Raw genomic sequence first — 923,404 nt, 5'->3', positions numbered from 1 at the left:
GAATTAAGTTATTCAATAATCTTCCACCTACTATCAAAAGTTTAAATCACGATATAAAAATGTTTAGGCCAGCGTTAAAAAGAGTATCTCCTATCTCGCTCCCGAACCTGAACATTCCGAGTTGCCAGACTAAGGGGTTCCCCACACCAGCTAACTTCGAGTCAAATCTCTCAGTCAGTGGTCTTATGTGGTCGGCAAAGAGCGGGATCCCCAAATCCTTGTGTATTTGTCTGTTACTAACGTACCAGGGCGCGTTAGTAGCAATGCGAAGACACTTGGATTGCAACACTTGCAGCTTCCTGACGTGGCTGCTGGCAGCTGACCTCCAGATCGGGCATGCGTAATCCATCATGGGACGGATGAGCTGCTTATAGAGCAGCACACCATTCCCGATGGGCAGGCCACTTCTCCTATTAAGGAGCGGGCCTAGCACACCCAATCGTTGCGCCGCCTTCTTTCCCACCTGGTTGACATGCGTCGACCAGGTAAGCCCGGCGTCAGGGGTGACCCCCTAGATACCGCGCTGTTTTGACCCATTGAATCGGATGTCCGAGAAACTGCACTGCTCTGGGCTGTTGGATGCGTCTTCTCGCCGTAACGACGAGAACTGCTGTACCGAGTCTACCGAGGTAGGTCTCCAGATACCCGATGAGAAGCGTTGGGCTACGGGATGTGGCTACGAGAGCCGTGTCATCTGCGTACTGCGCTAACTCGACGTGGCGGGATGGTGTATGCATGTCGTTAACATACAGACTGAAGATCACAGGGGAGACGAGTCAGCCCTGCACAACTCCAGCCCGCATGGCACGACGTTTGGAATGTCTGGCCAGCGAGGTAGGAAGAGATGATTTTCACCAGGTACGACGGGAAGTTGAGGACGGTTAGTATAGGATGCCTTCGACCCAGATTGTATCAAAGGCTTTGGCCACGTCCAGGAAAACCGCGCCGGTTAGCTACCTCTCGTCAGAGTTCCTGTTGACCCTCTCAACGAGGCGAGCCAGCTGCATCATCGTGCTGTGTCTGGGTCGAAACCCAAACTACTCGTCGCGTAGCAGCCCGCGTTCGCTGACCTCGTGTAGGACCCTTGTTAATAGAATCTTCTCACAGAGCTTGCCGACCGTGTCAAGAAGACTGATGGGTCTGTAGGAAGAAGATAGCGTGGTGTCCTTCTCTGGTTTCAGTATGGACACCACGCGAGCGTGTTTCCATGCCGAGGGGAAGTACTGCCTGCCGAGGACCGCGTTGAACACTTTTGTGAGAAAGGTTATCGCGCGCCTTGGAAGATGTCTCAGGACCCTGTTCGGTATACCGTTGGGGCCCGGAGCCTTGCCAACCTTGAGTCCCTTGATGGCCTGAATGACCTCCGAGGGACTGGTTAATTTCGGTTCACTTGCGGGGGCATACGCGTATGCTCGCATCACCTCGTCAATAACAGCCGGGTTCGACGGGTCGTCCACCGGCTGGAACTGGACCTCAAGGTTGTCGGCCAGGGCTTCTGCCTTCTCGGAGTTCAAGAGAGTCAGTCCTCCCGGCACTAGCAAGGGGGGCTGTGGAATGGGAACTCGCATCACCCGCTTAGTCATCTTCCAAAGCGACTGGTCCTCGCAGTCCAAGAATTCCAGTGTCTCGCTCCACTGTTCGTTACTCCACTCGTTAAGCCGATAGGTCACCGACCTCTGGAGTCAGTTAACCTGGGTCTTGAGAGCGGGGTCCCTCGTGACCTGCCACCGCCTCCTCAGCCGGTTCTTCAGGCGTATTTCATCCCGAATACTAGCGGGCAGAAGCGGTCGCCTGTCAACGCGGGGTCGAAGTTTGGGAGCGGACGCTGCTGTGGCTTCGAGGATAGCACTGGTCAGCTCCTCGACGCACTTGTCGATTGCCTCCTCGTCGTTTACCACGGGGTTCCCCGGGAGTCTGCTTTCGAGGCAAGTCTGGAATGCAGCCCAGTCCATTCTCGCGAAGTCCGGGCGATCAGGCAGGTTTTGAAAGGACGATCGGCACGTGGTGTCGATGAGGACGAGCAGGTGATCTGAGCTGAGTGCGGAGCAGACAGTCAGGTGCACCGGTAGGACGAAGTCCTTGATGAGGACAATATCAAGGACGTCGGGTGTGGCGTTGTGTGTGTAGGGAGCCGTGGTTGGGGAATCCGGCCCGTAGATCAAGCAGGAATTTCTGTTGGCGTAATCACGCAGGAGCGAGCCCCTAGCAGAGATCAGCCTAGAATTCCAGTCCGTGTGTTTCGCGTTGAGGTCACCAGCCAAGAGGACCGGGAAACCCCCGCTCAAGAACTCGGTCAGGTCCGACTCAATCCAGGGCCGGGTGGGTGCGAGGTATGCCGCTACGAGCTTGACTTTCCTGGTTGCCAGCACCAGGTGAATGGCGGTTGCTTCCAGTTGCTGCAGACCCGAGACCGGCACAGGGTAATGATCAATGCCCCTGCGGACAAGGATCGCTGTGCCGCCCGCCAGCGTCGGGCGGTCCGTACGGTGGCAAACGTAGTTCGCGAACCTCAAGGCCCGACCCGACGTGAGGTGCGTCTCGTTCAGGAGGCAAACATCGACTACGTAGTCACCGAGGAACTGTTCCAGCTCCAGCTTCCTGCCGCGAACACCGTCGGCGTTCCAGTAAGCCAGCCGCAAGGCCTTACCACCGTGTCCTCTAGGCCGTGCCGCCATTGTCGGCCATGAAGAGGAGAACGGTTTTGAGGAGGGCTCGAGGATGAGACCCCCCGGGTGGGAGGGAATGGATCACGGCGAGGAGACGGCGTGTCAGCTCGATGCAGGCCCGTGGCGAGAGGGTCTCCAGGATATCTGAGATTTCCTGGAGCGGTGACTGACCCTTGGGTGGGGTGGGGTCAGTCTTCTTGGGAACAGGTGCAGTAGGATTTGCCACCGGCACCACAGGACGAGCGGGCTTGGCACGGCCGCCCTTAGAGACAGCCTGCCGCTCAGTCCGTGCAATGGCGCTAGATGGCGTTGGGGCGGGGTTCTTCATAGAGAGATCGAGACGGGAAGAGACGGTCGGTCACACGTCGAGTCCTGCAGACGTCGGTTGCTGCAGACACCGAGGCAGCCAGGAATCGGGTGAGTAGAGGCCGACTCCGGCAGGGACAGGACGAGGCATTCATCGTTGCTGGCACGCATCTCTTCGGGTAAGTTTTGAAAAAAAAATTGAAAAATTTCGAAAAATCAAATAATGTTGGAAATTGTCTGAAAAGCGCACAAAACCAAAATTTTTTGAAAATTTTCAAAAAAACTTGAAGGTGAAATTTTTCAAAATTTCTTTGTTTTGTGCGCTTCTTGGACAATTTCTAGGATTTTTTATTTTTCAAAAATTTTCAAATTTTTCAAAATTTCTTTCAAAATTCTCCCCACCTGATACATTGCAGAACCGATCGTTGTCGGTGTCTCCGATGTACTGTGTCCCTGAAGAACGCGGTCTGTGCCACAAGGTCTCTGACGTGCCGTCTCTGAAAGGCCCAGTTACTGCAGACAACACATAAGGCAGAGAACGAGACGGGAAGAGACGGTGGGTCACAAGTCGAGTCCTGCAGACGTCGGTTGCTAAAGACACCGAGGCAGCCGAAATCGGGTGAGTAGAGGCCGAGTTCGGCAGAGACAGGACGAGGCATTCACCGATGCTGGCATGCATATCTTCGGTTGAGTTTTGAAAAACAAAATTCACAATTTTCGAAAAATCAAAAAATGATGGAAATTGTCTGAAAAGCGCACAAAACCAAAATTTTTTGAAAATTTTCAAAACAAAATTGAAGGTCAAATTTTTCAAAATTTCCTTGTTTTTTGCGCTTTTTGGACAATTTCTAGCATTTTTTGATTTTTCAAAAATTTTCAAATTTTTCGAAATTTCTTTCAAAATTCTCCCCACCTCATACCCTGCAGAACCGATCGCAGTCATTGTGTCTCTGAAGCACGAGGTGTGTGCCACACACGGTCACTGACGTGCCGTCTCTGAAAGGTCCAGGTACTGCTTACAACACGTAAGGCAGAGATCGAGACGGGAAGAGACAGTCGGTCACACGTCGAGTCCTGCAGACACCGAGGCAGCCGATATCGGGTGAGTAGAGGGCGAGTCCGGCAAAGACAGGACGAGGCATTCACCGATGCTGGCATGCATCTCTTCGGGCGAGTTTTGAAAAAAAATTTCAAAATTTTCAAAAAATCAAAAAATGCTGGAAATTGTCTGAAAAGCGCACAATACCAAATTTTTTTGAAAATTTGCAAAAAAATTTGTAATGGAAATTTTTCAAAATTTCTTTCTTTTGTGTGCTTTTTGGACAATTTCTAGCATTTTTTGATTTTTCAACATTTTCAAATTTTTCGAAATTTCTTTCAAAATTCTCCCCACCTGATACCCTGCAGAACCGGTCGCTGTCGGTGTGTCTCTGATATACAGTGTCTCTGAAGCACGAGGTGTGTGCCACACACGGTCTCTGACGTGCCGTCTCTGAAAAGCCAAGGTACTGCTTACAACACGTAAGGCAGAGATCGAGACGGGAAGAGACGGTCGGTCACACGTCTAGTCCTGCAGACGTCGGTTGCTGCAGACACCGAGGCAGCCGATATCGGGTGAGTAGAGGGCGAGTCCGGCAGAGACAGGACGAGGCATTCACCGATGCTGGCATGCATCTCATCGGGCGAGTTTTGAAAAAAAATTCAAAATTTTCGAAAAATCAAAAAATGCTGGAAATTGTCTGAAAAGCGCACAAAACCAAACATTTTTGAAAATTTTCAAAAAAAATTTGTAAATGACAATTTCTAGCATTTTTTGATTTTTCAAAAATTGCTTTCAAAATTCACCCCACCTGATACACTGCAGAACCGGTCGCTGTCGGTGTGTCTCTGAAGCACGAGGTGTGTGCCACACACGGTCTCTGACGTGCCCTCTCTGAAAGGTCCATGTACTGCTTACAACACGTAAGGCAGAGATCGAGACGGGAAGAGACGGTCGGTCACACGTCGAGTCTTGCAGACGTCGTTTGTTGCAGACACCGAGGCAGCCGATATCGGGTGAGTAGAGGCCGAGTCCGGTAGAGACAGGACGAGGCATTCACCGATGCTGGCATGCATCTCATCGGGCGAGTTTTGAAAAAAAAATTCAAAATTTTTCGAAAAATCAAAAAATGCTGGAAATTGTGTGAAAAGCGTGACTCGGCCTGTGCCTCACCGGTCTCTGCCGAACCAGGTCTTTCCACAGACGGCTTGGCAGATGTCGGGTGATACAGACGACGTATCCCTCAGAGAGCGAGCCCGGCAGACACCGCGTCCGGCAGTGACCGGGACGTGCACAGACGGTCCTGGCCGGGATAGTGAGGAGAAAATTTTAATAAATTTTTTCAAATTTTTCGAAAAACGTCGGAAACCGTTCAAAATGCGCACAAAACCAAGAATTTTTGAAAAATGCCGTTTTCAAAATTTTTGTCTCAAATTTCAAAAATTCTTATTTATCTTCGCGTTTCATGCCGTTTGCAACCATTTTCGATTTTTTAAAAATTTCGAAAATATTCGAAAAATCAATAAACGTAGGAAATCGTCCAAAAAGCGCACAAAACCAAGAATTTTTGAAAATTTTCAACTTTTATTTTTTCAGAATTATACGAAAATTCTTGGTTATGTGCGCTTTTCAGAAGATTTGCAGCGCTTTTTGATTTTTCTAAAATTTCGAAAAAATTGAAAATATTTTTTCTAAATTTGACCTGACCCTTCCCTGTCAGAACTAGACTCTGCCAGACCCCGACCCTGCTATTGTCTACTTCACACAGTCTCAGCCGTACTCTGTGTGTGCCTCAACCGGTATCTGCTTTACACGGTGCGATTCACCAGGTCTCTGCTTGACTCCGTCTCTGGTTAACAGGGTCTCTACGTGGCTCTTCCTGTGCCTCACCGGTCTCTGCTTGTTACGGTATGTGCATCAGCCTGTTTATGCTTGACTCTGTCTCTGCCTCACCCGAGCTCTGCTTCCCATTTTCTGTGACTCACCACGTCTTCGCCTCAATCTGTCTGTGTCACACTTCTCTCCTTGCTTTCGGTCTGTGCCTCACCCGGTCTCTGCCGAACCAGGTCTTTCCACAGACGGCCTTTCAGATGTCGGGTGATACAGACGACGTATCCTGCAGAGAGCGAGCCCGGCAGACACCGCGTCCGGCATTGACCGGAACGTCCACAGACGGTCCTGGGCGGGATAGTGAGGAGAAAATTTTGAAATTTTTTTTCAAATTTTTCGAAAAATCGAAAAACGTAGGAAACCGTTCAAAATGCGCACAAAACCAAGAATTTTTTAAAAATGCCGTTTTCAAAATTTTTGTATCAAATTTCAAAAATTCTTATTTATCTTCGCGTTTCACGCCATTTGCAGCCATTTTTAATTTTTTTTAAAATTTCGACAATTTTTGAGAAATTTCAATTTTTTCGAAAAGTCGAAAAACGTGGGAAATCGTCCGAAAAGCGCACAAAACTAGGAATTTTTGAAAATTTTCACTTTTAATTTTCTTTCGAATTTTTGGTTTTGTGCGCATTTCAGAGCGTTTGCAGCGATTTTTGATTTTTCCAAACATTTGAAATTTTTTCTTCTAAATTTGACATGGAACATCCTTATCAGGACTAGACTCCGCCGGGCTGTCTATTTCACACAGTCTGAGCCGTACTCACTCTGTGAGGCAACCGGTATCTGCTGTACACGGTGTGTGATTCACCAGGTCTGTGCTCTTGACTCCGTCTCTGGCTAACAAGGTCTATGCGTTTTCACGACGTCATCACAAGACCCAGGAATGTGACTCGATCGATTTGGATAACTTTAGCTGCAACATTAGCAAACCGACGCCTTGCGTCGCGACGATGAACATTGCGACGCTCTATCATGGCGCCAGTGTTATCGCACATGAATTTAAATATCACTGCTGACGAAATTAGAAAACCGACGCCTGGCGTCGCGACGCCATCCGCCGTCACGCCAGATGAAGCATACCACCCTTCGTATAACGTTTGGCACGATGATAGAAAATCGACGCCTTGCGTAACAAGGTTCTTGAAGGACGAAATTTTACCGAAGACGCCAACATAACCTAACCTAACCTAACCCAACCTAACCTAACCTAACCCAACCTAACCTAACCTAACCTAACCCAACCTAACCTAACCCAACCTAACCTAACCTCACCTAACCTAACCTAACCTAACTTAACCTAACCCAACCTAACCTAACCTAACCCAACCCAACCTAACCTAACCCAACCTAACCTAACCTAACCTAACCTGAATTCAAAATTTTTGTCGAAAATCTCGAAAATTCTTAGTTTTCTTCGCGTTTCACGCCATTTGCAGCCATTTTTAATTTTTTTAAAATTTCGACAATTTTTGAAAATTTTCAAAGGGGTACCCCTTTGAGAAATTTAAATTTTTTCGAAAATTTTCGGAAAGTCGAAAAACGTAGGAAATCGTCCAAAAAGCGCACAAAACTAAGAATTTTTGAAAATTTTCAACTTTTAATTTTCTTTCGAATTTTCGGAAAATTTTTGTTTTTGTGCGCATTTCAGAGCGTTTGCAGCGTTTTTTGATTTTTCGAAAAATTTGATATTTTTTCTTCTAAATTTGGCCTGGCTCATCCTTATCAGGACTAGACTCCGCGCGGGCTGTCTATTTCACACAGTCTGAGCCGTACTCACTCTTTGAGTCAACCGGTATCTGCTTACACGGTGTGTGATTCACCAGGTCTGTGCTTGACTCCGTCTCTGGCTAACAAGGTCTATGCGTCTACACGACGTCATCACAAGACCCTGGAATATGACTCGATCGATTTGGATATCTTTGGTTGCAAGAATAGCAAACCGACGCCTGGCGTCGCGACGCCGAACATTGCGATGCTCTATCATGGCGCCAGTGTTATCGCACATGAATTTAAATATCACTGCTGACGAAATTAGAAAACCGACGCCTGGCGTCGCGACGCCGAACATTGCGACGCTCTATCATGGCTCCAATGTTATCACACATGAATTTAAATGATTGCTGACGAAATTAGAAAACCGACGCCTGGCGTCGCGACGCTATCCGCCGTCACGCCAGATGAAGCATACCACCCTTGGTATAACGTTTGGCACGATAATAGAAAATCGACGCCTTGCGTAACAGGGTTCTTGAAGGACGAAATTTTACCGAAGACGCGAACATAACCTAACCTAACCTAACCTAACCCAACCTAACCTAACCTAACCTAACCCAACCTAACCTAACCTAACTTAACCTCACCTAACCTAAAATAACCTAACCTAACCTAACCTAACTTAACCTAACCGAACCTCACCTAACCTAACCTAACCTAACCTAACCTAACCTAACATAACCCAACCTAACCTAACCTAACCTAACGTAACCTAACCTAATCGAACCTCACCTAACCTATCCTAACCTAACCTAACCCTACCTAACCTAACGTAACCTAACCTAAACTAACCTAACCTAATCCAACCTAACCTAACCTAAACTAACCTAACCTAACTTAACCTAACCTAACCTAAACCAACCTAACCTAACCTAACCCAACCTAACCTCACCTAACTTAAAATAACCTAACCTAACCTAACCTAATCTAACCCAACCTAACCTAACCTAACCTAACCTAACCCAACCTAACCTAACCTAACCTAACTTAACCTAACCTAACCTAACCTAACCTAACGTAACCCAACCTAACCTAACGTAACCTAACCCAACCCAACCTAACCTAACCTAACCCAACCTAACTTAACCTAACCTGAATTCAAAATTTTTGTCGAAAATCTCGAACATTTTTAGTTTTCTTCGTGTTTCACGCCATTTGCTGCCATTTTTAATTTTTTTAAAATTTCGACAATTTTTGAAAATTATCAAAGGCCGCATTTCAAAAAATGTCGAAATTTTAAAAAACCCAAAAAACTTCGGAAATCGTCCAAAACGACAAATTTCGACATTTTTTGAAATTTCTCAAAGGGGTACAACTTTGAGAAATTTGAAGAAATGTCGAAATTTTAAAAAAATCAAAAAACGTCGGAAATCGTCCAAAACGACAAATTTCGACATTTTAACAAATCAAAAAACGTCAAAAAATCGTCCAAAACGACAAATTTCGATATTTTTTGAAATTTCTCAAAGGGGTAATCCTTTGAGAAATTTCAAAAAATGTTAATTTTTAAAAAAATCAAAAAACGTCGGAAATCGTCCAAAACGACAAATTTCGACATTTATTGAAATTTCTCAAAGGGGTACCCCTTTGAGAAATTTAGAAAATGTCGAAATTTTAAAAAAATAAAAAACGTCGGAAATCGTCCAAAACGACTAATTTCGACATTTTAAAAAATCAAAAACCGTCAAAAGATCGTCCAAAACGACAAATTTCGACATTTTTTGAAATTTCTCAAAGGGGTAACCCTTTGAGAAATTTCAAAAAATGTCGAAATTTTAAAAAATAAAAAAAACGTCGGAAATCGTCCAAAACGACAAATTTCGACATTTTTTGAAGTTTCTCAAAGGGGTACCCCTTTGAGAAATTTCAAAAAATGTCGAAATTTTAAAAAAATCAAAAAACGTCGGAAGTCGTCCAAAACGACAAATTTCGACATTTTAAAAAATCAAAAAACGTCAAAAAATCGTCCAAAACGACAAATTTCGACATCTTTTGAAATTTCTCAAAGGGGTAACCCTTTGAGAAATTTCAAAAAAATGTCGAAATTTTAAAAAAATTAAAAACGTCGGAAATCGTCCAAAACGACTAATTTCGACATTTTAAAAAATCAAAAAACGTCAAAAAATTGCCCAAAACGACAAATTTCGACATCTTTTGAAATTTCTGAAAGGGGTAACCCTTTGAGAAATTTCAAAAAATGTCGAAATTTTAAAAAAATAAAAAAACGTCGGAAATCGTCCAAAACGACTAATTTCGACATTTTAAAAAATCAAAAAACGTCAAAAAATTGCCCAAAACGACAAATTTCGACATTTTTTGAAATTTCTCAAAGGGGTACCCCTTTGAGAAATTTCAAAAAATGTCGAAATTTTAAAAAAATCAAAAAACGTCGGAAGTCGTACAAAACGACAAATTTCGACATTTTAAAAAATCGAAAAACGACAAAAATCGTCCAAAACGACAAATTTCGACATCTTTTGAAATTTCTCAAAGGGGAACCCCTTTGAGAAATTTCAAAAAATGTTGAAATTTTAAAAAATCAAAAAACGTCCTAAATCGTCCAAAACAACAAATTTCGAAATTTCGAAATTTCAAAAAAAGTCGAAATTTTAAAAAATCAAAAAAACATCTGAAATCGTCCAAAACGACAAATTTCGACATTTTTTGAAGTTTCTCAAAGGGTTACCCCTTTGAGAAATTTCAAAAAAATGTCGCAATTTTAAAAAAAATCAAAAAACGTCGGAAATCGTCCAAAACGACAAATTTCGACATTTTTTGAAATTTCTCAAAGGGATACCCCTTTGAGAAATTTCAAAGATGTCGAAATTTTAAAAAATTCAAAAAACGTCGGAAATCGTCCAAAACGACAAATTTCGACATTTTAAAAAATAAAAAAACGTCAAAAAATCGTCCAAAACGACAAATTTCGACATTTTTTGAAATTTCTCAAAGGGGTACCCCTTTGAGAAATTTCAAAAAATGTCGAAATTTTAAAGAAATCAAAAAACGTCCTAAATCGTCCAAAACGACAAATTTCGACATTTTTTGAAATTTCTCAAAGGGGTACCCCTTTGAGAAATTTCACAAAATGTCGGAATTTTAAAAAATCAAAAAACGTCGGAAATCGTCCAAAACGACAAATTTCGACATTTTAAAAAATCAAAAAACCTCAAAAAATCGTACAAAACGACAAATTTCGACATTTTTTGAAATTTCTCAAAGGGGTACCCCTTTGAGAAATTTAAAAAAATGTCGAAATTTTAAAAAAATCAAAAAACGTCGGAAATCGTCCAAAACGACAAATTTCGACATTTTAAAAAATCAAAAAACCTCAAAAAATCGTACAAAACGACAAATTTCAACATTTTTTGAAATTTCTCAAAGGGGAACCCCTTTGAGAAATTTCAAAAAATGTTGAAATTTTAAAAAATCAAAAAACGTCCTAAATCGTCCAAAACAACAAATTTCGAGATTTTTTGAAATTTCTCAAAGGGGTACCCCTTTGAGAAATTTCAAAAAATGTCGAAATTTTAAAGAAATCAAAAAACGTCCTAAATCGTCCAAAACGACAAATTTCGACATTTTTTGAAATTTCTCAAAGGGGTACCCCTTTGAGAAATTTCACAAAATGTCGAAATTTTAAAAAATCAAAAAACGTCGGAAATCGTCCAAAACGACAAATTTCGACATTTTAAAAAATCAAAAAACCTCAAAAAATCGTACAAAACGACAAATTTCGACATTTTTTGAAATTTCTCAAAGGGGTACCCCTTTGAGAAATTTCAAAAAATGTTGAAATTTTAAAAAAATCAAAAAACGACCTAAATCGTCCAAAACAACAAATTTCGACATTTTTTGAAATTTCTCAAAGGGGAAACCCTTTGAGTTATTTCAAAAAATGTCGAAGTTTAAAAAAATAAAAAAAACGTCGGAAATCGTCCAAAACGACAAATTTCGACATTTTTTGAAATTTCTCAAAGGGGTACCCCTTTGAGAAATTTCAAAAAATGTCGAAATTTTAAAAAAATCAAAAAACGTCGGAAATCGTCCAAAACGACAAATTTCGACATTTTAAAAAATCAAAAAACGTCAAAAAATCGTCCAAAACGACAAATTTCGACATTTTTTGAAATTTCTCAAAGGGGTAACCCTTTGAGAAATTTTAAAAAATGTCGAAATTTTAAAAAAATCAAAAAAACGTCGGAAATCGTCGAAAACGACAAATTTCGACATTTATTGAAATTTCACAAAGGGGTACCCCTTTGAGAAATTTCAAAAAATGTCGAAATTTTAAAAAAATCATAAAACGTCGGAACTCGTCCAAAACGACTAATTTCGACATTTTAAAAAACCAAAAAACGTCAAAAAATCGTCCAAAACAACAAATTTCGACATTTTTTCAAATTTCTCAAAAGGGTAACCCTTTGAGAAATTTCAAAAAATGTCGAAATTTTAAAGAAATCAAAAAACGTCCTAAATCGTCCAAAACGACAAATTTCGACATTTTTTGAAATTTCTCAAAGGGGTACCCCTTTGAGAAATTTCACAAAATGTCGAAATTTTAAAAAATCAAAAAACGTCGGAAATCGTCCAAAACGACAAATTTCGACATTTTAAAAAATCAAAAAACCTCAAAAAATCGTACAAAACGACAAATTTCGACATTTTTTGAAATTTCTCAAAGGGGTACCCCTTTGAGAAATTTCAAAAAATGTTGAAATTTTAAAAAAATCAAAAAACGTCCTAAATCGTCCAAAACAACAAATTTCGAGATTTTTTGAAATTTCTCAAAGGGGTACCCCTTTGAGAAATTTAAAAAAATGTCGAAATTTTAAAAAAATCAAAAAACGTCGAAAATCGTCCAAAACGACAAATTTCGACATTTTAAAAAATCAAAAAACCTCAAAAAATCGTACAAAACGACAAATTTCGACATTTTTTGAAATTTCTCAAAGGGGTACCCCTTTGAGAAATTTCAAAAAATGTTGAAATTTTAAAAAATCAAAAAACGTCCTAAATCGTCCAAAACAACAAATTTCGAGATTTTTTGAAATTTCTCAAAGGGGTACCCCTTTGAGAAATTTCAAAAAAAGTCGAAATTTTAAAGAAATCAAAAAACGTCCTAAATCGTCCAAAACGACAAATTTCGACATTTTAAAAAATCAAAAAACCTCAAAAAATCGTACAAAACGACAAATTTCGACATTTTTTGAAATTTCTCAAAGGGGTACCCCTTTGAGAAATTTCAAAAAATGTTGAAATTTTAAAAAAATCAAAAAACGACCTAAATCGTCCAAAACAACAAATTTCGAGATTTTTTGAAATTTCTCAAAGGGGTATCCCTTTGAGAAATTTAAAAAAAATGTCGCAATTTTAAAAAAATCAAAAAACGTCGGAAATCGTCCAAAACGACAAATTTCGACATTTTAAAAATCAAAAACCTCAAAATATCGTCCAAAACGACAAATTTCGACATTTTTTGAAATTTCTCAAAGGGGAAACCCTTTGAGTTATTTCAAAAAATGTCGAAGTTTAAAAAAATAAAAAAAACGTCGGAAATCGTCCAAAACGACAAATTTCGACATTTTTGGAAATTTCTCAAAGGGGTACCCCTTTGAGAAATTTCAAAAAATGTCGAAATTTTAAAAAAATCAAAAAACGTCGGAAATCGACCAAAACGATAAATTTCGACATTTTAAAAAATCAAAACACGTCAAAAAATCGTCCAAAACGACTAATTTCGACATTTTTTGAAATTTCTCAAAGGGGTAACCCTTTGAGAAATTTCAAAAAATGTCGAAATTTTAAAAAAATCAAAAAACGTCGGAAATCGTCCAAAACGACAAATTTCGACATTTTTTGAAATTTCTCAAAGGGGTACCCCTTTGAGAAATTTCCAAAAATGTCGAAATTTTAAAAAAATCAAAAAACGTCGGAAATCGTCCAAAACGACAAATTTCGACATTTTTTGAAATTTCTCAAAGGGGCAAACCTATGAGAAATTTCAAAAAATGTCGAAATATTAAAAAAATCAAAAAACGTCGGAAATCGTCCAAAACGACAAATTTAGACATTTTAAAAAATCAAAAAACGTCAAAAAATCGTACAAAACGACAAATTTCGACATTTTTTGAAATTTCTCAAAGGGGTACCCCTTTGAGAAATTTCAAAAAATGTCGAAATTTTAAAAAATCAAAAAACGTCGGAAATCGTCCAAATCGACAAATTACGACATTGAAAAAAATCAAAAAACGTCAAAAAATCGTCCAAAACGACAAATTTCGACATTTTTTGAAATTTCTCAAAGGGGTAACCCTTTGAGAAATTTCAAAAAATGTCGAAATTTTAAAAAAATCAAAAAAACGTCGGAAATCGTCCAAAACGACAAATTTCGACATTTATTGAAATTTCTCAAAGGGGTACCCCTTTGAGAAATTTCAAAAAATGTCGAAATTTTAAAAAAATCAAAAAACGTCGGAAATCGTCCAAAACGACTAATTTCGACATTTTAAAAAATGAAAAAACGTCAAAAAATTGTCCAAAACGACAAATTTCGACATTTTTTGAAATTTCTCAAAGGGGTAACCCTTTGAGAAATTTCAAAAAATGTCGAATTTTGAAAAAAATCAAAAAAACGTCGGAAATCGTCCAAAACGACAAATTTCGACATTTTTTGAAATTTCTCAAAGGGGTATCCCTTTGAGAAAATTCAAAAAATGTCGAAATTTTAAAAAAATCAAAAAACGTCGGAAATTGTCCAAAACGACAAATTTTGACATTTTTTGAAATTTCTCAAAGGGGTATCCCTTTGAGAAATTTCAAAAAAATGTCGCAATTTTAAAAAAATCAAAAAACGTCGGAAATCGTCCAAAACGACAAATTTCGACATTTTAAAAATCAAAAAACCTCAAAAAATCGTCCAAAACGACAAATTTCGACATTTTTTGAAATTTCTCAAAGGGGAAACCCTTTGAGTTATTTCAAAAAATGTCGAAGTTTAAAAAATATAAAAAACGTCGGAAATCGTCCAAAACGACAAATTTCGACATTTTTGGAAATTTCTCAAAGGGGTACCCCTTTGAGAAATTTCAAAAAATGTCGAAATTTTAAAAAAATCAAAAAACGTCGGAAATCGACCAAAACGATAAATTTCGACATTTTAAAAAATCAAAACACGTCAAAAAATCGTCCAAAACGACTAATTTCGACATTTTTTGAAATTTCTCAAAGGGGTAACCCTTTGAGAAATTTCAAAAAATGTCGAAATTTTAAAAAAATCAAAAAACGTCGGAAATCGTCCAAAACGACAAATTTCGACATTTTTTGAAATTTCTCAAAGGGGTACCCCTTTGAGAAATTTCCAAAAATGTCGAAATTTTAAAAAAATCAAAAAACGTCGGAAATCGTCCAAAACGACAAATTTCGACATTTTTTGAAATTTCTCAAAGGGGCAACCCTTTGAGAAAATTCAAAAAATGTCGCAATTTTAAAAAAATCAAAAAACGTCGGAAATCGTCCAAAACGACAAATTTCGACATTTTAAAAATCAAAAAACCTCAAAAAATCGTCCAAAACGACAAATTTCGACATTTTTTGAAATTTCTCAAAGGGGAAACCCTTTGAGTTATTTCAAAAAATGTCGAAGTTTAAAAAAATAAAAAAAACGTCGGAAATCGTCCAAAACGACAAATTTCGACATTTTTGGAAATTTCTCAAAGGGGTACCCCTTTGAGAAATTTCAAAAAATGTCGAAATTTTAAAAAAATCAAAAAACGTCGGAAATCGACCAAAACGATAAATTTCGACATTTTAAAAAATCAAAACACGTCAAAAAATCGTCCAAAACGACTAATTTCGACATTTTTTGAAATTTCTCAAAGGGGTAACCCTTTGAGAAATTTCAAAAAATGTCGAAATTTTAAAAAAATCAAAAAACGTCGGAAATCGTCCAAAACGACAAATTTCGACATTTTTTGAAATTTCTCAAAGGGGTACCCCTTTGAGAAATTTCCAAAAATGTAGAAATTTTAAAAAAATCAAAAAACGTCGGAAATCGTCCAAAACGACAAATTTCGACATTTTTTGAAATTTCTCAAAGGGGCAACCCTATGAGAAATTTCAAAAAATGTCGAAATATTAAAAAAATCAAAAAACGTCGGAAATCGTCCAAAACGACAAATTTCGACATTTTAAAAAATCAAAAAACGTCAAAAAATCGTACAAAACGACAAATTTCGACATTTTTTGAAATTTCTCAAAGGGGTACCCCTTTGAGAAATTTCAAAAAATGTCGAAATTTTAAAAAATCAAAAAACGTCGGAAATCGTCCAAATCGACAAATTTCGACATTTTAAAAAATCAAAAAACGTCAAAAAATCGTCCAAAACGACAAATTTCGACATTTTTTGAAATTTCTCAAAGGGGTAACCCTTTGAGAAATTTCAAAAAATGTCGAAATTTTAAAAAAATCAAAAAAACGTCGGAAATCGTCCAAAACGATAAATTTCGACATTTATTGAAATTTCTCAAAGGGGTACCCCTTTGAGAAATTTCAAAAAATTTCGAAATTTTAAAAAAATCAAAAAACGTCGGAAATCGTCCAAAACGACTAATTTCGACATTTTAAAAAATGAAAAAACGTCAAAAAATTGTCCAAAACGACAAATTTCGACATTTTTTGAAATTTCTCAAAGGGGTAACCCTTTGAGAAATTTCAAAAAATGTCGAATTTTGAAAAAAATCAAAAAAACGTCGGAAATCGTCCAAAACGACAAATTTCGACATTTTTTGAAATTTCTCAAAGGGGTATCCCTTTGAGAAAATTCAAAAAATGTCGAAATTTTAAAAAAATCAAAAAACGTCGGAAATCGTCCAAAACGATAAATTTCGACATTTAAAAAAATCAAAAAACGTCAAAAAATCGTCCAAAACGACAAATTTCGACATTTTTTGAAATTTCTCAAAGGGGTAACCCTTTGAGAAATTTCAAAAAATGTCGAATTTTTAAAAAAATCAAAAAAACGTCGGAAATCGTCCAAAACGACAAATTTCGACATTTATTGAAATTTCTCAAAGGGGTACCCCTTTGAGAAATTTCAAAAAATGTCGAAATTTTAAAAAAATCAAAAAACGTCGGAAATCGTCCAAAACGACTAATTTCGACATTTTAAAAAATCAAAAAACGTCAAAAAATCGTCCAAAACGACAAATTTCGACATTTTTTGAAATTTCTCAAAGGGGTAACCCTTTGAGAAATTTCAAAAAATGTCGAAATTTTAAAAAAATAAAAAAAACGTCGGAAATCGTCAAAAAACGACAAATTTTGACATTTTTTGAAATTTCTCAAAGGGGTACTCCTTTGAGAAATTTCAAAAAATGTCGAAATTTTAAAAAAATCAAAAAACGTCGGAAATCGTCCAAAACGACAAATTTCGACATTTTTTGAAATTTCTCAAAGGGGTACCCCTTTGAGAAAATTCAAAAAATGTCGAAATTTTAAAAAATCAAAAAACGTCGGAAATCGTCCAAAACGACAAATTTCGACATTTTTTGATATTTCTCGAAGGGGTACCCCTTTGAGAAATTTCAAAAAATGTCGAAATTTTAAAAAAATCAAAAAACGTCGGAAATCGACCAAAACGATAAATTACGACATTTTAAAAAATCAAAACACGTCAAAAAATCGTCCAAAACGACAAATTTCGACATTTATTGAAATTTCTCAAAGGGGTACCCCTTTGAGAAATTTCAAAAAATGTCGAAATTTTAAAAAAATCAAAAAACCTCGGAAATCGTCCAAAACGACTAATTTCGACATTTTAAAAAATCAAAAAACTTCAAAAAATCGTCCAAAACGACAAATTTCGACATTTATTGAAATTTCTCAAAGGGGTAACCCTTTGAGAAATTTCAAAAAATGTCGAAATTTTAAAAAAATCAAAAAACGTCGGAAATCGTCCAAAACGACTAATTTCGACATTTTAAAAAATCAAAAAACGTCAAAAAATCGTCCAAAACGACAAATTTCGACATTTTTTGAAATTTCTCAAAAGGGTAACCCTTTGAGAAATTTCAAAAAATGTCGAAATTTTAAGAAAATCAAAAAAACATCGGAAATCGTCCAAAACGACAAATTTCGACATTTTTTGAAGTTTCTCAACGGGGTACCGGTTTGAGAAATTTCAAAAAAATGTCGCAATTTGAAAAAATCAAAAAACGTCGGAAATCGTCCAAAACGACAAATTTCGACATTTTTTGAAATTTCTCATAGGGGTACCCCTTTGAGAAATTTCAAAAAATGTCGAAATTTTAAAAAAATCAAAAAACGTCGGAAATCGTCCAAAACGACAAATTTCGACATTTTTTGAAATTTCTCGAAGGGGTACCACTTTGAGAAATTTCAAAAAATGTCGAAATTTTAAAAAAATCAAAAAACGTCGGAAATCGACCAAAACGATAAATTTCGACATTTAAAAAAATCAAAAAACGTCAAAAAATCGTCCAAAACGACAAATTTCGACATTTTTTGAAATTTCTCAAAGGGGTAACCCTTTGAGAAATTTCAAAAAATGTCGAATTTTTAAAAAAATCAAAAAAACGTCGGAAATCGTCCAAAACGACAAATTTCGACATTTATTGAAATTTCTCAAAGGGGTACCTCTTTGAGAAATTTGAAAAAATGTCGAAATTTTAAAAAAATCAAAAAACGTCGGAAATCGTCCAAAACGACTAATTTCGACATTTTAAAAAATCAAAAAACGTCAAAAAATCGTCCAAAACGACAAATTTCGACATTTTTTGAAATTTCTCAAAGGGGTAACCCTTTGAGAAATTTCAAAAAATGTCGAAATTTTAAAAAAATAAAAAAAACGTCGGAAATCGTCAAAAAACGACAAATTTTGACATTTTCTGAAATTTCTCGAAGGGGTACCCCTTTGAGAAATTTCAAAAAATGTCGAAATTTAAAAAAAATTAAAAAACGTCGGAAATCGTCCAAAACGACAAATTTCGACATTTTTTGAAATTTCTCAAAGGGGTACCCCTTTGAGAAATTTCCAAAAATGTCGAAATTTTAAAAAAATCAAAAAACGTCGGAAATCGTCCAAAACGACAAATTTCGACATTTTTTGAAATTTCTCAAAGGGGCAACCCTATGAGAAATTTCAAAAAATGTCGAAATATTAAAAAAATCAAAAAACGTCGGAAATCGTCCAAAACGACAAATTTCGACATTTTAAAAAATCAAAAAACGTCAAAAAATCGTACAAAACGACAAATTTCGACATTTTTTGAAATTTCTCAAAGGGGTACCCCTTTGAGAAATTTCAAAAAATGTCGAAATTTTAAAAAATCAAAAAACGTCGGAAATCGACCAAAACGATAAATTACGACATTTTAAAAAATCAAAACACGTTAAAAAATCGTCCAAAACGACAAATTTCGACATTTATTGAAATTTCTCAAAGGGGTACCCCTTTGAGAAATTTCAAAAAATGTCGAAATTTTAAAAAAATCAAAAAACGTCGGAAATCGTCCAAAACGACTAATTTCGACATTTTAAAAAACCAAAAAACGTCAAAAAATCGTCCAAAACGACAAATTTCGACATTTTTTGAAATTTCTCAAAGGGGTAACCCTTTGAGAAATTTCAAAAAATGTCGAAATTTTAAAAAAATAAAAAAAAACGTCGGAAATCGTCAAAAAACGACAAATTTCGACATTTTTTGAAATTTCTCAAAGGGGTACCCCTTTGAGAAATTTCCAAAAATGTCGAAATTTTAAAAAAATCAAAAAACGTCGGAAATCGTCCAAAACGACAAATTTCGACATTTTTTGAAATTTCTCAAAGGGGCAACCCTATGAGAAATTTCAAAAAATGTCGGAATATTAAAAATATCAAAAAACGTCGGAAATCGTCCAAAACGACAAATTTCGACATTTTAAAAAATCAAAAAACGTCAAAAAATCGTCCAAAACGACAAATTTCGACATTTTTTGAAATTTCTCAAAGGGGCAACCCTATGAGAAATTTCAAAAATTGTCGAAATTTTGAAAAAATCTAAAAACGTCGGAAATCGTCCAAAACGACAAATTTCGACATTTTAAAAAATCAAAAAACATCAAAAAATCGTACAAAACGACAAATTTCGACATTTTTTGAAATTTCTCAAAGGGGTACCCCTTTGAGAAATTTCAAAAAATGTCGAAATTTTAAAAAAATCAAAAAACGTCAAAAATCGTCCAAAACGACAAATTTCGACATTTTAAAAAATCAAAAAACGTCAAAAAATCGTCCAAAACGACAAATTTCGACATTTTTTGAAATTTCTCAAAGGGGTAACCCTTTGAGAAATTTCAAAAAATGTCGAAATTTTAAAAAATCAAAAAAACGTCGGAAATCGTCGAAAACGACAAATTTCGACATTTATTGAAATTTCACAAAGGGGTACCCCTTTGAGAAATTTCAAAAAATGTCGAAATTTTAAAAAAATCATAAAACGTCGGAACTCGTCCAAAACGACTAATTTCGACATTTTAAAAAATCAAAAAACGTCAAAAAATCGTCCAAAACGACAAATTTCGACATTTTTTGAAATTTCTCAAAAGGGTAACCCTTTGAGAAATTTCAAAAAATGTCGAAATTTTAAGAAAATCAAAAAAACATCGGAAATCGTCCAAAACGACAAATTTCGACATTTTTTGAAGTTTCTCAACGGGGTACCGGTTTGAGAAATTTCAAAAAAATGTCGCAATTTTAAAAAATCAAAAAACGTCGGAAATCGTCCAAAACGACAAATTTCGACATTTTTTGAAATTTCTCATAGGGGTACCCCTTTGAGAAATTTCAAAAAATGTCGAAATTTTAAAAAAATCAAAAAACGTCGGAAATCGTCCAAAACGACAAATTTCGACATTTTTTGAAATTTCTCGAAGGGGTACCCCTTTGAGAAATTTCAAAAAATGTCGAAATTTTAAAAAAATCAAAAAACGTCGGAAATCGACCAAAACGATAAATTTCGACATTTAAAAAAATCAAAAAACATCAAAAAATCGTCCAAAACGACAAATTTCAAAAAATGTCGAATTTTTAAAAAAATCAAAAAAACGTCGGAAATCGTCCAAAACGACAAATTTCGACATTTATTGAAATTTCTCAAAGGGGTACCTCTTTGAGAAATTTGAAAAAATGTCGAAATTTTAAAAAAATCAAAAAACGTCGGAAATCGTCCAAAACGACTAATTTCGACATTTTAAAAAATCAAAAAACGTCAAAAAATCGTCCAAAACGACAAATTTCGACATTTTTTGAAATTTCTCAAAGGGGTAACCCTTTGAGAAATTTCAAAAAATGTCGAAATTTTAAAAAAATAAAAAAAACGTCGGAAATCGTCAAAAAACGACAAATTTTGACATTTTTTGAAATTTCTCAAAGGGGTACCCATTTGAGAAAATTCAAAAAATGTCGAAAGTTTAAAAAAATCAAAAAACGTCGGAAATCGTCCAAAACGACAAATTTCGACATTTTTTGATATTTCTCGAAGGGGTACCCCTTTGAGAAATTTCAAAAAATGTCGAAATTTAAAAAAAATTAAAAAACGTCGGAAATCGTTCAAAACGACAAATTTCGACATTTTTTGAAATTTCTCAAAGGGGTACCCCTTTGAGAAATTTCCAAAAATGTCGAAATTTTAAAAAAATCAAAAAACGTCGGAAATCGTCCAAAACGACAAATTTCGACATTTTTTGAAATTTCTCAAAGGGGCAACCCTATGAGAAATTTCAAAAAATGTCGAAATATTAAAAAAATCAAAAAACGTCGGAAATCGTCCAAAACGACAAATTTCGACATTTTAAAAAATCAAAAAACGTCAAAAAATCGTACAAAACGAAAAATTTCGACATTTTTTGAAACTTCTCAAAAAGGTACCCCTTTGAGAAATTTCAAAAAATGTCGAAATTTTAAAAAAATCAAAAAACGTCGGGAATCGTCCAAATCGACTAATTACGACATTTTAAAAAATCAAAAAACGTCAAAAAATCGTCCAAAACGACAAATTTCGACATTTTTTGAAATTTCTCAAAGGGGTAACCCTTTGAGAAATTTCAAAAAATGTCGAAATTTTAAAAAAATCAAAAAAACGTCGGAAATCGTCCAAAACGACAAATTTCGACATTTATTGAAATTTCTCAAAGGGGTACCCCTTGGAGAAATTTCAAAAAATGTCGAACTTTTAAAAAAATCAAAAAACGTCGGAAATCGACCAAAACGATAAATTTCGACATTTTAAAAAATCAAAACTCGTCAAAAAATCGTCCAAAACGACAAATTTCGACATTTATTGAAATTTCTCAAAGGGGTACCCCTTTGAGAAATTTCAAAAAATGTCGAACTTTTAAAAAAATCAAAAAACGTCGGAAATCGACCAAAACGATAAATTTCGACATTTTAAAAAATCAAAACTCGTCAAAAAATCGTCCAAAACGACAAATTTCGACATTTATTGAAATTTCTCAAAGGGGTACCCCTTTGAGAAATTTCAAAAAATGTCGAAATTTTAAAAAAATCAAAAAACGTCGGAAATCGTCCAAAACGACTAATTTCGACATTTTAAAAAATCAAAAAACGTCAAAAAATCGTCCAAAACGACAAATTTCGACATTTTTTGAAATTTCTCAAAGGGGTAACCCTTTGAGAAATTTCAAAAAATGTCGAAATTTTAAAAAAATAAAAAAAACGTCGGAAATCGTCAAAAAACGACAAATTTTGACATTTTCTGAAATTTCTCGAAGGGGTACCCCTTTGAGAAATTTCAAAAAATGTCGAAATTTAAAAAAAATTAAAAAACGTCGGAAATCGTCCAAAACGACAAATTTCGACATTTTTTGAAATTTCTCAAAGGGGTACCCCTTTGAGAAATTTCCAAAAATGTCGAAATTTTAAAAAAATCAAAAAACGTCGGAAATCGTCCAAAACGACAAATTTCGACATTTTTTGAAATTTCTCAAAGGGGCAACCCTATGAGAAATTTCAAAAAATGTCGAAATATTAAAAAAATCAAAAAACGTCGGAAATCGTCCAAAACGACAAATTTCGACATTTTAAAAAATCAAAAAACGTCAAAAAATCGTACAAAACGACAAATTTCGACATTTTTTGAAATTTCTCAAAGGGGTACCCCTTTGAGAAATTTCAAAAAATGTCGAAATTTTAAAAAAATCAAAAAACGTCGGAAATCGACCAAAACGATAAATTACGACATTTTAAAAAATCAAAACACGTTAAAAAATCGTCCAAAACGACAAATTTCGACATTTATTGAAATTTCTCAAAGGGGTACCCCTTTGAGAAATTTCAAAAAATGTCGAAATTTTAAAAAAATCAAAAAACGTCGGAAATCGTCCAAAACGACTAATTTCGACATTTTAAAAAACCAAAAAACGTCAAAAAATCGTCCAAAACGACAAATTTCGACATTTTTTGAAATTTCTCAAAGGGGTAACCCTTTGAGAAATTTCAAAAAATGTCGAAATTTTAAAAAATCAAAAAAACGTCGGAAATCGTCGAAAACGACAAATTTCGACATTTATTGAAATTTCACAAAGGGGTACCCCTTTGAGAAATTTCAAAAAATGTCGAAATTTTAAAAAAATCATAAAACGTCGGAACTCGTCCAAAACGACTAATTTCGACATTTTAAATAATCAAAAAACCTCAAAAAATCGTCCAAAACGACAAATTTCGACATTTTTTGAAATTTCTCAAAAGGGTAACCCTTTGAGAAATTTCAAAAAATGTCGAAATTTTAAGAAAATCAAAAAAACATCGGAAATCGTCCAAAACGACAAATTTCGACATTTTTTGAAGTTTCTCAACGGGGTACCGCTTTGAGAAATTTCAAAAAAATGTCGCAATTTTAAAAAATCAAAAAACGTCGGAAATCGTCCAAAACGACAAATTTCGACATTTTTTGAAATTTCTCATAGTGGTACCCCTTTGAGAAATTTCAAAAAATGTCGAAATTTTAAAAAAATCAAAAAACGTCGGAAATCGTCCAAAACGACAAATTTCGACATTTTTTGAAATTTCTCGAAGGGGTACCCCTTTGAGAAATTTCAAAAAATGTCGAAATTTTAAAAAAATCAAAAAACGTCGGAAATCGACCAAAACGATAAATTTCGACATTTAAAAAAATCAAAAAACGTCAAAAAATCGTCCAAAACGACAAATTTCGACATTTTTTGAAATTTCTCAAAGGGGTAACCCTTTGAGAAATTTAAAAAAATGTCGAATTTTTAAAAAAATCAAAAAAACGTCGGAAATCGTCCAAAACGACAAATTTCGACATTTATTGAAATTTCTCAAAGGGGTACCTCTTTGAGAAATTTCAAAAAATGTCGAAATTTTAAAAAAATCAAAAAACGTCGGAAATCGTCCAAAACGACTAATTTCGACATTTTAAAAAATCAAAAAACGTCAAAAAATCGTCCAAAACGACAAATTTCGACATTTTTTGAAATTTCTCAAAGGGGTAACCCTTTGAGAAATTTCAAAAAATGTCGAAATTTTAAAAAAATAAAAAAAACGTCGGAAATCGTCAAAAAACGACAAATTTTCACATTTTTTGAATTATCTCAAAGGGGTATCCCTTTGAGAAATTTAAAAAAATGTCGAAATTTTAAAAAAATCAAAAAACGTCGGAAATCGTCCAAAACGACAAATTTCGACATTTTTTGAAATTTCTCAAAGGGATACCCCTTTGAGATAATTCAAAAAATGTCGAAATTTTAAAAAAATCAAAAAACGTCGGAAATCGTCCAAAACGACAAATTTCGACATTTTTTGATATTTCTCGAAGGGGTACCCCTTTGAGAAATTTCAAAAAATGTCGAAATTTTAAAAAAATCAAAAAACGTCGGAAATCGTCCAAAACGACAAATTTCGACATTTCTTGAAATTTCTCAAAGGGGTACCCCTTTGAGAAATTTCTAAAAATGTCGAAATTTTAAAAAAATCAAAAAACGTCGGAAATCGTCCAAAACGACAAATTTCGACATTTTTGAAATTTCTCAAAGGGGCAACCCTATGAGAAATTTCAAAAAATGTCGAAATTTTAAAAAAATCAAAAAACGTCGGAAATCGTCCAAATCGACTAATTTCGATATTTTAAAAAATCAAAAAACGTCAAAAAATCGTCCAAAACGACAAATTTCGACATTTTTTGAAATTTCTCAAAGGGGTAACCCTTTGAGAAATTTCAAAAAATGTCGAAATTTTAAAAAAATCAAAAAAACGTCGGAAATCGTCCAAAACGACAAATTTCGACATTTATTGAAATTTCTCAAAGGGGTACCCCTTTGAGAAATTTCAAAAAATGTCGAAATTTTAAAAAAATCAAAAAACGTCGGAAATCGTCCAAAACGACAAATTTCGACATTTTTTGAAATTTCTCAAAGGGGCAACCCTATGAGAAATTTCAAAAAATGTCGAAATCTTGAAAAAACCTAAAAACGTCGGAAATCGTCCAAAACGACAAATTTCGAAATTTTAAAAAATCAAAAAACATCAAAAAATCGTACAAAACGACAAATTTCGACATTTTTTGAAATTTCTCAAAGGGGTACCCCTTTGAGAAATTTCAAAAAATGTCGAAATTTTAAAAAAATCAAAAAACGTCGGAAATCGTCCAAAACGACAAATGTCGAAATTTTAAAAAATCAAAAAAACGTCGGAAATCGTCCAAAACGACAAATTTCGACATTTATTGAAATTTCACAAAGGGGTACCCCTTTGAGAAATTTCAAAAAATGTCGAAATTTTAAAAAAATCATAAAACGTTGGAACTCGTCCAAAACGACAAATTTCGACATTTTAAAAAATCAAAAAACGTCAAAAAATCGTCCAAAACGACAAATTTCGACATTTTTTGAAATTTCTCAAAGGGGTAACCCTTTGAGAAATTTCAAAAAATGTCGAAATTTTAAGAGAATCAAAAAAACATCGGAAATCGTCCAAAACGACAAATTTCGACATTTTTTGAAGTTTCTCAAAGGGGTACCGCTTTGAGAAATTTCAAAAAAATGTCGCAATTTTAAAAAAATCAAAAAACGTCGGAAATCGTCCAAAACGACAAATTTCGACATTTTTTGCAATTTCTCATAGGGGTACCCCTTTGAGAAATTTCAAAAAATGTCGAAATTTTAAAAAAAATCAAAAAACGTCGGAAATCGTCCAAAACGACAAATTTCGACTTTTTTTGAAATTTCTCGAAGGGGTACCCCTTTGAGAAATTTCAAAAAATGTCGAAATTTTAAAAAAATCAAAAAACGTCGGAAATCGACCAAAACGATAAATTTCGACATTTAAAAAAATCAAAAAACGTCAAAAAATCGTCCAAAACGACAAATTTCGACATTTTTTGAAATTTCTCAAAGGGGTAACCCTTTGAGAAATTTCAAAAAATGTCGAAATTTTAAAAAAATCAAAAAAACGTCGGAAATCGTCCAAAACGACAAATTTCGACATTTATTGAAATTTCTCAAAGGGGTACCCCTTTGAGAAATTTCAAAAAATGTCGAAATTTTAAAAAAATCAAAAAACGTCGGAAATCGTCCAAAACGACTAATTTAGACATTTTAAAAAATCAAAAAACGTCAAAAAATCGTCCAAAACGACAAATTTCGACATTTTTTGAAATTTCTCAAAGGGGTACCCCTTTGAGAAATTTCAAAAAATGTCGAAATTTTAAAAAAATCAAAAAACGTCGGAAATCGTCCAAAACGACTAATTTCGACATTTTAAAAAATCAAAAAACGTCAAAAAATCGTCCAAAACGACAAATTTCGACATTTTTTGAAATTTCTCAAAGGGGTAACCCTTTGAGAAATTTCAAAAAATGTCGAAATTTTAAAAAAATAAAAAAATCGTCGGAAATCGTCCAAAAACGACAAATTTTGACATTTTTTGAAATTTCTCAAAGGGGTACCCCTTTGAGAAATTTCAAAAAATGTCGAAATTTTAAAAAATCAAAAAACGTCGGAAATCGTCCAAAACGACAAATTTCGACATTTTTTGATATTTCTCGAATGGGTACCCCTTTGAGAAATTTCAAAAAATGTCGAAATTTTAAAAAAATCAAAAACGTCGGAAATCGACCAAAACGATAAATTTCGACATTTTAAAAAATCAAAAAACGTCAAAAAATCGTCCAAAACGACAAATTTCGACATTTATTGAAATTTCTCAAAGGGGTGCCCCTTTGAGAAATTTCAAAAAATGTCGAAATTTTAAAAAAATCAAAAAACGTCGGAAATCGTCCAAAACGACAAATTTCGACATTTTTTGAAATTTCTCAAAGGGGCAACCCTATGAGAAATTTCAAAAAATGTCGAAATCTTGAAAAAATCTAAAAACGTCGGAAATCGTCCAAAACGACAAATTTCGAAATTTTAAAAAATCAAAAAACATCAAAAAATCGTACAAAACGACAAATTTCGACATTTTTTGAAATTTCTCAAAGGGGTACCCCTTTGAGAAATTTCAAAAAATGTCGAAATTTTAAAAAAATCAAAAAACGTCGGAAATCGTCCAAAACGACAAATTTCGACATTTTTTGAAATTTCTCGAAGGGGTACCCCTTTGAGAAATTTCAAAAAATGTCGAAATTTTAAAAAAATCAAAAAACGTCGGAAATCGACCAAAACGATAAATTTCGACATTTAAAAAAATCAAAAAACGTCAAAAAATCGTCCAAAACGACAAATTTCAAAAAATGTCGAATTTTTAAAAAAATCAAAAAAACGTCGGAAATCGTCCAAAACGACAAATTTCGACATTTATTGAAATTTCTCAAAGGGGTACCCCTTTGAGAAATTTCAAAAAATGTCGAAATTTTAAAAAAATCAAAAAACGTCGGAAATCGACCAAAACGATAAATTTCGACATTTTAAAAAATCAAAACACGTCAAAAAATCGTCCAAAACGACTAATTTCGACATTTTTTGAAATTTCTCAAAGGGGTAACCCTTTGAGAAATTTCAAAAAATGTCGAAATTTTAAAAAAATCAAAAAACGTCGGAAATCGTCCAAAACGACAAATTTCGACATTTTTTGAAATTTCTCAAAGGGGTACCCCTTTGAGAAATTTCCAAAAATGTAGAAATTTTAAAAAAATCAAAAAACGTCGGAAATCGTCCAAAACGACAAATTTCGACATTTTTTGAAATTTCTCAAAGGGGCAACCCTATGAGAAATTTCAAAAAATGTCGAAATATTAAAAAAATCAAAAAACGTCGGAAATCGTCCAAAACGACAAATTTCGACATTTTAAAAAATCAAAAAACGTCAAAAAATCGTACAAAACGACAAATTTCAACATTTTTTGAAATTTCTCAAAGGGGTACCCCTTTGAGAAATTTCAAAAAATGTCGAAATTTTAAAAAATCAAAAAACGTCGGAAATCGTCCAAATCGACAAATTTCGACATTTTAAAAAATCAAAAAACGTCAAAAAATCGTCCAAAACGACAAATTTCGACATTTTTTGAAATTTCTCAAAGGGGTAACCCTTTGAGAAATTTCAAAAAATGTCGAAATTTTAAAAAAATCAAAAAAACGTCGGAAATCGTCCAAAACGATAAATTTCGACATTTATTGAAATTTCTCAAAGGGGTACCCCTTTGAGAAATTTCAAAAAATTTCGAAATTTTAAAAAAATCAAAAAACGTCGGAAATCGTCCAAAACGACTAATTTCGACATTTTAAAAAATGAAAAAACGTCAAAAAATTGTCCAAAACGACAAATTTCGACATTTTTTGAAATTTCTCAAAGGGGTAACCCTTTGAGAAATTTCAAAAATGTCGAATTTTGAAAAAAATCAAAAAAACGTCGGAAATCGTCCAAAACGACAAATTTCGACATTTTTTGAAATTTCTCAAAGGGGTATCCCTTTGAGAAAATTCAAAAAATGTCGAAATTTTAAAAAAATCAAAAAACGTCGGAAATCGTCCAAAACGATAAATTTCGACATTTAAAAAAATCAAAAAACGTCAAAAAATCGTCCAAAACGACAAATTTCGACATTTTTTGAAATTTCTCAAAGGGGTAACCCTTTGAGAAATTTCAAAAAATGTCGAATTTTTAAAAAAATCAAAAAAACGTCGGAAATCGTCCAAAACGACAAATTTCGACATTTATTGAAATTTCTCAAAGGGGTACCCCTTTGAGAAATTTCAAAAAATGTCGAAATTTTAAAAAATCAAAAAACGTCGGAAATCGTCCAAAACGACTAATTTCGACATTTTAAAAAATCAAAAAACGTCAAAAAATCGTCCAAAACGACAAATTTCGACATTTTTTGAAATTTCTCAAAGGGGTAACCCTTTGAGAAATTTCAAAAAATGTCGAAATTTTAAAAAAATAAAAAAAACGTCGGAAATCGTCAAAAAACGACAAATTTTGACATTTTTTGAAATTTCTCAAAGGGGTACTCCTTTGAGAAATTTCAAAAAATGTCGAAATTTTAAAAAAATCAAAAAACGTCGGAAATCGTCCAAAACGACAAATTTCGACATTTTTTGAAATTTCTCAAAGGGATACCCCTTTGAGAAAATTCAAAAAATGTCGAAATTTTAAAAAATCAAAAAACGTCGGAAATCGTCCAAAACGACAAATTTCGACATTTTTTGATATTTCTCGAAGGGGTACCCCTTTGAGAAATTTCAAAAAATGTCGAAATTTTAAAAAAATCAAAAAACGTCGGAAATCGACCAAAACGATAAATTACGACATTTTAAAAAATCAAAACACGTCAAAAAATCGTCCAAAACGACAAATTTCGACATTTATTGAAATTTCTCAAAGGGGTACCCCTTTGAGAAATTTCAAAAAATGTCGAAATTTTAAAAAAATCAAAAAACCTCGGAAATCGTCCAAAACGACTAATTTCGACATTTTAAAAAATCAAAAAACTTCAAAAAATCGTCCAAAACGACAAATTTCGACATTTATTGAAATTTCTCAAAGGGGTAACCCTTTGAGAAATTTCAAAAAATGTCGAAATTTTAAAAAAATCAAAAAACGTCGGAAATCGTCCAAAACGACTAATTTCGACATTTTAAAAAATCAAAAAACGTCAAAAAATCGTCCAAAACGACAAATTTCGACATTTTTTGAAATTTCTCAAAAGGGTAACCCTTTGAGAAATTTCAAAAAATGTCGAAATTTTAAAAAAATAAAAAAATCGTCGGAAATCGTCAAAAAACGACAAATTTCGACATTTTTTGAAATTTCTCAAAGAGGTACCCCTTTGAGAAATTTCCAAAAATGTGGAAATTTTAAAAAAATCAAAAACCGTCGGAAATCGTCCAAAACGACAAATTTCGACATTTTTTGAAATTTCTCAAAGGGGCAACCCTATGAGAAATTTCAAAAAATGTCGAAATTTTGAAAAAATCTAAAAACGTCGGAAATCGTCCAAAACGACAAATTTCGACATTTTAAAAAATCAAAAAACATAAAAAAATCGTACAAAATGACAAATTTCGACATTTTTTGAAATTTCTCAAAGGGGTACCCCTTTGAGAAATTTCAAAAAATGTCGAAATTTTAAAAAAATCAAAAAACGTCAAAAATCGTCCAAAACGACAAATTTCGACATTTTAAAAAATCAAAAAACGTCAAAAAATCGTCCAAAACGACAAATTTCGACATTTTTTGAAATTTCTCAAAGGGGTAACCCTTTGAGAAATTTCAAAAAATGTCGAAATTTTAAAAAATCAAAAAAACGTCGGAAATCGTCGAAAACGACAAATTTCGACATTTATTGAAATTTCACAAAGGGGTACCCCTTTGAGAAATTTCAAAAAATGTCGAAATTTTGAAAAAATCATAAAACGTCGGAACTCGTCCAAAACGACTAATTTCGACATTTTAAAAAATCAAAAAACGTCAAAAAATCGTCCAAAACGACAAATTTCGACATTATTTGAAATTTCTCAAAAGGGTAACCCTTTGAGAAATTTCAAAAAATGTCGAAATTTTAAGAAAATCAAAAAAACATCGGAAATCGTCCAAAACGACAAATTTCGACATTTTTTGAAGTTTCTCAACGGGGTACCGGTTTGAGAAATTTCAAAAAAATGTCGCAATTTGAAAAAATCAAAAAACGTCGGAAATCGTCCAAAACGACAAATTTCGACATTTTTTGAAATTTCTCATAGGGGTACCCCTTTGAGAAATTTCAAAAAATGTCGAAATTTTAAAAAAATCAAAAAACGTCGGAAATCGTCCAAAACGACAAATTTCGACATTTTTTGAAATTTCTCGAAGGGGTACCACTTTGAGAAATTTCAAAAAATGTCGAAATTTTAAAAAAATCAAAAAACGTCGGAAATCGACCAAAACGATAAATTTCGACATTTAAAAAAATCAAAAAACGTCAAAAAATCGTCCAAAACGACAAATTTCGACATTTTTTGAAATTTCTCAAAGGGGTAACCCTTTGAGAAATTTCAAAAAATGTCGAATTTTTAAAAAAATCAAAAAAACGTCGGAAATCGTCCAAAACGACAAATTTCGACATTTATTGAAATTTCTCAAAGGGGTACCTCTTTGAGAAATTTGAAAAAATGTCGAAATTTTAAAAAAATCAAAAAACGTCGGAAATCGTCCAAAACGACTAATTTCGACATTTTAAAAAATCAAAAAACGTCAAAAAATCGTCCAAAACGACAAATTTCGACATTTTTTGAAATTTCTCAAAGGGGTAACCCTTTGAGAAATTTCAAAAAATGTCGAAATTTTAAAAAAATAAAAAAAACGTCGGAAATCGTCAAAAAACGACAAATTTTGACATTTTCTGAAATTTCTCAAAGGGGTACCCATTTGAGAAAATTCAAAAAATGTCGAAATTTTAAAAAAATCAAAAAACGTCGGAAATCGTCCAAAACGACAAATTTCGACATTTTTTGATATTTCTCGAAGGGGTACCCCTTTGAGAAATTTCAAAAAATGTCGAAATTTAAAAAAAATTAAAAAACGTCGGAAATCGTCCAAAACGACAAATTTCGACATTTTTTGAAATTTCTCAAAGGGGTACCCCTTTGAGAAATTTCCAAAAATGTCGAAATTTTAAAAAAATCAAAAAACGTCGGAAATCGTCCAAAACGACAAATTTCGACATTTTTTGAAATTTCTCAAAGGGGCAACCCTATGAGAAATTTCAAAAAATGTCGAAATATTAAAAAAATCAAAAAACGTCGGAAATCGTCCAAAACGACAAATTTCGACATTTTAAAAAATCAAAAAACGTCAAAAAATCGTACAAAACGACAAATTTCGACATTTTTTGAAATTTCTCAAAGGGGTACCCCTTTGAGAAATTTCAAAAAATGTCGAAATTTTAAAAAATCAAAAAACGTCGGAAATCGACCAAAACGATAAATTACGACATTTTAAAAAATCAAAACACGTTAAAAAATCGTCCAAAACGACAAATTTCGACATTTATTGAAATTTCTCAAAGGGGTACCCCTTTGAGAAATTTCAAAAAATGTCGAAATTTTAAAAAAATCAAAAAACGTCGGAAATCGTCCAAAACGACTAATTTCGACATTTTAAAAAACCAAAAAACGTCAAAAAATCGTCCAAAACGACAAATTTCGACATTTTTTGAAATTTCTCAAAGGGGTAACCCTTTGAGAAATTTCAAAAAATGTCGAAATTTTAAAAAAATAAAAAAAACGTCGGAAATCGTCAAAAAACGACAAATTTCGACATTTTTTGAAATTTCTCAAAGGGGTACCCCTTTGAGAAATTTCCAAAAATGTCGAAATTTTAAAAAAATCAAAAAACGTCGGAAATCGTCCAAAACGACAAATTTCGACATTTTTTGAAATTTCTCAAAGGGGCAACCCTATGAGAAATTTCAAAAAATGTCGGAATATTAAAAATATCAAAAAACGTCGGAAATCGTCCAAAACGACAAATTTCGACATTTTAAAAAATCAAAAAACGTCAAAAAATCGTCCAAAACGACAAATTTCGACATTTTTTGAAATTTCTCAAAGGGGCAACCCTATGAGAAATTTCAAAAATTGTCGAAATTTTGAAAAAATCTAAAAACGTCGGAAATCGTCCAAAACGACAAATTTCGACATTTTAAAAAATCAAAAAACATCAAAAAATCGTACAAAACGACAAATTTCGACATTTTTTGAAATTTCTCAAAGGGGTACCCCTTTGAGAAATTTCAAAAAATGTCGAAATTTTAAAAAAATCAAAAAACGTCAAAAATCGTCCAAAACGACAAATTTCGACATTTTAAAAAATCAAAAAACGTCAAAAAATCGTCCAAAACGACAAATTTCGACATTTTTTGAAATTTCTCAAAGGGGTAACCCTTTGAGAAATTTCAAAAAATGGCGAAATTTTAAAAAATCAAAAAAACGTCGGAAATCGTCGAAAACGACAAATTTCGACATTTATTGAAATTTCACAAAGGGGTACCCCTTTGAGAAATTTCAAAAAATGTCGAAATTTTAAAAAAATCATAAAACGTCGGAACTCGTCCAAAACGACTAATTTCGACATTTTAAAAAATCAAAAAACGTCAAAAAATCGTCCAAAACGACAAATTTCGACATTTTTTGAAATTTCTCAAAAGGGTAACCCTTTGAGAAATTTCAAAAAATGTCGAAATTTTAAGAAAATCAAAAAAACATCGGAAATCGTCCAAAACGACAAATTTCGACATTTTTTGAAGTTTCTCAACGGGGTACCGGTTTGAGAAATTTCAAAAAAATGTCGCAATTTTAAAAAATCAAAAAACGTCGGAAATCGTCCAAAACGACAAATTTCGACATTTTTTGAAATTTCTCATAGGGGTACCCCTTTGAGAAATTTCAAAAAATGTCGAAATTTTAAAAAAATCAAAAAACGTCGGAAATCGTCCAAAACGACAAATTTCGACATTTTTTGAAATTTCTCGAAGGGGTACCCCTTTGAGAAATTTCAAAAAATGTCGAAATTTTAAAAAAATCAAAAAACGTCGGAAATCGACCAAAACGATAAATTTCGACATTTAAAAAAATCAAAAAACATCAAAAAATCGTCCAAAACGACAAATTTCGACATTTTTTGAAATTTCTCAAAGGGGTAACCCTTTGAGAAATTTCAAAAAATGTCGAATTTTTAAAAAAATCAAAAAAACGTCGGAAATCGTCCAAAACGACAAATTTCGACATTTATTGAAATTTCTCAAAGGGGTACCTCTTTGAGAAATTTGAAAAAATGTCGAAATTTTAAAAAAATCAAAAAACGTCGGAAATCGTCCAAAACGACTAATTTCGACATTTTAAAAAATCAAAAAACGTCAAAAAATCGTCCAAAACGACAAATTTCGACATTTTTTGAAATTTCTCAAAGGGGTAACCCTTTGAGAAATTTCAAAAAATGTCGAAATTTTAAAAAAATAAAAAAAACGTCGGAAATCGTCAAAAAACGACAAATTTTGACATTTTTTGAAATTTCTCAAAGGGGTACCCATTTGAGAAAATTCAAAAAATGTCGAAAGTTTAAAAAAATCAAAAAACGTCGGAAATCGTCCAAAACGACAAATTTCGACATTTTTTGATATTTCTCGAAGGGGTACCCCTTTGAGAAATTTCCAAAAATGTCGAAATTTTAAAAAAATCAAAAAACGTCGGAAATCGTCCAAAACGACAAATTTCGACATTTTTTGAAATTTCTCAAAGGGGCAACCCTATGAGAAATTTCAAAAAATGTCGAAATATTAAAAAAATCAAAAAACGTCGGAAATCGTCCAAAACGACAAATTTCGACATTTTAAAAAATCAAAAAACGTCAAAAAATCGTACAAAACGAAAAATTTCGACATTTTTTGAAACTTCTCAAAAAGGTACCCCTTTGAGAAATTTCAAAAAATGTCGAAATTTTAAAAAAATCAAAAAACGTCGGGAATCGTCCAAATCGACTAATTACGACATTTTAAAAAATCAAAAAACGTCAAAAAATCGTCCAAAACGACAAATTTCGACATTTTTTGAAATTTCTCAAAGGGGTAACCCTTTGAGAAATTTCAAAAAATGTCGAAATTTTAAAAAAATCAAAAAAACGTCGGAAATCGTCCAAAACGACAAATTTCGACATTTATTGAAATTTCTCAAAGGGGTACCCCTTGGAGAAATTTCAAAAAATGTCGAAATTTTAAAAAAATCAAAAAACGTCGGAAATCGACCAAAACGATAAATTTCGACATTTTAAAAAATCAAAACACGTCAAAAAATCGTCCAAAACGACAAATTTCGACATTTATTGAAATTTCTCAAAGGGGTACCCCTTTGAGAAATTTCAAAAAATGTCGAACTTTTAAAAAAATCAAAAAACGTCGGAAATCGACCAAAACGATAAATTTCGACATTTTAAAAAATCAAAACTCGTCAAAAAATCGTCCAAAACGACAAATTTCGACATTTATTGAAATTTCTCAAAGGGGTACCCCTTTGAGAAATTTCAAAAAATGTCGAAATTTTAAAAAAATCAAAAAACGTCGGAAATCGTCCAAAACGACTAATTTCGACATTTTAAAAAATCAAAAAACGTCAAAAAATCGTCCAAAACGACAAATTTCGACATTTTTTGAAATTTCTCAAAGGGGTAACCCTTTGAGAAATTTCAAAAAATGTCGAAATTTTAAAAAAATAAAAAAAACGTCGGAAATCGTCAAAAAACGACAAATTTCGACATTTTTTGAAATTTCTCAAAGGGGTAACCCTTTGAGAAATTTCAAAAAATGTCGAAATTTTAAAAAAATCAATAAACGTCGGAAATCGTCCAAAACGACAAATTTCGACATTTTTTGAAATTTCTCAAAGGGGTACCCCTTTGAGAAATTTCCAAAAATGTCGAAATTTTAAAAAAATCAAAAAACGTCGGAAATCGTCCAAAACGACAAATTTCGACATTTTTTGAAATTTCTCAAAGGCAACCCTATGAGAAATTTCAAAAAATGTCGAAATATTAAAAAATCAAAAAACGTCGGAAATCGTCCAAAACGACAAATTTCGACATTTTAAAAAATCAAAAAACGTCAAAAAATCGTCCAAAACGACAAATTTCGACATTTTTTGAAATTTCTCAAAGGGGCAACCCTATGAGAAATTTCAAAAAATGTCGAAATTTTGAAAAAATCTAAAAACGTCGGAAATCGTCCAAAACGACAAATTTCGACATTTTAAAAAATCAAAAAACATCAAAAAATCGTACAAAACGACAAATTTCGACATTTTTTGAAATTTCTCAAAGGGGTACCCCTTTGAGAAATTTCAAAAAATGTCGAAATTTTAAAAAAATCAAAAAACGTCGGAAATCGTCCAAAACGACAAATTTCAACATTTTAAAAAATCAAAAAACGTCAAAAAATCGTCCAAAACGACAAATTTCGACATTTTTTGAAATTTCTCAAAGGGGTAACCCTTTGAGAAATTTCAAAAAATGTCGAAATTTTAAAAAATCAAAAAAACGTCGGAAATCGTCGAAAACGACAAATTTCGACATTTATTGAAATTTCACAAAGGGGTACCCCTTTGAGAAATTTCAAAAAATGTCGAAATTTTAAAAAAATCATAAAACGTCGGAACTCGTCCAAAACGACTAATTTCGACATTTTAAATAATCAAAAAACCTCAAAAAATCGTCCAAAACGACAAATTTCGACATTTTTTGAAATTTCTCAAAAGGGTAACCCTTTGAGAAATTTCAAAAAATGTCGAAATTTTAAGAAAATCAAAAAAACATCGGAAATCGTCCAAAACGACAAATTTCGACATTTTTTGAAGTTTCTCAACGGGGTACCGCTTTGAGAAATTTCAAAAAAATGTCGCAATTTTAAAAAATCAAAAAACGTCGGAAATCGTCCAAAACGACAAATTTCGACATTTTTTGAAATTTCTCATAGTGGTACCCCTTTGAGAAATTTCAAAAAATGTCGAAATTTTAAAAAAATCAAAAAACGTCGGAAATCGTCCAAAACGACAAATTTCGACATTTTTTGAAATTTCTCGAAGGGGTACCCCTTTGAGAAATTTCAAAAAATGTCGAAATTTTAAAAAAATCAAAAAACGTCGGAAATCGACCAAAACGATAAATTTCGACATTTAAAAAAATCAAAAAACGTCAAAAAATCGTCCAAAACGACAAATTTCGACATTTTTTGAAATTTCTCAAAGGGGTAACCCTTTGAGAAATTTAAAAAAATGTCGAATTTTTAAAAAAATCAAAAAAACGTCGGAAATCGTCCAAAACGACAAATTTCGACATTTATTGAAATTTCTCAAAGGGGTACCTCTTTGAGAAATTTCAAAAAATGTCGAAATTTTAAAAAAATCAAAAAACGTCGGAAATCGTCCAAAACGACTAATTTCGACATTTTAAAAAATCAAAAAACGTCAAAAAATCGTCCAAAACGACAAATTTCGACATTTTTTGAAATTTCTCAAAGGGGTAACCCTTTGAGAAATTTCAAAAAATGTCGAAATTTTAAAAAAATAAAAAAAACGTCGGAAATCGTCAAAAAACGACAAATTTTCACATTTTTTGAATTATCTCAAAGGGGTATCCCTTTGAGAAATTTAAAAAAATGTCGAAATTTTAAAAAAATCAAAAAACGTCGGAAATCGTCCAAAACGACAAATTTCGACATTTTTTGAAATTTCTCAAAGGGATACCCCTTTGAGATAATTCAAAAAATGTCGAAATTTTAAAAAAATCAAAAAACGTCGGAAATCGTCCAAAACGACAAATTTCGACATTTTTTGATATTTCTCGAAGGGGTACCCCTTTGAGAAATTTCTAAAAATGTCGAAATTTTAAAAAAATCAAAAAACGTCGGAAATCGTCCAAAACGACAAATTTCGACATTTTTGAAATTTCTCAAAGGGGCAACCCTATGAGAAATTTCAAAAAATGTCGAAATTTTAAAAAAATCAAAAAACGTCGGAAATCGTCCAAATCGACTAATTTCGATATTTTAAAAAATCAAAAAACGTCAAAAAATCGTCCAAAACGACAAATTTCGACATTTTTTGAAATTTCTCAAAGGGGTAACCCTTTGAGAAATTTCAAAAAATGTCGAAATTTTAAAAAAATCAAAAAAACGTCGGAAATCGTCCAAAACGACAAATTTCGACATTTATTGAAATTTCTCAAAGGGGTACCCCTTTGAGAAATTTCAAAAAATGTCGAAATTTTAAAAAAATCAAAAAACGTCGGAAATCGTCCAAAACGACAAATTTCGACATTTTTTGAAATTTCTCAAAGGGGCAACCCTATGAGAAATTTCAAAAAATGTCGAAATCTTGAAAAAACCTAAAAACGTCGGAAATCGTCCAAAACGACAAATTTCGAAATTTTAAAAAATCAAAAAACATCAAAAAATCGTACAAAACGACAAATTTCGACATTTTTTGAAATTTCTCAAAGGGGTACCCCTTTGAGAAATTTCAAAAAATGTCGAAATTTTAAAAAAATCAAAAAACGTCGGAAATCGTCCAAAACGACAAATGTCGAAATTTTAAAAAATCAAAAAAACGTCGGAAATCGTCCAAAACGACAAATTTCGACATTTATTGAAATTTCACAAAGGGGTACCCCTTTGAGAAATTTCAAAAAATGTCGAAATTTTAAAAAAATCATAAAACGTTGGAACTCGTCCAAAACGACAAATTTCGACATTTTAAAAAATCAAAAAACGTCAAAAAATCGTCCAAAACGACAAATTTCGACATTTTTTGAAATTTCTCAAAGGGGTAACCGTTTGAGAAATTTAAAGAAATGTCTAAATTTTAAGAGAATCAAAAAAACATCGGAAATCGTCCAAAACGACAAATTTCGACATTTTTTGAAGTTTCTCAAAGGGGTACCGCTTTGAGAAATTTCAAAAAAATGTCGCAATTTTAAAAAAATCAAAAAACGTCGGAAATCGTCCAAAACGACAAATTTCGACATTTTTTGCAATTTCTCATAGGGGTACCCCTTTGAGAAATTTCAAAAAATGTCGAAATTTTAAAAAAAATCAAAAAACGTCGGAAATCGTCCAAAACGACAAATTTCGACTTTTTTTGAAATTTCTCGAAGGGGTACCCCTTTGAGAAATTTCAAAAAATGTCGAAATTTTAAAAAAATCAAAAAACGTCGGAAATCGACCAAAACGATAAATTTCGACATTTAAAAAAATCAAAAAACGTCAAAAAATCGTCCAAAACGACAAATTTCGACATTTTTTGAAATTTCTCAAAGGGGTAACCCTTTGAGAAATTTCAAAAAATGTCGAAATTTTAAAAAAATCAAAAAAACGTCGGAAATCGTCCAAAACGACAAATTTCGACATTTATTGAAATTTCTCAAAGGGGTACCCCTTTGAGAAATTTCAAAAAATGTCGAAATTTTAAAAAAATCAAAAAACGTCGGAAATCGTCCAAAACGACTAATTTAGACATTTTAAAAAATCAAAAAACGTCAAAAAATCGTCCAAAACGACAAATTTCGACATTTTTTGAAATTTCTCAAAGGGGTACCCCTTTGAGAAATTTCAAAAAATGTCGAAATTTTAAAAAAATCAAAAAACGTCGGAAATCGTCCAAAACGACTAATTTCGACATTTTAAAAAATCAAAAAACGTCAAAAAATCGTCCAAAACGACAAATTTCGACATTTTTTGAAATTTCTCAAAGGGGTAACCCTTTGAGAAATTTCAAAAAATGTCGAAATTTTAAAAAAATAAAAAAAACGTCGGAAATCGTCCAAAAACGACAAATTTTGACATTTTTTGAAATTTCTCAAAGGGGTACCCCTTTGAGAAATTTCAAAAAATGTCGAAATTTTAAAAAATCAAAAAACGTCGGAAATCGTCCAAAACGACAAATTTCGACATTTTTTGATATTTCTCGAATGGGTACCCCTTTGAGAAATTTCAAAAAATGTCGAAATTTTAAAAAAATCAAAAACGTCGGAAATCGACCAAAACGATAAATTTCGACATTTTAAAAAATCAAAAAACGTCAAAAAATCGTCCAAAACGACAAATTTCGACATTTATTGAAATTTCTCAAAGGGGTGCCCCTTTGAGAAATTTCAAAAAATGTCGAAATTTTAAAAAAATCAAAAAACGTCGGAAATCGTCCAAAACGACAAATTTCGACATTTTTTGAAATTTCTCAAAGGGGCAACCCTATGAGAAATTTCAAAAAATGTCGAAATCTTGAAAAAATCTAAAAACGTCGGAAATCGTCCAAAACGACAAATTTCGAAATTTTAAAAAATCAAAAAACATCAAAAAATCGTACAAAACGACAAATTTCGACATTTTTGAAATTTCTCAAAGGGGTACCCCTTTGAGAAATTTCAAAAAATGTCGAAATTTTAAAAAAATCAAAAAACGTCGGAAATCGTCCAAAACGACAAATTTCGACATTTTTTGAAATTTCTCGAAGGGGTACCCCTTTGAGAAATTTCAAAAAATGTCGAAATTTTAAAAAAAATCAAAAAACGTCGGAAATCGACCAAAACGATAAATTTCGACATTTAAAAAAATCAAAAAACGTCAAAAAATCGTCCAAAACGACAAATTTCAAAAAATGTCGAATTTTTAAAAAAATCAAAAAAACGTCGGAAATCGTCCAAAACGACAAATTTCGACATTTATTGAAATTTCTCAAAGGGGTACCTCTTTGAGAAATTTCAGAAAATGTCGAAATTTTAAAAAAATCAAAAAACGTCGGAAATCGTCCAAAACGACTAATTTCGACATTTTAAAAAATCAAAAAACGTCAAAAAATCGTCCAAAACGACAAATTTCGACATTTTTTGAAATTTCTCAAAGGGGTAACCCTTTGAGAAATTTCAAAAAATGTCGAAATTTTAAAAAAATAAAAAAAACGTCGGAAATCGTCAAAAAACGACAAATTTTCACATTTTTTGAAATTTCTCAAAGGGGTACCCCTTTGAGAAATTTCAAAAAATGTCGAAATTTTAAAAAAATCAAAAAACGTCGGAAATCGTCCAAAACGACAAATTTCGACATTTTTTGAAATTTCTCAAAGGGATACCCCTTTGAGAAAATTCAAAAAATGTCGAAATTTTAAAAAAATCAAAAAACGTCGGAAATCGTCCAAAACGACAAATTTCGACATTTTTTGATATTTCTCGAAGGGGTACCCCTTTGAGAAATTTCAAAAAATGTCGAAATTTTAAAAAAATCAAAAAACGTCGGAAATCGTCCAAAACGACAAATTTCGACATTTTTTGAAATTTCTCAAAGGGGTACCCCTTTGAGAAATTTCCAAAAATGTCGAAATTTTAAAAAAATCAAAAAACGTCGGAAATCGTCCAAAACGACAAATTTCGACATTTTTGAAATTTCTCAAAGGGGCAACCCTATGAGAAATTTCAAAAAATGTCGAAATATTAAAAAAATCAAAAAACGTCGGAAATCGTCCAAAACGACAAATTTCGACATTTTAAAAAATCAAAAAACGTCAAAAATTCGTACAAAACGACAAATTTCGACATTTTTTGAAATTTCTCAAAGGGGTACCCCTTTGAGAAATTTCAAAAAATGTCGAAATTTTAAAAAATCAAAAAACGTCGGAAATCGTCCAAATCGACTAATTTCGACATTTTAAAAAATCAAAAAACGTCAAAAAATCGTCCAAAACGACAAATTTCGACATTTTTTGAAATTTCTCAAAGGGGTAACCCTTTGAGAAATTTAAAAAAATGTCGAATTTTTAAAAAAATCAAAAAAACGTCGGAAATCGTCCAAAACGACAAATTTCGACATTTATTGAAATTTCTCAAAGGGGTACCTCTTTGAGAAATTTCAAAAAATGTCGAAATTTTAAAAAAATCAAAAAACGTCGGAAATCGTCCAAAACGACTAATTTCGACATTTTAAAAAATCAAAAAACGTCAAAAAATCGTCCAAAACGACAAATTTCGACATTTTTTGAAATTTCTCAAAGGGGTAACCCTTTGAGAAATTTCAAAAAATGTCGAAATTTTAAAAAAATAAAAAAAACGTCGGAAATCGTCAAAAAACGACAAATTTTCACATTTTTTGAATTATCTCAAAGGGGTATCCCTTTGAGAAATTTAAAAAAATGTCGAAATTTTAAAAAAATCAAAAAACGTCGGAAATCGTCCAAAACGACAAATTTCGACATTTTTTGAAATTTCTCAAAGGGATACCCCTTTGAGATAATTCAAAAAATGTCGAAATTTTAAAAAAATCAAAAAACGTCGGAAATCGTCCAAAACGACAAATTTCGACATTTTTTGATATTTCTCGAAGGGGTACCCCTTTGAGAAATTTCTAAAAATGTCGAAATTTTAAAAAAATCAAAAAACGTCGGAAATCGTCCAAAACGACAAATTTCGACATTTTTGAAATTTCTCAAAGGGGCAACCCTATGAGAAATTTCAAAAAATGTCGAAATTTTAAAAAAATCAAAAAACGTCGGAAATCGTCCAAATCGACTAATTTCGATATTTTAAAAAATCAAAAAACGTCAAAAAATCGTCCAAAACGACAAATTTCGACATTTTTTGAAATTTCTCAAAGGGGTAACCCTTTGAGAAATTTCAAAAAATGTCGAAATTTTAAAAAAATCAAAAAAACGTCGGAAATCGTCCAAAACGACAAATTTCGACATTTATTGAAATTTCTCAAAGGGGTACCCCTTTGAGAAATTTCAAAAAATGTCGAAATTTTAAAAAAATCAAAAAACGTCGGAAATCGTCCAAAACGACAAATTTCGACATTTTTTGAAATTTCTCAAAGGGGCAACCCTATGAGAAATTTCAAAAAATGTCGAAATCTTGAAAAAACCTAAAAACGTCGGAAATCGTCCAAAACGACAAATTTCGAAATTTTAAAAAATCAAAAAACATCAAAAAATCGTACAAAACGACAAATTTCGACATTTTTTGAAATTTCTCAAAGGGGTACCCCTTTGAGAAATTTCAAAAAATGTCGAAATTTTAAAAAAATCAAAAAACGTCGGAAATCGTCCAAAACGACAAATGTCGAAATTTTAAAAAATCAAAAAAACGTCGGAAATCGTCCAAAACGACAAATTTCGACATTTATTGAAATTTCACAAAGGGGTACCCCTTTGAGAAATTTCAAAAAATGTCGAAATTTTAAAAAAATCATAAAACGTTGGAACTCGTCCAAAACGACAAATTTCGACATTTTAAAAAATCAAAAAACGTCAAAAAATCGTCCAAAACGACAAATTTCGACATTTTTTGAAATTTCTCAAAGGGGTAACCCTTTGAGAAATTTCAAAAAATGTCGAAATTTTAAGAGAATCAAAAAAACATCGGAAATCGTCCAAAACGACAAATTTCGACATTTTTTGAAGTTTCTCAAAGGGGTACCGCTTTGAGAAATTTCAAAAAAATGTCGCAATTTTAAAAAAATCAAAAAACGTCGGAAATCGTCCAAAACGACAAATTTCGACATTTTTTGCAATTTCTCATAGGGGTACCCCTTTGAGAAATTTCAAAAAATGTCGAAATTTTAAAAAAAATCAAAAAACGTCGGAAATCGTCCAAAACGACAAATTTCGACTTTTTTTGAAATTTCTCGAAGGGGTACCCCTTTGAGAAATTTCAAAAAATGTCGAAATTTTAAAAAAATCAAAAAACGTCGGAAATCGACCAAAACGATAAATTTCGACATTTAAAAAAATCAAAAAACGTCAAAAAATCGTCCAAAACGACAAATTTCGACATTTTTTGAAATTTCTCAAAGGGGTAACCCTTTGAGAAATTTCAAAAAATGTCGAAATTTTAAAAAAATCAAAAAAACGTCGGAAATCGTCCAAAACGACAAATTTCGACATTTATTGAAATTTCTCAAAGGGGTACCCCTTTGAGAAATTTCAAAAAATGTCGAAATTTTAAAAAAATCAAAAAACGTCGGAAATCGTCCAAAACGACTAATTTAGACATTTTAAAAAATCAAAAAACGTCAAAAAATCGTCCAAAACGACAAATTTCGACATTTTTTGAAATTTCTCAAAGGGGTACCCCTTTGAGAAATTTCAAAAAATGTCGAAATTTTAAAAAAATCAAAAAACGTCGGAAATCGTCCAAAACGACTAATTTCGACATTTTAAAAAATCAAAAAACGTCAAAAAATCGTCCAAAACGACAAATTTCGACATTTTTTGAAATTTCTCAAAGGGGTAACCCTTTGAGAAATTTCAAAAAATGTCGAAATTTTAAAAAAATAAAAAAAACGTCGGAAATCGTCCAAAAACGACAAATTTTGACATTTTTTGAAATTTCTCAAAGGGGTACCCCTTTGAGAAATTTCAAAAAATGTCGAAATTTTAAAAAATCAAAAAACGTCGGAAATCGTCCAAAACGACAAATTTCGACATTTTTTGATATTTCTCGAATGGGTACCCCTTTGAGAAATTTCAAAAAATGTCGAAATTTTAAAAAAATCAAAAACGTCGGAAATCGACCAAAACGATAAATTTCGACATTTTAAAAAATCGAAAAACGTCAAAAAATCGTCCAAAACGACAAATTTCGACATTTATTGAAATTTCTCAAAGGGGTGCCCCTTTGAGAAATTTCAAAAAATGTCGAAATTTTAAAAAAATCAAAAAACGTCGGAAATCGTCCAAAACGACAAATTTCGACATTTTTTGAAATTTCTCAAAGGGGCAACCCTATGAGAAATTTCAAAAAATGTCGAAATCTTGAAAAAATCTAAAAACGTCGGAAATCGTCCAAAACGACAAATTTCGAAATTTTAAAAAATCAAAAAACATCAAAAAATCGTACAAAACGACAAATTTCGACATTTTTGAAATTTCTCAAAGGGGTACCCCTTTGAGAAATTTCAAAAAATGTCGAAATTTTAAAAAAATCAAAAAACGTCGGAAATCGTCCAAAACGACAAATTTCGACATTTTTTGAAATTTCTCGAAGGGGTACCCCTTTGAGAAATTTCAAAAAATGTCGAAATTTTAAAAAAAATCAAAAAACGTCGGAAATCGACCAAAACGATAAATTTCGACATTTAAAAAAATCAAAAAACGTCAAAAAATCGTCCAAAACGACAAATTTCAAAAAATGTCGAATTTTTAAAAAAATCAAAAAAACGTCGGAAATCGTCCAAAACGACAAATTTCGACATTTATTGAAATTTCTCAAAGGGGTACCTCTTTGAGAAATTTCAGAAAATGTCGAAATTTTAAAAAAATCAAAAAACGTCGGAAATCGTCCAAAACGACTAATTTCGACATTTTAAAAAATCAAAAAACGTCAAAAAATCGTCCAAAACGACAAATTTCGACATTTTTTGAAATTTCTCAAAGGGGTAACCCTTTGAGAAATTTCAAAAAATGTCGAAATTTTAAAAAAATAAAAAAAACGTCGGAAATCGTCAAAAAACGACAAATTTTCACATTTTTTGAAATTTCTCAAAGGGGTACCCCTTTGAGAAATTTCAAAAAATGTCGAAATTTTAAAAAAATCAAAAAACGTCGGAAATCGTCCAAAACGACAAATTTCGACATTTTTTGAAATTTCTCAAAGGGATACCCCTTTGAGAAAATTCAAAAAATGTCGAAATTTTAAAAAAATCAAAAAACGTCGGAAATCGTCCAAAACGACAAATTTCGACATTTTTTGATATTTCTCGAAGGGGTACCCCTTTGAGAAATTTCAAAAAATGTCGAAATTTTAAAAAAATCAAAAAACGTCGGAAATCGTCCAAAACGACAAATTTCGACATTTTTTGAAATTTCTCAAAGGGGTACCCCTTTGAGAAATTTCCAAAAATGTCGAAATTTTAAAAAAATCAAAAAACGTCGGAAATCGTCCAAAACGACAAATTTCGACATTTTTGAAATTTCTCAAAGGGGCAACCCTATGAGAAATTTCAAAAAATGTCGAAATATTAAAAAAATCAAAAAACGTCGGAAATCGTCCAAAACGACAAATTTCGACATTTTAAAAAATCAAAAAACGTCAAAAAATCGTACAAAACGACAAATTTCGACATTTTTTGAAATTTCTCAAAGGGGTACCCCTTTGAGAAATTTCAAAAAATGTCGAAATTTTAAAAAATCAAAAAACGTCGGAAATCGTCCAAATCGACTAATTTCGACATTTTAAAAAATCAAAAAACGTCAAAAAATCGTCCAAAACGACAAATTTCGACATTTTTTGAAATTTCTCAAAGGGGTAACCCTTTGAGAAATTTCAAAAAATGTCGAAATTTTAAAAAAATCAAAAAAACGTCGGAAATCGTCCAAAACGACAAATTTCGACATTTATTGAAATTTCTCAAAGGGGTACCCCTTTGAGAAATTTCAAAAAATGTCGAAATTTTAAAAAATCAAAAAACGTCGGAAATCGTCCAAAACGACAAATTTCGACATTTTTTGAAATTTCTCAAAGGGGCAACCCTATGAGAAATTTCAAAAAATGTCGAAATCTTGAAAAAACCTAAAAACGTCGGAAATCGTCCAAAACGACAAATTTCGAAATTTTAAAAAATCAAAAAACATCAAAAAATCGTACAAAACGACAAATTTCGACATTTTTTGAAATTTCTCAAAGGGGTACCCCTTTGAGAAATTTCAAAAAATGTCGAAATTTTAAAAAAATCAAAAAACGTCGGAAATCGTCCAAAACGACAAATTTCGACATTTTAAAAAATCAAAAAACGTCAAAAAATCGTCCAAAACGACAAATTTCGACATTTTTTGAAATTTCTCAAAGGGGTAACCCTTTGAGAAATTTCAAAAAATGTCGAAATTTTAAAAAATCAAAAAAACGTCGGAAATCGTCGAAAACGACAAATTTCGACATTTATTGAAATTTCACAAAGGGGTACCCCTTTGAGAAATTTCAAAAAATGTCGAAATTTTAAAAAAATCATAAAACGTTGGAACTCGTCCAAAACGACTAATTTAGACATTTTAAAAAATCAAAAAACGTCAAAAAATCGTCCAAAACGACAAATTTCGACATTTTTTGAAATTTCTCAAAAGGGTAACCCTTTGAGAAATTTCAAAAAATGTCGAAATTTTAAGAGAATCAAAAAAACATCGGAAATCGTCCAAAACGACAAATTTCGACATTTTTTGAAGTTTCTCAAAGGGGTACCGCTTTGAGAAATTTCAAAAAAATTTCGCAATTTTAAAAAAATCAAAAAACGTCGGAAATCGTCCAAAACGACAAATTTCGACATTTTTTGCAATTTCTCATAGGGGTACCCCTTTGAGAAATTTCAAAAAATGTCGAAATTTTAAAAGAATCAAAAAACGTCGGAAATCGTCCAAAACGACAAATTTCGACATTTTTTGAAATTTCTCGAAGGGGTACCCCTTTGAGAAATTTCAAAAATTGTCGAAATTTTAAAAAAATCAAAAAACGTCGGAAATCGACCAAAACGATAAATTTCGACATTTAAAAAAATCAAAAAACGTCAAAAAATCGTCCAAAACGACAAATTTCGACATTTTTTGAAATTTCTCAAAGGGGTAACCCTTTGAGAAATTTCAAAAAATGTCGAAATTTTAAAAAAATCAAAAAAACGTCGGAAATCGTCCAAAACGACAAATTTCGACATTTATTGAAATTTCTCAAAGGGGTACCCCTTTGAGAAATTTCAAAAAATGTCGAAATTTTAAAAAAATCAAAAAACGTCGGAAATCGTCCAAAACGACTAATTTCGACATTTTAAAAAATCAAAAAACGTCAAAAAATCGTCCAAAACGACAAATTTCGACATTTTTTGAAATTTCTCAAAGGGGTACCCCTTTGAGAAATTTCAAAAAATGTCGAAATTTTAAAAAAATCAAAAAACGTCGGAAATCGTCCAAAACGACTAATTTCGACATTTTAAAAAATCAAAAAACGTCAAAAAATCGTCCAAAACGACAAATTTCGACATTTTTTGAAATTTCTCAAAGGGGTAACCCTTTGAGAAATTTCAAAAAATGTCGAAATTTTAAAAAAATAAAAAAAACTTCGGAAATCGTCCAAAACGATAAATTTCGACATTTAAAAAAATCAAAAAACGTCAAAAAATCGTCCAAAACGACAAATTTCGACATTTTTTGAAATTTCTCAAAGGGGTAACCCTTTGAGAAATTTCAAAAAATGTCGAAATTTTAAAAAAATCAAAAAAACGTCGGAAATCGTCCAAAACGACAAATTTCGACATTTATTGAAATTTCTCAAAGGGGTACCCCTTTGAGAAATTTCAAAAAATGTCGAAATTTTAAAAAAATCAAAAAACGTCGGAAATCGTCCAAAACGACTAATTTCGACATTTTAAAAAATCAAAAAACGTCAAAAAATCGTCCAAAACGACAAATTTCGACATTTTTTGAAATTTCTCAAAGGGGTACCCCTTTGAGAAATTTCAAAAAATGTCGAAATTTTAAAAAAAATCAAAAAACGTCGGAAATCGTCCAAGACGACTAATTTCGACATTTTAAAAAATCAAAAAACGTCAAAAAATCGTCCAAAACGACAAATTTCGACATTTTTTGAAATTTCTCAAAGGGGTAACCCTTTGAGAAATTTCAAAAAATGTCGAAATTTTAAAAAAATAAAAAAAACGTCGGAAATCGTCCAAAAACGACAAATTTTGACATTTTTTGAAATTTCTCAAAGGGGTACCTCTTTGAGAAATTTCAAAAAATGTCGAAATTTTAAAAAATCAAAAAACGTCGGAAATCGTCCAAAACGACAAATTTCGACATTTTTTGATATTTCTCGAATGGGTACCCCTTTGAGAAATTTCAAAAAATGTCGAAATTTTAAAAAAATCAAAAAACGTCGGAAATCGACCAAAACGATAAATTTCGACATTTTAAAAAATCAAAAAACGTCAAAAAATCGTCCAAAACGACAAATTTCGACATTTTTTGAAATTTCTCAAAGGGGTAACCCTTTGAGAAATTTCAAAAAATGTCGAAATTTTAAAAAAATCAAAAAACATCGGAAATCGTCCAAAACGACAAATTTCGACATTTTTGGAAATTTCTCAAAGGGGTACCCCTTTGAGAAATTTCAAAAAATGTCGAAATTTTAAAAATATCAAAAAACGTCGGAAATCGTCCAAAACGACAAATTTTGACATTTTTTGAAATTTCTCGAAGGGGTACCCCTTTGAGAAATTTCAAAAAATGTCGAAATTTTAAAAAAATCAAAAAACGTCGGAAATCGACCAAAACGATAAATTTCGACATTTAAAAAAATCAAAAAACGTCAACAAATCGTCCAAAACGACAAATTTCGACATTTTTTGAAATTTCTCGAAGGGGTAACCCTTTGAGAAATTTCAAAAATGTCGAGTTTTTAAAAAAATCAAAAAAAACGTCGGAAATCGTCCAAAACGACAAATTTCGACATTTATTGAAATTTCTCAAAGAGGTACCCCTTTGAGAAATTTCAAAAAATGTCGAAATTTTAAAAAAATCAAAAAACGTCGGAAAACGTCCAAAACGACCAATTTCGACATTTTAAAAAATCAGAAAACGTCAAAAAATCGTCCAAAACGACAAATTTCGACATTTTTTGAAATTTCTCAAAGGGGTAACACTTTGAGAAATTTCAAAAAATGTCGAAATTTTAAAAAAATAAAAAAAACGTCGGAAATCGTCAAAAAACGACAAATTTTGACATTTTTTGAAATTTTAAAAAAATCAAAAAACGTCGGAAATCGTCCAAAACGACAAATTTCGACATTTTTTGAAATTTCTCAAAGGGGTACCTTTTTGAGAAAATTCAAAAAATGTCGAAATTTTAAAAAAATTAAAAAAACGTCGGAAATCGTCCAAAACGACAAATTTCGACATTTTTTGATATTTCTCAAAGGGGTACCCCTTTGAGAAATTTCAAAAAATGTCGAAATATTAAAAAAATCAATAAACGTCGGAAATCGTCCAAAACGACAAATTTCGACATTTTTTGAAGTTTCTCAAAGGGGTAAACCTTTGAGAAATTTCCAAAAATGTCGAAATTTTAAAAAAATCAAAAAACGTCGGAAATCGTCCAAAACGACAAATTTCGACATTTTTTGAAATTTCTCAAAGGGGCAACCCTATGAGAAATTTCAAAAAATGTCGAAATATTAAAAAAATCAAAAAACGTCGGAAATCGTCCAAAACGACAAATTTCGACATTTTAAAAAATCAAAAAACGTCAAAAAATCGTCCAAAACGACAAATTTCGACATTCTTTGAAGTTTCTCAAAGGGGTACCCCTTTGAGAAATTTCAAAAAAATGTCGCAATTTTAAAAAAATCAAAAAACGTCGGAAATCGTCCAAAACGACAAATTTCGACATTTTTTGAAATTTCTCATAGGGGAGCCCCTTTGAGAAATTTCAAAAAATGTCGAAATTTTAAAAAAATCAAAAAACGTCGGAAATCGTCCTGACGACAAATTTCGACATTTTTTGAAATTTCTCAAAGGGGTACCCCTTTGAGAAATTTCAAAAAATGTCGAAATTTTAAAAAAATAAAAAACGTCGGAAGTCGTCCAAAACGACAAATTTCGACATTTTAAAAAAGCAAAAAAAGTCGGAAATCGTCCAAAACGACAAATTTCGACATTTTTTGAAGTTTCTCAAAGGGGTACCCCTTTGAGAAATTTCAAAAAATGTCGAAATTTTAAAAAAATAAAAAACGTCGGAAGTCGTCCAAAACGACAAATTTCGACATTTTAAAAAAGGAAAAAACGTCAAAAATCGTCCAAAACGACAAATTTCGACATCTTTTGAAATTTCTCAAAGGGGTAACACTTTGAGAAATTTCAAAAAATGTCGAAATTTTAAAAAAATCAAAAAACGTCGGAAATCGTCCAAAACGACAAATTTCGACATTTTTTGAAATTTTAAAAAAATCAAAAAACATCGGAAACCGTCCAAAACGACAAATTTCGACATTTTTTGAAATTTCTCGAAGGGGTACCCCTTTGAGAAATTTCAAAAAATATCGAAATTTTAAAAAAATCAAAAAACGTCGGAAATCGAACAAAACGATAAATTTCGACATTTTAAAAAATCGAAAACGTCAAAAAATCGTCCAAAACGACAAATTTCGACATTTTTTGAAATTTCTCAAAGGGGCAACCCTATGAGAAATTTCAAAAAATGTCGAAATATTAAAAAAATCAAAAAACGTCGGAAATCGTGAAAAACGACAAATTTCCACATTTTAAAAAATCAAAAAACGTCAAAAAATCGTACAAAACGACAAATTTCGACATTTTTTGAAATTTCTCAAAGGGGTAATCCTTTGAGAAATTTCAAAAAATGTCGAAATTTTACAAAAATCAAAAAAACGTCGGAAATCGTCGAAAACGACAAATTTCGACATTTATTGAAATTTGGCAAAGGGGTACCCCTTTCATAAATTTCAAAAAATGTCGAAATTTTAAAAAAATCAAAAAACGTCGGAAATCGTGCAAAACGACTAATTTCGACATTTTAAAAAATCAAAAAACGTCAAAAAATCGTCCAAAACGACAAATATCGACATTTTTTGAAATTTCTTAAAGTGGTAACCCTTTGAGAAATTTCAAAAAATGTCGAAATTTTAAGAAAATCAAAAAAACATCGGAAATCGTCCAAAACGACAAATTTCGACATTTTTTGAAGTTTCTCAAAAGGGTACCCCTTTGAGAAATTTCAAAAAATGTCGAAATTTTAAAAAATCAAAAAACGTCGGAAATCGTCCAAAACGACAAATTTCGACATATTAAAAAATCAAAAAACGCCAAAAAATCGTCCAAAACGACAAATTTCGACATTTTTTGAAATTTCTCAAAGGGGTAACCCTTTGAGATATTTCAAAAAATGTCGAAATTTTAAAAAAATTAAAAAAACGTCGGAAATCGTCCAAAACGACAAATTTCGACATTTATTGAAATTTCTCAAAGGGGTAACCCTTTGAGAAATTTCAAAAAATGTCGAAATTTTAAAAAATCAAAAAACGTCGGAAATCGTCCAAAACGACTAATTTCGACATTTTAAAAAATCAAAAAACGTCAAAAAATCGTCCAAAACGACAAATTCCGACATTCTTTGAAGTTTCTCAAAGGGGTACCCCTTTGAGAAATTTCAAAAAAATGTCGCAATTAAAAAAAAATCAAAAAACGTCGGAAATCGTCCAAAACGACAAATTTCGACATTTTTTGAAATTTCTCAAAGGGGTAACCCTTTTAGAAATTTCAAAAAATTTCGAATTTTTAAAAAAATCAAAGAAACGTCGGAAATCTTCCAAAACGACAAATTTCGACATTTATTGAAATTTCTCAAAGGGGTACCCCTTTGAGAAATTTCAAAATCTTGAAGGACGAAATTTTATCGAACACGCCAACATAACCTAACCTAACCTAACCCAACCTAACCTAACCTAACCCAACCTAACCTAACCTAACCTAAACTAACTTAACCTAACCTAACCTAAACTAACCTAACCTAACCTAAACTAACCTAACCCAACCTAACATAACGTAACCTAACCTAACCCAACTAAACCTAACGTAACCTAACCTAACCCAACCTAACCTAACCTAACCTAACCTAACCCAACCTAACCTAAAATAACCTAAACTAACTTACCTAACCCAACCCAACGTAACCTAACCTAACCTAACCTAACCTAACCTAACCCAACCTAACCTAACCTAACCTAACCCAACCTAACCTAACCTAACCTAACCTAACTTAACCTAACCTAACCTAACCTAACCTAACCTAACCCAACCTAATCTAACCTAACCCAACCTAACCTAACCTACCCTAACCTAACCTAACCTCACCTAACCTAACCTAACCTAACTTAACCTAACTTAACCTAAACTAACCTAACCTAACCTAACTTAACCCAACCTAACCTAACCTAACGTAACCTAACCTAACCCAACCCAACCTAACCTAACCTAACCCAACCTAACCTAACTTAACCTAACCTAACCTAACCCAACCTAACCTAACGTAACCTAACCTAACCCAACCCAACGTAACCTAACCTAACCTAACCCAACCTAACCTAACGTAACCTAACCTAACCCAACCCAACCTAACCTAACCCAACCTAACCTAACCTAACCTAACCTAACTTAACCTAACCTAACCTAACCTAACCTAACCTAACCCAACCTAATCTAACCTAACCCAACCTAACCTAACCTACCCTAACCTAACCTAAACTCACCTAACCTAACCTAACCTAACCTAACCTAACTTAACCTAAACTAACCTAACCTAACCTAACCTAACTCAACCTAACCTAACCTAACGTAACCTAACCTAACCCAACCCAACCTAACCTAACCTAACCTAACCTAACCTAACCCAACCTTTGAGAAATTTCAATTTTTTCGAATTTTTTTGAAAAGTCGATAAACGTAGGAAATCGTCCAAAAAGCGCACAAAACTAAGAATTTTTGAAAATTTTCAACTTTTAATTTTCTTTCGAATTTTGTGAAAATTAAAGATTGCAAGATTAGCAAACCGACGCCTGGCGTCGCCACGCCGAACATTGCGACGCTCTATCATGGCTCCAATGTTATCACACATGAATTTAAATATGATTGCTGACGAAATTAGAAAACCGACGCCTGGCGTCGCGACGCTATCCGCCGTCACGCCAGATGAAGCATACCACCCTTGGTATAACGTTTGGCACGATAATAGAAAATCGACGCCTTGCGTAACAAGGTTCTTGAAGGACGAAATTTTACCGAAGTCGCGAACATAACTTAACCTAACCTAACCTAACCTAACCTAACTTAACCTAACTTAACCTAACCTAACCTAACCCAACCTAAACTAACGTAACATATCCTAACCCTACCCAACCTAACTTAACCTAACCTAACCTAACCTGAATTCAAAATGTTTGTCGAAAATCTCGAAAATTTTTAGTATTCTTCGCGTTTCACGCAATTTGCAGCCATTTTTAATTTTTTTAAAATTTCGCCTATTTTTGAAAATTTTCAAAGGGGAAATTTCAATTTTTCCAATTTTTTCGAAAAGTCGATAAACGTAGGAAATCGTCCAAAAAGCGCACAAAACTAAGAATTTTTGAAAATTTTTAAATTTAATTTTCTTTCGAATTTTGTGAAAATTTTTGATTTTGTGCGCATTTCAGAGCGTTTGCAGCGTTTTTTGATTTTTCGAAAAATTTGATATTTTTTCTTCTAAATTTGACCTGGCTCATCCTTATCAGGACTAGACTCCGCCGGGCTGTCTATTTCACACAGTCTGAGCCGTACACACTCTTTGAGTCAACCGGTATCTGCTGTACACGGTGTGTGATTCACCAGGTCTGTGCTTGACTCCGTCTCTGGCTAACAAGGTCTATGCGTCTACACGACGTCATCACATGACCCAGAAATATGACTCAATCGATTTGGATATCTTTGGTTGCAAGATTAGCAAACCGACGCCTGGCGTCGCGACGCCGAACATTGCGACGCTCTATCATGGCTCCAATGTTATCACAAATGAATTTAAATATGATTGCTGACGAAATTAGAAAACCGACGCCTGGCGTCGCGACGCTATCCGCCGTCATGCCAGATGAAGCATACCACCCTTGGTATAACGTTTGGCACGATAATACAAAATCGACGCCTTGCGTAACAAGGTTCTTGAAGGACGAAATTTTACCGAAGATGCGAACATAACTTAACCTAACCTAACCTAACCTAACCTTACCCAACCTAACCTAAAATAACCTAACCTAACCCAACCAAACCTAACCTAACCTAACCTAACCTTACCTAACCTAACTTAACCTAACCTAACCTAACCTAACCTAACCCAACCTTACGTAACATAACCTAACCCAACCCAACCTAATTTAACCTAACCTAACCCAACCAAACCTAACCTAACCTAACCTAACCTTACCTAACCTATCTTAACCTAACCTAACTCAACCAAACCTAACCTAACCTAACCTAACCTTACCTAACCTAACTTAACCTAACCTAAACTAACCTAACCTAACCCAACCTAACCTAACGTAACATAACCTAACCCAAATCAACCTAATTTAACCTAACCTAACCCAACCTAACCTAACCTAACCTAACCTAACCTAACCTAACCTAAATTCAAAATTTTTGTCGAAAATCTCAAAATTTTTTAGTTTTCTTCGCGTTTCACGCCATTTGCAGCCATTTTTAATTTATTAAAATTTCGACAATTTTTGAAAATTTTCAAAGGGGCACCCCTTTGAGAAATTTCAATTTTTTCGAAAATTTTCGAAAAGTCGAAAAACGTAGGAAGTCGTCCAAAAAGCGCACAAAACTAAGAATTTTTGAAAATTTTCAACTTTTAATTTTCTTTCGAATTTTCGGAAAAATTTTGGTTTTGGACGCATTTCAGAGCATTTGCAGCGTTATTTGATTTTTCGAAAAATTTGATATTTTTTCTTCTAAATTTGACCTGGCTCATCCTTATCAGAACTAGACTCCGCCGGGCTGTCTATTTCACACAGTCTGAGCCGTACTCACTCTTTGAGTCAACCGGTATTTGCTCTACACGGTGTGTGATTCACCAGGTCTGTGCTTGACTCCGTCTCTGGCTAACAAGGTCTATGCGTCTTCACGACGTCATCACAATACCCAGGAATATGACTCGATCGATTTGGATATCTTTGGGTGCAAGATTAGCAAACCGACGCCTGGCGTCGCGACGCCATCCGCCGTCACGCCAGATGAAGCATACCACCCTTCTTATAACGTTTGGCACGATGATAGAATATGGACGCCTTGCGTAACAAGGTTCTTGAAGGACGAAATTTTACCGAAGACGCCGACATAACCTATCCTAACCTAACCTAACCTAACCCAACCTAACCTAACCTAACCTAACCTAACCCAACCTAACCTAACCTTACCTAAACTAACCTAACCCAACCTAACCTAATCTAACCTAACCTAACCCAACCTAACCTAACCTAACCCAACCTAACCTAACATAACCTAACCTAACCTAACCTAACCTCACCTAACCTAACCTAACCTAACCTGACCTAACCTAACTTAACCTAACCTAACCTAACCTAACCTAACCCAACCTAACCTAACCTAACGTAACCTAACCTAACTCAACCCAACCTAACCTAACCTAACCCAACCTTACCTAACCTAACTTAACCTAACTTAACCTAACCTAACCTGAATTCAAAGTGTTTGTCGAAAATCTCGAAAATTCTTAGTTTTCTTCGCGTTTCACGCCATTTGCAGCCATTTTTATTTTTTTAAAATTTCGACAATTTTTGAAAATTTTCAAAGGGGTACCCCTCTGAGAAATTTCAATTTTTTCGAAAATTTTCGAAAAGTCGAAGAACGTAGGAAATCGCCAAAAAGCGCACAAAACTAAGAATTTTTGAAAATTTTCAACTTTTAGTTTTTTTCGAATTTTCGGAAAATTTTTGGTTTTGGGCGCATTTCAGAGCGTTTGCAGCGATTTTTGATTTTTCGAAAAATTTGATATTTTTTCTTCTAAATTTGACCTGGCTCATCCTTATCAGGACTAGACTCCGCCGGGTTGTCTATTTCACACAGTCTGCGCCGTACTCACTCTTTGAGTCAACCGGTATCTTCTGTACACGGTGTGTGATTCACCAGGTCTGTGCTTGACTCCGTCTCTGGCTAACAAGGTCTATTGGTCTTCACGACGTCATCACAAGACCCTGGAATATGACTCGATCGATTTGGATATCTTTGGTTGCAAGATTAGCAAACCGACGCCTGGCGTCGCGACGCCGAACATTGCGACGCTCTATCATGGCGCCAGTGTTATCGCACATGAATTTAAATATCACTGCTGACGAAATTAGAAAACCGACGCCTGGCGTCGCGACGCCGAACATTGCGACGCTCTATCATGGCGCCAGTGTTATCGCACATGAATTTAAATATCACTGCTGACGAAATTAGAAAACCGACGCCTGGCGTCGCGACGCCGAACATTGCGATGCTCTATCATGGCTCCAATGAATTTAAATATGATTGCTGACGAAATTAGAAAACCGACGCTTGGCGTCGCGACGCTATCCGCCGTCGCGCCAGATGAAGCATACCACCCTTGGTATAACGTTTGGCACGATAATAGAAAATCGACGCCTTGCTTAACAAGGTTCTTGAAGGACGAAATTTTATCGAAGACGCCAACATAACCTAACCTAAACTAACCTAACCCAACCTACCCTAACCTAACCTAACCTAACCCAACCTAACCTAACCTAACCTAACCTAACTTAACCTAACCTAACCTAACCTAACCTAACCTAACCCAACCTAATCTAACCTAACCCAACGCAACCTAACCTAACCTAACCGAACCTAACCTCACCTAACCTAACCTAACCTAACCTAACTTAACCTAAACTAACCTAACCTAACCTAACCTAACCCAACCTAACCTAACCTAACGTAACCTAACCTAACCCAACCCAACCTAACCTAACCTAACCTTACCCAACCTAACCTAACTTAACCTAACCTAACCTAACCTAACCTAACCCAACCTAACCTAACGTAACCTAACCTAACCCAACCCAACGTAACCTAACCTAACCTAACCCAACCTAACCTAACCTAACCTAACCTAACCTAACCTGAATTCAAAATTTTTGTCGAAAATCTCGAAAATTTTTAGTTTTCTTCGCGTTTCACGCCATTTGCAGCCATCTTTAATTTTTTTAAAATTTCGACAATTTTTAAAAATTTTCAAAGGGGTACCCCTTTGAGAAATTTCAATTTTTTCGAAAATTTTCGAAAAGCCGAAAAACGTAGGAAATCGTCCAAAAAGCGCACAAAACTAAGAATATTTGAAAATTTTCAACTTTTAATTTTCTTTTGAATTTACGGAAAATTTTTGATTTTGTGCGCATTTCAGAGGGTTTGCAGCGTTTTTTGATTTTTCGAAAAATTTGATATTTTTTCTTCTAAATTTGACATGGCTCATCCTTATCAGGACTAGACTCCGCCGGGCTGTCTATTTCACACAGTCTGAGCTGTACACACTCTTTGAGTCAACCGGTATCTGCTGTACACGGTGTGTGATTCACCATTTCTGTGCTTGACTCCGTCTCTGGCTAACAATGTCTATGCGTCTACACGACGTCATCACAAGACCCAGAAATATGACTCGATCGATTTGGATATCTTTGGTTGCAAGATTAGCAAACCGACGCCTGGCGTCGCGACGCCGAACATTGCGATGCTCTATCATGGCTCCAATGTTATCACACATGAATTTAAATATGATTGCTGACGAAATTAGAAAACCGACGCCTGGCGTCGCCACGCTATCCGCCGTCACGCCAGATGAAGCATACCACCCTTGGTATAACGTTTGGCACGATAATAGAAAATCGACGCCTTGCGTAACAAGGTTCTTGAAGGACGAAATTTTACCGAAGACGCGAACATAACCTAACATAACCTAACCTAAGCTAACCCAACTTAACCTAACCTAACCTAACCTTACCTAACCCAACCTAACCTAACCTAACCTAACCTAACCTAACCTCACCTAACCTAACCTAACATAACCTAACCTTACCTAACCTAACTTAACCTAACCTAACCTAACCTAACCTAACCCAACCTAACCTAACGTAACCTAACCTAACCCAACCCAACCCAACCTAACCTAACCTAACCTAACCTGAATTCAAAATTTTTGTCGAAAATCTCGAAAATTTTTAGTTTTCTTCGCGTTTCACGACATTTGCAGCCATTTTTAATTTTTTTAAAATTTCGACAATTTTTGAGAAATTTCAATTTTTTCGAAAATTTTCGAAAAGTCGAAAAACGTAGGAAATCGTCCAAAAAGCGCACAAAACTAAGAATTTTTGATAATTTTCAACTTTTAATTTTCTTTCGAATTTTCGGATAATTTTTGGTTTTGGGCGCATTTCAGAGCGTTTGCAGCGTTTTTTGATTTTTCGAAAAATTTGATATTTTTTCTTCTAAATTTGACCTGGATCATCCTTATCAGGACTAGACTCCGCCGGGCTGTCTATTTCACACAGTCTGAGCCGTACTCACTCATTGAGTCAACCGGTATCTGCTGTACACGGTGTGTGATTCACCAGGTCCGTGCTTGACTCCGTCTCTGGCTAACAAGGACTATGCGTCTTCACGACGTCATCACAAGACCCAGGAATATGACTCGATCGATTTGGATATCTTTGGTTGCAAGATTAGCAAACCGACGCCTGGCGTCGCGACGCCGAACATTGCGACGCTTTATCATGGCGCCAGTGTTATCGCACATGAATTTAAATATCACTGCTGACGAAATTAGAAGACCGACGCCTGGCGTCGCGACGCCGAACATTGCGACGCTCTATCATGGCGCCAATGTTATCGCACATTTATTTAAATATCATTCCTAACTAAATTAGAAAACCGACGCCTGGCGTCGCGACGCCATCCGCCGTCACGCCAGATGAAGCATACCACCCTTCGTATAACGTTTGGCACGATGTTAGAAAGTCGACGACTTGCGTAACAAGGTTCTTGAAGGACGAAATTTTACAAAAGACGCCAACATAACCTAACCTAACCTAACCTAACCCAACCTAACCTAACCTAATCCAACCTAACCTAACCTAACCTAACCCAACCTAACCTAACCTAACCTAACCTATCCCAACCTAACCTAACCCAACCTAACCTAACCTAACCTCACATAACCTAACCTAACCTAACTTAACCTAAATTAACCTAACCTAACCTAACTTAACCCAACCTAACCTAACCTAACGTAACCTAACCTAATCCAACCCAACCAAACCTATCCTAACCTAACCCAACCTAACCTAACCTAACCTAACCCAACCTAACCTAACCTAACCTAACCTAACTTAACCCAACCTAACCTAACCTAACCCAACCTAACCTAACCTAACCCAACCTAACCTCACCTAACCTAACCTAACCTAACCTCACCTAATCTAACCTAACCTAACCTAACCAAACCTAATCTAACCTAACCTAACTTAACCTAACCTAACCTAACCCAACCCAACCTAACCTAACTTAACCTAACCTAACCTAACCTAACCTAACGTAACCTAACCTAACCCAACCCAACCTAACCTAACCTAACCTAACCCAACCTAACCTAACCTAATTTAACCTAACCTGAATTCAAAATTTTTGTCGAAAATCTCGAAAATTCTTAGTTTTCTTCGCGTTTCACGCCATTTGCAGCCATTTTTGATTTTTTAAAATTTCGACAATTTTTGAAAATTTTCAATTTTTTCGAAAACTTTTCGAAAAGTCTAAAAACGTAGGAAATCGCCCAAAAAGCGCACAAAACTAAGAATTTTTGAAAATTTTCAACTTTTAATTTTCTTTCGAATTTTCGGAAATTTTTTGGTTTTGGGCGCATTTCAGAGCGTTTGCAGCGTTTTTTGATTTTTCAAAAAAATTGACATTTTTTTTTCTAAATTTGACCTGGCTCATCCTTATCAGGACTAGACTCCGCCGGGCTGTCTATTTCACACATTCTGAGCCGTACTCACTCGTTGAGTCAACCGGTATCTGCTGTACACGGTGTGTGATTCACCAGGTCTGTGCTTGACTCCGTCTCTGGCTAACAAGGTCTATGCATCTTCACGACGTCATCACAAGACCCAGGAATGTGACTCGATGGATTTGGATAACTTTGGCTGCAAGATTAGCAAACCGACGCCTGGCGTCGCGACGCCGAACATTGCGACGCTCTATCATGGCTCCAATGTAGTCGCACATGAATTTAAATATCACTGCTGACGAAATTAGAAAACCGACGCCTGGCGTCGCGACTCCGAACATTGCGACGCTCTATCATGGCTCCAATGTTATCACACATGAATTTAAATATGATTGCTGACGAAATTAGAAAACCGACGCCTGGCGTCGCGACGCTATCCGCCGACACGCCAGATGAAGCATACCATCCTTGGTATAACGTTTGGCACGATAATAGAAAATCGACGCCTTGCGTAACAAGGTTCTTGAAGGACGAAATTTTACCGAAGACGCGAACATAACCTAACCTAACTTAACCTAACCTAACCTAACCCAACCTTACCTAACCTAACCTAACCTCACCTAACCTATTCTAACCTAACCTAACCTTAAATATCCTAACTTAACCTAACCTAACCTAACCCAACCTAACCCAACGTAACCTAACCTAACCCAACCCAACCTAACCTAGCCTAACCCAACCTAACCTAACCTAACCTAACCTGAATTCAAAATTTTTGTCGAAAATCTCGAAAATTTTTAGTTTTCTTCGCGTTTCACGCCATTTGCAGCCATTTTTAATGTTTTTAAAATTTCGGCAATTTTTGAAAATTTTCAAATTTCAATTTTTTCGAAAAATTTCGAAAAGTCGAAAAACGTGGGAAATCGTCCAAAAAGCGCACAAAAGTAAGAATTTTTGAAAATTTTCAACTTTTAATTTTCTTTCGAATTTTCGGAAAATTTTTGGTTTTGTGCGCATTTCAGAGCGTTTGCAGCGTTTTTTGATTTTTCGAAAAATTTGAAATTTTTTCTTCTAAATTTGACCTGGCTCATCCTTATCAGGACTAGACTCCGCCGGGCTGTCTATTTCACAGTCTGAGCCGTACTCACTCTGTGAGTTAACCGGTATCTGCTGTACACGGTTTGTGATTGACCAGGTCTGTGCTTGACTCCGTCTCTGGCTAACAAGGTCTATGCGTCTTCACGACGTCATCACAAGACCCAGGAATGTGACTCGATGGATTTGGATAACTTTGGCTGCAAGATTAGCAAACCGACGCCTGGCGTCGCGACGCCGAACATTGCGACGCTCTATCATGGCGCCAGTGTTATCGCCCTTTGAGAATTTTCAAAATTTTCGAAAAATCAAAAAACGTAGGAAATCGTCCAAAAAGCGCACAAAACCAAGAATTTTTGAAAATTTTCAAATTTTAATTTTTTTCAGAATTTTTCGAAAATTCTTGGTTATGTGCGCTTTTCAGAAGATTTGCAGCGCTTTTTGATTTTTCTAAAATTTCGAAAAAATTGAAAATATTTTTTCGAAATTTGACCTGACCCTTCCCTGTCAGAACCTGACTCTGCCAGACACCGACCCTGCTATTGTCTACTTCACACAGTCTCAGCCGTACTCTGTGTGTGCTTCAACCGGTATCTGCTTTACACGGTGTGATTCACCAGGTCGCTGCTTGACTCCGTCTCTGGTTAACAGAGTCTCTGCGTGACTCGGCCTGTGCCTCACCGGTCTCTGCTTGTTACGGTATGTGCATCAGCCTGTTCATGCTTGACTCTGTCTCTGCCTCACCCGAGCTCTGCTTCCCATTTTCTGTGACTCACCACGTCTTCGCCTCACTCTGTCTGTGTCACACTTCTCTCCTTGCTTTCGGTCTGTGCCTCACCCGGTCTCTGCCGAACCAGGTCTTTTCACAGACAGATGTCGGGTGATACAGAAGACGTATCCTGCAGAGAGCGAGCCCGGCAGACACCGCGTCCGGCAGTGACCGGGACGTGCACAGACGGTCCTGGCCGGGATAGTGAGGAGAAAATTTTGATAAGTTTTTTCAAATTTTTCGAAAAATCGAAAAACGTAGGAAACCGTTCAAAATGCGCACAAAACTAAGAATTTTTGAAAAATGCCGTTTTCAAAATTGTCTCAAATTTCAAAAATTCTTATTTATCTTCGCGTTTCATGCCGTTTGCAACCATTTTCGATTTTTTAAAATTTCGAGAAATTTTCAAATTTTTAAAATTTTCGAAAAATCAAATAACGTAGGAAATCGTCCAAAAAGCGCATAAAACTAAGAATTTTTGAAAATTTTCATTTTTTTCAGAATTTTTCGAAAATTCTTGGTTATGTGCGCTTTTCAGAAGATTTGCAGCGCTTTTTGATTTTTCTAAAATTTCGAAAAAATTGAAAATATTTTTCGAAATTTCTTTCAAAATTCTCCCGACCTGATACCCTGCAGAACCTGTCGCTGTCGGTGTGTCTCTGAAGCACGAGGTGTGTGCCACACACGGTCTCTGACGTGCCGTCTCTGAAAGGTCCATGTACTGCTTACAACACGTAGGGCAGAGATCGTGACGGGGAGAGACGGTCGGTCACACGTCGAGTCCTGCAGACGTCGGTTGCTGCATACACCGATGCAGCCAGAATTCAGGTGAGTAGAGGCCGAGTCGGGCAGAGACAGGATGAGTCATTCACCGATGCTCGCATGCATTTCTTCGGATGTTTTGAAAATATTGAAATTTTTTCGAAAATTCAAAAAATGCTGGAAATTGTCTGAAAGGCGCACAAAACCATTTTTTTTGAAAATTTTCAAAGAAATTTGAAGGTGGAATTTTTCATTTTTTTTGGTTTTTGTATGCTTTTTGGACAATTTCTGGCATTTTTTGATTTTTTTAAGATTTTACACTTTTTAGAAATTTCTTTCAAATTTCTCCCCACCTGCCTTGCAGAACCGGTCACTGTCGGATTGTCTCTGATGTACTGTGTCTGTGACGCACGCGGTCTGTTCCACACACGGTCTCTGACGTGCCGTCTCTGAAAGGCCCAGGTACTGCAGACAACACGTAAGGCAGAGATGGAGACCGGAAGAGACGGTCGGTCACACGTCGAGTCCTTTACCCGGTGTTCTACGTGAGCGATTAAATGCGAGCGGTGCGAGTTGCGTGGGTGAAGCGGAAATATCAAACTGGCTGTTTGTGCGGCGCTGTCCTAAGTGACAGCGAAGCGTTCGGCGGCGAAAGTACAAGATCAAATATTTTGATATTTTTGGGCATGTCGCTGCGCTGGCCAGTAAGGCGCATGCGCAGAAAGGCACTGACTGTGCAGTACAGGGAAGGTGCATGCGCAGAAAGACCGTGTGCTTTTATTGCAGTCTCTCACGAAGGACACAACAAGCGATTCCCTCATGTCATATGATACCCCATGTTGCTTATGCAGCTCGCTTCTTATCGCTCATGTAGGACATTGCCTTAAGTGGCCGGTTGCTGCAGACACCGAGGCAGCCAGCAATCGGGAGAAATAGAGACCGAGTCCTGCAGAGGCCGGTTGCTGCAGACACTTGAGGCAGCCAGCAATTGGGAGAGATAAAGGCATCTCTTGGTGTGAGTTTTGGAAAATTTTAAAAATTTTCTAAAAATTAAAAAATGCTGGAAATTGTCTGAAAAGCGCACAAAACGAAAATTTTGAAGGTTGCATTTTTAAATTTGTTTTGGTTTTGTGCGCTTTTAGGTCAATTTCCAGCATTTTTTTGATTTTTAGAAACTTTTCAACTTTTTACTAAAATTCTCCCCAAGAGATTCATGGCAACCTCGGTGAGTGCCTCACCGTCTCTGTCGGACTCGGCCTCTATCTCACCCGGATGCTGACTGCGTCGTCTGCATCAACAGGCCTCTGCAGGACTCGTCTGACCGAAAGTGGCTCTGCCCGTCTCGGTCTCCGCCTTTCGTGGTGTCTGCCTCACATGGGCTCTTCAGAGAAGGCGCGTCAGAGACCGAGTCAGGCACAGACCGCGTTCTTCTGAGACACAGTACATAAGAAACAGTCCGACAGACACTGGTTCTGCAAGGCATCAGATGGGGAGAATTTTGAAAAATTTGAAATTTTTCGAAAATGAAAAAATTATGGAAAGTGTGTAAAATGTGAAAAAAAGAGAAAAAGAAAATTTTAAAAATTCCACTGTCAAATTTTTCAATACAGACCTGGTTCGGCAGACGGTGAGGGCTTGAACGAGTCAAGGAAAGAACGTGTGAGGGAGAGACCACAGCAAGCAGAGACCCTGCGTGGCACAGACCGGGTCCGCAGAGGGTAGGTGAAGCACGGACACTGACAGCAGAGCTGGGAGAAGCAGAGAGCGAATGTGGTAGAAGCTGTGTGAGGCTAATACAGTCTCGCAGAGACTGGGTCCTGGAGAGGACAGATCTGATAGGTATGGTGTATATAAAGCCTAGAAAAAAATTAGCTTTTTTCAAAATTTCCGAAAAATCAAAAAAACCATGGGAGACAGGAGTTGAAGGAGACTGGATTTTGATGGCCCAGGACAGGGTCCAGTGGACGGCTTTGGTTAATTCGGTGATGAACCTTCAGTTTCAGTAAGCCATCAAGTTAGTTAGTTAGTTAATATTAATAGAAAGCTGCAATTGTTAAGTACAGTGAACTCCTAGTTACTTCTTTTTTACAGAACTGATGTTATTTTAGGAAACAGTTTGTAATGACTGCTTGTTTTTATGACTGGTTTAGGACCTGAAGCTGTTATAGCCTATTTTATGGGACTACCCAAGTAATCCCCTGAAGAAATTCAGAAAAATGAAAGTATTCAATATAGCATACTTCTCATACCTGAATACACATTTGTTCTGCAGTTCTTAATGACACTTCAAACAGAGATGATAGATCAAGAGTGTAAACAGCCACATCACAATGGGTTTGCAGATTCTCCAAAGACTTTTGAAGAATACATCCATGATCTCATACCAACTGTTCCATTGTTATGTCCAACATGTTCATCTGTTTAGGTTTCTGAAGAAGAATTTTGATTATAATACATCAACTTGTTCAAAATGTTTTTCAGTACATCATTCTGTTCAGTTCATTATATGTATAAGTAACTATATTACTCTGCTAAGCCTTTATCATTTCCTCAAGTACTCAGAGTCATTTCAAATTTCCATTTAATACTTTTAGAATGAACTTTAATTTGTAATGTTGGAACAAGATATTATGGATTTTATGTCAAATACAATGCTGGAAGCAGTTCAAAGTGGTGAGTACATGAAATATATAATGATACCATGCTTCATACAATCAAAGAATTTCATGACAGGTTCTGACATATATTGTCATCCTATACTACATTTACACCCAGCATAATATAATATTACAGTATTAATACAACAATAATGAGTAATGTTACAATTGCCTTGAGCTCTGTACCAGCGCAGTTAATGTATCCATAAAAATTTACAGTTTTTTTATATTTACAAATGAACTGTTACAGTTTCAGACTCTTCATGTGATAAACAACACTAAAATGTTCGCACTCAGTCACACACTTGCACACAGAAGTTAGAGATGACAATGGATGATAGAAAATAAACATGTAATAGTATTAATATCAGAAAAGTATTTGGCAGGACTTTGGACATTGCCACACCACAACCTTTAATATTGTCTTGTTCACCACCAGCTCATCTGTTGGTTGCTGCAGTGCTTACACTGTGTCCCCACAAGATGCAGAATATTGTCACTTGGATCCTGCACTAGCATTCTTGTTTTCGTCAAATATTATTTGCAAATTTCAAGTTTGTTCGAATGGTCTTGCTCATGTATTTAGATTTATTTAAGTAACTTACTTATTTAATTGGCTGATCAGACCAGAAACATATTAATGTCTTTAAAAATACTTGAAAATTCGATAACCCCATAAAACAGGCATTTGCAATGGAAGTATTTTTTTTATAAGAGAATAATGGGTTTAAATGTTGGCACTGAGATCCAATGGTTTTCAATGAAATGTACTTTTTGTTATGGTGCTATCACAATAATCACAACTTGGCCTAACTTTCAGTGTCTGAAACATGATAGGACAAAAACAGTTAGAAATTACAGGAGCTGGTCAAATGGAAAGGCCGGCAGCAAGCACCAATCTTGAGTGCTTCATGACTTAAGTCACAATAACCTTCAATGCAGATAGACAGACAGGCAAAGATCCATGCCAGAAGAACTGCTCCTTTATTTTGTACAAGTATAAATGCACAGACACTGAAAATTTGCTTGCCTGATGTGGCAAATATGTACTGACATCTATGATCACATCTGGGTTTCAAACACAGACATTTTTTATATCCCTTCCATTACAAAGATAGTTCTGAAGTAAAAGTTCTGCCATCTACAATCTGTGAGGTTTGAAAGCTCAGTATGCCTTGCATTTCCATTTCATGCAACATTTTCCTTGCTAGATCTGATGGAACACAAAGAAGGAAAATCCTACAACTATTCCAGCATCTACACTAGTGTCAACCCCTGAATGACTGAACATAAAACAAGTGTAATATCTGTAAGATGGTGCTTTGAGGATAACTAATACATAAGTACATTTACCTTAATTTCGGACCATTGTTTGGTTTTCCTTTCGGCAATACTCCCAGCTAACAGACAAGTGTGACTTTCTATCTCCTGTGTTCATCAGACTTTGTATTTGTCATTACACTTACTTATCTTTGACTGTTTATGTGACTTTATAAATGCTAAATGTATATTGTGTACACAGGTAAATGATAATCAGTGGAATTACATGTAAATGTACAAGAGTATGTGTACTTGATTGGGGTGTATCTTCCCACTTCAGTCATACTCCTTAACATATTGCAATATTTCAAGCTACCTTTCAAGATAGTAATTCAGCCACACTAGGTACAAGACCTGTACAATATTCTGCTTTGTGATCATATACATTTTCATTTGTGAAATTTGTGATAGTCTTACGTGCTAAAATTCTCTCATCCTGTGCTTAATTTTACAAACCAGTAGACAGAGTACAGTTAACACTGCAACATTCAACCAGATTCTCAACTTGCTGCCTCCACATCACTTCAAACTATAACTGTAACAAAAGTCTATGGAACACACTCAGTGGCTGCTCATCAAGGTTTAACCTCTGGTACATCTACACCCACTTGCTGCTGCTGGGATGGCGGTGGTGGCATTGACTGCCCCGAGCAATAATGACCCATAATACTCCAACTGCCATTACTGCAACACATCACAGCTTAGCACTTAGAATTGTCAGGCAATGAGTCATTATTAAAACTGTTCAGTTTTAAACATCAGTTTTTTCCACTAACCATGTATTTAAGGGAACCGCTGGTGTGTGGGACCCCGATTTTCCTCTGTGCAGTTGGCCTTTCCCACTGCAATTCGCCTGCAATAATTGTTGGTCATGCATGTTAGTAAAAAAAGCTGATTATTTTAAAACCGACTTCCACATCTGTTCATGCTGACAATTCTCATATGAACAGTATTAACCTAATAGCATCTTCAAAGGGACGTGTAAGCTAAAAAGGTTTTCTGTTATTTAGAAAACTCTGTTAAAAGTTTGATTTCAGTATTTTCACACTCTGAACCTGAATGTTGCAGCAGTGTGGTTATAAAACATCCCCCCAATAATTTTATGAAACAAACTGATAATGTACCTACTTAGAAGTTTTAGCATAAAATATATATTCAGGTCCTACTCCATTTTTTGTATATACTGCACGTAAAAGCCTCACGGAGGGCATAATTTCTTATGCATCATGCACAAATAACTTATAAACTAACTGTTCAAGTTTAAAAACATTTACTACGGCTATTCTGATACCATTCACTTTTCATCCCTGTCATAAAGCAAAAACATCACAGAAACCATGAAAAGTAAAAGCAACACTCATTACTACACAATACATGCACTGCAAACTGTCTGTTCTAATATATTTGTAAAATATATGTAACGTTATCAACATGTTTGTCAAATATATAAAAAAGAATCAGAGATGGCATTGATTATCAATTCTCTTTTCAACATAACATGAGATTCAGCACAAACTTTATAAATATTTTGAAAAATATTCATAAGTGAAGTTTTGAGATCTGGTCACCCTTCTTTTTTGTGGTTCACAGTCTGTGGATGAAGTCCAAAGAAGTAGCACATTGAACTATAAATAAAATATTTTAAAAGACTTAGAAGATATAAAGCCTTGGGAAAAGTAAGGACCATATGACATGCTCAGTCTCTGACTCTCAATTTAAGATATCTGTAAGTGCTTGAATACTGCCTTAAGTTTTAGGCAACATCTGTAACTCACCACATGAGGTAGATGGAGACCGCAACAAATACAACAAATATGCAGCCAATCCCAATCATTGTAAACATCCACACACTGATGTCATCATCCTCTGAAATGATAGAAATTATTTTTAGTTTTATATCTTTCAGACAATCCTTTGACTGTCAATGAAAATAAATATCTTGCTTGGGTGTGTATCTGCCTCACTGTCAGCTTTCTGACAATCTTGTGTACAAAGTCATATTCTTGCATATCAGCTCAAAATTGAAAACTTCGTCAAACACATTAAGCAAGAAAACTTTTGGATATATTATTATTGTTATTTAAGTAAATAAAGATTGTGTGTAATGGAGATGGTTGTCTCTTCTTGCACCAAACCATAATTTTCATCAACAGTTGTAATATGAAATACAATATTTTTACTTATATAAGACCTCATTTTCATGTATATCAAATATGTAATAGTATGTTACCAAACTACAACAACTAAATAAGATTTCTTGCAAGAATACTAGCACTAGCTTTTCTTTTTCATTCTCCACCTTAACAACAGTAACATCGCAATAATTTCTTTGCTGTTCATCTGGTGAGATCAAAGCTGCTGACAGTAAAAAGCTCTGAACAATGATGCAATGCTAGCAAACCTTCTAGAATGCGGTAAATCTGATGTCTCATTCCTGCTCCAAAAGACATTAAAGGTGTGTTAATTCTGCAGACTATCTATTACAGTATTACTATTTTTCACAACATACAGGCATGCCTAGTTCTATCAACAAAGAGTGAAGTTACTTCCTTTATAATAAGATCTCTGAGACATGAATTTCATATCTATAGAAATTCATTTGATGTGTAACTTCTCAATAAAAACTCAATGCTACAGCACTTTGTAAACATGGTAGAACATTCCCATCCACAAACATAAAATTTCTGCATGTGGTAGAAATGTCTGTCAATAACAGCAAAATGTTTAAGTCCATGGTGCAGTCTTCCTTACAAAGCTGACTTATATAGCTGGTCAAAAAATTATACACTTAGAATCAACAAAGTACCTCTCAAATATGAATCAGATATTTCACTACCATGACTATTTTTTACATGATACACATATAAAATGACGGTTCAGCATGACACAGAATTTTGTATTGGGATCGCTTCTCATGAAATAATGATGTAGCTCCACTTACGTGGGTAGTAGTATCGGGACTGAACCTTATCTTCTGATGCTGTAGTCTGATGGACAGGGGGGATGATACTGGCAGATGTGCCAACCTTATGTTGAGCAGCATTGTCATCTGATGTTGTCTGTCCATCCACTGAACATAGCAGCAGCTGATGGTGATCATACTGAGGTTCATACCCTGGCTTACACAGACACACACCCAACTGGGTGTCACAATGTGCATGTTGCACACCTGCACAGTCATCCCCAGTACATGGCTTGGGCTTTCCTTCGCATCCACCTGGCAACAAAGATGTAAAATTACAAACAATAAAATATGATATAATAAAAACATGAAACAGCCAGTTTTAAATTAGTAACAAACTTATATATGGTGCTGCAGAAACTGGTAAGTTTGAGGATAACCCCCATATAGCAAAATAACTGGTTATGGACTGGATGGTAGTGTTCATTTATCAGGAGAGGCAGAGATGTTTTCTTTGCCACCATGTCCAGTCTAAGCTGCAGTCCACCGAGCCTCCTACCCCAGAGTATATGTATCAGGGCTATTTCACTGAGGGTAAAGCAAAGTAGAACATGAAACAGACCACTAATCACTCACTCTATGGTGTAGGATATTCTTTGAAAAGTTGTTTGCATACTCGGCTTGTCAAAGAATAGCCTGCTTTCTTTATGGAACATGAAGGTTCATCACCATGTTCACAAAAGCCTGCCAAAGGACTCTATCCTGAGCTAGCTGCATCCAGTTTGATCCATCGATTCCCATATCCCTAAGGTCCATCTTAATGTTATCCTCCCACCTATGCATAGGTCTTCCCAACAGTCTCCTCCCTTCTGGCCTCCCAATACCTTGTAAACGCCCCCCCATCTCCCATGCGTCACACATACCCCATCCTCCTCATTTCAATCACCCTTACAATATCAGCTGAGGAGTACAGGCAGTGAAGCTCACCATTATGCAATTTTCTCCATGATCTGTCTCCCTCCCTTTCAGGTCCAAATATCTTCCTTAACATTCTGTTCTCAAAGACCCTCAATCCATGTTCCTCCCTCAAAGTGAGAGACCAAGTTTCGCACCCATAAGCCACAACTGGCAAAATTACACTTTTAAATATTTTAACTTTTAGTTTTTTTATATGATACAGGAGGACAAAAGATTCTGGACTGAATGAGCATTCCCTAAATTTAATCTGCTGTTGATTTCGTCAAAAAAGTCATTCTGACTTGTTAGCTTCATCCCCAAGAACTTGAATTTTGTCACATTTTCAAACAATTCATTAACTATCCTTATATTCTGGTTCTGTCCTGAATTCTGATGCTGAGACATGATCATACACTTTGTCTTTTTTGCATTTATTTCTAGACCAACATCCCTGCTAGCCCTTAAGTGTTTCTGTGTTCACTTTTATAGTATTTATATTATAGCCCATCAGATTAATATCATCAGCATAGAGCAAAATCTGATGTGTCCCATTTAATTCCAAACTGCCGTAATTTTCTTGGGCTTTCCTGGTGGCATATTCTATGGCAAAACTGAAAAGCAGCAGCAATAGAGCATATCCCTGTTTCAGGCCATACTGAATAGGAAATGTACTAGACAAATGTTTACCTACACGAGTCTGGTTACAGGTTTCACTTAAACACATTTTAATTAGCCCGAAATATGTCTTAGGTATACAAAATTCAAAGAGCTTCTCTTTTCACTGAGTTATAGGCTTTCTTGAAGTCTATTAGTTGACGTACTGTCCCATTGTACTCTCATTTTTTTCTCTAGCAGCTAGCATACATAGAAAATTTTATCAGTTGTAGATCTATCATGACAGAACCCACACTAATGATCCCCAATAATTTCACTGAAGTCAACCTCGCCAGAAGGATGTTGGATAAAATTTTGTATGCAGATGATATGTCGGAGATTCCTTGATGATTATTTACAATCAGTCTTATGACCCTTCTTATAAATTGGTACAATAACAATTTCCTCCTTATTCCACAGAGAACAAATAAATTTGTGTGCCAAGGTTGAAAATACGTGGAATTTCACATTCATAACCCCTATGCCTCAGCCAATTCTCATAACCACACTTATCCCACATACTTATTAAATGAAATGTTTCTAACCTTCTGTGTGGTTTATTTTACACTTGTCTTTTCAATTCGTCTATAGCAAAAGAAATCACCTGCATACACAAAGGTAAGATAAATTTATCCTCATGACTAATTAAGCACCCTACCATGAAAGAATGTGAGGGAGTGGAAATATAGCTCCATGCATTCTTAACCTTGGTATTACAAGAAGACAATGTTCTTATAAATATTGACAACATAATCATACAGTAGATCTATGTACCTTACTTTCCTTAATCACTTTGCTTTTCAATGCATGTGGAACAAAATTCTACAAGTTTTATGATTTACTCTGAATACAGTGTTTTTGGTTGGGCCATAAACTATTCTTGTACTACTACTACTTTCATTTCATTATCACTAGAGAATTTCAAACCTACAACACTTTCTACATCACCCCCCCCCGCCCCAAACAAAACACACACGTGCGCGCGCGCGCGCACACACACACACACACAAATGGTGCAAAGCCACATGAATGTTGTAAGATTTTAAACTTCAAGTTATCAATGGTCAGTGTCAGCAATCACTAGATGGCAAGTATTATCATACAGAAGAAGAACACCTTCTGAAAACAATCCATGGCACTTTGTTTGAATTACTTGCTTCAGTCTGTTAAGCAGCATTTCAGTGTATCAAAAATCATAAATTCTGAGAAATTGTTTGTTAAACTCTGCCCATCACATAAATTATAAAATAATAAAACCACAGTGTTCCAGAAGCTAAATTCTGTTTCCATCTACAGGAGGAAAGGGGAAAAAGGTTGTAAACCCTATGTCTTGGGACTTGGTTTGAGGCTACACAGTACCTGCAATAATGGCTCAATGTAACAGTGAAGTCTGGAACAGGATAGAGAAGAAAAGAAAATGTTTTGTCAAAAGATGATCCACTCTGGTAGAAATGTGATAATGATGATGGTAGTGATATAAAGGATTAGAAGGGAGAAAGAATAAGGATATAGAGAATATGTTGGCTCCTCAAATAAGAACAGACAGTAACTCACCCACAACCCTAACACCATCAGAGCGCTGACAGGAGATATGTCCATCATCACCCACTACCCAGCCAAATGTAAGGCATGGTCCAGTAAAACAGGGGCGTGTCTCCCAGAGAGCAGTAGGACATGGCTCCCCTCCAGGTGTTGGTGGTTTCAGAACTGCCCTTGATCTTGTCTCATAGCCCCCTGTAAATGCAATCAAATACAAAAAATCCTCACCTTCAGCATAATGATGTAGGTCAGTGGTCCCCAACGCCGTGCCCGCGGGCGCCATGGCTTTATTTGGTTGCCCGCGTTGATACGAAAAGAGGTTATACTGAATAATGAAGGCTGTTCAACCATGAACATTATAAAATCAAAGCACAGATCTCTACTTACTAATGCTCATCTTGACGATTGTTTGCGAGCAGCAACATCATCCTACACTCCCAAATTTGAAAAACTGGCCGATGAAATGCAGTGCCAAACATCACACTAACTTCCCACTTGAGTAATAATATTGTACTTATAAAAGTACGTATTTTTGATTGCATGGTTTCTTGTATCATTAAATGTCATGTTGCTTTGTGTATTATTTGGTGTCCATATCTTATTTGTCCAGAGAAAAGAAAATTTGGCTTTGTTAATTGGTTGGTGCCCGCCACGATCTCATAAACTCTCAAATGTGCCCGTAGGCACAAAAAGGTTGGGGACCACTGATGTAGGTTGTTTAAATCCTTTCCGTGTCAAAAGCCATACATGTATCGAACATCAGATACTCTATAAAACAATCTGAATTTAAAGAATTTTGATGATGTTTGTAGTTTAAATTAACATCCTACATCCTACTTAGGCTACATCAACTCAAAATTTGGCTCATATTGTTAAGCAATTAGGCACAAGTACTTTTGGTGTAATTTAAAAATGTCTGTAAAATTGTTTCAGATATCCAGATGATAAATGTGGCAACACCAACATTGATCTGTCAAACTGCATACACATATGTCACTTGTTCTCACTGATCAGGTCCAGTAACCAAAATAAAAGTAAAAGCAACGTGACCGATTACAGAAATCTGTGGGTGACCATACAGGACAAACTGTATAAACACTAAATTAAAACATTTCATTATCTACACACATATCAAATGTTGCATGTACAACACATCTGTGCTGCAGGGTGTGCAGAATAAGAGCCCTCACAAACTGACCTACATCAGCAGCCTGGCAATTACGGTGGCAATGAGACCAGTGACTCCACTCTGAGACACGACAGTCCCCTCTACATGGGGCATAGCACCGTTCCTGATGCTTCAGGTCCACAGAATTTTTTGCTGCAGTCTGACAGAGGTGCGGCTCCACTGGCATAGTGTCTCCGCGCAGACACGTCACATTTCGAGACATGATGCCATGCCCACACCATGCTCCCTGTTCAGAAAACACTAATTCATAACTGACATCCTGATACACAATATCAGATAGCAGCTAAGCAAGGACCATAAGGAGGTGTTATGAGAGGAAAGTAACATAAGTTCACGTACGGTTTTTCAAACAGCCAATTACATAATTTTTGACAAAAATAACAACTACAGACAGATAATAAACAGGGAAGCAACCAAGTGGGAGACTGAGATCAAGATGGGAACAACAAGTTATGAAAGACATTACATAGAAGTAAGAAAAAATGTGGAAATAAGCTAAGGAGCTGCAGAAACACAGACAGGCTTGGTTGTCAGACAACCTATATAAAGTGGAAATGTCCTAGGAGGTGGAGGAAGAAGAGGCAGAAGAAGAAACAGAAAAGGGGGAAAAAAGAAAAAGAGGAGGAAGAATAAGAAGACGTTTTAAATAATACACAACACTGCAGGGCATATTGTAAGAATGACCTCAGACAGGATCTCTCTGCAAACCCAAAATACGAACCCGGAGAAAGACAAACCTAAGTTATCACAGATATCATGAGATAAATATGACAGGAAGACACACATGTTTAAAGCATCTATACAGATATTAGTGACATATATAGATTCTGAGAATATAATATTAAAATTTCTGCACCTGCAAATCACAGGAATCCCATGAACCACGATGCCAAGCATAACATGGTAGAGCTGGGCATGACTTATGCTGTATGAATGGTTCTGGACACGGGCGGCCTCCCTCACTGGGTTGTGTCACCACACGGCGTTCTCTAACCATCACACCACCTGTGATAACAGTAATTCTGGTTATTTATATTCATGCACTGAATGAAGGATGTTGCATCAATGGAATTATCACATAAACTGTAAACACACCAATCTTAATCCACATAAATTGTATATGGATTCTTTGGTAACAGAATGTTTCAACAACCAAATGTGTCATGAAGTATAGTTAATCTGCTATCAACAGTGGCCTCTGAATATAGTTCTAGCTGACTATGAATCAAATCATAAAGTTCCATGAATACTTGCAATACAAGCATCTAGTTACACATACATAACTACAACTCCAACTGAGCAGTTGACAGCAACTCAGCCAAGTAATTCCTTACTTTTATGGAATACAAAGCTTAGTTTCAAGATTCATAAAAACCTGCCTCTGCACTGTATCTGTAAAGCCACATCCAATCTAGTCCTTCACACCATATTTCACTATGACCTACTTTAATTGTATCCTATCTATTCTTCAATCTTCTAAGGGGATCCATTTCCCTGATGTCTCTAAACCAAAATTTTGTAAGTAGCTAGCACTTAACCCATAATGTATATCCAGTCCATCTCATCATTCTCAGTATAATGGGAGATTAAAAATTATGAAGCTCCTCATCATGTAACTTCCTCCAGTCTGTGGTATTCATTTCTCCTACCTCCAAGCATCTTGTGGATTGTGGTCTTCTGGGTTATGACGCTATGTTGCCTTGTAGGTGGTTACCAATGTTTCAGAAAAACATACCACCTCATCTTTAGGTCAGACATGACTCATTTCACTTTTACCCCGAAAACTGAGTGGATTATGTTCCTCTCAAACACTGATAACCACCTACAACACAACATGTCATCATAACCTACATCACAATTCATGCTTTCACCACCACGAAAACCTTAAATATCTTGCCTCACAAATGGGGATCAGTAATAAAAATTATGGAATATTCCGTGCTCTGCAGAACATCACACTGTAGTGAACCCCACTGTTATCAGTGGATGTAGATGTACATGTATGCAATTAATTCAGTAATTTAGAATCTTATGTGTGTGTGTGTATATATATATATACAGTGAAACCTCGATGCATCGTTTTCGGCGGGGGTGGGAAATAAAAACGATGAATGCGGGAAAACGATAGATGCGGGAAAGCATTAAAATTTTTTAAAAAAAACAATGTTTCTCTTTCAAAGTTACTTCTTTTTACCAAAAAAGTCTTTAATGGACAACTGGTTTGTCGAAACTTTACGTTTTAGGCCAAACAGAGCCCTTTCCACGTTCAAAATGTTTTCTTCGTCACGTTCACTAATATTATGCGCATAAAAGAACGACTTCACTTTTGCCAATGCAGCGTGTGCTTCGGCAAAACTCGGCAAAGTTCGGGCTCGCATTCGTCGTTTCTCCCTCTTCCTCACCGCTCCCTCAACCTTCGCGGACTATAACAGGAAAAATGGAAGTACTATTACTGCCAAACTCAACGAAACGTAGCTGTAGAAGACACGATATGAACCAGAAGAATGAAAAAGTTTCGCTCGCCTTTCCTTTGTACTTATAATAAAAGCATTTGTGAAGAAATTCACACTGCACATGCCATCTGGCATCGCTGGAACGAAATATGAGTGCACCCAAATTAAAATCGTAAAATTTCTGACAATGGGCACCGCCATTCACTCCAACTATCACCCCTGCACCGCTGACCCCTAATTCCAAAAGAATCTGTGCTGGTTGGGCGACATAACAGGTTACCGCTACTGTGTATTCCAAAAACATTGTGCGTCTTTCGGTATTAATTTATCTCAAAAATCAGCATTTTAAATTCTCAGAAACGATCATTGCGGGAAAATTGTGGGCCGGGACTAAGATTTTTGAACGATCGATGCGATAAAACGATAGTTCGAGGAACGATAGAAGCGGGAAAATGTAACATTATTTTATATGGGATGTATTCGGGACCGAACAAAACGGACGATGCATCCGGGAAAACGATAGTTCCGGGAACGATGGATAGAGGTTTCACTGTATATATATATATATATATATATATATATATATATATATGAGTTTAATTACAAGCAGAGCTGAAAATTATCTTCCATTCATTCTGTCTCCTTCAATGTTTATAAAGCACCTGTTAGTCCACAGTGACATGTGGACTGGTTCCAGAAGCTCCACTGAGTGACTTCACAGTCCACAGGGCAGTCCACATAGCACCACTTCTCTGAAGCTGATGGACGTCCTTCGCCTGTTGCCTCACAATACCTGTGGAAACCAGGTACAACCTGCCCATTTCATCCAAAACATGTGACACTTACTGTAGTCCCCTAAATAAATTAAACTTACTACCTACGTCCAAAGGAAACAGAAACTTACCTATAAATTAATCAATTCTGAATTACTGCATGTCAACAGTACAGACAGGGTCTATCAAGAGTAGGTGTATTTTAACCTATATTTCTGTAAAAAGGAAGGCTATTCATAATATTATCTTGCCTGTGAATGTGTATGTGTCTCTCTGTATCTGTCCATCCTTTGTACATTTTCAATCAACCAACAGATGCCACTGGAGGTCATCCTAGTATTGTACTTTATATATTTCCATGTCATTGATAATAACAAAAATGGTAACTGTCCAATGTTCTGAGATGGGAGTGACACTACTGTCACTAATAATTTAATAAATAACAGATAATAACTAACTCACTCAATCCACAGAATAGAGTCCTTCTTGATAAAGTGACAATTTTTCAGTTAGTCAAGAAATTCCTGAATTCTACAGAACCTAAAGGTTCAGTACCTTGCTCATAACACCCTGACACTGGTTCCTATTCTGAACCATATAAACCCATCCCACACCCTTCCAAAGTACTTATCTTTGTCACAGCAATTCTTTTTCTACATAAGTAAAATAACTACACAGTAACTGACTGACTGCTTTCACTTACTCTCTGGCAATACAATCCAAATGTTCAGTAACACTAATATTTCCTACTGGATGCAATCTCGAGCTTGTTAAATTCACTTCACTTAGTTAAGAATGCATTATACAATCATGTGTACTACCTGTTATAAAAAGGGATCTAGGAATTATATATGAAATATTTTTAAAACATATTATGAAAAGGAAGGAAGAAGTAATTTACAGTGCCAATCCTGTTGATTAGGTCTGCCAACAGCAGATTTGTATCTGTATCAAATAAACACCAATAACTATGAGGGATGCAAAATCATATATAATGACTGAAGAAACTCCCATGCTTGACTGACAAGGTCTATTAATAACTGCTGTTAAATCACATGATGACAACAAGACAAATGCACAGTCTTGTCCAAATGGAACAGTGATGACTGTGAACTGACCTGTCTGCAACAGGCCTCCCGTCACTCCGTTGACAGAAGACAGCTCTGGACTGCACTCCTTCTCCACATGGGCTGCCCCCCAATGGCAGGCATGACCCCAGCTCTGTGCGATGCCAACTGTAGCTGAAGCAAGTGGTGTTGAGATGACAAGCCTGTGCTTCAATGAGGGGTGGACAGTTAAGTTGAGTAGCGCCATCATGGGCATTTGCAGGACTGCGGAGAACAGAGCGTGTTCTTTGCCGCTCCTGACTGGATTCACAGGGCTATAAACAAATAAACTGATATAATACGTTGTCTTTGTAATGATAAAATAGTTGATTCAACATAAACACCTAGCTTTATGAAATCAAGCAAGTAGGCACAACAGCAATGCTTAGATCTTGTACTTAGGACATAACTGATTTGAATCTCAGTCAGATTATTAACTATCCCAACTAAAATCTTGCAAGTGTATGTCAAGATAGGAACTTTAAATAGCTCAGAACTATCAAGATTTTCACTTCACAAAACCATTTCCACTCTCTTCTGTCCTCCCACAACCTCTACCTACCCCTGTTCTCCCTTTTATTGTTCATCTAGTCAAGCTACCTTCACTGTGGTCTTTCAATAGACCATAACAATAAAGATCAGTCTTCAATCATAGTGAAGAGACTGTCCAGCACTTTACAATTATTGGAGTATATGGAGAATAATAATGAAGGAATTCTTTCAGTGAATGTATATTTCATCTAGGATAATTATACTTTGAGGAAGTCTGAATTAATTGAAAATACATCTTAACTGTACAAGACACCACATCAAACTTCCATTTAATGTTAATTGGTGAATTTTAACGTTGAATAACGTTTATAAAATCACGGTACATTCGACGGAAACTGTAAGATGTAAGGTAACGCTGGTGTGTAACTTCTTCAAACGCCAATAACTCGAGACCTATGTAAGATAGAGAATATAAACCTATATGTAAATTAAAGAGTAAATAAAGGGCTTTTTCTACATGATGTTTACTTTATTCTATGATGCATATTGAAATAATTACCCAAAACATGTAATAACGATACCCTCATTCCTTAACTTCAACCGCTTGCCATGTCTAAAGCATAAGAGTTAGATCTGGACATATTACAAGTGAAATACGTAAATAACCACGAGCTTTTCAAATATGCAAACAGATTTCAGCTAACTCTTACGGCTTAGGAGTTTTGGCCATTTATTTGGTAACAAAGAACGGTTCTAGAGTGAGTATGTGGAGTACATGACAACACATAGATAAGCTGTCAGCGGATGACGTCACTTATAGATAAGATGTAAAGGTATACATTAATGTGTAAATAAAATTTTATTTCAGTACAAATATACTTCTACAGTTAAACGTTATTCAACGTTAACTAGGGAACTGTGGTTCTACTGTCAATTTTTTTAAAATCTGTTCCCTGTGAACTTAACCACTTAGTGACAAAACATACTGGTCATGCCATATTATGGGCAGTTAGCAGCCCGTTCTTCAATGTAGTAGCCTGGATTCACTCCCAAAGCAGCCAATGCATGATTTATGATGAATACAGTAGCACTGGGACAGGTTTACCTATGAATCCTTTGGTATTGCTCTGTTAATATAATTTCACTGAAGCTTCATATTCACTCATGGGCCTATCTGTGGCAGCCACAACTCCACACAGATATACTCACATTCCATTGTAACAATAAAAAAAAAAAAAAATTTGATAGTGTAAACTTGGCATGGGCAACCTGGACTGCCATAACTTTTTATCTGGCCTGTATAAGGTTTAACAATGCTATTAATATTAGACTAGCATCAATTTTAGGATTAATTTTTTTAGCTATTGGTAATAACTTAATTGATCATGGCCAAAATCATGATGAAAAAACTTGATCTGACCCAAGGTTTCCCATGTCTGCTGTAAATACTGATTTCAGAAAATAATGTAAAAACTACAATGGCTATCCAGATAAAAAACAACTGTAATACAAACCTGGGGGCAGTCTGACCAATCTGACCACGGCCCTAACACACAGCTTCCAGGACAAGCAACATGGCATGCATTAAGATCAGGTGGTTGCATCACAGGATCACAGTACGCATCAGCAACTTCTGTAGATATTCCTCTGCCTTCATCTATACGCATACACCTAAGTGAGAACAAATTTATTAAAAGAAAAACAATGAAATTCTCAGGGGCATTTCCTCCAATAAAATATTAGAAATAGTCATAGGGTCTAAACTTGTTGATCAATTTAGTGCATTGAAATACCTTGGTTGCATATTAAAAAAACGTTTATATGGAAAGAAATTTGACAATATACTGTTTCTGGAATATGTGTAGAACATTTAAAAGAAATACGTAAGAACATTTCTGAGTGGCTATACCAATTTAGAGGGAAGGTAATAGTAGAATGGATGCAGGAGAACCAACAAATTAAAACAAAAGAAGAGATATCAATCCTTCTTCCTACTCTCGTGGCATATGATAAGAAGCCAATAGGGGAAAATCACCCTTTGCCTTGTGACTATGTGCATGATGGGACCATTATAATGCTTTCATATTTCAAATACCTCATAAAACTTTGATTTTGTAAGGATTCCCTCAGTAGCTTACACCAGAGATTTTTAAATAAAAAGGCCTAACTAACTAACTAGATGGCTTACCGAACCCGAAGGTTCATCACTGAATTAACCAAAGCCCTCCACCGGACCCTGTCCTGGGCCAACAAAATCCAGTTTCCTTCAACTCCTATCTCCCACAGATCCCGCCTGAGATTATCCTCCCATCTATGTCTAGGTCTCCCCAGCGGTCTCTTCCCTTCAGGTTTCCCAACCAGTACCCGGTGCACGCCTCTTGTCCCATCCATGCGCGCTACATGCCCAGCCCATCTCATTTTTCTCGACTTAATCACCCTGACAATACTGGGGGAGCAGTACAGATTTTTAAGCTCATCATTGTGCAGTTTTCTCCACGCCCCATCGTCTTCCCTCTTAGGCCCAAATATCCTCCTCAACACCCTGTTCTCAAACACCTGCAATCTGTGTTCCTCCCTCTGAGTGAGAGACCATGTTTCACACCCATACAAAACAACAGGCCTGCAGGTTCTAATAGTATATTTTATATGCAGGGAGTTGGTTGACTTAATTGGTAGTAGCAATCGAAGCAAATTCAATGTGGCCAACCTCATATGAAGATTATATAAACTCATACAAAGGGGTTGTGACAAGGAAAAATCATATTATAATAAGGAAGAAAGCGTAAAGTATACAGTGTGAGGGAAAGAACACATATTAGGCATGCATATCTTGATGAAAGTATGTCCATGCTTTGTAGTGATTCTGGAGACTTCGGTAACACGTAATCACCTCAAATGCTTCAATAATACTTGCCACATAAAATTTATTAACTGTTCAGTAAATGTCCTAGTTATTATAATAACTACACTATGGGCTGGATGACCAGGGTTCAATTCCTGGCACAGCAGGATTTGTCTCTTCACCATAGCATCCAGACAATCTCTGGGGCCCACCCAGTATTTTACAGAACAGGAACAGGGATCCCTTCTTTTGTGGTACAGCACCTGGGGCACGGAGCTAACCACTCACCACCCTCAAGTCTAAGAAACCAAGGATCTATACATCTGCAAGCCATGGTTCTTGGTTACGCACCAGTGACAGCATTTACCTTACATTCTCCCATTCAACATATATGTAAACATCTTGCTCATCTCTATGAATAAAACCCATAATAATGTAATTATGCATTTAGAATATTCTCATACCTCAGAAAACAATATTTCAACTACTTTGAAAGTGATCCTTGGGAGTCATTTACTTTTTCAATTGAGCTGAAATCCATACAATAACAATTTACCTGACTCGTCTGTACTGGTCTCCTGTGCCACATCCCCTGTTCCTGTCAGCCACTATTAGCTGACACTCACTCCAACCATCTGCCACCCAGTGGAACACCTCACATGACTGGCTACATACTTTGTGCTCTATTAATGACCCGCACGGACGACCACCATTGAAAGACGGGTGTACAATCTGTCACAAAAATAAAAACAAGGAATATTTCAATGAAGAATGTGTATAGATATCTGCTGGAAAAATTTAGGACTACAAAGAGTTTCATAAGGTGGAACAAAGAAAATCTGAATCTAATTCCATCAACATTAATGATTTACTATATCCATACTGTGTCTTAAATCCAGCATTGTAAGTGATGACCCAAGTAACTATTCCACTGTGGTTATGTGTGGAATTTCCTCCATAACCCTACTTCAAGTATAGACACCTTTCAACTGATCTCCATAGAATATTGACCTTACTAACTGTTGTATTTTCATGATAAAGAATATCTATTATATTTCTAAATATTATGTTGAAGAATTAGATCAGACAGTTCATTGTATATCATGAATCATATAATTAATTAATGATGTGCATGGCTTCATATGTAATTCATTGCAGTATATAATATTTGTCAAATATTTCATTAATAGAATGGTGTAGTGATACAAACAAGTAGATTCACAACCAAATTGCTTCTTTGAAATATACCCTGTAAAACTCAGAGAATTACTAGAGATATGAAATCGGACAGAAAACACAGAAAGCACAAGTATATAGGTGATCAATTACTTAAAATAATCATAAAATATAAGTGTTTTGAAACAATAACAACAAATAAAAATAAGATTAATTATATAATCAATAAAAAATAAATTCCAAACATTTTAATGAATTCATAATCTGCAATATTTAGTATTTTAACAAAAAATCTGCCAACAACTATTTTGTGTTTAGTCCACATCCTGCATGTAGATTAACTAGTCTTATTGAATGACAAGTGCTTGTTACATGACACCTTATCAGTTAAAATACTAAAAACATGGCAAAGAGTGAATTCAATCACATTAGCAGATGCCAGTCAAAAAAAGAACATCAGAAAGAAAACTAATAAAATGAGTTTATATACCACCATTTATGGGAAAATCAGATACTAATTTATGTCAAACCAATTTACAAGATGGATTCTAGCAATGCTGTATGTCATAACAGCAGGTATGAACTGAGTGCTTGTAATAAATATATCAGAATACAATTTGGAGGCAGTATTTTGACATTTTGTTTCATAAAGATTGGTGCAAAATTCCCAAACATATCATGGAAATATGAAAGACACATCTCTCCTATAGCTTTTCAGCATTATCTTACCATGAATAAATAATGTAAAATCAATGTTCTGACACATGACGGGCACATTCATTATAAAAATATGCTCATCTGATTTAGTCTCTTCCATTTTATATCAGTATTGATACACAAAATACTGACACAATCCCAACTCACCTGTCTGCTCCTGTTATGCAGTCCTGGTCCACAGATGGCACTACAACCACCCCAAGCACTCCACTCACCAAGGCGGCAGTCACTTGGACATGGTATCAGACATGGTTCTTCCTCCAGCCCTGAATCTCCACCACACAAACTGTAACAAAATTCATTTTTCACGTTCATTTCATGTTAAACATTTAGACAGGCCAAGACTCAATTTTCTTTTCTGGGATATCTGCACATTAAATTCAAATTACCTGTCCATCACAGACCATATATTCTAAACAGTGCAATGGATAAAAAGTACACAGACATGGAAAGAGAATGTTCCATACAAATATCTAAGCCTCTGATTTGCATAATAACCCCATTACTTGCTATCCTCCATGTCATAGCGCAGACAGCTAGACACTAGCTTCTTACGCATAAACTTGGGTACAATCTCAGGTGACTTCAAGTGAGATTCATGGTGGATGAGAAGTGGTACTGAAGCAGGTTTAACTCTAAGTTCTTCAGCTTCCTGCTGCTAAACATCATTCTACCTTAGCTCATACTATCAATCACTATCCCTTAAGGTATGTGACAGCCCTGACCAAGTACTACAATATCATACCCTCAGTCCTCAGAAAGAGGTTTAATCTCTGACCCAGCACCTGGCTGTCTAAGAATAAGGAAGTCTCTTTTTAAGACCTGCAATCCCACTGGAACCATCTGTGCAAGAAATGCCAATCTGTATTACACAAATGTAATAATGAATTAAGAGAAACCTGTCTAAAATAATGATCAGGGTTTTTAAAATCAAATGCATGATTGTGATGTCTCTTAACAAACACAAATTATATGCAACAGAAAACCAGCTTCTAATCCATAATGAATTATGACAGGCATAGCCTGCCCCATTAAGTAAAATGATCCACTGATAGAGAATGGATGAAATGGCAATATTGAAATGGACTTTACACAAAGGTCCTGATGTTGGAAGCAGCAAGTACCTCTCAAACATTGGAAAACTTCTGCCAGACTACATGGCGCAACAGTGCAGAAGACAGCCATATTTGCCTATGGTGTATTTATTACAGTTCTAAATTTCTGCTTAGTATAGAAATATGTGCACTTTACACAAAGAGAATTAGTCTCAATGTTGAAAGACAAGCATATTATTTCCTAATTGTCATAAGTAGAGTGCAAAAGGAATATTGTTAAGATGAGAAAGAACACACAAAACATTACAAACATTTGACCGGAATTTGAACATGAATTTTTACTGCTTGGGTACAGTGGTAGCGTGTGAAATGAATGTCTTGGTACAAGAGGATATTAAAGTCCCTCAAGCATTAGGGTTAGTTTTAAACAACTCTGCAAATTAAGAAAAAAACAATTCAGACACACATTTTTGTGCCTGAAGTGGTGGTTAAAACCAGTTCTGAATTCTCCTGAATAGAAATGAGAGTCAACAGCACGAGACTGTCCTAATAACGTTCAAATTCTATAGACAGATATACTATGTCCTACACTTATGCTGAATTACAATAATATCAGGATTACCTTCAAGTAACCATAAATTTGGAGGAACATCAGTATGTCCAATCAATCCTGTCACCACCATCCACAACATCAATAATATGTCCTTCATCACTGTTATCATAAATCTGGTTATAATCACTTCTGGTACTAATTGGTTATTTGATTTAATGTCTCACTCTGGTTTCAATTATATCACTATAACTTGCACTATAACAAGAACTTTCACCATTCTTCACCACCACTATCACTCAAATAGTCAAATAAACAATCAGCATATAGCAAACTCATATTCAATTCATCACATTTATAAACTAAGAGATGGTAAACTTCCTTGCTTTTATATGACTTGAAGCTTATGCAGCCACAAACACTGATAATCCTTTCAGGTGACCAGCGATGTCAATTCGGAACAAAAGTGGACTTCCATTTCAAAGTGACGTGGCTGGTTGCCCAAGAGGATTTTATCAGCACTTACTTTTCTTTAATGCCATAACGGAAAATGATAAGGATTTACAAGGTTTTGACCAGATTATCCAAGGCAAAAGAATAAATTAAATATTCCAATAAGAAAAAATTAGACTGAAAGCATCGTTCATTCTAAGCCATACATTATCGGTTAAAATAGCTCTGCACAAAACATGGTAATCCTCATGGCCAGTTCATCTAGAATGGTGCAGGTATCATAAGAATTACTGTGACCAGTATAAAAGTCTTAAAAATACTAAGGAATGGACAATGTCCGACATAACTGCGGTGGAACACAACATAGAAGATGGTATAACCTTTAGAGAATCTGTATATGCAATATAATCACATGCTACTGTCATCAATCTATCTAGCCATTTATCTGTATATTCAACAATGCACACATCTAACCAAACTGAAACATGTGCTATACCTTGGCTCCACCAGATTCCCATCAGCATCTAAGCATTCTGAACGTCTAAACCTTGAGCCAGCCCCACACACACCGAGAGCAACCCGACCATTTGCAGCAACTGAGGTTGATACTCCTTCACCCTCCAGTAAGCAGTCTGACCAAGGACCAGTGGGTTGCAGAGTATAGCGAGCACAAGGACAAGGTTGGGTCTCTACCAAGGGAAACAGCCCAGTATCCTTGCATGGAACTCGTGATCCAGACAGCCCTACAGAACATATCAGAACAGTAATAAACATGCAGGAAATTTTTCTAGCTGTATCCATAATTGTATACATTCCTTGCATTCAATGAATGAAAAAGAAAACACAGTGGGAACATCCTATTCATATGCTCAACATTAGTATATCACATATTTAAAAACTTAGTCAGATGTTGATTACTTTGGTATAGCTGATCTCGTATATGGTAGGTTATTAAGAAAATTTCAAGTTGTCTGTCTTCTGGAATGTTATGACATGCAGTCAGAGAGAATTTTACTGCTGTTTCAGAAGTGCTTGCTGCCTCCAACATTAAGGTGATCATAATACACAGCAACATTAATCATAACTCAGAAATGGTGGTGAAACTGAAAAAAAATGTTATTTGCATTTTTTGCTCCATATGATCTACCCAACAACCTCTTTAAGTATTGTATCAGAGCTTTGAATCACCCTGTGTGGGTAACAGCACTCACCAATTAGCTGTCTTGTTCTTGTGCGAACAGAACAGGCCTGGTTACATGATGACCATTCTGTCCATTGGGATAATACACATGGCCATTGGCAATCTACAAAACAGGGTTCTGACTGGCTAGGAGCTGTTCCATTGTTTCGCTCCAAACAGAGACTGGGTTCCACCTTAACACTGCGATGGTTTTTGTAGCACCAAACAGCTGGAAAAAAAATAGATGTTTACCATGTTGCACAAAATCATCTCAGTGGTCTGTTTTGTTTTAATTTACTCATACATAACATCAGGGAAAATACTGTTTACATGAAATAAATTACTCTTCAGAATTTCATTAAAAAATAAATCTTAGGTGTATCTGAAAACAAAAGAATATTTTTGAAAGTGTCTGTGCACACCTCTAGCATTAGAAATGGTTCAGTGGAAGTTATTTAAACCTGTTATTTATAACAGTTTAAATCATTTGAAAGTTGTCATGTGAAGATGCATATAACTGTTTAAAATTTAAGAAAAATTTTAATCAATTTCATTTTACTTATAAAGTAAAGACCTAGATGATACCACACAGGAAAAGTAACCTCTTCTTCTCTCACAGGGTTAACTTATGGCACCCATTAGTATACTCTGTTTACACACTTGCAAGAGATATGGGAAAGTGTGTTGAATGCTCTTTGTAGAGTTACCATATTTATCTACGAATCACTTATAACAGTCACTTCAAGAATGAACAAAGATCCACAAAACAATTAGTTTTTCAAGTACCAGTTTTATAAAGGAATATCATATTAAAAGACTCTCTGAAATACTGGTTCATTGCTCAACAATAATGTGGTTGAATGCCACAGAAGATGTGGTGCATTTATTCACTGTGAAAGCTTGAAACTTTATATAATCTATCTTATCATTTAACTGTAAGACTATATATAGTATGCACAAGTCCATCTACTCAGTTCTGCTTACCGCGTGTGCGATAGCCCATTCCACACTCCACTGTTGCTGGGAGCTGGCAATCTGACCAAGGGCCTTCTCCCCATAAATAGTGACGGCAGCGAGCCCCAGACAAAGGACAAGGACGCAGTTCTTCCAATACTGGGCAACGGGCCCCACCACCAGAAGGCCAGCGAAGCACCACTCGATGCCGTGACTGTGTTGGAGCCACCTCTCCCTCTCGAACCTCACTACTTGCATCTGTGAGAGCAAAGCCTTGTTATATTTTGTTAATACTTCCTATTTGTTTTCAGTGCTTAATTTTTTCAGTGTTACTATAAAAACTTCATATTTACTTTAATTAAGCCACTGCTGATTACCGTTATGACTTGGCAGTTCAGACTCCTTCCTGCACTAGACACCATATACCTTACATATTTAAAATTTTAATTCCAGTTAAATCCCAATTTAATTGAATTTTAAAGATATGAAATATTTATATTCCCCACACTGTATTCTTTTTATACTTATACAACCATATGCATTAAATGGGATAGCTCAGTCAGCAAAATCACTACCAGTACACTGGAAGACCAGGTTTAAATTCTGTGCCAGGGAACACATACATCACTTTCCCACCATGTCCAGATCAGCTCTGAGGTGATCTCAGTATCCTATACAATGAGTACTGAAGACGTTTTCCTTGTGGATCCCAATGAGTAAGAACTTCACAGATCTTTTCAGTAGTAAGATATCTGCATTTATTTTGTGCTGCCATCATTACAGAAAGTAAATCAGGTAGACTTAATTTATTTATTTCATAAATGGAAAATCCAATAGTGGCTGAAAATGAGAGATGTCCTGAAGTCAAGCAAATATGAGTGTAAATGTGTCATCACAGCTTCAGATAAGTTATAAAACGTGTATGTAGTGCACAATCTATTCAGCCCACTTCGATGACATGCAAATTTATGTAGGCAGTCAAGAAAAGGTAAAGTACTAAATTCTGCCGGTAAATTAGCTTTGTTACCCTCAGTCCTTGGTTCAATATCAGCAGAGCTGTTATGACTTGCTAGAGATAGAAGAAAGGCTAGGGGCCTGGTACAAGTTGCTCCTTTCTGCTTTCCACTTACCTGGCACACACTGCTGCGGACAGGTTGACCACTCTGACCATGGGGACACATGACAATCCACAGGGCACACCTGCCAACATTCACGGCTTGAGACTGGTCTTTGGAGTGGGTGGCAGCTGGAACATAATCACGTACTATGTCAGGGCAACTTTCACTATGACACAACTAGACAAACAGCTGATTATGCAATTGTCACTCACTTGGAATCTGGTACCCGTTTGGCATGTGCTTCCATGCACCACACCTCTCGCTCCTGCATACCTGCCCCACAGTTACCAGCTACACTGCTGTTGTTGAAATAATCATCCAACTCTGAAATTGTGAGCATTACCATCAAGTCTCTTCATGACTTTAAAACTGCAATAACATCAACAACAAGAACAAAATATATCTTTAAAAAGCAGGATGTTGCAAATAATAAATCTATCTACTAAGCAAGAAAAATGTTAACTCAGCCTATACACATGTAACATGTTTTACTGGGCTAACCAGACATAACCTGAATTTTAAAAAATCAGTAGAAGAAATTTTGGCCAAGGGAACCAGTTGATCAGTTAAGGAAATAAAATTCAAAGCAATGTCTACACTCTCTTCTAAAAACTGTAACATAACTTGATAGTATGTGCCATTGCTTTGTAAAATAGACAAGTTAACTTCCATCAACATCCAACCTAAAGCTACAAACATTGGAGGAACCTTATATATATGATATCTTACCTGGATCAAGTGTTGTAACAGAATTTGCTGTTATGTTGAACCTTTCAGATGGACGCAGTGGGTGGCATGACTGCCAGGGAAGGGTCAGCCAGCTGTAACCATGACAACTATGTGTGTTGCAAGGCTCCATCTGCAGCATTTCATCTGGATCTGGGCAGTTATGACCGCCTGTTGCTTGAAAAATTTGGGAAGATTGTAAATATACAATAAAATAGGTGTCATGTCATTATATAAAGGTCAATTTGATGTTGGTGGTGGTGGTGGGTTTTGATGCCATACAGATTAGTAGAAGAACCAGCGTTTTGAAAGAATGTTTCATGATCCCAAAGAAGGAGACATTACATTCCTGCAAAATGTTGTAGAATCACAACACAAAAGACCACCACTGACATCTTCATCATCGCAAGATCCTAGAATCTCATATACCCAGCCAAAGTTTATGGGTGGATGTACTTGCTTCTGCTAGCAAACAAGATATTTAAATGTAAGTGAATCTCAAAGGGAAATAAACACAAATGCATGGCTGATGGTTTTATTGTTCCCCTATAATGTAACCAGGGTGATAACCTAACACTGTGGTAGTAAAACCCAAATGTTTAATTGTAAAGAATGTCACTTTACCATTGTTTGTGGATATGGTCTACTGTTTTTGGCATAAAAAGAGAAGTATTCCAATGGTATCATCTCAAACAATAATTTAAAACGTGACATACATGCATGGCATATAATTAAGCTGAACTTCATTCATGAATATGGAATAAACAGGATATCCATCATAACCCAAACCCACCTTCTCCAAGAGGAGCTATCACAGTGCGGTTACGATGCCTCAAAGCTATCTGGCGAGGGGATGAGCAACTGTGGCTGCAGGGACTCCAGTCAGACCAGGGTGAGAGGACACAGTCATATGGGCAGGGAAGCAGACAAGGTTCCTCTGTGACAGGCTTCACCTGGCGTCGGGCACAAACCGAGTCCTCCACAATTCCCTGTACACACACGCAAAACATGAGAAATCTGCCGCAGCCATTACTTCTCACAAAAGCCTAAAGCCTTCAGTTAGGAGTGAGTTGTTCAAGAAATTCCCCATTGTCATGGAACCTAGACCTTATTCAGAACCAGATCAATTCTTACCTAACTTAAATTTATTCTAACAATTTTCCACTTCACCTTCATCTCACTAGTGGCAGGGCACAGGTAACAAAATCCTACTCTATAAATTTAATATGGCAGGCAATCCAATATGGAAACCATACAAATATTAAGACAAAAAACTGAAGTAGAAACTTCATGGAATTTAAACACTGGGGGCGGTAGCAGCACTCTGGCAATCTGTATACCAAGTAGTAAGAAGTTAAAAGTGAGTGAGTGTCACTTTCCCTGTAAAATTTTCCCACAGAAGGTGCACTGACTGATTCAGTCATTAACTCGTAGGTCACTTAATCATAAAGTCACAACTGTAGAGAATATACAGTCAAATATAATGGGAAAATAGTCATGAAAAGTGAGTAAGTATCGGTGGTCATGGTTATTGTTATTTTATGGTACTATCCCACATCATTTATGTGGCAAGGAAAACTATAAAAAATATCAGTGAAGATGTCCATTAAACTGGCCACAAATGTATACCATTACTACTGTACCAACATGCTTGGTAACAAAATTAGTAGTAATTATTTCTTGCTCTACACATGTCCTCTAACAAATTACTCACCCCATAAATTGATCGACATGTGACTTCACGGGTTCGCCTCCCTTCCCCACACTTCTTTATCCCAGGGTCCAGATCACAGGAACTCCAGTGCCCCTCCACCCAGCTGTGACATGCTGGCTGCGGACATGGCTGCACCTCTCTTGTGCTCGGACATGTCAAACCCTGTGAGCTTGCCATTACCTCAATGTTGCGTCGCCTCTCACGGTAGCCTAGAAGTTTGGTAAAAGCTAACATAAAAAGTGATAATTCATAAAATTAATGCTGACTTACTTACCATGTCAAGTAAATTGAGAATGACATAAGGACCCCAGTCTGCACCAACTGTCAAATTTGCTTACCATTTCTGAGCTTTCCTTTTGATATCATTTCAAAAGGAAACATTACTAGAAATGCATAACAACTTCAGACTGGAATATGAAGCCTCAAATAAAACTGTTCCTTCAACCATCAGTTTCCTTTTAAAACTCTTTAAAATTCAAAAGTTTCACAAACAAACCAGCCTTTCTTGTTTCTCTGCTTAGAGTCTGTACTATTATAAAAATGTACAACCTTGTTGTAGAAGAACTTGAAGGGCAAATAATGCGAATATGAAAGCCAGCCACTGGACATGTTTCAGAGCTGATTCCATTCACCTCACGTCTGATAAAGATCCATTTTAATATTATCCTCTCATCTCCTTCTTAGAATTCCAAAGAAATGTTTTTCTAACAAAATTCTGTATGCATTCCTTGCCTAGTCACATGCCCTGTCCTTGGCAGTCACCTTAATTTCACTATCTGAACACTAGGTGGCCTATTTACATGACAAAGTACAGGATATACCATTAATCGTTAGACTCAATCCGGTAGCTGACATGGCATGTTTCTTGCACAGACTCGCTGCAGTAGCTGGTTATTCACAGCCTGCTTTTCCTCTGTAGTTTAAATTACCTTATTTTATAGAAGCTCTAAGCATGCCTCAAATTGTGGGAATATGTTCCTAGACACAATGTAGAAGTTGCTGTACAGGAATAGCAGAAATTCCATGCCTAATATTTTGCTGAAGTTTTTCCAAAGAGTGCAGATTGTTCACACACACTTCTTTTTTTCATCATGCCCAACAAATCAAAGTCACAAAGATTTAAATCAGGTTATCAGAAGGCCACAATCACTGGCTTATAACTCATTCACAAACAACTTCATGTAATGCAACCATAGAATCATTTGCAGTGTGTGCTGTTGCATTATCTTGAATAAACCACACACAACTTTTCTTCAACAGTCAGTTGATCGAAGACAAATGAGAGAATAAATCTCACGTAATGTTTAGAACTGACTGTTTCATAAAAAAAAAATACGCTCAATTATTCTCTGTGCACTGACTACACATCAAACACCAATTATTAAATCACGCAATGACACTTCATGAACAGCATAGCCCTTTTAATTTTAGAATGTTCTGCTATGTCAGAAGGAGCAAAGGGTTGAAGGAATTCTCCCAGTTCTTAGTAAAATAATTAATATTCCTTTCTCTTTTAAATCTCACATTTCTTCAAGTCATTTACATGCAGTCAATACCTTTAGCAGGTGGGTCCCCAAACAAAGGACATTCCAGGGGCATACATGGGCCCCACGGCTCCCACTGGCCCACCTCACAGTCACGTGGACATGCAACCTCACACCTGCATGGAAATTAAAACATCAGAAAGAATTCATAAACAAAATTAGTCAGGTATAAAGAAAGATAACATATGTATTATGTGCTTCAAAAAGTCTCAAGTTGATAAATTAAGAAATAGGCATAACTACGTGGGACAGAAAACTCCATGGCCTTTACTCAACAAGACTTCAAGCAACTGTGATTTTCTGCAGGTCTGTTACAGTAGCTGATTCATTATAAGATTACTATGTTGGACTTTACCCATTGTCTGATTCAGAGGTATGTTTGACCTACAGAACATTTCAGGAATTGGCTCTACTTGCACCTTCAAGTTACTGGTTGTCACTATGCGCATCTGCAAGCCTGCAGATTATGGCTGCAGCTTGTGACACACTATATTAGAAAGAGTTTAGAATATGTAAGCACAAAGGTGGTACTAACCTTTGTACAGTTGGCAATGGTTCTAATGATTCACAGAGATCATCTACTACAGGTTGGTTGCCTTGATTGGCCTGTACACATGTGACTTCCCGAAGCTGCACTCCACCACCACAGCCAACTTCCAGCAGTCTTGGGCCCACAGTAGGTTCATCAGATGTCACTACACATGGACTCCACTTTGAAGCCAACCAGCGATATCTGAAAGTAATACACTCATATACTGGTGGTGAAAGATTCAGAGCAGATAAGTTCTTCATTTATAATATGACACTTTATCACCTGCACTGGTAATATGGCATTGAATTTTACATGATATGATTTCTGTTAAGAATAATGAACTGAGAATGTAATGGAACGAAGTAGTCATGGCCTACTTTAAGTTAATATCCTAGCACTTGTCGGGGGGGGGGGGGGGGGGGGGGGGGGGGGGGAAAGTGAGAAGAACTAAAAACCTCAATCAGGATAGCCAGGCTTCTGGTCCAAATACGTCCTTCCTGAACATGCAGTTGGACTGCTAACTTGGTTACTGGCTTAATGTTTGTTAAATTATTCTTATTTTATGACATGTTTAAGTGTATATTGCATAACTAAATACTAATCAAATTACTTATTAATATTAATTTTGGTTTTAATTTCCATGGAATGTGACTGATGTATAATGCAAACACGTGGAAATATATTTTTCATTTAATGCAGTTTAATTATTAGTATCATTATTTGAACACATGTACTGTTTCACATGTGGGACAATTGTAAAAGTAAAGTCATCCCTACTGATTAACTAAACAGCAAACTTCATGTCCTGGTCACTTTACCCCTAAAGAAAAAAACCCCACATAACTAACTCGCATAAACTGTATAGGAGACTGGATGGACCAGAGAGCTGGTATGGATGATGAGGTTAACAGAAAAATCATGCACTCCAAAAATAAAAGGCTGGTCATCCAGCCAACAGCCTGATCAGTATACTAAATGACCCATGATAGCTCCACTGACAGACAACTGGGATGCGGTAATTTTCTTTAGCAACTGCAAAAGTGAAATTACTGTTGTTGTCACACAGTTTACAAAAATTATTTCAGTTATGTGAACATGCATAGGGACCTTGTCTCACAAGCCAGTGACTGCTGTGAAAATTAATTCATGTTAATTTTTGCAGACTCTATGCAAAATTACCAGGAGCCACATACAGCAGGCCATAAACCTCACTCTGCACAACCTTGGTCTAAATGACAAAAATGCATTAGTATTATAGAAAATTTGTTGTAATCAAATGCTTTTAAGTCTTTGAAAAGTACAAGTATTCCAGTAATGAGAAATAATACCCCACTCAGTGATTTTCAAATAACGCACTTGTTTGCACAGAGCTGGAGTTGGTCACGGTCTGTGGTGTGTCTTGTTTCCAGAATATGTGGGCATGGCTGTCCATCACCTTCCTGTAATCTCACCACTTCACGTTTCCTCTCATAGATTTCAGGACGAATCTATAATGACATACATATTACTGCGCTATTAACTTTTTTTTGTATGAAAATATCGAATTTAAAGGGGGATGTTGGAGAAACTTTCACTAAAGGTTTTAATGGTTTAGCAGTTCACTACTGTAACATATGCATGTATGCCATAAACCATGGCCAAAACAACTTACAAGCCCTGTCTCACAAATTAATAAAGTTTCTGGAGATAATTTGTCTGTAACTGATTCTAAAAACGCATTATCTTCTCTTCTGAGAATAAGACTTACAAGCCTGTTCCGGCTATGAAGAAATTTTATGCCCAAGACATCGTGATGTTGATCATACCCACAAAAACAAAAAGGCAAAACAATAGGTTAGTTAAAAATAACAGTCTTTTAGGATATTGCGCCATGTACTCTGGTAGATGTTTTCTGACACTTCAGAGGTACTCGGTGCCTGTGAAACGTAAGTAATCTTCTACCAGACTACTTGGCACAACATCAAAGAAGACAGTCATTGTGATCCTCACCACTGTAAAAACCTAAAATCTCAAGAAGATGTTAGCTGCTCATTGTGAGTCATCATACACTTTTAGAATACTTTACAGAAATATTACTATGTGGCTAAACTGCTTGCTTGCTTCCATAAACACAAACCTACTCCACATTTAAAATAGCAGACATTATACATCCTGCTACTTGCCTTTCCTGAGGCAGCCACACATCCATCCTGAGTTCGAATCCAGGCTGACCACTGGCTCACAACACAATCTTGGGCTACAACGCAGGGACGAACATCAGATGGCATCTCACTGCGATAATTTTCCTCGTTGAGACACAGGCTGTGAACAAGAACAAATGACACACATACACATGCCATACTTTTCTGTAGTGTGCATACAGCTGATCAAAGATGCAAAGATGACTGGAGGTTGTAAACAGTGAGAACTATGATGAGAATTAACATACCAGTACTAATGACCAATTTATAGACTGCTGATGCAATAATACCTTTTCCAGCATATATCTTTTTTGATATCCCAATATTTTCAGGGCATTCCCAACCTTTCAGAGATGGCCAAGTACTCCAAATTTGAATTATGAAGATCGCTTATCAGATTTCAGAAAACTTTTGAAATTAACAGGATGGGTGCATGCATGCAGGCATGCGCGCGCGCGCACACACACACACACACAATGTAATGTTCAGTTCTCATTAAAAATATTCAGGTGCAAAGAAATTTACAGCAGTGCATATACTAAAGTAACGTGAAAGTATTTTCTCTACTTCCTATCAAATGTTTTAATGTTGCTATTCCTTTACTTTATGCAGATATCTTTACTTAACTGATGTCAATGATGGCACCACGGGAATCCCTACATGACACTTCCCTCGTCTGATAGCCAACCTGTGGCTGAAATGTAAAATAGTTCTCTGTGCTCTCAGTAGAGGTTCCACCAAGCACAGGTGACACAGGAAACACATTATTGTTGTTGTTGTTACTGCTGCCAGCACTGCTTCCAGGGATGTACAGTGCATCATGACCACCTAAAACCAACAGTACGCATAAAATAAATTTTCCATGTAAATGTGAGAATGGGAACTAATCAAACTAATTATTTATATATCACTTCTTATTGAAGCTTCAAACTAGAAATTAAGAGGGTTTTGTAAGGACTAAAAAGATGCAATTCCAATTGAGATAACTGAATGATTTCTTAATAGTGAATGGTGCTGCTGTAGGCGTCTGCAGTGGCGTGGGCCTTCTGCCGCTTGGTCACTGGGACCGTGGGTTCGAATCCCACTCAAGCCACGGATGTTTGTCCGCGTTTTTCTGTGTTGTGCTGTCCTGTGTACAGGTAGAGGCCTTACGACGGGCCGTTTCCTCGTCCAAGGAGTCATACCGAATGTCTATAGATCAAGCCAACAAAAAGTTGGGTCCTGCAGTGCTCAGGCACTTGAAGAACCGGTCGCTCCCAGTATCCAGAATGATGCTGCATGACTTCAGTCTTGTGTAAAAGCTGTCACTTTCATTATGCAGATCAGCAGATATATGCGTTTGAAAAAATTACTGACAAATGACCTTGAAAATTTCAAATTCCACTATTCGCCAAACACTCGGACTGATAGTGTGGTGACCTTCAAATGACACTGACCTTACTATGACCTAAAACTGACAAGTATTGTCACCCAGATTCCAAAAGATCGCCAGAAATGCCTTTGGAAAATTGACTTTCGAGTGACCTTGAAAATTTGAAACGCCTTTATACGGTTAACCCTCTGACTCATATTGTCGTGACCTTGACTTTACACTGACCTGTCTGTGACATGAGTATTGCCACTCAGATTCCTACAGATCGGCAGATATATGCCTTTGAGAAATTGACTTTCGAATGACCTTCAGAACTTAAAACGCCTCTATCCGGCAAACCCTCGGGCTGATATTGTCGTGACCTTGACATGAAACAGACATGTTCGTGCGCGCACACAGGTAGAATTCTTCGTGGTACATTGCCACCGCCATCAGCTATCCGGCCACCGCACCGCATCGAAAATTAATAATGTTGCGGTAGGAAAACTGTAGCTGTGAAACTTCCGCACGTGCGCTCACTTCCTATTGAAACAATTCGTTCCATCAATGCGGCAGAAAAACCGTTGCGGTCCAAACCTCTCGTGCGCGCAGTGTTAAGCGTGAGGCCGCCGGCGGCTCATACGGTATAGAAATTGTTCTTAAGATTTTATATGGAGGTCGGAGTCGGTACACTTTTACCAACTCCGACTCCCCACAGCCCTGGTAAATTCTGTTTCCCTTTTGACATCGGTTTCACACTTCACACCACGCGCTGGACTGTTTTACATGGCGGCGCTAGACATCACTTCTACTGCGCATCAAATCATATGCTTACCACGTAATCCGCTATGCGTTCAACATACAGTTAATGCATAATAATGATGTGGCTTACCGTGCTGCTGGAAGGGCGTGTTGACGCGTGCCTCAATCAGATCTGCCGACACGACTGACGTCGGGGCTTCGCAGCGCCGCCATTCACCCAGCTTCAGCTTGTACTCAGGCGACGGTGCGCGACTGCCTTCTTCAGCGCTACTACTGCTGTGTACCAAACATTCCGCCCGCGGATTACAAACCCTCGTATCAGTTAATTGTGGGCACGGCCGCCCACCGTTGAGAGGCGCCACCAACACAGCTCGGACGCGTGTTTGGTTGACGGCAGAACAGCCCTTGCAGGAACTCCAGTCTCCGTAAGGACCTACCACGCAGTCCTGGGGACGTGGGATGTGGCAGAACCTGACGGGGTCAGGCTTCCTGGCCACCGTGAAGCAGTTTTCCTCGTCCACCGGCCGGTGAACCTGATAGCAAAGGTCTGTGTTCAGTCACTGGGAAAGGACGGTGGAAGGAGTGAATGATGGCTGAATGTACATTTACCTTGATTGCTTCGTGCGACACAAGCACGCAGCTAACGTTCCGCTGCGTAACCCCCAAGTTATCGTGTCGGGTATCGCCTGCCACGGGCTGATGTACAGCCGCCACATTGTTCACGTCTGCAGGAGACACGGGTAGACACTGACCCCAGGATCCCACTTGCCACTGCAGTTTGTCTAGAAGAGAACGGGGCAGAATGGATCAACACACGCTGGATGCCTCCTGAACAAAGCATTCTCAACTGCTACGTAACCCAAGAATTATAAGAGACTTAGAAGAGAGACGCATTACATTTTAAGGTCTCGAGGTCGGTCAAAATTTGAATACGGGACTTCCCAAATGTTCATCAAGAGTGCTGAGTGCTAGAAACTACATGGGAATTTTCAGTAAGCCTCCAGTGCTTCTGTGTTTGTCAGTTTTAATTGGAATTATACCCGACAGAGAAGTGCACACTCTCACATTTATTATTTAACTACTGAGTAAATGCGGTTTTATTTTACGAATTTGTTGTGTGTGCTAGTTTTGACAGCGACTGGCCTAACAGAAATAATTTATGTGAAACAAACATGACATATATGCAAAGGCCGTCTTCTTGGTTGTAGCGCCGTGTAGTAGGATTTGTTGGGCATGAAACTTATCTCGGAACTGAACCGAGAATGTTGTCGCTTCGTCATTGCTATTGATTCATAACCCTAGATATGGAACGGCAGAGTAGCAAAGTTGGGTTCAAGAAGTAAGTTTACTAGAATGCCAATTAGTACGCTTACAGGTGGGTAGAGGAAACGCATTGGGTGGATCTGTCTGTCCGTCCACTGACTGAATTACGGGCTTCAGTTTTATAATACTTCAACTGATCTATTTTCGTGGAACTGTATGATATGCTTGCCAACAGAAGCCATATTTTAATTCCAATAGTATCACGGCGATCAGAAGAGTCTGCGAGGTTTGCTTTTAATACAGAGACTTTGCAAATTTTATAAATCATCACTACTGTAAGTCATCTTTAAAAAAACTTTTATTGTGGTAATGTTTTATAAAATTTGAAAATAACAACATGGCAACCATGCGAAAAATATGCTCGTTATATCATAATAATAGAAGTACAAATAGTACCAAGCACAAAGCGAACACAAACCGTCATCCTTCGGAACTCTTCAACGTACTACGAAAATATTTGTCTTGTGTTATGTACACAATGGTGTTCAAATACATATAGGAATACGAGAAGAGTCTTTCTCCGCGTTTCCTTTAATTACTCTGCCATTTGTGTACACAGACTTCGTAGCTACATAAATTATGATTACTTCCTTATACTGTTGTTTTCTTACTACAATTTCCGGTCCAGCGGATTGATGGTTCAGCCAATAAAATTACAACTTAAGCTGCACATGAGGTCACGTGATTGTGGCATAATCTTGCCGGTTCTATGATTTATAGCGCGACTTATCTCAACGCCATCTCATTTTTCATCGCAGTTCTGATTTCCTCACAGTCTGTTAAAAAGACTCCAGCCCCAGTAAATCACTTATAAAGTAAACAGACCCTGGCACTATCGGAGGTTCGAAGTATATCAACCTCTGAGTGGGGAAAGGAAATAGCAAGGTGCTGTGAAGTAAGGTTAAACGTCCACATAAGTTGTGATATAGCGCGTGTGACATACCTTTATATTCATCTCTTCTCTTGCCACCCTCCTCCGCACACGCATGGCGACTAAAAATGTTATTTTACCGCCTTTTCCGCACTTCTATCAGTAACCCCTTTGACCTCTTCTGACTGCCCTTCGAAAGTACGATTTCAGGTTCTCACGGCAGCAACTATGAAGATGGCACCTTCTAGGATGTAGCACCGTGTAGTGTTGCAGAACTTGGCCGACGTTTTAGAAGTGCTTACTGCCTCCATCGGGGCGATCGCCCTGATGATGGAAGCAGTAAGTACATGTGAAACATCGGTCAAGTTCTGCGAACATGGTGCAACATCCTATAAGGCAGTCATCTTCAGCTCTTCTACACTCTCTTACTTATATTTTTGCTTCATTCTTCTTCCATAATACAAAGGGCTGAGTAAAACACAAAGAATGGTCGCAAAATGTTTGTAGGAACACCTCTTAAAAAATTCCCACTTGGAATGCAGAGCAAGTGGTGGTATACCATTAATATGAATCTTTGGAGAGCAAGCTGGGATGATCGGAGTTCGACACAGCTGGTTCAGGACCGTGTCCATTTGTTGAAGCTTAGGGTTCGAACCTTGGCCCAGAGATAAAATTACCTGAAACTTCGGTGGTTTTATTGTCACACCAGGCAACAGCTGGGATTGCATATTAAAATACACCACGGCCCTTCCTTCCACAACCGTTTCAATTCATCATTCAGAATTTCGTCACCTTCCCGATCTGTTCGCATTCTAATGACCTTTTGAAGACTATCACGTCTGTACTTCGACTTTTCTTACTCGTCTCTTCTTGTAATCAGTCTTTTTTAATTTCGTTCTAGTTGATTTTATCACAACTGTCTCATTTGTTCTCTGTATAACTTGGGCTTTCGGGCGAGCGTTTCACGAACGTTACGTGTTAAGGAACATTTCCGCACAAATTGCAATATCCACCTTTAAAATGGCGTCTGCAATGTTCAACACAAAACATTCGACGCGGCTATCACCCGAAACCCGAAGCAAAAACATTGAATTCCAACCGCGAAAACTTACGGAGAACAACTTCTGATAGGCACAATTTTCGTTTCCCTTTTTATTCATGCATCTTCCACTTTACTTCCTTGTCATTACTCACATCATGAATTCTCTCTTTGACGCATTATCTCATTTCTTTTAGTAACTTACCTCCGGAAGTAGCTTCAACTTGAGGTGGACCAACCCTGTTATCCTAAATCTTTGCTCCCTCTTCATATTGATTTCTTCTCAGCCTTATTCCAGTCCGTTCCTCTATTTATTCTCCCACTTGTCTGCATTACTCCCACCTTTCACCATTTGATTCGTGTGCTTGCTCCATTCCTGAGAAGATGAAGTAGGTAGTTTCATGCTAATGTTCTGCGGCAAAGGATGCGAGTTCAAATCCCGTAGCCGATCATCCTTTCCTAAATGCGATTTCAGGTTCTCAAGGCGGCGAGTATAGGCGGTCTTCATCCTGTTGTAAGTTAAAAGTTTCCACGTCTTCGTTTGTCATATGCAACCTATATTCTAGTTTCTCTCTCCTTGCATGTGAATTTTCAAGTCTTCCTCTCGCAGAGTCTCGAAACGGAAACGAAATCTGACACAGTTAGTAGCGTTTCAAAATTGGTGAATTTCGTATCACGATTTGATAATTCCACACAATAACACACGCATGTAACTGACGGCATGTTTGCTTGTAACAATGGCTCTTCGTCGCTCTGGGTCTCTCTTTCAGACTCAGACTTTAGGACTGCAACTCTGCAAGTCACATACTCCGCGGTAAAGACGTCTTTTTTTTATATTTTAACTCGTAAAATAACAGTTAGGCCTATTCTTTCCACCATTCAGTCTTCCTCTGCACCAAAAAGGAAAGTACTTAATGTGTATTACACAATATGCTACAATAAGAAAAGTAATTTACAGTCTTTTTTTATTTGGGTCTGCTTACAAAAAGCGAACGTTACGGTCTAGTAGTATTCAAATCTCAGTTTGAAGACCAGCTATCCTGAGGTTTCTCGTAGTTTTACTCAGTGCTTCCAGCATAGTACCGCAAAGTAGGCTATGACCGCTTACTTTCAAAACCATTCCAATTAATTATTAATTAATGTTATCATTTGAGGTTATACAGTAATCTTAGCAACTACAAACAGTTTCTTTCATAGACAAAGAATTTACAAATAAGAATTTAGCTACAAAGTACTAAATAAGCCGCGATTTCAGAAAGAAATGAGTCTATGAAATAATTATACTTATAATAAATATGTACAGAACAGAACTTACTTATGTAATCGAATGAATATATTTAGCCTAATGAATATTATCCAACTGCATTTTCGGAACATTCCACCACTCCAGACACATCTGATTCTGAACCGCCCTCACTACAACCGTTTCTTGCAGAACCAAAGTTTCACGGTCCGTACAGATTATTACGTTTCCTTTCAGAACGTGAACACACGCCCAGTACCATTAGGTTATGTGCTGTAACACAGAAGCCTACCCTCAGCCAGTTATAAACCAGGATTTTGGACTGGGTTGGTGATGTCCCACATCGGTTGGAAAAACAAAACCTTTCAATGTTTCCCACATCAAATCGTGTGGGTTAAATTCTAGATGATAGGGTACTTCGTGGCCGCTCTAACAGGTTGCCAATAAAAAAGACCCTTTGAACTTGGGCTTAGGCGCTTTATTCAACGAGTAAGTTCAGGGTTTAAAATATCTTGTGAAAAAGAAATTCAGCCACCGTTCCATTATGTCTATCGGGATAAGGAAGAATTATCAACACAGTTATCGTTCTTGCGTGTTAAATAACTGCAGAATTTTGGACAAAAAATATTTAAAACGGATAGGAAACAGAGACTATGACATATTCAATTTCTTAACCTGGTTTTACAGCGGAGGAACTGAGGGGAAAACATGACATGACGAAGCTGACAGATTTGAACTTACTTCTCCTAATATAAGCTGCTCGGTTATCCTCGCTCTTATGCGTTTCCTCCCACTGTAAGTTTTAATCTTAATTAAGATAACTTAGCGCTGAAAGATGATAAAATACTTCAATAACGTAATTTGGTATTCGTGTAAAAAACTAAAAGAAAATTAATTTCAATCTGATTAAAGGATAACAACTACTTTTCTCTCAGATTATGGTTATTAAATATCATTCAAGTTATCTTCTATAAGAAAATAAATTGATAGGAACATTTTTGGATGTGAAGAAAAATTGAAGTCAAGTGATGAAATATCAAATAGGAGTTTTAGCTTTCCCGACTTCTACCGTAATACAGACAGGGGCGAGGTACAGGATTAATCTTTAATTATAGTTTCAAGTTTATTATAGCAACATCAACTTCATCGTTTCCAGAGACGAGCTGTCGACGAACCAAACATGATGGTATAATAATTTAATTAGATGTGGAAGAAATTACAAAGTAAAAATAAAAGTTAGGTAAATATCACTTATTTGTCGAAGTTTGATTTCCATTTTATTCAAAGAACCAAGAAACGTCAGTAAACTTCTATCGGCCTACATGGCGCTACACCACAGAAGACAGCCATCTTATTTCTGTGTATACAAACCTTCCAGGTTTTACGTCGCTGACGGGGATTTGAAGATTCTTAACTGAATGGTTGCAAGCATTAGCCGTATTTAATTTGCTATTAATTTCTTCGTGAATGATTTTTTATTTGACAGCAGTAGATTTAAAATTTAATTTGTGCTATCAAAGTGTGAACACTGGATGGGCATTGCAAAAAACCCTTCAGGGAACTTCTCTGGTAACTAAGTTCGCACATTTTAGTTCTCACGTAATTCAGTTCATTTTAATAATTACTGGCATGTTACATTTGAGCAACAACTAGTTTGTCAATAGTGTAACTTATAGCGACAAATACAAAACATAATTAAAAAGTTCGACCACGCAAAGCACTTACCCCTGTGATGGCGGCAGGCAGTGAAGCAGGGCTTGCTAGTAGGTGGTTCAGACTGTGGGTCGCACATCACCTCCAGCACGGTGCGGCCATCAGCCTCCGAGCACCATACAAGACGTTCACGCCGTCCCTCCCCACAGCCCCCTACCGCGTAGCATGACCCCCAACCACCTGAAACAGGAGCAAACACAGACGGAAGAACGTAACCAAAAACAAGCCTGCTTGCACAATTATCAATTATTCGCGCATCTTCATTATTTCTCAGCGCAGACAATAATCTTATTACCCATGATCCTTCGCGACTCCTGTCGCCCTGCCATCGACCCAAGATTCCGTATAAAGCGTAGGCTATCATCGGGATACATTATGCGTACGAGTGCAAGTATGATCGATTATACCTTAAGAATGGATAAACCAATCAACACCAAACTTGGCATGCGTATGCCATGAAACCAGGAAAAGATTTCAGAGGGTCAGAAACTCCGAAAGTGTCCTGAGTTCGAGTCTCAGTGAAGATGGTTTCTATAGCTCGGTAAGAAAGCACGATAGAAAAATGGAACAAAGACCAAAATTGTTTCAGCGGGGAGGTTACAGCAGCGGAGCCTACAAATCTGAAAACTGTCCTGTGTTCGAGTCCCGGTGATGTTGGGTTTAAGTATAACAACTTTTCCCATGATATTCAACAATATATATCGAATGATCAGGCCGATTATAAACTTTCGAGGAATAAAAATTCTGCAGTAAATCTGCTAGTCTTATAGGCCTACGTAAAATAAAATTGTGGGTATGTGTAAGTTCATTGATAGCTCAAGAATGGAAAAAAAGATTTGAAATAAACTTTGTATGTTTATTCCTCGAGATCAAAAAGAGATTTTAGAAAGGTCAAACTCCGACAAAGTGTCCTGGGATCAAAACCCAGTGAAGATGGTTCCTGTAGCTCGGGAACTAATCACAGCAAAAAATGGTAGAAAAAAGGAATAGCTTGTGTAGGCGACGATGTTATAGGTACTAGTCTCAAATCCGAATTCTGTCCTGGGTGAGAGTCTCGGTAAATATGTTGCTAAGGATTTTTTCTGTGATATTCAACGATACGTACATATCGAATGATGAGACCTATGAAAGGCTTCTTGGAGATAATGACTGATAAGACATGCAAGCATTTGTCGAATTTCCCTGCAGTAACACTGTCGGTACTCTGCCAGTTACTAATGAATTTAAGTGCAAAAGTCTTTGAAAGTAATTTGTTTTACAAAAGTTTTAATTGCTCTCCAAATCAAGTAATACTACTGGGTAGGCTACACGATGTAATCACAGCAAGAACCGAGCAATTGGTATTAAAAAATTATATTTATGAAACATAAATAAAAATCAAATCCAACATTTATTACATTAATAGTTAAATCTGGGTTGCCTGAGGGCAGGAGAAGTCATCCTGAGACGCGGGACCCATAAATCGCCGAATGCCCAGCGTTTTAAAAATAATTTCAGCTCGAATTATAATTGTAACGTATATTCGATCAAGAAAATTCGCAATGATATGCAAAGAAAGTTTCCAAAATACAACAAACCTGTTTTCCAGAGGAATTTCTGTTTGCCTCCGTCATCTGTGGTTCTAGCATCGTTATTCCCACAGGTCGCCACCAGGAGCGCTGCGACCAACACTGTCGTGAGTCTCATGTCATTCACAGATCCTCAGCCATCTACAAAGAAAATTTCTCACTTTTACTTTGTAGGGTAGAGAGTCCTGATGAGCCTTTTAACAAACCCGAAGGTTCATTATATTGTCCACAGCATCCCACCACTGGACCTTACCCTGAGTCTGAGAATTCAGTCCACCTTTCGCATCTAAGACCCATTCTAATACTTTCCCCCGATCTACGCGTAGGTCTCCCAAGTGGTCTGTTCCTTTCAGGGTTTTCGACTAAAATATTAAGAAAATTTATCGTTTCCTTGATAAATGGTGCAGATTAAAAATTATGACTCTCTTCATTATGAAGTCTGTTCCTCTGACTGCCTCTCTCTTAAGCCTAAATATTTTCCTCAGCATTGTTATAGTGCATGCTATTTTCTTAGTGTGATAAAGTTTCACGCATATAAAACAAGTAAAATAATTAGATTAGTACCTATACTATGTTTGTACTGCACTACTGTGTCCCACTGTTTCATCAGGGCGTGAATCAGAGGCTGAAACAGACCGGTACGGCTGCCCGTGGTTGTTCCGTCATTACAGCAGGCTAATGTCTGCGAGAGAGTCAAAGTAGCTGCCTTTGAGGAGGCCAGACGAGTTAAAGTGGTATTCGAAATTTAATATTGCACTAGAAGAGATCCACTGTCTCGTGTAGCAGCCAGGCGTAAGTACTCAAACGAGGATCCAGGCACAAGAGTCAGTACAGGATTCCAAGTAAAATGTTTTGAACAATGCAATGAGGAATATAAAGAATTCTTTTCAGGCATATCGGTTGTAGATAAAGTAGTTGCAAAATATTTGCAGTCCGGTAATTCTTCAGGGAGAAAAGTTGAATGTCGAATATTTATTGTGCATGATCAAAGTAGTTAAAGCGTTAAACCTTCTGGGCATGGATTTGCATACAACAGAAATACGAGATTCTGCAGGAAAATTCCATAACCGATAGATTTAATCATAACGAATGAAAACTAAGTGTGAGTTTCAAGCCATTGTGAAGGAGATGTGTCTGAAGTAATATTGATCTTATTGGTGGAAACTGACACACAGTGAAAGTCAGAATTGTTACTTGAACTATGTGATTACGGTCGTTAAGAAATTGACCTGCGTACTTAAATAAAATATACGGATAATTACTTTATTAGTGTAACAAGTTGAAAATTCAGTAAAAAAGTTTAATGCAGAACATGTTTAATAATTGAGATTTAAAATCGTTGCTAGAATGCAGCTTGTAAGAGTAGCCACCGCACGAATTTTACCGACGGTTCAGAGGTCCTTGCTGCCTCCATCACTAGGGAGATGAGCAATAACGCTTCATAGTGTTATTCTGCATTATAAGCTTCCGGCTCCAAACTACATTCTACTCGACGCCGTCAAGAAATGGAATACATGGTCGCTGGAAAGAATAGGAAAAAGTGAACGATGTAGGACAGAAGTAATGGGATCGGAACACATGATTTGACACACTCTGTAGCGACACCTGTGTGTGACAATGCTGCGAACTACTTGGTGGCGAAATTTATGTGCGCGTAGCAATGTTCAGATACCTCCCATAATAACAGTAGTAAGAGAGTAAAGTCTTCCCTCTGTAGGAAAGTTTACTCTATTAAACTTGAAACCCACCCCTTCTGCAGCTCGTAACTCCACCCCACCCCTACTGTAATAATAAGACCCTCATAAAAAGTGTCGGCCTCGCGATAGCAGCATATGGCTACTGCAGTAACCCACACCAGTGCGGCAGTTCGACAAGGTTCTCATATCCACCGCCTCTCTTGACACAATTAGCGAAACACCAATTACAGTACTGCCAACCTCACACAATAAAATGGGGGAAATACATCCCGCAGCGCTGCTTTCACTACACACAAATTAATTCGCAAGCCATGGCACCTTTTAAAAAGAGGTGCGCTTCATGCCTGTGTTCAAAAGTTTTTCAACATGAACAGCCCTTATATGTGTATATTTTCATAGCAATTCCATACTTATTCCTGGAGAGTCAAAAATAGCTAGTTGTAAATATTGAGAAATGCAGGGATACATTTCTTTGTAAGATTTGAGGTTTTCACAGCGGTGGGTATGAAGATTTCTGTCTTCTGGGTTGTTGCGCTGTGTAGTCTGGTCGATGTTAACCAACGTTTCAGAGGTCATACTGCCTCCATCATCAGCGCGATGAGTATGAAGATTTCTGTCTTCTGGGTTGTTGCGCTGTGTAGTCTGGTCGATGTTAACCAACGTTTCAGAGGTCATACTGCCTCCATCATCAGGGCGATGAGTATGAAGATTTCTGTCTTCTGGGTTGTTGCGCTGTGCAGTCTGGTCGATGTTAACCAACGTTTCAGAGGTCATACTGCCTCCGTCATCAGGGCGATGAGTATGAAGATTTCTGTCTTCTGGGTTGTTGCGCTGTGTAGTCTGGTCGATGTTAACCAACGTTTCTGAGGTCATACTGCCTCCGTCATCAGGGCGATGAGTATGAAGATTTATGTCTTCTGGGTTGTTGCGCTGTGTAGTCTGGTAGATGTTACCCAACGTTTCGGAGGTCATACTGCCTCCGTCATCAGGGCGATAAATCGCAACAACCCAGAAAACAGAAATCTTCATACATTTCTTTCATTGATCTTCTCAGGCATTACACAAACAAGGTAGAATGGAAGAAGTGGTAAAGTTAAACAGAATTTATGGTCTCATTATTACGTCACTGTGACGTCCAAAGCTAGCTGATTCCTGCGGCAGACGGTTTACATTGCATGTGGGTCTGAACACGTTTTTCGCATTTCCACAAATAATTTTATTACTCGTTACATGCAAAATGTTCATAAACTGAACGCATGCAGGCCTCATCGTGACTGTCCGTCTGTCTGTCCGCATGTTTAAACTCTATAGCTATTGGACAGACTTTGAGACAATTGGTATGAACGTTATTCCACTGGAGGCAAGCCCACACTCGTGCTTTTTAATTACCCAAAATCGATAACAACAATACGGAAGGCAATTTTGGGATGTGAGAACGACACTACGCCATATTCTGTAATTGTAAACAACACGGCGTTCACAAGAAATTAATCATCTTACAAAAACTATTGGTACTAATAAAATAAATATGCGTTATTATCAGCAACAACTTTGATTAGAAATTTTTTTCGATGTCAGGAACTTGTAACGAAATGAACTAACGAACCCCATGGAACACAGTCCTTGAGAAGATGATAGTTATTTAGTTGATCAAGAAAGTCCCGCCCTTCATAGAACTCTGGACCTAAAATTTCATTACCGGAGTTCGTACATACCACCACTGGATCCTGATACAAATAAATTCAGTCCACAGTCTAACACACTGTTTATTTACAATACAGTTTTTACACTACCCTCCATCTACACTTCGTCTCCCAAGTTCTTTTTTCCCTTCATGTTCACCGACTAAAATTATGTACGACGGACTCGTATCTTCCATACGTGCTACGTACACAGCTCACCTCATCGTCCTTGGTTTGATCGCCTTAATAATATTCTGTAACCACCACAAATTATAGATTTACTTAACAAGGGATTTTCTCCCGTTACGTCTTCTTGTTCGCGATTAATTAAATACATGAAAATTCATTTTAAGTCCCCATGGCTGTTGGTTGGCTTCACAGCAATGAATAAACAAGCACAACGAAGTTAATCAAATAGGAACTTATTTCGAAAATATGTTTACAACTCTTTTCTACATTTCTACAGTGATCTGCGAAAGTCTAACAATTCTCAAAGTTGAATATCCGGGAAATGCAACTCAGCATTGGCAGTAACGATCATAAAATTCAACGGATATTACAATTATATTTCGTGCATTTAAATTAAATTAAAGTTGTGGATCTTAATAAGACAGAATTTAAGTAAAGTGAATATTTTATAAAGATTCTCCTGTTTTCCATAAATCTGATATAACGTGAAATAGCAGTCACAGCGGAGTAACACAAACTAAAATAATAATTCGTCTAGCTTTTAACCAATCAAGCAAAATGTAATCTAAATCTGTTAAGAGCGTCTGGAGATGAGACGTACGAACACTAGGCCGAAAAAAGAAATAACCTAATGATGTGTTTGTTCACTTCATGGCTTTCGTGCATGGAGCACATAAAGAGGAAAAGGAAGAGTTGCTTTCTTTTACGAGTCCATACTGCAGTTTCTTTATCTTAAAAATGAGCCCATGGGGAATTTTTCGAGGTAGCTTGAACATTCCAGTTTCAGAACCCGATATTTGCATCGCCTGTTAGCTTACAACAGCCTTGCCACTGGATTGAAACACGCACATGTGGGATCTACAAGAGAAAATGGACTAAAGTTAAACATTGTGTATTTACCTATAATAATATTCATCACCGCCTTCCTCAGGGCAGATCAATGTAGCGTTAATGCCCTACACCCGCATTTCAAAGTACTACGTGAGACTTTCTGTTCCTACAATGGTGAATATGCCGGGTTGTGGTAGTTGGTTATCAAAATTTTTTGAGGAACGTATCGCCTCCATCTTCAGGGTTATTCATGCCACGATCAACAGATTTAACATGTTCCAATATACGCCATGCTACCGGCTAACATGGGATTTGTGAGGCGAATGCTGGAAATCCTGAAATAGGTGACAACCCCCTTCCAAATTCGTACCTATTCACTACGTGTGATCATCTACATTTCTCATTCGACGTTTACGTGCCCTGTGCAGTTGCACGAATTTCGAAAATACGTTAACTCAGACCGGAAAACTCAGGCCTGAATTTTTGTTTGCTTCCTGCCTGAGAGATCAGAGTAAAGGACCCTTTCAATGTCCAACCGGTTCGATCGGTTCTTAAGAAAACCGGTAAAATAATCTTGAGCCTAAAAACGCATGGATTTTTAAAGTGGTGGTCTAGCGGTTAGAACGCTCGCCTTATAATCCTGGGGTCTCGGGTTCGATTCCCGGCGGTGCCCGAATTTTTAACTTGTGTTGGGCAAGGCCGTGGTCTAGGCAACACGGAGATTTCCTCCGGGGGCTTCTCCGGTTTCTCCGTGGCATCCCAACAATTACTCCATTCACACACAGAAGAAGGCAATGGCAAACCACTTCTGGATCATCTGCCAAGAACGTATATGAACAGGTCCCAGTCCGAGAAAAGGATGGAAGGATCCTGTTCATATGGACCTGTCGTCAGACAGAACACTAAATAATAATAATGTACTGGATTAAACTGCTTTTACTACAGGATGCAGCCCCTGGTTTTGTTATCACGGTAAGGAGTCTTCTAGTACTGTAAAAATAGAGGGTACTTCTTGGCCAGCTGAGATAATATTATATTTTAAAAAAATGAGACACGGAATTAATTATCAAACTGAAGTTTTAATTTCGTTTGTGTAGAACAATAAATAATATGCCTCTCATCAAGCTTTAAAATTACACACCTCTTTCAGAACACACACACACACAATATATAACTAACCGCAGGAAAAGATTTGTTTTGAGGTTTCCTTGTCAAAATGACATAATGTGAAGTAACAGAGCCACTTAAAAATATTCAAAATTAATATTTGTTTTCTTGACTTAACAAGTCAACTTCCGCCTCAGTAAACTTCAACGCTACAGATCAATAATTTCCATTAGAAATTGAATGATGTCTATCAGACTTCTGAGTTAATGTACACGAAAATTAAATTTGTTTTCTTACCAATTTTATTCAGCTCTTCAACAAATTCTCGGAACCAATAATCTAGATTGAAAAGTGGGTATTTCCTAAACCCGCTTTCAGAGGGATGAAGTGAATGAGTTTTGCTTCTACACCTGTTTCAAAGCACAGAACACATTTATTTTACTGTTGAATATGTCTTCCGAAGAAATATATTTTTACAGACTCACAGCAGTACCGCCACAAAACGAAAGATCTATGTTACTCTTCTGGGTTGTAACGCCGTGTGGATTTGTAAGTATACAGAAACGTTTCGGAGAAACGCACTGTTAACATTTTCAGATCTGCTGCAAGTACATACGACATTACAACCCAGGAAAATTAATATCGACATCTTTACCACCGTGAGGACGTCAAATCCCAAATCTGCGTTCCAGTTCTTGTCAAGAAGCGATGAAATTGCTAGTCTTTATTGTTAACTTCTGTGAATGAAAGTCTGTCAGTATAGGGACTGGGCTAAGGGCTGGACGGGAGGGCTCCGATTTTCAGCAAAGGCGGAGTTCTGGACCCGGGGCCCACCCAACCTGGTACCCTGGAAAGCGGTCAGACAGGAAGCTAACCACCCACTTTCACCTAGTCACGAGATACATCTCCACTTCCCAAATATCTACGTGGAGCTAAGTTAAGTACCAGGGCCATTGTCCCACCTCACGAGAATATCCCACTTTAAACATGGCTGTCTTCTGGGTTGTTGCGCCGTGTAGTCTGGTAAAAGTTTACCGACGTTTCAGAGGTCATACTGCCCCCATCATCAGGGCGTAGAGAATCAGAATGTTATTAAGGGCTATGCATGTAACTAGGGCACACAGAAAACGGCGAAGGAGATGGTAGAGTGACATTAGGAAAGATCTGAGGGAAAAGGTTAGCGAGGAAGGGACGTTTATGAAACTGGTTCGGGATAATGCCCAATGGCATCAGCGCTATTAAGATTTTCTGTTAGAAAACTGAAGATCTAAAAATGTGTATCGGATATCTGTTAACAAAGTAAGCGATTCCTCAGTTGGCTTTCAAGATTTTAAAATTCATAAATAAATCAGAACTGATGTTACATTTTAACGAAGTCATGGCATAACCACAAAATTCGCCTTCCTTCTTAGCAGTGCTTCGCATATAAAAGGAACCAGTGGCTTCTACGTGCTAAGAATTAGTTTATACACTCTCTAATTACTTTGCTTATTAGGTTGGAATGAATGCGGATGGAAGCAGATACACCCTGCTTTGTACAGACCACATCAAAAATGCGCCGGCCTTTTCCTGGACAGACTGAGAAATACCATACGATTTCAGGGACGAAATTCGAATCCGCGATCTCCCAATAAAGTTTGATAACTATTAAGCAACGAGTTTTGGCTGATGTGTCGTCATTTTTATCTCGGAAAGTACAAACTTAAATATATTAAATCTCGTGACAAAACTACGCAAAATGGGGTGGGAAACATGGCAAAGTATAAACCCAGATCTTAATAAGGTACATGCCCATAACCTGTTACGGTTTACACTGGGCATAAAATATGACAAAGAAGCCTGTGAATTTTAATATCTGCGTTATTAGTAAAGTTTCTTAAAAAGATATTCCTTTTAGCGGTAAATTAACACAACATTCTATCGAAAAAACTGCGTCTTCAGGCTCAAACTAGAATTCACCTACCCAAAATTCTAAACATGTGCTACAAATTCCTGGACATTTTCCTCCGTTGATACTTTTAAATTTAATAAAATCTGAAAAGTCTCCCGCTGGTGGTTCACTTCTGAAGCGGAAAGCATTCAAATATTCCGAGCCATGAATCAATATCCACATTTGTCGCTCCGATTTTGCTCTTCAGGAATGATTTTCAAGTCAGATTATATTAAAATTTTGTTCAACGAATGTAACAGATATTCCTATTATGCATTTTGCAGACGATACTTTGCGAGAAGTCGCTAATACGGTCTGCTCTGTTCATTTCTTGTTCTTGTTTCTGCTGCTGTGCATTTTTGTTTCTCCCATCGGATAAGTACGACCTCCCCCTCCCACAACACGGCAGCTGTTTCCTGGCAAATGAAGCACGGCTTTGGAATACACTTGGATGAATGAAAACTTGTACCTATCGGAAACTTTGCATTTCCTATTTGTATACTTTCATCTTTCCCCTGCTTTCGCTGCTCTTTTATATAAACGCAAAAGGGATGCTACTTTTAAAGCATGCCAAATAGAGAAGGCTCAGAAATATGAAGAAGATCGTACCATGAAATATACCGACGAAGACGTATGAAAAGTACAGGAGACACAAGCAAATAGACAAGTGTACAAAGATGGATAAATCGGCAGACAGAGAGACGCCCAGTTCATATATTTTGCTAATAACGCAGGAGTGTTCGTAATTCCTATTATAAAACGACTTAGTTATAATTTATTGACCGTAGCCTTCTTTCTGCTTTTTAAATAAGTCGTGATCAGGTTGCAAATAACTGTTACAGTATTAGTTAATAAGAAACCGATTATTATTTTCTCGTGAAAGTATATGCTCATGTGTGATAAGTGATTAATGCAGCGAACAATTCAATCACAAACAAATAAATAATATATCAATATACATAAACGCAAATCAACTATCTTACGACTTTTAAAACCCTTTAAAGGCGATGGAGAAAACTGATTACATAGTCATGACTTTAAACTGGGAACCTGTTCAGAACATTAATAATCAAACGAAAATCTAATTTACAATTTTAAATAAGACGGAGTTAAAACAGTAAAGATCGATATTAAGAGAAATAAGGCGCATGCCAAAATTTTCGCAAAAACGACAAATGTCAAAGCCGTCTGACGTCATAACTAATAATACACACCACTAGTTCTCTTTCGAGTAGATGTCGTCCAGTTATCACAAAACCTTCACACGTCGAGTTATCGAAATGGAAATACATTAAACACAAGTGTGAGTACGGCTTCTGGGGCGTCAGGATCAAACTAATGTTCAAATGACTGGTTGCCAACGTGTTACGAACGGGACGCGTTCTGAAACTGCTTACCGTAGTAATTCATATAATTTTCTCATTTTGTGTCAATATACGCGCACCTACTAGGATAGATGGAGACTGCTATACACTTACGGCAAATTACAACTTAAGAGCTAGGCGTACTTCTGCTTTCAATGCTATTTTCAACGACATTGACATTTCCATCAAAGATTATATTTCGCATATAGATATTTTATAACATTATTTACAATTAGATTTTCCTTGAACTTTCCTTTGTCTATACTTTTCGGGGCATTTCTTATCTGGATACTGTTTTTGTTACCTTTTGATCTTTCACGACATTATTTGCGTTGTAGAAAGGGCCCATCTTGCTTTTGATTGCATAGTGCCTGTAACTGGCCTTGTGCGGCTGTTGTCAAGAACATAAAAGTATTATTATTATTATTATTATCATCATCATAATTAAATTTGTTTTATCTTCCTTTGCTTGCTCTGTAATTGACTCGTATAGCTCTTGAGTTAGCAAGTTGAAATAAAGGAATGAATTTAATTATTGTTGTTATATATGTTAATTATGTTATTTGTAATGTATTATGAGGCACGTACACGGAGGTACTTAGTGTCTAAGTCGGATTAAGGTGGGCGGAATTGTTCTCACCGTGCACCAGATACCAATCACCATAGCTTTGTGAATCGATTTCAATGTAATATCAACTCCAAGTACTTCTGTAGGATATGCCTGACATTCACTGAAATTCTAATGGGCTGGTATGTTTCAGTTCTTCTGCCGGCTGCACGTTCTTTCTCAGTCACATCTTGACTGAAGTATTTTGTGCAGTGGTATTGCTACGTAGATCAATCTACGATTTTTCTCTGTCTCATAAAATATGAAGACACCTGTAGCGGATCTGACTGTAATTAGTATTAACTGCAATAAAGCTTGAAGTAATCAATTTTCAAAACATTATCAGGTGTGGGACCTATATTTATATGCTACTGTTTACAGTAATAACAATACCATTTTACTGGCATTAATTGTAGTATGACATACGAGAACAATAGGAGCAATCTACTAGTTCCGAATTTGTTTACTATTCAGTAACAAAGAGCATACATGTTCTTCGTTTCTTTAACCAAGTTATTTGTTAACTTTTCAATACGGAAACAAAATCCAACCGCAAAGGAAGAGGGTATCTTGTTTGTTTCAATATTTGTACAACGAAATCAACATAACTAGTAACTAACTTTGTTTTTCCTACAGTATTGAGAAAGAGAGAGAGAAACCACTACACACGTGGTACGTAAATATGCATCGTTGATTAATGAATTGCTCTCAAACGCTCGGCTGCAACACGAAACACTGCAGCTCACCGACCATCTTCAGAACGGGAAAAATTAAACATGGACACAAGCAGAATACACAGAATCTGACTTAGAGAAAGTTTTCATTAACCTTTTGTACAAAAAACTGGGACATCGTATTTGACCTTTGGTCCGCGCCATCTCTGAAACTACTTAACAGATTAACACAAAATTTTGTATTTAGGTTCTGCACTGTAAAGTTTAATTTTCGTCCATATTAGCCCAATATGAAGAGTATTCATTCAACAAGATGGTTGGGACAGACGTTGCCAATGTTATCAAAAGACGGCTCAGAGCAAAACAAGCTAATAGGTAATATAAAACTTTGATATCACTGTCAATAAAATATCACATGAGTGCCATTTAATATATTTTATCAATAAATTTGTATCTGAAAGAAATTAACAGCTGGTCTAATATGGCACAAATCATCTCAAAGAAAAATTGAAAGACATATGTGTACTCCATTTGCGTACAGTTTTCCGAACTTATTTTCTGCTTTTCGCAAGCAGTGAAATGTTGAAACACCGAACGACTGTCCTTGAAAACACCGCACATCACGACTGCAAGTTTGCTTCAAGACCTAAATAAACATTTATGTAGACTATTATGTCATTAACCCTTTAATTAACATAGTAACTATTTGTCATTCCTTCCAGTAACGATCGATACCTTGATATTTGGATCATAGTTTTTGTCCTCAGAATAAGACAGTAAATATTATTAACTTACATATCACATATCATTAGCCGACTGATATTTATGAACAGTTTTATTTTATGAAGGAAACGAGTTTTAAAAACAAGCTTAATGTAGATTAGATTTGTGTCTCAAAGAATGAAGTTGTAACTTTTCCATGTGGGATTTTTATAATTATTTCTAAGAGTTTTAAATATGTATGACCTCGGTAAAACCACCTGTAGCATTGCCACTTCGCCGAGTTTCGTGTAGCTCGTTACTCAGCTTTAACGTTTGGGTGTTAAGAGGAAAATATATATTCTATCACACAGTCCGGTGGTCCAGTTATAATTAAAACAGTACGGTTGATAAGCTGTCTCATTTCACCTTAATCAGAACTGAAACATCGTGATGAAATATAATATCATTAATATAATCATTATAATTGCCTCTTGATAAGAAGTAAATGGGAAATATTTCCAATTAATCACTTACACGCTATTTTATTCACCACTGTCTTATCTAATGTAATTTTCTTCTGCTATTAATAGAATCATCATATTATCATGACTCTAAAATATTTCTTCATATTTACATCTTACGATCCAGCCTCAAAAGAAAACTAGTGTAACTACAGTTATCTATAGTGCGCAAAATAATGCCCTTATATGGTATTAAAATAAATTATACATCACAGTTTCGCATTCTGAACATTCGCACTGAAATAGAAACATAAAAGTAGAACAAATAATTTCAGCTTGTGATACGTATTTCTCTCCGATGCATTTGTGGTTTGTAACACAAAACAGCTCAGCTCCCCGCTCCCCTACCACCACCGAATAGGTCACATCATTAAACACCGCGAAAGGGAGGGATGAATAATAAGCAGTAGCAATGTTAAACACAAATTATTTTATAAATAGAAGGAAACAAAATTACGAAAAAATTTACTACTAGTATAACAATATATTATATACATACTATTGTTACGCATCTTATTCTGGTATTACTGACTGCCTGTGTTTTTTAAAACTTCACATTCTAAAAAGGGCGGTATTTTGAAAATTGGTTCTGCCACCGTGATTAGGTAAAACGCAGAATAGGGCGTTACGTGAAGAAAATTCAGCCTCCAAAATGCAGTAAATTTTATAATTAAAAAAAGGCAGAGAAAAATGTCCAAAGAAAATATCTTAAGAATGATACACCACCCTGCAACCAATAGGCCTGCCCTATAGACTGTTTTATTTTTATGGTGATAAGATATTTTTATTCAGTCCGTTATATATAAGATTCAGAATGTGAAAAATTACTCTTTGACTTTCATTACTTCTGCATTGCATGCTTTCTTGCATATTCCTTAACTTAATCTACTTATCCAAAAAAATTATCATTAATTTCTTTAAATTTCACATTAACGTAAAACTTCGACCTAAGATAAGTTGACTCCATTTTACTTTTCTATCCTGTTCTCTACCTTCATGCAAACTCCTTCCCATTTATTGTCTACATTATTTTACTAATTGTACTCAAACCTAGTTTTATTACCTCTTTTATTACCCCTAATCATGGCACACATTTCAGCTGATATATTTTTAAGTGTTTAAGTACATTAAATTTACTAACATATGGTCCAATTTTGTTCCACTGTTCTGTATTTGTACCTTACGCTAACCTCTGTATGCCTGTAATGGGATACAAATTCCATTATCTTGCGACATGTGCAAGGCAGCAGATCAGTCACCTCCCTTTCGTTCTTATATAATGGTGAAAACATGTAAAGCTGCAGCCCTAGAATGGCCCAACTAGTATAACCCGTGAAACATGAGACTCTTAATATCTGGGTCATGGTTTGAGCACCATGTGAAACGTCATTTGCAACCGAACACTCACAATATTTCTTAATTATTGTATCTGCTCTGCGTATTCGGTTGACAAATGCTTGGGTCAGGAAAAATATGACATAATGTCTCTTCAGCAGAATAATGACCGAAGAATACAGGGATGACAGCAAGAGGAAACCATCTATGCTGGACAGGCAAGGGGTTTCAAAAGCTCTGACGGCGTAATGCTACATGTAAATTCGCTGGGCCTAAAACGTATATTAGGATATTAGGCCCATAAAGCTTAAGAAATCAACACACAATTATGACCAAACCTTCTCTCAGATCACTTTGGAACTAAGAACTCAAGTCTATTATCAGTCCTTAAACTTGAACAAGTTCAACGGCAGCTCGTTAGGAAAATGATTTAGATTTAGCGCTTGATTTTACTGTATCAGATCGTAACTTCACTTCCGATAATTTCTACGCGAGTAAACTTAATTCAAGTTAGAATTTTACTGGAATTTATCGATTTATCGTTCTCATTTGTCCTCATGCAACCAGATAGCAGGATGACAAAGGACGTCTGTCTAATCAACTGATCAACGTCACCAACTGGCAACCGCTAGGCAAGAATTTCTAAGAAACTAATGGCAATGCCTTCCAACAACGATATTTGTTTTTAATACGTTACACCGGAAATTATCAAGCTGTTTAGAATCTGTATTTACAAAACGTTCATAATTATTCATATTGTAAAATAAAAGCGTTGATATTCACACAATTATACATATTGTTGATGAAATACTTCTATTGAAATACATTCACATAAAACATTCATACCTAGCATATAAAGTATACATTTGTAGGACAACTACATACGCCTTTTTGTTTATTAAGTGTTCTTAATACGAAGATGTACTTAAAATAATTACGTTATCTGAAGAAAATCAACACTTCTATATGGCCTACTCTGAAAGAACAGAATTCGAAATTTTTTACCAACACCCCGCCCCCAACCCCCGACACAACCACTCACACCAGGTACATTTTAAGATGCACAGATTTTCCTATCGTGTCCAAGAGAACAGAAAATTTACACTAACATCTCTTGCTATGTCAAATGGAGGCACTTCAGAGCTTTAGAAATCAACTGCGATGTACTCGTGTGGCTCCATAATTAGCAAATGAAGTGCATCTCTTTTAGCTGCAGCAGGGAGCGTCCTCAGATCACGAATGGAGTAAATGGCCTGATGTAGAGGAGAGGCGCGAATATCTTTAATAAGAAATTGTGAACCAACTCACAAGGGATGTGCTCTAGTCTGGAGGTTGGGAGTGCGGGAACTAACAGTTCCAGACTATAAATAAATCGGCATGGTTTGAAAATTTATACAAGACGAGAAATTTCTTCTGAAAAATATTACGCGGGGCTGTGGAATAGATTTATCAGGATGAGGACGTGGACCAGTGGCGGGCTCCTGTGAGCACGGCAATAAGCTTCAAGCAAATATATGTTTCGCCCGGTCATAAAGCCGTAAATTAATGCCCTAAAATCAGTGTTTGTGCTTCTTAAATTATTTGCCTACGACGCTCTGAACGTATTGGCTACAGTTCAAACCGCTTTATTCCACCCTAACAAAACATGTAAAATCGGGTTTGAAATCCAGATGATTCAGTGGGTTTAAAACTAAACGTAAGACATTTCCTGGAACTTTTGTTTTGATCTCAGCTGTGGTTCCCGCGAGACAGTTCGTCCACATTTCTTTCTTCTTGAAAACGCCTGAATATCAACAAATGACACGGTTCCCGTCGTAGGTAATCCGCAGTGACAGCAAACAGTCTGATATTTTCACGAGAGAATTTTCGTTGGAAACTGTCCATTGCATAGATAAAGCAAATAAGGTACAGCGTTTAGGATCTAGTAGTATCTGCTTTCAGGTGAAAGGAGAGTTGTCCCAGTACATTTGCGATCAAAAGAGATGGTGTTTTATCGACTGATAAATTAAACGAGACATATGCATAAGAAGCACGAAGCCACCCATTGGAAAACAAGAAGCAAAGGATTATCACGAACATTAACATATTAATATGATAATAAAGCTATGACATCTGTTCCTAATACAATAGCCAGTGTCTGTCACACTTGACGAGACGCGTGTGCCGTTCGTGCGACGTGGAAAAACAAACAGAAATTAAGTTCTGGTAGAAAGAAAGTCATAAGAGACCACTGTGAGGCCTAAGGGGTTTGGACGGAGTTTGCGTTTGGCTGAAACATGGCTTCTGATGCCATGAAGATATGTTCACAATTAATTTAGTTTGCAAAGACATTTTATAAATGTTGTGCTTTAAATGTGATTTGTAAATAAAATTCTGCAATATACTGCATTATTGTTCATCGCAAAAATTTCAATTTCCGTTAAATTTGACGCTGTTGCTAGTAAGACAAATAATAGTATAATGGCTTACAAGCATCAAGACAAATTACGATGTAAGAGGTCGAAAAATGAATAAATAGAACTGATCCGGTCTTGAGTGAACACAATTCCTGATGAGGGCAGCGATTATCTGAGAAGTTTGTGTTCCATACACTGGGCGAAGTGTAAAGATAATTCTTCCACATGCTGAACACAATATTAATACAATTTCTTCCCACAGCATTTACTTTGCAGCCAGACTGTTAAAACAACCCATGAAAAATCGATACCACAATGGAGACCCAGGAAACGGCAGTGAGTCACTAGGTGTTCCCAGGAGGTCACGGTGGATAGACACACACACACCAGTCCCGAGTTATACATAGCAATAACAGCTAATCGTACGTGAAATAGAATCCGCAGGCCTTCTGCGGTTTTCCCATAACACTCACTGACACGACACCGCAATACAAACCAAATGTTTCCTGTCTACAAACTCATCATCCCCCTATCATCAGCAATCCATATAAAACAGTGCGTCGTTAAAGCAGTCTGTGTCCGCATTTCCACATCAGTCCCTCTACACCGAGACAGTGCCATACAATAGGCCACAATCGTCATCAGTTTGACAATTCATCACAACCCTATCATCTGCCATTCATACAAATAAAATGCGTTGTTAAATTAGAGTCAATACTGGTTTTGTTCCCACCAACTAGGGCAATGGGCGTATTTCGAATCAAATGAATGAACTTCTATTACTGAAATACAAATATGTATCACTGCATTATAGAATATTATACATAATAATTATATGTAATAATATAAACAGCAACATAATGTACAAATATACTGATTATGACTAAGTTCTCAGTCTTCACGTTAGAATGATCTATGTTACCAGTGCCACCACCAAAAGGCAGCTTCAGATACACTTCCGAAGGAAACAGAGCTACGAAAGGACAGGTGGTAAGTGATTAAAAAAATATTGTTCGTTGATAAAATCTTCTCGGTCAATCAGCCACGTTAACTGGTTACCGTAGTAAACCGACGTTTCGGGACCCAACTCTGTCAACATCAAGCAACGTTTTGCTTTTACTGGCAACAGAAACCTTTTTTCCAGCGTCTGCTTGGTTTCTCTCTTACGTTGGCCTAATTATTATGTTCAGTCGCCTGTCATCACACATTCTATTTGCACGCGATATTTCTGTACAAATTATTCTCGTGGAGTACCACATACTTAAGACTTCTTTTTTGTATAACAACTGTCAGGGTCGAATACTTGCTCAAGCATCGCAGTGTATTTCTGTCTGTAGGGACTGTACCTATTGCAAGAGGGACTGCAAGCCAGTGAAGCGTTGCTAATGCCATCTGTGTGTTTGCCAGGCTCACACACAATCATACAGCCTCCGATCGATGTATCGAACTTTTTCGGAACTAATGGAATACATCAAACTGAATGCCAACGGCACAATGCGGCACCCTGTGTACATAATAAAGCTGGGGTCGCGACAATATCGATTTAAAACAACTGACAGCCCGCACTGCGTGCGTCGATTCTCATTATTGCTTCCTTCTAGGGCTTCCAAAATGATATCTGACATTTGTTTCCAGTCTGTATCACGAAATACAGGTTAAAGATGAAAATAAGATGCTACTATGTTTGCGAAATATTTAACACTCGGTTAAAAAACTCATTGGTCTACCTACAATGTAAAATATAAAATACTGATAAATATAAATCAGTCATTCGAATATAAGATTTGTATGGTTCTGAAACGTAGTTTGGTTTTCAACTTTTGACCTGACTGTTGGCTGATCTCGGAGTAAACGACATGACCAAACTTTACCAGAGCAAACGTCCAAGTAACGAAATATAAGGCAACGTCACTAACTTCTGAGAAAAGAAGTCTGCTCCTCTGTTCAAGTCTTACATTTCATCTGCACTGCCCTGAAGTCATATGCATATTTTGAAAATACTGAAGAGATGTTAATTGTCCACATACATCAGATATTAACACGCTAAGCTCAGGAAACGCATCTGCGCTATTTACAAAAAAAAAGTTTTCGTCGTAATGTAAATAACTTACGTCCTCATGGCAAATTTATTATTATAATTCTCGACGTTTCCTCAGCGCCACATAATTGCAATTTGTTCACTCAACCCAGGAGGAATTGAAAATAAGCCTGGTACTAAACATTAACTATCTCATTCATCTACACAGGCTACCATCTACTGTCAAGAAGCAGTATTCTTCGTTAAGTGAATCCGACGCCCAGCCTCGCTTTACCCCCCGGGAAAGGACCCCGGTACCCATTGGATAGGAGGCTGGGTGGGCACCAGAGCCAGTCTGGACGCAGAGTCTAGAGGAAAAATTCTCTGCTCTTGCCGGGGTTCAAACCCTGGTCGTCCAATCCGTAGTGACTGAGAAACTCCGGCTCATTCGTTATGTGCATCCAACATAAATTAATTTCCTTTCAAATCATTCTTTAAATTACCTAAGTAGCCAAGAACAGTGGTTAAACTAACCGGGTGACAAAACCGAATATAAAAAAATTATTTGCTGTTTTACGAAACTGGAGTTCACATAAGAGCCCACCCTCTGTCCCGAAGAACTGTCAGTTCGGGTTCTACTTCACAGTTAATTTCGTTCGGAGTTATTATCGTCATAACATTAGTCTATGTAGTTTCGTACCACTTTCCTCAGCTTGATGCAGGGGACAGCTTCCAAGTAATGCGAATATACAGTGTCTCCTATAATGAAATGTCAAAAAGTAATATATAGCGTTATTCTACGCTCAAAACTGAGCAAAAAGGACTTAGGTACAGAAATGTGAGGTGTTTCAACCTAAGTAACTAAAATGTAACCTGATGTTAACAACCAACTGAAGATTTCCTCTTCCGCCCTAAAGAGCAATATTTAATGTTAAAACTAATCACGTTATCTTACTAAAATCAATCACAACATAGAATGTAATGGTTTACATTTCAGGTTCTCACGACAGTCTTCTAGGGCGCTGGACCGTGTGGAGTAGTCTGGTAGAAGTCTACCGACGTTTCAGTCAGTAAACTTCTACCAGACTACACGGCGCAACATCCCAGAAGATAGACGTATTCAGGGTTTAATGGCTGTAACCGGTTTTCCATTGTGACATGTTTCAACACAGCCCTTTTTCCTTCTGTTCAAGATTTCCACCTAAGTGCATTCCTTAAGTAATCGGCTAAACTGCTATCGTGTATTCTTTAGATGAAACAGCTGACATGCATTTGGTTTTAAAGGTATAAAGAGGAACGTTAGCTGGGCCCGCGGCGTTAAAAAAATGTAAGCTCGAAGAATAGATTTCTGGATATAGAGCAGCTTAAGAGAAACAGGTGGGGCAGGAGACAATATCGATAGATATCGGCACGATGTAGGAGACTCACGGGTAAAAAGTGCTGAACCTCCTTGCATTGCCAAAAAACTGTTATCACTTGAACATTTAATTTCAGATTGCGATCTGGGTTAACATCGTGTAGCCAAATAACTGTTTTCTGGTTGTTAATTTTCTCATTTAATACTTCAATCAATAAATATAATATAGGCAGATATGCAAACATCTTATTTTTACTAGAAAAAAACAATCATTTCTGTGTTCGCGGCATAAAGTTAGGTGTTTTAAACACACGTTTACTCTGAAGATTGCTGTCTTCTGGGTTATTGCGCCATGTGGTCTGGTAGATTCCCACAAACGTTTCAGAGGTCATACTGCCTCCGTCATCAGGGCGATATTGATATAAAGTCAATTCATTGAAACTTATTTTTGTCTATTATTTCGAAAATGAAACATTTGCGACCACATGTTCGTAGGAATTTTTTTTCTTATTTTTGATCCTGGAACACGCACACGGAGTTTGTAAACATATTTCTGACTCATTCTGTATAGATACGTATCTTTCGCTGTCAGTATTTAAGTGAACGTAAATGTAATGGTTGCAACACGATTCGTGAACAATTTACACCAATAAATACACTTAATATAGCTGCCAGTAAAATAAATGAATAAATAAATTAATTAATAGCACAGACATAATGTGTGCGGTTTTAACCATCCAACCTAATATATCACAACAGAATGATTATATTTTGTAACAATACTTTCAAAAGGAAAGCAATAATGGCACTTTTAATATGAATATTAATTAAAAACATAAATTAATACTTTGTATAATCGACAGAAGAGCGAATATGTTTTATACTACCAATACTAAAACATACATCACAGTATTTATGTTAAATTTCACTAATATTGTAATTAATGAATTTACCATTATTTATATTTGTGGCAATGAGGTAATATATGCACAAATTATATGCAAATTATACATATATATATATATATATATATAATCATTATTCAGACAGATGTGTTACTTTATTCAACATGTAACGTTTTATTTTGAATGGAATTGACATATTCATACAGCGTTCTATCATCCACGTGTACTTTGATGGCATAAATCTAATGTTAGTCAGTCGTATGACGGCAATATTGTTTTAACTAAAATAGTCGGACTGTGTAACTTATGGTGCATAAGCTGTTGTATGTTAAAATGGATGATTGTGTACACATTTTCATCATGATTACCAATTACAAGGACACTGGGTAATGTACTACCGCAATCACAAGCAATATAAATGAAATACAATAACAAAGTTCTTGGGAAATATTCATCGTCCTTATTTTCATTTAGAAACCATGTTTCAGAGACTGGAATTATATATCATCGTCAGTAACCTTCAGATTTAATATATATCCCGAAGACAGTTTTTAAATGTTTACTCTTGATATCATGGTAAGTTATTTAGAAATGAACAAATCAGGGTTTGGAAATGAATAATCGTCTCCTGTTTCAAGGAATACGCCTGAATGACTGAAGAACATTACGAAAGTCACGATAGCTGGTAACTTGACTAAGCTCCGAACCTCCTATCTTCCAAACGCAAATCTACAAACGTTATCGCTAAACCTGCCACCACAGTCAACATTAGTTCTTCAGAAAACTGTTCTCTGATTTCGAGTGTATACATCAGCATTTCAGACTTGTTTGCTTTCGAAACAATGGCCACGAAACACCAAAGTGTTTCCCAACTCGCTGTAAAACAACCACATGGTCCTATATAAGTTGCGATCTGAAGGATTTGAGGTTTTCACGGCGGTGAGTCTGAAGATGCCTGTGTTCTGGATTCTTGAGCCGTGTAGACTGGTAGAAGTTCTCCGCTTCATCGCCCTGAAACGTCGATAAACTTCTACCAGTCTACACGGCACAACAACCCAGAAGACAGCCATCTTCTTACGATCTGAACTTTAACAGAATCCTCAGTTGCGCTGTTAAGCCAGGTAGTTCAGGCTTGCACTCTAAATTAAATGTGTTCTCGTAGGCATAAATATAATAAGAGCATACAGCAAACCTAAATAAAGAAGGCGTATTGTATTTATTACGTGCACAAAATATAATGTGTTGTAAATACAATGATAACATTGCGTCAGCAGTAACAAAAGCGAAGTGCTGAATTTATCATACGCACTACAATGCACACAAATACTGTGTCAACACCAACAAGAGGAATGGATGTGTTGTATTTATCGTGTGCACTAAATTAAAGGTGTTGTAAATATAATGAGAACATTGCGTGAACTCCAACAAAAGGGATGTGGTATTTATCGTGTATACTAAATTAAATGCGTTGTATCACAGTAAACAGAATGCTGTGCGCCTGTGTCATCAACAATGCAATGGGATTCGCTCTGCCGTATAAAGAACATCGGCGGGGAGATGAATGAATCAGGGGGCCCCGTGGAGGGGGGAGTCTGGGAGCCGATAATAGGCTCCCCCCACTACTTGCGCATTACGGTAATTAGTGGCACCCCTCCCCTGCGCCCTGACTCTTAATGGCGTTCCACCAACCGGGGTTGCTCTGTAATCGAGTTTCCCATGGCGTTGCTGGTACTGGGGTCTGTAGGGCATGACCCAACAAGAACTGGAGGAGGCCAGGAAGCCTTGTTTCCTGGTAACGACAAAGTAAAGATAATAAACGAGCACACAACTGAGCCACGAGAAGGTTAATCGAATATAAGATGCAAAGCGCCGAAGTGCTCTTACGGAAAAGGGTCTTAAACACCGCATATCACTTTTCAGGAGAATAAGAAACAAGGCGCATCGTTTATTGTACAACTTCGGTGATCGCCAAGATGATGAGGGCGTCGGTAAACGTTTACAAGACTACGCAGGGCAAAATACCAGAAGACATCTTCATGTTCCCCGCTGTGACAAACTGAAATCTCACACACGCGTCAACCGATCTTCTGATTCCACAATAGGTGGAAAATTTTCCTGGCTACCGCAAAGGCTTCTAACTTTTTAAAGAATTACTTCACTGATGAAGTAAAATCGACTCAGCTACACTTGGTATTAACAAATTCAAAGGCAACAAATAAGTCAATGCAAGAATTCATAAACTCAGAAGTAAATATGGCTGTCTTCTGGGTTGTAACGCCGTGTAGTCTGATAGAAGTTTACCGACGTTTCAGAGGTCCTTGCTGTCCCCATCATCAGGGTAATGAAAGACCAACCATAATAGATTTTTCATGAAACTCTGTGTCAAAAACATAACTATGGAAATGTAAATTTAAATATGGAGATTAGCTACACCGCTATTCTGTGCAAGACATGCATTTTTGGATCTTCCAAACACTACCGCCCTTCATTAACACAGCTTTTATGTAAACTAGAAAGAAATAACGGTATATTAGGTGTAACATTTAGTGTAGAAGTAAGCCTATAGCGACACTATCTTTAGATGAGGGCAGTGTAAGGAAAGAGGTCACTTTCGAAATGCGTTGTCATCACAATGAATAGTGTCCGAGCATTTACAAACTCACTTCATTTCTAATTCAGTAATGGTCCATGTCACCTGCTGGTTCATAGCAGGGTCCACGTACTGCTATGATACACGAGATACCAAAAACTGCTTATTCTGCTGAGCTCGCCATGTTTGAATAGCAGAGCCACAGTGCTGGACAAAGTAATTAGTTTCAGAACAAAACAAACACGGATATAATTACTCGGCTTAGGTAGTCTCAAATCCCCATTAGTAGGCCTATATGAGAGTTTAATATTAGCCTATAGCCGTGGATTTAACAACCAGAAAGCCATAATTTCAATAGACTTGTTTTCTGATTGTACTCAGTGTTTCAAACAAATACACGTGGCTTCATAACCAGGATAATTTACCCAGAATTTCGTTACATAAACTGTAAATTCTAGAGATCATTATGTTGATCTCTGATAATGTTAATAACAAGCTTGGGAAGTATACAGCTCAGGGGCAGGGCGTTAATGTTAACTGTGTTAGCCGGGCGAACATGGCTAACACAGTTAAGATGAACAAATTATATATTAACTGTTAATTTCACATTGACAATATTGTTCATACATTGCGAATACATGCAGATTGTCCCCAAATGATATATACACATTATAATACGGAATATTAATCTTGTGTGTGTATATATCTTCTTCGGACATTCTGTATTTCACATAAATTACAACTAAGTCCATGCAGTAGAGCCCTTGTTGAAAAGCTGGGCGTAGTAGCCGCTCAGTTAGTCAAGAACAGCGCCTGCATTACTGAGGAGGGTGGAAGAGCCATACCACATAAGGCGTCGTGTTTCCCCTTACCCTTTCCACCCTCATCACCCTCTTATTGTGACGTAGCTCATGTTCGCCGCTATATTGCGCCCATCATACAAATCAGAAACAAAGAAAGAATTTAACTACGGATACACCACTCGTTGCAATGAAGCATTACGAGGTTTCCTGCATAAGTTCCATAATATTAGTTTAAACTTACTTCTGTAAATAAACGGCCTGTGCCACAAAGGACGCTGGAACTATTGTACTTCCATCAAAACAGAACGAGGAAGCAGGACAAGTTCTGGGGATATCTTCTGGCTTCGTGTTACCGAGGGAACGGTTCTGGGCTGACTGTATCCAGTTGAAACAAACCGGCATGGAACAGGCAGATCAATCGGGAAGATACATAAAATGCAAGCCATACCAATTACATCACAAGCTATAGAAATTTTATTCCAGTGTTTATTACTGTTTTATACATTACAATTATGGAGGTTGATTGCCGTGTTCCGGTAGAATACAATTTATGGTCACCTGATTCGTTTAAATTTTGTAGATGTAGGAGTGGTTCTTGAACACACGATATAAATTAAAATAAACAACAGGAAATAGATTGCACAAGCTTCATTGCATATTCTGAGCGTGTTTAACACGAAAACTGCTCGACTGCACACAGTTATGTTACAGATCGTGTAATTATTTTAAAATGTACTCTATTCAATCCCCACTAATGTGTTCTGTGGACGTGTAACGTCATCGCTGGCTGTGAACGTAAATTACAAATCAAGATGGCCGTCTTCTAGGATGTTTCTCCGTGTAGTCTGACAGATATTCATCGACATTTCAAAGATTCTTACTGCCTCCATTATCAGGGCGAATCACCAATGTCTACCAGACTACACGGCGGAGTATCCCAGAAGACACCATGTCCATGCTAGTCGCCGTGAAAACCCAAAATCTCATATAAACTACACACGTTTGAAAATTTGAGAAAATATCTGGACTTAAGATGGATTATTGTGTCCAAAAGGCATGACGTGACAGAAGATTGGAGACCAATGCATAATGAGGGATCCGCAATTTATGCTCTTCAACAGATGTTATTAGGATGATTAAATCACGGAGGGTGGTATGAGTAAGGCGTGAATGGGGGATTACAAAAACGCGAACATTTTTTAAAAAAATCTGAAGGGATCACTCGGAAGTCTAAGGCGTAGAAATGAGGGGGAGAATCGATTTTTGAGAAACAGGGTGGATTCACGTGGTTCAAGGCAGGGACCGGTGGCAGGCTCTTGCGAACACGTCAGAATTCTTAGGATGATGTGCATATTTCTATGATTGCTTACACTGGAAGACAATTTCTTGAAATTAAGCATTTTTCAGTGTGTATTTTGTCTGAAACATGCTTACTGTTGTTGATTAAATCTCCAGACAAGATTATGTAAAACATCACTTGGCACAACCGACCGCGATATTATTGATGAGGAGTTCATGACACCGGGAGAGCCTGTTGTCACGTGACTCAATTAACAGAACCCTCCCCCCCCCGGGGGGGGCACAGCAGCAGCCCCGATTCTAGATTTATAATATGTGCGGCGTGCGTTTTGTTCCGACGCGACAAGCAATAAAACCAATCAAGTGAGCAGTGTTTAACGACGCATGCTCGATATGCATTGTGTAGACGGTTTCCTTTCAAAATGTAACAATTGTGACGCTTCCATGTAACTTGCATTTTATTTAGCTTTTGAAGTGAATTCTTGTTGTGACTCCGGGGCACTGTAATTTCTGAGTTTGTTCTGTCCATAATTTAGTGCATATCTCTTTGTTCTGCACAAAATAAAGTATTGATTCAATGGAGATAAAATTTATAACCACTGCCACAAGGAATCAAATATGATATTTCTTGAACTTTTTTTTCTGACAAAGTCTACATGACAGCCATCTATGAATAAATAAAAAGAAATGTATAACAGTAACTTGCAACACTTACATCATCTCGAAATTACAATCGGCACATTTAATCCTTCGAAGGTGAAGCTATAACATTTCAAGATCCAGTGCCTACCGCAAAGAAAACTCAAAAGTCTCAATTACAAATATCATGTTGTTAATGGTGTTTAAGGAAATAATTTATGTTTACTCCGGAAATCGTTCAGAATCAATATATACACTCTATAAAAATGGAGAGTGGCAGATTGTTAAAGCAGGTGGTACTTATAGTTACCACTGGACTTTAATTACATATGGAAAACCGCCTCTTGTCGTGTCTCCTTCTGCTCCGGGAACATATACGTTACAGGAAATAAACTACATATAACAGAATTATGTTCAAAAAAAAAGTAGGGTATTTCTTCAACATATCAATCCACCAGCTGGAAAGATACGAAAATATACAAAGCTGTGGACACGCTGTAAAAGTGATTGATATTCGAGAATAATCCGGGTCCAGAGTTATTAAAGGCTGTCGACTGTAGCACAAAATGAAGTGAAAATAAAATTTTAAAAATTGCAACTCATGTGTTATTGGGTGTAAGTATCGTTTTCTGCGAATAAATAACGGATTATTTCCTCACGAACGTGAAAGCAATGATCCGTGAGTACAAACGAGTTTAAATTATCCGTGTCACCGAACTCGACCTTTGCTTTTTTTGTAAAAAGTAGCGAAAAAGATACACAGTAGTTTGCTGGAAAAATAAGAATTCAGTGGCAACGCCTTCCTTGTGTGTGTGAACCATCGCTTCATCTCGAAGTTAATCAGTGTTACCACTTCCTTATTAGAAGCGACTGCTTCTCTGGTAAGACATAAGCCCTAACATTTAATAAGACAGAGATATACGTGAACGCAATTTTGAAAAACTGGCAAAAATGGATTTGAGCATGTTTTTAAGTCATCCCACACTCTAGAGACGAGTTTCATCAAATTTAAAAAATGTGTACAAATATGTGTTATCACCATATTTTCGTTGTTAACTCAATAATCTAGAACCTCAAACCGGCCACACCTTTCTGTAATATAAAATGTAATTACTAGCTGCATCGATTAAAGTGTCAATGTCACTATTGCAAAGGGGGCAGCGTATGTCTCTCTAGAGGTTAGGTAGTCTTCGGTTTCTCACCGTGGAGGCCAGAATTCGCGCCCACGTCAGCCTATGTAGGATTTATAGTGGACAAAATGACAATGGAACAGGTTTTTATCCAAGTTCTTCGGTTTTCCTGTCAGTGTAATTCCACCGCCGCTCCATCCATCTGCGACGACACATCGCCCTGATGATGGATGCAGGCAGCAAGGACCACTGAAATATCGGTAAACTTCTACCAGACTACACGGCGCAACAACCCAGAAGACAGCCACCTTCAAATCCTACACGGACTGCGCCGGGGGCGAACCCGGGAGTCCGCAATAAGAACCCAGAGACTAAACCCTTATACTGCAAAGCGTAAAGTTCCACTGCTACATTAAGTAGGAAGGCGCTCATGGAGCGAGTTTTCATGACATATCTCAAAATTCTGAAAACCATCTGAGCTATTGATCTTACGTCACATTGAGAGGGACAGACGATGAAATACTAAGGCTTTCACCGCTGGACGTACATCATTCTACTCTTACTCCTGTGTGTTTAAAGTTGTATGAAGAAAGATTACACACTAACTGCATTATAATTCGTTCCCGATGACTGTAAAATGAACTTGAAGACAATGAGCACGTAATATTGAAATTATGGCCTTCAAGGGGGAGTCGCTCTAACTACGGTTCACTCAACGTCTCTTCTCCTCTGTGCTGAACAGACAGTCGGGAAATGAGACCGATTTAAGTACACCTCCAGTGGTACATTTAATGTTTCAATCCATTATGATAGCGGTAATGGTTAGTTGTTGTAGTAGGTATGTTACAACACAGATAGAAATCTTCAACGAAGAAGTTCTGGAGCATTCCCGTGAAGACATATTCCCGAGAGAAATGCTTTCATAATGGCAAAGAATTTTTCGTTCTAAATAAGTAAAGGATTCTGTCCACGGATAAAGTTGACACCCGAACATGGGACAAAGTGCGTACTGCCTCCATTATCAAAGCGATCACCCATCGTCCTGATAACGATAGTGGTTCATGCCTCTAAAACCATATCACAGAAAATGCCCCAATCGAACCCGATAAGGTCAGCATATTCAGCAACGCGTAATGCCTACCACCAGGAGAAGTTGCTTTTCGATTTCCGTTAGGATCATGTGGAATTTGTGGCGAACTAAACTACACCATTCGGTTTTCATCAGTTTCTCGTGTAATTAATTCAATCATTATTCGCTTCACATAACTTTCACATTAAAATCGCTGCAGGCAATTATGCAATACTGGGTTTTGTGTGGGCCAAAGATCATCTTGCTTTGTTGGCCTAATAGCGTTAGAACTTTCTTCCAACAAGACTCGAACGTCAGCTATGGAACAGACAGAATTTTAAGCATAGTGATAATGAAATTCGTTACCAACCCGAAGGTAAATAAGGATATGTTGTTACCTTGATCATTTCCTTAGGAATTCTCATAAAACTCTTAACTCCATGGAGCAGAGTAATACAGAAAATGATCTAGTCATTCAACTGGCCAAGAAAATCAGCGACATTGCCATGATCACAAGGAACCGTCACTGGACCGTAGTGAGACTATTAAATCGAAACCAATGTGCCATATTTCTTTATGGTCTACTTTATCCTCTCATCCAGATGCCGATGTCTCAAAACTGGTATTTTCTCCTCAGGTTTCCCTGTTAAAGTCTTGCGTGCATTTAAAACATCTCTCTGGTGCGTGCTATATGACCCGCCCATCTCACCGCATCCATTTGAACACTCAAACAGGACCAATATTTGGTGAAGAATACAAATTATCTACCTTCTCATTATACACTTTTCCCGAGTCTCCTGTTACCTCCTTACTCCCTCAGGCCCAAATATTTTCCTCCGTCACTCTTCAATTTAGCCCCGTAGTGAACTTTCTCCCCGAATATGTCTCGGATAAGAACGTTGAGTTGGCAATTCTGGTCCCAAACGCACGTGTTTAGTCATTGACTTCTGATATCAATAATATCTAGTGCACATTCCCAGAAGACAGGCGTTTCTGCAGGACGCAATGTGTAATCCAGAAGAGAAATGGACTGAAGAAGTTAGCGTAGGCCTAACAGCTGTAGGAAAATTCCCGCCTGCATACGAAATACATTGTTCAAGATTTTATTAAATATCTCACTGTCACATCCGGTACCGGGTGCTTATGAAACTATCACGCTCATCGCATGAGATTTAAGGTTCTCAGCGGCGGTGAAAATGTAGATTTCTGGGTTGTAGAGTTTCGGAGAAACATACTACCTCAAGCTCCAACACTTTAGCACTAAACATGGAGACAGTATGTTCCTTCAAAACCTTGGTATCCACTACAAGTACCAAGGGCGTTAGAACCTAGAACATCAACACCGATATCACTTTCCTGGTTTACGATGCACTTAATGACTGATTATGCTTCTGAATTTGATTGAATTCATCAAGTTACAAACATGCACTTCAATTTTTATAGTAATTATAACTTTAAATTTAACTATAACAAAAAAAACTGGATGTAATTTAATGCAATAAGAAACTAATAAATTAAATACTACACTCTTTTACGTTTGTGCATACATTAGACCTTTATATTATAAGACAAATTTGTTGATTTTATTTTACTTTGTACATATGAACCATTGCATTACTGGGTGTGGGTAACGAAACGGGAACGTAGATATGTCGAAAACTTCAACTATTTACTGAAGCAGCTTCCTCCTTTAATTGGAAGTCAACCAACCCCATTTGATGTATATTTCGTATCGTGGGAATAATTTCTCCCTAGGAGGTTAAGCGGCCCTTGCCCTAAGACCTACGTGTGTAGTGCAGCAGATAAAGCAGCATTTTGTCTGGCTCGTTGTAAAAGCGTTACTAGACTTCTAAATGTTAAAGAAAGGCCCAAGGTAAAGAATGTACCTGGAAACTGTATAGATGCCTTAAGGGAATTTCTGAGGGATCTCGCGTGCGTTCGAGTAACACAGAGGCCGAAGTAATAGAATATGGGAAGATCTAAGGTTAATAATGACCAATGGGAAAGCTCGGCGTAGATGGGTGACCAATAGATCTTATACAAACAGGATATGAAGGAGTCGATTGGATTAATCAGGCTGAGGACAGGGACCGGTGACCGACTCTTGTGAATACGGTAATGAACATTCAGCATTCGTAAAAGACGGACAATTCTTTGACCATCTAAGTGACTATTATTTTCTCAAGGACAACGCTCAATGGGAGTCAGCTAAACAATTTGCCAGAAACGCAGAACTAGCCAGACCCAGGAGCATATAATTAAACCCATACGTGCAGACTTGTCACGAGTAAACCCCAGCAACCAGGTCTCAGCATTAAGAATATTACACATCAGATTATTTAAGTATCACTTTTCTTTGTTTCTCAAGACACTCTTTTCAGGCTCTGCTACAAACGTATATCGGGGCAAGTAGGCACAGCTCCAGCATTACAAATTTCTCCATTAGAGGTACTAATTCAGTGGTTAGTTTCAAGCTTCGGCCGATTTATCCTACGGACAGAACTCAGTGGGTAGAAGGCTGGTGGAGCCCTAGAACCCTAGAACCAATATCGACGATGTTGAAAAGAAAGAACAATTACATCTCCTTCCCAGAATCGAACCTCAGTCAACTAACCCATAGCTAATCACTGAAATTAGGAAGACGAAGACTACACACATAGTGAAGGGTCTTTCTTAAAAGCTTTATAGTTACGCAGCCGGTGAAAACATGTCTTGAAGGTTCATTGCCGTGTTCATAAAACCTTGTTATTAAACTCTCGAAGATCCAGTTTTAATATTATAATTCCATACATCCTGAGGTCAATCACGTCATCTTTTATTCTGAGGCTTTATGACTAAAATGTTATCTCTCACCTCTAATGTGTGCTACATTAGCCTCTCATCCCATATTCCTTGATTTAATCGCCCCAAGAATAATAAACAAAGAGTAAAACCTGTGAAGTTGTCCACGATGTAATTTCCTCTCTTCCTGCCTCCTCCCTCGTCTAAGATCCAAATGTGCTACTAACCGTTTTGTTTTCAATACTCTACCGTTAAAGTGATAAAGCCAGTTTCACACCAGATAACAGATAAAGGGGTGATACCACAAAAGAACGATAGAAGACCTCAGAAATCTGGCTAAAATATCGAACTATATATGTGTATCGAGATCGAAGCGGGAGTTGGTGGCACTGCCACGGCTTACTGTGGTCCTCATGTTCTCTGGAGCAGAGACAATGAACTGCCTGCAGTGGATCCCGATCAATACCTCCACGTGGAGCCCAGTTGGAATTCGAAACATGGCAGAGGGGGCTGGCCAATGGGAAACGAAACATCCAAGTAACAAGATAGATACTTCATTCTCTACAGTTAGTAATATGGAACTTCAGCCAGACTCCTTCAGCACAAAACGACCTGTCTGCAGCACATCCAAAGCACTTCTAGCAAAAAGTTGCGAAGACAAAGCCAAATTATGTCAGATACAATACAACAGAAGATTTTTGTTTCGTATTAGATCACCGTCACTTCAAGTATACCTTATTTTTCACACATTTTCCGACTATTATAAAATGCCTATTTTCCCACTGACACACAGTCATCATCACATGTGAAAATTATACTTGAGTTAATTCACGTTTTGATGAAACATAAAACGTTGTGCTAAAGTCTAAAATAAATATACATATATATATACACACACACACACACACACAAACATTCACTATTTCTTCAACAAAAATAAAATTGTAGCCTATAAATTATATATTTTAGCAAAAAGAAACAATCTATATTGCATCAAAACATGTAGTAACATAGAAACAATACATAAACAAGAGGACACACCAGGATTCTACACTACAGAACAGACAACAGAGGATATTTTATAACTTTGTTACCACTTTTGTGTAGAAATTGCACTTGTAGTGAGTAGTAAATGAGGAAACTGCACATGCGACTGACGCTAGAAGAAAACTGGACAGATGCATATCTACACATTCCGCATACGCGTGAGATGCAATTCAATAATCGACACTGAAGGAATATCCTGTGGTGAAATAGGAAATTCTTCTGGTCACACTTTCCTTTAACACATGAACCGCAAGTGGCAAAGAAAAATAAGGCAACATTCATTACAAGATGGATGCAGTAAACACAGGAATTTTTTTCACCTCAGTTATAAAAGTTCGTCTCTCTAGTCAGAACTGAAATCTAACGCCCTCACTTAAGAACTGGCACATACAGAAAGCAGAAACATCAACGGATTCTTAGTATGCACATTTGTGCTTAACACTACAGCTTTAAAGCAATTTTAACTGTTTCAGTTTTGAAAAGGCGTCTTTCCTCAAAAGCGTCGGTCACCATGATGGCCACAGTGCTGAAAAGATGAAATGGGCTCAAGATTTCTCCAGTACAATTTTAATGCTGTGTAGTTGCTGAGGCTGCGGAAAGAAGTCTGACGGACGGACGGACGGATCGACCGCCTCCACGTTAAACTCGAGATGACACGCTTCCCCCTCTAGCGTACTCGTACGCCCTTGCCATTCTGTTCAGACGAATGTTGGCAGTGATAACCGCCGATACAGCAAACACCTTGGGCTGACTGGCGTAGTAGACTGCAGGGGAATACGAGGCACACTGGGCGGAGCCTCGAGCTATGCCATTCTCTTCACCCTAACACGGTTTTAAGTATCCATAAGCCAGAAAGAACCAAAGCGAACGGGTATCTGAAGAATGAAAGGCTAGTGTAGTATTTCTTCACTTTTCTTAACGACGTCCTTCGTTGGGGGGCATAAAAGAAAGTGGAGGACATTTTTTTAGATTCTCCACCGAATGAACCAGACTGCTGGATCACTATTCTAGAGAACATTCTTCGAAAGTTGCTCTCATAATTGAGAGACTGATCAATGAAGTGCTTCTGACGCGATGATAACACGAGTGATACCATCCATTAGCTATCCTCCGGATGACAAGAAGAGAAACGTTAAAAGAGAGATGTGGTATAATCTTTCAGTTATTGGTATACCTGCTTCATATAGGAAGGTACGAAGTTCCATATACGTTTCTAAGGCTGGTTAAATGATTGAGATCTATCGTGGAATTTCTCCGTCCTTTCAGGCAAATGTTTGGATAGTGCCTTAAAATAGGCCGCGACGTAATCCTTCCACATCTTTCCGAAATCAAAATTCAACATCATCGTTGCACTCGGCGTTATATAATCTATGAAGTTAAAAAACGTCGTTAAATAAAGTAAGATAGAACCACCACCAACCTTGAACACACGCATGGAGTATATTGATGATAAATCTTCTTTATAACTCACTATTTTTCATTTACCGCCATCACAATGTGAGCGGCATAAGACTCTCATGGCAGCATAAAAATTCAACAATTTCAAACAGGCATACAACACCTAAAATAACGTATTTGTTTGATTTAACCAGTTCAAAACAAGCCACGGTCTTATTAAAAAAAAAGTGTGAGAAGTTTTAGAACCAGCGTTAAAAACAGAAAACAGCAAATATACATAAGCATCGACAGGAGAGATGGGTAAAAAATGGTTAATCTTTCGGATTTAATGTAATAGACGTGTAGTAAAAGTTCCTCAAATATAACTAAATAAAAACTGGCACACTGAAAAAGCTACTGATTCTTATCATTGACTTACTGACAAAAGATCTCCTATGTTATTACATTAATACAGGATACTTAAAACTGACATAAAGAGAGATACTTCATGGAAGCTCTATTAATTTTAATATTTACTCGTGTGTATCCGTGCATATTGTCATGATAGTATGCACTGTAAAACTCTCTCAATACGTCTGTGTACATCTGAGCAATAGTCTGCATATGTCTTCCAGATGCCCCCTCCCCAAAATCCTATGGCTCATATCAGTTATTTTCTTCAGAATATAGCGCAGGAAGTATATTTCAATTTCAGAAATAAATACATTGTAGTACATATTCAATTACTTGATAACATTTTATGAACGTATGAGTTCAAAGGAATTGACGTAATAGATGAAAAGATTCCAACTGTCGAAACTCTTGAATTGCTGACAGTGAAGTGTGGGAAAGTGTAAAATGGCTGTTTTATAAGAAGTTGCACAATGCAGTCTGGCACATACCGACCGACGATTCAGAGAAGAGGAGCTTACTGCCTCCATCATGTCCTGATGTTGGAGACAGTAAGCTCCTCTGAAGACAGCCATCTTTGTACTCGTCCCCGTGAGAACCTAGAAACTCGCAGAGAGAAAAAGCACTCCGGATCAATTTGCCGTACGCCTCAAATATTGTGACTACGTCTAAACCTTGACAAGTGCACCCAATCCTAAAGTAAACCTTAACACATACTCCGTAATTTTCCTCTTGCAATACTGTACTTTACACTCCTCGTAAAGTCCCTCCCATTTCACCTACCTCAACAGTTAGTTATCACAAGAACGGTTCGCTATGTCTAGTAAAGCAACTATTCGTGCGCTTAGGCAGTCCGCGAGACGTACCAAGAAGGGGGGTAGCTCCGTGAATAATTCGCTGGCTGCTAGGGAGAAATGGGGTAATTTACAGAGGTACGGAATTATTATTGGAGAATATGGAGAAAGAAGGAACTAGGGAAAAAGAACCTGAGAGAATTAAGTCTCTGGAACATGCGAGCTTCGACACGCCGTGGCGCCAAATTCCAGGTCCACTTACAGGTTATGTCTTCTGCTGATGGGCTGGGACTGAGATCTCCAGAATGGCATGTCCTTATCAGTCTCCTGCTGATGTCATAGAATCGAAATCTACAGACAGGTGTATCCTATAGTGACGAAATTACGTCTGAAAAGGTACACTCCGACTCGGAGCAGAAATAATCTCCTTGTCATTTTGCATACCTCGTTCGGCTTCATGTTCATTTACAGAAGATAAAATCTACAGCACGCAAAGCAAACTGACAGCAGGAATACATGAAATGTGTAGTCATGAACTCAATTTAAGAAGCCAAGAACAACGCAGATAAATTGCATAGAAGTAAAACAATCTGAGAAGTGCCTAATTCAAACCTCGATCTGAGTCACGAAATATAATGACAGTGGAACTTGGTCGATGTTCATGGACATAAAATATATCTTTATATAACTGAAATTGTGGATGAGGTCGTCGTGATAAACAACTATAGAACACTAAGAAATATAGGCACAAGAAAACCGAGAAACAGAAAAACGAAAGGAGACGAAAGAATGGATAAATATAGAAAGAATAATGTGGAGGCAAATAAGAAACAGAAGAGAAAAATGAAATATAAAGACACAGACATTAAAATGGCATGAAGAAACGAGTGACAGCAATAGCTTGCTCGTTCAACAGGAGTATGGTGTGCCAGCGGTACACGCAGTGCATGTGAATGTAGAAGCAACGTGACGTGAATGCGCCGCCACAGCAACTGCGTCTCTATCCAGCCAGCGTCCTCATCACACGACGGCAGATGTTGGCTTGGCTACGGCTTCTATTAAAATTTAAAATCTCTGTTATACGAAGTGCAGTGATGTTTTACAGAATGAGGTGAGCTGATCTAAGTACGGTGCAATTAGAAATTTGTTACAAAGTCACTATAAAAGTTTAGAATTTCAGTTGATGTAATACCGTCTAGAATTCTACAAATTCACAAAAATTCCAGTCCGTTATTCCTCACACGTGTTTATAACAGTAGGCCATAGTATCTTGTTTAAGCAGCACAGTGCAAGGACCTTGTTGTCAGCCAAGCGCCTGATAACCTAATCTGGATTACTTCATTTTATATATTTTCACTTTATTCTATTTCATAGGTAACAGTCTTTCTTGAGAAACTAGCATTCACTTAGATAATCAAAAATTCTCCGCCTTCTATGGACCCTAAAGGCTCACTACGTGCTCAAAGGTGCCTGCCACTGGTTCGAATTCTGAGACGAATTCAATTCATACTTTTACCTCACATTTAAGATAAATTTTTAATATATTTTCCATCTGTGCCAAGGTCTTCCAAATATCCTTTCGCTTAGGTTTTCCAAGCAGAATTTCATATCACTTTTAATGTCTCCCTGCCAGTCTATGCTCCTTGATTTGATCATACGAATAAAATTTGGTGATCACGATGATAACGTTTTCCGAGAATGGCGGCCACTCACGCCTGTTAAAAAACAGAGATCGCCTTCAGTCGTCACTATAACCAAACGTGAAGAAAGGAGGAGGGCAACGGAACGGCAGCTGACGGATTGATCGTTCCTGTGATTTATTGGAAACCGATACGAAAATTTCAGACGGATTTAACCTGAGGTAAGTAACAGATTCAACAGCAAGAGTCTTACGGCTATGGCAGCAGAAAGGACCTAATTCGGCCAGTCCTGAGGTACTACATTTTCTTCTGCAAATTATAAACGACTCAGCGACAGCCCTGATGATGGAGGACCTCTGAAACGTCGGTAATTTTCTACGATTGTACACCATTCCAGAAGACAGTAATCTTCACACTCGCAGCTGTTAGAACATGAATTCTTCATTATTTTAAGATATTCCGTTTTAAATTGAATATTAAAATGACCCTTCAAAAATGAGCTTTGAAGGTGTGATTTTAATGAACTACCTCAAGATGTGATCCAACAGTGAGCTTTAGTGTACACAGCCATGTACTTAAAAGCAAGCAAGAATAAATGAGTCACAGCACAAAGAGTCCTATGTGATTTGCCAGTGAATGGGTCGGAAACTTCAGCTCACAAAGTGACAAAGGATTTTCATGTCTTTTCTTAGAATGCATTACGTCAGAGAGACGAGGAAATACTTTGTCAGACTTAATCTTTGCGATTTCCTCGCACTGTTGTGTATCTACTTCTTTATTGAGGTCACTGTACGTCTCCCACTTGAAACCAACATGTTGATCGGAGAATCGGTGGCTTATTTATACTGAATCTTGGCCTAGTAGTTACATGAATAGGTTGAAATGGCTCGGAGTAGTTTTGACCGGTTGTGTTTTGATGACGGTGGTCGACTTTGTGGTTTTGTAAAAACTTTAATCGGCTGGTTACTTAGTAACACTGTCCATCGTCACAGAACTGCCTCAAACAAAACAAGATATAGGAAAGCTGAAATCCTTAATCAATTACTGTTCGACATTAAACGTCTACCGTAATTATGTCTGATGTGTAAGAATTTTCTCCTCGATTCGTTTCGAAAGGCCTTGAACTAGACGAACCTCTTCTGGTTCCTTAAAAGGCGGGTAATTTAATGACCAGTTAAGCACGTATTAACTTGTAAAGAATGCCTCTGCTCTGTGTTGTTTGTTCCATAGGCCGGCAAGAGCCACATTTTCATTTAACTGCCCCTCTCTTTCCATTACAACACAAACAAAGTCTGAGCCATGAAGCTCAACTGTCCTGAGCTGAGGGAGATTCAGTTCCCTGCCGGCTCAGTATTGATGGATCGTGCCACAGCCTGCGGCTGAGCGGCTTCACCTCACGATTTTCAGTCTCCGTTTCAACGAAATGAAGTAAATTCCAAACATAGAATTACACACTGTCCGCACAGCATAACAAAACCATGTCTTCTTTTCAAGTCGTTCTTGTTACCACATTAAACACTTCTTTTTTATGAGTATACACACGCGTTATTTTAACATACAAGTGAGATGATGCTTTTGACTTCGTTAATAATCTGCTTTATTTTAGACTTGGAACATTTAAACTTTGGAAGTCCCGACTTCGTCTTCGGGTAAAATGGAAGAGAAACGCGCCTATTCTGAAAATGGTTCTCTTCTGGGTTGTTGCGCCATGTAGTATGCTAGAAATTTACTGGAGTTTCATAGGTGCTTAAGACACGTATTCTGTTGGAACCGGTATACCGAGCTGTACCCAATCGGTATGCCACAACTAGTCTACCAGATCAAACAGAACAGGCGTCTTCCTCCTCTCTTTACCGGCAGACGAAAAAAGAACCGTCATTTCAAACGTTGTGATTTCTTTTTACTTTTTCAAAAACAGGAGATGATGAAGCCCAAAAGAAAGTTGTAAATATTTTAGGTATTAGTGAGAGTTCAAAAGGAGAGACAAACCAATTTGGTAGCTGAAAGCGAGACTTCTTCGGCTGCAGTAAAGTTCGCATGCGTACATATAAACGACTATATTGTGATTCAACATAAAAATACACACATCTACTGCGATTTGTTTAAGTGTTTCTTTGGATTTTGACCATTGTTTAAATAAACATTTTTATGGATATAACGCGCCATCGTCAGAAACCTTTAGATTACACCCATTACGAGTTGAAAAAGAGCCTTTGCAGTAAAGATACCTCCAGGCAGTCTTTCGGTTTGCGTGGATTGTGATAACCTTAAATTCATACTAAGAGCTTCCAAGGGTGACTACATTTAAAGTCCACTTCTAAGACAACAAATGTTAAAACAATACGAAAGTAACCCAACATGAAAGATTAGAAGACAATTTTTCCATCGGATAGGCAGGTTCTGACCAGATTTGTCCGATCTCACTTGCAACGAATCCAGTAAGTTGAATGACGTTAACCGGGAACACTCTTCAGAAGACGTTCTGGAAAATGGTTTCTATGTACTGACACTGCAAGTGCTGTTGTACCTTCCTTTGTTTCGAGCACGACAAAACTTTGCCATTCTGAACCCGTAAAGAATACCCTGCCACTGAGGAAAAGGATGTACGCGTAACGGCGTTCCTCTGGTTATAAACCGGGTATCCCTTGTAGCTCGTTTCGTATGTAAGCAACCATCGACCGTGCTTATGATATTATACGTACAAATTTATGTTGAAAGTTTTTCTCAACTGGCTCGGCAAGATGTATAAAGTATGAGAATAAGGGTTGTAAAAACCTTTAAGGACGAAGAAATGGTCGAGATATGGAGAGTGGATAGGGACCGGGGGTAATTTAATTTTTTTATTATATTACCCATCCCTCAAGGTAAGATAAATCGTTAAGGCTGTGGGATAAAGATCCAGAGAAGGAGAGTCTACAATGACTGCACTAGTATAACGGCGGTTTAGGCAATTTAATGCCCGTATCGGCCCCATATCCTCTCCAATGACAACTTGCCCTTCGTCTTACACTTCGTCTGGGTTTATCACCTTCAGCCACTTGTTTTCAACCGTCCTACCACATGACACTTCCATATCTTTCTGAGTGAATTAACATCTTCCACTTTCTTGTCTTCTTACTTTCTCTCTATTTCAGTAATTATCTTCAGTTTCATTCAGTCGTCCTTGTACATCCAGTTAAGGATTTTACAGTTTTCATTCTTCTTTTGTCTCTGTCAACCAACCCGTGTCTTTCTACCGTATTAAACTACATGTTTAACCCAAATTACACACACTGTTACAAAATTATTTCGTTATTTCTCCTCTGTGTTTCCATCTGGCTGCTAGGCGATCATCACAGTTCAACTGCGCAAAGAGCATTCACGCATCCAGCTGTATCGTTGCTTGGCAACCCTTTAATGCATCTAGCAATCAGCTTTCAACGCCAATAATGATCAATGGGCTATAAATTCATAATAAATACGAAGCTTTGTTACTTAACGCAATTTACAGGCAATTTTGGAAAAAAATTATTTTGGACAATACGAACAGATATTCACAAGATTTCGGTAAGTTTATTACTTGATCAACCAACACCATCAAACAAGGTCCTTCATGAAAAATAAATAGTCGCTCAGCTGGTCAAAATATTGAACCTCAAGGTACACAATACCCCACGCTTGGTTCTTATCCTGAGCCAGATAAATGCAGTCCATACAATTAGACCATGTTTTTCAATTATCAACATTAATACCATCCATCTGCCCTTATGCCTTATAATGGTTTATTCTCTTCATGTCTGTCAATTAAAACCCTGGACAAATTTGTGCTACATGTCCCGCCAATATAATCGTCCTTAATTCTAACGCAATACTAATATTTGCTAAAGTACAAATTATAAATCTCACTGACATGCAGTATTGTTATTCTCTATTACTTCCGCCCGTAGAAGTTCAAATATTATCCTCAGGACACTGATCTCCAACATAAACATGTTAAAATTGAAAATGCTATAAAAACTGTGTAAATAGCACGCAAATTGCATGTAAGTACTGGAAACAAATATTATATTAGTGCCCGTGCTGAAAGACTAAGAAAAAAATGCAAAACATCTGCGAGCCTGGGCTGCGTAACAATAAAATGAAACGGAAGATGGAAATGGCAAGGGGGGAGCAAGACACCTTATGCGCCTTCGTCTCCTCCCCTTCCCCGTACCTCGGACCATTGGACCTCAACCTGTGTCTATGTTAACGGTCAACGAAGCTTGGAGATTGCTTGTGACAAGAATGTATCACGCAATTCTGTCTCCGTGTTCCAAACAGTTTGGCTGAAGTGAAATGTCCAGGAAAAGTCGCAGAATATCAGCACGAAGAAATACAGTGACTTGGGCAAACAAATGTCTGTTACAAATAGCTGAAATATATTTTTCACAGAACTTGATCTCACTTGCTGTCTGAAGTAAGAAATCTACCAGCATTAGTTTCTTCCTGAGCACATACAGTTAATATGCACTTCACCTTGTCCTACACAGTGTTTCAAAATGTGTTCCTTCCGACTTTAAAAAAGTGCAAAACAAAGTTACAACTCGAATTAAGCGGAAATCTAACAGCAAAATTAATACGATGCTGTGCACAATTATCAGATTCTACTGGCTGAATCACCGGGTGAATTATAAGCTATGGCATACACACCAAACTTCGCTGTAAATAAATATAAAATCAAAATATCTATGTGGAACGTGCAATAGTAAGAACCAAAGAGCAAAAATTGTCAGACAATGAAACAAATAAGTAAATTAGAATAAAAGGACACCTTTTCTCCAACCATACAAGAATTACAGAAATAAAATGTAATTATTATGCAAAAATAACGGGCATTATTAAGATAAATTTAAGCACAGATGTTATCAGAAAAAATTAAACACAAGATGGCTGTCCTACGGGATGTTGCGCTCAGCAATCATCGCCCTGATGATGGAGGCAGTAGCACCTCTACCAGACTACAAGGCGCAATACAAATAAGACAGTCATGAACCTAAAATCTCACCAAGCACACAAAACACAGCAAAAGTAGCTTTGAAATACAATATGAGGCATGGATATCTGTGACAATCACTGGTCATTATACAGGATGAGCAAGAAAGAACTTCACATTTTCAAATTGATACTAAAACAAGTGCGGCTTACTCAGAACTTTACATCCACACGAATCAACGGAGAAACTCTCAACGTTTAGTTTAAAATGGCCCTGGTGGTTGTAGTTGTGCGTCTCCGCTAGATGCCACTAGTCTCGCAAATGGACACCCCCACAACAGAGAAGTTGGTATGTCCTGCAGTTAGCGAAGAAAGAGTCTGTAACAGCTGTGCAACGTAAATGTCGCAATTTCAAATGGAACCACCCAACCAAGAATCCATTTACCCTGATACAAAAAATTCTAATCACTAGGAACACTCTGCAGAAAGTTTTGGGACGAGTTGGATTATTGTCTCGACATCTGCAGTGTAATTCGAGAAGCATGTATAATGTCTCTGTGAGGAGTGTACAAAACTTTAACTAGTGCAGGGGCGAAGTTCTAAGTACGCCGCATTTGTGTTCTGCCATTTTGAAAGTCTACAGTTATTTTGTGCTCACCCTGTGCATAAACCAGCTTGCGAATAAGATTTATAAGGGCTTCGCGGAGTATTGGCTACTATAAAGCAAGCAGAATAAAAGAATTCCAAATACGGAAAGCAAAGAAGCTCAACCTTATCCTTAAATAAATCGACTTCATATCCCATATGAATACATAATTCAGTTTGGATAGACACTTCACTTACTGTGACGATTCTGAGTGACTGGTAATGACAATGTGAAAAGCGTGATCCAAGAATTCGAGCTACGGACTTCTTGTAACGGCGGCCCGGTTACCAGCTTCCTGCAACACAAAAACAAGCAAAGTCTCATCTGCTTGATTTGAAATTCATCGTGATGCCCCACTGCGTGACCCCAGCTTCATCTCCAGAAGCACCGTCATATGTCAATCCATCGTAGAAACATCAGTTTCACTTTAGTCTCCCCTTTATCTGTTGTGAAAATATCAGTTCCACATACAGGCCCAGAAAATATATGGATAAACAGAGCGTCGCAAAAATATGTATACAGCGGCAATTTTGTCATGGTTTGGTTTATTAAATTGTCCTTATTTCAATCAGTGACTAGTACATATAACATTCTGTATATCTGTTACAATCACGCCAGTCTCGCCTTCGTATGCCACTTAAACATATAAGCCTGTTTAGTTCCTATTGTCAGTGTAATTTGGATACATATGTGTTGTTAAAACACCATTCCCGCTTTTATCTCCCATAGACAGACCTACAAATGAGACTTGAAGTTCTCACGGCGGTGAAAATGTCAATATTGGAGTTCATGGTAGTAATGGTCTTACAGTAGACACCAACATTTCGCAGAAAGATAATGTCTATTTCTTCTCACAGAGAAATATCTTATGGAAATATTAACACAATTTCCCTCTACCACATAAGTTTATCAGTCTATAAAACCTAAGCACCTAGAAAATATAATTAAACATGGGTTATATGAATTTTGACAGAACATAAGACACAGTTTAATTAAACAAAGTAAGAATTAATCAACCTTGTAAATTTATATGATACGAAAGCATCATGTCCACTTTTACAAAATTTCATTTGACCCTTGAATGAAAACAAGCAGGGAAATAAGATGAAAGTGTAGGGCCATAAGGTGAAAAAAGAGGGAAAGACAAGGGGTGGAATATTACATCCTGTACACACAAATCTTTTAGTAGGTTGATCTCTTACACATGGATCTTACTACAGGTCGGTTTTAAGTCAAAGGCATCGTACAATATTTCTAAGTATACAGCATTCCATAATTATTTATGAATGTACACCTATCATATTAGATCTGTGACAGATGAAGAATTGTATTGGAACATACATACAAACAGAAAAAGTGCTACTTTTACATTACATTTATTTAAGAAAAAAATTGTATATGTATGCGCATGCGCGTAGGGAAATGAAACAGCCACAACAGTGAGAAGGCACCATTTCTGTAAAATATATCGCAACCATTATGTGCAAAGCTTTGGCGTTCGTCGAGTGATCGCCCCACATCAGCTTAACAGTGCGGTACCACGAAGCCAGCAGCAGTTTGAGAAATGACATCGTTTGGGATAAACACAGAACTGTCTGGTTACTGTTTTATGTATCTGCCCACAATCCTCTTATCCCTGCCAATGCTGTGAATACCAGGCCGATATAAGAAGGCTGAAGGAAAACGGAATGAAGTTCATATTATAAGATACGCCCATTATTGTAAAATACGTCATAGGCAAACAACAAAAAGAAAGCGTTTGCCAGTGGCGCATAATGAACAGAAGAAACACAGAATCTCTGCAATGCTTTCGGCTCTGCGACTGAAACTATTTACATACTGGAGCTGACAGCTTTAGAAAATACATTTCTTCTGAATACTGTTTGACATCCTGTGGTCAATGTTACCATTATAACTGACTCTATGAAACAGAATCCTTGAAAAAACTGATAAGCCATCCAGCTTTTAGAGAAGTACCCTAAGGTTCAGTACCACGCCCACAAGAACCCAAATACTTAGGTGTCATAACCGTCAGCTCACACTAAAAATTGCTTTATTCCAGGTATAAAGCCGTTTCAAAAGCGATGTCAGATGAGCATTACTAACCTTGCGCTAAAGCGCAGAATTACGCTCTCTTTTTGCAGTCTTATCTGTGTGCGTAGAGTACAAAGGTTTCGCCAAAACAGAAAAAGGTCATTTTCGAAATGACCGATTCATCAGTGTAAGAATGGAAGTCAAATGGTTGGTATATGTACTCTTTGAAACTTTCACGGCGAGTGTATGCTACAAAATCCCCTCGGGCGATCGGCCGAGTTTAGGCTGATGGCCCCAGACGATTTTATAGCAACTGGTACATGTATTATGCGGGCAAACACTCTGTATCAAGGCGTTGGTTTCTTATTAGCCCACAGAAACTGCTCATCCATAGATATTTCAGTCGCACAAGATAAACGGCCCAGCCACGAGCCACTGATGCGAAATACGCCTGAAGTAACTCGTCAAGTACGTCTTGCTTCGTGTTGACGCACAAGTTTGGAACACATCGCGGGGCTCCACTGCAGCAGCACACAGCTTCGGGGGATCACTGAAGATCTCTTTCCCACACTGCCATATCAACTACAAAGTTCCTGACAAGTTAAATACTGAGCATTATAGCTCAGTGACAGTACAGTAACCTTGTATTTGAAGAGTACCTGTTGCAGAGCAAACATTCTGCCTTCGAGGAAATTCCATGACAGAACCTTATAAATGACAAACTATAACCACTTTCCTTCATATTTTGGCCTTTTATACCCGAACAAGATGGCACAGTGTTAACGTTCTACAATTTAAGTCGACAGCCACGTCTCCATCTCTCCAGTAACTGATTAAAATAGTCCACGACCACGTCTTTAGATCAATTTCCATAATTATTTTTATGTAACATCTGTATCGATACAGCATTGTTAAATAACACAAGAGTCAACAGTATTGCTATGTATAATCTATTTTGAATGGACACGAGTACACAGCCTCCAATCGACTACGCGAGATTTGAGGTTCTACTTGTCCAGTTTATTTATCGATACTCTCAACAAGACCTGGAGGTCCAAGCCTTGATTGTGACGAAGCAGTATTAAGAATGGCAAAATGGATAGTGTGAATGGAAGTTGTCACGGTCTATTTAAAGGTACCGTTAAAACATTCGCTTGGAGTAATTGCGACAAATTCACTCTCCTTGAACAAATACTAAATCACGTATTTTGCAAACATAAAACAATCATTCTAACCTCTACATTATACAATTCCCTGCCCGGTACACAGATTTCCTAATGATGACGGGTGGAAAGCTTCCATATTGATTATATGTGCTGCACTCGTAAAACCGCGTGCACCAAACAAGGTTTCATGAACGGGTATCTCTCATTCGCTTGTCTGTGTGATTGCACTGAACAAGATATTTAAATTGGTAAACCCACTTCGATTTAACTAATTTGTTACAATTAAGTAAGGTTTTCGGGCTCAGTCAGACCTAACTCGATTGTCAGACTGAACACACTGGAGCAGTTGCCCGAATGGGAAGCCTGCTTATGCAACTAGCGAGGCAGATCAATAAGGAGGAAATGGTACAGTAACAATGTTATGTTAAAACAGGGAGCGGCTTCTATGGTTTGCTGCAACCGGTCGCCAGTAACTACGTTACACTGCCATAGGTTTGCTTTTTTAAATCCCTCTCTTCTAAGAACTTTAAAAATTTCAGCTGACCGAAGAATTTAAGTTATAAACGAGTAGTCACTTATGAGAAACTCTAACCCAGTTTTTGGCACTTCTTATATGTGTTTTAAATGTCCCGGGTTCAATTTTGGGCCCTCTCCTGACTTAAGGCTTTAATAATTTTAGGTATGATTCGAGGTTTTCACTGCGGTGAGTATGAAGATTTCTGTCTTCTGTATATATTTACAACTGACGCCAGAACAAGTGAACAAACGGGCCGCTGTCTTTATAGTTTTATGATGAAGGGAATGGTAGTGGGTACTAACAGAATTCCTCTATGACTCCAATGTTACACAATTGTTTCCTTCTTTCAGTTATCCGGGGAGCGCGTGTGTCCACAAACAATGCCTTATTATCATTTAATACTCAAATGTAGTTTAGTGGAAAGCCATAACAAAGCAGCAACAATATAAGCAATAGTCCACAGTTGGAGTAATCGTTGCATACGTGATGCTGAAGAGAAATTACTTCGTCGTTATGTTACGTAGCGTAGCTCAACAACCGCCCGCAGGAGATCAACAGTTTACAACAATATTAATGTGCTATTATAATGTTTTATTGCCTGCTGTAATATGACAACAAGCCACTAGAGAGTAGCATGATTGTAGAAACAATGTTATCATATTAAAATGGTGTACTGTGACAAGATGCTTCAGAACGTAATACTTGACGAACTTCATACAATAGAAATACCTAGAATAAACTGCATTTATGTTACTTTCTTTATATTCTTTATAAATGTTTCCGTTCTCTGTATGTGGACAGATTACCAGCTGATTTGGCTTTGCTACCTAAAGAACTAAATAGTATTATCCATAAAGTTATTTTGAAAATGATTATAACATTAGTTGCAGGCGTGATAACCATTAATTCATCCTGAGATCCAAATACGTATTCTATTCAGAGTTGTTTCTCGCGATAAAGCGGCACTAGTTTAAAGATTCTCTCAAATCGACGCGGTAGCGGTACAAAGTTACACAGCACACTTTAGGAAGCGCTGTGTTGTACCGTACCGCATTGGTTTCAGAGAACCTCAAGCCTACAGTGCGACTCTTGAGGTAGCGTCACTGTGTACTGCCCACAAACAGCGTTAAACCTCCAGTAAAGGAAACTTCATCACTAAATGCCGTAAAAACTACACAAACTTCACCATATTTTGTAACATTTTATGTTCCCAAAGAGACGAATATGAAGATGGCTGTCTACTGGGATATGGGACCGTGGAGACTAGGAACTATTAACCGATGTTTGAGAGAAGCATCAGAAAGTAATCTCCTCTGGAAGTCAATAAATATCTATCACACTGCACGGACTAGATCCCTGAAGACAGCCATCTTTTTACCATATTCTAAAAGAACTGAAGTAAAAGCCTCCCACAACGTGCGACACATTCTAAAGTTCATTCTCGACAACCGAAGCAATCGCCACGAACTATATGTTTCTGGAGCACTTTTCTGTTCCAGAGTTGTTAATATGCAGGCACACTTTTGTAAGAGGTCAATTTAAGAACGCTGTTTTAAGCTTTAATCAAATTTAGTTTCTACGTTAGCAGCTGGGAGTACTGGTAAAACGCTTTACACCCCTGAAGCTGTTGACAATCCAGCAGACAGTTCGAGGGTGCGCGAGAGACATACGGGCACAAATTGCACTGAACACGAGAAACAATTGAAGATAGGATGCCATTCCGAATGGACTGTGGAGACAAGTGCCCGTTTGTTAGTACTTTACCGGGCTGTTCTGGTCTATAGATTCACACTTCAGTTGCCTGCAGGAGGGCTTGGGAAGATAACAATAGAAATAGAATTAGACCTATAAGCCTATTCATTGTGATGGCAATGCCGCCTTTCAGTGCAAGCATAATGCTATGAGAAAGTGGAGGTACATGTCCACATTCGTCTTCAAATAGAGGTGATCGGTCAGGATAACGTTCCGGACGATTTGACTCCAGGGAAAGAGCGCCATATGCACACTGGAGTAAAGTACACATCTGTCTTTGAAATGGTGGAAAACATAAAAATCGCACAATCCTACTGGGAACTGAAGTCAGAAATCATTACACGAAGGCGGCTTAACTTTGCAATATATTTCTTTAATATCAAATTTATAATTAAAATGGCATAATAAGTGACAGTCGATGGCAGAATAGAAACCAGACATCTATCAGAGCAACGGTGCGAATGAGAAATTTTATAATCGTCTTAGCCATGTGATATAGTTTGTTCAGGATATTACCTAAATAACAAGAAAATAACTAATGCAGTGCAAATTTTACCAGATAATAAAAAACAACAAAACAAATAAGTGAATTTAAATTATCACGAAATAAGCTCAGATGACTTACCAAACGCACTTCAAAATTTCAAATATTTTACTATTAAAGTATAAAACAAGCATAAGTTTAATAAATTACAAATGGTTTCGTAAACTAATGTCTAAGCGTTACGTTTGAAGTTATGCAAAAATATTTTAAATAAATTCTAAAATTCTGTGGTGAAAGACGAATGAAGTGATAGACAGAATGATAATAGAAATAAAAATGATCTTAAAATTCACGGTAAGACAAAACAAGAAATACTGACACACGTTATAAACTCCAGATACGTCGTATGTTTGAACGAATTGCCTCGTGAAGGAAAAACAGTGACGTGTTGATCCGTGTCATGTGCTGTATAAATACCAGATTACATTGAAGACTATGTTATCACAGTGGCAGAAACCCCAGACACGAGACCAGTCTCCATACGTGCTTTATTACATAGTTTGATGGTATTATAAAACAGGTGGAGCTACAGACTTCATCTTGTATCTACTGTCGAGAACCAGTCGCCGCACATGACGTTACAGGTCGGTTTTATGTGATTTTCTGTTTCCCTTGGTATAACTTACACCAATCTATCCATTGTCCACACACTTTCATCAATTTAATCAACACCACATGCTCTCAGAAGGTGGTACATAAATAGCATGTCACTACCGCCATTTGATGCACAAATGTCTTGTCCGATCGACTGAAACTTGGTGCTGGCAGGAGGGATGAAAAAGTGGTCAGTAACTGAACACCTCAGAGATCAGCTCTTCAAACATAAAGAAAATTGAACAAGAAACACCGAGGAAAATTTCGTGGTGGTATTACGAATAAGACAAAAAAGAGTGGAAGGACGAAGCAGAAGGATATAAGAAGCAGAAATACGAATGGTAAGATAAAATTACGTTAAAACAGGATGGAAAGAAGAAGACAGTGAAAATATTGAAAATGTAACAGATGGATAAGAAAAAATGAATGAAACTTGTATGGAATTTGAATGACTGAGTGACTACTAGCTTCTCAAGGACTCTACTCCGTGGAAAATTTGGATAGCCAGAAAAAATACAAATAATCTCCCAACATACAAAATTAGATGCAAATCTCCTTACAAAATACAAAGATTCAACGTCATTAAACTATGAACCCATTACAGGTACCTGTCATAACGTCATTCAACATCCTCATTGTTCTTCGTTAAAATCAGTTTCATTTTTACACTTCATTTCCTCAGAATTCCAAATGGCCTCAATTCTACTAGGTTTTTGACCAAAATTCTGCATACTACATACTTCTGGATCGATCATTGTACGTGAGTTGTCAATTCCATTGTATGATCCTTAGTTTACTGCTATAACCAAAATATGAAGGCATAAATTGAAACTATGGAAGATATAAAGGACCATAACGAATTTGATTAGATAAACTGATGATTCAGTACATGTAAGATAATCAAGCATCGTATCAGACTGTAAAACAATGCCCATTTTAAAAGGTCCTTCCAAAACAGTTTTTAATATTATCCTTTCATCCCCATGTACTTCGTAGCAGAACAATTCCAATATGTTATTATACTAAAATCCTATTATATATCAAAATTAATTTATCTGTACATTTCCATCCCATCTCAGCCTCCCAGGTTTACTGTCCTTTCTGTTTTAGGAGAATATTAATTTAAACTAATATAAAACCGAATATCCTCACAGGAAACCGTACAAAGTGCATGGTAAAGTAATCCTTCATATAGCTGAGTCGCCAGTCACAAGAGATTTTATTCATTATTTCAGAAGACAAACAGAGGCGAATCTCCTGCTACTGCCTAATGCAAAATGTAAAGACTCAAGCGGTACCAATCGATGAGCCAGTGCGTCTGCTACTTTCGTTGCTATGGGAACGGTGTCGCTGGAATCGGGCGCTATCTGTACAGTAGGCAGAGGGAGGCCAAGATGTTATGGTTTGGTCCACTGCAAGCTTTGGCACAGCAATAGTATGGCATAGTTGTGGCGACAGTAAAACTGAAGAGTCTGTGCCATGCTCGGTAAAGAAGATTTCGAGAGCGAAAAACATATGAATTTTATATAATTATATTTTTGTTTTATTTGTGGATTTATTTGCTGTAAATGGCAATAACAATACGTCAAAGGATAAGATGATTAATGAACAAGGAAGGTGTCTGTGGGTTTGAAAAAGATCGGATGGAAATGGACAAAAAAGATATATTTAATTATGTTACTACGCCAATATATAATGCGATTTTATCATTAACCTACATTCAATAAATTAGTATTCTTTTTAAGAGTCGTTTTTAAACCTCAACGAACATCTATAAGAATTATGGCTGAAAAGCGTGACTCGTGAAATTAATTTTTATATGAAACAAATAAATTGTTCCCACAAAGATATGCCATAGAAGTGACTGTGATCACAGAGGACGTCAGCATCACCATGAATAAAGCGGCACAACGCGCTATTTCACACACTGCATTTGCTCAACTAAATTTAGTTAAAATATAAAACATATCTTCATTTGGCGTTACTTGGAACAAGTGAAAAATGGGACAAACAAATTTGATGTTATTGATGCTGGTTTTTATACCTGAAAATGGAGAAAATATGTTGATATATACCTAAGAGTCTACACGCCGTCACGTCAAATTCCAGACGAACGTCGTCACATTTTCGATTGCTTTTGTTGATGATATAATGTGTATATTTAATTTTTATTAGGTGAGCTCAGCACATTATAGACATAACGACAGGAAACGAGGAAACCGATATATATGGACAATAAACGTATTATAAGAAGAACATAGGCGAAAATGAAAATTCACAAAGAACGCGTCTGGAGTAATCGACTGTAGTAGGCGTATAAATATTTTCACTCTTGTCGTAATACACTATGGCTCATTTTCAAGGAATGTTGTTCTGTCCTCACGCAACTCACACAAGTTAAAACAGTATTAACCCTGTTGACGTATAATAACATAAAATCGCTGTCTGTCGCGGCCACACAGAACTCTCTCAGCGTGCAGCTCGGAATCAAGACGCAGCGGGTCGGTGACGGTTGTGATTTATGGCAGACCAGGGAGCTGTAGTGGAAACGCTTATTTAACGACGCTCGAATTGTTCCACAGTCAAATTTTTAAAATATCGTCAGCCCGATGCAGCTCGTAGATAATGAAGCACAATGAGCGGATATCAAATTGACCTTTTCTCTTCTTTTAGATTTAAAGTCTCGTTCTCCGAACAGTATTTCATCTCGCGTTATTTTGTGCAATAGCGGCACATTCGACATTTGTTGTCAAGTTCAGCTAAAAATCACAGATCTTAATGTGTTCTTTGAACAATGCCTAGTGGTTAACTGTATGTCCTGTCTGCCTTTAGCAATTAATAAGACTCCATCTTGTGTTTATGTTTCGTATGAAAACGGGAATTATTTCCTTAAACAAAATTAACAAGCTGATGTTTGTAATGGTGAAGTGTGGTGTTTTATTTGCGGTACGGATTGAATCGTAAGTATTAATTTGATAAGCTTCAGCTTCAAGGTGTTAATATTCCAAAGTACTAAATTAATCCGTCCTGATTAATCACCCAAGTGAAGAGTACTAACTATAAAACTCAACGTTGTTTACGTTATCCATCCTACTGTACCCTTTCTCCCTCTGGTATAAATAAACTCGTAAGATTTGTGGTTTTCACAGCGGTGAGTATAAAGATTTCTGTATTCTGGGTTGTTGCGCTGTGTAGTCATCAGGGCGATTCATCGCCCTGATGACGGAGCCAGTATGACCTCTGAAACGTTGGTAAACATCGACCAGACTACACAGCGCAACAACCCAGAAGACAGAAATCTTCATAAATAAACTCCTTAGGACTGTGTTCTGAACTTGCACGCATCCAATTGAGAATTATAAACTCATGAAAGGCTGTTGAATTAGCACAATTCACCAAATACAGAGTAATTCAAAGGTCCATGTGCGCCTGTAAGAACATGTTGTGGAGGTGGAAAATAATTAAAAAGTCCCTGTGCACACAGGGCGATGGCCCTGATGATAGAGGCAGAAAACACTTCTAAAACGTTGGCAAATTCCACCAGACTACATGACTCAACAACTCAGAAGACGGACATGTGTTGAAGGAGAAGTACCTCAAAGCACGCTACGTAAGAATGAGGGCGAATGAAAAATAAATAAATGATTTATAATACGAGAGGAACGAGAAAGCCAGTAACTGATTCACTGTCACACTGGTGTGTGCTTTCCTTTAGCAATTTAAACATCGAAAGGCAAACACCATTTTTACAGCAAACAGCTTCATCCATACAACAGCGTCTAAATTTCACCTCGATTCTGTCTGAATGACACATCAGTCATAACCACGCGCGCTAAACGAGAGATTAATTGATTCATGGTTTCTTTAATGACATTGCATCAGTAACAAAGGTTATATATAGCATCTAATTGAAGAAAAATTTAAAATTTTACATAAAGAAATTTGACTGACACCTTCAATCTATTCCACAATTACGGACATAAAACTATAACAGATAAAACATTTCAGGGATAGTGTTATGTCGACATACTTGGTTTACCTGGCATAAAGAAGAATGCGGACACCAGTGTTCGTGGTATATTTCAATATTCGGGTAAACAGATATAATGGTACACTATAGACAGTACTACTAGGCCAGAAATATGCAATACGAAGAAACGATTCTTTAAAAGTTTTTTGACAATGTTTGATTCATTATAGGAACAATATTCTTGTAATAGGAAGAAACAATAAAATACAGACAACAGGTGAAGAGGTAACATTGGCTTCCTATAGTTTCAACCTTGGAAACGTTTCTGGAGCCAAACAGACCCGGGCTATATCGATGGTCAAATAAAAAACATTCCCAGTGTCGGGAATCGAATCGAAATTCACTCTACCATCCTGGAACCAGGAATTCTACTGGCCGATATGACACAACTGTAAAACGTTCTCTATAAAAGCATGGTTCAGCGTGCCTTGAGTCAAATACACACGCGGGCCCGGCTGTGAAGTAGAGAGATTTCTTCACAGACGAAGTGACACTCTTGTACCACTCTTACGCCGATTCCGGACCGAAGCCATTTAAATATAAACTGTAGAACGTTTCCAGTGCAATATTCTTTCTTTCGTAGTATATAAACCGGAACGCAGATAACTTCGCATTCTTCTCGAGGCATGTGACGCACTGCAGTAACAACATGAAGCAGTCTACTTCTGACTGCAAGGCGACCGCCTGCAACATCCTGGGCAGACTACCCGCTAAACAGAGGAGTCAAAGAAGTTGCCGAGAAGGTACGGCGATCCACTGGTTCACGCAATAATGGAGGCTATTGTACAAGCTACCGAGCAGACAACTTACCACATAAAATAGTGCAAGAATTTTTTGAAGCTCGATGGAGAAGAGTATTTGCAAAGGCAAGCAGAAAAATTAAGACACTGGATCCTTAAACGTGTTTGAATTTGCTATTCAGTTAAAGGAAGCTAAACTCTAAACAGAATATTCAACAAGGATACAAAATGAATTCAGAGGAATTTTCTACACTATTTTATCATATTTCAGAAGATAATATTTACAGAAACGTCCTTTGTTCGCGAAATTAAGTCAAAGATAAAGATAAACTATCATTAAGAAGAAAAGTCTCCAGGATATAAACATTGAAAAACCTCGGAGTGTGAAGAGAACGTATAGGGCGAGACAAATGTTAACATTTCATTAAAGTGAACTTTAAAATTAATTAAACAAAAAGGCATCCGCGAACGTGTTACAAGGGTCCAAAAACTGGGAATTTTTGGCATCCCTAACCTCTCATACGCAATTAGGGTAAGAGGAAGATAATATTTTATTAAAGCAAACTTTACAAATAAGAAAACATACTCGTATCTTTGGACTTTCAGAAGAGGAGAACTTTGAAAATCCCTAACCTCCGGTATGCTATTAGGATAAGACGAAGATAAAATTTTATCGAGGAGACTAACTTTCAACTTGCCTCTATTCTGCGTCACAGGAAGAAGTAAAATGAACAAGGAGCAGGGTAATAATTACAATAAAGAATGCCGTGTGATGGTGTATGCCCAAATCTTAGAGATGGCATACCCTAAACTCAACACACCAAGAAGTGGCATATTAAAACTACGGTTCCTTTAGCAAACGCAGCTGCGGGCAAGACCTTGTTAACAAGGACGAGAAGAACAGGATTATTACACTGCAGAATCAACTTAATGCAAAATTTCATCGACAGAAAATATGAAACAGCTTTAGTACAAAACTGTTATTAACCAATCTATTCGTAATTTTTAAAATTTTAACTGCCGTTGGTACAATTACCCAGCTGTTTAATATAATTAAAATCTGCGCTACGGCGGACTGTTCGATGACGTCTTTCTTTGCATTCCTATCAAATTACTGCCATTTATCATAGGCCATTACATGACCAAATTACGCAAGCTTTGTAGCTCTAATTTCATAACGAAGAATTAAAATGTCCGATATAAATTAACATGTATGGTTTAGATAAAAATGCCAACCGGCGTTCTGTAACTGTAAATACACCTTGTAAGCGTCGATTTCAGTCGTCTGTGTGGTAACCCCGTGATGGACTTGTAGATAGATACCAAAGTTTCCGGAACAAAATTCCCCATCTGTGCTTCAGCTCTGAAGATGGAGACAGTTCGTTGGTATCTGCCTACAAGCCCATAAGGCCTTACTACACAGATGACTAAAATCGACAAATTCACCGCCCTGAGAACCTGAAATCTCATACCTCATAAGTGAATGCTGATTCAAAAGATCCTCATGACATAAAAACTACAAATAAATTTTTCCCTCTGCCTAAACACAAAGCAACAAATTCTTCAGAGAATTTGCTAAGAAGAACGTATCGATAAGAATTAAAAAAAGTACCAGTACGAAGATTAATAAACATTACGTTGATTCAACACGTTAGCAGACACAGGATTCTATTTCGAAAGCGTTTTGCAAGTTAATGAAAACGAACGCTACATTGCATGGATTTACAGAACAACAGAAATTAACCCACCTGTTCTCTTGCTTTTAAATATGTCTTTCTGATTGAATTTCTCCCCAGGAAGACATTTTATTATGTCGTCTAAGTGACAGGCCATCTTCAAATTATCTCCAACCAAAAAAACTTCGTCTCATTTAATATTATGTAACTCTCTCAGGTGATATAACGTCGTACAATAGCCTAATATTTAAACATACTTACATAATATGTGGTACCCTGATACGAAGCTATGGTCGACCCATTGTTTTGATATCGAATTTAAGAGGAGAACGATGTAACGTGTTTGTTACTAACCAATACGCTAATTATTTTATAATTGATGTTAGTCATGAACGTTACGTCAGAAGTCCTGCTGCCTCAGTGCATTAAATAATACACCGCCGAGATAATGTTGCAGGGCTACTGTTTCTGTTGTTTACTATCACGAAAAGCTGATAGTGTACCTCATTCGTTATGGCGACCATTTAAATGCACTTCAACTGCAGATATTACAGTACGAAGCATTACAAACACAATAAATAGTACATCCAATTCTACTTCATTTCGTCCGCGTGTCCGTCTGTCTGCCTCTCAAAAGGCTTCATAACACAGATAAATGTGAGCGCATCCAATGCAGACAGTGGACGACGTTGAAATCGTGCTGCTGGAAGGGACATTATACACGCAGATCAGCGTCATTAACATTAACTGCGACTAACCCCATGGAACAATAATTTTTAAGACTAATAATCACTCAGATAATAAAGAATTTCCCCCGCCTTTATATTACGCGAAGGTTCATTACGGTGTTCACAAAAAAAACCGCCATACATCAATATCCTGAGCCACATAAACACAATCCACAAACACCAGCCCTATTTCCCTACGATTCATTTTAATATCATCCTACCACAAATATCCCCAGTGAAAACAGTCTATCTCCGAGGCGAGGTTAAAACACGATGCCTTACGAATACGATGTATTAGCAATAACGAGTAATTCGGATAATCGATATTCCAATCTAGAGGTGTTCAAAAAATTTTAAGAATGTACTAACTTACGTGACTTATCTGAATTATATCTTTCTTGTGTTATATGCAACAGCAGTATTATTTGCAATAAATAACACTAAGATCTATTAAATATTCATAGCTGCAAGAAGTTCATTTATAAAGTAGTATGTAAACTTCAGTTTTGAGTTCATTTTTCCACTTCTGTTAGCTCCATAAAGCATTCAACTTGTGAATTAGGCAGCTTTCGTTCAACCATACACTTCAGTGACAGTAGTAAGAGAGGGTAAGATGGATGGTTAATTTTGAATAATATGCACTGGTTAATCATTTAACGAAATTCTTTACGAACATCGTATTTGTTTCTACACATATTATAAAAGACAAATTTTTGCTATAAGTTCCTCTCCTAGCCTTAAAATCCAACTCTAATTTCTTTAAAGGAAAGCTGAAATTGCTTTATCCCACTTTTCCTCTTAACGCGTCATCAAATAGAGTTCTCTGCGAGTGGTAAATTCAATCGCCGTCCCAATGAAATCGGTTTAGAAGAAAGAACCGTTTAAATCTACAAAGAACATGGACTCGGAACCAAAGTTATATGAAGAGCGAACAAGTACAATTACATACGAAGTTTCTGTGTACCCAACTGCAAGCATAGTTTATGGCTGATTTCTTTCTTTTATTAAATTTGACCTTAAAATATCTTACTATAATTTTACCCGAATATAAAATACTGTACCATACTTGTCAGCAAGGGTTGCTACTTCAATTGTATTCTTGTAAAAAATATGGCGTCGCTTATAAGCTAGGCTGCGTTATAAAGAAATTGTAAAGTGATTCCACACGCATGCACAAAATGTAAGAACGAATCTCTTGCCATGCGTTCTGTACGCCCACACACAAAATGCAGAATTTACCTGATCGTCTGTCTGAAAATACAGTGTGCCACCTGCATATATGACTTCTTCATATTAATCTCTCCCTTTCACATTTCCTGACTAACATTCTGTATGCAGTTCTCATCTCCTATATGAGTGCTACATGTCTTGCCAATCTCATCACCCTTGATTTGACCATTATAATTACATATGTCAAGGAGTTAAAAAGCTCATCACTTTAAAAATCTTGCCGTTACTTAGCATAACATTTCCCAGCCAGGTCCACATTTAATATTATCATCAATGATTTGTCCTCTAAAACCTAAAAACTCTTCTCTTGCTTAGAATGAGAGACCAAGTTTCACACCTGTGCGAAACAATGCCAATGAAAGGTAATTAAATAATGTGATAATGACGGTACCGATTTCGTAAGCTCTTGTCAGACATTTTCTTAGTTACAATCTGAAGTTCTCTATCAGTTGGTACCCACACCTGTTCAATTTCATTTCATTAAATTCACATCTACAATTTTAATCAGCTTCCGCTTTATCTGTGGGTCCCGAACAGATTCCCGCCCCGTACGCCTACTGCCCTCAGGTTTTTCATGATTATCCTCAGTCTCACTCGTAAAATTAAATGAATGTCCTAAAATATGCAACAGCCATTTCGTGTATTTGTGAATTCATTTCTCATAATCACATCCAATTCGGCGCTTTACAATCAATGCAGGCGAGAAAGCATCGTTAAATAAACAAAGAAACACTTAATCTGAAGGCCAGTTATATTTGTATTGGGAGTGATTTAAATTAATAACGGACAGGACTATAAGAGAATGTTGTAATCAGTAAAAACATCCACCATCTTCTGTTGACACATCAAATTCGGCGGCGCAAAATTGCCAATAATATTTCTGCTACGCGGCGTTTCTGCACTGGAGGACGGAACGAGGCGAACAAATCTACAATATCTACAACTTCATATTTCCGGCCGCTCCAGCAGACTGCTACAGAAAAATATAATTTACTGTTTCAAGTAGACAACTTCCATTTCCGAAGCAGACGACAAAAAAAATGAGGCAGTAAAAGAATATTATGTAATAAGGTTCATAACCTTATGAATGGAACATGAGGGAGTAAACCTTAGGGAACCACACAGGAAATTCAATGCAATCAACGTCCCCCTGCGCAACACAATACAGCTTATACCCTGTATATTGTGACACTAAAAGAAGCGAACATGACTCTCACTGACTCGGGAATTCTTATCTACAATAAAAACGGTTATGTGGCTGGGGAGACAAAATATTTTTTTAAATACTTTTGGTGCCCACTGAGGCCAACTATAGCTATAAATTCATCCACAGTTTTCATATATAACAGGACGTGTACGTGACATTATCACAATGAATACAAAAATACAAAGTTGTCTCTGGTGCTTAACTAAGAATGCATACGAATGAGGGAGTTAAGTATAGCTCCAATTCTTAACCTTGGAACTATACTGAGATCAGTGGTTAGCTCCACGCTCCGTCCCTATTACCGCCGAGGTAAGAACCCTCAATATCCACTGAACAGCCAAGCTGGGTGAACCTCAGAGGCGGTAAAGATGCTGTGACAAAGAAAAAACTCTTTCTGAAGAAAATCAAACCTCGGTCGTTCAGCCCGTAGCCTAGTCAGAACATAGGCTGAGGTATTCTAGTTCACCAAATTTTCATACTTCGTGTTTTTATGTGGAAACACGTGTGCGGTGTAGTCTGGTAAATATTTTGAGATTCTACGGCTGTGAAAATGACAATGATGTTCTTCTGGGTTGTGATCTACGAGTTTACAAGGCGCGTCACACCTCAGAACATCGTCCCCTAGTACATACTGAGCGACGGTTCAGAGGAGTTTACTGCCTACACCATCAGAAAGCTACTCTGAATCGTCGGTAAACATCTTCCAGACTACACGATATAACTTCGGAATCACTCAGACCTTCCAAAACTCTGAAATCCAGTTCGGCCGATAGAACCAACTGGGATAGAATTTTACAAATTTCCAAAACAAAGTTTTATCCAATTTCGTTGACGCTGAGCAAACATCATATTCACGTACTGCCAGCCACCCACAGACAGACACTTTTGGCAGTATTATGGGTAAAGAACACCTACAACACAATTCAGTTTTCATTATTATGGTGTGTATAACCCCAGTTCGAAATCTCCCAGTGAGAGAATCTAACTGGAACATCTCACCCCAGAACTCGCTGCCCCCGCTCGAAAGTAATCCTTCAAACTACCTCTAACATTGGAACAATACAGGGGTTTGCCCCTCTCTCAGGAAACAATAGGATATATTTTCTGGTCCTCGATTTTACTTCTCTTCGCGTTTCCAACCCCTTCATTAGCTTTTAACAGACCACAAAAGAAAGGAAGTCAAGCGATCAATACCCCACAGCCCAAACTCACTTATCATAAATAGCTGTAAGTACTTTAACAACCAATAAACTACACCACGATCCGATTTATAGATTCTTTTAAAGTCCGACCAACAGAAAAACGTCCGACTCGGAAGGCCATTGGATAAAATTCAGAGGGAAACTGTCGTAGTGTAATTCTAATTTATTTTGTTTAGACCTGACACAGCAACACATGGTTAGAGAATATTTTAAGGAACAAAATACCAACTGTTTTCATCACATAAGCTACATTTATTCGAAATCAATTAAAATTCAATTGATCGTTTATGAATAACATATTAAGGAATGGACATCGCAAATAACAAAGAGGCCTATGAGAGATCTGTACAAAACCGAAGTACTCAGAGCTCTTCAAGTAAGGCCAATTCTTAACGCATTATTCGGTTTGCCTAAAATTATGAAACGTGACTTGTCTTGGACACTTAGTTTCGCGGCTTTGAAGTTCAGATAATGTCAAAGATGAAACTGCTTTTAAAATCGATACACTGATGCGCATCAAACAGTGCGTCACGCTATCCAAATCAATGTTTAATAACTATTTAATATATTCTGTAATTACATAGCTTGTTAAAACAATTATTGTTTAAAACGATATAATCAGAGGCACTTTTGTCCGTCAGTTTGTGTATAATACAAAACAACACCGTGAGATGAGCAGATGCATGCGTGTACGCCGAACGTATGATTACAATTAACATGTTCGTTAATGCCCATTCTGACCAACGTCATCATTTAGTCGTTAATGTAAGGACACTGACTGTTATAATGCATGAATGTTAATATATTCTCATTCTACTGTTCTGTGTAGGATGGCGTTTAACGAGGCCTGTACCCATTCAGTGCCCTCATTATTTTATAATAAAAGAAACAAAGCAGTCCGTTCGTATGTGGAGACCGTCTTCAAATTAAATGTAATGAAATGGTCGAAATATTTTGTCTTATTAAAACATATATTCCTACTGACTGCAGATTAAAGGGAAGTTCATACAGTCTTCTATAACACCTCATTTCACTTTATCTCTTAGATGACACACGAAAGTTAGTACACTGTAGAAAGAAAATGATAATTTGGAATAAAGAGTTCCGGTGTACGATGGTTTGACACATGGCAAATTATATTTATTTCGTGGAATGGTGTGTGTTAGTAGTACTTTTTAAGATTTTACTCGCCATTTTAAATTAGCCTACTTCTTTTGCTCTGCAGCGTTTTATTGTGTATTCTGTGATACTGGAAGCCCTTTGTTCTGCACTCCATATTCATAACAGCGCAATAATTCTGAACGCATGAATGGTTTTTAAATAAAGTTCACCAGCAAGATGAAAAGTGGCGCTGGAGACAAAGGAATGGAGATGGGATGAGTGTAACCCTCGCTTGGGGTCTGTGAAGCGCGTTTAGGGACACTGTACTAAAACGCCTGAATGTGCTACTAAGCACCGGCAACTGAAGAGGTGTAAGTGCACTTGCACCCAGCAGCGTCTCTTATACACACGAACCTGTCACTCGGTGAACAATGTTGCAAACGTCACGGACAGTGTGTTAAACGACAAAACCACTTGACGGATTGAGATAAATTTTCGAAAAGCATATATTGAAAGTTGTGGGGTAAATTTAATTTCAGTTCGGAGTTACGTATCACACTTTATTAGCGCATTTGTATTTTACTTCGTAATATCACATGCACCAAAATGTATACAATGAAACTTCTATCAATACATACTTAATATTAAAGTTTTAAACACGTTTTAAAATTATGTTAAACATTTACAATTTTCTGCAAGAATATCAATTTAACGTGCAATCGACATCGCAGAATGAAAAATTAAAATTTACGTAAATGGAGTAAAAATATATAACCTGACCAAATATCGTGGTGTCAACCTGATGATGGAAGCAGAAAACTCCACTGAAACGTCGGTAAGGCTACGCAGTCTGGGTTCATCATCTCAAAAGACATCTTCCCACCTGACACCCATCACAATATGTAATTGTGATTTCTTGCACCAAAATTGTTGTTCCATTTAAGTCTTTCCGACCCATGAAATGAAATTTTCCTCATTCATGACACAATACACTTTTATATTGTGCACCCACGTAAAAAGAGATGTCGCCTATGGTAATGTGGCCTGGGAACATGGAAAAGCTTGGACACCCCTGTTTTAGAGCAACCCAACGTTGCGAGAACTGGATCTGCCCTCGTCTTCAGGTGCGGCGAAGGGGAAAGCTCCTATTCTGCGGGGTCCGTCAGAATGAGGAAAGATCCAGTCCTCGAAACGTTGTGTAATTCTTTAACATCAGACTATCGACGAAGTCAAAAAAAAAAACCCAACAACCCAGACAAAATAAAGAGTTATTGACAACTGAAGCAAGTGGGATATTTTCTTACCACTGGACTTTGAAAGGTTAACAATAATCCATTTTCTACTCAAAAACTGTATCCTCCATTTCTTCATTCCAAACATTTCTAATACTTTCTGGTTAACATCTTCTTCGGTACGCACATAAAGGGCATCTTCCCTACTAAAATCCTTTCCGTATCCCTCTTAGACCTTAATGCACTTTGAATATGAAACAGATAAAGGATTAGTACATTGAATTGTTATTTGTTGTAGACTTGCGTATAGATTTAAGCATATGAAGGAAGGAAGGCGCCATTAGTTCTCCCTAGAACTTACTAAATAATAACCCGCCATTACAGATTTCTATGTTAAAAATTTAGTTTCCCTAAGCTACTCTTTTTTGCTGAGACGCCTAGATATGTATAAACGATCACAGCTCCACAGCATTTGCTGTATATAAATGTCCAGCACGAAACTGTCAGTGAGACATTAATTTATCTGTCATCAAACGAGTGACATGTATCATTTACTTGTTTTGACTGTGGTTTATGTCCATGTGAAGAGTTTAGTACACCCGGGAGCATCATATCGGACAGAGATACAACTCGGGGGGAGAGGAGAGGAATTCGATATCATGGCAAAAGCATGGATTAACAAGGCTCAGGGGTCCAGGGTTGTGTGTTGTAAATATTGGCTTTGCTCTAACAGAGAGACTGCTTAGCGTATATAATAGTAGAGAAACCAACACACTAATGAAACAACTGAAGGAGCTCGTAACTAAACAAATAAAAACAGGACTACGTACTTAGGTACGTAAATAACTAATTAATTAAATATGTCACAATATTTTGTACTTGTAGTAATCAGGCGTACATGAAATTGAGCACCAGAGTATTTTAAACGAAAATAAAAAATTAACGCACGTTTTATTTTGTACTTTTTAATTTTATTAAAAACCCTGTCCCCAGAATAATAAACAAATAAATTATTAACTTTAATTCGCGTAATATGAACAACAGCTTAATAGATCTACTAAATAAAAACTACTTGACAATTACACGAAATACTGAGCCCCTAAGATTAGCTTCATTTATTCACTTTATATAAAAAAAATAAGACTATGATTTAAGGCGCCAGATCTATGCCTCTAGGTTAAATCAATAATCCAACAGTGGTTTCTGTTCTATATACCAGTAACCGCTTAATAATATTATCACTTGTCCCTATAGGACAATGACTAGCAATAATCGCCTATTACGGAACTCCAATTTCATTAGCGGACCTGCTACCCTGCTATACGCAATTGGTGGCGCTTGGGGGAGAAATGGTACGTATAGCTCCTACTGTAACTTCGGTGCTAGATGGGGTTCTGTTGCCCCAGCCGCTTTACCCCCGGAGAAAGAACCCACTGTGTCCACAGCATAGGAGGCTGGGTGGACCCCAGGGCCAGTTTGGCCCAGAAGGAAGTCTTTTGTCCTTGCTGGGGATGGAACACGGTCGCCCCCAGTCCGCAGTCAAACATTACAGCAAGTAAACTACATCGGATCCTTCAATGACAATACGCAATCATAAAACAGGTTATAAATCCACATTATCTTTGCACTACATTCGACGATAAGGGCTACAGACTAACCTTTGTAGTTAAGATAGCGTTGTTTAATAGCACAAGAATCGTTCAAACAATCAACCAGTCACCTTCAAGTGGTCAAGTATGATTAGAAACGATTCAATTTTGAAATATCAAAATAGAAGGAAGTGGTCGTGGTCGATTTAAAAGCGGTAGACTGACTGTCTTGTTCGAATCATATCATCATCGATGTTAAAATAACTAAATCCACAGAAAAGAGTCCTGTTTGAGAAGGCAACAGTGCCTCAGCTAGTCAAGAATGTCTACGTCTTATATGAATTAAACAGTTTCGCTAAATAACTCGCCGCTAGATGCTATCGTGAGCCAGATAAATCAAGTATAAATCCTCACAATCTAGCTCTTTAAAACTGATTTAAAAGGGTGGTAAACTTCTACCACAGTACACGGCGCACAACCCGAAAGTGAGTTAGCTTCATACTTGTCGCCGTGAAAACTTTAAATCTCACTGATTTTAATATTATATTCCCATCTATGCCTAGTTCTCGCAAGTGGTCGCTTCACTTTGGATTTTCTACCTTTTCTTTTGTCTGTACTTCTCACTTTTCCCACGCGCTGTGCATGTCCGCCCACGTCACCTTCCTTGATTTTATATCCTAACGATGTCTCATGAAGAGTGCAAATTACGAAGCTCTTCATTATGCAATTTCCTCTGCCCTCCTGTTACTATCTCACCCCCCTCCCCCGCCCTTTATTCCCCATCACTTTGTACTCAAATACCGCCAATCTAACAACAACACAAAACAACAGGTTTATAGTCCATGTATTTTAATCTGAACGCATCTGATACAAGACAGGAAGACAAAAACCATTCCAAACTTAATAGCAGCAGCAAATATTTCTTGAGTTTAAACATCTCTCAATTTCTTCGTTAGCATCGTTCTCATAAAACTGCCTATATTTGAACTTTGCCATAATCTGTCTTTACATTATGATTTTGTTCTGCACTCCAGTGACAAGGCAAATACATACTTAGTTTCCTCTGTGTTTACGTTTATACTACTCTCCACACCCACATATAATATAGCAAATTTATTTAAAAGAAGGAAACATTTAGGAAAAATATGAAAATCTATAGCTAAATCAGGCAATAATTAACGCTGTCAAAATCTTAGTCTTGGATATGTTATATTCTATATGTTTAATTACTGAAAACCCACACATTTTTATATAAGAACTCCATGCTTTTCATCTCAGAGATACTGTGATTAAAAACAGAAAATCTCGAGATTTTGATAAGGAAATGCGTTTGTCTACATAAACATTTCGCTCACGCGTTACAGAACAGGTGGCTTCTCTTCATATTTGACATATACAAGTGTTTATACGCAAATTCACTGTAAAAATAAGAATCATAACGCAAAAATTAAGATCGATTTATATGAAAGCCAAACAAATTACGTATATTTTTCACAACTAGCCCAAACGACAATGATTAAATTATATTCATCTATTATGGGTTCAATGTTAAAGACCACTGACATGTGCCACATCACAAAAAATTAAATTTACATATTGTTGTTTCCAGAACGACAGGTATGAGAGAGTCTGTGAAATATATTCCGCATCGAATGATAAATATGACATAACTTCACTTGATTTCCTGAAAAAGTTTGTTTTCTCCCGTTCTCAGTCTCTACTCTGCACGGAGCTGGCATATTTTTGACAGCCCTGAATGTGACGTTACTCTCTTCGGAGTAATTAAAACCAATTGGGCATGACACAGGAAGTGCATACAGTCAACACCCTAAGTCGTACGCATTTCCACGCACTGCTATCATAATGGGTTGTTAACTGGCTAGCAGAGAAGGGTGAAAATGGGAATATAGTCAAAGAATAGCTTTGTTCTGCGGGATTCATGTTTTAATTGACCTATGACTGGTATTAGGAAGGCGACTTGGGATTCGAGCGCGGTCTTTGTGTCGTGTTTAATAAATCAATCATCAGGACACAATGCGTCATTTGTTCAATATGTCAGCATGGCAGCACCAGAATTGCAGACAGCAACAATGAAGTGATAAATGTGTCAGCATTCATTTCATTTTAGTTTAATTTCGATGTAAAAATGTATGACGAGTTCTCACCCTTACCGACCCTTAAAGTAGCCACGACATTCGTGGTAACCTACGTGCACACTAAAATGTAGTATGCATTCACAACAAACAGTCCTTCAACTGCCATCACTTTTAAGCAAAATCCGAGAGATGTAAACATTGATTGTTACGTTAAGTACTTATATAAGTGCAAAAATACACTGCACAAAATTGATTTGAACGTGTGACACGACATAACCATAATCAAATCATTGCGGAGGCAAGGCTTGGAAGTGCAGTAACCTAGAAGACGCCAAGCGTCCACCTCCCGTTAAAAGTAACTGACAAGGGAATCAGAGAGGAAGGAGGGTGTAGCAGGTAAGTAAGCATACGTACATTGGTCGATCTGTAAAAATAATTGAAGATAACAGACCGAAATGATGGAGTCAGTTCGTGCCTCTGAAAAGTCGGTGAACCTGAGACTACACGGAACAACATCCCAGAAGGCTGTCAACTTATTACCAGCTGCCGGGATAACCTGAATCTTACTACAAACATTATCTTCCGGTGGAAATAGTTTGCAGTGAGTTGTCTTAGTTGCTATACCGACAATGTGTATTTGTTTACCCTTTATCCGCGTCCTAGTGACGTAAGTGAATCGCATCACATGACAGCAGGAAGGAGCATTACGATGCTGGTGATTGTATTGCTGTTGGGGACTGTGCAATGGAGGGTATTGAACCTACACTGGAGTTTTAGAGTAAAACAAAATTTTTACCAAAGCACAGTAACGGTACCACAAATTATGAACGTGATGCAATCGCGAAGCACGTGGAGGTGACAGCTAAGCGAGCTGAATCACGCACCAGCCTAAGCGGAGAGATACATTAGTTGCGGTGTGCTTGAGTTTAAACTAAATTGAAATGAACTCTAGTTGGTATGGAAGTCTATCTGCACATTGGCACACAAAATTATGTCACCAACACTTCGATGCAGAATATTCCTCGTAAATATGAAAGAATTTCCAATTCAAAACAACTTTCTTCTCTCCAGGTTAATCAAATCCAGAACCCACAAACGTACGGGCAAACCTTTGTCATAAAATAATTTTAGTACAAGATTTTAGTCATATAATATGAGAATATATGCTCTCCACGTTGGGGTACCATTTATGTTGTTACCAGACTCTTCTCATTGTGGACATGGGCTGAGTTTGGTTGAACAACTGTCTCTCGGCACGAAGTACACACGAGAGACGAAAGTAAGAGGGGACTTAAATGTGCACTGGAAAATTAAATGTTCATATCCGTCACAGTACGGGCGGAAAATATCTCCTACGAGGCTAGGAACAGCAGAATTCTAATTGTCGCAAGCATATTTAGACGTGTGCTCTATCTTAGAAGAATTACGTTATTATTCAAACGTACAACGAGAATCTACAGCATAATAACCTTTTTCGCCCGATTTGTATGAAATTTAGTTACTCCAACATTAAATAAAAATAAAGACACGTGTAACATATACGTAGCACGTATGGGGGAAATGTGGAATGCAAACAAAATATTGGTCGAAAATCCTGCACGATCACTTGAGGCAGACTTACGCGTGGAAGGAAGGATAATGTAAGATCATCGCCCATTCACTTAAGCGCACAGAAATGCAAGTAGGTCTTCACGTAAAGTACCCGATGCAGTTGTCCGATTATAACCAAAACTGAAATGAGCCGATAAATTTTAGCAAAAAATACCTCAATATCGATATAATGAAAAACCATTCAGCCGTATAGATGGAGAGATTTATCCAAGATCTACTTTTAGGTTCATTGTTTAGTTATGGCGGTAATAGTATTAATACTTTCAAAAACAACGCTAAATCTATATTAATAAGTTATATATGGTTTGTATATGACTCAACAACTTCAGATTGTTATAGATGTTGTATTTGGATGTAATCACCTAAGAATTATCGTATAAATCTTGAATCGAAATTATATAAATTTCAAAATGAAAATGACAACTGCATAGTTTATATGTTTAATAATATAGGCCATTTGCAGAAGTACATTTTAATAATGTTTCATTAAAAAGTGCTGACGTTTCTTGTATTTCAATTTTTATTCGTTTTAATGATAAAGGGAATTCAGAAATTTTAAATTGGTTCACGCAACCCTTCCCTCTCGTGATAAAACTCATGTCGCGTTTAATTAAGATTGAACCACACTGCTCTACATGTTTGAGGAACAAAGAGACACACACACACAATAGCACGTATATTGGATGAGACACATGCAGTACATTTTTTTTATTTCAGCAACCACATTATCCATGTTTTCGTCTCGCCTTAGCTATTTTCGTATTTCAAAACACAACAAAGAGATTAATAAAAGACTGCAGAAAAACGTATAAATTTTCTCAGCAAATCATAGCACTTCAACATTTTAATGTTACTATCAATTGCTCATAAAATAACAATGTCCGTCACGATTGGATGTATAAATGCGCCTTTCGTGAGATGCGGAAAATTTGAAATGAAGTTCTGACGGTGGCGATTCTGGTAGCAAGACATGCAAACGATGCTATAGTGGCGCCTATGGTAGAGTCCAGAATCTGGAGACTGGCTGCTGGAATTCGTGCGTTTGGCACAAATCCAGGTTTAGTCTCCGCAAAAATATGTTCGCACTTAACTTACTTCAAGAATGTTTTTTAAATGTTGTAATTGCAATTCAATTTTCAAATACGCTGCTGCAATAAATTTTATTTATGTTCAGTACAAAAAATTATGATTCCCGTCAACTTTGACAGATCTTAACTACGCTAGTTAACAACATAATGAGGCCGAAGACGGCGGTCTTCTGGGTTGTAGCGCTATGCAGGTTAGTATAAGCTTACCGACGTTACAGAGGTGAGGCCTAACGGAGACAACAAACACATCTGGAACGTCAGCAAATTACTATCAGACGGAGCTGAAACCCAGAAAACAGCCGTCTTCACAGTCGCCGACGTGAGAACCTGAGATCCAACACACAGGAGCTGGCAGGTTTATCGTCATGAACCGTGATTGCTTAAAAGCTAAAGAGCTCGCAAAAGTTCGGCAAGAAAACTTTTAAAATGCAATTTGTGATTATACATTTTTCAGTGTTTGACCGCGAATAAGGACGAATAAATACCTGGTCTGTCAGGGCCGTTTACGCTGGAAATTATTCTGCCATTAGTCTCAGCACTGGCGTCTATTTCTCCTTGGTGCTGCGTTTCATTTGTTTTTACAGGTTCAACGATTTGATTCTCAAAGTAACAGAATCTTGATACAAGGCAAATAAGTAATATAATTAGGAAACAGACTTCAAACTTCTCGAACACTTTGCCACAGTTGCTTCAGAACATGCAGGGCGTTAAGTTCGTGAGATTAATTACAAGAGCTTAATACTTCAAAAGAAGGCAAAGTACCAGTAGGTCCCCCCACTCCCTTTCATATGCATCTAGCGAATAATAATTTCGTCTCTAATCCACGATTTTACTTTAAATAAAACAGATATTACTGAAACTATAGCCTGTGTATTCCTTTGTACAATTTTACAAGAAACAACTAATTTGAACCCCGGCTTATTTCGTAACTGAGCCTATTTCTACCCTATTCTTATTTAAAAATGTGTTATCTCTGTTGCAAATTGCTTTAATCAACAAACACAAATCCCAGTAACATTACGGTAATTTGTACTTTGATATTCAGACTTTTCATAAGAATTATAGAACTCTCTCTTCTGTAAATAAACTCGCCCCATAATAAAATGTTAATAACCCTTCTCATCATTTTGAGACTGGTCTCCCTCCTTTCCTCACGTCTAGTCTTTACAGGAAATTTCATTTAATCCGATGGGTACAGTGGGCTTTACGCCCCGGTTAAAGCGGTCGAAGCGTGAGACTTTTTTTTGGTACCATCGGGTCGGAGCCGACCCCTGGTGACAGTATGAACAAGTTCCCTCTGATAGGGACCTGTTCATATGTTTCCTCGGCAAATGATCCAGAAGTGGTTTGCCATTGCCTTCTTCTGTGTGTAAATGATGATGAGAATGGAGTAATTGTTGGGATGCCACGGAGAAACCGGGGAAGCCCCGGAGGAAAACTCCGTGATACCTGGACCACGGCCTTGCCCAACACAAGTTACTATTGCTATAATGATAATTATTATTTATTACGGTGCATTTACTCTACGATGTAGATAATAAATTACTAACAATCGATGCACTAAGCTAAGTTTCAACACCACCTGCATAAAATGTGACCTGTTAGTCTGTCAATTCCGTACACTGTCGTCCCCTGGCTTGAACTGAGATATTTACACACGTTAAGCCCCAGTGCGCAATATTTGATACTTGGTCATTTCCTTTTTAAGAGCATAGTAAAATATCAATAAAGTAAAGTGAAACAAACACTTGAAACTCGCTATATTCTTAAAAATGTTACTCTTTAACGAATGAAAACAGTAAGAGACATAGTAGGAATAAACCCGAGATAACAAAGTTTCGTTCATTTGTTTAACTCTCTCAACAGCCATCATCTATACTTTTAAACATTACTCTAAGCAACAAAACTATTTTAACGACGGAATTAAAAGTATAATAAACCCGGGACATGCATTCTACCAACCAGGGCAGGACATTTCGTCTTCTTACCTTCTCGTAAAGTAAGGGACTGTATTTATATGTTCATTTCACAGAAGTGAAATTCTGTGTCCCAGTTTGTCTTAGTTTCGAAGATATTCCAAATCCAACCGAAAGCAACAGGCTTATGTGCAAACAGTGCGTTATTGGTTTTGTTATTGTTCCGACGGGGTGAAACTATGTCTCTGTGGTACTGGGCCTCTAACGGGAATTTTTTATATCCCCCCATGTGATATATAGATTAATAATGAACAACGGTGAAGGAATACCGACACGCGAAAATCGAAAGACAGGAAGAAAAACCTGTCCCAGTGCCATTTTGTCCACCACAAAGCCAAATGGACTAACCTGGGCGCGAACTCGACATGTTAAAATCGAGGCCGTCCGTGGCATGGGAACTGTCCTCAAATTTGTAATGAAAGACACAATGCGATGCGTTAACCCCCAAGCCAAGCAGTAGTACCACAAGTCGAAACAACTCAGTGTCCGTACATCAGAATTAATTCTGAAGCGGGAAGAACAAAGTGCCTGATGATGAAACATGAATAGTATGATGATTGGAGACTTTCAATCTGAACATGTAAAGATGAAAATGGTTGTCTTCTGAGTTGAAGCAGCGTGTAGTCAGGTAGACACTAACTGGTGCTTCAGAGGAACGTACTGCCTCCATCACCAGGGTGACTATCCTGAAACGTTGTTCAATATCTACCAGACTACATGGTGCGACATCCCAGAAGACAGCCATCTTCGTACTCATCGCCAAGAGAAGTCAAACAACTTCCAGATTAAACTCCCACCTTGGGGCGGGGAGGAGGGCTGTCATATTCGGTGTGTTAATAATACGGGCCCTGCATGCCCACTTATGTGACTAAGTCAGGAGTCAGACTCGTATGTAATGGTTCTGAAGGATATTTAAAAACAACGAAAACAATTACCATATGGCTCACCGTTAAGCCTTCTCCGTCTACATTTGTTCTTAAATTACACTCAATGGTTTTTCCCTCGACGTGTTTTAAATTAAAACTGAAGCGTGGAGTTCCACAGAAACATCAGCCATCATTACCATTTCGTTAAAACAATGGTGTATCAAACTTAGAACTATATTAAAATTTCGTCACAAATTTAAAATGACGCTTACAGCGGAAATGTCAATCATTTCATGTTAAAATTGATTATAATATTTAGGCTCTTAGTAGTGTGTATTCATACTATTATAATTACTCTTTGACCAATTACTTCTTAGATACTTACCACCAGAACATAGACTTACATATTCTAATAAATTCTTGTATGAAATGACTGACAATTCCGCTCAAAGCGTCTTTCGAAATTCGCGACAAAAAGTTTATTAAGTTCAGAATACTATTGTTTTAACTAAATGGTAATTGCGGCTGCTATTTCTGTGGAACTCCACACTTCAACTTTAATTTAAAACACGTCGAGGGCAAAACCATTGAGCGTAATTGCTCTGCCCGATTTATGAGGAGGAAATAAAAGATTATTTTTGCACCACAAAATTGCCTCTCCTTTACTTTCACTGTTTACGCCACAGCTGGCCTTTTCCATTTCTCCTCCCGGACAACTGATGGATGGATCCAACCCGGTGCTAAAATAATATTTACTTTTTAAAACTTTTTATGGCTCTCTTGTTTGTACGCTACAGGTACATTACGCCGACAACATGACACATCTTAGTGGAAGCCAAGATATGGAACAAGAAAACACTGTGAAGTTTCTGGAAAATAACTAATATAACTTTTAAATATCAGTTTGTAACAGAAACAAAGTAACAGAAAATATTTTAAGACTACAAAAATTTCCCTTTAAGAATGCTGAAAGTATGTTATTTAAAACACATTTTTATATTTTAGACCATAAGAAAAAACCATACACAAATTATAACTTCACCACGAAAGCTCCGAAGCGCTAACACCTCAATCTCTGATTTGCTGCGTTCTACAGAAGTACACTTGTATAGTAAGCAATGTACCAGTGAACAGTCTTTTGTTTCAGTGCATTTCTTTCGCAGACCAGTATATAAACATCAAAATTAAGTAATGTTGTTCAAGAAAAAATTAAAGTCTTTACTTATCTTTCCTTTCAACATAATCTTAAGTACGATCTCACATTGAGATTACAATAACTGTTCTGTGCTGCACAGAAGCATATGCACATACTAGGTCATGGAAGAATGATCACAGTCATAAATATTACCCCATAAGGTTCAAAATCCCTTGATAGCAAACGACAACAAACCAACCAACCAACCAACACTCGTTTATTATATACACAAATGTTATTACAAGACTTCGTACTGAAAACATCACTTTCATATCACAGAAGGGAAAAACCGCGAAGTTGGCATATGCCAGTTCTAAAGCATACGACTGTGCAAACAAAAACAAAATACTATCGCAGTAGTCGTAGTAAATATGGTAATTTAGTTTCAACACGTTTTCATATTTGTATAAGGTTGGCGCACTGTGTTAGTTTTTGTTGATGAAGAAATATGTCGTCAGTAACTTTGAGTTAAGCAGTGTCAACTGGCAGTGAGTCGTCTTCATGGTTACAGTAAATAATATAAATAAAAATTACGGTAATTATCTGAACATAGACTACCAGTAAGAGTGGCACATGGCTCTCAGTCCCTTCCCCCATCAGCAATGCAAGGACACGCCGTTCAGTGATTACAAGAGATCCAACTGAGGCGATGAAACAATTTAAATTATTAGCTACGTAGTAAGATTAATCTATAACATTAGAACCTGATAATTGTTAGTGGGCACCGCAGCCAGATGGACTTTTCACCCATTAGTAATTCATTACACGTGGAGGCAGAGAACGCGGGCGCACACACACACAGGCACAGGTGGGATTTGATCACGTGACCATAGCGACACCTGTAACGATCGTGACGACCGGCCTCGACCGACGAACTCTGAAACCAACACCGAACACTAACGCCAAGTGCTCCTTTAAACTGAAATTGTCTGTGGGAAACGCACTTTACCCTTTCACACAAAACGTGTTTTAACTTTTAAAGGTTTGAATATAAAGTACTATTAACTACAGATTTATTTACCAGTTTTAAAATTCACACATTACATTTCAGGTACAAAATATAAATGATACTACACACTGAGACCTTTAGACATGGAGGGTATCTGTAAACATCTTGAAGCAGCAGTAGCGAATAGCCAAAAATGGGTGGTCCTCCAGCGTGGGGAATGGACGTTGAGGCTAACAACTCCTCACGAGCATGTTACAAAATATTACAGAGGGGCTCAGACTTGGCTTAAATATTTTTGGCTCCATAAAATAAAATACTAACAGCTTCTGAAGGACTCTGCTGCGTAGCGTTAACAACAATAATAAATTAAGAGACGCCCATGAAAAAATGAATGTCGCAGTCAGTTATAATTAGTCATTAGTAATGTCTGTAGGTCTCCGTATAAAACATTTTCTGCTCAAACTGCTCGCGTGTCTCCCGTGTTCCTCAAACTGCCATCAAGGAATGACCAGCTCCACACGTTAAGAACTAAAGCATTAATGATTTTCCGTCTTGCGTACCGCTATTATTAGAGATCAAAGCTCCAACTAATTCTTAATTGAAGCTCTCTCATTTCCATTAATTTATTAAACATTTCTGTGACAGAATTAGTGGCCCATTCAGATTCTTGATGCACAGACATCAAAGGTACAGAAATGGAACTGAAGAAATCTAAATGACACCCCACATTAAGGACTCTCTTTCTCATACAAAGTGTTGCACACAGCTTTGTAATAGACACGAATATGCAGAAAGTAACAAATATATCGGTTTATAATTTCCAGAACGTGATCCCTTCTCTCCAGGAAACCAAAGAAATAGCCTTTACGTGTACAACTTCGCCCTCTCTGAGCGTCTATTTGGATCAGCACTTGTGATATTTCCGAACGCAATGTGATAAAAGTCATATTAAAGTTATATTAAATAAAAGGTCACGACCTCAGTAGAGGAGCTAAGCTGCGTACTGGACGACAGAAATCTCACAACGTCCACGCCGGTCCTGAGGCACCCAGTCTCCCATCAAAAGAATATGGAGGTTCTTTCCTCAGACGTTGAGAGGCCGGAGCATGAATCTGCCTCCTTTAACCATCTAGAGACGACGTTAAGAATGGCTGGATCTATACCTCCATTCTACAATACGTCTCCACTGCGTGGTGTTCTGTTAAACACGAGGAACAATGTTGTCTATTAAATGGGTGGGAGTTTACGTTGGCACATTACCAATGAGATTACACAAGTACGCAGCAAGCAATAGGACAATTGACTTACAAACAGGCTTACCTTATTTTACGGGAAAACCACAAGAAATGTATCTCCAGGGAAATCTTGGAACAGATACGAAAAAGAATATTAAAATAGTTCACAGAGAAAGCATCGTGCATCTAGGTGAAAGTTTGGATTGATTCTAAGTAGGTGAACATAGCTGGTGGGATATTGTAAATACGATGTCAAAACTGTGGTGCTCCATAAAAGCAAGAAATTTCTGTACCAGGTCAAGGAGTGCCTTGCAGAATGTAGCTAGATCTATACTGAAGAACGTTACAAGTTTCTGTTAGTATCTTCAAATAAAGTACAGTAACTGGTAATTTCATATTCACGACGAGAAAGCTCAAACTTTCTGCAAACGACACAACTAAGGAAGAACTACGGAGCACGGAAGCAATCCCTCTTCAATTAATTACTTCTGTTCTATGATGGACTAGTACTTTAACCTATACACTGCATATAGGATATTCCATTGCAATCAAATGCAAATCACAATACTGCCAGAGCCGCTGGCAGCTCGCTGTACCCATCCCTACTCCTCATTTAAATGTTTCCTTCCCAGGCGCCTATAAATCCTAGGAGTTGAGTGAGCAGAACGAATTTTTGAGTCAGCAGCGAGGGTAGACACACAACTACGTTCTGCGCAACGCCTAGGAATTTTCAAGGGCTTGGAAAGAGCTTGTAAATACGGTAGTAGTCTGCGTTTATGTAGTCCGAAGTTTAATCATGTTCACAGAAGTCCAACACTGAAAGCACTTCAATTCTGTGCAGACTTTAAAACTATATTTACCTGTACCTGCTCATAGGGCGATAAAGCGCCCTGATGACGGAGGCAGTATGAGCTCTGAAACGTTGGTAAACATCGACCAGACTACACAGCGCAACAACCCAGAAGAGAGAAATCTTCATACTCACCGCTGTGAAAACCTCAAATCGTACATGTTAACCATGTTGGCTGGGCTAACACTTCGAAGATCGAATAAAGACTTCTGTTTTATTTTCGTGGTTCAATGACACTCAACAAATTGGAATACAGCAGAATCTATCAGATAAAATGCATCGTTAGCTATCTTGTTGTGGCTTACACTAGCGGCGAGCGCATGGTTGGCTAGAGCTGGCTAACGATTCATTTTATCTGGTCGTGTCTGAAGTGTTCTAGTGTACTGTTTACCAATGAACCATGAAAGTGTAAAAATATTTGTATTTACTTATTTTTACGTTTGTTTCATAAAGTGTTAACAGGGTTGACGCAGATAACATGAACGCTCCACCCTAAGTGGCTAGCACGAGGCTATAAAGAAGTGAATTCTGTTGCATGAGTAAAAGATTTTAAATCGTGTTTGTGTATATGTTTTATGGCAGCTGTCTTCAATAGAAACTTCGTCTCCTTGGTTTTTCAGACTTCTGTAAAGGATCAATTACAAGGCGACACAAACGCAGATACCATCATAAATACTGACGCACAAACAGAGGTAGAAATTATTCCAAATACATTTCTGTCATGGACGTGGCAACTGAACTGTAAGTCAAAATGTTGGCATTTTTGTGATTACTGTAGCAAAAGCTTAAAATTTACTTCTCCGTCAAAACACAGCCACCTTTCCATCATAAACGAACACGTTTGTAACTTTAATTCCCTCTATACGATAACAATAGGAGAAAGTTAAAACCTACCTTTCCGTCAAAATATAGGCTTTTTTCTATCACAAGTTCTCAAACTACAACCACTGTTACGTTAAAATGCTCTTTCAGTGGTATTTGAGGGAGTAAATTCCTTAATTGTAATAATATCGAGTGATCAAGTTTCCACTTTACTTGAGAGCCTGAAGGCTGTAATCACAATAACACCATTCAATACGACCTGACAGGAAACAATATACGCTGAAATTGAAGGTCCTTTTGAAGTTCACGTTTCTATCCCAGACCCGAGGTGATAAATTAGAAGTGTGGGTCACATCCGACTCGCCTCTTCTCCTATCCGGTCCCCGTTATTGAAGACGGGTTCACTGTGGCAAGTGACACTGTTTATCACCCTGCAGTGACGAGCCTTCGATTAAAGTTTGTTTTAATAGAAGGTGTCTCAATTCTACAATAGCGCCAAAATAACAGAAAATAATGGGCTTACTTAATTCCATTTCTTGAACACAATTCCTGAAATCTTAGTGTAGAGGAACATTTCCACACTTGGCAGGATTTCAGGTTCTCAAGAGCCAGTTACATCTAGATTTCTGTCTTCTGGGTTGTTGCGATTCATCGCCCTGATGATGGAGGCAGTATGACCTCTGAAAAGTTGGTAAACATCTACCAGATTACACAGCGCAACAACCCAGAAGACAGAAATCTTCATACTCACCGCTGTGAAAACCTCAAATCATACACAGTTAAATCTACATTCGATCCTCAACAACCTACGAGTTCTCTACCAACCAATCTGATGAGTCTGCACTGCACTGCATTTTCATTCTTGTAGGATAATAAGAAGTTTTAAAATAGAGAAAATAACTCTCTGCCATTGAAAACTTCATTAAACGAAAAGAAAAAGGGTTCCCCATTAAATAAAATATGTTCCCGTAAGAAACTGCCAAGAAATTGATGCCAGTTTGTTGTAAGCTACCTCCGGTTTAAAAAACTTATACTGGAAGTTGTCAAATTTGATAGGGAGGTAAAAAGTTACAAAAGTTTGCTAGATGCTTCCCTCAAGTCAGAATGGTTCAGTAAATTGTGAAATCACTTCTCCCTGTGGCTTCCGATTCCATTTCCATGTAGTACATAAATCTCATATATACTATAAAACACTTGATTTAAACATGTCTCCCTTAACTTCACTAAATGTTTCATCGACGAATTTTTATTTTAACATTATACTGTAACACTTTCCATGCCATACCCCAAGATATCTGGAAAAAAGTACTGCTCTGATCTCAAATTAAATTGTATTTCAGAACTAGCCTCTTTCTTGGGATACAACATTCTCATTGAAATCGGTACGCCCACGAAACTAGTTAGGCTAATTAAAATGTGTTTAAACAAAACTTATAATGGGAGAAACCATAGGTGTCTTTAAAAAACCAACGAAGCTCTACTAGACGTTGGTTGTTACACTGATCCAGAAGTAAACGTAGAGAAAACGAAGTTATGTACGCATCGCCAGCATAATGCAAAACAGAATCATAATACAAAGAGAGTGGGTCAATCTTTGGACCATCTGGCACGTTTAAATATGCCACTATACAGTTCAGACTCTTTTGTCTTTCTGCATGCTACCTAAAAACGTAAAAATTAAAATAAACATTTAGATTTAGATTTTACCTAATTTCTCTCACATTGAAGGAATAAAACAGAGTCTGAATATGGCTGCCTTCTGGGTTGTCTCGCCGTGTGGTCTGGCAGAAGTTTACAGACGTTCAGGGGTGCCTGCTGCCTCCGGGGAGATAAGGCCTTAGGCCTCAACCTTAAATATCTACCCGACTACACGGCGCAATAGCCCAGAAGGCAAGCACGTTCGTACTAGCCGCCGCGAGAACCTGAAAGCTCACTAATTTCAGTGTGAACTGAAAGCTAGCGAATACAATGAACCTGAAATACACAGAACAGATACACTGCTTTAAATTTTGACCCGCACAAACATTCAACATGTTGTAATCGCCCGTAGAGAATTTGTTTTATAATTTTTAATGGGCACATGATTCTTTCGTGGTCCGATTGCTTCCTCGGCGCAAAGGCAAGGAAATGATAATTTATCTTAGTAGCTGCTTGTCATAATGAGAAATGTCGGAATGTCTACATGAACTGGTAGTAAAATGACTGTAACTGAAAGGATAATAATAATTTCCACCTGTGTAAGTCTGTCACAAACATGTAAGGATGATTAAGTTCTAGAACAACAGGCCTGTGAGTGAAATTTACTTTCTGACAAAAAGAACTCTGGAAAAGTCGTGGAGCAGCTTTTCAAATACCAGCTAATTTTATAATAAAAAATTATTTATTTATAAGCATTCTTTCATATATGCCTATCAATACACTTCAATTTAGCGTAATTTTAGTTCTCAATCCGAACTTGTAAAGAAATTACAGTAAACATTTATTTTATAGAATTTCAATTGTAAGCTTGGTAGGGACTTGGACGTTAAGAAAAACTGATTTTAAGTTTTCAAAACGGTAACAATTTGGATTTTGATCTTCTGAGTTATGACATCGTGCAGTCTTGTAGGTGGATAACATTCGGAGGAATGTATCTTTTCCATCTGCGGGGTACATAAGCCAGAAGACCACAATCCATTTTCAGTGTCGTACGAAACATCAAATCTCATTTCTTCTTAACCTAAAAAAAATGCTTAGCAAACCTTTGTCGTCAAAAGCAAAACACCATCTATCACCAACCCTGTTAAAATTAAATGTTGGAGTCTTACATGCATGTAGGCAAGGATTAAATGAAGTTGGCGTTTCAGCTATCATCCACAAACCGTATTAAGGTTCGTGTGTTTAAATATGTTCTTTGGAAATAAAATACTGGACCACGTATATGCGTACTACAATACCTAACAAATTTAGAACTAACAGTCTCTTTCGTGCATGAAGACAAAGCCGCAGACAAGTGCTGTACCAGAGCTACAGTACACAGTTAGCATGGTGCAGAGTTTACCTGGAACAGAACAGCGCACCAGAGCCCCAGACCCTTCAGTACCAGCGAACAGCTCACGACTACTGCCACCCGCCTGCTAGAGCTGCTGCTGTGACGTCACAACGCATGCGTCGCGACGCCAGGCGCTGTCATGTGTTGAACAATTTGCATAAAATTAATTAAATAATTTGCATCCAAAGAAACTTAGCAGCCTTGTTGTGAAAAGATACATAGCAAGGAAGTCTGCTGCTGCAGACACCGCCATCCACACGGTGAGCCAAAATATTGCTTCACAAAGTATAAGCAGAGTTTCTGTGTTTGAGCCCCGAGCAAAAGATTTAATTGATTTTCCACTATTCATTAGAAACCTCGTATGTGGCTTATTTATAAAAAGTCCTTTGCATATGCAATTAAGGAAAGCACTTTTTTATTCTTAATATTTTGTCACACACACATGTTCTTTAATACGCGTTACTGACGTATTATTAACGTTTTAAATGTTATATGACTGCTAATGCAAATTACAAACTCAGGATTAAATAAAATAACTAACTAACTAGACGGCGTACGGACCTCGAAGGTTCATCACCGAATTAACCAAAGCCCTCCATCGCACCCTGCCCTGTGCCAACAAAATCCAGTGTCTTTCAACTCGTATCTCCCACAGATCCCGCCTGATTTTATCCTGCCATCTACATCTAGGTCTCCACAGTGGTCGGTTCCCTCGATTACATAAATTAAAAAATAAATTATGAAAAATTATATAAATATAGTTAAACGTTGCGTACACGCACGCACACATGCATGCGTCCTAAACACACGTATATACATAGATCTGCACATACATGCATGCCATACATACACACATACGTACGTACATACACACACACGCGAGCGAGCAAGTCAACATCTTCTGGTCTACTGTCCACACAAAAGAGTTTGTTGTTGAGGAACTACTGTATCCTGCCAGTTTCACATCTGCCGACTTACATGGGATCTCGTTCACGCATGTTAACTACTAGGATGCCGCTAGCCCCGAAGTACCCCCACAGAATATTTATGTGAAGCATTTATTTCGGAACTGGGCCGCAGTTCCTCCGACTTGGGTCAGTGTATCGCAGATATAGGAATGCTCACAGCTACTTAGCATCGTTTGTCACGCTTAATTTCTCATATAGTTTGCCCTATAAATGTCGTATTTCGCCACTGTGTATAATTATAGGTGACTTAACTTCTAAGCCCCTCCCTTCAGGCATCAGAGTCCCTAGTGTGCATAATTACTGTCACGTGGTTGCACTATAATGTTTCGCGAACTTTTTCTTGGATAACGTGTTTCAACTATATAAATTCAGCTGCAATAATGGCTGTAAAAGCTTAACCATTCCGACGCTTCAAAAGAAATATGTCAATCAGACACACCAATTACTTTTGTTCTTGGCACATTACTTAATTTCACACAATCTATGGAGGAAAGTTTCCTGCCAGCGCTGAATACGAGTCTATCCCACCATACGCTACTTTATACAAATTCTGTGGTGTTACGTAGAGTAAATTGTGATGAAAAAGTCACTAAACCTCGCATTTACGCATTAATGCACTAAACCCAGTATTGCACTGCAACTTAAACATTAAGGTGTTTCAGTATCAATTCGGTTTCCATTCGATCCTCTTACTATATAGTATTCCGAGGTCCACGTAACTCTCAGAAGCTTCTGAAGGCGGCCGTCTTCTGGGTTGAAGCGCCGTGAAGTCTGGCAGAAGTTTACCAAAGTTTCAGGGCGATGAGTGCACTCATGGCCCTGATGATGGAGGCAGCAGCGACTTCTGAAGCGTTGGTAAACATCCGCCAGACTACACGGCGCTACAACGCAAATGACCGCCATCTTTCTGCTTAACTCTAACCAATTTTGTACGTAAAATTTTGTGCGTAACACCACGGAGCTGCCAGTCAGTAAAGTGACCAGTTTAGAGTTGAATGAACGTTGTTTTCCTCCTTCAAGATTCATTCTCGTACAATATTTTACGCTCGAGGGGTGAACGTTGAACTCAGGATACTGAGTGAGTATTTTCTACGGGATTCAAAGCAAAAAACGGTCAGTTGCGCAATTAAAATAGCCTATTGGCCCTGCTGCTATTCGCTTTACGTGTTTCAGCACGCTTCAACTGCACAGAACGTTTCTCTGCCAGCGATCAGTTCACTGGATACTGCGGTGTGCAGAAACTTTTTTTAAATTCAGTTGGACAGTTCATACAACTCCCTGCCTTTATTGCATAGACCCCTGTGATACCTGACGACTGAACTATCTGTGTTGTAAACACTCTTTATCAGCAACTACAGTTATCCAGTAATTATGCTCCACGACCCATCACTCCCGATGCTGTAAACGAAAGACGTATATAACTCCTCACAAGAAGTGAGACGTGACTTGCTTGCTTTTATGCACAGCAGGAGCCCAGGAAACTAAGGTGCAAGCACACAACTCTATTTTAACACAGGCTGCCTGATCAATATCATATTACCCTTTCTAAGGACGCAGTTATATTTAACAAGTCTGGAAAGGTGTACTCCAGTAGAGTACACGCGAATTGGGCCCACGCAGTGAACTGTGCGGAAATTAAAACAAAAGGAGGCAAAAATTGTACAGTACTGACAAATCTCAAGGCGCTATGTTTCACGCTCTTCCGAGAGTCAAAATTTTAATTGACCGTATTACAGTAAAGAAATAAAATAAAATAGCGCGCAGATGCTTCTTTTGATTGCGCGAATTATAACAATATTTTACAGCAGACAACCAGTCGGTTTTTATTTTTACATCATTTTTGATCAATTATTTTTGCAGTCTCCGCACATCTTTATCATCAGATACCGTCTCGTGCCTAACAAATCATCACATCAGCCGCCAACGCAAAAGAATGTGTTGTGATATTTCTGGTTCTCACGGCGGCGAATATGAAGATGTCTCCTAGAAGACGACGTTTCGGAGGTGCTCACAACCTCCATCACAAGGCTGAGTAAACTCATCGCCCTGATGACAGAGACCGGAAGCACCTGTTCGATCAACCTTCACGAGATTACACGGCGCAGTTTCCCACAAGACAGCCATCTTGAAAACATGCGTTGTTAAACAAATCACTCTCATTTTTTATGCTTCCTCAACAGCCACGCCACACTGGGATAGCACATTACAATAAACCACGTCCATCGTCCATCTGCTTTTCACCAGCTCAAGATCATCTACAGAAGACAATTCGTTGTTAAACTATTCTCAGTTTCGAAGTTTCCTTACGGGCAACTCTGGTCTCGAAGAGAACTTTCTAATTTGCTGCGACCGTTCCTGCTGCCTCATCAGGCCTTGCGCATTCCCCACCTCACCGCCAGTTAAAGAAATCCTTCGCGTCCTTTCGACCGCGGCCTTCCAAATCTCCATCGTGCATTGTCTTGCTGTACTACAAGACAAAACTAATTCAAACTCGCACCAGAGCTTTTTCCTGCAACCTCGTGGGGAGGGGCGAGGAATATTCCAATTAACGTAATTGAATAGGAAAACAAGCAGGGACGTGCAACAACAAAAATACCCAGTACAATCCAATATCTGCATGACAGAGATCCAAGCATCGTGGATGACGGGTCAGCCAGCGCCCTTTCGCACTGAGAATGTCGCATATTCGAGTCCTTACGTCCTATCTGACAAACTAACTACTACAACTGTAACATAAACAAGGACACGATAGCTTCCTTCCAAATCCCATCCAACACAAAATTCATTATCACTTCACACTAAACAACTCATGAACTTCACAGAATGGTTCGTGAAGCTCTTCATGAAATTTTCTCCAGCCTTCTACTACTCTCTATCCTAGGTCAAAATATTTTTAATTCGTCCTACAGTTTGTCCAAGAAATTGACATCTATCTGAGCTATACAGTTAATTAGAATGTCTACCCATAACCAGGGGCGACCATACTAAACACTTGCAAAACAACTTGAAGTGTTAACAAAAGTTGTATAAGAAACTGTTGAAATAACATAGTATATATTGATGATTGTAATTCAATACAGTTATATTGGATTAATTAATAAAGAATATCGCTTTCATTACACAAGGTTCCATGCAGATCACATAATACTGTAACCTGCTCGCGCCAGTCCGTTGCCTGTATTCCAACAGTCAACGCGCGAAGACGTCTTTCTCTCACGTGCAACGAGTGTTCGTTGTCGAAAACTACTGGCATCTCGTTCTTACTTCCCAGAATGAGTTTAGGGAAACAGTTCCCGACTCTCCTGTGCCAAAGAAATCGACAATATCTCGTCTGGTGAACCGTTTCCGTGACAGAAACTGTTCGCCGGATTGAATCAAACATGAGAAAGAACAGAATTCACACATCGATGAACGCGGCTGATATTTCCAACACTTAACATAACACTGATTTTGTTAAACTTCGGTTTAATTTATTTTTTAACAAATAAAACACGGTCTGCGTAACTTTTCTATCACTCTGTATTTATCTTCGCCTGATATAATAGCCTATATCCGTCACATGTGACTGTACGAGTGCACCGTTTGTGTGATGTAAAAAAACTGAAATTAAGTTGACGGTGGCGACATTGGTAGCAAGAAATGCAAATTCCTTTCAACTTTGATAGATCATACTGCGCTGGATGGTAACATAATTATCAAAAATGTAGACTGCATTCATCTATCTCAGGATGTGGTCCACTTCTTGCGAACACGGTCCAACAAAACTTCGAGTTTCATATAAAAGGCGGAAAATATCTTGACTACCTGAGCGACTACCACCTTCTCCAAAAGGACTCTGCTTCATGTAGTTACTTAGTTAATAAGTCATTAATTACTAATAATGACTAAGCAGGGAGTTCGGGCGTAAATGAACTCCTGCTTCAAACAAAACGATGCTTATGCAGTAATAAGTTCAGTCGGGAGACAGATCTGTGGGTGGAAAGCGTGAGATGGCCTGACTAGAGGACAGCCGATAACGAGGCTATTTATGGAGCTACATGAAAAAGAGTTAGAGCACTGCCGGCAACAACAGCATATGTCCACGAACGTTTACACAGGAAACAGCGCCAGTACTGGAATACTTGATGTCCCGCTCTCTTATAAACAGGTTCAAGAAGGAGCCGAAGACAGACGAGAAGAAAGAGCTTTCATATTTTTCAATTAACGAAGAACCCCCACTATCTTCATCAGCTAAATGAGGGAGCAAAGAGAACAGAGCAGGGAGGAAAACTGATTTCTGCTTGAAATTGGGAACTTGGAAAAAAAGAAGTGGTCGACAGACAGACTTTGTCAGTCAGAGAATCCTGGAAACAAGGCAATATAGTCTGTCTCCAGGCACAATGTGAATTTCATTAGTACAGGCTAACCAAAGCGGATCCTGTCTTCCGCAGTTCGCAAAGACTCAGTCAGTCTTCTTTATTAACTTCTCTCTACGACGACACTCCCAGGTTGATGGCGGGCAGGCAAAACTGATACGAAACCTCAAGGAGTTTCTTGTGATACCACACTAAATAAACACCTGCCTACTTCTAGACAACACTGCACCTATTTACGCGTAACTGTTAGCATGCAGTAACATGTTGTATGTCTAGAAATTATACTCACTTTATGAAATCAGAAGATTGAACATTTCTGTCTTCTGGGTTGTTGCGCTATGTAGTCTGTTAGATGTTTACCAACGTTTCAGAGGTCGTACTGCCTCCGTCATCAGGGCGATTCATCGATTCAACTAAGAAATTTCCATTTCCTAATTCAAAAACTAAATTCGAAGATTGAGGAACAGTCCGTGATTTACCACATTACGTCCCACAACATCCTGTAAAAGCTGCGTGCAGCTTTCTTCACTCCGAAAATTGGTTGTTGTGCCACTTTGCATCTGAAGGTGGGATTTGTTACTGACTTTGGAACTTTCGACAGCTGTCCGACACGTATCGCTTTCCTTGCTATCCGGGTTGGAGGTACATCGTGTCGCCATACTGATGATCAGTCTTGTCTTCTTGGCGAACATTAGGAGATTGATACCCTGTTTCAATTACACCACACTAACCATAATATGTGTCAATTTACACAAAAAGTAATAGTTACAAAGGAAGAAATTACAGGAAAAAATAAAAAACGCTAATAAAATTAAGAAAGAAATAAGGTCCGAAATACAACGTTGTTTGACAACTGAAGAATCTGATAATGAAGGCAGCAAGCATCTCTGAAAAGTCGGTAAACGTCTATCAGACTATAAGACAACCCAGAAGACAGGCATCGTCAAATTAAAATGCAGTCTAGAAACGAAGCCACATTTCTGCAATGCATAAACCCCTCGATAAATAGCGTTTCTGATCATAAACGGTGAATCACTGGTGTTAAACGAGAGATATTTTGAAAACAACACCGGAAACATGTATTGGTACTAAACACTTTAAACTACATAAGTATCCGTAAACCACCCTGGAGGCCTATAATTGTGTTAAAACATCGGACACTAACAAAGCGATCATTTGATAAATCTGCAAATCCCCGGTGTGTACACGCATTATAAGAATTAGAAACGGGATAACACGAAAAATTGTATACCTACTGAAGAATATTAATAAGCCTATTTTATGCAGATCAGTTTGAAAAATAAATTCTTTCGTAACGGATGTAATTAAAGAAAGATACAGAGTTCACAACTATTTTTGTACCTTTCCATTGGAGTAATACGTGTACAAACTTTACAAACCCCTTAGACTTCCGGGTTTTGACGCCTTCTAGACTCGTAAGTAGATACCAGCATTTTGGAGATATATAATATCTGCAGCCTTAGGGCTAAAGGGCGATGCTGGGAAGTGGAGGGATTTATACACGGTTGGAGGAAGGTAAGGCTAGTGGCCCACTCCTCAGCCTCCCATACTTTCACTCTGTATAAGCAATCGCCACTTTAGCACTGACAATGGAGACAGAATGTTTCTCCAAACTTTGTATCTACCTTTGCGTCTACAAGGCGTCAAAACCCAGAACAACTACATTTTCAGGTATAATTAATAGCCATATTATGGCAGTAGGTCCACATTGTGAATATGTTCAAAACATTTCTAAGCAACGCTAGTAGTAGAATCCACAGGCGCAACGCCAAAAATACTGCAGACCGCCACCGGACACTATCCTGAAACACAACCTCCAATCCTCACAGCATATTTCCATAATATCCGTATTAATGCCACTACAATACCTTCTTCTTGGGCTTGTAAGTGACGTTTCCCACCAGAATTCTGTGTGCATTTCCTGTCTCCCCAAATATAATCTCCCTTACTATAACATCCTAATAATATCTGACATTAGCAAAGCACAAAGTCCCTCGCTATAAAAACGCTTCCTCGTCAACAAAAACGTGTTCTCCCAGAAATAAAAGATATGATGATTTCAAAAGAAAAAGTAGCTCCACCATATTAAAACTGTTCAGTGATCGTCGGTACATCCAAATCCCTGTTACGTAAGCTTCGCTCTTATGTAACAGGCCCACATGTCGATAATGCTTGTCGGCGCATAAATGTCTGTCGATAAGAGCCAATTATTGTGTGTAATTGGAGGCCACTGCGAGTGTTTAGAACGCATGTTCGTATTAGACTATCAAGTTTAATTTGCAATTAACTTGGCCCTCGCCATTATATGAACCGAACATTAATCACCATAAAACAAAATCACAGCATGATGAGTAGGTCCCCTGTCACGAGGACACGGCGCGTCCTCAGACTGCGGAGAGGAAAAGGCCTCCAGACATGGAGAGTAGCTGCGAATATACTGAATATGCAGTTTCAAAGTAGGTTTTTAAGGTTTTCACAGCGGTCAGTCCAAAGATAACTGTTTTCTAGGTTAAGCGCCGAGTAGTCTGGTAGAAGTTTACCAACGTTTCAGAGGTTCTCGCTGCCTCCATCATCAGGACGATGACTGCCGCAAGGATCTCTAAAACGCTGGTAAACTTCTACCAGACTACGCGGCGCTACAACCCAGAAGATAGCTATCAACATGTTACATAGGCCCCTTATTGGACATATACAGCTTTCTTTTTAAGAACCTAAACAGTTGAAAAATTGCGCAATTGATTCTTAGCTTCAACAGTACCATAAAAAACGGAAATCTGTTTCTCGTTTTTATGCCACACATTTGTATTCTGGAGGTACTTAGATCAAAAGCCGGACAGCAACAGCTGAGCCGATTGTGGTTTCCTTCAGTCTCTAATGGCTAACTTTGAGACAGGACTCGATTTCTGCATTACCGACGTACAGAATTCATATCGTAACATATAGGCCTAAATTGTTAACATGTACTGAGAAGTTTAGTTAATTGAGACTGGCTGGGAGTGCAGCAAACATCGGAGAGCTCAGAAAATTTTAGTCGGTACACCTCAAGGGAACCCCTACGTGTACTGCAAAACATCAGACATCAACAGTAATTATACCTGTGACGACAGAATCATCTCCTTGAGTTCATGGTGAGTTATCACAGCGAAAAGGTCACGATGCTAATGCCAGTATTGCAGGCAGGTTTGAACTCGTCAATTCAGCAGATCTGTCAGCTAGCGAACTCCTTACAGATCCACCACATCATGCTGACATGTCTCCTGTGGTCATTCTCAACTCCAGACATGTCAAAGTGGACTGGACACTTGTTATACAAGACCCGTTTCACTCAAGTTAAATTGGCTAACTGAACAGTAACATCTCAAATGGATTCACCGAGGAGGAAAGTTGAAGACGTAATGTTCCTCATTCTTTATTCTAAAAGCATCCAGTTCAAATCCCTTCGTCGGCGTCGGCACTGTTTGCGTCAGTCGTGTGGATGCTGGGACAGTATCCTGGGACACATCATAGAAACGTCCTTCCCAGTCCTTTTCAGTTCATCAGTGTCATGAACTACGAACGCCTGTATTCAACGCCTGTTCCCAAACCTTATATGTACATCTGACATTTATAAACTTTCTTCGGATATGCAGTCTCTTCGCTCCTTTATTTTATATTCCTTGGCTTTGGTGTTTTGTGTCCGTTCTGTAACATGTGCACTAGACAGGAGATTCAGTAGTCCCAATTTCACTGATATTTTAAGCATTAAATGTTTTCGTGTGTCAGACTTCTTGTTGATTATATAACATATAGGGCCTAACAGACGATATATGGCACAACGTTGTATTTTACAAGCTGTGTTATTAGTCGTCAGCTTTTAGAACTACTTATAAAGGAAATGCCAAGGGAAGAACCAAACTGTTAAGAGATAAAGATATTGAATAAATAATTCTTCGTTAAATTTCAACGGAGATTTTACACGAGTCCTGCAATATCCAACAGTTAGTAGAAACCTTCAAACAGAGAAATTACCTGCTCGGTTAAACTGAAATATCTTTGGAAATAGACTAAACTTCAATACTTCATTTGGCAGTCATTGATAGCGCTTTATATCATATTTCATACGATAATAAATACGATTTGCTTTTGTAGGAAGTGGTTTAAATGTCATGGCGATGATTTGTGGGTCAATCGATAGTTGAACCACCTCCCCTCGCGATCGTACGCTGATATGTGGGACAGAAATAAGTTGGCAGCAATGGTGAGGCGAGGGTTAAACTACATCGTAACTGTAGTGAGAGCAAAGAGACAGGCCAGGGAAATCCAGAAAATAACTTAACAATTACAGTAAAAGTAAAATACGCTTAGTGTAATATTTTATTGAGGTCGCATACTGTTGGGAAAGAATTGCGTGCCTCAGATCATTTGCTGTTCTCAGGCGCTCGAAGTGGCTTCGACGAGCGATGCGACGCGGCCCCAACTCATACACACGCAGCACATCTTCAGTCACTAATTACCGCATCACACATTCTGTTTCGCACTTACCGCATAAACTCTGTCCTTGACTTATCCCCAGACGTGAAGATCAAGAGGTTTGAGGCCACGTGACCATGGCAAGACAGAATCCAATAGAAAATGAGACGAGACTGCATTCGGATGGGCTGTGCGCTGTATCGCCCGTGAAAGCCACTTCGAGCGCCTATTAACAATGTTTGACGACTGTTGTGGAGACGCTCTTTCTCCGATATGTGACCTGAATACAAGCAAGTTACAAGCCTAAATTTTACTTTAATTTATGTGTGTAATGTGTGTATTTGTTGTGCCAAACTTCAATCCGTTACACACAAAAAAAAACTTTGAAGAATGCGACGAGAGATGAGTGTGATGCATTCCGGAACCTACACGCGAGGTTTCTAGACAGAGCAGTCATGAAGCGAACTTCTGTGTTGTAGGTTGGCACAATCTGACGAAAGAAGCGTCCGACTATTCCGCCCGAGTCTCAGCCACCGTCAACAAAATTCATGCTTTTAGTAAGTTTGGCAGCAGTGCCGTCACTAAGATCTGCATTCTCTGTACAAACTCCGGCCACCCCGAAGTTCATACCGCTCTCAGACCTACTTTTCTGCATGCATAGAGAACGTGATACGTATTTCCTGTCGTTTTGATTCTTACCACGTGGCTGACATTCAGGTCGCCATTGAAGATGTCGCACGTTTTCCTCGTATTGTCCTCCAACACAATGCATAGATTACAGAAAAGAAAACCTGACCACGTAAAAGTCGTAAAATCCTGTAAGAGGATTTCCATCTCGCCTAGCTACATTAAGCAGCTGGTAAGACATCATTAGATCCAACAAATTCATGAGAATAAGTGGCTGGTTCGTTTAGATCGGATTCATTTGTCACTGGAACAGAGTGTACAGCGGCTCCTGGTTGTTGATTAAAAGGAATGAAAGGAGTAGCTTTCTGAGAACCAATTTAAACTGCTCGTACACCAATAGTGTGCCTACCGCTCTGTATATCGAAAATATCGATTAATCGATACTGTATAACTTTGGTTTCCTACTTGCCGCCCGCATTGACAGGAGACGAGGAGAGAATACCCTAAGCCCCCCCCCTCTTCTTCTTTGTTTTATGTTCAATGCACGAAATGCATAAAATGAACTCAAAATGTGGAAGTCACTTGTTATTTGTTCGATGATCAGCACCTTCCGTCTCCGAAACTGCTGAATGGATTTTCATTGTATTTTTATGGGTTCTACGGAAAAAGATATGAGTGATTTTTAAATCGATCTAATATAACGTTGATATCACATAAATTGTAACTTCATCACTTGCCTATTTATTGTAAAATATGCTCATCGATTACAAAATTGGTGCATGACACAAAATTGGATCTATTTTATGTCTGTAATATCTAATAATCACCACAGTGGCATCAGATACAGCACTGTTAAAGTAAGAAGCAACAATTATGGCCACTCCATTTGAAATTATATAATTTCACAAACTGACGCGTTCAAATTGGAATGATATTTGATGAACTAATGGATCCTACAGCCAGTGATCGACGTTCCGAATACTGACCCCGTCTTATAGTTTTCCTATAGCAAGAATTCAAGATTTTAAAGAAGTGACAATTTATTTCAGAGTTTACAAAAGGTGTATAACTATAGTCCTACTAATAACCGAATGTATAAATCGATTGACACGACATTCGATCTTGGAACCAGCAGAATACGAGATAAAGGTTCAAACCGACTGAGCCGTTTGTGCTAGTTCCTGATTACACTTGGAAAACTGCCGGGTACTCTTCGTGTTGCATAAAATGCAGCTGTACAACTTCCCCGCACAGAACTGCCCCTATTTAAAAAAATGGTACTATACAGTGGAGATATGAGAGCAAAGGCTATTTTGCAAGTCAAAATAAGACACTCAAAACTTGATGTTAAGGCATGCCATTTCATGTTACAGACATTATTATGAATTAGTTGTGAGCAGATACACCAAACAATAATACAGGTCTCCTTCAGTACAGATAACGGATAAAACTCGCTAAAACGAATGTCGAAACTACAATGGTGTATATTTATCGAAATACAACACAGAATCAAGCATGATTCTTCGTAGTTATACATTGCGACACAATTTACAGCAGATCTGTATCTGAAGTTGACGAACATAAGAATAAATCCATTACGACAAACCACAAAACAGGCGACTGAAAAACGTGTTTTACGTACTGGAACGGTAGCCAGTTTGTTCTCTAAGATCCTCCATCTGGACCACTCTGACAATCAGACACGTGGTTATATTACGTTAAAACTGTGTGTTCATTTTGTATAGCCCGTCAAAATCTTTCCCCAGTCACGGTTTCCGCAAGCCTTTAATTTTCTTCAACACACCCAAGTATGTACAAGGTGTGATGTGTTTCTCTTCCCGCTTCCCTTTTGTGGCTTTTTATACCCTAATTTTCAACCCTCCCTTACCCCGTCACATTTTTGCCCTATCTCATAAATACCCGAGTCGCTGGACTCAGACAACAGCGCCTGTAGTTTCAATGCTTGCCACGGCTCTTAACAACACGATACTTTTGTAATGCATGGCTACTGACGTGTCGACACTCAAACTAAGACTTTCAGTTCTACATCTGCCTCGAAGCATTATTCTACCAATCGGATACTTACTGAGCTGAGTTTTACTATAAATACCACTCGGCAATCATTGTCTCCATGGGCGTCAATACGACCTTTATGCTCCTTAACCATAAAATCTTTCATTAAAACGAGATGATTCTAGTAAAATACAATTTGTTCAGTCTCAAAGGTACACGAACAAATTACTGTAATGATAAGAACGTATTAAATATCTGAAACAAGAAAAACACTGCACATTCCCAATACCATCAAGCAACCAATACAGTTGCAACTAGAAGCGTCATTTAAAATATCTTCGTGCGCGTATCAAATATCCGCCCATAAGTCTTCAGGTCTGCGATCTGCAAATAACAATTTATTCATATTCACTCAGCAGCAAATAACACTAAATAATAAAATAATTTTCCTAAAAGAAAAGGAAATACTTTCCCCAAACATTCTATTCAGCACCCTGTTCTCAGACACGATCAGTCGCCATACGGTACCAGACTAAACCTCACAATTATTCAAAACAACAGGAAACCATTCTCAATAATCAGAAGACGGCATATGTTGAAGACATAATACAATGAAATAAACCACTTGTTTCCTGACACACTGCCATAACCTTAGTTTATGAAATTTCGTTACTATGGAGCCACAAATTCGATAGAAGACCCTAATCTCCTGTTATAATATGTACAGTGGTTGAGTGATGCTGAATTATGGAGCGTAGGCAAGGAGAAACAATGATTAATTTGACAGTGCTACTCCATTATTTGGAACAGAGGAAGAGAGTTCAACCGCGGTAGAAACGGTTACACACGAACGTACTTCAAAAGTTAGTCTGCAGTTGTATCAAATAGTTGCTCCGGTATAATGACACACTGGTTAAAGTACATGCGTGTATGTTGGCGTTCCGTAACCCTTTTTACACACTCATCATCTCGTAATTTGTCAAAAGACACACGACGGCACACCATAAAATGTCGCCTAGCGAAAAGGAGGTCCGAAACTATACATGGCCATAAACATGTTATCTACATATAAATCCTTGTTTTATAAGAATGAAACCACATGAAAACAAAACATTACACATGTCGAATAAAACTATCGATAATGAGTGAGTGTGTGAATGTGTGAGTCACGAATTCTAATTGCAAAACATAGGAGGCAGTATGACCTCTGAAACGTTGGTTAACATCGACCAGACTACACAGCGCAATAACCCAGAAGACAGAAATCTTCATACTCACCGCTGTGAGAACCTCAAGTGTTACATAGGAAATTACTTTGTTCTAACTAATGTCAGCAAACTAAGGAACCCCAACGAAAGTAACCAACTAGCACAGAACCCTTATATGATCCAATGTAAGTTAACACCATTTACAGCAACAACACGATAAACAGATTGCTTCTCATGCGCATGCGCAAGACGAACGGAGACTGATCACAGACGCCTTTAGCAAAGTCAACGCTTTGCAATCGAGAAATATTTCAGCATTTTTATTTCAGAATAAATTTAAGAAACTGTAAACATACCAAACTCAAAATTGACTACAATGTCTATGTTTACTCTGTGAACCGACTAGAACAATGCCTTGTTACCTGTTACTAAACTCGAGTTTTGAAGAATCCGAAATCAATCACCCATGAACGGAAATTGCTACGGGTCGTGGATTGCGTCACCAATTGATCACTGCGCGTATAATTTGTGAATGCGCTCAGAAACTTTGTTGAACTTCCATAGAGCAGTCTTACTGTGTAGCACGTTTCCTTGGTACATAATTTACTTACACTAGGTAAAACGCACGAATTATTCGTCTCAACTGCCAGAAACTTGGTGTCCCAAAGGAAGAACATAGATTGAGGGTGTCTGAAAACAATGTGCTCAGAAGAACATTCTTGTCTAAGAAACGTGGAGCAAAGGCAGGAAAGATAAACTAACACAAACAAACTTCATAATTTGTACTCGGTATCTTATATTCTTAGGAATATCAATATTAGCCGGAATTGGGAAAATGAAAAGATCATATAAAATTTTGACAGATAATCCTCAATGAAACCGATCACTTCGGAAACACAGAGGCATGTGGGACAATATTAAAATGGATCTTAAGAAAACTATATATTGAAAATATGGAATAAATTTACGTAGCTCAGGACGGGGTCTAAGTATGAGTGTTTGTAAACATGGTGATAAGCTTTCGGATTTAACTAGAGTAAGAAATGTTTCGACTGCCAGAGCAGTTTTAAACCTTTCCAAAGATCCTGTGGCATAGGGTTGGCAAAGAGAGGCCAAGTAACGTTGAAATAAGACATGTTTAAAGCAAAAGAAGGGAGCGCTTGTAACCAAGACATTTCATTAGCAGCAAGGAAAAGTTGTCATCCTGTCTTGACGAAAAAGGTTCAAATCTTGTCCAATTTAGCTCTGACAGCTCTCCGAATTACTGGCTCCGTTTCGTTGGAACTAGCAACGACAGAATTTGACCGGCGACCATCACAACGAACCTGCATCTCTGAAGATGACGTCACAAAGTGACAACTCAGGTTCAATATCCAACCAATTATAAACTATGAATACACAATAAGGGCGGGGATTAGCGGTTCACCAAAGCAAGGCCACACAGCAGATCAAATGGAATGCTTGGTTTGTTTCAAATTACACCCTCGTTTTCAATTTAGGCAATCCCTGTGGCCAAGCGTTTCTCGACACGCATTGCCTTAGGCTGGGCGAGCACTGTGGTCGTGGGTTCGAATTTCATCTACGGTATGGATGGTTGGAATGATATTCATTACGGCTAGTGATTCCATTCACCGCAACTATTAGCGGTATCTATCAGATATGGCCATTCCTGCATATAACACCCAATCAAATAACCACGAAAAGCGGGAAACGACGTAAAATTTTAGAAAATTATATGTAGAGAGATGGTTCTTCTTCACAGCAATAGTGTAAAAATATGAGAAAATTTGATTCCATGTTTATTTGTCCCTTACTTTATTTAACTACAAATTATAAGTTTCATAGGTTTCACAAACATCTAAGAGAATAATAATTATGCATAATAGTGACATAATATTTTTAGGTTACGTTTTACTTTGCTTTAGACCTATACAAGAGCTTAAAAACTAACCACGTTTATACATAACTAAAAGTGGTTCAAGAATGTGTATGAATTAATGTACAGCAAAAAGTGGAAGTAGAATCATCTGTAATAAGTATATATTGGACATAAATCCATTCATCAATTCATTCATTACGAATGATAAATTTAAAAGAATCCTGAAGGTAGCTTCAGCATTTTAGATATTTTTTATAGAATGTAATACGAAATATGCTAATCACGCAAAATTTATATTTATTTTTATATATAACATTAATTTTCAATTTGTGCTTGCGTCGCTACACGTATTTCAAGGAAAGTAGGCATTATAAATTCTTACGACATCTCGTTATAGTAAATAATTTTATAAAGTTAATAAATATGACTAACTGCAATTTGTAACACTCCTCTGGAACTATCTCGTCCTTTAAAAATGTGTAAATATAATTGAGAACACAGTGTTGGCTCATGATCAGGTCCGGTGGCAGGCTTTGGTGTTGTCGGTGTTGGACCTGTGGGTTCTGCTACCAGGGAGTTAGTTAATTACGAAGATTATATTCGTTTCACTCCCGGCTCAATTTTGCGTTGTTAAAGGCATATATTTTTCGTTACTACAGCTGAATTGGTTGGTGAATTCTTTCAGTGATGCTACTTATATTCCCGTAACAACTTTAGGTGCAGGAACCCATAGTTAAATTCGTGTGCCGTAGTTTGGCGCTATGTGTGCTGTGCCGAGTCGAAGGCACAAACAATACAGAACGCGGACCCCGAGTTGTAAATCACTCGCAGAAACAGCTTTGCCTGTTCCTTCCGCCAGACAGCCTGGCCATCGGATTACAACACCACGCAGACAGCAAACCAAATGCTAAATGACCCAGCAGAGTAGCGCGTTTTCGCAGCTTTTGCTGCCATGTTAACATATCTGTGAGTTACTGCTTTCCCCTGCAACACTTGATGTACGACGACCCGCCACACACGCAGGGACCAGCTAACTCACTCCTTGTATGAAACGGTCCGCCCCATATTACAAGTAATACACTACCTATTATTTCTTAATATAACTATAGAAAGTAATTCTAAATTTACCTTTCCAAAATAATTAACATAATTTTTAATGCCGGTATCGATTACAGTCGTAATATACTTCCTATATTTCTCACATTCTCATTCGACGCCGAGCGCTGCGACGCCTTTCGTACGGGAACAGAAAAGATGTTGAATATCGCTGAGCGTCACGAAAACCAGTGCAAATCAGAATGTAGTAAAGTCCCAGGACTAGCGATGCAGTCAACTGTCATCGTATACATCGTAATCTACTCTAACGTAACCCAACATCATCTACACTAACCCAGCCTAACCTAAGCAATTTAACCTAACCTAATCCTGACACAAACGGACTTATGTAAAACAATACTTCGCTGGGAATCCAATGCTCATCACCGTCACAATATTGCGAAGAAAGCAAAGCTCAGCCTTGGTTAGTCACGCGACAGTCCCGACTCCGACACGTTTCCTAATATATCAAAGATAGGCTTTATGATGACAATAAGACGCTGGAAATCCGACGCCAAACTTAAAGTAACCTTTGGCCGAATCTATATTTTTCTTACAATGACAGTGGGCCAGATACTACACATCAAGTAAGTTGAAAAATATTAAGCCAGAAATCAAAGCTAGTGTAATGAGTATCTAAAAATATTAGTCTGCCGATATTAAAACACAAAACACTTTGATATTTTACACATCAAACAAACTGTAGTCGTGAATTAAATTAAAAATTAATAAAATTAAAAAGTTCACAAGGACCGCATAAAAAGCGACAGCGTGCCGGGTTCGGAACGCGAACTGAGGGTCGCTAATGCCAGCATTAAACATTAATCCCCATTAAGTTTTATAATTTACGTCAGATTCAATTAATCGAAATAAATAATTATACCGTAGAAAGACAGCATATAACTAAGATATTGTAGGTGCGTCATATTGTGATTTATTTAAATAGTATTAAAAATATATTAAAATTGGCCGTCAATCACAATATAAGATAATTAAAAGATTAAAATATCATTTTTCGTTCCTTATCGAGTACTCGATTTACATGTGGAACATTTAATAAAGCATATAACTAATCAACGAACTCCATGCAGTACAGTTTTTATTTATAAGCTAATAGTTGCTCAGCTGATTATGAAATTCCCTATTCTTCGCCAAGATTCACATGCATGCAAAACAACAAGAAAAATAATTTTGTATATTTTAATGTTTACATTTTTAGATAGCATAATAACATATGCTGAACTGCGTGGTAGCAAAAATTCTCAAAAACTATTCTAGTCTTAATTTCCTATTGAACGCAGTTTTGGTTTGTTAGTCTTTCCGAAATATTTTAATTTTGTCATATTTCTAGTGATTTATTAGCTTTATACACTGACTTCGTTCTGTCTTCAGGTCACGAGACAGCATATGTGGAGGGTGAAACAGGCCTCGGACTTGAAATGAAGGGGACTAATGACTGTTATATGGAGTTTGGTGCAGTAAAATAACTCTGACATGACCAATGTTACAAACTTACAATCGACTATAATACGTAGTTACGCTCGTATTAGATTATAAAAACTGAAAAGCTCGTTTAGGTCCAAACATAAATAACAGTTAATACATAAAAGCTTCTCAGGTTTTCTTACCGATGTGTGTGAAATGTAATACCAACGCAGCGAAGGGAACACTATCGAGTTACGAAAACACGAACCGAGCACTATCAAGTTTCTTCAGTTCAATTTTGATAAATTGCACTAAATTGCTAAGTTACCATTCCAGAAAAGAATAACAATTATCTTATTAAATTACAAAAATGGTCCTAAATGAAAATTATATTAGGGTGGCTCGGTTACAGGCTTGCGTAAAAGATTTATCTTGACAGCCAAGGAAAGAAGTCCTTAATCGAAATAATCTCTAATGAAATGGGGAAAATATCACGTTGCATAAAACTTAACCGGTGATGTTAGACAATATATCAGACATTTCCTCAAATGTACAGACTTATTTATACAAATCAAATCACCTTACATAAAAACTACATCAAAATAAACTAGCATTCTACAAATATTGCATTCATTGACGTGAATGATTGGCTTACAGGTTACTTAAAGGCGATATACCTTCTGAAGAAGTTATAAACCACAGACTATATAAAAATACATGGAATAAATCAACGTAGCCTTTTCTTATCATTCATTTTGAGAGGCTAAGGAAAATCTACGAAACAATTCAGGAAAGACGGTAACCCGATCGATGCTCGAACCGGGTACCTTCCACATCCAAATCTACAGCGCGTTTCCGGTACAAGAAAAACCGTTCGGTCAACATGAAAGCGAATTTCCCTCTTTAGTGCCATAAGCAAAGCCAACTGGCCTTTATATTTTCGTTTCCCCCTTCGTAATGAAAATTATAAAAATTAATTTTTTCCGAAACAGATGTTACACCCCTCTAGGAGTGAAGTATAACGCAGTTCTGTATTCTACATGCCGAAACTGAGATGCAGCTGCCGAGAACAAACCACGAGTTTAGCTTGATGTTTGAAAGAAAAACGCATATACTAAAACATTGCTGACATATTAACTGAGACAGCGAGGTACAAGGCACTGAAGCTGGGGAATAATATTTATAGTACGGACAGTGTATGTTTCCTTGCCTGACACTTACTTCTAAAGGACGTGAAACAGACAGATTCGCCCCGACTACTTAAATTGCTATGCGACTGGATATGACCTTCAGCTTCGAGCACACGTCCGGCTTATAAGCACAGCGCATTCTAAAGTTCTGCGCGCCTTTACCATAATTTCGGCCGGGAATACTGCTGCCTTGCAACTAGAACGTCACACCCCAACAGTGGAAGGCAAAAGTGCTAATGTCGATGCTTACCACAAGTTCAAGTTTACTGGATCGCGTTTAAGTAGAACGTCTATTTTCACCTCTTGATTTCGTCAGTTTTCGTTTCATCTATTTTTTCCGTGGAAGATCCACCTTCTTTGTTCGGGATGGTTTATGCGTCTTGCACAGCAGCGTGCCACTGCCATGCTTAATGGCGCACAATCACAAACAAGTTGATAGAGACGCATTACACAAAACTTCAAAACAAACGTTCATTTCACAAGTGAGGCATAATCATATAATGCCAGAACATGACAATATATTTTGCTAGGAATTCATAACTTAGCCGATAAGATTAAGTTCTTAAATGCAGTGCATTAAGCCTATGAAGCCTACAAAGTTATCTTCCCCTATGTTTGCTGACGGGATGCCGAAATTTAGGCTGTGTCGGGCTCTATCAGTAAAATATACAATCCACAGCATTTTGTGCAACCTTCGTTTCAGGAAATAATTATAAAGAATACACAAGAAAAATAAAAAATTTATAGACTTTTTGTAAAATTTAATGTTGTCACGTTGGTGATAATAATGATGTTTATCGTCTGGTTTTGGCGCCGTATAGACACGCTGGTTGACGCCGAAATTTCAAATAAATATTATGTGTCCGTCTTCAGGGTTGAAGTGGCGATACATCCTAAACGTTGGCATCTGCCAACGAGTCCACAAGTTGTCAAAACCCAGATCATCATCACACAATTTATAACGGAAAAAGTCAAAGCAGAAAAATAATTGAAGACCTTGACGTAAATGGGACAATGAAGATAAGTAACAGAGAAACAGGATATAAGGGTGTGGTGACTTCGGCGAACAAGTGATTATTTGAAGGGTTTCATTACCACGCAGGTGAGTATCATCTGTTCAAGTCTACTGTGGGACAATTGAATGAAGAATTAAATATTTCGTAAACCCTGTTTATATCTTCTGGTTGTATTCACATCAGATCCGTTGTTGCCTTAATGTCGCTCCCAGATTGATGAAACATACGCAACTTCCATTAACATATTTAAAAATGAGAAAAAGCAACATGGTGTCAGCGAGAAATTTACATTTAGCTGTTGAGCTCATTCTTATAACTAATGTACCACTGAAGTCAGGAAAGAATTTCGTCTAAATCTCATACAGAACTGTTAAATAATCCACAAATCGAGCTGCTGTTAAGAGAAACAATACATAATCGAAATTCTAGGAGGCGCTGGAAGGGGATGAGTTGAGGTCAAGCACAAAGCAGACCCTCAGAGAGCAGAATTACATTTGACAGAGACACGACAGCACTACGCATTCAGACAACCGCAGAGACTTCCAGCTATTACCAGACGCTAAGTATCTGTTTATGCAGACCGCATATCGTATCGTTACATCCACATACACGATCCTTTCAGACAACTCCAGTCACCGACTGCATATCTGTAGATGGCAATCGCTAGTGACATTTATTGCATGTTTCCCAAAAATACATCTATCGACTCATTAAAGTATGCAAATTTCTATGCAGTGGTTCTCCAATTGCATCTGCTCTGAGGCTACCTTGATGTGTTATGAGGTCCTCAAACTACAAAAATCATTCAAAATATGATTCATCACTTCAAAAATATAATTACTAATAACCTTAATTATATGTATAAAGTACCTTTTCTATTAAACTGTATGTCACTAACTTTATAAACACTGTACCAGTGCTTGAGCATAATGCCATGAAAATGTATATGGGGCGGAGGCAGACATCCACGCATTCTTAAATTTGTCACTAGATGGGTGTGGTCAGCTTCACTTCTCGTCTAGTGTGTCCACGTATAAAGAGCTCCAGCTATCATCGGATAGGAAGCTGGTCAATCCCACAGCAGTTCTAGACGCGGAGGCGAAAATAAAAAATAGTTCTGTCAGGGAATGAACTTTGGTCGTCTTGCCATCGATACGGAAGGCAAATAAATGGTATCGAATCATTGCAGGTACGAATATGATAAAATGAAAGTTGATAACAAAAATGCGAAAAGAGCTGGAGGAAATGTAATGAATTAGCTTCATCTTCACGAACTGAAAGATCAAACCGAAACAGCAACAACAGAATGCTTGCAATTGCGATGTTCTGTTCCATGTGAAGCGCTCAACACACTGTTCTGGACCCTCCCTCCTGCCTGCCCTTCGTACTGTCACTATCACACCACACGTTGCGTTCTTGATCCATTCGCATTTCCCCTGCTGAGTAACAACGCGATGTCATGTAAAACGGCAATGTCATCCAACTGGTGGCCACGGGCCACATCCAGCCCGAGAACATTCATAAGCAGGCCTGTAAAACTATGTGTTAGGAGCTATCATAAAATCGTTTATTTTCTTTACTCCGAAGGCCTTTAAAATTAATCGTCATTCTTATCTCGTCTGCTGCTTTAGGTACGAGTGCAACAGATACATTATATACGAGGCGCGTCCTCAAAGTAAGTTTCCCACTCGTCCCACAGCTAGCAAACCTTATATTGCGCGAAGCGACTGTGCGTACGTGATAGAGCAATGACGTAGCATGGCGCATGCACTAACGGAACTTCCCGCGTTCTCACATTAGCATCGTTGCAGCTGTTGAAGATGGAGGTTCTTATTCCAGCTCCCGCCGACTGTGAAGTGCGGTCAGTGATAACGCTAGGCCGCACACGGCTCGACGGACAGCAAGTCTCCTGCAGGAGTTCAGCTGGGAGGTGTTTAATCATTCACCCTACAGCCCGGACCTCGCTCCCAGTGATTTCCATCTTTTCCTACACCTCAAGAAATTCCTGTCCGGTCAGCGTCAGCGTTTTGAGAATGACAGAGAGGCGGAGATGGTTGTCACACAGTGGTTCCAATCCCAGGCGGCAGACTTCTACGACACAGGTATTCAAAAGTTGGTCCCACGGTATGAACAATGTCTCAATTCCGGTGGCGAATATGTTGAAAAATAGCTGGACACTTCCTGTATCTGTTGCAATAAATATTTCCATGAAATTGTGTTTTGTTTCTGTAAACGGCCCCAGGGAAACTTACTTTGAGGACGCGCCTCGTACGTTGGCGTTCACAGGCATAAACACCTGTAATTTTTATTTAAAAGGATTAAATTTCCAAATGACGAGTATTTAACGTAAAAATAACATGTGATTACCTGTAATGTGGTCATCTGTGTAATAACAGACTTCTATCTGCGAGTACAAATGATTAATACCGACGCCGATCAGTTATTGTATCTAAACCATAAATAAATAAAATTTAGAAAACAACAAAAGTACAACATCTTAGTCTCCTTCATTAATCGTCGTGAGCTTCATGCGATAGGTCACATCGCTGATCGTCCTAAGACATCACATGTCTTACTTACCTCACTGGCATTCCAGATGTATTTATTACGCAAACAAGGAAAGAAGATGAAGTTCCAGGAATTAAAACGAGAAGCTGAGAATAGGGAAAACGGGAGAGCTCTTTTTGGGCAGAGCAATGGACCTGTCGTAAGACAGAACACTGAATAATAACAAGAGCACTGAAGACAGTCAGGAGAAAATACAGACTCGCCGTTGACTTTCGGCAACTTCTCCGACATTCCTTCATAGCGGGTCAGTCTGTCAGTCAGATCCAGGAGTTCTGAACCCACAACAAACAATTTTTCTATTTTTAACGGAATTCTACGTGAGATCCGGGGTGAAAATATGGCTTGTGGTCTTCTGTGTTGAGACACCGAAAAGTCTTTGTACCAAGTTTCACCGAAATCCATTAAGTGGTTTCGTACATAAAACCTGATAACGACCGACGTGGTCTCCCGTTTATGCGTTCACTTTATGCAGAACGTGCAAAAATACATCTGTTTTTGAGGACATTCTTTATTCATTCCTGAAGTGCGAACCGTAAGCTGTAAAACACAAAATTGATTGTGGCCTCGAAACGCCTACAGCCAACTGGCAGACCGACCCGCATAGCGAGTGTGTCGGAGAAGTTGCCGAATGTTCACGGCGAGTCTGATCATTGCCTGATGTTTGGTACCACTCCTCTAGAATGCAAGTGAAGTAGACAGGCGATATTTAGGCCGACACAATCAGCTGTTATGACCCAAAATTTTCACGATAGTGAGTGCGAAAACTTTCGGTAATGTAAAACTGTGTTTATTTTTAAACTACATGAAACATTCGCCTTTCATCCTGACTTGAAACAAAGAAAGAAATAAAAAAACGTCGACGACGGTCTTCTGGATTGTGAAGCGCTGTGGACTTTAACTAAATACCAATGTTTCGTAGGAACATAGTGTCCCAATTTAAGGCCTGGAGATGAAATATTTACATTAAGACCTACATTCGTTTCTGTGTTCATCTCATCATAACTAGCTTCATACTAACCAGAGCGAAAACTGTTTAACAGCAGTTGAAAGAAAAAACTAAATTCGCATTTTAGACGAAAGAAACGTACAGGAGTAATATCACAGCAAATGAGCCAGAAATGTTACTCTGCGCTTTCCTTTCCTAATCTGTCCATTGCCTTGTCTCCCATCTCATCCATCTTACAGGATCAGAGTTACAGTGAAAATTATTAAACTTATTTTGTGAAAGAGGAGAGGATAATGACGTCTAGAGAGCTATGAGCCCAGCTCGCATGCATTTTACCCTTGCATTAGCACGTAAACAAATTTATATTAGGCAAACCGTAAATAGTTCAGTGCAAATTAACAAACTACACATTTCATCGAATTTAATAAATATAGTCAATATTTGTTTTATCTCGACGGTTTTGTTTGAATTATTTTAATGAGTTATATTCGTTCACTGGCAATATGTGCAAGTTCATTTAATTATAGCGTCACGTTACAGGCCTATTCTCATAACACGTGCTCGGCCTGGCATTCGGGCATCGGCCCGACGAAGCCCGAGGCCTGGTCCTGGACCTGTTTGTGTCCGATATTCGTGACACAGTCGAGATCCGGAAACAAATCCCACTTAATTGATTTTCTGTAGCTGTTCCCTTCCACATATAGTTCCAGATAACATCTTACGAACTTCGGGTCTGATACCTTTGTACAGTTCCCCAAACGCCAAATAAACCTAAATTTGTTCTTCGATCGTAATTCATTCAATAATCATTATTTATACATTTAAAAACGTATTAACCACACGAGACTCAGAGACGATTGTAAATAGATCGCTCTTCAATCGAGTTGGAATAAAACGAAGTCGGGCTTTGGCGAAGTTTTGGTAATATATTTAGAGACATGTAGGATTTGAGGTTTTGACAGTGCAGAGTCCGAAGATGGCTGTCTTGTGGATTGTTGCGCCGTGTAGTCTGGTCTGCCTCCATCAAGGCATAAACCTCTGAAACGTCGATAAACTTCTACCAGACTACACGGCGTTACAACCCACAACACAGCCATCTTCTTACTTAAAGACAGACATCGGGCTCGGGGGCCAATTTATCCTCGGAACGGGCCAAGTGAGATTCCACAATTTTTATTACGTGTTCATAATGACTTCTAGAAAATGTACACTTTCTGCCTACTACGTGGTGGAACATTACAGGCTAAACTACGACGCATACTGGGTCAGTGAAAGTAAAGGAAACATCTAGACCTGTTTATGTCTTCACACCCGCCGTCTCCGTTGACACACGATATGCAGAATAATTGCCCGTCATTTCCTTGTGACTTCTTGTGTAGATATTCTACTGTTTTCTCACAAAACAAGTAAGTGTCGCGATATCTCTTGCGGTATGTAACAGAGAGGTATTCGTTTGAGTCCCTGATAATGACCAGATACTAGGTACTCAGTGGTTTTTCTCAGTCTCCTCATATAAATGTGAAACTTTTAAATTATAATATTTAAACGTTTCGAAAGCTGATTATGCTTTTAAAATTTTCTAGTTTTATAATTTAGACGATGGACAAAGTCCGAAGTATAAATTTAACATAATTTAAAGCTCTATCGCCAGAAAACTTAAAATTTTCATAAAAATAATCATGTTGCCTTACTGGTTTTTAGTTCGTCACTTCTTATCGACGGGCTTAAACATCATCGAATGGTCTGTTCATTACTTGGGAAAGATAAAGAAAGAATCAGCTGTGACTTATTTAAAGTTATATCACCAGACCTTCCCTGTAAATACTGGGGAAAACCACAAAATTCTAAATAAGGATAGCGAATCTGCAGGTCGATGTTCGAACCCGAAAACAGCGTTCTAAACAATTATTTTCGCATCTAACCCTCAGATTTATTTTTATGTTTCTCATTGTCTTTAAGTGTCAGACAACAGAACGTCCGCACCGGTCTCAAGATTTTTTTTTCCAGCGTTTACCTCAACTTTGTAATTCTTTTCGCACTGTAGGTTTGTAATTTCATGCCATTCTCGATGACCTGTCTGCTCAGTGTTTCCGTCTCTGTACACAGCAGTAATCTTCTCAGCTAGATCCATGCTGTAAAGTTCAAGTTTCTCACGTACTTCATTTGCCTATGAAGCCGTGTGGTTCTGCCTCTTTGAACCCTGGTAGCTTCGACCCTATGAGATCGGCGTTATTACTACACATAACATTCCGACAGATCCGATTTATTTCACCGAATTTCTGAACAGTCGTGCTCACTAAATTCATGTACCAAGAGTCCTTCTTGAGAAGCCAATACTAGAATTGCTCAGATTTGATGAAATCCTAAGGTTAATTGCCGTCTTCAAAAAAGCATGTCGCTGATTCTTATCCAGATTAATCCAATCCTATTTCTGTAAGATTAATTTTAATATTTTCTTCCCACCTACGCCTAGGTTTTCCAAGTGATGTCTTTCTCTCAAGTATTCTGATCAGAATTGTACGCATTTATAATTTCTCCCATGTGTGCTACGTTTAGGACCGTAACAACGTTTTCGACGTGCTAAACACAATCCGAAGGAGGTCAGTCTCTTGAACACACTCTTGATCACGACTATCAGGAACAAACCTGTGTTCCTCAATTCTCTCTCTCTTTCCTCTCGTCCCTCTTTCTACCCTTCTTTTTCTTTATTTCCCACTTTCGATCTATCTTCCTTTGTCCCTCGTGCCCCCTTCCCTCAGTTCCTCAATTTTTTAAAAGTGTGAGTCTATCGCAGCTAGTCCAAAATTAGACTCGAACGTCAGATCGAGTCTAACGCGGCACCTCCAAGGACTAAATCCTATAATCCAAAGAAAAAACTCTCCGCTCTGAAGTCGGCTCTTCGAGGGCACCCCACGATCTCAATGGCCAGGACCGGCAAGGCCTCGCTTACTAAGAGCTCCAAGTTGATGCCCTAGAATGGGCCATTCTTCTAATTGGCTGACGATGCATATCTTTGTCCCTAAACAGTCATTTTCGTTCTCAATTCATCCGTTAACTCAATCACATATCTTGATTATTCGCTACGTTTCATTGTAACCTTTAGCAGACATGTTTCGTCTATTTAATCAACATTAAATACGTTGTGTTATAAAAACCGTCGACAGCTGAGTAAATAGCAACGGTTTCTAGGCAAGACAAAAGATATCTACACAATCGACACTCAGAATTAAATAAATCACACTATATCACGTTACATTTCAGTACTACCAGAGACGCCATCATTATTTTAATGTTTCGAGGCACAAAGATGTAAGAATAACCTAAGGAACAAATGCTGCCATATGTAAACAGTGGTTAAGAACGTATGTAAGAAATGATAAATTAATATTATGTAGGATTTGAGGTTTTCACGGCGGTGAGTATGATGGCGGTAGCAAGGACCTCTGAAACGTCGGCAAACTTCTACCAGACTACACGGCGTAACAACCCAGAATCTTCAGATTAATATTAACACAAGTAACTATGCGTAATTTCCACTGCCATAATTGCAATCCGATTCAAGATAAAAAGCCACAGATTTCAATCACGAGATGTGATGGCCCGCATGTTCAGATCGAGTCTCAGTATCCATATGCTGATAACTGATATTGAACTGTGGTGGCAGCAAAACACCACGCGAACGGGAGATCTGAGTACAAGAGAGGGACAAGTCGCAATGTTGTTGTGGTCGTTGTCAGAGCAACTTTCCGTTCCCCGGGTGACGACCTTCACAGACAGTTCGATAACGCGTTACATCAAACCCACACGATTGCACGCAGCCGTCAGACTTGCTCAGAACCCACTCATTAGCTTCGATCTCTTCTATTGATGTGCACTCTGCACTTTGTCACGACAAACAAGCTCTTCATAACATTTATTGTTCAATTCCAAAGTTATGAACTCGAAAAGAGAACTTCATGTTGGCCTAATTTAGAAAAATTTTCTCATCTTTTCAAATAACATATTCTGATGACCGGGTTTCGATCCCCGACAGGGGCAGAGAATTTTTCCTCTACCCTCTGCCTCCAGACCAGCTCTGGGGCCCACCCAATCCCTGTCCAATGGGTACCGGTGTCCTTCTCCGGGGGTTAAGCGCGGCCGGGGCGAGAAGCTCACCACTCACCCCTATCTAGTGCCGAGGTTAAGAATGAGTAGAAGCTATACTCACTCCTCACAAGCGCCTACATGGCGTATAGCGGAACAGCTTTAATTTCTTTACTTCCTGTAGTATCATCAATTCCAATGATCGAATCTTAAGGTATTTAACGATTGTATCAACCGCAGAGTTTACAAAGCATGTAACAAAATTAAATTAACACAAATCATGAAAAGGTAGAAATTTGGAAGGAGATTGTAGTGGTATGTTTCAAAGTAAGTTAACTATCACAGTATTCGCCTATAGCAGCCGATAAATACCAGGAAAAGTAACAGTCAGGATAGTCGGTAACCCAAACAATGTTTGTACCCGGGTACTTTGAAACGCAAAGCAAAACAACTAACCAATAAGTCGTGATGTTTTGTACTAGATTTGTAAGATAGGAATAGTAATAGTTTTAGAGGCCATTACAGCGAATGAGCGGGAACAAAAAACGCGACCGATCGATAACAGTGCCCAGTTCAAATCTAGAATATGGGGTCACGTATAGTGACGGACATCGTTCATTCTAGGCGAAGGCTGAGACAATACTTACAACATTCCGTACGAGGCAGTGAGGGGTTTGCACTCCTCTTCCGTATTCGGGGGATCTTGGGTTCAAATCTGAGCCCGGAGGCAGACTATATAATTGTTTCCGTTGTTTTATTCAGTCTGTTCACGCAACTGCCACGATAGTACCTTACATGACGTCATAACGTCTTCCTTACGCATCCTTTACAATCCACTGTTAACTAATCCTATGATTCGACGCTATATAACCTGAGCTATTAACAGCGTCGTTAAATAAATACTTCAGAACAGGACGCTGTTCTGTCCTCTCTCGCCCAATTAATCATCCGTCAACATGTTCACATCTCATTCGGCCTTATTTTAATTCTATGTCTGAGGGTTACAGATATTTCAAATCCTCGCAATGCCCTGAATAACAGAGGCTATTCGTTCATTAAAAATGAGTAAAGCGAGTAATAGCAAAGAAATATACTATTATAAAATGTACGAACACATTTTCTCCGAAGTTGATTTGTCAGTTCAAACGAGGAATTAACATGATGAAATGTTTTCTGTTAATTTATATAAAAATCAGATTGAAAACCCATTTATAAATTGCTGTAAGGACAGAAAAGTCCAGATCAACCAATTATGTGCAAAACAGAATTCTGATCTTCAATTGCTTTCTCCTGCCACACGAAACACTGGACAGGGGTTTGTGTATATGTGGTAATCAGGGGGAGGAGTGCGAGGGAATAGGCTGGGGGTACAAGGAACTGGTATAGACGTACTGGTTCTACTTTCTTTCCCAACTCTTTTCAATAATAATTAATTAATTATATGACTCCACAGATAGCCAAGTCCGACGTCTTGCAATTAGTCTGCCTCCAACAGGTTTCCCAAAAATATCTCTCCGGTGTGTGCTGCATGCTCCACCCATCTCATTCTCCTCGATTTAATCACTCTAATGATAATTTGTTACTCTAAGGGCACCTGGTAAACAGTCCAAACTAGAAAGCTCCTCATTCTATAATGTTTCAGTCTCCTGTTACTTCTTGCATCTTTGGTCCAAATATTGTCCTCAGCAGCTCGTCCTCAAACACCCCAAATTTATATCCATTTTATGTAAGATACCAAATTTCACGTCCATACAAAAACCCCGGAAAATATAAGACTGTGTATACTATAATCCTTACTATTTTACATGGAAATCGAAAGGAAAGTAACGTTACGTGTGCCCTAAGATGATTTTGTCTTGCAATCAGCACGAAAGGATGTTTTAAAATTGGGGGCAGTAAAGTACATTGTAAGTATACGGAACTGAAATTCCATTCGTTCGCCAGAATTGTTAACTCTAGTTTCGTAACAGCTAAATCTTCGCGGTCCTTGGTCCCCTCTTGATTTGAGGATGGTACAGCGCGTCAGTGCGCGGAAAATGTGCGCCGGAAATGATAAATAAACCATAACATGACACTTGCCGTGCGAGTGGCCTACATGGTTATGGAGAGAGACGTTCTGACGAAGGTAACTCAACACATCGTATCTACATACAGGTACGTACTACTTGCTTCAGCAACCGAACTTTGAACTCTGAAACATCCATCTTAGGCTGTCAAATAAGAAATGGCGTGTTCCTGCCCCATGATTGAAATATATAAGCACCGACATCATTCGCAACAACTGACTGAGCTTCGGGAAACCCGGTATAAACATCATGCCATTCGAGAACTCTCCATTTTCCTTCTTCTTACATTTTTACCAATAAGACAAACAACATGGCAACCGCGCGAAATCTTCAGGTGAGAACAACAGTAACATTATTCATACAGAAGCCTGAATTTTTGTGTGGTATGTATGAAGAACATACACATTCTTTTTTAGTATTTCTTATCCAAATGAAAAAAAACAGTAATATGGCGACAAAGACACGTTTGTGCCACTATGACAAGTAAAGAACTAATGTAAATCGTACAATACATGTAAAATACTGAACTCACAAATACCCATAACTTTGTCGTATGTGTTTAACGAAATAAGTAGGGGAAGCAATCATTAATTAGTGGTGTGCTGGTCTTACTGTTGATTAACTCAACAATATAAGTCTACATGCAACAGATAAACAACAAAACTATGAAAAATCCATGCAGATATATTCCAAAACATCATTAACCCATTGCAGGTCGCATCTAACCCAACAAAACGTGGCAAAGTTGAATGTCCCTTGCCTTTCACACCAAAGGCATTTATCAGAAAAAAAGAAAAAGATTAACTTGTCTGCTGGCGTTTGGATGGTGTGGATTAATATCGCACAGTAGCAATATATCAGGCATTTCCTGTCCTCCTTATGTACACACATACTTACGTATTCGCGAGAGACATGTTCCTGTAAGGACCGCGTAAAGACTCTGGTAAATCAGTTTCTTTCCTTCTTCACACCTTTTACACTTACAGCTGAAGAAGAATGACAACATAAATCAATCTATGTACAACATAGGACCCACCAGTTGAAGATAACAGCCTTCTGAAATATCACGCCGTGTAGTCTCGGAGAAGTTTCCTGACATTTCAGTGGTACTTACTGTCTCCATCAACAGAGCCCAATCGCCCTGATTACGGAGGTTGCAAGGACCTCTGAAACGTCGGTGTACTTCTCCGAGACTACACGGAGCATAATCCCAGAAGGCTGTCATCGTACTCACCAGGAAAACTTGGAATGCCTCTCAATGTACTGGTTGTCATATGGGGAAAAGTCATTTAAAGACGTACGTATAAGCTATGAAGCGATGTAGTCACTGCAGTATTAATTTGCAGCCGCTGTGCCGAGTAAAAGGCATTCCGTGTTCTCGATCCACTCAGCGAACAATGACCGGTGTGACTATGAGTCGTTTAAAAGGCGAATATTGATGTAACTTCGTAATTGCACGGCAGAATTTTTAAACTGGAGGTCAAATTGCAAAGCGGAACAACTGAACAAAATATCGGCGGTTTGTGTAAATGGCATTCATTCATTCACTGAGTTGAGTTCTCTACACAGAAGACTGTCCGTCTGACACCGGGTTCCTGCGTACTAAGGTTTTAATATAACGACCTCTATTGGCTATTCTCTTGTGACACAGACTTCGCTCTTATAACTAGAAACCAAACATCGCCTTCCTTATTCTGACTTACACCTTAGCAGTTTTAATCTTGCAAATCGCATTACAGATTCATATTTCTGAAATATGACGTTCAGTTCTTGAATTATAGCAAGAACACTGCCAGTACTTGCAATATAATTTATTTTTAATATTCGATCTTAATGTTTAAAGCTTTTAAATTATGAAAATGGTCTTGATGAGCTTCCCTAGTTGTTAACGTACGGAGTTAACAGGAAAAAGTGTTTTCCAAAAGGTCACAGTCCCATCCCATCTTCAGAATTTATAGCGTCACAATCCTAAAGACCACCATCGACAGTTTAACAACATAAATCTATGTAGTCTTCTCTTCAGATTTTCAAACTAAAAGTCTGTACATATAAACCAAAATTAGAAACACATAAACAAGAAGAAGTCAAATATATTTGAAATGGCACATTAACCTGACAGAGAATCAGAGATCTTGCGACTTCGACATTTTTATATAAAGTGTAGAGTTCCCGTATCAGACATAGAAACTTCAATATGCCAGAAACGGAAGCGCGAAAGAGTGTTTCAAGTAAATATTAGAGAGAATGACCTCAGCAGTAAGTAAAACATGGAAATTCAAGGAACAGTGCATTTTCACAACTTAATGGTCGCTCAGATAGTCAAAACATTTCCCACCTTTTAAAGAACGCGGATGTTTATTGTCATGTTCCCAAAAGCCCACAACTGGTCCCCATCCTAAGCGAGATAAGTCCAATTCACATTACCCCACCCCTTTCTTTAAGATCACTTTTAATATTATCCTCCCACGTCATAGGGGCACAGTCTTTATTTCGGGTTTTTCAATCAAAATTATGCTTATTTCGTATTTCTCATTTCCCTTATGCGCGCTACACAACCATACATAGCATTCTCCTTTACTTGATTACGCTAATAACACATGACGATCAGAAGAAATTATGAAGCACAATACACAATTGTATCCACCCTCCTGTCATCACTCGGGTCCCAATATTCTCCCGTTCTAAGATACATTGTGTTTCTACTTTAATATAAGACTCAGTTTCACACGCATACAAAACAAGAGGTAAAATACTGACAGAAATTCAACAAAACTGTAGGAAACGCTGTTCAGTAAAAGAAGAACGAAAAACAACGTGCGCTTGTTAAAATGTCGCCTTCCTCAGAAGTGAATGCCCGAGAGTGTTTGTCCGTCTCTTTCTTGTGGTAAGAAGGAAGCGAAAACATGTTTTGCAGTTGCAGGTTTTTCCACCTTAACATTTGTTTGCTTTCATCATTATCACGCCACCTCCCACCCACATAAAATAGCACGGCGTTGAACAAACTATTCTCACAGCTGGCGCTTGCATTGCGCGACTGTCGACCGTTAAACAATGGCAGATCAATACGCGCTCTGATAACGACGCCTGTAATTGCCAGTAACCGCCTGAACTGCAGCGGGTAGTTCAACCCCGACAGAAGGGCGTTGTAATTGCTCGCGTGAAACCTAGTAACTCGTCGCTTCGTTTGCTTTGCCACTGCCGTCTGTTTGTGGTTCACCGCAGTACTATCAACTGATCTTAAATATTTCAGAACTGCCCACGTGCACACTGACCGCTGCATGCAGTCTGTGTCTTGAAGGTACACAGCAGTTCACCCCGATAACATAATTACGAATACACAACTCGAACAATAGCAGGGCTTTGTGTGGCGCTGAACTGCTATTTGATAAAATTAAACACGTTCGATTTCCGTAAAAAGAAGTCTTGTCCACTTGTTGACACACCGCGGTCTCTCATTCACCCAAAAGTTTCTTTCAATTTCGTCCTCAGTTTCTTAACCTATATGATTTGTAATCTGATAAATGTAAAATTTGTCACTTTACATTGAATCCAATGAAACAATTTCTGTATTTTTTTCTTCAGATCACATTGAATATCAAAGGTATATGCATTTCGACTTACGATTAAAACAATTAGCTATTATATAAAAATAAATCAAATTCCTGCAGAGAACAATCGGTCATTGTCACTTGGATCAACGAAATATTTTGGACTTCAGTGAAATAATTAAGATCGAAGTGCGAAATAATACGATAAAGAGAACTAAAAAGAATCGTTAGGATTCACACATTGCTTTCACCTTCACAGCCAACATACAAGACCGTTAATTAGATTCGCACTCATGGTTCGTATTCCGCAGGCCACGGTTTCGATTCTAGGCCTGGCAAGATTTTGATGGCTTCCCGTTCCCACCACGCCAAGCGCTGCGATAGGCTCTCAACTTCGTCCCTTACCATCACGAATCACAAAAGGCCACCCATCTGACGATAAAAACTTATGCAGTTTAAAGAAGGTCATTAAATCCATTAACTCAATAGCGATAATTTACGATAGGTGCCGCCGCCTAATTTAACATTTAGTAACTCCAAACAATATCCACAGGACGTAATTATCGTAGGAACTGATCTGAATATTCAGATGAACTTCATGCTTCAAATGATTGAGAAACAAAAGCAATTAAATTGGATATTTCATGACAAATCATCTGTAGTTAGAATCTGTTCCCGACACATTTCATTCTGCGTAGGCGTCCTGGTAGGCGAGTGATAATGTACGCATGCGTAAACTCCCTATTCCTAAATAAAGAACATTAGTCTTTAGTACAAATATTTCTAACACGTCTTTGTTGCTTTCCGCTGTCCGTAGTATCGTTATTGATTTATCTGTTTTGTTATTACTAAGTACTTTATAACTTCCGATGTTTTAAACTATTATCAATAAAGTTTACATCAAATTAGAACAAGCAGTATGTTTTTCGGTCTGCTAGTAGAGCAGCACGTGTCTTCCCTGGTCATATACGTCACAGGGACTTACTTAGCTCTCGTGCTCTGTACACGTACAGACTATCGGCGCGATACATGTTAAATTTACTTCCATTACGGAGCGTACAGAAAAACACGTGTGACCATTATGCTTTCTGATGACATATTTAGTATGTAATGAACTTCATCTTGCACAGTGTACGCTCCTCTATATTCACTCATGCAAATGAAATATAGATCGTATATTACGTGATAAGAAATGACGAATCCCTGACATGACTGACCTAATGTAGTTCTTTGCATCGACAGCACCCAACTGAAGACATAAACTGGCAGCCAGTGACATAAATCGATACAACAGGTTTTGTTAACAGAAATTCGCTTCGAAATATATATCTCAATACACAGGAACAAACATACACAAACATGGATTCCATAAAGTGACGCTGCAGATGCTCGGGGCCGCTTACTTGATTAAAATTAATACAAAAAAGTTTTGTGACAAAATTAAATCTGGCGCTTAATTTTCGCACAGAGTTATCTTGAAGACGGCACATGTGGGAATGACCCGTGAATGAAAAAGAGTGAATAAATATGACAACGCTTTAGGAATGTCTATTACAAATTAATAATAAACCTACAATTGGTTGCACTATATCAGCATTACAAACCATAATTTAAACTAGAAGCAACTCCCAACATCGAAATGGTATAGCTCCGTCCCTATCGGCGGAATATAGAATAACTCGCCCGCCGTCGTATTTGATTCCAACTTCAGCTTGCGACGGAAATTAAGGTGCCACCACAGCAAAATCATATGCAGAAATACTTCCTGCACGTCGTCAACACGACGACAAAGTCACCTCGTGTGCAGGAGCTTCAGAACGACCGAGGAGTTGGCACAGGCCCATTAGTTAGCATCCGAAATCTTTATTCAAAACATCCTACGAGAAATTCTGCGATAAACTGTTTAATCCTTGGTAGCGTTTTGAGGGGAACAGACAGTCAGATAGGCAACGTCACCAGAAGTTCTGCTCAAGGCTCCTGGGTCTGGCAAATTATGACAAACTTATACACCATTCTATTCCAGTTATCAGCTCAATATAAAACTTCCTTTTCACAAAGTTCAAATATAAATGTCCCCCAACTTATTTAAAAATGGCTCATCACATATAGCATTCATAGACCAGTAAATAACAATAAAGTACAATATAAATTTTATTCTGAATTATAAATATAACTTGAAATTTTCTAAAGTAAAGCGTAAATTCCTAAGAATCCAAACGTACAGACCAATATTTTTATCGTAAAAGTTTTTAATTCGTAGTGAACGAAGACGTGTTTCCTGAGTGTTCTTTTTTTGTTTGTTTGTTTGTTTTAGTAGATCCGCGACGCTCGTTGAACTTTGCAGTGAGTTCGTGTGATTGGCCACATGGAGCTTATCACGTGACATGGGCTGTGGTTCCAGCGGTAGCAACACAAAGAACGTGAGTAAAATACATTTGTTTTAACGCCACCATACCAGTTTACAATTGTATGCGGTCGCCCTGATAATGGAGACAGCAAGGCTCTCTGAAACGTTGGTAAACGTCTACCTAAATTCACAAGTTTATTAACATTCGGGTCCACAAGAGCGGGAAATTTGTCTAGTTGAGAAGACTATTAGCTTCTGAAGAAATACTTCTCTATCTCGATAAATAGCAAGTCTAATTGGTCAAAATGCTCAAAAGGACTGTATCGAGTCATAATATATTCGTTTGACATGTATCACGAATGTGATCTGTATTCTCATATATTTCATTAGTTAGTAAATAAACTTCCCACTTTTTGTGCAACACAAACGCTTAATATCGCGTTCACACACGCCCGCCAAGCGTCCATACCCAGGATGAAGATAAATCCAGTCCACAAAATCCGAAACTGTTTCCTTAAATCCACTTTAATACCACTCTCCCATCTACTCCCGAGTCTTCCGTGTAGTCTGTTAGCTTTAGTCTATCCAATTAAAGTTGTATACGCATTTCTCTTCTCCCCATGCGTGCTATCTGCCTTGTCCATCTCACCTTCCTTGACATGATCATCTTAATATTATTTGGTACCGCGTACAATTTAATGAGCTTCCCTTCACGCAGTTTTCTCCAGTCTCTTCGCCTCACATAGTTTCAAATATTTTTCACAGAACCCTGTTCTCAAACGCCCTAAATAAAAGTACCGATCTCAAAATCTGAAATCGGGAAGTCCTATTGGTTATGTTCATAGTTCTCTTGGAAACATCGGGTGCTCACAAGAGTTCTTTGCGTTTTGAACTGCGTTTCGAAGGAACAAAGCAGTAAACTAGGGCAATCAGACTAAATGAAGGCCTTCATTCTTACAGAAGGGAGACGGTGGAAAGAGAAAATGTTCGCGGCGTACGGTGTTAAACACACAAAGTCTTGAACTCACTTCGAGTGCGACGCTATAAAGAAACGTCGCTAGATATTAACCCCAGGAGCGCAGTAACAGACAGCATCCCCAACTAAGAGAAGCCGTTAACATTTCACTAAATCAATAATCCCCAACACGCGCGTCTAATCCCCCGAGGCGATAAATTAATAAACCACAAATTGCGAATGTAATTAACATGAGAAAAAGCATTTTCCTCTTGAAGTTCAAAGTAATGAAACTTGTTACGACAACCGCTGAAATTTCCGCTGTGTGCATGGGCCACCCCGTGAAAGAGTACAGACGACATGGAAGTAGAGTTACACGTACAACTGCTTCAACTGGGTGGAACAATCCCGCGCATAGGACAGGCGCCCTTTCTGGTAATCGAAGCAGGTTCTTCCGCCCCAAAAGACACCAAAACAAACACGGAAAAATATTGACACGTTCTTTACACTAGGCACATAAACTCGCATGGCAGAGATCATATCCACTTGGTTGTATGTTTCGTTTCCCGATTTCTGTTGGGATTTCGATTGGGTCAGGGGACTACACCAGCAGTTGGGTGAATTCTGTTTCGGTCTGTATCGGCCCATTTATAAAAACTGATTTTCACGAACGCAGTACAGCAATACCGCTTTTAACGGTTCAAAACTCTTTGTTCTCGGGCCTACTTTTCTGCAACAAACGACAAGTAGGCGCTGCATGACGTAATGTGACGTCACTACATAAAGGCAACGTTTACACTCTCTGCCATCACCGCCAACCCAAGTTATTCTCTTAGAATAAAATAACAAGTTTCGCATCCATACAAACGACAGACAAATTAAAAGTTTTGTCTCTTTTATTCGTTAAGTTTTCAAATAGGGAAAGGAAAGATATAAAATTCTCAACTAAATTTAATCTTCATTTAACTTCGTAAATATAAATGTGATTTGTTCCTGTCTTCCTAAAACATTTTAAAGTTAACACACTTTCGAAGGACTTATTAGCTGCCTTTACATTTGATTTTGTTCCTATATTATAAGGACAAGACATGAACATTGGCCTTTTTGTATTTTATGCTGCGTGTATTTTTTCACCGACCTACTTATAGCGTCTAATAGAGTTTTATGTATTGTTTGTTTTCGACAAAAACTTGAATAGATTATTAAAACATTCAACAACATAAATAGCCTTATATAAAAATTATACAGCATGTTCAAAAACCCTCAATGCAGGAGATACCTAGTTCAAAGTCTATACAGTACGCGGTTATTTTGTGTCTAGGTTGGTGACACAGATTTATGATAGTTGTTTACTACACACACAATGTTAACGCGAAATGGTAATGTGCGTAAAAGGAAGAACATTTCAAATGGAACGTGTTTTTAGAAATGTTCTAGTGTACAGAACCGTTTTAAACACTGTGATCTGTATTTCCCTCATTTGCTGTTACAATAGTTGTCGCGCAGAAATGTGCAATTGTACTACAAGTTTTTCTCGAGTCTGAAAAGATAAATGAGGTGTTTCAGCATTGGCCTCGCTCCTCTCCAAAAATAAAATTACCCTATATCAGTCAATCGAAACCTGCGCTGTGGATAGCAAAAACTATCCCATCCATTTCGTACAAGACAATCCCATGATAATGCACGTTTCTATAAACCTTGTTGCTCAATTACTAAAAACCAAAGAAAATTGTTTTCTATTCTGTTCACAGGATCTCTCTGCGAGCCCCGAGGTGTTGGAAGAGTACATGGGATTAGAGAAGGCCATCTGGCGGGAGGAACAACAAGTTCTAGCGCCGGCTCCAGCCCTGAGTTTCGCAAACGCGAGGTTGGAGGCGCTGAACACGGAGTTACAGGCAGCAGAGCAAAGCATGGCCATGTGGAATAACTCTGGGGGTAGCGGAAGTGACGACAGCTTGAGGCAGGTGGTGCTAGAGCTCGGGATTCATAGGAACGAAGAGAGGGCTGCAGAACACGAGGAGTTCATAGCCACCATCAACAGACAGGTACAAACTAGCTAAATATCCAACCGACATAGCGTGTTGTGTGGACAGCAAAGCAGTACTATTATATAGGAAATGTCAATGATATTCAGAAATTCTGCCCAGTTTATAGCGGAAAATTACATGACTAAGTAAAGCTGTCCCACTATACGCCATGTAGGCGCTTGGGGGGAGTGGAGGTATAGCTCCTAGTCATTCTTGACCTCGGCACTAGATGGGGTGAGTGGTCAGCATCACACCCCGGCCGCGCTTTACCCCCGGGAAAGGACCCCGGTACCCACTGGTTAGGAGTCTGGGTGGGTCCCAGAGCCGGTCTGGACGCAGAGGCTAAAGGAAAAATCCTCTGCCCCCCGTCGGGGATTTAACCCCAGTCGTCCAGCCCGTAGCTAGTCACCGAAATTACAATGAAAATTATGCCGTCTGCTTAAGTGCTTCACTTGTCACAGGTGCTTGCTCGCAATGAGGTGGAACTGCTAGTGAGACGTCGCGAGGAGGCGGAAGAGGAGGTGAAACTGCTTAAATCAAAAGTAGCCTACCTTCAGGGGCTGTATCAGGAGGAGGACGCGCTGCTGAAACGTCTGTTTGAAGAGGCGTATGGCAGCGAGGAGGAGAAGAACGTCGAAATGGAGCTGGACAAAGTGCGCACCTACCGCGACACGATGGCAAGCGGCGTGCTGGAGTGGCGAGAGGCATCCGTTCTGGTGCAGACGGCCACGGAGCTGCTGGACAGGGCCGTCACATGCTGGAAGCAAATAAACGCCCAGTGAGTGCCCTCGCCCTGGTGGAGTTAAATATGTTTGAAGAAAACGCAAACACTTCAGTAACCGATCGACAAATACTTAAAGTTGCTGAAAATATGGTTAGAATAGTAGCAGCATTTATTACAAAAGTAAGAGGACAATTTCAACATATGTTACGAATGTTAATATTATTAACATTTTCAAGTTTGTTTGTTTTTGTTTTTTTCTTCAGACTGTTAACTTCTTTTATTTCATATTCCCTTTAGTATGGGTTATGTCTTGAAATAATCGCCCAATATAATAACAGTCTATTAACAGTGATTAGGCTCTTTACAGTCGATATGAGTAACAACTTAAACAGATCAGACACGGATGTTTGTCCGCGTCTTTCTGTGTTATGCTGTCCTGTGTACGGGTAGACGCCTTGCGACGGGCTGATCACTCGTCCAAGGAGTCTTACCAAATGTCTAATAGACTGAAAACCTCGACACCTGCGGGTAGAAGAGAATCGACTAAGAAAGAATTCCATCAATTACCGGCAATTCGCCTGGTTACATGCTTTGCGACAAAAGGCGAACACAATGTGTATGTTTCAGGACGCCGGAGACGCGGTTTCACCTGTCTACTGAAGCGAGGAACACGATTCAGGAGGGGGCACTGAACGTTCAGACTGCCCAGGCTATGCTTCCAGGCGTACAATTTCCCTACTGCACGCCTAGAGAAATGAACGCAGTGCTACAGGTAGGCACATGATACACCCTATTTCACAAACGGTGCCCTCACGACTGATCCATGGCGATGTAAACATTACTTAAAGTTTAAAGACGACTGTCTTCTGGGATATTGCGCCGTGCAGTATAGTAGAAATTATTCATCGTCTTGATGATGGATTCAGCGAGCACCTCTGAAACATCGGCCAATTTCTGCCACACTACAAGGCGCAATATCCCACAAACAGTCAATTCATATTTGCTGCCGTGAGAACGTAACATCTCACCATAAACATTAATCTGGCATTGAGTAACTGCCACTAAAAACGTGCAGCTTCAGTCAAAGCTCAATCCTCAATTCAATGTGTTGAAATCTCAAATAAAGACTTCCCAACGTGATGTTACAGGCTGTGGTATACATGTTCACGGACATACAGATCGCCGATCGCTACAACCATGCAGGACAGTGTTACAGAAATTTCCATGACAGAGCGAAGGCGCTTAGCAAATGGATGCAAGACGTGAGTACGCAAAATTGCTGTATCAACTGCAAAGGAACAATTACGTGCCTAAAACTGACTACACAGTGGATGAAGGAGGTCGCGGAGTATTGCGAAGTGCTGCCGCGGAGGGAATTTTTGCAGTAACGTAAACTTTAGGTTATCCATACCCTGGGCAAGAATCGATGTGGAATCGGCCGAATACAAAAGTTACCTCCGGACATTATCTGCTGACTTGTACATAGTCTAAAATGCAGGTCTGTTTGTTTTCCAGTTAACACAAAGGATGATTTATGTTTTAGACAATCCAGAACAGCCTGATGAAGGACCTGGCCGATGTGGACAGGAAGGTCAGTGAGACCACCGAGCGACTGCGCAGACTCCGTGTGTCGCTCATCAGGCACAAAGTATGTGAGTGCAACAGACACAGGCAGCTGAGCTAAACAACATGTAGTCAACCCAGTAGAACACAATCCGTATTTTCACCACCGTAAAAATATCACAGATCTTTATTCCTTCTTAAAGTACTTTTATTCCGAAACCAGCCAACTGCCGGGTCAGAGACAAAGCCCCTAACATAAGCTTTTCTGCTGCTTGGCCAAGGCTATCGCACACCTCGCGGGGCGGTGATGGAAGAGTATTTAGTTATGGTGAGATGGCAATTAGCCAAGAACTTGCAGATAAACCTGTGTCCCAGTTCCACTTCGTCCAACATGAATCTCACTTTACGCCGTCCGGCTGTGAACCCGGGTCTCCGCGGTGATAAACCAGCGTATAGGCACGTCAGCTTTATAACGGTCAGCTTGTTTCTTATTCAGCGTTCTTGTTATTTTTCTCGGTTGTAACCATAAACAGGGCGTTTAGCTTCTTACGCTGGACAATTAGCCCTCGTGCAAAAAGAAAGTCACCACTGACGTCATAATTTAACTTGCCAACACAGACTTCCTCTACTTATTAGAACATGGATAATAAGATAGCGGTTATTCCTCCAGTGTTTTCTACTTGTACTTGTGGGTAAAAGACACTGACAAATTCAGCTGATCGTTTTCATTACTCTGGATCATAAAACATTCTAAATTACTGTGTGTTTTGCAGATGGGTGATTACACAATGGACGGACTGAATGCGACACCGCCATATGGTAAGTCCTCATCAGAAAATCTCACAAATAATACAGTGCACTCTTATCATGTTTGGTAAATGAACGCTAATGCTGGCTGGATGACAATGGTTAGATTCCTTACGGAGCCAAAAAATCAAATTTTAAGCCTTGTTCAAAGTTTCTATATGGGAGGATGATACCCAAATCGACCTCGGAGAAATGGAAAGCTAAGATGTTGACACAATGCAGCTGATAGACAACAAAAAATTCAATGGTGAGCTTCTGTGAAGGAGGTGAAGAATGTTTCGCTTCAATAAATGTCAGCAAATTCTTGTAAAGTTGAGTATGAAGTTACCAAGGAAGACTATTCACCATCGGATCAGCAAAAATTCTTTGCCTCGGCAAACAGCTAAAGCTAGAGATCACACCGTTTAAACTTCTGTAGCAGGAATTTAGTTACCGCTGATTTAAAAGAGTTAAGGGCAGCATACAGAGTTCCTCTGACGTTAGAGCAGGTAGCACATTTAGTTATCACTGTACTTTACAGGTTTAAGGTGTGGACAAGCATAAAATCATACCGCAAGTTCATTTATCGTTTCTGGTTTGCGCACTGTTCTGTAGCAGAGTACTTGTGACAACTGGCCCTGTGTAAGGAGTCCTACCACGTGTTTAAAATATTCAGTATCGCAGATATGATTCTGATACGAAACAAACCCAAAAATCGTGTAAAAACAATGGCCGAGTTACTTATTTTTCAGGAGCTTCCAGCCTGAGACGCGTAGCCACGTCAGAGCGACGTCTCCGACCCGGGTTCGACCCCCGCCAGTACAAGATGGCTCCCCACCGGAATGAAATGTGGCAGGGCCGCGCACTAGATCACATGAATCTAAATGCCCCAGGCGAGTGGGAGCCAAACGACCAGTGGGGTGCCCCAACACAGATAATTCGACAGTGGACTTTGTGAAATTGGCAACAAAAAACTGGTTCCCGGTGTCACATCGGGTTGCCAAATGGAGACCCAATTTTCAAATGTCTCGTTAATTCCTGGTCAAATGAAGATGTGATATTAACAAATAACGACAAACATGAGGTCAGTCGTAGTAGCCAGACGACTTGAGGTGCGTATGGTCTTACACCGCGCAAACGAACACTGGTAAGGAGGGCTTTTGTCCCACTCGAAGCACAGATGTACAGAGTGTTCGATTTAAAACGCGACCCTAGCATGAACATTTTCACGCCGTCGAAACTAATGCCAGCATTATCCCGTTGGTGCAGCTTATGCATTACTTGAAATTAATACCGGCGTAACATCAGCTGTTTTGTCGCTCCATGAAAACGTTTCACAGAGAAACACTTCCTGTGTCCCGAAATGTTCCTACCAGGAAATATGTCTTATTTGGTACTTCTTCATTCAGATACACGTTGCTAAATGCTTTACAAATATCAAACAATTTCGATGCGAAGTAAATTTCGGGAATGAACACATCATGTTTGTGCCAGAACAACTGTTGCGCAACTGGCGTGAGGAACGGCCTAGCAAACAGGATGACCTTGAATCAAACGTCACGGAGTAGGACGGGAGAGTATGTTACACGGGGTGGACCTGCTTTTGATTTCATTTTTCTGCCGCGGTACGTGACTGTTGTTGGCTGCGTTTTAAATGGTACATTCTGCATATCTGTAATTGTCCTGCATTAGTCATGCGACAGGCCGGTACCCTTTCCAAGGAATCCTGTGAAGCGTGTGAAGATTCAGTTTCAGAGTTAATTCTTAATCGGAAGAAGCCACTGGAACTAATATGCGAAATAAAGAGAATAAATACAGAACTAAGTTAATTAGTAAATTTGAAACATCGGTATCATTACAGTAAAAATAAAAACTGATATATTAATGCAAAGCATGAAGCTATAATATTGAAGTGTGTTTGCATCATGAGTCACAGTATTTAGTGCGTGAAACTGTAAATTCAAAATGCCTGTTAAGTGCAAGTGGAAACTGGACTGACCAATAGTAAGAAAGGTGTGTTCTTGGACAGTCCTGACCAGCAATACTCACTGGCACATAATAACCAACATCATGAAAGAATGAACGTCTCGATCGAGTGCGCACTAGATGAATGCCCGACCCTGAAAGTTTTGAACTTCAAAATGCCAAACTGTTCAGTGTATATAACGATTTGTTAGAAATAAATATTCCTGTCTAAATGTGCTGAGCAGAGAATTGTGAACTGACACGGGTCTCAACCAGCTCCAAACACACGCCAGCAAACGTCACAACCTATTGCTCCAACACCCATTTAATGTCATCCTCCTACCTCTTATGTAAGGAATAGGACGTCGACTTGTATGTGAGGTCAGCATTTTGTTAGGAGAAACGATAAAAAACGCAACCAACCCTCGTATTCTACATTGGGCAAAATACTGAAATATAAAGCAGCTTTAGATAATAAATAAACAACTAAATTCAACATGTTGACAGAACGTAAACAGACAGGCTTACGTTTACAAATTACAAATACCGCGGATTAAAAATTCGAGGACGACCTTATAAAAGAGACATTTTGAAAGCTGAGGTCGGAATGTGCCAACAAGTGTCCAATTTCTTGACTACTAGATGATGATGTTACTCTTTGACCACCCTTCCCCCAACGAAGTCGGCATTCGAATCTGGGGACGGAAGGTCGTAAGCAGCTCGTCATCGGAGTTTCTTCCGAATCTTAAACACAACCACATCGGCCACATTTGTCAATTAATACGGAACCAACTTTTCAAAACAAATGAGGCTCGCTCTGCGAGAACGTGATACGTGTTGATAAAGTTTTCCACTATCTGCTTGGGATAATGAGGCCCGCCCCGCGGACTTATATTGAGGTTGATAAGGAAAGTAATTGTGCTTTCTCTTTGTTGTAAGAAGTGAGACTTCTGTTAATTGTCACACAGCGGCACCTCGTCTCTCCTTAGAACGGCATTAGTCGGTGTTCTTGCCGCAGGCCCAAAACTTCTAGTTAGATTTACATTATACATAGGCCTATATTTCTTACCACTACTTGGAAAATCACTGCTCTGTAGATAGCTGCTTTTTAAAAAGAAAAACTAAACACCTTAAGAACGTTGACCTTTACTACGGTGTCTGTTTCCTCTTAGCATTTTGCTGCGCTGAATGGTGAGCCCGCCTGAGTGGTATGGAAGACGACGAGATATTTCGAGTAGGTTGTCGATAGCCTCGAAACTGGGACGCTGAGCGGTGTTAAACTTGCAGACCTCCAAATCCATGTAAGACATGTAAATGACCACTTAAATTATTTTCGATACAGAGTTCTTCTTGGTGAAACTAAAAACTGCTTAGCTAATCACGGAATTTCCCTTCTTTTATGGGATCCAAAAGTTCACGAACATGTTCGTCCCTATTCTGAGCCTAATAAATCCAGTCCACACCTCTCCACCTTATTTATTTAAAATCTATCTTCATATTATCATCCAATCTAAGCCTCTCCGCACATAAATATTAACTACGAATGATGAGAATTGCATGTGTTTACGTTAAAGTCAGTGGAACTAAACCACAGAAAACATCATACTGCGTAAAACCCACAAGACCTGCCCTCTCGGCACTACAGCGAATTCCATCCATCGGTTTGCATGGACCAAGAATCGACGGCAGTTAGTTCTGATACGTTTTCCTCAATAAAAAGAAAGACAAATATTCGTTAAAAATTTGTCAACACTGACCTCAAAGTATCACATCGTCGCCATGTTTCTAAATGTTGATGCGTAAACAATATTTAATACAAAATTCTTAGGTACAATCCATCTTACACAAAATGCCAAATGCTTGCAACTGTTCGTTTATTATCGCGGAAAAACTGATAACAGACTACGGGTCTAGAGATGTCACGCGGATGCCATGGCGTCGTTTTACATTCTACATAAATTATCTTAACAAATGTTGCACCTGTTTGGAAGATCTATAATCACCATTCATTAAACGAAACTACTGTAGCTTCAGAAGGCTATCATGTTTTATTATTGACATTACGAAATTCACAACTGTAGAGGTGGAGTGTCTCTAGTGTCGTAAAATTTATATCCCAAGTTTAATAAAAATCCATCAATTTATTCAAATATTATTAAAGCGGATGTCAGAAGACAGACACATGAGAGATGAACGGCCATGATGCCACATATTGTGCTGTCTTTCCTAAACGACGAACAGGGCTAGGTTTGTCCTTCATGGAAAGACAATTTTCCTTGTCTGCCCATATTTCCACCGTCATAATGCAACCTTCAAAAAATGGCATCAACAGATAGGGCACGATGAACTTCATGGAGTCAATACAAAGACAGAAGGTGACCGCGCAAATGCTTTTCATTCCACTAACATTATTGCCAGACACGGGTTGCCGATGTGTTCCATTCATTTCCAGTCTATTCTAATGCTTTAACATTTTCCAAATAAAATATTCTATGATAATACTAGGAAAAAACAGTATCCACATTTCTCTAACTTGCCACTAAGAATTGTGAGCCGAATATACAAATGCTGGTTTGGTTTATATTCGACGTTCAGGAAAACACTGTAAGACGGAACGCCAAAATCATTACCAATTCATCTCACTGGTTGCATTCCACTATTCCGAGCCACTTGTGTCCCGCATTGTAATCAACCATCCACTGAATCACGTGTCGTGCCCTGGTCACTGCTTTCACGTTTTTGGATACAGTTCCAGTCATGTACAAATATTTGCTGTCAGTGGACTTGCACTTTTAGCGGAATGGTAGCATTGCCCGTTTTGTTCCTCGCCTTCATTCTGTCTTTCCTTTCTCTTCTCTTTATTTGCCTTTCTTCTAGACTTGTTTTCATCCTTCTCTCTTTCTCACTCTTTCCCCTTCATTCATTTGTTCCAATATTATCACTCTCTTCTTTCCTTCCTACCATCTTTATTTTAGTTTGATGATCTACCATTTTACACGGCGCAACAACCCAGAAGACAGAAATCTTCATCTTTATTTAACCTCTTGCCTTTTTACGTTGCTTCCCCGTGCTTTGATCTGTCTGTGGTATCTCCAGCAGCAACGCGATGCTGGGTAAATACCACTGGGATAATTCAGAACTAATAATTATTTACTTTTTATTTGTTGTTTATTTAACGACGCTTTAAGTATCTAGACTATATAGCGTCGAACAAGAGAATGACAGTGAGCAATGAATTGGAAAGGATGTGGAAGGAAGCGTTTTTGGCCTAATTTCGGTACTACCCCGGCATATCTCTGGAAAAACCGAGGGCAGTCACGAAAAATTTCAGCCAAAGTAGCCAGAATACGAAACAGGAGATCTAACCACTCACAACGTTTGGTAATTCTTTAGTATATTCATTTTTCGACGTTTGACATCTAAGTAATAGGGAAGCCACTTCTGCAGAGTGAAGGTTTCAGAAACACGTATCAAAGCAACATTAGAAAAATGTAGTGAGAACTGAGATTCTCAGACCTGTGAAGACAACGATGCTGTTCTACTGGGTTTGATGCCGCGTGGTACCCATCTTCAGTGAGCAGCTGACAATACTTTTCTCCGAAACGTTGGTATCTACATACGAGATTAAACGAGCTCAAAACGTGATCTTGTTCGTTTTTTCCTTCTTGTTTTCATTTTTCATCGTATTCTTCTTCGGCTATTATCCTTCATCACCTTCTTCATCTCCTCCTTATTCTTCTCCCTGGAGTTCAGCTTAGCAAGAAACGACAATGCACGTGCAAAATAAATACTGGATATGCATAACGCAGACCCCGCCATCTGGTAAAAGACCAGAGATGACCACCAACAGACTGACACGCTCGAAATGTTTTGAGCTGTAGTCAAGAGGCGTCCATTTCGAATGTAATTACAGCAGGGAATCTGTCGTAGTTTTCCCCATCAATTCCAGTCAACGCGGAAATAGTTCCACGAAATTCACCACTACCACTACTTTGCCACACTTTCCAATTAACCATGCATATATCTACTCATCATCTCACTAACTCCACACCAAATAATATTTTCGACTTTTGTTTTCGGATCGCTGCACTGTCCTTTGCTGTAAATGCTCCATCCCCCTACACGCTAGGGGAAGGGGAGTGAAAGTAAACTGAAAGGGGGTCAAGGCTGCGGAGAGGGATGGTCACCCTTGCGGCAGACTGGAATGTGCAGACTTTCACTGACTTGACAATCTCCATAGCTGCCAACTTTCTGACTTTTGTAGGCCGCTCACAACACAAGAGTGTTAACAACAAAAACCATTTCTCATTTGTTCACATGTCAACGGCAGAACACTAACAACGTTTCAGAATTTGACAGGACAGTGGAGGCGGGTCTGCCACAATGTCTGCGTGTTCTTGGTTCACTTAACGACACTTTTCAATTGCAAGATTGTGTGCCGAAGTATGGTACGATGACTGTGTTGTGGTTTAAATATCCAAGTATGGTCACTGACCATCTTAACCTGTGTCTGCCCGTCTGACCACGTTCACAGTGAGTATCCACATTTGTGATGGTATTAAGCAGTGGACAGGATTTCCATTTTGTCTTCTTCTTCAGGTTCGTAGGGCATATGTGGTTATAATGGTCTTGTGACATCATGGACTGTTGTTTAAAATGATGTCATCCTTAAGCGAATATATCACTCATTCGGACAGACATACGTTTTATGTTTTCTTTAATAACACTAATCAACCATCTGCATAACTCTCTTGTAGTAGTAGTAAAACCCAAGGGTTAAACACCGCTAATATCAAACTCCGCCAATTACACCATCGTCATCCATTCACCTCAGATCTTCAAAACCTCTTTCCCTAAAGTCTACCCAAACTCCTTCTCGGTCTTCCACGTGGCCGTTTGACAAGCACTGCAGAGGAACCAAAAACTACAACTGGCCTAGCATTGTTACGATCTTTAAACCACGAGTACTGAGATCGGCAGCACATGTAGCCCACATGGGAAAACAATAAAGCATACAAAATTTTTTGGTACTTGAAGACCTGAAACGAATAAGAGTTTAATTTATGTGAAAAATATGAGACGAAAATAAGACCGACACTTAGCTGTTTCAGTAAATAGTCCGATGGTTGAATTTTGCTGGCAGTAGTGGATAGTTATCGGAACAAAGTGAAATTGATAACTTTGAATTCAGGTTTCTAATATTTGTATAGTAACAGATTTTAAAATACACGACTTTTTGTGGTTATATTCTTTAAATTTTTACACCAACCCTAAATCTCTATTAACTTTAATTTTTTCTCGATAACAAACAAAGCACTGGAGCTATACATGTGAATTTTGAAGAAAACAGGTTATAAACACACAAATTTCGTAGGAAATAACGTTTTATGTTAATAGATTTCCATGGAAACAGTGCAAAACTTGCAGCTTAGGCCTGTCAGCTAGATAGTTATAGTGGAAAAGAGTCCTTGAGAAGTAATTAGTACACTCGGCTAGTCAAGAAATTCGCCGGCTTTCATGGAACCTGCGGATTCATTACGGTGTTCACAAGATCCCGCCAAAGGTTCTTAGCCAAAGCTAAATAAACCCTGTCCACACCCTACAAACCTATTTCCCTAAGATTCACTTTAATTTTACCTTATCATCTGCACTTATGCCTCCCGAATGGTCTAGTCCTGCGGGCTTCCCAATTACAACTTTGTACGCATTTCTCATTTTCCCAGTGGTAAGGCCCACACCTGATGTTTAATAGATCACTAAATTGAATAATTACTGTTCTGTTGTCTCGCTCACATAAAAATTGTCCCCATAAAATCCATTACTGTCGAGAGCGGGACTCGAACCCGCCTACAGCGGTGTTGTTGCAACGTCGGCCATCTGGTGGGAGTACAGGAGAGAGCGGAGAAAGCAGCCGAAGCCTGCAAGGAGTTTTCTCTTCTGTTGATGTCAGTGGCTGAGAGGCCGTGGCAGTGAACATAGTGAACTTCGCGCCCGCGTCGTGTAAGCAAAGATGGAGCCGCGGCGGGGATGCTCTTCCTCCAGGTAACACATCTCTCTCAAACCGGATCTTGAGAACATGAGGACGAAACTATCTTCGGATCGTGTTCAGTGACGGGGTTAGTTTCAGCGGCGTTAAACTTTCGGGTTCTGCATTAAATGCATCCCTGGAAAATACGAATAGGCGGTGGGTGTATTGTGTCCAGTGAAGGGGTTTGTACTACCCGGGCTTCTAATCTTTGAGATATGAGAATGAGAGGTCGGCGATCTGTGTCCAGTGACGGGGTTAGTTTCAGCGGCGTTAAACTTTCGGGTTCTGCATTAAAATGGATCTTGGGAAATGGAAGGCGGACAGATCTGACTCAGGATCGTGTCCAATGAAGTGTCTTGGTATAAGCGGTGTTAATCCTACTGTTAATACACCTCCATGCACTTGCATTACGTAAAGTACAGCGCATTAATGAAACGTAAAGTTTTTCTCTGTCTGTTTATACTCTGATGGTGCCTACAACCATACATGCACTATAAGGCAAAAGCTTCTGCTCTTCATTATCATCCATTCTTCCCATAAAATAATGATTATAAAACTTCCGTCTAATATTTGTATCGTGAAGTGTTAAGATTGATAATAGGCAGAGGGGTTATGAGAATCCGAAGTGGATAGAACTGTCTCAAGGTCATATTTGATAGAGCAAGATGGTATTAGTAGAGATTTATGATTCCCAGAACGTTTCAAGTGTAGAAAACAAAGGAGAATCACCTTAAAATAAAAATAATATTTTTTTAAAAAACCGAAAACTAATTGCACTTCAAAACCTTAAGAGTTGTAACACTTCGAAAGAAATTACCGATATGCACGGCAGATTGAAGAAGTCTGGGGAGGAAACATCAACATTATATTCAAGGATGATTTTACTCAGTACCTCCAGGAGCATTATGGGACTTTACCTAGTTATAGGATATATCTTTATCAATTCTCTAATCAAAAACACCTTGTAACTTCTCAACAAGTCTAAATATCTTCTGAAATTGATATAGTACTGTTAAATAAACAGATAAATAAACAATATGTCCACTTAAAGGTACCACTTTGAACTGCATTAGAATATCAGGTGTTCCTTTCGTTTGAAGGTAATTTCCTTACAAGTTACGAGGGTTTCGAAAACACTTTCCTTAGAAATGATTGTTATTTGAATTCTGTAGGATTTAGTGTGATTACGTTTTCCCCGTGCTTTAAACTCGGGACTGCATTACAGCGGATTAAATATGAAGAAATAATTACTTCCACTTTTAGAGATCGCAAGTTATTTTGCGTGAAGATGTGGCACGCATCTCTAGTGCAAACATGGTCTGGCGTGTCCGTCAGTGTAACAGCAAGTAAAAGTAACGAGGTGAAACAAACATGAAAGCGAAGACACGTCTTCAAGGTTGATGCCTCCTCTTCGTCGTTCAGAAGGCAAGTAAATTTGGTTGGGGCCACGCAGCTTGCTACGTCACGCAACAGCTGGAGAAACACGAGTCTCACTCTGATTGTTCGGAAATGAAAATGTGTCCCAAAAACTACAAAACGTAGATCAGATTCCAGGATCTGGCGGCCTTCTGGGATATCTCGTGTAGTATGGTATAAATTGACCTATGTTTCAAACGTGCTTACTGCCTCCATTATCAAGGCGATCGAAAGTTGCTTTGTTTTTGTTTTATTTCAAATAAATTAAGTAGAAAAGTGCTGCAACGGAAATCATATTTGTGTGTTCTTCTAGGAAAACAGAGGAACGAAAAATATATGTTACAGTTGACATTAGCAAAAGCAGGCTGACACAATTTTCCTCCCCTCTATTTAAATCGTAATTGGTATCCGGAATCGTGACAAAAATACAAATATTTTATAAACTAAGAGGATGGAAGTCTTTGGACTTGTCTCCGACAAAGAAATAGCCATTCCTGTCTCTGGCTGTTCTAAACGGGTTTTCCCGTTGTGACGAGTGATGCCATACAGTGAAAGCGAGGAATAAGAAGAAAATCTCTCGGCGCCTGTCGACAGTGCACTGTTCCAGGAAGCGAAAGCATCTTCTTCTGAATCACCAGTAGGTATACTGCGTTCCAGCGTTTTTGGCAGCTGAACTTTGTGAATTGTAACCTCGGAGCGAGTCACTTACCAGACGTTTGCTGGAACGGATGCAGCAGGCCGCACACAGTACACTCCAAATAAAATATCATCACGGTATGTAACACAGGAAAGTCGATTTCACTACACTACACATCACTAGAAAATTAATACTGCAGAGAGTATTATATAATATTATCTTCTTCACAACTCTTCGGTCCTCATTAAAATTCTTCCACTCCTCACAGACCATCGCTTTCTGATATGTCACTCGAATCATCACCACCGCTGCTGCTATCCACTCCATTATATTCAATTATATATATTAGTAACAAAGTGTGACTAGACGTGACCTCCTTTGAAAGTGTGACGAGAGGACACCTTAAGTGTTAAAACATCACCAAAATTTTAAAAGCATGACGAAGCGTGACTATGCGTGACGAGATGTGCCCATAAGTGTCCAAACGTCACAAAAAATTTCAAAACGATACCTAACCTAACAAAATCTACTAAACAAACAAAACCTATCTTAACCCAACAAAACCTAACCTAATCTAACCCAACCTAATACAACCTAACCAAACCTAACCTATCCTAACAACTAAACTTATCGTAACTTCATGCAACGTATTGCAAAGTAGCAAAAATTAACCGAGCCCTGCGTAACATAACGTGAGACTGCCGAAGCGTGACTTAGAGAGCACGGGTGACCAAACGTGACAAATCGTGACCAGGCGTGACCTGCTTTGACCTCGTGACAAGGAATAACCATATGTGTCGCAACGTGACGAAGATTTACAAAGCGTGACTAGGCGTGACCTATAAAGTCGTGACGAGAGGTCAGTATAAGTGTTAATATACGACGAAGATTTGAAAAGTGACCAAGCTTGACGAGAGGTCACCATAGGTGTTAAAATACGACGAAGATTTGAAATCGGAGTGGTACGGCGGAAGTCTCAGTACAGTACGTTCTTTGTACGCTAAAATCTGATCAATCACGTAATATTAGTGCTTTGACTTATTTAATTTGATTAAATCGTACAGTTGATCTTTCAACACGATGTCACAAAATGGAATGTTTATTTCCCATAGCCAGGCCTTCATTTCGTCCTTCTTTGATTAAGACGTCGGTGGTTTGTCTGTCTGAGTGTTGTGATATGAGGCGTTATCAATGACCAGAAAGAGATTGCAACGAACAGGTGTCATGTTCCTAACACAGCACAGTCACAAGACAACAATTATCAGGCTTCCACACTGCCAGAGACTGTACCGACCGACGGAAACTCCTTCTTTCCTTCATTGGGTGGTCCGCATACTGGACACTCTCTACAAGGTCAGCGGACATAATCGGTGGACCCAGTTCTAACTCAGTTCCTACAATTCATTGCCGATAATACCTTGATAAATCAGTAGCGAAATACTCCATATTGTAGTTACTCTTTAAAGGGCACTGTGCATTGTCTAAGGTATAGCTGGTAGCCTGGATGTTATTAACAGCATATGTAACATACCTCAGATAACCTGCAATGCCCAGAATAATATTTGTATCGTATGGGAGTTTCGTCGACAGTCAACTCTAGGCACTGTCACATAATGAGAACCAAAATATATTCTGAAGGGCCAATTTTAAAATCATCCTGTCTTATAAGTGATAAATCACAGCAGAGTTCCTAGCCAATATCAGTAACACTCTTGCGTGTTCTGGATTCAGAAGGCTCATCACAGTGAACGCGAAATCCTGTCAAACAATTTGCCAATTAATATGTTCTCCTTATAATTTCTGTCAGCCAATCATTATATAGCGTGATGTAGTTACACTACAGTACACTACATTCTACTCTACTACACTACACTACAGTGTACTACACTACGAAACTCTTCCCAAGGTGAAGAGCCACCGACTGTCGGTTTTCTGCTATCGATTATCAATACATTCACAGATACTCTATATACCGACCAATACGTTTTTGTTCTAGAACTCAGGATGGTTTGTTTGTGCGACTGACCGCGAGAGTGCAGTAACAAGCCGGTGAAAGTGCTAGCAGCGCGTAGCAGCGAAAGTTGTATTTTATGTGTGCCACCATAATAAATGTTCCCTAAATATGCCACACTGCCAACACCATACCGACATGCAGCTTAAAAACACGACAGACAACTATAAAATAAACAAGAGTAAAAAGGAGTCCAGCAAAGCTACCTTTTGTAATTGTGTATCCTTCACTGGTTGATGCAGTCGCACTACATATTAGAATTATTGTGGAGAAACATTTTAGAAAACGCCCTCTATGAAGACAGGGACATATAATAACGAAATTATTTTTTAAAGCATAAGGGACGACGACGGACAAACGTAATGTTTGCCATTTTTCAGCAACAGAAATTCTTTGTTTTACGGACCACTTGTAAATACCATACATCATCGTAGTTCTAATATTTCCAACCCAGAGCAGAAATATCAAAAGTAAACTTCAAATTTTCCAACTGTACCAATGTTATGTCGAATTAAATAAGGAACTGCTTGCAGACAGAAAATCCGATCTGGATGCAAATAACTGTAATGATAGTAACAGTGAGGCAGGAGCTACAAGTGAATGTGTCATTTCACAAACCACGTGAAATGAAAAATGTGTGTTACGATTTATTAACAGTGTTAAAAAGCTGACGACTGTGTAAACAGTGTAATGCGTAGCACTACATGAACCCTTAATAGTTCTCTATATTTTTTTAAATAGCCGTTTTATGAATTAATCGTCCGGTTCTCAAAGATGGGCGCAAGCTGTGATAAAGTGAGTTAGACTCACATGGCTTAAAAATAAATTCAACGATGTCTGTAGTGACCCTAAACGATATGGATTGAAATAAAGTCGTCGCTTGTCATTTCGTCTGTCCACCCGTCTTCATAACTACTGACAGGTAATCTACTTCATTAAACATATGAGATAAAGGGTATTAATAATAGGTGAAGTTTTACAGACAGATATTTCTAAGACTGTCATCTTCTGGGTTTTGATACCTTGTAGTCTTGTAAGTGGTTGCTAACGAAACGAAAGAATATATCGTCCTGCACATGGAGACAACATATTCCTACGAAACATCCAAAATCACCTATAAGACTACTTTGTGTCATGATTCAGAACACCACAATTGACGTTATCTGAGTATATTTCATCTCTCATACTTTTAAATGTTTAAATTACATAACACAATTCTTCTTGTAGGCCTAATTATGTGGCAGGAATAAGGACTACATTTATTAACGTACTTCACATATGTTGATGATTCGTTTATGTTTGGTAAATACAGAAGTACATGAGAAAAGCTTCAAATAAATCTATAGATCAGGGTTTTTTTAACTTCTCAGACCTGGGACCACACTACATTTGCCGACAAGAGAACTTCCGGCTATAAAACAGGACAATCTACCGAAGACTGTGACAATTTATTAAAAATACTCCTGACCATTCATGACATTTTCACACACTACACGACAACCATCTTTATCAAAATCAGTTATTAGTGAGATATATGACACTGCTCTAGAGAAGTTAATCTTTCAATATCAAGCTCAATTTCTCTTGTAATTTGTATCCATCCTTCAAAGTGTTCATCAGTGTAAGACGCGTCCTAGTTCTTACTATGACGTTATTCTTCAAGCTGAAGAGTTGCTCGCAGCGAAAGAAACTTACAAATATTGACGACAACAACAAAGAGAGTTTTGTGAGATTTGAGGTTTTCACAGCGGTGAGTATGAAGATTTCTGTCTTCTGGGTTGTTGCGCTGTGCAGTCTGGTCGATGTTTACCAACGTTTCAGAGGTCATACTGCCTCCGTCATCAGGGCGATGAATCGGCATTCCTACTTTCGTTTCAGAAACGAAATACGCCGTGATATCTCCATTGTGTGTTCATTTCTTCATCTCTGTTCTAAGAACGCTCAGAAACTTACTTCCCTCCAATCGTGGGGCGTTACTGAAGACGGCTCGCAAAACAACAGTATGACCTGGCCGTCGTTAAGAGAACTCTCATGACAACTCCTTCGTAATTAATATCATGATTTTCCAAGACGCCTAGTTACACTGCATGTCACACGACTAATAAGCAGTTACGTTTTTATATAGATTACATCTTTTTCGTTCAAATTCCATTGATTTACAACTATCCAAAGAGCGTGAAGGTTGCATCACGGTATAAACGCAAAACACTTGTGACGTAGATAAGATTACGTTCGCTTTGAAGCGATCGACGTAAAACACGCCCGGACAGAACAAATAACTAGGCTTTGCTTATAATTTCTAAATGAAGACGACGCACCCGTTAAATAATCTAAAAGATATGAAGGATAGCAAATCTGTCGAAAAATTATCTTGGACCGCTACAATGCGCAAACATACTAAGGCGTGACGCTATTTCTTCAAGACCACCTGGCAGATATGCACCCATTGCGGCTAAGAAAGCGAAATACGACATGCAGGTATATTACGCATACTACATTTTTATACGAAAAATGTTAGTCTACTTTCCTTTCCTCGATGCAAAGAGTAAGCTTATGAGACCAACATGCTATATTTCACTTCTGAATCAACCGTTTTGCAAGAAAATTAGCTCGAACGTTAAACAATTGAATGACAACCCAGCATCGTAATTTTAAACTCCCCATATGAGATCCCATCTTATATGAACACTGGATGGAGACAGCATGTTCCTCAGAAACGTTTATAACCACCGCCCAGACTTCGCGGTGTCAAAACCAAGAAAACCAGAAAATGGATGTCCCCCTCCTGCTAATTTCTCTTTAGATTCCAAATATTCTTTTCGGCATTTTTATCTCGAACACCTTATAACATTTCCAATAATTTGTCCAAATCCGAAACTATTTACGACATTCTGTATAGGGCGAGGAGTTGTTAGCCCCCCGCCCACCTCACTAACTGGTGGACGATCCCATGTCGTCTGTTCACGACTCTATAGGCCTGTTCAACGTTTTTCCATCTACCCTCTATATCTGGAAACTGTCTCCATCTGCACGCGCCATGTTAAGAATGCTGAGGATACAAGTAGAATAAATATAAGTTTTTTTAAAAATAAACAATAATAACAAGAGTTCAGGGAAATCCTGAAATAACATCGTAATTAAAACGATTATCGCCCTGATGATAGAGGCAGTAAGCTCCTCTTAAACGTCGGTCACTTTCTACCAGATACACGCTGAAAGATCCTATCCTCGTGAAAACCTGAAATCTCACAGACATTACAATGTTTCGTAGCTGATTCATTCACAGCATATGTTCCTCACAAAAGACCGCCACATATTGTACAGGAACTAGGTCAATGCACAGCTTTGTCAGCTGTAAAAATATCATTCCATCGCTGCCCTCATAATCTCTCTTCTGAACCCTAGAAAGGGGTTTAAAGGAAACTGTAAGTCGCAGTCGAGTTACTAGGAAAGTAACTTACTTTAAAACGAAAAGAATCTCCCGGAGACAAAATTCCAAACAGTGAATGTAACGAAAACAAGCAGAAGAAAATAAAAACAAGTCATTTGGTGATAAGACGTGGAAAACGTCGCGGACCGCAGATTCTGCTGTTAAAGTGAAAGTGGCATTGGCCTTGCTGCTTGCTAGATCAGTGTGCCAATGCCACCACAAAGAAGTCGCAGCTGAGTTACTGGAGGCATTTGACAACGGGTGTCTACATTAAAATCTGTTCCGCTAATTAAATTTCAGTTTTTATGATCCCGTAACCATGCACTCATATCCAGTTTCGTTAATTTTCCCCCTACAAAAGGCTCATCGTTTCAAAAACTGGAACAACGGATAAAATGTAAGACTTGCATAGCTGCCTTATTAAAACTCTCAACTGGAGTAAAAATAATTTCTATCTCCATGCATCGCAATGTCTGTAGTGTGATTAGGTTTACAGCAATAGATTTTTATCTGGAATAAATAATCAAAAGATGGCTGTACCTACCGTAAAAAACGCGTCTCCATTACAGAGATCAATTGGTTAACACTGTTTATACTAAGAAGAATTATAATAAATCCATAAATAATTCCTGAGAGAAAATGCAGACTTAGTTGATTTTAAAGCATGTGGTACACATAGTTGCCACTGGGCTTTAAAGTGTAAAGTTCTTAATCGCTAACGGCCTATTCAAAACGTCGCTCGTAATCATCATTCTTTTTAGGATTCTCGAAGCGCACTCAGAAACAAATCGCTGTAAGATGAAGAGTGGCCGTAGAAAGCAGACGTCCTGTACATTTATGTACACCCCTTACATGTCGGTTTCCATAATTCGTTCTATCAGTCTGAGGATGCCAAGTACTGAAGACGCATCTGAGAGCTAAGTCAGCACAATACACAGTTCACCAACAGAGTACGAGCCTAGGATTTTAGCTTCTTTCTAGCACTCGTTTATTTCCTTCCACTATTTTCAATCCACTTGTTTTGTTTCGTCTCACAAAGAATGGATTCACTCCTGATATTCGAAATATCCTCGTTCGCGTTCTAATCTGATTACGCCAGGACAAGCGCGTCTATTGCTCGGCACAACGGGCAGGAGGGCTCGTTTCCCTGCGGTCACAGAGGACAGTGAACATTCGGCTCTTTTCAGGGAAAGTGGAGTTCTGAATGTTCTTGTTGGTTACAGGTGCCTAATGTGATTCGAACCAGCCCCGATGCACTGAATTTCTGTGGACGAATCAAACGATGACGCTTATTCCTAACAGGTAAGATATGTATAAGCCTACATATTAAAAATATCGTGATTAATTTAAAAGTCGACCGATTAATTGACTAATTTTTGCAATTACAGATTTATGACTTTATATACGAACAGGTGCAGGGGTGGGAACAATGGACTCGGTTCTGGGCAGATGAAAGAAAACGTTCAACAACCCCTAGCAAACTATTATACAAAATTAAACTTAAACACCAAGTATTTGCTGTCAGTAACTGCTGCCATGATGAAGAGTCCTTTAGAAACTAACGGTAGTTCTGGTAGTCACGAAATCATCCGATCTGCAGCTTTAGTTCTGAAGATGGTAGGAACATTCAAAACATAACATAGAGGCAGCGTGTTCCTCTAAAACGTTGGTATCTACCTACAATTCTACAAGGCGTCACAACCCAGAAAAATAACGTCATCCTCATCGCCGTTAGAACCTCAAACCTCGCAATAAACTATCCGTCTTTTAAGAAACCCCGAGATTAAGTGCCGCATTCACAAGAAACTGCCATTGGACCCATCCTGATCCAATCCAACGCAGACCACACGCTCACACATTTCCTTAAGAACCACGGTAATGTTACCCACTAATCCACGTTCCCTATCAAAATTTATTATGCATTTCTCATCTTGCCAATGCGTGTTACATTTTTAGCCAACCCCACTCCATTTTTATCGCCCTAGTAATATTAATGAAGGGTATAAATTACGAAGCTCCTCATTATGTAACTTTCTCCAGCCTCACGCTGTGATTTAATAGCAGAGTTTGGAAGGCAGAATTGCTATTTTCAGTTGACCTTGCGACCTAGCAACGATCCTATCCGAAAGTCAGATGTTTCTATGTAAGTTCTAATACAATTCACTGTGATACGGACTGCCAGCGCTACTTTGTCTGTCTTGAGGGCACTGTTTCCTTTCGTCTCGGAGAAAGTTGTGTTAAGTGGCACGTGCCACACAGCACGCCTACCAACCTTGAATAGCAAAACGCAGCAACAAAAACAGAAGGTTCATTGCCACCACAAAGAAACAACGCCACAAGAAAATATACACAGCCAGATCAATCCATTTCACATCTCCATAAATAATTTGAATATGTTCCGTCCATTTGCATATTAATTTTTCAAATTACACTTTACTACCAGCAATCCATAACACGCTTATTTATCCGTCTGTCGTTTTCGATTACGCTATCAGTCTTTTGAGAGGTAGAATTTCAGTTTTTCACAGCGATGAGTACGAAGATGGCTGTCTTCTTGGACGTTGTACCATGCAGTCTGGTAGAAGTTTACCAGCGTTTCAGAGGTCCTTGCTACCTCAATCATCGTTAAACGTCCCTGAAGACAGCGAATTTCATACTTGTAGCCGTGAGAACCTGAAATCTCACCAAGACCCTTTTGTTTCATAGAAGGAGATAAATTTCTTGATTATCGAGTGGCTGTTGACTTCTCAACAACTCTGCTCCATGGAAGTCGGTATCAGCCTTTTAATTAATTTCTGAAGATATGTTTGTATTAAAAATAAATATGACTGGTCAAAAAGTGAAATGACAAACAATAAGCTCAAGCGAAAAGAATATTCTGACGGAGCCTACATTTTCAAATACATTTTCTGCAATTTTCCATACCTCATTGGAAGGGGCAAAGACGTATTTTCTCAGTTCACCAGTCAACCAAAGATTCTACTCGTCAGACATTTCCTCCACAAGAGAAACCATCCTGAACAAATTATTGTCTACAAACTACTGATTACAACTGACATGCACAGTGGACAGATGATTCAGTATTATCCGCATCAAACACGCTTCGGAACAGAGATAATTACACAAAGCAACGGCCATTCACACACTTATGAATAAAAACAACCAGTTAATTTTATTCGCTCTAATCTTTTTCTTGCATCCTGACATTCAAACATGTCCATGTCGCGTTAACAAAGACGGTCATGTCCTCGACAGTTAGAAATTCGACATCTGTAGAGATAAAATGAGTGCGATTTTCCGACCTGGATTAGCAGTCAACCGTATAAACGATTAATTAACAGTGACTCGTTATAAACACTTTCGCTCTCCGCATTTTCTTACTACCGCGGTTTTATTACTGTTTTATGAGGACCATCAGCATCCTATCCGTCGCCACATTTTAAAGCCTGTTAAATGCGCCATCTGGTAATGCGATGCAGATTATAAGAGAAGCATCAAAGAGCTCTGAAGTCAGTTTAACATCAATTTGGTAATTGTTATACGTTTCTGGTTTTGTTGGTTTTAGTTATACGCGATGATTCGCAGGAACGCAACCCCCCGTGTATAACAAGAGTCACCTTTATTACAAATAGCAAGGCGATAAAAGAGAGAAAATCCATGAGAATATCATAATGAAGACTAGTTGTGGAGATTAATCAAAAACAGTGTAGATTGTGAGATAGACCGTTGAAGAGAATTCAAAATGGAGCCAGTGGTACAATGTGTTTAGTTCTGCACAATAAACACGGTCAAGGCGAGCAAGAAACGTGGTACAACTGATTGGATGCAACGTGAATAAAAAACGCTGGTTAAGAATTAAAACTGATCGGTGGTGACTCTCGGTGGCGACGTGAATCAAAAACCTTGATTAAAAAATAAAAATACGTTTTCATTCTGTAAATGGTATTCTGTATGAAGAACTTAAAGCAAGCGTACTTACTACCGTATTGACCAAAGAGCTCGAAAGCTGTAACCATCTAGGACTAGTTTGCCAGCTAATTATTTAAATACGAAGTTTGCTAGTTTAGATCTTGTTCCAGTTAGTTGGCTAGACAATTCTTTGTCCAGTTGCCCACGTAATTACACCCACTTAGTTATCTAGGTGATTAGTAATCTAGATGTTTAATTTTTAGTTAGCCCATCTGTCACTTAATTAGTTGGCTGATTAATTCGTTGTTTATCTCTGTAGCTGCGCATCGCTGTGATGGCGGGTCCATGAGCTCTGCGGTGAATTCAGCCCAGGTGAAAGCACTGACCGACCGTTGTCCACGCGGTAATGTTTATTTACGCGAAGCGACGAAAATGCCAGAGAAAGTATTCTGATTTAGGAGGTGACAGATATCGGGAGGGCCGTGACGAAAGAAACGTAAGTGGCACATTTTAGGATGCAATACAGCGCCGATCTACTTCGCATTATCTGGTAATTCGTGTAATGTATAGTTCAACTTCTTAGACACGGCCGCTGTAGACACGACGCGCAGTAGATCTGGAAGAATCCAGTAAGAGAGGTGAGGAACTAAAGAAGCGAGTGAGATAACACAACTAAAGTATGTTAAGCATGTAAAGCAATGAAAATATAATAGAATTAAACCCTCCAAAGACTCCGAAACGCGGGTTCTTATACCTGTTATGCCTGAGATGATTCATAATGCAGTTCCACATATTGCTGCACACAATGGCCGGAAAGGAAACCGAACTTCAGTGTTGACAAAAAGAACACTTAAGTGCCTGTTTGTTGAAGACAATAGCAGTCAAACACAATAAGATGTCAGCCGAGGCATGTCTATAAAACAAATTTGGATGTCTATTCTACTATTTCCACACCATCCTTCCGAAGTTTGTTGCATACGACATAAAACACGCGACAAGATATGAGTGCGGTGCTGTTTGTTGAGGTGCAGGGGAGTCACGTCGCTTTATTTAATATCCAAACAAACACTTAAAATTGGAAAATTTCTACAGTTTTAACCAGACAATCTTAAGGAGAAATATCAACTGAAACAGATGCATGTTGGTGGCAGGGTATCATTAAAACAGATCTTCATAAAGTGGACGTAAATATATGGATTGGATTAAAGTAGCTCGATATACGTTTAATCGTCAGCGTTCGTGAATATAGTGGCGAATTCATTCATCAGATGAGTAATCACATTTCCAAGTAACCTTAACATGTTATATGGTAGCTAATCTTTACCTTTGTTAGGTTTTACGAAGGCGTGTGATACTGACGGCCTGCCTGAAATGCTCGAACATGAATGTGCAAAAAAAAATTATAAACACGTTTTCTTGCCCGTGAATGTACATATATGCATCGCGCTGTCCTCTTGCAGCAAATAACAGACACACAGTTAAATATAAACCATCGTATGTAAGGCAGATAGGTGAAAACACTTCCTATAAACCTTTGTCTCTGTTCCAACCCACATCACACCATCGAGGATGAAGGTCAACATTTTTCGTGGCTTTCAGAGACACAGTGGTTACAGCGAGGAGACAGCCAGTCAGCATGCTCTCACAATACTACTGTGCAGGGGCAGCTGCTGCAACCTGTCTAGCATTTGTGATCGTGGTCACCACTATACAAAATACCTCAGCACAACACCTCTCAGTAGTGCCAAACGCCAGCATGAGTCATAGATCTGCCAACATGTCGACATCCCTAGCAATCCTTGGTGAGTACCATCTTAAAAAACGTATAGAGTTCCAGAACAGGATTGCGTATAGGCTACTACACTGAAATATATCCAAGATGTCAGGTGACTTGTGTTTGTTCCTCAGAATCTTATTATTATATCATTTTCGGTCAGAATTATCGCATGAACACAGGCCCGATCCTTGAATGTTACAGAGATATGGACATTTCATATACAGGATTATCTAAACCATAAGAGGGACATCAGGGTCATTCATGCATCTTTCAGCATCAAAAATTCAATGAAGCAGCTCCTCCCTTCTGTTCACTTTGTATTCATACACCATGTTTTTCAAGTAACCCCATACAAGGAAATCTAACACAGTAAGGTCCGGTGACCACCTTGGTCAATGCAACGGGCATGTAGTTTTCTCCAGCATCTTGTCGCTTAACCCTCTTGGGTCCAAATATTCTCCTCGGCAACTTATTCTGAAACACCCTCAATTTATGTTCTTCCTTCCTGTAAGAGACCGAGTTTCACACCATACAAAACAACAGGTAATTAATAAATGATAAACAAGAATGTTTTACCTGCAGGGTTCATAATTGCTGTGCTATGCATTGTGTTCTTTGACAGCATCACGGCGCCGGAGGCGGTATGTCCGGTTTCCGGCTCTGTCTGGAGGTGAATCATCGAGCGGTGGAGGACGTCTGGCATACACTCACAGCCCCCGACCAGCCTCCTCCCAGCACTCTGGCTACAATTCGTGGGTTCCTGTGAGACACAAACAGCCACATTATCAGGTACAGTGCAACAACCCAGAAGATAGACATCTTTAAACATGTCTTTGTATGTATTATTATTCTGTTAAACTTAACCAATGTCTTAGGGTTCTGAATCACAACCATCAGAAGTTTGAATAACTTTCATCTTAAAGTGACCAGTGGAAGGCCAATAGCCCAGTCTGTAGGGTCTCTTGGCCAAGCTAGTCTCAACCCTGGACAATAAAAGAGCCAAATACATTACAGTTTCAACTTCCTATTTGTCAGTGGAAGATATTAGTAGAACCACATTTCAACACATTGTGGTTTAAAACACTTAGCGACTAGGTAAGTTCTATAAGGACAATTATACACACTGTGCCAATCCATCGTCAGTAATATTTAAATGTCTTTATGTGTTCTGTTCCACATACGCATGCCTAATCTGTCTGAAGTAAACCATATATGCAATCCAGAGCATTCATTCATTGTCTGCAGGTAACTTCTACAGTGGGGAGTCACTATACAAGAGTACCCCATATGGGGCAGAGGAGCCCCAGACTGGTGTTTCGGGACCCAGACATACCTGGCACCATCCATGCCTCCTCCCCATATTACAGCCAGCAAGCAGCCAACAGCCTTCAGGACCTCACCACTGATGTCCCCAGAGGTAAGACTCACCAGGTATGCTCTTTCAGTACAGTGACTGACTATAGGCTCCACAACAGGGGTTCGATCCCCAGCAGGGGCAAAATATTCTTCTCTTAAGCTCTGCATTCCCACTGGCTCTGGGGCCAACCCAGCTTCCTATCCAATGGTTACTGGGGGCCCTATACCCAGGAGTGTGGAGCTTAATAAGTAACAGACAACTTCACCTTTTTTAACTTGATATAAGTATTCAGTCTGCTTGACGGGCTGTGTAGTATACATAATTAAAATGACATTAAAATAACCTGTACTACACATGCAAATATTAAAATAAACATCACTACTGTTTCACCTTTTGTCCTATATGAGCATGGAACTTCATCTGTTGTGTTATGGGAAAAACAGAGATTGAGGGTGTCGGAGGAAACTAATTGGACCCAAGAGATATAAAACAACAAGAGACTGGAGAAAATTATGTAATGAGGGAGCTACATAACTTTTACTCTTCACCGAATATTGTTAGATGATCAAATCAAGGAGGATGAAATGTGTGGAGCATGCATCATGAATGGAGAAGATGAGAAATGCATTAAAAATTACAATTAGGAGTGAAAATTAACCTCACTTTTCTAGCAGACTAAACAAGTCCTTGTATTGAACACTGCTTATAACACTATGATATTTCCAGAGGGCAGAGTGCCTGGTCAGGAAGGGTTTCCATTGCTAGGAGACCAATCACTTTGTGCCACGGGAACATGCGAGTTTTTCCTCTCCTGCTGGATGTCTGCGGGACTGCTGGAAGGGTCATGTGGGGGCCTCCTGTATGCCTGCTGCCAGCGACGGGCGGCCAAGGACACGGCCAAGAAGGGCGAGCTTGATGAAAACAGCCTACTTGTGGACTATGGTCCTGTGACCAATGACCCCAGTAAGTAGGTCTCGGGTTCGACTCCCGATGCACTTGACAAGTAGCCTGACTGGGAAGACAACTTCATAAACTGTGTGATACTGTATATATAAACTCCCAATAGACTTGGAGACACTATATTCACATTATAAAACTTGCCCTGAAAATGTTTGGCTTGCAGATTGACAGAGTTAAGTGTAAAAGAAATAAATTCTGTACATATCGCCATAGAACTGCAGAAGTGAAATTCTGACTCATAACCATAGCTGCTGTAATTATGCTCTTCACACAAAACAGACAAAATTGCAGAACACTTTTTTTATAATGTACATATTACTATGGATATTTGGCCCTCAGGACACATGATCAGACTTCATGTAGAACACACAAAATGCTTTATAACTGTGGATTAAAATGTCCCTTTACCAAATTGGTGGGATTTTCAGCTTATGTAGTGGCTTACCTTTGCACTAATATTTCTACTCGAATGACATTACTTCGGATTTGTATAAAATTAACACCTCCTAACATTTTGAAAAACAATCACTACTCAAAACCAAAAGCTCACAGTAGTAGAAAGTCTTGAATGACTTCTTTGTAGCAAACAATATGAAAATCAGTGTGGCTATTCAAACACATTTCAACCCTTCACTGTAACATTTTAAGTTTTCTGTATTTTGACTAATTAATTTCAATACTTTATAAACCACCAGTAAATTTCCAGTCAAGAATGGCAGAAAAATCTACACTGGTAAAGACATAAAGTCATAAATATTGTCCCATAAACCCCAAACCCCATGACAGCAAATGATCATCAAACAACCAAGTTCCAATCACCACTTCCCTATTATTTACTACCTGTCTCCTGTTACCTTGTTTCCATAATGTGATACTTCCAATTTACTGAAATGTTCATATGGGACACATTTATCAAACTTAACAAAATATATGTTGTAATGGATATTACTTTGAAACATCAATAGATGGATACAATATTTAAAAAATTCTCACTAAAAATTAACTAAATATATCCATAAAGAATGCACAGACATGACATCGAACTGTACATAAAGTATTTTACACTGTACATAAAATCACAGATCTTCCATGTGGTATCATCCATTCAAAATTTTGTGTGCTCATCTCATTCCCATGCATGCTACGTGCCCCGCTTATAACATGAATGTAAATTTGGTTTATAGAATGTTTCTGAATCCACTCACAAAATTATAATTCATCTGTGCTTTAACAGATTTCGACATTTTACTGTGGCACAATCCAATGCAGTAGTAGCTGAGAAATATCCCCACTTGAAGCAGTGCAGTAAGAAATTATAGTTTTTACTGAAGAAATTAAACCTCCACAGTATACATAAAACGGCCTGACTATTAAGTTGTACATATAACATCACAGCTGACAACTGTAGACACATGACTCCGACCAACAGAACATCCTTAGCTTCAAGCTCTGCTGCAGTAGACCAACGTTAAATGCAAGACGACCCTGCACTTAACTTGCACATAACATATGACAATGACTAACTTCTGTAGTGAAATTTTGACTATGCTCGCCCTTCTCCTGTCGCTGGTATGCTATCATGGAGAGTTGAATCACCAAGTAAACTTCACTGTATGAGTATTTCTTCTGGTGTAGCTTCAACTTATTTCAAACTCACATCCTCTGAGCTAACTCAATAAGAACTTACCAGTAGATGCAATGAACTGTATATTTATTGAATGTTTTGTTATAACAAAATGTTACGCATTGTGTTTTGAAATTGCAGGATGTGGAATTGCTATTGGAAAACTGGGCCCTAGCTTGGGTGCTCAGCGTCGTATTGTTGGTGGTGATGAGGCTGGATTTGGCAGCTTCCCTTGGCAGGTAAGTTGTAGCCATTTCAAGTCGCCTACTGTTCCTCACATATATTACAAGTACATCACCCTCAAATTCTTTCCTTAGGCATACATCCGAATTGGGACCAGTCGGTGTGGTGGATCTCTCGTCAACCATTACCACGTAGTTACAGCTGGACACTGTGTCGCAAGGTAGTAGCATCTGCAGTACTTACTTTCTGAATCACTGTACTTAATCTGTTCACTGTTATGGACACAATGCATACTTTGAGTTATGGGTGGGACTACTATGTAAAATGTTCAGAACACTGCAAGAATACCTTTTGCTTAAAAAAAGAAACTAGAGTTATCACTGCTGTGTTTCTGTCCTACTACTCAATAAAACATGGTGCACAATGTTAAGACCTGTAGGCTAGAAGTGGTCCACCAACATGCCTTGTTTAGCTCACATGACCTATATTTGAGGATTAAATGTTTTAATTCCTTTCTCTACTACATATGTACTTCAAGGTTTTTATAGACTAGAGCAACGTGCTCCTTTCGGAGCGATTTCTCTATAGTCGTTCTTTCTCGATAATTTCGCGTTTTTCGTCTATCGGTTTCTGTTGATATTTAATACTTTGTTTATCATCTCACATTAGCAAACAGCATGAAGCAAATACAACATTTTATTTGTGTACAAACTTAGAACTGTCACCACAGTACTATTCCAGTCTCACATTTGTACCCACACTTCCTGAACATGGCTCCCAAAGATGTCTAAGCTTCCCATCTGATGGTACCACACAAACAATACTATTCTCAGTATCAGTGTTTGGTCTAATTTTCCACAAAATCCTTGATAGGGAAGGGACAACATTTGTCCATGAATGGAAACCCATGTATAGCAGTCTGAAGAAAACGATATAGTGGTAGCATCATCTTGTTCAACTCACATAATCAGGAAAGACATACAAATTATTGTTATTATTACTGCATCCATTCACTGATTGATTGCATAACTTAACGACATGACTGTTAGTGCAGTGCTTAAAAATAAGTTGAAAATGTTACTAAAAGAAGAAAATTTAGGAGAAGGAACTGTTCCAGCATGTTACAATTTTGGATATTGCTTAAATAAAGAGTTACAGATACTTCAATTTGACACCTGGTAAAATTATCCAAACAGCACGTCACCTATGTACTGTTCAATAATAGGGCAACAGCAAGGCAGGTTCAGGTGACACTGGGTGACTATGTCATCAACTCCGCAGTAGAACCATTGCCTGCGTACACATTTGGAGTGCGTGAGATTCGGGTACACCCATACTTCAAGTTTACACCCCAGGCAGACCGCTTTGATGTGGCTGTGTTACGTCTGGACCGGCCAGTGCAGTACATGCCACATATTGCACCTATCTGCTTGCCTGAGAAAGGAGAGGACTTCTTAGGGCAGTATGGATGGGCAGCTGGCTGGGGAGCTCTGCAGGCAGGTATGTTATCAAACAGTTCATCACTAGTGGAGCATGAATGAATGGAATCTGTTCTTTACTTTGCTTCCTGCTGTGGGTTTGTTAAGTATAGACATAAATATTTTTATTTATTTCTGGCTTATTGAACAATGCTGTCACAGTTCAGACTGTATAATACTGAATAACAGGATGATGGAAGAATTATGAATTGAAAGAATATCGAAGGAAGTGGTAATTACAGGTATTATTATAACAGTATTTGCCTGGACTGAGAGAAAAAACAATGAAAAGCCTCAGTCAGGATAGGAATAAAAAGATTACTCAATCTAATACAAAGCTAACAGAATGTAAACCACTGCAACATGACAGCTAGCAGACATATTTTAATACTGTTTAGTAACTAAAACTTTGCATGTCCGACCACACTTATGGTATATAATTGATTACATATCACATCATTAAACTTGCAAATGCCTTAAAATCTGTGAATTAACAGAGACATATAGCCAGTAAAGGGTCTAGCTGTGGGATGGAATACAAAGGCTCATTTCCAGCAGGGGCTGGATTTTTTCTTTGCCATTTTGTTCAGCTACTCAGTTGGTGCTGGGGGTGGTTTCCTTGGGATTTAAGCAGCCAGGAATTGAAGCTGACCACCACAAAGTGAGGTCTATAATAAAAGTAAAGCTGCTTTGAACTCACTTGTGTGAAATATGAATGTTGATTAAAACTGCTAGACAGTGCTGAAAATCAGTTACAGTGTTTGGAGTGGAATTGACACTGGAAGAGATGGGATTTAAGGGTCCACTGACAAAAATTTTTTGAAGACAAACAGTTAACTTGACCAATTCCAAGTGAGCAGAACTGAATATGGACAGCAACTTGATATTGTTATGAATTCATGCCGTGCCACTTGTCTCCAGGTTCTCGACTTCGTCCAAAGACGCTGCAGGCTGTGGACGTGCCAGTGATAGACAACCGCCTGTGTGAACGCTGGCACAAGTCCAATGGCATCAATGTCATTATCTATGATGAGATGATGTGCGCGGGTTACAGGGGAGGTGGTAAGGATTCCTGCCAGGTGAGAGGTCATATATCTTCTTTCTACCCTCAGTATTTTTAATATTTTAACAGGTATTATCACGGACTCTCTTCCCATCTAGGGCCTAAAAGAGCTTCCAGGATGCCACAAATAATTCATTCATCTTTAGCACACCATCTTAACTTCTCACTTAAAATTCTTTAATTCTAGATTTATTATTTTAGAGTCTTGAAATGCATGTGCATATAAGATACAAAAGTGTATAATGCAAATACCTTATCCACTTCATGGGCCATGTTTTATAAAAATAAATTGTCTGACATAATCTGCATTCTATATTTATAAACAGTGTGGTTGTATGACATACTTGAGAAAGTGTAATTTAAGTAATGCAAGAAAAAATATCCATACATGTTCACAGGGGGACTCTGGAGGTCCACTCATGACAGAGAAAGTAGGAAGATGGTATCTTATTGGAATAGTCTCAGCTGGGTACTCGTGTGCACAGCGTGGCCAGCCTGGTATATACCACAGAGTGGCACATACAGTGGACTGGATCTCCTACATTATAAATACTACTTGAAGCTGATTCCCAACCTCAACTGAGTCTGATCTCCTCAGCAATATTGACTGTACCACATATTTATATTATGCAAGCAGTGAACGTGAAGAATTACAAAGTCAGAAGATTTATCTGTGGACCATATTTAGGAATGCTTCTTCCTTCTGACTTGTGAAAACCTTGTGTTTATTTTGTTACATTCTTGTGTTCAGTGCCTCTTTTATACACTGAGAGCAGAAGACAACTTGTAACATAAACCTAGTGAAGTGAAACATGGATGCCTTAAAAGTCTGTGTGGTTGATGTCAATTATACATATCACAACTTTTCAGAGACTAGAAGTAGTATCAGAAAACAACATTTGTGTTGTTATTTTCTGTTACAATACTTGTTACAGTTGAATACCTTACAGAAGTATACCACTTCACTTAACTTGTTCTGGAAACTAGTGATAAAGTGTACAAGTACTCTAAATGACTCTAAGAGAAAAAAAGTGGCAATAATGTACGCATTGTTACTCAACAATACAATTTTGTGTGGTGCAGTAAAACACTTCAAGGCACCAGAAGTGAAATTAGTGGCATCCAACTGTGATTTAAAGCAGTAGTGTGCCCAAAGCGAATGTTGTGTGGAACATGACATGGCAATGGAACGTTGCCATTAGAGTACAATTTTATAATTATAACTAAAAGCTGGAGTAGCTTTGTTGGAATTTTTAATACATGCATCCGCTTTAAACATTTGAACTATCAAGTTCCTAAAACGTACTCCAGTTTAATTTATATAACTCTTGATTCTAGTTTCAAACATCAAATGCACTTATATATAAATATAATTTAAAATAACACCAAAGAAAAGGAACTGATATAAAGAAAAAGTCTTATAATTCACAAAACAAAAATACAGGAAAGAGATATGAGTCTTTCATAAAATGGCTCCAGAGTGGGTGACCATAATTTGGGTTTGGGATTCACTGCACCCACCTTAATAAGATCTGATGAATCACATTTCTCTTTTCCAGTCAGTACTGGGAGTGGATTTTTGTCTTCTGGGTTCTGACATCCGGTTAATTGTACATAGATGGTTACTAATCAGAAGTTAATAATCCACATTTTCACCACTGTGAAAACCTAGAATTTCATATATTGCTGGGAGTACTTTCCATGAGCAATTTAGGTAACTGGAAGGTACAGCTTGTCACTCAACTTTCACCTCAAGAACATGAGCTCTTGACCTTCACAACCTCTGGCATGTATGAAATGAAATCCCCTCCTGAACTCCCATGGATTCTTCAAAGAAATTTGCTATATTCTGTTGGTGTGCTAATTCTATCACAGTCTAACACAACATAGTCATCTTTATCAGGGTTTCTGACATGACTTCCAAGCTCTGTGGTAGTTCCATAAGCTGTATTTTCACTTTACTTCACCCTGTCCAGCAGCTTCCTATTTCAGACACTGTCTCTCTCCCACAAGGATGTGGGTATGGATGTCATAAAATCTTAAGAACAGTCAATCAAATTATGAATACAATGATATTTACATGGCATATTTATATGGCAACATGATTCCTTTCAGGACACCAAAAATGAATATGATGAATAAACACCTATTGAGAAGACCAAGAAACAAGTGCATAGAACAAGTGAGAGAAGACATAGAAAAGTGAATATGTAAAGACCGGACACAAATTCATGAGGAATGGTTACGGAATGACCGAAGAACAGTAAAGGCTTTGTCATAGAACAAATTCAAACCCATGGAAAGAGCAATGGATATTGATAATGGTCCAGTAGAGCAATATATATTGTAACTTCTGCAACTGTTAAATTATCACTAAGTTTATCACACATACACACAGCCAAGAAGTGTCAAAAACATCTTAATTCATCTCCAGTAAGTTTTGAAATAAGGGTTAGGTCAACCTGGCATAAGCTTAATCTTCACTTTATCTCTTTGTTTCTAATAATTTATATGTGAGATGAGATCTGAACACTTAACACCTACTGCAGTAAGGCCCAAGATATGAAAATTCATAAATTCTTTTAATATATTTCCTAGCACACATCAACTTCCCAACAAAATGGTTAATAATATAAACAAAATATTGTGTTGCCTTGTACTGTCTGCAATAAGATATGTATTTATTTTAAAGGTACATTCAGCATCCAAGTCATAACATTCTAAATTACAGGCATTTCTACTTGTCGTGAAACTGACAACAATAGGAGCATGTCTATAATTCCTTATGTTTTGGTACACAACTTTGCCCATCTGCACCGTCTCAAACATGCTGGAAGAACTCATATTTTAAATCAGGGCTTCTTGCATACAACAAGCTACGGGCTGGATGACCGAGGTTCGATCCCCGACTGGGGCAGAGGATTTTTCCTCTAGCCTCTGCGTCCAGACCGGCTCTGGGGCCCACCCAGCCTCCTCTACAATGGGTACCGGGGTCCTTTCCCGGGGGTAAAGCCGGCCGGGGCGTGATGCTGACCACTCACCCCCATCTAGTGCCAAGGTCAAGGAAGAGAGGAGCTATACCTCCACTCACCCCAAACGCCTACATGGAGTATAGTGGGACAAACTTTACTTTACTTTATTCACCAATTCTGCTCATCCCTTACATAATCAGATTTTAAGTAATAAATCTGTTTTTCTTGTTAAATAAATGACACAAAAAAGTAAATTGATGACTTGTCTATTACATAAATTTTGTAAACTAATGAAGGAATGTAAGTAATTTAAGTCATTAAAAGCCCATAGATAAATTCAACCCGCCTGGTTGCATCAGTACCATCACAGAATGGAGATCAGCCTGGAGTTCTGGGCTTGAGGAAATGAGCTCATCTGTGTCCCTTTAATGACTCAAATTTCTTCATTAGTTTACCAAATTTATGTGAATAATAGACAATTCATCAGTTTACTTTATCTGTCATTTAATTAGCAAGAAAAACAGATTTAATACTTAAAATCTGATTATGTAAGGATTGAGCAGAATTGGTAACCTGACTTGTAGCTTAGAATCACTTAGCTGGTTCAGTTGAGAGTTTTCTTTTATTATTTACTCTGTCAGTATACAATATTTATCTTCAATGCCATTTTTAAAACTGCAACTACAGATGTCCCTTACTCTTTATGATGACGTATTTCAGTAAAAGGGCACATAAAATAAAATCAAACACAATGAATTCTATGTTATATGTAAACACTTAAACATGTTCCAGTATTTACAATGCCCCATAATAGTGGACAGTCATACATTTAAGCACCCACAATGACCACGTTAAACAGCATATTTAGGATTGAGTGCAAAAATGTGCTTGTCCATTAGCCAAAGTTTGGATGGTGAAATTTTACCCTGCTTCCACCGCTCATTAACTACCTCACTCACTCCATGGAGTGCAGCAGAGTCCTACTTGTGGAGAAAATGGTACATTCAGCTAGTCAAGAAATTGTGCCTTTTATGGAACCAAAAAGTTCATTGCCAAGACAGACCCTCCCAATTCACTTGATTTTTGCTGGTATCTTCTGGAGCAAAATAAAGGTAAGCTTACACCAGATTACCTTAAGTATCAATGTGACAAACCTTCCTAAACCTCTTGGTCTTTGCTGACAGAATCTTCTGGGTAAAAACAAAAGTAATCCGTATCCAGATAACCTATGCACCATTAAGACTGGCCCCTTAATTCAGCTGATCTTTACTGACAGCAACTTCTGGAGCAAGATAAAAATTACTTCACACGAAATTTGATCCTCTGATTGAACTGGTCTTTGGTGACAGCATCTTCTTGAGCAAGATAAACACATCATTCACTAAATAATGTACCATTACTTTTATCACACGTAAAATTCATCCATCTTTTCGCGGCATCCTCGTGCTGTGCACGAAGTGGGTCACGGTGGCGCCTCCAGACGAGAAGATCCTCAACGAAACAGTGGCCTTCGAAAGGCAGTCGAGTAGTGACGTGCGGGCACACATGATGGTGGTTTAGTGCAGTGAACATGTGCGTGAGACCGCCCAGCGCTGTCCACACCACGGTGAGTAATACTCCTTTTCACACAGCGGCATAATTTAACACGTATAAACTGATGAACATGCACCTTCATACATTCGTAGGCTTTTCCTAGGGGTAAAATTTACAAAACGTGGCTGAAGAATAATTACATTTCTTCTCCTCCCTTTACTATCCTCTTTCCCCAGTCTTTGTATTCTTCTTGTCTTCGTCCAGCAGATTTATAATTCCACATTAACGGCAACCACTTGTCTTCGCCCATTTACAGTTATCCGTTCTCTCTCTTTGTAGCAATTTAAAGTCATTTTGAGAAGCTAATGGGCACTTATCAAAAAGTCCCCCATCTTTTATGGAACCCGAGAGTTCAAGTACATTTGAGTATTCATTTATTTATGATTTGTTTATTTGTGGTTTACTCAACGCTGTCAATACTTGCGAGTTCAAAGTCGAATGATACGATTATTCGTGAAGAACGAATTGAAAATAATGTGGGAGGAAACGAACGTGGCTTAATTTAAATTAATATCCCAGCCTCTTCCTGGAGGGACCTACGAAAACCACAGAGAACATCAGACAGGATAGTCGGGGTCCGGACGGACATTTGAACCCGTGGCCCCTTCCCCCGGAATACGAAGACAGGAGAGATATAAATTCACTAGCCACTTTCGGTGTCTCTTTTTAAATCTATAAATATTCAGCTAGGCACCTCAAAACTACTAATTTTTTCCACTTCTGTTCTTATTTTGTTTCTGTCATCCAATTCGATGTCGCACTGTTGTTTTTAACGCTGGTTTCATATTTTGTAAAATTTAAATGTGCACTATTTAACATTATTTTATAAAAATATATATTTGTGTATATAATTTTATTCGGAAGACCTCTTTGAGATAAAGGTGAATGATCGTCATAATACCATAAGCCCTTTCAAATCTAAGATCGTCATTTAAGAATTCGGCCCGTACCTCAAAGAGAACATTTCTCCACTGCAGAGATCAATATGTTCATGCTGTTTGTTTAATGCAATAATCCCTGTTTACACTGAGGATCACACGAAATCCATAAACACAAAATGCAGAGCTACTGATCGTTAAAGAAAGTGGTACATATACTTATCATTAGAGATAAAAGGTTTAAATGACACTTTAACTTGTAAATTAGTCGGTTCATGTGTAATGTGTGAAAAACTGACGTTTCTTCCAACATTCTTCGCCACTCACTACCCGTGGCCGTCCTTATTTCTCACTATATGCTATCTTTGTAACTGCTAAATTGAAACTTAAATTAACTCTGAAGCAAACGAAAACTATTCAGTGTATAATCTTCAATAAATCAGTAGAGACTCCGACTACATTATATTATTCCGACATAACCGAAAAAATTTCACACCGACGTGTTAACATCTAACGACATTTAACGACATGATCTACATCTTTTCCAGCATATCTGACTCCAATGGTTCGTTACTTTTCGCCGTCAAACTGAGAGTTAAATATAGATTTCACATGGACATCATATTGATGTTTTACACTCTACCTGTTGTCTTAGACAGAAAATAAATAAGTTCGTTCATTCACCATTGATACTAGTTCTTCAAGCTGCTAACAGATCCTAGTGGCCCTGCACTGCTATAGAATTTCCAGCTTTTCAGACCCTCTGTAATCGATTGTCATGTTTGGGTTTGCGAAGTGTCATGTAGGTGGTTAGGAAAGTTTCGGATGAACGCTGGTAACAACCTGTAGGATTACACATCGCCATCTTCATAGTAGAAGTTCGCCCTGAACCTGAACGAGATATGTTCCTCCGAAACGTTGGTATAACCACCTACAAGATCGCACGGCGTTACAATCCAGAACACAACAAACGACAACTTCACCGTCGTGAGACCCTCAAGTGTGAATACCTCTCATATTTGGGCAGGACTCCTTGAAGGGGTAGGGGTCAGCCGTCGCATGACCTCTGCCTACACAGGATAACACAAGAGAGAAGAAAGCGCCCATATATCAATGCCTTGTCGAGTGGGAGTCGAACCCACGGTCAAGACCCACCCTTTAAACCGCGCTATAATTGAGGTCAAAGGATTTTGGAAACGTTACGATCAGAGAATTGCTGTTGCCACTTACATCGCCAATATTTTTCTATCTTTCATCTAGGAAACGTGTGTGCGCGGAAGCACAAGACGGCAACTTTGACAAACTTCGCAAGTTGTTATCGGTACAACAGCGATGCGTGTGGACAGCGACGTAGCGCACATGGGCTAGATGCTAAGAAGATACACGAAGCCGGTGATAATGGATCGCTGTGAGCTCAACGGCGAAAATGTATTCTAATTGCAGTTAAATTTAGTGAAGGTGTGTTATTTTATGTACACATCCATCGTGTGGCAGTCTCCTGAAAGTTATGACCACCACGTCCTTGTAGGGACGTTCTGCAGGCCAATTAATCCAGCAGTGTTGTCCAAATATATCAAGTTCCGCTTTATGATTCAATAGTGCATACTGATTGCGGTTAATGTCAGTACCAAACCGTTTTTATAGCTAACTGTCGATGTTGGTCTTCCGGGTTGTAACGCCAAGTGGGCTGATTAGCGAAGGAGAGTAAGGGGTGAACACTGATTGAGGGTGTTTGAGAACAGGGTACTTAGGAGAATATTTGGACCTGAGAGGACTAAACTGAAGGAAGGCAGGAGAAAATTGTTTAATGAGGAGCTTCATAATTTTTACTCTTCGATTAATATTATTAGGGTGACAACATGAACAATGATGAGATGGGTGTGGCATTTAAAACGTATGGAGAGACGAGAAGTGCGAACAAAATTTTGCTTGGAGAACCTGAAAGAAGAAACAAATCAGAAGACCCAGTCATAGATGAGAGAATATTAAAATGGATCTTAGAACATAAGACAAAAGAAACGAATACACTGTAGCCCTTACGCAGAAACTAAACATCAAGAAAATATACGAATGCAAATTCGCAAAGAAGGAACTTGGAAAACATAACCTATACACTCTTGTTTAGTACTACCTGGAATGGGGTATATGGTTGAGTACCTCATTCCAGCTGCAAAACTATTTCCAAATCGGCATCTCTCCCTGGCTTTCAATTCGGAGCGCCAGTGAGACCTTAAGCAAAATAACGGACTGTTCTCAAAGAAGGGAGAGCAGAACAGAATGGCGAACTTAAATAAATTGGCCTCACAATTCTTTGTGTGACATTATGTCGGACATATTAAATTTGACCCTCAGGAACTCTTTCGTCTATTATATTTTAATCCCCTGAATTCAACAACAATCTGCAAACAGCATTACAAACTTAAATTGAAGATGCTTGAGATACAACTGTTATTAGCACGCGTGATGATACTTTTTCAGACAGTGAACTACACAATCCTGAAACAAATCGATGTTGCTCCGTGTTCCTTTTTTTTAAAGAATGCAGTTACTTTCAACACCGTTTGCTTCATGGCCAGTCACTACGCTCACTCAAAACAATGTTCATGTCCCAGCAACGTTCTGCAAGCTTCAGATGAACCTTACACTATTTTCAGTTTAAGTCAACTTCTACTTATTTATTTAATAAGCTGTGTATAATTAAAATTCGTAATTGAGTAATTAATGTGAGCCAGAACATGTTTTAATTTGGAGTATTTGTTTACATTATTATTTTTTCACTTTTTCCTGGTAATTTTCCTTTCCAACCGATGCTGAACCCCATCACTCAGACTTGAAATTTCTGATTTTAGAAATTTCCTGATAATGTGTGATGCTCCGAGTATGGGTTTTTTTCTATAGAGCTGATTTTATTGTATTAATATTAAGTCAGTAGTAACATTAGCTTCGGACACCTTGGCATCCGCTGCACGGAGTTACCAGTGGCAGTAGTAGTAGAAATGTGATGTCGGGAAAGATAATTCTGCGAAGGGAAACCTTCTTAGGAAAATGAAAAATTTTACGGAAAATATGTGATAAAATATAACAATATTATTCTTATGGCTTAGAGATTTAAAATGTGCAGTAAAGGTCTTACGGTTTCTCTGTCGTAAGTTATTTGGCCAGATTTCGGAAAAGTCACAAATTATAATAAACTGCAAACGTTACAGGCATACATATAAACCGGTACTGTATAATGAGATGAATATTCAGCTTGAAAGGGTATGGATGGAAACGGTTGTGGTCTACTGAGAAATATAATCCCGGCATTTCACTGGACAGACATAGAAAAGCCACTGACATGACCCAGATTCGAACTAGGTACCTCCCGAATACCACTACTTCAAACTGCTTTAGACGCCAAGGCTGTCTTCTGGGCTGTAGCGCCGTGTTTAATGGAAGCCCTGTTCTTCGAGTTAGTGGAAACGTTCTCTGCCCAGATCGCTTGGAGAAGCAAAGCTGTTTTGGTAGTGTGATAAACAATGGAGCGTCGTTAAATAGAGCTGGGTCACGAGTAGCAGTAACGGGACCAAGTGACGTCACGTGCCGCCCACTCATACGCCGTTAGGTGTTTCGTGCGCTCTAGCAGCGAATACCAGTGAAGCTGGCGGGTACAATTTTTAGCGATTCTGTAGCGAAATCCTGACCATAAAATCAACAGGAGGTCCAAACTGATCGAAGCAGCTTGCTCAAGCGAAAACGCAACCCATTTGGATTCGGAGGGTCCTGGTTCGAATACTGGGCGAAGCATCTACTATCCTGATTGAGGTTTCTTTTTGTTTTCTTATGTCTCTGTAGCCAAGTATATCCCAGTCCATTACTAAATTTCGTATTCGGGAGGTCCCGGGTTCAAATCTTGGCACGGGTACCGGCTACACTGACAGGTTTTTCGTTATTTTCCACAGTTCCTCCAGGCAAATGCCGAGATAGTATCTTAAATTATGCTACAGCCGCTTTCTTCCATGTCCTTTCCAATTCCAATCCATTATTTACTGCCATCCTCTCATTCGACACTATACTGTCAAGATATGAAAGCGTCGTTAAGTAAACTATAAATAAATATAAAAATTGTTCCAACGTCGGTTATCTTCATAAGCCTAGTAGCAATTTTCAAGATAACTCTCAAGCGTAAACTTCTTCTTCTTCCTCGCAAGGTTTAGACCCATTAGGCCCGTTCTAAGGTTACACAAACCGTTAAAATCACCTCATACCTGGTCTTCCTAAATCCCGCTATCCTCGAGGTCTGTAGTTCAAAACTCTTCTTGGGAAAATAGGCAAAACTAGCGAAATTTCAGGTTCTCATCGCGGCGAGCATGAAGATCTCGGATGTTGAGCAGTGTAGTATCATGTAAAAAGGCCGACGTTTCAGATGTGCCTACTTTCTCCGTCATTAAGATTATGATGAAACGTCGGTCAATTCGACAGTACAAGGCGAAACATCCCAGAAGACAGTTATCATCATCTGGTAATCGATAATTAATTAATTACTTCTATGGATAATTTGAGGGGAACCTCCAAGTGTACACTATTGTGTTAAAATGATCGATACACACTCTTGCAGTACTGGCCGCCAGAATTATGAGTCAAAACAGCTCAGTCTGCAAAGTTACTGACGGCTTTACGTCTACATTTCGATTCCTGGTAGAGGCAAGAATTTTTCTCTTCGTCACCATATTCAGATTTACACCCGGCCGCCTATACAATGGACAACGAATCCTTTTACAGGGGTTAAAACGACAGTAGCTTTAAGGTGACATCTATCTCCTAGTGTAGAGGTTAAAATATCCGATCCTCCGCTGTGGAGTCAAATGCGTGAATAAAGATGAACGGACGGAGTGATTTCAATATGCCCTCGGCAGGGTTGCGAAAACACCTAAAATGGGTGAAGCTTCACGGTGACCTTCCCCTAAATGCCTTCACGACGCGGTGCTTATGAGCTTATGCGCATAGGAAAATACCGTTCGCCTTCATAGTCGTCATAATTTAGCACTTCTCTGTCGATAAGCTGCTATAAGCCTTTAAAGCTTTTCTTACCAATTTGATGCGGGGATTAGAAATATGCGCAAGGAATCTCACTGTAAAGAAAACATTTAGATTATGAAAAAATGAGGAAGACATATTGCGTTACTCACTAACATCATGTCCGTTTTTCCATCCATCCCTAACCTTTACACCAATGGACGTATTATTAACAAACGTGGTATTAATATTACGCATTCACCAGCACATAGCAATTTTAAGCAATTAAAAGACGTCATGCCATAGACGAAAAATGTGACATGAAATCTCACGGTTCACTTTCGTTTCAATGGCACACCTTCGTTTTGTGCAAAAAAGATTAGTAGATACGAATAACATACATGAACGTCTACTGCCATAAGATATCAAAATGACAGTGTCACAGTGACATTTTGATGGAGTGCATTGTCTTTACCTTTACAGGTCAGTGGTGACTGTATGCCACCTGCTTTCACGGTCGTAACTCTGCATGTCTCTCACAGAATCAATTAAAGGTACACAGAATAAAGAGTAAAAAACTTTTCCCAACGTCCAACAAAGATATTTGCATTTGTAACGGTAATATAACGTGTTTTCTTGAAGGTAAGAACTATTTTTAAATAATATATTACAGAGATTCATTTCTGAGCTTTGAAGGATTAGTTTCGTGCCCATATGCCCATAACTGCATCCCTCGAGATATTAGTCAATTTTCGTAGATAGAAAACGCGATTCTGGCCTGCAGTGGTAGGATGAATTCCCAAAAATTAATGTTCTGAAGTTTCTTCGTAAATACAATTCTAATTTCTTACCGCTGTTCCCAGGTATTATAATCCAACAAATTTCTGAAGGATTTGAAAACTTCCTTCATATACCATATGATTTGTCTTGTAATCTGGAGATAAGACCTAAAGATTTCTCTGCATTTATATTGAGACCAATAACGTTATTAGTATCTAAAATAGCTTCGCCCGATAAATTAAAGTCGACATCATAGTACAGATATAGACGCATTTTTGGGCCCTGCGGACTTTCAGAAGTTTACTCATCGTCCTGATGATGGAGGCAGCAATCACCTCTGAAACGCTGGTAAACTTCTACCAGTCTACACGGCCCTACAACACAGAAGACAGCCACCTTCAAACTCACACACCGTGAGAATATTAAATACTATAAAATTTTGTGTGTAGTCCATAACAGGAATATTCCTCTACAATTAATACAGACACTTTAGAATCATGAGGCAGTTGGGACGTGGGTAGAGAATACACAAGCACGAGTACGACGATGTTGATGAAATACTGTACAACAGCGGAACAGATATCTGTCATCTAAATAAATACTGTGAATCTGCATTTTCTTCATAAATGACCGGCTGATTCTTAAATAATTGTACAACGCTCTTTGAAATTAACATACATGATGCAATGTGTAGCCAATGATTTGAACGGAGATAAATGTAGCTTATTTGAACGAAGTATCCTGCATTGTCCTGGAAAGACAAACAAAAACCAATAAACCTCTAATTGAAGACAGGCTGTAACCCAAATGAGATTCGAACAGGGTACTTTCCGGTCACCAATCTGCTCGGCCTCGCCGTTAAAACGTAGAGTAGTGAAACAAATGATGACGGCAGGACAATGTTGTAACCGACGGTTAAATCCCACAGGCTAATGAATCTTGGAATTCGACAGACACGTTGCTTACAAAGCAAGACGAGAAGAAGAGACATATAGTGGGCTACTGGGCTCTTCGTATACAAAACTGCTATGTGCACAATAATTGTGCAATTGTTTCACAAATTCGCATTGTTTTGGTAATCGTACAAACATTATCGTAAATTTGTCATGCTGGTGATTCTTTTGTTTTATTTCACATGCATCACATAATCTCTTATTTGGATACAGTATTAAGTTATTGTCCTATTTTTCACGGTTTTAAAGTTTTCGTAAATTCACCCCAATAATTTTGAGAGTAAGTGGTCTACTTTTGCAATGAAAAATTGACCATAAGCGATACAATCACTTATCCAAATTTGTTACCATTTCTCCGTCATACCACATTACCCATTTTAGGGTTTCATGAAAGATCGTGCTCAATGCCAGAATTTGGTATTAACGGTGATGAGACTTTAGTTTATGCTACTAGAGAGTTCATTAGTCAGTCGTCTACATTTTTGTATGGGTGTGAAACTAAATCTCCCACCCTAACAAAAAAAACATGGCATTGAGGGTCTGAGATTTGTGACACAACGATCTTATAGGTGTAAGCTTTGAGGTTTCCACAGCGGTGAGTATGAAGATTTCTGTCTTCTGGGTTGTTGCGCTGTGTAGATGAATCACCCTGATGACGGAGGCAGTATGACCTCTGAAACGTTGGTAAACATCTACCAGACTACACAGCGCAACCCAGAAGACAGAAATCTTCATCGCCCTGATTACGGAGGCAGTATGACCTCCGAAACGTTGGTAAACATCGACCAGACTACACAGCACAACCCAGAAGACAGAAATCTTCATCGCCCTGATGACGGCGGCAGTATGACCTCTGAAACGTTGGTAAACATCGACCAGACTACACAGCGCAACAACCCAGAAGACAGAAATCTTCATACTCATCGCCCTGATGACGGAGGCAGTATGACCTCTGAAACGTTGGTAAACATCGACCAGACTACACAGCGCAACAACCCAGAAGACAGAAATCTTCATACTCATCGCCCTGATGATGGAGGCAGTATGACCTCTGAAACGTTGGGTAACATTGACCAGACTACACAGCGCAACAACCCAGAAGACAGAAATCTTCATCGCCCTGAAGACGGAGGCAGTATGACCTCTGAAACGTTGGTTAACATCGACCAGACTACACAGCGCAACAACCCAGAAGACAGAAATCTTCATACTCATCGCCCTGATGATGGAGGCAGTATGACCTCTGAAACGTTGGGTAACATCGACCAGACTACACAGCGCAACAACCCAGAAGACAGAAATCTTCATCGCCCTGGAGACGGAGGCAGTATGACCTCTGAAACGTTGGTTAACATCGACCAGACTACACAGCGCAACAACCCAGAAGACAGAAATCTTCATACTCATCGCCCTGATGACGGAGGCAGTGTGACCTCTGAAACGTTGGTAAACATCTACCAGACTACACAGCGGAACAACCCAGAAGACAGAAATCTTCATCTTATAGGTGATTACTAATGTATCGCGTCCATCATCAAGGTAGAATGAAGTTAAAGGCGATAAAAAACAAACGGCGTCATAGACAAGACCACACTCGACATGAAACTGACAGTGTACCAGAATGTAACAGTGGCTCCACTTCTTCGTTCCATATCCTCCTTCATTTTCTTCCTCCTCTTATTCTTCATCTTACTTTCCCTCTTTCTCAAATGCATCCGTTTTAATGCCCTCTTTTTGCCTCCTCGTGTTTCATCTTCTTATCCTGATTCTTTCTCTTCTGCACAATGCAACTTTTTTCTCCTTCTCCGTTCTCATGTTGTTCTTACAATATTCTTCTCCGCCATCCTAAGAATGAACCAAGAACGTACGAAGCAGCATTTTTAAATTCGAAACGTAACCTAGACGAGGTTTAAAACAGCGGCTCTAGGCATCATAGCGCCATCTTGTAGCAGATAACCATGGGAGGCAGAGGATAACTAGAGCGAGAAAACAAAACACATATCACAGGAAGTCCTGTGTCAGCGAATGACGGAAACATAAGACAAGGAGAAAATTTAGCCATCACCGACTGAGACTCACTCGAACTTCCTAAAATTCCCGACAATGAAAACCAGGATAGCAAGTACAGCAGTCAACCATCAGATTAAGCCGTGATGAAGGAGACAGAGGTAGTCTCCGAAAGGTTAGAAATTCACTCCTTACTGACGAAACTGTTCGCTTGAGAATTTGAACAAAAACTAAACTGCCCATTTCCCATGCTACGGCAACATTTATAAAACACAGCAGTCTCCCAAAGTTCTCCTAATACGTGTCGTTGATTTATTAATTATTTAATTCATTATAATGAATGTGTACCTCTTGCATTAAGTTTTTCATATTATTTTCAACTGGGCGAGGAAAGAATTTAATGCATGGACTTGATAAAACATCAACAAATAGGTTTATTTGGCAGTTGCAATTCCCTCATTCGAATCTTATCAGGCTGCCGTGAATTTCCTCAGTCTCTTCAAGCAAATGCAGGATGGTATCTTGAAAAAGGCTACCATCTCCTTTAAAATCCTTAGCTATATACCATTCCTCACTATTTTTCGTCCTGTTCTACGCTAACGGTCCTCTTCAGTTTAAAGTGTTGTCACATAACCTAACAATCTATCAGTCCGCACAAGATACTATGTCTGAGATGAGATAACTACCGGTAATGACTGGATGATTTCTAGTTGTCAGGGATTTTCTATTCGCCGCCACCGTATCCAGAATGCCCCCCCCCCCCCCACCCAACTCACCAACGATGTATACCGTAGCTCGAGTGTAAAACTGGCCACCCAGTAACGAACTTCAGAATGGGTGGAGCTTTACCTCTGCGCCCCCATTTCGCCTTAATGGCGTGCTATTTAAGACATAGGTGGAAATTTACGGTAATGGATCGGTCGGCAGAGCCTCGTTTGCAGAAACAGTGTACCAAGGTAAGGTTTTATGTTGCAGGTAGGACGAGCTGCGCGCGGCGGTGGGTGGAGCGATGAGGCTGAGCCTCGTGTTCTGCATCGCCGCCATGTTGGCCAGCCACTCAGGTAGGAATGTGGGGCACTGCACCGTTACGACCTCGCGTGCCTGTTAACCCTGCACAGTGGAGGTCTGGGGTTCCAGAATCGTTTATACTAATAAGGCCACACATTTTATTAACCAACGAGACAATGGGTACCTTAATCGAGGAAGAACATTGGCATAAGTGTTTAAAAACGAAGTTCCCAGAGAAATACCTTGCCTGGTGTTAAGTGGGCAATTTAGGATGTTGCATATCGAGGAACTTCGTGATTTGGGCTCTACAGATTACCCTGAACTGTTGGGGTAGTGAAACGAAGGTTACGAAAGTAGGACAGGTAAGTAAAACTCTAAAGGGTCGTAACGATGGTTTGTTACATTTAGGGTTGATCATCTTCTGGACTTGTTCCATCGTTAATATTCAAATATTCTACCTACTCCCAAGGAACGAGATCAGCCCCTTCTATCGTACCCAACACAGCAAGTATTTTCACCTGAAGACGGGAGCAAAACCATCTCCCGAAACGTATTGGTCGCATTTCATAACATCAAACGATGAAACAAGTCCAGAAGAACAGCAGCACTTAAAAGCGTTACTTCTTGTAACCACTCATTTTCACGTGCCTTTTTAAAATGATAAAAAGTTATGAAAATATCTATTAAAATAACAACTGTCTCACGCAAAAGTCGTTCATATATTGAGAAACTCTGGACCAAGCATTACTTCTGTCGCCTTAACCGTGCGACTCGTCTCTGGTCAAGGGCGACAACGTGAGTGCCCTGCGGCTACGGCACCCACTGAACGAAATAAGGGGTGAATATGACTGCCTTCTGACACTGTGCCGTGTTGCACCTGCTGCTACCATCATCAGGGTGATTATGGAGGCAGTAAGCACCTCTGAAACATCAGAGCAACATCCCAGAAGTCAGTACTCTTTATACTCGCCGCCGTGAGAACTCGAATCACCGATTACAGGGGGTGTTGAGTACCGTCGAACTTCCTTTGCCCTTCAGAATCCCAGAATTCTCACTTTACTTTATTTGCACGAGAGTTTGGTGAAATTACGCCACTAACACCAGACTGTGTGCCACTGCCATTATTTAAAGATTCTTTGGTGCCAGTTACTTCACGGTCACCGACAAATCAACTACTTCAGCACTATTCATATTCTTCACTGACTTAGCCACGTTAAATGCCAGCATTCAACCGAGCGTTCGACTTATAATGGACAAAATCAAAAGAAATTTTCGAAGAATTAACTGTCCAATAATTCGACTGTTACAAACTATAGAAACCGAATTAACTCTTTTCCTCCGCATCCGAATGATTCTATTTCTTCTGTTCATCTAGAAGACAGTATCAGAAAGAGCCCACAACCTTCCATAGTTCTGGCGCTCCAAATGCGGGGGAAAGGTGATGGACGAAAGTCACAGATTGCCTTCCCGAATTCTTAGAAGTGACGTGTACAGAGATTTTCAGAATCAATTCCGGATTGACATAAGCTAAATAAGTTGCCGCTTAAGGCCTCAAAAATATATGGTTAAATCTGCTGTTTCGAAGAATAAAATAATACAGAAATTACACGACTTAAAAGTAATAATGTTAGTTATTGCTGGTTAAATAATTAGCTTTTCAGTGCATCTTCGTCAAGGATCATACCATGTTTACTGCTGTATGTTTCTACTCACACCGTCTTACAGATTTAAATTCTTTCAGTTATTATGCATGGCACTTATGAAGCTTAAGATAGCTTATGTGCCCAACAAGCATAAGTATGTTTCATTTTGAAACATTCCAACTGATTTGTTGGTTACGACATACATTGTACACTCGGCTGTGTTATCTAACGACGTGCTACCTTCTTGTTACGTGTTATTATTCTGATTAAAGCTGAAGGCGGTTTAAAAATAACTCAAAATTAGATCTCGTAACACTTACCACTGTACTACAATAAATGTATACCGTGTTTTATTTATATATTTTTATGATTATCATCACCCACAAATAAACGAACCAACATCGAGGTCCAGTGTTAGTACTCTTGCCTCGTATTCGGCAGGTCCTGGGTTCAAATCTCAGGTCTTAGATAGGCTAGGCTAAGGATTTTCGTAACTTTCCCCAGTCCCTTCAGCAAAACGACGGTATAGTGCCATAAAATAAGGCCACAGCCGCTTGCCTCCACATCCTTTAGAATTTATTATTCATTAATCATATCATTCGACGCTATATAGGTAGTCTGAACTGATAACAGGGTCGTTAAATAAACCACTGATATATAAAATAAGATCTGTGGGCATTAACAATTTGTGCCACATTAAAGTAGGCTTCGTGAGTTCTACCCGGAACGCTTTGTTTCTGACAAACTGACACGACGGGCGCCCACCGGAATCGTGGGTCGCTGCCTGATGACATTGGTAGCAGCATTCCTAGTGTTTGAGTCATCACTACTAAGACGTAATCGGGACATTTCTGAGAAGCGCCTGGGGTGTAGGTCAAGAGGTCAGCTGATACAGCCTAACCTCAACTGGAGCACCCGGTCCACAACTCAGCAACCTACTTCCGCAAGATACATATTAATTTTATCCTACGATCTTCTCTGTCCTCCAGGATGTATTTGTATATACATTTCTATTTGCGAACGGTTAGAATCCATAGTTTGATGATCCTGGGTTCGAATCTCGTCACCAAGTCCAACAATCTTGACCGATTTTCCTCGGTCTGTCCATGTACATTCCGGTAGCCGCGTCCTTCCACGGCCACTGAACAGGCTGCAGCACCAGTGACGCTTTAAGGCTTGCATTTTGGAAGCAGCAGATTATAATTTCAATAATGTGCAGCCCACCTATTACAGGTTTTCCTCAGTATCTCCGGGATAGTATCTTTATACAGCAAATAATCGTACTTCTTTCAAGCCATTACCTACTCACAATTCATGACCATCTTCCTGCCTCATACATCACTAAAAGTCACAACATTTGATACAGCAGCATTAAATAACCTAAGATTAAGTCTAAGGTCTTCCCGGTTAATTTGATACTGTGAACTTAATAGGCTTTGTACTACGATCCCAATTTATCTTGATGACAAATAAGTATAAGCGTTTCTGCAGTTTTATAAAGACAATTCGATTTGATGGTATCATATTATACCGATATGAACAAACATCGCATTCATCGGAAAACAATTAATGTAGACCCTCCAATAAAGAACTGTATCAAAACTCACAGACTATTTCAGATATAAAGCATGCAGTTAGACAGATGCTACACCCCATTATGCGTTCATTTAGTAACTCTGTAGAAAAAACACAGAAATGGTCAGAATTAATGGAATTTCCCCTGAAGACAAACTCGTCATACATTGTGAAACAGCCATACGGAGTGACATGGTGCAAGGCCTTTCATGACTTATTTCTTTAAGTTCCATCTTAATACTCTCCTCCCATCTGGGTGTAAACGCACCAAATGGTGTGTCCCTTGATGTTCTCAGTCACGTTTCTTAAATCCAGATATTCTGCTCAGTGCCGTGTTTCAAAATGAGCTGTCAAAGTACCGTACGACTGTGCTTGTATAACACATGGCCGTTTTATAATCAGAAGGCCACGTGCAAATCCAAACGGCATTTATCTTTGGGCTCATGAAGCACAAAGTTCTCGTTCCGGTCTCTTGGCTCTTGAGGTAAACGCCCTAGACACCTCGTGGATTCCAGAGCTGCTCTGGACGCCCACGGTTCAAAACAAATTTATCGGGAATCGAATCCTGATCTTGTCGCGTACATGCATCTAGTAAAGTGTCTGCCCATCTCACATCAGGATTCGAATTTACAACCTTGCGAACTAAACAGTTTCTTCTTCATGATCATGTCAAGGTCATCCAGTATCCTCAGGCTGTACTGACCTCGGCGTGTGCTTCAACCTAGTGGCTTGTGTGCCATGTTTACATCCGTCATCTTCCCTCCCTTGAAGCATCTTTCCTCCTCATTTTTTTCCTTGAGTATACTTCTATTTATTTCTCTCATCTCACTATAATTACGTCCCTCAACAATACTTTTCATGTAAGCTGAAAGTGTGGGTCTGTGTTTGTTGGCTTATAGCTCGAGAACGGATAATCCAATTTTTACCAAACTTAACATTATTATTTTCTGATCCCAGGAGTAGTTCATATCAGAGCAAAAACTCTGTGAAAATGTCCCGAGTTCCATTTCCACTGGGCGCGTTTCCCGTCGAGGGAATTACAGGATCTAATGCCACTAACCCGAAAACACCCCTGTCGTCGAGTCCCGCTGAAGATTTTGGGTTATGGATAACTGTTGACCCTACAAGATTCAACGCTGAAAACACACGCCGAAGGTGCAAGCGCCTGCTGTGGCGACGCCGACAAAAGATTCCACATATTTACGATACATGAGCCTTGAGATGTCCAAAGACACGACATTATGAATCGACACTGGGGTTCGCGACACCAACTCCGAAACGCAAATAAATCCAATTGAAGCCTCGAATGTGCAACGATTGTTACAAACCGACGCAGATGCGAGAAGGGACGTGAATGAGAGCGAAGTAGGAAAGCCGACTCCGTGTGTAGCAATGCCTATTATCGCGACGCCTTCAAGAGGCGGAACATTTACTGCAGGTGAGCTTCCGGAAACCACTGGAAGCGACGCTAGAAAACATATGCCGAGTGACGCCAATATTCACGACGTCACTACAAATATTAGTATTTGGGAAATATAAACACCGGCATGTAATTGAACGCGACTTAGGAAAACTGACGCTAAGAGTCGCACCTCTTATCATCGCGACGTCTCCAAAATGAGGCACAGTTACCGCGGGTGAGCTTCAGGACATTAGGCACGCCACTGAAAAAATTACAAGCGTCGCGACACAAATTGTCGCCGCCAAAACACGCAATACGAAATTTCGGGTTCAACAGAAGGCGGGAAATTTTTAGACTAGCTGAGCGACTATTAGATTCTCAAAAATTAAGTTCCACGGTGTTAGCTGCCATTACAGAATTCTTTGTATTGTGTGAAAATTAATTACAAAGGGTTTATACCGCGAGGTGAATTTGAGTTCTGGCATTAAGCTATTTGAAACAGGCATTTCTTATTTCTAGTGTATGTACCAAATCCAAAATTCGGTTGTACTGACTGCAGTTCTGTTGTGTGTTGCAGAAGGGGAGATGCCACGCTTTATGCTTGCTTCGTTGCTAGGGTACCCGACTACATGTGTGCACAACAATGCACTGCACAGCTGTACATACACCTTCACCTGTTGGATAGTTGGCGGACAGCTCACCAAGGGTATGATGAACAGTCATGCATGAGTGCTAACTTTTCAAAATATGGCGGTGTGCTCAGCTTTGCGTTATAAATTATCCCACATAAAACTTTCAACACCACGTTTTCTTTCTAATAATTTAAATTCTACTGGAGTAACCCTTTTTAAAAATAAAACCCCTAATTTCAAAATTATTTAAGGAATAAAACACAGCTGTTTTTTCTGTCCTTGTTCCCTTCATTTTGTCAGATGATAAACCCAATGTCCATATGCTGTAATGCCTGACATTCCCAATATTTCTGTACAGGCTGCAGCGAAGGGGGTGGAGGAGGGCTGGACTTAATGGCAGACCTCCTGTTCACATGCTGTGTGCCCATGACATCAACTGCTGCTGCAGTAAGTCAGGTTCTGCCAATCCGCAGAGAGGATATCGATCACAGAAACAACGAGATCCTGGGTGCCTCCAGAACAGGTAATGTTTACCTCATAAAACACACGTAATATTTTGAATCTATTAGCTAAGCAGCGAAGTCTTCCATGATAATGTTTAATAAACTCGACTAATAATCAAATGGTAGTAGAACTTGAAGTTACAAGTCATATTCTCATCTCATTTTCAGTATTCCATGTGTCCATTTACAAACATCAACATGAAATATCAGCCTAGTAATCAAAAGGTCCCAAGTTCAATCCCAACTGATTCCACCAATAATGAAAGTAAAAAATGTAATAATACCATAATGACAACAAGTCACCTAAAGAAGGGAGTATACCAATTGTCAACATCAAACAAAACAAGGGAAAACAGACAGTGTTCAACGAAATATTTGTACTATAACAGATCAGTCGATGTTACAAACATTTAGAATATCACTTCTTATCCCAGACCAGACCATTATAGTCTCCTACATTTCACTATTCCACCAATACTCAGTTACATGGGTTTTATGAAGTTCCTCATTATTTGAGGTCTTAAATGTCCCACTTACTTTTTTTAAATCTGCTTATTTTCGTGAACAAACTTTTTTCAAACACTTTAACATTTGATTGTCTTCTGTATTGAGCACAAGGCCACTATTCACAAGCAAATAAAACAGCTAGCAAAATTCACTTATTTCCATATCACCCCCATTTCTTTATTCACTATCGCCCTCATATTTAGTATTATATAACCTTCATAGTTGATGAAGAGTTATTAAATAAACTAAGAAACAAACATAAGAAAAACTGACTAAAAGCAACACACATTTAGCATCATCAAATTTGCTGTGTAGAGTGTGGAGTGCCAAGGATTACCCTGCAGAAGAGGATCATTGGTGGAAACGAAGCGTACTTTGGGGAGTTTCCGTGGCAAGCACACATCCGCATTGCAGGGTACCAGTGTGGGGGTGTGCTGGTCAGCAGGTGGTATGTGGCCACTGCAGCACATTGTATTCACAGGTAAACCGTATCATTCTGTAATAATGATGCTTTATCAGCATGATAAATGAATTTGTTGTGTCTTACTACCAACATTGTCATAATTAATCAACCTCCCCCCCCCCTCAAATTATTTGCTGTTGCTAAGGCATATTACCAAATGCTATTAATTTGTAATATGCAAACTTATGAGGTCAAAACAATACTTGCTTTTTAATAAAATATTTTTTGAAAAAAGTGCAAAATAGAAACATGACAACCTCAAGAAATATTCTGGCCTGATGATAATAATGAAAAATTGCAACAATACATATAAAATCTGTTTCATGACATACTCTAAACATATAAACCACTAATGTGATAAACCACTGTTACATTAAAAAGCATCTCACTAACAGTGAGTTCTTTCAAAACTTGATCTTTCTTGTTTCAGAGCACGTCTAAAGGATATAACAGTGTATCTAGGGGAGTACGACACACAGAACACGGGTCATTACATGGAACCACTGCCAGAAGAGATCCTGAGGGTTGTACACAAAATAATCCACCCAAACTTTCAGTACAGAATCACACAGCCCGACAGATTCGACCTGGCACTACTCAGATTATCTCGACCAGTCAGCTACCGCGAAAACATCCTGCCCATCTGCCTTCCACGACATGATGCGTCATTCTGGGGGCAGGTGGGTGTGGTAGCAGGCTGGGGCAAGACAGACACCACTTATGGTTTGTATAAGATTCAATCATTAAATTAACATTATTAGCACAGAACAGAATATGTTGTATTCCATTCAATTACAGTCATTTCTTATTTTACCAGACCTTAATATATTCTAAAGTAAAGCTGAAAAGCAATGATTAAAAGTAGGACTATCTCTTTTTAAGATAATTCTAACATAAAATGTTTCAGACAACTGTTTGTAAGAGTTTGTGGAATCGGCTGATTATTGCTGAAGATTAACCTTTACTGAACAGGAATGGGAAATTTAAATTCCCTTATTATAGGGTTGCTGGCCACACTTCAGCTCCAGGGTTAACAGTTTAGGGGAATGCTAGTGCACTGCACCACCAGCTGGATCATAAATAAGCTGTATCACGCAGATGATAAAGGTTAATATTTGTTTGATAGGTAAGACAGGGACCAACATACTGCAAAAGGCAACGGTGCCTATTCTGAGCGATGCAGAGTGTCTGCAGTGGCATGACCACAAAAATATCAACTTGGAGTTGCACTCTGAGATGTTTTGTGCTGGCCACAGTGATGGTCATATGGATGCCTGTCTGGTAAGTGCACCAGTACTTGTTTAACACTCTCATGCTGTGATTTGTTTGTCAGTAACCCATATGTTTGCTGAAAAGCTTATGGGAGACACAGAAGGATGGATATTGGAATGCTGATGAATGCTCAAATATGGAATTTCCTATAGTCCCTTAACTATCTGGCTGACCCCACTGAACAGATTAGAAGTACTGGATGAGACTTGTGGTCAGGAGGTATCCAGTTTGAATATCAGTTGGAGCATAAGCTATTCTGATGCATTGTTGAGAGTTCAGATTGTGGACTTCTTAACTTTTTGGGTTGTAATACCATTTAGTCTTGATTGTAAGTACCAGTATTATTAAAGGACGTGCCACCATTAATTTTCCTAGTTACTGTCAGTTCTTCTATGTAAATTGTATTATATGTATGTGTAAAACATAACTGACCAAGTTCTCAGTAATGGAACTCACTATATGACAAAATATTCAATTTTCTAAGTACTGCTATCATCAGGCAGCCTTCAGAATTAATCCTAAAGGAGATAAAGGTATGAAAGTGATGAAAGAATGGAAAAACAGGGGCTAATGATGAAAGTATGAAAAAAAATTCATTTCAAATGTATCTTCAATTAGTTAATTACATTAGGCTGTGATGACTTCCTTCCTGCATGCTTCCCATCACTGATGATCATCCTCACAACACACTCGACTCTACTGCAGTAGACAGAGTGCAACAATTTTTCCTCTGAGTGTTCTAATTATGTAATGATCAAATAAATATTCAGTTATGAAACCCACGGATTCATCATCAACCAGACAAAAGCACACTGTAAAAAAAGTAACTAGAAGAACACTCACTACTTTCAGGGGGATTCTGGTGGACCATTAATTGTGCAGCAAGATGGCAGGTGGGTGCTGGCTGGTATCACAAGTGCTGGGTTTGGATGTGCAGTGGATCACCAGCCAGGGATCTATCATAAGGTGGCAGACACGGCTGGATGGATTGCAGCACATATCAACGTGTGACTACCTCAGGCCAGCGAGAGGAAACACTGCAATGACAGCACTCAGGGCATATTCTGGAAATGAACCCAAAGATTCAGAAACTGTTTAAAGAAATTTAAATGTTACAATTTTTTAACTGGAAATCATGTTTCAACCTTGTTTCCCATACATATGGGACATACCATACAAAATGCAACCCAACAAAATTACATAGTGCAGTAAAAAAAGTAAATCTGTCCAGCTACACGCCATGTAGGCGCTTGGGAGGAGAGGTGGTATAGTTCCTACTCCAGCGAAAAATTTATTTTAGAAGGTATACCCATGTAATAGATTCTCCCAACCTCTCCTGTGACATTCAAGTTAAGGTCATCCTGGTTTCTAGGCTGCTGCTCATGACAGCTGCACAAAAGCTGTGCAGACGTAAACACACTGTATTCAAAAAAACTTCTTTCTGTGGAGATTACTCAAAAAAAAAGGTTCATTCAAATAAACGAAACACTTGGAGAAACTGAAAAACAATTTTAACTAGACTGTTGCCAACACTGACCCATACACACTATGCAAAGTCACATGAAACACTAAAAAGGATGAATGTGTGTCTTCAGGAAGGTGGTGGACATTTTCAGCATCTACTGTAAAGCTGTTCTGTAAGTTTTTTCTAAAAAATATGAACTACAAAACAACTCATTTGTCTTGTTCTATTAATAGCACCAAAATTTGCACACACTGTTGTAATTAAGGTTGCATTTTAAATGGAAAACATGTTTTAAAGCAAACTTAAGTTTGATCAATATTTAGAGTTTTAGTTATCACTATTCCCGAAAACCATTTATAAACATAGTTGGTTTACAATGTTTAGTGTTCACTAACAAAACTTAAAAGTGGGAGGCTGTGAAAGGATAGAAATGTAGATAATCTGAAGGAGATATGAAATTCATAAAGAAATTTATCTGGGAAATATGATATAAAATGGCCACTTAGAAGACTAAAAAGGTGAGGGGACAATACTATGATGAATATTAGAGAATAATCTCCTAAAGAAATTATTCAGCAGTGTTCAAAACAAGAAAAAATCTTGATATAGGTACTGACTTCAGTGGACATCTTGTATTACATATCGCTACATCTACATATAACACGTAATTGTTATATTAACCCTTATTGTTCAGGAAAAGGCAATTTAAACTCCCATCCTACAGGCTTGCCAATGAGATTTAACTATGTGGTTAATGTTTTAACACTATGCTAATGTAAGAAGTGACACAAGGATTATAAAGGTTAAACCATTTATAATTATCTAAATGTTTAAGAATGTTATTTTGCCTTCCCAAAACAGTTTAAAAAATGCACTTTGTTACTGAAGGAATTACTATAATGCCCCAACTTGTCCCATATATTTTAACATCATCTGTAGAGTGCCATAAGTACAAAGTCTGGGCCCTGAACTGTTAAAGCCTACCTATTATATCACACTGACTAGACAACAAGCAGTTCAATCTCGAACCAAGGTTTTGGAACCGCTACTTCAATAATATTTACACAGCTAAAATACAAATATAAAGTAATACTTTACAATGCTTGAATATAATTTCGTTAAATACAAGTCACTGTTATATCACCAGAATTTGGGTTGCAGGTTGCAGGTTCATATCTTTCTAACAGTAAAATTTGGACTCAGTGATAGGTGTAGGAATGAAGTTAGATGAGGTTTGCTGTTTCCATTATTCTAAAAATCTTCTGGTGAAACTGGTGGAGTTTCAATTATTCTAAATATTAGACGTAGCTATTCTTACAATGGTTGATCGTAGCTGGGAAATATTTTACTTTCAATTTATTGCATGCTTCTACCAGCAAAAGATCACAATTGTGAAAGATGGTGCACGTTAAATCAGTCGCTGATTGGCAGTATATAAAACATGAGAGAGTCATAAAAATCTGTTTAAACAGTTTGCTTTTAGTCCAGCCAAGTGTCAGGTTAGCAACTGACATACGCTATATAGTCAATATTGTATAAAACTGCTATTTCAAATGTAAAGAGAAATGTAACCCTAATTTTAAATGTAGCAGAAGATAATTTTATATTTAAAATGTAAATTAATGACTGACAGAAAGAACTGGTGCATGAAAAATATGTATTTCATTAAGATATACAACTTTAATTTTGTGTTATTTGTTTTATAAGAAAGCATGATTTTGTGTTTCATTTCATCATTCACTCGTTCCTGGTTTATTTAAGACACTTTTAACAGATTATATAAAGGTATCAAATAACAGGATAATCAGTTAATAATGAATTGGAATGGATGTGAAAGGAAAAGGTCATGGCCTAATTTAAGATACTATTTGAGAGACAGGAAAAGCATGAAAGCCCTCAATTAGGGTACTGTCTCTGACACAATATTTGAACCTGGTACCACCTAAATATGAAGAAGTACTAGCCACCTGACCAAATGTTTAATACAATTCTATGCATTGTAATGTCTTTCTCATCATTATCTTTGTAATTGGTCTATTCAGTGTGAATGGTATGTCTGCTGAGCTAAAATGGCATACATGGGTAGGTCTTTGTGTCAATTACTTGACAGTTGTGCCCAGGAATTCTCCGTAGTTCAAGGCAGAGCAGTGTAGAAGATAGACAAATGAAGCACAAATGAGTTGCAATATTTGGGTTAACCAAAAACATCAGCACACAGAATTATGTAATTTCACTCTTGCAGCTTCCTCAGATCCACTGACTGATCTCATTTCTGTGTACTGGATAGATGCACCATTATCTTCCTAATTTATTACTTATTAATAATGTATTATTTACTGCAATTACTTGTTATTCATTAATAAACTCTATAAATTGTTTAACTATCATTTGTTTCACAAGCTATAGCATACCACTGAACAATTATATACACATAACAAGACCATTCATAAAACTTTACCCTTCAATAATTAACATTCTGCTAGTACCATCTTCTCAACCTATCGTCCTATGATCCATTCTCCCATCACCATCCACATCTTCTAAGTGTCTGTTTGCACAAGTCAGAAATTTATGTCCTCCATTCAGTTCCATTCCATCCTCATTTCCTTAGCTTTGCTATGTCCACGTTGCCTGCTGAATGGATTTTAATTAATTTGAAGTTGGAGTAATTACCTAAAAGTCATCCACAAATTCCTGTTTTGATTAAAATAAGACAATGGTAAGATGCACTTTACATGAAGACCTTATGCACTTCTATATACACCGGCTGGAGAATCCCCAGGGTGCCATGGTCACTTCAGTCATCATGACTACCTGGGGAATCTCCAGCCAGCTGTGCAACCACGTGGGGAAATTATCAATGATGATGCAATCACCCAGCCAGATGCATCAGACACCCCGGTCACCAAAGGGTTGGTGTCCGACCACGACTGTGATGTCACTGATGCCATTCACAGATATTCTTTCGCCGTCGTCACTGTCTTGTGGGTAGAAGGAAAACAAACGCTTATGTTATATGACGCGTCTCCCATCCATCTGACCACCTTGCCACTTACTACTAACGGACGTGGAACGTACGATTTCTTCCCGACTGCTGTACTATATTTCAGATTAATTTATGAACTATATAGACTAATTCATTCCCTGGATTTTATCTTAATCGCCAGGTATTAAACAATGTGCCCCGAATGACACGAAGGAACTCAAGAAATAAAACTTATTTTTAACTTGTGGACTAACTGCACTGTCTCGTTGTTCAGAACATAAAGGCTTCTATGCCACATTAGTGCTAAATTTTGTAACAGAATGCTGAACAACTGTATTCTTGCAACGAAATAGAATTCCGACCACAACGAAGAAAATGCACATTAGTGTCACGACGACGCGGATGCAGTAACATGATATATCACAGGTTGCGCCTCTTGGTACACGTTATTGAGTAACGAGACAGTCGACAATACACACGTGTTTAACACATTTATTTTTCCTTTTCTTTTAAAAAAAAGTTTAATGTTAGGGCGTGACGGGACATCCGTATGAACAAGTAGGCCGACACTTTCACTGTCAGCAATAAAGCGTCCGGCCGATATACGTCTCCTTCTGAATCCCTCGTAACGACGAGAAGGAAAGTTAAGTGGAGCAGTAGGTCAAGTGCGGGGAAAGTGTACAATATGGCAGTTACTTTCTAACTGGCGTCACGAAACAGCTCGTGTGATCCCGTTAATTGGAGAGACGCCATTCAGCGCGGTGCATTAGTTGCAATTATCCCTCTTACATGTTTGAAACTGAAGCTATTAAGGCTTTCCTTACTATGCACGAAAGCAATTACATTTATTGGTGTTCCAGATCACTGAATAAAGCATGTCGCTGAAGTAAATTATTCAAGTGGCTATTCAACAGTTGAAGTCATACGTCACCATGGAAGGAAACATACCAACAGAAGAAGCCTTTTATAATCAAAAGTCAGCATGGGAAAGGTTAACTATGCGTTAGTCTGAGTAAATTTATCAGATATAGCTGTCATGAGCGACCCCTAGCTGAACTGCTGCCTCCCTATAACACGGAAGAAACAAAAAAGACTGTCGTCTCCGTGTCTGAGAATCACGTAATGAGGACACATTCTTAGACCTCAGCACTAAATGAGGTACGTGGTAAACTTCACCATCCGGCTGGCTGCAGCCTCCAGCACCCTTTGGAAAGGGAGACCTACAAAATTCCTTCCGTCATCGTTACGGACTGACAGACTAACACGATCAAAGGATATTCCTTTAACAGCTGATCATATGGTCAATAAATCAACGGGTTGGTTAAAACATGGCGTCTTTAAATGTTAAAAATTAGCGCTATGGCCTTGGTGATGGAGGCAGCAAGGACATCTGAAACGCTGGTCGTCCTCTACCATACTAACGGCGATACAACCCATAAGACAGCCATCTTCGTTGTTGTTGTTGTTAACGGTTTATGATATTCTGGGTTTCGGCACCGTGTAGACTCGTAGGCAGGTAAGTGCCAACATTTCGGTATCAACCTACGAATTCAAACGGCATCAAACCCCAGAAAAAAACATAATAATCTAAAATGGCTGTCTCATGGATTGTTGCGCAGTGTAGTCGAGTAGAAGTTTTCCGACAAGTATCTAGAAAAAGGTCTACATATAACATTCACTCATATCAAGCTAGTTTGAAACTAGTCAATTATTTAATACAGGAAATAATTCTTCGTAATATTTGAGGTTTTCACAGCGGCGAGTCTGAAGATTGCCGTCTTCTGGGTTGTTGCCCCGTGTAATCTGGTAGATGTCCACCAACGCTTCTGGGGTCATGCTGCCTCCGTCATCGCCCTGATGACGGAGGCAGCATGACCTCTGAAACGTTGGTGGACATCTACCAGACTACACAACTACGCTTTCACTCAGATATAAATAAAATCAACTCAGCAGCATATTTATAAATCGAACTCAGGACCGCGTTGTTTGTAGGCCAGCGGGCGTTGAAGCATGACACACCTCCCAAAACTGATCTATGCCGCCTAGAGGAATGTGGCTTTCCAACGCTCAGCATCTCGGTTGAGCCCCATTCACCAGTGCACACTGGACCGGAGAAAGAGCACCATGTGGGCAACAGCCTCTCACTGACCAGACAGGTAAGCCTGTTCTGCATTTTGCTATACGGGGATTGCGATACTTTACACAAAACGCAATGGAGTGCATATTTCTATGATTAATAACTAAAAATTCAAGACGTAGTGTGGACGTTTCTAACGATGGTGTGTTTTGACCTACAGACTTATTCTCTTGAACGTTGTCCATCGCCATTATTAAAAAAGGGTAGTAACAAAATTACAATATTTTGGAAAATGGATTCTGCGCCCGCCTTCAGGTAAAAAGTGAAGACAGAAACCCTTACCTGGTCTGAGGCCAGCAAAGCCAGGGATCCTAATAGATAGGATTTCTGTCCTCTTCCATTTTTACCTGAAGACGGAAGCAGAATCTAATTTGTGAAGCGTTGTAATTTTTATTATTTTATAATTTATACGAAGAATAAAGTCCAAGAGAATAGACTATGTACTGCAGAATTCATAACGTGTAATGTAACATCTCGCACTTACCAGTTACTTCCATTATGATAGATAAATTACAGGAAAAATTAAGATAATGCAATAGGAAGTTGTAGTGACCTGATAAAATATTTGTCATGTTTCACTGTAAAGAGACAACGAAGCAACGGAAATATCCACTATTCCATCCGAAATTGGAGTATAATTCAAAACTGATAAGTACTTAATCGCGAAGTTCGGACTCTGGCTTACAAGTATTTCTTCTAGATCAAAGCAGGAAAATGCTATGCAGGCAAACACGAGTGTTTTTTTTTTAATTCTGCTTTGTATAGTTTGGTTCTAGATCAGAGCAGAAAAATTCCGTCGTACCATAAAAATAAACATTTTTGGAAATCTCTCACCACGTGCCACAGAAGTTATTGCAAAAGCCTGCAATATCGGCATGAAGTAAAACAAAAAGCACGGCGGTGAATGCAGAGCGAGTCGAATCGAGAGAATCCTAACTGTTTTGAAATCTAAATCTGTCAGCGAAGCACACAATTGATCACCGATTCATGGAGTAAAAACAGTTCCTTAACCGACCTGACACGTGTCTTCTGGAAGGAAAACACTGTATAATTCTTCATTTCACATAATTTCTCCAAGTTTTTATACGGTCGAATTCCATATTCTACAGAATGTCCCAAAATATGTATACACACATTAAATATATGAAATAAAGACATTTTAATAAATTATCATTACATACTTCAATATTGGCTCTTAGTGAATTTGCTAATCTAGTGTACTTGTTCAAAATGACCACCGTTAGCTTCGTGGCACAGTCGACAGCGCTCAGCAACTGACTGACAAGTGACCACCAAAGATGCTGTTGTGTACATCTCTTTGGAACAACCTGAATATTTCGGGAAGTGAAGGCTCAAACCCTCTTTGCCTGTTTGGCATCACTGTCTTTAAAAAGAATGCCAGGTGAGCACCCTAGACAGCCGTGCTTCCATCCCCATTTGCGTCCCCCTCTCGAGATGATAAACTAAGTGACAACTTTATTTCACATGTTCTTCTTATTCGTTCTAATTTCCTCCACTATCGGCGATACTTGGTACTTCAGACGGTGCCGTTAACACTCAAACAGTCGGTCAGAGAAGATGACAAGAACCGTACGCTCACCGTTATGACCTTTCAATAGCTATAGTCAGAAGGACTTGGCTTGTAGGAGGCGAGGTGTTAGAAGACCTGCATCGTATTAAGGAGACGTCGCGTTCAAATCTCGGCCCAAAGACTTGATGTTCTGACTGAGGGGTTTTTGTGGTTTTCACTGACCCCTTCAGGGTACTTTGAAAATACCAAGACTGCTTCCTTCCACATACCTACTTCCCAATCCAACGTTCGGAATCTGACGTTAGAAAATCTATTCAACAAGCAAAGCGCTGTTACATAACCCATAGAATATTTTGGAATAACACAGAAGAAGATTGTACTGACTGCGTAATGGATCTCATAATTGTTTATATTAGGTCGAAAAATTAAAGAGAAGTTGATGCGTTGGACATGTATTACGTATGGGAACTATGAGCATTTCTGTCAGAATACTTGAAGGTAGACAATTTGGGATTCTTAGGCATAAATGGATGATGCTAAAATTGATCTCGAAGAAATAGGGAGGTAAAATGTGGATAGGTTCCAACTGGCTCAGGATAAGGTTGGGAGGTGGGCGGTTATGGACATGACAATAAGCCTCTGGCTTATAGAGCCTTTTAGTGTACAAACAAATAAACGAATGAGTGCAGCAATGAGTGTCACTTAGAACGCTCTGTGACCCGGTTCTGTTGTCCTACATTCTGCAGCTGCAGGCAGCATTCGAAAATCTGGGAGGTAAACCGTTGTGACAGCCAGTATCTCATTTTCACCACTGTTTCGATTTTTACATTTTCATATTCATTAAAGGGTCCAGTTCCATATTTCTTTTTCAAGTCACCTCAAAAATGTCCGTTACGTACTAACCATTCTGTGTTATGCAACTTCCTTTGGCTTATGAGTTCACTACACTTACAACTCTTGGACCAACTAACACAGCTTCACAAAATTTGGTGCACGCGTTGTCGCTGATGACAACCCAAATCTCATACTTTCTTTATTAATTATTAACATGGAAGACGTACAATCCTGTGAGATTACAGTGACAGTTACTTAAAATACGTCCTAAAATTATGTATGACATATGACCAAAAATTGCAACCTTTGTTGTAACACAGCGACCATGCAAACATTTATACTTAGATTTTAGTTTGACAGCGATAAACCACTATTCTAATAGAAGTATACCGACGTTTCAGAGGTACCTGCTGCCTCCAGCATCAGAGCGATGGTTACTCATCGGCCCTAATGACGGAGTCAGTAAGTCCCGCTGAAACGTCGGTAAACTTCAACAACCAGACTGCAGGACGCTACAACCCAGAAGACCAGCCACATTCAACAACGATTCAATTCAAATATGTTTCTTGCTGTGCAATAATCCTTCCTGTCATTTGTAAATTTAACTCTGAATGTGTGTCTATTCCCCCAACAGCCATGTCGCTGCTCCACACGGCCAGTATCTGCTGCCTGGTGGCAACAGCGTCGTTCCTACATTCACCTCAGACTGACGACGCCCAGGACAATGCAAACGCCCTGCTAGGTGAGCTACAAGCCGGGTGTTTAAGGACTCTGCGTTAAACCCAGCTGGGATAATAGAGCCACAATCAGTGTTGTCTCGTAAGTACGCCCAGACGGGCGGGCTACACGAAAATACCAGAGACAAAAATCGATGTATCGATTGAAGATATGAACTTAACAACACACATACAAACACAAATATCCGAATGTATACACCTACTACTGGTATGCCCAATAAAAATTTCAGCGAGAATTTTGCATCAGTACGTTAGGGGTTAAAGATGGAGGAAATGCTTTCCTCCGAAACGTCGGTAACCACCTAAAATACCACATGGCTTCAGAATCCAGAATACTATTGATATATAATAACGGGATGTAAAATTACAATACTTAGTTTAAATAAATACTGGCCTAAGAGAATAACAAAATTATCTGCTTTCTTATTAATTTATATGGACCAGTCCCTAAAGAAAGGATTTTTCTATCCAATGTGAACGCACCATACACAGTGAAACTTCTCGTTTGTAACACAGTATAGTCTACACACCGCCACAACCCAAAAGACAAGTCATCTTCGTACTCACCAAGGAAAGACCATTAAATCCTACTCGGCAGTAACTAATGTAACTAATACAGACATAAACATTTAGAGTTTTAATCACGTCATCACTGTACAATTCATATTAGATAATTCTATAGTAATGATGCGAACATGTGAAGGTGTATAATGAATCCTTCTCAAGCTACAGAACTACAGTACCCTGAGGACGAGGACGAAGAAGTTTCTCGAAACGTTGGTGTCCTCTCCATTTAACCAACTTACACAGCTGGTAGCCCGAGAATAATTCATTATTCTTAGTCGCCGTGAAATCTACAGATCATGCATGCGAACGTGCGTAAGTCATTATGACACACTCTGTAAATCAAGTTCCTTTGATACCTAATACATCTTACTACTATGAGGACTTCAAATGCGTTATGTAGCTTTATTATTAACGTATTTGATATAACGTTTTATTAAACAGAGTGCTGATTAGAATATGTAGACCTAAGAGAAAGGAAGTATGCATAACCGGATGTTGGAGAGAACTAAATAATTAGTAGTTCAATAATTTCTACTCTTCACCAAACATAATTATGAATATGTAGTACGCATGTGATAAACAAGCATGCAATTTTAGTTGCAAAAACTGACGGGAAGAGACCATCTGGGAACTAGACGCAGATGGGAGGTTTCCTGTGATGGAGCAGGCAGTCCACTGCCAGCTTAGTGGTTCGTCGCTGTACACTGCCAGTAGAACTCTCAAAAGTGTGACATTTCGCAACAGTAAACACTGAAAGAGGTAGAGAACCGTTTTGGTCCAAACATCTCGCAAGTTATCCAGTTAAATCGACCATGTGCTCACGTCTACCAAAAACACTCCGTTTTCTAACCCTACTAACATTTTATTAACCTACTATCCTTATTTTCACAGAGGAAAAATAGGTTCATGTTGTTACGTCTGCGCGCCCATATCTTTCTAACAACTTACAAAGTAATCGACAGATTTTCACGAAACATGGTATGATTATACCACCATTAGACAACACAACATATTTACACTTTGATGACTATGACGAAAGAACTGTGGACAAAATGAGTTTTGTTAATACTACAAATGGTTACTTCCAGAATAATGTATTGTTATAGATATTTTTAAGTGTGAATGACTTGATTCGAAATGATTGATGTATACAGTGAACTGCCTAGTAAACAGATAATACCTGACATTTAACTTAATGTAAATACTCTTGTTTGGCACAGCCGAGGAAAGCCAAGGACTCGAGGATCTGGATGAGGACTTGTTCAGGGCCTACAAGTCAAACTACACGCGCTTCTTTGAAGACCTTTGTAAGTACAAAACAGAATTCATATAACAAAGTAATATTAGCGAGAAATGACAGATGGCAGAGAAAATGATCATACGCCGGGCTTAAAAATTAAGATGTGTGTGCTTGTGTGAAGACAAAGTTAAGGTTATCTAAAAAATCAAGCTTTTAATTTATTAACTGATAGATTAACATGATATAAATAAAGCCCTTCAACAAAAATTGAAAAATCTGCGTCAAAAACACAATTATAATACTGAAACAAATTAAGACATCGACAAAATGGAATGTTACACCCTTTTTGTCTGAATTGTTATTTTATTAAGTATTTAAAGAATACAATTAGCAGTAGAAGTTTTTGCACCTAAATCTTAAATGGACTCGGAAATTTAAAAGCAACGCACTATTCCACAAACGCGCTTTCAAATAAGAATGTAGAAGCAGGAGTATTTTGACAATGACGACAGTAGTCTAATATAATTTGCTCTGTTGTCGACTAAAATGGCGATATTACCACTGTTTGTTTGTCAGCTATAAATGCATCATTACACTCTGCCTTCTACAATAGAAAGGCAAGGAATGTATGCAGCTGCAGGGCTTGCATGACCTACACTCTACTTGGCCGGACGGAGAAGGTGATATGCAGCAACTTTCTTCAGCGTTCCGGTCTGCCTACATTGCACTCGTTCATACTTTATACTCCTGAAGGTCCGTTGAAATTCCTTCTTTCGTGCTATCTTCACGACTTCCAAAATTAAAAAAATATCAACTGTTGTATTTACTAGGTTATTTCAAAGTTTTCGTCAACCACTTTAGAAATACTTATAAAACAGAACATTCTGTCATCCAGTGTCATTACTGAGAACTTCTAGACTCTGTGAGTGCAACCAAATATGCGTAAAAAAAATCAGAAGCCAAATTCTTTTTAATTCAGTGGAAGAGCGTTCATTTTGACCGTGTTAGCCCGGCTAACACTTTTAAAAAGACAAATAAAGTGTTCTAGCTGACTTCATAGATAAGTTGTATTCCATACACTGGAACACAGCAGAACCGATCAGATAAACTGCATCATTAGCTGGCTCCAACCAGCCAGGCGCTCGCGGCGAGCGTCTCAACTAGCTGGATAACAACGGACGGACAGACAGACAAAGAGGAGTTTCCCACGACGTGTTCATTTCTTGCATTTTCTGCAAAGAACGCATAACGTTTGAACAACAGCCTTCCTTATGGTCGGGAAAATTAGTCCGAAAAATGCCGAAGAGGAGACGAGATGACTGCAGTCCGCGCTTTTCCTACCGAAAACCGTTCTAAAACTCTGTGATGTGCCACTTCGCACATGAAAGTTTGTGGCTGGGTGTTCGTCAATCTCGCAGGAACTGAAATGTGGGTCGGCCAAGGAGCAGCAGGAAGGTCAAAGCCATGACAATAATTTCTCTTTCAGACACCTGACCTATCGGACGAATCAGAGGTCTACAGTACCGACTATCTTTTCACTCTCGTTCACGGGTCAGTGGTTCGTACACTGACGGAAGAACTGATTAATGAAATTAAGACACATACAACCGATGCTCTCACTTCCAAGAGGATGTATGCAAGTAAAATCCTCACTTTAAGGTGGTTCTCAGGACTATTTCGCTTTCCACAATTATCTTTGTTCCGTGGGTTACTTAAAATTTCGTGAAGGACAAAAGGAGTGTATTAAAAGTTTTGGTGGGAAATTTATTGGGAGACGTTACAACTTGACACTTGGAGATATATAAAAACAATCAAGTCTGCAAGATCTATTTTAATTTTATCCCCCATCTATGCCTAGTAAAGTAAAAGCAGTCCCGCTACACGCCATGTAGGTCGCTTGGAGGAGAGGTGGAAAAACTCCTACTCATTCATGACCCCGGCACTAGATGCGGGTGAGTGGTCTGCATCATGCCCCGGCCGCGCTTTAACCCGGGGAAGGACCCCGGTACCCATTGGACAGGATGATGGGTGGGCCCCAGAGCCGGTCTGGACGCAGAGGCTAGAGGAAAAATCCTCTGCCTCGATCGGGGATTGAGCCCCAGTCGTCCAGCCCGTCTATGCCTCAGTATCTCAAATATCTCTTCCATTCAGATATCCCAATATAATTCGTGTGCATTGCTCATCTTTCATGGGTTCAAATCGTTGAATTTATAAATGTCACATAGTTCTCATCTCTAACGGCATACCCTTCATACCGAGACAATGGGTTGACTGTTTCCAACATTTTGGTGCAAAATAACACTCCATGAATTTCTGTCGTGGCTGCCCCCCCCCCTTTCGGATACCAACCTGAAGAGTCAACGCTGTGCAAGAAGGCATTGTTCTGATGTCAGAGAAAATTACTTCCGGAACGGTTTGTTTCCCATGTATTCGCAGTAATGAGCCTGAGAATTGTCCTGCTGCTCAAAAGGCGTTCCCTCTATGCAGTTCTTTCAGAAGGTGGACTACTTGCATAATGGACTCTACAGAAAATAAGATCAGAGAAGTCTTTATGATGAAGGCCCTCCCAGTACGCACAGCCACTCCAAAGCGGTGAAGAGAATTTCGGTCGCGAAACCACTTTATTTAGGTATTTGAATCCGAAACACAAGAAGAAATGTTAACCTCTACATTGAAAAGTTCGATCACAAAGATGTGGCCTAAATCGTTTATCGGTTGATCCACTGATCAGACCCAGAACTTTCTTCTGAAGTTGAGGAGCAAAAGTGGAAGGCTGTTTGCTATTGTGCACACCTCACCGACTTTAAGGTTTATTTATCGGAGATACAAATCCATTGTTACAAAGGTAATGACACTACAGTGATTATAAATATTCACTGGTAACCAATATTTTATTTTAACCATTTCATTTGATGAATGAATGATAGTATCATTGAAGACGGTTAGCTGGCCGTTGCTACGGAAACTCTGTGTTGACACTGTTCTTCTCACACACTCATAGCATCTTTTGGAGCACTCATCCCTGGCCAGAGGGTGGACCCGCACACACAAGACGCAGATAATGAGAGGTCATGACCAAATAGTCATATACAAGACGTGAACACACCCACGCCAACACAAAAACATGATACATGCAGTTACGCTCTATGATCTTATCCTATTCTTTACTCCTCCTGATATCCGGTGACGCATTTAAGACTTGCGTTTCAAGATCCAATTAGTAACAAATACAGAGCGCAGTAATTGAACGAATAGTCTGACAGGGTTTTGCTAGTATTACGTTGTTCGAAACTCTGTCATTATTTTTACCTCCGCGCTAGTGCAAATCAGTACATGTTCTATGACTATAAAGTTTTATTCCATAAAAACAACGAATTCTTAAGTCATCATTTACTAGTTCGATTAACTGCACTATCAATTTCATTTTCAAATACCTCTCATGGATAGCATGAAAACTAGAAAAGAAATTAACGCCATTTGTAACAACACCAATAATCAATCATATACAAACACGTGTGGAGGATAAAAAAACCTAAACAAACTAGATAAACCGTTTACAACGCAACTATTACTTCAGCAACTAAGACCGGGGCGAGCGTAAAAAGTACCACAGCAGCACAGATCTATACCTATCATGTTACAAACTTTCTCCAAATCGGAATATTTTTCCTGATCCAACATTTGAAATGTGAAACAATAAACATAACAATATCACACCGCAACAATTCATCTCCCTTAACCAAACATGCGACAACGACGCCATCAAAATATCTCAGATTAACAAAGACGAAGAAGTTAACAAAGAAAGCGAGATGGAAAGCAAGTGTCAGCAGCCAGCCATGTGTTCCACTTTGAGGCTTAGGCGAAGCCTCCCGCCAGTAGCTGGTGAGACCACGACAGTGCAGGTTGTGTGGCAGTGGAGTGAGTGCTTGTGTTCCGTTACTTGAAGACGATGGAAAGGACCGTCAGAAGTTAGGGGCGCCATGGCAACGACAGCGATGCGTCTGCTGTTATCTCTATTGCTGCTGTGGTTCCCATGCCACGCCGTGCGCTTCCCTTACAACAATGATGTGCAAATAAACAATAGCGACAACTTCACGGACAAAATTTCCCTCCACACACATCTAAACCACGGACACACGAATATTCAACAAGGTTTCCTTATAAATCATAGGCGGGCATCAAATTCTCAAAATTTGTCTCCAAACTATGGCCAAACCACACAAGCAAGCCCATTTCCAATCTATAAGAAACCTGTTCAAGAAGATCAACTTCTGAACTACAGGAAGACAAGCGTTATAGACCATTCGCGTAGGCAAAGTGTGTCGAAAGAAGATTCAACTGTCCGTTTGACGTTCACGCCTAATATCCCTGGCAACCTGCCACAGATTCATAGCCAAGTGAGAACACAGAACATTAACATGCAAAATACACATAAAAACAATTACAGGGCACAGAACGATTCACTTTACAAATACAAACGGACAGAAAAACTTGCAAGTGACAACAAAGACGACCCAACTCTGAACCATCTCCAAAAAGACGACTCAAATCTTAAGTACAGACGAATATTTAAGGATAACTTGCCCTCTAATACCCGACAAACTGCTGTCAGTGTTGAGGAGAGGTCTGAACAAGGCGAGGTGCGGCGATTCAGCGGGACAGAGCTCATGGCGATGACCAGCGAAGAACAAGAGCTCATGTTACTGGAGGCTCTACACCAGAAGACCAACTCTAGTAAGAGAGGATTCGAGACCAACTTGGCTGACATGTTGGGAAAGAGTGAGTCAATCTTTATGGCGGTTCGCGCTGCGTTTTCTCAGGATAAGAAGCTAATGTACGAGTTCCAATATCGCAAACATAAGTGTAAATGTTGTGTCATTCAATTCTTTTCATTGTCCCCTTTGGCGTTTCGTGCGTCATTTTATAAGACATTTATGGCATAAACATGTACTGTGTGGAGTGTCTCCAGCCAGAAGAGTCAATCGTTTTGCCATTTGGCTGACGTAGGCTACTTCGACCTTGCATTTGGAATTCTAAGTTAATATTCCGTCAATTAATTTGTATCTTCATACAAGTCTCCAATATTACGTTGTTTCTAGACTTTCGGTTCTTACGGCGGTGAGTACGAAGATTCTTGTCTTCTGGGTTGAAGTGCCATGTAGTCTGGTAGAAGTTTACAAACGTTTCAGAGGTCCTTGCTGCCTCCATCATCAGGGCGATGATAGAGGCAACAAGGACCTCTGTAACGTTGGTAAACTTCTATTAGACTACAAGGCGACACAGCTTAGAAGTCGGTAATCTTCATTAAATCGTTTGCTTGAAGCTAACTAATGTCTTTCGGAAACGTTTCTTCTTTGTTCCTGAAATTTTAACAGTTTCGCGTTTACTTGTTTCCTGCAAACAATAAAATTTAGCCTGCTCTCTTTGATTTGACAGTTTTAACTATTCTTCGTCATTATGGTTTATGCCACTTTAATTCGTTATAAGGGGGTCACAGCAGGAGTGTTAAATGTTGCGGTCCCGATCGAACCCATGTACTGATGGGTCGTGAAACCTGCTAACCACCAATGCACACCTTGCTGAATGGTGTGTACTGGAAACGAAAAAAATATCGTTATAAACTGAGACTCTCCTTGGCCGGAGTTTTGATATTTTTTCTAATACTGAAGCCCTACTGATATCCTTATCATGATCCAAGTATTGGAGAGTCTGAAACTATGATATTTTGACTTGGCAAAATATTATTATTTAATTTTCATGTCGTTTCGCGTCTGGAGATATGTACCCAAAATATAAAAATTCTCGTTGCTCGTTTACTTCCTGAACGTCTGAAACCGCTAGATAGTCGTCAGTATAATTTAATACACCACGACAGATTCACAAACATTTTTTTCCGCTCGACACGTCATTAAACATACGTGATATGTATTGCAGTGATTCCTCAGACGTGCTGGTACAACAGCGTCAAGTTCGACTGTGGACTAAGCATTTCGTGCGTGTTTGCGGGCGGGAAACCCCTGGACCTGTGCAGCGGTGGGCTCATCTGGAGCTGCTGTGTGTCCCGCGACAAGATCCACTCCGACCATCAGAAACCCAACGTGGGTGCACTCGAGAATGCCAGTATGTACACATTTAATTATTACGGTGATTTGTTTCCGAGCGACCCATAACAACTAAATTCACTTTATGGATGCGCTGCCTAGAAAACTCACTGTATAATAAGTTCCTGCAATTAACATTGTTGTGCATGTTTGGTGCTTGCTTATTAATCATAATAATATCCCATTACCACTTAATTACAGTCAATATTATAATTAGCGTGCCGATTATAAGCAATGTTTGGTTGTTACTACTGGTGTATATCTGTTAATTCGTCATAAAACACCACAAGTATAATTAATAAAATGCAAGTTTTTGACGTGACCATTTCGCCTACGACGCCACGATTAAAAATTCTCACCGTCACATTTATGAAGTCACTAAAACTTTGTCGCAGCTGACGTCGTTCGTATTAGGGGGCTTGGCTGGGATGAGTGAGTAGCTAGGAAGTAGCCAGTATTCCTGTCATTCTTTATCGGCAAAGGGATTAAACTGGCATTCCCCACACCTTTCGCGAGTAGACTTTGACTTGTTGTCAATTTCTGATATATAGGAGTATACATCGCTGAATTCAAAATCACGCGCTAATACTACGCGAGGCCAGTGGCGGCATAAAGCGGAACCGCGAAGAAATTTCGTTGCGCCTTGCCGCTAAGGATACCTACTTTCTTCCTTGCAATGGCCAGTTTTGTAAATACCGTTAGACAGGGAAATACTGTACTAGTTTGGTTGTAATACAACAGCTTTGCTGAGTTGGCTACACAAAAAGCCGAGATGTCGACCTGGGTACAAATACTTTTTCACACGCCATGCTGTCCTGCGCTTCGCGCGAGACTCTGCCCCTATTTAGATAGCGTTTTGGTTGTTGGCTGGCTGGCTGCTTGAAGACTATTCCAACTGCCCTCAATCCCTGTCGTTATACTGTTAGACCGACGCACTGTGTTTTCCTATGTGCTTATAGTGAATTTTAATGTCACTGAGGCCGTGACATCCATTTATCGCAGATGCAAATAAGTATATAAAGGATGAACTTATTTAGAACAAAATTCTGAGGAAAGTACTTCGATATAGGTGGCTAGAGAACATTACATGATGCGGCCAATTACAAAATCTCAAGGAGAAGTTATTTGAGACAGATAATCATACGCCTAGGTGGGAAAATAATGCTGGTTACAATATTTACTGTTATAATAATCATATAATATATAATTATAGACTATTATTAATTACATAAATTATTAATAATTACAAGTAATACATATACGGTTATAAAACTGGTTAGAATATTTACGATTTTTAATGACGCTGTCAGCAGCTCAGACAAAAAATATTGACGATGCTGTTCTGGGTTGTAACGCCGTCTGGACTCGTGCGTAGATATCAAAGTTTCGGAGAAACTCACTTTCTCCATCCACTTACTAGTCTACACGATGTCACATCCCAGACGAACATCGCCAAGATCCTCGGTTATTTACGTACAATGCGGCGTAGAAGAGAGTACTTCAAGATTGTATCTCCTTTCTTCAAATCTTTTGATTTCTTTGACTTGTCATCCTGTGTACGATCCGCAGAATCTTATTATAAAGCGGCGACGAACCACACAGTAAACAATACATCATATCGCAACTTGCTAGTACAATCTTGCCCGGAAAGTAATTGTGTGATTGTCGCAAACATACCACATAAAAAAATAATTTATGAATCTTTCCGTTTTTAACGGGCTTACAACTAAAATAAACGAGTGAGGGGATAGTCGTACAAATGCATCTTGTGCTAACCTTGCATAAAAATAAGCACTGAAGTTTCTAGCGCACTAAAATATTTATTTTTTGAGAAATCGAATTAGGAATACAATTTACGAACTTAATTGATTTCAATGTTTACAATCTTGGTTTCGCTGAAAGCATGAATGTGAAACACGCATCAGTTTTATTTATATACTGTATTCTTTTCTGATGTGGAAGGAAGCGGTCTTGGTCTAAGTTAACGAAAAACACGAAAGCCTCAGTGAGCACAGTAGTCTCTACGCCGAGATTTAAAACCGGAACCTCCCGATTACGAAGCAGGAATGGTAGCCACTTGGCTGTTACGTTCGTTTCTCCACAACGAGATATTCGAACATATTAGAGCAGTGACCTTGGCGGCCATGGAATTTGACCGTCATGGCCCGTTCATTGTCAGGGTAATTTTCACCAGGGATTTTGATTACTCGATTAACTTCAACATGCAAATCACGCTAAGACACCTCTCTCAGCCCCTCCCAGAAAAAAATTACATGGAGACATGTTTCACACGTTCGTAGTTTAAACAAAAATAATTCCCGTTTTACAATTTATTAAGTAATTTGTAACAACTTTGTAATAGCTTATTGTTCCTTGTAAGTTGTCATATGACAATCAGCGCGTTTAAAACAAGCAAGCAAAGTAAATTGTTCATGTCTTACAAATCATTTAATGTAAATTCCATGCAGCTGCAAGACAAACAAACTAGTGACACGGTTATAAAGCTCTTCAGGAATAGGATATATTATTTTTACTCGTTTTGTTAATGCCTGAATGTACACAAATCTAAAACAGGAAATTTTAAAAAAAATAGTTTTATGACTCGGAGGATGGCATAAACGTGTTTAAACTTGTTGTACTTATTTTTTAACTTTTGTGCATTCTTTTTGCATAAATGGAAGCTAACAAATGTTAATGTAAAGCGACATAGGTTGCAATGTCTTCTCTAAAAAGCTAATGAACAGAATGCATCTTCTTTCAGTTGTACACTTTCTGGTTAAACTTTTAATACCCAAAACATCAAATACTTATTAATAAATTTTAATGCAGAAATTGTAATTTACACTTATTTCTTTTCGTCTTATTTGCCTTGTGCTACATTTTCATGACTAAAGCACAGCTAATATACCTACTTGTTAAAACAAATTATTATTATTACCACTATCGAATGCCGTTAAACATAGCCTATACGATTCACAAATTTCTACAAGACACAGTGCAATATTCCAGAAGACAGTCATCTTTTAACGTGTAGCCAGGATGCAAACAAAACTATTTTTAAACTTATGAATATGTCCCAAGGAAAAAAGGGGGAAGGACTAAATGGAATTATTGTGGAAGAGACGTAGAAGGTAACTAGGTTTAACTGACATATTACGCACAAAATGGTCCACTCATTCTTTCCTCGTTGACGAATTTCTAGCGCAAACAAAATGTCACATGAGGTAAATTATTAAAATTGTTGCAATTGAGGTCAATGTCGACCCATCTTTGGAGTGAGAGTTGAGCTTTCACTTCAGGACTGCATTGTTACCGCGTCTAGAACGGTCCCGCTACAGCTGTTTGTTACGCAACAATGGCAGGAAAATTGTCACTACTTATTGCTAAACTTCTGTCACTTAACGACACGGCAACACGGAACTCACTTGTCAGTGCAGGATGGGCAGTTTCTCCATTTCCGCACAAACAAGAGCAACGCCAGTCTAGGAATTTGCCACGAAAGAAAATCAGGAACAGTTACATTCAAATAGAAACTTTCGTATTGTACTCAACCCAAACTTCGCCCCCATACTGAGAGCCAACTTTTAGGTGCCGGGCAACTACGAGGAGCTTTCAATTTGTATACAATGTAGGCCTACTATCCTGAGTTGTTTGAGAGGGAGGGATTTAAAAATCCTTTGAGGTAAAAATAAACCTAAAGTCTTCTAACAAGGTGGGTGAAGGCTAGCGGCCTACCGAACAAAGTACATATTACCCAACCTGTTTTTTCTCATGTACAATTTTAACGTTATGAATTGAATGGGACATACTATCGATGGTAGAATAGCTGGAGTAATGGAGTAGAAGGAAACAGTCTTGGCACTCTCACTGAATATGCCTAAGGAAAACCACTGCATGCTCAGGATATCCGGTCTCCGAGCCGAGACTCGAACACGGGACTTCCCCAAGATGAAACAGAAGTGTTAACGTATGCAGCGCGACGGTCCATAGAAGCTGATCATAAATGGTGAATAAGTAAATTATTTGAGAAGAGGCAGTCGCCGTACCTTTCAGTGTAGAATTCCGAAATTCGCCTGGAGATACTGAAGAAAATCACGAAAACTTCAATCAATAGCCCGGCTGAAATTCGAACTGAATACCTCCTGAATACGCATCTACAGCACTGTCATATACTGATCACTTCCCCAGTAAACCCAACCAGATTTTTATTGCTAGTGAGCTTGTTCCAGTGTCCTACTACCTGCCACCTAGCGATTAAGTTCCTCTGCTATGAAGTGGCCGAAAAGAATAAAGGCGTATGGCACGCAGAGAGAGAGGTGCAAATTACGACTCTGCCCTTGCAAATACTTACTTATCGCACGTTTCAGCAGTACGTTCTTGCTGTTTCGCAACGTCGTGGACTGGCACGGTCTGCTTCTCGCTCAAGTAATTGAGTATTTTATGTGCAAGGTCTAGCCTGCCTGTGTAGAACGTGGCAAACTACCGAAATGCTCCGTACTGAACCTAGCGTATTGCCCTTTGTTTAGCCTCCGGTGATGGTAACAGGATTGCACAAAGAAACACGTGACTATTAACTCACGAAAACATGCACTTGCAGTTCTAATCAACGCAAACTTGGTCACTGATTATATTGATCTGAATCATAAACGATTTCTTTCTACGTGCGACTAACATAAAAGAAACTAGTCAACTTACATAAATACAGCAGCAAGTCCAATTCTTCTGACTTTCACCCTTCAGTATTCAGGTCTCCAACGTCAGACGATTTGCATGTCATCCCGTCATCCTGCGCATGAACAGAGGTACAAAATGAGAAGCGACCGATTTATCCAAGGAAAGGGTGGTTTAGCAAATTTATGAAGCATCTGACCTGAATGTTTAACCACTTCCTGGTACGAAGGTCATAAATGTCTCTACGGGAAGATGAATTCGTCTTTTCACTATAAAAAGATATTTTTTGGCGCTGTGGTTTAAATTTTGTAGTAACTTTCATTCCAAAGCCTTAAATGAGGCAGTGGGACATCACTGATTAATATTTCCGTAAAAGGTGTAAATTAGTGACGTCATGTTATAAATAAAAGAACAAAATTACATAAAAATTAACACAAGCGTTTTTGTGTTGTGTACGTTTTTGAAAGTTTCGTCCAGTTTTTCATATAAACGTTTATCTCTCTTTATTTCGGAAGTAGTCTATACATGTCATTGCACGTAACAGCTGGACACTCTACAATGACGGATTCTTAAAGGGATATTTTTCAGGATCTACATTAAATCCTGTTGAGCAAGTAAGCTTCATCTCTCTGTTAACAAAATGCCAGCACCGAATGTTTAGTTATTATCAGCACGCTCTGTCAGTGTTCCTGGAAGGACAACATAATATTTTCTGTAATACTTAAAACAATTCAGACACTGTGGCTAGAATTATCCGAATATGGAACAACGGTTTCGAAAAAAACAGTTGTTTTGTAGAATTAGAAAAGAGGAACAAAGCTTTACCTACTGTGTCCAGCACTGCAGTTCCTATTGAACTACCACCAGAGCGGTAACAACGACCTGGAGTATGGGAACAACGTAGCAGGAAGCATCAACCGACCGCACATCTACTACAGCTACCCCCCAAGCAACCATTTCAACAACCACCACGTGTACAACCGACCCACCACAACTCCGCCCGATCTCAATAACCACCACGTGTACAACCGCCCAACTCCACTCCCACAAGACCACAACCACCACGTGTACAACCGCCCCACTGTTCCTCCGCCCGATCTCAACAACCACCACGTGTACAACCGCCCAACTCCAATCCCACCAGATCACAACCACCACGTGTACAACCGCCCGAATCAGCCTCCACAGAGCAACCCAGACATCGTCTATGTGAGGCCAGGCTACGTGGGGCCAATAAAGCCAGAATTCGATCACCCGCACGTCGGAGGGGCGACACCTGTCAACAGACCGCCCATAGAGTCGCAGTCACCCGACGTCTTACAGCGGCCCACAGTTCGCCCAATTCTGCCGCCCAGCCATGTGTCTCCCCCGGGCAGCAACAGGGGTACGATTCTGTGATATTGCACTGAGCACCACACCAACTGACAGACAGACGCTCTGACAATACTGCGACATTTGGACCAACACTTTTGGAAGGATCACTCACAGTCAGCTTACAGCTGTTAAGACAAGGGGGATATGCTATTATTTTATCACAGTGCCCCAGAAGATCTTTAACATGAAAGATTATTGCAAAGTTTATTAATTAACTATATAATGTAATGATTACAATTTTTATTCATATTCAGGAGGCATGCACTTTGGATCTTGTCAGGTACTATCTATACCAAGGTTTCTATAGTTTTCCTAAGTCACTCCAATCTAATATTTAGTACCTAAAATAATGTCAGATTCAGATGTAGCACAAGCTCAGCACTGTTTAAAATAGCTCAATAAACAGATATCAAATACAGACTACATAGGAGTTACATACGTCACACTTCAAGACTGAATGCTGGTAAATGGAAAATGGTCACTTAGAAGACCAAGGATCAAACGGAAAAAAACTTTAAGATGGATCATAGATGACTGGGATGGAAATGGAACTAGCTCAAAACTATTCTGAATGGCAGGCACGGCTCCGGTAACATGAAATCTTGACGTATTATTGTTAGAAAGTAAGTTAGATACCATCCTGAACGTGTATTAAGATACAAATCAAGGAGCATACTGTCATTCAAAAGTTTAAGATTCAGGATATATAGCACACCTTCTTGGGAAAATACATATACCAGAAATAGAAATGTTGTCAATTCTCTAATTTCACAAAACTATCTTAGGCATAATAAAACAGACACTGCACTAAGTTATCGTCATGGTCATGTGTGAGCAGTCATCTAAGACAGGTTTAATATGCATTGTAGTATTCATCAGACACATGGCTGAAAAGAATGCGTACCTTCCAGTGTGGATGCCAAGACAGATTCCACTGTGTTATAAAAGAGATTAAACCTTTCCACACTGTTTTTTCTAAACACTTTTGTTGTATTTCAATAGCACATATAACTTCTGCTGTTGGTGGTAGCCTTCAGCTGTTTTGAGACAGCTGATGACGTTTCTTCATCTGATAGTCTCAAAAATCAAACAAACTCAGACCATGTACACCATGCCTTCATAGCTAGCTGGCTTTATTCAGTTCCGAGAGTAACTAACTTTATTTATGCATCAAGTAACATACATCCAGTTTTGTGTGGGCGTGAACTTTGCCTTCCACCCCGTGGGAAGAATACAGATTCAGGATGTTTAAGAAGAGCGGGGCAGGAAGCATTCATGGAATAAATTAAAAATGCATACACAATTACTAGTTAGACACCCTGAAAGGAATAGAACACTTGGTAAACCAACATGTATACGAGAGGATAATATTAAAAAGACTTTCTGAGTAATAAGGAGTGACAATATGGACTGAATTTATCTGGTTCAGGTTAGTGACACAAGGTGGGCTGTTAGTGGAAAGGAACTTTTGGGTTCCATAAAAGTTGGTGAATGTTTGTACCAACATGGCTGCAGTTTGACCGCTTGCTACATGCAGTTTTTTAAGCGTGGAATGTACATAGAAATGGATACATATTTCATGTTTTCTCTAATGGCACTGCACAAGCACTTTGCATTCCTTTGCTTCAATTGCAATGAACAGATTACTTCATGGACTAACATAAAGCCAGCAGCTGAATCAATCTTGTAGTTTTTGTGATAGCAGCAGATAAGGCATTTTAAATCTTAATTATATTATACAGATCAAAGCAAACAATGCTGAATACCAGGACCAGAGCCAGAAACTGTTTATAATTGAGTCAAAACTTTGCAGATATTAAAGAATATTTTGGATTCCATAAATGGCAAGAAATCGATCAGCTCGGCAATTATCAGGCTCTTAGAAAAGGCTTTGTTCCATGGAGTTACTTATTATTTTCATAGCTAATTATCTATATTTCACTGCTTTGTAGCACAATTGCTTTACAATAATGTGTGCTTGAACTCCGAGAACCTTACAACTGGCAAAATTTTTACTGCTGTTAATTGTATGTGTGACAAATGGTCTGGCAACTCCCACCCACAGTCTGTCTCCTGTTAAGTCGGTAACAAATGGTGACACAGAAAAATGGAAAGCCACTCGGTAATCACTACATTTTCAAAATCTTTTTCTTTGTATGTTAGTTCAAAAACACACATTTTTAAATCCAAATACAGGGAATAATAACAATAGAGAGTTTAGATTCACAAGGCATGTAGCAGAATCCACTGTTCTCATGACCTCATCTGCTTTGACTTAAAAATCATCCACAATTACAAAGCATTCAATGACTTTGCTTACAATTCCCTTTGATCAGAACTCCAAGTTAAAATATTAGCTGGGAGAATAATCAACTTTCATATTCTTTATTAGATGAATTCATTCACAGAATCCCTTAGAGTGCAGTTTTTTATCATTGACATAAAGCATGAAATTATAAATGAAATGATGGTTATGATTGGTTTGATGGGAATAAAATCCAGTAGCATTTAACCCCTTGCCAGGCCTCATGCAGCAACATTCAAATGTTCCCGGCAGATAATCACATTCTGAAATGTAGTGTAGGAAAGAGCATTTCAATTAACTGGTACAGTAGCATCAGATTTCGGTGGCAAGGGGTTAAGGTACATTCTTGACATTCATCTGGAGAGACTGAAGAAAATCATAGAAAATGTCGGTAAGGATATTTTTTCTAGATGACATGAAAAATGAACCTCATGAACAATGAAACAAAAGTTCCAATTACTTAACCACAATGTTTGTTTCTCCTACATACAGTTCTTTACACATTTGTATTTCACTTAACTGTATCAAACACAAATGCTTTATTTCATGAAGTGCCTGTTAGCTACCTGTTTACTGAAATTGATACTGGCTGAAACATAACACACCTTCTGTTTCACGACAACAAACTTTCATTTTGCTGTTTAGTACCGATGACAAACCACTGTGTATGATTTTATGTTATGAACTGAGAAACTGACCAGTGTTAGCACAAAAATTAATTCAAGATGTGTTATTTGCTTTTAATTTTATAGAATCGTTTATTGAAATTCTTTCAGTAATAATTCACACAAATTGTGAGTGACTTGTGGCATGTTTGTGGTATTCACTTTTTAAAATATTAAATTCAAATTAATGACAAAGTTATTTGTGGGGTCAAACATTCGTCACATTACAAAGAATTCAAAGTATCAGTAAAAGCAATATTGTTTTATGTTAGACGTATTCTGTCTCATGCATGTCACAGATTTATAATACTGATGCAATCAAGAAATCTTTTCACAATGGACAGATTTTACTGGATGTCCTTTGTTGATCCTGTACGTGCAGAGACACTTTAATACTGAATTATTTACTGTGACAAAAATCTGACTCTGACTTAGTCAAAGACCAAATGAATGCACTAAAATACACAGTAGAAATGTTCAGAATGTGTGAATATAAGATGCACTTTGTACATATTCTTCTGTACTAGTTAGTTACCATCACGTTGGCACACTTTCATGACACTGTACCAAAACACAGCTTGCACTATCTGCAACTGACATGGAAATTGGAGGGAATGTGACAACAATGAGGATGATGCATGATAATAGTGAAACTGACAGTGCATTTGTTAAACTTGTTGCTTCACAATGCACGTAAACATACGGCTGCACAAACAGGGGATTGGATGTGAAGGTGATCTCTTACAACTTGAAGAGTGAAAGAAACAGCATATGGATGGGAAGATAATTTAATATAAAAAAAATATGCATCAAATGAAAATATTGTGAGTTTTGCCAATCAGTGAATAATTAAACATTGAAATTGTTACAATCTACTTTTGAGCTGAGAGGAAAAAATGGAGTGGTATTTAAAATTATTTTAGCATGAACTTTTTACCAAAATATGAGAGGAAATAATATTAGGGGGTGTGCACTGTACTACTGAGTAAAGTGGCAATTTATTGTACACAATGATATGTAAGAAAAAGAAAAGGAAGGGTAATGGGTTTTTGCTTAGACATGAGAAAAACACGCTTAAAAAATATAGGGGGGGGTAATTATACATTCTTCTTAGAAAAAAACTCTGTCCCACTGCAGGATATGGTTCCTTTTAAAATTTAACATTAATGCAAAGTATCATATCTTGATTCAGGTTTTCCAGTAAACCTAATCCAACATTAATTCTGTATAAATAAGACCTAAATCCATTTTCTATCCTTATTTTCCAGTTTCACGCGACTTACTATTTACATTTAAATTTATAATCACAAACTGCTCCTTGTGTTAAAACATGAGTCAATTTTAATATCTACAATTCATCATTAACCACCAAATCTCCAGGCTTTTCTCAGTGAAAGTTTTTCTTCTCACTGAGAAAGTTCATTAACAGACACAATATCCAGTACTTTCTTCAGTTTGCAAGGTGTATGGACATTAAATATTGTTTTGAATTTTGGTACCTTAGCAGATTGTCTTCTTTGTAAATACATAAACTCTTATAATCACAGTAACAGTTCTCTGAAGAGATGAGATAACATGTGTTGTGTTAACAATATTATGTCAAAGAGAAGCAGTGTGTGAGGATGAGACATGGATGGAACTGACTTTGAATACATCAAATAGCAGGAATTAAGTGCTGAACATTTTGGTTCATTCCCCTTATTCATACATCTCCCAAGTTCTCTCTTCTCTTGAGATTCACCAACTAAATTTTTGTGTTTTTGAGAAAATTCCTGTCTGCATCATCAGATAATGTTATTCCCTGTGGAAACGCAAACACAGGACACAAATGATATCCAAAATATTGGACTTCTCTTTTACATTGACTCAGCTGATCTTTTGAGAAGATTTTATCACTTTTAGTTGCCATGAAAGCTTCAAATATTATATAATTTAAACACTCTGTATATATTACAGTTCAATATATTCAGCATAAAAAGTGACATTTAATTCCAATACATTCTGTTTTATTAGACAGAGACTTGAGTTCTTCACTTGAAAATCCCACGCCCTTTATCTGCACCATGCTGGTGAAAAATATTATTCAACTGAATTTATAGTTGGAGCTACTTTTTAATTGAAAATTACACTGTTTCAGCTTGTGGAGAGATGTATACACGAAGTAACCGCATAGTGGGTGGTCACAATTCTAACTTTGGTAGCCATCCATGGCAAGTAGCACTCATCAAGACTGGTTTCTTGTCCAAGAAACTATCCTGTGGGGGTGCATTGCTCAACAACAGGTGGATTGTGACAGCTGCTCATTGTGTTGCCACGTAAGTAATGAAAGCATTCTATTCAAAATGTCCTGTTGGCTAAATGTCCCACATTTCAAATATTTCTGAACATTTACTTTAAATGTAGTCTGGTATCTTATAAACCACAGAATTAAATAAAAACCAGCAAACAGAATCTGAGCTTTATTTATAAAATTCAAAAATAATATTTTTCACTGATGTGCACATTAGTTCTTACATAATGTGACTGTTTTTGTAAATCTTATCAAGCTCCAATTCCTTCATAATAATTTAGCACCTAAAAACTTAATTTCTTCATGATCAACTATTCCTTCTTTTACTGAGATTTGAGGCTCTCATGGTGGCAAGTATGAAGTTGGCTGTCTTCTGGGTTGTTGCACCATGCAATCCGGTAGGAATTTTACCAGTGTTTTAAAGGTGCTTTCTGCCTCGTTTATCAGGGTGATCACCCTGATGATGGAGGCAGCAAGAACTTGTGAAATGACAGTAAAATTCTATCAGACTACATGTTGCAACAACACAAAAGACAGCCATCTTCCTTCCTTCTTTTAAGATTATCTTTTGGAAATCTTCACCAAGTCCCACTTTGCTCTTGTGCTATGTTAGGTTTACATGGGTTAAGTGTAAGTGAGAATACTGTGGTCTTTGCAGCACCACAAACGGCAACCTGAGAGTGCGTCTTGGAGAGTGGGATGTGAGAGACCAGACAGAGAGACTCCACCATGAGGAGTATGGTGTGGAGCGTAAAGAGGTTAGTCTTATTTAAATGATTAAAACAGTTCAGAATGATGCACTAATTAAAAATCAAAGTAAATCTGTCCCACTATATGCCATGTAGGCACTTGGGGGGGGGGGGGGGGTGTGTGTGTGGATAGCTTCTACTCATTCTTGACCTCAGCACTAGATGGGGATGAGTGGTCAGCATCATGCTCTGGCCGCACTTTACCCCCCCAGGAAATGACCCTGGTACCCAATGGATAGGAGGCTTGGTGGTCTCCAGAACCGGTCTGGACACAGAGGCAAGAGGAAAAATCCTCTGCCCCATCGGGGATCGAATCCTGGTCATCCAGTTTGTATAGCCAGTCACTATACTGTATGAGCTACGCTGGCTCGATGCACTAGTTAACCAATCAAATTTATGTTTGTTTTTTGACACTTCCTTTGATACAGGTACACCCACAATATAGTCCAACAGACTTCCGCAATGATGTGGCTCTTGTGAAACTGGACAAGGCAGTGATGTTCAAACAGCACATCATCCCTGTGTGCTTGCCTGACACCAATGTGAAACTTGTGGGCAAGACAGCCACTGTTGCAGGCTGGGGCAGAACTCGTCATGGTTAGTACATAGATTGTTTTGACCTCTAATACACTTACTTATTTGATTACTTGTTTTTATGGAACAAAAATAGTTTATTAATCAAGTTATAATGTTTATAGAAAAAATTAAACTTCATTAATGCATCGAGAAATACAAGACCATTATGCATTCTTTACATGAATTGGACATATATAAAGGAAATATATCTGCCTGCTTCATCTTCAGAAATCTATTGACCTGATTTTGATGGAAGTTGGTGTTGGGGTCCACACTAACAATTTTAAATTATCAAGGTCAGTGAGGTATGAAATATAGCAAACAACATGAAAAACATACTCAAACTCCAGGGGCAAAGGAGCAGATGCCTTTCCCTTCCTAAATTCTAGTTAAAGGAGGCAAGAGGTGTCTCTTGCATCTCAAAATATCGTGAGAAGGTGATACAGAATTGGAGTTAATTAAATCTATGTGTATACATTAAAAACAAAAGGCTACATCTTCACTTACTAGCATCAGAATTTGAAATTCTTTGTTCCAGGAAAAACAGCAGACACAGGCCACTCATACCATCATTACTCAGTGGTGTGTTGCTATAGCTTATTAGTTCCCTGCAACAAGAAATTAAATATAAACAACAAATTCCTCAACTGGCACTGCAACTGATTACTGTTTAAGTTATAACATCTTATGTTAACTGTGATTATTTCCTTATCCCCAGATTTTGATATTTGAGGTTTTCATGGTGGGTAAATCCAGACCACAGACCACATCCACAGAAAATGTCTTTCAGATCTGTAATGTTCTGAAGAATTGAAAACTACTGAGCACTACTGCCTCAATAACAAAAATACACACTTGCTTCATGAAGAATCAGTCCAGACAGATGGGACTACTGGGGCTGCTAAATACCATAAATAATAATAAAAGAAATATATATAGAGTGAGAAATATAGGACATATAGGACATATAGGGTGTACCAGCAAGATTTGGAGTGTGCAGTAAATGGCACATCATATAATAGAGATTTGATGATAACTAAACAGTTGAAATATCACTGGTTCAAAATATTAAATGTAGTTGTATTGATGAAAATATAGATATAATCAAATTTGAACTCCATTTACTTCCTCATTTGCTATACAGTACATTATACTCAAGTCCATTTTTGCTAAATAAATGATGGGACACTAGTTGTTCTTAGCACACACACTTCCTGCCAACAATGATCCCAAAGTTGTGGTGGAGTAACCAACAATGGAGTAGATTTCATCACATTCTTCTCTTTATCTCAATAATGTCTCAATATTTCAGGCATTACCACCTACAGCAATAGAAAGAATACTGTCTGATGACCTAGGGGCTCTTCTTTGGAAGGGTCACAAATGGAAGTTTCATGAAAAGCAGCTGACTTTTACATGCTTTCAGGGGTGTCAACTGTACCAACTGTACTGCAGGAAGTGGATGTTGAAGTAATATCCAATGACCGATGTCAACGTTGGTTTCGAGCTGCTGGACGGCGGGAAACCATACATGATGTGTTCCTGTGTGCAGGATTCAAGGAAGGTGGCAGGGACAGCTGTCAGGTGAATATTTCTTTCCTATTTTATTTTTATTCATCATATTCTGCGTTTGTTTTCTGGGGTACATTTCTTTACTGTATTACCACTTTCAGGGTGACTCTGGAGGCCCACTGACAACAACAATGGATGGTCATAAGGTTCTAATTGGACTGGTGTCATGGGGAATTGGCTGTGGAAGAGAACATCTTCCAGGGGTTTATACAAACATACAGAAATTTGTACCATGGATAGACAAAGTCATGGTGTAACACATAAAATTATTAAAACAGTTCTGAAAATAAAGCAGGGAGCAGAAAGTGAATATCTGTGTACCTTTGGTGAAGTGAACTTTATCTATACTGAGACCAAAGTGTGTGTTGTAGAACCAACAGGCAAGTGCCATTTGGACAGAACATAATGATGTGTCTTCCAAATCTTTCCTCCAGTCTACCTCATGTCACTGAGCCCATGTTCTAACAGTAAGTCCCTGTAGAACATGGTTTTGTGAAATATCCTGCTTTAGGACATTCCCACATGAGAATTTGTGAATTCTCTAAATGTCTGTGACAATGGCTGATTCACAATGCCAAAATGTTAGAAACTGTCCATTGTCTAAGGTATACTTAATACACATAACTCTCAGTTTCAAGCAACTGGTTGTCATTATTCTAACATACATTTGTTATTGTTTTTATTTTCAATATTTGTGGCAAAGATAACTTATAGCTGTTAGTTAGCATATAAGTTTAGTATTCAAAATGCTACAGGTTGATCCTAACCACTCCTTTAATACTATAAACACAAACAATAACAAATATGTGTGACATGGAAACCAATCACCTAAAGACAGGCATAAACTCAGTTTTCAAAAGTTGTGTATTTTAAATCTACCTCAAACAACTGAAGTCTAGCATAATTGCAGTGTAAAGAGAATATTCACTATTCACCTTTAAACTCTCCTTTGGTTGACTGAACCAGTTACAAATTACAGAAATGAAAACCACTCCACAAGAGTGAGATTTCAGGTTCTTATGATGGCAAGTATGAAGATTTCTGTCTTCTGGGTTTTTGCACAATATAGTCTGGTAGAAGTTTACCAATGTTTCAGAGGTGCTTGCTGCCTCCATCATCAGGGCAATGAAATAGTGCAACTACCCAGAAGACAACCATCTTCACACCATGAGAATCTGAGATGTATGTAGGATACAGACATCATAACTGTGGACCTGTGATACTTGTAAACACAACATACCATTGTTTCGATGTCAAGTTTTCAACACAGGCTATACCAGTCTATGGTCTCTCTCTGTCTCTCTCCCCCCCCCCCCCCCTTGTGTGTGCATGCACACATTTATATAAATATGTACTCTTTCACAGACTGACTGCATCCTGTGATGAAGTCTTTGAATCTATTAATATAATCAGTATTACTTTGGCACTTATCCTATTTGGAATTTTGCAACCATGTTTCTTTTTCAATGGCAAGACAAGTAATTATTGTACCATTTTCATGTCAAACTGACACTCCACTCAACAGATCATGTTGAATAATATAGTCTACTTGTATTCATCCTCAGCATAGGTTTCTTTTAAACTAACCTTGTACTTTCCATATGGAGTACAGTTCAGATTAAGGGAAATACAACAGTTCAAATATGAATAATTCTTGCAACTAAACATCTGCTGTTTTGATCCTCCAAATAGATGGGTCATTAAAAAACCTGTCACTTTTCACTTCAGCAACAATCAATAATGATTTAGATTAGCATATTATGTATCAGTTACAGAGATTATTTATAGAAAACAGTTATGATGACTGAATAACAGTAGTATTTTCCCTCATTGCAATTATTCTACATCTGTTGTGATATCTTGTATCCTGGCTTGTATCACACAGAAAAAGGGACTCCCAAGTTTCAATGCTTAACATATTAAAATTTTTCTATCAATCAGATATATTTCTGTCCTGAAGAATGTCCTGATGAACTGTGATATGGTCTTACTGGACATGTGGTCCATAACATTCCATCACTCGTAAACAAGCATTCTGATCCATCCATGAAGATGGTAATTATAAAGACTGATGAGGCCCATTAAGTAGTCCCTACATATTTTGTGACACCCACACATCATCATTAGATACACAAGAGTAAAACAGTTAATATATTTATGACCGATGATACAACCTTGTAATCTACTTGTAATACGCAGGACTTGGAAATTCAGATTATTTGCTGAAGCTCATGTCCTCTTACACAAACAAGAAACTGGGATATAATTGGTTAGCAGCTCAGTGTTGTATGTAACACTCACATTTGGAATGTAATATTCTGCATTATGATTAAGGTAACAGGTTCCTCTGAAACAAAATTCTGATAACCACGTACATGACTACATGGTGTCATGACCCAGAAGATCACATTCCAAGTACTGCCATGAAAACCTCAAATCTCATAGTCACTTATAGTGGGTAGCATAAAGGCATGCCTTCTTCATCTGTAGCATTTTAATTCTTTTTCACAATTTAATCAAAAACTGTACTGTATCCTATTAGCTGATAGGGAAGTCATATGGATTTCCATCGCTATTCCACTCAACTTGATTTCAAAACTTAAATTTGTATCTTTTGTGTATTGTTTATATTCTAGAATTTTATTAAGAGACCGAGAATATTACTAGCATGAGAAGTGTGAAGCAAATATCATATGTTTCACATTAGTCAAAAAGTTACAAAAGTGAATCAATATCATTAGCTTAGAGAAATAAATCTTAACAAACAATAAATTATTTTTACCCTTTTACTGACAGTATAAAGACTTTATATAAGCAAATGATTTTCAAATTTGGATATATAAGATGAAATATTTTATTCACTACAGTTTTTATGATAAGAAACCGAAATGTTTATTGTTAATCCCAATTTATGAAAGGTAGTACTTTGACTTGACTTCTTTGGAACTCTTGATTATAATGGGAACAATGTGCAAGGTGCAGATTAGCAGTCTGTTCAAAGCCTATATTGTGCAATTTTGTAATAATATAATTGATGTCGGGTCTATGAGATTTAATACAAAATGATGTTTAAAACTTTTTCTGAAACATTTCTGATTATCATGTGTAATAATAAAAGTTTTGCCAATTAATTTGAAACTCCTGAGTAATAAGAGTTTTTCTTAGACAACAAGATCCAGAAATGTGTCCATTAAATGAACTACATTCAGACACTGTTCCCAATATCAAATTTCGCAATAATATATTGTAGGAGAATAGACATTTGTAGAAACACATAAGAGAATCAAAAGGAGTGTTTTCTTCATTGCCCGCTTATCAGTTTTAAATCAGGAATCTTAAGTATTTCATTTCATTCTGCAAGGAAGATTAATTTACATATAGATTTATCAAACTCTGCTAATGTGATAAGACAAGATACAACAAAACAGCTTCAAGTCTGCATGACTAATAAAAAGTGCATTACTATTAAATATAATAGATTATGTTGAGAACAATTTTTGTGCTTATGAGAAAGTTGTAAAGAAGAAGAATTTCTCTGAGTATTTTACAAGAAATATCAACATATACTATCTGTACTATGAAAGAAGACATGACATTTACTACCCCTTTGAAATACACATAATACTTCACAGATGTTTCATTACACAACACTCACAGAAATGTAGTATTTCACTATGACAGGCATTTTATATGGGCAGAAAGAGTACTGACAGGGAAACTGGCAAGCCAGGGTTCTCCAACTTCTGATTACACAAGGATAATAACACAACTTAGAACTCTCAGACCACAATACTAAGATTATGCTACAGTGCATTTAGATTAAATGTATTCATATTTAAATAACAAGACAGAATGCATGAATGACAAAAGTCAAAGTAGCATATACATTGAATTGTATCAGAATTACCATGACAAACTTAGTGTTATGATCACAAAGGCAATAGTAATGCAACACTTTTTGTGAAAATTTTAATTAAAATAATAATGCTATTTTACATGTGGCAAACCCAGAAATCAGACAAAAATGAATATAAACATTAAAATGAATATAAACATGAAATGGAAGGCATAAGAAATATTCCAGGTTACTTACTTTCAGGTGTACATTTGTTGACACATGATCAAAAACGACTGAAACTACAGTTTTAAAAAGCACACAGGCAGAGACTTATGTAGATTGCAAACCCCACCACCATATTTTGGCCATGGGGCCTTGGCCTTGTTACACCTGTTCATCTTTTAAGTCCAAAGTGTAGATTACTTGTTAAGTTACTGTTAGGTTTGTAACTCATCTTATCATCACACATAGTTTTCAAAAAATAAAGCTGAATATCATGATAATTGAATCTGTTTGCTTCCTTCCACTTTCCCACAATATAGGTGCCAGAATCTACCATGTACTTCAAATATTCAACGAGGACATTTAGAAATGTCCTGTTCATTTATGTGCCCAACTTTACACATCACAAATAAAATAATTTCTCTGCGGGAATTTGTTCCAACCACTACTAACATACACGGAAACGTTTCTGTCTTTCGCGCCACTTCATACATACAGATGTGCAACACAAATGACACTGATCAGCCCAGTGCTAGTTATGGAAACTGAACGACATCTATCAGTCGAAGATTAGCAATACAACGACGGCGGTGCTCGTAGCAGTAACTCAGTCAGTAACAAGGGTAACTTCTATTCCACTACCTATAACAAACAAGATAACGGCCAAACAACATTCGGTACAGATCTACCATATCGAGCATATTCGAAGCTAGTAGGGTACTTCGGACACTGTCAATTGCAGACAGACTGACCGACATTACAAAGTAATGGGAAGTTTCCAAAATGTACATAAAATGCAGAAAAGAAAGAGCAAAGGTGTTTCATGTGCGCAGTGATCGAATATCGATCATTGGAAAGCAGGTAGACGAAAATGTCTGCAAAACGAATGAATTTGATACAATAATAAAGACAAATTATTACTGAAGTCCAGAGTACACAATAAGCATCAATTTTTAGGGAAATAATAACGGATGTCTGTTGTACTTTAAGACTGAGTCAAACTCAAACTCTAGAACTCAAGAACACAAAACAGATTTGCTAACTATTACGCTGTGGCATAAATAGGTCTATCACAAACCGGCATATGTTTTAGTGCGGCAGAGAAAACCATAAGAACCCCTTCGTTCTGAACATTTATTCAACTTTTTTAGGCATTAGAAAATCCTATCCTATCCTATACTGTAGTACAGCCATATGCTTTGTATAAAAACCATGGTTATAACGAAACTTTTCATTTACGAAATATTGCCGTGTTACTTCATAATATAAGTGCTTTTATAGTACGTTAACACGCAATTTAAATAAATGATGCAAAGGATAAAGACAACTTCTGGACATACTTCTTTGTCTGTTTAGTATTAACCTTCTAAAGGGCTTTCACTGCCTTCCCCAACGCATGGTTTCGGCCTTAATGCATTTTATACCAGCCACATCACTTTATGGTACTATGATCTTCTGATCAGTAACGTATGACTATTAGAACTAGTACAAACGTTCTATCTACTTACTAAAACAGTATACAGCTTATTTTTAATTAGCCTTTCTAAGTGCCACTCTCTTGTTCTTTTCTGATTTTAAATTTATTTGGAATAGGTACTACAGATTCATATCTTTCTGTACAGTCAGTGAGTAGTATTAGCAATTAATAAAATATACTGCGTGGTTATGAGACATGCATATTCGAGTCAACCCGTCACAGAAGTTAAGATATTTAGTCTTACATTTCAATTTCCATGGAATATGTCACGAAAGGATTAATAATTCAAATACAAAAAAGCTTCGCCATTACAGAGGCCTCGTAACAGATTTACTCAATACATTTTGAATTAGAAATAAGCTTCACATGTTACGAAGTGTCACAGATACATCAGTAGTTTCAAAAACGAAATATAATTTGATATAAATGTACATCCAAATTTCAAACAAATTCTTTACGTACGATATTATTTTTAATTAATTTTGATTAAGTTCACAACAAATGTTCTAATTATAACGATTTATTACCATAATAATTTAATATTGCTATATTCATTTACATTTTAGGTCTTCATTAATCAATATGAGACATTTATATCACCATATAATTAAGTCGTAATGTTACACCTACAGATCATATACCAAAAACTCATTCTCATTAATGGTTTCATCGCGTGCTCTGACGGAGAAACAACACAAAACTGCGGACAGGTCGGACACAAATGATCGATTTGATTGTCACACATAATAAATCCCACAGTATATTAGCACTTACAGGATCATGCTGTAGCTCAGGTGGCTAAGCGCTGGTTTTTCACTTCGGAATCCCAGGTGACATCAATTAAACTTTGTTGTGCACGCAATAAATTCTAGCAGGTTTATTCTCTTAGTTTTTCGGTGTCCATATGATACAGCGTCCCACGAGGTGTACGATAGCCCTGACCAAACAGCACATGAACATGCTCTCGGTCCTAAGTTAGCGGCTTCATCTTTCAGCCGGCACCTGGCTAGTTTTGGAGTACATGTAGTTCAGTTCGTGGTTTATTAAATTTTGTAATGCCAAGATCGGTTGCATAGACTATAAAAATATGAACTAGAACAGTTCAGAGGTTCATTTCCCTGAAGATTTAAGAAAAGTACACCCTGGAATCTTGAATATTCTAAATAAAGGAGTCGGCAAGACCTACTTATAACTTAAAAACTGTATGAAAAGAACTATATTTTAATGTGCATTCATTCAGCTAGATTTCCACTACCTGTAAATGGTAACTTAAATTAACCTTTCCACCTCTCTCGTTACGTATGTACTTTGCATTACATACGGAATACATAAAATACATGCTCGTAAAATGGTCTATTCAGCTACAGGAATTCAACACACGTCACTCAATAGCATGGAACCGAAAAATTCAATGCTAACTTGTAATTGGTGTTTGGAGGTACAGTCAGAACGTTGGCATAAATACCGACGGCTACGCTGAGAAAACTCCTTATTTTTGTAACTGTCCTAACACTTCAGTTATAAATATGCTCGATGTTTTTTTGTTTTTTTGTGGCAGACAGTAGAGCGTAATTTTTATGACGCCTAGTAATATTGTCTTCTGATTTTCAGTGGCGAATCCTGGTCTAAAAGAAATATTATTAAATTCCCCCAACAATTACACTTATTTATTATTATTATTATTATTATAATCATCATCATCATCATGCCGACGTTGTGTTAAATAGTAAAACATTTTTCTTTATATTCCCCGAGTTTTGGTGATTTGGTATTCGCGACTGCTGATTTTACTTGTAGTTGCTGGGTTTAAAATAAATATTCGAATTTAGGCCTATATAGCATTATACTGTCACTGAACTGAAGGATATTCAAATAATTTATACCGTTGTATTCGAGAATCATCACGCACAATGTCCTCAGTGTCAAGCTGTCATATCTTAACGAAAAGTGGTACACAACATAGCAGACAGTTCAACACTGCAGATGATTCCACAAAAATTCTAGGTATGAAAGTAAGTGTAGATTATATCTGTTAGTTTGTTTATCAACTATTACCAATAGGTAGGGCCATACGGTATATGCCGTCGAATATCAGAAAGATGAAATGGAAAGGATTCGAAAGGATTCTTTAGGCACTACCTCGGCTTTCTCTTGGCAGAACTAGGAAAACCATGTAAACCTCCAGCAAAAATATCCAGCTCACCGGTCGTATTATGGAAAATCACTAAAACCTAATTCAGGTTAGCCGACCTATGAATCTTGAATCGAAACCGGTCACTACAGAACATAAATGGGTCGAGGGCATTCAATGTGGACTTGGTAAGTTCCTATTGAACTTGTTTACCTTTTATTAGACGGGTACAGGCAAATAAACAACATTAGATATGAGAGACACACACTGTATGATGTCCATAACATACAGATAACCTAAAACCTACAACTACAAAATGTTACGATTTCTGTTCGTAATAATCTCCTCATCTTCTCAGGTAACGTGGCTACTGCTGATACTGGCGGCATTTAGGAAAGAGGTCCTGGGTTCTCTGTACACGCACGATACAAAACATCTTGATCAACATGCGATGGACTGTGCTTTAAAGATAAGTGAGAAGTATTTTGAAACTGGTCGGACACTGGTTGTGTCCCTGCCAGCCAATAACATGTCGCAGAAAGATGAAGATACCGACAAGATAACGAACTCCGCCCAGTTAGATACACAGCCTGATACTAGCGGCGTCTTGCTAGAACGTCTGCACTTGGAAGTTAGCTGGCCGATTATTGTGTATCGTGCTTTAAGTAAAATCACGAAGCGCGACCCTCGTGACTGGGACACGAGAAACAGTGACAAGCACAGCAGTTACGTCTTGATCGCAAGACACAGGGACGAGGTGGCGAGCCAGATCCAGCAACTGGAGTCCCTCCTGGCCTGGAACTCCAGGGCAAAGTTCGTGCTTGTTGTGGAGGGACATCAAGCTAAAAACAATGATCAAATGTTAAAGAGCATTTTGAAGGAATTTTGGAAGTGGAATATCTTTAACTTGGTCGTTCTACTCCCCATTCTACTCACAATCAGTTTCACGTCTGTCGGTGTTTACACGTGGTATCCTTACAGACTGCCGTCTGGCCGATGTGGCGAATTACGTCAAGTCGTGCATCTGGACACCTGGCTGTCCACAGGCAACTCAACAGGCCGCTTCCTGAACGACTCTCCCATTTTTGAGCAAAAAATACCCTACCGTCTTAACGGGTGTCCCTTTAGAGTTTCCACGCTTAAATTTCACCCATTTATTATTTATGATAACTCCACGCTTGACGGTTCGGAAATAAGACTGATACGAAACTTGGCAGAAAAGATAAATGTCACCTTAAACCTCAGCGTTTCAATGGCACCCGAGCGAAAAGGCCAGCAGCTCTCCAACGGGACGTGGACCGGACTGAGAGGCGAAATAATGTACGGTATAACCGACATGATATTCGGACACGTACTGGCAAACCTAGACGACCATCTTTTGTTTGATGACACAATAGTTTACTCATCAGATGGATTTACATGGTTTGTTGCGAGGGCAAATCCGTATCCCCGATGGTTAAGTATGGTGCGGGTGTTCACCCCAACAGTTTGGTTTATTTTGTTAACTGTCATACCTGCTGCAGCCTTTGTTATGAATTTGCTTTCATACAGAGGAGGCGATGGACTGTGGAGTTACGTCAAAAGTTTGGTCAGCTTCTGGGCAGTTCTCCTCGGTGTGGGTACTGATATGCCAAACAGAGTCACACTGCGTGTGTTCTTCTTCTCCTGGGTGATCTACTCACTCGCCGTGAACACTGTGTTCCAGACATACGTCACCAGTTATCTCGTAGACCCAGGACTGCAACACCAGATCGACAATGCCGACGAACTTTATGAGTCCAATTCAGTGTACGCTTTCCCTGACACAATAGACAAATTTTTCACCAGTAGTTTTTTAGACAAACTGAAACCAAGATTTACATCTGACCCTGTAATATGCCTCGATTACGTATCCAGCAAAGACAACTTCGTAACTGTCGCAGGGAGAAAACTTGTGGAGTTTTTTTCCGAAGATCTAGTAAAACGCGGTTCCAAGCACGAAATATTCCCTTTCCGGGAGGATCTGTTTCAGCTGAGTACCGTGATGCTTCTCTCAAAAGGAAGTCCACTTCTAGAGTCTGTTAACATGGCTCTGACCAGCACATTTGAAGCTGGATTGGTTAACAAATGGTTTAAGGAAATCGTAATTGAAAAACGAATTAAAGCTGGGGTTAGAGAAATACCAGTTTTCATAGACGAGTATGTTCCCCTCTCACTGTCTCATCTGCAGGCTTCTTTCCTATTACTTTTCCTTGGTCTTGGTCTAAGTTTAATAACTCTGTTGTTGGAGAAGAGTCTACAGAGAAAGTAATGTACTAGTAGTACATTTTGAATCTAGCCTATGTGATGGCAAAATGCTGTGCTATGGACAAAAATCTTGTATTCATCTTGTCACACATACAGCTCTACCTTCATGTCTCCTAACATTTTATGGCTAAAGATATCATTAATAATAATAATATTATTATTATTAATAATAATAATAATAATAACAACATCCCGGGCGAACACGACATCAGGGAACTGCAGAAGACCGCCATTTTGGTATCTTCATACATCGTTCAAAAGACACTGATGTAAAATATATTGTCATCCCTCACAACATGTAACACATTAAAAACAAACTGTATTTCAGAAATAGCTGCTGCACTATGTACCTCAGGGGCAAGGTTTGTCTCAGTTACATAGAAGTAAATATCCTGTAAAACGGTGAATAGATGGAATAATAATAACACTTATTCCATTATTAAAAAACTTGACTAAGAGCCTGTTTTGTGTAAAAAAAATTATACTAGAATTTTCCTCAAAATTGATGTAGCTGACTGCCTCAGAAGATTTCATAACTCTAGAATTTTCATCCAAGTTTAGAAACTGAAGATATTTTCTGTGTAGGTTTGCAGTTGGTTCCTTTTAATCTTTTTATTTTCAAGTTTCTTAACATTTGTAGACTGGTATCATTATGATACTCTGATAGGCCGTTATTTTTTTGTTCAGTATACTTTTAAGTCTCTCAAAGCATTTATTTTGTACAACTAATATGGGAGCCAACTTTTCAAAATTGAAGGGGGTATTCAAATTTGCATTACAAATTTTCCCACATATTTCTTTTTTTGAAAAACTTTTTCTAATAATTTAAATTCCACTGGGATAACTTTTTAAATAGATTCTTCACGTGAAAATTATTTTAAACATTGGACATTGGCAGTGGCATCTTAAGAATAAGAATAAATCTAGTAAAGTGTCAAATGAAACATTTGAGAAAATGTTGGAAGAACTTTATACATTAGGCACTGGCTGTGGAAACTTATGAACTTGAACATGTCAATAACTTTATTAAATGTAAATTACTGTTATGAATAAACACAAGATAATAACTTATTTGTTATTATAATTAGGTCATGCATGTAATCCACTGTCTGCCACTGCTACCCATGTAAAACTGGCCTCTTGGAACATAAGCATATGAAACAGCGACACAGCATTCATGTTAAACACGACAGCTGTGTTAGCCCAGCTAACACTTCCAAAAATGATAAATAAAAACTTTTGTTTTTCTTTCATGGTTCAGTAGTACTCCATGCACTGGAATATAAAAGAATGGATGAAATAAAAAGCATCATTTGCCAGCTGTTACTTTTCTTACGCTTGTCACAACTGTAAGCCTCAACTAGATATTTAAATCTTGTTGGCTGAAGCTGGCTAAAGATGCTTTTTATATGATCAGTTCTGCTGTCTTTCAGTGCATGGCGTACCAGCAAACCATAAAAGTAAAACAGAATACTTACCATTTTTCAATTATCAATGTGTTAGCCAGATTAACATGGCTAACAGAGCTAACATGCATGCTCTGCCCCTGATATGAAGGAAAGTAAGAAGAAGGTTGCAAGTTTGCTGTAATTTCTAGAATACATTATAATTACATCATCTTAATTACGTACAACATACACAAAAGTACAGTGCCCCCCCGCCACTATGTATGACTGCACACAGCTGACAGCACTGTAATACAGCAAAGGGAGAGTATGTTTAAAATGGTACATATATACATATATATTCTTTTAAAATACAGAGACAGTAAACTTAGCTATTAACATTGCTGATATGTCTGTTGTACATCACATTCTCAAATATTTTGATATGTTTGCATTTTAAAACTTTTTGGTTACCTTGTATGTTAGAAACAATGCATTGTCAGTGATATGTTTAGTTTCTGACGTTCAGGCTTTCTTTTTCGGTGGATAGGATAGGCTGCTGAGATGATGTTGAGCTGGCTAAATGCCAATTTCTCTCCTGCCTACAATTCACCACACTTTGACAGAATTAAAGTAAAAGAGAGTTCCCCTATTTAATACAAATAGAAACACCGAATCACAACACGCAGGATCTACATTTAGGAACATCAAATATTATTAGGTATGGAATGCTGTGCCTCAGCCAGTAACAGTTGCTCTTAGCTCATAGTATTTAACTCCTAAATGACATAGTAAGAATTGCCTGAATTTCTAATAGTTTATGCTTATATGTGGTACACAAACGAAACATATGCTGTGTTTATGCAGTGCTGATTGTGTGGAACAGAACATACACCACAGTTAAAACACGGAGTCTCTGTAAATTGGGTTTATTATCTGTTACATTATAGAAGTTCCTTTTACAGCTACAGTTTTATCACTAGCCATTATTTCTCTTTTGAAAGAAAAGTATTTCAGTAAAGGCTTACATATTTTCTTTCAGAGTCCCACAGGTGTAATCTTTATAATTAATTTTACTTTTCTGGGCATATATTAAATCTCCATACTGTTATGACATTCTAACCAAAATTTTTTGAATTTTTACATCATTTTACAAGAAAAATTATATCACTGGTATAGCAAATTCCACATTTTATGTCCAAAAGTTCTTTAGTGGCCAAGTTAATTGACAGTTAAAAAGTTTACAGATTCTGGGCTGTAATATGTTAAATTTTGTTAAGTATTTTGTCCACTGAACAGATTGACATTTTCTGAAACACACTTATTATCCTGGGCACGTTATGTGCTCGCTCTAGTGGATCAGTACTGTTGGAATAAACAGACAGCAAGAAATGGGAAAGAGCATACAGAATACCAATGGCTGAAACCTAAACCGTAAATGAAAACAACACATTTGCGGAACAATAAAGCAATGAACTTATCAGCATCAGTTGACTGACTGTTCAATAATGATAACTAGGTGGCTTCTTCAAGCCATCTTTAAGTAATCACAATCATAATCATAATCATAATCATTTTAAAGTAATTTGTGAATATATTAGTTCAAACAAAATTTTACATCCTACATAATAGATATTTATACATTATGAATCTTAAATTAATGATGCTGTTAAATGAAGTGTGTGTTCAGCAACCAGATAATTACTGCAGGACCCGTCCCAACATGCAAGAAGGGGTGCTTGTGTACCATCACATTGCATATCTAAATGCCATAGTTTCTGTTTATAAAATTGACTGATGTTAATATATTAACAAGAGTTGCTGTATGGAACACCGAAGGTCTCTTTATAAATAATTTATTCTCATACATCAATAATGCTTGTGACTGATATGAGAGGATGGACAAAAATACAAGATACAGATTCTTAACATTTGTTAAAATATAACTCCTCTTAGTACCTGCCTGCCTGGATTTATGTCTTAGAAAACAGAGAGATGTGGTAGGCCTACTTGCGGCGATGCATGTGGCCAAAGGCGTTCACAGAGACAGCCTTGCCAGTGAGGCGCTTCTCACCTGCTGTGTGTTCTATGTTGTTGTCCTTCACCTGGTCAGTGGCAACTGGGCCAATGCAAATAAGTGGGTCCTTAAAGTAGGAGCAAACCTAAAACAAGACAGGTCTATGACAAGTCTGAACAATAATGAACAAGTGTTTGACGTCAGGTACAAGTTTGTGTAAAATCAGAGACAAGAATTTGCAAAGCCATTGACAAGTCAATGTAAAATCAAGAGTAAATCTGCATAAGACTGGAAAACTCACTTTGCGAGCTGCCTGTCTATGGCGCCGCTGCAGCTGACAACAGAGTCCCTTTCCAATATCACACTCACTACTCATAGTGCAGTCTTCACCTGCAACAAGGAGGAAAATATGTTATGTGGTTTATTACCAGTCTCATTTCTCAGTATGTAAACTTTGTCAGCTGCGCTTGCAATATTGTATCATTGAAAAGTTATTATTCTGAGGCAGGATGCAGCTCTTGTCACACTCAGATTGTGGTCGAACATTGTAAAATACTAACAATCTTTGCATTTCAGTGTGTAATAATATGAAGCTAATGTCTGTTCATGTCTCAGTCCATCTGCTTCCTAACTCAGTGTTGTAAGGCACTTGCATATGTAGTTAGCTTCTGAAAGTTACTGAACCCTTAAAAGCCACAAATTAGTCCAACCAAACTGAAAATCTGGGAAGACTGTGAAGACTTCAAATCCCTGGTCACTGTTCCAGACAATAAGTCAGAGAGAAAATTGAAAGAAACAAAACTGCCTGCTTTCACAATTCTGTATACTAACAACAGGGTGTTAAAATAAATGTTATAGAATTGATCTTGTATACTGCAAGACAGAAAACTAGAAATATGCAAAATTTGTAATTAAGTCTGCCTATCCCAGATAAATGTAAATTTATTTTCATAATTATTTGTAAGCTTCAAAAGAATGAATACAAGAGTAAACTGTGATCAGGATCTAACAGTAATCAGCCCAGGAATTTACTTCTCTTAATTAACGAATAAATGCAAAATGCAGTATTCTTGTAATCTCTCTTAATACAAACATAATGTCCCCCAATACTCAGCAAAAAATATTTTTTCAAAAGTGTAATTCCCTCCTGTTTTTCGCAGCGATAATAAGAAATAAACGTAAGATAGCATTATGTGCAGCGTCATACTCACTGTATAGCTTCTTGTTGGACGTGGGCGGCTGGCAAGTGCGTCCTTCGCCGATGATCTCGGTGCAGAGCAGTCCTGTCACACAGTCATTATCCCTTCGGCATAGCTCACCCTGCTTTAGCCCATACGCAAACAGGCATGACCCCACTACTGCAACAACAACATTTCAAGAAGTAAGTGTAGACTCTCTGGCTATTTTCCCTTTCAGAGTCTGTAATAACATGCCATTCAGTCTACCTGGCTAGAGCATCAAGATGGCCAGCCCAGAGAGGGAACCAGGAATAAAGGCTGAGTAAGAAAACAGGAAGAAGAAAAAGTGGGGCTCTTCGTATTGGCACAAACCATCTCCGCATTATCCTAATCCCTTGGCTATGGTTGGCATAGTCCCTCTCCTAACTTATATGAACTATTCACCCCTTCAGCCCTGAAGACAGAGGCAGTATATTCCTATGAAACACTGGTATCTGCCTATAAGTCCACAAGACACAGCCTCATGTGGAAACCCAAGTGCTTTCTCAAAATATATCAAAAGGATAGTTCAGTATGGACTCATTTTATTTCAAAATGGCAGCCTTAAAGTGTGTTCATTTGCAGTGAGCATGGTTAACAATGTTCCTCATATTTTATACTCACTTCCATCCACATCAACGCACACGGAACCTGGGCAGCAGTGCTCATTTGCTGTGCACTTCTTGCCATAGCATGGCTCCTCGTCTTCCTGCAGCTCCTGGAACACTTCCACTGGGTTCAGCTGCTGCAGTAAAATTATATCACCCTGCATTACTATACATATGTATATTAATATGGTGATATTATTTATTAGTCTATGTTCGAAACAGCTGTTTAAATGCAGAATTATAAGTGTCATTGGCTCATTGCTAGCCGTCTTCTTCAGACAAACTCTAAACATAATTTCTTTCTTGTTTCATCCTCCAGTCAAGGTACAAATTTGTTTCCGGGAAAATGGTTGCAAGGAATTTGTAAATACTGCAGTGTTCTTTGGCTATGCTATTTCCTGTTCCTAAAGACAGTGTAGTAAGAAGACATATGGTAGGAACTAACACACACAGAATGGCAGTCTTTGCAAGAATTCTCTCAAACTATAATTAAAGCAGTAAACATTAAATAATCTTCAGCTATTTTTAAAGATAACCAAAATGAGGTAAAATTTACAAGTTTACGAAAAACAACAGCGCAAAAACGTAGGTTCAAGAGACGTAAGATGTGAAATTTTTTTATAAATTCCAGGCCGAAAAGAGAGAGAATGCGTGCCTACGATCGTACTCCGAAATACCTGAAAGGGAGGTGGAAACATTGCTCTCACCGGTAAAACAGCCGAAAGATAAAGCTTATCACTCACCTCCGAAGCAAGTGTAGAATTGGAGAAATTTTCCCTCTTCACATTGTGGTTCGTGTTCTCACGACAGGGAATATGAATACGTATGTCTTCTGGGTTTTTGCGCCGTGTAATCCGGTAGAAGTCTGCTGATGTTTCAGAGGTGCTTGCTGCCTCCACCTCAGAGTAGGTAAAACGTCGGTAAACTTCTACCAAACTACAGAACCAGATGACAGCCATCTTCTCTTCACGTTTTTAAGAATGGGGGCAATTTTGTCTTCAGCCGTAAACATGATAAAACTTGATCTAATATTAATTGCTTTTTGTTTGACGCATTATTCCAAAAGATTGAATTTCCACCGTTCAAACACTCTTAGAACCGGAAGCTGTAGGCAAGCATTCTCAGCTTTCGCGCTGTCAGGTAATGATGATAAAAAAAGACGTTGTTTTCTCACATCAAGTAACTATTTTTCGTCAAACAACGTGACGCAAGAAACGCAAGCACACCGCACAAAGGGCATCGGCAGTTTGAGGACCCCTGATTCAGATAACATCCTGATAAAAACGCCATGGTTCTACATAAGACGGCTAATCTGAGAACAGTGCACATAGGAATATCTTAATGCAGCTCTTCATTAAGTGAAAATGTATTTTCCAGAAGCTATTATGTAATGAGGCCAAGGACCAAAGGATACTCTTTAACACGGTGTGGAAATTAACAGCAATTTTAATAACAATCTGTCATAATTATTATAACAACAAATACTGGATTAGTGTTTGACATGCATGAGATAAGAGCGCAAACAAGAGCGGTATACAGCCAATGACCTTTAAATTAATGACGAATAACAGAGAAGGCGATGCGGCAAAAGTGACCTCTAGTATGCTAGGCTCATTGAGCGGAAAAAAGTTCAGTGAACTGATAACAATTTCACTGAGCAGAAAAAAGCTCACTGGGTGGAAAACGTGTTTTTAGGAGCCCGTTTGGTGAGTGGGCGTGGCAACGTGGTAACCTTTCAGAAAGAATTGGTTCGCAAAATTTGGAAAATTGCTGCTCTTGGCGGTAATGATAACGGTGACAATCGGATCCGGTTCCAAGAAAACATCTGTTATCTGGGACAAGTTTGTCCAAAAATAACAAGTAGCTCAGGTGACCATAAATTATTGCATGAAACATTTTTATCAAGTAACAATTAAGATAGAGGATTTGAGACTTTCGCGGCGAGTACAATCAATAAAATCTTCTCGGCCAATCAGCCGCGTTAATTGGTTACAGTAGTAAACCGACGTTTCGGGAACCAGTTAACGCGGCTGATGGGCCGAGAAGATTTTATTGATTGTACTCGCCGCGAAAGTCTGTAGGCAGTCCGAAGTGCCTGTCGGATAAGAGAAAATCCATAGAGAAGACGGTGGAAGACATTTTTGCGAAAATAGTAGTAGTATAAAGCTATATCCAACAGACAGCTTTTGTGTGGTTACCCTGGAAACGTAAATTAATTGCGAGTCCTGACGTCACGTCAGGTGAGATAATATCTGACTGCACTGCATGAGCTGTGGGTGGGGCAAGCCCCAGTTCACAGATCCGGACACAAAATGGGAAGTCCAAGTCCGTGGGCAGTAAATGAGTCAGTCAAGAACTAGAATTAAAACCTGCAGCGCCATCTCACTCACCATGAACCTCAGTTGAAGTCAGCCAGAACTAAACCAGCGTCTTGCCGTTTGAGCTATGAAAATTCCTTGTTATCATTATCAGCAATTTTACATCTAATTCGTATTAAAATACATCTGAATGGGAAAGTGTAGGGAGCTAATTCTTTTCTTTCTCAAGCCAATATATTCTTTCATACAGTGCACCTTATTTCGGCAAACGAAATTCGGAGACCACGTCACAATTACGGAAATGCCACTGTAGAACTGTGTAATATTACAGGCTTTTACCACTTTGTTCGACAATACATAATTTAAACAACTGACGCAGTGTCATAAAATAGACCGACTATCACATCGTGAAATGACATTTATTGTTAGGTGCCCAGTGTACGAAACAAATCTTGCAGAAGCGAGGCTTTAACTCATGATACGGAAATGAGCTATCGACCACAGTGAGGTTACCATGGCAAATAACAGTAATGAAACCAGAGACATCCCAGGGGGGAAGAACGCAGACCCACAAAGCAGTTAAATCCCGGGTTTTATGTCTCCCAGAGGAGAGCAAGATATATATGTATATCTGACAGGTCCTCTTCCCGGATGAGCAGCGGTTTCCTGACTAATGCGTCCTTCTAGATAAGCACCTTGATAACCCTTGCAGAAAAGCAGTGTCCAGGCAAGTGAATTAGCGCAGATGTAAAGCATCTGACTTCCTTTCGAAAGACATCCATTTCGGTCCCAGGTAAGCTTTTAGGGCTTCCTCTTAGTCCCTATAGACAACGTAGGCAGCATTCAGCTGTTTTCAGAACTTTGCGTAGTGGGTGTATTTCCATTTGTTCATCCCGGAAACAATCATGGGTTAATTATAGAAACTGTCTGACAGATTTTATTAAAGGTTTGCTTCAACAACAAGCCGCTGGATGTCTCACCTTTAAGATTTTCAATCCCTTGTTACCAAAAATACTAACATAACAGATGTAAGCTCTTGACAGGTGGATAAAATGTAGTGTAAGGTCTTTTAATTTGGCCCGTGCATGGTGATATTAGGGAACTACGCACCATTCATTTAAATAATTATTTTAATATAAATGGGACATAAAAGTGTGTTGTGGACTGTATTCATTTGACTCAGGATCGAATACCACGACACTAAACCTTCATGTTTTATAAAACGCAAGGAACTTTTTGAAAAGTTAAGCCACTTCTCAAAAATAATTCTGCTCAGTGGCGTGACGCTTGCGAAATTACGTTTTAGTTTGATGACAACAGTTTATGAACCATTATCACACAGCATTAACCACTTAATCTTTGTAATGGCAAGAATTTACACTCGTGTTTGCGGCGCTGATGAGTACGTGGCGTGATATTTTCGAGTTATGTTAACCTCGGTACGTTCTGTTTACATCGGTTTCATGTGAAAACAAAGTTCACGTGTCGTGAGTCTTATCAGGCGTCAGGTAATGTGTCATATTACTTCAGTAGGCGCTCTCTCTAACAGATCAATAAGTGGATTCAAACCCAGGACCAAACGAAATTCTATTGTACTGCGGGACGAATCTGCCCCTGCGCGACGTAGACCCTGCCGCATTGCAGCTACTAAGGGGAGGGGGATTGGGGGAGAGGGGTCGACGAACACCAGTTCTTACAGCTCAGTAAAAGACCGCTTCTTTTGTTCACTGTGTGTCCACAAGGAGGCGACAATGCAAACGACGTCTTTTGTTGGTTGGTTTTTTGCGCCTGTCAAGCAAATGTCATTTTCTGTGACACAATAACAGATAAAATCTTACGGCTTTCAATTTATCCTGCGCTTTATTTAACAGGAAGGCCGTTATCTTCAAGAAGGAAGCCCACAATCCAATGCTCACAGCAGACGTTGATGACTTCTTTTCATGTGGAATAATGAAACCTAAAATAAAATGAGTGAATTACGACCGTAATTCTTGTCCTTAGGTTTTCGCGGCTGGAGTTAAATGAAAAACTTCGGCTTTCATGGATCAGTCGAGTCGAATGCCAAAAATAATTCATTTTTGTACACAATGCAGTAGCCGTTGCTGGCTGGTCGTTTTCTGGCAGGCAGTAGGCGTCGAGTGGGAGGGGATGTGACGGTCTGATTGGCGAGGGGGGGGGGGGGGGGCGGAAGACGAGAGACGGAAGAGCTCTCCCACATCGCAGCATCTGCTGTTCTCACTCTCTTTCTGTTTTGCTTCTTTATCTCGTTGTAGTTCGTCATTTTGTAGCCTTTCAAATATTTTGGATTGTATATGGTTTACTATAATGTCTCTTTTGTATTGTTTCTTCTCCTCCTGGCTGTGGCTTTCCGATGCCTATTGTCCATTTTTCATTTCCTCGCGTTCTCCTTATTTGAAACGCTGGCTTGCGTCTTATTCTATTACGCACACTGCTGCCCTTTTGTGTTTTACTGATGACTATTCCGTGTTACAAATGGTCTTTGAAACCAGATACCCTGCGGTCCAATTAAAACAGATGCATTGCATTTGTATGTTTGCGAGGAAATCCTAAAATGCGTCAATGTGGAAGAAAGAGAACATCTTAGGAGCCTGGTCTTATCAGATTAATTAAACAAGAACATTCTATCGGAAAACGTGGTATTTTACTTTGTCGATCGTATATACCTATTTGAATAAAATTTCTTTTAGGAGGCTTGATTTTCTTCAGGAAAAACGGGAGGTCTGAAATCTCAACTACGTTGATTTTCAGGACTTTAATTACTTAAGTTAATAAAACATTTCTCTACATACTCATTCTTAATTTTATATATTTACTGGGGTACAGCTATAATTTCAGCCTATATCAAGAGCCTGTTGTTATCAAACGCGTTTCGTCAATAAACCCTTCGTTACAAGTTCGTAAGATACTCGTGCAACGGAAGTAATTTACTCATACTTGAAAACATTAAGGTTAGTAGTAAGAACTGTATTCAGGCATAAATTTATTGCTGTAATAAATTGAACTTGCGTTCGGCTAGGGAACTGCTTCCTGCATATTTTTAATTAAGCATAGTACTACGAATTGGATGTATCTATTCACAAACAAAATTAAAATCTGTCCTCTGGAATGATAAAAGCTTCTGTCTTGGCAAGGATATTTTCTTTTTGCGTGTGTTGCTGCTCTGACATGCAACGTTTTTATTTGAAAATGAAAAGAGTCTGGCGGAAGTCGACCTTACAAGGACAGGAAGTAACGTGGCCGCAGTTAACATGAGTTACCTGAATCCGGGCGGCTTCAGAAATTCATACGGAGACATTTTTGAACATCGTAACACTACGTTTTGGGGCTCAAATCCTCTGCTTACGCCGTGTTAAATTTTATATCTTAACTGGATATTTATTTGCTGTTTAATCAAAAGCTAACTGCATGGCGCAAAAACCATTTTTGAGAACTTCACATCCAATTAGGTAATCAAGAAATTCCCTACCTTTTATAGAACCACTGTTCATATTACGCCGCCATTTTGCTGCATCGTGTGCCACCTTATATATTTATAATCGTAGGAGTGTGGTAAGACAAGAGTTTTTTGTTACCACGCTCCTTGGTACTGTACATTATTGCTATATTAGCTTCAACTTCCATCTTCCTCCCTCGCCTGTTCACGATCAAACCGAATACGAAATTTATACTAGATAACGTCACGTTTCATTTATTAATTAATGGAAGCGACACAAATTTATATCCACTACTATCCACAAACTTCTGTCAGTAGTTCTTAACCGGCGGACAAACAGCCACTATACCGCAGTAAAGGATTTGAGCTAGACTGTGCTGAAGTTTCAAACTTCGTAGTAATAGAACTTATATAGAATTCCAGTCCAAAATATGATATTTTTCTTCAATCTCGTTAATAAGAAACGTTGAAACCACGTCGATATGAGAAGTATCTTGAAGATTAACCACGTGTTATTACTGCAAAACAATTATGCGGTATCTTAAACGGCTGGTCATAGATGCAGGAACTAATTTACTGGGAGTCGTAATTACTCAACAGCAGTAATGGAATTTGGGATAACGAAGGCAGGAAGTCTGTCTGAACAGTCTGCTGTCCAGCATCATCGAGCGGAACAACCTGGGGATATCACGTTCACCCTCAGCTCCCACTGTCCGTCCCAGCTTTACTTACTGGCGACACATTTTATGGAGGTGGCTGTGTTATCTGGGTTGAAAACATATTCCAGTCAACTTTCAGTAGGTGTAAAATATGGACATATAGACACACATTTTCAAATGCATTATTTTCGATTGAAATACCACACTGACCTTGATGTTCATTTATTACAAATTATTTTCTTAAAAACTAAGTATATTCATAGAATTCGAACAAAACTACAGACATCGAACTGCATAAAACCATAACGCTTTTATCCTTTCATTTTACTAAATAATGTGACACGTGCTTAATATAAAAGTAGTAATCTTAACGACATGCATTGTAGGCTACGACGCTGCTTTATAGAAAGGGTTTTGGTACAACGAGCAATCTGTGCTGATTAGTAATAACAGCTTAAGTCAAACATAATTCCTACTGACTTAAGCCCATTTGACGGAGTATCGAATAAACAGGCCCGATAATGGTCAAAATAAAATTACTCCAAACAACTTTTAATGTAAAACCCCAGTATGGAAGTTCATAGAAATCATTTGTAATTTCGGATATAACCCATTCGGACGCACACGACACCCAATCATGCGTCCAGTTTTGTGGTGCTGATGCAAGGGAGCAAAAATGCGGGTGATCGCGCACAGAAAATAACACGTAAATTACTGACCCTCACTCGGTTCCACAATTTTACAAAAACATATTTGATGTGTCAAATTTTTAAAATTAGAGACATAAAAACAAGGTGAAGGGAGGGCCAAAGGAGTTAAAATCATTATTTTTAGTTGTATTATAAATCAGATTCAAAATGTAAGAGTTCTGTGAGACAATTTCTGTAATTTCCGCATATCGCCTGCAGAGAAGTGTATAGACTGCCCACTACACAGACGTGTCGGAGAAGTGGTCGCAGCAGCGCGGCGTTCGGTACAGTGATACTATTTTGCTTATTTCTCGAAGAGAAACAAAGCATTTCGCTGCAAAGGTAGTCTTAACATTTCCCACAAAATAACACCTTCACGCCTTAACTGTCATTAATTAATGATTCATTGTCAAGGTCTGACTTGCAACACAATGATACTCATTTCTCAGCATCACAGAACCCGAACAATGATCTGTATGACGGAGGCAGTATGACCTCTGAAACGTTGGTGTAAATCTACCAGCCTACACGGTGCAATAACCCAGAAGACAGCAATCTTCAGTAAGAACGTAGCCATGACCTCACTTAAGGTGCCATGCCGGAATTTGAACGGGAGGACTGAGAAATATCACGAAGAACCTAAGTCATGCAAATCGGCCACAGAGCCTAAAAGAGAACCCGGGACCTAACAAATACTATAAAGAAGTGACAACCACTCGACCGTAGCGTTACATCTCGAATGCTTAAGAAAAATTTCAAAAGACCAATATACAAATCTGTACAGAAGATATACATATTAAAGTTCCTTCCATTTAGTCAGCAATAGGACACGAAATTATTAACGTTTTGGATACAACAAAGAGCAGGTGGAGAGTAGGTGGAAAATATCCACTGATGTTTACAGTATTAGTAGGCTGTTGATCGAATAATGTTGCAGGTAACCATATTTACCGACTATTATTCATGAACTACTTAGCTAGTCTCTGAATAATTCAGCTGAAGGAAGTTCCCTATTTTAAGAGCCGCTGAAAGTGCAGGAACGGCATATGTTACTGTGGCAGTTATTTGCATACAAAAAGCTCAGTGGAACATAAAACCGAAACCTCTGAACTGATGGAAATACATAATTTTATTCCGTAAGGTTTCAAGTTCTCCCTGATGGCGGAAACAGTAATCACCCTAAAACGTCGGTCAGTGTCTATGAAACTACACGGCACAACATTTCAGAAGACAAGGCCCTAATTGAGACAGGATCTCTGCAACGTCGTCAATTTCTACGAAACTACACGATGCAACATCCCAGAAGACAGGGCGAACTCATCACCCTGATGATGGAGGCAGCTAGCACCTCTGAAACGTCAGCCAATTTCTACGAGACTACATGGTGTAACATGCCAGAAGACAGTCATCTTCATACTCGCCGCTGTGAGAACCTGAAACCTCACAACATGAAGAATTGTACTCGTTAACTAACCCTGTTAATAAGTTGAAATGAGTTTGGGTGGGACAGAAAAGGCGTTCATGGACATACAACAATCTTCCGAAAACGACATGGGAAAGAACAACTTCGATCGTCCTGGCGTAGATGGGAGGATAATAGTGAGAAGTAGATCCTAAAATATCTCTTAGGGAAAACGAAAGTTGAGTGTGCACTGGATTCAATTAACTCAGTGTGTCGTCCAGTCACGGCTGTTGAAAACGTGGTGATAAAGCTTTGACCTACATAAATGTAGGAAATAAATATCTCCGCAAGCTAAGTGGCCATAAATATATTCAGCGCACAGAGCCAGCCAATGATGCACCCAGTTCTTTTCAATCACTTCATACGAACCAGTTAGTAAGCGACGTTTCGGAAGAACAAAGAAGTCCACACAATTTCAGAAACCAGAAGACCAACAGTAACGTTCATCTTATTTATTTATTATAATTTATTTAACGACCCTTTTTCAGTCTCTCAGACTATACAGCATTCAATGAGAGGATGATAGTAAACAATGAATTGGAAAGGATGTGGAAGGAAGCGGTAGTAGCCTGATTTAAGGTACGATTCCGGAATTTATCTGGAGGGACTGAGGAAGACTATGCAAAACCCCAGTCAGGATAGCCGGTCTCCGGGCCGAAACTTGAACCCGAGACCTCCACGAATACGAAGCAGGACCACGACGTTCGGTCATTAATGTGTAGTATAAAGCTCTACCCGCCTCATGACAGCCTCATGCCTTTGCTCTACATGTTCAAGTTGTCACTCTACTGTGCTCAAAAACACATGGGTTCGTGAGTGGAAATGCTAAAACCGTAGGCATTTCCAAAGATTTGTTTTACGTAAAGGAAATAAATTGTACCGGTAAGCTGTGTAATTACACTTCTTACGTAAATCTGCCAACTCACGTTGATAACATCAGACAAGCCTTTTTCAAAACGTATTTGCGCCTTGGCCGAGAGCCTAATTTTAGTTGTCATGTACCAGGGCGGCCACCGTTATCTCGCTCTACGATATATTACTCTTTCCTTGTTATAAATTACAATTATGAACGACTGTAAATGGTTAAAAATGGTCGATCATAACTCACCTGCAGGAACGGCTGTGCCCGGTAGCCACCGTGACTTCCGTATCCTAGGTTGCTTAGCATCTCGGGGCTGAACCTGTTGAACAACCCACCCCAGGCGCAAACGCTGTTCAGTAACGCCAGGACAGTCAAAGTTCCGCTCAAGAAGGACCGCATTGCTGCAACAGCAATAAAGGTACTGTGATGATGTGCCTTGTAGTCTCGTAAACTTCACTGAAGCCTCATAGGTTCTTGCTGCCTCCATTATCAGGGCTTATCGCCCTGATAAAAGAGTAAATGAGCCTAAAACGTGAATTTCATCATGCCTAAAAAACTGTGAGTTGAAAAACGCGGCGGACTCGAGTTGTTATTGAATAAATGCGTAACACATAAATTACTGTCCTGATTAAATATTAAATACGCTGTAGCCTGCAAGCCGGGACTCTTACAATCCAAATAAAATTGTGAATTATACCACTTCTGTTCCGAGTGGTTACTTCCTTTGCCTGGGCTCTCAAAGCCAGTGGATTATTGCTTCTGCTGCTCTGTTAAACAGACCTCGTTAACCTGTCCAGTCAGCATTAATTACATGCAGGACGGCAAAGGTGCAACCGTTTCTCTTCTGGGTAAGGACTTACAGCAGAAAAGACTACTTGTCCTTAGTACTATATACTTTTATAGAAGACGTGAAATGGAGAAATCTACAACTAATGAGAGATTAAGAGAAGACTTTTTTTCTGAACCGCCGGGATCCACCGGCGAGTCTGCAATGCACCGAAATCCAGAAACACAACATTATCGGCCTCAACACAGGGGGAAAAAAACCTTTAAATTTTAAATATTCTATTCATTTAGCCCCTTTTTGGCTTAAGAAATATCGATGTAGAGTGCATGAATAGGCATAAAAGTAGCGTTTCTGTCTCATTCGGCTAAAAATATGTCATATGCAAACTAACTTATTACGCGTCAAAGAGAGACATAAACGTTTGTCACAGAATCGTCCACCCAGTTTCATAGTGTGTTGTGACGGACGCTTTCATAAGACAGAACCATCAAAGACGGTGGGCCTAATCACAAAATAAAAACACGTTCTTGAAACGGGACGTTCAGTTTTCTGACACGCTGCCAAATACGGACGTGCTGTAAGTGTGAATGAACGAGATCAGGGCAGAAAAAATTAGACAACCAAGGAGTCAAACCAGAGGCTACAAGACCCTCGACGATACCGCCTTACTGATCTGTAATCAAACCATTTAACCCGGAGATAAATATCGAATTTACCTTCGAAAGTGCCAGCACGATCCTGAAATGGATCTTTGTTCCAAGCACCAAATACGTGTTGTGTGGTACTTACTTTGTGCAATGTTGGTAGGCCTGCTGCTTACAGTGCTCGTCCCGGGCTGCCGGCTCCAACTGTGGGTCAGACGGTTGGATCACCGATCTATACTAGGCTCCCCCCACCCCCCTTGACAGTCGGCGTGGGCGATGCACAGGGCTCTTCTTTTTCATGAAAGCCGTGTATGAGTATACACAAAAATTAGCAAAATTAAAAATTAGAAATCTGGTCATACTTATACTCCAAGTGATTCAGATGTCTTTAAACTGTAATATCCCTGCTTCAAAGAAGTCTTTCTTTATTAACTTAGTAGAAGCAGTTTCTTTGCTCTTTCCCAGTGCGTTGTACGAAACATCCTTGCCCATAACTTTTAAAGGCCAGAGCTCAACGTAAAACTTCAGCTTTCAGGGATAAGTAGCTCATCCCTGAAAGCCGAAGTTTTAAACTGAACGGCAACCGCAAAAACCCAAGAACAAGAATTATATACCTCTACAGGGAGGAATTATAGTCGCATATTTAAATTCAATGCGATTACCGAAAGCCGGTTTTAAATCTACAACATTGTTCTGTTTTGCTGGATCTACATGTTCTGCCAACATCCGTCAACACAGTACATTTTGAATTTTTCGCGTTGAAAGCTAATAATACGAGGGTCGCTCATTAAGTAATGCCCCACATTTTTTTTCTCAGCCAATAATGAAGATAGAAAAGTGTACTTTTACATGCTTGAGATTTGATGTTTCCCGCGTTCGTGTACGGAGTTTCAAATGATTCCAACCGATAGCGGAGCTGTAGTGAACTGTTAAAATGGCGTCTGTGAACGACTCTCGTTACAAGCAACGAGCTGTAATTGAATTCCTTGTTGCTGAAAAAGAAACGGTGGTGAACATTCATAAACGTTTGTGTGCTGTGTATGGAAGCTGTGCAGTCGATAGGAGCACCGTTGGTCGCTGGGCTAAGAGAGTTAAAGCTTCAGGAAGTGAAGAAACCGAGCTCCGTGATCTGCCGCGCTCTGGGCGTCCTGCCACAGCCACCACTCCAGACATGTTGAACCGCGCGGATGCCATTATTCGTGAGGATCGGCGCATCACAACTCGACAATTGGCCCAACAGCTTTCAGTCAGTAATGGAAGTGTAATTGCAATTATCCGGGCTCTTGCATATTCGAAGGTGTGCGCAAGATGGGTTCCACGAAGTCTCACAGCAGACCACAGGATTCAAAGGAAAACGATTTCTTCTGAATTGTTGGAGCGTTTTGATGCTGAGGGAGAGATCTTTCTGTCCCGGATCATTACAGGTGACGAAACCTGGATACACCACTTTGAGCCGGAGACAAAAAGGCAGTCGATGGAGTGGCATCATCCTCAATCACCGAGAAAGAAGAAATTCAAGACAACTCCCTCCGCCGGAAAAGTCATGATGACTGTCTTTTGGGACAGTGATGGGTTCATTCTTGTGGATGTAATGCCAAGAGGTGCGACCATCAATTCAGACGCGTACATTATGACCCTGGAAACCCTCAAGAAGCGTTTCCGACGAGTTCGGCCTCACAAGCATCCAGCAGAAATTTTGCTCCTGCATGACAATGCACGCCCTTACACAAGTCCGAGAACCCGGGAAGAAATCACCAAATTGGGTTGGACGGTGCTACCCCATCCACCCTCCGACTCCATCTCTTTGGGCCACTTAAAGATGCTATCCGCGGAACAAGGTTTGAAGATGACGAGAGCGTGATTCAAGCAGTGAGGACATGGCTACGTGCACAGGACAAGAGCTGGTACCGGCAAGGCATGCATGCACTTGTTCCACGCTGGCGTAAAACCGTACAAGTTGATGGGGACTATGTGGAAAAATAGTATGTGTAAAGGAAACATTGATTTATATTGTCACTAAATTTGAGCCATCTTGAATAAATATGTTCTGAGGAAAAAAATGTGGGGCATTACTTAATGAGCGACCCTCGTACATATTTGTTTATAAAGAATTTACTTCAATAAAATAGTGACTTCATATATCAAATTAAGATCATTAAATATCAATCCACTAAGAATACAAAGTAACACAAGCAGACGAACCTTTGCATAAGTACCATGCCATAAAGATGTAACGGAAAATGGAGATAAAAATCTATACATTAAACAATCTGAACCTGGTGGCGAAAAGAAGAAATCCCTTCCATATCGAGAATCACACCGCGATAGTTCCCCTATAGGACACACATAAATTCGATAAGAAATAGTGCAGTGGTAAAGGTCTAGACCTGTATTCGAGAGATATGCCGTTCGAATCTAGACGGGTTACGACCGTTCGAACCGACACTTTTCGTGGTGTTCAGCAGTCTCACCATCTGGACGCTACATTCGTTAAGATGGAGGCAGTATGTTCCTTCGAAACGTTGGCATCTATCTACAAGTTCAGCCGGCGTTAAAAACTAGAAGACCAACATCGACACATCCATTAGTTCCACGAGTAATCTGCTGCTATAAAACGTGTAATCGTTTGGATTGAAGTGTATTTAGTGCTTGGCTTCAGTGCTGAGTCAATGTAACCGTTTTCCAATAAGATTAATACTTGTAAGTGGTTACTGGTAGATTCGCTCGCTCTGTGGACGTTCCGCATCAATAGCTGGTACTTCGAGTTCACAACATTAAGTTGGGAGATGATTATGTTGACTTAAGTAGCTTGACCTGTCTCTCGGCAGGGCCTAATGGATTCTACTGAACCGTATGACACCATATCACAGGAACTTTCTTATAATTCTTCTCTTAACTTACGTCTTATATGGGTTTACTAGTCTTTTATTGTCTCACGTTTCTATGTAGCTGGTCTAAGCAAGGATATTATAGGACATAAGAGATCTATTTCACGGAAAGACGCTCTTATTGACGTACGGTGTCTTTAACATTGTGACAGCAAAAACTGGAAAGGTATCAGCCATTTCTAATTCGCTTTTTTTCCCATTGCGTTCTTTGCGGTTTTTCTTGCCTCGTCACATAAAGACATATTTCCTCCAGATATAAATACATTATTATAAAACTTAAAGGATAAAAATTTATAACTAATATGAAACAGAGAGCAGGAAACTCAATGTCTGCCCGCGCAAGTATGGGATGTCGCGCCGTGTAGTCTGGTAGAAGTCTACCGACGTTTCAGAAGTGCTTACTACCTCCCTCATCACCCTGAACAACGTACTATGACATTTTTACCCACCATTAAACTTTCAGAAGAATTTAATAAACATGAATAGAATCCAAACACATGATTTAAATAAAAAACACATTTATATTATTTCGTGTTTGTTATTACTTAGCCATGGCAACGAGTGGAGTTTTCAGTGTGGTCCGTCACTGAGTTCTTTGGGTGATATCCGCCCCCGCTCTCAGTAGAAAAACGGTTCAAGAGACCCCTCTCTTCAGGTGGAGATCAATAAACTTGTTACTATCTCCCAGAGTCGAAGGAGAGTGGGAGCAGTCTACTCTAGGCGAAACAATGGGATTTAGATCCTACATGAAAGAAAATAATAAAGCGCCGGACGTCTTCGATATTCCTATACTATCGATTCAAACAAAATTTCGATTAGTGCGATCACATGGGCTATGTCCAGTTTCCATTAACCCTTCAAAGCCGAAGCTCGCCTACACAACTTTAGATATGAAGTTGAAATTATGGGTTTATGTGTCTGTTTGCTTATAGCTCAAGGAAGCATATACCGACTTCCACCAAACTTGGCATGCTTATTTCTTGAGAGCAAGAAGAGATCACGTGAGGGTCAAAACTCCGGAAAATGACCAAAGTTCGATTCCTGCTGAGGGTGTTTCTCGTAGGTCGGAAACTAAACACAATAGTAGAACGAAGCCTAGACCGACGTATTTTCATTCGAAGAGGAGACTGCAGAAATGAAGCCCACTATCCCGAAAAATTGGGTTTTAATACTACTAGTGGGCCAACAGATGTGTTTATAACACGTTGTCACATAAATATAAGACCCGGTACCTCCCGAATACAAAGCAGAAGTTCTAAACACTCGACGGCGAGGGTCAATTTTCTGATCCCCTATTGCCCCTTTAGAGCCTAGTGGTAAATATCTGTTCCACCTTCTTGATAACGTATAAGTCGGTCCTTTTGATGTCTCGTATAGTTCTCAGGGTAAACAGAGACTATTTCCTTTAACAACGTTAACAAACTGATCTTCGTAATGGTGAAGTGTTGTGTTTTCTTTGCACCACGAGGGATTGTTTGATTATAAAATGTGTCAATGCCCGCTTTTCCATTCCCTTAGACGCATCATCAAAGCGGCCTTGACATTTTCCAGGTGACAATTGCCACGACCTGCCCTTCAATCGCTTGTCCCACTCTCTCAGCCGTGGCTCTGAACAGTTCTTTACGGCTCGATTGATAGTTGACAGGCAAAATTTAAGGTCCATTCTCATGGACCTTCGCTTCTAAATGCCACTTTTCCAACCGATTAACCTCAGGCGCCACAGAAATTGTGTAACAAACGACACAGAAAGAAGGGCAAACCGAAACAAACATTTTACTAGCAAAAACATGTTGTATGACAGTAAGAAATGAAAAGCGTGTCCCTCTTGCCACGTATCATTAAACAGATAATTTCACATGCATGACTAAACTTTGTTTTGAATTCGGTTGCCAAAATCAACACACGATGAAGTCTCGTTTGTTCTAACAAATAACCGATGTAAAATCTATTATTCAACAAATGTCACCCTTTTGCATTGGACTTCGTATCCTAACCATGCATTCAAAACACTGAAGTTGTGGGATCCATTAAAACACAGATTATATACTAGCCTAAATAAAAAAGAACATATATCACATATGTTCCTTAAACTGTTTCAATATGGTGAAACTAGCCAAAAATTTCAAATTATATTAACTAGCAATTCACTTCTTTACATAATTTCGAGTAAGGATTCCGACAACATTAATGTTGTCATATGGATCAAAACTCACATTTTCGCACCATCGCCATATTCGTAAGCAAACGTTTCACACAAAATTTGTTTTACTCGTTTGTCTGTATGCAATGTTTTACATATTTAACTTCGTTTTCTAATTTAATACCTTTGCAACACAGAAATGTAAATACAGACTTCGCGAAGAAGCCATATTGCTGTTTTATAGTTTCAACATCTTAAAATTTTTTAGCATTTTCCGATAATCTATTGTCATACATTGTTTCAGGATCCTACAATAAGTACAGTTAGTATCGCACCACCTAGAAGGCCATAATTTTGGTATTACTAATAAGAAATTAAGAAGTAAAGAATGACTGTGCATCTAGTGACGCGGTGTTCATCACAAGTTAAAAAAATGACCGATAGTTCGACTGATAATTCCACACACCTGTAATTACTTCAAAATAATATGAAGGTAGAATAAAGACCGAAATTTTATACATTTATACATGTTCTACGCGTAAATTAGACTCTTAATACAATACAGTACCAACTTTTTCATGTCGAATTGCTTAAAATGCAAATGTCAGATCTACTAATGCATCTCACATATCCCCAACAATGCATTAAATTCATACATCCACAATACCGATTCAAAGCATGCAATATATTCCAATTTCATGCGACAGAGATATATTAGAATACTTCATTACGTTCAACCACATGAAAACAACCCAAATGGACGCGAATGATTCGATATGTCCCAGTCTTGCAGTGAACTCCACTATTCTGGAACTGGTAAAATGACTAACAGGTTACGTGAGAGAGATTAATTAACTCCACCCGGTAGAGCGATGACAACAATACAGCAATCAGCGGTCTAAAAATAAGGCCCTCGCATGAAATACGGGAAGCTACGATAAATTCCTGGCCGAAGAAATAAAATCGTCGACTCTCATACAATGATCCAAAGCGACATACGTACACTGCCGCAACGTACACCAATTGACACAAACTCAAATTAAACTAAATGAAAATATTGACGTTGGTCCCCGGGTTCTAACACTATATGAACTTGTAGGTAGATACCAACGTCCATCTTTAACTCGGTCTTGAGTTATTTTCATATTTACTCAAAATCTGAGAAATTACAGTTTCTTCATAACTTTTTCAATCACCGGATGGCAGTTAGCATCACAATACACTCCTCTAGAAGACGATATTCATGATGTTCTTCTGGTTTTAGCCTCTCATATCAGCCTCCCGCTTAACACACAACCTGGAAGATCACCCCTTGTCGCCTGTACGCGGCTGTTTATGTGATACATTTGCACTTATCTTCCATATCAAGAGGGCAACGTAATTTCCTGAACTTGTCAGTGAAGTTTTAAGACACGGCCTACACTTCTGTATAGTTTAAACACACGTCCGGCTCCTACAGACTGTGTCGGGTCATATCAATTAGCGTCATAGTTCTCTTAGGGCTGCTGTTATTACAAGAAAATACAAAACGATCATCTCGGCAATACTAAATTTATATCTTAGTCAAATCAACTCAAGATAGGTTTCTTACAAAAGTGTGGAAATGTGCACTTAACAGAGGGCACAAAACTTGCATGCTGAGTTGTATGAAATTTAAAAATTAAATATGAAACACATGGTAAAATCGTATTGATGGAAAACCACCACGCCTCTAATACAAGTGTGTGTGTGTGTCCAACCATCTTCGTGATCGAGCTCGCAAGAACATTCTAAAATACAACAAAATGTCTTTGAAAAGTTTCCCACTTCACACACCTTCTCGGTATTCGTTCCATTTGCGCTACGTCAAGGCCCGCCCTAATCATCGCCTCGCTGTTATATCGATAACATCCCAGGAAGTTCAGTTGTCTTATCTGCTCATGGAATCCCCCCAAAAATAAAAACGTGTGACGTTAACAATGCACGTGAAAGTTCAATGAGAGAAATTAATAAGCTAATACGCAATTCATTAACAGTATACAGGCCTACATGTATTTCCCCGAGTCCATAAACTCATTACCAAACGTCACCATTTCCGTTAATATCTGAAACGCATAACTCGCAAAAACGGAAAATTCCTGTCCATAGTCTAACAACAGACAGAAAGCTGGTAAGAGTTTGGTGACAACTAACTACTGAGTATGAATGCCACTCCCCCCCCCCCCCCTACACACAAAAAAGTCTAGCGAAAAGTGGAAGTGGCAGTAATTTCTTCATCGTTATTTAAGAGTAACACAGGCGTCAATTATAAGCCGGGATAGCTTAGTCAGTATAGTGACTAGCTACGGGCTGGACGACCGGGGTTCGATCCCCGACGGGACAGAGGATTTTTCCTCTAGCCTCTGCGTCAGACCGGCTCTGGGCTACAATAGGTACCGGGGTCCTTTCCCGGGGATAAGTCCGGCCGGGGCGTGATGCTGACCACTCACCCCCATCTAGTGCCGAGGTCAAGAAAGAGAGGAGCTACACCTCCACTCACCCCCAAGCGCCTATACGGCACGTAGCGGGACAAACTTTACTTTACAGGCGCCAATTAACGTTTTCAGATTTCGTCTCAAGATTTCTACGGTACAGAATAAAACAGCGACAGAACAAACACAAATAAAATTATAAATAAAGAAACCTCAGAAATTTAAGTTATATTAGCTTAATGATCTCATGCGTGCTGCATGAGCTGTCCATCCCATCCTTCTTATTTCATCACCTTAACAGTATTCTTAAAAGGGTGCATTTTACAAAAATTCTCATCTCGCAGTTTTCTCCAGCTTCCTGTCACTTCTTCTCTCCCTACTCAAAATATCCTCCTCACACCCTTTTATCAAACACCATCAATATTTGTACTTTCCTTGACGTAACACACCAAGCTTCACACCCACACAAAGTAGCAACTAAAATACAGGTTCGTGTGTTTCAGTCTTTATTTTATTACACAGCAGTCCGGAAGACAAAAATTTCTTAACTAAATGGTAACAAGCATTGCCCGAATTTAATCTACTCTTATTTAAACATAACCAATGACGAAATATAACATAAACCGCCTTGAGCACTTCCGTACAGTACCTATTTAATTATTTGCAAGAAAACTTTTAAAACAGAAGCCATGTTCGAACCACGACACGCCTCATCCCTTCCACCAAAGTCTGTCTTCAGCCAGCTGTGTAGCCTCGCCAGTGATGTTCACAAGGAAGCCGTTTGTAGGATTTTAATTGAAGGATTGGATATTGATTAACCGTCAGGAGCCAGGTCCTGGCAATCGCACAGACACACATCAGGGAATGAGGGGGGGGGGGGGGGTTCCAGCAACTATCCGGGTTCTGTGGGAGTGATTAATTGCTCACACCCACTGGAATCTCCCTGCAACCAACAGGTAGCGAAATCTATTACGCTTTTTCAGAAATGTTATGATGTTATATTTGACCTTCACTTAATGTACAGAACATACATTAACCAAAATAAAAATTCACGGAAACATTTATGTAGATCCCTACACGAAATTTAATCCGTTATACGCTTAGCAAAATTAAATACGTGGACAGACAAACGTAATTTACCAACTATATATTCCCTTTATATTCAAAGTAAAAGGGACGCCAAGATGCTGAGACGATGAGATGCTGGCGTGTTGGCTTCCTATTCCCCGGAAGGAGTCAATCATTGCACCTTAATGGATTCTGTGCTGAAGCCAGGGCACAATGGCGTGGGTCGTAATGGACTCAGGAATTGATGTACCAGGAGGCGAACTTGGTTTCCAAACTAGAGGTAGCGATACAGGGGGTGACCGAGAGCGCTACTTCATACGAGGGAACTGGGAAACCTTGTTCCAAATTTTATGATCAGACAGTTGATTTTATATACTAGTTCACATTCCCGTCTCTACCTATGCTTAATGCGGTGCATCCAGCATTAAGATCAGCTGCGTTAACCGTACGGAATCTAATTTTCCATTTCTGTTGTCTCCAATTGGGCTAGTTATGTGTCTTATGTAAGACGGTGATAAAACCATGCTTTAGTCACGTGTTCGAACAAAAGTTGATTTAATAATAACAACAACAGCAACAAGAAATTAATTATTTGACACGTTCACAAGCCTGCGAGGAGCCTATTAGCATCACTCCATTCGTTCGTCTGTCTGTCCGTCAGTACGCATAAAATAACCCGAAAATGGACAAACCGATTTTGATTACATCTAGCAAATATTTAATAATTTCATGCTACGTGTGAACAACCCCCCCCCCCCCCCCGATCTTAATTAAATTTAAACTGCGTGGAAAACAGGGTTGTTTTATTATGTTAATTTACCGCTCCGTTGCAATACAAATTGGAAATGTAGGCACTAAACAATTTATATCCACTCAATTTCATTTCATAGTCTGTATAACGAACAGCAAAGCCCTAGTATTGTTAACTTGTAACATAATTTTGACGTCTCGCTAATCGGAATAAGTACCTACTAACAGTGAATTGTTGAATGCGTATTTAATGCTTGTTTATTAGCGCTGTATGTATTGGTGAAAAATAGCTCACAATGGTTTTATAAGTCAAAAGTGCTTAGAAATAAATAACAATTTACTCTGATAATATTTAACTAAATTATTATTAAGCATCTCAAGAAAAGTGTAAGTTCGATTGCTAGTGAAAATGACAAAAATACAGACGTTTTGGAAGATTTAATTTATATTGAAGAATTTCTGTTGCCCTTAAACAGAAATAGGCGTAACTAATGAAACAATGGTATACTTCTACCACACTACACGTCGCAATATCCCGAAAGACAATCACTTTCAAAAATAAATCGAGCTGAACCAAAATCAAGCAGCAGGAAGTAGGCCTTTAACAGAAAAGGAGTGGTTTTCCCCAAAACGCCTTGCTGATGCGGCAACTTCTTCATCACATAAAGTAGACGGGCAGCATAACACGCATTTTTACGTGGCTTGCTCAATCTCATGACTCATGCGACTGTTATTTTGCATTTATATCTAGACCAACATCCCTGTAGTCCTTAAGAGAGTTCCTGTGTTCGCTTTTATAGTATTTATATTATCGCTCAACCGATTAATATCATCATCCAATTAATTTATGAAAACACAACAGATACTGCGTGAACTTTCAGGTTCTCACCGCCATCAGCTATCCGGCCACCGCACCACATCGAAAATGAAGAATGTTGCGGCAGGAAAACCGTAGCTGTGAAACGTCCGCACTTGCGCTCGCTTCCTACTGAAACAGTTCGTTCCATCAATGCGGCAGGAAAACCGATGCGGCCCAAACCTCTCGTGAGGCCGCCGGCGGCTCACACGGTATAGAAATTGTTCTTAAGATTTTATAACGAGGTCGGAGTCGGTACATTTTTACCGACTCCACAGCCCTGATTTATGAACACAGTAATGAACCTTCAGGTTTGGTAAAAGTGGATAATAAGAATGTCTTGACAGTTGATTAACTGTTATCTTCTCAAGGACTATTTTTTATGAAGTCTGCCAATAAAAACCAGCAATATTTGGGCAATGGGTGACAAAAGCAAAGCAGCAGAAAATAAATAGAGAACTTTTAGCTGCATACACATGTTTAAATAAAAAAAATGCTGAATTACAGGACAAAAATCAGCATGGTTCAGAAAACTATATACAGAAAGAGATGGGGAACAGTTAGTAGGATAAATGGATGAAAGCAAGTAAACGCCAATATATTTCAGTATCTTCCATGCTAAATTTCAGATGAGCATACAGATGGATGAGCAGGCAGACATACGTACGTATGTACATACATACAAAGCACACTTTCAGTGAAAAAAACACAAGTGGACTAAATATAACCCATGAATTGATAACAGCTGTGAAAACAGTGTAGAGTGCCTGCAGAAATGTGAAATGTTATTACTATTGCAGCATCTACAAACTTTCACATTCTCTTATAATTTGAAGAGTAAATACTGTAATTGCAACAATGAAGATGATGATGGTGATAATGATAAGTTTCATGTCCTAAGGTACAATCTGCGAAAATGTTATGTAACTTACAGTTGTCCAGCTCTGAAGTCTGAAGTAATCAGGGTGTTCTTCCATTTCATCCCAGTCTTCTATATGCACTGCTTCTCTGTAGTCTTGCATTCACTTAAAGTCTGTTTAAAACAATTCTACGCTTCTTGTCCTTTCTTTGTTCAAGGTGTTCACTATTGTCAATGTGGTACTTGGTACCGATCCCTACTCTTTGCAGCACATTCATTGAAAGTTTCCACGGCATCAAATAATCAAAGTGAAACATGTTGATGACTACAAATACTGTCTTTAAATTTCTTGCCCGCACAGCACTGCCGACATTCATTCAGATTCCTGGCTTGGCTACAGAGGCACTTCCCACACAACTTCATGATAAAACAGATTTCTAAAAATTGAGTTTTGCTTTCCCATTATGGTTAGAGATAAACTATGTAGGTGATTATATATTGTACCATTTTTTTGTTCGCACTTCTACATCGTTTTTCCAACATTGCCAGACTCATGATACAGTATCAATGCTGATAGCTGTCACTACACAATTCAAGCAAGTCTAGCCTATCTCTGCCCTGTACCATCGAAATCTGCTGTTATTTTCAATGGACAGCAAAAAAGTATTTTACATTCAGAAGAGGATCATTAGAATAATGGCAGGCACTAAAAGGAGAGTCTCTTGTAGGGAATTATTTAAGAAGTTTAATATTCTTCCACTACCCAGTGAATTCATGCTGTCACTATTAACATTTGTAATGGATAACATGGAAATATTTCAAATAAATTCAGATATCCACAATATAAGAACAAGATACAGATACAACCTTCATGTGGGGAATTATAACCTCAGTAAATATCAAAAAGGAGTTTACTGTACTGGAATTAAGTTATTCAATAATCTTCCACCTATTATCAAAAGTTTAAATCACAATATAAAAATGTTGAAGCCAGCATTAAAAGAGTTACCTCCTATCTCACTCCTTATACTTAGTAGAAGAATTTACATAACCCAGAAAGTCTCAACCATTATAAATACATGTAAGTAATAATGGTGATGGTTTCTCATCGTAATTATCTTGCTGCAATACTGTAGTTCCAAAAAAATCTGTAAATAGCTGTTATAACTATGTATTTACATTTGTACTAGAAACAAGTATTGTATTTGTTCTACATCCTTGGCTTAGGCATATGAAGGATCTATCGAATGTAAATAAATTCTATTCTATGGCTGACATTTTCAGTTACAGTTTACTTTAAATAATCCAGAGTCATATCTTCCATAGCAGTCACAGTTTCTATGTAGTACTTCCCAAACCTTTTTTCAGTGGTAGTTAGTCCATAATTTCACAAAGCTGTTAACAGGTGCTATGCCCTTTCCAATTTATGTAGTCCATACACTGAACTAATGTTAACTGAATACTGCTCACAACTATTACTTATTTACATGCTGCTACTCGCTTTTGTGTAATTCTGTACACATATTTACAATGCATGTTCATTCATTTCAAATGACATGACTTCTATCACTCTGTTTACAAATTACACTATTCTAACATACACAGCTTCTTTCCTATCGCCACATTCTGTCACTAAGTCGTACTTTCATCACAATTTTTCAACTTTTACTGTAAAGAACCAACAAGTTTAATAATCGAGTTGGTTGAATTTTGAATACCGACACAGTATTTGTCTGTATGAAGGTTAGGACTAGGCCTTCGCTTAATTTCTGCAGCAGGCACTATGCTACGTTTTCGTGTGTTTCATTAATTTAAATAGCTTATCGTAACTGCTTGATATGACTGATAATTATATAAGCTGATATTCGGTCTGAAACATTTTCTAAAACATAACTTTACTGCACAAACACAACTACGAATTAAGCACACATTAAACCACAATTTAAAATATGGATGCTTGGTTATACAGGTTAGCCACAATAATGAAATTCCCTTCACATAATGAAAATCTCACTCTAAAGCGGATCTTTCAAAAAGGCTATAATGAAATTTCGTCCATGAAAGTGATATGTGGGTTAGAAACACACCCCTTTCATGACAATGCATAAATAGTATCCCACTTAAAAACTGAATGCTGCAGATTAATGTCACATTAAGATAAAAAGAAATGTAATTATTTGTCATCCTACTGGATCCTCATGAATAATGTCCCTTGGATTTTACTCAGATTTCAGCACGCATATTTTCAACTGATGGTGAAAATCTGAAAGTATGAAGTGAAGCTATTATATGGAAGCTAGATTGCTTCATGTCACAGCTTTTTAGAAAAATACAATGACTTACAATAACATTAACGTCTAAAATCTTAACCTTTTCTTCTAAGAATTTTGCCATTTTTATAGTTTCCCTGTTTCCTTACTTAAAACTTCTTAAATATTTCCAATCCCCTCATAAAATTCTTTGTGACAACCAATTAAAGTCTCTTTCTGACATATTTTCTGTATGGAAAACAGGAAGCGGAAATAAATGTGCGATAACTGGTTATGCTTTTATTTCATTTGTTCTTAAATAAATATGTTTTCATCATAATTAAATCCTTGTAATAAATAAAATAACTTAACAGTAGATACCATGGCTTCAGCCACACTACTCAGCAACTGTCATGGTTCTTCAAGTCTTTTCTTAGTGGCTGTAGCCTCAACTCCATAGGTGACACCACACACAGACCACTTCACTGCACTTGAAACTTGCGGTGTCTGACAGAAAGTATCTCAGGCCATGCAGACAAATGCTTGTCATGATAAGGCTAACAATGTTCACAAAACCCACAATTAGATTAATTCATGAAGAATCAATGAGGAGACATTATATTGGAAGCTGGAAACTGAGCTAAAGTTCAGTACATTGTATACTTAGTGACCATAGTAAGTGGTCAGTTTATTAGCCCAGAATTATTAAATTATTGCAGTGAACACATATATACACCTGACAAAAAATCAGCTGTAGTTAATGTCAACAAGATGGCAGAAACAGTCACTTGTAAATGGAACATCAAGCATAAAGAAATCGGATTAAAAATGACTAGGAAAATCAAAACACCTTTTCCAGTCAACCATAGTAGCATGACATAACCTTTGTCCAGGGAAACTTCATTCTTGATGTGCCCAAACACAGAGGCAATAATGAATATGAACACTGCAGAATGTACATAGTTTTGGTTTATACTTTCCATTATGGCATCAAGTCATTTCAGGGGTCTGGACCAGATCTCAAACTGAAAAGCAGATTCTATTTGGAACTGTGATTATAACAGATATATGTTACAGAATGTAAACAAAACTGAAGTTATGTTAGAAAGTGACATCTACTAAGCAATATTTTCAGAAACTTGACAAAAGAAATTATGTGTACAGAGATTGCAGTTTGACGAAAATTCCATAATGCACTCTTGTTTAATTGTTCCATTTACCATTAACCTTCATTGTATAGAAACAGGAGATTTAAATCTTGTATTATGGAACCATAAACCAGATTTTAACTTTAGCGGCTTAATGGTATTAACATACTACTGTAATGCATTGCTACCTGGGCCCATGCATAAGCAATGACACACAGCAGATAAAGGTTAATAAACATACAAATAACACCAACATTCCTGATGGTTAGTCAATTATAGCATATCATATTGTGTTTATGAAAGGAATAGATTTATATTATGGTCAGATAAATCCAGGAAGACTTGCATTGTACTGAGGTGTAGAAGTCTCTGTGTGAGCACTAAAAACAAGTTGAATCATTCAGAAGTAAGGAATATTGGCTTAATTATGTTCAGACTGATATAATTAGCTGGCAGCAATCTAGGAAGACATGATTTGTTACAGCAGTATGAAGTAGCTGCATCAACCCAACAATATATATGTTTATGACACAGTAGGACATTTTGAAGAACCTGCATTTGGCAAAAATAAAAATAAATACCATATGGTACCTGAGATCTGAATTTCTCATAGTGGTAAAGATGTCAGTCATGGTCTTCTGGGTTGTGCTGCCGTATAGTTTTGTAGGTGGCTTCCAGTGTTAGTAGAAACCTAAAAGAACACGTGGCATCACAGCCCAGCAAACCATGACAAACTAATATAGTACTACTTTGAAGTAAATACTTGGCAGATGGAACTTAAGTGAAGATCCAACTTTCTATCAAAGTTTCGTTACGAACGCTAAGGATTCCAAAAATCCACTAATAACAAACATGAATTCAATGATAACATCACTTAGTATCCACAATATTGTGTGTCAGTGTTTCATTTGTTCAAGCATGTATAAGTTATATCCAGGTAGCAGTTCAATTTACGCCAGTTATGGCATGCAGCCAGGGCTTGTAGTATGTGGTACGCATGTAAACTCCGGGCAGATATGGAGCAGCACACTTTATTCCATGTGACACTGTCCCAACCAGCACCCAGCGGCCATCTTCTCGCTCCAGCATTAGAGGACCACCACTGTCACCCTATGAGCAAATATATCCAACAGTCAGATACATGTTCACATACTGTGGAACTCAAAGCGATGGAAGTGGCATATATTAATAAGCATATGTTTGTCAAAAAATGCTAGTATATTACATAAGTTAAAAATATGATAAGAAATTTGTTTGTGAAGACATGAGACAAGAACTTTGAATCCAACTCTTTATTAAAACATATCTTCCTCTCAAAGTTTTAGGTTAGAAACATGATAATAACTCTGTGAATAAAACTGTTCAATTACAGTATGGAATACGATTTGTGTCTCAGTTTATTGAAAGATCATTAACCAGTGTGGTTTTTGATCTCAGACTGTGCCCTCAATTTTAACTGAGCTTTGATTATGTTTGGCTTAATTTCAAATGTTGTTAAAATATGGTAGAGAGACATGAGCATTACCAAACATGCTAAAAAATATAAAAGTTCATAAATATTCTTGACAGGAAGACTTCTAAATAACACACTGTATCACATGAGCCAGGGATGACAAATGATATGCTGGCATCCCATCAGTTAAAAAATTACATTTGTGTTATCTGGAATACAGCATGTGTCAGAAACCTATGTCTGACTTAATTATGATGGCACATTATATATAGGCTGAAACCAATGATTCACACCTCACATGAGTCCTTCTGTCCATTGGCATAGCCTGCACACAGGAAGCTATTGAGGATAACTTTGGAGTGGCCCGCAGTGTGGAACATCTCTTGGCACACACTGTTCTCTATCACTGGCACCTGCACTTCCTGCAGCAAGTTTGGTACTCCACCCCCTAGAACAACAACATGTCTCTTTACTGTTCTCAAGGGACATAATTACTCAAACATAAATGGATGAGCCTTCATGACACCTGATACATTTTGCCAATGGAGACATTAAATTTTGAGAAATGCTCCAGAATTTTTGCACTACACACACATTGACTATATTGTTATATTTTTTTAACCCACAGTCCTATAACTATGCTTACCATATTTAAGACGACCCCATCCAGTGACTGTTGCCATCCTGCCAGTGAAGTCTTCCTTGTCATGTGGCATGCAGATGGGCACAATATGCTCATCAAAGGCCACAGGTGACTCCAGTTCCAGGAGTGCCAGGTCATTTGCAAAAGTGGCAGCATCATATTGTCGGTGCACAACAACACGTCGTATGTTCTTCATGACTGAACGACGTGACTCAAGTTCCCCACTGATGTCAAACTCACCAAAGACTGCCACAAGATTTGCCAAAAATCTGGACAAGTAAACAAATGTAACAGACTGTATCCATCCACCTTTCTGCATTTGGAAGTAAAAATTAAAGTAACAGGCTTCTCCAATGATTAAAGAAAAAAATCTATGTGGAATAACCACCATCAATTGTATGCCAACATGGATTTCCTTTCTTTGACAAGCAACAGTTAGAAAACAAATGTTTATTAACCAAGGAACCAAGTACTTTAGTTGTCATATTTACCCAGGCTGACAGTGCGCAGCTGTGGTAACATAGCGTGAGGTAATAAGCACACCACCACACTTGTTCTTGGTGAACAGTCCAAGCCATGTGGATTCTCGCACTAGTACTTGCCATGGCCACTCCCCAAAAGTGGCGCCCTTTCCACCCACAATACGTCCAGTCTTCTTCATGAGGGGCCTCACCCCACACTCTGGAAAACACAAGCTGTTATAAAGCAGTGGCCAGCAAACCATATACTACATTTATAAATTGGTATGATGCAGGAAGTTTATTTTAAGAGGGAACTGAATATCACTTGTTACTTTAACCTTAAATTTAACACTTAAGAAAAATTAATTATTCACTGTCATCATACAAATCTACACCTTAGAACAAAGGAAATATTAAATATATCTCTTTAATTGCATCCTTCAAATATGTCTGATACCACATTCATGCTTTAAAGAAAATGCAGGTTCAATTTTAATTAATCTAGATTAGGACTAATACTCTTAGAATTCATAAAAAATGCGCTTTTTATTCTTTTCATAATGCTAAAACTGAGCAAGAGTTCCAAAAATGAAACCTGTTGCATGTGAATATTTTGACAGACATTTAGTATTATCATCTTGCATTCACTCACCATGCTTATAGTCAACAGGATGAGACGAAGTTGTGAGGTCCTCATCATTGGTTGTCAATGTGTAGTCCAGCAAGGTGGTTGGCTCCTCTGTTGTTGATTTAGTGGAGGTTACATCATCTTGTTGCAGCAGGAGCTGTGTGGTTGAGCTTGTTGTTGTACTTCTCTTGGTCGTCACTTTCACAGTGTTCCCAGGTCGATATGTGGTGGATGGGCGTGATGGCTGCTGTGAAGATGGTTTTGGACTCTGAGAAGGCCTTATGCTTGTTGGCCTTGGCCGTGGTGTCTGCGAAGGTCTGGAAGATTGTGTGGTTGGTCTGAGAGTTTGTGTGGGTTTTATACTGGGTCTGAGAGTTTGTGTGGGTTTTGTACTGGGTCTGTTTGTTTGTGTTGTCTGTAAGGGTCTCACATTGGATGGTCGAGTAGTTGGCGAAGGCCTAGGTCTCGTAGTCAGCGTTGGCCGTGTTGGTTGAGGCCTTAGAGTCTGAGGTCGTGATGTAGTAGAAATGCTGGGCTTCTGCACAGGAGTCAAACCTGTGACTGTTGGTCTACGTGTTGTTGTTACCTGGGTCGGTCTTTTTGAAGTTGGGGGCCTCCTTGTTGTGGTGATAGAAGTGGTTGTCACATTCTTCCCACTGTGCAACACCTCCTCCAAGTCCTGGAAGTTACCATCAAGAGACAGTACAATCTTGTCTACAAAGGTCTGCAACTTGTTGTTCAACTTGTCATCTTCCACAAACATGGGAGTGGGAATGTCATCCACATTGAACAGGTCCTCAGGGTTGGGAGGCAGAACCACTGGGGGACGCTCATGCTGCGTCATATTGAAGGAAGGGTTCCTTACAGGAGGGAAGTTGGCCAGATGGTCTGCTCCTAAAGTAGTTTCTGGATAGTCAATTGGGGTTGTTACCCATGGTAGATTGCTGACTATTGTAGTACCTGATGTGGGCCGATTTGTCACTCCTGGACTGTTAGTCACAAATATTGTTCCTGTGCTAGGTCTGCTGCTGGTAACTTGTGTAATACTTGAAGTGGGCCGAATTGTGAAAGATGATGTTCCTAAGTTGGGCCGATCTGTGAAATGTGTTGGTACAGGGCTGGGTCGGTTTGTGCTCTGTGTTATGCTCAAGGTTGGTCTAAAAGTAAACTGTGCTGTAGACAGGTCACTGTAATGTGTTGTGGGCCTATTAGTGAATTGTGTAGAGCTGGGCCGTGAAGTTATTAAGTTTGGCGTTGTGCTGGAGGGCTGCTTGGTTATAAAGAAACCTGTAGATGGTTTTACTGTAGATGGTCGCTTTGTTACCAAAGTAGAAGTTGTAGAACTGATCTTATTGCTGCTTGTAATGATGGCAGGCCACTTAGTGGAAGAAGTGGCTGTTGTGGTGACATCAGATGAAAATGGGCCAAGCACAATGACAGTAGGTGCAGGTCTCGAGGTGCCCTGCTGGGTTGTAAAGACATCAAATGATGGTCCCACCACATGATGTGAGCTTGTGCTGCCAGATGATAAACCTGGCCATAGAGTGGTATGGGATTGTGGAGGCTTGCTGTAGCCTGTAGTATCAGGTTTCCATGATGTTGAAGGAGAGGGCTTGCCGTTCACAGCAACCCACGTGGACAAACCCGCAGGTGACGAATTGCCCAGTGAGATGATCTCAGGTTCAGGCTCAGGTCCTGGATCGACCAGGCCACCGCCTGTGTCGTTGAGCAATGAGATTATGTGATTGATGGACTCTGGGTTCGGTATTGATTCAGGGCGCTTAGTTATGGTCGGAACGAGAATAAGTCCCTCGTCGTATTCGTGCGATGGGGTGGGGTGTGGTCTGAACGATGTCGCCCACTTGCTAGCCGTCGAGTAATAAGTCGGTGTCACAGACATTGTGCTCTTCTCCTCTGGGTGGTATTTTGGCGTTGACGGCTGTTCGTCCACACTGTTGCTCTGCACATAGCTGAACGTGCTCAGATCTGGCTGCAGCGTAGTGCCTGAACTCGGCCGATTTGTCTCTGCCACAGGATGATCGAGGCCGCCTGTGAGGAGCACCGTGTCGGCGTCAGGGTGGGCCGACACGTGTAGGAAGGGGTTGTGCAGTAATTCGTTGATGGAGGATGACTCCATGTAATCGGGTCGCTTGCTGGTCGCGACGATGGAATTGGGATTGTCGGGTGGAAAATTAGCTACGTTATCGAGCAGCAGGTCGGTGTCGGGCAGCTCGAAGGTTTGTCCGGGGGGTAGACGGCAGCACGCGCCGAAGAGGAACCCGTCCATACACGCCCCCACTACTTCACCCTCTCGTGCCGCACACTCATAGTTAAACATGCAGATACCGAGATTCTCAGAGTGGGCGTCGCTGTCAGGCCGGCACGGCTTCGGCACGATCCTGTACCCGCCGAACAGTTTGCGACCTGCAAATAGAAATTGTAACTCCTGTTCTTGAGAGCAAACAAGTCTCATGCCCTACGGTGGACAGAATGAAAGCTGGGTCTTCACATAATTTTTTTAGGCGAAAGTCAAAGATCAAGAAACAAGCGACTAGAGTCCGTGTGTCGCACCTTATCGACGTGGCGTCACTCACGCATTTGTTGTGTCTGTCGTAAGGTATACATAATCTAGGAACACAAGTCATGACTTGTGATGGATCAGGAATAATATTTTATCCCTGTAGCCTGCAAAATCCCAGACACTACTGTTAAACAATAAACCAATTGATATTATACAGATGTTTACAATAGACACGCAAATATTATAGATGTACTTCGACTGGCCTATCACTATGGGTCTATGTTTTCTCTACCTGATCTGTTTTATAAAAGATATTTCTCATCTCACATGAAACACAGACTTAGTGGTGGCATCAGCGAGTTTCCAGCTTGTAACATAGAAGCGTAACAAACGACTGTCGTTTTTCGTAGTTCCGCAGCTTGAACTCGGTAATGTTACTGAAGAAAACATCTGAACGCACTCCAAACAATTTACTGGTCACGGACATGTTGTCAGGTGTCGCATGATGGTCTGCTGCAAGTGTTACAGTCTCGAGTCGTAAGCATTACTCACAGCGCAGAAATTGGTATGAATGGCGAGGCAAGATCAATTTTCGCGGAGTCAATAGTGTCCAGTTCAAACATTAAGTCCCGGCATATAAACAGCTGCAGACCTACTGCGGAAAACCAATTATTTAAGCTACCTACAAATTGCATACAGAGTAGACCTGACTTTTAAGACGTAACCCAGTAACAATCACGTTCTACGCTTCATACATCAAGTCAGAAGGAGGTCCTCCCACGTACAGGCTCTTCCAATCTCCACTGTGACCAAGAGTCAAGTTCACCCTGGTTTCAAGGTCACTGCTCAGGACAATTTCGCAAAAGTTGTGCAGGTGCAAGCACGTATTTACGAGCAGAACGTATATTCATTCTCAAAATCGTATGCTGCTGTTCGTGAAGCATCGTATCCTGATGCTAAAGTACCGTATAAGACAACAATATATAGAAGAAACAGTTTTTTCGAATAACCCGTGAAGCACGGAGGAACCGAAACACAGTACAGAACAGACTTATATCAGCATTGACACAGAAACACTTAGCAAAGTCGTTACGAAACACACTAAAAACGGTTGACGCTTGTCTTCGAGGATGTGGTAGACATTTTCAGCATCTGCTGCAGAGCTATTTTAAGTTCTTCTTAGCAAACAGAAAGAAGAACACAACTCCTTTGTCTTGTTGAACTGTTGTCAACCAGAGCGAACAGATGCTATTATAGATAGAGTTGTGTTTTAGATGTAACATTCTGTGCAAGAATTAACATCCACTGAACGGCGACTGTCGGCTGAAAATCCTTCTTAATTTGCGTCTGCTCAATCATAGTGACAATATTTTAAAACTAGGTAGAGTTCATAAGAGAAAGTGGCATGGGCATGCAGGCAGAGATGAGAAATGTAATACATTTTAGAACGAAACACAGGAGGAGAGACCGAGGCGTAGATGAGTGACAATACTAATACTGGCTTTATAGAAACAGGGTGTTCTGATGCCGACTAGATTAATTAATATATCTCAGTATAGGATCCAGCACGGTTCTATGGTAATGAACCTTCGTAATGCATAGAAGGTGGGAAAATATCTCAACTACCTGAACGGCTATTATCATCTCAAGGAGGATAGTAGCCAGTGTTAGTACGGTGTGCAGAAGGATGTTTGCAACGTGAGCAGTAGCCAGTATAAATAAGGTTACGTATAATATTTGAAAAGTTAATAGTCGCCATTATCAAGATAATCTGCGCGGTGCTACACGGAGCGTCTTATCTTGATGCTCGGAACCACGGTACGAAAAAACAGTTGCGCATAGGCAACCGAAGTATGTCGCTTCAGAAGTAACATCACTCGAAGAGAATGGGAACTGCTGTGTTTTGGAGATAGCATGATAGCCTGTTCGTATTTTTAAAAGCCAAAACTGTTCTCTGAAGCTTTATTTAAATCATTTATGTATATATTTGCATGAATTTATTCAACAATCTTTTCTCAAATGCATCGGTTATATAGCGGGGAATGTACTATTTCCATTTTTCAGTGAAAATGCATTACGAAAACTATGCCTGCCTCAGTATTTTCTACACTGCCTTCTATATCAATACTCATTTATCTGCTGTTAACCCAACTTTAGAAGCATTTCAAGAGTCCTTCTTCAGCAGTAGCCTATACTTGGTTGATTGCTGTATCAAACACATTTCTGAAGTGACAAATGTCGTAGTAAGATGGCTATCTTCTAGGTGGTAGAACCGTGTAGTCTGGCAGAAATTTACCATCGTTTCAGAGTTCCTTGTCCTGATGATTGAGGCAGCAAGAACCTCTGAAACGTTGATCAATTTCTACCATACTACACGGTGCTAAGCTCAGAAAACTGCATCTGGCCTATCACTCCTCTTTGTCTGTCGAATGTTGTGGGACAAAGAATGAGTTATAAACAATAAAACAGGCCGGCGAATGGCGCCAGGACACACTTACTGTCAACAGGGTCCTGGTAGTCTCCAGTCGCCCAGAAGCAATACAGCAGCAACAGCAGCAGTGCCGCCCCGGACTGCGCCATAAGTCCTGCAACACGCAGTGCTCACGTAAGCAGACTAACAGGTAACGGAGAAGATATTAGTTTATTTAAATACGCTTTCACAGTTAAGTTACTGGGCATGGGTGTCGAATGACAAGTTGGGGATAACAATGACTGTCTTGTGGTGTGTTGTGCCGTGTAGTCTGGTGGAAATTTACCAATGTCTCAAAAATGCTTGCTGTGTGATAAATGTTCGTGTGTGTACATGCATGAGTATTTTCACAGACATGATAAAATTCGGCCTTAGCTAGCTACGAAATTTATGAATAAGAGAAAGAATTTTTCAAAAATTCAGTCTGTGTAGAAGATTTTTTCTTCAAGGAGATAAATAATAAGAAACACAAATAAATAGACTTTAATTAACTGAGTAGTTTGTATTTACGGGTCGTCCATTATTCTTGGTATAAACAGGGGTTATTTCCTTAAACAACACTAACAAACCCATATTTGTGAAGGTAGGGTTATGTTTTCTTTGAAGTATGGACTGAATTCTTAATATTATTCAGACAAGCTTCGGTCTCAAAGGGCTAACGAAATGCTCGTAAGTGAACAACAGCGAGGAGCAAATAATCGACTTACGGAACAATTAATGTCTTGTTACTCAAGATGCACCACAGATCGAATTTAGCTACAAATATGCTTCCACCTGTAAAAATTTGTCAATAAGGAAAGAGCGGTAAGATTAATATACCTTTCTCTTTGTACCATTAAAACTACAAAATTATAGCAATATTTCTGTTTTCTCTTTGCTACCTTTCCTTCAATTTCCGTTGCCTCATGACAATCATTTTTCTCATTTTAATCCTCTGTCTTTTGTTCTTGGGTTCATCCTCCATCTTCTTTCTTATCTTCATTTCATCTGTTTCCTTTGTACTTATAGTCATCGTGTTGCATCACGTCTTATTCCTTCAGTGCCTTCGTATTTCTTTTACCTTACTGCTCTCAACTTCTCTTTCTTTCTTCCGACTAGTCCGTTCCTTACTCGTCTTCTATTTTTCTACGCCCTCCTTCCTTTTATTTCTGATACATCAATATCCTACATTCCTTAATCCTCTGAAGCAGAAGCTCGTCTAAATAATATTCAAGTATTCAGTCGTACCGCAAAGGAAACAACTCCTCACCATTACAATGATCAATTAGTTAATGTTGTTTAATGTTAGAATCATACCTGGGATACTGGGAGCGACCCGTTCTTCAAGTGCCTGAACACTGCGGGTCCCAACTTTTCGTTGGCTTGATCTATAGACACTCCTTGGACGAGGGCTCGGCCCGTCGCAAGGCCTCTATCTGTTCACAGCACAGCACAACACAGAAAAACGCGGACAAACATCCATGGCTTGAGTGGGATTCGAACCCACAGTCCCAGTGACCAAGCGGCACAAGGTCCACGCCTCAGACCGCGCGGCCACTGCGGACCCCTAGAATCATACCAGACCCATAAATACAAAACCCATAATTAACTGACTCTTTAGGTGACACAGTTCCCACTGGGCTTTAATGGGCTAACACGTGTGACAAACTGCGCTACATAATACCGGTACTCAGTATCAGACACATTCAAACGGGTTCCACGTGGATGCAACTGGACCCCACGAACCAAGATTAAGTGTTGTCTAGCATCTAGCACCTGTGCTGAACTCCGGACCCAAATCTTGCCGTCTCATTTCCACTTAAGGCACGGTCTGCCCAGTCAGCAAAGTGCCTTCACTTAGCAACGGTAACCGCAAAATTGAGGGATTCAATAAGCACTACATAATCTCAAAAGTATTTACACTGCATGGAAACCAACTTTATTTCTGTATAATGATGCGCGGTGTAGACTGAGGTCGTTTACTTGATCAGTGATCCACAGACGTTCCTCGCTCGCGGTACGTCCAAATTTAAAGACATAAAAAGGCACATAAACTTTTATATTGGGGAGTGAGATTTCAGGTTCTCACGGCGGTGAACTACATGACACTATACCTCAAAAGACAACCGTAATGATACTGGGTTTTTTTTTAACTTTGTCAACATACTCCAGTTTTGGTTAAAATCGGACACAAATGACGTCAAATTCTCATGTGCTTTTCTGGGCGTGGTAGTGACTGTTTGAGGAATCCCTAGGGGAATCCCAGCCGCGCAACCAAGAGGATGAAATCTTCTGTGATGACGTTATCACCCACACAGACGCCAAACCCCGTATACGAGAAAGTCACTGACCCCAGACATATCTGACGTCGCCAGTACCAGACGTCGAGGGTAGATTCTGGATACCGCGCCAAAATTGCTGTGTTATGCATACATTTACTAATTTTTTAAGTTGCTGCTTTTAATGATAATTACCATAACTGCCGTAAGTACTTATAATCTGGGATCTACATTAACGCTAGGCTAGACAATGTAAAATTCTTGTGAACAGAAATTTTAAAATTATGCTGGTTTCTTATTGTCACTTGTCAAAAACATGTCATAGTGTAACATCTATATCCGAAATGATAAGCAAAATTTTGTTTGGTGGAGACAGTGAATGTATTTAACTTTGGCATAAGAAATGTTAACAGGCTGCATGTTAAAAAGAGTCACTCAAGGCACGCATTCACTTCTTTGTGGTGTCATTAGAAAATATAACAACATATTAGGAATAGATTTGGCACTTGAAAACTAAGAGCGAACTTTAGCATCTTTATGTAAGCACGCACCTGCGTTCAAGTTAAGTGGCGATCCTGTTAACTGACACTGTTGAATATCTGTAAGGTTCCTTACTGAACGTCAAGGAAGAATTTTTATCACACTTGCCTCTATTTTAGAATGTCCTGGGTTTGAATTTGAGAAAATTCGCAATTGTAAGTAATTCATTCGTAATTTTCTTCCGTCCTAACTAATTATGGTAACTTAGGCCACGCAACACAGTTCATTAAAACTAACAGTACGCTTAGCTACGACTTTTAGGGAACTCAAAGACTCGTTACTGAAATAACAATCCGCCACCGATTTTAACCCTGATCGAGATACGTCCAGTCCAAACTTCCAAAGTCATTTAACTAAGACGTATTTGAATTATCATCATCCTATCCAAGCCTAGTTGTCTCGACCTTTCAGGTTTCCCAATCAGCTTTTTGCACGCATTTCTCATAGCCCCCATGGGAGCTACGTGGCCCCCTCTCATTCCCTTCGATTTCATCATCCAAATGACATTCAATGAAGAACGCAAATTAGGATGTGTCTGTAATTTTCTACAGCCTCCTGCCACTTTATTTCTCTTAAGTCCAAATATTCTCCTCAGTACAATGTTTTCTGATGGCGGAGGCAGCAAGCGCCTCTGAAACGTCGGTAAACTTCTACCAGACCACACGGCGCAACATGCCACAAGACAATCACCTTCATAATCGTCGTCGTGAGGACCTGAAATCTCACCCAGTTGATAAAATAAAGTACACCGGAAAACTTTACAAATATTTTTTTTTTTTTTTTTTTTTTTTTTTTTTTTTTTTTTTTTTTTTTTTGGAAAATATGCGTGTGCAAACTGGCTATATGGCTTCTTGCGGCGATTTATCGAATGCGAGGTTCCGGGTTCAAGTGCTTCCTGGAGATTGCTACTCCTACACTTCGCTGTGGCCACAATAACATACCGAATGCAACGCAACAATGGAGCCCACGACAGGCCCGAAGCGATGTCTTGCGGTTAGTAATGCCGCCTTCAGACGTTTGTACAGAAGTTTATTTTACAAAACGGTGGGTCTGTACCGCATTCATGTAGGTTAATGGGCCCCTTTACGAAATATAAGGGCTTTCGTAGATGTAGGTTAGTGGAGTGTGCATTGTTGAGTGATTCTCTTTGTCCTCAAGTGGGGGCGCTTTGTTTGTCTGGCCCAGAACGCGGGTTTGCTTTGCTGCCGAGAAATACTCAGCGTTGAACCTCACACGGGAAACTCCTGCCTTGCAGACCCACTTCTCGACGCTCGTGGTGGCTAAGGCGTGTCAGACGGCCTCAAGACCGACATCGTCATCTCCATCACCGTGAGAACATCAAATTTTTTCGTCTCTGATCTGTTATGTAGCAATTTAACAAAACTGCAATGACTGTGTTGCTATTGACAACTAAAAGCACTTTCACGGGCACATCTGATTTACTTCCTTACCGCCTTTCTGGCGAGTGGCCCAGAGTTCCTGTGAGCGACTACTTTCGAGTGGCGGGAATGTCAATACAAGATCGCAGAAAATGGCCTAATGGCACACATTTATTGCATCTGTCGTGGAAAAATCAGCCTCCAAAAAGCACAGTTCCGTGTCTCATCCAGTATGAAGGAAAGTCTTAAGTCACGACGTGCAGCTAGCGTCTGCTCTGACCTTCGCCGGCCTCTACTGAAAAGTCTGGTGTTAACCACTGTTTCGCTCGTTTAATTTTGGCCCAGCCTGTTTTAATTAGAGTCTTGATAGCCAGACAATCTATAATATTCACGCAACTGATGCGACTTTAAGCCAATTCGGTTAATTTAAAAGGAACAAGCGAAAATACGTCATGGCAACATCGTAATTTTTAAATATCTAATTTCACGCAAAATTGCGTTATGTTGGTGTAAATGACCTGTTGAAAATCAATAAAAAATATTTATTTTTTTGGTAAACTGAACCAAATTATAAGAAACTGAAGTTTTCTATTTGTGGATAATGTGACAGTTATATGGCGTTCTGGACTGTTGCGCCGTGTAATATTTTGGCCCTAAACCAGTGCTGAACCCTGGTCCAGAAGTCACGTCTTGCATAAATGCAATATCATTGTACCCGTCATCAATAGCATCACAATGCTAAGGTATTTTAATAATAGCACTTAAATTCGATTATAAGAGCGATATTTTAATTTATTTCGACGGCGGTTTTAAAAGTTGTCTTCTGGGATGTTGCACCGTGCAGTCTTTTAGAAATTAACCGACGTTTTAGAGGTGTTTTCTGCTTAATCATCCCGACGATTTAGGCATCAACTACCTCTGAAATGTCGGTAAAATTCAATATATAATTGTGCTTTAAAAGGTTAATACACTTCGTGGAATGAGCCCATGAAACAAATAGGAGAAAGGAGAATTTATGAGGAAACGTGGTCACGACCCAATCTGGTGCTGTAACACTTATCTCTGATTCCTCTAACTGCAAGGTATTTCCCGTACCCATATCCGTACGTTACCGCAGCATAATATTCCGAAGGCTGCGTGTGTTTTTTGTGCGACCCTCACAGAGTAATAAGTAGGTTGCTGTAACGGGATCTCCATTCAATTGACGGAGTGCTCGACTGCGCGCAAGAATGCCACACACAAAGAAGCTGAAAGAACTATTAACAGAATACCTGAGGTAAAGAAAGGAAATAAAATTTATTGGTCACCAGCTCCATAAGAGATTTCAATCTGTTTCGGGTTCTCCCAAAACTGGTACAATATTATACTGCATTCCCGAAGGGATCAACATTTGCCAGTACCTACTTACTACATGCTGGAGGAAGTAAAGAGGTTTGAACTAAATAACAAACATAATGATAACAGAATCCAAACTCTAATACTGAAGGCAGAGTTCCTGTTTTATTTTCGAAAGGTCCCATGTTCAAATCTCGATCCGAAGACATGCTATCCTGTCTGGGGTCTTTTGTAGATTTCATCAGACCTCTGAGGCAAATTGTGGGTTAGTACCTCAAATTATGCAGCGATTACTTTCTTACACGTCTTTCTCAACCCCTAGTTTCATTAAATATCCCATCAATCGATGCTATAGAGTCTGAGCTACTGACAGTGTCGTTAAATATACATAAATAAACTGCAGTTTCAATTCTACCAACAGACCACACTTGCCAGCAGGCCATGATTCCCTCCAAGATTTCGCTTATTTCTCAAGCTCCACAACAGTGGCTGATGGTACAATAAAGTCTGCTGGCTGAAGTTTCGGATCTACACAACCAGCAGTTCAATTCGCGTTTGCACGTCTCCGTACGGTAATGCCACTTTAGCACGAAGTTGTCAGTTCAAATTTGTCTGGTGCCGAGACAGCAAAAACGACCGAAGGTTGCGCAACTTCGGGGAACAATGACCTCGTGAACATAACCTTTGGATTGCTGGTGTGCCCCAAAGAGTAAAAGTAAAGACGTCCCGCTATACGCCATGTGGGTCGTTTGGGGGGAGTGGAGGTATAGCTCCTAGTCATTCTTGACCTCGGCACTAGATGGGGTGAGTGGTCAGCATCACGCCCCGGCCGCGCTTTACCCCCGGGAATGGATCCCGGTACCCATTGGATAGGAGTCTGGGTGGGTCCCAGAGCCGGTCTGGACGCAGAGGCTAAAGGAAAAATCCTCTGCCCCCGTCGGGGATCAAACCCCAGTCGTCCAGCCCGTAGCTAGTCACTATTCTGACTGAGCTAAAGCATTTTAATTCTTGTTTTTAAAAATTATAGCTTGCAAATTATAAACATGGTGTAACGTGTGAGACGTTTCCAGAGACGCGGTAGAGTAACTATTAGTCACGTCCTCAGATGTTCCCGATTTGAGGCAGGGTTCTGTGGCTTTCATACGTGATGGAATGTATGTGCTTGTGGGCTTCTGTCTGACAGCTGACCAGGAAAGGTTATGAAATGGGATTCGGGTGGGAGAGAACACGATATAAATATTGCACCATAACTTTCGAAAGGGGAATGAGGAATACAATAAAATGTCGGTCCTAACACCATTGCCAGCCATGGACACTATTCTGAGTTGGTTCCATTCATCCATCCATTTCTCGGTCTTCCCTTACACGAAATTTTCTTATCAAAACTGTGTTCGCATTTCCTTCCTCCTCCATTCGAGAAACACGTACAGCCCAAACCACTTAATTTCATTGCTACAACAATACCGAGTTCCCTGCATTAATGAATGTACCTAGTTATGCAACATTCTATTCCTTTCGAGTCCAGATATTTTCCTAACTTAGATACAACTGGGCTTTAAAGTGTTAAGCAATGGAGGCACCATGACGTCTTCACAGAATGTAGGACCATTGTTCTCCCCATAGTATTACGATGCATAATGTTAACACAGTAGACGCAGAATTCATTTCCGCCCTTTTTTAGAAACTTCACTGTCAAGAGCACCACTGGCATGTGGCTTCCTAGTCGAGATTGCGACGAGACATTTTCTCCTAGCGAAAGTTTGATATTGTATGAAGATGATGTTGGGGGAAGTAGAAGGAGGTAAATAATTTTTCAGTGATATGCCAAGTCGTCGTGTGATAAATTAATTCGTAGCGACATTTATATTTTTACAAGATTGAACCTGGCGGGGATAATAATAAACACACCACGACGTTTGTAATTCTTGAAGCGAAACACTTCAATTGCTGACGTCAGCGGATCTCAATTCCACTTCGATACGATACAGTGGGTCGATCGCAGGCTGCTGAACCATCATGCAGCAACGATAGTTATTTCGTGTAATTTGTGGAATGTCCCACAAGTTCAGAGTCACAGGAGAACTCTGGTTATTTAGCAAAATACTGAAAAATGTAAAGAGGGAAAATTTGTTGAAAATTATGCGTTTCCAGTCTTAAGTGTTGAGATTTTTTCCTAGGACGAGCAATTACGGCGCTACACTCTTCACATTATCAATAGTAAAACTTACGGCGATGTTGTCACGTTGGCATGACAGCGAAAGGGGGATGTGCCTCCAGAATTTCCTGTGGGATCTGTCTCTCCTTTACTTCCCCCTACTGTAGTACCTGTGTCTCCTTCACTACCGCTTCCCCGTACTCTTGAAACCACCACACCATAACCAGTGGGCTCTCCCACCTAAGGAAAAAGAGGTATAGCTAGAGCTAGTAGTAGATGGTAAGGCCAATTTAACTTTAAATTTCTGAAGAATTGGGTTTACAGCACAAATCAGGACAAAAAATGTATTTCAGATTTTTGTGTACATATCTGAAAGCCCCCAAAAATTAAATGGCCGACAGAAATGAGACCTCGACGTATTCAAACGATCATGACACGAACAAACCTTAAGTCAGTTGGTCACACTGCAAGTTATGTGGGCCACGTAACTGTTATGACTGACATGTGACTTGCACCCAGTAAAAGTGACGTCCACTTCGTCAATGCACGTGTTGACAACTTTACATTTAACTACACTCTGTTGTGTATTGATTATTAATAATAGGATTAATGATTAAAATACACGTATCCTAACGTCTTTTGACTATGATGTTAGCATCACACGTTTACAAATTTTACGTTAACAACTGCATTTATTTAATATATGCTTCGCCAGCCGGGAATTGAACCTTGTTCATCTAACTCTTAGCCTAGTCACTAAACTGACTAAGCGACATTCGATAATGAAAGAAGCGTTAGTATAAGAACAACATTTAAGCTGCAGAGATTCAATTCTAAAAAAGCACTTAATTGGGTCACACGAACAAAAGAGATGGAATAAAGAACAAATTATGTCTGTGTTATTTGACCGTCTTGGTCCTTGCCGGTCTGACTAGGTGAAGCCAGGGATCCACATTTTAGCTACAGACGCCCACTGGATGGCACTTTCCATCTGTCTCTTGACGGTAGAATAATGACAATGATGAATGATGATTATGAAGATTGGAAGAGGTTATGCACGGCGCGGCAATAAGAACCCTAGTGATGATCTGGCATTCTACCCTACACAGACTCTGAATCTTATACAGGCTGATAAAAGAGAGCCTGAGGAAAACAATCACTGGATCTACTTGATTTCAAAACAGAGACCTGAACTTGAGATGTTTTGTTTCACGATTTGTTGGCGAGATTTTAGGTTCTCAAACACGACATGCATGAAGATGACGGTCTACTAGGATGTTGCGCTGTAGTCTGGTACATATTAATCGCAGTTGCAGACGTATTTCATTACCTAATGGCTGCAAGCACCTCTGAAACGTCCGTAAATCTGCCATACTGCACGGCGTAACGTCTCACATGACAGTATTCTTCTTATGGTCTGCTATTTGACTATTATGTTACTGAACAACAGATTTTATACTATCGTTCTAATTTCAATAGACGGAACAAAATCATGAAGAATGCCAGTCAGGACAGTGCTAAGTCGGTCGAGATTCAGACCGGGTTCATTATTTGACGCGGGCAACTGGAAGACTATACAAACACCGACGATGTTACGGACCAGCAGGAGACGCGACGTAAAGTTTGTAAAACATTCATGTGTCCAACCGTTACAAGTTACATGCACGCTGGCTTAGCAATTAGCAAACAAACACAAAGCGCGATACACAATGGCTAAGAAGCCATGCACCGCATGTTGCATCACGACAGTTCTACCGTGGAGAAAACGTGGTTAGCTACAGCATGAAAGAGTGGACAGAATGGAAGGTCCTGGATAGCATGAATTCTAATGCATTAAAGTGCCTAATCCATGAAGGCAAAAACAAGAAAAATTCGCACGGAATGTAGAAATCAGGACTAAACTAACCATCAAAATAGCAGTTTGGTAAGGAGATATGCCGACTATATAAAACATATTTTAAAATATGATGCTGTAATAATATTGAAAACAAATTGTGTGTCATATATGGGTGAGACGTGAAATATACCCATACTTTTAGTCGGGAAACAAGAAAGGAAAAGTCCACTTTCGACACCGAGGCGTAGATATAAGAATGATATTAAAATGTATCAGAATTAGTATGTGGATTGAATTGAAGGGACTCAAGTTAAGTAAAAGAGCAAGTTCATTTGACCACGATAATAAACTTTAGGAACAGTGCCATATATTTAACATTCGTGAATCGTCTTAAAAAATTATGTGGCTGCCATTTTATAATCACAGATCGATACCTATTCTTCCACTCCCTGATCCGGACTTTCACCTGACACTTGCGTTTCTGGGCCATGACTTCACTGCGGAATATAATTCAAAGAAACGATCAGCATGAAATTCTGTATGGAGGTCATGCGACCAGCAGTCGTCATCCAACCCTCTGAGACGGAAAATGTTCGAGTTACGTTGCAGTTAATGTCGCTTGGCTTAAACCATAACTACAGTGGCTGGCATACTTTATTCAGGCCAAGCGATACGACGTTCAATAAAAATCTGTTCGTTGAGGACCATGTTATTCTGTGTTTAGGGATGGACGGACAGCCGAATACGATTCTCGTCTCTTTCATACAGTGTCTCCATTGCATTCATGAATAAACCAAGAGTTGGACAAATTCGGGGAATGCTTGAGAGATTTAAGGTTCTCACGGCTGTGAAAATGTCGTTTATACATTTGACAGGGAGGCTGAAGAAACCTGCGTAATGAGGTGCTTCATAATTCCTACTGTTACCCAAACACCAGGGCGAATAAATGGAGGAGACATATGGAGCTTATGTAGGAGATGAGAAACGCGTGCAGAATTTTTGTTTGGAAGCCTGAAGGGAAGAGACTACTCAGAATACGAAAACGTGAATGGGGGAATAATATTAAAAACAATCTTAAGGAAGGGTATGAGGATCTAGACCGGACTAATCAGGCTCATAATAACGACGGGTGGCAGGGTCTTACAAGCACGGTAATGAACCTTTGGGTTCAAAAATCTGTGAGGATTTTGACTATCTAAGTGACTATCAGCTTCTCAAGAAGAAGCGTGGTCCATGCAGTTTCTTTTTTCTCCTTTTACTGATCCTCTCTGTCTCTCTCCTTCATCTAATGCATCTCTTTCTTTAATTACTAATGTGAAAACGCCTCGACTTTGAGGTGCACACAGTAAGAAGTCTGCCTACTGTTTCAGAAGTATGGTTTAGTGCCTGGGAATCGAACGACGGACGATTTACGCCACAGCAGTTTGTGGTTGGAACTGGATCGACGACGTTCCGTTGTGTGACGTCACGACCCACATATACCTAACTGTGCTGAGCTCAGGATGGATCGCCCAGAGCAAGGTCCTGGTCTACAAAGATCCAGCTCATTGTGTCTTGTGCGAAGCAACACGCGTGTCATTTCCTATACTTCCCTCGTTATATGATATTGAAATGTTAAAAGTTTTACGTAATCCGTTAATCGATATTTACAACAGCTCGCGACTGGGCCCCATCATGTATCAGCTTGATCCATTCCACACCCTCGCTCCCTGTTTTTGGTTGACGTCACTCACGGCCTGGTAGCACACAAAATGGACCAAAGGTTTTGAACAAATTAAATATGTAAATTAAAAAAATATAACGCATGGCAAAGAATGTGTGACATATTTTGTTAGACGGGCATGTAGATTGTCAAACTGCCGCTAGATGCCCGTAAAGCAAAGCGTGCGGATTGTTTACATTTGTTTCTTATTCAACGTTTATTTTGTTAAAAAAAATTGCCACACATTATATATGCATCAATGTAAAATAGCAGTTCTTGTGCTGTTAGGGGAAAGTATTAGAAAGATAACATTTAAATGAAACTGATAGAAATAAATGTAAATTATCCCTCTTTAGAGAAATGGTTCTAATATTAATACATGAGTAGGAAATGGGGGAGGGGGGAGGGGAGAGGTTGTAGTAGTTAACGTACATTCGAATAATCAAAAGGACTCGTGTTCCATCCGATTTGTCGTCACTAACCTTGAGATAAAAAAGGTAATAACATCGTATAACATAATGATAACTCGTCTGAAGACGGTAGCACAACGAACTCCAGAAACGTCAAGTTTAAATACACAGATAAATAGACAATGTTTAATTCAACATTGGTACATTGTTTGAAGAAACTTTACGGCCTTCGTCATCAAAAATTACACAATACCAATTAATAAAAAAGCTAGAAAATTAAAATTACGGCGCATTCGCCAGTATCTTTCCGAACCTTTGTGAATGGCAACGTAATTCCCAAGGCGCAATCATGACGTTTAACATTACTCTGAGCCATCTCAACACAATCCACACATTCATACATCATTTATTCTACATCCATCCCTTTTACGCCTATGCCCCAGGTGTGGTCTCTTCTTTGAGTATTTCGACACGAAATTTTGCCTGCAGTTCTCATTTACATCATAAATAATCCACACTTTATTCTAAACAACGCTCAAGCTATGTTTTCCTCTTGCAACGAGAGACTAAATTTCACATTCAAAAGTACAATTAGTGGAATGCGATACTTGGGATGTTTCGGCAGTACACATATTTCCGGATTGAAGTACTATCGTTTCACGTTTCTATGGACCTGCTACCCATACCAAGTTCGTTCCCAAAAACGATTTCGTCGATGTCGATTGTAGTTTTCTGGGTTGAGGTTTGTAACCACTTACAATGTCAATATGACATTCTTACGGCTGTAAAGATGACGATGTTGTTCTTCTGGGTGTAGACTCGTAGGTAGATATTGACGTTTCAGTAATATATACTGTATATTTGGCCTTGAAGATGGAGACGGCGTCGCAACCCAGTAGAACAAGATTGTCAACCAGTTACAATACTACACGATGTCACGACCTAGAAGACCACATTTTACTGTCGCGTTAAAGTCAAATAAATCCGACTTCACGGTTTATTTATGATTCACTTGCAGTGAATGTGGAAGAAAAGTACCAATAAATCTGACCTTCGCCCGTACAGACATCAATGTCGTAATAAGTATCACAAATTTTTACAGAATAGGCATCGTAATGAGTCAGGTGATTACATTATTTTTCTTGTTGCATAATTCTTCCTCCTTGAATTTGGTGACGAAGACGATTGTAATTTGTGTTCTTGTAACTAAAATCTATTACAATCATGACATATGGTTGGCCGGCAGATGAGCCAGGTGTATGATTCTGCAACTGACTTACTCTATACACTTACTTCCGTACCATATGCCTCGCAAAGAAAACAGTACGTTCTCTCGCATAATAAGAATCAATCAATCACGAAACACCAGTAAATTTTCGTAATACGTATATTTAATTGTTTTGTTTTTACTCTCGTAGCGAACATAACATTAACAGCTTTAGTGTTATCTTAATAGCAGTATATTTATAAAAACCACGAAATTTGTGAAGTTATTAACATTAGAAACAACAAATTTTGAGCAACGAATCTGTCTCCAATGCATCTTTGTGATAACGGATGAAAGACGTAAATGGTAGTGAATCCATGGACCGCTGGATCTAGGGACTGTGATTAGCCCCTTCTATCGGACCCACAAGAATAGGACTTTCATTTGAAGACGACAGCGGAAATGAAGTGGTTCGTTTTAGAGTATGAAATGATTAAATACGTCCATACCTTTACAACCTATTTTCCTATGATATAATTTAATATTATCATACCATCTACACGTACAAATTACATATTTTCTTCTGCATTTATGATAAATAAACTTCGCGTCTCAGTTCAGTTTAATTTAATTCCACACAATTTTTATTCGCATTCAGTGCAGTAATTATAAATAAAATACAAACTTTGCTAAAAGTTGGAGTGAGGCCTGTGCTAAAGGTTGCCATATTGTGAAGTTCTCCTCAGTGTGTTTAAACTCGTTACAGTGATTAGAATTTACAGGAAGCCTATTACAATTACTTACTGACCAATCCGCAGCATACTTTGTACTCGTATTAGAACTCCGATTAAAATTCAAGACTCCGCAGCCTATTTTCATTACAAGATTAATCATCGAAACATTTGCATTATTTACATGCCTATTCAATACGGCAAGTTTCAAGTTCGTTGGAGGGCGTGCGAACCAAACTCCTTCACGTTATGTGATTTTTCCGCCCTTATGGTTTATAAACTTGGATAAACGTTCTCACAGAACGTTGGTATCTACCTACGAGTTAACACAGCGTCAAAAGATGTTGCATCGACATTTTCATCTCAAATCTGTTTCATTTTACTCACATGTGGTTTGTAGTTTATGATAGCCCACAGCTCTGTTCCTTACCGGTGGTGGTAAGAATATCCTAGCAGCCCGTCTCGTATCGGATCCTCGCCCCAGCTGCGTCGCATCTGCACACTAGCACCTGCTTGCCTCTCGCACTGTGTCTGGCTGCGGCCAAGTTCAGGGGCGCACTGACTGCTGTGCTGTGGACCAGGTAACTGGGTGAAGGAGGCGGCAGAACTGGGTCACGCAGCAACAACAAGCAGGTCCGCGCTCTTGAGTTTCCTCCTTTTCCTTCTTTCATTCCTCCACATGCGGTTCACGAGGTCTCTACTGCCTGCAGCACAACGCCTGGGAACTTTGTGATAACGCCAATGAGCAGATTCCCGCTCAAGAATCTAAAAGGTGTTCCAAGCAGCCTCTTCCCTTGGTTTTCAGGTATGAATTTTTCAGTTACCCTTTGCGTACTACATGTTCTTTAATTTGTGTAGTGTAATTAGGACAGTCGTGATCAGATGTGACAAAGACGTTTCTTCGCTACAACCGTCGGCTTCTTTCAAGATCACCGCAAGCGATGTTTTGTCCGTGTCCATTTCGTAGACGCTGTCGAGGATCTGCAGCTGCAGTGTTTGTCCTCCAGCCCGCGTACAGGTTCTGTCATCTCAACAACAGTGACCTCAAACGGCAGCAGCACTTGTGATCATGCAGCGACAGAATGGGAAAGGGTGCCATCGGAGGTATTCCAATTGGTGTCGTTTGGCTAATGGTGAAGCTCGTGATGTTCGCATCAAATCGGCTTTAGTAATCTACCTGTGCATCTTTCTATGTTTCAAGTTCAGTCTCTAACCCAACCCAGAGTTCTTTGCTTGGATTATGATACTCTGGTAAAATACTTATTTTGCAATCTGGACATGCGATCATCCCGAAGAAATTTGTGAATTTAAAGCTACGTGAAACAGAGTTGCTTCTACACTTTTCATATTTTGGAGTTTATAAAAACAACCTATCTCTTGTTTTGTGTGGGTGTAAAACTTGGTCTGTTTGCATTAAGGAAAACCACAGATTGAGAGCGTTTGAGAACATGTGGGTAAGGAGAGGAATGAAGTAACAGGGCGTTGGAAGAAATTGCATAAATAGAAGCTTCATAATTTATACTCCTCACCAAATAATAATATGATCATCAAATCAAGGAAGCTGAAACGGGTGAGGCATGTAGGGCGTTTTTGGAAGGTGGATATAGAGCCGACAGCACGTGGCGAGTTGAATTTGACGATGTTGATTGGTGGTGCGGAGGAGCAGTACACATACTTGAAATTAGGCTACGACAACTTATTTCCATAGGCGCGTCTTTTCAAATTCACTACTCATTAATCATCCTATAATCAGATGCTATGTAGTCTAAGTAACTGACAGTAAATAAATAAATATGAGATCCATTCCTGCTGACGTAAGACTTGTGCCACTAGCAAACACTGGACATGTCTTGAAAGTGATTGCCCGGGAAGTCAGAGAGAAATGTCCACCTGTCCAGAAGACATGACCACTTTCCGGCCCGGTTTAGTGCAACAGTTGCTATTTACTTTTTATGCGGAATTTGCCCAGTGTCAAACCCGGTTACAGAGCGATGAAGATGGTTGGAACTAGGCAAGGCAAATGCTTGACCCCGATGGCGTCACAACTGCAGCTCGAATGTGGGACGAATATTATTGGAATGGTTTACATAACCCACATTATCAGAAGGCATGTCCTACTGCTCGATCCTGGCACAACAGCGACCTTTGGATCCGCTCCTAACCATTATTAGGTTATTTGCTGACATGTTATAAACTGCCGAGGATACTGAACGATGATATTTTTGACTGTTTGTTACCGTATTTTCATGTCTCGTCACATAATACAAGATTAAATCATAATAAGCGGATAGCAAAATGAATACTTAAAAATGTGGATAAGTTCAAGTGCCGTACTTTCGAAAGTCGGTAGTAAATCGAGATTATAATTACAAAATTAAGATTAAATTCAGGAAATATTTCCCACGTTTTAGTATATATTATTTTATATCCCATTTTTTATCTATAATTCCAAAGATTTAAACTTCCTTCCACATCGACTCAAATCCGTTCTTCACAAATTATCCAATAATTCGACGCTATATAGCTTGTTTACTTACAATAAATCACAAACATAAAAACAGGAGATAAAAAATAATTTAAAATGGTGAAGTAACTAATGGAATTGAGGTGAGAATGTATTAAAAGAATCTTTTCGATACTTACGTTGGTAGCTGAACTGGTGAAATCATGATCACGTTACGTAATTATGTGTAATGAGTGAAAGAATTTTAATATTAATTTTCAATGACCCATCTTACAGTCTTCAGTTTCACAACAGACATATTCTTTCCGAGATTGAGTGTGCAGTATTATGTCGTTCAGCATTCATTGTACCTAACAACATTTATGGAATGCCAACTTGCACACGGTTATTAGATACTCATTGATCACCGGAGCTTTCACTGATAATTAGCGGAAGAAATAAATATAAGGAAGAAAGGATGTACTTTATACATGAACACACCGCCACTTGCCGCGCTATTCGATGGCTTCTAACTGCCCTGAATGGCTCTTTACCACATCGAACCGGAAGCTAAAATAACCTTCACTATCCTAGTAACAGTGACCTCGATTAGTCGATTCTCCTCATCGATTAATCGTCACGTCCTTACTCCGTTTACTCGGAAAGTAAGTTTCATGATCAAAGCCTGTTAATGGTTTTTGCGTCTTGTACGAATGTAAAAATATAATACCACTGCGTTTAAGCACCACGCCATGAAGGCTTATAGGGGGTATTGAGGTAAGCCCGTCAGTGATAGGCTAAGGAGATTAATGGCTGTCTTCTCACTCTGGCAGCTTTATACTACTACTACTACTACTATGGCGTAACAGCCCAAAATCGAGCCCTAGCCTCCTCCTGGCAGCTTTATACTCAGGGAAAACACCTGTAATAAATTTTAAGAAAAGAAAGTAAAAAAAAAATCTACATTGGCCTGGACTGTTTGTCTTTCCAGGTTTTCCAACTGATATTTTGTTTCCATTTCTTCCATGTGTGCTGCATTTCCTGCTCATCTCATCCTCCTCAATCACCTTAAAAATACTTGGTGGATACAAATTATGAAGCTTTTAACTGTGTGATTTTCTCCAACCTCTTTCTACTTCCTCCCTCCTAGGTTTTCCAACTGATATTTTGTTTCCATTTCTTCCATGTGTGCTGCATTTCCTGCTCATCTCATCCTCCTCAATCACCTTAAAAATACTTGGTGGATACAAATTATGAAGCTTTTAACTGTGTGATTTTCTCCAACCTCTTTCTACTTCCTCCCTCCTAGGTTCCAATATTATCCTCCACACTGTTCTCAAACATCCTCAAGCTATGTTCTTCACTCAGGTGACAAGACCAGTTTTCACACCCAACAAAATTATATACAAAATTAGTTTTGTATTTTTAATCACTTTTATAGATATAGATAGATGGTAGGACAAATTTTTAAAACTGATCTGTAGCAAGTATTCCTAGAATTTAATATATTCTTAAATCCTTTGTGATTGAAAATGTAATTTGTTACTGTCATTCCCAAGCACATGAATTTAATTTCAACTATAACATTCTGTATTCCTGGTTTAGGAAACTGTACTCCTGCACGTTAATGAAAGTTTATGCTAAAGTTTCCCATTTAGTGTTTGAGCACACTGAACTACTGCTGTTTGTGAAGGCACATAACCTAGCAGTTCCCACATAAAAGAGAACACCAGTTATAAAAATTTGTAATTGAATACAAGGACATACCTTGAGAACTTCTTTGGACCTTCCAGCATGTGTAGGACTGCTAAACTATTTTTTTTTAATTCTTTGGTTATAGTTAGTGTAATCAAAATTCTACACTCCTCTTCCTGCTACCAGGGCTATAATCTCATTTATTAGTTTCTGAACAGATACACAAACTATATTTCAGAACCTCAGAATCCAAATAGTTTTATCATCAACAAACTAACTACAAATATCCTCGTCTTTATCTTAATTCTTGTATTTTCAAAAAGGATTTAATAATAATATTTTCCTGTTTTACTTTTATGCAGGCTACAATGAATATTGATGATTTGTATGTCTCAATGTCTGCAAGGTCCAAGTCCATCTATGCATGAATTTAATTCACCACTTGCACATCAATTCACTGTGTAGTACTTCTCAAATAATTCTCAGATCCCAGAATTCAACTGTATCAACTATAAAAGCTACTGATAAACTAGTTCTTTTTAACTGTAATTGAAGCACTCTGTCCTGTATGCCCTCATAATTACACTGTTTGGTTAAATCAATAAGCATGCATGGAAGAGATAAGAAGTGGATACACAATTTTGGTCAGAAACTTTTAAAACAAGAGACTACTTGGAAACCCTGAGAAGAGATGGGAGGATAACATTAAAATGTGTCTGAAGGAAATAGGGTGAGTGTGTGTGGACAGGATTCATATAGATTTAGTATAGGGACTGGTGACAGATTCTTGTAGACAAGATGATGAACCTTCAGGTTTCATAAAAGGCAGGTCATTTCTTGACTAGCTAAGCAAATCTTAAGTTTCCCAGAAGTTTTCTGTTCCATAAGTTAATTAGTATATTCTTATTACTTGAGTTACCTATGTATACATGATTAATGATTTACTAACCTGAATGTCTATTTCAGACTGATAAAAACTAATGATGGAGATACTGCAAAATGCAAAAAATTCTGGGTGCTGCTCTTCACAAATTTCCTCGTTGTCATGAATGGACTAAAAAATTAACATTTTATATAAGGAATTTTTGTAATCCTTAATTTGTATTTCTTTATACAAAATATTATATATAAAATACTAGACAATATGAGGAAGGCAATGTCCCACAGCATGTAAGCTGTTACTCATTTTGACATCGGATTCTTAAGTTCATTCTAGAGCTACAACTCTTCACTTCACAATATAAATAACTTTCATTCACTCACAACTCTCTGGCACATTAACTTTAATTATGTTCAAAGTGATACCAACATCACAGCAGTTCCACTTGCCCTCTGGTTGGTATTTCATGTTTAGTTTCTTGTACAGTTTAGTACAAAGTGATATAATCATATTGTCCTTCATTGTTACTTCTTCAATGTTGTTAATAAAAGAGGACTTTCTGTTTATAGTTAGAATACAGTGACATCCCGTGTAACGTTCTTTAGGCGGCATCTGATTCGTAGAAAACCTAAGATGGAGGAAAACCTACAATGAAAATTATGTAACTGGGAGTGCTGACAATGAATATTAAAGGAGGGTAAGCTTAAATTAAGTACTGTTAAACTGGAAGTTCTCTGTATGTTCATTCGCTGTTATTATCATAGCTCATGGTATTCCATTTCTTGTGTATATCATGGCACTGCAGCCAACATAATGATCTCTATCTTTCCCTGCTGCATTTAAGTCACTGTGTGAATTACTTCAATAACACTTATTTGGCAGTACATATTGGTGCAGGATGTCAGAGTTGCTCTCAGAGCATCTTATCCTGGAGGCACTTCCGTTGGTTCAGCCAATCAATTTTGCAACTTGTCTTTCTGCCTCGCTATTTATTCTGTTCTCTGTCTACCTATGTACTATTCATTATTTTTCAACGCATCCGGTAGTACAGATACCATTATATGTCACTCTATTATCCTGAATATTTTTTGTCTCTCTGCCTGTCTCCATCACTTGGTTTTCACTAAATTTTACATAAACCAATGTATTGATTTTCAGTTGTCTATAGCCCATTGTATGAGGTCAGTCAACATAGAACTAACCTGCTTGTTACAATTTTCACACATGACATACTGATGATCTGGGTAATCCTTTATCTCAAACATTCTTGTTAGAATTACATGAGACTGCAATATTTAATTTTTGTGGCTATTAAACAATTTATAACTCTAGTCTTGCATTATAACTGTATTGACAGCTGTCCTGTCATCATGACTTCTGTTGACAATGTCAAAATAATAGTCATATTACATGAAATTATCTGTACACCATATCAGATATTCAGAATTTCCGTCACGTCAGAACTGCAAGATCTTTGTTCTCATGACTAGCTCTGGGTATTCTAGACATTTAGAATTCTTGTAGTTCCTGTCTGCTGGTCATGTCACAACTGCAGGATTTGTTGGATGCATTTTCATTGATGAAAATCATCTGTTCATTATCTCAGCAAAGCTGAGTAAAGACCGTTAAAGCGCTGCAGAACGTCTAGTATCACCTGTATGTCATAAGTCTAAAACTGTAGGATCTGGTTGATCCATTCCCTAAATTCAGAGATGCGTGTGTAGACCCCTGGCTGGTTTGGCTCTGCACAACCAATGCCCCATGAGATGACACCAGCCAGCAACCAACGCTTGTCAGGACGCTGGATTACCATGGGTCCACCAGAATCACCCTAAAATATTACATTTGTATTAACTAGTACATTAACTACTAGATATCTGGGGTGGCCTAAAAATTGTTATTACAAATCTTTTTAAAAATCTAACTGTTATCATAGAACTAATCACCTGAATACATGAGTACATCAAATATGACTCTGAGAATGAAAATGGTAAAACATAGTGTTCTTATAATGAATCAACTACTGTCACGGGGTTTTACGAAATCATTAATCAGCCTACTGCTCACCTCGCATGAATCAAAGCCACCTTTCTTCCATCCTGCACAAATGAATATCTCAGGAATGTGCTCAATGTAGCCAGCAGAGCGGTACATGGTCTCACACAGCGAATTATTTATCACTGGCACTGATACCTCCTGCAGCACACTAGGCAGTGGTCCATCTAAGAACGAGAAAGTACCAGAATTAATTCCCTCTGAATTCTTGCCATAGAAATGAATTCTGCAAAGAAACAAAAACCCTTTCTTTCCAGCTGATTTTATGATGGGGAATACGTGCTTCAAGGGAAAGTCAAAATGTTATGATACAATCATAACAAATTAAACAACCTCTTATTCTGGAAAAGTTGATGATGAGAAAAGATGTTCCAATGACCCTCTGAGTTAGGGGGCTCTTGTTAAGCTAGCACCTATAAAGATCTAGGACTAAAGTACTTAAAGTATAGTGAAAAGAAATATAATCAGCGATGCTTCGGTGTGAACGACATGAAATGATAAAAACAAACTTGACCACAGAACATTTTGTGAATATCTAATAGGATACTTGAAACATTTAGACTTTAATCTACTGAAAATTATGATGTAGAGACAATGCCGACAAACGTTTGAATGACATATATGAAGTGATGTATAAATAAAAGGTTAACATAACATTCACAGAACTTATTTTAGAAATGTACAGAGCAGTACTTCAAAAATGTCTTGCTTTACGAGCCTCCACATGAGGTACTGTGCCAGTAGGCACATTAGAAAATCAAATATAAGACACCATATATAAAATTACTATTGGTTATTCTCAGCCATTCCACACAGAATACAGGATTGAGGCAAGTTAATAATAGAAACACTTAACCAATGTGCTAAGTGTGCGTAGAGTACAGTATATTTGTACATCCACGACACTCACCCTCATACAAACGACCCCAGCCTGTAACGTAGGCTGTGTGACCCACAAAATTGGTGTCATCATGGGGCACACAGACTGGCAAGATGTTGGGTTGGAATGTTACTGGTTCATAGAAACGCAGCAGAGCCAGGTCATATTCAAATGTCCTGGCATCAAACTGAGGATGTGAAGCCACGATCTGCACACGCCGCTCCTGGTACCCATAAGGTTCCTCTTCAGAGCTGAGATCATGTTCTCCGAGCCGCAGCAAGAGGTCACTAGGAGGCACACTGTCACATAAAATTAAAGGTAGAACTCCAAGCAACAGATCAAAATTTCATTCCCAGTGAAACTTGGATTAGATTAAATTCAGATAATATTAGCTAACTGTCAATGTAAAATCGCTTGCCTTCCTTTCTACTGTTACAAGCTTCAAGTAACAGAGCTGTACATATACAAATATAAAGTCACGCTGCAGAAAAGAGTCACAGCACGAATTCAAGTAATAATGAGCATGGAGAGCAGGTACAGATAAATGAGTACATTATGTCTGCTCCAAAAATATTGCCTGTGTGAAAACCTTTCCAACACTCCAGGTTGAAAATGTTATACAAAATTTAAAAAAAAAAATCAATAACTACAGAAAATTAAAATAAAAACAATATCTTGGTTCCAGCGAGGCAAGAATACTCACTTCTCCACGCAATGTGCCGCAGTGATGGCCCAGTTCTCATTCAGGAGTGCTGCTCCACACTTGTGTAGGTATGTGGAGGTGCGCCACTGTCGCAGCGAGATCTAGGGAGTATATATTTTCTGTAGCATTTTACTTTCAAACATGTTTAGGATGGTTATTTCTCTTAATAGACTGTTTTACAATATTTGAGTTATTTTATTTTGTGCTTTACAGAGCTAGGTTCTTTCAGAAGCAGTTGCGCCACACTGTAGTTTCAAATGTCTTATTTTCTAAACAGTTTTTAAAAATATATGAGACCATTAATGACCAACATTTCACGACTTCATGTTCCCTAAGCATCCTTGTTCATTGACCAAAAGAACATTCAGAATGATACAGTAATGGCTCTCAACCTTTCAGATTTATATATCAGGAGTGAGCTTATTGAAGACTGTTACTGTACAGTACAAATAATAGTCTGTTACAAACATGTTTAAACAGGTGCACGTACAATACAAAATTAATTTCTTTCTGTTATTAAAACTTATAAGCTCTTATATCACTCACATTGAACACCCCGCAATAAAAATTTACATTTAATGGATTTTGTAAGTAATCTAATGTATCAAGGATTTAGGGCATGTAACACTGTTTAGCCTCCCCAAAATTCTGTACCTTCCCTGTCTCCCCTTCACCAATCACACCACATAAAATGTGAAAAAAAAGTAAAAGTGTTAATATTGCTGTCTTCAGAGTTTTGACATTGTATAGTCTTGTAGTGACTCCTGTCTTTAAGATGGAGGCAGCATGTTCCTCTGAAACGTTGGTAATCACCTACAAGATTACACGGTGTCAGAATCCAAAGAACCACAATCAGAACTCAGACCTCATACCAAAGAGTAGCAATTTTTACCTAAACGATTTAGTCGCTAGAGAAATGAGAGCGAAAAATCAAAAAGGTGAGGGTATTATATAAAGCTGTCTGAACAGGCAGAAATTAAGATGAACTATCGCTTGAGGAATAATGTCAATAAAGCATACACCAGCACTTACCTGCCACGGCCATTTGCCAAAAGAAGATTTCTCTCCGCCCACGATACGGGATTCTGGGAACAATCGCCGACCGCACACTGAAAGGATGAGGAATGTCGTGTTAATGGAAGCTGCCATCATCCCTCCCGCTACGAGGCGTGGGCGTCGGTATTTAAGCTACAGCCCCACCATTCCGTCGCTGGGGGAACTTTTATGAATTTGGAAGGAGAATTCGTGTCCAGATAGCTACACAGGAAGACCACCAAGCCAAAATAGACGGTGCCGGAGGGACTAGAAGGCAGGACTGTGCAATGCGATGCTGTGTAGTTAATTTTCAGGTAACACTTGAATAATTCACAGTCGATTTGTGACCTACACAATTAATCCTGCCTAAACGCCAACACAATCTTCATCAGCTCACATCACTATATCGCAGTTTTCGGTTTTGGCGCCGCGTCAGAGCCGAGATGCCTCACCATGAGAGCAGTAAGTCATATTACTATGCCGTTGGCCTTGCTGGTACACTGACCGCTTACACCAATCCCAGTCAACGTGTAACTAATTGTTTATAATCCACTTGCAATGTGGTACGAACAACCGTGTTCAAAATTCGCTGCTAAAACGGATACATTCAGCATCGGACGGAGCGAGCAACCACTGCCAGCAGCAATTGCTCGGTTTCACTGCACCAGCGGTATCGTACCTACGGACTTTGGGATGTGGAATACAAGCAACGCGATGTTCAGTAGAGAAAAACAGTGTAATACCGGGTGCCACATAACTCGAAGCCCACCCACTGGCATGAGACGGCTACGTTCTGCGCGGTGGCTGACTCATTTACCGGAAGATTGCTCGCCGCCGCTGCTGCGGCATTCTCTGGTGACGGGGTTCCACGTTAAGTGGGACATGTATAATGACATCAATTCTGTCGGGTTATTTAGGTGTTTATTTAAGTGATAAGTACCCTCTGTCTTTAAATTGAATAGTCAAGGGGTGCCCAGTTAGGGCACATCCAGCCTTCTTACCAATGGGCGTCGAGTCGCTGCATACTAGAGTAAAGCGTCCAGGAGCGTGAAGTTCACTTCTCTCACTAGTGCCGGGGTTCAGAATACGTTGGGCTTTACTTTCACTACGCTTAAACTCATTTGCTAAACAACTAAAATTTGTTTGCGTTTTATTTTAAACTCCTATCGAAATCAAGAACGCTGTGATGTTTATTGGATTTGTGCACAAACCACAGCCTTTCCTAACTTAAGGTACTATCCTGGAATTTGCCTCGACGGACAGAGTAAAATAATCTGAGCCCAGCATCTCCCGAATATGAAGAAGAAGTACTAACCTCAAGACCGTGACATTCAGTCATGAGGTACCAATTTGGTCCTGCCAAATCTCTTTCGTCTGAACTGCAAAACCCATGTTTCTTCATAATCTGTGCTCCGCAACCGGTGTGCCGCGAATTTGTATAATAAATTGTACATTCGCAAGCTATAGGGCCGAGGAAGATAAATGTAATATTTTGTCTTTCGTAATTGGATGTCGTAATACACACGCACAAACACATTGGTTCATTGTCTATGGTTCCATTCAGCAAATGTGTTTTCATATGCCTGCATTCGCATAGGGCAAGGGTTATATAAAGGTACATATTTATGGTGATGTATAGTTAAGTACCCCCTTTCCGTGAGATGAAATTAGGATGTGCCGAAGGAGAAAAACATGTTGTAGAACATTGATCTAAATAAAAGACACATCGCCACTATGCGCTGTGCTGTGTAATGTCTCGAAGATATTTCTGCGTCACAAATGGTGGAAAAGGCATTCTGAAATTGTAAGATTTGAGGTTTTCACAGCGGTGAATATGAAGATTTCTGTATTCTGGGTTGTTGCGCTGTGTAGTCATCAGGGCGATTCATCGCCCTGATGACGGAGCCAGTATGACCTCTGAAACGTTGGTAAACATCGACCAGACTACACAGCGCAACAACCCAGAAGACAGAAATCTTCATACTCATCGCCCTGATGACGGAGGCAGTATGACCTCTGAAACTTTGGTAAACATCGACCAGACTACACAGCGCAACAACCCAGAAGACAGAAATCTTCATACTCATCGCCCTGATGACGGAGGCAGTATGACCTCTGAAACGTTGGTAAACATCGACCAGACTACACAGCGCAACAACCCAAAAGACAGAAATCGTCATACTCATCGCCCTGATGACGGAGGCAGTATGACCTCTGAAACGTTGGTTAACATCGACCAGACTACACAGCGCAACAACCCAGAAGACAGAAATCTTCATACTCGTCGCCCTGATGATGGAGGCAGTATGACCTCTGAAACGTTGGTTAACATCGACCAGACTACACAGCGCAACAACCCAGAAGACAGAAATCTTCATACTCATCGCCCTGATGACGGAGGCAGTAGGACCTCTGACACGTTGGTAAACATCGACCAGACTACACAGCGCAACAACCCAGAAGACAGAAATCTTCATTCTGAAATTTATCGTGGCCGATTTCTTTCATATTGTCAACCGTTGTCAGTTTCTTCATCGTTTTATGCCCTTCGTGCGCCATTCTCTTTTCCATTCTCCCAATAAACAAATTACAACAGTTTCGTCACCCACATTAGAAGACTTCTAGAAGTAGTCTGACTGACAGCATTTGTAAAAATAAATTCTGCCATCTAACTTTACACTGCGTTACACATACGCATAGTCGCTTAATCATACACAAAATACTGTTATTCATATGTATTTATTTCCAGGACACAACCTTTCCTTTAAATGCTTCAGCAATTCATGTTTCGTCGTCAATTTAAAGTCGGAAACATTGGGATAATTGTTAAATGAAGACAGAATGTTGTCACTTGTTTATATTAAATTGCTGAAATGAAAACTATGCACCCTTCACATAATGTCAGTTTAACCAATTTATCGATATCTTTTATAATTGCAGTCTTCTTTGGTTTCTTCTATAGGGACGATTTGAATTCGCTCGTGGATTTGTAGTTCTTCCACGCGTCGTTCCGACTTGACAGGAGGAACGTCCAGCTGATGAACTCAGCAGCCGAGTACGCGCGTAATGCAAGTTTTTTGTTTAGATTTTTCGACATTCGTACGTCAGAGCTGTCTTTCATCAAAAACTCATACACATTCAATAGGCGAACTTTTTCATCCTTTGCGAACTGGCTTAAGGAAAGTCTTTGGTTACAGAGTTGTCAGATCAGTTTTTGGTACTGACTTTCCCCTTTTTTTGCGGTGTTTCTCGAAGTCCTTCTTTGCGACTGCAGGGTCAAAGCAGGTCACTACCATTTCCAAACACACCGTATGGCGTCATCTTACCATTTTTCTTCGCTCAGATCGTGTAACTAATCAAAACATGTGCAACTTTTTCAGGTTTTGCACATTATAATGCACAGCGAAGCAATGTTTAAGTTTTGCTCCACAATTTGTTAAGAAGTGTTCAAGTGAAATGATCGAGATTGGAACACAGCCTTCTATGACGAGAAATAATATAAAATAAGTTATAAATTTTGCTTTCAACTCAAATAACAAATTCTATCGAATGATTACTAAATATACTACCTGAATAAATTCGTTTACATTTTTATTTATTCAGGTTACTGAAACAATTTTTTCTGGTAAGAATGTTAAATATGGAATGAGTGAAACTGGAGTTCTTGTTTGGCCGAGTACACTTTGATGCTATTTATTATTTTGTGTGTTGTTTTATCATTCAGGCGATGGACAAAGTTGGGTAAATTTAATAATATGAAAATGATTTTTTTTTCCAATTTGAACGAAGAAAAGAGCTTATGGTTCGGATTGTCCGTTGTTTGAAACCTACTGCGGTGGCTCGTAGGCAGAATACTTACCAATAAAATTACGTCCGAAATATTGCTTCCTGTGCCACGTATAGATAAGCATATTGGTTTAACGGAAAAGCTAATATTCTTCGATTAGTGTTTAACGGTCTCTTTAGGTTAACCAGCATGATTGCACTCAGATTTTCTCGTGCAGTCACGCTGTGGCCACCTGGTAGCTAGCCTTGGAAACATACGTTGAGGTCAATGTTTCTAGACCTGGGTTCGATATGGCTGCAACTGTCTTCTGGGTTGTTACGCCGTGCAGACCCGTAGATATTGACCAATGTTTCTGAGGTGTACGGTCTCCATCATCAGGGAAGTCACCCTGAAGAATTCCTGACACTTCGGTAACTTTCTACGAGATTACACGGCGCTGTATCAAAAAAGACATCTTCACACTCACAGCCGCGAGAACCTGATATCTCATAACGCGTCTCCAACACAAAAATTAGTTGGTTAATGCTGTTAAGGAAATACTAGTTGTTTATACTGAGAAATTAATAGTTGTTCAGTGTCAAGGAAGACGGCATATATAGTAACCACTGGGCTTAAAATTTTAATGTGTGATGTAAAATATATACAGGAAGCGCATCTACATTTTCCTACATTTTATCGCAACTGACAGCTGGAATTCTTCGTCAGGCAATTAATTACATCCATTACAAGAAAATAAAGTTTAAGACTGTCCTAATAATTCCTTACCTTGCACGAAGTCGGTCATGTTGAGGTCAAAGTCCTGCGTGGCATTCGTTGTCGGTGTGTCTTCACTTGTCACTTTCGACGCATCGGTCGTCGAAACTGTAACTTCCGGTCGAAAAGTAGTCCGTGTCGTTGTCGTCGTCATTGTAGTAGTTATAAGAGTTGAGGTAGTGGTGATATCTGGCGGTATGTCCGGTAACATGGAGGTCGTTGTTCCTACGGCAGGCTGACTAGTGTTATTGTACAGCGCTGAATCTGAAATAACATTTTTTTCTCCATGAATCTGCAAAAGTAAATAATTGTGACGTGCCAGAACTGCAAAGAAGGTGAATATTACCACTCTGTACGAAAAAGAGCTTCATGATATCGGAGCACAAATTCCTTCAGCAGCTACAGAAAAGAAAGGTGACTGATGACAATAAACCTAGCACTGATCAAAAATATATACAAAGATCCGAGTCGTAACTTCAGGGTAAAGGAATTGATAGATAATCTTTTGTTAGGCAAAGCGGAACAGTCTTGAAACTTTCCGATCACACCTCGTATAATCTGAAATGTGGTATTTGTCATTTGACTTTCAGTCTCGCTGTTTTGATATCACATGATATTAAACAAACTTAAAATGCGATAACTGTATGCATTTAATAAGCTAAATATAACTAAAAGACTGTGGAGATAAAGAAACGCCACTGAAAGGCAAACTACTACGTGTTAGACAGGATTCCTCTAAGTCCATGACCTGCAATATTTCTACACTAGCGTCATCTACCGGATATTACACATAATCGTTATGGATTTTCTCCGTTGCTTCGTTGGATGAAGATTATTGTGAGGCAGTGACATAAGTTTTGTTACTTGCGTTACTGCATATATAATCGACGTATCTTTGTCACGTAATCGACCATCAGGTTAACTATGTGTACGTATTAATTTTATTCTATGCCAAAATAACGAAATAGGTGAAAATATTAAAGTTGTGACTTAATATTGCAGTCACCACGTTTCTGTATTTTCTATATTCGTTAATGGCAACGAAGCAGTTCGCTAAATTGCGTAAGTAAAATTAGTACGCCATTTCGCATCGTCTGCGCATGTGCATCACTAACCTAACTTAGCTTATCCTAACGCAGCCTAACCGAACTCAACAAAATTTAGCCTCCTTGCAGCTGACGCCCGTCGGCAGGAAATTAGTAAACCTCAGATCCTTCTTCCGTAATAACTATTTTACTTACCTACTTGCGACGTGCTGTCAACAGATGGCGGGTGCGTGGTTACATTTATCAGGATCCAGCCATCAGATGCCGCAGTGGTCGTAGAGGCTGACTCTATTGCAGGGACAGTTACACAATTACAGATCATTAGTTTGTTGCTGTCTTTGCTACGTTAATGAGCAGCTGCTGATGAAATATGAAGCACTTATCAGTGGTGATTACTGCCTTGCTGAAACTAGCACATGATTACAATGGCTTAGTTATTGTGATAGAACTGTAGGTCTAATGACACAGACTTCGTATTTCTGTTGGAAAGTTGATGGAATGGAAAAAGTACAAAATGAACCAGCAGTTCTTGAAACATTTTTATTTCATCTTCCTGTTTTGTTGATATAAAATCCCTGCACCTTCTCCCTTCAAAATAAGAATAGTTGTAGTGCAGTGTAGTCTGTTAGACGAAGTCTGATATAACATTAATGATGTTTCATAGGTGTTTGCTGCCTTCATCATCTTCTTGATTATAGAGGCAGCAAGCGCCTGTGAACTAATTTTGATGCAAAATTCCACGTACCTCCAGTCCAGTCTTTATAAGCTTCCTTAGTGGAAGTACCGTAAGATTTAAAACGGATCTATGAATTTGGAGATCATTCAATTACACTGATTACTAATGGAAGTGCCCTGGCAGCGCACTTCCAGCCACTCAAAAATATTCACCACTAGAAACATAACCTGACAAAATACTTACTTCAATCACAATTTGTAATGAGATTTTGTTACGTTTGATTCCTCTAATCTCAGTAAAAGAAACTGTATGTATTGGTAACCGAAGTATGTTTAAAAAAACATATCAACCCAGAAGACAGCCATCTTTATATAGTTGTTGCATTATATGACAATTAAGATTTTCTGTTTTAATACTGTCTTACGTGTGTAAATCGAAGTATCTAGTAGGCCGTGATCTCACCTGTTCGCGGCGGTTCCTGCAGCAACGTCCACGTGATCAGCGATGCCGGCGCAAGCGTCGACGTGGTCGTAGTCTCTGCCGGACTCTCAGTTGTTTTTATTGTTGGTTTCTTTGTAGGAGGTTTGCGGGTTGTTGTAACCACTGGCTTTTTCGACGTGGTCGCGGCAGGTGGCTTTGGTTTGGTTACAGGAGGTTTCTCTGTGATTTTCTGGGAGGTTGTTTGAGTCACAGATGTTCTTGTGGTTGTTTCAGGTGGTTTGGCATGTGTCACAGGTCTTCTTGTGGTTGTTTCGGATGTTGACTGAGTCACAGGTCTTCTTGTGGTTGTTTCTGATGTTGACTGAGTCACAGGTCTTCTTGTGGTTGTTTCTGATGTTGACTGAGTCGTAGGTCTTCTTGTGGTTGTTTCGGATGTTGACTGAGTCGTAGGTCTTCTTGTGGTTGTTTCTGATGTTGACTGAGTCGTAGGTCTTCGTGTGGTTGTTTCTGATGTTGACTGAGTTGCAGGTCTTCTTGTCGTGGTCTCAGATGGTTTTGTTTGGGCTGTAGTCTTTCTCGTTGTATGATCGAGAGGTGATGATTGTGTCCCAGCCCGTGTGGTCGTTGTATATGGAGATTCTGTCTGGGTTACAAGCTTCTTTGTCGTAGTTTCCAAAGGTGTTGCCTTTGTTGTGATGTCCTGTGTCGAAGGCTCCCTTGTCGTGGTTTTCAGTGGCTCTGTCTGTTCCGTGACAGGACGTCCTGTTGTCGTTGTATATGAACTTGTCTGAATTACAGGTTTTCTAGTCGTATTTTTCGGTGGCGTTATCGGTTTCTTGGTTGTTGCTGTGGAAGGGCTTGTTTGCTGTGTCACTGGGCTGTCTGTCGTGCCAGATGGTCCTGTTTGAATCACTGGCTCTCTAGTCGTTGTTTGTGTAAGCAATATCTGTGTAACAGGTTGTTTCGTCGTAGTTTTTGGAGGTTTGGTTGGTTTTGACACCGGATTACTAGTTGTCTGAGACGTCACCTGTACTACAGGTTTTCTGGTAATTGTTGTAGTCAGCTTGTCTGTGGTGAATGGTTTATATGTGGGTAGGGTCGGACTTGCCATCGCTGTGCTAGTAAAAATCGTACTCTTTCTTGTCGTAAGAGGTCCTGAAGTCGTAATTGTCGTCGGACTCGGCGTAGGCCTCTTTTCTGGTACACTCGGTTTCTTTGTCGGCAATATTACGGGTCTGATTGGCTTGACGGTCGGCTGGTCATCGTCCTCGACGTTGTTATCGCTGTCCTGTATTGACTGGAACGTAGACAAATAATATTTGAACTCGGTCGTAGTGGTGACTGGCAACACATTGTTGTCTTCTGTGTTTGGAATAGAAGACCCGTTTTCTTCCTGCAGGCGACAACAACTCCCGAAGTAGAATCTGTCTATGCAAGTGCCCAGGTGCGTACCATTGGCTTTCATACAGCCGAAAGCGAACATGCACACTCCCGTTTCTCCAGTGCGTCGACTTACACAGGGAAGATGCCTGATATTGCGGCCAGATCCTATAACATAAAATTTAAGTTCTTTGAAAAGGGAAGTACAACTCGTGTATAAGTTGACCATTCTTAAAATAACCGTCACCACAGCATTCAGGAACTTAACTGCAATTAACGTCTTTGTTTTCAGAAGGCACTCTATGCTCCACTACTGTCTCTGCTCATTCGTATTCTTTTAACTTTGGATGGTGAAGCCCATAAGGACGTTGCGGAGGAGGAAGTGAATGACCTTGACATGACAAATTATGTGGTCCATACCACAGACCTCTTCCTAAACAAACTTCACTCTCAGTACATGTGGCACTTGCGCAACTTTTTTTGTACAGTTAATATTTGAGATAAAAGTAAAGCTGTCACTGGTGTTTTGCTTAACTATGCACTACGAAGAGCGTTTACGGAATTTTAAATTAATACACTTCCTTATCAGTCAATCACACCAATTTCGACAACATTGTAATTACAAAGGGATGGCCACCAGAGTATAGACGGAAAGAGATTCTTCACAAAAGCAAGAGTTGAAGTGAAATCTCCACTCATAGATCACACATTTCGTGGCTTTTGGATCTGTGAGGGATGGTTGAAGAAAGACGTCAGGAATAAGGAAGGTGCGGCGTAACGGCACGGTAAACTTTCTGCGCTGACCGATCGGGAGGTCCATTTGGCATGCCGCACTGAGGCAGTAGGTGTCCTTGTGATATACAGTTATAGGGCTGTATGACACACATCACACACAGGTACACTTGCCTTCCTTATGCGTGCCCGGGCGGAGTGCCAGTATTAAACGTGTGTCACTTTTACAGACTATTATTCCAATGAATCACGAAAATGTGACAGTCACACTTAGAAGCTGATATAACAGACTGATGTCCCGCCTTAATCATCATCCACTAACGATTCCACCTATGTGGATTGTCGTGTGACAAAGCTTTCTCCATTTTTCTATATCCTTCAACATACACTCCTCTTTTACGATAGGTGTTCGCGTTTCACCCATGCACCTTTCAAAATCGCAATACACTCACTCCTCGAATCTTCCAAAATTCATATTGCATCGAGTTTCTTTTTAACATTTCCCAATCTAGCTTCGAATAAGTAATACTGTTAAAGTCAACATTCCTTCCAAGTTGCCATGTTAATCTCTCCATTCAAACCTGAATTATTGCTTCGTAATTAAGATCTAAAAGTTTGTGACAAATTAGTCTGCCTCCTACAGGCGCAAACAGATGGAAATAAAAGAGTGAAAATCAGTTAATGTATTCACAATCGGACGTTCCACACGTAAAAGCATATTAATGATAATACAAACGTCTTTTGACAGAAGACCCGGCCACTACTTCCACACACGTACACCCATACCTAGAGCGAGATTCAAACCCGAATTCCCCGTGTTGCAGCAGTACAAGACGGCATGCCCCTCAAAACGCGCGGGATCTAGGATAGGCGTTGTTACTGTTATTATTATAATCATCATCCTTTGTTACAAAAAGCTGCTCTGACACCGTTACCCATAGCAGACAACCGCTGATGTTGAACACAACTAATTTCTTTCTCGCAAAGGCAATGACGCATGTCAGTGAGCTGTGACCCAAATCCAGAGACTTGTTATAATCTAGAGCAGGAGTTCTCACCCTTTTTCGATGGCGTACCAATAATTCTAATCAAACACATTAAATGCACCACGAACCAAATGCGTTTAGGGAAAACTTATTTATGCTAATATTATCTTTCGATTTTCTTATTTAGTTCGCGTACAACTCAACATTGGCTCGCGTACCATAGGTTGATAAACGCTGATTTAGAGTAATGGATGGGCTTAACCTTAGCTGGCAGGATGTCCGGACTTGCCGAGTGCAATATGGGGGTTGATGGGGCAGCGATTGTTGAGGAGTAGCCTTGAACTTGGAGCCCAGAGTCACAATACCGTTATCTGGTCAGGAACATGAGCCAGCTGTCAAGCCAGGTCCAGCGCACGAGGACGCTGTTAACGCACATTCTAGACTGGTAAGTAGCAGAAGCAATGTATCGGCAAAAATGGGAATTTAAGGAACATATTTAATCACAAGAATCCCATGGAATAGAATCCTCGAGAAGCTAACGGCCATTCTGCTTTAATCACACATCATTGTAATTGCAACGAAATAAACAATAGAATTAGCAACGCAGAGCAACATAAAGTTTATTTTTATTAGAGCGAAAACACAAAATATGTATAAAAACTTTTTTGTATATATCAAACATTTAAAACCTAAGACCTAAGAGGTGTTTTTTCTAATGTTGAAGTCGCATGTAAATGATAAGACACTTTTAGTATTACCATCCATTCTAAGTCTAGATTCACATTTCTATTTTCCCACATGCTTGCGCTAAGTCTGACCCATCTTATCCTTCTGACTTATTAGTACTGTCAATACATTCAGAAATGCATTACACGTATCTACAAAAGTAGAGGCCCTTAAAATCTTGTGTCTGACTGGTAATTACTCTCAAAAAACGTGGCAACACAGAAACCATGATCCATCCCAAGTTTCCTGCTTTTATAGAGCTTTACTTGGGCCTGTTCTTGTAGCTGCGTTCTTCACCAGTTAGTAGTACAGTTATGAGTAAACTCTGGGCTGTTGTAACAACTCTCGGGTGCTTCATAAATGCGTTTTAGCATCTCAGAGCATCATAACTCGTGGCTGTCCTACCAACCACTACTAATCTTCTTATCTTACATTTTTAAGAGTTGAGTAAATGATCACCTAAACCATTGCCACTAAGAATTAGGTACACACGTACTAATAATGTTACTACAGTTTTTTTAAAAGAAAAGTCCTCTTGTGAAACATAGTTGCCTAAACCAAAGCAATTCAACGATAATACAGAGTAGGGAAGCATTCATTCACAATGCTTAAAGATACACTAGTCTACCACAGTTTATTCAGAGCAATGTTAATTGAAAGACAGGTGTTTGCCATTATTGAGAAATATTCTAACAAAGTTAGTTTTTAAAAATAACACCCGTCAGATATCTTCCATCAAGATTGAAGCACTCGATTCATAACACTCGATTATGCGCAGTAATATGGCCGGTGATTTGGCATTCATTTGTTCAGAAATAAAAAGGAATCACAAGCTGACAGATTGAACGAACGGGCTTGCCAAAAAATGTCTTCAAAGCGTTAAATTAGTCGATGTTAAAGTATCGACTGCCGAGTAATAAATTTCTGAATAAATTAATGCCATATCACCGAACGTGTTACTGTGCGTTATGAAAAATCTTATGACTCTACTGCATCAGTGTGTAATGTTGGTGGATGACTCTAACGGGTGTCATTTTTAAGGAGCGCCTTTATTATAAAGTTCCTCAACAATGACAAACACTTGTCTTTCAGTTAACATTGCTCTGAATAAACTGTGGTAGACCAGTGTATCGTTAAAAATTATGAATGACTGCTGTCCCATACTTTACATGCGTATTAACGGAGGATTGGATTACCGTCCTCTGACAGTATTGAAAATGTGAGTGACTGTGGGAGTGATTAGAGAGTAATGAAAGAGTGAAGGAGTGGGAGAGTGACAGAGTATGCAAAATAATGAGTAATTGAGAGAGAGAGAGTGGACAGATAATTACGCAGTGCTTGAGAGAGGGGAATAGGTGACTATAACAGAGCGAGAGGGTACGATTTAAGCTGCGAGACGTACATCACTAGTCTATTGCATCAAAAACGTATTTCTCAAATGAGAAGTGTTATCCGAGAGAGTTTTCCGGCCCCGTGACTAAATAAGCGGAACGAATTAAGGAAGAATGAAAATAAGGTAGAAAGGACCACAGCAACTAAAGAGGATCTTTTATGAGAACATTAGCGTGCAGAATATGAATTGATTCACTGCTTACTGGCATCAGGGACCTCTCGAACTCGAAGCAGATGCGCTAATCGTGACACTTGCACCACGATGTTCAGTACAGAACCCCCTAACAAGCCGTTTCATATAAATGATACCAACGTCCCTCGTATGCTGTATGGACCAGGTTCATGTGACACTGATTACCGACTGGACGACTACGGTTCGATTTTCGGCAGAGACAGATTATTTATTCTCTTCACTACCACGACCCCGGGGAGATCTTGGCGGAAGGGGAATTACACTGAGCCCTCTGTCAAACGAATACAAATTTTTCTGATGAGATACTTGTTAACTTCTAAAGAATGAAAAAGGCGTCATTCTCAATCTAAATAAAAAATATTTTCGTTATAAACTGGCTTAAATATGGTTATATGCTAATGTACAAAAGTTGAAAACAAAATACAAGAACTTGAAATCTAGTTCACAATAGATGAGATTTCAGATTCTCACAGAGGCAAGTATGAAGAGGCGGTCGTTTGGGATATTGCGCCGTGTAGACTCGTGGAAGTTTACGTTTCTACCCGCGATTTATGAACCTTTGTCTATCGCAACAGACTCTGCTACCTGATCATTGAGACACTGAACACTTGTTAGGTTACCCACATTCCCGGCAGGTAGTGCACCGTTAGGGCACCAGTTTCCAGGTCAAGCATCACGAACAAATAACTGTTAAAAGCAACCGATACTTGTAGGTCGGGCAGACTGGCGGCGAAAGTTATTCAGTTCACACATGGCATCTCTTTAGTCACTGCTTTCTGTACCTTTAATTTAATTTAAATGAGATAATTTAACTTTTAATACAAGATGACGTGCAACAGATCACCCCTTAACACCTGTTTTTTACGGTGTACAGTCTTTTCATGTACACACTAGGTACTGATATATAATTTACTGTCTTACCTCAAACTTCAGGCATTTCCTTACCCCCACAGAAGTGAGTTTAGGAAGGGTAGCTTCCCCCAATATTCCATGTTTGTTTGTATTTTATTTAACGTCGCTGTCAGTAGCTCAGACTACAATTTAAAATGAATAATAAATGCGTTGAATAATAAATTCGAAATATTACATAATTTAAGTTACTATATGAACATTTGTCTCTACTAAAATGTTATTTATAATAAATCCAAGTTATAATTGTGTTCCTATATCCTCCTGCGCCTGCCAAACACTAAACATAATTCCAAATTCCACACAACATCAAAATATACTAATATTTCACTAAACTCATTTAATCATTCCCCCAACGCGACAATCTTGAGCAGAGACTACGGAAGAGTGAGTTTAATAAAATAGTCTACCAAGGCGACTACAAGACAAGGAAAAGTGACAGCACAAAGGCAAGTTTAATAAAACAGTCCGCAAAGGCAAAACAAAATAGTATAACGCTATGGAATGAACTGACCTCCGGATAAAAACTGTGGCATCCACACGGGTGACGTCATGGTGCAGTGTAGGATGGCAGCCAAGAGCGCCAAGAGGGCGCCCTGCGGCACACAGCTCATTGTTCCGTGGTGTGGCACATCCTGCAACAATAATGTGTGTTGTCACGTGCCCAAAGCATCCAGTACGACCCCATAATTAGTTATGGCACCTCACACAGCAGCGCTCGTGAATGGGAGGTCAAGGTACGGTACTCTAGATAAACTCGTCTCAATGCACCTAGTCATCAGAAAGTAACGTAGCACGTTACGACTTTGTTAAAAGTCACTACAGTCACTCGGGACTGCCTCCATCAACAGGGCAATTTGCATGCTATCTTCAATGTCCCTCCTGTACGCTTACGACCGCATGTACAGCCGTCTGATGCTGAAATTGAGGTTTGAGAACGGCGCTACATTCTTTCGTCCGTTCTCAGACTTGTTATGCCACAAGCAAACAGGGCCAAGCATCGTCAATTTCCGGTTGAAAACTATACACATTTTCAACTAATTTCGTTAACACACGTCCATCAGATGTGTTGTGTTACGTATCATGGAAGAATATAGTGTCATATTCTTCGTAGATGGAAGCATGTTCCTCCAAAACGTTAGTATGAAATTCACGGTGTCACAACCCAAAGATAACAATCCAAATCCTCACCGCTATAAATACCTCAGTATCGTGAAATATCTACATCTTTAACGAAACGAACTCCCGTCAATCTCGAATCTATCTTAAACCCTTGCTGTTGTAGTATAGTGCAGTAGCCGTGTTTACGGAACGCACTGTAGCCGACTGCATTCCCAAGAATAACAGTACTCATTAGAAGCAGCAGGAAGCTGCTTCAATAAAACAAAATTAATCTGTGAATAATTGGCGACAGTAGGTTGCAAAGAGGCGTAGTATGCTCTGTTATATAGCCCATTACAGTGAAATCTGATGTGTCTTCAAAGAAAGTAGAAAAACATTTGAAAAGGAATGGCGTTAAACTGAAGGAAAATATGTATACTTGCATTTTTAAAGAAACTTACATATGCAAACAAACAGTATGTGTTATGTGTTTTTCTCTTGTCAACAAGATTCAGGTTGAGAGTATATGGCAAATAAGCAGGCCTGTCAGTTTTAAAGTTCAATGTTCACACATTCAGATAAAAAATTGTCTTAAACTGATGAATTACAGACATTAGGCACTACATGGATGATGACTGTCTTCTGGGAAGTCACTTATCCCAGGACACAGTAATCTTCTTAGTCTTCTCCGTGAGAACCCGTAATATCACCAAGAACTACAGTCGTGCATCAAAATATGGTAAAGTTCTGGAAGTCTGCAGTGAGATGTTGTTCCATTACGATTTTATGAATATCTCTCATTCTTACAAAATTATTAGCAATGAAAGTGGACCAAAAGTCCAAAACAGTTATACATTTTGGCGTTAAGTTTGTGTTTTAAAAGACATATAACAAGGTTGTATTAAAAAGATGTTTTAGTTTACGGAAATAAAATCAATGCAAAAGGAGACTTCAATGCAAGAATCACAGAGTAACTTGAGATACTTCAATGCTCGATTCAAAGCGTAAGTAACTTACTGGGCATTATATAAATGCTCGAGACAATAAAATTACTGGGCATATGCCAATGCTTGTGTAAGACACCTCATTGAATATATTAAATTTCCTTATTTGGTGAGTAACTCACAATAAATCTACAATGCTTGATTGAGTCTTATTATGAATCACTTGGATATGTTAATATTTGTGTGAGATCTTATTTGACACAAGCCAGTACTTGAATAACATTACATCTTTCTGGAGACACTTCAATGTATGATTAAGAGAATAACGTATTTAATATATTTGACTTTAAGAACTCCACTGCCTGACGTACTAGAGTAATATGCATGAAATATTTCAAATTTCAGCCAAATATAAACAATCGAGACACACTAATGACTGAATTAAGAAAAACTTGGCTATTTAAATGGCTGAAAAAGAACAGTAAACCACTTTAGATCTTTCAATAGCTGAATGAAAGCGTGAAAGTCCTATTACAGACTTCAATGCCTTAGTCAAGCATAATTCGAGACATGCCAGCGTCTTTACTAAAAGATGTATTTCCATGAGAGATTTCAATCACTGAATAAAACATTTCCTTGAGATATTTTAATATCAAGTAAAATAAAAAGTTTCTTGACAAGTTCAATGTCTACGTCTGATGATATTTCAAAGCCAGAATAGGAGAGTGACGAAAAATGTCAGATTCTCTAATAAGAATGTTACTTAAATTCGGTCTGCCTGGTGGAATGAGACACAAACAGTTTTGTTTGACAGTTACGCAAACAGGAAACGCAACTAGCTAGTGGATAACTTAGCAGAGAGAGTCGCCCTTATGCGGGTATAATAACCTTATCCTTATGGGCGATACTCTCTCATCATGTGGCAACATGTTGCCTACGTCAGAACGGCATCATCTATAAATCTCAGAGTTCTTGGACAATGCTACCGGGCGACGCGATTTTCATTCAAGAATCTCTTCCACGGTCTGGAGAGATCTGGGTTAATTCGCTCAGTATAATCCTAAGTCAACCATGGAAGTATAAGAATTCAGTATGCTTAGTAGTACAAGATCAGCTGAAGTAGTTAAGATGGAGGTTATTTTCTTTCGAAACATTGGTAACCCATAACCCAAAACACCACATTCTTCATTTTCACCGCCTTCAAGACATCAAATTTCGTACTTATAACACTTGCTAGTACCTACCTCATTTAGGCTTTTGCTTGGATATACAAGACTTCTTTTCCAGAGGTTTTCCAGTCAAAATTGCAAGACAAGTTCTTGATTCCAAATTCGTGCTACATGTTCCACTCATGTGATAAAAACAGCACAAAGAATCCTACAATATTTCTCAGTATATGGTGTTGCTCTCATAGTCCCACTTCGAGTAGAATGGAGTTTAGACCAAAACTCAGACACCAGCTATAGAAAATCAGGATTTTCGTGGTTTTACTCAATATCTTTAGGAATTTTATAATACAATACTTTAAAATAGGCCACTGCCTTTTGTTCTCCATTCATAATTCACAACAATCTTCTCGATTGATGCCACATAATCTATGCAGTTAAAAATCGTTATTAAATACACAAACATGAAAGGGTGGATGGTGAAATTTTACAAATGACATTCTACCGAACCTTTTACAGTCAATTTCTAGTGTCGAAACAGTTGCAATAAACAATAAACACAGTACCGATTAATAAGGTAAGGTAAGGATGAACAATGTTAAGTGGGAAGGTCGAAGTGTGTCATGACCGCCAAGCAGCGCTAAGAGACAGGGTCAGCACAGCTGCTGGCCGCAGTTCGTGCCACGTAAAGAAAACACGGGCGATTGGCCGCTCACGACTCACGTCCTTACAGTGAGGCACTGCAATGAGAACTGTGTGGTCGCCGCAGGATTCCGGTCAGCTAACAACAGTTTGGTTTCCGGCTAAATTACGAAAACAACCTCATCGATGAACAAATCACTTGTTTTCTCGGCCTTTCCGTTTTTTCATTTATTCATGCGTTTTTTTTATTCTTTTGTTCTTTAATTCTCTTTCCTCAACCCTTTGAAGCCGAAGGTCGCCTGATTAATATCTTTAAATTCAGTCCGGACCGCAAAGAAAACAACACTTTAACATTACGAAGAACAACTGCTTAACAATGTTTAAATCCCTGTTTGCACGAAAAATCATACAAAACAAATGAATACAATGTGCAGCGCAACAGTTATCACTTGGCTTGAAGGGGTTAATTAATTTCCCATCCCTTTATGTATTTCTCTGTCTGCTTAAAGAACAACAGACACCCATAAATTCATGCTAGACAGACAAATTCAAAGTAGATGCAAATACAATCGTGGGATATTTCACATCACAAGTAAGATTAACACTTGCTACAGGAAACTAAAGCTTCTGATGTAACAATACACAATGAAATTGCTTGTTTTTCTTGCTTCTACAAAAGCGGAATAAATTAGAGGCGCACCTGGTCATCAGATCGGCCCTGCATGCTGTGACGGTAAATTTGTCCGTGTACCTAACCACGGCGCTATGGAGGCTCACGGGGTGTGTTCTTGGCTTCGACATCCCATGAATGTAAAATATCAGCGTCACGCTCCGGCAAAATTTATTCCAGGAGAAAAAGTCCAGAATATTTATTGTATTGAAATTTGGGTTGGCGCCGAACTGATTCCGGCCATGGCGAAGAGAATTCAATGGGAAAAAAATTAAAAACAATCGCACACACACATAAAACTACACACAAGAGAATGGAATATAAGAGTTTCACGACATTTTGGGTGTGACAAGGTATTAATCATCTACAATACATTTTTAAGAAAGGAAGAAACCTGCTCTTTAGAAACAGTAACAACAATTTAATTATAGACGTAAGTGTTGCAGCTATTGTAATTTCATAAAACTCGACACAGACTAAATATCATGCAGTTGCAGGCCACATCACCATCTTATAAACTTTATTCTCGTTTTCAAAAATAGTACCAACATAGGACTTTGACAGATTGTGAGGTGGTAAAAAGATTAATATGAATATTAATATAGCGACAAGTAATTGAAATTTTAAGAATTAAAAAACAGAAGTTAATAACACGCAAATCGCAACAAACAATGGCGATGAACAATAAAATACAGGGCTTTGTGTACTGGCGTTATAATCCTGTCCACATTCGAAAGCAGTAACTTACCAGTGATGCTAAACACCTCAGTCAAATCGTTCAGAGCCATAAATGTACCACTTACAAACCTCAATTCGGACAGCCAGCATCCGGAACAAGACTCGAACCCAAGACTTTCCGATACAGAACCAGATTCCAACTCCCACGTCGGGACGTTCGGTTCACATTTACGGAACAAGTGTGACACTATAAATGTCGCTAACCTACAAAGAACGTGACAGGCATCCACAACATTCCCTACCGGTAAGGTCTGCTCGCCCGACATGCATCGCTACTGGCACTGACCTTGCAACAAATAATTCCTCTAAGAAGCTCGTCCACGTAGTTCATAAGACTCATTTGTGCACCTATAAAGCGTTTCTGAAGCACACAGAGATAACATCCATATACAGATTTCGACTCTTTAATATGTAAATATTCTTTTACTCCAAAAGCTTATTCTGAAATTCTTTAATTACAATCGATTTGTTATATTTCGCTACTTCTTATTCTAAATTCATGTTCATGGCATCGTTCCACATCCAGATTCCTATGTATTCCAATAAAGACACCTACCTGTTTAATAACTCATCCTTCAAAGATGTTTTCCTATGACTGCCTACATGCATATTCATCATCTCTCTCTACTAGAAATATTCATACTCTTTTACAACGTCATTTACTTTTGTCGGCATTCTGTAAAACATCTTAATAGTAAAAAAGAATAATAACTTTAATTGTGGAAACAGCACGCAACTGTAGGAAGCTTCTGACGTTATCAATTCCGAAGATACTGTTTAATGAGCATCAGGGACAAGATTCGAACATGGCCCATGGACAAACACCTTCCAACATGGTCTGAGAAAAATAATTTCACTCGACAAACGAAAGGAACAGACCGGAACGTACTGGCTTCTCATGTCTGAGATCTCAAAGGCCAGAGGTCCACCTACGCGTTGAGAGTGCACATTACAATTTACATTGACTCTCATCTTCTAAAGTCTGCGCGATTTCTTATCTTGGCCCCAGGCAATACAGAACACATTCAACCACTTCTTAAATAAGGTAAGAGATAGTTTTACACAAAAACGATGTCATATGACGCAAGGCAGAAAGTCATTAGGAAAACCGATATCACAAATCACCAGAAAGTACGTAAGAGCAGGCAAACATTACACGATTGATCACAACTCAGATAACCATCGGCCAGAGCCTACTAACTGATGTTTTATAGGTACTAAAGCACGCATTAGACCGATGTTAGAAGTTAATAAGGAAATCGCACCACGCTGTCAAAACAAATAAGTATGCAAAAATGTAAACACGTCTCGGTACAAAAACCTGGATAACGAAAACAGTTGCATTTGTTACGATTTACCTGACAAAAGTGAGACCACTTCTTACCAAATCCTAAACTTCGCATCACGCATAATCATCTTCCCATCTCACTCGACACTACAAAAATGTTTCAGTTGAAACAAAGTAGCTGAAGAACGAAGATATCTGTCTTAGCTGAAGAACGTTGAGAACCAACTATGTTAACTGCCTCGACAGGAAGTGGCTCAGTACCAAGGAATTCGTGTGCACGCACCAGTAACTACACACAGAAACACGACAGGCCACTTCATGGGAAGTTCATCAGCTTCTCAGCCACTAGACTGCAACCACTTCCCAACCTATACGCCTAACGAGAATTCAGGCATTTGAGTAGTGTGGCGAGACAATTTGAATTCAAATGCTACGTACATAGTCTGTTTAATCACACATCATAAAGCGTGATAAGGAATAAAGTTGGTAGCACCGTGTTCCTCAGACAGGCTGGTAACTGCCAACAAGAATACACGGGGTCATAACACAGATAACCACACACTGGATTGATTACGTATCTTTGTGACCACCGACTAGACAGGTAATTTAACTGCGCGCGGCTTATTCATCGCCCATGATGGAACGTCTGTCAGTTTCTACGACACTACACGACGCAACATCCCAGAAGACGGACGCCTTTACACTCGCCGCAGTGAGAATCTGAAACTTCATTAAGTGCAAGTGTTAAAAGTGGCGGCTAATCCCATAAATCCCAACGTTGTTGCACCTAACCGTGATATATACTTCTTTCACAAACGCAGTACCCGCGTCTGGAGAAGTATTGTTGAGTTAACCCTTTAAAGTCCAGGGGTAAATGTGTATCACCTGCGTTAACAATCTGCAACTCTGTATTTAACCCATAGAGCGTATTTACGGATTTCGTATTATTTTCACAAAAACAATGATTTTATCTGAATAAAAATCTCCGGACCGGAGATAGGGATTAGCTCTATCTAGTGGGCCCAACTGTGTAGGAACCTGAAGACGGAGATAGAGTTCCATCTCCGAAACGTCGTTTTAAGGTTTATATTTTATATTTTACTAGACGATGGATAATATCCAAGGAAATGTTTATTCAAATGACTCTTCACCACCGTCAAGAAGTTTTATATTTGATAATGATTTTATCCTTAAACAGCATTAACCAACTGATCTTCGCAAAGGAGATGAGTTGTGCTGTCTTTTTGCGGTAGTGAGTGAAATTTAAAATAATATGTACAGGACATTAGGCTTCAAAAGGTTAACTATAACCAAGAGTTTACATTTAATTTTGCAGCAATTCCAATCGCGAATAGCTTCTACCTCGTCCGACCGAATCACGCCCTTCGGGTAGCTCCTGAATAAAAACTAGTTATTGCTTGAGTATGTTAGTGTCGTAATTAATATCAAAGCATCAGATCATAAAAACAATTGAATAATTAAATTAACAAAACGGATGATGTATATAATTTACCAAAAATATCCTCAAAATGACACAGGCCGACCTAACGATTCAAATCCTAACACTTGGCCTATCTTTGTGGATTACGACGTTGTTGGAATTTTAACTATTTTAACACAAGGAATACAGGGGAAAAAACACTATGCAACATACCGTTCTGTAACTGGTTCAATGAGTAAATGTTTATGCGCGTGCGCGAAAGCTGTCTGAAGGTCGAGTTACAGCGATCGTGGTAATAGTACAATGCAGAACCTATATTAACACGCATGTAACTACTTTTAAATTCAAATTATAAACGTGAGTACACAGTTAAACCAGTGTGCTAGTGTTTCTCAACCTTTCGCCCACATTCTGGTGGGTTATGACGATAGCATATTGTAAATAAACGTACTGCATTTCTGGACCTTATCCATCATCCATTATCCGAAAAATAACGATTCGTAATCTGGAATTCATAACTGCGTACTTTCTGTAATCTTTGGAAGATGAAGAAATATTCATCATATATGCAACGTCTTCCTACGGAAATTTTTATAAGACAATAAAGAATATCAAAATTCCTGATTTTTATAATTTTAGTCAGATGCCCTGAGTAAAATGACACATATTCTCATGAACTACTAGAATGTTTGCCAATGAAGATTACAAGACCTTTATTACTACCATTAACAACATGTTAAGCACAGAGAAGCTAAACAGAAAACAGAGTAATATAAAACAGCAAAAGCAGCATCTTTTCATTAACAATAAAGTAAAAACACAGTCAACAAATGAAGTTAAAAGTATAGTAAATTCAACTTCTTCAAGGCAAAGATTTAAAGTAGTAAAGTGAGAAACAGCAAGCAAACATATCGACTGACAAAAAACTATCAGTTCTGTGTATAGAATTCACACACATTGCGTGTCATTTAACCCAATGTTGGCTGCACTTTTTTTCCAAACCATATTGTAAAAAAACAAGAAACACTGAAAGATGAAATTAGTATTAATTAAGACTTACTTTCAAAGTCTTCGGTGAATATATGTTTAATAAACTTATTACAAACCTTTAGACTGATAATACTGATAACTGTGACTGTAAACTCGCAAGGGAAACACCAGAAAACAAACTTTTGCACACAAAGATTGAGAACCGCGCTCTCTCAACACGCCATCTTTCACTGGAGTTGAGTACCAACCTGATCAACCAAACGGAGCGAAATTTAAAACTATTCCAGAATCACAATTGTCAATAACACAGACGTCATTTCACCCAGTTATAATTTTAGGGTATTCTTCCCAACACACGTACATTTGTATAGGCCTATAAATTCATGCATAACCTGATTTACTTATTTATGGTTTACTTAACGGGCAAAGAACGAGCGCTTTCACTAGGTAGGTCTGCCATCTGTAATTCATTCATGTCAGATATCACAGTTCATGATGACAACTTTACCATACTGCATGTATCACTGGTCTGAAAACAGCCAGAACCCGTCCTAGTTATGATTGTATTAGCAAGACAGTGACGTCAGTTAGTTTCACATTACAGAGTTAAACCTAGATAAAGAAAATCAGTTATGATCACTGAGCTTTGTCAGAGTTAAATCAGTTCTGTCAGTACAAAACGAAGCCTCTGCAGGGCGAGGATGTTCATCTTACAAACTGGTAAGCTGATACCTTCGCTTGGGCTGGGTTTAGACGTAGGCGTGTAGGCCTTTGTGAAAATACTGTGTACCACCTAAAATTCTTGTCCTTATTAAATTTTGCTACGAGAAATACGTAAGAAAATGTGAGAAAAGGATAACACAGGGAAAATTTATTAATATTTTAAACTTTATTCACTTTAATAGTGTTATTATCTGATTTCTTTTTCCGATCGCAGGCGTCACGTAACAATCATAGGCTTGCGATATATCTACTAGGTAACATTGCGTTATCACTTAGACACGGAATTGCAACTTAAAAATGGCCTGCCGCATCTATGCGAAGTCCACTAGAAAACGAAAAAACAACAACCCGATTGCTTGCATGCAATGAGTGGGTGTATGTATGGGACTTGTCTCAAGGTAATATAATCTGCCGGCGGACCGATATTCGAACCCTGGTCTTCTCAATTACGGTGTAATAACGGAACTGCAGTCGTGGTGAGTAGGAAAGCTCTCGAGCTGACAATGAGGAAGTCGTCCTACTGTTAATTCTACGAAACGCCTTTCTCTAGGAATGTGATATCTGCTGCGCTTGTGTTAGTTTCATCAGCTAAGCTAACGGAATCTACAACGCGCGTGTAGTTGAACCGGGATGTTCCTCAAGCAGTGCCCGAAGACGCTAGCGACATTGATGATAATTATTACTATAATTAAAATGACGAGGATTATAATACAATGATGATGGTAATAATAGTGATAATGGTAACAATAATATTAACAGTAATAATATGCACGCTTCGATATGCTCCGACAAAACTGTCTGGGCGGCAGAGTAGTGTCAAATCGCGACTGTACAGTTCTGGCTTCAAAAGACATTATAATATTTTGACAGGAGAAAATATATAAAGTTATAAAAATAATGATAAACAGGAAGATGACTCTCTCCTGGGCCGCTGCACAGTGTAGTCTAATATAAATTTACCGACGTTTCAGAGGTGCTTGTTGCCTCCATCAAGAGGCCTCTGAAACACTGGCATTCTTCTACCAGACGACACGGTGGCACAACTCAGGAGAGAGTCATATTAATATTCGTCGCCGTAGAAGCCTTAAATCTTAATTATGGTATATAAACCACTCAACAAGCGTCAAGAACACAGCACGAATCATTATAATACGGGCAGATTAAACCTCTACACAAAGACGCAGGGATATGAAGATATAACACAGTCTGAAAGAATAATACAATCCAAAATAACAATTATTCGTCACAACATTAACAAAATATACTTTGAGATTATAAACAAATCGTCAATAAATCCAAGATCCACTGCTAGGAACTAGTCTCACCAATGTGTATGACATCCGCATTGAAACAGCCATACGCCAGCTGAAGACGAGGAAACCAATCATGCTGGTTGATCATGGACACAGTAACACTATTGGTAGTAGTAGTAGAACGGTGGTAGTGGGTTATATTATTTACTCAGCACAAAGAAATCTTAGATATGTGGTGCGCAGTAAATATCAAGATATTGGATTAATAGATAGACGACTAATGTAGGCCTGAATGCTATGCGTCTTCGTAAAATAATTCGTAATGAACTAGAGCGTGTGTAACAGACTTGAATTTGGGCTGGTGTCTTTGAGCCTTGTGGGTCCCAGCAGAAACTTAAATCCGAGGAATGTGCATAATGAGAAAAGGTAACACACAGAAACCAACCACGGATGGAATGACTAACACTCTAGGCGTAAAATACTCTGGTGGTGCGTTTGACACGGAACCAACTTTATCTTCGGCCACTTCACTGATCAGGAAGTCACGCCTGACATCAGCACCGCAGAAATTGGTTTCTCTTGTTCTTGTGTTAACTAAAGATTCAGTTTCAAGTTTGTCCACCTGAGAATTACGGGTCTGGTTCATATTACTTAAGGTTTCCTGCATTCGGTTCAATAGTCACCGTTAACGCACTACATAACAGCCGGTTTGTTTCTGGAGCCAGCTGCTCCAAAGGTCGTTCAAGATTCCTGCTGCATTCAATTCCTCCAAGCAATTTCCATGATAGTTCTTAAAATCTGAATCCTTTTGTTTGTTTGTATAAACTAACAGTTCTTTGGAACCACTCACCTCCACCTACAGCAGAAGACATGAGGGAGTGGAGCTATATCTCCACTCCTCGTAGGCACTCATATGTGGTGCTTAAACCGAATCTGGAGCAACACCATTCATAACCAAGTGCAGATATAATAATCGAAAATAGTAAAACGTAAAATACACTTCTGATAAAATCTCAGTTTCTTATGTCTATTATTGTGAATAATATTTCCTCTGTAGCCTACTATATGCAAGAAAGAAGCTAATATTTACTGTATTGATTATAACAAAGCCAAGAACATCCACATTTTGTACATACTGTAACAATAACTTATTTAAAATTACAACAGGCATGCTCTGATATCAAACCAAAAATCCCACCACAGAACCCACTGTAGCCAACCAAACGAAAGAATTAACATCAGACTGGAACCTGCAACCTATTTTTATGCCTTCGTTACAAGCAGTGGGCATATATACGTACTGAAGAAGTTACGCCTGTCAGCATGTTCTATTTTCAAGGTCACTAGACGAATTTAAATTATGTTCAGTGTGGAGGGTCTGCATTAAATTTGCTACAATATCTACTTTTATTCTTACTGGTCAAACGCATTAATAATAATTTGCCGCTGTGCCGCTAGGCTTAGGAAAAGCGGCAGTGATCGCAGATGGAAGACAAGTTGTATTGTGTTGCCGGCAAAGTCGCCAAATACCCTCACTGTACACTACCAATTTTGCAAGAACCTAAATCAAGAAACGTCTCAAGAACGGACAGCACAACAAAGAAAAACTGGTGCAAAACATAAAACATACATTCTTGTGCTTAAATAAGATTTACAGCTTCTATTTGAGATATTTTCATACTGTGCAAACTAATGTAGCTGAGAAAAACATAATCAATTCCTTCAGAATATACAGCTGTGAAGAAAATCGAGTTATATAAACACAAAACCTACAAGGGGACAAAAAATTGCAAAGAATTCAAGTGCAGTCGACCATAACAACTCACCAGCGCCTTCTTCAGTGGTCACTTCCTGCTCGCAACACTGTGGCCGTGGCCCCTACGTCAACACTACTACACCGACACTAAAGAAGCACATGCCGTGGTGATCGCAGTCCGCACGGCGAGACACTGAAGAGGAACAGCTGACGAACACAGGGCGAGTGAATGACCTGCATGTCCCCACTCCCGCACACCCCTCAAATGCTACCAGAATTTCTGCAACATAACACTGTTGGTTCAACGTCCTATCAACTGTTAAAAAAGATGGAGCGACTGAGAAAAACCGCAAAGACAGTAAAATTCCCTAGAGAATCGAGCTCATACTTCGTCATCTTTTCCTTCAATGTTCCATAATTCTTCTTCCTCCTTTGCCACTGTCTTAGATAAGGTTCTGAGGCTTCCTACACAAATTAAACAATACAACGGGGCAGACACATTACAAGGTCTCTACTACCATTCCACTGCGGCACATTACAGAAAAAAACACGATCATCAATTTCCTGAACGTGATTTGACCCCGATATTCTTAATGAGGTCCTTAAAGAGCTCTGAAATTGACAATAGTGGCAAAATACTTCAGGAGAAAAATATAGTAAGATAATATAAAATAGGCCTATTTAGTCTAATTTCGGAAATAGAAAACAATTTTATGTTGGAATGAAAGCCGGATGAGTGCAGACCTTAATAACTTTCGAACTAATTGGCATAAGTTTTAAAACAAACGAGACGCGTAAAAGAGAATTCTGAAACCCGTACAAACAGGGCGATTCAATATTTCCTTTCATAATTTTGGGGGAACATTTTGTATACCATAACAAATAAACAGTGCGAATACACAATGATCCAGAAAAGTCTATGTTTTAATAGCTACGTGATGAATATTCTTGGATCGTACAGACCGTGCATATAAGTAAACATGCCCACCCTTGATGTAGACATCTCCCATACAAAAGTAGTCAAGGGAAAATATTTTTTTCGTTGCGATTGCTAACAGGCTACTGAGCTGTGCGACGACAATGACTCCAACGTAACCATCATCGCCGTACATTTATAAAAACCCAAGAAATTGAATTACTGTCAAGTACTTCAAGACTGCAGTATCGCAAATCCGTTCTTGAGAAGTGTTAAGGAAATAAGTAGATCAATGGAAAATCTGCACTAATTCAAAGCTGGTATTGAAAATGAAGATGGGAAACTTTCCTTTCAGCGTAGAACCGTTCTGCCTCAATTGCATTTCCGTGCGCTTTGTCCAGAACAAGATGGATGTCTGCACATTCCTCGTCTGTACAGTTCATTTTGCAGAACGTTACGTGAAATCACTATCCTTTACTTCCACATCCAAATGGAGGTACGTCTTTCCCTCCTTCCTTGTAGACAAATAACCTCTCGGCGTCTAAAATAATAACAAACCACAGCCGATTAGGGTATTACGAACACAGACAAGTGTCATACTAACCAAGAAATTTTCAGTCGGAACATCTCAGCACGTCATATGTATTAATTGTACATAAATTATATAATATATATAAATTGTATATATATTATATACAATGTATATAAATGGATGTATCTAAAACGAAGAAATTTCTGGAAGCAATATGTATTTGAATTATGTACTTGTTTATGGTCATATAACAGAATCTGACAAGACAAGACGTACAGTGCATTAAAACAAAAAGGCAAATATTCGAAATACACTCATGTTGTAATTTCGACTTTCTGTCCAAGGTTTGAAACTTGTGGTCAAGCACGTTAAATCTGAAACTGGATATGTGTAAGTTGTGGGGGGGGGGGGGGGGGGGTTTAGGCAGAAATACATTTACAAGTATCGTACGAGATAATTTCGTGTTGAAACGAAACAACGTGAGAATATGATGGTGTTTCAGGTCACTTTTGTGAAAGAAACAAAAAAGACTACCAGCACATCCCTCATAAGAATAACTGTTAATTTTTTAATGTCCTGAGATCAGCTCCATAAAATTCGCTTATTTTAAACTAATAAAAATGTGTAACAACAATTGTTCTGCACTGATACTTTTCCGTAAATGTCATTTGTGGTTGCCAGATGATAGTTTGACGATGATAAATTGGTAGACAAGAGACGGTGATGTTCTGTACACTACAGCATAAATGATGAGGATCATCAACACCGAAAACAGTTCAACAGCGAACTCTTTTGTGTGGATGGCAGATGATAGGATGATGATGATGAATTGGTGCTTAGGAGACTGTCGCATACTATTGTAATGAGCTTTCGTAGCGAATATGATAGACAAGCGAACTCAATCTTGGGTGGGTGGGTCGGTTAAGTTGAACATCATCGGAGTCAGGTCTCATGAGATCACCGATGACGTAACTCTATACATCCAACGTACCTGATATTTTGACCCGTGCGTACTGCCTTGTCCGAATAATAAAAGCCGTGATACAAAGAAGACTGCCCCTTAAGTTTTCTGTTTTTTACAACCAATTCTTTTGCTACAAGACTGCTGATATTCACGTTACGTTCGGCTGTTACCACCACTGTTTCTAGCACGTCTGAACTGACTATAGTACATTCAGGATGTGTACGGAGCAGATATAAACAATGTCTGGGGACTGATATCGTTTTAGCATCCTGTTGGTCGAAGGTTAAAGCCATTATTTACCCCCCTCCCCCGGCTTTACCACTGACCGCAATCCGATTGAGTTCCTATGAACTCAAATCAAAGTGAAGTTGTCATTGTGAACTAAGCATGACACTCGCCTGTCCTTGTTTCTCGTCTGCGCTGACTTCCGTTCCATACACTTCTTGAACAGAGAATACTACAGTCTTCTTTCAAAACATAATCAACGTGTTATTGCAATACGAGCCTGCAAGCTGTCATTGTGTCCGTAATTTAAGCGTGTCTGATCCCTTTATCTAATCCTCCTTTCCAAATAACCTGTAATTATTTTGAATTGAATGTCGCGGTCCAGCGGTTAACACTGCCGCTCCGTGTTCTGGGGTTCCAGGGTTGGAATCGTCGCCAGTGAGATTTTCATATTTTGCCTAGTCCACCGAGGTAAATGGATGGATATTTCCTCAAACTTATTATATCCTTTCGAATTTATACATTACAATCAGACACAAAATACGTATGCAGATGAAAACGAATCGCTAAATAAACCAAGAATAAACCCATCGTATTTTAACTTGAAGATAATGTCTTCAGTAATATAATGTAATATGCATTATGGTATACACACAAAATATACTATTGTGCACAAATGTACGACTTCTAGCAGGTCCTGTAAGAAAGTTGAAAAAAATATTATAATTCGTATGTTCTGAATATTTATGCTTTGTTAATTGATCTCTTATTACTTATTTCCAAAACATCCATGTTGTAGAACTCACTGTGCTTCGTGATATGTCAGTACCATCAATACCAAGGCAATGGTCGTGTTATCTATTTTTCCGCCAATTTCTTTATCACCCGTTCACCGCTATCAGACACACTCGGGCTGATATAAATTACATTACAAACTCATGTCAAGATACAAATAAAATATCAGTCCTATTCTTGGAACTGTTACCAACAAATCAATTGACAATGTTGTTCTAGGCTTTGGTGCCTTACATACTCGTAGGTAGATGCCAATGTTTCCCCTTACTCTAACTATATTAATCCCCCCCCCACTTCCCAGCATCACCACTTCAGCCCTGAAGATGGAGACAGTATGTGAGACTCCAGATTCTCATGGCGACAAATGTAAAGAGGGCAGTCTGCTGGATTGTTACACCAGAGTCTGGAAGAGTATCGACGTTTATGAGGCACTTGCTGCCTCCATCATAAGGTCGGTAAGAACAGATTGCTCGGTGAGAACAATAAAATAAACTTACCTATATTATAAGAGATGCTGTAAACGATGTGCATGTGGTAGTTTCATTCCACTTTATCAGTGAACGCATTGCACAATAGACAGAGGCCAAGTTAGCAGTATGTATCAGGAGATAAGCACAAATCATCTAGCACCATAAAAAGTAACTTCGTTTAAGTGTTTCTGACATAGGTGTCATAAATTGATCCATATTATTGAGCATTCTCTGTCATCTATTAAGGTGGCGACTGACTTGTAACATTTACTCGTAATGTAACATTCGCGGCGAGCATGTTACATTACACCACAACTGGTGAGGCGCATCGAATGCTCGTTTTGAACGCTCGGCTCGACTGTGCTCATGTGTGCTCCATTCATTTCATTCAATATGTCGGACGTGGAGGTTGTGTTATCTTTGTTTCATTTAATACGCTACTCTTATCTAAAGAACTCGTGAATGCTCGTTACGACGCCGCTCGACTGACTGACTGACTTGTAATGTAACACTCAAAGGGATTCGCGAAAAAACCGACAACACGATGGAGCGCCCGCGAGCGTGAGCAGCTCGCATCGAGCGGCTCCGTTCGCTGTCTTCACTAGTGTAATGCTCGATTTGTAACACGTTACATTACAGGCAAATGTTACAAGTCAGTCGCCACCTTTACCTTACAAACTCGCCACGTTTGTGCTTCCGACATCCGGTGAAACCACACGACGTAATCAGTTGGGTCCATAGGACGAAGCTAGTATCAGTCCCCAGATATATTTTTCTAGTGGACCCAACTGATTATGTTGTACAGTTTTACCTGATGCCAGAAGCAGAACCAGCGACAGAAATATAAATTTTAAATTTAATAGAGAATTTTACTTACTCTTACTTTAATAGAGTAGGAAATGTTTCAAGAACATACATCAGTTTAAAAAATAACTTGACTGCTGTCCTATCACTTCCTTTCAAGATAATTCCAAGGAAGATGCCATGAAAATACAGCTATAAAAATACAGGGAAAATGTTTTAATAATAATTAATACTTCCCATATTTTGGAGAGCAGTCTGTTCTTCTGAAATTTATTCTTCTCTTCATATCAACGTAGGCTAAGTCTTACCTTCGTTTTACGTACATAATTAATAATCAATTAAAGCATTTATTTTAGTGTGCTGCATCAAAAGACTAATGGTAAATTACAGATAACAACAAAACAAAAATAATAAATACAATCAAATAGCAATAAAAAGACAAACTAATCCAAGTACCTTCTTTCTTTAAATCTGTTAAGTAGTTTGCGAAATTAATCGAACAGTAAAGACTATTCCATTTATGTTAAATTTACACGCTCAATTCAAAACACTCATAAGAGTTGGCGGGATAAACGCTAATTAAATGCCATCAGTATAACGACACCAGTGAGGGTGGAATACAGGCCTCCCAGCAGCTGGGTCCCTGTACCATTAACACGTATAATACCGTCATATCCAGGATCACCCATTCCGGGACCACCTCCCCCTCCCCCTCCAGCATCACCGTTACCCCCGGAACCACCACCACCACCGCCGTCACCAGCCTCTCCTAGTGGACCGGATGAAATACCATCCCAGTTGTTGCAGAGGTGGGTCGTGCAAACCCTAGTGTACACCTTGAAGCCACCTGCATCCGTCACCCCGTTAAAGCTGTAAGAAGTGCATCCACGGTAAAACGTGTAGATCTGTCCTGAAAATGTTCACAAGCGGAAATATTTAGTCATTATATTACACATTGGATTCCACTGCATTTATAGAAAAACAGTCTGTCCAGTGAATGACATTTGAGGTCCTCACGACGGTAAAGATGACGATGTCGTTGTTATAGGTTGTGACGCCACGCAGACTTGTAGGCAGATACCAGCGTTTCGTAGAAACAACCCAAGAGAATATCGTCAAACTCATACCAGCTTAAAACAATTCTACAAACATTAAAGGCTATTATTTCCTATTGCGTCACAAATCAGATGGGAAATTATAAGATTATTTTTGATTTATGCTATGAAACAAATGTATTCACTACTTCATCAGTACAGGTTAATGCCAACAAAGTAACCAATAAACTGCAATATTTCGAGCTATGCGTAAATCTCTTAACTTTTCCGTTTACATATATTTATAATCCAACATGTTCATTAAATTTACGCTATATCACTGCAGAAACGTCGTCTAGAAGAATCGACGTAGCTGAATACACTATTTATATATGAAAATAATTTCATAGGCGTATTCAGTAACTATTCTTAGCCCGCACATGATAAATTTTATGCACAGTGATCGGCTCCACTAATTTCATCATCATGTATGCTAATTTAAAACACCTAATGATGCCGAAATAAGCGACGAAAAATGTTAAATGTAACAATCACACAGAGACAGTGGACCTCATATAAGTAATGTTTTAAACCTAATTTTATTTTTACAGTTACACACGAAAGACTAATATTGTTACCTAATTCGTGACAACTCGTCCGTCCGTGTTGGAACGATGTGCCAACTTTTATGTACATAAGAACAAACATCATGTCACTGATGACCACGCCAGTATGATACCATTTTCTTTAACGTTATAAACATGGTGACCGCGCTATCTTTCGAGGCGGATCAAACACTAGGCCTATAATCATTCATTGTAAGGTCGCGAAACTAACTCCAGAGTAAGGTTCTTCAGAAACTAGAAGTACACTCAAGGAGTCAAAATTCAGGTAATAATAAAATCTGTGCATTTCATAGGACCCCAAGGTTCATTATCGTGTTCACAACAGTTAGCCACCGGCCCTTTTATTCAGCCAGATCAATAAAATTCGCAACATTCATCCCTATTTCCCTAAAATACATTTCAGTATTATCCTCTCATGCACGCCAAGATCTTCCAAGTGTGTCTTCCTTGAAGGCTTCCAAGACAAAATGATGTATGCATTTCTCATCTCCCCATGCGTGCTACATAACCCGCCCATCGCACGCCTCCCGGGTTCGGCCCTGAAGTATTGTTTCTAACGCAGGCCTAATGCTTGGTACGATGGTCTGCTTGAACCACTTACCCGCAGGGTCCTGGTATTCCTGTCGTATGATGGTGCAATACTTCTGCTGACAATTGACAACAGGGGAGCTAGTGGCCACACCTCCCTGATTCTTCATACACGACCGATCTGTCGCAGCTCCGTCCATTATACAAGAGTAACACTGAAAGGCTGTAACGGAAACAATTCCCTAAACAGTGTTTTACTTGTTTATTTGGTTATTTTTAAGCAGTTTAAATTAACGAAGTTAATATAGTTAATTTCCTTAACGTTTTGATCAACCGGTTACTGAGTTTATACTCAACCCAAGTGCACCGATTATAGGCGACTGTCAACACATTAAACAATAAACCGAATTCAGAACTTCGAAAATTTTCTGTATCTTCAATTTAATCTGCATTTCCTAGACACCACATACACAATGGTTATACTTCCAAAAGATGGTATCTAGAGCAGGGTTCTGCACTCTCTTCAACCGCGTCACCCCCAAATTTGTCACAGACACACCACAACATTTCTCTTCGCAAACGAAAGTACACATGTACCTACAAAACAAACACTGAATAAACAACCAATAATAAACCTGTGTGCGTGTTACAAATTACAAATGCGAGAGACAAGATACTGCCTTATTATAACTACAACGTGGTGCAAACAGCAACTTGCAACTGACAAGTTAACATGTCAACAGGTAGTTACAATTTGGCAGCAAACTCCTGTGACGATCTGCCCAGACAAAACAAACCGAACTTGATGCGAAAGAATAATATTTCGGATAGAAAGCCACTCATCTCGATTTCCCAAATTAAAATCCCATTTCTGAAATCTCCGCTAAATTCGAAAACACAACAGATCTTGAAAGACAGCTTCACGTCTCAATCACACAATTATAAAAGCCTCCAACCTTACACGTTTGTAATACTTGGCACATAATTACAAATTCCCTTTCTTGTGGAAATCAGGAAATTTAGACAGTAGAGTAAATACGAAACATACCACCATGTGTAACACGAAACCGAAAGCAGAAGACCACAAGCAACTGTATTATCACTTTCAACATTTTCAATGAACTGTCAGTGCATTCGGATGCAAAAGATTATTATACCGGCTCACTAATAATCTAAGATAAGGCATCTGACTTATCAGCGCAATGCGATATAATCAAAACCACTAAATTAACACAAATGCCTTTGGAAACAAAATATGTCTTAAGTTCAAACAAATTTATAAAGTAAAACAAATATGCAGTTCTTTGGGCATGTAGTAACTTCAATCGTTAGGTCCACTCTCTGTAATAAATCACTAAGGATGACGTCGCCAAGGTAACCAACGCTACACATTTAATTTAATTCAGGGAAGAGAAGACTGCGTGCATTACGAAAATCGGAACGACAAATAAATCGTAGCAGTTACGAATCTGACTGTCGTTGGCAGTTATTTATACTTTCTTTTTCTCCAGCACTTACACTAAAGATAAGAAAGACAGCACAGAATTGAACCTGGAACTTTCTAAATACGAATCAGATTATTAAACCATTGTGAGAACACCTGTCTTAAAATGCAAGCGTAATGCGAAGATCGGCATGTCCATCTTCATGTTTCGTCTCTAAAACTACTCGACAGATTTCTGACGAACTTCAGTTCATTTGTCACACGAATTTAAATTCGGCACAGAACTGTTAAATACACGCACTACTGTGCATCAAACGTCATAATTCTCGTCTGAACGAGATCTACAACTTCTATTTGAAACACTTATCGACACGACATAACCTACAAGAATCAGCTAGTTACAAGTAATTAGTAAGTTAAAGACAATAAATGAGATTTGAGGTTTTGACGGCAATGAGCACGATATTATGCTTCTGGATTTTGGCTCCGTGTAGACTAAGGCCCTGAAGACGATGAAAGTATGTTTCTCCGAAACGCTGGTATCTACTTACGAGTCTACAAAGAACCAAAACCCAGAACAACAACATTAAAGACAAGTTATTTGTGACTATGCAGTGGGATCGGCTTTGTTGATATCAAGTTCGAATCTCGGCCTATCCTCACTGGCATTCTTCTGGGACTTGTCAAATGCCGGGATAATACATCAAATATACCACGATCGCTGTCTTCTACATTATTTTCGGTTCGCAGTCATACCATCATTTGGCATTACACAGTGTTTTTTTTCTTTTCAGTGCAGCCGTGAAACAAACTCACGCATTACGGGTTGGCCCGACTTAACCGGAGGAGCGCCGGATTCAACCGATTCTGTGCGCTTAGAAAAAGAACACACTGTAGAATCTATGCATTTCAGAAAGTCGTTAAACGGGTCACAGAACAATGAAGCCACATGACCAGCCTTATCCAGCATGTTATACATCAGCTGAACACGCCCTGTTCTAATCCTCTTTGAACAAAATGACGACATCAAATAACTTATGTCTGTTATCAATCTCCTTTTTCCTGTATAACAAAAGCAGATAAAACTCTTTCCAACTGATAAGACGCATTTCGAAAATGTACTCGTAACAAAGATACATTGATATGCAAATAAATATCACTTGACAAATCTGAAGGACTGGCATGTACTGGAACTTTCAACACAGGAAGAGAGATGTGCAGTGAAGATTACCCTAAGAATTCTTCGCTGTATCTCATAAAAGGACAGAAGTCTAAAGATAATATTATATGGAACTTCCGTCCACATCAACATTTTAAATAGCAATTACACAATACTGTCAAACTGGAGATGAATAAAACTGTCGCAAACCTAATTTGGTCTGGGAATCATTGCGTTTACCTTTAACATTAATTAACTGAAAAGAGTTGCGTTTGTCGTGGAGGGTGGTTTCACTCACGCGTAGTGCACATGGCGGCGATGCCAGGAATCGAACAACGGTCGATCAGCTGACTAACCGTGAGTACTTACTACAGAGAAGAATAAGGAGTGAAGAAGAGTGAAGGAACATATTTAGAATCCAAGGTAGTTCGTGTCAATGTAATCTTAAGTACATGTCACGTCATTTCTTGTGGCATCGACAGTCCAATTATTTTATCTTATGAAATAGTGTAAGATCTCTTTGTCAGATCAACAGAATGTGGAAGACGGTAAGAGCGATCTTGGTGGCTGTGTGCATGGGGCTTCCTGTGACGTATTGCGGTAAGATTGTTCTTTTAACCTACTTTACAAAAGTGTTGAGAAGAAAGCACGAAAAGTGTGGTCTTAGACTGGATGAATTCTAAAGGAGAAGGAAGACAACGCAACCTATTTCAATGTTGCGCATGGAATTTTTCTAGAATGTCCAAGACAACCAGAAAAATACTAGTGAGAAAACGCCACGTTCAAATTCATTAACTTATTAATTATAAAATACCGTAACAGATCACTAGAATATACGTGTTTATAATGGATGTTTTACTGTAGACAAATATTTTAACAAATGAATAAAAACACTGCATACACACAATCTACTGCAGCTCCCGATATCATTCCAGACTTGAAGTGCTATTCCTGTCTGATGGCTAAAGACGACCTGGACAGATGGTGCTTGACAAACCCGACAGAAGCCCTCACCGTTAATTGTCCGTATAATTACTGTTCCATCATACGGCACGAGCTCGCTGACAAAAATGGTAAGTTCACACGCTGATGTAAAATTGTTCCACGTCCAGACCGGCTCTGGGGCCCACCCAGCCTCTTGTGCAATGGGTACCGGAGGTCCTTTCCCCGGAGGTAAAGCGATACAGGGGCGTGACGCTGACTAATCACCCCCATGCGGTACCGAGGAACGCTCTCTCCTCTCTACCACGAAGCGCCTCACCGGCGCGCAGGAAATCTTCACTTTATCACACACCTTTATATATTACCTCAATTGCAACTCGAACTTCCCATTTCAGGCACACTGTTCTCTTTCTTTCGCGGCTGTTCAAGCGGCGGTGAAAACGAAGTGTTCGAATCGGACGGATTCAAGGTGTACATCAGACTCTGCAGCAGCAACCTCTGCAACGACTGGGATGGCATTGTCGAGGACTCCAGTCTTCGAGATGGCGTCTCTGAGGAGCACGACGTTCTGCCCTGAGAAGTAGAACAGCATCCCCCCCCCCCTTGTGTTTACGTGTACCAAATTTTAAAAAAAGTGAAATTAAATATTCAACCCTTTGTATGATATTCATTAATATAAAATTATTCAACCATTCATTCTCGAATAAATTTATTTGTGCATTTTACTTAACTTGTATGATAATCGAGTGGTGTCAGTAGAAAAAAATTAACAGTCTAAACAAACTTGCAATACCTGCAGGACAGGGCAGTTGTGAAGTTATAAACAAACACACACAAAAAAATTTAAACTGTCAACTACATATTTGATCCAGCTTGAACTTATCCATAGGTAAATTGCAGCTGTCAAATTTGTACGGATGCAAAGGAAGTATCAATGTTTGCAGGCTTGAATTTTTGTACTACACACTTCCATATTCTAAGAATTATGCACATGTGAATACAACAGCAACAAGGGTGGTAGAAGCAGCAAACCAGTTGATAAGAAGGTCGACTACTATTCGATCGCCACAATTTCTTCCTTTCTTACATCTATGACCCAAAGATCATAAGAGAAATCTGACAAATTATTTCCATAACATGTAATATGCCAAAGGTTGATAAGCTGCTAGACGATAACACAGCAGCTGCCTCCAAACCCACATTTCAGCCTTAATTAGTCAGACATTTACCTTCTGTTCGTCTCTCTTCTCTTCATCAATCCTTATATCAATGCATTTGTAATAGCACTTCTACTAATAATTACAAATTTTGGACCTTACCAGTATAAACGCTTGTTGCTCTGCTGCTAACATTACACAAGCTGAGGCAATATTCATCACAATTATCAAACAATAGAATATATAACTATTTTTTTATTCTAGATTTGAGAGATACACACGCTTCATCAATTTCCTGTCTATCTACCAGTTTAATAAATAAAAAATTGTAATGACATCGTTTTTCGTAATAATATTGACGACTTCATAGAGGCCATAACTGCGAGCTTGTGATAATTATTCGAAGTCCCGACCACTTCGTTTATATCACTTACAAGCAATATTTCGGCGATCATGCACGTGCAGTGCAACAACAGTTAACACCGCAGGTTAACCGAGATACGTAAAATCAATGCTAGTAAGCGGTCAATGTAGCGCCGTAATGTGCTGCACCCTATGAGCAATTTACAAGTAAACATAACAATAGCCCAGTCGGTGAAAAGATTAACTATTATACAACCTTCAAAATTCCCCCTCACCCCAAACAAGACTACATACACATACACCATAAACAATTTTGAAACCCTGATATTGTAATCCATGTCTCAGATGAAATTGGTCCATCTTTAGGGTAAAAATGAGTATGTACATAATTTTCACATCACTATTATCCATCATTTGAAGGTATAATAGCAACATCAGTTCTTTAAAAATAACACAATTATAACAAATACTGAATCTACATCAATACAAAATTCCCGTACTTAAATGTAATGAACCATAAAGTAGTCTGAATTTGGTAAGGACTTCAATACCATTATATGCATACCAATAACATACTGACCCCAGAACAATTTCACTTCAGACAAGGGCCAACAACTGAAAATGTTGCCTTGAAGCTAACACAAAATATATATTGAACATAATAACCATCCTGTAAGAACCTTAATATAAAAACTATTTATAAAAAAGCGTATGGTACTTGGAAACATTTGGTTACCGATTATAATTAACTTTGTTCTTTCTGTACCACATGAAGGTTATGCTCCATACTAGAATATGACAATACTTATTAACAGTTAACATGAAATTAATACCATAACTCTACAGAATCCTTCAGTAAACATAATACATGTGATTTTATCTCGAAACGTTCAAATAATATACATTACCATCCTGCTCAGTTATATCCCATACATGTGTCTGTCACTGCAAAAATAATCAGTCTTGAGCAATTGGTTACACTATATCATATTAATCAAGAAACTCAGTTATTCAACGAATAACTATTTACTTTCTAACAAATATTATACAGATTACATTCAGCTGGTACGTAACCTATATCAACGCTCAACTGACACGAGCAGTGCCACACATACATCCACATCACCGTAATGAAAGCAAATGTTCTAACTGCTTTGTGATTGTTTCTGTAGATTACGTGGCTTGTCAACCGCTGACGACTTCTTGCAACATCTCTTGTGAATAATAATAGATTACTAAAAGAAAACAACAGAAGCCAAGAATCAAAATGAGTTCTACAGCACTGATTATGATGCTGACTAAAAGTTATTGTAATAGTAGCTCTTGTAAATCGTACCAAGATGTCTCCACGTATGCTATCATTTTACCCTACATGAGTTATAAATTCTATGATCTTCTCCCGTAGGTCCCGAACTCTTCCGAATCCGTCCGATACACAGGCGACTGCTCGTGACGTCACAGGGCTTTAGCTGTGTAACTTCTCGAGCAGCTTTCTGTACAAGCCGAAAGCTGGTGTTTGGGTGCGCGTAAATAGTAACAAACTTTACACAACGTTTGTATGTATTTGTATGCTTGTAAGTTCTCAGTATGAGTGCTGGTATGCTTTATGGGGGTGATGAGATCGGTGCCCTTGTCTTCGATATCGGACATTATTCATTGAGGGTAGGTTATGCTCAAGAAGATACACCGAAGGCGGAGATCCCGGCTGTGGTAGGTGTTGTTGAAGATGCTAATTCAGGAGTAGTATTGAAGACGGATGGAATGGATATTGATGAAAAGAAATCTGATCCCACCAATGTAACATCGTCTACATCAGATACTAAATATCACATTGATACAAACTTCCTACATGTAGCTCGAAAAGGAATGGAAGTTTCTAATTACATGAAGGATGGTATGATTGAAGACTGGGATTTGTTTGAAAAAGTGCTGGACTACACATATGCCAAATGCATTCAGTCTGAGTCAGAGTTTCATCCTGTCCTTATGTCGGAAGCTCCATGGAATGTACGAAATAAACGAGAAAGGCTCACAGAACTAATGTTTGAAAAGTATAATGTCCCTGCATTTTTCCTTGTTAAGAATGCTGTCCTTGCTGCCTTTGCAAACGGTCGTGCTACTGGTATTGTTGTGGACAGTGGTGCTACACACACATCTGCAGTTCCTGTTCAAGATGGATTTGTTTTGACACAAGCTATTGTAAAGTCACCTCTTGGTGGGGACTACATTAGCATGCAGTGCAAAAACTTTTTACAGGTAATTTACAAATTACAACAGTGGCTTCCGTACACTGCATTTGAGAGCAGTTTTAAGTCCTGCCTCAGAGATGCATTTGGTTTTGTTTTCCTTAACTTTGTTAGGTTAGGTTAGGGTGGCTAAACTTGTGACAGTGTAAAAACTGTAACATGCAGTATTGACATTAATTCAGGATGTGGATATTATATCCATTAAAACAAACGTTTGTTGGTAGTATGTCATGTCTGCTACCTGACATCAATCAATATTTGTGGTACCTGTGTCAGGGTGAACTTCAAAGAGAGAACATAGATTGTCATACAGGCATGCACATATATATATATGTATATAAACATGCAAAATCAGATTAATTTTGTTGTTGCCTTTTGCAAAGTTAACCTGTTTGCAGCTGAGCTATCCATCTAGACATGTTAAATGCCTCAGATTTTGTATATCTTTTGTGTCCTGTTTCAGGAGAATGATGTTGAGATAGTGCCATCATATCTTATTGGAAGTAAGGAGGTGGTTAAGGAACGAGAGAAGGCCCGTTGGGTCAAAAAACGTAATTTGCCAGAAGTTACAACATCATGGCACAACTATATGACCAAGAAAATCGTGCAGGATTTCCAAGCTAGTGTGCTGCAGGTGTCAGAGACCCCATATGATGAGAAGACTGTCTCTTCTATACCCACTGTTCATTATGAGTTTCCCAGTGGCTACCACCAGGTAAGAATGAAACAGCACTCATGTGTATAGTGTATTGACTCTTATTTAGTTCCAGTGCACTGCAAATTACATTTCATGTATACATATGTAAGTGTACAAATTACACATTGATGTTGGATTATGAGAAAGTATACATCCATCTTGATACATGTTGCAATCAGAACCACAAATCTTGCATACAAATTAAATGTTTACACTAACAAAGGGTATACATTTTGTGTAAAATTGTAAGACTATAGTCAATCTCTTTACAACATTCCATTCAGAGGACTGAAAAACAGTATTTTAATTGTCACAGTCCATTGACTTCTTATACACAAAACATTTATGCCTATATTATGATCAAGGCATGATGTTCTCACTAACTTTCTGTGAAGTAAAGCTGGTAGCGTGTGCAGTTATCTGTATAGGTCAGTGACAGAATTATATTTCTGGGTGTCTGTAAAGGATTTTGGCAGCGAGCGTTTTCGTATTCCTGAGGCGCTCTTTGACCCCAGTGTGGTTCAGATGCGAGGTGGACTAGTAGGCAATACCATGCTTGGAGTAGGTCACATAGTGACAACCAGCGTGGGAATGTGTGATGTGGATGTGCGGCCTGCCCTCTACGGCAGTGTTGTGGTGACAGGTGGCAATTCCTTCTTACAGGTGAGGTAGTCTTGGAATACACATCACTGTCATATCATTTTGCAAATCTTTGTATCACATGAAATTGAACCTCCTTAACAGGTAAAACTAGTTTTCTGTATTTTAATGTTTACATTTTTAGATAACAGCTTGGAAGACAAGATTCTGAATGGAATGATAAGTATTCCCTAGATTTATTCTGTTCTTAATTTCCTGATAAATGATATTTTGATTTCTTCCTAATATTTAAATTTTGCTACATTTTTAAATAATTTCTTAACTAAATTTATATTATGATTTTGTCTTGCAGTTTGGTAACAAGACATGAACATGTAGAGTATTAATTATCACTGCATTTAATTTTAGACCAACTTTCCATACTGTATCATTAGATTTGAAATGTCATAATACAGAATGGCTTGACATTGGCAATACTGTTACACAGGGATTCCCAGAGCGTTTGAACCGTGATCTGTCCATGCGAATTCCATCCAGCATGCGTCTCAAGTTGATTAGTGCTAATGGTTGTGCTGAACGCCGGTTTGGTGCATGGATTGGAGGCTCAATTTTGGCCTCTATTGGGACTTTCCAACAGATGTGGATCTCAAGCCAGGAATATGAGGAAGGTGGCAAGGGACAAGTGGAGAGAAAGTGCCCATGAAGTTCTGCATGTTTTGTCTTGTGTTTTAAACCTTGAGTGAAAAGAATAAAGCAAGTCAATTGCTTTCCAGTGAACATTTATACTATATCCAATGTTCTTTGGGCCCAACCAGCTTCACAACCAATGGCTACAAAGTACTATCCCCCAGGAACATAAGAAATTTTTACCTGGAGTGCAGAGGTGAGACAATATATGGAGTATTACCTCCATGTCTTCTACATGCACAGTCCTCTGCCACAGGGGACCTTTCTTTACCTTTACATGTTACAAATATTCCTAAACACTAAAAATTTTCATCACTGACATCACTTGGTATTTCTTGTATTGTGATTGGTGATGTATTTTGTATTTGTTCCCATATTTATTTTAATGTCTATAGTTGCCAAAATGTAGCTGTACCATTTGAGACCTTGTAAACTATGCTTAAAAAAAGCCACATGAAACATTATATTCTGTTACTATGTTGATTTTCATTGTAATATCTATTATAGTTCTTGGTGAGCAACAAAAGGAGTTGGTAAATGGTGTTTGCAGATCCTTTGCAGTGTAATTTGTTTTTCCTGACTTTGTTCACACAGGAATTGTTACACTACCCCCACAAAAGAAAACTTTGACTCATTTCAGAAATTACATTGCATTAAAGTACCATATTATACAAAGCATAATGTGTCTATGCAATGTTACTCATCTCATAAGATTGTACAGGAGTGTCATGTGAATTGGAGTTAAAATGCTTATTAGTTACGTCTTTACACATTTCACACTCTTGAAACCGTGTGTGGAATGAAAAGGGAACACCTGAAGATATGCTAATCAGCCTGAAACATGCAGTGTCATATATAAGACATGAAGGAAGAATACTTGCATGATGTGCACAGACAGAATAAACATTGGACATAATCTCACATTTCCATCTAGTCTTTATGTTTCCCTTTCTACCACTAGTAGGTAGGAACCAGACTGAAGCTAACAAGCTAGAGCTCTTCTCTCAAGCACGCAACAACATATCAAACTTGTACTTTAGAAGTATCTAGTTTGAGTTTTTATCCCAACATCTGTATGAATTTTCTTTTTTACCACGGAATAATTTCTTTTATATCCTTTACCCACTTCCTTCCTATATTTTATCATTTTTGGTACATTAGCACTTTTAGAACTTGGCCAGTCATACATATAGCATACTCATATACAGTATCCTATTATGTAGATTAATTTTTAGGAAACATTACAAACAGAAGACACCTTTAAATGAATTTGTACCATGGTAATAACATGTAATTATGTGTGGTCATGTGGAGAAGTGAGCCTATGGAATGACCAGTTTCTGAATCAGTACACTGCTCACAACTCAAATTTTAAATTAATGGTCATGTACTTTGTTACATAAACCAATAACATTGAACCTACATGCTGCTTCAGTTTAATGAAAGCCATCATGAAGGAAGGAGTTGAAACAGCTCTAATGTGCTTATTTTACAATAACAGCATTTTGTGGCCATAAAGTGTGTGTGTGTAGATAGTTTTTTCCACAAATGTAAGTTCAAAGACAGGGGAGTGTCTTATATTTGGTTAAATAAAATATGTGATCCATTACAAAAAGAAATTTATGACAGTTATTCCAAGCACTTGTAAGTCTATATGCAAATTTGTTCTTCAGCTTTTACTGTGAAGATATTTCAACAAAAGCAAACTGGTTATAATGAGCAAATGGACTGATACAACATTTTAAATGAAAGACTTAAGACAAAAAACTGTTATGGTTCTTACATAACAAATCATCTTTAAATGGCTATTGATATGAATTTATACTACAATGCCAGAAATATCTCATAATATTCTTGCCAGCTGTAAATGAACACGTAATTTCACAGGGAATTCAATATTTTTGTGGCCAATGCAAAGCCCAGGAAGTACATAACTACAAAATACGTCCAAATGACATTTGTGAAAGAACATGAAAGACTTTAGATAAATGAGCACATCTTGTGAAATAAATCAACAACTCAATAATCTTCACAAACGCAACAATGTTTTATTCAAAGAAAAGGATCCAGCATATTCTTGGACACTTTCCTTCATCTGCTCATATTAGTTTCAAGCACACGTTTCAGAAACACTCTGCTTCCATCACCAGGAGGAACTATATAACCTAGTATGTTCATTCCACTGGATAAAGATAATCTGTCCCCAGCCAAGGACCAACGAACCCAATAGACTAGGCTGTACAGTTCTACCTGATGATACAAGCACAGCCAGCTTCCAAAACATTGGTTTTTTTGACTAACAAACTAAGTAAAATGTCCACAAATATACATCAGTTTAATAACACATCTTCAAAAACCTTCAGACAAATAATTGAGCCCACAAAAAAAATCAAAAAAAAAATCAAATGATTATAGGACTAGGAAGACTTCCCTATACCTCATTAAATTTACATTTGAAAGTCTTTAATATTTATACATATTTGCAAGCAGTATATTTATTGATGTATAAACACTGTAACAGTGGCTCACTCTTCACAATACCTTACGCAGTCATGAGCTTCAGATGCTCCAGTGCACTGGATGCTGCTAAGTTGTAAGCTTCGTCCACTGTACTCGCAACCCCAAACAAGACAGACTCAGGGCTTGTGGATATCGACAGAAGAGTTGCATGCCGATCTGAAGAGAGCAGGAAACTATATGAGCAAAATATGAAGTTTAAAAATCTTGTTTAAGATGTTAATGGAAAAACACATCTTTTTTATCATCTATTTCATGGTGACAGTCTTTTAAATTTCAGATAGGAAGTAACAGGATAATGGACAAAATTACATAGTGAGGAACTTTGCTAAGTGCAAAATTAAAATCATGGATGAGGTGGTCAAGGCATGAAACATACATGGAGGAAACAAGAAATACATATATACATTTTATTAGGAAATATCAAGGTAAAAGACTTGGAAAAATTGATTTTAAATATTTGAATTGAGCTGGACTGGATCAGGATAAGATCATGTTGCAGTCTTTTGTAAATATGGCAATGAACTTACGATCATTTTTCATTACAATACATTACTACTACTGAGTTAAAAAGTATATTTAACATTATAAATTCAGAACCAAATTAAAATAAAAACTGTCTGTGCTGCTCCTTTGTGGTGTGTGCTATGTACTGCACACACTGTCAGCAGGAAATCACATTCTTTACCATATAATACTAATTAGGTTATTCAGCTGCATTTAGTGTCTAGGATACTAAATATCTCTATACAAAGAAAACATTTTTAAGCCATTCCCACTTACATCAAAACAATACCCAGTTCAGTAACATTCTTCTCTATGTGAACAGAAGATCAAACACAACAGTTGATACAATGTGGAAAACATGCATTTTTTATAGCTGTAATGTAATTTATCTCTCTAACCAAACGTTGCGGATAATTTGTTAGCACTCCAGTTTTGTATCTGGAAGGCCCTGGAATAAAATTTCAGTCTGGAGACCAGCTGTCCTGACAGGTTTTATGGTTTTACTCAGTCCCTCCAAATAAATGCCATAAGTGCCTTAAAATAGGCCATGACCACTTTCTTCCACATCACTTCTAATTCACTATTTCCCTATCATTCTCTCATTTGATGTTGTATAGTTTGCCTAATGACAGAATTATTAAGTAAACCATAAATAAAACAAATATTTCTCTCAGTTGGTTCCTTTTATTTTGCTCTTTGTATCATGCATTTTCAGCTAGTAAGTGCATTATATTTACTTCTACAATGTGCCTGGGTATGTAAATTATATATTGTTAACGTTCCTGTATGTTACTTCTTCATATTGTAAACACATTTCTCCATTATAAGCAGAGAAGTAATGGATGTTACATGAAGCAAAAATGTGCTATGACAAGTTGGTGATCCTCGATGGTTTTATCCAATTAACCTTTACTAGCCCTAATTCTCATGAACACTCAGGACTTTAAATCCTTATAGTGTCTAAATGACTGTAACACTCCTAATTCATTTTGTGTGAAAAGGGCTCATTTGAAGACATGTCCAACAGATTTAGAAATGCCAACATAAATGGCATAAATATATAAAATATATATGTATATCACAAATATACAGCAAATGAAATTAAATTTGTTTGTTAAATAGCATTATGTGATAAAGAAATGTTAAATATATTTGCATATGCAGCATAATAGGTACCAAAAACAATTAGTAAATTAGGAATTTTTACTGACCGCGTATTTGATTTATATAAGCATTTCACAACACTACACTTCTGTATTGAACAGAGTATAGTTATACACTATGCAACTACAAAGAATTCATATAGTTGTATGTTTTGATGAATGTGCACATTCATAAAAAAATATTCCTGTTTAACATTACTGCACTAGCTGCATAAAATGTCGCTTGTAAAAATAGAGTTGCTATTATAGCCCATACTCATTACACCAGATTTCTATATTCATTAGTTAAGCAAGAGAAAATTAAAATTACATAAGGTTAGACTCACTGGATGTGGTGGCCTCAACACCATTTATTTCAGCATCCAGGTTTAGTTCCTCCAAAACCATCTTGAGAACACCAATTGGGTCCTCAGCTGCTTCCTTTGTCAGATTTTCTTCGCCTTCCTATTCCCAATACACACACTATTTTACAAAGCTACACAAAGGCTAGAAATTGAGTGACAAAGCCAATATTTTGGAAATTGTTGTAAAGGCGACTTGAAAATGGTTACTGCCAATTTTGTTCCTCACATAATATGTGTCTTGAAGTGAACAACAGTAACAAAAGTGGGTGGCATGGGCAAAAAGCAAATTACGACATTGTCCTCACTGACAATTCTTTGCACACTTCCAATATTTATATCACACAGGTTTTAATACAGCAATTCTGCTGGTGTATGTATGCTATATATTTGAAGATGTTTTGCTGACCTTTAGATTTTTGAAGGCAAGCTGGCAGGAATAGAAGTGCAGAGAAAAGTACATACTCATGTCTTGTCACCAAAACATAAGGCAAGTTTACAATACAAAAATACCTATAACTCCTTCAAAGTCCAAATATATATAGAAATGAGAGTTACAAATACCACTTTTATTCACAATAAAATGAAGTTCAGATTATACTTGAAGAATGCTTACCATCATTCAGTTCAGAATCTTTTGTCTTACCATCTCCTACTTAAGAATCTAAGGATTAAACATTTTGAATACAACAACTGTACTTGTTGCTTTTATGGATACAACACTTGTTTATCACCAATGGGAAGAACACAGATAAAGGATGTTTGAAAAGAATGCTAAGAATATTTGGACCAAACAGAGAGAAGTTAAAGGAGGTAGATAAAAATTACACAAGATTCATACTTTGTGCTCTGTGTCAAATATTACGGTGATAAAATTGGCAGGGCATGAAGCATGTATGGGGAGAGATGAGAAATATATACAGTTTTACTCAGAAATCCAGAAGGAAATAAATAACTCAGGAGACCTGGGTGCAGAAAGAAGGATAATATTTTAACAAGCCTTAAATAGAATGTGGGCTGGAGAAAATGGCTGTCATGGTAGGGTGAACTGGTAGCTCCTGGGAACATGGTAATTAACATTCAGTTCCATGAAAACTAAATTTCTTGGTAAGATTAACCTCTGTCAGCTTATGAAGCTATGAGCTATACTACCTCCAACCCTTCTCCAAGATTGGTAGGACTAGAATGTGTACTTCTTTTTGAAATTTCTTGTTCTTTCCTAATTTCTCACTGATATGCACAAAGGCCCAGAACCCTTATAATAAAATTGTTTATTCAAAAACTATGAACTGAACAAGAGTATACATGCATAGACAAGTAACAGGATGAATCACCGTGCAGCACCACGGACCTGTGCTGGTTCTTTGCCCCAGTTTCTAATCCAGAAAGAAAACCCCAATTTCGTCCAAAATAAATAGAAGTGATGTGAAGCATGTGACCACTGGGCAAGGAGACTGACTCCACTGGTCCCCGTATTACCTACAAAAACAATAGAAGACATGGCACACTCTGATGGAAAATAATGAAGGTTGGGAACAGGTTGGCACAAAGGACAGTAGGAAAGGTACAGAGTAACAGGGAAGGAAACATCACATCACTGAAAAATGGAGGTGCATGAATTACACAAAGAAACATAGTAACAGTAGAACTAGGAGTATTAACAATATTTAACATCATAAGACCCTGTTTTTGTATATATGAAGGTCATGTATGTGTGTTCTTTTGTGCAATTAACTTACCCTAAGCCTGTTAAGTAGTACACTGTCGAGACTTTTCAACATAGTATGGTACCCAGAGATCTTCTGGCCAATAGGTTTCTTATGCGTGTTAACTGCAGAAATTCCCATTTCCTTGTACATATTGTACTTTGATACTGCAATCTCAACATTTACATCTCTGTCCTCTTCCTACAAACAACACAGATCCCAAAGGTTATAATCAAATTTCTGTTACTGCTTCTTGTACTGAGGTTCTACACTTTTGCTGCATCACATTACTCAACAGCTACCATTCTAACAAAATGAATTAAAAGTTCATTAGCATGTCGGAGGTTTAACCTCACTTACTTCATTTTGTACATGTTATAATAGAACATGCCAAGCACAACCCTAAACATACTGTCAAGAGAAAACAGAAATGCAACCAATATGCAGAAAGCAGTACAGAGTAAAATCACATCAATTCAATATTAGACAATTCAACATACTACATCATTTGAAGTACCTGGCAAAGAAGACATGACTCTAGACTCCTCTACTCTTGATGTATATGACTGTGTGTGTGTGTGTGTGTGTGTGTGTGTGGGGGGGGGGGGGGTTTAGGGGGGATAGGTTTGCTGCACTACAACTCTTTTTTAAATGAACAAACTCATAGAGGAGAAATAAGTAGTGGCTGTGAAACATCTTAGAAGAGGGCCAAAGAACAAGGAAGGAAGAAAGGTCAGATCGTTGATGTGTTTTCAAAATAAAATAATATTGTGTCATCTGCGGAAAAAACTGCCAATTTTTCATGACAGTAAAGTCAAAAATATCAAACACATACTGGTACTAAAAGGAAACACAATGGAAATATATTAACACCACTGCCGTGGCATTCAAATACAGCTGAAAATCTGTGTATTACTGTATATTTCAAAATAATCTTCTCCATTCACTGTCATTCAACTTTGCACTGTGCTATAAACATGCACTCCTGTTGGAGTACATAGTGCTACCATCTAATATGAAGAATTTGAAGTTGTGTCACATGGCTGCTACGTTGTTAAAGTTTCATATTTTGTGCATTATTTTTAGTTTTTTGTAATCATACTTTAAACAGTTAAAATATTGTAAAACACTGACTCCATGGAGCACAGCCCCTCTTCAGAAGCTACTAGATGCTCAGGTAATCAAGAAATGCCCCACCTTTTTTTGAACCTGAAGGTTTATTACTGTTGCCAAGAGCCTACCATCCCTATCCTGAGCCAGATGAATTTAATGCATACCCTCCTACCCTATGTCCTCAAGATTCATTCTAATATTATACTCCATTCTATGCATACACAGAGTGTAAAAAAAGAGCTCTGTAAACAGAACATGGACCATTTGATTCATATGTTGGTAAATTCTGTGATTTTTATTTTCTTACAGAAGTGCTTAACCCACATGATGAGTGTAGATTTTCACCTTAAAGTTATACACCTTTAGGAAAACACTAAAAATAATGGCACAACAAAAGGGCTAATAGAAAAACTCAAAATCAAGGAAAAGACAAAGACAAATTATAGCATATGACACATGATACATGAGTGTAACACAAGTGTCCTATAATTGTACATACTTTTTCTGATAAGACATTTCCCTTCTCATTGACTGTCAAGGTAAGGACATCTGCAAGTGATCTTTTGAGTCTGTTCAGCATCTTAAAGGCTGCCTGCTGCTTGGCTTGTTTCTTGGTTCGAGCAACCGCTACAACAATATTAAAATATAATTTATTTAGATTCAAACTTTCCTGCAGTCAATATAATGTTTACTTAACAATTTACACTCTGAAGTAATCAGACAAAGACTATATCTGAAGATCTTGCTACATGAGGAATATGGGCAGTAACATTCCATGGCCACTTCTTTCTCTTGGTAAAGAATTTCCAGTGTCTTTTCAAACAAATGTCACCAAATATATATGGTGGAGAAGGAACACACACAGACACTATGACTTAGCAAGACTGTTTCTTTTACTGAATATAGATTGTAAGCTACAGCAGTACCACAAGCAAAGTGACCTGTAGAGAGAAGCATATATCTCCTTAAGTATAAATAATAAGTCACTGTCTAGCTACCAAGTGAAACACAAAACTGAATTTAAGTGCATCTTAACATGTGTGAGACTATGAAGCATGAAGTGGTATTACTCATTCTGAGACTGTTAGGACACTAAGAGAACAAGAATTTTAAATAATATAGTATGTTACAAACGAAGTTTAAATTTGTATAAATCAGAAGAGAGGTTTCATCACAACAAACAAAGACAATGAGACCTCCTGTTGGGTCTTTCTTTCACATTCCCAGACTATGAAAACTACAGCAGAAATAAGGTAATTCTGTTTGTGGTATTACTGTAAGAGAATTGTACAATTCTTTCATTGAAATATGAACTCACCTGATTCCTCAAGTTTAGACACCTGACACATGACAGTAAATTGCTTTGCATGAGGTGGGCCCTCATCTCCAATCACCTTGTAAACAGGAACCTGTATATCATTTGTCATGCACAGTTCTTGCAGTGCACCCACAGCATTCTCTTGCAGCTTGCCCACATATGGTGATGTCACATATGACACATCTATCATCTCACTGGGGATGGGCTCGGGTGATGATGTTTCTACTTCATTCAGTCTTTTCAGGATACATTTGGCAGCATCGTGTTTAGCTTCCTTTTTGGAGCGACCACTGCCAATAGCTACCAAGACAGCCATATTAACAAGTAAAACTAATGTTGTCTCTCTCAATATGTTTCAGTACAAGTAAGGCCATGACTCTTGATTGGTCCTCTAACTTAAACATTTTAATATACTAGAGCAGAGCGCTCCTTTCGGAGCTCCTCGGGGGGGGGGGGGGGGGGGGGGGGGGTCAAGTTTGTAATACGCAACCAACCTTGTGTAAGAAACTAAAATAACCCCCCCCCCCCAAATGGAGGGTTAAAACACTTGACCAACCCCCTTGGGGGGGGGGGGGTTGCGTTTTAAAACCTTAACACACTAAACTAACCCCCCGAAGTGTTTTAACCCTTGAGTAAGAAACTAAACATTTCTTAAATAGTTTTATGTTGCTGGTTTCGTAGTTGTTGATCTCGTTGTGAAGCGTTATTTGTTTACTCGGCATTGTTGTGGAATACAACAATGCATTGTCCGAGTAAACAAATATCTTTTCACATTGTTGATGACGTCATTTTTTGACGACAAATTGGTTGACGACGACAAAATCAGAAATTTTTATAGTAGAAGAATATTATAAGTTTTAATGATGCTCACAATAGCTTAAATTATGCAATGTCAAATAATAGGGCAATGAGTGAATAATTAATTTAAAAAAGAAATGTTAATGGCCATGGCCAAATTTAAAGTAGTAAAACCACCACTTGCCTGGAGTTACTAAATAAAACTATAAAAATAAACACCAGAATTAAAATACCACAGCTCATAAGTGTACACATCCATCATAATTTAGACTTTTAATTGTTGGTGGAAGATTATTAAATAACTTGATACCTGTATAGTATGCTCCTTTTTGATATTCAGTAAGGTTAGCATTTGGCACATAGAGATCATGTTTACATCTTGTATTTAAATTATGTACATCTGTATTTCTTTTAAATTTATCAAAGTTTTCCATCACAAATGATAGCAAGCAGAGTATAAATTCACTTGCAAGTGGAAGTATATTAAATTAACGAAATAATTTTCTACAAGAAACCCTGCCTTTAACACCTGCCATTATTCTAATCTTGGTCATTTGTTTTGGCCACTTTCTGTCAAGTTCCCCAACAACAATCTGCATCACTTCTTGACTTCCACAACTACACTACACATCAAGCCCCTCGATTTCACATTAATAAGGCTACGTGACTTTCATATGAATTTCCTCAATGTGTGATATACTAAACTGTCCTCTTACTTCATAAATCTCATGTTCCATTTTCTCATTAACACTTTACAGTATTAGGTAGCAGAGAAATATAAGGCTTCACAGTATTAAAAGCAATTTATATGTACCTGTAGTTTCACCAACTAGCACCCGGTACTTGAATAATGCTTCGTGCGATCCCCCACCATCATGTATCAGTTCATATTGAGGTAGATTGCCGTTGCGAATACACATCTCCTGGAGAATCGACACTGGTGTTTTGCTACCCATTTCATTCCTTAACATAACATATTATCCTTAATATGCAACAGCAAATACAGAAGTAGAAGGGCAGTATATCACGTATTATTAACACCGATTACCGACCAGCGACTGAATAAGGAATGGTGATTGACATGCATCTTAACCTATTAATATTTTATCGTTTGTTACACATTCGACGTTTATACCTACCTAGTTTATACCAAAGACAACATGCAACCGCTCAGTTTCAAACAAATATCTAAATTTCGGTATAACAGATTACCAACAGGTACAATATACTCCAGTACTTACGTACATAGATCGATTAAAGATAACGCATGTGAAACCTTTCCACCACCTTACGCTGCCATCGATTTAACCGACTGCATTCCTTCGTCACTACTAGTGCTCTCTCGTGCCAGTTCGTGCAAATAACTGCCCGTGCACCTCACCTGCGCTGTGCTTCAGAATACCGTTCTCTAGGCTGCTCCCCACTGTAGAGCAATCAGGAGAGCACATTTCGAGAGAGGGCACCCACCGGAGTGTTAAATAATGTGTTCCAAGTACATTATTCTGCAAAATTGTTTCGTACAATTGCCTTAACAACCGGTTAGATCTCAACGTATAATAAACTACAGCAGAATCGACACACAGAGCAAATGTAGTGGGAGTACCCGTATTTATTTATATCTATACAAAATGTATATGACTTATTTACATCCTTGGATTCGCCCTGTGATCAATACAATATAAAAGGATCTAATTCAGCTGCAGGAACTTGCCGTTAAGTACACTGTAATGCACTCGTAAGACTTCTGTAGAGAAATCTGTATAGATACACTTGAGAACAAAAAAAGCCAGGCCACATGGTAGAACCTGACAAATTTCAGTTCTGCCAATTGATGAATAACAAAACAAGTGGATGGGAAGTGGGGCTTTGTTCTTATTTACACCTTTCAAAATGCCTTCCTTTGAACAAAAAAGTCTTGCTCATTTATTAGTTTGGTTCTGCCTGAGACCTAGAATAGAGTAGTGGGGAAGTACATGTGCTGATGCAGTAAGATAACATTCATTGTTGAATGCCAGTTATCCATGATATGAAGCTTTCAATTATTTTCCAAATAAATTTGCCCTTTTTGGGAGGACTTCTCAGGCATTGAAATAGACATGAGCTATCCTGTGACATCCCTTAAATGCATGGTACGGCAGACTCAAAAACTAGTTCTGTTAAACTTCCAAAACATTTTAGGTGCTTGGAAGGGAATGTGTAGATGGGGAACTTTCGTCATGTCAATCAAGAGACTGAGGTATGGTCAGGATGCTCCATCTTTCATTTAAAGCTATATAGGTTATGTAACTGACAAATCATTTAATAAATTAATAAACAAACAGTGACTCATGAAGTTAAATTTTAGGTGAATTAAATTCAGTATCACAAATCTGTGAACACTTCTTCTTTGATTATAATTACCAAACTAGCAATCACCATGAACAAAAACATAGTACCTTCATTGAAAAAATATGTAGGTATACAAATTTGGTCAAGAAAACAAGGCTTTAAAACATTCCATGAGGGGCAAACGGTTCTTTATTCAAATATGGGCAAACCTTAGAGAACAGTACAATTTCACAACTAAATTAAAAAATACAATAAAATAAACACAAGTAATGTGTGACATATGAATGCTCCTTTCAATTCAAACTCACAAAATAAAATTTTTCTGCTAAACACATGTAACCTTTTCTTGTATCCTCCATCTACCAGCACATCCTCAGGACATAATATGGCATATTTAAATCAACAAAAAATAATGAAATTAACATAATCTGGATGTTTTAATATAATGAATAAGTAGTAGCATGACCAGCTGAGATGATAGCCATTGCATCTGAATTCATATTGCAGTAAGACCATATTTCAATGTTTTTGTATGTCTATTATAAAGAAACTTAGTACTTCACTTTCAAAACCTACTCAGGCTTCTAATTAAATCCTAAAATATACTGAAATTATTTAACAAGAGAAAATAATCTTTTTGAACAAAAAATATTGCAACTCCAATAATCAAGGAAAGCAGTAAATGTGCTTGTCAATGACATTCAACAAAACTTGAACAACTATTCTTACAACTAAACAAATAAAAACTGATTGGTGTTTGCCTGTCTGATCCAATAGCAAAGGCACACAGACATGAGCTACATTATATACCAATTGTACTGATGTTTAAAAACAAAAAAAGGAAACAGTGAATGGATTCACACAAATTGAGCTTTCCTGATTAACTAAAGTGGAGACAATGTGTCTTCTGTTGACAAAATTCCATACTTACATGTTAACTGGAGTTCAAATTTTATTGGTTAATTATTATTTGATTTACTACTGACAAAAATAAATAAATCAGCATCAAATATGAAAATGGTCAGAGTGAAGGCCTGTACACTACAGAAAATAAAGCGTGTCTTCCAGTTGTGTGCTTGGAACCTTATGAATGGCCTGCCCCACAAGATATGCCAACTTATGTGCATACTGACAAGGGGCAGGCACTCGCACTGTTCCCTGAAACACCACAAGAAACAAATGTATAAAGGAATGTCATTTACACATAAACTCATGAAAAAGGTTTATGATTGCCTTGTGACTAACAAAATTCATCACCTGAATGGCTCAATCATATGTTGACATATACAAAAGTGCATATTGTATTAAGTTAAGAAATCAATATACTAATAAACATGATGATTTCTATTTAAAAAAACTTTATTCTGGTAATATATTTCTATGATAAAGTGCCATTTCCATTGCTGGTTAAGCCATAAATTGTTTCAAGTACAGCAGACTCTCAGTTACCTGAGAGCAGATTATCTGCTATATGAAGTTCTTGGGTTATCTATTTTATTAGTCATTATTATCTATTGTAGTTTGATTCTATGTAGTCAGAATTATGATTTTTATCATTTTGTGTGTTACTGTTTATCTTATGCTACCTACAGTCTTTCTATAATGCAGAACCTTGTTTTTTTAAACAAATAATAATGGTTAAAGGAAATTATGGAAACATAAAAGAAAATATTAAACATAGAAGGAATATCCACAATGTTGGAAAATAAGACAGCTTAATTACTTTGAATATCTATAATACTGGATTTGCTAAGTTACTCATAAAATCTGCAGAAAATATTTGTATCTTCAGCAGTGGAATCATCTGGAAAGTGAGAAAAATGTCAAGTTCAAGCTATAGAAAAACTGTCAACTGAATTAAATGACATCATTTTTTGAAGCTCTGTTAATGAAATAAAAATTGTGAAACAACTTACACTCCAGTTAAAGTAGAGATGTGTAAGCTTATAGGTGAGCCTTTGAATCTTGTCAGGACCCAATTCCAAATTGTCACTGATCACATTATACGATGTTGGGCTCACAGTGCCCTGGCGTACTGACTGTGAGACCAAGAAGAAGTCAAATCTGCATCAAGCAGACATTTTTTGATATTAATGATATTTTATTAAATTTCCCGTCTTGTGATGTAAAATATAACACCTCTATATTGAAGTTAGAATTGTGAAATACTCTCATAATAGACACCCTAGTACCTGTATTTTGTAAAATTGAATACAGCAGTACACACAGTAGATTAAAATTCATTATATTTTTGGACTTTGCCCATCATCTAGGCATAATTGAAACCATTATGTTTCAGAAGTTTGTTCTGCTTCTGTCCTCAGGTATAATTCTAAGGCCTGCTAACAAGTGATGGTACATGAAACAGCTAACATTTTAAAAGCTAGCAATAATACAACATTTTCTATTTGCTAGAGGTAAATACCAGAATAGAATTTTAAAACAAGCTATGACCTCTTCCTTCTAGCCCAATGAAAATGGAAAAGCAGGCTTACAATATTATCTCATCAATACAGTGAAAGGGAATAGCAATACAATAGCCAGGATCCTCTAAAGGTTCATGGCAATAGTCAGTTCATTACAGGAACACTATGTTGTATGTTGTCTGTTGTTTGAGGTATATTTGATATGTGTGATGTCTGAAGCATTGGCTCTACTGTAGTTAGAATTCTAGCCTAGCTTTCAAATCACCCAAGAGTTGATCCCAACTGTTGTCACTAATAATTCAAAATAAATGTCAGTATAATGACAACCAATCGCCTGAAGACAGAAGTACACAGCCACCACCTGAAATGTAGTGTTTATCAAATATACCTCAAACAATGGACAATGTAATGAAAGGATAATTTATCATATAGCAACTTGCAGGTTAACCTTCAGTAACCCAATGTGCAAGAAAATTCACGTGGAAAGATGACTTGGAAGAACAAGGTAACAGACTGATGGGTAATATCTTGAGGAGAATGGATTGAAATGGCTCAGAACTAGATCCTGTGATAGACATTTGTTATTGTAATGATATGGCACATGCCACAGTGTCATGGTTCCTTGCTTACCTCTCAGGGAGAGTTATGACATCATCAACCACTGTGCCTGGAGGTGGGTTGTTCCCATTATAGAACAAGCGTGTGTTGATGCGTTTGGTCACAATAATGAATCCCAGCTTGTACTCGTTCTCTCCATAAATCTTTGCAAGTCTTGCCTGAAAATTTACAGTTCACTGAGCATATCTAGGAAATTTCAAGGTTTAAACTCTCCATCATCAAAACATTTTGTAAAGGATGCCTGAGAACAAGGTGATGAGGGCAGTAGTTTTAATAAGATTATAATAATATGAAAAAATACTGCAATCATAATCAGATTTATATTTTAAAATCATTTTTACATAAGGAAAGTAAGCTAAAAAAACTACAAAATAAGATGAATAAAGTGACACTTCATAACATAATCAGGTTAGAAACAATTGGATCATACCTTGAGTATAGCAACCTCATGTTCATAGACATAGGGGATCTGCCCCTCTCCCACACCATCTCGATAGAGCACAATCCTTTGAGGAAGATACCCATGGTTGTATTCTCTATACTTCTGTAAAGCCTCTGTGAACATATTCATAGACACCCAGCATCTCATTAATATCAATGACAACCAAATATCATGGTTGAGTGGTTTGCACTCCTGCTTCATATTCAGGAGATCCCGGGTTCAAATCTCAGCCTGGAGAGCAGCTATCCTGACTGGTTTTCCTTAGTCCCTCCAGACAAATTCACCTTTAATCAGGTCATGACCGTTTCCTTCCATATCCTTTTCAATTCATTATTTACTATCATTCTCTATTCAGCGCTACATAGTCTGAGCTACTGAAAAAGTGTTGTTAAATAAACTATAAATAAATAACAATGAGTTTCAAAAGTGTGATAGTGTCAGTGTCATGCAAAAAGTCACTACCTACATTTTAGGTTTCAAGAAGAAAAAAATTTAAAGTTCTTCCCAAAGCTGCATCTAAACAGTACTTAATGAAATGTCAAACTCTGTTTCTATGATATGTAAAGGTATCAGTCAGGTGGTGACATCTTCTGCACATGCATCTGAACAAGTTCAGTCTGTGCTGTTTAACAAAATTTTGATAAAAATGTTAGCTAATGTATTTTCCATTACAAATACCATGACTTAATTGTTAAGTTATTGAACATTATTTTCACAATTTCTAAAGGCGCATGACATAAAATGTAATATGAGTCAGAAGACCGAATGAAGAGGAATGGGTGAGGAAGCAGAAGTGGGTAAATATAGAAGACTGTCCCAACATAATGACAAAGGATAACCACAAGCAACATTAGTAAATCTGGACATGTACCTCAAAAATGTAATAACACAATATTGACTAGTCAAGATGTTAAGGTTTCTAACTATGATACATTACAATGCGTAAAATTGTTGTTTTGGACTTTGTCCATTGTCTAAACTACAAAATTATAGAACTACAACATTTCAGAAGTTAGATTTTGTTTGTCTTCAGATGAAAGGGGGAAGAGAATAGAAAGCCCATCTGCTGAGCTCCCTGGCTAAGCAAGCTATTTTAAATGGTCAGAAATAAGGAAATGCAGATAATTTAATAAAAGTGTATTAACTACAAATAACACCATATATCCTTAACCTTTACAAACTGGGTCAGTGCTTACATGTGATCCAAATGGCTGTACATCACAGTAACACATTGTTAAACCATCAAACACATAGTAAAAGTCTGGCCAGCAGCCTCTTAGTTCAAAGTTTAAATTCACTGTTGCCATATGATGAAGGTTAATGGAGTTGGTTATACTAAGATAAAGGTGCAGTAAAGTTATCCCTATGTCCTATAGATAAACATATATTCAGCAGAAGGCATGGTGTTCAAACACCATGTATTCTCAGTATTGATGAAGATTTCCATTAAATAGAAACATGGGTATGTTCCACAGTTTTACTGAATGCTTTTTACCCAAACAAAAATCATTATTTTCTTGCAGTGCACTTTCTCCATACATAAATTATGGCTAAACATGTATAAATTAAATAGCACAACCATTTAATGCACAAAATGGAAGAACATTCAAATCCATTTACATCTACTGCAATTTGTACTCACTACAGATGTTGACTGATAACTCGTTGCTGAGTTCCTCTCCTGTGCGGTGGAAGCTTATTGCTGAGAAATATCGACTCATAGGTTTGTCAAGTGAGGCCACCAATGCACCAATTGACATCCCTTGTTGTAAGGAATCATGGTACACATCATACCCCACTACCATCAGGCCCTACAAGATACACAATAATTACTGCAGTGTGAAAATTGAATAAAAAAACCAGACTTATTTGATTAGGAAATAAACAGAAATGGAAAAATGTTAGCTTCAAACATGTGTGCAGACATTACTTATGTTAAAATTAAACAGAAACAAATTACTCAAAATCAGATAATGATACAATATGCTTATATGTATATACTTTGTATGAAATATATAATAGTTATTCCATAAAAATCTATAAATTCTGTGTAATACACTTTACATTTGAAGTAACCTTAAGCAGGTAAAGCAATATTAACAATTTACTGATATGATTTAGTAAGGGTCACTTATGTCATATTTCATTAGAGTGCAATGAAGGGTTTAAAATATGAGATTTGAGAATTTCATGGTGGTAAATGTTTCTATACAGTCATCTGGGTTGTGACACAGTATAATTACATACATGTTTACCAAAGTTCTGGAAGAACTTGTTTCTCCATCCACAGGGTACAAGTGAATAAAGCTGAAATGTAGGTGGCCTATATAGGAAGAGTGGAGGGACCAGGCCAATCAGAGTCAGGATTAAGAGGAAATAGAACACTGGGCCAATGAAAAGTGGAGAACTCACCTACCTGTAACTCTAAAGCCTTCCTTTAAAAAAGTTAATGTGAGGCATAGTATGTCCCCCCCTCTTAATTAAGAACTCACAGTAAGCTGCAAGTCCCACTGTCAGCCATCATCTTAATCTTCACTATCATCTTGCACTGTGGAGTCACTGGGAGACAAAGGAAACTCTGTCCATACTGGTGCTGCCATATAATATGTGGATACCTACTTTCAACTTTTCCAAACAGGTACAGGCCAAGATAAGGAATAATCATATCAACAAGCACAATTGATATGACCTGCAAAATCTTGGTTGATGTAGTCACAAGAAATATATGATAATGTATCTTCCAGAAGTAGAGACTCACCTGCAGTGGAATCTCAACTGTCCAAGGTGCTCCTCCAATCTTGCAGTTTATCTGGATAGCAACTTTGGATGCAACAGACTTGACATTTTTGTTAATAAGAGTCTTGTGAAGAATCAGCTGTGTGGGCACTGGGCAATCCACACAGCACTTCTTCTTGATGACACTGTCAACATACAATTCACTTTTAGTTCTGTGACTGAGTAAGTTAGCTTGCGTGTATTAGTTTGCTTTCTGATCATACCTGTATCGATCTAGGCGATTGTTTGGGAGAACCACAAAAATAAGTTTGGGATTACAAGACAGCAATGCACTTTCTATGCCTTGTACATAGGTAGCCAAGCGGTCATCAGGCAGTTCCTTGTAGGTTGGGATTGGCAAACGCAATTCCATACTATAAGCAGCTCTCCTCAACATCGATTCAAATTCCCTGGCAGGTTTACTCAGATGTCTTGGCACAATCACTACCCACGAAGTCACTTCCTGTGATACCAGCATTGCATGTGCTGTAACATAGTTAAAAATGTTTCTGATAAACACGTTTGCCAAAACAAAGCCTACTTTTTTAATCTCCAAGTACCACTGAGTCTGTAAGGTATTCCTAAACTTTTACATATAAAGAAAGAATGCCTAGAATGCACCCTACTTTTCTTGGATGATTTCTTGTTTTCATACTAACTAAACAACAGAGCCCTTCTTGAGAAGTTGATAGTATGCTCATCTAGTCAAGAAAACTCCCACTTATTATGGAACCCAACAGATCATTACACTGCATACATGAAACCATCACCAGTCCCTATCCTGAGTCAGATGAATTCAATCCCAATTCCATTTTAATATTATTCTTCTATCTATGCCTAGGTCTTCTGAGTGCTCTTTTCCCTTCAGGCTTTCCAACCAAAATTTTGTATGCACTTCTCATCCCACAGTGCACAACGTATGTCCCACCCACCCACAAAACCCTCAAACTCCTTCCGAAAACAGTCAAGTAGTATGGGTCACATTGCTTTCAAACAGACAGACAAACCAAGAGCCAAGCATGGCAAAAGTAACAAGTTATTTTAAAAGTTCTTTTCCATAATGCAACTTAACATTTGACACGTAAGAGTGACTTATTAAAACAACGCAGAATTACTCACAGCGTAATTCTCTGGTCCAGTCACTCAGGGGACCAGCATCACATTTGACCTGTGTTCCAAGAATGATTTTCTCATGTGGCATGATACGACCTGATAAGGTCATGAGACGGTCACTCATTTCCATGTTCCAAGACTTCAACTCTTCAGAAATCTAACAGAAAACAACAGGCAGTATTAAAAATGGATAACAATTGATCTTCCACTGGTATAATTTTTTTTGAATTTCATAGATTTTATTGGCTCTATTCTCAAGTATCACATGCTTTGAAGAATACACATTACTGCTTCATATCAGAAATTTCATAACATATTGTATTTAATAATCATCTCTGCATGACATTTGTCTCTCATTACTGAGATAAAGTAGCAGTTTCCATTAAGAAGGGTGAAGTCAGAATGACATGCCAAGTGTAACACTTGATTATTATCCATATCACATAATAAATTCAGTCCCACAATTTCTGACCAAACCTGCCTTTTTGGCATAGGAAAGGTATAATACATAAAGCCATCAAAAGGAATAAATCAAATAACATGGCCATAATAACATATCTGTGATCCACAATGTGTTTTGACTAATTACTTTGGTCATCATGTGGACAATATACAGTATTTAATTATATACTATTAATTATTACAAGACGGATATTCCAATAAACCTCACTAAGAATGGATAAATAGAGAAAGGAGTTGTGCAGAATGTAGTATGCATATAATATGTGCAATGACAAGATTGGTCAAGGTTCACAAATTGAACTTAACAATAAAAATGATCATCAGATTAATAATCTGACAGACATCAATGTCCCCATGACAACATAATTCCAACCACTGTAATTACTCACCACATTGTTGGTTTTGAGACGTCTATTGAAATGCTGTAGCCGTTCCATACGCTGCGATGGGACAAGACGGGTGCAATCAGCTAAGTCCCTCATTAATGGAAAGTTTGTCCGCATCTGTTCTGACAGACCAGTCATGCGACACAGCTCAGGCACGAGATAGATAGGAGTATCACGCCCACGCTGGCGTTCGTGCTGCTTTGGCATTGACACCAACATTGGCTGTGACCCATCACTTATTTTCAGGTCATATTTCTGCATAAGACAGAGCACAGCATAAAGAAGGATTCTGAAAGCCTAATCTCTCAGATTAACCTCCTATGAATGAGAACAAATTTAAATATTCCTTTATATAGACTGATCAAAAAGTCACATTCCTGACATGTTCTACTTGTTGTAATTACAGTGAAACCATAAAACGATAGACAATGCTATATTAAGGGTTGGAAATTCACTCTCTTCCTTATGTTTGATGTAACCTGTGTAAGAGTTTCTGCAGTGACCAGAAATGGTTCACCAGATGAGATATTATCAATTTGTTTGGCACAGGAGAATCAGGAAATGCATTGCTAATCTCATTCTGGCAAGTTAAGTAAAAGCAGGATGCCGAATAGTGTTTGACAAAGACACTCATTTCATTTGTGAAAAATACATCCTTGTAGTTTGACTGTTTGAAGACAACTGACAGACTGGCATGATATAACATGACGTGACCTGCATGGGCCATTGTATAGTCACAGTGATATTGTGTGTTTGTTAATCAAATAAAATTGTATTGATTTGCAGCCATCAATAAATATTTAATATGGGTTACGTGACTTTTCAATAATCCTGTATAGTCCTATACAAAATATCATGTGCTGGTTTTTATACAGTTAAATTAAATTGCATAAAAATTCTTGGATTGAAAATCAAATACTTATTTTCCTCATTAATAATAATATGTTTTGTCTAAATGAGTTCTAAAGTTCTCATGGCTGTGAAGACCCATAAGGTACCTACTTACAAATCCACATGGCACTACAGTCTAGAGGACTAACATGAAACGTTTGGTCTAAAATATTTTTTTACTTGCAAATCCTTAACTACAATATAGATATTTATTTGTGATATCAAGGTAAATGTCACATTTGTTTAATATCTGTATATTTTACAAGTGTGTATAATTTTGCAGGGTCACTCTGTGTAACAGTTTTATAATTAATAATTTGATTTCTTTAAAATATAACAGATAATTATATAAAGTTATCATTTAATAAGCAAATAAAAGTTGTATGTATTACAAAGATCCATATTTTATGCCAAATATAATTATTTTGTTTTTATTTAATCTATTTTGTAAGCTGCTTCATGCTGTAACCTACACAATACAAATTATTGCACATCAATTGAACATAGATGCAAATGAATATAACATTAAGATCTATACCATCAGAACAAAATTTATGGCACTTTGCTGCAATAACAGTAAAAAGGAAGCCTACACCACAGAAGGGTTATGGAAATAAATTTACAAACTTGCAATAAAATAAATACCATTATTGAAAGAAATTTTGTTAAACAAGTGTTACCAGAAAAAATAAAATTTAAAAAACTACAGTAAAAGTAACTTTGGAATATGGCACTAAGGAAAGAAACTTGAAAGTAGCACAAATGAGATTCCAACAATTTACTATTTAACTAGATTTACCTACCTTATTAACACAATACACAAACCTTAAAAAAGTACTCTGCATATGACGCTTTCTTCCCATTCCATTCAAATGTGGAGGAAGGATTCACAGAAAAATCAACATCATCCACCCGATATGTTCTGTTATTATAGTCAGTAAGAACAATACTTCCCAAGATCTCATGCTTGAACAGCCGCTGCAACAATCACAGTTATCATCAACACATTTCATTAAAACTAACTCTTCCTTGTATAAGGCAAACAGCATTATGCTTTTAAAATGTGTTTTTATAGCTTCATTACTGTACTTACATTCAAACCCTACCAACAGTTTTCATAAAAAATATTTTTATAATTTTAATCCTTTCATAAGTATATCTCCTATGCCACTCTAGTTATGAAGGTTTTGTGACAATGGTTTAGTACTGTGTGCGCGCGCACATGTGTATGCGTGTGTGTGTGTGTGAGAGAGAGAGAGAGATTAAAAACAATTCAACATATTCAAATACAAATGATCAACACTTTCTAAACTGGACCTAAACTAAAATGTTTTACTGCATTTTAATATTAGCCTTGTACTTAAAATTTCATTAAAATTCCTTGCCAAAGCATATGCTTACCTGATAGTCACTAGGGTCAGAATTGTAGAATGTCCTGAGTAGATTGTATGCTGTGTCCTTTCTCATCACCTTGTGTGTTATTTCGGTGCAAAGCAGCATCTCACTCTCATGCTGTCGAATTGATGTCACATATCCTGGCCAGATTTCCAGCTGGTGTTTATTCAGTGTTATTCGAGCTGAAGAATCAAAGTAGTGGCGACCAACCTGAAATTACACAACAGAAAGACAAAAATACAAAGCTGTAAGTCATCAGCCATAACAATAAAAGCACAGTTTTACCTGTGACTAAAAATTGTATCATAAAGGCATACAGAAAGTGAGAAGGTAAAAAATTCATGCATTCTTAAGCTTGGCACTAGATAGAGGTGAGTGGTCAACTTCAAGCTAGGGTTACTTTACTTTCAAAGAATGAATAGCCATGTTTGACTAAAACCAAAGAGACAATACAAAGGCGCAGTATTCATCACACTAACATGTTTGGTATCAGAGGATCATGGTCTGATCTTCTTGATTATGATGATGTGTAAACACTTATCAGTGTTTCAGGGGAACAGATCAGCTCTAAATTATACTCTAAAGATGGAGGCGATATGTTCCTCTGAAATGTTTGAAACTACCGACATGGCTGCATGGTGTCATAACCCAGAAGACCACTGTACTCATTTTCACCACCATAAAAGCCTAAAATCTCATATACTGGTATGGTACCTAATTAAAAATAGCTAATAATCTCATTCTCATTAGGTAATGATAAAAACTTGAAGATGACTGTCTTCTGTGCTGTTAGGCCTTGTAGTCTGGTGGATGAAGGCAGCAAGAAATCTTCATACTCACCACCATGAAAACCTGAAATCTCACATGATAAAAATTTATAATAATGTGAAAACTCACCAGCTGAAGGTTTAGATTGTCTAGGCAGCGTCGCATGAGAAGGTTGAAGATGTGCACATAGTGGTAATCCCCACATGTAACAATACCTACTCCTCGAATTGTGATGAGCACTTTGGCACCATCTGAGGGCCTGTTTGAGAAAATTACCATAGGCTGAAACAGAGGAGAAAAGTTTCAATTTTATACTTGCATCATAATGTGTTGCCCTCTGTGGACTAGTGGTTAGTGTGCTCGCCACTGGACCCAAGGTTCGCAGGTTCAAACCTGGCCGAGGTCGATGGATTTTTTAGGGTGATAAAAATCCGCAGCACGACTTCATTCGGAGGGGAAGTAAAGCCGGTGATTCCATGTCGTAGGTTTACGGCAAGTAAAAGAACCTTACGAGCATGATACGAGATATTTCATAAACAAAATTCAGCGACCATTTCTCCCCTATATCTCTCCTGATTCTCTACAAGATGGCTCTAGGAAACAAATCAGGATTGAGTATAAATTGTGCAGAGGCAGTGGGCTTGTCACTCACTACACAAAAATGCACCCAACAAGACTAATAAGAACAAGTTGCCTCGAGCAACTGGCCCGGGATGGGTCAATAGACCCAATCCTTGTAGTACGTAGTTGATGATGATCATAATGATGATACATTATATAACTTTAAAATTTAACATACTGGCAGGGATGCCAAAGTGCAGAACTCTTCCTTTTTTAGAGACAAAAATAACAAAATAAAAATTAGATAAAGCAGACTTACATCTGGATGGTACTTCTGAGAGGTAAAAAGCACAGAACCATCAAACAAATATCCTCCAAGCTTTTCCTTGTTATCACGAACCATTTTCTTTTTTATAGCATTACGATCTTCTTCTGGTTGAAAATCCACTCGATACTGGTATAACTGCCAGTTTGTCACAGTAGGCAGTTTGAAATAATTGGCATGCAGACTTACAACTTGTCCTGTAGTACCTGAAAAGGAATTAATGATTCCTCTAAGCACATGCAAAAACTGTAGAACAAGAAAAGGAAACATGGAAATGAGGTTAAGACAGCAGGACAGACTTTAAAGTTTTGCAATCTGCATTATGGAGTTTTTGGAATTTGTCCATAGCCTGGTATTCTAAAAACCCACATTTCAAAAATCAAATGATTTCATCCTCAGGTGTTTAGAAACGGGTCCTATTCTGTTGGGTCCAGTGGAAAGAGCTAACATCAATCACTCCAGTAATTGAGGTTAGCTCTCTCAGTCCAGTGATTAAAGTTAGCTCTTATTAACAGACCCACACCTGGGGATGAAAACAGATCCAGGTGTTGTTTTCTATGGATATAAAGCTTGGACTTACCATAGAGGAGGGACATAAATTAAGGGTGTTTGAGAACAAAGTGTTGTGGAGAATATTTGTACCTTGGTGACAGGGTATAAAAGGAGACTGGAAAAACTTAAATTATGAGCTTCATAATTTGTACTTATCATCAAATATTATTAGAGTGATCAAATCAAGGGAGATGAGATAGGCAGGACATGAACTGTGTGTGGGAGAGATGAGAATTTTACACAAAAGTGTTTTGGTCACAAAATCTGAATGAATAATAACCACCAAAGTAATCAGAGATGTATAATGACAGAAACAGATGGGGAAATTTTTTAAACTAAACATAAAATTAACCAAGGTATTTGGGAGGAAGAGTAGCATAATAATGATTGTGATGATGGTCTTGATGTGATGACAATGCTGATGATACAGTAGTAGCAGCAAAAGGAGCAGTAGGAACAACTGTACAAAAGTTAACAATCAAATCAAACCACAGACTAAATACAAATCCGTAAGTCCTCAAACATCACTGATCATTTATTTTCATTATATGCATCTAAGACACTACAGCTTCCTATGTCAAATAAGAGCTCCCATGGTTTATCTCAGTTCCTGCAGAAAAATGATTAAATGGTTCACTTTTAGGAAATACAATTGTGTAGACTGTGGTAACCATTACAAGGAAATATAAAATATCTTGAGATTTTATGTTTTCTTAATACTAATGAAATAGAGAAAATGAAAGTCCCTTGAAGAAGGCAACAACTGGTTCCTTTAAAATTATGTTAGGCAACTACAATACCATATAGCATTTAAATCTAGAAAGTCAAAATCCAGACAAAATTATTTCTGACCTTTCTTATCAACCATTCCTTTTGGTTTAGTCCATACAATTGGTTCAACTGCCCAAGATGGTCCTTTCTGCATCTTCTCATGCTCACTAGCATCACCGACCTGTTCCATAGATTTTCCACACATCTGCACTTTAGGAGAGATTTTGACATCATCTAAAGTAAAAAAGCACACAATATTTATAGAACATTCATGGTTTTCAGTACAAGTATGTGATTTTCACCTTGTTCAACATGCAAGATTCTTCAAACATATATTTTGTGCAAAATGTAACACAATTATTATTAAATCTGAATACACCATGTTCTCTCTCCTTTGAATAAAACTGCAGACACAAAATTAAACATTCAATCTTACTCACCAATGCCCATTGCAGCTAATCCCTTCTCTACCTTGAAGCTTCTTGCAAAAATACTGGTGTGTGCATCACCTTCATTTACCTGTACAAATACATTATACGGTGAAGCAAGATGACTGCAAAGGAGTATGGATGTGACATAAGCCATTGTATTTATAACAAGTTTTGCATGTTTGCGTTGGAAACATAAAAATCAAGATATTTAAAGCAGCACCTGATTCCCAAATATCATTTTCCAATATGACATAAAACAGAAAAATTATATTTGTTTACTTACATCACTATTTGATTTTCAGATATAAGTGCTTTAAATATCTGTCATCTAAGATCATGTTATTATTAGTGGCACAGCTGGATAATGGACTAGAATAACATAAATCAAACATGCAACACCTCAACAGTTGTATGTTAACAGAACTTTTATATACTGTTGCCTTCAAGATAGTAATGGTAGAATTGTGCTTGCAAACTGGGAATATGACAATGTTATTCTTGTAGGCTGTGATGCCTGGAAGATGGAAAAAATATGTTTCTCCAAAACACTGGAATCTACATATCAGGCTACACAGCATCACAACTCAGAAGAATAAACAAAACTGTCACCTTCACCACCATGAGAACCTCAAATCTCTCAACTGAGAACATGTCACATATAACTTAGGTATTAAGTACAAAGAATAAAAGTGTTAATAACAAGAGTCTTGCTGGCTGTCACTCACCTTAGTGGGTTCTAATTCCATCTCCTTCTCTTCATCTCTGTCTGTTTTGGTGTACTTCAGAGCTGCCACTTTCATGGTTGGTGAGGTAAGCAAGGGTATACCTGTTACTGTATGATGAGGCTGGCGGACAGGAATTCCATGAACCAAGACGTCTGGGCGCTTAGCCCTCCCTCGGCATTTACCAAGGGGCTTAGAATTTTCTTCTTGGACACCACTCTGCAGTCTACATATCAAATCATAAAAGGATTCACTGACAAAAAGATCATTAAAGACATTGAGAGCAAACTACCTTTGATTTCAATATTTATTATAAAGTGCATGATTACATACAAGAGTGAAAGGTACACTTCATTTCATGTTATTCAGAAAATGCATTAAAATTTAACTAATACCCAGACTATAGGTAATGATTAATTAATGAGTTTACAAATCATTCATGACTCTCATAATGAATTACAAAAGTTTCAAATCTGCATTCTAAGACATAATATTAACACTGACTCAGCAAAATGTGTTACATTTTATGTAAAATGAGGTCACAAAATCTCCAACTTTACTTATACAAAATCTTACTGCTGTTTGATAATGCTAGAAACATAACAGCAGACAGATTTACTTTTGAGTCCCAGGAGACGAGAGAATTCCACATCTAGTCCTTCCCCGGGCTCTTCCTAAGGGCTGTAATTCTTCATGCTCCATTTTTGATCTAGACAGTTAATCATAAATGATATCATAGGCATACTCACTTGCATTACAGTACCTTTTAGCAAATGTGAATACACATACATGAGCAGTAATGCTTCACCACACTAGAAGTCATAAACATTAAGATGAATTCTATTAAAAAATATTAAATTAACATAATTTAGGAGCCTTACTACTCTGATGCAGGCAGTACATTCCTCTGAAACATTTGTATCTACCTACGAGTCCATGAGACATTACAACTCAGAAGACTAACATGGATGGAACTGGATTTCTCAATTCTAACAATATTATGTTAACGAAGTAAATTACATAGTTCATTATTAAATATCCTAACTGCTCACTTAGTTGATCTTTTTTAAGTCCAAATACTTTCCTAAGCATTCTACTTTCAGACACTTACATTTCATGATTTTCCTTCAATTGTTGTTGGAACCCAAGAGTTTAATTTATAATATGCACACATAAATGTCCCCTCAGTGATAATTCATGGGTGTGCAATGAATATGAATCTGTATAGTATGAATCTCACAATTTCAAAATAAAGAGCACATTGCATGAAGCATTAAAATCAAATGGTATTTTTCTCAAAAACAGTTTTAACACTACTTATCATATTAACTGGAGTACATTCTTTATGATAGATTATCTTCTCAAATAATACTGCAGACAGAACATGACATAAAGAGAAACTACATGGCAACCAAGAGTCATTTTTCTTAACAAATCAGTAATGGATATGAGAATAATAAAATTTTTCAACATTAATTGCAATGAGTGATTGGCTGCTGCACAGGTTTTTTTGTAATTTATAATACAGTCCAAATGTTTGGATTTATATTAGATTGTGGTGCACTAATTACATGTAATTTTAACCTGTCACACAATTTGCAAAAAAAATGTAAACTAAACTTATAATTAACCTAACCTATTCATTAGCAAATCCATATCCTCTACACCAGATTTAATGGTTAAACTATTATAAACTGGCATTCAGAAATAAGGTAATAGCAATTCTTCATCATATATAGTGGCCATACTAACATTAGTCTCAAAAAATTTGTTTATTGTGCACAATGTGAATGTGAGGTTTTGGTTCCCAGAGATATCTTACCCCTTTTGTCATAGCACTTTTCTTTCTGTAAAATAAATGATATCTTACTGAGATTATTTGATTACTCTGGAGGGTGCAGGGCATAAATCATGCCAACATGGCATTTACAGTTCTCTTCAAACAATGAAAGAATCTATTATAAAATATGAGTCATAGCTTTTATCTACTTCTGATTTATTTATAGACGAATAAAATACTTATGAATTGACAGTATTGTAAATCTTCCTAATCGTAATGAAGACAGGCTGTTATTGATATACTTATTTATTGATGTTTATTGATATTAACAATGCCAACTACTTTCTCTAAACTATTTTGTTACATTTTTGTGATAAATGCTCTAAAATTCACAAGTAAACCATTAAGTTATAAGATTTAATCTTACGTCTTGTATAGGTACTCTCTTCTCTCTCTTTCTAGAACTTCTACTTGTATCATTCGTTACATTGTTGGCGAGTAACGGCTTGCGATGACGTATATCATAACTTCTATATTGAAACAATATTTTCTTCCTTTCCACAGATGAGGTAATAATAAAATACAATACAATAATAATATATTTCAGAATACTTTCGGACTTTATATTTAATAGCAATAAGAAATCTTTTTCAATGAAAAGGCCATATTCAAAATTGATCATTGCATTCAATCTTTCCGGTAACCTGTCATGTTAAAAAAAAAAATTAAAACCCCGTAAGTTTTGATCGTGTTATCTTATATAGCTACGGATTTAAAAAATGCTATTACATTTTCTTATAAACAATGGAAATTAACAGCATAGCAATTGCCAAATTATTTACTACTCTACAATGAACGCCAAATCACGTGAAATACGGAAAGGTCGTCTGAACGGTGAACCTGAATTCGTAATTCATTACGACCGTTCGAACCGGTTCACAATTGCTCCGACATAACGTTAGAAAACTATGGATACTTTTAAAATTATATGCATTACAAAATGAGCTTCCTTTTTTAACCTGTTTCAGTTGCAAATATTCGAAAAACACCATAAAACTACGTAATTTGTGAAACATCCTACCTTTGTGACAACTCTGCACTGTCGCGCACGCTGTTGTCTGCTACAACAGACTTTCAAATTGCAGACAAGAGACGTTGACCGTTCGACGGCAAAGCTTGAAAAACAAGGAGCTGAAATAAAGTGCAATTTCGAATGTACTGTGAAACAATGTGTTCTAATGATTATCCGGACTATAGATGACCCATATACGTGGAAGTCTTAAGATCACTGAAATTGCAGAGCACTGTTTCAACACTGTTGGGCAGGAAACAGTAATTCCTTTTTATATTAACGAACACAAGTTTAAAAATTTGTTTGTTAATTTAACAAAGTGGCCAGTATTAACAGCAGTGTATATAAAATATCCTTGTCACAAGTTTTTTTTTCCTACACTAATTTTAAATTGTGCCCTTGATTTCAGTCTAGTGACATGTGGGTTCTGTTTATTTTAACAAACAACTCACATTTTTGGCATAATTAAAATTTTCCAACATGTATTAATTAAACTGTATGAGCGTATATGCTAAATAGACTATGATCGAAATGAATATTAGAATGATTAGCATTTCTAATAGTTACACAGCTCCAACAGTGGAATTCGCTATTGGGAGACAATCATATAGCTAATCTTGAACTACATCGTGGTCACTAGGCCTAGTGACAGATGTAACAAAAGATTACACAAAGCATGAGTTGTAACCACTTTCATTTGATACTAAACTTTGTAGTTAACACTTTTGTCTGTTCTTCCATGCTGGGCCTACCTTACTGTGGGGCAGCCACTCTTGGTCCCACCCATTGACAATACGATATATGAAATATTTAATGCACAGCATCATCTTAAGAGCCAAAGAAGTAAAATTGTAACACAAAAGTAAGGAAAATGGTACAAAAATAAAAATCTGCATCTGAGAACACGTGTTTGTGCCCTGTGACTGCTCCCTTGTTAAAGAACTAATCTGATCAAAGGTCTGTAGGAAACAGACTTTTTAATATGGATCTGATACTAAAAGAACATGCTTCAGCACTGAAGATGGAGAAAGTATGTTTCACCAAAACAATGGCATCCACCAATGAGTCTACACAGCACTAAAACCCAGAATATCATCTACAAATCTTATTTAACTGCTGTATACATAACATTTAATTTACACATACTTTCTGTTTCTATTTCAAGATTCAAGTTCCAACTAGCATATTATTATGAAGACAAGTTCTGCAAAAGAAAGTTAGGTTAAACTGCATCAGAATAGTAACATGTGTCTTGATAAAAATTTGAGCTTTGAGTGTGCCTACACATTGAAAGAGAGTAAAGTAATCACAAATTTAAAAACAGCAGAATTCCACCCAAAAGTCAGTTTTTAACAGTTTGTAAGATTCTTCCACAGTTCCATCTAAACTTTCTGAAGTTGTTTCTTCACAGTGCATGTATCACTGAAACATGTCTGCACAAATGATGTTTCTTCCAACTTGGACAAAACAGTCAGCAAGTTATTACCTATTCTATTTGCTTTATATCCTTGCTGTGTGCTTCAGATCCCTTTAACATCAGTCCCTCCCCTCTGTGACCAGACTTCATATTCCGCCCATTCAAAATGACACATGCAATTTCTAAAACATCCTTACTTGACTATCAACTCTATTACCAGCAAGGTAAAATAGTTCCTCCATGGAAAATTTCAATTAACTTGTATTACAGAACAGCTGATAACCAGCCGTGTCATATTTATTTAAGAAATTATAAAAATGTCAGGATATGCATAATGGCACAAAAAAGTAATAAGTAACATATACAGTAATATTTTAACGGGATGTAAAGGTTACGGATAGAGGTAGATGAAACACAATGTCTTCACCATATTGCACAGATCTAAACACATGAAAGTAGGAACTCATACATATAAATAAATACCTGTTCTTACACCAGTAAAAATATTATGTTTGGGAGGAAATTCACTGCATACCACAGGCATGTTACACAACAACAAAAAAACACAGCAGAAAACAATGGCAGCCACCCCAGTTCCCAAAAACACAATTCCCTTAAATTTAATTGTGCATATCAAAGTTAAAATCAGTCAGCATTTACACAAACACCATACAAACTATTCTTATAATTGGCAGTGACTTCTGAACTTCATACAGTAATCCTGGAACTTTAACATCCCTACATGAATCCTTATGTAAAGCTGCAATTACATTACTCTTTTTATGTGTATTAGTAATTTATTTTATTTCTGTGATTCATTCATTCCCCTAAGAGTGAATCCTTCACAGTTCCCATGTCATATCTCTTCAATGTTTCTAAAATGCAATGTCTTAGGTTTATACAATAAATTAATAAAGACAGATACAAATATGAAGATGGCCGTCTTCTGTGTTGTAGCTCCACGTAGTCTGGTAGAAGTTTACCAACATTTCATAGGTAGTTGGTGTCTCCATCATCATGGCAAAGAGGCAGCAAGTATAGTAGTCACCAGACATCTCGCAAGCTGTCAGTGTAGGGGGAGCAGCTAAGATTGAAATATGCTGCATGCAAATCAACGTATATTAAAAAAAAGTCCCTTCCATTATCTCCACACTTCTAGTTATGCTTGGTACCAAGATTTAACTTCTAGAGTAGCAGTAATACTGGAGGGTGAAGTGTGCCAAGGAAAACACAACAGAGGTAGTATTCATAGCAGGGCTCAAGAAATAATTAGAGCAGGCCATCAGTGTCAGCAGTCAGTGTTTTACAGATGAGTACTGCAGCACCAGGCTGCTATGAATCTTTACCCCCGACTGTGCTAAATCCACTGCAGCATGGGAACTAAGGAGTGCAAGCTCACAAGATATCTGTCAACTACTACACATTTGAAACATCAGTAAACTTCTAAAATACTACAGGTGCTACAATCCAGACGACCGCCACCTTCACACTCGCTGCCATTATCCAACTATATTTCACCATTTACTCATGTACTCTACAATTTCCTTCTGAAGCACCAAGCAAAAAACACCAACAGATTCAAATTAATAAGGATGGTGCAGTCTTCTGGTATAACAATTTCCCACATTAATTAATGGTAACTCAATTGCCAAATATTTCATATCTTATTAATAACAAACAAACAAACATAAGCACTGGTCCCATCTCTGTTCAAAACTTCTCAGCACTTCCAGGAAAAAGGAAAATCAGGACAACAAATGGATTCCCTGAGGAAGTAAGAATGTCATCCTTAATTCACTTTTAAAACCTCTGAAACTTCAAACTTTTATATAAATTTATAAAAGTACAAAAAAAATAGTTGTTTATTTCTCTTAGAAACATTATCTCTTTGAACAGAACAGAACAGAACAGAACGTAAAATATGTATGGAAAAGCCATATCCAAAACAATGCTGTGGAAACGGCTGTTTTAACATATCAGCTATTTGTACTGTGCATATCACAAACATACAAAATGAGCTTCCTTGATTAAAATATAAAATAAGCAAACAGACAAACTATAAATGACACTAGTGCCATTTATAGTGTTAATAGTTTGTTTGCTTATTTTATATTCTAATACACTAAACTGCATGCAAAGTTTTAAGCTTCTTGATTAAGTGAACTAATTAAATAACTGAAGTAATTGAATTAAGCAGATCAAAAACTGACTGGAACAGAAATACATCCACACCAATGAAACTGTCCTGGCGAGTGGGTAACAGATCTTTCCTGGGTGCTGCATAAAATAGAGTAGGTCTTCCAGTCTTGAGCTAGGAGCATTGTGAAGGGCCTGGCTCACCAGATATTCTAACTTGTGGGCATACTGACAAGGAGCAGGCACTACACGGTATGGAAAGTTTTAAGCTCCTTAATTAAGTGAACTAATTAAATAACTGAAGTAATGGAATTAAGCAGATCAAAAACTGACTGGAACAGAAATACATCCACACCAATAAAACTGTCCTGACGAGTGGGTAACAGATCTTTCCTGGGTGCTACAGAAAATAGAGCAGGTCTTCCAGTCTTGAGCTAGGAGCATTGTGAAGGGCCTGGCCCACCAGATATGCCAGCTTGTGGGCATACTGACAAGGAGCAGGCACTCGCACAGTTCCCTGAAACAACACAGAAATCAAGTCACTCACAATATCAATCTTACGACATAAAATTAAAAATTGCACACGAAAATACGTTACTTATCCAAATACCAAGCATACATTTTTCTGAAATGTCTGCATAAAAAACCCAGACACATCATATTCAAGGTTATTGATTTGGGTAACACAGAGTGCAATGACAATGAATTCACAAATGCAACTGTAAACCTGAGATCATCATTCACATGAGCTCTACTAAGCATTCTGTGAAGCAAAGAGCCCAATTTTAAAAACTTTCACTTTTTTTACACACAGCAAACATTTTTCTGTACCCAACAGGTCCAAGGTTTTGTCAAGATGATAGTTTTTGCTCAACTGTTACACACATACACACCATGAAGAAATGCTGTTTTTGACAGCCGACCAAAATAAAATAATGCAGACATATAACTACTGGCAATAATTGAAACATAGCAGTTGCAATCATTTATTGAGTTAGTGTTTATGACCATTTAAGCATAATATTATACATTCTTTCACTCCTAGTGCAAATGCACTTCTATGTCAAAGAACTGTAAACAATTTTTTGTTTGTAAGACTTGAGGTTCTCACAGCGGTGAATATGAAGATTTCTGTCTTCTGGGTTATTGCGCTGTGTAGTCTGGTCGATGTTAACCAACGTTTCAGAGGTCATACTGCCTCCGTCATCAGGGCGATGAATATCATCGCCCTGATGACGGAGGCAGTATGACCTCTGAAACGTTGGTTAACATCGACCAGACTACACAGCGCAATAACCCAGAAGACAGAAATCTTCAATTTTTTGTTTGTTAATTACCTTGTTTTCTTTGCTGTATAAATACAGGATATCTTGTTTTATGATCATTAGACTTCACTTGGGGTAAAGCATGGCTGGGGTGTGACAATGTCCACTTACCCCCTCCAGTGCTGAGAATGAGTAAGAGCTATACTTCTGTTTCCCCTGAGTGCCTAAATCGCAGGTAGTGGGACAGCTTTACTTCTTTTATGGGGCATAAACTTGATACGAAATATGACAGGGTAAGAACAGGAGAAATGGTGTTACTGATTATTCAACATATGGGGGGGGGGGGGGGCACCAGCATTTTGGACAAACTGTCACAATAGGAAAGAAAATGCCTGTGTAAGCCCAGCAAATCTTTGGCGCTGCCATGATGCCTAGTATTTCCAAGAGTAGTTTTTTCTAGATTATATCTGCTTTTGCATTTTTGAAAATCCCAGTTCAAAAATAATTTCACCACACAACAGCTGATACAGGGCAGCAGACAATCTGAATATTAAATCTTTGTTTAATGGTCATTTAATTGTGTATATATTAGACTGAATGGTCAGTAAATATTTTGTTTACAATGCTGCTATATGGTAAGAAGTTGGCTTGTGTGCTTATTAGAAGGTGCAGACCAAACCACGCCCATTTTATGCAGCAATGTGCACACAACAGACTCAACATACAACAACGTGTGGTATGCAAGGTCTTGTATGGTTTATATGCAAATGCCTAAAACAGTATTCAAAATACTAACTTTTGTTGCTGTTTTAAAATCGGTTAGAAGATATGGCAACAGCTGGGAGCCAAGAAAATTCAAAGCAAATGCATCTAACAAATTTCTTTACAACTACATTATAAAGAAGAAATAATATCTGCTACAAGGACAACTGAACAGGTTAATATAAATGAGGCATCAGAACAACATTCTAAGAGTGCTGTAACATGAATGGACCACCAGTAATGCAATCTGACCATGCAAAGGCTGTAGAACAGTGGTACTTTCATTCCAAAACAAGGCATTTGCATAGCTACAAAATGCCAAATAAAAAATAAATGTGCATGAATTTCTTGTGATTGCTTCCACCATCAATTCATTGATTATATGTAACACTTGAAAACCAAAGATCTGGTTCTTAAGAGTTCTGCTGATAGAGTGATTCTTCCTGCAGTCTGTTCATGTTAAATGCAAAATATCAGGCCATCATTTATTTGACAATGCACATATTCAACCAAGGGAAAAACATTCTCTGAGTAAAATTAGGAAAGAAGGCAAGACCCCAGAGGATAAGCCAGTGTGGTATGTACAAAGACAGAAAGAAAAAACACACATTACTGCCACCTCTGTGATGCTCTACTCTGCCTTGATGAATATTTCAAGCTGTAAAATGCTAAATAAAGATGGAATGAGTCATTTGATTCTCTAGTATCCTCTATGATGTGAAATCTGGAGGGAGGGGGAAAATCATTTTCCTGTGAGTTAGGGCTATTTTAACAAAATGCTAAATTTTTTAGGTTTAATATTAATTCTAGCACTGCCAGATTTAATGCAATACTTACACTCCAATTGAAGTAAAGATGAGTAAGTTTGTAGGTAAGCCGCTGAAGCTTATCTGGATCCAGCCCCACATTATCACTAATCACATTGTATGAAGTTGGGCTCACAGTGCCCTGTCGTACCGACTGAGACACCAGGAAGAAATCATATCTGCATGAAAGAAAAAAGAAATCATGACACATGTGATTTTCTAATTTTTCTTAGCCATATTCTAAACTTCCACAAATTTTGCAAATCATTACAAAACAAGCAGTGTGAAACTTTCATGATCAGAGAAGAGATTGTGATTCTATGATCAAAAATTCTCTAGCTATAGGGCCAGTAGGAATGGGAGGATTGTATTGCCCGCAATTTGTATATAAGCTGGATTATATCTATAAAAATTCTGGAATATTATGTTAACATCTCATAGCCATGTTTGAAGTAAGAAAGCAGTGTTTTGATTCTGCCAAAGAAAACGGACAAAATTTATCTTGCATTCGCACATTCTCCTTTATGCCAAGTTTATTACAGAACCAAGATTGGGAAAGAACTGCAGTACACAGTGTTTCCACAGGCACATTTTGCACTTCAGCACTCTGAATGCTCCTACCTATGCTGAATAGCTCTTAGGATGATGTTAATGCCTTCCACTATTATTACTAGCCAATAGCAAAGACATAAAATATATGAGCCTTGTCCCTTAATATGGAAGCAGTATGTTCCTATGAAATATTGTTACCCACCTACAAGTCTTCACATCATCATAATTCAGAAGACTACCATACATATCTTTACTACTGTGAGAACCTGAAATCTCATAGTTATAAAGCTGCTTTCAGCACATCAAAGACTTAAAGAGACATATTCCTCCTTAGGTTAACCTTTACCTGCAATGTGACATTCTTCTCACATGAGATACTTAACTTTCTGGCATAGTTATGCAGTCATCGGCAACAGTGCCAGGGGGAGGGTTTCCATTGCCGAGGAACAACCTGGTGTTAATCCTCTTTGTTACAACAATAAATGCCATCCTGACTGGCTGGCTACCATACATGATGTTCAGGCGCTCCTTCAAGAGTTCAACCTCATGCTTGTACACATAAGGGATTTGGCCCTCACCTACCCCATCTCTGTATATAACTATTCTCTGTGGAAGAGCACCTCCATTATATTCCTTGTACTTGTGAAGAGCCTCTGGAAAACAACAGACACTTCTTCATTAGTTTAAGAATATTTGGAAGTCAATCTGAAAGTAATATCTCAACCATCCACTGAATCTTAAATGCTTCAAAATAGGAACACAGCTTGACAGTTATTACAAAACAACCAAGTACAGTGTATTATAGGAAACAGATTAAAGATTTTTTAAATAACATTCTCTTTATGCAAGAGTTGAGAATACTGCCAGTTCATTATTGTATATTTAACAATACTCTATTTTATTAACTGCACACATTTACATTGTGTCAAATAAAAATGATAAAATTTTCTGTATGTGGTGGAACCTCAATCTAATTTCTTATTTTTAGGTGCATTTGCAACAATATTTCACAGATGCACATATTAGGTCTGTCACGTCTGTCTATCAATCTGTATGTTTGTTTGTTTCTCAGCACTATAACCCTGTTGTGGGTTTTCGCCGCCTCCTTTTCGAAGGTTTCTTGGTCTTGGTTGTGCGTGAAGTAGTGAGTGACCAGCCCACTGACATCAATCTGTATGTAACAACTCAAAAGCTGTTTATCAGATTTTCATGAAATCTGATATTGGAGTTTTACTAAAATTCGCCAACACATTCCAATTCTGGTTGCAATACAATCAATAACACATTTCACATAGACATTATAATGAGAAGAAAAGAACATGTTTTAGGAGCTTCGGTCAGTGTTGCAAAAAAAATCTCCCCAAAATTAGGACTTCATTATATAAAGATGGGAATTAGGCAAAGTTATGAAGAAGAAACTATACTCTCAGTAAACTTGAAAGTATGCAGAAAATGACAAACTTTATCCATTCTTTAAAAGTTTGGTATAAACTTAACAAACCCCCTAACACATGACACGAAGCAAACATGTTTCATAACGAAACAGAAATAATGAAGTGACTTGGCTAAACATATTACAGTAGTTAGAACTTCATTTCACCTTTTCTTTACTTTTGTCAAGTTTTACATATATGACATGCTAGTATCATTCTCAAAACAGTGACAAGTGGAAGAAAGAAACATTTGGAATTTTCCTTCAGAATGGTAACAACAACAACAAAAAACAACAACAACAACAACGAGCAAACATGCAACTCACTGGCTATATTTGAAGTTAAGTAATTGCTTAACTCTTCACCAGTTGTGTGCGCCGACACAGCTGAAAAATACCGGCTGAACGGTTTGTCCAGGGACGCCACCAACGCTCCATATGACTTTTCTTTAGTGGTGGTGTCATGACAAACATCAAACCCAACCACCATCAAGCCCTGAAGCAGACATCAGAAACAATCATACAAAGAATTCTCCACATTATACAACCTCCGGTTTCTTAATGCTACACACTTGGCAACACCAAGTGGTGCTGCATGTAAGACTGACACTTGGGCTTTTTTTCTAGCACCTCTTCCCATGAAGCACCACCTAAATTTGAGAACATGACTTATCCAGTAAATCAGGGGAATATATTTGTTCACTTTCTTTGGTAATTTTCTAACTCCTATTAGAGATAAGACTCTTTATTTCAAGACATCCATTGTATGCTATTACCACTGGTAATCTATAATAGCCAAGAATTATGGCTTATACACAATATTGCTAACTATGTCACAGCAGCATATCATTAATTCACAAGTCTGGCTGGCAGCCCCGTAGTACAGGGATTTGAATTTTCTTTTTCTATATGATGAAGGTTAATCAGTGAAAACTAATTACAAATTGTAAACACAAGCGCACATACACGAAGTATTTGAATGACACTTGTTACGTAAATTGTGCCATTTTGAAGACGTCCACAAGCCATCTTTTCATTTGCTATTTTATATCATGCCACCTACTGAGAAATTCTTTATCAAAGATTCATTCATCGGATTCTTTACCAAAGTCACCAGATTTTACTTTTGAAATATTTCATCCACAGAATCCCAAATGGATACAATACTACCATCAATCACAGCTTTATTCAAGTCACGCTATGTACTAGAGAAATTATAGAAGATAGAAGTTTTTTTATAATGCTTTTTTGTTTCTAGAACAGACTGTCAACACAATATTTTTATCCTACAGTTCACAAAACTCATGTCTGGACTACAGTACATGTAGATTTGTATGCATGTGACATCTACAGTAGTGCACATTAAAGAAACTAATTGAAGGAAACAGTGTATTTCAGAATTCTGAAACATCAAATCATTTGTACTGCCAGTACAGTTTGCTTGGGAAGGGTTAATATGTTCTACATGAAACTTTAACAATTTCTTTAAACTGAACTAATATTTTTCAACTTGGTACAGGATTTTATTATGTTAAACTGAATTTCTGTCATGCCAATATTTGTTTTTGCAAAATACTTTTCTGTAAGGGTACAAATGTTTTCATTAATCTGATATTTGTTATAATAATGTTCAATATATTGAAACAGTTCAAGAATGTTCAACTTTAATTTTACAAAACAGATGGAAGAGTTTTAACTTCTCTATGCATTACATATCTCAAGCAAGATCCATACAATTCAACGTTTATTCTCACACACATATGGACATGGCAACTTATGGTTGGAATGTGGATGGAACCTGAAATTGGTTGCAAGGATAAAAGGTTATGTATGTGTGAGAAAGTCTCCGACTTCAGATAACACTAGACACCAAGAATGCTTACTTCTCAATTACTTTCATTATCTCAACATTCACTTTAAAAAATAAATAAAAACTGTCCTTTTTTTAAAAAAATGGTGCCTGATTAGAAGTTAAGGGGTGGACTTTAGAAACCTCAATGCATCATTTTTGACGGGAGAGAGAAATAACAATGATGAATACAGGAAAACGACAGTTGCGGGAAAGCATTAAAAATGAGAAAAAATGAAAATTGTACATTTTTCTCTCTTGCATACACAAAATAATACAATTAAAATCCACTTCAAAGTTACTTCTTTTTGCCAAAAAAGTCTTTAATGGAAAACTTTACATTTTAGGCGAAACAGAGCCCTTTCCATGTTCAAAACGTTTTCCTCATCACCTTCAAAAATATTGTGCGCATAAAAGAACGAATTCACTTTTTCACCAATGAGGCATGTGCTTCAGCAAAACTCGGCACAGCTTCGGGCTTGTATTTGTCATCTTCCCCTCCTCACCGTTCCCACCCTTTCGCGATCGTCATACGACTCATCGATGGTGTCGGCCGTGTATGTGGCAAGCTTGCTGTGCATCTTTCGATATTAATTTATCTCTAAAATGATCAATTTAAATTCTAAAAACATTGCGTAAATTTTGTTATAATTTCTCAGAAACGATCATTGCGGGAAAATTGTGGGACAGGACAAAGATTTTTGAATGATTGATGCGACAAAATGACAGTTTGAGGAACGATAGAAGCGAGAAAATGTAACATTATTTTATATGGGACGTATCAGGGAACGAACAAAACAGATAATGCATCCGGGAAAATGATAGTTCAGGGAACGATGGATAGAGGTTTTCATTATACTGAAGTTGCACTGTTTAAATAATTTACTTCATAGAAGTAGACATGAATGGAATAGCATATCATCTGCTGTTTTGCACTGACCATGGCAGATCTCCCCTCCAGTATCACTGATACTGATTATTATTCCGTAAGTTCTACATTTTGTAATATGTTATGGATTTTTTTGTTGGGTACCACAGGCTCAATTATAATCTCCACAGCAGAAAATATCCTTTGAATGAAAACATTTAACTGGAACAAGGCAGGTCCCTATGAAATGCAAATGACCAAGCTAACTCATTATTTAGGAAAATAATCAGGATACATAAGGTAGATGAATGGTATCACTGTTTACTTACACTGAGTGGTATTTCTACCGTCCAAGGAGCCCCCCCAATTTTGCAGGACATTTGGATCGCCACTTTTGTAGCGATAGACATTACGCTCTTTGCAGTTAAGCTCCTTGCCACAATAACTTGAGTTGGCACTGAAGAAGAAATAAATGATTATGTAAGTTCTGGTCTACATGCAGCTATTCTACTCACAAAATTACTTCCAACACTCAGTCATTTGTGATATCTCACAGCCACAGCCAGTCACATGATCAGGAATATATACAACATGCAGCCACATATGGTTTGATGGAGATTACTGTTTTATGAGATTTTCAGTTGTTCTGCTCACATCAAAATGCAGCCTAGAAAATCAGCTCCCAAATGAAATCTTGCTGAGCGTGAACACAACCTCCACAAACATGCCTGTAGCAAAAGAGCACAGAACTCACCTGCTCTGTCTACGCAACACTTTTTCTTTATTGCTGCGTAACGGTCCAAGCGATTGTTTGTAACAATACACATTATCATTTGCGGGTCTCTGCTTGAAATGACCTGCTCCAATGCTTGGACAAATGATGATGCACGATCATCTGGAATATCACAGCTAAAAGAAAACACATTATAATTATTTTAGAAAACATTGAAAATACAGATTCTCCGTGAATGTGAAACATGCTGAAAACTTTATTTACAGTTTCCTGGGACTGACAAAAGAACAGAATACACTTCCAGAATACTGTTGAGTCACATGTAAAATATTCTCCTACTGCACCAACAAATCATTGTAAGCATTTGTGTATGACAATGAAACAGCCATGAAAGGTATTTTTTGTAATACTGTGCAGATGTGCTATAACACCTGATGTAAAGCCCAGTCATAACTATATATACTATCTGCAATAATATTAAATAACTCCACATTTTGCCCATTGTGTGTTTCACATGATTTTCAGATTAAACAGCATCTATTTCTGTAAACAAAGTTAACCAATAAACATTTGTAATGGTTATGCAGTGTTTTTTCTTTGAGGCAGGAAATATTATTATATAAAATTTGGTTTCAAAGGATTAATGGCATTACCATCAACATAAAGAATGACTTTATGTGCCTGTTTAAGTTGTAGGAATAAATGAAAATGTATGGAGATAAAATAGTATCTTGATATTTTTGCCAGAGTGCTTTAGACAGAAACTGCAATATTTGGTATTTGTTATATATTTTTAATTTTTTTCCCCACTACCTGCATTTTATTTACTTCAAAGCATATAACACACACACTTTATTTTTAAATTTTCCATTGCAAAAATAAGGGTGTGTTATACCAGTCAATACGGTAACTCTTTTGGTGAACCACGCGATCACTCCCAATTTTTGGAGAAAAAGCACTAAGTTATAATACACAAAAACATATATTTCAAATTTACAGTGTATTTGAAAAGCTGGAGTAAGGGTAACTCACAAATATGGTTGTGGAATGACAAATCTCATGCCCTGAGCAGCACGAACCAACGTGGATACAAAATTCTGAGCATCTCTTCTCAATCTGTTTGGGCAGATCACAACCCAATTGTTCAGTGCAGGTATGACCAACATTGGGTTACCTGAGAATAAAACAGTATTATTAATTCACACATGAGCAAAATATTTTAAAAACACACAGTGATAAAGAAATTTATGCTGCTGCTGGTTTTAAGGTAAAGACAAAGTTCTATGAAGGAGAAGAAAATTTGCAAGTTGATATACAAGCTTTCATTCAGTCGTTAAAACCAAAAGAGCTTCCAACATTGTGGTGTAGTTTTTTTTATGATCTCAGGTTCTCATAGTCTAGAAAGTTTACCAGTGTTTCACTTATCCTCTGCCTCCATCAGCAGGGTGATCTGATGATGGATGCAGCAAGGACCTCTGAAATGTTGGTAAACTACTACCAAACTGCATGGCACAACACTCCAGAAGACAGCAAGCTGAGTTTATTTTTACCCTTATCAGGTACCATAATAAGAAATGCCAACCATATTTCCTGTGACACAATTTATAACAAAAAAAATGAGACAGCTTACTACGCAACTCCTTCGTCCAGTCTGTAAGTGGTCCAGCATCATACTTTACTTCTTGACCTTGATGACCTCCTTGCAGTATCTTCTCCTGTGGAAGAACACGACCTTGGAATTCAATCAGTTTGTCAGCCAGCCTCATGTTCCATTCAAGTAGATCTGTACGCACCTGAAACAAACATCAGTCTGTAAGATAATATAGAGCTTATCTTGCAAAAGCCACCAAATAAAGTAAAGGAAGGTTCTGCCCCATTACCACACAGAAATATCAATAATTAATGAAAACTTGTCACTTTGTTTTATTTGCATCCACACATACACCCACCAATTTGTAAACAACTGCTATGAAGGCCTCACTTTTGTTAAAAAATATAGAAAAATGGGATGTAATGGTAATTTATATAACCGCTACATTCACTGACATGCACGTAACAAACCATTTTCACAAAGTTATAATTTTATGCATGTTTGTCAAGTTACAAATTGCCACTTCACTTTAAATTGTGTGAATTCCTCAAATTCTACAAAAAAAAGTATAACTCTCATTCTTATCTTGTGGTTTTTCTTTCCTGAAAGCATCCTTTTTGTTTCACTTCAGTACCATTTATGTGTCTTATCATCTACAGACAAAAGAAAAGCATGCAACATCAGTCTATTCACGGTCATCTTCTGGGTAGTTGTTCCATGTAGTCTTCTGGATGCACCAGCATTTCAAAGTTGCATAAATATCCAGGGTCAAAGTGAGGAAAGTTAGAAGTTAATGAGAGAAGCAAGCCATGGGGAATAACCACAGCCATAGGATGAGGAGGGGAGATGGATCCATGCCTGGATCAACAGGAAAAATCCCATTTCAGTATACTGGAGGGGAAGGGTGGGTCAGGAGACAAAAAGATACATTGGCACTTTTAAGGGGCAGGAAGGAAAGTAAGATCAACAAACAGGAAACCTTGTTCTTGGACAAAACTGTCTTCTCTTCTTTCAGGGTGTAAATAAGCACGCTTCTGGGACATGCGACTTTTTTACATAAAAATGACAAAATCCAACAGCTTTAAGAAAAATATGCTCCATGTCATCTTATTGTGAAAGTATGTAACAAACAAGAAATGATGGTCATATGGAACAGCCATTTAAATCAAACTAGGAAACAATTAAATGTAGCAGGCCAGCATCATTTTTCAACTGCAATAGTACATAGTGACTTACATTTTGCTCTTTCAGGAGACGTCTGTTGAAAGCGTTAAGTCTATCCATCCTACCCTGAGGACCAACGCGTGTATGTTCAGCAAGATCCCTCATCACATTGAAATTACCTCTCATCTCATCAGTCAAGCCAGTCATTCGGCATAGCTCTGGCACAAGGTAAACAAATTCATCTTGTCCAGCCCGCTGTTCTCTGGCCTTTGTACGTGTGACCAGCAGCGGCTGGTCCACACTGTATATCTTCCTCTGGTATTTCTGTAATATTCATTATCACAATAAGCAAAGTAATGCACCCACATTCTATCAGAACAAATTGGATTTTACTTGCAGTAGTTACTGTAAAACTTTAATATATATAATCAACAAGAACAGTGTGTTACAGTGTTATATTGAAATTTTATTGTAGCAATATCATTACAAAATAGTGTATGGTACTTTGTCTGGGAATGAACAAAATTTTTATTCTGAGATTTTAATTTACTGGTGTTACAGTAAGATTTTCTGTGCATAACGTCAAGACAGCAAATGACTGATGTCTATACACAATATGGAGAAGTACAGAACATCAATATTTATCTTACGCATTTCTACACATATTCTCTGAAAGATTTCTCAAACTTGGGTGGCTTACGTACTGCCACCTGGCCATGTTCACACCAGCATACTGCTAAACCAAAATGTTCAGTCACCAGACCCATTTTATGGGGATTTAAATCTCCTATTTCCATATGTTAAAGCTCATTAATTTGAATTGACAACACGCTTTGCTTTCAGATGAACCACAATTATCACATTCCCAATTATCATAACTTTACAAGTGCAATGGGAAACTCATATTTAATGTTCACATCACAGAGAAACTTCTGAAACAAAAAATTTACTATAACTGAAACTACTACAATGGTCCCTTTAATCTTCTTGAATGATACAGCATGTCTGCGAACAGACAAATATGTACCAGTTCCACCAAAAGAGAAAAGAAAATGTGGAAGGGGGGACAATGTTGGGAGTGACCCACATCAATACAAAATGCAACAAAGCTGCATTTTACTGCAGACTGGAGGTGCAGAATGTGATTGTCAAGTCACTTTTCCGAAGGCTCATAAGATGCTGCTCCTAGCTAGTAGAAAATCAAAAACTTTTCGGATTAATCTCTTTCAAAAGTGTATTAGAATGTATAGAAATATAAAGATGGTGAATAATTCAGTAGATAAAGCAACAAACTTCATGTACATCACAAATACCAGGCAATGGAAAATATTCAACACAACTATGGTGTACTGAACCAACCAATGTCATTAAATACTTGGGACCAGTAGCCTCTATTCTGAAGATTATTATTATTATTAAAAAAAACCCAACAACAACCAAGTCTCATGAAACCAAAATTTGATTTAAAAAACCATGCAAACCCAAAATATACTCACCCTTAGGTAATAATCTATGTACGAGACCTGTTCTCCTCTGCGAAGTTCAAATGTGCTACTTGGAGTAACATCAAAATCCACATCATCCACACGGTATGTCCGATTATTATAGTCAGTCAGAACAACAGCCCCAATGATTGCTTGTTTGAACAATTCCTGTAAGCAGAAGAGAACACTACATTTACACACAAACAGATCACATTATTTTAGGGTACAAAATTTGGTACTTTGATTTTCTGTAACAACCCACGAGTTTATTGCACCATTAAATACTTCATACACTCTACATGTAAGACCTACAGGGTGTTGTACGAAATGTCATACATATAACACATTTTTATTTTTATAAAAGTAGAACAAAACCGGTATAGAATTAATCACTATAGCCTGGAAAATTGTTCCTAATGAATAACGTGTTCAATATGACCGCCGTTTTGCCTCACAACCTCTTGCAAACGAAACCTTGTGTTCGTCACCACTTTTCAACACAAGCCTTCAGATAGCGCACGGCACAACTGCACTATGCGGGCTCTGAGCTGCACTACATTTTCTGGTCTCCTTTGGTACACTTTCTCTTTGAAGAAACCCCACAAGAAGAAATCACACAGATTAATGTCCGGGCTATGAGGCGGCCACATTTTGCCGCCCTCGTGACGTTCAGGAAACCGATGCGACATCACACGAAGATTAAACGTCTCATGCAGGAAATCAAGAACTACGTTCGCAGTGTGTGGACAGGCTCCACCCTGCATGAACCACTGTGTTTGCATAGGGAGACCTGTTGCCAAGAGATGGGTGATAAAACTGTTTTCCAACATGTCTTTGTATCGATCTTTGTTAACGGTTTCATCGAAGAAAAATGGACCAGTGATTCTGTGACTCAAAATTGCGGCCCATACATTTCCGCATAACTTTCTTTTTCGTGCAGTATGTGAGGATCTTCCCTCGCCCAGAATCGAACGTAAACCATGTGTTGTGAAGTACGGCCTCTTCCTCCACTGCCCACAATGCAAACTCTAGCCTCTGCTCCTTATCTCTCGCCGTAAGTTTATGCATTACGGTCATTTTGTATGGGAACAAGTGAAGATCTGAATGCAGAATTCTTTGAAGTGACCGACGAGAGATTCCCTACTCAGCAGAAGCCCTCCTTGTTGATTTGCCAGGACTTCGAGTCAAAGCCACGCGCACCGCTTCAATGTTTTCAGGCGTACGGACACTAGCGGGGCGCTGCCACTTTTCCTCCAACACAGAACCATTAATTTCATATTGTTGGAAAAGCCTGTAAGTTGTCTGTTTGCAAGGAGCCCACCTTTTACCAAAGTGAGCATGAAAACGTCTCTGAGTCTCTACCACACTCTTTGTTTCCGCGAAAAACAATACAACATTCACCTTTTGCTCAACAGTCAACCGCCCATTGTCCGCCATTTCACAGACTGGTGTGCGCTTACAGCTACGGCCAATTCCGACTTGTGATGCCATCTATCGAATTTCCACGAACTACAGCATTCACTCGCACAGTTGGAACATCGATACTACAATATTATAGTTTTAATGTGATAATTAAATGGCATGACATTCCGTGTGCCACCCTGTAGTTACAGACAGGTTATCTTTGTCTGTAAAGTACATGTGATCAGTATGGATTCTTCAAAAAATCTTAAGTTGTGTGCTGTAGAAAATAAGACAAGAAGAGGAAGAAATTTTGAAGCCAGGAAAGAAAGAAAAAGAGCAGGTTAGAGACAATGAATGCCACCATTACGAAAACAGTCTGTCCAAGTAATTATTGTAAGGAAAAGAAATAAAAAATTTCCTGAGGCTGAAACAGGCTGAGTCAATAACATGCACTAGTATACTAAACCATTGAAAGTTACATTCAGAACAACAAACTTTGATGCAACAATATAATTTGGGAAAATGCTTACAATTTAATTAAGAATACTGTATAAAACACAATGATAATTAACACAATACTGGTAATGTGCCAAGAATTAAAAATTTGGGACATTCATTCACTCTGTCTTATGCAAAAACACAAAACCAAATATTATTTTGCTTTGTAATTTTCAGAGGCTGCTGAAATAACAAAAATGGAGGAAGCACCTTATGAGATAAAAATACAATGTAAGAATTCTCGCGCATTCATTGTTATTGCCTCTAAATTTTAATATGGGAATGCCAACTTTTAAAGCTCCCTTACAAATACTATATCAGTGTAACAGATTCCGAGTTATAAGACAACACAGCAAAAGAAATCCCTTTTGTTTAATTATCTCAGAAACTCAAATTGTGGAAAATGTGTGTAGAACAAGTTTCAGTTTTACTCCACAAGTTTTATTTAAACATTTTTCACTCTGATAATATTGTAAGTTGAGATGTCGACAGAAACACATGCAAGACTTCATGTGTCGGTAGTTCTTGTGCAATTGTACCCAGAACTGTAATGTGTCAACATATTTAACAAAACAATCTCATTCCATAAAAATCCAACCAGTGTTCAAGTTGTTACATACAGACAGGGCAAAGCTAACAAACAGCAACATTTCTACAACTTCAATGCAAATGCAACTAAAAATGATAAAAGCAAAATTTAAACAGCAATTCCTTGTTCCTGAAGACCACCGAATCTTATACATATAATGAACATGCACAAATAAGATATTAAAATAGTTGTGGTCCATATCTACAACTCTCAATGAGCAAATGCAGTATTAGCAAGAACTGGCAAAATTTTAAGAATTTTTTGTCATAGGTGAACAAATCAACAATTTGCAATAACGCTTCCCTCATATCTTCTTTCATGGGAAATGTCTCTCACAAATACATTAACACAAGGTGCATTATAAAACTTACCACCTCTGTCACCATTAGAAGAACATGACACACTTACCTTGTACCTTCGTTCTCCACGTTGCACACACTCGGTCAGCAACTCCAGTACAGTATCCTGTCGCATTACCTTGTGTGTGATCTCAGAGCACATCAGTATGTTAGTCTCATGCTGACGGATTGAAGTCAGATAGCCAGGCCAAAGCTCCAAGTTGTATTTTGGCACAACAATCTACAAGAATCAATGACTTCCAGTAAAACTATGAAGTTAGAGCAAATCACCACAGTTTGACAAAATCTTTCATTGTTTGTCAGCATTTTGAAAACTTTTCACATTTATTCAGATACGTTCTTGTTAAAATTTGGCTGTGTGACCTTAGCTAATTTCTGGAATTTACTTTCATTAATAATCTGATCCATCTTTTAACTGTCACCAATATTTTCCTATGACTATAATTTTCCTTTATCATCTCTTATTTATTGTTGTATACTGATTTTATGTCTTGTAAATTTCACCATTATAGGCTCATTACTCACATCTTTGTTGCATGTTGTTACTTTTGTATGTTCCAGAAATTATGCATAGGCAGTGTATGACCACTTCCATTTCTATGCACTTTCTATTCACTGTTGGTGCTACATGTTAGAACCATGTCCCTAATAATTTCACTTCCTTTTAATTTAAATGTATCTCAGTTAAATATATTACTAACTGGTAGAATTCACTTTCAATATTTCTCTCCATGAAAAACAAACTGTGGTACAGCTAATTTTCCTTTTTAATTCTGCACGTGCTACAACCTTTCAGAGCATCTCCATCACCTCGGAAGTTGAGCATGTACAAAGATTAGGGCAGTAGATCAATTTCAACTCTACCTCAACTAGGGAGTAAGCTGTAACAATTGCTTCTATTCTCAATGTCACCCTTCAACAGAAAAATTCCAAGAAAACACTAGAGAACCCAGCAACGTAATGCACTTACTCAGCGGACTCTGAACCATTTTACTTGCGTATTACATCATAGCAGCAAAATCTTCTAAATAAATCTAAACATATTTCAGATAATTTCCCAATAAATAAAGCACAACCATCTGAATCCACAGTGCAAAGCATGATACATTCAGGTTCTAATGTCACATAAATGAAGTACGAATGACAGTGGTGATGAAACAATGGCCTATTCCATTAAACATATTCTACCGCATCTTAATAATGCAGAGACGCAATGATACAATATTCCAAAACATAACAAAAAGATAAAATACCTTTGCCAATGCATCAAAGAAGTTGCGGCCTACCAGCTGCAGCTGCAAATAACCAAGAGCCTTCCGCATGAGAATGTTGAAAAACTGGATGTAGTGGTAATCACCCTCTGTGAGATCTCCAACAAGACGCACCGTGATGCGAATTGGTGTTTTATCTGATTCCCGTGTAGAAAATAATTCCATTGGCTGAAGCAAAGGGAATCTCATTATAAAGTACAAATACTTTTTAATCAAGTTAGTAATTCATTCACGATAAAATATGCCTTATAACTGAAGAGTTGGAAGATAATTATTCAAAACAACACAATCTTTGTAATACAGTGAAACCTCTATCCATCGTTCCCGGAACTATCGTTTTCCCGGATGCATCGTCCATTTTGTTCGGTCCCGAATACATCCCATATAAAATAATGTTACATTTTCCCGCTTCTATCGTTCCTCAAACTATCGTTTTATCGCATCGATCGTTCAAAAATCTTAGTCCCGGTCCACAATTTTCCCGCAATGATCGTTTCTGAGAATTTAAAATGCTGGGTTTAGAGATAAATTAATACCGAAAGACGCATAATGTTTTTGGAATACACAGTAGCGGTAACCTGTTATGTCGCCCAACCAGCACATTCTTTTGGAATGAGGGTCAGTGGTGCAGTGGTGATAGTTGGAGTGAATGGAGGTGCTCATTGTCAGAAATTTTACGATTTTAATTAGGGTGCACTCATATTTCGTTCCAGCGATGCCAGATGGCAAGTGCAGTGTGAATTTCTTCACAAATGCTTTTATTACAAGTACAAAGGAAAGGCCGGCGACACTTTTCATTCTTCTGGTTCATCTCGTTTCCAGCGGTTCAGGGTCTTCTACAGCTACGTTTCGTTAAGTTCGGCAGTAATAGTATTTCCATTCTTCCTGTTAATTGTCCGCAAAGGGGGTTGGAGCGGTGAGGAAGAGGAAGACGACGAATGCGAGCCCGAAGCTTTGCCGAGTTTTGCCGAAGCACACGCTGCATTGGCAAAAGTGAAGTCGTTCTTTTATGAGCATAATATTAGTGAACGTGACGAGGAAAACATTTTGAACGTGGGAAGTGCTCTGTTTGGTATAAAACGTAAAGTTTCGACAAACCAGTTGTCCATTAAAGACTTTTTTGGTAAAAAGAAGTAACTTTGAAAGAGAAACATTGTTTTTTTAAAAATTTTAATGCTTTCCCGCATCTATCGTTTTCCCGCATTCATCGTTTTTATTTCCCACCCCCGCCAAAAACGATGGATCGAGGTTTCACTGTATTCCAAACAAACAGAAAAAGAATACGTGACAAAATTACTGAAATGTCCAGTCAGACATTGCCTCATGGAGGGCATAATAGCAAGACTTACTTATTTACACAAACATAACAAGCTTTATTCTGAAAATGCATGCATTTCAAGATGCCTTGCTATTAGTAACACCTACATTTCCTATTGAGTAAGCCTAATTCCCACAGATAATCAACTTTTTAATCCCCCCCTCCCCGATACAATTTATCTCTAGCCCTCAACCAGTTGGCCACCCCGCTGCACAGAGTGCTCTATATTTCAAGATCAGCATAAGAACATATGTAATATTCATGTACAAATACCAGAGAGAATGTAAACTAAGATGCAACTTATCTAACATTTATCAATGCATAAAAGTTTATACTGGGGTAATTTCCCCAGTTCAGAAGCCAAGATTGACAACTTCTGCCAAAGACAGGCACATGCGCGCACACACATATAAAGGGTTCTAACAATGGTGCATTACATTTAATACTGCTGTTTTTATGGATTTCATTCACTGTTCAGTATTAAGAAATGAGACCACCATCATTTGGCAGCTGGCACTGTTGCCATCTTTAGGTGAAAATATTTATTCTGTTGGGCCCAACAGAAGATGTTAATCCCAATACCACAACCAACTCCTGACATGTAATGGTCTCATTTTAGAATACTGAATGATGGATGAAGTTTATAAAACAGCAATACTAAAAGCATCTGCCTCTCACATGGACATAACACATCTGAACATGGATACTTTCTTTGCAGGGTATTTTTATATCTCACTGCTCATATGGCAAGAAACAAGAGCAAGAACTAACAAATCATTAAAGAATAAGAGGAAGGGAACTTGGTTAACTAATGTAGGGGAAGGGACTGCAGATACAGTAATTAGACCAAAACTGCCGCAAAGCCTTACTTACATCTGGATTAAGGCGATGACTAGTGAACATCATGGTGCCATCAAATATATAACCACCTAGGACAGGTTTGTGGTTGCGTAATAACCCTTTGCGTACCACTGTTCTGTCCTCTTCAGGTGCAAAATCCACACGATATTGGTACAAACACCAATTTGTGTGAGTCTCCAACCTGAAGTAATTGGCCTTTAGAGTCACTTGACGACCCGATGTACCTATTTCAAAATAAACGTTGCTGCCATAATTAAACCACATTCATTAAAACAACTCTTTATTTGAAGCATATGGCAAAACAGAAATGACAAACAAGGAAAAAATTATGAAAATGACTTGTCATCTAGGACATTACACTGTGTAATCTAGTAGAAATTTACACATTTCAGAGGTGCTCACTACCTCTATAATCATTTCCCAGAGGATGGAGACAGTAAGCACCTCTGAAACAAATTTCTACGAGACTACACAGTGCGACATCCCATCAAATGTTAAATCAGTTCAGAGCTAATTAAATATATCACCTGTAAGATGCCAGTAAGTAACCATAGCCTAAAGCTTGCTTAGAAAAATTAAACACATTTTAGGGCCAATAACCTCTTTGCATTTTACAGTTGTTGAAAGAATTAAATACAAGGTAGTACTCAAAAATTAAAAATCTAGAAAACAACACAGCAAATTCACCACAATCGCTAGGGCATGCATACATCTTATAACTTGTTCAATGCTGAAAGGTTTCCTGAACTATGAAAAGACTAAAAACATTTGTTCAGTAACAAATTTCCCTAGAATACATTATTTAAGATAAAAGGACTATGATGGACAGACTTTTGGAAATTGTATATACAAATTAGACATACCCCGTGAACTACAGAGAATGAGTGTGTATGCTACATATTACACACTAAAAACATAAAATAGGAGAATTAAGTCACTAACCAGTACTACTCAGCATTCTAAACTGCAGTACATTGCTACTGACAACTGCAAAGTCCTCAAACTCTTCCTTCACTGCACTGCCACAATTTAACAATGGTATTCACAATTCAAAGAGGGGTAAACATACATACATACATTACATGAAGGCACAGGATAGCAGCAAAATTCTACATCAACTAACTGTCAGTGTCAGGGAAACTATCATTCCTACTTCGAAATGACTTCAATATTTTGGGGTAGGCGAACACAATGAAGAATGTATGCACTTATGAAATTACATTTTCTTCACTGTACGGCAAGTTAACACTTCAATTCATCTGTCCCCTACATACATGCTTTAATGGCATCCTAAGAATACAAACCCTGTACAATGATTAAAATGTATCACAAGTTGAAAAAAACCCACCTTGCTTGGAGTTCAAGTTCACTGGCCGAGTACGCACAATATCAACATTTACTTGACGACGTCCTCGCATGGCACCACGACCCACTGGTGCCCCATTTCCACTCGCAAGGTCACCAGCACCTCCACCTACATGATACCAGAGGAAACTATTTTTCACATGTTAACACAGCAGGTCTTGGAAAAATGTGCATGGGCTGCACAAAAACATGACAGCTACACGTGGCCCATGGGTTGAGAACCCGTTCTAATTAAAACAATAAAAATGCATATCCTACAGTCAGTGATAAACTTTTCATCCCAAACTTCACTTTGTAGCATATTTACAACCGTACACAATTGTGTGTCAAATCAGATTAATAAATATTACCATGAAGCCATATATTCTATAAATGTGCCCTTTATTAACTGAATACTTAATTAAAATGTTGAGAAACTGGCCTCTGGGTTATACTGTAGATAATCATACACCATTCTGATATAATATGGTCACCGCATACTATTATTGAAACTAAATGGCAAAATGGTAAAGAGTGATTTATATTTTCCAATTTTTCAAAGATATATTACAACACAAAATTCCGGGGCCTGACATGTTCTGTATGAACTTATTTATTTCATTTGGTTATAATAATCAACCCACTACCATATCTGTGGCTATACAATCTTAAAATTACTAAAAAAAATTCATCACAAAGTTTCAAGACACATAACTTCCTGTATTCCTTTCTCTATCTCCATCATTATCAACCTGTTCTTACCAACTGACATCTGACCCATTCTTGCAGCCAGACTGTCATCTCCTGGCTGTAAGTCCCCACGGGAACTAACACGATGTAGTGCTCTGCCACTGCTCAGTGCTGGACCCACCTATAAAAATGCAATAGGCATACAAACCTAGCTACAAAATTGCAAGTTCAGGATATCAACTGAAGATGAGACCAAGCTTTCCAACCTAATATTCACCTACAAAGAAATCATTTTAACAGGGTTAACACTTTTACAATTACACAAAATGAGAAAAGTGATTAAATCTGAGATAAACATAACATTCACAGTTCCACAAACCTATTCTTTCAACAATGAAACCTTTTATTTCAATTTTTATGATAACTAACTTTTTCCTATGTATCAGCCAATAAGCAAACTCTCACATAACCATAAATGAAATTCTCGTTACATTTCTGAGAAAGGTTGGGATTAATACCTGTGCACAAGTACTTGAAAATCCAAAAAAATGTTGCTCAGAAAAGTAACCCAATAACTAGAACTGGTTCTTAATTATCATCACATAGCTTACAGTATGAAGTTGAAAATAAGTAAGCATCACTTAGTAAATATTTTAATACTTGGTGAGAACTCAAAGAAATAATCTTGTGAGACAGACACACACACACAAATAAAGTAATTACAAAAGCTGTTCAGATTATATAAGACAATCTGTGGTACACCGAATAGCATTACTCAGCTGACTACAGATTATTATACTTCAATGTGATGCACTAATCCAACTTATAGTAATTTCCAAAACAACTTGGTCCACACTACTAAACTGTAGCCCTTGTACAATACCCAAAGTCTTTTTCAGAGTATCTCACTGCATACAAATTCAGGTAACATGCAGTCACCTGCTGTTGTCGCTGTGCTTGAGGAGCAGCCTGAGCAGGTCTTCCACCTTGTGGCTGTTGTTGAAAGCCAGGGGGAGGGCGAGCCTGGGCTTGCTCTCCAGGGCGCCTCACAGTCTGACCCTCTTGCTGTCCCCGGGCTCTACCCCGAGCACGACTTCGTGCCTTTCCAGTAGCTTGCTGATCTGCCATTGTTGCTACGAAGGTCAAAGACAGAAGTAAACACTACACCAAATTTAAATACAATAAAGAAACTATAGAAATAAAATGCACATACAAGACCTGCTGTTAGCTGAAGGAATTCTCCTCCAAACAATGCAGTCAAATTAATCACACAAACAATAGAGGCAAAAGAATTTCCATACACACACATAACATCAATAACTTTCTACATGCAGATAATTATCATCCTGAATGAAAGTAAAACACAATGAAAAAATATATTAACAGAATTCAATAACATACACCCTTCCATATTATATTATTAATACTAGAAAATTGCTCTATCAATAAATTCCATTTTCTAGACTCAACCAACAAGCATTAACTAACAAGTTACAAACATATCAAATATCAAAGAAGGAAAAATTGAAGTAGAAACCATTCTACATAATAACCAATACAGTAACACACACACATATACATTACAAAGTACAACGAAAATGTAAAATAAAAAACTGAAACCCCCAGGAAAAAAGTAAACACAAAAATTGATTAAATTCATTAACCTCTGGGCAAGAAATAAAAGCATCCCCATAATTATTTAAAGATAAAACAAACATAGGCTCCAAAACAAAAAACATAACATATACAACCAAAAATATCCTTGGAAGAATAATCAACAAGCATAAAAAACAAAACTGGAAAGCTATGATAAGTACTGGAATACATACATTCTTTGAATTATTAATAAAATACTATGTTATCATATTTCCTATTAGCCAACTTTAGTTTGCAAAGAAACAAATCATATGATGTTAATGTCTGCTTTCAGTAATATAAATACTTCATAATGCACATAAGCTCTGTGGTAATACACCAGTCTCCTAAGCATGGAGTCACAGAACAGAATCCTTGACAAGTCTAAAACTTTCCTGCCATGCAAAAGCAATGGCAACCGAACATGAACATGATTAGTGAATATAACCGGATTCTTATCCTTAGATTTTTGCAGCTGGAGTTCAATGTGGAACTTAGATTTCAGTGTGGGCTGCGCCAAATGTTGAGTATTAACCGACATTCCAGAAAACATTGCAGTTGCCATCTATTAATCATTTGATGTGACTCACACCCAAAATCTAAAGTCACAAAATACATGATGCTATACTACAGAATGTTATATAGGTTTAAACTGGTTTGTTAAAATACTTCCTTCCAATTGGAAAATTTATATTTTACTATAATGAGTGGAATAATGATAAAATGACTTTTTTTGCTCAAGATGTTTCTACTTTTATATAAGCCCTATCTTCTCCAACATATCCTGCTCTCTTTTGCTATCAAGTAAAATATTAAAAAATAAATCAGCAAACAAGCAATTACTGATTCATGCATCAATTTAACATACATTTCAGGTCATATGCATTTCTGCAGTATTATCCTGTAATAGCAACAAAGGACAAATTCCCAAGCTACAGTGGCACTTTGTGTAATTTTCTTCTTAAACCAGTTGACCTTTGTAATGAAAATGTTTATGTATCTTTGCAGTATAAACTGAACTCTTTAGTATTTAGGTAGACTTTGGCTTCAAAGTAATAAGATGGATTTGATTGTTATTATAGTTCAACTTTATGAAAATTCTGTCATTTATTCTCTTCCTATACCTACAGATTAAGCTACATTTGAAGATTTCTGTCTTCTGGGTTGTTATGCCATGTAGTATGGTATATGTTTACCAACGTTTCAGAGGTCATACTGCCTCTGCCATCAGGGCGATGAATGAGCCAATTGAGCGAGTGAATGAGGGGCTTCCATGACCGGCTCAGACGTAGTCCATCTTCCTTGTTGAAGTTAACAGGATGTAATTCAATCTCGATGGCTTCCCTGATTATCCGATCCATGTAGCCGGTTTTAGTTGAGAGGATAGAAGTATCCTCAAGCTGGATGCGGTGGCCCAGGTTGAAGCGGTGTTCACCCACAGCAGATTTCTCAGGCTTTCCCAGCTAGATGTGGCACTGGTGCTCCCTGACCCTAGTCTCAATGCATCGGCCAGTCTGCCTGATGTAAAATTTGCTGCATTTGCAGGGAACGCTGTATACACTGGGCGTCATCAGTCCTAGATCATCCTTGACCGGCTGAAGACAACTGGGAATCTTCTTGGAAGATAACTGGGAATCTTCTTTGGCAGAAAACCTACAGACATGTTGTGCCTGGCTAGCAGACTGCTGATGCGGTTGGAAGTAATCCCGATGTAGGGCAGGGAGGCTACATTTGCTTCTTATTGGTTCTACTAGGTGAATATTGTGGAATTTTCTCTTTGCTTTTAATATAATTCTCAGTAACAGTAACGTTATTTTGGCCTACCATGACAGTATGTGGGTGAATTGCCAGGATTGAGATATTAGACAAAGAGGTATAAAACTGAAGCCACAGTTTTCCACTTAAAATGTGTACCTAAATTAAAACTTGAATGAATAGAATTTATTATTACATTCCACAGATCCTTCCTAGGCCCAAACCAAGGATGGAAAACACATCATAGCACAAATACAATACTTGTTTCTAATACAAATATAAACTACGTAGTTATGACAGTAATTTAGTCAACTACATTATTACTACAACCACATAACCACTACTGCTTACCTGTATTTATAAAACCTGAAAATTTTTGCTTTAGGTAATTTCTTCGATGGAATAGGAGTAAGACAGGAGATACTTTCGGTGCTGGCTCAAACTTCTTTAAATTGTGATTGACTATTTACAGACAAGAACGATACAAATGTAAAAAAATATATATTTCGGGAATACCGAAGAACCAAACAGTCGATCCTAACACGTGCTATTTTGAACGGGAAGTTCACAATTTTGTGGGTTTCAAAATAAATTGGGTTCGTTAATACATAAACAAATGGTTTAATGTAAATATTAAACAAAACTATCCGTTATGTTTAAACAAATGGGCACTCATATTAAAGACGCGGGAAAATCTGCAACAAAGGACGCTACTCTTCCACGTTTCTCTACAAGTTCAAGACAAAATGTACTACCACTTATAAAACATATAACAACAAACACTACTCTCTATGTGCAATATTAACTGATATAATATTTCTAAGCATGTAACTCACATGTAAATTCTTGCAAAGCTCAACAATTTTCTGCAAAAACTTTCTATCGCAACGCTGAACAACTTTCTAACGCAATTTCTCAATACACGCCTTCCTAAAGACTGGTACTCTTACAACAGGTCCAACATCAGATTCTCCTTTCTGCTCTTACCTTTGATCCAAAGCCCTTTGACAAATATGGCGCTCACAATAAAAATCTTGAAGCCACAATAAAAATTATACAAATTTTCTACTATTCCTGCCTGCTTTCAAAAATAATTTCTCGTTGCACAAAATACATGACGTCAACCGTTGCTAAGATCCAAAGGTTTGTTCTGCGTTTTCATTGGCAAAGATGATTACCATGTAAGAAAACACACATGCTAACGTAGTTGCACAATTCCCGTTGGTTACAAATTTTACCGCCTGTACACAAAATAAGTATAACGAGAAATTTAAACACTGAGCTCATTCGAGATATAACCAAAACACAAATTGACAGCTGTAGAGTTAATTGCCAGCTGCTCACCGCAGAGACAGTCCATGTGGGATGTGTTTAAGATAAAATGTCACTGGGGCTGGTTTCCTCTGAGTCCCTAAATTTTTCCTTGTCATTATGATTCCAGTCATGATCAATATTCATTCATGTAACATCTAGGGGTTTGGGCAATGGACTAGTTAACAACCACAAGTCCCACAGTCGGCTTTGGCTCTCTGGAGCTGTTACGCCAAGGATTTAATTTAATTTAATCTAAGTCCCACAGTCTCACCCAATCAGAACATAAAGGACGATATTCATACTCTTGACACCTTCAAGATTGACAAATATTCTATTTATAATTCATTACAGGAAAAATAAAGCATTCTACTTGTGAATACTCACAAGTCCTGTAAGACAAATCCCACCACTTGCTCTTTGACCTCAGGCAGAGCAAGACTACGTTAAGCATTTTACATATAGTGTTGGGGAAGTGGGACGCAAAAAACATGGCATTTGAATATATATTAGGCAAAATAGCTGTGCAAATTTGAGATAAAAATTAATAAAGTGAAGGAACAAAAGGAAGGCAACATAAACTAAAGAAAAATGGTTGGTGACTGCTCAGCTTGCCTTCTTTATAACACTTTGTATTTCATTTCCAGTGAATACCTGTCTTTGCATAACATATTTTGATAGATAATCATACTGTGGGTTTCGCACCTGTAGTCACCACAAAACAACAAAAGAACAACACTCACTTTATTGGTTATGAAAAATGGCTGCATCCTGAATATGGTACAGCAATTCATTGTGTGTTACTTTAATGAAGACAAATAAAGTCCCAATTAAGAAATAATTTTAAGCATTCCATATCTTACATCGCATGCAGTGTGTTGGTGTCCGTATATGTTAAAAAAGCCTGTTTTGTAAGACAATTGTCAATATTTTCCCCATTTCATTCCTTTCTTTTTCTTTGCCTCTCACATCACTTAAAGCGAATCACTACCACCACTATCACATTTAGTTTCATTTTTACAAAATACTTTGAATTTAACTACCATGCAACCTTCCTGAGCTGGTCACAGACATGTTAAATATAAACTGAAACAAAGTTTTGTGTAGCATATGGCAACATAGCAACAAGATATGCAAGCAAAAATCCTTTAGAAGTCAAGAATATCATTGAAAATATATACCAATCAACAGCTTAGAACCTGTGAAAAGCATCTTCAAATATATCTAGTATTGGTTGCAAGAGAAAAGTACATGTGACTCTTCACAGCAGTCTGCGAGAAAAGGAAGTACTGTTTCAAGTTCATCAACACATCTGAATATCTCACAATTGTGATTAATGTGGACAAACTGCACTAGTTACCGTATTATATATTATTTATTTAGTGTTCTGTCTGACGACAGGTCCATATGAACAGGATCCTTCCATCCTTTTCTCGGACTGGGACCTGTTCATATACGTTCTTGGCAGATGATCCAGAAGTGGTTTGCCATTGCCTTCTTCTGTGTGTGAATGGAGTAATTGTTGGGATGCCACGGAGAAACCGGGGAAGCCCCCGGAGGAAAACTCCGTGTTGCCTAGACCACGGCCTTGCCTAACACAAGTTATAAATTCGGGCACCGCCAGGAATCAAACAGCTAGACCACCGTGGCACTAGTTACCTTACTAAAGATAAAACATCTCAGTGCTTAGTCTACTGATTATTGTCATGATAAGTGCAGAACAAAGAAAATGCCGTATTGTACAGCACAGTACAAGTACTTTAATAAATCTATATAGCATTAAAGCACAGATAAAAACATAAAATACAAAACAAAAACTGCAATTTCAACTTCACATACAAAGTAATAGAACTGCTGTGTCTGTGAACTCCTTGTATGCCAGAAGTGAAGGGTTACAAAGAATGGACTGAATAAGAACACCAAGAAGGGCATAAAAATTCAAATGCAGAGCCATGTATTAGAAAGAAGAAAAAATACTGTAAAGCTGTCAAGAAATTGGGAAGCAATTCATATATGCATATCTTCTCAAAAATGTTATTTTTAATAAAGATAAGAGAAAGAATGGTATGCATATTTACTTAGTGGCTGGAAAGGGGGGGGGCTACAAGCATTTTCTATGAATCATCCATTCAAGTAGCAGCTTGATGATCATTTTTACTGCTAACACATGCAAATAATCTTCGGATTTGAGGATAAAAGGCCAATTAAAATACCTTTTAATGTACTCAGAATGGAAGAAGACGTGCCTTAAAAAAAGAACAATGTTATTAATAAGTTATAAGAATATCATATTTTTAGTGCCTGATGATCATAGTGTTGAAACATATTGCTGTAATAGTGCAAAAGTCTTCTAGTTGCACTGACTAAGGGAATATATGTATATACATATTTGTATATGAAAAAACAAATGCTCACACAACTTTATTTCACATAACTTAGCATTTCATAGCAACTCCCACGTGAAAAATATATAGGTAAGTTTGGATACAGCTAGACGATTACTTCATTCACAAACAAAAAATTGGACACATTGAACAATGCAAGTCATAAATCATCTTATTATCTTTTTATTAAATCTACAGTGATCAACCTTCAAGCACCACTGGATAAATAAAAGAGATTTCTTATATAAATAATCACACTTGCAAAGGTTCTGTAAGAATCTTCATAATGCTTCAAATTACATTTTTTAATGACTTTGCTATCCCATCTAATACCAGCTTCTTTCCATGCATTATTCATACTGGATCTGATATTTTTATAAAATAATTTAGGGAGTATAGATGTCTAGGCTTTTTTCTATTACACATATTGTCATATTATACACAAAATAGAGAACTATGTATTGTTAGGAAGGCCTGGCATTCCTTAACCAGGATCCAGAAATAAATTTAGGATTCAAAACCTACACTCTACAAATTATTCAAGCTATTTTAATGAACAATATAACTGTTTATCAAAATGAAAATGAGCATATTAAACATTGCTTCCAAGCTTTTATTTTAATAATGTTATATTTTATGAATCAGTTCAGAGTTGGTAGCCACCACAAATTTAGATAAATTGTTGTTCACAAGTTAAATAATTTTTGTCAAAAACAGAAATTTACTCAGTTTTGATCTGGGACTTCAGAACTGAAACTGAAAGAATCTTGAATTAGAGAACCAAACCTTACATTGATAATTTCCAAGTTTGTTTAATTCCATGTTGGTGTCAGTTATGAAGCTCCCCATTTTCTCTAGCCACACATCACCATACGCACAAACTCTTCATAGTTGATGTTACCCTGAGAGTCTTCCTGCCCCATTAGCAACTGCTCTACCTCTTCATCTGTCAACTTCTCACCTACAACAAAGAGTGAAATCCCCTCAATGCCTCAGCAACAACAAACTTAAACTGCAAAAGAATTTAGAGAGATAATTGTACTGGAACCAAAAAATTAAATACATGATGAAAGAACCTTACATCAAGCAACATTCAGTACAGATTTGATATCCAAACACACATGCTACATTAGTACCAAAATTATATGTAATAAAATAAACATATTTTCTAAATGTCTTGTTTGTAAATTTTCACATCTCTGTAGGCTTGATGTTCATTTATTGCAGATACAAATAAACACCTTTGTTTCTTTCATCTTAAAATGTGTGCTGAACTTTTAGGGGCAGAAACAACTGCTAATACAATAAGAAATGTACAAGTATAATATATGAACAAGGATCCACAGATATACAGCATTACCTTTCCTTCATGTACAGACAGTGTATGCAAATACAAGAACATCACCTTCAGCAGCTATTATATCTGATGTATGTTGCTTTTATTGCTCTTACCAACTTCCTGTACTCATACTGGGATTAAATGGAAGTGATGAGCTGAATATTTGCTGTTGCTGGTCAGTAATCAGGAAGAATATACATACACATGAAGACACACTGTTAGGCCCAATTAATTTTGGATTACAATGGTGAATCATGAACCCTACTTCACATAAAGTACAAACACAACTTTATCAAATGTTTCAAAAACAGCTCATCATATACAAATTAGAACTGTATATGATATTAAGATAGCATTAAGCTTTGCAGACAACTCTTTTAACTCTCAATGAATAACAAAACACAGGAAGTAATGTTTCCAGTCTTTGTACTGTGATATTTGTGATGTGAATAGCTTTGCAACAACAGATTTTGTATCAGAAATAAATGAACAAGCTCAATAGCTATAAACAAAACTGGAAAAAAGAAAAGAAAAATATATGTAAGCAACTGGATTAATCATTTAAAAATGTTTCATTTCACAACTTTCATTAGTTTATAAACATTGAAATCAATTTTTTCATTCATTCTATAATCAAGTTATTGTATGCAGTGTGATGTGGTAAAACTAACAGTTTCCCAGCAGGGAACATACACATTACACTGACCAAAAGTCGGACATAAAGGTGATATGTGGTATACTATCATAAAATACAAAGCAGAGAAAAATACGTGGTAAAGCACAATAGAGGAAATGACTGCACATACTGTAACTTAACACTTTGTACCAATTTTATAATTTTCTTCAATACCTGATCAATGATGTTTTTGAGCTTCAATAGTTACAATGTACTTTTCCTTACTATATTCTAATATGAAACATTAAAAAAAAACAATGATTAAGGACAAACACTAATCCAAGGAATATTTCAGTAGCTTCTCACAGAAAAACAGAGTAGCAATGTCAACTGCACATGGTGTCATAACCCAAAAGAATAAAATCAATATCTTCACTGCCACAAGAATGTCAAATCTTCATCAAATGGCAACTTAGAATCATTTTGTGAATGTGATGTAAAATATCACTTTCCTCACAGGAGGTGGCATAGCTTTGTTGAGGAAATAAAACCATTACCATTCTTGTCAAGAAACCCTCAATGAAATCTTCAGCAATGTCTAAATGCTGACACTTAGAAATGGGAACACAACACAAGGTAAAATCTCAGACAACTCACCCAGAGTACTCAACAAGTGGCGCAGCTCAGCTGAGGAAATGAAACCATTACCATCTTTATCAAAGTGGCGAAGACCTTCAATGAAGTCATCAGCAGTGTCTGAACTTCGACTCTTAGAAATGGCCTGATAGATTGGCAAGAATACCTCAAAGCTAATTCGTTCATCTGTAATAGCAAATGGCAAGAGTTAGATAAAAATCCCTAAAAAAGTTCATTATGGAGACACATTCATGAATCACTCTTACCTGGCTTATGTTGGTGAGTGAATTTTTTTACATCTGACTCTGTAGGATTCTGTCCAAGAGCTCTGAGTGCATCTCCAATCTGTGTTACATGTATCTTCCCATCACCACGGGAATCAAAAAGCTGGAATGCTTCCTGAAATTCTGAAATGGCAAAATTTTGAACAGAAGTCGAATCCGTTTCCGAACATACCATCACACCAACAGCATTAAAACAACCTCTCGCTAAAAAAAAATACCTTCGACTGACGTCATAATTTTATTTGCCACTTCATAACCATACATGTCTACGTCAATGTGATGCCTTACGTTACGAAGATACAACTGTCACAAAGCTGCAGACGGCTTCAATTCTACTTAAATCTAAATACATCTATCTTTGTCTTAGTATACGTTACCAAAAAAAAATGTTCTTTAACTTTCAATCTACCACCAAATAAGGTAAAGAATGGTCATGGGCGTGTCAAAACTGACTCACACAGTATTAACTGACCTCCTTTCAAATCAACTTTACGTACCGGCCAGCTGGTCTTCAGAGTATGAAGCCTGAAAATAATACAGACCAAATTTTAATAACAAGAAAATATTAAGCTTCCAATGCATAAAAGTTTTCAAACCATGAAAAGTTTATAAACATTTACCATGTCTTTATCCCTTACAGTCCTATCGCCGGAATAAAGAATCTGACATTGATGAACACTTACTTATATTTTCAACGCCATATGGGCCACTGATACCTGCGATAACCAGCATATTTTAATACTAGGTCCTTCGGTGAAGTTGTAGAAAATTATTCATAGATGGCGAAAAGGTAGTACTAGTGTCTGTAAACCCCTAACGTGTCATCTCACGCAGACCTGACTGGCACTGGTGATTATTGGCGTCATTTTCTTAACAAACTAATCTGGCATTTGTCATAACTGAAAACTTCATGGTTGATGTACTTATAATGTACATTTTTTACAGTTATTTATATTTTATAGAAAACAAAATGGCTAAAATGAGGGTTATGCATTGCATATGAAGTAGGCAGGTTTTAGCAATCTAAATCGAAGGCAGAATGACTTGGCGAGCTCTCACAAATAATGGTAGAATAATGCATCTTCTTCTATGTCCAATAGGTCCTGTAATTAAATTTAAATTAAGCTGAATTCAGTAATGACTAATTCAGATCTATGTGTAGAGTGCAAATTCATGTTTATAAAAACTTTGATCATGTATTGCATGCTGCTGTCATAGTATGATTTCATTAGGAACAGAATGAAATGTGACAAAAACATCACAGTATTTTTGTTTGCTTCCATATCTGCTTCGTTTCCATATTAGCTACATTTAAATTCATTTATCAAAAATTAGTTATGCACCAACATAATATTCTCTTGGCCTTATATTAAGACAGACATCTGTGCCCCTTTTGCTAATTAATCTCAAATAGTCTACCTTATGTTTAATACCACATGCAGTTAATAACACTCCATTCAATGGAAGCACTTCTCAGGACTGTAGATACTTCAGATAACCTAGACTTTTAACTAAGTTTTGTTCAGTGATGGAAGATTTTGTTGAGTTCTTTCTTTGAGGTTCTCACAGCAGCATGGCAGTGTTGTTTCGTGTTGTGATGCAGTGCAGACTTGTAAGTACATTCCAAATTTTGGAGAAACATATACTCCTCCATCTTAGGTGCTGAATTGCCAATGCTGGAATGTGAAGAGCTGTATAAAATGTTAGATGGGCATTCTAAGGGGGATGGGCCAATCAGAGTTGAGGAATGAGACATCAGGGAGTCTGAGGATTGCTGTCTTCTGGGTTATTGCGCCATGTCTGGTAGATTTCCACTAACCCAGAAGACAGCAATCTTCAGACTCACCACTGTGAAAACCTCAAATCCTACACAGTAGGGAGTCTCCAAGCAAGGTCACAGGTAGCTACATCACCAGACTGGGGACCTGGAAACCTTTGAGATAATTTAGGAATGAGGATATGAGCCATTAGATGGGCATTCTAAGGGGGATGGGCCAGAGTTGAGGAATGAGACAGCAGGGAGTCTGAGGATTGCTGTCTTCTGGGTCATTGCGCCATGTCTGGTAGATTTCCAGTAACCCAGAAGACAGCAATCTTCAGACTCACCACTGTGAAAACCTCAAATCCTACATAGTAGGGAGTCTCCAAGCAAAGTCACAGGTAGCTACATCACCAGACTGGGGACCTGGAAACCTCTGAGATAATTCAGGAATGAGGATGTGAGCAAAGCAAGTTAATATAAAATCGTCGTTTAAGAATTGATCCATTGGCACATTTACAAGGATGGATACAGACACATAAGCCTACATGCATTTATAAGAAGGAAAGCTGGCCACTTAATATAAATGTTATTTGTTAACATTTAGGTATCTCACATTTTCCTCTATAACAATTCAAGTAGTTAACTAAGACTTCATATACAAGCAGATTTATCTTCCCAGTCAATTGGCAAAAGTACAAAGTAATACAAAAATTTCCTTATTCATGTTTTAATCTTTGTAAAGTGAAGGTCATATTTTTACAAATTAACGATGTTTTATGAAACTGTTGCTGTCTGAAAAGCAATAGCATGGAAATAACATTTATTTTTGGTCAATTTAATGAAACTGCCCACATCTGGTACTTTTAAATTTTCAGATATGGAATTTTTAGACAAAAGTTACTATAATCAGATGGACAGGCCTCCCACAACTTCATGGTTAACCAACAATATTCTACAACAAAGGTTACATAACACAACTTAAACATCCCCCTAGGGATGATTTAGAATGCAGTGGCATAAAAACGGTGGATCTAAACTGAAGTTTGACATGAGATGACTACTAATATACACTGTGTACTTTCAATTATTTATGTTTTATTGGTTTCCTCAAAGCGGTGTTAACATACTAGCATGTATTAATCAACAAAATTATAAAAAAATTAGGATAGATTATTCACCGTCACTTATTAAGGTAGATGTGATGTAGATGAAATCAATGATGATTAAATTCAATTTAATGCTTATAAACCTTCTCTCTTTATTACACAATTCCAGGAGTATGATCACGTGATGCAATGTGCAATATAAATACAAATAATGCTGAGGAATGCTTACAACTCAAATTGCTGTTATGATCTAACATTGTTATACCTCAAATGTAATCATAAAGAAACATGCTACCAAGATTCTTGCAGTATAACATGAACCTACATCAAATGGCAGTGAAATGGGAACACATCAAAGAGAAGTTGGTATTTGCTGGCTTGTCACACAATGTACTGAAATGGAAATTTTGGATCAGGCGATGAAGGGTACAGACTACCCACCAACATTGTATTTTAAAGAATCACATTAAGTGTGCCCTCAGACTTGGAAACCTTCCTACTCTACCATCTGTTGTTCTACATATTGTCCCCGGTACCCCATTGAAAAGATTCAGGTCCTAGGTAACAAAAGAAAAATTGCACTATACCACTTCAGAGCAACTAATGTTTTCCATCAACCTTAATCCTTGTGTCAAAGCTTATACATAGCCCAGCTGGCTGAGGCTTCACAAAACAACCAGAGTTCAAACCAGGCAGGCAGCCCTGTAGTGTCTGGGATTAAATCTTGTTCCCATATGACAGGTTGAGGAGAGAGTATTAGAACAATTTAAAATATTGCATCAGAACATTCTGAATTAATTCTACAAAGCTTAGTGATAACTATATACAGCTTGCTGTCAAATCTATACTTCTGTATTTTGCACTCAAAGCATATTTATGGATTTTGTATGATACTTAGTGAACAGCGATTATTCTCCTAAAAAGCACCAACCAATTGACCTTCGTAATGGAAAAAGTTGCATTTTATTTTGGATAAAAACTGTATCGTTACATATTATTTAGATGAGCTTTGGCTACAAAATGTTAATTTTAAAAACTAGTAGAATCAGTCTACTTTCAATGTTGCTGTAAACAGTTAACAGACATAAACCAAAACCTTCCTAAAAACAGTTGGGTGCACATGTACCGTAAGGTTTAACAGGTGCATGGAAGTAAAGCTTAATGAATTTTTGGCTTAAGAGGCGAGTAGTAATCCACTCCACTCCAGCTGCTTGATCAGGGAAGAAGCACAGGACAAGAGACTGTGTGACAGTCTGGATTTGGTAATGAAAAGAAAAATTCCTTCCTCTTGCCACAAATTAAATATCCATCAAATTATTTTATGGTCATATCAGCTCTTTATATTAACTCTTCCAGTCAATGAGCTTCCTAAGGGAACCATCATACACAATTTTCAGTTAGACATGAGTTTCCTAAATGCATGCAAACTTTAGGTATCCTTTGGGTCTAACACACTAGTCACTGGACAGCCAACCACCATTTATTCAACAGCGTGGATCATTTGCTTGTTTCACAAACACTTGTAGATTACAGTGCACCCAGTATCTCCTAAGATCTTTATGATTTGTACTCATATTCTTTCATGACATATTACGGTTGGCTTTATATTTCAAACTACACTACATGAACTCAATGATGAAACACCAAGACAAACAAGATATTTGTTTTTACTTCCTTTTGTAGTACACAAAATATGCAGGGGGCTGTTTTATACCAAATGGATCAGTAGATTGACATTATTCTTTAGACCAAGTTATGGTTTCTAAAATAACGTGCTGATACTGAAAAGGAATGAGCAACAGACAGCAATTCTAATGAATACAATGAGGTAAGTGACGATGATGATGAAATGGATAGCAAGAACAAGAAAAAGAATGGAAACATAGGACCAGTGCTGATGAAAATTAAAACTGGGGACATCCATATATTTACTGAATAAAAATAAGGTCCCCTCTATCAACAAAAATAGCACTCGTCAGTATGCTGATGTATTTCAAAATCTGTACCAAAAATACTTCACATTCACAGATCAGTATGAAGTTATAAAAATGAGCCAGAAATAACAGGACTCTTGATAATACAAAGGATGTGTGCTCATGTTAAATTTGTGCCTTATGCTTTTATACTACATATTTTATGTTATGCTAAAATAATGTTGGTACTCTCAACTGGCAGATAATCTGGCGTTGATGTACTAGATTTCAATGGAAAGAGGCATAGCTGAATTTATCCTGAAACACATTTGTAAAATGTGTCCACAGCATGATGCAAAGTCTACATCCCTTTCTGTAGCATATAAACATTTTTTCTCATTCAGTCCACATGCATTTTTTAATGATAAATGAGATGAGATACATTTTGTTCATTTTCCCCTGAATCAACACGCACATTATGAACATACCTTCAGCTTGTCCATGATACATCCTTTTACTTTAAGTGGTTATAGGTGGCCCAAAAATCCCCATGGGTTTGAAAAGACTGTATTTGTTACTTTTTAACATCCCCGCCTCCCCAGATGCAGAACAGTCCTTGAAAATTTATCATGAAAAAGTACAAGGTTCAGCACAGGGCAAAAACACTAGAACTTTGCTTTGGAAACAACTGCTGCACTGTCCTGATCAAAAAGCTTATTAAAGACATTTCAACTTGCAAACAGCACCAATAGGTCCAGTTATTCAGCACCCTGTTGTCCAATTTTGTGATGATGGCACAGTTTCTGATGCAAGATGTAGTCAGCATAGACTACAATCAAGCAGGTCCCAAGGGACTACTTAGTGAGTAAGGGAAAGTGTTAACAAAAACAACTCAGCGATATGAATGCCTCCAAACAGAACAGTATCTCATCTTACCACAATATTACATATTTATAGTACCATGTATGTGCATTCCATTACAGTTCTATTTTATTTAACGTCTATATGAAGTATGTAAAAGACCAAATAAGTTGAAGTGCAAAGGGCATATCGACTATATGCAACACTCTATTCATTTCACATATACAGCATCGGTTTATAACAAACCAAAAATTAAAATCCCTTAACATCTATTAAGTCATATATTCACACATTTCCCTACATATACACATATGTATCAACACACTGTAAATCTTGATACCAACATGCCATTACACTAAACTTATCATGGTAATATGAACACTTAAAACTAGGTAAAGATTCCTGCAACACGGTGGCAGCATCAGGCGGCGCAAGTCCAGTTGCAGTTCTTGGCCACCCACTATGATTTAGATATTTCCAAAAGAAAATGGCAACAGAAGTTAAGGAACTGCAATTTAAACTCTTCATTCAGTAGCATTAGTCGGTATTTCTTCAGCCTCGCCTTTACGTTCTTCAGACAATGGCCCATCCTTCTGCAATAATGGAACTAAATTTTCTACTACTGACATATCTGTACTTTCTACAGGAGTATCTGCAACCTTGTCCTCTGTCAATGAGGGCACTTCGTTATCAACTGGGGAGATAGGAGATCTGTTTTCAGCACACACTGCTTCAGTTTCGATGGTTGATGGTAATCTGATTTCTGTATCACCTGCCTGCTCACCCTCCTGACAGAGTTCACCAGAGCCTTTGATTTCTGTAGATGATTCATTTTCAATGCACAATGGCAAAACCACACTTTCTTCAATGTCACCTGGAGGGTGTGAACATTTACTCTCACTATCTGTCACAGGAGATGGAATCCTGACCTCTGCTTCCAGGGGAGGAGACAATCTGCTGTCTGCTGTAGCAGTTGGTTGATGTGAGGTTGGTCTATTGTCTTCTGCCTCAGATGCCTGACTGTTCTCTTCTACCTCTACTGGAGATGTCCTGTCATCTGGTAATGTATCCTCTGCAGTAGCATGGTTATCTGGTGAAATGTCTTCTGCAGGAGCATTGTCATCTGACGAAGTCTCTTCTGCAAGCACACTGTCATCACGTAACATCTCCTCTGTAGCTTCACTGTCATCTGGCAATGTCTCTTCTGTGGGTACACTTTCATCAGGTAACATTTCTGTCGCTTCACTATTGTCTGGTAGTGCATCTCTTGTAGGAACACTGACATTGGGTAACATCTCTACAGGTTCACTGTCATCTGTGCTTGTGGGAGCTACTGGCTGATCACTATTAGTTTCTGTCTCATCCACTTCCATCTTCTCCTCATTTGCTTCTGCAATTTTCTTACCTTCATCTTCACCTAGACAGAAAGTGAACAGTTACTACAAAATAGTAGAAAATGTCTGAGGAACAGACACAAATAGTGTCCCATTGCCCTACACTTATGACACAAAACACAGGTCCCAAATTTAAACCATGGAGGGTTTGTTTGCGTCTCCAGGAAAATGCTGGCATAGTACCTTATAATAAGCCACAATCATTTCCTACCACATCCTTTCCAACTAATAATTCACTTTCATTGTAACAGTGCTACATAACCTGTATAGCAGTCAACCAACAAGAAAAGTTTTTAATGGCAAATTTCAATATGAAAACTAATTCACATGCAATTACACAGTAAAATAAAATATAGAAGCTAAAACTGTCTGCAAATTAATCCTAGTCAAAGAGAACAGAATGCAAGAATTTGTAATGCTTTCCAACTGTGGACATTTCTGAAGAAAAAGGTTTAAGACTGATGAGGTTAGCTACCATGTAATGGGCATTATAAATTATTTCCTCCTTAAGAAGATATTTCTTGGTTGTGATATTCTGTTTCAGTATAATGCCAAGAAGGCAAAATCATTCTTTCGTTTATCTCCAAGACAAAATGATGTAGAATTAGCAGAAGATGAAAAAACTGAGTTAATTCCCAAGTAATATTCCAGAAATATGTCTTTATCATCCTCTTCAGCAGAGAAACAGGAACTGGACATACATGAATAATTATGTAATTTATCAGTTTCTGCATATAATTTCCACTAGTACATACAGAATCCAATTTTTGCAATTTCACACTGTCACATTTGGTAACATGACCACACCCTTAATAATGAATGGAAGTGTTACTCTCACCCAAGGCTGCATGGTGGCAATGTTAATATTATTTGATAGCAGAGGATTAAAAGAGTAAAAAGGTGGGTAGCCTATAACAGCACAAAGTTTAATGAAAATTAGTCAACCAGTGTAAGAATTAAATTTCCTTACAAAACAAGGAAAGTAGGCTAAAATGTTTCTGATAAAATTGTAGAATTAAAAAGAAAAACTTTATCTTTTGTACATATCTGGGCATGAAGAGTGAGGAATTCTTATGAACTAAGATTCAAAGCTTAGAGTTAGTATTCGTTTCTTCAGTCTACACTCACTTGTTGCCCCCGATAAGGGGATCATGTCGTTTTCTTGCTTTGGTGGTTCCTGTTCTGAGCTTGCCGCATGCTGCGGTCGATCTGTTTTGCCATCGGGCAGACCCTCACTATCGGACAGGGCACGATCAAGACTCGACTCATCTGTCGAAGGTTTGCGCACCAGACCCAGGATGTTTAGCATACTTGGGGGATCTCCACCCTCTGCAATAAGCAGTGAGGTATACACATCATGTGGTATTTTACATAATCACGTTTGCTTATGTAATAAACTCCTTCCACTCACCTGGCTGAGGGGCCTGCTTCTTGTCTGGCGCATCCCTACTGCCTTCTCCAGGCTCCTCCTTGCGACTTGGGACAAAAGCCTTAAGCCAGCGATCACTGGGATCTTCACTGGCATTGTCAGCATCATCTAACGTGACCAGTGGTGGAAAAGAAGCTGATTGGATGGTGGCAGACTTTGCTCTGGCTGGAGATGGGTAAGCACTCTTACGCTCGCACTTTGCCAAATGGTTTGCTGCAATAATATTTTACAGTATAAATGTTTTTCCAGCATCATATCAGGCCAGGAATTCATTTTGCATTCTACACAACACAATCTTTCAAACACATACATACGTAATTAAGTAACTTTTTAATGCACACCCAGCTGACATAGGACATAATGAAAAGCTTTTATTTCATCAAACTGATCACAATATATATGGCATGGAAATTCAGTCATTTATTAAACAAACATTTTTATAAGAAATGTGACATAGACTAGAAAATATTTTTTAAACTCAATATACTAAAAGGAAAATCCAAGAGAATTAGGTAGGGTTGATAATGACCTCAAACATGTCACATCACGCAAGAAGCCTAACGCAAGATTCACAACTATCTTGAGTGAATTGTAGCCACAATGAAAAGTATTGCATTCTTAATCTCTTTGGCCTTACACATACCCCTTTCAAGAACAGGTAATATGCCCATTAAAATGATGCTTAGTGGACTATGTACACCCATTACATTACAGTTAAGATAATATCCACCTCTTTCAGGAAACAGGTACTCAAACTTCTCTAACTCACCTATCAGCTAGACGGGTTTTCTCAGACCAACCTATCCATCATACAATGTACAGTAAAGGTCTAATATTTACTAGCACATCTAATGCATTATTTGTAACACAAAAGATAACCTCTGTATGGTATGAAAGTGTATGTCAGAAATATGAATCTTCCAAGTGTCTTTCACTTATGAGAAATGGCTTGACCTTTCTTGTGGGATCTATGGGAGATAGGAGTTGAAAGAGACTGGATTTTGTTGGCCCAGGACAGGGTCCGGCGGAGGGCATTGGTGAGTTTGGTGATGAACCTTCAGGTTTTGTAAGCCATCCAGTTAGTTACTTATATCAGCTGTACCTGCCATTTTGCATCTGAAGCAATTTATAACTAGTGGTCCACTAAGATACCTTTAACACATCCTCTGTGCCTTTCAAAGAAAATTCACATTCAAAGCTGAACTATTCATTCTATTCACATCATTTATCTTGGTGTCTTAAAAGACAGGAAAGTTGGTATGACACACATTACTCAATACAACAGTACAAAATAACATTCCTCAGTTGGAAACACAGTTTTAGAGCAGTGTACATGTAACTACATAGCAAATACCAAAATGTATATTGCTTTTGTTATCAATGAACAGTCACTTCCATGCTTGTGTGATTTTGTAGTGTGGCCTAGCTACAATAACATATAACTTTCTGGTCTCTAGTATTAGCATTATTAAAACAATCTTCTTAAAGGTGCTACAGAAATTGGGGCACGCATCTTACCTGGTGGCATGCAGTATTTGGATTAAAACTGGATCTGAAGTGTCTCCCCCTTCCACAACATGACAACACATTATGTAGCATAATCTATCCTTACATACAAATATGCAGAACATATGAATTCTTACAATTTCCAATGTGGCAATTCAATGCTCCTTTAAATCATATCCTAACTATATCATAAATTATCAACTACAGTTCAATCATTGTAAAAGTAAAATGGAGGAGGGGAAAAAAAAAATTTTTGGTCCTCAAGTAGCTGTATGTCCTATTCTCTGAAAATATTACTGCAGCAAAACTCACCCAGTCTATTGCCACTAGAACTCTGAAACCCACACACACAAAACATGTCTCCTGGAAGCTGCACCATTCTCCCTAGTGTAAATTCAGGTGTACTTTTGCCCGATTCATGGAACACAACAATGTGCTCCATCATGGCCTTACCGCAGCATGTTGCAAAGCGACATCTTGAGCATGTCAGGTAGCCTCTGTGGAACAATAAACATCAATCATTTTATCTGCTTGACAACTACAGCTCATTCTATCATTTACATGCACCAGAAAGCTGAATATTTACCGCTGTAAACGAATCTCCAAGCTTGAACTTGCAAAGTTTCCAATAATCCAGGGTAGAAAGGACAAAAAGAAACAACAAAAATAAATAAACAGCAAGTTCAATAATGAAGCATCTGAGCACAATATCGCAAGTCAGAGCCAAGTTCAAGACCAAGCCTTGCAAAGCCTGTGACTTCTGAGCTTTAACTTCAGCAGTGACCTTGAACTGTAGCTTAAAGCTGTAAAATTGTTTAAAATTATTTCATAATTAATCTATGGTGGAAATACAAAGTGGTACTTCATTGATTTTATGTAACTATTAGAGGTTAAGCTACATCACATATGACTTGCTATCAAAAAACAATTTTATTAGAAAAAGAAAATGCACTGTTACTGCACAGCACTGCCACACAATCACATAAAAAATCAGAGCAATGTGCACATGTTACCATCTCAAAGGTACAGTCACTGAACTTAGTTGCAGCAGATTGGTGACAAGAGAAAAATATTATTATTTAAATTTGTATTATCTTATACCAAGTAAATGCTGTTTATTTTTAGTTAAGTATCAAAATTCACATTTGTTCAGAAGATTATTCACAAAAAAATGCAAGACTTAAGGAGTTGGTAAAAGAGTGATGAAGGCAACAAAATGTTCCCACCCTTGAATTCTACTACAAGTAGCAAAAATCTCATATGAATCATATTTTAACTATTTTTTTTATTTGTAAAGGTTTTCAAATATACCATTTCTTCCAAGACTTTCAAGCCATGCATTTCTGTATCTGAGAACTCAGAATTATTAAGTTGTCTGAGCTAAAATTTTAAGATTCAGCTGATCCTTCCCTGCTATTAACAGCGGCCATAAAATCAACTTTGAAACAAAGAGTGTAGTTTGTTAGGGTCTCAAGGCAGCCTTGCAATTAATATATAAAAGCAAGCTTCATAGATGTTATTCTTTCTTGGAATAAATAACTGGTAAAAATTACCAATAACGAATCTGTTATTCTTTACTAAGTCTTCTACTAACATCTGCAACATCAATAACAGTGCCAATTTGGCCCTTCCAGGGGGGTAACATTCTTATCATAGATAGATCGAGGTTTTCCAAAACAAAGTTTTTAAACACATACATTATTTGCGTAACTGAAATATGATATGCATCTTAACCATTTTAATATGACACTAAGAAATTCTCAATATATGTGCAGCACAATTGAAAGAAAATACTACATAGTAGAACAAGGAAAGAGACTCTTAAAAGTATATGATGTAATGACAAAACCATGTCAATATATGGATTACAAAGTTGGAACCTACCAGAACAACAAGCAATTGAAATGAAGTTCCTAAGACTGTTGCAGATTATAAAAGAATCACCATACCAAAAACCAAGAAATCAGAAAAGAATGAAACATATTTAACAACCTAAGCGAAATAGTCTAATGTAAAATGCATTGGTTCCACCACATGGAAAGAAGGAATGAAAGCAAATATCCTAAGAGAGTTGCAGAAGAGGAGGTTGTTGTTGTTTCTTGGCTCTACAACCCTGTTTGTGGGTTTTCACCACCTCCTTTGTCGGAGGTTTCTTTGTCTTGAAGTGTGCATTTATGAGTAGTGAGCGAAAAGTCCACTAACTCTGTACAATTTCCACTGAATCCTGATTTGACTGCCAGAGCCATCTAACAGTTAATCAGGAGAATTGGGTGAGAAATGGTCGCTGAATTTTGCTTGCGAAACATCTCGTATTATGCTTGTAACAGTCTTTTACATGCCGTAAATCTACGACATGGGACCGCCGGCTTTACTTCTGCAGAAGAGGAGGTAAATAATATAAAAGATGGAGGGACCATTTCTGAGTTAAAACTTGGAGCCAGAACAGTCTAGTAAGACTAATAACCCCAATGACATTATCTGCATAAGGAATTGCTTAGGCAAGATACTCACGGGAAGTGATCTTCTCCGAGGAAATCTCCCTCACACTCGCAACAAGTAGAGCCTGTCTGCACACCATATATTTCCAGAGGTGGCTCAAATATCTTGTTTGCAAAACTTGTAGATGATTTGATTCCATACGGCTGCTGCTTCTGGGTGAGTGGACATCGGGAAAACAAGGATGTTGGTGGCAAAGGCATCATTACATCCACTCCCGTTGGGTTCATATATGGTTTCACTCCTGTGACATACAAAATGTGGTCATATCTGTCCTCATTTTGCTGCCAAATATTACAACAAATACAAACATGTGCAACTGCAGTAGGGCCAAGTATATGCATATTTCTATGGCTACTCTATTCAAACCACCTCGACATACACAAAAACGTTCATGCTTGGAAATGCTGCGTGAAAACAGCATACAAAATGGGTTATAACAATGGGACACACAAAAAGGTTAAAACAATCAATCAGCATATTATGCATTCACATTCTACAAAAAATATCCTGTCAAACAAGACATCACAGGCAAAGCCATTACCACAAAAAATTATAAAGAAGGGACACAAAGCAAATAACATCAAGGAGCATTCTTTCTTGATGTTAAACTGATGGTCACTCTTTCCTTAACAAACTTATATCCTCAGCTAGTTGCATCCAGTCCATAATATCACACCCTATTTCCTTAATCCATTTTTATATTATTCACCCACTTATGCTCAGGTTTACCAAGTGGTCTCTTCCTTTTTAATATTATATGCATTTATCATTTCTCCCATGCATGCTAAATGCCTCACTCATCTTTTCTTCCTTTGACCACTCATTATTTGATGAAGAGCACAAATTATGAAACTCCATAGTACACAATTATCTCCATTGTCTCGAACTTCCCCTCCAAAGGTCCTAATACTCCCCTCAGAACTCTGTTCAAAAACAATCTCTATCCATGTCCTTCCTTAGGGGAAGAGACCCAAGTTTCAATGCCAACACAACAGATAACAGTTCTACACGAGTTATTGTATAAACAAAAACTTACATGCCTAGCACAAAGTTATCAAAAAATGTACCTGGAACACCCTTGAAGCTACTGTGGTCCTTAATGTGGTGTTCTTTGAGGATGCCCTTGTGAACAAACCACATAGCACACTTATTGCACTTGCGAGCAATTGACTTACGCTGATGTTTCTGTAACAAACACCACAATTTCAGCACTAATTCATATAAACCTACATAAAAATTGTGAGCACATGTACCTTTAACAAGTTTCTGTTTGTTAATGAGAATTTTTCCTTTGGAATCGGTTTCATGCAAATCATTTTTCTTTCTTATTATAAACAAATGGGGTACGACCTTATTCTGGGGTTCATGGTATTTGGATAATACAATAATATTTACACAAGCTACACCAGAAAAAAAAATGCACACATAAGTACATAATAAAATAAATCCTCATAAAGTTAGATATACCATTTGGATAGAAAACAGATAAAGAAGAAGCAAACAGATACTGCAGTACAAACCAAAAGGATGTCAAGACTGAGAAAGACCTTGGAAAGGATGGAATGAATATGTGAAGTCAGAACAGGTTCGCAAGAATATAAAATAAAGTGAAGAATAAAAAATGTACCCACTTACACCCAACCTCTATATAAACTCAAACAACAAAGAGTGAAGTTTGGATCAGCTAATTTTTTGTGTATGATCTTACTACGCTTGATATTTGAAATTTACCCCCACAAACTTTAAACAATTTTAGTGAATACTACACAACAATGTAGAGTGGCTAGACTTCCAAATGCATGGTATGCACACTATTTTCATATTTAGTCATATTTACCAACCTGAATGTGGTTCAGGAAGAAATTGACATTTGCAGACATTTTCTTTCCACAGTTAGCAAATGCTACTGTCTTCAGACAGAATGGGCACTGTAGCTTTTCACCCCCACTGTGAACCTCATAAAAATGGTCAATAACATCTCGGTGCATTGATGAGCGGAACTTGCAGATCCCACATTCATAAGGTAATTCAACTTCAATATGTGTGCGGTGCATGTGTGCGATAAGCATTGGCCTGTCCCGGAACTTTTCCTCGCAGATACGGCACACTAAGCTTGTTGTCATCTTCAGATGGATCTAGAACAATATGGGCTATGGATATATCAACACTAAACAACTCTCAACTACTGTTCCAGAATGTGACTAAAATGACTAAGGAACACCACAAAAAACATCAGTCAAGACAGTTGGTCTCTGGATTGAGATTTTAATCAGAGATGTATGATCTGAAACTTTCATGGCAACTGAGTATAATGAACTCTTCTCAGGCTACCAGCAGTGTCAGGTGGTTGAATGAAGAAAACACCATTTCGAGAAGTATCCATCCAACCACCTAACATGACAGGTAGCCTGAGAAGAATTCATTACATTTAATCAGAGATATTCCAAATATGAATGCAGCAAAGTCCCTCTGAAACATCGGTTAACTTCTATCAGGCTACATAATGCAACAACCCAGAAGAGAACCATCTTCATACTCGATGACATGAGAAACTGAAATCTAACTTTTCAGTTATCTTTCAGCTCCACAGAATGTAAACAAAAACTGACATTTCTAAACAAACTAACCTACCCACAACCTAAAGTCAAGTATCAGTAATTAATGGTTTCCACTTTAAGGGGAAGATGCTTACCTCTTCAATGTGCGTCTGCATAGAAAATGGAGTAGGAAAAGACTTGAGGCAGTATTTGCACTGGGTGAGGTCACTGAGTTCTGTCAAGAACTGGTTATCTGACTGCACGTGCATAATGAGATGCTTCATCAGCAAGATATTGTTTGAGTATTTCCGATTACAGACACAGCACTGCAACAAAATATGTGTAATTTATGAGGATGAAAGCATTCTTCAGTCAACACACTTGAAAACAATGATCCAACACAATACACTTTAGGGATTTTCTCTCTTTATCCCCAACTTAGTAACATGGTTGGGAAACCAGGGTGAATTTTTGAATTTGAAAACAAATCAAGAAACTGAATGACTCAATCTGGTAACAGAACAAGAAAATTCATCACTAATATACCTCTGATATTCACAACTTATCTCCCTAAAACCTATCCATCTCCTACTCAGTTATTAAAGTTGATACTTCTCCAGAATGTCACCACCAAAATTCTATTTGAATGTGTCTGCACCATGATAGCTACAAACCCAGCCCATCATTAATTAGAAAACTGTTAAAAATTCAAGATTCACAATCTATGGTTTCCAAACATTTCTATTAACTAAAATCTACGGCTGTTTCATCTACAGAAATACTTAAAAACTTGTATAGTTGTCAACCTATAAACTATAACAAATCCTTTAAAGTTGGCACCTCTGCTATTGGTCAGTCCTTCTTGCGCCTCCTCACCTTAATGGTGAGTGAATTTTTGAACTCCTCCTTTATGATTTGTGCATCACCCTCCAGAGTTCCATAGTAATAAGAATCCAGCACTGTCTGCTCTTCTGGTACAGGCGGCACAGACGGAGACAATGTTGCAGGTTTCTTGGGTTCTGGAGCATCTGACTGCGGCACAATCCGTTTTCGACCACGTCTTCCAGACTGTGGGGTAGGGGAATCCACCATTCGGATGCTTTGCGGCAACATATCAATTGAGCTGACAGGTCCTGGAAGTGGTTCTGGTGGTGTCTATATGCAGTGGAATACGCAAAATCAAAAATTGTACTTCCACTACAATATCTTACAAAGCAGTTATCTGGAACTCACATATTGAGAGCTATAAACTACTGTACTACAGCTATAGCACTACTTACAATCCAAAAATAATTACTGTTCTCACAGACTAAACATATTGATTTTCAGTCATTTTAGCCCAATTTTTAGGCATTCTTCATACTCTAGTGTAAGTGAAGAAAACCTTAATGGCCCATCCATCTCCACCTGTTGCATTTCACAACCCTTCTGAAACCCACTTCTGCACAACAAGGATTCCCACTGCTGTACGATAATCGGACCTCCAATCACATTAGTGCAAGAATGACTTAATATCAATGTTGAAAGATGTGTTTCTGCCTAACCATGGTGAAATACAAATTTATATACGCACATATGTTCATATAGTTAGCATCATCATCAAATGGGAAATGCATTCCAGCATTAAATAAGAAATAACCTTTGAGAGTAAAAAAGTTCCAACTAGAGCTTGCAAATTATTACTATTATGCTAAAGTTGCTACAAGCTATGAAAACTCAACATGACTTCTTACTGCAGGTGTGCCATTAGTTACAACTGGTGTCTTTGGAGTGGGAGCTGTCTTCCAGCTTGAGTACTGCCAGTGCTTGAATGGGTTCGCTGCCACTCGTGACAGACGCATCAGCAGACTATCGTCTAAAAGAAAATTACTTCATTTATATGATATATCATTATTCTTCAATTTCATCCAGTTAGCTTGAAAGGCCTAACAGCTTCACCGCAACTCCTTTGGCTATGCTTTCAAAGTCCCTGTCAGGCCCTCTCAGACATCATGGTCATGCCAGGGATAGGTCCCCGCTACATATCGACCATACAGGCTGTCCCCTAATCAAATGTTGTTCCCCTCCCATGGGTCAGACTTTGGAAAGGCATACAGACTCTTTGCCATGATTTTCTTAGAACAATTGCAGTGAAAGAATAAACTGATTATTTCTTACACTACATAAATGTAATCAAATCTTACATAATGCTTTTCTTCTGGCATCATTTCCAAGTATATGGGCTTGGCATTACGTAAATGTTCTACTTCTACTTTTGTCCAATTGGCTTAAGAAGCCAGCAATCCAACAGTTGCCTGTTTCTAGCCAATATAATTTAGTAAACCATCGGTAAATTTGCTAATCCTGTTTTTAATCAATCAATTCACTTGTACACCATTAGATTGCTGCACGTACTATATATTTCCCACACATTTCTCCATCATCCAATTTTAAAAATAAAAACCCTAGAGAAATTGAATAAATTAAGGAATTAAATACACTAAATGTCATGTTATCATTGCCTGTGTACTCCGCTTATAAAAATGCACCATCACATTCTGAATTCTGTTAATGTATCTTACTCTTTGATGTGCAGCAAAACAAGTAAAATATGAGCTTTGCATTCTCTTAGAAACTTGAATACATAAAATGAAAGACTAGATAATATTGCAGGTTCTCACAGCAGTGAGCAGTAAGAGAAATGTCTTATGGGACGATGTACCATGTAGTCTTAGAAGTCAACTAGACCACATGGCACAATGTCCCAGAAGACAGTCATCTTCAAATGGACTGTTTCAAAAAGTGAGACCAAACACATGAAGAAGACCCAGTCTCATATGAAGATAAAACTCAAAAATATAATATTAAAATGCTCTGCACTTCATAAATTTTTTTAACTCCCTAAGCATACCATATTAGTACATTAATAACATCTCCCACATACTAAAATATCAGAGAATTAAACTTGTACTACAATGCAACACCATGCATCGTAGATGACATATGTTAGAGAGATGACTTACCTGTCTCCAGTTTGGTTTGCTCAGCCATGTGAGCAATGACATTGTCAAATGCCTGAGAAGCAACAGGTCCCCACCTCTCTCTCCATACCAGTTCATCCAGAAACTGCTGTATGATCTGCCTGCTCAGCAGAGACAGTGTGTTCTTAAACATAAAATACACACTATAAGCCACACACATCTTATTTCTGAACAGAAGTTTATCCCCAATACATGACATACTCATATGAATTTGAACATGATTTTAAACCTAAGATTGCACACATTAAAAAAGATGACAATATTTGCACATCTGCCCTGCAACATGCATATTTCCAATAAAAAAATTCTCATAAGATTTCTCAAATCTTATGAGAATTTGGTGCAGGCAGAGGCAGCATGTTGCTCTGAAACAATGGCATCTACCTATTAGTTCACACAACACTGAAGCCCAGAAGACCAACAATGACAACATTTCTTTCATCTTTCAATAGTCAGCAAGACACCTTATTTATAATAATTTTACTTTCTGACAATAAATGTGAACAACAAAGCAGTCCATCAGTGTCAATCTTATCGCCACTCCATGTTCAACTAAAATTCTAACCCTAGAGCATCACACAGAGAAACATGCTTTTGATTTTGACAACTGCTGCTGTATGGCATTGCCTTCAAACTGAAAAGTTATATTAACAATATAAAACAATGATTACAGGTAACACACATGGTTAGACTAATACTTATGACTCTTTAACACTATAAGTGTTAAAAAATAGCATCCCATGTGAGGTACTTTAGGCAAACCCTGATGAAAGTCAGTCAGAGGTTGAAACTTGTTGGTTTCTTAAAAGAATATGGTATTATGTTGCTGTATTTGAACGTATCTACATATACGTAAGTGAATTAGGATAGAACAGCAATAAAAAAAGAAGAAGTGAAATATCAGATCTGAACAGTCTCTCATTAGTTACAACAGAACACAACACACCTGAAACATGCGTGGCACAATACGCCTCAGGTACTCCATAACATTTTGATTACTGTACTTGTTCTGTGGGGTGGGTGCTTCACTGATAGACACTTGATACACAGAGCTAAAACCCATATTGTGCAAGGTGCTCTTGTCCACAGTAAAGTCTGTCAGGATGATGCTATCTTTGTTGACCCACTGTTCCAGTGGCTCCAAGATCTTGACAAATCGTCGCTTGTAGTTGCGATCTCCCTCCTGCTTCAAAGAGAAACACGGTACTAGAACATTTGTCAGCATAAGCATGTGCACCAAATTTATTTTAATCCTGAGAACAACTTGTGTATGATATAAATAAAACAGTAATTATGTACAATTGGGATCCCATATTATACATAGGTTTTCAGAAATAAACAAATTATATAGAACTTTAATACCAACAGACAATTTTGTATGTTCTATGACTTTATACTACATATTTCCACATTTCTAGAAGGATATGATCTCTACCTTACATTTTAAATCACAGGCTGAAGGCTACCCTGCCTAAATATGATATAATGGGCAGTGCTTAATCACAGCCCTGGACACAACCCTTTATTAGGTGGAGAAATATACAGACTATTCCTTACTTCCAAACCAAATATGAAGACCTTACATACCTGGATGGGTTCTACAGCCCGAAGCCTGATAAGTTTATTCTCTGGATCCATGACACCCAGGACCTCAACTTTCACTTGGCGCATGTTGCCATCCTGTGATGTGGTTCCCAGACTAATCACTCCTACCTGAATCAATTCAACACTACATTCATGTAAAGAAAAGGTAAACTCATTCAAATTCATATCCTGGCGATGTGTGCATCCACTATACAGAAGTTCCAGCTTCACAGCTTTATACATGATTCTCAAAAGGTTTGTGACAATGATTTATACAGTATACCAGAACCATGTTGCACACTATTCAACTGTCTCAGGTATACTGTATTAGCCAAATACCACCACTCACAAAAAAGATGCACACCTACATTTTTATTGTTTATTGAACAAATTACTTGTACCAAAGACAAAAAACTCATAAATTATATTGATGTGACTAGTTCCAGTCTACAAATGTACACAAACATGCACAAGGCACAACAGCATGGGAGAAATGTATTTAACATGATTTTGTTCTGATGCTGACTAAATAGATGTAACCAATGAGGACAATGTGAAAGATAATTACAGCATCATTACCCACCTCAACTCTTTTCTTGAGTCCACCCATCTTCTCATATTTCTCATGAATGGCTGCTGTGCAGATGCTGCGCATGTTTGTGAAGAAATTCTTCACATAGAAGTTGTCTACTTTCACCCACTGCACCACATTCTGAACATTTGTTTGGCATGCCCAGTGATAGATTAATTTCAGGAGAACTGTTGGTGGATGAGGTGCTCCCTCATAGATTGATCCACTGAATACCTACAAAAAGACAACTTGACTTCTTTCAATCAGATAACCAAAAGCAATCCACAGTCAACAGTTCTTTATACTTATTGTTTTTCAACCTTACTGATGTCAGCCTGGTCAATTCTGAGATTAACTCACACACAACCGTACACTCAGTTTCCTTGTGATCAATGTGTGATAAACTGAGAGCCAGTAGCAGTCATTTAATACAGTTTAACACAGGCTCAAGTCCTTGGACAAGGCTTGGTATTCCCCATATGCACAAAGTTTTCACTGCATCTGACATAAGGGATGGAAAGAAAGGTCATGCTTAAAAGTGTCCACTCAATATGAGTGGTAACTTCACTACTTCTATGTCACCAGCTGAGCCAAGGATCTGATTCAGAGAATACGCAAACATATCACCACTACTGGTCAAGGAACAGCCAAAATACTGACCGATACAAATCGCTGAGGGCAGCACTCGCTGATCCAGACATAGCCCCCGCTGTAAGGGAACTTGCTAACGTCAGAATACATGCCAAGCTTCAGTCTGATGGGTGTCGTGCTGTCAGGCATACAATGGGTGGTGCAGTACTGCTCACTGCGCACAAGGCCCTGCTGTATCAGCCACTCCGTAAATTTGGTAGGGGTAAACATCAGTACACTCTTCACCTTCGCATCTGTAACACAAAGCTCACTGTTCAGGATCCAAATGGCTGTAAATTTTGAAAGTCACATAAAAAATTACATTCCATGGAAATAATTGCTTACAGGAACTGCAGATTCATTAGCTGTTAATTCTGACCATGGTTATAAAGCTACTGACAACAGGAGAATACATGAGAGTAGAGTAGTTACTCTGATGTACAGACTCAGAAAGAACTTACCAAGGGCCGCTCTTTCCTGGCTTACAGTGCCCTGTGCCATTTCTTTGACACGAAGATGTGGACGAGCGACAACCACAAGGGATGGAAATGTCTTGCCTGAGAGTTTGTTGAATGTCACCTCTCTAGAATCAGCCACATTTGAACTTGGTGGCTTTCCATCATCATCTGTCAGGTCTACCAAAGGAGCATTTACTGCAACAATCCAAAATATGTTAAAATGAAGTGCTGTTAATCTTTAAAACTGGATGCAAGGATTTGCAAAGATCTACCACCATTCATTAAGATGATAAAATAGTTGGCATGAGCAAAGATTATCGAATGCAACAAGTGTTTTCTTTTCAATGCCAGCCCTGAAAGCTAGGACATACCAAAAACATCAAGCCATTTTTGTTGACATTACAAGCCTCTGAGGAAAGTTATATTCATAATAATTTTGAAGCTAGACTGTTGAGGGTTTTTTCAAGCACTTTACAATAAGCTGTTAAACATTCTTGGGCAAGGCAAATTTATGTGAGTGCTATTATATGCACAATTTTGTGTGTGTATGCCCCCCCCCCCCCTCCCGAAGAAAATGAAGTTTTGTTTTTCTATAAAATTTTCATGCAGTATTTCAGTAGCAGAGAAACTTATGAACGCGCATGAAAATTCCGACAGCCTCTGATAAACAGTTTTGCAGATAAAAATAGTTTGTTAAAACACCACACTGTTGCTATAACAGTATTACTCAGTATAATTATACTCTGAGAGACACTCTCCATTTAGCCTGTTTTCACATACGGCACAGTGTCTTTCAGTTTACTAACGTTTTCTTCACATCAGTAAACAATGACAATATTTTCAATAGCACACATCAATATCATTTCTGTATTAAACTATCTTATTCTATTAGTTTTCCACTGCAGCTGAATTAATATGGCGAACATAAATAGGCTCACACATTTCCTTTTGCTTAGGAAGTTCAATCATTCTCTAAGATTTGTAACAACAGTTGATACATACATACAAATAAACATACCTCAGACAACGGACAAGGCCCAACATAATTCTGGAAGAGAAACCTAAATTCTTCAGTTCCTTGTAAACAGAATGAAACAGTTACTTGTGGAATTTTGGTTCTGTAGGTGGTTTTTGTGAAACATATTACCTCCATCTTCAGGGTAGAGCACTTACTCCAACTCTGAAGTGTAAGAAAAATGTTTCTAAAGGAGGGGGGGGGCAACAACCTACAAGAAACCACACTGAATTTTTCAACTCCGAGAGGACATAACATTTCACACAGTAGACATCTGTCTGGAGGCAACGAAATACAGTCTGAACTCACTCTTATCTTGATGATGCAAGTGATATTCCTTGGAAATATAACCAAATCTCAGAAGCTACAAAAGCACTACCAACCTGAGCCTGAGGTTGTAGGTCTCCAAGGTTTACTGCCTGGACCTGTTGAGAGCCCACCTACACTATTGCCTTCAGTGGGTCTAGCAATGGGATTGGAAGGCAATGACACCTTGCTGGCTGAGGCAGAGGGAGTCTTGATGCTAGAAGCTTTCTGATTAGGAGGTGGTTTTGGTGGCTTGATCCTAATGCTTGGCACTGTGGGGCTGGATACTACTGGTGTTGAAGCAGGAGATACCACATTCATTTTAGCCGGAGGCTGTGCAGCAGTAACTTTCTGTGTGCTGGGTGTTGTGTTCGTCTGCATCCTCACACTGCTGCTGCGAGAGTTCACAGTTGACCGGGTCTGGATGGCTGGTGCCTATAACGTGACATGAGTATTTTAAACACTATGCAAACTTGTTTACTTTTAACCCTTCAAATACTGATAATATACACTGCCTGTACAATACCTAATACATTTATAAACAATTTCTTTATGCTGAATATGTCCATTTATTTATACCCAGCAAGTTTTACATCCACATAAATAAAACATGATGTAGAAAAACCTCTAAAAACATGTAAATCTCTTTAAGTTTTAAAACCCACAATAGGCAGACTTCTTGACATGATGTTTTTGAAGACAGAACCATATAGCTGGAAGATAAAATAATGTTGCATACAAGAGATAACAGTACTTTTGACATATCAAAACAAATATTAATACTTCACAAAGTCAATTATATCACGAAATACAACATTTCAAAATATAAGCATTCTACTACAATAACTCTATACTATAATTATACTCAATACTCTTTTCAGAATTTATACTTGCTCTAATTCATAATGTGTATTGGTTAAGAGAAATAAAACATGAGAAACATACACTACTCACGAATGTAGGTGTTTTAGCGAGACTTGTAGTATTCTGGATAACTGGTGTGCCTGAAACAGACACCAATAAATTATTATGCCTGATCTGGAAAACAGCAAAATCTGCAAGTGATCTGAATCCTAATCAACCAATAATACACATCAAAGGATGAATGGATACTACTGACAAGCATGCTTAAAAACTGAAAACATGAGAATAGTTAATTTTGTCTGAGGCAGCAAAATGTGTAGGTATCTGAATGTTGATGGAAATGACACTGCTGTACACATGGAATTTGATTCATAAAACCAAAGACAGCATTGGCTTTCTGCCAGCACAAAGATGTTAGTGCTGCAAAGGCCAGGAAACAAAATCATGCATGTGGCTATAAAACTTGGATTTCTGAATACATTAAAGATGTCATTTCATTAGTGCAACTGCTCAATTCATAAAATCTCACTAACTGTAATTGATTAACTTATCTTAAAAAGCCCTGTAGAAGAGACTTATTCATAAACCAAATACTACACAAACTTGATTAATCTCATGAAGTTTTCGTCATTGACAACACTGCTATTAGCTCTCAAAATTAGATTCAAATCCTGCCTAGATTACAGATGTTTGTGTGTATTTCTCTTCCTCACCATCAGAATACATCCCCCACCCCAAAAGCAAAATTATTTTGGCTGAAGAATATGATATGGAATTCCCAGAACTCAGCAACTCCAGGAGAAATGCTTGGATAATGATTTGTAATTTTGAAACTTTCTTTTTCCTCTTTCTAGTAGAATGTTTAATTATATAAGCAATCCAAGTCTGCAGAAAAGATAAAATAAATAGCTTGCAAAAACAAGCCAAAATTACCCATGAGACATGTACTGCAATACAGGTGATTATAAAATACATTTACAGTGAGCACCAATCGTAACTCAAATGTACAGCTACAACTAAATAACTCATGGAGAGAACACTGATCTACCACACCAAACACACCTGGTGTGGTCTGCGGTGACGTGACAGTGCCCACAATAAGTCCGAGCCGTGGGTCCATCACCAGCTGGTAGGTACCCGGTGTGTGCAGAGTACTTCCAGTAGATGCTCTTGTCATAACCCCTTGTGCCTGAGGTGAACCCTATAAACAGAACTTCCTGTTGCCAATTTTGTACAAAGTCAACTGAATTATTCTAAAGTTACTAATTATTATGGTCTCAACTGGTTTACGTTCATACTACTATACAAAGCTGGTCAAATTGCAACATTTGCAGATTCTAAGAAATATGGACATAACATGCACAATTTAAGACACACACACACAGACTAAATGAAAGAAAAAATTACCTTCACACAAAACCGTGAAAAGATGACATTAATATATGACAGACCAACACCCCAGAACAGGTGTTTGAACCTTTCCCACACCCATGACCACATTCATTCTTGCTTGTGGGCTGCAAGGTTACAAATAAGTAGGTTTCTTAACTTCATGGTTATTTATTATGCTCCTAACTCACTACTACAAGCAGGTTCACACATTACTCAATAGTTTTATTTAATAAAACCAGTCATTCAGTAAGATACGTGACACTGCATTTGATTTAGTAATCATTCAGTACCATGTTTAACTTCCAAGAGGTTTCCCATGAAAATTCATTATGCAATACTAACCCCATCACAGATAAATGCCAGTCCATTACAGAATCTTTTTATTTCACTTCCTGAGAATACTATATGCAACCTGAATAAAATCATGGAATTCCACATTAAAACTGCCCCCTTACATCATTATCATCATCCTTAGATCCAAATATTCTCCAAATGTCTCAACCATGAGGAATATAATTTTGTTTAGATATAAATCATATATCAGTGTGGTACCTGTAGAATGACAGGACCTGTGGCTGTCTGAAGTGCCTGTACCATGGCATTGGTTGCAGGTGGTGGTTGAGCAATGAGGGCTGTAGATTGGCGTGTTGCAGGAGACATCACAGACTTGCCTGTGCTTGGTGTGTTTGCTGTTAAAGCAGGGACCGGTGGAGGAGAGCTGAGGAGCATTCAAACCAACACATACTTATTCACCACAAAAAAGTGCAAATGGTTTTTCAAGCCAAAGGAAAAAAATATTTTTATACATATCTGCAATTACGTGCAACGCATCTCTCACCCACTTCACCGGCTCTAAGACATACATGACACATTTCACACTTCTATTGGGTACCAATGGTCTCACTATTCTGAGTACACATTACCCTCTGATCCAGAAGTCCACATGACAATTAAAATATCTGGTTCCACCTTCTGGACTGTTAATTATTTCATCCTCCTTTTCAGTAAAATTACAAATTTCTCACACTGGGAAATTCACAAACCTTGCTGCATTTTAAACAGCAGGTGCATTACTAATTAAGAATCTTCAGACTCACTGCTGTAAAAACCTCAAATCTTACATATCTCCATACTGAGTTTGCTACCACAGTAACTCTCTCCTTTGAAGGTATCTGGTACTACCGGGTCTACAATTTATGCTGTAACGGCCTTGCTTGCATTGCGTGCTCGGCTGAGTGCACTGTTGGTGTGGGATAGAGATAGCGTGTTATTCCCGTGAGTCACAGGCGAATCAGTTTCATTGCGTCTCTCGTCGCGGATTGACGTTGATAATATGGTGTACAGTATTAAGCAACGTGTGTTCTTAGTCGAAACATATGCCAAATATTCATCCTACGGAAGATGCCGCCGTAAATATCGCAGACATTTTCCCGGTGAAAGTGTTCCTAGCAGGCCCACGATAGAGAGATTAATAAAAAAAATTTGTAGTACGGGATCAGTTTTGGATAAAAAGAAGAACAGGAAACCACAATTCATTTCGGCAATTTCCCAAGAAGAGCTTCGTCAAGTATTTCGAAACATGTTAACGAGATGTGAAGCTTGCCTGCAAGCACAAGGAAGTCACTTTGAACATCTTTTGTGATTTAAGGTAAGAAAATTAATGTAATAACATGTGTTAGTGACGAGAAATATTCGTAGTTCGCTGTTACTAGCGGCACTGAAACTGATTCGCCTGTGACTCACGGGAAGAACACGCTATCTCTATCCCACACCAACAGTGCACTCGGCCGAGCACGCAATGCAAGCAAGGCCACCCGGTACAATATAAAATAAACTACGTCTGTCTGCACTGAAGTTCTGAAAGGGTATATATTCTTCAAACAGATGAGGTAATTAAGTTGCTTCCCACACATCAACTCCTATCACAGCTACACTTTTCAATTACCACATATTTATTTCACTTAAGTTTCTTTTAAAGAACTGTAACCATCTTCTCAAAGCAAAATCTGGTTGTAAAACAGGCTTACATGCTTACATATATTATGATACAAGCAAATTCTCAAAACCAACACTGTGCACTCATAATTCCATACACACACAACACACAAAATGTATTTCAAATTGCTGTTTGTAATCTCAAAAAATTATGAAATGGTGTCACCTATGCAGACATAAAACCTGGTGTACACAAATAATACTGCACCCATTATTCATTCACACAATACAGACAGAAATGACCTGAGATGCATGAATAACGATGATGGTAATAATAATACACATGTTATTCATTTGACCAACATACAAACAACCTGGTACACATAAATAACAATGCACCTGTTACTCATCTGCACACCATACATGGAAACATGAAACTTATAAACAAAAATGCACTGGCTATTAATTTTCACAACACAGACTGAAATAACCTGATACACAAAAATAATACTGCACCTGTTATTCATTTGAACAACATAGACTGAATCTGATTTCTCAATTATCTCTGCACCAAGATTCTTCATCATCTGCTCCAACTTGGCTGTCACCTCCTTGTACTCTTTCTCCCCCTTGTTGTATGCTGCAGCTTGCTCTGGCGTAAGTGCCTCATCATGGCACTCCATCTGCAGACCAATGTCCGGTGGCTTCTTGCCATAGTTACGGCCAGATCGACTCATTCTTCCAATGGTGCCTTAATAAAGCTGTAAACAAGCAAAATACATATAGATGGCTGTCTTCTGGGTTGTAGCACCATGCAGTCTGGTAGAAGTGTCTCCATCATCAGGCTGACTGCCCTCATGACAGATACAGTAAGGGCCTTCAAAACGTCAGTAAACTTCTAACAGACTACAACCAAGAAGACAGCCATCTTCAGACTTACCAACTTCAAAACCTCAAATCCTACAAAATAGATATGCACCATGGTATCCAATATGACCTTGTCTAACCAGATGTGAAGAATCATCTTAAAACTGATAACATTATAAACAATACTAAACAAACTGTGTAGCAATACAATATGTAAGGTTTCTATTCAATAAGTACAGATTGAATGTCAGTTCAGTTACCAGCTGTCTTGACTAAGACATCATGGTTTCCCTCAGTCTCTCAAAGTTATAGCTGGAGCTGTAGTGATCTACAGCACCCATTTTTTTCTGAGCATTATCCTGAAACATAGTCTGCTCAACATTGTCTTCTTTGCCATATTCATTCCCCCTACAACGACATCACCTGGAACTCCAAGCAGATGCTTACTAATGGTTCTTTCTCAAATACAGCTTGTATAGAACAGGTAAAATAATGGAACCCTATGCCATTCACATACTAAAATTGTTCATCATAGAAACCTGTCTGTGCATGTGAACTTCAACGTTCAAGTACACAGGCACAGATAACGCAACCATGGCTGAAACCTCAACTTAGGCCAGTAGGCATAAAGCCAAGTAACCCAATTTAGATCATATACCAACCCTTGTGCAATTAACATCCAGTAGAGTAGAGTTTATTTACACTCCATAGATCCTTCTTAGGACTCAACCAAAGGATGTAGAACATGTCATTTCATACAATATACATGCACTTCAGAACTTTCAACACACGTACAAGAACGTATTTCACATATCAATGTACATAAATTTCAGATTCTGCAATACAAGTATGAAAAATAATTTACAAATTAATATACATAAACCTCAAAATTTTAAATATAAATACAAAACTTGTTTTACATATATGTAGATTATGGATATAAAGCTTAAACATTTTCAGCAGAGATGAAATCATCTACAGAATAGAAGGAGTGAGTAAAGAGGTAATCTTTCAATGCAGGCTTGAATACCTTTATATCATAATTTAGACTTTTAATTGTTGGTGGAAGATTATTAAATAACTTGATACCTGTATAGTACACTTCTTTCTGATATTTAGTAAAGTTAGCATTTGGCACATAGAGATCATGTTTACATCTTGTATTTAAATTATGTACATCTGTATTTATTTTAAATTTATCCATGTTTTCCACCACAAATGATAGCAAGCAGAGTATAAATTCACTTGCAAGTGAAAGTATATTAAATTTACGAAATAATTTTCTACAAGATACCCTGCTTTTGACACTGGCCATTATTCTAATCATTTTCTTTTGCATGTAAAAAACTTTATTACTGTCTGTTGAATTTCCCCAAAAGATTAATCCATATGACACTACAGAGTGAAAGTAAGCAAAGTAAACTAGCTTTAAAGTATCTATTGTCATAAGTGGTATGACTATTCTCATGGCAAAGCATGCAGAATTAATTTGGGAATAATATACTCAATGTGTTTCTTCCAATTTAAGGTATTATCGACTTGTAAGCCAAGGAATTTGTTTGTTTCAACTTCCACAATTACTTTTTCTTCAAAACCTATATTTAACCTAGGATATGTCTTGTGCTTAGTAACAAATTTTATGAAGTTTGTCTTTTCAAAATTTAGTTCCAGTTTGTTAGCTCTAAATCATTTGTTTTTGTTAGCAAAGACATCATTCATGATACTTTCAAGATAGATCAATTCTTGGTGTGCAATAATAATATCATCAGCAAAAAGAATAGGTTTGGATATAGAGTTTATAGTTGCCATCAGGTCATTTATATATATGAGGAAAAGTAAGGGTCCAAGAACTGAACCTTGTGGCACTCCGTGATTTACGATACCCCATCCTGAATAGGTATTATGATTGGTATGGGGGCTTTCAATTTCTACTTTCTGCCTTCTATTATTTAGGTAGGATTTAAACCATTGTCCTGCTATACCTCGAATTCCATAAAATTTCAGTTTCATTAGTAATATTTCATGGTTTACACAATCAAATGCCTTGGCTAGGTCACAAGATATTCCACCCACATGCATTTTATTGTTAAGGGCACATACAATTTCATTAGTGAAACTAAATAGAGCCTTTTCTGTTGGGAGATTTTTTATAAATCCAAATTGCTCCTTGACAAGGATGTTGTTTGAGTTTAAGAATTTATTTACTCTCTTGCATATAACTTTCTCAAAAATTTTAGAAAATGTTGTCAGCAGTGAAATAGATCTGTAGTTAGAGATGCAGGATTTTTCACCCTTTTTATATAGTGGTTTTACTTTTGAATATTTAAGTCTTTCAGGAAACATGGCATTACATAAAGTATAGTTTTATAAAGTGTGACATATATGCCATCATCTTATGAATTGTATGATTTGATATGAATTAACGTGTTTACCACTGATGATGACCTCTTGAGGTCGAAATGCATTTGGCACTAAGAGTCTTTTCAAAGTGTAAACAGTTTTGTTTGTAAACATGATTTTATATATGAAATAAGTAAAGGACAATATCACACAGCAGTGCCTGAGGATGTTGGAATACTTCAAACATATCATTTTTATAACAAGAAAAATTACAGCTGTGTGTCTGACCATTTTTAGCTGATTGACAGGTACCATCCACATGTATAACATGGAAATCATGCTAGAAGAGGAGAAATAAATAGGTCATGTACATAAATACAAACAATTTGGCTATTAGGATACACCTGGAACACAAAATTAATCCAATACATGACACTCACTGATAGGATGACATATCAAAGAAAAGTTTTATGATAAAGGCATTAAAAATACCTACAAATAACAGTTTTTGTGACAATCCAATGTTTCATCAAACTGGCTAAAATAATATAATTATAACTTTCAAGTTATCAAGTAAGGGCTGTTCACTTGAAATTCACAACAGGGGTGGACAAAATATTTCAGACCTGAATTAATACAGGGCTGACCAAAGACCCCACAACTAAAGTAAATGTAACATCATAGAACACAAGCAATCTATCTAATCATCTGTATCAACAAATGAAAAATCATTTATGCAAACACTTGAATGGGTTCTGATATACGCAAATAAAATTCTATGAAAATGTATATAATACAAATTAAATTCAAACAATGAAATTGTTATCGTCATAATGGCCAATTGGCGAATTCTGGTCTGAGCTTTTCAATCTCGACAATTTACATTTAGATGAAACCATCAACCTGCCTTGACTGCACATAAACTCTAAATGATGGAAGTGACCAAATGGCCAATTTTCTTAGGATTAATTATTAGAAACTGTATGAGTCATTGGACGTAAATAATTTTACACTTGCATATGTTAATCCTGTATAAATTTCAAAAACACAAAAGAATGGATGGTTTGAAAATATAACTGCAAACCTCATTAACAAAAACAAATTTACCAAGCCACATCGTGTTATAACATTGCAAAGAGAGCTGATATCTTACGTTAGACATTTTTAAAGCATTTTACTGATTATTCGCTTACTTAGCGTTACACAATAAGTTAATTTGAATCTTGGAACTGGCAATAACTTACATATACTTGGCGCAAATACCGAAGAGCTGTATTCAAGCTGCTATCCGAGCTTCCGCAACAGAAAATTCTCCACAAATATGTGACAACAATTTACAAACTTCACCTAAACACCTGTCGAGGTTACGACTTTCAAAACTTCACAAATCTTGAGATAATTTCACTAAAATTGATGAACTATTCAACACCAAAACACTTTTAGACAAGATGGCTGCATGAACATCACACATGACCCCCAGAATAACCAATGGAAACTCGTATCTTAACCCGGGAAAGGTACGTCAGGGTACTACGTTAGTCAAATACAAATAGTCCGACCGATATGAACAAAATCATTACATTGCAACTTCCAGTTTTCACCTGCATGTCACTCAAATTAACACCCGCCTCTGTTACCACCGTATTCTCCATTATTACTTATTGAGAGTTAGGTACAAGAAATGTAAATATTCCCGCCCCGAAATATTCATACTCACAACTTTTTTTAAAACTATATATCCTCCATTATCAATTGGATACCTTTGCACGTACACTACAGTGTTACATGAGTGTCAGAGGATCATATATCAAGTAATAATGAACGCATAATAAAACGTAATATGTTTTTGAAAGCTGCTATAATTTAAAAATTAAAGAATACTTCAGTGCGGATTGATACGTATATATATATATATATATATATTTGACGTCCAGCATACCGTAACGTCATATCCGATTACAAATGGCTGCCTAGTGACGTCATTGTCACACGCTCGTCATTATGCTCATACTGTACAGATGCTTCGTCTTTAGGTTTTCGGCACTGGAATTACTAGAATGAATGTGTAAAGGGAGAATTTCAACACATTTCTTCGCTGTTGTAGCAGGGAAAGAAGACAATTTTAGACCAACGCTCTTCATAAGCCAATAGGAAACATTACGTAATTAAAAATAATTCGGATACTGCCAAACCATATTTAAATGCCGTCAGAACATTCATGGTTACGCAAAGGTTGGTATGAAACTGTTAAACATAGAAACGCAAAAGTAACTGGGAACTACATAGGATGAACCGGTTGAACAAACAAGACTTTACTGCCGTAACGTTGCCTACTCGCGACATGTCGAACCTACCTTCGTCGATTAGCAGGGTCTAATTTTCTCCCCATTGGTGGATGTAATGCTTTTGCTCTGTTTATCCATGAAGCTAAGTAGGCTAACGGATTGGGTTGTACTGATGAAGTTGATTAAGATATTTTCCAAGAATTCCTCCTTCAAAATAATCATCAATTGGGATTTGCATTGAAGCTGTCATCGATTTAAATGAACAGGTCACAAATTTTAACAATTCCGATTGACTGAACGAGAACCTAATCGCTGAAATAAAGTAAAACTGTAAGCTTATGAGGGGGAAAGGATGTATAGCTCTCATTTTTAACCTTGCGCTGGGTGGGGGAGAGTGGTTAGCGTCACGCCCCGCGCCTTACCCCGAGAAAGGACCCGTAGGAGACTGGGTGGGTCCCGAGACGGTTGGACGCAGAGGCTAAAGATTTAATCGTTGAAGCCAACTGTAATATCATGAACGAATGTGGAGATTTTAATACATTTTGACAGGAAATCGTGTCAGGAATGTCAATATGGCGCTGTAAATTTTCCATGTTTGGAGTTAATGGTATTGTTGAGCGAAATGTAATATTTGTTCCATTTACCATGAGGTTCAGGAACTTGTATAAATTTGCATATGTTGTTTCATTACCCTGATTTGTACTCATATTATTGGCATGTCAAATTTAGGATGAGATGGGTAGGACATGTTAGTGCATATACACAAGTATGAGGAACCTAAAGAAATTATGAGAAACACAAACCCAGTTTTGAGCAGAATACCTGACGTAAGAGACAACTTGGGAGCATGTGTCCAATTAATTAAAAAAAAAGGGATGTACATTATACACTATAAATTCAGTTTGCATAAAAGGCAAGCAAAGTGTTCTCTAGCTTGATTTTCTAAGCACCTATTAGCTTGCAATGAACTGCTCCACAAAATGTTTTGTGATGCTACAGTCCTCATTGACCTTGATACTCATTCACTGCAGATACACATCTTCAGGCCACAGTCTATGCAAACTGTCCTTGACATCATGGGTGATATTAAATGTGGTTAATATATATATAAAACATAAAAAAACAAAGGAACATGAAACACTCATTCACACTCCAATATAATCTTATGCAGTGAGTGTTTCACACCTGGTCTGTCCTTCAGTCCTAATTCCAACCTCTGCAGAGTTGTGGCAGTTTCAAGTAGCAAGCAGGCAAAACAGAGGTATTATGTAATCATAAGCATTTACTGCTATATTATGACATCTGATAACTGTTCAGTGTCTGCCAGTTTTCGGCATACTGCCCTGCTTGATTCAAATAAGAATTTACTGCCCGTTGAAACATTTTGGCATGTATTCATATATAAGCAGCAGTATCCACAATCTGATGCTGGAGTTACTCTCATGTGTACTTCAGTCTTGTAGGTAATCATACCTTTAATTGGACCACATAAAAATAAATGTAGTGGGGTTGGGCATGGAGACCTTCACCTTTGGGGCAGAATGTAGCCACGATATTTCCCACTGTTGGTGCAAAAATGCACACAGATTTTCACGTAAAGTACCTGTTCAATTCTTGCACATGGACAGACATGGCAATCATAACAAACACATTTTTGGAACTTTTACCAAATTTTCAAGACAATGCATCTGTAACAATGGTTTAAATAATCTGAAACTAAAATAGCAGTACATTTACTTTTTTATTTCAGATAATTGCCATGTCTTGCTAGTAATTTAAAAGTAAAACCTAGTAAGTTCAAGTTACAACTTATTGCTCTTGTCCTGAACAACCATTAGATCTGCTGGTGTCAAAAATTTAAAAAGCAAAGAGACATAGTAAATAGCGGTGAAATTTTATTATTTATAATATGACAAATGAGAATTGCCACCTCCAAGCTTTACAGATGTACATATTAGGTATTTCATTGTTAAATTAATTTATATGTAAAAGGAATATTCAAAACAAAATACTGCAGCCAATAATTAATGCTTTTATGTTTAGAAAGATGAAGCAATTAAAATATTATGAAGTCATTGATCATTACATTTGATTGTGCTTTGCACCTTGGCGAATTACATGCTCATGCCATCACTTGGAGACCGAATATCATCAATCTTTAGAATCATTTTCACAAGCTGAGTTGCCAAAACAAACTGCTGCTTCTTGCTGTGTAGGGACTCAATAACATGCTGCTCTTTCATGTCTGGAAAAAAAGTAATCTTAAAAATTGCAGTAACATTTTGAAAATCATCAACTCTGAATGTGTCAACAACCATTGTATCATGAAAGAAAATGCAAATCCGTACTGTATATATTAGATTCAATTCTGAAGATGTAAATACATTGCTTATTCCATGCAGAAACTTTCATGTTATTTGACAATGATCATAACTTGCATCATCATTACAGTGAATATTTTTAGTTTCTGTAATTTACACATTGTAAAAATGTTCTGATATTGCCCAGTAATATACTATCTTATTTGCAGAGAACTTTGACAAAGGGCAAAGGGGAAGGAAAATGCATTTCCTGCAACTGACACTTCTTTGATTAATATAAAAAAACAGTAAATAAGGTATTCCACTGAATGTAGACACAATTTCAAGAACTGCAGGTGTTACAGCATGAAAAGGGACCTAAAAACTCAGCCACCATCATTTGTGTAGGTCTATGTAAACAAGAGAACTAAACTGAAGCAGCTGAAATGAGATTCCAATGGATTCCTGCAGTTTATAGATCAGAAACCAAGCAATTAGGCAAGGACTAAATATATACAACATTTGAACTTAACTTGTAGCCTGCAAGTACCTGATGTCACAACGGCCAAAGTGTCTTAAATGTCAAAGCTACAATGCCCATAATCTAGCAAAAACTACAAAAAACAAGACATAATGGGATGTGTTGTAGCAATATTAATATCAATCTGTACACACCACTGGTTCCCTTCAGCATGCAGTCAATACCAAGAGCAGGATTTCTTTCCTTCACTTGGCGAGCCTTCACTTCGGTTAATGTGTGGATTGGTGACAGACCAGAGTTCTCTGCCAGTGCCAATGGCACACTCTCCAGTGCATCAGAAAAGGCACGGAAAGCATACTGCTCCAGGGATGAAATCTGATAAATATATGAATACATCATGTACTTTTTAAAAGACAGACCAACTGCTAGCCAAACAATATTAAACTTCATGTAAATTGAATATATCCCAGGGAATAAAGAACATGAATGAAAGTTATAAGAAATTCTGTGAAAGGATACCAAGTCTTAATTTTAGACAAATGTAATAAAAAATGTCAGGAATAGAGTCTATGAGATTTCACAAGTTTCACATCAACTACATTATGAAGGGAGTTTCAGATATGGGAGACTATACTGGTAGGGAAGAAAGTAGCAGAATTTATTTTATTTTGCCAAGAAGCTAGAACCTGAGCTGGGTTTAAATCTGAGTGCACTGAATGCAATTTTATATCTGGCTGATGAGACTTGGAGGTGACTACTTTCTCTGACATTTACTCCACCAGAGCATCATGCATTGCAACTTACCTTGTCAGCCTCCTGGGAAGTTGCAATGGCACATGCAATTTCTGCTGCTCCACCACCATACACCACTCTGTTATCCTGTACCAAGTTGCGTACCACACAAACAGCATCATGGATACTTCGCTTGGCTTCCTCAATAATCTGTTATGCATAAATGATTACAATGCCACTACATAAATAAATAAAACATTAAAATTTAACATGCTGAAGTAGGAAAGTCACAAAATACAAAACTGTACTATAATTTTACCCCTGTATGAATCAATGTGAATCCTAGTTTTGGGTGATGGCACTGTGTAATGTTACTGGACTGCCAGCATTTCAAAGATTCTTACAGATGCCATCTTCAAGGTGAAATGACTACTACACAACCTCTAGAAGGAAGAGACTGGCCAATTTAAATTTAATAGCTGGTGTCCACCTTGCAATAGAGACACAAATCTGTAAAGTAAAATTTCATTATAATGGGGTTTAAATCCAATAGAACTAGACAAGTAATATATTTCAAGGAATAAACTAGTTTTTCATTTACCATCTTATTTCCTCCTCGAATAAAAATAGTGACAGCCCGTGAATTCTTGCATTCTTCAATGACAAGCATACGATCCTTAGTGGTTCCAAACTGAAGTTCTCGTACAAGACCAGCATGTCCAAGCTTGTCTGCGGAAAGTTCCTCAAACCGGGGAACTATCCTACCCCCTGTAGCAATAGCAATCAACTGCAACAGAGTTGAAATGTGAACATTTGGGGGGGGGGGGGGGGGGGGATGGATGTATAGATAAACAAATGAACAGATGCTAAGTTTAACTTCTTATTTTAGCATGCACCCACATGAAGAGTACTGAAAGCTGTTTTCTTTGTTAGTAATACACCTAGTATCACCCTTAACTTTATTTCATGGTAGTTCAAGATAATTTATTTTAAGTAAGTAAAGTTCCCAAATAGATACTATTATTTTCTGTTCTCCCCTTCCTTCACCTCCCCACATTTCACAAATGGCTAATTTTTACCTTCTGGGAATCTCCTGATGCCTAATTTTCATATCTGAGTATTCTTTGTTGTCCTCATTTACATTACTAGTTAGGGTGTTTCCCCTACGCAACAAAAACTCTGATACTTACCATACTCTGTGGGAAAGGATTTATTACATTTATGTATCTATCTTACAGAACATAATTGAGATTCAACCTCAACTACTTAGATCTGGGAATCATTTGACAATGATTTTTATAAGATAAAAATTTGTGATTTGTCGTCTATCAAAAAATGACGTCATCAAACAAATAACGCTTCACAGCTACGAGATCACCAGCTACCAAGACATCAGAACTATTTAAGAAATGAAGAAAAGTGAAAGAAGACATTATCAACTATTTGAAGTGCCAACACCAACAAGGTAAACTGATACTAATAATACTACTCATTCGATATATTACGATTACAAAAACTGACGTCTCTGTATTTAAATTATATTTGGGCAATAAATACAATGAAAGGAAGGTGATTAAAACACCTGAGTACTCAAGATTTTAAAATGCAACCAAGTTGGAGTTGGTCAAGTGTTTTAACTCCCTTCCTTTCATTGTATGCTGAGTAAACATGACGTTTCCTAGGTAACCATTGTCGTCGATTTGTTGATATTGATCTTACACATTTTTGTGACCCGTCTTCATTGCACTTTTTTGCCGAATGACCTTGATAGACGAAAGGAGCACTTTGCTCTAGTATAAGAAACACTTCAGCTTTTCGCTCTTCATGACACTGAACTGTCTTCTTACAGATCATCTCCACTTTTTATGAATAATGGTCACATGGCTACAATTTTAAACAAAATTAAAATGAGATTAAATTCAAAATACAAAATTTTGTTCCATCAGACTATGGGGAAGGAGAGACCTAGGATTTCAACAATTTACTTCTGACACAAGAAAAAATACTGTTACTTTGCACTGGAATGTGAATTCTTATTCTCAATAACTGCTGTTTTAACATAATGATATATCTCTAAATTAGAGTAAAATTTCATGTTTCTTGTCCAATTTTCTAAGTTTTAAATTACTGTCCTCAAGATTCAAAGTCACTGTGTCCACGCGATACTTTAAGTGAAGACATCACGGTATACTGACTCTTCTTCTCCAGCACACATATACACACAAGAACAAAAAGTTAAAAGGGAAAATGTAGCAACAGTCAGTACTTCCTACAACACAATACTGCTGTAGGAAGTATAAGGTCTGATCAGTGTCAACATTTTTATGGCATGGTGTCTGACCAGAGAAACCAATGGCAAATGGCATCTGGAATTCTGCCATGCTGGGTCTGATCAACTTAAGAATTAATATCATCATCATCATTACAGTTTCTACAGCCTATTACAGGCCTTGACTGCCCCCAACTTAAGAATTACTACTAACCTCAATCTCAGGGCCACCAACCCAACGCACAGCAGGCAGCTGCCGTTGCAACAGCAGGTGGTTAGCCTCATCATCAAAGCCCCACTGACAGATGGCAAGAGTTGCACCAGCATCTTTCACCTTCAAACACACATAACAAACTATGAGTCTGGTGTGAGACATTAACAAGGGCTGCAAGCATAGAAGCAAATGCAAAAGACATGGGTGAAGGGAAAACCTGGCTGCATATCCCTTCCTCTTAAATTCCTCCATTAGTATAGAGAACACAGAAAAACTTTACATTAATAACAAACTTAAAAACCTAACACTACACATATTTAATCTTGGTGTGCAACTGGTTACCAGGACCATAAAACAAAGCTATAACAAGAATGGGATTTTTATAACATGTGCACATATAAAAAGTGATTATGCTTGTGGGGTAAAGTGAATTATGTTCATACGATTAAGTGATTCAAAATAGAAAGCTCAGATATGTATCCCAGCATGACATAGTGATAATGGTTAAGAAAGAGCTGTCAAAATAATGTGTACAATGCAGGGACATTTAACAATATTACCATCTTTATGCCATAACATCACATTCAGGACATAAACTGTAACATTATGGAAGGAAGAATCCTGAACAGTACCTACATGAGTAATGGAGAGTAAAAAGTAAAGCTGTCCCACTATACACCATATAGGCACTTGAGGGGAGAGGAGGTATAGCTCCTACTCATTCTTGACCTCAGCACTAGATGGGGGCGAGTGGTCAGCATCACGACCCGGCCACGCTTTACCCCCAGGAAAGGACTCGATACCCACTGGATAGGAGGCTGGGTGGGCCCCAGAAGTGGTCTGAATGCGAAGAGTAGAGGAAAAATCCTCTGCCACCATCGGGGATCAAACCCCGGTTGTCCAGTTCGTAGCCAGTCACTATACAAACTGAGCTATGCCAGCTCCTTGAGTGATGGTGTCAGAAGCTAAAAATGTGCTGCTCACATCAGAATGAGAAATCCACTGACTGGATCCCCCAATGGTTCAGAGCAGTTATTAATCTTGCATTATGCATTAAATACAAGATAGACAAAGCAAAGACTATTCTGTATTCACACACATGCAACATCTTCAGGTTTATAAACACTTACCTGTTGAACCATCTCTGAGAATTTCTCTGCTTCATATTGGCGTAGAGCCTTATAGTCTTCCACTGAAGTAACATCAAGCTTGTGTTTTGTCTTAGGTTTTGGTGGCTCAAATGGGCATGTTAAGATCGCCAGTTTAACATCTTTCAGAACCTGTCACAAGTAAATCATAAATATGACAAAACTAAATAAGAAAATTTTCAAGTGAAGCAATCCCTCACCAAATACAAGAGTTACATTCCTGAAAAACACTGTGAATGGCAAGGCCTGATGGGACACAGGTCTCAGGGGAGCTTAAGACACTGTTAACACTAATCAAAGCCTTAGATCTGTTTCTTCACTAAATACAAGAAATATTAAGGTCAAATAACATTAGACATAAAATAAGTTTTACAAATAAACACAACAATGGTTACCTGGAATACAGAAACTTACTGACAAATATTTAGACTTAAACTAAACACAAAACTGTGCTGCTCACATCAGTATGTGAGATCCTTTGACTGGATCCCCCAATGGTTCAGAGCAGATGTTAATCTAGCATGTAATACCAAGTACTGGATAGACAAAAGAAAAGGCTACTCAGTATACACTTCCATGCAAAGGCAGAACACTTTCATTTGAAAACACCATAAATATGCAGCAATACAGCTCACTCTACAGACAGCTTGTTGGATCAAGACTGTGCTGCAACCACAAATAAAGTTGCAGAAACTGAAAAGGCCTGACAACCAATATTTTAACAAAAAATAATATAGAAATAATGTATTTTAAAGACTTCTTATAAAAAAGCTGTATATATAACCAAAAAATATGCAACTTAATCAGAGAATAAACTATTTCACTTTTAGGCCTATATAACTGCTGCAACAGGAACAGACACAATTACATATTATCTTACACACATCACAGCACACCTGATAATGCACACAACACTAGAGACACTACTAATTTCTGCAAGTAGTAATACTAGTAACAACAGAATAAAACAGTTATGAATGTTTACCTTAGGCATCTGTGGATGAGAGAAGTCCTTGTCAATAACAACCCCCTTTACAAGCACGGTGTCCTCTAAACGACCACCTACTTTTCCCTCAACCTTGATGAGTTCAAAGTTCACATCACGCTTTTCCATATCTGCGACAGCCATAACAGCCTGAACAGCAATCTCTGCCATCTGCCGATGGCACTTGTTCACTCTGTACAGAACAAATTTGAATGAAATATTCAACATGAAGCTATACTTTTATTATATTTATTCTAAGATTTGTGGTGGTAGCAGTTTAGTGGCTAGGATACCAACCAATTTCTTCTTTTTATAGGATCACCACTGACATATTTTAACTATTCATCTAATTCATACATATAAATCAATTTTAAAACTATTTTTTTACAGAAGAAATACATTTATGGAAAGAGTGAATGCAATCATAGTAAAGCATCAGGAAACAGAAATATCTTACATCTTGGAACCAAGTGTTGTCATAGCTGTCTGGATAAGTGGTTCCAGGTTTGTGAAGTCAACAGGGAAGCTGTCAGCAATTTTCTCCAAGTGTTTCACTGCACACTGTGCTGCCAGTTCAAAGCCATCAGCAATACGGATTGGATGGATTCCCTTGTCTAACAAAAGTTCTGCTTGTTCAAGAAGAGCTCCTGCCAACACTGCATAAATTGTAACATTAATAATAATATGTCACAATTCTGTGCCAGTTTACACCCTCATGTGTTTGTTAGCAACACCTGTACTGACATCAGGGCCATCCCTAGGGCAGAGTGAGTGGGAAAATCACCCTGGCCCCTGGACATAAAAATTATGATGTATGAAATATTTCGTGCACAATGTCACCTTAAGCAAAAAGACCAAGTAAAATTTCACTCAAGAACTAGTAACTGCACTGTGCCAATGTTCAGTGAATTTTCCTGCACCAAGTATATCTAAACAAAAGTTCGTAGAGATGGGAAGAATTTCTACTATTATTACAGATTTGGAACAAGAACATATTGTGGGGTTTAGTTGTTTTATCACATGCTCATGATTAGTTTCTTATACCTTTCTGTTATGCATCTAGTTTAGAATTTATGCTTCTGCACATTATGTCTGAATTTTCTTTCACTGTTGATGTACATATGCACCAAGCTAATTTTGTGACTGACTGTGAGTGCCAAGTACAGGAAATGTGTGTTGTTTCAATATCACTCAAACACATGTTAATATAATGCATATAAGAATTCTATCAGATTTACTGATAAATAGTTTCAAAATATTTCAATCATATTATATAATCATGTGAATGTTGGTGATTATTACATTATTATTCAACAAGTACAACCTGATGCAATACAAATAAATAACATCTCTAAAAAGCCTGCTTTGCATTTTCTTGTTATAACATACTAAAATCACAGCTGCGGAGCTGTAGTATTGTTGCCTGGTGAAATATGACTCTGTCCTCCCCCTATTTTCACTCAACTGTAAGGTAACACAGACTCCCCCTCTCTGTCAAATATGACTGCAGCACAGTATAAGATATTGTGACAACACAGAAACAATGACAAAAGTGACGATAATTATTAAGAGTTATATGAAGACAACTTTGACTCAAGAGAGGTTGGGTAGAATGGTTCTTTTGTCCATAAAGAAAGTAGCAGCATCAAGCATCAACTACAATAACCTCATAACAGAGTTTGCAGCTAGGAAATCCAGGAAAGTGGATTACATGTAAGCAAGGCAAGACAGGAGAGTTGTATTTTTAAGCACATTAGAACATACCTCGGAGAAAGAGGTATTGTAACTACATGTTCTGAATTTTTAATAAAATCTGGAATGTTGATAGATCTTTGATCAGTACATAACTTTTATGAAATTTGTTTAGTGGGTGGGAAAATAACATAATGGCTTATATGGTAACACAGCTACCACCAACATGACCAACCTTTGGAACGTTTTCCAAAGATGAGTGCCTTTCATTTACTCCTAAGCTTCTGATTTTATTTATTTATTTATTTATAGTTTACTTAACGATGTGCTTTCAGTAGCTCAGACTATACAATGTCCAATTAGTGGACGATAATGAATGATGAATTAGAAAGGACATGGAAGAAAATGGTTGTATCCTAATTTAAGGACTTATCCTGGTATTTGTCTGGAGGAAATGGAAAAAACCACAAAATCCCAGTCATGATACCTGGTCTCCAGGCCAAGATTTAAACCCAGGACCTCCAGAATACGAAGCAGGGGTGTTAACCATTCAACCACAATGTTCGGTTTTTAGGATCATATCATATTCAAGTGTAAAAAGCATATTTACTGATCAATAAATTATAATTGAATCCCCATCATACATTCCCTTCATTCTCATTTCACCACACAGTAAACACTTCAACAGTGGTAAATAACCTCCACTATTGAGTTTCTTCACACTTCAGAGCTTAAACTACCTGTATACAAGGCACACAAATTAAGATTTCAGGAGGAAAAAATAAAAACTTACCAACCACTCCAGTAGTGCCATCTCCAATTTCATCATCCTGTGACTGAGATAGCTGCACCATAAGCTTAGCGATCTCATGATCAACATCCATAAGTTTCAATATTGTAGCTCCATCATTTGTAACAGTGACATCACCATCAGGACTAACCATCATCTTATCCAAGCCTTTTGGTCCAAGCGACGTCTTTAATGTGTCGGCTATTGAACGCCCAGCCAGAATGTGTGACTAACAATAAAGCACGTATTATGCTTCAACAGAGCTAATTAATACATATATTTCTAGAAACGTAGCTTGGCTCATTAAAAATTTTGCATGAGAAAGGCAGAACTAGACCTAACACAAACATTTCAACTGATCAGTTTGCCTCCACAGACTGTTTTGAAATAACTCTGAACAGAAGCAAAACATTAAAAACAGTAAACAACAGATTCTGACAATAAACATCAATGTGACAAAGAGATGAAACAAAACATAAAGTTGTCCCCAGTGCTTTACTAAGCACAGCAACCTACAGAAAACCCGAGGCATAGCTCCACGCATTCATAACCTCAGCACAAGATGGGGGTGAGTGTTTAGCTACATTTTAGGGCTGCTTCTTCCCCCCCTCCCCCCAAATACAGCCCAGTACCCACTAAATAGGAGGTTGGGTGGACCTCAAAGAAAAATACTGCCCCTAACAGGAATCAAACAATACTCAATCATATCACAAAGAAATATAATGTCACTGCCAACTCGCAACCAAAGCAGTGATCACTCATAGCTGAAAGGCTGTGCTGAGATGTAGTGCTAAAAATCCTTCTTTGAAAATGACTGTTTTTTGGGATATTGCACACTGTAATCTGGCATAAGTTTATCAATGTTTCAGGTGCTTGCAGCCTCCATCATCAGGCCAATAAGTCATCACCATATATCAATCAATATACACTATCCCGGTATCTACAACTAACCTAACCATCTTGATCGAATCATCATAGATGCTGCTATTGATCGTTTCTTTCAGATATCTTACTGCTAATCACTTCTAGATATTTGTGAACAAAAATTCACATCCCAAACTCATAGCACTTCCACGAACTACTTACAGAAAATACATAGGTGGTCCGTTCACCAAATACGTTAATAACTAAAAATTAACACTTTATACTGCTCAGCAAGAAGAAATACAAAGTTCTGCTTCTGTTCATTAATGCACAATATAAGAATAATTTTTTATCTTAAATTATTGCATAACTAGAAAAAACAAAGCTAACCTTCAAGGCATCGACACCAGTTAATCGCTTTTGATTTTGTTGATCACGAATTATAATGAAAGGACGACCATATTCATCGAAAGCTAAAGTTCCCGGCATTGACGCCATGGTATTATTTTCAATATATATTCACGTATAACTTAGAACACACTGCTTATGCAGCACCACTATTTCATTACAAACCACCTAACCATTCACTAACAAAGACCATCAGATCATCTGTGATTCTCGCAAATGTCCGTAAGATGTGAGATGGCCCACAAAGCACAGACTATTATGGAGAAACATGCAACTCAGTCGCAGCCATCGATCATAACCGCAGTGTATTCTTTCTCCTAATTCTGGTAACAACAATTTCCGTGTTAGGACACAAAATTCTAACCGCCAAACAGTCTTCAATGGTCGAAAAGCCTTAGACTTATAGTTAAAGATACTATTTTTGGGTCATCTGTGGTCATGGATATACATTTATCGTCAATCTAACATGATTAATTATTCATCGCCCTGATGACGGAGGCAGTATGACCTCTGAAACGTTGGTTAACATCGACCAGACTACACAGCGCAACAACCCAGAAGACAGAAATCTTCATACTCACAGCTGTGAAAACTTCAAATCGTACATGATTAATTAAATTTTTGAGCTTCGTAGTGGTTCGTATTGCTCTGCCACCTGTGAGTCGTTTACAGTTAAACACCTTGGATCTACGAGTAGTGTAATGAGTAGTCCAGTCTTCCACCTGTGAGTCGTTCACAGTTATTTAAAAACATATGGGCGATACCAGTGATGCACATGAGTCTTCCAACCCCCAACCCACCTTTTGCCATTTCGACAAATCTATTCATTTAATGCCAGGAGTAATTTTGAAACCCAAATATCACAAGTTGTCTATGACAAAGTAGAACTTGCTTTGTCTTTTGAGTAAAAATAAATGTATCATACTTCTCACTTCAATTGCGCTATACTGCCAAATGCCGTCTAGTGAAGTGGACTATTAAAACGTCCGGTGGCGGTAGTTCATTTGGTTTTTCGATTAAATTGCCCTGGTAATGGTGACAGTAAGTAACCACTTGTAAAATGTTGGTAAACAACTACCATACGTACATGGAACAACTTCTAAGAAGCCAGTCTTCAAGATTAATTACTGTTCTGTCACCTTATTTCACATTCATTCTTTTCAATGTTACATTCAGATTTCACACAGCAAATTAGTTCCAAAAATATCTTTTCCCATTTTTGTGAATGTATGTAAAGCAGTATATCACTTGTTCCCAGAAACTGTAAAGTTCTTTACTGGTGTTCTTTAAACATTGCACAAGGAATTTTAAACATTTCATCAGTATTCAACATTGCAACACAAAATCTCTGAAGTGAAGTATACTAAATCAGAAGCTCAATCATTTTCTTTCTTCATTAAATACTGTCAGTGTGATCAAATCATGGAGAGTGGAATGGGTAGGCCATGTAGCACATATGGGGGAGAGAGAGATACATACATTTTAGCATAAAGAGGAGACCTTGAATGACATAAGTGTAGCTGGGAGGATAATATTCAAACACACCTTACAGAAATAGCATGCGAGTATGTGGACTGAATTCATCTGCTCAGGATAGGTAGAATAGGGTTCATTGATGGGCTCTTGTGAATATAATAATGAACCTTTGGCTTCCACATGAGGCAGGAAATCTATTTAGTAGTTCTGTACATACTAGCTTCTCAAGATTATGTTCCATGTTGTTATTTTATTCCAAACAATAAGCAATAACATATGTAATTAAAGTGAATGTTACAAATAAATAATATATGAGGTAAGACAGGTTCCTGAAGATACTGATAGTAATGCAGATGATTAAGAAATCATGTGAAGTTTCTAAAATGTGCTTCATTCCAGTGCTTTCCCAAGAGTCCTTGGCAGTAAAAGTGCTAAAGCACTGCAAACTGGAACAGAAGTAACAGAATATAAAAGTATATTATTAAATCCACGAAAGTGACTGAAGTAAGTATGATGATTCATCAGACAGTGACACTGGGTAGGCTAATGTATTATTTTTCACTACTAAAACTATTTGTATTACTTTTTCAACACCAGCACTAGATGAAGATGCCCTGCCCTAGTTGCTCTAACCCCTTAGGAAAGAATACTTTTACCTCAAGAGGCTGGGTGGGTCCTAGACCTGGTCTGAACATTGCAATGTACACAAATTTTGCTCTGATGGGAAACAAGCCCAGTTGTCCAGCCCATAGCCTAGTAACTATATTGTCTGTGTTATACCTTTGTTCTGCTTACAATGCTCATTTAATAATTTTTATGTTATTTATTTAATAGTTACTATGTGTATTTCCAATGAAATTGATTTCCATTCTCTGATTGCGTAACACCCTTATACCTGTCGTTGCCAATGAGCATGTTACTGTGACAAAATCAGTACGTTCTTGGATTTTTTTATGATCAGCTGACTGACCTAGAAACCTGAGAAACTAGATCACAGCACAACTTTTTGCGGTCCACAGTAAACCCATCAGAGAAACACAGGTTCTGTTCTGATCTCCTTGACTTCATACTTCATAACAGATCTTGTGAATTTGATTCATGGAAAGATATTATCACAGTTTGCTTTGGTTAGCTGCGTAAATACAGCATCTTGTTCTTTGACTTTCCTAGAAAAGAGTGGTGTCCTTATTTTTGATTTCATACTGCTCTGATTGTTCTTTACAATGCAAGAAAAGCAAAGAGTATTAACTCCTGTGTGAATCAATCACTTTATGAACGAACGCTGATTGATTGTTGATGATCGTAAACACAATGAAACAAGTTATAAAACTATGCACATGTAAATGATTGTTGAAACATATAACTGATACTAACTAAATGTGATGGATCCAAGGAGGAAGAATGACACCGAACAACTGACTCCCAGGAAAACAGGAAAAGTAATATTTCCTGAGAGGGCGCCAACTCGACCCACCATCATGGTCAAGCTTACTGCCATTGTTCTGAAAATAATAAAGGCCACCCTTATTAATAATGTCAAGACATAAAGGAAGACAGTACTCCATTTGGCCTCTGGCATTTACAAGCTATGGAACAAATACACTCCTTTCAGGCTTAAAGCTTAATATAATCTTTATGTTACAAATACATGCTGAGAAAACATGAAGAGCAAAGAATTATACTTTTAGCTGTGTTTTCAGAAAGAGTTGCAAAAATATTCATATTAGTTTTGCTGTTTATGTCCAACTATCTGCATGCAACAAATTGAGAATGGTTAAGAGATTTTTGTGAAATTTTATATTGGGTGGTATTACTAAAATCTGTCAATACATTTTAATTTTTGCTAAACGTGGACTGCAATAATGGGCACTTAAATTAACATCTACATGCATTTATGTCAGCATACATAACTAGGGTTGCATGAAGAATTCCCAATAAGCTGCCTACTCACATGGAGAAATTCTCATGTCTTCACCCAGCTGGATAGGCACCAGATACCCCACCCAAGAAAATACAATTTTATCCCAAATAATTCTGATGTCACTGGCACCATTCACAAAGGTCAAATTCTGACAAACTAATCAGAAATCACAAGAAGCCTCAGACCTAACTCAGTAGTTTAATGTACTGAAAAGAAAGTACTTCATAATTTATACTCTTTTCCACATATTAGTGAGGTTATCAAATAAAGGAGGATGAGATGGGTAGGACATGTGGCACACATGAGATTATAAATGTGTGAAGAATGTTGGTTGGGATACTTTAAAGGAATAGACCACTCAGAGCTCCTAGGCACAGATGGGAAGATAATAAAGAAACAGAGTGGGAGTGTGTAGACTGGACTCATGTGGCTTAACAAGAGACCAATGATAGGCTCATTTGAATGCAGTAATGAACCTTCAGGTTTCATAAAATGCAAAGAATTACTTGACTAGCTTCTCAAGAAGAATTCTGCTCCATTGAGTTAGTTAAATTCAATAGGAAATTTTTTTAGAAGATGTATATTTACCTTAGACTTGTAGGAAAGAGGTCCACTACAACACTTATCAGTGCATGGGAGCACATGGAACCAGAGCCCACAGTAAGTGAAGCAAGCAACAGCATTACCTCCATACTATTACACCAGTACATTGCTACCACACAGCAACATGACACCACGTAGCCAACAACTGCAAGGGAAATGACCTGTTACAGTTCTTGACCAATCTTTACATAACATATGTGGGAAAACACTATCCTGCATAGCAGATGAAGGTTCATTAACTTCAATAGTGAGTGATTATATTAGTGCCACTTACGCATTTGAAACAGCATAATTTTTATTGCAAAATGAAGCAAACAACAGAAAAAATAATTTAAAGTAATTAAAAGTTCAGTAAAGTAGTCACTGTGTGTAGTCAATATTATGTATTAGTTCATGTTGGACAAATTTAATCAGTTCTGAAAATCAATCAGAATACACTAAACCAGTTGAAAAAAAAAAAAATATATATATATATATATATATATATATATATATATATATATATCAAAGGAATAAATAAAAGTAGTAATTTAATTACTGAAGAATATTTCACAAAACTGTAGAAGCTAGTATAATTAAACATTTTTCATTAATATGTTATATCAACATACCAAGTATCTTCTTCTTGCCAAGACAGTTGATGACCGAGCTTCCAGTCAGATTGAAGGCTGCAGTTGCTACTCCAACAATAATTGAATACATATACATTGTGTCACCTAACTGTACCTAAAATAAAACAAAAGACTTTAATTTTGAATTGCTGTCTCTAACATAATCCTTAAAAATATCTACTTTGTTCTGTATTTTTATCTGAATTAACAATTAGTACTGACCCATACAAAGAATAACACAAAAAGTTATAAATTAATAAATTTCATAACAATTGTACTTACTCTTACAGGTTTCTTGCTATGTAACAAATTTTCTGACAAAAAATTTACAACTTTAGGTATATCTTTTAACTTTACCTGAGACAGATGCATAAACCATGCATGGTCATTATTATGGAGCAAATGAAAACATGTCAAGTGCCTTTCTTTTAAATTTTAAGTTTCTTTAAACCTAATTTATTTTATTAACAAAATTCAAATTTCCTACTCTGTTCCAAATGTTGAAAGCCTTTCTGTAATTTGCATGAAAAAATAAATAAAACATAAAAAGAAAATTTTGTATATTTCTCAGAAAATATCTTGAAGTGTCTGAGACTCTGACAAATTGGAAAATATGTCAGAGATGCACATGACTGGTATTAGCCTGAAACTAGTAGCAGAGAATACAAATATAACGCATACTGTTTTCATCACAAACTTTGTGTACTTAATTGCTCAATCTTGCTATTCTCAGCAATATTACATATCAGTGTCAAAGACAGCAAGTTTCACTTCACTTGCAAAACATCATGGCTGAGAGCTCAGCACTCCCGCTTCATATCTGGGAGATCCAGGCTCAAATCTTGGCTCAGTGACCGGTTAGCCTGACAGGTTCTTTGTGATTTTCCTTAGTTCCTCCAGGCAAATGTCAGAAAAGTACCTTAAATTAGGCCATGAATGCTTCATTCCATATCCTTTACTATCCATTATTCATCAAGTATCCTATAATTTTACACTACACAGTCTGAACTACTGACAGTGTCATTAAATAAGCTACAAATAATTAAGTGAATAAAATATTTCCCTCTGTTTCACATAGATTATCTCACTCCTTCAATAGCAATACTAAATGTTTTGTATTTTTCTAAATTTAAAGAATATTTTGTGTGCATAAAGAAAATGAATTTGCATGAGCTGGAAATAATAAGTCATAACCTTATTAAATTATAGGACCAAACCCAGTATGGTAATCTTGAAGTTCTAAAATGGATATAATTAACAAGAATCAGGTAATGAAGCATCCAATTAATCCCAAACTATCGTACTTTAAAAGCATATGTTAGAAAAACCCCATAAAAATCATTATCAGACCATGAAGAGATCATAATAACATTAACCCCAGTTCATGTTTCTCTTTACTTCGTATATGTCAGTAGCTTACAGGAACACACGGTGCATCAGTCAGGGTCAATGTTTCATTGGATGTAACTTTTGTCCAAGTATGGGATGCCAGCATATCACACAAAGTTGCATTTTCAGAAACAGACTTGTTGTTGATAAAATACTCCTCCATGATGGCAAACAGCTGAGGTAGCCACAGTCGTATTGTGTTTGTTCTGTAACAGTTGTCAATGTTAAAATCATCTTTAATGACTGCAAATTTAAATGAAGTACAAAGACTTTAATATGACCCTGCAGAATATTAATTCAGAAAGATAAACAAACAGAGAATTTATAACAATTACACAGTAATGGGTATCAACATTTTTATTAATTATCTAACAATCGAAGAATAATTAAATTAAAGAGCTGATTTAGGTAACCAGGATGTATGACGTATAGATGTAATAAAAAATGCAGATGAAACTGAGGCTGGAAGACTATACGGGAAGACAATCCCACGATGAGCATATCTGCCGCCTGGGTGTAAACACATTCTGCCATCCCTATGTATAAGTACTAATTTTTTTTATTTTTCGATTACCAAGTTACATTATGGACGGATCTCAGCTCTTTTTTAGTGCCCCTTCAACCATGGCTACCATATGCAATTGCATACTTTGCTACCCTCTGGCGCTGCCCCTGATTTTCAGCTCTCCAATGCAATGTTTCAAAGTCTGTGCCCCCATAGCAGGTTGCAACTGCTCTAATGTTGCCACCCCTCATATGCACCCACAGCGCGGTGTGGCTCTGGGGGAAAAAATCACTTGGTAGATGTGAGAATGATATAATATTTCTTATATAATAAGGAGTCAACATATAAACTGGACTGAATAGGCTTAGCACTAATATAAAAACATTTGTGTTAGCTACTCTTAATGACTGATTAAGCTGACAAAATAATATAACATATTTTGTTGAAAATGATAAACCAGTATCATTAATAATTATCATTAATCATCATTAATAATTCAGAATATCAGAGACATTCTAATATAATGCCTTTTTCCTTCAAAACCTTCAGTCAACATGGTGAGGCAGAAACTATAAACTAATAGTTACACAATTTAGTGATTTATCTATGTGCATAATTTCAACTAGGACTGATTCAGACTACATTAAATTTGTAGATACAATTACAATATAAATTGTGTTAGTGTTGAAGATATTTGTCTTCAGGGTTGTTGCACTGTGTAGCCTGGTTGATGGTAACCAACGTTTCAGAGGTCATACTGCCTCCGTCATCAGGGAGATAATTAGGCTCAGACAGGTACAAGGACATGCTGTCAACAGCCTATCATTCCTTACAAATAAGAAACATAGGCACAATACTACCACCTACTTTCCGTTGTTTACAAATAAGTGATAATTTATCTTCGGTATGTAATGGGTAGATTTATTTGTAACTTATCATTACTTTAGGTAAACCCTTTGTTGTATTATGTGAAATTTATATAATAGTATGAATTGTACTTTATAATATGTATTGTATTATTATTATTATTATTATTACTTTTTTACATCCTATTGTCATCTTTATTACATTCCATGGATCCATAAGATAATCATGGATCCATGGAATGTAATAAAGATGTATGAATGTAAACCTCAGCACTACCTGTAATATATGTAACCTAAAATATTAATATCTCTTAAGTAACAAAATGAATGCCCTGATTTCAATTAACTTACTGTATTTTGAAACACAGATATAACTTATATGCTAACATCTAAAAAATTGTCTGTAAATTCTGCTGAATATTTTCATCAATGGGTACCAGAACAGAAAATGTGAAAAACATTATTTCTCAGATTTTTTAGTCTTCTATTAAGGGCTCACTGTACTCAAAATATTTTCCTGTGTTCAACCACATTTCCATGAAAAATGATTAATTTCTAAATCATAAAATAGTTAATTAAAGTGATCAATGCAATGAAGTATTATACAAAATATTATGTTAAGTTATGAAGAAAGTCATCTTCAGTATGAATTTATCTAATGCTTACCCCCACAGTCCACCAAACTGGATGACAAATACTAATGCTGCTTTTCCAACATGTGGTTTGTGAAAGAATGGCTTCATTTGCTTCATACCAAGTTTAAGAAGTATCAATACTCTGTTATTTGGTACATCTGATATCAAGATGCCTGACTTCTCTTTGAGCAGGAATTTCACCTACAACAGTTATTAAGGCACTTTTTTAATATCAGAATCTAACAGGAGGATGAGACAAAAATAGAAATGCTCATTTGTAGTAAATACTTTGGTTCATAATGCTTAATTATGAACCAAAGTATTACATTTATCACAATTTGACAGACTTACTGGGTAAGTTTCTGGAGGGTTGCCTGTGTTAATACTATAAATTCTCCGAAAGACATCAAGAGCTTCATCCATTCTGCCACAGGACATGAGAAACTTTGGTGACTCATCCAAGAACCACATGCAACACCCTGCCACAAAACTTGGTGTAGCAGATGCTAGAAGGAAGATGCGCCAGGAGTTGTATGTGATGTAGCCCCCAAAAAATGTCCATGACCAGGACTGTGGAATTAACAGCCATGCCAAAGCTGAAGAATTGGAAAAGAAGCATGTGAAATTGAAGGAATTATCTAGTCAAAAGGAGATGTTCCTGTCCTTACAACTTCTGAAATTAATAGATTCATAGACCGATACTTTCCTAATATAATCTGCCTTCTTCTAGGTGTGGAAGAGAAATGTAAGTTTGTAAATATGATTCTCTGTATTTACAGCATAGTCTCGGATATCAGCATCAATGTTTAATTATTGCATTCAACTTTTAAAACCCTTAGAGATAGGTCAGCATGTAGATATGGCAAGCCATTCTACTACATTTAACAAATAGTGATCAGTTGAGATCTTACTTCAGCTGACAACTTTGATAGATGTGGTTATGTAAAAAGTATACCAAAGAGCAATATCCAAACAAAAACTAAAGTGTGTCAAAATGTTATGTTTGCATAAAACATCAAAATGCATTGTAACTACTAATAAATTATACAAGTTCTTAAATTGTGAGGCAGATACATATTATCTAAAAATACCTTTGACTGACTGCTCAAAAATAAAAGATGATAATTACACTTTAAATGGAATTTTGAAACCAAAATACTGTACTGGTAACTTCTGGTCAAGAGATACAAATAAATAACATTCTTTTAAATGAGGCAGCAATTTGTGTTCTCTTGCAGTATGCAATATTTTAAGTGTACAATCACGTCTGCATGAAAGTCATAAAAAAGTACATAAACAAAACTAGGGCGGGGTACGCATGACAGAACTATTAGACCCAAAACATACTTTATACAGCAATGTTCTTTGACATGAAAGAAAAAACACAGTAATTGAAAGCAAAGTGTTGTAGCTGTAATACTGTACATCAATCTTTGTTAATAAGCCATAATAATTTTTATTTCATGGGTAACAGACTATTGGTACAATCAGTTACAGCTGTAAACATAACCTGTTTTCTGACAACTATATATTCTTCATGCAGAGAATAATGAGCAAGAATTGTAACAACTAAACATCAAATTATATGCATTGATATGACAGCTCTGAAAAAGGCCATGTACCTGGAACAGCAACAAATGCCATGGCACTGTAGATCCCAATCATCATCATGGCTCTGGCTCGGTGGTGACAACTATTGAACTCAGCAAGGTATGTCATAAAAATGGCATATGGTCCACATGCCCTATACATTCATAAAATTGGATCAGTCACCCAGAATCCTTAATGTTTTCTCTCTCCTCAACTGCAATTACCTTCAAATTAGTTTTTGCATAAGTTGTAAATTCTGGTTCATACATTTGATATTCTACTATGCAATTATTTTATTAATGAGAATATCCTTTACTCCCTTCTTGGACCAAAATTATATATCCTGTCAAGCAGGAAAAATATTGAAGCACAACACAGAAAATAGTAAATGAGCTTACCATTCCTTTAATGACAAGATTGAAGACCACTAAACTTTTTAATCACATACAAATAATTCCTTAAATATGGAGCCATAAAGATGAACTAACTGTAAAATTTCTGTACTACAATTTCATACTTCACATATTACACAGGGTATATGAAAATATTTAGCCATAAATGCAATTTTTACACACAGATTTCAGTGCATATGAAGAAGGAAAATCCAGCTTAAATGGCGTATAATTTAATTAAAACTGATCCAACATTAAAAGATAATAACATAATTATGTTATAATATTGAATGGTTAAAAACTATACCTCAGCACTGAATCAAATTATTTTATGGTTTATAACACTTGATCATATTATTTTATAATTAATTATTTGCCTTCTTTTTATCTATGTATGAGAACAGAAACAGAAAATGGCAGAGAGCTCTCTGACACTGAACAGTCAACATAGAAACACATCATGCTGTTCTTAACATCAATTATTTACTAATGTTAATAATACAAGTATGAATAAATGGTTTACAGCATGTTTCAGTTGTTAGTGGCACATTGTCAGGTAAACAAAAGTGGTTGTCACTTTATGGCAAAACTCAATTACAAAAGCCATAGGAAACTTACACAAATCCTCCTACGAACTTGAAAACACCGAGAATCCAAAATGCCTGTGAGAAACTTGATGCTATAATTAGCGCAGTGAGCAGGTAGTAGCCAGTCAGAAGAAGTTTCTGCCTGCCAAGGGTGTCAGATAAAAACCCCCAAAAGAAGGCGCCCAACACCATCCCTGTTATAAAATATGACCATAAGCTATTACATATTACAAACTATCAGCAAAAGACTTATAATTTTCTGACTTTCTATTTGAGTTTGTCTTTGAAAATCAAGCATGTTTATTTCTTAATTCTTGAGGACAGGGTTCTGAAAACACATTATTATTCATGGAAAGATTAAAATCTTAACACTGATTTACCTCCATACACCATGGCATTCAGAATCCCCTTGTCCAGGTCCGAAAGGTTCAGATCGCATTCTGCAGAGGGCAGTATGTATGACATTGTAGTTGTGTCAAATAGTGTGGACCAGACGGCAGGTATCGCAACCATATTGAGCACGTAGTTGAATTTTCCATAACCTGAATAATACGTCAAAGATAAGAATAACTGTCTAGTGTTATTATGCCACACAAAACGAAAACATAAATGAAGACCAGTACTCGACCGATCTTCTAGCCTCAACAAACAATTTGTAATAGTTAATTAAATATGTTTCAAATGTTGATTTGAGTTCATGAAAGAATGTTTGAAGTTCTGTTACAATGAAGAATGGTAACAGAAATCTTCTAAGCAGAACTTAATGTGAAGATTTCTGTCTTCTGGGTTGTTACGCTGTGTAGTCTGGTCGATGTTAACCAACGTTTCAGAGGTCATACTGCCTCCGTCATCAGGGCAACAACCCAGAAGACAGAAATCTTCATACTCACCACTGTGAAAACCTCAAATCTTACACAGAACTTAATGTGTTTTTATATCTAGTTAGCAAATTATACAAACTTGGAACTTCATGCCAAAATACAAAGAAGTTCATTGTTCTACAATATAATATTTGTGCAGGCAACTTCAAACTGCTCACCAAGTCATCACAGAAAATTGTGAAGACAGCTACATAAAGATTGAAAATGTGAAGCAAATTTTAGAAATTCTAATGCATAATACCACTCTTAATAAAATAAATATAATTCAAAATTTAAAAGCATGTGCTCAATTACTTAGCAGGCCTACTCTACAGCATGAAATATTCTGTATTCACCAGTAAGGGAGATGGCTGTTTCGAAATCCACTTGTTCACATTCATTTTGTGCGTTTCCTGAAACAATTAGAAATTTAATGCCCATAAATCTGTACCTTAATAATTACAATAATAATAATAATAATAATAAATATATTAGTAGGCTATAAAACTAATGAACACAAAAACACTCCCTTCATTCCCTATCACTTATTTTATTATTTATTTATTCACTTATTTGAAATAATAATTAGATTTATTTGATGGAATCTTTGAACATACCCTTTCTTTATCTTAATATTCCTAGGAATTTAATTCAATTAACATTTCAAACTTACTATAAACTGAAAGACTTAATTTGTACAATAATCCAAGTCTATATATATATATATATATATATATACACACACACACACACACACACACACACACACACACACACACACGCACGCACACACATCCATACATACAACCGTCTGCCCATCCTATCCTATTTGTCCCAAACAATGCATCATTGGAAAAATTGTAAATACAAAAACATGTTACTCTCATAGAATAAACCCAAGACAAATACTTATTTTGTTTATTTCAAAGATTAGGCACAGGGGTGATCAAATAGCATACAACAGCAGTCAAACAAATAATTAACCAATAAAGCCCTAGTAATGTAAAGGTTGGTGTATTAACTTTGTGTTTTATTATTTTCAGTTTAAAATTACTGGTGACGGCTGGAATAGAATCGGAGACATTTTGGGCATTAGATCGTAGTGCCTCAGCCACTAAATACAACCAAGTCACATGACGATGGGAGCAGATCCAACTTGTGAAATGTCGTATCAAATTGTCTATACTAAAAAACAGACCACAGAAATATATGTATTTAATATAATGAACCAATAATTGCCAATTACCCTCACACTGCGTTATGAAATGCCAAGAAATTACAACTGAAAAACCTTAACAGCGAACGAATGCAACGCGTTTGATACAGAAGGACTCGATGTTTGGTGAAACACGTACCAAAAATCAGAGCGACATGCCCGATTCTAATATGTGCTTACCGTGTTCAACGATGGCTTCACGCGATTCTGTCCTCGCCATCACCGGCACCTAATTCACTACTAATTTCTTGGTACACGACACCAAATCTCAACCTGAGGCCACCCAATATTACAACAAGACTGACTAAACGTTTTAACATTGCAACATGAATTCGACTCGAGTTATCAGTGAAGGTTGTTTATTACTATATAACCTATAGTTTTTCTCCCTGCTTTTAAATCACTGTCAAATGCCACATCACGTAAGCTGGATAAGAGACAACAAATGTTAAAATGAACAAAGTGGAGAGATATAAGATCTTAGAAGCTCAAATAGTGACAAACTGAAATGTTAAAGTAGAAAATACGAATGAATAAGAATGCAGTAAAATAAGCCCATTTAAAAATTACCGTATACCCATATTAACGTATGGAGCTGAAATATGGACATGGACCAAGGCAGATATTAGCATCTAATGGCAACAGAGATGATATTTTTAGGTAGTACGGAATAGAAACACAAAAGGAAGAAAGGAAGCAAACGCCTTGGAAGGCAAGTTAACAAATATCATAATAAAATAGTATAAACACGTTAAGAATGAAGAGGGAATCCCAAAATGGTCGTAAACATTAATACAACCGAATGTTGATTCTCTTGCGGAGAAATGGCACATTAATATAGCGAGTTTAGGCTATTTGCTGAGTTCATCTTTTTGTAGGTGGAGTCCTACTAGCAAATCTCCCACTAAGAACTATGTAAAAATCGAATGTAGTAAAAATGTAGTCATAAATATTATCCTATAAGGCCCCAAATTCCTTAAGAGCATTATCATCACTACGGTAATAACAACACAATTTCATAAATATTATTCCATCAGCCTAAAATGTAATAGCAAATAATCATCAACCACGCTACCAACACCTGCTTATTATACAAGGTGATTAAAAAGTAAGTTTACAAACTTTGTGTGCGTGTTCCTGGATCAAACATAAGAAAAAATGTGTCTGTGAACATGGGATCGCAAATGTTTAATTTTCGAAATAATAGCCAAAAATAAGTTTCAATGTATGACTTAATTGCCAAGCATAAGGACAGGGATGTTTCTTTATGCTCAAAGGTTGTTCCACCATTCTCCACACAGGCACGAGCACGACGTACACAAGACTGACGAATTCGTTCGTACACAACAGAGTTTCCTCGAGTCATCTGGCAACGAATGAGTTCAGTTACGTCCGTCATTTCAGTGACATCGTTCACTACATATCGATACACGAGTCAAGTTTTCCCACAAGTTTCGTAATTTTCGATGTCTCATGTTTTATCAATAAAAGTTTCAAAAGACAACAGTAGACTATGTTCCACAATGTTATTGTTTTCCTGTTAATTTTCCATTTTAAATAGTGATTTTATTGAAGGTATTTTAACTGGTTTTCTGTCTGTATTCTCGGGACAACACTAATTTTAGAAAAGGCGTTTCATATTGGTCTTACTTCTGTGTTCTTGGGAATACACTTATTTTCACTGCAAGTGGCATGTTTCATTGCACAGCAAGTATCTCCTTTAAAACACTGCTGGCTTAAATTAAATAGACCAATACGTAATTTATAACAACTCTTTAAGTTAGTTGGCCGCTCTAGTTTTCGGTTGGTTGCATGAAATCTTATCAGGTATTGGGTCGTGTCAATATGAAGGAGCCTACATCATTTAGGACATTGTCACTTTGATCAAGCCCTGATAACTGAGGAGGGGAACTTTCACTATAAGGCTGCAATACATTCAGTCACCGTGAAACGTTCAAATTTTACATTTAAATGGCTTTCTGAATTAATATACATATTTCAGCTCCAAAATTCACTTCATTCACGATCCGGCCCTTCATTAAAACTGAAATAGATTTTATAAATTATTTGCCACAAACATAAAATCATTTTGTTCAAAAGAAAATACGATATCATAAACACGAGAATTATGAAAATGCAAACTGTTTGCTAGATCTATTTCTGCATCATGTTTTCTTAATTTCTTTCTGCCAATTGTCCTGTTATTACAACACTGTACCTTGCTCCTCGACAGAAATAAAACAACAAAGTAACATTCCGTTATTTATGTTTATAAGTTGATGATTTTAGAAAGCCGCGGTCTATTTTTATTCCTTCAAATGTCGTAACAAAAGCTATCGACGGGTCAACAGATGTTTATAAACATGTACAAGACCACATAAACCATAAAGGATACGAAGAAAGGAGAAAAATCAACGAAGTGTCTTTGCAGTAATCGATTTAAGTTTTGAACGATTATTTAAATTTACGTGCTGAATTACTGGCTGAAATTAATTATATTGGTTGCTACATTACTCAGAATTTTAGCAAGATTGGAAAGGCGTACTTTTTTCAGGTAACGATAACAGTGGCCGTGCGAACAGAAACGTGGGTTCGAATTCCGCTCAAGGTATGTCTGTCCTCGCCTTGCGACGGACCGACCTCTGTTCTAAGGAGTCCTGGCAAATGTCGAAAAACAATATTCTCGAACCCTCACTTATATGAAGTGATCTAGGATATCCAACAGGTAGAGCCATAAGGAGAAATACAAACATTTTCAAATGCGTTACAATTTTGTATATCTCGTTAGACTTCATGAGGATTTCTTACAAATTCAGATCTATATGGCTGACAGATCTCGCCAGCTATAAGAATTTAGTAACAGAGTCAGACTAATGGAGACACAACTACCCAGCGTTTTGATATAAAACTTTTCCGGAAAATAAAACATGTTTTTCTACTGAAGTGCGTATTATTATAGTGACTAAGCTACGGGTTGGACAACCAGAGTTCGATTTTAGGGAAGGCAGGGTTCTTTCTTCGCCACAACGTCCAGACAGGCTCTGGAGCCCACTTAGCCTTTTGTTCAACAAGTTAAGAATGCGTGGAGTTACATCTCCACACCCCAACCCTGTGCTTAGTTAAGCACCAGAGATAACTTTACATGTTGTCACGCATTCGCCATGTCGATATGTTTCAAATAAGTATTGTATTTTTACGTATATTTCATATAATGCACCAGTTTTCTCTTTTACGATGACAAAATAAAGTATGAGTTGTAGTAAATCAACATAATCTAAAATTAAATTCGCCAGACCAGTCTTGGCATATACATTTTATTGAAATTCGTTGATGATATGCGGCCACAAAATGACAGGCTGATTATGATCACATTTACTTTTACATTCCGTGCAAATAACGCACACAAAGATCTGAATCTTTCGTTTCTATTAGGAAAACATCCTCACAAGAACTGTGTATGCCTCACATCAGAAATGGATGTAGACACTTCTTCTTCACAAATGTCGGATGATAAAAAAAAGTAAGTTTAACCCCTTACATCAGCATGCCCTCTAAACCCTTGAGGCTAAAATTATCTAGGGTTATTTATTGCTAGATACTGGCACGTTAACTGCAGCCAAATTTTAAACAGTGTCTGTTCTGTATGAAGCGACAACTGATTCTGATAACACAACCACTGCCCATTCAAGCGATCAGAACAGCGTCTCCTGCCCCAGAACGGTATTGGTTCGATGGATATAATGTATTTGATTTATATGCTGACTGAGCGAAAAACGAGCAGCAAATGTCAGCATGTAAAGTGGAAGAAACGCATACATCCTGTCAGAAGATAAAAAGCTAGCAACAAAGTAATGAACTTTCGGGTTCTGAAAAGGAGCGGAATTTCTTTACTTAGCAGATAAACGCTATTATTACAGTAATAGTTGTTGTTGTTATTCTTTTGCTATTATCATTGTGGTCTTTATCATATATAAAACATCGTTATCGAAAAACCTGAAAGAAAAACACCACTTTGAAGATTTAGGCGTAGATAAGTCAGTATCTATCTGTAGAGTCCTCTTATTTGATAAGATGTGGAAGTTTCGTTGAACGGCAAACCGCGGACCAAATTCTAATTGGACTACTAAATACATAACCCAAAAACTTGAACACAGATAACTGGTGCAAGAGATTTCACCTTTCATTCTTCCATGATCCATTTGCAAATTATCGGAAGACACACATTTATCTCATTTGTCAGATAATGATAGAACACATCTGAAGTCAAAGTTCGATCCTCTGTTTGGGCCCAGAGTTGCCGGCTTTGTGACATTGTAGGAGATTAAAACGTCAGTTTTAGGGAATAAGTCGCGTAGAACTTTAAAGATCTCTAACGTTTTGGCAACTACTGCAGTTGCCTTATTCCCAAAAGCCGAAGTTATAAATTGAGTTCGAGCCGCGAAAACTTAATGCAAGAAATGTAAATGTATTTAATGATGATTCGAAGACACCTGGAATATACGAATTACTAAGCCGATGGGTGGTTAATTAAATCCATTGGGCAAACTTACAACAGAATCACAAATAAATCAACATTGCCTTGCTTCTACTCTCTCCGAAATTTTAAATTCCCCCCTCCCCCAAATTTCCCTACACACCTCCTGAAACCTCAAAATAATTTCTAACGTGTACTTAGGTCACTTCTACCCTGTTAACATTATTATAATCAGAATAATGACCCATACGCACAATACAGTTGCCACATTTGTAACATCTTGGACTTCGATTTAAGAGCCAACTTTCTGTGACGTCAGTGAGGCAATCCTCCAGTAACAAGAATAGAAACACAGATTCAGGCGTCAGAACACGTCTGAAACTCGTCAGGAATATAGGACCACAGACATAATGAGGTATCACGTCCACTGTGAATACTACAATAACATTAATTAAGAAAAGGAATCAAGAAGTTTTACGAACTGCAGGCTGTTTCTAGGTAAGAAAACAAAAGTGTCGTAAGAAACAAGGGAAGGATTTTGAGAGTAATGGAGTGTAAAATTGCATGGCTAGTCTTATCCAAATATTTAACCCATTATATAACCTTCCATGTCAGTGTTACTCTCTTCTTGAAAGTTACAAAACACTTCAGGCAAGATTTTACACGCCACAGGAGTAATAAAAATGTATCAGTATTAAACGAATATTCATTAAGACACTTAATACTTAATTTTCTAACCACTATAGTAGAACAATCGTCATAAAGACGCATTCGACATCTCCAACTCCGTACAAATCTCAAATATCAAATAAATACATGTATTTTATAATGTAGTTAATCTCTTTCTAAGTTAATGTAGTTTGTGAACGAGTGGGGACCAAACCTCAAAAGTTATTATTCACAAACTGAAAACATTGGGGAAGTAACACAGTGAACACGCTAGAATTGTTATGCTACACGTAAGTTTAAGCATTAGATAGTTCATGCATTATACTTCTCCACGCTAAACGCGCTTTATTTTGAAATAATTTGTCATGGCGCACGAATAACCGATGTCTAAAGAGTTCTGAAGTCAGACAGAGACTAGATTAGAACAGAATGTGGGACCAACTCGATGACCGACCCATACCAGCCACTCGTTGTAAATTTCTTTTCCAGCGTCCTGAGTACCCTGTTTTCAGACATCCCTCAATCTGTGTTCTGAGAGAGAGACTTCAAGACTATACAAGGTAACAGGTAAAACTGTTTGTATACTATTTTAATATTTATGTTTTTAGATAGCACACAGATAGACAAAAAAAACTACACACTTCTCGGTAGCAAGAATTTCCCGAATTTATCCCGCTTTTATTTTTTTAAAAAAATTAATTATGATTTCTTACCGTCGTTCCCAAATATTTGAAGTCGGGAATATTTTCGCGGTATTTATTAGCTTCCTTCATATGAAGATTTTGTCTGGTTTTGTTTATTAATAGCTTACTTAACATCAAGCAATTATGATCTGTAGGAAGCGATGTAAATGTTTAATGTATTCATAAGCCTTAAAGCCACGAAGGGACTTTGCCCCACAGCCTGGCCTGTGAGTTCAATATTGACAAATATCGGCTCATTTTTGAAAAGGTGGATGACAGACTGATAGCTATGATAACTTCGTTTTATTAGGAAAATAGCAGTATTCGAAAAACATATTTTGCCTGTAAGAATGGAATTAGAAATTCCACACCTTACTTCAGCACTCGATCGAGACGAATGACAAGGAAAAAAGTCCGGTAAGAAATAGAATGTTACCACTATCACAATGAAAAGAGGACATACATTTCGCTAGGCTACCATCAATAAGACAAAAGCGGAGACGAAATATATTTTCAGTGATATCACCATAGAAATCTCCAGTACAGTATCCTGGACGAAACTGTGCGTTTCGCCTGCGACACTAGTTTGTGTGTGGAAGGAAAACAAACGCTTATACTATGTAAATCAAAAACATTACCGAAATACCGACATAGTAAGAGAAGCAGCGAGATACAAATTACTGCTGCTGTAAAATGTTTATTGCATCGTATCTCTGTGCTGGTGTTGCTGATGGTGGCAGGAAATTGGATAAAAAGTGTGAATATAGAGAGGCTTACAGCGACATGTCGTTCGTATCAAGTTTCACAAAAATAGGTCAAACAGTTGTCGTTTAACATTCATTTAAAAATAAAGTAGATTACATATGGAACTCAGCAGTCCTATTAATGACTCTGTTTTCTTACACATATTAGGCTATAGCCTATAGCTAATAGCTCACTCTTACCGCGGACGAAATTCTGTTATCAATTCGATGTTCGACAGTAAGGTATCGATCATTGCGTGATATTTTGAAAATTTAGAAAGGTCGTTTTACCAATGTTTTATTAGAATTGTGAGTGGAACCGTAGCATTAACTCCAGAAGTTCCTGGAAAATAAAAGTTATGTGAATCCCAAAAGAAACTGCGTGAACATATGGGAGTAATATCACGTGACAATCACGATCTGAACGTATAAACCCAGGGCACAATTCTCAAAACAAGACATTGCTGTCACAAAAACCGCAATTCAAGACCAGAAAGAAACTGGAAGGCAGATGCAGGCACAAAAACATCATGAAGTCGCCGACAGATTTCGAAAGCGACTTTTCTTCAAACGAGTCTGAGTTCTAGACTCAGATAAGATTTAGCTGTACCAGGCTTTCTGAAGGGTATCCCATTACTTATAAATTTTCATCACATTTTCGTTCATGTAAGAGCGATAAAACATGTGAGCTTTATAATTCACATTTCGGTAGGTATTATTATGCTGATCAAATCAAGGATGATTATATGGACCTGGCATGTAGAACACATGGAAAATATTAGAAATGCGTAAGGAATTTTAGTAGGAAAACCTTATAGAAGGCAGCGTTTGGGGCACCAAGATGCAGAAAAGATTATAACAAACTGAACATAAATGTATACGATGTGAGACTGTGGAATGGATTCAGCTGGGTCAGAACAGTGCCCAGTAATAAATCATGGGGGACTATCTGAGAAACTATCATCTTCTCAAAAATGACTGTGCTCCGTGAAGTTATTATCTGTTACCACGTTTCCTTTTACATATTCACCCGGGAAGAGCTCTCCAGATACTTCAGACAGATCAAACTACGAGTTTGTCCTCAAATTACTGACTTCCTCAATTAATCAACAGCTTTCCGAAAGAATGTAAGATTCTAAACAGATGTGGATAAATTAATAGATACAAATGTCTGTCTGAAATTTAATGCATGAACATTTGTACCGCTGACGGGGATAACAATAATCTTTCCCCTGACCTAAAAGAAGTGCATGTATCTCTGGTGAAATTATAGGCTACGTATGCCTACTACCATATCAAATGTGTATTCACCGAGTAAACAGGAAGATTGAATGTCAGCCAATTGTGTGCTGCGACATGCATAAAAATATATGTCCAAGGTCTTCAGTACTTTTTGGGGAGATCTAGACTTGCGTAGCGAATATACAGACAAACGAAAGAGAATTTTTTATATTGGAGGCGTAGTAAAATTGTTGACTATGTGTTCGGAACCTTTCTGGACTAACAGGAGAAACGCAGTATTTCATTTCAGGCTGCAGTATGTGCCCGAAATGACTATAAACAAGCTAGGAAATGTAGGGATAGCTCTCTTGTTGCTCGATTTTCAATTCGTGAATGCCAACGCATAAGACGTGGAGCGGAGAAGCAAGGACGTCCAGTATAGAAGCTGACCAAATCAGAAAACCACAATCTACATGCTCCCTGCCTAAAGAATCTAATACTGACAAAGTCAGAGCAATGGCTGTAGAGTTACGTGCATAGAACCGTGACATATTTAATTTAATTTAATTCTCTCGAAAACCGTTAAAACTTGTAGGAAATATGTATTGGACATAAAATGAGTGTTTTGTTGGAAACTTTTTGGCTTCGATAAATATTTAGCGAGTTACGCTTCAAATGTCCGCAAGAAAACATACAGGTATCAAGCAAAACGTCCGTTATTTTTCTCCCATTTTAACCAAAATAAAACACTGTAAACGAATTTTAGTGAAATTACCCAATATCAACTCAAATAAAAACCCATTCCGCGGTTCTCGGGTTGTAGCTGAAGGACAGATGGAGCCGACAGCTACATGCAATTTCATTTTGAAGGCGCCTAAACATGGCACTCGACTGCTTAATTTCTTTTTGTTTACATGCATAAAAATCATTTACAAAATGTCACATCTAAAACGGTCACTGAAAGCGACTCATCTGAATCTGTGAAAACACACAAACGATATTTCACATATCGATATGTAAGAATAAAGAACGGGGGGGGGGGATTTTTTCCCTGTACTGAATCCCGACATCTTGGTCAAACACAGAAATGCATATTGTTATAAGTCCTAGAACCTTCAGATCAATTTTCTGGAATATTGTACTGTCTTAACAAAAGACCAGATCCGATTCCCCGTGATTCTTCAAAGCGAGAATTTTAAAATGATTCGAAAATAACGAATACAGTAGCACATTTCGAAATTAAGCAAACCTAAAAGTGGTATTCCATACCAGAGTACATATATTTTGCACATGCGCCTTTTGCACCGAGCTACGACGACTGTTCCTAGATATATGTACGTATATTACATGTCAAAAAAGCTTTCGGATTCAGTCAGCTAACAATTTGGTCTTAAAGCGATTGCTCTGATAACGCTACTCTTAAATTAATAGTCACTGTTATTTGTTCAGTATTATGGTGCAGATAAGAGTGAATAGTGAAGCCAGCAAAATAAAATTCCAGTACCACTTTTACCCAACTACAATCCTTATGCTTTCGGATAATGTATAACTGGGCCGTCATAGCCGTCTGCTTCATGTCTTCAACAACTTCAAGAATATAAAAGAAATATTTTACGCGTGGAAGATCTACACTAAAGACTACTGGCTGAATTTAATTTTGGTCGTCTAATTTCTCATTAGGCTCAAGTGGATATTCTATTAATTTTCTCCGTCTCTCCAACCCCCTTAAAAAGACACATAGATCAAAATATGTTTCAATATGATTAATAACAAAATACACAAAATATTATTCGTGTCTTGATAAGGCCTTATCAGTGATGAAATCTTATGTATATTTGAAGATGAAAATTCCATATTGCTATCAGACCACGAGACCTGTTTCCGTTTCATACCATATCTTCAGTGATCAATAGATCTGAATCTATATTAAATTAACATGAAGACAAATGATGAATGCAAAATCGTAAAGAACGCAACAGGAAACTCTTGGAGTACTTTACCATAGTCGTAATGCAATGTCCTTGAGGGACGCACGCCCTTGGCCCCGATTAGCTGTGCTTGTGCGCAGTAACACAAGACACACCAACAGATGGGAAATACGTATAATTATATCTAATCATATTATATTATATCGGTATAGTGACTGACTACGAACTGGACAACCGGGGTTCGATCCCGACAAAGACAAAATATTTTTCCCCTAGCCTCTGAGTCTAGGCTGGTTTTTGGACCCACCGAGGTCCCTAACCAATTGGTACCGGGATCTTCTCCCTGGGGTTAAGGGCGGCCGGGGCGTGACGCTGACCACTCACCCCCATCTAGTGCCGGGGTTGAAAATGAGGAGCTATTCAAGCGTGTAGCAGGACATCTTCAGGTTTTTATGCATAATTTTCTCCAACCTACCGTTATTTCACCTTCCCCACTTCTAAATAATCTCCTCAGCACTTATCAGACCTCACCTAGATCAGTGTTTCTCAACAAGCAGCCAGCCAGTACGTTTTGGACAGCCCGTGAACATTTTTGTATTAGTCTCCTGCTTAAAAAATTTACAGCCTAAATTAAATGTTTATTTCGAGTAAATAATTAATATAAATAAGAAATCAACAAATTTCCTAAACAAATTATTAGCAGGTTAATATGTAAACCTGTTAAGCGACAGTACGTCAGCAGCGTTATGAATGAAATTTGAATTTATAACCTGGCGGCCCGAGGTCGATAATAAAAGATTAATGCGGTCACAGATATTTAAAAGTTTTTTTGATTTAAAATAGCATTACCAACAAGCTAACAACCTTGCACCGGAAAAAGGAAGATGTTTCGAAACCTCAATCAAAGCCTCGGACAGACGGACCTAACAGCCGAATGGAAGAGGAGGACTGAGGAGGCCATGGACCGAATACGGACCGGAGAGCCATAGAAGAAAAAGAACATTATCTTAGGTCTCGTAATACAATACATCATCAATATCGTTTGATCTAGAACGATACTATAAGCAGACAAAGCGAACTGAAGCTAATTAGCACGCACACCGTATTCCCTGACGTCGCTGTAAATAAGCGGAATCGTGAATCATGACGAAGACGAAACTGGAATAATATTTCCGGAAAACAGCCTTTGTCAATAAAACCCCCCTCCTGCCCCACCCCCCGCCCAGTGGGCATTTAAACCAGACCAGAATCATCAGTTGTTACACTTGCGTCCGCAAATCGGCAGTAGGAACTTCGAAGAAGTGCCAGGAGCAGTGGTGAGTGAACTGTCATGGTTTAATATTTTATTATGAGAATAAGTTCAAGTGGGTTATAGTCACGAAATCTGCTGAATAGTAACCAAAGTAGTTGAATCCTGTAATATTATTCTAACACGCACACAAAAATACAGCGAATTTCCCTAAGAATATATTTCTTTGAGTTTACGTGTTTGGCCTGTATTATATAAATAAATTTTCTTTCAAGATCAGAAAATGACGAGAAATTTTGACTTCTGATCAACATAGCGCCAATTGCATTCTATCTTATTCGAACATGAAGTTGACTGTCTTCTGGGTTGTAGCGCCGTGCAGTCTGGTAGAAGTTTGCTGACGTTTCAGAGACACTCGCTGCCTCCATATGAAACGTCGGTAAACTTCTACCAGACTTCAAGGCGCTGTAACCTAGAACACAGTCATCTTCATACTCGCCACTGTAGAGAACGTCAAATATTCTTCGGACACCTGTGCTTAATTTTTGAAATCGGAAAAAGAATTAGTTTGCTAAGGTTTGACAAACCCTGGAAAATATGTATTTAATTTTGTAATTTACCATATGATTTACTATGTGCCACTGAGTACGTATTTGGACACCATTGTGCCTAATTTTCGAATATGAAAAACCAGTATTTCCTCCATTTGTAATTAACACTGTCTTGAAAGCTCATTTGTATGAAAATTTACGTGTTACCCAGGGGTTTTCCTAACTGAAAACCACGACAGACAGACAGACCTCTCACTTCACAGTAGCCAGGTCCTCGCTTTGATATCATGTGCCGTGCGTCAAACAATGTTCCTCTTAGTCGGAAGGCACAGTGGCCGGCTGTAATGACACGGTTTTTATGATCTTCAGTCACTCCAAACGCGTTGGAATAATAACTAGGCCACACCGGCTTATTTCCAAGCCCTTCCGAATTCACAATAAACATTCATCCTCACTTTGAGAAAGCATTATGAAATATCAGTCAGTTCGATAATGAGAAATCCATCCTCGTTCTCACCGCCGTCAGAACCTCGAACCCTACTTTGAAAATAACATCGCCATTGCTCGTGATTGTTGCATATTCCATCAAAATATTTCTCACAGTTCTGCTCCTGTTGTTTCTTGCGAACGATGGATGGCTCGTCATTCATTTTTACAACTCGTACCATGTGCCAGATGTTGTTTCATACTTACACTGTTTATCGTCTAAACATATAAACGATAAAGTTCTAAAACAGTTGTATCAATGAACGAGTGCTATAGATCAGTCTAAAATATGTTTATCGCAAGTATAGTGTATCTTGTCGCCTTGGTGGGAGACCGGTTACAGCGTGAAAAGAAAGTACAGCTTTCAATCACACCGTAAAAGTTAGCTCTGCGGTAACTCGCCTATTTTAATGGGTTATGTTCGTGGATCAAATACCAGAACCTTTCTATTTCAAAATTGTTTGCCGGAAGCTTGCAGCTGTATTACACACATTTTCTTGACTTCTAGTCGCACTGTGAAGGCCTTACGAAGAATTCCTTAGTGACTGAGATTTTGCTGTGGAATTTACTCATGAATCAATCTTTCGCTGAAAAGATGTTATTGTATCCATCTTACCTCAGTTCGAACACCGGCTGAGAACAAAATAGTTTTACCCCAGATGGCAGACTGGAATTTTTTTTTGCAAAGTCTAATGTTTCGAAAGATGGTGAAATATCTCGACATTATTATTCATTACTATTGTAGACACTTGCCATCCTCTTCGGTTTTTCAAAGTCGACCGTTTTGGAAAAAAGCTGTTTCCTTCATCATATGACTGGCAGGATGGTTCCTACTCTGACAAATCTGAACGAGAGTCTCACGTTGTGCCAGAATAAACCATTATGGAAGGGCGTGGGGAAAACGTATAATTAAAATACTGCTCCTAAATGGTTTAAACATTTAGGAATACTGATAACAAATGTACAAAGAGGAGGAATTTTTTTCCGGATGCAAACGAATTTTGTGAGATATCGTTCCAGAGAGTTTTTTTAAACTAAAACGGGACTTGAAGATGGCTGTTTTCTGGGTTGTTGCGTCGCGTAGTCTAGCCTTGAAGATGGAGACAGCAAGAACCTCTGAAACGTCAGTAAACTTCTACCAGTCTACACGACGCAACAACCGAGAAGATAACCATCTTCATTCTCGGTGCCGTATGAACCTGAAATCTCAGCTTTTTGAATGTGCGTCACACAATCGATGAATTCCCTTCGCTCCTGGATTATGTAATACTACCGGAAAGTAATGTCTCATGAGTGGGAGATTTTTTTTATTCTTCGGAGAAATATTCAGACTGACGCATGCCGCTCCTGAACAAAAACACTATTTCACGATCAAGGTTGTTTCACGGCCGTCAACACGTACAGCTGTTCACCGCAATGCAGTTAAGTAATTTCATATCACTTCACCCACTCAAGGTTGATAGTATGTAACAAATCTGCTTAGCAAAGCGCTGTTAACTAACGTACGAACCAACCAATCAGTTGCGTAAAGGACATCTTGCCGCCTGAAACTGCATATTTTCATTCATCGAACTGAGCACCCAAAGTTTCATCCATAGCCGTGTTTTTTACTTATAACTCAATTAGCAAAGTTCTTCCTGAGAAGCTGATAATCGCTCAGCAGGTCAAGAAATGTCCTTCCTTTTATGTACAGAATAAATCTAAGCGTTTTCAAATATTTGACAAAAACTATACGGCATACAAAAAATTACACCATTGGAAAGAAAACTTCCAACAACGGTCACTACTGTTGAAATGGCAATAAAACGGCGTATTAACCAGAGAACGCGTCTTTTGTGCTCGAGCTGCAGTCCACAAAGTCTGAGATGCTGTTCAACGAGGTTTTCGGAGAAAAATCCATAAAAATCCTCCATGTGCTAATTCAATTCACTTTCTCGGGTCGAGTCGCCGTTCAACTGTCATGTTACATGTAACAGTTGTGCTCCTAGTGACCGTACGTAACTTCTTTTACGTTTTTTAAGTTATTTCCAATGGTGTAGGTGTCATGTCTGTATGCCGTTTAAATTTAGTTACAAAAATATCTGAATCCGCTTACATCATTTGTGTTTACACTGTATAATGTAAACACAACACGTAAAGGCAATAAAAATCTTGAATGTAAATATCGAGAGTTATCTTTCTTGCATACTTTACACTGCAGTACACAGTGTCGTACGTTGAGCTGGATTTTATGTTCCGTTTAGCCTTCGTAACGATAATGCAACTTTCCAAATAAACAAACTCCAACAACTGCAGCTGTTCACTGCTGATATTCATTACAGTTAATGGCAAGTGGCGTGTGAAGTTAAAAACAACTGGCATTGGTGAACGACTAACATGCACCGACAGTAACATAATTCCGTTCCTCGCTAATGGCCTGAGCGAAACTTTCCCCCCTCCACCAGTCATGGCACAGCATAAATAGAATGTCTTATGGCCGTTTTGTCAGCTTCAGGTGTTAGTTAGTATGGAATAAGGCGAAAGCTTAGCATACGCAGTCTACGTCAACATATGTACTATTCCTATTTAAAAAGGAGGGACTGACGAAAACAACGAAACCCACCACAGCCGTAATTCAAAATCCGGTACTTTCCGAATACAGGTCAGACAAAATGCTGCTTGAAAAATCTGCACGGTAATGAAGGCTTTGTTCCCTTGTTCCATTACGTGACAGAAAAGATACGTAACACTGGCAAAAGTAAGTGGTTTTTGTAGTACATGATGTGCATTCACAAAAAGATAGAGATCTAAATTGAAATGTAAAGGATATATAGTCCCGTTACACCCAGCTGTGGATAATGAATGGTTTTTGAGTTTGGATTGATGAAGAATAATACGACAGAATTATAGAGACCAGACGCTTTCCTCGCTGGCTTGGTGCTGAAGCTGTAACAAGTCAGGGACCCACCTGGGCGTGTTACGAAGTCAAAAACCGAGAGCGGAAATGTCTGCGGTCATGAACCAAGTGCACGTTTCCGATAATTACACTAAACAGCAGCATATGAACAACTGGCGTCTTTCCATCCACACAAAGAGACATGTTATCGTGAAGTTGAAAAATAAATTGCAAAACACGAAGTCTCAATTGAGAGCACTCATTTTCCAAAACGGTTAACGAGTCCAAATAGTGTGGGCAAACACTTCTTTAGCACTTTTCTACGTTGAGTGTGATGCAGTGTGTGTTCAAGACGTTTCTGGTGTCCTTTTGGCGTGACAATGTGAGTTCCAAACGACAAGCTTACTTCCACCTGCACTATTTATTATTTTATAACCCAGTACACGTGGCAGCTAATGCAACAAGCAGGGAAACTAATGCTTTGAGACTATGGCAAAAATATTGGATGTTCCTCGAAATTATCTGCTAGGTAATGTATACATATACAAAGAAATTTGTAATTTCCATTTAACGAGTCTTATTGTCTGAAACGCTATATAAACTTACGGATATTTGCTGTGGTCTAAAGGGGTACAAAACCGTAGAATCCGTAACTTGGATTAATATGATTTTACATTAAACGTTTTTAACATATAAAATTCACAAGCACATTCTTTTCTTGCACATAATTGACACAGCAAATAACTATAATAATTGCGCATATTTTGAGGGGCTGGGATCACCGTTAACTGAATTACAGTGTTTTTTTAATACGGCTTCTCCCTGGCGAAAAAAATGAAAGTCAATTAATGGGATAACACAAAATCAAATGGACTAAAATCGGTCATATTTTCATATAATCTTTGATTTTTACAGCCCTCCTCGTTTATATGTTCATATATTAAACGCCGAATGCATATTCTCATATAAGCATGCAGTATTTAATACTTATGCCAAACTACTATGGTTTCTAGGGTCTTAACACTGAAACATTGGTACCTTATGTATCTGGCATGAGATCCTACTTCTGTATTTAAATGGAATGAATGTATGGCTTCGATAAAATCCGTAATAAATATTATTAAAGCAATATCTGGTAGGAGATGAAATGTAACTTTCTTGATCAGACTCAACTGAATTTTTACTAATCCGGTTTGGATTGTTTGGGAAATAAATTTTCCCGAATAATCCGCAAACATGAAAGAAAAACACGCAAATGTTAACACATACATAAGTTTATTTACAGACATTCGCTACTTAAATGTTTAAAGGTTTACTTTTAACATGAAAGATTTTATATAAAATTTAACACAACATAAACCAACTATTTTAAAAAATAAATGATTGTAACGGATTGTAATAACGTCCCGCTGAGAATTTTTTGTTTTAGCAACTACTGATTTATGTTAATACATTAAATAATTTCATTTTTGTATTTATCCCTTTATTTTCAAACGTTCTAACGTTTACAACAAATTTTCTAAATTAATTTTTGTTTAAAATAGATAGACTCCGATTAATCCGCCCCAGGATAATGGGGAGTTTACTGCACATATAATATGAGGCAAATTCATATCAAGAAGGGAGCAAACATCCATTTCGGGTTATTCTTCTAGAAATTGTACTTCCGGGTTCAGAAACATCGCTCAAAAAGCAACGCACTGCTACTTCATAAAGTTATGAATAATATATGAAGGCTACAGGCCTAAAATGATACTTTCATAATATATAGTATTAAATAATGTATATTTCTGTATAAGACATTTACAAAATGTTAAAATTTTCCATATCACATGGGCCTACAGCAAAACACATGTGGTAGGAGGCTTAAACGGCCTTATATAGATCGTGGGTTCGAATCCTGCTTATGGCATGGCTGTTTGTCGTCTTCTGTGTCGTGTTTTGTGTAGGCAGAGTCCTGGCGACGGGCCAATCCTCCGTCCAAGGAGTCCTACTAAATCTGAACGGATATGTAGTTGAAAAAGTTTAATCCACAAAAAAACAGAAGAATAATAATGAAATATTAAACGGAAGATTCCATATAAGTAAGAATTTTATTACGGCAATTTTATCGACAAAAAGCAGGTATATAAATAAAGTTGTCTACTGCAAAGCGCTGAAAGTCGCATGCGAGGAACAAAGATAGCCAATATCAACACAGGACGGGGGGAACAGTAGGTGAGTGGAAAAGTACTAGAGGTAAAAGTGTTCTTACACGTATTAGCCACGTGTTACAAAATATAAATAGACGCGTGTGGGCCGATAGGGAGGTCTATGTAACAGTCGTTTTTCCCAATACATTACACGTGTTCTGATGTGTATGTGTTGGCTTATATCCGTACATTCTTTCATATGTGATATTACTTCCAACTCCTTCTCGAAGGTATCACCACCTTGTCGAAGGCAATCTGCCGGGTGAGGAGGCTTGCGTGCTCAAATGACCCTTAGGGCTATGCCGGCCTGAGCTTCGGCTCATGGTAGGGTCACCCAAGCCGGACAGGTCTAAGGAGATGCGCTAGACTAAGAGTGATACCCTGGTCCTCCAGGTTGGGGGTTGGGTGTAGGGCTAACAACCTTTCACCTTTAAAAAAAAATATGTGTTACGAAAAAATCAACCAAGCCTCGGATCAGGACGGACTCTTTGGCACGACCACGGCAATTGAAAAAGGACATGAGATTTGGTACCTGGAACATTAGGAGCCTCTATAGGGCTGGGGCACTGAAATCAGTGTGTAGGGAATTAGGGAATTATAAGTTAGACTTAGTGGCAGTGCAGGAAGTGCGATGGGAGGGGGAGGGCACGATCCCAGTGGACAATTTTACATTTTTCTATGGAAAGGGGAATGACAATCATCAGCTAGGGACGGGTTTTTTTGTTCATAGCAGAATTAGGGCAGCAGTTAAGAGAGTAGAATTTGTTAGTGACAGGTTGTCTTACGTAATTTTGGAAGGACGTTGGTGCGACATCATTGTCCTTAATGTTCATGCCCCAACTGAAGACAAAAGCGATGATATCAAGGATAGCTTTTATGAAGAATTGGAATCAGTATTTGATACATTTGGCAAGTATCACATGAAAATTCTGCTAGGAGATTTCAATGCAAAAATTGGGAGGGAGGATGTCTTCAAACCCACAATAGGCAGCGAGAGTCTCCATGCACTTAGTAATGATAATGGCGTCAGAGCAGTGACCTTCGCTACGTCAAAAGATTTAATTGTAAAAAGTACAAAATTTCCACACCGTGATGTTCATAAATACACTTGGACTTCCCCAGATGGCAGAACACACAATCAAATAGATCATGTTTTAGTAGATAAGAGAAGGCAGACAAATGTAATTGATGTGAGATCATTCAGAGGAGCAGATTGCGACACTGATCATTATCTGGTGGTAGCAAAAGTGAGGGAGCGGCTTTCAGTAAGTAGACGAACTAAACAAAATTTTGACACAGAAAGATTTGATTTGAAAAAATTAAGTGAGGGAGAGGCAAAGGAACAATATCAAGTTGAAATTTCGAATAGGTTTCAAATTTTAGAGACAAATGAGGATAATGAAAGTGTGGACATCAACAGGGAGTGGGAAAATGTCAGAAACTGCATCAAAATTTCAGCAAAAGAGAAACTAGGATACTACAGGAGAAAGCAAAATAAACCGTGGTTTGATGAAGAATGTTCAAAATTAATAGATCGAAGGAAGCAAACAAAATTTCAATGGTTGCAGAACCCAAACAAAACAAATGCGGATAATCTATGTAACGTGAGACGTGAGGCTAGTAGAACCTTTAGGACTAAGAGAAGGGAATACCTGAAGGGCAAAATTGCTGAACTTGAGACAAATAATAAGGAAAAAAACATCAGAGACCTGTACAGAGGCATTAATAACTTTAAGAAAGGATATCAACCCCAGACTAATTTGGTAAAGGATGATAGTGGCAATTTGCTTGCAGATCCAATAAAAATTGTGAATAGGTGGAAAAATTTCTTTAGCGAGCTCTTAAATGTTCATAATACTGGTGATATTAGACAGATTAAAATGCATACAGCTGAACTGTTGGTGCCAGAACCTAGCTTAGATGAAGTGGAACTAGCCATTGGGAAGTTGAAAAGTTATAAATCTCCAGGAATTGATCAGATTCCGGCCGAATTAATTAAAGCAGGTGGCAAAGGGTTGCATATGAGGATCCATAAGCTTATTCAGTTAATTTGGGATAAGGAAGAGATGCCACATCAATGGAAGGAATCCATAATTATTCCTATTTATAAGAAGGGGGACAAGACTGAGTGTGGTAATTACCGAGGAATATCGCTGCTATCAACCTCATACAAAATTCTATCCAACATTCTTTTGGCAAGATTAACCCCATATGCGAATGAAACTATTGGGGATCATCAGTGTGGGTTCAGACGAAACAGATCAACGATTGATCAGATCTTTTGCATTCGTCAGATACTAGAGAAAAAATGGGAGTTCGGTGGGACTGTACATCAGTTATTTATAGATTTCAAAAAAGCCTATGACTCTGTGAAGAGAGAAGTGCTATATAATATTCTTATTGAATTTGGTATACCAAAGAAGCTAGTGGGTCTAATAAAAATGTGCTTAAATGAAACCTGCAGCAAAATTCGAGTAGGTAAATATGTATCTGAGACATTCCTCATCAAGAACGGTCTAAAACAAGGAGATGCTTTGTCTCCCTTGCTCTTTAACTTTGCGCTAGAATACGCCATCAGGAAGGTCCAAGGTAGGCAGGAGGGTTTGCAATTGAACGGGACACATCAGCTATTGGCATATGCTGATGATGTTAATTTATTGGGGGACGATATAAATACAATAAAGAGGAACGCAGAAGTTTTACTAGAGGCTGGTAGACAAGTGGGGCTGGAAGTAAATTCAGAAAAAACTAAGTACATGTTAGTATCTCGTCATCAGAAGACAGGCGGGCAAAATTATCTTAGGGTAGCTAATAAATCCTTTGAAAGGGTTACAAAGTTCAAATATTTGGGAACAACAATAACAAATCAAAATGATACTTGTGAGGAAGTTAGGAGGAGACTAAATTCCGGAAATGCTTGCTACTTCTCAGTCCAAAATATTTTGTCTTCCCGTCTGATTTCTAAGAACCTGAAAATTAAAGTATACAAAACAATAATCTTGCCTGTTGTTTTGTATGGGTGCGAAACATGGTCTCTCACTCAGAGGGAGGAACACAGATTGCAGGTGTTTGAGAATCGGGTGTTGAGGAGGATATTTGGGCCTAAGAGGGAAGACGATGGGGCGTGGAGAAAACTGCACAATGACGAGCTTAAAAATCTGTACTGCTCCCCCAGTATTGTGAGGGTGATTAAGTCGAGAAGAGTGAGATGGGCGGGACATGTAGCGCGCATGGATGGGACAAGAGGTGTGCACCGGGTACTGGTTGGGAAACCTGAAGGGAAGAGACCGCTGGGGAGACCTAGACGTAGATGGGAGGATAATCTCAGGCGGGATCTATCCGAGATAGGAGTTGAAGGAAACTGGATTTTGTTGGCCCAGGACAGGGTCCGGTGGAGGGCTTTGGTTAATTCGGTGATGAACCTTCGGGTTCGGTAAGCCATCTAGTTAGTTAGTTAGTTATTACTTCCAACTTGTTGTGTAATTTCTTAATAAATGCAACGTTAAACTTTGTCATTCTAATTATCTATTACAGTCTTGACGGTTTCATATTTCCCTTACTTCAACAACGATTACATTAAGTACTAGTCTGACTTGAAAGAAACCCCAAAACACCTGCACAATTATATCGGGGACAGAGCTCAAGTCACGGAATTCGATATCAAAGGATTGGTGAAACCCTCGGTGTGGGAAGACCACCTTCAAAACTGACTCATTTTACTCATGCACACTATGCCTAATTGTCGTACATGATAAAAAAATCGATATAAAAGTGTTGTAGATCCGGAAATCTACTTCCCATGCATACAGTTGGACACCTGAAGGAATTCATTGTGAAGTTGTGGAGGGGTAATAACATCTGTCCACGCGGTCGCGGCGTGATCACCAGTTGGCCTCATGCCCTCTCCTAAGAAGGAACGTTGAGATATAGCGCGGACTTTCTACAGCTGCAGTGTACAAATCTATTGAAGTCATCGCCATGTGAGAGGATTTGTGAATTATACAAAAAGGCAAAAAACACACAGAACAGTGCCTGTGGACAAAGCATTCAGTTGAATCATTGCAGAATATCACTGCTTTAAATTAAAATAAAACAGTGAAACAAAATATAATAATAGTCACATTTTTAACACATTCCATCGCAAGTGACAGCTGTGTTGATGACTGGAAACATACTTTTGAAATGTGTACAGTTGGGCAACAGAAGTTCCTAGCGTCTGAAAACGGGTTTGATAAACTTCTCTAGTGTCAAAAAGTTTTGTTGACGCGTATTACGGCTACGGGTTACATGGCAATAATATCTGTAACACTCAGAAATATTCAGCTGATTCTTTATCAAAGAAAAAATCAAATTCAGAGACAAACAACACTAACATTAAAAGCGTAGCGATACGTTTAGTAGTACTCTAAGCAATTGCTGTGATAAGGACAGTATTTTAGCAACCAAGAAAAACTGTTGTACAATTTTTAAATATCGTGTTTGCAAAAATGGCTATTCTGCGGCAAGGCAAGACGTATTGGATTTTGGCTGTGAAGGATTTCGAACTATCCCTCCAAGTTCCTTCGCTGAACAGTGTACCCGGTAAGAATCATATGTCGCGCTACCAATTTATTTTAATTAAATTAATAATTTTTGCATCAGGCACGCAACATTTTAAATTAATATAGAGTAACGGAACTTAGGAGGAATTTTGTTTAAAACCTAATTACTGTACCTCTGATGAATTTTGTAGTTAATTATTAAAAAATATTTCATATTACTAACTCCATTGTTATATTTTTTACTACAGGATGCTACAAACCAAAATACAGCCATCTTCACAGTATAACATGTTTGAAAGTGACCTGCAAATAAGATGGTATTATTTTAAGGTCATAAAAACAAGTGTATCAAAATATTGTATATTTAATCAGAAAAGGAAACTAAAGATGACAGAACTTGGCCTACCCAGGATATAACAATAATAGTTGTCTTTGGTTTTCATGTTCAGAGTATAATGAACACAACTGGCAGCTAAATCTGATTAAGAATTTTTTAATTTTACCATGATTTAATTGTATTACTAATGCTATATCACAATTGTGATATATAATAAACTAACTAACTAGATAGCTTACAGAACCCGAAGGTTCATCACCGAATTAACTAAAGAAAAATATATGATATAAATTTAAATTTATCATTAGATAATATTAGCTATGACTGATAAGACATAAAAAGAAAGTACATTTAAAGTATCTTTACATGTCACATGTAATTAAATATACATGAACCATAAAGAATAAATAATTTATAATCCCCTTCACCACAGAACAGTATGATAATATTGCACAAAGTTTGACAAGTTTCTTACGGTAACATTTCTGAAGAAGTACATACAAAAATCCCCTGTGCTCTCAGAGGTTCAGGTGTTGTTTAACGCGCAAATGCTGCAACACAGCTGACACTGAAAACCTTATTATGTCAAAAGGGAATGAGTGTCAGATCAGAGTCTAGTAGCAAATTTACTCCCTGTACAGATATGTGTATTTTTCAAAATAAATTATTGAATAATGTATCTTGTTTGCTGTTGCAGGAGGTGTCAAGATGGCTTGTGGCTCTGTTGTGTTGGCATTCCTCCTTTGGACCTCACTTCAATTTGGGGTAAAATTCAGTCTGACATCCCCCACTAACATACAAGCTCTCAATATACCAGCCTTATCCAGAACCTACAACAGCTACAAAACTTTCGCAAGTATGAAATGCATATAAGATTTTGTATTAGTACATTATAATTGTGACTAAGTTAGACTGAATGCAATCTTACTAGTTTGTGGAGACTGCTGAAATTTTAGATACATTTTAGCAACATTTTCCCATATTACATAACTGAGAAGGATGGCCATATTATGTAAAACGTGTTTCTTAGTGAGCATATTTGGAATATTGCAAGACACCCAAACTGCATCTGAGATATGAAAAGGAAATTATATTTCCTTATGTTTTCATGAACTGTTTGTTGTAATGATACTTTTCTTCTTTAGGTTGGCCAATTCTGTACCAACAGCGATCAGAACGTTCCATTCAAAAAGCAACAAAGCTCTCAGGGCTGCCCCACGTTGATGATGAATCAATCAACTTGTCTGTGAAGTTCAGTGAGTCGAATCTAGGCCGTGAAACTCGAATGGAAAACAATTTGATCAGATCAAACACCAAGGTTCGACAGGAAACCCCGCAACATGGCCAACTAATTGAATCTTATCCTTCTGCAGAGGCTCTGAGGCACGGCAAGAACGGACTCATTGCGACCAAAGCGTCGCTCTACATATCACATAAGCATTGCCAATGGTAAGAATGTTAATTGTAACATGTTTAAATATTAAATTTCAATTTTACATTGCAGTTATTGTAAAGGTATTCATTAAAATCCCTGTCTGGCATGTGTTTATCTTATTTTCAAACTATCATGACTGCTTAACCTTTCAGAATTTGACCGATGTTACCCCTCTGAAGTCAAAGCTCATGAAAATAATATTTACAAATGTAGTTGTTACATAAATCAATACACAATGCTTGTCCAATATAACAATCAACTGGTTATGCCGTTGAAGGAAATATCGCTATTTATTCTGAGAATTATATGAAAGACTAAAGTAAATGGAAAAGTTATCCTTATTCTTCTGCTGCTTCTTAAAGTTGAGGGATTAAAAACCGTTTTCCCTAGTGTCTGTTCATGTTTTCATTTTTGCAGGTATGGCGTTGATGATGATGAGTGTGGGGCCTTTGTAATGTCAATGGAGATGAATACAACTTCGCTCGGAGACAAATGTGCGGCTCAGTATAGCAGCAGTGCGTCCTGCTCTGGCAAATACCGCTCTATTGATGGATCGTGCAACCACGAGAATCACAAAGCTTGGGGCAAGGTCCACACCAGCTACCTCAGACTTTTGGAACCTCAGTATGGTGACGGTACGGCATTCTGCTGGCTTTTACATTTTTTGTTCTTCGGCTACCTTCGAGTTAATGCACAAAACATTTTAATCAAAAAACCTGAAGGGAATAGAGCGCTTAAGAGATGCAAGCAAAAATTAGAAGATAATATTAAAATGGTTCTTAAAGAAATAGGGTGTGAGATCCGTCCAGCTCAGGGTAAGATACTTGTGAGTGGTGAAGGAAAGGAAATAATAAGCTTGTTTACAGATAGAATAATTACCTAACTTTTAGCAAACATTTTATCTAAAACATTCAGTGTGACATGGATGTCTTTTAAACCCATACTGTTGAAATATTACAGGTATTCAAGAACCACGCAAACCAGTGCGAGGAAAATCTCTTCCTTCTGCTCGTCTTATCAGTACGGGTATGACAAAAGAAAGTGACTCAGAAGACACCAGCAAAACGCTAAGCTTAGTGCAGTGGACAGAATTCATTGAGCATGATCTTGTTTTCACTCCTGCCACGAGAATGGGTAAGCTTAAAGACTGTTGGAAACACTAATGTTTAATTGTGGGAATACAATATCATACTTAGATACAAATTTGTCATTTTTTGTGTTTATACTAGCAAAAATCAGCCATTTTTCACCTGGGTTTTTCTTAAACTAAAGTGTAGTGAAACAATGAATTTTATCTTTTCATGTGACATTGTTACAAATATACATTCCTGTTAATGAACTGTATTATATATCCACCTTGGCACCCCGTAATTAACACTTTATGAATTAAACAGCTGCCAAGCAATGAATCAGTGTTGGACAATTCGCTTTCATGCCGTAAACTGAACTGGTTAGTCTCTTAGTAACCTAAGCAGAGATGGAGAGAAGTGGAGATTACTGTAAGAAAGGAATTGATTTTATAATGAATACGATAGTGTAACCATTGGAGACTTTTCTTTGCCTGGTGACACATATAAATCAGAAACAATATTAGGAGAATAAGAAGAAGAAGAAATGCTGCTATCACGTTTACTGGATATAACTGCTTGCGTATAGGGTAAGGTCCATACATTTAATGTGGTTATGATTTAAATGATATTGATGATTAATGAGCAGTATTGAAAATATGAGAACATTTTTCCAAATCAGAAAGCCTATAGCACAAGTATTTATGTAACAATGGCATAAGAGTATTAGGTAACAATTTCTTTATCATAAATAAACTACTCAGAAATACTGTGTTGCTTGCAGTGCACAGTGGCAATCCCATTATGTGCTGCAGACAAGATGGAAGCTTCCTGGCACCACGCTACATCCACCCAGCTTGCATGCCAATCAGTGTTCCCAATAATGACCCATTCTACTCAAAGTATCGTCAGCGTTGTATGAACTACGTCCGTTCTCTGATGGCCATGAGGCCTGATTGTCATTTTGGTCCTGCGGAGCAAGTGAGTGTTTTTTTGTGTTATGGTAACTTAATTATTTTCATGTATTTTAATGCAGAATTATTAATGGTTACATTATGAGAAGAATAAACTTTTTTCTTGGCGCAGATTGCTTCGTCAGAAGCAAGGTTCATTATCAGGCTCCCGAGATTCTACCGACGGTCCCTGTCCCGAACTGGATTAATGCAGTCTACATCCTCCCACACTATTTATTTAAGATTGATTAATTTTAATGTTATACTCAATCTACATATGTGCAGGTCTTCCAAGTGGTCCTTTCTGTTAAGGATTTCCATCAAATGTGTAACGTTGTTTGCTACTTAAAATTCTACTTTTGAAACTAGTCTAATATTCTCTAAAAAAATTTCAAAATGAAGTTGTAGTGTGCAAATACGTTCACATTTTTATGCTTTTTATTGCTATAAGTAAATATGTATTTAATTTAGTATAATCTAATTTAATCAGCACTGTTAAATTAATGTTTCAGATGAACCAAGCAACGCACCACCTTGATGGCTCCATGATCTATGGTTCAACTGTTGAAAAGGCATGGGCTCTTAGAACATTTGCAAATGGTGGGCTTTCTGCAGAATTGAAAAATGGGCGTGAATACCTGCCAAGAGCTGACAAACCTCTGCAACAGTGTCAAGTGTCTTCCAACACATCTTCTTGCTACAAAGCTGGTAAGTTAATGGAACCTTGGTTAGTACCTGGCTCTGGCATTATATTGGAAATTAGTTGTGAGCTTTTTCTGCTTCTGAGATTTGACGTTCTCATGGAGGTTAAAATGTTGATATTTGTCAGAGACATCGGTATCTACCCACGAGTCCACACAGTGTTGCGACCCAGAAGACTAATACTGACTCCGCTTTGTTTGTCACTAGGTGACCTGCGAGTGAACCTACATCCTCATCTAGCCATCATGCATACGCTTTGGCTCCGTGAACATAACCGCATAGTTGAAAAGTTGGCACTCTTGAATCCTCATTGGGATGACGACACATTATATCAAGAGGCACGAAAGATTGTAATTGCTGAGATTCAACATATTACTTATGACGAATGGTTGCCCCTCGTACTCGGTGAGTTTCAGCTTTCAGTATCAAAATTGATCTTGAGTTATTGAGACAAAATGACAGTCATGTTTCAGAAATAAACAGACACATGAAGAATCTGATGTCTTCTTTTCAGGTTCCAGATACACAAAGAAACTTGGTTTGCGACTGAGGAAGACTGGATTCAGCAGTGATTTCACTGAAAGTCTGAATCCCAGTGTGTCCAACAGCTTTGCCACAGCTGGTATCCGTTTTAGGTTGTCCATGATGGTTGGAAACATCGGGTAATACAGCACATTAAATCAAGATTAACGCATCGACAGAGCATATTGCTAATATAGTAAATAAAAATATATATTAATTACAAATTACGAGTATTTCAAAGGAATATTTGAAATGGCTTGTGTGCATTCTGAACAAAAGCAGAATATATTGTTATACCACTAATGAAGACATGTTCTTGTAACATAATATGCTGAATATGAATTACTTTTTCCATTCCAAGATTCCTGTACTTCTCCTATTATTGTTCTTTAATAGGAAATTTTAATTTTCTCCTTACAGGCTGTATGATGAAAATCGTAACACAAACAAAAGTCTCCAGTTGAGGAATAATTTTAACCATCCAGAAGCAATCGAGGAATCAGAAAACCTAGATTCCTTGGTTCGTGGCCTTGCTACGCAAACAAGTCAGAAGAGTGACTTATATTATGAAAATGATGTAAGTTGACTTTTATGTAAAGCTGTGGTTTGCTTTAAAATTGACAAAGTGAAGTATTATACACTTTTAATTGCAGGGACTTTACATAACTTTTTTCCCTCAACAGTTGATACAAATGCTCTACAAGGATGATGGTCGGTTTGGAATGGATGCATTGAGTTTGGATGTTCAGCGAGGACGGGATCACGGGTTGCCAGGATACAACCACTATAGAAAACTTTGTGGTCTTCCTCCAGGAAGGAGCTTTGACGGTTTCCTAGACGTCATGTCTAAGTCTGTGAGTAGTGCACTTACTAGTTTAACACAGTGAGATTGGTATTTGTGAGATCTAAGATTCTCATGCACTGAAGATGCCAGTGAGTTCTTCTGGACTGCGATGCTGTTTGGACGTGTAGGTAAAAAGTAAAAAAGTAAAGTTTGTCCCACTCTACGCCATGTAGGCGTTTGGGGTGAGAGGAGGTATAGCTCCTCCCTTCCTTGACCTCGGCACTAGATGGGGGTGAGTGGTCAGCATCACGCCCCGGCCGGCTTTACCCCCGGGAAAGGACCCCGGTACCCATTGTAGAGGAGGCTGGGTGGGCCCCAGAGCCGGTCTGGACGCAGAGGCTAGAGGAAAAATCCTCTGCCCCCGTCAGGGATCGAACCCCGGTCGTCCAGCCCGTAGCTAGTCACTATACTGACTGAGCTATCCCGGCTGCATCTTCAAGGCTGATGATGGAGATGACATATTTCTCCAAAATGTTTATATTTAATAACTAGCCCACACAGCGTTACAATGTAGAGCAACATCAACACAGACGGGCATTTTTCATGCAACAGAACATTTGTAAATATGTCACAAGTGAAAATTATAGTATAATATTGAAAATAGCTAAGGGCCTGTTAAATGAAGGCTGTTTCTTTTTTCCCCCTTAAGAAACTTCTTTCTGAAGAACTCCTATAAAATATTGTTAAAAATGTTAATCCCAAGACTTTTTAAAGATGCATTTCATTGTATTAAAATTGTACTTTGACGTGTGTTACAGACGGTAGCCAAGCTAAAGAGTCTGTATGCCCATCCAGATGATGTGGACCTCTTGGTTGGTGCCATGTCTGAGCATGTGACAGACGACAGTGTGCTTGGTTTTACATTTCGCTGTATTATAGGAGAACAGATGCTCAGAACCAAGAAGGGAGATCGCTTCTTTTATGATGTGCCCAGCCAAGAAAATTCTTTTACCGAAGGTAGGAGGGGACTGTTTAATTGCAACTACAACCTTTCACATTTAATAATTTATTTTCTTATCCTGTTGTAACTGAACTCTTGTTCTAAGAAGGTTTTCCTCCTGCAAAAATAATATAAATTACTTTGTACTTTGAAAACAATTGATCCAAATTTTAAAATGTTGAGCTCTTCGATGCATGATTTGTAAATAAGTCATATACTGACACAAAAAGAATAATAACTATGTCTTTTTCTTCTTACAGCACAACTTGATGAGATAAGGAAGTCAACTCTGGCACGTGTCTTCTGTGATAACGCAGACGACATAAAAATGATGCAGCCAAATGTGTTTGTCAGGCCCTCAAAAAGGTAAGTTTCACAGTAAAGTTTAAACTTTCACATATTACATGTCATTGATGTGGATATAAAAAAGCAAAGTTTTCAAGTTTTAAGGGATGCATCTTGTTGCGTGACTGTCTATCAAATTAAATCAAATAATCAAAAACTGTTGTGTATGAACTGCCAACTTAATAATTAGTTTCAGTAAAAATTTAACATATCTATAACTGGAATTGACATTCCATGAAAGGTTTTGTTAATTACATACTTTTATGAAACTCATTAATTTAACATTTAGTAATACAGGAACAAGTCATATTTTGATATCAGGTGTGTGTAAGATGACACAGTATGAAAATTGCGAGTAGGGTAATAAATATAATTTCGTTCTGTTTCTAGCAATCAGTTGGTATCATGCAGCAGCACAGATGATATTAAACAGCCAAGTCTTTCACCCTGGAAAGAATTTCTGGTAAAAAGTTCATGATCATTTCTGTTACTTTTCTCATAATTTCTGGTGACTGTATATCATTATATCACGAAAGCTGTTTTACTACCTACTGAGCACCGTGTACTATTAAGTCGATACAATGTGGACCACTACCATCTTGGTACTTTGGGTGCAAACACCGCAAATAACAATTTCAATATATATGAAGTGAATAATTAAGTGCTCTTACATATTGGAATGTATTTGTACTTGAAATAATACTCATTGTAAAGCTGGCAAACATGTATATCTGTTTTGGAGTTCTGGGGACATATCAAATTTGGTGACTTGCACATCCCATGGCAAAGAACGAAAACCACAAGCAAGCCTTGTTCACAGAGTCATTTACGTTAATTATAATTAATATTGGAAGTGAAAGACAACATTACGAAAAGAGAAAACAGTTCATTAAATAAAGCGAAATACTCTTGAAATCACTGACAGACAACAAGGAATTCTAAACAGATGTATATTTGTGGAAATTTTTCATCTATTAAAAAAAAATACAATTTGGAAGCTGGCTCTGCTTCTTTCATTAGGAAAAGTGGTGCAGACTGATATTAGTTTTGTCCAACGGACCCGATTGATTTGGTTTATAGTTTCATAGTTTCACTTCTTGATGGCAGCAGAGTCAGAAGAATGACAGAAATGGACATGTAGTTGGGACAAATATGCCAAACAATAAGACTGTGTAAATCTATTAATCTTTATGTAAAGTGCCTATGTTGATGTAACTTGACGTATTCTCGACAAAATGTCGAGCGTTAAAATATCAAACTGTAAAGGGGCTTACACACATTGTGATACTATTTGTGTTTCATGATGCACGTTGTAATGTGTATAGAAACGTATCAGCGAAAGGTAGTAGTGATACATAGCAACTCATCTTTCTGCATCAGTGGTTGTACACTTCGCTTAAACTGATACGACTATCGTTAAGTTGCATCACCACATGTTTGAATGTGTATAAGCCCCTTAAATGGCCGTAAACATTTAATGCAATGCAAATAGAATGTAATGTGATTGTATTTATTATTAAGTGGTAATTGTAGCTCGTAGTGCTTAAATGTGCAGAGTATTCTTACAGCCTCTATTTTGGATTACTTCCAGAGTGTAGATATAAACCAAAGCCAATTAAAATAAATATTCTTTTATGAAATGTGCCATGTACCAACTTTCAGAAATTTAGATTATTATATCATGTCTCAAGACTCAGGGTTTGTAATTTAATAAATTTATTTGTAGGCTGAGGTTAGGAACTTAGAATGTGGTTCAGTAGAAGACAATATTTTTAAAAGAAATTAATAGATCTGTGTGTATTACAGTCTAGTTTTCTTAATCTTTGATGTGTTAATCATAATTATTGCATAAGCGCATATACCTGTATGAGGTTTATAACAACAGGAAAAATGATGAAGTTTACAATGAACAGGTATTGTGATAAATAAAATCGTCATGAAACTTTAACTACATTTACCACAAATGGTGGCGCAAGATTATTTTACGTGACCAAGATGAACAGTGTCTTACGTGAATTACTACTGAGTGAGAAATTTTGTACATAATTTAGGAATGGCATTTCCACAAAAGAAAAACATAAAATGGACCAATTTTAACTTCTGGTATTCTGTATAAGATACCTTTCATATCAATAGTGTTTTATATTTGGATATTTTCTTCTGCCCTCCACAGATTAGGCTCAAGCCTGTTCCAACTTTATAACCATCACTTAAATTGTTCATATATCTGTATCAATCTCTCACTCATTAATAATTTTGTTTTATTGTACTTGAAAATTCAGTCTTATGAATGAATCTATTTATACACTGCCATAAAACATGTCACTGTTGTATATACCCATTGTAACAACAATTTTATTGTACTTATTTGCCTTACATTCATTGTTTTATAACCATTTTCATACCCTTTTAAATAAAAAAATTATCTATTTTCACAAATTCAGAAGAGGGGTTTTATTTTCTGTGAAGCACAACGAAATATTTTGTATCAATATGTCTTCACATCTTCTGAATACAGCTAAAGATAAAACATTACTAGTCTACAGTGTACACACCTAACAGGCATATTTAGCATTTGGAATTATAAATGGCATGCTTAAACAAAAGCAAATTGAGTAAGACTAATTCTACAATGAACTCTCCCCTTATAACAAACGTTAAATTCACCTGCAACTATTCACACTGCGGATTACTGAGTTTTTGGACTCTGTCCATCGTACGGTATTCTAAAAAAATACATGCATCTATCTTTGTCGTCACTTTTTGGCATTACATCCTTTCACAGGTGACACTCATTACACATTTTTATTGCAATCGAAGAAATGAAGCATTGAGCGAGACACTTGCACTTTACGAAGTCCTAACTTTGTAGGAGGTTCACGAAGACTAAGGAATAATTTATTCTGCACATTAGCATCAAAAGAGCGCGACGAAACGGGGTGTAAGCTACGACTTAAGGACCGGACACGGCATTTGACGGACTACGATTATTCTTGCGAATTCTGTAACTAACTAAAGAGGCAGCGAATAGTGCCATTGGCTCGGGACACGGTATATCCCTGTTATTTTGTTTAATGGCCCCATTATTCACCCAACTAAACGTCTGAAGAATTAACCGTCGAGGGTGCGCTGTGTGAAAACAAAACAAGAAAATAATGTTTTAGATAATTTTTATATGTGTACTTATTTAAGTGCTAAGTAGAATACAATATCAGTTTCTTATCTACGATACAGATTCACAGATGGGTATAGAGTAGGAGTGGCGTGAAGGACTGTGCCTCCCATTCTTCTTTCTTAATTCTGTGTAGTGTGGATGTGTTGCGGATTACGTTTAGCCGAACAGTAAAACGGCTGCATTATCTGTAGTGACGTAACAAAGTTTCTTCTTAAACCGCACTTTATTCAAAGACAAGGCCAGACACTAATTGAGTGAGCAAACGAAGTACACTGGTAGGCACAGGAAAAACCTCAAAAAGCCACAAAATAAGCCCACACACACCAGGAATTCCCGATAATATAAACAGACATTTAAACGTATACTGATCTTTCATACATCACGAGGGCGATAAGTAAGTCCACTTACTCATCGCCCCGATGATGGAGGCAGCAAAGACCTTCTACCAAACTACACGGCGCAAAAACCCAGAAGACAATCATCTTCAGACTCTCCGCCTTGGACACCCCAAATCTTCCTAACGTAATGTAACCAAACTGTGTGCACCCATATACAATATCACACATGTATGATTTTTTAATTTCTTACGAAAGAGATTAAATACTTCAAAATATTTGTGTCTTAATTAATTTTAAAATTTCGTAATTTACTCTAATTTCTCACAATGGGTAATACCAGCGACGCGGTTTCATGTATGTTAATGGGTCACCAATGCCAATCACCTTCTGCACTAACCTAACCTAAATAATTTAAAATATGGGTACCGATATTACAACATAATGATTTGTCACTTTTAGCAGTGATGAAGGAACGTAAGTGTGTGGTTTATTTAATGACGCTGCCAGACAATACAGCGTCGGATAATAGGACAATTAATAATGAACTGGAAAGGATACGGAACGAAACAGTGGCTATCTAATTATAGGTATTATCGTGGCATTTGTATTTAGGGACTTGGGAGAACCACGGAAAACGTGAATACGAAATAGTATAGCTAACCGTTTGGCTGCGACGTTTGATGGAGGAGTGAGAACAGTATGAAGAACGTAATCTGGGCATTAGGGTTTTCATTATGCGCATAATAAACAGCTTCAAGGTTATCCAGTTCTTTCAGTTAATGCTCCTAGGATGCGTTATCCTGGCAACAAACTACTTCAGCCAAAAGTCATCACTGAATCAATCTACACATCATAATGACCTTCACTAAGCATTTGATGCTACCATATAATTGACTTAAGTCCATGCTTTCCACGAAATTAGGGAAATTAATTAGCAACACGAAGAGAAGACCTTGAAGGTCTTAGTGAAGGTAAAATCCCTATTTAGCGTTGCACATGGTTTCAAGACGTTGCTCAGATGATGATGAATAATTTCATTCTCGAGCAGCTAGGCGTTGTTAGCCAGTTGGTTGGAGCTGAATTTTATCTTATCGCCTCTGTTGTATTCCAATGTATGGAGTAGCACTGAAGAACGAAAGTAAGGCAGACGACGTTACATTTTCCGTTTTTCGAAGTGTTAGCCGGTCTGATAAGACTGCCTCCGTCTAGTTATTCCACTATTACACTTACTGTGTAATGCCGCTGTTCTTTAATAGCCAATTTGAGGATACAAGTTATTCCGTCTGAATTACAACGTAGTAACTACACTATTAATACTTCAAATTAAATAACATTAAATAATAGCTCTCATTCTTCATGCAATGCGTGACTAGATTTCAAAAATTGACGCTTGTGTAAGAAATGCCATCTATGGCCAATCTTTCTAAATAAACGTTTAAGAGCATAGTTCTAATTTAAATTTGAGAACTCAGCGGTTTCACATTGTAATCAGGAAAAAAAGGTGAAACTAAAAGGTTTAAGCTAACTTAAATTTCAAGGTTGTAGTTTTTCATATAATTAAAGGCAAATAACTGAATCACTTTATTACAAACTGAAACAAAAACAAAATATTCACTTCACTTTCGATTTAATCGCGCTCACATCAGTTTTGTTGTTTCTAAATAATAATCCATAGAAAGCGTGTCATAGACAACTCCGGCCGTTCAAACAGCTTCTCCCACCTCGCACCGAAAGCCAGCAACTGCGGAAATGAAGACTGTCATCTTATTAAAACATAAAGTTTCGTATTTTTAAAAAAAACACTTTTAACGTAAATATCGGCAGTTTTTATCTCTATATCCGCCAACCGGCCCCATATCCATTCACATGTAAGACTCCTCGTCATTTAATTTTCATTCATAAATTCGTAAGGGGATTTGATACAAGAACAAAACATTCAATATTTAAATTGTCTATTATGAGCACAATTCACTAAATTTGCAGGGGCTTGTGCCCCATGTCTAATATTGCGAGGAGTGGGGGCTCAGACTTCTCCTGATCATTGTCTCAACGTAGTCGCCAAATTACTCAAATATGAAGGAATATTAATTGCTCCTTATAAGGTTATTCAATGAAGTTATATCGACTGACGTTTTTTGAAAGATGTTCGAACAATTACGAAGTTGCATGGGACGAGAGAGGCATCGACCCTGGTCTGTATGTTTCTATCCCAAAATACAAACATAAGGACCGACACAAACTACGAAAGAGTTTCAAAACGGGTACCACCATAGTGGCTACAACTTGCGTCACTACTAAAAAATAAAAGTCATACGGTTAATGTAAACGATTCTATCATGTCAGTTACACAGAACTTAATTTCGAAATAAAAATTCTTGATAGCTTCGGTCGCAGAAGTTCAGTATGGAAACAATGGGGTTTGTATGACATTATTCTTTATATACATAGACCTATATCCTGACTGACCAAGAACGGATCTCTGATTTATACATTGACGTCGAACAAGTCACTTTTGTCCTAGGGACAAACTGAAAGTTAATATAACAAGTATACACAATTTCCCTCTCGTTTCGTTCGTAGTAGGCTACCACGTAGACCGTTCACACTGACGACATTCACTGACTTTTTTTAATTTAAGAGAAATTCCTAACTGTGGCTGGCGCGTCTCCTGAACTGAGCCAGGGACAACTGCTCCAGTTCCGCCTACCACTAGCGATCACCAGTTAGAATCAGCATTGCAGGTACATGGCATTGCTCTCGAGAGAATTTCTCGATTTCCTCTTGACTATAATTCACCGTATTATAACATGCTCTCTATAAAACCTATGAAGAAGATGGAAAAAAGGTTCTCTCACACCAGAGCTGAATTCGTGAGCTGTAGCGGCAAGCACACTGAATGGGATTTGACTGTATTTAACGTTGTGCAACGTACCATATCATTACCGCTACTGCATAACGCGTTGGTTTGTGAGATAACCTTATTAGTGGATGCTAGTCGGCAGGATTCAGCCATACAAAGTACCATTCGCCCTGATGACGGAGGCAGTATGACCTCTGAAACGTTGATTAACATCGACCAGACTACACAGCGCAATAACCCAGAAGACAGAAATCTTTATACTCATCGCCTTGATGACGGAGGCAGTATGACCTCTGAAACGTTGGTAAACATCGACCAGACTACACAGCGCAACAACCCAGAAGACAGAAATCTTCATACTCATCGCCCTGATGACGGAAGCAGTATGACCTCTGAAACGTTGGTTAACATCGACCAGACTACACAGCGCAACAACCCAGAAGACAGAAATCTTCATACTCATCGCCCTGATGACGGAAGCAGTATGACCTCTGAAACGTTGGTTAACATCGACCAGACTACACAGCGCAACAACCCAGAAGACAGAAATCTTCATACTCATCGCCTTGATGACGGAGGCAGTATGACCTCTGAAACGTTGGTAAACATCGACCAGACTACACAGCGCAACAACCCAGAAGACAGAAATCTTCATACTCACCGCTGTGAAAACCTCAAATCTTACATTAATATACATTATTTAGCTCTAAATACACATAAAAATGAATGAAACTCTTACGCCGAATGTCTGCTATACGTTTGAATGCATAAACGACTAGAACAGAAATATGCATATTCAGGCTGCTTTTTTACAGCACTCGACTCTTCAATACATTGACCTACAGATTTCACAACGATATAAACTAGTAATTCCGAATCAGCCCAAGTAGTTTTTTTAATTAAACAGCACGTTTGCTCTTTATTCATATAATAATGAAATTATCCGTTGGAATCGAATTGTCAATCGGTTCACAACCCTAATTTCGTTTTAGCCCTTTTGAGCCGAAACTCATCTAAAACAATACATTAAAATTCAGTTCGTACCCTTAATAAAACAACGCGTCTCCATTACAGAATCAATTGATTAATGTTGTTCAGCCCTCTGAAGCCTTGGAAGAGTTCCTTTAGTTCGCTGTACATTCTATCATAAAAGATTCAGATATGTTCAGGATTTTGAAGAGAGAATTTCGAGAAAAGGTGGACTGTTCTAGCAAGCCACGTGAACTTCACGGTTATCTAAAGACGAACATAAATTACGGGAAGATTCTGAACCGTGAGATTATAATATTAACACAGGAAGCGGCCGTGGCATATTTTAAGCTAGAATTTTTGTTCGATGCTCGGTAATCCTCAAAAATCTCCATCTCAGAATTGGAATTTTGTATCTTTAGACACGCAAGAGTACTAATCACTTGACCACGTGCTATTTTTTTAATTCATTAGTTTGCAGTTAGGTCAGTACTTACATACAGATAACTTTCGCATCCTTTCACCACATCCGTTTTCTACATTTTTTAATTTCCTTTTTTAAAACACTGTTAGCGAGCTGCACCTGTCTGTCCGTCTACCTAGACCCAGATATAATTACAAAAACCAGAAATATGCTAATCGATTGACTTCAATTAAATTCATTCTGAACACCTTGCCGTATTAGATTCCCCACACTGGTAGTTTCAAACTCCCTTTCATTAATAGTACCAATATGGCAACCGTGGAAACTTGTGTGGTTGCAGTAAAAGCTACGGAATTTAATGCAGGACCCTGGAAGTCTTGTATGGCGATGAATATGAAAAGTATGTAAGGCTTCTTCGGATTCTTACTGTCATACAAAATATTTATAACAAGTCATGAATCATAACTTGTATGGTGACATATACAAACACATGTGTAAGTAATACGAGGCTTATTAATGCACATAATCCTCCAGAAACCTAAATACATCCGCGAACGGTAAAGTACTTTTTTGTGAATGCGTAGAATTCTGTTTCTGCTGATTAAAATTGCTAAAACTCCGAAATTACGCCACAGCGTGTAACCATAACAATAAATGCTCGAGCGTTGACTCAAACCTGTTTTGCAGCGCTGAATAGGCCATATGGTGTAGTGGGTTATGAACGATCAAAGTCTTCTGAGATTTGTGATTCTCAAGGCGGTGAGTATAAAGACGGCTGGCTGCCTTCTGGGTAACACGGTAGAAGCTATCGGCGTTCTAGAAATGCTCGCTGTCTCAAATATCGCTCTGACAGCAAGGACCTCTGACACGCTGGCAAACTTCTACCAGACTACAAGGCGCTACCACCCAGAAGACGACCATCTTTGTGCTCACCGCCATGAGAACCTCAAATCCTACTTTTGCAATGTCCTTCGTCACTCCGATAGTATTAGGAAGTAATTATGATTACAGTAGATACTTCCTAAAACTCTGATGCAGTTTCCCCCCTCCCATTTTTGTAGCTTTGTACACTTCGGTAGGATTTGACTTGGACGTCAATATGTAGATTCTCGGTTATTCTGTACAGAAAATCCGAGAATCGACATAACACACCAGGATGTTACACTACAGACTTGCAACATACAGAATTAGCCACAAGTCGGTATTCTCCATATGGTTTCTTCATTAGCGAGGCAGAGCTAAGTTACTGATATGCCTGAATATGAATTCATCAACTCGGAATTATAGCAAACTATTAAACTTTATACTTTTATCCAAATAATTTCATTCTGCGTTGCATTTGTAATAGAAGTCAGGATGGTTTGAAGATGGCTGTCTTCTGGGTTGATGCGCCTTGTAGCCTGATAGAAGTTACCCGCGCAACAACCCAGACAACAGCCATCGTCTTACTCGTCGCGAGAAACTGAATCTGAGGACAGTTTTTTAATATGACTCCTCTGTTAATATTTTCGAATTCTCGTTTATTTCAACGATCCAGTTCCTTCTCTTTTATGAATTCCGTACCACGGAACCCGAAACTGTTCGGACAATGAGTGGCTCGTTGAAGTATGTCTCCGTGTGAATCATGTGGACTTGGGCTTTCCAAGGATCCAGCCAATCAGTAACAAGGACCAACATCAGTAGCGGGAAATGACTACTGCTTTGACTTTCTCCATGGTATAAAATCTGTAGCTGCAGTAAAATGATACTCATTTCGTTAAAGATAAACCACATAACTGCAATTCTGCGACACTCTGAGTAATAATTGTGTGTCTTTCCACTTCAAAGGTTTGGTGTCTCCTCTTCAAAGAAGGTATGTCATTTGTACTTACGCAAACTAAGACCGAAAATTTACATAAAACATTTATTATTTTGTTTACATTACTTAGAAGAAGCAGCATGAGAAGCATTTGTAAATTTTCTTGACGATTCAAAAAATACTCTAGTATGTATGATCTGAAGCTTTCACGGCGACTAAGTTTATAACTGAGAAAATTTAGCGTCAATTTTCTCATGAAGCTTTGCTGTAAGTTTACTGAAGGTGAGCTATAAAATGACGGTTTCACAGAAAAGCAATATAGTCATGGCAACCAGTTGTGTATTTCGTGAAACAACTTTGAGAATGTTAAGCTATATTTGCATTCCACTGTAATTATTATGACATTCTTAATCGATTAACAATTATCGTCATGTCGTTTCCATCAGGCAACTTGAAAATTTCGTTCGAAGAAACACTAATTGTATCAGAAGCTACTCTTATTAATCACTGAAACACATATGTTAAGAAACACTTCCAGTGGCGACCCCGACAGTCAAAAGACACAGCTGAGCGGGCAAATCGTAGTCAGTGTCTCGTGTGAATGCCTTCGTTTATCTGAATGGTCTGCCAAACTACATTAAAATGCTACAGATTATGTAAAAATTAAAAGTTTCTTTTCAGTTTCTCTATACATGGTTAGAATCTTTGGCGTCTTGCTCCCTCGTTCCCTCTTCCCAACACTTCTTTCAGAGAAGTAGCTCAAGATCGCAGGCGTGTTGCGGCCACCTTGCGTTTACAGGGTACGTTATGAGAAACCTACAGTCATTTTAGCAGGACGTGAAGCTTTCACGGCGACTGAACTTCACAAAATCTTCTCGGTCAAGTAACCGCGTCAGCTATGGGCTTTTGCACAACGAGATTTTAGTGAAACATAATCCCTTTTATGAAATCCGATGGTTCATCATCCTGTTCACAAAATGCAGCTATTGGGTCCTATCCTGATCCAGATGATTTCAGTCCACACTATTGTAAAATTATTACTATCCCATCTATTCACCACTTTATAGGGAATTTACTTCTATGTTTCCGAGGAAAACATTGCTCCTGAGGTACATAGTGCAGCAGCTATTTCCGAAATACATTTTGTTTTTAATATGTGGTACACGTATTATACAGTTTTTTTGTGAGGGATGACTACATATTTTACGACAGCCACTTTCGTATGATGTATGAAGATCCTAAAATGGTAGTTTTCTGAAGTTCCCTGATCTTGTGTTCGCCCGAGATGTTGGCCAAATATTTTCTAAGTGATTTGGAGACAGTTCCAGTTTATTATTATTATTATTATTATATCCCACCTATTCACCACTTTATGGGGGTTTTACTTCCATGTACCCGAGACAGACCTTGTCCCTAAGGTACATAGGGCAGCAGCTATTTCCGGGATCCATATTGTTTTCAGCAAGTGCCAGCTAGTACAATACATGTGACACAAAACTACTTCCTCCATTTCTTCTCTTGTCCAAGCCACTCTTGTTTTTCTTGATTGATCTTCTTGTGAGTCTTGGGCTTGTTGGCTGTACGTGTCCATGGTTGGCCTGCGTTGATTTGCCTCGTTGCCGTAACCAACCTCAGCCCTTGGAGTACCTAGGCGACCTGTACTCTAGATCTTTGTCTTTCCATTCTTCGGTAGTAGTATTATTATTATTGCATGATTAAGCCAGTTATTATATTATTACCGGCATCACCATCGCTATCATCATTCTTTCAAGTCCAAAACACATATTTTGTATGAATATACGCAGATAAAACACCCCTGAATCGAAAAAGTTTCCAATTGTATCCACGTGGGCGGGTAATATTTATGTAATAACCTGTGTAAAGCAGTGTCAACATTCGGTCACCCATTCAAAGAACTTCGAAATATCGCTAATTCATACTTTATATTGGGTGACTAAACAAATCGTTCCCTGTGTTTCCAGTCAGTAGAATCGCGTGTGCTACTACAGTGCAAACTATCACCTATTTAACTCATTTACATGCATAATTTTGACAGTTCAGATAAATGTTAGTTGTGCGTCTTTTAAATAATTCGGCAACTTTAACTGTTCCTTCAAGAGTCGCATTGTCCTTACACTTATATTTTGTCGCGTGTCTGTGATTTCAGGCTTCTTTTTGAAATCTTGGACCCGACCTACAGATGCCTTGAAGACAGAAACTTTTATTTTCAACATTTCATGTTGAGGAACTATAACCCTCTCGTTCTTTTATGCGAATAAAGGAAGTAAAAATTAACAAATGCAAACAGTTAAAAAATGCGTGAAACTTTACGTCCACCAAAGCCATTACAGACATGGCGCATTAAAACATTACCTCAACCCCAGCCGCCTGAATCTTAGCAAACACGCTATCCTACCACGAAAGTACGCCTTCTTTTATGAGATGAACTAACAGTGAAGAAAGTAGAACATAAAATTGTGTATTACAAAGAAACAGTGTAGTGTCGGCACCTATTATTTTGGTCAGGAAGTCAGAGGAGGGTCCACTGCAAAATTGGGCTCGAATCGACCGGGTCCTCCCGTGAGTCACACAGCCGTGACATCGAATTAACTTTTGTTAAGAAAGTGTTTCTAATTAAGCGAGCATAATAAAGTTGTAAACAGAGAATAGGCTTGGGACTAGAAAGAGATCTAAAAAGCATAGAAAAAGAACAATGCATGCGGGTATGGACAATTGCAGACAATGAGCAAAACTCTTTGATAATGCTCTACGGATAATCGTTTATTAAGGGACCGTTATATTTATTTCAATTGTAAATAATGTGTACACAGTTAAATTATAGTTTAACTTCCGCTTAAAGATGGAAAGAACCATGAAAGTTCTGCTCTAAAAGAGCACTCGACATTGCAACATGTAACTATCTTCTAGAATATTTTAAGGTCAAATGAGCCTTATTATAATACGGAGGTTACATTTATTTTATACTTGTCGTTATTTGTGGCAATGAATAGGAGCCTCTAAGTTGTAGACTTAGGGTGGAGAACGAAAATAAGTATATTACGGAGTCCACATAACACGTTGCAATGAAATCTAGAAATATAATTGTAAACAACATCATTATAGTATATATTTATTTATGTTTGTGTATAGACTGAAATAATAAATAAATATATACTGAATTTTAACACAAACATGACGCATCTAAACTATAAACATCATTATAGGCTTTTATTATAGCATTAATGTAAAATTAATCCCATTCATAGAGGCACCTTTACCTTACAATTTAAAGAGAAGGAAAATTCAAGCCGTGTCTTAAGCTACTGGTGCTCGCTAACGCATAATATTCTTGCAGTTTGTTCTACAAAATACTGGGCACAGAACAGCAACGTTACTTTCGCTTATGTAGGAACCAACGGCGTTCTTTTATAATATCATATTTTTTATTACATGGGTAAATATTATTGCGAACTATTCTTCTCAGTATCAACAGCTAAGTCTACTAATATCTAACGCGCAACAATTTTATTTCGCCTTTTCTCGGCTGTGTTAATCTTGCAACAGTAACAAATTAGGAGTTTTGTAATTTATAACAGATGCTTGGACCCCTTAATAATTTTAATTTGCTGACCTCGGAAAGAACAAACACGATCACGAAACAAAATGAAAGTATCGTTACTGCCACATGCATCAGGTGAACGATGCGAGGTTGCCCTTCTAGCCGCCACAGACATAATGTTTGACAAAAGGGAGCAAACGGTATTGAGGTTGGTAAGAGGCCAAACTTGTTCGTGTGACACTCGGTGATAGCAGAAATAAAAAGTGGATTATGTGACAAACTCATTCTTGAAGACAAAGTTAAACTTCAATAGATATTATAAACAATAGGTTTGAAATCACCTTATTCCAATTAAACCATCAGCAACAACACGCTTATGTCGTAAAAGACTCATACACAGCATAATCACGATTTCTTAATCTATAATACAAAATAAAAATTTGGAAACTGGTTTCTCATTCGATTATTTTGCGAAGCAGTATCGACTACTGATGCTTTGCAGTGCCGAATGAAATATGTTACAAAAGCCATAAATGATAAATCCAGTAGGTATAAAGAATCGTAGCCTGTTGTTTTCGCCATCTCCAAATTTTTCTGGAAAATTTGAGAAAAGGCATGAAATCCCTCAGCCAGTATAACCATTTTCTGACTAGGATTCTAACGAAAATGCCTTGCCAAATCGCTTGATCAAAATAAAGTATAACTCTGATGCATAACTTACTTAGTAATACCGTAATAGTCACAGTTATTTAAACCACGTACAGTTTGAAGAACACAATAAAACATATCAAAAAGTAAAGTCTAACGAGCTGTTCATTTCCATGTAACAATGGTCAGATCGGGTAGTTCTCTTGTTGCTGCTTAGTATTTCCCGTTCTCATAAATACTTGAACTGCTTGGTAAATTTGCGACAAACGCCCTGCCAGTTTTGGAAGACCATAGTTCCATTCTCACATAATTCAATTTTAATCTCAGCTTTCGACATCCATTAGTCAAAATAAAGTTAATATAAAAAACAATGGCAGGTGTATGTTATTCTTTTTAATGTAACCACCATGGAACAATCTGCAAAGCTGCAGCGTTTATATAATCAAGTGCCATAAAAAGTGTGTCTGGGCTACTCCGCTACGTACATTCACTTTTCTCTGCTGGAGGTCAATATGACGCCATGTTTCTACAACACGTTTCATTGTCACTTTAAATTTCGTAACAGAACTCCGGCAGTAATTTCACTCTACTGTCAAATGAACGTCACGAAGAGTAGATATACAATGACGGCAACTCGTAATGTTATTTAATGTTCTCAGTAATAAGAGAATAATATGAACTGTAAGTGGGTGTCTTTGATATATTTCTGCATTATACATAACATCATAACAAGCAAGGATACAACGAGGTCGATGTGCCATCTTGGATTTGCATATTTATCAGAAATGATGGTTATCTTGACAGAATTAAAGTATTGGTCAGTCAACTGCTTTGTACGGTCCTGTTTTGCTTATTCGATCATCCTGTCTTTCAACACGTTTTTCGAGAGTCGAAGAAAATCGATTCTATTGTACGATATCATCAACGCTTATAGAAATTAGAAATTCAGGAGAAATCGGTCATTTCACACTTTTAAGAATCATAACTCTGACAGAATATTCCTTTGAGCTAGCCATAAGCTATCTTTCAATAAAGAGACAGAATTGGTGAATCCATTTCAGAGACGGCATATCCGGCCACTGATTCATACAAATTATGCGAAGTATTACACACATTTCTTATACAATTATACAATTCCAATGATTGTAAAAATACGTAGAATACATTTTTTCTAACCTACTTTTCAACCACTTCCTTGTTTAAAATTGAGCCGCTTTGCATGCTTTCTGCAGCAGGACCTACTTGGTGTCACACCAGGGCGTTCCTTGCTGTTAATAGCGAAGGTAATTATGTCGCGGGCGAGACGAATTGTTTGACATACAAATAAATTCTTTTAAAAAGTCATTTGACTGAGACAGGAACACGGAATTACAAGCGAGGCTTATTTTACTTTCTAATGCAAACAAATGTGCTTTTGTAAATATCATTCATACCAAATTGGTAAAAATAAAACCGAGGTAAGAATATTCAGTATACATGATAGCAACTTAATTTTCATCGAGTGGATTATTTCGGTGGTACAGCGTCTGTCTCACAATCCAGAAGCATCCGGTCCGAATTCAAGCCGAGAATCAACTGTCCTCCATTGACTCCTCTTATGGTTTCAACAGCCCCTCCGACTCAAAGCCCACAACCGTTCTTCCACAGTCTAGTCCATTCTACAAAACCGACACCATAATTTAATGTCAAGCAATAACCCGATCAAATAACGGAACAATTTTCAATTTCATTTATGCAACGCTGAACTTTTGAACGTTACTGTTTACTAAGCACTGTTTACTTTGACTGTAGGATTCACTTGGCTGCCTCGTGTTAGCCGATCAGTTTAGATGCATTTGGAAGCAATGCAAAGATCATATTAGCTTCGCCGTATTCGGTGTCCTGTAAAAAACCCTCTCTATAACAATACAACGAACTCCATGAAGCAGTCGTTCTTGAAAAGTTAAGTGTCACTAAAATAATCAAAATTCAATGTCTTTCATGGAACCCACAAGGTTAATTACCTCGTCCAGAAGAGCCCATCACTACTACATATGTCAAGAAAGATAAAACCAGCTCACAAAATATTTCTTAAAGATTGATGTTAACAGTATCTTCCCATTTACGTCTAGGTCTCCCAAGTCATCTCTTCTTTTTGAGATTTCTTACTACATTTGTCACATCTTCCATCCTCCTGCTCGATTTGATACGACAAACATTTGGCGAAGAGCAGCTCTACAGATTACTAAGCTCCTCATTCTGTAATATCAGTCGGCTTTCTACTACTACCCACTCTACGTTGTTCTCAGAAACATTTAGTCCACATTCTTCGGTTACGCCTGTATCAAATTTGGCATGTTTCGAATGGTCATGCCTATGATAAGTTAAAATTGAGTATGCTTTCTTTAAACAAAAGGTATTCTGTTATTTGCTCCATTTTAGTCTGTATTTTTAATAACTCCCCAAATTCCAGGCGAAAGTAGTAACCAGTACACCATCATGTTTGGTTCAACACAGAAAAAAAACAATCTCAATGCATCTATAAACCAAACGCTGAAGCATAAAATCAGCGATAATACAAGCAGTGTGTCTAAACTAATTTCAGTGAGACGTCACACTCTTTGACAACAAAAGAAGAAAATGACATCCCGTGGTTTGGGGAGCCAAGCTCCACAGGAGACAAAGAAATCAGATTAGAATGGTCACCGTCATTTTATGGTTTCCGGATGGGCTTCGAATAATGGATACGAACCCAGATTAAGGTGACGTTGTCGCGATACTATCTGCCATGCATCACCAAACAGATAAAATAACATCTACAAGTATTTTCTGAGCCTATAAGTTATAAGTCAGAATGAGTGTTAGAAATGACCTGGTTAATATATGCTTAAAAATAAGACTCTTCTGAATTACGGCGTCCCAAATATCTCTTCTTTATTCGGCGACTGCTTTGTATGTGTATATATAATTTAAACACATTTCTGAAAGACGTTAACGAAAATCGATATTAACACCATACCACTAGATACCGCCACACATTGATATTCTTTTATTTTTCTGGGAACAATAGAGCGATAGAGCGTAATGGGACGATAAGGGCGACTCTTATAAAGGCGTACTTTTAGAGCAATATTAAACAACACAGCCGTTGTGCGAACTATTTTGTGCTGTTTTATTCTTGTTGCGGTTTCTTAACAGCACAGTCTAACTGCTTAGAATCCAACTGACAGAAGTAAGTATTCAAACCTTGTACGAAATTTCAGTGAAAGTAACGACGAAACTGTTAACTCATTTCACACAGCTAATAAAAACGGGAATAATGGGAGAAAAAATATGAACTGTAGTTTCGTGGCACAAAGTCTATTTCTCGTGAGTCAGCAGACTCTAAGAAAAGCGTAGAGAAAGATAAATTACCGTGCTGCAAAACACGAGCTCGGGGACATCCTTCCACAGTGCAGTCGCTTGCAACCTTCAAACAGATTACAGAATATCCATAACCAGCTTTTTGAATGTTCATCATTTCCTTGGTCGTACAGGATTTCTATTTCCTCAAGGTTTAGGCCTATAATGAGGGCCTGTTTTAAAACCAGTGCCTCTACTATTCTGTCCACGTGTTCAACAAAACCTCTTCCTGAAGCACAACGTTTTCTTGTAAAATGTGAACATCTGTAGGCCCTACTAATTTCTGATGATTTCTTTATATTGTCAGGACAAATACGCAGTCTCGCTGATCTCAATAATTTCATTTCAACTGTGTGTAGTGCATCCAGATCTCGATACTTCATCGCCCACACAATACTGTCGGTAGTACCAACATTTCCGCAAGACTTCCATTCAGTTTTACCCCCGTCCTTCCCTTCAAGGTCCTGCCATTTGCACATCAAAGGCCATCAAATAGGCCTAAATTACATATCCAAGACAGGCGTGCATTTAATTTCAACTGCTGGCGTACCAGTTGTTGGATGCTTCACGACATCCCAACATCTCACTATTTCAAATAATCGCAATATTAGAAACAGACCTCCATGTATTAACATTCAAAATCTACTTCATCGACCTGGTGTCTTTATGCTCTTAGACCTCAGACTATTAGTTTTTTGTAATGAATCGGAGAAGCCACTCTGTATCATTGTTGAATCATACGGACGTTACTTTCGTATCTTGAAGTACTAAAATATTATCTCCCGCTGATGCAAATAAAACTTTAACAAAATATATTTAATCTTGTTTCCTCTTCTTTTGGATATTGCGTTGTGCTCCGTCTCAAATAAATTAGTGAATTCTGAAGAGTGAACAATGTTTTCACCGTCACAAGGTAACATGGGACAACGAATTCGGCTGGACCCGATCGCGTGATACCAGTTTTGTCTGTACTGTCCTGAAACCCTGCATGCTTTGAAATGCGTGGTCTCTGGATCCACCTTTTAGGTTCATTTACGTCATACAGAGGCAGCCTAATTCCGTATTATCAGTTCGACAAATATTCCTAACAAGGTCATCACCGGTTTGCTCCTGAGGAGCAAAGCCATTTGCTGCGGTGGGCGTGGTGTTAATATGGTTTCCGTACCGTAAACAGGTGTCCTTGAACAATATGCAAGGTAATGTGTTTATTCATTGCCAACAGATAAATTTCTTGATTCAGTTGTTCAACTGGAAAATACCCGGAAATGATCGTAAATTGCTGTACCTTATTACGTAAGAATAATACTTATTGTTGTCAAAGTAAATTACATGGATTCTATGTTGGATGATAAGGAACGAACAACAGAGAACAATACAACGATAACATTATCAAAAGATGCGGCTAACAAAGTTGGAAGAAAACCTAGAACCAGTCACTGTGAAAAATTTAGCATTTTGCTACCTGCTGTCTGAATATAATTAAATCTTAAAAATCTTATATAACTGATATGTTTTAGTAGCGTTCTGTTGGTGAATATAACGACCGGGATTCGATTCCCAGGCAGGGGCAATGTTATTTCTCTTGGGTACCACGACCAATGTGCAAAGACGCGTCCTATGTTAATTCGTTATCAAATTACTTGGAATTGTCTAAAACTGTCGTTTAAAAATCGATCAGTTCCCACATAATATTTTCCGATTTGTATATAAAATTTTCCGTAGTAATGTAATAATAAATCGTTTCTGTTATTCTCTGAGCAAATGAACTGACGTAATTTCCTTGAACCAACAGTAACCTCTTCAATTCTTCTTGGTACTCCTCATACTCTCTGCGTCTTCAGTTCTCAAATGTCCATCTTGTTACTCAGTAATTCTCTGTGACGTAAAACTGAAGTCTTCATTACTTGTTTCTGGATCGAGCCTTACTTGTGACAGGCGTAAAATCCACTTAAGGTGTCACTACGGGACTGACACTAAGAATGTGAAAGTAATAGTATCTCGATCTATACGTGACCACAACCAATTCCGTTCCACGCAAAAACAAACAGATAACTTGACAGTCTAAATTATTTATGTACATTCCATAAAACCGTAAAATATCGCGAAGAATTTCTAAACTTAATTTATTTGAAAGTTAGTACGATTGCAGTGTACACACTGAAAGGTCAAGCGCCTATAATTAACACAATGCTCAGTGGCAAAAGAAGGATTATCATTCCATCGTTAAAGTCTTTCTTTTGCTCAGTAACGAGAAAATAACGAAAGAAAGAAATGTCTCAGTCAAACCGACAAATAAGACTTTCCCTCTGAATCGATTCTACATACAAATTATTTTCAGAAAGATCATGAAGAAGACTAAAATACGAGTTTGAGACACTCGTTAACTGCTTAACCCACCGACGTACGACAGAATTGGAAATGCCATAGAAAAATGAAATCGAAACAGACGAGTTTATTTCGGTGCTCAGCACGTTGCCCCAGAATATCCATTACGAATTAGAATTCTCACAGGCGGGGCAGATATCTTTTGCTTACGAACACAACTTGGGCGACACCAGCGTTTGCATTGTGCAACTGAATAAGACAATACTTGCTATGCAGAATGTCAGCCACTACCACCACACTGCAACAGCTAGTGTATTTGTTCACCGACCTGCATTGTGATGAAACACGCGTATCATAGCTAATATTACTACGTATTTATTAAGGTAATAGGATATGCACTAGCATATTTTGCAATAGGCAATACTTATAATATTTTAATAGTTATAATTATTTTATTTAATGGTTAATTAGTTTAATAGTTAAAGAGAGACTTTACCAAAACAAAGCAGGTAAGAAACACGAAGGCTATTATAAAACGGGATTGATATGCAAGCTGACAAATTGCAAAAAATCATATCACGTTCTGAACCATATACTCTTTTCCAGATCACCACAATCAGAAAGTATGTTTCGGTTTATACGGATAGCAGGCATTGCCCTGCTATTTCTCATGCCCTGGACTTGCTCTGGAGAAAATTACGGATTCTATCAACCCTCAGGTATGTACGAACACCATACTTATGGCGTCTGTTGCAAATATAGGATATGTAAAATTTGAGGTTTTCACAGCGGTGAGTATGAAGATTTCTGTCTTCTGGGTTGTTGCGCTGTGTAGTCTGGTCGATGTTTACCAACGTTTCAGAGGTCATACTGTCTCCGTCATCAGGGCGATTAATCGCCCTGATGACTACACAGCGCAACAACCCAGAAGATAGAAATCTTCAAATATAGGATACTTTATGTATTCGAATTTTCTGAACAATTTCATGCCAGAATACACACAAATACCCCAAAGACATATTCTGTGCTTCTTTGTTTATTGAAAAGGCCAGGAAATGTTCTCCACCATGTCCCGACCGCTTTTAAGGCCCTTCCATATTCACAGATTATGGGTGCCAGGGGCTCCTTCAATGAGGGTAAAGCGACCACACACAATTGTGCCGAGATTAGGAATGCATGTAACTACGCATCAATTCCCATACATTTTTCACCGAGTGATGTTTCATAAAGTAGAGTGATAATATTAGTTTTGTTAGTGACAAATATTGTGTGTTTATAAACCGCAATTACGTGCACAATAAACATTATCTTTACATCACAACTCAACAGGATACAGCTCATCGCCTCTCCAACTCTCCAACAGCCAGTCATATTTCGGATCGGATTTCAGCAGTTTCTTTGGCGGTCATGGAAGTAGCAGCGCCAGTGCTTCTTCTCAGTTTCCCCACTTCTCTGCAAGCGGTTTCTTCGGGTAAGTCCCTTGTGCCCATTACGGAGCCATTTTATGGTATTTTGATGACACATAATTTCGATTTTAGATAAATAGGCGGTGTAAGCTAAGTCCAAATCCGGGTAATGTGGTTACTCATATATTTTGGGTTGTAACGGTTGTCGACATTTACTCGTCTCACGGTAATGCAGTTTGCAGCTTCTGTCACATGATAAACTAATTCGGGTTTGAATTATATTTATACAAACTCATCTATCTGTGTACGTTTCTCATCACACTGATACGTACTGCATGTACCTCCCATGATTTGTTATTACATGGCGAAGAGTACAATTTATGAAGCTCGTTCTTAACCAGTTTTCTCCTGTAACTATTTTATGATTTTCATGCGACTGAGACAAATTTTACAGTGATAGTGAGAACAAAGTACATTGCCAAACTTCTCTTTAATGTCCGTCCTTTCAGGGGTCTCGGGTTCGGTGTCTGTGATCCACAGATCGCGCCTTGCACGAAGAGCAAGTACAGGACATACGACGGTTCCTGCAACAATCTGGAAAATCCTACACTGGGCGTCGCCAATACCCGCTACGGACGTCTGCTGCCACAGAAGTATTCTGATGGTACGTCATACGGCACGGGTCTCAAGTGTTTTGTGCTTAGAACCATTTATGGAAAATAAAATTTAAAAAACCTGGTAACCCACGCAAAAGAAACTTGGAAAATACACAGCCCATATTTGTATTGCTGACAAAAAATAAAGCACACACACAGTACAGCGTGGTTATATTAATTTTAAACGAGGAGCGTATGTGAACTAATTCAGATTGTAAGAAGGTTCATTAGTTTAATTACTGCTGTAAATATGTACATGAACGAGGATTTATAGAACACCTGAGAACCGCTCTTGTAGGGTCTTCACGCTGCGAAGTTTATTTGTGTTAGTATAATACGAAATATTCATTTCATCTTTCAGTTACTCATATGCAAGTTCCTCTAATGTACCAAAATACAACATGTTTATTTTACTGACTATATGAACACTTGTTTTGTACCGCCAGGTCTGCAGGCGCCGCCCGTGTCTGTAACGGGCCACAAGCTCACGAGCGCTCGGCAGATCAGCGCCGTTCTTTTCCCCGATGCCAAAATCCCGGATCCAAAATGGACGCTGGCCTTGATGCAATACGGACAAATCATCACGCATGACATGTCCCTTGCTGCAGGCACCACTCAAGGAAGTGAGTGAGGTTGTCAGAAACTAGTGCCCTAAGGCTACGTTCACACAGTACGGTATTTTTTATCGTATCGGCAATTTCATCGAAACGGTGCAAACTTTTACTAGTGTTCACACATTTCGCTTTTGTTACCGTATTGCGACGCACTCGCTCCCGGGCCAGCTCCCAAGATGGACTTTAATACGTTTCTCCTTATGTACTGGTATCGTCGTCGTCACAGTATCGATAGGAGATATTGGTTACACCCTATTGTGAGAGATAGGCCTCGTTGGGGATCCTATCACACACTGATGTGCCAACTGAGGACAGATGAATTGAAATTTTTCAATTATTTTCGAATGTCGATGTCTACTTTTGATTACCTGTTAAGATGAGTGGAAGATGATTTGACAAAACAAAACACAACTATGAGAAGAAGCATTAGTCCTGAAGAAAAATTAGCCATATGCCATATACAAGTGCGCTGTACCGACTGGTCAGCAGCCTCCGGATGCTTTCCTCTACGGTAGGAAAACCGAATTGTCGGAACGCACTCCATTATAATACATGCGCTACTGGCGACCGATTCGCTTCTTTTACCGCATCGCCTCTTTCGGTTTCCAGTGACAAAACCGAACGTCATCAGCGACCGATTAGGTGCGTTTACCGTACACGGTCGACAGCCGTTTCATGTGAACATTCACATATAACGTGCATTGCCACTGTGGTGTACGGTAAAATAACCGATTCGATAAAACGGCCGATTCGGTGTAGTGTGAACGGGCTCTAATAGGTTCAAAATCAACCAGAAAACACTGGCAGTTAAACCGAGGCTTTAAAATCTAACTAAAATGTTGGCCGTGCTTTTCTAAGCAGATATACGTAATAATTATACAACCATGTTATAGTCTTCTAGGATTAGGCAGTGGCATTACCTACTATACAAGTGTGATCGCGTCATGACTCTGTCGTCAAAGTCTCGTTTGCGAAAATGGGTTGTACATGGTGAGATATGAATTAAAAATAACAAATACATTCAGAGAAACACGTAAAACGACGGAAATTTATCATAATAAAGCTAACAGAGATTCGCAAAATCTCCATGGAATAAGAGTTCATCTTGAGTAGTCGTTCAGATGGTCAAACAATTCAAATACGTAAGAGGTGAAGGGAAAATTAGCACGAATGGGCGAAATGAGCAGTGCAGGAAACGTGAAGGGAAGTGCTGGCCTGGAAGAAAATGGATCTTAAAGCTACAGGCCATATGCATGAGAAATGGATGCATCTGGTCCAGAATATGATGCTGTGGTGGGTTCTTGTGAACGCCGATATGAACATTAAGGTTCGTGACGGGTACGCACCTTAACGATTAATAGTTCCTCAATAAGGACTCTTTTCCATGGAGTAAGTTAGTGTGCCTTTTTCAGTATAGAATAAAATATTTTATCTAACATATTATGTCACATACAGAAAATATTATTTTCATAGAAGAGAACATGGCAAAAATCGATTATCGTTCAGGGTATACTTGTTAATTCATACTCAGATTTTTTATTTCTCTACAAGGAACTCGGGTATCATATTTTTGCTTATACTTCAAGAAGAACATTGTTCCTTGCAGACACACACAGTTAACTCCAGCAGAATCATCGCCTGACTTATCACTTACGAGACTCACTGATGGAGCCGTTGCCTATGACACTAGTGATTGTTAAAACAAGTTTTGAAGTTTGGGATCCTGATAACATTAAAGTACATCTTGCAGGAAAATATCGTGTGACAGTTGTAAAAGTCTTGTGTTTGTTAACAGAGGCGCACGCCACCAGGTGCTGTAGACAAGACCTGAGCACGTCGCTCCCTAAGGACTCCCGCAACCCAGCCTGCTTTCCGATACGGATCCCCGACCACGACCCGGTCTACTCCAAAGAAGGAATACAGTGCATGGAATTCGTCAGAACGACAAACGACGTCAGCCAGGGTTGTAATTCCGGCCAAAAAGCTGCAGAACAGGTAACTGCTACAAGCGATTTAAGAAAGAAACGAAGGTAACTGAACTTGTAGTATAACTGAAAACATATTTCCCGTTTATGTTCGACACAATCAGCGGCAATCATGATTAAAACGAAGCAAAGAATAAACGACCAGACTATATAAGCCAGGTGTCACACGAACTGAAATTGACGTGACTTTGAGCGGACAAGAGGCGGTCCTTGAGGGGACTTAACTGGCTTATCACCACCCTCGTCCATCATTCTATCTTAATCGCCCTTAAATTTCGCTTTGCAGATCACCGCTGTGACGCACTATTTGGATTCCTCGAACGTTTATGGTTCCAGTCAACAGGTAGCGGAATCCATCAGGGAGTTCAAGGGCGGTCGTCTCAGAGTGGAAGTGAAGTACGGACGTGAGTTCCCGCCGTCCAATAACAACAAGTCGGCGATGTGTGATCACATCTCGGAATCAGAGGCTTGTTACCTGGCAGGTACGATGTCAGAGAGACGCTCTCTCACACATGTAGATAAATGGGATAGTTAGTGGTGATGAAAACATTGCACTATTTGCGGGATTAGAACGCAGACAAAAATTCTAGAGACAAGAATGCCAGTTTTCAACGGCAGTGCCCACATATAAATATACCATCGAGTATCTTGTGTTGAGAATTGACACCCAAGACGATCCAGCTGTAGAGCCATTAAATGAAATCTTGAGAGTTGTAAAAGAGTTGTCTTTCATTTTGCTTTGTGTTAATGGATGTAATAACACTGACCTGCCGCTTTGAAGATACTACTAAATTCGCTTTTCCAGTGACGAAAGCACAAATTCTCGTTTTCATTCTTTCAGAGGCTCACGTGATTGTCTTCAAAATTCGCAGAACCACATGATACCGGATAGTACTAATACAACCAAAAACTACCATTATTTTTCAAAAACTTTAGGATCTGATGCCTAACAGGAAGCCAGTATAATCATAATGTTACCGTTCCTTTGTGCTTAATTGGAAGAAAGGTTTGTCTCACAGGACACGGTGTGACTAGACTCTACTATCTATATCCGTCAATGGTAGAATAGAGTGGTTAATGTCACTTGATTGACTAAGACAGTTGAATGAACCATCGGTAAACTACGGCAAACGAATGAACACGTCATTTTAACCGGTTACAAGTGGGAAATAAAGTTCTAGGAACACGACAGTGGACTCTTTGACAAGGAACTGCAAAAATGTTCCCCTGAAAGTCCGACTGACGACAGAGGGGGAACCCCCCCCACCAGGCTCAAACTGTGTGTTCTGGGTCTGCTATAGGTGATGTTCGGGTAAACCAGAATCCCCAGCTGACGGTGTTCCAGATTCTGCAGCTCAGGGAGCATAATCGCCTGGCGCGCGAGTTGGCCCGCCTGAACCCTCACTGGGACGACGAGCGCCTTTACCAAGAAGCCAGAAAAATCAACATTGCACAGCACCAGGGAGTTACATATAACGAGTGGCTGCCCATAATCCTTGGTAAGCTGATTTACTAATCCAATCTCGACCACGTTTATGTTAATTCAAATTCGTGTTTTGGCATTTGACTCGTTTCATCCTCGAAACTATTTACACGGTATTAAATGAAATATGGTACTGGCAGTTCAACATTAAGACTTACAAAAAGGTACTTTTAGTTTGTCTCGGTCCAATGCAATCCTTATATATACAGGTAGGACTTGGTTTACGCCGCTTCACTTTTGCGCCTCTCATAGATCACGATTGGAGGGAGTGATGGGTCATGACTCTGCCCGACTTCCTAGACACAGATGGTCCCGACGTTGTTATAAAACTATAATAATAAATTATAATCTACGGCCTAAAATTTAAATAATTAAACAAAAAACGGAATATAAAATGCAACGACCCCAACTGGGAGCGGAGCTCAACCGTTAAGAGAGGAATTGATACAGTTCTACAGCCATACTATAACTTATTATCAAAAAAGAAGGAAACGAAACAGACATCTATTCTATCGTTTTTAAAGCAGTAAATTTTCTTTCTTTTTTCTTAAACATTATTATCTTTAACATTATACAATTTTTTAATACGTAAATTTGATAAAATAAAACATTTTTCGAGTATTTTGTGTTGATTACTGAAAATCTTGGAAAGGAACCTAATGTATTTACGTATATTCCCATTATATGTTTGCTTCAATTTACGCTGCTTCATTTTACGCCGGAAATATCAGGAACCTAACCCCGGCGTAAACCGAGTCCTACCTGTGTGTGTGTGTGTGTGTATATATATATATATATATATATGTATGAAAAATGACTATCTTCTGGTTTGCTGCACCGCACAGCTTGGTAGAAGTTTACCGAGGTTTTAAAGACGCTTACTACCTCCATCATGTGGGTGATGAGGCCCGATGATAGGGCCAGTAGCCTCTGAAACGTCAGTAACCTTCTGTCAGACTACACGGCGCAAAATCCCAGAAGACAGTCATCTTCATACTCACCGCCGTGGGAAACTAAAATCTCACGTGCATAAAAATTGGTCGCTATTTTGTCTTCCATTACACGAATGTTATCTTCGTCGTTCAGGGAGGGAGACTACGGAATTCAATGGTCTCACGTATAACACCAAGGACTACACGTACGATTACAACGAGAAAGTGGACCCTTCCGTGTTAAATGACCACGCCACTGCTGCGTTTCGGTTCTTCCACACAAACATCGCCGGATTCCTCAAGTAGGTAAAATATTTTCGGTAGTTACAAGTCTTAACCTTACAGGCACACCAATATTGCAGAGCGTATCACTTAATTATAAAACATAGAATAATAAATGAAGAAGGAATAACCACATGCATTTGTGTGGTGCTTTAACAAATTCGACGCTAATTTATTGCAGACACGAATTTATATCTACAAGAGATCACTTAGTAGACTTAGACGTAGATAGAGGATAATATTAAAAATCAACTTAAAGAAAGTGTGTGAATATGTAAACAAGATTTCAGCTAGCTGAGGATAGGGCCCAGTACAAGGATCTTGTGAACAAGTTAATGAACTTTTTGAGTTCAGTCTCTAATGGCAGCGAGTATGAAGCCTCCTGTCTTCTGGGATATTGCGCCGTGTAGTCTGCTAAGTTTCAGAGGTACGTGCTGACACCATCATCAGGGGGATGACTCATCACCCTGATGATAAAGGTAGTAACATCCAAGAAAACAAGTCTTCAAACTCGTCGCCGTTAGAATCTGAAATCTCATTGATATCAACACCAATTAATCGTCAACTTCAATGGCGTGTTGTAAACAGGTTGATTGACGAGCACCGTTCCAGTTACGAGGCTCTGCGGCTTAGCGATCACTTCAACCGCCCGCAGATTATAGAGGAGGGAAATAACTTCGACGACCTAGCTCGAGGAATGCACACACAGCCCCAGGAAGCGAGCGACAAGTACTTCACCAAAGAAGTAAGTATCTGAGTACTGTTGGTATATCAGAATTCGTAACAAGATCTGTAAATCACTGGTGAATATATGTTTTGATTTCCTGCTTCGTTCCCTAAGGTTTGAAGCGTTTTTGATGGGCTTGTCGCTCTGGTCACGAGAACAGTTTGATTTAGACATTTGTGGGGCGCATCTGCCACAGAATTTTAAGGAGCTACGAAGGCCAGCAAATAAAGTTTTGACGTAAGTGAAGACTCTTCTTCCATCACCTCAGCACTAACGTCAAATGCCCACTTGTTTTGCAGATCACATGGTTCCTCTTCAGGAACGGGAAACATCTGGGCCAGGATCTGAGAGCCATCGATATACAGCGATCACGTGACCACGGCCTGGCTTCGTACAACGACTACCGACATTATTGCGGCCATCCCAAAGCGCAAACGTTCGAGGATTTCGGAGACCTCATTGATCCAGAAGTATGAAAACATAACAGTTCAGTTTTTAACTCCATAGATCATAATCTTATTGAGAAGTTGATAATCAGCTAATCAAGACATTTCATAGTCAGACTCCAGGTTTTCATGGCGATAAGTAAGAAGATGGCTATCTTCTGGGGTGTGTGATCTCGTGGATATTGACAGAATTTTCAGAGGTGCTAAAGTTTAGGATTCTATTCAAGTTTCGTCTCAGTTTGTTTAGTAATTTTAAACAGTTGGTGGTTTTAATCGTGTTATTCCTCCTGAAATGATGTGTTACTATAATTTTCCGAGCATCCACCTTCATTTAAAATTCTACTTCATTCACAGAGATAGATCACACTGGCCCCGAGTTGTACTGATTTGAATGAAATACGTGATTCAAAGTTTTTTCAACTGTCTTATGTTTAGAGTGTACATAAACTGGCCTCCCTGTACCACCATCCTGATGACGTGGAGTTCACTGTGGGAGGTTCGCTGGAAGCCATCGTACCGGGAGCCCTTGTGGGTCCCACGTTCATGTGCATTATCACTGAGCAGTTCTACAGGACCCGAACAGGCGACAGATTCTTCTTTGAAAACGGCGTCAAGGACGCGTCTCTCACACTAGGTCAGGGGCGCACGTAACACTAGTTTGTTAAGGCCTGGCGTTCAGAGAAACTTGTTACTGTCTGGTGTGACATAGTGAGCAGAGATCCTATGGCCTATTTTCAGCAAATATTAAGTAAAATGGGGATAAGGTGAGCTTCTGACTTCAGAATTTGAAGTAATAGCTCACGCTACTTTTGTGATTGTAAAATTTTCCCGATTTTTTTTTAAAAAGTTCACTCAATACCGGATACGTATAGCAGTTTCTCCTTTGGTCTGTCTATGCGAACTGATGAACTGTTCCATACGAAGAAATCCAGAAGCAGAATAAGGTAATGGTTTATACAACAAAACACACAGACTAGTAAAAGACGGATTGCAAAAGAAATATGCGTGCAAGATGAGAATTTCGTTAGCGATCGACAAATCTTAAATGCGATTATCGTATCGAGGCAATATCAGCCACGATCGCCACTTGAGTTGGTATTTAACTGTCACATTTTTTTTTATCTAAAATGCTAACACAAATTATATAAAAACAGTCCAAAAGATGAACTCAAAATTCTACCAAAATACAGACTGCAGTATTCATCACACTTCTTCGTATCGACAGTAATACACAATAGTGTCCTTCTAAATTTCTCACATACCATTCATGAATGTCTTCTCATTTCATTCAACGCTGCATAACCTTGCAGTTAAAATGGCGCTGCAAACAACTTAAAACAAGCAATCAGGACTCCTAATACAAGCCTGAACAGTAGATATAAAGGAGCAGACCCGTTGTATTCTGTAGCCTACAGTACACATACTTGATCAACGCACTGTTTAACCTTTGCAGAGCAAGTGAACGAGATCAGAAGAGGCAGTATATCGCGGCTGATCTGTGACAACGCGGATGATGTTAAGAGCATGCAGGCCAGAGGTTTCGAGCAGATATCTCACAAGTAAGAAGCCCCAAACCAAAACAGTTCAAACACGAGTGGAAAATGCACTTTTCCAAACTAGTTCTTTATGGATTTGTGTGCATTTATTGAACATATAAATCAATGTCTCTACTCTTGTGTGGCGCGACTTTCGATATGCACGGGGGATGCGTTCCTACGAATCGCCGATAAATCGGAAAACATGTTACAGTTGACATTTTGATGTTTCGCTGGCAACAGAATTTCTGTGCTGTCATGCGAAAGCGCGCTTATTACGAGAATCAAGTGCATAGGAATTTTGTTCGCAAAACTAAACAAATAGGGGAAAATAATTTTTCTCTTGTATTTGATTAAAATTAAACCTCCAAAAAAAGTAAATATTTTAGGCAGCAGTAGTTTTATGTGCTAGACTCCAGACATAAAATGTACAACATTAATATTAAAGCCTGGTTTGAAGATGGCTGTCTTCTGGGTTGTTGCGCCGTGTAGTCTGGTAGAAGTTTATAGACGTTTTAGAGGTCCTTGTTGCCTCCATAATCAGGGTTGTGAGTGACTTATCGCCCTGATGATGGAGGTATCAAGGACCTCTGAAACGTCGGTAAACTTCTATCAGATTAAAATACTAAGCTACGAAATAAGTAAAGTCTCTTTGTACAGGCTACAGACAGTGAAATTGTGAATAATAATTACGGCAGAGTTAAACAAACGATTCCATGTGATAAATTTCGAACATTTCTTTGCTTTTCGTCACTGCATACCAAGCAACCAAAAAGCTAAATAAGAGCGGAGTCCTGCGCAAGCGCAAGACATCGTCCCTTGCTAGGTAACACCACGGTCGAAAAGTCTTTCGACCATGGGTAACAACACCATTCCTGAGTATGAAACGAATTGCTGGAAATAGTAAACTCACTGTGAAATTCTTGTGTTCTTTTATAGCAACCCTGTGGTGCCTTGCTCACTGATCCCTGCCCCAAGCCTTGAGCCCTGGAGAGAGCACAAGCAAGCTCAAGAAAGCGCGGTCCAGCCTCAAGCAGAGGATCATGGTTTCACTTTTCCGTTTTTCAAGAAATAGCGAACTTCTCAGCTGAAACCGACAGGACAAGACACATTTAAAGTGAGTTCATGTCGAGTTTACTTCTGTCCTGAGAAAAGACAATTTCTTGTTCATGTCGCCCAAGTTTACTGACGTCTGGTGAAAGGAAAACTGGGCAGAGTGCATTTCGTCTGTTATTTTTTAATGTCAGCTATGATAGAATATCTAAGTTCATGATGCAATGAAAGCAGGATTGTCGTTTTAACTTAACTTTGGTTACCTAGTGAGAATCGATAAGTGGGAGAAACGTTTTTTGTATCACTGCCTTTTAATAAACAACAGAATTATATATCATCCACTGAAACTTGCTAATAGTTGTATGGGTACAACAAAATCACTTTTTGGTTCACTTAGCTCCATTGAGCTATATTTCGGAGAGATTTAATCAGAAGTAAGAAGCGGCAGGCTTTACTTCTTTATCCTAAATAGATTGAAGATGGCTGTCTTCTGGGATGTTGCACCGTATAATCTGGCACAAACCAACCGACGTTTCAGAGACAGCCATCTTCATACTTGTCGCCATGAGAACTTGAAATGTCACCTAAACAGACTCCTGGTACATGACGCAACAACGTTTGACTTCAACATCTCTTTCGTGTTATTACTGTAAGCAATGCACACAGTTCATATATTGTAATTGGGTTGAGTGTGCCGTTTGAATCCAAGCACGCTGATATCGTGTATAAAGATTGTTCTGTCTCTTGTATCAGCTGAATTTTTGACAAGTAAAATATGCTTCAGTTCTAATAAAACATGATTTCTAATTCCTCTATACTTTATTAACCACAATGACACAAAGTTTATCACGTAATTAATCTTGAAAGAGCATCCTATAATAGTCCCCACTTTGTCAATCCTCTCTTTTCTGCCGCGAAATACAGAGCTCCAACCAGTCATTCGTCTTCGTTTATTTGTCCGACTTCCTGACATTAATTTATCGCGATATAAATGTATCCGTTCGTTTTCCTTTTCGTATTTTACAACTTGTGTTGCATTCATGACTGGAACGAGCAATAAAATTCTGTAGTCTAACCTATAAGATAATTCGAAATAGAAGCATGCATTAACAATTGTGTCTCTTGTTAAACATCTCAAACCCAATGCTTTTAGATAAAAATTATTAGTTAAGAGAACACTTCAAACCCAGTCTTATTACCCCCCCCCCCCCCCCAAGACCTTCCTTGCGTGGATATAATAAATTGTACGAGAAAAAAGTTTTATTACTTTTTTACACTGCTTATCACTAATACGTGTTCGGTGTGCAATCAGTATTACATTTTTTTCTTCTGAAATAGCAACCAAACGAAAACAAAAGAAGTGTTGCTTTGGGTTCAGTTAGGAATCGAGTTTCACTTGTAGTGATTATTAGAATAGCTTCAGGTAGTGAACAGTAAAAGATGATTGGTTATCTGACTCACATTTCCTTATGTACTTACAATTTGCTGCATTTCAGATCCAACAAAACTTGTTACCGTCTGCTTTGACTGTGCCAGTTCCGTTTCAGAAGTTTGGTTTGACGTAGGTCCCGTCCACATTATCCCACGACATAACACTCAAGCCGCGGAAAAGGCAGTAGATACCAACATTTCGTTAGAATACCAACATCGACATCTTTACCACCGTGAGAACGTCAAATTCTCTGAAGAAAACGCCTTTAGAGGGCCGCATGAAATTTCCCGGTTATCACACAACTGAACGAAGTTGGCAATGGTTCGCTTAATGTGGCGTTGAAAAAAATTCTAATTCAGTTCAGGATCGTAGGATAATCAATCACCTTCCGTTACTGATTTATTTAATGTCAACAATGAAATTATAGTTACAAAGTCATTCCTTTCATAGTCTTTTGTTTGAACAAAGCAGAAAGTGCTGTATTGCACTGTGTATAGAAAATTCATATATAAAACAATCACAGACAACCCTACAAGATCTTACAACCATTCTGTCACAAGAAATATAAAAAATATGTCATTTTACAAATACTGAACTGTATTTACAATAACCTTTATATTTATTCTGAACACTAGTCATGTTTTACATTATACGCATGCAAGAACCTACATGCTAGAACAGTTCTTGTTCTAAACTGAATTAATTGTAACAGGACTGAGTAAATTTATTTTACAATTAATTTGAACAGGTTTTTTGTATTTTGTGGTTATTCTAAATGCTTATTCTTAATACTAACAAAGTTTTGTTTTACTTTCTCTCTTCCAAATTGTATGACCAGTAAAAGTAATTTTATATTAACATCCAGATTTGCTCTATTTTATTTTAAATCTGGATTTGTATGGCTTGTATCTCTTGTAGATGAACTGGAAATGGCAGGTCCCTGTAACATTTCTTCTTGCGTCTGTGTAATGCTAGGAATTCGTTGTGTCGTCGTTTCGTCTGCAGTCTGTATCGTGCTATCAAGCAATTCTGTATTACTACTTTGTGACTGCACAGAACAGACTGGAAGCAGTCTTCCCCTGAGGATCTGAGGAAGTGGAGGTGGTGTAGGAATAAAATTTCTTCCTGACTCTCCTTCAACATCGCTGATTTGGGTTACTGTCGATTCTGAACTAGTAAGGATTTGCATCGGATGAAGATTGTTAGGGAATGGTGGAGGCGTAGGGATATTGTCTGTTTCAGAAATATCTCTTGAATAATTTATTTTGTTCTGTTCTGTACCTGTTGGGGTCTCTTTAGAATAAAAGGTGTTCAGGAATGAAGGTGATGAGGTCAAGGAGGTGGAGGCCAGTAATTCTTCTGAATTATTGTTTTGAGTCAGTACTGGAGTTGTTGGAATCCGCCTGGCATGAAGTACATGAGGAAATGGAGGCGGGACAGGAATATTACTTTCTGAATCAGCTCTGGCACCTGTAGGGGAATCACTGCCTCTGTATTGCTCATGTAACTCTTCTAATCTATTACATAATGCAGTGCTACGATGGGTGGTCCTAGTAACTTTGTTGTAAAGCTGTTGACACTGCTCCTCCAACCTCTTGAGCCTAGCCGCACGGGCTTCTGCAATTTCTTCAGGTGTTCTGCTGGCCTTCAAATGCTCTTGACTATATTCCACAGCTCCTAATTCCTCTGAACTTTTTGGGCCATCACATGAATTACGTTGATTACACGAGTTATTTCCAACATCTGGCTCCTCTAATGTACTACTTTCATCTGTCTCTTTTGAAGTTGTGTTTTCTAACAAAGAATAATTTTCTGTACTGTTTTCTTCAACAGCTTCTGTTTCACCAGACATTATCGCATGATCTGGTTTTAAAGTAGAACAAACAGAGTCACCAGCTTTATCACTGGGAAGGTCAGGTGTCATGGGGATTGATGATGATATAGGTGATGAACTAAAATTAAGAGGATCTTCCTGTTCACAACAGTAAAATGACGAAAAATAATCTTGCTTTGTGATGTTATCATTTATAGTTTTTGGAATTTGAATAGGAGGTAAAGAAAATATAGATTCTAGAGCTTGCAAATTATGTCCTAAGATGTCATCTGTCCCAGCTGTAATATAATCAAGGTTCCTAGAAAAGAATGACAGCTGTTGCTTTAACAATGTGATTAATGAAATTGTGGAACAATCATGGTGGGCTGGAGGATCCATTCTGCGGCCTGATACATCCTCTTCTTTGGTATTATGTTGCAGAGAATCAAAGCACATGCTTGATGAGCACGACTGCATTTCAATATAATAGGCGTCTTGCTGATCACTGCTTGCAGAACCTGAGCGTTCCGAGTTAGGCAGTAACTCGGCTTCCAAGTCCATCATTAATTGAGATTCAGAATGATTTAACAGCTCTGCATGTTCAGAAGCAGGAGATAATGGCATTATATTTGTTCCTGACAGGATGGGTTCATTGAGCAATAGCTGAGTTTGCTCAACTGAACTACCTGAACTGTTAGCCTCACACATATCTGAAGAACTGAGAGACATGTGAGATTGTGGGAAATTTGTGTTCAGTGGAGATGATGTGCGAATAGCCCCAGAGTGAGCATGCAGACCAGAAACTTTCCCAATCCCCGGATCCAACTGTCCAGTATCCTTATTTGTTCCATCATCATCTTCACAGCTATCATCTCCTCTCTCATCTGAAAAACCACTCTCACCTGAATTGTTGAGCAAGTCCATAGGTTGTTTCTTACGTGAAGCAAACTCCTTTCTGAGTTTCTTCCATTCCACTTCGGATTCAGAGTTTTTCTGTCGAGCACGCTCCCACTTCTCACGGCAGTACTCCAGTTCCTGTTTCAACTCATTAAGCATCTTGCGTTTCTCATGAAGCTCATAGCGCAGTATTTTCTCATGAGTGTGTAGTTGCTGGTGCTGGGTCTGCATCCGATCAACGACATTCCATGTTTTTCGCAGTTCAGATGATACTACGGACAGTTTCTGCTCTTGGTTATTCAGCTTACACTCCAAGTGTCCGTTCAGCTGTTTCAGACGAGTCAGCTCCTTTTGAAGTGATTTCTTTTCTAGAATCAAGTCTTTGAGTCGGAGGAATGTTTTACTAACACTAATGACCAGACGAGGGCCAGATGGTGTATCAACACTTTTATAGCAACTATTTTTATCATCGTCACAGTCCTCAACATAATTTGGAGCTACATGATGACTAAGGAGTTCCATAAGCACCTTCCAAACTTTGGGTAGATTCAGAGCTATATCCTGAATTGCCATACCATTAGCACCTTCTTCAGATGAACTTTTACTGTTGACTCCAGCCACATTTTCTGCTGTGAGATCATGGGCAAATGGAGAGGTTTCTGTCTCCAAGTTTGCTTCATTGTCCTCAATCCTGTTACCTGTGGGAGAGCTTGATGTTGAAGCTGTACCACTGTCCACTTGGGTCACTATGTCTAACAGCAGTTTTGGCAAAGTGGCAGCAGCCTCACTAGAGTCTTCCTTTATTGTTATTTCTGTGATAAGATCATGATTTTCCTGAAGTAGTCTAGTGAGTTTATCAAGATCCATGTCTGTTGCAGTGCTGCTAACTAGCATCTGGGTAAACAGGTTGTTTATATGTGAGAGTTCATTGGCCAAACCTCGACTTTTATCCTGAGAATCATCGAGCTGAATCTGCAAATTAGAAGTTTCTTCTTCTTTCTGTGACAGGGATATTTTCAATTCTGCCAGTTGCTGTTCAAACTCTGCTGATTTTTTTATTTCTGCTTGTAAAAGTTGAGATTTCTCTTCAGACTCGCGGACTAATTTCTCCTTTTCTAATAAAACGACTTTCATACGTTCCTCATACAGACCCTTCAAACTGCGAATGTTTTCCATCTGAGATTCATATTCAGTTTTTACATCAACTGATACTTTCCCATGTACTTTATCTGTAATCGAAGCTTCAATTTCCTTCAGCTTCTCCTTCAACTGCATTACCTGACCTTCCCTTATTATCAACATTTGTTTGCTTATAGCTGCCACTTCCTTGAGAGCCACTATTTGTTTCTCAAAATGCTCACGTTCAGCTACCAATTGTGTTTGTAGCCTCTCTAGATCTTCAGTCCTCTCTGCAAGAATCTGGCGTCCATTTTCTATTTCAAAATTTAATCTTTCATTTTCTTGACTTAGTTGTTTGAGTCTCTTCTTATCCACTTTAATTTTCTGCTGTGCCTGTTCCAAATCTAGAGTTAATGTCTCTCCTTGTCCTGATTTTCTGCCACTACCAATATGCAGCAGACTCTGCTCCAGTTGTTTTCGAGTTTCACGTTCAGAATTCAGTTCTGTCCTTAATCTCTCCATTTCCGAGGAAACGGCGTGCATTACTCGTTGCCGGACTTCCCTCCTTGTAATCATTTCTGCTTGGAACCTCTCCATTTCTGCCTTTGCCTCTGGACTCCTTATCCGCACAGCTGCTGACTCCTCAGACCCACTGCTTTCTCCTACCTGCAGCTGTTGTTGCTCTGGCACATCATGTGTTTGCAAATCAACTGAAGTTGAAAGCAATAATGTCTTTGCAGATTTAAATTCTTCTCTCAGTTTCTCTAATTCTTTTGACAGACACTCCTTCTCTTCCCTCTCCTGACTAAGTACTGCTGTTGTCTCTTCCACTACTTTCCTCTCACAGATTAACTGTTCTCTCATTTTTTCTGCTTCTCTTCTATTTATATCCCTTTCTTCCCTTAGTTTCCTCATTTCAGCAATTATTTCTTCTTTTGCCTCTCGTTCTGCATCAAAACCAGACCTAATCCGCTCCATTTCTAATGTTATCATCTGTCTGTCCTCTCTACCTGCCTGTATCTGGGCATGAAGTTTCTCAAATACCATCTGAGTTTTTTCTGCTTCACATTGCAGTCTGTTTATTTCTTCAGATTTACGCTGTGACTCTGCTGCAAGCTCTACATGCATTTCCTCCGTTCTCTTCTCAGCGGCCTGTTTCGCCATAGCTAGTCGCATATTCTCTTCTGCAAGGTGCTGGATAGTTTGCCCTAGTGTTAGTTCCCTCTGCTGCCACGCTGTTTCTGATAATGTCACTTCTTCACATAGCATTGTGGCTTCTTGTACGTGTATCTTAGAAGCTGCAGCATTTGGCTCCTGTGTTTCAACCTACGACAGCATGTGCAAAAACATTAATAGGTTTTGTTATAAATTAGTGACCATAAAAAGTGACAAATACTTAAATATTTCTCTAGTTCATTATTCTAAATAAAGTGTGTGAATGGCAGAATAATATTTCAATAAGCTGCTACTACTTTCTTCCGGGGAGAATACTGATTAGTGAATAACTACAAAGGCTTACTAATCACATACACAGATTAACTTCAGGAAATAAATGGAGGAGAAAAAAATCTTAATATGATACACATTTATCATATAAAATGGGCTCATATGTAAAATTCTGTAAATTTAATTTTATATTATACAGAAAAAATCCTAATGTCTTACAGTTTGTGAGGAAATTCTACTGTATCCTTTAAAGCTGATTCAATTCAATTCATTTATTAAAGTGCTTCACAACAGCCAAAAAGGCCAATAACAGCCAAGCACTAACAACAATACAAAAGCAAACAAACAATGAACTAAATATATAAATGTACAACATTAATTTATTGCAAAATAATTAATAAGTAAATCAGCTAAAAATTATACATAAGTAAAACAATAATTAAGTTAACATCAGCTCAATTTTGAGCAAACAACATACAAAATAAAATGTCATACTAAATAAACAAAAAAAAAAGATTATTGTTTAAAAAGCTGACTGACATCAGTAGGCAAAACACAATCTTTGTTAAAGATGTCAATGCTCCTACAGACTGCATTGGCAGCAGAAACACATCTGGCAGAGGGACTAGCCTTGAAATTACATTGTACAGTAAAGTTAGAGTAGTCTCTGATAGACCTAGTGGGTATGCAGAGACTAACTGTATCAAAAACAGATGAGCAACTAATTTTGCCTTTAAAAACATTAATGAGGAAAAGCGCATCCAAAAGACTCCTCCTTAAATGCAACGATAGAAACTTTAATCTGACTAATATATCATCATAATTATAAGCACAAACGCCATTAGAAAATCTAGTGTAACATAGAGCTACAAATTTCCTTTGAATCCTTTCCAGTTTAATGGAGTCAGTATTAGTAATAGAGTTCCAAACAACGGATGCATACTCAATTTTAAAACGGACTAAGGTACTGTACAAAACCAAAAGGCTATCAATAGCGGAAAAGGAAAAAGTAATGTAACAAATTAAACCAAGCATTTTTAAGCTTTGTGAGAATATATAGTTGATATGTTTGTGAAAATAAAGCTTACAGTCCAATAGAACACCAAGTTCTTTAACACAATGGGAGCGTGCCACCAGGTTGTTACACAATTTGTAATTAAAGTAAATACCGTTTGTCTTTCGGGTGAACGATATAAGTCGTTTTACTTAAATTAAGTTGCATCCCATTCACAAGACACCAATTTTGCACTGAATGGATGTCGTGCTGTCATCAGTGCAGTCATCAGCAAATAAAAGGCACTGTGAATGATGTATGGAGTCGCAAATATCATTAATAAATATATTAAAAAGAAAGGGGCCTAGGGTGGAACCCTGAGGCACTCCACACTAAATACGATAAGAAAATGAAACAGTTCCAGAGACACGAACAAAGGCTTGTCTGTCAGAAAGATAACTATGGAACCAATCAACATAATTAGGTGATAGTCCAAAGTTTCTAAGTTTATCAAGAAGAATATTCTGAGGAACTAAGTCAAAAGCTTTAGTAAGATCAAAGTATACTGAATCTGTTTGTCCTTGAGTAGCAACTGAAGGTAAAACGGAATTAAGGTAAGTAACCAAATTGGTGGCTGTGGAATTACATGTACGAAAACCATGCTGTGAGGGATTTAATCTGTACTTAGAAAAATTTTGCAAGTGATCTAAATAATAAATTCAAATATTTTGGAAAAGTTATTAAGAACAGAGGTTCTTAAGATGTAAACTAGATTTAAGTGGCTCTGGATACAGTACAATGGCAAATATTTGTAGTAATGGTGATCAGCCTTTATAATATGTATGAACTTTATAATATCGGACACTTCCTAACCAAGCGTCTACTTGGTAACAGTTCAGTTACATGATCACCACTTCCCACAGAACTTCTACCAGTGTTTATTGCAGTTACCCTATTGTATATGAACATTAAAACTTGATAAAGTATTCATTCATTCATCTGTGTTGTCAGTTCCTCTACTCTATGTTTACCATTACCTGGTTATAATAAGTTCTCATGTTTTTATTGTTTGCTATGTTGCCGTTTGAAGTCTTGGTCAGGCATGTAATAAAACTGAAAATACTGTAAACTTATAAACACAATATGAACTAATGATTGGAAATGCCTTTTTATCAGGAAATTAATATTAGTTTTTGTGCAGTGTTTTGACATAGTTACATTTTGTGTGCTGCGGTGCTGCAATTGATAAGGCTCCCACCAAGGGTCATGTTTCACCTGTTCTTGGCTGCTTGAATTTCCCATATTTCAGGTGGACTTCGTTTCCCTTTCTACTACAGATGTGCCACTGTCAAACTAAAGGACAAAATAACAGATGGATCCACCTTTTCTTAAAAGTACAATAAGATGTTTACTATGAACCTTAGTCAGTAACATGCAAATACAGGTGACTCATTATATGTGCTTTCACTATCCACGGTTCTGCATATCTGTGGTTATAAATATATGTCTATATTTAATTGTCTATTATTATTATTAACAACTGCAAGTCTTTGTGCCCTAATATTAGGACTGACTCACTAGCACAGAGAAAGCCAAAACAACTACCCTTCAAACCTGACTCAGCCTTTTCAGATATTCCTAGCCTTACGGTCACTTAAATGAGTGTACAATTTATATTAGGGCACAAGAGCCTGAACATCTTCCATTTCATCAATGTAAATAGCCAAGAAAAAAAGAAAGAGAAAAAGGAACTGTTAACATTGGTTTTTTTATTAATTTTCCTTAGCCTAACATTAATTGTTGGGATTGTCTAGACTGTCCAGAAGAAACTTAATGCAAATCAAACTCATAACAAAGGAATAAAGGTTTATTAATTCCGCCATACGAAATTGACATCAAAGGTTAGGTACAAAATATTTTGAGAAAAATGTTGCAAATAATAAATAAATTTTAAGAGAAGCACAAATAAACTGAAATCTTGAAAGAAATTTCTCTTTCTTTTAGTCCAAAATAAAACATTTGTACATCATTCCAAATACTTCAGCATTAAACTGCTAACACATGGTGAACTACTGGAACATGTGCCACAAGCAGCATGTAAGATAAGTTTATTTTGCACACCATTGAGAAACTAAGAATGTTTGGGAGTTTTCTTATCACAGGTTTAGTGACACATGAAGGAACTGTATTTCAATAATATAAATTATTTGATGATTTGTATTCTCTATTAAACAGACTGGCATAAAACTCTTTTCTGTTAATACTGATATAAAAAGAGGGAAAGATTTGCACCATGGTTTTCCTTCACTTCTTAAACAAAACTCCGGCAATAACAGAATATTTTACTTTACATTTACTCAAATGGTATATACTTTACTTTTCTGTTTTTTCTCTAGTTTTATACTCAATTACAATGTCAAACATCAAATCTCTTGTTCATATATGTGTGTTTTTGACCTGCAAATTTGCTTCCCTGTACATATAAAGCAACTTGGACCTAGCTGAATAAATACTTATAAAGCATTTAATATGTATAAGAACTTCTAAATGTCTCACCAAATATTTCTCAGATGGAAAGATTTTCCAGACACAAGTAATATATACTTTACAAAAAGCAGATTAATTAAAATAAATCACACTCATATAACATGAGCATTCATTAATGAGAAGAACGAAAACAAAGAAGTTAGGAATATTATCAGAGATTGTACTTATCAAGTAACCATAAGAAGAGTTTGAGCTGTTACAAAATACTATATACAGGATCAATATCTAAGTCATCCAGTCAACTTACATGGTAAAATGCAGTGGCCAGCTGTTGTGTACACCTCTCCAGAGTCAGTTTGCTTCTAGTTACTGCTGATGGCAGAACTGTAAGAACCAACATGAACTTCTACGTCACTCGAGTCTCGTGCTTCTTACTGCGTTTGTTAACATAATGTCATATCAGTTAGTACACTCACCTCACTGCTCCTAGACAATGGATTTATAAATAGAATTACAGATGCTGAACTTCCCCATGATGTCACTGCAGCTGGAACAAAGAACTGCAAGACTACAGAATTGTAACAGTGCATTAAAACTTATCACAGCACCTGGTTTACAAAATTAGAACTTTTAATTATTATATTGTTCAGCCAATACTCCTGCTGCTGGTAACAGGTAATTTTAGGTGAAACAGGAATTTTATTTTGAATAAAATTGTTTTATCACTTTGCAACCAATTTTCTTTTATCCAGTAAAAATATTTAAAACTGAAATTAATAGTTTTAAAATATAAGTACTTTAACCATACCATTCTGTTTCAAATTGACATGAAAGCCAATACTATATATATTATATAAATGCAAAGAAACATAGACATACATTAGTAAAATCTTCTCAAGCTATCAGCTACATCAGTTGATTAAAAATCACCAACATTTCAAGGAACCATCTATCTCATCATTCTTTAACTTAGGAGTTTAATTTTCCACCTTTAAATTCTTATCAGTGAAAAGGCAAAACTACAAAGCTGCCATTCTATAATCTGGTTTCTGCATATTAAAGATCTATGGAAGGACAAAATATGTCTTCCAAACAACAAATTAATTCACATCTAAAGATAACATTTATATTTAGAAAATGGACATAAATGGTATAATATGGAGTGAATTTAAGGATGAAATATGGTGATTTTGCATCTAGTCAATGCAGATTCAACATGTATGTATACATAAAATACAAGGACTTAGTTACCTACTTGTGCTGTTGTCATATTCCAACTTTTAATTATTTATAAGTGATAATATTAGGTTTATGTATATTTTATTCTTTAAACAAGTGATGAAAATTATTCAAAAGCATATAACTCAAACTGCTTCTTTTGTACTAGAAATTGTATTTTCCACAATTTTCCTTGTATTATATATGCCACAAAAGCACAATACTTCATGTACAAAACAGAGATTCATTACTTAAATCTGCAAATCACTACAACACACAGAATATGAACATTCTGTTTATAACTACACTACCCAGTCTCCTGTAGCTATTCTGGGAAACTCTCAACCAAACAACAGGCAGGCTAAGAATAGACACACAAGAGTGGCTCCAGCAGAGAGGCAACAGGGGAGCTGTGTAGTCCCACTAGAAGTACAGGGCAAATCCATGTGGCACAAAAGCTGTCATTATTAACCAACTAAATCTTTTTTAAAATCCAAGTGACAGAAAAAATAAATAAGTGATAACATGGATAAGTTCAGAAGTTGTCCATGAATTAGAAGCTCTGGGAAAAAGTGACTGTCCTATTCAATTAAAATCAGCACAAGAAAGAAAATTCACATTTATTCATATTTATTGTGCATTAACAAAGTACAATGTTCTGAACAAGCCTTTTTAAGTGACTGTTAATTCAACTTACAGAAATATCATGTTTTTTCTGTGAAACTTCCAAATGACTTTCTGTTTATCCAAGCATGTAACCATTCTTCAGGTGCTAAAATAAAGGGAACTGGCACAGGAACAAAACACTGATAAAAAATCAGAAAATGGCAGCTCCTGAAATATCATGCTACAAAGGCAGTGAAAAATGCAGAATGTGCCAAAGAGCTAAGGAAGAGTACATAAAATATCATGATGTGGTGTGCACATAACTACATTGTAATATGTGTAAACAAATAGAAATGAAAGTATAAAAACACAAATGATATGAACATATACATATGCCAGTCAGCTGAGTAAAGTCATAATAATGTTAGCATACTATGGAATCACCAAATTACAACATGCAATAAAGCTGACACCACACTTTGGGATAGAAAACACATGCACTAATCGAATTTTCTATACCAACTGTCAAATGTAGTAAGAAGGAAGCAGAAAAACTATGTGGAATGTGAAGGTGATACCAATAATTACTGATGCAACTGAAAGCTTATTTCAAATATTTCAAAAGTATTTTCATGGCATCCCTGGTAAATACTCTGACACTAAACTACAAAAAATGGTCATTCTGGGAATAGAACACATCTTAGGAAAAACTATCATAGCGCTTCATTAACTGCAAACAAAATATATTTTAAAACATCTATCTCACTGACAGAATTTCATATTTTTAATTCAGACATATATAAAAATGAATAAAGCTCAATCTTTCCAATTTACATCAAATTTAATGTAAAAGAAGGTGAAATAAGAGTGAATGTAGAGAGCTTATATCTTTAATGTATTTTTCTATGGGGATAATTTACCACCTAGAAAGATGAGTGATGTAAGAAAAATAATGAGGCCCACAACAGAAAAGTATTATTTCAAAGTTATTAGAGTTAAATCTGCATGTCCTTTCTTTGAGATTCTGTGATTTTTTGAGAAGTTAAATCTCTTACATATACATAACACTCTTAATGATTTTTTCTTATAAATCTACTCCTCCTGTTAAATGAAATATAAGAATGTTCTAGTACCAGACTCCATCCATTGGATACAGATGTTTTAAATCAATGTTTTTAATTTCTTTTCAAAAAACAACACAAAAGCAGACAATTATAAATGCATAAAAACTAGTAACAATTAAGAAAACAACAAACAGTCTAGATTTTATACTGTACAGACTGTACAGTTTGGAGCCAACTATTCTTGGCTGTCATCATCTGTTAAACATATACGTGCAGTGCGCAGTTGGTAAACATGCAAGGTCTTTCACAGGATAAAGACATTATAATAAGAAAGGTTCCTTTACATATTTATATCTTGTGACCAGACATGTTGTATCTGCCAACACATCTGGCACAAATTCTGATAAATGACAGGACAAGATCAAGGTAATTGGCAGAAGGTAGTAAGACTTTCGTTAACAGAGAAAAGGCAATTTGAAAGGAGGTATTTAGTGTAGACATATTAGTATCAAAAAAAGGTTCCAAGCCCACAGCATGCCAATTCTCACTCTCACTACAGGCTTCACTTTTGTTAATTCCAAAATCATGTTTACAAAGTGGCTTCATAGGAAACAGATAAATATTTTATCAGTATAATCTGCTTTGCAGAATAATGCCATCAGTTCACAGTCAAATATTTCAAAGCTAGAAAACTGATAACAGTTAAGCGACTTATGAAGTACTAAAAGTTACGAACCATGAATACAAAGTATCTAAACAATTCTTATTAATATGTAACAAAAAATACTTCTGAAAGAAATAGACTTGAAACATTCTCATTACAACAGAATAATAACCTAAGTCCCAGAACAGGGGTAGGAATTTTCTACAAATTCTATAAATATGTTTGTACCACAGAATTCTTAGTTTTAAAATATATCATAAGCCATAAATGGCAAAACTATGTTTATATGTTTGAAAATGAATAACACAACACTAACTCTACACTATTCAGTTTTTGAATAATATCTTCTTGGAATGATTCACAGCCTAATTACCAGAAAAATGTCAGTAAATATTTATAGTTATGAACTAAGTTGTAAAATGTCCATTCCCTCAGTATCTAAATGAAAAAAACATTTAAAAATTGCAATATATATATATATATATATATATATATATATAATGAGTTAATACTGAAACATTTCAAATAATAATGGTTCTGTTCAATATCAGACACCACTTACTTCAAAACTGATCATCAACAACTAATGCAGACAGCACATCAACAGCTTCAGGCTTTGATAAACTTTCGTTAACATCTGTGAGGGTTTTCTCACTGACAGGTTCTGCACAGTCACCAGGATATTGTTTCTCTGCCTTTTTATCAGCAAACTTAAGCAAATTTTATTCTTTGTTACCAACTAAACAAATCTGTTCTGCTTCATCACAAGATAATGATTCAGAATTAAAACTTACAGAGTGACATGAAGCCTCATAAGGCTTTCTGATAGAAAAACATTCTGCATTATCTTTGGTTATAATTCAGTCCCTTCTCAATTTCTGCGACTACTATGATCATGTCACTTTGTTCATGGGGTGCAATGGAAATAAGCAACCGAACTGCCTGCTTCAAGACTTCTTAGTGTTTGAGAGCTCCTCAAACTGATCTTCTATGTTGTTCTAATCTGAAATTAAAAAATCCATCTGAAACAATTGTATTTTTATTTCAAACTATAAAACAATGAAGACACACATGGCTGACAAGTGGAAGCTCAGTTGGGATTGCTACCCCAGGGCCTGGGTGGGGCCTAGTAATGGTCTTCAATATACCCTTTTACTATTTCATAAAAATAAAGATACAAGCACTGTGCAAACATTAAAGCCATCCAATTCAACTCAGTTGTACTTACAGAATCAAACACACCAAGACAATAAACATTACAGACTGACCCTCCTAATAAAAAATATTCTTTTCCTTTTGCAGTTGACATCTGTCCCAAAGAGTTGGGAGCTGTAAATGTTAAGACAGGAATTTACTACTGATAATAAATAACAGATTGAAAGAAAAAAAATTCACAGCTAAGTTTTGTCATACCTTAGAGGTGGAGTCGCAAAGCATATGCAGTTAATGTATTACTTGTTCTTGACAGCCAATTACAGGTTTCAGCAAACACTCTCTTTACAACATTTTTAAAACACCCTGAGGAGGATGCTCCTCTGTGACATCTGACTGTGTCTCACTGTTGAGAACTTGCTTCACTAGCATCTGCACACAAAATTTTACCAACACACTTATCAGCAATCTTCACAGTGCTCTCAGATACTTATATTTGGCAGAAATGAGGGTGAGAAAAAAGACCTTGAATATTTTACAGGCCACTAATAATAATAATAATAATAATAATAATAATAATAATAATAATTTATTTACATTCCATGGATCCATAAGACAGTCAGATGACGATAGGATGTGGAAAAAGTCATAATAAAAATAATAATAATACAATACATATTATAAAGTACAATTCATACTATTATATAAATTTCACATAATACAAAACAAAGTATTCACCTAGAGAAATGATAAGCTACAAATAGATCTACCCATTACACACAAGAAAAATTTATCACTTATTTGTAAACAACATAAATTCATTGACAGAGTAAAAGGAGTGTGTAATTAAGTATCTTTTTAATGCTACCTTAAATTGCTCCTTCTTATTTACAAGACTTGAGATTTGATGGTAGACTGTTGAAAATTTTGATTCCTGCATAATATGCACTCTTCTGAAAGCATGAGAGGTTGGCAATTTGTCTATGAAGCTGATTTTTATTCCTTGTGCTGACACAGCAGAATTAGTTTGAAAGAATTCTTGGTTATCTACAATAAAGTTCATTAATGAGAATATGTATTCACAAGGTAGAGCTAAGATCTCTAATCTCTTAAATAGACTTCTACATGAATTTCTAGGTTTTATACCAGCCAATAATCTAATAATTTTCTTTTGTAAAGTGAATATTTTTTTACTGTTTGATGAATTTCCCCCCAAAATTATTCCATACTTCATTAAAGAGTGAAAATAGGCAAAATATACTGATCTGAGTGTGTCAGTGCTTGCTGACATGCAATAGAGATCTAACTGCATAACATGCGCCACTTAACTTAGGTACCAGTTTATCAATATGATTTGTCCAATTTAGGTGATTATCAATTTGCAAACCAAAGAATTTTGTGTTTATTGACTCTTGTATATACTTCCCATTATAACCAATACTTAAAGCAAGCTGTGGTGAGTTATTTGTTATAAATTTTATTATATTCGTTTTATCTAGATTTAGGGCCAGCTTGTTAGCAGTAAACCATTTACTCATATGAGACAGAACTATGTTTGATGTTGAACAGAAATCATCAAAATTTTTATTAGAAATTATGACACTTGTGTCATAAGCAAATATTATGGGTTCTGTTAAAGTATTTATTGTTTTCATTGTTGGAGGAAGGTCATTTATGTATATTATAAAAAGCAAGGGCCCTAAAATTGACCCTTGGGGAACTCCAGGTTTTATTGTTTTCCAGTTTGAGAAAAAAATTTGTTTGTTTTTAGGTGCTTTTACTTTCACCTTTTGTTTTCTATCTGTTAAATAGGATCTGAACCATTGCGCTGCTATTTCTTGAATGCCATAAAAATGCAATTTATCCAACAAAATTTCATGATTTACACAGTCAAAAGCTTTTGCTAAATCACAGAAAATTCCTCCAACATGCATTTTTGGTTAATAGATTTAAGCACATTGTTTGTTAGCTTGAAGGCCGCATCTTCAGTGGATACACCTTTCCTGAAGCCAAATTGTTCCGGGATTAATATGTTGTTAGCACGCATGTGATGACTTAATCTATTGTACATAATCTTTTCAAGCACTTTAGAAAAAGAAGTTGTAAAATGAAATTGGCCTGTAATTTGTCATACTGGTTTTGTCCCCTTTCTTGTACAGCGGTCGTACTACTGATATTTTAAGGCGGTCCGGGAAAATGCCTATGTATAATGAGTGATTACAAATGTGGGTTAATGGACGACTAATTAAACCTGAACAAGCTTTCAAAATTTTACTTGTTATTTCATCATAACCTGATGAGTTTTTTGACTTGAGGGACTGTATTACACTTTTCACCTCAGTTTCAGTGGTTGGAATGATATTAAGGCCAGAAAATTTTGCAGGAAATGCAGCTTTTAAAATGGAAACAGCATCTTCTGTCCCTGTTTGATTTAAATTTAAGCTTTCAGTAATTGTTAGAAAAAACTTATTGAAGGCATTGGCCACTTTTCCAGGATCCTTTACTTTTTCATTGTTTATTAGAAGAGATGGCATCTGTTCTGATAAATATATTTTTCCTGTCTCCCTTTTTATTATGTTCCATGTTGTTTTTATTTTATTGTCTGATTTTGATATATGTCTACTGTAATACTGCTTTTTAGCCTCTTTTATAACATTATTCAGAATTTTACAATACTTAACATAAAATGCTCTTGCATTTGGGTCTTTACTGTTCCTACTGTAGATAAACAGACTCCTTTTATGTTTGCAAGATATTTTTATTCCTTGCGTAATCCAGTCATTCTTTATTTTGCCTATACTTTCATATGTAATAGGAAAACTAGCTTCAAAAATATTTATAAAAGTACACAAAAATAAGTTAAACTTTTTGTTGGTATCATTGACTTCATAAACAGATTCCCATATTTCATTCTTCAGAAGAAGCTGAAACTGCATGATTGTTTCATTATTGACTTTTCTTTTCTTCTGCTTCAAAGGTATTAAGTTAGTATCTGCAGCAATATTATTAATCATAAGGTACTGGGCATCATGGTCTGATAGTCCATTTATTATGGGAGAAGTATAAGTTGAGCTAAGTCTTATACTATCCACAAAAATGTTATCAATTGCTGTTCTTGAGTCATTTTGAATTCTTGTTGCAAAGTTTACAGTATGTATCAAATTATATGTTACTAGTAGAAAGTTCAGATGTTTTTTCCGGCAGTTTTCATTTAGATAGTCTACATTCATGTCGCCACAGATTAAAAATTCAGTTTTTGGATTATACAGATACTTCAGAGTAGCATCTAGTCCCCTTAGAAATTATTGAAAATTACCTGATGGAGCTCTGTACAGGCTTAATATAACTAAGTTGGCTGGTTTTGTCTCTAGCTGAATTGCACAAATTTCTAAATCCTGTTCTTTACAGTGTTGTGAAATATCAATTTTGTTGAAACATTGATCTTTCTTAACAAAAATACACACTCCTCTCCTCTGCAGGTTTTGTCTACAGAAACTGGAAGCTAATGAATAACCATCTAATGTTGAGGTGCAGCAAATCCTGTTCAACCATGTATCTATTCAGCAAACCCTTGGACTGATACTGTTGTGACCTTGACAAAACCTTAATCGATTCGTTACCTCAACTCGACATGAGTATGATCAGATATCTACATTTCAGCAGAAAAATAATGCAAAGTGACCTTGAAATTTCAATGGCTTCTAGTCAGCATACCCATGGGCTGACATGACCTAGCCCTATACAGTGGGTGCACATCAACATTAATGTATAAGTTTACTGTGAAGCAGGTTCAATAATTCATGAAGATTTTCAGTGCTGTAAAATTAATTTGATAAATGAAATCAGGTCTGAAGAGATACAAAATGAACAGTGAAAGTAACAATATTTGAAGATGTCAATATACATTAACCCAGAGCCCGTGCCGCTAATGCTAGTGATAGTGTTGTTTCCATCTCACTAATTCTTGTGTCTGCCATATTACTAAACAGATAATTGGAAACTAAAACATACAAGGCTTGGGTAGCCTCTAATGGCATAACATAAATGCCAAATTTAATCAAAATCCATGCATCAGTTCTTGAGGTGAAACATGCAAATGATCAGACAAACATGATCAGCCCTAAATGTGTTTATGTTATGCAAAACCTTTAAAAATATATATAAAATTAAAAAAATGGGGAATACAAATTCATAAACCAACAGAACAACAGTAATGTAAAATGGGAAAATAATGTTGTGGGACATAAAAAATTATAGTTAGTGATTGAACATTCCTTCATAAACACATTACACAATAACTTGCCTCCTTTCCTTCGTCATCTATTATTCGAGCAATACCCTTCTGTGATAATGCAATCAACAATTCACTGACAAACTTCTGGTAAGCCAGCTTCTCCATTTCAGAATGATGGGCTGCTAGCTTCATTTGCCTCTGAGCTATCTTACTCATTTCTAGGTCATTCTTCAGATCTTGGATGTGATCCTGTATGTTGTGAATTAGTTCTGATGATGACTTCACCTTCTGGAAAATTAATACATTAATAAATGAACTTAAGTTATTTTCTTAATGTTTAAGAATTACTCTATAGATGAAATATGAATCTCTCTCATTTCATTAGCAGCCTAGTAAATAATGTCTCTTCTCCTTTCTCATTACCACCTTATATACCCCATCTATGTAACCATGGAACACAATTTTTCTACAACAGACAGGGCAGCAGGATCCATAAAAGTGATTTGTGAATTTCTCTCTCTGTACAACACAAATGTTATCAGGATGTGTGAGACTGGTAATATAAAGCATCTACCAGTAGGCAACTCTGACAACAATATAATAAAAATATGTTGCCTGAAATCATGATAGGAGTAAGTGAATGTTAATTACAAATACTGTAGAAGAAAGATGAAAAATCAGCATGTATCAGCAATGGTACCAAGAAGAAAATCATGAGGTTTTGTCAGGATTACAGTGTGTAGCAAATATGAATGAAACTTTGTTAGAATGGGTACAGGCTTCTTGGCATGTGGGTAATATAGGCAATTACTACCTCAATGACTCTGCTCTAAGCATTTACTCAGGACAGATGATCTTTACCAAGTATAATTACTCTTTATTTTGCACACAAATTCCTGTACTGACCACAGAATTTCTCCTGATTCGTCATTAATCCTGGTCTCATAACTTGTAGTAAGAGGGTGTAGTTTTGTTTTGAAGAAAACTCAACTATATCTGCACATTCTCTGTTGCATATTGATTTCATATTAACAATCATTATGCTTAACACACCTTGAATACTGTCTACCATTCAATCAAAACCACTTTAAACTTTTGATGAACATGTAGTAACTCACAGAATGAGAGTTGGAGTGAAGAGTAAAGCTGGAGGTTAATGCTTTTTCACTTGAACTTCTATGAACATACTTTATGTTTGTCAACATGCCTGCTGGCACAAACCTGAAGTACTGACTGCGTCCCAATACCTGAAAACAAAATCACATACTATCTGAACTTGACCTTCTGCTGCAGGTATATGAAGAGAAAAAAAAATGGGAAAAGTAATTGAAGCTTCTAAACATTACTTCCGAAAACCAGCATATTGCACTCACAATAAAATACAATTTGTTACATGATGGACCAAATGATTTAAAGCTGAAGCTGGTTAGAATACTCAGACACAGAAATTTAAATTTCTGTGCTAATAAATACAATGTTACTAAAACAACAGGAGTAGCTGTTGTATGTGACAATACAGATTTTTCTGGGGTAATGAAAAAAGTATCTTAGTTATTCAGGGTCTTCCCAAAAAGTATATGAATTTAATGTTGTATTAAGCATTTAAAGTTAATGTTTTTGGAACCCAGAATTATAGCACCAGAAACAACACCAGTATTTAACCAAATTATAATTATAATTCTTTATAAAAATAAATAATTAATAAATGGCATCACTAGCTGAGTACCTCAATTTTCTTATTAATGTACAGAAACTGGTATTCCCTGTCAGTACAAACAACTTGTGAGTGGTATCTGCATTCAAACTGAATGCTCCTTTGTAATGCTACTTCACAGGGGCGACTGATTATCCATTCAAATGCAACACACTGTAGCAAATGTTTCCATCCACGGGGATATAAGCCAATCCAATCATGATGTGAAGGCTGTGTCTGGAAATGTAACATGAAATAATAAAGTATTAACTCCTCATATTATAGCTTCAGTTTTGCTGGATTTAAATCTCTCCATCTGATAAAGGTACATTAATGAACTAGGCTAAACATAAACTTCAAAATTATTAATCAGCTATTGTATAGTTACTGTCTGATTCACCTCCTGAAGATCTATTGCTTCACCATATCAAAAATGTTCCAAACAGAACTACACTCAAGAGAAATCCTTAAAACATATGATACACTAACCTGTCACTAATCCGGATGCTCCTTATAGTTTCTTAACCTATTACAAGTCCTCTCAACCTACATTGCTTTTTACCTGTGGCTGTAAGATCTGATATAAACCATTATGAACTTTATATGGATAAAGGCATATTTGAATGCTTCCTAGGGCAGTTTAATATGGTCCATGTTTACATGGACTTTATAAGAGGACCATCTTCCCATCTGACTTTTAGAAAATCACATAACTCCTAATATCATTTTATTCTAAACAGCATCACATAACAAGTTTTAGATAAAAAAAGTTACTTTAGGGAGTAATTTAAATTACAGCGACATTGCATTATCTCATAAACCTGTAAGGTCTAAACCTTCATAGTGTACAGAAACATGCCAATGGTTTCTAACCTTTGACATTTGTTCCCTCCCAGATACTCATACCTGGTTTTGTACATGTAGCTCAGTTTGTGGCTAATGGAAAAGAGGAAAGCCTTGCTACCACAAACAAACAAATGCATATGACCTGTCAGTATGTAAGTGGGGCAGAATGTGTGCAAAGAGGTTGTAAGCTGCCACATTACCTAGGTTCCCTGTTATATAGCATGGCCCATCCTGTTGTGAATGCAGATGACCTCACATATGAAGGGTTTGTTAGTATAATTACAGTATATCATTAACAGACTCATGTTTCCTAACAAACGAAAGAATTTTCGTACAGAAGAGCCAATTCTAAACTAACCATTTCCTTTTGCTAGAAAAATATGCATCTGTCTGAACAATTCTTTTTCATCTTCAATTTGAATTCCTGTAGTCACAGTACATTCAAATTACAAATCATTAATACCCAAATATTATTTCTTTTGTTACCACTTCAAACAACTGATTTCAAAATAATTGGTAACTTACCAAAAATCTAAGTTTCTCCATGGCAAAGAGCAAATACTTTCACAAACAAGCTTGAACAGCTACAACATAACCTACTTACGTTATCTGCAACTGCACATATTCAGACACCATCCATATCTATCGGCCACCTTCTCTATCAGCATATTGAGTACATATGCTGTGGAAGCATGAGATGTTTCTTATACAAGAACTTTAAAACTCGAAAATCTTGATAACCTTAACCTATGGACAACGGTATAACCATCGCCGTGATGATGCAGACAGCAAGGTAAACTTATACAAGATTACACTGCACTACAACCCAGAAGACGGACATCTACATTACAATTACTTTTCATTTTTAACCGTCACCTGTCCGTTTTTACCGGAGAAAACGTTCACAAGTTTGAAATAAGCCGATACTGCATATTAAATTTGTGTAAATGAGATGACACATTTGGACAATAGGGGCATAATTAATACTTTAAAATAAATTAACGGAACGCTGACATGAAACCAACCTTTGCATTAAACTCATACTCCAATAAAATATCTTCATTTACATAATATTTTGTTTTAACTTTATTAAATTTTACCATATCCAATGGCATTGTGAATGGAACAAGTTATTCTTTAATATGTAGACAGCACTAAATCACACTTACAAATCCAACTCAAAACTAAATTACACTTCTTAGCCGACAGGATATCACTGCGTTGACGGTATCGGCAACTCAGCCGGTAATAAAATTATCTGCTATCCTGCCTTAAAATTGTCCACCAATTTACACTACACATGACACACTAATGAACAATTTTGAAATCCTGATATTACTGCAGAGGAACTTATTCCATATTTAGTGTAAATGTGATTCCATTAGTAAATAAACAGCAGTGAGGGTTGAAATATTATGGATCAAGAGACAGTGGGTGAGAGGCCTGGAATTTAAGCACACTTTAACCCTCAAATATCAAAGTGCTGTTTCGTTCTGTCTTGATGCAATATTGGGCTAATTTAATGTTAGTTTTCCACAGCTCTCAAAAATAAGAAGAGTTACTAGACACGAGTGATGCTTTGCTGAAAGCAAAACTGAATGGCTTTCATACAGCAAACTGAGGAATTATTGCTATCCTTCCTCTAGCCTGATAACTCCACCTTCATTCCAGTAGAGTATTTAGCAAATCAAGTTGATTCTTCTTGCTTACATTGTTGTGGTACTGCAAATCATTTATAAAATGCAAAAATTCTGAAGACTAAGTAAGCCTTATTCACATTTGTGTGAATTTGCTGTAACTGTTGAACAGCCAGTGGATCTTCCATCTGTAACTGGGGCAGACGTCAAGTTCTAACATTAACGTGAACATTATGCCACAACAGATTGGAACTTGGAAAGTGAGGAAAATTTCTGCAAGATTTTGTACTCATTTGCTTCAGTATGTTCTTCAACTAGGTTCATGCCAAGCCATGTTAATAATGTGAAAATATTGAAATTAATGAGCATGCAAACGGTGAAGCATAAAATAGTAGTGCTCTAAATAAAAAACCTCACAATGAAGTTCACTTTTCTATCATAAATACTGAATATAAAATGAACAGAACAAGAGTATTAAACAACATAAAATATTTAATTTCACAGATCAGAAGAAAGCATTTTGCTAAAAAATAATAATCAACATATAAGAAAAGTCAGATTTCTACATTTTTCACAGATTTGTTGATGATTTTCACAAGATTATATTCCACATATTATAACTCATACTAATTATAAAGCCAACAGTATGCAAAATCTCAACAATACAAGTGATGGTAATCTTTCTGTAACTTGTGAAGATTGATCTATTAGGATCTAAAAGTTATGGCTAACATCTTATACAAGAGGAAGAGTGTAATAAAGTAGGAAGGTGGAAAACTATTTTTTTTAATTTTAAGACCAGATTAAATATACCTCACAAGCCAAAGAATATATATAGCAGCATTATGATCATAATCCTAGAGAAATCACTCCAATCACAACAGAAAGAAAGCAATGAAAATGTGGATAAAGCACTCTTTAAAACTATAATACATTCCCTCCATGAAGTTTCTAAATTTATTTCAAAATCCATCATTTACATCTGTTTCTCATCTATGACAATATAACTACGGTAGTATGAATCTTTTTTTTACTAGAGTTGGTAACATTATTTTGAATGCAAACTGAGGTCCTGTACAAGATATTTCATTTGCAGGAACATAATAATGCTGACTTATTTCTGTTTACTGAAGAACTTAAGTAGAAGCAGAGGTATTCTCCTAATGTACATGGCAGTAAGAAGCATACTCAGAATTTTAAAACAGAAATTGCCACCAGAATAAACATACTATGTCTTGAGTCTAGATATTAAATAGTAAAACCTGGTTATAAGGAGCTCAGTTGCAGGACTACATAGTGCAGTAATAAAAGTCCTGAATTTTTATACAATACTTTTTACTTACAAATACTATATTCATGGATTTGGTTAACATTTTGACATAATGCATTTTCCTCACATTATTTTATATGTACACAGGAAACACTTTGAACTCCATTTTCTCTGTTATTACTGCCATATAAAAGACTAAATCTCGATTACATACCAACATGTTTTGGTATATTCTACTGCAGTCTAAATAAATAAAGTTTCTGGAAACATAAGTACAGTTTAACATGTGCATAAGAGAGAATGTTAACATACTCAGAACTGCAAGACAACTAGTAATGATGAATAAACACTAAGGAAGCCAAGTGATGAACATTCACATTTTAGTTAGAGATTTAGAACAGGAAAATTAGATTAATAAAGAATTCATAACAGCTCAAGTAAAACGGCAGTTTTCATGGGTATATTCAATATTCTTAATTTTGAATTTGAAAAGAAAATTCCAGCCCACATTATGCATGAAACAATACAATCTGTAACTGCTACTCTATGTTAAGTCCAAACAATAAAGGCATGCAAGAATCTTCTTTTGGATGTTATGAATTATATTTATGAACACAATAAAATTTAACAATGAACATGCTCTCTTCCTATGTGATTATGGGACGATAGTACAGCTGCAGGATGCTGGGAATGAGAGGACATTATATCCTGGAAATGATAGGTACTTTACAGGTGCAGTTCCTGATCTGCAGACTATTTCTCATGTAGCAACAACCCTTTGACCTGAGCATCATGGCACACATACCCAGTACAGACAAGCACAGCATTAATTCTTTCAGTACTCTTACTGCATAAACATTTACAGAGATGCAACACATTACCTTATCTGTGTTATTAATTCCACTCCAAGTTTCAGAAAACAAAATGCCGTTTTAGAAAGAGACATGGAATGAAACACCATAACCAGGTTTTACTGCCATAAAAAATCAAACCAGTCACTTCACATATGCCTACTAACAAATTTTTTATTATATGCTTCTATTTAGTGATATTATCATCTCCTGTTCTTGTTTATTAAAATGGCATATGACTATGTCTATTACCTCTAGTTTGCATTTCATTTCTGGATTGCACTTGCTCACTTTACAATATGTACCTATAAATCCAATAAACAGTGCAGTACACACTATAGGATAAAGGCATAGAGGTTCTGTGAACAGCTGACTGTAACCCTCATAGCACTGCCACAGTCTGATAATTAACCAGCTAATAGTATATACACACATAAAACAAAATTTTCTTGGACAAAGTGTTGCCTGCACTGTATTCAACATACTTATATAAACCAAGAAACAACACAGTCATAATCCATTTAACCATATAATGTGACTAAACCATACAAATTAAATAACTTTAACATCAAAGCCTATTGTATTGACCTCTTCAAAAACATGTGTGCTCAGTAATGCATTTATTTCATTGTATTAGTAATGACTGATATATATTACAAATCTATACCATTTTCATTTAAAATTGCTTTTAAATAATTCATATTCAAACATATCAAACAGAAAATATTTTATTAGGATATAAAGATGACATGTTAGGATGACATTTCTGGTGATCTGCTATCTCTGCCAAATTCTGTATATTGCATTAGACTTGTGGAAAAGGGGGGGGGGATATAGAGAAACTTGGTTTGTAGGAAATGAATTCCCATAAATCACAAGTCAAGGGACAAAAACTCAAGTTCTACAATATCTGAATTTAAAAATGTGAATCTCTGATTCTTAATTATGGACTCTTTCAGAAACCAATTCATGATTTACTTACATCCAAAATGGAACAAGTATTGCACGAAACAATATCAACCAATCCCGAGACAATAAAGTATGATTCACTTAATTACAGTAGCAATTTACAATAATTTCCATATTTATATCCTCGTTGAAAATTAAAGATCCTATTCTTATATTGAAAGTCATAACTGGTAATCCCTAGGGGAATGCTTGGAGATGTTCCCAGATAAAGCACATTACAAACTTAGTAACTCTAGAATACAAGCCAATGTCTTGTCCAATATGGTGTTTGTAATCAGACAAATATCTTAAGCCAAAAGTAAGGAAAGGTGTGATTATCAATTATTCTGCATGATAAACAGGAGAATCTCAACAGAACAGAGCTTGTCAACACTGTTGTGATTTAAAGGTATTTACTTGGTCATCTACTTGTGTGTTTGCTGGAAAGAAGAGAGAGCAGAAACAGGGCACAAAGCTTAACATGTCTCAGTCACTTTGTTTTACGCTGCTTTCCAGTTGAAGGATACACATGCGGGCTTGGAGGGGGTGGAGGTGGTGCAAACTGAACAGTGGTAGTGGTGGTAGTAGTACTGTGGTGATGCTGATGGTACATTGAAGTGAATACAGTAGCAGACCCTGCAGGAGCTGGGGCTCCCCCATCAGTTCCAGGTAACACTGCAAAAATGAAAAACAGGTTAATCACTACACAGAAACTACCACTAATAACACATATTTTACCATTACACATCTTGCCAAAGGCAACCAAACTCTGCTGACAAGTTTTCTCACTTTGCATGAAGTCAGAAATGATGGTAAAGATAAAGCAAAAAAGCATGGACAGAAGCAATACTTGAAAAATAACATTTTAAGGCTCACACATACATACATACATACACACCTGTGTAAGATGTAGGCTGTGTGTACACATAGCCTGATGGAGGATACCCAGCAGGGTATGTTGGGGGATACAACGGCGGAGGAGGCGGAGAGCCTGGTGGGGGCGGGGGAGGGGAAATATCATCGTCGTCATCATCATCCTCAACATTTATCTGTCGAATAATCTTCACCTGCAGCAATTAAAACATACTGATAACACATGACTACACAACTGTCCAGTGATATAACAAACTCTAATAAAGCTAAAATATTTAATTATAATATAAATCAGGGTTACTCAACCCACAGCCCATATGTGTCCTGTGTACTCATCAGTATTTGGCAGTACCTATGCTGTTGGTCAGTGTACAGCTTAATGAAGAACAGCAACTCAAGAACTCAGACGCATCTTACTGATGAACACCTGAAGGGAGAGATGCAAATCACAAGAACAGAAATTAAATCTGATATTGAAAGATTACTCTAGCAAAAGCTGTTTAAAAATCTCACTATTACTGATTTTCCAGAGAAACTTGATGAATAATAAGTCCATGTTTTATCTCAGAAACAACATAATAGATTTCAATAGTAGTTTGAACTGCACTAAAAGTTGCCAAGAAAATTTAATTCTGAAAGTTACTGGTAAAATATATATCAAATTTTACCTTAAGCTGAAACCAAACTTTGACTTTCCCAGTCACGGCCTATCATTAAAAAAAATTACAAGAACATATTACAGTTTCTCAAGAAAGAAACCTACATGGAGCTTGTTAATCACATTCCCATTTACATGTTCTGCATCATATATCCAAATTTCAACAACTTCACATATGTAGCATTGATCATAATGAACTAATGGGACAGCTACCAAGTAAATGTATTGAAAAATGGAATTCTCTGGACATGTACTGTGTACCGTTTACAAGTGACACCCCTATCTTTCAACTGAAAATATTAATCTCAAAGGAAGGCTGTGTTTACCTTAACATTACTGTGCTTATGAACTGTAAACTCAAAGTATGATTTATGTAAATGATAATGATACTGTTATAATGTCACTGAAAAACAGACAAAATCAGGGGTTCTCAACCTCTAAACCTTTTCCAGGCAGAGGGCCATATTCGTCCTTGCTTACCGACTCATGGGACATAAAGTTGTAAATATGTACAATGTATAGAACTTTCTTGACAAATGATTAATAATGATACTAGCATACTATTACAGACAGGTTCACATTACTCAATTTTTTTTAACAAAATCAGTCATTAGTAAAATATATAACAATGATTTTGCTAGAGTAATCTTCCAATATCAGTTTTAATTTCTGCATCCTTCCAAGTGTTCATCAGTGATGTGTCCTAATTCTTCATTAACCTCAACTGCTCACAATGACAGTTACACTAAATACTGATACTTATGACACGTTTTCTCATCAGCTAATTTTTGTCAGAGTAACACAATGTTACAAAAAATGTGTCATCATATAAGCATCATCAGTAGAGTGCAGGTTAAGAATTCCTGCCCTAAATTAAACCGTAAAAGATTTAATATGGTAACAATATTTTACTAATTTGCAGCATCTAAATCTCAAAAGAGTAGGCCATACACAGAGACACTTCCACATGAGAATGGAAAGTCCCTTTGCAATGACGCTGCAAAGCACGTTGTTCACGTGTTTTGTAAGCGTGTGTGGTGAACTCTGTCTGCCGTGTTCCACAGGCACACAGAAAGGTCTTGTTCATTCACATGAGCCAGCTGCACTAGTTCTTTCAGATGCTAAACAGTCTTCTGACTACTATGCAATTCTTTTACTTTACCACCAACATTTTCTTAAAATTTGCCTGTGGATTAGTAATAAATGACAGAAGATAAATATGAATAAAGAGTTTTGAGTTAATCAACCTTCACAAGCAACATTCTTCCTCATGGAAGGACAAATTGAGTTTATGCTCAAAGAGCCTCAAAAATTAAACAAATAATGCTATAAACAATTACAATATATCAAATTATTCAAACGAAATAATATATATGAAAAAATGTAATTCCTTACAGGCTCCATCGCGAGAGAAAAAGTATACTCATCAAAAAGAAGCACAATGTCAGTTGATGACATGGAAGTGCAATGTCTGTGATCCTACAATTTGTTGACATTCACCACTGAGCAAGAATTTCTAACATACAACATTAGTCATACTCCGCGGTATCGCAAGTGCTTGTAGTGGTAGATGTGATACGTCCATGAAGATATTTGTTAAGATGACAATGACTCCACTGAAAGATAACCAAGATGTGGCATGTTTCCTTGTCACTAAACATTCGTCTTGGAGAGGGAAATACAAGCAACAGCCATCTTGAAAACTTAACAACTGGTCTTTCACTCCCATGTGAAATAGTTGTTATATATGGCCTTCAAAAGTCTAAATGGTATGAAAAATAAGTAAAAATTTTAAAACATACCATTACCTTAATTTTCTTCTTCTTCTTCTTTTTAAATCTCTTTTCCTTCGGAAGTTTCCGGGGTGGTGGTGGAGGTGATGGCAGGTCTTCCCCTGCTGATGGTGATGTGCCTTCTCCAGGCCGCACACCATCGGCAAATTTGACCGACTTCCTTCCTTCATTCTCTCCAGATATTGGTTTCTCTCTATTAAGAGAAATAATACATAATTTTTGTGGACTATTCTCTGTGATAATGGTTATCAGCTGGAATTTTAAACAAATTTCCAGCATACTGAGCTCACCTGTTCCAGTTCTGATAAACACATGAAGATCCACTGATAATTTCAAAAGCATTAATTCTCTTATGATATTTAAATAACATAATATAATTTAGAAAGTTCAAGATGATTTTGTGATCAAAATAAAGTATCTGGATCTTATAACACTGCAGATTAGTCTAATATTTCAGATATTATATACCTAGTTACATCACATGCATTTATATAAATTGTAATGTATACTGGTTAAAAAATGTATAAATTGGCACAAGTAATGAAACAAAGTAAAGTTTGTCCCACTATACGCCATGTAGGCGTTTGGGGTGAGAGGAGGTATAGCTCCTCTCTTCCTTGACCTCGGCACTAGATGGGGGTGAGTGGTCAGCATCACGCCCCGGCCGGCTTTACCCCCGGGAAAGGACCCCGGTACCCATTGTAGAGGAGGCTGGGTGGGCCCCAGAGCCGGTCTGGATGCAGAGGCTAGAGGAAAAATCCTGCCCCCATCGGGGATCGAACCCCGGTCGTCCAGCCCGTAGCTAGTCACTATACTGACTGAGCTATCCCGGCTCGTACAAGTAATGAAACAGGTTCTGTTTATTTAAAAAAATGTCATACGCAGAAGACAAGTTTTTTTTTAAAAAAATGGGGTCTCAGTTCTGTTTTCTCATCTGATACATCCACACCTGAACTTTTACATACCTGAACCCAGGAGATATAAGAATGCCCTTTCCAGCAGGAGGCAGTGGCTTCACTTGCACTGTGGGTCGTCGTTTCTTCTTTGGAGGAGTCACTGGAGATACCTCTGGCCCTGGTTCATCCTCACAGTCAGGAACTTGACGCATTGCTTCCTAAAAATAAGAAACATAATGGGATATGAGTTTTCAGATAATATAAGACATTAAAATCCTTCGAGTGTGTATGCATACATTCAGTTTTAGCAAACAGCTGTCAATGTACATGGGTTTTGCAGAAATGTCTCAAATGACTGTCACATCTGTACAGACTGATTAAAACAAATGAAAGTGAAGTGTTCACCAAGCACTTAATTATCACAAATGTAAAATTTACACATACACACAAAAGAGTTCCTTGGCACATATTTTAAATAAATTTAATGAAATAAATATCTTCAATGTTTCCAGCAGAAGAGAAAATTATACAATGTTCTTGGCCTTTTGACACAAATTCAGTTAAGCTTTGTTACTTCTGCAACTCACTTACCTCAATTAGTCTCATTTCTTCCAAGTCAATGTCTGTCTGATCTCCCTCTTGTTGAAGAGCTTTCTGTAAAGCAATATACCAGCTATAACTATGGAGTTATCTTATGAAAAACCATTATGCAGTAACACTACAAGGACTGCAAACCAGACTAAGTAAGCTGGCTGTTATACCACCCAATATTCAACAGTGGCATAATGGGTAGAATAACAAGAAAAATATACAGAATGGTTACAAAAATGTTGGGGAATTTCTTGACTAAGTATACTATTAGCTTCTGAAGGGTAACTTATACCCACAGAGTTAGTTTTGTTTATGCTACATGTCTTTGCTTTCAAGTACCTTAATCAAGTTATCAGCAGCATGCTTCAGTTTGATCTGTCGCCTCTTCTCCTTCTCATGCCGACGCTTCTCTTTCTCTTGACGCCGTCTTTCACGTTCTACACACCGTCTCTCTGCTTCCTCTCTAGGAGAGTCAGATGGAGACAAAAATGGGATGGGAACCTCTGGAAAGCACAGCAATTTTTTGGCAATGTATTTTCATGATTACAATTCATTAACACACAATTTACAAACTTACGTTTAAGGCTTCATTGTGAAAACTAAAACAGATATGGAAACAAGACTCATCATAAAAACATGAGTTTCTTGACACTGCTTCAGACAAAATAGAAAACGTTTACAACTAGCATGCAGATTCAACCAGAGTCACTGCCTTGAATTACTTTTACTGGTAGAACAGTCTTCACTTCCTGGTTCTCAGAAAAGTTTGATTATTATAACACAATAAACATAAACATGATGGATCAACATGATCCTTTCAAAGTAAATGTTATAATATTCAATGCAGAAATTAAAAATTTGGTTATACCTGAAAAACACTGCCACAGTAAACATTAAAAATATAATTCAACAATATAAGAATACATAAACTAGTAAACTGTATTTCAAATTGTACGTTATTCTGGATGTAAATATCTGCAATGGCACTATGACCTACAGCAAATGTAAATTACTGCCTCATTAGCATTTGACTTTCCATGGCCCTAAACACTAATGAGTTCTGTTTTCAAATTCAGACTAAGCAACTGAAGAACATGTTAAAGAAAACAAAGTGTTTCATCTCTGAACTTTTATATGACCAAACTGATTAAATCTCATTATAAACAACATTAAGTAAGTTGGGTTACATTATTCAGTCAAGTGGTGGTCCTGGTTGGCAAAAGTGGGCCAAAAGTGACACCTTAATAACACTTCTCAATATACAATTTTATCTACATTTATTCAGATTGGAACAGATACTGCCTCTTCGATACAGTGCTACATGTAAAGAATTAACAATAATTTTTCCTTTATAAACTCGGCTGACAAACACGGTTTTTTAAATTCATTGTACTCAGCAAGATTTTAACTTTCCTACCCTCAAATAGTCAGTACTAATGACATTACAGCAAGTACTTTTCTAAATGGGAGCTAGGGTACCTCAATTAGCATATTGAGTCACTAACGGCTGGATGACCAGGTTCAACTGCATCCAGACCAGCTCTGAGGCCTACCCAGCATTCAATCCAATGGGAGCTGGGACTGCTTACCTAGGGGTGGCCAGAGTGTGATGCTGATCATTCATCCCATCTAGTGCCAAGGTCAAGAACAAGTAGTGCCTTCGCAGCATGTATAGGTAAACCTTGATCTGCGTGGGTTCAGAATAATGCTGCCTTTGAAACCAGCAAGTCAAAAAGTGAAAAAAATATATTTTACTATTATTTATAATGATTTACAATGTTTCTCGTACTGATTCTTATACTAAATTGTAATTCTTACATCGCTGATTTTGAATAAAAATTATAAATACAGTCACCTCTGCACTCATTGCTAAGAAGTTGCAAGATAATCTCCTAAAAATCCGCCAACATTGTGCAACAGTCATGTGAGCATTGGTCACTCTTCACGGTGAGTCATTTGCGTTCAGCCTGATAAGGGACTAAGGAAAAATGATCTCAGTTCGCTTCTTGTTGACACAATGAATGTGCTGAAACTGTGTGCTAAACGTGTTTGTGTTGTTGTTTGACCACTATTCGGCAGCAGCAACTGTTTTATATTTATAAATTGTAGAAGAGCCACCATGTCTGGTAAGAGAAGTGAATGTGTTGCTAAAAAGTTGCGTAGGTCTATTGTCTTAGAAAATAAGATAGACGTAATTCGTAAAATACAAGGTGGTGATACCCGTCGTAATGCGTGAAGTACGAAGTTGCCTCCTTCCACTGCGACTACCACAATGAAAAATTCATATAAAATAACAGTCAATGCAACAGGCTACAAGAGTAAGTGCAACGCAAGTGAGTTATAGCAAAAGTAAACTTTTAGAAAGAATGTTGCTATAGGTGGATGACATGATTCAAAAAAACATTCCCTTGACTGAAATTGCTATCACGGATAACGCAAAGTCAATTTTTGAGGAACTTTAGTCGTCAAGGTTTGGGTGCCGGGAATACGTGTCATTGACTTCCCATTGATTTACATTATAAAAAGAGTTTCAATTTATGCCGGTTCATCCAGGAACGCATCCCTGGCGTAAATTGAGGTTTACCTGTACTGAGGGCATATTTACTTCACTTATTTAAACCAATTCATGTAACATATATCACAACTGGAAGCAGTCACTGGATTTGAATCTAGAGCCTGTGTTTCAATATAATACTATTAACTACCCTTTTGATAACTTTTGCCATTCAGCTTAATCTCTGTTTGAACAGCCACAAACATCCATTGTATGTGTAATAACATGTCTGTGATTGTGATGCACATACCTGCTAGTACAGGCATCACTTCTGTAGGTAGCAGTGGTAGTTGTGGCTCACTGATAATGAATGGAGAGGCAGGGGGAGAATATCCAGAAGCAGGTGCAGCCTCTGTAGGAAATATCCCTGAGGTGGTGGCCACTATCATAGTTGGTGTAGCAGGCACTGGCAATGGAGTGCCTGATACTACAGGCAATGTGTGTCTTTGATTCGGTGAAACCTTACAAAAAATTAAGTTAACAATATAAGCACTGTTATGATCAAATACATGAAGAGGAAAAAGATAATGCCCTTTAATTTTTAACAAATCAAATAGTGACAACAACTGGAAAGCGGTGAATATGATAACCATGATAATTAATGATGAAAAAGAACAGGACAAAAGAAAAACATAAAAGAAAATACAAAGCTTCTACTTTATAACTGTAAGCCTTCTTAAGGAGAGTATGAGACTAAACAAATTAAAGAAAACCTTTCCAGTCTATCATAATAAAACACAGTTTTCTCTATTCACATTTATAAGAAGGTACAGTATTTTATGCAAGTTCTTCTTGATTTGGTAAGAATGGAACTGTTAGTAAAGACTTCTATAACATTATCTCAAAAAGAGATAGGTTGTCAAGGTTGTGTCAAGTTTTCAACTCAAAGAAGGAATGGTAATTCTGATTCAATGATTAGCAGTGGCAAAGATTCACTGGTCTTTTTTTGGTAGGAAAATATTAAAATGAATCTTTGGGAAATTGATTGTGAGGAAATGGAGTAAATTTATTTGGCACAGGACAGAATAGAAATGCAAGACCTTGTAAAAATAAAAGCAACAAAGTTATGAAATTTTTTCAACATTTTCTGTAATAAAAGTACATCATCAAACATGTGTTAAAGGAGGGTCAAATGTAGAGAACGAGCGAGGAGTGCTGGCACTTGCACAAAGGCTGATTTTGGTCGTATGAGATGGACCCGTCCGAAGCACGCACTAGAGGGGTGTCAGCTTCAGTTGGTTTGTAGTTCCAGCTGTTTTTAGATCGGTGCATCACTGCAGCTGGGGCTATGTGACCCCCACTACTACTGAACTCCCCTCTCTTGACTTGCACATCACGCATTTAGGTGCCACCACTACTCACGTGACCTTTAGTGCTGAATGTTCAGATTTCTCCCATATGAACAGCACTGTGCCTTTTCCTTACTCTCCACTACACTCAAAATTAAGAAGGAAAAAATAATAAAGTGGTATAACTGAAGCAAATATTTGCAGCCAGTATAGATATTTATTATATTTCTGAGTGTTTTAATGTTCCTACTGTAAAAGACATATAAAATGTCAATGTCACTTACATTAAACGGTGGGTTAAAGCTCATGATGTATGTAAATAGGCAAGCAATGCCAGTAGTCATTAACTGGGCAGCCAAAGCATGCATTAAGATGCATGTAACTGCTAAGGACATTTAACCTTTATCATATGAGGGCAAGGAATTTAAACTCCTGAACTACAGACCTGTAAGCTGGACTTCAACTTAGGGCTTAATGGTTTAGTGGTATGCTTGTGCAATGCATGGACAGCTGGACTGCACATAAACCACAATGTACAGTTGATAAAGGTTAAAATCTGTTTAAAACATTAAAATCAAAATGAGTATCATCGCTGTTATAAACCTACACCAATATGTCAGGAACTACCTTGGCAACAGGAGATGAAGTAATGGGACTGTGCACCACTGACAATTCTGCTGTCCCAAGGGCTTGAATGCCAGGCTGAGGCACTGCAGAATGAGGTGCAGTTATCTTGGCTTGCTTCATAACAACTTGTTGAGGAGGTGTGTGCGATGGGCTAGCTCCAGGTATGACCTGTAACATGTTCCCCACTTGAAACACCTGTGTGCCCCTGCTGCTACCACTAGAATTTGGCACAGCGAGGTTCTCACTTGGAATTACCTGTAACAAGTTCAACACAGAAATGTGTCACCACAGTTTAATTTATTTTAAGCTTATTCTGTGTGTCACACAGATCTGTAAATGTTATGATGGATAACCTTGAACAATACACCACCAAACAGATTATAAGGAGCAGAAGTTCTGCAAGACTAGTTTACAGCACGTCATTCTGTAAGGACAGTAGAAAATTATTTGGCAACTTGTCTTTCTATTTTGAAAATGAACATAATATTTGCACAGAATTACTCCATGGAAAAACATAGCTACAATTATATTCATACATGTAAGACTATATACACATGTATAAATGACACTGCATTACTGAGCACGTAAATGCTGAGGATATGACAACATCATTTATGTTGTTCCAACTTCTTACTCAAATGGTGTTGAGGAAAAAGGAATTTTGACAACTTACATACCTGAAGCATATTGCCAGCCTGAAGGACCAGTGATTTATGAGCCTTTGGCTGTTGAGCTGGGGGTGGTGGTGGCGGCACAGCCCCAAGCACTCTGCCAGGAGGCAGATCAGTAGGAACAACCTGGAGCACATTACCCACCTGTAAGGAATGTGAAACAGCAATTTACGTAGAAATATAAATATATTTCTGAATTTCATAGCTCACACTGAGTAATGGAAAATTGTTCTTAAGTTCTTTATATTCTAAAACTTAAAATATTGGAAGAAATGCTTAAAATATTCTCATTTCAATCCCAAATGATTTAGTGTACCTATCTTGATACAAGATACAAAACTTGCCTGAAAAACTGGAGAGGTGGATGGGAGGAGACATGAAGGAAGTAATAAATATGAGGACATGAATGAGAACACATACTCTCATTCAATAAGAATCTGTATGCCACAGGCCACAATCATATCGAAATATGATGCTGATCTTAAGTGTAGGTTAGCAGTGGTATTTTTGGTTACAAAATCCTGATTTCTTTGCAACATTAACCGTGATATAATGTAACAAATATATATAAACAGATTATCCTACTAGAATTATTTCTGTTGCTTTTACTGCCAGTATCACCACTACAATAATAACAATAATAATTAATTCAATTCTTTATTTATTTATGTGCTGACTTAACAGCCCAAGGACCAATTACAAACCAAGTACAAGTTAAAAGAAAAGAAGAAAAAAACCCTGGAAAAACAAATACACAGAAAACATAATTCTAAATCAGAGCAATGATCATCACCCCGACGATAGAGGCAGATGCACCTCTCAAATGTTGGAAACTTCTACCAGACTACACAACACTACAACGCAGATGACATCCATCTTAATGAACTAAAAATTTAAATAAATTTCTGAAAGTGTCAAACAGTCCCTAATTCATTACGAGGAGATTATGTTGATGACTGTCTGAGATAAACACTTACTATCCATAGCCAGCATTAAGAAAACAGAATGTCTTGCAGGTTTTTACTTCTATGTGGCAAAGATATGAATTAAAATTTCCTGTTTGTTTTCTCATAGTGAGGTGTGGTGTAGTTACATTTCCTTTATAAAATGGTAGTAGAAGTGATTCACAATTCACAGCAGTTCTTATAACCTGAACATAAGTTCATATTTGAGACTGCAATACATTAAATCATATTATATTCTTTAATAAAGCATAGTGGTTATTTTTTGTCATAACACATTATTTAAATTCAATTTTTATATGCAGCAAAACACGTGTTTATGTGTAACATTTCACAGCTTTCATAATTATGCAAAGATAAGTAATGAGATTAATTTTTATATGCTGTTTTGTTGCACTTTTCAATAGATATGTATTTTCTGAAGTACTGCTATAGATTTTCCCATCAATCCCGATGGGAAATTTTCTGGTACTGTATACAATGTAAAAAGGACAGTATCCCCAATTTCTTGCAGTAAAAACTACCAGCATCTGAAATAAATTTACATGGTGATTGATCCTTGAAAAGCATGAAACTTCTGTTTGATTAATTTTTGTATAGAATATCAGTGAAACCATGCCAGATGTATGTTTTCCCATCTGATGATGATAACTGTACATGGGGTAAATTTTGGTATGGCAGTAGACTATAAATAAACCTAAACATTTTGTACGGGATATTGTACTAAAAATGATAAACAATGATATGAATTTGAAGACTGCTAGTAACAACTGTAAATCTATACTAATGGAAACTTGGCACTAAAACAGATTATGTAATGTGATGATTATTCATTTGTTAAATTCCACTCACCTCTCTATAAAGGTGGAAACACAAAAACAAAACTGAAACCTGCAAATTCAACTGAATGTAAAGAATTCTTCTAGAGGGATCAGCTGTGTGAGGATGCAATTAGTTTACATTGTTTTTACAGACTGTCTCTACCGCCATCATCGTCTGACATCAAGACTTCATAGCTATAAAATTCTTGCATATATTTCTCCATAATAAATTACCCTTTGAATGGAGACAGAATTAGAAAAATGCATGGGTATTCAGTAAAATCTTTACCTAAAACATCTTTCACAATAATAGTGAAAATATTAAATGGTAGAAGGACTAAACTGAGAAAGATAAACTACAATTCTAAAACCAAAACTTCAAATGTGGGAAATAATGTTTCAAAATTCTAGCTATAAAAAAATGCCTAAAATATTATTACAGTGATTGAAACAGAGAGGATGTGTTGGGTGGGATGTGCAGCACACATAGGAATGATCAGAAATTCATACACAATTTTGCTTGGAAAACCTGAAAGCGAGCCCACAGGGAGACCTAGGCATTGATGGGAGAATAATATGAAGATGTATGCTAAGGAACTAGAATGTAAGGAAGCAAACTGAATTCATGTGACTTGGCAGCAGGCTCTTGCAAACACAGTGACAAACCTTTGGTTAATAATACAAAGCAGTAAATTTCTGGAATAAGTGACAATTAGCTTTTCAAAGAGGACTCTGCTTCACAAAGTTACACAGTTCACTAAAAACACACTATTTCTTCTTTGACTGCTCTCACCTGTACAACATGAGAGCTGCCACCCATCTGTTGTGAGCCCATGAATGATTCTGAGGCCACAACTACAGATCGTCCAAGTTCAGGTGTCAACACCATCTTATGGATCTCCTGTGTACCAATGAAAGCTTCAGGGGAATCCCAATGGCTCATATCAGGAGCTATATTGCTAGGTGTGGGTAGAAGTGGTGGCCTGCGTTTCTTAGGAGCGGATGGACCATACTTTTCTTCTGGCTGCACTGAAGGTGGTCCTCCTATGAACTGTTTTTGATGGTGCAAAGCTTCATGTTGAGGTGGACCAGAAAATTCTTCACAAGAATGCATATAATGTGGATGTGTAGGCATCACCTTCTCACTGCCAGACATGGCAGTAGGATTACCTTCATAATGTGGCTGAGGAAGTGGAACAGTGTAATAGCTACCATCTTGATAACCAGTATACGGCGCAGTGTAGGATTGATGTTGGTGATACACTGGAATCTGCTGTGGTGCAGGTGGCAATGGTGGTGAGCTTTTCTTTACCCCAAGTTCTAATTCAATTCGATCATCTAGGGATATTCTCTTGGGTGAAAATGATGGGGAGTCAGTTGGTGACACATTACATACTTCTCGAGTTGGAGGGTAAGAGCCAGTATTATAATACCCACCACACTGTTGAAATGGAGATGAAGGATGATGCTCTTCCTGCTTCCCTGCAGCAGCAACTAACTCAGAATCACTTATGGTTGAATCAGCAAGGCTACGCTTAAATCCAACTAATGGGGATGATGCTGGTGAACAACTAAGTTCCATGTCTGCTTCCCCTGAACCAACTCCAGTACTTGGATCCCATGACTCAGCAGTACTGGCTATGGGTAATGGAATATCTGAGATGTAGTATCCTGATCCACTACTTTCATGCTCTCTGCGGTCTTCAACAACTGGGCTGTGACTTCTTCTTTCAGCCCAGCGTCCTCTATCTCTATCACATTCTCTGCTTCTATCATCCTTTTTCCTCTCATGCCTCTCCTTCTCCCAGTGTCTATCTACTCTTCTGTCTCTCTCTCGATCTCTGCCTCTGTCCAAGTCATCATTCCACCGATCTCGTATACATCTTTCATCTCTCCTCTCTCTATCTTCTTGCCTCTCCCTAACCCTCTCACGGTCCCTACTATTATCCCTCATTCTATCTTGGTCTCTGCTACTACCCCTAGTTCTATCCACATCTCTACCACTGCCCCTCGGCCTCTCTTGATCTCTACTATTCTCCCGCAACCTATCTCGGTCCCTGCCACTATCCTGCAGTCTGTCCCTATCCCGGTTACTTACTCTTATCCTTTCCTGGTCCCTGCTACTTTCTCTCAATCTGTCATGATCCCTCATTCTATCCTGATCTCGACAACTGTCTCTCATTCTATCTCTGTCTCTGCTACTTTCCCTCACTCTGTCTTTATTACTTCCTCCCATCCTATCTCTACTACTTTCTCTCATTCTTTCACGATCTCTACTACTGTTTCTGATCCTGCTGTCCAGATCAGCACTGCTCTCTCTGACTCGATCACCATCTGCACTGCCAACTCTCTCAAGACTGCCTTTTGGCTGACCCACATACCTTTCCCTGCTGCTGTTCCTTTGGCCATCAAGCCTATTTCTCCCCTGATCATCTTCTCTTATCCTCTTGGCAGATGCATCTTCCCAACCTGTGAATTCAGGTGAAAGTGATCTTGACCGTGACCGGTAGCGTACAACTCTGCTTTCCCAAGGAGGATCTACAGCAGAGTTCAGCTTTGGGCCAGAGTAGTCCTCAGTATCTCCCCATCCTGAACCTGACGTAGTAATTTCTCTCTTGTCATGAGAGGTCTCACCACCATCCTGCCATTCAGCCTGGTGTAAATCAGAGACTCTGTTTCCATCATGTGTTTCTGCATTACTCAGATCACTGTCTCTATATTCTTCTTTACGTTCACAGTCTTCTTCAGTGTCCATGTTATTTACATTCTCTCCCCTCTTACTACCTCTCTTTTCTCTCTCACTTGGTCTTTCTTCCCATTGTTTATCTCTGTCTCTTTTTTCCTTTTGTTTCTTATCGGTTTCCCTATCTTCACCTCTGACCCTTCTACTTACATCTCTGTCTTCAGATTTATCTTTGGCTTTGTTCTTATTGTCTCTCTCCTCCATTCTTTTATCCCATCCATCTCTTTTATCATCAAACCTGGAATGTTTGCCACTGAAAACTCTGCTATCTTCAGAGTCTCTAATGTCTCTTCTTACACTTTCCGAGTGACTGGAGGCTAAATCCATACCAAATTCACCTGACAATTTCTTTCTACTAGACCTATCTTCTGATTCAAGTTCTGCTGGAATATCACCATGCTGCTTATACTCATATGAATCTTTGTTTCCTTCTGAACTACTGCCATCTGGATATGCCACAGAACAACTCTGGTTTGTATCACATTTCTGCTGAGAGCTGATAACATCGACTTGATGCATGCTCTCCATGCCATGTTTCACAGGAGCTGTCATCATTCCCCAACGAGATGGTCTTTTACGCGTACGTTCCTTGGCGACAGCTTCATTAGAATGAATTTTCTCCTGTTTATTAACATCTGAAACTGATTTTACACTTGTGGATGACACTTGCTCTTCAGAGACATTTGTTTCCAAAATATCATCATATAATGTTAAATTACTGCCATCACCTTTCAAAGATAAGCCAAAAGATTTCCATGGGTGTTTGATTTGTACTTTCAAATCTGTTTCACTACTCTTACTCACTTCACCTGATGCAGTGCCTTCATCAGGACATACTGGTTTGACACCAAGGTTGCCCTCTTTTTCCTTTTTAGGTTTGTTCTCCACTTTAACAGATAATGGAGAAGACTCTACTATTTCATCAGAACCTATAGTTTTAGCTTGTACATCTGAGGTCTCAAAATGAAAAGGTTTATTTCCAGGTGAACTTTGAAGTCGAGCAAGAGGAGAAAGAAGCTTCACTGTGATTACATGTTTCTGCATTGGGAGTTTACCTAAAGGTTTGCGCACACCAACTGAAGATTCTAACAGCTGGGATGCAGATGTTTTTGAATCATTATCAGAAGTAGTGACTTGGGCACCAACATCTTCACTGAAACTGCTATTGCTGCTTCCTACTAAGGGTGTTGTTGGTGGTAAAGGAGGGTGAATTTCATATGATTTTTCAATATGCTTATTAAAGACATTCACTTCACTATGAGATGCTGGTGGTGGCAATGGAATGTTTTCCAGTGACATGAATGAGTCAAGCTGAGGAATAACATTCTTTGAGAGGAAACCCTGACTTGGTGAACTGTAGCCACTACACTGATCAATGAGTTGAAGATTTCTTGAGGTACCACATGGATCTTGGTTATGTATCACAGCTGCAGACTCTTCTACACAAGGTGGACTACTCAGGCTGTCCAATGACATATCACATGGGTAACTGTCATCCATTTTTGATTCTTGACTTGATGAATCTACATAGTCAGAATTGTTCTTTTTTACAGACTCAGAAACTAGCCTACTTTCAAAAGTATCAACTGGACTGTACATACTATCTGTCTCCTCAAAATCTGGACCTCTGTGACAAATATTCTGTATTTCTTTCTTTATACTGGATCTAGAGAGACTGAATTGATCACTACCATCTTCACCTGCCTTGGTATTCCAAATGTTAGAATTGTCAGAGCTGTCATGACTAGCCTGTGAAATGTCTTTAACACATTTTGTCAACAGATCATCTCTGTTCTTGCCTATTAACTCCTTGTCCTCACTAACAATCTGTTTAATTTTTCCCAGTAAGGGTGAACAGCTGTCTTTTTCAAGATTATCTCTTTGCCTTTTGAAACCTCTGTCCACTACTGCACCATCACTTTGTCTCAAACTATGTCTCCTAAGGACTTTAATTTCATCCTGACTCATTAAATCATCCGTACGTTTGTTCCTGCTCGTGTCATCTTCACCACTGGAACTGTAATCATGGCAAGTTGTGTATTTGTTTCTGTTATCATCCACTCTCATCTCTGTCTGCCTGAACCCTTCAAATATATCAACTGTATAACTTTCAAACCCTGACTGGTCTCCTTCTTCAGTAAAGGAATGTTCCTCGACTCCTTGATAGTCTACAAAATCTTGTGGGGCCAAATCCCTGTCACCTTGATTGTGTCCCCTCTTCCGACCACCTCCATCTCCATGCTTTAAATTATATCCACTATGCGTTTGACTTTTAGATGCAGCATTGTCTCTCTGACCCTTATCCTTTCCCTCAGTAGAGCTACGACGTTGTGGAATTGGTGAATGTTCAGGAGATGTTGATGGAGATCGTCGACGCTTTCGACCAAAATTATTCAAAGGAGATACAGAATGGGAACGTCGATCGCGACGTCTTTTCTTCAAAAATTTTCTCTTTTCTACTTTTCTTCTCCCCTTGCCTTCTACTTCTAAACTGACATTGTTGCTTACTCTTTCATGACTATCTTCTGAAATTTCAACTTGTTTTTCCTCTGACCTATGACTCTCTTCCCAGCAACTCTCACCAGAAGAATTCATATCATTATCAGCAAACATGCTGTTGTTTCCAACTTCTTTCCTGTTCTCTTCATTTTCAATCTGACACTGTACTTTTTGATCCCTGCTAGTATTACTATCACTAGACTCTAATGTTAATGCCCTTCTGTCATCCTTTAATGGCATTTGCTTATTATTTTCATTTTGCTCATTATCTGAACTAGTAGCATTTTCAAAATGTCTTGCAGACAGATCAATGCCATCCTGATTTCTAACTTTCACAATCTGAGCCCCCAGTTCCTCCAACATGATTGAGTCTTCTCCATTATTCAAATGTCTGCTACCAGATAATCTGCGATTTCTTTCCCCTTTACGACTTTTGCTTTTATTGCTGTTCTCCATTTCACTATTAGCAGAGTCATGACGATGCTTCTTTCTCTTCCGATTTCTTTCTTTTCTTTTCTTGTGAGCCTCTTTCTTTGCTTTCTTTGAGTTTTTCCTCCTCCTCTTCTTCTTTGAGCTCTTCCCATGAGAGGATGATGATGAAGATGAATCTGAAGAACTGGAGCTACTACTGTCCTCAGAGCTACTGTCCCTATCATCCTTTCTACGTCCCCTACTTTCCTTATTTTTGTGGCGTTTACGTCCTCTCTCAGACCTGCTTGAAGAAGATTCATCACCTGAATCTGAACTGTCATCTGATGAGGAGCTTGTCTCAATTTTCCGTCTCTTGTTTCGTTTATGTTGATGCTTCTTTCTACGAAAATATTTCTTCTTTTTCTTTGATGCTTTTTTATATTTGGATTTTGTTTTTCCAGACATTTCTTTAAATTCATTATCACTCATTTCTTCCAACTTCCTCCTACCTTTTTCTCTTTTGGTAATATGTTTTCTTTTTTCATGGTCATCTTCTGAACTTGTGGAACTGGAGTCATCACTACTGGAGGTGTCATCACTACTGTACGACTTCCTACGACTCTTTCTTTTCTCAACGTCTTTACTTTTTCGTTTCTTTTCACGTTTCCTTGGTTTCAAATTTTTCTCTTCTTCCTCTTCCTCCTCCTCCTCCTCCTCCTCTTCTTCTTCTTCTTCGTCTTCTTCACTAGAAGAGGAACTGGATTGTTGTTCGAAGTCCTGTTTTGTCTTCTTCCTTTTAACATTACTTTCCCTTCCTTCTTTAATCACTTTCTCCAGGAACATAAAATCAGTATTTACCCTCTCTTCTGTATCTTCCATTCTTTCTTTGCTATCTTCATCCCATGTATCATTTACATTCAGTTCCATCTGTCGTCTCTCAAATACATCCCCCTCTGAAGGTTCCTTCTCTGATTCTGCAGACTCCTGATGCTCACATGGTTCATTACCAGAACCATCTTGTTCATCAATGGGAATGGTTTCAAAGCTCACAGCTTTCATAAATTCCTCATATTCTGACACAAGCTTCTGATCAGTGTTACCTTCACTGCTGGTCTCTGCAGAAGCCAAGTTTTCTCTGTTCAACTTATCTGTTTCTAATGCACAGTCATTAGCTTGCATATCATTGTCACTGGCATTATCATCACCATCATCTTTTTCTTCATCATTATCAACATCTTTAGTTTCTTCTACTATACTGCTTCTTTCTTCCAGATGTATCTTTGTATAATGTTTTTCCTTCCTTGAACTTTGCCCCTCTCCATCATATAATGGCTGCTCTTCTTCTTGAGTGTCTGAGCTCTTATCATACTCACCAGTGCTCCTATTTTTACTCTCCTCTACTAAATAATCTTGATCAATGACTTTGCTAGTAACCTCTAGTTCATGATTAAAGGTTTCCTTTTCAATGACATCACGTTGAGCTTCTTCAGCTGACATCATGTCTTCTTCATAATCACTGTCCCACTTTGAGCGAACAGTAGTTCTTTCAGCTTTTGGTACATTAATAGGTGCATCAGGAGATTGCATCTGAGGTGTTTTTTCTTTGCCATTTTCATTATTTGATAATGCATGGTGGTCATTTTCAACAACATCCATCACTTCCATTGAGAGTTTTCTTTCTGTCACATTCTCTCTATCCACTTCTAAATCCTCCTTTTCATTTTTGACAACTATTTCTGCTTCAGACATTGAATTTTCATCTTTACCCTCATGTTCTGTCAAGATTAGAAAGTCTTTCTCTGGATACCAAGATCGTTCTTTCCGTCTGCCATCAGCAACATTCTCAGGAGAGGATGGACTACCTCCAACCTCTGCCTCATCATATGACACCTGCAGGGCTGCCAAGCTGCTGGAAAGATTCTCATCAGGTTCTCGTTTAAATCGAATGGGCTCCTCTTTCTCTTCACTGTTGATAATTTCCTGCATGAGTGTCACCATCTCAGAGGTAGCATCACCAAATATTTCAGTCCGTGAACGAAAGTGAGCACTGGATGAGTTCGGATTCTCACAGTATGAAACTGGTGGCCGAGTTTTTGTATAATGAACAAAACTTCGGGGATATTCTATAATCATCTGTGCTGAATTTGTGATCACCAGAGGGAAACGCAAGCGAGATGGACCCTCAAATGGGCGATATAAATGATCTAAGTCTTCATCAGTTTTAGATTCCTTATCAACATCTTGAGTTGGTGACTTTCGGGGTTTCCTATCTTCTCGAGATCTGAAGAAAGAAAAGAGACATCAAATTTGAGAACTCATTCACAGTCAAAACAGTATATCATGATTATTAAAGTAAAATATGTTTTCAGAAGCAAATTCTGAACTTTCATACAGTCAATGTCAGTGACATTTTATAAAACTTATCTAAAAACAAGTGAAAGTGTGTGAATTTAACAACAATGAGTGTACAGGGGGAAAAAGCCCTGCCACATCATTATCCTATTTTTCATCAGAACATACATCATGTTTCACAATAAAACGATATAGGATGACCTAATAAAGTTGAAATCAAGTACAAAACAATCCTCATTACCTGAGAATACATATAAAATGGAAACCTAGTCAATGAGACCATTTAAAATGTCCCTTTCAAGTTTGCCTATAACAAGTTAATGCATTCTGCATTATTATAAAAGTATTACAAATATGTCTAAACCTCACCGGCTCCTGTGATCCCTCGACCTCCTACGGTGTTTACCTCTGCTGCGACTGCCATTTGAACTCCCTCCAAGATCTCGGTCATCTAGTTTCAGTTTGAGGCGTCGAATTTCTTCTATACGATAACCACCTGAATGGAACTGAGCCCAGCTTGTGGGAAGTTCTGTCGGAGGGACACGGGACCGCTTTTCATCTTTATGCCTATCTTTTCCACTACGACTGTGTCGTTCCTTGCTTCTTCGCCTTTCTCGTCCATCGGATCTGCGTCGACTGCTGAAGCCTCTATCAGAGTCCTTTTTCCTATCTTCCTTTCTCCTCCCTCCATCTCGTCTTTCAGATCTTCCTGCATCTGCTTCTGTCTCAGAATTCACTGCACCTTTGTCATTACTGATTGCTTTGTCACTCTGTGAGAGTAGACTGTCTAGCAGTGACTCAATTGCACCTTTCTGCTGCTCTAATAATGGATTCCCACTTAAATCAAACTCATCCTTGGGTTTAGCTGCAAAACAAAAACAGCATAATAAATTCTAAAATGTACATATATGTTAAACACCTTAAGAGACAGAAAAAGAAATGAATGATTTGTAGACAAACTGAGATTACAGTACTACTGTATGGGTCCCAGCTCAAACACCCTAGAAGGTATGTGGACAATGTGATGTGGGTGGTGGCAAAGAGAAGGAAATGTATCTACTGTTCAGAATGAAAGTATCAACCAAATCTGCCTTTCCTCTGTTTGAGAAACATACATGCTAATTTCCACTAGTATTTGTCAGGTAATACCAAATAGGAATACAATTCACTAAGGGCACATTTGGTTCATGTCACAAATCACAAACTGTTAGTCATTGGTTTCTAATCATGGAGAGGGCTAGTGTCAAACGCTTTCAAGGTGGATAATAGTTGGCCTTTTGACTGGGTCTTTTCAGTTTTCCTTATTCTAGCTCCTCTCTTGTACCTTGTCCTGTAGGAAGGAAATAGCCATGATATATTTAATACAGTAAAACCCCTCAAGTTGGACACCCCTTTATATTGGACACTTTTAATTGGAACTGGCGAATATCCTATAATTTTATGTATCCACAATACCCTATATCTTAGACACCCCTTTATCCTGGAAATTGAACACCCCTTTTGTTGTAAGTTGGACAGGTTCATGCATGCACTTACCTTCGATGCTTTTCAGGGAAACTTTTTCAGTTACATATTTTGTTATTTTGAATTTCTGACTGATGAGTGCCTCCTCTCTGGAGGATTATCTTATGGACACTGGAATGCATTGCAAGTGTTTAACTATTCTTTTCCTGAACCCTTAGCTGGACTACAGTATTGCAGAAGACACAGTTTTAACTCCATCAGTACTGTGCTTGCATTTGAGTTCAGACTGTGTTAACAGGAGTGGAATTTTTCTTTTTGCAATGGGGAAACGAAAATTGGTGGAATTAACTTTAGAAAATGTTATTGAGGCTGGGGTGTAATGTGCAATGCATGGGAGCGGGCTTCAAAAGATTATTATTAATACTATTGTCATCAATTCTTAATTCAAGTGAGCCTACAGTGGTTAGTGTATGTAAGTAAATAGATTATATTATCATTAGACCACAATATGATTTTTCTCTTTCCCTCTACCTTGGACACCTCTGTAAGTTGGAAACATTTTCGTGGAACCCCAAGTGTCCAACTTAGAGAGGTTTTATTGTATACTATCCAGCATTTGTCTGAAGGGACTGAGGAAATACACAAAAACCTCAGAAAGGATAGCCAGTCTCCTTGCCAAAATTTGAAACTGGGACCTTCTGAACATGAAGCAGGAGTGTTAACCATTTGACCTCAACATTTTTTGAGGGTATGGAGTACATTAATGTTTCATATCCCTACACAAATGCCAAATATGAGGCATTCATAAATATCATGCAAGGAGTAAATTCATTCATCAAGTCTTCCACTCATTGTCTCTCACTCACTCTCACACACACACACACACACACACACACACAGAGGATTAGATGTGTTGACGCAGCAGCTACAATGCTAGAAGAAAGTAAACAAAAAGTGACTACATATTACTTGGCAGTCCCATAGGCTGACCCAGCAGTGGTACAGGTGCGGTCATGTCACCAGCTGTCTTCAGGTCCAGACTACCATACGCAATGACACCTCTCAACATCAGCTCCTCTCGCTTTATCTCCTCAATAGCTGACACAACAGCCCGTGCTTTGTCATCCCTTGTAGGCCCCTTCTTAGATGGCTTCTTCTTCCCTTGAGATGCCTGTTTCTCCTGTTTCACTACAGGGTCCTTGCTTTCCTGGACTACATCATCATCTACTGCTGTGCCTTGTAAGAGACATGCAGACTGTACATTAACATAGGTCTACTTCAAAGATATCACAAGCAAAATAGGAGGACTGAGAATTCCATGGACATATTTTAACAAAAGTTGTCTCAACGTTCTAATTTAGTAAATTGTACCTTAACAGAGAATATATGCTGCCACTGAAGATATACGGTATTTACGCTTTGTTCAAACAGAACAATATATACAGACGGACATTTCATCTCTCCACAGAAACCTGTAGCTGTATGACAAATACCTATAGAGATTTCTACTGCTATGTATTATTACTATAACTAGAGGGAATTTGGAAGAACACTGCTTCGATGTTTAATTCTGCCCGAAATCATTTATACTAAATTATAATTATTATTTAATTACTTTATTCTGAGGAGACCATTTGGAGCCAAGAAAAAGAGAGCAACAGGAGGATGGAGAAAATTGCATATAATGAGATTCACAAATTGTACTCTTCACAAAATATTAGAGTAAATAAATCAAGAAGGATGAGATAATTCGGGTAAGAAGCTGAATGGGAGAGATGTGAAATGCATACAGAATGTTTGAAACAAAACCTGAAGGAAAGAGAAAACTTCAGAGACCTATGCATAAACAGGAGAATAATATTCAAATAAAGTAAAAAAAGTAAAGCTGTCCTGCTACACGCCATGTAGGCGCTTGGGGGGGGGGGGGAAGGTTATTCAGATAGATTTTAAGAAAATTTGGTTTGGGGATGCAGAATACATTCACCTAGCTCAGGATATGGTAAAGCAACAGGCTCTTGTGAATACTAACAAACCTCTAGATTACATGGAAAGGGGGAATTTCTTGACCATCTAAATGACAGTTTCCCCTCCTCAAGTTTGCTGTTCAAAAAAGATCTTTAGGCATACAATGAATAATCCTTATTAGTTATCTGACACGTACCGTTCAACTTTGGTAATTTTGAAAGGTGGATTACATATTATGTGAAAGCAATGAGAGGTAGTGCAAAAGATGCTCATACATGTGCTCAAGCTATAGAAAACTTAAAAATTCATACAACCAGATGGAAATGTTATTAAAAAGACAGAAATAGCAATTACAGTGATATTTATGATGTCCCCAGCATCTTCATAAAGAAACAAAAGAAAATGTGAGACCAGAAACCTAAACGTTTGTCCCTACAGCTGGGTCCTTATACAAGAAATCATCTGATCACAGAGTATATTCTTGAAGTTAGTGGGAGGAGCAAAGAAAGAAATATTGCAAAATGTGTGAATGAAATCACTGTCTTGTTAGAAAGCTACAACTGCAAAATATTTCACATCCTATAAGAAGTGGTTAAAAAAGTATATTCTGGCATTCTACCCAGAAGATGGAAACATGTTCCTCTAAAATGTTGATAATCAACTACAAGACTATATGGCATCTGAACCCAGAAGACAATCTGTTTTTTTTTCTCTGCTGTGAAAATATCAAAAAGAAAATCATTCAATGGTTTTAATGATGAAATTAATTTACAGAAACTTTATGGTGCTGATACGGGCAATTTATTTCACTCTATAAATATATCTATTAAAATTTCCAGTTACACTTGATTGAGAAAACTGTTATTTCTAAAAACAGAATTTCCAAAAATGAACAAATCCACAACCTTCAGTAAAAGAAAATACTACATTAATTTTGTATGTGCGAGTTATTACAGACCATGGAATGACAGACGAGAACTTGAACGAATGTTTGTGTAGTTTCTGTTGCTTGTGACGGTGCAACTGTGATGCCAGGAACTCATGGTGAAGTTCAGGAATTACTAAAACATAAATTTCCCTCAATTACAGTATGACATGTGTCAATCACAGATTTGAAATCTCTATCAGTAACACCATAAAAGCTGTTTTGGGTATCAGTATCAACAGACTCAAAGTGCACAATGATTAACAATATGAGCCCTACCATGAATCACTAGGAAACTGTAGAGAATTACAAGTATGCACAAATTCACTAAAGTTTATTTTGTAAATTGGACAGGTTTTAGACATGATGGGTGGTTTAAAGTTCTCAGTCAGCTTGTTCAGTACTGCAATATTATGAAGAATTTGTGCTTCATTTTGATGATGCTGAAGACGAATGCAACAAAGACAAGAAAGCCAGAAGCGCAGCAAAGGTTGGTAAAGGAAATTATATCAGTAGAATTTTTTTATTTAACATTAATTTGTGATACATTTTAAGAACTATGTGAACTGTACCTGGACTTGTAATATGAAATGGACTTACACAGAGCTCATGATATGACTGAAAATGTTCATACATATTTAAAGAAAGAAATGCCAAAGAGGTATTACTGCAACAAACTGTCTCAATTCAAAGGAGCTTTTCTCTGCGATAAAAATGCAGAAAATTAATTCCAATAATCCCAACATGTAAAAATGCTTTTCATGAAAGTTTGAGTATATCCTTAAAAAGGCTGCTTGATGGCAAAGAATCTACAAAAATGGGATGAAGTGCTACATAAAAGATAGAAAGAACAGATCATCAATTTAATACCGAATGAAAAAAAATTGCCCAAAAGACTTTAATTAAATGAAATATGATTTGTGGATTCTAAGAATATCCGGATCAGAAAAAATGCTAACAAATTATTACTACTGATACACATGAATGTGAAATGGGATTTTCACATATGAATTTTATACTAACGGCAACAAGATCTCCATTGTTGATAAACACAGCATCAACACTGCTGTTCATCAGAACTGGCTATTCTCCTACTTAGTATGATCCAAGAAAATATGTAGAATCTAGACTGCTTCATGGGTAACATTCTGCAGTAGATAGGACAAGCAAACAAGGTAACCAAGATAGTGGCACTACTGAAAACATGACATAAATTTGGAATCTCTAATAAATGCCTACATTTAGCAGCTATATTTTTATCAACATTTTAATGTTATACACTTATAAGACTAAAAAGAAATTTTTAACAGGGAAAACCCTAAGTTGCATTAATCATCTATAATCTGGTATTATGCCAAGTAAAACTTACCTTAGCAGTATTAGTATTTGAAATTTATCTTACAACACTTACATGATATAAAAACCTAATTTTCCTGTTTTAAGAAAGCTGGTTTCAGTTTTAAATGTGGGGCTGCAGCTCAAAACAATAATTCTCACTAGATTATACACAAAAAGTTAAAAATCCATATTGCAATCTGCGGCATTTGACATGTTTTGCTGTCATTGTAACATGACAAGCAATGAACAGTCAGTCCACTTGTTATTATTGAAACACCAAATGCCATTTACCTCTGCATATTAAACTTTTAAACACAAGTATTTTATCTGGATTAAGTTTCATAACACAAAAGTTTGCTTACAGATAGGCAAGAAAAGTAAATTTAAAATGTAAGTACTATAAAAAGAAATGGCAAAATGTAAATATGTTTTTTCCATTAAATTCACTTTATATTTATGTCATCAAATAATGAAGTTCTCTGTAGTGGTCTTCCACAGAAATGTAGATAACCATCTACAAGCATACATGACATCAACGAAGAAGAGCACAATAAACATCTTCACCACCCTGAGAGTTCAATTCTCAGATGAGTTTTCTGTAATTTTATATTCACAGGTATACATGCAGCTTTTGACATGTATTTATTACAGAAAGACATCTTTAGCTACAAAATATTGTGTACAATCGTCATAATAAAACTCTGGGCCTGACTGACCAGTACAAATACACATGTGGAAAGGAGGGTGGGAGAGAGGAGAAGACCATTAAGCAAAAGTACATCTGGAGAGATAACCCAGTCCTTTGTACACTATTAGATGTGAAATTATTATATTTAGACTCTAGAAGTATTACATTCGAGTTAAGGCATGTGCCTATATTGCTAGTGTTATGTTAATTACTTTGATTCACAAAAGACTATAATGTAAAAGTCAGTGTATCAAAATGCCACCCATTATGTCAAAATTACAAGGGGAAAAAAATATTTTCAGTTACACTGAATATGCTCACACAGACTCTTTGCCATCTTGCTCCCCTTTACCATTTCCATCTTCCCTTCCCTCTTTATGTTGTAGCCACTGTAATTAACCTCACTGTTGTTTTATTTTCATGATAATCTAACATTTTTATCACAGTATTCTAGAAGTAATTCCTCATTCCAAAAACACAACACAGAACATATTTAATTGCATCCTGTCTCTACATACATAAAAAAACAATTGTGGTTCACAACTCAAGTGTTTATCTTTAATTACTTTACATTGTTAAGAAGCCCCATAAAAACCTAACAATCTGGCTCTTCACTCCCTAGGACCAACCTTTATTATAAACATCTGTAAGTCCCGTGCTTTTTAATCATTTGTGAGTCTTCAAACACAGGCACTGACTGGTATTTACTTAAAAAAAAGCAAGATACTTTTGAAAGGTTACGAATTATAAATTATAAATATCAAGTTCAGTTTCATCTGAAATCCGCACTCTTTGGAAGAACTTCAAGAAAATATCAGGCATGAAATTTCTACTATTCCAAACAGCAACTTTCATGTGTCCAGGAACTTATCCTCATGATGTGAGGCAAGCCTAGAAGCAGAGAGCTGTCACTTCAATATTCTTCTATGAAATAAGGTAAGCTAAACTACAGCAGAAAAGCGGGCTATGAATAACTGGCTACCAAGGCAGGTCTATGTGAGAAGTGTGCTGTTTCAGCTGCCAAATACAGTGTAACGATTAGTGGTATATCCTGTATAATAATGAAGACTTTGTAATAAAAGTTAAGCAGCATAAAATATTAAATATAATGCAAAAGTCTTAGTTCAGTTGCAATACAGACTCATAATCTTATGAAAAAGTTAAGTCAATGGATCTTATAATAAAAACATTTAAAAAATCTAATTCAGTGCCCACTTTCAAAGCAGATAATACAAACACCTGCTGAACCCCATTTCTGGTTTAAAAAGATGCTCCCAGAATTCCTAAAAGCAATTACCAATCACACTGCATATCTGATACCACTGGGTTTCTTTAATACTTTGTTCACATAAGTTTTAAATTTATAATAACATGAAAGTCTTACCTGCAAACACTTTTGCACTTCCAGTATTAACTTTTGGCACCACTTTCTTCTGGAAACCAAAAGACAATCCAGCCCCTCCACCTTGTTTGGTCATGGAGAAAGCAAGCAGCCGCTTCTTGGCTTGGGCCTTCCCAAGTACAGTTGTTTTCGGTGCAAATGAATGGGCACGAGGTGGTTCTGATTTTGGAGGAGGAGGAGTGACTGGAATATCATCTTCAGCAGTTGCACGGCTTGGTGAATATCTGCAGTGATTCATACTAATAATGAATTCAGTTACATGCACATTTAATAATTTGCAAAATTCATGATCTCATACACCAACCTGTTTGGGTCATCTGCTTGGTCAATATTTGCTTCTGATGTCTGCGGAAGTGGTGGAGCTTCTGGTGGTAAGACTGGAGCTGCAATTGGCTGTGCAGTTGGTGGAAATGCAGTTGTGTTGAACTGCATACCACATGATGGAAGAGGAATGTTATCACATTGTGGAAATGCAGATGTAACTTGCTTATCAGGCAGTCCAGGGGGCTGAGATTCCTCTGGTAGGGGGATATCCATAATAATTCACTTGATATACCTCTACAAACACGAATAACCGGGAATCAGTAGTGAACTTAAAAATACGATTATAACTTTACAAATACAATCCACGACAGTAAATTTAACTCATTTTCAAAAAGAACTTACATATTACGATATTCTTGGCATTACATATAAGCTTATTACGGTTCAAATCAGCAGTTTACCGACACCCATCACCTTTGATAAAACCTTGAAGCAGCGGGTCGTGACACGAAAAATACTGTACATAAAGAATCATTATACAAATTACATGGCTCAGTACAACACACTGTTCTCTATTTCGACAGAACTGTTGAATTGACTAATGTAAACCCGTTCAACTGGTTACTTTATTTATCTCGTCATTGTAAACAAGAAACAACTTTACGTAGTAAGCATACCAAAGCAACAAACTGCACTTGTATGTTGGCACTATGATGCACAGATGAACATTTTGTTGCATATACACTGCCATCTGGCGATATACATTGAGAATTACAACTATTTGGAGGAGAAAGCTGTTTTCAGAAGCTGGTTGAATAGGACCCGTGCTGCAAATTAGAGTATGATAACCACATTAAACAATAATTTCCCTTTTTTACTTATCTTAAAAATATAGCATTGTGTTTTTGCTGATAACAGACTGTTAATATGACTAAAAATAAAATTAGGATGTAACAGTTATCAATGGCACAGATTACGGAAACATGTTGGTTCTTCTTAGAACCACAGATTACCATAATATTTTTTAGTGTTATGTAAGCCACTACTGACCCATGGCTATTGGAAGAATGCCACGTTTATTCGTATTCTTTACACTTTGAGTGAACAAAACACCTCATGAGCCCATTCATGCCTTCATGTTTAACAGTTTGTCGCGTCCACAGGAAATTCGCGTCATTCAGCCCTGGTCGTGCTTCCATCTATCGGAGCCTTATGAACTACAAATAATTCAGGAATGGAATTGTATAAAATTTTGTACGGAGGTTATGCATTTTGCAGCCGAGACCACAGTAACACAAAATTATAATTTCCTACAATTGGTGATACCAACATTACGAATGCTTAAAGTCATGATGTGGGACGATGACTCAACCACTAATCCGTAATTGTCTGCGCATGCGTTATTACGTCAAAGCACTTAATGACAACTGCAAGGATTTGATTATGTGAAACGTGTTTCAGTTGAGTTTCTAGTCTCGGAAAGAACTGTTTCAAACCAAGGAGAAACAGTTCAATAACAACTTGACAAATGTGTATTACTACTCAACTCTGGTTTATTGGAACATATGAAAATAACTGTTTTCCCGCTGTATTATCATCATTCTCCTGAAAGACTATTTAATTAGTCTTTCTCAACAAAATTTCTTTTGTGAACGTAGATGATGAGTTGCGTAATAATGGACACAGTAAGAGCTATCAATAAAATAATTTAAAAAACTATAATTTTAATTATGAAAATTCGCATTTCAAGGTGGCCCACATTAAGGTTTGTGTGTTTCAACGTAACCCATTATCTGAAAAGGTTGCACACCCTGATATACATGGTCACCTTGGTTGCTTGACCTTAATTATGTCTATTTACACGAATAAACAATGCCTTCTAAGATAAAGAGAATGACTTTCACAATAATGCCGGATTCACGATATACTGATACAAACAACGAGTTACAGGTGTCTAAGATGACGTGTTTCTCTTCGTCCCTGTTATATTAGCAATAAAGAACATTAAAATTAAAAATGGCCAGTCACAGCGGTCACGTGATCTAAGGTGTGGGTCTTAACAGCTCAAACATTGGAATCATGGGTTCAAATCCTATTTGAGACATGGGTGTGTGTGGCCGTCTTTTCTGTGTTGTGCTGTCCTCTGCAGGATGCCTTCGGCTGAACACCCGACCAAGGAGTTACTTCAAATGGATTCATAACCTCATCAGTAATAATTACTTATGAGATTATGAATTATTCTCAACTGGAAGAGGGTACAAGTTCGAATCTGTAAAAGCTAAATAAGAAAACTTAAAAATGAAATATAACACTGAATGCCAAAACATTAAACTTTTTATTCTTGATCATATCTGCTCAACTGACCGAGAAGATATGAAATAAAAACAGACCTCTTCCTATTCATGTTTCTGTAATGTCTAATGAAGTGAGAAGATGGTCTTGAAAAGTAAGGACTTGGAAGGACGTGGTCCCGACCAATCAAAAGTAACATTCTCTTGAAAAGACCAGGAAATCCAGAGTCGGGTCTAGACCGTTACTGCTACATTAACCTCCTCGGTAATTTATGATTTGAGTACCATTTGTTCTAGGTTATTTAGTGTTACATCTGTGATGTCTACCAGTGGCTGTTAATATTATTGTGACTGTCCAGTCGGGAGAGACAGCCAACCCATCTACTACCCTAAAAATACTTTGGAGGAGTATGCAAGTCTGGGACCTGATCCATTTACGATACGGTATTCTTCTTGAAAAGGACAGCATATGACGTATGCGACTGATTCAGTATTCCGTTGACCCTTTCATGGACGAACCGTTTGATTGTGATGTGTTCTAATTTTGTGGCTGGAAGAGACGTACAATGCCACAGTGCACCAATTGGCCCTCAATGTCTTAACGATTGCCAAATGGAACAAGAACTTTTGCGTTTAACTGTGTTGTTTGTCACACCCATACACAAAGCTACTTTTAATTCTACATTTCTTTAAGAAACTTGTTTATATGTATTTTGTTGTAATTGTGTAGTGTAAGGACCACTGCCACCTGGTGCAAACCCAATTGCAGTAAATAAATAAATAATAATAATAATAAAAAACTATTCGTTTTGTAAGTACAAGCCTTCTTTGGCGAGGTTAATGGTTGATTTAAGACCGATAATATATGAACTTTCGGACTGTTACAATTCCAGAACTTATGACACCTACTACCTTCTAAATTGAGAAGTGTACAATTAATTGACGTACTTTAGTGCATAATTTTCTTTAATGTATCGATTTCCTGAACCGGTACATGACGCTTGTCAGGCATGACATCAAAAGCTACCGAAAATCGCAGCTGAGTCGTTGCCTTGTATTCAGTAGGCACTGGGTTCAATTCGCCGATCAGCGGCTGGTTTGTATTTTTGTGACATTTATATGACTTGTATTTGTATAACATGTATTGTATTATTATGACTTATTCTACATCCTATTGTCATCTGACTAACTTATGGATCCATGGAATGTAATAAAGATGTATGTATGTATGTATTCTCAGAATATTCCGTTTTACGCAGCTTACTGATTAAGACAGCAGCAAGTGAACATTCACAAACTGAAAATCTAGAGGCGATAACACGCGTTCTCCGTACATGTAACATATTATTTGTTAATGTTGTTTTTAAATACTGGAACGTTTTCAAATTAAATCTTTCCTTTAAAATTAGATGCCACACATCAGGTCTACATGGCGGATCCGGAAACAGTATTGATACTCTTCACATTCTGTAGTCGTAAACCTATGAACGAAATTAAAGGCTACAGTTATGTCATTGTTTGAAGTAACAAAATGCTGTACGACCATCGATACACTGTGACCGACTCTGTTTGTCTGAATGACAAACAGCAGCGTAAGTAGGCCACGTTCATGAGTGTCAAGTGCGGCAAGCAAAAGCTTTACGTTCTGGAAAGAGGAAGGAACAGAAATGTCCAGTTAATCGACTGAAACGTGTGTGAATGTGATGGCCGAGTGACGTAACTTCCGCTGTGTGTATGGAGGACACTCACCTCTCTGTCCCGTGGCCTAGGAGATTAATCCTTGACTTGTGTTTACAGTATCCGTGTTTCTCCTGACCCCCATACAGTCTACAAATAATCGATATTCCTTGACCAATCACTGGTCTTGGGTTTGGATGTCAGGGTCTCCTACACGTGACTCGCTGTGGGAATCCCACTTCACAAGAGTCAGTTCAGGGCTCAAGATACAGTGTTACGACATTAAATATGTAGAACCTGCATTTATTTTTAAAACTGCTGGACTTTATTCGCTTATTTGATACGACTATACTATAAACGCCTAGAGACAATGTAATACGTACAAAGTAAGGTCAAGTTTCCCCTGCGTTCAAGAACCACGTCATGAAGGCGTATACGAGGTGGAGGTAACATTCCTCGTTTTGTTTTAGGCCGCTTTATTTTCGACGATACTTCGTTTTATTGCGCTTCGCAGATATTGAGTTTTTTTTACAAATTGAAGGTTTGTGGTAATCCTGCGACGAGCAAGTCTATCGGCGCCATTTTTCCAACAGCATGTGCTCACTTCGTGTCTCTGTGTCACATTTTGGTATTTCTCGCATTGTTTTTTTAGACATAATGCTGTTCCACACTAATAGACTACAGTATAATGCAAACATAACTTTTATATGCACTGGGAAACCAAAAAAATTAATGTGACTCGCTTTATTGCGGCGATCTGGAACCGAACCCGCAATATCTCCGAGGTATACCTGCATAATAAGTCAGCCCTGAAATTCAGTTATCTACTCATACTACAACCTTCGTACAGACCGGCAGTTGTGTGTGATTTATAAACGGCATGTTTTCACATCCAATTACGCAATCATGTCTGCTCTTTCCCTCCATAGAGCAATAGTATGGAAATAAAATGTCATGGTAACGGCCTTCATTGCCATTATATACAGTAATAGACCAGAGTAAATGGAGCCCCAACGAAACTATCGTGGTGGCAGTGATCGACCATCTTCGAACACAATAAAAGAAAGCTGATTTCGTACTTATCCTGCGATTTGCACATTTATTTTTTAACCAGACTGTATCTGAGTGTGAGGGTGTAGACTGGATTAATCCGGTTCAGGACAGGGTCCAATGGCGTTCTATTGGAACACGGTAATGAAACTTCGGGTTCCAGAAAAATTGGGAAAATTCGTGACTCGCCGACTGATTATTAACTTTTCGAGATTGACTCTACTCCATGAAGTTTGTCACATATATATATATATATATATATATATATATATATATATGCACGGTATGTATACACACGAGGGTCCGCGCGGGCCTTGTGCCGCTTGGTCGCTGGGACCGTAGGTTCGAATCCCACTCAAGCCATGGATGTTTGTCCGCGTCTTTCTGTGTTGTGCTGTCCTGTGTACAGGTAGAGGCCTTACGACGGGCCGATTTCTCGTCCAAGGAGTCTTACCGAATGTCTATAGATCAAGTCAACGAAAAGTTGGGACCCGCAGTGCTCAGGAACTTGAAGAACGGGTCGTTCCCAGTATCACAGTATGTATACCCACACGATTCATGATTGTGTCTGACGAGTTTTGATATTATGTGTTGTTGTACCTTAGTGTTATATTACAAGATCAAATACGACGATCTCGTTGCAACCTGAAAAGAAATCCTGACGCGTAAACATGTAATTTAATACGAATTGACACTTTTTTCATTTAAGTATTTTCGACAGGTTTCAACAATACAGAAGTAAGCAGGACTGTGTATAAAATGCAGTGTCATCCCTGGTACATTGAAACAGATCAGAACGTCAACAACAAAGCAGCATGAATGGGAATAAATTAAATTTTAAGACAGGTCTACCCATATATTAAAATGGCATCGAAAACCAAATTGTTACTCAGATATTCATGAAACTAGGAGTTGAAGGAAAGACATGTAAAAACGTTAATTTAGAAATATTGTGATTCCTTTACCAAAAATTTAACATACGCTTGAAATGTGTACATGGAACGACGATAATCTTGTTTGATTGTGTCATGCGGACTGCCACGCCTGGCATACGCAGACAGCCGGTGGCATAGGCAAATCGAACTGTGACGAAGCCAGCAAATGACCTTCATGCTGCCTTGTCGTCTTTTCTTCAGAGGGCAGAGGAAATCCTGGGACAGGAAAAACGCAGCTTCAGACTTTCAACATCAGGTCTTCACTCCCAACGAATCGTTTTCAGACCATCTCAAGCGAGACTTGATAAACAACACGAATTAATGTGATGTTAACTCCATACTCACACGGCTGATCATTCATGAAGACTTCACTGCCAGTCTTCTTAGGCAGGTCATATACAGTGGAAACCAGATACATGAAAACTGGTTTAATAAAACTGGAAACCATAGTTTCATCGATAAACATAGCTGTTTCTAATTGGAGGTCACACACAGAGAGACATGATTGAAACGCAACTGTTGTAACACGAAACTGAGCCGAACGGTGTCCAAAAACTTCAGTTTATTTGAGAACACTGTCGTGGAGGAACTTGCTGTGACATCCTGAAGGAAATGTCCTACACAATCTGAGGTCTCTCTTCTGAACTAAATGGTGTACTCAATATCTTCTTCGCCTTCTTCGACGACGTCATCATCACCTGAGGAACAAAACATTCCCCTTATCTGATGACGTGGTGGTGATTGAACTAAGGACGTTTATACTTTTGTTCAGCAAGAAACTATTGTCATGAAACTTATTACAAACAACTGATATCCTCTGTGAACGTCCCGCCAAAGACTCTATAAAACGTGATGCAGCAAGGTGGACAATACCTTTTCCACGCCTGTCTCAGTTCCCAGAAGCGCAGCAACCTGCACTCGAACCTGAGACCTCGACTCAGCATGACCCAGTTCTGTGTGGTGTTTTGCAGACTACACGGAATTCGCTGCAACTACGTCTCCGCCTGCAGTTCTCGTACGTGCAGCCAATAGCAGGCTTCGGAATTGTGGCGGGTAAGCCTGAAACAGCAAGCAGAAAGAACTAACAGTCTGCGCTTTGCAGAGTCAGACTGAATTGAGGAATGGTGGATCGCTTAAACATTTTACAAACGATCCGTTATCACAATTCCAAGTAGAACGACTCTAAATATTAATGGGTTTCTAAATTTTGTTAATCGTCTAGTTTCCCGAATGAAACATAAAATTTCGGAAACTGGATGTTTCTGTCCTCAAGTTAATAGGTGTAAAGTATACCTACTCAGCTTTTCCGTCGGAAAGAGCTAGTCTCGATCCCTGGACCCAAATGAGTGAGTAGACGGTGAGATTTCGGGTTCTCAGGGCGGCAAGTATAAAGACGGCTGACCTCTGGGATGTTGCGCCGTGTAGCCTGGTACAAGTTTATCGACGTTTCAGGAGTACTAGCCACCTTATCAGAATCTTCAAGTAATTACTCCCCTTCCCACTACTTCGCCTGAGGGCGGAAACAAATCCACATACCTAGGCTCAAATAGAGGCCGACGTTGTTCCGTTATCCCTGGGAAAGGCTTGCCTTATTAAATAACCGCTACTGATTTCATTACACAACTGGCTTATGGCAGAAGAGTATAGCTGTTTTTCGAGTGTCTGAGAACTAAATTTAGGCCAACTTGTAGGAATTACGTATACTCGAAGACAATTTCACAAATGTTTTAAAGAAAATAAGTACCACAATATCACATTTTGTGTGTAGTGTGAACTTTTCTTGAATAAGGCTAAGAATATATAGTAATATCAGAGAGATATAGACTAAAATCTAACCAAGAAATCGTTCTATGGGACGTCTAAAATTAACAGATTTTCTGTTTCGTAGTTTCATCGTTTACGGTAGCACAAATCCCTATCTTGTAGAAACCTTGCTTTTAGATCCGGTTTCAATTAAAACGACGTTCGACTAATTTGTAATCAAAACAGGTCACAGAAGTTCAACAGAATGCGGTACATGAAAGAAGTAGTCTAACATGACATGAAAAGTTCTCGGAATATTTATCAGCGTCAACTGTCTGTAAAATAAACTAATTACACACATGCTTAACCCTATGTTTCGTCTCTTAATGATGAGGGTCATTTAAGATTTTATGTATGTAGTTATAAAGTAGCTTTTCTGCACCAGCTGGAAAATGTCACTCCTCTTCTCTGCTTTGCAAAGTGTTAAGCTCCCTTCCTCTGCCTTTAAATCTGAAGGATCTCATTTGCCTGAATTGCTAAGAAAAACTACAAAGATTTTCATTCAGAATACTTTGAACATTCTGATAAGATAATCACTCGAGAGCGGGGTTCTAAATTTTAGCATGAATCGTATTTTTTTTAATATTTTTCGCCTTTGATTGAAAGATAACCAACCGTCTGAGAAACCTTCAGTTATGTCATCAACTTTCTTGGTGCCTCACAGGAAATAGTTGCCTTTATATATATATATATATATATATATATATATATATATATATATTTATATATCTTATTTTGCTTATTTGTTTCTAACGAAGTTTATATATATGTTCGAGGTTAGTTTTCCCGTTTGGGTTCTTCCGTAGTTTTCTTCAACACACCACTTATCACCTCTGGCAGCTTCGCCGCCCCAGAAATTACTGAAGTGACTGGATCCTAAAAAGTAAGCAAGTCAATGGCTTATACATTTTCGGGTAATGTAACGCTGTTGGATAGAAACACTTCTGAGTAAAGTATTTAGCTTTTGGAAGAAGCTAGCTGAGCTGAAGGTGTTGCAGCCCATGAGTTACAGCGCTGTTCCATTGGCAGACCTCGTTTCACTCCCTTCTGTGGATAGCTCGCCTTTCTTTCTGGTTCTGCAAGTCCGGCTCGACCCTATCTACCAGTCGTTGTACGAGCAGTGAACCGCACGGATCCAAGAAGCCGTTGATGGTACAAGTGAAGTGTTAATGTCGCCGTCACCATGGGTCCTGGTGTCAATACTTAGATGACAATTACTTTTAACCTTCTCGCAGGTTTAACTCTCAAACTTGTCTGGTGGCTACGGCAGGACGTGTGCAGGGATTCAGTGTGCTCAAGTATACAGTGTTCGACGTTGAGAAGTGAAGTGTGAGCAGTGTGTAGAATATTTCTAAAAACTGGAATTAACACTTACATTTTTCGTACTACATGAAGCATGTTGCAGCCTAGGAGAACATTGTTACTGTATTTAACAATAGTGATATTAGCTACGTGCGATTTGTTTTTCCGTAATGTGGACTGCGAAACAGGTAATTTATTTTTTTATATGTATTCCTTCTATAATATATAAATCCCCATAGAACTGGTCTTGAATATTCTGCTGTCCAAGTTGCTACTTATCCTCTCCTTACTGAAATTTACTTTTTGGGGGAAAAGGCATTCCGTTAGGATATTAGCAACATGTAGCATTATTTACCGGTTACCTTCACACAAGTGCCCCAAGTTCTCAACAAGTTTATTTCCTAACACCACTAACCTATATTGAGTTACCATTTTAACAAAAATTCGTCGCTTTTATTTTTGTAGCAAGAATAAAATATCGAACATTTGTAAGTAAACATTTAGAAGTTGTGTGTAGGACTATGCATTTTGGTTTAAAGTTTTTGAAATAAGTGTTCTGTACCCTGGTAAATACTTTCTATGAATTAGAATTTATTTTTCCTTCATGCTTAATATTTTCAATATGTGTATCACACCTGACACATAGAAAACACCCATTTTTGCATAACAAAATCCATATTATTTTAAAAGTAGTTATAATAATCCATCTAGTGCAGAGATGTACGTACAGTCTTTTCAGATCGCCGGTCACACTGGACAATACGATCTCAAGTTCCAATCAATAACAGACTCTAACTTAGGTTGCTATATGCTTAATCTAGTGAATGCTCATTTAAGGTAAATTCGGCTTAATAATCAAGGTTCATAATATATCACTTCTATGTATACATAACAGCCAAGATTCTTGGACACGAATCGAAACCAATGTAATAATATTTCTATTTATTGTTTATTTAGCGACGGTCCCTATACCTCAGATTAGTGAATAAATAATAAGAAATAATGTGGAAGGAAGCGGCTCTGGTGTAATTTAGGAATTTAAGGCACACTCCGGCATTTTCGTGGAAGGTCTGTCAAGATAACCGTTCTTCAGGCCGAGATTTTAACCAGGACCTCTCGAATACGAAGCAGTCGGCAGCGACTCCATATATCGACTTCAATTCAACACATAATGCTCATACGACCATAAAACTTGCAAGTTTAGACGTTCACCTTGAAGCATAGCACGACTTCATCTAAAGGTTCGGGTTCAAATCCATGAGAAATGTTTAAATATAATCAAGAAACGTATTTACACAAGCAGTTTAGAAGGACGGGTGTCAGACACCGATACAAGGAGAAAAGGAAAAACGGATTCATGCAGCCTTGGGGTTGGCACCAAAAGGGTGCGCTTTATCGAGCATGATGTCCGTCTGCTGTCTAATAAATGTGCTGTGAATAAAGAGTACGACAGCTATGGCACGTGCAGGAGATTAACAACGTTTCTGACGGTACACGCTTAAAAAGATTTAATAACACATAAGTGATTTTCTGGAAATCATCCCAGTTAGGTGAGAAACAGCCAATAATTTAAGATTTGATTCCGAAGACAACAAACTTCAGTCAAAAATGTATTTAAGACGTAGGACTTAAATCTCAGACTTACATGACAGCGGCAATGTGGTAACGCCGTAGTACCGTGAATTAAATTTTATCAAAATCTGTCAAAAGACTCGGAAAATACAGGTAAAAGTTCCTGTGCACTTCAGAGTCACTTATCTGTCTGCTTCCGACTGCAGAAACACTTCTCACTGTTCTATTCCGTTGTCCATCTGTCGCAAACTTCATAAAAACAAGTGCAGCTGGATGCCTGTGGTAGGTGGTTTGTTCTTACAAGAAGAATTTTAAGTCCGTATGTAAAAACAAAGTAGTTGATCGAGTCAAATTCTTATTGTACATTATAAAACAAAATACATAAATATATATTTATATTATTAATTAGTAGGAGCCTATAATTTTGTATAAATCTAGTTATAAGCATTAGTTACTTTAATTTCATTCTTCGGGGATTTGGCGTCATGTAGACTCATCATCATCTTCAGCCCATAAGATGGAGACAGTATGTTTCTCCGAAATGTTGGCATCTACCGAGGAGACAACAAGGCACAAAAACCCAGATCATCATTCCACCGCCGTGAAAACCTCAATTCTTACATTAGTTATGCTCCTATTTTCACCCAGCCTCCTCTACAATGGGTACCGGGGTCCTTTCCCGGGGGTAAAGCCGGCCGGGGCGTGATGCTGACCACTCACCCCCATCTAGTGCCGAGGTCAAGGAAGAGAGGAGCTATACCTCCACTCACCCCAAACGCCTACATGGCGTATAGTGGGACAAACTTTACTTTACTTTACTCCTATTTCGATGTCTGTTGCGTATTTAATATTGTTAATAACCCAAACTGAACTTTCCTTTAACTTTACTTTCCTGCTATTATGTTCTACTACTACTACAGCTAAGTTTTAACTTCCACAACGCTCTTTGTCACTACACCACAAAAGATTATCAGGTAGGACTACTCGCAAGATACCTTCGTGCTCTACTAATAAAATACACACTCCTATTCAGCTGACCCTGTTTACCGCCAGCCTCGCATTGCGCCCAAAAATGCATCAGAAAAGAAATTAATTCCCTACGTAATTTCAAAGGAAGTCTCCTAGTAAAAGTCATTCCCGCCAGCCGCCAACATTTGTGACAATGCAAATGTATCGATAAGTATTATAATCACGTCCGATACAGTGCCATTGCGACTTTTACATTTTCTTGTAATATTAAGTGGTAAAAATACTGCACATCAAAAGTTCTGCGTAAGGAATGAAATCTGTTCAGATAAGAAACCACTTACGGCGATTCGAGGAGGTAGATGGTTTCTCACTTCGGAACAGTAGTATAAATAATAGCATTTCAAATAAAGCAAGCTGCTACTGGGAAGGGCGTTGATTAAAAAATGGAAACATTTCCCAGAACAAGCTGCACACAGTAACAGGTAACATTACAATAATTCTGGTAGAACAGTTACAGATCTACTTTTTTCTGTTTGACAGGGCAGTGGACTCTTCTTAATGAAAGTGTTTTCCGAACACTTTACGCAAATAACATACGGCACTCAAACACACTTTAGTTTGAAGTAAGGCAGTTAAGTACCACACAGATGCAGGTGTGAACTGTATAGTCACAATCAATTGCGCTTGCCTGACATGAGGGAAAGTGTTAGTGTAAGGAAGGCGTGTGCGCTTACAAAAACCAATACCCCCAGTACATGTAAGCAAATTACTGCGAGCCATTTATATCGTTTATGAACCAAGCCTATCAGTCGGCACTGTCTACGATATATGGGGGGAAAAAGTTCAATTTACCGCCTACCCTGCTTTAAAGTGAATATTCGTGGTATACAACGAGGCACAGTGCTTGAGAAGGGCTCGGTCGCTCATCTGGTCAAAATATTCTCCGTCACCTATGGAACCAGGCGGAACATCGGAATGTTCACAGTACCAAGTCACTGGAACCTGGTCTAGCTCTGCGGGTTCTGCTGAAGACAGCGTGGCATGACAACTGAAGGTGCAGGCGAAGTCTACGAATGTTTCGCTTCTGCACACGCGTTCACGTCTCTCTCCTTCCGCATCTCTCAAGTTTAGCAGATCTTTGTGACCGGTTAATTGATGACATTTGCAACAGTAAAAAATTAGTTGTTATGATTTTCAAAATTGTCATCACAGCTCGCTGTATTAATAACGATGATGTTTTTGATATTATTGAATAATTTATGTTTTAATTAATGAAAATGTTATTATAAATAGGCTTATTCGTAGCAGACCGCTTCATAACCAAGTACAAGTCATCTGACCCTGAGCCAGAGCAGTTCAAATGAATTTTATCACAACACGCTTCAATACTATCCTCCATCTGTTTCTTGGTTCTTAAAGTTGATTTCATTCATTATGAATTATTTATCTGCTATGCGTTCTTTCTTTTCACATTTCAGACGACCGAGTTCTGGATGATTAAATGGGTTTAAAGTCGACTCATCTGCACTAGTTATTTGATTCTGTCAGCAAGTGAACAAAACATTATAAATTAAACTAAACGTTTACTGACTTCACCTGAATTTGTATGGTAAATTAAATCCACATTTAACGTACGAAATGCGCTATGACTCAGCCATTAGAACTTTGTAAAAACAATGTGTACAATGTGAATGTATTTATTTGTGGTTTATTTAATGCCGCGGTCAATATCTCAGATTATATAACGTCAAAAGATTGGTGAAAAATGTAATGGAAAGGTTATGGGAGGAAGTGGTCGTAGCCTAATTTAAGGTACTATCCCGGAGTTTGGTTGGAGGTAGTGAATAAAATCACTAACAACTTCAGTCGAGTTGACTGGTACCCGAGCGAAGATTTGAACCCGAAACCTCCCGAATACGAAGCAATAATGCTAACTACTCGACTACAATATTCAGTGCACCATGTGAAAATTAAGAAGGCATTAAACTATGGGCTGTAAAGATATGTATTCCACCACCAATCAATCTCGACACTGCTGTTAGCAGTTGCTGAACTTGTTATAGGAACCGGAAGTTCGTTACGGATTGGACCCCATGCTAAGACCGTATTTTTATACCCTGGTGCTCTTAGAAGGGCGTTTATATTTTAAAATATTGGATACACAAGTCTGGAAGACTCAGAACTGAACAAGTTCAGTACACGTTTAAAGGTTCTGAAAGTAACTATAGGAAGCAATAATGTGTCGTGCCAGATGGATGTGGCAACGTCTACTTGCCATACCAACACACTTTCACCACAGCACTTCGATTCTTCTTAGCGTTTAATCCATACCTAAGTAAGAACATTCTAAATGCGCTCATCTCTTATCTCACAGCACTGATCACTTCGAGGGGTTATTATTCAGTTTAAAGTTTCTAATGTTAAGTAGAACAACTCTGCAAATTCAATATTTTTATGACGTTCTTGGATATAGCGACCAGATTTACAAAGACCTGGTTTAGACCACACGCATTACACACATGTCGGAGAAGATACGCAACACCAAGGCGTTCAAATGTGTTTCAGACGGTAATAGTGTTCGGCAGAGTACATCAGTAAATACTGAACACAATTCGGGAAGTTCTAGCCGTTGGCGACAAACGTTCACGAACTAATGGCGGATACAGAGGTCCACTAATCCAAACGCAGTTTCAAAGGTTCCTCTGGCATTACTGAGACAGGACACTAACACAATGGGGCAAAATTCTTCTTCAGGATGCAACTATTCAATAAATTATGGAATCTGTTCGTAAAAAAACCCCTGGTCCTGTACCTGATCCAGATTATTTCAATCCACATCACACACCGACGTTTCATGTTTCTGTGAAGTTGTAGGATCCATAATATATGTTTCGTCCGATGTGTATGTATATGCAGATGAAGAATATTGATGTTCCATTAGCTCCATTATCCACTTTAATATTATCCTCCCATCGACACCTAGATCTCTTCCCTTCAGGTTTTGGGACTAAAATTTTGTATGTACGTCTCATCTATCCTACGTGTGCTAATGCCCCGCCCAAATTAACTTTCTTGATTTGATCATCCTAACAATATTTGGTGAAGAATACAAATAATGAATCCCTTCTGCACCCAGCTTTCTCCAGACGCCTGTTACTTTCTCCCTCTTATGTCAAAATATTTTCCTAAATCTGTGTCATGTCCTCAGGGCGACAGACCGAGATTTACATATCACAATAACTGAAAATATTTATTTCCGATCTCTAAAATATATTACAGTCTCAATGGTGCCAATGCGCGGTTTAATAATTTAAAAAATATATATATATTTACCTGTAGTCTATTTAACGACGCTATTTCAGTAGCTCAGACTATAAAGCGTAAATGAGAGTAAGATTGTGAATAATGAATTGGAAAAGATGTGGAAGGAATCGGCCGAGGCCTAATTTAAGGCACTGTCCTGGCAGTTGCCCCGAAACTGGATTCTATCCTGAGCGAGATGAATACAATACATACTCTCACGACCTGTTTCTTTAAGACCCATTTTAATATTATCATCTCACCTTCGCCTCTCCCAAGTGGTCATCCCCTTTTAAGTTTTCATCTAAAATTTTGTATGCATTTATAATATCTCCCATACATGCCACTCCTACAGTTCTAAATCAAATTAAATGTTTGATAGCATTTACGATTTGAAGTTTTATGATGATAATTACAATAAGACAAAGCCAAAGACAGAAACGCGGAAGTCAAGATATCAATATAGTCCTATTCGTCATTGCAGACTATTGGTTTTGTGTCCGTTATGTTGTGTCTTTCAGCTTCTTGTTCGTTTTGTTTTGACTTGCCAACTAATCGGCCTTGTGGAGCCGTTACCTGCACGAGTAAAGACTCTTCTGTCTCTTTCTACTCGACTGACTGGAAAACACCATTCGACCATCGCGAACCGTTCTTACATGTCGCCATCCATCGGGGCATCTGTAAGATGAGTTCAAGTCAGACTCCTTGCTGTATTAAAACCGACGGTAGTTTCCGAAGTAGTTGCTGTCTCTAATATCGCCCTGATTGCAAGTACCTCCGAAACGTCCGTAAACTTCTACCAGACTACACGGCGCTACAACCCAGAAGACGGGCATCTTCGTAGTGACCGCCACGAAAACCTGAAATTCTCTACGAATAAGCCGTAATGTACAGAAATAAACTAATGATTCTTGATACTACACAGTTTTCAATGGACGGAAGTCTTTATTGCATCCCAATGCAAATAATCTATCATATTTGATGCTGCGTCCGTATTGGGTCTACATTATGTAGCAATATCCCATCACACTTAAAGCTATTATTTTCAACAATAGTACTAACAATCGGTATTTACTTGAGTAACCAGTTATATCTCTCACAATGCAATAGTTAACGATGGACAGATAGTGCTTTACAATCTCCTTTTATATCTTTCTTCACAATACAGAATGAAATTATTCTGAACACTGTACATACTTTAGGATATAATATGTTGTAACCGGTGAATTTCTCTTCGTGATAGGTTACACAGCAAACACACCCACTGTACGACAAATGGTGAGACCCACAAATATAATGGTATATCGTAAAATAATGACAAATATCTTATACGAGATTTCAGTGTTTGACTAGACAGTGATTTAAACGCTACTAATAATGCAACCGCTTAAAATAAGGATTAATATTTTTGACATAGGCCTGTTTTCATGTAGCAGAGTCCTCAAGAGGCTAGAAATTGAAGACGGCTGTCTTGGTTGCCGTGAGAACCTCAAATCTCACTAAGCTAGTAACTGTTAAGTTAATCACGTAATTTCCTGCCGTTTACGGAAACAGACGTTTCATTTCCATGTTCACAAAAGCCTGTCACTGAACCCTATATAAAGTCAGCTGAATCCAGTTAACATAATGGCACCTATTTCTTTAAGATTCATTTTACTATTATCCTCCCACGTACACAACTTCTCGCAAGTGGTTTTCCCCTTTTTTGCGGAGTAAAATGCTTTATGAACTTCTCAGAAAGGAACGTTTAGGAAGGTGGCTGCACAACCAAGAAGACAGCAATCTTCAGACTCACCGATGTGAAAACCTCAAATCCTACAACGATTAGGAAGCTTCAGGCAATAGGGTAGTCTACGTGTTTATCTTGATGGTATTAACTTATTGGGGGAGAAAACAAATGTTAAACTACAACAAATATACCTATCACAGAAATTTTCCTACAGGCCACTAAATAAATTTTAAAAAAAATATGCAGAAGGGCCCCGCCTAACATTCTGAGAAAATTGTTTTAAATTCGTTGGTTCAGTGGAACTCCATACAGTGAAAAACAGCAGAACCGATCAAGTAAAATGCATCGTTAGCGAACTCACATTGTCAACCAGTTAGTTGAGGATTACGCTCGCCGTGAGCGGGCCACAATTTTCTTACCGCAAAATTTAAAATACATTTTATGTTCATGTTCATATGTACATTAAACATTGCTATCTGTGATATTAATGGAAAGTGCAAGAACACTTCTGATGTGTGAACGTTTTTGTATGAATGTCCTGCAGTGATATTATTCTGCCTCGGTGGAGAAATGGACGCACTTCACTTCACAGTCCGAAGTAATTGCAGAACAGATACAATGTTCTGGCCAAGGATAAACACACAGTTCCTACGCCGTGGAAAGCAAAGAAGTCGGATGCGGCAAACCTCGTAACTTTGTCTTCAGTCTTTCCTGCCTCCGTCGGATGCAACTTCTTCCACTGAAATCTTATATGCTAAAAACAATTTTTTGTGTAGTTTAAACAAATAAGAAGGGAGTATACAGGTTAACCTTTCAAAGTCCAGTGGTAACTATACGTATTGCATCCTTTTTCAGTAAATTTCTACTTTGCTTACAGAGTGTATTTATGAATTTGAATTAGGCATATATCACAAATGTGCATTGAGTTTCACTTCAATAAAGGGGAAATGCAAACAAAAGTAAACCGCGTATAAATATTGTCTATCTTCATTCAAATATAGCCATTAACCTACTATGATAATAATATATAAGGAAAATACCGTTCAAAAATATCTATACTACAAACATTTGAAAACACGACTTTCATTTCGTAAAGCGTATAAACACGCTGGTGTTTTGGTTCTCCGTTAGACGTCTGTGGTGCTGAAATGAAGTAGAATAATATACAAATAAGTAAGTCCCATTTCAGAACCTCGCAGTGCACGCACAGAGAAAGTCTGGCTGGCTCTGACACTTTCAGCGCCCCCAGCAGGCGATCAGAACACGCTGGAAGTTGCCGCAAGGACGTTCACTCTCAGGTCAGGATGTGGCAGTGGGAACTGCAAGCAAGTGCTTCCGTCTAAATTAAGGAATTTGCGGCCTCCCAAACCAGACAGCAACTTGCTCGAAAATACCTTTATTTCCCATGACAGAGATGCTGCTAGAACAATGATTACAGAGGGTCTGATTATACTCTTACGGAATTGGCCAAGATAATAATTACGCAGGAATACAGCTGTGAGATTTTAACGGAAAGAAAAGACTCAAACTCCGATATAATGGTGGAAACTTACATAACTGGAAAATTGTACCAATTAAGTGCACAGCCTGCCTTAGACTAATTAAACTAACGATTAATACCCTTAGAACTTCCGAAAACGAGTCGAACTTTCCAGCGATAGTTACTGGGGCAAAGTTTCTGTAGATTTACCAGTACTGTAATCGATTAACTTTATTAGGCAGATTAATCGAGTCATTTTGAGAGTAAATTATTATCGAATATTAGAAACATAAATGGGTTTACATAGTTTGACTAAAATGTATTGTTGAAATAATTCAGAGGAAATGAATTGGTAGGACTATGAAAGCCGTGACTAAATTGTGGGGATTGTCTAATGTTTTACAATCTATCAAAGACTATTAGGAAAGTTATTTAAAAGTATTTAAATCTTGTATCTATAAATACATACAATTAGTAACGGCAAGTAGACGCTAGGGAGGCAGAATTTGAGGCAAATGTACGCTGTCTTCGCAAGGATACTTTGTTGTAAAACTAGCTTTTCTTAAGCCAGATTTACCTATCTACTTAATGTGAGTTTATCACTAACCTAACCTCAATGACAACTTAGGGATTTGCATGAAGTTTGGGACATGCTCCGCGGGAGAGCAGCACTTTCTCTCCATATTACTGGAATACGAAGGCTACTTGCCACCAGAGCCCCTTTCCGCTGGATCGCCATCGTGCTACAACTTTCACGATCCGGTACTTTCAGACATTTACAAGGGCGAAGACGAATCGCTCATCTATCAGGGAAACCTTCTGCTGAGGCAAGTGGGTCACCGAGAAAACGGGTGACCTCGAGAAGTTAACCAATTTCCAATAAACTGGAGGATACAAGAAGTTGCAGAACTTCACCGAAGGGTTTGTTACCTAACACATTTACGATCGACGTTGGGCTAAGCAATAAAATTCCTTTTGTGATACCATCAGTTAATATGTGTATATGATTCTTCTTTGTGTGCCAGACAGATTTTAACCATAAAGTAGCCACATATTTTTACTCCCGGAGCAGGCTTTTATCAGAAGTAGATAGTCGCTGAGGTGGTCAAGAATTCTTCTCTGTGCCAGATGAATGCAGTTCATTTAATATTTGTTTAACATCAATTTAATGTTATCCTCCCAGTTAAGCTTAGATTTTTCAAGTGTTCTCTTTCTATAGGCTTATAAACGTCTTGAAAGATTAGTTTGTTATACAAGCCAATGAACAGACGCGCGGAATTAACACAATTCCTTGAAACTTGTAAAACACTATGCAGGCCCCATTACAATGGCTCTGTGAACTAGATTTCTGCGTTAATTGTCTCGATTTTACAGCACGGTTAAATGCACAGACACCACAGAGAATGGCTTTGTAGTGGGCTGGCAGCCGGGTCCACCGATTTCACCTACAGCCCCGTTACCGCGAGCGTCTGTGGAGAGTACAGCTGGTGCAGGCAGTGAACACTCCAGAACTATGCAGCGGGTTGATTTAACCACACTAAAACCCGGAATTAGAGTTTTAAAATCGGACCTGTAACTAATTTTATTAGCGTGCAGTATGACCCGTAAAAATTGATGGGAATTTACCTTTTTATGTTAAACAATAACATATCTCAGCACCATTCGTAAATCGTATTAACCATATAACATTTACAAAATATCTCTGTAAAATAAATTAAATGTGAAATCGTCTTCATGGCGATCGAAGCCAAACGCACCAAAGCAAAACCGATCGTCTGACTTCAGATTTCTGACAAACTCAGACTCGGAGAGAACCCCACTATGGCGTCGCTGTCATTTCTTGTTACCAGAGTTGCCACCATCAGAACTTAATTCCAAATTTTCCCCATCGAAATAACGGCGTACTCGAACACTGAAGCGTGACGGACATTGGCTATTGTATATGGGATACACATCAAAAGTCATGACTTAGCGCTAACAACTCTAATGCAGTTTTCGGGAAGCTCCAGTTTTCGTATGTGTCAAATACTTTAACCAAATGAAATACATTTTGTGAAAAATAGCAACATATTAGCTTCTAAATCCCAAGCTGAACGACCATATTTTATCGGCTGTTCGCATTTATGATAAGTTACAGCAGCTCAGGTTAACTTTCAGAGCTCTGCAACTGTAACAGCTATGCCGTGTTAAAAAGTCGGTTCGAGAAACAAGAAGCTGAAACACTGATTTGAATCATGTAAAAATTAAATCGCATTAATTTCAACACTGTTATAAGCGTTATTCAAAGCATAGGCTATTCAGTCATTCCAACCCAGATATTTTAATTTGCAAATTTGAATTTCGAGCTCTGGAGTAACATTCTTTATAGAATTATAAAATTCTAAAATATCTTCAGCAGTGCCCCCATATTATGTATCGTGTATTCAAAACTGCAATTTGTGATACAGGCATGTACGCAAACATTTTCTATTACACGCTAATCCACTTTCTATCATAACATGAAACGTTCTTCTACCTTACAACACTCCATTTAAAAAAAAATACCCCGCTTAAAAAAAACGTGTTGAAACCATTTTAATGTAACATTTCTTCTCATAAATGTCGTTAAGACAAGTTAGAATTTTCCAGGTGGCGTACTTCCGGTTCCGCCCGTTCGGCTGCAATGCCAACATTATAACTCATCACAACAATGTCGGCCTTGGCTCGGATGCGCTCTCGGCTGAGAAAACACTTGAAGGCTGCCATGCGCCAGTTCCCAAGAAACACATCTTTTCCTGTTCTATCGCCAAATCATAGACACGCTTCCTTCGTTCTTAGTCTGTTATGCCTATTTTGGGTGCCGAAACAGCTTACAGTGTGACTAGCCTCAGTGGATGGATTGCCGAATTTTTATTCCCGAAACGGTTCAGACTGGCTTCGCAAAGCACCCAATCTCTCCTGTCCAATGTGCACAGTTAGCTCAGCAACTGACCTCTCACCTCCGTCAAGTGTCGAATGCGTGGAGATAAACACCTACTCCTCCATAAGCCCTCATGGCATACTGCTTAATTAAACAAAGACAATATAACCTTTCTACCTACTACAGCCGTTTTCTTACCGGCGGACACCGACTGGACGTAACAAAGGTCTCGTATTGTTTCAGCAGACGGCTTGTCTCTTTCCACTACGTAAAGCCAGAAGTCTAACTGCAACGGCGCAGGGGGTAGATCGCATGGTCCGTAGGGTGCTTCTGGATGAAATAAAGTACAATGCGTTCACTGGTAAAGTTGAACGCAACTGTCGATTCCCGATTCCAACCTGGAACTCTTACCGCTAAGCGCTAAAAGGTTTTCCCGATACGAGTCGATACATAAAGACAGGAACACGAACTTACTTTTGTACCAGTTCCTGCCAAGAGCCGGGAAATGACAGTTGCGTACAACTTTATCAGTGAGTGCACTCAACAATTTGCATTCGTTTGATGCCCTATAAAAATTCGGGCACAAGATAGTATTTTTAAGTAGACCAAGATACACTTAAAGAATATCTCTAATGTACAGCGTGCACTGCTTCGCACTCAAAGTAATTTCATCCTTTGGTAAAAATGTTTCGTGGAGTAACGTCGAGAAAAGTAAACAAATGCAACGTCTGATTTATCTTGCTTTATCACAAATTCCAATGTAGGGATTTAAGATTCTCTTCGTTTGATAACAACATCTATCCCTTTTAAATATTCCTAAAAAAATCTTGAACTTTCATGAAAGGTAGAATGAACATCATCATCGTATTTGTCATTTCCCTTCCATAAGCTTTCGAGATGACAGCAACGCTGGCACTACTTAATGCAAGATCCTGGAATTTTGTGTGGTAATGCATATTAAATGTCGCGATGGTGCGGTAACTTATTAGACTGTAAAACAACATGAATGATGAGTGAAAAATGTTTTCCATTTTGCGGCGATAAGTAATGAACTAGTGGAACTGGCAGGTATGTAAAACTTTGAGATGACATAAACATACCTACAGAACCTGTATGAAATACTTATGCATATTAACAGTTACAAATATGGCTGCTGTGCGAAGCTTTCAGGCTACATGTGACAAATTTAACGTAATGGGAATGTGTGGTAGAGAAAATTACACACGAATTAACTGTATAATTATAAATTTATAGTTTTTTCTACCTTCACGTTATAGACTGAAGTATCTTACGAAGAGTAGATATTATAAGTTCTTCCCAGAACTTATTGTTCAGTAAAAATGAAATGTGCATTTATATGTAGTTACCAGCGAACAATTTTCACAACTTTCGTTCTACTGGGTTCCAAGGGGCCCATGATCTGAGATAAGGCGTTTGGAGCGTGAAGCTCATCAGTCATCTCTAGTAATGATTTCTACAAAGCGTGGAATTTTATCTTGAAACCCTCTAAGGCTATTCGGCTTAACGGCGTGGTGCTATGAGACGAAGGAATTACCTGTCTCTTAATTCGTAATATAAGCAATATGTCCGACTGGCTGCATACAGCGCTGTGGATGCTGACAGGGACGGACAGGTGACAATACAACACGTAACTTGGCAAACAGGTTTGTTTCGGTTCTGTAATAATATACTACAAAGTTGTGGGAAACGCTTGGCTACTCAACGAGCGATTCTCGCTTACTTTCAGAACCACATCCCATAGCGATCTATTCATAACGTTGAAAACTGGGTGATCATTTATGTAACCGATTAAGTACTACAGAACACACTTGGAGTGGCCTACTTTATGGCTTCTGAATCGATAAGGGAGGCGATAAATATTTAAACTTGAAAAATTTACGTGAGCTTTGACTGTCGTAAATTATTAAATAAATTCAGCACCAGCACATTGTTGCAGGCGTGAATAGTAACTTCTGTTTAACATCGTCGTCAATAACTTTATGAATTAGGCCATTGGGCCTGTTCCATCTCCTCGGGTTAATCACAGCTGGTGCTTCCTGATGGTTCGCAGAGCAGTGGAGGCATTCTGGTTACGTGCGCTGATAACACTGTTGATGCTCTCTATATTCAACTTTTTACGAATGTCTTCGTTCGTTCGTGTGTGTCCTACGAGTGGTCTTAGTAGTCGCATTTCTGCTGTCTCTAATCTATTCAGTCTGTTTAACATATACTCAGTAAAAGAGCAGTAACTAGATATATCTTACGTCTGCGTAAGTATGCAGTAGGACAGAATCATTGAAACATAAATTATCATGTCAGTGCCCTCACTCGTACAAGAGCGCAGTTTTAGAGGCCCGTAAGCTTAGCACCAATTCTCTGATCCAATTCCTCACTGATCCATCCATTTAACTGTCCACCCACCCATCTATCGATTCACTAATTCCCCCATTATCCAAGCATCCATCCGCCCCATTGATTCACCCATACCACCAGACTGAAACAGTTACATTATAAGATCGTGATGCGTACTAAATTATTGGCGGACGAGAAACAAGTGTCATTGTTCTCGAAGATATGGATCTAAATGTTGGCATATTTTTTCTACCTCTGTTTCGACACTTCATAAACTCTGATGTGCTTTACTTCACAACCAAAGTGCCTAAACTTACTTTCATGAAGCAGTATTTTTACTGGATGGAAGACATTTGTCCTCTGCCTGTACGCTGAGGAATTACAGCATGTATCATCGCAATTAAACCCAAAATCTTGAATTCAGATCCTGATACTAACTGGGAGGACAGTAACTAAACAGGATGTTGTAGAATGCGGGCTCTACTGTAAAGCACATCCACCTCTTGCAAAGACTGAATGTCAAATGAAAACCGAAGTAGAGTCCTCCTTGAAACTCGACAGTCTCAGCTGATATAGAAATTATCCATCTTTTACGGCAAAAGTGTACACAACAGCCCGCCACTTGACCGTGCCCTGAACCAGACAAACACGCTCACGCCCTAATTATTTAAGATGGTCTTTTCCCTTCAAGTTTATGATTAAAATTCTCTAAGCTTTCCCGTCTCGCGTTCTACATGTCCCACCAGTCCAATTCTCTCTAAATTGATCAGCCTAATAATATTCGTTGAGGCGTACACGTGATTGGTAGAAATGTATTGTGGGCACAAATATATCGTGTGTTGAAATATACAGAGTAATACTTAACAAAGTTGTAACTGTATTTTTTTTAATTATACGATGCATATGAAGCAGTATTACGCAAACCAATATTTGTACACTCGTGACGTAACACGTGACCTGGCCGCAAAACGTGAAGGGTTTCGTGTCACTTATTTCCAAGGACTTCCGCAGGTGTATTGGTAAGCGTAGTGAAGTTTGAGAGACGATGGAAAAACACACAGCATCCACTATTTACTGACAAGAATATAGATAAAATTTTATAAAAATCTGAGTTTACTTTATTCAAATACAATATTTGATTCTCCTTTAATGAGACCCTTTCTCATAACCAACGTCCAGTAGCACAGAACTGTCTTTTACGTGAATTTAATTTGGAGCTGAAAGTTTTGCAGAGTTGTGCAAAAGTACATCCCGATAATTTAACAAAAATCCTAATGAAGAATACACGTGTTCCTCAATCGCGTTTCATCCCGTAGTGTACATAACACGTCACACACGAAATAGAAGAGAAAGCAAAATTGGCAACAGAAGACAAAGTTCGTTTTGGGTTTTAACAATCATTGCTCATAATAACACAAATATGAATAACACAAACAAATACATACAGTTTAAATACTATAGAAGAAATATCTTTAAATTATGTTTAAGCAAACGACGTATCTTAATTTAAACACACAGTTTCATTATACTAGCTTCAGTTATTCTATCTTCACTTTACGTAACAAACCGGATCTATTCCATCCAAGTGACTATTAATTCGGATACCATCATCGGTGGAAAAACTGTAAAGTCCTGGAGTCATGGTGTATTAAGTCATCTTCAGTTTGGCGCTAATGTAAATCTCTAATAGTCGCAAACAACTGCATGCACCAGCAGCAGTTAGAAGATGGCTGTCTTCTACGCTGCTGAGCCGTGTAATCTGGTAGAAATCTGTCAGGTGTTCTGAAACGTCGGTATACGTCTACCAGACTACACGGCGCAACAACACAGAAAAGAGCCATTTTCACAATCGCTGCCGTGAGAATCTGAAATCTCACAACAAAAGTTGGGTTTTCTATAAATATTAAATCTTAACTCACTGGCATACTTTTATGGTACGAGGCGTCTGCTCCTTCGGTTATCTTATTCTAAGAAATGTAAAAGGTCATTGGATTAAACAGGCTTGTACCTAGGTTTTGTTATGTTCTTTCTTTGAAATCCTGCACTTATCTTATATTCTGTGTAATTTTTGGAATAGTTCATATTCCAGTCATATTAAGACGAGATTCAGGGTTCATATAATCGACTGAAATCCTTGGTCATTCCCTTCGCAGTTTCCTGCTTACATCGCAGTTGCATCGATAAATCGATATCCGTAAAGACGTTTCTCTGACACCCAACTTAGCGAAGGAAACCTGATCGTACATTAGTATTCTCTCTAAACAAAATTCATGGCGTAAGATATAAAGCTTTCGCGGCGACTGAATTCAACAAAATCCTTTCGGCAGTTGGCTGTAGGAAAAAACCGACATTTCGGGACAGAGATATTTTCGAAACGTTAGTTTATATCAAATAATAGTACTTAAAATCTGCTCTGGGTACAGTCACCTCTTTTTAAGAGGCCTTTAGCAGTCATTGTATTTAACATGCCTGCTTAAAATATACCGTTAAGACCGCTTAAATCCTTACAATTAAGTAAATACTTATGGTGATTTATGAACTGTAGGGGTTATACAACCACAAATTAAATGTAAGTAAAACTAATCTGGCCTGAAAGTGCGAGGAAAATCCCATCAGAGAAACCAGTTAGGACACTCGATGTTCTGGGACTAGATTCCAACTGGATACCATGCTGCTGAGCTACTTTGTTTAATTACGTTAAGTAAATTATCAGGACAGTTTTAATTTGACAACTAGCGTAAAATAATACATTTCTACTCATGTGCTAAAAGCTCTTCATATTTCGCTCCAAGTTCGTAGCACTGATAACTTTTTCAAGCGAAATAAAATCGAGTAACACATGTTAAAGAAGTGAATTCTAATTATAAGATAAATAACAGGTCAATTCGAAAGAAAAGAGATTCACTGTAATTTGGAGTGATATTACAAGTAGTTGGTGCAGTCGTCAGAAACCTTGACCTATCTGGTTGCATCACAACACTACTGGCGGCAATCAGGAGAAAATACTTCCTGAAGACACTCGCAAACTTTAGTAGTTATTATAAACCTTCACATCATGTCTCTGTGGCATCATCTGTTAAAATACACAGAGTGTATAATGTTCATGAACAGTTTTCTTTCTTTCTTTGTTGTTGCGTGCTAGCAAAGTGTGTGCAGAATTTTTTATCCTATGACACACGTCTTCACACATATTTCAAAACTGAAAAATTAAAAGAGAAATTAATTTGCGATCTGGACTTCAAAATGGTGAACATCGGCATGCTAAAATAACCTAAGGATTCAATATTCTAAATTTTATAACCTAATTTAAAAAAAGTTTTTTCGCTTATTATTTCCAAGACCGACGGTCAGATATAAATTTTGATAAGCAGTTATTGTTACTGAAATGTGTACATAAAAACATAACATTTTCACGCGAAGATGGTCATCGAAGAAGGATTTTATCTGAAATATTTTTTGCCACACCACTGAATAAAATGGAACTCACCCTGACATTTCAACAGCACATTGACGAAGGCAGGCGGTATTATTCACAAAACAAATACACTCGTCGCATGAACTATAAGTATAATATTGTACTAAAATCGACTTCTAAGACGATGCATTTTCAAAACGCGCTTTATCAACTACGCAGATTAAGTAGCGAGTTAACAAGAATGACCACTGTTTGTGGAGTGAGGTTAATATTGGAATTTGCAGGCAGAAGAACTACACAACTGACATGCATTGACAAAACACCCGACCATAACACCGTAACATTATATTTGGCTACTGGTTGTCATATATTCCAAGAAAACCATCACAGCCTTCGTAACCATGGGGGGCGGGGGTTAGATGGGAGGATAATTTTAATCCGGATCCTAAATAAATAAAATGGGGATGAGGACTGGATTCATGTAGCTGAGGATGGGGTCCAACTAACATAACGCATGGTTAACGTCAACTGGTATAGCAGTCATATGGAATCGAACTCAGACCTTTGTCCCTTAAGGGAAATATAAAAAGCCACTTCTTTTTTAGCTTGAAACCATCTTCGTCGTGGAAAACACGTTACAGATGTTCAAGCTTTTCCTATAAAATACCCTGTTGGCGGTTTGTGTACTCCTAGAATTGAAAAGTGGCTCGGTAGCTGGGCCGACTCCATGGGAACTACACCTGTTGTGCATCTGTTTCCGCTTTGTTCAACTGTTTTGTGTGCTCCTTCAATGTCCGTTCCCAAGTGCCTCCTTGCATACACAAACAACAATCCGACTTCTTACCTAAACAACAGCACCTCTTACCTACATTTCTATTAGCTGCAAGACATGGTACTGTATGTTATTGCACTATACTGCCAGGATAAAATTTTAATTTAGAACACTTCTTCCTTACGTTTCAACCTGAAATGTCTATCTATTATAGAAGGTATATACCTACAAGACCATATTGTGTACAATCCAATAGACCAACAGCGACATCTTCACCGCTTCAAAAATGTAAAATATAAGACGAAACGTCTGTCTGCACTCTTTCCTTATTTGAACTACGTATTTTCCTTGTGTGAAGGAATACACCAGAAAGTGTCTCAGTGTCTGCGGTGTTATCAGGTTACCCATTAACATCCAACATCTTTGCTAGTCACACAATGCAGTAATTGCTCCGCCGCACATACCAAAAAGAACAGAACTTCTGTACACTCAAACCGTCACACAAATTTAGTTCAACTTGAAACAAAGCGAAGTAAAATAAAGCAAGAAAAGCATTATCCAACTTATCATCGTCTACACTAACTAACTAGATGGCTTACCGAACCCGAATTAACCAAAGCCCTCCACCGGACCCTGTCCTGGGCCAACAAAATCCAGTTTCCTTCAACTCCTATCTCCCATAGATCCCGCCTGAGATTATCCTCCCATATCATCGTCTACACATAAAACCTAATTCGAATGAAAAACTGTGAACTCGAAAACCGGTCACATGGTTGGCGGGGGGGGGGGGGGGCAGTAAAACGAAAGCATGGTGGCAGTGACTTCTACGAAAAGGAGGTAAAACAATTTTTACGATGCATTATCAGCATGCAAAATGTAACGCTGACCTATACTCTTCCTTGTATGTAATATAACTATCATATTTCGAACATTTGATTTTTTTTTTCGTATTTTGTTCATTTCACATAGGCTATACATAGGGCTACTGGCAGTCAGACTCAATAAGGCTGAGACAATCCAAGAAATGTCCTAGAAAGAGCAGGAACAAAAACAACTGATCTTGAAGGTTACGTATAGAAATTCCTTTCACAGTGTTCTCAGTTTCCCTATCTCAAAGGCGACCGTAACATTTTACAGCGTAAAAGCAATTTATGTCCAAAACTGTATAATTGGCTGCCAATAGTGTAACTCATAAAGTATAGCGTCACAGAAAACTGGTTAACGATAATCTATATTCGTGAGGAGAGTTTTATTTTTGAAGAAGAAAAAACTCCAGGCTAAAAACGACAGCGCACATACTTTGAACTGCATCCATATTTTGTCAGGCTTAATTTTATCAGTATTTTGACTATGGCCTCTGATGTTAAAATGACATACGCTCACAACAACACAGGAATTTAACATAAATTTGTTCCGGTATGATAAAACATTGAACCTGGCGACCGCCGTGTGGTGCTGTTAGCTCTGACCGTGAGTAGGTCGCTCGCTACATTCCGCACCCAGGTAATGACAGGCGCTGCAGGCCTGCGGAGTAACGGCGCTTTGCCAACGAACACTTGACTACTCCGCGTCGTAGCAACCGGTGAACCGAACCGCACATGTCCTTTACAGAACGCTTTCCTCGTTTAAACTCGTTATATGACGTTTTTGAGAGGTAGATGCCCTTCATATTGTTTTCCGTGAGCATGGACGTTCTTCCGAGATTTCAGGTTCTCAAGGCGGAAAATATGAAGATGAATGTCTTCTGGGTTGCTATGCCATACAGTATGGCAGGTTTGTTTGATGCTTGCTGCCTCCATCATGAAGGCGATGATCGTCCTGATGATAAAACGTCCGTAAATTTCTACCGCACTAACAGCGAAACAACCCAGATGGAAGTCAGTCATCTTCATAAAATTTATTGTTCTAATATATATAAGATTTTTGACGACTTTTGAAACGAACACACGTAACTAATTTCCAAATCATCATTTTTAAAGTTTCATTGCCGAAAGATGTGGTATTCTGCTTCATACTACTTGAAGCGGTTGCCTTGGCAACTACAGGACCCACTTTCAGAAGTTCCGGCTCTCTCCGTGGTGTGACATGAATCAGACGTAGGAGATGGCGGAATGATTGGGTGAATCAGGTGGGTTCGACGAATGGGCTTGGCTCACACCTAGCAATACCTGCACAACAGAGTGAAAAACGTGTCTAATGACACAGATCTTTCATCTGCCTCAGAGGACAAATAATTTAATTTCGGTCCGGTTTCATGAGTCGTCAATTAGTAAACATAGTCTTGGAACAATTATAATTTACTAGCACATTTAAGGACATTTCTGGTTGATTTTAATTTAAATTATGATATAAAATGAATATTGACAAATGTTATAGAAAAGCTAATAAAATTTATAAACGGTGAAGAACGAAGGTATCATCCTATCCTTTACATATAATGATTTACGTGTGTGTTTCGTTCAGCGAACATCATAAGTTATAATTCTTATACAATAAAGTGATTAACAAAGCACAGGCCTATATGAATTTCGAATAGGTTTAAAGTTAGTAATCCTTTCTTTATGTTAATTTTTGCATATGTTACGTCATACAAGTAACGGTTTTAATAACAGTGAGTTCGTGCAAGTAAGCTCGTCCCTAAAGAGTAGAGGAATTACGACATTGAACACTCAGCTTTCTCAATAATTCGCCTGTCGTAATGAGTGAGATACGGTCCTCTCCCTAAGGGAAGAAGATGACAGCTTGAGGGTATCTGAAAACAAATTGCTGAGGAGAATATTTCGACCAAAGACAGAAGAAGAAATATGAATACACGAAAAAACTAAATAATGACAAGCTTCGTAATTTACATTCTTCATACGGCGAATAACAGATAGAAACAGGTGGGCGGAACATGCAGCACGCATAAAGAAGTTGAGATAAACACATACAATTGTGGTCGGTAAATCTCAAGGCCATAGACAACCTGAGAGTCCAGCCTTATATGGGAGGATAATATTTAAAAACTAATCTCAGGGGCAGTGAAAAGTAGTGGCTCAAGACAGGGCCCAGTGGCTGAATATTTTGGATATGGCAATCAACATTTGGGTAGCAAAAAAGGAGAGAATTTATTAATAGGACTAAAGCCAACTCCTGAAACGTCGTGTATATTAAACATGCCTCCGACAACAGGCCTGTTCTTATAATAAATCAAACCTTTAGATAATTAAAAAGTTGTTTATGCATCCCGCAACTCCTACATGCAAGTTACATGCCTCCTCCCACCTCTTTCCCCTTAGTTTGATGACCGTAGTAGTATATGGTAAAGTCTACAAATTATGAACCTCCTCTTCATGCAATGTGATCCGTCCTCTTGTTACTTTCTCTCTCTTAGGAATAAATGCTTCTCTCAGCACCCTGCTTCCACACACCTTAAAACTATTTCCTTCTCTCATATGATCACGTCCTCATAAGCCTACATCTACAAATATAAACAACTAAATACGAAGACGCTAAATTTGAGTCTTGTTATAAGCAAAACTTCTTTTGGACTCTTCCCATCATCTAACTTATAAAATAATAAACTACAACGTTTCGGGTTTATTATTTTATAATTTATAGAAAGGAAAAAGTCCAAAAAAAACAGTTTTATTTATTACAACGTACCATCGTCAAAATTCTTCAGACTTCAAAATGATCTTGTTGCATCACGTCATGAAATGAGATGCTCTGTGACGACACATAATTGAAAGGTTAAAGCTGTTTAAGTGTCAAAGAGGCCATGAAATCGGATTCGATAAGCGAAGCTTTGTGATCCAACTGGAATGACTGCAGCCAATGTATGACTACAAGACAGAGCTATAGGCGGGGCTTCCCACAGGTAACGTGACTCGTCTCAACTTCATTGTTGGGAAGCTACATGAAAAGTAATGAGAGACCAATTTTACCTGTCAAAGTACAATACAGCTCTGCCAAGAGATCCGTATTCAAATAACTTGAAAAATTCAAAACCACACTGAGATACTTTCGGTTTTAATGGTATGTAATTATGTCTCAGTGAGAGCACGCCATAAACATGAGACACGAAAGATAACTGGATTTTATACGAATAAAAAATGTGACTACAGATTTAAATTGACAACTTCCTTTTGTACCTGTTTCTGGACTCCAGATTGGTGCATTGGTTAGTTACTTAAAAAACTAACTCTGATTACCTAAGTCGAAAGTTCAGTACAGCTACTGCAAATGGTACATATTCTCGGTTTTATCTTTCTGTTATTTCGCCATAGATTTACGATTAATGCGTAAACACCGCGAAATGTCCGAACAAGCTTTCTTGGAAATAAGGCATAAAGTTCGTAAAGTGTATTGTTTTGAGATTTACATTTATCCGAATGAATTTGGACTTAAAACTAAGGGAACGTAACAGAGTGACAACATTTGAAGTAAATATAACGCTGAAACCTGTGCAAGTTGAGTCCAGTTTCCATAAAAGTGAAATCCAAGGACTATTTAAGGGCCTCCAAGGACTTTAATGGCCCAGTGAGAAACGTTAGCAGGAACACGTATCCTAGTTTCAATACACTCGTACAAATAATCAATTTTATCTTCATATCCTTAAAAACAATTATTTAACAAGAAGACGCAAGTCATATACACAACGTCCTTTCACCCAGTGTTTTTTGTCCCCTCTCTTTTCTGATCTTGTTGCTAGGCGACCGTAGCCGGTTTTGTTGTTAGTGCAAACGTGGTCCATGTCCACCGGCATTTACTTGTTTCGAAAAATGTTTAATAATAAATCAAAAAAGGATAGCCATGCGGTGCCAAGACGGCAACATCTATTCATTAGACTTTCATAGTAATAAATAAATTTGTTATTCCAGTACAGTTTGTTTTTTAAAGACACACTTTTCTGCAGTAATTTATATAATATTCGTAATACGCAGACATTTATAAGAGCATCGGATGTTTAGAAATGTTAAACGTGAAAGTGACTTAGACCTTCCGATTTAGGAAACAATACGAACAGTAACATATAAAAGGTCTATTTCATTTTATCATCTTCATTAACAAATCTCGCCACTGGCACCGAACTCGGAACATTATTTTTCCCCTGATTTCTCCCGTGCTGGCTTCATGTGACTGTTCTCTATTTAGTCTTTTCTCGTTTTATTTAAAAACTGAAAATATCATTAGCTAGAGAAAGGCTTTGAACAGGAGCGAATCGAAGAAATTGGAACAAATATTCAAAGACCAAGTCCTGAATGGACATAAAGGACAGTACAAAAATGCAAAAGTTGATTCCGAAATTAAATCCAACAGCTAAAATACATGTTTCGTTCTGTTTGTAAAGCAATCGCGCGTTATTTTTTAGTTTAATTTCCTATATTCCCTTTCCCTTTTTGATACTATCAGAACGTTGTTTTGTAAAAATAATACTTTAATTACACAAAACAGTGTGGAATTATAACGAGCACTTTAACTTCACGTTTTCGCCGTTGCTTTGGATTCTTGACAAGAACAGTCTATACTTACTACAAGTCACGTATACAGCTGAATTAAGTACGTAGCCCTATGATACTGGCCACGAAGGAACAGCATCATCATCGAAATGAACTGATCAAGCCAATAAAAACATGACCAAGTTATTACAAACAAAGTGTTGTAAGTACAGTCCACGACTGTAATCTTGAGACTTGCGGGGTGAGGAAATAGGGTGAAGGAGGAACGTTACGGACTTCCTGCATTCCTTGCAAGTCTCAAGATTACAGTCGTGGACTATATTTACCACAATACGCTGTTTTTATAAATATATCGTTCATGCGGCTAGATAGTATTTGATAATAAAGTCACACAGAGGAAACTTTACTACATAGACTATATACTAGAATAAATTTACTGGGACTAATGCACTTCGCATTCCTTCGACTTTAGTTTCCTGTTATTTCCTCAAAATTTTAAATACATATTAAATTAATTTAGACACAAAGTTGCTGAGAATGAATCTATTGTTTGTCATGTCTGCCCATGTTACTCTCCAGAAGTGAAAATTAACACACGCCAAGGCCGAGCACTGCTTGATAAATCTGACATCAATGCAAAGTAGATCAGTTGAGTCAAATAATTCAAGGTAGTATCAGCATAACGCAATGCGTCTTTTTGGGAAAGAGCTTGAAAAAGGTGACAATTCCGTCCATAAATGTCTAAGCTTAACAGTGAAATAAACATTTATGACTAGGATTGAGATTATTTACGCTGATAATCAGTCGTTAAAAGTTTCTTAAATCGTAGGAAACGTCACCATACTTTGATATTCTAAAGGTACAACTGTAAAAGTTGTTCTCACACCTCAAGGCACCGCAGTCTTGTGCGTTGTATATCTGAAATACACCTGCAGTAGAAAGTATACAATTACGCGGATGCGTTGTTTTGTAAATACGCAGTTTCCAGTTTCGTGCCTTCAGAACTCGACTGACTGTTAACCTGTTTCCAACTAAGAGAAGTCGAAGTATACTAACAGATCTGTGGAGAACCTGCTCATACCGTTAATCGTCGAGCAAACACTTCTGTGTTCTCCCCCAACAGAAAATGTGTAATGAAGCGTATTCTATGCGGTAATCTTCAACGGCTCTGTGCACCATACACTTACCTCCTAACCACACAGAAATGTGACGTCAACAGAACGTAAATATAGTGTGTCCCAAAAATATCTTTTCACGCATTCAGTGATTGAAAAACATATATATTAATAGACTAAACCATTACATAAGTCAGCAGTGAATTAGCGAATCTAGTGTAGGTGTTCAAATTGACCACCGTTAGGTACGTGGTACAATTAATAACAGCGAGCAACTGACTGACAAGAGGCCAGCAAAGTTTCTGCTACGTATATATATTTTTTTGGGACATTCTGTATATAATCTACAAACTGACTGTTTATTTTTACAATTTTTAAATTGAGCTGTTATAAGTGGTTTTGTAAAGTCCAAAATATTATATAGAACATTCTATGGTCATTCCCCCCTCTTGGGCTGGTTACTATAAGTCCAAAATCGGTCTCTGTAGAACAAAAGTAATCTATGTTCACAGCTGTTTCTTTACTTTAGAGACAACTATACGGAGAAATGGCGACGGATAAACAAAATAGAACATCGGTCAACGGAAATACATTCAAGATACGGCGATTACATGCAATGAAGTCTTCTAGAACAATAACAGCGTCCATGAACAATAAAAATAGGACGTTTTGGGGACTGTTCGTCTTAATCATTAGTCCGTATCGACGCTGCTGATTGCAAATATTCGTCGCTGTACGTTCGACAGCCTCCGGACTAATATCAAGGTCAAATGGAATGATGCCAAAGCTTCTATAGACCGGTGTTATTAAGCTTGGAATGCAGATGGCAAGCCTTTCTCGAGCTATTTTATATACATAAATACACAGACTACGTGTACAGAATCCTATATAATTCTACGCATCGAGCTACAACAAAGTATACTTAAAATGCCCGAAATCTGCGATGTGGGACATCTCGAATTTGAGATATGCCTTGGTTACGGGCTATCTTAGACGAGGCTTTCGTGATTTTTCTCAGTCACTCCAGTAGAATCAGTGTATCTTCACGCAGGTAAATTCGTCATTCTGTCATCGCTGTGGGCTACTGTCGTCTTTACAAAATTTATTTTTATTTTCAACAAAGTACCAAGAACAGTCATCGTGCATTCATTTTATTTACACTAATTTGATATTTGCTTTAAACGAATAAAATCGTGAAGTCATAAATAAGTAGAAATTATAAACACACGTATGCCCCACTTTTGCTGCAGTGTTCCATGTGTAAATGTAAATAACTGTTGGAAATTGCTTGAACTGTCTCTTTTACATGTGACATCCCTTAGGATGAAGAACCAAATGATTTAGTGCGATTTCAAGTTTTCGCGGCGGCAAATATGAAGATGGCTATCTTCTGGGTTGAGCTGTGTAATCAGGACGATAATCGTCCTAATTGAGATGGTAGGAAGCACCTCTGAAACGTCGGAGCAATAACCCAGAACATAGCCGTCTTCGAAACTTTTTCGTTTATTTCCACATACTTTAATGTGTCATTCCTTTTATGGATGAAAATATAAATAAATATACTTCATATAAACCAAACACTGGAGATCAATATCTTAAAATAATTATAATGGCCTGGTTCCAATGTCTATGTATAATAACACGCGTAACGGCGGAACCATAAGAAAATATTTATTAAGAAAATCTAATACCCTCGTTACTAAACGAAAATTTATTCTAGCAGGCTCTTCTAACATAGCCTATTATACGTAAGGAAAATATATTTTTGAGTATAATACTTAAAACCTAAACTACCGAATTACTTATTCCATAAAATAAACTTCTTCTACAGAATCTCATAATTGCTCCGTCAGTGAATAAATTTCCTGTATTTTATTCGCCTCACAAGTTCATTACCAAGTTCGCAATAACTTTCTATTGAAACTTAACCTCAGCCAGTAGTACCCAGTCCACAACTTCACACCCTGTGTCTGTAAGATTCATTTTAATATTATCCTACGGTGCTGCTACATGTTCCACCCATCTCATCCTTCTTTATTTTAAGATACACGTGACAACGTCGTGTTTTCTTATGAATTTACGAATCCGTTGCATGCGAGGCCAGGTTAACAGGATCATCACGATGGAAAGCAACAGAAAAATGGGTGTTGGTATTTCACTTCCAAGGTCTTCTTGGGTAGATGCTCACTTAGGAATCTCATTACAACAAGGCCATCCAGACTAGAAGTTATTATCCTTTGAGCGCAGATTCTGTCTTTGAGTCATACGGCCGTTACTCCTCCAGGATGCAGCGGCGATTAGAAACAACGTCGCTCGGCCTTCTGCTGTTTCATCTCCGTCTTCAAGGATCAATGAATATAATAATTTGTAACGGGAAATAATTAACTGCATTAACTACAACAAATAACCGCATTAACATTCCTCGATGTCCTCAGTATTATTTTTAGGCGCGTTCGGAAACTCGCAGAGAGCATTTTACTTCGTTTCGTCCGTATGTCCACCCGTACGTATAAAGTAACTAAAGAACGGGTAAACTAATGTTTCTTTATTAAATTTTATATTTTACAAAATAACAGCGATAGGAATTTTGCCTTGGACAAAGTAGTTTAAATGGATTTAGGGTAGTTCCGACAACAAATATATAAATACGCTGCAAGGAATTCATCCTGCCATTTACTTCTGAAGCCAATCAAAAAACCTGCTGATTAAAAAACTGCAATGAGTGTGAACGTGGTCTCTCATTATAAAGAAAGAAAATTTACTAAGAAGAGTTTTTGGATACAAACGAGGGGAAGTAACAGGGTAAAACTAAACAATAAGACATTTTGTATTTTTTGTCGGAACATATAAATAGAAGACATGGGGGTGGTTGGGAGTATAATATTAAATTGAATCTTATAAAGATTCAGTGTGAGAGTATGGACTGAATTTGGCCTGTTCAAGGCAGGATTCAGCAAGTAGCTTTTGTGAACAGAGTTTGCATGGCGGTGAAATGATGGACCTTAGTCTTGCGGTTTATGACACTATGTGATACAGTAAACGTCGGTTTCCATAATAGGCGGGGAATTTCTTGACCAGCTGAGCGATTATTAACTTCTCAAGAGGGGTCAGCTACACGGAGTTAGTTGTAGTATTGACTAAGACAAAGTTCATGTTACCGACTGTTTTGGGCACAGAGCCTTATTTACTTGTGTCGGTAAAGTAAAGCTGCAAGCTTATAGCCGTTAAATAATGCACACACTGCCAACAGCTTTCTATTGATATTAACGTACTTTCACCATTTGTTAACCTGGTATAACTACTGAATGGTTCCAGCTTCAACAAACAGAATATCACCTACAAAACTTAATAGTCCAAACATTTCATTGGCCCATAATACAAACCTTACACCTGTACTCTATCCTAAGTCACTTCGAATTAGGTGACATCCCATAAATGTAGTCTTTTTGGGGCATTTTTAATGCCGTCTAACATGCGTCCTGATGTCCAAAGTTTTCCAACACTGGGTGGCTGCAACTGGCTGACGATGTATTTTATCTGATCATTTCTGCTGTATTCGGGTGCATGAAGCACCACCGAAGCAGGACAGTTTTTTTTTCGTTTCTCAAAGTGTTATTCGTGCTAACACGGTTAACATAAAAGCTCCGTCTCTGTATCTACAGGTATCCGAAAAATATGTACACACACAAGATTAATATTTAATATTATAATGTGTATACATCTTTTTGGGGCATCCTATAAAATCATTTCTCCGTTTTAAGGTAGACAACTTACGGGAAATGGTCTGAGTCTATGTCTGGTTGAAATTCTTCATTTTCTGAGTCAGGAAATGCGCTATAAGGGCAAAGAGGAAGAGACCTGTACTGGTTAACAGTCGCGTAACTTGCCCCAAAAGAAAAGGAAAAAATAAGAAAAAGAAATGAAGAATGGAAGCGGAAGAAATGACATTTCTATCAACCAAATGCGGCGCGGCCTGTCTGAAAAGTTGATCGCAAAGTCAAGCAACTATCCGCCTTTTATGGAACCAGAAGGTTTACTGCTTGCGACTAGACCCAGTATTCAGTCACATTAATCCAGTCCACAACCTCCCACATCATTTCTCTGATGTTCATTTTAATATCATGTACGAGTTGGTTTTCCAAGCGGTTTCTCGTTTCAGGTTTTCCAAACAAAATATTGTAAGCATTTCTCATATGTACCACGTGATCTACATGTCCAGCCAAATCCTTTATCTGATCATGCTAATAATATCTGGTGAAGTTTTTTAATTGTGTAATTTTCTATACCATCTTATTAGGCCTAATTAATTTTAGATTTAAATACTCTTGTCAGACGATATTGTATAAAATATCGAATTAGCAAATAACAAAAAATTATAGATATTTTAAATCTCAGATATAATGTGCATCTATAAACACAAATGGAAATAACGTCTAGAAAGACTGAGGTTAATTCGATTACCAAAACAGACAGGCCTGTTGAAATGTTAAGTCCGAAGGACGGAGATATCGGCAGACTAACATTCAAATTTGACGATGTTTGGAAACATGTAGAAATATCGTCGCTGAATTCAGATGAAGATACGTCGCGAAATCACTGCGGGGCTCAGAAGCAGATGCAAGAGTGACCATCGTTCGTGAACCATGTAAGCCCTGTGACCACTTCCAGTTCCAAGCATTCGAAAATTGTCAATCCTTTAGACATTCGGCAGAACTTTTAAAGAGGGGAATCAGCCCATCATGACCTTTGCCAACACAGAACAACATAGAAAAACGGAGATATACACCCATGTGGGATTCAAACTTACGATCCCCATATTCAAGCGGTACAAGACTGTGCACGTTCTAAACACCATGGCCGATGCAATCGGCTCGTTTTCTGAAACACGGAAGATGTTTTATTTAGTTTTCGAAAGATACCCAACTGTAAACAGCGTGTCGTCAGAAACAACTAATTGCCGTTACTCGAATGTCACCACTTCAGGAACGGTTGTGTGTCCCATACTAGGAGCGAGTGGAGGCCATGCTGAGAATAATGATTAAAAACTGTTATGACAAATGATTTAGAACTTGACAAAAGATTTCGGCGTTCAGTGGGGAAAAACACTGGACTAGGGCCTATCACACTGGTTGCGCTGTGTGAAGTGTGCAGGATCTTGGACCGCTCGAACATGTTACGCGGGTTCGAATCCCACTTGAGGTACAGAGATTTGTAGGCGCTTTTGTGGGTATGTTTTGATGTCCTCTGTAGATAGAGGCTTTGATATACGGTTCTTCATTATGCAGTATCTTTTATCGTCTGCATCACCATTCATGCTCATTTAACAATCATATTTCATTGTACCTGAAAGCATGACAAGGGTATTTTATTGATGAAGGTAGTGAAGATGGTAAAATGAGTCCAAACAAGACGACCGATATTTTGAGTAGGCCGCACATCAGACACAGAACCGACATTCTGAGATTACAGTGTTTTTTTAAAGTTCTGTGTGTGTTAATTTCGGAACACAACAGAACAGACCTACTTACTTCTACTTAGTAGCAAGAAACTAAAATTAGAATACGTGAACGAAAGTGGGTGTGTTTGGAATTTATCAGTTATTCGCTCCTGCGGTGAAAATGATGTGTCTCCAGAATTGAGGTTATGTCTGCAATTCATGTGAAAAGCTCAATGTTCACAGTTGTCGGATCTCTCGCTTTGAAGATTCGAACGTTGTTTGCCCCACGTCACCTTGTTCTGACCGGTTTGATAATCTTCTAGTTTGTCTCAATTCCCAAATATCCAAGGCTTCAGAGCAAATGTGGCACAAGTAATTTCAGGCTTAACACACAACACCAATATCTTGATTACTCTGTTTATTACTTCACATGTTTTTGATCCAGTCCATAAGTCTGGGGTTACTTGTTGATTTAAGATTGTGGAAAAGTAACAATGTCTTCAATACAATGTCTCGTAGTACCCTAATAACATCGCACCTTATTTTCAGCTGGAAAGCGCTTAAAACCACATGAAGGACTAGATGGCAAACTATTTTAACAAATTCTTGACAGTGGTTAGAAAATAAAAATATTCATATGTTTTGATAAAAGAGAGCACATTAGTTCGCTGGAATAGAGGACTTCACGAGAGAGTCACAATCACCCACAGTAAACAAGTTCTCGTGACGTGTACTTCGTCCACTTTTGCCTGATCACAACAACTTGCATTGACCTACATTCCAGATGCGGATATCACAGGATCTCCCTACATATAATCAGACACGTGCGAACAAAGCAATTCATCAGATAAACACTCATCACCCTGATGGTGGAGGCAGTAAGTGTCTCTAAAACGTCCATCAGTTTCTACCAGATTACTCGTCCTGAATACCTGAAATCTCACCAATATTTATGTAACCATTTAGCATTTTAAATACTACCTAATCAAATGAGAAACAATGATTTATCATTTCAGATTCCCCCCCCCCTTCTTTTTAGCGTCCTTCGTTGCATTAATATCTCGGTGTCACTGAATATATGTGTCAATGACAGGTGCAATTTTTATGTAACAGGCAGAGATTACAACCTAAGACTTCCGGAATACGAATACAAATGCTGCTTGCGTTTCTGCCAGTAACAAGGTAGAGGTACGCATGTGGGCGAACAGAACCACCTGCGTTCGAGCCAAAGCTGTTTGGTGTCAAGAATTTCTAGATTGACCTTCTTCTTGAAAGTAAACTACTTATATACTTCATTCATCCGTTTCTTCTACCGTCTGTCAGTCTGACGATTGTTCCATTTCACTTGAGCGTTTCTTGCTCTGTTGCAAAAATTATTCTGCCAGAAGGGTATTTGAGAACAGGGCCTTGACAACATTTCTACCCAAGACAGCAAAGTAACAGGAGGATAGAAAAAACTGAACAATAAGCAGCTTCATGGTTTGTACTCTACACCAAATATTGTTAGGGTAATCAAATAACGGTGGGGGGGGATGTAGCAGGCATGGCAGCATGAAAAAGTATTACATGCAACAAATGCTGATATATATCGACAGGGATCAAGGATAACATTAAAACAGATTTGAAATAAATAGGGTGTCAAGATGAGAACTGATTTAATTTGGCTCAAGGCAGAAAATAGTGGCAGGTCCTTGTAAACTCGCAAATAGACCTCCGGGTTCCGTAAAAGGTGGGGGATTTCTTGACCAGCTGATCGACTGTTAATTTCTAAAGAAGAACTTTTCTCCATGAAGACAGCTATTCAAATATTTACGGTATTAAAAGAATCTTGTCAGAGTATCGATGGTTTTAGGAATGAAAGTATAAAATGTAGGGCTGGCATTCTACTTTATTTGGATGAAGTGTCATGTTCTCAAACCCTGTTTTCACTTGGAGACTTAGAAGCGGTCCATCCGCTCTTAGAGTGATTCTACTAGATTGTGACACAAATAATTGCCAGACCGATGTGAGACATTGATTGCCATGCTCCAGTGCCCTCACACTCTTCACACCTCGATAACAAAATACATCCGTATTCCGAAACTACTTGTGAGCTGCCAACACCCATCAGTTAACAGACCTGTCAGAGACTATTCGATGTTTAACCAAGACATTGCCTCAGCAACACAACTGATCCAGATTTTAAACTGGTCTACCTGAGACATTCTGCAACCGACTATCCTGCTTTGTAGATGTCTTGTAATTTCAGATAAATGACGACGAATTACCTTAAAATAGAACAGTCGGCAGCAAACACTATTTGTGTTCCTTTATGACTTATCCGTGCGGTTTCCCTCGCCATTCAAGATATTTTTTATCTTCCGGACAATTAATGATTTTCTAAGATTTAAAGTTCTCACGGCTGTGAATATGAAGATGGCTGTCTTCTGCATTATTATGACGTGTAGTCTGGTAGACGTTCACTGACGTTTCGAGGTGCTTGCTGCCTCCATCATCAGGGCGATACTTGTACTTCTGAAACGTCGATAACTTCTTTGAGACTACACGACCAAACAATTCAGAAGGCAGCCAACTTTAATTAATGATTTTAACGCCTATATTCTTGATGTATCTGTGGTTTCTATAAGCCAAGAAGCAAACATATTCGTCGATGGAGTACAGAAATATGTTAAGGTGTACTTCAACAGATTAAAAATGTTTCCACGTGAAGTCACTGCTATTCTGCAATTCGCACAGATGCAGCAGCGTGTTACATTTCACTGTATTTTGTTTAATAATCACCATATCAAAATGTGTTTCGAATTAAATGACAATGCTATAAAATCTATCGTCATTTTTAAGAACTCTCATCAAATTCTTATTGGGCGTCATGTAATTGGATTGATAAGAAGTAAAATTAAATAAAACTTCCAATATCACATTTCAGTAGTCTTGTTAGGAGAAATAATACAGACACACAGAGCTATGGAAATGCTTTCCTTCACTAAGAGTTCATTTACACAGATTGTGCAAAGAACATATTCTTTGACATTAAACATCGTCCTAATTAAATTCAAATTACTTTTCGAAAACTGGAATCAGTATCCTCGGGCGAAACCTATTATAATGTGCCAATTATTTATTTTATTATCAGACATGGCGAAGTCGGTACGCAACAGGATGCGATGGTAGCTAACGACAAGGCGATTATCGCCGCAGAATTTTGGAAAAATAATATTTAGGCGTTGCCAGGCACGGAGATGAATGATGTGCTAAATTAATATAATTAAATTGTATCGTCATACCTGGTCCGAAGACACTGCAGTCTCCAAAACGTCGTTTTAATTAAAAGATGACGATCGATAATTTACAAGAAGTCTGATATTTTAATAATACGCCATCTTACTTCACAAAACTTCAGATTTAATAAACACGTTTTGTGTCTTTGTTGCAGTGGGGTTTCATAGCCAATACTGAAGTTAATATATCCCTTATTTCGCTTGAGATTCAAACACGCGAACCGCGGACACAGTATCGTGCGAGTAGAAAGTGTTGACTAGAAGCAGAGAGAGTCGGCCCGGCATTTAACGCAATTATACGGTCGTGCTCCTGTTTTAAGGTCAATAAGTCCAATAGCGTCTTCATTATGCATGCATTACCCCAAATCGACTGTTCTTGGTTTGGTGCGTTACGTTGTATTCAATAACTGAACAAGAATGTAATGATATCTTAAGCAATGGTTTGCAAGTAGGACAGTCGGTCCCATGGAGATATTTACTTGCAGTTGTCTGAATACTCGGCTATTTTGCATCTAGATCCCTGAACCAGCTGAAACCAATCAACATCCAGGGAACCCCATTTAAAATATGTCTTAATATTAACTTCCCATCCATTCTCAGGTTTCCTAAGTTTTCTCTTCCATTCAGGTCTTCTGACTAACAATTTCCATGTATTTTTCATTTCTTACATTCGTTCACATGACATTTCTTGATTTTAATACTTATAATAATTGGAATAATATTTGGTGAAGAGTACAAATTATGAAGTTCCTCATTCCACAGTTTTTATATACGTCTGTTGGCTCTCTCGTATGTAGGTCCAAATATTCCACTCGCAACTTTTAAAAAGTTCCATTTTCTTTGAACTGACAATGTTTCTGCTTTCCTTTTGGTCTCTTATTTTGGCTATATGGAAAAAGAACGACTCTCCTACAAGCAGTTTCTTGGCACTTTCCAACCTCGTAGAATGTAGCACAGCTCAAACATACGCATACATTCAGTAACATGGACCACAGTTAAGTTTCACTTAATTATAGGTTTTGGTACGGTCTCACGTAGGAGACGAATTTCCAGGCCCACACCTCAGATAACCTGACTGGATGTTGCACGGACACAACGCTGTCCTGCAACCGAGTAAAACTGTCCTTTAATAGACATTCAGATCTGTTGTTGGACTGCAAATTCTACAGTATGATCAGTAACAGATTTATTATTGTTTGTTTCATAAGTTACTTAACCCTTTCAATGATAAGAGTAGTACGTTTCGATTAGAAACTCCTGTTGATTCACTGTCTGTGGGTTTTCAAGAATTAATATTGAAATATATGAGCGAACGTTGAAATTACAAGAAAGACGCTTAATATAAAATATTAATTTAACGGCTTTGTATTAACTGCTTTAAATGGGAGATAGCAACATTACGCCCATTATCAATAAGTTGGGTGGGTTCCAGAAGGAGTAAAAATTCTTATGATATTTTTTACACCATAAATGAATAAAGTATAACACGACTTCTCACATAACTCATTTCCAACGAAGATTCAACGGGGTATCTTACGCGTAAGAATAATGTAATGTTCTGCATCAATTTTCATGACGTCGGAGATACTTGTTGGAAATATATCCACGCCAGTTACTTGAAGAGTTTTACAGGAATGATATGGCATCGAATATAACCACGAACTGAAAGTTGCACTATGAGCGAGCATGCATTGCATATCTGCAGATCCTACCGGCCTTGATGTCGATTTTCTGTGCAAGAAAACGTTCTGGGAGGAGACTCAAGTGGACTTTCGACGGTAAGAAGTGAGGAGAGAGACGTAAAAGGTTACGAACCATTGGTATGGCAGATTCCATTGCCAATCAAGGTCGTCGGTTAAACACCGAAGATGGAAAAACAATTTACGGGGAGTCTAGGTATGGTATAAATCTCAGGACTTCATTTTATTGTGTAATTTGTATACGTATTTGATGAGGAGGTAAAACTTCAGGTTTTCACGGTGACGAGTATAGAAATAGACGTCTGTCGGGTTGTAGTAACGTGTATTCTGGTTGATAGTGACTGACGTTTCAGAGAAGCTTACTGCCTTCACCTTCAGGGTGATTTATCACGCACATATCGAAACCGGAAATGTGAGCAAACACAATGTGTTCGGACGAGAATACAATTTCATTCCCAAACACTCCTAAGTCTGATCTCATAAAACAATGAGCTATTACATTAGGTTCTATTACGTGATCCGCTGGGAATCTTGCGAACTACAAGGATTTATTAGAAAGGTGTGCAGTGAAAGCGGTGGACCAGAACACTGTAGAGGCTGAGAAAAGAAAGTTAGTATCGCCAGCAATTTTATGTCTGGTCGTAGATACTTCCTGAATGTTATTTTAATATGTGACAATTTGCGCTGCAGATATAATGAAAGGTCACCGTGGATCCTTTAATTTTATCGAATTTGGAGACGATTATGCTGCAAACTTGTTTAATCACTCTGTAATAAAAATGTATATAAAGGCAATGAGCCTTTGTTTCTGTAGGTACAGACTGCACTATATACAAACATACCTCCGCGTTAGGGGCCAATAATTTCCTCATATGATCGAGATCGTCATAGGCTAGGATAAAAAATGTTGTACGTAAATTACATACCCTATTAATGAACCATATATTAAGTATTTCTTTATCTTCACAGCTTTCACACTTCCGTTTACGTTACTAACCACGGGTGTGTGGGGAGGGGATGCCAATCTTTGCAAGATGTCGCCGATAAAACAGTGAAGCGTGTACAGAGACGAGCAGTACCGTAGCACGTGTGCATTACATTTTGAGAAATTCAGCGAAAGTCGCGAAGACGCAACGTAGGAAACTTCAAAGATTGTTGAGAGCTGCAACTCGTTCTGGAGGCCCGCGTGTATTACATTTTCCTTCAGTTAGTCCACAATGTTTTATCTCCCCGTGTACAAAAAATTATACCTGTGTTTGTAAGAGGGGTGACACTTATTCTATCACCCTAAAGAAAGAGCATAAATTGAAGGGATTTCAGAATAGAGCAGGCTAATGAAGAGAGAATTTGGTCTTACGAAAGAGAGGATGAATAGGATGATAGTGAAAATTGCGTAACAGGATGCTTTATAGCTTGTACTAAAACAACTGCCTACAGCACATACAGGCTTACTGAATGAAGATATAAACACCAAAATAGAGGCCTGTATCCACACGAAGTGAAAACTCGTGGAGGTAAAGATACTGTTAAACACTTGTACGTGCGATAAAGCACGATATGAAACAGATGGACAAACATGGTCTATCTACAGTTATTATTAAGGTTTCGTGTGAATGCATGTCGATGTAACATTCGATTCAAAGTGCGGAGAGAAAGTCTTTAAAAGCATCGTACGGTATCGAGAATGTCGACGACAATTTTGTAACTCAAATTTTAATCCCTTTTCTTACACACGCACGCAAACACCAATCTTTATCTTCCTTCACAAGTTGTAAGCGCTGTACCGGTCATTCACTTAAATTGTTTTCACTTACGATACCAAAAGTGCATATATTACATTTTACATCACATTGATTTTGTAACAGTATCATAGGATCTCAGAAACTATAAACTTTCTACAATAATTTACGAACCTTACTCGTTTAGTAGGGTAGGGTGATGTTGTTTGACATGCGATATGTCCTGACACCAGATTTTCCACTTCCTTTAAGCGAAATGACAACTGAAGCTTGCAAAATAACACGTGTAACGTGGACACACCACTAAAATAAGTATAAAATGTGTATATCATGTCATAGATAAACAGAAAACAATCATTTCCACGATCGCATAAATTAATTTGCAACCTTTCGTGCTAACGTCATTGGAATCGGGCAAGAGGTGGCGTTACAGATTGGAAAAAAAGGTGATAAATTTCTGTCTTGAATTTCTGCTCAATCAGAACAAAACCTGGGAATGCGTTTGGCAGTACTGAAGGCCTCTTTTTAGCTTTGATTTGTTAAAGTTATGCATTTCTTTAATTATCCGCAAGTACTGAAGTGTGTCTGGGAGAATTTTGTAACGCTTAACACCACTCTCCTGTTCATAAAATCTGAATGTTCTCCTGTGATTTCGCGATTTATTACAATTCAATCTCATATTCAATATTATTTTTGAATTGAGAATTTTACTGAATTATGCACGCAAGATAATGAGTGTAATTAATCAAAGTAATTAGTTATGCTACATTTAAATACTCAGTTCCATTAAAACCAATTGATAATTTTAACCTGCTAACTGAAAAGTCTCAGGAGCCAATAAACAGTCAGAGCAAGAAAATAAATTAAGTATATATTACCATCTTAAAAATAAAATAAATACATTCATAATTAATTTAATGTAGAATTCAGAGAAAGCAGATAATCCTGTATGTACAAGTAAGTAGGCAGCTTAGAGTGGCCAATCAAAAAGTGAGACTAGATAATTGGTAAATAACGTAAAGAAAGGAAGAGCATAATATTATCATCTGGAACTCATTTCAATTAGTATTACAAACAAAATTAGAATAACTTTCCATGTCAGAACTTAATTCTCTTGAGCAATGATACTGTGTTGCATTTCCTGGGAAAATTCTGTTATTTTACTGGGAGACTCCCACAGCGCTCACGTGGGAATTGCACTTCTTGGGACGACTTCAACATTTTTCTCTTAAAAATGTTCACACATTACAATCATAATTAATGTCATCACACGTAAAATGGTGTCATAATATATTTATGCTTATTTCTTTCTCGTGTAATCTATTACTTGCTTTTGTTTATGTTATTGATATTGAAATATTATAGTACAAGGGACGAGCATTATACTGCATTCAATCACGGACCTCAACATTTCTGAAGCGATTAGTACACAGAACTATCTGCCTACACTATAATTATGATTTAAACTTTACACCGAATAACATTCGGGTGATCAAATTACAAAGAAAGATATGGGCTGGGCATGCAGCAAGTATTTTAAAATGTATAACTGAAAGTGTATGCTTATTAAAATGCTGGAGCTTAAAGAAATTAGTTATAAGGGTGTGACCTGGATTTTTACTTGGCTCAAAACTCTTGTGAACAAGGTAACGACTTTCGGGTTCCACAAAAGCAAGAAATGTATCGAGTAGCTAAACCATTGTCAGCTGCATGTAGTACTGTTGGAGCAAGACATAAGCTGAAATAGGTTACAGCAGAAGTTCTTGATTTATAACTACGTACCCGAGACGGGTTCTGAATCTTTAATATCTTCTATCAACGTGTTTTAGTCTTTGATGGAAAAATCAGGCATGATGTTGAGACATGTTCGGCATCTGCGCATTTGATGTTTCCCAAAGACATTGGTGACAGAACAGTTGAACTGTGGTGAAAGTGTGCGGTTTGTAGCAAGAAAAAACCTTGAACTTCTAAAGCAATGCGGGTTACAAAAACTCTCTCCCTTTATGTTTTACATGGTTGCATGGTTCACTAAAGGAAAGTAAAAAGATGTATTTTTGAAAGAATTTAGTTTTTAAAGGAGACCTTGGTTTAAACACCTGACGAAACACAGCATAATTACTGGACCTATAGAGTGTGAACGGCTGACAGCAGATTACGAATGGCAGGACTACCTACTTCCCAGTTCTTCTTCTGCAAATATGTGATCTTTTTGAACTGGATACAGTAGAACAATCTGTGAACAAGTACTTACGAATCGGACGTATTGGATCAGTTGTCGTCCAGATAAAACGCACTAAATGAAACAACAGAATCGAAATTCATTATGGCTTCCTATCGTTCTAGATATGTGGTACGGTCACTGAAATGTATTATTATTCCATCTATTCACACTTCATAGGGTATGTGTGTTACATGTATTATATAGTTTTATTGTAAGGGATGACTATATTTTACATCAGCGTCTTTCGAACGATGTATGATGTTCCTAGAATGACTGTTTTCTGAAGTTCCTTAATGCCGTGTTCGCCCGAGATGTTGGCCAAATATTTTTTGAGTGACTTGGAGACAGTTCCAGTTGCTCCTATAATTATTGGGATTACTTTTGCTTTCACTTTCCACATTCGCTGTATTTCAATGAGAAGGTCCTTGTATTTCAAGACCTTCTCCGCTTCCTTCTTAATTATATTTGTTAGTTGGTACTGTTATAACAATTAAAAGTTCCATTTTTTCGGATTATAATATCTGATTTATTATTTGGAATGGTTCTATCTGTTCTGACTTGTTGGTTCCACAAAATAGTTACTTGGTTATCCTGACTTGTCTCAAATGTCTTCGGGATGTGTTCATACCAATTTATTATTATTATTATTATTATTATTATTATTATTGCTATATTAGTTAATCTTGTTCCGTGATAAAATGAGTAAAAGGCAAGAGTTGGCCTTCCCGTGTTCCTTGCACCACACCTCGCTTTCACAACACGTCACTGAAAGTGACCTATATTACTTAGATATTTATACGAAGCTGTATGTATTTAGAAAACACAAACTGAAGGCAAACAAAATCATGTACTGTTAATGGTTGAGTGGAAAATACATTCAGGAACTAACCTTCGTCAAACATAATGAAAATCATAACAACATACGCATTATGTTTACGCTGTCGCGATATGTGTTTCGAAAATCATGAATATTAAAGGCTTAATTTATTCCTTGATGGTTCACGAATAAGTCTGAAGTATATTTGGTTATGTGACGTGTTGTGTCACAGCAGCGTGACGCAACGTGACAACGGCTGTCACCCACTTGGAGTGCGTTCAGAACACTCCCAGACAAACACATTACCGGAATACCTAACGGATTGTCAAAGCAATGTGTCAGTCGGTTCGGTTTGAGAAACACCAACCCCTCCTTAAATATCTGGGACAGACATTCTTCTACGTCACCGGATGTAATGACTGCTGTTTTCAATGTTTCTCTTTAGAATATCTCCTGATCATTAACCCACTTTTCTACCGTGTATATATTCCCCAAATTTCGCGGCTGGACTTAAGCGACGTCGAATTTTTATAGTTTTCCAGTGTTTCGGTAAGCCCAGAAGTTGCCATCTTCAGAACAGACTTCTTTAGTGCTTTAGGAAACCCTTATACACATCTGGCCGTGAGACCACGTGGTCACAAAATCTTTTCTGTCGCCTCTTTCCTGGACCATGCGGCCGCTTTCCATTGTACAGCACACCGCTTCTTTGTTCGTCCAATCACGTCAGTCACCTTCCACTCATTCCCAATGCCAGATCTGCATAAGAGTTATCTAAAATCCCCCAAAGACATTGACCCTGAAGATGGCAACTGCAATGTTTGTCGAAATTCTGGATAAACATTAACATTCGATACGGCTTGTCTCCGGAAACACAAGTTATTCACATCTCAGACCGTCAAAATGTATGGCCGGGGAGTTTAAATTGATTAGTAAACATTCAATACAACCTAAACTCTACACGAAGGTAAAACAGAATTTTATATAAATTTGCTTAAAATTTGTTCATCGTGAAAATAATTTTTATGTGCCATACAATGTGTATATTTGTCACTGGGACCTTCAATTTTTAATTTACATACTTTATTGATAGAGTTGGTAATGATATATAAAATAATATATTTCTCTCTTCTTAATTTAGCATTACTTGTATATTGCTTAAGTAACATTTCAATGTTATATTCTGCCATTTGTTTTCAGCCCAAGATAGAAAAAACGAAAGAACTAAAGAATTGCATACCAATACCACCGATGTAAATTTGAAAACAAAGCATTTCAAAAATGTGTGGCCTGCTTCACCAAAATACAACTTTTAATTGTTGTTTCTGTCAATAATGGGTTGAGCCATTTGCCTGTTTCTCACCGTCCTGAACAGACGACACACCTGACCTCAGTTCCCTTTACCGTGTAACCTCATGAACTCTGAGGAGCGTCGTGCTTGGAATTGGGTTCCATACTTCGCGATGCCAATAAATGCTAAAGAAAACACCGCCCAGCTACGTTCGCTTTGTCTCGTCTGCCTGACAGACAGACTGACTGACTATTTGTCCTGCCTAGTTTCTACCAAATACCGAGAACTGCATTTCCATGAAACAACAGCTTCCTTGCTTCTTGTAGCAGCTTCAAGTTTACTAATCTGTATTATACCGAACACGGTTTCTTGCCTTCATGCTTGCTTGCGCTTTATTTAAATGAGAGCAGACATTGCGGAAAACGATTAAATAACGCAATCCCTAGCATGGCTTATTTTTTCAACGTTGTCTTCTGAAGCGAAAATTTTTGGATCAAAGAGTAGATTAAAGTACGAAATGAGTAAAGGAAAAGAAATTGGGAATTTCCTCATTATATAATACCATAAATTGCTTACTAATATTTTTCTAAGAACTTTCTTTTCAAACACGATCAATTTGTGTCCAACGTAAAAGAGAATGTTTAAAAGTACAGCAAGAAAGAAAACGAGACAGAGAGAGAATAAATTGAATGAAAGAATAAATCTGTTTGCCACGACAATACACGACAAACAGAAAAACCTGTGTGGCTTGCCTAATGATTACAGGCATCACAATATTCTATTACCTTCACTATGTATATGGCTTCTTTAATTTTCCTGTACTTATGGGCTCAGGAGATACACCGAGCTCAACTCATCACCTCCATAATCATAAAGTACAGTTGTGTGGTTATATTTTGCTCAGAACGATGAATGTTAAAATTGCTTTGCACTTTTCAATCAGTTGACCTCCAGCAACTACACAGGATGATAATGGTCTGCCGCATTCAATTACTCACAGCTAGTTAGCATTCCTATGCACACATTTGTGAGTTTCTCTGTGCAGTTGGGAGAAATTTCCTGCAAAGTAACACACAATGTTCTTTACCAATTTGTTAACACGTGAAGGTACCGGGTATTAAATTCTTTGGGTTGTGAGAGTTCCTTGCTGACCCTAGCCTAGGTTTTCCTGTCACTTTCTATTTGCTCAATTAACAGGTTCATAGAGCCTTCGCAGATTCATTTTCTTTCATGCTGGTATTTTTAATAACTGTCCGAGGACATAGTCTGTTACGTCCTTAACTTTAAGGTAGCGCCCTTTGTGACAAATCATGATTCTGTCAGCAAAAGAATGCAAGAAAGATGAGTCGCGTTGGATTCGAGCGAGTATGAATATGGTTGTGTTATGGGTTGTTTAGACGTGTAGTCTGGTAGACGTTTACAGACGTTTCAGGGGTGCTTGCTGCCTTGCTGCTGCGATGACTCGTTGTCCTGGTATGGAGCTTGCAAGCAGTTCTGAATCGTAGAAAAACTTCTACTAGACTATAGGGCGCAACAACCCAGAAGACAGCCATCTTCATGTGTCGTGTTGCTTATCTATACAACGCTGAAATTTTTGCTAAGAGCGCTTCAATCCTATGGCTGCAGCACTAACTTCATACAGCAATATTTCCTGAGAAGCTAACAATCACTAGGCCCATCAAGAAATAAATGCCTTATATAGAACAAAAAGGTTTATTATTATCGTCTTCACAAGGGCCTGCCCTTGGACCCTAACCTGATCCAGGAGAGTAAAACCCACGTCCCATTTCCTACAGATCCATTTTAATATTGTCCTCCAGTTCAAATCTCGGGCAAAATGCCGGCTATCCTGGCTGAGGTTTTCTCTCAGTCATTCCAGCGAATTGCCGACACAGTACATTAAATCAGGACTCCACCGCTTCTCACTTATTTTTTGTAATTCCTTGTTCATTAACCATCCTACCATTCTACGATATACAGACCTAGTCGGAAGGTACTGACAGCGTCGTTAAACAAACCACATATAGACACAAAGCACGTTTGTGAAGTCTAGTTCAACATCAGACAGTGACACAAGGTTTCTACATAAACACGAGCACAGCCAAGCTTTCCAATCTGCATAAAGGAAACACACGTTAGGCAATTACCTCGTGTTTGTTATTCCATATTCGCCCATTCAGGAGGCAGTAGTCCGGATATGAAATTACCTGGGAGCTTAGCCCTCTACTTTCCCCGTTATTGTTCACATATTGCAGCAATGCGGTCACCATACCAACAGTTTTACAGGAGCACAGAGTCGGCTCATGCTTTAATATTTATGAATAATGTATCGTGCTATATTACACCATGACGAGCGAAGAATATTTAAACAGGATTAAGTAATCTAAAGCACTAGGTAACACGCAGCGTAAAAGTGAAACTTAGTCTCTGACCCTAACCGATGAAAATGTAGTAAGGTATTTGAGGTATATAAGGCACATATAAAATTAAGATGGTAACGTAATGTTATCGATTGGCATAATAAATAATTTAATTATCTCACAGCAGTTTGTTCTAAAGAAATCCAGTAGAAGAAGGGGCGTTCAGGATCGTGGGTTTAGGCTCCATTATCGGTGCCATTTTGTGGCTTTAAGCTCGACTAAAAGAGCAGGTGAGATCTCAGGGTCGCTTGCGGGATGTTTAATGGTGCAATCAATTGATACGGAGACAATCTGAATGAGTAATCAGACTTACAGATGATGTAATTGGTAGAATGCAAATCCGATCTTGCCTGCGTCTAAGCAGTTAATAAATTTGTTATGGCCAATACTACTGAAACGTTAACTGTTTCCTCTCGGCACTTTCTACTTGAATTAGTACTTTAATTATAATTCTTGCGCCGCTGCTTTGTTCTTAATGCCTTCTGATATCTGTAGTGGTCCCAGTCCACGACTGGCACAAAACGAAGTTGAAACGCTCCAAAATTCAGTGCTTCCAGATCACTTATAACCTCGGGCGTGTTATTCCCCACCCCAGACAAATTCGAATATTAAAATAGGTCTGCAGAAGATGGGATGCTGAACAGGGCGATGAATTTCTTAATCAGATGAGAAACAATTTATTATCTTCTCAAGTAGCACTCGACTGTTAGCCTCATATACAGAGTGTCCCGTAAGTCTCCAGCCAAATGTATACGTATATAAATTAAGAAATAAATGTTCATAGGGAGATGGATGTACAGAGAATACCAAAAAGATGTATACACACAGGCATTTCATACAGTAACATTGTGTATACAATTTTTTTGGACCACCTGTACATCCATGGTCTGTTCATTATATTCTCGTGTGACAGGCCTTCAAATCGGTAGATCCCGGCCAGGAAATCCTAAAAAATTATTAAAGGGTACATGTACTATTTAAAAATCCTGAATCGGAGGAGGCAAAAGGGCATAATCAACGCAAAACATAATATGTAAAATACAATTAACTTTTATTCCTCTGTTGAATTCATGCAAGATTTAGAAATAAATAAATATATATATATATAATTTTAAAAATATTCCAGAAGTCTGATCCATTTATCTCGAATAATCTTGAATATAAGACTCGTGCGACTGAAGAATCTAAAATTCTGTGGCAATTTCATAACAAATAGGATGTTCCAGAAAGTGTGTTACAGTCCGGAGCACTTAATTCTACACTATTTTCCGCTCACTTGAACCTCCAGTTATTTCAACAAATTGCCAGAAAGTGAAACTGCATAATATAATTACCACGCGCTCTTTGTACCTCTCGTCCCGGTAGCATGGTTTCCGTGTTTCCATGGCTACACAATCTAGTTGTTACTTCAAATGCGATCGCATCAGGCTAGATAACGGCGTACAAGAGATCCCAGGTTCTCACGGTGGTTAAGATACAGTCTTCCGAGATGTTACTTCGTGTATTGAGCAGAAATTGACTGAGGTTTCAAAAACAGAAAGCACTTCTGAAACATCACTCAATTTATATCACACTACACGGCGCAACATCCCAGAAGACAGCGACTTTTCACATACAGTTTTTTCTATATTGTCTGCATAAAATACACTCCTGTAAGATTTGAGGTTTTCACAGCGGTGAGTATGAAGATTTCTGTCTTCTGGGTTGTTGCGCTGTGTAGTCTGGTCCATGTTTACTAACGTTTCAGGACCAGACTACACAGCGCAACAACCCAGAAGACAGAAATCTTCAAAATACACTCCTCTTCGAAGTTGTACGCCTGTGCTGCATTTTTGCAGTGTTTAAGCGTCTTCCTAGCTGACTGTCCCCAGCCTAATCTGCCGATGTGCAAGGTTGTTGTTCTTGTTATCATTATTAATATTACTATTATATTACGTTGTATTATGTTGTATTACGTAATGAATGCAACCTATGTTAAGGTGATATAAACCTAGTAGTAACTCGCTAATAATAAAGATCCAACTTATAATTGGTGAATTATATGTTATCCGCCTTAGAATGGCTTATATTTAAGATGAAAAATGAGGCGAATAATAATATTTAAAGTAGGAATATAAAGAGTGAATGCCGAAAGCTATGAAGACACGGGTAATAAAGTTATCAATCCTCCTGCTACTAATAGCACTAATTTGCGGGTTTTTTTTGTTTTCTTGCAAAGTGTATGTACCGTGAAACGTAAAGCAGTCATGATACATTATGAGATAACAGTGATGTAAGCATTTACCTAGCACTTCATGGCTCAGTGGTAAGTACATGTAACACCCACTTTAATAATAATAACTCTGTATTTTGAAGACAGATTGTATTTACGTGTTTCGCATGATTCTCAGAATAAACAGCGACTACTTACTTTAACTCATCAACTAGCTGATCTTTGTAATGGAGACGTGTTGTTTTCTTTGAGGTAATAAGCAGATTTTTAAACATTAAATGATCTTCGGACTCGGTGGATAAATAAAATCGTATAAGTGGTCTCTGCAGTAAATTCAATAAGCTGAGAACATGGGCGTTTTAAGTAATAAATATGATTACCATAATGACTCACGGAAGTATAAACGATTTGCAGCTATGACAAAGAGTATTGTTAAGACAATAAAGCATCGCATCTCCACGCAGTTTTTCACACAATGGCAGGGTGTTAAGACCTTGACATCCTCCTCATGATTGAAACGAAATTCATGTTTCCAGAATAAGGCAAAGGAGATAAATATCTTATCGTATTTGAACATGGATTACAGTAAATCCACCAGAGGCATAATTAGGGCATTTTGACAATAAATAATAATTATCATCATAATCTCTAGCTCTAAAACCCAGTATGGGTCTTGGCCGCATCTTCTGGCGGTTACTTGATCTGTTTAGACATTTGGTAGGACTCCTTGGACAAGTGATAAACCAGTCTCAAGGCCTCTACCTGTACACAGGACAGCCCAACACAGAAAGACGCGGACAAACATCTGTGCTTTGAGTGGGATTCAAACCCACGGTCCCAGTGTCCAAGCGTACAAGGCACACGCCTCAGACACAATAAATTTTATCTACGAATCTCCTCTCCTCTCAACTCATAAACCTGCACACAAAATACTGAATAAATTATAAGTAACAATTATAGTAATCAGTAATTTACTTCTAAAACTTCTTGAATAAAAATTTTCTTGGATACTATCCATCGTCTAGTAAATATAAAACGTAAAAACGACGTTTCGGAGATGGGACTCTATCTCCGTCTTCAGGTTCCTACACAGTTGGGCCCACTAGATAGAGCTAATCCCTATCTCCGGACAAAGTAAAAAGTGAAAGTCCCGGAATAAAAAGGCATTACCACACCATCCATCCGTGGGACGTAAAAGAATAGTATGTAGAAATCAAAATTCATAAACACGATAAAGCCAAAAAACAAAAACTCACAAAAGGTGGGAATAAATACACATGAATATTAATTCGAAACTCGATGCCCAACTTGGATTTCTTTAGAGATGACAGGTAACCAAATAGGAGATAAATCCAAACTAGGCTGGCTGATAGGGTAGGCGAGTAGTGCCATGTGTGCCGCCTCCTTGTATTTTCTGTAGAAGGTATTGGGTTCTGTTAATAATAGAGTCCCATCTCCGAAACGTCGTTTTTACGTTTTATATTTACTATACGATGGATAATATCCACGAAAATTTTTATTCAATTAATTTACTTCTGTTCACATTTTTACAAATATTGATTCTCCAAATCTGACAAATTTCAGACACTATTCCTTTCTTTCTTCTTCTGTTCCTGACTCTACAGTCCTTGAAAGACCTTGGCCTCGTCACAAATGGGATGTTTCTTAATCTATTTAGACATTTGGTAGGACTCCTTGGACGAGTAAACTGCCCTTCGCGACCTCTCTACCTATACAAGATAGCACAACACAGAAAGACCGGGAAAAACATTCATGGATTCGAACCCAAGGTCCCAGTGTCCGAGCTATCAAGGCCCCACTCCCCAGACCGCGCGGCCGCTGTGCTCGGCTGACTGCCTTCCGCAATTCTAACTATGGTCAGATTTGCAATTTTTATGATACAAGAAACCATATGACACTTTCGTATGTCCTCTTTCTCACTCAGTCCCTGTTCTGGCTGCTAGACGATCGTAACAGGTTGAAAGAAGAACGGGTGGTTTTGCTAAAGTTAATACCAAATTTGAGGGCAGAATTATGATTACTTCCACAGCAAATTTCACATGCCTGGTTATTAATTAGCTGCAGTTATCAAACAGAAACTTAAACGCAGTCAGATTACCTAATTGACCTATTCAATTAACTTTCGTTCTGAATAAGGCTCACAGTGTATAACCCCATGCATAACCATCAATGGCTGACTTTATCGTGCTGAGATGTAGTAAAGAATAATGACGAATGAATGAGCGGGAGCTTCACAGTGTGTCAGTGCCTGGGGCGGTGTAGGTCTCCAGCAGGTAGTTAAGTGGGGCGATGCCCTCCCGCGACCCACAGCCCACAAATCCCAGACCATCATTCCTACATACCCAGTATCCATTCGTCTGTACCAAAATTCAATGCATGCTTAAGTACCTAACTCACTGAGATACGTTGTTCTTCAAAGCCATTAATGTTGTTTAAGGAAATAATTGCTGTTTGCTCTAAGAATTGTACACAACTGATAAATGCGCAAAGTTACTGATTGCTAAAACAGGTGGTACATATGGTTACCACCAGGATTTAAAGGACTAAGATATATCACATTATTATTCTCTCGTCTACGCTTACGTCTCCAAATTGTCTCTTCCCCCCTTCTGGTTTTCCGACAAAATGTTTCATTTCTCATTTCTCCCATACATGCTAAATGCGCAACTTACGACCTCGTATTTCATCATTTTAATAATACCTGATTGTTGCAAGTACCTAATCTGCTCATTAATGGACACAGTTCTAATTCCCGATACTGTGATAAGACATGATTAGTGGAAAGATAGAATACACAGTGACCATTATCATCACACCTGAAATTATTAAGTGTTTTTGTACTCACTAGCTGATAATTTATCAATTAAAAGCCTTCGACAGCTGTATTTTATAAGAAATCCGAATCTTGCAATGACCCTTAAAAGTCCAGTGGGAACTATATATACCACTTGATTTAACAATCACTAACTCTCCATTTATGGGTTTATATGATTTTCAGCGAAAATAGCAACTATTTCTTCGAACGGCATTAACCAAATAATCGCTATGTAGGTGAAGCGTGGTGTTTTCTTTGCGGTACGGACTGAAATCTTAAATATTATTTAAACGAGCTTCGGTTTCAAAGGGCTGAAACGATGGCCATAAGAAGCGACAGCAGTTTGAGACACATGAATAAGAAAAAGTGCAGTTGGGAATTTGATGTATAAAACCCACTGATTTACAATACATTTCGTCGTAGCTAACAGATTTAAGATAGCCACTGTCAATGAATTAGGCGAGTGGTAACAGAGGAGAAGGAAGTTTTATGTAGGTCAGTTTCAGCTGCCGCGAGCACCTGTCTGACCGGAACTATTCAGGATATCACCGTGACCCTTACTCACCATTCAAGTTTCTAAGGAAGTACGTCTATCTGTGGCTCAATGTAGTTTCAGAGAAAGACTAAACAATGCCAATAAACAGACATTCTGTACTGTTTCTTCCTAAACGTACCCACCCACATTTATGCACGAGGAACAGCAAAGAATAAAAATCGCCACCAACTGGATGGTTTGCCATTACGATTTAAAATTTACAATACATCGTAACAGAAACATGGAAAACTATGTACAAACAAGTGCGTGCTGGCATTCTACGGATTCCTTTCCCACCTGCCAATGCCCCAGGATGAATTCTCCTAGCGGCCTTAGTCGGTTTCTCTCTCCGAATAGCTCCAGGGTCCACGATCCGCTACGTAATAACGTTGTCCAAGTACGACACTGGAAACTTACGCCTGTTGCTTTATTGCCGTGTGTGTGGCCTATGAGCAGATTTCTCACGTTTTTACACAACGAAAATAATTAACGTAATTTAAAGTGAAATCTGAGAGCTCATTGGCAGTTTTCTGGTTGGAACAAAATGCAAAATTCGTGTTTATCTTAATTAAATATCATATGGATGATCAAATAACATCGGATATAATGATCTACCACATCAACAATCAAACCTTTGCGCTTCAGTGGCTTCTGCAAACCGTCGAATAAAACTGATATCTTCTGATAGCAGCTCAATATCTGAGATACCTCTAAAACAAAGGAATCGATTGCGATTCGTTATTCATTTTGTTTCCAGTACCTCTTACTGTAGGGTCACAAATCTCAGAGCCTCCTACTATTCCACAAAACGTAATTTCGTACGCATCTTCACAATGACATACACGAGTTATAACCGTTTCCGCTGTTTTACCCTATATAGAGATAATAACACAAATTAAAATGGCCGTCAGATAGTTCCGATAACAAAAATCCATATTTAAAGTGTTTGGCATCAGCAAAATGGATCAATCAACTCCGAAACCGATGGCCTACGGGTAAGAACTGAATAAATAATTAGCTAATTTATCGAAGAAGGAACACCTTTCAGCAGCTACAACTAGGTTTGCAGCATGTATTTGGAAATTACTCGCGTAAAAATGTATATTACAGGGACAAAGAATCGTTAATGTTACTGCTGAAAGACACTGAAAAATAACGTACAAATTAATTTTCCTCGACATGCAATAATTTCTTTACAATATCAGAGAATACACATTCAGCCCAGTCGCTTAGTACGACCCACAAAGCATGCATGGTGAAGAAGTTGCCTAACTAGAACCATGAGTACAACGCGAGGTCGTATGCTCTTAAGAACGCTGTACAGAGTGTTTCACACGAAGGATATTACAGACAAGAGGCTGATGCTTTTAACAAGCGACACGCCACACAGCCTAGGCGCAATGCCTACAAGAATCACAGTAGCTTTATATGTAGAATAAATAAGTTCCACAGTCACTTTATTCTCATAGATCTCCGTTAGAAGTTGCGAAACGCCACTTACGTTCTAGCTAGATTCAGTCCATGTTTGTAGCATGAGAAACCGGTCAACATGCTGTAATGAACACATTTCATCACTCCTCGTTGTCGAGCTACATAAAGCGGTGCTTGAATCATCAAAATTTGGGTCACATTTATTGTAGTTTAAGCTGAATTGTCAGGCTTCCGAGCTTTTACGTTCCAAGTTGACACGTCTATAAACCTCGGATAAAACTAGCTTCGTTATTTACTACTGTAATTTATAACAGTAACAGAATCTCAATTGTTACGGATGGGCGTGAAACCTTGAGAGCATCTGAGAATACGTGGGGAGCTTCTTCGTAATTTGTACCTGCACGAAATAAGTTATATTACTGCAGCGATTAAATCAAAAGAGAATGAGATGGGCTTGGAAAGTAACACGCACGAGACAGATGAGACAAGCATACAAATAGCTGATGAGAAATCTAGGCGTACACGGGAGGGAAATACTAAGGTGGATTTTAAGATGTTTGACAGTGTGGATTGGATTCATGTGACCCACCAAAGTCAGTGGACTGCTCCTGTGAACATGATAACGATAATTTTGGGTCCATAAACGTGGGGGAATGTCTATGACCAATTGCGCGACTTTCGTGAAGGACTCTCTTACACAGAATTGGTTATAATAGCAAATTTAATTAATTCCGCAGTAATATGTGCCATGTGCCATTCTCGCGCAGATAGAGCTAGTGATTAGCAGTCGTAATGTGATATAAGCTATTTTTGATCTCAAAATCTAACCAAACATCTCGTTGTTGGGTTGTGAGAACTCGACCTTAAGCTTGTTTGCAATGGAACACGCCACATCGCTGCAATAGGTCGACATGCAGGAGATATTGCAAATTGCACCAAAGAAGAAAAGAAACGACATAAACTTCACGACAGTTCAACTAAATACGAATTCTGTTCCATATTCATCAGTCAGGATTTCGTTTTAGCTCAAGGTCGAGAGATTGCCCACGACTCTGAGGAAGCAAGGCCAATGAGGAACGTTCAAGTCACATCAATTTAAAAGGCGGAAAATTTCCATCATCGGGTATAGACCTAAAGTAACGTGATACGTCGTCAAAAAACGTATCTGTGAAAGCAAATACATTTTATTCCCTCTAATGCACAATTAAAGGGAGTCAGCTAAGATAAATAGTACAATTTTAAAATAATTCCGAGGATGCACACTGAATCATCTGGCGATGAATGAAGAGAAACAGTATTAATAGGAAATAATCTGCAAATGGTTGGATTCTCTCAGCTTCTTGTACGAGTATCCTATTAATGATATAACACTATTAAACACGATAAACAAGACAATTCAACAGGACTTCGGTTCGTCGACTTTGCTGTGGATTTAGTTGGCATCTAGATACTACAGAATTACAAATCTGTTCGGACCACTTTCTTGCTGACAAATTCGGACGTTAGGTAGAAACGTATTCTTATTGCCACCACATAGCAGACGCAGCATTGAAGATGGCTGTCTTCTTGGTTGTTGCGACGTGTAGTGTAGTGCAGTGTTTCTCAACCTACGGTACGCGGACCACTGGTGGTACGCCAGACAATGTTGAATGGTACGCGAACTAAGTAAGAAAATCAAAAGATAATATTAACGTAAATAAGTTTTCCCTGAACGCATTTGGTTAGTGGTACATTTAGTGTGTTAAATCAGAATTAGTGGTACGCCAGCGAAAAATGGTGAGAACCCCTGGTCTAGTGGAAGTTTACCGACGTTACAGAGGTCCTTGCTGCCTTCATCATCAGGGTATCTTCCTGATGATGGAAGCAGCAAGGCCCTCTGAAACGTTGGTAAACTTCCACTAGACTACGCGGCGCTATAACCCAGAAGACAGCCATCTTCGTTAGTTGAAATTAAGAGAATTATAAAACTGAAAGCGTACTTACAACGTTGTTTCTCTGAACGAAGGCCGCGAGACTGCCTCTACGCTGTAGGCTACATGACCAGGATATTGCATAAGCTGGTAGGTATCCCGTATCGTCAGGGTGTGACCAACACTAGTGCAGGGGCCTTTGGAACACAGCATCTCAGTATCAGTGGCACAGCTGCACTGCAATTGCAATGAGAATGTGCTTTATTGGCTTCGCTGTAGAAGAGATAATAAATTAAATGTCGCACCCAAACTAATTTTGTCCCCATTCCCTTTGGACGTTGCACCACTGCGAGATATTCAAATCTCGTAATGTTACTGCCTCTACGAAATATAACTATGGTATACTATAGCTATATTTATCACCAATCCTCTAAAGTGCTATGTCATTTTTAGGCAGAATACTGAAGTATTCTGTTCCTACTTCTAAGGAAAAACACATGTCGGTCAATGACGTTTATGAAAATTGCCTATGCTTACTCTGAAAATTACATTACGTGGTCGAAATATAGAGGCGGTGTGTTTTAAAATGTTAAAGGATATATTCCGCAACTGCTGTTTCTTTTTCAATACAAATATCTCCAAAAACACTTACATTTTGTGAATTTGAAATTAGTTTTTTAGGTCCTACCCAACTACAGTAACTCAGTTTTTCTTTCTTTTTCAGAAATCGATGTAGACATATTCGGCAGTGAGGATGGATCCCTCTTACACGAACCATCGAAGGTAGACAGGGTAAAGAGAGATGTAGGAGGTAAGCTGGAGCTCTATTTACAATTAACATCATCTAATAGACTCTACACGAGGAACCTCAATCCAAGGATTGCCTACACGTGGTGGAAGCTAACAAATTTTCCAAAGGAACATGCACATATTAAAATTACCTGGAAACCTTAATACTTTTTGTGTCACTTTCTTAGTGTAATTGAAGTTTCTGTAACTAATCGTGGCACAATCTGATTTTTGAACCGGTTCAAGTGAACTGGTGTCAACACGTCTACTCGTTACTTTGCAATGGTTTTAATATTCGCTGACGACTGAAGATATCAACTTTTCAACAAAATGTGGTATCAAATGAACTATATTTCCACCATTATTGCCAGATATCGTTAGACTTTCTTGCGTGACCAGTTCGAATGCAGAAAATTTGTTGAAATAAGTTGCATATTGCACTGGGAATTTCATCGCGTGGCTCAAAGTGACATATGCTCATGTCTTTATTTTGAAACAGCAAATTAAATAACTGCCGGCCGCAGTGGCCACGCGGTCTGAGGCATGGTCCTCGTGCGCCTGACTGCTGCGACCGTGGGTTCGAGTCCCACTCAAGACATGGATGTTTGTCCGCGTCTTTCTGTCTTTGTATAGGTAGAGACCTTGCGTCGGGCTGATCACTCATCCAAGGAGTCCTACCATTGTCCAAATAGATCAATAAAATGAATAAGTATACCTTGACACCTACGGGTAAAAGAGGACGAGGGAAAGAGAAAGAGAGAAATTAAATAACTAAAAAAAGACAGTCCTACTATCTCAACGCAAAATGAGGTGAGATAAGACCTTACAATTTTATACCGGTATAAAATGTACTTATATTAACAAACGCGTGGTAAAATATTAAAAACACGTCATCTAAAAACAGTCTTGGTTAAAAATTATTTTTCAAAAACATGACGCTGCAAATCTGGGGTTTTCACAGTGGTGAAAAAGTTGCTCTGGGATGAGACGCCGTGTGGATTCTTAGGTAGATAGATAACCAATGTCTCGCTGAAGACGAAGCTTGTATGTCTGTCCGAAGCGTTAGTATCAACCTATTAGTCCGCACGGCGTCTAAACCCAAAACAATGTTACAGTACCGTACTTAACACTTTACACGTTCAAAACCAAAAATACGAAGTTTCAAATGTACCAACGCAAAAAACTACTTTATAAGCATCTTTTGAGTGTCTTCATGCAAGCGAAATCTGGCGCAATTATCACAAACTTATTAAAACAAAGATTTAAAACGTCCTCAATTATATTTTTGAGATATTCAAAAACAGTTTGGGACACTAAGTAAATGGTAACGACTATCGAGGTTAATTAACGATGCTGCTCCAAATACAATAATTAGATAGTGGCCAGTGAGATGGTAAGATGCCCATGATGGTGAGTCAGAATTTGATAAGAGGCAGTCGTGGACCACTTAAAGTACTATTCCAACACAAAGACTTTAGCTTGGCCAATAAATCGGCCAAGATTCGAAAGGGGTAGATCCTGGACACAGAGCAGGGGTGCTAACCACAACATCGTGACGTTTGGTGACAGCGTAAAGTAATTCAGAAGTGGAGTCCTGCCTGTCGACTGCATATTACTTCGTTACGATAGTGACCAAGAATGGTATTAATTTGTGCGGAATTTATTATTTTTAATTTGTAATTCAATTTATAATTAAACAAGTTAATGACTTGCCGAAGGGAGTTCGCGAGATTCTTGTTCGGAACTATTTTTAATGACTGTGTATAGAAGTTGTACATTAAATGTTTTTTTCCAATGTATTTTGTGTATAATATGCATGTGATTACATCTTCAAGCTGTTTCAAAATGGTGGTATCTTAATGGACCAGTTTGTTCTACAATTTCCTTATCTTTGACCCTAGAAAATAGAAATAGGATTTCCTTCTCCATATATTGAGAAATAAATGTGTCTTTAGACTTTCAAGTTTAGAATCTTAAGTTCTCTGTAAGTTTTCTATTTTTAATTGAATGTCGACAGTGCAGAGAAATGCTTTTGTCTGTTAAATTATTAAGACCCGGGTATTTTCAAACACTTCGGGCAAACGAATTCGTCACTTTTTTAACTTCAAACACTTGCATCGTATTAAGCCTTTAAAAACTACCACTTTCTTTGCCACTAAATAACTAGAAAATTCACCCACAGAGAATATACAAGAGCATCGTTTCTCAAAATAAATATCTGTTGTTTTCCTTAGACCTACTAACTAAATGATTGATCTGTGTAACAGAGGCAGCGTATTTTCTTGGAGATAACTACCAAAGTTTTAAATGCTATTTAGAGCGGATTCTCATTAGTCTATCCGGTTACACATCTCTATCGTCACCATAAACTATGACCACTGCATAGTACACAAATATAAACATTGTTTAAAACAGAAAGAAAACGGCTGAGGAAGCATCTGTCAACGCATGTCAGGGACTTCTACTGAATGTATTGTCCCTGTGTTATTATTGCTGTTACTGAGCCATAGGGTTAGAAGTATTTGGATATTCCTAGAATTGGACTTTTTAAAGTTGTTACTGATGAAGCTTTTCTCTGCACTGAATTTACTTGTTGCCTGTGTTTTCTTTCTTTCCGTATTTTACTGACAGTGTTTGTCGTTTCTTGTTCTTGATCTATCTTTCCTGTCACACCGAATAGATGTCACCACCGTCCTGCTGGTGGATAACGCGGGGCGACATCGAGATGGTCGGTTTCATAAAAAAGCTGTCGGTCTTTTAACATCGACAGCTCGTACGTTTGTCCAAGAAGGAACGACCACCGAGTTTGCAACAGAGGTTTTAGGCACAACACTTGACAACGGTCGTCTATACGCTCAGGTGGTTACCACTAGCTCCAGGGTGTTCTACAATGGCGACTCTAAGATTAGAGACAAGACACGCACAAACCTGGATGAATTGGTGCTTCCATCCATTACCCTCGTGGCCGACATTGCACGCCCCACACAGCCCATCCAAGTACTTCCGTCTCAAGTCGAAGAATCGGTCATACAAGTCGAGCCATTTAGTTACGCCAAATCAGGTAATATCTACCAGACTGCCGTAAATGGACAGCAGACGCCTCACTCTCGATTCATTGGGGTACCCCCAAGAGCGGATGATGATATTATAAGCGTGTCAGCAATTGATCACAAACCATCTCATCGGTATGAAGGATCCCAAGTAGATAGCAGAGATGAGCTAGAAGCGTTGTTCTTGCAAGCAAAGGCAAAGAAGCACGTGAACAAGTACTTGCATCCAGCTAAAGAAGATGAGCGACAAGAAACCGAGAACCTTGTGAAAGCTAAACGGATGGAGTACTTCAAGAAAAAGAACACAGGAGACGTTGAAGGTCAAGATACTGAGATAAATAATTTAAAGCCAGCTAGAGTTGTGAAGCCTTTGGACGATCTGCCGACATTTACGGTCCGTCACGAGTTCGCACCAAGTGGATTTTCTGTCGATGAAAATGAGGAGGATTCGACTGAAAGTCGTAATTTGGAGATAAACCCTCGTGGTAATAGGTCCAGATCTGGAAAGGCATTCTTCGGAGGCAACAGAATAGAACAAAGAAAACTAGATACAGTGACATATTTGGGTTTCTCGGAATTCACAACTACAGTTGGAGACACTGTAATAATATTTATGCCTCATACAACGGCCGCTGTGGGAACACATCAGGGGAGAAAAGCTACATCAATATCAGGAGATGCGACACTAGCCCCAGAGTTGCAACATGTAACTACGGAAAACCAAGTGTCGGTGGTGACCAGTGTCAAAACGTTCATGTCCCACACACCTGGTATGGTTACTCGGACGGTAACAGGACACTCGTTAAGCATGCAAACTGCTTTGCCGACCATGGTGGTGCTTCCAGAAATACCATCTCAAACAGTCACAATCCGCCGCGACCACAAAGCGCTCCAATCAGTCCATGTTGTAGATCCAATCACAGAGAACCCAACCGATTTCGAAGACGCGGCTCAATATCTGGCCCATGAGCAGCTGGAAATGGCAGAGAGAATACCAACAACTCCTGCACAAGATTTGATTACAGAACAGTTTTTCGATATCGATACGATCCAACCATCATCAGTTTCTCATAACGACAACATCGAGCCCTCTATCGAAGACATTGCTGAGGCCAGTTCCGTGGTATCTAGCACTGAAGAAATCGAAGTACAATCTACAGATTCCTTAGCGACTTTCTATACTGCGCAGACTCAGTTGTTCGATACTGGCGGTGCTGAATTCCCCCTAGGACTGATAAAAGTCATTGGTGGTACTGAGGCTATAAATGGGACCACTACTTTGTTCACATCCCTGATATACGGAACTTACGTCGATGGAAATTATGCCCAGGTCATACACTCAACATCAAGTGTATTCTTTTATATTGACCACACCAAAGACGATATGAGAGATGCAGAAAATACCATACAACCTACAGCCGTCCTTGACACATCACAGAATTCTGCCACTCATATAACACTTTCACCTCCAGAAACAACCTCAAGCGATGCTGAAGAGACCAAAGAAACCATTCCACCAACCACCCCACCACTAAATGTAGATTCAACCGACGAACCGCCTCAAACAACAGAAGGTAACTTGATTACAACTATAGAACAATCCACAACAGAAGATGACAACAAAAGAACAACAGCAGTCGATGAAACTTTGAGTACAGCACCGACAGAAGAAACAAAGACAGAGTCTGATATCGATTCTATTAACGAAGTAGAAACTGGAAGGAAGATAAACTTGAAAGCAAAGGAACAAGAGGTCATTTTTGAAAAAGACGCCAAGAACATAGAAAAGGACAGTGAATCTCAGATTGCTGGCAGTGGCGAAAGGCACTTAGAGGACTCAAGAACACCGCCTTCATCAACTACTGACGGTCCAATAACGCAGCTTATACCCACCACAGTTTACAAGACTTTTACATACCTTACAACATTCTTTATCCCCGCACAAGGTACATCTACCACGACCTCAATACGATCAAGAGAAGTTACTAGTTCGGAAATAAGTTATATAACACAAACATTCAATTCTGATGCTAACAAGAGCACGGGTAAAGTAGACCTGAAACATAATATTTCGACCGATTCATCTAGTGTTGTCGTCTCTCCAACGGTATCTTTGGCAACAGAGGAGAACTTTGACACAACAACCGACAGCATCATTGCTGGAACAACGAATCAGAACGGAGATACGATGGCAACACCAGAGTTACCAGAAGAAAAGACCACACTGATATCTGAGGAAATGAACGTTACAACTATCCCAGCAACTACTCCAAGAGACCTTGTACACGGCGAAGAAGACGAGATTGAGCTAATATTCAAAACTCTTTACACGACATACACATACCTCACTACATTCTTCCAGGAATCAACGACAAGCGTTTCAAGTCGAGAAGTGGTTGTTACAAATGTAGTTACATCTACTGTGGACAGTAGCTACATTTTACATGCATCTGATCCAGCTGTTGCTGGATTATTTGCCAGTGATGAGACTCTTGTGACACCGTCAAAACATTTATCCTCCATAGAGCCAGTGCCCACAAGTGTTGGTACAGGAAGACCAACAACAAAATACTTCCCAGATTTGGGTGTACGCCCTGACGAGGATTTGTTCTCAACTGTAATAGAGTCTGTAGATATTGAAAAAGAATTAGCAACTCCGACACCTGCACTAAATTACGATGGAGGTTCGGGAATAATTGACAACGAATTGAAAACATTCTACACGACTTACACATACTTCACGACCATTTTGGTTGATGGCGAAACTGAAATTTCAAGCAGAACAGAAATATACACAAATATCGTAACTCCAAGTGGTCTCCTTTTGAGTCCAACAGTGTCAAACATCGAACCCACAATATCGCTTCGTGAACCATTATTTGAAAAAGACTCAAATCCGGATGTGTTAGATCAACTTGAATCTCCACAAAAACACGCTCCTCTTTCACATTTCTTAGAGTCTTCTCAAGATTCCCCTCATATTGAAACACCTGTACTAAAATCTACACCTCATTATTCATATAGCAGCACGATCTTTCGATCACACAAACTTACCAGTGACGGAAACGAAAGTTCAAATATCAATACTGTTGATGTGGACGATGAAGAAAATAGCATTTTCCAAAGAAAGACGCCGAGATTTGACAGCAGCTATGCGACCATTTCAAGATCACGTGATACTGTCGCCACTCCAACAGCACTAGAAGAAGATGCATCGACTAAATCTCCAATATCATCCAGGGAAATAGACAGTGATAAAAGCCTCGCATCCGTTGCCGTAACAAAATCGGTGGCGTTAGACACACCGGATGTCGCAGATAAAATGAGCACTGTTACGAGCAGCAGTTCTGACGGACGCAAGGTTATGATGCTTGAGAAAAGAAATGACAAACAACCATTGCTTGACGATCAGATCAGCTCAGAAAGCAACACAGAACAACTTGAGCCATCCCCAACTTTGCTTCTTCAGACAAGCTATACGACATTTACGTACTTCACTACAATCTACAAAGGCAGTTCTTCAAGTGATGTAGTCAGTCGTTTAGAGACAGTGACTAATGTCGTAACAGAAACACTGTCTCCTTCAGACGCACCAACAACAAGAATTGCTCTAGAAGATGCCACTCTGCCTATAACATACTTTACAACTTTCACTTATTGGACAACACTGTATAAAGATGGCAGTACAGTAGTTACAAGTCGAGAGGAAACTATCTCCAATACAGTAACACCAACTGTAATCCCCTCACCGTCGAGCGCGAGCGTTTTTGAAATCAGCCCAACGCCAGCATCAGCAGGAACAGCTGTCCTGTCACCCACAGCTACTTTAGCAGAACCCACGACGTTCTATACAACTTACACCTATTTCACAACTTCTTACATTGGCAACAGTACTGTTCTCAGCAGCCGACTAGAAACTGTGACGAATATTGTAAACGAAACTGCTAATGATGTTACAGGCCGCGCTATTGGTAGTGGTGCAAGTGAACAGAATGTCTCTGAGCAAATTACAAAAACTGAGTCGCCCGTACATTCATCATTGCCACTCCAGCCAACTGGTCTCCTGTCGACCATCCTAACCAGTGAGGTAAACAATGGCACCACAATACTGTTCTCAACTGATGTGTATGGTACATTCATAGATGGCCTGTATGCACAAGTGCTAGAAAGTTCCACTCAGATCGTTACCTCTCCTCCTGTCTCTTCAACCAAGGTGAACTTAGAATTAAAACCTACGGGAGTTGTGTCCCTGAACGAAGGCAGAATCGTGGATGCAGATGGAGTCAGCACAACTTACTTCACTACTAGAGCAATAGGAACTTACATCGACACTCTCTACGCAGAAGTGGTTGAAAGTACAACCACCATCAAAGTGAACACCGAGAGACAATCTATTCTTGCAGCAATTAGCCCAAGCACAACTCAAGGCACAAAAGCACAAAGAACTGGGTTGGTTCGTATAGTTGAAGGTTCAATAGTTAAGGATGAAACAACTACGTTCTATGAATCCAGGGTAGTGGGCACACTGATTGACGGACGCTACGCTCAAATAATTGAGAGCACTTCGAGTTTCAAAGTGGCTGTTACGCCCACCTCTGTTCCCGGTTCTAGTGCGGGCGAGATAGCAGCCACCTCAACTCTGAGTACAGATGTCACTGTAATACCAACAGTATCGTCAACCACGTCGCCCTCGCCGGCCGTTATAGAGAGTTCGCTCAGCGAGGGAAGTGGCGCGACAGAAGGCGAAACGGAAGATGATGGAGACAGTGGAGAAGACAACGAGGGTGACGATGCTGGAAAAAATCGCAAGAAATCAAGGCTGACGTTTTCAACAAGAAAGCGGACGTTCACACCTCAAATTAGACCATTTGCGTCAAGGAACAGGCCAACCTTTAACCCCAAGAGAAAGACGGCTTTGGGTAGTAGTGCTACAACAATAACAAGGGCAACAGTTACCCCAACTGTAACAGCAACACCAGCGGCAAAAACCGAAATCAACGGTGCTGGGAAAGGTAGGTTCAGCAGTAACAGACGAGGCAATTCCTCAGGTTTGTACAAGACAATTCACAATGACATAAGACCAACGCCTTCTGGGGCAAGTGCAAGAAGAACTTCCCGCATAAGGGGAAGTCCTGTAAGTAGTGCAGCGTCCTCGTTTTCCACACATTACACTGGTCGAGGGCGCAGTTCTGCAGGGTCATCTCGTCTTTATGCTACATCGACGCCTGGTCAGAACGGACCATCCAGAAGGGGAGGATTTTACAGAAGTTCTTCAAGCAGGGTTGCAGGATCTTCGGATTACCCATTCAGAGGCTCCACGAGTGTATCCCATCATGGGGCAAGCAGCTCTCGCTTTCGCATACGACCCACTCAGTCATCGCTACTCGGAAGAACCGGCAGCACCGCTTTCACAACACCTTCGACCGAAGAAACGATAGAACCCGATGACGATCTTACTACCATCGTAACTGACGAGACACCACACTTCACAGACGACGAACACGATTCGCCAACACAGCCCATATCCACTACCACGGAATCTTCTCGTCGAAGTAATAATCCTCTATTGCGGTTTAGACGACCGCCTACTTTACGAGCTCCACAGACAACAAGCTCTACTCCGAAGCCAACTACGACGCAATCTTCGAGAAGAAGTCCACTGTTACGTCGGCCAGCAAGTGAAAGAGGAGCTACTACTGCTAAACCTCGTACTACTAACAAGTATAACCCAGTGACAAACAGACAAAGACCTGGAAATAATCTGTTCCCACCCAGAGGATTGCTAAAGAAACCAGAAAAAGAAGATGAAGAAGAGACAAAGGAGGGTGAATTTGATGGAGAGGAGCAAGAGAACGAAGAAATCAAAGAGGAGCAAGATAATGAAGAGGACATTGACGATAACGAGTATGAGGAATCGGAAACCAAAGAGTCAAAAACACAACCCAATAAGTCAGCTAACAGACGGAGTGACAAACCATATAATCCGGTTAACATCCGTCCATTTGTAGGCTTCAATCGTAAACCACGCACAAAGAGACAAGTAGAGTACGGGACGAAAAGTGGCATGGGATCTGCAAGAGGTTTCACTCCTCGGTATCGCCGTCCTGGAGTGTCAACTCGAAGCCCACAGGAATCAGTTGAAGATCCGGAACCTGTTCAGGACACTGTCAAACCGAAGCCATCAAATCCAGGGCGGTTTACACCTCGACCACGAACATCTACGCCAACCCAACCTCGAGTGAGACCTACGTCAGTATCATCAAATACTGGTAGATCCCAATTTACTCTCAGGAAGGAAGATACTTCTACAAATAATCGTGCAAGCTTTAGGAGACCTACAACAGCGTCACCACGAAGACGAACAAATATCAAGCCACCTGAACCGACGACATCAGCACAGAGACCTAAACCACCAAGGCTCAGGACTCAATCAAACACTCGCCCGTCAGAAGCCACGACCCATTCGTGGTCCAACACTCGCCGTAACCCCAACACTAGTAGGAGGGGATCGACTCGAACCCGCTACCGAGGAGAGACTTCCGACTTTGATACATATACTTACTCTCAATCAAGTTTCGATGGAAGTATAACAGTGACACATCACATTCCCACTGAAGTCACAATCCCTGTTGTGAACGGGCGCGTCACGGAATATCGTAATGTAATTACTGCTAGTGCTAGTACAGAAGTGTTAGGACCACATCAATACACGGTGTCCACTGCAAAGGACGGAAATACAGTGTTGTACCTCACAAGTGAAGTTACCGGCACATTACCAAGTGGAGTCACTGAGATTACACAGTTTCTAATCCATGAAACACCAACCACCAGTGTTATATTTACACCAACAACAATTAGAGGACATAAAACGTCTTATTCTCACATCATACCAAGCACAGTTTATGATGTGGAACAGGTTGTTAATACCCTACAACCACAAGTATCACCGAATGCACCACTGGCTAATATATTATTATCTCAGCTTTTACTGGGTAACCTTGGTTTACAACCAAACTTAAATCCCTTACTTGCCCTAAACAATCCTGGACCCCCATCAACCCCCACAACAGAATTCAAAACAAGGCAAACTACTTATGTCACCACAGTCACAAAAGGAACGTCTACAGTTATTCCACTGACGTTCCGAGGAAAGGAGATCCTTACCACTATCGTGGACAGCTCAACTGAGGTAATTACTGCAACAGAATTCATTACAGACACAATTGTTGTTACACCAACTGCCGCTCTGGGTGCCGGAAGTAACCAACTTAATTCGTTGCTACTTCCTGCATTGCTTCAGGCACAGTTACTAGGTGGGCAACCTCAACAACAATCCATGGTGCAAAATCCTCTATTATCAGGTCTTCAACAGCAACTGCTCCAGCAGGAACCGAAGCTAATCCATGACACTTCACTAGAAAACACAGCCCCTGAACAACCATTGAGACGTCGTCAGAGACCACCTGAGGAACAAGACAGGCTTGTAAGGGATTCTGAAAAAGAAATTCTAGATGATGATGTTGTGCAGGTTGTAAAGGACGAAGATACTGGAAGAGACCGTTCATTCAAGACTTCAAGGACAAAATCAAGAACAGATAAGAAACCTCCAGATCCACCTCCAATCCCAGCAGAAACAAGTGTTGTAACCCTGTATGTGTCTGGAAGGCGCCCTGGTGAGTTCAGCACTGTCATCTCAACAGTAACCCTGGGTGATGAGAGTTCTGCTGCTATTAGGAAGCGAGAAGCTGGATTTGCTGCACCAGAAATGTTCACTGTGGAGGCATCACAAGTACCTGAGATTGGAGGCTCTTTTCCTACTTCAGATGATGGCTACTTAGATAATTACGTCATGTCTGCAATGAATGAAGTATCTGGTCAGGCCAGTGAGACGGAGACACAAAGTCTGGAAAGTATTGTTGGTGATGTTAGCAGTTATGTTTCATCAGTCATTGGTCAATCATCATCATCCAGTAAACTTCTTGTATTAAGATCTTCCTCAACTGAAAATCCAACACCTTTCTCAACAGAAAACAAAAAGAAATTACCCGGCAAGAAGACAAATCCTTCCTCTTTTAATTCTAGCTATTCTACCGGTCATTTTTTATCCAATGGCCCCGCTGAGTTTGCCCCACTCAAGCGGAAGGTCATAAATAAAGAAAACAGGGGCATGCTTACCATGTTAAATGACAATAAACAAAACATAAGCAAAGCAAATGTTCTGTCAAAACCTAAATATGAAAACAGCACATGTGCAATGGTTTTTGAAAAAAGAGAATTCCTGAGAAAGAAAAGAAGTACTGAGGATAACTTGGGTGACAAAGATAATGGTAGTATACATTCAGAAATACCATCTCACCGAAGGAGAAAGGTAAGAATTAAAGTGCCCATCAACAGAAAGAAATTAAGTGAAGATAAAAGTGTAAATAAAGAAGAAATTTTAACATTATCAGAAGCACAACATTCAGCTAGAGTTCCTAATATGGACATTGGTGCACAACATATTGAGAAACATGAACATGGAAAAACTTCTCCACAGCCTGAATATGGTTCAAGGATGGAAAGCATAATACATGGTCAGGAACCAGTCACTTCAAATTCTCATGAAGAAGGAAACAATCATCAACGAAGAAAAATATTTGTAACACGCCGTAAAAAGACAGAACACTCCACAGTCAGTAGTGACCTTGATGATTACTCCATTTCAAGCTCTGTACCTGCTAATACCCCAGACAGAGCTCAAGATTTTTTAGTCATCACAACATACAGGCCAAAGGAAATCCCATTCTTCGTTAGCAGCAACGTAGCTGTAGATGAGAAAGATCTATACCTGTTTCCAACTACTGTAAGAGGAAACAAAGTAGTCATGAACACAACATCAGGGCGTAGGCGTATTGTGGTTACGAGAAAACGGCCCATTATCATGACACCAACTCAGAGACGTCGTATCGTGGTGACAAAGAAGAGGCCTGTTCCAAACTTTGACTTGGATATTGAGCCAACAAATGTCATTCCTGAATCTATGTCCACAATTTACTCATATAAATACACTGTGCTGAACAGAGATAAAGAACTGAGTACTGACACAGAGAACATGGTTAAAGTTTCTCAGGTGTTCATGAGTGGAGGTGTCAACCATGAAGTCTATGATGATAGAGAAATCATAGAAGAGAGCAAGAAGAAATATTATGAAGAAACTCCCACTTCACTCGAGACAGATATAAGGGTGGAGAAATCTAAGACTGAACAAAATAGTAATGTTTTAATATCAAAACAAGCAAGTAATGGACAGCAGAGTTTAATTCCTACCAGCAATTTTCCAGTTACAGAAATGTCTACACAGAGACTCATAACCATTCAACCCTCACAAATTGAATCATCATTTAAAATCTCTACTCATGATCTAGAGAATGAAACACTAACCTTTGGTGTCTCGACACAAGACTTACCACTTGAAATATCATCATTGAAAATTTCATCGCTTACTCTGGCCAATAACGACATAATAAAATCACAAGGTGCAACCTCTGTGTTGCAGCCTGAAAATGATTATAAATCTGTTAACACAGACATAAAGCATGAAAAAGAAGAAAACAAGAAGAACATACAAGGAGAAGAGAACGAATACAGTGGGGAGAATAAGGAAGATGATCAGACACATAACAGAGCCACCACAGCTTCATATGAATTTACAACTGAATCACCAAGCATAACTGAAGACAGCTTAATTTCAATAACAGAAGAAAGCTCATTTGATGGTCCACGATTTGTACGTCCAACACGTTTCAGCATTACCAAACGGCCTGGGCGTATAAAAACAACTTTCCCAGGCAGACGCCAAACATCAGTTTTGACACCAACATCTACAACTGGCAGTAATAGTATCCACAGTAGTAGTGGTAATTACAAGTCATACTACAGAGGGAGGCAGCCCTTAACCTCTTCCAGGACATTTGGACGCAGTTCAAAAACCCACACACACCTATACACAACAGCAACAACCAATGTTCCTACTGAACCAGTACCACACTTTGATGACAGTCCATCTTATAATCTATCAAATTCTCCTTCAAGTGCCTTGTTTGATGACAGTTCCTTAAGTATTCACACAAGTTCTGAATCTTCTTCTGAGAGCTCACCTACTCCTTCATCAATAACACCAGTCCCAGCAACCACAGCCAGTTCCCATACAGTTGTACCAGATATCAGTTCAACTGTTGTGATGGAAACAGTGATGTCAACAAGACTCAGAACATACACATACATTGTGACTCGAGTGGCTGGTCAGGAGCAAGTGGTCACATCCACCACAGAAGTGAAACCTCATGTAACAACCTTCATTGTAACAAAGACATTGCCAGTACTGGCCACAGGTGAGTCCTTCTCCTCTTCACTTTCTCTATTTTCATCAGTCTTCTTTTCTTCCTGTCTTTTATGTCATCTAACTGATCCTTCTCAATAGTTACATTCTTTAATGTTCTTCATCTTTTAACTGGTTGCTAAAATTTCTGTTTTTGCTTCATTCCACAGTCTCTCTCTCTCCCTATGCTGCTGTAAATTATATTCTTTACTGTGTTGAGTTTTCTAAATATGATTGCAGACTTCTGTGTTGTAAAGTTCACACAATATGAACATGCATGTCTACCAAAACTAGTTATGATTCTTATTTCTAAATACAATTGTTTAATTCACATATTTCCTATACAAATAATAATGTTGAAAGATAACCTAAAAATAATGTAATGCAAATTTTGGTTATATCTACAGTATGGTGACCTGTTACTTTTGCCTCTTTTTATAGCATACTATTTGGATTGTGATCTTCTGTGTTATGGTACTGTGTAGTCTTGTCATCGTCTAAAAGACTGCACAGAAGCATAAACCATGAGATCACAATCCACATTTTCACCACTATGAAAGCTTCAACTCTCATACAGTTATGGAATTTATTGAATAACATATTCAATTTTATTAGCAAAGCTAAACAAATGTTTTTCACCTTGCAACTTGGCATACCTTTATATTTAACAAGCAAACCTGAATTTGGTTATAGTTTAAGCTGGGTTAGGTTAATTTTATTTAAGTCTGAAGTAGATCTAGGAGGAATATACAAAACATGAATCCTGTGAGCTATTCTTAGTGGATTATCTATTGTGAATGTAAACCAAAGAGGCTGAAATTCATAGAGTTCCATTGTAAAGTTGTTCCCATACTGTATAATCTAACCTATGTTTAACGGCAGGAGGGAATTTTATAATAAACATTCTTACAAAACAGTATACATCAGTAACCTCGTTTGAACGACGGCCAATTTAAATAACCCCAAACCCTGGGCGAGTCGCAAGCAATGATAATGAAAATCGCCCATATACTTTTTCAACAACATTTTACATTAGGATTTTCAGCGACTAGAATTACTAATGTGGGTGCAATAAGAATAATTACCAATATGTTGTTATGACTTACAGATCTGTTTCGAATGACTGAGGAACGTGGATGAGAAGCTTGCCACTGTTTCTTTGCAATCACATTTTCAATATATGGCCGCATATGGGAAACAACAACTCAAGAGAGAGCTTTCCAATTCTTCGTCGTCTAGTCAATTTCTAGATTTACTCTTGGCCTCTCTAATTTTTTAACGAAGTATTCACAAACATATATGCTTCCGAAAAGTGTTTTCATTCACCGTACATAGTCACGAAACACAGGCAATGTAAAAGTTACGGAGTCCAAGTCTGTAACACACCGGAAATAAATGTAAAATTCGGTCGGAAGAGTTTGAACATTAACGTCAAATGGCACTGTAAATCAGTTGATTGTGGCGTTATACTCCAGATGATTTTCTGTTGAAGCTGAATTTCATTTGGGTATGTCAGCATCAGTGGGTAGTAACTAGTTTTGAAACCACCACAACAGTCGTCATTTTGAGAGATTTCGCACAAAGGTTTTATTGATGTGTCAAACAATTGAATATTGTCAAATCGTGATACGTTGTATTATTCCCGTCGTTGGCAATGAGCTACGACACGCCACTGTTCCTTGCGGCACTTTTGCTCCATCCGCCGAAGTGCAGCTAATCCGTATTGGGATATCCGGACTTGCATGCACTTTCGTGACTTCTTCATATACACTTGCACATGCAGTGGTCCCTTTTATTGGCAATAAGGCAACTAATTTCTCGATTATACTGAACTCCAAGTCGATCCGGCGAAAGAAAAAGGTTACGCTGTGGTAGAAAACCACTGAAAATTGGCGGCTTTAATTTGTAAGAGATCTGCATTGTTGTTTCAAACCCCCTCAATTCTTCTTCCAACGATAAATTGTTTTGCAAATATTTTGGGAATACTATAATGACCTCAGTATTTTTAGTTTTTCATTTGCAGAACTCACTTGTGGCTGCATAAAAAATTTGGCAGGCCTGCAGGTTACTCATCATTGGTATATATCCTGTTTGATTCGAGTGCACCCCACTGAACTTGAACAAAGTACAGTAGCTTAAAGTAATACAAGAATACCAATCCCACCCCCAATTTCTGAATTTAAAATTATCACAATCCCAGCGCAAAGACTCATAGGCTGGCCAAGATGATTGGGGAAAACCACAAAATCCCAAGTCACAAAAACATCAGAATGTCAGGTTTACTACATATATAGGTGTTAATAGATACTGTAACAGTCCACAGGAATGGCATGAAAAAACCAGAGAATAAATAATTTTTAGAGCATAAAAACGTAAATTAGTTATTTCCACAAACAATGAGTTGTGCAGGAAAAGACAGAGTTAAAGTAACACTTTTAGTCAGTGAATCCCTGAATGTTCAATGCAGAGATGAACGGACCAGTGGAGGCACGTGGGCTGAATGTGAATGGAGCAGGAGAAGCACGATACAATCTGGCCACCAAAGTGATGAGTAATGGTGTGGAGGTGATTGTAGCAGGTGACAGGAGTACTCTGCCTGGGGAGCCTCAAGTTTTGCGTGTACTGTCCAGCTCCTTGTCTCGCCCCATCACGCTGGCACCCAGCACACTTACAGATCATATGGTGCTCTTCCTACCACATGAAAGCTCTCAGGTAACTGAGAAATCTTAATATCAAGCTTATTTTCACCTAATTTGAGCTGGAATAGATAACTCAGTCAGAAAAGTGACTGGCTGACTGCAGTATAAGTGCCAGTAAAGATGTTTAATTCATCACTGCATTCAGACTGTCACTTGGTTTTTCCCCAGGAGTAAAGTGGCCAGAGCATGGAACTGACCACTATCTTTAAATCATCAAATGTCATGTTGTGTGAATGATGATGACTGCGTGTGAGCAGCGTGTGTGTGTGTGTGTGTGTGTGTGCTGGGGGGGGGCACGTAATGGAAGTTCATTTTAACATTTTATATAATTAAAAATTAATAAGCTTACAATTCAAAGTTCTCACTGAACATTTTTTTCATTTTATTTTGTCTTAAAACATAAAATTGAATTCACCGTGTGTATAACATTATTTGTTCCATGAACACATGAATATTTTTCTGTCTGCAGGTTGAAGCCCAATTATCCTCATCACTACAACAGAATGTTTTTGCAACAAACACCTACCTTACCACCTATACATATTTAACAACATTCCTGCAGGATGGTGTAACCACTGTTTCAAGTAACGAGAAGATTGTCTCAAATGTTGTTACAGAGGAACGGACAGGAACCAACACGATCACTCCAACACCCATAACTGCATTAACCCTTTCAGCAAGTCCATTCCTTTCCACAGGGGTGTTTCATACTACTTATACATATCTAAATACTTTGATTGATGGTGATGTTCCACTAGTTGTTACATCACAACATACTGTCACTAACACTCTGACAGCACCACATGACTATTTGCTTCAGCTGCAGCCATCAGGACAATCTACATTTGATACAAATACATATTTGAGCACAGTAGCATTCACCAAGACACTGACAGATGGTACTGATGTGAAGATTGTCAGCACTGAAGATATATTAACACAGGTTGTCATAACAGAGTCTAATAAGAAAGCAACTGAGGTGAAAGGCATTGTATCAGACAACAGACCTGCTGCATCACATTCATCACTCCAGCAAGGGTCCATTACAAATGTAGTCAAGACATACTTTGTGACATATACTTATTTCAGTACTTTCCTTGAAGGTGGAAATACAGTTATACGTACAAATATAGCAACTTCTTCTGATGTAGTTACAGAGAAATTTTATGTACCACCAAAACGCACAATGCCACCAAGTTTAATACCAACCAAAAGTAAGAATGAAATTAAGGTAACACCAACATCTAAGATAGATGAAAAAATTGATTTTCAAAAACAGTCACTTCATTTGTATGCAACAAAAACATACCTAACTACTTTTACTTATTTCACAACTCTTCTACAGGATGGTGGAGGTGATCATATATCAACTATTGTTAGTTCAAGAACAAGAATTGTTCAGAACGTTGTTACTGAATCTGTAGACAGCAGCCTTCTTGATCCAGAATACTTAGATTCACTACGTAGTTCAATCCATGCAGATTCTGTGTCAAGCTCTTCAATAGTTGCAACAGCTACACTCTCAGGTGGTCAGGAGTTGAAGATTACAGCCATGAATCACAATCTGAAACCAACTTCAACAGTGGATGCAGAGGTTACTCCAACATCAGTTCATCATGAACTCTCATCATCTATGGAGGAAGCAAGTGATAATGTCAACAATATTATCAAAGGTTCAACCATCATATTCTTTGATGAAGAAGATCAGATAGACAGTTCTAGTACATCACAGACACTGGCTATAGAAGTGGGAGGTCATACAAAAGCAACTCCATCTCTTAGCAGTGTTTTGTCAATTAGCATGATCCAGAGCATAGCTTTGAATACAGAAGGTACAACAGCATTATTCTCACAGGATACACCAGGGGCCCAGCCACTTGTTAGTTCCCCTACTCCAGCACTTCAAGAGTCTGCCACTACTGTACTGCCTAGTTCTCTTCCCATAACATTCTCACCTGTCTCATATCTTACTTCCATTCTAGCAACATCCATCGTAACACCAAGTGGAACCACTTTACAGCCAGGAGAACAGGTGATTATGATGACACAACATGGGGGAAATGTTACCATGATACCTGTGTCAGATCCGGCAAATAAGAAACCCACAGGAGGAATTGGTCCAGGTGGAAGTGAAATTGAAGTAAGTGATCTTCTGAGTTTGGGATCACTTGGCATTAATGGTCTGAATGCTTTGGGTCCTGTCATCAATGCAATGGCTGGTCTAATACAGAGTAATCTCAATAATGACAAGAGGCGCAATGACACATCTGTTATAATTGTTCCTTCAACTACACCCAAACCAAGGCCTGCCTATTATGGAGACAACAGTGGAAATCCACTGCCTATTTATGTCCCTCCTAAACCTGTTTATCCACAAGATCATGAAAGCACAACACCTGTAAGATCACCAATTTATATTCCAGTAGGTGCAGTTGCTGGAGATGACACAGAAGATGTGGCCATGGCAGAAAGTCAGCGATATGAAGGTATCGCTAATTTAAACGGTGACATGAAATGGCCGCAACAAGGGTTCCCTGACACAAATCAACGCCGGCCTGTGGATTCTGCAGCAATTGGTCGACCAATTGAAAGTGCATTGTTGGGAGATGGTATTCCTATAAGTCCTGGTCAAGTGATAACAGCTAACAGTGATGTAATTGTTGGGAAACCAGCAATAATGGGTCCACGGCCACCTAAAATAAATGGCAACAAGGATGAAATTCCTCTGGGGATGAAACCTCCACCTCCACCAACAGTATGGTCAAACAGGGACACACCTTCTGGTCATACACCAATTAGAGAACATGGCTCAGGGCACATTCCTCTCAGAGAAACATTCCCACCACCACCAAACAGAAACCATGCACCACTGAGGGATCATGTACCATTACGGGAACATGGCTATCACTCCTCCTCACACCACCACCCATCAGAAGACGATATTCCACTTTTACCTCCACCAGTGGCCAAACCAGATATCAGTGGTCATCTTCCAAATGTACATGAGAATTACTCAGAAGAACAAATTATGAATGTTCCTGCTAAAGCTTCTGCTATATCTGATTTACAAACAGTGTTTCAAGGTAAACCAGTAAATCAGGGAATTGATATCATACATGGTAATCCCATACAAGTGTTTGGTCAAACAGAGCCAATTTCACTTGATCGTTCATCAGGTATACCACTGCTGGTCAACATACAACCCTCACAAGTAGCAAATGTGATCATACCACATGGTGGCTCTACAGCTTCTCACACCTTCAGTGACCAAGGTAATGGGTTCTATGATCCAGCACCACATCCATTACCTGAATCAAGCCCAGGATTTGTAGAAATAGGTGGGCCTGAAAATGAGTCACATAATATTCATCCTGAGTATCATGCATCCCATGATTCCCAGGTTAGTGGAACGAGGATGGATCTGCCACCACAAGAACCAGAAAACATCGGCCATATAAATGATCATACTTCACAGCAAGGCATAAATGTGGAGATTAGTCCTGGTCAAGGAGTCAATGTTGATGTCAGTCCAGGACATGGAATAAATGTTGATGTCAGTCCAGGACAAGGAATAAATGTTGATGTCAGCCCAGGACAAGGACTGAATGTAGAAATAGCTCCTGGTCATTATTCTCTAAATGGAGAACATGTATCACCAAGTGGAATTGTTCTTGATGTGCCACTTCAAGGAAGACCTGGGACACCAAACAGAAGACCCACTCCAAATGTACACAGTCATCATCACAGACCAACATGGCCACCAACCCAGCAGCTGCCACCTCCTCCACCTCCAGCCAAGCACCATCCCACTTCATCTACATCACCTGTACATGGTCACTCATTTCCACATCATCCAATGCCACCAACAGATTTCATGATCCCTCCACCACCACCTCACACACATTTCAAACCTGATTCTTTTCATAACTCTGGAAATTTCCACGGCCCTGCTATTCCTCTGAATCCAACTGGTTTACATCCTCCAGGCCCCAAGACACAGGATCATATAATTCAGTCAGATGGCAATGATGCCCCAACAGAAGTAGAAGGAGGTGAAGTTATGCAAGAATCAAACCAAAGACCCTTAAGGCCTGGCCAAATTCCAGTGGAAGTTCTACTTGCTAATTCAGCATCAACCCATCGCCCTATCATAGTGAGGCCTGGTACAATCCTGGGAGCTAAACATGATGAAGTTCTGCATCAAATGAAACCACCACAGTCAATGTTTGACCAACCACCACAACCTGACAGACCACTGAAACCAAATCCTGAAAATAGACCTTACAAGCCAAACTATAAAGAAACCCCTTACATTCAGATCACTGAACAAAGACCACACCACACCAAACCTCAACCAAACTTTGATAATAGATCACATTCAACAAATGTCAATGGGTCATTGCAACAATTTAGACCAAATGAAGGACCACAGTTCCCAAATTCTGAAGAAATACCTGAACATTCAAGACCTGAAGTGGTAATTGAAGGCAGACCACACACATCAAATAATTGGAATCATGTGAAACAGAAACCAGTTATATCTTATACAGATGGAACCTCGTACAGCGTACAACCTCAAAGCCATCAATCTGAACTTTCTGACAGTAAACTGAATACAAATTCAGAGCAGCATCCTCAGAATAGCAAACATGATGAAAATTCACATTTCAATAAAACATTAGAAATTAACTTTGGTGGTGCAAATATGAATCACAGACCTCAACAACCAATCTTTGACAAACATGATGACCTGAATAAATTGGATAAACCTTCAACATCAGAACCACTATATGATTTAGAAACTCAGGCCAATACCCCACGCCCATTTAGCATCCTCCCATCTGTACCAAAGCAGCCTGATTTTGACTTCAACACAGATGAACTGGTTGTAGGTCTTGCCCCTCCACCACGAGTCACTCCAGGTGGCAGCAATGGGCAGCGATTTCCTATGCTTAGCATTGAACCTCAAGTCTCCTCTCACAGACCAGTTGTTAATATTGGCAATCACAGGAGACCACCTATCAGGACCAAGCCACCACCGTACAAATTTGAACTGCCACCAACAACAGAACAACCAACAACCATACAAAAAACAAGTGATAAAAGGCCATTCTGGATCCGTCCACCTTTGCAAGAGATTTCTATTCCAATAAGCACATATACAGAAAATGTAACTAAACCAAATGAAGATGAAAATAAAAACCTTATCAAGAAACCATCCTTACCTCAGGATTCAAATTATACACACAGACGTCCCATCACAACATGGAGACCACCTTTGTCTTCAGACAGACCAAGGCCACCAAGACCTTCCACTTCAGAGTCAACAGAATCTATCTACTCCCACACTTCTGCAGCAACTGATGATGTCTCAATAGGTCCAAATAGCTATACAATCATAGGTGGTGCAGATAAACCTCTTCTTCCTGATTCTACACCTGTGCTACAAACTGTAGTCATTGGAAAACCTATTCCAAAAGAACCTGTGATATCACCAACAGCAGTGAAGGATTCTGAAAAGAGAAAAACAACATACAGCACAGAAGGCTTGTGGAATGAAGACATTATAATTGGTTCTGAAAGCCCAGGTAATATACCGCATTCACAGGGTCATGCTACACCATCTGAAAATATTCAGAAGAAGAAGACATCGATGCTAAGTGCTACAACCACACTAATTTCAATAGGGTCAAAGACAATTTTTGGCAATCTCTTCACAAAACCTTCAACCATGGTAGTGAAGCCATCTAAAATTGCAGAACCCACACAAAGCACAAGTTTGGTTAGTGATCATCACAAAGAAAATGAATCTTTTTATCATTCAAACACTGATAGTGATGACGATGATGATGATGCTATGGGATTTGAGAACAAGGACCATAAACCAGACCTAGGCATTGCAAGTTCCAATGATGACAAGATCATCTTCAGCAGTGCTGCTGAAATCCCGACACATTATGTGACCCATACGCATACTCATACAGTAACTATGACAGAAACGACAGTAATGAGCAGCCACGGCCAACAGCCTTCAACACGGACTGTAGTTGTTACAAAGACACAAATATTTACTCACGTAGATACCGTCACTGAAACAGAGTTCCATACTTTGGTGCATCCTACAAGTGTTGTTGCCACTGTTACAACTACTGTTTCTGCAACTTCCTCTGTGTATGCCCCTGCATCACCATTTGACCCTGCTAATTACCCTACATTCCCTGTCAAACCTCTCTCAACATCACCAGTGCAGGATCCTGGTGATAAGGATCAGGAAGAACAGGTGAAACCTAGTAGCACTTCAGAGGGAAATAAAATTCACATGGAGAAGAACAGTAATGATGTAAGAAATGAAAACATCACTGGTAACACAGGAGTACTTACTGGTGAGTTTGTAATTATTTGCCTTCTTACCATAATGTTCTATTCTCTTGTTTGCTTCTGTAATTTAGATACAATGTTTTTGTGAGGTATATAAAGGCTGGGCAAAACTTCTTATAAAATATCTTTCAAGTAAACACCAGTACCTTTAATTCCAAATTCCACTGGATTAATTTGCTGTTTCTGTATTCACTAAAAGACTGGTGATAAAATTACAGACAAATGCATAAACTGACAGAAAGAAATATATTTTAAATATACTGCATTATTCTGTAGACATCTGAAATTAATGAAGATATAATTATATTGGACAAAGTTCATTGTCCACTGATAAAAAAGACCTTACGGAGGTTGTCTTGAGTATAAGATGAGAGAATGACAATGTGACACTTTTGCAGTATCTATTTATCTTTAAGTCTTCATGTGCTTTGATTGTATTTTCTCTCCAGCTGTATAATGATTACAACTGTGGTGGATATTACATGCCATTTTGCATTGCATTTTGAAGGTGGAGCTGATGAGAATGAGTCATTCTTTGTGGTGGTGAATGACCAAAAGCCAGCAACTATAAATATTAACAAAGGCAGTAAAAGTGGAGAAGATTATAATGAAGTGGCAAATCATGATGAAAGTGATCCTAACAGTGAGGTAAACCACGCAGTACTGCTGGGTGGCGTGTTAATAGCTGCCCCTCCACATCACAATACACCTTCTACCCACTTCAACAACAGAAACCAGGGAAGCAACTCTTGTAGGCCAGACTGTAGTGCAGCTCGAAATGAGTTGTGTCAAAAGGTGGAAGGACGCATGAGCTGTGTCTGCAGGCCTGGGTTTGCAAGAATGTTCCCTGATAGGCCATGCAGACGTAAGTAATAACTAAAATTGTAACTTTTGGGGGAGGGGGGAATTGTGGTGTCTGAATGGATAAGTGCACGAGGTGTGTTTAATTTTATGTTCACATAAGCAAATAAATATAAGTACTGTTCTGTAACATTTATAAAACCTAACCAGTAGAAGGATGCTGATAGAAGTGTCTGCCAAAATAAAAAATAAATAACAATTTATAGTATATTCCTTGTTGATGGTCCGGTGTAGAATTGTTGGTCATAAAACACTCCAAGGATAGTGCCTGAGGAAGGTCTGGGGTGCATGACCATACCCCCAGTATTATAATACTTCATTTCTTAAACCTAAGCATGGTCAGTGTCTTGTCAAGTCCAATTTATAGAAAAACCTTTGCACTAGAAAGCATAAGATGTTGATATAAAGACAGAAAATACACTCTGTTTTTCAGCAGGTTGGCAAGGTGATGTCTTACTGGTAACATATCTTCTACAAAATGCAAGAATGTAGTGTGATAAACATTTAATACACAACTGAAGACAACTCTCAAAATCTCATACACACTGTTTATAACAAAATAACAAAAGTCTGTGGTTAGGGTTTCTGCTTACTCCCTATGGATCAAAGCTCTACTTTTCTGTGCACACTGATTTCCATCTGATTATCTAGTGTTGTCAGTATGTCCTGTTGCCACGAATTGGTTTTTTTGACGTAAATACGTCTATAAGGAAGGGTCATTCAGCAAAAAAGTGTAACAAGTGTACCTAGGGAACGTCGTGTTTACTCGGAATTGTTGTTACCTAGGAAACGTCATCTGTTTACTCGGCATTATTGTTACCTAGGAAACATCATCTGTTTACTCAGTATTGTTGTTACCTAGGAAATGTTACATTACATTTCATTACATTACATTACATTCATCTATCACAGACACATCTTAAGCGTAACTAATTCAAGTTAAATAAGCAATGTCTTAATCAAACTTTACGCAATTGTAAAGCATGTATAAAGGAAATATTTAGAATAAAGCCAATATATAAACTTCCTTTCCGTATAGACGCATTTACGCCAAATTCTCCGGAACCGTGGTTCCACTGTAACTTTTCTTTATTTTGTAAAATGAATTTTTGACATAAATCTTTTGAACTCCCTTTTGTGGTTCATCTGAACAAACTGAAATAATATTTCAAGCTGACCTGCAATAACTAACATCCACCATGTTATCCAAGGTATGGGATAACTATCATTGAAAACAGCTACACAATTACGTCTTACTAGAATGAAGCCACTGGCTTAGGAATCACTACCAGTATTAATGAACCAATGCTTTGCTGCAAATAAAAATAAAGAGTAAGAACATTGGTTTTGTTTAATACTAAAACAAAAATAAATCCTATCAATGCTGGATGGACCACCATACTTTAATCAAACACAGTAAAATCCTGATTATCCAACCTTCAGTTATCTGACATTCCGTTTTAAACAATGTGTTATGTCGGAACACTCCATTTTATCAACAGTCAACTCAGCATGTAACAGAATAAATCACACTTCACCACTACACACCTTTTACATTTTATGTACTCAGTTGCTACAGATGTACTAATGTTCAGGTAATAATTATCCAACTGTTCAGAAAGTACATTCAGCATTTTGATTCTTCTTTCTCCTTCACTCTTATCAGAAGCACTACAAGAAGATATGCTAGTAATATTTATTCATAGAAACATAACACATCTGTTCATGAAAGCAACTTACCCTTGACTGATACTCTTTGGTCAGTGTTTGTATATGCTGTAGTTTTAATTTACCCGCAGTCTTTACTATTATTCAATCAAGACATATTTTTATTTCTATTTTAATAACTTCCATTCACTGTTATACCCACAGCAACGTATACATACAAAATGAAGGTGGGACTGGCTCGTCATGGTAAGGAAACTCTCCACTATGGCAGTTCACTGGAAGACACCACCTCATCACACTATCAGCAACTTACTGAGGCTGCAAGAGAGGGTTTGGATCGAATGGTTATGCAGTCTGATCTCAGAGACATCTATCATGGTGTGGTTGTTAATGGTTTCCAGCCAGCTGACAAAGGTGATGGGGTTACCGTTAACTTCTATGTACAGGTATGTAACTTACTGAAATTTATGGACACAGTACACAAACTCTCAGGTTGCCACTGCATATTTGCATTTTATCACATTTTTAATCATCCAAATTTCAGTTTATCCAGAATCTTTCTTAAAAAGGTTATAGTTACTTATCCAGTTAAAGAACTTCCTGCTTCTAAGAAACTTGTCTTGTTCTAAGCCACTTAAGTCCAGTCCCAACCTTCACTCACCCTATTTATCTAAGATCCATTTTCATATTGTCTTTCAGCTATACACAGGTCTCTAATGTGGCCTTTTTCCTACGGTTTCGAAAGAAGTTCTTATGTTCTTATTCATGTTACATGCCAAGTCCATCTTATCCCCCTTGATTTAATCTCCCTAACAATATTAATGAAGAGTTCTTTATTATGTAATTTTCTCACAAAAGTAACACCAATTTCTTTATATCCAAATATTCCCCCAACACATATGAACTGACAAATTTTGAACTGAAAAGTAACTGTAATTTAGTTCAGATTACACTCTCAGTGCAATATTAAATTTGAAATAAGTGTATTACTGTTCCAGTTGTCAGACAACATAGAGGAGACACGATTACAGGATGTGTTCAAGAAGTCACTACGAACCAGCAATTACAGTTTAGGGAGCACTGAAATGTTTGCTAACAGAGACCTCATACACCACATCAAAGCTGAAGGTGAGTGCACAAAGCCTTAGTATCAACTGTACTGAAATCTATAAATTATGACTCACAAGTTGACCACAATATATAATTAATACATACTTAATGATTCTGCATGCAGACTTTGATGAATGTGAGAGTCGCCAATTCCATGACTGTTCTGAACATGCTCAATGTTTTAATCTGCGAGGCACATACACCTGTAGTTGCCAAGATGGATACACAGACCTCTCAGAGAACTCACTCTTTCCTGGACGAGTCTGCTCAGGTAAGATGGTTCACTGTAAACCAAGTTCTCAAGAAATATTTCTTAAATACATTAATTAAAACTATAGGATGTAGGTGTAAGGATGGAACATGGTTAAGTGCTACAAGAAATGCTTCAAATTAAAGGATTTCCAGTATTTTTGTCCACACACCAAACTCAGCATGAGGTACATAAGATTGCCTGTTAGTTCAACAGATTCAGTTTGATAGTTGTAATGTCAGAGAGTCAGGGAATTTATTGAGCAGTTCCCAGAAACAGTCTTTTTGCTGAGGTTTATAAAAAAGGGCAAGTTGGTGTAAGATTATTTGTATAAATACAAACTCATGGACATGATGTTACTATATTCTGCCAAGTTCAAATTATGATTTTGCTCCCACTGTGACTAAATAACTGGTCTATTTGTTACCACAGCTGAACTGATTGGTTGTGAGAAATGCCACTACCATGGGACTTGTTACTCACGAGGTGATGAACAGTTGATGTGTGAGTGCTTTCAATGGTATGCCGGAGAAAACTGTCATATCAATCTTAAAGGTAAGATGAAACATTGTAACTGAATGACTAGCAGCTCGTTTAGAAACACAGTTAGGAATAGAGTAGGATGTTAAACTAATTATTAATGGTGAAGTTTGAAAGTATTGTCCTGGAATATGCCAGAATAGATTGCATAAATCCATAAATACCCCAGTCAGAATATCTTGACCTAGATCTGAACCATTCACCTGCAGAGAGATCATCAATCAATTACATTATTTACAGGCTTTTAGAACAGCCTCTTGCACTTGTACGTTAATAAACTTATTACATATTTTGCACAATTTATTTTCCTTCTAATTCTATAAGATTTAAGTATTTCCCTCACAAGCAAGATGTATCTAGATTGTGCAGTAAATGTACTTATATATGCATAACTGGCTAACATGACACATACACATACTTGACAGCATTACATGAATGAATTTAAAACCTGTTGCAGTACTGCTCATTGCACTGGTCACAATTGGGGCAATACTCCTTGGTCTGTTGATTGTGTGTGTGGTACTAACCTGCCTGAAGCGCTCATCACAGCAAGCCTGCAGCACAGGGACAGGATTCTTGAGATATCGCAGCCCCACACACACGCTTGACAAGCGTGCCATGATCCAAGATTCTAGCAGCGAGGGCAGTGCTGCTGACCATGGTCCTGTCTCCTACCTCACACCAACACACCAAGTAAGTACAGAACTATATATTCTAGAACATAAGGCATATTGTGGGAAATTACATGTATTTAATACTTAAATTCCCAAGTATGACACAAAATGAAAACATTCCCAGTTTAAAGAAATTTGCATCACTGAACTGCCACTAAATTGGATAATATGTTATGTCCCATTATGGTTCTTTTGAACGTTTTGAGATTTCAGGTTGTCACAGTGGCAAGTATGAAGATGATTGTCTTCTTGGATGTTGCTCCATGTAGTATGGTACAAGTTTCCTGATATCTCAGAGGTTCTTTCTCCCTCCATCAGGGCAACTTATTACCATGACGATGAAGGCAGCAAGAACCTTTGAAGCACTGGTAAACTTCTACCACACTGCACAGGCCAACATTCCAGAAGAGAGCCATATTAATTTTCATCATTATATTTCTTCCTGTACTACTGAGACACAGCCGATAATATCTATTCTAAAAACAGTTAGCCTATGTATTCCTACATGGTTAAGCAGATTACTTCACCTTCCATTGCAAAGTCAGTCACTCAGATAGATGTGTTTCCACGGCAATCTCACACCTGCAGGTGCACTGATAATTTCAACAAGGATTGTTTTGCTTGCCGACATTTTCATTCACAAATCACGCTAGGGTGATATGGGTCACACATGTGTCATGTATATGGATTATAATAAATGCATATAGTATTTTTATTTGAAAACCTAAAGGGAAGGAAAAGACCACTAGGGATAATAAGTTTACATGGAAGAATTATATTAGAACAGATAATAAAAAAGTAGAATATAAGATGTGAAATGGATGATGATAACTCACAACAGGGTCCAGTAGTGGGCTCTTATGTGTACAGCAATGAACATTTAGGTTGAATAAAAGACAAGGAATATCTTAACCAATTAAGCCACTGCTAGCTTTTCAAGGAGGCCCCACCAACTAAACAACCAACATTGCTTATCATATAGACAGAATATAATGTAATGCTAATAGAATTGCATTTGGTTTAGAGAACAAATTACATAATCAAGGAAAACTTCATCCAGATCACATACATTCAATAGTTATACAGTAAAACAAAAAGTATATTACAATGTTATAGCTTATGATATTACAGCCTGCAAGCACATTTGGATCACAGATGAAGCCGGCTTTAGTACATGCTGGAAGCAGAAAGGTGTCTGGTGCAGCTGAGTTTTCAGATGAAGGAATGACATATTCAGACCAGCGGGATCGCTCACTGACAGTTATGATACCTCGAGCAAAGTACCGACCAATACCACCAACATCTCCTTTACTTGCCATGTCCACATTTGGTGCTGAACAGAAACGAGCAATTGCTCAGGAACAGCAAAAGCTTCTCAACTACTTGGAGACAGGAAAGCAGGTAAAAGATTTTAAGTCTTCATAGTGGTAAAGATTAAGATTGTAATCTTCTGGGTTATGATACCATGTAGTCTTACAGGTGGGTACAAATATTTTCAAGAAATGTGTCACCTCCACATGTTCTTAAGATGGAGATGATGAATACTGGTAACCACCTACAAGACTATGAATGCAGTATCATAACCCAGAAGATTATAGTCCTAAAAATGTTTGTACCATACAGTGACTTCTAACAAAACATTTTCACATATTTCATTACCAATGCAGTATTAAAATAATTTTCATCCTAACAATTTGCAAAGGTTCTAAATTAATTTGGCATAATGCACAGATCTGCTAAGTTTCTCTTTACAGCATTGTAATATCATATTATATTCTTCTTTAGACTGTATCAATTAAAAGTGTCATAGAAACCACAAAAATTACAGTGTTTTCTGAAATACGAGGTATATTTCAAACACAGGACAGATGCATTGGCAGATTTCATGAATAAGTTGTTTCTACTCTTGAAACAAAACTGAATACTTAGCAGCTCTAATAGCAAGAACTGTTCTATTTGACATGTATTCCTTTCTATCTTCATTTCTAGTAAATCACAATAAAATGTAGGATGCATAACTTTTTATGATTATATTCCAACTCCATTTATTTTCATGGGAAAGAAAAGCTGAACAGTAAATACTTGAAACATCTTATCTTTTTCATACACAGGAAAACCGCAATGCTGCCAACAAAAAACGAAAACAAAGTAATTCCACAAATCAAACAAATGAAACAGCTCCACCACCATCTAGGAAATCCTCAGCTCCACGGAAACCCTCCACAGGTAATTGGTAGTGTGCAGTTGGCTCGTTCATAGCAGCTCATGAAGATTTGCAGGCAAAATCTAGTAACCAGCCTAGGTACCAAAGTCAATAAATATATAAAAACCCTATAATAAAATATAATATAAATGATGAAAATAATTTAAATCACATTCACCACTTCCTTTAACAATTACAGGTGAAATTTCAGATAAGATACAGTTTTTTGAGTGGGCAAAGTGAATATAAACTAAATTCTGTATAAACTATGAAATGCTAAGAATACAAGAATGAGATGAAACCTAGAAAACTAATGGAGAACATAGAGTCATCTGATATTTCTATACTGCACATTAGAATGAATGTGCATCTGTGTTGATGAGTACTTCTATTTGTAGGTAAAGTTAATTCTCTGCTAAGACAGACAGTAGTATGTTAAAACATGATTATCTGAAAACAACTCTTAAATAATATTTAGAATTAACACGTAGAGGTTACTGTCATATGTCTATGTTAAAAACCTTGTCCTTAATGGAGTTGAAACCATAAAATCTATTAACTGATGAATAATCCACTGTTAAAAATACAGAACTACAGGAAGTTTCTGCTTGCTATTCCTGCACTTTGGACTCCTGTTATTGAACCTTTACGTTTGGTGGGTATAGTACAAATTAGGGTATTATGACAGTGGTTCCCTTATAAACAAAACAGTATCCCAATTAGTGTACTGTGGTCCATAGCCTATACTGAATAAAATTATTGCCATAAGTTATTGCTATTGTATATAACTGTGTGGGTGCATATATTTGACGTGTTTGCAGTTGGTTGACTGGTACATTCTCTCTTATGAACTTAATTTGGACAACTTAGTTACCTCTTAGACGAACTAATAATTTTCTCTTAGATGAGAGTTTTTGGTTATGTAACATTTTCATTACCTGGTTCATGTTCTTCAGTTTCATTGCACTGTTTCTCACCAAATATGTATTGGTTTCCCACAAGGTAAACTTTTCAACCGACATACTTAAACAGTGAAGTTTTTCAAAACACGCAAACAAATTTACACCCGTTCAGATGTTGGCAACATACATCTTTAGATATTCTGTGATTTAAAGACAAGCTTTAATAGGAATACCAACATTATCAAAAAACCCTAAACATTATTTTGGACATTTGTGCATTATTTGTATAATTAAAAATCTTTACCAGCTCAGTTTACAACGGAATTAATTGAAATTATCCATTTTAGTATAAATACGTGAGCATAGCATTTATAATTTTATTCGATATCAAATAACTCATGCAACAATTATTGGATCTGAATTAATTAAATGTTACTGGGTACAAGAAAATGCAAAGAATATTAAAATGAAAAAGTATATTTTTGACCACTTTTTCGTAAAATCTCCCTTTTAAAAGACAGTTAGTGTCAATACTGACAGACACTGTAATTTAGTTTACTTATTTTATTAAAGATTTATGCAACAAATCCTTATTGTTGATGTTACTGAATATATCTAAAAGCTATTTCCAACAAGTGGGATAAAATTCAGAGAAGAACATTAGATAGCTAACTAGAAATGTAAGGTTAAAGTTCAGTCATCTTTTCAAAAAATGTATGTTACCCCAAATTCAGGGGTAGGAGGGGTATTAGTTTATGTGATGATTGCAACTAAAAGAATAACATACATGATTGATAAACATCCTGTTTGTGTTGGACAGGTGCACTTGTATCAGCTGGATTTGAAGTATCAGCCACTGTGGGCCATAAAGAACCAGGCTCTGACACTGATATGGCATCTGCAGCAATTTTACATGGTAATGGTGGTAAGAGTGGAGACAACAACCATAATACTCTTGCAAGTAATGGCTCTCACTTTACCACACTACGCACTAATGACAGGTAACTGTAAACGCATTATTGCATTCCTATCTTTGAACGTCAAAAGCATTGTAATGTTCCTTTAATGCCTCTCTTGACGTATTTTTCTGATTCTCCTGTGCTGGAGTCATAAGTTTTTTCATTGGTTTCTTTGTTTCCTTTGCAATTTTTCCATCTAGCTTCATGCCTAGTTTCATGGGTCAAACAGTTTTTAAGATGTAATCCTTTGGCAAGAACCATACAACACATTATGTCTTCCTCAAGTAATTACATGTTTTATGAATGGTTCTAATCTTTATTTTAAAATGTGAAATATAAGGGAGTAATAAACAAGACCACTTCTGATGTGAAGCTTTCACAGCGGCTTTCATTAATAAAGTCTTCTCGGGCTATCAGCCGTGTTACATGGTGATTAATCGCCGACATTTCGAGACCATAGCCTGAGAAGACTTTATTAAAGACCCCTTCTCGTTTACTTGTAACTAACTAAATGTAAAAGTGGGTATTCTAACTAGTGAACACACTAATGTGGCATGTGACAAGTTGTAATGGTGAAATATAACTGTTTAATTAAATCTTTCATATTCCCACAAAGTTCTTACTGTTTGAAATGAATCAAATACAACTGTAAAGTGAGCATATAATTGCAACAATTTTCACTCCATGGCTGTAAATTACAGATGAAAATCTAGCTGAAGCTAGCCACATGAAATAAGGCTTCTTATAATCATACTTTTGCTTCTTCATGTTCATTGTTGTTCAAGCATCTCTAACTTCTTCTCACAACTTGTGATTTTTACAGTGAGACAAACATGCCAGAGCTGGTAGCTGAATCAACGACAGATTCACATCTAGATACAAACTCAAGGGTGCAAGAACTGTAAGCGCTCCTTCTTTGTCTGTCCAGCTGTAATATAGTCTTTCTTATAGTTCACTGTCAATCTATGTAAATACTTCAGCACTTCAAATACTTCAAAAATAACATATGAAAGGATTTGCATATTAAAATGAAGACAGAAATGATCATTCTCAACTGTGTTATGAATGAACATAATAAAACAACTTGATTATAATAAAGAGCACAGTTAGCCATGACATTGTCCTTCTTACTCTATCAGCAGCCAATGATATTGGAATGTACTTCTCTGTCACTAAGCTTTACCATATCCACTAACTAACAAACAAAAGGAACATTGTATCAATGTACAGAGTTCCAGTCTCAGAAATAAGATGTATTCTGCAGTCATTTTTGTTAATTTAAACATGCATTGCTATTAGAACACCAAGTCAGTCTTCTTTTTTAACAAGCAATGATTCTCTTCTAAGTTTATTAATATTCAAGAGCTGTTATTTATCCTTCTCCTTTAAAGTTAACTTCTAACAAACTGTTATGGTCTCATATCACTTTTCCTCATTAGGTTATGTAATTATATTAATGTGAGTACCATGGTACCATCCATACTTCAGAATTGTCTGAAAAAAATGCATTATTTCTGCATTAATGTGTTAATACATATCCAAGCAGATATAGTACTTCCCAACAACCCCCATTAGCATAAGCAAATTTCCGTTTTAGTTACAAGGCTCTGTTTACCATTTCCAGCAATGCGTTTTGTATGCAAGAATGGTGTTACCTAGCAAGGTATGATGTCTTGCACTTGCACAGGACTCCACCCTCAGTTACCTTTTTGGTTGGTGTTTAATCATTTTGTCTTGAAGGTGTAGACATCCAGGTACTCTGAAATGTCAGCAAACCAGCCACCCATGTCATGGTCTCATCACCCAAGAATAGGAACAAGATACCATGCCATAAAGGCTTTTTGGAAAGATGGGGTAGTTGGATTATGCAATTTATCTCTATATCTGTAAACAACACAGGGTAATGAGACACTCTTTCATTTCCCCTAAAATATACAACTGAAAACTCACTCCAGTTTATTACACTTCTAATTAGCATGAGTTATAAAATAATAATATTGACACCTTTGTGCAGGACTGTCTCTGAAGCACGCTCATTTGATGAGACAACAGTTCAGCCTCCGACGAAGAGCTTACATAGCAATTATGGATCCAATCCCTCATCTAGAAACCCAAATGATGTAAGTGATTATTTATCCTGATACTTTAAAATACATAAAACAGTGATCATGCAACAACGTGCTGGAAGTCACATCCATATCACTAAACCTATGGAATTAAATTTTTTTGGCAACAGATTCACGACTTTCTCACAATGTCTGAGGAACTAGGTCATGAAGTGATCTTGTCGCAAATACAGACTTCCTACCACCGTGACTCAGTTTCAAACATCATCTTTTTATGTAGGCTTTGTAATACACTAGAATAGGTTTTTTTAACCTCATCTCCCCTAATTAAATGTCCAACTTCTTACACAGACTTTGGCTGACTCTCCTTTCCCTGTACATTCTATGTAACAAACCTGGAAAGGTGGTCTTTTTGGAGTTTTCCACTGAGGCCATGGTTCAGAACCATGGTCTGACAGTGACCTTTCTTCCAACCTGTGCAACAAAGGGTCCCCACTGCATGGTCATGCTCTCTCCCCCCCCCCCCCCATGTGAACACCTGATTACATGGTTTCACACTGTCCATGAGTCAGGATCAGAAGCAGGGAATTTTGAAATCATGTGCATCTCTGTTCATAAATATGCAGGTGGGAGCCATATATGCATGACTGACTAAAATACAAGTACCTATATAAATAATTACATAAAGAGAGATCAGAGTTCATAAGATTTTAAGGTTATGTGAATGTCCATGACCTGAATTTATCAGGACTTGAATGGATTTAAGGTTCACTTTGAAGAAATTTCTTTAAAAAAAAGCTGTCCTGGCATATGACATGTAGGTGATTGGGGAGAGGTGGTGTAGCTCTTACTCATTCTTAACCTCAGCACTAGATAGAGGTGAGTGGCCAGCATCACATCCCAGGAGCAATTTACCTCTGGGAAAGGACCCCAGTAACCACTGGAGAGAGGCTTGATGGGCCATACAGCTGGTCTGGACACAGAGACTAAAGGAAAAATCCTTTGCCCCTGTTGCGGATTGAAGCCCGTCATCCAGTCTGTAGTCGGTTGCTATACTGACAGCTACCCTGGCTCCTGAAGTGGTTTCTTGAAAGGCTTAGAAATCAGCACCTTTACCCTTTATCATCTGTGTGACAAAGCTGGCCATGTTTCACAATAGTACACTGCTTCCATCAAACCTCTGGCTGGCAGCCGTGTAGTATAGTAATTTAAATTTCCTATTCCAGTACAATAAAGATTAATTGAATTTTGTGGTAAACTGCATGTTTGATATCTGTACAAGAGCAATACCATGCTTTCATTTTTAGGAGGCACACACTATGGCAGAGCGAGATCTTGGATCCACGCTACTTATGCCACAGACACACCTTTATAAACCCGACAGGGTATGTACATTCTGTTCATAACATAATTACTTTTGATAGGAGTAAAAAGAGGGAAAGAGCTTGTGATTATCCTACAGATAAAGAAAGACAGTAAATCAAATGACAGCTTAAGATAAGGAATTTGTAGTTAGTCTAGTTTTAGTTATACTGTACAGACAGGATGATGAATAGACAAAAACCATTTTTGAGTCATAAAATTCATAAAACAATGCACAATTCCATAATGTCACTTAGAAGTGGACCTTTTGGTATAACAAGGATGTCTTATAGTACTCAAAGTGTGACTGTTAATTTGAAACTGTTGAAGGGACTTCAGTATTAATGGTTTCTCACCCATAACGTAGTTTCAAAATATGAACCTGCATATATTATTATAATGAAGTTTCATTGTAACGTAGATCAAAGATGGAGATCAGTATTAGAAACCCATTTAACTTCCTAATATGCTTGACATAAAATCATTTATTCAGATCTTTAAATTTACTGTTGCAATCATGAAGAAATTACAGCAGATTACATTCAAGGAACGCTTGCTATAACAGGCAGGGCATGTAGTACAAGTAAAAGAGAGAAATGTATACAGAATTTTGATATTTAAATACCAACAAACTGAAACTGCATTCACAAAGAAATTATTGCATATTGCTTGCTAAATGGGTGGGAAATATAGACTGCATGACAGAGATGAGAAATTACAAAATTTTGGTTAGGAAGCCTGAAGGGAAGAGACCACTTGGGAGACCCAGGTGTCAGTGCGAGGATAACTTGACTCATGTCCTCCTTGTATTCTACATCTCTGCTGTAGTTATTGCTCATATTAATCATTTCTTATGTTTGTTTACAGGGCAGTGATATTTCGAACTTTGACTCACTATGAATGTGGTACCTGCTGGCTCAAACTCAAGTACTTTTGGTATCAGATATATATGTAACATATACCAAATCAAACCTTGGAATGACATTGCATTATGAGCATGATTTTTATTTAAAGTTAATTTGGTTCACAATTGCTATGCTATTATGAGGTGTCTTACACTTTATTGATAATTTGTTCACTATTTTGAGAGCAAATCATAACTTCATGAACAGACACGAAGTGTAACACCACAGATAAACTTATGGCAAATATTTGTTATGGTACTATGAATTTTAAGAGTTTACAGAAGAATGATTAAGAGTTTTATATATTTTCTTTTATGAGTGCATGAAAAACTTTACAAATATTTAATATAGATTATATATAAATAGAAACATAATCTGTTTATGAACATATTCTATCTTAAAAATTGACTGAACTAAAATATTAAAAAAATCACTGATAAAATCTCTCAAGATAACATAAACAACTGCAATGATTAGCAATTTTAAATTCAGATATATTTCACAGTTACATATAATTATTCTTGTAATAAGTATGGTGAGAAAGTGGCTTACTATGATGTACTTCTCAAAACTGTGTGTGTTCTGCAATTTGAATAACCTATATTATCATGTGATAACTTTGCAAATATAAATGCTCAAAGCTGCTGGATGAAAGGAATAATTTGAAGCTGGAGGAAAGAAACCAAACCATTTAGCATATTTATTTTCAAATTAACAAATGAGAGAAATGAAAGTACTGGTGTTGGCATTGTTACTATGCTGGTATTATTGCTATGTGAAAGGTTCCTGGTAAATGATGCACACTATCTATTTGGAGACTTATTGGCAAATATAGATTATGTTGGTATCACACACAAAGTCATTAAAATAATGGAAGAATGGATGTTAATTATATTATAATGAGAGTTTATACATACTATACTATTTAAGACACAGTAAATGGTGTAACTTATACAAACAAGAAGATTAAGTATTTTGAATATTAAGGAGAATGAAAAAGAGCCAGAATTGTAAATAAATAAAGATACCTTCTCCATATGTGGCAATGAGTAGGAGAAGAAATTTTTCAATGGTTAAAAAATCTATAGTATTAGGGTATAATGAACTACCTAGGAAAAAGGGCATAGTAATAATGCTATACAGTGAAATATGGTTATGATTAAAAAAGAAAATACACACGAATATACAAATATTAATTGAAATTAAAAATTTAAATTTAAGAAAACAACGAAGACTTGCTGAACTGAAAATAGTGTACAACTGCAATTATATTGTAGTCTATGTTCAACAATCAGGGTTTTGCTGAAACACTTCACCCAATTAATGTAAATAAAAATAACTTTATAAAGGTTGACATCTTAATAATTTATATGTATATTGTAGGTAGGAATAACTAAGAGAAATAAGCTGCTACAACTTTATTGTAAATATAATTCATCCAGTTCTAGCTCAAAGAAGAGAGTGTTTGTGATGTTTAAATTACATGCTTTGTTGAAGAGAAGTACTATTTTCTGTAGTTGAGTGCCAAAACAATTTTATAATCTAAACATGTCATTTTTAAATATCATAAGAGGTATGCTTAAAATCAGCTATGTGCAATTTATCAAATTTTACAAGCTTGTTTTCTGAATTATAGACTTGCCTCAGTGATTCCAAACATGTTATGACCACACAACACAAAATCAAGTGATGTACTGAACAAATACGTTTATTTTGTATCAGACATGAATAAATCAACTAACTATGTTCAAACTGCAGATATTGTTATTTTGGCAGTATATACATGCACAACCCATTCCCACAGCTGTCACTGAATCTGAAACACAGAATGTCCAATTAGCTGAAAAACTATCATAATATTTGGTTTGCGGATAATGTGTGTATGTCAATCTTAATTTTAATTATTGAATTTACTGAAAGGTTATAAAACTGATCATTGTCATACATACGAGGTGCGATCGGAAAGTTTCAAGACTGTGTCAATAGAGGGCGAACCGGATGTATTACGAGCTTCTGCCTTTAGGGGGTGCGGCCTACATTCATAGTGAATCAGTGTGCCAGCCGGCATCATCGAATTATCATTTGTTTCTTGGTTACGGGCGTTTTGGTAGTGCATTACACCGACCCTCCTGCAATTTCGGAATGGCGTGTGTGTATCAAATTTTGCCAAAGACTCGCCAAAACCGCTACGGAAACCTATGAAATGCTAAAGCAAGCATTTGGGGAGTCCGCAATGGGTCGTGCACAAACTTTTGTGTGGCATCCACGTTTTAAAAATGGCCGAACCTCTGTCGATGATGACGAGCGTTCTGGACGACCATCTTCGAGCACAACGCCCGAAAATGTTACGAAGATTCGGCAGGCCATTCACGAAGATCGACGTCGTACCATCAACGACTTGTGCGACATTGTTGGGATAGGTTGCGTGAAGATGTGAGACGGAAGCGGCCGGCAAAGTGGCGCAACCACAACTGGCTGCTGCATCATGACAACGCGCCAGCGCACACCGCCCTCAAAGTTCGGCAGTTTTTGGCCTCAAACACCATGGCCGTCATCCCGCACCCTCCTTAGCTCCGTGTGACTTCTTCCTCTTCCCAAAGATGAAAATTCAGCTAAAGGGAAGGAGATTTGAGACGATAGAAGAGATTCAGGCAGAATCGCAGATGGTGCTTGACAGGCTGACAAAGAAAGATTTTCAGGGATGCTTCCAGGCTTGGCAGCGGCGCTGGGATCGTTGTGTTCACTCCCAGGGGAACTACTTCGAGGGTGATGGATGAATTTAATACCTGAGATAAGTGTACGGGTTTTTACACGCGCAGTCTGGAAACCTTTCGATCGCACCTCGTACAACATAGGCTCTGCCAGGTATTACAGTCCTGGCACCTATGGTGAAGTTTAAGTACAACAGAGGAATAAGAGCTGTATTGTTAGAAGAAAAAGGTAAGGCACTGCTACTACAGAATTTGACACATTCATAGCTCCTCCATGACAAATCATTTAAAGCCCAGTAACTATATATAATTCTGAATTTTGCCCACAGGACATTTTTATATGATTCTCAGAATAAACGATGATTATCTCCTTCATTAGTAATGAAGATATGTTCAAGATGAGCTTCAGTTTCTAAGGCATAATTCTTGATCTTTGTAGACAAAAGTCCATGGCACATTCATTTTATACCACCTATACCTCCATGCTTCTTCCTCATAATCTTTACACTTATGTATCTATGAATGCATGAGACACATCCCTGACACTATGTTGGTCTAGTAACATGGTACCAGACTCAGTTTGGAACAGATTAGAGCTTTGTTTATTATAACTCTGTAGAAAATATTTTGCTTTAGGAAGAAAAAGCTACAGAAGTATCACTGTAACCTACATAATTGGATTTTGGGTCATTAGATCAAGATTAACATTCTAAGCTACTGAATATAAAATAATGTTCGTAACTTGGAACTCAAATAATTGAACACATTTACCTTCCTACATTCAATAACTGTACATTGAACTGTATTTCTTGCATTCCTTTCAACAGACTATAATGGAAGTTTATGTATACAGAAAAATTAATAAATTTTTCAGTTGTACATCGCTTGATTATCATAGCCTCCACTGCAGTCCTATGTATCCAAACAAGTCTGCTGATTAGGTCCTGGCTTGTTACTCTACAACAGTGATGCGCAACCGGTGTGCTATGGAGGCCATCTAGGCATGCCATGAAATCTTCACCTCATATTGCCTGTCTTCAATTTCACCATGTATCGACCTTATTTGCTCAAAAAAACAGGCACAAGTATCACAATGATTATCAAGTGACAATGGATAAATTTTGTGAAACTAGTACTACTACTGCAATATATAGTCCCTAAAATAAATATTCATTTATTCCTTATACGAGGGTTACTTCAAAAGTCATGGCAACTAATTTTTGGGAGGCAAACACGTTATATTGAAGAAAGTTCAAAATATACATATGAAAGGGCACGATATACTCCTCCAATTGCAGTAGTCAGATCAGGTAGGTGTGAATGGGTGTAGGTACAGTAGGCAAGAAAAAAGGCACATTACGGAATGACCGTTTTTTTTCATTCTTTAATCCTCAAAAAATTCAATTGTGATTAAAAAAATACAAAAATTCAATGTGAGTTAAATCAGAATTCTTACATTAAGACTAGCAACCTTCAAAGTAGTCTCCGAGTGTATCAAGTACTCGATGCCAACGAGGAGGAAGACAGCGAATACCATCAGCTTCACCATCTCCAAATCTTGCCATCTCGCGCCGAACTGCGTCGGAAATGTCCCCTTGCGTTTCCCTCACAATGGCATTAGGAAGGAATAAACGTCCTGAACTGCTTCACAATGTCATCGTCCTTCATGACAATGCAACCGCCCACACAGCAGTGTCAAGAACCTTTTACGACGTCAGAGATGGGAAGTACTACAACATCCTCCATATTCACCCGACCCTTCGACATGTGACTATGACTTAATACCCAAATTGAAACAGCCACTGCGAGGGAAACGCTTTTGTACATGAGATGGCAAGATTTGGAGATGGTGCAGCTGATGGTATTCGCAGTCTTCCTCATCGTTGGCAGCGAGTACTTGATACACTCGGAGACTACTTCGAAGAATTCTGATTTAACTCACATTGAATTTTTTTTGATCACAATTGAATTTTTCAAGGATTAAAGAATGAAAAAAACGGTCAATCCGTAACGTGCCTTTTTTCTTGCCTACTATACCTGCACCCATTCACACCTACCTGATCTGACTATGCCAATTGGAGGAGTATATCGTGCCCTTTCATATGTATATTTTGAACTTTCTTCAATATAATGTATTTGCCCCCAAAAAATTAGTTGCCATGACTTTTGAAGTAACCCTCGCACATCCCAATGAAATTAAACCTATAAGACAAATGAAAGGAATTCACAACCACCTCATGTTTCTTCTAAAACAAGTTGAAGACTTCACTGTATTGAAGGATTTTATTAGTACCTCACATACAATGTTTTCAGAACAATATGTATCTTAAACACTGCTCTGTCAGATGAGACATGTAATGTGAAACAGAATACGTAAATAAAAAGGTACACTGAATAACTTGCACAACTAACGGTTTCCACAAAATTTACCTAACTAGGAGAGGGGAGTCTTTCTCTTTAATTTCACAGACTAAAATGGGGACCAGCTGTAATTTCAAACTGTTGGGTAAACAGAAACCATCTGAACAGGAAAGAAAGAATTCCCTCCCATATATATTGAAAATACATACACCCAAGCAACTGTGAAATCAGGAAAAAGAAGAAACTGACTTTTAGGCAAGGCAGACTGAAGTAGGTCATGTTATGCATCAATGTACAAGACCCGCTCCTTCATTCAAGTATTGTGTATAATATGAAATATTACAATTTTGGTTACCCCCATTTTAACATACACATTATACATTCCAATACTGCTCAATGTTCCTACCATGTTACCTCCCATGTTGTCCATAATAAATGTAAATCCACACTATAATCTTGTTTTACCTTGGTGTAAAAACTTAGTTTATAAATTCTATTTGTGCTTGTAAATCTATATTTATCTGACAGAACTGCACTATACACCCAATATCCTTTTTTAAATTAAATTATTCTTACAGATGAAGCACTGAAATGGATCAGTAGTAGTATATTTATGTTAACTCATACATGGAATTATTACTTCATACTGCCAGTCAGGATTTATGGCATAATATAGTATCAAGAGAATTGAACAAATGAAAAAACTAGTGATAATTCCGTTTGAATGTGAAATTCTTGTTTTCTCAGCTTATAATGTTGGTGACTAAAAACTGGGCCATTTCTGATGATGCGATAATATAAAGAATAAACAATAAATTGTCATTCCAGTTGCACCTGGATTTTCATCCTCTTTAAAAAATGTAATGACACAAACGCCAGAAAAGTATCTTGTAACCCATTCACACACACCTGATATAGTAATGATCACATGCAAAATTCATAGCGCGGAAAAATGTTCGCCTGCCTTACGTGCAGAGGTCATTCCTTAACATGAATTTAACCTTGGAATAATATTCTGATGAAAATGTCTCTACATACTGTACTCATATCCCTGTTCATGAAATCATCTGGAAATGTGATGGAATGACAATTGTACAGCAGACCTTCATTATACAAAGAGTATCCAAGGACAGATTCAACACCCGAGTTAAATGCAAAAACATTTATCTAATTTACTGTCTTGGGAACATGATTACATCCATGGTGCATCTGATCCCATGGTATAATGAGGGTCTACTGTATTTGCTGTTAAAGGTGAGAACCAACTTAGAGATGAAAACAAAATTATAATTTGACAAATGTGGTGTCAAGTATCAAAAAGGTAGGCTGTTTATTTAGGAAACAAGGAAATAAAAGTGAGTTTTTCTTCTGGGATGTGATGCCACATGGACTAATGGGGTAGATACTAATGCTTCTCCAAAATGTTCATATCTATCCATGAATCCATACAGCATCATAACCCATAAGAACATCATCTTCACTGAAGAGAGAACCTCAAATCTCAGACGGAAATAAAACATCTATTTTCTCTTTCATCTGTAGCAGTAAAAGACTTAAGCAAGTATTCTGATCAGAGTTTATATTAACAAATCTGCAATACAACTTTGAACATATTTACAAAATAATTACAACCTATTTATAGGACATCATTCTTTTTGAATAACTGTATGGGGTTATCCCTAGCAAAAAACTTTGGCCTGAATTTGATGTTGAATGGAATAATGAACAACTATGAACCAACAAACTGGCATGATAAAGGTAGTAAAAGTTTCAATATAAGAAATAAAAGATACACAAGTCTTTACACCATGTAGCATCCTTTTCAACTTCTGATAATTTTTTCAAAATTTTCAGAACTTCAACTTATCTCCAGAAACAATTTTCAATGAGGGAAAATACTGTCCTGCTGTTTACTGTAGAGAATGCAATCAGGTTCAATTATCACAAGTAATGGGTTGTTGCTACACTAATAAAAGCTGCAAATGGTTTACATTGGCTGTCCACTGGCAAACAAACTGCTGGCTTATTGTTCTGTCTTGAAGAAAATGTGGCAGGAATTCTGTTGATGAATATAGTATGGACGGATTTTGCTTGTAACACCTGTACATTTACTGAGATAACCCCCTTCCAAATGCAGAACCATATTCATTGTATAGGTTACATGTAACAGTGTAAATGGATTTGTAAAACAAAACACGGATCAGATTACATACTTTTCACTTTTATTAAAGAGATTGTTAAGAAGAATAAACCCAAATATGTTGGCCACAAAGGTACAGTGAGGCCTTGTTATTTTTCAAACTAAGTTTAAAATCAACTCTCTCATACTAACACGCCTACTTTGTTACTCTTTTCTGTTTCATCCTGCGAAATAACATCATTACTATTCAGAACAATAAAAATAAGTGATTTACATTTATGCATAATTACATCCTTCCTGAAAGAACAGAACAGCAAGTAAAATACAAGCCAGATTCTTCCTGTAAACTTGGCATGCATTTAATTAAATGACTACAACAAAATATGAGGTCTGCCAGTGACTTAAGGTACTCCAAAAACACTAACTGTTTCTACTCTGACTGGCAACAGTGTTCCAAGCATCTTCTAGGCAAATCAACTGGATCAACCCCGCACACGGCATTTTGAACAAAATAACAGTCATGCCGCACACCACTAGTACCTTTTTACAAACCACACAACACTGTCACATCACTATCTGACACACATGCACTCTGGTAAACACACCCAATTTATTCATAAACAGGTACTCCTAAAAATTCCCAGACAAAATCCAAACTGAAGGCTACAATTGTTACATGTACACTTCACCAAACAAGATTCAAACAAAACTTAAAACAAACAAGAATTATCCACACATCAACATCCCTTAACTAATAACAGGAAGATTGTTTCTTAAATTCATGTTTTGAAAAGTTTGTCAAAAGGACCAAAAGTGGAAAGAGAATGGAATATCTTCTCGACACACACAATCAGCAGGCATTATACAACCTGCTAAATGGAACACACTATAAAAGCTTCTCCTGATGTTCAAAGAAAAGTCTGTATTTTATAGCATCTTGAAAAGGAAAGATTTTCCTGATAAACAATGAAGCCAAATTTCCTCAATTTGATCTGTGAACTACATTCAAGGAAGATGCAACAAGAAATTTGATAGGTATAATCCAACAAACATCATAAGTTTTATTTATTTAGACCAATGTAATTAATAAGGATGACCAGAATACAAGGCGGTAAAATAAATATGGACCACAGAAGCCAAAGCAGGTAATATGGATTCAAATTGAAGAAGTCCCTGTATTTGTTGGTAATTCACATGTTGAAGGAGACCAGTCACACAAACCATTTACTAAACTGCTTCTCATGTTGGGGGTGGGGGCTAAGAAAAATCTGAAGATGTACAAAAAATTTAGTTTCATGGCCACTTACAGCTTTCAACTTCTTCCACACTACAATTCATACTTCATGTGTGACAAATCTCTTTGCAGGTTTTGGCTCATGTTGGAAAACTCTTTAAGCCGTTATACAAGAATACTGCAAGAATGGGGAAGGGATACAGAATCTTTGTGTACTTAATTTAAGATAATAAACCTGCAAAACACACTTCTCTATTCTCTAGTAGCCAAGACACCAATTTTAATGATGAGCAATCTTTTTACCATTCCTTCACAAAGAAGTCTCTAGAAATTGATATGAAACAGGGAAAAACCAACTTTAGCTAAATGACACACACATATATATATATATAATGGGTCGGGTAAGCTGTAAGAACTGGGACTACATTTTACAGACCAATATGAGTGATGCAACATAATTAGCATATGGTAAACACTGAAAACAACTTTATACCTTTTTATTCCTCAATATTTACTATTAAGTTCTTAAAATCAATGTAAGTCTTTGTAAAGGCATTTGTCTACTAAAAAAAGTTAAATAAAACATCATTTAAGCATGTTTCTAGGTACCCAATGCCCAAACCTATGCACATTGCACATGCTCCAATATCGAAGCTCAAAAAGAAGAGCATGGTCAAACCAACAACACGCAACTACGCAAAGACAGCTTCCTAAAATCGGAGGACTGAGTCGCAGTTCTGACTATGTAATGCCACAAATAAGTCACTTCCTTCCTGTGGGTAATGGGCTATGGGGTGCAACGCACAGCCAAAACTACAGGGTAGTGTCCATTGGCTTAACACAATCTGTTCACAGTCTCTCTTCCTTACAGCTTTTCTGCAAGAAAAACTTTAATTTCATTCATAAACGTGTGGTACTTATTTTCATGACCTAAACTAGATTATAACAAAGCAAATAAAAAAAGCCACTTTCTTCTTACATATATTTAAAAGTCTCAAACTCAACTATGTTCCATTAACTGTAGTTCCTCAGTGTGCCATTGGTTTTGTCCATCAAAAAATATTGGCAACGACAACCACGTATCGACGGTACTCGCCATAAGTCTTGTAGGAAGTGGTATTTCTTGATTTTTGATCACAAAATGGCACAACTTCTTCTTACATTGTTATATTCATTCCTGCAGTCAGCTGCCAGTGCAATTCAGAACAAACATAACTTGTTGAGTGACCTCAATAGCTATTTGATCCCTAATCACTTCTATTACTAGGCACAACAGGTTCAAATTTTCTGAATCTTCTCGCCCACTACAACTGGATTGTTGCGACGAATCTCTTGGGCTCCCATCTCTCGGTAGTCAAAGGTGCAATTGTGCTTGTCACTGTATCGGTGGACCGCGCAGAACAAGCCTCCGCATCGACACTCGAATCCTGCAAGTAGGTATCAGATATGAACGAGGGAACAAAAAAACACAAGCTCTTTACTATACAGAGGGACGAATGACAAAGAAATGTAATAATAATAATAATAAAAAGCAACAAGAAATTTGAAACTGTGAGGTGTGTGTGTATGATAAAGATGAAGGTAATGACAAATGACACGCACCAGTTAAGCCAACCTTCTTCCGGCACACTGCACAGCGATTCTTCTTTTTCTTCCCTTCTTTATCGGAGTCCTTCCCGTCAAAACTATCGTCGACGTCTCCGCTGCTCACAGAACTTTCGGCACTGCTACCTCCTCCTCCGCCTCCCCCGCCTCCAACGGCACCCTCTCCATCCACACTCTGCAATGAAGCAAAACTTCTCAAACACATGAAAAATGTATCAAAAGCACTGAAATTGATAGCAACACACAGCAGTCACTTTAAAAACATTAACTTTATTTTTCAGCTAAAGAAGTTCCTCAGTCCACAACTGAAATTAAATGAGCCGAGACAGCTTAGTCAGTATATTGACTGGGTACGAGATGCACGAGTTGGGCTTGAGCCCCAGGGGCAAGGACTCTTCTCTTCACTACATCCAGACTTGTTCTTTAGCCCAACCAACATATGAAATGGGCAGTGAAAGTTCATTTCCCAAGCGGTAAATCATCCATAGCATAAAACTGACCACTCACTTCCATCCACTGCCGATGTTAACGAGGAAAAGTATAAATAGTATAATTATGGCATGTTCACATGTAGCTCTCCATATAAAATGCCCTCCTTGTTTGAACAGAACCTAGAAATGTCTATAAATTATCACCAACATAAAAGTCATTCAACAGTTGTTACATGCGGATGAACAGGGATAGGGTGAAGGTAATAACCACATTTTCAAGAGAATTATACACACATTGCATATAACTACCGTTTGTTACATCAGTTTGATTCTGATATCATTACAAATATCACTATTGACTATTCAAGATTCTACAGTAGCGCATGTCTACAATTCTGTGAAAAGATAAGCTGTAGGAGATCCTAAAACATATACTGAATGATTCTCAGGGTGATGTAAAATTTGGTATCAAGACAAACATACTGGTAACTCACATCTTTCATAAGGTCGGTGGTTGATGTGGGTGGCACAATGACTGGTATGGTGGGCAGAGCAGTATCAATACTGCTTGGTGCCACTGGTACAGAACTGGGACCAGTGGTGGATACGAAGTTTGTAGCTGAACCACCGCCGCTGCCTGTGCTGCTAGGTGTTGTGTTGGGCGGCTGCTGTTTCTTCTTCAGTGCCTCCTTGTAACACAATGAACACAGTCCATCTGTTGCTGGTGAGCCATAAAACCCACAGCCCGAACGGCACATTGCCTGCATCGGGTTTGACTCACGTTCCATCTTAACTTCTGTTTCCTCCAGACAGCGACGGGGTAAATCACGCACAGGAACAAATAATTGCAGATACCTAGTCAGTACCCCGTCAGGAATGGGTCACCTTAAACAATTAAGAAAAAAACTCACTTTAGCATGATTAATTCAACTAATGAACAAGACACTTGCACATCTACTGTTCGTGACTGTACTCGAGACTTGCAAGGATTGCAGGAAGTCCGAAGTGTTAAAGGCTACTGCATAGCAGATGCTATCATTCCTCCTTCACCTCACTTCCTCACCCTGCAAGTCTCAAGATTACAGTCGCGAACGGGTAACTGCAATTTTAATACCAGAAAATCGGCGATTGAAAAGAGTTCAACCAAAGTCAGGAATTCCTTCATAATAAAATGTAACAATTTCAGTAACACACGCACGTGTCAGCCCTTGAACTTTTGACGACTACCGACTCCCAGATTCCACTCCTGATTATACACACATGGAAGGCCCGTTTGTGGACGAGTATGTCGAAGGCCCAGGGCCCCACGTGGGAATCCCACGGGCTCCCACAATAACTTTTTCATTACAAGAGAAAAATTACAGAAATAAGAGTTAAATATGTAAATAATGACAAAATTAATGGTGTTTAAATATATGACAATAGGGAGGCATCGCCGTATCCTAGTCAATTCCAAAGCCCACGTCTAGCCAAAGTAGTAGCCGTAGAATCCGGTGATGGCGGCGTCGGGTCCTGATAAATCTGTGCGAGTCGTATCGACCATGGTGAGGATGGTTCCTCAGGTCTTGCACGTCCTGGCTGCTCTGTTTTGGCGCATGGTCTCTCATTGTTACTTGGTCCTACCTCGCGCCTCAGGAAGCCGCTGGGACGGCCTGGGCTGAGGTTGGTAACCATTGCATTAGTCGGCTGGAACGTCGAAGTACTCGTCCGCACCTTGCTGATCACAGTACAAGGCAGCGGGCTGGCCTTCGGCTGTGACTAGACCGAGCAGCCTCGTGCGTTGTGCTTTATCCCGTCGAGCGATATGGGAGCTCCGGACAGTGAGCTGCGAGAACGAGAAGGTGTGTAATGATAGTTGCTTGGTATTGCAGCGAGTTCTGGTCCTGTGGGGCCGGAATCAAAGAAGTCGGCCCATTCTAGAGGATCTTCTGTTACAGAGTTACCGACTCTCACAAGTTTTCACCTTGCAAACGCAATGCAACTATTCCACAAGAAAATAATTCGTGTGCAACACAACTTCCGTTTTCTGACCAGTATCTCTTTCATTATGATGGACTGTTTTCACCTGTGGGTCGCGAGAATTTATTGCGTGAAGTTTAATTACAATGAAATGCATCTTGTAAAACTTATCTGAAAAATAACTTCCGTTCAGAGCAACAACAAATAGTTGTTTCACGAAAACCATGCAGCCAACACGTTTCTGGCGTTGAGTCTTTCGTAAAAATACTTCTTCGCTGACCCGTTTCTAAATAAATGCAATTTCCAACTGCGGTTTCATGCGTCCGTTCTGTTCCAATCAGAAATTTATCACAGCCGCCAACTTTACGAACAGCCACCGTGCTAAGTACGTATTTGTATCGCTCACGAGGCCAACACGTGCTAAACGATAAAAACAGAAGAATAGAAGCAAACAACTTGTCACAGCATCCCCGCACCGCCCAGCGGTCGGGTATCGTAACTAGGAGCGCTGATTACTGTAGCATATATACAGAACGCCACAATGTATGATACCTGCAAACTGGAAATAAGCTTTTACGCCCATGAATACTAAAGTTCGCTACACTGCGTATGTGGGGACATCGGGAACTCTAGGTGCATTTCATTATCGTTCCGACTAACTACAATCAAGCTGTAAAATTTATTTCATGCAAATATAACAAAGAATTGTAATTCCAAATCCAGAACTTAGCGAAGATAAAAAACATACATGCCATTGTTTGTGTAATTAATGTGGGGTTGTACTGCTTCCCTTTAATGCAAAACACGTCCTTAATCCCAACCACTTGTCAACAAATCAGTATTCCACGTCCTGCTCTCCCGCCTTTTCATCACCCACCGTTAAAGAAATGACCATTAGCCTGAGACCCCTTCCTTTTAATACAACCCACCGTGGCTACGATTTCCAACAACTTGGGGCACCGGGTCCAAATTTAATGAACCACGTAATAAATTCGAGCGACGAGAAGACTACTTCAACAAAAATAGTGACCTCCTCGTACGGCGTCGCATTATTGAAACTGATAAACGTATTCACACTGCAGAATATTTCTTTGGAAGCGAGCATCCTGTACGGCAGATACTTCACTTCCATTGCCTAAATAGTTAGTTACTCGGTTCATAACAAAACCAAAAAATAAAATAAAAAATGTTGAATCTAGGGGAATAACTGGAAGGTTTTAAGAATTAATAGACTGAATTTTCATATTTAAAAATTTGCTGGGCAGTGATTATTGTTTAACCCAGAAGTATAATGTTCCTTGCTTGAATGACAGACAGTTCAAAACCTAACTGACCAGAAAATATCAACAATCTGCGTAATTCGGGCGACGCGCACAACATGAAGATCAAAACTGCAATGCCGGGACCTCGGGATTTTAGTGTACGGAAAATTGAGTTAATTTTTACTTTCCTTGTATGTACACTTCAAAACACACAAGCCATTTAGCGTGTTTTCATATATATTAAGTACAAAATATTGTACTGCTTACATAAAATCAAATGTGCGAACGTTTTAATTTCAATAACCCTGGAGCAACTGCTCAAAACAATTCTTTTTCAGTTTGCTGCCATTGCACTTGCAGAAGACGGCAATGCCATCTTCTTAAACAAAAGAAGCAGTGCAGTAGCCCTGTACCCTTGGCATCGAAAGGGAAAGTGAGACGTTAGTCTGGCTGGGGCATGAAACAAATATTTTCGGACCTTGAAAATGTAATATTCAAACGACATATTCGACATTAACATTGAGCTGTTTACCCCTCTAGATAATCACCTACACCAAATGCTGACTATCGATGAGGTGGGGGCAATACAATACTTCCCCTGCACGCACGCGCACTCAACATACACGGGTTTGCAATACAGCCCGACACGGAGCAATCTCCACGGGTTATTGCATGGCCGCAGTAAGAAACCGACGTCCACGTACATGAAGTTTCAAGGAAATGGAGATTTAACTGCACTCTAAATACAGCAGCTGTTTATGCATCAAACTGTTCCAAAACTTCAACAGTGCTTTTTGAATTGCCAAAGGTTCACAAAAACCCAACCAGGCAAAAAAGCATGCTGGTATTGCACTTCCACGATGCAGCATATAAAATAATTACCAAGTAATAATCGTCTAAACGAATACAAAGAAAATCCGTTTTACACTGACGGCAATTTATCATGACATGGAAGATAATAAAAATGTTTATACACAAGGGGTCCTACACATTTAAGTTTCTTGTAAGAAGTTCCACTAAAGTACACGTAGTAAAAAAAAAATTCAGAACACTGTAAAACAGACAGAATTACCCCACTTAAAAATCCAATGTCTATGGAATGCGTTAGACTTCAGTTACGATATGTTTTTAACTAGTAGTTAACTTACATGGGATTCATTACTGCCAGTATCGTAGACAAAAGGCTGAAGTAGTAGTTCACTTTTACGTTTCACTGTAAATTCAGGGCCATATCTCGGAGAACACCACTGACTGCACATTTAATCTCTTTGCATTCGATTAATATGGTTAGGAAAACAATAAAATTATCTCAAATTAATTTTTAAATATGAGTGGACTACAATGGGGCATTACTGTATGACTAATGCACACAATACGACACAGATGAAATTATCTGGCGAACCCAGGAGCCTGTCTGTATTCACATCGCAAAAACTTCAATTCACAATAACATTTTCTAATGAATGAAACAATCCGCTGTACCACAAAGAAATAGACGAGTGTCCATTCTCAATGTCTTGAAGGTCTGAATGTAATTTTTAATGATAATGTAATCCTACCAACACGGGTTTGAGCATGCAACAAATGGTGGTACGAAGACATCTGGGCGACTATGCGAGGCACATTAAAAAAAGTTTGATGACTCTAATGTATTTTGGGCACGCATCATCACACCCTGCGTGGCCCCGAACACATACAGAAATACATGCTAATACTTTTATCAACTTTTTATAAGCAGCCTACACATACCTGATGACAACCATAATTCTGCAGTCTCAAAACTAGACTAATTCCATTATGTTGCTCAGCAAACACTTGCCACAAAAACTGTTTAGTAATTCACCAAACAATAGAACAATACCACGAGCTGCACAGAAGTGCGCATCACTTCTCGATTTCTGAACGTACTGAGTCAGCCATGATCGGAAGTTCCGCCAACTACCCTCCCTACAAGCCGTGCAGCTACGACTGCAAACACGTCATTTGACTGACGAAGCAAATGTCCACCTCCCAGTGCAGTGACGCCAACAAAACAGAATGAACATAGCAGAACTCCACTCGCAAACACATTATACACACGTGATGAAACGTCTCACGTGACCGAGAACCGACTAGAAAATTAGGCAGGTGTGTGGATTTCTCTGTCTTCCACAAGGTCCACTCGGACATTCTACCACATGTGTACCGACGGTAAAGCGTTCGTAGCATAAAACTGAACACTCACCTCCACGTGGAGTACAGGTTAAATTATCGGGTGGTTAATCACCACTATAAAAAGGACTACTTATGGTGTGCTTCTTTTATTACAAGGAGAAAATTATTAGGCCTTCTTTGCAGCTGCTTTATACACGATGATATCGCCGTTCTCATTGTCACCTGTAAGTTTCATGGACATTCTACATTTTGGGGAGTGGGGAAATGAAAGAGGGGTGGGGGTTTGCGGGTGGAGTTGTGCTTTAAAAGTTAAGGCCCTTTTGCTCATAATACTTCATATCTACTGAAATGAACACCGAACAAAGGAAAATTAAGAGATGTTCTTCAAGGGAGTTCTCGTTATTACCGCATGTCTCCGCATTAAAACAACTTCCGTTAATTACAGATAAACATATTGGTTTTCGCAACGTTCCGGCAAAATACGTGTTTTGTGTTATTTTCAAGACAAATGATCGTCTAGCGGTACAGCATCCGGAGTTCGTGACGTTGGCACCACTGACTGATGAAGCCCACGAGCCTCCTAGTTAACGTGGGAACCAGCTGGTACTATCAAACAATGCACTTCGTATCGTTTACAACATACCAGTATTATTGCATTTTACGGCATTTTTTGTTTCTAGCAGTTACCCTCAACTCACATTTTTGTAGCCACTGGCTTAATCTTTTTAAACAGGCGAAACACGGTACGTACACTGCAGCTATAATCTCTGAACCTGGCTGCTGTATCCCGGTGTTACTTTGTCCGTCTTCTCTCTCTCTAACGAAATTCGCCTCTGAAGAAAATCACGGAAGCGCCTGTATTTCAGTTACAACTAAAGTAAGATTTCCTAGAGAACGTCAGAAAATTCACTAGAATTCATATTGAACTAAAATTAAAACGCTAATCTCAGATCTGTGAATGAAGTGGCATGTGTCTATAAAACTTAAGCCTGAATGTAATGATTAAGAGTAAGATGGTAACAAAGTATCAGAATACAAATGCAGTACAACGGAATTTATCTCTGTAATAGTACTCTGAATATTCCGAGAATATACAACTAGAAAGAAAACTTTCTAGCGGGTACTGTACAATACAGACGACGCCATTTTTATAGTGGCCTTCACTTTGTAACACTTAAAACCAACCGGGGTCCACTGCCATTGTATGTCCCTGGAGTCACTCAGGGCCCCGTCGGTATGTTTCAGGCCAAAAGGGTTCTGCCCTTTACTGAAAAGGTAAATGGATGCCAAATATTACAACACAAAATCTTTGTTGAAAATAAACGAGAAAAAAGCTAGTTATATTTTTAAGACGGAAGGTGAATTTAAACGGATTTATTGCTGTAAAGTCTACGGTGGTGATCTTTCAGGATATGACAAGAATCGAATGCCCCAGTTTCAAGTCAAGTGCCTGAATTTCTCGTTAAGACAGTACAGGTCTCCAAAAACAAAAGTGAAGTGAAAATGGGTCGAACAGACCTTTGTGACGTGGCATTGAAAGGACTGTGGCGCTCGATATCGATAAGCCTTGCGCGAATTCCGGTGTCAATGATCTGGAAGAAAAGAATCGTTCATTCTCGGACAACTGACGAAAATGTTGCAATATAGTTAGTTCATCCTCTACGGGTCTTAGTCATGACAGCTCAGTTCTGCGAACAGCTAATCGTACGAAGGCACTGATGACGTCAGGCCACCAGCTCGGAAACTCGCAGGTTCGGACAGCGATGACGTTTCAATGACGCAAACCAGGAAAAACACTTCCGACGTCAAGATGACCAACTACATTCTATTGAGATTGTCTACGGAGCGGAGAGTGCCCAGGACGCGAAAAACATTTTCATCGAAACTGACAGTCAAAAAAACACTTTTAAGTGTAGTTCACACCATGTTCCTGTAACAGAATAATAATCCAGCTCGATGTTGAACGCATTCAAGTACGTATCGTGAGATTGTGAACTAGCTATGTCTCTTATCTGTCCGTGTTCCTTATCTGTGTTTACTTTTGCTCCACACACACGCACCCCAAACAGAATCGAACGTCAAGACGCAAATACGTTCTCAAACAGACTTACAATGGGCAACAGTGGCATAACTTTTAACTGAAAAAATCCCCGAAGAGTTTATAAATTCAGACATAACAAAGCGAAAACAGGTTAGAGCGGGTACAAGGTGAAACACATTGTCTTGGGCCTCTCGTAGTATAGGAGCCTTGCGTCTAAAATTAATAAACCAGTTTGGACAAACTTTCAATGGCATACAATGGAATGTTTTACTGGTTTTTTTAGCGGAATCAGTAGGAGGAAGGCTCTGAACGAACACGAATTCATATCGTATTGAGGTATTCCGTGGAGATATTCCATTACCTTATACACAAATATTACAACACAGGTTTGCAAAGGGGAACAATTATTTCAAGTGAGAAACACATCAATTTAAAACAATCTGTCATCTTGGATTGCGGTTTTTAATACATACTCGAACGACAGTACAAGCTGAGTTAAATCTGGCCCGTTAAGTTGAAGGATAAACTCAAATTACGTCATCGGCGAATATTGCATCCACGTTTACATTTAGCAGCTCGTCAACAACAAGTGACAATTTTCTCAGTCAGAATGTCTCGTGCCCTAACGTCGAAAAGCCAACAGTGGACTCTGCCAGGCAAGAAATACTTCACAAATGCCCATTAACATTTACACAACAGTCCGCCATAGGTCCCCATCCTGGGTCAGATGAATCCAATCCACACCATACAATAATATTGAAACAAGGTCCATTTTAATACCCCCGGGCCAATAAACGCGAGGGTCTTCCGAGTGTAAACAGAATCCGATGCGTAAAAGTGTTCATTACAGTGCAATTTAAACCAGTAGCACCATAACTTCGCGATTCTATCTCAGCTGTACAACCAGCACTTAGACACGTCACTTCACAAGGTGACGCCAGTGTTGGCTTTACTGCGTGGGCCAAAACAATGGCACGCAAAGCTGGCTCATCGAGCGATACCATCACAAAACCAGCGATTTCAAACCAAGAATAGACACCAAATTCATGAACTTCGCCTTTATGCCAAATACAACCATCTTAAAAGCAGTGGGTTAAACGCAATGTCAAAATTGTGCATTTCGTGCAGAATTTACCTCAGGCGCTTTTCGTCTCATATCGAACACAAAGGTTCATTATTGAGTTCACAACCACAAGCTCTATTTCTGGAATATCCACTTAATATATTCTATACCATCTACATCTAAACCTGCGTCTCTAGCCCTTTCAGGTTTCATATTTAATTTTCTTTAACTGAGAAACTGACGTTCACACTTTGAAGCCGATGCCCATCTAAATATTTCAGAAATCAGTCCTACGGCATATATATATATATATATATATATAATTTCCACTGGGATTTAAAGGGTCACTGGTGATAATTGTACTGATTTACCTGGTATTATTTTTATTTGCTATCTGAGACTACACTTAAAGCTTTACTGTTTATGTACAAAACAAAAACGGACCAAAAACATATTTTAATCAAGGAAAGCAAAAACGACAATTTCATCTGAGTTATCAATACTAATTACGAACAAAAAAACCCAATTATTTTCCTTCATATTTTTATTTGTTATGATCATGAATACCCTTAAACACAACAAAAGAGATCCAATTAATATTTGCGTCTCACGTTTATTAATACGGCAGACAAGCGCTCGTCGCAACGGAGAATGACCAGCCAGCAGGTCGATGGCCGTTGCACCACGTGCAAGCCAGCTCGCTTGTTGCGTGGGGTTAGTTCCCTCAACAGGAATGCGCGACCGACATTAAGAGCTCAATATTAAACACGATGAACAATAACACGTCTCCGATGTGAAGAAATGTCTCTTCTCCTCCTCGTGTAATGTGTATCAAAATGGTATATTTTATTTGATCTGAGTTACGAGACATTGCGCGGACACGACGGCATTTCAACTTTCCAACTAACGTGCCAATGCGGGAATTTGGTATTGAAATGGCTAATGATGTCTCCCGTGTCTTAATGAAACACACACAAGATGGCTAACTGAATCAAATAAGTAAAGAAGAACATGTTTCTTATTTATACAATGAAATTGAAAGTAACCATCACGACATAGCGGAACGAAGTAACGTATGAACACTACAATGTGCATTAAACACCAGAACAGAGAAAGTACTCAAGCCCCTCCAAAACACATTCTCTTCACAGATTCCAACTTGCTGTACTTACTATAGTACCAAATTTCAAGTTTGCTATTAAACTGCCAACGGTCCTTTCTAAAAGCCAACAGTCGCTCAGTCTTTCACGAGGATTTGGGGTTTTCACAGCGGTGAGTACGAAGATGGCTGCCTCCATCAACAAGGCCATCGCCCTGATAATGCAGGCAGCAAGGTTCTTCCACACTACAAGGCGCTACAACCCAGAAAAGTCTTTCATTATGGTGTTCCACTAGACCATATGATGAGCCATGTTTCTACCCACACTACAGTTTTAATATAATCTTACCAACTACGACTAGGCCTCCAAAGTCGTATCTTACCTTCGGATTTTCGGGCAAATTTTGTATGGATTTCCCTGCATGACTCAAGCCATGCCAATCTATTCTCCTTGACCTTAAAACCCTAATAATATCTGGCGAAGAGTACGAATTATGAAGCTAGCAAAACAAGTGTATTAGGTAATTAATTACGAACGTAATGAAACATTTTATGTCTACCCTCGAACCGAATTCACTAACAATAATTCCATAAGTACATTCAAATTGCATGCGGAAAATAAATTCGTCATGAAGTGGTATTCTGTATCTCTTCTAGCAGAATCACCGATCTGCGATAAATTCTAACAAAGCGTAACATGAATACGTCCGCTAAAAGCTCGAACATTGCTCATCACTGTCACGTAATGCTGAAATGGGGGAGACTGTCAACGGACAGAAATCGACTTGGTTGGGAGTTGAACGACCTTCACGAAGCTGCCGCTTTAAAACTACCTGTGCTTCAAGTTCAGTGGCGTTTCTTTAACAGAAACACGACAATCAGGGGTTCTGAACCTTTTCCGTATCTGCGGCCACATTCGCCCTTCTCATCGAACCGTGGCCAACGAAGTTATGAATTAACGTTTATGAAATGTCATGGTAATTTATTAAAATCAGAATGGAAGAGCGCCATATTTCAGTAGGTTTAATTTGTTGTGGGGGTTCGCACCCGTTCAGTCCCACTTCTTGATCTGACGTCCTTCATTACGCTGAACAGTGACGGGTGCTGTCAAACGTTAACAAACCTACCATCATGATGTCACAGGTAGCACAAAACACGCGAGCTAGGGTCTGAAAAATCCAAGTTCACAGGACCAGGAGGGCGAATTCCACCATTAATACAACCAACAAATCAGTTTAAAGTCGTTGTGAAGAAGTAAATTACGGTGACTTCATTTATCGATGGGGCAGAGGGTGGATTGAAATATCAGTAAACTTACAAACAACATAACGCAGTCTTTCTTAACAGGCTGAAACCAAGTGGGTGAAGAAATTAAACTAGATAACGGGCATTGAACTGTTTCAACATTATGTATAAGTTATCTTACCGCATTCTATCTTACAAGGGAATATAGCTGTTCTTCCCGACTGTTGACGTCAATATACACTAATAAAACAAAGCCGACGAAAACTATGACGTAACAATTACTGTTTCTTCCATAAAGGTATTGTAACCGGGCAACCGACTTTTGTTTAGTTTTTTAATAAACTTTGTAAATTTAATCTGTACTGTTCATTAGGTTATGAGCCTTTTATATTAATTTATTAACACTTTTTATTTCACATTAATTCCTAAAGGATTTGTTCAATTTATCACGTGTTCCTGCATCACGCAACTCAAGGTGTTCATTGCGTTAACAACGTGGACATCCGCTTCTAAGCGGTGGAAGGAAGGCCAGCGCACACTACATCGAAGCGAACCGAACCAGCAAGAGTACTTCCCGATCTTATTTTCTCAACGGAAAACTCAATTCAGATCTGCGAGGCCTTGTTGGATACCCAACCTCAATCACATGCTCCCAAATTAAAAACATTCTCCATTTTACAAACACCAACATCGCGTCCACCCCCGAACGGCTGCTGCTGTGCGGTGTCGACAGCGGCACCTTCGAAGTTAAGCAGTGCATTTCAGTTTATTCATCAATTATATAGCACACAGGTTATGAATAAAAATAAAATGAATTATTTGCAGCTCGCTCAAAAACTACAACAAAGTTCATGGAAAAAGAAATATAAAGTGACAGAATTATCTTTCGTAACAGTGGCCCCATTTATTAACCATTTGATGCCGAAGTTCGTCTAAATATCATTGGAAAAATTCAGTCCGTACCGCACAGGAAACATTACACTTCACCATTACAAAGATCAACCGGTTAATGCATTTAAAGGATACGATTTATCACTCTTTACTCTGAGAATCAAACGAATCCGACAAATGCATAATAGCTACTGACTGTTAAAGCAGGCAAGTGGTATATATACTTACCACCAGGCTTTCAAGGGTTTAAACAGTTTCATCAAGAATTTCGGCTACTAACATGTCTTGTTGCTTTAGAAACTCGAATCCCACACTGTTTAATTATTTGATTATAAATAATGCCGTAAACAAACAAGTCAATGGGATAAAAAATTGAATTTGTGTTAGAAAGAAGACAAGCATAATTCTCTTCCACATAGTTCACAAATGTAAATGTTATAAGCAATAATAAATACGATGCCCTTACCTCACTCTTTCTTCAAGATATCCACCGGCAAAATAAAATGGAGAGAGTGAAGAACAAGTCAAGAATTTCTTAGTAATTCACAGAAGAAAAGTACTTTGGTTAATGTAAAAGACTTTTAAAAGCACAAAAGTATCTCGTCTACAAGCGATTCACAGCTCAGCTCTTTCCACAATGACAAAAGCGGATTGTTGACGCCAATACCACTAATGTGTCAATGCCGAATGAAACTACGACGCAACAATTACTAAAGGAATTAAGTGCAATACGGTTTATTCAGTCTATTATACTGCATGCATAAGAAATGAGCCTTACGGCATCCATCCACTGACTCTGCACAATTTCTACTCAGTCCTGATTTGACTCCCAGAGCCATTGGATGGATGGATGCTTACGGCATGCTCAGTCAATATTGTTGCACGTTTGGTTTAGGAATTCCAATACTTATTACACTGTTGTATACGCAGGTGTTCATATAAGATCTGACCAGTATCGTTCTATATCGTTATATTTACACATTTTTTAGTTAAAAATAATACAAAGAGAATTACTCAAAGATACAATTTGGTTACATTTCATCCTAACTGTAAAAAGCATAAATTAATATTAAATATTTTCTCTATAAGAAGGAAATAAATTTAAAAGGAATGAAAAGAGGCATGACGAAAATTTTACAATTTCATTTGCCCTTATTTAAAAATAACGTCCGGTTTTAGTATACTTGCCCCGGCGCTGTTGAGTCCATCCCTGGGTGAGAGAAAAATGTTTCCTTCGTTCGATTCCCGGCAAAGGTGTTTTTTGTTGTTCGGATAGTAAGCACTAGGGAAGAATGGCGCTAAGGCAAATTTCGTTTGTCCCTGAGAAAGGATCTGATTAATGAAGGTCACAAATCCGAAAACTGTCCTGAGTTTCAGAAGATGAATTTGTAAGAAACTGTCGTATTTCCCCTTAGCAAATACTGCAGAATCTACTGGTCATATGTAAACCAGAAATTGAGGGTTCACATGTTTCTTTTCTCGTTCGCTTGTGGCTCGTGGAGAAGAAACCTGGCGTAATTATTCCCTAAGACAAATGAGACAACACTGGAAGGTTAGAACTCAGGGAAAAGTGTCCTGAGTTCGATTTCCGAAGGGCGGTTCCTTTAACTCCGAAACTTAACAAGATACAACAACGGCGACAGGATCAGAGTTTTTTACTTCGAAGAGGAGATTACAGAAACAAAGACCTCGACACTCATAAACTGTCCTGGATTCGAGTCCTGACAAGAATGGTTTCAGTTGACAGAAGCGTAACTGCGATAAAAGAACGAAGCCAAGGCAAAATATGTGCGTTTCGCAGAGGAAATTACAGGCCCTAAGGTCACAGACACGAAAACTGTCCTTGGTTCGAGTCTTTATTAAGGTGTTTCTTATTAGGGTAAATTTTACTGGCATATTAAAGAGTACACATTTAATGATTAGGCCTATAAGCTTTACTGAAATTAACATTGATAAGGAATGTAAGCAGTTGTCTCATGTTCCTGCGGTACACTCCAGGCACTCTTCGAGTAATAAATAGCCGAAGCATTTTATTTGAAATGGAAAAATAAAAAATGCAATAACAGATATAGACAATGATATGCCTTCAAACTGGGACTACTTGTTTAAAAGGCTTAATATTACGCGGTGAGGTGATATTTTCTCATATCCGTCTACATAAGATGTGTGCTATTTACCACAGATCACAGTCTGCATACACAATCTAAACCTCACGAATCTGGCAACCATTTAACCATGATGACATGCTGGATCTGTTCCTGTCATAAGAAACAAGCTAGCACAGACCTCTGGCCTAAGAGACAGCATAAGTTTCGCGTTATTTGCGTTACAACTTCTCGCCTGTGTTGACGCAGAACAACAAAACCAAGCAGGAAGAACTGGCACGAGGCACGTCTAAAGATACAGTTTAAAGAAGACGCAGAGTCTTTTGTGAAGTCTTATAAACACTAGCCAATCATTGCACTAGATGGTCGGTCGGTCTTACACACGTTTAATTTAGCACACATTTTGAAGGCCGAAAAAGACGCGTGACGTATTTCTCAATACTGTGGCCTCCTGGAGAAGGCTGATCGAAAGAATTATAGGACCTACGTCATGAGATGATAGGACCATTCCATATGGCTTACACTTTGTTAAGTTTTTACTGTACCTAAGCTCATATGTAGGGCAATCCAGCAACTCCCCAGACAGCCATCCTGAATCGGCTACCTAAAATGTGACGGATATCGAAGTATTGAATTCGAAGTTAAAGTGACAATCCGATCTGGGGGAAATCATGAAAACAAGCTTCAAACTCATTTTTGGGGGCAAATACGCACATAAATTTAAACTAGTTTAATAATAATTTATTAAAGGCACACATTTACACTAATTCAGAGTCGACGGATAACGAAGGCTTGTATTCTGAACGCGATTAACCAAACGCAATTATTTCAGCACCGCATCTTGGAGTGTCTCATTGGTCATTAATCATCCCGCGCGTCTTTGGACGTGTCATTATCGTACAGTCTGTTTTACCACTAAGGAGAAGTCTCCGATGCGATGTGTCTGACTTCTAGTCCTTGGATTAAATTCTGAGAATATCGAACAACCAGGAATATCCAATTTCCTTTCCTTCCTGTCTCTTTTGGGGAAAACAACAGAATGATTGCCATGTACCATTCACGGTTCAATATCGAAAACAAAACAAAACGGTCGTAGGCGATATTCCCAAGAAATATATGTTAAGTGATGCTGAATCCTAAAAGCTCATTAGCGTGGCGCAATTTGTGTATATAGGCAACGCAAACTTTTTACTATCCACATACAAATGCCACAATGCGTTACATACTACTTGTAAAAGAAATGATTTCAAACCAGTTTTAATAATTTGCGCTGAATTGAGCGAATGCTGAGGTCGCCGGTTTAAATACCACAAAAGGACACGAATATTTCTGTAAGCTTTACGTCGCCGTCAATCATCGACACGATTCGGGGTTTCTGCCACGTGGATGAAGAAAAAGGAAGATTACTGTGGGAATGGAAACCCTCCGTACTTAGGCCCACGCAAGAAAGGCGGTTTACTGAGAAGTGTAACGCTGTCTCAAAGTGTGCACAATGATGTGTGTGCCCAAGACACGCAGTAAAGAGAGCAGCCATGTGTTTGTTTACCACTGCCGTAGAGGACGATGCAGCAGCTGGAACCTTTGAAAATGTTCCAACTTCATATATATATAGTGCATGAATTATCGCTAGAAATAACGAAACGCTTTTTCTTCACGAGGGCTGGCTACATCATCCACGTCAAACACAGAGATTCAAATTTGTCCTTAGTAAACAGCCAGCTAATAGCGTGAAGCCAATTCGCAGGCAATTCTGTATTGATACACCACCTCCCCAGCGGAGTCGGAATACACTCCAAGGTCAGACCCAATATCCAAGTCCTCTTGAGTCACCAGGAACAAATACCCGGAAACACTTCTCGGGGTCACGAAGCGCTATTGGTGACTGCAGTAAAGATCGGTAGGAACCAGAATTTGTTCAGAGCTTCCAGTGTTCATTACGAAAGAAACAGACGCACTTCCTACTCACACACTTTTCTAGACTGGACACGGTTACAATTATCCAGTGACGTGATATGGACTGGTATGATTTGTTAACAATAAGCGTATCACTGCCCGAGGAAAACATACGCCTCAATTCTAACCTCGAACAAAGGAAAATAACTACATTATCGATGACGTAGTCAAGACGATATCATTATCGATGACGTAGTCGAGACGATATCGCAACTACCAAAACACAAAAGCAATGCTCAATATATAACACGACAGGGGAAGCAGGGCTGGGTTAAGGCCCTTGTAGACCACCGTTTCACTGGCCCTTGGTGGATGCAATGTTATGGGTGTATCGATTTCCATGGTCAGACTGGTGATCAAAATGATGTTTAGTAACTATTTCTTTGACAGACACCTGCTACAAGTTTTATCATACAATAAAACATTATCAAAAATGTTTTGGCAGGCTCTACTGCCTACTGTTGGATAATACGACTCTGAATGGAAGGTGCTTGACAAACTTCAACCGGAAACGATTTCTTTTATCATCAGCCCTTATCAACATCTTTTCTTTTGCACCTTTGTATCTTTTAGACGCCCTTATAAAGCTGTGTAATGATAGCGCTGCTGTAAAGTAGAATTTAAGTTCTCACGGCGGTGAGTACGAAGATGGCTGTCTTCTGGCTATCAGAAGTTCACTCTTAACGGTAACGTCACAAAATCTACTTCGAGTGTAATTCATTTCCACGAAAAGATCAGTGATCGTAGCGCAAAGAAGTGGAGAACGAATTTCGTGTACAAACATTTAGGGAGCTTTCACAGCTAATAGCGGTCGGTACCTTCTCAGGCGACCTGTAGCGTATTTTAGGGTAGGAGAGCCAGAAAAAAGAACAAAAAACACACGATAGTCGATATCAATAATTTTAACCGAATACTTATGCACGAAGCAGGAATCCCTCAAACTTAATACGAAAAATTTACAATTCAGTTTAATAACTGTCCGTACATACTTTCTAGTCGCCACCACGGTACACTACAAAAACCTTACAGTCTCTCGAAAAATGTGTTCTTTTATCACACTTGTGGTTCACTTTCACCTGATTCGAGTATTTATGACAAATACCTACTTTTCTTAAAATATTTGAATCTACAGTAAATAGTAATGCTATTAACAATTAAAAATCAATTAAACAATTCCGTCTGATTTCACGAACACCTCAAAGTTTCGCCCTGTTGCCATATTTGACGACTGCTGACGATAATATGTAATTGTAGGCATAAAGTTAAATGTATGAGTTAGCAACTCGCGGCCCGCCGATGTTTTGTGAAGCCCGTTTACTATCTTTAACACAGTATAAACCTTTTTTGATGAAAAATAGTTACCAGGCATGAGAAAACACGTTGTTGACGCATTTTACAATACCTGCCGCTCTGAGCAACTTTCAGCTTAGGACCTAATTAAGAACGTCAAGTCAAGAACTATGACGCGTCATACTGATGAACACTTGGAGGAATACACGCGAATTGCAATAGAAAAGAAAAGAAAAGAAACATTGTACTGGAAGATTACTGTAGTAAAAGCAGCTTCAAGTATATCTCACTAATGATACAGTCTGTTACAGAAAATTAATGAGCAATGTGTGACCCTGCTTGCAATCGAGTTTCAACAAACACCTCTAACACCGCGAGTAGATATGAAGGGGCGAATGTGGCGCCAGGTCTGGAAAAAAACAGAGAATCCCTGGAATCGTCAGGTTTTTAATAACTCACTGCCTTTCTCCCTGAGCCTGTAACAGGATTCTATACTGAACCACATCCTCATACAGAATTCCACTTCCAGGAATTGCAATCAGGATAGAAACGTGGAATGTTATTGCTGAATAAAACTAAACTGATAAAGCACATTTAATGTGTACTGTACAACATAAGCATTATGCATTGGCAAGACTGGTTTCAGCGGTGGCCTTGCTGAGGTATCGGCCTCCACTTTCACTCGTTCTACCAGCAATCCCGTTTTGTTTTCCTCTGGTACACACCAGCGGCTTGGCCTACCTGCCCAAGCTGGAAACATCGTCACTTTGTGGGTGGTACAGTTAAAGACAGCAATAACTCTGAAACGGCCCGAGGAACACGAAACACGATTTCAAAGCCGGCGCACGAAGCGGTACGATTAAGAAGTTGGAGTGGGGATTGGGGAAAGAGACAAAGTGCAACAATTTCTCTGTGATGAAACGCCTCGCCTGATCTTTTAATCATTCCCGATTTCTACACAATTTCAAACGCACTTATGACGTATGGCTGGCGAAAAAGCAAATGTTTAATTTCCAACACAGACTGCATTAGAAACTGGTTAGCTAACCCTTAAGAAGCTAATAAATAGTTAATCAAGTGGTTTAGGAATGCTCGTCACATTGTTCACAAAACCCCAACTACAAGCCCTATTCTGAGCTTGGTGGGTCCAGTCCAATTCTCGCAACTCATTACTTAAGGCCTTGCCAACACCGAAATTGCAGGTTTTAAAACTAAAATTTTGAACAAATTTCTCATGTATCCGATTGGTTTAAAACATACGTATAACTATTAGGTTTTAATAAGACAGGTAAAACGAGAGTAACGATTACATTAGAATAAATTAAAGGAATTCCTGTTCTTATTCAGTCCAAAAGCTGTTGAAGTTGTCTCATCTTCTATAAGACCTGAACTCTTTTTGTTTCGGCGAAAAACGTGGTCTAGCACAAAGAACAAAACCTCTAAGCATTTGAAAATACAACAAATGCAGCAGCGGATCAAACATAAGCAAGTCGAAAATGATTCATGTTCTCAACACAAATTAGCGGCAATCGCGGGGGGGGGGGGGGGGTTTCCAAACTGGTTGCTCCCATGCGTGCTACATGTCTCGCACGCCTTCGTCTTCACTATGTGTGCATAGCCTGTGCAAAGCAGGTAAATGATCAAACGTCGAATCAAATGAAGTCATTCTGAACAAAGAAGCATTATTGGTGGCCTGTTCCGGCCTCCATTACTATTTTTTCCACAAGAGTCGGGAGTCTGTTTCTCCAATAACTTTATTTGCAAAGCATTCCTGTATTTCTGACCGCCTGCTGGCCATGGACGTGACGTTAGACTAATCCGCCATCTGTTGAAGTTGTAATCTTCTACGCTGCATATTTTTAGTACAAAGGCAAGGCTGCTTAGGATTAATGGGCACACGCAGCCATGAAGTGTGCGTCAAAGCACATCAAATGGCGAACAATCCGGAAGCGTCGGAACGAAGGTCTGGGGTCGAAATATCACATCGTACTTGTAACTTAACTGTACTGGATGGCAAGAATGAAAGGACAGAAGAGTGACAATACACCTTTGAACCTTCATTACTAGTACGCGAGTGTTTTTCCTAATGGTGTTTCCCTGGTCGAGTACAAGTAGCCTTCACCGTGTTAGGCAAGGTCTTCCCACTCAATGTCTGACCCTCAGAATTCTAACATTAATCAGCATGAGACAAATACCCAATTCGACCTACAAATCGACTATAATTCACGTATCACGTGGGGCAGCTATCTTGCTATACGGACGAAATCATCGCCTTTCAGCAACCGACTTGAATCTGAACTGCAGAGTCAGATTCCACCAATATCCAAATCCGATTTTTACAGTGACATATCAATGAGATGAATAGTTACATAATGAAAGACAGTTAGTTCCATCAGAGGAACTGACACCGGAAATTTATCTTCGTCGCCATGTTCGAAATTACTCGTATTCTACAGCTCACAGGTAAAGTTGTCTCTGGTGCTTAAGGGCGTAGAGATAATACCTCCATACATTCCTAATCTAGGCAACAGGAGAATGGTTTAGCTTCAACCCCAAGGAAAGGATCCTGATACCCAAATGATAAGCGTTGCAAGGGCTCCGAAACCAGTCTGAACATTGTAACGACGAGAAAAAACACGGACAATCCAGAATTAAACCACGATCGTCTACCCCACAGCCGGTCGCCATACTGAATCAGCTATCCCATCTCTTATTGTGCGGCCCACAATCGGGTAAGGCCGACTGGAACGTTCCATTGCGTCGTTCTGTCCAAAGCCCAGAAAATGCGTTGACCCTTGCATCAATATCTTCAATACACGTACCCCAGTGGCTTATTACTGAGGAAAAACTTGGCCAGGAGAAGTGTAATATTCAGAACGGTTCGATCAGGAGCATGGGCAGTAGAACCGTATATGTTAAAGGGTCTCGCCACGCTTAGCAAATTCCTCCCGCTACTCCACAGATCAATACAGAGGACAAGCCTTAAAAATAGCGTTGTTTCATTACAGCCAAACTACTGTTTGGATCAACATCTCACGTATCCATCGTCAGCAACTCACAACGCAGAATATGAAGAAATCATTACGATGGAAAATAAAACGTTCCAGAGCCGATACCACAGTAGTCCGAAAACTGGGCGCGACCTGTCTGAGGGCCGTGCCCAATTTCTGGTGGGTGTACTGTGCCTATATTGCAAGCCCCCAATAAAGCATCCTGGTCACAGTACTGGACTAATCTCAGGTGAAGCTTGACTTATGAGAAGAGAAGGCTCTCTGAAAGGAAAACATCAACACGCCGACGTCGGATTAGAACCTAGGAAATAGAATTTTCGACAAAATTAACTGCACACTAATATTCTAGGTTTTATCGTCCTTAGTCGGCTTAGGCTCTCAGAGGGCTCTTACGCCACGGATTATTATTATGCATGAATCACAAAATTGAACACTAATTATTCTGGATCCCGAAACTTTCATTTGCTTGCCACACCGCGCAACAGTGCGTAGCGTACCTGCGCTTGACTTCCGTCAATTGTCTCGGTCTTTTCTCTCCCTATACGTATAGCGTGCCGTAAATTAAGATCACCTAACAAACGTGTAAAATAGTTTGCCAATTGAGTAGAATGGAACGTATTTCATGAAGTTAAATGAAACTAGGGCTGCTGTGTGTACAAAATTCCACATTAAAAAGATACATCGCAGTTGGATACTTCTCTTAATGACTGAGGGTTCTTACGAATTTGAAATTTACGCCTGTTTATTTCGTCTTCCTTCCGTTATTTCTTACAACAATGTCACGAATTTAAAAATTGTGTGATTGGCCACACGCTGTGTGGAACAGAAACGATTCGTTATTTGTCTATTTCTATTAAAGTTGACGAGACTATACAGCTAATTTCATTCTAAATAAAATATGGGAATAATTTCCTTTGTGTGAAGTCATGATTACAATCTAACAGAATACATTTATTAGACACAGCATATTAATATGTGGTTTTCTGTGTTGTTGGCCTGTATTTACTTAAGGACATTGTAAGTAAGTAAGACTACAGCCAGATATTAGCAAAATTCGGCTTGCATCATTTCATAGACCAAGAAGTTCGTCGCATTTCAACACAAACTGACACCACGATTAGAAATCCTCATTAAAAATGTAAGTGAAGTCGTATTCCGAGACCAAGAGGTACGCAGACTGAGAATGGTTAAAAGCTGCCCTCAACAATAATCCCATGAACAGCGTACCCAAATTTACGTTACAGACAGACACACACAACAGCTGTAGTATCAAACGAAGGGCTGCAACGACAGTACAAATTTGGATTTCAATTTCATAGACATTTCAATGTATTCCAAGACGTCGCTTTAGTTTCTCTGTTATAACGCACAATTCCTTCTCATGTAACTGTTACTTCTTCACGAGTTTCTGTCCCCTAAACAAGTTACCGAGGCCGGCTTAAAATAGCTTGGAGCCTGGGGGCAAACAACACCACTGCCCGCTTTGCACACTGCAAACCCAAGACAAACTTAGCGCTAGTCCAAACGCGTACAATCGACAGTAAATTATATGGATTACAGATGTTAAATATCTTATCACGCTTCTTTGGTAACGTAACACGAAAAAAAATCCTGCAGAACTACATCAAGGGCACCGCTTTCTAAAATAATTACACGCTCTTTGCTTTTTCGAGTCAAGAATTACAAATGTCACTATCTTATTACATCAGGCATAATCATATACTGGAGGCCATTATTAAAAAGGATTATAATATAAACAGTAACTTCGAAATCTTATAGAAAATTATTTTTCTAACAGGCACAAAAGACTATCTTGTCTCGATTTGACTACGAAGGTGAAATAATTTATTTCTCAACACAACAAAAGAAACCTAGTTATTTCTGTAATGTCAACTTACTAAGTAACACTCACTGACTCAATCAAAACGCAGACTTACGCACGAGCACACGCGCTGAAGTGTGCCACTACGAAATAAACCACGGCATTGTATAGAAAGACGAACTACGTACTTCATTCGTGGAGTACACAGAGCTTGCAAAACTGCTTTCACCATCTCGATATACGTTGTCAGGTGGATGTTCGCCCTGTAGCATAACAGCAGGCGAAACCGCAGTAACGGAGTTGCGTAACAGCCATCTTCAACTGAAACTATTCGGGCCACGTGTGATCTACAACAGCCACCAGGCGAACCCATTCTTTACTAAGGAGCTTTGACCACACGTAACGCCGAATGATAGAGTAATTGGTGAACGAGTTGAAAGGACAATGAAGGAAGTGGCCGTGGCATAATTTTAAGATTCTGTCCTGGAATCTGCCTAGAGGAACGGAAAAAATAAATCAGAATAATCTGTCTCCGGGCCAATGATTGAGAAGTTCGGTCGAGTCCACTCACAAACGCCACCTCAAATTAACATTACTGACTCAAAGAGGAGACAAAATTAAAAACAGTTTTGTTGTAGTTGCTAAGTCTATTCGCATATTATTTCTGAAACTCGTAAAACGCAAAAGATTACAGAAAATAACGTTTAAAAAGTTTCCACGCAATGTATGACATGAAGCTTTCACGGCGACTACGGATAATGAATTCTTCTCCGGCTACCACACAGAGGACGAGGACGGTTCTCGAAACGCTGGTGTTTTCTCCGTTAAACCATCTGACACGGCTGGTAGCCCAAGAAGAATCCATTATTTCCACACAAAATGAAACTATCTAGTGTCGTCATTTTAAGGCTATACGGAGCTAGTTAAGAAACGGGATCACACCAATACTTCTTTTTGAGTAGGGAGAGAAATTCTAGATTGGCAATTCTGTTCACGACACGCACAATCACGACGGAGTAGCGGGTTCGAATTACGTTCCGCTGGATGCTCGTCACAAGGTCTGCTCAGTCTAACCGCGGGCCTACTGAGCAAAAGACAATTACGTATGGCTGTCTCCACAACGTGCAAAATGGCCAAAAACCTTGGACCACGAAACACCTGAATACCTTGCCAAGTCGTTTATTTTCTCACACGGCGCAAGCACTTGAGAGTTCGGAAATATATGACCAGTAAACTACGTGTTAATAGCCATCACGTCCAAACAACACTTAAAATGTGGAGGGCGCTTTCTTCACAAACTCATTATAAAAACTGAACATTTTTCAGTGTCCCATTCCCATTTCAGTAACATCGTGTATGTGCATGCACGCACGTCCAGTACAGTTTGATCATAATGACAAATGAATGCAGTTTCCATGATTTCTACGATAAGGCGGCTTGCGTTTCTTTTGGTAGGAAGTATTTTTACAACCCCTATCCGTCAGAGAAATGCAAAACAGCAGTTAATGCAATGCAGAAAGTTCATTAACCACATTAACAGCGGAAAGACTCAGTTACAGGCACATTTAATCTACTTTACCAAACTGTGATGGGTAAGGTCTACAACAACTTATTTTCAATTATCAATGATTACTAAGACGATAATCACCAACGTGTAACACGGGATGGTTTTTGTCATTCAAAGACAGGCAGATTCCTACTGTAGCAAACCACTAAATGCACAATTCAAACAATTTTTTTTCACTGGAAATGTTTCATTGCAGCGACGGGTCGAACACCCATTAGAGGAGTCCTGCCAAATTTTAAAGCTGCCAGAGAGAAGTGTTAAGGTTCAAGCTGGTTACAGCGCCTACGTAGTGGTACATAAAATAAGCGGCCCCTATCTTCGAAAACGCCTCAAATCACAGCGAGAAGCGACGGTGTAGAACCTCTTAACATTCATAGGGAATTGTACGGGGTAAAATACTGCATCAACGGTATTCACACAAGTAAATAAATTCGTTTAACTTCCTTGTATTTCTGCACGAAATTACTCAGGTTCCACAGACACCAAAATAAACTCAAAATTTGCAAATTTTAAATTACACAACTCTGGACAAAACAGCCTTCTTCAGATAGAAAGAAAGTGGATTTAGGAACATGGTAAAATGTCACCGTTATTCGATCCTTTCTTATCCGGGTCTCCAGTCTCTAATCTGAAAAAAGAAATGGCCGTACATGCTAACCAGTCTCAAGAAATTTGTTACGGGTATCTCAAAAGATTAGATCCACACGCGAACAAAAGTAACCATTCGTGAGCACTGATAAACCGTCTCCGAACATACTGCCAGCCGCAACTTCTTCACTCAAGGCCGAATCCATCTTGCTACATAAAACAGCCGAAATCAAAGCAACGCAGTTTCTCGTCCACTCGACGGACTGAGGGTTATCGCAGTGTTGGTCAATAATTTTAAAAGAGGTTGTCGTTATCAATAAGGCACTTGCAATGCATGTTCAACACTTACAAAGAAACCAGTTCTTAGTCTAATGGAACGCAGACATTTCGAATAAATTTACTGCTCTATATGATTAGCTCTACTGCATTTGCCACTCTTTTGAAACGTGATCAGCAAGGAAATGTAAAACGGCAAATAATATATCCCGTACTGGGAAATCTTGCGGACAAATTCTCTAAACGTATACCTGACTATCTTTCATGACGCAATTCGGTTAAAATAACTAGAAAACGTAATCGACTAATTCTGTTCACATCAGAAACTGACTGGGCTGGAATATTACAGAAACCCAGTTTTACTGAATTATGCCATAAACACAAATATTCTCACACACACACACCAAACAGTCTGAAGTGCAAAATGGAAATTAACCTCCATGTTCTACAGCATTGTAAAAGCCCATCTCCAATGGAATTAAGTGCTCTGAGCGGTTCCCTAAAACTAAACTGAATCCTACGAGAAAAACTAATTATGAAAACTATTATTACTTTTATAACGCTTAACAAAAACAAATAAATTATTTGCAACTTACTGCAAAGAATTTTAAATCCCCCTAAGTGATGGGTTGTGTCAGCTGACCACTGGTTCCCTGTACTGCGTATCAACGAGAATTATATATGAAGGTGAACAGAGCATCCTCTTCGCATTGACTCAGCGACAATTCAATATCATCTAGAGAAGCCTCGTTCCACACCAAGCACTAAAGACGCACCTTTTTGTAACAACAGAGATTCTTGACGAGTCTAACAAAAACCTGCAACTTGCATTTAGCATCAAATCACCACCACTTACGCAACATTCTGCTAGTAATCCGAACGCACTACTACAAACTGGAATGATGGAAGGCCAAGGAAGATGGCGGACAGCTTGGCTATTGAGGCGGTACCATAAGCGGGAAGGCGGCCAGCCAAACGAACAACCTATTAGCCTGCCGACGTCAGGCTGCAGACTGAACCAACTGGCGTCGCACCCCGCAAGCAGACCAAGAAGAAAGAGAGAGACAAATAGGAACTTCCAGCCGAGCCAGACCATGGTCACCGACTCGTCAGCTGACAAGTAATGAAGGTGGAAAAGGACAGTTCGGAATATCATAAACATCGAAACCAAAATAAAATTAGCTAAATATACGCGGTCTGCGCACAACTTACAAGGGAAAAACAAAAATCCAACGCGGAAAAACTATTATTTTTAGTAAAAGATCCCATTATTAAGACTACTGGGAAAAACTCTACCAATGTACCTCTGCAATAGCTAATATCCACGAAATAAATATATCTGACGTTTCGTTTCAAATTCCTACCTTCTAGCGCCTAAATAAACATTAATTTTGAGCCTGGGTCGTCAATCTTTGAAAGCCAAAGCAATGTTTGACGTACAGTTAATCTGTGACTGTGAGGAAACAGCAGAATATCTGGAAGTACCAAAATCAGAAATACAGAAAAGCAAGAAATCATTAATTTTCATTGTGGTGACAATCTACATAGACACCGGAAACCCTAACGAAGACAATAGTACAAGGGGACATTTGGGAATAGTTTAAAAAAACATTTGCAATTCTGCATTCCTCTTTAATGGATGATGTTCGTTTAACGTGGTCCTGACTCTCTTTAGAGCAGACACAAGTCTCAACTTTATTGCTACAGAACGTAACTTACATATCACAAACAAATTCTGCACATAAAATGTTGTACATCTGAATCTCGACAGATGCATGCAGCCAAAGTTTAAACGATAAGCCGGGTACGCTTCAACTTTTACCGCAACCGTTACGTTACACTACATTAGCTACATCAATATAGTGACTTTTGTGACGACCAGATGGAGAAACGGGTATGACATACCATTTCAGCTTTCATTTAATGCAAATTCCGCGTAGCAAAACAATGACTGAAACAAAATCATAACTCTATACGTACACTGTAAAATGAGACGACATAAGTACCACTACTTGAAAGTGAAATTTCTTTCCACAACATGCAACAATTTCACACGACATACATACCATACTACTCCAGACAACGAAAGGTCCATATTTCTACGACTTTTTTCATGGAGAATAATCCTTGAGAAAATGACAATTGCTCAGATAGTAAACAAATTACGCATTTTTATAGAAAATAAAAACTGATTCATCAAAGGTTCCTTCCCCAAGCCAGAAGACTGCCTACATGCTCACACGCTAATTAAGATAACATCTAATATTATAACACCTATGCACAGTTCCCCCAAGTGGGATCTTCCTTTCTACTTATGCAGGCTTAGTCTCTTCCATTCGTGCTACTGAGTTCCACCCATCTCATCCTTCATCATTTGATAACACTAATAAAATTGGGGAAGAGTACAAATTACGTAGTTCCCCACCAATCAGCATTCTCTACACTTAGGTCTCTCTCTCTCCTGGGTCAAAATAATCCCCACAGCACATGGCTGTTCCCCCCTCAAGGGACAGAGATAAAGATTTTCACATCCATACAAAACAACAGATAAAATTATTAATTTTTGTTGCACCACCAGTCCCTTTCCTGTGCCGAATCATTCCAACATTTTCCCCTAAGATCCATTTTAATATTACATTCACACCTGTGCCTTGAAAAATCACGTGATCTGTTCCAATCAAGTTTACCAAATAACATTCTGTACACACTTCTCATCTCTCATATGTCTGCTTTATTCTCTGCCTAAATCATCCTTGGTGAATAGAAGAATTATCAAGCTCCTCATTATGTAACATTAACCAGCCCCTATTACATTGTCCCTTTTAAGTTCAAATATCCTGAACACCATGTTTTCATGTTGAAGTTCTCCCCTTAACCATTTGAAGTCAAAACTCATCTAAATAGTATTTAAAATTCAGTCCTAACCTAAAAGAAAACTTATCTCCATTACAAACATGTTCGTTAACATAAGGAAATAAATGCTGCCCACTCTGTGGGCAAAATTCAGTCTTTCTTAAAGTTAATGTTAATGGTACATATTATTACCACGATGTTTTAAAGGTTTAATGTAACAGACTAATTTTCACAGCCACACAAATCTAATTTCTTTCAAGCAAATGATATACTTCAAGGTAACTGAAGCCAACACTAAACAAAAGATTCATGAATAAAAATAATCACTAAACTACCCCACACAAAGTTTTAGAAACAAATGCCATTGTTTATGAATAAAACTATTCATTAAATACAGCAAATGCTTACATAAATGCGTGGTCAGTTTCAGGAAACTGACAGACAATGTCTTCTTCAGTACACAGACACTAAAGCCATGAGTAATGACAGCACAAAGTGTAACTAAACAATCAGACAGACGGAAAATCTCAATAAATCGATATAACATTAACTTCTATAAAAATTATTCAGATTTTCTGAAATAGAATCAATAACCAATGCTCAAAAATACAACCCCCCCAACAACTTGCGAAGTAAAATTAAACTTACAAATGTAACTGCCATGCAAATTGGTAAAAGGAAATCGGTACTTGTGGGTTATCGGGACACACCGGTTTAAAAATAGGTTAGGTTATGTTGTTGTTCTGCAAGATTGTTTACCGCACCTCCATTTCACTCTATCACTGAAATATAGTTTCATAACAACCTAACCTAACCTATTTTTAAAGTGATGTGTCCCGATAACCCACAAGTACCAGGAAATCTAACACAGCATACTACTTGCTAAGAATTTACGAATTCCGAACAATGTAAAACCATAACCATTTTGTCAATGAAGCAATTTCTATGAAACTTCAAAATATGATCATGTGGCATTCCTACAGCAAATTATTACATTTTAAGAATTCAAAGAGAATTAGGAAAAGAGCATCAAAATGTACAATACTAATACAACCAAACTGTTAATAAAATGCATAGTACTCACAGCAAAAGGTTCCACCTGATGGCTCCTTAAGCCATTCTTTATTAACACATCACTGACCTAAAAGTTTCCTAGCGACGGGACAGTTCGCTGCTTGTGTGACGGACGTTTACTGCACGCACACCATTTCCTCTCTTCATTTACACTTCACACTGTTCCCGCCCTCTAACTACAGTTGCTATCATAGCAACTGTTGCAAAATACAAAAATGAAGTCAGATTTGTGCAATATTCTGTACTAAATCACAAAATTATTACCAACTGCTTCCCAGCCACCGTAACTGAAATACAGTTTCTACAACATAGCTATGTCACTTGTATTGTTGCCAGACTACACACGATACAGCTGGGGTGCTGGAAACGGCACAATGATTTTAGACGACTGAAAAAGCATCACGATCAAGTTTCTCTATTTTGTAAAGTGTTAATATCACACCATTTAAATTTCTACAAAAAATGACTTCAAATAAAAGCTTACATCATCACAGAATGAAATTATTAATATGGCCCGATATTTCACTCAGAACTTGAAACCCAGTATGGAGCACTTCCCAGAAGAAAAGTTCTTTGACACTCTCCCTCAGAACTAAAGAAACAGGTTTGGTTCCACACACATCCACACAGTTTGATTGCTCATGTTATAAACTCTCTCCAAGAACATTATTTATTTATGGTTTACTTAACAAAGCTATAATTAGCTTGGACTGTTTTGCGTCAAATTATAATAATAATAAACTGAAAAATACATGGAACAAATCTGAATAGACAGTCTCTGGACTCAGACTTGAACCAAAGATCTCTAGTATACAAAGTAAAAGTGTTAACCACTCGGCCATTAAGATTTACAGTGTTACCAACTCCAACCATACATGACCATTACTTGGGTTACAAATGTGACTGAAAGAAGCAGAAAAAGGTTTCAGAAATATAGACATGGTAAAAATCACGGGGTTCCAAGATCTATATTGAAGTTCTCTGAAGGATCTAACACAGATTTATTTAGGATCTTCAACAAAATAGGCAATTTATAATATATTATAAGGATCCTGTGTCACATGGACATAAAACTTCTGGGATGTGGTGATGAGCAACACTTTACAAACGGACCTGCTGGAGTGCCACTGAGAATGATGTCCTCCACATACAAAGTCGTATATGAACAGCATGTGGTTTGCACGTGTAAGCAATGGTATTGCTGACAATTATTGCACCCTTTTTGTGATACAGTTTATTTGCATGTATGTTCCACCTCAGAGTAACTGGTTACCATCATTCCTTCTTCAACAGTAAAAAAGTAAGCAGCATCATGCATGGTATGATTTGTTTTAGGTTATGTCAGTGCATAAACAGGGATTTTGGCCTCTTTTTCCTCCCTTTTCTTATAGAACATGATACTGGTAAGAAAAGTATTTAATAAAGCAAGAACTGGTAACACTGTAATTGTGGGTAGTACATGAGTGCTGAGAATAGAGATGTTGGAGGGATGACCAATCTCTTTTTTTAGTTCTACGGATTCAACCTAGATAATGCAAACACAATTATGCACCACTAAATAAAACAACACGCAGTTATCGCAAATGGTAGAACTGCAGATGGTGTTATCACTGAAGCAACCCCAATGTATGTACTATGCAAAGTAGATAATACATATTGGGTAGCTAAATGCAATATGGTGACCATATTACATACAGAAACATAATAAAAATTACCAGAAATTTTTTACAAAATTCAGAAATATGTTAAACATGGAATTAAAAAATTAATATTCCTTCCTTTGTTTCCCATTGAAAAATATACACAAAAAATGATCCTACCATGCCCTGGCGAAGTATATGAGAGCAGCAGAAAAAAAAGACTGAAGAATAGTTCAGATGGAACAAAGACGAGCTGATATAACTTCACGAGCTGTCTGTGGTGAAAGCACAGCATCCATAACCACACTACTTCAAAGTATGTTTCCCTGAGTCATCTGCAAGAATAAAACACATACCATCACCAATAAGAAAGGTGCTTCATATTCTCATTCACACTTCACTGTTTTTAAAAGTCCACTAATTACTGGAGTTAACAGACCAAAATGTCATATTTTTATATTCCAAACAATAAGAAACCTACATGCCTTGGTACTTCACATTATCCAAAAAAGAAATCAGATTTAATATCATCTCCTGCAAATGTAATAAGCAATTTCAGTATCTGCAACATACACAGATGTAATGCATAATATTGGTTTCTCCCTCCTTGCAACATAACCACATACGCATTAAAACACACAACTGTGTAATTCCGAAAACTTGTCTCCTTACACCAACTATATTCCTTATTGAGGCTTCTTTTGCAAGAATGTATTTTCAGCTGCAGTTCTGGCTACAAATACACCCACTAACGAACCAATTAACACTGGTACGCTACGAGAAAATGGCGACTTTCGCGACGTTCCCTTTCCAAATAATGAAACTGAACTTCACAATCAATACAATTTTCTAGCTATATTGTTCACGACAACCAAGAACATAAAATCTGATACTTATATACACTGCTTACCACAAACGCTCTTTGCATAACAAAATATTTCCTTCGTACTACTGATGACAAGGCATTCCTTCACTGAATAGATACGATCATCATGTGACTAGTCTTCTGAATTCTGATTGGATTTCGACGCCAGCTGTTTCGACCAGACTTCGAATAAACAAAATTCATAAGTTCTTTGTAATAAATGCAATCTAAATTAGCTTTACAAGAACAATAGTTAAATCTTATTGCTGCTGAACTTTATACCCAGAAACGTAGAATTAAACCACTGCCTCGAAACAATTACTCCCATGTCTTTACATCCATTTCTTAAACACATGCTACTTTCGGGAATTAAGGTGCAAACATTTATAAGTTACGTATAATCCTGTTGTCGAATATATTGGTACAAAACATACCTATCCTTTTATGTTGCTCAAGTATCTGCTCCGGACTACAAACTATTAACACAAAGCAAGCAGGTCCGTGAATTTGATAGCCTGTGGGATCATTCTGGCACAGAATAAATAGAGGGAATAACTAGAAACATACGAGATTGCCTTTTCATAGATTAATATCAACGGTCCCTACTATAATTGACAGCAACACCTGTTACCGCCAAATCCCGAATATGTCAATGCACCGTAAGCAGAAAGTTCTGATCGAAATATTTTAGTAAGCCGATTAAATGTTTACTTCATTCAAAACACCTGTGTAATTCCTTAGCCGATCATCACACTACCGTCATCTACTGAAGACTAGTGAAGTGAGATTTGCTCAACCAGTTTACATGCACTCACTTTTCTTCTTCGCAACATCAATGTTGTTCAGGTGGTATAACTGCATGTAGTAATTGTAACCTTCGAAGAGAATATACATTCCCACAGAAGATAATTTGTAATGTTGCCTCTAATTGACTGTGAATGTGTGGATACACTTTCACTGCAATTCTGCCATCTCTAGGATAGCTGGTAAAACAATTCAACACTAGCATTATGCAGGTGTCACTACCAGTCTGCATATTATGTTTCCATGATGGGATGAGTTCAGCACATATGTATATTTTATAATCTACATTTATGAGTGACCCAGAATGCGATATTTCTTGGATGTGTGGAGGAATCCAATGTTGCAACTGACTAATTCATGCTTTTGTTACATTTAAAAATAAAGACGCCTACTTCTAGTAGTACATGCTTCTAGGGATAGATGGCAACTTCTCCAGTGTTATGTATTGAATTTCATTTTAATTAATGAAATGATACTGTCTATTAAACATGGTCTTTATTGTACATGCTTACTTTTGTTGATATCGCACAAGAAAACCTTTACTTTTAAGAACCATTTCAGTTTAGCTTTAGCATGTTATGAAGATGAGTAAGGTAGAAGCCAATTGAAGTAATTCACTGAAAAGCAACATGACTTATTTGCTGCTTGGAAAGCATTTTATGTCTGATCTGTTGCAGGCCATCAGTGTGTTTTTCCTTGATTTTATATCTTCCATTGTGATGATCCTTTCATTGCCATGTTTAAAGTTGAATGGTAAAGAATGATATGGAACAGTGGACAACAAACAGGGCAGGCTACATAAAAATTTGTATAAAAAGGTTATTTATAATACAAAATGACAATCAAATTTAAACTGACAATCTTAACACAACATTTTACAAATTTTTTCATAGTGCAAACACAGCTGGCCTGCAAATAACAAATGTCTTGTAGAAAAAGTGGCTGCAGGTACATTTAAACAGAAGCTAGGAAACCATACTCTCAGCATGCAAACGTAAAAGTTAAATTAACCCACTATCTCGAGCTATTTCTTGCTGGTGCTGCAGAAGCCCCATGGTTCGTTTTCTCCAGTGTATATCGCTTTGCAATGTTCGACTAGCTAGCTCAATGCATGATTCCTTATCATTATTTTCCAAAATGTTCCTGGATTTCTTACAAGCAAAAGTTCTTACACTGCTGGCACTCACAATTGTAAACACATTCTGGTGGCCATAGTTTGTAGCATTTAAAACACTGGAGTGAAGTACATTTGATGTTTTTGTGATAGTTGGAACACAGTTGGTACCTTCCATTACAACCTTCTCTTTTCCTGCATTTGTTTTTCCAGTTCTTCCGTATGAAATTGTTTGCTGGGAAGGAGTAATGGGTCTATTGATCACAGGAACTGCCTGAGATTTTTGTTGCTTTGCCTCTGGAATCTGTTGAAATAGAGATCCACTGGGAAAAATGTTTGTGACTTGAACTGGATCTAGCATTTCTTTAAAACTTGTAACATTTGTATCACGAATTTGATCAGACATTTCTTTAAAGCCTGCTATACTCATGTCATGAACTGGATCTAACATGTCTTTAAAGGTGGCAATATTCGTAGTACGAGCTGGTTCCAGAAATTTCGTAATTGTCATATCTTGAACTGGAATGATGGTTTCTTTAAAGTTTGTAAAACCTGTATCATGAACTGGATCCAACATTTCCTTAAAGCTTGTAATATTCATGTCATGAACAGGAACCAGCATGTCTTTAAGACATTTTGTTATTGTCTGTGGTTGAGATTTCTGAGCTACTTTGTTTGAGACAGGCAAGGCCGTTGTCATAGAGACATCTGATGATGCAAAACTGCTCGTAAGTTTAACATTTGTTTGTGAAGTCTCAAAATTATTTGGCCTGGACACTGGTTTAATACAGCTGGATTCCTGTGTATCTGCTGTATGTTGAGTTTCTGTTCTACTGTAGGGAACTGTTGTCATGCAGAAAGTTTCAACTTGTGTTTCTTGCAGCGTTGTTTGTTTGTAGATATTATCTGAGACCTTTTCCAGGTTGTCTGTGGGATGATGTGCATTATTACTGACAGTACCATTTAATTCAGTAATCTTCTGCTGCTGTTGAAGGTTGGATGTGTTCACTAAGTGCTCATTGCAGTTTTTGTTGAGGAGATTGAGCGAAGTTATACGTGTCTCAGGATGAGTGTTCTTCATGTGTCGCTCGAGATTATCTTTGCGTCTGAATTTTGTATCACATATTGAACACTTATATGGACGTACATCTGGAAGAAAACAAACCTTTTTGTACTTATCTTACATATAACACACTTGTGCTGTACATGTCTTTCTCATGAAGCATTTCAACCAGTATAGAACAGTGTTCAGTCTGAAAATATAGATTATGTATATCATCATTAAGATTATGCATCACTATATTTTCATTGTAAAATCACACAGGAAGAGGCTAATGGGGGACTGAGGCCAAACTATCTCCACGGAGCACAGAGTTCTTGAAAAGCTAATAGTTCAACCAAATTCCCTGCCGTTTGTGAAACTCAAATAGTTATTACCATATTCACAAGAGCCCAACACCTGTCTGTACTGCAAGTCAGATAAGTCCAGTCCAGATTCAAAGACCCAAGATCTTGAACCTCTATCTAACCTACATATCAACTGATGTTTGAAGTGTTCAGAATGACACACAACAGAGGAGCATTTTGAAAATCCTTTAGTTTCATCATGTTCATCCATAAATCGGCAATCCACACCAAAAATACTTAAGAGATTACATGTAAACATCATTCCATAATGAGAATTCCCAGTGGCTTACCCGAATGTACAGAAAAGTGACGTCTGAGATCCTTGTTGTTCGTGAAAGCACGTGAGCAGATGTGACAGTTGTGTGGACGTTCTCGTGAATGAGTTCGCTGGTGATGAATGAGAGCCCACTTGTGTCCAAAACTCTTTCCACATCCTTCACACATAAAATTCTTCTCTCCTGCATTTGTAAAGTAAAATAAAATAATGTTAAAAACAGATGATTAATTTAAATACTTAAGATCACTTCCTTATTCACAAAAGTCTGTTTATGCACCCTGTTTTCAGCCAGATGAATCTAGTTTGCACCATCAAAATCAATTTTTGTAAGACCAGGCTTAATAATGGTAATCATACACACACACATATATATATTCCTACATGGTCAATTCCTTTGAGATATTCCGACGTATATTTAGCATGCTTTTCTCAATACTCCATGCATGGTATGTGCCCTGTACATCTCATACATGCCTAACATTTTAGATGAATACAAATTATGAGGATGGGTCTAACTTGAACTGGAATTTTATTCTTAGTCTGTATTAGCTGCAAATGTTTATGCATTTTTTATCCCATTCTTACTTTGCAGTGTTAACTTAGATTGTTTTATGAATGTATTCACACTAAGGAAAACTTGTTTCCATACATATATTTCAATAATTTCCTCACAGATGAAATACGTGAGTAATTCAGTGTTCCATGATAAAAAAAGTACTTCAGCGTCTAACACTCTAACTGTAAGACATCTCTACTTTGTCACCTATTTCTTAAATTTTTTAAATCAAAACATTCATAAAACATTATTTCCAAAAAATAAAATGGAGTACAATCCTAGGAAACAATTACCTGTGTGTACAAGGATGTGTTTGCGAAGATTCACAGTTTCGGTAAATCCGCGTCCACAGTGAGGACAAAGGTATGGTTTCTCACCAGTGTGTGTTCGCTGATGTGTTTTGAGACTGTGTGATGCTATAAAGCCTTTACCACAATCTTGACATACATATGGTCGTTCACCTATGCACAACAATACAGCTTAGTATATATTTCAGTATTGATACTGCATTCAAAGTTGTAACTTGGGCAGGATTAAAGACATATCTATTGTTCACATATACAGCTTTATGAATATATTTAAGTCATTATCAAGGGTAAATGCAGCTAATTCTATAACAAGGGGACATGTTCTGGTAGAGTACAAAATTGCTTTTGTTTTCCCTTGATAAATAAATAGAAGATTTTACACATGCTTAAAAAGTACAATAGCTGGTTTAATTTATTTGCATAAAGAACTCATAATCGGAAGAATGTATCTGTGTCTACCTGCCTGTATGTTTCGTATCAAACTGCAGATGTATTTCCTTTAAATTTAGTACTAGAACTTCATACTAAATGCTGAGTACATTTATTTTTTAATCATATCAGCTAAATACAAACCCTAATTCACATGAAGCTAAAATCCCTTTGGAATTCCATCATAAGTGTGTTCGAGTGAGTGAAATTTGCAGTTTGGCAGTTCTGATAGTTTCATTAAAAAGGAATTTGTCTCCATATGAAGTGAATTTGCTTCATTTCACAGTTAATATGTTAAACTAAGCCTTCAAGTGACAATCATATCATTGGAATTAGCATTTTACTTTGAGAATAATACCAGTAGTACATCTGCAAATTTGTAAATGTCTGAATCCAGGTTTTCGATATTGGAAGTTTGCGGAATATGAAAGTCTTCAAGTTTTGTTCTGGATGGATTATAATGAGATATGGTTTGTTACAATGGATAAGGAAACAATATGTTTACTGGTCCTAGAAACACGCAGTCTAGTTCTGTTACAACGTGCGTGATGAAACTCTTTGGGAAGATGTGTAAAGCAGGATGACACTCATTAAACCATTATTATTGTGTAATTTTTCATATTGTTGTTGCAAGGTTTATGGAATAAAGTATGATGTTGGAATTATGAATAGTGTATTGGCAGAAACAAGATGGTCTATTCTAGAAACATCTCTTTCTTGTTCTTTGTCCATTTTTTAAAGAATTCAGTTTCAATTAACAGCATAAATCTAAGTAATATGATCAGTTACATTGTTACCTGTGTGAATTCTGATGTGCCGAGTAAGTTTGTCTTTCTGCCTAAAACCCCTGTTACATGTTTCACAAACGAATGGCCGAGCACCTGAAAGCATGAAGGAGATAAAACTTTCCAACATGAAAGAGTACAACTAAAGATTCTTCCAAAAACTGACATTTTATATCTTTCAAGAAAGCGCATATATTGGGAAGAAATTATAGGAACATCTAATGGAAGTGAATTGGACATATGAGTGTACATTGATCAATGTTTATAAGCTTCAAAATATTGATATGATGCAAACGTATAATATTCTTCATCTTCATGTTGTAATAGAAAATTAAGGAAACAGAACATTTTGGTAGGAAACCAAAATTGGCATTGTGTGTGCTTTTTTAGCCTTTGGTTACCTACAATTATAAAAATCATGTGATTTATGTTATTGCCTGGAAAGTTCAGCTATTCCAACACCAAGTACAGACAGACTATGCGAGATGTGGAACAGTAAATAAAAACTGAGTCTAAAAGCAATGGCTGTGTGAATGTACAGAGTGCTACATGACCGCATTAAACAGATAAATGTGTTTTGTGTGATTCAGTAACCCCTTTACCCAAATCCAGATTCACACAGTTAAAGACTTGACTTTTACAAATGTGTTTTAAATGTGCTTTGTGGCACTATTTTTCACAAGTTGTGAAGATTTGCTATCAATGTACAAGGTTAAATAATGTAGTGACTAAATCTACATGAAACATTCTTCATTTAAAATAGCAAACAATGTATTATTTGATTAACAAAAAATAAGATGATTAGATTTTTTCTGCTTACAGAAGCAGTTGCTAAAACTTCACAGTTGGAAGATTTTACCTGCACATGTCATGAAGATATTTTTCATTAACTGTATAAAAATCCTAAAAGTTTTCCACACTTTCTTCATAGTCAGACAATTTCACACTGATTGCTTACCGTCATATTTTCATAACAAATGTCTAATTATATCATGTCTTTTAGAATTAGTGAAAGAACCCTAACCGACCTGTGTGATTGAGGTGATGACACTCAAAATGTGACTTGGAAGCAAAGCACTGTCCACAAAGATCACATTTGAAAGGCTTGTCTCCTGTAGCACAAAAATTGTGATAACGAACATGTTCTCGTCGCTTGAATGTCTTCACACACACTGTGCATGTGTACATTGTAGGATTACCTGCAAAAATGTAAGATCTGAGGTTCTCATCATAGTGAAGATGATTATGTTCTAGGTTATGACACCACTCCTGAAGACAGAAAATATGTTGATCCAGAAAGTTGGTATCTACTTATGAGTCTACAAGGCATCATAACACAGATGAACATACCATCATTTTCAAAACTTGTTCCTATAATCACTGGACAAGGATCCAAACCAAGCAACATCAATCTACAAACATTTAGTTCCTATTTTTTAATAACTATGTAATTCAATTCTGAATTGAAACAGGTTAGACTCATATGTTACAGACATTGAATCAGTATTACCAAATACAATTTTTGCTTCTGTGAAAGTAATAACATGAGGTATGACAAACAGACACTGAGTGTAAAAATTGAAGGCCACACATTCTCATCGTTAGTACTAGGTGGGAATAAGTGGTAAGCCTCATGCTCTGGAGTCTTTCCTCATGGTGAAAGAAACTCTAGTTTGGTGAACCCCAGAACCAGTCTGACAACAAAGAGAACAATTTCCACACCTGTTAAAACTGAATCCTGGCCATCCAGTCTGCAGACAGGCGCTTTTCTGACACAGCTATCCTGGTTCACAAATTAATTGATTATTATGATGTTTTAAATTTTTAACATTACTGTTATAGTTACATTTTTAAAATAGATATGTAAGTTATTATTTTTTAAATTTTTTCAAGTCATTGCTCACTGATTTTGGGGAAGGATCAAAAGTTGTCTGCCTGCTTGCCAAAGTTAGTACTTTATGCTGTTCATATCATCTGTTTGGCAAGAGGCACCTTCAAATTGAAAGCAGCATGAGAGTTTGTGTAACTTTTTATGTGCATTATGTCTCTACCTTGTGCTACAGTGATGTGACTGGCGATAACCATAGGTTTCCTCTTCCTTTCCAATTTCACCTCTGCTGTATCTATCTCTTCACATTCTACCTTGTTGGTAGGCAAATTCACATCTGCTTCAAGGCCAGATTTCTCCTTAATTGTCTCTTCAGAATAAGTCGAACTATCATCACTTCGCCTATCATGGTTTTCATTATCAGTTAAAAAAGTCTCCATTTCTGGACTCCTTACTACATCTCTCTCTCTCTCCTCAGAATCCTTAAAAATGTTCTTTTTGTTAACATTAACAATGTCATTTTCTGCTACTGCAGCACGTAGTATAGTGGTGCTGTTTCCAGAGACTGTTGTTAGCAGCTTTCTCTGACTGTGTCGTCGAATGTTAACTGGAGAAATTGGTAGCCTCTTTCCACCTTGTTCTTTTTTTATCACTGATGTAAGAAAGAACAACAAAAATTTAAAAGACAGATAATAACAACAGCTACTGCAGCATGCACTGATGATTGCAAATTATCTTTATACTTTATTTTTACCAGCGTAACTTCAGTTAACATATCAAACCTACTCTTCAGACAAAACAGAAACTTTATTTTGGGTAATGATGGAGTTTCAATAAGATGTGATGTCCGTATTATATACAAAATAGGACCTTTACAATCCAGTGCAAAATGGATGTGGTTCTACTTCAACAAGTTTCATAAAACAATAACATCTCCGAAACGACGTTTTACGTTTTTTACGTTTTATTACTAGACGATGGATAATATCCAAGTAAATTTTTATTCAATTGACTCTTCACCATCGTCAAGAAGTTTTAGATTTAATAAAATATACGTTTAAATATTCAAATGAAGTTGTACCTGAGACCAGTTTTTACAGTCAATACTACTAACTGAGGGCTTTAATTATGTCATACTGTCACTCAATGCATTACTATATGTGACTGTTGAAAACCAGAGAAGCTTTGCAGCTACAATTTAACTATGAAATCTCTGAAAGTTAAACAAATATACACACTGAATACTGAACTATTTCCCACAAAAATGAGACTCCTGGAACCACTTTGTTCTTGTTTAAAACTACTGCATGGCATGGCTCCATTTTCACTGCTATGCCATTTCTACTAATACATCAGGCAATTTTTTTACATATGAAAATATGTAAATATAAATTTTGGTTAGAACTGCAGCTATTAATTTTTTGTATTGGCCCTTCTTACCAACAGCAGTATGAGATACAAAACAAACATTTGTTTCATATTTTACTGTGGCACAGTATCAGCTGCTGGTATTATGTAGCATGAAAAATAATGGCATCAATGAAGTACTGTGATGTGAGAACTAGTTATGGCCTATCTTTGTATATTATCTCAGCACTTGAGGGAATGCACATCTAAACACATATTAAACAAATCAACCAGTAATGACAAGTTTGGGACAGATGCCCTTCAAAGTACAAAGCAGTGGTTATCAACTTTCCTACTAGGAAAAGGAAAACCTTTAGAGAACTTTGTTAAGTAATGATGTTTGGGAAACTAACCAGTTGTTTCATCTTTAGCAGCACACAGGCGACACCCATCCTCATCTTTCATAAGACACAGTCGACACTTCTTATGCCCACAGGAATCTTGAACTAAACGAGTATGTGGTGACCTACTAGGTCTGTGACACTGTGGACAGGCTTCCATAATTGCTGTATAAATAAAAACTCATTCTGTAGTGTTCATTAAAATATTTCAAAATGCATATAAAACACAATGCGTTTCTTTGTTTATGTATGATGCTTTACCCTCTCCACTGGTAATGTGTTGGAATGGATGTGGAATTGGTTGTGACCTATTTTGAACTACTGTTCCAGCATTTCCCTGGATGAACTGTTGAAAACTACAGAAAACCTTATGCCCAGTCCATGGATCACTTTGAACCCAGAACCTCCTAAATATGACACAGAAGTGCTTATCATTTGACTTGAGATGTTCAATCTACGTACATAGTGACACAAAATAAATACAGGTGTCAAAAAAAAGACACAATGCCAAATATTAACCTTGTGTGTCTTCATCTATTTATTGACGTGATAATTTGAATTCGCGCCTTGGTTACAACATAGCGTCGCTTTGCACATGTGTGCTGCAGTTGTAAACCTCTTCATCAACACTGCTCCGCACTACACAGGTGTATCCCTATTTGTTTCCTGCACTATAATTCGTTGACATTTAAATAAGACGAAACGAAGAGGTACATCAGAACGATTGTAGTAACAAATTGACTTTCGTAGCGCGTGTTTAATACACAAGTATAAGCTAAAAGATACATTTTTATAATCGACATTTCGAAGATTGCATTAGTGATAAAATGAACACTTCATTAAAACGTCAGGTAAGACACTTTTTGTTTTACGTAATAACTTATCGTATGGATGTGATGAAATCAATAAAGTAAACAAGCAAGTAAGTGCTTTAAATAATTGTAATTTTGTTTGTTGGGCTTACCTATGAAATGTGTACCTAACCTTGCCGTACGTTCCGGAAGTACATGGCTCAAAGTGTCGCACCTGTAAACTGCGGCACAGCGAAAATGGTCTTGCACCAACCTAACGCAACGCGAAAACATAACACTTGAAACATGTTACAGGTGTTGGAAGCATTTAAACGTCTTCACAGAACCCGACAAATTGCTTTTCAAGATGACCATTTTGCCCTTCAAGGTACAGTATAGTTACGTGTTGGCTTTTATGTTTTTGATTTTTACCTAGCATAACATATTGCGATGTGTAATTGGTCATGCTACAAAATGCTAAATTTATGGCAGAAATAACATTTTATTTCTGGTTGCTAGATCTATAGATATCCTGACCTGCCGCTGAGTTAGGATTTGTCGACAAAATAGGAATACTAAATACAAAAAGTTTCATTTCATGGAGGTAATACTGCTGACATCTATTACCCAATGTTGTAACTACGTAAAAACTTTGCCGGCAAGGTAAAATACGTTTTTACCAAACTTTTGTGGATACGTTTCAAAAAAGCGTTTTTTTAGTTCTTTTGCTGTGTACACTTGTGGCTGTTTATCAACGTTTTGTAGGAACATGCTGCTTCCATCTTCAGAGCAAAAGTGAGAGGGTGTTAATTCTTTTAATATACCTGTGCTCCTTGTTCAAATCATATTGCTGTCCCTATGAACCCATAATAATTCTAATCCTATTCCCTGGAGACCCAAAGTTCAAGGTAGCATTTCCTTCTGAAATGTTGGTATAAAAGCACAAGACCACTTTGTGCAGCAACACACACGACCAAAATCTAATCTTATTGATCACCTTTACAATATGGTGATTAGATACTTTTATTTGTTGGCTTGATGTTCTGGTGTTGTTCCATAGAAGTGTGCAGTTAAATCAAATAATTTTTGCTCATATTTTGACACACACACACACACACATGTATATATATCTGTTGACAGACTAGATTAGCTAACTTGCTTTACATTACTTTTCTTTTGTGTGTAATAAGAAAAAATGAAACACAAATTCTGCAAGTTACTAAACGGATCACTACCCAGTGCAGTTAGTGATTGAGAAGAGTTTGCTAAATAGTAAATACAAATGGTCATTCAATGATATACTATCAATTTCCATGTATACTCTTCATTTTTGTTGAATGTTAATACACAATTTGGCTGTTGAATGAGTGCTTTGATTTTTGTAATTGGCCATTTCAATGTTGATACTCTAAGAGAACAAAATATCTTATTCAGTCAAGACACCAATGCTAATATCTGAGTAATATGTTTCAGCTGCAAGAAAAAGAATTAATGAAGAATATAAAAAGAATAAACATGTTACAAATTCTGAAGCTGTGAATGAGGTAATTTCTGTTTGTAACAGACTGTTTAGAATTATGTCTTAGCTTATACTGTATTGTATGTCTGATGCATTTTATTATATGCCTTCTGTATTTACAGATGATAAATCTTTCTAAAGCTGTGGAAGAAGAATTAAAGACATCTGTAGTTCAGGCACGTGAAGTTGAACCTGGAAAATATGGTATGTACCAGGCTAATTGCTATATATACATGTATATTTTATAAGGACCACATAATGCAGTTGAATATGTAAAGCAGTACATAGTGTACTACTTCTGGAACCCTAAAATGTATCACTATATTGGTAACATATTTCATACTTATCTTCTCTGCATGCTTGCATGAATAAGCATGGGGATAAAGTTACCTTTAATGTCTGCAATGTGCAAATTATCTCTTCTGTTCTGAGAATGTACATTTCATATTATTTTTTCTTCTGTTTTCAGAGTTACGGATACTGCCAAACACAAGAAAACTTGACAATATTCCATTTCAGGATTGTAAAACTTAATGAAGAATATTGTTGTTGCTTTGTGTAGAACTAAAAGATAGTGATACTATGATTATATGAATGTTATGTATATATATTTATTCAATAATTTGTAAAATGAATCATTGTGACTAATCTTATGTCTTATGCCATATTATGTATTCAAAGGCCCTTGTATCTTTTTTATGTCCCTTTAAATACAGGAATAATATGGTAACCCCTAGACTGTTAGCATTATGACAACCAATGACCTGAAGACATGCATACAAGCAACTTCTGAAACATCATGTAGGTATACCTCAATTAATAAACATTGTTAATTAGTATGGTATAATGAATAATGACTAATATTGATGTCTAGAAGCTACCCTACATATAATTTAGAAACATTCTGTATAGGTATGTGTTTTCAAGAGACTATGAAATAATAATGGTACAAGATATAAAATCAGTGCTTTAATTGGTATGAGGACATTTAATTTCCAACTATATGCCTGCAATCATTATTTTAAGTAGAGATTGTATTGGTATAATTAATATTATATATTAACCTGCAGACAAACACGCCATTCAGTTCTATAACTAATGCTTAAATGTTGCTGTTATTGTTCTTTTAGAAAACAAGGCTCAAGAACATGTGTGGTAGTACAGTTTGTCAAAGATTATGGGCTCAAGTTAATCATTCAGGTTATATATGTAATAATAAACACACAAAAGTAACAAGATAGCTAAACGAAATCCATAATATTAAATTTAATTTCTAATTCATTAGCGCTAATTTTCATTTCATAATCTTGATGGCGAGAATAAGTATTTTTGACTTGTTGAATATCGTTAAGAAATGCTACAAATTGCATATATTATGACTGAAAAAATACATAAAAATTATAAAAGAAAGAGACTGTTTATGCTCTTTTCCCCACCCTATTGTACAAGTAAAACTTGTGTTAAAACTTATTAATTTGTTACCAAAGTATGCAAAATGCTCGGAATAGGAAAATTATATTTTTTTAACGTAAATTTGTCGTGGTAGCTGGTCGTGATAGTTACATGGTTTCGCGCATGCGCAAGAAGAAATGGAGACAAAGGTTTTGTGATGTGTTGAAGCGGTAGGCTGTAGTTTTTAGTGAATGGCTTGGTTTAAGGTTTGATTTTGAAACTGTTGTGTACATTTTAAATGTGGGATCATGTTAAATGAGTGTGGATATATCGTCTTCCTGCTTTTACTGGTTCCATACATCGAAAGTGGTAAGTATAAGACATTTGACAACATTGGGGTGAAAAATTTATATTGGTTTACTCTGCCCTTCGTTTTGGTCAGATGATGTCAAGTTTGACAAACAGGCTAATTGGTTGTTCATGTCCAGATTTATCGGCAATAATACAGTTGTTCTGAAGTCTGTGTATTATTTAGTGCCGGGAAGGAGAAATTCCTAGTAAACAGCGAAGTAAAGAGAGATTGATTCGTGACAGTTTGAATAGGAGTGGACAATGTATATGTACATTTTACGAAAATGTAATACATTTTAATGATTGTGTGGACTGTTACTTAAATGTGATGTGCTTTGGATGCTGTGTATTATTCCAGACTTTTGGGATTTAGCCTATTTCATGGTGTGATTTGGAAGTTCAGATCACAAAAGATGGAAATGTGTTTATTTGTACCAGTTAGCTGGCTGTGTGTTTCTTATAAAACTTATACTAAGAATTTATAATATTTGGGTGAGCAAGGATGTCAATGCAGACATGTTCATAGATTTTCATCTACGGCCCAAGAAGAGGTTAGGGATGTATTAAGGATAACCCATTGTTCAGTGGAAGAATTAGTGAATGTTAGATTGAAGTGCAGAAGACTATTTAAGCTATAAAGCTCTCTTCAAGATCACTGTAAATTTCATCATTATTTTTACACAAGTCATGTACCATATAAAATTTGGTAATGGGAAGGGTGCTGACAAAACATCAACTGTTTTAAACCAGTTCTAAAGGGTTCTGACAGTGATATTAAAATCTGAATTTCTTCGTGTTTGGACTCTGTTAATTGTCTGGTATTCTGAAAATATGCATTGTTTTAAAGACCAGATCTGTCTTCATCCTCAGGTGTGAGGAAGGGGAGTGGGCACTTATTCTATCGCGTCTATAAGAAGGAGTTAATCAGTGATTGAGATTAGCCCTTTTGTAATGGACTCAATAGATAAGGTGCTTATTCTTTTCACTTGAGGGTGAAGACAGATCTGATCTTCGAAATGTGTGTTTTTAGAATACCTGTGAGTTTCTGAGTTTGTGCTCAGTAGATTATAAGCATCTTATATTACCACACAGCTGGCTTTATAATCTCAGGATGGAAACTTTATTTGCAGCTTCTTGTGTCATAATGAAGACTTTAGACTTTTGTGGTCAGAATGAATATTCAGGTAGCAAAATAACATCAGATTATATTTTGAATTACAAGAGCTTGTAGTAAATTAACATAAGTCACTAACAAGCAATGGTATAGTAATGTGGTGCTTGGTCAGGGCTGTTGCCCACCTCATGGGGTGGTGATAAACAAGTATGGGGCAATGGTGATGATTGGCAGGAAAAACTGAAGAATTATGAGAAAAATCTCCTACAGTGCCAATTCATTCACCACGAATCTTACATGATGTCACCCACAGTTGAACAATGTCTTGATGGTGATAAGGCAGTGTCTTAGTCACCTAAGCTATGACATAGCATTGTAATTATTTTTATATTAAAACATATAAACACTTTTGTAAAAGTCAGCCATCATTTTGATGGCAGTGATCAGAGATAGCTGCATTGTATTTATTCTTTTTTGGTTATCTGTGGGCAACACATCCCAACTACATTTTTTCTCCCCCAAATAGTTGCATTGATCGTCCAGGTCATGTTGTCCTACTTACCATAGCATGACTAGTTTTACGTTCTGCAAGAACGTGCAGGAGATGCTACTCTTGAGGTGTTCCATAAGGGATAATTTTACATTCAATTTTCCTTGAAGGGGGGGAGGAGAAAAGTAAGGTAAAGTGAAGCAGATATCTCCCACCAGATGCCATGGTGGCACTTGGGGAGGAGGTATTTCTCCTAGTTGTTCTTGACCTTGGCATGAGATGGGGGTGAGTAGTCAGTGTCATGCCCCGACTGCACTTTATCCTGAGGAAAGGACCCCTGGTACTCATTGGACAGGAGGCTGGAGTGGCCTCAGAGCCAGTCTAGACATGGAGGCTAGAAGAAAAATCTTCTGCCTCTGCTGGGGATGAAACCCTGGTCATTCGGTCATTAGTCAGAATCTATACTGATTTACTTACCATGGATCTGTCAACACTAAAGAAGGCGCCTGTTAAAAATACCTTACTTCAAAATTACATATCCAGCTGTTACTAATTTTGTTTAGTTACATTTTGAAAATGTTTATTTCTCTTATGGAACAATAACAAAGCAGAATTATGAAATATGATTTAAGAAAGATTATTTTTATGTGTAGGGTTAAGTGACATCTCAGGGTTTAACGTTTTTGCATGTGTTATTGAACAGGAGGTAAATTTGTAAGTTCTATGTAATATTTTGATTATAACACTGATTTAAATTTTTTGTTGAGCTTGGAACCCATATTGTCATCTGCCACCAAGTATTCTTAGTTAAACCAAGCTATCCAAATCCAGGACAAAGTATATAATATTTTTCATTTATGTGGAATAGATTAATATCATTGAATTTAAACTTTTTAGTGCACTCTCTCAAGTATTTAAAAGTTAATCTGTTTTAGTGCAAGTCCAAGATTCTCTGTAATATTTTTGTTATTAATAGCTTGATTCCTGGCGTCTTTTAGAACACAGATTGAAGACCTTAACACTGAAATATAATAATTGCAGCTGCAAAAGATTTGCATTTTTCATCCTAATAACACTCAATAAGACTTCGTAGTAAGCTGTAGATAATTTACCCGTGTCAATAAGAATTGGCAGCATTGTAGTAGCAATATGCTTTGTTAAAGTTTCAGACTCATGTGTATTGTGAGTTTCATGATCAATGAACTGACTCTCTGGTAAAAGAAAAACCCACAGTGGCAAGACCATTAATGCTGAATCATGTCATTGTTAGATGATCCGGAAATAGTTCCGGCTGTGTTCAGTACTAAAGGTTAATGATAATAGTACACAAATGGTATTTTAGAAGATTGTTGTCAAATAAATATGTTATTTCTGTCTTTTGATATTCCTTTGCTTTTCTTTTTTGAGAACTTGTTTTTATTTTCAGTAAAGTGGTTTTTAATGCAGTTTACATTTGTCATCAGTTCCACTGATTTGTGAATATTATTACTATTATTTCTGCTAGTGTACTGTTCTTGGTTTGTGGAAATAATTTCCACACGTTTCTTCAGTACTTGATTTAGCTCATGCGTTATTGCTGTATTTAGTGAAGCAAATATGAAGAAAAATTCCATTCTTTGGCAGGTGTGGCTATTTCATTGTTATGGTATTAAATCTTTGTTCTAAAAGGTGTCAGGAATCAACAAGCTTAGAGAATTTTGCAATCATGGTAATACAGTGAAATTTATTGATTGTACATTGAATAATGTTAATGCTGAATGCATGAAGATTTTCTTGCTGTTTTAGCTTTCATTTTTTTTAAGCTGTTATAATGAATGTTGGTACAGTACCTTGAGATAGGTAGTAATCTTTTCCATCACTTGCAACATGTGCGAGAAGATTTCTACCGGGTTACTGAATCACAACCTACAATAAATCACAACTGCTTCTCCCCAATTCTTATTGATTCACTATGTATATTGATCCTTTAATTGTATTTGTCAGTGATATTTTATGTAGGCCTTCTTTCTATAGCTATTTTTGTGCAATTAGAGTGTTGAGTAGTAAAATGATCCTTCCCATAATGTGTTAATGTGTTCGTGTATTCTGTTATAAATGTGTTGTGCAAATGTATGCATAAAGTCGCAGTTGCATGTACGAATTGCCATAACTGTATATAAATCGTTGCTATACGGAGCATATTAATGTAGCGATAACATTATTCGGAAGATATCTGGTTCGAATCTTGGTTTTTCTTAAGTAATTTTGAGTGAATGCCGTGATAAGACCTTGAAATAGGCCACGGCCGCCGCCTGAATCCTTAGCTATCACCGTGAACTTCCTATTTAATTGGATGGCAGCAGTTAAAACAGCGTCGCAAAAGAAATAATTAATTTTCGAAACGAGTTGCACAGCGTCAACTCTTTGTTGCGTGGATTGCATGAAATTTGCTAATTTTTACAGGACTTGGCAGTTACCGTGTTCCCATTCTGTTCGTTAAACACTTCGCTAATGGAATTATAACAAAGGATCCGCAGCCAAATGTGAGATCCTCTGCTGTTGTCTTGAAACTACTACTTACGTCACAGTTATGTTAATATTGTTTGGAGTGGGTAGTACAGTTCTTATGAGTAAATGGGGGAAGCACATCCTGGAAGTAGTGTGTGTAGTTATACCAGCTACTTTAAGATGAGAACATCCTGAACCTCTATCCAACCTGCTGACCAACTGATGTTTGGGGGGTTCAGAACAACACGTAACAGAGGAGCATTTTGAACATCCATTAGTTTCATCATGTATGCCTGTGAATACGCTGTTACCGTCTTAATTACCCGACAGATTTATATTAAACTCGTTAATTAAACCACTTTGAGACGTTTTGATTTTAGGGTCGTTGTGTTTCTTTTACGTAAAATTCTCCTACTTTGGTTCATTTTATGAGCTCCTTCAAAAAGGGGCATAAATGAACACGTACACATCTCAATTGAGGTGCAAGACTTTCAAAACATGTATATAAGCAAGATGAAGAACTTGCCTTTTACATGTCACAAGTTATTATAGGCTAAATATAATAGTCCAGTTAATGAATGTATTGAAAATTATGTGTATGAAAGTTCGTGTATATTATGAGATCTTAACGTGAAAATTTGTATAGAGTTCTCACTGTTCTTTGTGTGAAATGTTTTCGAAATTGTTGATATAAGGAGCGTCTTCAGGATTAGGAAATACTGCTCTATGAAATATAACTCCTACCGATTTCACACATTTTTCTTGTACCTGAACCGTTAACTTTGTGTATTTAACTTTATCTGTTATATTTACGTGTTGTTTCTTCATATGTTTCCTCACTGCCTCTTTCTCGGTTGCGTTATCATACTACATTTTTGAACGGGAAGGTTGTTACGAATGATACACAATGAAGGATTTGGAAAGATGTGGCAGTGGCGTAATTTAAGATACTGACCAAGAATTTGCTTGGAAGGACTGAGGAAAGTCGCAGAATTATTGTAAGAACAGCTTGCCTGTGTGCAGTAGAATTGAATCCGAGACTTCTAGAATACCAAGCGGGAGTTATAATCACTCCTTCGACTGCGACTTGTATGAAAAACTTGCATTGATGCAGTCTGCCATTAGTTGTCAACAGTGGTCTTCTGGGTTTTAATGAATATTTTAATCATTTACGATAAAACATCAACGCGAAGCTGTATGACCATTCTCGTAGTTTGTGCGCAGAGCCAAGGTGCTCATGATGGCATGACCTCAACTTTATCAAACCGAAGTACGTGGGCCCGTACGTAACTGAGTGGCACAGTGGAAAATTGTAGAAGAGGGAAGGATGCAGGCACGGGGAAAGTAAGATTTAGTGACGTAACATGAGCATGATTCAGAGAGACATGCCTGCTCATTGTTAAATTGCAGATTTCTATTCGCAAGTCAGAGAAAAGCGTAGCATTTCAAGCGAATCACTATCCCCAATTTTCTATTTTCCGCAGAGGAACTGGAAGTGCTAACTTGAATTGCCTTCGTGTTTCTGTTTCAGGATTTTTTTAATAGTTTGGTGCATTTCAGAGGAAGCATTCTTGGATGATGATGTGAGTTGCATTCATTAACCCTCTCAGTGTTCCAAAAATCACTTTTGTGGGATGTTGAAATTTGTAGCCATACGTATGGAAGTCAGTTCGATGACATTCTGTCTTCCGATAAAATCAACTTGCTTTATTCGATTCAGTACCAGAGACATGCTGTCTGTTTCGCCTAGGGCTTCATTATTGTGTTTGACATTGTTTATTAATGTATGTAATGTTTTTTATCCGTGATCATAGCAAATGGGCCATGCTAGAATCTATTTTCTTTGAGAAGAGTTCAAGATTTGATCCTGTCTTCTCACCGTTGCATTTAATTCACAACTAGCAGCGAAAAATATACACTGTAAGAACTATCTTCGCAGAAGGATTAAAATGTTTTCTTTATTGGCTGAAATTTGTTGTGATTTAAGAAACTGCTTACATACAACCTAATATTAAAATGTGTGTGTAAGGTGGCTGACCTTATATTCAGTTGCCATCTTTGTATTAAAAACAAATATTTGGTTTGATTAAATGTGGGCCCTACACACAAATATCCATTCAGTTTTCACCCGTTCACTATGTTAGGGGTTTCCAAACCCTCTTAATCTGAGTCATCCGAACCTATAAAAGCGACTTGAAATGAGATTTATTAATGAACGTTGAATATCTGTGACGTACTCTATCAAATTGTTTGTTTGTTATTGAATGTGGCATTTCTTCTTATTCGTTTATAATTATATTATAATTGTTAATAATATAAATATCTGTCCCGCTTTACGCCATGCAGGCGTAAAGCGGGACAGCTTTAATTTATTTTACTTTACTTTTATTATAATTGCTAATTAGTTTTCCCCCTTCCGAGAAAGGTTCATTGCTCCTGGGGGCCCCGGCTTACGCTCTGGGAAACGCTTCGCTGTGTAAGTGCCTACTTTAGGTTGTGATAATTTTTATAGCACTTATGTTTTTTATTTTAGAAGACGACATTCCCAACAACTATCATATAGCAACAAAGCGTAGGACTGGTTCCCGATAGCAATGATGTTACAAGACGGTATGGGAAACAGCAACGCGTACCTTGCTTCAAATTCTTTAGCCTGTACTATGAAGCTGTAAATTGTGCAGTTTAATGATCCACAATTCAGTGGTCCATTTTGTGTACGCTTTCCCCTAGAACAGATTCTAAGTTTAATTTTATCGGGTATAATCTGTGAGGTTCCCAAAGTCTGTAATTATGAATATATGAGACAAGAGGAACTAGGGGCGGAATTAGAAAGGTGTGTTGTGTTTGAGAATGTCTTCTGTCTCTTCTATTTAGTTACATGCAGTCCATAACAAACAGAGCGAAGAGGAGACTGGCTACATACCAGGGCGACTGCGATGGCGCGATTATTGCTATATTATGAGTAATTTTCTCGAATTCAGGTTTCTGTGAACGTTATATAACGCATAATTTTATTCGGGGGGGGGGGGGGGGGTAAAGCACCCGGGGCCTGAAGCTAATCTGTCACATTTAGTGCAGAGGAGCTGTACCTCCACTCTCCTATACGTCTTTAGTCTGACAGATATTAACAAATGTTTCAAAGGAGCTTACTGTCTCCTTCATCAGGTTGGTGATAAATATTTGTCAGTATATACCAGACAGCGCGGTGTTACATACCAAAAGACAGCTATCTTCTCCTCGTCGCCGTGGGAACTTTAAATATCACTTACATTGTGATTTTTCTCTGTTGTGCATTACTACTAGCCAGAATGATAAGATACGTTTTGAATAGGCCTGGACCTTCCTCAGACAAGTCCGCATTAGAATCGTTAAAGCATCTCATGTTTACTTAGTAGGACACAACCTGAATGTAATATGGCATTACTGTTATCTATAGAAGTTTTAAATTCTACTTTCTGCTTGAAATTTTCGGAGACAATTATTATAACATTGAAGATTCAAATTAACTGTAAAGCATGGCACAATGGAAAATGTTGACAACTGGGAATATCAGGACCCTGGATTATCCCACCGACCGTTTATGTGAGACCAATATGTAACTCACACGGCAGAAAATTGTTTTTAATTAACTTGATGCGTATATGAGATTTGTTGTTTTAAGAGCGGTGACGATAATTATGATGTTCTTGTGGATTTTGGCGCCGTGTTGACTGATACCAAGGTTTAGGAGAAACTTACTGTCTCCATCTTCAGCCTTGAAGATCGTCCGACGAGTCACTACTGCGCCAAAACCCAGTTGAACATCATTATTAATTTGATAGCGTTTACAAATCTGTCTCTGCAGGAATTACAGTTTTGTTCCGTCCCCGTTGGACATTCGTTGTCATCCAATTACTTCGGACATCCCCAGTACCCAGTTAGCGAAATCAGCGTTGAGTCACAAACACCTGGCCGTCAGTGGCTTGCAGCGTGTGAGTGACGAGTGTGTTTAGCGACGGTAGAGCAGTTAATTGAAATCACACTTCTTTTGCACGAACCGTTTATTTTAAATCAGTTCTAGGTGGATGAAACTGGAATTCAGATCTGAGATTTTACATCGTAGAAATTTTACTGGCGGAAGAAAATTATGCGTGTCTGCATTTAGTTTTTTTCTTAATGAACGACAATGGTGTATGCGAACAGAGATTCACCCACCTAGAATGTGCGTTGCAATCTGCTTGTTGTGGTAAGGACTATATTGCTTGTCGCTTCAGTTCCCTCAGATATGCATATTATAACAGTTCATATGGAAACCGTTTTATTTAGCTTATTTTCATCAAAACTTATTTAATTGCACCGTGAAATGCTGGCACATTGTGTACGGCTGGGAGCTCGGATGCAGAAGGTACATTCCGCCCTGACCTTCTGCCCTTTGAATCGTTGGATAAATTATGGTGTGACATATTTATATCAGTTTCAGTATTTTTATACATTTGACACAGACAGAACAGTGCTTTTTTATCATCTATGTTGCAAGTTATATTAACAATTTTACGCTGTGATTTCCCTGGATGTAAAAAGAAAAAAATCATATCTTCGGATGACCTCTTAAAGGGGACACTAATACTTCCCTTCTGTTCTTTCTGTTTTACTTTTCCGTTGCTGTGTTGGGTTTATTCGTTTTTCTCAACCCTTTCAAATGGCCTTTTACGCCCACTCCGTTCTGCAGGTATCAGTAAATCGAATGAGCGTTGGACTGGGAGGGAAGGCTCTGGTTTTTGCATGGAAACAACAGTTAAACATATCCCTTTGGCTTGCCTGTTCCACATCATGCCATGCGCACGCCTTCCATTCAATCGATCCTTCCTCATATCCGACTTTTCTATTATAATCTATCGTTCATTTAATGTTCTCTTGCCATGTTTTATGTTAACTCTGAAGAATGGAATCATATAAAATATACGTTTCATACCTGGATTGGTGGGGTGGATGTGAACATAAGTTATCATACCGAGGTTGGAGTTTTGAAATAACCGCTCTAAGGTTTTCCAGGTTCATCGTAGAACGATACTTTGTTTTGATGGCTGCCACTGCTGAACTGCCTCAGTCAAGCGAAGGATGCTAAAAATGTTTATCTATATTTCGTTAAAAAATGTTTTTCATACAACCCCCCCCCCCCCCCCCCCCCAGAAAACCACTCGCGCCCCACACTTTGGGAACCTCTACTCTCTATGAAAGCTTTATAATTTTTCTGCTTTGGACTGATGAAAGAACGTCGTTGTTCTTTTACGCCATGCTTCGATTTTCTTAGATTAAATAGTCATATTTGTTGTACACCAGATTAAATCGCCATGATTCGATCGTCAGAGCTTCATATTTTTTTTAAAAGAAGAAGATGCATTTATCCTGTTTGAGGACCAGAATCACACATTGACAGCGTCTGTCTCAAATTTTGCCCTGTAATTTCTTAATTTAATTATTGTCTTGCAGAAAATAAGTGCGTGAATGATCTAGAAAATTGGAATCTCTCTGTATTATCACACGAATGTCATATTTTTAAGTGTGTAATATAAGGCCTTCTAGTATTTCAATTCTTTAGAGTCTGGTTATAGACGGGGGAAAAGGGGGGTAGGGAGTCTCATGGTGTGCATAGTTAAACAACGCTGTATAGCCATCGCTAAGAAATGTATCAGAAAACAACTGATCTAATCGATATTTCTAAACGTTTGACATTGCGTTTACATTAAAAGTACAGCGTTTGTGTGACACCCGTTATTAAAAAAAATGCCTGCATTTGTAGCTCATAACAGATCCTCCCGCATGGGTTTCATTTATGTAGGGTTGATTTCATGCTGTATTTCCTATTCATATGTAATTCTTGTCGTTTGCTTTGGTGGTGTGGTTTGCCTATACAGCAGTCAGTATAAATGGACTCATGATTCAGCAAATTGGCACTGAACTGTAAAGCATGGCCAGACGTGGAAACGGGGACATTGTGTCTAATTCCCCGGTTCCCTCGACTGCTGTACGTGTAATCAACTGCACGCATTATGATTATATTTTAATTATAGCGTATTAGAAACAGTAATTAACGAGGACAGAGACCTTCCTCCATTTCGAATTATATCTTGAAATTTTTCTGTTTTATTATTTCATTACTCAAGACATTTATGATATCCTCATCAGCACCACATTTATGACCTCTTTTGCCGTTTAAAGTAGCTGTTCAAATAAAGATAAAGAAACGCATAGGTTTTACAGTTCCATTGTTAGAAAATGTGTTATATCACACTTTCCAACATCAGCTGCTCTCCCTCATGTCGTTGGTGCTGTAAATTATTCTTAATCAATTCGCGGCTAATTGCTTTACCTGCAGTTTATGTGACTTTTATGGTAGACCTAAACGTTTGGAAACGAACCCCTGGTACCCATTGGGTAGAGGCTGAGTGGGTTCCAGAGCCCTCTGGACGTAATTGCAGAGAAAAAAGTACCTGCCGCTGTCGGGAATAATTTCGTTCACGCTGTAGTTATTTATTGAACTAGGCAATTATGGTTCATAAGAGACAAGTGCAAGTTGAATTTTGATCTCAGGTTATTCTTTCTTGGTACAGTTACAATGTATCTGCGTGTTGAATTTAAACTCTTGGATGCACTGACGAAATAGAATGACATTAATCTTTAATCTACGTAACAAAGTGGCATTGAGCAGGGTGAATGTTATAACGTACAGAAACGAAACAACGCAGGAATTTATAAAAGTGATTTATCTGATTTTGTTTTACATATTCTTGGAATATTTGGGGTTGTAGAGAGAAGATTTTTATTGTTGATGCAGCCAGTGTTTTATTTATTTTGGCAGGAAAAAAAGTTTCATTTGTCGAAACTCTCAGTATTGCTTGTGCCAACAATTTTTAAACCATTGCATCGCCGTGGAAATTTATTAAATTTTACGAATGTTTTGTCATTGCAGACCATAAGTACCTGTAATTGCTGGCACTGGCATGTCGTCAATTTTTAACGATGAATGTATAAATCATGATGTATAAGAATTTTTAAATTATGGTTGAGTCTGTATGTAGTTTATGGGATTGAGTTTGTTTAGAACCAGAAATATTTGCTGTGACCATAAAAAGCTTTACCAGTTTGACATTTTTAGTTTACGAAATGCAGTTTAGCATTTGTAGTACTGAAAGAAGAATATAAATATGCACATTTTAGGCGTTTTTGAAGGAATAAAAGAACCAAAGAATGCAGGAAACAGTTTTTTCTCCCATAGATAACAATATCTAGGTGAGGATAAATGTGAACAAGGGGTTCCTTATCTGCGTAAGACTTCAAACACTGCAGATCTATTCAACGTAGCCTATATATCGTGACGCGTCCATTCCGGATGAATAACCTTCACCCCCCTAGGAGACTTTCTGCATCTGCCAAGACAATCCATTTAGGCAATAACACATTATTACGTATGGGAAGGAGTATTCACTTTGCCACATTTTTTATGGTGTTTATGGTTCTTTTTGTCGAAAAATAACCTAAATTTGATCACTTGTGTCAATAAAGACAGTAATTCGTCTTCCACTTAATTTGATAAGTTTCCTTGTTAAAATCCAACAATTCAAAGGACCGTTTCACTTTGTCAGCTGCCCACCTAAAATCACTGAAATCTGACAACGAACTTGTTTTATTTTGTGACAAGTGCGTGAAAAGCCACTTCTTTATTTTGCGTGAACTAGGAATTTTTTAAATTATGACATTATTGACACAAGTATGATCATGGTTTAAATACTTTCTGCTTGCTTAAACATGGTACTACGTGACTATTACTGGTTAATATCGCAGTTTAATGTGACGGTGGATACATTAATAGTTCCCTTTGTTGCTGTTTTTCGTTTTAATTATGTGACGTGATGCCGTTGTGGAAAAGGACGCATTTACCATGGAACCCGCAACTAAAAATCTGAAAACTATTCTTCGTATTTTAAATCTGCAGCAGTCAGTCCTTTTATTAGCGTGTTCAACGGCGAGATAACCACCGATCTTTGTTGGAATGTACCAGATTGTCCAGTTATTTCATTTCATGCATCACAACACCAGTGACGACCATGTGGTATGTCTAAACGTCGGAGACGGAAGTGATTATACTCGTAATTTCCTATCCGAGGACAGAAGTGTCAAAGAACTGTGAACAATGGGTGCGACTCGTTCGTGGCCTTCGTGTTACGCTGCTCTAGAGGTCGGTCTTGACGTGTATGGACATGTAAAGGCGTCATTTACATCTGACTCACGTGCATGTGTGCACGCGTCTACAGATTGACTCACACATTTCCTCGTTCTGCTTAGTTGACTTCCTTGACTTATCACCCCTTCTTCGTATTCGAGAAATCCCGTGTTCTAGTCTCGGGTCAGATGCCGAGAGTTCTTGTGTTTTTATGAGCACCCCCCTCCCTACACATGAAGGGATAGTGTCTTAAGATAGGTCACGACACGCTTCCTTTCACGTTCTTATTAAATCAGCTGGAAATCATCCTATCGGTCTTCGTCGCATAATGTGTATGGTCTCAAAACGTCGTCAATAACAATCAAACATCGCATCATTCTGTATGTGTAATGCCTCCAGCAGACGCGTGTCTACAGCGCCAGGGTTAACATGAATGTTTACCTGTTAGCCTGGCTAACACGATTATCATTGAACGTTCCGTTCCTGTCATTCAAGTATCATTTAAAATCTTGTTCCATGTCAAAATGCGAAAAAGATGTAATCTCGTTTATTTTCTTTGTCTCGTATATTTATTTATATAATTCTTCAAAATGTGAGAAATGTCTCTGGTCAGGACTTCTCTTACATAGCAGTTGTGTGAAATCTCTCGTAGAATGAAGTCAACAGCGATGTGGCAATATGACTTGTTAATAACCTGTGGAGTTCCTGGAACAACTCAGACGGAAACAGCGTTGTCATTCTGGTCCATTCATCCGTAATGTTGCTCAGAGTCATTGAGCACGAGCGGTTGTGGCGTGCTGTGGTTGGGGGTTTCCTTCCCAATTCCGACGTCACGAAGCCTTTCGGTCGTTGAGAGGTTACACCGCGAATTTGTTACGTGTTTCTGAAGGGATTTCTTCCACCTTTACAAACATTTTTCGCCATTTTGGCTGGTTGGTGATTGGGGGGGGGGGGGGGGGGGTTGGCGGCCCGTTGCAAGGCCTGCACTTCATCGCGCCGACGGAAATTAACTCACGATCCCTGAGTTCCAGCGGCCATCACCCACGCCTTAGACCGCACTGTCAACGCGATCAGCATTTATAACCAGTTTTTAAAAATTTAATTTAATTAAATGGATATTTGGAATGCACAGGCGTGTTGCCGCTTATGATTAAGTCTGCAGATTTCTGTGCGCGTATACGATCGTATGAAATTTATGAAGGATTGTCTCACTCTTTGGCGTGAACCAAGGAGCAGAGATGCCGTGTTGTGTGTTGCAAACTTCGAGTCGAATGGGAGAAAGTAGCATCTCCTATCCCCGCTGCCGGGGTACATTGTGGGGTCGGATCGATGCCACAATCGGCCGGCCTTGACTGGCGCACGGTGCCTTTCCGGGGGAAAATATGTCCTGGACGTAAATGTTGGGAAACATGCGGTCTGGACTGACCAGCACAAGTTACGTGAATGCAAGAAGGATATACAGCTTATTCCTACAACAATTCATTTGATGATCTGACATACGATGATAAATAATTGGTGATAACGTCAGTCTCTGCCCTCATTCGAATTAATACTTTTGTCGTGTGCGGAAGTCAGCGTTTTATGAAGGATTTCTGTTTCTTGGAACTGATAAAACACATTTTTTCCCCTGTATACTGTGTAGCATCTTTTGTTTTGGTCATTGTCACAGCCAAGTGTTTATTCTGTGATCCTGGATGTTCAGTATTATGTTAATTAAAATTATTGAGTTAGCTGATGCGTGTGAGTTCTATCTAAATTATCTAAATAAAACTGGTACTGGGACGGTTGGGACAGAGTAGTTGGCTGGATAAATCGTCATTTGTTGTTTTCGTTAGTTATTAATGGAATGGTTTTTATCTGAATGTCTTTGGCGATGGTCTTGTGTGACAGCAGCTTTTTTTGTAGAATATTGCAAAAAATGGATCTTGCCGCTTAAAAGGTTGATTCGTACGGCTAAATAACAGATGACGTTTAATATAAATGGCAGCATTCATACCAACTCGCTCTCTGGTACTAACGGAAATGTAGAAGGACCGTTTTAATAAAAATTTCAAGAAGTGTGTTAATTAAATCAATAATCATTTGGTCTCTTAATGCAAGTGGAATAGAGAAATTCAGTACTCGTTGATCCATTTATTTAATTTTAATATCAGTATGTTGGACATGAAGTTCGGCGTATTGCATTACCTTAATGATAATGGAATGGGCTTCATAGAATTTTCTTCTCTTCATTAAGAGATCTATGGCGCATAGCCTACGTTGAATATTTATATTTTATCTGTTTTAGGCATTTTTTCATGCTCTGTCGTGAGCGGAAAACACCCTGTGGGCCCGTCCATGTCTATTTGTCTGTCGCGTATTCCTATGAACTAGGCAGCGCGCATGAATCGGGGTCATGTTTGGAACACATTGCAGAAATGAGAACGGAGGTCATTGTTTTAATACATTGTTGAAAAAGATTGTTACAACCGTGAGAACGGGCTATTGTTGACTTAGCGCCGAAGATAGAGACAGTATGTTTCTCCGAAACGTTGGTACCACATGGCGTTACAAGCCAGATTGCGACTTTGGGCGCGGCTGATAAGGGCTTCACCAGTTTTATTTGTGTTTGTTAGCCATTTTAAAATATTTTAACGTCGTTAATTTTTTTATTGGCGGAGTCATATTTCTTACTATGGTACGAGTTGTTAAGTGTAATATTTAAGCGAAAGTTGTGTGTGGTATGTTAGCTCGTGAAATTGCCCCTTTAGTAAGGCGAAGGTTCCTTTGTTTCTCTCAGATATACTGCCTCTTGTTGCGGGTTATGATTTTGTAATTACATGTACGTGCCCGTCATGCTTGGACTAGGAGCTGTACCTCCCTCCACCCAAGAGTTTAGTGGGACAGCTTTACTTTTTATGTTTGTTTATGTGGTGCATTTGACGGCCATCTTCAGAATCTCCGCCGTAAAAACCTCAAATACTACATTTTTTAACTACATTGAGTAGAGTCCTTGAGAACCTAATCATAGCTCAAGAAATTCCCAGCATAATGTGGAACCCAAAAGCTTATAACTGTAAGTTTATTGTAGAAACACTGCTGAGTTCTTTTAGTTTTATGTGTAACCGCAGTGTATGACTGTCAAAGACGAAGGCTTTATACTGTTGATATCTCTGTTGCCTATCCCTTTTTAAATGTTTGTGGGATTTGCTGTTAGGAACAAAGGGATTACGTAGTATACGAAATACTTTTCTGTTTAGCGCTGGCGTGTTGTGTTGCCTAGAAGTAAAAGGATATCTGCAGAGCACGCTTTCAGAGATTCTGCCTGTAGCGCATTCTTGGAATTCCTCAATTAGCATTATGGTATCTCTTCCTTTGTTCATACCCAAGTGTCGAGCTTGTGCATCGTGCATCACGCTTTGTGCTTCAGTGTTAAATACGCAGAGGCCGGGCTTGCTGAACGTATTCTGTAATTATCTGTAGCTTTTCAGTAACTCTAAACGGTGATTTTCAGCATTTATTTTAAATAGTGACCAAAGGCAGGTTTTCCCAAACACTGACCATCTGACTTGCTGTGACTCTTACAGTCTCGAGCCTGTTTGAGCGTTTATTTGGACTGATAGGGGAACCCATAAGTGAATATCAGATTAATCGATTGCTCGACTGGTATTCGAACCGCATTACCTCTCGAATGCAGTTCAGTTACGTTTTTTCAATGTCAGTCTGTTGTGTAACAGAAAACATGATTTGTAGACCGAAAATAACAATGATAATGGGGAGGAATCAAGAAGTTTTGAAAAATTAAAAATCCATGGTGTAAATACATTTCACGTGACATGCACAAACATAAAGTAAGTTCACAAAATGAAAAAAGGATGAAAAATCCTAAATCAGGTATTATTAGGCTGTGTATCGGCATTTAGTTTTTAGGAGAATATTTAAATATTAGTAGGAATGATGTGGAAACTTGTACTAAACAGTAAAGAATTTTGTCTCAAAAAATATATAAATATAATTTAAGTAGCGAAACCAAATCCATAATGTGGTCTTAATACAACGGTGTATTTGCAGGTGTTTTAAACGTTTACTATTCGGAGCAGGAAACGACGATAAACAATGGTAAACATCTCGGCAAGGAACGCCAGTGTGTACGCTGCTGTTGCATGAACGTTTTGCATTTTCACCTCTCATTTTAATACAAACATTATTTCTTTGTTTGTGGACGTTGCGGGTGGTGATGGCCTTCAGCTGGCCCTAATTTCCGTTTACTGAAATCCATCACGTATTCTTTTAGACAAGTCAACCAGCCACACATTGTATTGCCTTCATAATGCGGGACTCGTGTCAGATGCAGGTGGAAAGCTTGTCTGTTTTGAAGATTCCGTTATCTTAATTATTTCGTAATTAATCCAACTGTGGTCCCATCGTATACTGTCTTCTCCGACGAAATTATTAATCTGTGGAACAAAAACCGGCTGTTTCGGTACCCGCCTTGACGTTGTTGGGTGAAGGCTACAAATTTCGAAGGTTATCTTTCCTGACGTTAGGTTGAGTCTAACGCGTAAAGCGGAGGGGAGACATCGTGTATTGGTTAAAATTCCGGGTAAAATCTGAACTGCCCTCGTACAAGCTAGTCTAGGACTAGCGGATTCTTGGGCCGTAGAAATAATTTAATACATTTTGGGTGAGGGAAGGGGTGTTACTTTGCTTCATGAGACTTCAGCGTCAGCTCGTGGATACTTGCACTTCAAGCCCATGCACGTCCTGCCGATACAAAAGCGTTGCTTAGTTGCTCGTTCTCTGTCTTAGATATTGATGAAAATTGTAAATGAGTGACTGATTTCATGTAGAAGGTGTAGAAGGAGCTGATAAATAAAACGTGAAGTGTGTTGTCCAACACCAGCATTTCTGGCATATTATCTTGTCAGCTTTAATTTGGGTATCAAACCGGACACCGTGACCTGAAGCAATTCTGCTGAGTACCTGGTTGTCTCACAGACACCTTAACCCCGAGATAATTCTGTTGAATAACGTGGATCTCACCAAGATACCTTTACCCGAGATAATTCTACTGAGCAGCTGGATTTATGTTACCGTTAACCCTGCCCGAGGTAATTCTGCTGAATTTGATCCGGTTCTGTGATCGGAGTTCTTTTCGGGTTTAGATATCCGTGAGCTATGATGACTGTCATACACCGAACACAGTATCCTATTATGTTTTATTTCAGTAGATAATTTTTGTATATTTGTTGTGGAGGCAAAGAACAGGTCTCTTGCGTAGTTCCGGTCTCGTTTGTACGGTATTGCATCCGAAGGGTCCATGCCACGTTTTGTCACATAACCAACTGGCCGCAGTTCCATGCTTTATGCCGGTAGGTCACTTTCACTTACACACATATTGATTCATCAAGGTCGACATTATAAAACAGCTCCTGTTTTATTTGTAAAGTCGTAAACCAGTATCTCATTCATGCTTTCTGTACCTACTTTATTAAATATACACCATTTTCCTTTTTAATGCATTGTTTAGAGAATGCAGAAAATGTACACGTGAAGGAGAGTCATGTCTGACCTATTTCATCTGTGGGAAATACTGAACGGATTTCGATTAAATTGTATAGTAGGGGTTTATATTAGGAGTAATTTTGATGAGTAGGCCAAATGTGTAATTATATATACCCTTACATTACATGAAGTGTCAATTGAACTTCTCAGAAACTTGCTTTGTGTAGCAAATTAGTACATGGCATAAAGTGTAGTGCTTATTAAACTTTTGAATTTCATGCTAGTCTGACTGATATTTCAGAATTTGTATTCTACTAAAGTACTACAAAGAAAACACAACACTTCTTCCTTACAAAAATCAATTGTTTAATTGCGGAGTAATTAGTTTGTTTTGAGAAATCTGCAAGTACAATGCGTGGGCATAATTCAGAGTTATTGTTAAAGCAGATGGTACACATAGTAACCACTGGACTTTAAATGGTTGAGGTCGTACTCATGTGATTAGCTATTTACAAATTGCAGCCAATTAGTTTTATTTACTACTGCCCTTTTATCATTTGATCAGTAAGTGATTCATTGGTAATCATAAAATTCAGCTTAATAAATAACCTTGCTCATTTCAGCGACAAGACTGAATGAGTACATCCAGCATTATGAAGAGCTGACGTATGACCAGGAAGATGTGCACCGAAGTCACATTCGAGCACGGCGTTCTGTCACACGAGACAATGCTGTCCACCTGCGGTTCAGTTCTCATGGCCGCTCATTCAATATACGCCTCAAGAGGGACTTATCCACATTCAGCAATAACTTGGTTGTTGTCGGACCAACCGGCCAGACAGAGGATCTTGAGACATCACACATTTATCATGGCCACATAATTGGTAAGTCCAGTTATAAACTGAATAGACAAGTCCTTGTTTCATATAAACAGTGCTGTGAGGAATTGCCAAGCTTATGTTGTGAAATTATTAATAATAAAGAATGTGATCATTACCTGCAAGGTGTGAAGTACTAAAAATATTTAGTCAGCAAAGGCAATTATTACAGAAGTGAACAATTCCAATTTCAGAAACTTCATATGTAAAATTTAAGAAAAATTTGTTGAACAGGTTATTAAACTTTATTTTTATTTTATGAAAAGAATTGTAAATGAACTGAAAAATCGAAAATGAAATGGACACTTAATTTTAAAGAAGATGGAAAGATACTTTCCTTGAAGTTTGTATGAATTGTATGACTTGAATATTTATTGATTTTTGCATGTCATTCATGCTGTATTCCATCCTTGCATGGTATGAAGTAATTCAATACAATATATAGCTGAAAATGTTATCACTGTTATCCATTAGTTTGCCTACTTTTCTTTCTGTGTGTCAACAAGTACCTGCACAATTACAATATTTTAGTCATAATTATGTTCATATTGGGTCCAAAATATATGATCCACCTTTTCTTACCACCTTATCGATTCCTTTAAACATTTGTTCCATTCTGTTATTGTTGTGTGTGCGTGTGTGTGTGTGTGTGTGTATGTATGTATATATATATATATATATATATATATATAGGGGAGCCGACATAGCTCAGTCAGTATAGTCACTGGCTATGGACTGGATGACGGGTTATCTCTGCGACGGGGGCGAAGGATTTTTCCTCTAACCTCTGCATCCAGACTTGTTCTGGGGCCCACCCAACCTCCTAACCAATGGGTACTGGGGTTTTTTCCCGGGGATAAAACGCAGCCAGGGAGTGATGCTGACCACTTAACCCCTTCTAATGCCAAAGTCAAGAACAAGTAGGAGCTATACATCCTCTCCCCACAAACGCCTACATGGCATATAGTGGGACAGATTTTTATATATATGCACACACCATTATATTGCACAAGTTTGTTGTGTTTCAGGAGAAACAGAGAGCTATGTTTTCGGATCTATAAGTGATGGTATCTTCGAGGGAAAAATTGTATCACCGCGTGGTTCTTACTATGTGGAAAAAGCTCATAATTATTTTCCGAATGATTCCAACAGAACTTTCCACTCACTGATATATTCTGAGGGTGACATACAGGATCCTTATGAACACTTACGAACTGGTAAGTGAGAAATGTTTTGGTTTTTTCAGCAATTCCATGTGCTGATTGGAAAATAAAAAATGTGCACTTATGAATTTGGTACATGAAACATTCATCTATTACATTTGGTGAAATTGGTGGTGTGACTTCCAAATGCATTGAAAATGTAAATAAGCGAGGAAACCAAAACCACAGGCTTCTTAAAAAATTTCTGTAGATTATTTCGAAGTTATATGTTGCATACTATATTCATTACTATTTTAAATCATTCATAGGTCATGTGAGTGGCTGTGGGATCAATGATGAGATTATACAGTGGATGGATCACATCGAGAACTCTGCAGAAGATGAGCCCGCCGCTCTTCCCGAGACTACAAAAGGGCCCACAAAGTCTCAGGCATCTACTCCACCTACATTGGAACCTCATCCACCCCACAACAAGTACAGCCGTGAAGTTAATGAAGGCAGCAGTAGTTATCATAGAAGTAAGCGTGCTACCAAACCCAAGGAGGAAAATAAGAACACGTGTTCACTGTTCATACAGACTGATCCTCTAATATGGAGGCACATTTCAGAGCAGGTAAGAGTTTAAGATTCTGGCAAATTTTAATCCGTTGCTGCTTGGTAAATAAGGGAACTAATGATACATCATTATGTTTTGATGAGCTGCTGTAATTGGTATTGAGAGAGTGAAGAAACTGACAGCACCATAGGCAATGAAAAATATGAGATTCATTTATAGTGTGGCATTAGGTTTAAAACAATTCTTATGATGTTTTAAAACACTTTAGATAGGTTTGAGAATCATTTATCAGCCAGAATTTTAAAGATGTTAGACTAGTAACAAATATCATACAGTTATATCAGTAATAAGGTTTGTAAATTTTTAAGTGTCCTTCTTCACAGTTAAAATTTTTTTGTGTAAAATTGTATTTATTTTTAGTAAAGTGATTGTTTTTGTGTTTGAAGGTGAACAATGATCCCGAGAAGACACGGGAGGAAATCTTGTCATTGATAGCTCATCATGTCACTGCTGTCAACTACATCTATCGAGACACCAAGTTTGATGGCCGTGTTGAACACCGCAACATTAAATTTGAAGTCCAGAGGATAAAGGTACTTTCTTTTCAGATTAACAGTATTTTGCGATGATTGTATTTTATACAAAATATTTAAGCTTGGTATGTAATCTAGATGAACATTGTAAAATTGTATGGTATAGGTAAAAGGTCTATAATTATTTAGAAGATATTGTATCAAGATATATATGCCCCTGCTGTGTGTGGACAGCACTACTGTATTCCTTTGCACAACATTCTAGATCAGTGGTCCCCAACCTTTTCTGTGCCTACGGGCACATTTGAGAGTTTATTAGATCGTGGCAGGCACCAACCAATTAACAAAGCCAAATTTTCTTTTCTCTGGACAAATAAGATATGAACACCAAATAATACACAAAACAACACGACGTTTAATGATACAAGAAACCACGCAATCAAAAATACATAGTTTCATAAGTACAATTATTATTACTCAAGTGGGCAGTTAGTGTGCTGTTTGGCGCTGCATTTCATCGGCCAGTTTTTCAAATTTGGGAGTGTAGGATGATGTTGCTGCTAGCAAACGATCGTCAAGATGGGCATCAGTAAGTTGAGATCTGCGCTTTGATTTTATAATGTTCATGGTTGAACGGCCTTCATTATTCAGTATAACCTCTTTCTGTAACAACGCAGGCACCCAAAAAAAGCCTTGGTGGGCGCCATGGCGCTTGCGGGCACCGCGTTGGGGACCACTGTTCTAGATAGTAGTTCAGCAGTACGTGTTTGAAGAATTTGAGGGCAGTGTCTTTGTACAATAAAAAGAACAAAAACATTCTGTAATAGACAACTGTATTGTCTTTATACAGTAACATTATTTTTGTGTATATTAAATAGAATAAAGCCATTTGAAAGAAAATAGGTTGTCATAGAGGTTTTCTGGGGGGGAATCGAAATTGTTTTGGACTACAATGACGTGGCTTATCATACAGGGGAATTTCATTGTATTACTCACCTCAAATCTGTCAAGTCATATACTTAAAAATGTAGCTGGAAATTTGTTGCTGGTTATTTTATTAATGAAGATATATCATGGCAAGTATACATTGACTGTTCTTATATTTGTATTTGTACATGTTTTTCTCACTGGTTTTCAGATTGATGATGATGCACCATGTCGCATCCCATATCATGGGGAACCAAACCCATTCTGTCATGAGAACATCGATGTAAGCAACTTCCTGAACCTACACTCTTTGGGGAACCATGAGGACTTCTGCCTAGCTTATGTGTTCACATACAGAGATTTCACCGGAGGCACGCTAGGTCTTGCGTGGGTTGCTTCCGCCTCAGGTGTGTGTTTTATTCACACTTCAAGCAGAATTACTGCAGTATGTATTTAATGATCATAATATCAGCATAGAGTCCTCTCAGTTAATCAGATTCTTGACAGTCCCTTCTGGCATAATGACCTCAGTCTCAGTTGTTGCCCTTTGAAGCTTACCATTGGAATAACATACCGTCTGCTGTGTCATTTTAATATTTTAGAATAGTTTTTATTTTCTGTTCCATCAGAAACAACAGTAGACTTCCTTTCATAAAAAAGTGCTGCTTGTTTATATCTGATAATAAAGAAAATTATAAATAATGCATTTTGATGAACAGTATTTTGTATTTCAGAATATCAAGTTTTCAGTGATAAAATGACTTTTAAATGTTTGAACTGTTACATTGGTATATTGTAATACACTGTAATTAATCTGTTCATTTATTTACACATGATTGTTCCTGTGGATGCTATGTATTTAACTCAGATTGATGAGTTTTCAGTGGTGTGCTGTCTTGTGATTGGTTTCAGGAGCCTCGGGAGGTATATGTGAGAAGTATAAAACTTACACTGAGACAGTGGGCGGTATGTACCAGTCCACTAAGCGCAGCCTGAACACGGGCATCATCACATTTGTGAACTACAATAGCCGTGTTCCTCCAAAGGTGTCACAGCTAACACTGGCGCATGAAATAGGCCATAATTTTGGATCACCAGTATGTGAATAGTGATTAGTTTAGCATTTTTGGGGTAATACTTTCTATCCACAATGATGAATATGTACACACATAATTTGTGGTTTTATTGATGCCTATCAAAAAAGAAAAGATTTGTTTGGTAACAACGGAAGTCACAATGACACTTCAGTCTCATGATTTCCAGTTTTATGCTTTTCTCAACACAGAACATTTCATATCCGTTCTGCTTTTGCTTCAAACACATGTCCCTATTTTGGATTCTAGTGCAAGCCCAGTTTTAAATTTTTAAGTCTGTGTAAAGTCAGCCCTTCTTTTATTTTTTATTTTATTGATGCTTTAAAACTCTCCATGCTGCATTATTGATTTTGTCTGTGACAGGCATTTCATTAGAATATTCATAACTGACTTTGTCAATGGTTTGTTGCATGCCAGAGGAAACAGGAGAGAAGTTTGTGTTATGAAGAGATGCAATTATGTACATAATGAGAAATAGAAGTGGTTGCATTTACCTCATGTAGAGTTCAATCCTCAGAGTCATGGTATTTGCCTGTCCAAGAGAGGAAAAGGCAAGTGGAAGTAGTAGTGTAGTGGAGGCACCTCATAATTTTGAGGCTGTAGGAGAGAGAACCATCATCTTTGATGATATAACCCGTACAAGATGGATTTTTTGTCATGGAGCTAGGCAGAAAACTGACGTGCTTAACACTCATTTTTTGACAATAATTCTGTCTAAAAGAACAAAATATTATTTCTAAATGTATGCTATGACATGTGCACTGGACTTTACTATGAAACATCATATTTGTATTGAGCCCAAAATTTTACTGTGATTTCTGGTTAAGTTTCTGTTGGAAGTTGACTTTATCACTCTCAAGAGGCCAGAGTGACTGGAAGATGAAGGAGCAGATAGGAGGGTAATGATAAAATGGGCTTTGTAGATGGAGATGTGAGAGTGGAAATTTTATTGAATGTGCAGAGGATTATTTGCAGTGGTGCTGAATCTTTGGGATGTATCAAGTGTGAAGAAGTGAGTTCTGACTCACAAAACTAAACTTGGCTATAACAGGTTCATTACAAAGGCTGTTTCAGTTTTTAAAAGGACATTACCTCATATGTATTTGGTGGCAGTAAAATTTCTGATTTTAATGTACACTTATTTACAGCATGACTACCCGCAAGAATGTCGCCCTGGTGGTTCAAATGGCAACTTTATTATGTTTGCATCAGCTACGAGTGGTGATCGTCCCAACAACAGCAAATTTTCAAGTTGTAGCATTGGAAACATCAGCAATGTTCTGGATGCCATCGAGGATAACAAAAAGAGAAATTGCTTTACTGGTGAGTGTGACTTTCCAATTCACAGTTACTTTGGATGAAGATGTAGAATATCTCCAGTTTGCATCCTGTGGTTTGTGTGTAAAATTTGTTAAGAGTACAAAGAAAAATGAATGGCGTGTGATTTTTAAATATACATTTTGCCGTAACAGAATGTAATCAATGGAAATTACATTAGACATTTGAAGTTCATGTTGGTGAATTATTTTTATACCTTTCCAAATTGTGTTCACATCTTAGTGTCGGAAGGAGCATTCTGTGGCAACAAGATTGTTGAGGCAGGTGAGGAGTGTGACTGTGGCTATGATGAAGAGGAATGCACAGACAAGTGCTGTTATCCTCGTCTGCTGAGTGAGAAGGATAGGCTTCATAACATTACTGCTACCAGCTGTGCTAGGAAAGCTGGTACTCAGTGCAGGTTAGATGTTGGTTTATTTGCTTGTACTGGAGTGATGTGAATACATGAGACCCAATAATTAATCATGTATCTTGATGTTTGTCATTTACAATTTTGGTTCTTGACCAGATATGTGTGAAGGCTGACTTAGGCTGTAACCTGTGTAAAAAGTATTCCTACATTAAGAAATCAAAAAAATTGTTTTCCTGTAGTATTGCTGTTATTGAAACAGCATATAGTGTCACTGAAATAGGCATCAGATTGATGAAAATTTCAAAGCTATGGAATATTTTTATTTTGATATTTATTAATGTTGAGTAATTATGAAATTTATCAAAATACCACATGCCCCTGATGAGATGTAAACTACCATTTTTAATGACACTTTAAAACAAATATTATTTGACTAGTAAAAAAGACTAGAATATGATATGTTTTATTGATTTGCCTAGTTCTGCTGTAGAAATCTGCATGAACTTGTGCAATGGCTGATATAACTGTAATAGCATGAATAGTTAATAAAAAAGACTACAAAATTAGAGTATCAATGCACATGTAACTTTTATTTCATGTAAAATTGCCTTTCAATTCATGACCTATAACTATTACTTTCATTCTGCCTGTATTCTTAGTCCGGCATTTTCTTTCAGTTATTAGAGTGTTGACTGGTTTGCTTGTTTCATTTCAGTCCAAGTCAAGGTCCCTGCTGCTCTAGTGAGACTTGCAGCTTTGTTTTGGAATCTTCTAATGTCCAGTGTAAAGCAGAGTCAGATTGTAGCTGGAGTTCAGCGTGCAATGGCCGCACACCCGACTGTCCGCAGCCAGCTGCCAAAAAGAACAAGACTCGTTGCAACGAGGGAACACAATTGTGCATCAATGGAGAATGCACTGGCTCTATTTGCCTAGAGTGGAATCTCACTGAATGTTTTCTAACCAGCCACATTATACCAAACATTGATAAACGAAAGCTTTGTGAATTGGCATGCCAGAATGGAACAGATCCAGGCACTTGTAGAAGTACAAGTGAGTTTGCTCATGTTGTTGGACTCCCGCCTGGAGGCATTAGTCTCCGACCAGGATCTCCGTGTGACAACTTCCAGGTATGGTAATTTTGAAGTTAAGTGAATATTTTTCAAACTCTTTTTGCCTATATTTCCCATAAAGTAGAATAATTGTATTAATATTCTGCTATTGTATTTGTATTGTACTTATCTCTTTTGCTGTGGAGCTTTTTATAATATGAGGCATGCTAGCGGCCAATCTCCACAGAATTCTGCAGCTCTGAAGTCCTCATATTTGTGCAGCACTCTTTTTCCTGGAAGGATAGGACATCTGTTGACAGTATGTAGAAGCTTTTGCCTATGTTAATATAATTTTCCCCATTACATTCCACAAGATATAGCTTTGATTTTGAATTTGAACCAGTGTGTAGATACTATTTGTCTGTTGAGTGGTAGCTGTGGCTTCTTTTAGATGTGAACAGGTTGCGGAAAGGAGCTGTATTAACTCGGTCACTATAGTGACTGACTATGGACTGGATGACCGGGTTCGATCCCTGATGAGCAGAGGACCTTTCCTCTAGCCTCTGCATCCAGACTGGCTCTGGGGCCCACACAGCCTCCTGTGCATTGGATACTGGGGTGCTTTCCTGGGGGTAAAGCGTGGCTGGGGTGTGATGCTCACCACTTACCCGTTCTAGTGCTGAGGTTAAGAATGGGTAGGAGCTATACCTCCTCTTCCCTGAAATGCCTACATGGCGTGTAGTGGGACAGCTTTGTGTTACTTTCATAGGTTGCAGAAGATGACACTAGTAAACTCTTATTTTGCAGATTTTGAATCAAGGTGAATGTAAGGACTGAAAGTGGTCTAAAAATTAAAATGTAATTAACACATTCACTGCTATGCTAGCCAGTGGGGATTTAAATACCCTATGCTGCCTACTTTTTTATGTAGGGGATATGATTAAAAAGAGTATAAAAATGTAAAGAACTTAGAAACTGTTTGAAGTCAGTGTATGAAATTTTCAACATACCATTATTACTCCTTGAGGGTGTGATGTCTACAATAGCTGTTCATTCCACTTAAACATTTTCATTTGTACGACAGGGATATTGTGATGTCTTCTATAAGTGCAGAGCAGTGGATGCTGAGGGCCCTCTGGCTCGACTCAAGAATTTGCTTTTCAACAAGGAGACATTGATTACCGTTGCACAGTGGATCACAGTAAGCTAGTAGTATTTGTTATTTTGTTTACATAGTACTGAAATGCAGGTCACATGAAAAATATTATATCATAATTACATTTCTGTTGTAACCAAAGTTATTTTCTGTTTTCATTATAGAACAGAAAGTCATTTAATTGTTTTTGTGTTCATGATATTTAATTTTTGTAACTTCAGTTATACTCAGTGTCGTCCTGTTTGGACTTCTGGTTAGCTTGCATGCCACTGGACCGAAGGTTTGTGGGTTCAAACCCAGCTGAGGTTGATGGGTTTTTAAGGGTGATAAAAGTCCATAGCACAACTTCCTTCAGAGGGGAAGTAAAGCCAGCGGTCCCATGTCGTAGATTTACGGCATGTAAAAGAACCTTACGAGCATGAAGTGAGATGTTTCGCAAGCAAAATTCAGCTGCCATTTCTCACCCTAGTCTCTCCTTATTCACTACTAGATGGCTTTGTGAAGAGGCAGTGGGGTTGTCGCTGACTAATCATAAATGTACACTTCAGAAGACAAAGAAACCTTTGACATGGGAGGAGGCCAAGGCTTGACTTTGGGCTGTTGCGCCATAGATAGAAGAAAGAATGTTGTGTGCATGGAAAAGTTTGATGTATTTGTTTTTACAAAGATGAAACTTTTATGGGATTGGGAAGCAAATGTGTCAGATTGGATTTATCAACAAAACGTGAACTAGCAAGTGCTTGTGAAAATGCAAGCTTTAGTAAAAAATAAAATTTGTACTATTCATAAGGAGGAGGATAAAGTTGAGTTGCTGTTTTATTTATGTCTGTATATTTAATTTTTTATCTTGTCTCATATGTACACTTTGTCACTGAACTTGGGTATGCTTTTGACAGAATAGATTCATTCTTAACATGAAGAAAGTAACTTAGAGTTGATAAATCACTTACTGTAAATGTAATACTGCCCAGAGTTGTTTTCCGAGCATTCTGTTGACTGTGTGTGTGATTTATTTTTGTAGGAGAATTGGTGGGCTGTTCTGTTGATGAGCATTGCATTCATTATCTTCATGGGTCTTTTCATAAAATGCTGTGCTGTTCATACACCATCATCAAATCCAAAGAAGCCTCCTGCAAGAAGGTTCAGTGAGACCTTACGTCGGCCAATGAATACATTTAGGAGAATGGTAAGCACTTACTAGTTGTTGCATGTGATTGCACTGTGCCATGAAACCTGAAACTGATATGTGAGCTTATTGGGTAACAATGCTAAGGGGAACTTGAGTGAGATTCTGTTCATGCATAGTGAATATTATTTCAAGAATTGTGCTACAGTGAAACCTCGATGCATCGTTTTCGGCGGGGGTGGGAAATAAAAACGATGAATGCGGGAAAACGATAGATGCGGGAAAGCATTAAAAATTTAAAAAAAACAATGTTTCTCTTTCAAAGTTACTTCTTTTTACCAAAAAAGTCTTTAATGGACAACTGGTTTGTCGAAACTTTACGTTTTAGACCAAACAGAACACTTTCCACGTTCAAAATGTTTTCCTCGTCACGTTCACTAATATTAAGCGCATAAAAGAACGACTTCACTTTCGCCAATGCAGCGTGCGCTTCGGCAAAACTCGGCAAAGCTTCGGGCTCGCATTCGTCGTCTTCTTCTTCCTCACCACTCCAACCCCCTTTGCGGACAATAACAGGAAGAATGGAAATACTAAACGAAACGTAGCTGTAGAAGACCCTGAACCGCTGGAAACGAGATGAACCAGAAGAATGAAAAGTGCCGCCAGCCTTTCCTTTGTACTTGTAATAAAAGCATTTGTGAAGAAATTCACACTGCACATGCCATCTGGCATCGCTGGAACGAAATATGAGTGCACCCTAATTAAAATCGTAAAATTTCTGACAATGCGCGCCGCCATTCTCTCCAACTATCACCCCTGCACCGCTGACCCTCATTCCAAAAGAATGTGCTGGTTGGGCGACATAACAGGTTACCGCTACTGTGTATTCCAAAAACATTGTGCGTCTTTCGGTATTAATTTATCTCTAAACCCAGCATTTTAATTTCTCAGAAACGATCATTGCGGGAAAATTGTGGGCCGGGACTAAGATTTTTGAACGATCGATGCGATAAAACGATAGTTCGAGGAACGATAGAAGCGGGAAAATGTAACATTATTTTATATGGGATGTATTCGGGACCGAACAAAACGGACGATGCATCCGGGAAAACGATAGTTCCGGGAACGATGGATAGAGGTTTCACTGTATATGAACTAAAACTATAAATTTGTTTTATTAAGTTTACAGTGTCTGCAGCATTAAATTTCTTGAAAAGACTAAACAAAATGTCAGGTGGTGACAATAGGATCTTCCCTTCACTTAATCCACTTTCATTTACATGAGTATTTGTATAGCTACACAAAATGTTGTTTTTTCACTGGGTACATATGTAAGTACAACATTTGTCCAGTTTAATCATCTTCCTTATGTTGTTTCCACACTTGTGAGTCGACTTTAGCACAGGAGTTTCCGCCCGTCTGTATCTGGCCATTCTTGTATTTCATTTACCGTCCTCTAGTCCCATCCTTTCCTCTTTACATGTGTCTTAATTTTATTTATCCATTGTGTGTGTGGTTTGCTCCTGGGTCTTACACATGTTTTCATTTCTAGTTCCAATCTAAACTTTCTCATGTTAGTACCGCTAGTATTAATGCAACTTTATAAATGTACAGAAATATCAAGCATGTAGTTGTAATAAAAATCTCTGCATGTGAATTGAAGAACATAAAATTGTACTTGTATTACCATTTGTAATACACGTGTTATATTTGATTCTTTCAGCGTGCACCACATGGAGTTGGTGGTGGGGGTCATCCTAGTGGGGGAGTGGGGAGACAGGGCCCCACAAGAGGTCCAGCACATGGCTATGGTGAAGGAAGGGGTCAGTATTATGCACCCAAAGGTAAATTACATTTTCTGTTACTTTTACATGGTGACAAATTGTGCGTATCATATTATAGTTTCTTGTAACATAATAATACTGTAGAGAATACTTTTTGCTTTGCTTTGCGTGGTGACATGCTGTTAATATGCACTCTACATTCTCTTTTAGTATTGTTCCAGAGATTTATCTGCCTCTTTATATCTAATTCTGGTTAAGTCATTTTCTGTTTTACAGTGAATCTCGATGCATTGTTTTTGGTGGGGGTGGGAAATAAAAACGATGAATACGGGTAAATGATAGTTGCGGGAAAGCATTAAAATTTTTAAAAAACTGAATTTTTCTCTTTCAAAGTTACTTCTTTTTACCAAAAAAGTCTTTAATGGACAACTGGTTTGTCGAAACTTAACATTTTAGGCCAAACAGAGCCCTTTACATGTTCAAAATGTTTTCCTCGTCACGTTCACTAATATTATATGCATAAAAGAATGACTTCACTTTTGCCAATGCAGCATGTGCTTCGGCAAAACTCGGCACAGCTTCGGGCTTGCATTCGTCGTCTTCCTCTTCCTCTTCCTCACCACTCCCGCCCCCTTCGCGAACAGTAACAGGAAGAATGGAATTCCTATTACTGCCGAACTCAACGAAACATAGCTGTAGAAGACACGAGATGAACCAGAAGAATGAAAAGTGTCGCCTGCCTTTCCTTTGTACTTATAATAAAAACATTTGTGAAGAAATTCACACTGCACATGCCATCTGGCATCGCTGGAATGAAATATGAGTGCACCCTAATTAAACTCATAAAATTTCTGACAATGAGCACTGCCATTCACTCCAACTATCACCCCTGCACCGCTGACCCCTCATTCCAAAAGAATCTGTGCTGGTTGGGCAACATAACAGGTTACCGCTACTGCGCATTCCAAAAACATTGTGCGTCTTTCGGTATTAATTTATCTCAAAACCCAGCATTTTAAATTCTAAAAACATCGCGTAAATTTCGTTATAATTTCTCAGAAACGATCATTGCGGGAAAATCGTGGGCCAGGACTAAGATTTTTGAACGATTGATGCGATAAAACGATAGTTCGAGGAATGATAGAAGCGGGAAAATGTAACATAATTATATATGGGATGTATCCGGGACCGAACGAAACGGACGATGCATCCGGGAAAATGATAGTTCGGGGAACGATGGATAGAGGTTTCACTGTATATGATTCTATGAATGCACAGTGTTTTATCTTGAAAAGTTTTTGAATCTGGATCCAGTGATTTAAGTTCACCCTTTGTAATGGACCAAACTGAGTAGGAGGTTCCCACCCATTGACCTGGTGACAGGATCAGATCCAGTTTCTGTCACAGTGTCTTTTTTCAGAATACCGGACAATGGGCAAGGTCCAGATATCCAGCAGTAGTAATTTTAATATATTGGCTTTAGAAAGCTTTAGAATTAATCTAAGACTACTGTATTTTTTTATAAGTGCAGAAAAGTTATACACTATATTACAGCATACCCTTATCATTCATGGGGATTATGTTCTTGAAACTCTCATGAACAGTAGAACAGTGGTATGTGAAGTTAGGACCTTATGGGAATAACAGAGTTGAGGGAGCCATTGAAACATGTTACTCAACATCCTTGGTTTCCCCAACCCCATGATACCCATTGTGTATTATTAATATTATTAAATATGAAAGCATTAGTGTTCATGTCTGTATGATGTCTGCATTTCTGTCTGAAAGTTGTCAGGATAATAAAATATAGAGGCAAAACTCAGTTCTAAAAACTGAAAAGTACAGTGGAAATACACTTGGTGTGGCACAACATCTGTGTAGGTTGTGAGATAGGCGGGCTGTTGTATATATTACTCTGTGCGCCTGTACAGGAGTGACTGAAAGATCGAGGGATCTATACTGCAATGCACAAATATTGACCTCTGTAATTTTTCTGTGAGTAAGTAATAAACTGTGGTGTGAAAAACCAGGAATGAGGATGACCTTAACAAATTGAATGAATCTACAGAAATAATTTATTCAAATTAAGATTGTATGAGTTTTAAATTAAAAATTAACGGCTAGTATAGATTTAAAAAATTAATAATAGACGTGTATGTAATAATTTGTATCTAATAATTCTTCATATTTTCTAATGATTATATGCAACAGAAATTTGAGATGTTAGATAAATGTTTAAAAGTGCATAGTGCATCATGTTTGATGTTAACTGAATTCTGAGTGTGCAATTTTTATAAAATCATGAACAATAGCTATAAATGTGTAATACATATGACTGAACACTGGTGAATGAGACTGATGATGAATGTTTAGAGGGTGGAAACTCTCTGACTTGAGGACACAGACAATAAATAAGATACTGGTGAATGAAATGGATAGGTGAGTGAAGCAAATGCAATACTTGTCAAAAGCTTGATAATTTTTATTGTAAATATTACAGGCAGGCATGCGATACTGTTATCAAGAAGACAGTGATCAGGGGAGCCAACCATGCAGTTGAAAAATTCTGTTTATTTATACAAATTCCATAGTTATGCTCTAATTAGACTAGCTACAGCACCTGATCTTGGGAATTATAATAAAACCAGCACTGGACTTTTCATAAGTGACATGTCAGAGTGGACAAAGTCAGCAAGTACTTCCAAAATGTTGGTAAGCTTCTGGCAGACCACATGGTGCTACAACCAAGAAGACGTCCATCTTCTGAACAGTGGATGTTTCGTTTGGTCACCAAAGTAATTGTCCATTTTGATTCGTTTGTTCATGAATGTTACATCACTAACTGTAGCACCTTCTGTTTTGGAAGAAGGTGTGACAAAAGCAGTGAAAATGTACTCGAGAAACAGCATAGAAGTGTACTCATAATATTTAACAATTGATCAAAATGTACTTATGTGAAATCTGTAGTAAAATATATACAGATAAATATCTCTCAGAGGAATTTCAGTTCAGATTGGACCAAAACAAGATGCTTCATCTCCATGCCTTTTTTAATGGAAAGTCTAAGAGGAATAAAAATAGTTGGAAATAAATGAAAGATACAGTTGCTTGTGCATTTGGTTGTTAATTTGTTTGTTCGCAACATAAGTGCCATACAAACATTCCCTTAATGATGAATACAGGTGCTTTTCTAGGAATAGGCACAAAAATAAGTCTGCATCCATGTTTCTGAATCATGTCAGAGGGAAAAATTGTATTGTAAGAAATGCTGATGAATTTTCTGAAAAGTGAAAATTTTTCAAATAAGATCTGTGTTTGTGATAAGATTAAAAATAACTGTTCAAAGAAGTTTATGTACTATGAAGTTGGTCTGTTAATAATGTGTTAGGTACTTGGTTAGAACATCATCAGAATTAATGTTACTGCCTTCCTGTTTAGCATCTGCCCCACCAGCTAGTTACAGTCGTACAAATCACCCAGAACTATATGCAGGAGCATATGGCGGTCGGAATGCCTATGAAATGCGACATCATAAGGTCTGACAACAGTGCACAGATGACTGTTCATCACCATCCCTGTACCATGGGGATAGAGGACCACGGAGATTGTCACAGCCTGTCATTTTGTCAGATGTTAAACGAAGAAAAGGGAGCAGTGCAGGCTTCCTTGCTAGATTCCCACCAGCAGATGCAGGAAACAGGAAGATGAGCACACGATTACATCAGACTCCACCTGAAAGTTTGGTTCAACTGCATCCGCTTGTGTTGATACATCATTCCCCCCGTCAGGTGGCAGCTACTTTGGCCATGTTCTGAGAATCAGTTTCAGTTAAGTAGCCATGGCAGCAAATAAGACAGGACTGATACAATCATTGTTTGTCATTATAGTCATTTGTAAATATAGAGATCAGTACCTCTTTGTGATTTGTGACCAAAAATGAGTAAATCTTTAAAGTAATGGATATCGTGCTTGAAAGAGGTTAAAATAGTGGTCTGGGGTGATGTGTGTTTGAACCGTATTGGTGGATATAAACTTGATCATTTTCTCTTCACATGTTTCAGTTATTAAGTCATCAATGTTTGCTGAATCTTTTAGCAAGAACAAAGAACTGTGGCTCAGGTAGGGACATTTTTAATATCAATATTTATCTTTGTTCATGCATAATCAATATTAAAGAAATCCGTTTTTTTAATCCAGAGTTTTAAGTTTTGTATACTTGTTGGTTTTTAAGACTTTGCCAGTCATTACAAAGTGGAAAGTAATTCATGAAGCAGAAATATCATAAGAAACACATAGACTTATTCAGAATACGTTGAACTCCATTTTGCAACATTCCAGCGGTGTTAAACATCACATTTCTATCCTTGCCATGTTGGTTCTAAGTGGGGAATCTCTTGCCTAATATAATTTGGTCAAAAATGGCAGTTGTGTGTTATTTTGAACTAAGCCTAAACTGTTACCGGTAAGAAAATTGAGAGTTTTGTAGTTAGTATTGGTATTCTTTACATGCAGTATTGGAATATGTGAATAGTATTACTATGTTGAACACATCTCACTTTTATGATTTATTGTTGCTACTCAAGATAATATATTAATATGATTTTGTTATACTTTTCAGTACAACCCTCTTAAAATAATGTTTAAACACATTAATGTCATCTCCCTTGTTCCCTCTCCAAAATGTTAACTTTTTAAAAGGGTTTTGCTTTGTGAGGTAAACTGTTTTAAAAACTAATTCCTCAATAAAATGACATTAATTTGTAAGGACTTTGGTTTATTAATTGCCAAATCATGCTTTAATGCATAAGGTGCAGTGCAACTAAATATGTATATGTTGCAGAGAATTGGTCATTATTGAAAAACAGTCCATCTGCCTGAAGTTGAAGCTTTCCTGATGTTTTTAAGAAATTCTAGTGTAAGATTTTGGAGATTTGAATGTCTCTTAATTTTCATTGTATGTCCATAATAATTTTGAGAAACTGTCACATATTTGTTTCTTTTGTAGATGTGAGAAAGATTACCTTATTCAATGATTAATAGAAATATACACCCATGTGTAAAATAGCTGAGATAACATATGAAATACACTAAAATATTTTAACCATACATTTACTTTCTGTAGTCTTTTCATCCATTTTATACAGGATAACAGAAATAAGATGAAACACATTTTAACTTCCATTACAATTTTTATTGTTGTAGTAGGTGTTGTAAATGTTTTTCTAAACTATTTGGACCCTTTTCACTTGATTGCTTAAAACATTGTGTTTGCAATATTAATTTTCAGCTGCCCAGTGATTCTCATTTGGAGCATCTTTAAATAATATTACAGGCAAAATTTGCAGCTTTAGAGGTCTGAAGATACACACTTGGTGCCAGAATTTTTTAGAAATAAATTTTTTTGCAAACAAATAATTGAGATTGTTTTTGACTCTGGCTGTATGAGTACATTGGTTTTATCTTTAAAGTATCCTTTTATCAATTTATCATAAAGCTATGGAATTATCAGTTCATATATTAAACTGGTGTACTGTTTTGATTTTACTGTAGTATAAAAATATTGATTTTATGATATACTAGAAGGAAATTGCACACCAGATATTGACTCTTTGATCATACAATGGAAGTTCTATATCAGGTTTCTATGCAGTCCATTACTAGTTATTTTGAGAATTCATATAACGTGACAAGTTCTGACTTGCTTCATGTGTTAATAATGTGCTTAATAGTGCAATGATTTTGAAACCAGTGTCTATTCTAGGAACTTTCTAAAACCTGATGCAGTTAATTGAGAAACTGGGTTTACCTTGCATGGATTCAAAGCCAGTGAGTATAGCTGATCTATAAAACTGACTAGCCAGTGAGCAAAGTCAGAGTTCCAGGAGAAGTTATGTATTGCGTGGATTAATGTGGCAGAGTTTAATGAAGCATTCTGCCAGTCTGCTGCATTAATTAAACTTAAGTATTCCTTAATGGGTATGTCTCTGAAAATGTCATGTTTTAAACTCGGTGTGCTACTTATTCCAATACTGATGTTGGGAATTTCAATAATGAAGTCATACATGAACATTATAAATTATCATTATCTTATTTAAGTTACAATATGATACGTGTTCTTGAGCTGGCATAGGTCAGTCACTATAGTGACTGGCTATGGACTGGACAACCAGGGTTCGATCCCCAATGGGGACAACTTTCCTTTCCTCACATGTTCTTATATTTGATATTTGAAATGAATGTTAATATGAGGAAGGTGTATGTTACTGATAACATATTTCTTAGTGCAGAGAAGTTATCTCAGGTGTGAGAATGGCGTTAATATGCCAATATTTCAGAGACTTTCTGCTGTCTCCATTATCAAGGTTTTCTTGACTACATGGATATTGGTGGAGGCAGAAACATTATTATGAAACATTGAATATTAACTGTATTCACACAATGGCTGATCATTCACCTGAGGAGACGGACATCCCTGCATTCAGTCATCATGAAAGCTTCAAATGTCTTATATTTCTTAGTGTGTGGCCATCGTGTATGTGGTGTGAAGAGAACTTTACGTGATCATTAAAGTAAAATCCTTTGACTAACCAGTTTAAGATCATCATTACTGTAGATTCTCATTATTGAATCTAAGATTCAGATTTATGTAGTCATATATATATATATATATTTTATAGACAGCAATACCAAAAATGTTGTTCAAACCAAATCAAAGGACAGAATGAACAGTAGAGAACAAAATTGTTTTTAAGAAAAAGGGAGAAATAAAAATTTTCATAGTTGGAAAATTAATATCACAGCTATAGATTTGACATTTGTGGCATGTATGTGGTATAGCAACATGAAATTGTTTCTGTAACTGTTTCTTCATTGAAAATACTCTGTTATGTGGTTTGCTTGCTCAGATAAAAAAGTAAATGCAACTTGGGGTGTTGGTGTTGTGGATGGAAGCAAATCAAAGATATGTAATTATAAATATTGCATGCATGTTTACAGTAACATTGGAAAGAATGTAATATGTAATAAGATTTCTTGTAAATAAGTTATAAATATGTTGGTTAATTTTTTAACATGCAACCTTGTGAAACTTCTGTACCATAGATTTGTCTGTATGTTGATTTGTAAATGAAGTTTAAGAAAGTTTTAGTATGGGGAACCTGGAGATATTGATGACCCTGAATGAAATTGTGGCTTCTTTTGAGGTGTGGTCATTATAAGCTAAACAGCTCATTCCAGTATATTATTTGTTTTTAATTATATTGCATGTTTGGCCACATGGTTCCTAAGTCATTTGGTTTTTTTTTAATTTCATACAGATCTTGTGTTCAGACTACCAAGGCTTGAATAGTTGTGTATTACAGTTGTATTGAAAGATATTTAGTTACTTTGTCTTTTATTTGTTTTATTATAAAATAATGCTTCCCTTTCATCTCACTCTTCACACATAAATCCATGTATGTACATAATATATATGTGTATGGATGTTTCTTTTCCATTTTGTGAACCATGTAAAAAAAAGTTTACCAGCTAGTAACAAACCATAGAAGAAAACAAAAATATAGACTAAGAGGAGAAGCATTACAGTCAATGTTATGTTTGAGTACTTTTGTGTACTGTGCTTTGCCACATTTTTTTCCTTCAGATATTATAACGTGCAGTTGTTCTCTTTTATTCCAAAAGTCTCTTCTTTAAATGTCAAAGATGTGAAGTATTTTAAGGTGAAAAAAGCCATTTTTTGTCACACCCAAGTGTCCTTTTTTGATCACTCCATGGAACTTTCACGTATATATAGAAGTATATAAATAAATAATAATGAAAACAGTTCAGCTGGTTAAATGATGTTGCTTGCAAGAAGCATATGGTTCTACAGTTTTGTTATTCACTTGATAAATTATCTTTTTCTCTCTCAGTGTAAACATTGTTGTATTTAAAGACGTGAATGACCAATTGCTGTTTTCTCCATGATAAATGTCCTCAATTCCCTTTTATGCCCAACTTCCTCCTCCTATACCCAAGTATGTCCTCTCCTCAGCCTATTTAACATGACATTTTGATAATGTAATGTATGGATATTTCTGATATGTTAATTGTGATTTAAAATTGTAAAGAAAGGATATTAAGATTAAAGAACACATTTTACAGTACGTTTGGGTGTGTTTGATAATACTCAGTTCAATGTCTAAGTATTTAGTTATCCATAATGTTTTATTAATTTAATTTTTATAGTCGGCATATCAATATCCATAGCAAAGTAATCACAATTTGTGTAAAAAGTACAGAACAGTGAGCAATGAAATTTTAAGATAACTTTCCATAAAAGCAAGGTTTTCCAGAACAGCAGAGTGAGTATTTGCTTCTCAGGGACTGTTTTTATAGAGTTAATTAGCTTAATTTTTATTTTTTGTGTGCACATTAATTACTATAAAACCACCATATAAATAGAAAAATTCTTTATCATGCAAAAGTACAGATAATGTGTCTTATATAAAATTAAATACGTCTACATATACTGTCTGGCAATGTTTACATTTTTAGCTGATGAAGGAAAAACAAAGTGTTGCTGCCTCTTCAGATCAGATATGTAATGCACTTGAAGAAAAGATACTGCATGCACTGTGCAAGCAAACACAACACAACAGACAGTGCTGGTCATTTTATGATTTTAAAATTAATGTAATTTTGAAGCAGCTTGAGAAGGGATAAACTAATTTGCTCCAATCTTGGCATACTTATGTCTTGAAATCAGGAAATTTTAAAGACCAAAACTCTGAGAAAGATATCCTATTGGCTGTAACTCCAAAAATCTTTCCTTGGTTCAAATCCCAGTAAGATTGTTACTCTAAGTCAGAAACTATGTATGGTGGAAAAATTGTGCAGAGAGACAAGTTTATTTTGGTGATAGGATTACATGGACTAAAGCTACAACTCTGAAATAAGTGTCTTGCGTCTGAGATCTGGTGAAAGTGTTTTTTGTTTATATTGAAAACTAATTACTGTGTATGACAACATGAATTACAGACGATATAGCAACAACACCAAAAAGGTTCTTTCCAGGATACTCCCGAAATAATTTAATGGAACAAGACTTTTGAGATAATTAGGAAAACAGAATTTCTGCAGGATGTGCAAAAGGTGGAGGTGGAATTCTGGAAGCAAGAACCTGAAATTGTGATGCCATCAACTGAAACGCGAAGCTGTTGGGCTAAGAATACATCTGTTCTACAACTTTTTACATGTGCTATGTTTACGTGCGGTCCGCAATGTGGTTATATTCTCTGTGGCGATATATTTGGTAGCTAAGCTTTAGTCACAGAACACGTGCGTTGCCAACATTTAACACCGATATGTACTTTGGAATTACCTGTGGTAGTTTGTGTGTTGGTATTATCTCTGTTAGTACTGTATTAAACAGCATAATTAATTAGTTTAATAGTTGAATAGCTAGCTGCGAAATGTAGAGTATTTTCCCCGTCTTTTTTTCAAACCTTAGTTAGTCATGTTTATCAGTGGTTCATAGGGAACTAATCCAACTTTTTTTTCGAAAATGGTAAGTAGATTATGTTGCAGTACAGGTTTTAGAAGAAATGTGGCGCACATTAACAACAAAACGTGAATTTCGTGCAAGAGACCACTCTACGTAAAATACAATCAGTAAATCAGTCCCGCTACACGCCATATAAGCGCTTGGGGGGGGGGGGAGAGTAGTATAGCTACTTCTCATTCTTGACCTCAGCACTAGATGGGGGTGAGTGGTCAGCATCACGCCCTGGCCACTCTTTACCCTCTGAATAGGAGGCTGGCTGGGCTTCAAAACTGGTCTTGACGCAGAGGACAGAGGGCCCTTATCGGGGATCGAGCCCTCGTCATCCAGCCCATAGCTGGTCACGATACTGACTGAGCCATCCTGGCTCATACTCTACATAAAGGAGTGAGTTGGAAAGAAAAGTGATACAGATAAGGGTAGGTGAGATATAGCAGTAGGCAGTCAATATTGGGAAATTCAGACATTCTTGTGGCATAAACTACAGAAATACAGTCTTCAAATCATTAATCTTTACACTAAACTGATGTGTAAATTCATCTTTATAAGTGCATGGCTATGGAACACCTGCTGATTTTATAATATACTCTGGTACAGCATGTTAATGCTGTGTTTCTGGTACCACTGACTCCTGGACAATTACACCTTAGTGGATCATGAGTATAAGCAAATTATGTAAAAATTAAAGCTGTCCTGCTACACACCATGTATGCGCTTGGGGACGCTAGATAGATGTGAGTAGTCAGCATCATGCTCTGGCTGCGGTTTACCACTGGGAAAGGACCGCAGTGCTCAGTGGACAGGAGTGTGGATGCAGAGGCTAGCGGAAAAATCGTCTGACCCTGTCGGAGATCGAACACGGTCATCAGTCTATAGTCAGTCACAAAATTGACTGAGCTCCTATAAGCAATTTATATGTTATATAAAATCAAAAATACTTGTTCCACATTCCAGGACAGTACTTTAAAATAGGCCACAACCACCTTGACATTCTTTTCTATCAACCTGAGACATTTTGATATGCAACCTGTATAGTTGAAAGAGGGTAATTGGATATAGTAAGACATTGCACTGGAAGAAGTTTTGCTACTTTACAGTTATTTATGTATTTGTTATTTTTGTTTTTAATTTGACATGTGATCTGGACTACTTTTTGCCACTCCTAAAATAATTAAAGTGATTTGGGAGAGTTCTCCTGTCTAAGCAAGTTCTGTCAATTTTGGGAATGTTGGGGAGTTGTTATTCATTTTGGTTTAATTATTCAGCAACATTTTTGGAGAAAATGCAGTCTTTTTAGGTGGCACAAGATTTCAAAGGATTTTTGGGGAAATTCAATGGACAGGAAAAAGTATTTTACATTCAGAAGAGAATCATTAGAATAATGGTAAGCACTAAAAGGAGAGCCTCTTGTAGGGAATTATTTAAGAAGTTTAATGTTCTTCCACTACCCAATTCTTGCTCTCACTATTATCATTTGTAATGGATAACATGGAAACATTTCAAACAAATTCACATATCCACAATATAAGAACAAGATACATATACAACCTTCATGTGTCAAATTCTAACCTCAAGAAATATGAAAAAGGAGTTTACTGTACTGGAATGAAGTTATTCAATAATCTTCCACCTACTATCAAAAGTTTAAATCACAATATAAAATTGTTTAATCCAGCTTTAAAAGAGTATCTCCTATCTCACTCCTTCTACTCAGTAGAAGAATTTACATCACCCAGAAAGTCCCAACTATTATAAATACATGTAAGTAATAATGGTGATGGTTTTTATATAACTATGTATTTGTACTAGAAACAAGTATTGTATTTGTGCTATGACCTGTTCTACATCCTTGGCTTAGGCATATGAAGGATCTATTGAATGTAAATAAATTCTATTCTATTCTGTTCTATTCTATTTTATTATATTCCTGTATTTAAACTGGGACGTGTCTTGTTCTTAGTAGAAATTTTTATGTAGTTTATTTATATAAATTTAGTGTCAGTTTGTTAGCTTTAAACCATTTGTTTAGGTTGGCAAAGACATTCATGATATTTTAAAGATAATCCAATTTTGAATGTGTAATAATGATACTTGTATCATGGGTTTGGATCGAGAGATTTGCCTAATATTCCAACTAATTAATTTTTATACATTATTTTATTTTTTATAACATTTTATAATTAAGATTCATATTTTATTTCATTGAGTGAATCATTTTACAGTTGGCAGAAAGTTTATGAAGAGTTAATGTTTCAGGCATTACTTGGGACCCAGCTTGTCATTACCTTAGTAATGGTAAGTATCATACAGAAGTTGGGGCCACATTATTCTTTAGCAAGATGGATCCTTTGTTCCACTGGGTAAGCATTTGTTTTAGTTTTAATTTTAAATATTCTTATTATTGTAGTATACTGTACTTTCATGCTTCATAACGCACTGAAAAGTGATGCTTCTACAATTTTTCTAGTCTTCCATTTTCAATTAAATGTTAAAATAATGTGCTACTAATGAAATTAGATAATAAAGTATATGGATTTTAAAATGTGTAGTATAATGAATGTCATCTTTACACATGCAAACTAAGCGTGCTTTGTGGTGTGTGATGTGTAAGTGTGAATGTATTGTGTAAGCAGTCAAAGGTCCTTTAGTGTAGGAGTTAGGTGGGCAGACTAGCAACTTCTTGCCATAAGAAACCAGCATGTTACAGAATGTTTCATGGGGCTTGGTCTTGCAGGCTCCTGTGAACACGGTAATGAACCTTCAAGAATTTATTGACTAGCTAAGTTTATTGTCAGTATCTCAAGGAGGATTCTATTGCATGGAATTAGTTGCTTCATTAGATGTTTGGTTTAGTTAGTAACTTAGATACATTTCTGATAGTTTTGTGACATGGGCCTGTTGGAACATGTTATTTTCTGAGGGTTTTCTTCATTTTTGTCTGCTTCGTGGGTTATATTAAAATTGACATGTTATTATCTTGTAGGTTGGTGCGGTATCTGTATCCAACAGATGAAGAGCTCCGAGCTCTAGCTGGTGTCCCTAAAGATAAATCAAAGGGAAAGAAAAGTGGAAGGAACAATGAAAATGGAAAGACAGCTGAAACTTTCCACATTCCACGGAATTTGGACATTAAGGTTTTTTATAATTTTATGGACTTTAAATGTATTATGTTGTTAATGTGATGAATGTAATGTGAATAAATGGGGTGGACAAGGTGACTGTTACACTATGACCATTATCTAGTGTTTTGTGCTTCCCCATTCTAATCTGCCAGTAGCCCTCTGCCTACAACAGAGCATAGTATCTTCCTACTTAGCGAGATGCGATAATCACCTGGTTTAGGAAATGCTTCCCCAAATGGTGAAATTGTGAAAAGTTTTGGGGTTTCTTTTTGGTGGCCATAATCAAGGCCTCCCTTTAGATCTCTGGTCTCACAGAGTCTGTTGATCTGTAAAGAGTATTGACCTCTTCAATTTCCAGAAAGCTTGTTGTTTTAGCTCTTTATTTAGGATATTGCCCTTAGAGTTGGGCTTTTTAAGCACCGTGGTCAGGGCCTCACTGGATGATGGTAAAGGATATTTATTCACATAATTTGCATGTTAATAAGCAGGATATTTGGAGATGGCATCGCTAATGAAAGACATTTTTTGCTGTTTGTCTAGTTGGAGACTTCCAAAGTGACTGCATTAGATGTTGTTCATCTGAAGTTTTATTCTGAGTACCAGTGGCTGTTAGACTTTGCAGTGTATTCATCTGTTGTATATATTTTAACAGAGGTTAGTAATGAATGTTCTTTGAGATAGTTATATGTTTAGAAAGTCAAATTATGAATAACATTTTCACCTGACCTTTGAAATCTTCTCATGATGTTATGCTTCCTTCATTGTGTACAGATGTTGCAGAAAGCACACATTGGGAATCTTCACTTAAATCCATCCATTGTGTTGTTCCTTTGTACTGCATTCTGTCAGATAATCTGTTTCCAAGTCTGGTGTGCCTGTCTTACGGCACTAATCAGAGATGAGAATATGTATATACCTAGGACCAAGGGCATAGTAAGAGAATAGAAAATACTGCATAATAAGGAAGCTTATTCATTGTATTCTTTACCAGATATCATTAGTGTTATAAAATGGAGGATGAGAGGTGGTCATGAAGGTGGAAGAATGACACCAAGATGGGTCTTAAGAAAATGGGATGGGAGGTTGTGGAGTGGATTTAACTGGCTTAGGATGAAGTTCAGTATGGGCTGTTATAAACAAAGTAATGACCTTGTGGTTTCTATAAAAATGGCAGGGATTTTTTTGAGCAATTGAAGTTACTATTAGCTTTTCAAGGAATCTACTCCATACAATTAGTTTACAGCAGAAGATTCACCATATTTTTACTGCATTTTAAATTGCATCTATCAGCAGATAATACTTATTTTTTCTCAAAAAGAATCAGAGTGTGGTGCTGTGGGGTGTGCTATTTAAAAAATGTGACATACTAAAAAATTGTGTGAGGTGCTATGTTTACTAGAGTCCAGTATCATATTAAACTAAATAAATACATAATGTATGTTAAAATTTGCATCTGGGTGGTAATCGTATTGTGAAATTCTTACGTGGGGCTGTCAGTGGTGTCCATAAATCTAGCTGTAAAGGATTAGTGTCAGCTTCTAATTGATTAATTATTTGCTGTATGAATATGCAGAATGACAATTCTTCTTTCACATTTCTAATAATAATTTTACAGTATTCTAGACTAGAGATTCTTTTTTACACTGTGAAATCATTATAGGGTTTTCAATGTTTATGGCAGCAGAAAATCTGTCATCTAAGTTGAATTCTTTTGTTTGTTGTAGGTGTATCATGCATTAGCACCTCCTAAAGATGAAGTGAATCTCAGTATGTTATGGTGTTCTTTAGTTGTTGGATTTTCATTGTATCCTTCCATAAACGTTTTGTTTGTGTTCTAACCCTTATGCTACTCTCTGTTATTTGCTGCTTTCCAGAAATATTGTAATATTAAGATAAAAATCGCAATTCACTATGAGGTTTAGATTGTTATATGTGTTCAAGTGTACATCCTCCCATAAGTGTTAAAGTGCTTCTCATTTTGTATTTATGGTTTGTGCACAGGAATTAGGCAATACACTCAAGTGTAGAAATATATGAGGCTATGATTTATTTAATTTGTTCTTCATTGTTGGAAAAATTTGTAGAAATAGAATTATATGGAAAGGAGTGATTAATGATGGGTATGTGGGAAAACATGACACTGTAAATTATTATATTGATTTATGTTAAATAGTAATATTTTCAAGTTTTAGAGTTTATAAAGTTTCAGTGCAACACTGTCTTATTCCATCTTCCTGTCTTTACAGCATAGATAATGGATTACGCATATCAGCCTCTTTCCAACACCTGGTTGGTCATCGTTCTACTTTTCCCCATGTACTCTGAGTTACCTGCCTTTTCACAGAGGCTCTACATGGTGTGTCCATCTTTTTCTGTATATTTTAATCCTTTCAAATGTGTTATTGATTTTAAGTTTGAATCAGGTTTTAAAAACAAACTGTATAGCACTTTGCCTCATAGTTTTGAAAACAAGATGTCAAGTGAAATACATTCAGAGTGTCCCAAAAATATATATACATATTGTAACATAGAATACTAAAATTGTTATTGATCTCCTTGTGTTATGTTTAGAGAAGACATGGGCGGCGGCCATTATGAACACCTACGCTAGATTTGCTAATTTATTAAGTGCCAATGCTTTGTTAAAATGTCTTTATTTCATTTATTGAATGTGTGTATACATCTTTCTGCGACGTTCTGTATATACAGTCTTATATATACCTTAACCTGTTTCTCCAGTAAACTGCTTCTCTCACTGACATATCAATACTTCCAGAGTCAGGAGTCAGTGGGTGAACGGTCAACTGTTATCATAACAGCATTTGCTTACTTGTTAATTGTCATGGTGATCCTTATAGTTGATGAAAATTCTCTAGAGTTGGGGCTGAATACAGCTTACACAAGCTTCAATGAGAGTGCAGCTGCATTTTTGGAGATGCAGGGCCTCGATTCATCGTAAGTATTGTTTCCTCATATGTATTAGATTATGGTATTGTTCATGTGAATAAAAATTGTGACATTTCATGTCTTGTTCCTCTTTATTCCCTTTGCTGTCTAAATTTTCAGTTCATTTGTGTATAGGTGGGCCTGAACCTGATTCTTCATGTGGCTTACCATTATGAATCATTACCACTGTAGTTTTTACTATAATTTGTCTACACGAAAACTGGCAGTAGAATATAGTTGCATGTTATTATACTACACTTCAAAGTTCTTGCTTTGAAGTACTCATTCAGATTTCACAGTAAAATAGAAACTTTTACATACCTTCCATCTCAGATCCCTAACACCATATATGGATATTACAGTAGGACAATCTGTGCTGGAAAAAGTAATTCATAACTTCATCTACCAAACTGCCAAATTCTGAAGTGCCATATGGCATTGCTACAGCTTTGTGCTTAAAAAAAAATTAAATCTGTGGCGTAACAGCTCCAGAGAGCCAAAGCCGACTAGCTTGACTGCTGGCCTCACGTTCACATGCCTAAGCAAAGGTGAACGATCATCCAACCAGATATAGGGTGACGTGTGGTCAGCACAACGAACCCCCAGCCACTACTAGCTTTCCTGACCGGATTACGCTACTCATTGTAGCTCCCTAATTTCCTCACGATGCTGGGTTGGCACTGGTCCCATGCACTGGTCGAAAGCTCATGAGAAAATTTCTTCTCCCCCGAGACTCGAACCAGCGCGCATTCCATTCTGAAGCATGATGCCTCAGACTGCGCGGCTACAGTGCGGGACACAGCTTTGTGCTTGGTCTAGAAAAATCAGAGGGTTGGCCAGATCTTTTGGGAATAATTGAAATTATAAAATTTGTTATTGCTGTATTGGATCGCTAAGTTATCCCTACTAACTCAACAGAAATTGTGCAAGATTAAAAAAGTTCTTTGGTGGCAATAAAATTGAAGTTTGAAGTCCTATGAAATTATAGGTTATTGCTTATTACATTGAAAGTATAAAATAGAAACATTGCTTTATCCTGTAACTACATACTTGTCTGAAATTCATGGCCTTTAGCACAAAATCAAGAGGATTTCAGTAATACACTAAGAATTTGATGCATGCTACCTACCTTATGATGTCATTATAACATCTGTGTTAGGTTGTGTTACTGATTGGTATGATCAAGTGTTTTACTGAAAACTGTGCAGTTTGTGTATCATATAGTAGAAGTTTTTGTACTAATTCCAGGGGTCCTGCATCAAAAATAGTATTGAAGTTCTTCTTGGCCCTGTGGTGTGCCCTTTTGGGAGCACTGTTCACTTTTCCTGGTCTGCGTATGGCAAAAATGCACTGGGATTCACTCAGGTACTGGAAATTATACAGAATTCATGTATTAGTGCTTAATGCCACAAATGTCAGAGACAAGTAATTGTACCCCATTAAATAGTTTTAAAGAGGGTAAATTAGACATATATTAATTTGAACATATGACTGGTCCTAGTTCACATTTAAATATGTAAGTTCTTTATATCGTATGTTTTACCAATAGTGTCTAATAATTCTACTTGAAAATCAGATTTGATAACTCGTACATTAACTTCCTTGCAACTGTGTCCAGTGTACAAGGAGAAGACTGGTATTATGACTGGCTCCAGAAATTTTGGAATTTTTCGGAATTTTTTTAATTGTTTTTTTTTTTTACCAATTTTGGAAAGTTTTATAATTTGTGTATAGCCAGGGTAGATCAGTCAGTATAGTGACTGACTGTGGACTGGACTACTGGGGTTTGATCCTGAACAGGGGCAGAGGATTTTTCTTCGTGTCTCTGCGTCTAGGCTGGCTCGGGCCCACTCAGCTTCCTGTCTAATTAGTGCTGGATGGGAGCAACAAGTTAGGAAGATGTTACAGAGGGAAGGTAGACCATCAGAAGAATTTGAGGAGAATGAGTTTTGGGGAGGTAAAGTTAGATGGAGAGGTGTTGTCAGATGGTGCACTCAAACTGGAAATGTCTTGAGGAGGAGAATTTATAACCTGTGACATGGAGTATTGTATGAAGATGCAAGTCCTCATAGCATAATTAGCAAGAAAACTAGTAACAGCTGCAGATGGCAGGACTTCATGCCTGTCATGAAAGCATCTGATATGCATTACTGTGAAATTTCTTGCTTTGTGTTGCTGTGCAGGTATTGCAGTGAAAACAGGCTACAGAGGTATCTACTGAACACTAGCTTTGCATCACCATTTATATTGGTGCTTCTGTGGGTGAAGCCGGTGAGCAGAGACTACTTGACCAACAGGATCTTCCATGGTATGGCGACTCCCCTGTTGACTGAGCATGCATTTGAGACCATGCGGCTCATCATGATTGTTGCTGCAGTCCTGCTACGGCTTGCACTTATGCCAACATATCTACAGGCATATCTTAATATGGCATACCATCGGATTCAGGAACAGAAAAAAGAGGCAGGCAGGATAACTAACATAGAGCTTCAAAAGAAGGTTTGTTGTTTTCATATTGTTGTAAATTTCCTTTTGGAAAAATTCTTGTGACACATTTGTTTGAAGTTCTTACAGCGGCAAAGATGCCAGTGTTGGTATTTTGGTTGTGATGCAACGTGGTCTTGTAGGTAGATACTAGCATTTCAGAAGAGCATACAGCCTTTGTGAAGATAACTGTCTTCTGGGATATAGCTATGTTTAGTGAGGGTAATGGTGATGGGGGCAGTAAGCTCCTCTGAAACAATGGTGAAGTTTTGCTGGACTACTTGATGCATAGGAGAGAGTCATCTTTGGAGTCCTGCTTCTAGAATGAAGATGAGGGATTCCAGAAGGCACGCATACTTCTCTGTTTACTTTTTGTACCAAAATAACACATGGTTTTCACGGTAATTTATCACTTGTAAGAAAGTTGTTTTCTTTAATGAGACTGCTATGAAAAATATCTAGAACTGCACTGACTTTGAAAACATATATTACTGTTGCTGACCTAAAAGTGGGGTACTGTTATATTGATTTTATGTTTCCATAATGAGCAAGTAAAGCACTGTGATAAAAGAATGATATTTGATGTATATTCATCAATAAAATTAACTTCACAATAATTATTTCAAAGTGTGATGTGTGAAGCAAGGGGTGTGGGACACATCCTTCCTCTTACACTAGGAAACAAGGTTTACATTCTTGGAACAATGATTAATTCACTTTACATTGTCTTCTCTCAGAATATATCCACTTTTTTAAAGCAGGACAGGAGTAATGTGATTAAAGAAGTGGTTCAGTTTTGGTATAAGTATAGGTGCTCTGATTTCTCATATGTATGCAAACAAAGTAGTCAGATATGCAAGGCAGTTTCAATATTCCCAAGCAATCTAACACACAAATTCATTCACATGGTTTTGTTGATATTATTTGCTGTATTTTCAAATCTAAATAATACTAGAAAAGTGGTGATTTGTTGGCTGCATCAGTTGTAAATATTCAGTGAGAACTATATTATTTTGAAGTGTCCTAAATTACATCTTAAAATTCATTACAATTATAAAGTGGCAGTATATTAATATTTTCTCTCTCTAACAGATTGCAGCTGTTTTCTACTACTTGTGTGTGGTAACACTACAGTTTGTGGCTCCACTCATTCTGTGCCTTTATTTGACATTTATGTATAAAACTCTGGGTGAGTATCAGTTCTTCCTGTTCCTATTAACTAGACTCAAGACTTTTGTTTTCATATTCTTTTAACAAATATATTGTGTCATTTAGATAATTAGGAATTGTGAGCTGTTTACCAGTATTTCCTTCAGAACTTTGCCATATTTACACAAGAAAACCAAATGGTTTGTTATTTCACTTGTTTTGAGGTTAAGTAAGTAATTATTTGGAGTAGTGTCATTGAGAAGCTGTCAGTCTCTCATCTCATCATAGAAATTACTTGCCTTTTATGGAACCTTTTGGATAATTATCATGTCCACAACAGCTTGGCACTAGACATATCCTGTGCCAGATAAATTAATTTACATCCTCATGTCTTTTTTTTATAAATTATTCATCTTAATGTTAACTGCTTTTCTTTACCTGGGGTCTCATAGGTGGTTTTCTCCCCTCAACTTTCATTATTCAATATTATGTATGCATTTCTTATTGTTATTATCAACTACAAATACAATTATATCCAACATTATTCCATCAAGGTTGATAATTTTTCAATCAGCCATTTCCAGTTAATCTCAACTTTTAACAAATATTTTGATCAAGACTCATTTTTCTAGGTAACTACAGTTGGTCTGGCTTATTTGTTAGTCCAGTAGCAGAGGAATGCTTCGAGTCACCATCCCAGTTCATGCCGTTACCGAGTCTTTCCGGCGAACAGTCGATACAGCAGTCTGCCAAGCAGTTTACTCTTGCACTTGACTCACTTAAACAGGTTTGTGACCAATTATTATTATAGTTGTATGTTTCTGTTGAAGTTAGTTGGAATAGTAGATTCTTCATTCGTTGAAATTGGTGTTTTATGGTTAAGAGGTCTGTGTTCCTATTGCCATGCTAAAATTTTATGCTGGCTGTGATACAATGCACTCAGGTAAGCAATTAATAAATACAGACTAGTGAAATAATGAAGATTTCTTCTTCTGGGTTGTTGCGCTGTGTAGTCTGGTCGATGTTAACCAACGTTTCAGAGGTCATACTGCCTCCATCATTGCCCTGATGATGGAGGCAGTATGACCTCTTAAACGTTGGTAAACATCGACCAGACTACACAGCGCAACAACCCAGAAGACAGAAACCTTCATCGCCCTGATGATGGAGGCAGTATGACCTCTGAAACGTTGGTAAACATCGACCAGACTACACAGCGCAACAACCCAGAAGACAGAAATCTTCATACTCACTGCTGTGAAAACCTCAAATCTTACATAGTGAAATAATCATTGAAATTCAGCAGAAAGTTATGTAATTGTGTATAGAGTAGCCTGACTGGTATAAGTACTAATAACAATGTTATTTTCTTTTCCATCTACTATGAAATATTGAATCTCCCTCCTCATTCTGAGCTTTGATAGATTCTAGCAGAATATGTTTAATACAGATTTGTGCATTGTTTGTAAAAAAAGAATATTTTTGAGATTTGAGGTTCTCACGACAAAGATGCTGATGATGGTCTTCTGGGTCATGGCACATGTAGACGGATACCAATGTGTCAAAGAAACATACTGTCTCTATTTTCAGCACTTCAACCCTGAAGATGGAGATGGTATGTTGGTAAAACTATTACTAATACCATCACCACCACTCTCTTACCTGTTTCTTATTATATCTGAAATGTGCTTACCTGTTATTTTATGTGAAGATTTTTAAAGGAATATGAATAAACATGGTTCTTTATCAACATCTCATTGTGTTGTGGGTTATTTTGTAAGGAAAAATGGAAGCAGATGACTTGCAGATGTATTCACAAGTGTACAGTTATTGACTGAGTCCTGTTTGTTACAGGTGTTCACAACTGATGTATTCAGAGGCCTCTTTGGCTTTGCAACATGGTGGTGTTGTTTTGCATGGTTTGCCACTTCCTCGTTAGGAATGGTATATCAGTCATACTTCAGTCACTCATAATCTAGTAGTCATAATCATGCTCTGAATTGAAATGAAAGGATTGTTTTATGTTTTTTCTGTCCATGCATCTCATTCATCCATTCATCCATTAGTTATGTAGCATAATGTATTTATTAATTTATCTGTTATGAATTCTATTGAGAGATATAGTTGTGTTTTATTGCCAAGTTTACTTATGTCTAAGGAAAGCGAAGTAAGTGCTGCTGCTTTATGTAGCAGCTGTGATGATGTTGACACAACACATTTTGATATATAAATGTAGTGTCCTCTAAAAAGGAATTGTGTTTGAACTAATGCAGCCAGCCAGCCAGCCATAGAAAGAATATGGATGCCACTTTGGATGTGTGGGTTTGGGAAATTTGAATGATTATATATTTATTTTGTAAAAGGATTAGGGAGAATAAATTACAAAATGCAGTCATTTCAATTTATATAATATTTTGTTGAATATTAAATTTGATATAAACACTTATGTGAATAGATGTCCTGAACGTAAAACAGTAAAATCAAGTTTCTAATCCCCGAAGCAACTGTTGTTGAATCAGATACATTTCTGGAAGAGTCAAGGCTTAATGAGAGCATATTAATGTAAAGTAACTGAGCACATTACTTATATTTGATGAGGACAGCAAGGCATATGAAGGATGTAACTGGCATCAGAACCATTTATGATCAGTTAACCATCTAAAATGTATAATTAAAATTCTATGACTTCCAATTTACTTGAAACTCATATGATTTATAACATGTTTAAAATTATGTCAAAATTAGGTCTTAGTCAGGTCTGTAACTTCTATATAAAACATTTCTAGACATGGTGTTTTCTTTTAAAGTAGAAATGAAAAATACAATGGTTATGTGATGATTTGACAAACCCTGAAATTAGCATTCAGTGCTCTCCACCTTGCAGTAGCATTGGCCTACCAGGCACCGAGCCTAGAGGTACAGATTCTTACTCTGACTGCTTCAAGCTTGTGACTGCATACTTTGAAGTTTAGAATGCAAACAAGGTGCTGTATTCTCATGTCTGAGCTGGCATCAGGGGCCAGGGGTCATTATATTCTAGTGTAATATCAAGGAAAGTCAATGGATTCAGTCTTAAATAATTTCCTTCCATGTTTTGTCTTCATAACTTAATTCTCTAATCTGCAACTTCATGTTCTTAGTCTTCCAAGTGGCTGATTAACTGTAGAGTTTTTGTGTTAAAATTCTGTTATGTCCTTGTAAGTGATCATGTATCATAACTATACAAAGGAGTTTGTAGCAATTATTGTTTTATATATCTTATTGTGTGGGAAAGTAAACTTTATAATAATGTGTAGTTTATATGCCTATTATTTAAATTTTGTTATATAAACTACATCTTGTTTGTTGTTTCCAGATCTGACATTTAAATATTTTAAAATTGTGTATAAATTGTATGAGTAGTTATATTATGATATGTGTGCAGAGTGTTATTTTAATATTAATGGACTTTTTCAAATCTAGAATTTTTGTCTCTGTGCAATATACTCTTTCCTCTTAATAGCTCTATCATCTACAGTGTATGCATATGAGCTATGAAGTATGCAGTCACAAAGAATATTTATATAAATTCTGTAACATTTCACTGCTGTTGCGTGTGATATTAATAATTATATTATATTTATTTGTACAGAACCAATAATTGTGTTTTACCCGAACTTCCATTTGCTTATGACAAAATAATCAGATATTTGAAAACTTTAACAAAACAAAAATTACTGTCATTAACAGGTATGAACATACACGCATTTATTGCTTTAACTTATTAATTCACTTATTTCTTTTATCAATTATATGAAATGGTATTAATTGGTTAAATGGTGATCAAATGTGTCTAGAAACCAGTATTGACAGTATCTTGACAAATATTTCTTGTATTGGCAAGAGCAAAAATCTATAATATAATATGTTTTGTAGATTTATTTATTTTATTTGAAGGAAATGGAATAATATATAATTATTTGGTATCCGTGAACAGTATTGGCATATTAACACAACCTTCTGGAAAGAGAACAACTGTTTCAGAAATTGATATGCTATGGATTCTTGAGTAATATATATTTTTACACTTTTTCTTTGAGACCATATTCCTGAATTAATTGATCTTCACCATATATTATCCCTCTTCTTGTTGCATTGTAAGTCCATATAGTTCAACCATTCAGTTGTTTAATGATTTCTTTATCTCTGGTCAGTACCATTCCCTAGGGCTTGTCCCAGTTTGCTGGCGCTGCGAACAACAGCTGCTTGACACTGCTGCACTCTCATCACAGCCTTCTCTTCCTTCCCATCTCCCTTATAACTTCCTGATGAAATGACTGTTGCAAGATCATGGACAACAGCACATACAAGTACACAAGGAGACACGACTCCCATACATGCACTCAGTACTGCATGCAGAGTATCACGTCCTGTCTGACTCAGTTTAGCTCCTGTTCCTGTTAGTGAGGAATCTTGCGTTGCAAACACAGCCAGTGCGTTACATGCAGTTGTCAGGGCTTCACCGAATACCTGAGTCAGAATACAACATTTGATAAGTGGTTTTTTAAAGAATGTATACAGAAGATATGAAATAATGGCGAAAAAGCAAGGAGAGAAACTTCGGAAGCTTGGTATGGTATTTGTAGACTGTTGGTAGAGGTGTGTTTGACTGACCAACTCCTCAGTTCTATAGCCCATGAAGGGCCAATGCCTGGAGCACAATTCTAGAAGTGTGTTTGCCATGTGAAATTTCAGGTTCTCATGGTGTTGAGTAGGAAGATAACTGTCTTCAAGGGATGTGCCCTGTAGTGTGATTGAAGTTTACTGATGTTCTAGAGGTTTTTGCTTCTTCACTCACTTGGTCTCTCCATCTGGTCCATGGTATCCCAGTGCTAATTATACATATTTTTCTTTTGTACTATCTCATAGGAATTCTACTGTTTTCCATGGGTTAACTCATATTAAGAATGCAGCAGAACCTTGATAAAGTGAGGGTTTTGGGGGACAGCTTTAGTACCCACGTTATATCTGAAATATGTAAAATGTGTAATTGCATTGGGGGACATAATTACAGCTGCGGTATAACAAGGTGCAGTATATCGAGGTTCCACTACTTAACATGCCACTCATCATGACTGATTCAACTTGTGTGAAATTTATTGTCCTAGAAATTTGTTAACTTAGTTAAATAGCTTTTGGACAACATATTGGTTATGAGTTTAGTGTAATACCTGGCAAGCTCTGTAGTTGGTTTCTGTTGGTCTGTCTTTGAGAAATTTAATACTGCCACAGAATGTATTGACAGCTGCTGCAACACTCTTAAGACACAGACGGAATTGCTCTTGTAAGTTGTCTTCTGGAGCCTCATCTGCAGCCTTCAGGCATACATCTGTCAGCACATTTGCTCCTTCTGTTACACTAATGCAGATATCTGTAAGTTGCTACATGCAGAAATATTCCATTGAACAATGGTTTAGCAATGTGAATAACTGGATCATGCATAAGTTTCATTGCATGGACAGTAAAGGTTAAGACAGTATTTCAACTTCAGAAGTTATATTGTGCCAAATGAAGTGAAAATATGAAGATTTCTGTCTTCTGGGTTGTTGCGCTGTGTAGTCTGGTCTATGTTTACCAACGTTTCAGAGGTCATACTGCCTCCGTCATCAGGGCGATCGCCCAAATGACGGAGGCAGTATGACCTCTGAAACGTTGGTTAACATCGACCAGACTACACAGCGCAACAACCCAGAAGACAGAAATCTTCATACTCATCGCCTTGATGACGGAGGCAGTATGACCTCTGAAACGTTGGTTAACATCGACCAGACTACACAGCGCAACAACCCAGAAGACAGAAATCTTCATACTCACCGCTGTGAAAACCTCAAATCTTACGAGGTGAAAATCTGCTCATGAATGGTGAGTAGGTGGATGTAAAGTAATGAATATAAACATGGCTTCCTTGTTGAGTGCTTAGGCTGTGCTACAAGTTATCTTGCTTAAACCTCAAGCTGTTATTATTATTTGTCTAAAACGTCAGTTGACCTCAAGGATGAAGGTGATTGAACTTGGATTACATGGATAATACATACCAGAGCAGTGACAGTACGTAGTCGGTAGGTCTTCAATAGGCCTGTCTTGTGTTCAGTTTCAGCTGCAGCTCTGCAGAGTTGATATCGATCAACTGGTCCAGGAATCTCTGGGCAGCTACCATCCTGAAGCACAGCTAATAGGTAGCCTGCATGTGCACAGCACTCTGTCAGTGACACCACCAGGTCACAGATCTCCTCAATGCACACCCGGATCTGTCGCATATGATAATTGCGTTGTAACAAGTGATTTTCAGCAGGTGTACCTTAGCACTTACTGTTCTTGCATCAAAGTTTACATGCAGTCCAACTGTACAACTGCAAAACCAATAATCTTGGAGATAAAGTCTGGCTGGCAGTCTCATAATACGAGTGTGTATCACATGATGTCTTATAATAGTGACTAGAAAAAAATATATAATGATGTATCAGAACAGCTTCTGAGTAAGTGATGCAGCATGATCTGGCAGAAAATCATTATTTCCTATATGCAGAATGTTATATAAAAACTATGCAAGGATTGGAGTCCATCACAATTTTTTAGGGTTCTTTTTACAGACAGTGGACCAGCCATATTTCAGTATTTTTTTAAATTAGTATTGGTTGAAACTGGACCAACTATTTCCATGTTAAGAGCAAATAGACACATTGTTGCTGGAAATATATTCAGTTTTATATATTTAAATTTATCAGTTCTTTAAATTCTTGGGATATCTGTACGTACATTATTCATTATTGCCAGATGTTTACGTAGTGACATGAAGTGCCACGATTGTAAACACTTTGTTTAAAAGAATAGAATTATATCATGCTGTACCTCTTGGATACCTGTGGCTGTGTCTCGATGAATTAGAGCTGCCAAGTCGCGAAGGAGAACAGTAAGACCTCTGGTTCGAGATGCAACTGTCTCTCGACATCGAGCTACGCTCTCTCCAAATACTGACAGACTAGCTGTTCTTACTGGTCTTGTATCACTAAAGATAATAAGATGTTCTCATTACTCTTATTTCTCTCATTTATATCAATAGATTTACTAGATTACAGATTTGCCAACTGAAATGTGTACTGTGATGACGGCAGTCTGAAATAAATAATTTTCAGAAATTTATGCTGTGATAATATGTCACAATTATTTGATTCAACTTTCTGGATAGTGTTAGGTTTTCTGTATCAGAAGTTCTTTCTGCTCATTAACTAACTAACTACATGGAGCAGAGAGGCTTATATATTCTTACTCAGCAGTCAATTCCCCACCTTTTATTGAACATGAAGGTTCATTGTTATGTTCACAATAACCTACCACTGGTCACCTTTTTTTAATGTTCTCTATTCCATCTGCATTGTGCATATTGGAAAATATAAATGCATTTGTTTTATAGCCTATTGTAATGTATACTATGACAGTCACATGAACAGTTTCATTAAGATAATTGGGTCCCAAATGGAGCTGGAACTAGGTACTTCTGAAATATGAAGCAGAAGTGAGGATCAGTACACGACATTGCACAGTTTATAAGAAAAAAATCTTTTTTGGACAGACTGTTCTTGAAGTGATACACAAAGCAGAATATGGCGGTGGTAGAAATTTTGCCAATTTGGAGTACTCATACGAATATTTGCTTATAGGGTTATGCTCTCTGCAACTTTACTGTAACGAGTTTGACCTAAGGGACTTAAAAAGAAGAGATTATATTAAAAAAGACCATTATGGAATTTGGTGCAGACCCACAGTACCAGTTTCCTCTGAAATATGGTGATTAGTTTTAGAGATGAAACTTACATGCATTTTGTAATGGTGGACAGTAATTTCGACAGTTTCCTCAAACTGAATTGTAAACAAAGAAGTATTACCTTGTAAGTAGGAGGAGATCAGCTACTGTCTGCATTCGATGTTGACAAAGTTCACAGGTCAATGCCAGTGCACGAGCCTCTGGTAAGCCCATGGAATACTCGATGTTGGCTGCCAAGGACTGTTCATGGCAGTTCTTTTCCATTGCAGATTTTGATTCTTCTGGTCTTTGATCTTCATGTCCATGTTCTGGTGCCATTTCATATGCTGGGTGTTTCCTGCTGACGCAACAATATTTGTGTGTGAAATTGACTGAAAATGTTGAATGATTGCAGAAGATGTAAATTACTTTCCTCTTAAGGCTGCTGCAGACGCAAGGACAGATATTAGACTACTGTTACGTTGAATGTGTCATGCGTACAGTAGGAGTGAGGGTGTCCTGGATTCCTCTGGACCTGAAAAAGGCAATGACCATAGTTACTATGCTAGATGACAATCACATGACGGAAGCTGCTAACATTTCCTTCTTTACAATTTTTTTGTAAGTTGTTTTCGATGAACATTAAAAGTGGCACGTGAACCGTAGCACCAAAATGAACTGCATGACTTGTTAGTACAGTTGTAGGCAAAAGTAAAGAATACAGTATATTTTGCAGAAATGTTAATGGTGTTTTTAAAACTTATTATAAATATAAAGAGTGAAAAATTGTAGACAGGATTCTAGCTGTTATAAATCTAGATGGACAGTAACTGAAAAGGTAAATTAAAGCATTCCATGTTTGGCACATTTCTCTTTGTGTGTGTTATAAAATTATTTTGCACGATTTTATTATGTTAATGATGCTGCTGCTGCTGATAATAATAACTTCCATGGAGCAGAGCCATTCTTGAGAAGCTAATAGTTGCTCAGCTAGTCCAGCAGTTCTACAACATTTATGAAACTTGTATGTTTATTGCCGAGTTCATAACAGTGCATCAGTGAACCTTTTTCTCAGGTAGACAAATGCAGTCCACATCCTCGCATGCTACGCCTTTTAGATCCATTTTAATATTATCCTCCCCTCTATGCCTCGGTCTCCCTCGTACCTACACGTATTCAGACAAACATTTTATTAATAACAACACCAACGCTAATGTGTGCTGCTTAGGCCGACTCTTCACATTTGAACATGCAACGAACATACGTAAATATTATTAAAGAATACAAATTGTGGTAACAGTGTAATTAGCTTTGATCGAAAACAGAGTGAAATAAAATAAAGCAAAGGAAAAGAAACTTCAACAAATCTGATCTAATGTGATCGAAAATCCGATGTTAACTGGTGACTTTCGTTCTATGTTGGCATTTTTGAATAGTTCGTTGATATGAGTATCTTGTCTGACGTGCTGTGCGTGTTGTGACAGTAGTGGTGTGGTGTGTGGTTCAGTTAATCCGTTTGAGTTTGCGCATCAATGGGTTTGCTAATGGATTTAAATTGTAAGTATTTGGGAACGATGTATGTATCTTTTAGGTGTTTTGGAGACTGCTGAATATTTGCATGCAGTCGTTTTGGTAGGCTACTTGCTGATTCAGAGTATGCCAACAACATGTCTCCTTTACAGTGGCATGTGCATGTACACGTGTGCTTGTTTAAGGGAAAGGAAAGGATAAAGTTGGAGGAGTTAGCATTTTACAAATATATGCACAGAAAAGTTCCTTGAGTTTCGCTTTTATATTATATCCATGATATGTGTGATATTTCCATATTTATTTATAAGTGACGCTGTACATTTGTTTTGGATATGTGATGATGAAGCAACCATCTTTAGACATTTTCTTGGTAATGCACAGCATTTCTCACTTTAGCTATCTTAATATAGGAACAGCAACGAAACGTGTCTTCTTATATTACGTTAAATTTTCTCTGTATGTGTTCCGTTTTGATATGAAGTTATGTGTTGTTAACAGTATCAGAAAAGAAGACAGTTGAGGCAGTTTTTAAAATTTCGCTTGTAGTTACTGTGGAAAACCAAGGAAGATTTTTCGTTGAACGTATTTGAATTGTTGCACATTTTTATGACACAGACTTGGGTTGTCTGTTCGTGCTATTAAAGGGTGTGGTCCTAAATGTCCCCATCGCATAAGTTTGTCTCTGTATGGTCTGTTGACCATCCATGTCGCCATCCTCTGTAAAGTTCCCCCACCCCTTCATCAAGTGAATGAGCTAGGGGTTCCTAACCTGCTATGAGTGGTTGCACAACATTGTATCTGAGACATAAACCTGTGAAATTAGTTTCCAGAGTTTTCAGTTAAGAAATTAAAACTGTAATGAATACATGTTAATGTTTTATTTTAATAAGATATTTACAGAAATTTGTTCATGACGTACTTATGAAACACGTTTATTGGCATTATGGAACGTGCGAGTCTGTCTTCTGTTAAGATATTTATGACATTGTTCGTAATTTTGTTCCTAGATGGTACTGCAGGTTTATGTACATAGTGCTGCACCCAGTGCTATCTTCACGTAAATAATAAAATTAAAATTACTTTTGTGTTGTTACAACACAAGAACGAAGTACGTCGAAATTCTCAGTGCTGTATTCTTTTGATTTACACGGAATGCAGGAATTGAATATATTTCCGACAATTTAAATTTGAAAGTCGTGTTTATGACATATTCTGTCACTGCTCTAGCATTATAAATTTTTAAGGAGAGCTTTATTCAACTTCATATTTCCCACTTGTTTAATCATTGAGATTTCGGCGATACGAGATATCAGTTCAACTTCTAGATACTTACGAGGTTCTGCAAGGAATTTTGTGTGACAAGATCTGGCTGTAGGATCGTAAATTCGTCGCTAGAATATTTTTATCTTGTCAAAGGATATGGTAATTAATGTTATTTTTAAAACGTATCGAGTACGCCTGTATAATGCCCTATCAACAGTAAAATATGAAAATGTTTGAATATTTTCTGTTTGTTTTGAATTAAAGACTAACTTTATGCATAGTACAGTGGATCTTAATTTTTATAACAGCTACACAGCTATGGTTTTGGCAATACAAGCTTGGGTTGTAATTATATTTAATAATTAAAAATAGGCAATTTATAAGAATGAAAGCACTAGGTAACTTGTATTCAGCCATAGATATGAGGAATCAAAGTTAAATTTGATCAAAAACTGTTCTCGAGTTATGAGATGATATAGTACGAAATCTATTTTGTTTAACTATCTCTAAAACAGCCGAACCTACGGAAAAGCGAATTGGACTTAGGTGTGTGCTGATAAACAAACAGGCCTGTGGAGGGAATTAGGTATTTACGTAAAATCTCCGTTAATGTTGCCAGATTTTAAAGAAAATTGGGATGTATCAACAAATTTTAGTTAAACACCTCAGTATAAAATTTCATGAGAGCCCTTTCAACTGTTCTCGAATTGTTACATGTAAAAATGTGGTGAGACCAACAGGTGCACCTTTGCAACTTTGATACGAAATAAATTGTTACAGTTTAATAGAAAATTACTAAGGAGATTTGCAGTTTTTCACGATGTTAGAATCACCTGATGTTTGCGTAGTGCAAGTAATCCACGTGCTAATTGAATGTTGCTTTCCAATTTCAACATGACGTCATGGGTCGACCTGTAATTTGCCACAGACACGCTCTAGAAAATATTACACCATAAGTAATGACAGCCACGTAATGTTATATAATACAGAATCTAAATTCCCGGAAAGACTGAGGAGTGATCACGAAAGCAAATTAAGAGCAGGGCGGTTTGTGTTCTGCTTGATTGGATGAGTTTTTGTGTGTGTCAGATAGGGATATATAATTCGTAGCTTGTAATGGAGACACAAGGAGTTACAAATGTTGACAGACTATGTTATTCAGCCCTGTGGTATAATTTAACCTAAAAATATGAATAGAACTTTTTCTATTTATCCACTAATTCGGAAATTTGGCATGCAGTGTTTGCCGAAATGTGGGGGTGCGATTTCTTGCTGAAAGATAATGTTGTTCACTCGTACAAGCTGTGGAAAATCGTTGTTCGTTAGCGTGTCCAAGTACAGATTACTTATCCATGATTTATTCTGCAAATAAAAATTAACCCAAAAAACTTACGCCTGTAAGTGTGTACCATGTATTTACATTAGAAGTATCGTTTTCATGTTCTAGGTATTTATTGGGTAAATTGGAAGTTCAAATTCGACACGTATGCCAATTTTAAATCCTTGACATGTAGAAAGTAGCTTTGTGAGGTAACATGGCTTTATACAGCTGTTAATCTTCTTCGTCAGTGCAACGTAGCTTTATAAGAGTCTTTCTGATGTTTCAGCATACAGAATTCTAAATTCCAAATATCTGCTTGAAAACATTTAGAAGAAAAAAGATGTTACGACAGTCGGCTTTGATGTAAAAATACACTTTATGGTTTAACAGATGACAAGCGTAATATAATTAATATGTCCTCTGGTGTTCATTGACGAAATCATCGTATATTACAATTCTCTGATAATGGGTCCTTCGCCTTTGAGTTTCTGAAGGCGGTGCCAAATAGCATTAGAACTTGGTGTGTTCTGTCGTAACTACACACAATATGAGTAACTATATATTCTCTTGTTATCTTGCTAGTCATAATCCTTCTCCCTTTCTCTCCGTGTTCCTTAGCATTATCACCATGGCAACATCTTCGCCTCGTTGTGCCAGAATCTATATTTAATTGCAGTTTCCGTTACTCTTGGTTACGCCTCACTTCTGACTCTCCCCCTCTACTGTTCTCTACCATTATTATTACGTATTTTCCTTTAACATCTGCAGAACTTAGATTAGAATTCTGCAGGAACAGAAGAAGTAGGAAGTGCCGTAGGAGAAGCTAAAGTATACAATGCAAGCAAAGTTAGTGTATGGCATAAGGTGCTCCATAATTACGATTGTCTTCAATCATATTGTGCAGCTGATGGCCAGTGAGTCGAGGGTGGCTGTGTAGCGTTGCAGGACCCATGGATGAATGTACTGTCCGATGAGAGGCCACTGAAATTTCAACCGCACTAATACCAAAGCCAGCCGTCGGACACGACATAGAGTCAATTTTATCCGCCTTCCATTTTCACAACCAATTTCCTTATGATCCTTTTGGATTTCCATCTTCGGTCTTCCACGTGGCTGTTTTCCAGAAGACTTTCCTACCTGCATTATGTACGCATTTCTTGTTTTAGATTCGAGATATTCTTCCATTGGGATATTGTTTGGTTATGTGTGTATATATGTTCGCTTGTAGCTCGAGAACTGATAAACGAATTTACATAAAACTTGGCATTCTCATGCCTTTGAAGCGAGGAAAAGAATTTAAGAAAAGTCAAAACTTTGATAGTGTAGCTTGGAATCTAAGCACGATAGAAAAACGTGCCAAGACCAAAGTCGTTTGTTTCAATGGGGAGGTTAGATGAGAAATGATATAACTCCGAGAATCAGTCCTGGGTTTAATCCCGGTGAAGTTGGATTTAGGAATAATAATTTTTCTATTATATTCAACAGTACATATCGAATAATCGTATGATAGATAAACTTTCGGACATAAAGATTGCTAAGAAATGTAACCATTCGTCGAATTTCGCCTCAGTAACACCACTGACGTTCTGCTAGTTTGCAGTAATGGTTTAATATATAAATAGGCCTATGTACTGTATGATAGGTAATGGGATATAGCAAGCCCCAAGGGAAAATAAGGACGATATATGATGCAAAGGATTTAATTATATTTCAGAAAATTATAGATTAAATTATAGATTAAATAAGTAATAATACACATTTGATTATATGAAGAAATACATTTAAATGTCTTCGCTGCAAGATTTCCATCAGAAATAAATGAACAAAAGGTCGGTGAGACATGCAGTATCCCAAGAAAAGACAAATCTTATCACTAATTCCGAAAACTAATATTTTTTTAAAATACCCTCTCATATAAAACAACAATAACAAAAATCCTATTGTATGTGGATGTGTGTTGTCTCACATGTAGTAAGGGCTGTCGCCCTGCGGATATAGGCAGCAGGAACCCCTGACATATCCGTAAACTTCTACCAGACTACACGGCGCTATAACCCAGAAGACAGCAATCTGCATACTCGCCGCTATGAAAGCCTCAAATCTTACGGTTTGGTTATCCGATTGCACTATTAACTCTGTTCTTGTCGTGTTCGGGTCACTTTCCTTGTACAAATGCAATATTGGAGGACGTCATAAAGGGAAGAAAGCTCGGATGAGTGTAAGTTTGTTCTTATCTGCATTTCAGAATTTGTTAAGCAGAACAGTATCGTCTGACTCTAGGGGAACAATCATGCTTCTGCCAGAGGGCGAGCTTATACTTTATCGTTGTGTTACGTCCCACTCTGTACTTCCGTATTTTGATGACGAGCGTAGATTGAGAGTGTGGGCGGGTTACATTTCGCTGAGGACACGAAGTTTGGGTCCAGTGGCGGGAATAACGAACCTTCTGGTGCCACAAAAGGTGGATGCAAGCTTCTCAAAAAGTACTCTGTTCCATGGAGTTAGCGTGGCTTGTTGTGAATCATGAACTGGTGATTGTGAAGAACACGTGGTGATTTATATTAAATTTATTCCACGTGTTTTAAAGTTCACGTCACTGACTTGCATTATGGATGTTGTTGGATTAACAGTCATACATGTTTCGTAGTTTTCCTAACTCCAAGAATAAGACATAAGTTACTTTAAATTAGTCTAGTGTGATAATCGGTCTAGATTCCAAAAGTAAAAGTGCGAGACGTGGAGAAAATACGAGATTTCATTACCTTTTCGTAGAGTGTAGGTTTACCTTTATAAGGCATTTACCAGAATCAAGGTTAGAAAACAATTGTTGATTTGTTAACTGAAAGCCTTGGTACAGAACTGTGGTAATTGCGTAGAGTAAGAGTATATCGACTGTCGTTTGTCTTCTTCAGCTTTTATGGATTAGGCCGTTTGGTCTGTTCCACTGTAAAATTAACTTCGAAACTATGAATTATTTCAGACATTTGGACCTGGGATCCGTCCATCGGCCAGTCACAGAACTAAATTTTAGAAAGAATTCGGACAACCATTCTTGTGTCGAGTGTGATGACAACCTACGATCCCAGTGTTCAAACGGTCTAATGCTACTCACGCCTTGGAATACGCCGTCGCTTTGATCGATTCTTTATTATCTCAAAGCAGTAAACTACATAAAACTTCGGTAATTTATAGCAGTGAATTTCTGTGTCTAGTGGCGGTAAGAGTAACCTGTTTTAGTAGTCGGGTGTATGTACAGAATATTCCAAAATATGTGTACATATAAAGTTAATATTTCATATTATAATGTGTATAAATCTTTTGGAACATTCTGTAGCTACGTATAGAGACACCGCGCGTGATTGCGCAGCTAATTCGGCGTAGTGCCGGCTGTTAACACCATTAAATTATGAATAAATTACAGATATATTATTCACTTGAATAACATTGATCTTAAACGTCTTTTATTTATAGATGACTGTGTTCTGGGATGTTACGCCGTGTAATCTGGTAGTAGTTTACCGATGTTTTAGAGGTATTTGCTGCCTCCTTCGTCAGGGTGATGATGATGGAGGCGTTACAGCCCAGAAGACAGCCATCTTTATAACGACTTGCTATCCACGGTTTTACGAAGGCGGCATGCGTCAGAGCATATCAGTTGCTTCATGTATTAAGAAGATTGTTGCTACATATTTACATGTCAAGTACGTCCAGAATTGACGCATCTGTGAGTAACTGATAATTTAGCAAATAAGTAATTCCCTGACTTTTATTGAAAGGTAAGGTGATTAATACCGTGTTTACACGGGCTTGCAGCTGATCATATACTGAGTCACTTAAATCAAGTCCATCTTCTCGTAACAAGCTTACTTATGGGAGATTCGTAAGATTTCCACAAATGGAAGCAGTTTTATTATTTCAGTTTAAGTTTTTCAGAAAAATTCGGGCGATAAACGGTCGCTTTTACTAATCGTATTTATAAAAGTACTTGAAGGCTAGGTTAAACTAATGTATTGTGTATGAATGATGCATAATAATAGGTGATTAAGGTATCGTTAACATTTGCATACAGGAACATACAGTAAATGCTTTTCACAAGCATAATAGGTCGTATGTGCGGCTTGGAAAGGATAAATATAAAAAACGAAAAAACGGTCATAGTAGCTTCAGACGCAACTTCGGCTTTCAAATCAAAACGGAGCGCCAAATGGAGCGTTGCCAGCGCATTTAGCTACTAGCTCTGACGGTGGAACTAACAAACGATCTGCATGAAAGAAACAAAAAACAATTATTGTCTCCTTTCGAGATAAACTAAAACAGTATCGATAATAAAAATAATCGATAGCTATCCCGTAGTAAATGCATTATAAGCGAGGATCCACAAGAAATGTGACTACATTTATGTATATGTCGATTTGGAATGGTTTAAATTTTCAGCGTTGGTCTTAGCGAAGGAAAAACACTGGTGGGCTCGTTATAGGTCTTTTTGTGTGAGTAGAATTGGAGTGTTTCTGAAATATTACAGGTGATCCAAAATTCCGGTTCATTTGGCAGGAAACTTGGCAGCGTATAAGCGACTCTTCTCAATGTTCAAAATACATGTTTACGCTTCTATTTGGTATAAATGGTTTAGATTGTATCTGTGTGTTTTATAATTTGCCGAACTTCTAAAATTTGCATGGATAGGCCTTAAAGTATGACATTACGTATTTATCTTGTGGGACGGCTGTTTTTTTAGATACTTTATACCCCATACGTGACGATTTACAAGATTAAAAGTAACGGAAGGGAATGACGAAGACGAAGAGGAAGGAGACCAAGAAGGAATGGTATGAAAGCCGGCTCTGGCCTCTCATCCCTATTCATAGCTTGCAATCTGTTTAGGAAGCACAGTCACGCAGTTTTAATATGGCTGTGGGTGAAATGTGGAACACTGTTAAGGACTAACTTCTAATAGCGAAAGGAGGGGTTTGAGGAAATTCGATTTTCGAAACGTTCCATCACGGGGCGGGGACGTAGCTGGGTCCAATGAGAGGAGAGCAGTACACTAGAGTCAAGGCTACTCAAATGAACCGTCTGGTTTAAGTGAGAAGGTTCGGAGATCAGAATAAACAGGATTATATTATAGTCTAGGCTGGTAAGTTTTGTCCTCACTGCATTAACACAAGAACAAGATGACGTTTTAAAGTGTTGTCACATTCGTTCTTTGCAGTTTTACGTGCCGGTATCTTATTTATTTTGATGTTCATGTATTTCAGAAAATTTCTGTTGTTACGAATGTAATAGTGCCACAGGCATTACACTGAATTTTTTCAGAAAAACTTATATAGTTAAATATTCTGAACAATAGAAAAGTATTTCAGACAATTGCTCATTGTATTTTACTCGCTTCCGCTTATAACAGCCGTCACCAAATTGTATGCGTCAAGGCCACTGAAGGATCCTCCCCTAACACGTGGCTCAAAGTCCCCAGTACAGATTTGCTACGCTGCGACTTTTGAGCTGGCTTCACTTGCCTGGGCTTCGATGTTGGAAAGCCAACGTAAGTCGTCTTGACAACGCTAAAGGACGTCATATTAACACTGGTGAACCATGGCGTATCAGTGGACACTGTCGCCGAGCATGAAACAGAGATGAGCGCAGGGAACAGTAGACATTTATCGGACCGACAGTGTCATGGCAATGGTTCTTTTGCTTATTCGAATATAATGCAGACATTTTAAATATTAATTACTAGATATTAATTTCGACCACACAACTGCTTTTATACAGTACAGTAATACAGGTTTAAACACTGTGGTTATCCTCAGACTATTTCTTATACGATCTGACTATAAATTGCTTCAGTATTCATTAGTTCCACCAGTGAACAGCTAAAAAACTATATTATCATTAATAATTTCTTATGCTAAATTATGAAATTTAAAATACCACTTGTAAATTCTTCCAATTGCAATTAAAATTTGAAATTTAGAAATATGTAAGTTGTTGTTAGGGATATAAATAAAATTATATTTTAAAATAAACATTAATTATTTACTTTTATTAGACTACTTAGATATTTATCTTTAACAGATCTGTGTGTCGTAATTTATATGAGCTAATGTTTTATATTGCTTATGGCTTGTCAGGACAGATAATTTGCCATATCTTTACAAACGTTTTAAATTAAATAAGATCAGTTGGGCCTGTACTTTTACAAATATCAATATAAGAGCTATAGGTGTTTTTATTTTTAAATTATTATTACTTTTGTATATGTAAAATTTATCCTGTAATATTTCTGATATCTCCCCATTTCTATACTACAGTGGTAGCAAACCTTACGTTCTGGGATATCCTCTGTTTGCAGAATTACATTTGTTACCATTATGATTAGTTAAGATGTCCGATGCCAAATGTTTTCTTTTGTTTTTACTTTTGCTATCCGAGGGGTAAGGCTTTTGGAATTGTTCCCAAAATACCGTAGCTTATTATTTTGAATTTGTTCTGAGAATCTGAAACTGCTATATTGGATGAGTTGTAATGCTTTCGAAAGCAAATGATTCGGTATTTCTGCTGATTCTGTTTCATTTTCTACCCCCTTGGCCTGTTATATAATATCTGTCTCAATCTGTTTCCTGGCTGATCTTGAGAAGGATATATATATATATACGCAAAGAAGAATGGTGTTCCGTAACTTAAGCTCTTTTTCGACATTTTCGCTTATTTGTCGTGTGCATTTATTTCTTCTCAGAAAAAAGGCGATAGGTTATATTCAGTTTACATTCTCTTTAACGCTGAAAAAAAAAATAGCGCAGTTTCTTGCCATCAAGGATAGCACCTGAATGTCCAGACATCTTGCATTGCTTTCTGAACGTTGAGGTTTAATTTATCTCGATATTGATGCATAGTTCCTCTCTGTGTCGCAAGAAGGTGCCGGACTGAGAGTTCTTACTTCAGTCTTCTTAATAACTGCGATTCATGCACAGCGTGCATGACATGAATGTCTGTCTGGCGTCAACAAGATCCGTGGGACACGTCACGATGGCATTGATGACAGTAGGCCATTATGAAAACTGAAAGAATAAGGTAAAATTCAATTGCACAAATTCCTTACTAAACTCAAGTGTTTTAAGTACTAAATACTTGTGAGATTTGAGGTTTGCATTTCGGAGAAGATGACATTGTTATTCTGGGTTGTGACGCAGTGCAAACTCTTAGGTAGTAGCCAACGTTTCGGAGAAACATACTGTCATCATCTTCAGGGCTGGAATGGAGGTATAGTGAAGTGAACATCTATTACGATCAGATTAAGGGCCAGACTAGGGAGCAGTTGGCCAATCAGAGTGAGGAATGAGGAGGAGATGGTGTGGATCAGTGGAGTCTCCGTGCAGGGAAAGAAGAACATGGCTGAGTCGGGAGAGAGAGAAAGGCTCGGTTAAGGGCTAAACAGGGGGTGAATGAAAACTGAAACTAGGAGCCAGGCCGGGGGTTAGGATGCAAGAAGGGCACTTCAAGAAACCAGGATTGTGAGTGGGAGAAAAGGGTAATCAGTATATTTTTTTCTCTCGAAATTTTGGTTTTTACCTACGCCAGTCACACCGCGTCACAATTCAGGAGAACATCTTTGCTCAATAGTTAATTAAGATGAGATACAAACTTCTTTGCTGGTCTTTTCTTCTTCCAGGAAAATGTCTTAAATTAGGCCACGACCGCTTCCTTTCAAATAATTTCTAATTTATTCTTGTCATCCGGGCTCTGTTTCTCCTGAGCTGTTAAAACATCCTTAAACATTGCGTAACTTCGGGTTTTGGGTGGGGGCCGCGTCGAATATTTGGTGTTAACCAACGTTTCAGCAGACATTGTAGTTGCCATTTTCAAGGTGAGTATGATGTGAGGCAAGTTCTGAGGGTCTATAAGTCGTTGAATAAATCGTACATACATGAAAACGTCTTATAGTGGCAGCCTATTTGGTTAATTAAGTAAACTAGTAATTAAAATAAGTCAGTTTGTTGTCTTAAATATTATACTTTACAAAATTATTTTTAAAATTAATACATAGGACATCGTAGTAATTATTTTCTAGGGATTTTGGAATTGTAAAATCGACGGGATTTACGGAAAATGCTGCTTCGCGTATTGTCATAGGGTTCCGTATATCTTATGCTATTTATAACTTAGTTAGAAGTATTCAAATCCAGACGTTAAAGCGGATATAATACGTATACACATTGTTCTACTATCGATTCAAATGTGTTGCTTTCAACAGCAGGTCTACAACGTTTCACGTCTTTCAAGTCTGAAGGCGCAAGGTTGTTGGTGGTTCAGTTCCGGTAGGAAAGCTTAGTATCCATTCGAAATTAAGTTTCTGTCATTGAACAACGAAGTAAGCTATAGGACAGAGAGTAAGATTTTCAATTCACATTTGTGAACAAAATATGGGCATGAAGATTTTCGTCTTCTGGGTTGTTGCGCTGTGTAGTCTGGTCGATGTTTACCAACGTTTCAGAGGTCATACTGCCTCCGTTATCAGGGCGATGTCTACATAAAATATAGGCACTTCAGAGCTACTGAAGATGCCTGTTCCGTTATTTAATTACTTGGCGATACATAACTCAGATTTTTTCGAGCTTTAATTATGCATACAAGAAATTCGTATATGGGGTTTTGCATATCACAGAATGTATACATATGTGTGCTTGTATTCAGAAGTGAGACGGTATTTTACTTCAATAGAAACAAGCAGTAATAAAGGGACACCACAAATAACAGCGCGTACTTTCCCCCATTTAATCCCCCCCTCTCACACTCACTACTTCTTTTAACTCTTCAGTATTGGGCTTCTGGCCAAATTTTTCCACAGCTTTTCTGCAAAATTGCAGCATCGTGGTTGAGAAGCGCCATGTTGTTGGGGTAATTGATGTTGGGCAACTTAATTCCCTCCAGCCTAGCCAACATAACGCACGAATCCAGTAATAGTAGTAGACGTTCCTTGTATACATGTGTGTATGTGCTATTATTTTTGTAGGAGGGATTGTTTAAAAGGAGCAATAGTGTGCTGGGGGAAAGAGACAAGAACATTGAGTCATTCTGACTTTTTTTTAATCAACGGGCTTTGTAATAGCTTACTAGTGGAAGAGTTTGTTCTTCGAGCTGGTTTTCCTTAACATAAACTGTGCTGAAATAATGAAATTGCTCATGTAGGATAACAGCAATCGCAAGAATGTATGAAATTGTCGTTGTCTAATGTAATAGTCGTGGTGCCGTGGCATAGGGATCACCTGATGCATTGAACTGTTGCCAAACAATAGAACGTCGGTGGATATAGTTTGCTTTTGCTCTGTAACACCAGCTATGGGATCGAAGTAACGAGGCCAGAAACAGAATTAGAAAATTTACAGTGAAGTCTCCTGTTATAGTTTGTGTGTCATTAAAAAGTAGTACTGTGGATAAACGTGATGTACGTAAGCTTGGATTCAATACGAAATCGGCTCTGGCATTAAAATGGAATATCTGCGAACCAGAATTTCGATTGACTTTAACGGAACAACATATGCGATGTTACTTTGGAGTAATTTCTTTTAAGAATTTTGAATTTTCTCACAAAGTAACATTTATGAAATCTACCATACAAAATATGACCGGTCAGAACCACGAAAAAGTGTGAATCGTGATTGTTATTTTACATATTAAAGTATCATTTATGTTATATTTAACTCAATACCTGGCTTAAAACTTTATGAATAACAGTTTTACCGTGCAGATGTTTCTTTTGGGACAACGTATTAGTAATTCGTTTAAAAACAGAATATTGAAGTGCAATTTGTGGCTCATGCAGATAATTTGCTGGTTTACCGGGTTACAATTGTTTGCAGGTACAAGAATCTTTCTTTACGCCACTACGTCTAAAACGACCCTGGTGAAATCGAGCCTCGTAACTAATAGATAGAGGGGTCTTTTTTCTAGGGTTTAAAGCGACCAGATCACTCACCCTGTCGAGTGACAAGATAAAGAATGCTATTTGACTATAGCTCTCCTCCACCATATATCTTCATGGCGCAGTGTTTAATTAAGCTGAGAGACAACGTTTCTCAGTATTTCTGTACAACTGTTCTTTAAGTAGGCCGATATCAGTTTAATAGAGCTGAGAGAATACTCAGTCACGCGCATCCCGGCATCCGCCCGTAAGTTCGAAAATATCGTGAGGCATTTGTAACTTTAATTCGATATTATATAATAAAAATTAATGGTTTCTGCAATATTGTACTCACTGCTAGAAGGACGAGTGTCCACGTAAAGGATTTAGCCATCAGTTTTACGTATAACAAAAACTTGTTTTACGGAGAGAGAAATGCACTGATATAAATAATACTGCTGTTAGTTGTTGCGCTGTAGGCAGCTACAATTATTTCCCATCCCTTGACCTGGCTCTGAACCCTAGTACATTATTGAACTGAATCAATACCTTAAGTAACTTTACAGATTCCTTTATATTACTTAAATCATACTTTTAAGCAACAAGCGAAACAACACGTGGCCCTCAAACTATTTCCAGTTTAATATTTAGCAATTAATTTGCTTAAAATAACCCGAGATATTTCGAACATTCTCTGATCTGTGTTTCTTTTTCGGAATCACCGATAGTTTTTGTTACAGAAAAATAATTTCTTGTGTGAGTGCAGTTTGGTGAACTCACTTGCAAACGTCGACCAGACTAGTTCAGGATTGCTGCTAAGACACAGAGTTTGAACATCTATTCTTGCTGTAAACGTTGGATAAAACGGTTTTAGGGGTTAGGGTTGGCAATATGAGCATTTAAATCTCACAGAAAGAAATTAAGATAAGAGCGGGAGACAAAGAAATGAGAGAGTTACTTTTTGCAATGGGGTTTTAGATAAAATCTTGTTTAAGTGATTTTGCTATTCAAGTAGAGAGCATTGTCCAGATGGGCAGTTATTCTCTTAAAATAAATGTATTGTTATACAGGACTGTGATTACTATACTAATAAAATAACAAGGCACAGGTCTATTATTAAGAGTATTTTTTGAATGCGTTTAGGTTCAAGTATAAATATTAAATACAAGTTATTTAAGAAATAGCTTAAGACTAATGCCTTTGTCTGAAAGGTTGAATCTTCTTTCTGTATATTGTGTTCTATACTTCTTAATGCTATATTTTTATTTAGCCATTTTATTCTTATTATTTCTATTAAATTGGCCTCCTATAGCCCATATGTATCATATATTCGCTTTATTATACATTGTGACATTAATTTTAAGTTCTTCTGATTAATATCTCACTCTCTGCTTAAGTTATATGAAGTGTATAAAATAGATTATGTGTTAGTTTGAAATATTACATTTAAAATGTTTTTCTGTTTTGGCACGTGTTTTAAAACTAAACGTATACCATTGTTAATATATAATTCTCTGAAATATATCTGTGTATATATAAATATATAAACGAACTAAATATTTTTTTGCGGATATTATTCCTGTATTTCATATACATTTCTAATTCTACTATTCACATTGCCGTAATCATACAGTAGGATAATTGCACTGTGTAAATATACAATTGATTCTATATACTCTGATCTGGTGAAATGAACGCTATGAACTAAGAGTGCATAATAACTATAACAATAATAACATATATAAACGGACAGACAGAAGAAACCAATCACTCTTATGAATGGGGAAGGGTTTCATGTTGCGTGATACTGGATAATGCGTTGTTAGTCTTTAGAAAGTTGGTTTGCTTATTAGCCTACATTAAAGTTTCACAGGCAATATGTTAACAAACCAGCACTTTACAGCAGACTGTAGTTGATAACTCTTCAGTCTTGTGCTATCTCGCCTACTCTGTGCTGAAAGTTTGGCCAAGGAGCTGCAGTGTAAACTGTACGAAAGACATATTACCTACTAGTTCTGAAAGTGTACCAGATTGTCTTGTCAAAAGCTCGCGTTTGCTGTTCTCATATTGCATATTGTAGGATGCTTGGTTATCGGTGGGTGGACTTAACTGCGGTTTATGAGTCGTTGTTCATATGCAACGAGTTGTGATATCTTAAACGAAGTAAAAACACCTTGGTTCGTATTTAATGTGTTCCAGACTTTTAAAAAGTTTCTAATGAATGAATAAAACTTTAACTTTATGTCGCAATGACATGTAAATTGAGGTTTTGTTTTGTGTTCTTCATAAAATTGACTTTATAAAATCGTTTTCATTAGTGTTTTGTTACTTGTTTTATCAAGGTAACTTTTACAATGATTGACCATTTCTTGTGCCGTTAATTTGAAACAAAAATTTTCTTGTGATTTCTACAAAACTTAGAATATCGTAGTCTTCTGGGTTGTTGCTCCGCATAGAGTGGTAGAAGTTCACTAACGTTTCAGAGGTCCTTTCTGTTTCCGTCATCAGGGCGATAACTCGCCCTAATGATGGACGGCTAGATGGTGCAACAACCCAGAAGACAGTCATTTTCGGACTCACCGCCGTGAAAACCTCAAATTCTTCAGAACTTGGTATTTATTACCGATGGTTCGGATAAACACTGTTGATAACCACTTCATGTAGTACACAAGAATCGGTGGGCGTGTATTAGTCTACAGTAACTGACTTGGTTTTGCTGTAAGACCTTCTAAGTTTCTACTAAAATGAAATGCATTGTTTTGCCTGTAGACATGGCCTACAACGTTTCCCTTTTAGTAAAACCGCATGTGAAATTAATTGTAGAAACACAACCAAGTTGAAGCAGATCTTTCCACTGCCATAGTTTACTAGCGATAATTAAACAGCAGCTAGTCTAGTTTAACGTTGAAAACAGATTAACAGTGTTTTGTGTACGCGCATTATTCTCTGAAATATATATCTACGTAGTATTCGACCTTTATGTTTGGTCATGGTCTCCTCAGACAGAGACTGTTTATGGTAAATTTTCATTAAAATTATACAATTATAATTTTGTTATGGTGTTTGAACTCGAAATATTTCTAAGTTGATATAATTGCGTCATATTGTGAATTAAAATTTAATTATTCGTGTTTCTTCCGTCTAATCACAATTGTATATAAATAAAATTATACATAAGATATTAAAATATCATTTACATATTTGGTACAACTTTTTACTAAATGTTTCGGTTACATTGAACCATCTTCAGGTGTAAAGTTAAAAGTTATAATCTTATAAACTAAAACTTAATTACTGTTGTTGTGTAACTTCTGATGATGTTTACTTCCAAATTCATTGGAGTGAGGGTATATTTTGAAGTGATAGTGGTTTAACATTGGCCTGTAACGTAAATAATTTAAAATATTTTTAATTATTACTGAACTTGAAAGAACGAGTATAGAAGACAAAATGTAATAAGGTAAAAAGGTCAAACCGGCCGCACATTCACCCACAGATATAAAGAACATATAGCAGCTATAAAACACAACAAAGACAATTCTGCATACGCCAAACATACTCTGAATACCGGACACGCATACAACACAATAACAGGAACAATGGATATTTTAAAAATAGTACAAAATGAAAGACATAGAGATACAATAGAAAAATATTATATACAACAAACATTTAAACAAAATCTTTGCCTAAACGATAATAACATATTTCTTAATAACCCCATCTTCAATGTCCTTCAGACACTTGACTCCAATCTCAACAACCACCTTTCACCTACTCTCTCTATAAGTGATCAGTATTGATCCAGTTCTCCTCGGATACGTTAGTACTTCTGAATACCTTCAAGACATATCTATGCTCTTCCTCGGTATGTTCATTTTTACATTTTACCTGCCATTTTTATTTATATTTTTACCTTATTACATTTTGTCTTCTATACTCGTTCTTTCAAGTTCAGTAATAATTAAAAATATTTTAAATTATTTACGTTACAGGCCAATGTTAAACCACTATCACTTCAAAATATACCCTCACTCCAATGAATCTGGAAGTAAACATTATCAGAAGTTACACAACAACAGTAATTAAGTTTTAGTTTATAAGATTATAATTTTTAACTTTTAACTTTACACCTGAAGATGGTTCAATGTAACCGAAACATGTAGTAAAAAGTTGTACCAAATATGTAAATGATATTTTAATATCTTATGTATAATTTTATTTATATACAATTGTGATTAGACGGAAAAAACACAAATAATCGAAATATTTCATTACTTTGTCGGAGGATAACGTAGCCTCTAGATAATATAGCTGCTGTTTTTGTTAGAAGTATTTAATGCTGAAGCATTGAATAATTGTTAAAAACAGCCAAGTACTCAGAAGGAGTTGCAGTTTCAGGATAAGGAACAGCGCTTGAACACCTTCAGTCTAATTTCCAACATACTTGGTTCTAGTGTAAGAAAGCCCCATTTTTTCTTATAAACAGTCTACTGTGGTACAAGGTTTGAATTAAATTCTAAACAGAAGCTAAATTCTACACTGAAACACAATGCCGTCTATGCTAACAAAATTTTAAGTAGTTGTTGTTATTCTGGGTTGTAACGTCCTATGGACTTGTAAGTAGGTACTAGCGGTTCTTGGCAGAAGACGGAGGCAGAAAGTTTCCCAAATCATTGGTACACACACACACACACACACAAAAAAATTCCACATGACGTCACAATCCAGAAGACAGATTTCTTGACTGCCGTGGGAACGTCGTATCTCATATAGAATTTCCGTTGTTTCCCGAAGTTTTTGTACACTAACCCATAACAGAGCTAGAGATTTATTCTAATATCAAATTTCTTTATTCATCACAAGTAATCATCCTTCTGCCACCGATGGGTTCCACAGAGTCCAGAAAATTTCTGTGTTGTCCTGAAGAGAATTAAATCCTGTAGATCTCATAAAATTTTGACTATGAGGAGGACTGAATTTCCCGCGGCAAGGTTATGTGAATTTGTGAGGGGTCATACAGCACCTGCATCTCTGGATCCAATGTTTAAGGCCGTACGTGATGTATTAAGCTAATGTAATGTTAAGGGCTCAGCTGCGTAGAGTGACTACCTCATGCCTCCTAGTCACGTATTTGGCCGGTCCGAGAGTTATCACCTCAGAAGCGTCACGTACGCCTGCTACTCGTACATCAGGCTAGTCACCTCAATCTGTAGACATTCCTTTCATTGGTTCAAGTAACCAGCAGATTTAATTCACATCTCTGGGATTCTGCTCCTCTATGTTTTCAGATTAGACTAGACCATCCTGATCGAAATAAATTCATTTGTTGGAATTTTAAGGATGTATCTTCTCACGCAGAAATTGGAATTGAAGAATTTTGAACAATAAAGAAACTTGTATGATTTGAGGTTTTCACAGCGGGAGTATGAATATTTATGTCTTCTGGGTTGTTGCGCCGTGTAGTCTGGTCGATGTTTACCAACGTTTCAGATGTCATACTGCCTCCGTCATCAGGGCGATGGAATTGATTGAATTTATCTGATTATTATAAACAGCAAACCAACACCACGTAAATGTTACCTTTGATTTGCACACCTGCGTCTAGGTCTCTTATAGCCTTTGTTTATTTATGTTACGGTCTATCTAACGATGTTTCAGTAACTCAGACTATGTAGCGTTGAATGATATGGTACTAAATCATAAGGAATTTTTAAGGAAGCGATCATAGCTTAATTTGTGGCAATATCCTGGAATTTGCTTGGAGATACTGAAGAAATCATGAAACCTCAGTAAGATCAGTTGGTCTCCGGGTCGGAATTTGAAAGCGGGAGCTACCAAATACGAAGCAGGGATGATACCACTTCTAAGTAAACTGAAAGTATGTGTATTGACTTATACGTTTGGTATATACATTTCGAATTGAATAATTCTTGTTGTTTTAAACGGGTCTTGAATGTGATATTCTATTTCCATAACTAAACTGTCAGACTGCATACGTCTGAATGTCCTGACACACTGGCGTACCATATAGGAGGAAATCGTACGGGTTTACGAGTAATTCGCATTCTGGCACGGTACGTGTATTGATCGCCACCGTACATTTAAGTGGTCTATAAGTTTATATATAGCCTGTGCAAACTGCTAACTTTATATTTGCCTCGTATTAGGCATCCTCAGATCTTCTTACATCTGTTTAATTAACATATCCAGGATCGCTACCATTATTGACTCAAGGAATTTTAAGTGACCGGGTTTTCTCAGTGCGCAGAAGGAATTTATACAAACGAACCAATGACTCTTCAATCTCCAACTATGTGGAATATGATAAAAGAAAACAGATCGTCTTAATTTACGTCTGCATGAATGTAACATTGCCTCTGTACATAGAGCAGTGTGAGAGGGGGATACCATTTCTCTTACATTCACGTTTTAATTCGGTATTAGATCACTACGCCTCAGAGTGTCTTCATGGAATGAAGAGAAGATTTAGACTTAAAGCGAGAAAGTTTTATGGAATTGGCACAAAGGATGAGAAGATAAATGTGAAGTAATAAGGAAGAGGAAGAATGGGTATTTTTGACAAATAAAAGGGAGAATAAAATTGAGAGAATATCCGTTAGTGAAATATACACTACAACGGAGAGAGATGTTATTTTAGAGAAATGAAAAGAGAAAGGGGATAATGAAACGCCAGAGTGACTGATTGGGAAAAGAGAAATGTTATGTTTAGGAACACATCAGCAGTTGCGATAGTACTTGAATACAAAAGTGCAACACTATTAAAATGAACTAACTAACTAATTAAAAAGAAGGCTTAAGGAAACCAAAGGCTCATCACCGAATTAACGAAAGCCCTTCGGGCCATTTATGCCATTTGGGCCAATTAGGCCATTTGGCCACTTAGGCCCATCCGAGCTTTGCGGTCTAAAATCTAACAACTTATTAGAACCTGATAACCTAACCTAAATTAAGCTAAACTTACTTCACCCAACCTAACCTAACCTAAAGTAACCTAATCTAACCTGACCTGAGTTTACCTAACCTAACCTAACATGAACGTTTGCAATGGGCGCACTGAGGAAGAACATAATTATATGCTATCATGTACTTACGTCTCAAAGGATTCAAAAGACAGCTTACGAAAATAAAAAAAAATAAAAAAGAAGTGGACTGGAACTCCAGGATGTTCACTCGCCTGTGCCGCTCTTCAATTCCAAGAAAATCCTTATTCAGAAAAAACTGACTGCATTCAACTCGAAATGCGGAGGCCGGAAGCATTGAATTCAATACATTTTCTAGGCCGTAATGAGAACCGCCTATTTTGATTAAAAACTGTCTAAAAGTTATATCGAATGCGAAAGAAGTTTAAGTGGTGTCCAGTACCCACTGAAATTTTTCAGTGGGTGATCAAGCCCTGGGCACCCACGTATTCGGTTTATTCAGAACGTAATATTTTACAGTGTTTCTATTTAAAAATACATTTAAAGGTTGTTGAAACTTTCCCTTTGAGCTAACAGGCTTAATGAGTGCGTTCTCCCAGAAAGGGGAAAAGACAAGCGTTCCTTGTCTGTAGATCTTGTCTTGTCATACTATTTTAAGCTACTTTTTACCTACCCCCATCAGGGACATCGTATTCTAACTGCATTATAAGATTTTGTGTATGATCAAGTGATTGACCACGTGCGGCAACAAAATTCTATGCTTAAACATTCGGATATGCTACGAAATGTGCAGTCGTCATTCATTGCACAGTGTAATGTACGTCCAGTCTGTTCGCTCATCCCTTGTGTTCACCTGCACTGAATGTACTAAGAATTCTTTGTTCCTTGACAGCGGCCATCCTTTGCTGCGAGGTCCATTGGGGATCGGGGTACCATCAATAGATCGATTTGTGTTCGATTCCCACACACCATCGGTCTTCATCTTCGTTCTACTACATAATGATCATCGCATGACTTCAAGGTCTTTGTCAGCACATTTTCGCGCTAATGATGCCGCAAGAAGGGTGGGTTTGAAGGGAAGAAATTATCCGCAGGAGACTGTGAGAAGTAGAGAAGGTTAAGGCTTGAGGAAAACTGATTGAGGAGACGAGATGAAAGGAAAGTGAAGGAATGAACAGGCGGAAGGAAGAACGGGCTCTGGTGTAAACTCAGAAATGAAACTTTGCAAGAGCAGGAGCGTGTGTAGGAGGTCGAAGTTGCGTGGAATGGTTTTATTGAGTTTAGTTACACAAGTTTCTAAAGAAGCTCTTTACTGCATTGAATCCTTCGTAGTAGCAACAGCAAATGTTCGTTACCATACAAGTTCTGAAAGTGTCTCGTCTCTGAAGTTACAATTCAGTTCGAAGAATACTGATCCGACCCTCACACGACTTGTCTTCCATTAGGAATCCAAGCAGTAGGTAAATAAAAAATAACTTTTAATTTTTAAGAATATTAACATACATCGGATTTGTGTGCAATTATTTACTCGGACTAACGCACTTGACAACCTAAGTACGATGATCTAAAGATGATGCCCCCATGTTGAAGCATGTAGCCGCATAATATAATTCATACTAAAGTGTTGTGTAGAAAACAAATTCTGAGGTAAGCTTGACGCTTTGCTCGCTTTATCCATGAGGAAAGAGCCCTTGAAATCCGGTGTTAAGGGGTTAACTGAACCCTAGATCCGGAACTGATGGTGAAGAGAGAAAATCTCGGCGTATTGTGGGTACGCCAATTTGGCATTGCGATGTTTGGACGTTACATATATTGAGATGGCATGGATTATTTCGCTGTTGTCCAAGACATTTATTTTCTGCCTGTCTCTAAACCCCTAGATAATAGGGAATAAAGTTACAACATAGTTATAGTGAGAATGATTATTATGTCTTTGTGTGGGGGCTACCACTCGTATATTTGGTGTCACATCAAATTTTTCACTGAAACAAAATGATGAAGATGTTAGTAGGTTTAGTTATGTGATTGCACTGGTTAATACACAGAGCTGTTATATTAATAATGGCGAATACTATGAAAGTTTCTGGATTCAGGGAACACGGTTTGTAATTGTGTTTAGAAAAATTATACAAATAGAGACATACACACAGATAGAGATATGTGTACTTAATTGATGAAATTAAATTGGTAGAAAAGCAGTAAGCATTTGTTACATGATGGGGGCTGAGGAAGAAACTAACAAGGTTTTGTAATGCGCCACAATTATAATAAAACAGTAGAAGCGGAGTGTTATTTCAGTACACGCAGGTTACGAATTTTATGAATATGTGTTAATTTGAAAGACGAAAGTATCCACATTCTATCCTGTAGCTCAGTGAACAGTCGGACTTCATCCTGCTCAAGTCTTATCAGCTGACGTCGCCTGCCAGCAGTTCAGAAGCCGCCACATGGCTTCATTTGTCATATAAATTAAACTAGTTTTATAACTTACCAGCAAGTAACAATTTATGAAATGTGCGTACAGCGTAGTGATTCTTATGCGTTTGCCAGAGTTTGACCTTCGATGAATGCTGCCAGCGATGTCAGAATTGTCTGGATGGCTACCGTTTCTTCTTCAGCTAACTATGGTGACCAAGGCGGCCGGCCTTTGCGTTATCCTCTCACTTAACGCGAGCAGAAACGCACGTAGATTTTAGATTTTTAAAGCGTTCGTTATTTTTAACTAGTTTTATCATTAATAAAATTGGTGTGTGGGCAAATTTTAGTTAAATTCCGAAATTTCAAATTAAATATAAATCCATTCTGTCATTTTTGAGCGAAGCTAATAGACGCATTTTTATAACTTTCACTTGCTAGCGCGCTTTAGAAGTTATTATAAAGCATTATAAAGGACACATCACTTGCGAATCACTCGGTCAAGCCATAAAATACTCTAAAGGATAATAGTATTATTTAATTTTATTTTCTTTGTTAATCCCCTAAATTGTAATATATTTCATACCTCTGTGACAAATCCTTTTCAATAGTTTGTTTTCCATCTTGATAGTCATTTAGTTAAGCGATCCACCCCATGAACAAAAGGGCTGGCAGTACTCCATTACTTTCATGTAGTGCAAAGTGGATCGCGTGCTCTTACGATGGACACAGCATTTCTACCGGAGCGCTTCATGTTAAAGTGTTCAGAACGTCCAAATATTAAGGAACGACAGTATCAAATCAAATTATGTTTATGAAGAAATTAAGAGGAGATTAAAAGTAGACATTGATTGTTACCATTAAGTTCAGAATCTTTAACTTCATGACGTCTATTTCGAAATTTAAATATTAAGTGCATACAAATTTTACTTGTTTTATATTTGCGTAAGTGTCTCTCGCTTTTATAAAAAACCATAGACGGAAACAAAGGAAAAATTGCTGGGAATAATGTGGACATGAGAAAAGTAACCGGACGATCGAGAAAATTATATAATAAGAAGCTTAATCATTTTCACTCTTCACCACATACGAATTCGTCAGGCGATACAGTCAAGGAAAATGAGATGAGTATGGCATCTAGCATGCTATCACACTTCGCGGATATGAGAAATTCTTAAAAGATTTGTATTCACATCTTTTTACTCCGTTTCTTTAAAATGTATTTCAGTATTATTCTCCATGTTAATCAACATTATTATTGTATGTTCAGGGGGTAGAATTTCAAAGGGGACGCAATGTTAATAATGTTAAAAAATTTCACTATCGCATATTGACATTTCGAAAGAGTAACTTTTGTATCGTTCATAAGAAGTGTGTGCTTTCAGAGATAAGAAAAATGGCAAGCTATCTCCTACCGTATAGATAATATTTAGAAACTTCTAAGGAAATTAAATCGATTTCAAACACGACGTATATAGTTCTATCAGCAGTGTCTGAAACACAATACTGCCGGTATTACAAACATTGATTCCATCATCATGTTTATTCTGCACTTTGCGAATTCTAATTGGAAAATTTTATGCAAACATGTTTCAGTAATTTCAATATTAATATAATTTGCTGTTGTAATATTCATTCAAAATATTCGTACTGCTAAATATAACTTATAAATTGCATAGGATTGTTGTCTTTCCCAACTTTTTGTGGGTTTACTTGTACATCTTCATGTATCTCACATTTGCATTGTACCGTAAATGTGATAAAACAATTTCATTTACTAGTTTCATTTTAAAGTAAAAATTAAACGTCCGTATTTACAATTTATAAATCGCTAATGTGTTTCGTTCGACTGTCAAGCTGACCATAGACGATGAATGAAATGAAATGTGTTTCGTTACGCACTTTCTTTATTATTTTTTATAATTGCATCTTGATTTGTATTATGTAGATATTTTATATTCTTTCGCATATTCTTGTTTTGTAGTTTTATCCTAATTTGGTGTTTAATATTGTACAAGTTAAAGTTATTACATAACTTACGTCACTTTTATGTATTTTTATAAAATGCGTAAAATAACTCCATGGTGTATGGCCCTTTTGAGAAGGTACTCTCAGCTAGTCAATAAATATTCCACCTTTCATGGAACCCGAAAGTTTATTTCTGTGTTCACAAGAACCCGCCACCGGCCCATATCCTACATGGTATTTATTAAACCCATACTTATTATATGAGATCCATTTTAATATTATACTCCCATCTACTTTGCACCTATAACTAGATGTTCTGAGTGTTCTTTTCCCTTCAGGCATTCCAACGAAAACTGTGGACATATTTATCATCTCCACCATTCGCTCTAATTTCCTGTCTCATCTCATCTTTCTTGACTTGACCAACGCAAAATTATTCACCATATATGATAGGTGTTAGCTCTACTTACATATCCGATAAAAGTCTGATAGAAATAGTATTTATAAATTGAAAATTGAAACTGACAGACCGCGAATTTAAGGCTTCCTTATTGATTTTTCGCACGTTATCACCTAAAATTAATTTATGTCAGTTTACGAATTTACAGTAAATCCTATTAGTTTTACTTGGGTACAATATTAACCTTTGGTGGAAACTGTATTATGCTTTCCCAAAGAACATTCCTTATAATAGCATAATTTTGTGTGTGTTTCATGGTGCTTACATTTTTAGAACTAGTAGTCTTTACAGGGCTGTCATCTTGTTCGGTTTGTTTCTTTGTCCACTCCATAAATTATTTTATTTTCTCCCGGCTCCTTTTATAGCTATTGAGATGTGGAGATGTCCATATTTTAGCGTCTCAAAAATGTGCTAAAAATACAATCGACTAATGTGACGAAAGTGGTTCTAGTTGTACGTATGGCAGTATAGGAATGAAAAATAAGTGTTAGATGGAGCTAGACTGGAAAATGTATTGCTTCTTTGTTTTTACCACATAACAATGACTGGAAGTGTAATATTTTAAAAACAAGAATTTGCTCTCAGTAGATTTGTGAGTTATTAGTTTTAGATGGATGGAAAATAGAAGGAAGAGGACGGCATTTCATAAATTATACATGTTCCAGTAAAACTACTTTAGATATAAAGAAAATAAACAACGGACAAGTTATTCTGGGAAACAATAAGCTACGTTTGCATTCCATACATTATTTTCAGACAGGAGTAGTGAATTGTCAACTGAAAATTAAACAGATTTCTTTGCGGCTTTCGTGGTTATGTGGTTATGAACATTCTCACAAAACAAATTAAAAATTATTTAGCCTGTCTACTGTCTATGACTTCTGATTGCTTTCTTCTTTATGATTTTATCTTCAACTAGGGCACATTCGAGATAATAATTAACTATACAAAACCTACTCTCACCGGCTGACATGCAGTTATAAATCAGAATAATCTACAGAGTGATGCAAATTTATTATCTTAATTTTTATTTCTAGCTCAACTAAATTCGTACAAAATTTTATTCCGAAATTCAGAAGTCATTGAGCCATTTCGGAGGAAGTTATTAAGGCGAAGAAATATGTTGTAAGGTTTGGACTGTATTTGTCTGGCTTCGAATAAGGTCTCGTAGCGGATTCATGTAAACACGGCAGCCTTAAGAGATTCCATAAAACTTAACAATTTTTCACGAATTGAGCTGTACAAGCTTCTCAATAATGACTTTCCTCTATTGACTAAATTTATAGCCTAGATTTAGACATATATGTCTCGCGTTTCACGAATGCTCTATATTTCAACGACAGAACTACTGACAAGTAATATGTTTTGTAATATATCAACCTGTGTATGATTTCGAGTAGCCTCTAAGTCTAATCGTCACATGAGTATAGCTCCTTTTGTTCAGGCCCCAAACGTCTTGCTGTTTGCAGTATATTTTTGATCGTTTTCTTAAAGCAATGCTTTCTACATTTTAAAAAGGAGTGGGCACAGATTTTGTTCCCCACTTCACAGATCTTGCTCGTCATTTTAACAATCCTCTGTTTTACCCAAACATTATTAACATGGCCATAAGCTCCGCTACGCAACAAAATTAACCTTCCTCTGCCTTTCCATTTCTTATCTTAAGAAGAATGAGAACAAATACGGGCTGGTGTACTGTCAACAGATCATGTTTAATCTGTTCTACTGCGTTACTCTAAAGATAGATAATGCATGCGGCATAAATCCTTTCTGTTAAATGCTCTGGTTAACGTAATCTCGGATTAACTCTGAGGCTTCCATCATTGTGAAAGTTCAACCCTTATCCTCTCTCCCATTCAGCTCAACACTTCCTTCTGCTGCTTTTCCTCTTACGTGTTGAACCCTTATAGTACCACCCTGAAAATGGTATGGGGTGTTTAATAAAATAATTGCCTATACCAGCTGCAGTTAGTACAGCATTCAAGGTGCCTTTGTCATTAATTCAGTGCCCGAATTTTAAACTTACATTAGAGATCTGTATTCTTAAATTCTGTTGCAATTTTTCTACAACCCCATCTGCTTGTGTTTAAAATAACGGTGAGTAGGTTAGTTGGAAATGTCAGTCTTTAGTTTAATTAAAGAAAGATAGTACAAAATAAGAGACATAGAGATACAATAGAAAAATATTATATACAGCAAACATTTAAACAAAACATTTGCCTAAAAGATAATAATATTTATCTTAATAACCCCATCTTTAATGCCCTTCAGATCCTTGACCCCAACCCCGACAACCACCTTTAACTTAATCTCCCTAACAGCAATCGCAATCAGTATTGAATCATGCCTGGTCGGATACGCTAGTACTTCTAGACACCTCCAGACACATCAACGTGTCTACTCTCTCATCTTTGGTATGTTTAATTTTACTTTCCAATTATATAATTATTTTTTCATTTTGTTTTCTATATTCTCTCATATTCATTAGTGTTTCTTTGAATCATTTGCTTTGCAGGCCGATGTAGAACATCAAAAGCATTTCACTTCAAAACAATACATTTGCTCCAATATATGAAAATAATCTGGATATGAACATCACCAGAAAACATCACCAAAAAGCTACACAACAGAAATTGTAATTGAGTTTTAAGTTTGTTGATATAATTTTACACCTGAAGATGGTTCGATGAAACCGAAACATGTTGTAAAAATGTTCCAATGTAAATCGATTATTCGATGTGGAACATAAAATTATATTTTAATTATCTTATTTGTAAATTTTAAATATAATTTTGATTAGACGGACAAAACCGAATAATTAAGAAACTGTTTTGTTTTTAAACCTTTGTACGAGTATTTAGCTGTCGTTTGAGAATAATCGATTTCTATAACTTAAACTTGGTTATAGTTTATGCGTGTATTTGGTTCTTCGCCCATTTCACATTGCGAGATATATTCGACTGAGTTTTCAGAAATTTTCTGCGGTGTTGCGAGCATAACACGTTATTGATTTTTTACACACACCAAAATTAACTACGAAGCAATGTAGTGTTCAGGAATAAAATTAATCTTATAAGCTATGTAAGATGTTTCTGAAGAACTTTTGCACAAATTTTAGAGGCATGTTTTATGCAAAAGACAACAAAGTAAAACTCTGTGTAAACATGAATCTTTCGACGCGTCGTCTTTGAGTTATGACCCATTTTATTGTAGGAGAAATAGGATAAAAAATAATACGTGGAAAATATATAGGAAAGTGCTTATATACAAATCGCTGATTTCAGCGTCTCAGATTTGTTTTGACAATAACATATTACATGCATGCTGAAAGCGTTGTCTTTGTACATGTACATAGCGCTAAACATCACAGGGGTACAACAAATTAACTCGCATCCATCATCTACCCTCTGTTGTAGTTTGTCTACACTATTGATTGCCGTAGAATACGCGGTACTTTTAAGATGAGTCTGTAAATAAAAATTTAGCGGGTTAAAGTCAGGTGATCTTGCAAGCCATAGCTCTGAAATGAAGCGTCCGGTGACCAGAAATTTTCACCAAATTTCTTTGTTTCTTTTGAGCACAGAACACGGCTCTAAATAGGTACCATAAATTTCAGGAATATTCTATATATGCGATCCTTTAGTACAATGGTTTCTGTTTATACAAATTTTTCTGTTATTCCTTGGTTTTCCTGCTATCCGATCACAACCGATTATATTATACAAATTCATGTTACGTCCGTAGCTATTTTATTGCTTGGGAAACGTTTAATCTTAATGCTTTCACTATGTGATGCCACAACGGTTAATAACAGGTAATTAGTCAACAGTAATAGAAAATTTATTCATAAGATTGACGTAATAAATGATAAATATTATTAAGATTTCCGTCTTCTGGGTTGTTGCGCTGTGTAGTCTGGTCGATGAATCGCCCTGATGACGGAGGCAGTATGACCTCTGAAACGTTGGTTAACATCGACCAGACTACACAGCGCAACAACCCAGAAGACGGAAATCTTCATACTCACCGCTGTGAGAACCTCAAGTCTTACATAAATATTATTGTCGATTTTGGCCTTCTGGATTGTAACGACGTCTGGAATAATAGGTAGATAACGACGTTTCGGATAACCATACAGTCTTCATAGTTGTGCCATAGTATTGAGACAGTATGTTCCTCCAAAACGTTGGTATCTACTTACTAGTCCACACGGCGTCGCAAGCGAAAAGAACATCGACATTTCAACGCCGTGAGAACCTCAAATGTTTCAAGCAATGTTATTGTTTCAGCGCAGTTTAAGAGAAGCCCTTGTGGAAAGGAGTGGTCTGGCTAGTAAAATGTAATTTTGTCTCTGTGCTTAATTTATGCTTCACGCCTTAACAATAAAGCAGTAAAGTATTTACATTAACTAGTGATATTACTTGTGTTCATATATATATATATATATATATATATATATATATATATTCATGTTATATTTTAAAATTTAAAGGGCGTAAATGTAAAGTAAGCTGTACTGTTCTTTAAACATTGTGAATGCAAGAGTTTTTAGAATTTGTTGTTTCAAATTACTGCAATTCCTCAACTTCTAGCGAAATTAGTATGAATTTTAACATAAATGTTATACCCAAAGTATAGTGTAGGCCTATAAATTTACAAAAGACTACCCAAATGCCAGATTCCATTACGATAACAAAAACAAATACACTAAAATTGTAATAGTTGTTGATTTTGAGTGCAAAATGGATGTAAGTAATGCTTTTAAATTTCACTTATTACCTCCAAGAAAACACATAGACTTCTATGTTAATGAGACCAGGCGCTTTAGGAATAAATCCTTCTTCGTTTTAAGAATCGTTTGAAATAAGTAAATACACTCTGTGGACAAGCTTATGATTTAGTGACATAGTTTATTAAATAACTGTCTACTTCTCTTCTCTCGGATCCACTTACGTTTACAAAACGTGTGAAAGGGGCACATGTCTAAGACAAAAATTATGTCATTTGGGATATTAACAGACAAAGAAACCATGCTAACAGAATATAAATATGCAAATATTGGTAACTGCGGCTTCATAGACGGTCTTATTCGATTTATTAGCTTTCTGAAACATTATAAACAGATTTCCTCTTTGCCAAAAATTTGATCCTTGTGCCATGTACCCTTTTCATCCCCACGTGTTCACACATACAGATAAGAGAATCTATGTAGAATATTTCTTTGAAGATTGTAGAATCAAATCTGACACCCCACTTGCGCTGTGAGAGAATGCTGATAGCAAGCTACGACGAATGGAGTGAAATGGAACCTATTCGGAATCTTGAAGGAAAAAAGTAGATTCTGTCTCTGTTTCCTTTTGTTTGAGGAAAAGTGGACCGAAGAATTGCTTCTTAGAATGTGCAAGGGAAAAGAGGGAAGTTTCTCAAGTGCTCTAATCAAGAGAAACTGCTTCTTTTTCAGGCTATTGTTGTCTCAGTCCGTCTGACTCTATTCAGCGTCCAGGAACTTCTATTACAGTAACAAATATATCGGACGTTACCAAGTAGCACAGCGTACTCCATTGTTTCCGTGTTCTTCTACAATGAGATATAAGCATATGAACAGTTTCTAACCGAACCAGATCAACGTAAAGTGGGAAAATTTTTAAAGATTTAACGTGTAGTACGCACGAAGGAATGAGAAATGCATGCAGAATTTTGGTTGGCAAAAGCCACTCTATTGGTAGTAACTCGACGTTTTCTACGTCTGGGAGACATGCCAGAGAAATGCATTTGTTTGTTGTATTAGTATACATCCAGTATGGGATCAGTGACGTAATGAAAGTGTTAGTCTGAACCACATTGTGCACTGTTACGTTCAGAAGTATATTTCTTTCTGGTCTCAGGAACAGTAACATGACTGGGTTATCAAATTGTAACGAAAAAAGAAATGGAAGGCAGGTCACACTCGAATACTACGTGAATTAAAAGCCACAATTCGAGAAAAAGCTACATGATCAATATTTTACTTACAATAGCACTTGTGTTATTATTTATCGCGTAAAGAAAGAGAGTATGGCCAAATTATTTATTGTATTGCCTGTATCATTTGTAGACTGTGTAGTGTTTTAAGTATACAGGAATGAAGACATGTATCCGTCTGAATGATAAAGCCTCTAGTGTGTTAATTATATTTCTACAATTTGAACGTGTCTCATATTTTATAATTTATATTTTGTAATATGGACTGTATCTCAGTCTACATGAAGTATTTTATTGATAGGTCTAATTGTTGATAATCTAGTAAAATGGAAAACATTATCTGATACATAAAAAGTACATTTCTTGAAAATTGACAATGCTGATACAATAACATGTATTTAAAATTAGTTTTGGACTGAAAACATGTTCTATCTACAGTTACATGCGCTTTAGATATGTAGCGCTCCTCTCCGCCATACTAAGTCTTTTATATTAACACTGCTCATTTAATGATTCAATACCATGCATAAAATGCATATTTTTTAAGAGTGGACAACCATATTGGAAATTAGAATAAATCGAAAGCATATTGAATATAAAAAAGCTATTTTAAGAAAGAAACTTCTCCTTTAGCAGAACAGTGACTATAAAAACTAAATGTAATTATATTTAGCCATTTACAGCAAATACCATTTCCTTACGAACCAGCTAATATATGATAAGGTTCTCTCACGTTCAAATAAACTTAGGTACTAATTAATAGATAACAAGTAGTGATATAAATTTTTTGTCAAATTGTTTTATTATATTCGTGGATTTTATTTCATATATAACAATATCTTTGCCAGCTTAATATGAAATATTAACAGATGTTATTTGTGTTTGTAAATTTTCGTTTTATATAAATGTAAAATAAAATGTCGTACTTTGTTTTGGTGTGAGCATACACCAAATTTTTACGTAAATTATAATTATTATTCCCACTAACATTTTTGTTTTGGGGGTTTATATTTTAAATTAATCCACAAAAGTAATTTAGGTGCAAACATTGTAAGCGTATTCTCTTGTGGGCAGCCACGAAAATTACTGCTTCCCTCAGCAGTTGGTTAAACTTGCTTGACCTCATCTAATGCTAATCCTATGAAATGTTCAACTTCCAAGGTCTTGCCACAAAAACACGAAGCAGCCACGGCCATAACCACAAAATGGATGAAGTTTCGTATTAAATTTTTTGTTTTATTTACTCGTATAGAATACTTAGATTTCTTTTATAAGATTACTTATCCTCAAGGTTTTCTATATTATATTTGAAGTTATAAAACCGCGTATGAGGACCGGGTGCTTGTAAATATCACATATTTATTGCTTTATTGCTCGTACTGTCACAGTCTATTTGCCTTCATCTGTTTCATTTCAGAAAATATTGTATATGCATGTTTTTAAATTACCCAGTACGCAAATTCATAGAAAAATACGTCCAATTAACGCAGCAGTTCCAGTTGTTATACATCCATACCTGTGGTCATATTTTGTTTTGAAACCTGAATATCTTATATTTATTCCGGAAATTATCCGGTTCGAATATCGCCCGGAGAATCGGCTATTATGATTGAAATTATATTCGTTTCTTATTATCCCGGTTTGCCATCTTTGACGTGTAAAGAAACCAAACAAATTTATTCTAAAATAGCCTAATGTAATACGTTTTATGTAAGATTTGAGGTTTTAACAGCGGTGAGTATGAAGATTTCTGTCTTCTGGGTTGTTGCGCTGTGTAGACTGGTCGATGTTAACCAACGTTTCAGAGGTCATACTGCCTCCATCATCAGGGCGATTCAGAAATGTTCATAATACATTTCAATCGTCTTGCAATGACTCCAAACCCGACGACGTTCTCTGTTGTTTAAGGACGTCGAAATAGTAATTGGTGGTGTGTAGCAGTTCGTGTCATTAAGCCGTTGATGTAATGGAATGGACTCTCGTGGATTGTTTTTGTGATTTAAAAACTAAATTTCCTTCAAACTTCAATATTATATCCATAAAATGTTCTCAATGTTCAGCATTCTTACATTATGAGAGCTGTTTATGGTGTATCATTCACAGCTTCGTTGTAGCCCGTGCGCGTTCATTTATGTTTCATTGTTGGTTTCCATAGAGCAATTCGCATTCTCTTTTGGTTAAAATTTGTTGGCTGGTGTTATTGTACACAGCCATCTTGGGTATGCCGCGTGGAACGAGAAACAAGCGCACAAGCGTTCTCTGCAAGCAGAGGAGGCCTTGGGGAATTTCTTTTGATGGCGAATAAATTTTCTGTAGTCTAGAAAAGCTCGCTCTGTCCTTATCTCTAGAAACTTTACTCTTAGTGGCAAACAGCGCCGCTTCGCTTTGTTCGTGGCCCACTCTGACTACTCGGTGCGATTGTTTCTCCAAATTTTAAATTCTTTAAAAAAGTTTTCTGGGCATAATAACATGTCTAATAAATACAGCATGTTTTAGAATTCATGCTGCATGTAGGACAGATTTCGTAAAACCTTAAGAGTATGACAGTCTCCGAATTTTTTTCTCTTGGATACTAGAATTCCTGAGTCATATTAGCATTACGGATGCGTCAGAAATATAAGGGAAAGAGAAACACACACAGCCTCAAAAGTATGACGCTTAGGTTGGAACTTTATGTATTTCATCTTCCTTCCGGCGAAAATTTAAGTTATTTTATTAATTGTCATTTATAATTTTAATGAATCGAAAGGAAAGTTCCATATTTTGTACTTTTAGAAAAAAAATATGTTAGTGCGATGAAATCAAAGTGTGAGGTAAGCGGAACATGTGGCACGCGTGGGAGAAGAAGCCTTTTTCATGAATTAGATTTTATTTTTCAGTTAAGTAAATAATTTGTTTTAAAGTTTAAATAACGATATCTATAAAAACCGAAATTAAGGCTTCAGATAGGTAGAACGGGATGAGTGGGGTTTGAAAAGTACGATCTTGATGGCAGTTGCATATATGTTGGTAGAGAATCGAAATTGAGAAAAACTGTTAAGTAGCAAACAGATGTCTTGTTGCTCTATAAATGTGTAACTATATAACATTAAGCCCGAAGAACAGTCAGGTAGTACTTCCAACGGATTGACACATTCTTAATATGTTTTTTCCACTGGGCTACAAAATTTTGGTGGGGGTCGTTATCTCTAAAACCCTTCTTTGTATTTCTTGACAAATGAAGTCAAATTCTACTTGAGAGAGCAAAGTTCCGGCTCGGAAATCTGACTTCATCCTGGAGAAAATCATCACCGTAAATTTGTGTGTGTGTGTGAATTTTATTTATTATTCAGTAATAAACGTAATTACAGAACTTCAAGTTGATTGATTACGAAAGCTACATTGTGATACTGTGTAATTCTCGTATATGAAATTTCTGATGCTTTCGTAAGGACGTACGAACCTGGGTGATCATTGTTCAGAACCTATTATTACATGAAACTGTAACAACTGGCAAGTGTGAAGCAATGGAAACGCATTCAGATAAGTATAGGTCCTATACTAACAAATCATGTTAATACTAGTGAAAATGATGAGGAGGGGGTGAGTTGTGAGGGAAAGGGGTTAACTCCTCCATGAAGGTTTATATGTATGCTGCCCCAGCTAAGTAAAACGAATGAGTTTCATATTCCGGAGTGTATAGCCTGGTGGATACTGGAGCTGTTTGAGCCCCAACAACCCTCCCGCCACACGTGTAATATGAAAGGACTTGGTGTAAAATGCACTTTACTCCAATGTTTATGCAACAGTGATTTACGCGACACAAAGCTGGGACAGATACGCACCACTAGGCCTTAAAGGGATAATATTCCTGGTATTCAGTTGCAGAATATGTTTTATCAAAACGAGTCCTCGCAACAGCAACGCTTTGAGGAGGGTTGTTGCTTAAAAGTTTCTGAAGAATTTTACTTGAAATTAACTAGAAAATTCTGAGTTTTGAAATTAATGTCCTGCTAATAGAGATGATATTGTGTAACCACTGCATGTTGTCTCGTTTTGTGTTGGCTAGTGTACAGTTTCTTACAATTGTAACACTCATAGTCCATGAGTTTCGGTGTTCTATTCACTTGTTGGCCTACTTCGCTAAATCTTCTTTTTTGTTCAGGCAGAATGTTGTCATGTTATCAAGATAGTCCCGCTGTGCAGGCTACATATAGAGGCTCGCACATGTTACAATAAATTAAACCATCTGAGTTCCATAAAAAAGGGGAAAATCGGGATAAATGAGTGGGAGAAACATTCTATTTTCACACTAAACTACACCCCATCCCACATCGTCGTTTTCCATATTTTACAGCTCCCACTGACGTAACTTATTTTATAGGCTTTTTTGCATAGAATAATCTTCCAGTTTATTTCTATCCTTGGTTTGCCTTATGATGGTGCGTACAATTTAGACGCAAAATTTTGTAGAGAAGTGTGAATAGTAACGATGAAATTCACTTTCATTTGAACTAGAGACAAAGGAATTAATGCAAAACAATGCTATTTGAATTTTTGGTAGTGGGAAATACTTAAAATATTTTGTATTTTGTGTTGTGTGATAGTACCGTTGTTTAAAGCAAAACTAACGGAAGCTAGTGGATATTCCGATTACTGTCAGGAAACATTAAGGAGAAGTCATATTTCTATTGAGTTAATATTTTGTGCAGATAATTTTAATTTGTTTAAATTACTCGTGATATAGGTTTAAATTTAGCAAAAGAGGAAATGTGTACTCGAGTTTAGTGCATACAAACTATTTAGGTACATTCTTTAAAATTTTACTTACGCTGCGTCCTTGTCCACGATGTTAATTTATTACAAAGATACCCTGATGAAGGAGGCAGTAAGGACCTCTGAAACGATGGTAAACTTCTACCAGACTACACGGCGCTACAACTCAGACGACAGTCATTTTCGTACTTACCGCCGTGAGAACCTTAAATCCTATTAATTTATTACAGATGCAAATACGGTAGTGGAAACACAACTTTTATTATCATGCACCTGTAAGTCTGAACTATGTACACATTTGTGAAACATGACGTCGTTACTGCGGGTTCAATTGTTTCTCTGCCCTACGCCACCGAACTGCACTGCCTTGTTCCAAATCCTCTGTGGAAATTATGCGGTGCAATCATTGTTAACGGTAACGAAATGTTGCACGGAGAGGGAATTACGGATTACTATGTTCTCATAAATGTAATGACTTTAAAATATTATTGTGAATATAGCGGCAGTCCAGCAATTTACACTATTGTTGTGGTGATTTGAATACTCACCACGCCGGAAAGTGGTGCTAAATAGTTATCACAGTTGAAATATCTGAACTAAATAATGACGTCCATGAAGGAGAGTCCTTTTTAAGAAACTGATAGTCGCACAGCTGGTCAAGAATTTGCATAAGTTCATAACCGTGTTTACAGAAGCTTACAACTGGTGCCTGTTCTGGACCAGATAAATTCAGTTCACGTCTCCACATCCTATTTATTTAAAATCATTTTAAATATTATTCTCCACTATAAGCTTAGGCATCCCTATGGTCTCTGTCTCTCAGTTGTACAAAATACAATTTTGCATTATATTTCTCATCTTTTCAAGCAAGCTTCTTCTTCTCATCCACCTTTATTTGACATTTTTCATAGTATTTTTTATTCAGATGTTTGAAAATCTGTAAAATTCAAGTTTATTTATGTTAATGAATAAAATTAACTTGTCTGAATATCCTTACTTCGTACTTTAAAGGCTCTGTTCATACAGATCCTTAGGTGTGCCAAACACAGAGGTAATCACTTCTATGAAATCGCATTGAATAAAACTGGAAAGCATGGTTTAATATAAATAAATGCTAATGTTTAAAATTGGAAGTCATGCAGAGAGTCATATGAAACATGGGTATGGCAAAAAGCCGTTTTATGTGGCTCTGTATATAGCTTGCTATATAGTTTTATTTCAAGTTCTTTTTATTAAGATAGTCATTTTATGAAAACAAATGTTCATGTCCTCCACTGAAGATGATTACGTGTTTCACTCGATTTGAACTTGCGGTTTTGGTCTGTCTTCCAGAACCTGTGCTTCCTGCGATGTGCATATTTATTAACAGTAGTAGAAGGGTGGACCTACGCAAAGTATTAGCCTGTACATACTACCAGTAGGCTGCCCTGCACGTCTGTGAGGGAGCTTAACATTTCGCATATGAATATTCATATAGCAATAACATTCTAACAGGGCTACAGAGTCAGTTGTCTGAAGTAATTCCCTCCTTTTGGCTCCAGGTAGCAGCACTATTCGTGGCTATTTCTAACAATGATGGTCCTTTCTCTCGCTCTCTATGGATCTATGGTCGTATAAAGTACATTGACTGTTCACCTACTTATTACAGATTATATATTTGTTTTATTTTAATGAAAAATGCTTCCCTCTTGTCCCATTTCCTCTTTCAGGGTATCATATTAAGGACGTTCTGTATTCTTGCTATTTTGTTATAGATATTTTTATAGACAATATCGTCAGATTTAAGGCAACTGATCTTACATATTTTACTTATTTGTACCTGTTTGCTACTTCTGTATGAGATTTGATGATAGCCGCATTATGCCGGCTAACATCTTGACAAACTAAAAATGAAAGTTCTTCTGTCTTACTTTTGGTACTCCACACACTGAACACAAGAGAACCGATAAGATAAAATCCATCATTAGCCAGCTTCAGATAGATAAATAGAATACTGAGGTTGGTTTTCGCCACACAAACAAACGCCATATTTGGGATATACAACTTTTCCTTTTTCATATATTTCATTACAATATTAGTAGTTTACATGGAGAGCAGCTTGTATTTTCATAATTATATTATTGCGTGCCCATTGATGTAATACGTACCAGATTGTCAGTTCACGTGAGCTCACCTTGCATCTCGTGATGCGTGTCGCTCGATTGGGCATCTCTTAATGTGAACAACTAGTTGTTACACACCTGAAATAGCTCAGTATTGAAGTGGTCTGAAGCTTTGAACTTGTGAAAGATAATGATGCTGAATGACATTCAAGAGGTACAAGAGCTGTTGAACTGTGCGTCGCAGGCTAATTACGATCCAAGTAGATCATTTCAGTGTTTTAGTATTTTTCGAAATATTTCCGTGTTCTTCTAGGTACACATTTTAACATATTATTTTTTACAGACAGATTTTCTTAAAATATTTTTCTAATGGTTTATATTTTTTAAGATAATGACATTTTAGTTCTGAAACTCAGTTCGAGAGAAAATTAAAACAGATCTTTGGAGACCAGAATTACACACACGGTTTCAAATATTATTATTATTATTATGAATTGATTTGAATTATTAATATTTTATTAACTCTTAGGCAGGAAATTGAATTTATTTTATGATCATGCTTACATATCTACTTATACATTTTGTATGAGACAATTTTTCTGTATCAGAATTACAAGAACGATCCGATTTTGTTATTGCAGTGCTTAAAATGTTTCTTAATCAATCTGAAGTTGTTAAGGTATAGGTTGTATGTTTTTTCGTACAAGAGCCAATTCAGAACCATTAAAATAATGGCAACCCTAAGTTTGTATAACAGAGTTCATTTTAAAATCAGCCAATCAATTAAGTTACGAAACTTATTACGCTCATTGGCAAATCGAAACTGGAAGAAAGCGTCCGCAAACCTCAAGTTTAAAGCACTACACTCAAATATTCATGAAAAATCGTAGATTTTAAAAGTCGATAGTACAGAAGAGAGACGGGCGGATTTTCATCATGATACATTCATGTTCTTATGCATGCATGTTTTATTATCTAGTCAACTGTTACAAAGTACTAAACATTCTATTAAAATAAATATTATTATTATAAATGAATGAAATCCCACTTTATAGAACATTCCAGATCACTATTTTTTCTTTTCATTCTTTCGTTTGGCTTCAAATGATTAACCAGTTTATTTAATGTTAATTTTTTGTATATGAGACAAGTTAGGAATTGCATTGAATTTTGGTAATCCCTCCTTTAGGGAACCGATGTGGGCCTATACATAAACCAGTAGGTTTATTCCGGTGAAAGAAATGGGGATTGAATTACGTTCTAAAGTCTTTGTTTTGAACATCGCCATGCGATTGCAAGATGAAACAGAACAATCTGGTCATTTAAATATTTTATATGTAATCTGTTTAAATTGAAATTACGCTTCAGTAATTCAGTGTTGTTTAAGCAATTTTACGACCTGCGCTGCACTGAATCATTAATTATTGTATGGAAACTCAAATTACATTCATTGATTGATCCCATTATTAAAGGTGATCACCCCACCTATAACAGCTCCTGCCCTCTGGAATATTTAATGCAATCTGTGTTGCTACTTGAATAGATGCAAATCATAATAGTTATTCCCCTGAAAGACTTTTAACAGATTAGAATACTTCATTAACCATGAATATTTTGAGAAAAAACTAGGAGAGAAATAACACTGTTTAATGAGGGGTTTCAAAATTTGGCTAATACAATCAAGGATAGTGAGATGAGTGGGAATATGGCACTTATTTCGGAGATCGGAAGCGCGAAAGAACCTTTTGTAGAAGTCCTGGAGAAAGGCCACGTGGGAGATCTACGCATTTGTGCAAGGATAACACTAAAATGGTTCTAGAGAATAGGATATGTCGGTCGGTCTTGTAAGAACGATAATGAAATTTTTGTTTCCATAAAATGCAGGAAATTTCAAGACCCACTGAACGACTGTTAACTTCTGAAGAGCGACTGTAATTGCACCCAATGTAAGCTGTGTAGTTGCCCGAAAGTATCGTTAAAGAATTTAAGAAACAGACAGCCAGTCCTGATACACCTCCAGTGACTTGGAAGTTACTCTGTACGTTAGGAAACGGTTTATTGATTTAAGCATGCCTCTAAGTTCTACGAACTATTGGCGTCTTTTTACATGACAGGTATTATGCTTTTCTGCGGTAACAAATTCAGTATAGATTTTTTGCCCTTTCCGATATAATCTATTGTTCTGAAATTAAACAGTTTCTGTCACCATAATGGTCGTGCTTTGTGACCACGAGGTTTCTTGATCAAATAAATTTACGAGATACACTGACGCCAGTCTGCCATTGCTTCTCCTAGTGCGCCACGTCGCGTTCTGATATGGACGCGACTGCATTTACTACTAGAAGTGACACTTTATCGAAAAAAATTCTAATATCATTAATTTATTCGTGCTAAATACTTGCTATTATTAAAATTCCAGAATGAAATGTAAGGAATCGGTATGCCATTTATTGAGCTCCAAGAAGTAAAGTCATGTTCTACGATCCATTATAAAAACATCAGAATATGAATGAATGTCTACCTTTTGATCATTGTAACTGTGTTCTTTGTTACGCACAGTAAGACATTTATGTAAATTTAACTGTCAAATATTATATATTAATCTATGTGCTAGTTCCGGCGCGTGGATCTTATATTTGTCTTGAGATATTTTCGAATAATTGAACGTGTATAAAATGGTCGAAAAATTTAAAATGGCAGTGGTACTGTTTTGGTATATTGTCCGAGGTATTTTTGATGTAAATGATATTTTGGGAATTTGCTCTGATCCCTTCTTCAGATGATTAGTTGCAATTATGCTGACATGTTTATTGTGTCGTTGCTTGGAATAGAAACGGAGCCATTTACCATTATGCTAACCCCGGTGGTCTAGAGGTTACGTTACCTTATATGAAAATAAAATATCAGTAGTATTTCAACACGTGGTAGTCGAAATGTCGTGTACATAAAATACACTTAGGCTAATGACTGTTCAATATAATATTGAAAAACTTTTTCGGTTTGAGATCAGTGGCTGTTTAACGTTTGACATTGTAACAGCTCTTACGAGATCTATTATTTGTGAGATTTAAGGTTCTCACGGCGGCGAATATGAAAATTACTTTTGGTATGTTGCGCTGTGTAGTCTGCTAGAAGCTTTCCAATATTTCGGAGGTATTTGCTATCTCCATCATCAGGACCGTCATTGACCTGATGATGGAGGTAGGAAAGCTCCTCTGAAATGCTCCACAATTCTGTTATCACAACTCCATTCGTGTTAAAATAATAAATTTATTTGTTGTGGTGATGGAAGAAATATATTTTTCAGGATAATTCCACATGCTGCAATACCGCCACCAAATTTCATACATCGTTGTCACAGCAAAATCGTACGACGTTGCAACACGAGTGACGACAACTCAGAATTCGCATAATAGCATTATAGCGAAGCTAGTAGCACTGTACTGCTCACTCAGAGCAGCGCGGAAAGGGGGGGGGGGGATAAGTCCTTCCGTGACCTTGATGCATGTAATTCGGTGGCGATTACTGTGGAATGTTATGTAACGTAACTGAGTTTCCTTATGAAAGTTCTTCATGTTCTTTGTATATTACATTAATCTTTACTTCCGTTCCGTATCCTTAATTTCATCTGAAGCCGAGACAAAGTGCATACATTATCATGAAACTGCTTTCTCCCTGTTATCCCAACGAAAGTTCCGAATAAATTGGGCGGTATAAGAGAATGAGTGGAAAGGAGTAAAACTTCTTTCTTCTAAACTATTATCGTCATTTTACGTTGTTCCCACCCATTTTCCAGATGCTGAATATTTTATGGGTTGTTTCATAATTTAGTTAGTGTTGCCGGTACATGGAGTTCTTGTTAGAGCCGAGAAAAGTTGTCCGCAGGACCGTTTAAACTATGCTTTTCTTGCTAATGAACTCTTGTGCGCGCATTGCACTGTCTCACAGCAAAATGTTAAGTGCAGTTTAGGCACCGGGTGTAGGGTGAAGTGCTTCATGCGCCTTTCGCCCTCCATTTTGCGTCTGTTCGATTTTAAGACCGAATGGAGTTTTATAAGGGAGACAAAAAATATGAACTTAAATAGTGAAGGCAGTCATTATTCCACCAAAATTTTTGTAAAAAAATGTACATTCAAGTAATGGGTTTTTATTATTTAATATTTTTGTGTACGATTTGAGGTTCTGACGGCGGTGTGTAAGAATATGTATGTCTTTGTCAGGACTATGATGAAGGCAGCAAGGACCTCTACAAGGCGCTACAACCATGAAGACGGTCATCTTAATTAATTTTATGTATTTATTTGCATTCGCCAATGTTATGTTACTTACCGCTAAAATGCCACCTGGAGATCGCAGTATAATTGTTGGAGATTTTATCAGTAGATGAATATAGTCTGCTTACGTACGCACTGTTCCAGTAATATTATTTTTAATTTTATCCTCAAATTTACTCTCAGATTCTTAAGGTACTTTCTTTCCTTCAGGTTTACCAACTGAAAATTTGAATACATTTCTCATCTTTTGGAAACTGACTCCATTTTTTTTCATATGCAGTGTGCTATATATAGACGACAAGTTGGCACACTCTAATAGCTAAGCTGGCTTAAATGCAGAAGGTATTAAAATATCGGTATGGGGCATTATCTCTCTTAGCACTATGTAACGAGTGTTGTCAACTCAAACCCTCGCCACTTTTCATATAACGAGGATAAAACATGGAGGTGCAGTGCGAGAGGAAAGATATTAGAATGTCATACAAAAATTTTGCTGAGCCGACACACACGTCAAATCAGTGTAAGGTTAATTTGACATAGAATCGAAGCGGACTGATTTGTCTATTAAAATCACGAGTTGCCTTTTTGTGAGGATTGTGAATGTTTGACAAAAATTATGCAGATTATTTCAGTAATTCATTTGTAAGTCAAAACCGAACTAAAGAAATGCGATGTAATTTGAAAGGAGTTATATCATTTGTTTTAATGTAAGCCTAAAATAATTATGTTGCAAAATTCGTAGGACCTACAAAGTTACTTTAAATATTCATGTTTGTGACCTTAAGAATGGTAAGCAGTTATGAAATGGTAAAAGATAAATTTAAGGTTTCCAGACTAAATTATATCTTAAGCAGACGGGTTCTTTAATTTTGTATTTCAGATTACATTGATATTAAAATGTTTCAATTCATGTGTAATTTCATATATATTTCTAATGGATACATTTTTACTTTGTAAATGGATGTCCCTTAGTGCTATCTTGTTCCACATTATGACAGCGCTACTGAATGTCGATAATAAGGTAGATTATTACCGTCACTCACTGTACTAATATTCGGCGTGACAGTACACTGAAGTACCTTGTGATGAGACACGTCAACAGTACGAATATTAAACCTTCATTGACAAAGAATATCTTCTAATTAACTGTGTCATGTCTGATCCCTCTTTTGAAACCGTTTAATACCTTTTAAATATCCCAAATGAATAATTTATAAATAATATATATATAAACACATACCTTATATATGCCTATGACTGTCATTGTTCAGTAGAGTTTATTTTCAGAAAAATCCTAGTGAATGATTGGTGCATTTGGAAGTTTACTATTAGACTACCAATCCACCTCCGTATCTTTTTTACAATGTTTGATTCTCAGACAACAATAAAGAATCTTGAATAAAATAACCAAACATTTTTTAGAGACGAGTGTGCAGACAATGCCGAAGAATTGTTGTTTAATATCAAGCACATAAAATTTTCTTTTACACTTTATACTAAAACGAGACATGAGAAATACGATTTAGGGCGGTGTGAGTATAAAATTAAGAAGTAAGGTCATTAGAATGGAATATGCTGATTAGAAGATAAGGGCGATGAGATGTTACGAGTGTGTATGTGTGATTTCCTAATGGCGCATAATCTGAATGGTTCTTTGCATCAATAATGAACATTGTAATAATCTTCATGCTTTTATTCACACAAAATGGGAAAAGAAAGTAAAGATAATTCTATTGTTAAACTAATCTTTTCACATACTAGATGTCATTTTGGGAGATGGGTTTAGACTACGTTAGATTCTACTTATCTTTTTTCTTACAAAGTTCTTTTGTATTTATACTTGGTTGTTAGAGATCCTTGTTTCGTTGGCTTGTATTAAAATCAGGACAAATATGAAATTTAGACTCCTTGTTCCTCTTTCTCAGTAACAAAATCTTAGTTACTAAATAAGCAAAGGGCTGTGTGTAGAACGGCCATGTAACCATATGTAACCGAATGAATGAGAGAGAAGAGAAAGTGCAGACGAGTAGCGAGAGACATCAAAATTTGACAATAAAACAAAATGCAATAGGGACAAGAGCACGATGAATAAACGTATCCAAAAATGATAGAAGAATATGATGATCGTAAAGAATACGTAATATTTTTTCAGGGGGTAAAATTTTTCTCATATAGCACGTTATTAAAACGGGTGGATGTTGTGGTCTGATGCATTTAAGAGGCGGGGGAGTGGGATTCAAAGTTTGTGTATTTGATGGTCGTTAAGAAAGGCCTAAGTCAAATGTACTTTGTATTGACATAAGTCCTTCTTACTGACCATCAAAGACGTCATAACTTTTATATGTTTCGGTTCAGCCTTTTCCATTTCTCTGCCTTTTTTTTTTTATACATCCGAAAAACTTTATGTTCGTCAGTGGCGTACACTGGAAGTACCTGATAGTCTGTATTTTCGTTTATTACGTCTGACTTTCAGTGTTATTGATGCTACATACACATTATAAATATCTACCAATGTGAAGTCACTGCAAACTCAAAACATTCCGACGTGAAACCGAGCTGAATACTAAACGTGTGCATCTTTGATGCAGTAAACTTGTTGGACACTTCCCCAGTAAGTCATTATCAGCTGAATAAGAAAATCACTGCCTTGCGTGGGACCGAAATTTTATAATGGCCCACTGCCGAGTCCTATGCTCTGCCTGTTAAAACCATTCCACACCCTCAAGAACTACTTTCTTGAGATCCATATAACAGTAGCCTCTCATCTGATTCTCTAAAGGTTTATGAAAGTAACAATGTGTCGGACATTGTCCATTGCCTGAGGTATATTTTATATAAACGACATATCGGAAGATGCCTGAACTTCCATCTTCAGTTAATTTGTTTATATAATACTGACGTTTTTATATTTTTAGTGAGAAAGGTCAGAATTTAACCCGGGACCTGACAACCAATCAGCGAGCCAGTTCCCGAAACATCGTGTTTTTCAAATGCACGTCAGACAATGGACAATGTCCATCATGTTGTTCCTATAATCTCATATATTTCCAGGTCTCACAAGTGCTATTTTTCTTTTAGGTTTTCCAATTAAAATGTACGCGTGTGCTTGCTACAAGTTCCGTCCACCTCATCTTCATTGATTTTATCAACCTAAAAGGTATGGTATAGAATCATCTTGTTATGAATTTTTCTGTCTTCTTAATTCCTTTCTAAAGCCATAAAGAGAGATCAGATAGTCATCAGCTTACTATTATATAATCGTTTTAATTTTGATAAAACAAAATTAAATTTTTTTCAGTGTTTTGAAAGTTCTTCAAAACTTTCCCGTTTTAAAATAGGGTTCATGTGAAACATACTGAGAATTATTAGTGCACTGCTAAATTTACAAAGTTAATTTGAGGCAGTGAAAGGCTCATAAGATGTGAGATACAAATATGACGCAAGATCTACGTTGATCTCAATTTCATCGTTACAAAAATATATATTTTTAGTTAACAAAATTATTGAGTGAATATATCATAACGAGCGTGTATAACATACATACCTGTATATTATATTCCATGGATCCGTAAGATAAACTGATGATAATAGGATTGGAATAAATCATAATAATACAATACAATATATATATATTACAAGTACAATTCGTACTCTTTCACATATTATAAACAATTCCAGACGAACCAAGGTTTTCCGGAGTAAGGATCGACAAAACGATCTGGAAGGAGGGTAGTTGTTGGTCGTGAGATGGAGGCTGAGATGTCGTTACCTAGGCAGCAGAATTATAAATTTCGCGGTAATTTCGTAGGAATGGAACCGCAGGCAATAGATCATCTCCACATTAAAACCAGCTTACTAGCATTTTTAATTGGTTACTATCAGAGTATGAATTATGAGTGCAATAAACTCGGCTTTACATTTTTTGTTATCCCTTCCCGAACTTTTATTAGAAATTCACACATCATTTTTTACGACTGACGATTTTTCGTTATATTGCTTTAGCGTGATATTTGTTACATATATATCATATATATGATTCGTGTTTGGATTTTATGAGCTGCAATTGCACGAGCATGATGATGGTTCTGCAAGGCAGGAGAAGGGTGGTTGTAAATTGCAGAAACCAAAGTTCTCTATGTCTTATTTCCTTACTCTCTCTCCCCCTCCCCCCTCTTCCAAACCAACATCTTTTGCTTTATATGGGGAACATGACAGCGCCCAGTGATTTGCAACAGTGTTCGTCTTGGGTGGTGAATTTGTTTCATGACATTCCGTTTGAACATGCTCTGTTTCCTTTCTGCCGGACCACATTCGAATTTTGTTGTTGTTTTACTACATTTTAAAACCTAACTACTATTTTTATTTTCAATTAAGAAATGTGAGTTAGTTATACGCATAGATTTATAAGATATCATTTTTGTCCGTGGTAAGGATGATAATAATTTTATGGATTTTGGAGCCCTGTAGACTCGTCGGTAGGTGCCAGCGTTTCGGAGAATAATACTGTGTCTGTCTTCAAGGCTGAAGTGTCGATGCTCCACTCTTCAGCATCGCCAATCCAGCCTTGAACTTGGAGGCAGCATTTCTTCGAAAGTCTGACATTTACTGACAGAATATGCAGCGCCCAAACCGGCAAGAACAGCATAATTATGCATAGAATTAACGTACTTCTTTCTAACCACAGAAAACTTTTGAGTAATTCAAACTTGGTAGTTAATCTTGCTGTAGCTGTTTCTTAGGTATGAAAACTGACGTTGCAGGTTCTTTTCAGTTACGGTAAACATTAACTAACATCATAGATCAGAGTTCTACTTGAGAAGGTAATAGTCCCCAAGTTTGGCAAGAAACTCTCCGCCATTTATAGAATCTGTCAGAGAAAAATATCCTTATCCAGTTAAAACCACTCCAGGCCCTCACGTATTTCAAGATTTACTTAATATTAACAACGCATCTACAATCTACGTCTGGTTCTCCCAAGCTGTATCTTAATTTTAAGTATTTCGACCAAAATATTGCAATCATTTCTAAATTTTCCCATTTGTCTTTAATTTTCTGCTTATCATATCCTCTTTCATTTGATTATCTTATTAATATTTTACAAAGAGTGCAAATCATTAATATCTACATACTCGTACACCTATTATTATATAGTGCGTTCACTGATAAAGTTGAACTCAACTGTCGCTTCCAGGCTGGAACTGTATGACTAACCGTCAAGGGCTACAAGGTTTTCCCGATCCGAATCAAGCATCACTCCATAAAACAGCAAAATCAACTTACCTGTGTTAAAGAGTACTTTTCGGGAAGTAACAACTGTGTTGAAGTCTGTCAGTGAACGCGCTATATTAGATTAACAATAATTAAAACAGTCGACACAATTGCTTCCATGCTTTATTCATGAAGTGCCGATAGTCGTCCAATATTACGTTCAGTTCGTTAATAATACTAACCTCATGCTCTCTATTCTGACCACTTTTTTAATTTGTATACACATGTTCAACAGTTAATAGAATTTTAAATGTAATTTATTTCCCACTCGCCCCAAGAGAGACCTCTGAAATGTTCCTACAAAATGTGTTTTCCTGTGCATACAGTTTTCATATACGTTTTCTTCTCTGCTCGTTTATACTCCAACGTCTTATATTCGATTCCCATCGGTTGGCCCTCCTTTTCATCCCTTGGGATGACTGGAATTCAATATCGGGACTACTCTTTGCTTCTACCAAGGCAGCAGCCTTCAGGCAGCTGGACCAGCCCGATCCTGGAGGGATTTGTCCCCTCTGTTCAAAGAAGCGAAGGAAAGCGCTGGGAACCAATGCCTAGTGTATTGTTTCGAAGTGAAGCATATATAACTTGCTGTACAGAAAATTTCTTATGTCATAAGTAAAGAAAGCGCCTAGAGAATGCACAAGAGCACCGATAAATGTTTAACGTAAATACAAACGTGGTTGAGATCATTTACTGGAGGAGAGATTTGAAGTTCTCACGGCGGCCAGTATGAAGATGGCTGTCTTCTGGGTTGTTACACCATGTCATCTGGTAGACGTTTACTCATTGCCATGAAGATGGAGGCAGTAAGCACTTCTGAAACCTTTGAAGTACAAATACGGAAATCTGTTCTGTCTGACAAATTTTCCATGATATTTACATAGGACAGATGAATTAAACTGCATTTATAAACTTCAATTTTAGCTAAACGCAATTTTTAATTTCCTAGAATGCTTAACGAAATGAAACTTTCCATAATTAAACACACACACGATGTAACGACCAGGTATCGATTCATGGTAGGGACAAGCATTTCATCCTTGAAATTCGGTCCACAAATGCCTTTGGGGCCGTCCGAAACTCATCTTATTTGGGAAAGTGTCCTTAGGTATACAGCGTTCCAGCGTTTTTGGCCACTGAACTTTGTGAATTGGGAATTGCTGGAACGGATGTAGCAGGCCGCGCACAGTACATTCCAAATAAAATATCATCACGGTATGTAACACGGGAAAGTCGATTTTACTAAACTACACATCACTAGAAAATAAAAACTGCAGAGAGTATTATATAATTTTATCTTCTTCATAAATCTTCGGTCCTCATTAAAATTCTTCTACTCCTCACAGACCATCACTTTCTGACATATCACTCGATCCATCACTACTCCTGCTGCTGTCCACTCCATAAACTTCAATTATATATATTAATAACAAAGCGTGACTACGAGTGACGTACTGTAACGGCGTGACGAATTGTGGGCATAAGTGTCAAAACGTCACAGAAATTTTCAAAACTTTACCCAACCAAACAGAATCCTATAAATAATCAACCTAACCTAACCTAACTTAACCTAACCCAACCTATCCCAACCTAACCTGGCGTAACTTCATCTAACGTATTGCAAAGTAGCAAAAATTAACCGAACCGTATGTGACATAACGTAAGCATGCCGAAGCGTGACTTAGCGACCACGCGTGGCCAAGCGTGGCCAGCGTGACCTGATTTTACCTCGTGACAAGGGATCACCATATGTATCGAAACGTGACGTAGATTTACATAGCGTGTCGAAACGTGACAATGCGTGATAAAACGTGACTAGGCGTTACCTGCTATAAAAGGAGTGACAAGAGGTCAACATTAGTGTTAAAATACGACGAAGGTATTCACTCCATTCCCTTCAATTACAATACGCTCCATAGCGTCTTCGATTATGCCTTCGTGCTCATAATAAATTTGTTCTGGTTTTTCCACATGCTGACATACACATTGTCCCATTCCTCTTGCCGAATTTCTTCGAATCTCTGGCGACACAGATGATCGACGTCCTTAATTTTAGATGCCGTGTTCTTGCTTGCAACCCATTGTCTTACATCTGTCCAAATAAGTTCAATGGGGGTGGTACGGCGGAAGTCTCAGCACAGTACGTTCTTTGTCTGCTAAAATCTGATCAATCACATAATATTTGTGCTTTGACTAATTTAATTTGATTAAATCGTACAGTTGAGCTTTCAACACGTTACCACAAAATGGGATGTTTATTTCCCATAGCCAGGCTTTCATTTGGTCCATCCTTGATTAAGACGTCGGTGGTTTGTCTGTCTGAGTGTTACGAGACGTTATCAATGACCAGAAAGGAATTTGCAACCAATAGGTGTCATGTTGTCAACACAGCACAGTCACAAGACAACAATTATCAGGCTTCTACATTGCTGCACTGACTCAGATTGTACTGACCGACGGAAACTCCTTCTTTCATTGAGTGGTCCGCATACTGGGCACTCCCTACAAGGTCAGCGGCCATAATCGGTGGATCCAGTTCTAATTCATTTGCTCATCCCTGAAGAAACTACAACTGCTAGATTCCTGTGGACGTTAGAGGACACCTTGACATTATGTAGGCATTATTTATCCTTTGGGAACCTTTAGCGTATTTCGCTTACACTCAGACTCACTTGGAAATAACGAAGCGCGTTGATGTTTCTTCGGCAAGTTTGTAGTTTCTCCTCTAGAGTGCGTGGATCTTTATCTTCACTACCCCCCATACGCCTGCATGACGTTATATTAATGGACAAGGGCAACTTTACATTTACCTCTTTTTTGTTAACTGGATTCTCGTCGAAAAGTATTTAAATAGAAGTAAAATTTGTATAATTCACAGCTATATACGCGTAGTTTGAGATACTGAGAGCGTCATTAAATAAACCAGAAATGTAATAAAACCTCGGAAGCCTCTTTGTTTTGTAACTCTGCGTATTCTGTTGAAAGAACACGTCAGGAGGTTCATGGACTAACTATTCGGATTCATAGTGTAATTAACGGAGAATTTATTGAACAGATGAGTGACTATCAGGACCTAGCTACTGTGCTTAATAGAGTTACTTAATGATGTGATATTTCTGTAGATCCCTTTCATATAAATTATATATATATATATATATATATATATATATATATAGAGAGAGAGAGAGAGAGAGAGAGTTACAAAATTTCATTACTTTTCATATGATGGTTCTTTCTTCTTCTGTTTATTGATATAGCATAAATTGGTGATAATATAACAGGGCATACATTATGATTGACGGGAGAAGAGGTGGTGGATTCTCCGGTATTGACTGCGAGACACCGAAAAAAATTACTGCAACTCATATTGTGTAGTTAAGCTCGAAAAGTTATGAGCCATCTGTTTATTGAAACTGCGGTTCGTGACAGCAGGACTTGTCTTGAAGGTCCTTAGAATATTTATAAAATGAGGTGTCCAGAATAAGGCTCAAAGGAAAAAAAACATTCCATCTGGTATCAAGTTTAGAAATAATCAGATAACAAAATGTTTTCTGTTTTCATGTCATGCAACTAAAATGACAATCCATAAACAAGCAATATTGAGTTACAAACTTAATATATTTCATGAAGAAACGTTCTTCAGAATAATCCGATATGATCTCCGTAAAAAAGTGTTTTGCCGGATTTGTAATATTTCTTTGCCCTTCTCAGTTATCGTGGTTCTCATTTACGCCCTGTTCTTTGTATCCTCCCACTTTGTCCATTTCTCTTTTTTCCTAGAAATGTTGGTTCGTCAGATCAATCAATGTCCCCTCAGGGTAAAACCGAGTAACGCTGTCGCGAAGCCTCCTTCATCCGATTCGAAAGTCCCGTATCATGTCGATAGCAGGAGCCTCTAACTGGCTTAACCATACCAGTGTCCTGACATCAGTGATGGATCTCTACTGATATTTTCTTCTTTTCTAGCGAAGTTTTCAGAGTAGATAATTCAAGCGGCGTCATTAAGGACAAAATCACTTTTCAAGCACAAAATTTCCACTTTCGAAGATGAATGTGTATACACACCAATCCCCAAACTCAATACATTATATACCACGCGGTCATAATATAATACTAGACGAAATTTCATATTCTCAGGGCGGTGAGTATAAAGATTCCTGTCTTGTAGGAAATTGCGCCTTGTAGTGTTGTAGAATTTCGCCGATATTTTAGAGGTGTTTACTGCTTTCATCGTCATTGGTGCAATTTAGAGGCATTAAGCACCTCTGAAACGTCGGCAAACTCCTATCAGACTATTCGGTGCAACGTTCTTCATATTAGGCTACCAATACAACTTACAAAAAAACTAACATCTTGGGAATTATGACGAACTGCATTAGATCTGCTCTTGTCTTGGAAAGGCTGAGACAATTTAAAATATCTTTTGATAATACAATATAATTTGCATATATATATATATATATATATTATGTTCGTGAAAAGAATTCTTTTTTCTTCGAATTAAGAGAACGTCTTTCTGCTTTTGCTTCATGGTTGGTAAAGTTGTACAGTGTTAAGGAATGTGGAATGACCAATACGTGACATGGAAGAGCATTGCGAGATTATCGGGCCCTCATTCCGAACTTTATGGCCGTCCATTGTGCCTCGTGTCCCGTATTGAATTTTCCCTTTTTCAGACAAGAGTGAAACAGTGGCGACATCTAATATTGCGTTTTAAAGAAATTTACCGCCTTTTTTGCAACACGAAAACATATCACAAAAGTCTACCACTGGACCATTTCTGAACCAAATTAATCGATTCTATACCTCACGTATTATTTCTGACATCCATTATTCTATCATCTACGCCCAAGTCTGTTAACTGGTTTCTTCCATGCAGGTTTTCCGATTAAAGTCTCTTACGCATTTATCATGCCCCCCTCCCTGTCTGCTACACGCTCTGTCCATATCAGCTTACTCGATTAGGCCAGTCTTTTAATATTTGGTAAGAATACAAATTATGAAGTCCCTACACATTGTGAGATTAGAGGTTCTTACGGTGGTGAGTCTGAAGATGGCTGGTTGTCTTCTGGGTTGTTGCGTCACGTAGTCTGGTAGAAGTTTACTGACGTTTCAGAAGTTCTTGCTGTCTGTATCATTAGAGTAATGATGACACCTCTGAAACGTTGGTGAAATAGGAGATTATACATTGCAACAACCCATAAGACATCCGTCTACATATTACTATACATTGTAGGCTATAATAAATTGTTATTTATTTCTTACTTAGCCAACATTTAAGCAGTCCACTGCTTGAAGTGTAGACTATGCAACAGGCTGTTAACACTGCGGTAAAACGCAGTTAGTACACAGCTTAATATTACAGAGATATAATGTGTTCTGAAAATTGCATTTTGAGAAGCTTCACAGTGTGTGCTCTTCGTAAAAATTTACTAGAACAAGTGGATGTTGGTGATATTTAGTGCGGATTGGAGACTTAAGAAAAAATAAATGTTAGTTAACACCTGAGTTGAATACGCAGTATGAGAGACTTATGCGTACATGGCAGAATAAACTAAAATGGGTCTTCAGGGAATAAGGTACAAAACAGTGGATTGGATTTATCTGCTACAGGAGAGGGACAATTATCGAGTCAAGAATTTTCAAGTTAAAAAAGACGTTTAATTTCTTGGTCTGTTGAGCGACTATTAACTACTCAAGGAGGATTCTGCTATTTGTAGGTACATTAAGGAAGTTCGTTAAGGAAACCAACACGTAAAATCTGTAAGCACGCATTACACAGCCATTTACTTATGTTGGTATTTAGGCGTTCCTTGTACAGTCTAAGCCACATTTTGCAGATCTGACTGTTAGCATATTTGACCTCTAAAACTACGAATGGATATAAATTAAATTCTCTATTGGAATTTATACATACATTTATTGGACAAATTTAGAAGTTGTACTGGTCAAACGTAACTCCTACTTCACATTCTGCTCAGTTCGAACATTTATACGAATTTCTCAGAAATTACACATTATACAAAAAGTTGGCTTTTAACAGTTTCTGAAATAATATATTTGTGTCTATAGCAATTGAATACAAAGATAACATTACGCCACCTACCTTTATTACTGATGACGTCACCAGTCACGCGCAATTCACCAATCGTCACAGCCCTTCAGAATCGATCCGAATATGTTTATTTCCTGAACAGCAGTGCTACTTTTACTGTCATTTCTTTGGTTTACGCGGCGGCGGTAAACGATACAGTATTACACTCTTAGTACGTGTAAACTTTCAGCCAGGTGTTTCGAATGTGAAAACACAAAACAAATCATTACAACGGAATTCAGTGAAGATAATAGACACTTGGCTATAAACACCTTACATTGACTCAGACGGTTAGGATCGCATTATAATCCCTATTTTACAGACAAACTCCGGAATTTCGCAGTGTGAATGTCAGGACATAAAGTGAAAATACAAAATGAAACCCCACAAACATTACGGAAAGGAAGTAACACTTAGGCCGCTTATGCTGCAACATTGTGATGGAAAACTGCGCAGTGTTTTCTGACTACATATAAACCCTTCGCTGATCCTTTCCAAATAATGCGGCACTTGAGGTTCAGATGACAACGAGACTTGATTAAATTGGCCCACGTCCGCCATGTGCAGAGAATGACGCACGGTAGTGTATGGACTCTTGCTTGTGGAGGGGGGGGGGGGCTTCAATATATGGCTTACGATTTTGGGGCGGGTGGGGGGGGCAAATGGATTTTGGTTTCATCCTTCCCCATTTTATTTCTTTTTATTAGGCTGTTGGAAAGAAGCAGTGTAGAATTTTTAAGGTTTAGGCAAACATTACAATTGATGTAAGATTTGAGGTTTTCACAGCGGTGAATATGAAGATTTCTGTCTTCTGGGTTGTTGCGCTGTGTAGTCTGGTCGACGTTTACCATTCATCGCCCTGATGACGGAGGCAGTATGACCTCTGAAACGTTGGTAAACATCGACCAGACTACACAGCGCAACAACCCAGAAGACAGAAATCTTCATACTCATCGCCCTGATGACGGAGGCAGTATGACCTCAGAAACGTTTGTAAACATCGACCAGACTACACAGCGCAACAACCCAGAAGACAGAAATCTTTATTGCAATTGATAATTCCAGGGCGATTGTTACGCGGTTGTATTTCCTTTGCTAAGTTTTGTTTGTTCCAGCTTTTCTGTATACGGTAATGTATTCTTTCTTTGTTTCCTTCTTTAATTTTTTCTTAATTCATAAATTCGGTAGTAATATGCTAATTTGCCTTTGTAGTTTTATAACGAGGAACCGCTAATGGCGATATCATAATTGTAGCGCAGTGATGTCTGGTGCCAAATTGCATCACAAGTTACTTACCAATAGCAAGATCGGCCAACCTTCCTCGCTGCAGTATCGCCTGGTGGACTTAATGTAATATTTGCTGCTGTACATTTTGGGACAGTTTTCGAGCTCTTGACGTATATGTTGGGCTTATTAGAGCGACGCACATAGCTTTTATTTTGTTCCTGCAAATCTGATTTGTTGCACTTTTTCTTATAAAATAATTGTTAATGACCAATAAAAATAATACTGTGTTATCATGTAGCTACTTTTGGACATTCTCTATCATTGATGACCTCTTTGTTGCAATTACACATTTTTTATGCTTTTGATCTCGACGAGAACTGAACTGAATGTCACGTCCGAGTGGTTAGAACTCCAATTTCGTATTCGAAGGGTCCTACGTTTAAATCTTGGCACAGAGACCTGTTATTCTGACTGAGGTAGCTGTCATCAGTCCCTGCAGGCAAATGCTGGGTTAACACCTTAAATTAGGCTACGACCACTTCCTTACAAGTCCTTTCCGTTTTGTTATTAATTTATCATGGTATTATTGTACTATATATTTTGAGTTGTTGACAGTGTCTTAAAATGAACTGAGACAAATAAATAAAATGACGAGAATTGTTGTTTACAAATGCTCTGGGAACCGATTATAGCATCCGAGATCTTCTGCAGACAAACAAAATGAAGTTTTGCAGACGAAGTAATATATGAACACGTCAGTTGCGCTAGTTCTCATATGTTCAGTATTATGTCAGAATGAAAACGTACAGGGACTTTTATCGATTAGATTTAAGGGTTTTAGTTTTTAGTGTGCGCATTGTCTTTGTTTGATTTCAGTCATGGCGGGGTGTGTCATGAGGGAAGATACGGTTGGGGGGGGGGGGTGAAATCATGAGAGAGGGCAGATATGACCAGGAAGATATAGCAGGCTGCATGCACCAGTGTTGCCACGCGCAGCTGCGTTCAAGTTGTAGTTCGTTCAGATTATATACATTAAGGCCTTCTGTACGCATTCTCACTACTTGTAAGGAAAGTTACGACACATGAACTAGGCGCAGTTGAGTAAAATATTTGGGTGAAAACCTCAAATACTACATTGGTGAAAGTATTTTCACGTGATATAATACAAGGCATTTCGTCTGAGGTGAGCTATCAGTGATGTCAGCTTGACAGATACTTGGTTGTATGAACACCCTGCGTCTTATTGGCACTGCGTGCTTTAAACACAAATGTGGGTGAACGGGGGTGGGGGTGACGTGAATTCGCATGGGGGATAGAAATGCGTGTATGAGTCAGCTGTTAGCCCCCTCCACATATTTTATTGGGAAAGCCTAGAGAGGGGGACATACAGATTCTATTGTGTGGATTGGATTGTGGGAGGGAGAACTAGAGTATTGTGACTATACTATTAGTTTTATAAATGTTAACCGTAGACTATAGTTCCGAATTATAAGACGTAAATCATTTAGCATAAATCTTATGTGACAAATTTTTCACAGACAAAGACAGAACTTTTTTGTGACAGTTTATTTCTGAATGATAATTTTAAGGAAATTTGTATATTTTTTCTTATTTTTACAATGACATATGCAACTACATTAATGGAGTAGAGTTTCTCTTCAGAATCAGTCACTCAGTTAACAGAAAATTCGGCGTGTGACATAAGAAGACAGCAACAATATTACATATTATTAAAATGTATGTAGCCTACACAAATTAAGAAAACGATGTAGGATTTGAGGTTTTCACGGCGGTGAGTCTGAAGATTGCTGTCTTCTGGGTTGTTGGGCCTTGTAGTCTGGTAGAATGATGGAGGCAGCAAGGACCTCTGAAACGTCGGTAAACTTCTACCAGACTACGTGGTGCAAAAACCCAGAAGACAGCCATCTTAAGAAAACGATATCAGGTAAAAACATTGAGTACAGGCTTTAATACACGTGGCATACACTCTTATCATATTAATTGAGTAATTTCGGAATTCCATGAAGTCAAATTATCTGCTACCAGTGTTTATCATCCAGATTATCCTTCGTTTGTATGTTGAGGAAATTCCAATCCCTTATTCTGTGGTTTTGGGTGTAGCTTTACCACAGAGCTTTCTCTCCAGGTTGCAGATTTTATTTAATATTTTTATCAAAGATTTACTTTCCAAAATGTATCACTTTCTCCAACTTTCTTTTGTTCACTATTGATATGAAAATGTATTGTGTTTCAAAGTTTAGCTTTGTTCAGGAATGGCTTTGTATTTATTATTCTTTATCCATTCCAATTTTGTTTAATTAATGTGCTCGGCAGGAACCAACTGTTTTGCAATAAGTATTAAAACAGAAATATATAAAATAATTTTGCATATGAATGTGCTAAA

The 923,404-nt window shown here is 37.7% G+C and overlaps 32 protein-coding genes, 5 long non-coding RNA genes and 1 other non-coding gene across 111 annotated transcripts; 17 read left to right on the top strand and 21 right to left on the bottom strand.

Annotated features, from left to right (window-relative positions):
• Positions 1 to 64,891: 64,891 nt before the first annotated feature.
• On the bottom strand, positions 64,892 to 222,517 carry LOC110829355 (thrombospondin type-1 domain-containing protein 7B). Of its 4 annotated transcripts, XM_087343740.1 has the most exons (31): positions 183,090 to 183,166; positions 146,217 to 146,314; positions 105,539 to 105,670; positions 103,974 to 104,141; positions 98,382 to 98,554; positions 97,903 to 98,305; positions 96,289 to 96,487; positions 95,642 to 95,783; positions 94,836 to 94,966; positions 93,483 to 93,680; positions 92,960 to 93,063; positions 91,404 to 91,612; positions 90,483 to 90,678; positions 89,693 to 89,866; positions 89,176 to 89,287; positions 88,976 to 89,091; positions 87,876 to 88,103; positions 86,923 to 87,120; positions 86,208 to 86,454; positions 83,801 to 83,939; positions 82,317 to 82,492; positions 80,433 to 80,589; positions 78,439 to 78,701; positions 77,210 to 77,340; positions 74,951 to 75,099; positions 74,104 to 74,320; positions 72,921 to 73,100; positions 69,795 to 70,070; positions 68,629 to 68,719; positions 67,630 to 67,706; positions 64,892 to 67,537 (listed from the first exon to the last, which is right to left on the bottom strand). In XM_087343740.1, the coding sequence occupies exons 3-30, from the start codon at positions 105,645 to 105,647 to the stop codon at positions 67,637 to 67,639; spliced, it is 4,956 nt and encodes a 1,651-aa protein (XP_087199866.1). In that variant the 5' UTR covers positions 105,648 to 105,670; positions 146,217 to 146,314; positions 183,090 to 183,166; the 3' UTR covers positions 64,892 to 67,537; positions 67,630 to 67,636. The 4 variants fall into 4 exon arrangements, with proteins under 4 accessions (XP_087199866.1, XP_087199857.1, XP_087199846.1 ...); XM_087343731.1 differs by lacking the exons at positions 67,630 to 67,706; positions 183,090 to 183,166 and adding an exon at positions 222,418 to 222,517; XM_087343720.1 differs by lacking the exon at positions 67,630 to 67,706.
• On the top strand, positions 212,955 to 227,137 carry synr (BH3-only protein sayonara). 3 transcript variants are annotated; one of them, XM_022063117.2, is made up of 9 exons: positions 212,955 to 213,077; positions 218,852 to 218,957; positions 221,591 to 221,884; positions 222,328 to 222,644; positions 223,218 to 223,362; positions 223,739 to 223,852; positions 224,134 to 224,238; positions 224,927 to 224,972; positions 225,692 to 227,137. In XM_022063117.2, the coding sequence occupies exons 2-9, from the start codon at positions 218,922 to 218,924 to the stop codon at positions 225,895 to 225,897; spliced, it is 1,263 nt and encodes a 420-aa protein (XP_021918809.1). In that variant the 5' UTR covers positions 212,955 to 213,077; positions 218,852 to 218,921; the 3' UTR covers positions 225,898 to 227,137. The 3 variants fall into 3 exon arrangements, with proteins under 3 accessions (XP_021918809.1, XP_021918801.1, XP_021918817.1); XM_022063109.2 differs by having other exon boundaries at positions 213,010 to 213,077; positions 218,855 to 218,957; XM_022063125.2 differs by having other exon boundaries at positions 213,010 to 213,077; positions 218,855 to 218,957; positions 224,134 to 224,242; positions 225,692 to 225,790.
• A 5,718-nt stretch (positions 227,138 to 232,855) lies between these two features.
• On the top strand, positions 232,856 to 254,053 carry LOC110829390 (chymotrypsin-like protease CTRL-1). 4 transcript variants are annotated; one of them, XM_022063091.2, is made up of 12 exons: positions 234,971 to 235,122; positions 241,650 to 241,728; positions 244,655 to 244,831; positions 245,935 to 246,137; positions 246,735 to 246,901; positions 247,358 to 247,529; positions 248,196 to 248,432; positions 250,195 to 250,292; positions 250,371 to 250,456; positions 251,462 to 251,736; positions 252,636 to 252,793; positions 253,176 to 254,053. In XM_022063091.2, the coding sequence occupies exons 4-12, from the start codon at positions 245,972 to 245,974 to the stop codon at positions 253,335 to 253,337; spliced, it is 1,521 nt and encodes a 506-aa protein (XP_021918783.1). In that variant the 5' UTR covers positions 234,971 to 235,122; positions 241,650 to 241,728; positions 244,655 to 244,831; positions 245,935 to 245,971; the 3' UTR covers positions 253,338 to 254,053. The 4 variants fall into 4 exon arrangements, with proteins under 4 accessions (XP_021918756.1, XP_021918789.1, XP_021918783.1 ...); XM_022063064.2 differs by lacking the exons at positions 234,971 to 235,122; positions 244,655 to 244,831 and adding an exon at positions 232,856 to 232,946; XM_087343881.1 differs by lacking the exon at positions 244,655 to 244,831.
• Positions 254,054 to 257,267: 3,214 nt separating this feature from the next.
• Positions 257,268 to 279,812, top strand: LOC110829431 (trypsin-1). 2 transcript variants are annotated; one of them, XM_022063138.2, is made up of 8 exons: positions 257,268 to 257,355; positions 267,931 to 268,016; positions 273,161 to 273,289; positions 273,574 to 273,738; positions 274,541 to 274,706; positions 275,119 to 275,411; positions 275,815 to 275,969; positions 276,813 to 279,812. In XM_022063138.2, exons 2-8 carry the CDS (start codon positions 267,965 to 267,967, stop codon positions 276,969 to 276,971), a joined length of 1,119 nt encoding a protein of 372 aa, XP_021918830.1. In that variant the 5' UTR covers positions 257,268 to 257,355; positions 267,931 to 267,964; the 3' UTR covers positions 276,972 to 279,812. The 2 variants fall into 2 exon arrangements, with proteins under 2 accessions (XP_021918830.1, XP_021918839.1); XM_022063147.2 differs by lacking the exons at positions 257,268 to 257,355; positions 267,931 to 268,016 and adding an exon at positions 268,041 to 268,325.
• Positions 279,813 to 282,439: 2,627 nt separating this feature from the next.
• Positions 282,440 to 312,104, top strand: LOC110829385 (uncharacterized). 3 transcript variants are annotated; one of them, XM_022063049.2, is made up of 10 exons: positions 282,440 to 282,567; positions 285,548 to 285,655; positions 287,438 to 287,524; positions 293,395 to 293,580; positions 299,071 to 299,616; positions 304,714 to 304,891; positions 305,525 to 305,624; positions 306,044 to 306,212; positions 307,618 to 307,775; positions 307,865 to 312,104. In XM_022063049.2, the coding sequence occupies exons 2-10, from the start codon at positions 285,550 to 285,552 to the stop codon at positions 308,018 to 308,020; spliced, it is 1,686 nt and encodes a 561-aa protein (XP_021918741.1). In that variant the 5' UTR covers positions 282,440 to 282,567; positions 285,548 to 285,549; the 3' UTR covers positions 308,021 to 312,104. The 3 variants fall into 3 exon arrangements, with proteins under 3 accessions (XP_021918741.1, XP_087199982.1, XP_087199985.1); XM_087343856.1 differs by lacking the exons at positions 282,440 to 282,567; positions 285,548 to 285,655; positions 287,438 to 287,524 and adding an exon at positions 291,350 to 292,239; XM_087343859.1 differs by lacking the exons at positions 282,440 to 282,567; positions 285,548 to 285,655; positions 287,438 to 287,524; positions 299,071 to 299,616 and adding an exon at positions 291,350 to 292,239.
• Positions 312,105 to 315,791: 3,687 nt separating this feature from the next.
• Positions 315,792 to 319,160, top strand: LOC110829378 (glutamate [NMDA] receptor subunit 1). The gene has a single exon (XM_022063039.2). The coding sequence runs from the start codon at positions 315,883 to 315,885 to the stop codon at positions 317,719 to 317,721; it is 1,839 nt and encodes a 612-aa protein (XP_021918731.2). The 5' UTR covers positions 315,792 to 315,882; the 3' UTR covers positions 317,722 to 319,160.
• Positions 319,161 to 319,286: 126 nt separating this feature from the next.
• On the bottom strand, positions 319,287 to 345,572 carry spab (space blanket). Of its 4 annotated transcripts, none has more exons than XM_022063167.2 (6): positions 344,904 to 345,572; positions 332,635 to 332,789; positions 322,961 to 323,081; positions 322,331 to 322,477; positions 321,421 to 321,509; positions 319,287 to 321,264 (listed from the first exon to the last, which is right to left on the bottom strand). In XM_022063167.2, exons 2-6 carry the CDS (start codon positions 332,785 to 332,787, stop codon positions 321,109 to 321,111), a joined length of 666 nt encoding a protein of 221 aa, XP_021918859.1. In that variant the 5' UTR covers positions 332,788 to 332,789; positions 344,904 to 345,572; the 3' UTR covers positions 319,287 to 321,108. The 4 variants fall into 4 exon arrangements, with proteins under 4 accessions (XP_021918859.1, XP_021918850.1, XP_021918869.1 ...); XM_022063158.2 differs by lacking the exon at positions 344,904 to 345,572 and adding an exon at positions 333,965 to 334,109; XM_022063177.2 differs by lacking the exon at positions 344,904 to 345,572 and adding an exon at positions 333,965 to 334,109 and having other exon boundaries at positions 322,961 to 323,078.
• A 1,792-nt stretch (positions 345,573 to 347,364) lies between these two features.
• Positions 347,365 to 372,931, bottom strand: flz (transmembrane serine protease filzig). 7 transcript variants are annotated; one of them, XM_087343771.1, is made up of 9 exons: positions 372,601 to 372,931; positions 370,388 to 371,361; positions 364,144 to 364,310; positions 356,432 to 356,518; positions 351,437 to 353,836; positions 350,815 to 351,004; positions 350,327 to 350,592; positions 349,974 to 350,128; positions 347,365 to 349,337 (listed from the first exon to the last, which is right to left on the bottom strand). In XM_087343771.1, the coding sequence occupies exons 4-9, from the start codon at positions 356,511 to 356,513 to the stop codon at positions 349,173 to 349,175; spliced, it is 3,258 nt and encodes a 1,085-aa protein (XP_087199897.1). In that variant the 5' UTR covers positions 356,514 to 356,518; positions 364,144 to 364,310; positions 370,388 to 371,361; positions 372,601 to 372,931; the 3' UTR covers positions 347,365 to 349,172. The 7 variants fall into 7 exon arrangements, with proteins under 7 accessions (XP_087199897.1, XP_021919456.1, XP_021919520.1 ...); XM_022063764.2 differs by having other exon boundaries at positions 370,388 to 371,134; XM_022063828.2 differs by lacking the exon at positions 370,388 to 371,361.
• Positions 372,932 to 374,967: 2,036 nt separating this feature from the next.
• Np (serine protease notopleural) lies at positions 374,968 to 406,844 on the bottom strand. 3 transcript variants are annotated; one of them, XM_022063932.2, is made up of 10 exons: positions 405,452 to 406,844; positions 393,184 to 393,304; positions 386,373 to 387,899; positions 385,430 to 385,522; positions 384,201 to 384,452; positions 379,646 to 379,722; positions 378,614 to 378,714; positions 377,941 to 378,209; positions 377,043 to 377,197; positions 374,968 to 376,806 (listed from the first exon to the last, which is right to left on the bottom strand). In XM_022063932.2, exons 2-10 carry the CDS (start codon positions 393,281 to 393,283, stop codon positions 376,645 to 376,647), a joined length of 2,736 nt encoding a protein of 911 aa, XP_021919624.2. In that variant the 5' UTR covers positions 393,284 to 393,304; positions 405,452 to 406,844; the 3' UTR covers positions 374,968 to 376,644. The 3 variants fall into 3 exon arrangements, with proteins under 3 accessions (XP_021919624.2, XP_087199954.1, XP_087199950.1); XM_087343828.1 differs by lacking the exon at positions 405,452 to 406,844 and adding an exon at positions 401,766 to 401,785; XM_087343824.1 differs by lacking the exon at positions 405,452 to 406,844 and adding an exon at positions 399,315 to 399,423.
• A 3,484-nt stretch (positions 406,845 to 410,328) lies between these two features.
• On the bottom strand, positions 410,329 to 418,646 carry LOC110829841 (uncharacterized). 6 transcript variants are annotated; one of them, XM_022064060.2, is made up of 4 exons: positions 413,324 to 413,392; positions 412,746 to 412,872; positions 412,349 to 412,498; positions 410,329 to 410,997 (listed from the first exon to the last, which is right to left on the bottom strand). In XM_022064060.2, the coding sequence occupies exons 3-4, from the start codon at positions 412,473 to 412,475 to the stop codon at positions 410,663 to 410,665; spliced, it is 462 nt and encodes a 153-aa protein (XP_021919752.1). In that variant the 5' UTR covers positions 412,476 to 412,498; positions 412,746 to 412,872; positions 413,324 to 413,392; the 3' UTR covers positions 410,329 to 410,662. The 6 variants fall into 6 exon arrangements, with proteins under 6 accessions (XP_021919752.1, XP_021919726.1, XP_087200081.1 ...); XM_022064034.2 differs by lacking the exons at positions 412,746 to 412,872; positions 413,324 to 413,392 and adding an exon at positions 418,249 to 418,646; XM_087343955.1 differs by lacking the exons at positions 412,746 to 412,872; positions 413,324 to 413,392 and adding an exon at positions 416,186 to 416,323.
• On the top strand, positions 415,230 to 416,545 carry LOC110829888 (uncharacterized). Of its 2 annotated transcripts, XM_087343979.1 has the most exons (4): positions 415,230 to 415,301; positions 415,406 to 415,478; positions 415,814 to 415,951; positions 416,216 to 416,545. In XM_087343979.1, exons 2-4 carry the CDS (start codon positions 415,415 to 415,417, stop codon positions 416,395 to 416,397), a joined length of 384 nt encoding a protein of 127 aa, XP_087200105.1. In that variant the 5' UTR covers positions 415,230 to 415,301; positions 415,406 to 415,414; the 3' UTR covers positions 416,398 to 416,545. The 2 variants fall into 2 exon arrangements, with proteins under 2 accessions (XP_087200105.1, XP_021919772.1); XM_022064080.2 differs by having other exon boundaries at positions 415,266 to 415,478.
• A 123-nt stretch (positions 418,647 to 418,769) lies between the features above and the next one.
• Bap55 (Brahma associated protein 55kD) lies at positions 418,770 to 422,491 on the top strand. The gene is made up of 4 exons (XM_022063947.2): positions 418,770 to 419,596; positions 420,050 to 420,301; positions 420,749 to 420,946; positions 421,371 to 422,491. The coding sequence occupies exons 1-4, from the start codon at positions 418,928 to 418,930 to the stop codon at positions 421,584 to 421,586; spliced, it is 1,335 nt and encodes a 444-aa protein (XP_021919639.1). The 5' UTR covers positions 418,770 to 418,927; the 3' UTR covers positions 421,587 to 422,491.
• A 1,102-nt stretch (positions 422,492 to 423,593) lies between these two features.
• On the bottom strand, positions 423,594 to 432,416 carry LOC110829826 (interferon-inducible double-stranded RNA-dependent protein kinase activator A homolog). 5 transcript variants are annotated; one of them, XM_087343929.1, is made up of 7 exons: positions 432,279 to 432,416; positions 431,848 to 431,996; positions 430,236 to 430,535; positions 429,417 to 429,544; positions 427,838 to 428,005; positions 426,084 to 426,201; positions 423,594 to 424,246 (listed from the first exon to the last, which is right to left on the bottom strand). In XM_087343929.1, coding segments are annotated over exons 1-7 (999 nt in total). In that variant the 5' UTR covers positions 432,281 to 432,416; the 3' UTR covers positions 423,594 to 424,112. The 5 variants fall into 5 exon arrangements, with proteins under 5 accessions (XP_087200055.1, XP_087200060.1, XP_087200061.1 ...); XM_087343934.1 differs by having other exon boundaries at positions 432,275 to 432,407; XM_087343935.1 differs by having other exon boundaries at positions 432,173 to 432,401.
• Positions 432,417 to 433,532: 1,116 nt separating this feature from the next.
• LOC110829777 (piwi-like protein Siwi) lies at positions 433,533 to 453,960 on the bottom strand. 3 transcript variants are annotated; one of them, XM_022063861.2, is made up of 18 exons: positions 450,861 to 453,960; positions 448,619 to 448,708; positions 448,003 to 448,225; positions 447,287 to 447,365; positions 446,928 to 447,080; positions 445,518 to 445,729; positions 444,767 to 444,919; positions 443,876 to 444,079; positions 443,300 to 443,452; positions 441,587 to 441,838; positions 440,742 to 440,892; positions 439,847 to 440,108; positions 439,606 to 439,768; positions 438,490 to 438,658; positions 436,836 to 436,960; positions 436,418 to 436,563; positions 435,278 to 435,425; positions 433,533 to 434,519 (listed from the first exon to the last, which is right to left on the bottom strand). In XM_022063861.2, exons 2-18 carry the CDS (start codon positions 448,699 to 448,701, stop codon positions 434,403 to 434,405), a joined length of 2,793 nt encoding a protein of 930 aa, XP_021919553.1. In that variant the 5' UTR covers positions 448,702 to 448,708; positions 450,861 to 453,960; the 3' UTR covers positions 433,533 to 434,402. The 3 variants fall into 3 exon arrangements, with proteins under 3 accessions (XP_021919553.1, XP_021919546.1, XP_021919563.1); XM_022063854.2 differs by lacking the exon at positions 450,861 to 453,960 and adding an exon at positions 450,207 to 450,796; XM_022063871.2 differs by lacking the exons at positions 435,278 to 435,425; positions 450,861 to 453,960 and adding an exon at positions 450,207 to 450,801.
• A 152-nt stretch (positions 453,961 to 454,112) lies between these two features.
• aub (piwi like RNA-mediated gene silencing protein aubergine) lies at positions 454,113 to 479,782 on the bottom strand. 3 transcript variants are annotated; one of them, XM_087343853.1, is made up of 18 exons: positions 479,471 to 479,614; positions 478,986 to 479,096; positions 476,184 to 476,377; positions 475,317 to 475,425; positions 474,559 to 474,684; positions 473,223 to 473,434; positions 471,014 to 471,199; positions 469,810 to 469,980; positions 466,923 to 467,078; positions 465,499 to 465,750; positions 464,302 to 464,464; positions 463,704 to 463,845; positions 462,693 to 462,847; positions 462,268 to 462,395; positions 459,549 to 459,717; positions 458,174 to 458,442; positions 457,269 to 457,418; positions 454,113 to 454,921 (listed from the first exon to the last, which is right to left on the bottom strand). In XM_087343853.1, the coding sequence occupies exons 3-18, from the start codon at positions 476,370 to 476,372 to the stop codon at positions 454,805 to 454,807; spliced, it is 2,694 nt and encodes an 897-aa protein (XP_087199979.1). In that variant the 5' UTR covers positions 476,373 to 476,377; positions 478,986 to 479,096; positions 479,471 to 479,614; the 3' UTR covers positions 454,113 to 454,804. The 3 variants fall into 3 exon arrangements, with proteins under 3 accessions (XP_087199979.1, XP_087199968.1, XP_087199963.1); XM_087343842.1 differs by lacking the exons at positions 478,986 to 479,096; positions 479,471 to 479,614 and adding an exon at positions 479,622 to 479,782; XM_087343837.1 differs by lacking the exon at positions 478,986 to 479,096 and having other exon boundaries at positions 479,471 to 479,615.
• Positions 479,783 to 482,353: 2,571 nt separating this feature from the next.
• Positions 482,354 to 485,950, bottom strand: Mlc-c (Myosin light chain cytoplasmic). 2 transcript variants are annotated; one of them, XM_022064486.2, is made up of 5 exons: positions 485,825 to 485,950; positions 485,702 to 485,729; positions 485,187 to 485,327; positions 484,942 to 485,106; positions 482,354 to 483,290 (listed from the first exon to the last, which is right to left on the bottom strand). In XM_022064486.2, the coding sequence occupies exons 1-5, from the start codon at positions 485,825 to 485,827 to the stop codon at positions 483,184 to 483,186; spliced, it is 444 nt and encodes a 147-aa protein (XP_021920178.1). In that variant the 5' UTR covers positions 485,828 to 485,950; the 3' UTR covers positions 482,354 to 483,183. The 2 variants fall into 2 exon arrangements, with proteins under 2 accessions (XP_021920178.1, XP_021920168.1); XM_022064476.2 differs by lacking the exons at positions 485,702 to 485,729; positions 485,825 to 485,950 and adding an exon at positions 485,423 to 485,573.
• A 78-nt stretch (positions 485,951 to 486,028) lies between these two features.
• On the top strand, positions 486,029 to 488,214 carry LOC110830074 (uncharacterized). Its single transcript, XR_002543170.2, has 2 exons — positions 486,029 to 486,816; positions 487,842 to 488,214. It is a non-coding gene; the product is annotated as an uncharacterized LOC110830074 (long non-coding RNA).
• Positions 488,215 to 489,723: 1,509 nt separating this feature from the next.
• On the bottom strand, positions 489,724 to 516,677 carry LOC110830032 (uncharacterized). Of its 4 annotated transcripts, XM_022064415.2 has the most exons (23): positions 516,438 to 516,677; positions 513,114 to 513,276; positions 512,503 to 512,747; positions 510,604 to 510,769; positions 509,722 to 509,860; positions 508,741 to 508,799; positions 507,873 to 508,230; positions 506,478 to 506,669; positions 506,047 to 506,270; positions 505,399 to 505,620; positions 504,819 to 504,944; positions 504,178 to 504,417; positions 503,214 to 503,355; positions 501,945 to 502,066; positions 501,088 to 501,366; positions 500,367 to 500,537; positions 499,516 to 499,809; positions 498,742 to 498,859; positions 497,687 to 497,915; positions 495,488 to 495,672; positions 493,652 to 493,882; positions 493,369 to 493,569; positions 489,724 to 492,263 (listed from the first exon to the last, which is right to left on the bottom strand). In XM_022064415.2, exons 3-23 carry the CDS (start codon positions 512,721 to 512,723, stop codon positions 491,371 to 491,373), a joined length of 4,812 nt encoding a protein of 1,603 aa, XP_021920107.1. In that variant the 5' UTR covers positions 512,724 to 512,747; positions 513,114 to 513,276; positions 516,438 to 516,677; the 3' UTR covers positions 489,724 to 491,370. The 4 variants fall into 4 exon arrangements, with proteins under 4 accessions (XP_021920107.1, XP_021920099.1, XP_021920115.1 ...); XM_022064407.2 differs by lacking the exon at positions 513,114 to 513,276; XM_022064423.2 differs by lacking the exon at positions 513,114 to 513,276 and having other exon boundaries at positions 504,178 to 504,414.
• A 492-nt stretch (positions 516,678 to 517,169) lies between these two features.
• LOC147875215 (uncharacterized) lies at positions 517,170 to 520,611 on the top strand. Its single transcript, XR_015533837.1, has 2 exons — positions 517,170 to 517,425; positions 520,009 to 520,611. It is a non-coding gene; the product is annotated as an uncharacterized LOC147875215 (long non-coding RNA).
• CCT5 (chaperonin containing TCP1 subunit 5) lies at positions 519,354 to 529,635 on the bottom strand. Its single transcript, XM_022064444.2, has 10 exons — positions 529,344 to 529,635; positions 528,093 to 528,318; positions 526,065 to 526,263; positions 525,608 to 525,800; positions 524,605 to 524,754; positions 523,475 to 523,594; positions 521,593 to 521,778; positions 521,064 to 521,201; positions 520,454 to 520,634; positions 519,354 to 519,723 (listed from the first exon to the last, which is right to left on the bottom strand). The coding sequence occupies exons 1-10, from the start codon at positions 529,449 to 529,451 to the stop codon at positions 519,593 to 519,595; spliced, it is 1,632 nt and encodes a 543-aa protein (XP_021920136.1). The 5' UTR covers positions 529,452 to 529,635; the 3' UTR covers positions 519,354 to 519,592.
• On the bottom strand, positions 523,237 to 523,374 carry LOC147875214 (small nucleolar RNA SNORA15). The gene has a single exon (XR_015534990.1). It is a non-coding gene; the product is annotated as a small nucleolar RNA SNORA15 (small nucleolar RNA).
• Positions 529,636 to 531,067: 1,432 nt separating the features above from the next.
• On the bottom strand, positions 531,068 to 603,039 carry LOC110830061 (synaptic vesicle 2-related protein). 3 transcript variants are annotated; one of them, XM_087343677.1, is made up of 12 exons: positions 602,845 to 603,039; positions 541,153 to 541,209; positions 540,317 to 540,478; positions 539,968 to 540,130; positions 538,990 to 539,111; positions 537,719 to 537,963; positions 537,399 to 537,568; positions 535,393 to 535,567; positions 533,973 to 534,087; positions 533,347 to 533,506; positions 532,212 to 532,339; positions 531,068 to 531,283 (listed from the first exon to the last, which is right to left on the bottom strand). In XM_087343677.1, exons 3-12 carry the CDS (start codon positions 540,447 to 540,449, stop codon positions 531,228 to 531,230), a joined length of 1,467 nt encoding a protein of 488 aa, XP_087199803.1. In that variant the 5' UTR covers positions 540,450 to 540,478; positions 541,153 to 541,209; positions 602,845 to 603,039; the 3' UTR covers positions 531,068 to 531,227. The 3 variants fall into 3 exon arrangements, with proteins under 3 accessions (XP_087199803.1, XP_087199798.1, XP_021920145.1); XM_087343672.1 differs by lacking the exon at positions 602,845 to 603,039 and adding an exon at positions 543,135 to 543,411; XM_022064453.2 differs by lacking the exon at positions 602,845 to 603,039 and adding an exon at positions 542,193 to 542,326.
• Positions 531,237 to 532,456, top strand: LOC147875213 (uncharacterized). The gene is made up of 2 exons (XR_015533836.1): positions 531,237 to 531,341; positions 532,231 to 532,456. It is a non-coding gene; the product is annotated as an uncharacterized LOC147875213 (long non-coding RNA).
• LOC110830073 (uncharacterized) lies at positions 537,960 to 543,521 on the top strand. Of its 2 annotated transcripts, none has more exons than XR_015533833.1 (3): positions 537,960 to 538,112; positions 538,911 to 539,077; positions 541,840 to 543,521. It is a non-coding gene; the product is annotated as an uncharacterized LOC110830073 (long non-coding RNA). The 2 variants fall into 2 exon arrangements; XR_015533834.1 differs by having other exon boundaries at positions 538,859 to 539,077.
• LOC110829979 (peroxidase) lies at positions 546,827 to 572,717 on the top strand. Of its 5 annotated transcripts, XM_087343649.1 has the most exons (16): positions 546,827 to 546,984; positions 547,645 to 547,715; positions 552,574 to 553,046; positions 564,659 to 564,817; positions 565,107 to 565,410; positions 565,814 to 566,031; positions 566,357 to 566,530; positions 567,248 to 567,444; positions 567,929 to 568,124; positions 568,326 to 568,523; positions 568,633 to 568,780; positions 569,061 to 569,217; positions 569,324 to 569,494; positions 570,243 to 570,441; positions 570,685 to 570,790; positions 571,160 to 572,717. In XM_087343649.1, exons 4-16 carry the CDS (start codon positions 564,670 to 564,672, stop codon positions 571,245 to 571,247), a joined length of 2,304 nt encoding a protein of 767 aa, XP_087199775.1. In that variant the 5' UTR covers positions 546,827 to 546,984; positions 547,645 to 547,715; positions 552,574 to 553,046; positions 564,659 to 564,669; the 3' UTR covers positions 571,248 to 572,717. The 5 variants fall into 5 exon arrangements, with proteins under 5 accessions (XP_087199775.1, XP_021919998.1, XP_021919989.1 ...); XM_022064306.2 differs by lacking the exon at positions 552,574 to 553,046; XM_022064297.2 differs by lacking the exon at positions 552,574 to 553,046 and having other exon boundaries at positions 547,645 to 547,722.
• On the top strand, positions 580,259 to 602,172 carry LOC110829999 (peroxidase). Of its 3 annotated transcripts, none has more exons than XM_022064335.2 (14): positions 580,259 to 580,387; positions 590,853 to 590,965; positions 591,576 to 591,717; positions 592,162 to 592,316; positions 592,755 to 592,931; positions 594,718 to 594,917; positions 595,194 to 595,389; positions 596,209 to 596,406; positions 597,477 to 597,624; positions 598,193 to 598,349; positions 598,631 to 598,801; positions 599,213 to 599,411; positions 600,231 to 600,336; positions 601,252 to 602,172. In XM_022064335.2, the coding sequence occupies exons 2-14, from the start codon at positions 590,872 to 590,874 to the stop codon at positions 601,385 to 601,387; spliced, it is 2,079 nt and encodes a 692-aa protein (XP_021920027.1). In that variant the 5' UTR covers positions 580,259 to 580,387; positions 590,853 to 590,871; the 3' UTR covers positions 601,388 to 602,172. The 3 variants fall into 3 exon arrangements, with proteins under 3 accessions (XP_021920027.1, XP_021920035.1, XP_021920044.1); XM_022064343.2 differs by lacking the exon at positions 580,259 to 580,387 and adding an exon at positions 587,671 to 587,751; XM_022064352.2 differs by lacking the exon at positions 580,259 to 580,387 and adding an exon at positions 590,546 to 590,629.
• Positions 603,040 to 603,183: 144 nt separating the features above from the next.
• Positions 603,184 to 611,956, bottom strand: LOC110829973 (uncharacterized). Its single transcript, XM_022064274.2, has 3 exons — positions 611,861 to 611,956; positions 610,285 to 610,419; positions 603,184 to 607,952 (listed from the first exon to the last, which is right to left on the bottom strand). Exons 2-3 carry the CDS (start codon positions 610,366 to 610,368, stop codon positions 603,675 to 603,677), a joined length of 4,362 nt encoding a protein of 1,453 aa, XP_021919966.1. The 5' UTR covers positions 610,369 to 610,419; positions 611,861 to 611,956; the 3' UTR covers positions 603,184 to 603,674.
• A 1,418-nt stretch (positions 611,957 to 613,374) lies between these two features.
• On the bottom strand, positions 613,375 to 624,267 carry LOC110830012 (uncharacterized). 2 transcript variants are annotated; one of them, XM_022064366.2, is made up of 6 exons: positions 624,056 to 624,265; positions 622,218 to 622,421; positions 621,610 to 621,738; positions 620,561 to 620,779; positions 616,519 to 616,689; positions 613,375 to 616,108 (listed from the first exon to the last, which is right to left on the bottom strand). In XM_022064366.2, exons 1-5 carry the CDS (start codon positions 624,143 to 624,145, stop codon positions 616,603 to 616,605), a joined length of 729 nt encoding a protein of 242 aa, XP_021920058.1. In that variant the 5' UTR covers positions 624,146 to 624,265; the 3' UTR covers positions 613,375 to 616,108; positions 616,519 to 616,602. The 2 variants fall into 2 exon arrangements, with proteins under 2 accessions (XP_021920058.1, XP_021920076.1); XM_022064384.2 differs by lacking the exon at positions 616,519 to 616,689 and having other exon boundaries at positions 624,056 to 624,267.
• An 874-nt stretch (positions 624,268 to 625,141) lies between these two features.
• LOC110829470 (uncharacterized) lies at positions 625,142 to 656,247 on the bottom strand. 6 transcript variants are annotated; one of them, XM_022063202.2, is made up of 15 exons: positions 655,925 to 656,247; positions 655,563 to 655,816; positions 655,241 to 655,482; positions 649,910 to 650,176; positions 647,846 to 648,341; positions 640,265 to 647,405; positions 637,695 to 637,832; positions 637,018 to 637,272; positions 635,352 to 635,562; positions 632,887 to 633,050; positions 632,548 to 632,610; positions 632,026 to 632,174; positions 631,070 to 631,253; positions 628,635 to 628,803; positions 625,142 to 628,411 (listed from the first exon to the last, which is right to left on the bottom strand). In XM_022063202.2, exons 2-15 carry the CDS (start codon positions 655,793 to 655,795, stop codon positions 628,227 to 628,229), a joined length of 9,897 nt encoding a protein of 3,298 aa, XP_021918894.2. In that variant the 5' UTR covers positions 655,796 to 655,816; positions 655,925 to 656,247; the 3' UTR covers positions 625,142 to 628,226. The 6 variants fall into 6 exon arrangements, with proteins under 6 accessions (XP_021918894.2, XP_087199719.1, XP_087199728.1 ...); XM_087343593.1 differs by having other exon boundaries at positions 631,076 to 631,253; XM_087343602.1 differs by having other exon boundaries at positions 637,695 to 637,814.
• Positions 656,248 to 661,007: 4,760 nt separating this feature from the next.
• On the bottom strand, positions 661,008 to 733,510 carry LOC147875212 (uncharacterized). Of its 3 annotated transcripts, none has more exons than XR_015533809.1 (4): positions 732,751 to 733,501; positions 717,522 to 717,685; positions 662,349 to 662,534; positions 661,008 to 662,173 (listed from the first exon to the last, which is right to left on the bottom strand). XR_015533809.1 is itself a non-coding variant. In XM_087343582.1 (4 exons), exons 1-3 carry the CDS (start codon positions 732,832 to 732,834, stop codon positions 662,468 to 662,470), a joined length of 336 nt encoding a protein of 111 aa, XP_087199708.1. In that variant the 5' UTR covers positions 732,835 to 733,510; the 3' UTR covers positions 661,008 to 662,173; positions 662,349 to 662,467. The 3 variants fall into 3 exon arrangements, 1 of the variants encoding a protein (XP_087199708.1); XM_087343582.1 differs by having other exon boundaries at positions 732,730 to 733,510; XR_015533811.1 differs by lacking the exons at positions 661,008 to 662,173; positions 662,349 to 662,534 and adding an exon at positions 716,705 to 717,199 and having other exon boundaries at positions 732,751 to 733,495.
• On the top strand, positions 664,378 to 755,973 carry LOC110830078 (uncharacterized). Of its 4 annotated transcripts, none has more exons than XM_087343529.1 (18): positions 664,379 to 664,768; positions 718,173 to 718,259; positions 720,918 to 731,657; positions 734,112 to 734,356; positions 734,813 to 740,726; positions 741,230 to 741,586; positions 743,455 to 743,696; positions 744,249 to 744,378; positions 744,485 to 744,631; positions 745,043 to 745,165; positions 745,608 to 745,843; positions 746,956 to 747,225; positions 747,936 to 748,050; positions 749,750 to 749,930; positions 750,712 to 750,789; positions 751,903 to 752,008; positions 753,262 to 753,339; positions 754,184 to 755,973. In XM_087343529.1, exons 1-18 carry the CDS (start codon positions 664,675 to 664,677, stop codon positions 754,214 to 754,216), a joined length of 19,176 nt encoding a protein of 6,391 aa, XP_087199655.1. In that variant the 5' UTR covers positions 664,379 to 664,674; the 3' UTR covers positions 754,217 to 755,973. The 4 variants fall into 4 exon arrangements, with proteins under 4 accessions (XP_087199660.1, XP_087199665.1, XP_087199655.1 ...); XM_087343523.1 differs by having other exon boundaries at positions 746,941 to 747,225; XM_087343534.1 differs by lacking the exon at positions 750,712 to 750,789 and having other exon boundaries at positions 664,378 to 664,768; positions 746,941 to 747,225.
• LOC147875211 (uncharacterized) lies at positions 734,695 to 745,819 on the bottom strand. Its single transcript, XR_015533813.1, has 3 exons — positions 745,678 to 745,819; positions 744,466 to 744,644; positions 734,695 to 742,895 (listed from the first exon to the last, which is right to left on the bottom strand). It is a non-coding gene; the product is annotated as an uncharacterized LOC147875211 (long non-coding RNA).
• Positions 755,974 to 760,794: 4,821 nt separating the features above from the next.
• Positions 760,795 to 796,240, bottom strand: drn (zinc finger AN1-type doctor no). Of its 11 annotated transcripts, XM_022063227.2 has the most exons (7): positions 795,896 to 796,240; positions 795,507 to 795,644; positions 794,777 to 794,931; positions 793,024 to 793,153; positions 765,198 to 765,588; positions 764,270 to 764,447; positions 760,795 to 764,094 (listed from the first exon to the last, which is right to left on the bottom strand). In XM_022063227.2, exons 5-7 carry the CDS (start codon positions 765,489 to 765,491, stop codon positions 763,946 to 763,948), a joined length of 621 nt encoding a protein of 206 aa, XP_021918919.1. In that variant the 5' UTR covers positions 765,492 to 765,588; positions 793,024 to 793,153; positions 794,777 to 794,931; positions 795,507 to 795,644; positions 795,896 to 796,240; the 3' UTR covers positions 760,795 to 763,945. The 11 variants fall into 11 exon arrangements, with proteins under 11 accessions (XP_021918919.1, XP_021918902.1, XP_021918951.1 ...); XM_022063210.2 differs by lacking the exon at positions 793,024 to 793,153; XM_022063259.2 differs by lacking the exons at positions 793,024 to 793,153; positions 795,507 to 795,644.
• Positions 796,241 to 797,070: 830 nt separating this feature from the next.
• On the bottom strand, positions 797,071 to 805,831 carry LOC110829724 (uncharacterized). Its single transcript, XM_022063736.2, has 8 exons — positions 805,682 to 805,831; positions 804,730 to 804,882; positions 803,193 to 803,621; positions 802,170 to 802,340; positions 801,154 to 801,237; positions 799,913 to 800,080; positions 799,077 to 799,244; positions 797,071 to 798,528 (listed from the first exon to the last, which is right to left on the bottom strand). Exons 1-8 carry the CDS (start codon positions 805,800 to 805,802, stop codon positions 797,267 to 797,269), a joined length of 2,556 nt encoding a protein of 851 aa, XP_021919428.1. The 5' UTR covers positions 805,803 to 805,831; the 3' UTR covers positions 797,071 to 797,266.
• On the top strand, positions 805,323 to 808,004 carry LOC110829728 (complex III assembly factor LYRM7). The gene is made up of 5 exons (XM_022063751.2): positions 805,323 to 805,568; positions 805,824 to 805,896; positions 806,982 to 807,052; positions 807,150 to 807,231; positions 807,497 to 808,004. Exons 1-5 carry the CDS (start codon positions 805,545 to 805,547, stop codon positions 807,559 to 807,561), a joined length of 315 nt encoding a protein of 104 aa, XP_021919443.1. The 5' UTR covers positions 805,323 to 805,544; the 3' UTR covers positions 807,562 to 808,004.
• Positions 808,005 to 808,594: 590 nt separating this feature from the next.
• Positions 808,595 to 846,645, top strand: kuz (zinc-dependent metalloprotease kuz). 4 transcript variants are annotated; one of them, XR_015533753.1, is made up of 15 exons: positions 808,595 to 808,788; positions 827,169 to 827,429; positions 828,452 to 828,640; positions 828,895 to 829,199; positions 829,589 to 829,735; positions 830,814 to 831,009; positions 831,515 to 831,699; positions 832,845 to 833,019; positions 833,257 to 833,434; positions 834,102 to 834,513; positions 835,520 to 835,636; positions 836,613 to 836,777; positions 838,441 to 838,561; positions 841,002 to 841,296; positions 841,940 to 842,052. XR_015533753.1 is itself a non-coding variant. In XM_087343364.1 (14 exons), exons 1-14 carry the CDS (start codon positions 808,728 to 808,730, stop codon positions 842,041 to 842,043), a joined length of 2,613 nt encoding a protein of 870 aa, XP_087199490.1. In that variant the 5' UTR covers positions 808,595 to 808,727; the 3' UTR covers positions 842,044 to 846,645. The 4 variants fall into 4 exon arrangements, 3 of the variants coding, with proteins under 3 accessions (XP_087199490.1, XP_087199494.1, XP_021920239.2); XM_087343364.1 differs by lacking the exon at positions 841,002 to 841,296 and having other exon boundaries at positions 831,518 to 831,699; positions 841,940 to 846,645; XM_087343368.1 differs by lacking the exon at positions 841,002 to 841,296 and having other exon boundaries at positions 838,441 to 838,540; positions 841,940 to 846,645.
• Positions 846,646 to 847,868: 1,223 nt separating this feature from the next.
• emei (transmembrane protein 161-like emei) lies at positions 847,869 to 861,659 on the top strand. Its single transcript, XM_022064560.2, has 11 exons — positions 847,869 to 848,048; positions 850,299 to 850,402; positions 851,026 to 851,176; positions 851,705 to 851,818; positions 852,889 to 852,968; positions 853,904 to 854,119; positions 855,359 to 855,475; positions 856,294 to 856,609; positions 857,687 to 857,783; positions 858,376 to 858,530; positions 859,598 to 861,659. The coding sequence occupies exons 1-11, from the start codon at positions 848,046 to 848,048 to the stop codon at positions 859,715 to 859,717; spliced, it is 1,473 nt and encodes a 490-aa protein (XP_021920252.1). The 5' UTR covers positions 847,869 to 848,045; the 3' UTR covers positions 859,718 to 861,659.
• Positions 861,002 to 867,073, bottom strand: LOC110830095 (talin rod domain-containing protein 1). Its single transcript, XM_022064573.2, has 6 exons — positions 866,588 to 867,073; positions 865,666 to 866,058; positions 864,632 to 864,788; positions 863,818 to 864,030; positions 862,954 to 863,163; positions 861,002 to 862,252 (listed from the first exon to the last, which is right to left on the bottom strand). Exons 2-6 carry the CDS (start codon positions 865,860 to 865,862, stop codon positions 861,923 to 861,925), a joined length of 1,107 nt encoding a protein of 368 aa, XP_021920265.2. The 5' UTR covers positions 865,863 to 866,058; positions 866,588 to 867,073; the 3' UTR covers positions 861,002 to 861,922.
• Between the last annotated feature and the right edge of the window lie 56,331 nt (positions 867,074 to 923,404).

Source organism: Zootermopsis nevadensis, unplaced genomic scaffold (assembly GCF_977971745.1).
Source record: "Zootermopsis nevadensis isolate Lab colony 2312 unplaced genomic scaffold, Znev_1.0 Znev_ptg000001l, whole genome shotgun sequence".
NCBI classification, from domain to species: domain Eukaryota; kingdom Metazoa; phylum Arthropoda; class Insecta; order Blattodea; family Termopsidae; genus Zootermopsis; species Zootermopsis nevadensis.
Note: the sequence above shows the minus strand (reverse complement) of the source record. Positions and strands in the feature narration are given on the sequence as shown.

Excerpts from the sequence above, each read along its gene's own strand:
- CCT5 (XM_022064444.2), bottom strand. The coding sequence starts at position 529,451 with ATGGCGTCAATGCCGGGAACTTTAGCTTTCGATGAATATGGTCGTCCT. Across the intron at positions 526,264-528,092 it reads TGGCACTACTGGAGTGGTTG|TGTTGGCAGGAGCTCTTCTT; the intron begins GTAAGTTTTTAT and ends CAATTTATGCAG. Across the intron at positions 525,801-526,064 it reads ACAACACTTGGTTCCAAGAT|AGTGAACAAGTGCCATCGGC; the intron begins GTAAGATATTTC and ends TGTTCTGTACAG.
- LOC110829728 (XM_022063751.2), top strand. The coding sequence starts at position 805,545 with ATGAACACTTCATTAAAACGTCAG. Across the intron at positions 807,053-807,149 it reads ATTCTGAAGCTGTGAATGAG|ATGATAAATCTTTCTAAAGC; the intron begins GTAATTTCTGTT and ends CTGTATTTACAG. Across the intron at positions 807,232-807,496 it reads AGTTGAACCTGGAAAATATG|AGTTACGGATACTGCCAAAC; the intron begins GTATGTACCAGG and ends TTCTGTTTTCAG.
- LOC110829841 (XM_022063997.2), bottom strand. The coding sequence starts at position 413,387 with ATGTTGAAAGTGATAATACAGTTGCTTGTGGTCTTCTGCTTTCGGTTT. Across the intron at positions 412,499-413,323 it reads GTTTCGTGTTACACATGGTG|CCTTTCAGTGTTACTCTTGT; the intron begins GTATGTTTCGTA and ends TTTCCGTTACAG. Across the intron at positions 410,998-412,348 it reads GGAATACCAGGACCCTGCGG|GACAGATCTACACGTTTTAC; the intron begins GTAAGTGGTTCA and ends GAACATTTTCAG.
- Bap55 (XM_022063947.2), top strand. The coding sequence starts at position 418,928 with ATGAGTGCTGGTATGCTTTATGGGGGTGATGAGATCGGTGCCCTTGTC. Across the intron at positions 419,597-420,049 it reads AGTGCAAAAACTTTTTACAG|GAGAATGATGTTGAGATAGT; the intron begins GTAATTTACAAA and ends GTCCTGTTTCAG. Across the intron at positions 420,302-420,748 it reads TTCCCAGTGGCTACCACCAG|GATTTTGGCAGCGAGCGTTT; the intron begins GTAAGAATGAAA and ends GTGTCTGTAAAG.
- LOC110829470 (XM_022063202.2), bottom strand. The coding sequence starts at position 655,795 with ATGGATATCCCCCTACCAGAGGAATCTCAGCCCCCTGGACTGCCTGAT. Across the intron at positions 632,611-632,886 it reads CTGCTGATAACTTGATTAAG|AAAGCTCTTCAACAAGAGGG; the intron begins GTACTTGAAAGC and ends ATTGCTTTACAG. Across the intron at positions 631,254-632,025 it reads CTTATATCTCCTGGGTTCAG|AGAGAAACCAATATCTGGAG; the intron begins GTATGTAAAAGT and ends TTCTCTTAATAG.
- LOC110830095 (XM_022064573.2), bottom strand. The coding sequence starts at position 865,862 with ATGGCACCAGAACATGGACATGAAGATCAAAGACCAGAAGAATCAAAA. Across the intron at positions 864,031-864,631 it reads CAGCCACAGGTATCCAAGAG|ATCCGGGTGTGCATTGAGGA; the intron begins GTACAGCATGAT and ends CATATGCGACAG. Across the intron at positions 863,164-863,817 it reads TACGTACTGTCACTGCTCTG|CAACTTACAGATATCTGCAT; the intron begins GTATGTATTATC and ends TTCTGCATGTAG.
- kuz (XM_022064547.2), top strand. The coding sequence starts at position 808,728 with ATGTTAAATGAGTGTGGATATATCGTCTTCCTGCTTTTACTGGTTCCA. Across the intron at positions 827,430-828,451 it reads TTATCATGGCCACATAATTG|GAGAAACAGAGAGCTATGTT; the intron begins GTAAGTCCAGTT and ends GTTGTGTTTCAG. Across the intron at positions 828,641-828,894 it reads TTATGAACACTTACGAACTG|GTCATGTGAGTGGCTGTGGG; the intron begins GTAAGTGAGAAA and ends AATCATTCATAG.
- synr (XM_022063117.2), top strand. The coding sequence starts at position 218,922 with ATGGGCTGTGGTTCCAGCGGTAGCAACACAAAGAAC. Across the intron at positions 218,958-221,590 it reads GCGGTAGCAACACAAAGAAC|GATCTCTCTGCGAGCCCCGA; the intron begins GTGAGTAAAATA and ends TTCTGTTCACAG. Across the intron at positions 222,645-223,217 it reads TGGAAGCAAATAAACGCCCA|GACGCCGGAGACGCGGTTTC; the intron begins GTGAGTGCCCTC and ends TGTATGTTTCAG.
- LOC110829724 (XM_022063736.2), bottom strand. The coding sequence starts at position 805,802 with ATGTTTTCGCGTTGCGTTAGGTTGGTGCAAGACCATTTTCGCTGTGCC. Across the intron at positions 803,622-804,729 it reads TGCTAAAGATGAAACAACTG|TGATAAAAAAAGAACAAGGT; the intron begins GTTAGTTTCCCA and ends TTCTTACATCAG. Across the intron at positions 798,529-799,076 it reads TCACTTTTCTGTACATTCGG|ATGTACGTCCATATAAGTGT; the intron begins GTAAGCCACTGG and ends GTTTTCTTCCAG.
- LOC110829777 (XM_022063854.2), bottom strand. The coding sequence starts at position 450,259 with ATGATACAAGTAGAAGTTCTAGAAAGAGAGAGAAGAGAGTACCTATAC. Across the intron at positions 436,564-436,835 it reads ATGAGGTTGCTATACTCAAG|GCAAGACTTGCAAAGATTTA; the intron begins GTATGATCCAAT and ends GTAAATTTTCAG. Across the intron at positions 434,520-435,277 it reads ATCTCTACTTTAACTGGAGT|GGAACAGTGCGAGTGCCTGC; the intron begins GTAAGTTGTTTC and ends GTGGTGTTTCAG.
- LOC110829826 (XM_087343924.1), bottom strand. The coding sequence starts at position 432,004 with ATGTTAAGGAATGAAATGGGTAGCAAAACACCAGTGTCGATTCTCCAG. Across the intron at positions 429,545-430,235 it reads GTCTAAACTTGAGGAATCAG|CGGTTGCTCGAACCAAGAAA; the intron begins GTGAGTTCATAT and ends ATATTGTTGTAG. Across the intron at positions 428,006-429,416 it reads GAAATGTCTTATCAGAAAAA|GAAGAGGACAGAGATGTAAA; the intron begins GTATGTACAATT and ends TGTTGTTTGTAG.
- LOC110829999 (XM_022064335.2), top strand. The coding sequence starts at position 590,872 with ATGTTTCGGTTTATACGGATAGCAGGCATTGCCCTGCTATTTCTCATG. Across the intron at positions 595,390-596,208 it reads AGAGGCTTGTTACCTGGCAG|GTGATGTTCGGGTAAACCAG; the intron begins GTACGATGTCAG and ends GGTCTGCTATAG. Across the intron at positions 599,412-600,230 it reads GGACGCGTCTCTCACACTAG|AGCAAGTGAACGAGATCAGA; the intron begins GTCAGGGGCGCA and ends TAACCTTTGCAG.
- LOC110829973 (XM_022064274.2), bottom strand. The coding sequence starts at position 610,368 with ATGGGAAATTCAAGCAGCCAAGAACAGGTGAAACATGACCCTTGGTGG. Across the intron at positions 607,953-610,284 it reads AGCACCGCAGCACACAAAAT|GTTGAAACACAGGAGCCAAA; the intron begins GTAACTATGTCA and ends ATGCTGTCGTAG.
- LOC110829888 (XM_087343979.1), top strand. The coding sequence starts at position 415,415 with ATGTGGAAGACGGTAAGAGCGATCTTGGTGGCTGTGTGCATGGGGCTT. Across the intron at positions 415,479-415,813 it reads GCTTCCTGTGACGTATTGCG|ACTTGAAGTGCTATTCCTGT; the intron begins GTAAGATTGTTC and ends ATATCATTCCAG. Across the intron at positions 415,952-416,215 it reads CGAGCTCGCTGACAAAAATG|GCACACTGTTCTCTTTCTTT; the intron begins GTAAGTTCACAC and ends TTCCCATTTCAG.
- LOC110829390 (XM_022063064.2), top strand. The coding sequence starts at position 241,709 with ATGACGCTTATTCCTAACAG. Across the intron at positions 250,457-251,461 it reads GCTGGACACTGTGTCGCAAG|GGCAACAGCAAGGCAGGTTC; the intron begins GTAGTAGCATCT and ends GTTCAATAATAG. Across the intron at positions 252,794-253,175 it reads GTGGTAAGGATTCCTGCCAG|GGGGACTCTGGAGGTCCACT; the intron begins GTGAGAGGTCAT and ends ACATGTTCACAG.
- LOC110830061 (XM_087343672.1), bottom strand. The coding sequence starts at position 543,411 with ATGACGGACGTAACTGAACTCATTCGTTGCCAGATGACTCGAGGAAAC. Across the intron at positions 535,568-537,398 it reads CAGTTTGGTGGACTGTGGGG|AACAAACACAATACGACTGT; the intron begins GTAAGCATTAGA and ends CAACTGTTACAG. Across the intron at positions 532,340-533,346 it reads CTCTTTCCTACAAGTCTAAG|AACAATGGCAGTAAGCTTGA; the intron begins GTAAATATACAT and ends TATTATTTTCAG.
- LOC110829378 (XM_022063039.2), top strand. The coding sequence starts at position 315,883 with ATGGACTGTGCTTTAAAGATAAGTGAGAAGTATTTTGAAACTGGTCGG.
- emei (XM_022064560.2), top strand. Across the intron at positions 850,403-851,025 it reads TGGATCCTTTGTTCCACTGG|GTTGGTGCGGTATCTGTATC; the intron begins GTAAGCATTTGT and ends ATTATCTTGTAG. Across the intron at positions 855,476-856,293 it reads ATGCACTGGGATTCACTCAG|GTATTGCAGTGAAAACAGGC; the intron begins GTACTGGAAATT and ends GTTGCTGTGCAG.
- LOC110830032 (XM_022064415.2), bottom strand. The coding sequence starts at position 512,723 with ATGAGTCGATCTGGCCGTAACTATGGCAAGAAGCCACCGGACATTGGT. Across the intron at positions 510,770-512,502 it reads GTTGTTCAAATGAATAACAG|CTCTCCTCCACCGGTCCCTG; the intron begins GTGCAGTATTAT and ends AATGCTCCTCAG. Across the intron at positions 504,945-505,398 it reads GACTCAAGAAAAGAGTTGAG|GTAGGAGTGATTAGTCTGGG; the intron begins GTGGGTAATGAT and ends GAATTGATTCAG.
- spab (XM_022063167.2), bottom strand. The coding sequence starts at position 332,787 with ATGCGGTCCTTCTTGAGCGGAACTTTGACTGTCCTGGCGTTACTGAAC. Across the intron at positions 321,510-322,330 it reads GTCCAACAAGAAGCTATACA|GTGAAGACTGCACTATGAGT; the intron begins GTGAGTATGACG and ends TCCTTGTTGCAG. Across the intron at positions 321,265-321,420 it reads ATAGACAGGCAGCTCGCAAA|GTTTGCTCCTACTTTAAGGA; the intron begins GTGAGTTTTCCA and ends GTCTTGTTTTAG.
- Mlc-c (XM_022064476.2), bottom strand. The coding sequence starts at position 485,468 with ATGTATGGTTATGAAGTGGCAAATAAAATTATGACGTCAGTCGAAG. Across the intron at positions 485,107-485,186 it reads CACTCACCAACATAAGCCAG|ATGAACGAATTAGCTTTGAG; the intron begins GTAAGAGTGATT and ends TTGCTATTACAG. Across the intron at positions 483,291-484,941 it reads CCACTTGTTGAGTACTCTGG|GTGAGAAGTTGACAGATGAA; the intron begins GTGAGTTGTCTG and ends TCTTTGTTGTAG.
- LOC110829431 (XM_022063138.2), top strand. The coding sequence starts at position 267,965 with ATGAGGCTGAGCCTCGTGTTCTGCATCGCCGCCATGTTGGCCAGCCAC. Across the intron at positions 273,739-274,540 it reads CCTGGGTGCCTCCAGAACAG|AGTGTGGAGTGCCAAGGATT; the intron begins GTAATGTTTACC and ends TTTGCTGTGTAG. Across the intron at positions 274,707-275,118 it reads GCAGCACATTGTATTCACAG|AGCACGTCTAAAGGATATAA; the intron begins GTAAACCGTATC and ends TTCTTGTTTCAG.
- Np (XM_022063932.2), bottom strand. The coding sequence starts at position 393,283 with ATGAGCTGTGTGCCGCAGGGCGCCCTCTTGGCGCTCTTGGCTGCCATC. Across the intron at positions 385,523-386,372 it reads GCAGGAACCGCCGCGAACAG|AGTCAGCCTCTACGACCACT; the intron begins GTGAGATCACGG and ends TCCCTGCAATAG. Across the intron at positions 379,723-384,200 it reads CATGACCGACTTCGTGCAAG|TGTGCGGTCGGCGATTGTTC; the intron begins GTAAGGAATTAT and ends TCATCCTTTCAG.
- LOC147875212 (XM_087343582.1), bottom strand. The coding sequence starts at position 732,834 with ATGCGGCCATATATTGAAAATGTGATTGCAAAGAAACAGTGGCAAGCT. Across the intron at positions 717,686-732,729 it reads TAAGTCATAACAACATATTG|TGCAGCTGTGCCACTGATAC; the intron begins GTAATTATTCTT and ends TTGCAATTGCAG. Across the intron at positions 662,535-717,521 it reads TCGTTCAGAGAAACAACGTT|GCTTACCCGCCACAATTCCG; the intron begins GTAAGTACGCTT and ends TTGCTGTTTCAG.
- LOC110829385 (XM_087343856.1), top strand. The coding sequence starts at position 291,441 with ATGGCAACGACAGCGATGCGTCTGCTGTTATCTCTATTGCTGCTGTGG. Across the intron at positions 292,240-293,394 it reads GGCTGACATGTTGGGAAAGA|TGATTCCTCAGACGTGCTGG; the intron begins GTGAGTCAATCT and ends TATGTATTGCAG. Across the intron at positions 306,213-307,617 it reads CTGGGGCAGAACTCGTCATG|GGGTGTCAACTGTACCAACT; the intron begins GTTAGTACATAG and ends ACATGCTTTCAG.
- drn (XM_022063227.2), bottom strand. The coding sequence starts at position 765,491 with ATGGAACGTGAGTCAAACCCGATGCAGGCAATGTGCCGTTCGGGCTGT. Across the intron at positions 764,448-765,197 it reads CCACCGACCTTATGAAAGAT|AGTGTGGATGGAGAGGGTGC; the intron begins GTGAGTTACCAG and ends GCTTCATTGCAG. Across the intron at positions 764,095-764,269 it reads GAAGAAGGTTGGCTTAACTG|GATTCGAGTGTCGATGCGGA; the intron begins GTGCGTGTCATT and ends ACCTACTTGCAG.
- LOC110830012 (XM_022064366.2), bottom strand. The coding sequence starts at position 624,145 with ATGCCATTGGATATGGTAAAATTTAATAAAGTTAAAACAAAATATTAT. Across the intron at positions 622,422-624,055 it reads AGTATGAGTTTAATGCAAAG|ACACAGCCTTCACATCATGA; the intron begins GTTGGTTTCATG and ends TTACATTTCCAG. Across the intron at positions 616,690-620,560 it reads TAGATGACGAAGGAAAGGAG|ATGCTAGTGAAGCAAGTTCT; the intron begins GCAAGTTATTGT and ends TTTTGTGTGCAG.
- LOC110830078 (XM_087343523.1), top strand. The coding sequence starts at position 664,675 with ATGTTGCAGCCTAGGAGAACATTGTTACTGTATTTAACAATAGTGATA. Across the intron at positions 731,658-734,111 it reads ATTGCCAGTACTGGCCACAG|AGATGAACGGACCAGTGGAG; the intron begins GTGAGTCCTTCT and ends TGTTCAATGCAG. Across the intron at positions 752,009-753,261 it reads CATCTAGAAACCCAAATGAT|GAGGCACACACTATGGCAGA; the intron begins GTAAGTGATTAT and ends TTTCATTTTTAG.
- flz (XM_087343771.1), bottom strand. The coding sequence starts at position 356,513 with ATGGCGCAGTCCGGGGCGGCACTGCTGCTGTTGCTGCTGTATTGCTTC. Across the intron at positions 351,005-351,436 it reads TCCTGTTGACTATAAGCATG|AGTGTGGGGTGAGGCCCCTC; the intron begins GTGAGTGAATGC and ends TGTGTTTTCCAG. Across the intron at positions 350,593-350,814 it reads GCTGCGCACTGTCAGCCTGG|ATTTTTGGCAAATCTTGTGG; the intron begins GTAAATATGACA and ends TTACTTGTCCAG.
- LOC110829979 (XM_022064287.2), top strand. The coding sequence starts at position 563,571 with ATGGCTATTCTGCGGCAAGGCAAGACGTATTGGATTTTGGCTGTGAAG. Across the intron at positions 568,125-568,325 it reads ATCTTCTTGCTACAAAGCTG|GTGACCTGCGAGTGAACCTA; the intron begins GTAAGTTAATGG and ends GTTTGTCACTAG. Across the intron at positions 568,781-569,060 it reads ATGATGGTTGGAAACATCGG|GCTGTATGATGAAAATCGTA; the intron begins GTAATACAGCAC and ends TTCTCCTTACAG.
- LOC110829355 (XM_087343731.1), bottom strand. The coding sequence starts at position 105,647 with ATGAGACTCACGACAGTGTTGGTCGCAGCGCTCCTGGTGGCGACCTGT. Across the intron at positions 95,784-96,288 it reads CGTGGTGCCATCATTGACAT|CAGCCTGTGTCTCAACGAGG; the intron begins CAGTTAAGTAAA and ends TGTTCTTGTTCA. Across the intron at positions 77,341-78,438 it reads GGGAGGCCTGTTGCAGACAG|GTATTGTGAGGCAACAGGCG; the intron begins GTCAGTTCACAG and ends TGGTTTCCACAG.
- aub (XM_087343842.1), bottom strand. The coding sequence starts at position 476,372 with ATGGCAGATCAGCAAGCTACTGGAAAGGCACGAAGTCGTGCTCGGGGT. Across the intron at positions 465,751-466,922 it reads ACATAGATTATTACCTAAGG|AAATACCAGAGGAAGATATA; the intron begins GTGAGTATATTT and ends TGAATATTACAG. Across the intron at positions 459,718-462,267 it reads CGGTAGAAATACCACTCAGT|GGCTTGATGGTGGTTGGGTT; the intron begins GTAAGTAAACAG and ends TGTCTGCTTCAG.